The sequence below is a fragment of the Sus scrofa genome, chromosome 10 (genome assembly GCF_000003025.6).
Source record: "Sus scrofa isolate TJ Tabasco breed Duroc chromosome 10, Sscrofa11.1, whole genome shotgun sequence".
NCBI lineage: Eukaryota > Metazoa > Chordata > Mammalia > Artiodactyla > Suidae > Sus > Sus scrofa.
In genome coordinates this window covers 41,464,795-42,618,227 of record NC_010452.4, presented here as the reverse complement: position 1 = coordinate 42,618,227, position 1,153,433 = coordinate 41,464,795, and the positions used below count along the sequence as shown (strand labels likewise).

General features: G+C 42.6%; 4 protein-coding genes, 5 long non-coding RNA genes and 1 pseudogene across 49 annotated transcripts; 7 read left to right on the top strand and 3 right to left on the bottom strand.

The window, feature by feature from the left end:
- Nucleotides 40,877–160,113, top strand: ARHGAP12 (Rho GTPase activating protein 12). Of its 16 annotated transcripts, none has more exons than XM_021064794.1 (21): nucleotides 40,882–41,063; nucleotides 62,673–62,711; nucleotides 64,936–65,690; nucleotides 99,554–99,817; nucleotides 107,441–107,581; nucleotides 108,785–108,865; nucleotides 116,524–116,649; nucleotides 120,181–120,255; nucleotides 121,723–121,791; nucleotides 127,765–127,826; nucleotides 138,301–138,382; nucleotides 142,096–142,218; nucleotides 144,517–144,618; nucleotides 147,040–147,138; nucleotides 150,049–150,151; nucleotides 151,978–152,094; nucleotides 153,742–153,840; nucleotides 156,186–156,263; nucleotides 156,365–156,499; nucleotides 156,737–156,839; nucleotides 157,688–160,113. In XM_021064794.1, the coding sequence occupies exons 3-21, from the start codon at nucleotides 65,013–65,015 to the stop codon at nucleotides 157,860–157,862; spliced, it is 2,712 nt and encodes a 903-aa protein (XP_020920453.1). In that variant the 5' UTR covers nucleotides 40,882–41,063; nucleotides 62,673–62,711; nucleotides 64,936–65,012; the 3' UTR covers nucleotides 157,863–160,113. The 16 variants fall into 16 exon arrangements, with proteins under 16 accessions (XP_020920462.1, XP_020920453.1, XP_020920452.1 ...); XM_021064793.1 differs by having other exon boundaries at nucleotides 120,181–120,270; XM_021064797.1 differs by lacking the exon at nucleotides 107,441–107,581 and having other exon boundaries at nucleotides 120,181–120,270.
- LOC102164518 lies at nucleotides 351,262–359,394 on the top strand. Its single transcript, XR_305912.3, has 6 exons — nucleotides 351,262–351,432; nucleotides 353,072–353,189; nucleotides 353,367–353,661; nucleotides 356,177–356,273; nucleotides 356,776–357,010; nucleotides 359,277–359,394. It is a non-coding gene; the product is annotated as an uncharacterized LOC102164518 (long non-coding RNA).
- Nucleotides 373,314–398,139, top strand: LOC110255585. 2 transcript variants are annotated; one of them, XR_002336136.1, is made up of 3 exons: nucleotides 373,314–373,593; nucleotides 373,823–373,902; nucleotides 396,597–398,139. It is a non-coding gene; the product is annotated as an uncharacterized LOC110255585 (long non-coding RNA). The 2 variants fall into 2 exon arrangements; XR_002336135.1 differs by having other exon boundaries at nucleotides 373,314–373,666.
- On the bottom strand, nucleotides 402,089–605,114 carry ZEB1 (zinc finger E-box binding homeobox 1). The gene is given in 11 exon segments (XM_021064196.1): nucleotides 402,089–404,400; nucleotides 404,403–404,626; nucleotides 404,768–404,948; nucleotides 406,967–407,460; nucleotides 407,463–408,779; nucleotides 423,315–423,420; nucleotides 425,574–425,776; nucleotides 432,352–432,513; nucleotides 440,397–440,459; nucleotides 470,618–470,818; nucleotides 605,057–605,114. Coding segments are annotated over 11 exon segments (3,387 nt in total). The 3' UTR covers nucleotides 402,089–404,022.
- LOC110255584 lies at nucleotides 513,214–603,748 on the bottom strand. The gene is made up of 5 exons (XR_002336134.1): nucleotides 602,989–603,748; nucleotides 556,314–556,355; nucleotides 554,557–554,712; nucleotides 538,692–538,830; nucleotides 513,214–524,506 (listed from the first exon to the last, which is right to left on the bottom strand). It is a non-coding gene; the product is annotated as an uncharacterized LOC110255584 (long non-coding RNA).
- ZNF438 (zinc finger protein 438) lies at nucleotides 603,837–1,043,876 on the top strand. Of its 18 annotated transcripts, XM_021064197.1 has the most exons (19): nucleotides 603,837–604,066; nucleotides 674,919–675,026; nucleotides 742,360–742,460; nucleotides 767,722–767,786; nucleotides 786,778–786,956; nucleotides 810,500–812,432; nucleotides 824,075–824,375; nucleotides 833,229–833,337; nucleotides 834,894–834,979; nucleotides 836,046–836,083; nucleotides 893,073–893,132; nucleotides 893,852–893,943; nucleotides 922,658–922,761; nucleotides 942,583–942,660; nucleotides 967,656–967,749; nucleotides 1,014,703–1,014,770; nucleotides 1,028,104–1,028,187; nucleotides 1,039,857–1,041,687; nucleotides 1,043,068–1,043,876. In XM_021064197.1, the coding sequence occupies exons 13-19, from the start codon at nucleotides 922,683–922,685 to the stop codon at nucleotides 1,043,660–1,043,662; spliced, it is 2,829 nt and encodes a 942-aa protein (XP_020919856.1). In that variant the 5' UTR covers nucleotides 603,837–604,066; nucleotides 674,919–675,026; nucleotides 742,360–742,460; nucleotides 767,722–767,786; nucleotides 786,778–786,956; nucleotides 810,500–812,432; nucleotides 824,075–824,375; nucleotides 833,229–833,337; nucleotides 834,894–834,979; nucleotides 836,046–836,083; nucleotides 893,073–893,132; nucleotides 893,852–893,943; nucleotides 922,658–922,682; the 3' UTR covers nucleotides 1,043,663–1,043,876. The 18 variants fall into 18 exon arrangements, 16 of the variants coding, with proteins under 16 accessions (XP_020919856.1, XP_020919863.1, XP_020919869.1 ...); XM_021064204.1 differs by lacking the exons at nucleotides 603,837–604,066; nucleotides 674,919–675,026; nucleotides 742,360–742,460; ... (7 more) ...; nucleotides 922,658–922,761; nucleotides 967,656–967,749 and adding exons at nucleotides 844,529–844,651; nucleotides 1,027,936–1,028,009; XM_021064210.1 differs by lacking the exons at nucleotides 603,837–604,066; nucleotides 674,919–675,026; nucleotides 742,360–742,460; ... (7 more) ...; nucleotides 922,658–922,761; nucleotides 967,656–967,749 and adding exons at nucleotides 844,531–844,651; nucleotides 1,027,936–1,028,016.
- On the bottom strand, nucleotides 1,010,469–1,012,910 carry LOC100519509 (annotated as a pseudogene).
- LOC110255685 lies at nucleotides 1,047,419–1,056,498 on the top strand. 5 transcript variants are annotated; one of them, XR_002336338.1, is made up of 5 exons: nucleotides 1,047,419–1,048,778; nucleotides 1,050,117–1,050,248; nucleotides 1,050,808–1,052,051; nucleotides 1,053,334–1,053,530; nucleotides 1,054,570–1,056,498. It is a non-coding gene; the product is annotated as an uncharacterized LOC110255685 (long non-coding RNA). The 5 variants fall into 5 exon arrangements; XR_002336337.1 differs by lacking the exon at nucleotides 1,054,570–1,056,498 and having other exon boundaries at nucleotides 1,047,419–1,048,381; nucleotides 1,048,727–1,048,778; nucleotides 1,053,334–1,053,852; XR_002336339.1 differs by lacking the exon at nucleotides 1,054,570–1,056,498 and having other exon boundaries at nucleotides 1,047,421–1,048,778; nucleotides 1,050,808–1,051,236; nucleotides 1,051,723–1,052,051; nucleotides 1,053,334–1,053,852.
- Nucleotides 1,056,598–1,079,001, top strand: LOC102162747. 2 transcript variants are annotated; one of them, XM_021064790.1, is made up of 7 exons: nucleotides 1,056,598–1,058,504; nucleotides 1,067,895–1,069,237; nucleotides 1,070,864–1,071,008; nucleotides 1,071,949–1,072,027; nucleotides 1,076,278–1,076,406; nucleotides 1,078,420–1,078,529; nucleotides 1,078,747–1,079,001. In XM_021064790.1, the coding sequence occupies exons 2-7, from the start codon at nucleotides 1,069,065–1,069,067 to the stop codon at nucleotides 1,078,936–1,078,938; spliced, it is 828 nt and encodes a 275-aa protein (XP_020920449.1). In that variant the 5' UTR covers nucleotides 1,056,598–1,058,504; nucleotides 1,067,895–1,069,064; the 3' UTR covers nucleotides 1,078,939–1,079,001. The 2 variants fall into 2 exon arrangements, with proteins under 2 accessions (XP_020920449.1, XP_020920450.1); XM_021064791.1 differs by lacking the exons at nucleotides 1,056,598–1,058,504; nucleotides 1,067,895–1,069,237 and adding exons at nucleotides 1,069,710–1,070,252; nucleotides 1,070,567–1,070,718.
- LOC110255684 lies at nucleotides 1,082,802–1,106,075 on the top strand. Of its 3 annotated transcripts, XR_002336334.1 has the most exons (4): nucleotides 1,082,802–1,083,838; nucleotides 1,086,749–1,086,845; nucleotides 1,092,675–1,092,952; nucleotides 1,093,616–1,094,490. It is a non-coding gene; the product is annotated as an uncharacterized LOC110255684 (long non-coding RNA). The 3 variants fall into 3 exon arrangements; XR_002336332.1 differs by lacking the exon at nucleotides 1,082,802–1,083,838 and having other exon boundaries at nucleotides 1,085,928–1,086,845; XR_002336333.1 differs by lacking the exons at nucleotides 1,082,802–1,083,838; nucleotides 1,086,749–1,086,845 and adding an exon at nucleotides 1,104,478–1,106,075 and having other exon boundaries at nucleotides 1,092,891–1,092,952; nucleotides 1,093,616–1,095,168.

Below are 1,153,433 nucleotides of genomic sequence, written 5' to 3'. Positions count from 1 at the left end.
CTTTTCTACTTTAAGTACACTAATAATCATATGTAATAACCATTTCTCTGGAATTATCTGGAGTTGGGATTAAAAAAAAACAAACAAACCCTGAGCTTTCCAATATAAAATCGAAAGGTATACAGAATCCCTCCACAATGGTGCTGTGAAGGCACCAGCTTAGCTTTGCAAAGATTCCAGGGCAGTCTGACCACTCTAGGCTGGGCTATCAACATGCTTGACTCTGGAAGAGAAGATGGGTCATCAGTGCTGTTTCTTCTCCAGGTCCTACAGGCTGCAGAGCATCCGTCATCACAAATACTCCTGCAGCTGCTGCACAGCACAGGGAACTGTATCTGACCACTTGTGATGGAACATGATGGGGGATAATGTGAAAAAAAGACTGTATATAAATGTATAACTGGGCCCCTTTGCTATGCAGCAGAAATTGACAGAACAGTGTAAATCAACTATAATAAAACATTTTCAAAAATTAAAAAAATTTTTAAAAATAAATACATACTCCTTCAGGATTTCCTGCTGTAGTGCAGTGGGGTGATGACCCAACCTGTCTCTGTGGAGCTCTGGTTCAATCCCCAGCCTGGCACAGTGGTTTAAGGATCAGCATTGCTGTAGCTGTGACATAGGTCACAGCTGCAGCTCGGATTCAAACCCTGGCCCAGGAACTTCCATATGCAGCAGGGGTGGCAGAAAAAGAAAACGACAACAAAAACAACAACAACAACAAATACTACTTCAGGAGTTCCCATTGTGGCTCAGTGGTTAACGAATCCAACTAGGAACCATGAGGTTGCAGGTTCAATCCCTGGCCTCACTCAATGGGTTAAGGATCCGGTGTTGCCGTTAGCTGTGGTGTAGGTCGCAGACACGGCTCGGATCCCGTGTTGCTGTGGGTGTGGGGTAAGCTGGTGGCTGCAGCTCCAATTTGACCCCAGCCTGGGAACCTCCATGTGCCACGGGAGCAGCCCTAGAAATGGCAAAAAGACCAAACAAACAAACAAACCAAAAAAACCAAACTAGTTCCTTGGGTGGATAACCTTGGCTATTACATAGCACTACTGTAGACAGCAAGGAGAACAAGGTATGTTTGTCAAGTTCCCTTGGGGCGCAGCGGGTTAAGGAGCGGTGTTGTCATGACAGTAGCTCAGGTCGCTGCTATGGCTCGGGTTCACATGCTATGGGTGAGGCCAAGGAAAAAAAAAAGAGATGTTTATGAGAACATGTGTATCTTCACATCGTTTTTCTGCTTAAGCTTCAAAGGACTGAAAAACAACAACTTAAATAGCTTCAAAATGGTCTTCAACAGCAGTAGAAAGTTAGATGAGGAAGGAAAAGGAAAAACAAACAAAAAACACAACTCACTCCAATGGAAGATTTATTTAAAACATGGAGTTTTCGATGCACATGAGAAGCGGTTAGGAGGAAGGAAAGTGAGTTAACTGGAAACTCGTGATAAATTCTAAGCATTCATTGAATTCCAATGAATTCCAAGTGAAGAGCTCTGCTTCCAGTTTCTGGGAAGAGAACCTGGATCTGCTAAGAAGGTGGGAGGCGTGTTAGGGGCTTATTTTGAGACACTGGTCACCCCAAGGACACAAGCCAATCACTTTGGCTGTGGTTTTCCATTGAGCGTAGTGGTTCCACGCATTAATTGTCTGGATATAGCTACACCTTACAGAATTCACAGCAATGCAATATACTCCCCCAGGCTGTATAATGATCAAAAACACCCTCGGGAGTTTCTGTTGTGGAGCGGTGGAAACAAATCAGACTAGTATCCCTGAGGATGAAGGTTCAATTCCTGGTCTTGCTCAGTGGGTTAGGGATCTGACATTGCCTTCATCTGTGGTATAAGGTGCAGATGCGGCTCTGATCTGGCGTTGCTATCTATGGCTGTGGTGTAAGCCAGCAGCTGCAGCTCTGATTGACCCCTAGCCTGGGAACTTCCATATGCTGCAGGTGCAGCCCTGAAAAAAAGCAAAACAACACATCTGTCACCTATGAAGTTTTCAATGGCTACAACTTAATTTTCTTTCTCTCTCTCTCTTTCTTCCTCTTTTTTTTTTTTTTTTTTTTTTTTTTTTTTTGGCTTTTTAGAGCTGCACCTGTGGCATATACAGGTTCCCAGGCTAGGGGGTCTAACTGGAGCTACAGCTGCCAGCCACAGCCACAGCAACACCAGATCCAAGCTGTGTCTGCAACCTACACTGCAGCTCACAGAAATGCTGGATCCTTAACCCAATGAGAAAGGCCAGAGATCAAACCCGCAACTTCATGGTTCCTAGTCAGCTTTGTTTCTGATGTGCCATGGTGGGAACTCCTTCTCTCTCTCTTTCTGTGCCTTGGCATGTGGCAGTTCCCTGGTCAGGTATTGATTTCACGCCACTGTGGTGACCCGAGCTACTGCAGTGACAATGCTGGATCGATCCTTAACCCACTGTGCCACTAGGGAACTCCATAGGGAGCAATGTCAGTATGGTGTTTATACCAGGCTTATGGATTTATAAATTTAAAAATATCTTTTATTATAAAGCTGCTGCTGCTAAAGAACATTGGCTTCAATAAACATCCTTTTGATATTGGACTCCATCCTCTTTTTTTTTTTTTTCCCCTTGGAGATTATTTTCGGCTTTTCATCAGGGAGAGGTACTTAGGTAACCTACAAACACAAGACATAAACAGACCTCACAGACAAAGTCACGCTGACCTTATATGGACCTTTATTTCACGGGGATCTGTTTCAGATCTTTTAAATGAGTCGAAGGAAACTTGGCAAAATGATTCTAACTTCAAATTCCAATTGAAAACCTTATTTGAACCACGACAAAATTAGAGAAACAACCCGCAATGTAGCCAAATAATGGAGTTGAGAGACTTTACTTAGCTCCACGTGCTGTAGTTGCTGCATCTTGATTTAAGATTTATATTTAGGGAGTTCCCATGGTGGCTCAGTGAGTTAAGAACCTGATGTTGTCTCTCTGAGGTTTGTGGTTCAATCCCCGGCTTTGCTAAGTAGGTTAAGGGTCTGGCATTGCCACAAGCTGCAGCATAGGTCATAGATTTGGCTCGGATCCCAAGTTGCCATGGCTGTGGCATGGGCCTGCAGCTGAAGCTCTGATTCTACCTCTTTTCTGGAAACTTCCATGTGCTGCACATGGGGCTGTAAAAAGAAAAGAAAAAAAAAAAGATTTGTATTTAAGAAGATGCAGAGTTCCCATTGTGGCTCAGTGGAAACAACCCAGCTAGTATCCATGAGGATGCAGGTTCAATCCCTGGCCTCACTTATTGAGTTAAGGGTCTGGTGTTGCCCTGAGTTGTGGTGTGGGTTGCAGACGCGGCTTGGAACCCATGTTGCTGTTGCTGTGGCTGTGTTGCAGGCCGGCAGCTCCATTTGAACCCTTAGCCTGGGAACTTCCATATGCTGCAGGTGCGGCCCTAAAAAAGCAAAGAAAATAAAAAGATGCAATGAAGCTACCATATAGTCCTTCCATTTATAGATTAAAAATAATAAACCCAATAGTTTCATCTAGGCGGGAGAAGTTTATTTTCTTCCCATTCAACATAGAAAAGATGAAAACATATAGCAGAAATCACATTTGACCTTGAAACGGTTTGCCCGCTCCTCTATGTATTTATCTATTTTGGGTCATTTGTACACAAGAGTATAAATATTACCTTATTGCACCAACCCTAGTGTATTAATTATTTATTGCTATTTAATAGATTGCCCCCAAACTTAGTGGCTTATGAATGAAAAGTTCGATCTTTCAGTTTTGGGGTTTTGTTTTGTTTTTCCTCTTTCTTTTTAGGGCCACACCTGCAGCATATGGAAGTTCCCAGGCTAGGAGTCAATCGGAGCTGTAGCTGCTGGTCCACACCACAGCCATGCGGGATTTGAGCTGAGTCTGCAGCCTACACCACAGCTCGTGGCAACACCAGATCCTTAACCCACTGAGTGAGGCCAGGGATCCAACCCGAATCCTTATGGACACTAGTCGGGTTTGTTTCCACTGAGCCACAACAGAAACTCTGCGTCCAATTTTTTTTTTTTTTTTTTTGGTCTTTTTAGGGCCACACCTGCAGCATATGTAAGTTCCCAGGCTAGGGGTCCAATTTGAGCTTCAGCTGCAGGTCTATGCCCCAGCCATAGCAATGCCAGACCCAAGCCACACCTGCAACCTACTCTACAACTCATGGCAAAGCCAGATCCTTAACCCACTGAGCAAGGCTAGGGATGGAACCCACATCCTCATGGTCTAAGGGTCAACCCACTAAGCCACGATGGGAACTCCATGATCTTTCAGTTTTTGTGGGCCAGGAATCTGGGCTGGGCTGGGTTGCAGGATGTGGCAGCCAAGCCATCTGCCAGGCCTGGGGTCTCATTTAAAGACTAGGCTGGGGTGGGGCCGCTTCCCAGCTCACACACCTGGTTATTAGCAGTCTCAGGAAATCCACTTCCAAGCTCAGTCCCCCGGGCCTCTCCCTGGGGCTGACTCACAGCAGAGTCGCTGGCCTCCCTGAGTGAAAAAGGCAAGAGAGATGCCGGCGTCAAAACATCCAAGATGGAACCTGCACGTCTTTGTCACCTAATCTCAGGATTGACACCATCGCTCCTGCTGTCTTCTCTTCTTTAAAAGTGAGTCACGAAATCTAACCCACACTGAAGGGAGAGGATTACGGAACAATGTGAACACTGGGAGCCAGGGATCAGAGGGGGATTTTTTTCTTCTTTTTGGCTGCGCTCACGGCATGAACAAGGTCAAAAGCCAGGAATCTAACCTGAGCCACTGAGTTCCCTGAACCTGGGGAACTCCCGAGAGGAGGGCTATTTTAGAGGCTCCAACCACAACCTACATCAGTCTATGATGACCTTATAGAAAGAAAGCAGCTAGTTGTTCTCTCTTCTTTTCTTGCTTTTTTTTTAGGGCTGCACCTGCGGCATATTGAAGTTCCCCAGCTAGGGGTTGAATTGGAGCTGCAGCTGCCGGCCTACACCACAGCCACAGCAACACCAGATCCAAGCCATGTCTGTAACCTGCACCACAGCTCAAGGCAACACCGGATCCTTAACCCACTGAGCGAGGCCAGGGGTTGACCCTCATCGTCATGGATGCTAGTGGGGTTTGTTAATCACTGAGCCATGGTGGGAACTCCTAATTCTAGGCTTTATCTCACCTAATTTAATAAATAGATAGAGGCTTATTTTTACTAGCTGTGGTGTAGGCTGAGGGATGCAGAGTGAGTCAAACCAAGTCCTGATGACCTACCCAGCTCTGCCTGCAGTCAGGCTTAGCTTTGCTTTGTGTAATGCTTTTTGTTTATTTGTTTTTGTCTTTTTAGGGCTGCACTTGGGACAACATATGGAAGTTCCCAAACTAGGGGTTGAAGCCAAGCTACAGCTGCTGGCCCTATGCCACAGCCACAGCCACACCAGATCCGAGCTCTGTCTGCGACTACACCACAGCTCATGGCAATGCTGGATCCTTAACCCACTGAGCAGGGCTATGGATCAAACCTGTGTCCTCACAGTTACTAGTTGGGTTCGTTACTGCTGAGCCACAAAGGGAACTCCAGTAAGGTGTTTTGAGTTGGGTCTTTATCATTTGCAAAAACAACAACAGAATGGTCCTAATATATCCAAAGGTTATGGATGTGTCCCCAATATTCACTTTCTGATAACAAAACCATCACAGCTGTGCCTTTCGTGAAATTATCTGCATGTTTTTAGTGTATTTAACTTGGTCAATCTTATCAGCATAATGCTTAGAAAACCAAACTCCATGTGTTTCCTATTGTGTGAACTACTTCCTTCATTCACCTTAAATTTACTTTTCTTGAGACTCAGGAAATGTCTTCTTGTTCCACTTAAGTTTCCCAAGAGCAGGGAGAAATGCCTTCTACGTTATTATTTCCTGCCCAACTTGTAGCACAATAGCTGGTCACATAATTGAGCCTCAGTAATTGGTGAGTGAATAACTGAGCAAAGGAAAGTTTTACTTACATTTTAGATTTTTTTTTTTTACTTTTATGTTGTTTTATTTTATATATATAATGACGTTTTAGATTATGTTTCCCTAAGTTCAAGACTTCAGGAGGTCCTGTTGTGGCTCAGGATGTTAAGAACCCAAGAAAGTCTCCTCAAGGATGTGAGTTTCATCCCTGGCCTTGCTCGGTGCTTTAAGGATCTGCAAGCTGTGGCACAGGTCTCAGATGCGGCTCAGATCCAGAGTTGCTGTGGCTGTGGTGTAGGCCTCAGTAGCAGCTCCGATTCAACCCCTAGCCTGGAAACTTCCATATGTCACAGGTGCAGCTGTAAAAAAGATTAAAAAAAAAAAAAGCTTCATCTCTACCCATATGAAAACAAGTTCAATATTATCACATTAACTTAAGGCTCTTCCTATATACCTGGGCTTTTCTTTTTTTATTTGGTCTTTTTAAGGCCACACCTGAGGCATATGGAAGTTCCCAGGCCAGGGGTCGAATCTGAGCTGCAACTGCAGGCCTTTGCCACAGCCACAGCAGCACCAGATCCAAACCATGTCTGTGACCTACACTGCAGCTTGCAGAAACGCCAGATTCTTAACCCATTGAGCGAGGCCAGGGATTGAAACCTTGTCTTCATGGATAATAGTCAGGTACATTACTGCTGAGCCACAATGGGAACTCCTACTTGGGCTTTTCATAATTGCCACTCTAAAAATTTCATAAAAACATTGAACAAGACTCTTCCTAGGGGAATGCCAATGTTTACACTTGTCCCCCTAAGAAATGCCAGTTAGGAGTTCTCTGGTGGCTCAGCAGGTTAAGGATCCAGCATTGTCACTGCTGTGGTTCTAGTTACAGCTTTAGTATGAGTTCCTGGCCCATTAACTTCTCCATGCCAAGGATGAGGCAAGGAAAGAAAGAAAGAAAGAAAGAAAGAAAGAGAAAGACAGGCCCCTTAATTCTAAACCATTGTGTTTCTTTTTTTTTTTTTAATTATTATTAAAGTTTTAAATTAAATTTTTTGGAGTATAGTTGATTTAAACCATTGTTTCTTGTCTCCAAGCAACTTCCCGCTGCATCACACCAGTCTCCATCATACCACATGACTCAATTTTTCAAATAGCCTTTTGTGTAGAACTTTGTGAAAGGCTTTTTGAAAATCTTAATGGACACCATTCATGAGTTTTTGTCCATATGTTTATGTGCCTCCTACAAGAGCTTTATTAGATCAATGAGGCCCGATTTTCTCTTGGAAAACTGTATGTTCCCCCCTAGCTCCTTCCTTGTCTCCCCCAGGCACGTACAGTTGGCTTTTGGAGAGAAGGGCTCAGCTCTTCGCTGGAGATCTGCTTTGGTGGGGTCTTCAGTCCTTGTCATGTAGGGTGAAGATTGCCAAAATCAGGAGTTCCCTTTGTGGCTTGGTGGTAATGAACCACACTAGTATCCTTGAGGATATAGGTCGATCCCTGGCCTTGCTCAGTGGATTAAGGATCTGGTGTTGCCGTGAGCATTAGTGTAGGTTGCAAATATGGCTTGCGTCCTTCATTGCTGTGGCTGTGATGTAGGCTGGCAGCTGTAGCTCTGATTCGACCCCTAGCCTGAGAACTTCCAAATGCCACAGATGCAGCCCTAAAAAGCAAATAAACAAACAAATAAATAAATAAATAAACATTAATGTGTTGGGATCAGAAACAGGGAAACGGGGACTCAGGTGCAGTAAATATGGGCAGAAGAAAGAAAGTGAGTTTAGAAATATAGGAAGTTGGCGGTTGCCAGTCAAGGGTCAGGAATGCCCTAAGGTCCTTTAAGAATTTGACCATGTTCTTTGTCGCCCCTTTCCTTAGATTCTTCCTCTGCCTTTGACATCTGCTACTTGTGCTTTCTTTCTGCCTTGGAAAATGTTCTTTCTGTCATTCCCTGGAGGCTTTTTTCTGTGTCTTTAGTGTGGTCATTTTCCAGGTTCCGTTCATTTTTTTTTTTTCATTTCTTTTTAGGTTTGCACCTGTGGCATATGGCAGTTCCCAGACCAGGGATCAAATCAAAGCTGCAGCTGCAACCTACACCACAGCTGAGGCAATGCCAGATCCTTAACCCACTGCGCCACAGAGGAAACTCCTTTCCTCTTTTTAAAATTGTTTCAGGAGTTCCCATTGTGGTGCAGTGGAAACAAATCCAACTAGGAACCTAGGGTTGTGGGTTCAATCCCTGGCCTTGCTCATGGGTTAAGGATCTGTCATTGCCGTAAGCTGTGGTGTAGGTTGAAGACGCAGCTCAGATCCTCATTGCTGTGGCTCTAGCGTAGGCTGGCAGCTGTGGCTCCAATTGGACCCCTAGCCTGGGAACCTCCGTGTGCCGCGGGTGCGGCCCTATAAAGACAGAAAAAATAAAATAAAATAAAATAGTTTCAGATAGGAGAAGGGTAAATCCAGTTGCTGTGACTCCATCCTGGCTAGAAGTAGAAGCTCAACTCAATATTTTGGAACTATTTTCAATTGTTTAAAACTCTGGGCTCAGGAGTTCCCTAGTGGCTCAGTGGGTTAAGGATCCAGCATTGTCACAGCAACAGCTTCAGTTGCTGCTGTGGCACAGATTTGATCCCTGGCATGGAAATTTCTACATGCCATAGGCATAGCCAAAGAGAAACCAAAAAACCTTTGGGAATTTCCATTATGGTTCGGCCATAAGAACCCCACATGGTGTCCATGAGGATATGGGTTTAATCTCTGGCCTTGTTCAGTGGGTTAAGGATCCAGTGTTGCCTCAAGTTATAGTTTAGGTTGCAGATGCAGCTCGGATCCCACTATGGCGTAGGTCAGCAGCTGCAGCTCCAATTTGACCCCTAGCCTGGGAACTTCCATGTGCCTTGGGTGCAGCCCTAAGAAAAGACAAACAAACAAATCAACAAAACTTCAAGTTCTTGGACATCTCCATGCTTTTATGTCCATTTGAAATATCCTTCCTTTCCACCCTGGCTGCTGGGCAGGACTCACTTCTTGCCTTAGCTCCTCCCCACACCTCCCCAGCACCCCCAAGCCCACACCATCATCTCTCCCAGCTCTGGGTCATCTGCACACTGTGCAGCCTGGGCGCCTTCAATGAACTCCAAGCCCTGTGTCCACAGATCAGGCTTATTCATCATTGTATTTTGGAATCCCACACAGCAGGTGCTCAGCATATGCTTGGTGAAATGAATTGAAACACTGCATATAATTATACCCAAACAGAGAACAGACTTCACTATTTATTTCAGAGCATGTTTTTAAGCTGTTCCATGCAAAAATGGGCTATAACTCCAATGTTGCTATATTCTGAAGTTCTGAGAGTGCATCTTTGAATCAAGAGTGTCATAAGCCAAAGTCTTAGCCCTTAGACTGAGGTGATTCTCAAGGAAAGTGGTTTACTGTCAGAAGGCGGTTTTTTTTTTTAGGACTTCACCCAAGGCATATGGAGGCTCCTGGGCTAGGGGCTGAATCGGAGCTGTAGCTGTCAGCCTACACCACAGCCACAGCGACACCAGACCCAAGCCGCATCTGCAACCTACACCACAACCCATGGCAACACTGGATCCTTCACCCACTGATTGAGGCCAGGGAACAAACCTGCATCCCGATGGATCCTCAGGTTCATTACCACTGTGCTGTGGCAGGAACTCCCTGGAAGGCCTCCTTTGAGGAGGGCAGCAGGTGGTTGCCATATGTCTGTACATTTGGTTCATTGCTTATGTCGAACATGAGATCTTTTCAGCATGTCACAGGTTTTGAAAAAGGGCTTGTGTTTATACAGCTCAGGTTGAGCGGAGTGCAAACGTGAACTCCAAGCAGACAACCTCATCCTTTGCTTCCTCACGTGGGGAGCCCCTCCCTGACTCAAAACCAAGTCACACCACAATCTCTAGTGGTGCGTTAGAGCCTGAGAAGGTCAGTGTCCGCTCAGTGGAAATAGATTTGTCAGCTCTTCTGAGGAGTTCCCATTGTGGCTCAGCAGTAATGAATTTGACTAGTATCCTTGAGGATGCGGATTCAATCCCTGGCCTTACTCAGTGGGTTGAGGATCCATTGTTGCTGTGAGCTGTGGCAGCTACAGCTCCGATTTGACCCCTAGCCTGGGAACCTCCATATGCCTGAGGTGTGACCCTAAAAAGAAGAAATTAATAATTTAAAATTTTGTCCATTATGGTTTATTACAGGATATTGAATATAGTTCCCTGTGCTATACAGTAGGGAACTGTATATACTATATAGGTCATCCTATATATACTAATTTGTCCATCCTGTATATACTAATTTGCACCTGATAATCCCAAACTCCAAAACCTTCCCTCCCTGTTGGCAACCACAAATCTGTTCTCTGTGTCTGTGAGTCTGTTTCTCTTAACTGGATAAGTTCATTTGTGCTGTATTTTAGATTCCACATATAGGTGATATCATATGCTATTTGCCTTTCTCTGTCTGACTTCACTTAGTATGAAAATCTCTAGTTGCATCCATGTTGCTGCAAATGGCATTATTTTGTTCTTTTTGTGGCTGAATTGTATTCCATTGTATGTATGTACCACATCTTCTTAAGCCATTCATCTGTCAATGGACATTTAGGTTGTTTCTATGTCTTGGCTATTATAAACAGTGCTGCTGTGAACATAGGGGTGCATGTATCTTTTCAAATTCCAGTTCTGTTCAGATAGATACCTAGGAATGGGATTGCTGGATCATATGGTAGTTCTGTTTTCAGTTTTTTGAGGAACCTCCATACAATTCTCCATAGTGGCTGTACCAATTTACATTCCCACCAACAGTGTAGGAGGGTTCCCTTTTCTCCACACCCTCTCCAGCACTTGTTATTTGTAGACTTTTTAATGATGGCCATCCTAACTGGTGTGAGGTGGTACCTCATGGCAGTTTTGGTTTGCATTTCTCTAATAATTAGCAATGTTGAGGAGGTCGCTGGTGGTGGGCACAGCAGGTTAAGGATCTCACATTGTCACTGCTGCGGCTTGGGTCACGGCTGTGGCCCTGGAACTTTCACATGCCATGGTCGTGGCAAAAAAAATTAGCAGTGTTGAGTCCATTTTCATGTGCCTATTAGCCATTTGTATGTCTTCTTTGGAGAAATTTCTATTTAAGTCTTCTGCCTATTTTTTGATTGGGTTGTTTGTTTGTTTGCTTGTTTCTTTGTTGGCTGCACCTGGGTATATGGAGTTCCCGAGCCAGGGAGCATATCTGAGCCATAGTTGTGACCTAAGCTGCAGCTGTGGCAACACCGGATCCTTAACCCACTGTGCTGGGCTGGGGATTCAACCTGCATCCCAGCACTCCCAAGTGCCAAAGACCCCGTTGCGCCACAGCAGGAACTCCAGGTTGTTTTTTTATTGTTGAATTGTATAAGCTGTTTGCATATTTTAGAGACCACGTCCTTGCCGATTGCATCATTTGCAACTATCTTCTCCCATTCCATAGTTTTGTTTTGTTTTGTTTTTTCCATTTTGTTTATGATTTCCTCTGCTTTGCAAAAGCTTTTAAGTTTGATTAGGTCCATTTGTTTATTTTTCCTTTTCTTTATTTTGGGTTGGGAGAATGACCTAAGAAAACATTGGTACAATTTATGTCAGAGAATGTTTTGCCTATGTTTTCTTCTAGGAGTTTTATGGTGTCATGCCTTATGTTTAAATTCTTTTACTTTTTCTTCTTTTTTGTCTTTTTTGCCTTTTCTAGGGCTGCTCCTGTGGCATATGGAGGTTCCCACACTAGGGGTCTAATTGGCGCTGTAGCTGCCAGTCTACACCAGAGCCACAGCAACACAGGATCCGAGCCACATCTGTGACCTACACCTACACCACAGGTCACTGCAACGCCAGATCCTTAACCCATTGAGCAAGGCCAGGGATCGAACCCGCAACCTCATGGTTCCTAGTTGGTTTCGTTAACCACTGAGCCACAATGGGAACTCCTGTATTTAAATTCTTAAGCCATTTTGAGTTAAACAAAATCTTTCACAAACACTGTTTTGTGTTATGCTCCCTCTCTCTTTCTCACTTGAGTAGCTGCTTTAAAAACTCCTGAAGACGGAGTTCCCGTCGTGGCGCAGTGGTTAACGAATCCGACTAGGAACCATGAGGTTGCGGGTTCGGTCCCTGCCCTTGCTCAGTGGGTTGACGATCCGGCGTTGCCGTGAGCTGTGGTGTAGGTTGCAGACGCGGCTCGGATCCCACGTTGCTGTGGCTCTGGCGTAGGCCGGTGGCTACAGCTCCGATTGGACCCCTAGCCTAGGAACCTCCATATGCCGCGGGAGCGGCCCTAGAAATAGCAACAACAACAACAGCAAAAGACAAAAAAAAAAAAAAAAAAAACTCTTGAAGACAAAATGCCCAACCCAAAGGAATACTCTCAAGTGCTGGAGTTTTAGACATAATGGGGAATATATATTTTGAATACTTTTAAGTTGCTACACTCATTTCATTCGTGCATTAGGTTAGCGCTGCCATATTATAGATGTAATAACTCCATCACTACATAGTAAGAGGAGTACCAGAAGAGACCATTTAAAAAATTGCAGGTGTTTCCACTATAGTGCAATGGGTTAAGAATCCAACTGCAGAAGTTCCTGTTGTGGCTCAGTGGGTTAAGAACCTGACATAGTGTCTCTGAGGATGTAGGTTCAATCCCTAGCCTTGCTCCGTGGGTTGAGGATCCAGCATTGCCACAAGCCGTGGTATAGATTGCAGATGCTGCTGGGATCCCATGTTGCTGTGGCTGTGGCCAACAACTGCATCTTCTGTTTGACCCCTGGCCCAGGAACTTCCGTACGCTGCATGTGTGGCCCTAAAAAGGCAAAAAAAAAGAAAGAAAGAATCTGATTGTGGTGATGGCTCTGGTTGTTGCAGAGGAGCGGGTTTGATCCCCAGCCCAACACAGTGTATTAAAAGATCTGACATAGGTTGCAGCTGCAGTTTAGCTTCAATCCCTGGCCCAGGAACTTCCATATGTTGTGGGTGTGGCCATAAAATTAAAAAAAAAATCAAAATGTAGCATTCCATTGCATCCTAAGAGACAACTGCTTTTAGTAACAGTGATGATATCTGTGAAACATTTCTTCCTAAAGGGAAGGAGAAAGGAAATTGATGGTTTCACATCTTCAACATTCTTTTTTTTTTTTTTTTTTTTTTTTTGTCTTTTTGCCATTTCTTGGGCCGCTCTCGAGGCACATGGAAGTTCTCAGGCTAGGGGTCAAAACGGAGCTGTAGCCACCGGCCTGCGCCAGAGCCACAGCAACACGGTATCAGAGCTGCATCTGCAACCTACACTACAGCTCACGGCAACGCCAGATCCTTAACCCACTGAGCAAGGCCAGGGATCAAACCCGAAACCTTATGGTTCCTAGTCGGATTCATTAACCACTGAGCCATTACGGGAACTCCCTTTTTTTTTTTTTTTTTTTTTTGTCACATCTTCAACATTTTTAACAACTGACTCAAGCCATTAGTGACCAGTTGCATTGATTTTGTTTATTTTAATCTAATTTTATATTTGCATCTTGGGTTGAGACAATAAATAGCCAATTTCCTTTTTACTTTTTTTGGGAAAATAGCATTCTTTTTGTGGGGTTTTTTGTTTGTTTTTCTTTCTTTTTTTCTTTTTACAGCCACACCTGCAGCATATGGAAGTTCCCAGGCTAGGGTGAATTGGAGCTGCAGCTGCAGGCCACAGCCACACCAGATCTGAGCCACATCTGTGACCTACACCACAGCTTGGGGTACTGCCGGATCCTAAACCCACAGAGTGAGGCCAGGGATTGAATCCACATCTTCACAGAGATAATGTGAGGTTCTTAATCTCTGAGCCACAATGGGAACTCCCTCATAACTTTGTTTTTATCAGCCTATATTAGACTATTTCAATTGATGTCCAGGTCTTTTTAGGGAGATATGCTAAGTTCCATGATGACAGGAATGAGGTCTGCCTCTAAGGTCTAGTATGGTGCCTGGCAAAGAAGAGGTACTTAACGCATATTTATAGAATCTTATCAAGAGACAGTGTGTTTGGAAGGGATCAATTATAATTGAATGACCAAAAATAAATATTTGCATTTGAAAAGAAGTATCACCTAAAAGTTAGTTTATCCCTATGTCTTAGAATGACATTAATATTCACACATATTGGAGTTCCCTTGTGGCTCAGCAGGTTAAGTATCCAGCATTGTCACTGCGGCAGCTTGGGTTGCTGTGGTGGTATGGGTTCAATCCCTGGCCCCAGAACTTCCACATGCTGCAGGAGCAGCTGAACATAGAAACACACACACACTCACATTTCACGTAAAAAGACACCAGTTTTTCTGAATCTTGATATAGTACTGAATCCAAGTTCATACTGATTGCCACAACAGGCCAATAAATCAAGAAATAATTTTGGGGAGTTCCCGTCGTAGCGCAGTGGTTAACGAATCCGACTAGGAACCATGAGGTTGCGGGTTCGGTCCCTGCCCTTGCTCAGTGGGTTGACGATCTGGCTTTGCCGTGAGCTGTGGTGTAGGTTGCAGACGCGGCTCGGATCCCCCGTTGCTGTGGCTCTGGCGTAGGCCGGTGGCTACAGCTCCGATTGGACCCCTAGCCTGGGAACCTCCATATGCCGCGGGAGCGGCCCAAGAAATAGCAAAAAAAAAAAAAAAAAAAAAAAAAAGACAACAACAACAACAAAATAATAATAAAATAAATAAATAATTTAAAAAAAAAAAAAAGAAAGAAATAATTTTGGGGAAGTTCCCATTGTGGCTCAGCGGGTAATGAACACAACTAGTATCCATGAGGATTTGGGCTTAATCCATGGCCTCACTCAGTGGGTTAAGGATCCAGTGTTGCTGTGGCTGTGGTGTAGGTTGGCAAATGTGGCTCCAATTCGACCCCTAGCCTAGGAACTTCCATATCGCGCAGATACGGCCCTAAAAGGGAGGAAAAAAAAGAAAGAAAAATGTTTCCTGTGTTATTTCAAAGCCTGTGTTTTTTGCTGCTGTTTGGTGTACTGTTTTATGAATATGGTTTTAAGTTTGTTGTTCAAGTGCCCTGTATCCTTCTGATATTCTCTTTACTTGTTTTAGCAGTTAGTGAGAAATGAATGTTGGCTCTAGATTTTTGACTACAGTAATGTATTTATTTATGACTACTTGCAGTCTATCAGTTTGTTACTTTGTGTATTTTGAAGCTATATCACACTAAGGTATATTACACTTAGGGTTTTATGCCTTCATGATTAATTGACCCCTTTAATGTTATGAAATGAACTTTTTTTGTTTGTTCCTTGTAGGGCTGCACCCGCAGCATATGGAGGTTCCCAGGCTAGGGGTCCAATTGGAGCTGCAGCTGCCAGCCTATGCCAAGGCCACAGCAATTCAGGATCTGAGCTGCACCTAGGGTTTGTTAACCAATGAGCCATGATGGGAACTCTGAAATGAACTTTTAACGCCTGGTAGTATTATTGGCTGTTTAAACTGCTTTGTCTGATATTAACATAGTCTCTGCAGACTTTGTGTGATTAGTGTTAATGTCATTTTTCCATCCTTTTAGTTTTAACCTATCTATGCCCTTGTATTTCGTGTATATAAAGTTTTTATATTAAAAACCCTGCCTTTTATTTTGGATATTTAAAATATTTACATTTAATGTAATTTAGAAATTATGTTGAGCTTAAATTTATCTTCTTGCTATTTGTTTTCAGTTTATGCCATTTGTTCTTTGTTCTTTTTTTCTCAAATTAACTGAGCATTTTTATTTATTTATTTATTTACTTACTTACTTTTTATTATTCATTTATTTACTTACTTACTCCCGCACCCTCGGGACGTGGAAGTTCCCAGGCTAGGGGTTGAATCGGAGCTGTAGCTGCCAGCCTACACCACAGCCAAGGCAACGCCAGATCCAAGCCATGTCTGCATTGTCGTACACCACAGCTCCGGGCTATGCTGGATCTTTAACCCACTGAGCAAGGCCAGAGATCGAACCTGCATCCTCGTGGTTCCCAGTCGGATTCCTTAAACCACTGAGCCATGATGGCAACTCCAGTTAAGAGGTTTTCCTTCTAGCTGGTGGGAATGCAAACTATTTCCAGCCCTGTTTGATCTCTGAGGCGTGTCCTGCCTCCTCCTCTTCGGTAGCACTTTCTCTGGCCTCAGGGAGTTTCCTTACAGGAATGTGCTGATCGCCACTCAGCTGAAGAGCTGAAGCAAACCCTCTGCTGTTCCCTGGAACTTTCTTTCTGTAGGGTCCTTTTCTCTCCCCTCTGACGCGCTGCAAATTCTAACCACTTTCACCTCAACTCTGTGATCTTCCCCTCAGTCTCCTCCACTCACAGAGTCCCTGGCATCCATCTGGGCTTCTGCCCCTTGAGCCCTAGGCTGGAAAGAGTAGACAGGAGCTGGGACGATGGCAGAGCTCCCGTCACGTGTTTTCCTTCTCTGAGGAAACACTATCTTCAGCTTCCTGTTGGCTAAGCTCTGTGAGCCAGGGTTTCCTATATTTTGTCCAATTTCTAGGTTAAGGTAAGAGGGTAAATCCAATCCCTCTTCCAGGGGGATTGTATATCCTTTGTATCCCTTTATCATGCTTTTTTTTTTTTTTTTTTTTTGGTCTTTTTAGGGCCACCCCCACGGCATATGGAAGTTCCCAGGCTAGGGGTTGAATCAGAGCTGTAGCTGCTGGCCTACACCACAGCTATAACAGCACCAGATCTGAGCTGCATGTGCAACATACACCACAGTTCCCAGCAATGCCGGGTCTTTAACCCACTGAGTGAAGCTAGGGATCGAACCTGCGTCCTCATGGATGCTAGTCAGATTCATTTCCTCTAAGCTACGGCAGGAACCTCTGTTATGCTTCTTTAACACACAGAATATATTTATCACAACTGTTGTAATGTTCTCGTCCACCAATTCTATCATAAGTTCCATATGTAGGTCTGTTTCTATTGATTGGTTTTTCCACAAACTGGACTATATTTTCCTGCTTCTTTTTGTGGCTGCAAGAAGAAACCACGTGATGCTTTTGCATCCCACTAAATGACCTTACTCAGTGTCTGACATCTAGTAACAAGACAAGCAGGTCTCTAATTAGAGTGTAGATTCAGTCAACCATCTATTGTGTGTCAGTGACATTTTGTATTATGGGCTGACAAACTCCCTTTGAGGTTTTATTTCTTTCTTTTTTACTTTTGTTTAAAGATTTAGTATTTAGGAGTTCCCATCATCATGGCACAGCGGAAACAATCTGACTAGGAACCATGAGGTTGTAGGCTTGATCCCTGGTCTCGCTCAGTGGGTTAAGGATCCGGTGTTGCTGTGAGCTGTGGTGTAGCTCGCAGACACGGCTCAGATCTGGCATGGCTGTGGCTGTGGTGTAGGCCAGTGGCTACAGCACTGAATCTGCATATGCTGTCGGTGTGGCCCTAAAAAGCAAAAAAAAAAAAAAAAAAAAAAAAGTTTATCATTTAATTTATTAAAGTTAAAAATCCAAAACCATACTTCTTTTTTGAATAATTGAATGAATTTTATTATATGTATAGTTGTACAACTATCATCACAACCTAATTTTAGAACATTTCTAAAATTAGAAATTTTTAATGTTTGTTTTTTGGCCATACCCACAGCATGGCCAAGGGATTGAACCTGCACCATAGCAGTGACAATGCTGGATCCTTAATCTGCTGAGCCACCAGGGAACTTCGTGAAGTTTTTTTTAAAGACTAGTCTCCAGGGTTTTGGGGGGGTTTTTTTGGTCCCCAATTTTTTTTCCCATCTTTTCAGGGTGACACCAGCATATGGAAGTTCCCAGGCTAGGGGTCAAATTGGAGCTGTAGCTGCTACCAGATCCAAGCCTCATCGTGACCTACACCACAGTTTGCAGCAATGAGGGATCCTTAACTCACTGAGCAAGGCCAGGGATCAAACCTACATCCTCATGGATACTAGTCATGTTCTTAACCTACTGAGCCACAATAGGAACTCCTGTCCCAATTTTTTATTTTAAAAAAATGTGAAACCTATGGAAAATTTGAAAAAAAACTGAGCAGGGAAAATCTATACACCCTTCATCTATATTCACAAATTATTAATATTTTGTTACATGTTCTTTTTTTTTCTAAATATTTTTCAACCAATTAAAATAAGTTTTAGGAGTTCCCATTGTGGCACAATGAGTTAAAAGAGTCTGACTGCAGGAGTTCCCATCGGGGCTCAGCGGAAATGAGTCCAACTAGGAACCATGAGGTTTCGGGTTCAATCCCTGGCCTCACTCAGTTAAGGATCCGGTATTGCCGTGAGCTGTGGTGTAGGTCGCAGATATGGCCTGGATCCTGTATTGCTGAGGCTCTGGCATGGGCCAGCAGCTGTAGCTCCGATTCAACCCCTAGCCTGAGAACTTCCATATGCTGTGGGTGCAGCCCTCAAAAGACAAAAAGATTAAAAAAAAAAAAAAAGAAAAAAGAATCTAACTGCAGAAGTTCCCATTGTGGCTCAGCAGGTTAAGAACCTGACATTGTTTCTGTGAGGATGTGGGTTTGATCGCTGGACCTGCTCAGTGGGTTAAGGATCCAGTATTGCCATGAGCCTTGGTGTAGGTCACAGATGTTGCCAGATCCAGTGTTGCTCTTGTTGTGGTTGTGGCATAGGCCTCAGCTGCAGCCCTGATTTGACCCCTAGCCTGGGAACCTCCATATGCCACAGGTGTGGCCATAAAAAGAAAAAAGAAAAAAAGAATCTGACTGCAGTGGCTTGAGTCACTGTGCAGGTGTGGGTTGGATCCCCAGCCCAAAGCAGTGGGTTAAAGAAACCAGTGTTGCTGCAGCTGTAGTGATGGCTGAAGCCAAGGCTCAAGTTCAGCCCCTGGCCTGGGCACTTTCATATGCCGTGGGTGCAGCCATTAAAGAAAAAAATGTAAGTTTTACATGTAAATATCCTGCATTTTCAAAGAAGAGAACATTTTCTTACACAACAACAAAACCATTATCCTAAGAAATTTATACTGATGCAATAGTGCTAATAGCTAATATATATTATAGCTCATATTCAAATTCTCTAATTACCTTTTTCTTTTATCCAGGATCATAGTCCAGTCAAGAATCATTCACTTCCTTTGGTGATGGTCTTATTAATCTCTCTCTCCTTTTCTTTTTAGGGCCACAGCTGAGGCATATGGAAGTTCCCAGGCTAGGAGTAAAATTGGAACTGCAGCTACCAGCCTAACGCCACAGCCACGGCAACGTGGGAGTGGGATCCAAGCCACGTCTGCGACCTAAAACACAGTTCACAGCAACACCCGATCCCTGACTCCATCATTCACCTCCTTTTATCTAAACAACCCCCCCTCCATTTTCATCTTTTATAATGTTGACAGTTTTGAGGAGCTCGGGCCTGATACTTAATTTAGATTTTTAAAAATTGTGATAGTGTTCGTAAATCTTATGACAATTTGGGAAAAAGAAGCGCTTCATTATTTTGGAATTATATTCATCCTGTCACTTTGAAGACTGTGTTAACTTTTGAATATGAATAAATCTCAAGTACTAATATATCCAAAAATTGCTCAGTGATTCACGTGCTATTACAGAACTTAGAAGTGGAAGCTGGAGTTCCCGTCGTGGTGCATCGGAAACGAATCCGACCAACAATCATGAGCTTGCGAGTTCAATCCCTGGCCTCGCTCGGTGGGTTAGGGATCTGGCATTGCTGTGAGCTGTGGTGTAAGTCGCAGATATGGCCTGGATCCTGCATTGCTGAGGCTCTGGCATGGGCCAGCAGCTGTAGCTCTGATTCAACCCCTAGCCTGGGAACCTCCGTATGCCACAGGTGCAGCCCTAAAAAGAAAAAAAAAAAAAAGAAGAAGAAAAGGAAGCTAACACTGCATTTCTCCCTGGCGAAGGGAACAGGCAGTTGAGACACTGTAGCTATTTGATTTTGTCATTTTTGTTTGTCTTGCAGTCATAGGGTTACTTAAAAATGTGGTGTAACTTTTTCACAAGAATTGTTCTTGTGTGATTGTTCTCAAAAGTCAACACTTTTCACCTCTTCAGCAGCTGAACCTGCTGCATCCTGCCCTCCCCCAAGTGAAATGGAATAGAAAATGCTTGTCCCTGAGTTCCCACTGTGGCTCAGTGGGTTAAAAGCTCACCATAGTATCTGTGAGGATGTGGGTCTGATCCCTGGCCTTGCTCACTGGGTTGAGGATCCAGTGTTGTGACAAGCTGTGGCAGGCGTAGGTTGCAGATGCAACTCTGATCTGGTATTTCTGTGGCCTAGGCCTCAGCTGCAGCTTGTTGGACCCCTAGCCAGGGAACTTCCATATGCCTCAGGTACAGGTGTAAAAAGAAAAAAAAAAAATGTTAAAAAAAAAATGCTTGTCCTGTTAGAACCCCAGAATATGCATGAGAGAAATAAATGCATTTTTGGAGTTCCCTGTTGGCTCAGTGGGTTAAGGATCCAGCGTGGTCACTGTGGTGGCTCAGATTGGATCCCGGCACCAACTTCTGCATGCCAAGAGCTTGGCCAAAAAAAAAAAAAAAAAAATAATTGCATTTTTCTCTCGATGAAAACGATTTCACTTTACTTCCGGAAATTTCAAAACTACCATCTGGTAGTCAACCCTGTTTTTCCAGCAGATGGCAATAATCCATAATTGCTGAGCACAACAAATGGAATGTACACAAGGGCGTGAGCATTGAAAGGGCTGTGAGCTCTCAATGTGTAATGTAAGAAAAATGATAAGTCCCCGGAGAAGAGGATAAATAATGGGTGGCTAAGTCGAGCAAATGGGGCCTAACAACAGCCACCATAAAAGGGACCACGTCATTCATCTTTAATGTATGAGTGGAAAACTAGAGAATGAAACAGCACCATTTGTGACTTTTTTCTTTTGTTTTCAGAATCACTTATGAGAGCACAGCTGATAGGAGAAGTTGTTGATATTTAAGTAGAATAAACCAATTTAGTGCAAAAAAAAAAAGTTGCATGTTCCTAACAGAATCACGCATTCAGAGAGGACGTTTTATGGGTGTGTGGGGGGGAATTTGGGGGAGCTGCTGATGAAACCTGGAAGCCGTTTCTCTGTCCTGCTGACCCTTACTCACTGGTCTTTCAATCTGTTGAGTCTAACTACTTGAGGTTTTTTTTCATTGTTTTTTGCCGCCCAGAGGCATCAGATCTGAGCTGCAGTTTCTTTTCTTTATTCTTTTCTTTTTAGGGCCACACCCTTGGCACATGGAAGTTCCCAGGCTAGGGGGTCTAATCGGAGATGCAATCCACTCACTATAATAATAACCCACCTGAAAAATCCTTTCTAAGTACTGGATGTTCCTCTGATAAAGTTCTTGCTATTCTTCTTTTTTTTTTTTTTTTTTTTTTTTTTTTCTGTCACAGCTTGCAGTGGCTTGATGTGGGAATCTCAGTTCCCAGACCAGGGATTGAACCCTGGCAGCAGCAGTGAAAGTGCTGAGTCCTAACCACTAGACCACTATGGAACTCCCAAGGTCATGCTATTCTTTTTTGAAGACTAAATAGTACCAACCTATGTCGTTGTTTTTACCAGTTTCCTTTTTTTTTTTTTTTCTGAAAAATAATAAAATGGTCACAATTAAATTTTTAAAAACATTTTTGCTTTTTAGGGCTGTGCCCACAGCATATGGAAATTCCCAGGCAAGGGGTTGAATCAGAGCTACAGCTGCCAGCCTGCATCACAGCCACAGCAACACAGGATCTGCACCGTGTCTGCATCATACACCACAGCTAATGGGAACACCAGATCCTTAACCCACTGAGCAAGCCAGGGATCAAACCTACAACCTCATGGTTGTTAGTGGGATTTGTTTCCACCTGGCCACAATGGGAACTCCAGACCTAAATTTTAAAAAGAAATTCTAGCTTGTGAGAGATGATAATATTATTTTATTTTATTATTATTATTATTTTTCTTTTTAAGGCTGCACCTGCTGCATATGGAAGTTCCCAGGCTAGGGGTTGGATCGGAGCTGTAGCCACCGGCTTACACCACAGTCACAGCAATGCCAGATCCTTAATCCAATGATCAAAGCCGGGGATCAAACCTGCGTCCTCATGGATATTAGTCAGGTTCATTACTACTGAGCCACAATAGGAACTCTGAGATAAGAATTTTAGAGTTAAAAGTAAAATAGAAGGAATCTAAACAAATGCATTTGTTTGAGGGCACATTCATACAAAACTTCTAAGGAAAATGCTAGGAACATGTCTTCTTGTCCTGGTTAATAGATGAATTATCTGTTTAATACAGATGAGGATACTATAGAAATAAAAAAGACAAAAATAATAATTATGAGGTATGGCATCCAGGGAATTCAGTTTTTCCTTCAGAAAAAAAAAATTTTTGTTTTTTTGGTCTTTTTCTAGGGCTACACCCTCGGTGTATGGAGGTTCCCAGGCTAGGGGTCAAATCAGAGCTGTAGCCGCCAGACTACACCACAGCCACAGCAATTCAGGATCCGAGCTGAGTCTGTGACCTACACGATGGCTCAAGGCAACGCCGGATCCTTAACCCACTGATCGAGGCCAGGGATCGAACCCGCAACCTCATGGTTCCTGTTGGATTTGTTAACCACTGAGCCACAACAGGAACTCCTCCTTCAGAAAATATTTTTAATAAAAGATGGCTATAATGAAAAAGGTTAAGCTATTATCTTTTTAAAAAATGTATACTTTTGGAGTTCCTGCTGTGGCACAGTGAGTTAAGAATCCAACTCCAGCAGCCCTGGTCACTGCAAAGATGCTGTTTCATCACCAGCTCCATGAAGTGGGTTAAGGATCTGGCGTTGCTGCAGCTGCAGTGTAGGTCACAGCTGGGGCTTGGATTCAATCCCTGGCCCAGGAACTTCCATATGCCATATTATATGTGTGTGTGTGTGTGTGTGTGTGTGTGTGTATTTGTCATTATAAAAAGTCCTAAGTGTTTAATATAAAACTATTGAAAATGTAGAATAGTAAAAAGAAGAGTTACCAATCTGAAGACAGCTACTATTAATGTTTTAGTGGTTTCTTTCATTTTTTTTCTAGAAATAAGTTTTCTTTCATCTTTAAGAAAAACCTATTTATTTGTTTGCATGACCTGATTTCTCACATTACATAAGAACATATGAATTTTTCCCAGGTGATTAGAAACACTTAAAATAATTTTAGTTGCATCATAATGTTTTGGTAAAGATGAGCCATACCTCATGAACCTATTACTGGACATTTATTTAGTTTCTCCTTTTTGGTTTAACAAACAGCCTTATGATGAACACATTGGAGTATACAAAACAGTTCCATATTTAGACTTTCTTAGAATGGACTCCCACGAGTGAAATTACTGGTTTGATAAGCATAAAATATTTTAATTCTCATTTGCATCACTGCCAATTGTCATTTTAACGTGGCTAACTCGGATTATACTGCTACTAGAAATGTGCAAGAAAGCAGCTTTCACACAGATGCCATTGCCCAGCATTATTATAAAAAAACCAAACAACCGAACACTTCACCAAAGGGTCCCTCATTAGTGTTGTAATTTGCATATCTTTGATTACTAGTGAGATGGAACCTTTTCCCACTCTTTGTCAAACAGCTGAATTTCCTCTTTTGTGAATTGTTTACTTATGTCCTTTGTTCATCTCTTGGGGTCTTTGTTATCCCTAATGACAAAGAGGACTAACAGGCACTGTCCAGAGAAAGGCCTTCTGTCTGCAACACTGAATTCATCCTCTTTTCAGTAGATTCAGACTCAGCGTAGGAACAGCAGAATGAAGGGGAAACCCAAGGGTAGCGAAGTAAAGTGATAGATTTCTTTCTGCTGTAGCAGGGAAATCAAAAGTTCGTGTTTCTTTACTAAACCCAGTTCCCATTTAATTTTTTAAATTTTAATTAATTATTTTGTGTATTTACTTATTTACTGGCCATGCCCATAGCAGGCAGAATTTCCCAGGCCAGGGATGGAACCCCTCGCCGCAGCAGTGACCAGAGCCGCAGCAGTGACCAGAGCCACAGCAGTGACAAAAATGGATACTTAACTGCCAGGCCACCAGGGGAACAACCCAGTTCTCATTTTAACACTGCATTCTATGCATTTTCAAATATCATGTTATGTATATTATATAACATGAGGAACATGTGCTGGCATGAGTCAGTGTGAAACCCTGGTGGTTCCGCAAAGTGTCGCCGTTCCAGGTAGTTTTTTGGTTTGTTTTTTTTTAGGGCCGCACCTGTGGGATATGGAGGTTCCCAGGCTAGGGATTGAATTGGAGCTACAGCTGCCAGCCTAAGTCACAGCCACAGCAATGCAGGATCCAAGCTTCGTCTGCTACCTACACCACAGCTCACGGCAATGCTGGATCCTTAATCCACTGAGTGAGACCAGGGATTGAACCGGAAACCTCATGGTTCCAGGATTCATTTCCACTGCACTATGACGGGAACTCCTGGATGTCCTTTAATGCAATGTATCTTGGAGAGTCACCCTTTATTTTGTAACGACTCCTGAAAGACTGGCCCTGCTGGGTATTTTGCGCTCTGTGTGTGTGTATATGTGTGTGCGTGCTTTTTAGGGCCACATCTGCGGGATATGGAAGTTCCCAGGCTAGGGGTCTAATTGGAGCTGCAGCTGTCGGTCTAGGCCACAGCCACAGCAACACGGGATCCAAGCCGAGGCTGCAGCTCATGGCAATGCCAGATCCCTAACCAACTAAGGCCAGGAATCGAACCCGAATCCTCAGGGATACTAGTTGGGTTTGCAACCACTGAGCCACAAGAGGAACTCCCTAGTATTTTTCTTACCTGGATACATCTAGAAGGATGACAAAATAGGGCAAGAATGCAGACTCCCTGGCTTTGCAATGATGGGAAGGAGCTGCACTGTTTATTCAAGCCCTGCACTGGTAATGTTGAAGAGCCAGGCTCAAAGAACATGCCTCCAACTGGCAACAGGAGAAAATAGGACTCAGATGCTGAAAATGGGGAGTTCACATTGTGGCTCAGTGGTAACTAACCCGGCTAATATCCATGAGGATGCAGGTTCCATCCCTGGCCTCATTCAGTGGGTAAGCAAGCTGGGGCATAGTTTGCAGATGTGGCTTGGATCCCATGTTGCCGTGGCTGTGGTGTAGGTCTTAGCTGCAGCTCTGATTTGACCCCTAGCCCGGGAACTTCCATATGCCTCAGGTGCAGGCATAAAAAGTAAAAGAAAAATAATTTTAAAAAAGAGTGCAGGAGTTCCTGCCATGGCGCAGCAGAAATGAATCCAACTAGGAACCATGAGGTTGTGGGTTCGATCCCTGGCTTCGCTCAGTGGGTTAAGGATCTGGCATTGCTGTGAACTGTGGTGTAGGTCTCAGGCGCAGCTTGGATCTCGCGTTACTGTGGCTGTGGTATAGGCCGGCAGCTGTAGCTCCAATTTGACCCCTAGCCTGGCAACCTCCATATGCCAAGGGTGAGGCCCTAAAAAAAAAAAAAAAGAGTTCAACTTTATTTCCTTATTATCTTTGATAGAAACTGTTTCCAGCACACTTTTCATTCTACAAATTTCGTTCTGTCCACAGTAAAAACAGTACTTCAGATAGGCTAAAATATGTATATAAAGTTTTCCTACAACAGAATGTGAATCTGTTCAATTGTATGATATGTCTAACTGTATGATATGTCATGATATGTTTAAACATTTAAGGAGGAGGTTCCTGTTGTGGCTCAGCAGTTAACGAATCTGACTGGTGTATCCATGAGGATGTGGGCTCCACCCCTGGCCTCACTCACTGGATTAAGAATCTGGTGTTGCTGTGAGCTGCGGTGTAGGTCGCAGATGCAGCTGGGATCCTGCGTTGCTATGGCTGTGGTATAGGCTGGTGGCTACAGCTCTGATTCGACCCCTAGCCTGGGAACTTCCCTATGCTGTGGGTGTGGCCCTACAAAGACCAATAAATAAATAAATAAACTTTTAAGGAGCAAGCATCAAAGAGCAGATCTGAATCAAGTGGAAGCCTCTTTTCAGACTCCCACTTGCAAGGCAGTATCATTATCGGCCTGTGCAGAACTGCAAACACCCAGGAGAACGAAGGTCACCGAAATGAAGTGGAACCAGTTTGACAGAGAGTGTGCAATCTCATTTCACCAGATTGATTAGGACAAGACGAAATAAATTTGTTAGCGACTAAGGAAGAGGGCCCTAGTATCCTTGTGGTTTCAGAAAACACATCCTTCTTTTCAGCTCAGTGGTTAAGGAAAATTGTGAACTCTTCGTAGGAATAATGTGGGTTGCAAGACGAAACACATTTTTTTTTTCATTTTTTCAAGTTGTATTGAAGTATCGTTGATGCAATAAGGACATTGAATGTCAATACATTGAGAGAATCTTCATCAGAGACTGGGTGAACAGGCAAGTTGGTTTACCTGTGTGAAGCACTGGGGAGTTGTATTAGTAGACACTTTCCAATGGTCCATATTTCAAACACATGATTACAAGTAATGCCAGCAAAGCCACATGCTCAGATGGAGAGCTGACCATTACTCACATCAGGGGAGTGAGGTTTTTTGTTTTTCTTCTCCCTTTTCTTTAGAACTTTTTATTTTATTTTATTTTGTTTTATTTTATTTTATTTTATTTTATTTTATTTTATTTTATTTTATTTGCTTTTTAGGGCCGCACCTATGGCGTACAGAGGTTCCCAGGCTAGGGGTCCAATCGGAGCTGTAGCTGCCAGCCTACGTCACAACCACAGCAACACCAGATCCAAGCCGCATCTGCAACCTATAGCACAACTCATGGCAATGCTGGATCCTTAACCCACTGAGCGAGGCCAGGAATCGAACCTGCAACCTCATGGTTCCTAGTGGGATTCATTCCTGCAGCGCCATGACGGGAACTCCATAGACCTTTCTAATGTAATTTTAAATTGAAGTATAGTTATTCACAATGTCGTGTTAATTTATGTTATATAGCAAAGCTATTCAGTTACACATATATATGTGTGTATGTGTGTATATATTCTTTTCCACTATAGTTTATCGCAGGATATGAATATAGTTCCCTGTGCTATAGAGTAGGGCCTTACTGTTTATCCATCCTCCATGTAATAGTTTACATCTGCTGATCCCAAATTTCCAATCCTTCCTCCCCCCATTCTCTTCCCCCTTGGCAACCACAAGTCTGCTCTCTGTGCGTCTCTTTCTCTCTTGTAGATATGTTCATTTATGTCCTATTTTATTTTATGTTCATTGATTATTTTTCTTTTTTTGACTGCTCCACAGCATATGGAATTCCAGGGCTAGGGGTCAAACCTGTGCCATGACAGCAACCCAAGTTGCTATAGTGACAGTGCTGGACCCTTAACCCAATGCACCACAAGGGAACTCCCTTTGTGTCATATTTTAATTTTTTAATTTTTTAAATTTCAAATTATTTGTTTGTTTATATTTTATGGCCATACCTGTGGCATATGGAAGTTCCCAAGCTAGGGGTCGAGTCAGAACTGCAGCTGCAGGCTTACATCACAGCCACAGCAACACCAGATCTGAACTACAGTCCATGACCTACACCACAGCTCAGGGTTAACCCACTGAGTGAGGCCAGGAATTGAACCTGCATCCTCAGGGATACTAGTTGGATTCTTAACCGACTGAGCCACAATGGGAACTACCTGTGTCATATTTTAGACTCCAAGTATAGGTGATATCATATGATGTTTGTCTTTCTGACTTACTTCACTTAGTATGATCATTTCTAAGTGCATCCAACTATGAAAGAAATTTTCTTTTTTTTCTTTTTCTTTTTTTCTGTTTTATGGCCATACCAGAAGCATATGAAGTCTTCAGGCCAGGGATGAAACCCAAGCCTCTGCAGTGACCCAAGCTACTGCAGTTGGATTCTGAACCCAATGCATCACGGTGGGAACTCCAGAATTTTTGCTTTCTATCATATATTTTTCCCATCCTAAGTTGGATTTGTGTGTTTGTCTGTTTTTTTAGGGCTGTACCCATGGCATATGGAAGTTTCTAGGCTAGGGATCATACTGGAGCTATAGCTGCTAGCCTCCACCACAGTCACAGCAATACAGAATCCTAGCTGTGTCTCTGACCTACACCATAGTTCATGGCAACGCCAGGTCCTTAGCCCACTGAGCGAAGCCAGGGATCGAGCCTGCATCCTCCTGGATACTAGTCAGATTCATTACCACTGAGCCACGACAGGAAGTCCCCAAGTAGGAATTTTTTTAGGGCTGCACCCTCAGCACATGGAGGTTCCCAGACTAGGGAACTGTAGCTACAAGCCTATGCCACAGCCACAGCAATGCCAGATTCGAGCCATGCCTGCAACCTACACCACAGCTAATAGTAATGCTGGATTCTTAACCCACTGAGTGGGGTCAGGGATCAAACCTGCGTCCTCATGGATACTAGTCAGATTCATTTCCTCTAAGCCATGTTGGGAACTCCTATTTCTTTTGTTTTTGTCTTTTAGGCAAACATATTCTAAGGATCGGGCATTGCTATGAGCTGTGGTATAGGTCGTAGATGCAGCTCAGATCTCGAGTTGCTGTGGCTGTGGTGTAAGCCAGCAGCTATAGATCCAATTTGACCCCTAGCCTGGGAACCTCCATATGCCAGCAATGTGGCCCTAAAAAGGGAAAAAATGAAATAAAATAAAATAGGAGTTCCTGTCGTGGCTCAGTGGTTAGCAAATCCAACTAGGAATCATAAGGTTGCGGATTCGATCCCTGGTCTTGCTCAGTGGGTTAAGGATCCGGTGTTGCCATGAGCTGTGATGTAGGTTGCTGACGCAGCTTGGATCCCGCGTTGCTGTGGCTCTGGCGTAGGCCGACAGCTACAGCTCTGATTCGATCCCTAGCCTGGGAACCTTCATATGCCGAGGGAGCTGCCCAAGAAATGGCAAAAAGACAATAAATAAATAAATAAATAAATAAAAATAAAATAAACGAAACCAAAAAACAAGAGAAATAAAAGCTGCCCCTTAGCACAAAGTGAAAATTTGGAGATCTCTTGTGGAGCAGCCGGTTAAGGATCTGGCATTGTCTCTGCAGAGGCTTGGGTTGCTTCTGTCATGCAGGTTAAACCCCTGGCCCAGGAACTTCCACATATTATGGGTATGGCAAAAAAAAAAAAAAAAAAAAAAAAAAAGGTAAAAATTTGTGTCAAAATCAATGAAAACAAACTTTATAGGTATATTTAATGAAACCAATACTTGCTCTTGCTCTTGTGGAACGTGTCACGGATTACATAGTGGCTGCCTTTTAGGTCACAGATAAGGGTGTCTCTAGGACGCTGAGTGAGAGCTTTGGTATTTTCCTGACTCACAAGGACAGGAGCGTGCCGCCTGCTGAATCATCCTCCTTGCTTCCTGGGGTGCCTGGTTGTTCCAAGACACTAACGGGAGATTACATTGTGGTTACCATGGCAGCTACCCAAGGGCTGTCATGATCCTACAACAGATGTAGTACCATGTTCCCTGAAAATTGAATTATTTCTCCCTTCCCAAACCACAATCATTTCACTCATTGGAGTTCTTCAATAACTGGGCAAAGCTGATCTAAAGAATTGGTCACGTCCTTCTTTTCTTAACCAGCTAGATGGCCATATTAGGATAAAACTCATTTCCTAAAATTTATTCCTTCTAGTGAATGGTGATTGACATATGATGTTCCTTATTGTGTTTCTGGAAATTAAAATGAGTAATATCTAAGTAGAAATGTTTATTTTTTGTTGCTTTTATGATTATTATTTTTTTAGGGCTGCATCCCTGGCATAGGGAACTTCCCAGGCTAGGGGTCGAATTGGAACTGCAATTGCCAGCCTACGCCACAGCCACACCAACACAGAATCCAAGCCTGGTCTGCAAACTACACTGCACCTTGCAGCAAGGTTGGATCTTTAAACTGCTGAGTAAGGCCAGGGATCGAACCTGCATCCTCAGGGATACTAGTACAGTTCTCTTTTTTTTTTTTTTTTTTTTTTGGTCATTATAGGGCCGTACCCTTGGTATATAGAAGTTTCTAGGCTAGGGATCTAATCAGAGCTACAGCTGCTGGCCTATACCACAACCATAGCAACTTGGGATCGGAGCTGTGTTTGCAACCTACACCGCAAGTCATACATCTCATACAGCTCATGGCAATGCCGGATCCTTAATCCACTGAGCAAGGCCAGGGATCCAACCTGAGACCTCATGGATGCTAGTCAGATTTGCTTCCACGGAGCCACGACGGAAACTCCACTAGTAGGGTTCTTTAACCCCCTGAGCCACAATAAGAATTCCCTGATCGATGCTTTGTATATAATAATTCTGTTTTTCATTTCTCTTGCCCTCAGGATTTATTATTTTTTTTCCTGAGATTTTCCTTGGAATCCTTCTAATTTCAGTGGCACAAAAAATGACCAGAAGCCTGTTACATTTCTAAACTGTTCCCTGGTTAGGAAAACAGTTAACCCGATATATCAGTAAGAGTCCTACTAGAAAAAGGTCCACTTAAATGAATTTAGTGGAAGCAGATTCATAGATGGGACTATTTCCTGAGGGGGATAAGGGGACCAATGAGGATGCACACATTCCTACAGCCAGGAGCCACCCTGACGCCTGGGACTCTAGGTGGAAGAGGAGAGACCGGTGTTCCAGAGAGTGGAGAGAGCAGGAACCATGACAGAGCGGCTGCTAAAGGGAACTGCATTTATAGAGGTGAGCAGCTACCTTTCCACCAGAACCTTCCAGGCAGGGAGCGGAAAATAATTAACACCCTGATCTTTTTCTTTTCCACCTTCCATCCTCTGTCAGTGCCTCTCAGCCAAGAGCCGCAGGGCAAGGGAGTCTGGCTGTGATGCAATTCCAAAGGATTAGCCTCCAGGGCAGCAAGCTCACAGGGAAAGGTGGAGAATGCCTCTGGGAGTGGTGGTCAGGATGGAGAATAAACAGCTTATGGAACTCAGAATTTTTTTTTTTTTTGGCCTTTATAGCACTACAAAGTACAGAAAAGGAAGTTCCCAGGCTAGAGGTCCAATCGGAGCTGCAGCTGCTGGTCTACATCACAGCCACAGCAATGCAGGATCCCGAGTTGCGTTTGCAACCTACACCACAGCTCATGGCAATACTGGATCCTTACCCCACTGAGCAGAGACAAGGATTGAACCTGTATCCTCATGGATACTAGTTGGGTTTATTGCCACCGAGCCATAATGGAAAATCCTGAAGGCAGAATTTTGTATGGAGTAAAATTTCTGTGCATGAATTCTGTTCCACGTCAGTACCAACACTGCTTACTTTTTTTCTTAGGTTTTAGTGCTCAGTCTGTTATTGCCAAGATATCTGATTTGCAGCTGATCTGACTTATAGTTTTGTATCATATTATCAGATTTGGATTGATGCTGGGAAATGATAATTATACTTTATGTAGCAAAAAAAGATGACCTCATGCATTTTAATATTGCTGCTGTTGTTGTTTTTGGTCACAGCATGCAGTGGCTTCATGTTCCCAGACTAGGGATCAAACCCAGCTGCAGTGGTGAAAGTTGTCGAGTCTTAGCCACTAGGGAACTCCCAATATTGTAATTTTTAAATATAATTCTGACTGTACAAAGACGTTACTTTTGGAGTTTCCGTCATGGCTCAGTGGTTAACAAATCCAACTAGGAACCGTGAGGTTGTGGGTTTGATCCCTGGCCTCGGTCAGTGGGTTGGGGATCCGGAGTTGCTGTGAGCTGTGGTGTAGGTCGCAGGTGTGGCTTGGATCCTGCGTTACTGTGGCTGTGGCGTAGGTTGACGGCTACAGCTCCCACTGGACCCCTAGCCTGGGAACCTCCATATGCCAAGGGTGCAACTCTGGAAAAGACAAAACAAACAAACAAAAAAACCCCAAAAAACATGCTACTTTCTTTAAAAAATATTTTTTCTATTATGGTTTATTACAGGATATTGAATATAGTTCCTGTGCTATACAGTGAGAACTTGTTTATCCATTCTGTTTATAGTAGTTTGCATCAGCTAATCCCAAACTCCCAGTCCATCCCTCCTCTACTCCCTCCACCTTGGCAACCACAAGCCTGTTCTCTATGTCTGTTAATGGGTAGTTTCCCTTTCCTAGATAAATTCATTTTGCGTCATTTTTAGAGTCTTCATATAAGTGACATGACATGGTATTTGTCTTTCTCTCTCTCTCTCTCTTTTTTTTTTTTCTTTTTTTTTTTTTTTTTTGTCTTTTTGCCATTTCTTGAGCTGCTCCCGCAGCATATGGAGGTTCCCAGGCTAGGGGTTGAATTGGAGCTGTAGCTGCCAGCCTACACCAGAGCCACAGCAATGTGGGATCGGAGCCGAGCCTGCAACCGACACCACAGCTCACAGCAACGCCAGATCCTTAACCCATTGAGCAAGGCCAGGGATCGAACCTGCAACGTCATGGTTCCTAGTCGGATTCGTTAACCACTGCGCCACGACGGCAACTCTGGCATTTGTCTTTCTCTGTCTGACTTACTTCGCCGAGTATGATAATCTCTAGGTCCATGTTGCTGTGAATGGTTTTATTTCATTCTTTTTATGGCTGAGTGGCATTCCATTATACATATATATTACATCTTTATCTACTCCTCTGTCAATGGACATTTAGGTTGTTGCTATGTCTTGGCTATTTTAACTAGTGCTGCCAGGAACATAGGGGTGTGTGTATCTTTTTGAATTAAAGGTTTGTCCAGATACATGCCTAGGAGTGGGAATGCTGGGTCATACGGCAACTCTATTTTTAGTTTTCTGAGGAACCTCCATACTGAAAATCATGTAACTTTTTTTTTTTTAAATGTTATCATTTTTCTCTCTCTCATGCCACTTTATTTATTTATTTATTTATTTATTTATTTTGTCTATTTGCTATTTCTTGGGCCGCTCCCGCGGCATATGGAGGTTCCCAGGCTAGGGGTCCAATCGGAGCTGTAGCCTCTGGCCTACGCCAGAGCCACAGCAACGGGGGATCCGAGCCGCGTCTGCAACCTACACCACAGCTCACGGCAACGCTGGATCGTTAACCCACTGAGCAAGGGCAGGGATCGAACCCGCAACCTCACGGTTCCTAGTCGGATTCGCTAACCACTGCGCCACGACGGGAACTCCCATGTAACTTTTAAAGTGTGGAACTGAGAAATTTCCTCAGGATGGATTCCTCTAACAGATACCATACATGATCATAAGAGTGAATTGGGAGTACACAGGCTGCAAGTAACGTACATTTCACGTGCTCAACTCCAAGTGGCATAGGCCGTGACCTTCACCACAGCTCACAGCAGTGCCAGATCCTTAACCCGTTGAGCTGCAGCCAGCATCTTCAGGAAAATATTATCATGATGACCACCTCCATCCTGCATGTATGTTTTGAAAATCCCACAAAATTGAGTTTGTATTTGAGCTTAGGGCTGTTCAGTTTTATCTGAAAATAAAAGAGAGGTTCTTCCCCTTCCTTCCTTCCTACCTTTTTTTTTTTTTTTTTCGTGTGTTTTTAGGGCCACACCTGATGCATATGGAAGTTCCCAGGCTAGGGGTCGAATCGGAGCTGTAGCTGCTGGCCATAGCCACAGCCACAGCCACAGCCACAGCCATGCAGGATCCAAGCCATGTCTGGGACCTACACCACAATGCATGGCAACGTTGGATCCTCAGCCCACTGAGCGAGGCCAGGGATGGAACCTGCGTCCTCATGGATACTAGTCAGATTCGTTTCCTCTGAGCCATGATGGGAACTCCTGAGGTTATTCTCTTTCTGCTCCCAGAATTTCCCTAGTGGAATTAACCTTCTCGTGCCTGCAGGCTTGATTCAGCACCCTTAATTGATGGCTTTCTTCCTTATCTCACTTCCTCACTCCCTTTACTGTGCTTCCATCATCTCCCAAGTAATCTTCTTGTACTTTATTTAGTTATTTAGTTAGTTAATTATTGCTTTTCAGGGCTGCACCTGCGGTATATGGAAGTTCCCAGGCTAGGGGTCGGATTGGAGCTGCAGGCGCCAGCCTACACCACAGCCACAGCAACATGAGATCCGAGCCATGTCTGTGACCTACACCACAGCTTACAGCAATGCCAAATCCTTAACCCACTGAGTGAGGCTGGGGATTGAACCTGCATCCTCAGGGATATTAGTCAGGTTCATTACCCCTGAACCACAATGGGAACTCCTCTTCTTGCATTTTAATCCTTGCCTCAAGGAGCTTCTGAAGGAACCCAGACTCAGAAAGAGGTATACTTTCATCTCCTCCCTGTGTCAATCTGCGGAGATCTGTCTTCCATGACTTTATGACAAATTACTCTTTTAAGTTGAAAAGCCTCCATGGGGAGTTCCCGTTGTGGCTCAGTGGTTATTGAACCCGACTAGCATCTATGAGGACTAGGGTTCGATCCCTGGCCTCGATCAGTGGGTTGAGAATCTGGCATTGGCACGAACTGTGGTGTAAATTGCAGATGCAGCTCAGATCCCGAGTTGCTGTGGCTGTGGTGCAGGCCGGCGGCTATAGCTCTGATTGGATCCCTGGCCTGGGAACCTCCGTATGCCACAGGTGCAGCTCTAAAAAGACAAAAAAAAAAAAAAAAAAAAAAAAAAAGAACTTGATGGAACTTTAGTTTTATCATTTACTGACCACTTGTCAAATGTCAGGTGGCACCAAAAGGGCTAGGTGCTTTTATCCCATTTAGTCCTCCCACCCACCCTGATATGCCTATCCTATGGAGTTTAGTAATGTGATTTGTTTGGGTGTTTTATCTACTGTACCGAATTGTATACACTTACATAAAGTTTTATTTGCAAATTTATTTATCACCAGTTACTTGCTAGAACCATCAGTACAATGTTGAGCAAAATTGGTAAAAGCAGATATCCCTGCCTTGTTCCCAAAGTTTGGGAAGTAGCTTTATTTTTAAATCAAGAAATACTATTTCTTTTCCTTTTTATTTATTTATTTTTTTGTCTTTTTCTAGGGCTGCACCTGCGGCATATTGGAGGTTCCCAGCTAGGGGTCTAATCAGAGCTGTAGTCACCGGCCTACGCCAGAGCCGCAGCAACTCAGGATCTGAGCCGTGTCTGCGACCTAAACCACAGCTCACAGCAACGCTGGATCCTTAACCCACTGAGCAAGGCCAGGGAACTGAACCCGCAACCTCGTTGTTCCTAGTCGATTCATTAACCACTGAGCCAGGACAGGAACTCCAAGAAATACTATTTCTATCTTAGCTGTGTTTCACGTCGAAACATTGCACTGCTGCCCAACTGGGGCAAATATTAAAGGTTTTTCAAACAATATAAATAGGCTTAAATAATGAATTACTGATTACTGATTTTTATTTTAGGGTCATTTCCTTGCTGCCTTTTCCGAGGTATATATAAAAGTGAAATGAACACGCGTTTTATTTAAAGGCTATAAGCAGAAAAAATTATCAGTAAAAGTATATCTGGAGTTCCCACTGTGGCGCAACTGGATTGGTGGTGTCTTGGGAGTACTGGGACGCAGGTTCTATCCCCAGCTCGGTACAATCGGTTAAGAATCTGGTGTTTTGCTATAGCTGCAGCTTAGGTCACAGCTCATATCTGATCCCTGGCCTGGGAACTCCATATGCCTTGGGGTGGCCAAATAAGAAAATAAATATATAAATAAAATAATTTAAAATTACATATCTGAATTATTGATTGGCTAATAACATAGTTTAAATTTTAAGGTTAACTACTAATTTTCTTGTATCAGAAAGCTCTGATTGTGTAATTTTGGGAAAAAAAAAAAAAACTCCAGGCAGCAATTCACCCTTTAAGTTCTAATTATTTATACCTGCGTTTGTTTTTATGGGTATAAAAAAACTGATCATGTAAATTTAGTGAAAAGGGTGAGATTTCACAAAACAATAAAGTTCTTAACATCCTTAAAGAGATGGTGCTATGTAAATTTGAATGCCACTATAGTCTATGATTATAATTCCCTTTGATATTTCTGGAAATTAAGCCCTGAAATAAATATAATCAAATACTGGAACACATTAGGCAAAATAATTTCCTGGGCATCTGTGTAACCCGTGGAAACAGGAGGCAGCTGACATTACGAAGTGGGCGAGTGAACAAATACACACAGAAACACTTGCCTTCAGTGTTTTTTCTCAAACATATATATCTTTTTCTTTTTTTCTTAAATTTTATTGGAGTATGTTGTATTAGTTTCAGGTGTTCACCAAAGTGAATCAGATATATGGAAAAATACATCGATTCTTTTTTCCCATCTAGGTTATTACAAACTATTGAGTAGATTTTCTTGTGCTATACAGTAGGTTCTTATTAATCATCAGTTTTATACAGTAGTGCCATATAGTATTTCCACCCTCCCAACTCCTCCCCCCCAATGGTTTCATCTCTGGTTACCATAAGCTTGGTTTTGATCAAACATATTTTTCTTGACCCTAATTAGGACATGAACAAATGGTCCATGAAATTCTAATTTTATTTTATTTTATTTTTTTGTCTTTTTGCCATTTCTTGGGCCGCTCCCATGGCATATGGAGGGTCCCAGGTTGGGGTCAAATCGGAGCCCTAGCCGCCAACCTATGCCAGAGCCACAGCAACGCGGGATCCTTAACCCACTGAGCAAGGCCAGGGATCAAACCTGCAACCTCATGGTTCCTAGTCGGATTCATTAACCACTGTGCCACGACGGGAAGTCCTCTAATTTTATTTTTTAAAATAGAGGAACCAAATCTTTAAAACTCAAGTAAGGCCCTACTTTAAGAAAAATAAAGCCCTCTTAAAAAAGGAACATATATTCGACATGATGTACACTAAGCCTCAAAATAAATGTAGTAATTGGATTTTAAGTTATTATGGGGAGTTCCCATCATGGCTCAGCAGTTAACGAACCTGACTAGTATCCATGAGGACTCGGGGTTGATCCCTGGACTCACTCAATGGGTTAAGGATTCGGCCTTGCTTCGAGCTATGGTGTAAGTCGCAGACATAGCTCAGATCCGGGGTTGCTGTCGGTGTGCCATAGGCCGGCAGCTACAGCTCCATTTGGACCCCTGGGATTCTCCATATACCACAGGTGCAGCCCCCCCCAAAAAAAATTATTATGGTAATGATCAGATATTTGAGGAGTTCCCTGCTGGTCTACTGGTTTAAGGATCCGGCATTCTCAGAGTTGCAGTGCAGGTTTGCTCTCTGGCCTGGGAATTTCTGCATGCTTCGGATGCAGCCAAAAAAGATTAATTTAAACTTGATGAAAATAATTCTGAATTTTTTTTGAAAATAATTCTGAATTTTAAAATGTTTACCTGATATATGTACTAGTTTACCTGATATTCTTATTTTAACCAGGTAAACTTTGATAAAAACAGGTGAAGCCTGAATTTTTTGTTTTTTTACTTTTTAAGGCCACTCCCTCGGCATATGGAGATTCCCAGGCTAGGGGTCTAATCGGAGCTACAGCTGCCAGCCTACACCACAGCCACAGCAATGGCAGATCTGAGCCACGTCTGCGAACTACACCACAGCCCACGGAAACGCCAGATCCCTGACCCACTGATGGAGGTCAGGGATGGAACCTGCATCCTCATGGATACTAGTTGGATTTGTTTCCATTGCACCACAACGGGAACTTCTGGAAAAATTTTAAAGATTAAACGTTTTTACTTGTTTGAATGGATAAGCCCTACTCATGGTTTGAATATCAAAAAGTTTAAATATGAATACAGTGAAAAGGCTTTCCCATGCTTTCCGTCCACAGATTTCTCATACCTCAACAGTTAGTTTGTCCCAGTTTAATGCATATACAAGCTAAGACCTTTTTTTCATTCTTTTGCTTTTTTTCATTCAACAAAAAAATCTTGGAGATCTTAATATTAAAGAATGAAGCACTTAGTCTTTTTTTGCTAACAGCTATATTGCTTTAAAATGTACAGATAGGGGGTTCCTGTTGTGGCGCAGTGGTTAACGAATCCGACTAGGAACCATGAGGTTTCGGGTTCAATCCCTGGCCTTGCTCAGTGGGTTAAAGGATCTGACATTACTGTAAGCTATGGTGTAGGTTGCAGATGTGGCTTGGATCCCACATTGCTATGGCTCTGGCGTAGGCTGGTGGCTACAGCTCTGATTAGACCCCTAGCCTGGGAAACTCCATATGCCGAAGGAGCGGCCCAAGAAATGGCAAAAAGACACACACACACAAAAAAAGTACAGATATATCATAATTTAACTAGTGTCTTGGAGTTCATGCTGTGGCACAGTGGGTTAAGACCCCGACTGCAGTGGCTCCGGTTGCTTCAGAGGTGCAGGTTTGATCCTTGGCCTGGTCCACTGGGTTATAAAGGATTGGGCACTGCTGTAGCTGTGGCTTGGATTCAATCCCTGGCCTGGGAACTTTCATATGCTGTGGGTGTGGCCATAAAAAAATAAAAAATAATAGCTAGTGTCTATATTGATGGATGGAGTTAGGTTGTTCCCATTCATTTGCTATTCTCAGCAATAGGATTAAGAAACACCTTATTTCAGAGTTCCCATCGTGGCTCAGTGATTAACGAATCCGACTGGGAGCCATGAGGTTGCAGGTTCAATCCCTGGCCTTGCTCAGTGGATTAAGGATCCGGCATTGCTGTGAGCTGTGGTGTAGGTTGCAGACGCAGCTCGGATCTTGAGTTGCTGTGGCTCTGGTGTAGGCTGGTGACTGCAGGTCCGATTGGACCCCTAGCCTGGGAACCTCCATATGCTGTGGCTGCGGCCCTAGAAAAGACCAAAAAAAAAAAGGAAACACCTTATTTCTTATGTGTGGAAGTACATCTACATCCATGTGCTCAATCCCTAGATGTGAAATTGGAGGTTCAGAGTAGGCATGCATTTGTAATTTCCATAGATACTGCCAAATTCCTCGTTCTCTATATTTTAGCCAAAGCAGTGAGGCCAGATATAATTTTATGCTTTTTCATTTCATTCAGAAATGTACAGTGAAAAGTGGGTTACCTAATAAAGAAAAAGAAAGAAAGCAGGACAAGTTTATCCAGTAATTTACAGAGTACCTTTTTACTCAAAAATACACTCAACAGAAATTTATTGTACATCTACCCATGCCAAGTACTTTTAGGCATTTGGGACTATAGCATCTAAACAAATCAATCTCAGATCTGTCTTTGTGGAGCTTACATTTGGAACTCTATGTTACTTCTTAAGGAGGGAGTTGTGAGTTAAATGTCAATATCCTGAAAATGATCTGTTGAGATCCTGAGCACAGGCGCCAAACATATGCTACCAGTTTTACTTAAAAACCAACTAGAGGCAATGTTTCATATGACTTCATAGCTTTCCATCAGGTCCTTTTAAACAACACGCTTGAGCGAGAGCTCTTTTTATCTGGTTCCATCTGCTGTTGGTAGTGATCAGTATACTGTGGGCATTGTGGTATCATCTGAGATTAGGTTGTGAAATAGGAAGTGGAGTTATAAGCAGATCCGCAAGTATATGCAAACTGTTTAATTCTATCTCTTGCTGAAACCAAGAGTCTAACTCAGGCTTGGGGAGTAGGGAAGATAAAGTTATCAGGACATTCCCATCCGGGCACAGTTGCTTTTCCGCTGTCTGTCCCTGTTTTGGTTCTAGAAAGAGATCACAAGGGATTCTATGGAAAATAGTTTCAGAAGCACATGGTAGTAATACTCTACTGAACAAAGGCATGGCAAAGAACTCGTTAGAAACTGAGGGAGACAGAAAAGACTACCCATGCCAAGGAAAGGGGGTCTTGAGTGTACTGATAGAGACAGTATGGTCTCAGGCTTAAGTACCTTTTCTTTGAGAGAGGAGAGTATCTTACAACTTTAAGCCCCCCGCCCTGAACATTAGATTTAATTTTCTAACAAGGTAGTAAACTAGAGTTGTTAAAGTCTTGACAATATCCCAGTGGGTTCTTTGCAGTCATTAAAGAAAAACTGGGAGTTCAGCTTGTGATTAAGGAAGCCAATGGCATCTTCAAGCATGAGGTGAAGAACAGAGAAGAGCCAATTGAATAATACCTTGGCCTTTTTTCCTAGTACTATTAACATTTTATCCAGGCGCCATAACAGACACAATCAACAGTTGGTTACTAAATGAATGGTGTCTGCAGTCCTAATACATAGCAGTTATTTTTCTCAGTCATTGAATTTTAGAGCTTAGAAGGAGACTTTGGACTTGTCCACAGGCTTTTTGGGCAGCTAAGGTTGAGAAAGATGAAGCGACAATGGAAGGAGGAGGTCTCCCCCTACATTCCCAGTGCAGCGGATCTCCTGCAAACGCAGCATACTGGGCTAACTTTGGGCAACAACACCGCAGCGCACACAACAGGCCAGTGGACAGCGGGGAGAGGAGTCGGCGGTCAGCTGCCTCGGGACTGCAGCGGAGTGTGCGCTGCCGGTCCCAGCAGGAGCCCCGTCATGGACCAGGGTCTCCAGAGCTGCACTTCACCGACCGAAGTATCCTGTGGACTCTTCCTGAGCCTGCCCGCGGGATTTCCGGGTTCAGGAACCGCTGACCGACGCCGGGCAGCGTTCCCAGCAGGCAGGCGGCAGGAGAAAGAGGTGGGGGCGGGCCCACGGCCCCCTCCTCCCCAGCCCCACTCCAACCACTCCAGTCTCGGAAGTTTTCCAGTCCACCCTTCCCTCCTTTTCCCCAGGAGCGTTTTCTCAGCTTTTCCCACCTGGAGTTTGCAAAGCATCCACACCCCCTCCGCCCTCTAGGAGCGCGCCACTCCGCGCGCCTCGGCCCCGCCCTCTGCCTCCCCTCCTCCTCCCGGATCCTCCAAGGCCGAGTCACCCCTCGCCCGGCGGGCCGTCACGTGCGCCTCGCCCCGCCCCATCACGTGGCGCGCCCCGCCCCCGTCCCACGTGACCGCTTCCCCGCCCCGCCCCCGCGCCGGCGCGCTCCGACGTGCCCTGGAACTTACCCTCCCGGGGAGAGCTGCCTGCGGGGACGCGCCGGCCGCGGCCGCCGCCGAGTGAGCGCCCTTCGGGCTCGCCTGGGTGCCCCACTGCTGCCGCCGGCACGGGAGGGAGCCGCTTCCCGCGAGGCCGCTGCGCTCTCTGTGAGGTGAGGGGGCTTGCGAGCGGAAGGCAGTTCGGGCGGCGCAGCACAAAGGCGCCTGGGGCTGGGGTTTGTACCCGCCGAGGGCTGCGGGGCCGGGGGAGGCGTGTGCTGGCGCGCGGTGGCGCCGAGGGGCGCGAGTGCAGCCGGAGGCGCGGCCCGAGGGGTCGGGGCTCGGGGCGGGGACCGTCGCCGGCAGGTCGGCAGATATGGGCTGCGGGGTTTAAATGGCTCGAAGTTGTGGCTCCTTTGCCCCCCGGTTTTCTGACTTCCTGTGAGAGGGCAGTGCCCGCCGCCCCGCCCCCAGGAAGGAGGGTATCGGGGCGTGTGTGTGTGTGTGTGTGTGTGTGTGTATGTGTGTAAAAGGCTGGCGGTGCCGCCCTCTTTCCTGGTCTCCCGCCACCGCGCGTGCCCGCTTCCCAGCCGCTGGAGGGGGTGCACCCCCCACCCCACCCCGGAGCGGATCTGGGCCTCCCCTCGAGGGCTTTGACCTCAAAACTGGGCGCTCGGGGCTCTGCAGTCTGTAGAGGTGCCCCGCCCCTGCTGAATGGGCATTTGCTTCTCTGCGAGGAATTTCCTCGGGGTCCTTAAATTTAAAGAATTCCCTGTCCTCTCCTCTGGGGTCGTTGATTATCTTCTAAGAATGACTGTCCTTGGCGTGTTTTATCTTAAGTTACCGCAGACTCCTGGAGAAGAAACGGCCACAGGGTCATCAGCAGAGCAAAAGGCACGGCCTTGCGTTTTAGAGGCGTGTGATGTTTTCCTGTCGGCTGCAGCAGCAGTCGTTTTAAATGCACTTGCGAAGGCAAAAGCAAAATGTTCAAAGCGTAGCACTATGAAAAGTTCTCACGTCATTCCAAGCGAAGTGTTGTGGCAGAGGCAGTTAGCCCTCGTCCTGCTTGATGGTTAATCATGACCTGTGGAGGTAGAATTTATTGACCGTTCATGCGCGTATTCCTTGGGGGCGATGATGTAGAGGAAGGAATATTGAGGAGTCGCTGGAATCTGGTTCAGATTCTGCCCCCCGCTTCTAAAGGTGAGACCTTGGAAGGCTCTGAATGTTGCAGTGAGAGGTTGTTAAAGTATCCAGCTCCTTGCCATGCCTCTCTAATATTTAAATGTTGGGTACCGGTAGCCTAGAGATAGATGTACTAGTTTGTCATTCGGTGTTCCTTACCTGATCCGCAGGAGGGTGTGTTACAGGCTGAAGCATCTTTGTGTATTTTTTTATTTGAATAGACTGTGGCCGCTCAGGCCAGTATTTTCTCTTTGTTTTATTTTAATTTTATGGCTGTACCTGGGGCGAATGGAAGTTCCTAGGTCAGGGATTGAATCTGAGCTGCAGCTGTGACCTAAGCTGGATCCTTTAACCCACTGCACTCCACTTCACTCCCTGCCCCAGCTGGGGATTGAACCCTTGCCTCTACAGTGATTGGCGCCACTGTAGTTGCATTCTTAACCCACTGTACCACAGCGGGAACTCCTTCCTCTGTTTTAAAAATGTCTTGGAGGAGTTCCCTTGTGGTGCACCTGGCTAAGGAGCTGGTGTTGTCACTAGTCAAGGCTCAGCTCAGGTCGCTGCTATGGTGCGGGTTCAACCCCTATCCTGGGAACTCCCCATGCTCCGGGTGCTGCCAAAAAAAAAAAAAAAACAAAACTAAAAAAAAGCCTTGGAAATGTTTCAGAGCAGGGATTTGGGATTCCAGAGCAGTGACCCAGGCTCTGAAGACTTGACTGTGAGCCGAGGCAGCCTGAAGGGCCAGAGAAGCTGGACACGCAGGTGTGGCCCATAGTTGCAGTAGCTCTGCCCCCTGGAGGGGGTTTCTGTGGGGAAGAATGAGTTCAGTCAAATGTACCAGGTTACGTGTGTTCACCCCAGTATTTGGTGATAGGGTTCTGTTCCTGCCGTACCAACCACAGAAGTTGGAGAAGGTTGCCAACTCATTGATCCTAGTTGTCTATGTATAGTCAATATTTTATGAATCTTTAGATTTTTTTACTCACTACACTAGTTGTTAGGCACAAGGGAAGATATGTAAGTGCTGCAGAATAGGAGCATATTATTTGTAGTCAGTCATTTGGCTTTTCTTTTATTAATTAGGAAAGTATCCGTTTAGTGCTCTTTTAAAGAGGTGGACAGTAAGTGGGCTTTAGGAATGTAAGTACTTGAAGTAATGCACTTGACGTTTCTGAGAATAAAACGGTAGTAAACAGTTTAAATGAATTAAAACAGTAAATATGGTGATATGTAAAATTATTAAATGTTAGTACTAATTTATGCTGATCTGAGAAAACTGGTAATAAGGAAAAGCAGCTTAAGATAAATCTGCCTAAAGTGGGCATTACAGTTTTGTAGTGGATAGTGGGAGGGAAAAGTGAAATTAAACTTTTATTTTATGTTATATTTAACAATTTTATTTGTAATTGCAAATGTGCACTGTGTCATAGAATGAGTCAGATGTGAAAAGGTAGGATGGTACCACATAGCATCATTGTACTGCAAATCATGCTTTTCAAATCATCCTCTTTTGAGGAACCCCTTGGGCCACTGTCTTTGTGGCTTTGCTTTTCTTCAATTGTTAGCTGTTCTAATTGTTAGAACATCCTCATGTGTGGATGGCTTTGCTGTGATTCAGCCATTTTCCTATTATTTTTATTGACTTCATTGACTTAATATCCTGCAATTTCAGATTGCATTTGTCTAGCTTTTTATTTGAACTGAACTGCCTGCCAGATGCTGACTTCTCTGAGCATCCTCCTCTGTGGATAATCTAGGACTTCTCAAACTTGAACCTGCATGGGAATCACCTGCACTGCTAGCAAGCCCCCAGATGCTAGCCATGCTGCCTGGGCCTCAGGCTGCTGCTGCTGTCCAATGAAATATAATGCCAGGCACCTGAGTGATTGTACAGTTTTTAGTTCTCACATGATGAGTAAAAAAGAAGCCATGAAGTAAATTTTACTGTTTAATCTACATGATATCTTCACAGTTCCATGGGTATTTTACACCTAAGGCACATCTCAATTTATTTATTTACTTATTTTAGTTTACTTTTTTTACATTATTTATTTATTTACTTTTGTCTTTTTGCCTTTTCTAGGGCCACGCTCACGGCATAAGGAGGTTCCCAGGATAGGGGTCTAATCAGAGCTGTAGCTACCAGCCTACACCAGAGCCACAGCAACACTGGATCTGAGCTGCATCTGCGACCTACACCACAGCTCACGGCAATGCTGGATCTTTAACCACTGAGTGAGGCTAGGGACCGAACCCGCAACCTCATGGTTCCTAGTCAGATTCGTTAACCACTGAGCCATGACGGGAACTCCCTTTTAGTTTACATTTATTGAAATATAGTTGATTAGCAATGTTGTGTTAGCACATTTCAGTTTAGATTAGCCACACTTCACATGCTCAGTGGCCACATTTGCTTAGGAGTGGCTACTGTGTTGAACTGCAGGATTCTGAGTCTAGAATCTAGATCAGTGCTGTTTGTAAGTGTGTTTTCAGATTGGCCTTGTCAGCAACCCTTGGGAACTTGTTAGAAATGTAAATTTTTAGGGCCCTACCTCAACCTTCTCTCATTAGAGTACCTGGGGTTTCAGGAACTTGGTTTTGAATGCTGCAGGAGGAGTTCCCATTGTGGCTCAGTGGTTAACAAATCCGACTAGGAACCATGAGGTTGTGGGTTCGATCCCTGAACTTGCTCAGTGGGTTAAGGATCTGGCGTTGCCGTGAGCTGTGATGCAGGTTGCACACTGGGCTCAGATCCCCAGTCGCTGTGGCTGTGGTGTAGGCCGGCAGCTACAGCTGCGATTCAAACCCTAGCCTGGGAACCTCCATATGCCAAGGGAGCGGCCCTAGAAAAGGCAAAAAGACCAAAAAATTATAAAATAAAATAGAAGCTGCAGGATAGGAGTTCATGTTGTGGCTCAGTGGTAATGGATCTGACTGGTATCCATGAGGACACTGGTTTGATTCCCTAGCTCTGCTCAGTGTGTTAGGATTCAGCGTGGCTGTGGCTGTGGCTGTGGCGTAGGCATTTGAAGCTCTGATTTGACCCCTAGCTTGGGAACTTCCCTGTGCTGCTGGTGCAGCCTTAAAAAGACAAGACAAAAGAAAAAAAGAAAAAAAAAAAAAGCTATAGGATAGGACTACAAAATGTACATGTGGTGTTTTGGATGGGATCCCAGAACAGAAAAAGTTCATTAGGGACAAACTAAGGAATATGGACATTGTTAGGTTAGGTGTCAGTGTGGGTTCATTGAATGTGACAAATGTACCATGCTAATGTAAGACAGTAGTGGGGAAACTGTGTACAGAGTATATAGGAACTCCACTGTCTTTGTAGTCATTCTGTAAATATAAAACTCATTTCAAAACCTTTTTTTTCCTAATTTTTAAAAAAATTTTATTTTTTCCTTTTTTGGCTGCATGTGGAGTTTCCCAGCCGGGGATCAGATCTGAGCCTCAGTTGGGACCTAAGCTGCAGGTGTGGCAATGCGAGATCCTTAACCCATTGTGTCAGGCTGGGGGTTGAACCTGCATTCTAGTGCTCACAAGACAACACAGATTCCATTGTGCCACAGTGGGAACTCCCAAAACATTTTTTTTTTTTTTTAATAAGCTCTCCAGGTAATTGTGTCTTTCACGAAAAGTGAGAAGCAGTGATCTAGATCACTAATATGACCTGCATTACTTGAGCCTGAGTGGATGAGATGGAGGCTTGTGTTAGGTCCTGTAGAGTAGTAAGAACTAAAACTTATAAAGCACTTCTCGTGTGCCAGGGGATTATACCTAGTGCTGTACACATATTTACTTATTTAACTCTCCCAACATGTGATACGTACTATTAATCAGCTCCCTTTTACAAATGGAAAAACACTGAGGCTCAGAGAGGGTTGGGTGGGTTGTCTTAGATCACAGCTAGCCAGGGGCAGTTGCAGAGACATTTGAAGAGGGACTAATTTTATAAGTGATCAGCTCATCTGTGACTGTTTGCTTTCTCTTACAACTTTGGCTTCTTTGAGTAAGTGGTGATTAGGGTGGTTATTCTGTATCATGTCTTGTAGTTTACAAAGTACCACTTTTACTAGGATCCTTTGTATTATTTGCTGTGTTTTACAGATAGATCAGGGGCTCGGGGCCTGAGAGCTGATAAATGGCAAATCCTGATTTAGATTTCAGTACTCTGACCCTGAGTTGTATGGGAGTTGTATGGTCCTTTACCACAGGAGAATTCAGATTTTTTTTTTTTTTTTTTTTTTTTTTGCTACCCCCGTGGCATGTGGAAGTTCCCTGGGTCAGGGATTGGATCTGTGCCACAGCAGCAACCCAAGCCACTGGAGTGACAATGCTGGATCCTTAACCTACTGTGCCACACAAAACTCTTGAGAATTAAGAATTTTTAAGTTAGTGATATCTTTAAAAACGTCCTGAAAATTACCTGTATTTTGCTGTTTGTTACTGATTTTTTTAAAGAAATCAGTTTTATAGAATAAAACACTCAACAATAAAAAAGAGTGAACTATGGATACATAACAACAATATGAGTGAATCACAGAAGCATTGTAATAAGTGGAACAAGCCAGACATAGAATTCCTATATGGTTTGTGCTTTTCTGTGTCCACTTCACTTCCTTGAGTAAGCAGTGATTAACGTGATGCTCTGTACCTTGCTTTAGCGTTTACTAAGTACCCATTCTCACAGGGATCTTCTGAGGTTAATATTGTTTTGTTTTACAGATGAGTGTACCACAGTCACTTTAGGTATTCACCAGTTGATAGGCCTTTGGGTCATTTCCATTTTCTGGCTATTAATGAATAAAGCTGTTTTGGATGTTTCTGTAAGACCTTTGTAAGGACTTAGATTTTCATTTTTCTTCATTAAATACCTAAAAGTGGAGTTGCTTGATCATATGTTAAATATGTTTAACTTTATAAGAAACTGCCAGATTGCTTTCCTAAGTAGCTGTAGCACTCTGCCTCACCACCAACGAGTGAGAATTCCAGCTGCTCCTATCCTTACCCTACAAAATATACTCTATATATATTTAAAGCTATTCTAGTAGGCGGGTAGTGATATCTGGTAGTTTTAATGTGCATTATTTGAGTTTTGTTTAACAACTTTATTGAGGTGTAATTGCTGTAAAATAAACTGGATATATTTTAAGTGTGCATTTTGAGTGTTGACATATGAATAGACCTCTAAAATCTCACTGTTATCACAATAATGAACATATCCATCACCCCCCCACCCCAAATTTCCTTGAACCCAAAGGTAGTTTATTGACCTTGTTCCCTGGTAACTATTGATCTGCTTTCTGTCACTGTACATTAGTTTGCATTTTTTTACAATTTTGTGTACATAGAATCATATAGTATGTACTCCTTGTCTAGATATTTTTCACTCAGCAAAGTTATTTTGAGATTTATCCAGTTTGTTGTACCAGTGGTTTGTTCCTTTTTATTGCTGAGTGATATCCCATTGTGTGGATATTACATACCTTATTTTATCTGTTTGCCTATGGGTAGATGTTGGGTTGTTTCCAGTTAGGGACTATTAGAGATAAAGCCATTGTGAACATCCATGTACAGATCTTTGTGTGGACATATGCTTTTATTTTCTTTGGTAAATCCCTGGGTCATATCCCTGGTCAATGTATTTTTGAAATTTTTTTTCTTTTTTCTTTTTTTTTCCTAGCGCCACAGATGCAGCATAGGGAAGTTCCTAGGCTAGGGGTCAGATCAGAGCTGCAGCTTCTGGCCTACACCACAGCCACAGCAGCACCAGATCCGAAATGCATCTGTGACCTACTCTGCAGCTTTTGGCAACACTGGATCCTTAACCCACTGAACTAGGCCAGGGATCGAACCCGTATCCTCATGGATACTAGTAGGGTTCTTAACCTGCTGAGCCCCATTGGGAACTCCTATTTCAAGTTTTTAAGAAACCTAACTGTCCAGCTTTTCCCAAAGTGGTTGGAACATTTTATATCCCCGCCGGCAGTATGTGAGCGTTCTGGTTACTCCACATTCTCAGAAATACTGGTATGGTCAGTCTTTTTAATATTAGTCAAACTAGCACACAAGTAGTGTTATTTTTCTGTGGCTTTAGTTTGCATTTCCCTAACGACTAAAGATGTTGGACATCTCCTCACTGGCTTATTTACCACCTGTAGATCTTCCTTGGATATGAACACTTGTCTGTTTGTATTATTATTATTATTATTATTTTGCTTTTTAGGGCTGCTCCTGAGGCATAGGAAGTTCCCAGGCTGGGTCGAATCAGAGCTGTGGCTGCCAGCCTATGCTGCAGCCACAGCCCCACAGGATCTGAGCCGGGTCTGTGAACAACACCACAGCTCATGGCAACGCTGGATCCTTAACCCACTGATCGAGGCCAGGGATTGAACCCACATTGTCATGGATGCTAGTCAAATTCATTTCCTCTGAGCCATATGGGAACTCCTTGTCTGTTCCTATCTTTTGCCCTTTTTTTTTTTTTTTTTTTTTGTCTTTTTTTGTTGTTGTTGTTATTGTTGTTGTTGTTGCTATTTCTTGGGCCACTCCCTCGGCATATGGAGGTTCCCAGGCTAGGGGTTGAATCAGAGCTGTAGCCACCGGCCTACGCCAGAGCCACAGCAACGCGGGATCCGAGCCGCGTCTGCAACCTACACCACAGCTCACGGCAACGCCAGATCGTTAACCCACTGAGCAAGGGCAGGGACCGAACCCGCAACCTCATGGTTCCTAGTCGGATTCGTTAACCACTGCGCCACAACGGGAACTCCTCTTTTGCCCTTTTTAAATTGGGTTGTCTTCTTACTGACTTGTACAGTTGTTGTATGTTCTAGATATGAGTTTTTCTTGGAGATAAGTTTGTGTCTCAGACATTTGTGTCTATGTTCATGAGGGGTATTGGTCTGTAATTTTTCTTTTTTTATGATGCCTTTGTCTGGCTTTGGTATGAGGATAGTACTGATTTCAGAGAATGAGATGGGGAGTTCTCGTTGCAGCTTAGTGGTGAGAAACCCGACTAGTGTCTCTGAGGATATGGGTTTGATCTCTGGCCTTAATCAGTAGGTTAAGGATCCGACGCGGCTGTGGTGTAGGCTGGCAGCTACAGCTCCAGTTCAGCCCCTGGCTTGGGAACATCCATATGCCAAGGATGTGGCCCTAAAAAGACCAAAAAATAAAAAATAAAAATAAAAAAAATGAAGAATGAGGTGGGATGTTTTCCTTCTGTTTCTTTCTTTTTTTTTTTTTTTTTTTTTTTTTTTTTTTGTCTTTTTGCCTTTTCTAGGGCCCCTCCTGCAGCATGTGGAGGTTCCCAGGCTAGGGGGCGAATCAGAGGTGTAGCCGCCAGCCTTCGCCAGAGCCACAACAACGCTGGATCCGAGCCGCGTCCGCGGCCTACACCACAGCTCACGGCAATGCTGGATCCTTAACCCGCTGAGCAAGGCCAGGGATCAAACCCACAGCCTCATGGTTCCTAGTCGCATTCGTTAACCACTGCGCCACGACAGGAATTCCTTCCCTCTGTTTCTTTAAGAGGTTTGTGTAGAATTGGTATTATCGTCCTTACATTTTGGTAAAAGTCACCAGTGGAGCTATCTTGGCTGGGAATTTCCTTTGTGGGAAGATTTTTAAAGACAGATGCAATTCATTTAATAGTTATAAGAGCTATTTGGGTTATCTATTTCTTCTTAAGTGAGCTTTGGTTATTTGCCAAAAAAATTATCCAGTCCATCTAAGTTGTTGAATTTATCAGCATGAAGTTGTTCATAATCTTCTCTTATCTTCTTTTAATATCTTTCAGATCTGTAGTTATATCTCCTGTCTTATTCATGATATTGGTAATTTGTGTTTTTTCTCTTTAGTTCTTGATCAATTTGGCTGGAGAATTATCAGTATTACTTTGAAGAACCAGCTTCTGGTTTCATTGATTTCCTCTAATATTTTTCTGTTTTCTCTTTTACTGATTTCTACTCTGACCTTTATCAGGTCCTTTTTTCTGCTTGCTTTGGATGTAATTTGCTCTTCTTTATCTAGTTTCTAAGAGTGTAAGCTTACATCAAATTTGAGGGGGTTTTTTTTTGGCCCATGCCCACAGCATGCAAGGTTCTGGGGCCAGGAATTGAACCCAACCCACAGCAGTGACAATGCCAGGTCATTAACTGGCTGCATCACCAGGGAACTCTGCCTTTATTCTTTTCTAATTATGGTCATTTAGTATTTAAATTTTTTTCTAAGCACTACTATAGCTGCATCCTACAAATTTTGAGATACCACATTCTCATTTTCATCCAGTTCAGATATCCTGTTTGATTTATTCTTTGACCTGTGAATCATTTACAAGTATGTTGTTTAGATTCCAACAACAAATTTGTAGATTTTAAGATATCTTTATACATAGCTTTTTACCCCATCTTAAACATGTGGAAGTTCCCGGGCTAGGGGCTGAATCAGCGCTACAACTGTGGGCCTACACAACAGTGTGAGATCAGAGCCATGTCTATGACCTACACCACAGCTCATGGCAATGCTGGATCCTTAACCCACTGAGCAAGGCCAGGGATTGGACCCGAGGTCCTCATGGTTACTTGTTGGATTCATTACTGCTAAGCCACAACAGGAGCTCCTAATTAATTTATATTTTAATTAGTTATCGGAGTGCGCATTGTGGTGCAGTGGGTTAAGATTCATGAGGATGCAGGTTTGATCCCGGCCTCACTCAGTGGGTTAAGTAGCTGGCATTGCCACAAGCTGTGGTGTAGGTTGCATATGCCACTCGGATCTAGTATTGCTATGGCTGTGGTGTAGGCCTGCAGCTATAGCTCTGATTCAGCCCCTAGCCTGGGAACCTCCATATGCTGCACCTGTGGCTTTAAAAAAAAAAAAGGAGTTCCCGTCGAGGCGCAGTGGTTAACGAATCCGACTAGGAACCATGAGGTTGCGGGTTCGATCCCCGCCCTTGCTCAGTGGGTTAACGATCTGGCATTGCCGTGAGCTGTGATGTAGATTGCAGACTCAGCTCGGATCCTGCGTTGCTGTGGCTCTGACGTAGGCTGGCAGCTACAGCTCCGATTCGACCCCTAGCCTGGGAACCTCCATATGCTGCGGGAGCAGCACAAGAAATGGCAAAAAAGACAAAAAAAAAAAAAAAAAAAAAAAAAAAAGATTTATATTTTAATTCAATTGTCAGAGAACATTCTTCTTATTTCAGTTCTTGTAGGTTTATTGAGATTTGTTTCATGGCCCAGATATAGTCTTCAGAAAATGCATGTTGGTAAGAAACTACTGAACTGACCATATTGTGTAGCATTCCCATTAGCACTGTATTTGTGTCCAGTTGTTGATATCCTTATTAACACTTTATATTATCTTTGTTATTTACGTTATTTATGTATTTATTTATTTTTTTTGCCTGCATAAGTTTTTGGGCCAGGGATTGAACCTATGCCACAGGAGTGACTTGAGCCACAACTGTGACAACACTGGGCTCTTAACTGCTAGGCCACTAGGGAACTCCACTTTTTTCTTTTTTTTAAGTAAGTTACTGATGTTTGACTAGAGCTTTGCAATGGCCAGACCTTAATAATCAGTACACTTGTAGATGTATTTGTTTTGTGGGTTATATCTTTTTTTAAAGCATGGGATTAGGTAAACATTTGAAAGTGGTTGATTGTAGTCATTTCAAAGATTCAGAGGGTGATGTGTATAGTTTCGGAAGAATCGCTAATGGGTTGAGCAGGGTGGTGGTTAATGCCTCTGCAACCAGTGAAGTTGTGAAGTGAATGAAGTTTTTCTTCTCGAGTAAATTATTACAGGATTAGAAATCTTATTAAACTTTACCAAGACCAAGATTTTCTCCTTAATACGTAAGAACTTGTGTAATGACATGGACTAAGACCCTGGGCATGGGTGCCTCCCATGGAGAATATCAAGGCGTTGCTACAATGAACAGGGTGGGTGAGGTGCCACAGGCAAGATGGAAATTATGTCCACTGTGAAAATGTATTAATATCTTTCCTCAGTTTTTGTGTTTTTGTTTTTTGGCTGCACCCTAGCCAGGGTTGAATCACAGCTGCAGCTGTGACCTACACTGCAGCTGCTGCCTACACCTGTGTTGTTTAACACACTGGTTCAGGCTGGGGATCAAACCCTTGCCTCCACAGTGACCTAAGACACTGCAGTTCGATTCTTAATCCGCTCTGCCATAGCAGGAACTCCTATTTTTAAAAACTGGTTATGTTGGAAAGTTCTTAGAAATTAAAATGTGAGACTCAGGTGTTGAGAACATAGGATGAAGAATCCATTGATTAGAGTGTATGTAGAAAGGAGTAATGGGCTGAAAATGTGGAAACGGAATGAAGGGTGGTTTTAGAGGGTTAAGGTGGAGCTTTTATTGATATAGGTAGCTTTAATCAAATAGAGTATGAAGGAAAAGGAAGTTTAACATGTTAGCTCAAGAAAAAGTTCTTTTTGTTTCTTAGATTTTTTTTTTACTAATAATTATGAGATTTTTACCTTTAGTCTATCTTCTCGTTATACCACCTCATCGCATTAAAACTCTGTGTGCAAGTGAATTTGAAGGGATTAAAAGCCAATTTAATGGGTTTTGGTCCAAAAGGGCTTGATCAGGTCTGTTTACTAAAGTCTGGAATTTATGAAAATTTTGGGAATACAATAGGCTTTCTGCTCTGTTTTAGGCCAGATGGGTCAGTACTTACATTGCCATGTGTACGAGGAGATCATTTTAAAATGATTTTGAGAGTTCCCGTCGTGGCTCAGTGGTTAACAAATCCAACTAGGAACCATGAGGTTGAGGGTTTGATCCCTGGCCTAGCTCAGTGGGTTAAGGATCCAGCGTTGCCGTGAGCTGTGGTGTAGGTTGCAGACACGGCTCAGATCCAGCATTGCTGTGGCTCTGATGTAGGCTGGTGGCTACAGCTCGGATTCCCTGGCCTGGGAACCTCCGTATGCTGCGGGAGCAGCCCAAGAAATGGCAAAAAAAAAAAAAAAAGATAAAATGATTTTGAAGCTATAACAAATACTGATAATGGAGAACTTCTAGTTCTAAGTTGTATTTTGATGAGAAAAGCAGTGTAGGAGTTGCTGCTGTGGTACAGTGGGTTGAGGATCCGGTGTTGCTGTAGCTGTGGCATAGGTTGCAGCTGTGGCTTGGATTTGATCCCTGGCTTAGGAACTTACCTCTGCCTTACATGTGGCCAAAAAAAATTTAAAAAAAGGAAAAAAAGAAAAACTGTATAAAAGTAAAGAACAAAGGAAATGTAGGTTTATTTAAATTATTTAGAGGTGGGACAGCTTAATGTAAGATATGTTAGTAAGAATATCAAGAATGCATGATAACACTTTTTTGGCGGGGCTGTGCCTGTGGCATGTGGAAATTCCTGGTCAGGGATCGAATCCTTGCCACAGCAGTAAACTGCACCACAACAGTAACAATGCTAGGTCCTTAACCCATGAGCCACCAGGGAACTCTGCATGATACCACATTTAATTTGAGTTATAGTTTAAGAAAGCAGTTGTTTAGGACTTCTGCTGCAGCACAGTGGGTTAAGAATCTGACTTGGGTATCAACTAGAGTTGCTGCAGAGGTGCTATTTCCTTCTCCGGCCTGACTTAGTGGGTTAAAGGATCTGGTGTTGCTGCACCTGTGGCTTGAGTTTGAACCCTGGCAGGGGGTACTTACATATATTGCAGATGTGGCCTTAGGGGGGAAAAAAAAACAGTTAACTGTTTTGGAGTTCCTATTGTGGGGAAAAAAAAAAAAAAGACAGTTGTTTCTTGATAGGAAGTATTTAAATCAGGTTCTTAAAAAACAGATGGAGAGAACATGTCACTACAAGCTCCAGGCTTGTCCTGTACATTTCCTGCCCCAGCCCTTGAATCAGCCATTTCTCCAAAGAGCCTTGGTTTCTTTATTTGGAGAATGGTATTAGAAACCACAGTCTAGGCACTAGGTATGCTTGTTGCTGCTAGGGTGTCATTTTTACTGACAGCAAGATTTATGTGTGGTTTGCTGAGCAGTACATAGACGTATCTATCTATAACTTTTTTTTTTTTTTTGGTCTTTTTTGCCTTTTCTAAAGCTGCTTCCATGGCACATGGAGGTTTCCAGGCTAGGGGTCCAATCGGAGCTGTAGCCGCTGGCCTGCGCCACAGCCACAGCAACGCAGGATCTGAGCCTCATCTGTGACCCATACCACAGCTCACTGTAATGCCAGTCTTAACCTGCTGAGCAAGGCCAGGGATTGAACCCTCAACCTCATGGTTCCTAGTCGGATTCGTTAACTACTGAGACATGACGGAAACTCGTGTCTGTAACATTTCTTTATGTAATCTTCTGTTTCTGTGGTCAGCTAGAAGTGAGTTCATATTGATGTCTTCAAGTCTAATCTGTTAGCATAGGATGTTCTAGCCTTCTTTGCGTGTCTATAAATTCTTATTCCAGCATTGGGAAACTTGGCGTACACCGTTTACTGAATTACTCAGTTCCAGTGTGCATATGTGTATCGCAGTATCAGAACTTTTAATTCATACCCCCATTGGAACAGGTTTTGTGTTTTAGAACACTGTGCTTATGTGCATTCCTTTATATGTGTTCTCAGAAGCCTCACTCCCTTCCAAAATAAATAAGGTCGGCGTCTCTCTCACCCTCTTCTATCCAGTGAGGTTGTTCCATAAACTTATAATACTGTTAGGCTAGCTTGTCACATCTGCTTTCCATCCTGGAATTCCCTCGCCTCCTAAATGACTTCTTAGAATTTGCCTGCATTGACGTTCATGCTTCTGTTGTAAAGATGAATGGATTTTGACAAGTGCATACTGTCACGTATCCACTACTACAGTGGATCATACAGAATGGTTTTATTGACCTAAAAGAACCTCCTGTGCTTCATCTGTGGAACCCTCCCTCCCCACCTCCCACCCCTACCAATCACTGTCTCTATTATTTTGACTTTACCAGAATGTCATATAATTTAATCATTCCGGATGTGGCTTTTTCAGACTGTATATTTTTCTTTCACTTAGAAAATGTATCTAAGATTCATTTCTGTCTTTTCATAGCTCAAAGGCTCTTTTCTTCTTATCTCTGGATATTTTGTGTCTAGCTCTTTCACAGTTTATTCTTTCTTGAGGACATTTGGTTGCTTCCAGTTGGGGGCAGTTTTTTTTTTTTTTTTTTTTTTTTGTCTTTTTTGTCTTTTTTGCCATTGCTTGTGCTGCTCCCGCAGCATATGGAGGTTCCCAGGCTAGGGGTCGAATCGGAGCTGTAGCTGCCAGCCTACGTCAGAGCCACAGCAACGCAGGATCCGAGCTGAGTCTGCAATCTACATCACAGCTCACGGCAATGCCAGATCGTTAACCCACTGAGCAAGGGCGGGGATCGAACCCGCAACCTCATGGTTCCTAGTCGATTCCTTGACCACTGCACCACGACGGGAACTCCAGTTGGGGGCAGTTTTAAAGCTGCTGTAAACATTTGCATGTAGGACTTTTGGTGGAAATAAGGTCTCAACTCATCTGGGTAAATACTTGGAAGTGTGATTGCTGGGTTGTGTGACAAGACTACATTGAGCTTTGTAAAAACTGTCTTCCAGAGTGGCTCAAGCATTTTGCATTCCCACCATCAGTGAACAGAAGCTCCTGTTGCTCTACGTCCTCATCAGCATTTGGTGCTGTCATTTTTTTTGCATTTTATCGATCCTAATAGGTGTGCAGTTCCATAATGATGTGGTGTTGGGCATTTTTTCATGTGCTTATTTGCCATCTTCATATATTATTTCATGATGTGTCTTTTCTGAACCTTTGCCACTACAAAATTTGGTTCCTTTTGTTGAGTTTTAAGCGTTCTTTGTATAGGAGTTCCCGCTGTGGCCCAATGGGATTGATGGAATCTTGGGAGTGTTGGGATGCAGGGTTTTTTTTTGTCTTTTTAGGGCCACACCCACGGCCTATGAAAGTTCCCAGGCTAGGAGTTGAATCGGAGCTGTAGCCACCGGCCTACACCAACAGCCACAGCAACACAGGATCCGAGCCTCGTCAGCATAGCACACAGCAACCAACAGATTCTTAACCGACTGAGCGAGGCCAGGGATTGACTCCACGTCGTCATGGATACTAGTCGGGTTTGTTAACCACTGAGACACAGTGGGAACTCTTGGGATGCAGGTTTGATCCCCAGCCTAGCCCAGTGGGTTAAGGATCTGGTGTTGATGCAGCTACAGCTTAGGTTGTAACTGTGACTGGGATCTGATCCCTGGCCTGGGAATTCCATATTCCATGGGGCAGCCAAACTTCCCTTTTTTTCCAAAGGGGAAAAAAGTTCTTTATATATTTGAATACAAGTCCTTCATGAGATATGTATTTTGCAAATATTTTTTCCTTGTTTGTGGTTTATGTTTTCATTCTCTCAGCTATGTTTTTCACAGAGAAGATTTTTATTTTATTTTATTTTATTTTTTGCTTTTTATGACCGCACCCGTGGTATATGGAAGTTCCCAGGCTAGGGGTCAAATCAGAGCTGTAGCCGCGGGCCTACGCCACAGCCACAGCAACACCAGATTCGAGCCGCGTCTGTGACCTACATCACAGCTCAGGGCAACGCCAGATTCTTTTTTTTTTTTTTTTTTTTAATTTTTTTAATTTTTTTTTTAATTTTTTTTGTCCTTTTGCTATTTCTTTGGGCCGCTCCCGCGGCATATGGAGGTTCCCAGGCTAGAGGTCGAATCGGAGCTGTAGCCGCCGGCCTACACCAGAGCCACAGCAACGCGGGATCCGAGCCGCGTCTGCAACCTACACCACAGCTCACGGCAACGCCGGATCCTTAACCCACTGAGCAAGGGCAGGGACCGAACCCGCAACCTCATGGTTCCTAGTCGGATTCGTTAACCACTGCGCCACGACGGGAACTCCGCAACGCCAGATTCTTAACCCACCGAGTGAGGCCAGGGATCGAATCTTCGTCCTTATGGATGCTAGTCAGATTCGTTTCTGCTGAGCCGTGACAGGATCTCTGAGAAGGTTTTATTTATTTATTTTTTAGTTTGTTTTGTCTTTTTGCCTTTTCTAAGGCCGCTCCCATGGCATATGGAGGTTCCCAGGCTAAGGGTCTAATTGGAGCTGAAGCCACTGGCCTACGCCAGAGCCACAGCAACATGGGATCGGAACCATGTCTGCAGCCTACACCACAGCTCACGGCAACACTGGATCATTAACCCACTGAGCAAGGCCAGGGATCGAACCTGAAACCTCATGGTTCCTAGTTGGATTCGTTAACCACTGTACCACAACGGGAACTCCAGAGAAGGTTTTAATTTTAATAAAGTCCTATTTGGTAGTATAGCTAAAAACTCTTGGCCAAACCCAAGGTCATATTTCCCCTCCCTCCCTCCCTTCCTTCCTTCCTTCCCTCCTCCTCTCCCCCCCTTTCCTTCCTTCCTTCTTTTCTTTTTCTTCCCTCCTTCTTTTCCCTTCTTTTCTTCCTGCTTTTCCTTCCCTCCCTCCCTCCCTCTGTCCCTTCTTTCCTTCCTTTCTTTTTATTTTCATGGCTGCACCCAAGGCATGTGGAAGTTCAGGGATTGGGGATTGAATCTGAGCCACAGCTGTGGTAACAATGGAACCTTTAACCGACTGCACCAGCCCAGGGATTGAACCCATACCTATGCAGTGACTTGAACTGCTGCAGATTCTTTTTTTTTTCTTTTTCAGATACACCTGTGGCATATAGAAGTTCCTGTTCCCAGTTCCTAGGCCAGGGATCAGATCTGAGCTAGAGCTTTGACCTATATCACAGCTGCAGCAATGCTAGATCCTTAACCCACTGCACCAGGCCAGGGATTGAACTAATGCCTCCACAGGGACAAGTGGGATCATTAACCCACTGTGCCACAGTGGGAACTCCCTCTTCCTCTTAAAATTGGAATATTTTCTTATAATAATTCAAGAAAAAGTTATGATGTCTATCTCATTTCTTTTTTTTTTTTTAAGGACCACACCTGAGGCATATGGAAATTTCCAGGCTGGGGATCAAATCAGAGCTGCAGCTGCAGGCCTGTGCCACAGCTACAGCAATGTGGGATCTGAGCTGCGTCTGTGACCTATACAATAGCTCACGGCAACATTGGATCCTTAACCCACTGAGCAATGCCAGGGATTGAACCTGCTTCCTCATGGATACTAGTCGGATTTTTAACCCGCTGAGTCACAGTGGGAACTCCCTGTTACATCTGCCTAATTTCTGGTTAAGAAAGACTTCATGGGATTAATCATTCTGAACTACCCCATGCAAATGTTATTTTTATTAAAATATACTTGTTTTCCCAAACACTTCTTTTATTGTTTCCTCTTTTGTTTCATATTTAAATCTGGTTTTGAATTTCCTTTACCAGTTTATGCTTGACTGTGTTTTCTACTGCTTTCCAGTTAACTGATGATTTACTGTATCCTTTCTGCTGTTCTTCCTATTTTTGCTGTTTCTTTAGGTCCAGAGTAGTTATAGTAATCACTTTATTTTCTTTCTCTTCTTTTAGGCCTAGGGAAATGTCTTATATTCTCCATCTTTTTATTCTTAGAAATTAGGGATCATGCATTAAGAAATTTTAAGGGAGTTCTCACTGTGGCTCAGCAGTCACAAACCCGACTGCTATCCCTTAGGACATGGCTTCCATCCCTGGCCTTGCTCAGTGGGTTAAGGATCTGGCATTGCCATGAGCTGTGGTGTAGGTTGCAGACACTGCTTGGATCCCGAGTTGCTATGGCTGTGGCCGGCAGCTGTAGCTCCGATTGGATCCCTAGCTGGGGAACCTCCATATGCTGCAGGTGCAGCCCTAAAAAGCAAAAAAAAAAAAAAAAAAAGAATTGTGCTAGGGAGTTCCCATTGTGGCTCAGCGGAAATGAATCCAACTAGTATCCCTGAGGAAGCAGGTTTGATACCTGGCCTTGCTCAGTGGGTTAAGGAACTGGTGTTGCTGTGATCTGTGGTATAAGTCACAGATGTGGCTCGGATCCCAAGTTGCTGTGGCTGTGGCTGTATCCGGCAGCTGCAGCTCGGATTAAACCCCTAGCCTGGGAGCTTCCATATGCTTCAGATGTGACCATAAAAAGCCAAAAAAAAAAAAAAAAAAAAAAAGCCTAAATTGTGGTATTTTTAAATGAATTAACCTGTGAGAGGCTATATTAACATTTTGTTGTTTGTGGTGTGGTGATAGAATTGCTTAATATGTGTGCATATATGTATCAGATTTAAATTGAAAGCTCATTCATAATGGATACATTTACCACATTTCTTTTTATTTTTTGTCTTTTTAGGGCCACACCTGTGGCATATGGAGGCTCCCAAGCTAGGGATCGATTGGAACTGAAGCTGCCAACCTATGCCACAGTCATAATAGCCACGCCAGATCTGAGCCGAGTCTGCCACCTACACCACAGCTCTCGGCACTGCCGGATCCTTAACCTACTGAGCAAGGCCAGGGATTGAACCTGCGTCCTCATGGATACTAGTAGGCTTCCGTGGGGATTGCGCCACAACGGGAACTTCGAATTTGGTTACTTGTTTACTTTTTGATACCTAGTAGGGATCTCATGCTGTGTGATGCAGTTGATTAAAACAGATGTCCTGGGGGAGGAAGGTAACATTTGCTGAGCTGTGTAATTTCTGCTAGAAAGAAAATGAGGAAAACTTGTAGTCAGGAAGGAGGAGGCCATTCTATTTAAAAATAGCAGAATAGAAATGAATCTGACTTGGGGGGGAGAAGGAAAACCAGCAAACAGTTGTGTGTATGTTTATGTCTGTTTTCATTGAAACATGAGGAAAACCACTGGTGAGAGGCCTTTCATGCCTCCAAAAGAAACAGTGGTTATTACTAGACGTTAGGTGTGCAAAAACTCTATCCTGGTGGTTGGGTACTTGGCAGTTGTGTGTGTGGTGATAAAGGATGGAGGAGTGTGCATACGTATAGAGTGTATTTCATTTAGAGAACGCTGTGCTCAGAGGGTGTTGAATGAGTAAGATTCTAACCGAAATACTTGAGGGAGTTCCCATTGTGGCGCAGTGGAAACAAATCTGACTAGAATCCATGAGGATGTGGGTTCTATCCCCGGCCTCGTTCAGTGGGTTAAGGATCCAGCATAGCTGCGAGCTGTGGTGTAGGTCCTAAATGAGGCTCGGATCTGGCGTTGCTGTGGCTGTGGTGTAGGCAGGCAGCTGTAGCTCTGATTTGATCCCTAGGCTGGGTACTTCCATATGCTGCTGGTGTGGCCCTAAAAAGCCAAAAAAAAAAAAGAAGAAATACTTGAGAGGTTAAGATACCAAGATAAACAGAGCTCAGCCTCCTCTAAGGAGGAGAACCCACAGTTGGGGGACTAGAGGAAGAAACAAACCAAAAATTAAAACCACAGACATTAGTTTTAATATAGCTTGTGTTTTTATTTTTAGGTATTTAAATGAAAATAGGCAGCATAAGTTATACATTTGCAGGTAAATTCCCCCTCCCCCCCCCTTTTTTCTTTTTTAAGGGCCATACCCTTGGCAAGAGGAACTTAAGTTTTTAGAGCTACCCCACAGTTAATTTAATTGTACGTGAATCCATGATTTGTAATCGGGCTTTTCTTTTCATAGTTATTTGTCTAACTTTTTCTAGACCTTGGATTGTAATACATAATTCCTACTATGTGGCTTTTTAGAAGTTTATAATTGTTTCAGGGGCTTCCTAGTTTCGTTCCCCACCCCCATGTGTCTTGGCTCCTGTAGCCCCCTTGCTCACGTCCTCTGCTTCAGATCTAACCACCTGTTCTATCTGGATGTCTTTCGACTACTTCTCCATCTTCCTTGTCTGTCCAGTTCTCATTTCTAACTGAAATTTTAGTTTAGCTGTCCCATGGTGACTTATCTTTCTCCCTCACTCCTCATCCTGCAGATCTCTGCCTTCAGTGGGGAAGGTGTGGTCATAAAGGCTGGCAGGGAGAGGCCTGGCAGTGGTCACTGCCTCCAACCCCGCAGCCTCTCTCCTGCCACCCTGAAACCATGCGGTTTACTCCTTATTCTTCATGCCTGTGGATGAACGTCCGGTCAGCTCTGGTGCACCTGAGCTCCTGTCACCCTCTGCGTAGTCCCTTACTCAATTCAGTATCTTCAAAGATTTTCTCAAGTTATTTTGTTACTTCCTGGAAAGTAAAAAAAAAAAACAAAAAAACAAAAAAACAAAAACCCAATCACCTGAGAATAAGTATTTCAGTGTGGAGTTTTTAAAAGCTGTAGTGAAAAAACTTTTATGTAGGTAAAAGACTTCAAGCTCATAGTGACTAATGAAAGTGAAGACCGAATATCTGGAAGGTTAGAATTTCTATTTACTGTGTTGGTAAAGACCAAGCAGGTTTGGCAGGGCTGGGGTAGGGTAGGGAGAGGAAGTAGATTTTGGATATGGTGAAGTTTAAGGTAGTTGTTAGAACACTGAAAGGACTTGGTAGTGGCGGGTCAATAGTTACCTATAATCTAGAAGAATCTCTTTCTTTTTCATTTTTCATGAAATTAATTTTTCTTTCTTTGTAGAGTTCAGGTCTGTTTCCAATAGACTCCTAATAATCAGCTTAAGATTAAACGCATTTTTGACAGGAACACAACATAGGTGATATTGTGTGCCTTTTTTTTTTTTTTTGCTTTTTCGGGCGGCACCCGCAGCATATGAAGTTCCCAGACTAAGGGCTGAATTAGAGCTACAGCTGCCAGCCTACGCCACAGCCACAGCAACAACAGATCCAAGCCGAGTCTGTGACCCACACCACAGCTCATAGCAACGTGGGATTCTTAACCCACTCAGTGACCCCAGGGATTGAACCCACATCCTCATGGATACATACTAGTCAGGTTCTTAACCCGCTGAGCCACAATGAGAACTTCCTTGTGTGTCTTTTTTTTTTTTTTTTTTTAATTTTTTATCAGAGTATAGTTGACTTACAAATACTCTGTTAGTTTCAGTTGTACAGCAAGGTGAACCAGTTACACCCCCCCCCATATATATCCATTCTTTTTTACCATCTAGGTTATTGTAGTATTGAGTAGATTCCTCTGTGTTGTGATCCTTATGATGTTGTGAGTCTTATAGACACTTGGTTGTCCTGCTCTGGGTGTTACTTTGGAGCAGTTGGTTAAGCTCCAGATCTCTACTGTCAGGCTGTGTTACCCTGTACGTAATCCGTGGAATTATGTGAAGATACCCAACAATGTTTAACATTTGTTCTCATCCTCTGTTTACACCCCCTCAACATCATAAACTTGAACAGTACTGTCATTTTAATGATTCTAACAAAAGTTTTTTATGTTATTAGCATAGTTTAAAGAGATACTTCTGAATAAAAAACAAAGTAGAATGAAGTAGGAGGGGTGGTTTTAAAGCATAAAACATTGCGTTTGTACATGTTTGGAGGGTGGTGCTGGACACAGTCGTGATGTGTAAAATTATACTGTGTTCCTTATAGCTGTTGTAAAAGAGTTATGTTTCTAAAACTCTGGGCAGCATTACATTCTTAGCTCTGTTTAAGCAGTCTTGGTTGAAGTTAATGAACTTTTTTTTTTTTTTTTGTAGGTTTAAATGTGACACTGGATGTTTAGTTCTCCTTCTAAGGTAAATTTTTTTATTTTTATTATTTTTTGAAACACTGTCACTACATTAAAATTATTATTCAAGTAGTTGGTTTAGAAATTCCTTTTCAGTTGCTGAAATTGTATGGCCAACTAGTTATCACTTGGGCTTTATCTGTTTGGGAGGATGTTGTCTTCTAGGGTGTGGTGGTTGCTGCAAGTACAGTGTAAATAGCATCACGCCCAGTACTTGGGTGTTGAGGAAAATGGGTGGATTGTCATGGGACCCTGCCTAAACCTTTCTGGTGCATGTCACTGTCAGTCACTTGACTTTGCCTGAGGATCCTTGAGTGTTGGGTTGAGTGTGTTTTCTTAGAGCTGCTGTAACAAAGTGCTACAAACTGGGTGCCTTAAAACTACTACTGCTCTAGAGCCAGACTTCTGCTGTGCCCCCTCTGAGGCCTCTTGGGGAGAACCTGTCTTTGCCCCGTCCAGCTTCTGGGAGTTGCTGGCAGTCCTTGGTGGCCTTTGGCTCAGAGCTGCTTCATTCCCAGTTTCTGCTTCTGTCTTCTTCCCTCTTTCTTTTGTCCTCTCCTTGCCTCCAATCCGCCCTCCTTATAAAGACATCAGTCATGGGATTTGGGGCCCATCTCAATCGCAGGAACTCATCTCAAAGCGATTGCATCTGCCAAGACTATTTCCAAATAGTGGCACTTTCATGGGTCCTGGTGTTAGGGCTTAGACATACCTTTTTGGGGAAGCATAATTCATCCCACCGTGGCTGGGGCTTGACTTTTGTATTGTAGCAAAATCAGATGCTGTGATTATTTTGAAGCTTGAATGCTGTGTTTTATGAGGTACTAAAATATTTGGAATTGGTTTAGAAATAAAAGAGTATTCTAGGTTTCTCAAGCCAATTTAGGGCTATTTCTAGTAGACTGGTGTGTGTGTGTATTTTTAACATTTAAAAATACAAAGACTGGTTATTTGTTGGGATTTGTGGGATTAAAGTTAGCAAGGATTATGGTCTTCCTGGGGAGGATGTAAGAGGAAACAAAAGTAAATTAGCTGTTTCTTTTGTCTATCTTTGTGTGTATTTTGCCTAAAAATAACAGTGCTGTGTTTTTATCCATTTATATTAGGAAATGAAACTTATGTATTTGGATAACTTTTTTAGGCTCATTAATACACTTGATCATGTTAGAAAAAGAATACAGGGTCATTGAATGAAATTCAGGGTCATTGAGGGGTTTCCCCATTGTGACTCAGCAGTATCCATGAGGATGGTATATACTAGTATCCATGAGGATGCGGGTTCAATCCCTGACCCCACTCAGTGGGTTAAGGATCTGGCGTTGCTGCAGGCTGTAGTGTAGGTCTCAGATGAGGCTTGGATCTGGCATTGCTGTGGCTGTGGCATAGGCTGGTGACTGCAGCTCTGATTTGACCCCTAGCCCAGGAACTTCCATATGCCACAGGTGTGGCTGTAAAAAGAAAAAAAAAAAAAAAAAGAAGAAACTCAGGGTCATTGAAATTCAACTTCAACTTTAAAGAGTGTGTTTTAGGTAGGGAAGGCATATAGTGACCCTAGCTTGATGCTTAGCTGTTGGTAAGTGCCTAATATGTATTGGTTATTATTAGCGAGTCTTTCTAAGAAAGTGAAGAAGGTTTGAGGTAGTCATGAAAAGAAGAAAATTTCTTCTCGCTCTTTTTTTTTTTTCCCTAGCCGAACCTGTGGCATGTGGAAGCTCCTGGTCCAGGGATCAAACCCAAGTTGCAGTTATAACCTGAGCCACAGCTGCAGCATCAGATTCTTAACCCACTGCTCCACAAGGGAACTTCCTTCCTTCTTATTTTTGATAGTTGTTTGGCTGGCTAATGTGTTTACCATTCCAGTCATCAGTTTGGTTTTGGTCATAAATGACTGAAAGATGTAGATTATAGAACAAGAGTGCTTTTGGGGGAGGTGGTTGTGCCCAAGGCATGTCAAAATGTCAGCGTTCGCTGGGCCAGGGATGGAACCCACACCATAGCAGTGACCTGAGCCACTTCAGTGACAACACTGGAGCCTTAACCTGAGCCACCAGGAAACTCCAGGAGAGTGTTATTAATGCAGGACAGTACATAAGTATCAGACACATGTTTACTTTCTGGGTTTGAGATGTGAAGGTAATGTTCTTTGATATATGATGCTGTGAATGAATATTAAAAATCCAGACCGTGCTAACTTTTTTCTTCATTCTCTTCTTCCATTTAAATAAAAATAGCTCTCTTGATCCACCAAGCCACAAAGCCATAATGTGGCAAAGCATCCTTTTTGAGAGGTGAATATTACTGAATAAAAATGGCTGACAGAGGTGGAAAGATTGTTCCAGGACAAGTGTATATTGAAGTGGAGTACGATTACGAATATGAAGCAAAGGACAGAAAGATTGTGATAAAACAAGGAGAGCGATACATCTTGGTGAAGAAGACCAACGATGACTGGTGGCAGGTCAAGCCAGACGAGAATTCCAAAGCATTTTATGTGCCCGCCCAGTATGTTAAGGAGGTCGGCCGTAAAGCTCTGATGCCACCTGTTAAACAGGCTGCAGGGCTGCCTAATAATTCTGTGAAGATGATGCAGAGCCTCCACCTTCAGAGATCAACAGAAAATGTGAACAAATTGCCTGAGCTTTCAAGTTTTGGAAAGCCCTCGGCGGCTGTTCAAGGATCAGGTCTTATCCGTGATGCCAATCAGAATTTTGGACCCAGTTACATTCCAGGTCAGACCCACAACCTCAGCCTGGACCTGACCCATAATAACGGAAAGTTCAACAGTGACTCACATTCTCCTAAAGTTCCTGGCCAGAATAGGACGCGCTTATTCGGTCACTTTCCCGGCCCAGAGTTCTTGGACATAGAGAAAACCAGCTTCTCCCAGGAACAGTCTTGTGACTCAGCAGGAGAAGGCTCCGAGCGTATCCAGCAGGATTCTGAGTCTGGCGATGAACTCAGCAGCAGCTCCACTGAGCAGATAAGGGTAAGACAAGAGGTGGATGAGGAAACTTCCCTCGTGCCACCTTCATGAAAGTTTAATCACGGGTTTTGTTTTGATTAAAGTCTTTGTTCGGCTTCAGAATTGTTTGTTTTGCTTTAGTTTTTTGGAATACATGGATTTTATGCTGACTTCAGGAATGTGTGAAATAACTTGTGGATTGATGAAGGTTCACTCTAAGGTTTCCCTGATTCTTCTTGTTCCTTAATAGGACTAGAGCCCCTCGAAGTGTGGAAAGGTTTTTCTTTTTTTGCTCTCTATTGATTTTGCATAAGGCAGAAAGGATTAACTTAGTTTTCCTGGTGATATTTCTTTCACTAGGAAAAGTTTTTATTCTAGCAGCACTCATTTGACTTGTTGCCACTAAATCTTCAGGTAATGATGAATATGACAGGATGATGTTGCTGGAATATTAACTATTAACTTTTTTCTTTAAAGCATTTTTTAACCATCCTTTTTTTTTTTTAATTTAAAAAATTATTTATTTATTTATTTTTATTTTTTGTCTTTTTAGGACCACTCTTGGCATATGGAGGTTCCCAGGCCAGGGGTCGAATTGGAGCTCCAGCTGTAGGCCTACATCAGAGCCACAGCAACTGGGGATCTGAGCTGAGTCTGCGACCTACACTACAGCTCACAGCAGTGCCGGATCCTTAACCCACTGATTGAGGCCAGGGATCGAACCCGCAACCTCATAGATACTCCTGGGTTCATTAACCACTGAGCCACAGGGGGAGCTCCCTATTAACTACTAACTCTTATTCTTTGAAACTTGTTTACTAACCTTGAATATTAAAAGTATATATAGAGGGGAATTCTCTTTGTGGCTCTGCAGGTTAAGGCCTAGTCTCCATGAGGATCTGGGTTCGAACCCTGGCCTCGATCAGTGGGTTAAGGGTCTTGTGTTGCCGTGAGTTGTGGTGTAGATCTCACAGGCAGCTTGGATCCTGTGTTGCTATGACTGTGATGTAGCCTGGCAGTTGGAGCTCTGATTGGACCCCTAGCCTGGAACTTCTGTATGCCCTAGGTGCAGCCTTAGAAAGAAAACAGCAAAAATATATAGAGAAGGTCCCTAGAAGTGGTGCCTCAGGTTAAGGATGTGGTGTTGTCACTGCTGTGGTTCAGGTTCGACCTGTAGCCTGGGGACTTCCACGTGCCTAAGGCATGGCCAAAAAAAAAAAATGTGTGTGTGTGTGTGTGTGTGTATGTATAGAGAGAGAGATGGAGAGAGAGGGAGAAAGAAAGAGAGGTGAGTGCGTGCTTGAGAGCGAGTGAGTGCAGGTGGGCTCAAACCTTTACCTCTGTTCATGCTCTTTTGTCTTAAGTGTCTTGCATTGAATGCTTAGAAAATTGTGTCTATGGTTTGATTTTTTTTTTCTCCTTTGAGAATAGATTGTGCCAGTTTGTCAAGTAACATGAAGTAATTTTCAAAGCATATGCCCAAAATTGAAGCTTGTATTTATTTAGAAAGTCTAGTTTTAAGTGATTTAAAAGTAAATTTTTGGCCTAAAATTCTCTTGAAAGATTTATTTATCAAGCTGAGTCAGTGAATAATTGTGAGCCTGCCCTTAGGTGTGGTCTGGTTGTAATGGAACTGGTATGTTCTTTTTCTTTTGTAGGTTTTTAATTTTTCTTGTGACATTTTGAGTGGAATAGGAAAAAGGGAAGGTTCTCTAGAAAAATTTCTGATGGCTTGAGATCGGGGGAGTTATGTGAGAGCATTGTCAGTTCAGTGTCATCGTCTTAGTCTTTTCTGCAGTCTTTATGTGATGCTCTGTCAGAGACGATATCATGTATCCTGGAATTTTTTGCACATGGTTCCTTACTGTACACGTGTTTTCGTTTCCATTTGGCTGTCACCACTGTTTGTTTTTTATTTTTTATTTCCTTTATTTTTTTTGTCTTTTTAGGGCCGCATCTGTGGCACATGGATGTTCCCAGACTAGGGGTTTAATTGGAGCTGTAGCTGCTGGCCTACGCCGGAGCCACAGCAACGCCAGATCTGAGCCGAGTCTGGGACCTACACTACAGCTCACAGCAATGCTGGATCCTTAACCCACTGAGCGAGGCCAGGGATTGAACCCTCAACCTCATGGTTCCTAGTCAGATTTGTTAACCACTGAGCCACGACGGGAATTCCTGTCACCAATGTTTGACACTGGAAATGACATTTTATGTGTAGGTACGCTATCGGCCTGTGTTCTCCCAGTTGCGGTCATCTTAAATTCCCTGTGTGTAAAGCCCTGGCTCCCAGCCTCTCCTGAACTCGAAAATCCTATTAGATTTTCTATGTTTTTTTCATTTTATTTTTTGTCTTTTTAGGGCCACTCCTGTGGCATATGGAAGTTCTCAGGATAGGGCTAGAATTGGAGCTGTAGCCGCCAGCCTATATCACAGCCACAGCAACACCAGATCCAAGCCGTGTCTGCGACCTACACCACAGTGCACAGCAGTGCTGGATCCATAACCCACTTATCGAGGCTAGGGATTGAGCCTGCCGTCCTCATGGGTATTAGATTCGTTTCCACTGAGCCACGAAGAGAATTCTTTATTAGATTTTCTAGCCAGACCTCTTCTTAACTCCTTATAGCATCTGTGACCTCCACTGCAGCTTGTGGCAATGCTGGATCCTTAACCCAGTGAGCAAGGCCAGGGATCAAACCTGCATCCTCATGGATACTAGTTGGGCTGGTTACCACTGAGCCACAGTGGGAACTTCCCTGAATTGCCCTCGGCATATGGAAGTTCCCTGGGCCAGGGACCGAACTCCAGAGAATGTTTTCACATGGGGTGAAGGAGGCCTACATATAGGCCTAAAAAGATGGAAGAATTCCAGTTTTCCGTGATCCACAGCCCCTGTGATCCTAGAAGACCATGTTTCACCCAGCACCCACATCAGTCCCTGAAGAAAGAACCCCTGAACCCCTCACTCTGGCCGGAAAGTTGATGTATTATTACTGGCGAGGTGAGGGATACCACAACTGCCCATTCCAAGAGCACACGGCCTCCCAAAGCCACACAGACTGAGAAGGAGGAGGAAGTCATTTCACGGATAGATAGATGGTAGCCAACAAAAAGAAAAGAAGGAGTTCCCCTTGTGGCTCATCGGAAATGAACTCGTATCCATGAGGACGTGGGTTCAATCCCTGGCCTCTCTCAGTGGGTTAAGGATCTGACATTGCTGTAAGCTGTGGTGTAGGTTACAGATGCAGCTCAGATCTGGTGTTGCTATGGCTGTGATGTAGGCCAGCAGCTGCAGCTCCAGCTCCGATTCAACCCCTAGCCTGGGAATTTCTATATGCCGCAGTATGGAATTTTGGTGTTTTGACATCTGTGTTGGTTTTGGTAATTTGTCCCGCTTTCAGTTTGGAAAATTTCTATTGACATATCTTCAAGCTCATCAGTTCTTTTCCCAGGTGTGTCCAGTCTCTTGATCATCACATTAAAGTCATTTTCTGTTACAGATATTAATTTGTGGCATTTCTTTTTGATTCTGTTTTACGTTTTTCATCACTCTGCTTGCATTACTCACTGGTTCTTGCATGTTGTCTGCTTTCTCCTTTACAGTGTTTAAAATATTAATAGCAGTTATTTTAAATTCCCTGCCTGATAATTTCAACGTCTGTGGCATATCTGATGTTAGCTTTAGCTCTTTAGATGTTTTTTTCGTGCCTTTTGCCAGGCCTTGTAGTTTTAATTGAGAGCCATTTTTTATTGTGTAATAGGAATGTAAGTAAATAGGCCTCTAGTGTGCATTGTTGATCTGGCTAGAAATTGTACTGTGTTTAGTGTTTGATGTAGTTGTAGGTACCAGAGGGTTTAAATTCTTCAAGTATCCTTGTTTTGGGCTTTTTCTGAGCTTCCCTCCTTAATGTCTGGCTCCGCAGGAAATCTGTCTGCTACCTTCCTGGCTGGGAGGGGTTGAAGTGTCTCATTACTTGGCCCACATGGCTAACATCAGGGTTAGAGAATGGCCTCCTTGGCACTTGGCAGTGTTGAAAGCTCTGACTCTCTCCTGAGCCTCCTCTGTGTGGGTTGGGGGGGCAGTCTTGTGACTGTCTCTCAGTGACTACCCTGCTTCCTTCCTCTGCCTTTTCTGACATCACCCTTGTGGGGGTTTTGGGGTGCCTTGTTACAGCCCTGCTCACCACTGCTGGTGGTGTGTGGGTGGAATCATTGGTTTGCTCTGTGGCCTTTGGCTGGAGTAGAGTGGGGATATCTAAAAGCTTTCAGTCTTGCTGTCCTTCTGCTTTTCTGATTCTTCTGCTCAGTCTAGAGCAGGGATTTGTTGGGGCTTTTTTGGTCTGTGCCATTTGGTGTTTCTGGGTTGCCGACTTCCCCCTTCAAACCTGAGTGTGTGAGTAAACCCAGAGAACACACCAGCATGTTGTTCATGGAGGCCTGAGGTCACAGTTGGTTTACCTTCTCTCTGCCTTTCAGAGTTATCTTCTTTTTGTTTTATATATTATGTCCAGTGTTTTTATTTATTTATTTCCCTTTTCAAAAAAGTGTTGTACCAGTTTTAGCTGTACAGCAGCATGACCCAGTCATGCATACATACACATTCCCATCTTCCGTCACATTCTATCCTGAGGGATTGGATATAGTTCCCTGTGCTGTACAGTAGGACCTCATTGCTTATCCATTCTCAATGGAATAGTTTGCACCTGCTCACCCCAAACTCCCTGTCCATCCATCCCACTCCCTCCCCCTCGGCAACCCCGGGTCTGTTCTCTATGACAGTGAGTCTGTTCTGTTTTGTAGATAGGTTCATTTATGCCATAGTTTAGATTCCACATATAAGTGATATACGGTGTATGTCTTTCTCTTTCTCACTTACCTCGCTTAGTATGAGAATCTCTAGTTGTATCAGTGTTTTTATTTATATGTAGTGACGGGAATAAGGTAAAGTACATTTCCTCCTTTTCCTAGGACTGGAAGCGATTGATGAGTTTTTGAGTGTCTGTTGTCCTGACTTCTTACGGTCTTGTTCTGCTTCTCTCGGGGTGTCCACTCATTGTAAGCTTCCAGAGTGCCCTGCTTCTCTTGGGGTGTCCTCTCATCGTAAGCTTCCTGAGTGCCTTGTCCTTTACATTTGTTGTACTCATCACATGTGTGATCGTCTCCTTCTCACTAGTCAGCCTGTCATCTCCAAGGCCAAGCTCTTTACCATATCCTGTTTGTCTCTGTGTATCAGGTGCCTAGTATGGTTCCCTGGTACGGAGTAGACATGCTAAATGCTTCCCTAATGATGACTATTGTTTACCCATAAATACGTGGAAGGGGAAGGGGAAACCTAGATAAATGTCCCATCACAGATGGCGTGTTTCTCTTTGGAAACCAGTCATCCAGAAGTGCCATGACCATTGACACAGCATAATTTTTATGAAGAATGTTACTAGGAAGGTGGAGTTGGGGATAAAATGTTGTAATGCAATATAGAGATTTCAAAATTTGAGTCAAAAAATCAGAAAATTCAGGTTGGCAGCCCCCCTCCCCCCAGTAAACTGGACTCGTTATATGCAGTATCTTTATCAGAGGAGCAAGTTTTTTGGTCATTTCAAGTTTAAACTAATGGTTGACCTGAAGATGAAACTTTGAAAGTCATTGTTATTAGTTCAGAGTTCCAAATCTTACAGCAGCCTTAAAAACTATATACTTTGCTCCTGGTGCCCCGTTTTCTCTCATGATCTCATTAATACTCCTTTAATATATATGTCTTGCCAGCCTTGAGTATTAAGCTGTCCAGTTTCCTGTAGTTAGAAAGTGTGGTCTAAAACTGGAGAGTCAATGGAGTTCCTGTTGTGGCTCAGTGGTTAACGTATCCGACTAGGAACCATGAGGTTGTGGGTTTGATCCCTGGCCGTCAGCTGTGGTGAAGGTCGCAGATGCAGCTGGGATCCTGCGTTGTTGTGGCTGTGGCATAGGCCGGAGGCTATAGCTCCAATTAGACCCCTAGCCTGGGAACCTCCATATGCCGTGGGAGCGGCCCTAGAAAAGGCAAAAAAAAAAAAAAAAAAAAAAAAAGAAAGAAAGTAAAACTGGAGAGTCAAAATGGTAAATCTTTGTCTATGAGGCTGATAAGATGTGAGAAAGAAAAATGATGACTTTAGGAAGAAGGCCAATATATGTAAAGCTTAGAATCAATCTTGTTATTTTAAAAATACATTATGAATATTTATGATGACTATAAATCTGGAAATGTTTAAATTATGTTCTGTACTAGCTTTATATGTTGAGAGATATATTTATAGAACAAGTTTTTTCATTGACAGTGCTAGACTAATGTCTTCTGTCATTTGAAATCTAATGTTAATCTGGAAAACTATACATGGAATAATTCATCAACATTTTGAGGTGTTATCATAGTATGCTGGGTTCACAAAATCACTTCTCTAACTTTTAGTTTTTTTTTTTTTTTTTCTGACTGCACCTGTAGCATGTGGAAGTTCCTGGGCTAAGGGTGGAATTGGAGCTGTAGCTGCAGGCCTACCCCTTAGCAGCAGCAACAATGGGTCCTAGCCACAGCTGCAACCTATACTGCAGCTTATGGTAGTGATGGGTCCTTAATCCATTGAGCCAGACCAGGAATCAAATCCACATCCTCACAGAGACAGCTTTGGGTCCTTAACCCACTGAGCCACAATGGGAACTCCTAACTTGTTATAGATTAAAGCTTTGTCTCTAATTGAAAAGTGTTTGAATGTCTGCTTTTAGTCTTAATTCCCAGATTATGTGGACTGTTAATATAGATGTTTATTGTATTTAAAAATACAGATTTTAATTATACGTGCATATATACATCTATGTATTTACTGCGAAGATTCATACTGTATTTGCAATTTCACTGTAGGGAATATTTTAAAAAACCTATTAGGCAAACAATATTTATTATACAAAGAAGAATGCTGAGAGATATAATTTTTCAGGCTAATTGGATTTTCTGGTTAATTCGGGATTAGGTATAAAAGGTTTCAGTGTTTGTTAGAGATTTTCCTAAATCTAGTTCCACAAAGATGGTGCTGAATCTAAAAACAGATATAAATTAGCTCTGTATAGTGACAATGAAGAATGTCCCCTTTCATCCAAATCCTCGCTCGCTGTTGGTGAGTCTTTTTGTTAAGTCCTCCCCCTGCCGCCTTGCTGGAACCAGTGGAGTCATGACTTAGCTTTCTTACAATTCTCTGAAATGCTGCCTTGTCACCTGCTCAGACTCAGCACAGCTTTTGCTTAGAGCAGTTCCGAAATCCGGAATTTTAGGAGTTTGGGGCTGATGACTTCTACCACATCAAGGGCTTGAAAAAGTTTTGGTGAATTTGTCTGAAACCCTAATTCTCAGTATTTCTATCATCATGTTCTTTGGTAAAGTATGGGTGAAAGTCAGCATCTTACTTAGAAAGCAGTTGGAATTGTCTCCTGGGCACTGGTATTGTTGATTTTACCTTTTTTTACTTAATGCAATGTGGTGTCCGAACTTGAGTTAAGATAGCTGTGGCTTTTGGGATTTAAAATCTGCTACTGCCTAGTTTCATGCCCATGGTCAAGGCTTTTAATTTCTGAACCTCAGTTTTCTCACCTCTGAAGTTGGAACTGAGAATTGTTGTTATATTTACATGAAATCCTATGTGTGAAATGGCTTGTGTATCTGGCACAAAAGGAAGCCCCTGGCACGATGTTAAATTCCGTTCACTCTTAGTAATATGGGTACAGGCAGTCTTAGGGATTAGCAAGACCAGTCACAGTTTTTCTGCTCTAATTGCTGTGTAGCAGTCAGAACTTAGTGGTGGAAACCCATCGAGGACTAGTTTAGGCAAAAGGGAACTTATTGGCTTATGTAACCAAGCTATAGGAAGGGTTTATTCATCGATGCGTGAGGGATGATTGGGACTAGGGACTTCTTACTATTAGGTTTCCTTTTGTCCTTTCTGTCTCTCATCTCTCATTCCTTCTCCATGATCTCGTCATTCTTCCAGTCTTTGACAATGCTGTAGACAGTTGCTGGCAAGTGCTAGGGCCATAGCTTTAGCTTCTTATTAGAGCATGTATTTTTCATCCTTTAGTTCTAATTCAGAAAATCCTGGAGAGGAGTTCCTACTGTGGTGCAATGGGATCAGAGGTGTCTCCGCATTGCCAGAACACAGGTTCAATCCCTGGCCCAGCATAGGGGGTTAAGGGATCCAGCATTGCTGCAGCTGTGATGTAGGTCACAACTGTGGCTCAGATTGGATGCCTGGCGTAAGGACTCCATATGCTGCTGGGTGACAAAAAGAAAATCCTGGAGAGTGAGTTGGCTTGGCTTGGGATATACTTATGGCCAGGGGTATGGTTGGACCAGACCCCAAATGCTTGGTTGGAGTTTTGAGGAGAAGCATTTCTCCAAAGAAGTAGCAGACCTGCTGTTCCCAGAATAAGGGATACTAATAATAGTTGTCCACCATATCCTCTTCTTCTTTTGAGGTTGAATCTCTGGGTCTTCCCACTTCATTCTGATTCTCTGCCAGGTCAGTCATTGCAATCAAGAGCCGAGAAGGCCAGAGGGAAGAGCTGTATCCTGTCTATTTCTGCCAGCAAATTTTTGACAACAAATAATGTGGTAAATAATCTGTATAGTGAAGGCAATACTGATTTAAAAAAGCCAACGTAATGTAATTAATACGTATTCTCTACAGTTGGTAAGAGGTGAACTTGTGATGTTTAATTTTATGTGTCAGTTTGGTTGTATATACCACAGTGCCCAGATATTTCATTAGATATTATTCTGAATGTTTCTCTGAAGTTGTTTTTTGAGTGAGATTAATATATAAGTTGGGGGACTTTGAGGAAAAGTGAATTGTCCTCCCTTATATGCTTGGGTCTCACTTATGCAATCGGTTGAAGGCCTTAATAGAACAGAGGATAGAACCTCCCCTCAATAAGGAGGAATTCTTGGAGTTCTCATTGTGGCACAGCAGAAATGAATATGACCTGTCTCCATGAGGATGAGGGTTTGATCCCTGACCTCACTCAGTGGGTTAAGGATCCACTGTTTACCTGAGCTGTGGTGTAGGTTATAGACGTGGCTCAGATCTGGCACTGCTGTGGCTGCAGTGTAGGCTGGCAGCTGTAGCTCAGATTCGACCCCTAGCCTGAGAACTTCCGTATGCCCTGAGTGCGGCCCTAAAAAGGCCCCCCCCCCCAAAAAAATTTCCGTTTCTTAAACATTTTATCAACGTATAGTTGATTTACAAGGTTGTGATAATTTTTGCTGAACAACAGAGTTACTCAGTTACAGAGTTATGGACACATCCATTCTTTTTCAGATGCTTTTCCCACATAGATTATCAAAGAATACTGGGTAGAGCTTCTTGTGCTAAACAGCAGGTCCCCCCCCACTGGCCAGTCATTCCTTCTACCTCATTGTGCATATGCTAATCCCAAATCCCCAGCCCATCCCTCCTCACCCCCCACCTGTGGTAAGAAGGAATTCTGCCAGCAGGGTGCCTTTGAGTTCTAAATGCTGCTCCTTCCTTGGTTTCCAGCCTGCCCTGCAGATTTTGAACTTGCCAGGCCTTCACGATTACATGAGCCAATTCCTTGAAATAAATCTCTTTTTATTATCTTTATCTTGCAGTATCTGCTTCGCTGGAGAACTCTCATACACAGGTTGTAGCCACTCACAGCTTCAGGCTTTTATCATCATAGATTCCAAAGAAAGACCTGAATTTCATATGTAAAATCCTTTGCAGGGAAAGCTCATCTTAGCTTAATTAAGTCTTATGCTCATCTCTGGGCCAGTTACTGTGGTAGGAAGGCTGAGCATTCTGCTCTGTCACAACCATATGTATGGCCCACCCCTTCACAAAGGAGGTACGAGGTGTGCAGGGTAGTGTGATTGGCAGTCCCATCAGAATCCCATCACATGGGGAGTTCCCCCTGTGGCTCAGTCCCTGATGTGGCGTGGGTTTGATCACTGGTCTGGGAACTTCCGCATGCTGTGGGCACGGCCAAAAAAAACAAAACAAACAAACAAAAAGAATTTCATCATTTCGGGGAGGGCAGATGAAGGAATAGTGCTCGTACTAGAACTTGAGAAAGAGGTGTGCCAGGCAGTCAGAGACAGTAAATGTCCATATGGCACAATTATTTGTATAGCAAATAATTGTGATATATCTGCCTTTTGGAATATGGAATGAATGTATTTCTTGTGTTTTAGAATTCTTGGATACTGTGTATGGTCAACTGCATGTAAATGTCTTCTCATCTGTAGACTGATTCTGATGGACTTTGATGTGTGAATTTTACAGTCTGTGATTTCAAAAAGCCTTAGACATTGTATTTAAAGAGTAGGAGTTCCCGTTGTGGCTCAGCAGAAACGAATCTGACTAGTATCCATGAGGACACAGGTTCGATCCTTGGCCTTGCTCAGTGTGTTAAGGTTCCGGCATTGCCATGAGCTGTGGTGTAGGTCTCAGACGTGGCTTGGATCTGACTGTGGTGTAGGCCAGTAACTACAGCTCCTATTTGACTCCTAGCCTGGGAACCTGCATGTGGCACAGGTATAGCCCTAAAAAGACAAAAAAAAAAAAAAAAAAAAAAAGAGTAAAGGCATAGTGTCAGTTGACTTAAGGTAGTGGCAGTTTCTTTCTCTGTCTTTTTAGATAAATATGTATGTATGTATACACAAACGTACATCATTTTAGTATGATTGTAGTAGAGTAGCAGTAGAAAAAGATTGTCGAAAAAGACATAACTTTGAGTAATTAAAAAATGTGTACATTAAAAATGTTCTAGAAGTTAAGGATTGTGGCACAGCAGGTTAAGGGTCTGACATCATCACTTTAGCAGCTCAGGTTACTGCTATGGCATGGGTTTGATTCCTGGACCAGGAACTACCACATAGCATGGGTGCAGCCAGAAAAAAAAAATTTTCTGTATTTTCACCTTGTTTTCTTTCTAGGAAAGAATTTGCTAATCTAGGTGACATATCAACAAAAACAACAGATGTGGAAACATTTTTGCATTTTTGTTGAGAAAAATCTCATCTCTATGCATAGAATCTCTTTAGTAATTGCTTCAGTAAATGCCAGACAGATGGTTTAAACTCAGAATGACTACTCAAACAATTTTATCATAACAATTGTTTATAATAACACTAGAGCTCAAATTTCTGGAAAATCGTGAGTGTAACTTGGTATATTAAAGGAAGAGGGCCAGGAATGGGCTTCTAAATCAGAGAAATTTGTGTCTCGGAGACTTTCCGCAAGATGCTTGACCTCTGAAGCCTTATTTTCATAATCTTTGGTTGAATACTACCTGTTCTTCTGTCTCATGGTTTGGAACTCAAGTAACTTGAAAGTAGGCGAATGACAACTTGGTTTTGAATGAGAAATAGAAAAATAAAAAATTCGTGGGGATTCATTAGAAAAACCAATACTATAGAGACAGGATGGTGGAAGGAACTCACCAGTGTTACTGTGTCATGCATTAGAATAAATGCTTACATATGTGGTTGCTTGAACTGCTTTATAATGTAGATAGGAGTAACTTTACATTGAAAACAATTGTACATGCTCAGTTTATGAAGTTAGGGGAGTATTTATACCCTTAAAAATAATTGTATTACAATTCTGACCTTGTTTGATTTGAGTTGTGAGTTTATAACCAGTCACTTTTTAAATGGAACACCAATTTTACTTGAATGTGTGACAAATTGCTTATACACAATATGGCATTTGTTAAGACATTTTCTCAGAAATGAACAAAGTAATAAGCCTATTACTTTAAAAAATTGATTTTTGTTACAAATGATAAAATTCAGCCTTTAAGTGAAAATTAGAATCTTGAAAACTTGTATGTGCCCCCACAAGCTTATAGGTTTTTAGTCTCAAGACTTTGCTGATGAAAGCAGTGGCGATATTAAAGATTTTGTATTTGTTTTTTGTTTTTGATACTGTATAATGAAATGTTTCAACATTGGGAAAATAAAATAAGCCAAACTCAGTGAATTAATATTTTTCAAATGACCAGTGCATGAAGGATATGAGTCATTCAAAGGCAAGATAGACCTGTGGATTTTAATGTGACAGAGTACAAATAGTTGATGTGCTTTTAGATTCTACATTGTAACTAATCTTGAAAAAACTAATGGTGAAGTTCCCACTGTGATACAACTGAATCCCTGATGTCTTGGGAGTGCTGCGACATAGGTTCAATCCTTGGCCTGGCACAGTGGTTAAGGATCCTGAGTTGCCGCAGCTATGGCTTGGATCTGATCCGTGGCCTGGGAACTCCATATGCCACGGGCTGGCCAAAAAAGAAAAAGAAACTACTCCTGAGAGTTCTCTTGTGGTGCAGAGGGTTAAGGATCTGGTGTTGTCACTGCAGGCTTGGGTCACTGCTGTGGCTTGCTTGGTTCAAGTCCTGGCCTGGGAAGTTTCCTAATGCTGCAGGCATGGCAAAGAAGAAAAAAAAAAAAAAAAGTAAGGAAGAAACTACTTATTGAATTTTGCAAGAATGTCCACGATTACCTGCAAAGCTTATTAGAATAATTCTTTTATGATCTGCATGCCTGCATAAGACCATTTTTTTCTTCTGGTGCTCCAACCAGAACAACCTATGCAACAGATTTACTGTAGTTGTAGAAATGAGAATCCAGATAATGAAGAGATGTATAGGAGTTCCCGTCGTGGCGCAGTGGTTAACGAATCCGACTAGGAACCATGAGGTTGCGGGTTCGATCCCTGCCCTTGCTCAGTGGGTTAAGGATCCGGCGTTGCCGTGAGCTGTGGTGTAGGTTGCAGACGCGGCTCGGATCCCACGTTGCTGTGGCTCTGGCGTAGGCTGGTGGCTACAGCTCCGATTGGACCCCTAGCCTGGGAACCTCCATATGCCGTAGGAGCGGCCCAAGAAATAGCAAAAAGACAAAAAAAAAAAAAAAAAAAAAAGAGATGTATAAATGTAAAATGGTGCTATTTTCTACACTGATATTTTTATCTTTCTAAATTCATATTCATATTAACAGGTGTATTATTTTTAAATGAATTTAATGAATGAAATTTCCTAGTTTTAATCCCTAATACTAAGTGTCAGTAGTTATTACCTCCATGAACAAAAGTTCTTTTGTGTTCCAGGTAATTTTGAAGCGGGTAAAAGGGGCTCTGGAATCAAAAAGTTTGAGAATGCTGTTTTGGCGAGATGGTCTGCATTTGGTTAAGGGAAAATGTTATTTGGTTGAGGCTTTGCAAGATTCTTCTCCTTAGAATCTAATGCCTTTATGTACAGGTACAGGGTATATGTTGGTGGTATAGGGTTTGATGATGATAAAAGTTTTTGGTAAAATGTTTTAAAACTTGGCTAGAGACATTTTGGCTAATAAACTCTTTTTCAGTTAGATGAATTCTTTTTTTTTTTTTTTTTTTGTCTTTTGTCTTTTTAGGGCCACGTCTGAGACACATGGAGGTTCCCAGGCTAGGGTTGAATCAGAGCTGTAGCCAAAGGCCTATACCATAGCCACAGCAACACCAGATCCAAGATGTGTCTGCGACCTTCACTGGAGCTCATGGTAACGCCGGATCCTTAACCCACTGAGCAAGGCCAGGGATTGAACCTGTGTCCTCATGGATACTAGTTGGGTTCATTAACCACTGAGCCATGACAGGAACTCCTAGACGAATTTTTTATTATAATCTCTTTATCAGTTAATTTGGTAAGCATATAGTCATTGATCTTTTAACAATACATAGAATTTAATTTATTTGTCATAAACACATGCAGTAAACTATAGTTACTATTTAAGTGTTCGAATTTTCTTGCATTAGAAGTAGTTTACACTTACATCAAAAATTATTATACATAAAGTCCCATTCCCCACAAAGAGGACACAGGGTGAAAATACTCAGTTTCAAGATCTGAAAACCTTGAATGTGCAAAAGTAGAAATGACTAGAAGTGAAAGGCTTGTGTCTCAGTAAGGATGGAAAAGAGGAAGGAAAGATTTCCCGTAGTCAGACTCCCTTTAGATATTTTTTGTGCTGAAGTGGGAAAACGGAAAACTTACAGGGGGCGGGGGAGGGGCAAGTCTCCTTGTTTTCTTGGTTGTTCCTCAGGCATGACTTGCAGAGAGATAAAGAGACTGCTCAATCACTGGTAGGACTGGTTTTCAGTACTTTCATTAACACATTTCTTTTTTGTTTCAAGACAACAACTGGCAGAGAGGATCCTTTTTTTTTTTTTTTTTTTTAGGTCCGGACCCAAGGAATGCGGAGGTTCCCAGGCTAGAGGTTTAACCAGAGCTGTAGCGCTGGCCTATGCCACAGCCACAGCCACGCAGCCACAGCCACATGGGATCTGAGTCGTGTCTGTGACGTACACCACAGCTCATGGCAATGCCAGATCCTTAACCCGCTGAGCAAGGCCAGGGATCAAACCTGCAACCTTATGGTTCCTAGTCAGATTCTTTCCACTGTGCCACAATGAGAACTCCTATTTACCTTGTTGAACTAAAATTTGAAGCAAGCTTGGGCAAGGAGATAATTAACCTTAAGTCTTCGGAAACATGTAAATACCCATTTTTTATTGCAGTGAAACCTCAGTCAGTGTTTCTGGGGGACAGACATTTTTGCCCAATTGAATATACAGTATCTGTGTGTCTCTGTGCCGAGTAAAGGCCTTCCATGTGCTGGAGTAGATGCCAAGGCAGACTAGTTCTGCCTTTAAGGAACTCAGAGTTTAGTGTGTTTCAGTCTCTTCTCCAGCAGTAGGAAAAAAAGCAAGAAAAAAAGAAAAAAAGCAAAGTCTTTCTTGCAAGACTCAGACTTTTTGTAGTCATCATTATTACTATTAATTGTCTTTGTAGTAGTATATTTATTAGTTTGTAGTGTCTCTAGGACATACTTAGTATTACATCCAGAGGGAAAAAAAATAGTTGTACTATCAGATGTCATTTGTCTAATTCTACAAAAATGAAAATGTTGGAAAATTCTAGGTAACAGTTTTGGTTAGATAGGCTGTGTCTACTATCATTTTTTAAATGTAGATGGTCACTTTTATTTTTTTTGATTGCCTCATGGCATGCAGGAGCTCACAGGCCAAGGTTCAAACCCGAGCCACAGCAGTGACAATGTTGGGTCCTTTTAACCACTAGGCCACCAGGGAACTCCTGAAACTCATTTTTACAAAGAAATTGATGGGTGTGTCTTGGGAGTTTTTTTAATAATTTCCAAGTGATTTTGATTTTTTTTTTCTGTTACTTCAAAATTAATTTTTTTTTTTGGTCCTGGTGTGCAGCAGCTCGATGTGGGATCTCAGTTCCCAGACCAGGGATTGAACCCAGGCAACAGTGGTGAAAGCACTGAATCTAACCACCAGACCACAGACCACCAGGAAACTCCCATTTCAAAATTAATCTTTTTTTTTTTTTTTTTTTTTGGTCTTTTTAGGGCTGCACCTGCAGCATATGGAGGTTCCCGGGCTAGGGGTAGAATCAGAGCTGTAGCAGCTGGCCTACACCACAGCAACACCAGATCCTTAACCCACTGAGCGAGGTCAGGGATTGAACCTGCATCCTCATGGATACTAACCAGAGTCATTTCAGCTGAGCTGCGATGGGAGCTCCTCAAAATTTATCTTGTGAATTCTTTTTTTCTGCTAAAAACCATCTAGCGCCCCATACTTACAGGCACTCAGTGACTTTACCTACTGAATGAAGCAATCTGTTTCTTAGTGGAACAGGCTTTTGCACTGATAATCATCCTCTTTTATTTTTGCATTGCAAAAGTAGCTAGATAGTTAACCACTGTTTTGAGCTTGGACTTTTGGTAGCATCATGTGCAGCAGCCATACTTTCTAAACCAAAAATCAGAACAGTTGTTCTGATGGGTATAAGTGAGAAGGTACTTCTGGGGACAGTGGGAGGTAATGTTTGAAATGTAAACTGAGTTGAGTGGTTGCCCTGCTTATAGAGAGGAGAGGGTTATTTAATTAGTTAAAATATTTATCGATTACCTTTGCTGTGCCAGGCATGGTTTAGAGATTATAGAACAGTTTTCTCCTAGAGGCAAGAACAGAACCTCTTTTTTTTTTTTTTGCTTTTTAGGGCCACACCCGAGACATGTCGAAGTTCTGAGGCTAGGGGTCACATTGGAGCTGCAGCCAGCCTACACCACAGCCACACCAATTCGAAATCTGAGCCACGTCTTTGACCTACACCATAGCTCACAGCAACTGGCAACGCCGGATCCTTAACCCACTGAGTGAGGCCAGGATTTGAACCCTTATCCTCATGGATACTGGTCGTGTTTGTAACCTCTAATCTGCAATGGGAACTCTCAGGACCTCTTTTTTTGGCCATGGTGTGTAGTGGCTTCATGTGGGCTCTCAGTTCCCTGACCAGAGCTTGATCCCTGGGCCGCAGCAGTGAAAGTGCCGAGTCCCAACCAGCGGGGAGCTCCCTGGAACGATGTTCTCAAATCTTGTACTAAAAGATAGGCAAAATGAAATTAATGTGGGATAACTTAGCACTTAATATTTCTTGTTATTGTTTTTCTGTTCGTAACTTTAGGGAGAGAGAATGTGCCAGTTCTTAAATTTGAAAATTATTTTATACCGTGGTAACTAAAGTATTCATTAAACACAGCTCTAGGAAATGATTACTGTTACTTCTGTTTGAGAGAGACAGGGCAGGTAGTGAGTAATAGCCTGGACTTTGAAATCAAATAAACCTAGTTTTAAACCTTGGTTCAGCAACTTCCTCATGAGGAATGAGACTCTTGGGTGTTGAGAACATTTATGAGGTAACTCAAGTGCCTCACACAGAATGTTTGGTAAAATAGTCACTGCTGTGTATTATGTTTTGTTATTGCTTGCTAAGGGAAAATTTTATTGAAAAAATAGTTTTGAACTCTGTGGATTTCTATTGGAGACCCTACAAAAGAGATTTTCTAACTTCTAAGGAGGCAAGCAAAATTTTTTGAAAACTCATGGTTGACGCATTGTTTAGAATCAGTTTAAATGGGTGCATTATGTATTTTGTATACTGTATTGGGCCTCTTGCAATGTAACTTTTGGCCCAGGACATTTATTTCTGTTTTTTAGCCTCTAGGGATAATGTTCCTGTCTTAAACAAGTTTTTATTTTTATTTTTTTTAACATGACATTGCTTCCTAGGTTTATATTTGATCATCCTTTGTCAATTTTAATATTCTTACGGAAAATTGATATGATTTAGTTTTGGGGGAAAGCTTATGCTGTAAAGTTGGGGAAATACGCTTTCTGCTTTGAGCCTTGCTTCTCATTCCTGAGTTGCAAAGCCTCTCAGGGACAGGGATTTGTCTGTTACTTTTTTCTGTCCTGTTAGAGTGCATTGAATGTTTCTTGAATGAGTAAGTGAATGAAGAAGAGCATAAAAGGCTCTAGTTAAATCAGATGACATTAAAGAGCTTGACTTCTCAGTTCTGTTTCCTAATTAACATATGCGTTTTCAAACAGAAATCTTATTTTGTTCACTGGCACAAGTTCTTTTCTTGTTTTTCCAATTTAGTCTGCAATGTACTTCCAAAGAAGACTTGAATTTTGGTGTGGTTTACTTTTTATAGTTCATAACTGTTAACCTTTTCTAAAAATTCAGTTCTAAAAACTTTGGTGCAGTTTTCACCCATTAAGGAAGCATATAGGCAGCATAGTGTAAGAGAGGCAGAGAGCCGCTTGCCTGGGTTCAAAGATCAGATCAGTCACTTTGTCATTGGCTAAACCTGAATAAGTACCTGAACTTTTCTGGAGCTATTTCTCCGTCTATAAGATGGGAATAATAGTAGTGCCTGTGTCAGGGGTTTTTTTTGTTTTTGTTTTTTTTTTTTTAAATGAAGATTGGTTGAATTCATGTAAGTTCTTAGAATAAAGCCTGGTCTGCAATATACTGTGTAAGTGCTATCTGTTATTATGTATAGGTATACTATGTCGTCTTACTACTTTGATCCCGTATGTAAGATAGAGCTATACACTTTTTTCTTTTTAGAGCTATACACTTTTGACACTTCAATTAAAAATAGAAGAAAAATAGCAAAAGCGGATTTACTTAGCCAAGTGAATGTATGGGTATAAGTCATAGAAATACAATTATCTATCTGATTAAAGTATTAAAGGTGGAACTTAATTACTGGAGTAATTTGATGTAGATACTTAAAGGGGTGTATCTACATTTGGTTATTTCCCATGAAGTCATGTAAGGCTTAGTTTTCCAGGTAAGTATTTTTCTGAGACCATAACAAGGCAGGCTGATTGCAAGTAGGATCTGCAATGACTTCCCTGTATTTCAGAGAAGTTTGACCACACCAAATTAAAGCCTTTTTTCATCTTCCAGTTGTATTGAGATATAATCAACATATAACATTGTATAACTTTCTTATAGTATAGTGATTTAACTTATGTACATAATGAAATGATTATCACAATAAGTTTAGTGAATATCCATCATCTCACGTAGATACACAGTTTAAAAAAGAAGAAAAAAAGGGTTGTGATGACAACACTTAGGATTTACTCTCTTTTCATATGTAACATACAGCAACATTAATTAATCATGTTGTATATAACATCCCTAGCACCTGTTTATTGTGTAATTGGAAGTTTGTATCTTTTGACCACCTTCATCTAATTTTTCCTCCTCCTAGCAACCCTTCCCCTTTCTGCCTTTGGTAACCCCAAATCTGATCTCCTTTTCTATGAATTTGTTTGTTTGTTGAAATATAATTGACCTAAAACACTGTTATTTCTTGGTGTACAGCAACATAGCAATTTTATTATATTATTTTTTTGGCCATGTCTGATGCATTGTGGACGTTCCCAGGCCAAGGATCCAACCTGCACCACAGCAGTGATCTGAGCCACTGCCTGACCACACCAGAACCTTTAACTGCTAGGCCACCAGGGAACTCTGATATTTCTGTACATTACAAAATGAGCACCACTAACCAATAGTTTTTAAATACACACAGTGGACTGTGGGGTTTGTTTTTGTTTTTGTTTTTGTTTTTTGTCTTTTTAGGTAGGGCCACACCTTCGGCATGTGGAAGTTTTCAGGCTCCACAGCCACAGCAACGCCAGATCCGAGCTGCATCTGGGACCTACACCACAGCTCATGGCAACACTGGATCCCTGACCCTCTGAGTGAGGCCAGGGATCAAACCTGCACCTCATGGATACTAGTCAGATTTGTTTCCACTGCACCACAAAGGGAACTCCTGAACTGTGGGTTTTAGTAGAACTGTTAGATTTTAAAAAAATAAATATTAAGTATTTTAGTCTTTTTTTTTTTTTTTTTTTTGTCTTTTTGCTATTTCTTGGGCTGCTCCCGCGGCATATGGAGGTTCCCAGGCTAGGGGTCCAATCAGAGCTGTAGCCACCAGCCTACACCAGAGCCACAGCAACGCAGGATCCGAGCCGCATCTGCGACCTACACCACAGCCGGATCGTTAACCCACTGAGCAAGGGCAGGGACTGAACCCGCAACTTCATGGTTCCTAGTCGGATTGTTAACCACTGTGCCACGACGGGAACTCCCTAGTCATTTTTTATTTGCAAAGAAAAGCACTGATGGGAAAAGAATAAAATAAAACAAAAATGACTTTAGATTTACTGGAATGATCAAATTGTTGATGCATTCACTAAATATTTGTTGAGCACCAGCTGCATACCTTGTTTGGTGCAAGGTTCTGGGGATTTGATGGTGAGCACAGAGCATATCTTGTAGTAGAGCCCTACTTTATGAATGAACACTAGATCCCTTTGTACAACAGTGGATCAGTTCTATTGCTTCCTTATTATCTCCCATAAGAAAACTTCAATTGACCATTCCTGACCCCGGGTTTTTTTTTTTAAAGTACTGCAGAGAATAGCCAGAAACCTTGTAGAAGCCGTTACTGTAACCATCAAGGAGCTTTATGGGAGATTCTTAAAAAAAGAAAAGCAAAGAAAAAACTTAATCGCCAAGTGTTAAAGAAAACTTGATGCAATCAAGTGGAGAGGAATGTGATCTTTTTAGCTTTTCAGCTGCAGCTTTACTGATTTAAATGGAAATTAATAAATCTCAGTGTTCCTCTGGTAGCTAAATGTACTGTAATTAGAAAAATGGCATGGATATTCTTAAAATAGTACTTTCTCTGATACATATGTATCATCGACTTTATGTTTTTGCATTCACCAAAATAGAACATGAAACCAGAAAACTGATAAGCAGACTTGTTTCTTCCTATGGCTAGCATTTTCTTCTGCAAAAGGAAGCAGGCATCTTTTGTCCACTTTCAGTATGTCTCATTCTGAAGAGCAGCAGTCTCCCAAAAGGGCAAACTAGGCAAGAAGTTAAATCTTAACTGAATTTAGATCTCTGTCACAGATCTTCTTGTTTGTCTACTTTTATGTGGAGAGACTTCTGAACCCTGAACGAAAACCTTTTTATTTCTCCTGTGAATGTCCAGTTACCTGATGACAAGAAACAAGCATATAAATAACTGATTTGAAGCAAAGGGAGCTGCCAGGTCTCAAATGAGCCTTGGAACAGAGTAGGGTAACAGGGAGTCTTTAGCTGAGGAGTGGGGTTAAATTGAGCTGTGGGAAACAGGTCTTTTTGTATTTAGGAATCTTTTCTGAAAATCCTGAGACCTAGTTTTGATGGAGAGGTTTGGAAGGGCCCTGAAAGGAGACTAAGGATCGTGGAAAACAAATTACAGTTTTGACTTGCAGAACCTCTCTGTAGAACTGGAGTACATTTATTAAGTGAATTTTGTATCCTGCACTTTGAAATATAAGTAGAATGTTTTATTTCCCCCCCCCGCCCCCGGGAAGAAGGCTATATGATGGGGTTGAGAGGAGCAAAAAGAAACTGCTTTTAAATTTAGCTGCTCATTGATTCCCCCCCCTCCCTGTACGCACCAAGTCTTATTTAAGGAGTTTCAAAAGAAATCTGGGTATACACTTCCTTTTTTTTTTTTCCCTCCTTTTTTTGGTCACCCCGTGGCATATGGCGTTCCTCAGATCTGAGCTGCATGTGTAGCCTATGCCACAGCTGCAGCAACTCTGGATCCTTTAACCCACTGTGCTGGGCCGGAGCGCAAACCTGCGTTCAGGTGCTGCAGACATGTGAGAACTCCTGCGTATCTATCTCTATCAGTCAAGGTTCTCCAGAGAAACAGAGCGAGTGGGTTATATGTAGATATATGTCAGAGGAGATTTATTATAGGAATTGGCTCATGCAGTTCTGCAGGCTGAGAAGTCCCAGGATCTGCTCTCTGCAGGCTGGAGAACTAGGAGGGCCAGTTGTGTAATGCATTCCAAGTCAGACGTGGTGGGGGCCTGGTCCTAGGGCGGGAGACATGTTGTCTCAGCTCACATTCTTCCCCTGCCTTTTTGTTCTGCTGAGGCCCTGAACTATTGGATGATGCTCACCCCTTTTGGTGAGAAGACAGTCTTCTTGACACAGTCTGCTGATGGACATGCTAATCTCTTCTGAGGACGCCCCCACTGATGCATCCAGAAGTTAATGTTCTGCAGTATGTGGAGGTTCTCAGGTCAGGGATGGAACTTGTACCACAGCTTGGCCTGAGCTGCTGCAGTGACAGCGCTGGATCCTTAACCCAGTGCACCACAAGGGAACTCCACAGAAGAAATGTTTACCATCTGGACATCCTCTTAGCCTGGTCAAAGTGACATAGAAAGTTAATCATCAGAAGGAGTTCTCATGTGGCTCAGGAGGTTAAGGATCTGGGTTGTCACTGCAGTGGCTTAGGGTGAGCTGTGGTACAGGTTCGATTTCTGGCCTGGAGACTTCCATGTGCCACAGGTGTGGCCAAAAAGGTAATCATCTCAAGACTGAAAGAAATTGAAAGCAGGGACTACAACACATACTTGTATGTCCATACTCACAGCGGCATTTTCATCATAGCCAAAAGGTCGAAGCAACCCAAGTTCTATCATCAAGAGATACAGATAAACAAAATGTTGAATATAAATCCATTGACATATTATTCAACCTTGGAAAGAGGTAAATTCTGACACATGCTGTGACATGGGTGAATCTTGAGAATGTTCTGATAAATGAAATAAGCCAATCACTAGAGGACAAATACTGTATGATTCCACTTACATGAGGCACCTAGAGTAGCCATATTTGTAGAAACAAAGTGGAATGTTGGTTGCCAGGGGCTGGGGTAGAGGGGGATGAAGAGTTATTGTGTAATGGGTACAGAGTTTCAGTTTTGCAAGATGAAAAAAGTTCTGGAGATGGATGGTGGTGATGGTTGCAAAGAGAAGGGCTGGAAATGATTACCTAATGTCTAGAACAGGCCTCAGCTTGTGAAACTTTAGGGTGAACGGCTCAAAGAGGTGCTAGACTTCTGACCACTATCATTATAGAACAATCCCATTCTACCCCACCTATCTTACTTTCCTAACCTACCCTGCTTTATCCACTAGCTGCTCGGAGAACTTGTTCAAGGGAGCCGTCTTCTCATTGTGGCTTATTATCAGAATTATAATTCTAAACTAAGTGACTACATTTCTGGCTTAGAAAGGACCCAAAATGTCTGTGGCCATGAACAAGCCTGTCCTCCTTGTCTGCTGTAGATTTTCTGGGTAAACTTTTAAGGTTTTTTGGTTTGTTTTCAGTTTTTTTGGCTGTGCCTGTGGCATGGGGGAGTTCCCAGGCCAGGGATCAAACCGGTGCCATAGCAGCAACTTGAGCCCCAGCAGTGACAACACTGGGTTCTTAACCTGCTAAGCCACCAGAGAATTCCATAAACTTGAAGTTTTGAATATTGATCTCCATGGATATCATAGATGTTTTTGCCTTTGTAGCTTAGGCTATAGAACTTCTTAAAGGTCATCCCAGAATTGTTATGTGGATTTAAAACTAATGGACTTTTGTCTTCCACACTTTTTTTTTTTTTTGGCTTTTTGGCTTTTTATGGCCACACCTGCAGCATTTGGAAGTTCCCAGGCTAGGGGTTGAATCGGAACTGCAGCTGCTGGTCTACACCACAGTCACAGCAATGCCAGATCCGAGCTGAGTCTGCAACCTACACCACAGCTCATGTCAGTGCTGAATCCTTAACCCATTGAGTGAGGCCAGGGGTTGAATATTCATGGTTATTGGTCAGGTTCATTACCGCTGAGCCATGATGGGAACTCTTCTTCCACACTTTTTTTTTTTTTTTTTTTTTTGTATTTTTTAGGACTGCACCCACGGCATGTGGAGGTTCCCAGGCTAGAGGTTGAACCAGAGCTGTAGACGCCGGCCTATGCCATGGCCACAACAATGCCAGATCTGACCTGTGTCTGACCTACACTGCACCTCATGGCAATGCCAGATCCTTAGGCCACTGAGTGAGCCCAGGGATTGAACCTGCATCCTCATGGATCCTAGTCATATTCATTTTTGCTGAGCCACCATGGGAACTCCCATCCACACATTTTTTTTTTTTTTTTTTTTTTGTCTTTTGTTGTTGTTGTTGTTGCTATTTCTTGGGCCGCTCCTGCGGCATATGGAGGTTCCCAGGCTAGGGGTTGAATCGGAGCTGTAGCCCCCGGCCTATGCCAGAGCCACAGCAACACGGGATCCGAGCCGCGTCTGCAACCTACACCACAGCTCACGGCAACGCCGGATCGTTAACCCACTGAGCAAGGGCAGGGACCGAACCCGCAACCTCATGGTTCCTAGTCGGATTCGTTAACCACTGCGCCACGACGGGAACTCCGTCCACACATTTTTAATCTTCAAAATTAATGTGCTTCTTGAAGAATTAGAAAATGCAGATTAAAAATAAAACCCAACAAAACAAGCCATAATTCCATGAAATAAATTGCAAAAGCTTATGTAGTCTTTTGATCTTCTTTGCTGTATATATATGTGTGAATGAATACATGCATATATTTTTGTATTTATAGATTCATACTATATGTATTTAAATATTTACTTTAAGTATCTAAGTTATTCAGGGCTTAAGAATTCTTGCTGGACAATCAAAATGATGAAAGTCATCTACTTTTTATTTAAGTAAACTTTGTTTACTTAAGGTTTATAGTATAACTTTAAGGATATAATGTTTTAAAACTTGTGAGTATACACTCAGTTTGGACCTAACAACAGATTGTCCAAGCAGCTGTATTACAGTGTTCTTGTGTAGACTCGTTAATGAATTGGGACATGTGGTAAATTAGAAATGCACTTATTTAGTGGGTTTATTTGAAATAACAATTTATAAATTATTTTCCAGAGTTCGTGTCATGGCTTAGCGGAAATGAATAAATCTGACTGATATCCATGAGGATGCAGGTTCAGTCGCTCAGTGGGTTAAGGATCCAGTGTGGCATGAGCTGTGGTGTAGATTGCAGATGTGGCTTGGATCTGGCGTGGCTTTGGCTGTGGCACAGGCCAGTGGTACAGCTCCAATTTGACCCCTGGCCTGGGAATGTCCATATGCTATGGGTGTGGCCCTAAAAAGACAAAATTATATATAATATATATATGTTGTTATGTAAATACATATATATAAGTTGTTATGTAAATACATATATATAAATTATTTTCCTTAGATAATGAAAAAATTTCGAAATATTTTTAGATTCGTGTTTTTGAAAAAAACAAAAAGGAATAGTCATTTTTCAGAAAATGAAAGGATAGTATGTCAGCCCCTTAAATGTGTACCACATAACTTTGGCTTAGTTTTGTATCTTTACGAAATTATTGCTGTTGTCAGAAACCTCAACTTCTAAGCTTAGATTTGTACATGTGGTACATGCTTTCCATAATTAAACACAGATGCACTTTTCCCCTTTGTAACTGTACCCTAAACTTTTACCCTCTAGAAATTTCAGCAACAGAGTATTCTTTAGTCATCCCCTGGATGCTGATTGCAGAGTTCCATTCAAGTCCCCAGGGAGGGAGATTTGTAACGTGAATGGCAGTGGACCAGGCGATTGCACTGTTGCTCCATCAGCATGAAATAGTAACCAAGTCTTGTTACCTCAGCATTATGTCCTGTTGAGGAATTTTGTTTGCTTAACTGACCAAGGCCAAGTATCTCTGGTTGAATACTTGCAACACAGTTGAATAATGAGGTTTCATCAAGAAATATTACTTTCTAGCAGCCTTCTCCCTTACCTTCCTACTTAAAATATTCTGTGGACCAGGAAAGCAATTACTGGGAAAATAAAAATCTGAGTCAGGGTTTGAGAAGGGATCTTCAGTTCTAGGCTTTGAACACCTATGATTAAGATGTGATCATGCTCTGAATTCTTAAGGGGCTTACAGTTTACTGGGAGACACAGAAGAATAACAGCTGATTACTATGTAATGTGACGGGAAGAGTTAGTGCAGGTGAATACAAAGTGCTGCAGGTTGGCATTGTTCAAATCGGCAGCCACCGGCCAGCCAGGCGTGGTTATGGACACCTTGAATTGGCTCTTGAGGCTGAGGAGCTGAATTTATTTAACTTTATTTCAGTTACCACGAGTTAGAATTTTAAAACTAATTTTTGATTCATCTTTTGGAAAACTTTTAAGACTGGGATAATTTGTGGTCTGTGAATCTACTTTTCAACTGTACATTTCACTGACAGGCAGACGGGAAATCTGGGATGATAGTAGCACTGTGTCGTAACTGCCCTTACCGGCTACAGGGTAGCAAGGCTGGAGGGGGGGACACATGTGAGAACAACAGAAAATGATACTGGAGAGGTGTGGGCACAAATTTGTCATCTATGCCATTTTGGGACAGGGCTCTTCACTGTGATGTCAGTCCACCCAGTAGGCACAGTCTTGAACCACCAGCAGCTCTAGGTGGCAGCAGGGCCCAGCTGCTCTTTGGTCAGTCGGCAGCGGTCATTGCAGGTTCGTGGCCCAGGGATGACTTGTCAGTATGTTTGCGTGGTTCCCAGGAAGGGGCATCTGTCAGGCCTCCAGCTTCCCCACAGGGGCAAGTGGGAAGGGGCTGCTCAGGTTGTTGGCCACGGGGGTCAGAACAGGGAGTTGGGGTGGGGGCAGCAACAAGGTGAAAGGTAGGAGCCTAGAGAAATTCTAGTGTGTGAATGTAAGGCATCAAGCCTCACAGGAATTGCAATGCAAAGAAAACCAGTAAGAAAAAGAATTACCATGAAAATAATATCTATCAAAGCGCTTCATAGCACTGAACTCCCTGAGCTACAAGTTACACTTCTTATTGAAGGACTGCTCTTCTTTTTTTTTAACTTTTTCTTATTAGTTGATCTACAGTGTTCTTTCAATTTCTACTGTATAGCAAAGTGACTCAGTCACACACACACACACACACACACACACACACACACACACACACACACACATTCTTTTTCTCATGTTATCTTCCGTTATGTTCCATCACAAGTGACTGGATATAGTTCCCTGTGCTATACAGCAGGATCTCATTGCTTATCCATTACAGATGCAGTAGTTTGCATCTACTAACCCCAAATTCCCCGTCCATTCCCCTCCCTCCCCCGCCCCCAGGACTGCTTTTCATTTCCTTATGTTAAGTCAGCTTGTGGGTATGCTTGGAGGTCCCTCACCACTTCTCTCTACTTCCTCCTGCTTTCCTTAAAGATGTAGTTAAACCTGTGCCAGGAGCCTTTTCCCACCTGCCACAGTTTACCCTCTTTTCTCTGTTTAGTGCTGCTTCTCTTTTTAAAATTTTTCTGGAGTATAGTTGATTTACAGTGTTTTGCTAGTTTTAGGTGTACAGCAAAGTGATTAAGTTATACATACACATATACCCATTCTTTTTCAGGTTCTTTTCCCACATAGGTTATTACAGAATGTTGAGTAGAGTTCCTCGTGCTATGCAGTAGGCCCTTGTTAAGTTATCTGTTTTATATGTAGTAGTGTGTATATGTTAATCCAAAATTTCTAAATTACCCCTCCTTCCCATTTTCCCTTTGGTGACTGTAAGTTCAGTTGTGAAATCTGTGAGTCTGTTTGTAAATAAGTTCTTTTGTATCTTTTTAAAATTAGATTCCACATATAAGTGATATCATATGATATTTTCTTTCTCTGACTGAGTTCTTAGTAGGATCATCTCAAGGTCCATCTACATTGCTGCAAATGACATTATTTCATTCTTTTTTATGGCTGAGTAATATTCCATTCTGTATTTGTACCACATCCTCTTTATCCATTCCTCTGTTGATGGACATTTAGGTTGCTTCCATGTCTTGGCTTCTCTTTAGAGGACTTAACCCCTGCGGCTGTAGTCATATTCTGCCTGTCTCTTCCTCTTTGCCAGGCAGGGGACTTGAAGGACAGGCACTGTCTTATGTTCATCTCCTCCTTGGCTCACAGTTAGTTCTTAAATGGTAAGTTAGCTTGAAATCTCAGTGCAGTCCTGATTTAAGATAGAAACACTAGAACTTGTAAGTTTTTGTATTTGGAAATTATCAAACAAAGGGTAATATATTTCTCGCCTACAATTTACCCGTAAGTGAAAAGATTGTCTTTTGGAAAGTTAAAATTTCCAGTTTAGAAAAAAAAAAACCAACAAAAACAAACAAACAAGAATTGGAGGCAGTTTTCAGTTGTAAAACTAAAACAAATTTCAGTCCTATTTTAACTGAATATCCACTTATGGACACTTTTTTCTTTTTTCTTAGCAATTACAGTAAAGCAGAGTTTAAGCTGGTAAATTACCAAAGGCACATACATGTCTTTTTTTCCATATGAAGTAAAATAGAATTTAGAAAGTGATTAAAAATCCATTTTGGAGTCTGATATTTTGGTAAATGTTTTTTTTTTTCCCCCCTGTAAGTCTAAACTAAAGGTATGATTATAGGTTGCAGGAACTTGTGCTGATTATTCAGTAATATAAATAGAATTCAGCATTTATGGTGTGGTGGATAGCATGTGCTAAGGAAGAAACGAGAAGTGTAGCTAATGTGTATTCTGCTGTTCTCTGAAGTTTATTTTAGAAACAATTATTGAACTAATGTCAGAAGTAATGAGGACAAATCTCAGTATTTTTGGAATTAAAAAAGTCAGGATTCAGTACAATCTCAGTTTTAAGTTACCTTTTTTTTATTTATGGTTCCCCAGTTTTTCCTTCCTGTAGATAGTGGGAGACTATTTCAGTCTGTGTATAGATAAAAGTGGAACAGGCCAAGTCTTTTTTTAAATATTAAATTAGGTCGTGTACAGAGGTACTGGTCCCAATTCAGTTGTTAATTAATGACAGACATGACCCATAAAATTAACTTTGTTCTCCTTTTAAGGATTTTTTTGGTATGAAAAATCCACTTATTTTTGTTGTTGACATTTCATGAGCCAAGGTTGTTTGTTGAGGCTTAAAAAATATTTGAGAACTAATTTTTATTTGATTTATATATTGAAAGTGCTTCTTATTGTTTACCCTTTTAAACCTTCTTCCTTTGACTTATCTGTAGAATAAGAAGCAGCTGGTGGTAAGGACTTAAGAATTGTTCTTGGAGTTTCCGTCATGGCTCGGCAGTTAATGAATCTGACTAGCGTCCATGAGGATGTGGGTTCAGCCCTGGCCTTGTTCAGTGGGTTAAGGATCCGGCGTTGCCGTGAGCTGTGGTGTAGGTCACAGACTCGGCTTGGACCCGCATTGCTGTGGCTGTGGTGTAGGCCAGCAGCTACAGCTCTCATTGGATCCCTAGCCTGGGAACTTCCATATGCCACAGATGTGGCCCTAAAAAGACAAAAAGAAGAAAGAGAAAAAGAATTGTTCTTACCTTTTTTATGCTTATTTTTTATTTTTTTGCCTTTTGGGGCTGCACCCATGGCATATGGAGGTTCCTAGGCTAGGGCTCAAACTGGAGCTACAGCTGCCGGCCTACACCACAGCCACAGCAACGCCAGATTAGAGCCTCATCTTCGACCTACACCACAGCTCATGGCAATGCCAGATCCTTAACCCATTTTGCAAAGCTAGGGATCGAACCCATGTCCTCATAGATGCTAGTGGAATTCATTTCCATTGTGCCACGATGGGAATTCCCTATGTTTTTTTATAATGCAAATGTTTAGACTGGTGGACCAGTTTGCCCTAAGTCCATTCAGGAAGATTGAGTTTTATCAGAATCTTTCGAATAGTAGTGTACATAAAAATCATATAAGGTACTTAAAAAAATAGATTCTTAACTAACCCCATCCCCCGCATTCATTACTCTTTCCACCCTCAGTAGCAGGAATTTTATTTTTTATTTTTATTTTGTCTTTTTGGCTTTTAGGGCCACCACGGCATATGGAGGTTCCCAGGCTAGAGATCTAATCAGAGCTCTAGGGTTTGAATCGAAGCTGCAGCTGCTGGCCTACACCACAGCCACAGCAATGCGGGATCCGAGCCAAGTCTATGACCTACACCACAGGTCTCGGCAATGCCGGATCCTTAACCCACTGAGCGAGGCCAGGAATCGAACCCACGTCCTCATGGATTCTGGTTGGGTTCATTAACTGAAGAGCCACGACGGGAACTCCAGTAACAGGAATTTTAATAGCATCCCTAGATGAGTTTGCTAGGGATAATTGTTTTTCTTTTTCCTTTTTTGGCCACCCCACGACATATGGAGTTCCCCAGCCAGGAATCAGATCTGAGCTGGCAAACAATGCTGGATCCTTTTAACCCACTGTGCCAGGCGGGGGATCAAACCTGACACTGCCGCTGATCCCATTGAGCCACCACAGGAACTCTTATTATAGGTGATTGTGACCATCCCTTAAGAAATACTAGTTTATATAATGTTAATACTATTTCTGTCATTTTTATGAGTCCAGTGGACTAGGCAAGTGCCCCAGATTCTTGTCCTAATCAAACTCTAAATGTAATAATTCTCACTGTAATAAAATTTGGAAATAAAGCATAGAAAAAAGTATAATTCCAATTATCCAGAGACAACTAATTAAAATTTTTAATTTTTTCTTCCAGTTTTATTGAGATATAATTGACATACCGTACTGTATAAGTTTAAGGTGTACTTCATAATGATTTGGTTTCCATACACCTTGAAGTAATTATCACAAGAAATTTAGTGAACATCTTCTCATAGAGAAACAAAATAAATTGAAAAAAATAATTTGTGTGATGAGAACTGTTAGGATTTACTCTCAACATCTTTTGTCTATCATATAGCAGTATTAATGATATTTATCATGGAGTTCCTGTTGTGGAGCAGCAGAAAGGAATCTAGCTAGTATCCATAAGGGCTCAGGTTTGATCCCTGGCCTCACTTAGTGGGTTGGGGATTCGGCATTGCTGTGGGCTGTGGTGTCGGCTGGCAGCTGCGGCTCTTCTGTTCTCTTTCTACACATTTTGGAAATTGAAGGTTTTAAGCCGATCTTAGTTAATTTATTAAGAAACCAAAGTTCTTATTTCTATCAGAAATGTTTGTGACACCAAATGAACATCTGTCAAAAATTTAGTGGTAAGAATGTAAAATATTAAAAGTTTTACCATTCATCCATTGTCAGTAAACCTCTTGTGTTCTACTTAAAATGACTGTTACATGTCTTGATTTCAGACACAACTCTCACCTCTATTTCTTTTTTCTTTTTTTTTTTTTTGTCTACACCTGCGGCATATGGAGTTTCCCAGGTTAGGGGTTGAATCGGAGCTGCAGTTGCTGGCCTACGCCATAGCCACAGCCACACCAGATCCGAGCTGTGTCTGTGACCTACACCACAGCTCATGGCAACATTGGATCCTTAACCTACTGAGCAAGGCCAGGGATCAAACCTGGATCCTAATGGATACTACTTGGGTTTGTTACCGCTGACCCGCTACGGGAACTCCCCAGCCCACTTTTAGATAGTTCCTGTCTTAACTGGTGACATTGTTGTCCATACTTTTCCCAAACTAGAGGTGGATGTTTTCTGAGTTTCCTCTCTTCATCAGGTCCTTCACTTTCCTTTTACTTGGGTATATGTTTTTGCATTCTTTGGTTTATTCGTTTACGCATTTGTCCATTCATTCAGCAGATTTTCTTCAGTACTGGTCTGTGAACCAACTATATTGCATGCCAAACATTGCATTGAATTTGTAGAACTTGATAACTTTTGGATAAGTAACAAGTTAACGAAGTTAAGTTTTTCCATTTGGTAGCAAAGGTTTATCTATTGAAATTTAATTTTCAGTACCTGAGGAAAGTTTTATAAGTATTCCTCCATTTGGTTTGTAAATTTCTTTCAGAGCTTAATTGTGTTTAACAGTTCTTTTCCTAGTATGAATGAGATTTAAAAAATTCTGTTAAATTTTCCAATTTGTAATTGCTCATGTATCAGAAATTGATTAAATGATCTATTTGGCCAATTTATTCAACTTAGTTGCTTTCATGAACTTAAGTATTCAGATATTGGTTATGTCAATGACAAATATCAGAGTTGTTTTCCTCCTGGATATTTATGAGTTAACTTGTTTTTCATACCTTAGTACATTTGTTGAGTAAAAATGGTGTTACTTGGCATCCTGAAATTATTCCTGGCTTTAGTAAAAATGCTTCTTATCAGTGTCTTCTAAGTATGATGTTTATTTTGAATAATATATTTTTGGTTATGCCCATGGCATGCAGAAGTTCCAGGCCAGGGATTGAACCTGTGCCATAGCAGTGACCAGAGCCACAGCAGTGACAATGCCGGATCCTTAACCTGCTGAGCCACCAGGAAGTTCCTTAAACAGTAATTTTTAAATGTTACATTAAGGAGGCATCACCTATTCCTCACTTGCTAAGAATTTTATCCTGAATCCATGTTGAATTTTATCAGTAGCTCAGTTGGTGTCTGTGGAGATGATCAGGTTAGTCTGTTAGTACAAAGAATTATAGCAAGAGATTTCCTGAAGGCAGACTTCCTTAACATTTCTCTTTTTTAAAAAATTTATGTAATGCAAGGGTAGGTTTGATTGCTAATGTTCTGTGTATTTTTATCTACATTTATAAGTGAGATTAATTGGTAATTTTCTTTCATTTAATTCTTTGCTTTTGTTTCAGAATTATGCTAGCCTTGTAAACTGCATTAAGGCACTTTGGTTTTTTTAAATTGGAAAAACTATTTTAATTTGAACTGTTTAAACAACAGTTTATTATTTAGTATTTCTTAAAGCTCTAGTAGAATGTGTCCAGAAAACCATTTGGAAAATGGTCGTTTCCTGGCATCTTTATTTCCCCAAGTCTAGTAAAGTATCAGGAGCAATGAAAGTCTTTAACGCTTGTTGAATAAATATTCTGTAGATAAGGTCCTGGGAAATGATTTACTACATAGAATTGTTTGTTATATTAACAGATTAGTTCATTTTAGTCAGAGAAGCATTGTTATCTTGGCCAATTCACCAGGATATGGAATTAGTGTAGAAGAGAAATGCATGGAGATCTGTCTTTATGGATAGATTTTCTTCATAGAAAGATGCTGGTTGCTGATAGTCTCAATTCCAAGCTAACGTTTGTAGGGAAACAGTGTAATTTGTATTACTGAGTATGATATTTACATAATTACCATGTTTAAAAAGACCAAAGGTAACCAGTTTAAAAATGTATTCATGTTTTGGGTTATTTTTACTGTTTTCTTTTTTAAAGCTTATCCTGTGACTTAGAGTCATGATATTTATTTTATAGGCAAGAACTATTTTGGAGGTTAAAATACTTTAATTTCAGTAAAACTGATCCAGTGTATCCATTCACATTTCCCTTTTTTAATTCAATGTTTTCAAGCATTCATAAAACCCTGGGTATGTTAGAAATTAATTGAAGATCTGAATAATTCTAGGATTACTGTGGCTAAGCCGTACTTCTCCCCCAGGGCAGTTCTGTCCCCAGGAGACGTTTGGCAGCGTCTGGAGACTCTGCAGTTGTCTCAGTAGGGGGAAGCCATTGTCATCCAGTGGGTAGAGGGCAGAGAGGCCAGCAGACATTCCACACTGCCAGGATAGCCCCCACAACAAAGAACTGTACTCCCAAATGTTAGTGGTGCTGAGGTTGAGAAACCCCCTTTAAAAGGAAAGGTATATATACATACCATTGCACAGCATGAAAAGGCGTCCTCAGATGCATGCTTTTTTCCTTTAGCCACTACAGTTCTAACACCTTTCAGTGTCCTTCCACACAGTGATGAAGAGCACTCTGCTCTTGACTGACACCTAGTGAGACATTTAAAAAAAAAAGTAAAACTGAAGGTTGAGATAAACGGATGTAAATCATAGCACTACTGCTAATTGTTTCTCCACTCTTAGAAATTTTACAAATAAGTAAACTAGGAAGAGCTTACAGATTTGTTTATGGCTCAGAGAAATTATAACTGAGAAGGAATAGAATGTGGTAAATTCTTAGGCAAAATATCATATCCCCTTTATCTTTTACTTATATCCTTGATTTAATGTTAGAGTTTAGCTTGTAAAATCTTTCTTTTGATTGATAATTTTCTAAATAAATGTCGAATTGCCTATGTAAGACTTTACATTTTAAACATGGCCTTAAATTGTAGAGTCTTAGTGCCATTGGAGACCCAGAGGGTTTAACCAGTTTCTTCACTTACAAAGATTAAGAAATTCAATCGCAGAGCAATACGGTGATCTAGTCCCATTGCCTACAACTTGTTAGGCCAGATCTTGGACTGGGACCCACAGCTCCTGACTTTTAGTCGAGTGTTCTTTTAGGGTGCGGGGGTAGTCATGGCACACTTTGGATTCTATTTGAAGATTTTATTTTTCAAACTATGAATAGTAAAACTTAAATTCTTAGTTCCTTAGGAAGAATAGACACACTTGTACATATGTTTTGAAATGAATTAGTACTTGGTGTTTTATAAATCTCACGTCTGATTTAATTTTGTCAGTGTTGTGCCACTTTAAACATGGATGTTTCACATTTTCCACAGGCGACAACACCTCCAAACCAAGGGCGGCCGGATTCTCCCGTCTACGCTAACCTGCAAGAACTGAAAATCTCCCAGTCTGCTCTCCCTCCACTACCTGGAAGCCCAGCAATTCAGATTAATGGTGAATGGGAGACTCATAAAGATAGTTCAGGGCGTTGTTATTACTACAACAGAGGAACGCAGGAGAGGACCTGGAAACCCCCTCGTTCGACTCGGGATACAAACATAAGCAAAGGCGATTTCCAGAGCCCAGGAGATCAAGAGGTAACGGGGTGGGGGGGGGGTGTCAGCCCTTGTGTTCCCCAGCTTTCTTTCTCTCTTTTCATTCCACAAAGACAAAAGAAGTGAATGGGTTTGCTTCTGACCCTTGACGTCTCTAAGATACTAAATGTTCTTCCAAGTTTTATTATACTAATATTATATTAGTGTTTGCTATTCCTTAATCTCTAACTAGTAGACAGAAGCTGACCTAGCGGCATGCTTACTAGTTCAGAGTTAACTGGATTAATGTCAGCTAGTGCCAGTGGCTTCCCTCATGTGCTTCAAGACACTAATTCAATCATTGTTATTGCTCAGGGAGTGACCTTTTTTTGGAAAAAGAAGGAAAGGAAATATATAATTTAGCCAAACAAATAACAGAATTATTTCACTGACTTTTCTTTATGGTTTGGTAGGACTAGCAAGATATTTCTCAGTTTTTGTTAAAGCTATAAGACCATTTATTTATATAAAATGAATAAAATAATGCAGTTTCTTTGCTGCAAATGGACCATCCTCTGAGTCTGACAAGTCACTCTAAAATCATTATTTTCTTGAGAGTTCCTTTGTGGCACAGGGGGTTAAGGATCCAGCATTGTCACTGCAGTGGCTTGGGTCATTGCTGTGGTGTGTGTTCGATACCTGGCCTGGCAATTTCCACATGCTGCAGGAATGTGCACATACACACACACAAATTATTGTCTCTAATAAGTGTCCATACCACCTCCCCACCCCACCCTGGCTTCATCTCCCCACACCTGTCATGGGGCAGTGCAGCAAATTGGCTAGTGCTGTTTTCTGAAATGCTCATCTCGAGGTCTGAAGAACTTCCCTGGGACTGTTCAGAACTGCAGGAGGAGCTTGAGTAGGATTGAGAGATGGAGTTAAAGCCTCCTGTATGGTAGATGAGTTGCCTATGACTGCACAGGACACTCTGCTCTGAGAGGAAGCAGCTGGCTCGTTCGGTAAAAACAGAGCCCCCGGGAGTTCCCATTGTGGCTCAGTGGGTTATGAATCCTACGAGTATCCATGAGGATGCAGGTTTGGTCCCTGGCCTTAGGCAGTGGGTTAAAGATCTGGTGTTGTCGTGAGCTGTGGTGTAGGTCACACATGCAGCTTGGGTCTGGTGGTGTTGTGGCTGTGGTGTAGGCTGGCAGCTGCAGCTCCAATTTGCAATTTGACTCCTCACTTGGGAACTTCCATATGCCATGGTTGCAGCTCTAAGAAGCAAAAAAAAAAAAAAAAAAGAAAAAGAAAAAGAAAAACCCCACAGAGCCCCACAGGTAGGAGCTGGAGAAATCAAGTAACATACCCAACATTTAGCAGAATCTAAAAGCCTTTTTTATAGTTAATAACACCTCTTCCTGTTCTATTTTTCAGCTGATTATTTATAGCTTTGGTTTGGTGGTAACTGGTACTTTGAGCATTTAAGGAGATGGAGAATAGTGAGAAATTGTTCATGTGTTACTATAATAAGAAAAGTGTAAAAGAGGTGTTTGAATTGTGTATCTAGAAAGATTGGAAAACAAGTTGCCGTGTGTGTCAGTAATAAAAGTAAAACCTTATAATTTGGAAGAGTTAGGGAAAGGGCTAAATTATAGAATAACTGAAAGGAATTCAAAGGACGCATGGGAACTTGAACGTTTCTTAGCTTTCTGTTTCTGTGAATAAGTGAGAGTGATTTGCCCACCAGTCTCAGCTTACACTGCCACTCTCTGCACGTATTGTATAAAAATAGGTGTTTCTGAAGTGGCATATCTTCAGGAACTTCTCGAGAAAGGTTGCACGTGGGAGGTAAAATGGAGACTGTGCCTGTGAAAATGTCTCTATTCTGCTTGCATATTTAATTGATAGTTTGCCTGAGGATAGAATTCTAGATTGGAAATCTTTTTTTTTTTGTTCTTCTTCTCACAATTGTGAGGCATCTTGAACTTGACATTAATGGCGATCTGGGTCAACTGTAGTCTGGGCCACGTTAGAACCATTAGGTCCCTTTTAGACTGCCCAGCCTTCAGAGAAGTCATTTATTTATTTGAAACTTTTTTTTTTAGGGGGAGGAGTTCCTGTTGTGGCACAGCAGCTAACGAACCCAACCAGTATCCATGAGGAAGCAGGTTCAATCCCTGGCCTCCCTCAGTTAAGGATCTGGCATTGCCTTGAGCTGTGGTGTAGGTCTCAGACACGGCTCAGATCGTGCATTGCTGTGGCTCTGTCGTAGCATGGCAGCTGCCGCTCCTATTTGATCCCTAGCCTGGGAACATCCATATGCTGTGGGTGCGGCCCTAAAATATAAATAGATAAATACAAAAAAATTTATTTGGCTGCACCCAAGGCTTGCATAAGTTCCTGGGCCAGGGATGAAACCTGAGCCACAGCAGTGACAACACCAGATCCTTTTTTTTTTTTTTTTTTTTGTCTTTTTGTCTTTTGTTGTTGCTATTTCTTGGGCTGCTCCCGCGGCATATGGAGGTTCCCAGGCTAGGGGTTGAATCGGAGCTGTAGCCACCGGCCTACGCCAGAGCCACAGCAACGGGGGATCCGAGCCGCATCTGCAACCTACACCACAGCTCATGGCAACGCCGGATCGTCAACCCACCGAGCAAGGGCAGGGACCGAACCCGCAACCTCATGGTTCCTAGTCGGATTCGTTAACCACTGCGCCACGATGGGAACTCCGAACGCCAGATCCTTTTAATGGCTAGGCCACCAGAAGTCTTAAATTGGACAGGAAGTGCTGCTGGGGTCTCAGTAGCTGCATTTAGTTTCACGCAGTACTTAGTCTCCTCTCTTTTTTTCTGTTTGGTACCCATGTTCCTGAGCCTGTTGAGCTGTTGTCTTTCACTGTGCAATCTTGCTGCTCTTGAGAGGAGTTAACTCCCTCTACATCTGCAAGAATAATAAGCAAAGGTGCTCATCTTGTGGTTAGGAATGAAGAGAGGGATCCTGGAGATTTTATCTTTATTTTTTTGATCCTGTTCATTTTAGTTCCAGGAGTACCTAATACTGTCAGTTCCTGAGCCATTCAAAGGCTTTGCTCCGAGAACTTGTTGCATTTCATTTTCCCTGCTCAGCCCCCCACCAGTGTAGATTCTGCTTTCTTTGTGGATAATTGGGGGTTTTGTTCATAGACTTCTCAGCTTCCAGAATTTTGTGGCTGTTGTGTCTTGTGTTCTCCCCAGTCTTGGGAGTTCAGGTCTTTTAAAGCTTATATTGCGAGTTCCTGTCGTGGTTCAGTGGTTAATGAACCCGACTAGTATCCATAAGGATGTGGATTCGATCCCTGGCCTCCCTCAGTGGGTTAAGGATCTGGCGTTGCTGTGGGCTGTGGTGTAGGCTGGCAGCTGTAGCTCTGATTCAACCCCTAGCCTGGGAACCTCCATATGCCATGGGTGTGGCCCTAAAAAGACAATAAATGAATAAAATTAAAAAAAAATAAGGCTTATATTGGTACTTTTAGTTTGGGGGGGTTTGAGAAGGAGCAAAGTGTTCACTCTTTCATGCTAACTCAGAAGCTTATTATTTGAGTGGTTGCCCTAGAACGCTGGTGCTCAATTGGGGACATTAGACCGTGTCTGGGGACATTTTGGGTTGTTTGCACCTCTGGGTGGGCTACTGGCATCTTGTGGACAGAGACTAGAGATGCTGTTGAGCATCCTGTGGTTCACAAGATCACTCTCACCATGAAGAGTAACCTGTCCCTGATTGTCAGCAGTGCTGCTGTTGAGAAACACTGCCTTGGAAGCTTTAATGTACATACTTACTAAGGTCTGTGGTTAGTCAGCATCTCCTTGCTCCTTAAAACCATGCGGAAGCTATACGTGCTGTGGTCCAATTGTTGTATATTCTATTTCTATTTTTAGTTCCTTAATTGTTGTTATACCTGGTGATTCTTTTTTGTTTGTTTGTTTTTGTTTTTGTCTTTTTTCCTTTTCTAGGACCGCTTCCCTTGGCACATGGAGGTTCCCAGGCTAGGGGTCTAATCGGAGCTGTAGACGATGGCCCACGCCAGAGCCGCAGCAACTCGGGATCTGAGCCGCGTCTGTGACCTACACCACAGCTCACAGCAACGCCAGATCCTTAACCCATTGAGCAAGGCCAGGGATCGAACCCGCAACCTCATGGTTCCTCGTCAGATTTGTTAACCACTGCACTGCAACAGGAACTCCCTACCTGGCGATTCTTAAATTTACCCCTCCCTTCCTCCCTCCCTCCCTCCCTCCCTTCCTTCCTTCCTCTTTTTAGGGCTGCACCCGTGGCATATGGAGGTTCTGAGGCTAGGGGTCAAATCACAGCTGTAGCTGCTGGCATACACCACAGCAATGCCAGATCAGAGCTGCATCTGCGACCTACACCACAGCTCACAGCAATACTGGATCCTTAACCCACTGATCGAGGCCAGGGATCGAACCTGTGTCCTCATGGATGCTAGTCAGGTTGGTTTCCCCTGAGCCGTGACAGGAACTTCTACCACTTTCTCTTTTCATGTTTACCGCTTTCTTTTTTCACATTTCTGTATGCAAATTAGATTATCTTGGATAACTTTTTACTATCTTAAGTACATACTTTAAAATTTCCTTAGGGAGCATCTCTTAGTGATAGATTCTCAGTTTTTTTTGGGCCTGGAAATTTATTTTTCCTTCTTATTTTTTAGAATATCTTGGAATGTAGCTGATTGTTTTTTGTTTTTCCCTCATTTATTGAAGATTTTATTCTCATGTTTTCTGGCTTACATTGTTGATGTTGAAAAATTCAATTTGTGGGTCTCTCCTTTCTATTTATTTATTTATTTATTTTGTCTTTTTGCCATTTCTTGGGCCACTCCCGCGGCATGTGGAGGTTCCCAGGCTAGGGGTTGAATTGGAGCTACAGCTGCCGGTCCATACCCCAGCCAGAGCAATGCCAGATCCGAGCTGCACCTGAGATCTATACACCACATCTCACAGCAATGCCGGATCCTTAACCCACTGATTGAGGCCAGGGATTTGAACCCACAACCTCATGGTTCCTAGTTGGATTCATTTTTGCTGCGCCACAACAGGAACTCCCTATCTCTCTCTCTCTTTTTTTGGCTTTTTAGGGCTGCACCCATGGCATATGGAGGTTTCCAAGCTAGGGCTCTAATCAGAACTACAGCTGCCGGTCTACGCCACAGCCACAGCACCTTGGGATCTGAGCCATGTCTTTGACCTACACCACAGCTCACGGCAATGCCAGAGCCTTAACCCTCTGAGAAAGGCCAGGGAATTGAACCCACAATTTCGTGGTTCCTAGTCGGATTTGTTCTGCTGTGCCACGATGGGAGCTCCCCACTTACCTTTCTGTTTCTTCCATGTAGTTTTTGTTTTTTTAATTGAATGGATTTTATTATATTTATGGTTGTACAGCCATCGTCACATCCTAATTTTGGAACATTTTCATCCCAAATCCCCAGTCTACCCGTTAGTTTTTGTTCCTGAATATTTCTTAACCTCTTGCTCCTTGATGATTTAAAAAAATTTTTTTATGTAATATGATTTGATATTTGTATATATTGCAAAATGATCATTACACTAAGCTTAGTTCATATCCCTCATCATACGAAGTTACAGGATATTATTTTCTTGGAATGAGAATTTTTAAGATGTAATGAGAGTTTTTAAGATGTACTCTTTTAGTACCTTTCAACTGTATAATACAGAATTGTTAACTATATAACTGTGCCGTGTCTTATATCCCCATGACTTACTTATTTTATAACTAGAGGTTTGTGCCTTTTGACTCTCTTCACCTATTCCCTACATCTCTGGCAACCACCCATCTGTCCTCTGTATCTGTGAGCTGTGAGTTTTTTGTTTTGTTTTGTTTTGTTTTAAGATTCCATGTATAAGTGCTATTATTTGGTATTTGTCCGTCTTCTGTGAGTTATTTCATTTGGCATAACGCCTTCAAGGTCCATCTGTGTTGTCACAAATGACAAAATTTCATTCTTTTTTATGGCTGAATAATATTCTACTGTATAGATTACTTTTATTCTGCCTCTATAAGATTTTTTATTGTACTTCTATATGAGCTTACATTTTAAATGGTCTCCAGTAAAGATAAATATTAATTTTTGAGTTAGGTTTTCCATTTTTAAAGAACATTACTGTTACAAAACATATACAGCTCACTTTATGCAAGGCTTCTGTAAAACTGTGTCAGTTTTTGTGAACATGTTATAATATTAGGATGCTTTATGTCTAAGTTACTTCTACAGCTTTGAGAATCTAAACATTTTAGTGTTTCACACCATATAACAGTGGTAGAATCCAGTCTGATGGAATAGATTTATATATTTATTTATTTGCCATTCTCACGGCATGTGAAAGCTCCCAGGCCAGGGAATCGAACCTGCACCTCAGCAGCAACCTTAGCTTCTGCAGTGACGTTGCAGAACCTTAACCCACTGAGCCACCAGGCAGATTTAATTGCAGAAGCTGTTTTACTTGAAAGTGACCCTGGAAGGGTCATTTGCATTTTAGAGTTAACCTAGTAAATATTTGTTAAAGGAATGAAGTTTAAGTGTGGTGATAGGCACATTATGGTGCCTCTTGTTGGAAAAAGCAGGAATTGTTAAATTTTCTCAGGCTTCTTATATGCTTCTTTTATGTGTCTGGAGTTTATCATGTATTTAAAAATAAAGCATATCTAAATTATTTCCATGTTGAATTTCTTAATCTTTCTGTATTGTGTTTGAATTTTATAAATATTTTTTCTTGTTTCAAAGTTTAATTTTGAATAATTTTTAATAAGCATTTGGGTTGAGCGAGTTAGGAAAGCTTGGTGATAATTATAACATGCAGTGTTAAAAAGCTAGTGTCCAAGTTCCCATCCTGGCTCAGTGGTGGCGAACTCTTTGAGTAGTATCCATGAGGATGCAGGTTCTGTCCCTGGCCCTGCTCAGTGTGTTGAGGATCTGGCGAAGCTGTGAGCTGTGGTGTGGGTCAGGGATGTGGCTTGTATCCCGAGTTGCTGTGGATGTGGCTGTGGCCCGCATCTACAGCTCTGATTTGGCTCCTAGTATGGGAACTTCCACGTTCCATGGGTGTGGCCCTGAAAAGACGTCCCCCCCAGTCCCCGCCAAAAAGCACTATTGTCTTTCTCCCCATCCCCCCCCACAATGCTTTCAAAAAATAGTTCAGGATATATTTGTTGAGCACTTTCTGCCAGACATTTGGCTAGGAACTTGCGATAAATATGTGAGCATTTTTAAGAATCTAAGTCTAATGAAGTGCCCTTATCTCTTACTTTCACATAGACGCACATACACACACCATTGTCATTATTAGCCCTGATTTGAGGTCAAAGCAGCATTAAAGAGAAGGTAGTATTTTATCTCTCAGTCTGAAAACATTGTCTTCAATTCCTTTATAGTGAATTTTTCTGGAGTTGCATTAACGTGAATAAAATAACTCTTATTAATTTCACCTCACTACTTAAGTATACCATTTAAAAGCCTAAAGAATTTGTTTTGAAAATTCAATATTTAAATATATTCAAGATATCTTAGTACATAGAGCCAAATAAAGTCAATTGTTTAGATTTTCAGCTGCTGCGTGTGTATATATATATTCAAAGAAGAAAAATCCTTATGTTTCTGACTATTTATAGCTGCTTTCATCAGAAGAAAACTACCAGAGCATTTGTTACAGCCAGTCAGATAGTCAGTGTGGTTCTCCTCCAAGGGGTTGGTCAGAAGAGCTGGATGAACGTGGGCATACCTTATATACCAGTGACTATACTAATGAAAAGGTACCTTCTTTATTTCTCATCTAGTTTTCTTGGCAGAGTCTTCTCAAAATAGTTGTGTACAGAAGTTTCCGTAGTAATTTAAAAACTCATGAAAATATTTTCTTGTAATTCTGTAAGCCTTTCAACTGACAGTATGAAAAGTCAGTGTAATTACTGATTCATGGTTTTAAACTGCTTATAGCAACAGTAATTTTTGTGGTGTCAACCAATTTGACAGACCTTTTTCAGAGTAGACCCCAGTGCGTGTCATTCTGGTTAGACATTTTCAGCTAAGCAAATTGCGTTGTGTTTTTCTCATGGAGTAGTTTTTTGGGAATGGCTTTCTCAACATGCCACTATGATACACCATGTCACTTTGTAGACTTTTTTTTTTCTGTAATCAAGTTATGTGAAACAAAAACCATGAATCTAGTATTTGATGATGAATTAGTAAGTTTGGGAATGCACATTGAAATTTATGTGTTTATTATCAGAGAAGGTAAGTGGTAGATTGTGCTAGTTTAAAGAGTTAGACCCTTGGTAATAAATGGAGGTAGGTTTTTACCCCTCGTCCCTGCTCTTTAGTTATATTTAGTGTTTGACACTAGAACATAAGGAAACAACAGTTTTCATTTATTTCACAATCAAGATCATATGTTTTCATCTTAGTCTTCTCCCCTTCATATTCCTTGTACTATATGAAGTTTTGTTGCTGGTGTTTTTTGAGTTGTGTTGAGTAAGATGTGTTTGCTGCAGGAGGTAATTCCTAAGGGTTTGCATGAAGTTTGGTTTAAAGTGTTTAGTAGTTGTATCCTTAAAGATCGAAAAAAAATTCCCTTTTGTGAATTTCTCAACCCTGTTTTCAGGGCAGGTGTGGCCCTTTGTCCAGTGCATATATATACCTGTGTATCTTAATGTTATGTGTTTCTTGTTATGTTGTTTTACGTGGTCCTTGAATCACTATCTTGGCATTGGAGGAAAAAGAGAGAAAGTAAATTTACATTTAATACTTAGGTTACTTAATTTTTACCAAACTTAAAATGCAAATCTAATTAGCAAGTTTGGGAATGCATGTTTGCATTAAGTATAAGTTTGTTATATTCCTTTTGCAGTGTTCTTGAGCAAATATACATTAAAATTCATAAGAATATCATCTAATATCTCTGGTTGTATAAGCTCAATTTTATTTAAATTTGAAAAATAACAACTGTTTTGTTTCTATAGTGGCTCAAGCATGTTGACGATCAAGGTAGACAATATTACTACAGTGCAGATGGATCTCGGTCAGAATGGGAATTGCCAAAGGTAATAAACCTTGACACTGAATTTCTGTTTAAAAATAGTAGATGAAATAATGTCTGGAAATGGTTTTCGCTGACTTAATTTAAAATTTTTATTCAACTTTTAAAAAGCAGGAAGACTAGTTTTTTCAGAATCATTGAGAATCCTTTGCTAATTTTTTTAAAGAGGTGCATTATCTTACTGCTATGTAGTACCAGTAATCCCTATTTAAAAATTCTTTTGGTTTCACTTGAGGTCAGCTTTTCGTTATTCTTGGATAAAAGATCATCTTCAGTGACATTAATGCCCAGAGTTATCTTGAAGATATTGAAATTTTACATGAAGATATTTTAAAAATTTTTTTAAAGAAAGAAAAGCAACTCAATATTCAAGTTTATTCTTGTATGTAGATGTATTTTGTGATTGAATCCATCATTAGCAGCTTGTGGCGATGAAATATTCTAGGGTTCTCGCTGGATCTCTCTTTAGATAAAGTCAGCCCTGGTGCACTTATCTAAGGCAGTAGGTTTCAAAGTGGTCATATACTATCACTAGTAGTATGAAGATAATTTAAAATGAGGTCTAAGCAAACAAATTTTAATCGGTACATTATTTTAATGTTTTAGAATACAACTGTGAGTAGCATAGAGTGATCATTTTTCAGATAGACTTTAGTTTTTACAGAAAAATTTCTTTTTCCCCAAAGTAAGTCAATTTAAAGAAAAATGTTTTTAGTATAAAGAAACATGAATATAGAAAAAATTGAAATATAAAGTGCAGTGGATAATGTAAATAAACTATAGATGGAGGGACAAGAAGATGAATACTAAAGCATAGTTAAGAGAAGTAGAAGAGGAGTAGAATTCTTATATTCTTAGGAGATCCCATCATGGCTCAACAGAAATGAACGTAACTAGCATCCATGAGGATGTAGGTTCGATCCCTGGCCTTGCTCAGTGGGTTAAGGATCTGGCGTTGCCGTGAGCTGTGGTGTAGGTTGCAGACACAGCTCGGATCCTGTGATGCTGTGGCTGTGGAGTAGGCTGGCAGCTGTAGTTCTAGTTCGACTCCTAGCCTGGGGACCTCCATATGCCACAGGCCCTAAAAAGCAAAAAAAAAAAAAAGAAAGAATTCTTATATTCACATATCAGAAATATTAGAAGAAGAGAATGGAAGAAATGGTAGAGAAAATATTCGAAAATGTAATTTCTGGAAATTTTCTAAAGCTGAAGGAAGGCGTAAGTCTTTAACTGGAAAATAATACCTTCAGTCCTGATCAGAATAGAGAAAAATAAATCTACATGTTGACAAAATTTTATGGATCTGCACAACTTCAATAGTGGGAGACAGTCTTAAAAGCTATCAAAAGATTAAAAAACCGAGATTGCATACAGTGGCAGATTGTATCATTGGATCTGTTCTGTCCTTTACCCACTCCTTTATCAGAGCCCTTTGCTGTGTGCCTCCTACCTTTGTAGTGGCCTCCTGCCGTGGGTGGCTGTGCGTTGTTCTGCTTCTACCATGACTGAATCCAGTTTAGTCATGTGACCATATGACTTCCACTGATGGGACCTGAGCAATGTGTCACAAACATAGTATTGAATCGGGCTTGTGGATCAGGGCTTGCTCTTTCACCTCTGCACTTCCATGAGAGGAACAGGCCAGGCTAACCTCCTGGTCCCAGGTGGAGTACATACATTTTAAGAAAATGAACAGAGCCTCAGAGATCTGTGGGAAAACACAGATGGTCTAACAGTCGTCTCATCAGAGTTACAGAAGAAGTGGAAAAAGAGTGTGAGGTTGAAAAATATTTGCAGAAACAATGTTTATAAACACCCCAAATTTGGCAAAAACCAAACCAACAGATTCAAGAAGCAGATTAAGCACTAAACAGGATGGACCAAAAGAAATCCACATCCAGACACCCTGTAATTAAATTTCTGAAAACTAAAGACTTCCCTTTCCCCCCCTCCTCCCAAAATCTTGAGAGCAGCTCAGTGAAACAAAGCAGTATCTGTAGGGTCACAGTGATTTGAATGGCAGCAGATGTCTTAACAGAAACTATGAAGCCAGAGGAAGTGGTTTAACATTTTACAAATACTGAAAGAGAAAACTGTCAACACATAATTGGTACATCCAGCAAAAATATCCTCAGGAATGAAAGTAAAATGAAATATTTTCAGATGAAAGTAATAAACTAAGAGATTTATTACCAGCAGTCCTGTTCTCAAAGAATTACTATAGGAAGCCCTTAAAACAGAAGAGAAATAATAAGTGAAGAAAACTTGGAACATTAAGAATGAAGAAAGGACAATGGGAAGGGTGAATATCTGAGAAGACTTTTGTTTTTAGTTTTAAAAATTGTGCTTGACTTGGAAAAAAAAGAAATTTCTGAAGAAGTACTCATTGTAGGCAGAAATGATATTTCAGGCAACTATAGAGTAATGTGATAGGAAATGTTGGTAAAGTCTCCACATTTCAGTTGAAATAGTAAAATGTTGCTATAGATAGACTGTGAGAGATTAAGTATGTGAATTGTAATCCCTAGTGCAAGCACTAAAAAAAAACTGTAACAAGAGAGACTCAAGAAATTTAGGAATTCCTATTTTGGCTCAGTGGGTTAAGAACCCTCACCATAGTGTCTGTGAGGATGTGGGTTCAATCCCTGGCCTCGCTTAGTGGGTTAAGAATCTGGTGTTGCTGTGAGCTGTGGTGTAGGTCACAGATGTGTCTCAGATCTACTCCCCAGCTGCAGCTCTGGTTGGACCCCTAGCCTGGGAACTTCCATATGCCACAGATATGGCTCTAAGAAGAAAAAAAAAACAAAACCCCCACAAACTATAGATAAATTAAACTATAATAGTAAAAACTACCCAAAAGTCCACAGAGAGGCGGGGAAGGAAAAATAGGAATGATAAAATAGAGAAGAAATAGGAGTTCCCATCATGGCTCAGTGGTTAACAAATCTGACTGGGAACTGTGAGATTGCGGGTCCGATCCCTGGCCTCGATCAATGGGTTAAGGATCTGGCGTTGCCGTGAGCTGTGGTGTAGGTCGCAGACATGGCTCAGATCCTGTGTTGCTGTGGCTCTGGGGTAGGCCAGTGGCTACAGCTCTGGTTAGACCCTAGCCTGGGAACCTCCATATGCCATGGGAGTGGCCCTAGGGGAAAAAAAAAAAAAAAAAAAGGAAATAAAATAGCAGACTTGAATCTGACATAATTACATTAAATGTAAACTGTCTAAACACAGCTATTAAAGGATTTTCAGAAATGATAAAAAAAAAAACCATGACCCAGCTATATGTTTCTACAAAATAACTTCCTATGTGATGATATTTTACATTATGCTAAAGGTTATTTATCAGATTATCTACAGTAAATCTCATACTTCAGGGTACAATTATAGAAGCTTTTCCAGTAGAGTTAGGACCTAGATTATAACTTTTCCATCAATGTTCTATTCAACAGTAAAATAGTAAAAGGGAAAGAAAATTGAAAGATAAAAATTGTTCTTTTGATCATTAGAAGATTAATAGACATGGCAAACTCAAAACTGATGACAGTTTAGCAAGGTTGTTGGATACAAAATCAACCTAACAACTACCCATTTCTTTAGTAAAAAGTTTCTTTGAGAATGTGATGGGAATAAAGATATTCTTTATAGTAGCAACAGCAAGAAGAACCATAACTAAGAATATGCCTCTGAAAGGTTCGTAAGGGCTTAATGAAGAAAATTTGAGGGCACAATTGAGGGACATGAAAGATGACCTGAAACGATGCCATATACCATCATGATCTTGGATTTACTTGGATAACAGTGTCCATGTTGATCTGTAAATTCACTGCATTTCCATATACCTGTCCCCCTCCACCTCTTTTTTTAACTGCTGCTATCTTTTATTTGCAAATAAAGGCCTGTTGCTGAGTAGGGAGAATGGGGACAGGGGGACAGGGAAGGGGTGGGATTCCTGCTATAGTGACGAGGCTGTGTGGTAAGCGCAGATGTTTAGAGAAGTAGACCAGAGAACATAATAGAAAGCTCAGATGTGGCATCACAAGTCAACGGGTAAAGCATGGACTGTGCAATAAGTGTTGCTAAGATTATTGGTTATTCACACGAAAAAAATGAAATAAATGTCGATCTTGACCTTACCTCACACCTAATGATTAATTAGAAGTAGGTGACAGTTGTAAATGCAAGAAGCAAAACTTTAAAGGCTGTAGAATGATATGTCAAAGAATATCTTTGACTTCAGAGGGGATGGAGTTCTTCAACAAGACTATATAAGGACGAACTGTAAAAGGAAAGACTGACAGATGTGACTCCGTGTGACTCCGTAAAATTCAGCAGGACACCTTTTAGTACAAAAGATACCATACACAAAGGGGAAGAGGTGACCTTTGGACAAGGAAAAGATACATTCAACTCACATGGCTTATAATGGCTTAGAATCCAAAATATGTAAAGAACTTTCCGGTTCTTTCTGCACGTATCAGTGCGAGAGAAGCCAGTTGAAAATAGACAAAGTATATGACTAAGCAATACAGAGAATAGGAAATCCATGAAGTGAGTATTTGAAAAGATGTTCAAATTTACAAGTAATTAGGAAAATGAAAACAAGATAGCATTTCACCCTTCAGATAGATTCCTCCCCCCCTTTATTTTTTTAACGGGTGCACCCGTGGCATATGGAAGTTCCTGGGCCATGGATTGAATCTGAGCTGCAGCTTCAACCTATGCTGCCACTGTGGCAATCAATGCTGGATCCTTTAACCCACTGCAATGGTCTGGGGATCGAACCCACACCTCTACAGCAACCTAAAGCCACAGCGGCTGGATTCTCAACCCACAGCACCACAGTGGGAACTCCAGATTTTAAAAAGTTTGTGTATGTACACATATTCACTTTATATACATGAATGCATACAAACTCAACAGTACCAAGTAGGGCAGTGCAAAACATAATATTCTTCTGGTAGGAGTGTAATTAATACCACCACCTCAAACATGTCCATTTGTCACAGAATGGTGAAATTGGGGCATCTACATATGATGTAGTATTACACAGAATTGAAATATAAATGATTTGGAGCTCCATACTCACAAGCTTAGATGCAGTGTTGTGTTTGTTTGTTTTTTAATAAAAATATGAAAAAGCAAATTGAAGATTGATACATGTGATAGGATTCCATTTATATAAAATTTAAACCCCCACAGGTAATAGTGTTTATAGATACGTATATATTAACTAAGGTGTGGAACACATGAGGATAATGAATACTGAATTAGGTGGTACTGCTGGGAGGGAGGGAAAGGAAGAGAATCTGGAAGATGGGTTCAGAGGATGCTAATGTTTTATTTCTTTTAAAAATGAAAAGATACTGGTCTCATTTATATGTGCTGAAGCTTGGTAGCGGGTTTTCATTATAGTTGCCATTATTTTCTTTCTTTCTTTCTTTTTTTTTTTTTTTTTTTTGTCTTTTTGCTATTTCTTTGGGCGGCTCCCGTGGCATATGGAGGTTCCTAGGCTAGGGGTCGAATGGGAGCTGTAGCCACTGGCCTATGCCAGAGCCACAGCAGCGCGGGATCTGAGCCGCGTCTGCTACCTACACCACAGCTCACGGCAACGCCAGATCGTTAACCCACTGAACAAGGGCAGGGATCCAGCCCGCAACCTCATTGTTCCTAGTCGGATTCGTTAACCACTGCGCCATGACGGGAACTCCTGCCGTTATTTTTCTGATGTTTGAAATAAGTCAAATAAAAATACAGTTAAAATTCTTAAACAAAAAAAAGGTGGCTTTTAAGAGGATTTTTTAAAATGTTAGGTTTTAGCCATTTCATTTAACTACATGTGTGTATGTGTGTATTTTAACTGGTTTTCTTATTTTTCTTTGTCTTCTGCTATGCTAGATTTTATATCTGACATTTAATTCATGCTTTATTTGCTTTTATGAACATTCCTTTGCCTAGTAAAACTATTAGCACTTTTAAAATTGTGATTATCACTTATTTTAATTTTACGTTATTTTTGTTGCCCTGTGGAAAGGATTTCCAGACAATTGTGATAAAATAAAAAGCTCAAAAGCTAGGGTAGATATCCATTAAAGTTCATACTGAAGCTTACACGCAACAACACATTTTAATTATTGCTCATGGTGATGGTACCGAAGAGAAAACACAGCAGTGTAATAACTGGGTGTAGTTTTACTCAGTGGTTTACAGCACAGACTTTTTTTTGGGGGGGGGAGTATTTTTAAGCTTCATCTCTCTTCATTCTAGAAATGATCCCTTGGTGAACTTCTGTGATACATTTTAAGATTGCTGTTTGTTAACCAACAATGAATGAAAAACACATCCCCATATGTGACTGCCTGGTTTTGGCAAATTTTAATATGAAAAACAAAGTAACAGCTTTGGGAAACAGTTTAGTGGACTGTCTGGACTCATTTTGGAAAGTGAAGAAATGGCATATTGTGGAGAAAGATGTTGGAAGATTTTTTAATGTTAAAAACATTATAATTGTAATAATATGGAAATTTAATAATATATAATATAGTAATTTTCACTGAAATTACAACGAGTCATTAAAATTTAACATTAACTGGGCTCTTTAGAGAAGTATCTCTTAGGTAGTGTCCTTTGGTTTCAGGAGAAGAATGTATCCCTTAAAAAGTAGATACATTTTCTTTTGTCATTTTACTCTAAATTTATTAAAGTTCCCTGTATAAAACAGCATAACTCTTAAACTGCATGTTTTTCAAATGCTTATGCTTGGTGATTTACTTGACATTTCAAACGCAAGACTTAATACCTTGTTGATAAACATGTTCTTAATTTTGTATGTAATATCCATTTGGCTTTGTATGCAACTGATATGTTGACGATAGGTCTTTGAACTAGTGCCATCTCTAAGCTTTTAACCTGGTTATGTCTTAACCACTTCAGAAAAACAAATAATAGTGTGTTTGGCTTGTAAGTGGAAAGAAAAAGTAAAAACAAATAAAACTCCCTTGAAATATGGGAATACTGCTGTGTATGAAAGCATTTTTTAAATTTTTTTAAGGAAGGGAGCAGTGATGTGATAGGGAGTGGCCTGGGGGTATATCTACTTTATTGTTTGTTTGTTTATTTTGACTGTGCCCTCAGCATGAAGTCCCACTCATCACAGCAGTGACATGAGCAGCTGGAGTGACAATGCCAGATCCAAAGCCTGTTGTGCCACAAGGGAAATCCTGAAAGCATCATTTTTAAAAACCTAAACCAGAAATTGCATTCATTTGTATTTTCCAAGTAGAAGGAACCTTAAAAAATGAATGTGTCTGATGACCTCATTTTATAAATGATAATTACAAATATTTATTGAGAACCTATTAGGGCACCAGTTGGCACTTTTTATACTGTTTAATTCTTATACCTCTACTTCTTTTATATCTGTTTTATGTTGCCAAAACTTAGACTTGGGGAGATTAAGTGGCCAAAGATGAAGCATTCACTCGATCCCCTTCCTACCCTGAAATCTGATCTTTTCGATTGTGCTTCGATGCTGGTCAGAGATGAGCAAACCCATGTTAGTGTCACAGGGTGAACATGGTCTAACACCATGTGTCACTTGGAGCCAGCATGTTTAGATTCCACTTTTATTTCTGTTATTTATGAGGTATACTTTGTTTTCTCTAGTATAATGCCTCATCTCAGCAGCAAAGAGAAATAATTAAAAGTAGGAGTCTGGACAGGCGGCTGCAAGAACCGATAGTGTTAACAAAGTGGAGACATAGCACCATTGTGTTGGACACCAATGACAAGGTAGGACTTTTTAAAAACATCTCTTGAGAAATTTGGCAAGTTATTTATTCATTATTTTATTTTCTCCTTAACTGAATCTCATACCTTGGTGACTGCTCTTTTACTGTATGTCGTATCAAGTCATCCCAGAGTAAGGTTTGGTTTTGAGATTTTTTGAATTTTGCATGATGGACTGACTTATGTGTGGCATAGTGATGTGTACTGTGATATATTTGGACCTAGTAGGTGACACTTTTTTTTTTCTATAATATTTTAAAGTCACATATCTGTTATTGTTTGTTTCCAGTCTCTAAAAGGTTTAACGGTAAAGACATTTAATTAACTTTTTCCAGCCCAGGGAAGGTTGGAACCCAACCCACTCTTTTTCTAAGTGCTCTCTGCACAAAGTGCTCCTTTTATCAATAGAAACATAGCATTCGCTCTTAAATAGGGGATGAAATTTGATGCAAACATGAAATTGGAAAAGCCATAAAATTTTGAACTTCCTTGTGAGTTACATCTTTACATTGTGACTTCATTTTGGGGGTAGAATAGGAAATTAGTACAAATTAGGCATGTTAGTGCAAACAGGATGAAGTCTCCTGAGGCATAAATATGCCTGGTTACTTCCAGTCTGTAGTTCCTTTATATCTTAGTCAAATCAGGTCACTTTTTTTTTTTTTTTTTGGTCTTTTTAGGGCTGCACCTGAGGCATATTGGAGGTTCCCAGACTGGGGATCAAATCGGAGTTGTAGCTGCCCGCCCTACGCCACAGCCATAGCAATGCAGGATCCAAGCCATGTCTGTGACCTACACCACAGCTCACGGCAGTGCTAGATCCTCAACCCACTGAGCGAGACCAGAGATCAAACCTTTGTCGTCCTGGATACCAGTCAGATTCATTGAGCCACAATGGGAACTCCAAACCAAGTACTTCTAATTACTGTTGGTAAGGCTGTTTTATGGTTGAGTATAGATGACATATTAAAGGAATGAAATTCTGGAGTCTGTGCTATTGAAGAATGCTTAAAAATATATTAGCATTGAGATTAACCCAGGAAGATAAGAGTCCTAGAGATTTTGATAGAAAAATTCATTTAGCTCTAAGAACCAGATTACAGTTCAGTGTATTTAGAAAGCTGCTATAACATATGTCATGAATGCTCTAGTGCAAAAGCCATTTTTGAACCAACTCCACTGCCTCTTCATGTTGGAACAAAAAAGATATTTGGTAACGTAGATTTAAAATTTTTTTCTCCTTAATAATCTTTCTTGAGGTTCACTTTCAGTCTATTGTTAGAATAACTGGCCTGAAGTTCTTATTACATATCGTTTCCCTTTAATTGTTGCAGAATGCGAGGGCATGATTTCTCGAGACCAGAGATTTACTTATTTTGGGTAGAAATGTTTCGCCCCCCACCTTTATAAGTGGAATCATGAGTAATTACATCACTACGTAGACTCTTATATCATCACCTAATATATGTGTTCTTAAGATTTACCGGAACAAACTAGCTAATATATGTAGGGGTGAAATCACCTTATCATATAACTTGAAATGTAATTGAAGAAACCTAATACTGTGTAGCAAACGTTGTTACGATGATATAGGTCCTAATTTAGTTGCCAGACAACCTGGAGGAGGTGTGTCTGTTTGTGCGTGTGTGCACACATGTGTGCATCTGTTTGTTTCTGCCTGTGTATGGTTTTTACTAAAACCTGCTACTTGTAGACATTTAAGCTATATATGTATATGCATATGCATTTATAAATATACATAAATAACTATATATGTAAAGTTGTTTCTGTTTATAATAATTGTAATTGTTGTGTTAATATTATTACTCTATTTGCTGTGGTTTTCATTTCTGTAGAACTGATAATGCTATGAAAAATAAGTCATAATTACCATTCATTTTATTCAATTATTTTCTAGTTTATGGGTCATCACATGTTTCTTTTCTCAGGCTGTTTTAATTGTAGACATTCTTTTAGAAGTCAAGAAATTGAAAAGTGAACCATCTGAAGCTGTCAGAAAAAAGTAATTAAATGAGGCTAAATTGAGATTTGGACATTCAATGTAATTTCTTTTTATAAAGATATATTTGATACGACTTTAATATTTTCTCATGTGTAGTGTAGGCCTTAGATGTTTGATTTTAAGGTTGTCCCTTCAGAGATTTTTCTCTGTAAACTTTCACTGCTACCTAGTTTCTCTTTTTTACAAATTGTATAGGATGTAAGCCTGAAGACTTTTTTCTTAGTGAATAGATGTTAATATTTTTTGTATTGTTATTTCATACAAATTCTTAGGCTCATCAACAGTACCTTACCCAATTTCACATATGTAGAAGAGTCAGTGATACAGATGTGAAGATGAATGTCCAAAGAAATTATTTGGTTTTTAAGGAAAACTAATAATAAATATTAGCATGTGATTTTTCTAATTCTCTTCTAAAATTCTTCAGAGCCTCTGGGAGAATGGAGAAAATTTAAATGGAACTCCCCTATTGGGCCAAAAAAAGTTTTTAATTCTTGTGCTCCATGAATAGTCTTAAAAACGTCTGTGGTAGACATCACATACCATGTTTCAATATTGACAAAGAAAAATTGCTCTAAAAATGCATGGTATTGATTTGCTCCTATTATAATTCTTTTAGACTTAGACATTAAAATATTTTTCTTTTTTCTGGTGAGTCATTAATCTGTAAATCTGAGGTTTCTTTGCATTTAAAAAAAATCTCTTTTACTTCTAATAATTGGAAAATTAGCTATAAATTACATTAAACATTAATAGCAATTTAATATCTTACTTAGCTCTTGACAAAAATAAAGTTCTCATTCTGGCAGTTACCAGGTAGTTCTTTGACTATTCCTTGTCTAATGTCCTGGTACGCATACCTGCCATACCAAGAGCAAGTCAGTGTGGTGACTGTTCCTTTTTTTTTTTTTTTTTTTTCTGCGTTTTAGGGCTGCACTTGAAGCATATGAAAGTTCCTAGGCTAGGGGTCAGTTCGGAGCTACAGCTGCCAGCCTACACCACAGCCACAGCAATACCAGATCCAAGCCATGTCTATGATCTACACCACAGCTCACAGCAGCTCCAGATCCTTAACCCACTGATCAAGGCCAGAGATCAAACCTGCATCCTCATGGATACTAGTAGGGTTTGTTTCCACTGCGCCACAGTGGGAACTCCGACTGTTACATTTTTATCCACAAATGTTCAGATTTTACCATTTTTAAATACGGTTAGTTCAGGCTGATGCAACATCATGATTTTAAGGCATCATGCATCATTTCTTTTGAGTAATTCCATATGAGGTATTTAAATTTAACTGTAATTGGTATGAAATAGGCCGTATGTCATAAACTTTGTGACATCTGTAGTTTTCACATCTGTACCATATTAGTTTCAGAGCTAATATAGAAGGGAAATAACTAGGGAAGAATTTTTCTTAGCCTCCCTTATTAAGCCCTCCCACTGTGAGTAGAGGGAGAAATATAATGATATAAAATAGAGTAACATTTTTCATTACTTATTTCTTGTAGGAATCTCCAACTGCCTCAAAACCCTGCTATCCTGAAAATGAGTCTTCTCCCTCTTCACCAAAGCACCAAGATACAGTTAGTATGATAGCAGTATGTAGATGCTATAGTCCAATTCTTTCAATCAATTTCAATACATTAATTTTCTCTTAAGTGTAATTTTTAAATATCTCTTGGGCGTCTATTAAATTTTGTTGGTCTTTCGAAAGAATAATCATATAGTAGGTTCAAATTAAAAATCAGATTTTATTGATTTGAAATACCCCTTTTGTGTAAAATATGGTATCTTCATGATTAACTTGTATACCATATTTGTACGTGCTGACTTTATGCTTGATTTTTAAGCATAAATACAAAAACCCCAGGAGAATACCATTAAATTACACTATAGCCTTTCTTCCTCAGGCCAGCAGTCCAAAGGTAAGAAGTGTTTCCTTCCTTCTTAACCTGCTTAGATGCCATTTCCCCCCTAAGCTGTAAGATGGATTGCCCAGCCTCTGACAGGTGATTTGGGGGACATGTAACTTTTCAGGTTTCCCCTAAATTGGAAGACCACCAGTGACTTTTCTTCAGACGCCCATCTTCCCTTTGGAGGAATTTTACTTGATCTGGGTGTTTGCAGTCCCCCAACTTTCCTCAGACCCACTGCTCTTTTTTTTTTTTTTTGGTCTTTTTTGGGCCGCACTTGTGGCATATGGAGGTTCCCAGGCTAGGGGTTGAATCAGAGCTGTAACGGCTGGCCTGTGCCACAGCCACAGCAATGCAGGATCCAAGCCATGTTTGAGACCTACACTGAAGCTCACGGCAAAGTGGGATCCTTAACCCTTTGAGCGAGGCCAGGGATTGAACCCGTGTCCTCTGAGCCACGACAGAAACTCCAAGACCCTTTGCTCCTCCCTTCTGTGGCTCCCATTTCCTTCTAGAGCGAGGACCAAACTTTATAATGAGCCTATGAGGCTGTGCATGCTGAGTCCTGCTTTCTACCTTTTATCTTTTGCATCATTTGACACAACCATGGGTACATAGGCATTAAATAAAGATGAACATGAACATGATTTTAGTGGTTTTGTCAGGAATCACTGTATGAATCTAAGGTGCTGTTTTCTATAATACTCTTTCTTTGTCCCTCTAGAACAAAGCAGAAACTCCTTTTTAACTTATTTTAAGTATCGATGACATATAACTTCTAAGAAGACTGTGCATAAGTTATTTACATTTTGGTGAAAGGGCATTTCTAGGTAGTCCTAGAGACTGGAGTTGATGATGTTCCACATGCATTGTCAAGGACTGTTTGCACAGTACTTGCCCCATACGGTTACCCCCATCTCAAGAGTCTGAAGCAACCTGACCGGCCTGGACTCACGTTCCCCTCTCATGGCCATGCAGGGAACTGCCTCACCAGTTTCTGTTGCAGTCTTTGTTTACCCTCAGGTGAAGGAGCAGCTCAGTTAATTCTGCCTGAGACCATTCTGTTTTCTATAAGCTGCAGCTCGTCCTTTCCCTCCTGCTCTCGGCCCCTCCTTGAACCTCTTCTTCCTCCTTCAGCCCCTGCTGCCTCTTCTCCACTTGCCCTGTTTCCACGGAGTCTTGCCTGTCTTTCCCACATTTACTCAGGTAATATAAGCAGATTTTTTTGTCTACTTCTTTTGTGAGTTAGAATCTGGTTGTTGTAAAGCCTTAGTGGTAAGAGAAAGGAAGCAACAAATTTAGAAATGAAACTGACATCCTTGTCAGGTACTTGATGTCATCTTTAAATCTCTGCAAATTGCCAGGATTTGTATTGTAGATAGACCTCTTCATTCTCTTCTTTTTTTTTGTTTTGTTTTTTATTAAAGCCATATTGAAACATACCTAACATACTCTACAGTTCACCCACTGAAAGTGTACAGTCTTTTGTATATTTAGATCCATGCAAACATCATCACAGTCATGTGGCGTGTTCTCATCACCTTGAAAAAGTTTCCTTTGTTATCCTCCTCTCTACCTCCACATCCTGTCGAACCCTAAGCACCTAGTAATCTGTCTTCTGTCTCACTAGATTTTGCCTCTTATGAACATTTCATCTGAATAGAATCATATAATATGTGGTCTTTTTTGACAGGCGTTGTTCATTTAATGTGTGATTTCATTCAGTCTTGTCTTTTCAGATCAAACCGGATTAAAATTTCATACCTTAATATAATTTTTTTTTTTTTTTGGTCTTTTTAGGGCTGCACCCTCAGCATAGGGAAGTTCCCAGGCTAGCGGTTGAATTGGAGCTGTAACTGGCAGCCTGTACCACAGCCACAGTGACACTGGGTCTAAGCTGCTGCTGCGACCTATACCACAGCTTACGGCAACGCCAGATGCTTAACCCACTGAGCGAGGCCAGGGGTGGAACCTGTGTCCTCATGGGTACTAGTTTGGTTCATTACCACTGAGTCACAATGGGAACACCTATACATTTTAAACATGTTCATTTATCTTTTCCTATTTTATTTCCAGTTTTCCAATGCATTATTTTTCACCGTCACTTCAAGTCCTTTTTTGAAATAAGCAATGTATATACTTTAAAAAAAAATCAATACTATATTTTTCTCCAGTATGATTACAATACAGATTAAATAGGATTTTGTGGGCTTATCTAAGAACTTCATCTGTATTTGTCCCAATGAGCCTATGAGAACATGCATTTTAAAGTTCCCAATTTACTGAGTAAAAATTTAAGTAATAAAACTTGGAAACTTGAGTTTTTGACCTTGTGTTTCCAATTATAGTGTTAAAATGCCTTACCCATTTGGGATTAAAGGACATTTCAGCGAGTTCTTGAACAAGAGTGTTTGTGGGCAAAGTTGCTGATTTTTTTTTTTTTAATATTGCCATTCTAAAGCCTTTATTATTTGTTTATTTATTTTTAGGGCCCTACCCTCAGCATATGGAAGTTCCCAGGCTAGAGGTCGAATCCAAGCTGTAGCTGCTGGCCTGCGCCACAGCCACAGCAGTGCCAAATCTGAGCCACATTTGTGACATACACCACAGCTCACGGCAATGCCGGATCCTTAACCCACTGAGCGGGGTCCGGGTTCGAACTCGCAACCTCATGGTTACTGGTTGGATTCATTTCTGCTGTGCCTCAACAGGAACTCCCTAAAGCCTTTTTGAAAAACATGGTTTAAACATTCATTTTCTTTATTATACTGATCCTTATAACATTTTTTTTATTGAGGTGAAATTCACATGACATAAAATTAGCTGTTAACCATGTTAGGGTCTGTAGTTCAGTGACTTTAGTGTATTTAGAGTGTGTGCAGCTGCCACTCCTACCTGGTTTCAAGACGTTTTCATCACCCCAGAGGGTGACCCCTGCCCTTTAAGCAGTCTCTGCACATTTCCCCACCTCCTTTCCTCCCCGCCCTGGGCAACCACTAGTTTGAGGGTTTGTATGGATTTACTTGTTCTGGAAGTTTCATTCCACTGGTTCTTTTTCATACTGTATCATTGGGGAAGATGACTTACTCCGTATAGAAAAAAAAAAAAAAAAAAAACCTTTTATTACATGATTATAACATGATTAACTGAAGGTAAAGATTTTAATGGGAAATAGTGATTTCGGTAATTCTGGAGCCTGCAAAATGATTATAAACCTGTAGAAGTTTTCCCAGATTACTCAGTAGAGCTGGCATTTTATTGTTTTCTTGCTTTATTAGTATAGGATAATCTTATTAAAATCTTTTTGGTTAAAATTTAACCATATTTTGCTAGTTCTTTTTTTGGAGTGTGTGTCGGGGGACACCCATGGCATGTGGAAGTTCTTGGGCCAGGGATTGAACCTATACCCCAGCAGTGACCCAAGCTGCTGCAGTGACAGTGCTGGATCCTTAACCCACTGCGTCAAAGGAGAACTCCCTATTTTGCTGATTCTTATTAAAACATTCCTGCCACAAGCTGTGGTGTAGGTTTTAGTAGTGTGGTAGCACAGATATGTTGTTGGCCAGTCACTTCATGTATTGAGCATGTATTGTGCACCAGGTTCATGCTGGCTGCTCTGCTGGACATTGTCATACATCAGAGAGCACAGAAGGTGTGGTCTCAGGGTACAGCCTTATAGAGCAGAAGGCGAATAAATAATAGGTAATTGTGCTTTGCACTAATGCACCAAAGGAAACCATTGAGGGCCATGGTAAATCATTGGAGGGCAGAGGAGCTCTGACTTGAGGGGTCGGGAAGCCTCCTGTAAAGTGTGTCCTTGCAGCCGATACCCCCTCCACCCAGTCCCCCAAGCTTGGGAGTCCCTCAGATCTTCCCTCACATCCTGTCAATTCTGGCTGCAGAACCGCTCTCACACTCCCCCCCACCCCCGCCCACCTCTCACAGCCGCTGCCCTGGTTCAGTCCATCAGCATCTCTTGTGGGAATGATTAGTGTTCTGGTTGGTTCTGAGTCACCTGCACCTACTTCATTCTTTCCACTGCCTCGTTTCTTGCTGCTTCTCCACCTCACCCAGTACGTTGAAGGAACTCACAGGGCCTTAGATATGGTGCTCTTTTAGCTTCTGTGCTTTTAACTGCGTCATTCTCATCGTCTGCTGTTTCCGTCTAGCTGACTCCTGTTCTTGTTCTTGTGTCAGAGTCTAAGGAAGCCTTCTCTCACTCCTGTCTTTCTCGTCTCTGGTTGAGGTAGATATACCTTTTTATCTTTTTTGTTTTGAAGGAAAATACAGCATTTATTGCAGGACCCAGAAAGGAGAATGGGCGGCTCATGTTCACAAGATCCGAACTCCTTGATGGCTTTGAGGGAAGGCTTTTTATTTATTTATTTTTTTTTAATTTTTGGTCATGCCCTTGGCATTTGGAAGTTTCCAGGCCAGGACTTGAACCTGGGCCACAGATGTGGCCCAAGCCACAGCAGTGACAACGCCAGATCCTTAACCCACTGTGTCACTAAGGGAACTGCCAGGGAAGTTTTTAAAGACAACATTTTGGGTGAGGGCTGCAGGGGGCATGACTTCGTTCTCGTTGGTTGGTGGCGAACCAAGGATTGTGTTTCAGGAGGCTTAATCATTAGCCTCCTGGTTCCAACCTGTCTGGGGTCTACATCTTGTGGTCAGCATGTAGTCTCATCCTCCACCTGTTGTGGGGTGGGGGGCGGGGAGTGGGTCTTGGAGGGTCTCCTGGGGAGTCAGGGGCAGCTGTGGTTCTCTCTATGGTCATAAGAGCTGGCAGCCTGAATATCGGGGAGTGATCATTCCCGAACTCTTGGTGGAGGCAGACATCCTGCTTGGGTAGACAAGCCTTCCTCATAGCACTCATCACCTGTAATCATTGTGTTTGTATTTGTATGTTTTGGATGTGGCAGGTATTGTTCTTATTTAATGTTCAAGTTAGAGGCCTTATCCTTAGAGTGTTAGTACGTGAAAGGATCTTGGTCCCTGTGAGAATTTCATGGAGCTCTGGGCCTTTTCCTTAAACAGTGCATGTACATGCGCAATTTTGTACAGTGTCATCCCGGCCATTGATCAGGTAAGAATCCCTGATCAAGAGTCTCTCCCCTTAGGCTTTGCCGTCTCTCACCACTGTTGCCCCATGCACTTTCCTTCCAGTTCTGATGTTTGCAATTCTGTCTTTTCTCTGCTGTTTTACTCTGCACAACTCCAGCTTTGGCTTATTCCCATCTCTGCCTTACCAGTTCCTGTGCCCACATAGCCAGTGCCCATCCTCTCAGATTAATGTTACTTAGTTCCTAAATCACTGAGAGTTTTTTTTCCCCTCCCTGCTTCAGATAGTAAATTGAGAATGTTCTTAACCTCCTGCGCATACTTAAAACCATATAATTGATATTTTTATTGAGAGGCAACCGAGAGCTCTTAGGGAAAGTCTCAGACTTACATATGTAAGGAGATATAGAGTATGCTTTGTGAAAAAATTACAGTAATATGGATATTTCCCAAGTTCCCAGTATACCAAAACTGAATAACATAACAGTTTGTCAGCTTTGTCTATAGATGTAGTTTTTATCAGACTAGGCAAAACTTTCTAACATTATCTTTTAGACATTATGGGGAAAATATGCAATGTTATGTTTTTCTCCCATACAGGAAAGATTTTTTCCCCTAATTGAAGTACATTGAAGAAATGATGTATGAATTAAATAGAGATAATTCTTAATTGGAAATATTTTTTTTCCTGTATGTTTGTATATTGTGTGTGTGTTACGGTTGAAGTAAAATTGACTGCTTTTCTTCTGTCTTTTTGCTTTTTTTTTTTTTTTAGGGCCACATCCGTGGCATATGGAGGTTCCCAGGCTAGGGGTCTAATTGGAGGTACAGCTGCTGGCCTACACGACAGCCACAGCAATGCCAGATCTTAGTCGCATCTGCGACCTACACCGCAGCTCATGGCAGTGCCGAATCTTTAATCCACTGAGCGAGGCCAGGGATCAAACCCACAACCTCAGGGTTCCTAGTCAGATTCATTTCTGCTGTGCCACCACAGGAACTCCAAAATTGACTGCTTTGCCATGTACATACAGCGCTCCCTAATGTTGAATTATTGCTGTAGATACTAACTCATTTTAATCAAATCCATCCGAATACAGGAAACTAAAGTAACAAGAAAGTGCTCCTTCAGTGCTACTGGGAAGAATTTTATGATAACATTTAACCTGGGCACAGCAGCTTTGCTTTGCTAGGGTTTGATGATAAAGCTATATTGCTGTTTTTTACATCAGCTGACTAATATATCTAGTTTATCCAGGGCCCAAGTCACCATCTGATACTATGTGTAATGAAGCACACGTTGAATTCTTTATACCACATTAAGGCCAGTTCTGTGCACTTTTCAGTAATTTATTAAATACAGTCACTGAATTTATGCTACCTAGTTGTTACATTCTGACAAAATGGGTTAGTACCTCAAATAATTTACAGACTGTACTGTTGTAAAATAACAGCAAGGTAAATAATTCCTTTTTGTGGTATTTATCATTATAGCATTGCATCACTTTCTTGGGACAGGATGTTGTAAATCATTTTCCCAGTGCTGATTTGTAGCATTCATATGGAAATCCAGTTTGATTTTACTTTATGGCTGCTATTACTTGAGAAGAACAAATGTGTATAAAAATAACTGAAAATAACTTTATAGAAGTATTAGGTAATTATATCTTTAACATAGTGTAGAACTAAACTTATTACATACTGACTAATCTTTACTTTCAAGCTAATTTTTAGAATGCCAGATTGTTTTCCTTTTTTTTTTTTTGTCTTTTTGCCGTTTCTTGGGCCGCTCCCGCGGCATATGGAGGTTCCCAGGCTAGGGGTCCAATCGGAGCTGTAGCTGCCAGTCTACGCCAGAGCCACAGCAACGCAGGATCCGAGCTGCGTCTGTGACCTACACCACAGCTCACGGCAACGCCGGATCGTTAATCCACTGAGCAAGGGCAGGGATCAAACCCACAACCTCGTGGTTCCTAGTCGGACTCGTTAACCACTGCGCCACGATGGGAACTCCCAGAATGCCAGATTGTTTTGACTCGGTTGTATGTAAGAATTTGGACCTCATTGTCTATGTGAATGATGTATAAAAAGTAATTCCTCTGTTCCATACCATAGGGCCAAGAGAAATATGGATTATTAAATGTAACAAAAATTTCTGAAAATGGGAAAAAGGTTCGGTAAGTACACAGTCATTAATGTTCTCATGTTTCACCTGATTGAAATAAAAACCATTTTATTTCAAAGGTTCAGAAATTTCAAATGTGTTTTCTGATATATATTTGGGGCTGTAATGAAGTGTAGGAAAATTTTTCTTTGTCTTAATTTCTTAAGGTAAGATTAAATTCAGAAGTGATAAGGCAGAGGAATCTTGAAGACTTTTTTTTTAGGGCCGCACCCATGGAATAGGAAGTTCCCAGACTAGGCATCAGATTGGAACTGCAGCCTATACTGCAGCTCACAGCGACACTGGATCCTTAACCCCCTGAGGTTCCACATCCTCATGGATATTAATAGGGTTCATTACCGCTGATTAGCGAACTTTTTGTTTGCTTGGTTGGTTGGTTTTGGCCATGCCATGGCGTGCAGAAGTTTCTGGGCCAGGGATGGAACCTGAGTCACAGCAGTGACAACACCAGATCCTTAACCGCTAGGCCACCAGGGAACTCCAGGCAGAGAATTTTGAACAAACATTAGCTTTATTAAAATATTTTTTTTCTGTAAGTGATAAATACATATGGCAAAGTACACAAACTATTCAGTCAAAAGTTAGTCTCCAGCCATCACTTTCCTTCCCTAGAGGCAACCAGTTACATCTAGCGAGATGTTCTGTTTTCCTCCGGAGATAGAAAAAATACATATTTGTATGTGTATAGATAATTCTTTTAGCATAACCTTTTGGCAGATTATCTTGGAGATAGTTCTCTTTCATTGCATGTAGAGCTGGCACGTGGTTTTTAACTACTGTGTAGTTATATGGCTCTATCATAGTTTATTTAACTTCTTTATTTGCAAGTATGTAAATATGCTTATGTATTGGTAGACATTTAGGATATTAACTGTTTTTGCTGTTACGAGCAGTATTACACTCAGTGTCTTAGTTCTTTAGCAAGTATGTAGATATGCCTATAGAACAAATTTATGAAAGTGGAATTGTTAGACCATACGCGGTGGTCATTTTTGTAGAATTTCTAAATTATGCCTCTAGGAGCCTTGTATTTCGCCACCCCTTTATCAGTTCAGTATGTTTTCAAACCCTTTGATCATTGCTAAGAGAGATTAGAGAGAAAATGGTATTTTTATTTGCATTTCTTTTTAGCGGGGTGAAGTATCAAAAGCCATTTATGTTTAATTTGTGGTCGAATTATCAGTTTATACCCTTTGTCTGTTTTTCTCTTGGGTTGTTGGTTTTTTTGGTTAATGGGTAGTACCTCCTAATGAATTAAGGAAATTAACGGTAGGATAAGTTGCATTTCTCCTACTTCTTAAAAACTGCTGAAATGCTATGATTTTATAGTGAATATTAGATCAGTTGTTTAAGAAGTTTAAAATTTACAGTTAGTTGAGTTTTTTAGATTTGCATTTTTTTTTACTCAGTGAATTTTATTTTATTTATAGTTGTACAACCATCATCACAACCCAGTTTTACATTTCCATCCCAAACTCCCAGTCCATCCCTCCCCGGTCAACCTGTCTCCTTTGATAACCATAAGTTTTTCAAAGTCTGTGAGTCACTTTCTGTTCTGCAAAGAAGTTCATTGTATCCTTTTTTTCTAGATTCCATATAGGAGTGATAGCATATGATGTTTGTGTCTGTCTAACTTCACTTAGCATGATAATTTCTAGGTCCATCCATGTTGCTAGAAATGCCATTATTTCATTCCTTTTAATGGCTGAGTAATATTCCATTGTGTACATGTACCACACCTTCTTGAGCCACTCCTCTGTTGATGGACATTTAGGTTCCTTCCATGTCTTGGCCCTTGTATATAGTGCTGCAATGAACATTGGAGTACATATATCTTTTTGAGTCATAGTTTTCTCTGGATATATGCCCAGGAGTGGGATTGATGTATCAAATGGTAATTCTATTTTTAGTTTTTTTGAGGAATCTCCACACTGTTTTCCACAGTGGTTATACCAATTTACATTCCTACCAGCACTGTAAGAGGGTTCCCTTTTCTCCATACCCTCTCTAGCATTTATTATTTGTAGACTTTTTAAAAAAGATTTTTATTTTTTCCATTATAGTTGATTTACAGTGTTATGTCAGTTTTTACTGTACAGCAAAGTGACCCAGTCATACATATATATATATATATATATATTCTTTTTCTTACATTATCCTCCATCATGTTCCATCATAAGTGACTAGGTATAGTTCCCTGTGCTATACAGCAAGATTTCATTGCTTATCCACTCCAAATGCAGTCATTTGCATCTATTAACCCAAAACTCTCAGTCCATCTCATTCCCTCCCCTTTCCCCTCCCCCTTGGCAACCATAAGTTTGTTCTCCAAGTCCATGAGTTTCTTTTCTGTGGAAAGGTTCATTTGTGCACTATGTTAGATTCCAGAAATAAGTGATATCATATAGTATTTGTCTTTATCTTTCTGACTGACTTCACATAGTAAGGGTCTCTAGTTCCATCCATGTTGCTGCACATGGCGTTATTTTGTTCTTTTTTATGGCCGAGTAGTATTCCCGTCTGTAGACTTTTTGATGATGGCTATTCTGGCTCTTGTAAGGTGGTACCTCATAGTAGTTTTGATTTGCATTTCTCTAGTAATTATTGATGTTGAATATCTTTTCGTGTGTTTTTTGGTCATCTGTAGATTTGCTTTAATTGAACTGTCTTTGTCAGATTTTGGTACTTGGAAGTTCATCTTTAAGTGCTCTGAAATAGCTTTACAGATTATCTGCAGTTACCTGTTCCTTAAGCTGTTCCTTGGTAGAAGTCAGATGAATTGGATGTGTCTTTCTTTCCCTTTTGGGCGTGTGTAGTGCAGGTATGTCTTTGGCCACTTCCTCTGTTTTCATTGCTGTCATTTCCTCCATGATAGTTAGCCTTTTAGATTTTCTGCCTCTTTTGGAATATTTTTGATGAGTTATGTTTTCCTGAGAATATCATCCATTTCATTATCTTCAAATTTATTTATATATATAGAGTTGAGCAAAATCATGTTTTTTTTTATATTTTATTTTATTTTATTTATTTTTTCTGTATCCATCTCGTAATTTTATTTATTTTTTTAAATTTTTTTTACAAAATAAAATACATATATTTAAACACAGTTACATTCACACAGATTATTATATCGTGGATCTTAAGAAACAAAGTAAGTGACTCCCTCTGGAGAAGTGGAATGGAAAATATGCTGAGACAAATAGGAAATTTATTCTATACTTTATCCCATTTTGTATGGCTTTCATCTTTACTATTTAGTATTATCTGTTACATTTCAATTTTTCTTTAAAAATTAGCATTATGTTAAAATTGTGTATATTATGCAACTAAAATTTATAAAGAAGAAAGCCTTATATACCATTAAATATTTTATATAGCATAATAAAAAGAATAACTTAACTGGTAAGAATAACAAAAATAATACACCATCTGAAAATAAGTAAAATATAAAATGCATAAATTGGTTAAAAAACAGTGTAACTATATAAATATGTAACAATTTGTTACATCTTATTGATTCTTCAGTAAAGGCATTATACCATTCTAGGTGATGTGATAAACAAGACATTATAGACTTTACATTGTAGTATGGCGAGAAATGGTTATTAATAATACAATTGTAGAACTGTATTATTTGTACAGTGGCATTATTTAATTATAATTATCATAAATTCTTTGATGGAGAGGAAATCAGAATCAGATGTAAGAAGATGTCAGCATTCCAAGAATGATGTCAAATGACCCCCTTCATGGTGGATTATGCACTTATTTACTATGAGATATATTTCTTCTCCAGAGATTCCTTGTTTGTAGATTTTTGGTTTGCAGTTATTCTGAAGTTTTGATGTAAGAGTCTATATGTGTATGAGATTTTTTTTTTCTTTGCCATTTCTAGGGCCGCTTCTGTGGCATGTGGAGGTTCCCAGGCTAGGGGTCTAATCGGAGCTGTAGCTGCTGGCCTATGCCAGAGCCACAGCAATGTGGGATCCGAGCCGTGTCTGCAACCCACACCATAGCTCACAGCAACGCCGGATCCTTAACCCACTGAGCAACGTCAGGGATCAAACCCACAACCTCATGGTTCCTAGTTGGATTCATTAACCACTGAGCCATGATGGGAACTCCCTATGAGATTGTTTTAAGTTGTTGTTCTCTTAATTGCAAGCTCATCTCCAGTGTTCTGCATTTGTACCCACCTCTTCTCATGATTTCTGATTTTGGTGGTATAATTGTGCATGGATGATTTCGTATCTTTACTGTATATATACTTTTACTGGTGAGCCTTGTCATTTGTGGAATTTTTGTTTCCTGTTGCTGCCTTTTCTGCCTAGAGAAGTTCCTTTAGTATTTGTTGTAAGGCTGATTTAGTGTTGCTGAATTCTCTCAACTTTTGCTTATCTGTGAAGGTTTTGATTTCTCCTTCAAATGTGAATGAGGGCCTTGCTGGGTAAAGTAATCTTGGCTGGAGGTTTTTTCCTTTCATCACGTTAAGTATATCATGCCACTCCCTTCTGGCCTGCAGAGTTTCTGCTGAAAAATCTGCCGATAGCCTTATTGGGGTTTCCTTGTATGTTACTTGTTTCTTTTCCCTAGCTGCTCTCAAGATTTTCTCTTTGTCTTTAATTTTGGTTAGTTTGATTAATGCGTGTCTCAGGGTGTTCTTCCTTGGGTTTATTTTATATGGTACTCGTTGTGCTTCCTGGATTTGAGTGAGTGGTTCCTTTCCCATGTTAGGGAAGTTTTTAGCTATTAGCTCTTAGAATTTTTTTTTCTGTCCCTTCTCTCTCTCTTCTCCTTCTGGCACCTCTGTAATGCGGCTGTTGGTGCGTTTAACGTTATCCCAGAGTTCTCTGAGACTCTCTTCATTTGTTTTCAATCTTTTTTCTCTTTTCTGTTCCGCATCCATAATTTCCACTAATCTGTCCTCCACCTCGCTTATTCATTCTTCTGCCTCCTGTGTTCTGCTGTTGGCTGCTTCTAGTGAATTTTTTATTTCAGTTATTGTATGTTGCATCTCTTCTTGTTTGAGTTTTATATCTTGTATCTCTTTGCTCAGTGTTTCCTGTAAGTTATCCATCTTTGCCTCCAGTTTATTTCCAATGCCTTGCATCATCTTCAGCATCAGCAATCTAAAGTCTTTTTCCTGGAGGCTAAAAATCTCCTCATTGCTTAGCCGATATTCCTTTCTCCCTCATCTGAGTTATAGTTCTCTGTCTTTTTATTTTTACAGGTTTTTGGTGTGGTGCCCTTTTTACAGATAATAGGGTTGTAGCCTCTCTTATTTCTGGTGTCCGCCCCCCTTGTGGCTGAAGTCAGTTTGGGGGCTTGCTGTAGGCTTCCTGATGGGAGGGGCTGATGCCTGCCCACTGGTAGGTGGAGCTGATTTGAATCCCTCTGGTGGGTGGGGCTTAGTCTCTGGATGGGATTGGAGGCAGCGTGTGCCTGAGGGGTCTTTAGGTACCTGTTTACTGAGGGGCGGGGCTATGATCCCTCCTGGGTTGTTGTTTGCCCTGGGGCTTCTCAGCGCTGACTGATGGGTGGGACCAGATCTTCCCAAAATGGCCAGCCACCTCCAGAGAAAGGCAGCTGCTGGATATTCCCGAGAGCTTTGCCTTCAATGTTCCTCCCTCATAACAAGCCACAGTTGCCCCTGTTTTCCCAGGATGTCCTTTAAGAACTGCAGTCAGGTTTGACCCAGATTTCTATGGAGACCTCACTCTGCCCTGGGACCCAGTGCACGTGAAAGTCTGTGTGCGCCTTTTAGGAATGGGGTCTCCGTTTCCCCCAGTCCCGTGGAGCTCCTGCGCACAAGCCCCACTGGCTTTCAATGCCAGATGCTCCAGGGGCTCTTTCTCCCAGTGCCGGATCCCCGCACGTGAGAGTTTGTTGTGGGGCTCAGAACTCTCACTCCGGTAGGTGAGTCCCTGTCTGTGAACCAGTTAGTTTTCAGTCTGTGGAGCTTCCTACCCTGGAGGTATGGGGTTGTTTATATCGCGAAATCGCCCTCCTACCTCTTGATGTGGCCTCCTCTTTTTCTTCTGGAGTAGGGTATCTTTTTTAAGGTTTCCAGTCCATTTGGGTGTGGATTGCTGAGCTTTTGGTTGTGAATTTTGTTGTTTTTAGGAGAGAAGTCGAGCTCCAGTCCTTCTATTCTGCCATCTTCAGAGTTGAGCAAAATCGTGTTTTAATTTTCTCTGTTTTAGTAGTTACCAAACATTTTGCTCTGAGGACTCCTTTAAACTCTTAGAAATTGTTGGTTACTTTTGTTGGTGTGGTTTATCTCTAGAATTATTTATTGTAAAAAATTAAAACTGAGACTTTTGTTTCTGTTTTTGTTTTTTTTTTGGCTGCACTTGTGGCATATGGACGTTCCTGGGCCAGGGCTCAAGCTCGTGCCACAGCAGTGACAAAACTGTCCCCTTAGCCTGCTTCACCATATGGGAACTCCAAAACTGAGACATTTTAAGAATCTTTATTAACTCTTTTAAAACTAATAACCTGTTACATGTTAACATGAATAACATTTTTTTTTTTTTATGAAGAAAACCCCCTGTGTTTTCTAATGCAAAAAATTTCCATGAAAAGAGTGGCACTGTTTTAGGTTTTCAGAAATCTTTACTATTTGGCTTAATGGAAGATAGCTGAATTCTCATCTCTGTTTTCAGTCAGTCTTTTGTGATGTATTGTTTTGGTTGAAGTATATGTGGAAAATTACCCTTTATATAGATTAAGTTTGGAAAGGGAAGAATATTTTAATAGCTTTCTCAGGTAATTGTGCATACTTTTTTGCTGCACCAAAATTCCGTAAATGTTAGTTGCAGTTAACATTCTGAATAACTATCCTTGAACTTTTCATACTCAGTTACATTTAAATCCATAAATCTGTGTTCCTTTTTCTTTCTTTTCTTTTCTTTTCTTTTTCTTTCTTTCTTTCTTCCTTTTTTTTTTTTTTTTAAACTTTTTAAGGCTGCATCTGAGGCATATGAAGGTTCCCAGGCTAGGGGCTGAGTTAGAGCTGTAGCTGCTAGTCTATGCCACAGCCACAGCAATGCCAGTCTGAACCACATCTTCAGCCTACAACACAGCTCACAGCAATACTGGATCCTTAACCCACTGAGCAGGGCCAGGGATCGAACCCTCTTCCTTGTGGATACTAGTTGGGTTTGTTACCACTGAACCCCTATGGGAACTCCTGTGCTATGTTTTTCAATTAATCTTTACCCAGGCATAATATTGAGGCATCTTATAGGCTATTTGAAAAATACTGGTCTACTAAGTTTGCTGATTTTTCAAATGTTGACACATTTTATTTTATAATAGCAAAAGAGTCACAAATCAGTAATAGCATCATCAGAATCATTGTGTTTTGGAAAATTGTCAGCCTCACTGTGGCTGATGTGCCAAGTTTTCCAAAATTCTGCCTTATGTTTGAAAGCTTTAACTTGTTATTGTCAACAAATAATATCATTTATTTTCCTTGAAATGACAGGCTCACTGCATTTATTTTTGAGATAATGTCTACCTGCCAGATACTCAAGTCTAAATAACCACAGTGTGTCTGTCGGTTGTTTTTTCAGGAAAAAAATTGGTTCCATGAAAAAAAGAAAGACTAATTCTGCTTGCAGCTCAGTCACAGAGTCTTTGGGTCAACTATCATTCATTTAAGATTCATATATTCAATTTTCGTTCTGAGATATATATCCTGCAGTTTTTCTGATTTTGAAAATTAAACTCAAGTTTATTTAAAATGGAAGTATGTTTTAGAATTTTTCAGAGTAGAGACATTAGTAGATGTTATCTAAAGAAATAGAAGATTGAATATAAAATGCAATTTACAAATGAAAAAAATCCTTCCAAATATCGCAAGAGATCCACACAAAACAAAGCAATAAAATAAAATGAAAATATAACAAAATGATGCCATGAATGGGCAGGCACCACCAGACATACCTATGAGGTCATTGTAAATAAATGTACATGTACTGTACTTATGGAAAGAAAAAGGTGCTCAGACTGCAGCCCAAAATAACACCCTACTCAGTATTGTATAAAAGGAGATGTCTGAAGAATGATTCAGAAAAGTTAAAATAAGCCAAAAAGCATATCAAAAGTATAAAAGGTAAAAAGGAATAGGGATGTGTGTGTGTGTGTGTGTGTGTGTGTGTGTGTGTTTAGGGCCGCACCTGTGGCATATGGAGGTTCCCAGGCTTGGGATCTAATCGGAGCTACAGCTGCCCGCCTGCGCCACAGCCACAGCAACGCCAGTTCCGAGCCGAGTCTGCGTCCTACACCATAGCTCATGGCAATACCAGATCCCTGGGCAAGGCCAGGGATCAAACCCGCAATCTCATGGTTCCTAGTTGGATTCGCTTCCGATGCACCACGACGGGAACTCCAGGAATCGGGATCTTAATGGCAGAGAGTTTCAATTCAAGGGGAAGGCACTAAGCATCTTGAAAATGATAAAGCACTGTGGATTGGTCCACATCGAAGATCTAATCCTTCAAAGTAGCTTTTTCACTGAATAAGCAGCATTAATGACCATATGCAAAATAAAAGGAAAAAGTAGTTTGAAACTCAGTAGCAGTAAACTTTCACTTTTCAAATTCAAGTAAACATAAAACGTTAGTAAGATAATAAAGTAGGTCTAATTGATAGTAAATTCCATATTCTGAAAATGGAGAATAAACCTCCTTTTGAGTGCCTATAGGGTTGTTTTTTTTGTTTGTTTTTTTGTTTTTTGTTTTTTTGAGAGTTAAGTTTTATTTGGGATGAAATTAGGACTTAAGCCCAGGAGGCAGCATCTCAGGTAGCCATTGGAAACCACTTGGAGGAGGTGAGGGGGGAAGCTAGGATCTATGAGTTTTTGCAACAATGGGGAGGTAGTAGGAATAAAAGATTTGCAGATAACCAGATTTACAGAAAAATTTACAGAAAACCATTTCTATGGGAAGACAGAGATCTGGGCTTACTGAAATTACTCCTTTGATGTTTTCCTGAGCTCCCTCAGGGTTCATTGGCAGCACCCTGGGGAGTGGCTGTTCTCACAGGTGACCCATGACATCTTTTGTTTTGCCCACAAACTACAGCCTAGGAGCTATTTGAAATACTGCCCCAAAGAGGAAAGGGGGACTATCAAGACATGTCGTAAAGGTGAAGGGGGAGGTGTAAATGTGTTCATGTTTTACAGAAGTTTGCTGCTGGTCTTGTGAAGGTCATGACTAGTCATAGACATCAGTCATCATTGATGGACTTTAGCTTTTTTTTAGATATGAGGCGATGCAAGAATTAGGCTCATAAAATCTCCTCCTGAAAATATCTAGCTGTCTATCTGGAGGTCATTCTTCCAGTTTTCCCAGAGGAGAGTGTGCCTCACTCCTGGTCTTCACTCTGAGCTCCACTCGGGGTGCTGTGGGTCGGCAGCTGCAGTGGTTCGTGTTCTACTCCATGTAGAGGCTGATGGCAAGAACCAAACTTCAGTTCACAAGGATAAAACAGGGGCTTTCAGAATGTAATTATCTGTTGTTTACTTTTTCATTGAATGCCCTGTGTTTGGACTCACTGAGGTTCAGGTTCTTTATGTCTCCGTGCAGAAGGAATTCAGCGAGGGAGAAAGTGATGGGCAAGAAATAGGTTTATTAAGATAGGACGCTTGTGAGAGATGCAAGCGGGCAGGCACAGGAAGCTCTGCCCGAGTGCCTGTAGGGTTTTCACAAAACTGGCCGTATATTTGGCTATAAGGCATGCCTTGATAAATCCCTGTATAAGATGTATTTGATGTTCGTTTTAGCCTGCCAGCAATTGAGTTGCCTTTTAAGGGAAACATTAGTGTGGATTGAAGGAGTAGAGATGGGGCCTTTTCCTTTATGCATTTCTATGTTCAGAGTTTTGATAGAGTATAGGTGTTGATTTGGTAATTTAGGACAAAGTTTTTAAAAGCCTCATTTAGGTAACCTTAGTGGTCACTCAGTATGTAATTTATCGTATGTTTAGAATGTGCCTCCTGTCTGCCACTTTCCTAGCGTAGCTTTTACTAGAGGAAGGAAGATAACCTAAGGAATATAAAACAGTCTGTCTCCACAGAGTGTTAGGTAAGATAAGCATTTAAGTATGAATAAGAATTCTGGCCAAATGCTGTGTTGAATTCATGTGACTTTAAATTAGTGCCCTCAATCACAAATGTACTGATTACTCCCATGTGAACATGATCAGGCATGTCGTTTTTCTGATAACTTCTATCTCTAATTAACTTCATTTGTTTGGGGGACTTTTCTGGTCAGTTGGGACCATAATATGCTTATAATTTCCATTAGAATTATATCCACAATAAAAACAATTAGAATGTCAATTATGATTGTAAATTGTGGCCAACATTGATAATAGCTAAGTAAGGTTTTAATTTTTTAAATTTGGCCGGAAAAACTGGAGATGGGGCTTTATTTAATTAATCCTCTTTATAATTACAGAAAGAACTGGTTGTCCTCTTGGGCCGTGTTGCAGGGTTCTTCTTTACTCTTTACCAAAACTCAAGGAAGTAGCACAAGTTGGGTAAGTATTTCTTTGGAGGATTTACACATTTGAATTATATGCACATAGTAATATACCCGAATTTCACATAGCATTCCACAGTCCTTCGCTTGACAGCTAGTGTGCAATTAAGAGTAGAGAAAGTTTTCTTAAAGATGTATTCTGACTCTATTCTGACTCCTGAGAGAAAGAAGGGGGCTAATTAGAAAAGTCGTATTCATTGTATTGTTAAAACCAAGAAGTTCTTTTCTGTCCATTGAGTTGAAAGGTGGCCTGACTACTTGGCCTTGGAGAACAAATGTATTTCTCGGTTCATCTCCAGAATGTGAAAGCTTTCCTGTGTTTGTGACCTTGCCCTTTCAGATATTTAGTCAGATAAGCGTTATGTGGCAAGTTGAGTCCCACCTTGAATCCAACCCTGGGATGCTAGTCAGGTCTGTGTGTGATGTCAGCCAGCTTTTTAGAAGAAAGGAAAGTCACCATTACTTGTGGAATTTTGAAGCTTTTCTTAATTGAGTGTGTATATGGTTATTCCTCGGTTATTCAAAATACTAAAAGTTATAATTCGTGACATCTCATAATCACTGGCGCATTTTGAATGTTGCATGTATTAGGTACATAAGCATGGAGGACGAGGCATATATTATCCTCTTTACTCTGGAAGAGCGGCTGTTTCTTTCTCCCCCCCTGTTTGATGTGAGAGAGTGAGGTAGAGAGCGGTTAAATAACTCCTTCAAGGTCTTATAGCTGCTCAGTGGTAGATCTGGGTTCACACCCTGAACGGAAATGAGTGTGAAGTGTCAGTGCTTAAGGAAACTTAGAAATGAAATTAATCTAATTTCTGCTTTATATCTTACCTTAACCAGTATTTCTTCCAATTATTGAGTTGCTTTCAAGTTAACGGGACCTATTGATCTTACATTATTGATCAAAGAGAAATCCGTTTGTAAAATTCCAGCAGATTTAGTCAGCTATGTTTACAGTGCAGCTGTGTAACCTAATTCGAAACCAGGAGTGCCTCAGAGCATGTTATTCTTCAAATACTGTGATACGGCAGCCCAAAAATCTGCTTGATTGCACAAATATGAACATTCTGAAACTTTTCTCTTTTGCTTCACTGTTCCCTTGATGCTCTCTGGTCAGCCAGTACAGGGAACCGACCGTGATATACTTTCCACATTAAAAGACTGAAATTTTGGTTTGACTTATCTTAAATTGATAATTAGTCCCCTTTTTCCCTGGAGGCCTCTGGTACTTTTTTGGTTTGCATTAATGCATTTCTGGAAGACCCTGCAACTATTTCTTCTTCCTACTTGTGGGTCAACTTTTGTTTGAAATTGAGCGGAAAGAAAAGGAATGGAGAAGCAATTGGAGATTAAAAAGTAATAAAAAGTTCCTGGAGAAGGCTAGATGATGGTCATTTATTTGATAATTAGGGATCCTTAAACATTGAAGGTTGTGGTACATACAGATGCACAGCAAGTAGATAGATGATTGTGGTCAGTGAGGCATTGGTGAGGTAGGCCTCACGGATGGGATTTAAAAGAAATGAAAATTTCTTTTTAAATTTGAAGATGTTAAATGAATTCTTCAGCACAGAACCATTGTACAGGCTGTTGCATTTTATGAAGGTCTTGAAGACCTTGCATAATTCAGAACTAATCATTAAAACTCATGCTGACAGAGGGTGTGAGGTATTTCTGCTCATCAGCTAAAGTGGCGTTACTGCATTACCATGTGGTAATAGCAGAACTGTAGTTTCAAATTCACTGAGCCAGCCAATTTTGAAATTGTAGAATTCTTAATGACGTTTTAACTTTGGAGTCACTCTTTGAATTTTTGCCTTTAAATGAAATTTTCTTCATATATTATTAAAATAATATACATTGTAGCAATCATTTCAGATTGCTATAATTAAACTACAGTCACACCGTTTTACAGTCTTAAAAACTAAACAGATGTGGGATGTGATAAAATGCTTGGTTGTATTAATTTTTGTTTGATGGCTAATTTAAATATCTCAGTCTGCCTTCCTTTTTCTTCCCACATGTAACACATATTAAGGGAATGAAAACTAATTTTAATGATCCAAGTAAAAGCAAGTATGATTATTCAAGTAAAATGTGTTAAGTGTATATAATATATTTTGGCATATACAGCATTCATAGTAAGCACTGGTGAAATATGCAAGATGCTTCTTAATTAACTCTCTAATTAGGATTGTTCCAAAAGGATTTGGGAGAATCCTAGCTTTGTTCTATGCTCAGTCACCAGCTAGATCTGCTGTTAGGTAAAAATGTGTCCTGTTCAGACAGTGAAATCGCATCTTACCTGAGGCTGGCACATAAGACAGAAATGCCTATAGTGAAAATTTCCTCTGAGTATCTCTCAGGGAGATGTTCTGTCAGGAGTCAGCCTCTAGCAGAGCCGGTTTTTTGCTTTCATGTTGGAAGAGATTGCTTTTCCTTCAGTGGAGTTCAGATGGTTTGTTAAGGGGCCATGCTGTAGAAGGATGGTTCTTTACAAATTAGTTTCACGCATAGTTGCAAAAGCCTGTACCAAGAGCCACTTGAAGAAATAGCCAGTTCAAATCTTGCACTCACTTGGTTACTCATTAACAGGATGGATGCTGAGCACAATCATCTATACTGTTTAAAGCTCTTTTGAAAAAATGCATGCTTTGTATTTATTTTTGGCTTCACGGATACTGAACATTGAGAAAATGAGATGGGCGTATGCTGTACACAACTGTCTCCAGAAATCCAGCAAGCCTCTCTGGATAGGGACATGCCCCTTCATTTCTAGAAACTATTAATTGTCCACCAGGCTGTTATATCAGTGTCTTAAATTATAGGTGCTTTTTTTGGTTTGTTTTAAACTCCTTTCACCTCATTTGACTATTGGACATAAAAGCCTGCTCTGTTCTGGGGCCGGTGTAGAGCTTGGGGGTTGAGAAGTGAGCACCATGACGCCATCTTCCTAGCTTACCTGTAGCAGGTACAGCACTGCGACATAATCTACCCTCGCAGCTAGCATTTCTCATATTCCTGAGTATTTTCGAAGTCACCCCATAAATACTGACAGTTGTTCAAATTCATTTTTTATACATGCCTTCAGATTTCTTAAAATAACTGTTTCTTGGGACCAGATAATACTTTGTTGTGGGGGCTATCTCATGTATTGTGAGGTGTTTAGCAGAGGACAGCAGCCCCCCCACCTCCAGTTGTGACACCTGAAAACATCTCCAGATGTTGCCGCATGTCCCCCAGTGACAGAATGGCCTCTAGTTGAGAGCCATTGTCCTAGAGGAAGGGGAAGGCGAGCTGGACAGTAGGGACTCTCCCAGGAGAGGACTCAGGGTGCAGGGGACATTGCCCTGCAGCACAGGGGTCTGTAGGGGGCACTGAGTAAGAGGACAGAAGGCCAGTGTGACACCACTCCATCCCCCCAAGTCTTCCAGTGTGAACAGAAGGGAACACAGGTCTGTGTAAGGTAAGTTGTGTAAAGCATTTACTTTAAAAATAAAACATGAATTTACCTAATAACAGCATCAGAAAATACTCTGAAGTAAATTCTGGGGCCTTTGGAAAAGATTGTGGAAATTCAGCTTTGCCTGTGTTGTGTGGCTTGCAGTTGTGTTGTCCTATCTGGTTCCATTATGGTTTTCTCATGTATGTCATGTTGCCATTGTGCACTATAATGACATCGTCATTTTCTTCCCTTTTCCCATCAAGTCATTCTGCCATCAGGGCTCAGTCTCTGAGCTCCTGCTCTCGCTGCTTTCTTCTTGGAAAAACTCTGTCAGCCGCCGGCCTGCTGTCGCATATGTAAAATCTGATCCTGTTTCCGCTGTCACTGTATGTGTTCTTGTTGCATGTCCTTTGTCACAGTAATTCTGTTTTCTTTGCTGTGAATGCATCAAAGTGATGATTACATGGAGAAAAGCAGGACTAGATTTTCAGAAATAATGGATAACAAACACAGAATTTTGCCAGCCATATTGAAGCATTTTTACTAGCATTCCATGTCACGTCATTGTATTTGTATTTGGTTGCTATAATTTATTGGTTGGTCACTGATAGCTTAGCTTTATAGCTAACCATCTCCAGAGCATGTCATGAAAAATTAAATTGATTTTTATCATTTTGTTAAATGTATCCATTGAAATTTTATAACTTTGGAGTAAATTGGCTCAGAAAGTTATCTGTGCTTATCATAGCTTTATGATGAATTACGTGTCTTTTAAATGGCAAAAGGTACTAAAGATGGCAAAGGCTTTGTAGAATTGTTAAAATTTTTATTATTATTTTTATTATGATTCCACTAATAAAATTCCTGGAATATCCTAAATTTGATTTCGATTCCAGTAATAAATTCCACATAATATCCTAAGTTATAACAAGTATATTATGTAAGTTTACACTGCTAGCCAAAAAGATGAATTAAAAGGAACAGATCAAGTTGAACCATTTATTAAATGTGAAACTGTGGAGTAGTCCTTGACATTATGAATAATGAATAATTTATCTCAATGGGTAGGATCCATTTCCAATGGCAAACAGAATTTGACTTGAAAATATTTTGGCAAATGAAATTTCCGGTATCAAATCTTTATGACCTTAAAGATTACAATTTATCAGCTCATAAAGATTTTAAACCTCCTGACCCTACAATAACATTGGGAATACTTATTTTCTCAGCAAACAGACTAAATAAAATTTTAAGTTATAATGGCAAGATATGGAGTAAGTCTACATTTAACATAAGTTTTCTGCCATATGCTAATTTTTCCTTATCTGGCTAACAAGATATAATAGCTAACTAAGTGCTTTTTCTTCTCAAACCACCCTTGTCAACTGTCTTCCTGTTGTTATCACAGTTCCTCATTAAATTGCTGAGGCTTTAGAGCATCTGGCTCTCATTTTTATTTCTAACAAAAGCTGAATAAAAGAACCTGGGGGTTAGAATTTTGTTTTTACAAGTTATTGTTAGTTGTTGACAACTTAAATTGTCAATAAGGAAATAACTCTTGAAAGCACAAAATCAGGTTTAGAGAATGTTTATTAGGTGGAAAAAAATTCTATCAGGTATTATTTATACATATGTAAGAATATTGCCTTTTGACATATCATTTGACATAGTCCTAGGTAGTTTAGAATAAATTCCAAAGAATAGAATTGCAGAACCAAAGAATACATGTGTTGATACATTTGTAAATAAAGTTATTGCCAGGGAGTTCCCGTTGTGGCTCAGCAGGTAACCTGACTAGTATCCTGGGTTCAATCCCTGGCCCCGCTCAGTGGGTTAAGGATCCAGTGTTTCTGTGAGCTTCGGTGTAGGTCGCAGACAAGGCTCGGATCTTTCATGGCTGTGGTGTAGGCTGGCAGCTGCAGCTCTGAATCGACTCCTAGCCTGGGAACTTCCATATGCTACACGTGTGGCCCTAAAAAATAATATAAAATTAAAAAATAAAGTATTACCAATTTTTTCCTCTCTTGGCATACCAGTTTATACCCCACTTGCAAATGAGGGCCTATTACTCTACAGCCTCACCAAGAGAGTTTTTCAGCAAACTTTATTGTTGTTGTTGCACTAATGGGGGAAAAAAGATTTTAGTACTGCTTTAGTTTGTATTTTTTAAAATAATGATGGGTTCTGAGCCATTTTGTTTCCTTTTCTATGAACTGTATACAATCATGTCTTACAGACAGTTTTCAACTTAAAATAGGAATTGTTATTTTGTAATATAAAAAGAGAGGAAGCGGAGTTCCCGTTGTGGCTCAGAGGTTAACGAACCCGACTAGGATCCATGAAGATTCGAGTTTGATCCCTGGCCTCGCTCAGTGGGTTAAGGATCTGGCACTGCCTTGAGCTCTGGTGTAGATTGCAAATGTGCCTTGGATCCTGCATTGCTGCACCTGTGGCGTAGGCCAGCAGCTGTAGCTCTGATTGGACCCTAGCCTGGGAACCTCTGTATGCCACTGGTGCAGCCCTAAAAAGCAAAAAAGAAAAAAAAAAAAAAAGGGAAAGGAAGCATTCTAGGTGATCACCTGTTTGAGTTATTACTAATAATATAAAATTGGTCTTAATTCTTTTTGGATACACATATGTGCATGAATGTAACAAAAACGTTTTTCCTTTTTTCTCAAATGAAGTTTGGGAGTAATCAGTCCAAACCAGAGTTCACAGTGGACCTCAGAGGGGCAACAATTGAGATGGCATCAAAGGATAAATCCAGCAAGAAGAACGTATTTGAGGTAATTTTTTTTCTAAGTGTAGTTCACATTCTTAACCATAGTGATTGTATGTTTTATATTGAATTATTTTGGGAAATTGTCTTCTAGTATGACTCGTTAAGGCCAAGTTAGTCATAAAGTCAGTTTGTATCATAATTCAAGGAAGAAAGCTTGGCTTCGGATCTCAGATTATATCTTACCTGCCTTTGTTCCACAAGTCTTGCTTTCCCCAGCAACAATAAAAGGATGTGGTCCCCTTTACCAACAAAATTTAATATTAAAAAACAAATTCAGACATTTCCATTTGTCATAAAAGACCATCCACAGTCATACACAGTCCTCTGTCAGTTACTTGTTGCTGCCTGAGGAGAGAACCATTTGTTGGCTCAATTTGGCCTGTGCTGAGCCGAGTGGTTCTTCTGACCTCATGCGGTGCTGTTCATGGGGCTTCAGTTGTCCAGCAGCGTGAGGGGCCGGATGGCCTCGTTCCCATGTCCACTGTTGGTGCCAGCTCTTGGCTGGGCTCCTTCTCACTGGATCTTTTTTCCTCAAGGAGGTGACCCCAGTCTTCACATGTCAGTTCTAAAATGGCCAGAGTAGGGACTGTAGAGCTCCTGCTGCTGCTGCTGCTTTTTTTTTTTTTTTTTTTTTTTTTTTTTTTTTGGTCTTTTTCGGACCACACCCTTGGCATATGGAAGTTCCAAGACTAGGGGTCGAATCATAGCTATAGCTGCCGGCCTACACCACAACCACAGCAATGCGGGATCAGAGCCGCATCTGCGACCCACCGCACAACTCGCAGCAATGCTGCATTCTTAACTCACTGATCGAGGCCAGGGATCGAACCTGCATCCTCATGCATACTAGTCAGGTTCACTACTGGTGAGCCACAATGGGAACTCCCTGCAGAGCTTCTTGAGGCTTGGATCTTAAGAGTCAAACGCCAGTGTCTTCTGTGGGTTAAAGCAAGGTAGAAGGCCCGGCAAGGATTCTGAGTAGCGGGGAGCAGCAAGCCACACTCCAGCAGGCTGTGCACACAGACCATCTTTGCATGTAATCTTCCGGATCTACCCTTCCTTTGAGCCTCCTATCTTGCCTATTTGTTGTCTAGACAGACTGGAATAGTTGATATTTCCCAAGTGGAACCAGGTGTAATCTTGATGACTTTCACTTTACCTCCATCCAGCATCCACAAGAAACTACCAAAACACAGATGCTGCTTCTTTAAGCTTTTAAAATAGCATTTATTTTCATATACCTTGAGTTATCATCTATAAATTATTCTCCCCCCACTGTATGATGAAAAAAAAATTTTAAGTGAAGAGATTGCATTTCTCTTTATTTTAAAGTAAGACCTGGTAACAGAGTGTCTTACACACAGTAAACATTCAATATAGGTTTTTGGGCTTGGCCTACTCTCTAGAAAGAAAGGCAAGAAAGGAAGTTACAGTTTCCTGATTTAGCCTTGTTTCTTTTCAAAATGAAAAGGATCCCATAGGTGTATAAATTTGGGAAACAGTGTATATTTTATTCCTCTCTTAGAAAATCACAGTACACTTCGGAATATCAAACCTCTGATAAGTTCTGAACAACAGAATCTTGTTTACCTTTCTTCAGTCCAGTATTTCCCAAATTAATATCACATAATAGATTTTTGGTTTATTTTGGGGGGAATACTTTTAAAACATTCTTCCAGGAATTGTTTGAGGAATATGTCTGAAAATGCTGTTTGGGAACCATTGCCGTATGTTCCCCTAGGAAGAAAGAAAATCAAACATTTACCAAACAGAAAATAGAAGGAATATTTTCTGTAACTACATTTTCATCAATCAAGTGTGAGAAACTTTGAACCAAAGAAATGATGCATAAATTGGTTATTGCCTTCGTATGGAATCATAAACAGGGAGGTCCCACTGTGGCACAGTGGGTAAAGAACCTGTACTAAGTCATTATATTTCCTGATTGAATAGGGACTAATAAAAGTCTATCTCTCATATATTCTCTTTCTACATTTATTTTTTAACCAGAGGGAGAAAAAATTTCTTAGACTTACATAAAAATGGCATATATTTAATTTTTTTAAAATAAATAATGTGTCAAATTTAATTTACAAATGCAGAGCTTGGATACTTGAACTTACTTTCTAATGATAAAGTGTCCTAGATTTCATCAAGTTTTGTGGCACTTACATTGATGGAGCTTGGGATCCTTAGTTGTAAGATTTTCACTGAGAATTAATTGTGAGAAAAATGTCATGTTTTGTGAAATAATTTAGCCCAAATAAAATATGTTCTCTTGCTGTGTTGTACTGTAACCTCTGATCACTATTAATATAAAATAAGGCATCTAATCTTCTGCTGGTGGTTTTGCAGACTTTGAATTAAGCATATTTGTTTACCTGGTTGAAATCACTAACTGTACTTTCTTTTCCCCCTCCTAAAGCTGAAAACCCGTCAAGGAACAGAACTGCTGATTCAGTCTGATAATGACACTGTTATTAATGATTGGTTTAAAGTTCTTAGTAGTACTATCAGTAACCAGGTATGTGTTTGCTTTCGGTAAATTTTTTTTACCTTTTTTTTTTTTTTGGCTTTTAGGGCCGCACCCATGACATATGGAAGTTCCCAGGCTAGGGGTTGAATCAGAGCTGTAGCTGCCAGCCTACACTACACAGCCACAACAGTGTGGGATTCAAACCACATGTGTGACCTACATGCCACATCCTTAACCCACTGAGCGAGGCCAGGGATTGAACCTGCGTCCTCATGGATGCTAGAAGGGTTCGTTTCCACTGAGCCATGACAGGAACTCCAAATTTTTTTACTATTTTTCTTCTTGGATTTCCAACTGGTTATTGTGTATCTAGTTTGCAACTTATATGTGAAGAAGCACTTTTAAAAAACCATATTTTGGAGTTCCCTGGTGGAATTCGGGCATTGTCACTCTGGTGGCTGTGGTAATTGCAGTGAGACCGATTGGATCCTTGGCTGTCGAGCTTCTGCATGCCGCAGGTGCAGCCAAATAAATAAATGAAAATAAAAACACATTTTTTTTTCCTTTTTTGGCCACCTGGCGGCATATGGAAGTTCCTGGACCAAGAACCAGATCCAGACCACAGTTGTGATGTACGCTGCTGCTGCTTCTTCAGCAACGCTGAACCCTGGATCCAGGGTTCGAACCTGTGTCCTGGTGCTCCTGAGATACTGCCTGTCCTATTGTGCCACAGCAGGAATTCCAAAAATACATGTTTTGACAGAGATGGGAAAGACAGTAGTCAGCAGTTCTCCAAGGGCCACCCAATGATTTAAGGTCCTCATTTGTAGGCTGTTTGCCTCCTGTGGATTTCACATAATTTTCACTTGAGGCCTTGGTTCAAAGAGAAGGCAGCTCAAGAGGGAGGGACACTCCAGCTGTGCCTAGTAGGTGGTATTTATTCATTGAATGAATGTGTTGCAAATGGCACTCTGGTGGAAACAGGTCCTGTGCAAAATGGTGAGACAAATGAAGCTGTCATCTCATTATTTGCACTTTTTCTTTCCTAGTGACCTTTCTAGTACAGAGTATCCTCATGTTCCTGGCAGATTTGTTCTCGTGTCTGTTATAACCTAAAAGAGGCTCACATTTATATACTGAAGCCTTGTTTCTAGGAGCAGTAACAAACATCTAGAGGCTGTACTTTCTTAGACTCTATTCTTACCCCCGACCATATGGGGATGTGGCTCCTGATGAAAGATCATGTGTCAGTGACAGAAGTGAAATGAAAATGAATATTCCGAGAATATGTCATGGTTTTAAACTAAATGGAGACAGAAGCAAACGTTGAAATCTCTGACTTTAGTAAGGGCTGAGGGGTCTTTCAGAGACAGTGTAGAAGATGCTTCATTATTTGTAAGGGCCTCAGTTATAAAACAGAGATTAGACTGGATTGTCTCCAGGTGTCCTTTTAAGCTCTAAAATTCTATGATTCACCCAGTTCAAAACACCCAGATTTGTAATTTGGACATTCTTTAACTCTTCAATCTCCTTTTCTTAAACTTTTTTTTATGGCTGCACCTGTGGCATTTGGACGTTCCCAGGCTAGGGGTTGAAATGGATGTAGCTGCCAGCCTACGCCACGGCCACAGCAACACCGGATTCGAGCTTCATCTCTGACCTCCACCACAGCTTGCAGCAATGTCAGATCCTTAACCCACTGATTGAGGCCAGGGATCGAACCCACATCGTCATAGATAGCGAATACTTACCATATGCCACAAGTGTGGCCCTAAAAAGAAGGAGAAATAAACTTGATACAGAAATGCAGTGGGCTAAGAATATCCAAGACACCCTTGAAGAAGACTTGCTGTATCACGTCAAGACCTTATAAAGCTATTGTAGTTACTACAGTACTGGTGGTATCCATACTGGGATAGATGTAAGACCTGTGGGACAGGAAAAAGAGCCTGGAAACAGACCCATGCGCCTTTGGACTCTGGGCCAGATAGGGCATGGTGCTGGGTCAGCTGGACATCCAAGAAGAAATTGGAACCTTCCCATACACTGTATACAATCCTAGGTGGAGTTAGGACCTCAGTGTGAAAGGCAGAGCAATGTTTTTAGCTTTGAGAGTTCAGTCTAGTTTTTTAACTTGTAAAAGTGAGCTTAGTTATGGGTTTTGGGATTGGCGCGTACACACCGAGGTCTTTGGAATGACTGGCCAATGGGGACCCGCTCTAGTGCGAGGCACAGAGAACTCTACCCAGTATTCTGTGATCGTCTGTGTGGGAAAAGAATCTGGAAGAGAATGGATGTATACATATCTGAATCACTTTGTTGTACAGAAGAAATTGTCACAACATTATAGATTAACTAAAACAAAACTTCAAAAAAATGGAGAAACAATGACCTTAGGCTCTGAATGAGCTATGGGCTTTTTTTCAATCCCTGACATCTATGGGTCTGTGACTAGTGATGAACTATTGGCACGAAGTGCAGTTTTAGAAGACTGCTGGTGTGAAACAGTCTGTGGGCCTTTGCTATTTAGCTTTACTTTGTACTGTTAACCAGAAATGTTACTGCTGTTGCTGACATGTTGATCACAATGAGATAGCCTGATCATCAGTACAAACCCATTATCCTGTGAATTATCAGTAATTTTTTCTTTATTGAAATTCAGAATTAATGCCATCGATGGGGGGGTATTTGTAAAGATTTATCAGGTCTAAATCATACATCCCTGCATATGAATTGGTTCCCTAAAATCATTTGGAAGAGTCGATTACTGGTCTTTCTAAGAATTGTATCTAAAATAACATCAAAAATAGTATGTGTTTGGACTTCCCTGGTGGTGGTGGCTCAGCGGGTTAAGGATCCAGCATTGTTACCGCTGTGGAACTGGATTCAATCCCTGGCCCAGGAACTTTCACAGGTGTGGCTAAAAAATAATGTGTTTGGAAAACCTCTAACCCACAGGTGGTAGAACCTGATGAAGCAATTGAAGAGGAGACACCAGACTCACCAGGAATAGAAAAGCACGATAGAGAAAAGGACCATAAGGACCCGAAGAAATTTCGTTGTAAGTTTTTCTTTCTCTGGTTTGCTGGTGGTTTAAGTGACCTTATACTCTTAGCTCCTCAAAGATGTAAACAAGAAGCTGAGTACCACCTCCAGTGTTTCAAGAGTTGTAAAATGGAAGTTCCCATCATGGCTTAGCAGTAACGAACCCAACCAGTATCCATGAGTATGCAGGTTCGATCCCTGGTCTTGCTCCGTGGGTTAAGGATCCTGCATTGCTGTGAACTGTTGTGTAGGTCACAGACTCAGCTTGGATCCTGGGTTGCTGTGGCTGTAGGCTGGCAGCTCAGCTCTGATTTGACTTCTAGCCTGGGAACCTCCATATGCTGCAGGTGCAGCCCTAAAAAGACCAAAAAAAAAAAAAAAAAAAAAAGAGTTGTAAGGTGAAGTAGTTGCAACCTTGGTGTTCTCTCACCTCTTTAACTCTTCATCTTTCAGCTTTAGCATGTGCACCTCATGACGTTGTATTCATGTTAAGATACTGTGATACTTTTTCAAGAGAAAAAAATGCACACAACACAATGTACTTCTTTTGAGGACTCTAGGAAGCTGAACTTTATTGATGGAAAAAATATATAATTAAGATTCTCGACTAACTCTTAGACTTTAAGTAAGAAGTCCAAAGTTGTGGGATAAGTCCCACAGTTCCTTCCTGGGCCTTTGACTGGGGTGCATCTCTGCAGGTAGCTGCATGTGTTTCATCTCCAGATCACATATACATACAGGACCAGAGAAACACCTGCAGTTTTAAGGATTGTGTTTTCTAACACTGGCCCCTTGTGAATAACATGGTTCAAATAGGCCATTAGCCATGACTCTGAACTTTGTTAAATCCAGTTTAAACAAATCCACATTTAACTGAGAACTTTATGGGTCTTCATATGAACTGAATGATTAGACCATTGGTTCTCCCACATACTAATGAACTTAGCATGCCATCATACCACAGTGTAAACCAGGAAATTTTTATTTTAGTTCTTTACTAATAGTATTTGTGCTCTCAGCTTTCTTCAAATATGTTATTTTCAAGAAATTGACTTTTTGAATTTTTGTTAGTGTTAACTGAAAAACTAATCAGGTCTGCAGGCAATGTAGAAATTGGGGTGGTACTATCCTTAACTCAGAGTAGGGATACTTATGATGAGTCTAGCTTGAAGTGCAAATAATTGTGGGTATGTACACAGGTATAGCCCTCGACTCCTAGTTCAGTAAGGACAGGGAACGGTAGGGATTTTGCTTACATTTTATAGGAATGTTTATTCTTGCTGGGCATTTTACCTTCTGAAACTAATGGAGAGTCCAAGACTATTAGTATCATTTGTGATCAATTAGAGTAACTTAGGGATGTCTTGGCACATTTACCAAAGAAGGCACAGTCTGTGGTCTGTGTTTAGTGATAAAAATGAAATGTTTTGTTGGGTTTGTCACTTTGAAATTGGGTCTTTTGTTTTTTAAAAAAATTTTTTTATTACAGTTGATGGGTCTTTGTTTGTTTGCTTTTTAGGGCCACACTTGTGGCATACGGAAGTTCCCAGTTGGAGCTACAGCTGCCGGCCTATACCACAGCCACAGCAGTGCAGGATCCAAGCCACGTCTGTGACCTATACCACAGCTCACAGCAATGCCGGATCCTTAACCCCCTGACAATGGGAACTCCTGTGTTTGATTCTTCATGTGTTACTCTTAAACCATATTAAAGTTAGAATAACTTAATTTGCATATTGTGGTTTTTATGTATGAGATTCATATATTTTGAGTGCTAGGTGGAAAAATTTTCATCAAAAAAGTCTTCATTTTATGAAATGCCTAACATCTGTCTGTTTTAAGCCACAAAAGTCTCTAGCATAGATTCTTCAGAACAGAAAAAAACCAAGAAAAACTTAAAGAAGTTTCTTACACGACGCCCCACTTTGCAAGCTGTTCGTGAAAAAGGTTATATTAAAGGTAGGTAGAAATGATGTTTATAATAATGAGCTTTGGCCAAAATCAGAAATAAGGCATTTTAAATTAAAAGCTGAAAAATTTCCAAACAGTGAATGTCTTCTTATTCTTTATTTGTAAAGTTATCAGATCTAGTGATTAAAATACATTTGAGTAATTAAAATTGATTTTTTTGATGCACATGAAGAGTTTTAACTAAAGCATTGATGAACAAGGCATGAATACCAAATTAGGTTTTTAGAAACTCTGTACCAGGGGAACTTTGTGGGTGTGATGGAATGGGTGCCAGATTTTTAGAAGACATGACAATAAAGATTTTTAGTTTTACGATGCACTGATGAGAAGAAATTGGATAAATAAGTGGAGAGAAAGAAGAAAAATAATGAGCAATTTTATTCTTAATTTTTGTCTTTACTTCTCATTTAAGGTAATTTAAAAATTAGTGTAAAGTGTTTTTTCCTAATGAATTTTTACATTTTTTTTCATGTATAACAGCCATAATGCAGTAACAGGATTTTTTCTTAAAGGAAAGTATTTCTTAAAAATCACATATACTTGTACATCTCTTTAGTTCTTACAAGCGTATTTAATTTCAAAGGTAAAATTTTCTAATACATGACTCAAAATGAAAATGTAGGAAAAGGTACCATAATATATACCATATATATTATAGCTGTCTTTGATTATGAAGTTCCTAACAAAGTCCATGGCTGGAATATCTGTTGGCAGAGCATCTAAATTAAAATACACAAATGACTTTCATTTAAAAGATACTTGAAACTTTTAGGCAGAGTTCTGCTAATTAAGTGGTTCACATTAGCAGCCTTAAAGAGTTAAGGTTAAACAGGCAGCCCCAGATCATGCATGTGAATTTAGCATACTGAGCTTAGAAAGCCTACAAACAAATAGAAAGTGCTGCTAACTTGTTCATCAGGCCTTTCAGTGAGAAATATAAACTGTTACCACTTTCTGGTGTTGATCATCTGCTTCAAATCCTGTATCTATTTATTTGTTTTCCTGAATATTTAGCACCAGTGTGGAATTTCCCAACTGTTGGGTTGAAAGATTACTAGGACAGATTTTGATGTATTTTATGGTCACACAGCATGTTTAAAAAATATTTGGACATCTGCTACACGGTAGGCCTGAGGCTAGGCACTGTGAATATCTCTTGGTGTTCAGGAATTCCAGGGTCCCTGCCCATATGAAACTTATGTAGACATGAGAGGTGGACAGAATGATTGAGGGTACTGATGCCTTCCATGAATACTCCCTAAAACAGAGTGACTGGAATTGGAGTACCTTAGGGTGGTCAGGGGTTCTTCTAAGGAGGTGACATTTCAACTGAGGCTGCGAGTCAAGAGGAGGAGCTCTGTTTGGAGGCTGGGGATTGTGGGGATGGAGTAGAAAGCAAGAAGGGAGCCGGACGGGAGGGAGTTGTGTGGCTGGTGGAGCTTGGTCCAGGAGGAAGACAACTCGGAATGGAATTGGAGGAGGCAGGCAGGGTGCAGGTCAGACAGCCGTGTGTCATGGTAGTGTCTTCATGCAGGGATGTCTTCTACCCGCCCTGAATGGTTTTAGCCATTTTGTGAACGGAATTTTAGCCAGGTGACCGTTTTTTTTTTGTTTTTTTTTTTAAATCTTTTTCAGATCAGGTATTTGGAGCCAATCTTGCTAATCTGTGTCAGAGAGAGAACAGCACAGTGCCAAAATTTGTGAAGTTGTGCATTGAACATGTTGAAGAATATGGTAAGAAAATGATTTTTTAAAAAGTGTTAAATAAGCACACCAACCCATTGTATTCCTATGAAAATCCCTAGGAATTTTTGTGATTTTTGAATGGTGTACAGAAGTTCTTTATAGTTGTGAATTATCAAGAAAACATCTTTTTTTTTTTTTTTGGTCTTTTTGCCATTTCTTGGGTCTCTCCCTTGCCATATGGAGGTTCCCCAGGCTAGTGGTCGAATTGGAGCTATATCTGCCGGCCTACACCACAGCCACAGCAACACGGGATCCGAGCTGCGTCTGCAACCTACACCACAGCTCACGGCAATGCTGGATCCTTAACCCACTGAGCAAGGCCAGGGATTGAACCCACAACCTCATGGTTCCTAGTTGGATTCGTTAACCCCTGAGCCACGACGGGAACTCCAAGAAAAGCATCTTTTTTTTCCCCCCAAAAAAACCTTACATTTGTGTACTGTTTCAAATTAAGAGCTTTGCAGTCAACTATTGAATGTTCAGTACTTATGATTGATTAAGCATATGGTATTCCTTGAAGCCATTTGGAGATGGCATTTGCTTAAAATGAAGAAGGTAGTGATTATGAACCTGTGTTTACTAAGAAATGACTTGACATTTTGGCGCAGTGGTTAACGAATCCGACTAGGAACCCTGAGGTTGCGGGTTCGGTCCCTGCCCTTGCTCGGTGGGTTAACGATCCGACGTTGTTGTGAGCTGTGGTGTAGGTTGCAGACACGGCTCGGATCCAGCGTTGCTGTGTCTCTGGCGTAGGCTGGTGGCTGCAGCTCTGATTCAACCCCTAGCCTGGGAACCTCCATATGCCGCGGGAGCAGCCCAAGAAATAGCAAAAAAAAAAAAAAAAAGAAAAAAAAAAGAAATGATTCGACAGTATAGAAGAGGTGAGAACTATATCCAGATCAACTACAAAGTGTCCCAACAGACACATCCTCTTTATGTCATTTCCTGTGAAACAAGGCTTAAAGGAATTTCTGTTTTGGTTAATTTTAACATGTTTTTAATACATATGCTAGCTTTTACTTTGTTTTGTTTTTGGTTTTGGCTGCACCCTCCACATATGCAAGTACCCAGTGATTGAATCCTTGCCACAGCAGTGACTGGAGCTGCTTCAGTGACAATGCCGGATCCTAATCCTGCTGTGCCACAAAAGAGCTCCCTATACTGGCTTTTAAAATAATAGTGTCTCGGAGTTCTCGTTGTGGCGCAGTAGTTAACAAATCGGACTAGGAACCATGAGGTTGCGGGTTCAATCCCTGGCCTCGCTCAGTAGGTTAAGGATCCGGCGTTGCCGTGAGCGGTGATGTGGGTCGCAGAAGCGGCTCAGATCCTGCATTGCTGTAGCTCTGGCGTAGGCCGGTGGCTACAGCTCTGATTAGACCCCTAGCCTGGGAACCTCCATATGCCATGGCTGCAGCCCTAGGAGGACAAAAAAATAAAAAATATAAAAATGACAGTATCTTAGAGTTCCCTGGTAGCTCAGTGAGTTAAAGATCCAGCTTTGTCACTGCTGTGACTTGATTTCAATCCCTGGCTCAGGAACTTCCACATGCCACAGCCGTGGCCAAAAAATAGGACAGTATCTAACTATATTCACATTAATTTATATCAGTATATTATCAACAACATCTTGTATAATTAAAATATTGGCATAATAGGTAATTTCTGCCAGTCACAGATCTCTTCTCTGACCCTTGTCACTGAGACAGCAGAGGCGCCATGACCCTTGCCTTTATTGGAAGTTAAATGAATAGATCATGTTAAGTGTATGCATCATTATAATTTATTGAATCTGAATTTTGGGGCTACATTGTGTGAATTTCAGATGATTCTATCCCATATGTAAAAAATTAATGTTGTATTAAGTTGTCAGTTGTTCTTATAGAATGGTTATTTTAGTTGCTGTCTTGTTTATTTATTACAAGCACTTAATATGACACTTTTCAGAGAGTGCCTTCATATGTGCATTTACATTATTAATGATGTTCAAAGAAACAGGTGGGCAGATTTTATCTACTGGCTCCCTTTACCTTTTGAATTATCCTCAGGTGTTTGCTGAAGTTTATCTTAAATTGCTAGTATTTCAAGTCTGAGATGATTTCCTTGAGATGATCCACAAACTACATGATAAACAAAGTAGATTTGTGGCCGTTTATTGAATAATTCAGAGTGAATCTCTATCCCTCTCTCCCTGCTGAGCATCTATAAAAAGCCATTTAGAGGAAGAGTAATTTTATTTTAGGCGGATGTTAATAAATAAGAATTGCAGATCATGAAAGCATCCTTAGAAGAGGCCAAAAAGTACTTTAAACATAAAATTATCATTTGTCTCTTAGGGTTGGACATTGATGGTATATACAGAGTCAGTGGCAACCTTGCAGTGATCCAGAAGCTGAGATTTGCAGTCAATCATGGTAAGATCACTCCCCCTTGTTGTATACAAAACAGCCAATCATAATTGTTAGAATCTTTTTAAAATAATTGCAAAAAATTTTTCGTTCCTACTGTTTTCCAGATGAGAAGTTGGACTTGAATGATAGTAAATGGGAAGATATTCACGTCATCACTGGAGCGCTCAAGATGTTTTTCCGAGAATTACCAGAACCTCTCTTTACATTTAATCATTTTAATGATTTTGTGAATGCAATTAGTAAGTATCTAATTGCACTCGATTTTTTTCCCCCTGGATGTTGAAAATCCTTTGTCTAGATTAAGTTGCTACAGTTGCATTTGGTCTTTTAAACTAGTTATTTCAAAGGGTTGCTTTACTCCAGAAATTTCATATATGACCACCAGATGTCACTGTGTATCACCAAATGTCAGGTTCCAAAATAATGTCCCTGCCTTCAGTCTGGTGCAGAGCCTCCAGCTATTGTTTTTTTTTCAGAACAAGAACCAAGACAGCGTGTCTCTGCTGTGAAGGACCTCATCAGACAGCTGCCAAAGCCCAATCAGGACACGATGCAGATTCTGTTCAGACATCTCAAAAGGTGGGGATCTCTGCACAAAAGAGGAGGAGTAGTCTGGGAGAGAGGGAAGGTTGGAGGGCTGCACAGGTGTGGGACGTGCGTGGTGCAGGACCCCTGGCCCAGGGTCACACAGACCCAGGCTCACAGCTCAGCCATGCCGTCTGCTGTCTTTGGAATGCAGGAAAGCTAACTTCTTTGAGCCCCAGTTCCTCATAGGTAAAATGGTTTGGTATGAAGAATACATTCAAGTAGATTTAAAATAGGAGGCATTTATAGCAGGCCCAGCACGGAGTAAGTGTTCAGAAGTCGTTGCTAAAGTTAATTATTTTGAAGATGAGGTTGGTGATTTAAGTGAGGACTATTCAGTTACCTTAAAGTAAAGCCATCATAGGTCTAAGTCAGTCTACAGTTAAGCTAAAACTTCTGTTGGAAAGAACACAAGATTACTAAAATAAATGAGCACAGCATGAGAAATTTATTAAAAAAAAAAAAAAAGGATAAAATGAGTAAAATTGGAAGTTGAATCTCTGTGCCTTTCTTAGATTTTCTCCTTGTCAACCCAGCGGAGAAATCATTGTTACCTGAATTGTAGCATGTATTCAAATCTATGTCTTATTTTAAACACTTAGCTGAAGTATCATACATTTAAAGTTGGTGAGGCTGTGTATAATTACACCTTTCAGCTATGTTTACCCACAAGAAAGCTTCCCCGTGCCATTCGAACTGAGTTCTACTCGGGTAGTTTATATGTACCTTAGGAAATGAGCATTATTTCTCTTTTCAAAATGCAAACTGTCCATATTTACAATACTATTTGAAGAATTTTCCCTGATTTTTACTCTCTCGTAACAACTTTTTGTTTCCCTTAGAGTGATAGAAAATGGCGAAAGGAACCGCATGACCTACCAGAGTATAGCGATTGTTTTTGGTCCCACTCTGTTAAAGCCAGAGAAGGAGACTGGTAACATAGCGGTTCATACTGTCTACCAAAATCAGATTGTGGAATTAATTCTTCTGGAAATAAATTCCATCTTCGGACGTTGACTCTTACTGAAGACAACCTGTGGACTAGAAGCCGGATTTCATCAGCTTTCAGATCCTTAGACGTGACGTATTTTATTTTTGGACCAAGCAGTGACTGATTTTGCACTTTTTTGAGGGATCAGAAGGGAATGGGAGAGTCCAGATGGATGTGTGTTAGGCCCTCATATTTGCTGCTTTGTTGCGAGTTGATAGAACTGTGTGTACTTTTGAATTAATTTTCTCCTGAATGTTTTGCATTTCATACTCTGAATTTCAGCAAAATTCCAAACTTGCAATTCTCACCAGTCATATACACTGGAGAATTTGGTAAGAATACTAGATTTTTTTTTTTTTTCTTTCCCCTCCTTAAACTGGAAAATATAGAGTTTCTTCTCACGATTGGATAGGTTCATCACCCATTGGAAGAGGACTCACTATCAATTCTTTTGAAAACGCTCCTGGGCATTTTAAGCAACATGAAGTATCTCTGTTTTGAAACCTGTGTATTTCTTTTTCAGGGTGTCTGCATGCAGTGGCATTGTAAGTGCTAGGACCCCTGATAACCCAGGCGTGAGCCCTTGGTGAAGGCTTGCTGCCCTTTGCCGTGTCTCCTTCCTGGATATCTTAGTTGCTTGTTTGGGCAGCACACTAATTAATAGTACTGAAAACACTGTGATAAACTGGAGTTTAATTTAGCATATAGCCAGTGCAGGGTATCTGGGGGCTGTCCGTGCTACCCTGACTCGTAGCTAACAATCCTAATTATACCTAGTGCCATACTGACTTCTTGGTAATGACCCTGTGGAAACCACCGTGATTTGATGTAAATACAGGCTCAAGACTCACCATCCTCCAGCTTCTGTATATAATTGTGTTGTATAGTCTCAGAGTACATTCTAACCCTCCGTGTCTAATCACGGTATCGGTAATCTTCTCCGTGAATCTTAGGTTTCCTCCAGAAATAGGCCGTTATTTGAGAAAGTTGACGGTGTGCACTTTCAGACTTTAATTACATTTCCAGGCAAATCACTGTAATGCAAATGGTACTGGAAAAATAACTGAATAGACTTGCTAAATGGTAAATGCACTACAAGAGGAACCTTTTAGATTATTTAATATGTACAGAATACATTAGAAAAAAAATTTATTACAGAATTCTAACTCTGCAGTCTGAATAGTGGAAAACCCTATGTAAATCAGATGGCTGTCAGATCGAAAATGACTTTGCTAAATTTGAGAATTTCTTTTTACATGACTAATGTAGAGTGGTTTGTATAATAAAACAGGGTTTGGCAGGTTTTGTTACAGAGAGCATGGTCTGCTGAAGATTTTTTAAAATGTATTTTTCTAGATTAACTGCTGTATATGAAATGTCTAATCTGAATAAAGAAAGCTATAAGAGGTTTAGAGATTTTTTTCCATCGGAAACGTGCATTTTGGTTTTTAATTTTTTTTTTGTTTGTTTTTGCATTGACTGGCACACTCTTATACCTCATTTTTAAAAAGTCAACGGAATCCAATATTTCCTGTGGCAAATATGTTTTCTTCATTTCACACCTTTTCTGCTCCCGCCACACCAGGGCCCCCTCCACCCGCCCCCACCCCTGCCCCCACTCTTTACTTCTTCATCAATATTTGAAAAAGGATGATTTGTAACCAGGACTCTTTTTCTTAGGGTTGCTTTTTTAATTTACCAATTGCCTTCCTCGGGAACAAATATTTTTTTTGTATGATCCGTCTAAAAACCTCTCACCTGAGTTTATGGTGAAACTGTTTTGTGTTGTTGTGGTCTTGTTAAATTGGTAACAAACCAAGCTACCTGACCGCTGTGGGAAAGTAGATTGGGGAGGAAGAAAAAACCCCCAGGGTGAGAATGTTTATATTTGCCTAAAGATGTCCTTAACAATACACAGTATGCTTTAGGCCTGGCCTATGTAGTGATTGTATGCCAGAAATGCAGTTATACTCAGATCAGTGATGTTCTCTCTCTTGGTAGTTTTGAACATATCAAAGATTAAAATTGTCCTGTGTTTCTTGTTTCAAAGCACACACGTGTATGTGAAGTCTTAAGTGTTTTATTAGCCTACAGCTAATCAGCTTATTGTAATATTGTGTGTACAATGAGATCAATGTTTTGTGTTTTCATCCTTTGTGAATTAAAAATTCTCACTTGTTTTTTTTTTTTTTTGTAGTAACAAAACCAGTAATATTTTCTGGTCTTGACAGCTTGATTTTTAGTAGAAAATATATTAAAGGCTGAAATAAATTGTCAGTGGAATTTCATTTCCTAATAGGCTTTCCTTCACAGTGTCATTAAAAAAAAGTATTGGAAATGGCAAGAAAAAAGTATATTCAAATATGTTACAGTGTTCCAACAGAAGGAAAATAATTACCTTTTAAATTTTACAGCAGTAAGAAAGTTTACTTTTTACTCTGGAAAATGTAATTATGAACTACCTCTGAGAGAAAAAAAATGTTACCTTTTTAGATAGAGGGGAATCTATAGATCCCCCCCACCCGGTGTGAAAAGCACAAATGGAATGATTCAGCCAAACTTTGAGCCCAGGCGGTGGTGTTGTACACACATTCACACACATATATGTGTAAGTAGATGTGCTTGTCATTGCTTAACAAACATGAAAACTCATCAGTGATATCAATGGCGGGTGCTCAAAAGCTTGGTTTTATCCCAGGCTTCTTTGTAAGCCTGAAATATTAGATACTAAGATAGCAGTGAGAGGGGAAAAAGTTATTCCATAATTGTGCCAAGAGATTTTTTTCTCCAGTATCTTTAAGCAGTAAAAAAAAATACACAGAGGAGCTCCTGTCATGGTGCAGTGGGTTAGGAATCCAACTGCAGTCGCTCAGGTCATTGCTGCGTCTTGGGTTCAATCCCCAGCTGGGCACAGTAAGTTAAAAGATCTGGTGTTGCTGCAGCTGTAGCTCAGATTTGATCCCTGGTCCAGGAACTTCCATATGCCATGGGTGTAGCTATTAAAAAAAAAAAAATACACAGAGGAGCCTACAACATTGTTATTTTAGTAAAGAAGAATAATCAAATGGACCTCACGTTCTCACTGGTCTTAGGAAAGTCAACTGGTCAAATACTGCATCTACATAGAGAGTTGAAAACAGGTAGAAAATAAAATTTTATTGAGTTTACTGGTCTCTGAACTCCAGCCCTCAGCTCTTTTATAGAAAGCGGGTCTCTAGTTTGAGACAGAGAAGGTGTTTTAAGTAGAGAGTTCAGCCTGTATATTAGAGAGACAGGGCATTGTTTCTGGGTTTCTTCGTTTGTTTTTTAAAAACAGTATTCCAGTATAACTAATACAGTGGCGCTCATTTGCAACTTTGGTTTGAAACAAACAAACAAAAGGCAAAGAGGCTGCAAGACAGAATCAGCAGTCTTCCGTGATGGTGATTAGAATCTGTTGGAAATTCACAAGCCGTAAACCCAGGCCCAGCAGAGTCAGACACAGCGTTGGCGGGAAGGGGGAGGCGCAGAATCTTAATGAGACCTTCTCTAGCTACTAAAGACCCGAGTTCTCCCGGAGAATCTCAATTAGGCTTCTCAACTGAAGTTTTGTGGACCAGGGGTGGCTCTAAATACATTCAGCTGGATTGAGCTTTTTACAAATTAGCCTTATGTGAATATGGCACTTAAATGAACTCTTTCATTTCCTTCATTGCTTCCCTTCTCCCACAGGGGGGAAGAAAGAAAGAAAAAAGCACTTTCACGGTCCTCATAAACAGAGTCCTTCCAGAACAAGGTAACAAACAAACCACTACACTGCGAATTTGGGAAAGGTTGGTTTCTTACCTTTTTTCCTGAACGCTCCCGTGTCTTTGTTTTACTTCCTCTTTCAACATTTTCCGAAGAGCGGTCTTTGGTAAAGATTTTAGTTATTAGGGAGTTCCCATTATGCTCAGTGGAAAAACCCCCATGAGGATTTGAGTTCAGTCCTCGGCCTCACTCAGTGGGTTAAGGATCCCGTGTTGCCGTGAGCTGTGGCGTAGGTCGAAGATGCAGCTCAGATCCTTAGTTGCTGTGGCTGTGATGTAGGCCAGCAGCTGCAACTCCGGTTTGACCCCTATCCTGGGAACCTCCATATGCCACAGGTACGGCCCTAAAAAGAAAAAAAAAAAATTAGTTATTAATATCTGGAGCCAGATCTTCCAGGCAGTTCTAATAGTTGTGGCTTAAGTAGGACTGAAACTTGTCTTGAGCCTTGTAAACCTTGTAAAGTTGTTGAAATCTGTGCTGACCTCAGAATGACAAGTGACGCCTGGAAGTTAGGACAGCAGAAGTTAGGACAGCAGGAAGGTCAGGGTAGGGACTTAGGGACGAGTGAAGATTCAGCATAGTGTCCAGGACCTTCCTCTTTTGGGTTTTTTTTTTTTTTTTTTTTAAGGGCCGAACCCGCGGCATATGGAGGTTCCCAGGCTAGGGGTTGAATCGGAGCTGTAGCTGCCAGCCTACACCACAGCCACAGCAACACCAGATCCAAGCTGCATCTGCGACCTACACCACAGCTCACAGCAATGCGGGTCCTTAACCCACTGAGCGAGTCCAAGGATTGAACCTGCCTCCTCATGGATGCTAGTCAGATTTGTTAACCGATGAGCCACGACTGGAACTTCTCTCCTGGGCATTTTTATATTTAGTCAAGAGAAATGGAAATCTTAATTAACACTCAGGTCAAACGCAAGTTTCCTTGAGTGATGAAGCAGGATAGAGCCCAGGGACGCTCACATTCGCAGTCCTACTTTCTGGCAGCCCAGAATACTTCTGAACGCCTCAAGCCTTGCCACTCGTTAGTGGCACAGAATGATAAGCCTAAGGGAAGAAGCATCCTGATGAGTTATGTTATTTCTGTGTACAGTTCATGATTCTTTTAAAGCATGTCTGGTGTATGCACGTAATATTTGAGGAAGAAATGCATAACTTGTCTGCCTATTGTGGGCTGAGTTAATTTTTCTATTTTCAGGCTGAGGTAATTTTTACTTATGGGGCATCTTACAACTTTTTGTTTTTTATGTAGTATGTTCCTCTCTTATACATATGGAGGTGGGCTGTCCCAGCAGTTGCTGTTTGCCTGGGACAGTTGCATGAGTGGCTCCTCACGCAGGCTGTATTCGGCTCATTGAGGCCCTTGTGTCCAGAGTGTCCTGATTTCCTGGGAAGGGTGGATATAGAGGAAGCCAGGACAGCTGCGTTGTCCCCCTTTTATAAGGGGGACTCCTAGTATCTTTGGATGACATAGTGCTGTGAAGTTCCCTGAATTCAACCCCTTATGTTGGGAGCCAGATCAAATGTGACTGACATCTGACCACGTCCTAGGACTGCCAGGAACAACAACTGAGCTCTTGCTTACCGTCTTGTCAGTCTTGTAAGTGACTGGAGCATGTTCACTTGGCATCCTTGGTCCCATAAAGCCAGCGTCAGACAATATGAAATTGCTGTTTTAAATAATCAGCAGGACTGTAACATCTCCCACTGAATAAGAGGTTGGGAAGAGAGTTTAATAGGAATGGTTTGGGAGTTCTTGTCGTGGCTCAGTGGTAATGAACCCAACTAGTATCCGTGAGGTTCAATTTCTAGCCTCGCTCAGTGGGTTAAGGATCTGCCCTTGCCATGAGCTGTGGTGTAGGTCACAGACATGGCTCGGATCCTGCATGGCGTGTGGCTGTGGCATAGCCCAGCAGCTGCAGCTCTGATTTGACTCCTAACCTGGGAACTTGCATAAGATATGGTACTAAAGAAAAAAGAAGAGGAAAAGAAACAATTTGCTAAGGTCCCATTTAATCAGCAAATTCAGTGAATTTGTTTTGGGCGTTTATGTGTAGTGTTTACTCGGGAGTTATAATGGTAAGCAAAACGTTCTCTCGTGTTCATAGTTTTGAGCCTGGTATTAGGACAGCTGATGTTTGTAGTTCTGAACTGAACTCACGTTGAGTAGGTGAACTGCAGTGGCTCATCTGCTGAGGCTGCACTGGGATCCGTTGCTCCATGACCAGGCAGCCTGAGTTGAGAATGATGTAGCTCTTGAGTACTTGTTGAGTTGAAGTAAGGCAAATTCTTCAAGTAAACACAGGAAATGGGGAAGGCTTTGATGAAGCATCATTTTGGTTGATTTCATTCGTTTTAATTGCGTTCTGGTTTTCTTATTTGTGCGTTTGTGTTTCTTTTTATGGCCATAATCACAGCATGTGGAAGTTCCTGGGCTAGGGGTCGGATTGGAGCTGTAGCTGCTGGCCTCCACCACAGCCACAGCAACACCAGATCTGAGCCTCATCTTCAACCTACGCCACAGCTTGCAGCAATGCTGGAACTTTAACCCACTGAGCAAGGCCAGGGATTGAACCTGTGTCCTCACAGGCACCGTATCGGGTTCTTAACCCTCTGAGCCACCACATGAACTCCAAGGTCTGGTTTTAGTCATCATGGTGTGAAGCAATGAAACGTGAAGTGGGACATTTTCATCTGAAGTGTCAGGAAGAGCATGGGTTTTACATCAGAAGTGGTCACACAAGGAATCCACAGCATTTCTGTTTGAAATTTAATTATGTGGGAAGAATTCTGGGTACATGGGGTTGGTGACCACACAGGTTTTTAGTTCCCATGTTAAAACAACAGCAGTGATAGCAAAACTAGGTAACAAGGTGCCCTCGCAACCCCCCAAAACACGAGCAGGTGGAGATGAAGCACCAGCAGCCCCACAACCTGCCAGGGTACAGTGTCTGTGAGAGAGGAACAGGGAGGAGGTGGTGGGGCAGCATCTGGGAGACATGAGGACGGGAGAACCACCTCACAACCGTCGGGACCCACGGGGCCGAGTCCCTGTTGCCCCTAGGAATTCTCAAAAGCAACTTGCCAGAGGCCCTTCCAGGATGAGGCCACACACTGAAGAGAAGTTGCTGGGGTGGAATCACGGTTGGGCAGGTCAGGGACAATAGACAAAGGAGATTGTCTAGATCAAGGTGGACAAGGCAGCAGAGCCAGGAAGTCCCAGGAATCAATGCAGAAACAACAAGAGTGAACCTGTGAAGGTAACGAAGCTTTCCTGAATCCTTTGTCCCAAACTTCAGGAAAATTAATTTTACAGAAAAAATGAACAACATAATAGCATCGAGGTCAAATCTCATGTAAAGTTATAAGCAAGAAGACTAAGTGAATAATATCTCTGTGGAGAATGAAAGCATTCCAGAAACACGTCCACAAGAGAAAACCGTATTCTTTCATTGCTCCAGGTTTTCAAGAAATGGTATAAGATATGAAAGCAACACCCAATTGGAATTGTAAGAACTAAGATGACAGAAAAAGACAACTAAGATGAAAAAACACAGGAAAGGATTAGAAATATTTCAGAATTGTGTGGGAGCTCCCATTGTGGCTCAGCGGTAATGAGCCTGACTAGTGTCCATGAGGATTCGGGTTCAATCCCTGGCCTTGCTCAGTGAGTTAAGGATCTGGTGTTACTGTGAGCTGTGGTGTAGGTCGTAGATGTGGCTTGGATCCCTCATTGCTGTGGCTGTGGCATAGGCTGGCATTTGCAGCTCTGTTTCTATTCCTAGCCTGGAAACTTCCATATGCTGCATATGCAGCCCTAAAAAGCAAACAGCAAAAAATAAAAAAAACTATTTAAAAAAAACCTTTAAATAAAAAATGACAGACCTAAAAGGTTTTTTATTTTTATTTTTATTTTTATTTTATTTTTTGTCTTTTGGCTTTTCTAGGGCCGCTCCTGCAGCATATGGAGGTTCCCAGGCTAGTGGTCTAATCGGAGCTGTAGCCACCGGCCTACACCAGAACCCCAGCAATGCAGGATCCGAGCCGCGTCTGCAACCTACACCACAGCTCATGGCAATGCCGGATCCTTAATGCACTGAGCAAGACCAGGGATCGAACCCACAACCTCAGGGTTCCTAGTCGGATTCATTGACCGGTGAGCCATGATGGGAACTCCTTAAAAGATTTTTTAAAAGGTTAAAAATGACATTGAAGTTAGGCGAAGGTCAAACATAGGATCGGTAGGAGTTCCTAAAGAAGAAATCCAAGAGAAGTGGAAGATGTTAAAAATACATCAGGAGTACTTCCCCGAATTCAGAAAAGAAATTGTATATTGAAAGAGCACCCCAAATAATTAACATTGGCCTAAAATAACCATCAATCATGCATATTCTAGTGAAGTTACTGGACTGTGAGGGAAAGTAGATCTTTTGAGCCTCTGATAAACGCATGTGATTCGTAAAGGAAATGATGAGATTATCAGAATTTTCAACAGTAACATTTTGTACCAGATGCAGATGGAGCAATATATTTAGGATCCTCAAGGAAAGAAAATCAGGAATTTTCTCTGCAACAAAAATGACTTTAAATGTATAAAAGGCACAAATTATCAGCATTTAAGAGTTCAAGAAAGACTCTTCCCATGATCCCATCTTTAAGAACTGATTATAGAACAAATTTGGGGGACATCTGCCTAAGAACTCATGGTTGAGCATTGAGTAATTGCCTAGAGAAATAAGACTGAATGAGGGCAGACGGGGAGGTTATACAGTCCTTGGTGACGGCATACACCCCAATGAATGAAGATTTAGTCCCATTATAATGAGTGGGGAGAACATATGCAAAGGATTTTTACTATTCAGTAATTGTATCAGTGCTGTTATTCTGATGGGTGTGTATGAAGTAAGAGATTAAACAAATGGCTGTTTTTGGGGTATCCTAATTCTGTCTTCCTCTGAGTCTAAGAATCAGGATTCACATTTTGGAAAAGAGTAAAAAAATTCTGTGGTCTTTAGTTTGGATTGGGAGTTTCAGTATGAAATCATGAGGTAGTTTATGTTTGTGTGTATGTGTGATCTAACTGTAGAAAGATTGCAGTTTTCTCTGGGGGACATGTTTCTGGAATGCTTTCAGTCTCCATACCATGTTATTCACTTATTCTTCTTCCTTATAATTTTATATGGGATTTGACCTTGATATTATCATTTTGTTCATTTTTATGTAAAATTAACTTTCCTGAAGTTTTGGACCAAGGATTCACTTGGGTTAAGAAACGACCCACTCAAGCAACATCTCGTAACACCCCACATTTTGACCCAGGCGTGTCATTTCTCATGAAAAGAAACAAAGGCTTTTTAGAGATGTGGCTGGTTCCAGGTCTGAGACAAGAAGAGCACAAGATGATCCTGGACAATCTTGTCATGGTTAATAACAAGGCAGCTGTCATATGTGACTAGGATCTTGTCAAAGGCAACTTGGAGAGAATACCACTGGCCGAAGACAGGATAGCGGTGGTGGTGCGGTTCTGTAATGAGAATAATCAGAGTGATCGCGGCAAATTGAGGCCAGTGATATATTTCCAACCATGAATTCATGATGAGATTTAAAGATAATCACCTTTAAAGGATGATCAGGAATCAGTATCTTCTGGAAAACTGGTGAATAAGGGGAAAGAAGCAATGATCCTGTCTTTTCTGTTTGCTCTTGACTCCTGGGCAGTCAAATGGCAGATGAGGGAAAGTATCTCTATGTACATGTATTCCAACTAATGATTGAAAAAGGAATTAGGAAGTTTCTATTGTGGTGCTGTGGACGCGAACCCAATTAGTGATCCCTGGCCTCGCTCAGTGGGTTAAGGATCCACTGTTGCTGTGAGCTGTGGTGTAGGTCGCAGATGCTGCTTGGATCCTGCGTTGCTGTGGCTGCAGGCTGGCAGCTATAGCTCCGATTCGACCCCTAGCCTGGGACCCTCCATATGCCGCAGGTGCAGCCCTAAAAAGCAAAAAAAAAAAAAAAAAAAAAAAAAAAAGAATATAATGTCACCCATGTTATAACCCCAGTTGTGTTAATAAATATAGATATTAAGAATCAGCGGCTACTAGCATCATAAAAAGAATATTTTTATGTTAAGAGGACTTTTCATGTCTCCTGATGAAAGAACACAGATCTCTCATTGAGTGATCAAAGAATTGAACCTCAAATCTGAATCCAGCTTTCAGTTTGTGGAAAAGACGGAAGACACAGAACTGCATCGTGAACATGAAATGCGGTTGTGAGAAACTACTGTTCAAAGGTCCCCAATTCTTCTACAGATAGTACTGTAAGGCAAAGGGATGGAGGGGGACCCTGTGTATTTGCAGTTGCGTTGTGAGCACTATTAAAGAACAAATAGCCAACACTTAGCAGTTCTTTATTATTTTGTTACATCTTACTGTTATCCATGTTCTTAAGGCTATAGTCTGTCTGTATGGTAGAAATACTGTAGAATCATGTCCTTTGCACATCTTTTCCCAGTTCCATGTTCAGTGACATCATGGTAATTTGCACCTCGTCATATGGAGATATTTAGACCAAACCAAAGATTAATTTATTGTTTCGTTGATTTTGTCTAGACCTAAGTGATGGGGAAAATATTTCCACAGATTAAATTTTAAAATGTGTTGTGACCATTACATTGTGAATAACACACACAAATGAGGAAGTAGCCCTCTGGTATTAACAAAAACTTATTATCCAATTCAGCAAAGAAGGCAGATGCATCATTGACAGGTGAGTGAAGTTCTTATTCTTGTGTTTAATTATTCACATTTGCTCTACTCATTAATGTAAACCATTATGTCGCCAACATTCATACCAGATTATACTAATTTGTCAGTTTAAATCAGAAAATGGCTGTGAGAGTTTGGCAGGAATAAAAAACATTCTTTAGGAATAAATTGGCTATATAGACTTTGCAATAAAGAATATTGTGTATTTTATATTATTTATGTCAATAAAATTTACAATAAACTTAAAATATGTAATAAATACATATGTGTGTGTGTGTATTTTATGCCAGTTCTTTCCCCTTTTTTTGGCCTTGCCCATGGCGTGTGGAAGTTCCTGGGCCAGGGCTCAAATCCATGCCGTAGAAGCAATCCAAGCCACAGTAGTTACAAGGTCAGATCCTTAACCTTCTGCTTCACAAGACAATTTTTTCTCCCTCCCTCCCTCCCTTTTTTCCTTTTTCTCCCCTTCTCTCCTCTCTTTCTCTCTCTCCCCCTCCCTTTCTTGCTAAATTGAAGTATAGTTGATTTACAATGTTGTGTTAGTTTCTGATGTACGGGAAAGTGATTCGGTTATACAGAAATATGTATGTTCTTTTGCAGATTCTTTTCCCTTATGGTTTATCACCAGATATTGAATATAGTTCTCTGTGCTACACAGTAGGACCTTGTTGTTAATCTATTTCATACATAGTAGTTTGTGTCTGCTAATCCCAAACACTTAATTTATCATTTCTCACCCCTTTCTCCTTTGGTAACTATGTTTGTTCTATGTCTGAGTCTGTTTCTGTTTGGTTAATAAATTAATTTGTATTATTTTTCAGATTCAACATATGAATGATATTACGCTTGTGTTTCTCTGAGTTACTTCAATTAGTGTGATAATCTCTAGGTCCACCCATGTTGCTACAAATGGCATTAGTTCATTCTTTTTTATGGATGAGTAATATTCCATTGTATATATGTACCACATCTCCTTTGTTCATATGTTGATGGATGTTTACTTGTTTCTATAGCTTGGCAATTGTGAATGTTGCTGCTATAAACATTGGGGTGCATGCATGTTTTTGCATTAGAGTTTTGTCTGCGTATATTCCCAGGAGTGGGTTTCCCTGGATCATGGGGTAGTTCTATTTTTAGTTTTCCATACTGTTTTTCCATAGTGGCTGTTTCTACCAGTTCTTAAACGGTGACCAGGATACCACTGGAAGTATGGTAAGTGCATAATAAATGTTAATTGTTTTTTTTATTCTTATTAAGTGTGGCAATAAGAGAATGATGGTTCCTGGGAGGGAATGATGTTCATAAATACCAGAAAGAATGTTTGGCAGGAAACTAAAGTCGTTAAAATGACTTCAAGTAAATTTTCAAGGGAATGACAAGACAGCCCATGCATAATGACTGAATTGAAAGTAGGAAGAACTTACGTAACAGAATCACCGCAGTGCTACTGTGCACAGAAGCAATTTTTACAGTAAGGGCTCTTGGGGACCGTATTTTGTTTTCAAGCATCTCTGATACACAGAGTATTAAAAGGAAAGTAGGATGAACTTCATGTTTTGACCCAGGACTTTGTCTTCACACCATGATGTAAAATTTCTATTAATGACTTAAAGCATCCAAACCTGCAGATAATATAGAGCTTGGAATATGAAATATATTCCAAGCTAGTTACTGTCAGCAAGAGGGCTGACGTAATCAGTGTGCATAATTGCATCAAGGGACTGATGCTTCTGGCTGTGGCAGAGGAGGCCTCTAGCTGAGAACAACTAACACACTGGGTAACATTTTAAAATCAATGTTATTAAGGTACGATTTAGATACAATAAAAGATACCCATTTAAACGTACAGTTTGATTAGGTTTGGGGGGAGTTTGGTTTTTTTTTTTTTTTCTTTTTTAGGGCTGCACCCGTGGCATATGGAAGTTCCCAAGCTAGGGGGTCAAATCAGAGCTATAAGCTGTCGGCCCACGCCACAGCAATGCAAGATCCAAGCCGCATCTGCAACCTACACCACAGCTCACGGCAATGCTGGATCCTTAACCCACTGAGCGAGGCCAGGGATTGAACCTGCATCCTCGCGGTTGGATTCGTTTCCATGTACCACAACCGGAACGCCTGGTCTGATTAGTTTTGACAAATGTGCACACCTGTGTAAACCACGACCACAGTCAAGACGTTTCCTTCGCCCTCTGAAGTCCCATGTGCCCCATTTGGGCCCATATCTATCCTTTCCCCGTGGTCTCAAGCAAATACATAGGAGTGTCTCTGTAACTACCGGTTAAATTTGACTGTGCTAGAGTTTGATTTAAATATACCCATTATGAAGCTACTCTCTCCTGTCCATCTTCTTGGATTCAATATAACATTTTGTGATTCACCCAGGTGTTGGTGTGTCTTTTTATTCCATTGTGGCCATATCACCTTTGTTGGTACATTCATGTCAATATTTATTTTTTTAGGGCTGCACCCTGCCTATGGAAGTTCCCAGGCCAGGGGTGGAGTCAGAGCTGCAGCTGCACGCTTACGTCACAACCACAGCAATGCCAGATCCGAGCCGCATCTGCAACTTATGCCGAGCTTGTGGCTACAAGCTTAACCCACTGAGTGGGACCAGGAATTGAACCCGCATCCTTGTGGTTACTAGTTGGGTCTTAACCCACTGAGCCTCATTGGGAACTCCCACCTTGATATTTATTTTGTGGGGAGGGGGAGTTTACTGGGAAAGATGTCTGAGAAATGGTAAAATGTGCCATAAGTATGGGTTATGTATTTGTCAAAATTCATCCAACTATTCACTTAAGGTCTATGCATTTACCTGCATGTAAATTATGCCACAATTAAAAAAAAATTGTTTTTAAAATGTTAAAAAACAGCTTAGCCTCTCTGTGGGTCCAGAACGGCAGAGTCACAATTTTGACATTCAATAAAAAAAAGCAGAGAATAAAGTAATAATGGACCAAAATCAATAGAAAAAACTAAGACACTAGAAACAGATACATGTGAGCTCCAAATAGTGGAATTGTCCTGTTTTGCAAAAGGTGCGGTTAGTACATTTAAGACACTAAGTGGAAAGGTTGAGAATTTCAGCAGAGAACTAGAAATTGTCATTAGATTCAAATGGAAATTCTGGGACTGAAAAGGGCAATAACTGAAATTAAGAATTCAGTAGATGTGTTGACAGGTTAGACACAACTAAGGAGAGAAGGTATGTCGACAGGAAATATCCAGACTGAAACCTGGAGAGACGAAAGGATGGAAAATAAAGAACTGAACATAAGGGTTAGGTGGAACATGGTGGAAAAATTCAACATCCATATATAGGGGTTCTAAGAAAGGTAAGCGAGAATTATGGGAGAAACACTATTTGAAGAAGGAATGGCTGGGGATTTTCCAAAATAGGTTGAAAATCAGCAAACTGTAGGCTGAGGAAGCGATACAAGCACAAGCAGGGTAAATACAAAGAAACCCACATCATTGTAGGGAAACCGCCAGGAAGTAAAGACAAAAGAAAAAAGGGCGTATTCCCTTCAAATGAACTTCAGTAAAATTGGTTACTGACTTCTCAGCAAAAGCAGTAACATGCTGAAAGTAAACTGTCCATTTAGAATACTTAATGTTATTGTGATTGATAAATAGATATTTGCTCATTCAGATATAATACACATTTGGTCTTTGTCCACAGTTCCTGGCTCACGGCTCCTCAAACTCTTAGAATTTTCTGAGAGATAAGAGCTGTGGGAATGTCTTCGTCATAATGTTTGGTCTCTTGTCCTCAGTTCCTGAAAATGCATCAAAGCTATGAAGGTGAAGTGGGTATTTTTCCTCCTTTTTTGTCTTCTTTTGACTCTAGTCTTTTGCAGTATTTCACTTCATTTACTGTAAGCAAATAGCTGTATATTCTTTTAATGTTTTAAAATGATTGTCATAATCTGTCAGACGAAAGTCTAATCTCTAATATTTAAAGAGCTCTTAGAGATTAAGAAGTCATACAAGAAGTTCCCGTCGTGGCTCAGTGGTTAACGAATCCGACTAGGAACCATGAGATTTCAGGTTCGATCCCTGGCCTCGATCAGTGGGTTAAGGATCTGGTGTTGCTGCAAGCCATGGTGTGGGGTTGAAGATGTGGCTCTGATCCCTTATTGCTGTGGCTGTGGTGGAGGCTGGCGGCTACAGCTCCAATTAGACCTCTAGTCTGGGAACTGCCATATGCTGTGGGTGCATCCCTAGAAAAGACAAGAAAAAAAAAAAAAAGTAATACAATACAGAAACAGACTTCAAGATACAGAGAACTGACTTGTGGTTGCCAAGGGGGAGGGGGAAGGAGGGGGATGGACGGGGAGTTTGGAGTTAGTAGCTGCAAGCTATTCCATTTAGAGCAAGCAATGAAGTCCTACTGTACAGCACAGGCAACTATGTACAGTCTCTTGGGATAGAACATGATGGAAGGGAAAGTATATATGTGGAAGACTGGGTCACCTTACAGCAGAAATTGGCACAACATTGTAAATCAACTATACTTTCGTTTTTTAAAAAAGAAATTAAGACATAAAAGACCAGTAATCTAGGAGAAAAATGAACAAAGGAAGAAAGAGAAGAGCAACCATGAAAGTCATAAGCAATTCAGGCAGGACTCATCAGTAGATGCTGAGCTAGTGAGCAGAGGTCGAATGAGAAATGAGGTGTGTTCTACCCCCTTTCAGTCATTCCCACTGCAAGGGCTTTGTTTTCTGTGGACTTTAGCCCTCATTATCATATAGCTTTATTATCATTATTATTATTACTAATATTATTACCGTCTTTTAGAATAACCACTATATTTATTTGTTTTTATTAAAGTTTAGTTGGTTTACAATGTTGTACAAATTGTTATTCTCTTCTTACATCAGCCCTCAGTGTCTTTGTGGTAGAGGGAGCTAGGATTGACCTTATTAAGCCTTAGAAATTGCATTTTACCCCCTCTTGGCACTGATGTTCTTGAAATAATTGTCTTTCCACTTCCAAGAAGACAGTATCTTGAAACAGAAGCTTTGCTTGAATTCTTAACTGCTTTGTATAGTAGCTGGTTTTAAGGGCCACAGTGGTAAAATTAGGAACATTGAAATTACATTTGAAGTGTAAGGAATATATATGTGTATATGTGTGTGTATGTGTGTATATATATATATATATATATATATATATATATATATATATTTTTTTTTTTTTTTTTTTTTTTTTAGGGCTGCACCTGCAGCATATAGAAGCATCTGTAGCTTAGGCCACAGCTTGTGACAATGCTGGATCCTTAACCCACCGAGCAAGGCCAGGGATCGAACCTGTATCTTCATGGACACTGTCGAGTTCTTAACCCGCTGAGCCACAACAGGAATTCCCAGGAAGCTTTTATTTTATTTTGTTATTTTTTTTCCCCAAAGTTGTAGTCCACTAATTTTTCAAAACAGAAAATTGGGAGGAATCTTTGTATGTGAGACTGGTCTCAAACAATTTACCTGTTTCCAAAAACTCAATTCCCGCAAAGTCTGATAGACAGGGGGATCTATTAAGACTCCTGTCTCACTCATTTTTGGATGAGCCTGTACCTGAGCTTAGGGCACCAGAGTATGTGTAACCTTTAGGGCCCAGATTGAGGAAAGATTTTCAACAACTTTGTCCCATGTTGCTTGGGGTTGGGATCACCAACACAGAACTGTCCACTCATTTTTAGAAAAATGACTCCATCTTGCATGGCATTCAAAAGGGAAGAAGAAAAACATCTTTCATTTAGTGGCTGTGGAAGTTATTTGTGTGGAAAATGCCCTGTTTCCCTTCATTTCACCTAACCGCAGTGATAAATCTGCTTGGTTTTCTAGCTGTCACACCAGTCATCAATAAAAGGCACATGGTCTCTCTCTCCAAGTAGCTGAGTCGGCTTGAAACTTTAATAGCCCTGTTTTATTAGCTGAACTGCTTCAAGTTTTTCTCTTAGAGAATGGTTATATTTTATTGAGAATAATTGGGCTGCCAGGTAATGGAAAATAAACATTAAACACTGATACTATCATCCTCTTGACTTGTCTAATTTTCCTGGTTCATGATGCACCGTGGCTAGACTGATGAAATCAAACTGCTAATGGTAAATTCCCTGTCAGATTGATTTGTCTACTCTGTTCATTATCTTTGGTGAAAATACAGCTGAGCTGAGTGTGTGTGTGTGTGGTGTTTTAATTTCCTTAGGCTTGAGTAGGAGTTGGAGATGTCTCTTTGCAGAAAGTAAACTTAGTGTGTATATACTTAAAAATGAGAGAGCCACCCACTCATCACCTAGTGAGATGTTCAAAATATCATCATTCAGCTCTTAGCATTTTGACTTATTGTCATTGAAAGGCATTAATCTTAGGGTCCCAGAAAACAATAGTGGGAACTCTTCTGGTTGGCGCTCTTTACAATTTATTTGTTTATTTTTTATGGCTACACCCACAGCATATGGAAGTTCCTGGGCTAGTTATTGAATCTGAGCTACAGTGTAGCTGCAGCAATGCCAAATCCTTTAACCCACTGTGCCGGGTCAAGAATCGAACCTGCACCCACAGCAGTTGGATTTTTTTTTTTTTTTTTTTTTTTTTTGCTTTTTCAGGGCTGCACCCACAGCATATGGAGGTTCCCAGGCTAGGGGTGAAATTGGAGCTACACCACAACCACAGCAACTCGGGACCCAAGCTGCATCTGCGACCTACACTGCAGCTCAGATCCTTAACCCATTGAACGAGGCCAGGGATCGAACTGGCAACCCCATGGTTCCTAGTCGGATTTGTTTCTGCTGTGCCATGACAGGAACTCTCTGCAGCTGAATTCTTAGCCCACTACACCACAGTGGGAGCTTCTAAAAATAGTTTATATTTTTTCTGGTTGTCACTCTTGGTTGTTACTACCAGGAGGGATTTTATGGACATAGCTGCAGGTACTACTAGGCTAGGTGCTGAACGTGACATTTTCCTGATCCTTTCAGTCCTGAATGTGACTGAAACTGAGAACAACTTTGCCATAAGCACATGAAGGTTTTCCAAAGAACAAAATAGAAACTGTAAACTGATTCCAAGGTAGACTAAATGTAGTTCTAGTCAAAAAGTTAGGAAGCAGCACTCTTGGACCTGGAGACAATGGCAGAAATTTAAAGCTGGTTTTAGTCTTAGATTGAAAGATCACTTTTTTTTTTTTTTTTGGCAGTTCACCAAAATGATGGGTATGTCTTTTTAATTCCTTAAAAAAAATTTTTTTTTTATTTTGTCTTTTGAGGGCCGCACCCACAGCATATGGGGGTTCCCAGGCTAGGAGTCCAGTCGGAGCTGTAGCCACTGGCCTACACCACAGCCACAACAACTTGGAATCATTAACCCACTGAGCAAGGCCAGGGGTCAGACCCTAATGCTCATGAGTACTAGTCAGGTTCTTAACCTGCTGAGCCACAATGGGAATTCCTCATTCTTTTTGATGGTTAAGTAGTAGTCCATTGTATATTTGTACCACATCTCTTAATCCATTCACCTGTTGATGGACATTTAGTTTGCTTCATATCTTGGCTATTAGAAATAGTGCTGCAATAAACATACAGGGCATGTATATATATATTTTAATGATTTTTATTTTCTCCATCATAGTTGGTTTACAGTGTTCTCTCAGTTTTCTATTTTACAGCAAAGTGACCCAGTCACTCATACATATATACATTTTTTCCCTCATATTATCCTACTGCATCGTAAGTGCCTAGATATGGTTCCCAGTGCTATACAGCAGGATCTCATTGCTTATCCATTCCAAAGGCAATAGTTTGCATCTGTTAACCCCAGGTTCCCAGTCCATCCCATTCCTTCCCACTCCCCCTTGGCAACCACAAGTCTGTTCTCCAAGTCCATGATTTTCTTTTTTGTGGAAAGGTTTATCTGTGCCATATATTAGATTCCAGATATAAGTGGTATCATTTGGTATTTGTCTTTCTCTTTCTGACTTACTTCACTTAGTTTGAGAGTCTCTAGTTCATCCATGTTGCTGCAGATGGCATTATTTTTATTTTTTATGGCTGAATAGTATTCCACTGTGTATATATACCACATGTTCTTAATCTATTCCTCTGTGGATGGACATTTGGGTTGTTTCCATGTCTTGGCTATTGTGACTAGTGGTGCTATGAACATAGGAGTGCATGTATCTTTTTCAAGGAAAGTTTTGTCCGGATATATGCCCAAGAGTGGGATTGCTGGATCGTATGGTAGTTCTATATTTAGTTTTCTGAGTTACCTCGTACTGCTTTCCATAGTGATTGTACCAGTTTACATTCCCATCATCAGTATGGGAGGGTTCCCTTTTCTCCACACCTTCACCAGCATTTGTTATTTGTGGGCTTATTAATGATGGCCATTCTGACTGGTGCGAGGTGGTACCTCATAGTAGTTTTGATTTGCATTTCTCTAGTCATCAGTGATGTTGAGCATTTTTTCATGTGCTCATTGGCCATCTGGATAGGGCATATATCTTTTTGAATTATGGCTTTGTCTGGATATATGCCCAGGAGTGGGATTTCTGGGTCATATGGTAGTTCTATATTTAGTTTTCTAAGGAACCTGTATATATATATATATATATTTTTTTTTTTTGGTCTTTTTGCTATTTCTTTGGGCCACTCCCACGGCATATGGAGGTTCCCAGGCTAGGGGTTGAATCGGAGCTGTAGCCCCCAGCCTAAGCCAGAGGCACAGCAACGCAGGATCCGAGCCGTGTCTGCAACCTACACCACAGCTCACGGCAACGCCAGATCCTTAACCCACTGAGCAAGGGCAGGGACCGAACCCGAAACCTCATGGTTCCTAGTCGGATTCGTTAACCACTGCACCACGACGGGAACTCCTTTTTTAAAAAAATTATTTATTTGTTTGTTTATTCTTCGGCTGAACCTGCTTCATGCCGAAATTCTGGGGCCAGGGATCAAACCCATGCCACAGCAGTGACAAAGCCAGATCCTTAACCCACTAAGCCACCAGGGAACTTGAAAGATCAGTTTTTAGAAGCCTTTTTGTAAGTTAGAGAAGGAACTGCCTTTGGTATCCATCTGTCCTTCCATAATGTCCTAGGCTCTCTTGCCTGAGAGTGAGGGCAAGAGGCAGTGACCATGAACTGATGCAAATCTTAGGTGACAAGAGGTCAGTGGCCCCTTCACCAAAGTCAGAGAGAGCCTTTTGAGGCTGCAGGGCTGTGTTGCTACAGAATGGGGTCCTCCAGGAGATCCAGTTCTTGCCTTTATCCTGTGCTGCTGCCTCAACTTACTCTAGTGAATTTGGGAAGGACTTGGAGTGAAGAGACCCTCCCACATTCCCCACCTGATCCCAGCCAGCCAGACGGTCAGTTCCAGAGCAGTGCTGGGCAAGATGGAGCTCCAGGGCCGTCCTGATGCTGGGGATTAGGAGCGTATGGGCGCTGGAATCAGAGGGATCCAAGTCCAGATCCCAAATTTCTCAACTGAAGTTGAAGTAAATTTCTTGAACTTTTTAGGACTTTAGTTTCTTCATGGGTGGAATTCAGACAATCATATCTTCTTTGCAGGTTTTAAGACAAAGATTAAAGGAGATAATGCCTTGGAAGCACCTTGCATGGTGCCTGGTTTATGATAAGTACCTGGTTAAGTTAGTCTCATAGAAAAATATTCCTTACATAAATAACAAAATTCCTTACATTTTTCATAATTGGGTGCTTTTAAACTTGTTTGTTTGTTTTTTGGCTGCCCCTTGGCATGTGGAGTTTCTGGGCCAGGGATCAGATGTGACCTGCAGTTGCAACCTAAGCCACAGCTGCAGCAATGCTGGATCCTTTAACCCACTGTGCCAGGCTGGGGATTGAACCTGCATTCTGGTGCTGCAGAGATGCCACAATCCTGTGGTGCCACAGCAGATCTCCCATAATTGGGTTTTATTTGGTCCTTATAAGAACCTTGGGAGGTAGGTGGGTAGGTGGTCTTATTTTATTATACAAGAGGGAGACGAGATCTCAGAAAGATCAGTGGCCGACTAGAAACAAGACAAGTGACAAATATGGGACAAACCCCAAGACTTCTGAACTATTTGTTCAAAAATGATTTTGAGTGCTTCCAATGTGTGAGATACCGGAATTATGAACATACCCAATATCTTTCCTGTTGTCAGGGTGTTTATAATCTAGTGAGGGGTAGAGATGTTAGTCAAATAATCCTGCTAATAACTCTGTAATTCAAGACTGATTTAAGTGCTCTGAAAGCTAGGAACTCAGGCTTATGAAAGTGTCTGTACAAGGAGTTCCTGTTGTGGCTCAGCGGTAATGAACCCACCTAGCATCCATGAAGATGCGGGTTCCATCCCTGGCCTTGCTCAGTGGGTTAAGGATCCAGCATTGCCGTGAGCTGTGGTGTAGGTGGCAGATGTGGGGCGTTGCTGTGGCTGTGGTGTAGGCTGGAAACTGCAGCTCTGATACAACTCCTAGACTGGGAGCTTTCATGTGCTGCAGATGTGGCCCGAAAAAGTGACAGTGAGAGAAAGAAAGGAAGGAAACAAAGAAAGGAAAGAGAAAAAAGAAAGAAAAGAGAGGAAAGAAAGAAAGAGAAAGAAAGAAAGAAAATGGAAGGAAGAAAAGTGTATCTGTACAGAGAGGTCTGGTTTAGACTTGACGTTCGAGCATATGTCCGTGAGGAAGTATGTCTAGGGCTGAGGTCAAAAGGATGAGTAGGGTTAGCTGGTTGCAGAGAGAATGTCAAGCCCCTGGAAGGGCCCGGGCAGGAAAGCTGGGGGCTTCCTGGAAGAGGAAGCCAGAGCTGTGTATGGAAGAGGGAGAGGAGGCCAAGGGGGTATGGAGGGGGTGATGGGGAGGTGGTCGTCGTGGTTATGGGGACTGCAGACAACCATTTACCTGTGTGTGCCCAGCAGCTGGGGCCCATGCAAGATCACCTGATGCCACACTTTGGGCTGGAGCTTCCCTGTGAGCCAAGGTTGTCAGTCTAGCCCAGGACCAGGGGCCAGGCCTGCTGTCTGCTTACTTGGCTTGCCAGTTGCCGGGCCATCATCACATGTGCCCCTGCAGTGTGTGTGTATGTGGCGGGAGAGTGAGTTTAGCCCTGAGGGTAGGCCTCCCTTGGGGAGGGTCTACTTTTTGAGGAACTGATCAAGTATTTTTTTTTTAATTGAAGTCTCATTGATTTACAGTGGTGTATTATTGTCAGGTGTACAGCAAAGCAATTTGGTTGTGTTTGTGTGTGTGTGTTTGTGTATAGTCTTTTTAAAGTTCTTTTCCATTATAGGTTGTTATAAGATGTTGAATATAGTTCCCTGTGCTATATCGTAGGTCCTTCACAGTGGGCAGTTGGGGTGGGAGGCTTCAGTTTCTGCTTCTTTGCCCCTAAGGAGCTGTTAAAGCTAAAACCTATGAGTTTGCCCATTTTAGCAGCAGCCATCAGGGTAAAAGCAGCTGAGATGCTTGGATGTTCTGTTATCTCTTCGCCTGGTCAGCTTGTTGGTGCTTTGAAGGAGCATGTTTCTCTTGTGTCCAGTATTTAGTTACTTTTCCAGTGGACAGCCTTGTCTGGAAATCTGGGCAGCCATGCAAGAGTCAAAAGACCACTTGATGCTCTTGCTTGCTTCTCTCCCAGCCGGAGAAAGCTGGAAGCACCTTGAGAGGGATGTGTGTTCCTCCCAAAAAGATAAGTAACTGAAGATTTTTTTAATTGTGTAAAATACACATAAGAAAAAATTGACCATGTTAACCTCATTGTATCTGTGCAAGTCCATAGCATTAAGTATATCACAGTGTTGAGCAACCATCACTGCTATCCAGTTGCAAAACTTTTTCTTTTTTTTTTTTTTTTGTCTTTTGTCTTTTTTTTTTGTTTGTTTGTTTTTTTTTGTTTTTTTTTTGTCTTTTCTAGGGCTGCTCCCAAGGGATATGGAGGTTCCCAGGCTAGGGGTCTAATCAGAGCTGTAGCCGCCACCCTACGCCAGAGCAACAGCCACGCCAGATCTGAGCCGCATCTGTGACCTACACCACAGAGCATGGCAATACTGGATCCTTAATCCACTGAGTGAGGCCAGGGATCAAACCCACAACCTCATGGTTCCTAGTCAGATTTGTTAACCACTGTGCCATGACGGGAACTCCTGTCTTTTGTATTTTTAGGGCTGCACCTGCAACATATGGAGGTTCCCAGGCTAGGTGTCTAATTGGAGCTACAGCTGCCAGCCTGCGCCACAGTCTCAGCAATGCCAGATCTGAGCCACATCTGTGACCTACACCACAGAGCATGGCAATACTGGATCCTTAACCCACTGAGCGAGGCCAGGGATCAAACCCACAACCTCATGGTTCCTAGTCAGATTTGTTTCCACTGCACCAGTGGAACTCCAGTTCCAGAACTTTTTCATCATCTCAAATAGAAATTGTGCTCATTAGGCAGTAACTCCCAGACCCCCTCCCTGAGTGCTTAGTAGCCCCAGTCTGCTTTCTGCCTCTATGAACTAAACTACTCTAGATGCCTCCACAGCATTTGTCCTTCAGTGACTGGCGTATTTCATTTTGTATTACATCCTGAAGATTCATCCACATTGTAGCTCAGGTCAGAATTTACTTCCTTTTTCACAGCCCAATAGTATTCCATTTTATATACGCCACCTGTTGTTTATCCATTCATCCATTGATGGACACCTGGATTGTTTCCACCTTCTGGCTCTTGTGAAGAATGCTGCAGCGAACATGAGCATACAGGTGTCTGCTTGAATCCCTGCTTTCTGTTCTTTGGGACATTACCTAGGAGTCATATACCTGGGTCATATAGTAATTCCGTGTTTAACTGTGAGGAAATAATCAAGTTTTTTTTTTTTTTAATTTTTTTAAGGGCTGTACCTGTGGCATATGGAGATTCCCAGGCTAGGGGTCGAATCAGAGCTACAGCTGCTGGTCTATGCCACAGCCACAGCAACGTGGGATCTGAGCCATGTCTGTGACCTACACCATAGCTCACAGCAACCCTGGATCCTTAACACACTGAACGAAACCAGGGATTGAACCTGCAACCTCATGGATATTAGTCGGGTGCATTACCACGGAGCCACAGTGGGAACTCCTGATCAAGTTTTTTTTTTTTTTATTGAAGTCTAGTTGATTTATGATACTGTGTTAGTGTCAGTTGTACAGCAAAGTGATTCAGTTGTGTGTGTGTGTATATAGTCTTTTTAAAAATTCAGTTCCATTATATGTTATTATAAGATATTGAATATAGTTCCTTATGCTATACAGTAGATCCTTGTTGGTTATCTATTTTATATGTAGTGGTATGTATAGTATGTCTTGGTTAATCCCAAACTCCTGCTTTTTCCATCCCCTGACTCCTCCCTTTAGAAACCATAAGTTTGTTGTCTATGTCTTTGAGTCTGTTTCTATTTTGTAAATAAGCTCATTTGTACTTTTTTTTCCCTGGCTGTGCCAGTGGCATGTGGAAGTACCCAGGTCACGGATTGAACCCAAGCTATAGCAGTAATCAGAGCTACAACAGCAACTTCACTGGATCCTTAACCCACTGAACTACCTGAGGACTCTGTATTGTACTATTTTTTAGATTCCACATATAAGTGATATTATGTGGTATTTGTCTTTCTCTGTCTGACTTTATTTAGTATGATCATCTCTAGTTCCATTCATTTTGCTGCAAATGGCATTATTTCATTCTTTTTTATGACTGAGTACTATTCCATTGCATATATATGTGCCACAAATTCTTTATCCATTCCCCTGTTGAAGGACACCTAATGTGTCTTGGCTATTGTAAATCGGATCATGTATTTTTTTTGGCCGCATCTATGGCATGTGGTATTTCTCAGGCCAGGGATCAAATGCACGCCATAACAGCAACCTGAGCTGCTGCAGTAACAACACTGGATCCTTAACCCATTGCACCACAAGGGAACTCTCAGATGATGTATTTTTTTGAAGTCACTTTTTATGACATGAACTTCAATCCCTGAACCCCTCCCAGCCCAGGTCCACAGACCTGACCCTCTCTGTGACAGTGTCCTGCTCGTGTTCTCCTGTAACCCCTACAGTGGCCCTCTGATCACACAGACAGGGCTTGGGTGCATCACCTGGAGTTTCCATCAGGGCAAGGTCGGCAGCCTGGTTTGAATGATCTGAGCTCAGCCCTGCCCTGATCCTGTGGACGCAGAAGCCTTGGATATGCTGCTTGAGCTTCTAAGCTGAGGGCAGAGGGTGCAGCAAGGCTCCCAGTTGAGGTGTGCCCATGCTGGGCACCTCTTACTGGCCAAGAATGGGACTCTACTGAGCTGGCCCTCTGGGCTCAGAGCTGTCCCAGGCTCCTAGGGGCTGGGGGTGGGGTGGGCGTGGGCTCTCTCTCAAGAGGCCAAATCTGGAAACAATGGACCAGTCTTCTCTTTATTCCCACTTGGGGGTTTTCCCCTTAAAAAAAATAAATGGTGGTAAAAGGCACAGAACATAAAATCTACCATGTTAACCCCTTTTAAGAGTCCAGTTCAGGGGTAGTCCACTCACAGTGTTGTGCAAGTTTTCTATTTGTTTTTAGAAAAGATCTCTATTTGTGGTCAAAAGAAATTGTGCCTTTCTAAACACTAAAGGGTTTTGGACGAAGACATTAGTGTGTCCCCTAGCATGTGTGGTTCTCATGAATTCTCAGAGATTCCATCCACATGGCCAGGCCATCCCCAGGCTGATGAGGCCAGTGTGTGGCCACAGAACTGGGCCCTCCTCCCCTTGCTCCTGTGGCTCCTTCCTGCCTCCCTCCCCCATCTCCCTCCCCCCACCCTTTGTTTGCACAGCATTGGAAGTTGATGTTCACTTCCTCCTGAGGCTTCAACATCTTTTTTTTTTTTGTCTTTTTTTGTCTTTTTGTCTTTTGTAGGGCCGCACTCATGGCATATGGTGGTTCCCAGACTAGGGGTCTAATTGGAGCTGTAGCTGCCGGCCTACGCCAGAGCCACAGCCACATCAGATCCGAGCTGCATCTGCAACCTACACCACAGGTCACGGCAACACCAGATCCCCAGCTCACTGAGCAAGGCCAGGGATTGAACCCGCAACCTCATGGTTCCTAGTCGGATTCGTTAACCACTGAGCCACGACAGAACTCCAGGCTTCAGCATCTTTGAGAGGCTTCAGGAACAGTGCTGCTCTGTGAATGGTAGTAATTAATTCCCACTTTTGTGCAGGAGGTGATAGATGTGGGGACGGGAAAGTCACAGCAAAACTGCAGAGCTGGAGCTGAAGTTGTCCTTATATTTACCAAACAGTCCCGATTTTAAGCTATAAACCCGTAAGCTTTTATTTCAGCATCATTGTTTCAGAGAGCAAGTGCCATTTCAGAGATTTTGCAGCCACAAAGCAGAACCTTGGTGCCTTGGGCCCTGGGCTGGCCCCCCTGAGGACTTGGGGTTCTGCTCTCAGCTTTACCCTTAATTTTGGCCACATATCTACAACATGGGTATCATCTGCAAAATGCAGAAGGTGGGCTCAACACCTGCTGGGACCTCTCCCCGCTCTGAAGTCCTGGGACCACTTTCCTTTCTGTCATTAGAGGGAATTCACTTGATGGCCTGCACGGTCGTGGACTGGGAACTGGAGGGGCTGGAAGGATTACAGGAAACTAAACCCACGCCCATTTGCAGGTGAGTTCATTGTGGTTCTGGGGAAAAGAGCCTTTTAGCTGCAGCAGATGCAAGAGCAGGAGCAGAGGCACATGCTCCTGAGAGAAGCCACATACCCTCTCCCCTGGGGCTGTGGGACTCTCCCGCTAGGCTGGGCAGCACTGGGTTTAAGACAGCCACCCCACAGGTTCTGCTCCTGAACCAAACTTGGGTCTTCTCATTTGTGGAGCAGCAAAGCCAATTTACTGACACCAGATAGTGGTGAAAGAACGTACAGCATTTACCACAGGGCATCAAGCAAGGAGAATGGGCAGCTCATGCCCAAGACCTGCATTTCCCAGTGATTTTCAGGGGAGCATTAAAAAAATATTTTTTTTAATTGAAGTATAGTTGATTACAATGTTATGTTAATTCCTACTGTACAGGAAAGTGACTCAGTTGTGTTTATATATATATATATGTATATACACACACGTATGTAGATATTCTTTTTCATATTCTCTTCCATTGTGGTTTATCACAGGATATTGAAAATAGTTCCCTGTGCTATATGGTAGGACCTTGTTGATCCATCCTATATATATTAGTTTGTATCTGCTAAACCCAAACTTCCAATTCATCTCTTCCCCACCCTCCCTTCCTCTTGGCAACCACAAATCTGTTCTCTATGTCTATGAGTATGTTTTTGTTTCATAGATATATTCCTTTGTGTAATATTTTAGATCCCACATGTAAATGATATCATATGATATTTGTATTTCTCTTTCTGACTTCACATAGCATGATGATCTCTAGGCCCATCCATGTTGCTGCAAATGGTATTACATTCTTTTTTACGGCTGAGTAATATTCTACACAATATATACCATATCTATACACACACACACACACACACACACACACACACATATGTGCATATATATAATACTGCATCTTAATCCATTCATTTGTCAATGGACATTTAGGTTGTTTGCATGTCTTGGCTATTGTGAATAGTGCTAAAATGAACATAGGGCTGCATGTATTTTTTTTTTTTTTTTCATTTCTAGGGTCACACCCTTGACATATGGAAGTTCCCAGGCTAGGGGTGTAATCAGCTGCACCTACGGGCCACAGCCACAGCCACAGCAAAGCAGGATCCAAGCTGTGTCTGCGACCTACACCACAGCTTACAGCAATGCCAGATCCTTAACCCACTGAGCAAGGCCAGGGATCAAACCCACATCCTCATGGATACTAGTCAGATTCGTTTCCACTGTGCCACAACAGGATCTCCATTCTGTTCTCCATGGTGGCTGCATGAATTTACATTCCCACCAGTAGTCAGAGGAGCATTTTTTTTTTTGTCTTTTTGCCATTTTTAGGGCTGCTCCTGCGGCCTATGGAAGTTCCCAGGCTAGGGGCCTAATTGGAGCCGTAGCCGCTGGCCTACGCCTGAGCCACAGCAATGCAGGATCCGAGCTGCATCTGCAACCTACACCACAGCTCACGGCAACGCCAGATCCTTAACCCACTGAGCAAGGCCAGGGATTGAACCCACAGCCTCATGGTTCCTAGTCGGATTTGTTAACCACTGCGCCACGACGGGAACTCCAGAGGAGCATTTTTAAAGGCAACATTTGGGATGAGGGCTGCATGATTTCTTTTGATTGGTTGGTGGTGAGGTAATACAGTTGCTGGAGTCTGTTGTCAGCCTCCTTGTTCCAGTCCATCTGGGGTCTGTATGCTTGTGGTCAGCATGAAGTGACCATTCTCACCTGGGGGCTGGGTGTCCTGAGATCCTAAAGAACAGCGTGCAGGTACCCATCAAATTGTTGTGTGTGTCCCTGGGGGAGAAACTAGGATCTGTTTTATTCCTGAACCATTGTCATTCCTTCTCTCTCTCTTCCTTCCTTCCTTCCTTCCTTCCTTCCTTCCTTCCTTCCTTCCTTCCTTTCTTTCTTTCTTTTTTTCTTTCTTTCTCTTTTTAGGGCCACATCTACAGCATATGAAAGTTCCCAGGCTAGGGGGTTATTTGGAGCCGCACCTGCCAGCCTACACCACAGCCTGAGCCTCGTCTGTGACTTACACTACAGTTCATGACAACACTGGATCTCTAACCCACTGAGCAAGGCCAGGGATTGAACCAACATCCTCATGGGTACCAGTCAAGTTCATTACCACTGGGCCACAAAGGGAACTCCCCATTGTCATTACTTTTCTTGTTTAACTGCTTTTCCTTTTGTTTCTGCATTCCCTGACTTTCCTAATTAGTAGCTGCCTGTGTCTGCTCTTTGGAACTCAGGGAAGGCCAAGGAGACCATAGCCTTTTTTTCCAAACAAGAAATGGGACACAGAGAGGCTTTTGTTCCCTGGAGGGCCCCACAGTGTCCTTCTTGGTTTCAATGTGCCCCCCCCCCGCCCCCGATAATCCTCAGTCTTTTTTTGTCTTTTTGTCTTTTTGTCTTTTCTAGGGCCGCACCTGCAGCATATGGAGGTTCCCAGGCTAGGGGTCCAATGGGAGCTGTAGATGCCAGCCTGCACCACAGCCACAGCAACACCAGATCCGAGCTGCATCTGCGACCCACACCACAGCTCATGGCAATGCCAGATCCCCAACCCACTGGGTGCGGCTAGGGATTGAACCTGCAACCTCATGGTTCCTAGTTAGATTTGTTAGCCTCTGAGCCACCATAGGAACTCCAATAATCCTCAGTCTTGAGGGGACCAGAAGAGGGACAAGAAAGAGAATGAAGTCTGGGGCAGAGAGAGTAATCATAAACTTGGCAGAGGCACCTGGTTTTAGAGGGACTTGGTCTTTCAGTTCACAGCCCTGGGATTCTCCCAGGGGCTAACGGTCTCCAGTTTTATGGGAATGGGGTTAGTTTCTGGGTTGTCTCTGGCCAATCACCTTGCTCTGTCCATACTTGGTCTGGCTCAGTGTCTGTCCTGGTGGCACACGCACCTCTCAGGCAAGATGGATTCCAGCGCCAGGGATGCTGGGAGGTTGGTCCTCTCCTTCCTCCTCCTGACCACCCCCCCATCCTCCTGGTGCATCTTCAGGGTGGCACCAAGTTCCCCATCAGGACTTCTGTTGTGAGTCAGCTCACAGCAAGCTGCTATTATCAGGCCTGCCAGGGTGGGCAGTTTCAGTCGATGGTCCCCTAACACCTGGAGATCTTACTCCACCTCTGCCTCTGGGGGCCCTGCACTCAGGCTGGAGGACAGCCAGTGACCATCTTTTTCTCCTTCCTCTCTACCCAGGCAGGAGCCCAGTTGGCTGCCAGGCTCACAGGTGTCTTCCCAGGCCCTGGGCTTCTGGTTGATTTCTGGGGCATGGCTCCCCGCCCCCGTGTGCACCCGGCGGCATCGCTTAGAGGGATCTGTCACCTTCCCTAGGTGTCCGCACAGCTGGGTCCCCAGCAGCTGCCCTCCGTGCCCAGCAGCGGAGGGCGCCCTCCTCCTGCCGGCTGAGCACCCACTGTCCCCGCCCGCCAAGTGCTGGCCAGCACGCAGTTTACGAGAGTGACGGTGAGCCGAGGTCATTGGTAAACAGTCGTGGGTGGTAGTCTTCGCTCTGAGGCATCGTAATCAGCTCTCCTGGTGGCCTCGTAAATGTGTGTGTGGGGGGCTGTTCTTCTCCATAAAATAGGGGAGGCCCCAGAGCCAGCGAGTGAGCGCGGGGTGCACGTGTTTGGGCTTCAGTGCCTCAAACTAAGGTACAGTCTCCAACTCAGGCTGGTGAGTCTGCGGCCAACTCAAAACACACACCCACACTCACCCCACACACCCACAACCTCTCCACTCACACCCCCTCATACCCCACACACAGACCCACCCCCGCCACAACACACCCCACACACAACACGCTCCACACCCTACAACACACCAACATACCACACACACAAAACGCACCCCATACAATCCCACAGCCGCCCCCCACGCACACACACCTCCCCACCCTATACACCTGCACACAAACCCACCCACACCCCCACACCCACCAACACTCACCCCCCCAATACCCACACCCACCCACCACACCCCCACACATACACCCCCACACACCCCCACACACATTTGCACTCACCTCTCAAACACACCTATATGCGCACACTTCCTCACATTTATCCCATGTCCCAAGCCTGCAGTGGGCTGAGCTCGGGGCCCAGGAAGTTGGTTTGTCAGCCCTGTGGGCTCCTTGTGGATTCAGATGTCCTTCCAGCCAGCCCTTGGCTCTCCCTCCCTCCATCCCGGCCCCCACCCGCTGTCAATCCCAGTGTCACCTACCTGGTCCTCCACCAGATCTCACAGGAGATCTGATTTTGAGAAGGAAGGCTTGGCCCAGGGACTCTGGTGCAGGCAGCCCTGCCTGGGTCTGAGTGGGGAGCGAGGTTCCCCTGGGGGGGGTGGTCTCTGAGAGCCATGGGCCCTGAGGCTGCTCTTGGTGGCCCTGGTGCCAGGGCACCCATCGGCCCTCTCCTTGGTGGGAGCCAGAGTGGACCCTGGGACAGAGTTCACAACAGGTCCTCACAGGACCTGCTGACTGGCCAGAACCGCTTTGGGGACGGACACAGGATCCCCAGACACACAGGCCTGGGCTCACAGGCATGGCTTTCTCACTTCTGGGCAAAGGATTTATTTTTCTCTGTTTCCTCATCTGGAAAAGTCAAGATACAAGAGCCCACCTTGCAGGGGCTGTGGTAGGTTTAAAAGGCTGGCTGTGTGTCAAGGGCTTGTTGTTTGACTGGGGCTCAATACATGCAATAAACAACTTCTTCAATTTATTATCTCCTTGGCCTGAGGCTTTGATCCTGGAAGAGGGAGCACCTTTTGCCCACAAATGCTGATGGATCCAGCCCTAGTTTCAGCAACAAGGGTGGCAGGAGCCTCACATTTTAGGTAAGAGTCTGATGGGAAGGGAGCCCAGGCCGAGGTGATACTGGCAGCTCGGGGTTCCCGGATCATCCCCCAGTCCTCCTGTCCCTGTGCCCCTGTGGGCACTGGTCTGGGAGGGGAGCGTGGGCAGGGGTCGGGGGTGGACTCTGAGGCTGTGGCCAGGGACAGCCGGTCATTCCCGGATCATCCCCGGGACCTGTCCTGGACTCCTGCCGGGCTTAGAAAGCCTTCCAGGACAGAGGGCAGGTGCACACACCAGCTGTCAGAGGTCAGCCTGGGCAGGGGGCCAACCCCAAGTGTATGTCAGAGCTTGAGAGCGAATGAGAATATCAGCAGAGGCAGAACCTTAACAGAGTAAGCATCGCAAATACAAAGGCACATTTCAGCATTTTCCCCAGTGTTTAAAGACATGAAAAGTAGTTCTCTCCTTAAACACTTGTACTCAACTACTAGTGATAAATGTTTAGAAGCTTAAGAGCCACATACCATGGTGAGTCTGGCCAAAATGACACACGGAAAAAAAAAAATGAAGGATGAATTTAATGTAGTTTTTGTCAGAAAGTCCTCCTGGATAATAATAGAAAGCGATTGCTGGAGTTCCCTTTATGGCTCAGCAGAAATAAACCTGACTAGTATCCATGAGGATGTGGGTTCGATCCCTGGCCTCACTCAGTGGGTCGGGATCTGGCATTGCCATGAGCTGTGGTATAGGTCACAGATGTGGCTCGGATCTGGCGTGGCTGTGGCTGTGGTGGAGGCCAGCAGCTGCAGCTCCAATGCAACCCCTGGCCTGGGAACGTCCATATGCCACAAGTGTGGCCCTAAAAAGCCAAAAAAAAAAAAAAAAAAAAAAAAAAGGAATTGCTGAATGTTTGGAGAAGCTAGAGTTAGGATACACAACGCAGTATGGAAGTTCTGCAGAGAGTTGCATGAAAGCACCTGTGATTCAGTGATAGCATTTGCGAAGTTCTGTTTCAAAAACAAAACCTATGAACTATGTTTTTGTAAGGATAATTGAAAAATATATTTTCTCCATATTACATAGTGCTTTCAATAATGGTTAGAAACAGCAGCAATGAATGATGTAGGTATAAAAGCAAATAGAAAATAGTGCCGCTTTAACCACAAGGTTCTTGAACTTCAGATGACGGAGAGAGACAGACAGTAATCTAGCAGGTGGGGGATGACACTGTACTTGGACCTGGACTATCATAATTCAAGTTCCAGTGCTGCTGCTTGCTGGCTGTGTGACCTTGGGCAAGTTACTCGACCTCCCTGGTCCTCAGGTTCCTTAACTTATAAGATGGGGATAGTCATTGTGCCTACAGGAGGGGTAGTGGCAGCGGGTAAAGGATTTACTCTATGTGAAGAGCTTAAACTTTGCCTGACACACAGTAGGGCTCCACAAACATAAGCTGATAATTTACTCCACACTTGAAATGTATTTGCAACAAACAACGATAGCAAGGAATTTGAAACTGGAGTGCAAAGTTCTACACTGAGTATCAGTGATGTGGTGCCATGTATAAAATAAAGCTTTAAATATATATTAGGATATTTATAATTTTTTTCTTTATATGGCTACACCTGTGGCATATGGACATTCCCAGGCTAGGGGTCGAATTGGAGCTGCAGCTGCCGGCCTACACCACAGCCACAGCAGCACCAGGTCTGAGCTGCATCTGCAATCTCTGCCACAGCTTGTGGCAACACCGGAACCTTAACCCACTGAGCAAGGCCAGGGATTGAACCTGCATCCTCACAGACACTAGGTTGGGTTCTTAACCTGCTGAGCCACAACAGGAACCCCTAGAATCTTTATAACATTTTTTTCAGGACACAAGGTCTTTTATGTACGGAAGGGTTGAATGTGTATCATTTAGCAAATTACTCAAAAAGAGCTAATAAATATAAAGATGAGTTAGGAGTTTTGTGGCTTCCCACATTATGTCTCTTCATTTTCAGAACAAATACATGGCTCTGTCCCTTCCAGCTGTGATGACATTTTAGCAGTGAACGATAAAATAATGCTTTTTGAAAGACGTCATTAAGAGCATTTCGATATCCAATATTATGTGATTGTGTTGTTGGGAAAAGTGCAGTTATATCTAAATACGCTCATATTTACTTACTTCAAAGTGTGGCGATATCTCTCATGCTAAGTGAAGTAAGTCAGAAAGAGAAAGGCAAGTACCATATGATATCACTTATAGCTGGAATCTAATCTATGGCACCAATGAACCTTTCCACAGAAAAGAAAATCATGGACTTGGAGAACAGACTTGTGGTTGCCAAGGGGGAGGGAGTGGGATGGACGCGGGAGTTGGAGTTAATAGATGCAAACTGTTGCCTTTGGAAGGGATAAGCAATGAGATCCTGCTGTATAGCACTGATGCTGGAGCATGATAATGTGACAAAAAAGAATGTATACATGTATGTGTGACCGGGTCACCTTGCCGTACAGTAGAAAATTGACAGAACACTGCAAACCAGCTACAATGGAAAAAATAAAAATCATTATAAAATAAAAAAAAATGTGGGAACAGAATTTTCTAACTTGTTTAAAGGTCTTCCCATGAAATTTTTAGTGTTTTGGATGCGTTTGTTAAAAATATATTTAAAAAATAAGATGGAATAATTGGCATCTTAGAAGTAGAAAATTTACTTAGCCCAATTCTAGTACAAATCTCTGTATGCTTAGTAGATGAGAATGAAAAAATTGATTTATTGTGTGCCCAGCTATGCCTTTCTCCTATTTGTATCTACCTTCAAAAAAGATTATTTTCAGTTACAGCTGCTTTATAACCCAAGCATAGAAATATATTGAACTTTCAAAGTTGTATCACAAAGTGGTAATTCCAATTTTAAGAAATAATCGAGCATGTCCAAAATCACATTGCTCTCTCTCACCTAAGCATTTCTGTAGTATTAGTGAATAAAATAAAAATTTAAAAATTGCTTAAAATGCCCATATTGTACTTTTTCTTTTCTTTTCTTTTCTTTTTTTCTTTTTAGAGCTGCACTTGAGGCAAATGGAAATACCCAGGCTAGGGGTCTAAAAGGAGCTGTAGCTGCCGGCCTACACCACAGCCGCAGAAACTTGGGATCTGAGCCGCGTCTCCAACCTACACCACAGCTCGAAGCAATGCCAGGTCCTTAACCCACTGAGCAAGGCCAGGGATTGAATCTGCATCCTCATGGATACTAATCAGATTCTTTACCCGCTGAGCCGCAACGTAAAATCTGATATTGTGTGTTTTAAAGTGCACTTAACATTTTTAGTTCAATAGTACCCATATGCAAGTTATTATAAACAGACACATATTTATTTATCAGGATGGATGGTCCAAAAACTATGTTTGCTAAGGGTATGTCACTGTTGACTCGAAGTCCAAGAGACCATTCAATCCCTGATGATTGGGCGCTTAGGTTGTCCCCCCACACCCCTGCCCTTTTCCCTTTTGCCACGTTCCTGGTGTATTTTCTGGGGATAGATTTCCAGAAGTGGAAATGCTTCACCAGAGAGTATGTCCACTGGCAGGGAGTATTTTTTATTTATTTATTTATTATAAATCACTGCCAGAGAGAGAGGTGATCCGTAATAATTTTTTTTTTTTTGTCTTTTTAGGGCCTTACTCATGGCATATAGAGGTTCCCAGACTAGGGATCAAATGGGAGCTGTAGCCGCCAGCCTATGCCCCAGCCACAGCAACATCAGATCCCAGCCGTGTCTGTGACCTGTACCACAGCTCACGGCAACACCGGATCCGTAACCCACTGAGCCAGGCCAGGAATCCAATCTGCGTCCTCATGGATGCTGGTGAGATTTGTTTCTGCTGAGCCACAACAGGAACTCCCGGGATCTGTAATAATTGATGTGCTTGCTTGCCTCCAGAAGAGTGTTTTTCTCCAGCCCCGGGTTTGTCTTCATTGAATTTCATCAGTGATCTGGCTCAGGCAGTGGTGGCGCCCAGGGGCGCCGGGGAAGACGGTTTCAGGCAGGGAGCCTGAGCGACTACAGACCAGGGCTGTGGCCTCCGAGGGCATCCTTTGCCTCAGGCCCTTCTTCTCTGTGAAGATGAGCTTTCTGGGGCCTGGCCCTCAGGGGGCCAGCAGGATAGGTGCAGTATGGTGTGGGGAGGTGGTCACCTCTCTCAGAGGCGGGAGTGGGGGTCAGCCAGCAAGTTCTGTTTCTGGAAGCTGTCTGTGGGATGGTGATTGTTTACACACTGCGGTGTCTGGGGATCAAACAGCGGGGTGGGGGGCGGGGTGGGGGGGAGAGAGGCCTCCTGTGCTCAAACCGTGTGGAGAGCATTCATCTCCCATGGGACCCCTTGCAGGACAACAAAGGCTGACCCTGCTAAAGGCTTTGGGCCCTGGCTCTTGCTCCATGGTTTTTTGCTAACAGACATTTGGGAAACAAGCATACCTGCCCTACTGCTGATCTTCATCACTTTGCTCTTTAAGGCTTTGAAAATCTGTGAAATCAGCTGCAGGTCCTGTAAAGCCTTTGTGTTGCAGAACTACTGGAATATACTTCAGAGCTTCGGATTGTGGCCAAGTTAAAGGTACCTATTCCTTCTTTTTAAAAGGAATCCACCTTGGCTGAGACCAGAAACTCACCTTGGTGCTGTCCTCTGAGGTTCCAGGGCTGGATCCGTGTGTTGCAGATATTCCTGGACAGTGTAGGGGGACAAGGGGGAGGGTTCCCACTGTGGCACAGTGGGTTCAGGACCTGGCATTGCAGTGTGTGGCATAGGTAGCAGCTGCAGCTGGAATTCAAGCCCTAGCCTGAGAACTTCCATATGCCTGAGTGCGTTGGAAGGAAAAAACGAGGGGGAGGCACTGCGAAAGGGGGTCCCTGAGTTAAGCAGTGGCTAGGGCTGTCTGCGATGTGGCAGAAAGGACATTGATTTTCACCTGGCTCTGTCAGCTAGGCAGCCTTGCACAAGGCCCTCTAGCATCTCTGGGCCTCAGACTCCTCATCTGTAAAGCCATAGGGTTGGACAGGATTGTTTATGTCCGCTGTTGGCGCTGACATCTGACATTTCTATCAATCCTCGACCCAGAGCAGTCCCACAACTCCTAGGATTAGATGGGAAATTCATCTCCCTTGCAGATTAAACATCTATTGATTTTTTTTCCTCCGGCAAAGGGGAATGAGACAGCTATTTCTTTTTCTGCAGACAGAAGCAAGGAAAAAAAAGCACAGTTAAATCAGCTTCTCATTTGGTGCCTCCCGGTTCACGTCTCAACGCTAGACAGTGTTGACTCCGCAGCTCAGATAAATCTGGAGTTGGAGGGGTCCTCACAGATTATGCAGTCCTTCTGTCTAAACTGAGGAAACAGAGACACCCCCCAAATCCCCTGGATGGTAAGTGACAGGGAATCAGTAATGATGGAGGTGGGAACCCCAGCTAAACCTCCAGGATGAGCACAATCTGATGGCTCTTCTCACAGACACCTTTCTAGGGCCGGTCATTAGCGGCTGGGCTCTCAGATTGCTCCCTTATGTATAAGCGACTAGATAATCCTTCCAGCTTTTTGCTTCTCTAATTGGAGTTTACGTTGACCTCAATTAAGCCATCAGCCTAGCTTTCATGTGCAGAGCAAGGCTTATGGCATGAGGTGTCTCTCCACCCTTTGTAAGGAGATGCAGCTGGTGATTGGTGACTTCGCGGAGTGCTAGCATATGCAGCCAATGGGGATCGTGGGAAGGCGGGTCTTCCTGGGGGGTGGTGTGGCCCTGGGGTGGAGCCGTAGGGCGGGGCAAACTCTCGGTCGCCATGGTTACCGCTGGTGCGGTGGCTGCGTGGTTCACGCTGCCTTGGTGCCCTGACCAGGTGCTGGAGGCTGAAGGGCACCTCAGCCCTGCCCTGACTCTGCTTTGTTTTAATTTCATCATTCCTCTCCTCAAGTCTGTCCCAGCTCATCTGCATCACATGCAAGCTTTCCCAAAGGGTCTTTGATGGGTAATGCTTGAAAGGAGGCTGCTTCCCCGGTCACAGCAAAGCCTCCCCCTAAGGCCTGGTGGACGAGCCCCGCAGTGCCTCGGGTGATCCGTGGACGAGCCCTGCAGTGCCTCGGGTGATCCCTGATGGAGCAGAACACCACTTCCTGTGCGAGGGCTCGTGGTCACCTACCTGGACACCCGTGCGGATGTGGGGTGGGGGCCTCACATAGAGCCCCACTCACTTCCCCAACCCTGTCCTGCCCGCGCTGTCCTTCCGTGCCCTGTACTCTCAAGCTCACTCACTGGCCCCTCTCCCCCACCCCAGCCCTTCCCCCGTGCGTGGGGCAGCTAAAGTGACTTGAACCTAGCACCCAGCATCCACCTTCCATCTTCCTAGCGCCCACACTGCAGAGGGCTTATTTCTGAGTCTTTGGCATCTATGACTCTACGGACCTGAGGAGAGAGCAGCGCACCCAGCCCATCAAGATGCTGAAGGTCAAAGCAGTGAATGTTCCCCAAGATCATTCATAGGCTAGACAATCGTTCTTACGACAAAACCTGGCAGTCATTATTTAGGGTGATTTCCCATCCTATCTCTGGCAACTGAGAAAATGAGAAACTGACAATAAAAACAAACCTATAATTAAAGACACCTCGGACTTGCCTTCCGTCCTAGGAGTGAGCATCCTAAGAGTGACAGGAAGTGAGTTGGTCAGCATCTTTTGCATTGAGTCTGTTTTCCCTCAGAAATTTAGAGAATTTCATTTTTTCCATTAACTCTCAGGACAGTCTAACTCAAGAATTGCACCAAGTAGAAAATGGATCCATTTGAAATACATCAATTTTGTGATTTTTAAATTTCAGGGGGAGTTCCCGTTGTGGCTCAGTGGTAATGAACCTGATTAGTATCCATGAGGACTCGGGTTCCATCCCTGGCCCTGATCAGTGAGTTAAGGATCTGGCATTGGTGTGAGCTGCAGTATAGGTCACAGGCGTGTCTCCGATCTGGCATTGCTGTTGCTGCTGTGGCTGTGATTCCACAGCCAACAGCTGCAGCTCTGATTCCACCCCTAGCCTGGGAACTTCCATATGCCCCAGATGTGGCCCTAAGAAAAAAATTTTCATGGGGTTGGAAAGACAGGAATCCACACTTAGGGCATCTCTTTCTTTCAGATATGGTGTGTGAGCCTTTCATCCCAGTGAAACGCCTTTCCTTCCCATGCTGGGAGAAAAAAAGTGCTTTCATCCTCACTTCCCGTGTTCAAAAACTAAAACGATGCCTGGCTTTGCCCTTGTGTGCTAAAAACACATACCTCTGCCTCTGCTGTCTGTGGCCAGGAACTCCCACTCTAATTGCATGGAGAGACATGCTATGTGGTCCTGGCTTCGATGCTTAGCCCTGCCCTGGATACCTTTCATCCCCTGCCCCCTCCCTGCCCCGCAAATTCCCCATTCTCCTTTTGCATCTGGTCAGTTCCACAGTCTGGCCCTCAAAGGCTGTTGCCTCCTTAAGTACCAGAATTAAGGGCCTTTCAAACGGGAGGGCTGGGCCAGTCCTGGGTAGGAGGCCTCCAGTTCCCACGGACAGGGGCTGACTCTGCCCTCCGTGTGGTCCTGGGTTTGTGGAGCAGGGAGGAAAGGGTTGAGGAAGAAGGAATCCACTGGGAGTCAGCAACCACGCAGGCAGGTGAGGAAGTCCAGAGAGGTGCTGGTTCAAGTCCGCATCCTCAGCAGCTGAGACCCATCTGGGATTTGTCCCAAGCTCCCTAATAACACTAGACAAGACACCAAAATAATTTGGAGAGCTGCGTTTTTCCCTGTCAATTTATGACTGGATACGTCTGGCCAAGAAAAAGGAGTTGGAGGAAGCGAGCCAGGAGTGATTTGCCAGAAGGCTCTGCGACTCAGGCTGAGTCTGAAACCCGAGGCAGGCCAGAAATTGCAATTAGTGTGGAAATGAAGATCTTTTCAGAAAACAAAAACCGGCCCCAGTGCCCGGTTCTCCATTGTCCCTCCCCTCTCCTGGCGCCCACCCAGGCGGCCCTAAGACAGCCTCTTGGCATCCAGACCTGTGAACAGGCGGACAGGACAGGGGGTGGCGGGGGTGGGGGGTGGTGGGGGTGGCTGTCACTCACCCTCACCTGCTGCTGGGCCTGAGGCAGAGGGAAACCAACCAGGCTCTCAGGCTGGCGGCAGGCAGGTGTGTGTGTGTGTGTGTGTGTGTGTGTGTGTGTGTGTGTGTGTGTGTGTGTGTCTGCTCCCCTGGGGTCCACGTGGAGTCTAAAGGATGTCCTAGAGAGCTTTAATTACCTGAAAAGTAGTTGCTCTCTGTGAGAAGCCTGGGGACGCTGGGCTAAAGTCAGGGTACAAGTTGCTCATTGTTTTTGACACCAAAGATGATAGGGCATGTTTTCCTTTTTTAAAAAATGGAAGTGTAGTTGATTTACCATGTTGTGTTAGTTTCAGGTGTACAGCAATGTGATTCAGTTAGATATCTACTTTTTTTCGTATTCTTTTTTTTTTTTCACTTTTTAGGGCCGAATTTATGGCATATGGAAGTTGCCAGGCTAGGAGTTGAATCAGAGCTGTAGGTGCCAGCCTACCCCACAGCCACAGCAATACCAGATCCGAGCCATGTCTGTGATCGACACCACAGCTCACGGCAATGCCGGATCCTTAACCCACTGAGCGAGGCCAGGGATCGAACCCACATCCCCATGGATACTGGTTGGACTCATTGCTGCTGAGCCACAACGGGAACTTCCTTTTTTTCATGTTCTTTTCCCTCATAGGTTATTATAACATATTGAGGAGAGTTCTCTGTGCTATGGTGGGTCCTTGTTGATTATCTGTTTTATATATAGTAATGTGGCATATATAGTATGTTATATAGTAATAACATAAATTCATCCCAAATCCCTAATTTATCCTCCTCTAACTCCTTATTTTCTTTCTTTCTTTCTTTTTTTTTTTTTTAGGCCACACCTACAGCATATGGAAGTTCCTAGGCTAGCAGTCGAATCAGAGCTGCAGCTGCCAGCCTACGCCACAGCAACACCAGATCCAAGCCACATTTGAAACTTACACCCCAGTTTGTGGCAACACCTGATCCTTAATCCACTGGGCAAGGCTCAGGGGTCGAACCCACATCCTCATGGATACTAGTCGGGTTCATAGCCTGCTGAGCCATAATGGGAACTCCCCTTTATTTCTTCAAATTTTTAAAAAAGTTTATTGAAGTATAGTTGACTTACAACGTTGTGATAATTCCTGCTGTGCAACAAAGTGATCCTTCCCTAATTTTCATCCTCATTTTATTGATACACTGGGTGGAAGGTCCTGCTACCCTATACGATGCCATTCATAACTCTAGCCTCGCCCTCCCTGCCCATGCCCCCAGCACATTTTCTCCCACCTCCTCTCCTTCACCAAGTATTAGAGTAACAGTTTTTTTGTTTTGTTTTGTTTTTTGTCTTTTGTCATTTTTAGGGCCACATCCATGGCATATGGATGTTCCCAGGCTAGGGGTCTAATTGGAGCTGTTGCTGCCGGCCTACACCACAGCTTACAGCAACGCCGGCTCCAATAACCCACTGAGTGAGGCCAGGGATCGAACCCGCAACCTCATGGTTCCTAGTCAGATTTGTTTCTGCTGCGCCACGACGGGAACTCCTGGTAACAGGTCATTTTGAGTGGACCCTGGCACCTAGTCAGCTTAGAGATCCCCCAGGAGCCTCCCCTGAGTCCAGGGACAGAATAAGGTGAGTCAGTGGGTGGAGTATCAGAGGCCAGGAGGAAGGCGAGGACTCTGTGGGGACCAGACGCCAGTGGCATCAACAGTGCCAGCAGGGAGTTCCCATCCTGGCTCAGCGGTTAATGAACCCAGCTAGGATCCGTGAGGATGTGGGTTCGATCCTTGGCCTCACTCAGTGGGTTAAGGATCCTGTGTTACTGTGGCTGTGGTGTAGGCCAGCAGCTGTAGCTCAAAATCGACCTCTAGCCTGGGAACCTCCTTACACCACAAGTGCAGCAAAAATAAAAAATAAAAAAGGGCTGGCAGGCATGGGCTTGCCCTCAGGCAGGGCTGTTCAGCCTGTTGGGTGTCACCAAGAGCTGCCAGGAAGGCCCTGTGAGCCCAGTGGCAGAACCGGACCCTCTCTTGCTGGCCCAGCGCAGAGATGGACCAGGCCAGAAGGGGCAGGAAGGGCTTCTGACCAGGCTGGGCTGTGGCCACAAGGTGAATGGGGCGTATTGCCTGATGACAGCCCTCGGGGACAGCTCCTGGCATTGGTCCGGCTCTCGGTAGCAGTTTAAAAAGTACAGGCTTCTTGTCCCCAGACGATAGGCTCTCCAGGGCTTGGAGTTAGACCTGGGCTGAGTTCTGACTGCAGCTTTGTTGTCTGTGTGAACGTGGGCCAGTCTCTCTAATATCAAATGTGGAAAATGACGTCTAAGGAGACAGGGCTACAGTGGCTGAAGTGCGATGAGGTGTGTGAAGGGCCTGGCGAGTGCCCAGCAGAGTCCATCTGAGTCACATGCAGAAGCCAGAAAGGTGTTCAAAAGCACATTTGAGGGGAGTTCCTGTCATGGTGCAGTGGAAACGAATCTGACTAGGAACCGTGAGGTTGTGGGTTCGATCCCTGGACTTGATCAGTGGGTTAAAGATCCAGCGTTGCCGTTAGCTATAGTGTAGACTGCAGACTCGGCTCAGATCCCGAGTTGCTGGGGCTGTGGGGTAGGCCAGCAGCTGTAGCTCCGATTCAACCCCTAGTCTGGGAACCTCCATATGCCATGGGTGCAGCCCTAAAGCAAAAAAAAAAAAAAAAAAAAAAAAAAAAGCACATTGAGGATTTCCCATTGCAGCTCAGCAGGTTAAGAACCCCACCCCCACATAGCATCTGTGAGGATGCAGGTTCAATCCCTGGCCTTGGTCAGGGGGTTAAAGATCCGGCATTGCCATGAGCTGTGGTGTAGGTCGCAGATGCAGCTCAGATCCAGTGTTGCTGTGGCTGTGGCGTAGGCCTCACCTGCAGCTCTGATTCGACCTCTGGCCTGGGAACTTCTGTATGCTACAGGTGGAGCTGTAAAAAGAGAAAAAGGAAAAAGGAAAAAAAAAAAAGCACACTTGAAAAGGCAAGAACTCGAGGAGGCATCTGCAAATGTGGCTCCAACTCCAGCGGGTCACCGTCTGGGTGCTGCTAACCTCCTCCCTCCTCCCCCACCCTGGTGACTGGTCTCCTTCAGGTAGTTGGAGGGGCTAGAAGTCTGTGACCCCCTTGGTACCTTCCAGCTCCAGTATCCTGTGATTTGTGACTCTGAGCAGAGATCTTTTTAATGGGGCTCCAGTGAAGACAAGAAATAGCAGGGAAGCGCCCATCAGACCTCACAAGGGGGGTTTCAGGGGTTTGCCCTGGAGTTGGAGGGAGTTTTTGTGTCAACACACTCTGCCCTTGGAGGAGCTGTTGATTGTCTGTTTTATGTACAGTAGTGTGTATATTTTAATCCCAGACTCCGTATTTATTCCTTCCCCCATCCCCTTTGGTAACCATAAATTTGTGTTCTGTGTCTGTGAGTCTGCTTCTATTTTATAAATAAGTTCATTCGTTTCATTTTTTTTAGGTTTCACATACAAGTGATATCATACGATGTTTGTCTTTGTCTGACTTACTTCACTTAGTACAAGACTCTCTAGTTACATCCATATTACTACAAACGGCATTATTTTGTTCTTTTTATGGCTGAGTACTATTCCATTGTGTATATCTACCACATGTTCTTAATCCATTCCTCTGTGGATGGACTTTTAGGTGGCTTTCGTGTCTTGGTTATTGTGAATAGTGCTGCTATGAACATAGGGGTGTGTGTATCTTTTCAAATTATGCTTTTCTCTGGATCAATGCCCAGGAGTAGGATTGCAGCATCATATGGTCATTCTGTTTTTAGTTTTAGGAGTCTGACAGCTACACAGGAACCCACATTTGGGGACTCCCTGGAGCACCATGTGAGAATACCCTCTCCTGAATGTCTTAGCAGTGGGAGAGAAATCACTCCTGAATTGGGCACCTTTGATCAGAGTGACCTGGCTTGTGACCAGGTGTCATCAATGCTTAGCAGAGCCAGGCGGATGCTTAGGAGCTGGCAGGGCGTTGCTGGGATGGGGGGGTGCTCCTGTGGGACAGCACCCCCTGGGGCAGAAGGACGAGTCAAAGGCAGGAAGGGAATGTATTTGCTTACCTGGGCAGTTGTTACAAAGTATCACGGGCGGGGGGCTTTATTTATTCATTTATTTATTTTCTTTTTAGGGCCACACCCGAGGCCAATGAAGTTCCCAGGCCAGGGGACCAGTTGGAGCGGCAGCTGCCGGCCTATGCCACAGCCACAGCAGCACCAGATCTGAGCCGCATCTGTGACCTACACCACAGCTCGTGGCAACGCCAGATCCTTAACCCACCGAGTGAGGCCAGGGATCGAACCTGCATCCTCATGGATACTATGTTGGGTTCTTAACCCACTGAGCCACAACGGGAACTCTAGGTTCTGGGGTGGGGGTGGGGGACTTAAACATTAGAAATCTATTTTCTCACAATTCTGGAGGATGAAAGTCAGAGATGAAGATGTGGGCAGGTTGGTTGCTTCTTAGGCCCCTCTCCTCGGCTTGTGCATGGCTGCCTCATCCCTGTGTCTTCACACAGCCCTCCCTCTGCATCTGTGGCCCCAGTCTTCTCTTCTTATAAGGATACTGTCAGACTGTTTTGGGGCCTACCCTCATGACCTTTTTTTTCCCTTCTCTGTATAGTATTTTATTTATAAATTTATTTTTATAGGATTTTTTTTTTGATCTTTTTAGGGCCACATTCGTGGCATATGGAAGTTCCCAGGCTATGGGTCAAATCGGAGCTCCAGCTGCTGGCCTGCACCCCAGCCACAGCAACGCCAGATTCCTGACCCACTAAGTGGGGCCAGGGATCGAACCCGAATCCTCATGGATATTAGTCATATTTGTTTCCACTGTGCCACAATGGGAACTCCTGAGGCATTTTTAAAAAATAAATTTTATTGGCGTATAGTTGACTTCCAAAGTTGTGCGGTTTTCAGGGGTACAGCAAAGTGAATCAGATACACATTTTCACATAGCCAGTCCTTTTCAGATTCTTTTTCCGTGTAGGTTATTACACAGTATTGAGTAGATCTCCCTGTGCTGTACGATAGGTCCCTGTTACTCATCCGTTCTGTATATGGTAGTGGGTGTATGTCAACCCCAACCCCCTCATTTACCCCCCCCCATTTCCCCTTTGGTAACCATAAACTTAGTTTCAAAATCTTTGAGGCTCTTTCTGTTTTGTAAGTTCTTTTATATTATTTTTTATTAGATTCCACGTATTAGCAATCCCAGCTGATATTTGTCTGACTTACGTCACTTAGTATGATAATTTCTGGGTCCACCCATGTTGCTGCAAATGGCATGATTTCATTCTTTTTACAGCTGAGTACTAGTCCATCGTATACATGTACCATATCTTCTTTCCAGTCCTCTGTCGATGGACATTTAGGTTGCTTCCATATTTGGCTCTAAAATAGTGCTACTATGAATATAAGAGTGCAGGTATCGTTTTGAATTACCGTTTTCTCTGGATATAGGTCCAGGAGTGGGATTGCCGGATCGTATGGTAGCTCTATATTTAGCTTTTTTTTTTTTTTTTTTTTTTTTTTTTTTTTTTTTTTTTAGGGAAGCTCCATACTGTTTTCCATAGTGGCTGTACCAACTTACATTCCCACCAACCGTGTGGGAGGGCTCCCTCTTCTCCACACCCTCTCCAGCATTTACTGTTTCTAGACCTTTGAATGATGGCCATTCGGATGGGTGTGAGTGATGCCTCAATGTGGTTTTGATGTGCATTTCTCTAATAATTAGCAGTGAGGAACATCTTCCCATGTGCTCTTTGGCCATCTGTTTTCTTTGGAGAAATGTCTGCTTAGATCTTCTGACCATTTTTTGATTTGGTGGTTTGTCTTATTTGACATAAAGTGTGTATGAGATGTTTATATGTTTTAGAGATGAATCCCTTGTCGGTCGCTTCATTTGCAAAGATTTTTCTCCCATTCCGTGGGTTGATAATGACCTTTGAAAAACTTGATTGCTCTTTAGGAGTTCCTGTCGTGGCTCAGTGGTTAACGAATCTGACTAGGAACCGTGAGGTTGCGGTTTGGATCCCTGACCTTGCCCATTGGGTTAAGGATCCGGCGTTGCCGTGAGCTGTGGTGTAGGTCACAGATGCGGCTCAGATCCTGCATTGCTGTAGCTCCAATTAGACCCCTAGCCTGGGAACTTCCATATGCCGAGGTAGTGGCCCTAGAAAAGGCAAAAAGACAACATAAATAAATAAATATATAAAAACTTGATTATTCTTTAAAGATCCTTTCTCCAAATCCAGCCATCCTCTGAAGTGCTGGGAGTTAAGACTTCAACCTGTGAGCTTTGGGGGGACACTTCAGCCTGTGCACACAGGGCAGCTTGGGGGAGGAAATGAGAGGTGTGAGTGAGGTGGGACAGTGTCCCACCCTTCTGGTCCCAGCCTGGTCCGGGACACCTGACCTGACCTGTGCCCCTGCCTCTGAGGGCTCCCCTCTCCTTGGAGGGGAGCATGGGCTTGGCCACACCTTCTCCTGCTTTCTATCCCATTCGTCCTTCACAAGCTTCCTCTGAGGCTGGCAGGGCATGTTCGTCTTTATTTTTCAGAGAAATAGAAGCTCAGAGAGGTTAACTGGTGCATCTGAGGATTCTGTGTCTGGCACCAAGATAGTGTCCTTTCCACAGGCAGTCAGGCGCTTGCTCTGCCTTCTGCGTCCTTCTCCTTGGCCTCTAGGGACTTGGGTGCCATGTCTGAGGGCTGATGCAGGAGAGATCCCGTGTCTCTTTTGCTTTGATCACCTCTCATGCAACTCCTGGGAGAAGAAATACGGTGAATATGGCTAAGTGTTTTCCCCCCTTTGCCCTATTAAAAGCACAGGGATTGTCTCACTCACTAAAAATACATGTCCCATTTTTCTCCACACCCTCTCCAGCATTTATTGTATGTAGACTTTTTGATGAGGGCCATTCTGGCTGGTGTAAGGTGGTACCTCAGAGTGGTTTTGATTTGCATTTCTCTAATAATGAGTGATGCTGAACGTCTTTTCATGTGTTTTTTTGGCCATCCGTATGTCTTCTTTGGAGAACTGTCTGTTTAGATCATCTGCCCATTTTTGGATGGGGTTGTTTGTTTTTTTGTTGTTGAGCTGCAGAAGGTGTTTATAAATTTTGGAGATTAATCCCTTGTCAGTCGATTCACTTACAAAGATTTTCTCCCATTCTGTGGGTTGTCTTTTCGTGTTGTTTAGGGTTTCCTTTGCTGTGCAGAAACTTTGAAGTTTGATTAGGTGCCATTTGTTTATTTTTGTTTTTATTGTCAGTACTCTAAGAGGTGGATCTGAGAAGATGTTGCTGTCGTTTATGTCAGAGAGGGTTTGGCCTATGTTTCCCTCTAAGAGTTTTAGAGTGTCTGGTCTTATATCTAGGTCTTTAATTCATTTGGAGTTGATTTTCATATATGGTGTCAGGGAGTGTTCTAATTTCATTCTTTTCCATGTGGCTGTCCAGTTTTCCCAGCACCACTTATTGAATAAGCTGTCCTTTCTCCATTGTATATCCTTGCCTCCTTTGTCATAGATTAGTTGGCTGTAGGTGCATGGGTTAAAAGGAACCCTAGTACACTGTTGGTGGGATTGTAAATTGGTGCAACCACTGTGGAAAGCAGTATGGATATTCCTCAGAGAACTACCATGTGATCCAGCAATCCCACTCCTGGGCATCTATCCGGAGAAAACCACGACTCACAAAGACACAAGTACTCCAATGTCCATTGCAGCACTATTTACAATAGCCAAAACATGGAAACAACCTAAATGTCCATCGACAGAGGAGTGGATCAAGAAGAGGTGGTACATATACACAACGGAATATTACTCAGCCATTAAAAGGAACAAAATACCGGCATTTTTAGCACGTGGATGGACCTGGAAATTATTATGCTAAGTGAAGTCAGCCATACAATGAGACACCAACATCAAATGCTTTCACTGACATGTGGAATCTGAAAAAAGGACAGACTGAGCTTCTTTGCAGAACAGATGCTGACTCACAGACATTGAAAAACATATGGTCTCTGGAGGAGAAAGTTTGGGGGTGGGGGGATGTGCTTGGGCTGTGGGATGGATATCCTGTGAAATCAGATTGTTATGATCATTATACAACCATAGATGTGATAAATTCATTTGAGTAATTAAAAAAAAAATGTCCCAGAGTTCCCATCGTGGCTTAGTAGGTTAAGAACCTGACTAGTATCCATGAGGACGTGGGTTTGATCCCTGGCCTCACTCAGTGGGTTAAGCACCTGACATTGCCATGAGTTGTGGTGTAGGTTGCAGACATGGCTTAGATCCGATGTTGCTGTGGCTGTGGGGTAGACTGCCAACTGTAGCTCCGGTTCGACCCCTAGCCTGGGAACTTCCATATGCTGCAGGTGCAGCCCTAAAAAGCCAAAACCAAAAACCAAAAAATCAAAAAAACCAAAAACCTGTCCCATTGGCTGTGGTTTGGATGCCCAGATGGCTCAAGAGTCAAGGCAACCAGGCTGGCCCATGTCAGGCTAGCAGGCTGGGCCTGTGGGGCAGATGGCTGAGCCGGGGGTTTAGCGAACCATCTGGAGGATCCTGTTCACTCTGCAAGCACAGAACAAAGTTGTCCCAGGCCGCAAACAAGAGACCACTGCTGCCGCTTTGCAGAACTACAGTGGGAGACAGTCACGTAAATGGCTGAGGAGGCGATGAAGCTCCGTGACGTCCAGTCTGAGCTCTGGGGCCTGAGCTGCGCAGGAGGAAGCTCCATGTAGTTCCCAGGATTCCCAGCCAGGCCAGTGGGAGAAGAGACAGGGACGGAGGTGTCCCGGGGCTCCCTGCCGTGTGGTCACCCAGGTGACAAGCTTGCAGCCTAGGGGTTCTTCTGATGCATCTCTGAGTCACCAGGGGTGGGAAGGAAGGTAGAAGCATGAGCTGCAAAAACCAAAAACCAGAAGCAAGTAGGTGGACACGATGCCACGCCTGTGTGAGGCTTATGAATGAAAGTGACCCTCTCTGCTGTCCTACGTACCCTGACTTGGGGACTTTCCCAAAGGAGCCTCCTTGACTTCTTAGGCCCTCAGGACAGTACTTTCTTCTGGACTCTTCTCCCACTAGTCACCGGGGATAAGGTCCCTGTGGTGACGGGGCCTGAAGGTCACGTTTGTTGCCACCTCTCCCCAAGATCACCGCTTCCTCTTCTGGGCACAGTCAGCAGGTCCCGGAGAAAAGCAAACCCCAGGTTGCCGGAGAGTCTTGGACCACAGAAAAGCCCGGGCCCCTCAGCTGGTGTATCATCGGCTCTTGCTAGCAAGGCCAAGGGCAGGGCCGCTCGCTTGTTGCTTTTTCATCCTTACTCTAATCCAGGGGCAAAGACGGTCTTTTACTTGCTTCCAGCCAGGCTCATAGAACCAGGTTTGGGTCCTTGGTCTAGTTTTCATCCCAAAGCCAATGGCCTGGTGCCCAGGATTGAATCCCCTCCCCCTGCTTCCCCCTTCAGTCCAGGAGCCAGGAACTTCGGCCAAGGGAAAAAGGAAAGCTGGTGGGGGGAGGGGGGTGCGGCTCCAGTCTGGCGATTTAGTGAGAAGGCCCCTGGCTCATCTGTCACTTGCGTCCCCAGGGGCCAGGGACTGCAGGCACTTGGCCTCCAGCACTCCAGCCCTGCCGGCTCTCCCCCTCCCGCAGCCCTGGGTTAGACCAGTGGACAGCACGGAGGGTCCTGCCCGGCCTGGCCAGGGGCCCAGAGCTGCACGTCAGGGAGAGGCCCGGGGTGGGGGCGGCAGGGGGACCAGGGCAGCCTGGACAGCTGCCAGCAGACAGCTTTGTTTGTGATGCTTCTTTTTCTGAGACGCCAGCTGAGGGGGCGGCAGGGGTAGGAGGGAGGGGAGCAGAGACAGGCATGAAAGGGACACAGGGTGGGAGCCGGTGCTTGGCACAGCTGCTGGCTGGGGGCCGCCCCCTCTGATCCCCTGCATCCGCCCTTCAGATCTCGAGGCCAGGGGAGCAGATGTCTTGCCAGAGAGACTCCCCATCGAGGGTCCCCCCAGCCCCCCTACCCGGCTCCCCCTCCTCCCTGAAGCCCAGCGGGGCAGGCGCCGGACTGAGAGATGGCCTGCCAGCTGTTGGCTCCCTCGGGCGCTGGCCTGGCCTTGCTTTGTGTGTGCCAGGTGGCAGGTGCCATGCAGGGGGTGCTGCCCCCTGCAGCTTGGGGCGGAGTGGAGTGTGCAGGGTGCTGATTGGTGGGGGGCGGGGGTTGTCAGTGATCAGGGGCTGCTCAAGGGCCAGCAGATTGTTGAGACAAAGGGCAGCTGCCGCTTCAGGATCCGGGTCTGGAGCGGGTCCAGAAGGGCCCCCACCAGCTACAGCCGCAGTGTGGACTAAAAACCAGGTGGACGAGGGGATCCAGTCTTGGCCTCAACCTAAGATGCCACGTAATTCCCTTTTCATTTGGAAAAAGCAGCTTCCAAGTGTGGTCTCTCCACCAGGCGTCAGACTGTCCCAGGACAGTGAAACACAGGCAAGGGAGCGCGGGGCTGCCAGGGGACATTTCTCAGGCTGTCCTGGCAAAGCCTGCTGGGAAACAAACCCTGAATTTTGCTGGGAGTCACAGAAGAGGCCGAGGCAGTGGCCAGGACTTCCCCAGGCCTCAGGCCTCAGCTGGACCGCCCTCCACCTTCAGGCACTTTCCGCAGGATGGGCCCGGCAGCAGCTGCAGGCTGTGAGGTCACCATGGTGACTGGTGACAGCCGGCAGCCCCTGCCTGCATCTCTCCCCACCCTCAGCCCCAGGGGGAGCAGAGGGGCTGCAGGGCCTGTCCACCGGCTGCCTGAGAGCCTTCTTTCAGCCACAGCTCCCTCCGGCAGCACCAATGCAAAAGCTGCAGCTCTAAGTTGAATCAACTGTGTGTCCAAGTGTCCCTGGAGGAGCATCGAAGACTTTACACATGTAAGCTGCTATCCCTGTTATAAATCACATCAAATTCATGACTCAGGAGATAATACAAATTATGATGTTAGAAAGAAACTTGCAAAAATATAAAAATAAAAATAAATAAATAAATAAATAAATGAAAGAAAGAACCTCCGCTGGTCAGGTAGCTTACTCTCCTCCTGAGTGTCCCCAGGCCTGGCCATTCATTCACCTATTTCTTTTTCTTTAAAAAAATTTTTTTTTATTATAGTTGATTTGCAATGTTGTGTCCATTTCTGCTATACAGCAAAGTGACCCAGTCAAACATATATATACATTCTTTTTCTCATACAGTCTTCTATCATGCTCTATCCCAAGAGACTGGAAATAATTCCCTATGCTGTACAGTAGGTCCTCACGGCTTATCCTTTCTCCATGGAATAGTTTGCGTCACTTGTCTATTTTCTGCTGTCCTGCTGAAATCTGGGCTTTATTTTAAGATCGTTTACTTTGCTTTGGTCTCAAGTGACGAGTGACTGATAAACTCCCTTCTCAAAAATCTTCAGGAGTTCCCGTCGTGGCTCAGTGGTTAACAAACCCGACTAGCAGCCATAAAGACGCAGTTTCGATCCCTGGCCTTGCTCAGTGGGTTAAGGATCTGGTGTGTCCACGAGCTGTGGCATAGGTTGTCGCAGATGCAGCTCGGATCCTGCATTGCTGTGGCTGTGATGTAGGCCGGCGGCTACAGCTCTGATTGGACCCCTAGCTTGGGAACCTCTACATGCCGCCCAAGCAGTCCTAAAAAGAAAAAAAAAAAAAAAAAAAGAAGAAGAAATCTTCAGCTCTTTTAAGGCCAATCAGATTTTCTCTTCCATAAGCCAAGCAACCTCAATTATTCTGATTTGTGCTTTTTAACGACTGAAGGTCTCTTTTCTATCAGGATGACATTGATGTATCTGCTCAATAAATTAACATCAGCTGACTTATTTGGCTGGTCCAGTCTTCTAGAAAAAAGAGAGGGAAGCAGAGGATTAGAGGAAAGGGTAGGAGGCCGTTTCACCATTTATCAGGTAAGGGGACCGGCACCCCCTTTAAAAAAAATGCATCACTTTTAACCTTTTTCTAAGGATCTATTTCCTATATCTTCAATCATCTCTATTGCTCTTCTCTGAATCCCTTCTGGTTTTCAATGTCTTTTTGACAGGACAAATTAATTAATTGTCTTTTTGAAAGGAGGAATTAATTAATCAAAATTACCCATTATTCTGATCAGGGCTCAAGGAGCTAGATCAATCAAAGGAGAAGTACTTTGTAATCTCTGTAAGTCACATAAGCATCCTTTATCATAGCCCAGGTATTGGCCTAACTCGCTTTCTCCGTGTCTAGTAATAGCAACTTGTTATTTCACATTCAGTTTGTGGTCATCTAGGGCCCCCAGATTTTTTTCTTCCTTTCTCTTAATACCTGTGCCTAATGACCAAGTATTTTTGTGTTTGTATAATCTCTTCCATTTTCTTTTTTTTTTCTTTTTTCTTTTTTAGGGCCACACTTAGGGCATATGGAAGTTCCTAGGCTAGGGGTCGATTTGGAGCTGCCGCTGCTGGCCTACACCACGGCCACAGCAACACCAAATCCATGCCACAACCGCGACCTACGCTACAGCTTGCAGCAACACCTGATCCTTGACCCACTGAGCAAGGCCAGGGATTAAACCTGCATCCCCGTGGATACTATGTCAAGTTCTTCACCTACTGAGCCACAATGGGAACTCCTGCCATTTTTTTGAAAACTGTATTCACTGAAGCAAAATAAACACACACGCAAGTGCTCAAGGAAGTATGTAACTTTATACATTTTTACAAACAGAAAGAGCCCATGTAGCCAGCATTCAGACGAAGCAATGATGGCATTGTCGACAACCCAGAAGCCCCTCCTGTGGACTCTCTACCACCTTTCCCCTTCCCCACTCTGCCTATGTTGCCTCCTGTCCTGACTGCCAAAGCCCTGGGGTAATTTAGCCTGGTTTTATTCTTTATAAAACGCAGTCACGGAACGTATACCCTTTTGTGTCTGGTTCATTCACGTTTCTCTTCATTTCTACTCTTTTATGAAACTTGCCCTTTTCTTTTGTAGGCCTAGAAGGATCTGGGGACCTGAGAAGCAAGTCAACCTCAGACCTGTCGGTGTTGACTGCAGGTAAGTAACACAGTCCCAGATGTCTAAGGCAATGTCTAAATTAATTAATTTAAAATTTCCAAATTTTAGGAATTCCTGTCTTGGCACAGCAGAAACGAATCTGACTAGGAACCATGAGGTTGCAGGTTTGATCCCTGGCCTCGCTTAGTGGGTTAAGGATCCAGTGTTGCGGTGAGCTGTGGTGTAGGCGACAGATGTGGTTCGGATCTAGGCGACAGATGTGGTTCGGATCCCGTGTCGCTGTGGCTCTGGCGTAGGCTGGCAGCTGTAGCTCCAATTGGACCCCTGGCCTGGGAACCTCCATATGCTGCGGGTGCCGCCCTAAAAAGCAAAAAACCCCACAAAACACAAAAAAACTAAACCCAAAGCAAAAAACCAACCATAAGCAAACAGGTTCCCTTGCTTGCTTGCTCCCAGAGTTAGGGGGCCAGCTGGTTCCTTAAAAGGGGTGGGTGTAGGGGTAGGTCCCAGGCTTTGGGTGGTCTGCCCACTCCTTTGGTGTTTCGTGCAGGGGGCATGCCCACTCTCCTGCTTTTGCTTTGGCTCTCCGCTCTTCAGAAATGGCAGTTTTTTTTTTAGGAGCTTTTTGGGTACTTATCCATAATTTGCCCTGGCTGTGCCTGCACGCAGTTACTTTTAGTCCCTTATAGTTTCTTTGTATTTCGTTGCTTGAGGGGCCCATTTGTCCAGGTGGAAGCACTGCAGCCATTGCAGCCAAGCGTTCTTGGTCCCAGGTCCCAGCTATCTCACCTCTTTTCCCTCAAAATCAACCCTTTCCTCCCAGGTCATACTTTTTTTTTGGTCTGTTTAGCGCCACACCCGAGGCCTATGGAGGTTCCCAGGCTAGGGGTCACACTGGAGCTATCACTGCCAGCCTTACACCACAGCCTCAGCAACGCCAGACACGAGCCTCGTCTGCGATCTACACCACAGCTCATGGCAATGCCGGATCCTTAACCCACTGAGCGAGGCCAGGGATCGAACCCTCGATCTCATGGATACTAGTTGGGTTTGTTAACCCCTGAGCCATGACGAAAACTCCCCAGGTCTTTTATGTCAGGGTAATCGCTGAAGACAGTGTGTGTGTGTGTGTGTGTGTGTGTGTGTGTGTGTGTGTGTGTGTGTGTGTGTGTGTGTGTTTACTGCACAGAAAAAGCCCAGAAAGTCCGTGGGTAGTTGTTAACCTGATGGGAATTATTTCTGCTACTGTGAGTGAAATGGTTATGAAGAGTTGAGGCTGGGTTGAGGGAGGGCCTAAATTCAGGTGTTGCATTCAGCGTTCATCCCGAATCGTGGTCCGTCTGAGATGCTGAGGCGTGACAGGTATCAGAGGCAGGGAATTGAAGGTCAAGGACACCTTAGTGCATTGCTTCCCAACCTTCCCTCCCTGTGGCACCAAAGACAATCGTTCTATTTATACATCAAATGGGGGTGAATGGAGGAGATGTTTTTGTAGCAGTGGGTGACCAAAGGCAATGCTATGTTTTGCACCATTCAAATATTTACGGGTTCCATGTATGTATATATTTACCTATAAACAGATCTCTATTTAAATATATTTAGTAGGAGTTCCCATTGTGGCTCCATGGTAACAAACCTGACCAGTATCCATGAGGATGTAAGTTTGATCCGTGGCCTCACTCAGTGGGTTTAGGATCTGGTGTTGCCTTGAGCTGTGGTCACAGATGCAGCTTGGATCTGGCGTGGCTGTGACCATGGCATAGGCCGGCAGGTGCAGCTCCAATTGGACCCCTAGCCTGGGAACTGCCACTATGCCGTGGGTGCGGCCCTAAAAAGCAAAATAAATAAATAAATAAATTTAGTCAATGTGTATAATATATGCATTTCTATTATTATATGGATTTATATTTAGGGCATCTAACAGCCCCTCCTTTTTTTGTGTCGCATGGAATATTGATGTTTGTGTATGGGATGATGTGAGTAGAATTTTAAGTCAGAACTCATTTATTTCCTATCAACTGTTTTAGAATAAAGCACTTCTAATTGGCAGAATAAGCACGCCTCGTTAGAGCAGTGCTTCCTCAGCTCGCTGGGACACAGCTCAGAGGCATGTCACACACATTTGCAATGGAAGTGTCCAATGTAAGTGGAGCTGGAGCTGGGGCTGAGCCTGCTTGGAGCCCCTGCCCACCCCCACGGGCCTTCGGTGGCACACGGAACACCAAGTCCTCCAGCAGCTCACAGGCCCCTTGTTCATGAGCAGCAGCGGCAGACGTGGTGGCTGCCGGCTGCCCAAGCTCAGAGCCAGGGTGTGGAGGCAGGGCCACAGGTGTGGGGCATCCATCACAGGCTCCCTTCACAGCCTGCCTGGGCCCCTAGAGGAGGCTGCCCCTGCTGCCCAGTCCTTGCGCAGCTGCCCTGGGGGTGGGGTGGGGTCATTGCCCATGCCATTCCTGGAGCTCATTAGCAGCACTCCCATTGGGCCACCATTTGAGACATTCTTCCTGAGATAATGCAGTGACTGAGCACACAGAACCCTTGCTTCTGTCTGTCCAGGCTGCTTGCATAAAGTACCACACACTGGGTGAGTTATTTTTCTTAGTTCTGGAGGCTGGAGGTCTGAGATCAAGGGGCCAGCATGGTTGGGTTCCAGTGAGGGCCTTATGTAGGGTGCAGACTGCCGACTTCTCATGGTAGCCTCATGTGGCCCAAAGAGAGGCTAGGGCTCTCTGGAGCCCTTGGTTAAGGGCACGAATCCCAATGATGAGGGCTCCACCCTCATGACCTCATCACCTCCCAAAGGACCTGCCTCCTAATACATCACACTGGAGGTTAGGATTTCAACATATGTGTTTCGGGGAAATACATTCGGTCCATGGCAACCCTCTAGCAAGCAACCTAGTGTTTGAACCAGTCGGAACCCGTAGAACCTTGTTGGACAACTTCCTCATGATCTATTCAGAGGTTTGTGAAAAGGTGTCTGAAAATGTGTGGGGCACGAGACTGTACACACAATGCAGACAGAGAGATGAATCGTAGATCTACTCTAATTGGAATACAGCCTCTGCTGCACTTTCTTTGCACTTAAAAAATTTTCCTGGTCACGCTGAAAAAAAAAAAAAAAAAAAAAAAGGAAAAAAAGATTTGGAGTTCCTGTCGTGGTTCAGTGGAAACGAATCTGACTAGTAACCATGAGGACACAGGTTCGCTCCCTAGCCTTACTCAGTGGGTTAAGGATCGGATGTTGCTCTTAGCTCTGGTGTGGGTCCCAGACACGGCTCGGTTCTGGCATGGCTGTGGGGTAGGCTGGCAGCTGCAGCTCTGATTCAACCCCTAGCCTGGGAACTTCCATATGCTGCAAGTATGGCTCTAAAAAAAACCCCAAAAAAACAAAAAAACGTCCTGGTCATAGGCGGCATGTAATCTATGTTGGTGAATAAGGCGTTCTATAGAGAAGGATGGTGCTGGCAGAGTGTTATAATCAGGGAAAGTCAAACATCTGGTGGACACTATGCATCTTTTCATTCAAGGGCAAATCTCTGCCACCACCACGATAGAAGGGATTCAGTGTCATCAACCTGTCACCCGCTAACTGGGTGTTCAGCTCAGGGCATGATACCCTATTGGTACTCGGCCTTGACCTCTGCTGATGGCAGGGAAGCACTCAGCAGTGTAACCTTGGGAGGCGCAGTTCACCTTCCACCCCAGAGAGCATGGGACAAGTTCCTTTGCACACAGTCCCAGGGGCTAAACATATGTGCTGGGAGAATAAAACAGGATAGATCCCCAGTCTTATTGGGCCTATTAAATGGACTTGAGACATGGTTCCATTTATTACCTGATCTCCAAGAGCTCACACTCTCTTCTTTTTTTCTTTTTTTTTTTTTTTTTGCTTTTTAGGGCCATACACCCATGGCATATGGAGGTTCCCATGCTTGGGGTCTAATAGGAGCTACAGCTGCTGGCCTATGCCAGAGCCACAGCAATGCCAGATCCAAGCCACGTCTGCGACCAGCCCCATAGCTCACGGCAACACTAGATCCTTAGCCCGCTGAGCGAGGCAGGGATCGAATCCACAACCTCATGGTTCCTAGTCAGATTCATTTCTGCTGCTCACACTCTGTCTGTGGGAAGCCTGTGGAAATTTGCATCCCCTGTGGTTAGCATGAGTTTAGATACAGCATCTAATCATCCCCTGGAAGGTCTGGCTATTTATTTCCCTCTCCGTGTTCTGTTTGATGGCCCCCGGGTCTCACTGGGGGAGAATGGGGATGCATTCACAGTATAGACCTGTGGCTGTATTGCAGGCGCTTACTCAAAGACACTCCAACCCTCCACCCTACTTCAAGGAATTCTGGGCCTTTGGTCCAAACTCTGGGTACCTTTTGATTCTCCACTGTGATTTTGCCCACGAGGCCCAGAATTTCTGCTTATGTCAAGCAGCATCTTTTCTTTTTTCTTTTGCCTTCCCTTCCTTCCCTTCCCTCTCCTTCCCTTCTTGCTGCACCCACAGCATATGGAAGTTCCCAGGCTAGGGGTCAAATTGCAGCTTCAGTTGCAGCCTACATCACAGCCACAGCAACGCAGGATCCAAGCTGCGTCTTCAACCTACGCCAAAGCTTGCAGCACCACCAGATCCTTAACCCACTGAGCGAGGCCAGGGATCGAACCTGCATCCCAGTGAATACTATGTTGGGTTCTTAACCCAGTGAGCCACAACAGGAACTCCTCAAGCAGCATCTTAATAGTCTGCAACATCTACTGCAGGCCTAGGGACCCCATGATCCGTGAGCCGGGGCAGCAGATTCCTAGAGGCCTAGGGTTTCAACTAAGCTCCAGCCCTGTGGCTCATTATGGTCATGGCGCTTGTTGGGTCTTTGAAATACCCAGCCCCTCCAGTCTATGCTGGGATCCCATTTTTTTCCCCTCATTAAAATCAAGGAGCCTAATTCCAGCACAGCCGCTCCCACTGTCATTTCCTGCTTATAGAAAACAGCCAAGAAGTGCTTTCCATGGCGGCCTCTGAATCCTTGACAATGGAATTCTTCTGGCCTAGGGTAGGGAGTTAGCCTCTGGCCCTCCTGGGGAGGGTGGTTAGGTGTGGCTGTGATGTTGTACAGAATGGACCTTTCCAACATTCCTGACTTTCTGAGCCTGCAGTTTCCTTCCCTTCAGGATGCTAGAAAAGGCCTCATTAAGGGCCAGCCGCTGTGGAGCCCAGCACATCTCTGGAGCCCAGAGCCACTCCCGGGCGCTCATACCAGCGCCGGAAATCCTAGCTCTTCAGTGAGCACGCCTGTGTCATTAAATTCTCTCTGATCCAGTTTGACATTTTATCCTTCTCCATCTGATGCACTTAGAACTCCCTCCAATATACGCTTCACGGATTCCTGCTGGTTTTCCTCCGAACCTTTGGAGGTACAGGCTCTCTCTTCCTGTGCCAGGCTTTGTCCTTCTCCATCTGGACTCTACGAGGATATTCCTCTGAGTGTGAGCCTGGAGATGATGAAGGGTCCTGAGGCAACTTGGCAGCCACATCCATGTCTGCTCCAGTGTCCCCCACATATGTATCAGTGCCCCGCCTTCTGCAAACAATGGAAAGCGGAAGCAGTTTGATGGGCTTGGAAATTTAATTGACTCTGCATGGCTAACACCTGGTCCCATGTATTTATTTATTTATTTAATTATTTGAATTTTTAGGGTTTTTTAACTTTTTAAAATTTTATCTATTTATTTTGCTTTTTAGGGCCACCCCCTTGGCATATGGAGGTTCCCAGGTTAGAGGTATGCCACCGGCCTACGCCACAGCCACAGCCACGTCAGATCCCAGCTGTGTCTGCGACCTACACCACACTCATGGCAACGCTGGATCCTTAACCCACTGAGCAAGGCCAGGGATTGAACCTGCGTCCTCGTGGATGCTGGTCAGATTTGTTTCTGCTGAGCCATGACAGGAACTCCCGGTTTTGTTTTTTAATTAAAAAAAAAATTTTTTTTTTTTTTTTTTTTTTTTTTTTTTAGAGTTCCCATTGTGACTTATCAGGTTAAGACTCTGACTAGTGTCCATGAAGATGTGGGTTCGATCCCTGGCCTCGCTCAGTGGGTTTAAGGTCTCATGTCACAAATTGCAGTATAGGTTGCGGATATGTCTCGGATCTGCCATTACTGTGGCTGGGGCATAGGCTGGCAGCTGAAACTCTGATTCAATCCCTAGCCTGAGAAGTCCCATATGCTGCAGGTGTGGGTCTGAAAAAAATTTTTTTTTTAGTTTTAAGATTTATTTATTTTTAATTTATTATTATTAAAATATATTTATTTACAGTGTTGTGCCAATTCCTGCTATACAGCTGAGTGACCCAGTCATCCATATATGTACATTCCCTTTCTTACAGTGTCTTCCATCATGGTCTATCCCAAGAGACTGGATATAGTTCCCTGTGGTATATAGTAGGATCTCATTGCTATTCCATTCCAACTGTAATAGTTTGCATTTACTAACCCCAAACTCCCTGTCCATCCCACTCCCTCCCCCCTTGGCAACCACAAGTCTGTTTTCCATGTCTTTGAGTCTGTTTCTGTTTTGCACATAGGTTCATTTATGCCATATTTTATATTCCTCATATAAGTGATATCATATGGTATTTGTCTTTCTCTACCTGACTTCCTTCACTTAGTATGAGAATCTCTAGGTCTATCCATGTTGCTGTAGATGGCATTATTTCATTCTTTTTCATGGCTGAGTAGTATTCCATTGTGTATATGTACCACATCTTCTTAATCCATTCATCTGTTGACAGACATTGAGGTTGTTTCCATGTCTTGGCTATTGTGAATAGTGCTCCAGTGAGTGTAGGGGTGCATGTATCTTTTTGAATTGTAGTTTTATCCATGTATAGGCCCAGGAGTGGGATAGCTGCATCACATGGCAGTTCTATATTTAGTTTTCTAAGGAGCCTTCATACTGTTTTTCATCTGATCCCCTTTATAATTGGTCCCAGGCATATCTTCCCTACAGGTGATCAGTGACTTCCTTGTACCATCAAGGATTTGGGGGTTTCCACCCATGTTCTGAATTGAGGCTTTAGGACTTTCAGTCTGTCCTTTTTCTGTGTGTGGTCTCTGGGGGTGTCAGAAAAGCCATCCCACACCACAGATCTGTCATCACCATTGTCAGCACCATCAAGCCACTCCACCTGCCAACATCTTTCCTCCATGTGCATTCTTCCTGTGTCGCCACTGGTGATCATTGGAGCAACTCTGATGCCATCGGTATTGATACATTACTTGCGTTCTTGATCCTTCTGGTAAGGGGGTCGTCTGTGTACATTTCCAATATGTGGGTGATTCCATCCTAGAATCTCATTTGAGGTTTATTTCCGTATGGGTCCATCCCTGGTACCGGTGACTTTATCAGTCAGAGTCCCCGAGGGAGAGGGAAGGCACAGTTATGGGGAGTGGGGATGGGGTAACTGAAGAGGGTTTTACAAATAGATATTTACAAGATGTGAGCGGGGTTAAAGAACATTACCAGGGTGTGGCATAGCAACACTGGGCTGGAAAGAGCTGGGAACCCTTGTCTTCCTAGATGTGAGCTATTACCAGAACCTAGAGAGAGAGAGCTGAAGTTGTGGGAAGAGGCCACACAAGAGGATCTGTGGTCTTGGGAACAGGAATGATGGTGAAATTGAGACACCTCTGACTCAAACCCATCCAGAACTCAGCTTGGGACTTGAACCCACGTGCCAGGACTTGAGTCCAGCCAGAACCCAGAATGGGACTTAGATTCACAGTTGTTAAATTAGAATCACTAATTTAAACATCGTGTCTGAATGTACTGTGGCTCAGGTTCTTTGTGCCTCAGGGCAGAAGGAATTCAGCGAGAGACAAAGTGATCGGCAAGAAATAGACTTATTAGGATAGGACGCTTGTGAGAGATGCAAGCAGGCAGGCGAGGAGACTCTGCCCTGAGGATTAGGTGGGCTACAGTTTTATAATCCAAGGATAGTGAGGAGTGGGGAGAAGACTGCCTTTTTCTTTATTCTTTGATTAGACCTCAGGCTTGCATCACTAACTCTTCTGGTAAGGGGGTATTTGACTCTATGAGGTCAAACTAGGACTGTCACGATGCTTATTCAAATCAGCAGAAGGGGGGTTCCTCTGTGGCCCGGTGCATTAAGAACCCAACTAGTATCCATGAGGATTCGGATTTGACCCCTGGCTTTGCTCAGTGAGTTAAGGATCTGCTGTTAAGTGCTGCAGTGTAGGTTGTAGATGGGGCTCAGATCTGGTGTTGCTGTGGCTGTGCGTAGGCCTGTAGCTGCAGCTCTAATTTGACCCCTAGCCTGGGAACTCCCGTATGCCACAAATAAAATAAAATAAAATCAGCAGAAGGGTGGTAACATACGCTAATATATGTTGAACCACCTCAGGTTTCCATATAATGAGGGTCTCCTACTTCGGAATGTCACCTTAAATCCCTGTCCTTGGTCCTCAGGATCATTATTTTGCTGAACTTGAACACAGCTTCATTTTATCTTTCACTTAATGACCTGAGGCATATCTCATGCTTTCTTTCTTTTTTTTTTTTTTTTTTTTTTTTTTTGCCTTTTCTAGGGCCGCCCCCTTAGCATATGGAGGTTCCCAGGCTAGGGGTCGAATCGGAGCTGTAGCCGCCAGCCTACGCCAGAGCCACAGTAACTTGGGATCTGAGCCGCATCTGCAACCTACACCACAGCTCACGGCAAAGCCGGATCCTTAACCCACTGAGCGAAGTCAGGGATTGAACCTGCAACCTCATGGTTCCTAGTTGGATTCCTTAACCACTGAGCCATGATGGGAACTCCCCCCCACTTTTTTTTTTAATGATTTTTATTTTTTCCATTATAGTTGGTTTATAGTATTCTGTCAATTTTCTACTGTACAGCAAAGTGACCCAGTCACACATATATATACACATTCTTTTTCTCACGTTATCCTCGATCATGCGCCATCACAAGTGACTAGGTATAGTTCCCAGTGCTGTACAGCAGGATCTCATTGCTTATCCATTCCAAAGGCATCTATTAACCCCAGATTCCCAGTCCATCCCACTCCCTTCCCCTTGGCAACCACAAGTCTGTTCTCCAAGTCCACGAGATTCTTTTCTGAGGAAAGGTTTATTTGTGCCGTATATTAGATTCCAGATATAAGTGGTATCATTTGGTATTTGTCTTTCTCTTCCTGACTTACTCCACTTAGTATGAGAGTCTCTAGTTCCATCCATGTTGCTGCAAATGGCATTATTTTTTCTTTTTAATGGCTGAATAGTATTCCATTGTGTATATATACCACATCTTCTGAATCCATTCATCTGTCGATGGACATTTGGGTTGTTTCCATGTCTTGGCTATTGTGAATAGTGCTGCCATGAACATATGGGTGCATGCATCTTTTTCAAGGAAAGTTTTGTCCCAATGTATGCCCAAGAGTGGGACTGCTGGGTCATTGGGAGTTCTGTATCTCGTGCTTTTACTTATGGTTTTATAGTTAAGCAAGGCTGCTTTGTTCCATGATGTTCTGATGGCTTTCTTGAGTGATTACTAATTTACAGGGCTCTCCCAAAGTCCCCTAGGTTTCCCTCTCTATCTGTGGTCCCCTACTGGGACTTCTGCAACTCCCTGTGTAACTATCCTACGCTGTCCCTAGCAATGTTACTGCCTGTCCTCTGCTCCAGAGGGTGAGGGCCTGGGAGGAAAGGGCTGCCATGCTGTCAGGCTTGAACTGGGGGAGGGGGTGAGGGTGGGAGGACCAGCCTTTCTTCTGGCACAGAAAACTTTAGGGGACTCCCATGAGCATGTCACCCTGGAAATCCTCAAGCTCTGTCTGGATGAGTCACATCAAAATTGATAGTGTACCCTTCCTGACTTAAAAAAAAAGTTACCTATTAAAGACATTTAAGGAAAAATTGGGAAGATGGGAATATGAACCAATATTAGATAATGCTGAAGAATGAAGTCAGGACTTCCCTTTGTGGTGCAGTGGAAACGAATCCGACTAGTAACCATGAGGTTGCGGGTTCGATCCCTTGCTCGGTGGGTTAAGGATCTGGCATTGCCGTGAGCTGTGGTGTAGGTCGCAGACATGGCTTGGGATCCCATGTTGCTGTGGCTGTGACTAGACTGGTAGCTGTTGCTCCTATTGGACCCCTAGCCTGGGAACCTCCATATGCTGTAAGTGCAGCCCTAAAAAGAAAAAAAAAAAAAAAGATTGAAGTCATTCTTTTTCATTAGCATGAGAGGAGGTTGAAGATATTCTTTTGTTAAGTGTGATGATTTCTTGTGAATGGTGGGAAAATATCTTTAAATTTTAATTTTTTTGTTGGCCTTGCCCATGGCATGAGGAAGTTCCTGGTCCAGGGATCGAACCTGAACCACAGCAGTGACAGTGCTAAATCCTTAACTGCCTGGCCACCAGGGAACTCCAAAATGTCCTTAATTTTTAGGTGTAGCTTTTTAAAAGTCTTTTTAAGGCTGTACCCATGGCATATGGAGGTTACCTGGCTAGGGGTCAAATTAGAGCTGTAGCTGCCGGCCTACACCACAGCCACAGCAACGCAGGATCCTTAACCCACTTAGCGAGGCCAGGGATTGAACCTATATCCTCATGAATGCTAGGCAGATTCATTTCCACTAAGCTACGATGGGAGCTCCCTCGGTGTAGCTTTTTAAATGTCATGGTGTCTGTAACACACTTGAAGATGGTTCAGCCAGAAGGGAAAATATGTGGATGTAAATATAGAGGCAGCGATGCTACCAGTTCTTTAATCTGGGTGGTGGGTATGTGGGCGGCCAGCAATGTGCTCTTTCCGTTTGAAATGTTTCAAAGTACAAAGTCAACAGCGTGGTAGAGTGGCTGTGTCTTCCCGTAGCTTCAAAGAAGTGGAAGCAGATGGAAGCAGTGGACAATTCCCAGCTGTTGGGCAGCGCGATGTGGCGCAGCATTCCTCACCATGGGGTCACCACCTCAGCCTGTGCACAAATAACGAGGGAGCATGATGAAATGCAGATTCCTGGGCACCACCTGCCTGCACCCGATTGTCGTGTGGGTGGGGCAGAGGCATCTGTGTATATCACAGACGCCTGGATGAGACGCATATGTGTGGTCAATTACAGCCAACCAACTGTCAATCATTTCGACTCTGTTTCCGCACTAGAGGGCTGTGTGACCTTGGACAGTTTGCCTAACTTCTCTGAGCCTCAGTGATGTCACAGGCGAAGTGGTGACCTTACATACCATCTACCTTCCCCACTTCAGTGATGAGTTTAATTCTGGCTTGTATTTTTCTTTTCTTTTCTTTTCATTTCTTTTCAGGGCCGCACCAGTGGCATATGGAGGTTCCCAGGCTAATCGGAGCTGCAGCCACAGTGACGCGGGATCTGAGCCGCGTCTGCAACCTACACTGCAGCTCACAGCAACACCAGATCCTTAACCCACTGAGCAGAGCCAGGGATTGAACCTGCATCCTCATGGGTACTAGTCAGATTCTTTACCGCTGAGCCACAGTGGAGCTCTTATGGCTTTTATTTTCCTTAATGCCCTCTCACGCGCTCTCCAGGTATAAGATGATAAACAAGGCGATAAGAAAGAATAAGTCTTGTTTATTGAATGTTCATTATTTGTATTTGTAAGTGTGTCATGTACAATATTGGGTTTGATGCTCATAATAGGAGAGGCACAGTGACGTCTGCTCTCCAGATGAGGCAATGCGCATGTCCAGGGTTGTGTCAGTTTCCTGTTGCTGCTGTAATAAATTACCACAAACGGTGGGCTTTTTAGAGCTGCACCTGTGGCATATGGAAGTTTCCAGGCTAGGGGTCACATCAGAGCTATAGCTTCCAGCCAGCGCCACAGCCACAGCGACTTGGGATCTCAGCTGCACATGCAACCTACACCACAGCTCACAGCAATGCCAGATCCTTAACCCACTGAGAGAGGCCAGGGCTCGAACCTGTGTTCCATGTTAGGTTTATTACCACTGAGTCACAACAGAAACTCCCAGGGCTATATTCCCTCTGGAGGCCCTGGGGGAGATCTGTTTCTTTCCCTTTCCAGCTTCTAGAGGTAGCTGGCATCCCTGGCTGTGGCCCCTTCCTGCATCTGCGAGTCAGCAGTGCAGTGTCCTTAAATCTCTCTCTCGAGGAGTTCCCTGGTGGCTCAGTGGGTTAAGGACCCAGTATTGTCACTGCAGTGGCTTGGGTTGCTGCTGAGGCTTGGGTTTGATCCCTGGCTCCCGAACTTCCACGTGCCGTGGGCGTGCCCCGCCCCCCAAATTCTTTTGCTTACTCTCTGACCTTTGCTTCTCTTGTCCCATCTTCTCTGATGCTGACCCTGCTTCCCCCTTAAAGGACCCTTGTGATCACACTGGGCCCACCTGAATCATCTAAAAATCATCTCCCCACTTCAAAATCCTTAATCACATCTGTGAAGTCCTTTTGCCTCATAGGCTAGGCTTATGCTTAAAAGTCCACATGTAAAGCAAAAATTGAGTATAGGTAAAACTTGTCTTGGGGGAAAAAAAAAAAACCAAAAAAACACCCTTAAGTGTGTTCCCATTCTGGTGCAGGGGAAACAAATCTGACTAGTATCCATGAAGATGCAGGTTTGATCCCTGGCCTCACTCAGTGGGTTGGGGATCCAGCATTACCGTGAGTTGTGGTATAGGTCGCAGATCTGGCGTGGCTGTGGTGTAGGCTGGCAGCTACAGCTCCAATTTGACCCCTAGCCTGGGAACCTTCATATGCTGCAGGTGCCGCCCTAAAAAGCAAAACAAACAAACAAACAAAATGCTTAAAACAAACTAGATCCATTATGGCCACTGGAAGCTCAGAATTAGCCATTTCTAGGTCTCCAGTTTTTCAGTTGGGACTTCTTTCCCCAGGGCAGTGGGGAGAATATGGTTGAACAGGAAAGGTTAATGAATAAAAACATTTTCCCTCCCTCTCTTCCTTCCTGTTTCACTTCCTCTCCTTTCCCTCCCTCCCTCCCCCTTTCTCTCTCTCTCTCTCTCTTTTTTTTTTTTTTTTACCGTTTTACAGCTGCCCCTGTCCATGGCATATGGAAGTTCCCAGGCTAGGGGTTGAATCAGAGCTGCAGTTGGAGGCCTAAGTCACAGCCACAGCAACGCAGGATCTGAATTGCATCTGCAGCCTATGCTGCAGCCACAGCCAGATTCTTAACCCACTGAGTGAGGCCAGGGGTCTAACCCGAATCCTCATGGATACTATGTCAGGTTCATAACCTGCTGATCCATAATGGGAACTCCCCGTTTTGTTTTATTTTATTTTATTTTTATTTTTCATCTTTTTGTCTTTTTAGGGCTGCACCCATGGCATACCGAGGTTCCCAGGCTAGGGGTCTAATTGGAGCTATTGCTGCTGGCCTACACCAGAGCCACAGCAACACCACATCTGCGACCTACACCACAGCTCCCGGAAACACCAGATCCTTAACCCACTCATGGTTCCTAGTCGGATTCGTTTCCTCTGCGCCACCACGGGAACTCCTGTTTTTTTATTTTTTATTTTTCTCTTCTTCTTTTGGCTGCACCCATGGCATGGGATGGTTCCAGGGTCAGGGATCAAACCAGAGTTGCAGTAGGGACAACGCTGCATAGTTGTGCTGTAGGCCACAAAGGAAGTTTGCAGAACACATCTTTCCTTTTATTTATTTATTTTTTTTGGCCACACCTGTGGCATGTGGAATTTCCCAAGCCAGGGATTGAACTCACATCACAGCAGCAACCCAAGCCACAGTAGTGACAATGCCAGATCCTTAACCCTCTGAGCCACCAGGGAACTCCCATGTCAGATATGGGAGTTTTCCATACACACCCTCTCCACACTTGTATTGCTCCCCTAGATGGATGCTCTAAGGGCACTACTTTGATCAGCATCAGTGGTGCAGGGGCATCCTGGCAGTGCATCCCTTGGGCCTCTAGATCCCGGTCCTGGGACTCTTCTGAAGCCTTGGCGTGGGCAGCCGCTGGAGGTGTGTGATCTGGAAGCATCAATGCTCGAGAGGCCCCTTGGACCTGTGATGACAGGAGCCGGTGGGTAACCACTTCCTCTTCATACCCAGGTAGGCACTTGCAGGATTGGGTACCAGCATCCACCTCAGATGACTTGATGACACGTCTCGGGCTGTCTTCCCTCCTCCCGTTTGCCACCTTGTGCTCTGCACACCTGCTTCCTAGAATCACCTTCAAGCTGGCCATCTTGGGCTCTGCTTCAGGTGAGCTAGGCTGGGACCTGAGACCCTTTACTGCAGTGCTTGCACCTGGGCAAACATCTCCTTCAGCAACAGAATACAAAGAAATTACAGGGGACTGAAAAATAACTGCACGGATCAGGGCAGATATGAATGATAAGACAGAAAAGGGCCACAAACCAACAGCCACTTCTGAGGTGCTGGGAGCCAAAGCGGGGGGTACTGCCAGGCTCCCTGCACAGGGCGCCACCACGGGGTGGGCAGAACACGTAAGCCACGCCCCCAGCCCAACCCACCGGTCCACCTCCAACCCCACCCCATTTAAGGACCAGCCCTTCCCGCTCCAGAGCAAGCAAGATCACCTGTTGCTTATTGTTTCCTCCCTTGTGCTGCAGGATGCATCCCACAAAGCGCTGCCTGGACTTCTCATCTGGCCTCTTATTAATTTCTATTGATAAAGATTCCAAGGATCCAGGTCTGTAACACAGGGACACCCAAGGTACGACTCTAGCTGTGCCCTGCAAGCAAGGTGACAGGGCCAGTTATCCTCCTTCTGAGAGCCTCACGTATCACCATCCTCTAATCTTTGATAACTGGTAGGAAAACAAGGGAATGTCTCTGTTGTTTCAGCTTACATTTCTCTGAAAGTGAGGTTAAATATTCTTTTTCCATGGATACATTCCCGCTCCCTCGTTATGTAATGGCTTCCTTGATGCTTTAATTATTGAAAGTATACTTATAATTCTGGGGTTCTTATGTGGCTGTTAATTGAGAATGATTTTTCCACACATATTATAATTTGGATCCTGTCCCTGGTCATCTAGCCACTGGGGGTCCCTCAGAGCAGCTTTGCATTTGTTTCTGTCAGACCACAAAGGGGGATTACCATCCTAGGACAGGTGTGTGTGTGTGTGTGTGTGTGTGTGCGTGCACGCGCACAAGCAGCTGCGGTGGAGGGTGGGGGTGTGTGGTGGTGGTGGTGGTGTAACTGACATATAACATTATATTAGTTTCAGGTGTACCACATAATGATTCAATAATTGTATATACTGAGATGATCACCACAATAGTTAAATTTTTTCCCTGTAGTGAGAACTTTATAATCATTCTCTTAACACCTTTCAAATACACAATACATTATTATTTAGTCACCTTGCTTTATATCACATCCCTTGGACTTTTTATGACTGGAAGTTTGTACCTCTTGACCCCCTTCACTTATATTGCAGACCTGCCTCCTACCTCTGACAACCACCAATCTTTGCAACTGTGAGTGTTTTTTGAATTTTGCTTTTTTTTTAGATTCCATCTATAAGTAAGATCATAAGGTATTTGTATTCCCCTGTTTGACTTATTTCACTTAGCATAATTCCCTTAAGATCCACCCATATTGGCACAAATGGCAAGATGTCCTTCTTTTTTATGGCTGAATAATATTCCCTAACCTACATTTTCTTTATCCATTTATTTGCTGATGAACAGTTAGGTTGCTTCCATGTCTTGGCTATTGGAAACAATGCTGCAATGAACACTGAAAGGGGAATATGTCTTTTCAAGTTAGAGTTTCTTTCAGTTAAATAGTGAGAAGTAGAATTGTGGCATTTTTTATTTTTGGAGGAACCTCCATACTATTTTCCATAGTGGCTGCCTCAATTTACATGCTTACTATCCAGTGTAAAAAGATTTTATTTTCTCCATCCTGGTCAGCATGTTGCATTTCCATTTTCACTTGTCTCAAGATTTTCTGATTTCTCTTTTGATTTCTTCTTTGATCTCTAGGTTATTCAGTAGCATATTGTTTAATCTCCACATATTTGTGAAATTTCCAGTTATCTTCTTGCAATTGATTTCCAGTTTCACACCACTGAGATTGAAAAAGATGTTTGATACGATTTCACTCTTCTTAAATTTATTAAGACTTGCTTTGTGGCCTAACGTATGATCTATCCTGGAAAATATTTCAAGTGCCTTTGTGTTCTGCCGCTTTTGAATGGAAAGTTCTATAAATGTCTGCTAAGTCCATCTGGTCTAATATGTAGTTTAAGTTTGTGTTTGTTTGTTTGTTTATTTGTTTCTTTCCTTCCTTCCTTCCTTCTTTCATTCATTCATTCTTTCTTTCCTTGTCTTTTTTAGGGTTGCACCCATGGCATAATGCAGCTTCCCAGGCTAGAGGTTGAATTGGAGCTGAAGCCACTAGCCGACACCACACCCACAGCAATGCCAGATCCAAGCCGCATCTGTGACCTACACCACAGTTCACGGCAATGCCAGATCCTTGACCTACTGAGCAAGGCCAGGAATTGAACCTGCGTCCTCATGGATACTAGTAAACTTCATTTCTGCTGAGCCACAATGGGAACTCCTCCATGTTTCTTTATTGATTTTCTTTCTCCCAACAATGGTCAGATCAGTGGATGATCTGACCATTGTTGGAAGCAGGGTATTAAAGTCTCCTGGTGTTATTGTGCTTCTGTTTTTCTCCCTTTAGGTCTGTTAGCTACCCCCTTTAGAATTAAGCTCCATGTAGGAAGGGATAGTCTCTCTTTTGGTCGTTGCTAGGGCCATTGCATTCAACCTTGTGTGTAGTCTGCACTCAATAAATGTATGTTGAGAAAGAGAGAAGGGGGTGGAGAGGGAGAGGAAAATAGAAATGTGAGTTCTCTGAAGGGGTTCAGCTGATACCCTGGCTTTCCAGCCTTATTGCCTCCATCTGTGCTCTGCCCATCCTCTTCCCACACCAAGCTCAGGTATTCTGTGTTCTCTGCACGTCCACTGAACCCACCAAACTCACCTCTGAGAAAAGGTTCAGAAACAATCACCACCTTAGTTAACACAATGCTTGCTGCTGAAACTCATAAACCCCAGATTTTCTGTGACTTTAACACAGGAGCAGTTTATGTTCCACTCACATTGTCATCCAATGTTGGCCTGTTTGTAGGTGACTGTAATGAGTTAAACCATGGATTCCAGAAAGGTGTGTTGGAGTTCTAATCCCAGTACCTGTGGATGTGACCTTATTTGGAAAAAGGGTCTTTGCAGATATAATTAAGTAAGGCTCTCGAGATGAGATTATCATGGATTAGTGGGCTATACCCTAAGTCCAGTGACAACTCCTTGTAAGAAACATGAGAGAAGACACAGAGGAGAGGGCCACAGAGATGAAGGCAGAGAAGAGACCTGACCCCTAAGAGCCACCCTTGGAATGAAGGTGGTTCTCCTCAAAAATCCTCCTTACAGAATCCTCTCATCTTCCCTCCCACTGCCATGGTCATGTAACCATCATGTTCATGGGTAGGATTCATAGGCTTGTCCATAGGTTTGTCCACAAAAGCAGTGCTGATTTTGTCCCCTCCCCTCCATTTTTAAAAGTATTACTGAAGCATAGTTTTTACGTGGTTATGATGATTTCTGCTGTACAACCAAGTGATTCAGTTACACATGTACACATATCCATTCTCTTTCAGATTCATTTCCCATATAGATGATCACAGAATGTTGGGTAGCGTTCTTTGTGGCCAATCACTCCATATACCTCAGTGTGCATACACCAATCCCAAACCCCCAGTCCCTCCCTCCTACTCTCCCCGCCTCATCGCTCCCCTTTGGGAACCATAGTGTTGGAGTCTGTGAGTCTATTTCTATCCGGCAAATAAGTTCACTTGTATCATTTTTTAAGATTTCATATATAATTGATTATCGTATGGTGTTTGTCTTTCACTGTCTAACTTCACTTACAGTAGTAATCTCTAGGCCCATCCATGTTGCTGCAAATGGCATTATTTTATTCTTTTTTATGACTGAGAAGTATTCCATTGTGTATATGTACCACATCTTTATCCTTTCTTCTGTTGATGGACATTTAGGTTGTTTCCATGTCTTGGCTATTGTGAATAGTGCTGCAATGAATATTGGGGTTCATGTATCTTTTTGAAGTATAGATTTCTCCAGATAGATGCCCAGGGTGGGATCACTGGATCATATGGTAGTTCTATTTTTAGTTTTTTGAAGAACCTCCATACTGTTTTTCATAGTGACTACACCAATTTATATTCCCACCAACAATGTAAGAGGGTTTGCTTTTCTCCACAGCCTCTCCAGAATTAGTTTGTAGCCTTTTTGATGATGGCCATTCTGGCTGGTGTAAGGTGGTACCTCACAGCAGTTTTGATTTGCATTTCTCTAATAATTAGTGATGTTGAACATAAAACAGTTCTGATTTTGGTCACCCACTGTCCCTCTAGATGTGTTCACAGCCGGTATCCTCTTTCTGCCCAGAGTGAACAATTCCCATGGGTCCCATGACTTTCCTGAGCACTGTTAGATAATTAAAATTGCTCTAATGAACTTAAGTCCCAAATATAGCCTGGGCTCATTAACTACCAGAGGAGATTAGTCCAGAACATGGAATAACACTCCATCTTCACTGGAAGGTCAGACTTCCCTCAATACCTTCAAGGGCAAGGAAGGCCACCTCCCTCCCAAGGGCCTTCTCTTCTTTTTCCTTGGTTTGCATGTCTTCCTTCCCCAGCTCCGTAATTCTGCTTCTGCCCCTTCCAAAGTTGGAGGTGAAGAGGGTGGAGAAATGGGGACCCAGAAGTTCTTACCCTACTGGTGCCTCTGACTCACTGACACAGCTGTCCTGGGCCCCCAACTCTAGAAGCCACCTTATGGTCCCACCAAAGCCTCTCCCCAGGCAAAGAGAAGAGACCTGACCCCTAAGAGCCACCCTTGGAATGAAGGTGGGACCCACAGCATCCAATGGTTCTCCTCAAAAATCCTCCTTACAGAATCCTCTCATCTTCTCTCCCTCCCTTCCTTCCTTCCTCTTTCTTCTTTCCTTTCTTCCTTTCTCCCTCCTCCTTCCTTCCTCATTTCTATTTCTTCCTTTCTTCCTTCCCTCTCTCTCTCCCTCCCTTTCTTTTCTTTATAGCTGCACGGTGGCATGCAGAAGTTTCTGTGGCCAGGGATCAAACCCATGCCACAGCAGTGACAATGCCAGATCCTTAACCCACTGAGCTACCAGAAACTCCCATCTTCACTCTCTAGATGTGAGTGAAGGGATTCCAGGTTGTGTAACCATTTTTCAGCTATCTACTTAAAAATTCTTTAAGTGGCCTAGGATCTCCCTTATACTGTAGTATTTATTATAGGTTGGTGCCTTGGCTGAAATTTCCAATTTCACATTCTCTTACAATGATCATCATATCAAGGTGTTTTAGGCCCTTTCATCTCCACGACCAAATTTTGAGATGTTGTTATTCTCAATGGACAGATGGAGAAACTGAGGCTTGGAGAGATTAAGTAATTTCGTCCTGATTCTTGAAAGAGCCAATGCCAGAGTTTGAAACAGAACATCTCCCCCTGCTTGTGTTCATTCCTGCGTCACATTGCAAACTGTAGCCCTAGAAGGGGTTGGGAGGTCATTCCCCCACATGCCTCTCTGATGAAAGATGAAATGCATTTGTCACAACTGTACTTCATTATTTATGCTATCATCTGATTATAGTTCATTTTCCTGCTAGAAGGTCAGCTTCATGAGCTTCAACCCTGGGTCTGTCTTGATGACAGCTGGTACTCAGCCTGGCACTGGAAGTGCTGGTTCCATATCAGGTGGGTTCTTGGAGTGGAGGTGTGCAAGGATGGGTCTATGTAGGATGCTGGGGAATTGGAAGAAAAGGGGAGAAATAAGAAAAGGAGGACATTGTTGTGTGAGGGCATTGGGTTTTGTTTGCTGGGAGTATAGGATGGGTCAACAGCAGAACTGGATTGCAAAGGCTAGAAAGAAAGGTTAGGATGAGAGTGGGAGAGGCTTCTGTTCCAAGGTCCAGCTCCTCCAGGAACAGATGCTTGGAAAGGGCACCCCAGGGTGGGAGCCTGAGTTTCCAAGGCTGAAACACTCTGGACTTTTCTCTGGGTTCTCCGCCTGTTGAGTGAAATCAAGAGGACAACCTGGGCATCTTGAGTTGTAGCAGTTATTATTTCTAGGAGGTCCCTGAACGGGATCTGCCCTGATTTTTTTTTTCCCAAAGACAAAAGGCCTCTTCAGGGCCAACACCAGGATTCTTCTTAGGAAGGGAATTTAGGAAGGGAATTTCTTTGTTTGGGAAAATATCTTGACTAAGCTCTTTGGGACATAAAAAATTAGACCTTGAAAGGCATGGTTTTGGCAGAGACCCAAGCAATAAAAGAGTGCATAAACCATACTGCAGAGGAAAACGAGGAGAACTTTGTCTCAGCTTGAGAGGAACACAGAGAGGGACTCAGCCTGGGGACTCTCCCTCTTGGCTGTGCAACATCTTTCCCACTCTGGGCAGATAGTTTTCCTGCTGGTACATTCAAAGGCAGGGCAGAACAGGGAGTGGGAGAGAGCTCTTCCTTTTGTATCTTAGTATTTTTATCAAGAAGGAAAATATTTTCCAGAAGCTTCCAGGAGACTACCATCTGCTAGTTCTGATTTCTCTGATTTCCTGTGCTCACACCTAGATCCACCCCCGGCCAAGGTGAGTGGGATTGTCCGGATCACTCAGGCCCATCATGGTTCATCCCCTGGTCCTGTAGGATGGCTCACTTTTGGAGAGCAGGCCCTGTGGGTGAATAAAAGGGTCTGAGGTGTGTGAAGACAACGTGAGGAGGGGCGCCATATTGGGGGCGTGGCCACGATGACTTTTCAAGTAAGAATGATGATCTAAGGGCGTTTGGTACATAAATGACTTCTCCTTTCCGTCTTCAATAATTGGTAATGGACACTGCCCTCTCCAACAGGAAGCGTGTGTGCCTTTGTGGACTCTTTGCCATGCTTGTGCTCATCTGTAGCCGAGGTGGGCTTGACCCAGGGTTGTCAGCTGGCATCTACTCTGATGGTCAGTGCCTTTGCTGTAATGGGGGAGTATGTCACGTGTCCCCTCGGGTGTGTGCAGATCAAGGATGGTGTGACCCTCATGTCTGGGTCAGAAAAATGTGACTGCAAGATTTCAAGGGTCCAGACAGAAATATGACAACTGAAGTCTCCAGATGAATGGGAAATCCCCAGGGATGCTCTGAACACCCAAGAGTCATGAAAAAGAAGCAGTGCCCATTTTAGCTAGATTTTATTTTATTTTTAGTTTTATGTATTTATTCTTATGGCCACATCTACAGCATATGGAAGTTCCTGGGCATATGGGCTTGCATCCAAGCTGCAGCTGCAGCAACTCCAGGTCTTTTAACCCACTGTGCCATGTTGGGACGTACCTGCACTTCCATAGCAATCTGAGCTACAGTTTTTTTTTTTTTTTTTTTTTGGTCTTTTTAGGGCCACACCTGGGGCATATGGAGATTCCCAGGCTAGGGGGTCAAGTTGGAGCTGTAGCTGCAAGCCTATGCCACAGTAACACAAGATCCAAGCCACATCTGTGACATTACCACAGCTCATGGCAATGCTGGATCCTTAACCCACTGAGCAAGGCCAGGGATTGAACCCACATCCTCATGGATACTAGTCAGGTTTGTTACCACTGAGCCACAGGGGAACTCCTGCAGTTGGATTCTTAACCCACTGTACCACTAGAACCCTCTTAGCTGGATTTTAAGTGGCCTGAAGATTTAGCTGACAGGCAGACTGTCACTATATTGTACAATACTCACCCCCAAGGAGGAGGTACAGGCTAAGGGGATTTTCAGAGAAGAAAGGACTCAGAAGGGAAGTGCAGATGTCCTGTGAAGTGTACCTTCCTCATCTCTCTTTACCTGCCCTGGATTCTTCTTGCTCCTTCTCCCAGGGCCCATCAAGGTTGGGAGGGTTGTGCAGCTGCAGCCCCTTGAGTCTTCTATAGACCCACTTACTTCTGGGAGGGGAGTAGAGCTTCCCTCTCCAAGCTCTGGAAAGAACAGCGAGAGTTTCCACCTGGAGGCAGCCCCTGAGACCACGGAGGCAGGAATTAGGGGTCTAAGGTTGAGAGGGTGCACACCTGAGGGAGTCAGATGGGGTCCTTATACCAGTGTATTTCCCATGAACGGAGCTCCTTGACTACAAGGAATTTTCAGGCACATCTGTCCTCCATTGATAACTCCCATATGGTCTCCTGAGGCACAGCTGCCTTTGATTCTCTTGCACGTCAAGCCAAGGGGTTATTTGACACCAGCTGTGAGGAGCTCTGAATAAGGCCTACAAAGGCAGTTATCAAACCAATCCAGGATAAAGGCAAGAAGGGGTGTTCATTGTACCTGACTTGATACCGGCCTGATTTCTCTGGCAACTTTCTACATATTGAAAGCAGGTAGGAGCTCTAGCTGATACTGAGAAGAATGGTATCTTGTTATGCAGAGTAGGCGACAGCTGGTGTTGCCATTTGAGAAGGTTAGCATCTCATCCCAGCCTTTGGTGGGAGGAACATTAGCAAAGAGGAACCCAGATGCTTCTTCCAGCAGGCAGGATGCAGAACCTCCCACAAGGAGGCCAATGCTGGGCCTCTACCTTCCAACTTCTCCTCTTTGGTGGTCCCAGATTCACACAACCTTTGGGGGAACTGGGCTCGCCCTAAGGTTAGCCAGCTCCCTGGGTGCTTATACCTTATTGCTCCACTGTGTTGGGCTTTGTTTCCCAAATTTACCTCATGGCCCAAGATGGCTGCCTTCGCGCTAGCCCTCATGTCTGTATTCCAGCCAATAAGAAGGGGAAAAGTGGAAGATACGAGCCTGTCTTCTCCTTTAATGATATCTAGAAATAGTCCACACCATTTCTGTTAATATTCAACTGGCCAGAGCCCAGTCTCATGGCCTCACATAGCTATAAGGGAGGTCAGCAGGCCAAATGAGACAAAGAGGCACCTTTGTCATTTAAAATAAATGACAAAGGAGTCAGGAGCATTGGGGCAGAATAAGCACAGGGTCTGAGGGAAGAAGGCAGCAGGGGCTCTGGGCTTACACCAAGCTGTCTTTGGGCGCAGTCAGAACTGGTCCTGGGCTTTCTAAAGGTCTAGGAATCAGAAACTGGGGCATGGAAGGTATTTCATGGGGGCCTGACATCCAGGGTAGGTTGGCAGCACCTCTATCTAGATCTCATGATGAGGATATTGTGGTAATGGCATATAATAAGGCTAATCATATAAACACTCTTTTGTTCTGATAGTATTTCATCATAAATGATAATGTTACCTGGTACACATTTGTACAGCTTGCTCCATGACAGGCCAGTAAAGCAGGAGACAAGTTGTCAGGAGAAGGAATGTTGACTTGACTTGACTTTACGCCAGCAGACCGAGAGGACAGAAGATGTGTGTGCCACAGACCCATCTTTCCCGGGCTGGAATTCAGGCTTTTTTCATACTAAAAGGGGAGGGGTCGTGGCTGGCTGTTGCAGACTTCTTGGTGCTGGAATCCTTTGTTCTTGCAGATGCCCATGTAGGTCAGGTCAGGATATCCCTGTCAACCTCCAACAAGACAAGCGCTATTCTCGGTTCTGCAACATTTTATCTCTATACGAATAGACAGGTGTTATGCCTTTAAAGGTCAGAGCCTTGAGAATGGACTCTGTATACTTCAGCCTACAGGCAACATCCTTAACTTGTAGCCAAAGCAATAGAATACAAAGGTCAAAGTAAAAGAAACAGATCCAATATGGAGTCAGATTTGTTCCTTCCTATGACAATAATGCTATTGGCAACCACTTCATGGTGTCTCCCACACTCAGGGGGCAGAAACATGAGTATTCTTCCTAGAAAATGTTTAAAGTTTGTTTATGCTTCCTCTTGCAAACTCCACCCTCAGCCTTAGTCCATCTATCTCGAGGTGTGTGTGTGTGGGGGGGGAGGGGAGTGAGGGGGTGAGTGTGTGGTGTGTGTGTGCATGTGAGGGGTAAGGATGTATGTTAGGGGTGTGTGTGATGTGATTGTGTGTGGTGTGTGTGTGTGTAGTGTGGGGGGGTTATATCTATGTGGTGGGGGGTGTTGCTAAAAAGATCTCACTTCCTTCAGGGCTTCACATCTGCTCTTGGCCTTATTGCCACATGATGCTCTAATAGTGTGGCATTTATTTTAATTTTTGTAAGTGTTTAAGTCTTAAATTTGAAGAATTTATTGTATTTATAAATTATAATATTTGAAGAATTGTGTTTGAAGAATTGTTTTGGCACTCATTAATTTTTTTTAACACGGAGAGATTCAAAAATGGAAGTGACTCATGTCTGCCTGTGTCCACCCCGCAGGGTGTATCTTGGAATTTCCTCTCTGTCTGCCCAGCGCCATTGATCAGTGCTCTGGAAGGTGTGCCTGCCTCTCTCTTGCCTGCTCACTCTGCACCGAAGGTTCTCTGCCCTTTTCTCACCCATTTTCTTTCCACCTTCATTAGATTTTGGTGTCAGGGTTATATGATTTATTAAGTAATGTTCCTTCCACCTTTTTGTACTTCCAAAAAAGTTTATGTGACACAAGAGTTCATTGCATGTTGAGCAGAGAATCCCTCAGAATTCTAGGTGCATTGAAGGTGCTTCCTGTGTAACTTTCTCAGGTTTTCTTCTTTTCAAGCCTTCAACATCTTGCCGCATTGATTTGCATTACAAAAACATTGGTTATTTATTTTATTTTTTGGCTTTCTAGGGCTGTACCGGAGGCATATGTAAGTTCCCAGGCTAGGGGTCGAACTGGAGCTGCAGCTGCTGGCTTATGCCACAGCCACAGCAACTCAGGGTCTGAGCTGTGTCTGTGACTACACCACAGTTCTCGGCAAGGCCGGGTCCTTAACCCACTGAGCGAGGCCAGGAATAGAACCCACATCCTCATGGATACTCATCAGGTTCGTTATGGCTGAGCCATGAAGGGAACTCCTGGTTATTTATATTTCCTAGGAAAAATGGTGTTTTTTTGGTGGAGATTTCCAAATTTATTACCATAAAATTGTGAATAGTTTTCATTTCCTTTGTGCCTTTATCTCAGTTGTTTATCACTTCCTCACTTCTAATTTATTAAATTTTTGTTAAAACTTTTTTTATGATGTTTGCCAAATGTTTACCAATTTTTTTCTTGTCAAAGAATCAGATTTTTAATTATTTAGTCCATTTTTCAATGAATTTAGTTTTTCTTCTCTGTTCATTTTTAATTTTCTTTATTAAAATTTTTGATAATAAAAATATTAAGGCTATGATGTTTCTTTTGAGTTTAACTCTTTTTGTGTAAAAAACAGCCTACTTCTGGAGTTCTCTTGTGGTGCAGTGGGTTAAGGATCCATTGCTGTCATTGCAATGGTTTGAGTTACTGCTGTGGTGTGGGTTTGATCCTTGGCCCAGGAACTTCCATATGCCATTGGCATGACCAAAAAAAAAAAAAAAAAAAAAGGAAAAAAGAAAAGAAAAACTGACTTTTTTTTTTGTCTTTTTAGGACTGCACCCGTGGCATATGGAGGTTTCTAGGCTAGGGGTCGAATCAGAGCTGCAGCTGCCAACCTACACTGCAGCCACAGCAGTGCATCCGAGCTGTGTCTGTAACCTATACCGCAGCTCACGGCAATGCCGGATCCTTGGCCCACTGACTTAGGCCAGGGATTGAACCTGCATCCTCATGGATACTGGTCAGATTTGTTTCCATTGAGCCACAACAGGAGCTCCAAAACTGACTTTTTTTTGAGGGGGTGTCTTTTTTGTCTGTTTTTTAGGCCCACACCTGTGGCATATGGAGGTTCCCAGGCTAGGGGTCTAATTGGAGCTGTTGCTGCCAGCCTACACCAGAGCCACAGCAACACCAGATCCGAGCCGTGTCTGTAACCTACACCACAGCTCACGGCAACACTGGATCCTCATCTCACTGAGCGAGGCCTGGGATCGAACCCGAAACCCCATGGTTCCTAGTCAGGTTCGTTTCCGCTGCACCAAGATGGGAACTCCCAAAGTGACTATTTTTTAGAGTAGTAAGATTGAGCAGGCGATACAGAGATTTCTCATAACGCCCTTCCCCCCAACACATAGCCTCCCCCATTATCGGCATCCCCCACCAGAGTTGTATGTGTTTGTTATAATTGATGAGCCTGCATTGTCACATCGCAATGACCGAAAGTCCATAGTTGACCCTAGAGTTCAGTGTTAGTGTTGTACAGTCTGTGGATTTGGACAAAGGCAAAATGACATATATCCATCATTATAGAATCATAGAGTATTTTCACTACCCTAAAACCCTCTCTGCTCTGCCTGTTCACCTCCTCCTTCCTCATCTTGTCTTTGAATCCAGTTGGTTTCAATAGTAATCTTATTTATTGTTTTTTTTTCCAAAAAAGCCTGCCATGATGTTTAAATTTCTTCCTAAACCTTTGCTATGTTGGAGGGTATTTTTCAGCATCCAAATGATTAAGGTTTTACAAATCATTGTTGTAGTGTAAAGTATTGGATTTTGGATTTTATTTAAGATCACAGACGATATATTGAAATTTTTCTGATCAAAATTTTATCAGGAGATTTGTTTTTGTTAATTAGCATTTCATCAATTTTATAGTGATTTCACCTAAAGTCCAAAAGAATGTGCACTGTATGTTTTTAGGAGCCATTAAATAAACCAACATGATAGCATAGTGGTCAGAAAATACTCTATGTATTATTTCAGTCCTTTGATACTCATGGAAACTTATTTGCTGCCCACTTTATGGTTCACTTTGATGAAAGTTCATATGCACTTAGAAGGAATAAACACTCTAGAGCTGGGAGTTGTGTTGTAAAAATGTTAATTAGGTAAACTAATTAATCACGTTCAAGTCATCTATATTTTTACTAGTATTTTTTCCTATCAATTATTGAAAGATAGATATTAAAGAATCTTCCACTATGTTCGTGGCTCTATTCTTTTTTTAGTTTGTCTGATTTTATAAAGTATATTTTGAAGCTCTGTTTTGAATTGCATGCATGCCTTCTTGATGAATTAATCCTTTTTTATTAGGAAGTGGCCCTCTTTATCTCTAGAAATACTCTTTTTTTTCTTTTTTGTCTTTTCAGGGCCACCCCCTTAGCATATGGAGGTTCCCAGGCTAGGGGTCCAATCTGAGCTGTAGCTGCCAGCCTACACCACAGCCACAGCTACACCAGATCCGAGCCATGTCTGTGACCTACACCACAGCTCACGGCAACGCTGGATCCTTAACCCACTGAGCGAGGCCAGGGATCAAACCCTGGTCCTCATGGATGCTAGTCGGGTTTGTTAACCACTGAGCCACGATGGCAACTCCTCTAGTAACGCTCTTTGACTTAAAGTCTCTTTTGTTCGATAATTATCTAGCCATACCAACTCCCTCAGGCTTCACATTTGCATGATATGTTTTGTTTTCCACTCTTTTACTTTCAACCTGTCCGTGTCTTTATATTGAACAGCATATATTTCATCTTGCTTCTGTATCTAGACTGTCAAACTCTGACATTTAACTGGAATGTTTAGATCATTTTCATTCAGTGTTATAGGATTGGATTTATGTCTCCCAGTTGAATTTCTGTTATTATCCATTGTGTGGGTTTTTTATTCCTTTGATTTTTCTTTCCTAACCTAAAAAAAAACCCACTTTGTTGAAATATGATTGACATACCAAAAAACTATATATTTAACATACATGTCTTCATGAATTTCACATCTGTGAAACCATCAGAATATATGCCTTAGACCTATCCATTACCATTACCAAAGTTTTTCTCCTTCTGTTTTCTTCTTCTTTCTCTTCCTTCTTCTCCCATTCTTTTTCTTGTTATAAGAACACTTAAGGTCTATATTCTTAGAGTTCCCATTGTCAATCAGCAGGTTACGAACCAGAATAGTATCTGTGAGGAACGCAGGTTCAATCCCTGGCCTCACTCGGTGTGTTAAGGATCTGGTGTTGCCTCAAGCTGTGGCATAGGTTGCAGATGCAGCTCAGATCTGGCATGGCTGTGGCTGTGGCTGTGGTTGTGGCCTGCAGCTGCAGATCCAGTTGGACCCCTAGCCTGGGAACCTCCACATGTCGCAGGTGTGGCCCTAAAAAAAAAAAAAAAGTTTGATATTTGAAATTGTCTCACAGATCTCGAACTCTTTGTTTAGTCCTTTTCACTCATTTTTCCTCTTTGTTTCAGTTTGAAAATTTCTTTTCCTTTTCTGTCAGTTTCCTGATTTTTTCCTTTGCGGAGTTCAACCTGCCATTTAAGGCCGTCAATTGAGTCCTTTATTTGTAATGTTGTATTTTTTTATTTCTAGCATTTCCATTTGATTCTTTTATAGTTTCTATGTCTCTAAAAATTCCCTATCTCTTGATGCATGTTTTCCAACTTCTTATTAGGTCTTTTAGCATTTCTGTCATATTTATTTAAAACTTCCTGCCTGAGGAGTTCCTACGGTGGTTCAGCAGGTTGAGAACCTGACATGGTGGCCATGAGGATGTGGGTTTGATCCCTGGCTTCACTTGGTGGGTTAAGGAACCAGTGTTGCCACAAGCTGTGGCATAGGTCGCAGATGCAGCTTGGATCCAGCATTGCTGTGGCTGTGGCATAGGCCTGTTGCTGTAGCTCTGATTCAACCCCTCGCCTGGGAACTTCCAGATGCCACAGGTGCAGCCATAAAAAAAAAAAAAAGAAAAGAAAAGAAAAAAAAATTCCTGCCTGAAAGTCTGGCAGAAATCTGGATCAGAAAAATCAGGCTCAGAAATGGCTGTCTGTGTCTATTTACTATTTCTCTTTTGATCATAAATCATATTTTCTTGATGTTTCAAGTATCATGATTTTTTAAATTCAAGCCATTTTGTACAAAATAAAATAGGGAGTGAAGTAATATTTTCTTCCAAGAAGGGGCACTAGAATCAAGGTGCTGAGTTAACATTTGTGTGCCTGGGTCTGTGATTTATTTGGTTGACCAGTAGATGAAAGTGTTTTGAGAGTATAATTAGGATTTTTCCCTTCTCTAGGTCTTCGGGATCTGAGTATTGATAAGATTCTGGAGAATTCTTTGCTTTTTATAGATGATTGGCCCGCTTTCTGAGCCATAGGAGATCTCTGCCTCTATTTTACAGCCTGTCGGAATTTTGAGTTGAGTTGTGTTCCATTTGCTCTCTGCTCTTGCCTAAGACTTTCTGTCCCTATCTACCTGGAATTCCTAGAGCAATTTCTCTCAGCTGCCCTTCCCTGCCTCCATCTCTTGGCAGCTGGAAATCCAGAGTACGTCATACTGATTTTTCTCAGCTCTCCTTCTCTGCACTCCTCTTCCATTCAGAGATTGGCCCCACATACTTCAGGCAGTATATCTCCCAGATCAGTCCTGCCTCTTATCCTTTGGCACATGGCTCCTGAGAATTCAGTGAAATCTGTGGGAAAGCTCTGGTGGGTGGGAACAGACTGACTCTGTGGTTGGGACTCCTTGAAATTCTAATCCACGATGCCAGTCCACACATGGTTGTTAAAAGGTTTTTATAGTCTCAGTTGGTTTCTCCTTATTCCCAACTTTGGAAGATTCTTCCTCAGCCAGACACTTCACCAGGGGTGAGAGCAGCTGTAGGTACCATATCTCCCTCAAACAGCTCATCCCTTTTGGTGTTTTGAACTCACTTAGTTTACTTTGCATCCTCAGCTCTCTGATAGGTTCTAAAGAAACTATAATTTTTAGCTTATCCAGGTTGTTTTGTTGTTAGGGTGAAAATGAGACTCTCTTGCAAATTTTTACATCCTAATCAGAAGCAGACAACATAATCTAATAACATTATTATGTAAATATAAATATATCTTTCAATTTACTTTATCTTCTATTGGTATGCCACAGATCCATTGAAATATCCCACAGCAGTGATGTTGCTGCGAATATATATTTCTGTTTTTTTATATTATGTATTTTGTTGCCGTAAATAAATATTCAGATTGTTTTGCTCAGAAAGCAATGGATTGAATCAACCAACCAATCAATCAATCAATCCCAGAGTGATTCTGCGGCATACCCCTAAACAAACAAATGAAAATCCATAAAAATAATAACTCCTGGAATTCCTGCTGTGGCACAGTGGGTTAAGAATCTGACTGCAGTGGCTCAGATCATTGCAGAGGTGCAGGTTTAATCCCTGGCCCATTGCAATGGGTTAAAAGGATCTGGTGTTGCCACAGCTATGGCATAGGTTGCAGCTGTGGCTCAGATTCAGTTGTGGGTGTGGCCATCAAAAAAATAATCCTTTGGAAAATTCACTTTATTTTACCTCTGACAGTATAAAATTATTTGGATTTAATTTGTGTTCAATTCTGCTTCTTCTGCTGTGTTAATATGCCAATTCTCTTTTTTCTGTGTTAATGTTTCTTTTACCTTTTACCACAATTTTTAAATTTAGCACTTTGGAGAAATTTATTTTCAGGTGTTTTGTTTTGTTTTTTTGTTTTTTGTCTTTTTAGGGCCTAAACATATGGAGATTCCCAGGCTAGGGGTTGAAGCGGACCTGTAGTCACTGGCCCACACCATAGCCACAGCAACACCAGATCCAAGCTGTGTCTGTGACCTACACCACGGCTCATGGCAATGCCAGATCCTTAACCTGCTGAGCAAGGCCAGGGATCAAACCGACATCCTCATGGATGCTAGTCAGATTCGTTTCCACTGAGCCATGACGGGAGCTCCTCTTCTATTTATTTATTTATTTATTTATTTATTTATGATTTTAATTTTTTCCCATTATAGATGATTTAAAGTGTTCTGTCAGTTTCTACTGTATAGCAAAGTGCCCCAGCCAATTATATATATATATTCTTTTTCTTACATTATCCTCCATCATGTTCCATCCCAAGTCACTGGGTATAGTTCCCTGTGCTAATACAGCAGGATGTCATTGCTTATGTTTTAGATATAAATTTCATAAGCAGAAACATTTTAGATTTTGCTTTTCAGTTTAATTTGAGGCTTTGGGAAAATTTAAGCCATTTATATTTATTAGTAGAATTTGATGCTTCTTATGACCTTATATATTTATCAAAACTTTATGGAACACCATGATGGAAATAAACATAAGAACAAAGCAAAATCTAATAAGAGACTGTGATAACGGCCACCAACAAAACTTTACCCAGGGGAAATGAAAGAGCAATGTGAGAGAATTAACTCTAGAGAAAAACTGGTTTTAGGTTCTACTCTATTATTCAGTCATATTTATATGAGACTATGAAACATATGCTTGTTCCTTGTTTCTTTTTATGGCTACAAAGGGGATTCTCCCCCCCCCCAAGTACTGTTATGAAATATAAAGGAGTTTTCTTGGATCCTGCAGGCATGTACCCTGTTTCTAGAAGAATAATTATATCTTCAAACCAGTTGGATAATTTCAATGTTGTTTCCATATCATTTTTGCCTCAAGGTTGAGGATAAGGCCTGTTACAGAATACTGTTTTGGAGGCCAGTTGAGTGTTTCTGCCCATGAAATGAATAACCTTTTTCAAGTGAATGAAGGCATTCCCATCAAATGGTCAAAACGTTTTCACTTGGGCGGAGGGGCGCCTGAGGAGAGAAAAGTTAAATTATAATTACTTCAGACAACTTGCCTCTGAAAAAGCTGTCTTTTACAAACCTGCTAGCCGGCGGTGTTAATGGGAGGCCTAGAAGGAGAGGGCATCTCAGCCTCTAGCCTTGCTCAGGACAAGAACATCTGGAGCAGGGAATCTGCCGCTGTGTCAGTTAGACAGGATGGTGGAGGGAGTTCTCATGGTGGCTCAGTGGTCATGAACCTGACTAGGATCCATGAGGATGCGGGTTCAATCCCTGGCCTTGCTCAGTGGGTTAAGGATCCAGCGTTGCCCTGAGCAGTGAGGTTGCAGACACGTCTCAAGTCCTGCGTTGCTGTGGCTGTAGTGTAAGTGGCACCTGCAGCTCCGATTCTGATTTGACTGCTAGCCTGGGAACTTCCACATGCCGCAGGTATGGCCATAAAAAGAAAAAGGAAACAAACAAACAAACAACCCACCCCCAAACAAAAAAAAAAAAAAAAAACAAAGGGTGGTGGAGAAGGCCTTCTGCCTGGATCTTCAGACCAAAAGCCAAGAACCAGTGAGTGGGGCAGACCTGTCTGTCTTCTGATAGATGCCACAGAGGCTGGCTTGAGAATCCAACCTCAGGACTCAGGATTCCGCTGGGTTTTGAGGCTAGACGGGACACTGGCAGAACTCAGTTACTTTGCAGAGAGCAGCTAGCAGCTTAGACAAGAAAAGGAACCTGGTTTTCTCCAAGCTGTAGCAGAGCTCCCTTTTTCTGGGATGAATGACTCCCCTTTCTCCCCCATCCCTGACCCCCACATTTCTGTCAGCAAGCTGTGGTGGCTGAGCCCCATCTTCTTTACCCTTCTCAACCTCCTCTACCAATTCAACTTAGGGTCACTTGAATGTTGTATTAAAAAGACACCAGGCCTGGCACTGTGGGTTAAGGATCTGGCATTGTTGCAAATATGGTTTGGATCTGATCCCTGGCCCAGGAAACTCCATATGCTGCAGGGCGGCCAAAAAACAACAACAACAAAAAGGGAGTTCCCGCTGTGGCGCAGTGGGTGGATGATCTGGCTTGTCTCTGTGGAGGTGCCGGTTCAGTCCTTGGCTGGGTGCAGTGGGTTAAGAATCTGGTGCTGCTGCAGCTGCAGCGTAGGTTGCAGCTCTGGCTTGGATTTGATCCCTGGCCTGGGAACTTCCATATGCCACAGGTAGGGCTGAAAAAGAAAATAAAAACCAAAACCAATCAAAAAACTCCCAAAGAAACCAAATGGCTGTCCAGCCTTGGAGCCAGCACCAATTTGAACAGTATGGTCACAGTTTATAGTGTGACTGTACGACCCAGTTTGCCTGGAACCCTTTATCCTTGGGGTTTGGGCACAATTCCTAATAGTTTTCCTTGTCACTCTCATCAGTGTCCAGATTTATTCAATAAATGATAGGATCACTCTAACTTTTCATCTGTGACAAGATCCATTCTTTGGCTTATACTGACACCTGTAGGCTTGTGAAATGGCTTTGAAGAAAATGAACATGGAGAAGGCTTTCCCCATCCTCAGTCTCCAGGATTTCAGCTCACCTCCTGAATATACTGGGAACCTGAACTGTGGGGCATGTTCTAGAAAGAGGCCAAAGCAGGGAAACATTTCCACTTGAAGATGCTGTGTACCCTGCGGCCATGAGTTTCCAGGGTTCTAACATTTGGAGTAACGCTTTTTTTTTTTTTTTTTTTTTTTTTTTTGCTTCTTAGGGCTGTACCTGTGGCATATGGAAATTCCCAGGCTAGGGGGTGAATCGGAGCTGCAGCTGAAGCCTGTGCCACAGTCACAGCAACGTGAAATCTGCGCTGCATCTGTGACGTACACCACAGCTCACAGCAACATCAGATCCTTAACCCACTGAGCGAGGCCAGGGATCAAACCTGCATCGTCATGGATGCTAGTTGGGTTCGTTACTGCTGAGCCACAACCATCACTCTTGGAGTAATGTTTTGATCACTCCTGTTGTTGACAGGAATCAGCATCGGTTTCAGGTGTAAACAGGAGCCCACCTGGCTCTCTGAGCCATGACAGATGTTGCCTGGGTTGGGGGGCATGATGCTCAGGGCCGATGAGCCATGGGACTGTGGGCCTTCCCAGCTGGGGAGGCTTGGATGGAGAATTTAGGCAGGGCAGGGTCAAGGCCCCCAGGCTCATCTGTTGGAGATTAGGTGGTGACCCTGGTTCTCCTGGGACTAAGGAAACACCAACACTGGAGGGAGGTGTGAGCTGGGGTAGCCCAGGGCCTAATGTTCTCATCTCCTTCAGGTGCCATCAGACACCTGGATTCCAATCTGAACATCAAAAACAACACAAGACACTTAAAAAAGAATGAAATCCAGAGGTCACGAAGGCTCTGGGTGGACGAATTTGTGTGCTTGGCTGTCACAATGGTGGATTTGAGACAGATTAACGTGTGGGCTCCTGAGCCCAGCAGCAGCCCTGGGCCAGGGTGGATCGGTGGCTGGGGTGGGGGGGGACTCTTCCTGTCTTTCAGAGGGGCCCCTGTCCCTGCAGAGGCCACCCCCTCGTGCTGCCTCACGGCCCTGAGCCAAGGACTCTCCAGCCCAGAGAAGTGAAAATAGACGGTTGCCAAGATGAGAAAGGAGGCTTGAAAGCGTGTGGGCCCTACACGGTGGAGTAAATCAGGATGAGGAAGGGAAACACAGGATGTCTAACTTCCGGGTATTCTTGTAGGATTTTACTGGCGTTCTTGTGTTTGTCTCATTATCTTCAAGACGTTCAGGTTGGACATGTTCTATCCCTGGCAAGACAGAAACCTTGGACTTCGCCAGTTCTTTTCCAAAGGGCTTGCCCGGGATTCTTCCAGACTCTGTGAGAAAATCCCGACCGTGCCCCCTGACCTGCGTCTTGGGAATGTGGGGGCGGAGCGGGCTGCCTTCTGGCTGTCACTGGCTGAATGAACAGACCATAATGAGTCAATTCTCTGCCGTCTGCTATTTAAAACAACGGCTTCCTTCCTGTTTCCTACGCTGCTGACTGAAGCTTCTTCTGTGTTAGGGGGGGAAAAAAAAGAAACTCAGGGCGAAAGTGCGCCCTCGGAGACTGAATGAGCCATACATCTCGCCCGCAGTGGCACAAAAGCTCCTAAGTGTTTTATCTGTACAGATGGCTCTAATTTGGTGGCGCTGGCATGACTCTGTGAGCTAATTTCCCAAATACTTGGTTCATTAAAGTGGAAGAGAAAAAACAACCACCTTCTAAGCCAAGCGAGACTCCCCCCAAGAAACAGAAGTCCTGATTATTTAAGGGCAGGGTCGCTTTTGAGAAGGCAGGAGGGAGAGGGCAGACGTCCCTGGGCCCTGGGTGTTTGTCCCCCACCCCAGGGAAGTCCAGTCACCCCCTGGGAGTGAGCCTCCCCTCCCCACCCCATCCCTGAGGGACGAGTGTGGCCTCTGACAGTGGCCTGCAGTCTCCAGGATGCCAGGTGGGAGCCTAACTCTGGGCTTTTTCTCTGTTTCGCTGACCACGTGGAAGGCATGTTCGGCCAGCAAAGAGTTGAGTGGGGAGTTTAAGAGGCAAAGTAAGGAGGCAAAGCAGCTCCTGCTTTCCCGGGGGATGCTGCGCAGCTGCTGTTGGGGCTTATGGGCACAACTTGGTGGCTCTGGGGGTGACAAGGCAGCTTCCAGTGTGTTCAGAACACAGCATGGGGTATCCGACCTCGCCATCCTGCGGCAGGCACACTGGACCGCTGGACTGAACGCGGATGCCAGAGATGGGTGATCCCCACCCCCACTCAAAGAAGGTGTCATCTCCGCCGCCCCCCCCCCCCCCCCTTTAGGCAGGAACATAGAGAACTTATGAGGGTCTTCACTCTGCCCTGGAGGCGCTGTCCACAAAGGGAAAAGGACAGAAAACCTGTATAGGATGAGTTTAAGAAATGGGGAAAGTGTCGTCTCCCAAGCGCAGATACACTCTGTAAATAATCGCACATGTGAAGAAACCAGATGGGCGCCCTCCGCGCATGCGCACGTGCGGGCAGCATGCACGTGTGCACACGGGTGACCACCAAGGCTTTGAGGGTAGGCTGAAACCAGTTTGGGGAAACCCTGTTGGCCAAGAAAAGCCTAGAAAACTTTGTCAAATCTCAAAATATGTAAGAGGTGATTAGAGTGAAATAATCAGATATTTCCAAAGCACATGCTACATACTGTGTGGGGAAGGGCTGAGGGGGTGCTGATGAGGGGGTGGCCATGGGACTAGAGGCAAGATGGCCCTTACACTGAGGGAGGGACACATAGAGACACGTTTGGAGGCCCGGATGGAGCTTGAGCAGCTGAGGGTGGCAGGGAAGGCAGGAGTCAATGACCATCAGGCCCCCTGGGTGCTGAACATGGGGAGCAGCAGGGCCAGTGAGAGGAGGCAAGTTCAATGTCCTTGATTCGAGATTCGGCAGAGTCAGGCAACCTTGTAACCCTAGGGGATGGATGGACTGGGTGCCCGAGACAAGGAGTGTTCTTAGCAGTAAGGAGTGCTGGCCAGGAAGGAAGCAGAGACAATGGAGGAGACAGATGCTGGTGGTGGCGGGGGGATGAGGGGTGGGCACAGAGCCTGCCCAGGGGGGCACATGGCTCAGAGAAGTGGCACAGACCTCACAGCCATGGCCACAGGTCCCTCCTACCTCTGGGCTTGGTTTTGGAAATCTGGACTCAGGGGGCTGGTGGGGACCAGGTGGGTTGGGGAGCATAGGAGTGGGACCAGGTTGGGGACATGGGATGAGGGACATGCATCACCCTGATGTGCTCACCCATGCTCAGACCCCAAGGCCAGCTCCATGGCCCTGCCCTGACTCTGGCTCCTCATTTAAGGGGAGGGGGCTCCCTTTTCTCTTCGGGGAGAGACCAGGAACTTTCTTGGTTCCAGTAGCATGAGAAGGTCGAGCACTTTCGACCAAGACCCTCTCAGAGCCCAAGGCCCTCCTTTTCTCAGGGGCATGGACGTGGACAGAAAGCAGGGAAACTCTCACCCAAATGCCCCCTTGCCAGCTCCTGGGCCACAGGACCCGGGGTGACTCACCAACCTCCTCCACCTCCACCCCCAGCTCCCTCAGGGCACCGAGAACCAAGGCAGCCAATGCACGAGGCGGGACTCCCAAGGACAGGAATTGTTTGGGCTTTGCTCTGCCCTGTGAGCAGTGCTTACCACAGGCTTGACACGGAGGAAATGCTCCAGAAATATTTGATGAAGGAATGGATACGTGGAGGCCCCAGCACCCTTTTAGGGCCCTGTCAAAAATGGAATAAATGTGGAGTTCCCATTGTGACTCAGCAGGTTAAGAACCCAACTAGCATCCACAAGGATGCGGATTCGATCCCTGGCCTCTCTCAGTGGGTTAAGGGTCCGGTGTTGCTGTAAATTGTGGTGTAGGTCACAGATGCAGCTTGGATCCTGCGTTGCTGTGGCTGTGGCATAGACTAGCAACTATAGCTCTGATTGAACCCCTAGCCTGGCAACTTCCAAAGGCATGGGTTCAGCCATAAAAAAAAAAAGAAAGACATGTGAGCTCCTTTCTCCTCTATCTTCTTTTCTGTCCCCTAATTGTCCTTTCTTTGCTGGCACTTTTCTGTCATCTTGGCCTCACTTTTTCTGTCTACTTGCTCACCCTTCCCCCACTCAGGTCCAGTCTCTCTCTGGGTTGGAGTCTCTCCAGGTTGGGGTCTGGCTCCATGGAGCACTGGGTGCAGGATTCTTACAGGAAGAAGAAAGGAAAGAAGATGGTAGTTTGGACAAAGCAGAATGGCCCAAAGCAGTGGGAGCCTGGAGCCAACAGTCATGAGTGAGAGGGAATCCTTTTTCTGGTCCCACTGAAGGATAGCAGGCTTTACAAGAGAAGAGGACCCATGAGAAGTCTTTGAAGAAGGAAAGAAGGACCACTGGCCCCAAGTGGGATCTCCATCCTTCTCCTCAAATGGATGGGCAGCCATATCCAGATGAAGAGGACCACCTGCTCTACCGTAGGGGCATCCCAGGGTTGGAGGGGGAGGCGAGGAGAGGAGTGGAGGGATGCCATCCCTGTGTGATGGCAGAGAGAGGTAAAGGGAGGGTACAGAGGAACCAGGACCGGAAGGTGAGGAACCAGGACCGGAAGTTAAGGTCCCAGCCACCCTGGAAGTCACGGGCGGGGATGGGCCAGTGGAGGAGCCATCAGGAAAGTCTAAGGCGTGAGCCAACAGCCAGGGGTTGTGTATCCAGGGAAGAGAGGCCAGTCCCAAGAGATGGCTGTGGGTGGGAGGCTCTCGGTCAGGATACCCCCCGCCCCCGAATTCACCAGGAAGGTGAGACCCAGGGGAAAAGCACTACAGTCACAGAGCCCTGGAGACCCTTGCTTCCTTCATGGTCAGGGAGAAGAGAGTGTGGCAGTCTAGCCTGGTCTGGGGGAATGAATGAGGGTGGAGTTAGAATTAGCTCAAAAGAGCAATGAAGCTGGTTGAGTGATTAGGCTGCGTGTCTGTCAGCCACGCTGGTCCCCACAGTCTGAAGAAAGCAGCTTTGTCGCCTACATGACTAATTGGGTATGTGCTGCACAAGCAGTTGCCTGCAGAACTGAGGAAACCTCTGCCCCAAGCTTGTGCTCTGAAGGGGAAGTCCTTGAGTGCCTCAGAGAGGCTGGCCAAGCTCCCGTCTCAGGCACCAGGAGCCAGCACCAAGGAGGCCTGTGGGGTCACGTGGAGGTCACAGGTTTCAGATGGGGCAGCTATAGCTCGGGAGGGGGGGCCTCCCGAACTGCTTCAAACTTACAGGAGCACAAAAGACACCCCACATTTCAAGGGCTTTTAAGCTGCTTTGTGTGGGTGGGCAGAGGGGTGCCCTGGACCACTTGGCCAATTTGGTAAAGCCTACAGATTTCTTCCCAGAAATTAAAAAAAAATTTATTGGAGTATAGTCGACTTACAGTATTGTATTAGTTTCACATGTACAGCAAAGTGAATCAATTTTTTATATCTATCTATCTATCCATTCTTTTTGCCCACATAGGTTATTACAAACTATTGAATAGAACTCCCTGTGCTATACAGTAACCAAGATATGGAAGCGACCTAAATCTCCATCAACAGAGGAGAGGATAAAGAAGATGTAGTACATATACACAATGGAACATTACTCAGCCATAAAAAAGAATGAAAGAATGCCATTTGCAGTCACGGGGATGAACCTAGAGATGATCATATTGAGTGAAGTAAGTTAGAGAAAGGCAAATATTATATGCTGTCACTTATATGTGGAATCTTAAAAAGGATACAAATGAACTTACTTTTAGAATAGGAACGGACTCACAGACTTTGAAGACAAAATTATGGTTAGCGAAGGGGACAGATGGTGGTGGGGTGGCCTGGGGATTTGGGACTGGCATGTCCACACCGAGGTGTATGGAGTGACTGGCCAACAGGGACCAGCTGTAGAGCACAGGGAGCTCTACCCAGTATTCTGTGAAAGAGAATGGCTGGGGAGATCCCATCATGGCTCAGCAGAAAGGAATCTGACTAGTAACCATGAGGACACAGGTTCGATCCTGGCCTCACTCAGTGGGTTAAGCATCCGGCGTTGCTGTGAGCTGTGGTATAAGTCACAGATGTGGCTTGGATCTGGTGTTGCTGTGAGCTGTGGTATAGGCTGGCAGCTACAGCTCCAATTCAACCTCCAGCCTGGGAATCTCCATATGCCGCAGCTGCAGCCCTAGATAGACAAAAAAAAAAAAAAAAAAAAAAAAAAAATTACATTTTTAATACAATTTTAAAGGTTACTTTCCATTTACAGTTATTACAAGATACTGGCTGTCTTCCCCATGTCGAGGAATACATCCTCAAGCCCATGTTACATCCAGGAGTTGTATCCCCCCCCATTGCCGCCGCCCCCCACACTGTAACCACTAGTTTGTTCTCTACATCTGCCTCATTTTTAATTTTTATTTTTTTTGGCCACACCCACAGCATGCAGAAGTTCCTGGGCCAAAGATCGAATCCGAGCCACAGCAGTGACCTGAGTCACAGCCGTGACAATGCTGGATCTTTAACCCGCTAAGCCATCAGGAAACTCCTGCCTCACTCTTCCTTTCCTTTCTTTTCCTTTTCCTTTCTTTTCTTCCACCTGTGGCATATGGAAGTTCCCAGGCTGGGGTCAAATTGCAGCTGCCAGCCTATGCCACAGCCACAGCAACTCGGGATCTGAACTGCATCTGTGACCTACACCCCAGCTTGCACCAATGGCAGATCCTGAACCCAGGGAGCGAGGCCAGGGATCCAAGGCCAGGGATTGAACCTGCATCCTCGTGGACACTCTGTTGGGTTCTTAACCTGCTGAGCCACATCGGGACCTCTCTTTTTTTTCTTCTTCTTCTTTTCTTTGCTCTTTTTCTTCTGCCTTACTCTTTCCTTTGAACTGGTTCCCCCCAAACTTCCAACCTGCTTCCTTATCCTCGATTTGAGGATGGGTGGTTGCTTCTCATACAGATGACCAGCACAAAGGTAGGGGCAGGGGGATTTGCAAGGAGAGAGTCAGGGGAGTGTTGTTTTTTTTTTTTTTTTTTCTTTTGTCTTTTTTTTGGTTGTTGTTGTTGTTGTTGTTATGGTTGCTATTTCTTGGGCCGCTCCCACGGCATGTGGAGGTTCCCAGGCTAGGGGTCCAATCAGAGCTGTAGCCGCCGGCCTACGCCAGAGCCACAGCAACGCGGGATCCGAGCCGCGTCTGCAACCTACACCACAGCTCACGGCAACGCCGGATCGTTAACCCACTGAGCAAGGGCAGGGACCGAACCCGCAACCTCATGGTTCTTAGTCGGATTCGTTAACCACTGCACCATGACGGGGACTCCAGGGGAGCGTTTTATTTAGGGTTAGATAATGTTAGAACAGAGGGAAGGAACTCGTTCTGCCCCAGGGGTGCTCCTCGCCCCCACCGCACTCTAAAAACATCACCCCACATCAAGACAGCAGACAAACCCCTGTGAGACAGGCTTCAGAGTTTTATTTTGAAAGTTGCTCCCCCTGTTCCTCCTCCCACTGCTCTTCACCTCAACCTCATCCAAGGTTTTACATAAGAAAGATTTGTTGTCCTTGTTCTCATTAGTAATTTTTTTTTTTTTTTTTTAAGAAAAATGAGCTCAAAAAGGAGGAGAGGTGTGCATGGAAGAAGGTCTCTAGGCTGGACTAGCGAGGCAAGGAAGGCAAGGTACCTTCACTTCATTCTCACAAACGTCCTCATAAATAAGGCCGATTTCAACGGACCGCTATAAATAACATCTGATGTTCCTGCTCAGGACTTTCAGGCGCTCAGGTGATCGCCTGGAACAAGTGGCCCCCTGGCCCTGCCCTGCTGGCTCACTGCCCTGTTACCTAAGCCTCCCTGTTTTCAGAGGTTGTTTTCTGCCTCTCACTCGGTCTGTGTGCACGCCAGACCCTCCTTGGCTCGGCCCCGGGGCCACCCCCGCCCCGGGCGGTCTTGGGGGACCTGCCCCTTGGCGGGAGGACACCTGTTGGAGAGGCGGCTGGCGACCGGTTTCCTTCCTCGGCAACGCATAGGCCCACGGCCTCGCAGATGTGCTCTCTGGGTTTGTTTTGATAGCTTGTTTTTAAAACAGTTCGTGTCCACCAACTGTTCAGATAAGACTCTTCCAAGGAGCCAGCAACTGTGATTATTTTTGTGCTGTTTACCCTGACAGGCAGGGCCCCGCTGGGAACTACGGGGCTGGGGGGCGTCCCCTTTCTTGCTGTTCTTGGGAGCCCTGCGTTCCGGTGGGGGGGGGGGAGAAGAGGAGGGGACAGCATCAAATGGAAGCCACGGGAATGTGGGTGTTCTTGCCTTGGTCATCCCCACGCGGAGCCAGACCTTCTCACAATCACCACTGGAAACTGTTTTTTTAATAAGATGCCTGCCTGCCTGCCTTTTCTTTTCTTTCTTTCTTTCTTTTTCTTTCTTTTCTTTTCTTTCCTTCCTTCCTTCCTCTTTCTTTCTTTCTTTCTCTTTCTTTTTCTCTCTCCTCCTTCCTTTCTTTTCTTTCTCTCTTTTCTCTGTCTCTGTCTCTCTTTCCCACCCTGTTGCACATGGAGTTCCCAGGCCAGGGATGAAATCCAAGCCTTGGTTGTGACCTACAGCAACACCGGATCCTTAACCCACTGTGCCGGACCAGGGATCGAGCCTACATCCCAGCTCTCCCGAGATGCCGCTGGCAGATCCTGTTGCGGTACAGCGGGAACTCCACCCCCAGGAAGTTTTCATACACGCTTGTACAGGGATGTAGGGAAGGCCTTGCTTGGGGGTTGAGCTGAACTCCAAACTCTCCCTCGAATGCCCCAAACCTTCCAGTCCTAAAAGCAACTTCTCGGGTGCCTCACCTCCCAGGTGCCCCTGCCATTTTCGGAGTGTGTAGAAGGCACCCCCTACTCCCCAGGTACCCAGACCAGGCTCTCTGTTCCCTCTGACTTTCCTGTCCTTTATCCTCCAAAGTCAGGGGTTTGCCAACCTGGTTGATTTTCTTCCCTCCCATCACCCCCACCCCCCGCTTCCACCCACAGGTGCCCCTCACTGGTCCTTTGCACGGTGGCAGGAACTTTCCATCACTGTTCGCAGCATCTTCCCTTCTCTTCTGTGGTACCCTCATACCGTTGCTAGGCTCAGCTTCTTAAAGCTGTTCCCTGTTGTCACTTACCTGTGCAAAAACCCTTAGCTGCTGCCTGCTGTGTGCAGAGTGGAGTGACAGCACCCCGTCTGCTGTCCCAGGCCCTCCGAGATCTGGTGCCAGCCTAACCTTTGCCCCTGATCTCTCTCTCTGCTCCTCCCTACAGCTGTCTTGTCAAGCTCACAAGCTCTCCAGCAGGGGTGGTGCCAGAGACTGCCCCTCCCTTGAGAGACTCCATGAATGCACTTGGTGGAGTTGTGTAGCCTGTGTGACTAGAGGGACTCTGGACCTTTGCATGTGCTGCTTCCTTGTTCTGGATCTGTCCTCCACAGCTACACTTGCCAAAACCAAATAGTTTTTCAAATGTCACCTGGATCTGTCCTCCCCCAGCTACACTTGCCAAAATCAAATTGTTCTTCAAATGTCACCTCTTCCGCCATGAAGCCTTTGGTGATTGGCATTGCTTGATATGGATCTCTGAAAAAAATTGTATCTTACAGTTGATAATTGCCTTTGCATTTATGTCAGGCTTTGTTTAGAATGCATATCTCCATAAGGATAGAGACTCTTTATTACTTTTGTGTATTTCAGGTTTTTTTGTATTTTTCTTTTTTACTTTTTTTCTTAGGGCTGCATCTGTGGCATATGAAAGTTCCCAGGCTAGGGGTCAAATAGGAGCTGCAGCTGCAGCCTACGCCACAGCCACACCAGATCTGAGCTGCATCGGCCACCTACACCACAGCTTTTGACAACATCAGATCCTTAACCCACTGAGCAAGACCAGGGATCGAACCTGCATCCTCATGGGTACTAGTTGAGTTCTTAACCTGCTGAGCCACAAGGGGACCCCCCCTATTTATTTTTTTAAAATGAAAAACAAAAACTAAAAAAAAAAAAAAAAAAAAGGATACAGTCCCACTGGATAGAAATCCAGAACTCTTACCAAAAAATGGCTGTCTAAACATGTTTGTAAGGATCCTAAGGTACATCCCATAATCTCCAATCCGGAGCAGTCACCTGCATTATCACAGGACAGCCCCCCACAAAGGGCCATCAGGTCAAATTGGCCACTTTTGTCCAGCGAAAGAGCAGGAGGATGAGATTTGGGTGCCCAGGAGCCAGTTGTGTAACTTACACCAACTAAGTTCATTTACAAGTGCAAGTTTGGGACGGCCTGCCCCTGGGAAGGCAGGGTTGCCCACTGGTCAGAGGTGCCCTGGGTTGAGCCTGATGTGAGTGGAGAACCCCTGGGAGCACCAGGTGCTGGGCGCCTGAGCCTTAGCCGAGCCCATTGATCTGCAAGGCCCGATGCAGCTCTGACACTGAGTCTGACTCAGCTGGCAGCCGCGGGCCTGGGTTGCTGGGGAAATGCTGCCGGCACATTTATTCTGGGTTTGGATATTTAAAGAGCTGGGCGTGTTGCATGACATTTCGGAAGTGTTTGGGGAGGGTGGGGGTGGCGGACCAGGCTTTTTTTTTTTTTTTTTTTTTTTTTTCTTTCAACCATTATAGATATCCTGTTCTGATCTCTGGGTCCACAAAGAGTCATTTTCTTCCCCTAAGAATCTGACGTGGGTCCCGTCCATTGTGTCTGCCTGGCTGGCCCCAGGCCGCATAGCCTGGCAGGAAGCAGGTGGCCTGAGGTGGGACACAAGCCCAGCCCCCCACGCTGGCCTTGTCCCCATCCGAGTGCCACCCTGCCCCTCCTGGAAGAAGAGTTTGGCAGTGGCCTCCCCCAAGGACCTGGAAATGGGAGCAGAGCGGTGGTCTGGTTCCCCAGGGCACGGGGGCCACCATGGCATCTTCCATCTGGGGCGACACTGTGTGGAACCTTGGGGCCCTCAGGGTGGCAGCACTGGGCCCCCCTGGGGGAGAAGCTGGGAGCACAGGCTTCCTCTTCCGTGCTGGCTGTTCACACTGGCTCAGGAAACTCCTGGCTGAAAGCAGGGACTTTGTTTTCAACTGTCTGCGTCATTTTGACTACTTGAATGGCCACTTTGGGCTGCTTTTAGGAAGGTGGTTTGCTTTTGTCACTTTTCTCCCTCAGGATGTTGTTGCCAATAGACTTCCTCCCAGGCTCTGTCTGCTTGCCCTTGTTTTCCTTTCCAAATGCGCCCAGAGAAATCTTCCAGAACGGAGGCCCCATTGGTGAACGGCCCCTGTGAGTCGGTGAGCAGGTGCGGTGTAAATTTTCTCTGCTGACATTTATTGTTTTCGTCGCTGCTCGCTGGGGTCATTTTGTCCACATGCTCATTATAACACATTTGAGAAAGAGAGGAAATAAATATGGGTGATAAAGGAGAAACATTAGTATCACCCGTAGTTCAGTGCCAAAGATCTGCACTTTGCAGTCCGGTGTTATTTTTTTGTGTGTGTTTTGGTTGTTTTTTGGCTGTTTGTTTTGTTTTGTTTTGGTAACTAGGCTCATCCTACATACATGGTGAAGGAACTGGCCTTCCACACCCAGCACTGTAGCCTTAGCGATGTCCCTCGACCTTGATGTCTTGGGGGCCATAGTTTGTAAGCCTCTGTGGCTCTCCATGGGCCCTGCCCCTAGCAAAGCGATATCCAAGATATTAGCCCACAGCCAGGAGGAAAGCAGGGCAGGAAAACGACGCAATGTAATCTGAGGGTGTTCAGAGAACCTAGATGGGTGCGATTGTGCGTGACTTTTATTCCATTATCGTTATCTTCTTTTTCATCTGGAGTTTGCATGTTTTTCCATAACAAACCCAGGAGCAGAGGCTGGTAATGTCATGATCGGAGGTGGAGGTGGGCTGTGCTCGGTCCTACCTTCAAACCAGGTGAGTTGCTTGGCCGCCCTGGCCCTCAGTTTTCTCGTCTCTAAAACCTGGACGATGATGCCACCTACTGCACAGGTAGGTCTTGAAGATCAGGTGTAGGTGAAGTGACGCAGAAGCCCGGTGAAGACCCCAGAATGGGAACCATTGAGGCTTTACAGTATCATTGTACACATCCTAAAAGTTATGGGGTTACAGGCTGAATTATGTCCCCCAAATAACCCTCTGTTGACATCCTAACCCCCAGGACCTCTGAATGTGGAAGTGTTTGCAGTTGGGGTCTCTTCTTTTTCTTTTTAGGGCTGCACCCATGGCATATGGAAGTTCCCAGGCTAGGGGTCGAATCAGAGCTGCAGCTACCAGCCTACACCACAGCCACAGCAACACGGGATCCAAGCCACAACTGTGTCCTACACACAGCTCAAGGCCACACCTTAACCCATAGAGCAAGGACAGGATCAAACCCACATCCTCATGGATATTAGTTGGGTTCTTAACCTGCTGAGCCACAAGAGGAGCTCCCTGGAGTTGGGGTCTTGATAAGGGTAATTGTGTTAAAATGAGGTCCCTGGGGTGGACCCTAATCCCCTGTGACGGGTGATGTTATGACAAGATTTGATTAGGACGCAGACACACACAGAGGAAGACGGTGTGAGGACATGGGGAAGGCGGCCGTCTACAGGCCAGAGAGAGGGGCCTCAGAAGCCACCAATCCTGCTGACACTCTGGTCTCAGACTTCCAGCCTCTCACCTGGGAGAAGGTAAGTCCTGTTGTTTAAGCTGCCCAGCCTGTGGTGCTCTGTTATGGTGACCCGAGGGAACGAGCCCCATTCCTTACCGGGAATATCTGTGTCATCTCTCTGTCACTGTTGTTCATGGTCTGAATTTCCACCCTGAGATCCTTACCATCTAAGTGCAATACTAAGAGACCTCACACACCCTTTTTTTTTTCCTTTCCCCTTTTGTGGCCACACCCATGGCATATGGATGTTCCCAGGCGAGAGAGTGAATCCAAGCTGCAGCTGCACCCTATGCCACAGCCGTGCAATGCCAGGTTCTTTAACCCACTGCACTTGGCCAGGGATCAAAACCAGCAACACCACAGAGAGAAGCTGGATCATTAACCCACTGCACCACAGTAGGAACTCCCCCCTTTTAAAAAAAATTTTGTTTTTATTTATTAAAATTTTTTTATTGTTATTTCCCCAATACATTTTTTTTTCTACTGTACAGCATGGTGACCCAGTTACACATACATGTATACATTCTTTTTTCTCACATAATCATGCTCCATCATAAAAGGCATCCAAATAGGAAGAGAAGAGGTAAAACTGTCACTGTATGTTTTTCTTTTTCTTTTTTTCTTTTTTAGCCACCCTCACGGCATATAGAAGTTCTTGGGCTAGGAATCAAATCCGAGCTGCATCTGTGACCTACACCACAGCCCCGACAATGCTGGATCCTTAATCTACTGAGCCACAGCGGGAACTCTGAGATCTCAGAGAGCTCTGGTGCATCTCGTCCAAGCAGGACACAGTCCAGTTGTCCTTCTCCGCTCCTGGATCCCTTCATCTTCCCAGGTGCCTGGTGTCCTGGGCATGTCCTTGGGAGCCTCAGGCTCAAGCCTCCTCAGGACTGAGTTTCCTCAGATGGTGACTCTTGACTCCCTCAGCCATTTTCCCATCCAAGATGCCCCCACTTGAAGGTGTGTCTGCCCTTAAATGAGGTGTTTTTTTTTTCAATTCTCCAAATACCACCTAGAGAATGTGTACCTGTATGCTTACCACCTCTTCTCCTAGGGTAGGATTTTTTTTTTTTTGCATGTTTAACTTTATTTTTGTAGTTCTGCAAACTAATTAAAAAAATATATACACATATAGTCTTCACTTTTGGCTGCCCCTCAGTCTGTGGAGTTCCCAGGCCAGGGAACAGAACCAAGCTGCAGTCAAGACCTAAGCTGCAGCTGTAGCAATGCCAGATCCTTAACCCACTGTGCTGGGCTGGGGATCAAACCTGCATCTCAGTGCTCCCAAGATGCCACCAATCCCCTTGTGCCACAGTGGTAAACTCCTGATTTTTAAAAAATCTTATTGAATTGGAGTCAATTTACAATGTTGTATTAATTTCTTCTGTACAATGAAATAGCTCAGTTATATATATATTCTTTGTCTTGTTTTTTCCATTATGGTTTATCCCAAGACACTGAATATAGTTCCCTGTGTTCTGCGGTAGGACCTTGTTGTTTATCCATCCTAAATATACTAGTTTGCATCTGCTAACCCCAAACTCCCAATCCTTCCCTGCCCTCCCCCTCCCCCTTTGCAACCACAAGTCTGTTCTCCATGTCTGTGGGTCCATTTTTGTTTTATAGATAGGTTCATTTGTGCTACATTTTAGATTCCACATATAAGTGATATCATATGGTATTTGTCTTTCTTCTTCTGACTTCCTTAACTTAGCATGATAATCTCTAGCTGCATCCATGTTGCTGCAGATGGCTTTATTGTGTTGTCTTTTTCATGGCTGAATAGTATTCCATTGTATATATGTACCACATCTTCTTTATCCATTCCTCTGTTGACAGACATTTAGGTTGTTTCCATGTCTTGGCTATTGTGAATAGTGCTGCAGTGAACACAGGGGTGCATCTACCTTTTTGAATTATAGGTTTGTCTGCCCAGGAGTGGGATTGCTGAATCATATGGCAACTCTATTTTTTGTTTTTTAAGGAACCTCCATAATGTTTTCCACATCCAGGAATGCTCATACCTCTTTGAGATTGTGCTTTCAAGTCTTTTGGATAATTCCACAGAAGTAGACTGCAGGGTGGGATGTTGAAGACGTTGAGAGGGGCTTGCTGGGGGATGTGTGTGCAGTGCTTTCCCAGGTTACAAAAGCATAGCTATCCTGGCCCTGAGAGCACAGTGAGGATATTATTGTCTTTGCAAAGTGGAGGCCAGATTTCTCCTTGGCCAGGGGGTTAACCAGGGTACCTCATCTGCTAAGTCACCCCCTCTGCATCCCTATTTTCTCAGGAGACAGTCTTATAAATCTGGATAATAACTCCCATTTCATTTCTCCAAACTCCATTAGAGGGAAATTATAATGAAGCTCAAATAACTTGCCAGGTTATTCATGGGAAAGACCTTTGGCTTTTAAAAAACACATTTTAGATGGCTGGATTAATCTTGTGGCACATTACAATATGGCCCTGCTGAAGTTTGCAGGAGATTCCTGGCACTGCAGCATTGTGCATTACACAGTGCTGCCAAGGAGCATGAATTATCTTTACAGGAAGAGGTAGGAATTAATATGTCAGATGGAAAAGGCCCACTGGCCATGCCTGATGAAAGCCCAGGACCCTTGTTTCTTGTCAGGGTTCTGCAAGGTTGGAGTCATAATCATACAACTCAAGACCCAGCACCCTTGGCTGGCCCCTCTTAAGGAGGGCACCAGGGCAGAGCAACAGAGAATTTATGCACTGCCCCTCTCCATCTGGCCCTGCTCACCCACAGCCTTGGGAAGAGGCACTCACCTCGATGCTTGATTTATGGCAGGCATGTTGAAAAAAAACAAGCTGACTTCATTCCCTTTATTACCTTGCCGGCACAGCAAGTTAATTAAAAAAAATATGATAGCTGCTTTGTGCTCACTTAAGAGGTTGATTTGTAATGTAAATATATGCATTTGTATGGTACATACATTAATATATAAGTAATAATAAGAATGATAGTACCTATGACTAAATGAGCTCCAGAACCTGGGAAAGGAGTTATACACAGATTATTTATAACCCTGTCAAGCCACATTATTCAGTTCATTTTATTGATGGAGAAACTGAGGCTCAGAGTGGTTAAGGAGTTTGCCCAAGGTCACACAGCTGATATATAATGGGATTCAACCTAAGTTATAAGATAGGTTTCGTGGCAGGGTGAACTGCAGCTTCTCTTTTCACACTCAGCCCCAGTCCCACCATTTGCCTCTGCTTAATCCCCATCAAAGTCAAGGGAGAAGTTTGGGCACAAGGGAGAAGCAAGATCGACAAATCCATATAGCTGGGGAAAACGTGCCTCTTCCATTGGAAAATTTTAGATGGTTCTATCCATACTGTAGGGTCCAGAGAAACAGAAAGGAGGCCTCAGAGAGAGGAAGACACTCTCCCAACTCCATACTCAATTCTTTTGCCTTTTTTTTTTTTAAGGGCCACACCCATGTCATATGGAGGTTCCCAGGCTAGGGGTTGAATCAGAGCTGTAGCTGCTGGCCTATGCCACAGCCCACAGCATCACAGGATAGGACACACAACTGTGACTTACACCACAGCTAATGGCAACACTGGATCCTTAACCCACTGAGTGAGGTCAGGGATCAAACCTGTATCCTCATGGATACTAGTCAGATTTGTTTCTGCTGGGCCATGATGGGAACACCCAGGCTCACTTCTTGCCCCCAGACTGACATCTTCCCAGGTGACACAGAAAGATGTGTTCTTGTCCTTGGGCCTCTAGAGGAACTTCCCCAGTGCACTGGGGATGATGATAAAATTGCAGAACTTACCTTACTTCTCTAAGTGCTGTACACATACTGACTGTGAGTGCCCATGGCCCTCTTAGGCAGTTACTGTTGTTGACATCACTGAAGAGTTGAGGAAACAGGCACAGACATGTTAGGTGACTCAACCATAACCCTATGGCACATGGGGGCAGAGGTTGATCTCTGAATACTGAGGGTGTGCCTCCAGAGCCCACGTGAACATGTGGTTCCAGGATCAGGACATTCTGGACTCTTCTGTCATAAAGAGTATCATGTGTGAGACAAGGCAAAAGAGGGGAAAACATGCATGTCTTTCTTGCCCTTCTTTCTTTCAATGCCATCTTCTTGGAAACGGTAAGGAACATACCTGATGCTGTAAGAAAAAAGTAATCTAGAGACACAATGTAGTGTAAATCCTAAAAAACCAGACACTTCACAGAAAACAATCATGCTGTGCTATAAACATACATTCAATTCATATTACTGAAAGAAACCCTGCTCTAGGGCACATGGAACTCTGCTCAGTATTCTATAATAACCTCTATGGGAAAAGAATCTGAAAAAGAATGGATATATGTATAAGTATAACTGATTCATTTTGCTGTACACCAGCAACTAACACTGTCAATCAACTCTACTCCAATAAAAAAAGAAAAGAAACCCTAACTTCCAGGTCTTTCCCAAATTACTTTACATTCATTTCCTCAGCTGGTTCTTGCTTTACTACTATTGGCTCATAGTGGTGAATTTTTTTTTTCTAGGAAGAGGAACATTCTGTCCCAAGAGAACTTCATAACTCCCTAGAAGGCTGAAACTGTGAGAACTTTGAAAATGACAGTTTCTCTCTATGAAATCCCTGGGGAGTGAGGCTTGGGTAGGGGGGTGGGGAAGAGAAAGAGTGAGAAACTGTAAAATCCTACCTCAGAGGATGTCAGACTTAATACTGGAAGCCAGGCAGCTCTGTTCAGACTTCATCTCTTCTTTAACTTTTCATTTTGAAGTAACTATAGGGTCGCTGGAAGCTCAAAGGATAGTAGAGAGAGGCTTCGTGTACCATTTATCTGGTTTCCTCCAAAGGTAGCATCTTACATAACAACAGAATGATGTGGAAATTGGGAGGTTGCCCTGGGTACAGTTGTATTATACATCAGTGCTATCTTATCATACGTGTACTTTTGTGTAAATGGCCCAGGAGATGAGATCCAGAACTATCTACTCACCACCAGGATTTCTGTCCTCCCCCTCATCATTCCTATCCCTGGGAGATCATGTATCTATTCTCCATCTCTTTCACTTCATCATCATCATCATCATTTTTTTTTTTCATAGCTGTACTTGTGGCATAAGTAAGTTCCCAGGCTGGGGGTTGAATGAGAGTTGCAGCTGCAGCCTGTGCCATAGCCATGGCCACATCAGATCTGGGCCACATCTGCAACCTACACCACAGCTTGCAGCAATGCCAGAACTTAACCCACTGATGGAGGCCACATCCTCACAGAGAAAATGTCGGGTCCTTAACCTGCTAAGCCACATGGGAATTCCCATTTCATCATCTTGAAAATGTTATTTAAGTAGAACCATAGACTAATGGAATTGTTGGTATGTTAGGGGTGAAGTCTGCCTTTTTATTTTTTATTTTCTGTCCGTTCCCTTTGTTTTTATTTTTCTGTCTTACTATTGGTTACCTGAACATTTTCTTTAGATTTCCATTTCAATTTTTCTATAGTGTTTCTGAGTGTATCTCTTTATGTAACTGTTTCAGTGATTGCTCTGGGTGTTATATTATGCATACATAATTCATAGTAGTTTATCGCTGTTGACTGTTTTTTTATTACTCAATGAATTTTATTACATTTATAGTTGTACAACAATCATCACAACCCAGTTTTATAGCATTTCTATCCCAAAATCCCAGCTCATCCGCCTATCCCCCCAAATCTGTCTCATTTGGAAACCATTAAGTTTTTCAAAGTCTGTGAGTCAGTATCTGTTCTGCAAAGAAGTTCACTGTGTCCTTTTTTTTAGATTCCACATATAAGTGATAGCATATGATGTTGGTGCCTCATTGTATGACTGACTTCACTCAGCATGATAATTTCTAGGTCCATCCATGTTGCTACAAATGCCGTTATTTCTTTCCTTTTAATGGCTGAGTAATATTCCATTGTGTATATGTACATATCTTATTGATCCACTCCTCTGCTGATGGACATTTACATTGTTTCCATGTCTTGGCTATTGTATAGAGTGCTACAATGAACACTGGAGTATATGTGTCTTTTCAAGTCATGGTTTTCTCTAGATAGATGCCCAGGAGTGAGATTGCTGAATCAAATGGTAATTGTATTTTTAGTTTCCTGAAGACACTCCATACTGTTTTCCACAGTGGTTGCACCAATTGACATTCCCACCAACAGTGTACTAGGGTTCCTTTTTCTCCACACCCTCTCTAGCACTTACTGTTTGTAGACTTTTTGATGATGGCCATTCTGGCTGTTGTAAGGTGGTACCTCCTAGTGGTTTTGATTTGCATTTCTTTAATAATGAGTGATGTTGGACATCTTTTCATGTGTCTGTTGGCCATCCATATGTCTTCTTTGGAGAATTGTCTGTTTAGGTCTTCTGCCCATTTTTTGATGGGGTTTGTTTTTTTGGTATTGAACTATAGGAGGTATTTATAAATTTTGGAGATTAATCCCTTGCCAGTCGATTCATTTGCAAATATTTTCTCCCATTCTGTGGGTTGTCTTTTCATTTTGTTTAGGGTTTCCTTTGCTGTGCAGAAACTTTTAAGTTTAATTAAGTCCCATTTGTTTATTTTTGTTTTTATCGTCATTACTCTAGGAGGTAGGTCTGAGAAGATATTCCTGTGGTTTATGTCAGAGAGTGTTTGGCCCATGTTTTCCTTTAAGAGTTTTATAGTATCTGGTCTTATATTTAGGTCTTTAATCCATTTTGAGTTTATTTTTGTGTATAGTGTTAAGAATTGTTCTAATTTCATTCTTTAACTTATAGCTGTCCAGTTTTCCCAGCACCACTTATTGAAAGGGCTGTATTTTCTCCATTGTATATTCTTGCCTCCTTTGTCATAGATTAGTTGACTGTAGGCCGATGTTGAGTATTTACCAGTTTGAGTAACGTGCTGAAACTTGACTTACCATTTAATCCCTTTACCTCCCTTGTTTATAATATAATTGCTTTAAGTATTTCCTCTATATACCTTTAGACCACATTGAATGGTGTTATAACTTTTGCTTTGACCAAACACAATTTATAAAACTCAAGAGAAATCTACTGTATTCATCTTTTAAAAAATTTTTTATGATTATTAAAGTATAGTTGATTTACAATGTTTTGTCAAGTTCTGTTGCCCACTTGCAAAAGTGAAAATTTTCTATTGTGTACAATTAAAAAAAAACAACTTACCAACCAGGAAAATGTTTCTATGAGCAAACTTAGAACATTGTTGCTGAAATGTATGCTGTCTTCCTAGGGAAGCTGTTTATTTGAGATATCACCTCGACGGGATTGTTTGTCAAAGAAAACCAAACAAAAATAAGTCCCTTTCCTTTCGATGTAATCTCTCCCTTCTACCTTCAGGAGGTTATGGGGACTCCTGGGGTCTTCTGTATCCTTATGACTTCCTGGAGAAAGGCTGGGCTTTGGTCTCATATAAACCAACAAAAGCGTGTCACGTGCCTGGTGTGGAGGTGCATCGCCTTTATCCCTGGAAGAGTTTTGGAGCTCAATGAGCAGTTTCTCCTGCAAATAAGTTCCCATCTCTTTTCAGTATTACAATTTCTTACCAGGCAACTCCAGGCTCAGTTTAACAAAAAGCACAGCATTTCTGCTAATGTTTTCTTTTTCAAAACCTTCATTCATTCAACAAATGTGTATGAAGCCCTTATTTTGTGCCAGGTGCTGGAGATATTGCTCTGAAGAGAACAAAGAAAGAAAATCTGGCCTTCGTGTTAGCTTACACTCTGGTGGGAAAAAGACATGATTAGCCTAACAGAAATGAAATTGAGGGTGTATCAGAAGGTGGTAAGTGTTCTGGAGACAAGTGAAACAGGGAAGGAAAGTAGGAAGTGCCTGTGGGTGGGGGAGCAATTGATAATGAGGGAGAGCCTCACTGAGAAGCTGATGTCTGAACAAGGGTTGAAGGAGGTGGGGAGTGAGACCTCTAGATTCCCGGGCAAGAACACTCCAGGCAGTGGTATTGGCTCTGTGATAAGAAGGCTGCTAGTCTTTTTAAGGAACAGCAAGGAGGTCAAGGCAAAGACTGTTAGCACTGAATGAACTCCTAGTCAGGTCCAGTGAAGATGAGTCTTGGGGGTTCACATTGTGGATCAGTGGGTTAAGAACCCAACACAGTGTCCATGAGGTTGCTGGCTCAATCAGCGGGTTAAGGATCTGGCATTGCTGTGGCTGTGGTGTAGGCTGGCAGCTACAGCTCTGATTTGACCCCTAGCTTGGGAACTTTTATGTGCCACGGGTGCAGCCCTAAACAGACAAAAAAAACAAAAAAAACAAAAAAAACAACAAAAAAAAAACCTCAGTCAGTGCTGGACCCTTAAAAAAAATGAGGATTTCACCTAAGCCCAGAGCAAGTCACTCACCCAGAGGTCACAACCCCACACTGCCAAATTGCCCCGCAAGTCCTGAACAGCTGACAATGTCTCAGAAACTTGGCTTTACCTGCCATCTTCTCTCAGACCTTCCACCAGGCAGCAGGCGGGGTGAATGGTAACAATACTAAACTTTGGGATTGTCGAGCTTAGTTAACACGTGTTCCTGCAGGGAAAAGGCTCAGAACAGCTCCTATCACCCAGGGAGATTTCTGTGTGTTAGCGAGAAATGGCCCTTGTTATATTCATTACTATTAAATTACTATTATTATGCAACATTAGCTCTGGTAGGGTGTTTTTTTGTATTGTATTGTTTTTTTTTGTTGTTGTTGTTTTGTTTTGTTTTGCATAAGCGATCAAATAGTCCAAAGTAGCAAGACGTCATTGCAGAATGTGGGCAAACTCCCTGCCTGTCTCTTTCTCATAGAGAGACACACAGACACACCACACACTACTCTCTACTTTCTTACTCTGAATTCATCGACTCCCTTTGATCCGTGCCTCAGACCTGGGGGCCCAGTTACAGAGCCCCTGAGGTCTGAACTCAAAAAGTGAGAGAAAGAGAAAAGAGGCTTCTTTTGGGAAGAGACAGAGGAGGAAGGGGTGGGGCCTTGGCCTGGGAATGTTCAGGATTGTGGTTCAGAGACCCTGGGCACAGTTTTACAGGAACAGTTCAGAGAGCCGTGGGCTGGCCCTGCCTCCAAGGGCAAGAAGCCACTGGTCTCCATCAGTGTCCCCAGAGTTAGGTGTGTGCGTCACGAGCTAGAAAATAACCACTGTACAGGACAGGAAGAAAAAGGATAGAAGCACAGGAAGGATGTTTTCCTTGCAGGTAAAGGTAGAGGAGGCTGGGCTCCCTGCCTGCAGAGGAGAAGAAAGGGGCAGGTCTGGAAGCGCTTTCAGCCTCCACCCTTCCCCACAGCCCCCTTGACCAGAAGGGGAGAGGAGCCTTCCCCTTCTAAAATCAGGCGTTCTGCCTGTCACCAGCTAAGGAACATTTCTGAAAAAGTTGCAGTGACCAGGCAGATATTTCCAAACAGAAAAGGTATGCCCTTGACCTTCAGAGAGCAAGGACAGGCTGCAGAGCCATGTGTCCTTGTCTGTGTACTCTCAGGACGCTGGCCACCTGCCAAAGTTCATGACAAATACTGCCCTCCACCCCCCACACTTCTATCGTCACCAGGTAAGGTGAAAGATGCCTCAGTTGGAATTGCTCTGCCCTGGAAGTTCGCTCCTCCCTGTCACCCTGTCCCAGGACCAGTGAAGCCACGCCAGACCCTCATCAGGGCCTTGCCACCTGGGCCTAGTTGTGGGTTGCCTCGAGCAGACTCTTGTCACATGCCACCAACCAGAATGCAAGTGTGGGTCCCCTGTTACACCTGACATCTCACGAAAAAAGGGACAGGACTAGTTTAAAATGGGTTACCATCTCTGTGCCCAGGCTGGGAGGGAACAGTGCTACCTGGAGGGTGGGCATCATGCCAGGGAGGCTCTGGAAAGGATATGCCTCCCTCACCCCCAACCCCTGGAAGCGGCCATGCCCCCAGCATCATCAGGATACCTGCTGTGCCTGCTGTGTGCCTTTAGGCTCAATCTCAGTGGTGCCTGTGCCCCTCCCCTCAGGGTCCCAGGTCTCTAACTGCAGGGTGGGGGTGTGCGTGTGAAGCTGAGCTCCAAGCTAACCTCTAGACTTACTGCTGCTCTGAGGAGGGCATGGAGAAGACCTCAAACTGGACCCCCACCCTGACTCCACCAGCATCTCCCACAGCCAGGATCCCCTGGAGCCGGCCCTCATCACACTGCTGCCTCCAGAAGGCTGTCTGGGTCCCCTGCTCCACCCTGACTTGCGTCATCTTGGTCCTGCTGGAGGAAACTGTCCTCTGCCCAGACTGCTGCAGCCCCCCTCGGCCCTGGCCAGTGGATTCCCAGCCTCTAGCTAGGCCCAAGGCTCTGCTCGCAGTGGCTGCCTCTCAAGTCAGGATACACTGTTTCAACTGATTTTGGAAAAAGTCCCCATGGGCCACCTGGGCCTGTGGGGAAAGCCAAAGTCTGGGTTTCCAGGAACACTAGGGCCTGTTCAAAGCTCAGTCTGGTCACTAATCCACTTTGGGAGGCATGTGGATACGCTTCTTAGTGTCCAGTGAGAAGCAGGGCCACTCAGCTGGGAGGAACCATTTCACTTCTCTTTTTCTTTTTAGGGCTGCACTCTCAGCATTTGTTAGTTCCCAGGCTAGGGGATCTAATAGAAGCTGCAGCTGCTGGCAGACGCCACAGCCACTGCACCACAGGATAGGAGCCACGTCTGCGACCTACACCGCAGGTCATGGCAGTGCAGGATCCTTAACCCACTGAGCGGACCTAGGGATCGAACCAGAATCCTCATGGATATCAGTCGGGTTCATTATCACTGAGCCACAAGGAAACTCCCATCACATCTTTTCTGAAGGGTAAAGCCAGGAAGGACCCTGGGTCTTCCAGCACTTTCTCCACCCCCTCCACCGACCCCCACCCCACCCCCGGCCCTGGTAACCGTGCAGAGGCCCCAGCCAGATGGGGCCTGAGGCTAGATTCAGGGTGCTCAAGCAGAGCTGTGATCTGCCGGCAGATGGCTTCTGCGCTCAGGGTGACCATCAGAGACAGGGCCAGGCCTCCTCCCACCAAACTTGAACTGGCACCCATACAGACCTGGGCCTCCACGGCCGCAAGGACTCCCACCTGCTGCAACAGCACAGCCCCTGTCCAATCACCTCTTATAAATAGCACTCACCTAATCCGGGCGCTAAATTAGATTAGACTTAAAATAGCCACAGAGGCAACACCTGGTTTACTGCTCCTGGAAACGCAAGGCCCCCATGTTGCTAAATAATCATTTTCTGTGGCTGGTTACCCGTCTTCTAAAGCTCTTGCCCTTGAACCCAAAGCCGTTTTTCTTTTTTCTTTTTTTGGTCTTATCTAGGGCTACACCCGCGGCACACGGGGGTTTCTAGTTCCCAGGCTAGGGGTTGAATTGGAGCTGTAGCCGCTGGACTACTCCACAGCCACAGCAACATGAGATCCAAGCCGCATCTTCGACCTACACCAGAGCTCATGGCAACACCAGATCCTGACCCACTGAGCGAGGCCAGGGATCAAACCTGCTTCCTCATGGATACTAGTCAGATTCATTTCCACTGAGCCACGACGGGAACTCCAAAGCTGTTTTTCTTTGATGTGGGGATGTCATCCTGTGCTAGTAGGCGGGCTTGGTGGAGAATATAAATCATATCTTAGGGTACAACTGAGGCATGATGTGAATTCTGCATCTGCTTCTGTACGATTTTGTCCACACACACAGAAAACCAGGTGAATGCAGCAGACAGCACCCATCTGTCCGAGCTGCCACAGGAACACACAACACACACACACATAGACCCACATCTCGGATGCCTTCAGCTACCTGGGTCCACCCAGGACTGGGAGCCACCCATCCCCACCGGGTGCTACCACTTTCCTTCCAGTTTCAGATAATCCTTTGCTACTTCACCAGTAACTAACACCAGCACCAATTTCGCAAGCAAACTTCAAGTTTTGCTCAAGTTAAAGCCCACGACTTATTTGTAGTAGTTAACACGGTTCTAAACCATGGCAGATGTGTAAAACAGAGATGCCATTTTTATTTGTTTTGGGTTCTAGCCCCATTTCCCCTCATAAACCCTGTATTTTTTATTGTGCGCTTTTGGACGGAGAGGTGAATTTTAGGAATGCCAGAACGTATTGTACCGTTTTCTCCACTTTCAAGTCAAGGAAAGTGAGGTTCCTCACTTTCGTAGGACCCAAAACTCAAATTCCTGGCTGAGAAGCTAGACCGATCGGGCCTGTGTCCTTCCCTCCCGCTCAGGTGCCGAGCATCCTTGTGATGGGAAGGTCAGGGGGAGGTAAGCCTCTGGTGGTCCTCCCTTTCCCGCGGGACCAGGGCTCGGTGGCCCCGCCCACCTGTCCAGCACTTCTCGCGAGGCTGGCAGACCTGGCTCCCTCTTACCACCCTGCTGCTCCTCCGTGTGCTGCACGGTGCTTGGAGTTCGACCTGGCCTTTTAGATGTTTCTGGAGCCGGACTGACCGGAAGAGGAGGCGTGGTTGCAGAGAGCCGGCAGAAGGAGCCAGGCTCCCTGGCAGCATATAGAGAGGCGGTGGGGCCAAGGGCAGCCTTCACGGGACATTCAACAGCAAAGCCAAGTGCTGCTCCTTGGCAGTTGCAGGCGCAGTCAGGACCCGCCCCCACTTCTGATCAGAAACCAGGGAGACGGTGCCCTGTGGCTTGAGGACAACTGGTCGGCTCCCCCAAGGTGAAAGTCAGCCCCTGACCCTCCCAGCCTATTGCCTTCCGCCTGGTGCTCTTCCACAGGTCTGTCAGAACTCTGCCTACATTTATTTTTATTTTTTTCATTGAAGTATGGTTGATTTACAATGTTGTGTTTCAGGAGTACAGCAGAATGATTTCAGTATATGTATATATATATATGTATATATATTATTTTTTAGATTCTCTTCCATTATGGCTTATAGGTTATTACAAAATAGTATAGTTTCCTGAGCAATACAGTAGATACTGTTTAGTTACCTGTTTTGCATAGAGTAGTGTGTATATTTAATCCCGAACTCCCAGTTTATCCCCACTCCCCTTCCCCCTTGGGTAACCATAAGTTTCTTCTCTGTGTCTGTGGGTCTGTTTCTGTTTTGTTCGTAAGTTCACTTGTGTCATTTTTAAAAGATTCCACATATAAGTGATATCATATGATATTTGTCTCTCTCTGCCGGACTTAATTTACTTAGTATGATAATTTCTGTTTCCATCCATGTTGCTGTAAATGGCATTATTTCATTCTCTGGCTGAGTAATATTCCATTGTATTTATGTACCACATCTTGTTTATCCTTTCTTCTGGTGATGGACATTTAGGTTGCTTCCATGTTTTGGCTATTATAATTAGTGCTGCTCTGAACATTGGCGTGCATGTATATTTTCAAATTAGAGTTTTCTCTGGATATATGCCCAGGAGTGGAATTGCTGTATCATAGAGTAGTTCTATTTTTAGTTTTTTGTTTCTTTTTTGGTCTTTTGACTTTTTAGGGCCGCACTCACGGCATATGGAGGTTCCCAGGCTAGGGGTCTAATCGGAACTACAGCTGCTGGCCTACGTCAGAGCCACAGCAACACCAGATCTTTAACCCACTGAGTGAGGCCAGGGATCGAATCCGCAACCTCATGTTCCTAGTTGGATTTGTTTCTGCTGTGCCAGGAGGGGAACTCCTATTTTTAGTTTTTGAAGGTGCCCCCATGCTGCTCTCCATAGTGGCTGCACCAGTTGACATTCCCACCAGCAGCGCAGGAGGGAACCCCACCTACATTTCATAGCTGACCCCACACTTCCTCAGCTTCCAGGGAAACCCCTGATTCCAGGCACCTGTAAGACCCTTTCTCTGTCTCTTCAACTCATTGCCTTGTGGTTTCCATGCTCCTTTGGTAATTAATCACGTCCACTTGGTGTCGACTTACCTTCTCATCTACAGGCAGATCTCAGCTTAGGAATGAGTTATGTTCTCAGGTCAATTGTAGGTGGGGCGTTGGAATCAGAACACATGTTCCCCCAGAAGCTGTGTTAGGATGGAGAGTGGGCCTCCAGGTCAACTCATAAAGGCCTGACGACCCACATTGTGGCAGAAAAGACTTGCTTCTTCCTGAGCACAAGAGCCGCTGTCAGAAATAAACCCAAAAGATGTTGAAGGGTTGGATGTCCATGGCTTCATCTCTCCCAGGGGGGCACCCCACCACGTGCTCTCCTGTCCCGCTGAACACTTCCTTGCGGTGTCTCTCCCAGCCCTCTCTGCGCCCAGGAGAATTCTCCTTTTCTCTGCAGGGATTATCCAGGCAATGTGTCAGGAGTAAACCTCCTAAAGGTGTGATTCCAAGAAGGCATATAGCAGAGAGGTTGATAGCAGAGGCTTGGAGCCCAGAGGATCTGGGTTCATTCGCAGCTACCATGGCTGGTGACCGTGGATGAGGAATTAAGGTCCAGCCTCAGTCTCCTCATCTGTTGATGATGTACTTACTTACGAAGGGTGAGGTGAGGAGTGGTAGGATGACTTGTGTGGACTGAAATACTTTCCCCAGGGGGTGTCTGAAGAGCTCAGTCCATCTCTGTCTGCTCCTATTAAGCGATCAGAGATCCAGAGCCCACCGAGCAGGCATCCTCCACTGTAGGATACCCCAAGCTTCTGAAACCTTGTCAGTGTTGAAATTGTTTTGCTTTTATTTCTCTAAATATTGCTTCTTTTGTATTTCCTCATCTATCCATCTAGGACTCCAATTTCTTGTATTGTAGACATTTTTACTCTTTCCTATATGTCTAGTAAGTTTAAAAAAGCATCTCTTTTTTTTTTTTCCTACTCTGTGCTGCTTCATCCTGGATAATTAAAAAAAATTTATTGAAGTGTAGTTGACTTACAGTGTGTGTTAGTTTTAGGTATACAGCAAAGTGAATTCGTTTTATGTGTGCATATATCCAGTCCTTTACAGATTCTTTTCCCGTATTGGTCGCTACAGAGAATTGAGATTTTCGTGGGTTATGCAGTAGGTCCTTGTTACTCATCCGTTCCACATATAGTCGTGTGTATGTAGCAACCCCAACCTCCCATTTTATCCCTCCACCCGACATTTCCCCTTTGGCAATTGTAAGTTTGGTTTTGAAATCTTTGAGTCTGTTTCTATTTTGTGAATAAGTTCTATATCTTTTTTTTTAAATTAGATTCCACATATTGGTGATCTTGTGTGATATTTTTCTCTGACTTCACTTAGTGTGATAATCTCTAGGTCCATCCATGTTGCTGCAAATGGCATTATGTCACTCTTTTTTATAGCTAATATTCTATTGTATACATGCATCACATCTTCTTTATCCATTCTTTTGTCATTGGACATTTAGGTTGCTTCCATGTCTTGGCTATTGTAAATAAGTGCTGCAGTGAACATAGATAGGGGTGCATGTATCTTTTTGAATTACGGTTTTCTCCTGATATAGGCATAGGACTGGAATTGCTGGATCATACATGTTTCTATATTTAGTTGTTTGTTTGTTTGTTTTTGCTTTTTAGGGCCACACCTGAGGCATATGGAGGTTCCCAGGCTAGGGGTCTAATAAGACCTGTAGTTGCCAGCCTACACCATAGCCACGCCAGATCTGAGCCAGGTCTGTGACCTACACCATGGCTCACGGCAACACTGGGTTGTTAACCCACTGAGTGAGACCAGGGATTAAACCTGCAACCTCATGGTTCCTAGTTGGATTCATTTCCACTGTGCCACAACAGAAATTCCTCTATATTTAGTTTTTAAAGAAATGTCCATACAGTTCTCCATAATGGCTGTACCAGTTTACAATCCCACCAGTAGTGTAGGAAGGTTTCCTATTCTCCACCCTCTCCAGCAATATTATTTGTAGACTTTCTGTGATGACTGGTGTGAGGTGATATCTCATTGTAGTTTTGATTTGTGTTTCTTTAATAATTAGCAATATTGAGCATCTTTTCATGTGCTTTTGGCCATCACATCTCCTTTGGAGACATGTCTGTTTAGATCATCTGACGATTTTTTGATTGGGTTGGGTTTTTGGGGTTTTTTTTGACATAAAGCTGTATGAGATATTTGTATATTTTGGAAGTTAATCCCTTTTTGGTCATTTCTATGCAAAGATTTTTCTCCCATTCTGTGGGTTGTCTTTTCATTTTTTAAATGGTTTCCTTTGCTGTGCAAAAGCTTTTAAGTTTAATGAAGTCACATTTGTTTATTTTTGTTTTTATTTTCATTACTCTAGGAAGCAGATCCAAAAAGATACTGCTGTGATTTATGTCAAAGAGTGTTTTGCCTGTGTTTTCCTCTAAGAGTTTTATATCCAGCCTTACGTTTACGTCTTTAATAAATTTTGAGTTTATTTTTGTGGATGGCATAGGAGAATGTTCTAATTTCATTCTTTTACATGTAGCTGTCCAGTTTCAAAGGACCATTTATTGAAGAGACTGTCTTTTCTCCATTGTGTATTCTTGTCTCCTTCATCATAGATTAATTTACCATAGGTGAATGAGTTTACCTCTGGACTTTCTGTCCTGTTCCTCTGATCTATATTTATGTTTTTGCACCAGTACCACACTGTTTTGATGACTGTAGCTTTGTAGTATAGTTCAAAGTCAGGGAGCCTGATTCCTCCAGCTTCGTTTTTCTTTCTCAAGATTACTTTGCCTTTGGGGTCTTTTGTGTTTTCCTACACATTTAAAAAATTTTTTATTCTAGTTCTGTGAAAAATGCCATTGGTACTTTCATACATTATGGGTATTTTTTTACTCATCTTCCAAGTCACTAAACCTATCTTCTGATGTGTTTTATCATTGTTGGACTAATCTATTGAATTCTTTAATTGCTGTCATTGTATTTTTCAGTTCTAGGAGTTCCATTTGGTTCTTTCGCATGGATTCCAGTTCTCTGGTGAAATTCTCTGTCTTTTTCCTGAACTATTGATCATACTATTTTAAATTCTGTGTCTTCTCACCCTAACATCTAGACCATCTTAGTCTGTTTCTATTTTCTATTTGATCTCTTTCTCCCCTCAACTTTTTTCCCTTTTATTGCTGCTTCCTTGTATGTCTGATAATTTTTAATTGAATGTTGGACATTGTCCGTGAGAAATCATAGAGAATTTGGATGATGCTGCCTTCCTTGAGAGAGAACTTAATTTCCTTCTTTAGGTTGGTAGAGTATTTGCTGACCAACTTGATCTGGTCAAAAGCTGGTTGCTTGTTCAGGTTTTCTCTTACTCCCATGGAGTAGCTTGTCCAAGGTCTCAACCAGAAGCTTAGGCATTTATCAATGCCCTTCCTCCTTGGCACATGCTGAACTTCAGCTTTTGTCTCTAGCATCTTAAGACTGCTGAAGTTAGCGCTCAGCCTTTTAACCTCTTAGAGGCTGATATCTGCTTGGCTCCTCATTTTCTCATCTCAGTGTGATAGTTGCTGTGATGCACTGGCCAGATTCCCCCTGCGGGAAGGGAAGACTTATACCCTAACTGCTGGGAGTCCTGTCAGAAGGCAGCCTTCAATTTCCACCCTCTTTGGAGATCTCCTCTGCTGAAGAAAACAGCTTTTCCCAGGGTCCACCTCCTTCCAGGGGCAGCCTTCCCTCTGTGTAGCAACTCAGGAACTGGGAAGGGTTGTTCCAGCTCCGGAGCTCCTTGTAGGGTCAGCAGAAACTGAGTCTATGGCTCAGTCCTGCCTCCTTCCTCTCCCTTCCAGAGAGGATGGTCCCAAAACACCCTCTGGGGAGCACCATGTTTACTAATCTCTGTCCAGGAATCTCAACCTGGAACATTAGGCCTGTATACATGCAACTTAGAAGTCAGCAAATGCTTCAAGGGGAAACTGCACAGAATATTAGGCACATTTCCATGTCTTCCCTGTGTCTTTAGGATGGTGGTCCCTTTGGGGCCCTGGTTGCCTTGGTAGCTTTGCAGTGCTTTCCAACAGTTGGCCTTTGTATTTTTCTAGCTTTTATCATTGTTCTCAGTGGGGGATTAGTCTGATATCATCTGCTCCATCATAGTTGGAAGCAGATCGTGCTATTTTAATTCTCAGAAGCCAGAAGGAGCCATGAGGGAAACTGTTGCTGTGGACCTAATTCTGTTAACAAAGAAGCATTGGTTGGAGATGCAGAAATGATGAGAACCCCAGGAGAAAATGCCATGATTGTTCTTGACTGCAACACCCAGGAAGGGAAGCACATAGCACAGCCAGATCTGTGCCTTGAACTTCGTAAATACAGATTTCAGATCCCCCAGGAAAAGAGAGAGACTTTGGGGCCAGATAAGTAAAATAGAATCATTGGAGTTCCCATTGTGGTGCAGTGGGTTAAGAATCTGACTGCAGTGGCTTGGGTGGCTGTGGAGATGCGGGTTTGATCCCTGGCCAGGGAATTCCACGTGTTGTGGGAGTAGCCATTAAAAAAAAAAAAAAAGGAGAATTATCTAAAGCTTCTCAGAGTAAAACTGAAATTTCAACTCTATGATGACAAAATATCTTAAAGAGAAGAAAATCTGAAAAATAGACTGATAGGCTGGTATGCTTTTTGGTATTATTTTGTGGAAAATAGATAATAATGATTATATGTAGATGAGTTAATAGTTTGGACAGTGACAACAACAACACTAGGACCTCCAGGAGATGCTTACAGGCTGGGTGAAATCTTACAAGAGGGTATTTAATGGCATCAGTGAATTTACTAGGGTCCTGAGAACCCAGCCTCACAAGGGTGATAAGATGAGGATGAGTAGACAATAAGCAAACAAAAAAAGTCTTAACCACTTAGGTTTACTTTAAGTGCAGTATGAATCAATAGTATGGACATGCCATCAAAAATAATCATCAGTTATGTTAATAGAAGCAGAATGTCTCTAGTGAGAAAGTGGAACAGCCCTGTGATACTCTGTGCTGGGGGTCTGACCCTTTGACTCTTACTACCAGAATCTGAGGGACATGAACCAACTGGGGTTATTTAGGGCAGGGCAAACCAGATGGTGAAGGTGTGACTCACTTGAGGTACTTTTTTTTTTTTTAATTGAAGTATAGTTGATTTACTAAGTTGTGTTAGTTTCTGGTGTTCAGAAAAGTGACTCTCTCTCTCTCTCTCTCTCTCTCTCTCTCTCTCTATATATATATATATATATATATATATATATATGCATTGTAGCTATTACAAGATTTTGAATGTAGTTCCCCATGCTATAGAGTAGGTACTTGTTGTTTATCTATTATGTGTGTAGTAGTGTATGTATATGCTAATCCCAAACTCCTAATTTATCCCTCCCCTCTTTTCCCCTTTGGTAGCCCAATTTTGTTCTCTATATCTGTGAGTCTGTTTCTATTTTGTAAGTAAATTAATTTGTGTCATTTTTTCCAAGTTCCACATATAAATGGTATATATTTGTCTTTCTCTGTCTGACTTCACTTAGTATGATAATCTCTAGGTCCATCCATGTTGCTTCAAATGGCATTATTTCATTCTTTTTTAAGGCTGAGTAGTATTCCATTGTATATATGGACCATATCTTCTTTATCCATTTTTTTGTCAGTGACTACTTAGGTTGCTTCCATGAATTAGCTGTTGGGAATAGTGTGGCTGTGAACACTGGGGTGAATGTATCTTTTTGAATTATCATTTTGACACACAAATTACATCTGAAGAAATTAATGTAAAGCTGTGGGAAGTTGTCTTTGATTAGGGATTTGGCTATCGTGTTGAAGGGGCTTTAAATTTTTTCCCCTTCATGTTGTAAAGGAGAGTGGGGAGACAGATTGAGATTCAAATATCTGAAGTAATTTTATTTTTTTCTTAAGGAATAGTTGATTTACAATATTATGCTAGTGTCAGCTATACAACAAAGTACATGTAAATATTTTTCCAGATTATTTTATAGGTTATAAGATATTGAATATAGTTCCCTGTGTTATACATTAGTAACAAGCAGGTCCATGTTTCTTATTGTTGATGTATAATAGTTTGTATCTATTAATCCTATACTCCTTATTTATCCCTCCATACCTCCCCTTCCTTTTAGGTAAATGTAAGTTTGTTTTCTATGTTCATGAGTCTGTTTCTGTTTTGTATATAGATTCATTTGTATTATTTTTTAGATTCTACGTATAAGTGATTTCATATAACATTTGTCTTTTTATGACTTCACTTATTATGATAATCTCTAAGTCCATCTATGTTGCTGCAGATGGCAATGTTTCCTTCTTTTTTATGGCTGAGTAATATTCCATTGTGTATATATGTACCACATCTTCCTAAACTAATGATATGTTAATGGGCACTTAAGTTGCTTCCTTATTTTGGCTAGTATACTTAGCACTGCTTTGAACATTAGGGTGTATGTCTTTCTGAATTAGAGTTTTTGTATTTTCTGGATATATGCTCAGGAATGGAGTTTTTCTAAGGAATCTCCATACTATTCTCCATAGTGGTTGTACCAGTTTACATTCCCACCAACAGTGTAGGAGGGCTCCCTTTTCTCTACACTCTCTCTCCAGCATCCATTATTTGTGGACTTGCTAATGATTGCATTTCTGACCGGTGTGAGGTGGTACCTCATTGTAGTTTTGATTTGCATTTCTCTAATAATTAGTGATGTTGACCATCTTTTCCTGTGCCTACTGGCCATTTGTCTGTCTTCTTTGGAGAAATGTCTGTTTAGCTGTTCTGATCATTTTTTGATTGGTTTGTTTGTTTTTGGTAATAGAGCTGCATGAGATATTTGTATATTTTGGAAATTACTCCCTTGTTGGTTGCATCATGTGCAGATGTTTTTCTCCCATTCTGTAGGTTGTTTTTTCATTTTGTTGATAGTTTCCTCTGCTGTGTAAAAGCTTGTCAGTTTGATTAGGTCCCATTTATTTTTGCTTTTATTTCTTTTGCCTTGGGAAACCAATCTGAGAGAGTATTGCCACAGTTTATGTCCAAGAATGTCTTTCCCATGTTTTCTTCTAGTTTTATGGTGTCATGTCGTATATTTAGGTCTTTAAACCATTTTGAGTTTATTTTTGTGGATGGTGTGAGAGAATGTTCTAATTTTGTTGATTTACATGTAGCTGTCCAGCTTTCCCACACCACTTGCTGAAGAGACTGTCCGTTTCCCATTGTATATTCTTGCCTCCTTTGTTGAAGATTAATTGACCATAGGTGTCTGGGTGTCTGGGTTTATGTCTGGGCTCTCTGTTCTGTTCAATTGTTCTGTATGTCTGTTTTTGTACCAATAGTATGCTGTTTTGATTACTGTACCTTTGTAGTATAGTCTTAAATCTGGGAGGGTTATGCCTCTTTTTCCTCAGTATTGCTTTGGCAATTCTGGGTCTTTAGTGGTTTCATGTCAATTTTGGGATTATTTTTTCTAGTTCTATGAAAAATGTCTTGGGAATTTTGATAGAGATTGCATTAAATCTGTAGATTGCATTGGGTAGTACGGTTCTTCTAACAGTTCTAATTCTAAATGTATGAAGGAACTTTATTTTTTTTTTTTTTTTTCGGCATATGGAGGTTCCCAGGCTAGGGGTTGAATCGGAGCTGTAGCCACCAGCCTACACCAGAGCCACAGCAACGCGGGATCCGAGCCGCGTCTGCAACCTACACCACAGCTCACGGCAACGCCGGATCGTTAACCCACTGAGCAAGGGCAGGGACCAAACCCGCAACCTCATGGTTCCTAGTCGGATTCGTTAACCACTGCGCCACGACGGGAACTCCCCATGAAGGAACTTTAAATGGCCCTAGAACTGTTGGTAAACAGGATGGACTTCCTTTAAAGAAGGTGCTGTGTCCTTCACTGCTCTGGGATCAGGAGGAGCTAGAGGCTAAGGTCATCAGCTGGCCAAAAAGTGGAGGAGGCAAGGGAGGGTTTTTGTTGTTTGTTTGTTTGTTTGTTTTTGGTTGCCCCAAAGCAGATGGAGCTCCCAGGCCTGGGATCAGATCCAAGCCATAGTTGCCCCTAAGCTGCAGCTGCGGCAGTGCCAGATCCTTAGTCCACTGGGCTGTGTATTGAACCTCTGTCCCATTGCTCCAGAGACACTGCTGATCCAGTTGCACCACAGAGGGCACTTCCAGTAAGGGAATGTTTTGGTTGACCCATATGGTTTAAAATGTTTGAGTCTGTTTTAAAGTTTGGGAGATTTTACATAAAATATCAGATTTCTGACTTCTGCTGGAAAATATGGGAAGATCTGCCAACGTATGGCCCTCTTTTCTGCATGTTGACCAGTCACCCAGGGCTACTTGTCTCATTCCCTTGACCCTATGCCTCAAAGTCTTTTGCACTCATATACTGCATGCTCTTGACCAGGTCAGTTCAGCTCATTTCCATCAGCTGCCTGGGTAGTGTAGGCACTGGAGTTGAAACCCCTGCTGTAGAGGAAACTTAATTATTAGACAAGGACGTGGTACCCCTCAGCCTTACCAGCCCCCAAACCCCGTTTCTAATAGGAACTGCCCACCAGAGCCCCTGCAGCCAAGATGGCAATGTCTCATGTTATGTTATCCCGCTTTGGATGGAGCAGTTTGGGTCGACGCCTGATCCCAGGGCTGTCAATTCACCGGCTGATCGTGACACGTAATTCCATCCGTCTTTGGGCCTGGCATGGAAGAATGTGCTGAGCCAATCAAACTTTCCCTCTCAGCTTTAAAAACTGAGCACAGAGTGAAGCAGCACATTTGCAGGTGTTCTGATGCCAGCGAGAAGCCAGAAAAGTCAAGGAGGGCCGTGAGCATGCAGAAAGGGGGGTCAGTTGGAAGAAGGAATTTTTTGAGAGGGCTGGGAGGGAACGTGTGGCCCAAGAAAGGCAGGGGTACCTTGAGACAGAAATCCCGGGGCTGTCTGGGTGCCTTTGAGTTTTCCAGCTTCAGACCCAGTTCATGTGTGTTCCTACAGGAAACTCCAGTTCCTTGAGCCAAGTGGAGTGTTCTTTTGTTCCTGCACACATGAATAGCTCATAAGTTCTGTGGTGGCTCATCAGGCTAAGGATCCAGTGTTGTCACTGCTATGGCCTGAGTTTGATCCCTGGCCTGGGGACTTAAGGATGCCAATGGCATGGCCAAAAAAAAAAAAAAGCTATTCAGAGCCACACTGTAGGTTTCTACTAACCAGAGTCTGTGGTTCTACAAATTGAGTTTAAGAGTTTACCTCCATGATACGCCCCCCCCCCCACCCAGTGGTGGGCTCTCTGCTGGGTTATTGACACACAGTAGACAGATAAGCAGAAAGCCTGTGCATTAGGAATGAATCTCTAAGACTACTTTGACCCCTTTGGCTTCTGCAACAAAGGTATGCGTATGATTTTAGAGGCATAAACACCCAAGCTTCTCAAGATCTAATTTTGTCGCATTATCATATTCCCAACAAGAAAAAAAAAAAAAAAAAGCCTGCAGGTAAAAGCTGCTTGCTTTCTTATATCTGTCTGTCAGCCCTAATCAGACCAATCCCACTTAAGTGACAGAAAACTCTTCAGAGGTTGTCATCATTCTCGTGAACCTGAAGAATATTTAACTTGTTGATTAAGTACTTAACATTACAAATGAATGCAAAACTGTCTGTCAGGTCTGGCGTGATTATTTTGGAAAGGATGGAAAGTGTTGAGGTTGCCGCGATAAGGAATGACCTTTGGGATATTTAAGGCTGCCACGTTGCATCAGCTTTTGGGTGCAGTTGCCGTGCAGGCGCCAAGGAGAAGAAGAGACTGATGCGTGTGTTATAGCTCATCATAAAGTCGCTGATTTGTCTTTTTTAAGCAACCACTGTCGAAATGAGATGACAAAGAACTTCAGGCTGTAGCTGCCCCGGTGAAGAGAGTGGAGGAAATGGAAAGAAAATTTGTCATTAGGGAAAGCTGTCAACTCTGATGGCGTCTCCTTGGCACCAGCCAAACAATCTGAAACCTGTCTCTGAACAGTCACACAGATGGGGGTTGGGGGGGGGGATACACAAAGACAAAACAGCTGGGCGATTGACCGAACTTTCCACTCTGCGGCCAAGTCTTTTGGCGTCATGGAGATTAAGACTTGACTGATCTCACTGGAAAATTGTTCAAACCTTTGCTATGTGCTCTCTTCGCAGACACGCATTGACCATTCCCAGGGAAGAAAAAAGCCACACCTGCTTAAGCATTTCAAACACAGGAGCTACAGGGCATGCATCACAACTTCACGAAGAAAGCCATTGTTCCCCCTCTCCCAGCTTTGGCTCAAATTTCAAAGCTTTCCTTTGTCAGCAAAAGATGGCGCTTTCTAATAATAAAGGCAAATTAACAAGGAAAACCGTCAGAGAGAGAGAACAAGTTATATTCTCTTTTAAAATGTATTTTTAACTTACCTGCAGGACCGTACATTAAGAGTTGCTCTTTCTGGGGTCCAGTTCTTTGGGTTTGACAGCTGCATAGTACGGTTTGTCCACGACTGTAATTGTGTAGGATGAGTTTTATCAGCCCCCAATTCACGTTGGAGTCAGCCTTTCCCTCCACCCCTACCAGTCACCAGTGATCTGTCCTCTGCAAAGAGCTTTGTCTTTTCCAGAATGTTATGTAAATGGAATCATATAGCACATAGCCTTTTAGTGTAGTATGAATTGATTCACTTACTTTTGCCGAACATTTTCCTGGATCTAATGTTCTGTGCAGAGAGAAGAAGCAGGGGAAAAATAATTGGGGCCAGGGGAATCTCAGAAGACAGGAGTGAGGAGGTCGGGGAGTGGCTGGCTTCATCTATAGCAGCATCATCATCATAATTATTTTTTTTAGGGCCAGACCGTGGCATATGGAAGCTTGCAGGCTAGGGGTTGAATTGGTACCGCAGCTTATGGCCTACGCCACAGCCATGGCGAACGCCGGATCCTTAACCCACTGAGCGAGGCCAGGGATCGAACCCACATCCTCACAGACACTATGTTGGGTTCTTAACCTGCTCAGCCACAATGGGAACTCCCGGAATTCTTTTCATCTGTGTAAAAAGTGGATCTTAAAGGTGCTGAGTACCCACTGCAAAGATTTGGGTACCCAGCACCACCTCTGTATAGGGCTTAAAGGGAGAATGGGTGGGCTTGGCTGGCTGGCTTTAACCGGAGTTGGAATCCCACTGGGGGCCGAAATTAACATGAATAATTAGCTCTGGTTTAGTTATGAGAGCAGTTGTCATGTAGACAGCGTCAGGCTTGTGGAGAAAAGCACGCATTAACTCTGCGCTTGTGTGGCCACCCCATTAATGCGTTATCAACACGGCAGCTGGATTAGGTGCCCCCCCTTCCTCCTCCCCCCCGCCCTGTTTGCTTGGCCTCATTACGATAACTTGCCTTCTGAACAATGATGTCTGTCGGCTCCATCCTCCTGACTAGGAGACATGATTCGTTTGTGCAAGTAAACCTGCTGGCAGGAGGGGCAGCTGGCTCAGCTGATATTTGGGTCTTGAGGCTGATGGGAAGTTTGAAAAGTCAAGTTCAATCTGCCGTATGAGAGATGCTTACAGGCCTTCCCCTCCATCAGGCCCTGGGTTGCTTGTACCCACACATTGATCTGCAGATATCCCCATTTTTCAGATGAGGAAAGCTGTGTCCCAAGGGCTCCCGTCTAGCTTCTCTGTCCCTCCCACTGTCCCCTGGGTGTCCTTCCCTGAGCTTCGATGGACACCCTACAAGACGGTTGCCATGGCAACCGGCTCCTTCTAAGAGGTGATGGTTTCCTCCGCAGGAGTCCTGTGCTATGTTTTGTCAAAATCCCGGGTCCCAGGAAAGCTGCCGAGCGCTGCACACCCACCCTTTGAGGTAGACCCAGGGCCAGGAGGCCACATGCCTTGAGCTCCTTGGAGCCTCCTTAGAACGGCGACCGCCCCAGCCCTATCACTGGCGCCTCCAGCTGTGGTTTGCAAGGAGGTTCAGGAGAGATCGCTGAGCCCTCTGGCCTCCTGACACACAAGGGAGTTGCCCCAGCCTGACTCTGCAGGAGACCTCGATCCCTCGTAACAGTGGGTGAGCACCCGCCTATGACTGCTGGGGCGGGGGGCAGGGAGTGCTGTCCTGCAGGTCTGGCAGCATCTGAAGCCTCCTTTAGTCTCTTTGCCAGCGGTTATTCCATGAAGATGCTGCGTGAGTGGGTAAAGGGGGAGGGAGCAAAGACACAAGAAAAGGGGAGAGACAGTCCAGTCTGTTCCTTGGGAGAGTTTGTGAGGAAATAAAACTATTTCAAGCCACAGGGTGACATAGGGGCTGAGATGGACACTTGCCCACAGGACGTATCCTTGTAGGAGTGACGGGAGTCACCTGCAGGAGATTAAAAAAAAAAAACCAAAAAACCCGGCTTTGGGCTCAGGGCGCCCTGGCCTCGGTTTCCAACTTAGGCCCACTCTCTGTGTGACCCTGAGCAGGTTCCCGTGAGCCTCAGTTTCCCCATCTGTAACATGGAGCATGGTCTGAGTACCCTCACAGGATTGGTGTGATCAGTAAGATCGTGCCTCTAAAGCTAAGCTACCGAAGACCTGTTGCCTCCCAATTCCATGCTCTCAGGCACTGGCCAGATACGTACAATTTTGTGAATGTGTATTAAATAGATGATCACGTGTGTGCACGTGTGGGTTTCTATTCTGATGAGCTCAGCCGAGAGAGAAATCCGTGTAAGTGTTTTCAATTCTGAGGGTCTTAGGATAGAGCCAGTAGGCTGACTATGGGCATGTAAGGCCTTTTAAGAACTGCTAACAAGGATTTCGGGTATAAGATGGCATATGGGCTTCACTGAGGCTTTTCTGCCCACTTGGGCTGGAGAGTGGACGTCTGCTGAGCTTTGTTTTTAATTACTCGGTGGATTTTATTGCAATTGTAGTTGTGCAATGATCCTTACAACCCATTTTTATAGCGTTTCTATCTCAAACCTCCAGCCCATACCCCACCCTCAACCTGTCTCATTTGGAAACCATATGTTTTTCAAAGTCTGTGAGTCAGTATCTATTCTGCAAAGAAGTTCATTGTGTCCTTTTTTTAGATTCCACATGTCAGTGATAGCATATGATGTTGGTGTCTCAGTGTCTGACTGACTTCACTCAGCATGATAATTTCTAGGTCCATCCATGTTGCTACAAATGCCATTATTTCTTTTCTTCTAATGGCTGAGTAATATTCCACCATGTATATGTACCACATCTTCTTGATCCACTCCTCTGTTGATGGACATTTAGGTTGTTTCCATGTCTTGACTACTGGATCGAGTGCTGCAGTGAACACTGGAGTACATGTATCTTTTCGAGTCATGGTTTTCTCTGGATAGATGCCCAGGAGTGGGATTGCAGGATCAGATGGTAATTGTATTTTTAGTTTCCTGAAGACGCTCCATACTGTTTTCCACAGTGGTTGCACCAATTGACATTCCCACCAACAGTGTAATAGGGTTCCTTTTTCTTTGCTGGAGCTTTGTGATGAAGCAGTTCTACCCAAGCTCAGGCAGCAGCACGGGGTGAGCATACAGTTATCAGGACTGAGTATAAAAGCCTGATTATGGAGGGATTATGTGCCCCGGGACCAGCCAGCTACCATCTAGTGGGTTTATTTATGGCCAGTCACTTGAGAATAACCATACAGAGGGCCACCCTCTGTGTGATTTTATGAGGACAGTGTGGTGATATCCGACACCCTCTGGGCCCCTCCCGTCCTGCTGCTACACTGCAGTAAAGCGACATAGCAACAAACAACAGCCAGCAACACACACACATCTCCCCTAAGCCATGCCCTCCTTCCCCTGCCAACAAAACCCTCTAAACTGTCGGCTGTCAGTACCTGCTTATAAGAAATCTGCCAGATGCTCTTGAACAAACATGCGTTTATCTAAGGCATATGTGTTTTGTGTAGAAAAACGGGAAGATACGGTTAAGAAGAGGAAATAAAGTGGTCCCCTCTAAGCCCCCCGCCTCTCCCTGAAATCCCGTCACTGTTCACGTTTCGGTGTGTGTGTGGCTTCAGAAACTGTTCAATGTGTGTACACACGTACACGGCCTCCGTAGAGCCGCACACACAGGCGTATAGGAATGAGACTGCTCTACGCACAGGGTTCGGAGCCGAATTCTTCACATAGCAGCTCAGGAACGTTTTCCAAGTTACAAAGTCGCTGAGGTACTGTGTCTCTTTATAAGGGGAGCTTCCGCCAGCGTTAGACAGCCCTTCAGAACGTGGCCTTCCACAGAGGCCCAGGCCCTGCTCCTCCCCTTTGGGTGCCGCGTGAGTTCGGGGAGCTCAAAGCGGCTGTGAGAGCCCCACATGCAAGAAATCAGCTTCCACAGACGCTCCATAAGAACCAGGCTTCTTTTCTTAAAATTCACTTTATGGGAGTAGAGCTGACATGCAGCGTTGTGTTAATGTCCGCTGCACAGCACAGTGACTCCGTGATGCATATACCTACATTCTTTTCCACTCTGCTTTGTCACAGGGTATTGATTAGGGTCCCCTGGGGTGGACCCAAGCCAAGATTCTGGTGGATTCTTTTTCCTGAATGTGGACGGGAATAACACATGCCTCCTGACATCCCCCAGGCATCCTGGGCTGCGTGGGTACAGTTGCAACCCAAATCAGGCTGAGCAGAGCAGGGGCCACAGAGCCCGCCAGGCACCAGGCAGGGAGATGCTGCCTTGTCACCTCTGGGGCAGGCACCCCGACCTTTGCAGTCTTCTTCCCTCTGACCTGCTCTAAACCTGCAGCTCATGTCCCACTGCGAGGAACCTCCAGCCTGTGGACCCGAGGCTTGAGCTCGCCTTACCAGCAACCTCCATATGCCTCTGCTCTTTTAAAACAAATTTTAGTTGATTTACAATAGTATATGCGTTTCAGGTATGCAACATAGTGATTCACTATTTTTGCAGATTGTACTCCATTATGGGCTATGACACAATAATGGGTGTATTTCCTTGTGCTGGAAAGATCTCCTTGTAGCTTATTTATTTGTTTGTCTTTTTAGGGCCGCACCCACGGCATATGGAGGTTCCCAGGCTAGGGCTCAAATCAGAGCTGCAGCTGCCACCCTACATCACAGCCACAGCAATGCCAGATTCTTAACCCAATGAGTGAGGCCAGGGGTTGAACCCACATCTTCATGGATACTAGTTGGATTTGTTACTGCTGAGCCACGACAGAAACCCTGATAGCTGATTTATTTTATACATAGCAGTTTGTCTGTCATAATCCCCTACCCCCATCCTCCCCCTCCCTCTTCCTGTCTCTACCAGTAGCCACAAGTTTGTTTTCTCTGTCTGTGAGATTGTTTCTGACTTATACATATATTCACTTGTGTAATTTTTTGGATTCCATATATAGCAATATCATACAGTATTTCCCTTTCTCCATCTGGCTTCTTTCACTAAACATAGTATTCTCTAGGTCCATCCATATTGCTGCAAATGGCAGAGTTTCATTCTTTTTTTTGTGGCTGTGTAGTATTCCATTGTTTACGTATACACCACTTCTACTTGACCCATTCATCTGTGGATGGGCATGTGGGTTGCTTCCATATCTTGGCAATTGTAAATTGTGCTGGCAAGAACACAATTGAGGTGCAAGTATCTTTTTGAATTAGTGTTTTTGCTTTTTCCAGATAGATTCCTGGAAGTAGAATTGCTGGGTTATATGATAGTTCTGTATTTAGTTTTTTGAGGAACCTCCATACTCTTCTCCATAGTGGCTGCACCAATTGACACTCCCGCCCACAGTGTAGTAGGGTCCCTTTTCTCCACACCCTCTCCAACCCTTGTTATCTATAAACTTTCTCATGTGTCTTCCTCTGCCCTTGAGAGATTTCATGCCAGGTCAGACCAGTGAGTCTTGGTGCCTTGATTCTGACATGAGCTAATCTTCAAAGTTTGGGAGGACAAAGTTTTTTTTTTTTTTTTTTTTTTTTTTTTATGGCCGCACCTGAGGCACAAGGAAGTTTCCAGGCCAGGGATCGAATCTGAGCCATAGCTGTGACCTACACCACAGCTGCCACAACTCTGGATCCTTAACCCACTGTACTGGGCTGGAGGTTGAACCTGCCCCTCATCAGTGACCTGAGCTGCCACCTGAGACAACACCGGGTCTTTAACCTTCTGTGCCACAGTGGAACTCCTTTTTTTTTTTCTAAAGATTTTGATGTCATTTCAAAATGAAATTAATGGAATTAACCATAACTTATGAATCAGCAAAAAGCTAGAGATTTCAAAAATTGTCGCTAACTAGAAATGGTGGGCCATTTCTGAGATGTGGGGGGTTTTCCTACTTCCTGGAAGGGGTTCTCCCAGCCTTTCTGGTGGGGTGGCCTCTCAGCCCTCTGCTCAGTCGCACAAGTGCTTGGGACTCTTGGTAGTGAGTGATGCTCAGCAGAAGCCTCTGGGGCCTAAGGAGGGATGAATCCTCTTTAGCAGGGAGTCCTGGGGGGCTGCGTGCACTGCAGCTGGGGGAAGAATGGCAATGCCTCCTTGGGGCTGTGGGCTGCACCACCATCTTGCTCCTGATTCTCATACTCCTCAAAGGCCAATTTTATTCTCTCTGCAGGAGCGTCTTTAGCTTCTGCTAGCAAGGGTCTTTGAGGGTGGGAGTCTGGTTTGGCCCCTATGCCCTGATGGGAGGGGCCAGGTACCATAGGAACCGAAATGGCAGCCCCTCCACCGCCTTGTTGATGGAACACAGGGGACGGTCATCTAAAAGAAGGAGCGTGTTTCTCAGAGGTGGGCAGTTAAAGAAGTAGATAGGAGTTCCCATTGTGGTGCCACAGAATTGAGGGCATCTCGGAAGTGCTGGGACGCAGGTTTGATCCCTGGCCGGCACAGTGGGTTAAGGATCTGGTGTTGCCACAGCTCTGGTTGCAGCTTGGGTCACAGATGTGGCTTGGATCTGATCCCTGGGCAGGGAACTCCATGTGTTTTGGGGGGCCAAAAACAAACAAAAAAAAAACAAAAAAACAAAAACAACAACAACAAAAAAAACAAAAACAGAAGAAGTAGATAGAATCCAGCCTTCCTATCCAGTTCTCTTTTTTCAGCTGGGACAAACGCCATCCTCACACTGGCCTCTCCTTGGTCCCCCTCCTCTCTGACCACCTCTGCTCACTTGCTTTTGTCTACACTGGTCCCCAGGCCCTCATACCCTCTTCCCTCCCTGTTTATCCAAACTCTGCCTGGTACCCAAGGGCTAGAACCCATCAGGAAGTTCTCCCTGCCTCTTCCAGCCTCTGGGTGGGTGTCCTTTCCCCGCACTTGCAGCGAGAAACCTTGCCTTCTGCCGCCTCCCACGCTCCCGTCCCCTGGCCCTTGCTTGCATCTTCCCGGGGCAGCTGACCTGTGCTAGCTCCGGCACCCCCTTTCTCTGTGACAACTACCCAGTGGCCACCTCTTAGTTTTGATCTCATTGGATCTTTCAGAAGTTCAAGTTTTCAGAGTTCCCATTGTGGTTCAGCGGTTTAAGAACCCAACATAGAGTCCATGAGGGTTTGGGTTCGATTCCTGGCCTCACTCAATGGGTTAAGGATCCCGCATTGCCACAAGCTGTGGTGCAGTTGGCAGATGCGGCTCTCCATCCAGGGTTGTGGTGTAGTTGGCAGATGCGGCTCTCCATCCAGGGTTGTGGTGTAGTTGGCAGATGCGGCTCTCCATCCAGGGTTGCGGTTTAAGAACCCAACATAGAGTCCATGAGGGTTTGGGTTCGATTCCTGGCCTCGCTCAATGGGTTAAGGATCCCGCATTGCCACAAGCTGTGGTGTGGGCTGGCAGCTGCAGCTCCAATTCTACTCTAGCCCAGGAACTTCCATATACTGCTGGTGCAGCCCTAAAAAGAAAAAAGAAAAAAAAGTTCAAGTTTTTGACAAAAAGTTGATCACTCCTCCAACCCTCTTATCTCTGGGATTGCATGACACCCCGCTCTCCTGTTTCTCCCCACTTTAGAGACCCCTAATTCAGTCTTTTAAAAAACATTGGATTCCTTGTCTTCTATGATCAAGGCTCCTGCTCGCTGCCTACAGGCCCTCCCCGCATGATCTCCGCCACTTCCATGGTTTGATTGACATACCAGTCGCCTGCCCCTGACACCCGCATTTATTCCCCCCGCCTCTTCTGAGCTCCAGACACATACATCCTGCTTTCAGGGCTAGTGTGATAAAGAAGATCGTGCTGCTTCAGGTAAGCTACCTGATTCACATGCTCATCTCAAAGTTAGAATGTCCAAAAATGAACTGATTTTCCCCCAACATCTGGCTCTGCTCCAGGCTTCCCTGTCTGAGTAATGATGCCTCTGTGTTCCCAGCCACTCGTGCCAGAACCAGGCTGGATGCTGTCCCTTCCCATGCTCCCATCTCCATCACTAAATCTCAGCTCTGAGGACTTCCTGCTGTGGCTCAGTGAGTTAAGAACCTAACATACTGTCCATGAGGATGTGGGTTGGGTCCCCGGACCCACTCAGTGGGATAGGATCCTGTGTTGCCACAAGCTGTGGTGTAGGTCGCAGATGTGGCTCAGATCCCGTATTGCTGTGACTGGCTGTGGCTCAGGCCGGCAGCTGCAGCTCCAGTTCCACTTCTAACCTGGGAACTTCCATCTGCTGCAGGTGGAAAAAAAAAAAAACCCCTGACTGATGTGAGCTGTCTCACACCCATCTCTGTTGCCACCATCAACTCCTATTCTACACCACCTTCCTCTTAGGCACCTCCGGCTCACCTCTTTCCTTCCAAGTCCCCCTTCCTGCCCAGAAGCTGGGGTTCTCTTCCCAGCATCCCTCTGCTCCAGCCCTTCGCTGGGGGCGTTACTGCTCTCAGAAGAAAATCCAAAGTCCTCACCTCGTCCTACTCAGACCTAATGCGATGCCAACCTCTGTTTCCAGGTTTTCCACACCAGCATCCTGACGACACTCCTGGCCACACTGACACACACTCTCTCCCTCTCTCTCTCTCTTTTTTTTTTTTTTTTTTTTTTTTGTCTTTTTTAGGGCAGCACCCATGGCATGGAGGTTGCCAGGCTAAGGGTCCAATCGGAACTGTAACCACTGGCCTACGCCAGAGCCACAGCAACTCAAGATCCGAGCTGCGTCTGCAACCTACGCCACAGCTCATGGCAATGCCAGAACCTTAACCCACTGAGCAAGGCCAGGAATCGAACCCCCATCCTCATGGATGCTAGTCGGGTTCACTAACTGCTGAGCCACAGTGAGAACTCCCTCTCTGTCTTTTAATGGCTGCACCTGTGGCATATGGAAGTTCCTGGGGGGTTAGGGGTCGAATTGGAGCCCCAGCTGTGACCTACACTGCAGCTTGTGGCAACACTGGGTCCTTAACCCACTGAGGGCAGCCAGGGATCAAACCCACATCCTCATGGATACTAGTCAGGTTCTTAACCTGCTGAGCTGCAATGGGAACTCCCACACTGACACTCTGTGTTCTTTCAACTCTTGACATCCTTTGGCCGCAGGCCCTCCCACAGACCTTCCCCTGATTCCTTAGTCTGGAACTTTCTTTCCTAGCTCTTTGTCTGTACCCCTCAGGTCACAACTCAGTCCCCTTTTAAGGGAGGCCATCCCTTGGATCCTTAAACTAAATCGAGACTAGGTATGATACTGCCACTGCACTTTTACTTTTCTTTCCTTAAATATTTATTTTTTTAAATCAACGTATAGTTGATTTAGTGTTGTGTCAGTTTTTGTTCTACAGCAAAGTGATCTGATCATACATGGAAAGTCTTCTTTCATACTGTCTTCAATCATGTACAGCAGGACCTCCTTGCTTATCCATTCTAAGTGTCATAGTTTGCATCTATGAACCCCAGACTCCTAGTCCATCCCACTTCCTCCCCCTTCCCCCTTGGCAACCCCAAGTCATGTCTATGTCTGTGAGTCTTCTGTTTTGTAGACAGGTTCATAGTTTAGATTGGTGTCATAGTTTAGATTCCACATGTACGTGATATCATAAGATATGAGAATCGCAGAAGGGCCACCACTAACAAGTCTCCTTTTCTACATAACGTTTGTGACTGTTCTTATTATGTTACTTATGTGATTGTTTGTGTCCCACTAAATGGTCCACCTCACAAAGGCTGGGAGTCTGTCTTGTTTATCACTGTTTCCCCAGGAACACGGTGTCTGAGCATAAAAAAGTATTGAATGGAGAGGTGAATAAATAAATATAATTAGATTTTAGTAGCCTCCAGGGGCAGAGTGGTTTTTTATTCTTTTCATTCTCAGCCAAGGGTTTTAACAAATAGTTATTGACCTCAAGACTGTCTCATGAAAAAAAACAACAGCTAAGAATAACAAGAACAACAAGGAAACAAATTACAGCATTAGAACGTCTACACGATTGAATGAAAGTTATGTGCGCTAATATAATTAGTCTCGGCCAGTGAGGGACAGGATTATACCCACGGGATCCCTGAGTTTGTGAAATAGCAATGCGCTTTCATAATGTGAGTTTATTATGTTTGGAAATAGCAGATGAATTGGGCCCACATCTGGATATTTGGCATTGTGGACACAAACATCTGGATGATTGGCCGAATGCTTTCAACTTAACTCATGTGTTTTGGAGCTGTGTAAACAGTCCCAGAATTACTCCGAAATTATGTTTCTCCGGAGATGGCCACGTGACTCAGTGGAGGAGAATTCTCAGTTCCAGGAAGATGATGGACTGAGAGACTTGAAATCCCTCTTGTCACAAACACACAGGAATTCTGGCTACGCGTAGCCCTTGAAAAATTGCATGGTCGAGATCATGAGCTTCTGAAACGAGGACGAGACTGAAACTCAGTGCGACGTGGGCCCATGCGCTGACCCGGGAGTTTGGTTTCGGTGCCAGCAAACTTAGGGGTTTGGGGTTCACACCCGTTTGAGGACGGGAGACCAAGTCTTGGAATCCTGAGCAGTGAGTCAGGACGTTTGAAAAGCTGAGCTCTCAGTGGAAAGGGCGATCAGAGGACATCTGTCTCTTAGCACAGGGAGGAGATAAGAAAGCTGCTTAGCCTGAGGTGAGGGAAATGGTCTTTCTAGAGAGAATTAAGCCCTGGGTTTGCTTGTGGGTTTGGCATCCAAAACATGTCTTTACTCCATGCAGACAACATGCGAATATCTCTGCAAGACTCAGGGAACTCCTTGCAGAGAAATGAACATAACAGTCTGTCCCAAAGTGGACACTCCTGGAATGCCTGTGCTGCTAAATCATCATCCAGCAGCGACACTCCAACACTGGTCCCACTGTGCCTTCTCAGAAAATAAGCCTCATTAAAGATGAGCTCATGAGTTTAAAAAATTAGGAAACATACAATGAAATAATTCACTGTGAGCAAGAAGTCAGCAGACACAACAAACAGCAAGATTCCAGTCCCAAGAACTTGAGATAATAAAGACACAATCAGCAAGGGAAAAGAAGTATGCTAAAAATGCTTAAAAACATACTAGAAGGCATCAAGTTCTGGCATAAAGTTTAGGCTGCTATAAAGAAAGAAGGGAGAGGAGTTCCTGCTGTGGTGCAGTGGACTAAGACTCCAACTTCAGCGGCTCGGTCACTGTGGAGGCTTAGGTTCAATGCCCAGCTGGCCAGGCAAGAGAAAGGATTTGGCATTGCTTCAGCTGTGGCTTGGGTCTCAGCTCAGAGTCGAATTCAATCCCTGGCCTGGGAACTTTCATATGCCATGGGTGCAACCATTAAAAAAAGGAATATTTGCAAAATAACAAGAGAGACCTTCCAGAAATGAGAAGTGTATTCGTTGAATGAAAAATTCAACGGATGGATTAGACATTGCAATAGCCCACTGGAGGGGAGGGTTATTGAACTGAAGATTAGAGGGTATTACCTAAAACACAGCAGAGAAACAAGATGGAAAATGTGAAAGGGAGTTTAAGATAATGAAAAGGTCCAAAGCAAATCTAGTAAGATTTCCAGAAGGAGATAACAAGGAGAAAGAATTAGAGGAACTATTTAAGGTTCACTAATTAAAGATATGAATCCTCAATGGGAGAATTCCAGGGAATCCCAAGTGGGATAATTACAAAAATGATCCACACCTAGATAACTTCCTAATGCAGCCATTAAACACAAATAAAAGAGAATCTGCAAAGCAAAGGGATAAAAGATCACATACAAAGTAACGATGAATGATGGCAGATTCCTCAGTACTAACAACAGCTATCAAAAGATGATATAATGATAATCTTCTTAGAGTTATAATATTAATCAAAAGTGAAGGTGAAAGATACATGCACCCCAGCATTCATAGCGGCGCCCTGTGCAATAGCTAAGACTTGGTAGAAGAAAGGATAAAGATGTGGTACATGTGTACAGTGGAATATTACTCAGCCATAAAAAGAATGAAATATTGCCATTTGTAGCAACATGGATGGACCTAGAAATTATCATACTAAGTCAAATAAGTCAGAGAAAGACCAATTTAATATATCACTTATATGTAGAATCTAATTTTAAAAAATGATAGAAAAGAACTTACTTACAAAGCAGAAACAGACTCAGACTTTGAAACCAAATTCACGGTTACCAAAGGTGAAATGTGGAGGAGGGAGGGGTAAATTAGGAGTTTAGAGTTAACAAGTTCATACTACTGTATGTAAAATAGATAACCAACAAGGACCTACTGTATAGCATAGGGAACTCTACTCAATACTCTGTAATAACCTATATGGGAAAATAATTTGAAAAGAATAGATATATGTATGTGTATAACGGAACCATTTTGCTGTATACCTGAAACTAAGACGACATTGTAAATCAGCTATACTCCAAAATTAAAAGTTGAGAGAAAATATGAAGACCTGTTTTAGTTAAAAATAATGTAGAGAATTTGCCACTCACAGACCTTCAATAAAAGAATTATCAAAAAATGAGTCTAAGAAGGAAATAGGTGAAAGGAAGGATGAGAAATAGGACAATAATATAGACTTACTTGGGAACTATAACAACAAGATGCATTGATTCTCATGTTCCAGTGATTAGAATGACATCTTTGGAGGACCCTAGTCTGCTTACCATAGTGTGCTTGGTGCTTTCACTTTCAGCCATCCTAGTGGGCATGTATTTGGTAGAATCTCCTTGTGCTTTTAATTTGCTATTCCCTAGCAACTAAATGTTGTTGGGCATATTCTCATTTGTTTATTTTCCATTTACATATTTTCTTTTGTAAAGGGTCTGTTCAAGTTGTTTCCCATGTTTATTGGCTTATCTTTTTCTTATTGAGTTATAAGTGTTCTTTACATATTCTGGATTTAAGTCTGGAGCAAATATATGTTTTATAAATGTTCTCCCCAGTCTGTGGCTTTCTTTTTAATTTTTTAAACACTGTCTTTTGAAATGCACTGTCTTTTAAAATTTTGTTGAAGTCCAGCTTTTAAAGTATTTCTTTAATGGTTCTTCTTATGGTCATCTACCTAAAAAAGTCTTGGCTTAACTCAAAGTCATAAACACTTTGCCATATGTTTTCTTGTAGAAGCTTTATAGTTTGGGGTCTACCTTTAGGTCTGTGATCTATTTGAAGTTAATTTTTGTACAAGGTAAGGGTTGAGTTTCATTGTCTTGCATATGGATATCCAATTATTCCAGCATAATTTGTTGAAAAGACTATCTTTTCCCATTAAATTATTTTGGTACTTTTTTTTAAATTAATTATCCACATATATATGATCTATTTTGGGAATCACTATTCATTTCATTGATATATATGCCTATCTCTTGCCAGTACTACACTATCTTATTTATTAGACTTTATAGTAAGTCACTAAATCAGATAATTCCTCCACTTGTTCTTTCTCAAAATTGTTATGGCTACTCTAGATCATTTTCATGTCCATATAAATATTCAAATCAGCCTGTAAGTTTTTAAAAACAAAAAGTCATCTGGGATTTTGCTGGAATTGCTTGGAATTCAGAGATAAATTCAAAGAGAATTGAGTCTTCTGACCCAATGGTATATCTTTGAACATGGTATATCTTTCCATTTTTTTTTTCAGGTCGTCTTTAATTTCTCTTGGCAGTGTTTTGTACTTTTGGGTGCACTGGTCTTGAACATTATTTTGTTAAATCCTCCCCATAATACTTCATATATTTTGATGCCACTATAAATAGTATTCTTATTCAATTTTGACTTCCAACTGTGAGTTTCAGTATTTTGTATGTTGATGTTTATTTCTAGCAGCTTTTTAATAGATTCTTTAGGTTTTTCTCCATAGAAGATCATATTTTATCTATGTTTATTTATTTATTTATTCATTCATTCATTATTTTGCTTAATTTCTTGTCTAGGTACTCCATATAATATTAAATAGAATAATAAGAATGAACAATATTGTCTTGTTCCCAACCTTAGGGATAAAGCATTCATTCTTCTTCTTTTTTTTTTCTTTTGTCTTTTTGTCTTTTCTAGGGCTGCACTCGCGGCATATGGAGGTTCCCAGGCTAGGGGTATAATTGGAGCTGTAACTGCCGGCCTTTGCCAGAGCCACATCATTGTGGGATCTGAGCTGCATCTGTGATGCACATCACAGCTCACGGCAATGCCAGATCCTTAACCCATTGAGCAAGGCCCCGGATCGAACCCGCAACCTCATGTTTCCTAGTTGGATTCGTTAACCATTGAGCCAAAACGGGAAGTCCTTTTTTTTTTTAATTACTTAATGAATTTTATTACGTTTATATGTGTACAACAATCATAACAACCAAATTTGACAGCACGTCCATCCCAAACCCTCAGTACATTCCCCCACCCTCCCACAACCTGTCTCATTTGGAAACCATACGTTTTTCAAAGTCTGTGAGTCAGTATCTATTCTGCAAAGAAGTTCATTGTGTCCTTTTTTTAGATTCCACATGTCAGTGATAGCATATGATGTTGGTATCTCATTGTATGACTGACTTCACTCAGCATGATAATTTCTAGGTCCATCCATGTTGCTACAAATGCCATTATTTCTTTCCTTTTAATGGCTGAGTAATATTCCACCGTGTATATGTACCACATCTTCTTTATCCACCTCTCTGTTGATGGACATTTACGTTGTTTCCATGTCTTGGCTATTACAAATAGTGCTGCAATGAACACTGGAGTATGTGTGTCTTTTCAAGTCATGGTTTTCTCTGGATAGATGCCCAGGAGTAGGATTGCTGAACCAAATGGTAATTGTATTTTTAGTTTTCTGAAGACTCTCCATACTGTTTTCCACAGTGATTGCACCAATTGACATTCCCACCAACAGTGTAATAGGGTTCCTTTTTCTCCACACCCTCTCTAGCACTTACTGTTTGTAGACTTTTTGATGATGGCCATTCTGGCTGTTGTAAGGTGGTCCCTCAGAGTGGTTTTGATTTGCATTTCTTTAATAATGAGTGATGTTGAACATCTTTTCATGTGTCTGTTGGCCATCCATATGTCTTCTTTGGAGAACTGTCTGCTTAGATCTTCTACCCATTTTTTGATGGGGTTGTTTGTTTTTTTGGTATTGAGCTATAGGAGATATTTATAAATTTTGGAGATTAATCCCTTGCCAATTGATTCATTTGCAAGTATTTTCTCCCATTCTGTGGGTTGTCTTTTAGTTTTGTTTAAAGCATTCAGTCTTTTACCATTAAAGGTGATAATAGTGGTAGATTTTCACATATGTCCTTCATCATGTGGATAAAGTTTGTGTAGAATGTGTACTATTTCTTCCTCTAAAATGTAGTAGAATTCACCAGTGAAGCCATCTGGGTCTGGAGTTTTCTTTGTGAGAAGGGTTATAAACTAAAACTTTATTTAAAAAAAATATTGGGCTGTTTTGGTTATCTTTGTTTTTTTTTTAATGAGCTTTGGAAGTTTGTTATTCCAAGGAATTTGCTGTTTCATTTAAATTGTCTAGTATATTGGCATAAAACTGTTCATAATATTTCTTTATTACCAATTATGCTGTTTGATCTATAGCCATGGCTTCTCTTTCATTCATGATATTGGTAAGTTCTTTTTTTTTTTCTGATCAGTGTGGCTAAGTGCTTACCAATTTATTGAGCTTTTAAAATGGCCACCTTTTGATTTTATTGATTTTTAAATTGTTTTTAAATTTCCTTTTATTTCTACTTCATTTATGTGTGCCCTTACTTTTATTATTTCATTCCTTTTGCTTACATTGGGTTTAGTTTTCTCTTGCTTTTGCTTTCTTAAGGTGAATACTTAGTTAATTGAGTCTTTTCTTTCCTAATATAAGCATTTAATACTACAAATTTCCTCTATTTGGTTCATCTTGGAGAATGATCTGTGTACCCTTTGAAATGACGTGTAATCTTGCTGCTGTTGGGTAGAGTAATCTCTGACTGATCAATTAGGTCAAGTTAGTCAAAAGCGTTATTAAATATTCTAGATTACTGATTTTTCTCTTTTATTATTATTATTATTAGCTTTTTAGGGCCACATCATGGCATATAGAAGTTCCCAGGCTAGGGGTCTAATTGGAGCTACAGCTGTGGGCCTACGCCACCGCAACTCGGGATCCAAGCCACGTCTGCAACCTACACCACAGCTCATGGCAACGCTGGATCCTTAACCTACCGAGTGAGGCCAGGGATTGAACCTTCATCCTCATGGATCCTAGTCGGGTTTGTTAACCACTGAGCCACAAAGGGAACTCTCTAACAATTATTGAGAAAGGGGTGTTGAAATCTCCAACTATAATTGTGTATGTGGGTATTTTTGCTTTCACTTCTACTAATTTTTGCTTCATATATTTTGCAGCTTGTTATTAGGTGCATTCATATTCACATTTCTTATATTCTCATGATGGATTGACCCCTTCATTATTATGAGATGTCCTCCTTTATCTTATCGAATCTCTGATAATATTTTTTCTCTGAAATGTACTGCTTTGTAATAACATAGCCACTCCAGCTTAGTTTTGATTACTGTTTGAATGGAATATCTTATCCATCCTTTTTACTTTTAATCTATCTGTATCTTTATACATAAGGTGAATTTCTTGTAGACAACACTCTTCCAAAATGACAGTCTCTGCCTTTTAACTGTGCTTTTTGGAACACATACATGTAATGTATTTAGTTCTGTCACTGGATTTAAATCTGTCATATTACTATCTGTTTTTTTTTTTTTTTTTTTTTTTTTTTTTTTTTTTTTTTGTGCATTCCGTCTTTCCTGTGTTCCTTTTTTTTATCTGCCCTCATTTGGGTTAGGTATTTTTAATGATTCCGTCCTATCTCCACTATTTGCTCATTAAATATGCCTCTTTTTTGGTGCATGGTTGATTTAGGGTCTAAAATGTGCATTGTTAACTTATAACCGTCTATTTCAGGTGATAGTAAGTCACTTTATGTGTGGTGTAGGACATTTTCAACACTACTCTCTGATTTCCCTTGGCCATTCTTTATGCTGCTGTTCTCATTTGTCCTACATATGTTGTAAACTGCACAGTACAATGTTGTTTCTTTTATTTTTTACATAGTCAATTTTAAAGAAATTTAAAACATGAGAAAAGTCCTGTTAGAATGACTGTTTTTCCCCTGTTATGGCCTGAGCGTGACTTTTGTCCATCCAACTAACCTGGTGTTATTTCCTTCTGCCTTGAAGAACTTGATTTGATATTTCTTGTAGTGTAAGTATGCTGGCAATTCTCTCAGCTTTTATTTGTCTCGAGTAAGAATGAATATATTGGAAAGTGAGATTGATAAATGTAAATCCACATATTTTACTGGTTGTGATACATTTTAATGTATTTTTCCACCAGTTATGATATAGAGGCTCAGTTACAATGTAGAGTCTCAGACTGGATTTTTAAAAATCATGTTCTGTGCTGTTTACAAGAAATATACCTAAAACATGACACAGAAATGTTCAAAGTCAAGACAGATACTAATTAAACTGCTGAAGCTCCATGAGTAACAGATAAGATACACTTTAAGGCAAAAAGCACTAGTAAGAATAAAGAGGTTTTATATAATGATAAAAGAAAAAATTCAGCACGAAATATAAATCTGAACTTTTAAGTACCTAATAATTTAGCCTCAGATCATGTAAATACAAAATGAACAGAATTATAAGGAGAGATTCACAAATCTACAATCACAGTAGGAGGTTTTAACACCCTCTCCTTAGTCATTGATAGATGAAATGGGAAAAAAATTTAAATGATATAGGGATTTCAATAGTATTGTGGATATAATTCTGTATCTGCCTATATGAAGAAATGACTTTACATCCAACAATTAGAAAGTACACATTCTGGAGTTCCCGTCGTGGCGCAGTGGTTAACGAATCCGACTCAGAACCAGGAGGTTGCGGGTTCGGTCCCTGCCCTTGCTCAGTGGGTTAAGGATCCGGCGTTGCCGTGAGCTGTGGTGTAGGTTGCAGACGCGGATCCCGAGTTGCTGTGGCTCTGGCGTAGGCCAGTGGCTACAGCTCCGATTCAACCCCTAGCCTGGGAACCTCCATATGCCGCGGGAGTGGCCCAAGAAATAGCAACAACAACAACAAAGACAAAAGACAAAAAAAAAAAAAAAAAAGAAAGTACACATTCTTTCATTCATGTGTGTAATTTATAAAACTTATAAGATTTATAAAACAGAAAACTTTAAAAATGTTAAACATTTAATATACCATACCCCATATTCTATACAACAAAGGAAAAAAGGGAAAAAATTAAATACCACAAGAAAACAAACAAAAACCAACACTGGTAACATTTAAAACCCAGTTCTAAATAATTAATGATCAAAGAAGTAGTCATAATAAAAATGTTAAATTAAACTTGTAGGATACAGCTAAAACGGTTTTTAAAAATAAATCTATACTTTTATTTTTTTAATGATTTTTATTTTTTCCATTATAGTTGCTTTATAGTGTTCTGTCAATTCTCTACTGCACAGTAAGGTGACCCAGTCACACATAATGTATGCATTCTTTTTCTCATAATATCCTACATCATGTCCCATCATAAGTGAGTAGACATAGTTCCCAGTGCTGTACAGCAGGATCTCATTGCTTAACCATTCCAAAGGCAAGAGTTTGCATTTATTAACCCCAAATTCCCAGTCCATCCCACTCCCTCCCCCTCCCCCTTGGCAACCACAAGTCTCTTCTCCATGCCCACAATTTTCTTTTCTGTGGAAAGGTTCATTTGTGCCGTATATTAGATTCCAGATGTAAGTGATATCACATGATATTTGTCTTTCTCTTTTTGACTTACTTAGTATGAGAGTCTCTAGTTCCATCCGTGTTGCTGCAAATGACATTGTTTTGTTCTTTTTAATGGCTGTGTATATACCATATCTTTTTTTTTATTACTCAATGAATTTATTACATTTGTAGTTGTACAATGATCATCACAATCCAATTTTATAGGATTTCCATCCCACAACCCCAGCACATCCCCCCACCCCCCAAACTGTCTCCTTTGGAGACCATAACTTTTTCAAAGTCTGTATACCACATCTTAACCCATTCATCTATCAATGGACATCTAGGCTGTTTCCAAGTTTTGGCTATTGTGAATAGTGCTGCAATGAACATGCGGGTACATGTGTCTATTTTGAGGAAAGTTTTGTCTGGATATACGCCCAAGAGTGGGACTGCTGGGTCATATGGTAGTTCTATATTTAGTTTTCTGAGGTACCTCCATACTATTTTCCATAGTGGTTGTGTCAATTTAAGTTCCTACGTAACAGTATAGGAGGGTTCTCTTTTCTCCACACCTTCTCCAGCATTTGTTATTTGTGGACTTATTAATGATGGCCATTCTGACTGGTGTGAGGTGGTACCTCAGTAGTTTTGATTTACATTTCTCTAAAAATCAGTGATGTTGAGCATTTTTTCATGTGCTTGTTGGCTATATGTATATCTTCTTTGGAGAAATGTCTATTCAGGTCCTTTGCCTATTTTTCAGTTGGGTTGTTGGCTTTTTTTGCTGTTGAATTGTATAAGTTGTTTGTATGTTTTAGAGATTAAGCCCTTGTCGCATTGTTTGAAACTATTTTCTCCCATTCTGTACGTTATCTTTTTTTGTTGTTTATGGTTTCCTTTGCTGTGCAAAAGCTTGTCAGTTTGATTAGGTCCCATTGGTTTATCATTGTTTTTATTTCTGTTGCCTTGGGAGACTGATCTGAGAAAACATTTGTAAGGTTGATGTTGGAGAATGTTTTGCCTATGTTCTCTTCTAGGAGTTTGATGGTGCCTTGTCTTACGTTTAAGCCTTTAAGCCCTTTTGAGTTTATTTTTGTGCATGGTGTGAGGATATGTTCCAGTTTCATTGATTTTCATCCAACTGTCCAGTTTTCCCAGCACCACTTACTGAAAAGACTTTTTTTTCTCCATTTTATATTCTTGCCTCCTTTATCGAAGATTAATTGACTATAGATGTCTGAGTTTATTTCTGGATTCTCTATTCTGTTCCACTAGCCCGTATGTCTGTTTTGGTACCAGTACCATACTGCCTTGATTACTGTGGCTTTGTAATATTGCCTGAAGTCTGGGAAAGTTAAATTTCCTGCTTGGTTTTTGTTCCTCAGGTTTGCTTTGGCAATTATGGGTCTTTTGTGGTTCCATATAAATTTTTGTATTATTTGTTCTAGTTTTGTGAAAAATGTCCTGGGTAATTTGATAAGGATTGCATTGAATCTGTAGATTGTTTTTGGTAGTATGGCCATTTTAGCAGTATTAATTCTTGCAGTCCAGGAGCATGGAATATCTTTGCATTTCTTTGAATCCTTTTTAATTTCCTTGATAAATGTTTTATAGTTCTCAGCACATAAGTCTTTCACCTCCTTCATCAGGCTTATTCCCAGGGATTTAATTTTTGGGGTGTGATTTTATTTTATTTTATTTATTTTTTGGTCTTTCTTTTTAGAGCTGCATCTGTGGCATAAGGAGGTTCCCAGGCTAGGGGTCCAATTGGAGCTGTAGCCACTGGCCTACGCCACAGCCATGGCAATGTGGGATCCAAGCTGTGTCTGCGACCTACACCACAGCCCATGGCAACACTGATTCCTTAATGCACTGAGTGAGGCCAGGGATCAAACCTGCATCCTCATGGATGCTAGTTGGGTTTGCTAACCACTGAGCCATGAGTGGAACTCCTGGGGTGTGATTTTAAAAGGTATTGTATTTTTGTATTCCTTTGCTAGTATTTCATTGTTAGTATACAGAAATGTGACTGATTTCCAAATGTTAATCTTGTACCCTGCTACTTTGCTGAATTAGTTGATCAGTTAAAGTAGTTTTTGTGTGGAGTCCTTAGGGTTTTCTATATAGAGTATCATGTTATCTGCTTAGAGTGACAATTTTACCTCTTCTCTTCCAATTTGGGTATCTTTTCTTTTGTTTGATTGCTGTGGTTAGGACTTCAATACTACGTTGAATAGACGTGGTGAGAGTGGGCATCCTTGTCTTATTCCAGACTTGAGGAAGAAGGCTTTCAGCTTTTCTCCATTGCTGTGGGTTTGTCGTAAATGGCTTTGATTTTGTTAAGGTATGTTCTTTCTATACACAGTTTGGTCAGACTTTTGATCATGAGTGGATGTTGGACTTTGTCAAATGTTTTATTCCACATCTGTTGAGATGATCATGGGGTTTTTTGACTTTTCTTTTGTTAATGTGGTATATGACATTGATTGATTTCAGTATGTTGAACCATTCTTGTGAACCTGGGATGAATCCCACTTGGTCATGGTGTATGATCTTTTTAATATGTTGTTGGATTCAGTTGGCTAAAATTTTGTTGAGAATTTTTGCATCTATATTCCTCAAAGATATTGGCCTATACTTTTCTTTTTCTGGTACTCTCTTCATGTGGTTTTGCTATTAGGGTGATGGTAGCTCCTTTGAATGTCTTTGGGAGCATTCTTTCTCTTCAACCTTTTGGAAAAGGTTGAAGAGGATGGGTATAATTTCCTCTTTGTATGTTTGGTAGAATTTGCCTGTGAAGCCATCTGGTCCTGAACTTTTGTTTGTGGGGAGTGTTTTTATTACATGTTCAATTTGATTTCTCGTGATCAGTCTGTTCAGTTGATCTCTCTTCTGGATTCAGTTTTAGTGGGCTGTAAGTCTCTAGAAAGTTGTCCATTTCTTCTAGGTTGTCAAATTTGTTGGCACACAATTGTTCATAGTATTCTGTTACAGTTTTTTTGTATTTTTGCAGAATCTGTTGTGATGTCTCCTTTTTTATTTATTTTCTTTATTTGGGCTTTTTTCTCCTTTTCTTGGTGATTCTGGCCAGAGGTTTGTTAACTCTGTTTATCTTTTCAAAGAACCAGCTCTTGGTTTTATTGATTTTTCTATTGTTTTCTCAATCTCTATTTTATTGATTTCCTCTCTGATCTTTATTATTTCCCTCCTTCTTCTGACTTTAGGTTTCGTTTGTTAAGTCTGCACTGTTAAGTGAATATAAGCAAATAAATGAAGTTATTAGGAAAAAGAGGGAGTTCCCGTCGTGGTGCAGTGGTTAATGAATCTGACTAGGAACCATGAGGTTGCAGGTTCAATCCCTGGCCTTGCTCAGTGGGTTGAGGATCCGGCATTGCCGTGAGCTGTGGTGTAGGTCCAGACGCGGCTCAGACCCTGCATTGCTGTGGCCCTGGCATAGACTGGTGTCTACAGCTCCAATTAGACCCCTAGCCTGGGAACCTTCATATGCTGCAGGAGTGGCCCTAGAAAAGACAAAAAGACAAAAAAAAAAAAAAAAAAAAAAAAAGAGAGAGAAGAAAAAAGGAAAAAGAGCCACAGATTAAGTAGAAAGAAAGGAAAGGAAAAGAAGTAATCAAGATGAGAACAGAAATTAACAAAATAGAAGTCAAAGACAGAATTGAAAAGATTAACAAATCCAGCAGCTCATCCTTTGAAAAGACTAGAAGAATAAGTAAATCTTTAGAAAGGTTTAGCTAGTAAAAAAAAAAAATGATACTTAACATACACATGACTGACTTTTATTTTTATTTACTTTTTGTTTTTTTTTGTCTTTTTGCCTTTTCTAGGGCCACTCCCATGGCATATGGAGGTTCCCAGGCTAGGGGTCTAATCGGAGCTGTAGCCGCTGGCCTACGCTAGAGCCACAGCAACGAGGGATCCGAGCCACGTCTGCGATCTACACCACAGCTCCCGGCAACACCAGATCCTTAACCTACTGAGTGAAGCCAGGGATTGAACCTGCAACCTCATGGTTCCTAGTCGGATTCATTAACCACTACACCACGACGGGAACTCCATGACTGACATTTTAGACATCCTAAGCAAATTCTTTTTTTTTTTTTTTTTTTTTTTGTCTTTTTGTCTTTTCTAGGACCGCACTTGCAGCATATAGAGTTTCCCAGGATAGGGCTCTAATCAGAGCTGTAGCTGCCAGCCTACACCACAGCCACAGCAATGCATCTGTGACCTACACCACAGCTCACAGCAACGCCAGATCCTTAACCCACTGAGCCTGGCCAGGGATAGAACCCTCAACCTCATGGTTCCTAGTTGGATTCGTTAACCACTGAGCCACGATGGGAACTCCCTTAAGCAAATTCTATGAACAAAAGTATGACAACTGAAATTAGTTTCCTAGAAAAATTTAAGTTATAAAAATACACTCAGTAGTAGTACACCTGACTAGATCTATAACCTATAAAGAAAATGAATTTAAATTTAAGTATTTGCTTGCTTCCTATTCTTTATACAAATCCATTAAATTCTGCCAACACTCTAAGGTACAATTGCTGTCTTATGCCAGTTGTTCACAGAACATGAAAAAAAGGCAAAGTCCCCTGTCAACTCACTCTATGAGATTAGTGTAACCTTCATACCAAAACTCAGAGAAGAGTGAGAAGTAAATCATTAACAACCTCACTTATGAATACTGATGTGCAGTCCTAAATAAAATATTAGCAAAATAAAGCCATCAATATACAAAATACATTATTACCAAATTCTTAGGTTTTCTGAGACTATAAGAGTTACCCTCCACTTTAATAAATTAATCATTTCAGTAGATGCAGAAAATAAATTTTATGTAATTTAAAACCCATTCCTAAGTAAAATCCTTAGTAACACTGAATAGGAGTAACAAGGACAAGCTTGATTGTTTGATCAGATTGGTGTTCATCCTCCTCTCAAATGAGACCTTAGATGAGCTGCAGACAGGGATAACATATCTGCAATCGCTCTAAGTGACAAAGGATCAATCCTCACTGTATAAAGGAATCATATAAATGAATACAAGTAAGACAACACCTCTGCAGAAAAATGAACAAAGGATGTGAACAGACCATTCCCGAAAGGAAACCCCAGTGGCCAGTGTGGAGATCTCAGCCATAGTAATGATCTGGGGAAAAAATTAAAATGGCAGCAAGTTATCATTTATACCCTTCAAGGCAAATTTTAGAAGTCTTTTAAGAACTGGCAAGGATATATGGAAATAGAAATCCCAGTAGCCTGTATGTGGGAATATGCATCGATACAGTCCTGGAGGGAAGTGGGGTATGTTTGTTTGAGGATGTGCATATGCTTTGGCTTGACAGTTCTTCAAGGAGATGTGAACAGGGCTGTGCATTGCAGTCAGCCCTCTGTAGCAGACTTTCATTTCACCAGGGATAATACCATGCAGTGTTGAACCAGAAGCATGTGGTCTAAATTTCCAATCATATTCTTCACCCCCACCTATACACTTTTTTAAAAAATTATAATTTTTTTCTTTTTGGCTATACCTGTGGCATACGGAAGTTCCCAGGCCAGGGACTGAATCCGAACTGCAGCTGCGACTGACACACGCCACAGCGGTAGAACACTGGATTCTTAACCTAGTGTGCCCAGTGGGCACTCCTAAAATTATTTTTTTCACTGCGCCTGCAGCATTTGGAAGTTCCTGAGCCAGGGATCAAACCCATGCCACAGCAGTGACAGTGCTGGAACCTTAAACTCATGCACCACCAGGAAACTCCCCACATGTGCAGTTCTTATCTTCTTGTCTTCCTTAAATGTCCTCCTTAGCACTTTCCACTGCCATAATATATTTTTTATATGTGCAATATTTCATATAGATCAGAGTATATATTTTACTTATCTTTTTTATTGTTTGTCTCATGAAAATAGGTGTTTTGTCTTTGTCCTTTTTTTTCTTAAAAAATTTTTTTTATTGAAGTAGAGTTGACTTACAAGGCTGTGATAATTTCTATTGTACAACAGAGTGATCCAGTCATACATATCCATATATCCATTCTCTCTCAGATTCTTTTCCTACAAAGGTTATTATAGAATACTGGGTATAGTTCTCTGTGCTATGTATCCTAGGTCCCCGTTGCCCGATCATTCTATATACCTCACTGTGCTTATGCCAATCCCAAACCACCAGTCCATCCCTACCCTCCCACCACGTGTCCCCTTTATTTTTCAAAGTCTGTGAGTCTGTTTCTATTCTGAAAATAAGTTAGTTTGTATCCTTTTTTTTTTTTTTTTTAGTTTCCACGTATAGGTGATATCATATGATACTTGTCTTTCACTGTCTTACTTCACTTAGTATGATAGTTTCTAAGTCCACCCATGTTGCTGTGAATGGCTAAATTTCATTTTTTATGGCTGAGTAATATTCCATTGTGTATACATACCACATCTTCTCTATCCATTCCTCTGTTGATGGACATTTAGGTTGTTTCCATGTTTTGGCTATTATAAATAGTGCTGCAGTGAACATTGGGGTGTATGTATCTTTTTAAATTATGGTTTTCTCTGGGTAGATGCCCAGGAGTGGGATTGCTAGATCATATATTAGTTCTATATTTATTTTTTTAGGAACTGCCATGCTGTTTTCCACAGTGGTTGCTACCCTGGTACCTAAAACATTTCCCAGTAGATTGTAGGCACCCTATAACTATTTGAGGCAAAAATAAATGAGTAAAATCACAAAAACATAATAGTGGGTAGAAAAAGAAAGATGCAGAAGGGTATGGATACCATGCACATAAATTTGAAGACATGTAATAGTACAAAGTTTATGGCTACCTAAGGGATATATAGTGGAAAAAAAATCATGCATGTTCAAGCCTGTTGCTCTCTCTAGGGAAAGAGTATTGGGGATGTTTTTGGGTGGGATTTCAGTCCTGACTGTATAAAACTTTATTTCTTAGAGAATTCCATTGACCTGATGTAAATTTGGCAAAAAGTTAGCATTTATATATCTGGTGTTTGAAACATTTTATACATGTATATATATATATGTATGTGTGTGTGTGTATGTGTGTTTAATTTTTTTCCTTTTATGGCCACACCTGTGGCATGTGGAAGTTCCCAGGCTAGGGGTTGAATTGTAGCTGCTGCCACTGGCCCACACCAAAGCCATAGCAACACCAGATCTGAGATGCGTTTTTGACCTACACTGCAGCTTGCAGCAATGCCAGATCCTTAACCCAGTGAGTGAGGGGGGATTGAAACCAGATCCTCATGGAGACCACATTGGGTCCTTAACCCAACTGAGCCACAATGGGAACTCCACATTTTATGACTTTTTTTTTTTTTTTTTTTTTTTTTTTGCTTTTTAGGGTTGCACTCTTGGCATATGGAGGTTCCCAGGCTAGGGGTCCAGTCAGAGCTGTAGTTGCTGGCTTATACCATAGCCACAGCAGCTCGGGATCTGAGCCGCATATGTGACCTACATCACAGCTTATGGCAATGCTGGATCCTTAACTCACTGAGCAAGGCCAGGGATGGAACCTGCATCTTCATGGATACTCGTCAGATTCGTTTCTGCTGCACCACAACGAGAACTCCTGATTTTTTTTAAAGTTGCAGGTAAATAATGAAAGAAGAGGAAGGTTGTCTGGTTACCTCCGCATATCAAGGCTGGTCCTCTTGGGTTCTGATGGCAAGGCTGCCTGGGGTAGATGGAATTCTTCATGTTAATAATCCTTCTCTCCTGAAGGTTGCTGATGCCTCCCCAGGCAGTCAGGCACAGGTGTTTCTGGTTCTCTTCATGTCAGAAGATCTAATTCTGCTGTGTCTTATTTAATCAGGGACCTATTTTCCCGGGAGGAGAGGGCCTCAAGTCCTGGAAATGAGCCCCTCCCTCCAGTCAGCCCCAGTAGGCGGCCCCTTGGTGATCAGATGATGGGTGTCTGCCAGGGAAACCAGCTCCAGGACTGGAGCTGACACAGACATTTATTAGTACAGATAAGTTTTTATTAAATTAAGAGGGAGCACTTAGAAGGAAGACTCTAGAGAGTAATAGGATTAAGTCATTCAGAAACATTTTTCTTCTGTCAAGGTAGTTAGTGAAACACCATTGTAGCCATTGGATCCTGGTTCTGATTCTTATCCTGATTCTGATCTACTCAAGCCTGTGGAATGGCAACAAATGGAAGCAAAGAAAAGTGCTCATGGGCGCTTACTAAGAGAAGCCACTGTTGGTGGGCATCAGAAGTCACCTCCCTATGGACAGGTCAAGGACCAGACTATCCAGAGAATGCAAGGTACCATGATTTTTTAAATTATTAAAAATAAAAGTGTTGATGTATATTCTTTCCTTGATAAGATTTTCTCACTAAGGATGCATAAAGTGTCCACAATCTTGACCACAACCCTATGGCGATCATTATCAGCCTCATTGTACGGAAAAGGCATGAAACTCCAGGGAGGTTCAGTAATGCTGGTCATGGGGCAGGGGCGTGACTCCAGGTGCCAGGACCTTCATCTCTTTCCACTGCTTCTTCTCCTTGTCCTCCCTCTCCCTCCAACCCCCCTGCCCACACATTTGAGACTCTGGTGACCAAGCACCTTTGGCTTGCATTCTGAATGTGAAGTTGTGTGTGAGAGCTTGTTGAGAATGCCCTGAACAGAGATAAAACTGTATAAACTATTTCAGTGATGACTTATCTTTCTCAAGATTTCTCCATGGTCTTCTTCCTGTCTGTCTTTTCTTGTTTCATTGCTTCCTAGTCTTGTTTCATTGCTTCCTAGTCTTGTTTCATGCAGTCTTGTTAATATTCTTGCCTGGCCTTCCTTGATATCTTCAAGAACTTGTTGACTGTAAATTCCTTTTGAGATTGTTTCTATTTCTGGCATTCCCAGAGAGCAAACCTCTCTGTTGATTACTGTTAGAGGGAGCACTTTCTTGGGGCTACATTTCCAGAGTCCTTTAGAATTTGGCATTTGTAGGGCCTCCTGGATGGGGAATCGTTTCTGATTTCTCTCTTGATGGTTTTGTGGTTGCCTCCATCAGCCCACGTGAGGTGGCCCATGTTCCCTGACTTGGGCTCTGTTCCTTGGTCGTAGAAACACAGTTGAAGCCCTCTCTGAACCCATCTTGCCCCAGCTGTGAGATGCGTTATGGGACCAGCCACATTCTGCCCTTCCTGCCTCACTCCCCAGAGCCAGCTCTGGTTTCCTGCCAGGAAAAGGAAGCTTCCAATCCCATTTCCCCAAAGGACCGAGCTTGGAGCCCCATAGGCTTGTGACATCAGCATTCACCACTGTGTGTCTGTTCTGTTTCTAGTCCTTGGCAATGTTTATTTGGGTTCTCATTGGGACCCTGTCGTTTTGATGTAAAAGGAAAATTCATCTCTAGCTGCCGTGTTTGGAGAACAGAGGGGACACAGAAGGTCAACTCACAGTATTGCTTTGACCTGCAGCCCCAAAGCTGCTGTCACTTTCTTTTTATTCTTTGAACAGGAATGACTGTTTGGATTAACTGTTTTTCCTGCCCCCCCTTTTAATTTTTTCACCTAAAAAGAGAATACAGAACATTCTCCATTCCCTACAGAAAGTCTCAGTTTCTGAGGGTATTGGCAAGATGGTTTGGATTTTTGTCCGGCTTTTACGGTGGCACATTCAGCTGTAACGGGTGGAGCCTGGCCCATTCCTGTATAAAGAGGACTAAAAATTGGAGGAAGGGAGGGAGGGGATGTGAGTTGCATTCCATGCCTTATCTTTAACATTTACAAGAACCTTGTAAACGTATTCAAAATCCCTCAAGCAGGAAGAGAGTAGTAAAACCTGTGCGTTCATAGGAAATTCCGTGGCCATTTGCTCTGCAGTGCATTTTGGAAAGAACCAAGAGGTAAATAGCCAGAAGGGAGGAGGCTAGAGTGGCCCACTGTAGCTCCCCCTTGGAATCAGGGTACTGGGTCACTGCTCATCACCTTTGCTGGGTCCTCGTGGATGCAAGGAGGGGGGTTTGTGAGCCAGGTTGGGCTGGTGATCTGCTCCAGGCCTGACACCTGCGTCTTTGTGTCTGGGGTTTAAAGGGCCTCGGGGCTGAGAAGTTGGGGAGACCGTTTTCCAACTTGGCTGTCCTCTGTTTTCCATAAAATAGATAAAATAGCAGAGTCTTCCAGGCCAGTATAGCAAGCAGCCTGGTACAGTGGCCAAGAGCACAGACCCCGGAACCAACAGAACTGCATCGCAGCTCGGCCAGGCTCTGAGCTGTGACTTGGGCTCCTCTCTCTCCCTGGACCTTAGACTGCTGGGCTAATAGTGAAATGGGACTCGTTTTTTGGCTGCTGTGAAGGTTCTTGTGAAGATTAACGGAAGGAATGCATAGTAAGCACTTAGTAAATTACTCTCATTTGCATTATTCTGTCATCTGGGATCATAAAGCCATTGCAGGTGAATTCAAAAGCCAACATTTGGTTTCTGGGCCAAGTTCCAAGAACTAAACTATCCCTCCCTGAGTCCTCCCACCCCAGCCCCAACAGGGATGCCCTTTCCAATTAATCTTGTAATTCCGATTGCCTTTCTGTGTCTCTTAAGGTGTCTTAGGTCTTGACTTCTACTCCCAGTCTATCTGAAATGCCTCTGTTTGCGGAGAAGAGCATGTCTCTCCAGGGATTTGTGTGCCTGGTGGGGAAGTGGAGGAGAGGGCCCTGAGCCCAGGGTTAACCAGTCTCACAGCACCCCCACTCCCCCCATAGCCCCCAGAGAAAAGACACCATCCAAAGGGACCACTGGCGACCACTTGTGTCTGTTAGTCCTTTGCTGCCTGCCCCACGGGCCTGCCCCTCCGCCTCCATCCTTGAGGAGTTGTGTGGAAAATGAGCAGTGATTCTTCTCTTCACAAATTGCAGTGGGCCCTGGGCCAGTGGTTTCAATGTGAACCATGTTTGTTTGAGGAGAATCGCATAGTTGGCTCTGACGTGACTCCGGCTGTAGTATTAAGCATGGGTGAGAATACTGTGCCTGCTTTCAAGCACATTTTAGCTGTACTTTTTGTGCTCCAGGAATGTAAATATGATTAATCTCCAACGTACGACTCATTTTAATTGGTGGTATTTTTTCCCATTAACTAACTACTGCTTCTCGACATTGGTTGTCTACCTTTTTTTTTTTTTTTTTTTTTTTTTTTCTCTCTTTGAATCAATAAGCTACTTTCCCGAGTCAAAGAGAACATTTTAGGACTAATTTTGCTACAGATTTGCTCAAACTCTTTAATGATTTCTTTCCTTCTTTCCTTCTGTCCTTCCTTCCTTCCTTTCTTTTCTTTTCTTTTTTTTTTTTTTTTTTTTTGTCTTTTTGCCATTTCTTGGGCCGCTGCCTCGGCATATGGAGGTTCCCAGACTAGGGGTCTAATCGGAGCTGTAGCTGTTGGCCTACGCCAGAGCCATAGCAACTCGGGATCCGAGCCACATCTGCGACCTACACCACAGCTCACGGCAACGCCGGATCGTCAACCCACTGAGCAAGGTCAGGGATCGAACCCGCAACCTCATGGTTCCTAGTCGGATTCGTTAACCACTGCGCCATGACGGGAACTCCTCTTCCTTCTTTTCTTGCCACACCCACAGCAATGTCACTTCTTAGGCCAGGAGTTGAATCCAAGCCACACCTGCAGCAATGCTGGATCCTTTAACCCACTGCACCAGGCCAGGGATCAAACCTGCGCCTATATGGCAACATGGGCTGTTGCACTGGGTTCTTAACCCACTGCACCACAGCAGGAACTCCTCTCATGATTTTCTGACTGCACAATGAGGGACCGAGACACCCAAGGACCAGGGCAAGTGGGAAGGGAAAGGAGGTGGGAAGCAGCTGGGGATACCTGAGACCGTCCTATCTTGTTTTAGTCTAATCAGCCCAAGATGGTTTTCTTTCTTTCTTTCTTTCTCTTTCTCTCTCTCTCTCTCTCTTTCTTTCTTTCTTTCTCTTTCTTTTCTTTCCTTCCTTCCTTCCTTCCTTCTTTCCTTCTTTCTTTCTTTCTTTTATAGCAATTGTGTGTGTGTGTGTGTGTGTATTTTTTTTTTTATTGGAGTTTCACCCATGACACATGGAAGTTCCCAGGCTAGGGGTTGAATTTGGAGCTGCAGCTGCTGGCCTACACCACAGCCACAGCAATGCAGGATCTGAGCCTCATCTGTGACCTACACAGCAACACCAGATCCTTAACCCAATGAGCAGAGCCAGGGACCTGAGTCAAACCTGTGTCCTCATGGATACTAGTAGTCAGGTTTGTTACCACTAAGCCGCAAGGGGAATTCCCTATAATTTTCTACTAATAACATATTTTTGGACATCAGGTAAATCCACCTTTTCATTATTATAAACAATTGTGTTGTCACACTCCATTTTCTTCAATTTAAAATTGAAGTATAGTTGATTTACAATGCTGTGTTAGTTTCTGGTGTACAACAAAGTGATTCAGTTAAATATATTAGGCTATTAAAGATATTGAATATAATTCCCTATGCTGTACAGTAGGACCATGATGTTTATCTCTTTTGTATCTGGTAGTTTGAATCTGCTAATCCCAAACTCCTAATTAACCCCTCCCCACCTTTTCCCCTTTGGTAACCATAAGTTTGTTTTCTATGTCTCTGAGTCTGCTTCTGGTTTTCTTTTTTTAGGTCTTCTATTATTTTATTTTATTAATTTTTTTTTTGTCTTTTTAAGGCTGCTCCCATGGCATATGGAGGTTCCCAGGCTAGGGGTCAAATCAGAGCTGTAGCGGCTGGCCTATGCCACAGCCCCAGCAATGCAGGATCCAAGCCGTGTCTGTGATCTACACCACAGCTCATGGCAATGTTAGATCCTTAACCCACTGAGCAAGGCCAGGGATCGAACCTGTGTCCTCATGGATGCTAGTCAGATACATTTCCTCTGAGCCACGATGGGAACACCTTTATTTTATTTAAAAAAGTTTATTATAGTTGATTTACAATGTTCTGTCAATTTCTGCTGTATAGCAAAGTGACCGTTTCTATTTTGTAAATAAGTTCATTTGCATCATTTTTTATATTCCACATATAACTGTATCATATGATATTTATCTTTGTCTGACTTAATTTGCTTAGTATGATAATCTCTAGGTCCATTCATGTTACTGCAAATGGCATGATTTCATTCTTTTTTAATGGCTGAGTAATATTCTTTTGTATACATATACTGTATCTTCTAATCAAATTGTCTGTTGGTGGACATCTATTTAGATTTGCATCCACGTCTTGCCCATTGTGAATAATGCTGCTATGAACATTAACTTCCAAAATATACAACAGCTCATACAGCTCAATAACAAAAAGCCAAACAACTCAATTAAAAAATGGTCAGAAGACCTAAATAGACATTTTCCCAAAGACATACTGATGGCCAATAGGCACATGAAAAGATACTCAACATTGCTAATTATCAGAGAAATGCAAGTCAAAACTACAGTGATGTGTTACTTCACACTGGCCAGAATAGGCATCATTAAAAAGTCTACAAATAATAAATGCTGGAGAGGATGTGGAGAAAAGGGAACCGTCTTGTTACTGTTGGTGGGAATTTAAGTTGGTGCAGCCAATATGGAAAATGGTATGGAGGTTCCTTAAAAAACTAAAAATAGAGTTACCGTATGATCCAGCAATCCCACTCCAGACAAAACTATAATTTGAAAGGATACATGCACCCCTATATTATAGCCCAAGTTTTATATAACATATTGGAGTTCTGAGCTATTTTGATGCATTTTATGTGTGTTCACACCTAAAATTGCTAACGTAAAAGTGTGTAACTATTTTCATCAACTGGATCTCATACTTGATTTCAGCGGTTCCCCTTTGAAGTTATTAAGACACTGTAGACATAGCCCTATGATACTGGCGTTTCTCCAAAAATTGTGGCATTTTTAGACTTGATTCCAGGGCTAATTGTATATTCCTTTGTCTATTTTTGCTAGAGACACATGTAAAATGGAGATAAAAATAATATTACTTTTGTTGTTCTGATGAATGAAAGAAAGTTATGTAAAATTTGCTTGGCAAAGTGTAAAACACTAAACTTTTTTTTTTTTTTTGTCTTTTTAGGGCCATACCTGCAGCATATGGAAGTTCCCAGGCTAGGGGTTGAATTGAAGCTGCAGCTGCCGGCCTACGTCACAGCCGCAGCCATGCCAGATCCAAGCCTTGTCTGCAACCTGCCACAGCTCATGGCAACGCCAGATCCTTAACCCACGGAGCGGGGCTACTCCTCATGGTTCCTAGTCACTGAGCGACAACAGGAACTTCCCAAACAAATTTTATGTTTTAAAAAACATAACCCCTCTTAGGGTGGGTTAAATTGTGAAATGGTCCAAAAGTCATTCTGAACTAAAACTATTAAACAGGATGGTTAATTAAACTAGGCAGTGCAGTAAATGGTCCAAAAATAGGAATGACTGTAATGCAATGGGGTTGACTTTCTTGGTGGCTTAACCTTGGCTCTGAAGGCAATTGCAGAAGGACAAGCTTTCAAGATTAGAATAATATCACAGGGCGACACCTTTGGAAGACACCACTGGTAGAAACTGCCCGCTTGTTAAAATTGTAGGCCCATGTTTGGGTATGGGGATTTGGAGAGTGTGGGTCCCCTAAGAAAGTGCATGTCCCTAATCATTGTCCTCAGAACCTGGCACAGGAGCTGGCAGGTGGCAGGCAAGGAATGGATGGTGGTTGAAAATAAAGCTTTTTCAAGGCTAAGTATGTATATATTTATAGAAATACCAATTCCTAAAATGTTGATTTTATTTAGCAAACTAGGTTTGACACCTTTTTTTCCTTCATATCTTTGTCCTTTGTCTGGAGTTTTCATATACCCAGAGATGCTAAGTGACTCACCCATAGTCATACAGCAAGCACCTGGCTGCTGACTCTTGGCCCAGTGTTCCCTGCATCCTCTCTTGTTGCCCAGGACCCCGGCCAGTTTGGCTTAATAATCTGCTATTACTGCCTTGAAATTTTTAATAATTTTAAAAGAAGAAGTCCCACATTTTAATTTTCCTCTGGGGCCCACAAATTATATGGCCTGTCCTGCCAGTACCTCTATGGGTATGATTCAAGGATTAGTCATGTCTCCTTGGAGAACTGTGTTCCAGAACCCTGACTTTCTAATGCTCTATCTTGAGGATCAAAGACAAAAGCTGACAGCAGAAGAGGCTCACTCAGGGCTCTCTCCCCTTGGTTTGACTTCTCTTTGGTGCTTCATTCATAGCATCTGCTTACCGCTTGGTAACTGCCCACTGGTTGGCATTCCATGCTGAAGCCATCTCCTCTTGTGGCTGCTTCCCATGCTGGGAGGAGGCCTGGAGCTGATGCTAGCAACACCGCCAGCCAGCCAGTGTCTAAGTAGCTGGTTAAAATGTGAAAAATCCTCTTTCTTGGGCATAATCACTGGCTGTTTGGCTGTTGGCCAAGAGAGTTTAGGTCTTGTTTTTGTTGATGTATTTTCCTACTGAACCAATTGATTCTTCAGCAAATTGCTTGAAATGAACAGTTGTGTTGAGGTCGTGTTGTGTGTTTTTTTGTGTGGAAGTTGGTTTCTTTTCTAATGGGACCTCTCCACGTTGTCATAGTCTCAGCTGATGTGATTAAGTGTGGAGCCTGCTCATAAAAGCTAGTTTTTCAGCTTAACCATCTTCTTCTATCCAAGGCTGCTCCCTGGCAGTGCTGGGAGATGAAAACGCCTGTTCACATGCTTCCCTTTCCCCTGGGCATCCCCTGATATTCCTCATCACACATAAAATACCCACACACTCAGGGCCAGTGCCGTGTCCCCATACTGGCCTGGAACATTGCTCTGCATCTTCAGTGCTGCTTACCCATCATAGTTTACCTGCCACTGGTCCTTATTTCCTTGGAGATGGTGCCCTCTGCTACCTGATGGTGAGCCAAATTCAGTTGATGCCTTTGCCCCAAGGCCTGTCTTGTCTTGGAGCCAGAACCACCAAGGGGCTCCCTGGTGACCGTCCTCTGGGCTGTGGTTGATGGAGGGAGATGCTCTAATGAAACAGGGTTCCCAGTATTGACACACATGGCAGAGGCCACACTGCTGAGAACAGAGAGAACTAACACATCAAAGGCAAGTCAACACTGTAACAGCAGGGACAGATGGCCACTGGGGACACTGACCCACAGAGATCTGTGGCAATGGCAAATAGACCATGGCGTTCCCAGGGCCAAGACAGGAAGCCATTGTGTATTGCTTGACCTGTTATGTCATGGTCCATGCACGAGGGTTGAAAGAAGCATTTCCAGACTCACAGTGGGGTGAAAAGGAAGCAGAGTTTATTGAGACTAGGAATGCTACCAGCACAGTGGGACAACTTCATGATAAGCAGGGAAGCTGATCCTGAGCATGTGATCATGTCTGTTTTATAACCCACAGAGAGAGGAGAGGTCTTAGCTGCTGATGAGCTGGGGAAAGATGGAGGCTTATGATACACTTGCTGGTTGGTTGGGGGTGTTTAAGACCCCTATAGGGGTGTGGTGAGGAGTGCGCCACGTACCTTTCCTAGTAGGGGGCCAGGGAGGAGGAGGTCAGATTGCTCAGACGGGGCGGGGCGGGTGGTGCGTTACAGTGAGATGGGCGGGGCAGTGGCTAGTGTCTGGTGATTCTTGTCTTGGCCAGAGGCTTTGAGTTCTATCTCTTCGAAGAGGCCTTGAAGCCCCACACTATAGTAGGAAGTGATATCTTGGGAGACTGAATGGAAGGCGATGGCAGCCACAAGGTGGAAATGGCTACCTCTTGGCCAACGTCCAGAACAAAGCCTGTTCTCAAACCCAGAGACCAATGAAAGGGGAGGCCGGCTCCCCGGAGGAAAGACCCTGCAGCACCAGCAGGTGTGTAACATGGACATTCCTCTAATCTTTCCCCAGAGGTGCCAATTCCAGCATATAGACATGGGGGGGAAGGGGAGCAGATTCTTGAGGGCTTTTGGATGCACCAATCCCAAAAGCCTTGGTTATTTATCTTTGTATCCAAATCACCCAACACTTTGTGGCTTAATGTGAAAATAATCATTTTTACCTCCAATTTCGGTGGGTCAGGAATGTGGGAGGGACTTGCTAGACATTGGGGAGCAGCCCTCGTTGAGATGAATGGGGGCGGAGCTTCAGGGGCCCATTGATTAACCACAGGCTCATTCGCACACCCCTGCTGGCTCTTTCCCTTCCAGCCCCGCCGGCCCACTTCCCTGTTGGTGCTTCCTGAGACCGCTTCTCAGTATGCCACTCATGCTCACATCCCCGTTCCAGGGTCAGCATGTGGAGGGCCCAGCCCAGGACGAGACTCAGGCCCTGGGTGGGATTGGGGGGAATAGGATGAGGGCTGCGTGTGCACCTGCCTAGGACCCCCCCCCAGCCTGTCTTTGGGGCCAAGAAGGACATACCAGACAGGATGCAGGTGGGCAGTGCTGCAGTCATGCCGCCTAAGAAGAGCTGACTCTCTGCTGGCCTGGTGACCTAACGGGTACATCAGTGTCTTCCTAGCCAAGGTCTGTGTCAGGTCCCAGCCCAAGTCCCAAGGCAGGATTGCCCCTTGGGTCCAGCAAGGGATAGCATGGCTGGTTCTCCCCTTCTCCAGCCAGGTGGCCCCAGTGGCGCTTCTCTCTTCTTGCAGGATGGTGGAAGGGGCAGGGAGCCCCAGATGCCAACTCCAAGGGGGTGCTCAGAGGGGGAAGGTGGGTGGCCTGAAGCTCCAAGGCCACCCACCAAGTTACCATCCATGTGTCATCCCGTGGACCTGGCACAGTGTGTCTCAGCTCTGCCTGCCCATTAGTCTCATGGAGGAGGGGCTTTTAGAATATATATGTCTGTACGAGTCTCACCCCTAGAGATTCTAATTCAAATGTTCTAGTTTGAGGCACAGGCATTGGTATGTTTTAAAAGTTCTTCCGATGACTTTAAAACTAAAACTTTATTTTGAAATGATTATAGGTTCATAGGAAGTTGCAAAAAAAAAAAAGGTGCAGCCTGGAGTTCCCGCTGTGGCTCAGTGGGTTAAGAACCTGACATTGTCTCCTTGGCCTCACTCAGTGGGTTAAGGATCCAGTGTTGCCATGAGCTGCAGCATAAGTTGCAGATGGGGCTCAGATCCCGCATTGCTGTAGCTGTGGTGTAGGTCAGCAGCTGCAGCTCTGACTTGACCCCTAGCCTGGGAACTTCCATATGCCATGGATTCAACCATTTAAAAAAAAAAAGTGTGTGTCCTCCCCCAAATTTTGCGTAACTACAGTAGACTGTCAAGACCAGGAAACTAACACTAGTACAATGCACAAAGCTATTTCAGATTTCACTAGTTCGGCCAGCATCCTGCCTGTGTGCCTGTGTGTGTGTGTGTGTGTGTTTGTGACCCACCCCATCTCCTTACCTGGGACCAGCCAGCCTTCAACTCTCCACACCCCCAGTTTTCTTGTTATAAAAACCAAAAAATCCAGTTTTATTTCTCCAAGGTCTCTTCCAGGTACATTGATGAGAATCAGGCAACTGGGGTTTGGTCTAAAGGATGGGATTTGCTCCTCTCAGGGAGGTGTCTGAGCTGGACCATGAAGGGTGGAGGGTGGACGAGCAGGTCCTGGCTGCCGAGGGTGGGCAATGCAGGGGTGCCTTCAGCCTCGGGGGAGGGGGAGTGCCAGGTGGGGCTGATGTTGTCAGGCTCACTTCCCTTCTTACTGCTGCCAGTTTTCTCCCTACCCGCACCTCTCTAGATTCCAGAGAAGGGCCCGTGGTGCAGCTCGGGCTAAGGGGCCACTGCCGGGTCTCTGAGGGGCCCACGTGCTCATCTGACATGTGTTTCTGGGCCTCCGAAGTGGCATCTGAGAGAGAATGCCCAGCAAGGCCAGGCCAGGGTAGGGTGAGTCTCTGCAGGTGCATGTGAGGGAGGGGGTCACAAGGGGCGGGAGGAGGACGCCATGGCTGCGAGATCAATAGTGCCCCCTGCTGATGGTCCCTTGAGTCCAGTGCATGCTCAGGATGCAGTCCTCAACACTGTGCTGAGTCACCTGAGTAGATCCCTGGGGTGGAATGGCTCAGGGAATCTGGCCCAGGGCCTGGATCTTGGAGATGATGGCTTAGAAACCTATAGCCTTGACCAGTTGGGGACCAAAGGGACCACAACCTCTGCTTATTGGCTTTGTGGGCAGACATTTTGCTTGGCAGACCCCTGGATGGGGATTAAGCCTCCCTGGTAAGATACCAGGTTCAGGACCTGAGTCATAGGGTTCCAGGGAAACTAGGGAGTGTCCAGACCTTCAAGGTCAAGGGTCAAGAACTGTAGTATGAGTTACACCCCCTCCTCGAGTAGAATTCATTTTGGAGCTTCTTTGGAAACTACGTAGAAAGCTGCTTTTGGCATCAGAGCAGATGTCACTGTTTACTAGCTCTTTGACCTTGGGGAAAGTTGCTGCCTATCTCTGAGCCCATTTCCTCATCTCCAAGGGGAGGGTAACAGTATCACTCACCTTCTGGAGTTGTTAGGGCTTAGGTGACATTAGCCCCAGTGCATGCCAGCATGGAGCAAATGACTTGCCTTGGCCATGTCTTCTTTTTCCTGTGTTTTGATGCTTTGACATTTGGAGTCTTGCTAACCTGGAGGAAGTGCCCCTCCCATAGTTAGTCAATTCCTAGAGGTAGCAGACAGCCTGTCAAACACAAACCAGCCAATCCAGAGCCTGCACACCCAGCCACCTCCTTTATTGGCTCCTGCACTCTGGCTGCTAACCACGTGCCTTAATCACCATGGGGCCAGGTACCAGGGAGCCAGGGGCAGTTTGCTAAGATGATCCAAACCAGCCAATCATAAGCAGCTTGCCTTCCTTCCTCTTCATTCCCATGGGAGCACAGGAAAGGCTCCGCCCACCCTTCCCCTTGCTTCCCCTGCCTCCTGACTGGTGCTGCCTTTATGGCTCCCTTGGTCTCCCATGGCACGCATGCATCCTCCTCTTGAGAACTGTGGGAAACTGTCATTTCAGGGGTAAACCTCTCCTGATCTGTTGGCCTTATTGTACTTCACATTTTCTATTCATACACTCCGTTATTAGACTTTATTTTTTAGAGCAGTTTTAGGATCATAGCACTATCGAGTGGGAGGCAGAGATTTCCCATATATCCCCTTCCCCTCATGTGCACAGCCTCCCCCATCATCAGCATCCCCCCCCCCCCAGAGTGGTACACGTGTTACAGCTGATGAACCACACTGACACATCATTAACAATACACTATATGTACATTTTAAATTTATCGAAGTATAGTTGGTTTACAATGTTGTGTTACTTTCTGCTGTACAGAAAAGTGATTCAGATAGATATTGATGTATATGGAATGTCTACAATGTATAAAGAATATATGCATTCTTTTTCATATCCTTTTCCATTATAGTTTTATCACAGGATATTGAATGTAGTTCTCTGTGCTTTGCAGCAGGACCTTGTTTATTCATTCTATATCTAATAGTTGCATCTGCTGATCCCATACTCCCATTCCATCCCCCTACTCTGGCAACCTCAGGCCTGTTCTCTATGTCTGTGAGTCTGTTTCTGTTTTGTAGATCGTTTGTGTTGTATTTTCAATTCTGTGTATAAGTGATATCGTATATTTGTCTTTCTGACTCACTTCACTTAGTGTGATAATCTTTAGTTCCGCCCATGTTGCTGCAAATGACATTATTTCATTCTTTTTTATGGCTGAGTAATACTACGTGTTTTATAGTTTTCATTGTATAGATATTTCACTTTCTTGGTTATATTTATTCCTAAGTATTTCAGTTTTTTTTAGGCTGTCATGAAAGGAATTTTCTTTCTTTTTTGGGTAGTTCATTGTTAGCATATAGAAACACAGCTGATTTTTTTATCCTATAACTTTACTATATTTATTAGTTCTAACAGTTTTTTTTTTTTTTTTTTTTTTAGTGGCGTCTTCAGGGTTTTCTAAATACAGTATCATGTCATCTACAAACAAAAACAGTTTTACTTCTTTTCCAATCTGAATATATGTATATATATTTTTGCCTTAATTGCTCTGAGTAGAACTTCCAGTGCTGTGTCCAATAGGAGGGCATCTTTATCTTGTTCCTAATCCTAGAGGAAAAGCTTTCAACTTTTTACTGTAGACAGTGATAGTAACTGTGGGCCTTTATTATATTGGGGTACATTCTTTCTATGCCTAATTTGTTGAGGTTTTTCTTCAATCAAGAAAGGGTGTTGAATTTTATCAAATGCCTTTATTCTGTTAATATGTTGTATTGCCTTGATTGTTGTGTATGTTGAAACATCCTTGAATCCCAGGGATAAATCCCACATGATCATGGCTAGTATTTTGTTAAGGATTTTTTTCATCAGCCATATTGGCCTGTAATTTTAGTTTCTCATAGTGTCCTTATCTGTCTTTGGTGTGAGAGTAATGCTAGCCTCAAAATGAACTTGGGAAGTGTTCCTTACTCTTCAGTTTTCTGGAAGAGTTTGAGAAGGACCGACTTTAATTCCTCTTTAAAGGTTTGCTAAAATCACCAGCAAAGCTATCAGGTCCTAGAACGTTTTAGGGGGAGGTTTTTGATTATTGATTCAATCTCCTTACTCATAATTGGTCTGTTCAGATTTTCTGTTTCTTCATGATTCAGTCTTGGTAGTTTTATAGGTTTCTAAAATTTGATCCATTTCTCTTGGCTGTGCAATTTGTTGGTGTATAATTGTTCATGGTAGTCTTGCAATCCTTAGCATTTCTATGGCATTCATTATAATACTTTCTCTTTCATAAAAATTTTATTTATTTGAGTCTTCCCTGTTTTTTATTAGTCTAGCTAAATAATTGTCATTTTTTTCTTTTCAAAAAACCACTCTTTCAGCCATATGAAGTTTTTGTGTTGCATGTATCAAATTGTAACTACACACACAAAAGATACTAATTTGTTCAATAGTACAAAGTATTGTCATTTTCCAAATAATAGCCATTGATGTTTTAGCATGAAATAGGCTAAAACATTAATTTATAAAGGAAGTGAATGTGAAAAAAATGAGTTTTATCCAAATAATTTGTTAGGACATAACAAGGTTAGTCAACAAAATAAGTGAGATCTTTAACATAATTTACTTTTCTACATGATAATAGCACTGAATAAGTAATAGCTAAGAAATATAATTCTATTATCCACACACTTTAAATAAAATAGTTTTTTCTTTTTTAAAAAACAACCACTCTTTGTTTTATTGATCTTTCAAATTGTTTTCCCAGTCTTTATTTTATTTACTTCTTCTCCGATCATTATCATTTCCATCTTTCTGCTAACTTTGGGCTAGTTTGTTCTTTTTCTAGTTCCCTGAGATGTTAAAGTTAGAGTGTTTGTTTGAGATCTTTCTATTTTCTTAATGTAGGCATTTATCTTTTATCTCTATAAGCTTTCCTTTTGCAGCTGCTTTTGTTGCTTCCCATAGTTTTTGTATGTTGTGTTCCACTTTGATTTGTTTTCAAGATAATTTTGATTTTTCTAAACATTTTTTATTTGACCCATTTATTATTAAGGTGCATGCTGTCAATTTCCCATATATGTGAATTTTCCCTTTTTTTCTCCTATTGTCTATTTCTACTTTTATACCATTGTGGTTGGAAAATATACCTGGTATAATTAAAACTTCTTAACTGTGTTAAGATGTATTTTATGGCTTAACATATAATCAGTCCTGGAGAAGGCTCTATGTGCACTTGAAAAGATTGAGTATTCTGCTGCTGTCAGATGGAATGCTCTGTTTATGTCTGTGAGTTCTTTCTGGTTTAAAGTGTAATTTGAGTCCAATATTTCCTCTTTGAATCATCTGTGTATTGTTGAAGTGAGGTGTTTAAGTCCCCTTCTTTTATTATATTGCTCTCTATTTATCCTTCCAGTTTATTAATATTTGTTTTGTATATTCAGGTGGTTCAAAGTTGAGTACATATACATTTATAATTGTTATATCCTCTTAATGAATTGACCCCTTTTCCAGTATTTAATGACCTTCTTTGTCTATTGTGACAGTTTTTCACTTAAAATCTGTCTTGTCTTAATATAGGTTTATGTGCTCTATGTTGTTACCATTTGCATGGAACATCTTCTACACGTTCACTTTCAGCCTATCTGTGTACTTAAGTAAGTCTCTGTGAAAATGAATAAATAAATAAATAAAAGGAGTCTCTTGTAAGCAGCATGGAGTTAGATTAGATACTTTGTGTCTTCTGATTGGAGAGTATAATCAACTTATATTTAAAGTAATTATTAATAGGTAATAATTATTAATAGGACTTACTATTGCCATTTTTTTCTTATTTCTTATTTTATTTTTTAAACTTTTTTGTCTTTTTGCCATTTCTTGGGCCGCTCCTGTGGCATATGGGAGGTTCCCAGGCTAGGGGTCTAATCAGAGCTGTAGCCGCCAGCTACGCGAGAGCCACAGCAATGCGGGATCCGAGCCGCGTCTGCAACCTACACCACAGCTCACGGCAACGCCAGATCGTTAACCCACTGAGCAAGAGCAGGGACTGAACCTGCAACCTCATGGTTCCTAGTTGGATTCGTTAACCACTGCGCCACGACGGGAACTCCCCACTATTGCCATTCTGTTAATCACCACAGTGTTAAATCACTTTGTAGTTCCTTTGTTGCTTTTTTCTTTGTGATTACCATGAGGCTTATGTAGAACTTCTTATATTATTATAGTCCTTTTTATGCTGATAACAACTTAACCTCAACCACATACAAAGACTTTACATTTTTACATCTCCTTTTCCACATTTTGTTTGATGTCACAGTCTTATATCTTTTAATATAGCGTGTTCATTAGCAAATTGTTGTAGCTATAGTCTTAAGAATACTTTGTCTTTGCTACTTCTATACAAGAGTTAAAAGTGATGTATGTACTACCATTACAGTACTAGAGTATTTTTAATGTGGCTGTATTCTTACATTTATAGTGAATTTTATGCTTTCATATGTTTTCATGTTGTTGGTTAGTATCCTTTCATTTTAACCTGAAGTACTTCCTTTACCATTTATTTACATTTATTGTAAAGCAGGTCTGTTGGTGATGGACTTAGGCATTTTAAATTTTTTAATTTTTTTGGTCTGCGAAAGTCTTTATCTCTTTTTAATTTCTGAAGGACAGCTTTGCTGGGTATAGTAACTTTGATTGGCAGATCTTTTCTTTTGACACTTTGAGTGTACCATCTCACTCTCTTCTGGCCTGTAAGATTTCTGATGAGAACTCCACTAATAGCCTTATAGGGCTTTCCTTGCCTATGACAAGTCACTTTTCTCTTGCTTCTTTCAAAATTCTTTGTCTTTAATTTATGATAATTTAATTATAATATGTTTTGGTGATGGTCTCTTTATGTTTAGTCTCTTTTGGGTTTTTTTTTTTTGGCTTCATGGATCTGGATGTTCATTTACCTTTCCAGATATAGGAAGTTTCTCTAATTTTTAAAATGAGTTTTCTGTCCCTTTCTCTTTCTCTGCTCCTTCTGGGACTTTTATAGTATGTTGGTTTGTTAATGGTATCCCATAATTCTTGTAGACTTTCTTTTCTTTTTTAATTTTTTTAATTAATTTTTTTTTTTTTTGCTTTTTAGGGCTGAATTCATGGCATATGGAGGTTCCCAGGCTAGGGGACGAATTGGAGCTACAGCTGCTGGCCTATACTACAGCCACAGCACTGCCAGATCCAAGCCACGTCTGTGACTTACACCACAGCTCATGGTAATGCCAGATCCTTAACCCACTGAATGAAGCCAGGGATTGAACCTGTAACCTCATGGTTCCTAGTTGGATTCATTTCCATTGAGCCACAGCAGGAACTCTTCTTTTTGTTCCTTTGACTTGGTAATTTCAAGTGACTTGTCTTTGACCTTGCTGATTCTTTCTTCTCCTTGATTGAATCCGAAGTTCTCTTTTGAATTTTTCAGTTCAGTCACTGTGTTCTTAAACTCCAAAAATTGTTTGGTTCTTTTTAATGGTTTGCTTTGTTCAACTTCTCATTTTGTTCATGCATTATTTTCCTGATTTTGTTTAGTTTTTGATCTGTGTTCTTTTATAGTTCCCTGAGCTTAAGATGATTATTTTGAATTCTTTGCCAGGCAGTTCATAGATTTCTATTACTTTAGGATCAGCTACTAGTGCTTTATTTTGTTCCTTTGGTGGTATCATGTTTCTCTGATTATTCATGACCCTTGTTGTCTTGTGTTGATAGCTATATATTTGAATAAGTAGTCACTTCTCCCAGGCTTTGGCAGGGAAAGCTCTTCACCAGTCAGTCTGTCCAGAGATTCAGGGCAGGCCAGCTGATGGGTTCCATAGGCTGGATTGCTACTGGAGTCCTTTGGAGGCTGGCCTTTTGCTTAGACTGGTGGGTGGGTGAGCCTGACACCTGGCTTCATTGGGGATAGCCTGGTCTATGAGGGTGTACCTAGAGCCTGAGTACACTGGGGTGGGCCTGGAGACTGGTACAAAGGTGTAGGCCTGGATTCTGTGTCCATGGAGCTGGCTTGGTGCTGGGGTCCTTGGGGTTGGCTTTGGAGACTGGGTCTGCTTTGCAACCTGGGTCAGTGGGGGCTATCCTGGTGCTAGGATGGGCACTGAGCCTCAGTCCTCAGGCCAGTTCAACACTGGGTGGGCCTGATGCCTTGTCCTGGCACCAGGGTCCATAGGGACAGACATGGAGCTTGGATCCATGGAGGTTTACCTGATGCTGGGTGGGCCTGGACCTTGAATTCATGGTGATGGACCTGTAGCCTGTCTGTGGGGGCTGACCTGGAGCCTGGGTTCACAGGGGCCGGCCTCAATCCCTGGGCCACACAGGCCAGCCCAGCACCCAGTTCACTGGGACAGACTTGATGCTATGGTCTGCAGCAAAGATGGGTGCTTGTTTTACTCTCCTTCCTCCATACTGTGGCTTTCTTTCTCCATGATGCGCTATAAGGGGTTAGGGGAAGGGTGTCCCCATGTCTTAGTCCACTCAGGTTGCTGTAACAAAATACTATAGACTGAGTAAATTATAAACACAAAAATTTGTTTATCACTGTCCTGGAGGTTGCAAGTCAAAATCAGGGTGCCAGCATGGTCAGCTTGTAGCAAAGGCCCTCTTCGACATTGCAGAATGCCAACTTCTCCATGTCCTCACATGGTAGAAAGGACAAGCGTGCTTTCTTGGCCTTCTTATAAGGATACTAATCTCATGCCTGAGGGTTCCACCTTCCCAAAGGTCTTCCAAAGGCCCTACCTCCTAATACCATCACAATGGACATTAGGTTTCAATGTGTGAATTTTGATAGAACAGAAACATTCAGACCACAGCACCTGGGTGATGTGAAACTGTCTTTCCTACCCTCCTCCATGCATCCTTTCTTAGTCCTGTGCTCTACTCAGGTACTACAAACTCGCACCTGGATTCCTTAGCACTCAAGAAAGTAATTTCATGTGTGCATGGTGGTTCAAATTGATGTTTTTTTGAGGGACAAGTGATAGAAACAATTCTGCCATCTTGCTGATATCACTCCTATTAACAATATTTTCTCATTTTATGTATTCTCAATACTCTGGCATTTGGGGGTCTTATAGACTCTGGGAAAGACTGTTCTTCCCAGAACTAGCCAGTTCTTGGAGCCAGAAAAGGGCTTGGCTGGAAACACATCTTTCCTATACAAATTAAACAAGTCCAAGTTATACCCCCAAATGCCTCTTTATCTAACTCTCCCACACCAGGGCAATATTTTCTCTGCCCTAAACCATACCAGGGCCAGGTACTAGGCAACTAGAGACCACCTATATTGCCCAGAGCCCACTAGAATCATTTAGTCGAGTCAGTCCTAAGCTCTTTACCCTATCCTGCTTCCCACAGAAGCCCTAGTAAAAGCTGTGATTTGGCTGTCTTCTGTCTTCTGTCTCCTGCCCATCTAAGCTTCCCCTGTAGCCCTTCTTGGTTTGGTGTGTTCCTTTCTCATGGGAAATGTATGTAATAAATTTTTCTTTCAATGGCATTGGCCTCTCTGTGTCTCCTCCATAAATTAAAATCCCACAGTACATTTCAGAACAGAAGGTGCCTAATAAATACTCGACTGTCTCAATGAATGAAAGAATGAATGGATGACTTAAAAATAATGTCCACCGATCTTGTGGATTGCCCAAAGTCACCCAGCCAGGCAACAGTCAAAAACTGAAACCATCTGTCTCTCAATGGTTATTTATCACTGCCTTCCTTTGGGATTCAAAGTACTTGCCATATTGGTGAACAGGGAGCTGGCATATCTAGAGAATACACAGAGCCAGCAAAATCCAACTCTGTCGTATCATACATTTGATCCCCCCAAACCATTCTTTCAGGCTATCACAAATAAAATGTGTATCTCCTTCATAACTGTATCACTTTTTCAGAATTTAAGAGGTTTTTAGGGATGAGTTCCATGTTTCTTTTGAAAAGCTGTTTCTGGGAGAAGTGAATGGAGGCCCTCTTTCTCTTGTAGTCAGTTGCCCTGCAGCAATCAGAAGCTTCCAGAACAACTCCAGCAATAGATCTTGTCAAAGGCAGTTATGACATCTTCCAAGGTTTTGAAGGCATTGATTGCTGGGAGAGGTTTGGAACAGGGTCTCTAGAATTTTTTCATGTTATTTTATCTCCCACTGCTAAGGAAGTCAGTCTGAAGGGTGAGAGTGAAGGGGAGGCAGTAGACGCAAAGGTCTGACAGATTGAAGACCTCTTATGGACTTGCTTACCCTAACTGCTGCCTGAGTGCAGGTTAAGCCAAGGAATGAATCTGGGATTTGGGGGAACCACTCTCCTATGAGATGATCTGAGTGGTGGAGGATAAGTGCAGTGAAATGCAAGCCAAAAAGCAGGGACTGTCCATATAGTGTTATGGCTCATTCTACCCCTATAACCCTAAATATACTGACTCATCCTCAGTATGCATATCTATAAAATGGGACTTCAAGCATCCACCCCCCTCTTATTCTTAGAATTAGCTGACATAGTAACAAAATCAATTAAGTGCTCAGCAAAAGGAAGTTGTTTTTTGCATTTCTTAGGAAGGTCTACAGAGAGATGATTGTTTCCCAGAAAAGGCCTTGAATGTATTGTGCTGACATGAAGGTGGCTGGTATCTGCCCAGACCAGATCACCTTAAATGCCCAGGCCTGGGGATTTCATGGAGGAGGAGAGAATTGGACGCAGTTGTGGAATCACTTCTTCTCTGAGCTGGGAGACTGGCCAGGAGAGGCCCAGCAGATGCTGATCTCATTTCTGTGTTCCCTGTGTGCATCCTGGGACACAGGTTGGCTGGTCACCAGTTAGCACTTTCGTTAATGGAATGTGCTTAGTTCCAGGAATTTGATAGTCAGCACACCAACCAAATACTGAATAGACTTTATTGATCATCTACTATGCACAATGCAGCAGGCTTGCAGAGTTTATTCTTGTCCCTCATCCTGAACCAAGTGAGAAGCTGAACTGTTCTGGAAGCAAACTGCCTGGAAACTACCTGCTTGCTGTCAAGGTTTGAGGCTGTCCAGAGCTCTGTGGAAAAGGATCATTGTTGACCACAAAGTCAGTGGCTATTTGGGACTTTCCAATACAATTCAACCAAAGGTCATTTCAAAACTTCAGGAGGAAAAGGTAGAACAATGTGATTTTCAAAGCTGTGCATTTCTGAGAATTAAAAAAAAAAGAACAATTCAAGGGTAATGTTTTAAAGATAAACATCATCCTGTTGCATTATCTGCAACATTTAAAAATAACTGTGGAGCTTTCTTGTGGCACAGCAGGTTAAGGATCCAGTGTTGTCACTGCAGCAGCTCGGGTTGCTGCTGTGGCATCGGTTCAGTCCCTAGCCTGGGAATTTCCACTTTGTTTTGGCATGGCCAAAACCAAAATTTTTAACATTAAAAAAATTAAAATAATCATATTTATTATTTTCATAAATGTTTATTTTTGAACTTTAATAATAACGTATGCACTCTTACCTTACACCAGATACAAAAGTTAACTCAAAATGGATCAAAGACCTAAAGATAAGAGCTAAAGCTTTAAAAGTCTTAGAAGAAAATATAGGAGGAAAGCTTCATGACATTGGATTTGGCAGTAAGTTTTAGGCCATGACACCAAAAGCACAGCACAAAAATAAAAAATAAACAAACTGGATTTCCTCAAATTTAAACTTTTGTGTATCAAAGGACACAATCAACAGGGTGAAAAGACAACCCATGGAATGGGGAAAGTATTTGCAAATTATGTATTTGAGAGGGGATTAATATCTAGAATTTATATAAAAAACTCCTGCAACTCAACAAATAACTTGATCCAAAAATAGACCTGAGAAAAAGAACCTGAACAAATATCTCCTCAAGGAATAAATTCAAAGAAGACATATAAATAACCAATAAGCACATGAAAAGATGTTCAGTATCATTAGTCATTAGGGAAATGCAAATCAGAATCAAGACACCACTTCACACTTACTAGGAATGGCCCATTATCAAAAAATCAGGAGTTCTCTTGTGGCACAGTGGGTTAAGGATCTGGTGTTGTCACTGCAGTGGCTCAAATTGCTGCTATGGTGTGGGTTTGATCCCTGGCCTGGGAGCTTCCGCATGCCAAGAGTGAGGCCAAAAAACAAACAAACAAAAAAACAGAAGACAGCAAGTATTGACAAGGAGATACAGAAATTAGAACTCTTGTGCTTTGCTGGGGAAAATGCAAAATGCTCTGGAAAACAGTTTGGAAGTTCCTCAAAAAGTTAAAAATGGAATCACCCCAGGATCTAGCAGTTTCACTCCTGGCATATATCTCCCCAGAGAATCTCCCCAGAGCAGACACTTGAACAGGTACTTGCACACCAGTGTTAATAGCAACATTATTTATGGTAACCAAATGCCCATCAACAGATACATGAATTTTAAAAATGTGGTATGTCCATTCAATGGAATCTTATTCAGCCCTAAAAAGCAGTGAGATTTTGCTTTGTGCTGCAACATGAATAAACCTTGAAGACAGTATATGAAGTGAAATAAGGCAAGCACAAGAGACAAATACCATGTAAGTTTGCTGGTATGATGTACCTAGAGTAGTCAAACTCAAACTCCTAGGGACAGAAAATGAAATAGTGGTTTCCAGGGGCTGGGAGCAGGGTGGATGCGTAATTATTTGTTCGAGAATATGAAAAAGTTCTGTAGCTGGGTGGGTGGCGGTAATTGCTGGATGTAGTTACACCACAAGGTAAATATACTTAATTACCACTGAACCATTCACCTGAAAATTGTTGAAAGGGTAGATTTGATGTTCTGTATATTTTAACACAAAATGAGTTCAAGTTCTGATGCAGGATGCAATGCGGATGAACCTTGAAAGCACACTCAGTGAAATAATCCAGATACAAAAAGACAGACATTGTATGATTCCGCTTATATAAAGGCCTGGGGAGAAGGGGTGGTGGGAGGTCATTGTTTCATGGGTTTCTCTTTGGGATAATGAAGGAGTTCTGCAAGTGAAGAATGGAGATGGAGATGGTTGCACACCATTGCGGGTGTACGTAATGTCACCGAGCTATGTACACTTAAAATAGGTAAAATGGTAGATTTTATGTTGTTTATTTCACCACAATAAAAAAAGTAATATGTGCTCGAGTTAAAAGCATTACACAATACAAAATAGTATAAACTGTGAAGGAAATGCCTTGTCTCCCTTCCTCTCTCCCCCTCCTCATAATAAACGCTTTTACATGCCTCTAGCGTTTTATCATTGTAATTCTAAATCACCCGTGTACCTCTCTGTGCCTGGATTCTCCCAGTATAGGTGGTGTCTGAGCTTCCTCTCGAGGATGGATGAGGGTGCTTCCATTAATTCCCATCAAACATCTGCCTCTGTCATCTGTGGATATTTACGTGATACTTTAGGGTTTTCTTTCTTCTTTTTCCTTCCTTTCTTTCTTTGGATGCACCTGCAGCATATGGAAGTTCCTGGATCAGGGACTGAATCCAAGCCACAGCTGTGACCTATGCTGCAGCTATGGAAACACCAGAGCCTTTAACCCACTGCACCAGGCCAGGGATTGAACCCGCACCTCTGCAGTAACCTGAGCCACTGCAGTTGGATTCGTAACCCACTGTCCCACAGCAAGGAACACCATTTTTGGATTTTCTAGTGAATAATTTTTAGCTTTGAATAAAACACTTAAAACTGTACCTACCCTAGCATTGTCACTGCTGTGGCTCTGGTTACTGCTGTGGCACGTGTTCACTTCCTGGCTGGAGAACTTCCATCTGCTGCAAGTGTAGCCAAAACAAAACAAATAAAAAAATGATGAAGTTTTGGAATATATCTTATAAAACTTTTTAATTATGGAACATTTCAAGCATATGCAAAGGTAGAGAGGAGTATAGTAAGTCCCTGTGTACCTAGGACATAACTTCAGCTTCTCCTATCAACCCATTATCAATCTGGTTTTATCCATATCCTTACTCATTTCCCTGTACCATTTATTTTGAAACACATCTTAGACATTGTATTACTTTACCTGCAAATATTTCAGAATGTATTTCTTAAAAATAAGTACTCAAAAAAAAATTCAACGTAACTGCAGTGCCCTTACCACAGGTGAAAAAAGAATTATTCCTTAATGGCTAGTTCCTAGTGATATTTAATCTCATTTTTATCTGCTTGTTCAAATCATGATCCCAGTGAGATTCTTATACTGCAATTGGTAGACCTTCTCTTTACTCCTCTTTTTCTTCCTACTGCAATGTAATTTGTTGAAGAAATTACATTGTTTGATTTATAGAGTTTCTACAAGTCTGGGTTTTGATAATTGCATCTCAGTGGTATTGTTTAAGTGGTTTTTCCCTTGTATTCCCTTTGTGTGTGTGTGTGTGTGTGTGTGTGTGTGTGTTTGTGTGTGTGTGTGTGACATTTCTTGTTTTTATTAGCCTGACTTTTTTCATATTCCCTTTTATCTCCTATAAATTGGTAATGAGATTAGAGACTTGCTAAGACTGAGATGTGATTTAATGGCAAGAATACTTCGTATATAGTTTTGTTAACTTCCAGCAGATGGTCCATCATGTCTGGTTGGATCTTTTTTTTTGTCTTTTTGCCATTTCTTGGACCGCTCCCGCGGCATATGGGAGGTTCCCAGGCTAGGGGTCGAATTGGAGCTGTAGCTGCCAGCCTACGCCAGAGCCACAGCAACGCAGGATCCGAGCCGTGTCTGCGACCTACACCACAGCTCACGGCAACGCCGGATCATTAACCCACTGAGCAAGGGCAAGGATCGAACCCGCAACCTCATGGCTCCTAGTTGGTTTTGTTAACCACTGCGCCACGACGGGAACTCCCTGGTTGGATCTTTTTTAATGATTGCAGCAGCCACTGATGACCGCTGCCTAGATCGTTAAGGGTGATGGTGATCTCTTGATCCTTATTCACTTGAGGGGAGGAATGCTTCTGTGAGAAGAAATTTCCCCTTTGACTACTGGGTTATCCTAAAACAGGAAAGGCAGGAGTAATTGCTCAACTCTTTTAATTACTTAAAAACTTGTTTACTGACCAGTTGTGAAGGTGTTGAGTGGATTTGCTGGCATCCACTGATGGTTACCTTTGAGTTCCTTTTTCTTTCAGTATCATGGTGAACCCATGTTCGGTTTGTTTCAAGCCATCGCATTTCAGTTATTACTGATTTTCAGGTTGTCCCGTTTTTGGTCTGTGGAAAGCCTCGTCGCGTTTGCTCCCGGATTCTCTGGGCCTAATCCAAGGGTCTTAGGTCACTTTCTCCTGTTCGAGAATGAATAGATGTCCCAGACTCCTGTGTTCCATATGCTGCCCCAGGCATGGATTTTAACCATTTCTCCAGAGAGTTCTGGTTCCTCTAGGAGGACATAGAATTTAAACATCAAAGTTTGGGCATTTCAGTGCTCTTTGCTACTACTCTGTTTGGTAATTGTTCAGTCTTTATTTCTGAAATCTGTAAAATTCAGACCGTATTTGTTAACTCCCTTCCCCAGAGGGTCTACTTTTTTCTTCTTTAACCTTCTCAATTTCTGTCAGCTATGACATTACTTTTACACATCCTCAATCCCGGTAGCCTTGACATTTGGCTCTGAGACTATATAATTCATCTTCCCCACTTTTTCTATAGACTGATAATAAAAACTAAGCCTGGAGTCTCCACTGTGGCTCAGCGGATTAAGAACCCGACATAGTCTCCATGAGGATGCGGGTTCGACCCCTGTCCTCGCTCAGTGGGTTAAGGATCTGGTGTGGCCCCAAGCTTTGGCATAGGTCCCAGGTGCAGCTTGGATCTGGCATTGCTGTGGCTGTGGCATAGGCTGGCCATATGTCATATGCTGCAAGTGCGGCCCTTAAAAAAAAAAAAAAAAAAAAAAAACTGAACCCAAACCCAGCATTTGTAAAATTACAGTTACATAAATATACTCTGCTGATGATCTGTAAGACACTATGACAAGATTCTTTGCAAAAGAAAATGTATTCCCATTTCACTACCCAGAGCATTGGAATGATACCTTTGTAAATTTCTTGGCCAAAGAGGAGGTTTTTATTTATTTATTTATTTTTTACCTTTTTTTTTTTTTTTTTCTTTTTGGTCTTTTTGCCTTTTCTAGGGCTGCTCCCACTGCATTTGGAGGTTCCCAGTTGAGGGGTCAAATCAGAGCTACAGCTACTGGCCTACACCACAGCCATAGCAACACCAGATCCAAGCCACGTCTGCAACCTACAGCACAGCTCGCGGCAGTGCAGGATCCTTAACCCACTGAGTGAGGCCAGGGATCAAACCCATAACCTCATGGTTCCCGGTCGGATTCGTTTCCACTGCACCACAACGGGAACTCCCGAGGAGGTTTTTATAATTATGATAATTGCTCAATGTCATGCCGCTTTTAATTCTGACCCGTGTTGTACTATGGTGTTGTACTATGGTGTTGTACTATGGTGCTTTCTCTGGAATTTCTAGCTGATTTACTCACTGTTGTGTTGAGAGGAGAAACATGCTTTCCTCTGATTAAAAATTTCCATGTTCCTAATCATAGAATTGCATACTGGAACACACTTTCATTTTGAAGACTCACATGGTAGAGTCCTTTGATATTTCTCTCTCTCTCTTTTTTTGGCTGTGCCTGCCACATGCAGAAGTTCCTGCTCCAGGGATCAAACTCACACCACAGCAGTGACAGTGCCAGATCTTTAACCCACTGAGCCACCAGGGAACTCGCGATGCTTCTCATTTTAATTTTGACCTGTTGTTTTCCAGGCCTTTTGCAGAGTTTCAAGCTAAGATTTTTATTTTTTATTTTTTTATGGCCACACCCTCAGCACATGGAAGTTCCAGGGAAAGGGATTGAATCTGTTGCCTCAACTGAGGCAACACTGGATCTTATTTAACCCACTGTGCTTGGCTGGGGGATAGAACACATGCCTCTGCAGTGATCTGAGCCACTGCAGTCAGATTCTTAACCCATTGCACCACGGTGGGAACTCTAAGCTAAAGCTTACTTTGGTTGCATTTCTTTTGTCTCTCTTTTTTTTTTTTTTTTTTTTTTTGTTGTTGTTGTTACTATTTCTTGGGCCGCTCCCGCGGCATATGGAGGTTCCCAGGCTAGGGGTTGAATCGGAGCTGTAGCCACCGGCCTACACCAGAGCCACAGCAACGCGGGATCCGAGCCGCGTCTGCAACCTACACCACAGCTCACGGCAACGCCGGATCGTCAACCCACTGAGCAAGGGCAGGGACCGAACCCGCAACCTCATGGTTCCTAGTCGGATTCGTTAACCATTGCGCCACGACGGGAACTCCTGGTTGCATTTCTGAGTTAATTTCACTTTTCCTGGATCACAGATATTCTTCTTTCTTGGATTCCTGTTTGCTGTGATGTAATGCATCTTCGAATGCTTTTTTAAAAAAAGTTCTAAAAAGGTTTGTGGAAGATAAACTTTCTGATATCTTCCTACCTGAAACTATCTTAGCTCTTATTTGATTGATAGTTTGGCTGGGTATAGATTTTCAGGTTTGAAATAGTTCTCTCCTAGGATTGTAAATGAATTTCTGTGACGTCTTCTAGCGTTTAGAGTTGTCAGTTATAAATCTCATGTCCATCTTTGTAGCAGCTCTTGGTAATAGATGTTTCACCCTCCAATCTTTGCATTTTCTTTGTTACCAAACCCTGAGTTTGTTCAAGTGTCAAGACCATTGTTTTGAAGGAAGGGGCCCTCTTCCCCAACCCCAGGGAGGGACTTGGGATTTATTTAAGCCAATCATGATAAATCCATTCTTCCCATCAGTGATTGATTTAGTAATAGGCTTTCTTTTTAATTTAATTTTTATTTTATTTTATTTTTTGGCCTCGCCTGTAGCATGTGGGATTTCCTGGGCCAGTAATAAAAGACACGCCACAGAAGTGACCTGAACCACTGCAGTGACAACAAGGGATCCTTAATCCACTGTGCCGCAAGAGAACTCCTTTTTTAAATAAAATTTTTATTTTGTATTGGAGTATAGTTGCTTTACAATGCTGTGTTAGTTTCTTTTTTTTTTCTTTTTCTTTTTTTTGCTTTCTAGGGCTGTATCCACGGCATATGGAGGTTCCCAGGCTAGGGGTCAAATCAAAGCAACAGCTGCCAGCATATGCCACGGCCACAGCAGCGCCAGATCCAAACCATGTCTGCGACCTACACCACAGATCATGGCAATGCCAGATCCCTGACCCACTGAGCGAGGCCAGGGATCAAACCTGCATCCTCATGGATGCTAGCCAGATTCATTTCTGCAGCTGCGCCACAATAGGACCTTCTTGTTGTGTTAATTTCAGTGTGTGTTAGTACAGTGTTGTGTACAGCAAAGTGAATCAGTTATACATATACATATATCCATTCTTTTTCAGATTCTTTTCCCATCTAGGTTATTACAGAATACTGAGTAGCGTTTCCTGTGCTATACAGTAGGTCCTTGTAGATTATCTATTTTATATATGGTAGTATGTGTTTGAGTAATAGGCTTTTGAATGTTTCTGCTATAGGATTTGATGATTCTAAATTGTTACAGCCATCCTGTGACCTTGAGGAGAAGAAAATGTCAGAGACAGCAGAATAGAAGGACTAAAAGGATCTGAGTTATCAGTAAAATATAATTGCACAGTTGAATCAATCAACCTTAAAACTATCCACAGTTAGAAAAAAAAAAACACAAAACTACCCACAGTTGACCCTTGAATAAGCGGGGGGTTAGGAGCACTGATCCTGTGTAGTGGAGAATCCACATATAACTTGGCAGTCAAGCCTTCCATATCTGCCTTCCATGCCCGCAGCTCCATATCTGGGGTTTCAGCCAACCATGAGTTGTGCAGTACTGTAGTATTATTTAGTGAAGAAAATCCTCATGTGAGTGGATCTACACAGTTCAAACCTGTGTTGTTCAAAGGTCGGCTGTACTTTACACTGTTAATTTTTTTTTATGGCCACACCCTCAGCATATGGAAGTTCCCAGGCCAGGGATGGAATCCGACCAACAGCTGCAACCTGCCCTGCAACTATGGCGACCTGGGATTCTTCACCCACCATGCTGCGGCAAGACTCCCCCAATATTTATTCATAAACAGATTTTAGACAGTCTCTTAGCTTGAGGATGACTTTCCCTCTTGAAGAGATTATATTTATTGCTCTTCATAACTTGCCTTGAATCACTGGTGTCTCACCGTGGCTGATTTCTGTGTTAAACCCAAGGTACCTTGGGCTTCATGCATCTCCAGTCTCTTCTTCATGGAGGGATAAAGAAGTCAAAAAAAAAAAAAAAAAGCAAAGCATCTGTACAATAAATTTAATAGACTTGCAAAACTGAAAGGGCTGTCAGGAGTTAATTTAGTCTCTTGCCCTGACTCTAAGCAGGTCTCATGAGAAACTACCCCATAAAATTGCTTCATATGCTTTTCATAGACTCAGAAATGTCATCGCCTCCCTTGCTGTGGTGCATTCCAGCGTGTTGATGCCAAAGACAGAGGCACGGCTTCAGAGTTTTCTCCTGAAAGAAGGGTGGTGGCGTTTGTCCTACGAGAACCAGTTTAGTCTTTTCAGCATGTGGCAGCATTTCCTGTTGCCAGAAAAACACCTCCTGGGCCAACTCATGAAATAGAAAGATTCAGGGAGTGTGCATCTGAACTGCAGAAATGACTTGGTTTTACGAAAGTGTTCCTAGAATGTTCTCTAGAGCCACGCAGAGCTCACCAAATGGAAGAAAAACACGGAGCTTCATTTCAAAAATAAGACTCCGGAATACGGCACAGCTAATGGATCGTTTATTGGAAGCGACCTGATGTTAAATGTACCTCTGTGAAGTAGTAGCTGTGGGGGAAGCCTCTGCTCCGGGAGTGGCATTTGCCTGTCCCGCTGGGGGACTTTCCCCGGGTGGGGACCTGCTTGGTTTCCCTAATTCCTTCCACATGGAGGCTCCGGCCATCTGCAGTTGTAAAGCACGATTCTTTGACACGCAAATCCCAGATGGTGCTTTGAATTTAAGGCCCATATTGCCTGCAGATTTCCACCACATGTGGTTTAATTTTTTTCCCCTTATTGTTGCTCCGTGCATGCTCATTGTGGGGGGGAAAAAAAGTAGATAAACACGGAACGAAAAAAGGGGGGAAAAAACCCCTGATAGGCCCATGACTGTTAGGTTTTTTTTTTTTTTTTTGGTCTTTTTGCCATTTCTAGGGCTGCTCCCGTGGCACATGGAGGTTCCCAGGCTAGGGGTCTAATTGGAGCTGTAGCCGCTGGCCTACACCACAGCCATAGCAACGCGGGATCTGAGCCGTGTCTGCAACCTACACCACAGCTCACGGCAATGCCGGATCCTTAACCCACTGAGCAAGGCCAGGGATTGAACCTGCAACCTCATGGTTCCTAGTCGGATTCGTTAACCACTGAGCCATGACGGGAACTTCATGACTGTTAATATTTTGAAGTGTACCCTCCTAGATGTTTTCTAGGTATTTTCAGTCGTATGTGGAACTTATTTTTTTCTTACAAGAATGATGTTAGACCCCAGCCTGCTCAGGGCTTTCCCCGATCCTGCCTGTTCAGACCCATGGATGCTGTGGCTCCTGGGGGCACCCGGATAGGCCCCTCACCAGCTCCTGGTCCAGGGTCCGTGAGCCCCTTGTGGTCACCTGTGTTCACCACTGTGAAGGGAAGAGCCGGGGCCAGGGTGAGGGGTGCGGAACAACCCAGAGCTGCCATGTATTGAGCACCTGCTGTTTGTTTGTGGAGATTCTATGTGCAGTATGTCTGCTCCCCAGACTTACCCTCAAGGAGAGTCTGTTACCACCTCTTTGCACACGAGGACACAGACTTGGCTGAGTCAGAATTTAAACACAGATTGATTTGGCTCCAATGCCTGCTCTTTTCTATGACTGCACAGAGGTTCCAGCTGGGCAGACCAGAGGGGTGTGGGGTGAAGGCGGCCGGGGGTGGGGGGAAGCAGTTGCCTGTGGAGGGTGCAGGAGGATGGGGATGCTGATGAGCTAGTGTGACCTGGGATGGGCTGAGCTGGGTGCCCAGGCCTGAAGGTGCGCAGTCAGCAGGGGGTGCCAGTGAGCAGAACTGAGTCTCAGGGGAGAGCCCAGGCTGGGTGAATCAGGAGGTCAGGAGGCCGTAGGAGTTCCTTTGGGCAAGGTTGTATCCTGCAACTTTACCAAATTCATGGATGAGCTCTAGCAGTCTTCCAGTAGTGTCTTTAGGATTTTCTAGGTATAATATCATGTCATCTGCAAACAGTGATGGTTTTACTTTTTCCTTTCCAATTTGGACTTTTTTTTAATTTCTTTTTCTTCTCTGATTGCTGTGGCTAGGACTTCCAAAACTATGTTGAATCGTTGTGGCGAGAGCAGACATCCTTGTCTTGTTCCTGGTCTTAGCAGGAATTCTTCCTGCAGAAAGCCACGAGGTTAAGAGGGCTCGGTTTTCACCCATCAGCCAAGCCCTCCAGCCCTAGCCCACCAGGTCTCTGAAGGCTCATCAGGGGCCCTGAACCTCGTGCCTCCTTCTCCAACCTCCTTGGATCCGACTCTCCCAGAGCGTGGATCCCCTCTCTGTCACATCAGAACTCCCACATGCTATAGTCAAGCCCCCACCCTGCCACAAGGCTTCCTGTGCTAGAACTAATGGAGCAAATGCAAGCAGGCTGTTAGGGTAACAGGTATTTTTGGCTCCCAAATACTTGCCCTGGAGCAGCCCTGGTGCCGGGCGCTGGGAATACAAAGATGAAACTACCTCCTTTGAAGCAGCTCATGACAGTGGAGAGATTATGGGGGTGAGGGTATATGATAGTGGAGCCACAGGTTATGCTGCTTTGTTGTTTTTTGTGTATTTGTTTGTTTTTGCCCCTGGAGAGAGGTGCTTGAGGATAACCCTGGAACAAGTGTCAAGTGGGGCTTTGAGGGGTGAATAGGAGCTGTATAGCAGACTGAGGAGTCACTGGGCAGGAAAAGCAGCTTAACCAATACCTGGACTTGATGATGGCCTCTGCTCTAGCTAGATCGAGTAGGCAGAGGCCAGTAGGCTGAGCCAGACTTTGGGGACCTCGTGTGACATCCTCAGACATCAGGACTACATCGTGTAGGCAGCTGGCCCCATCGCATTTTTTAATGGTTTTCATCAGGAGAGAGACCTAATCTGATTTGTGTTCTGGAAAGATATTCTTGGTAACAGGGTGGACGCTGGATGAGTCACTTGGAGACAAGGAGACCGTATTCCACAGAGTTCTATAAGCTGGACATTTTCAGCAGATGGTGAGAGTGAGTTTGGGTCATGGAGGCTTTTTCCCAGGCTTCCAATGAGAGAGGATTAGCCATGGCCTCGGGAAGGAGAGACAGCCTGTGTGTGTGTGTGTAGGGGCGGGGGTTGTTGCCCAGGGAGGTAAGAGGGGCAGTCAGCCCACCACCCTCCCATCCTCTTCCTCATGCTCAGCTCAGGGGCAACAGGGCCCTGCTGCTGCCTTCACAGCCCCCTTCAAGAACTGAAGACCCCAGCCATTCAGGATTGCCATGGTCCTAGCACTGGCCGGCGGCAGGCCCTGGACGCCTCTCCCACATTCCTTTCTAGTAGCAATCATGCTTTGTGAAACTCTCTTGCTTCCCGAGGTGGGGGAACAACACAAGAAGCAGGCCCCAGGCTGGGAAAGGGTGTCCAGGTGGGCAGGAGGGTTCCAGCCCAGAGAGAAAGCCAGTCACAGACTCTGGAGAAACTTCCAGGGGTGGGGGCCAGCGTGGGCAGGGTGTGGTCCGCCCGACGCTTCTTGGGCAGGAGCATTGATTTTAAAATACAGTTAAAGAGGAGTTCCTATTGTGGCTCAGTGATAATGAACCTGACTAGTATCAGTGAGGTTGCGAGTTCGATACCTGGCCTCACTTGGTGGGGTTAAAGATCCAGTGTTGCCATGAGCCGTTCGTTGTGTAGCTTGCAGATATGGCTCAGATCCTGTGTTGCTGTGACTGTGGTACAGATGGGCAGCTGCCTACACCACAGTTAGAGACAGTGGAGAGTCCTGGTTAAGAGCCAGGATTTTTTTTTCTTCCTAGGGCTGCTCCTGCGGCATACAGAGGTTCCCAGGCTAGGGGTTGAATCAGAGCTGTAGCTGCCGGCCTACACCAGAGCCACAGAAACTCGGGATCCGAGCTGAGTCTGCAACCTACACCCCAGCTCATGGCAATGCCAGATTCTTAACCCACTGAGCAAGGCCAAGGATCAAACCCACAACCTCATGGCTCCTAGTCGGATTCGTTAACCACCACGCCACGACGGGAACTCCAAGAGCCAGGATTCTGGAGCCAGATGGTGGGTTCCTATCTTGGCCTCTCCGCTTCCCTGCTGAGTATATCTTGCTGTGTGAAAGCTACTTAGCTCTCTGTGCCTTGGTTTTCTCATCTGTAATATGGGGGCAATAATGGTACCCACTCTGTGAGTTAGTAGTGAGAATGCAGCCACAGCATTTAGAGCAGTGGGCACCCTGCCAGTACCATGTACCCATTTGCTTTACTAGAGCCCCAGGGTGGCCTGAGCTCTCAGGAAATCAACCCACCCAGAAGCACCCAGGCCCCAGGCTCTTCCTCCAACGCAGGCACAGCTGCACCCTGGGACACCACCCTTCTCCCCTTACTTCCTGCAGATCCAAGGACCAACTGATGCCCGGACACACCCGGTTGGAGGGCAGGGGAGGGGCAGCGTGGCACCCCTGCCTAGCCATGGAGCTCCCGAATGCAGGGAAGGAAGCTTCCCAGCCCAGCCCGTCCAGCTGTCCCTGGACCCGCCCCACCCACCCCCACCAACTCACCCTTGCCTGGAACTTCAAAGTGGTTTATTTTTTCCTTTTGCCTTTGGATTCCAGGAATATTTAATGGGGCGTGTGAGAGCAAACAGCCCTCCCCGCAGTCTTTCCCTCAAGATTCAACAGGTGCTCTGGCCTTCTTTAGCCAAGCCTGTCAGCTGCAGCAGCTGACAGCTCCCGGCTCTGTGGACCTCTGTGGCAGCACTTTCCCCCCAGTTGGGGGGCTCCCCAGTTGCCCCCCTCTCTGTTCAGGGCCTCACCCCCCACTCCCCAGCCCACCTGGCCCGCACTGGACAAAGCCATCTCAGCTGTGAGGCAAAAATGAGAAAATACCTTCCTGTCAGCAGGTGCCTTTGGCTGAATTGACAGGACTTCTGAAGGCGGGTGTGGGAGTGTGAGGCCCAGTGGAAACCCACCAGGACAAGCATATGGAGCTTTTTTTTTTTTTTTTTTTTAATTTTTTAAAGTTTTATTGAAGTACAGTTAATTTACAAGGTTGTGATAATTTCTGCAATACAACAAAGGGATTCAGTGGTACATATGTATACATGTCTATTCTCTTTCAGATTCTTTTCCCACAGGTACGCGAGCCGGTGATTCCCCTCTCCCTGCAGAGGGGGGACTGTCCCCACCATGTCCTGGGGGGCTGGGCTCAGCTCACCCCAGGGGCCGTGAAGTGCCTCAGCCCCAGCCCTAGCCTCTTCCCCCGCCCAGCAGCCCATCTGCCCATTGAAGTGTGCCACCCCTCTTTTTTTTTTTTTTTTTTTTTTTCTGGAAGTTTCACAATCACGTTCCAGCGTAAGCAATATCGCTGGAGAGCCCACTGGCCCTGTGGGAGTCCCGCGGAGGGTGATGGATGGCCCAGGGCGGGAGCCCCATCCGTCACCCCCCTCGCTGGCTCCAGCACCAGCCGTCAGCACCGCCTGACTTGCATCATTTGTCTCCAAGCACCAGGGGATTTTCAAACATCTGTGGAGCCAGCCATTTCCAAGGGGGAGCATAATTCTGGTCTATGGTCGGAAGAACGCACACCGCCTGTGCACCGGATCCAGGCCACCGCAGCCCCGGGCACTGGGCGCAGGCGCGGTTCCTAGTTCCCAGGCCCTGCGGGGTCAATGCGCCCTCTTCCCCGCCCCCCCACGCCCCTCCTCCCGCCCGTCAGAGCCACCCTGGGACTCAGGGCCCACCGGAAAGGACGGGTTCCTCTCGTCTCCTCTCCCCGCAACTTCATTTCTGCCAAACTCGCGGGCAGCGGGGCTGGGAGCCAAATCTAAGCTGAGGATGTTTCCACAGATGAAGCGCTGCTCACCTTGCCTCCTCTGCCCTCTCTGCCCTTCACCCCCACCCCTTCCTCAGCGACGCCTCCTCTCTCTCGCCTGGCTTTCTTGCCACCGCCTCCCTCCCCGGCCCCCAGGCCTCCAGGTCTCCAAGACCTCGCTCTGAGGAGTGATGGACTTGGGTCTGGAGAAGGGACCCCAGCCTGCGGGGCTGGTATGAAAAAAGCACATGTCAGCAGGGTGACAGAGTCTGATAATCTGCCAGACACAGCGGCCCAAGGGGGAAACAGAAGTGGGGCAAGAGAGAGGCTGGAGCCAGAAGAGGCTCCTAGGTGTGGAGGGGAGGGGGAAGGAGAGGGAGGCAGCCAGGACCCACTGTGACCTCTGCTTTCGCTCTGCTCCAGGCAGTTCTGCGGTGCAGCTTTGGCCACACTTTGAACTGGTCTCAGGAGAGATGAACCACAAGCTTCACACTTGGCGCTGCCCCATGGACCAGGGCCACCACCTTTGGTCTAGGCGCCCTGGGCCACAAGGGAACCTGGGTGGAGAGGAGAGTGCGGGTGAGTCTGCAAGCCCACCACCCCCGCTGGGTCAGCTCGGCCCCCTCCTGGGTGGGACATTACAGGTAGGTGTTAGTGTCCTTGGAGCAAAGCAGGTCACACACTCATGATTCCCAGTTGGCGCAGCTTTGGGGAAGTGGCCTTAGCTGGGGCTGCTGTGCTGGTTTTTAGAGGGCATTTGGGGCACTTGTGAAATGCACCAGGTGCCTCTCAGGGTGGGTCACCCATCCCCTCTTCCCCAGTTGCTGAGCAGGAAGCAAAGTTACTGTGATAAAGTTACCACCGGCTCTTCCTCCAAGTGGGAAGTATTTATTACTCCTCATATGCTTGTTCCTGCTGGTTCCTGTACAAACGTTCCCACCAGCGGAGATGAGGGCACAGACTGGGGCGGGGGCTGCCTGTGCCCCATGACCTGCTGCCAGGCACTTCTCAGCACCATGCTTTTTGCTTTAATTGAATTAAAAACCAATAAGGACAAGGGGGAGGGTGGAGGGGATGGAATGGATTGGGAGTCTGGGGTTAGGAGATGCAAACTCTTCCATTTAGAATGGATAAGTAATGAGGTCCTGCTGTACAGCACAGGGAACTATAGCCAGTCTCTTGAGATAGACCATGATGGAAGAGAATACAAAAAAGGGAATGTATCTATACGTATGACCAGGTCACTTTCCTAGACAGCAGAAATTAGTACAACATTGTAAATCAACTATGCTTAAATAAAAAAACAAAACAAAAAGCCAATAAGGAGATGTAACTCCCAGCTATATTTGTAAACGTGAATTTAAAGTGATGCAACCATCTAATAGCAGAAGACTCTTATTGGTTAAAATAATAGCATAGAAACATTTTATTTGTTTTTTGTTTGTTTGCTTCTTAGGCTCACACCCAAGGCATATGGAAGTTCCCAGGCAAGGGATTGAATTGGAGCTGCAGCCGCCAGCCTACACCACAGCCACAGTAACTCAGGAGTCTTAACTCACTGAGTGAGGCCAGGGCTCGAACCTGAGTCCTCATGGATACTATTCGGGTTCATAACCCACTGAACCACAATGGGAACTCTGAAACATTTTATTGATATGAGATGCTATTTGTGACACGTATTTGTGGGGAAAGCCAGAGCCCATTTTTTTTTTTTTTACTGAAAAAAATCATACGCACATGTAAACATACACATGCAAGTCTGGAAAGCTAAACATATATACCTACGTGTTAATACCGTTATTTCTGGATGGTAAATGATGGGGGAGTTTCATTTTCCTCTTCTTGCCCAACTCTATGTTCTCCTTTAATATAAGGAGCAAAAAATGGTATCATGGTTGAGAAGATGCTCTTCCTACCCCAGCATCTCTTTAAAGTACAACAATAACTTTCATCTGCATTTCTTTTCACTTCACACGACTCTGTCATAAACATGGCCCTATTTGATCATCCCAGCAGCACAGGAATAAGGACAGTATGTGTTCTCACGCCGCATTTTACCCATGAGAAGACAAGAGGCTCAGAGCATTCTCAGACCTGCCCCAGGTCATCCAGCCTGTGGCTGGAGGAGCTAAGCTGAAACCAGGACCTCTGATACCTGAGTTGGGATTTGCCACGACCCCACACTCCCTCAGAGGGGGGAATTCTCACCACCCCAGGCCTTCAGCTCCCTCACTCCAACTGCCCTCTCTCCGTCACATTTCCCCTGCAAAGGGTCAGCTTCCTGACTTCTCTGAAATGGGTCAGGGCTTCAGGGACACGTTTCTAACCATGCCACCGCCCTGTCCTGGAGCCTTCTGGGGCTCCTCGTGACTGTAGGGCAAGCTGGAGGTTTCTTTGCTTTGGGGGACAGTCCTGTGGGCTGTAGACCTATTAGCAGCGCTTGTGGCCACTTTTCAGTAGGTATCAGTAGCACACTGCTCCCCTCCCTCACCTCCCACCCAGTGGCATCAACCGCAGTGTCTGTAGACATTGTGTTCCTTTTGGGAACTGGGGAGAGCCCCAGGCCTCCCACCCGGGCCTCTGGATTCTTCTGCTGCCTCTCCCTCTTCAGGCCCCATTGCACATGTTAACCTCATTGTCTGAATCCTCCGTCACCTGCTCCTTCTCCATGTTTAATGTCCAGGGCAGGGGACACCTTCTCTGTGGCCCCCGTACTCACCCTTCTTGCCAACATGGGGACCCCCGGCTCCTTGTCTGTGTCTTCAATGGATGGTGAGCGCTTGAGCACAGGGACTGCGTCATGCTCATCTTTTATGCCCCATGTGCCTGGGGAAGGGGGACCAACCCCTTCCTTTGGCACAGCCACCAAGGACATCTTCAGGATCTAATGACCGAGTTTTGCGGGGTGGGGAGAGGTCTGTTTATGACCTGTCAAGTCCTTTTTCTTTTGACTCTGAGGAGCACTGTTAGAAGGAGTCCCACACTGGCCTGTCTTAACCAACCTGGGAACTGGAGACGCTGGTGAGGATTCGTGCCAGCCCTGCAGCAGCAGCAGGCATTGCAGTGACTGTCATCTCCAACAAAAGTACCTCTCTCAGGCCTCTACCTCCCGAGCCCCAATTTCCTAATCTGAACACACACAGAACAAAATTGCCCACCTCAGGGCTGTCAGGGCGGTGAGCCGCTCCGTTTGGCTCTCCCAGAGCTCCTGGGCAAGAGCTCAGAAGGTTCAGCCCATCTTAACTGAACAAAAGTCAAAATCTGATCTTTAAGCATCTATAGGCCCCCGCCCTTCAGCCATGAAAGAAGGACCCTGATATAACCATGGAAGGGCTCGGAGGGGTTGCCTTGATCCTCCCAGCGCCATCCAGGCCAGAGGGGAGCTGGAGGACAGGCTACCATGAAGGCTGCTTTCCCTTGATTTGTACCTTCTAACACCTCTCAAGCATTGGGCCATGTTCTACCTGTTCTCTCCATGGGTTAATCTCTGGTCCATTCAGGGTTTTTTTCTCTCAGGGCCCCTGGATCCTTCCTGTTCCTGGGTGGGGCCAGTGGAACAAGACTTCCGGTGCTCCCTGGATGGCATTGAGAAGCCCACTGTGGTTCCTCTCATTCTGGGGTTTGGCTCTGAGGAAGTGGCAGGAAGAGAAATAGCTGGACAAACCCCTTTTTGTCTAGCAAGATTCCTGAGATGGGTCCCTGCTGCTGCTGCACGTCTAAACAGGCCAGCATGGAGCCAAAGACATACGCATGAAGTCTGCTTCATGTGACATTAGAGGATGCTATTGAGGATGCTGCCAAGACAAAATTTTCTGAGGTCTCACAAGGAGGTATCACCTCACACCGTCAGAAGGGGCATCATCAAAAAGAACAGGATTTCCCATCACGGTTCAGTGGCTAGGAGTTCCCATCGTGGTTCAGCAGTTAAAGAACCCGACTAATATCCATGAGGACGCGGGTTCTATCCCTGGCCTCCCTCAGTAGGTTCAGGATCTGGTGTTGGCATGAGCTGTGGTGTAGGTCACAGATACAGCCCGGATCCAGCATTGGTATGGCTGTGACTGTGGCAGGCAGCTACTGCTCCCATTTGACCCCTAGCCTGGGAACCTCCATATCCTGTGGGTGCAGCTCTAAAAAGACCAAACCCCCCCCCCCACAAATAGCAAATGTTGGTGAGGCTGTGGAGAAAAGGGAACCCTCTTACACTGTTGATAGGAATGGAAATCAATATAGCCACTGTGGAAAATGGTATGGAGATTTCTCAAAAAACTAAAAATAGAACTACCATATATCCCAGCAGTTCCACTCCTGGGTATATATGAAAACAAAACAAAACAAAAAACTGGAGTTCCCATTGTGGCTCAAGAGCGTTAAGGACCCAATATTGTCTGTGTGGATGTGAGTTCGATCCCTGGCCTTGCTCAGTGGGTTTAGGATCCGGCATAGGTTACACATGCAGCTTGGATGGGTATTGCCATGGCTGTGACATACAAAGAAAGAAAAAAGAAAGTATCAAAAAGCAAAATTCTGATTCAAAAAGATAAATGCACCCCAATGTTCCTAGCAGCACTATTTATATTAGATAAGACATGGAAGCAGCCTCAGTGTCCATCAACAGATGAATGGATAAAGAAGCTGTGCAACATATATACTGAACGGAATTCTATTCAGCCATAGAAAAGAATGCAGTTTTGTCATTTGTAGCAACATGAATGGACTTGGAGGGCATTATGCTAAGTGAAATTAGTCAGAGAGAAATACTGTATGATATCACTTATATATGGGATCTAAAAATTACTAACAAACTAATGAATAAAACAAAAAAGAAGCACAGATACAGAAAACAAACTAGTGGTTACTAGTGGGGAAAAGGAAAAGGGGAGGGGCAAGATAGGGGTTGGGGATAAAAAAGAGGGGTCATTAGGGGATTATATGAAAGCATGTGAAACTTGTAAAGCACTGTAGAATTTAAAGATTCTTTCATTCAATTAAAAAAAAAAGAGAGGTTTCAACATAAGAGAGTCTATTTCCTCTAAACCATGGGTATGTTTTGGTCCTGTGAAGACCATGGCTCTTGTAAGTGATGATTTCACTTATTGCACAGGCTGCTGGGGAGCTCAGAGTCAAAACTGCATCCTGCCACTCTGCACCTGAGGCAGAGCCTTTAGTGTGCCTGTCTGGGAGGTCATCTCATTTTGTTTTCCTATTCATGTTTCCCTTTTTTCCCTTAAAAAAAATTTTTTTAGGGCCCCACCCACAGTACATGGAGGTTCCCAGGCTATGGGTCCAATTGGAGCTGTAGCCGCTGGCCTATGCCACAGCCACAGCAATGCCAGATCCAGGCCACGTCTTCAACCTACACCACAGTTCACTGCAATGCTGGTTCCTTAACCCACTGAGCAAGGCCAGGGACCAAACCTGCAACTTCATGGTTCCTAGTCGGATTTGGTAATCATTGAGCCACAACAGGAACTTCAAAAACTTTTTCTTGTTTTGTTTTTTGTTTTTTCTTTTAAGGGCTGCACCTGCGGCATATGGAAGCTCCCAGGCTAGGGGTCAAATTGGAGCTGTAGCTGCTGGCCTACACCATAGCCACGGCAACGCGGGATCTGAGCCACATCTGTGACCTACACCACAGCTCATGGCAACGCCAGATCCTTCACCCACTGAGCCAGGCCAGGGATCGAACTCACATCCTCATAGATACTAGTTAGATTCGTTACTGCTGAGCCCATGACGGGAACTCCGAGTTCCCTTAAAGCTTTTGGTTGTTATTCCAAATGAAACCTATTTGTGTGAAGTCCCCAGAATCATGTCTCAACAATCAGCAACCTAGACAAGGAGTGCTCAGCAGCTCTCTGTCCCCTTGTTTCCGCAGTGTGGCTAAAGGCTGCGTGAGTCAGTAGCCCAAAGTGAGGACAGCTTCTGTCGTATTTTCTTTCTTTTTTTTTTTTTTCAGGGAGTCATATTTATTTTATTTATTTATTTTTGATTAGTGAACAATTTATTTTATTTTTAAAAATTTTTTTAGCTTTTTATTAATTTATTTTTTTCCCCACTGTACAGTAAGGGGATCAAGTTATCCTTACATGTATACATTTTCCCCCCACCCTTTGTTCTGTTGCAACATGAGTATCTAGACAAAGTTCTCAATGCTATTCAGCAGGATCTCCTTGTAAATCTATTCTAACTTGTGTCTGATAAGCCCAAGCTCCCGATCCCTCCCACTCCCTCCCCCTCCCATCAGGCAGCCACAAGTCTTTTCTCCAAGTCCATGATTTTCTTTTCTGTGGAGATGTTCATTTGTGCTAGATATTAGATTCCAGTTATAAGTGATATCATATGGTATTTGTCTTTGTCTTTCTGGCTCATTTCACTCAGTATGAGATTCTCTAGTTCCATCCATGTTGCTGCAAATGGCATTATGTCATTCTTTTTTATGGCTGAGTAGTATTCCATTGTGTATATATACCACCTCTTCCGAATCCAATCATCTGTCGATGGACATTTGGGTTGTTTCCATGTCCTGGCTATTGTGAATAGTGCTGCAATGAACATGCGGGTGCATGTGTCTCTTTTAAGTAGAGTTTTGTCCGGATAGATGCCCAAGAGTGGGATTGCGGGGTCATATGGAAGTTCTATGTGTAGATTTCTCAGGTATCTCCAAACTGTTCTCCATAGTGGCTGTACCAGTTTACATTCCCACCATCAGTGCAGGAGGGTTCCCTTTTCTCCACAGCCCCTCCAGCACTTGTTATTTGTGGATTTATTAATGATGGCCATTCTGACTGGTGTGAGGTGGTATCTCATGGTAGTTTTGATTTGCATTTCTCTTATAATCAGTGATGTTGAGCATTTTCTTATGTGTTTGCTGGCCATCTGTATATCTTCCTTGGAGAACAGTCTATTCAGGTCTTTTGCCCATTTTTCCATTGATTGATTGGCTTTTTTGCTGTTGGGTTATATAAGTTGTTTATATATTCTAGAGATGAAGCCCTTGTCGGTTGCATCATTTGAAACTATTTTCTCCCATTCTGTAAGTTGTCTTTTTGGTTTCCTTTGCTGTGCAAAAGCTTTTCAGTTTGATTAGATCTCATGGGTTTATTCATTTAAAATCCTGCCCTGTCATCTATGTTCTTTCAATCCCACGTGAGGCTGGGCTCCTTTTCACGGCTCTTCACAGGACTCCACGCTTGTTGGTAGAGAGGAATGAAAGTGGATCCGTGCACCAGGCACGTTCTTGTTAAATCAGATGATTTTCCAAAGAAATTCCCTGAGCCTTCCCAGAGCCCTCTCTTAAGATGGTCTTCCTCCTTCCCTTGCTGTCTTGTTCTTTCCCTCTGGTGCTTCTGTCCTTCCACCCAACGCATATATTACTTGGTAGCTGAACACATCACTTCACTTATATTTGAGCCTCAGTTGCTTTTTCTTCCTTTCCATCCATAAAAGAGGGATTTAAAAAAAAAATCCTAGGATGATTATGTGGATTAAATGACATCACTCCTACAAAGCACCCAGAAGCCGTAGATGTGCAGTAAGTGTTAGTTATTATTATTCATTCATTTAACACAGTTATGATATACCATGTGTTAAAGGCTGGACACACACACACTTTCCCCAAGGAAAAAGAATTCTCTGATTTCCTGTTGTGGCTCCATGGGTTAAGAACCCGACGTAGTCTCCCTGAGGATGCGGGTTTGATTCCTGGCCTCGCTCAGTGGGTTAAGGATCCTGCATTGCTGCAAGCTGTGGCATAAGTTGCAGATGCGGCTCAGATCTAGCATTGCTGTGGCTGTGACGTAGGCCTCCGCTGCAGCTCCCATTCAACCCCTAGCAGGGGAACTTCCATATGCTGCAGGTGCAGCTGTAAAAAGAAAAATAAATAATTCTCTTTATTTAAACATGCACACCCCCCCATAGTCATCCAGGGACAGAGAAGTACTGAGATTCTGCTAGTGGTGAGGACTGTTGAACTTCTAGGAAAGACTGACCGTGGCTGCCCGCTTTATCCTCCTCCAGAAGCCCTCAGGAGGCTGCTTTTCTTCTCTCTGGTCTCTTTCCCTCATTCCAGTTTATGGCATTGCCCTCCTTTGGCCTGAAAGAGCCACCCTCTTTGTTTTGGGGTTCCCTTTAAGGCCCTGGCCCTTGGCCCCACATTAGACCGGCCACTTCCCAGGCCTGAGCCCCACCATCCACTCCCAGTCAAACCACTTCATTGTCACTACCTGTGTGCACTTCAGCCTAAAAAAAGATGGGTCACAGTGGTACGAGTGCCCCCTTCTCTCCTAATCGTGGCCTGATCACTTTCGGTGTCCCCTTCTGCTTTTGTGAACCCTCTGTCCCTCTGGCTTCCACGGGCGCTAAACACCCTCCATCAGTGATAGCACGAGTGATTAATCTGTGGCTCGTTTCCTCCCCTCTTCCCCGGAGCGTGTGCAGGGCCCATTCATCAAGATGCCCAGATAATTGAAGCCGTCCACCTCCCTCCAGGGCCAGGCCCTGGGCAGGGGCGCCGGCCTGGAGGTCTGCCGGGTTTGGCGTAATTACTCTTTTTGAGTAAATCTGCAGGGCCCCTCCCTGCCTCCTGCAGGTCCTGGTCCCCTTGAGTGGTGCTTCTGTCCGTGCTTCTCCTCTCCTCCCCACTATGTCCTCCTGTGGACCTTAACCCTAGACTGGCCTTAGCAACAGTTTCACCCCGACCCTGAGAAGAGCCGTTTTCACTAAAGGGCCAGACGGATGAAGCCCTTAAAGTGCAGCTGGAGGGAGTGGAGTCAGCAACTAGGAAGAACTTTCTTCCCTGAGGCTCAGAGAAATGCAAATAAACTACTGAGAAGGGTGATGGGCTCTTTTGAAGAGAGTCCCAGGAAAAGGACTGCAGTGGGTCTCTTTCTCTCTCTCTCTCTCTCTTTTTTTTTTTGAGAAGAGCATTAGCATAATTATTTCACTGAATTGGTTTCTAGCAAAAGGAAAACAACTTTAAAAGATTATGGAGGAGTTCCCGTCATGGCGCAGTGGTTAGCGAATCCGACTAGGAACCATGAGGTTGCGGGTTCGGTCCCTGCCCTTGCTCAGTGGGTTAAGGATCTGGCGTTGCCGTGAGCTGTGGTGTAGGTTGCAGATGCGGCTCGGATCCCGCGTTGCTGTGGCTCTGGTGTAGGCTGGTGGCTACAGCTCTGATTAGACCCCTAGCCTGGGAACCTCCATATGCCGTGGGAGCGGCCCAAAGAAATAGCAAAAAAAAAAAAAAAAAAAAAAAAAAAGAATATGGAGTATCTGAGTTCCTGTTGCCCCTCTTTCAGTTAAGAACCAGACTGTTATCCACGAGGATGCAAGTTTGATCCCTGGCCTCGCTCGGTGGGTTAAGGATCTGGTGTGGTGGTGGCTGTGGTGTAGGCCAGCAGCTGCAGCTCTGATTGGACCCTTGGCGTGGGAACTTCCATATGCTCTAGGTGCAGCCCTAAAAAGACAAAAAAAAAAAAAAAAGATTTTTCTACGGACTATCAAATTAATAAAAGCATCCAATCAAATAAACATCTTTGGTTGTTTTAGGAAGTATTCTGCAAGAAAGGCTTGCATTCAAGGAGACACTATGTCTTCCAACCAATGCCCATTGACCATGCAGTGAAACAAAGAGGCATGATCACTGCAACAAGGAACCTCTCACATGTGCTGCCTGTGAATGTGCATCATGCAACAAAGGACCTAAAATCCTAGGTTAGATCAGGTGAGTATCTTCGAGTCCCAGAGAATCTGAGACAGTCCCTGCCCTTGGTCCCTCTGCACATCAAGGCAGGCAGAGTCTGGCTGCTTCACTAGAAATGCAAGTCTCCCAAAGCACGGCCCCACTTAAATCTTCTCCCTAAAGCCTGCATCAGACCTTTAGAGGACCTATTCTCTGGTACACTTTTGGTGTATTCACTATATTCGCTTCTGTCTTTCACAGAAGTCAGTGTATGACACTATTAAAAACCTGACCCAAGAACTTCTGTATGACGTGGGCATGGACAGAAATTTCTTTTTTTAAAAGCCCATAAGAAAAGTGTAAGAAGTCCAACTTTGTTCTGATTTTCCTTGTGTCTTCTTGATGCTGTTTTTAGAAGATCAAATAATAAATTCTATTTTTTTTTACTTTTTTTTTTTTTAGGACTGCACCCACAGCATGTGGAAGTTCCCAGGCTAGGGGTCTAATCAGAGCTGCAGCTGCAGGCCTATGCCATAGCCACAGCAATGCCAAGATCCGAGCCGCGTCTGCAACCTACACCAGAGCTCATGGCAATGCCAGATCCTTAACCCACTGAGGAAGGCCAGAGATTGAACCCCTGTCCTCAGGGACACTAGTTAAGTTCGTTACCACTTATCCACAACAGGACTCCCTGATCATTTATTTTTATAGTAGCAGTGGGCATATAACATCTCATATTCTTCCTGCGTATAACTAATTTTTCAAGTCTTATGTTGTTTTCCTAGTGAGCCTTTGCTCATTTATTTAGTGTTGGGATAGGGAGATGGACGTATTTGTAGCAAAAATGACTGAAGATTCAAGAGAAGTGATGCAAGCGATAAAGCTGGGACAGCCAGGGTGGGACTGAATTGAGGAGGAATCAGCCCAAGACAGGAGGACAGGAACTTGAGAAGCAGGTAAGTATGAATATGTAATACATGACACACAGGGCCTTTGACTGTAAGTGGGAGAAACCAGTTGAAATCAGTTAAGTTTAAAAAAAGACAGGGGAGTTCCTGTTGTGGGCTCAGAGGGCTAAGGACCTGATATAGTCTCTGTAAGGATGTGGGTTCGATCCCTGGCTTTGCTCAGTGGGTTAAGGATCTGGCATTGCCTTAAGCTGTGGTGTAGGTTGCAGATGTGGCTCAGATCCATTGTTTCCCTGGCTGTGGTGTAGGCTGGCAGCTGCAGCTCCAATTCGACCCTTAGCCTGGGAACCTCCAAATGCCACAGGTGTGGCCGGAGTTCCCATCGTGGCTCAGCGGTTAATGAATCCAGCTAGGAACCATGAGGTTGTGGGTTTGATCCCTGACCTTGCTCAGTTGGTTAAGGATCCGTATTGCTATGAGATGTGTAGGTTGGAGATGTGGCTAGGATCCCGCTGCTGTGGCCCTGGTATAGGCCGGCGGCTACAGCTCCGATTTGACCCCTAGCCTGGGAACCTCCATATGCCATGGGAGCAGCCCTAGGAATGGCAAAAAGACAAAAAAAAAAAAAAAAACACCAAAAACAAATGCCATAGGTGTGGCTAGAAAAAGAAGAAAAACATGGCTGGACCTTAAGAACTTCTAGAATGTTCCAGAATCTGTGTTGCTCTCAGGTCTCCTCCACATCTGCCTCATTCTTTTCCTGGCCCCTCCAGGTCCTTGGGCTCTTCAGTATGTGGGGAAACAGGGCTGAGGCTGCAGCCACAAGAGAGAGACTGGACTGACCCTCCAGGGTCAGCAGATTGTGGCGAGGCCTTGGGGAGGAGGCCATAGGTAAGTAAGCAGGTGCCCCAGTGGGGACCACAGATGGAGCAAAGGAAGGACATTCTTCCCTGAAGAGGGGGGTCCATCCATCCATGAAGCTTGGAGGTGGAAGGGGCTTTAGAAAGTATGACGGGTTCATATCTCAGGCTTGTTTTGTTTTTGTCTTTTGTTCTCTGGGGACCTTAGGGTCTCTGCCAGGAATCGGGGGCGGATGGGGACTCCGGCCACAGAAGGTTTGGAATGCTACCATGTGGAATGAGAAAGCCAACAAAACAGCAGAGGGATGCGGCGAGGCGGTCAAGGGTAGACAGCATCACTGTGCACTGGGATCAATCCAGATTTATTCACTTAGTGAGCGCAGTTGATGACAGTCTTCCTTATCTACCAGGATCCTGGACCCAGCACCAATAAAAACAAAACAAAACAAAAACCAGATTGTTGGGCTCTTCCAACTCTGGAGAGTGGAAATACAGGCACTCAGGTACGCGGCAGAGGAGAGGGCAGGGCTGAGGCAGGTGGAGACCTGCCCACAGATGGGGACACAGGGAAGTCATCAGGGAGGAGCTGACACACTATTGTGTCTCAGTGGTGTCCTTGTCATGGCCCTTCCCAGGGGAGATGATCCTGGGGGGAGGTGAACACATCCTAGTTTGCTCAGGAAAGTTCTATGTAATTATCCATGGAACCTCTTTCCTTTCTTTCTGTGTACATGTGTCTATGTGTTGGTTCTTATGTTTTTTTAAATTTTAATTGATGTATAGTTGATTTACAATGTTGTGTTCATTTTATTACACAGCAAAGTGATTCAGCTATGTATATATATGTATATATACTATTTAAAAAAATTTATTGGCATGTAGTTAACTTACAATGTTGTGCTGGTTTCAGGTGTACAGCAAAGCGAATCAGTTAAACATATATAGTCTCCATTCTTTTTTTTCCCCATGGGTTATTACAGAATATTGAGTAGATTTCTCTGTGCGGTACAGCAGGTCCTTGTCAGTTATCTATTCTCCACATAGTAGTGTGTATATGGAAATCCCATCCCCCAATTTACCCCTCCCCCCCCCAGTTTCCCCTTTGGTAATCATAAATTTAATTTTGAAATCTGCATTTGTATCTGTTTTATAAATAAGCTCTTTTGTATCATTTTTATTAGATTTCACATATAAGTGGTATCATATGACATTTGCTTTTCTTTGACTTCACTTAATGTGATAATCTCTAAATCCGTCCATGTTGATGCAAATGGCATTATTTCATTCTTTTTTATGGCTCAGTAGTATTCCACCGTGTATATGTACCATATATTTATCATCCATTCATCTATTGGTGGATATTTAGGTTGTTTCCATGTTTTGGCTATTGTGAATAGTGCTGCTATGAACATTGGGGTGCATGTATCTTTTCAAGTTACGGTTTTGTCAGGATATATACCCAGGAGTGGGATTGGTGGATCTTACGTCAACTCCATTTTTAGTTTTTTTGTTTCTGTTTTTGTTTTTTGTCTTTTTAGGGTTGTACTCGTGGCATATGGACGCTCCCAGGCTAGGGGTCAAATTGGAGCTGTAGCCACTGGCCTACGCCACAGCCACAGCAACACCAGATCTGAGCCACATCTGCAATCTATACCACAGCTCACTGCAAGCCTGGATCCTTAACCCACCGAGCAAGGCCAGGTATTGAACCTGCATCCTCATGGAAGCTAGTCCATGAGCGGATTCATTTCTGCTGAACCACGACGGGAACTCCCCTTTTTTTTTTTTGAGGAACTTCCATGCTGTTCTTCATAGTAGCTGCACCAATTTACATTCTTTCCAACAGTGTAGGTGGGATCCCTTGTCTCCACACCCTCTCCAGCACTTGCTATTTGTAGAGACTTTTTCTTTTTTTTTTGTCTGTACCTTCAGCATGTGGAAATTCCCAAGCCAGGGACGAAACCTGTGCCACAGCAGCAACCCAAGCCACTGCAGTGACAACTCCGGATCCTTAACTTACTGTGCCACAAGAGAACCCCTGTAGACTTTTTATTTTAATTATGGCCATTTTGATCAGTGTGAGGTGGTATCTGATTATAGTTTTGATTTGCATTTCTCTAATCATCAGCAATGCCCAGCACCTGTCTTTTCATGGATGACACCTCTTCATTATTCAGAGGTCCCAGTTTGAGTGCTGGGTCACTTGGTCAGTCAGCAGGTACTTGGTCAAGGGCTGAAGTGACTGGGGAACATGGCCCCTTAGGGATGTCACTTTTTTGTGTGTTGCAGTTTCAGGCCTGTTGATCACCCTGGCTCTCAACCTACTTCTCTCCTGTCAGTCCCACCCAGGGAAAATCTGGAAGTGTCTAGTGCCTGCAGATATGAGATCTAAAGAGAACTGACCAGGGTTGTTTAACAAATCCAACTAGGAACCATGAGGTTTTGGGTTCAATCCCTGGCCTTGCTCAGTGGGTTAAGGATCCGGTGCTGCTGTGACCTGTGGTGTAGGTTGCAGATGCGACTCGGATCCCGTGTTGCTGTGGCTCTGGCGTAAGCCAGTGGCTTCAGCTCCAATTAGACCCCTAGCCTGGGAACCTCCATATACCGCGGGAAGCAGCCCTAGAAAAGGTAAAAAGACTAAATAAATAAATAAATAGAACAGACCAGAGAAGGAAACACAGCTCGCCTCTCCTGCTGGTCCTGGAGGGAGAGGTCACACCCATGGATGCTCGAGGAAATGGCTCCATTGCTCCCTGGCAGCAGGCTAGGAAATACTGCCCACACCCCAACTGCAGTCCCCGAGGCCATCGGATACACCTGGGGCGCCTCAGGGCAGGAAGTCCCAGAAACCACATACAGTTTCTGACCAACCACTTCAGCTTTTTCTGGGCTTGAAAAAGACAGGGGCGGTGCAAGAATCATCTTTGGTTCTGCCGCAGTGGAGACCCATGACGTCTTGCTCCCAGTAGATTCTGCATGCATACTTATGTGACTGAATGGATGTCCCCCCTACCACAGACGGCAGCTGTCCCATCTCAGAGGCACCTCAGGTGGTGGCCTTGAACTTGGTGTCCAGACTGAAATGGGAAACCATACACCGTAAGAGGTGGAGCAGGTAAGGATGGGGGTGAGGGGAGGCTGGCAGGAGCGGAGGCAGGGTTTTGTTCCTGACCCTGCCTGGTGATCAGCTTATTCCCTAAAGCAGAAGGATTAATAACCAGGGTAATTTTATCCCTGTTAGAATGTAACTACAGATGTGGGCTTATTGGGCGAAACAGCTAATCCTTTCTACATTTGGCTTACTCGTGAAACTCGATGCCTGGAGTTGTCAAAAGCACTATTTGCACGAGGCCTGCTGCCCCTGAAACCTTTCTCTTCTGGGCCCAGTGGGCAGCTGTCCCACTGCGCTGGCACTTGCCTCTTGGGTGAGCTGACTCACTGGCCTGGTGATGGAAGGGGAGGGGAGAGGCCTGTGGGTATATATAGACCTAAAGTGAGGGAGAGGGTAGGTGAAGGAAAATACAAGATGTGGGGTGCGGGGAGAGGGTACACAGAGAGCCTGGAGAAAAAAAACTCTTGGGAAAATCTAAGGTTCATTGTGATCCCTCGTCCCCCAGGCTTAAGGCACGGGGGAGGCAGCAGGAGGAGGGAAGAAGGCGAGGGAAAGGGGGTACCCCTCGATAGGAGCCAGCAGGCATCCAGGGATCTGCAGCGTGGTGATGGCTGGAGGCGCAAAAGTCAGGAGACACAGTTAATCCAAGAGCTGTTGCTGCTGCTGCTGTTGCAGAGATGAAAGACTTTCCAAGCCAGTCAGTGATATGCTTGGAGCTTTCCCCTGTGCAGCCACCTGTGGTGAGTAACGGGAGACTTGGTTCCTCCTCCTGCACCCGGGGAGCCCCGGGAAATTGGGGGAGTGGGCGTGGCCAGGGTGGTGGGGCGGGGCCCCAGTGAGCAGGCGCCAGTGACCTCCCTCCCTCTTCCCCACCTCCCTCGGTCTAGGTCTCGAGCACCGCCTCCCGCTGGGTGTGGCCGAGCTTCAGACATTCCCCCCCCCCCCCCCCCCGCCCCATCCCGCCCCCAAACATCCCCCTCCTTTTCCACCGACTCCGCCCTTGATCGCCCTGGCCCACACAGTGCTACAGTGCGACACAGGAAGCCCCTCCTCCCTGCTACCCACCCGAGGCGGGGTGGGGGGGGGTGGGGGCGCGAACAGGTCGATACCCCCTCCTCCTACCCCGACCCCTCACGGACTTTTAGTTCGGGGCTGCTGGGTTAAAGCTTCATTCCAGTGTGCTGCATTCCAGAAACTTTAACAGATGCCCTGGCGTTCTTGGAAGACGCTGAGAGGGAAAGCGGCCGACGTCTCCACCCAAATGCCCCAGAATCAGATAGGACATTTGCCTCTGGTGCGGGGAGCAAAGGGCAGAGTGGCCAGAAGGCTTGTAATAAAAACCTCCCTTCCCTTCCCTCTGACCTGGGTCCTTCATTACTGACCCCAGCCCTTAAGAATCTGGAGCCTGCAACCCTCTCCACCTGGCGGGGCTGGTCAGGAGGCCGGGCGGGGAAGGATTCGGCCTCCTGGGCGGGTCCCGGGGTGGGAAGGCTCTCATCGCCATGGCAACGAGCTCTTCCCGTGGGAATAGCGAACTCTTGAACGTGCAGCACATGGGAAAGTGACCTACTGAGTGCCAGCTGGGGGTCCAGGCGGGCGGGTATGGGGGGGATCTGCAGGGAGAGGGCGCGCGACCGAGCTCGACATGCGACCCCCAAACCTGGATGCAGGGCCGCGCGCTTTTCTTCTGAGTCAGACGGGGCCACACAGGCAGGACACGTGATGCGCGGGGCTCTCCCCTGGCTGCCAGTTAGCAGCCAGATCTGCTGACTCGCTTAGAACAGCCGCTGCCCAGTGTTGGCCCGGGCTGGGTGGGACGGTTCCCTTCTGTGGGTCTGTTCCAGCGCCCTAGCTGGTGAGACCAGTAGCTCCTGTTGGGAGGACAGGCGTGTTGGCTGTGGAATTCAGTTCTACGTGGCTGAGGCCCCTGACTTCTTTTTACAATTTTTAAAGAAGTTGTAAAGGTTGTACTAACCTTTTAAAAAAGTGTAATTTCTTTTTTTAATTCAAAAAGATGAAAAGAAGGAACTGAACACAATCTGATCTACACCCTCCCCATCTTTCCACCCCAAAATAACGGACCACTGTTAACATTTTGTTATCATTCTTCCAAATTATGCCCACACCTAGGGGTGTACTAGTTACAAAAATTATGGTGCATATGATGTTTGTCGCCTGCATTTTCACTTAACTCACCACAGACCTGGAAAGATAGAGAAAACTCTGTATTATTATTTCTAAGGGCAACATAGGATTACTATAATTTATTAGCCAATTTGGTGTTGCTGGAAATTTAAATTTCTTTACAATTTTTTACTCTTCTACATGGCGACAGACATCCTTCTACCTACATTTTTTGCACCTAGCCTGTTAGTTTTCTTAAGGTCAACTTCTTGAAGTAGAATTACTGGGTCAGAATGTATGGATGTTTTAAATTTTGATGCTGGTTTATAAATCCTAGGTCTGTGGGCAGCTTTTGAGAGCCAGTGGACTTCATTTTCTCCCCCATCGGTCTTAGGAATAACACGGAAAAATTCATTATGTAGTTTGTATTCCTCCCAAAGCAATATCGGAAACAAGAGCTGTGAATAGTTTTTCCCAGAGGCGATCCAAGAAGCACGCTGCAAGTTCAGCAGGACAAGGTCCAGGAATGGATAGGTTACTGCTGTGGGCAGTGGGGCCCAGTCAGTCCCCCTGGAGGCCCTCTGGGAGATCACGTAGAACACGCCTGAGAATTGACCCCCAATCCTGTCGGCAGGGCATCAGCTCCTACATCTTCTGACTTCTCTCGTGGTTCTTTAGAAAACCTCTGCAGGTGAATTCTGAGGTAGGCCAAGGGGATGTGACTGTCACACCTCCAGCCATAGTTACACACGAATTATTACTCCTTCCCCTGAAACCAAGCCAAGGGAGGTGCTCAATCCAGGACAAAAATTGCAAAATGGGTTAAGATTTCGTCAACCTCACCACCTTCCCTCTCTCTTCTCGAAACCATCTCTTCCCCAGGCTTCCAAGGTCTTTGGTCCTCCAAGACACATCAAAAAGGACTTCCCATGGGAGTTCCCATTGTGGCTCAGTGATAATGAACCTGACTAGGATCCATGAGGATGCAGGTTCCATCCCTGGCTTCGCTCAGTGGGTTAAGGATTCAGTGTTGCTGGCTTGGATTTGGTGTTCCTGTGGCCGTGGCGTTGGCCAGCAGATGCAGCTCCGATAGGACCCCTGGCCTGGGAACTCCCATATGCTGCAGGTACGGCCCTAAAAAGATTCACACACACAAAACAGGTCTTCTCTTCCTTCACTTAGTATGAGAGTCTCTAGTTCCATCCATGTTGTTGCAAGTGGCATTATGTTGGTATTTTTATGGCTGAGTAGTATTCCATTGTGTATGTATATCACATCTTAATCCATTCATCTGTCGATGGACATTTAGGTTGTTTCTATGTCTTGGCTATTGTGAATAGTGCTGCTGTGAACCTAGGGGTGCATGTATCTTTAGGAATTATAGTTTTGTCCTGATATATGTCCAGGAGTGGGATCACTCGCTCATATGGTAGCTCCATATTCAGTTTCCTGAGGAACCTCCATACTGTTCTCCATAGTTGTCATACCAATTTACATTCCCACCAACAGCATGGAGGGTTCCCTTTTCTCCACACCCTCTTCAGCACTTGTTATTTGTGCACTTCTTAATCATGGCCATTCTGACTGGTGTGAGGTGGTACCTCATTGTAGTTTTGGTTGGCATTTTTCTAATGGAGATGTTGAGCATTTTTTCACATGCCCACTGGCTATCCATATGTCTTCTTTGGAAAAATGTCCATTTAGGTCTTCTGCCTATTTTTCGATTGGGCTGTTTGTTTTTTTGTTACTGAGTTGTATGAATTGTTTGTATATTTTGGAGATTAAGCCCTTGTTGGTTTCATCATTTGCAACTGTTTTCTCCCATTCTGTAAGTTATGTTTTCTTTTTCAATGGTTTCCTTTGCTGTGCAAAACTTTCAAGTTCGATTAGGTCCTACTTGTTTATTTTTGGTTTTATTTCTCTTGCCTTGGGAGACTGCAGTGGTCACTTTTGAATGCTAGTGTCCCCTGTTGAGTTGTGAGCTGCGTGAGGACAAGGACCTTGGCTTTTACTTCCCTGACTGGCTATGTGCAGTGAGCATCCGACACTGGTCGACTTGCCCTCTGTCGGGGTTTCTTGCAGGGACACAGGAGGATGGGGTCCTGCACCTTCCTATGCAGGCATCTTTGTTTTTATCGGCACAGCCCCCTCGAACCCTCTGCAGTCCCTAGGAATCCCCTGCTCATCAAATCTAGCAGATTCCCTGTTTTCCGTCTGCCTTCTCTCTCTGCAGCATCTGGCACTGTTTGCTGCTTCCACCATCTTGAAATGATCCTTCCTTGGCCTCCATCTCGTCACACCCTCTCCACGTCCTTCTGTCCAATGAGTTGTTCGCTTTTGTCTTGCACAAAGTTCTCCCCTGAGCCTCCATCCTCAGGAGCAGCATGAGGTAGTGGAAAGAATGCAGGTCTGGGAGCCAGAGTGACTGTTTGATTCTGGGCTGTATCATTTATTAGTTGGGTGACCTCTCTGAGCCTCAATTTTCTCAGCTGTAAAATGCCGATTAATCACGAGGTTTAAAGATATTGTAAGTGAAGGGCCTACACAAAGTCATGGCTCAGTGCAGGGCAGTTATGGGTGTTCTCAGGCAACTCTGCCAAGCATTACACAAGCCTCCGTTGACTCACAGCTCACCTCTGGGCTGGGGAGAGCCAGCACTCTCTCTGCATCTCTGAATTCTCTCGCGCATCTGGTCCCTGACGCCACATATCTGCTAAGTATTTCCACTTTGGACATCCTGCCATGACCGTAGTATTGGCCTGCGTAAACCAACCTTGTTCCTTTTCTTCTTTCTCCAAAGCCTTTCTTGCCAGGATTTCCCTGATTCAGTTGTCCACGTCACTCTTTCCCAGACTCTTGGCCTTGAAAAGCTGGGGAGTGTCCTTAATCCAGGCATCTCTTTTGCCCTTCATATTTGGGAATCGCAATGATTATTGGTAGAGTGACTTAATGCATGTCTGCCTTCATCTCAACAGGATTTTGAAGTAGGCTGTTAAAGAAATGAGACCAGGGGATGCCAGATCGCCTGCCCAGAGAGTGAGGGGTAGAGCAAGACTCAGACTCAGGGCCTGGGCTTTTCCCATTTTTCAGAGGCTCCCTCCATGGAGTGACGGGTAGTCAGGCTGGCCCCACATCCCACTAATCCCAAATGCTGAGGTCTCTCCATCTTAAACAGGTAACATAAACTTATGGTTCCCAGGGGGGACAGGTTGGGAGGGATGGACTGGGGGTGTGGGATTGGCATCTGCACACTGAGGTCTGTGGAATGATTGGCCAACGGGGACCTGCTGTAGAGCACAGGGAACTCTACCCAATATTCTGTGATCATCTATGTGGGAAAAGAATCTGAAAGAGAATAGATGTGTGTCCATGTGTAAGTGAATCACTTTGTTGTACAAACAGAAATCATCACAACCTTGTAAGTCAACTCTACTTCAGTAAAACTAAACACACAAAAACAACACCACCAACAAAATAAACCGATGAACCTTTCCCTTGTCTCTCTCCAGCTCTCAGCCTTCTCCTGCCTCCTCCTGCACGCACCTGCCAGCCTGCCTGATGTTCCGCTCTTCAGTTCTGTAGTCACAGCAAGCCAGCGTTTACCTCCCCGGAATGGCCCCTACCGAGGTCACCTGGTCCCCAGGACACTCTGTGGCCCTCGCCATACCTGAGCCCTATTTAACCCATCCCAGCCCCACTTCCTCACAACATGCTCCTCCTTAGTTTCTCTCTTGAGGAAGAGAGAGGACCGGAGACTCTCCTTAGGAGCTTAATGAAAGACGCAGCCGTGTTGGAGAAGCTCACGTGTCAAGGAATTGTGGGCAGCCTCTAGAACCCCAGGGGTGCCTGCAGCCAATGGCCAGCACGGAGCTGGGCCCTCGTGACAGCCATAGGACGTGAGCTCTGCCAAGAACCTGAATGAGCTTGGAAGCAGGTTCTTCCCCAGCTGAGCCTCCAGATGAGGATGCAGCCTCGAGAGATCCTGAGCAGAGGACTCAGACTCCTGAACACGGAAACTCTGAGATCACAAATGCGTGCTGTTTTAAGCCATTGCATTTGTGGTGATTTGTTATGCAACACAGAAAAATAATGCAGACCGGGTTCAGCTGATAACGAGTAGCTGAGGATTGGAGTATCCTTAAAGGCGTCTGGCTGGTGCTTCTTTCCAGCTCTACCTTGGAACCCAGAGCCCTGAGCAGGGGGGTTGCAAGGGACCGTGCCTGGTGCTTTCTCATGCAACCTGACCTACCTAAAATTCTGCTGTGTGACCCATAGGAAGACAAATAGCACTGATGGATGGAGTCCGGCATGGCCGTTCCCTGTAGAATGAGATGCTATCAAAGTCCAGATCGGGCCTCCCTTCCCTCCCCGAACACACTCAGACCCAGTTTTCCAGTGGAATCTCTAGGGGTGACGTGACTGAGGGGCAGTTTTAACCCCAATAACCTGGAAGGCAAGGGAGGAAAAGAGACTGGTGTCAAATTAGTGATAAAACCAAATTAGAAAAAAATTTTAAAATAAGTTCTTCTTTCTTTTCTTTCTTTCTTTCTTTTCTTTCTTTCTTTCTTTCTTTCTTTCTTTCTTTCTTTCTTTCTTTCTTTCTTTCTTTCTTTCTTTCTTTCCTTCCTTCCTTCCTTCCTTCCTTCCTTCCTTCCTTCCTTCTTTCTTTCCTTCTTTCCTTCTTTCTTTCGCTTTTTAGGGCCATACCTGCAGCATGTGGAGGGTCCCAGGCTAGGGGTCGAATCGGAGCTACAGCTCCTAGTCTACACCACAGCCACGCTGGATCTGAGCTGTGTCTGTGACCTACACCACAGCTCATGGCAGCACTGGATCCTTAACCCACTGATCAAGGCCAGGGATCAAACCCGTGTCCTCATGGGTACTAGTTGGGTTTGTTACCGCTGAGCCACAAGGAAACGCCTGTCTTGTTGCTTTCAAGTGATTAAAAGAAGATGCAACGGTTAAGAAATTCTTGTTATACTTGCAGTTGTGATTAGGTAAGCACACTTTGTAATTATCATATTAATTGCCGATATTCAAATGAGAGCTTGAAGTTTTTTGTTTTGTTTTTTTTTAAAGATGGACATTCTCACAGTCTTTATTAGTGTTTTGGGAGCTAGATATGGTGCAACAGGAAATAGCACAGCCCTTGTTTAAATGGTCACAAACATCAAATGAGCTGGATACAGTGATGGAATTTTCACTCTCTGCTCAAATGGCAGGCCCGAAGCTGATTTTGCCACCCAAGTGGCAGAAGAGGGAAGGACATGATCATGTTTGTCAACTGAAGCCGCGGGGACAGGGCTTCACCACGGCTCCATGGAGCTGCCTGCTCCAGTGGAATTTCATGTTTTGTCTTTCTCCCCTTGGAAAGCGCTGGAAGAACAGCCCGTAGTCCACGTGAGATCCTGCAGGACCACATAGCATTGGTTAATCAGAGTCTTTCCAGAGCATTTGAAAGTGTGATGCAAAACTCAGGTCAGGAAATGCTGTCAACTGGAATTAGGAGGCTGCATTATTTGACTAAGACAGGCAAGCAAGGGCCATTCTGGGTCCTGGGCCTTTGTTTCCTCTCTCTTCTTTCACTGTAAGCCCAGAACCCACAGAGCCACTGAAGAGCACCCAAAAGGCTGTGGTGGAAGAGGAAGCAACATTTTTGCTTCCAGTATCCGAGGCAGGATGCAGGGCCTGGATGGCAGCTGAGGAGCTTGACACAGAGGAGCAAAAACTCAGGTTTTGCTAAAATGCACCCCAGGACAGCCTTTCCTTCTAGAAAGTTCTCCTCAGAGGTCAAGGCACTGAGCTGCTGGGATGCTTAGGTTTGCCCAGAGAAGAGAGGGACGGAAGGCAGGAGAAGGTGGCAGGCCCTCAGCCCAGCCTAGACAGCTTCCAGGGAGGGAGGACAGGGCGCTCGGGTGCAGGCCTGGCTCTCTTACAGAGCCCCGCCTTCGCCGCTAGGCATTCCCAAGGCCCCCAGCCGCCTCTGCCACAGGTTCTGCAGCTGGAGCTGAGCTCAACAGCACTCAGGGCTGGGTTCCAGTCCACATGTCACCCTGCATTCCGGGCCTGCTGTGGCCACCACTGGCTGTGGGCCCTTAGTGGATCTCTGAGCAGCTCTGGGGTTTCAGGCTTCTCCCCCATCTGCTGAATGCATCTTGTTCCCATGTGGCCCTGGGTGCAGCCTCACAGGAGAATCTCCAATGACCAGAAAGAGGTCTAATTTTTTTTTTTCTCCTTTTTTGGCTGCCTTGTCGCATATGGAGCTCCCAGGCCAGGGATCAGATCACAACCTAAGACACAGCTGCAGCAACGATGGATCCTTAACCCACTGAGCCTGTCTGGGGGATCGAACCTGTGGTCCTGGTGCTCCCAAGACACAGCCTATCCCCTTGCACCACAGCGGGAACTCTGAAGTCCAATTTTTCTGTCTTCTAGGAAGGAGGATTTTCTTGGCTGTATGTAAAAGACTCTGAATAACAGCAGCTTGAACAGCACCAAAGTTTCTTTCCCTTTGATGCCAAAGCCTGGATGAAGGCACTTCCGGGCAGTGTGATAGTGCCTGGTCCTCCCTAAACCAGGCTCTCCAGGCAGTCTGAGGGTGTGCTTTTGAGCCTAAGGTCCAAGGTGAGCTTGGGCTGTCCTGTCTGTGCCCCTGGAGGAGGACGGAGGATGCAGGAAGGAGAGGCAGGACCCCTTCTTTTAAGGGGACTTGAACCAGATGCTACCCACGTCCCTTCCTCACCCTCTACCAGCCGGCAGTCACCTGGCCACAGGAGAGCAGGGAAACATGGCCTCAAACCCAGCTAAATATCAGCAGACTTACTGCACAAGAAGGAAGGAATGATTATTGAGGGAACGGCAGTCATCCTTTGATATGGTTTTGTTTTTTTTTTTTTTTTGGTCAAACTTTTCTGTATTGATTTTTTTTTTAATTCCAAACTACTTGCTTATAAACACATCAAGCTGTAGGAGGGAAGGAAGGAAGAAAGAACGGGAGGGAGAGAGAGAAAAAGAAAAAAAGAACAAACAAATGGACTCAAGGCCCCTTAGGGAACTAAGATTAACAGTTTGGTGTGTATCCTTTCCTGTTTCTTGAGAGACATGAAAAATACACAAACCCTTCTGTCTCCCCACCCACTTTTAATTTTTTCTAAATGAGATCTGCACTTTAGAGAGAAAATATTTTTCTGCAACGTGCTTATTTCCAAATCTCAATGACTCTGTTGATCGCTAACTATATATGGCTCCAACTTGTTCTTGACAATAACTGCATAGCTTATAGTATGGATTTCATAGTTGAATGCACTGTAATTTCTCCTACCATTCCCCACTAGAATATATAGGATAGTTCTTTTTTATTGTGCCTGTAGATAACGTGGCAAGAAACAACCTCGTGCACATATCCTTAAGTCTGCCTTTCTGGAGGATGCTTGATCACTGTTGGGAGGAAGAAGAGAAAAGCGAAGACCCGTGTTGATAAGGCAGCACCGTTTCTAGGAATCCACGCGTTTCATTCTGTCTGCTCTTGGGGAGGAAACAATGGGGGGGCATATTCCCTCTTGTCTGAGAAGGAGATGAAGCCCCTGTGTCCTGGGAAGGCTGAAATGAAGCTTTGTAGGGTGAGGAGAACAGCCTGGGCGCTCCCACGGCAGCACAGGAACCCTCCCAGATCTGGGCAGACCGCGCGCAGGGCCACAGCCCGGAGGCACAGAACCAGAGGCACAGGTGAGAATGGGGCTTTGCCCATCTTTCATGGGATTCGCCTAGATGCCCAGTTCCCACGGGCCAGACTAGGAGACCCAGTCTCAGGTAGCTGCGGGCCTTGGCGGGGTTCATTGGGGCAGTGTCTGGGGAGGGGCTCCCAGTTAGTCTCAGTCCTGCTCTAGGTCAGCTTCCCCGCCCTTGCGCCGATGGAAACCCATCAGGCAGACACACAGGCTTGTGATTGGCGGTTTGAGGGAGGCGGGGGTCAAGGAGGAGGCGGGGCTACAGAGGGGGCGGAGCAGCTGGCCCTGCTTCCTCAGCTTCTCCCCTGCTCTGGACACCCTGGTGATGTGGGGCTGGGCCTGAAGGGAGGCACCAAGCTGGCAGGGATGGCAAACATCACCCACCCGCAATTGGCCAAAGCAGGGAGCAGCCATGTCTCAGCCTTCAGCCCATTTCACAGGTTGGGAACTGAGAACTAAAGTCCCCTATCTAATGAGTGTCCAAGAAGAACCTTGAGCTCAGAACCGTCCTCCCACCACACCCTCCCGACCCCAACCCTTGCTTCCCTTCCACTGTCTGGGGCTCCTGCTTCTCCAGGGAAAGGGCGGGGGAGGGGCGCTGCAGATGGTGGGGTAGTTCATTAGTGGACTCAGCACTTTGGGGGGCATCCTGTTTTTATGCTGGGGTGTGAACACCTCCCCTCGCCCCCCTCCACTCCCATTGGTGAGGATGGGTGACCTGGCTGTAGGTCAGCCTGGCAGCCACACAACCTCAGAAATCACCCAGTGCTTCCTGGACTCCTGAATCCCCAGTCCCAAGATTTCACGCTCCTGGAAGGATGCAACCCACACCACCCCTACCTGGGGATACACACGATTGTGTCCAAGACTTATGACAGACACGGACCATTGTTCAAGCAGTTTAACTAACGGCCGACAAGAGAAAATGACCTGCACGGTTGGCGGGAGGAGAGAAATTTCTTCCATCTCTAGGGAGTCCGTGCATCTTATGTCTTCTCGCAAAATAAGTGCTGTCATTGTCCACAGACACGTCAAAGTTACTAACCCTGAATATCTCCAGTTCAAGAAATGGCCTTCCTCACTTGGGCCTGTTAGTTCTACCTGGTTGTGTGAAGAGTCTCAGCTTTGGAGTTCCCACTGTGGCTCAGCAGGTTGACGATCCAATATAGTCTCTGTGAGGACATGGGTTCGATCCCTGGCTTGGCTCAGTGGGTTAAGCCTCCCTTGTTGCCGCAAGCTGCATGTAGGTTGCAGATGCAGCTCAGATCTGGCATTGCTGTGACTGGTGTAAGCCAGCAGCTGCAGCTCCAATTGGACCCCTAGCCTAGGAACTTCCATATGCAGCAGGTGTGACCCTAAAAAGAAAAAAAAAAAAAAAAAGATGCCCAGCTTTTCTCATCCTGGGTGTAGTGGGCGGCCCAGCCCAGCCTGCAGAGCCAGGATGGGGAGCCAGCCTCCCAGCTCCCCGGGTCTCATATTTTCACTTGCAAGTGGCTTTCATGGTGCAGGATGCCTCCTTCCCATGGGCCTACCCTTTGTTACTCAGGAGCTTAGAGGGAGCCTGTTTCTTTTCTCACATTTTAGGAAGTGCTGGCTTGCTGCTTTTCAGGGTGGAGACAGAGGCCAGAAGTGTCTTGCAGGTTTGGCTCAGCAGTCCGAAAGCTGTTGCATCTAAGGATGTTTCTGAGTTTGGAAAAGGAGGGAAACGAAACCCTGCAGGATGGTCCTGGATTGTTGGGGCCTATCTTGTCCTTTTGAGTAATGGGATCATGAACTCCCCGAGGGGCAGTGACTGTGGCTTCTTATTTCTGAATCCCTAGCACCTGTGCAGAGCCTGACCCAGAACGTGCTGGAGAAAGAGGACAGAACAAATGCAGACAAGCTGTGCTCACAGGCAGGCCCCAGGCCAGGAATGACTGTGCCCAGGAACCCCAGGTTTTGGGAATAGAACATCAGAGGGTGACTGCAGCCCAAGCAGGAAGGGACTGCATGGCTCCCTTAGCTGGGACTTGGGGCCTTAGCTGCATGCTTGTACCATGGCTTTCCCGGGGGGAAGCTGCACCACACTAGATGGAGACGCTGCTGGTTGTACCTGTGAGGGTCTGTGCCTGTGGAGGCCCCATGTGACCTGAGGCTGTGGATGGGGAGCCCTCCTCCCACAAAACTGCCTGGGCTGCTATTTCTGCAGCACTAGCTCTGCTCCAGGGACCGAAATCCACAGGCCGGGCCTAGCAACAGTCACCAAGCTAAACAAACAGCAGAGGAGGCCTGGATCACAGCTGGCTCCCTTTTTGGGGGTGGCCCGCGGGAGGCATGTCAGCCTCCACAGTGTGGTCTCCTGGGGGTGGGGGGAGGCAGGGAGCCCACCCAAGACTCCTGGGGCTGCTATGCACACACAGATGAGCGCAGCCGTTTGTTATGTGTAATTAGATTGAGCTAATTTCCTCGGGCGGCCCAGAGCCGGAGATAGCAGGGTTCTCAAAAAAAACCACGTTATCTCATGTCGTGTCAGTGTCATCATGGCAAAGCTGGACTGAAAAGAAAGAACATTTCTGAGATGTTCCTGGCCCCCTGAATGGATTGCATTCCGTTCCTTTGGCGTTAAAGTCCGTCCAATGCCAAGGCCTCCAGGAGCCGATGCAGACGCAATGTTGTATTTATGTCATCACTCTGCAGACCGACAGGAAAGCGCTTTTTCCTGGATAAAAGACCTGGGTGTGGGAGGCTGAGAAATCAGATGAGAAAACCTGGGGGGGGTTGGGGTGGGGAGCAGAAGGTGGCTTCTCTGCTCCGGAACCGGCCACAGTCACTGATCTAGGTTTGTCCCAGAGGGGAAATGACAGAGAGAAATGGAGAAATAAACCCCGGACAGCCTTTGAGTTGCTGTCCTTAAGTGGCTCTGTGCAAGCGGGCAGCCCTCTGAGATGGGGCTGAAAAAAGTCAGAACAGAAGAGAATGACTGTGCAATTCTTTTCAAGATGAGAGCATGAGACACAGACCAAACTCATGACCACATGCCAGGGCTGTGGGGTCAGGGGGACATCCTCGGCCTCCCCACTTTCCTTGGCCCTGGGTCCCTGGACCTCACCCCTCTCAGTCTCTCTCTCCAGCTTGTCTGGCTGCTGTCCCCAAGGCAGACCAGCTATTGTAGATGCTGAAGTGTTACTCAGGGCAGTGTTGGCTTGTGTCAGGCTCCCTGAGAGAACAGCCTGGCCACGGGGGACCGAAGGCGGTGCCACCTCTGAGGAGCCCGGCGCATCCCCCGCCAGCCGTGGTGATGGCCCCTCGGAGCCTCTGTTCTTGCTCCTCTGCTCTCTAGTTCTTGCAGTGACCACGGGACTGCTCCCCCTCCTCCCTTCGCGGGGACGCCTCCAGGTTGGGCTCTGAGCACAGTGCCCCCCTCCCTCCAATTGTGCTCCCTCTCCACATGTCGATTTCTGGGGGTGTGGCAGTCTGCTGTGCTAGAAAGACCCATGATGGATTTGGACCTTAGGAGTGAATGAGCCAATAGGAAGTAGCCCCGGCTTCCCAATGAAGCATCTCAGACACTTCCCAATGACATCCCCATGTCATTTAGTGATGTGCCGGCATTTCTCCACATGGGCCCCTGTGATCATCTTGTGCCTGTGTCATCGGGAAGGCGGCCTGTGGCTGTCCATCTTCCTTCCTCCCCTGCGCTGCCCACATGCCTTCTGCCAGGTCATCAAGCTACTGGCCCCTCTGGGTCCAGATTTCACAGAAACATACACATGCGGACTTAGGGCTGGAAGGGACCTCGGGAAGTAGTGGTGTTTCTGGTCATGCTATGAGTTTTCCATTGCTTCCATGTCCATTTTCTCATTTCCTTATCAGGATGGTCATCCAGCCCACAGAGAGCTCAGCCATGGACACCGAGGCCTGTGGAGCATCAGTGACTTGAAGGTTGTGCTGACTCTACTCCATGCCTTCCTTGGAGCTGCAAGCCCTTGGCCTCCTCATCCTCTTCTTCTTGGACCAGCCCCAGCCTATGGTGTTAAATGGCCCCACACACCTCGGTCCAGCCTTGGCCACCCCTGGATGGGGCTCAGGGCAGCAGTTTCCACAAAGCCTTGTAACTTGATTGAGAATTTGAGCAGCAGCAGCCAGTTCTCCTGAGCCCCGTCCTAGCTGGAAACTCTGGAGGCCTTTGTGTAAATGCCCCACTATGGGGTCCAGCTCAAGGGTGGCTCAGACACAGTCTGGAATGGTCCCTGGTCATGGGTCATCCATGGCAAGCTGGAAGCCAGGCTGAGCACACCCAAAGCCCTGGTTGTAACCCTAAGCGTCCTGATGACTCACTGGGTGATTGATTTCAAAATCCCCAGTTGCTGGTTGGTGCCATGTGTCTGATGGCCCAGATACCCTGGACTCTGAGCAGCTGTGTCACAGACAGAATTTCCCACTGGCCCCTCGTCCCTGTCTTCAATGAGGTCTGTGAGCCCTGGGCTGCCTCCCTAAACAGTTTTCCAACATGAGAATGACATGCCCAGGACCCTGCAAGGGGAAAGGCTGGGTCTTGGGACTTTTCCCCCGTGGGTGTTCGCAGACTCAAGATGAAAGGAAGCTCTCCAGCCACTCTGGGAAACAGTATGGAGTTTCCTTCAAAAATGAAAAATAGATTTACCGTGTGATCCAGCAATCCTATTCCTGGGCAAATACCCAGACAAAACTCTAATTCCAAATGATACATACACCCCAATGTTCATTGCAGCACTCTATACAATAGCCAAGACATGAAGAAACCTAAATGTCCATCAACAGATGAATGGATTAAGAAGAAGTGGTACATGTATTCAATGGAACACTACTCAGCCATAAAAAAGAATGAAATAAAGCCCTGTGCAGCAGCATGGATGGACCTAGAGATTCTCCTACTCAGTGAAGTAAGTCCGACAGAGAAAGACAGATACTGTATGATTTCACTATGATATGTGGAATCTAAAATATGACCCAAAAGGATATATCCACAGGTGTTCCCACTGTGGTGCAATGGGATTGGTGGTGTCTTGGGAGTGCTAGGACGTGGGTTTGATCCCAAGCCCAGCACAGTGGGTTAAGGAGCTGGCATTGCTGCAGCTGTGGCTTAGGTTGCAGCTGCGGTTCGGAACTGATCCTTGAGCTGGGAACTCCATATATTATGGGGCGTCTAAAAAAGAAAAAAAAAAAAAAGAATATATCTACAAAAGAGACTCACAGACAAAGAGAATACAGACTTGAGGTTACCCAATGGGCGGGTGGGGGAGAGAAGGATTGTGGCTTTGGGGTCAGCAGATGCAAACTATGACATATAGGATGAATAAACAACAAGGTCCTACTGTCTAGCCCAGGGAACTATATTCCATATCCTATAATAAGTTGTAATGGAACCGAATATGAAAAAGAATACATATATATAGATAGATAGATATGATATAGATATAACCGAGTCATTTTTCTTTAGATCAGAAATTAACACAACATTGTAAATCAACTATACTGGAATAAAATTTAAAAAAAGAAGGAAGCTCTTGCTGTGTAGCACTGGGAACTGTGTCTAGTCCCTCATGATGGAGCATGATAATGTGCAAAAATGGAATGTATACATGTATGTGTAACTGGGTCACCATGCTGTACAGTAGAAAAAAAAATTGTATCGGGGAAATAACTATTAAAAAATAATAATAAAAAAAGAAGGAAACTCACTTGTTCCTCCAAGCCAATTCCTGACCATCTGCTCCTTGTGGTCTGTTTGGTGTTTAGTTCAACCTCAGCCGTGGCCTCTGCCATCCCCCTGCCCTCTGGGAGGCCAGAGGAATTGTGGCAGAGAGTTGAGAGCTGGGACTGCTTTCGAAGACCAGTTCAGCCAGGAAAGTCCTTTCATCTGAGGACACTGGTTTTTGATGCTTCTTCCTGATGCTGTTGGGAGCTGACCGTCCAGTGGAGGGACAGGGACCTGGCCCAGCCTGGGGGTGCTGTGTGTGTTAAGTTCCTGGGGCAGCTGAGTGAGCAGGGGGAGAGAAGCAATGGAAGACTGAGGAACTTCCACCAGGCAGGAAGGGGATGGGGCCTGAGCGTGTGATGCGCAGGCTGGAGGCTGCAGATGGCAGAGAGGGGCCAGCAGGAGACTCAGACATGGCCTGAGGGTTTGTGTCACTTTTTTTTTTTTTTTAAATGATTGCACCCAAGGTGTATGGTAGTTTCTGGGCCAGGGATTGAATTTGAGCCAGAGCCCTGACCTATGCCACAGCTGCTGCAACTCTGGATCCTTTAACCCACTGTGCGGGGCCAGGGATCCAACCCATACCTCTGCAGAGACAGAGTCAGCCCAGTCTGATTCTTAACCCACTGTGCCACGGCAGAAACTCCTGTGCTGCATCTTGAAGGGAACCTGTGAGCAGTTTAAATCAAGCAGTGACTTCCAGGCTGTTTGTGCACCGCTCTGAGCCATCCATTGACAGGATTGTGGAGCAGGGTGGGGATGGGGGGTGGGGGAGAGTCTGGCTGCAAGAGTCTGGCTGCAGAACTCTGGAAGAGCAGTGAAGCCTGACCTCAACTCTGGATTTAAAACAAATGAAAGGAAACATGGCTTCTCCTCCAATGCAGAGCATCCTTGCCCAGAGCCAAGAGACTCAAGCTGGCATTTGCCCTACGGGTCAGATGCTGGTGTTTTTACAGAGTCAGATGCTCTGGGCCATCAAACTGAGCAACCTTGTAGAATGCTGGGATGCTCGTGTGGGGTTACTGAGACAGGAGACCTTTCAGAATCATGTGCTGATGAAGAGATATGGCTCGTCTTAATGGGTTTCAACAGCAGGGTTGGCCCTTGTGTGCTGCAACCTTGTGGAGGGTCTTTGGTACCAGGAAGAATGCTGAGGCCAAGACTGGGGCCAGTGGGAGGGAGGGTCGTGGCCTGGGGGTTTGGTAGAGACTCCTTTATGTGTCAGTGGACGGGATCCTCCACCAAATACCCATTTGAAAGTTTCAGATGCACAAGAACCATCCCCACCCTGGGTGCCCACCTCCTCCCCCTAAGTCACACTCCTGCAGTTGTGACCTGAGAGGCTCTAATTGGGGCTAAGGCTTCTTTGCCTACTAGAGAGCAGGTCCTAGAGAAACCATGGGTTAAATCAGTTTCACCTGCCTTCACTAATCAAGGTCGTTTTAAGATTCCTGTGTCCTCTAAGCATCACATGGCTACACCATAAGATGTCTGCCAGAATTGGTTTCCAGGAACTTGGAGTCAGCTGTGTCTAGTTGGAGCTGAGCTGGTTAAGATTGGAAAGGACCCCAGACCCTCCAGCTGGGCAGGCATGAGTGGCTGCTCTGTTACCTTCGAGGCCAGTAGATGAGTTACGCCTGCGCAGAACAGATCGTCACACCTTTTTCCGATTACCCCTCCCCAGGCTTCCCATGCAAATAAATTTCTCTTTGCTACAGGCCTCTGCCTTTCAGCATTTGGGCAGGAGAGCCATCAGGTAGGAGCAGAGCTTTCTTCTCTGGTGTGGGGCTTTGCAAGAGTAGCCTGAGACTTTCCAAGTGTTCTATACAGTAAGTGTAGAGAAAGCGGGGTGCTGGATGCCCAAAGAGGAGGCAGGGCTGCTGAGGGGGTGGGGAAGCAAAGGAAAGGCCTAAATCTCCATCTAATGCCCTTCAGCCTCACAGTCTGTCTGGGCAGACGCTTAGCCTTGCGACGTCTCTCCTTAGGCCCAACAGTGGAGGGATGTGAGGAGCCAGACCTTCTGCTGAACCTTCCTGTTCCCCTGGGCTGGCTTGAAACTTCAAAGGTAAGCTGTTCGGAGGAGCAACGGCACAGACCAGCTTGGCTTAGGGTCAGGGTGTGCTCCGAATGCCTCCATTAATGTGGCTATTTCCCCTGTAGAAACAAGGCTCTTCTCACGGGTGATATAGGGTCTTGGGTCAGTCCACAAAGGCTTGACTGACCCAGGAGGTGTCTGATACAGTACTGACAGTGGTGTTGGGTCCCCAGCTTTCCTCACTGGCTCAACTCTGAGGGGGCAGGAGCGGAGCCCTTCCTGGAGAGAGCTTGGGTAACAAAGGAGGAGAGGGAGGAGAAAAAAGGGTTGTGTGTTGGAAGGGGTACAAGGATGAGGGAAGTAGCCTTCCTGGCTGCCCCAGGGACAGAACCCCGTGGGGCCATAGCTGGACACTTGCCAGATGTCACAGGGTGGCTCTCAGATCCACTGTAGGCAACTGTATGTCTTTCTGTGCTTTTGGTGACCTTCTAAGCCTGGTGATCATCTTTTTTCCTACTTAAGAAAAAATAAGGTATAATTCACATACAGTAAAATGAACCCTTTTAGTGCATAGTTCTGTGAATTTTGATATAATGTGTAGAGTCACCACCATCCCAGTTAAGATATAGACATTTCATCACACCCTCCCTTTGGGTACCTTATGGTTTTTGTAACGGTTATGAATGATTTTCTATTTTATTTCTAAGTTGGTTATCATAATTGAAGATCATTATATTAAATTTTGTGAGTTAATATTTAATCTTGCAATATTGATGAATTCTCTTATTGGTGATAATAATTCATCTACTGGTCCTGTTGAATTTTCTATGTAGATGATCAGATCTGCAAATAAAGACCATTTTTTATCAGTTCAAATTCTTTTAAGCTCTTTTTTTCCCTTTTTTGTCTCAGTGATGGCTAGGATCTCCAGATTTATATTAAGTAGTACTGATGATGCTAGGCATTTCTAAACTTTAAGGCAATATTTGGGTTTTTCTATTAAGTGTAATATTTTTGTTGACTGAATATGTTGATTTTTTTGGTATTTAGATTTTTTCAGAAGAAGAAAGTATTTTTATATTCCTGGCTTTCTTAGATTTAAAAAAATAAAAATCGTAATAGGTATCGAATGTTATCTAGTACTTTTCTGCATGTATTGTCATAACACAGTTTTCTACCTTTAGGCTTTCATGCCCTTAGCCCTTGATGTTACTGCTGTTCTGATCTAACTTATGTTCAAATTTGTGGGATAAATCTTTCTTGCTGCTGCTGCATCATCAATACCCGCTGGACTTTGTTGGCTAATATTTTGTTAGGGTTCATAAGTATAAAGAACCATTACTGTTTTTATATTCTCCTTATCCATTTTCAGAATCAGTGGAATTATCTATACCTTGGAAGTGTGGTAGATTGCACCCACAATACCTGTCTTAGTTTGGGCTGCTGTAACAGAAATAGCATAGACTGGGTACTTTAAGCAACATTTATTTTTCATAGTTTTGGAGGATGGGAAGTCCAAGATCAAGGTGCCAGTAGATTGAGTGTGTAGTGTGGACCTGCTTCTTGGTGCAGAGAACCATGTCTTGCTTTACCTCACATGGCTGCAAGTGAGTTGAGGGAGCTCTCTGGGGTCTATTTTGTAAGATCACTAATCCTTTTCTTGAATGATTCACCCTCACGACCTAATCACCTCCCAAAACCTTACCTCCTGATACCGTCACATTGGGGGTTAGGCTTCAACCTAGGAATTCTGTGAGGACAAAAACATTCAGTCCATAGCAAAACCCTTTGGGTCTGGGTACTTTTTGGACTGTTTGATTTAATTTACCTAATAATTATTTGACTAGTCAATATTTCTCTTCTTGCGCCATTTCAAAAGAATACATATTGAGTTAAAATTGACATACAGTGTATTGGTCTCTGATGTATGACATAATGATTCGCTATTTATGTATATTGCAAAATGATCATCATAGTAGGTCTGGTTAATATATGTCATCCTACATAGAGTTTTTTCTCTTGTGGTGAAGACTTTGAAGATCTGCTCTCTTAGTAATTTTCAAACATGCAATTCAGTATATTAAGTATAGTCACATGCTATGCATTATCATATCACTGATTTTTTTATTTTATAACAGGAAGTTTGTGTTTTTTGACCCATTTCTCCCACCTCTCATGTTTTTTTTTTTTTATTTTACACTTTTCCAGAACTATATTCATTTTGTCTAGGTGTTCTACTTTTTTTTTAAAGCTGAGTTCTTAATATTTTTGTTATTGTTATATCTTTGTTGTGTTATAGTTGATCATCTTTTAAACTTGGCATTTATTTGATTTGCGTTCTCTTTTTCCTTGGACAGTTGTGCCAGAAGTATGTCTGCCTGATTAGACATATTTATCTTCCAATTTGTTTTTACTGGCCAAAGCAGATCCAATGTTCTTTAAAAATTATCCAAACCTTTCCCACCTTTTGGTTGTTCTTGTTCTGAGTTTTCAGTTTTGGGGAATTTTCCAAAAAAACTTTTAGGTTTTGGGTAATTTCCCAAGCCAGACAGTTTCTTGGGCATAACCTTAAAGGGTATGAAATATATAAATGAAATGTGATTTAATATACTGCATGATAGGAAAGATACAAGATTCCTTATCTCACCATCCATCCCCATAATTCAGGGAGATGAAGGTTCAGGGGAAATCAGGCTACTCTCAAATAATCACACAAATAAAAAAATGACACTCGTGGTAAATATTAAGGAATGAGGAAAGCCTATCAGAGATGATACAAGGAGTTCCTGCTCTGGTGCGGTGGGTTAAGAATCTGTGGCAGCTTGGGTGGCTGTGGAGACATGGGTTTGATCCTGGCCTGGTGCAGTGGGATGAAAGGGTTGGCATTGCTGTAGCTATGACATACGTTGCAGCTTCAGCTCAGATGCAGTCCCTGGCTTGGAAACTTCCATATGCTGTCGGTATGGCCATAAAAAAAAAAAAAAAGAAAAAGAAGAAAATAAAGAAAGATGATACAAGAAGGATTGACTCAATTATGACAGTCAAGGGAAGTTTTTCTGAGTAAGTGATAGGCGTGAAGCTGGTGAGGGGGAGAGGGAACAATATGAACATAGGACCTGAGGCAGGGAACCAATGAGAATGATGAGGAGAAAGACTAAATACCTTCAGGGATTTCTGAAGTCAAGTGTGAAAGGGTGGGATTGGTTGCATATTTAAACAGAAGAAGTCCTAGATTATAAACTAAAAGGGGTATGTATTAAAGTTGGGAAAAAACCAAAAGACAAATTGAAAGGTAAGTAACTGCAAAGACATATTTTTAAAATTTATTTTTTATTGAAGTATAATGTATTTACAATGTCATGTTAGTTTCTAGTGTATAGCAAAGTGATTCAGATAGCTGTATATATCTATATATATACTATATATATAGTATATATATAGTATAATTTTCTTTTCCATTATGGTTTATTACAGGATATTAAATATAGTTCCCTGTATATAGGACTTTGTTGTTTATCCATTCTACATATACTAGTTGGCCTCTGCTAATCCCAAACTCCCAATCCATCCCTCCCCCAACCCCCTCCCCTTTGGCAACCACAGTCTGTTCTCTATGTCTGTGATTCTCTTTCCGTTTTGTAGATAAATTCATTTGTATTCATATTTTAGATTCCACTTAGAAGTGATATCATATGATATTTGCCTTTTTCTATCTGGGTTACTTCACTTAGTATGAGAATCTCTAGTTGCATCCGTGTTGCTGCAAATGGCATTATTTCATTCTGTTTTATGGCTGAGTAGTATTCCATTGTGCATATGTACCACATCTTGTTTATCCATCCATCTGTTGATGGACATTTATGTTGTTTCCATGTCTTGGCTATTATGAACAGTACTGCTGTAAACATAGGGGTGCATGTATCTTTTTGAATTACAGTTTTGTCTGAATAGATGCCCAGGAGTGGGATTTTTGGATCATAGGGCAGCTCTATTTTTAGTTTTTCAAAGAACCTCCATATTGTTCTCTGTAGTGGTTGCACCAATTTACATTCTCACCAGCAGTGTAGGAGGGTTCCCTTTTCTCCTTACCCTTTTCAGCATTTGCTATTTATAGACATTTTAATGATGGCCATTCTGACTGGCATGAGGTGGTACCTTCTTGTAATTTTGCTTTGCCTTTCTCAAATGATTAGCAATGTTGAGCCTCTTTTCATGCGCCTGTTGGCCTTCTGCATGCAAAAACATATTTTAGTTAGTCCCCAGAAAACCCTCCTTTTTCACTCATAACATCCTTGGGAGTTCCCACTATGGCTCAGCACTAATGAACCTGACTAGTATCTATGAGGATGTGGATTCAATCCCTGGCCTTGCTCAGTGGGTTAAGCATCCAAAATTGCCTTGAGCTGTGGTGTAGATCACAGATGCAGCTTGCATCTGGTGTTGCTGTGGCTGTGGCATAGGCTGGCAGCTCCAATTGCACCCCTAGCCTGGGAACTTCCATATGCTAAAAAGAAAAAAAAATCCTTGGAAGGGTTTGCAATTGTTCCTACAGTGATTTGAAATCATTAAAACTCAGCATGCTTTAGGTTACAATAAAAAATAATTTAAAATGATTGTTTGGGATGATATAACCCAAGGCAATAAAGTTAGATAAAATTTGTTAAAGTTTCTCATCATTGAATATTGAAGATAAATATGTATTCAATTTACAAAGCAGTGTGTGCTTTTCTTTTAATTTTAGTGAAGAAGAGCTGATTAGTGAAATCTGAAGTCTGAAAACTAACCTTTCCAAAGAGCACAAACTCAACAGTAACGAGCAGTGGGGAGGCGCCTTAATCCACTTAGAAAGTGGTGTGCGTGCACTGGCACTTCTGGCTGCGTGGTACCATATTGGCTTTTGGTTGAAAGATAACATCCACAAGCACTAAGTATCTCAACATGAATAAACTTCAGGTTTGCTTAAAGGATACAAATTGCAGTTGCCCCAAATATATGAGTGTATGCTACAAATCTGAGCCAAAAAAGAGTCAAGAGATTGAGAGGATGTAATTTACAGCTTTTCCAAAAAGTTGATGCAAGGCAATGTGTTCATCTTAATAGCATTTTAATAGATTCTTTCCCATGACGCTTATTGCAAAGCAGAACATTAAGCACTGCCGAAGCCTTATTATGATTATGGATTTAGTAATGTGACAAACAAATTGCCTTGGTTATAAAATCTGAGATTGCTTCATTTGGTTTTGCAGCATATGGAATTCTTCTTGGCAATCCATTACACATGCATCATGCCTTTCTAATTAAAACTAATGATTCCCTTTGTAACCATTTATTCCATCATTTCCTGGCACAGAAACCGTCATAGCCTCATAGGATAAAGGCCAAATAGAGTCCAAGATACAGCTCTTCTACGACCTTTCTTCCTGGTCTTGCCACCCTCCGGCTTTTGTAGGAACTTAGTAGATAAACAGTCTACATGCTTTTCCCAGATGTAACTTGGACCTTACCTCTGAAGTTTATGAAATGCTTCCTGGAAAGTTCTTCTATTTCTTTCTTTCTTCCACCTTGGCCGGCGGAAACCCTTGCAAATCTTTCAGAGTCATCTTCGATGCCCCGTGCATCCAGGAAGCTTTACTTGATCTTCCTAATTATGCTTCCCAAGCTGGGTTCCTCAGAATGCCTGTTCTATGATCCCATAAGGAGGAAACTTCCTGGAGAGCCACAAATCAAAAGCAGCATCTTAAGTGCTCTGAGAAGTTGTACAGTCAAGACATATGTTATTTTTTGTCCATCTCAGCAGTTCCTAAACTTATCTGACCATGGAATTTTTTTTTCTCCCAATGATGCTCTTCAACTTTCCAGAGCACATTTTGAGAACAGTTCCCCTGCTGTACTGTGTTCCCTGTTCTCAAATTCTTGTTTATTCATTCACATAATCAACCAGTATTTATTGACCATCTACTAAGTGTAGATAAGGATAAAAATAATGACTCAGGCTCAGAGCCTTGAGAGAAACTTATAAAGTCTAGTAGGGGAAATAAGACAGTAATAATGGCCCTCCAAGGTAGGCACTGAGGCAGGTACTGAGAAGATGTTATAGAAGCTTAGGGGATGGAAAATATTCCTTCAACCCAACAGATGTGTCAGTCTGAGTCCTACAAGGAGCAGGTTCCAAGACAGGACCAAATGTGCAAGGACCGATTAGGTTTATCAGCTCTGAAAAAAAAACAGGAGAAAGCTGAAAAAACCTGGGAGAGCCATTAAGCCACCCTGTTGTCTGACCGTAAGTGGAGGAAAGAGGAATCGAGGGTTGAGAGGAAGAGAGCGCAGCCCTAGCAAGACTTGGCCAGGCCATCTGGCATCATGGATGATGCCAGAGCCAGCCTCGGGGCTGTCCTGGGGCTCCCATCACACTCAGTCATGGTTGGGAGCAGCCCCTGGGCAACATGCCCTCCACACAGGGATGGTAGTGAGGGCCAGACAGAAGCCATGGTTCTGGAGGTCAGTTTCAGCCTTGACATTGCAGGGGCCTGAGCTGTGTTCCCATATCTGCAGCTGGGAATTAGGAGGGTGGGGGGCTCTGTTCAGAAGCTGGTCCAGGTGCTTGACCTTGACGTAGTAATAGAACATGGAGGCAGCCGAGAAGAGTGTTGCAGGTAAGATGGGTAGTAACACAGAAGCAGGAGAGTATGGACTTGCCAGTGGAAAACTGAGAGCATTTCATCTATGGTTGTAACTTAAGGTATGGGGAAACCATTCAAAGTTCTCAGTGTGGGAGCTCCCATTGTGGCTTAGCGGAAGCAAATTTGACTAGTATTCATGAGGAGGCAGGTTCAATCCCTGGCCTTCCTCAGTGGATTTAAGGATCCCGCATTGCCATGAGCTGTGGTGTAGGTCGCAGATGTGGCTTGGATCTTGCATTGATGTGGCTATGGTGTAGGCCAGCAGCTGCAGCTCCCATTCAACCCCTACCATGGGAACTTCCACATGCTGTGGGTGGAACTTTAAAAAAGTTCTTAGCATGGATTCTAGAATCAAGCACCCTGGCTGGAATCCTGCTGCTCCCCTAAACTGGGTAAACCCCATAATGTCTATTTGTTCCACTTTTTATACCTTTAACACAGAGATCGGGATGGGGTGTTCCAACCACAACCAATTCTTTGAATCTTTGAAACCAACTAGGAACCCTGCAGTTCAGTTGGACTGATAGTAAGGACCCCAAGTGGGCACAGACCTCAGAGTTGAGGGTTCAGTAGCACTTAAGGACTGTCCCCACTTAAGACAGCAGCTGCTAATGAGGTGCCCATGCTACTCACACTTCTATTTCAGGATTTTGCACACTCTCTCCTCAGTTTCAGTAACTCACTAGAATGACTCACAGAACTCAGAATAGAGCTTTCCTTATAATTACTGCTTCCCCCCTCCTTTATTTAATAAATAAATTAATTTATTTTTACAAAGGATACAACGTAGGAGCAGCCAAATGGGAGAGATGCATAGGGCACAGTTGGGTGGGCTGGGGCGCAGAACTTCCATGCTTACTCCAGGTACGGCTATTCTCCTAACACAATCAATTCTATGATCACCAACCTAGAACCTTCCCAGACTTCATTGTTCATTCATTGTCACTGAGGCTTGGTTACCAAGGCACAATTGATTTACATAGTGGACCACTGGTGACTTGAACTCAGTTCCTAGACCAGCTCCTCCCATGGAGGTCACTGTGTAGAGATGAAAGCTCTAACGCTCTAATAGGGTTCACGGTCATTCTGATATGGCCCGACTCAGGCTGTAGCTAGCTAGGGGCACCCCCTAAATCACCTTGATAGTGTAACCGCAGGTGTGGTTGAAAGGGGCTTGTTGTGAACAGCAAACATGGAAGGTCCTGTCACTCAGGGGTAATGTCATGTTTATGTAAAATACATACCACATGAAATTAACTGTCTTTACCATTTTTAACAGTGCAGTTCAGTGGTATTAAATAATGTATATTGCTGAATAGTCATCATCACCCCCATAATTCTCTTTACCATCTAAAACTGAAACTCTACACCCATTAAACAGCTCTCATTCTCCTACCCCACCGGTCCCTGTCAACCACCATAGTGTTTTCTGACTTCATGGTTTTGATTAGTCTAAGTAATTCACATTGGTGGGACTATGACGTATTTCTTTTTTGTGACTCAAGATCAAGTCCCCAAGGTTCATCTCTGACGTGGCATATTGCAAAATTGATTTCCTTTTAAAGGCTAAGTAATATTTCATATGTATATAGCTCATTTTGCTTATCCATGTATATGTAGGTGGATACTTGTGTGGCTTCCATGTTTGAGCTCTTGTGAATAATATACTGCTGTGAAAATAGATGTGTAAATATCTCTTGCCCAGAAGTGGATTTGCTGGAACAAATGTGTAATTTTGGGGGAACCAACCTAGTGTTTTTCATAGCGGCTATACCATTTTACATTCCCACAAAGTGCACAAGGGTTCCGCTTTCTCCACAGCCTCACCAAATTTAAATTCTTTTTTTTTTTTTTTAAATAGTACCTATCCTAAGGGGGAGGTGGTACCTCATAGTTTTGATTTGCATTTCCCTAATCAGTGGTAATGTTGAACATCTTTTCATGTGCTTTTTGGCCATTCACCTATCTTCTTTGGGAGAAATGTCTATTCAAGTTCTTTGGTAATTTTTTTTTTTTAATGGTTGCATCTGTGGCATATGGAAGTTCCTGGGCCAGAGGAGTCAAATTGGAGCTGCAGCTGTGGCTACATCTGCAACCTGCATGGCACCTTGTGGCAATGCTGGATGCTTAACCCACTGAGTGAGGCCAGGGATCAAACTTGAGTCCTCAAGGACACTATGTTGGGATCTTAACCCGCTGAGACCCAACAGGAACTTCAAGTTCTTTAGTAACTTTTGAATTGGGATATTTGTTATTTTACTGTTGAGTTTTATGTGTTCTCTATATATTTTGGGTATTATTCCCTTATCAGATATATGACTTGCAAATATTTTTACCATAATACAGTTTGCCTTTTTATCCTATTGTGTCTTTTGATGCATAAAATTTAAAATTTTCATGAAATCTATTTTTCAGGAAATAGTCTTTGCCTATTTTTCTCTTGTTACTTGTGTTTTTGGTATCATGTCCAAGAAATCATTGCCAAGTCCAGTGTCATGAAGATTTTTGTCCTATGTTTTCTTCTGAAATGTTTATTGTTTTAGGTTTTTCAGTTAGGTCCTTGATTCATTTGGAGTTAATTTTTATATGGTGTTATGTATGGGTCCAATTTCATTCTTTTGCATGGGCATGTGTATCCAGTTTGCCCAGCATCATTTGTTGAAAATATTGTGTTTCCCCCCATTGAATGATCTTGGCACTCGTGTCAAAAATCACTTCACAGTATATGTGGAGTTTATTTCTAGGCTCTCTATTCTGTTCTGTTGGTGATTTCAACTGTCGGGGTCCAAGGATCCTCCTGGGCACTTTGAAATATCTCTGTTGGGTTCAAGCATGAGGATGAGAATGGTCTAAAGAGGGGCAAAGGGTGGTGATCTCTTGCCAGTGAATGTTAAGTTTTGGAGCTTCACTTTGTAGATCTTCCGGAAAAGTCAAATGTGGGAGAAAAGTTGGAAACATGAGTTAGAGGAGAGTAATAGCCAGAGAAAACCAGAAGAATTCAAGGTGCAGTCCATGCCTGTATCACACAATTTTTATTACTCTAGCTTTGTAGTAAGTTTTGAAATTAGAAAGTGTGAGTCCTCCAGTTCTCTTCTTCCTTTTGAGGGGGATGCACTTGCAGCATGTGAAAGTTCCTGGGCCAGGGATTAAACCCACGCCACAGCAGTGAGCCAAGCCACTGCAGTGATAACACGGGATCCTTAGCCCACTGTGCCACAAGATAAATTTTTCTTCTTTTTAAAAAGACGACTGGGCCTTTGAAATTCCATGTGAATTTTAGATTGGGTTTGTCTATTTTTGTAAAACATGGCATTGAGATTTTGATAGGGATTGATTTGACTCTGTAGATTACCTGGGGTAATATGGACATTCTAACAGTATCAAGCCTCCCAATCCATGAACTTGAAATGTTTTCACTTAGCTCCTTCAATTTCTTTCTGCAGTGTTTTGTAGTTTTTATTGCATAAGTATCTCACTCATTGGTTAATTCCTAAGTATTTATTCTTTTTGACGCTATTTTAAACGAAATCATTTTTGCAATTTCCTCTTCAGATTTTTCATCGTTCCTGTATAAAAATGCAGTTGATTTTTGTGTGTTGACTTTGTATCCTGCTATTTTGCCAAATTCATTTATTAATTCCAGTAGTTTTTTGTGGAATTTTTAGAGTTTTTAATATTTAAGATTGTATCATTTGCAAACAGATCATTTTACTTCTTTCTTTCCAATTTCAATAACTTTTAATATCTTTTTCTTGTCTAACTGCTCTGGCTATAACTTCCAGTACTATATTGAAGAGAGGTGGTAAAAGTGGGAATTCATGCCTTGTTCCTGATCTTAGAGGTAGATCTTTCAGTCTTTTACCATTGAGTATCATATTTACTGTGAGTTCTTCATAAATGGCTTTCATTATATTGAAATAGTTCCCTCTTATTCATAGGGTTTTTTTAATCATAAAAGTGAGTTTCATTTTGCCACATGCTTTTTGCTACATTGAGATGGTCATGTGGTTTCCTCCTTCATGTTGTTGATGTGGCATATTGCACTGATCACTTTTCATATGTCGAAACATCTTTGCATTCCAGGAAGAAATCCTTCTTGGTCATGGTGTATAATCCTTTTAATATGCTGCTAAATTCTGTTTGCTAGTATTTTGTAGAGGAATTCTGCATCAGTGTTCACAGGAATATTGGTTTGTAGTTTTCTTGAGTTATCTTTTTCTGGCTTTGTTATTAGGGTTAAACTGGCCTCAAAGAATGATGGTAGTGTTCCCTCCTCTACAATCTTTTAGAAAAGTTTGAGGAGGATTGGTATGAAATTATCTTTTAAAAGGTAGAATTTGAAAAAAAAAATAAAAAAGGAGCTCCCATTGTGGCACAGAGGCTTAAGAACCTGACTAGTATCCATGAGGATGTAGGTTCAATCCCTGGCCTCTCTCAGTGGGTTAAGGAGCTGGTGTTGCTGCAAGTGTTGGCATAGATCTCAGATGCAGCTTGAATCTGGTGTTGCTGTGGCTGTGATATAGGCTGGCAGCTGTAGCTCCAGTTCGACCCCCGAGCCTGGGAACTTCCATAGGAAAAAGAAAAGTAGAATTCTCTAAATGAAGCCATCAGGTTGAGGGATTTTCTGTTTTGGGATATTTTGTACTGTCGATCCAATCTTCTTACTAGTTACAGGTCTATCCAGTTTTTTTTTTTAATTTCTTTATGATTTATTCTTGGTAGGATTTGTGTTTCTAAGAAATTTTCCAGTTTATCTAATCTAATTTGTTGGTATACAATGGTTCATAGTATTCTCTTATAATAATTTTTATCTCTACAGAATTGTTAATGATGTCCCCACACTCAATTCTGATTTTAGTAATGTTTTTCTTCATCTATAGAGACAAATTTTTCTTTTTAGGAGGTGTTATTGAAATACAATTGATTTACAATATTATATTAGTTTCAGGTGTACAATGTAGTGATTTAGTATTTTTATACATTAGAAAATGATGACCATGATATGCCTAATTGTCGTCCATCAGCATACAAAGTTATTTTGATTTTAATTTCTCTTTTTTTCTGATTTTATTCATTTAAGCCCTCTCTTTTTTTTCTTGATAAGTCTGGCTAAAGGCTTATTAATTTTATTTATTTTTTCAAAGAACCAGAGCTCTTAGTTTCATTTATCTTTTCTATTGTTTTTTTAGTCTCTATTTCACTTATTTCTGCTCTATTCTTTATGATTTCTTTACTTCTACTAATTTTGAGTTGTTCTTTTTTTCCTAGTTCCTTTTAGATATAAGGTTAGATTTTTAATTTGAGATTATTCTTGTTCCCTGAAGTAGACTTTTATTGCCAAAAAATTCCCTCTTAGAACTGCTTTTGCTGCATTACATAAATTTTGGATTATTGTTTCTATTCTTTTTCAGATCTAGATGTTTTTGGTATTCTTTTTCATTTCTTCAGTGACTCATTGGTTGTTTTATAGCACATGGTTTAGCCTCAATGTGTTTGTTTTTGTTGTTGTTTGTAGTTGCTTTCTAGTCTTATACTGTTGTGATCTGAAAAGATGCTTGATGTGATTTCAATCTTCTTAAATTGATTAAGTTGTTTTGTGGCTTAGTGTGACAATGTTCCTGGAAAACGCTCCATATAAACTTGAAAAGAAAGTGTATTTTGCTGCTTTTAGATGGAATGTTCTATATATATCTATTATGTCCATCTTATTTAACATGTCATTTAAGGCCAGTGTTCCCTTAGTGATTTTCTGTCTGGATTATCTGCCCATTGATATAAGTGGACTGTTTAAATTACCTACTATTATTATGTTACTATAAATTTCTCCCTTTATATTTTGTTAATATTTGCTTTATGTATTTATATGCTCCTATGTTTTATCTTTGTTTTTTGTGGTTTTTTTTTTTTTTGTCTCTTTGCCTCTTCTAGGGCTGCACCCATGGCATATGGAGGTTCCCAGGCTGGGGGTCTAATGGGAGCTGCGGCTGCCGGCCTTTGCCAGAGCCGCAACAATGTGGGATCGAGCCACATCTGCAACCTACTCCACAGCTCACAGCAACACCGGATCCTTAACTCACTGAGCAAGGCCAGAGATTGAACCCACAACGTCATGGTTCCTAGTCAGATTCGTTAGCCACTGAGCCATGATGGGAACTCCCTGTTTTATCTTCTTGTTGGATGTATTCCTTGATCATTATGTAGTATTCTTTTTTGTCTCTTGTTACAGTCTTTGTTTTAAGGTCTTATTTTTTCTGATGTAATATTACTACTCCAGCTTTCTTTTCATTTCCATATGCATAGAATATGTATTTCCATCCTCTCATGTTCAGTCTGTGTGTCTTTACATTTAATGAGCTTCCTATAGATAGCACATATATATACAGACACCCACACACACATACATATATATATATATATATATATATATATGCTACGTCTTGTTTTGTTTTGGGTTTTTTGTCTATTCAGCCACTCTGTGTTCTGATTGAAGCATTTAGTCCACTTACATTTAAAGTAGTTATTGATAGATATGTACTTATTGCCATTTTGTTAGCTGGTTTTGGGTTGTTTTTGTGGTTCTTTTTTGTTTCTTTGTTTTTTTTTTGCTCTTTTCCCTTGTGATTTGATGGCTATCATTAGTACTGTGTTTGTGTTCCTTTCTTTTTTTGTGTTTGTTTATTTAGATTCTTGATTGAAAGCTCATATAAAGTAAATATAAGTTGCTGATCTCCTAAGTTTGAATGCATTCTAACAACCCTTGCATATTTACTCTCTTCTCACCATGTTTAATGTTTTTGATAGCATATTTTATGTCTTTTTGATTTGTGTACCCTTAACTATTTACTGTGAATATAGATGATTTTATTACTTTTGTCTTCTAACCTTCCTACTATCTTCCTTTACTATATGTTTGCTTTTACCAATGAGGTTTTTGCTTTCATAATTTTCATATTCTAGTTGCGGTCTTGTCCTTTTTGCTTAGAGAAGCCCTTTTGATACTTCTAGTAAAGCCAGTTGAGTGGTGCTGGCCTCTTAGCTTTTGCTTGTCTGTAAAATTAAAACCAGAATGATAGACTTGCCAGTGAAAATATTCTTGGTTGTAGGTTTTTTCTTTGCATCTCTTGAATATATTATGCCATTTCTTTCTGGCCTGAAAAGTCAGCTTATAGTCTATGGGAGTTACTTTTTATGTAACTATTTGCTATTATTTTGCTGGTTTTAAGATTTTTCTCTTTTTCTTTTTCTATTTTAATTATAATGCATCTTGGTGTGATGACTTGGGGTTCATCTTTTTGGCATTCTTTGTGTTTCCTGAAGCTGTTTACTTTTCCAGATTGGGGAAGCTTTTAGCTATTGTTTCTTTAAATAGGTTCTCTGCCTCTTTCTCTGTCTCTTCTTCTGGAATGCCTAAAATGTGAATGTTAGTATGCTGGATTTTGTTACAGAGGTCTCTTAAACTATCCTCATTTTTAAAAATTTGTGTTTTCTTTGTTTAGCATGGGCGATTTCCACTACTGTCTTCCAGTTCACTGATATGTTCCCCTGTACCATCTAATCTACTGTGACTCCTTCCATTGTTTTTATTATTTCCATTATTCTTCAGCTCTGTTTGGTTCTTCTTTATACTTTCTAACTCTTTGGTAAATGTCTCACTGTGCTCAACCATTCTTCTCCTGAGTTTATTGAGCATCTTTATGATCATTACCTTGAACTATGTATCAGGTAGATTGCTTATCTCCACTTCATTTAGCTCTTCTTCTCAGGTTTTGTCTGGTTCCTTCATTTGGAACATAATCCTATGTTGTGATTTTGCTACTCTGTGTTTATTTCTGTGTACGAGGTAATTCCATTATGTTCCCTAGTCTTGAGGAAGTGGCCTTACGTAGAAGATGTTCTATGGGGCCCAGCAGCACACTCCCCTCTAGTCCACCTCATGTAGGCTGTGTAGACCATTATATTGGGGTTGGTATGACTACCGTGGGCATGCTGGCAAGTGTTCCCTGGTCCAGTTGGCCGCCAGGCCTTAGCTCATGTGGAGGCTGTTGGCCTGCTCTTAGGTGGGGCAGGGTCCCAGTACAGCTGGTTGCATGGCATGGAGTGGGAGCACAGAGCTGGAGTTCGCCTGCTACTTTATGGGGCCCAGTCTCTGGGTGGGTGCTGGCTCCAGGTCTTGAGGGGTACTGGGGTTGAGGCCAGTCCACTAGTGGGTGGGCAGTATTCCATGACTGGTTATGGGGCCAGAGAGGCAGAGGGCTGATGCTGGCCTGCTGCTCCTACTGCTAATAGACTAGAGGGAGGATTCAAAAATTGTGCTTGCTGATACCAGTGCCCTGGTGAAAGAGTGAGCTCCCCCACATGGCTGCTGCCAACATCCATGTCCCCAGGGGGAATTTCAGTTTCTTCCTGCCTCTCCTAGAGGCTCTCTAAGATCAGCAAATGGGTTTGAGCCAGGCTCCCTTCACATCCTTGCCTCTGCACTAGAATTTGGAATGTGTGAGGTTTTACATGTGTGTTGTAAGAGTCTCCATTTCCTACAGCCCTCTGGTTCTCCCATACACAAGCCTTGCTATCCTTCAAAGCCAGACATTCTGGGATATTGCTTTTCCTAGTGCAGGACCCTCAGGCTGGGGAACCTGATGTGGGGTTCAGACACCTGACTCCTCTGCATTTATGGGTTACCTACCTGGAAGTGGGTCAGAACATACCATGTCTCTACACCCCTACCCATCTCATTGTGGTTCTTCATATCTTTATTTGTGGAAAATCGTCTCTTCTAGTCTTCACGCCATTCTCCTGGATAGTTGCTCTGTAAATAGTTGGTAATTTTAATGTGACCATGGGAGGAGGCGAGCTCAATGTATTCCTCTTCCACTTTCTTGGCCACACTTTCATTGTATTGTTATTTTTATTCATTTCAGTGTCTTCTAACTTATTTTGTGATTTCTTCTTTGATCCATTAATTGTTAAAGGTGTGTTGCTTAATTTCTACAGTTTTGTGAATTTTCTGAATTTTGTGACTGATTTCTAACTTTCATCCTGATGTGGTTAGAGAAGATATTTTGTATAACATCTGTGTTTTAAAATTTATAGATACAACTTCTGGCCTGAAATACGGTCTGTCCTGGAGAATGTCCTATGTGTATTTGAGAAGAATAAGTATTCTATTTTTTGAGGTAGAGTGTTCTGTATATATCTGTTAGATCTAGTTGGTTAATTGTATTTAGTCTTTGATTTCCTTACTTGTCTTCTGTCTGGTTAGTCTGTTCATTATTGTGAGCAGAGTATTGAAGCCTCCAACTATTATTATGGAGCTCTTTATTTCTCTTTTCAGTTCTGTCAGTTTTTGCTTTGATGGCCTGCCATTAACTATGTAAATGTTTGTAATTTTTATATTGTTTTTCTGTAGTAAAATTTTTATAATATATAATGTCCTTCTTTGTCTCCTGTAAACTTTTATGATTAAAAGTCTATTTTGTCTGATATTACTAGAGCCTCAACCCCTGCTCTCTTTTGGTTACTGTTTGCAGATACTTTTTCCATCTTTTCACTTTCAACCTGATTGTGTCTTTGGACTTCAGATGATTCTCTTGTAGATAATGTATAGTGGGAGCATGTATTTTTACATACATGCCAATCTCTGTTTTTTGATTTGAGAATTTAACGCATTTACATTTAAAGTAATTAGTTAGGAGGGGCTTACTTATGTCATTGTACCCATTTGTTTTCTATATACTGTTTAGCTTTTTTTGTCTCTCATTTCTTACATTCCTGTCTTCTTTTGCGTTTAATTTACCTTTTTTTTTTGGTGAAATGTTTAAATTACTTTCTCATTTCCTTTTCTGTATATTCAATAGCTTTTTGGTCATTACCATGGGGATTACATTTAATATTCTAAAGTTAGAACACTAATTTGAATTTATATCAATGTAACTCCATTAACATAAAAACACTGCTCCTTTAAATCTCTGTTGCCACTTTTTTTTGGTTGTTGATAATCACATGATTATGTCTTAAACATTGTATGCCTCCAGATGTAAACTGATAATATAAAGGACTAATGTGTTTAAAATAATTATGTAGAAAACAAGATTTGGACAAACTAAAATTATGGTAGTTTTCTCTTTTACACTAATAATTCTTTCTTTAAATGTATTAGTCTCTTAAATCATGTAGAAAACAAACAGTACAGTTATAAATCATTATTATCAGCCCTAAAAAGCATTTTAAAAAGGGAGGGTTTCCATTATGGTACAGTGAAAATGAATCCAACTAGGAACCATGAGGTTGCAGGTTCAATCCCTAGCCTCGCTCAGTGGGTTAAGGAGCTGGCATTGCCATGAGCTGTAGTGTAGGTCACAGACATGACTTGAATCTGGCATTGCTATGGCTGTGGAATAGGCTGGCAGCTGTAGCTCTGATTTAATCCCTGGCCTGGGACCCTCCATATGCCATGGGTGCAGCCCTAAAAAGCAATAAATAAATAAATCATTATTATAATAATGCATGAGTAATTATAAACACTAGTATTACCTTTATTAAGATTTTCATTTCTCCATATCAAGATCTTCATTTCTTCAGTTTACTACCTAGTGTCCTTTTATTTCACCTTATATGACTCCTGTGAGCATTTATTATAGGACAGATCTAATAGGGAGGAGCTTTTAATTTCTTCTTCATTTTTATAGACAGTTTTTTGGGATATAAGATTCTTGGCTGAAAGTTTTTTCTTTCATCACTTTGAATATATTGGTCCACTGTCTTCTGGGCTCAAAATTTCTGATGACTGATCTGATTTTCTTATTGATGGTCTCTCATATGTAATAATTTGCTTCTTTCTGCATGATTTCAAGATTCTTTGTCTTATGATAGATTGATTTAAATGTGCCTTGTTGAAGATCTCTTTCAGTTCATCTTAGTTGGAGATTATTGAACATCTTGGATGTTTATATTCATGTCTTTCATCAAGTTTGGGATGTATTCAGCCATTATTTCTTTACATATTCTCTCTGCTCCTTTATCTTTCTTTTCCTTCTGGGACTCACATGAGGAATATTTTGGTCAACTTGAGGGTGTCCCACAGGTCCCTTAGGCTTTGTTCACCTTTCTTCAGCCTTTCTTTCTGTTCCATAGACTTGATAATTTCTGTTGTTCTATTTTTAATTTTGCTAATTCTGTCTTCTGTCTACTCAAATCTGTTTTTATATGCCTCTAGTTAATTTTAAAATGTGTTCTTATATTTTTCAGCTCCAGAATTTCCTTTTGGTTTCTTTTTAGATTTCCTATATCCCTGTTAATATTTCCATTTTGTTCATAATTCATTTTCTTGACTTCCTCCACCTCCTCCTTTAAGTCTATGAGCATCTTTAGTATAGCTGTCTTAACATTGTAACTTAACATTGTCTAGTAGATCTGCTTTCAGGTCTTCTATGGGTATAGCATATATCGATTTATTTTTTCTTTTGAATGAGGCATACTTTCCTGTTTCTGTGCCTTGTAATTCTGTTGTTGTCAAATGCTAAATATTTGAATCTAATAATGTGGTAACTGAAAATCTGATTCTCGCCCTTCCCCAGGGTTTGCCCTTTGCTATTGTTTTTGTTGTATTTTTGTAGTCTGTCTCTCAGAAGGGATCAGTATGAGGTATAAACTTAAAGTTTTCTCAAGTCTTCTCTGAACCCTTTCCTAGGCATGAGCAGACACTTTCCAATTTTTCCCATATATTAGTTGTTTTTAAAAATTCTAATGTGTGGCTCACAAAGCAAAAAATGAATGGGGAATGGACATTACTTCATCCAGAAGGAGAGGGGCTTGTGGCAATGAAGAGAGGTGTAACAACAATGGCTGTCACCTCTGTGATCAGAAAAAGCAATCAGCGAACAGAGCACAGATGTCTGATATTTGGAGGACAGGGTCTTTTTTGCCCACCCTGGATCCTGCAAGCTGTGTGCAAGATACTCCAGGAACATGTGCACAGATGCCTTTCACAGACAGAGGTGGCAAGACAGGTAACTGTTCCTGTGTTGACCAAAATTTAACTTTGGAAATTGACCAAAATTAACTTTGATTTACTGTACAAGTTTTCCTTTGAAAGTTGCAAGCCTTCACTAGAGTCCAGAGTTCCAAAATGGTTATATCAGACAGATTATGCCAATGCAATTGTTGTCTGTAGGTGGTGGAGTTGGGGAAGGACAAAGAGCTTAGTGGTTCCTATTCCACCAACTTCCCACAATCCTGCCCCCAATATGTACATTTTTAGTACCACAGGACCTATCCCAAAGTCTTGCTAGGAGAGGTAAATAGAAGTATATACAATATAATAATACAAGTAGCCCAGTGTCTGACATAAAGTAAGTGCTCAGTAAATGTTAGCTGCTAATAATATAATGGGAAATCAAGGTGCAGATGGTAAGGAATTTGGCTTTTACTCCATGGGCAGTGGTCAAACATGAACAGGGAGCTATAATCAGAGCTGTATTTAAGGAAGATTAATGGGCAGCATGTGGAGACAAATAGTTAGGAGAGAAAAATCTGTGTATTAAGCACCTACTATATGCACATATGCTTAAAACATTTGTACACATTTTCTCATTTAATTCTCACAAGGGAGCACATTAAATACATTTTACAAACAGAGAATCTGAGAAATGATTCCTAACATTCTGAGATTTAAATCTCAGTCTGTTTTGACTAGAAGAAACTAGAGAGAGGTTTCTTCGTAATAAGAGGTAATAAAGATATTTGACTGTACAAATGGAGCAAAAAACCCAAATGATGGAGAAGCATGGGAAAAAGGTGGGACTGTTCCCTTACACTCCCCTGCATTGTATTTCTTTGTATGACAGCATCCCATGTTACACTAAAATATTTATGTAGATTTTATTTTTCACAGCACTTACTTCATAGTAGATAATAAACAGCTAATATTCAGCACTGATAATGTGCCCATCAGTTGTGATTTCCATCTATGAAGTTATTTAATTACTACAATGATGTTTTTAAAATGGGTTTTATTAGCATCATCTCCATTTTACCAGGGAGGAGACTGAAGCTCAGAGATGTTAGGTAACTTGCCTAGGATCATGTGGCTCTCAGGTGCATCATTGTCTAAACTGGGTCATAAACATGGCTGTTTAATCTTCCCTTAACACTATGCATACTGCCTTTCAACTCAATTTCAGTATATACTGAGTGAATTAAATGAAGTTATTCTTTCTGGTAGGTCTTGATTTTTATCTTTTTTTTTTTTTTTGTCTTTTTGCCTTTTCTAGGGCCGCTACCGTGGCATATGGAGGTTCCCATGCTAGGGGTCCAATCGGAGCTGTAGCCACTGGCCTACACCCCAGCCACAGCAACTCGGGATCCGAGCCGAGTCTGCGACCTACACCACAGTTCATGCAACGCCAGATCCTTAACCCACTGAGCAAGGTCAGGGATCGAACCTGCAACCTCATGGTTCCTAGTCAGATTCGTTAACCACTGTTACACTACAGGAACTCCTTGATTTTTATCTTTACCTTGCTAAATGCTTGTATCTATCATTAAAACAATGAAGCCTATGGCAATCAGAAAAATAAAAACTGCTGTTTTCCCTTTCAAAGGGGAGAATAAAATTATAGTTTCTCCTAGAAATATTCCACAGTGGGGTGCTTTCTCCTTCAGTGACTTCTCCTGCTTATAGGATTTGGTTTGAGCCTCTGGGTAGATGGCATTTGCTTTTATTGGTATAGAGATGGCTTGAGAAGAAGTAGGTTAGAGGGAAGGGCAGGGAAGTTAAGAGTCAATGCAAATTGAATCCACTCTGAGATATTATCTCACACCCATTAGAATGGCTCTCATCAAAACATTAAACAAGTGCTCTTAAATTTTAAATTTCCGTGTATGGTGTGAGATAAGGATCAAGTTGGGTGTGCCGTGGTAGCTCATTGTGGCTTTAATTTGCCTTTCCCTAATGCCTGATGATGTCAGTCTTTCCATGTGTTCACTTCCCATTCATATATCTTCTTTAGTGAAGTATCTGTTCAAATCTTTTGACTAATAAAAAAATTTCATTTGTTTCTGATTACTATTGAGTTATGAGTTCTTTATTCAAAATGTATATACACATATTTTAACAGTTTTGTTGAGATAAAACCCATTTAAAATGTCCATGGTTTTTAGCATATTCTCAGAGTTGTGCAAATAGCATCACAATCTATTTTGGAATATTCATTGTATTCAAAAGAAACCCATATGCATTAGTAGTCACTGTCTATTCTCTCCCCACTCCTAGCCCTAACCTACTTCCTGTTTCTTTAGATTTGCCTACTTTGGGTATTTCGTATAATAGAATAACAGAATATTTCGTCTTTTGTGACGAGCTTCTTTCACTTAGGGTAAGGTTTTCAAGGTCTATCCATTTTGCAATATACACCAATACTTAATTCCTTTACATTGTCAAATAATATTCCATTGTATGGCTGTACCACATTTATATATTCATTAGTTGACTGACATTTGGGCTGTTTCCACTTTTTACTGTTATAAATAATGCTGCTATGAACAGGTTTTTGTGTAGACATATGTTTTCATTTCTCTTGGGTAGATACAGGTTTGCAAATATTTTTTCCCAGTCTGTGTCTTCCCTTTTGATTTTTTAGAGAGTATCTTTTGGAGAGAAAAAGTTCTGAAGTTTTCATAAATTTCAATTCATCATTAATTTTCTTCCATGATTCATTCATCCTTTTTGTGTATTATCTAGGAAATCCTTGCCTAATTGGAAGTCACAAATAATTTGTTTTCTTCCAGAAGAGCTATAATTTTAGCTGTTAGATTTAGGCCTGTAATCCATTTTGAAAAAATTTCTGTGTATGGTGTGAGGTAAAGATTAAGTTCGTTTTCCTGCATATGGATATCTAACATCAGCAGTACATTTTGAAAACATGATTATTTAACCATTGGATTATCTTGGCACACTTGGCAAAAATCAATTGACCAGGAATATGTGGGTCTCCTCCTAACTTTTCTTTATCTATATGTACATTCTCATGCCCATACAACCTTATATTGACTACTGCAGCTTTATAGTAACTCTAAAAGCCTAGTCTTAAGTCATCCAACTTTTAGTTTTTACTTATTTATTATATATATTTTTTCTTTTTACAGCCGCAACTGTAGCATATGTTCCCAGGCTAGAGGTCAAATCAGAGCTTCAGCTGCCAGCCTACACTTGTGGCAGCTGCCACAGCTTGTGGCAACACCAGATCCTTAACCTCCTGAATGAGGCCAGGGATCAAGCCCACATCCTAATAGAGATGATGTTGTGTCCTTAACCCACTAAGCCACAATGAGAACTCCCCTTCAGCTTTATTCTTTTCCAAAATCATTGTGTTTACTTGAAGGCCTTTGCATTTCCATGTAAATGTTGAATGAGCCTGTCATTTTCTACAATTATGGGGGTTTCAATTTTCATTGGAATTGTATTGAATCAATAGATAAATTTGGGGAGGATTGACACAATAATGATATTGAATTTTCTGCTCCATGGCCATGGAATGTCTCTTTATTTTCCTTGCATCTTTAATTTCTTTCAGCAATGTTTTGTAGTTTTCAGTCCCCAGGCTTTGCCCATATTTTGTTACATTATCCCTAAATATTTCATATATTTAAGAAAATTTAAATTTCTATTTTATCACTACTATATAGAATATAATAGATTTTTGTATAATGACCTTACATCCTCTAACCTTGTTCTCACCTTTTCTAGTTGATTTTTTTGTAAAATTCCTTGTTTTCTGCATAGAAAACCAAGTTGTCTTCAAATACAGTTTTACTTCTTTTTTTTCTCCCCAACCTGTATGTTTTTTATTTCTTCTTGTTTTCATTTCTTGTTGAACCTGTTATGGGTCCTCCAGGACAATGCTTAATAAAAGTTTGACTGCAAACATTATCACTTTGTTCTTAATTTTAGGAGAAAAGCAATTTAATTTTCACAATTATTATATTAAGTGTGGTTTTTTCTTTTCTTTCTTTCCTTTTTTTTTTTTTTTTTTTTTTTTTTTTTTGCAGGTGCCTTTTATCAGGTTGAGGAAACTCACTTCTATTCCTAGACTGCTGAGAACTCATTTGACTTCATGTAGAATTTGGTCAAATACTTGTTCTACATCTATTGAGATGATCATATGATTTTGCTGTGTAGTAAATATGTAAAAATGATATAAATTGGTTTTTGAATGTGAAAACAATCCTGGGATATATTCTATTTGGTCATAATGCAATTTCCTTTTGATAAACTGTTTAAAATGATTTCTTAGTATTTTGTTAAGGATTTTTGCCTCTGTATTAACAGGGATGTGGGTGTGTAGTTTTTGTTTCTTGTAATGTCACTAGATTTTCCTACCAGGTTAATGCTGTCTTCACAGATGAAGACAGGAGGTGTGTGCTCCTCTTTGATTTTCTGCATGAGTTTGTGCAGTATTTGTACAACTTCCTTCCTTAAATTTTTGGTAGAATTTGCCAGTCAAGCCATCTGGGCCTGGAGTCCTCTTTGTGGGAAGATTTTTAACTAGAAATTTAATTTCATTTTTGTTATTGGGCTAAGCAGGTTATCTATTTATTCTTTAGTGAATTTTGGATATGTCATTTTCATCAAAGTTTTCAAGTTCTTTGGCATAAAGTTCATAATACTTCCTTTTCATCCTTTTAATCTAGAATTTGTAAGAATAATATTTTCTCTCTCATTCTTGGTAATTTGTCCCCCCTCTTTTATTCTTCCATCTATCTAGATAGAGGCTTATCAATTGTGTTAATCTTTTAAGGAATCAGATTCTGATTTCATTGATCTATTCAACTGCTTTTCTGTTTTCTATGCCATTGATTTCTGTCTTTTCTGCTTGGTTTGGATTTAATTTTATTCTTTTTCTAATTTCTTAAGGTGGAAGCTTAGATGACTGTGCCTTCTATTCTTTTCTAGTAGAAGCATTTCCTGTTATAAATTTTCTTATATGCATGTTTACTGCACACTGCAACTTCTGATCTTGCATTTTCATTTTTATTTAGTTCTTCATATTTTATACTTGTAAATTTTTACTTAGAAGTGTGTTGTCTAATTTCCAATAATACTTCTTAAGGGGGATTTTCCAGATGTATTTCTGTTATTGATTTCTAGTTTAATTCTTTTGTAGTCAGAGAAAACCACTTGGTTTGCATTTATTTTGAATTTGAGGGTTGTTTTATGGCCCATAATATGGTTTCTCGTCATGAATGTCCCATGTGTTGATGTACTATTGTTGAATGGGATGCATTTGTTCACTAGAAGAGAGGAGCTTCTGCTTTTTATTGCCTTTTTTGTTTTTTGATTCAGAGACGAAGTCAATATTGTGGTTGTTCTAATAAGCCCTCCTGATGATCTTAAAAAAAATCTGTTCTAAGCTGACGTTTTCACGTCTTCAAGGCTAATTTTAAGCTTGCACAGAGATTTGAATAACTCCTTGCCCTTCCTTTTCTTTTTCACCGTGTTATGAAATGTCTTGCTGACACCTTCTTATGTTATTAAAACCAGGCTTGAGTTTATTTAATCTTATGTATTTATCTTATTTATTTATTTGCTGTGTTAGTGCTCATAAATTTTTTTTTTTTGTCTTTTTGCCATTTCTTGGGCGGCTCCCACAGCATATGGAGGTTCCCAGGCTAAAGGGGCTAATTGGAGCTGTAGTTGCCAGCCTACGCCAGAGCCACAGCAACGCGGGATCTGAGCCGTGTCTGCGACCTACACCACAGTTCATGACAATGCCAGATCATTAACCCACTGAGCAAGGGCAAGGATCGAACCCGCAACCTCATGGTTCCTAGTCGGATTCATTAACAACTGCGCCATGACAGGAACTCCGAGTGCTCATAATCTTTAATGGTACTCTGGAAATTTGTTTTGCTTCTTTTTAAAAACAATTATTATAGTTGATTTATGATGTCCTATCAATTTCTGCTGTACAGCAAAGTAACCCAGTTATATATATATATATTCTTTTTCTCACATTATCCTCCATCATGTTCCATCACAAGTGACTAGATATAGTTCCTTGTGATATACAGCAGGATCTCATTGCTTATCCACTCCAAATGCAATAGTTTGCATCTACCCCCAGACTCCCAGTCTATCCCCTGCTTGGCAAACACAAGTCCATGAGTTTCTTTTCTGCAGAAAGGTTCATTTGTGTCATGTATTAGATTGCAGATATAAGTGATATCATATATTTGTCTTTCTCCTTCTGACTTACTTCACTTAGTATGAGAGTCTCTAGTTCCATCCATGTTGTTTCAAATGGCATTATTTTTTTAATGGCTGAGTAGTATTCCATCGTGCGTGTGTGTGTGTGTGTGTGTGTGTGTGTGTGTGTGTGTGTGCGCCACATCTTCTTAATCCACTCATCTGTCAGTGGACATCGAGGTTGTTTCCATGTCTTGGCTGTTGTGAAAAGTGCTGCAGTGAACATACGGGTGCATGTATCTTTTTCAATGAAATTTTTATCCAGAGATATGCCCAAGAGTGGGATTACTGGGTCATATGGTAGTTCTAGATTTAGTTTTTCGAGGAATCTCCATACTGTTTTCCATAGTGGTTGTATCAATTTACATTCTCACCAACAGTGTTGGAGAGTTCCCTTTTCTCCACAGTCTCTCCAGCATTTGTTATTTGTAGACCTACTAATGATGTTCATTCTGACTGGTGTGAAGTGGTACCTCATTGTTGTTTTGATTTGCAATTCTCTAATAGTGATGTTGAGCATTTTTTCATGTGCCTGTTGGCCATCCATATGTCTTCTTTGGAGAAAAGTCTACCCAGGTCTTCTATCCATTTTTCAATTTTTTTTTTCTTTTGAGTTCTATAAGTTGTTTGTATGTTTTTGAGATTAACCTCTTTTCAGTTGCATTGTTTGAAACTATTTTCTCCCATTCCATAGGTTGTCTTTTTTTGTGATGGTTTTCTTTGCTGTGCAAAAGCTTGTCGGTTTGATTAGGTTCCATTGGTTTATCATTGTTTTTATTTCTGTTGCTTTGGGAGACCGACCTAAGAAAACATTTGTATGGTTGATGTCAGAGAATGTTTTGCCTATGTTCTCTTAGGAGTTTGATGGTGTTTTGCCCTTTAAGTCTTTAAGCCATTTTATTTTTGTGCATGGTATGAGGGTCTGTTCTAGTTTCATTGATTTACATGCCGTTGTCCAGTTTTCCCAGTACCACCTGGTAAAGACTTTTTCCCATTTTATATTCTTGTTTCCTGTGTCAAAGATTAATTGACTGTAAGTGTCTTGGTTTATTTCTGGGTTCCCTAGTCTCTTCCCATGGGTCTGTATGTCTCTTTCTGTGCCAGTACCATACTGCCTTGATTACTACAGCTTTGTAATATTGTCTGAAGTCTGGGGGAGTTAGGCCTCCTGCTTGGTTTTTGTTCCTCAGGATTGCACTGGCAATTCTGGGTCTTTTATGGTTCCATATAAATGTTTGGATTGTTTGTTCCAGTTCTGTGAAGAAAATGTCCAGGGTAATTTGGTAGGGACTGCATTGAATCTGTAGATTGCTTTGGGTAATATGGCCATTTTAGCAATATTAATTCTTCCAATCCCGAAGCATGGAATATCTTTGCATTTCTTTGAATCCTCTTTTAATTCCCTTGATTAATGCTTTATAGTTCTCAGCATGTCTTTCACCTCCTTAGTTTTATTCTTAGGTATTTAATTTTGGGGGGGTGTGACTTTAAAAGGTATTGTATTTTCATATTCCTTTTCTAATACTACACTGTTAGTATGCAGTAATGCGACCAATTTCTCCATGTTAATCTTGTATCCTGCTACTCTGCTGAATTCGCTGATGAGTTTTAGTTTTTGTGTGGAGTCCTTAGGGTTTTCTATATACAGTGTCATGTCATCTGCATAGAGTGACAATTTTACCTCTTCTCTTCCAATATGGATACCTTTTATTTCTTTTGTCTAATTGCTGTGGATAGGGCTTTCAATACTATGTTGAATAGAAGTGGCAAGAGTGGACATCCTTGTTTTGATCCAGATTTTAGTGGAAGGTTTTCAGCTTTTTTCAGAGTATTATATTGGCTGAGGGTTTGTCATAAATGGCTTTGGTAAGAATTTTCATCATGAATGGATGTTGGATCTTGTCAAATGCTTTTTCTGCATCTATTGAGATGATCAGGTGGTTTTTTTACTTTTGTTAATGTGGTATATGATGCTGATTGATTCGTGTATGTTGAGCCATCCTTGTGAACTTGGGATGAATCCTACTTGGTTGTCAGGCTTGAGTTGAGATGCAATAGTGTAAGCTATTAAGTGAGATGGGACATAGGCTAGTTGAGGGCATGGGTCTTAAAATCAGATAGACCTGTGTCCAATCTTTATTCAGCCACTTAACATGTCTGTGTTTGTGGCTACATGATCTACTTTATGAGGCTTCTGTGAAAATCACCCTGGATAATAACCGTGAAGCACCTGTGCACAGCACTCCTGTGGTCATGGGACTTTGTGGGAGTAATGTGAAGTGCTCATATGTTTTCATTTTCAGAATTGCTCTGATCAACCTAGATTTCTTTATTAGGCATTTACTCTGATAGATCAAGTCCTATCTTCTTTGCACTTCCTATTAGAGTGGTTACAGCATGAATGACTCCTATGAAAGTTAGTCTTACCTCCTAACCCTGTACAATGAATTTGTTGATTGGATAGATCTTCTCAGTGACAAAGGAAAGAAAGCAACATGCCGACAGTGAGCACCAACAGTGAGCACCTAGGGATGTGAGGCTGCAGAAAGGAAGTGGGTGCTCATGAGCATCTTCTGGGGTGAGCCACATCACTTGTATCAGAGGCCTTGACCCAGGCATGTCATGTGCCATGAGGTTAAGCACCAGAAAGACACCCAGAAATAAGCCCTCAAATCAGAAAAGAAAGGCAACAGAAAAGGTACAAATTACTATTTGTCTGTCTAGTGAGTAGTAAGACCAGAAGAAGATTATTAAATTGCTGAGATCAAACTATGGAGAAGCAAAAGAGAGGTAAAAATATACCCGAGCTCTGTTAACACGCAAATAAGGTTTTCAAAAGAAACTGTTGTACCTATTAGCGCCAGGCCCCATACTGGGCACTGGGGACGAGCGTGACTGCAGCAGCAGACATGGTCCCTGTGCTTGGTGGAAGCATTGTGAGTGACAGCCTCAGAGCTGAGATGAGGAAGGTACAGAGGCTGTGGGAGTGCAGAGGAAAGGCACCCAAACCCAGGCTTCCCCGGAGGGTGAGAGGCCGTGGCATCCAGAGTGGAGGGGGGAGGGAGGCAGGCAAAGGAAGTAGGCTCTGAGGAGGCCTTTGGTTGTCAACTCTGACCTTCCCAGAGAATGTGGCCGTGGCCACAAGAAAATCCATAATTGAGTGGTGAATGTCTAAAATAATTAGTTACCCAAACTCAGGCCAAGATAAGTCAAGTGCAGGATGATGGTGTAAACACCCCATTTCACAGAGTTTTCCAAAAAAAGTCTTGATAACGATGAAAAGAATGACGGCAAGTCAGGCTTGTTGATGCATTTTATTGTGAGATGGGGGAGTCTGGTAAAAAACTAGAAAATGACCATGGTGTAACAAGGAACTTAAAAATGAAGAGTCAGATTTGTAACTTACATACATGAATACAGGAACAAATTGGCACAAAATGTTAAAACGTTGTTCCCAACACTGTTTATATAAGGTTATCCTAATTTGGCTTGCTAATAAGGAAATGAGAGTTTTATGGTTAGGCTAATTTTTAATAAAACCACAGAGCATCATGCTATTAGTCACACAGTGAATTTCAAAATTTAAGAGTTTTATATTAAAAACTGGGTAAAGGTAAAATGACTTGATTGTAGTTGTAAAACTAATACATTCCCATTTAAATTCTGTTCTACAGTCCAAGGCAAGTATAAATGTTAACATAACACTGTTAAATCAAATCTCAATGCAAGAAAACCAATTGCATCTCTACTTTAAATCTTATCAACTTTCCAAATTTTCATACTAAAATATATTATTGTATTAATACAAACTACAGTATTATACACTACACTGTGTAATAAATAAAGAAATATAAAAATAAGACACATAAATATAAAAGTTTTCTAAAACTAAAAGTACATATGTCAGTAAGAAGGGTATTAATACTGCCAGGTTTGAAGACATACAGTACAAAAATGTTGCACAGATCTATAAACTAAAAGAAATAAAATAATACTGATAGGTAAAAATCAGCTAATGTTGTTAATAAACTGGGTCCATAATAACTAACATTTGGAAACAGTTATGAGCCAAATAACAATGGCATGTCCATGTCTGAAATGCAAGTACATGGATAAAGCAGATTAGAAAATTTCCCTTTCATTTCGGTAGAGAAATTCTGGAAGTCAATTAACGCAAAATGAATCTTGAGGAATTAAAGGATGAAAATGTCCCTGTGTTTGGCTTCTCTGACAGAGTCAGTGGTTTTACATTTTATTTTTGAATTTCGGTACAACAAACAAATCAACAAATGCTAGTTATTGTAGGCCACACGTTAGCGACGGCTGGTCAGAGCCTTGAAAATACTGATAAATGGCACTTACAGCACACGGGTCTTGCTTAAGGCCAAAGGAGAGACAAAGCTTTCCTATCACATCCTTCATATTTGTTTACCACATACTCAGACACAATCACAAACACTGATTCTGACGACTCTGCTGCCCTCCCCAGTATTAACACTGTTCGTCCCTGCACTCAGAACTCAACGACAGTCTCTTCAACCCCACTTGAAACCACATGAGGGAAACTTCAGTTCTGCTCTCGGCTGCTTTCTTAAGGCTAACAATACACTTTCAATGAGAACACACTCTACTATGACATCTAAATATGAGAAATGACTACCTTCTAGGTTGAATTTATAAAAGGTAGTTAGCACGGTTTGGAACTGCATTATAGTTCTCTGTGAAGGGAATTTTGTAGTGCAGAAGTTCTCACATTTTAAAAAACATAATAAAATACTGAAGCGGATTTAGCCTATGTTTACCAATAAAAAATTATAAAATTTCTCCCAATTGTACAGCTTAAGAATAAACCAACATAAGAGTGATAATTAATACTGATAAAGTGAAACGACACCAGATGCTTATCTAATTATATTGGTTTCCTTTCACCTGTTAAATCTTTGCTTTCGGAGTCATTAAGTTTTCTAATCTGCTTCATGTTACAAACTTGTTCCTAACTTGAAAAATGCATGAAAAATTACTAGGTCTGAGGTTCAGGCACACCCGGATTTTTTTTTTGTGTGGTTTTTTTTTTTTTTTTTTTTGTATTTTGTATTTTTTTTAATTTTTACTTTACACAGTAGTGAACAGAAATCACAGTATACAGGTTACTGCGTTTCCTTGAAAAGCATGTATAATATAGAACAAACTTCATTACCAATTAGAATTTTTTTCTTTCTAGAAAAACTATTAGGCTTCATTTGTCTTTTCTTCCGACACCTGCTCACTACCCTCGCTCACTTTGTGTTCTAGGCTGCTCTCTGGACTTCCAGCGCCTTCCCTCTCCGCTGTCGCACCTGCGGTCTTGGCTCTGCCTCCCTCCTCCTGCTCCTCCGTCTCCTGCTCCTCCTCCTCCTCCATCTCCTCTTCCTCTTCCTCCTCCTCCTCCTCCTCTCCTCCGGGTTCTCCACTTCCCTTTTCCTCCTGCAGTTCCTCCATCTCTCTCTCCTCCTCCTCTTCCTCCTTGTCGCTGTCTTCATCCTCTTCCCGCGTCGAGCTCTCCCTCTCGTCCGAGTCGCCCTGTGATGGGGATGCGCGGGCCCCCGCGTGCTCGTGCTCGGCCAGGCCCCCGGGCCTGCGTCCTCGGGGCCTGCGTCCCGCTCCTCTGCCTCCCGCTTGCAGTAGGAGTAGCGGTGGTTCATGTGCTGGGAGTAGGAGCCCGAGTGCGAGAAGCGCTTCCCGCACTTGTCACATTGGTAGGGCTTCTCTCCAGAATGCAAGCGCATGTGTTCGATCAAGTGATGCTTGTGTTTGAAGGCCTTTTTGCAGATGCCACACTCATGAGGTCTTTTACCTGAAAATAAGAGCACAGGTAAAAGCTGTGAAATGAAATGGCATCCAACCAATTCAATCCTCATCAGGTTTTGGGGCACTTCAGGTTTATGGAAGTGGTTAGAGATTCATTTTTAAGATACTGCCAGATTTGTTAACATACCTGTGTGTTCATATTTATGTCTCAACAGTGAGCTACTCTTTTGGAAAATCTTGTCACACAAATCGCAGGCATACATTCCGTTTTCTGTCTTTCGCATCTTCTTTTTGGGTGGTGTGGAATCCGAGTCATTCTGCTCCTCCACGTTGGATACTCCTTCCGAGCTGGTGTCTTGCCTTTCATCCTAAAGGAAAAAAAAAGGTAGAAACATTGAATTTAAAATTAAGAGATAAACAAGAGACATCCATGAAAGTACAGATTAAAGAATTACTTTAATTTATACTTTCAACAGCTTGGCCAAAACACGCTCTAAGGGTAGATGGGGGCTGACAGAGCCAACAGTGAGGAGGCAATACAGTCACAACAGAAGCATACAGTCTGCTGGTACTGAAAAGGAGGGACACTGAAAAGAAAGAATATTAACCGTGTAGTAACAACATTCACTTAGTTCCATATGAATCATTAATTCATAAGAAATTGACAGAAAGTTTTAACTGATGAGTTTATTAAATAATCACAAATTCCAAACTGCATCACACTTACCTTCCTTTTTATATCCTGGGTTTCACTAAACAAAAATTAAGTTCTATGTTTTTAAAAAAGGGGTCTTTAATTTGTATCTTCCAGACTTCAGAGTTTTGTGAACTAAACTCCGTTGTGTCCTTAAAAAGAGATAGGTGTGCTCTATCACTTTTCTAAGGCACAAGATGGAAAAACAATGCAGGAGGGTCTGTATTTTCAAATGAGAATACTTGCTAGGCAAAGTGAATCTTTAGAGTTTCAGGCTGTCTCAGGGAGATGATTCTGGGCAACAGGCTCTCATGTAGGTAGAAGAATCCTTTAGGGAGCCTGTAATGGGACTGGGTTCCCTAAGGTCCTGCATCTTGTTTAAAGTCTTCCATTCTAACCTCACAGATTTTCTAAAACTTCAGAGGTTTTCCACGTTTCTTTCATCTTTGTAAGGTGGGAGAGCTGCAGCCATTTTCCTGTCATTTGTAGGCTGCCAATGGTGCTAACGGGACTCTATTTTCATTGTTATTTAATCTAGTCAGATGATTAACTGAAAAATGTTAGTGGTTCCCCCTTTGTTAATCAAAGGTGTGAACAGTGTTTTATACATTGAAAATTTAGATGTAGTGAAAAATTTAGTCATGTGAAAAAATTTTCAAGAGCTACCACAATTACAAAAAGCCCAAGTGGTAGCAATATTCAAGGAGAAAAAGCAGCAAAACATACTTGAGGCAGATATCGTAATTATTTTAGTGGCACCTACTTACAGTATATATTTGGATAAAAGATCAAATTTGTCTTTAGTATTCATCTTATTCAATCAGAAATTGATGGAAAAAAAATGGAGAGATATCAGGGTCAGTGACATAGAAAAAGCCTGGACAATGAGACACACGACAGTCTCTTAAAATGGCTCTATCAAAACTCTGTTGGAGTTCCCTGGTGGCTCAGCAGGTTAAGGATCTGGGATTGTCACAGTGAGTCTAGGATCACTGCTGTGGTGAGGGTTTGATCCTTGGCCTGGGGACTTCCACATGCTGCAGGTGCAGCCAAAAAAAAAAAGACAAAAAACAAAAAACCTTCATGGATTTGATGGAGTTAAAGAGGAAAATACATACACAGATTCACAACTGTATTTCCGTATGTATATTATGACTGAATACTAGTTTATGGCTTATACAATCATCAGCAAATTCATTAGATGAATATATACTTAATTTTTATTTAATTAAACCCTTTTATAAACATAGGTGTTAACACATAAAAGGTGACAGCTAAGTGTGCCTGGCATGAAATGTCTGTGAACAAATTTTCATTTTAGTGATCACATCAAGGCAGAAACTGGTACTTATTTTGGTAACCTAAGTAGAAAAACAGAAATCCAGTTAGGGAGTATTCCAATTTTACCTCCCTCTTCCTGTCTTTAGTTTCAGTCAATCTGTAGCTGAGACTTATTAGCCTTTTTCACAGCAGAGTAAAACTTTAAGCTTCAGTTGGAAACTAAACCCTGGGTTAGTGAACAGCTGCAGATGTGGTAACACAAAAGCTTAGGCACACATTCATCTATTTCCTTTCAAAAAGGAAAGCTTAACAACCTGCTTGGCTCTATCTGTGATGGGTTTTTATTGGAAAAACTCATTGAGGTAAGTCAAACTGGCATCTGACCAGTTGTAGAGGGTGGGGAGGGTTTACCTGATTTCCATTTGGCGGGATCACTTTCAGGGGTGCGTCCTGGACCGCGGGGCTGACGGCCGTCGAGTATGTGTATGCCACCTGGGGGATGAGGACGGCCTGCTTGTTGGCAGCTAGCGCTCGCAAGCACGGGACACTGTTCTGGCCGGCAATGGCCACGATGGTGGGTAACTGGGCAGTGACTGTAGGTATAGCAATGTTTATGGGGTTGGCACTTGGTGGGATTACATTTACAACTGGTTCTGAGTCTGTACCACAACTGTCCTTTTGTGGCTCCTTTTTTGCACAAGACAAGTTCAAGGGCTCCTCCTGGACAGAATAAACACTGTTCTGGTAAACACTAGTGATAGTGGACCTCTCCAGTAACTCTCCCTGCTGCTTTGGTAGTGAAAGATCCAGAGGTTCTACTTGGGGCTCTTCGGCTGCGCCCTCTGCCGTGTACAAGTAACCCTGTGTGTTTCTGGATGAGGAAAGGTTGAGAGGGGAGGGGGGGATGTACTACTTCTGGAGCCATTGACGGCTGACCCCACTGGTAAAACGGGGGAGCTGGTTATCTTCAGTGGACTCTGTTGGTGTCCCGTGCTGTCCTGGGGTTCGTCTGCATCTGGTGGTGGAGGCTGATCGTCGCTCTTTGCAGGGAGGTTGGCTCTGCCCGGTTCAGGAGAAGACGGTTCAGAAGGCTGCACGGAAACCTGTCCGGCCTGCATCTTTTCAAACCACTTTTTCACTACGTCCAGTGGAAGGTTCACTGAGTCGGCAATTTTGGAGAGCTCCTCTGCACTTGGCTGAGCGTTCAGAGCATAATATGCCTTGAGAAGAGACAAGAGGTTCTTTAGAGGTGGCCGACTCGGGGACAAACCGCCCTCTCCGGAGCCCGAGGGGTCCGAGGCCTCGGGCTTGTCAGCCTCCGGGGCTGGGAGTGGCGGGGGCTGGGCGGGCTGCCTCAGGTCACAGTGCTTCAGCTCTGCCAGTGCGCTGGCGTCCCCTGGGCGGTCGTCACACAGAAGGCAGGTGCTGTCGTTCCTTCCTCCTCCCTCAAAGCTTTTGTCCTTCTCAGATTTAACAGTAAGATCTTCTGGTAACTTTTCACTTTTGCAACTGTTTGTGGGGACTGGAGTTTCTTTTTTTAAATTCTGAGGAACAACTTGAAGTTGGCTAGGCTGTTCAAGACTGTAGTTAATGATAATTTTGGTTGTTCCATCTTGATCAACCAAAGGAAGACTGATGGCTGAAATAACAGAATGGCCACCTTGCTGAATGGATGAAGCATTGATTGTTTCTTGTTCTTTGGATGCAAGATTGGCTTGATTATTCTCCAAAACTTGCCTTATTACATTACCATCTACTGCCACTTTAAGTACATTCTGAATATCACTTAAATTGATACTTATGGGAGACACCAAACCCACTGTCGGCAGAACAACGGCCTGCACCACACCCTGAGGAGAGTTGGTTGCCTGTAAGGGGCCACCACCACTAAAAACCCCGTTTTGTAATGGGGTTGAACAGTTGATTCCTGAAGCAACCACTATGGGTTTGAATTCATAATCCACAGGTTCAGTTTTAATTTGGTTTACGGAAAGTTGTTCTTGAAGGGGTTTATTCTCTAGCTTTTGCCGTATCTGTGGTCGGGTGGGACTGCCCGGGGATGCCGAGAGGGAAGGGGAGGAACACTGCGAGGTCTTGAGCCCTGCTCTGGGTCGCCCGTTCACAGGCATCAGGCTGATGCACTTCTTACTGCTGATGTGGGAGCTGTAGGAACCAGAATGGGAAAAACGTTTCTTGCAGTTTGGGCATTCATATGGCTTCTCTCCTAAACAACAAAAAAAATTACATCCATAAATTCTTATGTATTCATACTTTCCCTGAAACAACAATACCAATTTAAAAAGGGGTTACCATATGATATCACTTATAACTGGAATCTAATATCCAGCACAAATGAACATCTCCTCAGAAAAAAAAATCATGGACTTGGAGAAGAGACTTGTGGCTGCCTGATGGGAGGGGGAGGGAGTGGGAGGGATCGGGAGCTTGGGCTTATCAGACACAACCTAGAATAGATTTACAAGGAGATCCTGCTGAATAGCATTGAGAACTATGTCTAGATACTCATGTTGCAACAGAAGAAAGGGTGGGGGGAAAACTGTAATTGCAATGTATACATGTAAGGATAACCTGACCCCCTTGCTGTACAGTGGGAAAATTAAAAAAAAAATTAAATAAAAAGGGGTTACCATGTATGCCTGGGATACAGTTTTATTTAGAATCATTACTTTAAGGTCAAAACCTATTTACATGTTATAAATGCCAGTAAAACATCAGTCTGAGCTATGCATGCTAACCAAGCAGAGAATCTCCTCCGCATGTGTGTGCCATATTTCTGCTAACTCTGAAAAGTTCAAATCATTCTCAAATATCGAATATATTATATCCTACTCTTTCAAGTAATTTCCTTCTTACCCTGTTTCACCAACCTATGTAACTTTCTACATTTCATTCTACTGAATCATCTGTAAGGGAAATTAATGTTAGAGAAAAGGAACGCAGGTAAAATCCCTCCTCAGACTTAAACATGCTCTCCTTCCATATCCATAAGGTTTCTTAAAAACCAGGTATTGTTACAAGCTGTGGCTTATTAGACTGGGATGTGCATACTTCTGGATATATCAGGCAATGTTCTGCCAGGTTTGAAGAGCATCTTGGAGTTTCAACTTTAGGGACAGTGGTATGGTAATTTAAAACATTATCTTGCTATTAAAACACAGGTTATGCTATGATGCACAAATGCACCATTTGTTTTTTCCCTCACATTTTACACAATGTCACAGAAGCCTCCTGCTTGCCGAGGCTTCCCGTAAACGCTCCCCTAGACTTTCTGGGGGTCACAGCATTTGTCCTTCTGGGCTGTTAGGGATACTTTGACAGAGTGCTTTGAGAAGCAGTGAGCTAGCTAAATGGAGTATTTTCATACAACCCAGACTTTTTTACTTGAATTTTAATACATAGTTATAGTTGATCATTTATAATTTAATGGATACCACCTCCCAAGTTCAGGGAGGTAGGAAACTCTGGGCTTGTGTGCCCTTTACTCCGCTGCACTTCTTGCAGTGCAGTCATGAAGATGCTCTCTAAACCTTTTTAGATAAAGGAGTGGCTAATTGTAAAATTTGAAATGTGATGCTGATTATCTACTCAGTATCCAAATGAAGTCTCTAATCTCCCCTTTCTTTTTAATATAAAGGAAAGCAGCAAAAAAAAGTCAAGGTAAGCTCAGCTAGTAAAGTAACTTCAATGTCATAAAGTTTAAAACAAGCACATTATCTTGTCTCAGACATTTATCTGAGGAATCAAACGAGTACTGGCCGGGATCTAACAAGCACTCTGACACGGCTTCCTTCCCAATGAGGAGTTTATTTTACATCGTCCTTGTCACTGGCTCCTCTGCTTAAACTCCTTTATGGAGAGACGGTCCAGGGTGGCTCTGCTGAGGACCAGGGCTCTGTCATGTGCTGTTTTCTTAGCCCTTCCAGGCCTCAGGGTGTTGATGCATAAACATGTAGATACTCAATGGGTCTTTGCAGCAGTCAGATGAAATTATACAGCAAAATGCAGTTCGGTGTGCTCTCAATAAATGGTGGTGATTCTTTCAAAAGGCAGTAAGATGAAGGTTGAGCACTAAGCCCAAGTCGCCTGTTAGAATATCCACTTCCCTGTACTAGTTTGCTTCTGTGGCCACATAGCACTAGTCTAATTTTTCTTCTACAGGCTAGACTTTAAAATTGATGAAGAGCTGTTGCATGTATTTTAAATTTCTCTTGTGTATGTTAGACATAGCCATATCTTTTAAACATTCCTCGAGGGACATGGTTTTCAGAAGCCTTACCCACTTTAACTCACCTCTGGAAATTTTCCAGTTTATCAGTATCTTTCCAATGGGACATCTGAAATGTGGTTCAATCCTCAAAATGCATGAGATAAAAATTTCCACTGGGGGTAAAACAAGGGATATGCCCTACTATCTCTCTTTCTTCAACATTCTTAATTATTTGAAGATATTTTTAGATGAACTACTTGCCTGTTCTCTTGCTCACCAGGAAAATAAGCATCTCTAATATCGATTATTTTTATCTTTACAAGCAACAAGGCAGAGGGGCACAATGGGTAGGGCAGAGGCTTTGGAGTCAGGATGCCTGTGCTGGGGACCCAGTGGTGCCAGTCCCTGCCGAATGACTCTGGACAGGCTCATTAAGTTCTCTGCACCTCCATTCTTCTTCAGGGTTAAACAGGAGGAAATAGTAGCATCTGGCTCATAGGGTTATTGTGAGAACTATGTGACTTACTGCATATAAATAAGTGGGATTCGTTTGTACACAGGTGTCCAATAAGTGCTAGTTATCATGATTATTGTTGGGAATTAGCCTGACATTTTACCCTTGCTAGAAAGTTTGCAGAACAATCTTCTGAAGTCAAAGTCTCCATGATTGTTAGAAAAACCCTTCTTTCTAATTGTAGCTTTACAGTGTTATGGATTATAACTAAAGTATTATCACTTAATTTACCAATCTAGGTTAGTGCTTGTAGCTACTGAGCCCTGGAGGTTCTATCAGGAATGTGCCGCTAAGTTAGGTGCATGATGACCACTGACTTCTCTTAAATGGCTGAGGTGGGTGTTTGGTTGCACCAGATGTCAAAGTTTCCAGGCTAAAATGACAAGAGCACACCACAGACCCAGGTGACTTGCTGGGGAAGGTCAGAGCCCAGGCACCAGTGCTCTCTTGCACCTTCTCTGCACTTAGGGGTGGTGACCTTCTTAGCCTGAGTTCCTACAGGCAGAAGTCAAAGACAGTGACCCATGTGATTCTGCACAGGGTTCATTTCACGGGTATCAGGAGAAAGCAACAGTCTAGGCAATTTCAGGAGTAAGTTAGAAACCTGATCCTCAGTATCTTTTAAAAACTCAGTTGGGAAAAAAAAATTAGAGGCTTCCTGAAGGATATGCAGTTAATTTATTACTAGGTACCCTATAAATAGTGCTTTCAAAACTATTTGTGGTGAAGGATCACTTGTTTTTAATCGTTGATTTTTTTCTTTTAATTTACTATGGACCAAGTATTGTATAAAACACAATGAAACTGTCCCAGCACTGTCTTGGTATAATAGTTTCTAAACGCTTCCCCTCAGTTTCTGTATTTATCTGGGGTGACACTGAGTAGCCCCGCCTGAAAATCTCTCTTTGTAATTAACCAGACCATTAGGAGCTGTAGGCTTGGACAGGACCCACTGGCCACGCTGGTGCAGTGCTTTTTCTGAATCGTACTTTGGTGAAATGTCACTGGCCTCTACTGAAGAATCTTATTTTAGAAAGAAAACATTATCAAATTCTCTGCTGTATTGTTTTAAGGATATTTCTGAGGATGATATAAACTATGTTTTGTTCTTTCTTCTTAATGATGCTTCAAGGAACAATTTTCTCCATGGACTTAGTATCAAGAAGAGTTTTTTCCAGCAACAGTTTCTGTTCTTTTTACTTAAAGAAACTGCTCAGTCTTGGTCACTAATTACAGTTTTCTTACTTTTAAGCCTTAGAGCCTAATTTGTGGTCACTTCTAGCATGTGCAAAGGAATTCATACTATTCCTTTTTTTCACATGTTTATTTCATCCCTGTCTTTTTCTTATGTTTTAAAATTTCTTTCTGTATTAAAATTATTTAATATAAGAGTCAGACAGACATAAATACACAATGAATGGACAGCAGAGCAGAGTGGGAGTTTGTGTTCCATGATGTGGCCTAAATTTGCCCTATCTTCTAAAGGAGCAGCAGAATATTAGCTTATATAAAGCTCTCAACCATCCAAACTCCTAAAATTTTTCTTAGGTACTACAGATTTTAGCTCCCTATTTACTAATTGATTGAGATGTATTTTTAACTACCAATGCAGGATTTTGTGATTAAATATCAACTTCTTGTTTCTGGACATATTTCAATCTTTGGTATGATCTGTGCTTCCCAATTTTCTGTCATATAAGATATGATAAATCCTTTTAACTACAATAGGACCATATTACATTCATTTTGTATATGACTCTTACTTTAAGTTTTCTTTTCCTTCCTCTACCCTAATTTTAACATTTTTAAAAACTCCCTTAAATTAGCTATATTTCTATCAACAGCTTCAAATCATTTCTGGTAAGAAGGGAAGTTACTAAAAATTTATTTTTGTAACACCTATTCTCAAACTATTTGAATAAACTGCAGAGGAATGTACATTTTGGAACTCAGTCTATGAGGCCAGCATCATTCTGATACCAAAGCCAGACAAGGACACTACAAAAAAGAAAACTGCAGGCCAATATCTCTGATGAATATGGATACAAAACTCAACAAAATATGAGCACCCTGAATTCAACAATTCATTAAAAGGACCATGCATACCATGATTGGGTGGGATTTATGCCAGGGATGCAAGGATGGTTTAATATCCACAAATCAAGGTGATATACCTCAATTAATAAATTAAAGAATAAAAATCATATGATATTAATAGAGAAAAAGCCTTTGACAGACTTCAATATCCATTTGTGATAAAAGCTCTCAACAAAGTGTATACAGAGGGAATATACCTCAACATAATGAAGGCCATATATGACAAACCCAGAGCTAACATCATACTCAGTGGAGAAAAGCTGAAAGCATTTCCTCTAGGATCAGGAACAAGACAAAGTTGCCACTTATTCAACAAGGTATTAGAAGGAAGAAGCAAAACTATCACTGTCTCAGGTGACACGATAGTATACAAAGAAAATCTGAAAGGTGCTACCAGGAATAACCAGAGCTCATCAATGAATTCAGTAAAGCTGCAGGATATGATATTAATATACAGCAATCTGTTGCATCTCTACATACTAACCACAAGCTATCAGAAAGAGGAATTAAGAAAATAATCCCATTTACAATCACATCGAAAAGAATAAAGTACCTGGGACTAAATCTACCTAAAGAGATAAAAGATCTGTACTAGGAAAACGATAAGATTCTAATGAAATAAAGTGAAGACAACACAAAAAGATGGCAAGATTTACTCTGTTCATGGACTGGAAGAATGAATGTTGTTAGAATGAGTGTAATACTCTACTCAAGGCAATCTATAGATTTAATGTAATGTAATCCCTATCAAAATACCAACAGCATTTTTTTCATAGAACTAGAACAACTCTAAAATTTGTATGGAAACACTAACTGAAACAATTTTGAGACGGAAGAACAAATCTGGAGGTATCATGTGCCCTGATTTAAAACTATGCTACAAAGTGACAGTAATCAAAGCAGCATGGTACTGGCACAAAAAGAAACTCATAGGTCAATGGAACAGAAGAGAGATCCCAGAAATGGACCCATATTTATAAGGGCAATTCATCTGTGACAAAGGAGGCAAGAGTATACCTCCTATACAGTGGGGAAAAGATAGCCTCTTTAATAAATAGTGTTGGGATAATGACAGCTACATGCAAAAGTATAAAGCTACTATTTCCCTCACAATGCACAAAAATAAATTCAAAATGGATTAAAACTCTTAAATGTAAGTCTTGAAACCATAAAACCATAAAACTTCCAGAGGAAAACATCTTTCACTTTTTTTTTTTTTTTTCCTTTTAGGGCTGCAACCGAGGTATATGGAAATTCCCAGGCTAGGGCTGAATCAGAACTGCAGCTGCTGGCCTACACCACAGCCACAGCAACAACAGATCCGAGCCATGTCTGCGACCTACACCACAGTTCACAACAACGCTGGATCCTTGATACATTGAGCGAGGCCAGGGATGGAACCCACCTCCTCCTGGATACTGGCTGGGCTCATTACTGCTGAGCCATGACATTGATCTTAATATTAGCTTTTTGGATATGTCTCCTCAGGCAAGGGAAACAAAAGCAAAAATAAACAAATGGGACTACATCAAACTAAAAAGCTTCTGTATAAAGAAGGAAACTATGAACAAAATGAAAAGGCCATATACTCAAAAGAAGATATCTGCAAACACTGTAACCTCTATGTGAAATACATAGTGAACTCACACAACTCAATGTCAAAAGAAAAAAACAACTTAATTAAAAATGGGCAGAGGATCTGAATAGACACTTTTCTAAAACAGATATACAGATGGCCAACAGGCACATGAAAAGATGCTCAACATCACTAATTATCAGGGAAATGCAAATCAAAACCACAATGAGATATCAGCACACACCTGTCAGAATGACTACTATAAAAAAGACAACAAATGAAAAGTACTGGCAAGGATGTGGAGGAAAGGGAACACTAGGCCACTGTTGGTGGGAGTGTAAATTGGTTCAGCCACTATTGAAAACAGTATGGAGGTTTCTCAATAGATCAAAAACAGAACCACCTTAAAAATCCAGCAATTCTGGTTCTGGGTATTTAGTCAAAGAGAATGAAAACACTAATTAGAAAAGACTACATTCACTGCAGAATTTTTCAAAATAGCCAAGATTAAGGAAGCAACCTAAAGTCTATCAACAGAGGGATAAAGAAGATATGTTATCTACATACCATGTGATATTACTCAGCCATACAAAAATGAAATTTTGCCATTTATGACAACATGAATGGACCTAGAGGGTATTACTCTGGGTAAAATAAGTCAGACAAAAATGGATACTGTATATTTCATATATATGTGGAGTCTAAAAAATAAATGAACAAACATAATAAAACAGGTGGCTGCCAGAGAGGCAGGACTGGAGGAAGAAAGTAATAGATAAGGAAATTAAGGCATAAGCTTCCAGTTGCAAAATAAATGTATGAAATGTACAGTGTGGGGGAATACAGTCAACAAATATGTAGTATCTTTGGTGACATATTGTTAATTAGACTTATTGTGGTGATTATTTAGAAATGTATACAAATATCAAATAACTATGTTGTGTAATAGGAACTAACATAGAGGTCTAAGTCAATTATATTTCAAAGCAAACTTACAGGAAAAGAGATCAGATCTGTAGTTCCCAGAGGAGAGGGCCGAGGGAAGGTAAACTGGATGAAGGTGGTCAAAAGGGACACACTTTTAGTTATAAATAGGTAAATAGTACTAGGGATGCAAAGTACAACATGATAAATGTAATTAACACTGCTCCAGGAGAAGGATCAAGATGGCAGAGGAACAAAGTGTGGCACTCACCTTCTCCCACAAACAAACCATCTACAGTATAGTGATTCACACAGAATATCTACTGAATTCTGGCAGAAGACCTTAAACCTCCACAAAGGGCAAGAAACCCTCCACATAACTGGGTCGAACAAAAGATAAAAGAGAGAGAGCGAGAGAGAGAGAGAAGGAATCAGGATTGGACTAGCACTCCTGAGCGGGAGCAGTTAAAGAGGAAAGTAACCCATACCCTGGGAAGCCACCTAACTGGCAGGGAGATCAGCCAAGACAGAGGGACCTCAAAGTCACAGAGAAAGAGCAGCAGCTTGACTAAAGAGGGCAAAGCAGAGTGAGAGCTGCACCACCATCTGTACCACCACCTGAGATGCTCAGGCAGGTGCTGGGCACAGAGACTCAGGCTCTGGAGAGGACTAGGGTTGGCTGTGTGGAGACAGTCTGGTGCACTAGGGAGCAGTGTGCCATGCGCAGGGGAGCCAAAAGCCATGGGCTACACAGTGCAATGCCACAGCTAAGGGAACCCAGGAGAGGTCAGGGCCCACAGAAGAAGCAAAGCGCCATTGTTGGGGAAGGCCACAGGAGGGGGGTGCAGACTGCCACAGGGATATTTTTCCATGCGCAGAATCTCAGAGGGCTGGGTGCTTCTGGTGCAGGCTATGGGTGGAGAGGCACCACTTGCTCAGGCTACAGGTGACTGAGCACCTCTTGTGCAGGGGATGGGTGGCTGGGCACCTCTTGTGTGGGCTAAGGGAAGTAGAGGGTTAAGCCCAACGTGGCACTTCATGTGTGATCTACAGGCAGCAGGGACAAACCACAGCAGTCATCTCAGACCCCAGAGGGGGGTGTGGCCCACCACCACCAGGAGTCTGTGAACCCCCCAGAGGGGGGTGTGGCCCACCACCACTAGGAGACACCACCTGTGGCCCGAGTCACCTCAGAGGTTGGCAAAGAGGGCACTTCAACTGAGCACCACCCGTTGTTGTTCTCACTCCCATGGGAATACATCCACCCTGCTGCTACCACTGCCAAATGCTCTGGGTGCCACCTACCCATGCCTGATCACTGTCACTTCCCAGGGCCCTGCAACTAGGAGCAGCCTGTGCCATCCTCCCCTGGTCTTTGCCACTGTCAGGGGCCCAGCAACCAGGCACTGGCTACCAGCCCTGCCTAGTGCCTCCATCTCCCTGAAAGCACGTGCAGCACCCTAAAAATAAAAATTAAGCCCTAGCAAAATACTGGAGCACTCGAGCATATAAATAGCCCTCCAAGACTACAGTAATTGTTTTCCCTAAACTCACAGAATAAGAAAAATATAAGCAAAATGAAGAAGCTCAGGAACCATTCCCTGTTAAAAGAACAGGAGAATTCAACTGAAGGAGCAAATAATGAAACAGACCTCAGCAGTCTAACAGACTTCAATTTCAAAAAGGAGATTGTGAAAATACTGAAGGAATTAAGAGTGAATAGGAAGGAATTAAGGTGGATATGAACAGTAATACAGATAGTAATACAGAGCGAACTAGAAAATATAAGGAACCAAGAAAAATTAGAAAATTCATTTGCAGAGACACAAGCTGAGCTAAAGGCATTGAAGAGCAGAATGAATAATGCAGAAGAACGAATTAGTGACTTGGAAGACAGAAAAATGGAAATCACCCAATCAGGAGAGCAGACAGAAAGCCAAATGAAAAGACATGAAAGCAATATAAGAGATCTATGGGATAATATAAAGCAGGCCAATCTACACATAATAGGGATTCCAGAAGGAGAAGAAAAAGAAAAGGAGATTGAAAAATATATTTGAAGAAATTATGGGTGAAAACTTGCCAAAGCTAAAGAAACAGAGATTAAGATGCAGGAAGCAGAGATGGCCCCAAACAGGTTGAACCCAGACAGGCCCATACCAAGACATATTATAATAAAAACGGCAAAAACTAAAGAGAGGATTCTAAAGGCAGCAAGAGAAAAAGAGTTAATATTAAGGGAACCCCCATAAGGCTTTCAGCTGATTTCTCTACAGAAACATTAAAAGCCAGAAGAGAGTGGAAAGATATATTCAAAGTTCTAAAAGGGAAAAATCTGCAGCCTAGAGTACTATACCCAGCAAGAATATCATTTGAAATATAAGGAAAAATAAAAAATTTCTCCAACAAACAAAAACTAAAAGAGTGCAGCAATACTAAACCCATTCGAAAAGAAATACTGAAAGGGCTCCTCTAAATAAAAAAGAAGTAAGAAGTAGGATGGAGGAATTTACAATTGGAAAGCAATCACTTAAATAAGCCAATATATAGATCTAAAAGGAAAAAAAAATCCTACTGTAAAAGTGACAATAAACACAAGGAACAGCAAAGGGACAAACATGAAGATGTTAAAAAAGGACTTCAAAAATCAAACTGTGGGGAAGGAGAGAAAGAAAATCTATACTTTTTCTTTTCTTTTTAAAGAATGTGTTTGAGCCTATATGACTATCAGGCTAAAGCAAGCATATATTGGAAGGGGTTAACACATTTGAAAAACAGAGCAACCACAAAACCAAGCCAAACATTACATTCACAAAAACTAAAAAGAAAAGGACACAAGCATAAAATAAATGGAAATCATCCAACCAAAAAGGAAAGGAACAAAGGAGAAATACAGAATCAACTGGAAAAGTTTAAAATGGCAACAAATACATATTTATCAATAATTAAATATCAATGAACTGAATGCTCCAATTAAAAGACAAGGTGGCAGCCTGGATAAAAAAACAAGAGCCTACAATATACTGCCCACAAGAGACTCACCTTAGAGCAAAGGACACATATACATTGAAAGTGAGGGGATAGAAAAAGATATTTCATGCAAATGGAAAAGACAGGCAAACAGGAGTCTCAGTACTCATATCAGACAATATAGACTTTAAAACAAAGGCCATAAAGAAAGACAAAGAAGGACGCTATTTAATAATAACAGGATCCATTCAAGAAGAGGATATTACAATTGTCAATACATATGCCCCTAATTTAGGAGCACCCAGATACATACAACAAATGCTATATGCCCCTAATATAGGAGCACCCAATACATACAACAAATGCTAACAGACATAGGAGAAATTGATGGGAATACAATAATAGGAGAATTTAACACCCCACTCACGTCAATGGACAGATCCTCTAGACAGAAAATCAAGACAACAGAGATCCTAAATGACAAAATGGAAACTTCAGACTTTGCAGGACATTACATCCAAAAAAAACCCCCAGGATATACATTCTATTCAAATGCACCATGTAACGTTCTCAAGGAATGACCACATAGTGGGGCACAAAACTAAACTCAACAAATTTAAGAGTACAGGAATTATTTCAAGTATCTTCTCTAACCACAATGGCATGGAACTAGAAATTAATCACAGGAAAAGAAATGAAAAAAAACTGACTACACGGAGACTAAACAACATGCTACTAAAAACCAATGGGTCAATGAGGAAATCAAAAGGGAAATTAAAAAACTCTTAGAGACAAATGATAATAAAAACACAACTATTTAAAATCTATGGAATGCTGCAAAAGCAGTTCTTAGAGGGAAGTTCATAGCAATACAGGCCTTCCTCAGAAAAGAAGAAAAATCTCAAATCAACAACTTAATCCACCACCTGAAAGAATTAGAAAAAGAACAATAAAGTCAGCAGAAGGAAGCAAATCATAAAGATCAGAGAGGAAATCAATAACATAGAGATTCAGAAAACAATAGAAAAACATCAATAAAACCAAGAGCTGGTTCTTTGAAAGGCTAAACCAAATTGACAAACTTGTGGCCAGAATCACCAAGAAGAGAAAGAACTCAAGTAAACAAAATAAGAAATGAAAAAGAACTCTCAACGGATTCTTCAGAAATACAAAAAACCGTTAAGTGAATACTATGAACAACTATATGCCAACAAATTTGACAACACAGAAGAAATGGACAACTTTCTAGAGACATACAGCCTGCCAAAACTGGATCAAAAAGAAATAGATCAATTGAACAGACCAATCACTAGAAATGAAATTGAATATGTAATAAAAACACTCCCTACAAACAAAAGTCCAGGACCAGATGGCTTCACAGGTGAATTCTACCAAACACACAAAGAAAAATTTATACCCATCCTTCTTAAATTTTCCAAAAGGTTGAAGAAGAAAGAACACTCCCAAAGGTATTCTCTGAGGTCACCATCACCCTAACACCAAAACCAGACAAAAGATACTACTAAAAAAGAAAATTATAGGCCAATATCTTTGATGAATATAAACATGTAAATTCTCAACAAGATTTTAGCCAACTGAGTAAAAAAACTGAAAAAGATCATATGCCACGACCAAATGGGATTCATCCCAGATTCACAAGGATGGTTCCATATATGCAAATCAATCAACATCATACACCACATTAACAAGAAAAAAGTCAAAAACCACATGATCATTTCAATAGCTGCAGAAAAAGCATTTGACAAGATCCAACATCCATTCATGATAAAAACTCTTACCAAAATGGGTAGAGAGGGAACAAAGCCATTTACAACAAACCCACAGCCAATATAATATTCAATGGAGAAAAGCCGAAAGCCTTCGGCACTAAAATCTGGAACAAGACAAGGGTGCCCACTCTCACTACTTCTAGTCAACATAGTACTGCAAGTCCTGGCCACAGCAATCAGACAAACAAGAGAAATAAAAGGTATCCAAACTGGAAGAAAAAAGGTAAAATTGTCACTCTATGCAGATGACATGATATAGAAAACCCTAAGGACTCCACACACAAACTATTCGTACTGATCAGCAAATTAAGCAAAGTAGCAGGATACAAGCTTAACATGGAGAAATTGGTTGCGTGATTCAGCACAGCACCTAGGAGTGCAGTTCCAAAATGAAATGTAGATATCACCAACCAGCCCTCACAAAGCCACTCAATGGTACTCTTTTGCAGGTGGCATTTGTAAAATCTAACTGTCAATACAATAATTTTCACAAGATGAGCAATGGGAAGACACCCATAATTTCCCACTCATTAGCTAACGTTTCTTTGTCATTATTTACATCGTAAATAACACATGGCAATCAATCAGGAGATGAGAGTTCATAATGCAACAAGGGGCGCTATTGAGTTTCTTTTTTTTTTTTTTTCCTTTTTTTTTATTTTCCCACTGTACAGCAAGGGGGTCAGGTTATCCTTACATGTATACATTGCAATTACAGTTTTTGTCCCCACCCTTTCTTCTGTTGCAACATGAGTACCTAGACATAGTTCTCAATGCTATTCAGCAGGATCTCCTTGTAAATCTATTCTAGGTTGTGTCTGATAAGCCCAAGCTCCCGATCCCTCCCACTCCCTCCCCCTCCCATCAGGCAGCCACAAGTCTCTTCTCCAAGTCCATGATTTTCTTTTCTGAGGAGGAAAGTCTATTCAGCAAGCATTGCTGGGAAACCTGGACAGCTGCATGCAAAGCAATGAAACTAGAACACACCCTCACACCATGCACAAAAATAAACTCCAAATGGCTGAAAGACTTAAATATACAACAGGACACCATCAAACTCCTAGAAGAAAACATAGGCAAAACACTCTCTGACATCAACATCATGAATATTTTCTCAGGTCAGTCTCCCAAAGCAATAGAAATTAGAGCAAAAATAAACCCATGGGACCTAATCAAACTGAAGAGCTTTTGCACAGCAAAGGAAACCCAAAAGAAAACAAAAAGACACCTTACAGAATGGGAGAAAATAGTTTCAAATGATGCAACTGACAAGGGCTTAATCTCTAGAATATATAAGCAACTTATACAACTCAACAGCAAAAAAACTAATCAATCAATGGAAAAATGGGCAAAAGACCTGAATAGACATTTCTCCAAGGAAGATATACAGATGGCCAGCAAACACATGAAAAAATGCTCAACATCACTGATCATAAGAGAAATGCAAATCAAAACAACCATGAGATACCACCTCACACCAGTCAGAATGGCCATCATTAATAAATCCACAAATAACAAGTGCTGGAGGGGCTGTGGAGAAAAGGGAACCCTCTTGCACTGCTGGTGGGAATGTAAACTGGTACAGCCACTATGGAGAACAGTTTGGAGATACCTGAGAAATCTATACATAGAACTTCCATATGACCCTGCAATCCCACTCTTGGGCATCTATCCGGACAAAGCTCTACTTAAAAGAGACACATGCACCCGCATGTTCATTGCAGCCCTATTCACAATAGCCAGGACATGGAAACAATCCAAATGTCCATCGACAGATGATTGGATTCGGAAGAAGTGGTATATATACACAATGGAATACTACTCAGCCATAAAAAGGATGACATAATGCCATTTGCAGCAACATGGATGGAACTAGAGAATCTCATACTGAGTGAAATGAGCCAGAAAGACAAAGGCAAATACCATATGATATCCCTTATAACTGGAATCTAATATCCAGCACAAATTAACATCTCCTCAGAAAAGCTACTGAGTTTCTTAATAGCTTTCATGGAAGTAGAGCCTCTACAGAAATGTAAATAGAGCTTTCTTTGTTTATAAGTTTCTAAAAGAGACATATTATTTCCGCCATATAGAAATGTTCATTTTGTAAGTAAAGATGTAGACAATGAACAGTGCAGAACAGGAGGGTGAGATGAGGGCGGAGTATACTTCGCCTTTAAATTCTCCTTGGAGGGGCACTGCCCTGCCCTCCCCTCCCATGAGGCCACATGGCCCTCCTGCCACTTCCACTCTGCAGTCCATTTCTACTTCTCTCCTGGAAAGAGGATCTCCCTCTCCTCATTTCCTTGTGCACACAGTCCCTCTATTCCCTTTATTATCCCCTTGTTAACTGTGCCAAAGAGGCAATGAAATGAACATTCACCGGGAAGCTAAAGGGTTTTTAGGTTGTACGTCTTGGTAAAACATGCTATATTCTGATGAGGAAATGTGGAGTGTCTCATATTAACTTGATAACCTTTTGTCAAAGATTGAGATTCTAAGAAAAATACCATTTATAAGGAGAAAGTTTCTCCAATTAGTCTCTATCCTAAAAGAAAAGCCAAGTTTCTAATTGTGTGTGTAGATCACATGCAATGTTAATTTATGATGATATTTGCTATGATATTCAAGGTATACAAAAAAACCCAAATATTTACCACTGTGGATTCTTAAGTGCTCTTTGAGATGGTGTTTGTATTTGAAAGCTTTTCCACACTCAGTGCACTTGAATTTACGATTACCCCCAGACTGCGTCACATGTCTCTGCAAGAAAGAGTTGGTATTTTAGTTATAAAGCAAAAACCTTTAGACATAACATAAAGAACATCCAATCTGCTAAAAGTAATGTGTTAGTGATTCTTTTGCTTTTTTAAAGGCCTCAAATTGTAGCATCGCAAAAATTTAACTCTTGGAATATTACCGAAAAGGAGGGTGAGAGTGGCAACAGAATTTGGACATAAAGGAACATCTCCACTCTCTAGAGTGCGTATCATAATCACTGTGCTAAGCAAAACAGCACCTTAGCAGGAACAATCTACACTTTACTAGGAGCCAGTGATGATCTCTCTCTCGCCTGCACTCTGATTTACAGATGAAGAAACTAAGGTCCAGAACATTCAGTCATCTTTCTAAGGCATGGTAACTAAACAGAAAAAAAAAAAAAAAAAAGGGCTGGGCTTTTCCAGGACTTTATCCTGTCTCTAATATGTTTGCTATTTCCAAAATGAACCTTAATCTGAAACTCCCTATTTAAAAAAAAATAGGGAGTTCCCGTCGTGGCGCAGTGGTTGGCGAATCTGACTAGGAACCATGAGGTTGCGGGTTCAATCCCTGCCCTTGCTCAGTGGGTTAACGATCCGGCGTTGCCCTAAGCTGTGGTGTAGGTTGCAGACACGGCTCGGATCCTGTGTTGCTGTGGCTCTGGCGTAGGCTGGTGGCTACAGCTCCGATTCAACCCCTAGCCTGGGAACCTCCATATGCCGTGGGAGCGGCCCAAGAAATAGCAAAAAGACAAAAAAAATACTACTATCTTTTCAGCCAAATATGGATTATAGTAACTTTCTGTCTGGTTTATCAAATCCAATATTTTTATATATTTTATATATCTCAGATATATTCTGCACCCTTTTTAATTTTACAAAAGCACTGCCTACATTGAATTATTCAATAAATTCTGCTGATAAATTTCTAGAGGATTCTCATTAACCGCTGAGCCTAGACTCTGAGCCTGTGGATTCCAGGGTGACAGCGCTGGCCTCCCAGGCTTACCCCTCACCAAATCTCTATGAGGAGTCCACGCCGCAGTGAGTAAGTGAGTCTCACACATGCTACTCTTCATCCCCTTGCTCTCCTTTATACTGTCCCTTATTTCTTGGCCTTGTTTCCCCTTAACTGTGACTGGTAAGATTCTACCCACGTTTCAGAGGCTTAACTCAACCTGCGCTTGCTTCATGTTCTCCTTGGCTGGACTTTTCCTCTGTCCTTCCGACAGGAAGGAAAGCGAACGAGTGCTTACCATCCATCTGGCTCCCCTTCCCCCAAACCCATGGCTTTGAACCCAAATATATGGTGACAGTCCCCAAACGAGCTCCCCAGACTGTTCCCTCCTCAGCTGCATCCTAGATGATCCCCACTGGAAAGCCACAGGCAACTGCTCACGCGACAAGCACTGAACTTCTCTTTTCCCTCCTGAAAACTGGCTCCTCCTCCAGTGTTTCTTCCCTTTGTGAATAACACCCTCATTTTCTTGATCATTGCTTAGGTCCTGAACTTTGGAATCATCCTTGGGCCCTCTCTTTCCCTCACTCCCTTATCAGTCCATCCTGCACCACGTCACGTCACTCTCTATCCCCTTACTCTGCTGTATTTTTCTTCATTCTACCTGTTTTTCTAGCTTACCTGTTATCTAACACTTACTAAAACACGTCCTCTACTGTCAGGGGCTTCACTCATCTTTTCCATTCTTGTGCCTGACACAGAATCCAAACCCAAATATTTGGTGAATGAATAAATTAATAAGACATGGAAATGCTTATCTTTAGGTCACAGTATGATTTTCAAAGACCAGAAAGGCAGACATTCTGCCCTCCGTTTGCTGCCTCATAACCTAAATTACTCTTAGGCCTCCTGGTTATATATTTGTTTTGGTATAAGCACAATTATTGAATCAAGCTGAAAGAGACTTTATCTGAAAAAGAAAAAAACTCAGTTACCTCTAAAATAGTGTTCATATGCTGCTTTTTAACTGAGAAATAACCAGATAATCCAAATAAATAATCACTTTCACTTTTAGAAGGCTGCAGACAAGACACTCCAGTACCCCTCTTTAATTGTGAAGTAGATTAAAGCCCTTGCCTTCTAGGGAGAAGTGAATTCCCAGCTTGGCAAGTCAGTGAACCCTGAGTCCTTTCACCTACCTGATCTCTTCCTGATTTATGGGAGGTCATGTGACGTTCAAGTTGGGTTCTGTATGCAAAGGTGTAACTGCACAGGGAGCAGCTGAAGTTATCTTCGTTCTTCTCGTGGCGATATTTAATGTGTTCTTTCAAAGAGGTAAAGCGCTTATATCCTCTGTCACAATAAGGGCAGGTGAGTAACTGGGAAAATGCATCTGGCGTCCCTGTAAAAGAAAGGCCATGTATTTTTGATTGAAAACATTCAAAAAATATTGCCAAAGCTACCACTGAGTCCCTATGCTGGTGCCAGACAGTATGCTTTGTATTTGATACTCAATACAAAATGCTAATGTGCCTCTCTATTTTATGAAGAGAAAATAGGAGGCTCAGGAGAGGTTAAATAACTTTCAAATCACACAGCTATCATATGATGAAGTCAGGGACAAATGTGTGCTGTCTGACTTTCAAGTCTCATGTCTTTTCCACTGAAACGTAATTCTTCCCTTCTTTTGTGTGATTAATTAGACAAAGAAAACAAAAGTAAAATCAGAATGTAGGTCACATTTGTAAATGCATGTATAGGAAAGGGATTTGTACACTGTAACAATCTTTCTATAGAGTTAACAACAGTATCATTATTTATTGCATGTTCACTCTTTGAAACTTAGAAAGGACACTCCAGTTACTGTCATCAGAGGGTAAGTAGTACATAGTAAGACTGTGTTTCTAAGACTCCCTTGCAGTTAGCTGTGGACAGAAGACCAAGTTCAGAGCAAAAGAATGTGTTCTGTGGGGTGGGGTCAGGAGAGGGAGACAGATCCAGGCCTGGCCCATTAAGATGTGCCCTGCATGATTCTTCATGCTCCTTCCCTTCCTGAAACACACTGATGCATTTTCTGTATAGTTTTATATGGATGACTATTAGGATGGCATTCAGAAAATAAGGGCATTGTGGATAAATTGTAGTTCACAAAATGAACTATATATATTTTTATATATGGAACCATCTAGGCCTGCCAGTCCTAAAATGTAATACTACTTTGCCCATTAATATTATTTAACTAAGAGTAGATTTCCATATTTGATACATTTCTCTAAAGAAATAAGTCCTAAGTGACACCTTATTGTAAATATCGTCTTTACCTTCATTTTGAATTTCTTATGGAAAACTAGGCCACTAGAGAAAATTTCATAACAGTCTCCAAATGCTTCATAAACATGTGCTACTGGAGTTCCCATCATGGTTCAGCAGAAACAAATCTGACGCATCTATAAACACATGCTACCGTGAACAGTTACACGTTCAAGCCCATATAAGTTCACTGTCGTGCTCAAGGACCAGCCTGCAAATAACAGGCTGAGCACACGATTCTACGTAGCTGAATACAGTGAAATATGTATCAAATATATGAATAAAATCAAACACCCAGGACCAAGGTTTATGATGGTATCTTCTGTGATTAGCTAGCATGGCAACTGGAGCCAGAGAGTTTTCTGATGGTGATCACTAACATGACGACTTCTTTGGGGAACAGGGTAGCCACGGGAGGAAATTTTGGGGAAGAAATGCTATGTTTGGTCTGGTATCAATTTCCTGTTTGTACAGGCAAGTAGGAAATCAACATTTGGGGCATTCTCGTGGCCAGGCTAACCTGCCTGTCCTATTGATCTCAGCTGGTTTCAACAGCAGGAAGTCACTCCATCATTATGGGTCCCTGGTTATCCACACCAGTCACAGTGTGATTTCCATTATTCAAGCTGCTTGTGCTCCTGTGTTGTAAAGCCGTCTGCCTGCATTATGTCCTATTTTCTTCTTTGCCCTCAGGATTAATCCTTCTAATAAATAAACAAAACACTAATAATTCTGTAAAATGATAAGCTCCTCATATTTTAACAGCAACTTATTTTCATATATCAGTATCCATTGAGTGTTCTCACACATATGAGAGATGAATTTATTCTTTTAGGCCAAGGGCATAAAATAAAAGTAAATCTAAATATTTAACATAAGTAAGTTATAGAATGAATAGGTTTAAAAGTTAAACCTTTTTCTTGTTTTGAAAAACATTGGATTGTTTTTTAAAAATTCACTTTTCAGCAATGAAGACTTGTCATGTAAGAGAAAAACGTTTCCTTTTAGAATTCCTCTAATAAACTTACGGCAGCTATTCAATAGTACTTAAAAAAAAATAAAATCCAACCTATGTCTGACCATTTTTTGAACTCTAATTCCTTCCTTCATTCCTCTCTTTCTCTCCCTCCCTCTCCCTCTCTCATTCTTAGCCCACTGCACCACAGTGGGAACTCCTAAATTATAATCTATAGATATGTGACCATGAATATACTTATTTAAAAAAACATAAGAACTACCATATGATCCAGAAATCTCACTCCTGGGCATCTATCCAGAGAAAACCGTAATTCACAAGGATACATGCACCCCAATGTTCTTAGCAGCACTAGTGACAACAGCCAAGACATGGAAGCAACCTAAATGTCCACTGACAGATGAACAGATAAAGAAGATGTGGAACATATATACAATGGAATACTACTCCACCAAAAAAAAAAGAATGAGAGAATGCCATTTGCAGTAATATGGATGGACCTGGAGATTCTCTTACTAAGTGAAGTTAGACAGTGAAAGACAAATATCGTATGATACCACTTATATGTGGAATCTAAAAAAACATACAAATGAACTTATTTGCGGAACAGAAGCAGACTCATAGACTTTGAAAACAAACTTATGGTTACCAAAGGGGACAGGTGGGGAGGGAGGGATGGACTGGGGTTTGGGATTGGCATATGCACACTGAGGTATACGGGTACCTGCTGTAGAGCACAGAGACCTCTACCCAATATTCTGTGATAATCTAGATGGGAGAAGAATCTCAAAGAAAATGGATGTGTATATATCTATAACTGAATAATTTTGTTGTGTATCAGAAATTATCACAGCATTGTAAATCAACCATATTTAAATAAAACTTTAAAAAATGAATAAAAATCATTTTAAATTTCTGTATTTTAAGCTTCCTTTAGTAGGCAGAATATAAAACCCATGAAAAACCTCCTTGATTTTTTTGCCAATGAACCAAAATTTGTGATAAATCAACCTGGTTAAGTTTCCCTCTTTACAACTTTAGTAGTGCAGGATAGCATGTTTAATCTATTAAAACATTAAAAATTTAAGCATATCTGAAGATAATCGCTTTTTATATGGAAACAGATGTTGCTGGTGTGAGAGAATATCTACTGTGAAATATAGTATTAGCAGTTAAGTTATACTATATACCTGAAAATAATGAATACCTGAATTAAAGATATAGTGTATAATTCAAATGTTTTACTAATTCAGAACAGTTGGGGGCCCAGATTTTTATGGAATTTTACTGTATTGATTTGCAACAATGGACTTTACAAAGTTTAACCTTATCTGATCTATGCAATGGAACATTTCTTTGTCATTTTCTCTCACTGAGGCTTTTTGAAAACCTCTTTGTTACATAAAATTTACAGATATATACACATGTGTATTTAAAAATTTTCTGCTTCCCTTTAACATTTATTGTAACTTACTCCTTCTTCAGGTGAAATGGTAATGCATTTTCTTTAAGAGAAAGAAAAACAAGAAACAAAAGTAGAAAAGTAAGGCCCTTCAGGATTACCATGCCAATAACTATGGACTCTATAAATATGCAAATAGATCAACAGAACACCAATCATTAAGCTCAAATGCAATGTCCCTGGGGTGATGGGTCGATTCCCTACAGACTTCAGAAATGTCTTAGGGAGTTTCCTGGCAGCCTAGCGGTTAAGGATTCAGTGTTGTCACCACTGTGGCGTGGGTTCAATCCCTGGCCTGTGAACTTCTGCATGCCATGGGCATGGCAAAAAAAAAAAAAAAAAAAAAAGGAAATGCGTCCTTTCATTGCACTAGAGGAAACAATTCTAGAGTATCCTACTTCTTTTTCCTTTGTCACTACTAAATTAGTTACAGAAATTCTATCTATTCTGGAGTGAAACTTCCCTTTCTGCTCGTTTTCATAGCTGATTCCTAATTTAAGGAAGGTACAGTTAACTCTTTGTAATGGAATCTGTTTTGTTTTTTGTACCATCCTTCCAATGTCCTTCAAGATTTTTCAAACTGATTGATACAATACTATTTACATTAGCACCAAATTTTTGAAATACTTATGCATAAATTTAATAAAATATGTATATGATTTATTTGAGGAAAACCACAAAACTCTGATGAATGAAATCAAGAACTAAATAGATATTCCATGTTCATGGATAAGAAGACTCAATATTGTCAAGATATTCGTTCTTCCCAACTTGATCTTACAGAGTCAATGTCAATCCCAATCAAGTTACCTGATGGATATTAACAAACATTTTAAAGTTTATGTGGAGAGGCAAGAGACCCAGAAGAGGTAACACAGTGTTCAAGGTGAAATGTAATGCTGGAGGACTGACACTACCCAGCTTCAAGGCTTACTATAAAGCTGAAGTAATCAAGACAGTGTGGTGCTGGCATGAGAGTAGACACATTGATCAATGGAATAAAACAGCGAGCTCAGAAATAGATCCCCACAAACACAGTCAACTTATCTTTGACAAAGAACAAAGGCAATACAATGGAGCAAAGATAGTCTTTTCAACAAGCTGAAATGGGACAACTGGACATCCACATACAAGAAGCGCATGTAAACGCAGATCTTACACACTTCACAAAAATCAACTCAGAATGGGTCACAGACTAAGCTAAATGTAAAATGCAAAAATTATAATAAGACTCAGAAAATAAGTCAGAAAACCTGTATCACTTTGGGTATGGCAATGCCTGTTTAGATACCAAAAGCATGAGCTATGAAAGAAATAACTGATAAGTTTCATTAAATGAAATGACTTCATTAAATAAGTGACTTGATTAAATGAAAATGTTCTGTTCTGTGAAAGACAATAACAAGAGGATTAGAAGATAAGTCATAGACTGAAAAAAATATTTGCAAATGACACATCTGACAAAGGACTTTTATCCAAAATGTACAGAGAATTCTTAAAACTCAACAGTAAGAAACCAAATAATTCAATTAAAAATGGTCTAAAGACTTTGACCAAAGGAGATATATAGATGGCAAATAAGTATAAAAAGATGCTGCACATAATATTTCGTTAGGGAAAACGCAAATTAAAACCACAGGATACTACTACATCCTACTTAGAATGCCCCAAATCTGCAACACTGACAACATACAATGTGGGTGAAGATGTGGAACAATGGGAACTCTCATTCACTGCTGGTGGGGATGCATAGTGGTACAGCTGCTCTGGAAGACAGTTTGAAAGCTTCTTCTAGAACTAAACATACTTTTACCATGTGATCCAGAAACTGTGCTTAGTATTTACCTAAAGGAGCTGAAAACTTACGTCCAGGCAAAAATCTGTACATGAATATTTAAGCAGCTTTATTCATAACTGTCAAAACTTGGAAGCAACCAAGGTGTCCTTCAGTAGGTGAATGGATAAATAACATGTGCTGCATCCTGACAATGGAGTATTATTCAGCATTTAGAAGAAGTGAGTTATCAATCCATGAAAAGACATGGAGGAAACTTAAATGCATAATACTACATGAAAGAAGCCTATTTGAAAAGGCTGTATGTTGTATGATTCCAACGCTAAGACATTCTGGAAAAGGTAAAACTATGGAGATATAAAAACATCAGTGGTTGTGAGGGGGAGGGAAGGAAAGATGAATGTTAAGAGCATAGAGGGTTTTTAGGGCAGTGAAAATACTCTGATACTATAGTGATGGACACATGTCATTATACATTTGTCCAAACCCACAGAGCATACAACACCAAAACTGGACCCCAAAATAAACTATGGACTTGGGGGTGATTCTGATGTATCAATGTAGGTTCATCCTTGGTAAAAAAAAGAAAAAAGTACCATTCAGGTGAGTTATGTTGATAACGGGGGAGGCTATGCATGCATAGCGACAGCGAGTATACAGGAAATTTTTGTACCTCTGTACAATTTTGTTATAAACCTAAAACTGCTCTGAAAAAAGTCTTTAAACAAGTTGATTATTTGAATATTAAGCTAAATCTTTCCATTAAACTGAGAACCCTAGAGAAACCAAACCAGATATAGGATCTTAATATTTCAAGTATCCTCAAACATTCCATGTTAACTTCCTAGTTCTTGGTAATATATACTGTGTAAAATTTCTCACACAAATACCTGCATGCTATTTTCACCTGTTTCTAGTGTACAGAAGGCAGAATGACAGCTTAGTTCTTTTCAAGAGAGCATTAACACACTATTATTGCATTTTACCACTCTTTATACACTGGCTGTTCATAACAGAGAGGACCATCAAGTAGATACAGAAAAACCACTTGCCTCCAAATGAGTATGTTTTGAACAAGACAACCATGTTTTTCTTGCTAGAACAGTAGAGAAGAATCCAGGGGGAGTAGGGATCATCCTAGTTCCATTTCTAGTACTTGCTGCCATGGCAGTGAATGGAAATCAATGGCCAGGCACTGTGCTAAGCATTTCCACATGCAGCAGCATTACACTAGATCCACGATATGCCACTAACATAACACTACGCTGTTACCATGGACAGTGTTCCATTGATTAAAGAGTCCTCACTGCAGCCACCTCCAGTAAATTCTGGCTTTCAAAAATCTTCCCTACAGTAGAGTGGGTTTCCACATAGAGTAATGGAAGCAATAATCCTTTAGAGATGAAAACAGGGTGGTCATGAAGCTCCACTTACCATTTTCATCGTGCCCGCTGGCCTCTGGCGTGCCCTGCCTCTGGTCCTCTTCAGGTGCCTCAGGGTAGATGACAGCCGTATCTTGTTGTTGCAGAAACTCTTCAACATTAGGATCATGGTTTTGTTCATTTTCTGCATCTGAGTCGCATTCGTCATCTTTTACTAAAAGAAAAGAATATTTTATAAAAAGCAATTTCACTAAGTTGTTACATAGTTTTCCTAAATAAGAAATTGTTTGTCTTGAGAGAATTATTCAAGATTGTTCCAGAATTTGCAGGAAATATTTACTGAACGTTAGAAACAAAACTCACTCATTCTATGTAATCTATTAAGAAGTCTGCTTTCCTAAATTTAAAGTGTTATAAAAGTCTTGACATTTTCCAATATCCCTTTGTAAGCTTTAGAGTTGTACTTCTATTCCATTTTATGGTGAAAAAGACCCAGAGAAAGCTAGCTAAATAAATCCTTAGTGTCTGAATCAATGATAAAGCAAGGAATATAGGAAAAGAGAAAAACATTTCTCAACCCCAGTCCTTCCTGGTGGCCTACCGTATCATATTTAGAGTTGTACTTGAAATCTGAACCATTCTCTGAGTGACAAACCATTCTGAAATTTAGTTCAGTTATGTGATTTCTCAGAAAATAGCTTTAATAGTTACCTACCATTAGAAAGGTTTCTAGTAAGAGTCAGCATATCAAATTGATACAATTGCTTCCTATCTTCCCTAATATTCAGATACAAGCAGGGCTCTTCCTTCTGTAGTTCTGGCTCAGTAAGTGTGTAGCTGCAGGGTTAGGGAGAGGCAGCTTTCCCTGAGTTAGAAGGTTCTGAGGATAACAGCAGGTCTCACTTTGAGAAGGCAGCCCAGGGCATGCTGGTTTTGCAGAGCAGGCTTGTGGTCCTTTTCCTCTGCTGCTCCATACCGCTGGTAACTGTACTGGGTCAGTGTGGCCGCCAAGTGTCTCATGGCTGACTCTTCACACTGCAGACTGGGCTCAGTTCTGCATTTGTAAAACAACGGACTGAACTGGGCCAAATTAAAATGGTAATGTATGGGCACCTTTTTGTTCAATGGTTATTAAAATCATCTTGCACAGTGGTAGGAACCGAAGTCCTCAGAGTGGCTGCTGTTAAAAACCTCAGGGCCAATGGCATAGTAATAGTGGTGACTCATCATTTTTTCTTCCTTTTAAATACGGCCAATAGCTATCAATTGTTTACTATCTGCTATATACAGCCGAGTCCTGAACAACATAAGTTTGAACCATGAGAGTCCACTTATCCTGGATTTTTTCTAACAGTAAATACTGCAGTCCTGCAGATTTGTGGTTGGTTGAATCTGTGGATGTGGAACTGTGGATGCAGAGGAACTTTGCATGGGGGGGGGCGACTATAAATGATACACAGATTTTCCACTGCAGGGAGGGTTAGGCGCCCCTAAACCCTGTACTGTTCATGGCCAACTGTACTGATGCCAGTGGTAAATAAACGGGGTTATTGGATCCAGGAGTGAAGACTCCAAGAGGTGAGCTGGTCCTGCTGGTTTAAAAAGACTCTATTTCCAGATTCTCCTCTTTCATGCACGGTCCTTCCTAGAATGATGAAGGTCCTTCTTGCCACCCCCTTTTCACAGTCCTTTGCTCTAATTTAAAGGAGAGGCACATCCTTTCCTCCTTCCATTGCATTAATATGGTGCCTGCCTTGCAGTGTAAACCCTCCAGGTTGCCAGGGGAAAACAATTCAAAATACTGACCAGGGGGAACCCTCTTTACTGATCAAGCAGGGCAACATAAGAGCACTCTAGGCAGGCAGCCTTTCCTGTTTACATGGACTTCCATGGGAGTAAAGCGTGGCAATTGAAATGGGGATATTCTGGCCCTCATTAGGAAGTTCTGAGATCAGCTATTACATGACCAGAGGGAGGGAGAGTAATTTTCCTTTAATGACCTCACTTGTTTCATTCCCTGACTATTATTAAAAAATTCACTGCTCTTCAGGACCCTGGTGAGAACAAAGCAGAGTATCTCAAACATCATTCCTAGGCTCTGTCGTTAGCTAGAACAATAAGCATTTCTGAACAGCTAAAGCGGTACAAGTCTGTGTCATTAGGTCTTTTCAGCTAACTTCAAAGTCAAGTTAAACTAGACTAAACTCAGGAAACAAATTTATATTTTATGTGACTTCTTACAGATTTGACAAGATACTTAAAATATTTTAAGCAAGTTATATTACAAAATATTTATTTCAATTAAACAGTCTCTACCTTTAAAATGTTTATATTTCCTATAGCCCAGTAATGATATATATATGCTAGAAGATGGAAGAATGAGGTATTAAATGGTATACATTTTTCAAATGCATAGTCTGCATTTTACACATGAGCCTTGCAACTTCAGTAAGTTATAAGCTTATTTATACAATAACTGGTTGTAAGGGTACTCATTTGGAGTCAAAGTTTTTTTTTAACTTATAAAAAAGTTGGATTAGATCTAAATAATCTTAATCTCATTACTGAATAATCTAAGCATATATTTATTTATACTTTATATATTCCTCATTATTTATAATTTATATATTCTTCACAGAAAAAGCTTTTATAAAATTCCTCAAAATACATATCAACATTTATTTTAATTGGAAAAATGAAGACATATTTTTTTTAATGACAGAAAGTCTGATTTGGTTGATTGATATAACAGTGAAAACTGGATTTGTTAGTAAGGTTATTAGGTACAAATTTTCCAAAAAATTGAATGAACTAAGTTTATAGCTCTAAAGTATTGATCAAAATATAGTTTGTTCAGGAATTCCTGTCGTGGCTCCATGGTAATGAACCTGACTAGAATCTGTGACGACGTGGGTTTGACATCTGGCCTCACTCAGTGGGTTAAGGATCCAGCATTGCCATGAGCTGTGGTGTAGGTCGCAGATGAGGCTAGGACCTGGCATTGCTGTGGCTGTGGTGTAGGTGGGTAGCTATAGCTCCAATTCGACCCTTAGCCTGGAAACTTCCATATGCCACAGGTGTGGCCCTAAAAACACTATCTATCTATATATATATCTATATATCTATATAGATATATATACACACACACACATATATATATATATAATATATATATAGTTTGTTCAAGTGTTAAGATGAAAGGGTTTTTATAGAAAAATTGTACTGAAAAAAGGTACTGCAAATGGCAATACTTCAGTATCCCCAACCACTGAATGTATTAGATAAGGTGCCTCTAAGTGAGGGAGAAAAAAGTAATAAATGCCAAAACAGGTACTATTAGTCCTTCGATAATGGCAAAGCCTTTGGTATGTGTCCCAGGAAATGAGGGAATGAATGAGTCTACTGACTGGGAAACAAATCCTTCAGCAAATTAGGTTGTCCTGAATGTTTCCTTTCAACAAAATTGAAGGAGCATTTAATAGAACTGTCAGTTGACAAGACATTTAAGGTATTTTTATTAATAGATAACCATAATTCTTTGCATATAATTCTGAAGGTATGTAAAGAATAAATCATTTATATCAAAAATGTATTTTGTCTTTTTATTTATGAGAATAAGGTTATCTCAGTGTTAAATAAAAAACAGAAAAATGAACACTTTTTATTCTAGAATACGTAACATTAAGCTACTGATATATGAACTAATTAAAGAATACTTCAGCTCCTTAATGTCATTTCCGCTTATGCAGGATTATTTTTTCTTTTTTGGCTGCCCCATGGTACATGTAGTTCCTGGGGGCCAGAGATCAGATCTGAGCTGCAGTTGAGACCTACGCCACAGCTGCAGCAATGCTGGATCCTTTAACCCACTGTGCCAGGCTGGAGAGTGAACCTACGTCTCAGTGCTGCAGAAATGCTGCTGATCTCGTTGTGCCACAGTGGGAATTCCTATACTGGATCTTTTTCAGTAGTAAATACTACAGTTCTACCTGATCCAGGTAGTTAAGTCTATGGATGTGGAACTGTGGTCAGGGTGGGGCCCTGTATACAGAGGAACTGCATTGGAGAGGGGCTGACTATAAGTTATATGTGAATTTTGACTGGGCGGAGGGTCAGTGACCAACCCCAGCTTTGTTCAAGCATCAACTATATGTATTAAAATCTGTAGTGTATGTTGTGATCAATTGTATGGTACTAATATTTATAGGATAAATCAATTCATAAAACTTTTAAAAATCTTTAGAGCCATATAGTTACTAGAAACTAAAGAGAACTTGAATTTCATCTCATATACATGTTTTGCTTGCAAAGAAATGACAGTTGATCAAAAATACCTTCAAGCAGGAACTATATACTATGTTTGCATCAAATTCTATAGGCTATGTAGAATGGAAATAGGGGTTCAAGGAGTAAACACTATAATGTAACATTTCTGACTCTAAGAAGAGCTTATTCATATTTAAAAATGAATGGTATTCATATATAAAATAAATGGTATGATTTCAAATGTAAGAGTGATGTTAAAAATGTCCTTTTGTATATGACAGGAATTAGGCTGTAACTTAACTACAGTTGAGACTTGAACAATGTGGGGGTTGGGGGCACCGACCCTCCACACAGTTAAAAATCCACAAGTAACTTCCAGTCAGCCCTCTGTGTCGGTTCCGCATCCTCAGACTCTAACAACCACAGCGTGTAGTACTGCAGTATTTACTACTGGAAAGAATCTGTGTGTAAACGGACGTACTCAGTTCAAACCTGTGCTTTCAAGGGTCAGCTGTACTTACACTTAAAATGAAAAATGTTGTATATCCATCAGAAACTTGTTAGGCAATACATAATCAGTATGTATAATATGAAGTCTGGAGGGTAATAACAGTACCTCTCAGGGATTAAATGAGGATCAAATGAATCAGCACAGTTTGTGTTAGTACTGTACCAGGCATGTATTAAGTGTTATATGTCACCGTCACCTCTTTATCTCAAAGAAGCCTTGCCAGGTGAACATTAAATTAGGGCAGATGATTCAGTATTAGGGGTCTGGTGTCAAATTCTTGGCTCTTTCCAACTAAAGCACACCATCTCCATGAACCTGCACGTACCAAGCCAACTTCAAGCTATGACCAAAATTCTGCAGTTTTACTCATAACATTTAAAGTGTTGGGGGAAGCATATGTTGTGAACAGGTCAGTTAAAAAGTAAAATTCCTAGTCTTGAGACTGAAAAACTTAGGTGTTTAAATACTAAAGAGATGAGCAAACACACAGAAATACACAATAATTTGGTTTTCTTTCAGATGTGAGGAAACAGAGCTAATTGTCAAAGTACAGAATTATAGGACTACAACTGTAATCATTTGTCAAAGTGTCATATTACAGGGTTATAATCACAAATGAGAGAAAGCAAGGACAGAGACAAACACTTTCACGTGCTGTCAACATTTTGCTCCCATCAGAATAAGGCACCCTGAGGCTTCCTCCTATTTTATTCTCCAGTTTTGAAACTTTATGCAAGGATTAGCTATATAAACAAAAAAGGGATGCTTAGAAGGAACAAAGGACGTCTGGGTGAAATTTCCACCCTCTGAACACTTCTCTGAGACAGTCGTTCTCCTCGCTGCGTGAAGTGCAGCGAGAAGGCAGCTAGGGAAAGGGTCTGACAGCGTTCTGAACTAATGACGGTGACCTTTGCGCCATGTTTTGTTTACTCGGTCAGCACTTTATTCCCTAGAAGTTGAGGAAGTAACAAAAGCGAAGGCAAAACATCACTTTAAAGCTGAACCACTCAAAGTCTAAACATCTAATTTCCACTCCTCATTGCTGAAAACAGCACTTATCAGGGCTTTATTAAATGTCTGTTTGCTCCTAACTCCCCACGTCCCGGGGAAATACCGGGAAATACTACCCAGGGCTCGTCTTCTGGAGGATGGGGACGCTGCATGTCAGGGGCAACTCTAGTTGATACACGGTTACTCTACCAGCCAGATGTGACTATTTTTCTTGGGGGGGGGATTATGCTATTACTCAGTACTTCCTACTGATAGAATTCATTCATTTTCATAGTGAAGAGCAAACTGTGAGGTAAAAAAATACTGTAAACCTGAAACTGTAAATGTTTCTTTTGATGGCATTTTGCCTAAAAGGGCAAATGATCTACAGAAGAACTTACATTTTTCTGGTAATATGAGTCATCAAATTCTTACATGAAATAAAGAGTAATAAACAGCAATATTCTGTGTTCATTAACACTATTTTACTAATAACAAACCTCCAGTTTAAATAGTTTATATACTGTGTGAATTAGCATGACAAATATTTGATAACAAGCATAGCTGAATACATTATTCATGCATGTTCAACACAAGCATGTTAAAGGCAGAATACAAAATCTTAGGCTGCAGGCACCATAAATTATCACACATTCCATTATTATTTAATTAATTTGGAATGTACCTTCAATAACAGTACAAGATTCATTCTTTGTTTTACAGAACTGATAAGTATGAGAGAGCTGATGCCTACAGTATAGATGAAAATCTATTTTTGACACATTACTATAAAACACACTCATCTTGGAGTTCCCACTGTGGCTCAGTGGTTAATGAACTGAACTGGTATCCATGAGGACGTGGGTTCGATCCCTGGCCCTGCTCAGTGGGTTATGGATCCGGCTGGTGTTGCTGTGAGCTGTGGTGTAGGTTGCAGATGTGGCTCGGATACTGCCGTTGCTGTGCTGTGGTGTAGGCCAATGGCTGCAATTCAACCCCCTAGCCTGGGAATTTCTATAGGCTGCAGGTGCAGCCCTGAAAAAAAAAAAAAAAAAAGAAAAAAAAAAAAGAGCAAAGCAAAAAAGAAACACACTCATCTTACACAATAGAAGATAGTTTATAAAACTCTGTGGAATATGTTGAAAATGTACTGCAAAGAAAAAAAACTATAAATGTTAAACCAAAGAAGAGAAGAAAAATAGAAAATTTAACTAAAACCTTACGACAGAAATATCTAACTTATGGTTGAATATACAAAATACAATTATACTACTTAAAGTACTTAAAGTACATTATTTTGAGGAACTGTTTTAATAATTTGGAATTTATTTTTGAAGTTTACATTCTAAGAGTTACAACTGACTAATGAGACACATAATAAGTGCTTGGTATTATTATGCATAAGATCTGGATTTAAGGTTTGCACTTAACTCTTTTGCTTCTTAAATCTGATCTGAATCCATTATAGAGGAATAGCCTTAAAGCCTCAGGGAGTATGTACTTTTAGTCACCCAGAAGCAAACTGCCTTATTTACTATAATTCAACTTCATTTTGGCCTTTTTCAATTACAGAAATTGTATAAGGAAACATTTTTTTTTTCTTTTTTACAGATGCACCTGTGGCATTTGTAGGTAGGTTCCCAGGCTAGGAGGTCGAATCAGAGCTGCAGCTGCAGGCCTATACTACAGCAATGGCAACACCGGATCCCAGCTACATCTGCAAACTATGCCCAGCTTGTGGCAACGCTGGATCCCCAACCCACTGAACAAGACCAGGGATCGAACCCGCATCCTCTCAGAGACAAGGTCAGGTCCTTAACCTGCTGAGCCACAATAGGAACTCCTTTATCCTCTTTTTGCTGTGATATGTTCACTTACCAATATTCATGATTCTCATCTGGTTTATAGATAAACCATGATATTCTCTTATTCTTTTCTCTTCTGCTTTTTGCCTCACGGGCAATTCAATCTAGATCTTGGTAACTAAAAATGAAACTCAAAATAGTTAGATCTGTATCTCTAACTATGGTGAAAAATTTGACAGAAGTTTAACTTATCACTCAAACATTTATTTGGGGGATTATCGGTAGATTATACGCGTCATCCTTGTAGATGGAGGATCTGCCGAATTACACGAATCAGTAAGCTTATGCTATATTTAAGGAATATGAACAGGGTACCCCAAATGCGTAGCTACTTCAACACTGAAGAAGGGCCAGATAAAAGAGGAGGAGCCAGGCTAACTTTAGGACTCACACATGCACAAACCAGTGACACAAAAGGCCTCACTTAGGACAGCGCAACCGTGAGAGCGAGAGAGCCAAGAGTACCTGTACATCCCACTTCCTCGGCCCGGGCTTCAGGCCCCAGGATTTCTTGTCCTTCCTTCCCTGCTGAAATCAAAGAACAAAGGATTAAAACAGATCCACCTCTCATCAACATTTCTTAACTTCTAGAAATCTGAAAAGGAAATTTTCAGATATTTGGTTTGGACTTTTCCCCTTTTATAAGTATAGTAATGTGTCCTAGTAAGGTAAAGCTTTTTAAAGAAATTAAGCAGGTCGTTTTTACAAAACTCATACAGATATTTTATTATTATTATGATTATTCTGCTTTTTAGGACCATATCTAAAACACACGGAGGTTCCCAGGTTAGGGGTTGAATTGGAGCTACAGCTGCCAGCCTACACCACAGCCACAGCCACATAAGATCTGAGCCACATCTGTGACCTACACTACAGCTCACAGCAATGCCAGATCCTTAACCACTAAGTGAGGCCAAGGATCAAACCCGCAACCTCATGGTTCCTAGTCGGATTTGTTTCTGTTGTGCCACAACAGGAACTCCCAAAACTCATAAGGATACTTTAGAGAAGCAAAATAAGTGAGGATGTGTATATACTTCTGGAGCCATAGATAAGTTAGAACTATAAGTGTCCTACGATTTTAGCATATTTTTTAGGAGAGGCGCTCTACCCACAGACAGTAGGATTCCTTTTCTCACTTCTTTCTCAAAGCACACAGTGCTGTGTGCTAGGCACTGGGCTATGTGCTTTATCAACTCGTTTCCTTTAACCTTCATAACTACCTTTTTATAAATTAAAAAAACACCTCAACATGAGGATTTAAGAGGTTAAACAATCTGCCCAAGGACACACATCTATGAGGTGGAATGTGAATGCAGGTCTGAGTGGCTCTAAAATCTGCTCTCTACTACGTCCTGGCTCATCTAAGCAGGCAGAGTCCCACAGAGCCGGCAAGCAGACCGGACCAAACTGCACCATGCCCAGAGCCAGCACCTAAAGCACTATACTTCTTTTTCCATTCTACTTATTATTCCAACTACTGGTAAATAGTAATAAATGGTGAGCATGGCACTAACAAACATTTTAGAGGTCTGTTCTCCATCTCTACCACTGAGATGTTTGTAGTGAGCTGACTGCAGTCTACACAAATAAGAGCAGAGTAAATATGCGCATTATTTAGGCAAGCAGAAAATACGCTTTATCTATTTAGGTACATTTTATTTATTATACTAGTTTACTAAGAACCTGTGCACATATGAAAGAAGTTAGAAACAGCTTTCAGAGCATATATCATAACCATGATCAGAGGACTCATACATAAAGTTATATTCAAACACTGTGTAGTTATCTGCACCCCAATCAAATCCCACTGAATACATCAGTCACAAACCCTGATTTAGATTTCCCCTACGTTTGATAACTGAATTGAGAAACAGAGCACTAATCAAGTAAAATCTGTGCTTACATTAAAGCATGCGTTTTCTTTAAGTGCCTTGGATTACTGGGTGGATTTATTCAGTGGGTTTTCTTTACTCATTAACTTTTATATTACTACTTAAAGATGATCATTATGTGAAAAATCATTAAAATATGCACAAACCTCTTTAGTTCATAAAAAACACTGTCTAAAGTAGATAATGATGAGATTAATTTCTGCTGGAGAATCATTTTACTTATTTTTCATGATTTTTATTTTTCTCTATTATAGCTGGTTTACAGTGTCCTGTCAATTTTCTGCTGTACAGCAAGGTGACCCAGTCACACATACCTATATACATTCTTTTTTCTCACATTATCATGTCCCATCATAAGTGACTAGATATAGTTCCCAGTGCTATACAGCAGGATTTCATTGCTTATCCATTCTAAAGGCAATCGTTTGCATCTATTGACCCCCGATTCCCACTCCCTCCCCCTCCCGCTTGGCAACCACAAGTCTGTACTCCATGTACATGATGAGAATCCTCATTTTATATCTGCCATCAGCAAAATGACGGTTTAAGAATTCCTGGTAAAGTGTTAAGAGTACTTGTGGGTGAAACACTAGTATTTGCTAAGTGTCTGAAAATCTCTAATATTCCTTTCCCCGTCTTCCTCCAAAGCATCTACTTAAACTAAAATAATAAAGTATGCCAAGTGGGTGATTATAGGGTAGTAATATGGTTATCTATTATTGCATATGTATGCTATTTCTCCTCAAATAAAAATCAAAACAGCTGGAGTTATAACTTGCTAAGGTGGAAGATTAACACTGACAGTAAAGTTTAAAATGATATTTTGGACATTACTAATTTTACTACTTGAAGTTATGATTACAGCTAATTTAAAGCCTGTCTGCAAACCACTATTCACTTTCATTCCTTCATTTCAGCTGAGATAGATTCTGGGCTGCTCAGAAGAGCATGCGGTGCATGTCAGAATCTGGTCCCACAGCCAATGGCCACAATTTGGAAACAGGGAGTCTTCCTGCTTTCCCTCATTATTCGGGCTGGGATTTTGGTTCAACAGCTAAAACCACACCAACTAATGATGACAGAAAAGATCCTGATGTTGGGCTGAAAGGTGAACATGCTCCTCTCAGTGCACAAGACTGCCTGGAACAGGCTCCTCCCGCCTCATCCAGGGAGCAGCGCCAGGGTGTCAGAGGACAGAAGCGATTCTCAGTACTTCGCAAGCAGCCTTCTCCCTCATGTGGTCTTTCTTACTTTGAGTTTTAAGAAATGTAAGAGGAGTAAAGTTGAATCTACTTGCACATAAGATTTTCTCTCCTGTAAGACTTAATAATGTCAACACAGTATGGCTGACCAGCCTAAATGCAACTTAGGAAGGAGGACCAGAATGCTACTGAGGCTTGTGCTTTTTGTCTAAATTCCAAAGCAAATATATGACTCCTGAGTAATAAGACCTTAGTTTTTCAAATAATGGCAAAATATAGCTGAAAAATAAGTCATCAAACACTATCCTGCAATAAAAGGAATAAACCATTGCTGCATAAAACACTTCGATGAATCTCCAAGAAATTATGGAGAGTGAAAAAAGTCAATCCAAAAGGCTATGTACTATATGATTCCAATTATATGACATTCCTGCAATGACAAAATTATAAAATGAGAAGAGATTAGAGGCTGCCAGAGATTAAGGCTGGGGCAGAGGGGAGGGAGGGCAGGAGAAGGTGGGTTGTTTAAAGGCAGTTAGGAGCCCTGGGTGAGATATGTTCTGTATCCCTCCTGTGTCAACGTCAACATTCTGGTTATGATACCGCACTAGAGTTTTACAAGAATATTTCATAGCAGTCTCCAATAAGGCACAGTAAGTGGCCAAATGAATCCGATTTTCCTTTTCTGCTCTTGTTTCTTCCTCGATGACACACATGCACACATGCCATGCGCATTCATAGCTGCCCTTTTCTCAAGGTGTTTTCTCTGCTAGAATGCTGTAACCCATTCATCTGAATAACTTCTAATCTGATTCTTTAAAGATCAGGTCACATCTCTCTCATTTTGTAGGTCTTCTCTGACTTTGCTCTCTGCTATCCCCACTCTCCTGTTCTCACTAAAGGGATACTATCTAGAAAGCAGATGCTGATGAATTCCTGAAATCAAACATCAAGTGTCCAAACTTTAATTAGGGATAAAATGTCTCTTTTCACTGTGTACTTTTTCAGAATGTTTCCAGACAGCTCCATCTTTCCTTCTTATATCCTTTAGCTTCTACATATGTATTACTATGTTTTTGGTATAACTGTCCATCAAAGTCACAGTGAATATAATTCACAACCTCCATGAATACCCGTTAACTTAAACAACAGTAAAAGTATATATACCTGAGGTCAACTTTGGTTAAAATGGAGATAAACCACCTGTGTTTCCCACTGGATGCAGCTAAACCTCCTTAGAGGATGCAGGGAGGAGCTGTGTGAAGGCTCTGGAAGGTGAGCCATAGCAGGCAGGAAGGGGAAGAGAACATGACACTGAGCTCAAAGTGGTCCCTCCCATCCCTGCCTGGAGTCAAGGTGGCCTGAGGCCCAAAAATGGATGCTGAGGTGTGCAAGGGAGCATTCTAGGAAAAGTCCCCTAGTTTAGGCTCAGGGAGCAGGAGAGGGTTTGAAGAATGGAGAAATATGCTTTCTTCCCCTCTTGGGTCCTATGTCCCAGCCCCTTAGATCATCTCAAGGTGGTGGTGGAGACCATGGTGACAGCAGGGGCCCAAAGTTGCCTAAAACTCCAAGGGAGGGGAACCTTCTTCAGCCTAAGGAGCAGAGCCCGAGGAGGGAGGGACAAACTTCCCCATCTTCTTACAGCTCTTCTTGCAGTCATAGTTGTAGGGAGTACACATCAGGGACGGCAATAAAGTCCCAGGTTTTTGGATAGAAGACTGAAGAGGGGAGTCCCAGGGAACTGGAGGCACTGAAGAGCCCATGGAGGGGAGTCTCTGGACTCTTGGGTGTATCCCATGCTCCTCATGTGTGGCTCTGACCACAGACTCTGGGAACTAAAGTGTGGAATAAGACTAATACTCATGTCCCAGACTGGCCACTGTATGGCCCAGATCTGAAAAGCACTGCAAAGGCTTTGAAAACTGAACTGACACTGGAACCACAAACCACATAAAGTTGGTTGCAGTTACAGCCTGATACACTGGATAAATTGCCTGCAAACCCCGAAATACCAAAATTCTCCAGGATTTAAATAAGAACCAGCGTATCATAATACTCAAAACGTCGAAGATACAATCCAAAATTACTTGGCATACAAAGAGTCAGGAAAATCTCAGTGTCTTTGGAAAAAGACTACCAAAAGACAGTAACAATGAGATGACACAGATGTTGAAATTATAGGACAGAGACTGTAAGTCAGCTATTATAAAGGTGCTCCAAGAAGTAAGCAAAGAGTGGAAAAGACTGGAAAGACAGAATGTATCAGCAAACTCTTATCAGCAAATAGAAGATTAAGAATCAAAAGAAAATTTTAGAACTAAAAATACAGTAACAAAAAATTTTTAAAAATCACTGATGGGCTCAATAACAAAATGGAGATGAAAAGAAGAAAGATCAGTGAACCTGACAGATGAGTGGAAATTATCCAATCTGAAAAACAGAGTAAAATGATTAAAAGATAAAGAGTCTTGCTACAATGAGACACCAACATCAAATGCCTTCACTGACGTGTGGAATTTGAAAAAAGGACAGACTGAACTTCTTTGCAGAACAGATGCTGACTCACAGACATTGAAAAACTATGGTCTCCGGAGGAGACAGTTTGTGGGGTGGGCGGATGTGCTTGGGCTGTGGGATGGAAATCCTGTGAAATTGGATTGTTATGATCATTATACAACTACGGATGTGATAAATTCATTTGAGTAGTTAAAAAAATTAAAAAAATAAAAATAAATAAAAGCAGGGGGCAATTAAAAAAAAAAGATAAAGAGTCTTGGGATACGCAGAATAATAAAAAAATCTTTCATGTCACTGAAGACCCAGAAAAATGAGAGAGTATGATACAGAAAAAATATTTGAAAAATAATATCTAAAAATGTCCCCAATTTAATAAAAGATACAAATTAATAGACTGAAGAGGATAACTGAATCTCAAATAGGGTAAATCCCCCAAACCCAGACCCAGACCATCAAACTGTGGAAACTAAAATTTTAAAAATTTTTGAAAAGAGCCAAAGAAAATGATACATAACTATAAGGGAACAATGATTTAAAGGACAGCAAATTTATCATTAGAAATCAAGGATTCCATAAGTAAGTGGAACATTTTTAAAGTGCTATAAGAAAAAAAAAATCTCAACCTTAAATTCCGTATCTAGTGAAAATACCTTAGAACCAGAGATAAAATAAAGATATTCTTAGATAAAAGAAAGATTATGGTTCATTGCCAGCAGACATGATCTAAAAGAACTGCTAGAGGAAGGTCTTCAGAAAGATATTAGAGGAAAACTTGAAATATCAGGAATGAAAACATGAGAAATGATGTAACACATATGACAACTACATGGGAAAGAGAGTATGGGGACCCACGTGGAGGCAAGGTTTCTTGGAGTGGTAAAATACTGATTCTAAGTAGACTGTGAAAAGTTAGGTCTGCAACATTCAAATCTACAAAGCAACTACTCAAAAATCTATGCAGAGAGATACAGTCAAAAATGAAATAATGAAAACAGAATACTAAAACATATTCAAACGGTCCAAAAGAAGGCAGGAAAGGAAAAAAAAAAAAAGAATGAAAAAACTGAAAACAATGAATATACAGTGATAAAGCCAAATTAAAATAGCAAAGATACATTAAATATTAAATGTAAGTGGTCTAAACAAGCTAATTAAGGGACAGAGATTGTCAGAATAGATTTTTTTTTTAAAGCACCATTCCAATTAGCTCCCTAAAAAATTTATTTCAAATATAATGATACAGGTAGGTTAAAAGTAACAGGATGGAAAAAGACATACCATGTAGACACTATGAAAAGAAAGCTATGGTGATTATTTTAATATTAAGGTAGGTTTTGGAGCTGAGAAAATTACCAGAGATAAATGTTACAATGATAAGAGGTTCAATTCATCAAGAAGATACAACAGTCTTAAAAGTGTGTGAATCTAGCAACAGAGCTTCAAAATACATGACTGAGAGGACAGAAAACAGAGGCAGATCCATGATTATACTTGGAGATTTCAATACTCCTGTTACATTAATTGACAGAAGAAGCAGACAGAAAGTCAGCAGGGATATAAAGAACCATGCAACATTAACAACTATCAAATATGAATGACATTTATACACCATTCCACCTGTTCTTTTTCAAATCCACACAGAACATCCATGAAGACAGAACAAATCCAGGTTTGTACAACAAAACCTACCAAATAAAAAAAAAAAATACGAAGTATGTTCTCTCACTAAAATGAATTTAAACTAGATATCAGAAAAAGAAGGAAATCAAACACTTTGGAACTTAACATACTTCTAAAGAATCCATGAGTCAAAGAGAAAAACGAAAAACAACATATGAAGATTTGTGGAATGTACCTAAAACACTGCTTAAAGGCTAATTCACATTACTAATAAATTCCTATGTTATAAAATAAGGACTCAAATAACAATTCTATGATTCCATGTTAAAAATGGTAAAAGAGGAGAGAAATAAACCAGGGCAATCAGAAAGAAAGAAGTAATAAAAGAAATCAATAAAACTGAAAACAGAATAATACAGAAAAAACAAACAAACAAAAAGCTGGTTCTTTGAATAGATGAATAAAACTGACAAACCTTAAGGAAGATTGACCAAAAAAGAGGGACTCTACAAGTTCCTAATATTAGGAATGAAAAGAGAATATAATTGTAGAGCCAGGAGATATTAAAGAGTAACAAAGGACCATTATAATTTCAAGGGAGTAAACATTATGATATATATTTCTGACTTTTTTTTTTTTCCTTTTTGTGGCCACACCTGCAGCATATAGAAGTTCCCAGGTTAGGGGCTGAATTGAAGCTTCAGCTGCTAGCCTACAAAACAGGCACGGCAACACCAGATCCAAGCCGCATCTGCAGCCTACACCACAGCTTGTAGCAACACCAGATCCTTAACCCACTGAGGGAGGTCAGGGATTGAACCCGCATCCTCGCAGAGACTACGTCCAGTCCTTAACCTGCTGAGCTACAATGGGAACTCCCATTTCTGACTCTTATCGCAGAGCTTATTTATATTAACAAATGAACTAAAGTTCTAAATGAAGATACTAACTTGCTATGTATGGATTTCATATGTAAGAGTTATGATAAAAATGTCATTTTAGGAGTTCCTGTTGTGGCGCACTGGAAATGAATCTGACCAGTATTCATGAAGATGTGGGTTCAATCCCTGGCCTAGCTTCGTGGGTCAGGGATCTGGTGTGGCCATGAGCCATGGTGCAGGTCACAGACACGGCTCGGATCTGGCATTGCTGTGGCATAGCCCAGAAGCTGTAGCTCCGATTTGACCCTCAGCCTGGAAGTTTCATACGCCGTGGGTACGGCCCTAAAAAAAAAGTCATTTCTAAGGTATGAGAAATTACATTTAAAATGAAATATTTTATATGTCCATTATGAAATTTGTGGGGCAGTACCTAGTCAGTTTACAAAATATAAATTTGAGGGATAATAATAGTACCTCTTAGGGTAGATATTAAGATTATATCAATACAGTATGTGCTTAGTGCTATGTAATTGTGAGCTCTTTTCCTTAAAGCAATCTTGTAAGGTGAACATCTCTAATGCACATAAATTTGAAAATTTTGAAAAGGGCCATTTCCTCAAAAACCAGAACCTATTATAGGTTGTCTCAGATGAAATGGTTAACCTGAATATTCCTATAACTGTTTTGAAAAGTGAATTTGTAGTTTAAAACCTTCACCTCAAACAAAACAAAATTCCAGGGCCAGATGGTTTCACTCACAAAACTTACCAGATATTTAATGAATAGCACTAAATTTAAATAACCTTTTCAAGAAAATAGAAAATAACACTTTCCAGTTAATTCAATGAGGCCTCCATTACCCTGATACCCAAACCACGTAACATGAATACCAAACAACAACAACAACAAAAACCAACCTATAGACCAATATCTCTCAGGAATATTTGGCACAAAAATCTTCAACAAAAAATTTCCAAGTCAAATTCAGCAATATATGAAAACACAATGACTAAGAGGGGTTTTCCAGAGAACCCAAGGCTGGTTCAATATTGGAAAGTCCATTAATGCATTTCCACTGTGTTAACCATCTAAAGAAACAAAACCACATGATCATATCAACTGATGCAGAAAAACCATATGAAAAAACTGGACATCTATTCATGATGAAAACTCTCAGCAAACCAGGAATAGAAACAATCAAGTGATAAGGAGCATTTATACAAAATCTACGGTTAACATTATACTTAAAGGTAAAACACCAAATACTTCCCCTCTAAGATTGGGAAAAAGGAAAATGTCCACTCTCATTACTCCTGACATCTTTTCTTTTAATAAGTCAATAAAAAGAAATAAAATGTATACAGATTATAAAGGAAGAAATAAAACTGTCCTAATTTGAAGAGGAGAGTGTCTACACAAATGTCCCAAGGAATCTACAAAATTTCCTAGAACTACAAACTAGTGTACAAGATAGAAGGGCAACATGCAAAAATCAATCATACTGCTTTCTCTAAAACAGCAATGAAAAAATGGAAACTTAAAATTAACAACAAAATATTCACAACAGCATCTCTCTTCAAAAAGGAAAGATATAGGCCTGTCTTTTAAAACCTGTTAGTGACCTATATTTTGAAACTACAAAACACTGATGCAAGAAATCAAAGACTTATGCAGTATAAAAAATTGATAACATAAAATCAGTTGCATTTCTATACACTAACAATGAACTATCTGAAAGAGAAATAAATAATCTCGTTCACAAAGCATCAAAACCAATATAGTACTCAGGAATAAATTTAAAAAATGTTAAGCACTGATGAAAGAAATTGAAGAAGACACAAATAAATAGAAAGATATCTTGTTTTTATGAACTAGAAAAAAATAATATCATTAAAATGTCCATACCACTCAGAGGTTTCTGTAGGTTCAATGCAATCCTTATCAAAAGTCCAATGATATTTTTCATAGAAATAGAAAACAAAATCCTAACATTTATATGGGATCACAAGACTCTGAACAGCCAAAACAATCTTGAAAATTAAGAACAAAGCTGGAGGCAACACTTCGTGATTTCAAACTATACCACACAGTTTAATTTAAAAAAGTCCGGTACTGGAATAAAAACAGACACACAGCTGAATGCTAAATTATCAAGTGAGCAGAAATAAACCCATGTATATAAGGTCAACTAATATTTGAGAAGGGAGCCAAGAATACTCAGTGGGAAAAAAATAGTGACTTTAATAAATGGCATTGAAAAAACTGGATAGTCACATGTGAAAGAGTGACAGTGGGCTCCTACCTTATGTCACTCTCAAAAATTAACTTGAATGGATTAAATACTTCAATATGAGACTTGAAACCATAAAAATCCAGGAAGAAAATATGGGAAAAAACTCCTTGACCTTGGTCTCAGCAGAGAAGTTCTAGCTATGACACCAAAGCACAAGTTAAAAAAAAAAAAAAAAAAAAAAAAAAAAGCATAGGAAGGAATATATCAAACTAAAAAGCTTCTACATAGCCAAAGAAATAATAAAGTGAAAAGCCAACCTATGGCATGGGAGAAAACATCTGCCAACCATATATGTGAAAAGGAGTTAACATTCAAAATATACAAGGAACTCCTATAACTTGATAGTTAAAACAAACAAACAAACAAACAAACAAACCCGTCTGACTTAAAACTGGGCAAAGGATCTGAATAGATACTTTTCTTTTTTTTGTGTGTGTGTCTTTTGTCTTTTTAGGGCTGCACCTGCGGCATATGGAGGTTCCCAGGCTAGGAGTCTAATTGGAGCTGTTGCCACTGGCCTACACCACAGCCACAGCAATGCCAGATACGAGCCACATCTGAGACCTACACCACAGCTCATGGCAACCCTGGATCCTTAACCCACTAAGCAAGGGCAGGGATTGAACCCAAAACCTCATGGTTCCTAGCTGGATTCATTTCTGCTGCGCCACGATGGGAACTCCATGAATAGACATTTCTTAAAGCAAATACACAAGTGGCCAATGGGTACATGAAAAGGTGTTCAATATCACTTATTACCAGGGAAATGCAAGTCAAACCCACAATGAATGTGATAGCACCTCACACCTGTTAGAATGGCTATTACAAAAAGACAAGAGATAATAAGTGTTGGAGAGGATATGGAGAAAAGGGATCCTTTGCGCACCACTGGGAATGTAAACTGGTGCAGGCACTACGAAAAATAGTTATAGAGGTTCCTTTAAAAATTAAAAATAGAACTACCTTACAATCCAGGAATCCTACTTCTGGGCAAATATCTGAATGAAAGGAATGACTATCTCAAATATTTGCACTCCCATGTTCACTGAAGCATTATTTACAATAACCAAGACATGCAAAGTATACATCATTGGCTGAATCAAGAAAATGTGGTGTGTGTACACACACATATGATGAAATATTATTCAGCTACAAAAGAGAGGCAAATGTTGCCATTTTTTAATAACATGGATGAAACCTGAGGCATTATGCTAAGTGGAATAAGTTAGACAAAGAAAGACAGATGCTACATGCTTCCACTTATATGCAGAATCTTAAAAAACTTAACTCACAGAAGCGGACTGTAGACTGGTGGTTGTCAGGAGCTTGGGGAAATGGGAGGTGGTGGTCAAAGGGTACAAACTCCTACTCATGAGTAAGTTCTGGAAGCCTGATGAATGTAGGTAAGGGCACTGTGTTACACAAGGATGGTGCTGAGACCTTACATGTTTTCATCACACACACACACACACACACACACACACACACACACACACAGAGTGACTGTGAGGTAATGGATGTGTTAATTAACCTTATTATGGTAGCTGTTTCATAATATAAACATATCAAATCATACTGTACATCTCAAACAATGTCATTACATAGCAAATATATCTCAAGAAAGCTAGAAAAAATATAGGGACGCCTCAACATAAGAAAGAGATTAGTTCTCTTCAAACTGATCTATAGATTTAACACAATTTGAATACAAATACCAGCAGTTTTGTTTTTTTTTTTACACAGATAAGATTATTCTAAAATTCACATGGAAAGGCAAAGGACCTATAATAGTCAGAACAAATTTTACCAAGGGAATTAAAGGTGGAGGAATACCACTCCCTCGTTCTGAGACTTGGGAAGTCACAGTAATCACAGTGATGTGGTACTGTACTGGCAAAGGCACTGACACACAGATCGGGGGACAGAGTCCAGAAAGAGAGCCCACAGTATGGACATGAAATTTTGACAAAAGTACGGAAGTGTTTCAATAGAGAAAAGACAGTCTTCTCAACAAACATTATCAGAATAAATGGACATCCATATCCAAAAAAAAAAAAAAAAATGAACCTCACCTCAACCTTCTGTCTTAGAAAAACTTAACTGATAAAACAGGGAAGGATACAAAGGAGAAAATTCCAGTGATCTGGGTTAGGCAAAGAGTTCTTGGACATGACACCACAAACGTGATCCATAAGAGGAAAAACTGATAGACCTCATCTAGAACTAAAACTTTTGCTTTGTGAAAGGCCAGGATAAGAGAATCATAAGACGAGCTATAGACTGGGAGATGGGAGAAAAATATTTACTACAACTATAAGGTACATTCACAATTTAATAAAACAGAAACCCTGTTTTACAAAATGCACAGAAGATGTGAGCAGACACATCAATGAAGAGGATATCCAGAGGGCAAATAAGCACATGAGACGCCATCAGGGAAATGCACAAAGAACAACACTTACAAAGACACACCATTCACAAGGGCTGTAGTAAAAAATAACTGATAAAAATCAAAGAGAGGTGAGGATGCGAAGAAGCTGGATCTTTCCTATGTTACTGAGGGGATGGTATAGCCACTCTGGAAAAGTTTGGCATTTTCTTAAAACACTAAACATTTACTTAACATATTACTCAACTGGTTACCTTAGAGAAATGAAAATACCACTACTCGTTACCTTAGAGAAATGAAACTGTTCACAAAAAAACCCACATATACACTAATGTTTATAGCAGCCTTTTTTTTTTTTTTTTTTTAGGGCCACACTCGAGGCACATGGAGGTTCTCAGGCTGGGGTGGAATTGGAGCTACAGTTCATGGCAATGCCGGATCCTTAACCCACTGAGTAAGGTCAGGATTCAAACCTGCATCCTCATGGATCCTAGTTGGGTTTGTTACCATTGAGCCACGATAGGAACTCCTCTAGCAGCTTTATTCATAACCGCCACAAACGGGAAGCAATCCAGCATCCTTCAGTGGGTGAAGAGCTAAACCGCGGTGCATCCACATAGTGGAGTAGCATTTATCAATAAAGAGTAAAGCACTGGTACATGCACCAACCTTAATGAACCCCAAAGGCATGCTTCATGCATGAAGGAAGCCAGGTACGAACGTTTCATACTGTGCTTTCATCTCTATGACATTCTCAAAACACTAAAACCACAGTGACAGAGAAGAGACCATGGCTGCCAGGGTCTGTGGTGGGAGGAAAGTGTGACTAGAAAGGGTGCTGTGAGGACCTCTGTGGTGATGAAACTGTCCTGTGGAGTCCCTGGTTCTACAACCAAAAGGTACTGATTTGCCAACTCCCAAATGAGCAAGGAAACTGATCCTCTCCCAGAGTCTCCAGAAGGAAGGGTGGCTCTGTCAACATTTAGATTTTGGAAGTTCCCATTGTGGCTCAGTGGTAATGAACCCAACTAGTATCCATGAGCATGCAGGTTTGATCCCTGGCCTCGCTCAGCAGGTTAAAGATCCGGCATTGCTGTGAGCTGTGGTATAGATCACAGACGTGGCTTGTATCTGGTGTGGCTGTGGCTTAGGCCAGCTGTTAACAGCTCCAATTTGACCCCTAGCCTGGGAACTTCTGTATGCCACAAGTGCGGCCCTATAAAGCAAAACAAAAACAAACAACAAAACAAAACACTGAGATTTTGGCCCAGAGAGGTCTGCCATGGACTTCTGACCTAAATGTTGGATATATGTAAGATCACACATTTGTGTTGTTTATGCCCTTGAGTGTTCTGGTAATTTGCTATGGCAGCAAAAGAAAACCAATCAAGTGGTTAAATAGTTTCAGAGCAAGGGGAAGAATGAGAATAATAGCTATTTGCTGGCTGGTCAAGAATAAGATCACTGTGTGTTCTCTATCAGTTATAGCATATCTAAAAACCGCTAATCACCTAGTAATTATTGGACCCTAGCCTTGTTGGAGGCCACAGGAAATCTAAAAGGAGGACCTGACATGGTAACTGCTCTTAAGATGTTTATAATCTAGAGGGATGTATAACTTGCCTATGAAAAGAAGGGATTGGAGGCTTTTAAAATATAAAAATGAAATATGAACAGATATAAAGGAAATATAAAACAGAATTACAAACAGATATCTGAAGGAAATTAAAAACATAAAAAAGAAATATAAAATAAAATTAAAATTTGGAGGGTCTAAGTAAGTTAGGGGAGCACAGAAGAGCTCAGTGCTAAGAGAAGCACCACAAAAGAGATGTACATGGATGGGTGCTGATGCTGTGATGAAACTGCCCGCTATTGCTCTCTATATGTGTGTCACATAATGATGTTATAATGTGTATGAATTTTTTTTTGTTGCTCTTTAAGTAAAAGAAAATAGTTTTCCAGCCAAATAATTCGTATTTAAATTTTGGCTTTCCAGACTAACATGTTACCTTAACAAGATGCTTAACCTTTCTGAGGCTCAGTTTCCTTATTTGTAAAATGGAGCTAACACATATCTCAGAGTTGTTAAAAAAATGAAGAGTTCCTGCTGTAACATGACAGGATCAGCAGTGTCTTGGGAGCACTGGGACACAGGTTCAACCCTAATCCCACATGTAGGTTAAAGTTCTGACATTGTGGCTTAAATCCCATCTACAGCTCAGATCTGATCCCTGGTCTGGGAGCTTCATATGCCATGGGGTGCCCCCCCCCAAAAAAAGAAAATGATGTTTGGGAATTCCAGCAACTAGCACCAGGCCCGTCCAGGTGCATGCTCACATTAACTTTACTCCTCTTCACTGATAATGTAAACGATGGAGTCACACTGAACGTTCATTTGCTGTGTCAGCCTTCCCAGCTCTCCAGCTTTTCAGAAGAGGCATGTCTTTCAAACCCCAAACTAGACCTGAGTAGAAAAGTCTAAATGAAAGGTAAATTGGCCAGATTCTTCCCTGCCCTGAAGTTCCAAGTGTGGAGTTCAGCTCTGAAGTGAGGTCCCTGCAGTGCGTGGCAGAGCAGGAGGACCTGAGGGCTCTGCCTGAGGTCCGTGGGGATATAAACATTCTATCAGACAGGCTAAGGCAGGTACAACAGCCGGAGACCTCGTCAGAGACCTGACAGCACATGCACTTCGTAAGCTGAATGACCACTATGTTTCAGTCTTTCTCTTTTTCTTCCATTAAGAAAAATATTTTTGAAAACTCCAACTTGTTTTTCAAGTATACTAGTTGAAAACTCAAGAAAAGGGTGCTTTACTTTATTTTGATCAGTATTAAAAAAATAATTTTAGGCTTAAGAAAAGTTGTAAAAATAGTACTGAGCTCCTGTCTACCCTTCAACAGCTTCTCCTAACGAGAACTTCTTACATAATCACCACACCATCATGCAAACCATTAAATTAACATCACTACTATTCTATTAACTAAGGTACAGGTCTTATTTGACTTTTGCCAGTTTTCCCACAGATATCCTTTTCTTTTCTAGTTCAGAAATCAGTTCTGGATCCCATGTTGCATCTAGCTGTCCCCCTGAAAAATGTGGCGATGCAGTCAGTTATGCTAGTTTGTCTTTCATGACCTTGACATTGACAGTATTGAAGAAGCCCTCAATTTGATTTCTCTGATGTTTTCTAATAACTGCATTGAGGAAATACATTCTGAGCAGAAATACTCCTGAAGTGACACACCCTTGGTAGTGTATCTTTCCAGTGGGGGATGGTGTCAGCATGTCCTATTACTGGTGACCTTGACCTTGGTCACCTGGTCAAGACAGTGTGGTATCTGTCAGGTTTCTTTATGCCAGTATGCTTTTTTTTATAACTGTCTGGTGGGGAAGTGTTTTGAGATGATGTAAATATACCTTTTTCTTATTTTACTTTGACCCACTATTTTAGCATCCATTGATGGTTCTTGCCTAAGATGTTTGCCTAAAGGTGATTTTCCATTTCCTTAATTACTTCGTCATTTACAACCCAAATAATACATAACTCTGTGAGAACACTTTAACTAGAGGAAAAATGGCAACAGGAGTGTGACACTTGGGCATATATCTTTTTGCACATTTCACCTACACAGTATCCATTTTACCATGACAATATCCCTCCTCCCCAACACACACAAAATAAATCACTCAGCAGAGGAAAAATGAAACACGAACATTAACAAATAATTACATTACACACTGAAGAGGGGTGGGAAGACAAGAAATAACCTAAGTAACCTGGAAAGCAGCATTTCAAATATGAAAGGGATGGCATGCCCTGTGCCCCAGCCAGCACTCTTGTCTGAGAGGATTTGAAAGAGGGCAGAGGGTCAGCACCATGGGCAAGGCCCAACTCCTTCATCAGTGCTCCCTCTTAGTACTCAGATATTTGGAGGCACTTAAATATTAGTGTTGCATATTTAGTGCAAATGGAGCTGGATCCCCTTATAAGCAGGGCTAAAAAATACCACTGTGGTCAGCTGGCCCAGTCTTCTCATTTTACAGATGCAAGAGTGGTGCTCAAGAGACACAGTGGTACAGTGAAGATGAGAAGCCGTGTGGCGAGCCTCTTCTACAACACATCACCTTTGATTGAAAAAGGTTTTCAAGAGTAGCTTAGGCTGAATCTCGAGAGATGATATGGCTCGGTACTGAGTTATATAGTTACTGATGCTTTCTTTGCATAGATTACTTATAGGATTTTATTACAACCCATATTCAGGAAAGCCTTATTGTTGTAGACTATAAGATCAGAAGTTTACTTTTTACTGTAGCAGAGTTTTCACTGACTTGGTATTTTTGTAAACATGTATATTTCTATAGAGCTTGAAAACCTTCAAGTCAGAAAAATGGTTAGGTCACTATTACTTGGGGTCATTTTTTAAACTTAGCATTTTTTAAAGCATTACGAATTAGCCAACACATTTTATATTATCAGATTAGTTTCATATACTGTTTTAAAGCTCAAAGTGTGAGGGGCCTATAAAACAGGTGTCTCAAAAGTAAGAGTGCATATATTTTAAAACGTTTAACTGACACAAGCATGAGAGTTTTTGGCTGAACCACAAGCAGCTCCTGTAAGATAAGTGTGATATGCTGGAACACTGCCAACCTATGCCATCTTCCTCAGAAAGAAAATGTAAAATTTATGGTATTTTAAGACAATAGGACTTTTTATTCAAAAACCTTATTTTTTAGACATGAACATGTTCTACTTTACTTAATGTTTTATTTACTATCTATGATAAAAAGACTGCTTCTTCGATGCAATCCTTCTAAGAACTTGATCCTTGAGATTTCATTCACAGATAAGAATAGATTTATAGAAGCACTTATCGCATGGTTAACATTTCGATAGCACGCAGCATTTTCCAGAGCACTTGAACCCTTGATTTGCACCTGCTTCAGATCTGCAGTTTGGTGTGCTGGCCTCTGGCACAGCTAAATGTCGCTGCCCACTTTCTTCTTCACTGTGTCCCCCTTTTCTCAAAAGTCTTTAAAGTAACTTACTGGCATAGATATTGTATCTCCTATAGCTTTTTAAAATTCTTATTTGTTTTTTCACACTGGGTAGTATTTTATTAATAGGCAGCACAAAAAAAGCAAAGTACACAGCAGCAGAAGAGACAGCCTCCTGACAGAGCAGAACCAGGTGGCACTGTGCCGGGCGGGTGGCCTGGGGGCCCCACGGTGCGACCTCCTTGGGCAATAACTCACATTTTCTGTTTCTGCTCCAGGATCAGGCTGGTTTGGTCAACCATGTCCAATGTGACAGGTAATTTTTCAGATTCAGCCACAAGGACTAACCTGAGGAGCCATAAAACAGTTCAAGGTAGAAGTGCTCTGGGTGAGAAGCCCATTCCATAAACGTTCCTGTGAATATGAGACTAAGGGCCACTTAATGGTAACCAACCAAATGAACCATTAGAAGTTACTAATCTTCATATTCCTGAATTCAAATTAATTTACTGAGGATTCTGAATCAATATTCCAGCAAAAAGTCTTGGTTGTCTTACAGCCCTGAGTAGTGCTGCAAATCTGCAAAAGTAACTGCTCGCTGTTTTCAGGATTCTTTCTTTGGCTTTAGTTCTCCTGAGTTTGCCTATGGGTCTTGGCCTGGGTCTCTTTGGGTTTATCCTGTTTGGGGTGCGGGTTCGTGTTTTTGGCCACATTTTGGAAAACTTCAGCCATTGTTTCTTCGAGTACTTTTCAGGCCCACCCTCACTTCTCTCCTTCTGGGATTCTGACGACAGATACAACACATCCAAATGAGTTGTTCAGACTGTTCTGTTTTTCTGTCTTTCTTTTTTCTGTAGCTCTGCTGTTCTAGCCGCCTCTTCACTGATACTTCCTCTGTCCTTCCACATTGCTATGGAGTCTGTCTGCAGTTTTTGAATTTTAGTGATTGTATTTTTCAGTTCTAAATTTTCCATTTGGTGATTCTTCATATTTTCTTTGTGAAGGCTCTTTCAGTTTGAAGCACGTTCAAAACTGACAACCCACATCAGATAATTCTAGCATCTTTGTCACTCAGTGTTGCTGTCTACTGATTGTCTTTTCTACTTCAGCTGAACATTTCCCAGCTCTTACTGTGACAATGAGTTTTGAATGAAACTTGAACATTTTAGTTACGCTGTCAAGAGACAGAGACATGGATCTCCAGTGAGAAGGCAGGCGTGGTCCCATTATAGGCCAAGGTTGCAGGGCTATGGTCTTCCAGGCTCCTCTCTCAGCCTCTGTTCCCCACCTGGGGAGGGGGGCTGCTCTCTACAGCCAAGCAGATGGGGGTCCAGACTCTGGCTGAGAGGGGGCAAGGATGGCTCACTACTGCTCCACACAGCTTCACTGACCCCAAGGACAGGCAGGGTGGGGGTGAAGCCTTGAGTTCCCACCAGGCTTCCCACCAGGGAACCCATCACCCCAGCAGGATGGGGAAGTGTGCCTACCCCAATGGGGGGAGGTGGGCTGGAAGGCCAGGCACCCCCGTGTTTTCCACAGAGTTGCCACTGTTAACTCCTCCTTAGAGGGGATGAAAGTTCCAGCTCCCTACTGGGTCTCTGACATCACCACGGATGCTGGGGTCCTCGTTTCAGCAAGTGTGGAGGGCAGGATCCCCACTCAGCCTTGGCTGGTAAGGAGGGGAGCAGGCTGCAGTTGCTCTGTGGCTAGGGGATGGCAGTTTCTGTCTGGGTGCTGCCTTCTCCTGCACCCCATCTGATCTTGGAGGGACATGCAGAGGGACAAGCAGCTGAGAGAAAACCCAGGGACTCACTGCCGTGTCGTTCCTTGGGTCCCGAGGAAACCTGCCTGCCTTCTTCTCTCCACCTTCCACAGTCTTCTTGTGTTTGTTTCAATGCAGCATCCTGGGGTTTTGGTACTTATCAGGAGAAACGGAAAGTAGTATATCGATTTCATCTTACTAGAAGCAGAAGTCTCTACAGTTCTTTTAAAAATAGCTGATAAAGGATTAAGTGGTTATCTGGTTTTACTACTTCCTAGATGCCTTACACATGGGCCAGCCAAGGAGACTCCTTAGTTTCTTTTCATATTTTATGTAAGAAAAGAAAGAAAGAAATGTGTCACCCAGAGAGAATGTCTAGGTTGCTCAGATTTCAAAAGTATATTTACAAGGAGCAGAAAAAATGTCATATAACCAAGGATGAATACAAGAGTTTAGACAACGTAAGGTCCAGAAAGTGTAAGGAAGATAAAAAAGAAAGAAGAACTATAGCTCTCAAAACAGCAAGGAAAGCAAGAAAGGGAAAATAGTCTTGGAATTGATGGTAGAATTGATGAAGATTAAAAATAAAAAAGGAAAACGTCTTTAATTCATTCACTCACTTGTAGGAGACTTCTTAAGCATCTCATATATATTAGGCATTAGTGGCAAAGGACAGAGATCAACACAATGGTGTCTGGCCCCAGGAGCTCTAGTGGAGCAGAGTGATCAGTCACAGCACCATGTGTAAGAGGGACAGACAGAGGGGGCTTTGCAGACACCCGAGCCCTGTGTCTTCAGGGTCAGAAAGTGGTTCACAGAGAAGGTGACAGACGAGGAAGAGAAGGCACACTGGGAGAGGGGACAGGAAGGGGAGGAAGGACACAGGGAGAAGGGGTGTCAAGTCAGGTTTGGGGACATGTGGTAGGACTGAGCTGTAAGGGGCCTGGTCTGTCATGTTAAAGAGCCTGAATTCAAATCCTAGAGGCAGCCAGAACTTCATGAATTAGTTATGATCTTCTCTGCTAGAAAGTATGAAGTTCAAGAAGCAAAAGAGCTAAAACGCAGGACAGATAAATCACTGTACAAAAACACGTGGTCTCCTGGCTCATACACAATTATTTTCAGAAAATATAAAAGCCTTTGAGGAACAGTGGAGATTAGGGGAGACGGACAGAGTCCTTCAATTTGCATGTTCTACCTTTGACTTCCTTTTGTAAACTACAGATCAGAGATATTTCACTTCCATCCTGAGAATGTTTTCTAAAATAGATTATAAAGGTACTGTGTTATGTGTCTGCACATAAAAAAGAAATAACATCGATCAACAGTATTCAGGATGGGTTCAATGGAAAAAAAAGTCATAAACTGGCCTCATGTCCATTTTTTAAAGTATCATTAGGAGGCATGATCTCATATAATATTTATTTTTGAAGACATAGATGGATTAAAAATTGGTTGAATAAATTTATTTTAAAAGTGGTGGTTTATAGAATGATGACAACAGAGGAAAGCTAGGGCCATGCCACTAGGTCTTTTGTTGGCCCTATGCATCACATTTCTGGATGACAGAAGGACACGACAAAGACAGAACCAGACTCAAAAACAGATGAAGTGGGACTGATTCCAACAAAATGATAAATAATAAATGTTTCATAATTAGCCCCCCAACTTAACCATAAAATGGAAGAAACCATGGAATCATCTTAACCTCCTCTTCCTCTCAGAATCCAGATGTAATCTACCTTAAATCCTTTACTTTCAAAATATAACCAGAATTTGGTATGTTCTAATTACCCCTGCTTCTGCTTTCCTGATTCCAGTGGCCACACTAGATTAATAAGCTCTGTACTGGTCCTTCAGTTCCTGCCTTTGACCTCTAGGCTTTATTCTCAATACAGCATCTAGAGTGTTCCTTGTAAAATGAAAGTCAAACTATACCACTTCTCCATTCAAATCCTTTCACTGTCTCCTCATTTCCACAAGGGTGAAGGTGTTTCTACCAGCTTAACAGACTTATCAGGGTCCTGGTACCCCACTACCTCTCTGGCTTCATGTCTCCTGGCCTTCTGTTCCTCACCTCTGCTCACCAGTCTCCTGGCTGTTCCTGTTATGTCCTGGGCTTTCATGTGCCCCTGACATGAAGTGACCAGAGGGGTACTTCACCAAAATCCCACACTCTGAGTCTAATTATGAAAAGAACATTAGACAAACCCAAAGTGAGGGCTATTCCACAGGTACACAACCAGGACCCCTCCAACTGCCAAGGTCATGAAAACAAGCAAGATGAGAAAGTGCCACAGACCAGAGGAGACTAAGGAGACAAAACCAGATGCAACGTGATGCCTGGACTGGGTCCTGGGAAAGAAAGGGGGCAGGAGTGGAAAAACCAGTGAGACCCAAATAAAGCCTGGGGTTTAGGTAAAAAATATAGTCTTCTAATCCATGGACATGATACATTTTTTTTTTTTTGTCTTTTGTCTTTTTGTTGTTGTTGTTATTGTTGCTATTTCTTGGGCCGCTCCCACGGCATATAGAGGTTCCCAGGCTAGGGGTTGAATCGGAGCTGTAGCCACCGGCCTACGCCAGAGCCACAGCAACGCGGGATCCGAGCCGCGTCTGCAACCTACACCACAGCTCACGGCAACGTCAGATCGTTAACCCACTGAGCAAGGGCAGGGATCAAACCCGCAACCTCATGGTTCCTAGTCGGATTCGTTAACCACTGCGCCACGACGGGAACTCCGACATGATACATTTTTTCATTTACTGAGGTACTTGCTAATGCTGCTAATAAAGGTTTATAATTTTTTCATGTGGTCTTACATCTATTTTCATTTTTTAACTCCTCCTGGTGTATAAGGATGACTTTAAATTCAGTATTTTGTTTATACTCAGCAAATCTGTCACATTCTCTTATTAGTACTAATAATTTACCTGTGATTCTTCTGTTTATATATATACAGTTGTATCATTGACAAATAATGGGAGTTCTGTTTTTTCCTCTGTAACTGCTACCTTTCTTGTCTATTTGCTTACTGCATGGGGCAGCACCTCCAACAGAAGGCTGAGGAGAGTGGTGAATGCGGACATCATGACCGCGTTCTGGATCACCAAGGAAAAGTTTCCATCTCTGCATCATAAAGCACAACATCTGTGATAGATTTTACACAGACATACTTCTTAGATCAAGGAAGTAACCAGACTGTTGGTTTTTACAATATCCATTCACAGGTACTGAATTTTCTTTTCTTCCCTTTTTTTTTTTTTTTTTTTTAGGGCCACATTTGGGGCATGTGGAGGTTCCCAGGCTAGGGGTGGAATCATAGCTGCAGCTGCCAGCCTACTACTCCATAGTCACAGCAATGCCAGGTCCGAGCTGTGTCTGTGACCTACAGCAGAGCTCACAGCAACGCTGGATCCTTAACCAACTGAGCAAGGCCAGGGATCTAACCCGTGTCCTCATGGATACTAGTCAGATTTGCTTCTGCTGAGCCATGACAGGAACTCCTGAATTTTTTAAGTATAGGTGACTTACAATATTGTATTAGCTTCAGGTATACAACACAGTGATTCAGTTTTACACACACACACACACACACACACACACACACACACACACACACATATTCTTCTTCAGAGTATTTTCTCTTATAGGATATTTACAAAATACTGAGTATAGTTCCTTGTGCTATACACTAGGCCCTTGCTGGTTATCTATTTTATATATAGTAGTGTGCATATGTCAATCTCAAACTTCTAATTTATCCCTCCCTTTTCCCCTTTGGTAATTATAAGTTTGTTGTCTATGTCTGTGAGTCTGTTTCTGTTTTGTAAATAAGTTCATGTGTGTCCTATTTTAGATTCCACATATAACTGATATCACATGGTAGTTATCTCTTTCAGATTTACTTCACTTAGTATGATAATCTCTAGATCCATCCATGTTCCTGCTAATGGCATTATTTCATTATTTTTTATGGCTGAGTAATATTCCACTGTGTTTGTCTACGTATACATATGTGTGTGTGTGTATGTGTATATATATATACATATATATCTGTGTACACACACACACATACCCACATCTTTATCCACTCATCTGTTGATGGGCATTTAGGTTGCTTCCATGTTTTAACTATTGTAAGCAGTGCTGCAATGAACATAGGGTTGCATGTATATTTTCAAATTATAGTTTTCTTTGGATATATGCCCAGGAGTGGAATTGCAGGATCATATGGTAACTTTTACACAGGCATTAAATTTTAATAAATGTTTTTTCTTTTAGTTTTTTACACAGGTCCTGAACTTTAATAAATGCTTTTTTTTTTTTTTTCACACTGGTACTAAATTTTAATAAATGTTTTCCCCTCTGCATCTGTTGAGGTGAACTTTGAATGTTCTCTTTAAATCTTAAGGTGCTATTTTTTAAGTTGTTTTAAGTATTATTCTGACCTTGCATTTCATACATGAACATACACATATACTGCGTAGCTAATATCTTGTTTGGGATTTCTGTGGCTGTGTTCTGAGCAAGGCTGTAATTTTCCTTTCTTATACTTATCTGGTTTGCTATCAACATTATGGCAGCCTCCTTTAAAGAGCTGGGGAATCTTCTCTCTTACACCAGTCTTTGGAAGAGTTGTCTAAAACTGTAATTATTAGTTCCTTGACTGTTTAGAAGAATTTTCCAGTAAGGTCATCTGGGCTAGAGTTTTCTCTGTAGAAGAGGAAAAAATTTATACATATACATACATGCCTATACAGGTATCACAATATTATACATAAAAATGTACTGTTTTTTCTTTTGTTGCATAGCTCTATGAATTTTAGTATGAATAGATTGATGTAACCACCCCCCAAAATCAGGCTACAGAACAGCCCCATTATCTCCAAACTCCCTGGCGCCCTGTATGCTACACTTTCCCCATTTATCCCCTGGCAACTACTGATTTCTTATCCAGCACACAGTCTGCCTTTTTGAAAAGGCACGTGGAATCATATAGCGCACCGCCTTTCGAGATTGTCTCCTTTCATTCTGAGATAAATCCAAGGTGCTGTTTGTACCAGTAATTTGTTCCTTTTATTACTGAGTAGTATTCCACTTCATGACTGGACTATTGTTTCCTTATTCTTTCACCCGTTGAAGGACGATAGGTTGCTTCTAATTTCTGGAAATTTTGATGAATAGTGCTTCTAAAATTAGTGTACAAGTTTTTGTGTAAACCTCAGTTTTCATTTTCCTAGGGAAAATGCCCAGGAGTGGGATTGCTGGGTCCTATGGTAAGTGTGTATTTATAATATACAGCCAGAGGAGCAGAGCATTTGCAGTCCTGCAAACCATGTGTAAGAGTCTCATCAGTTGCTCTATATCATCACCACTTTTGCAGTCCTGCAAACCATGTGTAAGAGTCTCATCAGTTGCTCTATATCATCACCACTTTTGTGGGATCTTTTAGACCACCAATTTAATATCTTTTTTTAGCAATGACTTTTATTTTTTCCATTATAGCTGGTTTACACTGTTCTGTCATTTTTCTACTGTACAGCAAGGTTACCCAGCACACATACATATATACATTCTTTTTTCTCACATTCTTTCAAGGTTATAGAACTAGTCATGTTTTCTAATTCTTTTTGAGCCAGTTTTGGCTATGGATTTCTAATATTCTGTTCTCAAATTTTCAAATTTATTGACATACAGTTGTTCACAATACCCCCTGCTACTTTCTTTAATGTCTGTAGTATCTGTAGTTATGTCCTTTTTTCATACTTGATTTTAGCTATTTATATTTTCTATTTTCCTTGATCAATCTTGTCAAAGGTTTGTTAATATTTTCAAAGAATAAAGTTTTGTTTATGCTGATTTTTTATATTGTAGGTTTATATCAATTTCTAACCATAGTTGACCCTTTAACAACACAAGTTTGAATGCACAGATCTACTTACATGCCTATTTTTTCAATAATACCACAATACTAAGCTATTTGCAGTTGATTGAATCCACAGATGCAGAACCACATGGGGGAATCTCATGTGCAGAAGGCTGACTACACACAAGAAGGGTTGACACCCTTGACCCTTGCATTTTTCTAGAGTTAACTACACTTACTTTTTTTTTTTTTTTTTTTTTTTACTTTCAAACAACTCAGCTGTTCTTTTTCTAAGTTAAGATAGTTGCTGAGTTCATTAACTTTTAGTCATAATCCTTCCAAAAATATATACTTAAGGCTCTGAATTTTCCTCTAAAAATGGCTTTAACCATATCCTACAAATTCTTATACAGAATATTTTCATCATTTGGTTCAAAATATCTCATTTTAACTATGATTTATTTCTTTATTGACCCATAAACATACTTTCAAAAGTGATTCTTTGAATTTCCAAACATACTATTCTATTTATTATTTTATAGCTTAATATTCTGTGATTTTTATCCTTTGAAATTTGTTGAGATTTGCTTTTATATATTTAATTTTTATAAATATTCCAAAATAGCCTGAAAAAATATTTATTTTGTGCTTACTAAGTTCACTGTCTCTATATACTTTCAAATCTTCTATATTCACATTGGTTTTCTGGGATTATTCTATCAGGGACTAACCAGAGTGTGTTTAATCCTCAACAATGACTGTAGTTTTTTTGTTTTTGTTTTTGTTTTTTTTTTTTTTTTTTTGCTTTTTAGGGCTGCACCTGTAGCATATGGAAGTTCCCAGGCTAGGGGTTGAATTGGAGCTATAGCAATGTGGGATCTGAGCCATGTCTGCCACCTACACCACAGCTCATGGGAACGCTGGATCCTTAACCCACTGAGTGGATTCAGGGATCAAACCTGTGTCCTCATGGATACTAGTTGGGTTCATAACCCGCTGAGCCACAATGGGAACTCCTGTTTTTTTTCTTTGTAGATTGCCTATTTTTTTCATCTATTTTTGTGGCCTTGTTATTAGGCACAAATATATTTGAAATAATATCAGTGAAATTAACCTTTCATCATTATAAAACGATCCTATTATGTATAATAATGCTTTTAGTTTTAAGGTCAACATCGTCTGAAATAAATTTATCTGCACCCACTTTTCTGTCAGTATTTTCATTTGGTAATACTAGTTATCTATCTTTACCATGTATTTGCTATTTTTTCTCTGTTCTTCTTATACCTCAGTCCTTTTATTAAAGATTTCTTTCTTCATGCTAAAATGTATCATTTAAAACTTGCTTTAATAAGGGCCTACTAAAAACAAATTTTCTGTTCTCACAGCCTGAAACTTGTCTAAAACCATCACCTCCTTTCTTAAAAGATATTTAAAGTACAGAATTCCGTACTGGCAGACATTTCTCTCTCTCTCTTGCTCTTTTTTTTTTTTTTTTTTTTTTTTTAAGGCCATGCTCATGGCATATGGAGGTTTCCAGGCTAGGGGTCCAATTGGAGCCACAGCTGCCAGCCTATACCACAGCAACACCAGATCCAAGCTGCATCTGCGACCTACACCATAGCTCACAGCAATGCTGGATCCTTAACCCACTGAACGAGGTCAGGGATCAAACCTGTGTCCTCATGGATGCTAGTCACATTCCTTTCTGCTGAGTCATGATGGGAACTCCCAGACATCTTTTCATTATGTCTGGCTTGCATTGTTTTCACTGAGAATTCAGCGGCTGGTTCAACTGCCACTCTCTAAAATATAATATAAATTTAGGGTGTTTACTTTTACGAGTTTTCTTTTTGTTTTAGATGATCTGTAATTTCACTATTATGTGTCTGGGGATAGATTTAATTATCTTTCTTGGTATTATTTGTTGAACTTCTTGAGTCTGTGATCTGGTATCCTTCATCAAAACTGAAAAAAACTCAGTCATTATCTCTTGAAATATTGTTGCTTCCCTATTCTCTCTTCTAGATTTAACTTTCATAACTCTTCTCAGGATTTTTCCTATTTTTCTTTCTGTCTCTCTGAGCTGCATTTAGTATAAGTTTCCCCCTATATTCCAATTTATTGATTTTTTTCTTCAACTCTATTTAGTGTTAAATCCATCCTTTGAATTTCTTTTTTTCTTTTGTCTTTTGTCTATTTAGGGCCGCTCCTGTGGCATAAGGAGGTTCTCAGGCTAGGCGTCTAATCGGAACTGCTGCCGCCAGCCTACGCCAGAGCCACAGCAATGCCAGATCCAAGTCGTGTCTGCAATCTACACCACAGCTCACGACAACGCCAGATCCTTAACCCACTGAGTGAGGCCAGGGGTTGAACCCGCAACCTCATGGTTCTTTCACTGGATTCGTTTCCACTGTGCCATGACGGGAACTCCTTGAATTTCTACTATTCTATATACATTTTTTTTTTTCATTTTCAGAAGTTAACATTTTGATCTTCTTAAAAATCTATTGGTTCTATTTTATTCTATCACAGCAGATAATTTCAAGTTTGCCTATTTTTCTTTCAACACTGACAGTCATTTTATAATCTTTATCAGATAACTCTAGTAATTAAGGTCTTTATCGGTTGGTTTCTGTTTCCTTTTGTTTCACATTTCTGTCTTCTTGCTAAATTACTGGGAAACTTCTACAGTGGCAAGATGAAGGTATGTTCCTTGAAAAGACTTGGTTTTGCTCCTGCTTAGTGCCTATGAGTCTTGGAGGCAGGTCCATTTTTCAGACTTAGTTATGTCTTGAACTTTGTCAGGCTGCCCAGCAATGTGAATTTGAGCTGTAAATCAATGCATGAGAGCTTGTAGTTACAGCTTCTCAGGGGCAATCCTCCATTCCCCCATCTCTAGCCAAGGCCATTTTGTTTGCTAACTCTTGAGGATGGTATGGATGGCAGAGAGCTTGCGCATAGTTTGTCATATAGTATGTGGTCCATCCTAGGGGAGGATCTGCTACTAACTCTTTGGTGGTCCAAGGCTTTGGTTCTTCTCAGAGGCCTGAAAACCACATCCTGTGTTACCTTGTGAGGCAAATGTCCTCAAGGCCAAAGAGCTCTATGCTGTGCTCTGCTGACCTCTGTGGGTTCCTGTTCTTACTCAGATTTTGATCTATTAATGTCCTACTATCTAGTTAGTTCTTTAAGGTTTTCAAGAAGATTTCTTTATTTAAAAACTTAATATCATTAGTTATTTTCAGTGAGAACATCAATCCAAATAATCTCTCCTGGCGTATTCTCAGAAACAGAACTCCTTCACTGATTTTTCACTTCTCCCTTTACTTCTTCTATCTCATTCTCATTATCTCTGCCCTTTCCAGACAAATCATTTCCTTCTTGGTTCCCCTTATGATTTTGGATCAATGACACCAATGGATCGGGTCTGTCTACAGACAGTAAATATGAAAGAAACCCTTGCCCTCCAAAGCTCTGAACTCAGTATTACAGTGTAACAGGTTAATAGCTGTGATAATAAGCATGTTATCGTCTCTGGGTTCTACTTTCCAGGAATCTGGGAGTTATGTCAGGCCTTCTTCTCGGTTACCTTCCACACAGAATCAACCACATTTAACATATTTTAACTCCCATATTTCTGTCAAATCTCTCCCTTTTATTCCCATCCCAAGGCCCACTTCTTTAGTTGCAACCCCTCAGCACTGTCTGAACTATTATAGCCTCCTTCTGGGAGACACTGCCTCCTGCCTCTAGATTCCCCTCCACCCCAGGATTCTTTTTCCATACTGCTACCAGATTTATTTCTCAAGTACATATCAATGATATTATTGTTACAGCTCCCAGGATAAAGTTCAAATTCCTTGACTTAGCACAAGTCATCCTTCATAGTCTTTCCTTGTTTACTTTTCTGATCTCATTTTCTGCAAATGCCATTTGTTCAAACCTCTGTGGTTTCATGCATGTTGCACCTTCTGCCTGAAGCACCTTCTATTGCCTATCCTCTGCCTAACTAACCTCTACTAGTCCTTTATAGCTCAATCCCAGCACTATTTTCACTTGGAAATTTTTCTAGGATTCTCCTCTCAGGCATGAGTGTTCCTCCTTCATGTTTCCACATACTCTGAATCTACACCTACATCAAACTGGAACACATGTGTGATGTATTTATCTCTTACACCCATTAAATTGTAAGCACTTTTCATATATAGTCTTATTCAAATTTCCAACCCCATTCCTGCAGAGTTTGCTGAATGGACAAATGAACAACAGTATAAAATGAGGGGGCTTAAAAGCTTCCACATTTGGTTGTCCAGATTCTCTGACCTGCATGCTTGACCCATTTCCTTAGACTGTCTAACCTGAGTTTTGATATCCTGTTTAGACAACTTTCCTGAATCTGAACTCTTGCTGGGCAGCTTCTCTCTGCCTGACCTTGAATTTGGCCCCTTTTCATGCTCCTCTTTGCCTTTGCTAATGCCCCTGGGCCTGATCCCAATCCGTCTACTTCACAACACCTGCCCCTTCCACAGCCTTCTGTTTTTATCCCATGTTGCTTAAATTCTGTCAAAAACAGGCTAAATACTTTAATTAGTGTATTAGGAAAAGTAGAAAAGAGAAGTTTTGGAGCTGGAAGAAAAGACTAGAGTCCCATTTGTTCGTCTGGCAGGTGAGGAGGAAGGTCAGTCATGTAACGCTTCTCACTGAAAGGGTGGCAGTAGAGGGCTCCTTACTTTCACTGCTCTTCCCCTCAACCATGCTTTACTTTGTCAAGTGAAAAGTCCTCTTGTGGAGAAATTTAAAGCGAGTGAAGGAACCACAGAGAGAAAAAGAGCGAGAGATGCTTACAAACACTACAAGTACTCCCATATTTAACCTGAATTTTGCACACCGAATTATCTTATAATGGTACTGAACCAAAATATAACTTGTTGGTTTCTTAAGCAGTTTCTTCATTTGAAGTCGCAGTATGCAACTAAAAATAGGTTCAATTATATCAACATATATGGAATGCTTGATTCTGGTAAAAATAAAAACCTACCAAAATTCATTATATTACATGTATCAATGTATTATATGCAAGCTATGGTCAAAACAACTATTATTCTGCTTCATAACCTAGGTTTTGATAAGTAGGATACTGATCGACAAGTAAATAATGGTTCATTTCCAACTTTTCATCCAATTTATCATGTCAGTTGGTATATTTTTAAAAGAACACAGAGAACAGACCATTACGAGAAGAACCAAACTCACCATTGTCCTCCCAGCAGCTCTTGGCGCTCCCTTCTCTTGCACTGCTCCCGGGTAACACTGTCTGGTCTGCTGGCAGGTCATCTTCTGGCACACCACCTTCACAATCTGCTGCATCCGTAATACTTTCTTCTTCCACAATATGGAGTTTGTCTTCATCGTCTGAATCTGAATTTGTTTCTACCACAGTATTATAGTTTGTAACTGCAATACAAACAAGAAACAAATAATCAAAACCAACTAGCATAAAAATCAGTTTTGACACCTTAATAAGAAAGAAATTGTAAGAAGTATTTAAAACAGACTGTGAATCAATAATATTTTTAGACTGTAATATGTCAACAACTAACTTATTTGATAACATGCACACACAGCACTTACGAGATAGGAGATGGACAAAAAGCAAATATAGTGGCTATGTTTGTTGACTACTTACTATATGTACGCGTGCTTTATAAATAGTAATGCATTTAATCCTTACAGCAATCTTTTTGCAACCCTATGAAATACAGTATCTATTAACCATCTATTTAAATCCCTGTTTTACAGAAGTGGAAATCAAGATGAGGGGAAGTAAGTAATCTATACAGGATCATACACCTAGGAAGAGGCAGGGCGAGGATTTGAACCCTAAGACTCTGGCTCCATATTCTGTGTCTTAAACATTTCATCAAACATCTCCAATCATAATGAGCTTATGAGATATGATAGTGCTTATACAGAATAAGGGTTTCAAATATTTAAAGTGTTGTAATTTGAGGAAAAAGTTCATCTCTTCTAATAAAATAGCAACACATCATCAAGTTTATCATAAGGAAAGTACCTAACAAGTTGTCAATTAGGCCTATGTATTTCCTATTAATCCTACACTGACTCTAGAAAGAATCAACTATATTTAACAAAATTTATACATAATTAAGACATGATTTAAGTAATGTTTATACATAAGTCTGTCATTCTGAAAAAAAATAACTGACATTCAGTTTTCAAATGGACACCCTTTCCACATGCTCAATAATTTTTTTTCTTTTTAGGGCCATACCTGTGGCATATGGAAGTTCCCAGGCTAGTGGTCAAATCGGAGCTGCAGCTGCAGGCCTACATCATAGTCTGCAGACCTACACCACAGCCAGAGCCATGGCAACACCAGATCCAAGCCTCATCTGCGACCTTTGCCACAGCTTGTGGCAACACTGGATACTTAACCCACTGAGTGAGGCCAGGAATCAAACCTGTATTCTCATGGACACTAGGTCAGGTTCTTAACCTACTAAGCCACAACAGGAACTCTGAATTTCATTAAAATTTAACACCAGCAGTATGACAGCATACAATAATTCTCAATGATAATAGCTCATAGAACTATAAGAGTTGAGAATAAAATTCTCTAAAACAAATAATACAGTATAGTCAATATTTTTCCTTCAGAGTCCTTTTAGCAGTCACTGCAATGAGATAGATTATTAGAACCACTTTGGGTATGGCCACTGGAAGACAACCTCTTTTCAATGACCTGCAATGATTCCTACTTGCTAGGACAGGATTGACAGGAAGGGAGAGAAAGAAAACTTTTCTTTGTTTAGGTAGCTAATCACTGCCAGTTATTCTTTCCATTTCTTCCTTAAATTTTCTAACATTCTTGAAAGAAGATAATCACCTTGTGCTGAAATGATATACATAGATATCCCCCTTCCCATATAAATACACACACACACACACCCCTCTGAGAACACGGAAGAAGAAACACAAAAGTATGGATGTGTAGGCGTTCCCGTCGTGGTGCAGAGGAAACAAATATGACTAGGAACCATGAGGTTGAGGGTTTGATTCCTGGCCTCGCTCAGTGGATTGGGGATCCGGCGTTGCTGTGAGCTGTGGTGTGGGTCAGACGTGGCTTGGATCCTGCATTGCTGTGGCTGTGGTGTAGGCCGGCAGCTGTAATTCTGATTTGACCCCTAGCCTGGGAACCTCCATATGCCAAGGGTGTGGCCCTAAAAAGCAAAAAAACAAAAACAAAAACAAAACAAACACAAAACAAAAACAAAACAAAAAAAAGCATGGATGTGTATGTCAAGAACTAATAATCAAAAGTCTCCAAACTGCCTTAATAGAACCTGGTAAGACCCCTCCATCCAAAAAAAGTACTGGGGTGACCCTTTTGCCCACATTAGGAATTCCTCGATATCCTCTGTCAGAAGAAAAATGTCCCCTTGCTGTGTCTTTAATACTCTAGTGTGAATACATTTTCCCAGATCTTTTCCCAAGGGCAAATCATTTTCTAATTTTAATATAAAAGTAATACATGTCATTATAAAAAATTCATACTATACAAACATGTACAGGCAGGCATGATACTAAGCATTTTATATGCCTTACCCGATTTAATTCACATAGACCCTCACCTTAGAAATAGAAATCCTATATATAGATGTATATATGCATATTTAAATATACACATATGGATCACATTATACCGTTTTTCCACTTAATAACATAACCTGGAACTTTCCTACTGAGTATATATGGAGCTTTCTCATTTTCCTCTGGATGGCTACACAGCATTTCACTGTATAGATAAAACTTAAACAATCAACTACGGCAAAATTTAGTCTGTTTCCAGCGTTTAAGCACTGTCAACACCATCATAATACATTTTCTTGTAAATGTATCTTTGGACATTCCTTAAATACATTTGTCAGATACATTAGAAGGGGTGGAATACTCAGTCAAAGGAAAACTTACCAAGTAGATATGGACACACAGGGAATTCCTTGCACTCCAGCCAAACTGTGAACAAAGTAAACTGTGAACCTGTGTGTATGTTTGATTCTCAAAGGACAGTCTACCGTTGGAAAAGGCTTTCCTCGTGAGAGTAAGATACAAATGTGTGTGTGTGCATTCGAATGAAGGACCCTAACTGGCAAATGATACACAGTGTTATTAATTTTCATTTTTTTCTTTCAAGGGTTCCTTATTAGTAGCCTACTAAACGACTTATTAAAGTCATTTATGTGCCACAAGCTAAAATTGGAACCCAGATAGTGTTTACTGAGGATTAATTGGTTCTGTATTCCACTAGGTCTGGCCACCACGTAAGGTTTGGCTCCCTGAAAAGCTCTCACTGTGCTGGCACACGCATGGATAGTTGAAATTCCTACCATTTTCTAAAGGGTGATTTCTGAACAACTTCAGTAAGTTGAGTTGGCCACGGTTTTACACTAGTGCTAGTCTTCCCTTTAATAAGCATACTGTAGCTTAGCTTTATCATTATCAATATTGTCAGCTGTAGGTTGTTTGGTTAACCCTAGATTGTGTATTTAACATACACACACAGAGAATTTGGGGCTTGAAAATTTTCCAATAATTAGACTTTAAGACATATACATATTATGGCTCAAATATTTACTTGCGTGCTTCACAGTTTTCATTAAGTTCTTATTCTGAGCTGCAGAGGTTTTACTCTCCCTGAGTCAACTGGAGCCCAAAGTGCTCTATGACAATAACTGTCACTTTCCAGGGCTTGAGTAAAACTCCTCTGTCCCTAGTATAAGATGCCATTGTGGCCACTCAAGACTATAAGCCAAATATCCAAACACAGAAACTGTATACATATATGATCTTGTGAATTTTCCCAAAGTGTGTTTTGAAAAGTGGTTTAAAAAAAATGGAAAAAATCCAGAAAAGCAATACATTTTGTTGGTTAAGAAGGAAAAAAAGACCAACAATTATTTTCCAAGACACCTCACTCTCTTCTGCTTCACAGTCACTTAGCTGAGAGAAAAAGTAGTGAAAATCACTTACATTAATTATCATAACTCAGATCACAGGCAAGCCTCCCTGTGTATCTGGATTTATCCTTTTGTGAATCTACAGAGATAATTTCAAAACTAGAGCCCCAGCATCAAAAGCATAGAGAATAATGCAGGATCTCTATAAATTCTAATAGCCAAAGAGAATGCCGGCTATCTCAACTGTCTGCCCATCTATCTCCGTATATCTATATTGTTTAACCTTTGGCTAAAAAAATAATAAAATGTAATTTAAAGAGTATTTTGTTAACAATCACAGGTGATCATCACTGCTTGCTCCTTGATTTTAATTAAAATAATAAAATTCCAAGAAAGAAAAGATAGAGGAATAGAAAAGGTAAATTGTTTTTTTAAAATCTTTAAATATAATTTATAATATACAACATGAATTTAAATTTCAGTAGAAAAAGGCAAATTTTCATTTTCAGTGTATTCTAGAACGTGGTAAGGACATGCTGACCTTTTGGTGGTGGTTCTTATTTGTGTCACTTGCTAAGATAATGCCAGACTTAGCAGTGTCTGCTGCACAAGGTGGTCATGAGAAGCACACGACCTAATCATGCACTGTGCTCGGATCAGCATCTTGCATGCAGTAAAGACTACAGAGTGTCTGCTCTTTCTATGATCAGCAGCAGTACCTCAGTGAAACTTTACAACAATTCCTGAAAGTAGGTATTATTATATCTTCCTTCTACAGACAAAAAGAGTAGCTGAGTAATGTAGCTCAGGATTATGCAGCTAAGTTGTAGAGCTGGTCTGCCGGACACCACAACTACTAGTACCATGTATAAAACCTGTTGACTGAAAAATCACTGCACTAATAATAGATATTTTTAAACCTGTAGATCTGTATCTAGCCTATTCTGGGGCCCTGCAATTCCATACTTAACAATTTGCTACTAAAAACATTTTCAAATGACTAAAGAATTTTAACCATTAGAATCTCAAAATAATATCATACAGTATACCATTGGGTAATATCATTATAGTCAATCAACCTTTAAAAAGCCTTTCACATAGCCTAGAATTTTCATTACTTGGTTGCACATAGCACCACATCAATTGCACTAAACTCCTATGTATCTGTTTCCTAAGTTAATGTACAATTTTAATAAAAGAATTCACTAAATCAGATGAACATGGTTCAAAGAAAAGGGCAATACAATCTCAACTTCCATCATGAAGATCATCTAAAGCTTCACGCACAGAGACTGCAGCAGACACTGCTCACTGTGCTCTGCAGAGAAGGGTAGGCGTGGGTATGTGAGGGGGAAATGGGAGGGTCAGATCTGACGCACAGGCCTTCAGTCCTATCAGATGATCACAGTGACATGTGCAGATTAGGGCCACAGGCTACGGCCGTGCTCCGACATGTTTTTGGATGTACAAAGGTGGTTTCCTTCTGAAGGAGGAGTGCGTCATACTTAACCATGTCCCACTTGCACCTACCAGACCCCCAGACACATGCTCCTCTGTGTGGCAGAAAAGAAAGGTACCACCTCTCTGAGGAAGATGGAAGGCTGGTCTTTAAAAATGAACAGACTCCTTCTAACAAGTAGTTCCATGTACCTCAGCTTAACTTACTGTCATCATTTAAGGAAGACCTAGAAAAACAGGTATGCTTCAAGTTATGGTCTCCAAATCACAGTTCAATTAAGTAGGAGAATATTTCACATGTGTTTGCACTGTGCTGAGAACACCGCAATTCAGGCCTTAGTGCCACGAAAGGTGAAGCTGAGGGTGGAACTGCTGAACAAATATTTCCCTTGTCCCTGAACATCACTGGGACAGAAGCAACGTCGCGTCATGTATTTTTCTCATCCTGCACAGCCCCGAGCACTTCTGCTGACCTTCCACAGAGTATGTAAGGAATCATTTGTGGAACTGAGAGTGAGGCCACACTTCTTTTCATCTCAGTGAAGAAATAAGTAAGTTTATTTAAGTGTTACTGTTAATTCAGGCAAATGAATACAAAGCTGAAAAACTCATACATTAACATATGAAATAGAAAGGAGAGATCATCTGACAACTCATAAGGTTAGAGCAAGCTTCTGCAAATAATGTTACTCTGGCTAAGAGGAGCTCATGTTGTCCATAAACACTACACTCAGTATACACTGTAAATATTCTCACTTATTCTGGATTTTGACCTCTAATTTTTAGATGTTAACTTACTAACCATATGTATTTTACTGCATAGTAATGGTTATGATGTAATATGCATATCTAATGTAAAACATGCATAAAATGTGCATCTAAAATGAACATATAAATCATCTAATAATGTACAATGTGTATCTTACCTAATTTTAACTTAAATCCTTTAAAAACAGGCAACAGAGTGCTCCAAGTTCTAGAGTGCTCCAAGCACAATGAACATGGGAGGTTTTAATAACTACTAATGGTTTAGCAAATTTGGGGGGAAGATATTTCAATTCTTCTTGAGGTAAAATCTTTATTTAGGGTCCCTAATGAACAGTAATCATAGACTCTTTCCACATTTTCAAAGTAATTTGAAAAACACAGCTTCAGTGAAAGTCAATGATTCTGCATTTTACCCCTGTGAAGCTGGGTGGGTTTTAACACCTCCAGATACCTGCTACTGATAGAGTGAGGCCAGCAGGCAAAGGAGAAGAGCGGGCTGCCAGCAAGCACAGAATCCTCACACCGGCTCATCTTCTCCCCACCTCTTATGTTCCTGGGATCTGTCTTGGTCCTCCGTCAATTCTTATCCCAGCCTTTCCCCGGTTCTCCAGCCCTCCCTCCCTCTGTCTGGGAGCCATCCCAGATTACCCTCCCCCTTTTCCTGCCTTAGCAACACACCCACTCACTCAGGGAGCTCATCCCAGCCAGCATTAGTACAATTCACAAAAATAGGTGAAGCAGTTAAAACAGCAAAGGTCTCAGCAGACTGAATGAAATCCAGTCCCAGGAACAGGTGTTTCTTTCCTGTGTGTGAGGAAAGTACATGAACCAAAATAATTTACACTAAATTATCACTAATATTTCCTTCATGGGTAAAATCTGCATTATAAAAAGGATGCTTCTAAATTTACATGACCTGCTACTTAGGGAGTACAGGCAGTATGCAAAAAAAGAGGCAAGTAAAATGTGAATACAGAATTAAAAACACAAAAGTGGAAATTACTGCATCAGAAAGTAAAGAAGTTGGAGTTCCTGTCGTGGTGTGGTGGAAACAAATCCAACTAGGAGCCATGAGGTTGCAGATTTGATCCCTGGCCTCGCTCAGTGGGGGTTAAGGATCTGGCATTGCCGTGAGCTGTGGTGTAGGTCACAGATGCGGCTCGGATCTGGCGTTGCCGTGGTTGTGGTGTAGGCCAGTGGCTACAGCTCCAATCAGACCCCTAGCCTGGGAACCTCCATGTGCCGCAGGTGCAGCCCTAAAATGACAAAAGACAAAAGACAAAAAAAAAAAAAAAAAAAAGAAAAAAAAAGAAAGTAGAGAAGTCATTGATAAATCAGTCTAAAATCCAGATCTTTAATGAATCAATAAAATAGACAAATCACTAGCCCACTTAACACCAGAAAAAAACTGAGTTATAAATAGTCTATATTAAAATACAAATGGAGATGTGACTACAACTAAGGGGAATTTAAGAGATATTCTTTATAAATACTTTGTACAAATTTAAGCAAATAAATTTGTAAACATGGCTAAAATTACTTTTCTAGAAAAAGTAAATGATTATGGCTACACATATTATTTTATAAAATTAGAGACAGAAAAGGTAGAGCATAGAATAAATCTACGAAGACATCAAATAGTTAACCAGAAAGTGCCAGATGTTCTCCCAGGTGAACTTCTTCAGATCTTCAAAGGACCTATTATTTTGTTGCTTTTTAAAAAGAGAGAGGAAAATGAAGAGAGTCCTAATTCTTTCTATGAAGCCAGCATAATAACAGTCAATGGAAGTTTGAGGAAGAGCACACATGTATAAACACACTCACAAACTTGGTCTCACTGGTGATCATGGATGTAAAATTCCAAATAAAATATCAAATCCAGCATTACATAACAGGAATAAAGCAGGCATTACTCAACATTAGGAAATATATAAGAGTTCACTACATTAACATAGCAAAGTAGAGACAAAGCACTACTATAGCGTCTTGTGGACACTGAAAGGCATTTGAAAAAATTTACTATTCCTTGCTGAGAAATCCTTTTTCATAAAAATGAAACTGAAGTCAAAGTCATAATAAATGATTATATATTGGAGGTTTTATTAAAAAGATGTTTAATATCATTAGAAGTTAGCAGTATTCTAAAAAGAACTAATTTTTAAAAAGAACAAAAGAAAAAGCACGAATACTTGAAAAGAAAAAGCAAATTATTTGCAGGTGATATGAAGATGTTTCCAAACTCAAGAAAAATCACTAAAAAACTGTTAGTAATTAGATAATACAGTAAATGACTAATTATGACTTCAACAGAAAAAAATCAAGAGCTTTCTAGTAAACCAACCATAACCTGCTAAAACACAACAAAACAAAAATCCTATCAATACTAGCTACCCAAAAGATAACATGAAGGAAAAAAAAGAAGCCTGGAGGACCAGCATGAAGCCTGCACACTCCACTGAGTGTTCAAAGACATGGATGAACGAAGACATCCCCCTTTGGGGTGAAATGATTTCATACCGCAAAGATTCAATTCTACCAAAATAATCTATAAACTCAATGCAAGTCTGGTCCAAATATTAACATGGTGTTTTAGATTCTAAATCTTATTCTAAAGCTGGTAAGGAGAGACAGGGGCACAGATTCTGGAGCCAGACTTCTTGGTTCAAGTTACAGCCTCACCACTTACCGGCCATGTCACATTGGGCATGTTATTAACCTCGTGCTTCAGTTTCCTCATCTCTAAGATGAGAATAATAATAGTAATGTCCCTAAATAGGGCTGTAATAGTGATAAAGATAACTATATATGCAAAAAACAATACAGTAATGTATATAAGTGCTCAATATATGATGTTAGTATTATTATTTTCTGGGAAAATAAATACAAAAATATTCAGGAAAATTCAGAAAACTAATGGTAATGGCAGTGGTAGGGGCACATGAGAAGATCCATGAGAAGATGGATCTCAAAGCTATAGAAATAGAAATAGAGATTTATAGCAGCACAGGGGTGGGGAGACAACCAATGGACTTGCACAGAATCCAGAAACAGATCCTGAAACATATGGTAGCCTTGCTAATCAGATTCCCACCTCTCAACTTTAACCAAAATGAAATTAGCATGGATAAAAGATTTTAATTAACAATAATGAAACCATAGAAGTAACAGAAGAAAGCACAGGCAAATCCTTTTATAGTCTTGGAATAAGAAAGACTTTTTAAAGCAGGACACAAAACCTATTGCATACAGAAAAAGAGAAAAGACAAATGACGAACTGTGAAAAAATATCTGCAATATACGTTACCAAAAGCTGATATCTTTATTATACAAAAAATTCTCAAATATCTATGATAAAAAATGAACTAACCAATAAGAATATTCAAAGTAATCCACATATACAAATATGAGTGGCCAATAAATATGTAACAAGACACCCAACTCCACTAAAGAAATACTTGCTATAAACTTAAATTGTTATAACATCATTACTTCACATACACACCCTCAACTCTCCTGCCTTTCTCTGACTTCAAAGCCCCTATTCTGATTAAATCTCACTTTTCCAGACTCTCTGCCTCAGTCCCACCTTCCTGTAAAGCTTCCTGAAAATGCTGTCTACACTTGCCTCCAACTTGTTTCTTCCTATTTACTCTGAAACCCACCCCAGTCACAACAGCGTTCTTGTCATGACTGAAGAGCTTCACATTATTAAACCCAATGACAACATCCAGTCTTCTTTCCATGTGACCTCCTAGCAGCACATGACACCATCCATCACTCTCTCCTTTCACAGCAATCTCTCCTGTGACTCTCAGTTTTCTGTTCCCTTCCTCCATCTCCTAACCTCCATCTGTTTCATGGCTCTAGACCTGCTTTAGAGCCCAGCCATGTGCTCTCCTCTGACCTCAGACCTGTACAAGTATGGCCTACTTGGCATCTCCACAGAGTTGTCCAATAGGCAAGCCTGCGCATCCAAACCCACCCTCAGTCCTCTTGGGCCTCTCCACCCAGTGTTCTGCCAGTTGCTCAGGCCAAAAGCCTTGATGTCACCTTTGACTCCTCATTTTCTCTTATGTTGCACATCTAATCTGGAGGGGAAATACCTTAAGATACATTCAGCATCTGACCACACACCTCTTGCTCCCCTCCCCACCCCCTCTCACCCAGTATGTGGTAACAGGCTCCTATCAGGCCTTCTTACTTCCTCCTCTGCCTTGTTACAGTCAGTTCTCAGCAGCCAAGTCATCTTTTTACAGCATCACAGGAGCTGCCACCCTTCTCTCAAACCATCTAATGGTTTCCTATCTTATCCACTGCCATTCACAGCCCTTCAGGAGCTGTCACCCTCTGCCTCCTCTCAGACTCCACCTTCTCCTTTACACTGGCTCCCTCCACACCAGACGCACTGGTCAAGGCTCTTCCTGCACCACAAGAACACACCCCACCCCTGTGATTTATTTCTTTTTAAAATAATTATCACCAGGAGTTCCTGTCGTGGCTCAGCAGAAACGAATCTGACTAGCTAGCATCCATGAGGATGCAGGTTCGATCTCTGGCCTTGCTCAGTGGGTTAAGAATCCAGCGTTGCCATGAGCTGTGGTATAGGTCACAGACACAGCTCAGATCTGGCATTGCTCTGGCTGTGGTGTAGGCCAGCAGCTACAGCTCCAATTGTACCCCTATGCTGGGAACCTCCATATGCCACAAGTGTGGCCCTAAAAAGACAAAAAAAAAAATTATCGCCAACTGTCTTAAGATTTTACTACTTTAATTGTCTTCTCTCACTAGAATGTAAAATCTGTGTGGGCAAGATTTTTTTCTGTTCTGTTCACTGCTGTGCCTCATGTGTGTACAACTGAAGTATTAACTGCTCATTAAAAAGTGTTTCTTTAACAAATTAACCAAAAAGGTCCCAATCACATATGGCATATGCAGAGGTTGAGGAAACAAGGGTTGCTTATACATTATGTTTATTTGGCAGTTTACCAAAATTTAAAATATTTACCTGTTGATCCAGCGATTTCTTGGAATTTACTCCACAAATTAACTTACAGAGGTATACAAATATACACATACATATTTCTCTTCCAACTTGTTTTTAATTACAAAAAACCTAAACATCCACCCAAGGTACATCCACTTGTGTTGATACAGAGGAGTTCCCCCAAATAGTTTGATTCCATTCTGTAGAAAATAAAGACATACAGTATATAAACATGCACCTAAATAATAAATGATAATGTCCAGAAGGACATACAAATGAAAAGATGAAGTAATGGAAGAGTGACTCGGTTTTCTCTTCCCTTTATTTTATTCCTCCTATAAGAGTGTTCAAATGTTTGTACTAAAAAATGTTTTAAGACAATTTTCAAATATGCTAGCAAAAAAATCTGAAATAATATTCAGCATACTACTGCTTGTGGTGAATGTTAGAAAATGGAACTGGGATATTTCATAAAATATTAAGAAAATATTTGAATTTTAATAGTAGATAGGTATGATTAGAAACAACAAAATAGTGAAATGACATTTTAAAAATAATTGTTTCTTTTCTCTTTTTTTTTGGGCTGTATCCACAACATGTGGAAGTCTCCACCACAACAGCAGCCCAAACCATATGCCTCCTCTGCTTAGCCCTTGGAGCCACAGAGGAACTCCCTAAAAATAATTCAAGGTTAAGAATAACACTTAAGAAGAAAATAGGAGTTCCCGTCGTGGCGCAGAGGTTAACGAATCCGACTAGGAACCATGAGGTTGCGGGTTCGGTCCCTGCCCTTGCTCAGTGGGTTAACGATCCGGCGTTGCCGTGAGCTGTGGTGTAGGCTGCAGACGCGGCTCGGATCCAGCCTTGCTGTGGCTCTGGCGTAGGCTGGCGGCTACAGCTCCGATTAGACCCCTAGCCTGGGAACCTCCATATGCCGCGGGAGCGGCCCAAAGAAATAGCAAAAAAAAAAAAAAAAAAAAAAAAAAAGACCAAGAAGAAAATAAATATTAAGTTGTAAAAATACATCTTATAGATTCTGAAATAAAACAATTTATTAGAAAATAATAGCTTTATTTTTCTTACATATAAAATATAAAAGGTTGCAGTCTGTTTTAAAGCATGAATAACATTTGCCTTTTCTAGTCATAGCTACATAAGTCTGAAGTTAACTAAAATGAAAAGGGAGGTAATCCATGCAGAAAGGGCAGCGGCCCGTGCCCCTGCCCCATGCCCAAGGCGGCTGCACTCCTACTGCGCAGGGCCCAGGGGGAAGGCCTAGGGAGGGCACAGGTTAGAGCAGCGCATACATACCCATATACATGAGCATATGTTGAATACCTTCTGCTACAGGAGTTGACATGATTTGAAGTTCTCCATTTACACAAAAGTTTTATGAAATATCTTGTCATTTACCCATCCCAGAAGACACTTTATCCCTGATTGGTTTTGAGACTCACATTCATGGCTAACCCGGTTATGAAAAATAAGATGAAGGCAGAGGACAAGAATTTTACTCTGAATCCTTTCATTTGGGTTTTTCAGATTCCTTTCAACTAGCAATATAGTGTGTTTAATTTAAAACTTTGGGCCACCTGCTGCATACCACTGCTCACAATGGGAAAGGAGAAGTAGAAAGCAGGTTGTAAACCCCAAGGAGTAGTCTGAGGCTGGTCCTCCCTTGCTTCCAGGGGAATGGCAGCACCCAGGGGGTCCAACCACAGCTCAAGAGACTCGCCAGGGACCTTGTCTTGGAGGCCTGAGGGCCACGATTCGGATACTGACTCTCCGAGGAGTCATGAAGCTCCTCATGAAGGAACGGTCTTTACTCCTCTATGGACTAGACACAGAAGAACAAGGATCATACTAATAAAGTCTGAACTGGAATTTATTTTTTAATGAAGCATTAAAAACAATTTATAGATTTTACTGAGATCTTCTAAACATTACATGTTACAAGCTTGTAAGTTATCAAATTAGATAGAAGAATTTAGTTCTTCAGACCTCAGGGCTCCAGAAGGTGGGACATACACTGTTTACAGTTTCTGCTTCTGAGGTATGTGAAATATTTACAAAATATGAGTAATTTACATTGAGTATTATAGCAAGAAATGTGACAGTAAATAAAGGCTAAATTGGGAGTGATGGAGCAAATAAATATGATTCTATACCTGTCTAATCTGTGCTAATATGCTACAGAAATAAAATTTTTAATACTTTGGGTTTTTTTTTTTAAATTTGAAAGATGCTGTTGGGAAGTTAAATGGATTTGAATTTTGTACCAAATAATTTCCAGTATTTTGTTTTACCTGATTTATCTGAGAAGCAGTTGGAATGAACTGTCTTTGGACAGAACCTATTCAGAAAATAAACAATATCCAGTAAACAAGATCATGTGAACTCACCACACTTCAATTTTCATATAAACTTTATCTTAGATAGTAAATGGCCTTAGTGGTGAGAGAAATAAAGATTCCTGGAAAAACATACACAAATGGAAACTTTAATACCATATATAGAAACAGACAGAAAAAGGGATATATTTTTAAAGTATTTTAAAGACATTATGACCTATTGAGTTTCTACTCCTGGTGAAAATACAGTCAATCAATGCTACTTACATATAGTTTTTGTACTATGCCCCAAGAAATACTAAGTACTCAGTGTTTTTTTAAATTTATTTTTGTTTTTTATTTTTCTTCAATGGCCTCATCCACGGCATATGGAAGTTTCTGGGCCAGGGACTGAATCTGAGCTGCTGCAGTCAGGTTCTTAACCCATTGTGCCACAGCAAGAACTCCCTAGGTATTCAGTGATTTATATACATTGAATCAGTTAATCCTTACAAGAGCCACATGAAGTTGTTATTATTCTCATTTTATAGATAAGGAAACTGAGGCATAGATAGATTATGTAATTGCCAAAGGTAAACAAGTTGTACTGGAGCCAGGATTCCAAACCAAACCCATGTGGCTCTGGAGCCCCTGCTCCGAACCCACATATACTGCCTTTCTGAAGCAAGCAGAGTTACAGCCAATGCACGAACAAAAAATCCTGACAAACCGGGAGAAAAGAGAGGGTCACAATGAATTATTAATCACTTCATTGACAAGTACTTATTCAAATCTTACTGACTCGGAATCTTAAGAAATTAAAACCTAAAGTATCCTTATTATTCATCCTTATATCAGAAAGACAATGGAAGACATAAATAAAAAAATCTCAGTTCAGAGATTTTATTCTCCTGATTTAAAATTCCAATGGCTTTCCACTGCATATACCATGAATTCCAAAAGCCTATGCACAGCAAGTAATGGTCTCTAGACCTCACTTACACTAAGGCCTCAATAATCTCTTTTATCTTTACCTCCTACCATTCTACCCAATATACTCTACTCCCTAGACATCTCTACTTTCCTGTTACCCTCTGACCTGTATCCTATCCTGCCAAGTTTCTACTCACTTTTCAGAACTCATGTCCAAACCAACAGCTGACCTTGTGGTCATACCCCACCATGCCTTCCTCTGGATCCTACAAGACCCACCTCATTGGTACTCTTGTCTATTTACCACATGGCAACCAGTCATCTTTTCAAAATATAAAGCAAAATATGCCATGTTCCTTCCTGGAAACTTTCAATGGCTCTTCAGTGCTTTATCACAGCCAACAGGCTCTGCTCATTCACACCCACCTTCTCCACTCCATTCTTAAACATCATTCTCACCAAATGATCTTTTTATTCTTTGTATAGAACAGGCCTTTCTCCACTGCAAACCCCTGTCCCCACCATTGCCCTTCCCCAGCCTGGAATGACGCTGGCTTCTGTCTTCTTGTCTCCACCCCAGTGGCAGAGTGTCAAACAACCCTTCCACCACCACCCACCTGAACCTGCTCTTCCTCTATTCTCTCACATCATCCTGTTTATTTTCTTCAAAGCATCCAGTCCACAGGTGTCTAAGCCATTTAGCTACTTTTTTATTTTCTTTCTCTTTATATTAGTTTTCTATTGCTGCTGTAACAATTGCCACAAGCATAAAAGGTATAAAATAGTACACATTTGGTTACTTTACTGCTCTGAAGTCAGAGGTCCAGGACCGGTCTCATTGGGCTAAAATCCAAGTGTTGGCAGAACTGTGGTCTTTCTAGAGGCTCTAGGGGAACCTATGTTTTTGTGTCTTCCAACTTGAAGAGGCTGCCGGGACATGACCCCTTCCCTCTTCAAAGCCAGCAATGACCAGCTAGGACTTTCTCATGTCACATCGCTCTGACCTGAACCTTCTTTTGGTTCTCTCCCCAACTTTTAAAGACTCTCACTGGATAACCCAACATCATCTCTCCATTTTAAGGTCAGTTAACCAGCAACCTGAACATTGTCTGCTGCTTTAATTTTCCTTTGTCACGTGACGTCACATATCCACAGGGTCTGCGGATTAGGTCAGAGATATCTTTAGAGGCCATTATTCTACCTACTGTTCTCCCCGCCACACCCCAAATGTCAGTGCCACAAGAGCAAAGATATTGTCTTGAACCCTCTTAAGAGTCTAGTTCCAAGTATCATAGGGCCTATGGAAGGCTCTTAAGATACCTGAGTTAATTAAAACACTATTGCCTTGGTGAGGCTCTTGACTCTTGCTTTAATGTTCACATTCCTATGTAATTTTTTTAACATTCTCTGCAATGGTGCCCACATCCTATCATGTAGTCATTACATTCACACGCTGATCATTAGGTCTTTGGTCAAGTGTCCTGATAATATGTCAATAAAGGATTAAGTGCTATGAAAGATGCTTACAATCAATTAATTTTAAAGTAAAAGAGACCTCAAAAGGTTTAAATAATGATTTTGTAATTGTTTTTATGGCTTCCTAATAAAGTGTGGAGAATTCTGAAAATACATCAAACAAGAATTACTTTGCTGTTAAATTTATGTAAAATTAATGAATTTTAATCTTGGAAAGGATCTGAAGATGGGTCTCAGTCCTATACTTTACACTTGAAACCCAAAGAAGCTAAGTAATTTTTCTAGTTACACATAAAATTGTGAGCCTGACAGAAAATCCAGTGGACTTTCTATAAAAATCTACCTCCTGAGGTTGCCATGAAGATTAAATTAATGCATTTAAAAGCACAGCAATGCAGTACCTAGATAGCACAAAGAAGTGCTCTATAAATAATGGGGTCAGCAGGTGCTTTTACTGGCATGACCATTGTCATAAACATTATATATTTCCAATTTCTCAACAATAAAAGCAACTTATGCAAAGAAGATATTCATTAATATTTGTTGAGTTAATCATTAAAAATAAAATACAAATACAATTAAACAATTTTTAACATGCTAAATGCTTTTGTTTTGTTTTTGCTGTTGTTTTTTTGTTTTGTTTTTTTGCTTTTTAGGGCCATACTCATGGCATATGGACGTTCCCAAGCTAGAGGTCTAATTGGAGCTATAGCTGCTGGCCTACACCATAGCAACAGCAACGCCAGATCTGAGCCATGTCTGCAACCTACACCACAGCTCACGGCAATGCCAGATCCTTAAACCCCTGAGCAAGTCCAGGGATTGAACCCAGAACCTCATAGTTCCTAGTCGGATTCATTTCTGCTGAGCCATGATGGGAACTCCCTAAATGCTCTTGTATTTACTTTTATTTTTACAGGAAAAGGCAGGTAGAGAAGAAACAAAGCAGAGGATGAATATTACACTGACTTCTGTCATGATGCCTCCCCAATATATACTCGTTAATAGCAATTTCTCTCTTCCCTTATTGTCCATACTAGCAAGGTCAAAAGCATTTTTATCATACTACTAAGGTGCTATGGTATCTGCCTTGTTCACACTTTTAGCATCCGCACTGATGCAAAGGCCGTGGTGGGTAAAACTGTTGGTTCTTGAGCCCAACTCAAAGCAAGGGCAACAAACAATATCCTTGTATCCTTCACTGCTACTCTTTTCTAGTTTTTTTTTTTTTTTTTAATGCCATTTTACTTAAGAATGCTCTGATGTGGAGTTCCCGTCGTGGTGCAGTGGTTAACGAATCCGACTAGGAACCATGAGGTTGCGGGTTCGGTCCCTGCCCTTGCTCAGTGGGTTAACGATCCTGCGTTGCCGTGAGCTGTGGTGTAGGTTGCAGACGCGGCTCGGATCCCACGTAGCTGTGGCTCTGGCGTAGGCTGGAGGCTACAGCTCCGATTCAACCCCTAGCCTGGGAACCTCCATATGCCACGGGAGCGGCCCAAGAAATAGCAACAACAACAACAACAACAACAAGACAAAAAAAAAAAAAGAATGCTCTGATGAAGCAGTTAATTGTTTTACTAAATCTTTATCCTTTAGTACTTATTTTTAAAATACTCTGTGTGACAAAATGAGATGTACACATAAAACATTTCTGCTGGGTGTCAAAACCTGTGATTGTTTTGAGTTGCCAGCTAAACTAGCTGCTTTGTTCATGATACATCAATTTTTTTTTTTTTTTTTGTCTTTTTGTCATTTCTTGCACCACTTGCGTGGCATATGGAGGTTCCCAGGCTAGGGGTCCAATTGGAGCTGTAGCCACCAGCCTACGCCACAGCCACAGCAACGCAGGATCTGAGCTGCGTCTGCGACCTACACCACAGCTCATGGCAACGCCGGATCCTTAACCCACTGAGCAAGGCCAGGGATCAAATCTGCAAACTCATGGTTCCTAGTCGGATTCATTAACCACTGCACCATGATGGGAATTCCCATGATACATCAATTTTACTTGAAAGAACAACTAACTATGGTTTTGCAGACTTAAGAATTTGAGGGACACTTAAAAAACAGAACAAAACAAAACAAGTAAGCCTGTCACTTCAAGGAAAACATAAGACCAAATTTGTTGCCTATGATAAAATGTGAGCTTTTAGGTCTAAGTTAAGACTTCTGGAAAATTTGTGAGTTTCAGAGCTTCTCAATTTTAAAGACTCTTCTAAAGAGACTGGTGATTTTCTTGACATGGTGAAGTGAAATGTGTCAATATTTCAAATATGTATACAACTCAGTGGACCAATATATACCAAATGACTAATGCACGATAATACAGACTCATGAGTGTATAAAAGATTCATTTAAAGTTCAACACAGACCAATGGATTTTAATGTAATAGACCATGAAATTTACTATATGCACATTAAATTCACCACATTGCAACTAATACGGTGCTACTTGATGAGTTTTGGTGTAGTAATCAAATAATATCACGATTATCTGAAAAAGCTAATTCTAACATAACTGTGTGAGGCTCTGTTTTAACAGATCTCAACCAAAACGAATCACAACAGATTGAATACAAAGAAGATATGTGAATGTGGTTGCCTTTTACTATAATAAGAAGAATAAATTAATAGAATATTTTAAGTGTTTTAAACTTTTAAGGTTTCAATTTTGAAAACAGTAAATATGAATAAATATAACCTACATAATCAAAAGCACATTGAGGTCTTCAAATATTTCGAAGAGTCTCAAGAGATCCTGAGATCAAAAAACCTTTACGAAGTGTGCTATTTAATACGGTAGCCACTAGCCACATAATATTTTTCACATTAGAGTTCATTAAAATTATAAGTAAAATACAAAGTTCAAGTCCTCATTCATTGGACATACTAAACACAGTTCAATTGCTCAATAACTACATGTGGCTAGTGGCTATTAGACAGAATACAGAACATTTCTATCATCACAGAAATGACTACTGATGGTGCTGATCTATATCTGCATTTTGGAAGCAGTTAATCAGCATCTTATTAAACATCACTAGTATTATTCTTTCAGCATTTTCACACTGTTCTAACTCTCTAAAAGGAATATATGCCTTTTGATGGTAGGGACTAAAACACTTATATCCATATCTATGTGTACCTAACATGATAATGCTTTATACATATATATGTATATATACACACACACACACGCATATGAGATTGTAGCCCATAATATCTTAAAAGTACATTACTGTGAATAAATATGCTGAACAAGATACTTGCTTAACCAAATGTTACCCCAATGAATATTTATTGAGACTTTTACATTAGATAGGCCACCCATGTGATTATGTTTATTACCTTTTATATTTCACTGTATTCCTGTTCAAACTTATAAACACGAGGTCTCCACTTTTTCTGTTCTTATATGTTTTAATAAACCACTCTGTTAACAGCTAGGTTACATTGCTTCACTTCATTTTCATAAATAAGGATTTAAAGACAAGCCTTTCCTTTTATTATCTATTGGTTATACTAAACAAGTCTTATAGTTTATAAACATGGGCTATTAATTAAGACTTTCAAGTTTTCCAAAGGCCCTGGTACGTGAGGTTAAAAAAAAGAAATGTTTTAAAGTTATATTAAATATGCAAACAATAAAATGATTAAATGTTTTGAATGAATTAGTATCAGCTGAGATTTACAGAATGCTTTTAGTTTCTGTGTAGCTTTGTAGGATTCCTAACTTTTTAACTTTTTTAGTATATAATTATTTTGATTGACAATTCCTATATCCTACTAATACTAGGGGAAGGGATCCGTGGAAGTTTATTCAAATTAAAATTTAAAATAAATTTTGTTTAAATACACTTCTGAGATTTTTACACACCAAGAAAACTGCAAAGTACTTTGGGATACCAAAAAGCTAGGGCTGGCCTATGCTTGCCCTCTGTTACTCCCCATTCAATAAATAATTAGAGATTTATAGTAAAGTGAACATTGCTTCTTATTTCGGTTTATTTTTTTATTTTTTATTTTATTTTTTTGGCTTTTTGCTATTTCTTGGGCTGCTCCCACGGCATATGGAGGTTCCCAGGCTAGGGGTCAAATTGGAGCTGTAGCCTCCGGCCTACGCCAGAGGCACAGCAACGCGCCAGAGGCACAGCAACGCGGGATCCAAACCACGTCTGCAACCTACACCACAGCTCACGGCAACGCCGGATCGTTAACCCACTGAGCAAGGGCAGGGATCGAACCCGCAATCTCATGGTTCCTAGTCGGATTCGTTAACCACTGCGCCACGACGGGAACTCCCTTATTTCAGTTTAGTTTAAAGCAATGCTCTGTGGCAGGCAAGACCACATTTATAGGAGGAGAAAAGGGAGATATGTGGGCTTCTGGCCAGGTACTTCTCTGGTCAACAACCAAGATTTGTACCTGGAACTAGGTGAGAGATTTTATGTGCTCATATATATACAAGAACGCTCTGCCAACTTAGGCCTATGCATCATCCCCTCCATACACCATCCTAAAGATTGTTTTTGGAAAAAGAAGAAATTATTTTTTCTAAAATCTGGTTTTTGGGTGACAATAAAAATATGATCCATAAAATAACACTGTTCAGTGTGGAGCAGGTACTGATTTTGGCCTTACAAAATCACCCCTACTTCATGCAAAAGAATGTGTACCCTAAGTTGAATCACAGGAATTTACTTCCTCAACAAAACCAAATAAATGCTATTTAAATGAAGTAATTTTTGTAAACTGTAAGCTTTGAAAGCTTTGAAAGCTTTGAAAGCCTCTGTTTTCAATTTTGTCTTGCTATATAAGTTCATTCCAAATGATGTTTCTGTAACTAGAAAGGCTTATGATCTAAATAAGAGCCAAGGTATTTTCATAAACTGCTTTGTTTCCCATGTAAACTATTTGAGTGCCTATGCAGCAAATTATCTTCCAAGAAACATTAACCTATAGCTAAGGATAAAGATTTTACACTATATTGACAGTGGTAGAAATTTTTTAAAAAGTAAAATCAGATTTTATCGTTTGTATTGGCTTGTTAAATTTTAACATGGAAAAATTAGGAAGTTTAGATAAAAGCCATATGATTAAATAATTATTAAACTGAAAAAAAAGACAATTTTTAGTAACTTCAACCATATCTCTAAATAGTAGCAATCTAAGATACTATATTAAAAGATAGTATTTAGCTCACATAAGGAGGCAATTCACTAATAAAAGCTATAAAGGTATAATCTAACAACGTAACAAAGGCTTTGGGGTCTAGCTGATTTGAATTCAAATCATGGGTCAGACAAGGAATGACTGGTTTTTCTGGACAAGTTTCATGCTTAAGTCTTTGTTTCTTTACATATAACATGATAATCACTTAGACTTTTTAGGACTGAATTAGGCAATTTCTGTAAATTGCTTAGTGCAATAAATGATGCATGTTTACCATTAATAAATGGCTGCATGTTTACCATTAATAAATGGCTCTACACACCACACACAGAGAGTTTTCCCAGGACACAAATATATTTATAAGCATTTCACTTTGATTCATTTTCATAATCCATACCTGATATGACATGCTATTAAAGTTTTTTTACTCTGTCAAATGTTTAGAGATTTAATAGAAAATTAAGAGATCTAGATTTAAAAATCATAGGCAATTGCATAAGAGTATTAAAAACAGACTATCAGAATCTTATTAGACTCTTCCCCTTAAGTAAGAATTCTGTTTATAGCATTTCTGACAGAGTCACTGGCCCCCCCCACCCCGCCCTTTTGGGCTGTGCCTACAGTATGTAGAAATTCCTAAGTCTGGGATAGAACCCACACCACAGCAGTGACAACACCAAATCCTTAACTGCTAGACTACCAGGGAACTCCAGATTCACTGACTTTTAAAGCAACCAGTTCATGTTCTTTGTATCTCAGATGGGGGATGAGGAGTGAAAGAGTTTGAGAGAGTGAGAAAGAGAGTGAGAGAGATCTATCTCCAGAAGAAATAGAGAATGAGAAAAAAAGAGGTTGAAATTAAGTGCTGGTAATATATTTTGAGCTCCTGGATTGACAAATACCTGAAGCCATCACCTCTGGTACATCCCTTGTACTTTCGAAAGTTATGTGAGCCAATAAAATCCATCCTGCCCTCCTCCCCTCTTTTGCCTTATGCCTACTGATTGAGGTATCTGAAACTTACAACCCAAACAGTCTTTATTAATACACTAATTAGTGGTGAGAATACAGCACGTAGACAGAATGATGGCTTTATTTCCATCATATCCATTAGAATTCAGTAAAAGACGAATTTGGCATTTATACTCAAGATATTGATTCCAGAGCTTGTGCCCTTAATGACAGTGGCATAGTAAATGGCAGCACTATTACATATATCTCTGAGATGTAACAATAGAATTCTTTTCTGAATTAAGACAAGGAGGTTAATAAATGCACCTATATGCACCTGTTTTCTTTTTTTGTCTTTTGTCCTTTTAGGGCTGCACTGGTGGCATATGGAGATTCCCAGGCTAGGGGTCTAATCAGAGCTGTAGCTGCCAGCCTATGCCAGACCCACCAGCAATGTGGGATCCAAGCTGCCTCTGTGACCTACACCACAGCTCTCAGCAACACTGGATCCCCAACCCACTGAGCAAGGCCAGGGATCAAACCTGAAACCTCATAGTTCCTAGTTGGATTCATTTCCACTGCGCCACGATGGGAACTCCTGCACTATTTTTTTTTTTTTAACCATACTCTTTGATACTTTCTAAAGAGAATGGAATAGTAACAGGGACTACGAAGATGCAAATGGTATTTTCCTATTCCCAACAATTTAGATAATTAAGAAATTTTCTTTTTCTGCAAAGATTTCTGCTATATTCATAGGAAGAGATGTGTAATTCAAAACCTATTTTCTCAGTTATACAGAAATACTACAGCTCTCTATTTGCACTTTAGATAGATCTTCCATCCAGATCAATGAGAAGTGTTGCTGCAGAGGTCAGGCTAAGGGTCTATCTTATTATATGAACTTGACTTTTTAAGTGAAAAAACTAACCTACAAGAGGTATGTGTTTACGGAGAAGGTAAATAGACACGCAAAGTAGACATTTCTGTTGTAGAAGGTGCTATACAATCTGGCACTAGAATTTCCAGGCATCCATCCAATTATGCACAAACAGGATATGGGTGGGATTAGCTAGTACCCTAGGAACAGTCAGATCACAGGACGTCCCAGTTGTAAAACCTCAACAACAGGAGGGGGTTCTCTCTACTACTGCAGGGCTATAAAGTTGACTGAGTCTATAATCAGAATAACTTGGTAGTCTGAAGACTTTGGAGTGAAGCTACAGACATAAAGCTGTCTTTCTAGAAGAGTGTTTCAGAAGGCCAAAATGAACTTGAAGTCAATGAATATCCACAGGGAAGTCTCCAAACTGTCCTGTTTTTGCCCAAATATCTCTTAACTAAAAACATCTGTCACCCTGAGTCACTCTGGGGAATGGGGACTGGAGACTCATGTTTTCTCAAGGTCACATGTTTTGTATTTCAACTTGAATCTTCAAGTTGACAAGGTGTGAAACCACCCACATCTCCGAACTTTGCAACTCTACTGCTTCATAAAGGACCAAGCCCTTCAATCAGAACATCCTCAGAAAAATATACTGTGAGACTGTAGAGTCGGTATTCTTCTCACTTTGGAAGAAAAAGGCGTATGAAGTGCAGTGAAGTTAGAAGCAAACTATTTACCTGCACACTGAGTAATTAGGAAAGCAAGGATTAAGAGCAGCCTCTGGAGTTCTCTCCAAAGTACCATGTATTCCTGGGATAAATATAAGTCTTTTCCTAGGTGCTGTCAATTTCATATTTAACTTTTCATAAGACCTTTGTACTATTTACAGGTATGCACACAATTCTGTTTGATACAATTAAACAATTAGTCCATCCTTCGGTAAACATTTGTATTCCAATTTCTCAGTACATGGGTAGATGTTCAGTTCTAGAAAAATACGCCCTTAAGTACCATCCAAATGCAAGCCGATACACTTAATTTTTCGTACTCAAAAAGTTGAAACAAGGGGAAAATCAAGTGAGAAAGCTTTAAGCCGGAGAGTTTAAAAACTTGAACACAACACTGTAAATCAACTATACTTCAATAAAAAGGAAAAGAAAACACTTTAAAATGGACACAATTTACATAATTCAAACTTTGCCGAAGATTCTGTTGCTGCAGATCACAACTGAGAAAAGTGGGTCAAGCAAGGAATTATTTAGTGGAGGAAGTCTGTCATGCTGAGCAATGCAGGGTTTTTGAGATTAAAGAACTGCTCAGGTTTACTGTAATTGTATATACATAGCAATTTTTTATTATTATTTCCCTAAACTGTGTTCTCTATGAAGCTTGTCTGTCCCCACCGTACTTTTTTAACTTAAATTTTTGGGTTTTTTTTTTTTTTTTTTTTTTTGGCTACACTTCAGGCACATGGAAGTTCTTGAGCCAGGGTCAAATCAGAGCTGCAGATGCAGGCTATCCCACAGCCACTGCAACAGAGGATCCGAGCCGCGTCTGAGATCTACACAGCAGCTTGTAGCAACACCGCTTCCTTGACCCACTGAGTGAGGCCAGGGATTGAACCTGTTGGGTCCTTGACCCACTGATTCACAACAGCAACTCCCTCCCTACTGTACTTCTGTCAAACTCATACCTCCTGATTTGCAGGGATACCCGAGTTGTAGCACTGATACACATCTTAGTGCTAAGTCTTGAATGTATTTCTGATGTTACCAGATGACAAAGTGCTCTGAATCTGATTACAGTGGGGGAAATCACCAGGTTGATTACTGGCTTACTCAAAAATTACTCATATTTTTAAAATACTTTACTACATTTCCTTTTATTCTGAAATAAAAATACTGTCTAGGCTAATTCTGGTTAATTCAAATTCATGTTTTCTGGTCTTTGTATTTAGATTTTTTTTTTTTTAAGGGCTGCACCTGTGGCATATGAAGGTTCCCAGGCTAAGGGTCCAACTGGAGCTGGTAGCCGTCGGCCTATGGCACAGCCAGAGCAATGCAGGATCCAAGCCGCGGCTGTGACCTACACCACAGCTCATGGCAACACCAGATCCTTAACCCACTGAGCAAGGCCAGGGATCAAACCTGCGTCCTCATGGATGCTAGTCAGGTTTCTTAGCTGCTGAGCCAAGACGGGAACTCCCCTGAATTTAGAATTAATAAAGGTTTACTGAGACACCAAGTACACAACTCTTGTTTTTTGGATATACTGCGCCACCTCAAATTTCTTCAGCTGTACTGACATTTCTCCCAAAGTAGTAATTGCTAAAAATCAACCTACCAAATATTTTGATTTTCTGTAAGAAATGGTTTTTTTCCCTCCAATTAAAAAAATGAAATCTTGATTGTGTTTATTGCACAGGAAAGATTCAGCTAGATGGCCAAATGTTGTGCTTAAGGAACAATCCTCTGTCTATACTGACTGTGTGATTGATAACCTACACTAAGGTTGTTGTTATTAAACATAAAATGTTGATTCATAGGCTGAAGAAGTTTTAAGACATAAAATAAATCAATAAAATATTATGATTTGGTAAACCACTGAAAGAGAAAAACCTATGGAATATATTATAGCAATAACCCACATGTCAAAAAAGAAATTCCCACCTTTGAAAAATAAAGTCCATGTGAGCAGCATAACCATTCTAACACGAGTTTAGCAAACCAGGAGCTGTCAAGTTCCAATAACCTATTATTCACACCTCTTTAATCACTGCCACAGAGTTGATTATAAATAGCCTCATACATTTTAAAATAAGGTCATTCTGAAACGAAACAAAGAAGGTAGTAAATATTCTTGTACATACGGAACTGAAATCCTAACACACAACATAATTGTGTATTGCTCAAATACTCAACACAAAGAAAGCTAACCACACCTTTTATTACTATGTCAAGTGTGCATCTGTGTGGATTCAGTGGAGTAACTAAATTGTAGCACCACTGCAACCCAGAAGCTTAAAAAAAACAACAACAAAAAAAAAAACCCTCCCCAACAAATTTCATTACTGAGAATTCAGGCATTGTTCTTGGTATAATAAAAGTAAAATATAAAAATCAATTTGCTGATCAACCCAAAACAACGCTATGCAAATTCATGATTAAGACTAGTCTACAAGGAAAATGTATAGGGTTACCGATGATGCCATTGGCTATTAATCACTCCACACAGGTGATAACCTAACTGTATTTTTTCAATGTGAATTTATGTAAACGTGTTAGAGAAGAAGGTATAAAATGTTTTATCAGAGGGACAGAATAGTTTTCAGAAAAAAATTAAGACTGAGAACAAGGTGACAAAGTACCACTTAGAAGGCAAGGATCTAAAAGGTTAGGCTGAAACCAACTGGCTCAAATAAAACAAAGAATGGAAACAAGAAAAAAGTAACAATTTAGCTTTGTACCAAGTGTTCTTTATAATGACTGATCATTATAGAATCTCAAAGAAAAATCTAAAGTACCCCCATTATTCCAGAAGAGTTTTCTATGATCACAGTACCTGCTGAAATGGGAGTAGTCCACTACCAAAACCCCTCATTTAAGAACTTAAGACCAACAGAATCAAAAGACTGGGCCTGAAGAACATGTGATTTCAAATAATTACAATCAGATTTGCCTTTATTTGACTATTTTAAGATTTCCCATGAAGTTTTCAGACTAAAAATCCTGAAGTTTTCTGTGTGAACAAACTTGCTACATAACCAAATTTTTCCCATTTCCATGTCTTCCTACAGTGTGCCTGCTCATTGATAAAAATTACATTTGGGGAAGAGATAATTTAGAGGTTTGCAACTACTTAGTTCCTGAGCATTGATCCTTATGCATTTATATTATACAGTAACACAACTCTTTTGGAGTATAAACCTACTGCATAAACTCTTCTTACCAGAATAATTTGAAAACAGGAAAGAAGTTAGAAAAGCATGCATATTAGCATGTTTTACAATCTTAAAAAACCACATGCATGTCTCTATTTTTACTGAATCATTCATTTCCTTTGTCTGGTTTTAGAACCGTTAGCTTAAAAAACATTATTTCTTGCATAATAAAAAGTTATTCACCTCCTGGACTTTGTTTTCCATCCAAAATAGATTCTTTTTTGAACAGAAACTTTTAGTTAATTGTAGTCAGACAGACAGCTTCTGACAAGGTAAGTACCAAGAGAAAATGGTTGACCACAGAGAAAATCATGAGGCTGCCTTCTGTCAGCACTCCAGAAGAAGAGCTACATGGAGCTTTCTGAAATTAATTCAGCATTGTCATCCATATAAAATTATCTTAATTCTATACTCCTGAGATACAGTCATCAATATTTTACAGAATTAATTCTCACATTAAAAAGACTGTTTCTGATATAGAAGTTATTTTTTTCCAAGGCTGTATTTCTAATGATGCTACTACCGCACCCTCTTTAATGCTGTTTTCAACAATTAAATATATAAGGATCTTCAGCAGAGATGATAATCTAAAGATACTTTCAGTGTTCTGTCAAGTATGAATATAAAACTAGTTTCCTTAGTAGTAAAAATACTATACAACCTTAAAATTATTCTGCATTTGTAACCTTAGGAATATAGTGTACATTCCAAAACGTGGGGATTTCCAAAGATCTTCTTTGGTCTATACCCCAAACCTAAGGATGCTGACATGATAGTTCCTATTCTTCTATTTCTTACCTTTGGAAGTTCACTCAAATGTGAAGAATTATAATACAGCCCCTTGGCAATGCTTCACCCTATGCCAAACACTCTGGTTTTTCTATACTTTCTGGAGTGACTTACAGGGCTTCCAGATAGAAGGACTTTGTCCCAGCCATAACATGTATTTGGAAGACTGGTTCTTACGGCATTAAGACATGCTGGTCAGTGGGCTGGGGGTGGGTATGAGGGGAAGGGAAAAAAAAAAAAGCAGAGAACTATAGGCCAGAATAACCAAACCAGCTACAGAAAGGATGGTTAGTAAGACCACAAAACAAAGTGAGAAATAGGTCTAAAGGGTCAGTGTTTGTATCTGAGGGAATCAGACATGGTCACCTGAAGTCACCAATACTGGGTGGAAATTCTTTGACTTGGGTTGGGGCAATGATTGATTCATTCACTGATTTAAAATATTAATTGAGCACCTGTTATAGGTCAGACACTATAGTTAAGTAAATGAAGAAACCAATTTCTATCATCAGGGATCTCACTAGTAGGATAGACAAACATATTAAATAAGTTATTATAATACATCATTGTGGGTGTAACTGACATAAGTATCTACAACCCAAGAACAAAGAGAGAAAAGAAGGATTAAGTTTCTCAAGGATGGACACTGATGGCATGTTTCTAGAACTGAAAATGCTTTAGCAAGAAGATGACATCTAAGCTTGTTCCCCTAAGCTGGTTCTTAACGTAAAAACCAAACAGATAAAAACAGAAATGAAGGCCATTACACAAAGAGGAAAAAGAACTTCTTCCAGGCAAACTCTACCCAGCTATTCCTAAATGAGGGAGACTAGAGAGACTAAAGGCCTTAAGCTAGAGGAAGGATAGATACTCAATTTTGCTTGAGGGCAGAAGGCTGAATTCAGGTACAAATGTCACATTTAAATTGTAATAATGTATTTGTTTCCAGCAGTCTAATTTTAAATTGTTGGTGGGTTAATATTAACACATGGTTGCCCTAAGCCACTCATGTCTGGCCCCTGCCAATAACAGCCACGAATGTATCATATCTGAAGGCACCTGGACATACCAGGAGAGTACCCCTCCATGTTGCGTGGCTACCTACATCTTCTAGAACCTGCTGACACCACTGCTAATCCCTGGGCTGGCAAGCTTTTCTCAACCATCCTCAGGGTTCTCACCACCACCCATGCACAGCTTACCCTACCCTGTGTGGCTGGAGCTGGAACCAATCATGCTAAGGTAGGAATATTTCTCTTCTTCCCAAATAGATCCAACAATGGCAGGAAGTAGTATAATAGATTGCTTTTGTTTTATTTATGAGTCTGTGCTCTTCAACAAGTGATTGGGAAAAAAGAACCTGCTCTTAGTTTTGCTTTTAGAAGAAGGAAAAATGGTTCTCATCCAGTAGAAAACAACAGATACAGGGTCAGGAAACAGGCTAGATGGTTAACAGGATGTTCTGGAGAACCTGAACATTTATGGAATGGAGGAGGAGAAAGGAGGAGGAACCACCAAAGGAATGAAAAGACTAAGAGGAGGATGCCTTGTGGGAGCCAAGAGATGGGAGAAATTCTCAGAGGCAAGCGAGGCAGGCAGAAACCTTTGACTGACTCCCAATGATTCAAGCCCTTGTATGATCCTCTCTCTGCAGTATAGACGGGAGCTGTGAACAAAATGAGATGTCAGTCCTGTTACAGTACTAAGTTACATGACAAATGTGAACGGGTTTTGCAGATATAACAAAGGTCTCTCATCAGTTGACTTTGTGTTCATCAAGAGATTATCCTGAGTGGGCCTGACTAAACTAAACAAAACCTTTAAAAGGCGGCTTAGGCCTCCCCTAAGCTCCAGAGACTCAAAGCAGAAGACTTTCTTTCTTCTGCTGCCCTTGAAGAAGCAAAAAGCCATATCTTAAACTGCCTAGGCAAAGGAGCAGCCTTCCTACAAGTGAAAGAAAACACACTCTGTCAATACCCAGAATGAGCTGGGAAGAGGGTCCTGGACTCCACTGGAGAAGGTGGCTTGGCTGAGACGGTTGCTGTGGCATCAGGCAGAGGGCCCAGCTGAGCCGTGCCTGGACTCCGGCCCATAGACAACATGAGACAGTAAATGTGTGTGGTTCAAACCACCACATTTGTGGTAATTTATGCAGTAATGGAAGAGTGATCATTAAGCAGGGGTCCCACTTTTCTGAGTGAAGGAGAGCTGGGATTCAATCTTTAGGTTGTCAGGTCTCTGACACACGTTTGGACTTAGGAGGGGCCATGTTTTCAGCAAAGATAATCAAAGCAGATACCAAGTAGTATAAGTGAGAACCAAGAGGGTCTCATGGTTCATCCAGGACATTCCCTATCCTGAGGCTTGAACAGAGGCTAATTCCACACCACATCACATGATAGGCACGGGGCCAATATGCTGGGGGCTTCGCTCAGCTCTGGTCCTCAAGGTGGGAAGTCACCTGATGGCAGGTATCAGGTCCACCTTCTGCACAGATTCCATCTATTCATCTCCCAGCCAGGACCCAGCACATTTTAAGCACTCAAACATTTGTTGAATGAATGGATGACCTTCACACTGGCCACAGCAGTTCAAAGACTGTGAAGTTTTATGGAAAAAAAAAAAAAAGAGTACAAATCAGCACCACTCTTTGAGGTGTCTTAAAAATATTTAACCCACAGTCCAGGTATGAATGCTTTTACATGCTAGGATATAGACAGTGACCTAGTCATTCTCAGGGAGCCCACATGTCTCCTGTGTGCCTGAGGCTGGGAGAGACTCCTGATGCTGCTGCGTTCATCCTGGTTGTTTCCCAGCAAATTTCCACACATCACCCAAAACAATCTTTTTAAGGCAAATCATCTCGTTTCATTCCCGTGTTCAAAACCTTTTAATGGCTTCTCACTAGAGTGAGGACAGAAGCCCACATCCTCAGCATGGCCTCTGCCCCCCTTCTCTTCTTCCATCACCTCATTACTGCAGACCGCCCATGCACATTATGACCCTGCCTGGAACCTTCTGCCTTGGCCCACCTCCTTCTCATCCTTCAGATCCTAGCTTCTGTCTCTACTTAGATGTCACTTCTTCAAAAGCTTTTCCAGTATACATCGCCCCTTCTACCTGGCATGCATCACACAGTGTGTACTTATGTTATGCAATAACTTTTTCTTTTTTTTTGCTTTTTAGGGCTGCACCTGAGGCACATGGAAGTTCCCAGGCTAGGGGTCAAACTGGAGCTACAGCTGCTGGCCTACACCACAGCCACAACACCACCAGATATCAGCCACGTCTGTGACCGATACCATAGCTTACAGCAATGCTGGATCCTTAACCCACTGAACGAGGCTGGGGATCGAACCAGCATCTTCATGAATACTAGTCAGGTTCATTACCACTGAGCCACAATGAGAACTCCCATTGTGTGATGACTTTAAAAAAACTTTTTTGTAGTTGACTTACCACGTTCTGTCAATTTCTGCTGTATAGCACAAGTAACCCAGTTATGTAAATACATACATATATATGTGTATACACACATACACACATTTTTTTCTCACCTTATCCTCTATCATGTTTCCTGTGCTATACAGCAGGATCTCACTGCTTATCCACTCCAAATGCATTAATTTGCATCTACTAACCCCAAACTCCCAGTCCATCCCACTCCCTCCCCCTCCCGCTAGGCAACCAGAAGTCTGTTTTTTATGTTCATGAGTTTGTTTCTTTTTTGTAGATAGGTTTATTTGTGCCATTTATTAGATTCCAGATAGAACTGATATCATATGGTATTTGTCTTTCTCTGACTTACTTCACTTAGTATGAGAATCTCTAGTGCCATCCCTGTTGCTGCAAATAACCAAAAGACAACCTACGGAATGGTGAAAATAGTTGCAAACAATGCAACCTACAAGGGCTTAATCTCCAAAATATACAAACAACTCATACAACTCAACAGCAAAAAAAAAAAAAAAAAAAAAAAAAAAAAATTCCAATTGAAATATGGGCAAAGGACCTGCATAGACATTTCTCCAAAGACATATGGATGGCCAACAGGCACATGAAAAAATGCTCAACATCACAAACTCTTAGAGAAATGCAAATCAAAACTACAGTGAGGAGTTCCCATCATGGTGCAGCAGAAATGAATCCGAGTAGGAACCATGAGGTTGTAGACTCGATCCCTGGCTTCACTCAGTGGGTTCAAGATCCAGTGTTGCTGTGAGCTGTGGTGTAGTCACAGATGCAGCTCGGATTTGGCATTGCTGTGGCTGTGGCATAGGCCAGCAGCTGTAGCTCCAATTAGACCCCAAGTCTGGGAACCTCTATATGCCAAAGGTGCAGCCCTAAAAAGCAAAAAATATCCAAACAAACTGCAATGAGGTACCACCTCACACAGGTCAGAATGGTCATCATTAGTAGGTCTACAAATAACAAATGCTGGAGATGGAATGGAGAAAAGGGAACCTTTCTATACTGTTGGTGGGAATGTAAATTGGTAAAACCTCTATGAAAAACAGTATGGAGGTACCTCAGAAAACTAAATATAGAACTACCATATGATCCAGCAATCCCACTCCTGGGCATATATCTGGACAAAACTTTAACTGAAAAAAAAAAAAAAAATGCACCCCTAAGTGTGATGACTTATTAATGTTCATTTCTTCCACTACACTAGAAGCCCATTAGGTCAGGGATTATGTCTATTTTGCTCAGAGAAATATCACCAGCACCAAGAATATTTAGCACATGTTTCATTGAATATCTAGAGTAAAGGCCTAAGAGATCACCAACCACAAATTGGTGAAAGCTATTGCTGCCACCAATAAGAAGCACAGAGCCCTACCTAGTAACATAAAGTCACTCCAGAATTCAATTCCTAAAGTCAGTGAAGGGCAGAGGGAAGCAACCAAGACAGTAACCATGATCCCCATCACACCACTGCTCCACCAGACACAGCAGAACAGACACTGAACCACCACCACTCAAACACAAGACTTTCTTTTTTTTAAAAAAACAGGAAGCTATTATGCAGAATTTTAAAATTCTTAAGAATTCCTCTGTTAGGAAAACAAAGGTTTTTAAATCACTGATATAGGGGATCTAAAATGCTTTTTTAAAATAACATTTTTTAAAAGTAAGAAAGTACAGAATAATATTTAAAAAATCTAATTAGTAAAATGCATGAAAAATAGAGTAAGCATTTAAACTGGGTTTGGTACAACTCTGATAATTAAATAGGATCATGTCATTTTCCTTTAGCTAAAAGCCTGTCAATGACTTCCTAGCTCTTACCAAGGCCTGTAAAGCCCTTCACGACCTGGCTAAAGTCAGGACCACCTCTTCACTGGCCCTTCCCACCAAATCCAGGCTCTGGCCTCAGAGAACTATGCCCAGGCACTCTGCTCTCTCCACCAGTGCTCTGTTCCTCTGTCCTTCAGGTGACCTCACTTGCCCTTCCTCTCAGAGGGGCCCCGGAACTTCTCCAAGGGGAGGTTTCAGTGGGGGCACTCTGGCGGGAGGGGGTCTAGAGATTTGTCTTACTGCTTTATTTGCAAAACCAAGCACACTGTACTCTGATTTCCAGCTTCAGCTGGTAGAGTTTTGGGGTCTGAAGATTATCGGGGACTAAAATGTCGTTATTTCCTCCTTGGTGCTGATATTGTTTCTATTGGAAGTTTGCCAGACAGCCCAGCACAGCCCAGGTACCACATGCTGTGGTGTATTACCTCCATCAGAGAACTCACACTGTGTTAGCGCTGTCTGTCCACGTGCCTGTCCTTCCCGACAGCTAATATTTACATGTAGATAAGAACACAGACTATCTTTCATGACTCTAGTACTAAAGTTCTATATTGTGGCACAGAGCAGATGCTCACTGAAAATCTGTTTTTGACAGATGAATCAAGCACTTTATGAAAACCTATTATATGCAAAGCACCATATTAGGTGTTCAGAGTGTGGAACAGAGACACCTCCTGGTTAAAAATCTGAAATGTATGATATTTACAATAGCATCAAATAAACAAAATGCCAGCAAATATGAAAGTGAATAAAAACTAGAAACTTCTATTAGCAAATATTCCTATATATCTAAATTTCCAAGTGAAACACCATCTATGTCATCAAAGAAGTATTAAAGAGGTTGCAGCATATTTTCTTATGATGTGAATTTGACTGATGAGTGTTTAGCATTGTTAATCTATACATAAAATTTGGTAACACAGATGAACTAGAACATTCAGTTTCCTGATATTGCTTTTGGGATCCAGAATAAAAGGTTGACCCAGATTAGATGACTAAACTCAACCTGAACCTCAAACCTCACAAGGTACTTTTGGCTGTGTTATTAAAAACTGTAAGGGAGGAGGAGCACATCCTTGAAGAGGAAAGACCAGGCATCATGAAGTGGAAACAGACATGTACTTAGCTGAGAAGAAGAACTGTTATCACGAAGAGACTTGTGCTGAAGAGCAAGAATAAGGGAGATTTGGAAAACCTTAAATTCTAGGCTGAGATTAGGTTTGATTTGGTAGCCAATTAATGACAATTAAAACTCCTAACTCGGGAATGGAAAATGTAAAAATATTACTTAAATAAATTCTTGATACACAGTGGGCTCTCCAATGTATAGGAAACAAGTAAATTCATTACTAATGTTTAAGTCAGGGGAGACTGAGGTTTGGATTCTAATACAGATAAGGCAGTAAACCAGGTGTACGATGATGAGGGCCAGGACTAGGGTAGCAGCTGCAGAGCTGGACAAAAATGATTTTGCAAATATTCTAACAATCTGAATATTTGCCCTGGAACTGACTTCATCAATCACTAATGGCACAAAGAGAAATTTTTAGGCTGAAACCAAGAAAATATTTACTTCACAGAATCATTTCACTTGACAAATATGTGCCCATGTTGTTGAGTCCTTGGATTAACCATAAAATATGTAACTAAATTCATTCTTTCTATGTACTCTATTTCTCTCTGGTGCTCTGAAAAAAAGACTTGGGTACACCTGTAACATCTTCTACTTTATAAGGCATTTAATCTTTGGTCAAATAAGGTATTTTCAAATTTGATTCAATATCCTGTAAGAAAAGTACCTAACGAGATCACTGACAATTCCAATTCAATGTCTGTATTTTTGGTCATGCCCACGGCATGCAGAATTCTATAACCAGGGATTGAAACCGTGCCACAGCAGCCACAACACTGGATCCTTAACCTACTGAGCCACCAAGGATATCCTCAAATTCAATATTTTTAATTTCTTGTTTTCCATTTTAAGCTGACTGGTGCATTACCATCATACAGATAACTCTAAGCTCATAACAAGACTAGAAAACACATAAAGCCACATCATCTGACAGTGAGAAGTAACTTAATGTTTTATATCTTGAATTTTTTTTCTTTTTATGGCTACACCTATGGCACATGGAAGTACCTAAGCTAGGGGCTGAATCAGAGCTGCAGCTGCTGGCTAACATCACAGCCACAGCAACACTGGGTCCTTAATCAACTAAGCAAGGCCAGGAATTGAACCCACAACTTCACAGAGACTACATCGGGTCCTTAACCTACCAAGCCCCAACAGGAACTCCTTGAATTTTTATATTTTAACAGCTTTACTGAGACATCTTTGACAAATAAAATTATATATATTTTATACAAGGTGTACAACTTGATGCTTTGATATGTGTATATGCTGTGAGAGGATCACTACAATCAAGCTAATTAACAGTTTCTATTTTGTGCCTCTCTGTGGTGAGATTTACTCATCTTCTTTGCAACACAATATAGTACTGTTAACGATACTGTAATTAGATTTCTAGAACTTACACATCTTGCATAACTGAAATTTTATACCCTTAGACCTATATCACCCCATTTCTCCCAACCTTAGCTCCTGGCAAACACCATTCTACTCTTTGCTTCCATGAGTTTGACAATTTTAGATTTCATATAGAAGTGAGAGTTCCTTATTTTTTTAAAGCCTGAATAATATTCCATATATATGTAATATTCATTTATATATTCCAGTGACATAATATTACATGTATGTACTTTTTTGTAATATTCCATTTATATGTAAATATTCCATATATATCTCATATGTGTGTGTATCACATTTTCTTTATCCACTTATCTGCTGAAGGACATCTAGGTTGTTTCCATATCTCAGCTACTGTGAATACTGCTGCACTGAACATGGGAGTGGTGGGCATCTCTTTGAGGTCCTGATTTCATTTCCTTCAGGTAAATGTCCAGAAGCAAGACTGCTAGATCATATGGTAGTTCTATTTCTAAATGTCTGAGCCATCTCCATGCTGTTTTCCATAGTAATTGTCAACTTACGTCCCCACCAACAGTGTACAAAGTTTCCCTTTGCCCGTATCTCTTTGTGATAGCTGCCATCTTGACAAGTGTGAAGCAGTAGCTCTTGGTTTTGATTTTCATTTCCCTGATGATTAGAGATGATGACCATCTCTCTCTTTTTTTGCCGTGGTGTGCAGCAGCGTGGGTGTTGGATCTCAGTTCCCGGATCAGGGACTGAACACGGACCACAGTGGTGAAAGCACCAAATCCTAACCACTAGAACCACCAGGGAGTTCTCAAGAGATGATGAACATCTTTTCATACATTTCTTAGCTGTATGAATTTCTTTTGAAAACATTTTAAAATTGGATTATCTGTATTTTTTGGTATAGAGTTGTATGAATTTCTCATACATTTTGAATATTAACTCTGTATGGGGAGTTCCCGTTGTGGCACAGTGGTTAACGAATCCGACTAGGAACCATGAGGTTGCGGGTTCGATCCCTGCCCTTGCTCAGTGGGTTAATGATCTGGTGTTGCCGTGAACTGTGGTGTAGGTTGCAGATGCGGGCTCTGGCGTAGGCTGGTGGCTACAGCTCCTATTAGACCCCTAGCCTGGGAACCTCCATATGCTGTGGCAGCGGCTCAAGAAATGGCAAAAAAGACAAAAAACAAACAAACAAACAAAAATACAAACCTCTGTATGGGATATATGGTTTGCAAATATTTTTCTCATTCTATAGTTTGCCTTTTCCTTTGTCGTTTCCCCACTTTCTAACATAAAGAAGCATTTCTCCTATATTTTTTTCTAGGAGTTTTACAGTTTCGTACATTTAAGTTTTAACCCATTTTGGGTTGATTTTTGTGAAAGATGGGGTCCAATTTCATTCTTCTGCATGTAGATATCCAGTTTTCCCAATACTGTGTGTTCAAGAGACTATCCCTTCCCCATTGTGTGTTCTAGGAAACTTTATCAAAGATGAGTTGTAAATGTATAATTCTGGGTTCTCCAGTCTGTTCCACTGGTCTACATGCCAGGTCACATACTATTTTGATTACTACACTTTTGTGATGTAATCTGAACAGACATTTTGATACCTCCAGTTTTGTTCTTATTTAAGATTGCTTTGGTTATTTAAGGTCTTTTGTGGTTCCATATCAATTTTAGGATTTTTTTCTATTTATATACAAAACAGAATCATTGGAATTGGATAGGGATTACAATGAATTGAATTTGTAGATCATTTGGGGTAAACATTTTAACAATATTAATTATTCCAATCTATGAATGTAGAATGTCTTTTCATTTATTTGTCTTTTATAATTTCCTTCATCTATGCTTTATAATTTTCAGTGTACATCTTCAGTGTCTTTGGTTAATACCTCAGTATTTTATTCTTTGCATAGTTAATGTAAATGGGATTTTTTGGTAGTTTTTTTTAAATAGTTTGTTGTTAGTGTATAGAACTGCAGCTGAATTTTTATTTTTCTGCATCTGCAACTTTGATGAATTTACTCATTCTAATAGTATTTTTGTGGAGGCTTTAGGGTTTTCTACATATATGATTTCATTGCAAACAGGTAATTTTACTTCTTTTCCAATTTGGAAATATTTTCTTTTTCTTGCCAGATGACTGTAGTTAGAACTTCTAATACTATATTGTTAGGTAAGAGGGAACATTGTTTTCTTGTTCTGAGCCTTATTGTATTGAAGTACATGCTTTCTAACAGATTTTGTTGAAAGTTTTTTTTTTAATCACAAAAGGATTTGAATTTTGTTAAATTCTTATACTGAATCTATTGAGATGATCATGTGGTTCTTTCATTCTATGAATGTAGTGTATCACATTGATTGATTCTACTATGTTGAATACTCGTGCATTCCAGGGATAAATCTTATCTTGTCATGGTATATGATCCCTTTAATATGCTGTTAAATTCAAATTGCTAGTATCTTGAGGACTTTCCATCCATGTTCATCAGAGATACTGACTTGTAGTTTTCTTTTCTTGTTGTGTTGCTTTGTCTGGCTTTGAAATCAGGGTGGTACCGTACTCATAAAACGAATTTAAGAGAATTATCTCTACTTCCATTTTTTGGTAGAGTTTAATAGTTTGAATCAGTTCTTTAAATGCTTGGTAAAATACCCCACCCCCACCCCATAAAGTCATCTGGTCCTCAGTCTTTCTTTGTTGGAAGGTTATTACTGATTCACTTTCTGTTATTTGTCTACTCAGGCCTTCTATTTCTTCTTGATTCAGTTTTGGTAGGTAGTATGTCTCTAGGAATTTATTGATTTCTTCTAGTTTTCCAATTGTTGGTATATAATTGTTCTAACAGTACTTTAGGATTCTTTTTATTTCTGCATAATGTCTCCTCTTTCATTTCTAATTTTATTTGAGCATTCTCTTTTCTTCCCTTAAACTAGCTAAGGGTGTGCCAATTTTGTTTATCTTTTCAAAAACAACTCTTACTTTCATTTTTTCCTTTGGTAATGCTTTTCTATTCTCTTATTTCTGCTACAATTTTTATTGTTTCATTCCTTCTGCCAGTTTTAAAAAATTTATAGTTGATTTACAGTGTTCCTTCAATTTCTGCTATACAGCAAAATGACCCAGTCATATATATACACACACACACTTGTTCTTTTTTTCATACTGTCTTCCACCATGTTCTACCTCAAGAGATTGAACATAGTTCCCTGTGCTATACAGTAAGACCCCACTGCTTATCCACTCAAAATGTAAATGAGTTTGCATCTACCAAGCCCAAACTCCTCATCCATCTCATTTCCTCCCCCCTTCCCTAGGCAACAAGTCTACTCCCCATGCCTGTGATCTATTTCTATTTTTGCTTTGTTTTGCTTTCCTTTTAGGGTCATACCTGCAGCATATGGAAGTTCCCAGGCTAGGGGTCAATTCAGAGCTGCAGCTGTCAGCCACAGCCATAGCCACAGCCGCACCAGATCTGAGCCACATCTGCAACCTACACCACACCTTGGAGCATGCCGGATCCTTAACCCCCTGAACCACAAAAGGAATGCCTATTTTGTAGTTAGGATCATTTGTGCCATATTTTAGATTCTACATATAATTTATATCATATGGTATTTGTCTTTCTCTTTCTGATTTACTTCATTTAGTATGAGAATCTCTAGTTGAATCCGTATTGCTACAACTGGCATTATTCTGTCCTTCTTTATTGCTGAGTATTATTCCATTGTATATATGTACCACTTCTTCTTGACCCATTCATCTGTCAATGGACATTTAGGTTGCTTCCATGTTTTGGCTATTCTGAAGAGTGTTGTGATGAACATAGGGGTGCATGTAATACCATACGCAAAAATAAACTCAAAATAGGTGAAAGTACTACTGCTAATTTTGGGTGTATATCATTATTCTTTATATATATCCTTCAGTTGTAAAGGCAGATTGTTTACTTCAGATCTTTCTTTTTAATGTAGGCATTTATCACTATAAAATTTCCTCTCAGTATTGCTTTTTCTAAATTCCCTAAGTTTAGGTAAGTTGTTTTTCATTTTCTTTTGTCTCAAGGTATTTTTAAAGTTTTCCTTTGATTTCCATTTTTTACACTATGGTCGTTCAATTTTCACTTATTTGTGAATTTTCTTTTTTCTTTCTATTACTGATTTCTAGTTTTATTCCACCGTTGTCTGAGAAGATACTTGACATGATTTCATTCCTCTTAAATTTGTTAACAAGTGTATTTTTTTCTTTTTGACCTAACATAGTCTATTCTGGACAATGTTCCATGTGCATATTCTGATGCTGTCTGGTAGAAAGCTTTGTATTTAACGCTAGGTCTACTTGGTCTATAGTGTTGTTCAAGTCAACTGTTTCCTTACTGATTTTCTGCTGGATGTTTTATCTAATACTGAAAGTGGGATAATGAAGTCTCCAACTATTATTCTATTTCTGTCCGTTTTTCCCTTTTGATTTGTAAAGATTTGTCTTACATATTTAGGTGCCTTGATGTTGGGTGCATATATGTTTATAATTGTTCTACCTTCCTGTTCAGCTGACCCTTGATTATTATATAACAACCTTCTTTGTCTCTAGTGACAATTTCTTCTTTTAATTTTTTCAATCTTTTTTTTTCATTTTTAAAGTTTTACTGAAGTATAGTTGATTTACAATGTTGTGATGATTTCCGCTGTACAAAAAAGTGATTCAGTTATAAATACGCACATACACATTTTTTAAAGATTCTTTTCCCATATAGATACCACAGGATATTGGGCAGTATTCCCCATGTTACAAGAGCATTGGCCAGTCATTCCCTATACCACAGTGAGCATATGCCCATCTCAAACCCCTAGTCCATTCCTCTCCCCACCTGTCCTTTTTGGTAACCTAATTTTTTTTTCAAAGCCTGTGACTCTGTTTATGTTCTGTAAATAAGTTTGTATCTTTTTAAAAATCCCACATATAGTGATATCACATGATATTTGTCTTTCTCTGACTTACTTCACTTAGTACAACAATCTTGAGGTTCATCCACGTTGCTTCAAATGGTATTGTTGCATTCTATTTTATGGCTGAGTAATATTTCATTGTATATATTTACCAAATCTTGTTTATCCATTCCTCTGTTGGTAGACATTTAGGTCGTTTCCATGTCTTGGTTATTATGAATAGTGCTGCAATGAACATTAGGGGTGCATATGTATTTTTGAAATATGGTTTTCTCTGGATATATGCCCAGGAGTAGGAATGCTGGATCATATGGTAGTTATATTTTTAGTTTTTTGAGGAACCTCCATACTGTTTTCCATAGTGGCTGTATCAATTTACATTCTTACCAACAGTGTAAGGGGGTTCCTTTTTCTCTTCACCCTTTCCAGCATTTACTGTTTGTAGACTTTTTGATGATGGATATTCTGGCTGGTTTAAGGTGGTACCTCATAGTAGTTCTGATTTGCATTTCTCGAATAACCAGCAATGTTGAGCATCTTTTCATGTGTTTTTTTGCCACCTGTCTGTCTTTGGAGAAATGTCTACTTAGGTCTTCTGCCCATTTTTTGATTTTTTTTTTTTTTTTTTTGAGATTGGGCGGCATGTTTTGTTTGTATTTTTGGAGGTTAATCCCTTGTCAGTTGCTTCATTTGAAAATATTTTCTTCCATTCTGTGGACTGTCTTTTCATTTTTGTTTACAGTTTCCTTTGCTGTGCAAAGACTTTTAAGTTCAATTAAGTGCCATTTGCTTACTTTTGTTTTTATTTTCATTACTCTAGGAGGTGGATATGAAAAGACATTGCTGTGGTTTATGTCAGAGTGTGTTCTGCCTATATTTTCCTCAAGAGTTTTATAGTATCTTGTCTTATATTTTAATCCATTTTGAGGTGTTGTATGTGACTGTGTGCACAGTGTTAGAGAGTATTACAATTTCATTCTTTTACATGTAGCTGTCCAGTTTTTCTTACACGGCTTATTGAGGAGACAGTCTTTTCTACACTGACTATTCTTGCCTTCTTTGTCATAGATTAGTTAACTATAGGTATGTGGATTTATTTCTGGGCTTTCTATCCTGTTCCATTGATCAATATTTCTGTTTTTGTCCCAGTACCATACTGTTTTGATGACTGTAGCTTTGCAGTATAGTCTGAAGTCAGCGAACCTGATTCCTCCAGCTCCATTTTTCTTTCTCAGGACTGCTTTGGTTATTTGGAATCTTTTATGTTTCCATACAAATTAAAATTTCTTGTTCTAATTCTATGAAAAATGCCATCAGTAACTTGATAGGGATATTGGGAAACTATCTCACCATAATAAAGTCCATACATGATAAACCCACAGCTAGCATCATTCACAGTGGTGAAAAGTTGAAAAGAATTTCTGTTCACATCAGCAACAAGACACAGATATCCTTTCACCACTTCTATTCAACATAGTTTTGGAATACCAGCTAGGACAATCACAGAAGAAAAATAAAAGGAATCCAAATTAGAAAAAAATTAAAACTGTCACTATTTGCAGATGACATGATACCATACATAGAAACTTCTTAAAATGCTATCAGAAAACTACTAGAGCTTATTCATAAATTTGGTGAAGTATATAGAATACACAGAAATTTCTCGCATTTCTATACACTAACAATGAAAGTTCAGAAAGAAAAATTAAGGGAACAATCTCATTTACCATCACATCAAAAAGAAAAAAATATCTAGGAATAAACCTATCTAAGGAGGCAAAAGTCTTGCACTTTGAAAATTATAAGATGCTGCTCAAAGAAACTGAAAGTGACACAAACAGATGGAAAGATATACTATGTTTCTGGGCTGGAAGACTCAATACTATGAAAATGACTATACCAACCAAAGAAATCTATAGATTCAATGTAATCCCTACTGACAATTTGTGATTTAAAGTCTATTTTGTCTAAGTATAAACATCCCTGCTCTCTCTTGGTTACCATTTCTATGTAATATCTTTTTCTATCCCTTTAGCTATGTGTCTTATATCTAAAGTGAGTTTCTTTTAGTCAGCCCATCACTAGATCTTGGTTTTCTTTTATTCTAGCCACTCAGCCTTTTGACTGGGGAGTTTAGTTTATTTACATTTAGTTATTCACAGTAAATATGGACTTACTATTTCCATTTTGTTAATTATTTTGTGTTTGGCCATTCTTTTTATTATTCCCATCCTCCCTTATTTTGTTATTTGTTTTTTTGGGGGGGTAGTGATTTGACTCCTTTCTTTTTACCATTTTTGTATCTACTAGAAGTTTTCTCTTTGTATTTGTAAACACCTATCTTAATTTGCACATTCAACTGCATACAAAAACACTGCTTTTACTCCCACACAGTTTGTGTTCTTGAGGTTAGAAACCACTTTCAATATTGTGAATCTGTTATTCAATTTTTATGGTTATAATTACTCTTAATACTTGTCTTTTAATTTTTATATTATGGTTACAGGTAATTTGTACACCATTATTTACAGTGTTGTGTTATTCTACATTTGTCTATATATTTACCTTTGCCAATGGGACTTACACTTTCAAATGTTTTCATGTTACTGTTTAGCATATTTTGATTCTATTTGAAAAATTCCCTGAACAATTTCTTGTAAGGCAGGTCTGCTGGTGATAAACTTACTCATTTTTTTGTTTATCTGGGAAAGACTTTATTTTTTCATTTTAAAGGATAATTAACAGAACATAGTATTCTTGGTTGGAAGGTTTTTTTCTTTTCAGTGCTTTGAAATATATCATCCCACTCTTTCTTCTCGTCTTACAAGGTTTCTGTTGAGAAATCCACTGAAAGTTTTATGGGAAGAAAGGGGGTTCAGTTGTATGTGATGAGTCACTTTTCTCTTGCAGCTTTCAGAATCCTTTTTCTTGGATTTTTTTGGCCATTCCCCCAGAATGCATAAGTTCCCAGGCCAGGGATTGAACCTACACCGCAGCAGTCATCTGAGCCATAGCAGTAACAACACTGGGTCCTTACCCCACTGAGCCATCAGAGAATTTCTGTCTTTGACTTTTGACAGTATAAATCTATTTTGTGTCCTACAGCTTCTTAAACCTGCATATCTATTTCCCTTTACAGATTTGGAAAGTTTTCAGTTTTTCTTTCTTTCCTTTCTTTCTTCCTTTCTTCCAAAAGTTTTCCGTTTTTCTTTCTTTCCTTTCTTTCCTTTCCTTCCTTCCTTCCTTTCTTGTCTTTTTGCCTTTTCTAGGGCTGCTCCCATGGCATATGGAATTTCCCAGGCTAAGGGTCTAATTGGAGCTGTAGCTGCAGGCCTACGCCAGAGCCACAGCAACATGGGATCTGAGCCACGTCTACGACCTACACCACTGCTCACAGCAATGCTGGATCCTTAACCCAGTGATCGAGGCCAGGGATTGAACCCACAACCTCATGGTCCCTAGTCAGATTTGTTAGCCACTGAGCCACAACAGGAACTCCCCCAGTTATTACTTCTTTAAATAAACTCTCTGCCACTTTCTCTCCTCTCCTTCAGGGACTTCTATGATTGGTATATTGAGTCGTTTGTAATGTCCCTTAAGTCCCGTAGGATTTTTTTCATTTTTAGCTACAACTTGATAATTTCAAATTACCTGTCTTTGAATTCACTGATTCATTCTTCTGCTTGATCAAGTTTGATGCTAAAGCTATGAACTGTATTTTTTAGCTCAGGCATTCAAGCTTTAGTTCCAGAATTTATTTATATATTTAATTTTCTCATCTCTTTGTTGAACTTCTCATTTTTGGGAGGATTATTTTTCTGATTTCCTATAATTGTTTGTCTATGTCTTCTTGCAGATCACTGACCTTCTTTAGGACAATTACTTTGCTTTTTTCCCCCAGGAATTTTGTGGATCTCCATTTCCTTGAGGATAGGTTACTGGAAGTTTATTGAGTCCCTTTGGTGGTGTCATGTATCTCTGAATTTTGGTGTTCCTTGTTTCCTTGTATTGATGTCTGTGCATCTGAAGAAGCAGTCACATTTTCCAGCTTTCATAAATTTGCTCCCATAAAGACAGACCTTCATCTGAAAAGGGTCTGAAGAGTAGGTATGGGGGTGACTGGAAGGATGTGCAAGAGTGCACTGCTGAACCAGGTCTAGTTGTATGCAGGACACTATGCGTACTGAAGCTCCAGATTTTGGGAAGGGACCCAGCAGTGCAGCAGCTGGGACGGTCAGTAGTGACTTTGAGGGATGGTGGGGTCCTTAACAGTGAATACAAGTCCATTAGTGAGTATTCTTGACTAGGCAGAGGCTAGGGTTGGCTATGAATGTGTACATGGCAATGGGGGATGGCTGCAGGCATGCATGTGGCAGCAGGGGCCAAAGTCAGCTGTGTGCAACTGTTCTGTTGTAGAGGTCATCCATGGACACACATTCAGTAGTGGGATCCAGGATGGTGGCAGTGGGAGCCAGGATGGTGGCAGTGGCCAGATGAAGTCATGGGTGGATGTATGCAGCGGTAGCCAACTGCAAGCACTTTTATGGGGGTGGGGCAGCAGAGTGTATGCACAGCTGTGAGGAATGTCCACTGGTATATGCAGATCAGTGAAAACTGTGGTCAGCATCAGGTGCTGGGGAGACCATGCTTGGCGATGGAAACCAGTAGCTACGCTTGCACGTGGCAGTAGAAAGCATTTTATTTTGTATCACAGTAGTAAAATATAATGATGAAAATACTCAATGTATTTAAGTATTTTAATTTGGCTTATAAGTATACATTACAAAAAAAGAAAAAGATTAAGATCCCACTGATAAATGTATTTATAACTAAATTTATTTTCAAAATACATGAAATATTAAACTATAACCAATCAAAAAGAACAAAAATATTTAGTCAAGATAGTCTTTAGAACTATGAGTTAGCAGTAAACAGCACCCCATATTTAACATCTGGGAACACAAATCAGTCCTTGGATAACCACATTTCTACACATGAAACAAACTACAACAGAGGAAATAATTTCAAACATTTCAACACTTTTTTGGGGGGGCGGGGAGCCTGCACCTGTGGCATAGGGAGGATCCCAGGCTAGCGGTCAAATGAGAGCTGTAGCTGCTGGCCTATGCTCCAGCCACAGCAATGAGGGATCCAAGCTATGTCTGCGACCTACACCACAGCTCGCAGCAATGCTGGATTCTTAACCCACTGAGCGAGGCCAGGGATCAAACCTGTGTCCTCATGGATGCTAGCCAGATTCGTTTCCACTGAGCCATAACAAGAACTCCTCAACAGATTTTTATACCAGCAACAATAAGGTGAAGTAGAAAGCCAACAAGACATTAGCATTTACACCTAAGATTATTACAAATAATTCCAATCTTAAATAACAATTAAGCATCTCCTATTCTGAAGCCCTTAAATTTTTGAATGTCACCTTGGGTAGCTCTTAAAACACCTGGTAATTCTAAATGACTTATATGTTATTATTCACAGTTGAAGAGAAATTAACACTTGTTGCCAATAATCATTCACAAAGGGTTATGAAAAAAAATAACCAATCAATATTACTGTTTCTAGATTATCTGTGAGAAGGCACAACGGGCAACAAGTATCCCAAACACAGGTTTTTACATTCAAATAAAAACTTCACTTTTTTAAGCTTAGACTCTCTCAAACTGTATTTACAAAATTGTTAAAGTGTCAAAGTACTGAGTAAAGGACTCTATTAATGTCAGAAATAAACTGCATAAATGAAAAATAAATGATGATTTAATCAAGTCCAATAAGATGGGATTGTTACTTTTTAAACTAAAAAAATTAAAGTATAGAAGAATCTATCTTTAACTTAAGAAAAACCAATGGTAAGCAAAAAGACTTTAGAAGAGATGTGATCCCACCATCTATAGTGCCCCTCCCCCCAACTCTGTGAATGGAGACCTTTCTCTGTTGGTAGTTGCACTAGCAATGGGAGCAGCAGCCAGGATCAGCAAGTATCCTTGTCTAATTTATACAATATAGGTGAGCTAAACATTCTTAGCACTACTTCTCAGAACTGTAATTTTTTAATATTCATGTACCACGCTAGTGGTTCTTAAGGACATTCGTGACATTTAAATTTTGAGAATCAAATTAGCAAGGTAAAACAAATCTATCTCTATAGGACTATACTGCCTTTTCACAGAAATCATGTTCTCTTGAATAGCTAATTATATTAGAAACACAGACTTCGTATTCCAAAGGGAGACTTCAGGGAACTGGATTTCACCATCATCAAGGCCTGCCAGGTCAAAGTTCTCTGTAAGGATGATGGAGGCAGGCAAAGGGAATAGTAAAATGATTTTGAATGAAAAACACTGTGGAATTGATCAAACTGTATTGAGTAAAACCTATGATTCCTTCCTCTCAATAACCTGGTTTGAATAAAGCTGATCCTCTCACGTTAAGTTTCAGTTACAATCTTTCATCAATAGATAAGCTTTATAAAATATGAATAATGCTTTTATTATTCTTTGAAATGTGTGCTCAATTAACATATCAAAAAGTCTAGTTGACAATGCTGCTATTTATAACCAAGTGAGGGGTGAATTCTCCTCTACTAAGGTATCATGAAAGACAGAAAGGAGATAGTTGTGACAGGTAAAGACTTGGTATAAATGTTATGAAGTCCAAGATGGTGCCATAGATGATAGGGATATCATGATTCAGATAATCTACATTACAGGTAGGGTGTGAAAACCCAATGTACACTTAATTTACAACATCTAAAATCACTGAGTCATCAACAATATGGAATTAGAGATGTTGCTTAGTTTGAGAAGCAAATAATTTCACAACTAAAATTAGAACTAAGGATAACCTGCCTCATGGAACAACCCTCTTACCCTTTTCAAACTTATTTGAAGGTAATTACGATTTCATGGGCCCACTATAGGATAGTGATGTTATATTTTGCTGTGCCCCAATTACCTTTTAAAATAAGTAAAGAGAAGACCCTTGATAACCTATCTAGTGAAAACAAATTTATATATAATCTACTGCATAAACACAACCCCAAATTTTGGCAAACACAATTCAATTTTTTTTCTCTAAATTATTACTTTTTCTCTAGAGTTATGATAACATTTGCTGACTAATGCTCAATGATTATATGCCATGCACTATGCTGGATGTTTTCAAGCATTAGCTTTTTTAATTCTGAGAGTGGCAATAAAGTTTTATTATCTCCACAAAACAAATAACAAAACTGAGGCATAAAGAGATTAAGAACTTGCAGAAATCATATCCAGGACTGGAAAGAATAAAGGGCAAAGAGAAAATTTTAAAATGGCCCCCAATTTGCTAGTCCTTCGATATATCACCAAGAGGAAAATATAGTCTGGGAAGGGTCAGGGAAGGAGTGCATGGCAATGGACGAGCTTTGATGCAATGCAGGTAACCAAGAGCTGTCTTGGGGCAGCTGGCCACAAAGGCTGGCATAGAGATCAAGACACTTTACTTTTTCACATTTATGAATATCAAATTTATTTTAATTGCTACGAAATTATAAAAGTGTCCAGTCTTCAAACAAAATTAAACTGTTTTCTGCTTAATTTCACATGCATCCCTAATTAGAGACTATATTTTGTCTCTTTCAAACTTTCTGTCTAGAAGGAAAACCCACTGAGTTGCCTCTTACTGAACAATACTCTCCTTGAGCCCATCAGCCCGGTTCTGCATCAGCTTTCTCTTCTTCTATGTTTGTCCTTTTCCTTTGTTTTGACAAATGTGTTCAGTCCTTCTGCCCAGTAGGTTTTACTTTCTATTTCTATAACAGCACAAGTCCATGCCCTCTGCTTCCTAAAGCCAGCGCTTCCCTCCCTTTATACCTGTCCTCACAATTCCCTTCCCTTTGCACTGCAGCTTGTCAGAAGCACTTTCTCCCACTGTCCACACAATATCTAAAATTCCACCTCCTATGTAAAGTTTCTCCAGGCTTAAAGCAAAAGATGCAATTTGTGTTAGACCATTTCAGCAGAAACAAGGGTTTATTACTTGTGAAGCTGAAATTTCACTTAACACTTTATCACCATATTATTTGATTTATGCTACCAGTTCCGTTGCTTGCATACCTTCTATGCCCTAGGTTGATATTATGTTTTAGGCTTATTATAGGCAGAAATACATTTTACCTTCATTTTTACAGTTATTACCTTGTACAGTATCATGAAAAACTAATGCTTCTAATGTAGTTTATTTTCTAGAGAATCTAAATATATAATCTTGTAATTCTGGATAAAAGTAAGTGAAATAATTCTTGTCCATATTTAGACTCTAAATCTTTTAAAAATTATTAACTATATAACTCTTTAAAAAAATCTTCTCTTGCAATGGGAGAAACTTAGAGCAAGTCAGCTGACTTTTAGCTGGTTTCACTCTCCTAGCTACACTACCCTCAACACCTTCATCACCAGGCTAAGAGTCTACTCCCCACTTGAACCTTCAACCAGGTGCTACCTGACAGCTGTTTCCAGATACTTTACAACTCAGAGAGGCTTTCCCAAGGGCTAAGACATTTTTGACTGAAGCCAAATTTGAGTCAATGAATCTTCAAAATTTTAAAAGAAGTCTTTAAGAAATGTATTTTATCAATTTTAAAACAGAAATTCCACAAGCAGAGTCATCTTATAATGAAAATATTGATACTCCCCCCTCCAGTTTTAAAAAGTTAGTCCTTAATTACATAATTAGACACTTTATAAAAGTGGGCACATACTTTCAGTAAATCTATAGAGAGACAGCAGTGATATTAGTTATTTCTTCCCATGCCTATCTTTTCCATGATTTTCCTCCTAAACAAAGTATGATATTATTCATATATAAATAAATATTCATATATAAATAAAATCATATATTCATGTTATTTTATGTGTGTATGTATGTATGTATGTCTTTTTAGGGCTGCAACTGCGGCATATGGAGGTTCCCAAGCTAGGGGTCCGACTGGAGCTGTAGCTGTCGGCCTACGCCACAGCCACACCAGATCCTAGCCACGTCTACAGCTTATAGCAACGCTGGATGTTTAATCCACTGAGCAAGGCCAGGGATTGAACCTGCATCCTCAGGATACTAGTCAGATTCATTTCCACTGAGCCACAGTGGGATTTCCCATTAATTTTATATATAACGAATTCTGGCTGAGATCTGTGAAGTGACATTCAAATTTCAGAAAATCTTATATTGGTTCACTTAAGTACACAACATTTCTTATGAAGATAGACAATCCCCTCCCACACCAGTTATTCCACAGTTTGTTAAAATAACAGAATACTCAAGTGAAAAAAAATGTACAGTTTGGTTTTAGCCTAATTACCCAGTAAAATTAAATTAGCAAACCTGAACAAGGAATAGATCTGGAAAAAGACTGTAAGTGCGATACAAAACAGTATCTTTCCATCTTAAATAAGAAGTGCTATGCAGCTATCAAATAACACAAAGAAACTTACAGGGCTCCTTAATATCACAAAGTTTAGGATTTTGAATTTCTAAATTCTAATTTCCAAAGTCTTTTAAAAATAAACTTTATAAGCACTGTAAAGGCAAGAAACCATTACCATGTTAGAGATAATAACAGTATTAAGAGCAAAAAAATTACCAAATAATAAAGTAGTACACTGAGTATAAAGTATCAGGCTGTACGGGTGAAGGAAAAGACTGTTGCAGTTTACATAAACGTGCAGTAGGTTAATTTAGGAATAAAATTCTATAGTCCCAATTGCTTGTACTTCTCAAATTGCGTATATTATGTATTTACTTAGTAAAATCTCTGTTGGAAGTCTATCTTTGATAATTCTATAAAATCATTTTAACAAATGCCTACCTCCCTCTATCCAATTTGTTGTTCAGTGGCTGGAGTACATGTGTGCATACACACACCATAGCTTTCAAATCATGCTAATTTCCCACAGCTTGTCAGTGTCTATAAAATCATCCTCTTAGAGATAATTCCCATCCTGGTGGTGGGTAAAGGAATGGACCAAGGAGAAAGAGGAGATCTCTGCTTCTTCTTCTCCAGTTTTCTGTTACGGGATCAGTGACATAACTGGGGAGATCTGGTGCAAAGTAAAAATGCAGGGACCCCATTTTCAAATTATTAAGAGTTTTGAGATGGTGACGGCAGAGTGGTCAGCCAAGTGCAGGGCCCTTCTGCCTGCTGGGCCCTGTGTGGTCATGACCTTGTTCCATCCCCAACCCCAGTCTACTGTTAGACTTGCCTCCTCTCAGGTTGCCCCCCCCCACCTGTCTAGGCACCACATCCACATCAATTCCTCCTGCTGCTACCATCTTTGGACTGAAATGAGGAAGGGAGAAGGGCACAAGGAAAAGGCCACAGTTTAACATAACACATCCCAAAGGTCTCTGAGTGCTCTGAATTGTAACCTACACTTTACAGAATAAGGAGAGGATATAATAGATGCATAAAAAGATCACCCTGCTGGACAAACTATAAACACAAAGTGCAAAGTAATACAGGAAAGCAAGCAGATGAAACTTAAAATACAATCAAATATATTCTTTTTTTCCTACAAAGGCAAATCTCTCAAGTTGAAGTATGCATTTTGTTTTTAACCAGAGTATTACTCAGTTAACAAGATCTAAGACAATACGTTCAAGGCCACAAAGTTGGTAACTTTTTTTATTAAGTTAATACTTGCATAGATAAGTGCTCCATATAGGCAAATAAAAAAATGTGTGAAGTCATATAAGCAGAAGCCTATATTTATTATGAACAAATAAACAACCATTTATCCTTTCTAAAACAAGAAAGAGAATCACTATAAAGAAACAGACTTTTATTTTCCCCAGACTGACCATTAGTTGCATCATTCCACCACCACAAAAACATAGCAAGTAAAAAGTCAGAGACCCAGCGTCACACTAATTGAGCTTATTTCACTGGAAGGAGCTATTAAGAATGAAGAACTAACCCCCAGTTAAAAGACAGAAAGAAGAAAGGAGTTAAGAAAGAAGTGGGAGGGCAGGGGCCCTGTCATGATCTTCTTAACATCTAATACCTGTGCTTTGTTTAAAACCATTGCTTAATAAAAGCTTACTGAAAGAAAAAAAAAAAAAAAGAAACAGACTTTAAGAAGAGTAAAAAGGCTGTGGAAAGTGTATACACAGCAATCAGAGAGGCAATGATCAACTGATTTAAGATAGTTTTCAACTATAACTGCAATCAAAAATGAATTTGTTATCTCAAACAAACTGTTCCTGCTCTTAGAAAGAATGTGATTTAATCTTTTTACATGCCCTAAAGGATAATATACTGGATCTTTCATAACTCAGGTGGAAATTTAATACACTAAATATGGATCAATCTGTTCACAGTCAACACTTACATAGTTTATCCCTTAAATATTAGGTGAATTTTCAGCAGTAATTTGCCTTTCATATTTCTCCATCTATTTTATTTATTTATTTTTTTGTCTTTTTGCCTTTTTCTAGGGCCGCACCCATGGCATATGGAGGTTCCCAGGCTAGGGGTCTAATTGGAGCTGTAGCCGCCAGCCTACACCACAGCTCCGAGCCATGTCTGTGACCTACACCACAGCTCACGGCAATGCTGGATCCTTAACCCACTGAGGAAGGCCAGGGATCAAGCCCACAACCTCATCGTTCCTAGTTGGATTCATTAACCACTGAGCCACGACGGGAACTCCTCTTCTTCTATTTTAAAAGCTACTTTTATTGCTTAAAAATAAAATATGATTTCTGCAGAAACATGAGTTTTATCATTATCATATCATTAGTATTAACAATCTTTTTCTAATTAGAGCACAAGCATAAAAGATATTAAGAAGTATCTAGTTTTAAAGTATTTTTAAAATCTTAAAATACATTTCATAAAAACAAAGTTGAAAATGTAATATAAATAATACACTAGCAAACAATCTTTAATACTCACAATATTACCTTTTAAAGGAAGTAGTGTAAGCAAGATTCTATAGCACTGTTGCTTCTCTCATTTTGTCAGATCTAGATTACTAGTCTATTCTTACTTTTAAAAATGATTTTTTAAATTAGTCTCAGAAAGAATGCCACTTAAAATACAAGGGGAAGTCATCATAATTTTACACAAATAATTCCTTTCTAATTTACAAAAGATATTTTACACAAGTAATTCCTCTCTAATTTACAAAAGAGTTATTTCATTGTCTAAATAATAGAAGAAATTAGTTCCCACTATACAGAACAAGGTCATTACTTGTCACTATGGTATATAACCTGGTTAAAAAAAGAGTCATAAACTTACCCTTAATGCATGCAATTCAAACATTATTAATTTTTGATTGTTTGGAGGATGAAGTAAAGCTCTTCTGTTATTAGCTAAGGGTACTGGTTTTCAAAGTATAATCCCTGGAACACCAGCATCAGCACCACCCTAGACCTTTTGGAAGTTTCTTGGAAATTCTGGGGACCCATCTCAGAGCTTCTAAGTCAGAAATGATGGGGGAAGGGTCCATTAGTCCTTGTTTAAACAAGTCCTCTGGGTGATTCTGGTACAGCTCAAGTCTAAGAACAGTGGTTGAGTTTGTCTTTAAAATGTAGACTTGTGGTTGCCTGATGGGAGGGGGAGGGAGTGGGAGGGATCGGGAGCTTGGGCTTATCAGACACAACCTAGAATAGATTTACAAGGAGATCCTGCTGAATAGCATTGAGAACTATGTCTAGATACTCATGTTGCAACAGAAGAAAGGGTGGGGGAAAACTGTAATTGCAATGTATACATGTAAGGATAACCTGACCCCCTTGCTGTACAGTGGGGAAAAAAAAATAAACAAAATGTATCATAAGGTGTTTGAAATAAAACTGTAATTTCATGTATTTTTAATGGATGAAGTGCCCCTGGACCAAATGAACAGTTTGAGTGCAACTTAGAAGAAACAAGAAATCAATTTTACAAATACAGAAAACCTACTCTTTTTATCAATAATGTAATCAAACCATAGGAAAAAGCAATTATGATTGAATGTAATGTCTTGGTTAGTGACAGTAAGTTTTAAAAATCCACTGAAAATGCTTTAGGTAACAAGTGAATAGCCTATGTTATGAACTGAGAAATCCTAAGTGCAGAATTCTACTGTGTTATTACCAGGTACAAAATGCAAGAGAGGAGAGAAAGTCTTATATCTGCTTCTCAAAGATCCCAGAATGAAAGGTATTCATCTGAAAGCATAGTTATCTTACTAGGGTTTGAATCAATCCCAGCATAAAATAGGTCCTTTGATAGCACATCATTTGGCATTAATAACATTTCCATTTTTAAATTATTCAAAATGTCTTTTCTCTTGAATATAACAAATCCTTCTGCTATTACAAAATACATATTCAAAATATCAGTCTTCTAATTTGCTTCTGATTTTTCATCTTTTCCTGTTTTGCCTTCCTGATTAACATCTTTTCTTGATAAACGAAAAAGTCATTTTCATCCATATTTTCTTCTTAGTTTTGAAGCTGGTGATATGTCTACGTGATCACTGTTCCCTCACTTAATACTCTGCCCCCTCTACAAGTATTTGAATAAAGAACTTTCTAGGCCTTCTTTAAAAAGTATTAGTCAGGTCAACAAAGTATGTCTACTTTCTTTAGATCCCTGAACAAAAAATTTCCCCAAAGAGGCCGCTGAGGACGATAGGCACCTTCTTCCAGTTAAATACCCAGGGAAGTTCTTCTAGCTTGGGCACTAGAAAACAGTAAATGTGTATACAGTGTGAAAAATACACTGTTATTAACATGATAAAATATAATCAATAATCTTTAAGGAGAAGAAAATTAGCTTTCTTGATTCCCATCACAAAACATTTTACATAATATGACCTAAACTCCCCTAAAAATGTACTTATAGTAATTTTTTCCCTTTTTTTCATGGCTGCACTTGCAGCATATGGAAGTTCCCAGGCCAGGGGTTGAATTGGAGCTGCAGCTGCAGGCCTATGCCACAACCACAGCCACAGCCACAGCCATCTGAGCCGCATCTGTGACCTATGCTGCAGCTTGTGGCAATACCAGATCCTTAACCCACTGAGGTAGGCCAGGGATCAAACCCACATCTTCAAGGACACCATGCAGGTTCTTAACCTGCTGAACCACTGGGAACCCCACTCCTACTTCTAATAATTTTATTGAACTACTGTCTGAATATAACAAATGTTTTCACAAGAGCAGCACAAGATAGGCATTTACAGGGAAGAAACATTTCTTTAAAAATAAACATTATTCCATTTGAGACTTGAATATGCTTAAAATCTAGAGTAAAAATTTTTTAAATAATTTTTTAGTTTTGCCAAATTATTTAAGCTGCCAAAAAGTTAAAACTTCCACGGTGTCCCTCTCCCTTTCTCTCTCTCTCTCTCTCTCTCTCTCACACACACACACACACACACACACACACACTCACTCCTAATTATAGGACAGGAATATAAAGTAAGTATTGAACAGAGGCAAGCTTTTGAAAAAGTATTAACTAAGTATATATTATGATAACAATAAGTATTAATTATAACTGATAAAGGTTAGTGTTCACCGAACATCAGGCTGTGTATTTAGTACTTTACATTCTCTAATCTTTATGATAACTCTGCCATCTCAGCATTACTGTTCCAATTTTACATAGAAAGAAAGTAAATCATCCTCTAAATTCAAGCTTTTCATTTTAATTTGCCTAAAGTTACACAGCTAGTAGAGCAGTAAAAGTGGTAACTGAACACAAACTAATTCCAAAGCCTTCTCTTTTTTCTTTAGGATATTGCCTCCCCTAGATTATATTTATCACATTTACTTAATGTGTATACTGATATGATGTTATTGTTATTTGTATTGCATCGTGTTTTTTTCCCAAACGATTTACTGGGATTTCTGGTAGCTAGTAACAGTAACAACCCCAAAAGTGTGTATTAAAGAAAATTCCAAAATGCTTTTTCAAAGTTTGGCCTTAAATCCAATCTTCTTTGTTCTAAATTTTGGTCTATAAGAAATTGCTTCTGGCGGAGAAAGAGAAAACGAAAAGGCAGCTCTGTATGTCCTACGTCAAGTGTCTCAGTATTAAGGAAAGTTTAATATCCCATTAATGCAGGACTGGGCATTTTAGCCTCTCTTCATTTTTAGGAAACCAAAGTCTTTATAAAAGGTTGCTAGAAAACAGCCAGAAGAAATAGTAACAGAGTTCAAATGAAACAAAAGACACAGCAACTGTCCCAAGGTTGGGAGAGACCCTGTAACTATCGGCCCAACACTTTCGTCACGAGGGTGCTGAGTGGGGTGGGGATGAGCGGTAGTCCCAGGTCCCTGTGATCAACCCAATTGTCAGGATACAGGCTGGTGTCCGCCCAGGGAGGCTTCCTCTTAAACTAAACTCAGCATTTCAAGAGGACCCCTCCTTCCACCACAAAGTCCTCTTCCCGATCCTGGTTTCTTCCTTGGATCCCTATTCTCTACAGCCACTGAGGATAATACTTCAGAGCAATCTTGGACAAATATTTACTTTCCATCCTTTTTATCCTACACTTACAGGAAGGTAAATCCTTCTGTTTACACTTGTATTTTCTTTTCCATTCTTACTGCTATTGTACTGGACAGCAAACTCCAACAGGAGGAGAAGAGTTTATTAACACTGTACATCAGCAATGTGGTCTACGATTAGTCATTTAAAAAGACAGTGGTGGAGACTCTAATGAAACAAGTAAAAACAGGTAACATAATTTAGAAACAAAATGAAATGCACATAGTGACTACAGTTATTTAAATAGTTATGCATGTAGTCATGACAGTAAATAAATACAGAAATTTGAAAAGTTATTTCATGGTTTTAGGGTGGTTACCAAAAACAGTTAGAGGAGTTCCCACTGTGGTGTAGTGGGTTAAGGATCTGGTGTTGCCACAGCTGTGGCCTGGATTTGATCCCTGGCCTGGGAACTTCGATATGCTGCAGGTACAGTAAAAAAAATTATTAGAAAAAGCAATGACCACAAAAGAGCTATTATTAGGAGGCTGACTTAGTATCCATGTTATGCTTTTTGAGGCTTATAAACTTACAAAACAAGGATTGTGAAGGGGAGAGTATGTATCATCTTTGTAACTCTTCTGTAAATCTAAATTATTTCAAAATTAGAAGTTTTAAAAACAACAAAGAAAATTTTTACTACTGTACTAAGTGACCAACACTTTTAATGACAAAAAAGATTCTTTAAAAAATTCATATTATAACCACTCAAATAATGATCATACATGATTTCGAGTATAATTTTTCAGTATTCTATACTTATAAAATTTTAAAGGAGTACCCATCATGGCTCAGTGGTAATGAACCTGACTAGCATCCATGAGGACGTGGGTTGGATCCCTGGCCTCGCTCAGTGGGTTTAGGACCTCGCATTGCCGTGAGCTGCAGTGTAGGTCGCAGATGCAGCTCGGATCTGGTGTTGCTGTGGCTGTGCACCAAATCAATCCCCAGCCTGGGAACTTCCATATGCCATGGGAAAGGCCCAAAAAAGACATAAAAAAAAAATTGAGTAAATGGTCAAAACCAAGCATTTCCTCAAAGAAGCAAGTTCTACATGTGCTATAATATCAGTATATACAGTCATATTTCTAGTCTTTTAGTTCCATGTAGGTTGTTTATTGAAATATTTGAGTGTTTATTAAGTGATCCAAGGGTTCTGAGAATCTCTGAACTACTTTTAATCTGGGGACTATTTTTTAAGCTGACTCGTTCATTCAGCAAATATTCACTGAGTGTATAACAAGAACCAGCTGCTCCACTTCTATGTGCTGAGTACAGAGCAGTGAACAAGGCAAACAGAACCCTTGCCTTTACATTCTAGTGGAAGACAGCAGAAAATAAACAGAAGAGTGAAATGCATGCGATGGGAGATGGTAACAGGGCTCACAGGAAAGAAGGAGAAAGAAGAACTGGGATGGAGTGGGGAGAGCTGCAGTATTAGATTCAGTGACTCCAGAAAGCCTAAGCTGACACCTGAGTGAAGGACCAAGCTGAGGAGGGAAGGAGCTGCACAGGTAACAGGAAAAGAGTTGTGCAGGCAGAGAGAACAGCAGGAACCTGGGAAGCAAGAACTTGCCTACACAATGCAAGAATAGCAAAGAGCCAGTATCTATCAGTACACATCTAGAGGGAGTGAGGGGAGAGTAGCCCAGGGCAGGAAGAGCGTCCAGGGGATGAATACGGTGGGCCATTTCTTGGGCTTTAGCTTTTATCCCGATTGAGATGAGAAGTCAGCGGAAGATGTTCATCCAGAAGGTGATACAGTATGACTTCTATTTTGATATAATCGCTCTATATGCAGAATTAAGAACAGATGGAATTAAATCACAGGCAGAAACAGGAAGACCCCTCACTGGAGGCTTTTGCAATAATACAGGATAGATGCAAAGGGGACTTGGGATTGGAGCTGCAGCAGTGTAAATGGTCTCTGTGACTGGATTTTGGATAATTTTTAAGGGTACAGACAGGAGAGTATGGTGACAGAGACGTGGGGAATTATAAGACATGGGATAAAAGAAAGCTAGGAATCAAGGCTGATAGCAAGGCTCATCCACAGGGAAAATTCAGGAGGAAGCGTTGGTGGGGAAGACGGGGAGGCTGGTTGACTACATTACTTTCTGAGAACTGACAACAGCTTCTGCTCATCAGCAAGCAGGTGGTCACCTACTGGCAGGGGACTAGATGAGGTCACCAGGGCAGTAAATGCAAAGAGAAAAGAGGCCCAAATCCCAGATGCTGGTGCATTCCCAGTTTAGAGGTTGGAGAAGAGAGAAGGACTTAACAAAGAAGACAGAGTAGAAGGCAGAGAGGTGAGAAGGAAGCTAGCCAAGGGCAGTGCCTGAGAGCCAGAGAGACACAGCCACCCATGCCACGGCCAGCCTGGGACACGAGGAGGGAGACACCACCCCCACAGGGACAGCAAGATGGGCGATTCTGCTGGGTGGCAGAAGCCATGAATGCCCAAAGCACAGTCACCTCTTAAGGAGAGGTGAGCTATACATGGGAAGACACTGGCTTGTGGCTGAAAGCAAAGCTGGGAGCAAGAACTTTTTTTTAGTATGGTAGAAAAAAACAGCATTATTTGTACATTGATGGAAAAGATCTACCAGTGAAGAAAAAATTAATGATGTGGGAGACAAAAGTCACATATGTTCGATTAAAAATATTCTAAGTCAGGAGAGCAAGAGCTGTGTTATTAACGTCTTTTGGGTTGTCAGACCCTTCAGACTCGGGTGAAGTCAGTGAGTCTTCCTCTAGATGAGAAAGATATCTAAAGTTTGAATTTCAGAGAGATCCAGATCCACTGAAGCCAACCACAGATCTCAGGGGAAGACTCTCAGCACCTTAAAAAGCACAATCGCTTTGTTCCTTCAGGTAATTTCATACAGGTTTCCAAAGAGATGAAAATTTGAATAATTATCATGTGTAACAAGGAAAAGCTAAATAATTACCACATAATGACAAGTGAAACTATACTTACAGTTAATCTAAAAATCAATAAGCTGTGCTTTACTTTCTGCTGACTTACTGAGCAATTCAAAGCTTCTTGCAAGGTGGTAAAACTCCAGTGACATTTCTCTTCTCCACACCCAGCCTGGACTTCCTGCTGGCCACTCCCCAGCACCCCCACATTTCTGCATTTCGAGTTTCCTGGTCCTCTGGTGTTCCCCTCACCTGCACTGCTCCAGCCCTACCTACTCAAATGCTACTCTCCCAAGACCCAGACTGAATTCTAACACCTCTGTTGTTTCTTCTCTGATATCACAGCCCATCATCTCCTTCCCTGGGACTCAGTGCTTCTTCAACACCGCTCAAGCAGTTAATTTTGTTTTAATTTGCATCAACACAGTGTTTCTGCACTTTCTTAATTTCCCCGATACAGTGCTAGGAACAAAAGACAGAAATACTTCTTTGCATCACCACCTTCAGCTAGAATACCATTACAAATGTGATATATATTTCACAAGTGTATCTTAAATAAACTAATTAACTTCAGTAGCTTCTGAAAGGACTGGTTTGGTTTTACTATGTCAATGTCAATTACAGGCAAAATTTGGAAAACAAAACAAAACAAAACAAAAACAAAAACCATGAAATGAAATGAAATTTTAATTCTGAAAACTGTACCATCTAACAAGAGATAGAGCCCAAAGCTAAGTAAAACTCTATTACTAAAAATTTTGATCATGATTGCTCAGGGTTTTTTTTTTTTTATGGACATAATAAACTATCTTGATTTTAGTTAAAACTATGTGGTCTAAATATACACTGAATCATAACTGATTGGAGGTAAATAGCCAAGTCTACTTGGGATTCCACTGAACCCTAGTATTTGTTTTACTCAGTGCTATACCTGTTATTCCCCCACCCATAAAATCTCCCAAGGGCACAGTGGGTCCCAGGCAGCACAGGCAGCACCACCACCTGGCACAGTTCCTTGCTCACAACTTTCACCCTAACTCCGAATTCCACTAGTCCTGCCCTGACCCCGCCCCCATGTCCTCCTGCAGCACCTGCCATGGCTTGTGCTCAGGGTGTAGGTTGTACCTTGCTCTTATCCTCTTTCCTTTCCCCTCCCCAAATTTAATAAACATTTATTTCGGTCACTTTAAATCCTGCCAAGTAACTAGGTTAATCATTTCATGTAATTTAACTCACTCTAAGGTGTGGTTATTGTGTTAATTAAAGGAAAGACCATAATGACAGAAACACAACTTTTAAAGCATACAGGCATTATGGTGCCTTTGATACCACGTATGTGGGAAAGTGCACCTCTGCTTGCATAGGAAATAGCACTACATTGGGAGGGATTTTGTGTGTATGAAAAAAATAAGACGTGACAAAATCATTCCTGCAAAAATTTTTAAAAAGTATTTGATGAGACTTAAGAGGTGATAAAAGACAAGATTTACAACTGTCCATATTTAGAAGCGCCCTGTTATGAATGAATGTCAAGTCATACATTCACTTGGTTGATCAGCAGGTATTCAGATGTATAAAGCAGACCTATGCACAGTACTTCATATATTTTGGATACTGAATTGACCATCCCCCTCCATCACTAGAACTCAAACAACAATACATTCTTCTCCAGTGTAACGACTTAATAAAGGGACCACCATCCACTTCTACCCAAGTCAGAAACTGGTGAGATTCCCTTGGTCACTGTATTTCTTGTTGCCTCTTCTAACACAGCCCTGTGTCCTATCAACTCTAACACTCAAATCCCTATTAGGCCCACTTCTCGTCATCCTCACTGCTGCCACACTGGCTCAAGCCCAGACTCACTGTGAAGCTTACAACTTCCCATCTTTCTACCCTTCATAGGGCAGATGTGGCAGCCCCAGAAAAATGCAAATCTTGTGGTACGTCCATATGACAAACATTACAGAGCCACAAGGGTGATCAGCAGCTACACTCAGTAACATGGGTGACTCTCGTGATCATAATGCTGTGTCTGGCTTCTCTCACTGAAATGAGCTTATGTGATGTCCCCATTGCTCTAGCACACAACACAGGCAACACTGTGGCCCAAAAAGGGAGGCCAGAGGGCTCCTTGGTAGGTGGAGAGCGGGGGGCAATACTGTCTGGAAGGGAAGATGGGGGAGGTAGTAATTACCTATGGAAAGTAACACAGGTGGCCTAGTGATTCACAAACTGTTCTTCCTGCATAAAAACCAAATTCTGGCTCACTCAAAAGGTTACCTGCTATAATGAAGCAATCGACGAGGGATTAATCTCCAAATGTACAAACAACTTATGCAGCCCAATATAAAAGCAAAAAACAAAAAAACCCCAAACAACCCATGTGCCCATCAAAAAATGGGTAGAAGATGTGAATAGACTCTTCTCCAAAGAAGGCATACAGGTGGCCAAAAAACACATGAAAAGATGCTCAGCATCTCCAATTATTAGAGAAATGCAAAATGTCACCTCACACCAGTCAGAATGGCCATCATTAAGAAGTCTACAATCAATACATGCTAGAGAGGGTGTGGCGAAAAGAGAACCCTCCTTCACTGTTGGTGGGAATGTAAATTGGCACAACCACTACAGAAAGCAGTATGGAGGTTCCTCAAAAAACTAAAAATAGAGCCACCATATGATCTAGAAATCCCACTCCTGGGCATATATCCAGAGAAAACCATAATTCAAAAACATACACAAACCCCAATGTTCATCACAGCACTATTTACAGCAGCCAAATAAGGAAGCAACCTAAATGGTCCATCAACAGAGGAATGGATAAATACTGGGCACATATACACCATGGAGTAGTACTCATCCATAAAAAAGAATGAAATAATGACATTTGCAGAAGCATGGTTGGACCTAGAGCTTATCATACCAAGTGAAGTCAAAGAAAGACAAACATCATATGGTACCACTTATTGGAGAAATCCAAAAAAATGATACAAATGAACTTATTTACAAAACAGAAACAGACTCACAGACTTTGAAAACAAACTTACGGTGACCAAAGGGCACATGTGGAGGGGGAGGGATGGATTTTGGGTTTGGGATCAACAAACACACACTGTTGTCTCTGGAATGTATGGTCAATGGGGACCTGCTGTAGAGCACAGGGAAATCTATTCAATGTTCTGTGACAACCTATGTGGGAATGGTTATGCGTACGTACATGTATGGCTAAATCGCTTTGTTGTACAGCAGAAATTAATACAACGTAAAACAACTGTATTTCAATAAAATTAAATTTAAAAAAAGTTACCTGCTGTAAAGGCATGGAGCATAAGTGATAATCACCTTGAATAATAATGCTCAAAGGAAAAAACAAAACAAAACAAAGCCAATGTATTTTGGAAATCAATGCCATTTTTCTATAATGAGCTTTAGGCTACAAATTTTAGAATCTTTAAAGTATAATTAAATTTAAATTGAAAATACAGGTAATATCTTAAATTGTCTTACATTTTTTCTATTCCTCTTGGGAAATAATCGCTTTCTGTGTATCACCCCTCAAATTTCTTTTTATTCAATTAGTGGAATAAATTCATTAAATCTTGAGTTAGGCAGACTTCACTAGCCAGTACCAGTAAAAGAAAAGAAAAAGAAAATGCTATTTCCTTTATTTTGAGAAAGACCTATCAGTGTCCTTAGTTAATATAGCACTTGCTTACTTACCATTTCTAAAGTATGACTATAATATTAAAAGCATCTTACAATAAAAAGAATAACCTTAAAATACACTATAACTGAAAATACACTATCACTGGAAAACAACTTGAAGCATACAGTTCAGTTCACTGCAGAATTTCTTTAACTAGGGGTCAGAACCACAAGGCCCAACAATGGTTAGTGTGATGTTTATTTAGGCAATTAACCGCATTTTTTTAATACCCTGAAAATAACAATAACATTATTCACCTATTTTCTTGAGCTTTATCTTTGTTTTGAAGGGTTTGAAAGAGAAAAGCAGAATTTAAATGGTACTAGATAATTCATTTTTTAAAATCCATCTTCAAGAATTTACCACAGTCTCATACTTCATTAAGGAGTCATCTTCATGTAACAAATGGTAAAGATTGCAATCAAAGAGTAGAACAGAAGAAACTATTAGCAAGTTAACTGCTCTCATGTAGGCTGGTATTTCTCAAGTTTAATTCAAGTTAAAGCTTTTTCCTTCTAAAATAAGTACTTTCTTTTAGAAATAAACTTGAGTTTTAATGAGTATTAAGTTTCAAATGAATGAAAGCAAGTAACTTAAACTCAGCTTATCAGTAAATGATAACATTAGTCCAGATCAGTGTCTGTTAACCATTTTTTTTGTTACAAAATTCAAGAATATAATGAAAAATATGTACATTCTTCCCAACAAAAAACATATACAGACAAAATTTGATTTTTAACTTGGGATATTCACAGACCCTCTGAAGCTCATCTAAATATGACTTGGTAATAGGTAAGAGTTAAGGTGTTTTGTTTGTTTTTTTTTTTTCCCCTTTTTGGCCGCACCTGTGGCATATGGAAGTTCCCAGGCCAGGGATCAAATCTGAGCTACAGCTGCAACCTATGTCACAGCGGCAGCAACACCAGATCCTTAACCCAGTGCCAGGCTGGGGAATCAAACCCATACTGACATGGAGACAACACCAGACCCTTAACCCACTGCACGACCACAGGAGCTCCAATATTTAAGGTATTTTGTAGCTTTAAATCGTAATTTTAAAAAATAAGGTAAAAGTCTTTAAAGTCTTGAAACTTAAAAGGAAGTCTTGAGAATAAAAGAGAAAACCTAAACACAATTCGTTAATTTACTCACTGCTGTCAGAAGGCTGAGTACCTTATCTAGATGCAGATGTTAATCTGACAAAGTAATTCCTACCTCAGACATGAGAAGTTAGGCAAAGTTAAGAGTCTTACATAAAGCTAGGATATTTCTAGACATGGAAATGTGTGATGTTCACGGCTTTCAAATGACAGTAAGTTGTCTTCTCCCAACACGCCCCCATCAAGTGCAACTCCTTCTTAGAGTGAGGAAGAAAAATATTACGTAATGTAGGCTATATCTGAGCTCTTTTGGGTGACTGGGGGAAAGGGAATACTTTCAGATACTTAAATTTCCTATTTAAAAATAGTCATTGGATCATTGCCAAACAAAAACACAAAAAGAACCAACCTGTACTTACCTGTCATTCTTGTTCTCTGAAGGAAATGCAGTAATTATAAACATATCCACACTTTTGGGTACATTCTCCTAAGCGTGAATGGATTTGGAATGCACCATGGCTTAACCCCAACCTCTAACCTGCCAGGGTGGCTGGCAGTGGCCCTCCCTGCCTAGCTGATAACCAAGCAGAGCTGTCACCTGGTCATTGATTTTGGACGACAAGGCTGCCCTGAGAAGGACTGTGGAGCTGGTGTAATTACTGTCAGAGAACACGAATTACTGAATGGCCTCTTTTCTACCGCTTTAGAAAGGTAGAGCAACTATTAGAAAAGTTGTTAGCTGCTTCCAAAATGTCACTGAATTTGAGCATTAAAAAACATTAAAGAGTATGAATGGAAAGGTAGTCCTCTGTAAAAGCTGCCCTTAGGGGTAGGTGATAACAGTGTGAGAATTGACTGGCTGTTGCCTGGGCCAGGATCAAGGTCAACTCCAGAGCAGAGAATCACACGTAAAGTAAGCCTTATCTTGGCATTAAGCAACTGAATATTCTGAATTAATGCTTGCCAACTTGAGAGTGAAATGACAGCTGTGGTGGTAACCAGTGATAAGAAAAGCACCAGAAATAGCCAGGACCCTGAAAACTGCTGAGATTATAGCCTCGGATAAAGTGTTTCTTATAAAGTTTGATACTAGTAATGTCTGTTAGACGGGTTCTATTTTATAAGCTCAAGTAAGGAATCATACACTTCATAGAATTTAATAAACATTACAGCTTAGTGGAATAATTTGGATGTAAAATTATTTAAATATATAAGGACTGAGCCCCTGTCTCTTCAAATCTTAGAGAATTAGGAAGAAACAGGCTACAGATAGTTCCTGGCTTGCATACGGCCTTCCAGAGGGTTTTAAAAATCCTCCCCAGAGGAAGAGATTCTCTATCCTCTAGTCCTGCAAGTTTCCAGGCAGCCTGGTGTCTTCTCCTCAGTTAAGCCAGGGCAGGATTGCCAGATAAATTATAGGACATCCAGTTAAATTTGCTTTTCAGATCAATATTTTTAAGTATATCCCAAATATAGCACGGTCCATAATTACACTAAATTATTTGTTATCTATTTTAAATTCAAATTAAGCTGGGCATCCTGAGTATTTTTTTTTCTTTCTTTTTTCTTTTTTTTTTTTTTTGTCTTCTGCTAAATTTGGAAACTCTAAGATGGGAGTTGGTGGTGGAGGGGCTGACAGGGTTACCTGGCAGACGTCTGCATGGGTGGTGCCAGTACAGGAGCCCGTTCCTGGTCCAGACCCTCACTGACATGTAGCTATGGGACACTTGAAATGTTGCTAATCCAATACGAAACGTTCTATAGATGTAAAATACACACTTAGTACGAAAAAGGTAAAACAACTCATAAATTCCTGTACTAAGTACATGGTAAAATAGTAATATTTTAGAAATATTAGATTAAATAAAATATAATTTAAAGTAATTTTGCCTGTTTCTTTTTACCTTTTTGATGTGGCTACAAACAAACAAAACACACAAAAAAATCACCTTAAAACTACACATGTAGCTTGTATTTGTGACTTGCAATGTATTTTACTGGACAGTGCTGGTCTAAAATGACTCCAAGGAGAGGACTGAGCTAGGATTTCCTTCCTGTTCTTTCTCTAAAAAATGAAAAATGGCAAATACAGAGCTGCCTCTCTCACTTCCACCTAGCTATCCAAGTAGGTAGGGAACATGATCATACCAAGGAAACTAAATTTCTAGCAGAGACTGTTTCCATGGATTGTCTCTGACACTTTAAAAACAAAAACAAATACCAGTGAGAGGCACATTAGAAACCTGATCTTTGAAAAGGTCTTACTTAAGTCAAAAGATGAAATTAACACTAGTGTGTACCTGTGTTACGATTAAGTGTGTGCCTGTATATATAAAAATAAAATCTCCCAGATCCTAGTTCTAATGGAAGACTCTCTCAAGTACTATCATGTTGGGTTTTCATTCCCATATATTATTAGAATCAAAATAATTTATTTTGTTGTCTAATACAAATTGAGATGATACAAGTTATTAATAAGAATTATTGGTTAGAGATCTTACCTGTGATACTCTAGATACAGAAAGCAAGATCTCAAAGGTCTTCATTTTATACAGTCATGCTGCATAACTGATGTGGAATTAGAACACCAGTTTTAGAACGAGGAAATAATTTTTTTTCTTTTTAAAAAGTTATGTTGCAGATACTATAGTAAGACAAAGCTCATTTAAAAAAAAAGATGACTGGGAATGGGGTGGGGAGGCCTTTTTAGAGTAAAAAAATTCAGTTATTACAAAGCTTAGCTTAGCTAAGAAATAATTTTTATACCCAACCTTACATTTTCAGTAAGTTTGACCTTTAATGCAAATTTTTTTCTCAGCTGGCCCAAAGAGTTGATGCATTTGTCTATTCTGTTCCATGCTATTAGATGGGTTAAAAATTTTTAACATGCTGTCATAAATTAAAAGTTCAAAGAAAACTATAGAGAGATTATTTTCATATACTAAGTAACGTCTATTTCTTCACTAATATAACATGCCATATTTACTCTGACGATTTTTATCTTTTATTTTTTTTTTGTCTTTTTTTTTGGGGGGGGGTGCACCCGCGGCATATGGAGGTTCCCAGGCTAGGAGTCCAACTGGAGCGACAGCTGCCAGCCTATGCCAGCCTACGCCAGAGGCACAGCAACGCCAGATCCAAGCCACATCTGTGACCTACACCACAGCTCATGGCAACGCTGGATCCTCAACCCATTGATTAATGCCAGGGATCAAACCCGCAACCTCATCGTTCCTAGTTGGAATTGTTTCTGCTGAGCCACAATGGAAACTCCAAAGATTTTTATCTTTTGAAGTTGCCTGCAGTTATAATAAGAAAGACTGGTTCTAAGTTCTCAACTATGTACATATAAAAAACCAAATTGGTTTCAAGGTTTTTTCACGAAAGGTTTCAGGTGTATTTTTAGTCGTTCTAACAGCAAACACAAAAGGCATTTTTCCTTCTTAATATCACTTATTATATACAGTAAGAACAACTGCTTTGAAAAGAAAAAAAATATATCATCAAGCAAAGATAAGGCTACAGGCAAAAATCAGCAGATTTCTCCCAAACTTAATAGTTCATAAAAAGTTTGTCTCTTTTAGAACTAAAGTTTCCAAGATCATTTTTATGAGCTTTCAAAAAAAAAGATGAATAAATTTGGCTATGGACAGATTTAATTTCTTCATCAGCACTGTAAGCCCTCAGTGTCAATGCCACCATGGGTCCTGGTAATTATAATCTGAAATGTTCCGTAGACATTTGGTCTTCTGGTGGCAGCCAGTTACCCTTACCTAGTACTAATCTACTTTTAATCCTGATGACATTTTCAAAATCAAATCATTGTCAATGAATGATAACCAAGTGACAATTTATGCTCAGTCACTGTGGGAGGTGCCTATCAATTGTATAAAAGAACAATAGGTTTTCTGAGATTAGAGTTTAGAAGTAAAGGTAAGATACCAATTTATTTATCCTTCATAAGGTTTCCTATCTGGAACCCATGTATATCTTTTCTGAAGATAGGAAAAAGTTGCAGGATAGGGAAAAAAAAATCTGCTGATTTTGAGGGATTTTTTTTTTCTTCCAATTAGGATCTGACATAAATTTTATGATCATATACCTATTAAAAATTAAGAAGATATTTGTTCCCATACTTTCTGAAGCTTAATACAGATTTTAAAAATGTTTTGAGGGACTTTCTCTGAAGTAAAGGGAAGCTTCAAGAAGATCATAAAAAGCAATTCTTCAAAGCTGGTTATATCAATTTAAGCTATTAAGCCACCAGATTGCTTAAATGCTGTCATTGTTTCAAAATTCTTCAATGCAAACCTTAATGTATCCAAGAGAGTTCTTAAGGGATCAACCACAGCAGTTATTAAACTGATTTAAATGCAGACTGAAGTGGAAGACAAGTTTTACTATAACTGGAATTTTTAAAAAACAAAACACACCCATACATCTCTGGGACATGTTTCACTTTTGAGAAGGAAAACCACCTCTTCTTGATGGCTGTGTGTGGGGTCCTGCCCACAGGTGGCTGCTTAGGCCCCTTTGCTATGAGCAGTTGAAAGGGTCTCAAGGCCTCAATGGAGCATTCCAAACCCAGACCTGCTCGGAGCTTGGGCCCACAAGTGTGCACTCCCTACACAGCGCTTACCTTTAGAGAACAAGGAGGTTGACACAACCTGGTCAAGTGCTCACACCCCACACCTCCAAGAACACTGAAAAAGACCTGCGGATCTGTCCTGGTGCAGGAGGGACCTCTAATCTTCTTGTGGTGGAAGTTTAAGATTTTCCTGAAGAGGAGAGAAAAGTAAAATATTATGCTGAGATCATACCATTTGGTTCAAGTTTATCTGTCTACAATACAAATTGTAGGCTCCAAAGAAATAAATTAGATAAAATCAGGTATTCCAAAAGCCGTATTCTCTGCTTTCACAGAAAGTATCTTCCCTAAAGAATATTATTTGCTTCAAACATTACTCTTTAAACCCCAAACTTTTAAGTGACTAGTTTAACCTCTCCCTCAGCAATGAACTCATAGTTGAAAGCTGAGAAAGGTATGGACAAATTCTGGGTTGCCAAATGATCAGAGTTGTAAGTACTATTTTAAAAAAAATTAGGAAAGCTAAACTCCCTGAAAAGCAATGAGTTAAAAAGAGCAAAAAGAAACTTTGTCCTTCCTCTATCTCTCTTTAATGACATGCATTTCCTGACAACTGAAAGAAAAGAAGCCCTTTGACTTGGGAAAAACGCCACATAATCACACATGAAGCAATCTACTAACTGTAAGCTCCTGGAGAAAATGGATTTGGGATGCAGCTTTTTTTTTTTTTTTTAATTTTTATACTGATTATCTGTAGAGCTTAAGTATCTTCTGGCATATGGTAAGCATTAAAAAAAAATGGTAAGTAGAAAGAATATTAACCAATTATTCAATATTCTCAAGGTTGAAATTTACATAAAATGAAACAATCAGAAGTCTACAGATGTTTCAAGGGGTGTGAAAATACGTTATTTAAAAATAATGTTAACAACATCAACCTCTAATTACATATTAAATAACTTCAGAATATAATGCTTTAAAAATACTGTATCAAAATATTTATGAGAAAATGCTATGAATATATTATTTCAAACCAAATTCCTGAGAAGGAATGGAATATTTTATGAAGGTAAGAAAGTATTTTCAAAATATACTGCCCAATATCAAGTAAAAGAATAATATTGATGTAGATAAAAAAGTAATGTCTTTTTTATACTTTAGTTTTGTTTTTACCTTTTGAAGAACAGGTTACATAAACCAAGTGATAATGATTATCTATTTACATAATTATGCTTTATTTATTTATTTATTTTTGTCTTTTTAGGGCCCCACCCAGGGCATAAGGAGATGCCCAGGCTAGGGGTTGAATCGGAGCTGTAGCTGCCACCCTACACCACAGCCACAGCATGCGGGATCCGAGCCACATCTGTGACCTAAACCACAGCTCACGGCAATGCCCGGATCCTTAACCCACTGAGCAAGGCCAGGGATCGAACCCACGTTCTCATGGATGCTAGTTGGGTTCGTTGAATGCTGAGCCACAATGGGAACTCCTTTATTTTTTTTTCATAATTATGCTTGAGTAATTCATTACCAAATTTTAAACTGAAATCAGAAGATGCCATTCTATCAGACTTAGATTTTAAGTAAATATGTACATTTTCTTCAATCTCAAAAAAAAAAACACAAAATTTAAATAGGAGATATTGAATCCTATTCATGCATATGTTTTCCTGAGCTTATAGACTATTACTAAGAACAGAGATTGCTTTCCTTCCATTAGTTTCATAACTCTTTCCAAAGTTGATAAATTAGGGAGAAAAAGAAGAAATGCTGAAGTCTGTAACACATAAAACAATCACACTGATAAAGGACTAAATACATATAGGTTTTTTAATCCAAAATGAAAGGCCACTAGAATCAGAAAAAAATCTATATAACCAAGTACTTGATTTCACTTGACCCCAAATTTCTCAAAAGTAGAACCAATCCTCAAAATGCAGGGGACAGTGCACCTGGCACACACCATTTCAGGGCACAGGCAGCCGTTTAATGTACAGCCAAAACGATGGGAAGAAGGCAGGCAGTAAATCCAGGATTTATGTTTATCCTGTATCAATAAAACAGTGTTTTAGCTGACAGATTATGTCTTAATTATAGGATTAAAAGGCTTTTCATATTTCCAAGGAATTCAATTTAATATCTTATATCAGGGAATCAGGATTAAATGTGAAAAAAGGAAAACATTTAAAAGAAAACTTTAGAAACTCAATTTAGAACATTTTTCCTATTTTGGACATCTTGGAAAACCTCTGAAACTAACTTGGGGGGAAGTGGTGAAAATAGGTACAAAGAATTAAGCGTAATACGCAGAGGGAGCTTAAAAGGGGTAAAGGAAAATGAAAAGTTGTCAATTTTGCTGAAAAAGGTTCCACTACCTGGGTGAATCCCCAGGGCAGGAGGATAAAGAGAGAAGATAGGTTCCCCAGATGGAAGCACTGACGAGGCTCCCCCCTTTAGAGTCCTGATTCATATTACGGGGCCATGGATCATGCCTCATTTCCACTGGCAGGAGGGGAGGAGTCTAGCTTACTTCATTCAGAGATCTAGTATTCAGGCCTTAATTTCACTACCAAGATACCATAGCAAGATGATTAGCTAGTCCAACAGATGACTTAAGTTTCTCACAAAGCTGCCCTAAGGACTGTTGCTCACAGCTATTACTTAGCTCCCACTACACAGAACCCTCCAGGCAGCCTCCCTCAATGAGGGACAGCAGGTGATGTGCTCAGATGACACAGTCTTCACACCACTCTGCTCTAAGAGGTTCCAAATACATGTTGGAATCGAGAAGAAGCAGTTAGCCGTGGGCTGGTATAACCAACGTGAGTCCACTGCCTACACTTAATGGTACACTGAGCTAGGTTACACAAGTAGCATCTTATGATACTGTTTCTTACAATTTTTAACTAACTGTAATTTCCAGTTCTAAGTCATTGTGTCCTTGGAAATGACTGACTGATAAGTTATCAATGACATATTCCAGTATATTCCTCCCATCAGTTCCATCTGTAGCATGGAGAATTTTCTGCAATTGTTGATTTCTCTATCTGCTCTGTCCAAATGTAAGCATCGGCTGCCTGTGGCTACTGAGTTCCTCAAATGTAGCTAGTGTGCCTGAGGGACTGAATTTTTTATTTTACTTAATTAATCTGCACTTAACTGCCCCATCAGACTGGTGGCTACCATGGTGAACAGCACCGTGCTGGGTGCAGCATCACTTTTACCTGACCTTATAACTACTATTTTTTAAAAATCACTCATTACCTTTGACTTTAACACAAATATTTTAACTGTGGGCATCACTTTCCACATGCACATACAGGTATTTATATACTTGTAATTATGGCATATAAACTACTAGTTTATTTGCCCTCACACCTAACATTTCTCAAACTGCAAGGTCCAACACTGTGGCCACCAGCCCCATGTGAGTATTTAAGTTTAAATGCTGTTAAATATAAATAAAAATTCAGGAGTTCCCATTGTGGCTCAGGGGAAATGAATCTGACTAGTACTCATGAGGACACAGGTTCGATCCCTGGCCTCACTCAGAGGGTTAAGGATCCAGCGTTGCCATGAGCTACGGTGTAGGTCACAGACGAGGCTCAGATCTGACATTGCTGTGGCTGTAGTGTAAGCCAGCGGCTACAGCTCTGATTTGACCCCTAGCCTGGGAACCTCTATGTATCATGGGTGTGGCTCTGAAAAAGACAAATTAAAAAAATAAAATTCAGTCCCTGAGGTGCCCTAGCCACATCTTAAGTGGCTAATAGCTATGATATCAGATAGTGCAAAGTACAGAATACTTCTATCAATACAAAATGTTCTACTGGACTAGAGTCTTCAAAACCAGTCATTTAAAGACAATATATAGTATTTTACATTGACATTCTATAATCAGTCTCTAAAGTGAGCATTTTTCTACACACATGATTTGCAATTAGCATAACATTTATTTCCTAAATCCCTACCAGTGAAATATCTGAACATACTGGGACTCTGAGCTCAGAAGAGTTTGGTAATCACCGCTTATCTTGACAAAATTAGAGTTCTTTTTAGCCCCTTTAATACAATGGAAAAAAAAAAAACTACTGTAATTATAATTTGTTATTTTTTACTAAGTGCATGGGTAATATTTCCCCTCATGTTTATTATTCACATTCATTTATTTTCACACTCTTCATCTGTCACACTTTTTCTCTTTTATATATTAGGGTCCTGATGTCTACATGTGCATATTCTGCAATAATATAAAACTATCACAGCTATTATCATTTACTCTATACCTTTTTATGCAGATATTTCCCACAATCATCAGTGATCCTTTAAATTATATTTAATCTGATATAAATTTTTAGTATTTAAGAGGGTCTTTGGTGAATTCTACTAATGTTTCAAACATGAGATGTAAAAGCAATTTCCCTGCTACTTAAAAAAAAAATTCCTATGCTTGTATAAAGTATGGATGAATGCCTTTTTTTCCTAGTCATTTTGCAGTTAGACCATTGAATACCACTATCTAACACTCTTTCAGTGCCCTCCCCTATAGGGAAGAATATTAAGTTGCTGATGGGAGATGGGACTAATTTTGGTTTCCTCATATTGCTCCAGTCATCCATGTCTACTTTTCAGAATTCCTCTTAAGAGGGCAATTGCATCAATTTAGCAAAGTGTGTGAGTAGAACGAAGACAAGGATGTGGACGGAAATGTTTTACTCAAAGACTAAGAAAAAGTTTGCTGATTCTAGCACCTACTCAGTTTCTAAACTCACAGAATGCTAAAATGTGTAAAACTATTAAAATGGGCTGACTTCACCTCTGTGTTGACACTGGCAGGAATTGGGGTGGCCACAGAGGCAAGCATGAGGTTGTGAGTGAGGCACATGAATCTACCTAAGTCTCCCTCTCACTGACTGGGAGTCAGAGGGTGAAGGAAAGTTTCCACCTAAATCTCCAAGGGGCAGAGTAGTATCTTTTAGTACCTGGGTTACACATCTGCTCCTGCCTCATGAGCGCTGTTTCAGATGCTGCTGCTTTAGAAAAGTTTCAGATAAGCAGTAAGGTGAGACTTCCCACACTGTGGAACCGAGATAAAAGACAACTCTAGAAAATTGAAAATTAGAAGTAAACCCAGAAATCTATAAACTGCTTTTAGTCAAATAATTTACCAATATTCTCATGATTCAGAAATACTTTCTCTTCGTTTATTTGAATCTTAAAGTGTTTTCAAATATGTCAATAGTGCCTTTCTCAAGGTCTAATGACAGCTTTCTCAAATTTATTGCTAAGTATTATGTTTTGTTTGTTACTATTCTGAGTGGGGTCTTTCCCCATCATTTTTCAGCTAGTATAAAAATACAATCTGCCAGGAACTTTATTTTTGTTGTTTACAAAAATGGTTTTAAAGCTGACTGCCATAGATTTCCCTAATCAATCATGCCATCTAAAAATGAAACATTTTGGTTTTATTTTTTCTTCTTCATATTTTCTTCATTAACAGTATTAAGTAAAAATGGAGTTAGTGATGATGGCTGTATAAACTAAAAATAAAAATGGTAACTGTTTTGCTCCTAAATTTATGTTTATGATCCTAGCAATATTAAATTATCCCCTATATGCCATCTTACTACTAGCTCCATCCTGATCCATGACACTGTTCGGCTTGCTGACTTCACAAAGCATCCCACTTGTCACACAGGACCCAGCGGGAAGCAGTAAATCCCACCAAGTAGACCTGGGAAAAGGTTCCAAACTCCTAAATGATCCACAGTGTGTCTGCTGACTACACAAAGTTATCCCAACACTGACAATGTTGATGAGACGCAAAGAAGAGAGAAGTTTATTCTACAAACATCCTATAATTACATGGGCAAGTCAGTGCTACGTCCTCTTTGTACCTAAAGTTACTCTTGGAGAGTAAATGAGGGAGTTGAGATGATTCTAAAAGCACCAGGTTTCTTTCTAGGATGAACTAGTTCAGGGAAATCAAAAAGCCATAGTTAATGAGGGAAATTCTTCTTTACAAAAGAATTTCCACTAATAAATGAGGAAGGGGGGGCAAATTAAAACATTCATTATCTTGCAAACCCTATGATAGAACTGATTCAGAAACAATCAGCAATGATGCAACATGAGAGGAAAGGGGAGAACTCTTATACATATACATATATCCATTCTTTTTTCCCATATATGTTAGTACAAACTATTGAGTAGATTCTCCTGTGCTATACAATAGGTTCTTGTTAATCATCTATTTTATATAGTAGTGTGTCTGTTATTCCCACCCTCCTAAGTCTTTCCTCCCTCAATGATTTCACCTATGGTAACCATAACATTGGTTTTGAAAACTGTCAGTTTTTTAAAATAAGTTCTTTTGCATCATTTTTACTAAATTCACTTTGCTGTATACCTGCAACTAATACAAGATTGTAAGTGAACTATACTCCAATAAAATTAATTTTTTTAAAAAAGGGGAGAACTCTCAATGAATGGGCTGTCACCACTGGTCAATTCCCACATCGCTGAGTATGACGAGCAAACACCATATGCTCCATGATGTGATTTGGTGAGAATCAACAGCCCCACATATGGAGTACTCCTGCCCACCCTCCCCCAGCACCTAAGTCAAAGCTGAACCAGGATCTAATTAAGTATTTTGAGCTAAGTTCTAATTTTCAGGAAATTTAAAGCTTAAAGGAATAAATTAGCTGTGAAGCCAAGAGAAGAATCCAGCATAGGGGCCAGTCTATGGCACAGCTTGGCCAACTTCTTTAGTAAGTCATGATGAAAAGGAAGGAAAGAAAGAAGATGGAGTTCCCTTTGTTGGCTTAGTGGTAATGAACCTAATGACGATGCAGGTTTGATCCCTGGCCTCACTCTGTAGTTTAGGTCCACAGACATGGCTTGGAACTAGTGTTGCTGTGGTTGTGGTGTAGGCCGGCAGCTGCAGCTCTGATCTGACCCCTAGACTGGTAACTTCCATATCCCACACGTGTGGCCCTAAAGAAGAAAGAAGGAAAGAAGGAAGGAAGGAAGGAAGGGAGGGAGGAAAGGAAGAGAAGGGAAGGGAAGGGAAGGGAAGGGAAGGGAAGGGAAGGGAAGGGAAGGGAAGGGAGGGAAGGGAGGGAAGGGAGGGAAGGAAGGAAGGAAGGAAGGAAGGAAGGAAGGAAGGAAGGAAGGAAGGAAGGAAAGAGAAAAGAAGAGAGGAAGGAAGAGGAAAGGAAGGAGGGAGATAGATGGGTAGTGGGAAAGAGGAGAATTTAATTATATGGCAGTCCTAATCAAATGCTATGTGGATTTTGTTTGGATTATGAACAAACAACCCAAATATAAAATGACATTTTTGAATTAAAACCAGGGAGAACTGAATTGGGGTGGACTATCAGGCAATAAATAATTTTGTTAATTTTGTTTGATGTGATAGTGGTATTATGGTTACATAAAAGAGCCTTTTTAAAAAAAAAATAGATGATATTGAAGAATGTAGGAGTAAAAAGACTTGAGATCTGGGATCTGCTTTAAAATAGCTGAGGAAAAAAGAGGAAGTACATGAGGCAACTGTGGTGAAATTTTGCTAATTGTTAAGTCTGGGACATATATAGGGAGCTTATTACACTAAACTCTCTTCCTTTGCATGTTTGAATTTTTTTCATGATAATTAGAAAAAACATTCAGGCCCCCAGGACATCATCCATTAGGCCAGATGTAGTTTAAGTAAAAACAGCACTATTATCTACCACCTGGTCATACATCAAACGTTCTCACTGTGTACAAAGTAAGGGTGAAAACTATATGACAGACTGCACTGTAGTTGGCACGGAGGAGCCCACACTGTAAAAGATTCATTTTAAAATTAAATTTGACTTGCATATAGTTACCGTGTATAACTGTAGAGAATGACAAATTCTAGTCCAATAATACTTTAGGAAACAAAAGAGCAGAAAAACAAATTAAGTTGTACCCTCAAAAACAGATACATTCCATTTTTAGGGTATACTGAACCAATGCAAAGTAAGTTATTTTATTTTGATATCTTACCCCTGTCATATCTCAATACACTCATGCTGCCTTCTGATTTTAATGGTACATATTAGTTGGATCTGCATTTTCAAAAACTATCGCCTGATCCAATGACCCCTTCTTTAATCAGCTGATGTTCTCTTCTCTGAATGAGACTGACTGGTCTCAGCTAAGTGATAGGAAATCATGTGCTACAGCCAATATTTTATACACATCGGCTTTCAGGTATTCAGGTGAAAGACAGACAAAAGTTTTACACCCACACAGATAAACATTTAAGTGAATTTCTAAGGGTAAAGTATGTGGCAGAAACACACTTAAACCTGCCCTTCATCTGTTCTACCATATCACCTCCACCACAGAACTGCAGTCATCATTTATTTATTCCCACATAGAAAGTATTCCACAGCATGATAGGCCAACTAGAACTGTTATTTTTATTAGTTTTCAACTTCACCTTTACTGTATTAATGATTGCTCAATTAAGTATAAGACTTTTTTCTGTATGAGACCACAGTAAGCAAATCCTCCAAAAAAGTTTCTTGCTAATTTTATATTCTTACAAACTTCGATCTCCTTCCATATGACTGCATGTTAATATTTCCTCCAAATAACTTGTAAATTTAAATACTATCTGTGTCCAAAAAATGTTTGCATTTGATGCCCTTGTAACATTTTACCACTTAAAATGTAAGAGCTCACAATAAAGGCATTCTTAACTCTATTAAAGCCTGTAAAAGCCATCTCTTTTAACTCTGAATTTTTAATATGAAGAATTATTCTAATTATCACTACAGTAGCATCCAGTAGTTCAAGAGGCACACCAACCAACTTCCTCCATTCACAGGACCCAGAACCCACCAGGGCACAGGTGCCTGCCATGCTGAGGCAGAGGTGGCAACAAGGTGGGCCTTCAATCAGCAGCTCCAAGGTACTGCACTCCTCCTTATCAGGAGTAGATGGTGTGGACGGGGTCCAGCAAGATCATTTGGTAAAACAAATAAGTATATGTGTGGATACATACATGTATAAATCATGCCTGCCTAAGCCTTTCCCCTTAAAATGCTATAGGCTATTTGAATTAGTAAATCAATCAGAGAACTCATGACACTATTTACACAACTAGAAATGCCCTATACTGTTGCGAAGGGTAGAGTTGATAAGAACTCCTATACTTATTTAAAACTGGTTTATCAAAAGTTAGTTCAAAGGCATAAAAAAATAACTTGGTACCTGTTGGAAACATTTACTAGAAAACATTTTTAATCATGTAACAAGGAAATCAGTTTGAACTTAGGCAGACTAAATGAATTTTAAATTTCTTTTGTGAAGTTACAAAACAGTACATAATTTAAACATGGAAATATTTGAGAAGCCCTGAAATAGTATATGTAAAAATCAATAATGTATTTTTTACTTGAAGGCTTCATGTAAAATACTTTGTAGAACAGAATTCTTTATTCAATATCTGTAAACAGTAAAAACTTAATGAATTCTTAACTTTCCATTTCAATTTAGAGAAATATATACATTTTTCCTGTGCGTATACCAACACCCCCCCCCCACACACACCACACATACATAAAATAGGGAGACTGAGATGCTGAGATAGCCCCATAATCTTAGTAGGGTTATAAATCTAAGATCCCTCCACTTAGGGACCTGGAAGGAACCAGGTCTCAGATTTTATGCTTGGATGTTGAAGTATTCTTGCTGTGGTTTTTGTCTTCCTAGGCCTAAGCAGAGTGACAAGATAATTCTTTTAGGCTACCACAACATTATTATTAGTAAGTGCTAGATACCTTAACAAATTTTCAATAGACAACTTGTTGATTAATTGTACTCAGACTATTTGTAGTCATGGGAAACCATACTTGTAGTACTGAAATAATATTCTCTTATTTAGCATCTTACAATGGAAGAAATATTTCCATACTGTAAACAAAAATAAAGACAGTAGGTTATGACATGTCTATTTTAGATTAATTTCAAATATTTCATCTGAAAAACCTCATTAAAGTACTTTCACTTAATTAAATTGGATTAATCCATAAATATAAAAAGTTTCCTTTTACATAGGTGGACTTAAGCCATAAGAGCATAGCTTGAAGAAAATGTTTAATTAAATTTTTAACAAAAATTGCTTAACTCTTAAAACATTTTTCCCGGGTATCAAAGTAAAAGATACAGTAAAAGTCTACATAAAAAATATATTTTTTTACAAATTTAAAATATTTTTGCAAATTATATATAGAAGTAGCTAAGACAGTATCTTAAGGCAGGAAATAATTTGTTTTATAATAAATAGCAAGTAGAGCTTCACGTAAGTTTACATTATAAACAAATATAGTATTTAATATCCACATAATCAAACTTTCCAAACTTACTCTAATTTGGTTTAGGTTTATTTCCCTTAGTGAAAGTAAGAGCAGATCTTCGCCGCTTCTTAGATAAGAAGGGTCAGTCCCATGATGCCTGGGACAGAGGAACCTTGGGGTCAAGGCTGAGGTCACTTTGGTCTGGAGATGCAATCTATGTGGGCCTTTGGGTGACTGCTACATTGCTGCTCTAGAGATTTCACTGGAATTTTGTTTAGCAGTACTAAAGGTAACAGCTCTGCGTAGTGCAATATTTATTTGAAGCACTCTTCCGCAATTATTTCAGTTGGCCCAACTTTGCAAACATCTCTGACATGAGGAATTTATTATCGTTACTGTCATCGTAAAGTACAACATATGGAAATGTGAAGACCCTGCTTTAAGCACTTTCTTAGAGACTGTTCTGGCTATTTTATAAGCATCAAATAATTTAATTTTAAGATATGTACTGTTATTACATCCATTTTATAGATGAGGAAAAACTGAAGCACAGAGGAATTAGACAAGTTTCCTAAGACTGGAAAGATTGTTAGTACCAGTTAATACTCAAATGCAACCAGTCTGATTCTAGAGCCCAACCTCTGAACCATTACAACTTGGAAATTTTTTTGTCTTTTTGTCGTTTCAGGGCTGCACCCACAGCACATGGAGGTAGCCAGGCTAAGGGTCTAATCGGAGCTGTAGCCACCGGCCTACCCCACAGCCACAGCAACACCAGATCCGAGCCGCGTCTGCGACCTACACCCCAGCTCTCGACAATGCCGGTTCCTTAACCCACTGAGCGAGGCCAGGGACTGAACCCGCAACCTCATGGTTGGATTTGTTTTTGCTGCACCACGACGGGAACTTTTTAATGTAAAACTGTTTCATATAATTTTATTAAATGATCTGTGTAATATAGAATATGCAAGATGGCCATTATGAGTTTGCTGTGCTCATGTTCACTTCTTAGTACCTTAGAAACCTGAAGACTTTTCCATAGCAGTTTTTTATTTTATTTTTTATGGTTTTCATTTTAGGACTGCACCCACAGAATGTGGAAGATCCCAGGCTAGGGGCTAAATGGGAGCCGTAGCCACTGCCTTACACCACAGCAACAGCAATGCCAGATTTGACCCACATCCACGACCTACACCATAGCACATGGCAATGTCAGATCCTTAACCCACTGAGCGAGGCCAGGGATTGAACCCACAGCCTCATGGATACTAGGTTTGTAACCTGCTGAGCCACAAGAGGAACTCCTGTTTCTTAATTTAAGTAAGCTATACAAAAGCCAAAACTATTTCAGTCCCTATTAATTTCTAAGATTCATTCTCAAAGAGTTTCTGTCCAATTTTTTTTTTTGTCAAAATGAGTAACAATTTCATGAAGAAAGTAAACTGATTAAATGCTCATTAGCACATTACAGATCAATTCTCAGGGTATCCTTACTGTAATTACTTGTTCACTGTCTACCTTCCCTGACAGACTATAACCTGGAGAGGGGGGGTCACATCAGTCTTATTCATAATACCTCCCCCCCGCCTCCAAATGCCTTGTGCAGTGTCTGACATACAGTAGGGTATTAGTAAAAATTTGCAGAATGAACAGGTATTTGCTCTTTTATCTCTCACATTTATTTAGTAAAAAAGTGGGATGGACGGGGAGTTTGGGGTTAGTAGATGCAAACTATCACATTTAGAATGGATAAGCAATGGGATCCTGCTATACAGCACAGAGAATTTATATCCAGTCTCTTGGGATAGACTATGATGGAAGACAGTATGAAAATGAGAATGTGTGTATATATATATATATATATATATATATATATATATATATATATGACTGGGTCACTATGCTGTACAGCAGAAACTGACACAACACTGGAAATCTAATTAAAAAAAGACCCCTAGAAGTAGTAGCTTAATATTGCTAGTAACATTTATTTCACATAAAATTTTATATATTTATATTATTACTAATACACTATTTTTTAAGATGTACCACAATTTTTCTTCAAAAAGTCCTTGTGATTTTTATCAGCAAGACTTCCTTCTTTATAAACCTGTCAGAGATTCTTAAAAGAATGGATCTTGAAAGGTATTCTATTTTACCTTCTACATGTAAGAAGTGCTTTCTATTGAGCTGAAAATGAACTTTTCCCCTCCCACAACTATAAATAACTTCAATTAAAATTTACCTTTCTCAAACTTCCAATTTCACACCATTGCTAGTCACCATTTCTTCTAACAGCAGTAGCCCCAAAACAGAAGCCACTGTATTACAACACACCAATCAGACAGATTTGCTATACTGAAGTTACATAAACATTGATGATTATGAGTAGACCTTTGTTTGCTTAGAAACAAAGGCCATTTTTCACTCATTTGAGTAAAAGAAATGTTATATATCACCTTTTTAAAACATCTTTGTGTGGCCAAATGCCCAATTCTCCACGTGACCTCATGGACCAATCAAAGCCAACTGCATGGAACCAAAAAAAAACCGTCCAGGAAATGTTATATCATGGAAACGGCAAGGCATGTTACCCAGGCAGGACCATTTCCCTCATGACACTTCTCCTGGGAGCATGGAAAGGACATCTTTCTCCCAGCAATGACAAGTGAACTGCCTTAAGAGCTGGGCTAAGATCCTCAACTCAGAATACTTGAAACAGAGCTTGGTGACCTCCTTTTGAGTATGTCCAGGAAAAACTTAGAAGTCACTGCAGAGACTGAATTCAACGTAATAATTTTGAGGGAAAAATTAACAACAGCCTTCATTTGGTCTGCCACTTGAGAAAGACATATTTACTTAATATTTTATTGATTGATTGATTGATTTTTGGCTACACCTGCAGCATGTGGAATTTCCCAGGACAGGAATCAACCCTGCGCCACAGCTTCACCAATGCCAAGTCCTTAACCCACTGCACCACCAGGGAACTTCCTATTTAATATTTTAAATAGTTCATATATTTTAGTAGCTATTAGGTAAAGATCGCTTCTATTATAAAAGTAAGCTTTTTTTAATTTGAGAGTCATACTAGATTGTATGCTCCAGTTTGTTTATAAGATGAATAAAGAAAAGCAAGTTTTCAATAAGGTTTTTGAAAATGTTGAGAGGTCTAACATATGAAAACAACTAATTTTATCAAGTTTCGAACATCACTAGTGTCCTTCCTTTAGACGAGATTTTCTCTGTCCTATAGAAAAAGTGCAAAAACTTGGGCATCCAGATGCTCTACAATTTTATCTTCAAAAATTTAATTAACATGTATGTTTTAGAATAAATGATATAAGAAGCATAAATTTACATTCTTTTATTTTCAAAAAGGAATAAGAGTTAAGGAAACCATACTATTATTAAAAAATGTCTACATGTGGATTTCCCATTGTAGCTCAATGGGTTAAGGACCCAACATAGTTTCGGTGAGTACATGCGTTTAATCCCTGGTCTTACTCCGTGGGTTAAGAATCCACGTTGCTGCAAGCTGCAGTGTAGGTCACAGATGTGGCTCGGATCCAGTGTTGCTGTGACTGTGGTGTAGGCCTCAGCTGCAGCTCCAATTTGACCCCTGGCCTGGGAACTTCCACATGCCACAGGTGCGGCAGTAAAAAGAAAAAAAAATCTGCATGTAACAAACTCAGTGATGTAAAATGAGTGGTAAGCAATTCCCTGTTCAGGCTTGACACAAGAATGGAAGAGTTGCTAAGGAGAGGACAGCAGTTATTTTATGGTCAACTCCCTTTAATAAACTTAAGTTTAGCTGAAGAAATCAGGGTCTTCATTGACTGCATTCAATCCTAAATGCTAAAGGATCCTAAAAGAATTACCTTTAGAAAATGAAATTCTCACAATAGAACACTGTTTTGACAAGGCTTTGTTGTAAATTCTTAAGAAATCTAAGAAAATAAGATCGCAGCATAAAAAAAAGTCTCACTCCATGGTTAGAATTTCTGCATGTTTCAATTAGAAGACATTCATTTAATAGGTTGTAAATTTTAAAAGTTCAAAAAAAAAAATCACCAGTTCACCTTAATAAATCAATGTGAGTTCCTCGCTTTACTTACACACCAATCATACTGCTTCTCCTCTCATGGCTTATTTTACACCTTTCCATAGCATTGGTTCCAGCTGCAGTTTTACATTTGCCTGTGTAATTTTATCTACACTGTAATTACTGTCTACATTGGGAGTTCAAGAGCAGTTGGGAAGTATCTCTGTTTTTAATCACATCATTTTATTCTCAGCACCCAGCTGAATGGATGGCACACAGCAGACAGTCTATAAAAATTTGAATTACCAGATAGATGGATTAAAGTACAGACACCGCCATCAGAAGTACTTAGTTCACTGTTGGTGTTTTAATATTTACATGATGACAGTTGCTGTGCTAGGAATTTGTCATGTGTTATTTCTGACATGTTTGTTATTAAGCTCTAGAAAACATGGTCACATTCAACTAAGATCATTTTGACACCTCTAAATGTAAAAAAAAAAAATACTCCAACTATATCAATCTCAAAAATTATAAATTTGACAACAGAATCACAATCTCTTATTAATATCTGGCCTTCATCACCCATTATCCAGTTATCATAAAGCTACGTTATCCACAGAGATACTAGAATAAACGCTAATAAACAGTGATTTTAGATTTCAACCTTTAAAAGCTACTAATTCCACTCCTGTCCAAAGTTAATATAAGCAATCATGGATCTGATGGGACAAACATCTCCAAAGAAAGGGATATATGGGAGCCAAACACAGTGAGGGTAAAAATACTGAGTTTAAGGTCCCTTGTCAGATATAAAAATGTAGCCAAATCTGAATTACATTCTCAGTGCAGATATGTATAAAGCAGGGGAGAGATGTCTGATCTTATTCCCAAAGTCTGATACTGTGCTATATTATGAGTAGCTGCTCCACTTAACTCTGGCTATATAAATATCTTACCTTGAAAATTTAATACTTTCCAAGAGGTATGGTAATAATGATACATTTTAAAGGTCTGTTAAACTAAGTGTATTTTATTATTTGATATTATGCTTTCTTTCTTCCTCCTTCTCTATCGTTTTATGAAATGGAAGTGAAAAACAAAACAAGAATCAACAGATACTACTGCAAAATTTAAATTTATGGCATTTACTTTTAGTAAGAAGCAACTATAAACTAATAGATAAATTCAGTTTGGTATAAACTTTGTTCAAGCAACATTTATAATATGCTATTTTTAAAAGATAATTAACTATGGTAGACCTACAAAAATTGAATTTGTGAAACTACATATGAACTGTATAATTGATTTTTCATACTTAATAGTCTTTTCTTATCAACATTAGGCATATAAAATCATTTCTTGTATTTATTTTATTTTAAAATATAAGTCTATAAATTCAGACATTTGGCATTAATTACGTTCTGGATTTTAAAAGTTCTAAAATTTTAATTCAGATACAATGGGTTGGTATGCTTTACACACACAAACATACACACACACACACAATAAGTTAAACATAAACGCTTACCATGGGCTTTCTTTCGAAAGTTAGTCCTTCCACAGCTTCTTCGATCTGGTCTTCCTCTGTCAAGAAGGCAGTAGCCAAATCACAAAATGACTTTTGGATGTTCACGTCTTCAGATGGAGTTTTCGGCCAACTGCCAGTTGAGAATTTAAACTGAAACTAAATTACCCAAACTTTATTAAGTTGTTTTTCACACCCACCAACGGATAATGAGCAACGACTTTAAACTGGAAAATTAAGTGAGTTGAGTTTGATTCACCTCCTTTCAAGCAGTCTTACTGTGTTTAAGAAGAAATCCAAGAACCAAAAAAATATATTTGGAGAACAATTTTAAGCAAACTTCAATCGCTTCCAGAAAAGCTGCCTCAATATTCTGTAACCCAAGATGGTATTTATTTAATGATATGTCTATAAGTTATACAGTCACAAATTTAAATTCTGTCAAGTACTGGCTCTACCTTAAAATTCACTGTAATATTTGGAAACACTTTGACAGTATCATCTACATTTATAAAATATTTATTACATCATCAACTACCTGTAGTGGTAATGCCACAAGAAGTTAAAGGTCACACAGAAGAGACACAACCCTGCCTGCAATCATCAATCTCTGCACTGAGAAGACAAAATGTCTGACCATCAACTAATTATAGTGCACAAATAACTCAGCCCCTTTTCTCTTTATTGTTTTGCTAATCTTTGTAAAGCCTTTGTTGATCATATGATTCTCACTAGGCTTTCTGATGAAGTTTTACAGTCTCTGTACTTCTCAAGTATTAGGGCTTATCACATTGTTCCCAGATGTTGTTAAGATCTATCTCAGAGCCCCCATGTCATTTCTACCCAGCTATAATAAGGTGGCTCATTTCAATATTTATTCCTGACAATTTAAGGCTTTGGCACATATACAATAGAGTAAAGCTAAAATGAAGACACGTGAGAAAAAGAAAATATGATCTTATCTTCCTAAGGTATTGCGTTTACCACTAATGAAAAACTGCCACTGAATGTCAACTGTAACAGGCCCCAAACTAAGTGCACATAACAAGATGGTTATATAAGACTCAAGTCAGAACGCTCAACACAACCTGTCTTCCCAGTCCCCACACACATGCTACGCCTCTGCTCTCTCCTCCCTCTCTCTCCCTCTTTCTCCTCCCCCCCAACACACACACAGACATGTGCACACACACATCTATCCAAGCTACACCCTGACAGACTCTCCCCTATAGGGAATCCAATAACGAGGTATCACATCAGAGAGACAATCAGGTGAATAATTAATTTATGGTTCAACCATGAGAAACCAACTGAAGAGCAAAGCCTAGAGTTTAATAAAACTGCTATGTCTCTGAGTTAATCACACTGACCCCAAACAGTTTGATATCCTGGAAACAGGTTTATTTGATTCGATAATTTCAATCCCAAATCCTTGATAGCAATAACACTTATAAACTATTCAGGGACTAATAGAGTTCTTTCCTGGTACTATGAGCTATAAAGGAAACTTTTAAACTCCTTTCTCAAGGAGCTTTCTAATATACAACTGAATATAGGCATTGTGGGAGGAGAAAGCAGCTCATGAAGATACCCAGAAGGTCAGACTTCCAAGAAAGAGACAAGCACACAGTGGCAGTTTAAATTGTTTGAATAAACTTGTCAAATGGGGGCTGACTAGAGAAGACATTATATCAAGAAGCATTTTTAAAACAGAAAATAAATCCTATTTAGCCTGATGAAACCCACAAGGCAAAACTTACTTAAATACGGAATATGACTCTGGAAGTATTCATGTCCTCAATCTAGGAGAAGATCAAAGATAAACTCCTTAGCCAAATGAAATTACAAAACAGAGAGATTTTTTAAAAATCAATCATTCAGCATAAGGGAAGCAATTCTAAATCTATTCATGTCATTCATCCTAAAGATTCTAATCATCATGGCAGTCATTTAATTTTTAATATAAGAGACATAAATGTAAAAAGTTACTATCAAGTAACAAAATCATGAACCAAAAAGGATAGAGTGATTCTCTTGGTATGAATAACATTATCAATAACATACTTACACAACAAACTAGTTTCACATTCCAGAAATGATGACATGCTTATGTAATCTTAAATATATTCAACTAGACTACTTCTAAAAGTTTTAAAATTTAATACTCCTCATTTTAATGAAGAAACAGGTCCAGTAATAGTGACATTATTTGTTCAAAGTCACACAGCTGGTCAGCAGCAAAACCAAGACCCCTTAAGAACAATATGCTTCTTTTACTACAATCAAGGAAAGAAAACAGTCATGCCTCAAAAAGAAATGTAATTTTATTAGGAAGATTTAGCCTTTTTAACCTCAATACCCAATCTCAAACATACAGATTATCAGCCTAAGAAAGTGCAAAGAGTCAAGTCATGAAGTTAGAGAAAGAAAAGTGTATGATTAATTTAAATCCAATCCTCCCTCTTTATAAGCTTTAAGGCAGACAGTCTTACACCCAAATCTTACAGACTCAGAACATGAGTCTGAGGAACATATAAAATTTAACCCAAAGTTTCTATACAAGAGACAATTTCATAGAATTTTTCATGTCCCATATTTATTTTTCCTTTACATCTGGGCATCCCATTTATCCTAAGAGGACTGTCTAGCAATTTAGGCACATTGCACAGAGAGCACTAGAAATTCAAAGTCTTACCTTCACTGCTTTATATAACTCATCCAAACCATATATAAATGAACAGTAAGAGAAGCTCAGAAAATCCAGACTTCAGGCAATATTACAAAGCCACAGTAATCAAAAGAGTGTGGTATTGGTACCAAAACAGACATACAGACCAATGGAACAAAATAGAGAACTCAGAAATAAACCCAGACACCTACGGTCAATTAATCTTTGACAAAGGAGGCAAGAATATAAAATGGGGAAAAAGACAGTCTTTTCAGCAAGTGTTGTTGGGAAAACTGAACAGTGGCATGTAAATCAATGAAACTGGAACACACTCTCACACAATGCACAAAAATAAACTCAAAATGGCTTAAAGACCTAAATGTAATACAAGACACCATCAAAATCCCGGAAGAGAACATAGGCAAAACATTCTCTGATATCAACCTTACAAATGTTTTCTCAGGTCAGTCTCCCAAAGCAACAGAAATAAAAGCAAAAATAAACCAATGGGACCTTATCAAACTGACAAGTTTTTGCACAGCAAAGGAAACCATAAAAAAAAAAATACAACTTATAGAATGGAAGAAAATAGTTTCAAATGATGCAACTGACAAGGGCTTAATCTCTAAAATACACAAATAACTTATACAATTCAACAGCAAAAAAAGCCAACAACCCAACTGAAAAACGAGCTAAAGACCTGAATAGACATTTCTCCAAAGAAGATACACAGATGACCAACAAGCACACGAAAAAATGCTCAACATCACTGATTATTAGGGAAATGCAAATCAAAACTACTGAGGTACCACCTCACACCAGTCAGAATGGCTATCATTAATAAGTCCACAAATAACAAATGCTGGAGGGGGTGTGGAGAAAAGGGAACCCTCCTGCACTGTTGGTGGGAATGTAAGCTGGTACAATCACTATGGAGAACAGTATGGAGGTACCTTAGAAAACTATACATGGAACTACCATATGGCCCAGCAATCCTAATCTTGGGCATATATCCCGACAAATCTTTCCTTGAAAAAGACACATGCATCCGCATGTTCACTGCAGCTCTATTTACAACAGCCAAGACATGGAAACAACCTAAATATCCATTGACAAATGAATGGATTATGAAGATGTGGTATACACACACAATGGAATACTACTCAGCCATAAAAAATAAAATAATGTCATTTGCAGCAACATAGATGGAACTAGAGACTCTCATACTAAGTGAAGCAAGTCAGAAAGAGAAAGACAAATACCACATAATATTAGCTATATCTGGAATCTCACATACAGCACAAATGGACCTTTCCACAGAAAAGAAAATCATGGACATGGAAAATAGACTCGTGGTTGTCAAGGGGCAGGGGGAGGGAATGGGATATATTGGGAATTTGGGGTCAATAGATGCAAACTGTGCCTTTGGAATGGATAAGCAATGAGATCCTGCTGTATAGCACTGGGAAACATGTCCAGTCACTTATGATGGAGCATGATAATGTGAGAAGAATGTATACATGTATGTGTAACTGGGTCACCTTGCTGTGCAGTAGAGAGTTGACAGAACACTGTAAACCAGCTGTAATGGAAAAAATAAAAATCATTATGAAAAAGAAAAAAAGAAGATGTGTAATTGGAAATAGAAAAAAAAATAGTCAAAACTGTTCAGATTTAGCTGGAAGGATAAAAGTTGGCCACTAACTCAATTTACATTTGTCTACTCAGTCATAATTCATAAGATGTTTCTAGTAAAACCCACCACGCTTTTTTTTTTTTTTTTTAGCTGAACTGGTCTCAAAAGTCAGAGCATTCAATGGGCAATACCTAAAAACAGTCACCAAAACTCTTCTGAACAGGCAAGGACACTAAGAAATTAGTGCCACCCACCACCAAAACAGAGTCTGTAAGTCCAAGAGCACAAAACACTTAACCATTTATTATTAATAACAGAATAAAATACTTTAGCATAGAAAAATCAAGATTTCTCTTATGCTATTAAGGCAAAAAAATACGTGCATTTGGTCACAAAGTAACATCTCAATATATTATATATATGTACGTACATTGTATATGTACGTATATGCATGTATACACTGATATTAAAGAGCAGTCTTTTTAAAATCATGCGAGTTTATTAGAAGGTGTAATATTTTAAGTTTTCTGCAATGTGCTGAGTTTGTGTGTGTGTCAATTTTTCCACCAAGAATTGTGACTGGCTTCCTAAAAGCAATACAGGGTATCCACATTTGGGTCTTGTGGTTAAAGTGTTCTGTACAGAGTTAGCATGTTGATATGACAACATACAATAGAACAAACAGCCTAATATCCCATTCACATTATTCACAGCAATCCTTGAGAAAGTATGATTTTTTTAAAACAACTAAGGAAATACATCTCATTCTTTTCATATTTTTTTACCAACATGTATGAGAAATGAAGGTAACAAGAGCATCTCACTTCCTACACTTCCTGGAACATTAGGTAAGCTAATAGTTGTGCACTACCTGAAAGAGTGCACCAGGCACATGTCAGCCTTCAAAGCTGTCAGAGCCATTGTCACCATCACCACCACCATCACCTTTGGAAGCACCTCAAAGGAATCTTAGTGAGAATTCAAAGTCCTAGGCCAGACTCCCAAAAGTTCTAATTCAATATCACATCAAAGTTGGAAAATTCTGTATTAAAGACAAAGTAAATATATATGCAAAACACTGCCTGTGCCATTATCACTTTAGGAATATGGTATCCAATGCAAAAGATGCAAAATAAAACAGAAAAACAGAAATAGCTATGGCTTTAAAAGTCCAGTAATAGCTTTACTTCCTTCTCGAACACACATGCCACCCATCCCCAAAGCCAACAGTTATTTGCCAATGAGCCAACTACTCTACAGTATAAACAGAAATGCCAAGTAAGGCGTCCCAGGTTCAACAGTTAAAGAAGCTTAAACACTTCATTCCTTCTTGGGTCCAGAGTAGCAAGCAATTTTACAAAAAACATTCTTGTGGGTAAAGTAATTATCAAATATCTGCACACTCAGCATAGGTGGTATTCTCTGCTAAGTGCTAAGAGGGACAGAAGCATGAGACACAAAACATCATCATGATCTCGTGGGGAAAATCGCCTTCCATCTTCTTTCAGGTCTCACATAAGTCCTGTTTCAGCTCATGAGTAGCACGCACTAGGAGCTCAGAGAAGGCGTTTTAATTAGGGTTGATGGGGAAGGCGTCACAGAAAAGCAAAGATCTTTGCTAGATCTCATAATAAATAAGATTTTTATAGGTAGAGATAAAGTGCATTTCGGGTCAAAGAAAACAGTGTGAGCAGAAGGCAGAAACTGGGACAACTACAGAAACTACAGGATGGCGCCTATGCTGCAAAGTGCCTACATTGCACCCTGGAAAGGACGAGCCTATCACTTGCTCTGCTGGGAAACCTAATTAGTGCTTCAGAAAACTTGTTTTGGCAATGGCATGCATAACTGGTGGATGCTATGACAGTCTAGCCCTGGTTTTGAAAAGGGACAGAGACAGGAATCTAAAAGATTATTTTAATTCATCAGCTGGCTGTGAGGAACAAAACAGTTATCAAAGGTGATTTAAGCTTTAGGTCTGGTTTTTCTGGCAACTTTTTATTCTGCCCTGTCTGTTCAGGATGAAGGCAATGGTGGACATGAGAAGCCATCACAAGCTGGCTTGGGGGTGGTCTTAGAGTGCGGGGATGAGGAATAAACTTTGGGAGCAAAGGCAGAGAGCAGTTCCAGCAAAGACCTGAAGACTGCTCCATTTGCTGGAGCCAAACGCTCAGGGCTACTTTCTCTTTATGATGCTCCAGAAGGCCTTAGGGTGTAAGAGGAAGACAGAAAAGGCAAAACACTTTAAGACAGGAATGTCTAAAAATGACAATAATCTACCCTAAAGATTATGTTCCCTGTGTTTAATAGGGCATACGAATGTATTGTGATACAGCTTACAACATATTCACAAGTTCTGCCTGTCCAGCAGAAAGGATCAACAACAAAACTTTGCTATATTCAGTACAAATAAACATACAAAACTTTGCTATATTCAGTACAATAAACATACCAAATCTCAGTTAATAAACAAAGCTCACTGATCTCAAAGTGAGAAGCTTTGCTTTGTTAAGACTGGACTTACCTTTAAATTTCACATAATTCTTTTTTTGTTTTTGTTTTTGTCTTTTCTCTTTTTAGGGCCACCACTTCCTCTAAAGCTCAGGCTCTTTCTTTGGTATCCTGCTGTTACAGCTCCATGGAGGAGGGAATCTCATCATTCAGATTACTTTCTTTTTTGCTTTTTTTTTTTTTTTTTTTTCACTTTTTAGGGCCACACTTACAGCATATTTAAGTTCCCAGGCTAGGGGCTGAATCGGAGCTGCAGCTGCCAGCCTACACCACAGCTACAGCAATGCCAGATCTGAGCTGCGTTTGCCACCTATACCTCAGCTCATGGTAACGCCGGATGTCCAAACCACTGAGCGAGGCCAGGGATCGAACCGTCCTCATGGATGCCAGTTGGGCCTGTTAACCACTGAGCCATGACAGCAACTCCCATCATATCATTATTCTTAAACATAAGAAAAATTTAAATCATATTTGATTCTCATTTAAACTTTGTCGCCATCCCACCAATGCCTGGACTTTTGGGGAAAGTTTTTAATAGGCAATTTTTGTAGAATTCCATTATAATAAACGTATGGATCATCTCAGTCAAGCAGTTCACATGACTGAGACAGTCCCTTAAAAGCAGAGGCCTATCAAAACTCAGCAGCACTAAATGTGTATTTAGTACGCTTGTTAAATGAATGATATCCTATAATCCAATCTGTAAAAGCTATGGAAAACTACAAAATTTCCTAACAACAAATGTGTCATTTCCTAGAGCTCCTACACAGGACTGTTCAGGTGACTGAAGCTCCCTGCAATGGGGCACAGCACCGTTGGGGTGCCAGGAAATGCAAAGTGGCCTTGAGGGCTCTGAGGCTTACATAGCATACTTGACCTCTAGGGTAACATTTACCTCAGCAGTCAGAAAAGAGGACTCACTAGCTTACGAACTTTTTGGAGATTTTTTTTTTTTCTTCCGCTTTTTAGGGCCACACCCGTGTCACACGGAGATTCCCATGCTAGAGGTCCAATGGGAGCTACAGCTACCAGCCTACACTACAGCCACAGCAACACCAGATCGGAGCTGTGTCTGTGACTTACACCACAGCTCACAGTACGGCCGGATCCTTAACCTACTGATTAAGGCCAGGGATCAAACCTGCAACCTCATGGATCCTAGTCGGGTTCGTTAACCACTGAGTCACAATGGGAACTCCTCTTTGGAAATATTACTAAAACATTTCAACACAATTAGCTTTATTGGCTGAAAGAGGCTTTTCCCATTTAATTAAAAATATTTTCCTGGAACTCCTACTGTAGCACAATGATATCGGCGACATCTCCACAGCACTGGAGTACAGGTATGATCCCCAGCCTGGTCCAGTGGCTTAAGGATTCAGTGTTGCTGTGGCTGCAAGATAAGTCACAACTGTGGCTCAGATCTGATTTCTGGCCTGGGAACTCCATATGCTGTGGGATGGCCAAAAAGAAAAAAAACTTTTCTTGCATCTGAATTGGCATTTTTAGTCTTCAAAAATATTCATATGTTCAACAAAATTAATCAACAATATCCTGTCATATGTCATTTATTTCTGAATAATTGAGATCTTCTTAAACGCTACCATACATTAGGTATTCTTATATATTGTACTAAAATAGACAGATGCCATTTCCAAAGCAGGTGCGTCATTTATCTTAAAACACAAGGAAAGAACCAGCATTTGCTATACTATTATCAGCACTAGGTTTTAGATCCTCAACCACAACCCTGAGAGACAGATGTAACATTGCCATTTCACAGCTGAGCGTGCTCAAGATCCCAGAGCTAATCCCAGAGCTATGCAGTGATCCAGTTACAGTTCCCATCATTATCTGCCCAGTCCAAAATCTAAGCTCATACTTTTTTTTTTTTTTTTTGTCTTTTTCGGGCCTCACCTGTGGCATGTGGAAATTCCCAGGTTAGAGATCGAATGGGAGCTACAGTTGCTGGTCTCAGCAACAACGATCCGAGCCATGTCTGCGATCTACACACAGCTCCTGGCAAGGCTGGATCCTTAACCCACGTCCTCATGGATACTAGTCAGGTTCCTTAACCATGGAGCCATGATGGGAACTCCTAAGCTCATCCTTTTTACAGTAACTCTCTAGAATACTGCCAAGTACCATACTTTAAACAAAAGGCCAGCGCTCAGGGGTGGGCACAGGTGGGGGTCACCATGTAGGCACAGTAAACATCACACAGGCCCAGAACCCTCCTCACTGCAGTGCTTGTCAAGTCTGGTAAGGATCTTCTTTCTCTTACTTAATTCACAGATAACTTTCCCCACATGCTAGCAGCCATATCAATTCATATCATGCCTTGAAAAATAGAAATACCACTTAGAAAAACTCAAAGCAACGATAGCTACTGAGAACAGTTTACTGTAAGGCTAGATGGCCCCATGACATTTATACCCCAATAACCTCTGAAAACACTGGATTTTCAGATAGTCATCAACAATGCAGAATCATTAAAGTACATATGGATTTTAAGATAAATAGGAATGGTTGAGATTGAAATGTTCTGGCAATCAAAGAAGGCAAGCATTTATCATCTAGGAAACTTGTTAAATGGATGTCCAATGATACTAATGAGCAAATTTTGATTTATCAAGAGGTCTACACATTATCATTTTAAAATTTCATAATAGGATACTGTAGTGTGAAATCAGCATTATAAATTTAGCGGAAAAGACAATATTAAAAATTCCAAATGGTATAGTTTTTAATTTCAAGAAAAAGAAATCTATGGACCCTGTAAACTGCCAGTAAACTACACCCCTTTCAAAGTTAAAAAAAAAAAAAAGTTTCAGAATGGAAGCGCCTGGATAGTACTTCCACAGCGAAGGTTAAATTTCTGTTCTTCCAATTTACTCCTCTCTTCTTTCCCTCTCCCTTCTTGTATCTCTGCATCACAGCACTTAAGACCTCCCATTTTATGTGAAGAAAACACTACCCCACCTAGCAGGACAAGGTGAAACACATTTACACTGAAAGTTTCCACAGAGTCTTTAGGAGTTTTGAGGTTCTCAATACCAAACTGCACAGAAGTTGGATCTTTAAGAAATGCTATAGCTTTTGTGCCAGAACACAGTTTCTCTAGTATTTTAAACAAGATTTCACACTATCATTAGCACTGCAGTAGGTAACTTAACATGTGTGACCGTGTGTACAGCAGCAATTCTAAAACACAGCAGCCAGTTTGCTCCATTACCTGATTTAGGGGGAAAAATTCACAAGAAGGCCAGTTCAATACAAAGAACTAATATAACACTGTGAAAAGTGAGTAAACAAAGTTTAGTTGAAGGGGAATCAAATAATAAAAAGTCAGAGCATGGACAGAGAACCAAGCTGGCAACCAAGACGCATAAACCATTTTGGCCTATATTTGCTTGTCATGACTGTGTGACCCAGATACTAAAATATTTGGTAATACTTAGAAATCTGGAAACTGAAAAAAATGAAATATATGGTCAGCTGGTTAAATATTTTAGCCCAAATGACAGGTACTTAAGATACATAAATCAGCGTTTTCTACACACAAAAAAATTTTTAATTTTAAAATTAAGTACTTTCTTTGCTTTGTAAGTCCATAAATTGCAATTAACTTTTATAATCAGATAATAAGGATGATACTATCTGCTAGAGATTATGGTACAAATACCCTCTGAAGAGCAGAAGGAAAATATACATTTTTTGAAGTAAAGCTCATTTAGGAATCTGTATTTTTCTGAACTAAACCTCTTCCATGTGTGATCCACATAATAATTTTTTCTACAAGAGAGGTATCTATTAAGTGGCAAGAGAATTTGGGGGAGATCTTCAATCAGAAGCTAAGAGTTCTGCTGGTGAGGTGGGGGAACACGGGCAACAGAGAGCAGACTCACCAGGGACTCCCCATGCCCCTTGGGCTTTATGGTATGCAAATCTCCAGGTGACACAGTCCACAGGGCCCTGCAGTGGATCCCGCCGAGTGCCCTGCCAAGCCTCCTCCTGGCAAGGCCTGAGATGCACTTCCATTCCCAGTCTCCCCCAGTAGTCGGTGTGGTGCCTCAGGGGAAGATGACGAGCCTGAGCCACAGGTTAGACCAGAGCCAGTCCAATCCATGTGGCCAACCTATTCCCCTCTGCTAAGAACTAGTTTAGGTATTTTGAGGGGTTTGTCTTTTTTTTTTTTTTTTGCCATTTCTTGGGCCGCTCCTGCAGCATATGGAGGTTCCCAGGCTAGGGGTCTAATTGGAGCTGTAGACGCCAGCCTACGCCACAGCCACAGCAACGAGGGATCCGAGCTGCGTCTGCAACCTACACCACAGCTCAAGGCAACGCCGGATCCTTAACCCACTGAGCAAAACCAGGGATCGAACCCACAACCTCGTGTTTCCTAGTCGGATTTGTTAACCACTGAGCCACGAGAGGAACTCCAGTTTAGGTATTTTAGAATTAGACAAATGTAGGCCAAGGAGAAGCAAAGTGGGTGTGTGGGCAGCAGGGAACCGCTTGGGGAGGGGAAACCATACTGCTCATTAAGAAAGGTAAGAGGGGAATTCCCGTTGTGGCTCAGAGGGCTAGGAACTGGACACTGTCTCTGTGAGGATGTGGGTTCAATCCTTGGATCCCTAGCCTCACTGAGTGGTTTAAGGATCCGGCATGGCCACAAGCTATGGTGTAGGTTGCAGATGTGGCTTGGATTTGGTGTTGCTGCGGCTGCGGTGTAGGTTCCAGGTGAAGCTCTGATTCCACCCCTAGGCTGGGAATTTTCATATGCTGCAGGTGTGGCCATAAAAAGGGGGGAAAACAAAAAAAAAGCCAAGAGAAGTTAACTCTTTTCCTTGGTCCTGAAAGAGGGAGCATGTAAGCTGAATGCATGGGCAGCCACCTGTAACTGCGGTACTGGAAGAAGGGGATACTGGGCAGGAACAGAAAGACACACCAGGTCTTTGAAGAAATCACTGCATTGTTGGCTTCACCAGTTAACGTATCTCATTTCTGAATGCTTTCTTTTGTGGGACAATTAATATTCTTCTTCTTTTTTTTTTTTTTTTTTTTTTTTGTCTTTTTTTTTTTTGCTATTTCTTTGGGCCGCTCCCTCGGCATATGGAGGTTCCCAGGATAGGGGTCGAATCGGAGCTGTAGCCACCAGTCTACACCAGAGCCACAGCAACGCAGGGTCCGAACCAAGTCTGCAACCTACACCACAGCTCACGGCAACGCAGGATCATTAACCCACTGAGCAAGGGCAGGGACCGAACCCGCAACCTCATGGTTCCTAGTCGGATTCGTTAACACTGCGCCACAATGGGAACTCCCCAATATTCTTTTTATTTAAGGCAAAATTAGACAAATTTGGCAAGTAACTGGCTGCTAGGAAACTAATAAGTATCAAGCTCTATTTAAATACTTTTAGAAAATTATAAAATTTGTTTTTACCTATCCCTGACTTTTAAAGAAAAGTGCTATATATTGCTTTTCCATATATATATATATATTTTTTTTTTTTACTTTTAATCTCCCCCCCCCTTTTAAGGGCTGCTCCCATGGCATATGGAGATTCCAAGGTTGAATCGAAGTGGGTGCTGCTGGTCTATGCCACATCCACAGCAACGCCAGATCTGAGCCACATCCACAAGCTACACCACAGCTCACCGCAATGCCAGATCCTTAACCCACTGAGTGAGGCTAGGGATCGAACCTGTGTCCTCATGGACACTAGTCAGATTCGTTTCCACTGAGCCATGACGGAAACTCCTCTATATTTTCTAAATTGTCTACAGTGATTGTGTATGATATGTGTTATTGAGAGGGGAGTATCTAAAACATGAGAATGCCCCAAACAATTTGACCTCTTCTTGATCATTAATATAAGAGTCAAATAATGCTTTTAATAAAGTAAAGCTTTCAAGGGTCCATGACATACTCAGATTGCTATTTTCTTATGGTCTGATTTCTCTCTGACATCAACGGCCTCTTGTTTCTGCAGGACTTTACTGATAACTGCTAAAGAGAGAACCAGCAGACGCACAGATAGGACTGACTGGCCCCTGCTCCCCACGCACTCCCATCCCACTCCTGAGCCTAGTAACACAGGCTCCGGCAGCTTGGCTGCTAGTGGTATGCTCTGAAGCACATACGAATTATCCCAGGGACAGTGAACCTTTTTTTGAACTTAGGGTCAACTAAAAATGCAATCTGAATAGTTTTGTACTTATTAAAAATGCCTTATTTCCTCTTTTACTCTTCTTCATTCCTTCTTATTGTTGAGATTTACTTAACCTACAAAGAATTCTGATCTGTTACCTTTGTATTGTGTTTGAAGATTTCTATAAGCAGAGGCTGTAAAACACAGGCCCAAGGGCCAAGTATAGTCTACAGGTATATTCTGCCTGTAGTAACAGTCAGAATTAAAAAAAAAAAATTTGAGTTAGTTACCAACCAATTTACACATAAATCGGTATTTCAGGATACTTTTGAAAATTTGTAAATGCAGCAACAATCAGGCTGAATGTTCTTATGACCACAGTCAGGTGGAGCAGAGTATCAGCCACTCCTCTCCCCACTCGGGAAACAAAATGGTTTCAACTCTTCATCTAGGGTTCAACCAATCAACCAAGAACAATAAAATCCTAAATATTCAGCCACTTTCAAATCTGATTTTAAGAAGTGGTGTGAACAAAATAATATGCATTCTATGGGTACAAGATTACTTACATGCTTTACCAGATTAAGATGTAAAAATTCTCTTTTTAAACTAAGTTCTCCCTACAGTACTTAATGGAATCTGAAAAAAGTAACAGGAATTAGCTCAATACACAAATTATTATTTTTTTTTAGGAACAATGCTTTCTAAATTATACTGTATAATATAATCACTTCCTAACATCAAGCACAGATTACTTGTAGGTTTTAGAATATCATCCTACAATCAAGTTCTAAGAATGTAATAATAACAAGACTAGTGTTGTATTTCTGTCAAATCCAAAGCTTTGTCTACCTCCCAAATTTCTTATCTACACCCTTCTCTACAGCTCAGCTGCTATATCCATCATCTCCAACCTGGTCCACAGAAGCAGCTTCTAACAATAGGCTTCTACAGTCATTGAAGTCAGAATAAGGGCATTCAAACAAAACCCTAATCATGTTACACTTCTGTTTACAACTTTTCCATGGCTTCCAATATCCCTTAGGATAAAGGCCAAAATCCTGAACAAGGTCATATAATCCTGAATTCCTCTCCACCTTTATTTCTCCTACTTCTCAAAGCTCAGCCACACTGGTACCCTTTCAGTTCTCCCTTTTGGTTTTGTAGATGCTTTTCTGCTATCTGAGTGCTCTATGACTCGTGGATTCCTAAAAACCTAAGCCTGAATTTAACTTCTCTCGTCCTTCTGTGACTTGACCATCAACACTGCCCATTGGTCTAGGTTGGCTTCAGTTTGTCTGCGACATACCTTCTATCACCTTATGACTTACTTCTCCTTTCTCCCTTCATCTTCATCTTAGTTGTAGTTATTTTAGTTTCAGTCTTTTCCAACGTGGTTGGTTTCATGACGACACAGACCTTAACTTCCTCTTGTTTACCATCTCAAAATATCATTTAACATAATGCCTGGCATAAATAATATCATTTACTAAATTTTTATTGAATAAATGAATCTCACTAAATCGGAGTTAATCCATAACTAAAGTTGAAAAGGTAGTATAGTACAGTACAAAGTACACATATCTGGAAGTCCTGAAGACCCAGTTAATGATCCCAGATTCATCATTTATCCTGTGACTTTAGAATCAAACATTCAGATTTTTTACCTTAATAAGAACAGTGCCCATTGCCTGCCTCTGTCTCCCTTATGGAGTTGTGGAGAGGGGGAAAAAAAAAACCTCTAAAATATACATATTTTTCACTCAAATATTTTTCAAACCAAGAGGTGTCTTATAGTAGGTATCAAAAGAATCTTGCCAGTCATTGCACTCATCATAATATCTGTCACTGCCTATGCATGTGTGAACTTGGACATGATTAAGAACATACCTTTTGTCAGCCCAATTATCTGTACTGATAGAACCATATACAGGTGAGTTTTAACTTATGTCAAGTCTCTAATTACCTCTAGAAATGTCTTTATAAGGATCACAATAGCACAGCATTGAAATAAAAAAGGTATATACACAGAGCTACCTGTAACATGTGGCTAATTTATGTTTAGTGAAGATTTACTAAGTGATAATTCGGAGCAGGTACCAATTACCTGTCTGTTAAATTCCCCTGGATGACTTTCAAGAGAAGTTACTTAACATCTAATGCTATGTAATATAACTAGTAAAAAAAAAAAAACCACAGCTGTAAGATTAATTAAAGTAATTCCTGGATGTGCCTCAGAATTATGCTATCAATCCTCAAAAGTGCTAGAGGTCAAGAGCAGAGGGCCCATGGCTAACGGTAACTCGGAGTAATCCTTAGATAGCATGTTCTACCCTCCTCCAAAAAAGCAATTTTTCCAAGAGAGGAAAAAAAAGTTGCTAAATTAAAGCATATGTTTTACAACAGATAAGAGAGTCAGGAAATATGGTAGTATGCAGCAACACACCCTGCAAATTAAGTGCCAAACAAAGAGGTAACTTTAAAGGGACCCATTGTATGCCGCATATAAAAAGCAGTGCTTTCCATAAAACTTAAAAGTGTCTCCCCAAAATCACTTATAAAACCAATGTTTAAAAAGAAGATAAACAGACTATTGCCTGCGGAATGGATTAGCAATGAGATCCTGCTGTGTAGCACTGGGAACTACGTCTAGTCACTTATGACGGAGCATGATAATGTGAGAAAATAGAATGTGTACATGTATGTGTAACTGGGTCACCATGCTGTACAGTTGGGGAAAAAAAAGGTAAAAACTCAAAAAAAAAAAAAAAGATGAACAAGATTCCAATGTCATTTTTTTTAAAGAGGAAATGTTTCAGCAGACAAATACCCTCGACACAACTAAGTCCACTTCTTTTGCCATGTTCTCACTTTCAGTACTTCCCACGTAATCTAAAACACTAGTATATGCTCAATTCTTTATAATATTCTCCTGGGAAATCTATTCTAATGTCTAATCATTATTACTGTCCGAAAAGTTCTTTCTTACATCTATCTCCAGTTCTTCCAGTTGCCTATTATATTTAATATTTTATTTGGTTTTGTCTTTGTAGATACTGTTTAAAGACAAATCAATATCCTCTTCCATCTGATCTTCAAGAGCAAAGCAGGACACGTGCTTTCACTTTTTTTTTAATAAGCAATACTGATCCTCTACGATTTTCTTACCCGGTGACTCCCATAACTGACTCAGAATCAAACCTTCGATTTTGAGTACCATGCTTGTCAATCAAAGAAAGTGGCCTACATCCATGCCCTCCTTAGAAATGCCCACTGGAAAATTACCTGTTTCTCCCAACTTCTTTCTCAGATTCTGTAAGGTAATCCCTCTGCCAAGGGATTTGCCAATGAGATCATAACCAAATTCTGTAGGTGACAAAAGGACTGATTGGGAAAGTGGCACAACTTCTCTGCACAATGGAAGTCAGAGTGGAGTGTAGAACCATGGCAAGTAAAAGCAGTAGGCCAATGTGTGTAAACGTTTCTACCACCTGTAGCTCACTAACCGGTAAACATCTTAGAACAGTTTATAAAGAATTTCTGCATGAGGCAGATGCTCAAATGAGAAGATTTATAAATTAAATTACTACTGGGAACTCTATTCGGCCTAGAAAAGACTGACAAGACATTAGAAGAATTATCACTTGTCACTAAAGACACACTTGTGAGCACTCTCATCACAAATGCATACATTACTCAATCGTGCAGGATGTGGGAGGGGGCTGACATGCTGACTGCTCAGCTGAGAAAAGAGCATAACGTTTCTCTGCAGTGGTTCCGGCGTGGAGCCAGCACACCACCCTCACGTCTGACCACGCCAGCTTGTGAAACGTGGGAATAGGCAAACACATCCAGCAAAAAATTCAATTCCCCTGTGGCAGTTTATGTTTCTAAAGGTGGCAGTAACAACAGCCCACCCCATCTGCTCTCTTCCAATGTGACGCTCCTATCGCCTTGGATCTGAGGTGGTCTTGTGACCTGCTGTGACCAAGAGAATGGGCAGCGCTAACTCTGCGTTCCTCCAGAATCTGGGCCCTAAAAGAGGTGCCATGTCCACCTTTTTCTTCTGGAGTATTCCTTCTCAGAATGGAGCTAACAAGCTGTGAGGAAGCCCAATCCACTTCCCAGGAGAGCCAAGGCCCAGGGTAGCCCCGGCTGCAGCCTGCATCCATGGCTGTCCTTCCCGGCATCCTGATCATGGCCACAAGATGCCAAGACTCACCCACCAACCCTCAAAATAATGAGAAATACAGTATTACTCATTTTAAGCCACAAAACCTCACAGTAGTTTGTTATGCAGTGATTGATAAGTGAAATACTCACCGCCCCCCTTAGAAATGTATTGCTGCAGTACCAGAGCCAGCACTTAAAAGGCCTATAAAAACCAAAAATATTTGGCTTCTGTGACTACTGAAATAGAATTGTGAAAAGCCATAGTAAAGCCTAAATTTTAAGAATTACTAAAGATTACACTTAATTTACATCAAAAGAACACCATGGTCCAGCACTTAAAATCAAAATGTGTCATAATATCACAATTACTACTTAAGAAAAAAGTTAATACTGACTAAATCACTAAGTCTTAAAATAATCAAACAAGAAGACATCACTTGAAGTTCAAAACAGAAAAGAAAGTAGGTAACACAGCAAAGTCTGCTTATATCAAAACAGAGCATCTACAAACTATTGCTTCTGGAATGGATTAGCAATGAGATCCTGCTGTGTAGCACTGGGAACGATGTCTAGTCACTTATGGTGGAGCATGATAATGTGAGAAAAAAGAATGTATACATGTATGTGTAACTGGGTCACCATGCTGTAGAGTAGAAAAAAAAAAATTGTACTGGGGAAATAATTTAAAAAAGTCAAAATAGAGCATCTAGATATTTTTAGCTAATCTTTTAAGATATCCAGATACTAATTTATTATGAAAAATAAGGATGCAGTTGATTTACGAAAGATCACCACTATCTCTAGTGGTGTCACTGTCCAAGAGATCGCTGGGCTAAACAGAAACTGCTTTGATCCAATAAAACACTGAGTCTCTCATGACAAACAGCCGAGAGAAAATAATCTGGCCTAAGTCCTACTTTGGTGCTATGATTAAAAGGTAGAAAGACAGAACTTCACTTAAATATTTAATATTGTCTTCAAAATCCTGAAAAAAATAAAGAGTTCCAAAATGCCATGTAAAAAGTTTTTAAATTGCTCTTGTTTTATGAGGCTAACTCTGACAATGTCATAAACATAGTGAAAAGGTTTCTGAAGAACTAGAAGAAATGCAATGATTTACTCAATTTTAAAGCTCAATTTTGTTTCGAGGCAGACACCATGAAAGATGCTCTATCTAAAAAGAAGGCATTGAGAACTATGTCTAGATACTCATATTGCAACAGAACAAAGGGTGGGGGAAAAAATGTATACATGTAAGGATAACTTGATCCCCTTGCTGTACAGTGGGAAAAATAAATAAATAAAATAAAATAAAAAGAAGGGATTTTACTAAAGAAAATTCCTAAAGGCACCTTTCCATCGGGTAAGGTCAAACAATGTCTAACTACTCTGTATTTTTTCAGCCCTGCAGCAGAATATACATTTAAGGCAGATTCTTCTCTTTCTTTGGTGACCCCAGTTATTCAGCGAACACTGAGGCTGTAGCCATGCCCAGGCCCTCGGCCCTCGCACATTCACACAAAGTTACTCTTTGGCTGTAAAGGATCCTTTTTAAAGAGGGAAAGTGAATAATGGGAGAGAAAGGAACTGCAGAGAAAGAAAAAGCCGCTTTTGTGCCATATGAATTATTTATTCAGTCAAGCAATGAACTCACTATTTCGAGCTCTAACAATCCATCAGGGAACTCTAAATAGTGAACTCAAAGACTAACAAAGTTTAGAAACTATCACTATTCAGTAAACTCCTGGTTTTTTTCTACTTGAAAACATTTTTAACACTGTAAATTAGATTTTATACAATAATTTACATTTCTAATGTATAAATTTTTTAAATCAGACCAAAAGTGTCAATTTTAAAAGAGACCAATAAATAGCTAGTAACTTTCATCACAGGATTATCAGAACCTAACAAATTATTTTTTATTTTTAATTTAGAAAGTTAATTACAAAAATGCTAATTTATCAACCTTTTAATTATCATTATTTCCATCTGTTTAATAATTAAATGCCTTAAACTGGTTCAAGAAAACCTTTCTTCACTGGTGATGGTGCCACTGAGATTTATTTACAGAAGTCTCTGGAAGGCAGTTCTGGTTCTTGATGAGCTCAGCCAGCTATGGTCAGGCTTCTCTCACAACCATTAACGATGTTTGGTTGCCTAAATTATTAATAATGTCTTCTCTGAATAAAGGCAGAGTTAAGGTACTTGCTTTTTGAAAAGAGAAATAACAGAGATATTCTACACCCCAGTACCCATTTCCTATATATTTGAGATTAATACACAATAATTGCCCCTCCCTCATCACAGAATAATTTACTCTAAAAATATGAAAATATTTTGCCTTTTGGGTGAATATCTGAATCTTTAACAAATTCTTTTTTTTTTTTTTTTTTTTGGCTGGATTGAGTCATTCTATAACCTATAACCCACATATAACACAACTGCCTTTGAAAAGTTATGTTCATGTCTCCTTTTACTTTCATTCTCTAAATTATTTGAAATCCTTCTAAAGAGCAGCTGTCTATATAATATAATGTGACTGGACTCCATTTTTCTTCTTCAGGTAAAACACCTTGCTCCTCTGGCCCTGCATCCTTCTCCTCCAGGCACCTCTGATCCTCCCTATTCCTGCTCTTCTTCCAGACAAATCACCTGGTAAGATGCCAGCACTGATTCTCATTTTTTAATAGGAGGAGCATTAGAGCTAGGAGAGTACTGAGAACTCATCTAAGTTTATGGTGAGGAACCTGAGGCCCACACAAGTTCTGTGATCAACCCAGTTGTCCACCATTCATCAGTGTGCAGCATGGCAGAGACCAGAAACCATGTCTCCAGATACCATCTCGTGCTCTGTGCTACATGCCCTCACCAACCTCCCAAAAGGATCCCAGAACTCATGTTGGAGAGTATAAACTGATAAAGCCGGAGTTCCCGTCGTGGCGCAGTGGTTAACGAATCCGACTAGGAACCATGAGGTTGAGGGTTCGGTCCCTGCCCTTGCTCAGTGGGTTAATGATCCGGCGTTGCCGTGAGCTGTGGTGTAGGTTGCAGACGCGGTTCGGATCCCGCGTTGCTGTGGCTCTGGTGTAGGCTGGTGGCTACAGCTCCGATTCGACCCCTAGCCTGGGAACCTCCATATGCCGCGGGAGCAGCCCAAGAAATAGCAACAACAACAACAACAAAAAACAAAAGACAAAAAATAAATAAATAAATAAATAAAATAAATAAACTGATAAAGCCTTTTGGAAAGAACATTAGCAAAATGTATTAGGAGGCTTAAAAGGGTCTGTCCACTAATTCCACTCCTGGGGCTCTATCCTAGGATCAATTGTTGGGCAAGCTTTACATACAAATGTTCATGTCAGATACTTACAATAAGAAAAAATTTAAGTAACATATGTCCAATAATAAGAGGAGATGGTATATCCACTAAAAGTATTATAATGGAGCAATGTGAAATGTTTGTGAATGTTTTATAAACTTTATAATAGTTTCTCTCCTATGTTAAGTGGTGGTATGTATATGGAGAGGACAAGTGAAAAAAATTCATCAATGCATGCAAAAAAAAGTGTTTTCAATCAAATGAATCCTTAGCTCCTCACGGAGTGAGGTTGTATTACATCAAGACTGACAGAAATAAAAACCTTATTTTAATAAGATGTTATGGGGGGGAGAGAGAGTGATCTTCCTCTAAGAAATACATTTACTTTAATTTTTAAAATTGGCATTACACAATTAACTTTCCTTCCCTAATACTTTATAGGGAATAAAAACTTCCCCTCATACCATTTTAGAATGGAAATAAAACGAGTTTCCTAAACCGCAAATAAACCTTCAAGACCTTCCTTATCTAAAGCTGAACTGCATTTTACATAGAATTGGAATAAATACCTTCCAAGTGTTTTAAGAATTTCTTAAAGTCCTCTTAAAGTACCAAATCTCACTTATCAAAACTTCAAAGAATCCTCAGAAGTTAGAGGCCTTTCAAAATTCACACTCTTAAAATTCTGTAAATCTTGCCTAGTCTTCACTCCAAGGAAAGGGCTGAGTGAGCAGAAATACAGTGTAAGGGTGGGAAAATATTTTGTGCATCTACGATCAAATGGGCAGTGCAGAAAAATGTGCAAAAAACATTCACATTATTTAAGACTCAAAGGTCTAACAACACATGTATTTATTCTATCATCTACAATGAAAGATCTGACATCATTAAACACGCATGGTTATACCTGAAAGACAGAAATAGGACTTAGGTGTAAGGTGACAAGACTCATCAAGTTCCTTTAACAATAATCAGACACAAAGACAATGAGAAATTATTTTTTTCTAACAGAATTTTTTCTACTTCAGCTACTATTTCATCACTCTCTTCAACAAGTGGTCTTTTCAGAGTTCCCATTCTTGCACAACAGAAATGAATCTGACTAGGAACCATGAGGTTGTGAGTTTAGTCCCCGGCTTCGCTCAGTGGGTTAAGGATCCGGTGTTGCCCTATGTTGTGGTGTAGGTCACAGACGCAGCTCAGATCTGGCATTGCTGTGGCTGTGGTGTAGGCCGGCAGCTGTGGTCGATTCTACCCCTAGCCTGGGAATCTCCATATGCAGCACAGGTGCAGCCCTAAAAAGCAAAACAATAACAACAACAAGTGGTCTTTTCTTGACTTATCAAGGCAAATAGGTAACAACATTAAAATACCTTATCTTTCTAAAAAAGAGAAAAGAAAATGAATATATAAAAGTTCCATTTATACATTTCCTTTCTGCTAAAAGAAGGAATTATTACTCCCAAACCCATCTAATTCAAGATAAAAAAGGGCAACTCAAAATATCTCAAAAAGGTAATGTTTCATTCAAATTTTAAGTACTAAACTCAAACGATTCTACCTATATTTTGGGGCTAAGCTTTCCATATATCAGTGACTCTTATACTCTATTTTCTCCCTTAACAGGACTCTGAAAAACAACTATCCAGTTCTTAGAAATAACCCCAATGTAGTGGAAATACTGAAGTTAGGAAGAAATTTCCCATAATTCACATCTAATAAGTCTTTCATAAGTCAATGGCTAGAGTTTTGCTTCTGAAACAAAGTGTATGAGGTACAGTGAACAAACTGTAAAGTTAAGTGGTAGTCCATTTGTCATATGGTCCCTAGAACCTCCTTTTGTTTTAACAGCCAAACCCAGTAAGAAAACTGCAGCTTCAGCTTCAAACTAGCTCTATGATCTATATACCAAGTCACCTAACTTTCCCCGGTTCTTAGTTCCTATCTATAAAATGACCAAATCAGATGGATTTCTTTACAGCCCTTTCCAATTTAAAAATCTGTTTTTCATTCATCTCAGTATTTTTCAAATTCTTTTCAAAAGTGACATTTATAAAAGAGAATGTTCTGGCCGTTTTCTGTTAGTCTGCGAAGAAAAGTTTTCTAGGTTCTCCCAGCATTTTCAAAACCCTCTTTCCGTACAACATGATGGTCCTTACAAGTGAGTGAGGCTTTGCTAACAGCCTCCATTTAGACAACTGGTGCCTCAGGTGTTCTGCTTAGTCAAGTGAGCTACATAACCTGTATCAGTGCTTCTCTCCTCTAAACGGTGTTAGGCTTTGCGGGGTTTTTTTGTCTTTACACCTTTATGAGAAACATCAAGGCTTCTGGGAAGTAGTTTTGTGCAATTGTGCTGGAAAACTTAGAGCACGTAGGGTCTATATTCACCATATTAGCTAAAGAATAAGACAAACTTAGAGAAAAAAAAATAATCTTAAGGTTATTAGTCTACCTTCCTGTCACTAAAACAATACTGAAAAGGGAAATTAATGTTTCCATTTTTAACAGCTTTAATAGGATTTATTATATTGTATTATATAATACAAATCCCCTCAAATCTGTTTTTATCTATCACAATGTATTCTTTAATCTACAGCTAAATGGAGTTATGGATAAATAAAGTGACTTCAGAGCCCTGTAAATGAAAAGACTAGTCAGCAAAAATACTGAAAACACCAACAGTTTGGTGAAATGCCTGTGGATTTGAATGTTTAGTACGTTAGTGGTTAATCTGGGCTTAACTACCTCTTCAACTCCCTTCCCCCTCCTCCAAAATATTAAAATCAAAATAATTCTTCTAGTAGAAAATATATTTCTTCTAGTCAAACTTATTATCCAGATAAATCATTAAATATTTTGACTTCCTATGTTCTCTTATATCAAACTTTTTGGAGATCGCCATTAAGTTTCAAATATTTATTAAATCTCTTAAAAGAGCTTTAATCAATAAACTATTAATCCAGCAAAACAAGAACAAATGAATTAGCTAAGTACTCATCTATTCTATAACTCCAGTTCAATATGTTCAAAATTGCCCTGAACAAGATGAAATGTCTAAGTTAGTAAGGAAGCACCCACAATTGTTGTCTAAAAGGAGGCAGAGTCTTTTCACCCAAGGCACTCAATAGAGGCTTTCTTCTGAAAGTGTATGAGGTACAGCGAACAAACTACAAAGGTTACTAGTTCTTTTGTCTGTCATATGGTCCCCTACAATCTTCTTATATTTTAACAACTAATGACTGTTTTGTAGCTTGTAATCAATTATAACCAATAAGGATGTAACAGCTTCTTCTACTACAAGTCATGCGAGCCTAAGTATATTCCTAGTTTTCAAATAGATTATCAGAATCTAAGTCAGAAAGTTTGAAAGAATAAGATTCAAGAATTTTCAATTTCCCATTATTATTAAATTAAAAAACTAAATACTTAACTATAAATATAATATGTTCTACTTATATAATATTATATTATTTATACCATATGACCCAGCAATCCCACTCTTGGGCATATATCCAGACAAAGCTTTCCCTGAAAAAGACACATGCACCCATATAAATATTACATACTTATATAAGTATATTTATAGTTATATAATAGATTTAAGTTATATTTAACTATAACTATATTGTATATATTATATAACATGTTTATATATAGTTAAGCTATACTTAGTTGATAAATTGGCAAAATTACCCTATTTACAAAAATCTACAGAGAAAAAAAATATAATCTTTTATTATATACTATCTGCATACTTAAACACATGAAAAACCTCCTCTGCTATCAACTACTGTGAAACAATCTGATCTAGTTTACTGATAGAGGGATCCTTCCACATATTGTGCCTTGATATAATTTGCCAGTTAATGTGCTTATGATAAAACAGAAACACCTGGGTCAAATGAGAACCACAAATACCAACCAGCACCCTACCTGGTGTGCTTTCCATCATGTATGAATCCCCAGGCAGCCAGGCTGCGGGAAAGTGCGAGAAAAGGCCAGCAAGCCCAGCTTCTCCTCAGAAAGGACCATCCACCCATCCCCCAACAAACCTCTATAACAGCAAAAGATAAACGGGATTATGCCAAGTTGACCCCAAGCTTTGTTCTCCTCTTCAAGACACATTCAGTCAAAAGATCTAAACACACATCTGATTTGACAAGGATTTAGGTTTACAAAGAAGGAGGTGAACGTGAAATCATACTTGGGGTGTTCCTGGGTTCTGTGTCAAAGGTCACTTGGCAGTATTCCAGCTGCTGCTTCCTAAGACCTAAAGTGGGCAGAGTACAGAGAACTGAAGTCATAGCACATCTGCTCCAAGGGCACCTTTGGAAATCATCTCCTCCAACCTTTTCATCATACAAACGTCTTTTATAACATTTAATTAACTGAATTTCCTAAGAGCTATTACTCAAAGGATGATACTCATTGGTCATAAAGACACATACGTACATAAACAGAAGGATAGGTGGGCATAACTATACAACCACAAAAAGAAAAAAAGTCTAAAAATTAAAAGCTATGCTTTAAATTATAGAATAAATAGTAACAATTTAGGTTTAACACAATCCTATAATAAATTACTGGATTTTTAGATTTTTCTAAAGGGAAATATTCAAGGCAGAAATAACAATGCTATGAAAATAAATTAGAGCCTTTTAAAGCAAATGAAATATCAGATTCAATATTTTTTTAAAAATGAACTAGGACTGATTTGCTTAGGTTATTGAGACATTCTGAAAATGTTCAACTGAAAATGTTAACTATAATTTAGTGCTAAAATAATGGGTTTTTTTTTTCCTGTGCCACTACGTAAAGTATAAAGCAAGCTCTTAAGAGATTCTTGAAACAAAAGGATTCAAAAAGGGGCTTGGGGGAGGGGAAGGGTAAAAGGGTCAGCAGGGAACTGGGAACAAATGGCAATCCACTGGGCAGTGGCTGAAGGTTTAGACCAGCAAGGGCATTTTGTTCCTGCCATTCTTGGGAACGTGGACTCAACAAGCCAGCAAACAAAAATTGGTGTTGCTACAAACACAAAAATTTGGTTCTACTACTATAAAAAGGGAGGTAGGTTTTTTGCAGGGGAGAAAAAATGCAGCATTTAGAATTTATACCTTAAGTATGGCTGGAATATTAGGCAAATTTTTAAATTTTTGAATTTTTACTCTGAGTACTTTGAGGCTTTCCAATAAGACTGTTCATATCCAGGAGGGAGTGAACCCAAGCTATTTTTGCCTTTTCAGCCACCCAGATCTAGCCTCTAATCATGTTCCAAAGATGGGAGTCAAGGAGTTCCCTGGTGGCCTACTGGTTAAGGACCTGGCATTGTCACTTCTGTGGCGTAGGTTCAATCCCTGGCCTAGGAACTTCTGCATGCCACTGGCATGGCCAAAAAAAAAAAAAAAAAAAAAAAAAGGCTGGGAGTCAAAGAAACTGACATTCATCTCTCCCACCCTGTCATTCCTCATCTGCACATCTCCACACAATGGTGCCTCCTTTACTGAGGGCTGGGTCATCATCTTCCTCTCCACCTCAATTTCTACTGTGCCCCAGACTATTTCAGCATCTACCCAGATGCTTACAGAGCTTCCACAATGAACATCCTCTACCCTACTCAATTCCACAGATCTGGCCCTCTGCCACCACCCAGACCAACTCCACCTCAAATGCCAACACTGAACCCCGACTGCCCCTCCCCTTCTTTGTCTCTCATGGCTTCCTTCCCACCATGGACAGTCCTAGAATACCTCGATTCTCTACCAGCTCCCACCTGGCTCACCTCCTTCCCTACTTGTTCTATCACTAAATAGCCTGAATTACTTAATCTTTCCCTGCCCAGTTTCCACAGCCATAAAATGGGAATAATACTATGTACCTCGCACATTTATTCAACAAGGTCAGGCCCCAAATATGGAAGACAACAAAACGTACTCCCTTCCCCCACCAAACTCACATTACAGACCCTCCTAGAACGATGGTCGTTGTGAGGATTTAATGAGGTAATATTCATAAAAAATAATGCACAGCATATAATATGCAATATTTGCCACAGCTGATCATCTACACTGTGCTAACTTCAACACATTACTGTTCCTAAACTCCTAACTTTTCACTGTACCAGCCTGGTAAAACCACAGTTCTAGATTAATGCTACATTCTGGCCTCTATCGCTCCTTTAGGCTTCAGAGGGCATCACGACTATATCCATTTGCTCTTTTAAGAATGTGGCTCATAGCTCCAGTCTCCACTGGATCCTTGGGCCAGCTCACTGATTATTTTTTCTTTTTTTTTTTAAAGAGTATAGTTGATTTACGGTGTTGTGCCAGTTTCTGCTATATAGCACAGTGACCTAGTTTTATATACATATGCACACACACACATTCTTTTTCTCATACTCTCTTCCATCATGTTCTATCCCAAAAGTCTGGACATAGTTCCCTGTGCTGTACACTAGGACCCCATTGCTTATTCATTCCAAATGTAGTAATTTGCATCTACCACCCCTCAACTCCCTGTCCATCCTACTTCCTCCGCTCTCCCCCTTGGCAACCACAAGTCTGCCCTCCATGTCTGTGATCTGTTTCTGTTTTGTGGATAGTATCATTTGCGCCATATTTTAGATTCAACATATAAATGATATCATATGGTATTTGTCTTTCTCTTCCTGACTTATTTCACTCAATATGAAAATTTATAGTTGCATCCGTGTTATTGCAAATGTCATTATTTTGTTCCTTTTTATGACTGAGTAGTATGCCATTGTATATATGTACCACATCCTCTTAATCAATTCATCTATCAATAAACATTTAGGTTGTTTCCATGTCTGGGCTATTTCAAAGAGTGCTGCAATGAACAAAGGGATGCATGTGTCTTTTTGAATGAAAGTTTTGTCTGGATATGTGCCCAGGAGTGGGACTGCTGGATCATATGGAATTTCTTTAGTTTTCTGAGAAACCCCCATACTGTCAAGAACTAGGCAAGAATATCCACTTTCACCACTGTTATTCAACATAGTTCTGGAAGTCCTAGCAACAGCAATCAGAGAAGAAAAAGAAATAAAAGGAATCCAAATTGGAAAAGAAGTACAACTATCATTGTTTGCAGATGATATGATTCTTTATCTAGAAAATCCTAAAGACACTATGAGAAAACTGTTACAGCTCATCAATGAATTTGGTAGAGCTGCAAGATACAAAATTAATACACAGAAATTGACTGCGTTTCTATATACTAACAATGAAAGATGAGAAAGAGAAATTAGGGAAACCATCCCATCTACCATCACATCAAAAAGAATAAAATACCTAGGAATAAACCTACCTAAAAAGACAAAAGACCTGTACTGTGAAAATTGTAAGATGCTGCTGAAAGAAATCAAAGATGACACAGATTGAAAGGTATGCCATGCTCTTGTATTGGAAGAATCAATGTTGTTAAAATGAATATACTACCCAAGGCAATCTATAGATTCAGTGCCATCCCTATCAAATTACCAAAGACATTCTTCACAGAACTAGAGCAAAATACTTTAAAATTTGTATGGAAACACAAAAGACCCCGGAATAGCGAAAGCAATATTAAAAAAAAAAGAAAATCAGAATGGGAGGAATAAGGCTCCCTGTATTCCACTTGTTCTTGATTGGTTCCCCCTCTCTTCTGTGGGGCTTCTCTTTCTCAGCTTGACTCGGATACACGGCTTCTCCCCAAGATCCTGTCTTGACCTTTTCTGTGTCCTCAACCCACATGGTTTCCTGTAAGGGCTCATGACTTCAATCACCCTGACACACTGTCCTGTCCAGCCCCAGGACATCCCAAAGCATCAGACTCAAAAAGTCAACTACCTCAGTAGACCTCAAACTCAAAATGCCTCAAATGACTGCTTCAGCTTCTCAATGGATCCTTATACAACCATGTGCTCCCTGGTCAGTGTCACCACCATCTGTACAGTCACCTCATGCAGTCAGGGTTAATCTTATCTACTCCTGCCCCACTGGCCATTTCCAAACATCAATCCTACTGAATTTCCTATTAACCAACAACAATGTAGAGCCTAGTATCTATTCCTTCTTCTCCATTTCTATTAACACAGCCCTAGTTTAAGTCCTCATCAGCTCTGATTAAGCCAACTTTCCAAATGGCCTCCCTGCCTCCAGTCTATTACCACCCACAACAGCCACCAGAGAAATCCATTAAACTGACTGCAATCAAATCAGCCCCTGCTTAAAATTCTTTAATGGCTTCCCAAACACAGGATGAGAGATGAAGTTCAAGCTCCTAAAAATGGCATAAAAAGCTTTCCACGATCTGGCTCCAAACCTCCCACCCTGTCAGTCCCTTATTTATATTCCCACCAACACATGTGCTGTTTCTCACCAAAGGGCTCTTCTTCTCCCCCAGGTTCATCCTCTGCTCCCCTCCCCACCCCTGCCTCACTTCAATGCTCAGACGCACAGACACGCAAATACAAACTCTCTCTCTGATCCTTCAATATTCAGTTCCGACATTATCTCTTTCAGTAATTCTTTCTTTGGCCAGTCTTTCCATTTCTTTATATTAAAGTTAATGTACTGTATTACAAATATCTGTTTCTGGGACTCTATCCATTATCTGACTGTGAGTTCTCCTGGGTAAAGGACCACAGCTTTATCCATCCCTGTATTCCTAGCAATCAGCACAGTGTCTACAACACAGAAGGCAATCATTAAATGTTTGTTACATAGGACTGTCTAATCTCATACCAAGAACAGCAAGTAAGCCATCAAGTACCAGACTGTAAAATTATATAAAAAACTGACAATGAAAAATTAAGTGATTTATTTTTCCTTTCTGAATGTTAAGTACTTTTACTGAAATGTTATGAATGGAACTTAAAGATCAGCGGCAGCTCCATTCAACAAAAACAAGGCTTTTAAATTGTTATAGTTTACCCCTCAAATGGTTTCAAGTCTGTACCAAAAGAATAAGTTAATAATTCATAAAATATATCCCTAAGTGTTTTGACATCTGCAAGAGGTATCTTGTGCCAAAAGCAGGATGAGCTTGTTGGGGAAGGGAGTTACAACACGAAGTTATAAAACCCTTGAATTTGCATGGACATTTTTATAAGCTAGTATCAGATTCTCAAAAGGTTGTGGCCCTCAGTGGGTTAGGAACTGTCACTCAGGAGTTCCTGTTGTGGCACAGTGGAAATGAATCTGACTAGCATCCATGAGGAGGCTGGTCTGATTCCTGGCCTCGCTCAGTGGGTTAAGGTCCCGTGTCACCATGAGCTGTGGTGGAGGTCGGAGACACGGCTCGGATCTGATGTTGCTATGGCGTAGGCCAGTGGCTACAGCTCCAATTTGACCCCTAGCCTGAGAACCTCCATATGCCGCAACTGCGGCCCTAAAAAGACAAACAAAACCCAAAACAAAAAACACCTGTCACTCAAAAGAATTTGTCTGATTCTTCTCTTTGCCTAGTGACTTATTTCCGAATATTACTACTAGCTTTTTCACAAATCACTTACCATTGCCCGATACTCTCTATTCACAGTCTAACTCTATTTTATTACAAGAATTTTCCCAAAGTATGTCAAAATCCTTGAATCATATACTGCTTTCCAAATCTATACATGCCACAATTAAAATTTCTTATTTTAAATTATGACTCCATCAACTCATCTTTGGAAGAAGAAAGCAAGCCCACTCTTACCATTTGTGTACACAGTTACATCTGCGATTAGACTTACAGATACTCTGGCCCACCTACTTTTCTCAGCACATGAATACATACACATGGACACAAGTTTCAGTCAAGAGTAAATTTAAGCAATGCCTAGAAACATATCATCCATTCGTATTACTTTTTACATTCTAGATAAAAGAACCAACCTGTGTCTCCGTGTCCTCAGCTATAAAATAAAGATAACAATGTCCTCCTCAGAGGCTTGGAATACAGATTAAATGAGTTAGTATTTTACAGTGCTTAGAATAGTGCCTGCACATAAAACTACTAAGTGTTTAACAAAACAAAATGGTAACATTTTGAAACAAAATATTATATCCACAAATGCAACTGTAAGAATAAAAGACATCATATGTTTTTAAGTTACAAAAACATAAAGTAAGGCAAGGCCTTTCTCAAACCTTTTAAAATGTGGTCAATAAGGAGAAAATACATGAAAGTAGAAAAACATATAAATGCAGTACTTAGAAAAAATGTGAAAGAATTAAAGTTATCCATACCCCTGAAGTAAATGAACACATCTCGGAGTTACGTCACAACAAGCAGTAGAAAGTACTACACTCTATTAGATACAAAGATCATATAAAAAATTCAATGTATCCAAAGAAATTGACATTTGAGAAGTCACAAAGATTAAATGTACATATATAGGAAATACACAGCAAATACTGCACTCTCCCTCCAAAATAATTTACTTTTCATTTTCCAGTTACTATCTTCAATTAAATATTGATGACCAGTAACTGTGACTAACTATATCAATAATTATTATTAAATACTAAAAATAATTCTATAAAGTTTAAAGTATAAAGAATACAATAAGTATTTGAGTATTCACCATCCATTTTTTTAAAGAAATATTATCTGACCTCTTACATCTAATCTACTCTGTGTTCCTCTCCAAACTAATGTGATTCACTCATCCCTAAATTTTATATTCACCATTCCCTTTTGAGTTGTTACTGTACTTCTATCCTTAAATGATATACTACTTCACTTTGCACATTCTTAAATTTTATATAAATGGAAATCATCCTTATATGATTTGTTTTGGCCCAGCGGTATATTCTTCAGATAATCCATGTTGTTGAGCACAGCAGTTATTCACTCATTTTCAGTATGGTATAGTATTCCATTGTCCGAATATAACACTATGCATCCTACTATTGATCTGACTTTGGGTTGTTGTTTTGTTACTATGAACAGAGCTGTGTGAACAATTATACACATCATCACTGTGTAAAGGTTTCTCTAAGACATTCTTCGGGTTGTGTAAAGGTTTCTCTAAGACATACTTCAGGGTGGAGACACTGGACATGTGCATCTTCATCTTTAGCTAATGATGCCTTGTTTTTCTAGTGGATGCACCAATTAACATCACCAACAGCACTGTCTGTTCCAGTTGCTCCATATTTACATGAACAGAATACCATTTGGAGTTCCCTTTGTGGCTCAGTGGTTAACAAACCCAACTAGGATCCATGAGGACGCGGGCCTTGCCGTGATCTGTGGTGTAGGTCATAGATGCAGCTCGGATCCTGCGTTGCTGTGGCTGTGGAGTAGGTTGGCAGCTGTAGCTCCAATTTGACCTCTAGCCTGGGAACCTCCATATGGTGCAGGTGAGGCCCTAAAAGGCAAAAATTAAAAAATTTTTAAAAATTTAAAAAGAAATACCATTTTGCTTTTAATTTTTGAGGCTCTAGGAGCAATGAAATGCCATCTCATTGTGGCTTTAATACGGTTTTAATCTGCACTTCTTTGATTACTCATGGGGTTGAATAGCTTATGTTTACTGGCCAAACAACTTTACTCTTTTATGAAGTGCATATTCAAGTCCTTTGCCTAGTTTTCTATTAAGTTGTCTGTCTTTATTTCACTGTGTGGCAGATCTTTAAATGTGCTGAATACTGATCCCTACTTTATGATAGCTATTGGTGAAAATAAATTATTAAACTTGATGTAGTCATGTTTGCCCATCTTTTGTTCTATGTTTTAGGCATTTTTATCTTATTTATTCAAAGTCATGAAAACATCCTGTTATCTTCAGAAAGTGGTGTAGGTTTTATCTTAACTAGAGATTTAGATCTATAATCCAACAGATTTGTCTAAATAATATGAGGTAACAATCCAACCCAATTTGTTTCCATTTAATTAACCGACTACCCCAACCGAAAGAGCCATCCTATCTCCACTGACTGGCAATACCAGTGCTATTCCTGATCAAGCTTCCTTAATGAGTATGTTCTACTACCTCTTGGATAGTTTGGAGAACTCGCTAGTAACCTGTATGGAGCCAGTATTTTTCTTTGTGAGAGTATTTTTCCTTTATGTTTTAAGACCATTCAATTTTCTATTCCTTCATGAGCCAATCAATATGAACTATATTTTTCTAGGAATCTGTCCATTCAATCTAAGCCTTCAAATTACATTAACATAAAGATGACCATTCCTGAAACATCTGCTGTAACATCCCTTTCTTTACTGCAGAAGTGTACTGCTCTATGACTTCTTTCTTTCCTTGATTATTCTTGCCAGCGGTCTTCAATTTTGTTAGTCTTTTCAAATAATCTATTTCTGGTTGCACTGTTTCCACTCTGATTTACTTTTTGATTTTCTATTTCATTAACTTATATTTATTTCCTTTTTGCATCAATTGAAGGAATACTTTTATTCTTCTAATTTTTAAGAATTCATTTCTTCTTCAGTCTTTCACCCTATAAGCATTAAAGTTCACAAATTTCTATAAAGTATCACATTAGCTGTATCATACAAGTTCTGACATAGAGTATTTTATTACTGTTAAATGACAAATATTTTCTAAAGTTCCTTATGTTTCTTTATCCCACAAGTTATTTATAATAATACACCCTCATTTCCAAATAGACAGGGAAGTTATGTTGTTACATAAATTATGTACTTACAGTTAATGGCACTATAAACAGAGAATGAAGCATGATGCCAATATACTGAAATTTATTAAAACTGGCTCGGAGTTCCCGTCATGGCTCAGTGGGTAACGAATCCGACTAAGAACCATGAGGTTGCAGGTTTGATTCCTGGCCTTGCTCAGTGGGTTAAGGATCCGGTGTTGCCATGAGCTGTGGTGTAGGTTGCAGATGAAGCTCGGATCCCGCGTTGCTGTGGCTGTGGCACAAGCCGGCATCTATAGCTCCAATTAGACCCCTAGCCTGGGAATCTCCATATGCCACAGGTGCGGCCCTAGAAAAGGCAAAAAGACAGGGGGGAAAAAAAACTGGCTGTATTTGACCAGAATATTATCAGTTTTTTTAAATGTGCCCCATGTGATTTAAACAAGTTTTTAAAGGAATTTTTTAAAGATTTCTGAAACAGTGTTCTATAAATGCTGATACTAAAATCTTCTGTATTTTTGTTAATTGTTCTCTGCTTATTCCAACACTGATAAGCAGAGAAATTATTTCAAATTTATTAAAAATTAGTTTAAATCTCTCTTTAATAAAAGAGATTATTTTAAATAGCTTACAATGCTGGTGGATTTGCCTCTTTTTTTCTGTGGCCCTATTTTTTGCTTAATATATTTTGAAAGCATATTATCAGGTACATACCCATTTTAAATTACCATTCCTTTTATCATTATTTGGTAACCCTTACTCTCTAGGATAGTTGTTCCCCCAAATCAACTTCACCCAATATTAATAGCCACATAATGCAACCTTTCTTTAATAAGTATTGTCAGGCACATCTTTTTTTAAAATCCCTTTTATCTATGAGTTTTTTGTTTGTTTTTTGTTTTTTGTCCTTTCTAGGGCTGCACCCATGGCATACAGAGTTTTCCATGCCAACAGCCTATGCCACAGCCACAGCCACGCAGGATCTGAGCCTCATCTTCAACCTACACCACAGCTTATGGTAACGCCGGATCCTTAACCCACTGAGGAAGGCCAGGGATCGAACCCACAACCTCATGGTTCCTAATCAGATTCGTTAACCACTGAGCCATGATGGGAACTCCGACTTTTTTTTAATATTCTTTTTAAAGGCATGTTTCCTATAAACAGTGTTTAACTGGATTTTATTATTTTATCCAATCTGACAATCAGTTTCTGTTAACATGAACAATTTGTCAATTTATATGCATTGTAATTTCTAATATATTTGCACTTATTATCACTATCTTATTTTGTACTTTCTACTGTTATTCTCTTTTCTATGTTTCTTTTCTTCTCCTTCCTGGTCTCTTTATTAGGTTATTTTTTTCTATCTCCCTCCTCTAGTAGTTTGGAAAATACACATACTATTTCTAAATATTCATTCCTTATCTTAGAAATTTTCACATGAATACTTTCCAAAGGCTACAGCTTATCAGTAAGGTTACCCTGACTCCAAGCTTTACACAGTGCCTACTCCCAGCCTTATTTGCCATCTCCTGGGTTCTCCATCCTTGTATCTCAGACCTTCCGCACCTACCTTCCTAACTGGTGAGATTACAGTGATCAGAAACTGGGAGAACCTAATGGTGGAAGTATGACCATAACTGTTAACTGACCGCTGACTCAACCCAATACACTAAGGACAGACAGCAACTCCAGCCGCTGCACAACTCAGGTGACCACGAACAAGTGGGGGTTATTGTGGCCATGAAACCTTGAAAACAGTTCACACCTTGCTCCCCTCCCCACAATGATGTGAGAAAAAGAACGCTTAACTGCCAAAGAACAGCCTTCCCAAGTCTGCCCTTCTGCCTTACAGCATTTTTGAGTTTAGTACAGTAAAATTCCATACTCTTCTACTATGAAAAAGGGCAAGAGGATGCTCTTCACCCAAAAAAAATCAGCTTGATATGGTCAAAGATAAAATTAGAGCATTTTATAACAATTAAGTCTTAACTATTGTCACACATGGTATATAAGGTAAATTAAACATATACATATGATACAAAAGGGTACAAATGTGTACTAGCAAAATGAAGTTACATACTGATTAAAAAATAGTTTAGGAGTTCCCGTCGTGGCTCAGTGGTTAACGAATCTGATTAGGAACCATGAGGTTGTGGGTTCAATCCCTGGCCTCGCTCAGTGGGTTAAGGATCCAGCGTTGCCATGAGCTGTGGTGTAGGTTGCAGATGTGGCTCGGATCCCGCATTGCTGTGGCTCTCGCATAGGCCAGTGGCTATAGCTCCAATTAGACCCCTATCCTGGGAACTTCCACATGTCATGGGAGCAGCCTTAGAAAAGGCAAAAAGACCAAAAAAAAAAAAAAAAAAGTTTATAACATGGAGCACAAAAGCCCCCTTGATTAACATACAAATTAGGTCAAGTGTGAAATATTTAGAAAACATGTATGAATAAGATGGTATTTTTTACACAAGAATTATTAACTTAGTGGTTGAAACATGATAAAGTGTATTTCCTTAGCACCTGGTCTAGAAAAAGAGGCACTGGTTTTAATCTATCCTGTAGCATACAGTGTAATGTTACAAAAAAAGTATGAAAATTTTTTAGTTTAATAAGAAAAACCATATACCTGTCCTACAGATATTTTGAATCAGAAACATTCAGTAAATAGTTTTATTTTATTTGGAATCTCAAAGTTCTGTAGGTGCCTAGTTATTTCAATGTAGACAATAAAATAGCCAGCTTGCTTATCAACCTCATTTTTCATAAGCAAACAGATACTGGATCATGCCAGCCAAAAAAAATGGTGAGCATCATCTAGCTTATTTTATCATATATCTATGGTGGACAACTGAAAACCAAGTACATACAACAGGTTCACAAGATAGAGCTCTGTAAAGAATCATTATTACAGTGCCAGAAAAACACAGAGGGTTTTACATCCTTGGAGAACCATAATTAAAGGCAATAAAATCATCACTGACTTACAAGATAAAAAATACAAAATTTCTCGTGAAAGTGCAGAGCTCAGAAACGGCCAACTTGCGCACAGATTTTAGTGATCAACTCCAACCAGGGCCACTTATGCTTGCAGTAAAATAAGTCTTTCATTCACATGATGGCAAAGCGGTAGTAATGACTGTGGTGGCGCCGCACCATTTTGGAGCAATTATGATGGGACTCTATCAGCATTACAGGGCATACAAGAAGAAACTCAGGAAAACAGGAAAAATCAGCTTTTACTTTTATAGCTTTCCCCATTTTTAGTAAAGCATATTTATTCCTGAATTACAGTTAATACATAAAGAAGATAGGATGATGAATTGTAGAATCATCTCACTCTCTGCTTTAAGACTTCTGGCAATTCTCCATCACTTCCAAAATAAAATCCAATCGTGGCAATAAAAAGCTTTTTCTGTTTGCTTCCTACCTAATTCATCTCTAGCCATTCTTCCAAGTCACCCAACAGAGTTTGACCAGACATGACTCGGAGGTCCCACAATAAGTTGGTGTGAGTGTGTGTGATGCTTTTGTGCGTACAATTCTCTGTCTGGAATATTATTCTCCACATCTTTACTAAAATAACCCATACACATCCTTTAAGGTACGGCCATCCCCTCCATGTGTGTGGGACAGAAAACCACATCAGTTACCAACTATATTCTAAAGGTTTAGTTTCTCTCTGTTTCTTCCCTAGTACAATGTAAGATTTTCAGGGACACATCCTGTATTTTTCACTCTGTCTCACTGCCTTGTGCACTGTAATCCATCATACCTATTCTACAGATGAACAAACTTGGGCCCAAACACACTGAATTATTTTCCCAATTTCACAGGCCAATTAATGGCAGATTTAATATTAGAATCTAAGACTTGTATCTTCCACTTCAATGCTCTTTCCATAAATGCACCTAAGGACATCAGAAGGAATTATGCGTTAATATCTACCTGTTCAAGCCAAACACAGAGCTAAATGGAGTATAAAAAAGTGAAGAGCTTTAAAAATAAGATACAAGTTAGTGATAATGGATTTTCAAGGAATAGGGATAGGCGATAAGATAAACAGAAAAGTTAGAAAGAAAAATACTAGCTTAAAAATAAGAATCATGTGAGAGTTAGTACAGAGACATACACACTTTTAAGACACAAAAAAGATAAACATTAGTAAATAAATGTATCCATAGTCAACTTCAAAGTACTAAACATTTTTTCTTTAAACAAAATGAGAGGTAAAGTAAGTAGCTTAAGGTCAACAAGGTCAAGCATTTATGCCAAGGTAATGGGCATGATAATAATTTATGCCAACGTAAGAGGAAAGCAGGTTTATTTGGTGCGTATGTTATCTTTCATGGAAAAAAGTTATAGGAAGCAATATTTCAACTTATGAAAAAATCATCAGTCTAAGAAGCATGGACTGAAAAAATCTCTCAATTGCAAAGTAAAAATAACATTAACCAACTCAGATGTATATACTTTTAAATATATAAATATTATAAGATACATAAAAAACCTGAATAGTCTTTCAAGTTACCTTTGGGCAGAGGGAAGCACGGAACAACCACATGTACCCAGTGCACTGAGAAGCAGTAAAGGGCTGCGGCTCAAGGCACAGACTCTAAAAGTGGGATTCAACTGCCTATTACCTGTGGCACCTTGGGTAAACTACTTCATCTCTGCCTGTTCCCTCATCTACAAAATGGGTCTAAAAACAGTAACAGGATTATCGTGAAGATCAAATGAGCTAGTAAATGTAAAGCATTCAGAACAGCACCTGGCACCCGAAGGGCAGGTAACCGTACATGCTACGTTGTCCCTACCTGGCCACCACCTGCTGGCACACTAAGATGGGCAGACAGCCTCTGTTCTAAAGAAACCCTAGTCAGGGAGGGAGGATGGCAGAGAACATACCATAACACTGTAGAATAAGCATAATGATGTAAGCATAAAGATATTCAAAGTGTGGAGTTCCTGTTGTGGCTTAGCGATAACGAACCTGCTAGTGTCCATGACGATGTGAGTTCTGTCCCTGACCTCGCTCGGTGGGTTAAGGATCTGGCATTGCCGTAAGCTGTAGTGTAGGTCGTAGACATGGCTCGGATTCTGTGTTGCTGTGGCTGTGGCTGCTGCTCCTATTCGACCCTTAGCCCAGGAAGGGAACTTTCATATGCTGAGGGTGCTGCCCTAAAAAGCAAAAACAAACAAAAACAGAGAGAGAGAGAGACATTCCAGGTGTAACACAGAGAAGGTAACTAATTTTCTCTGGCAAATGGGAAAGAGATCAGGGGAAGATTTTTTATTTTTTTATTTTTTTTTTTGGTTGCACATGAGACATGCAGAAGTTCCCGAGCCAGGGACTGAACCCATACCTCAGCAGCTACCCAAGCCGACACCAGATCCTTAGCCCACTGTGCCACAGGAGAACTCCAGGGAAAGCATTTTAGAGGAAGAAGTATTTGAGATAAATCCCTGTCTGCCTTTCAAAACATACCAAAATGAAGAAAAGTACCTTTCAGGCAGAGGGAACCAAAGCACATCCAAAGGCAAGGAGGAACCCCAGAGGTGGGAGGAGGTGGTCAGCAAAGAGAGGAAAGAAACAGCAGGGGCAGGATCACACGTCAGAACCTGGTAGTCATGCTGAGGACCTTACTTTTGTCCAGTAACTTAATAAAGACCCAACGAAGGGGTCTAGCATGGGTGATGGGACTTTTTTCCCCCACAAAAATGAGACTTTTTCTCCACAAAGATGATTTTGGCAGCAGCCTGCAAGACAGACAAAAGTAAGGAGAAACAACAGGCTCATCTAAGAGTACAGTGCTAAGTTTATCATGAAAGCCAGTTGGGAAATGGGAATCCAGGAAGAAAGCATTCATTCAGCTCAACTATGGTTGCTCTCTTCAAGTATCTTTCTGAGTCTCCATGAATTAAAAGGACATAAAAAATTAGAAAACACTGACTAGACACAACGAGACCACCCTCAGTTTAAAAATGTACAAAACCAGGAAAGTAGGAGTTGTATTTCTCTACAATCATGAGCTTTGACTCTTAGTTGGGCTCTGAAAAATATTGTTAAAAAACTCAAACAGAAATTCCCATGCTGAATATTGATGAGTAAGATCAAGTTTTTGTCAAGTGCAAACTACTCGAGGCTATCTCACAGGCTCGTAGATGAAGATCAAAACAAGATCCATACAAAATGAACCTAAAATGCATCATAGACCTAAATGTTAAAAATGTAACTTCTTAAAAAAACATAGGAGTAAATCTTCAATGGGCAAAGACGTCCTAGGATATAAAAAGCACAAAAACTAGAGTAATAAAATTATCAATTGGACTTCATCAAAACTTAAAACTTTTGCACTTCAAATGTACCATTAGGTTAAAATACAAACCACAGATAGGAAGAAAATATTTTAAATATCTACATGCAACAAAAAACTTGGATCCAGAATAACTCATAACTCAAAAATAAAAAGGTAAGCAACCCAATTAAAAGCAGACAAATGATTAGAACATTTCACAAAACAAATGACCAATCATTATAACAAAAGATACTCAAACATCATTCATTATCCATGAAATCCAAAATAAAACCAAAAGGATACTACCATCCATCTACTGGAATAGCTAAAATTTAAAACATGGACAAATGTTTGCAAGCATTGGAGCAACTAGAACTTTCATACATTGTAAAATGTGAGATGTTTACAAGCACTTTAGAAACCAGTTTGGCAGTTTCTCGTGAAGTTAAACATGTACTTACTACATGAGCCAGCAATTCTACCCAAGAGAAACACAAGCACATATCCACATGAAAATATGAATGTGACTGCTCATAGCTCCTTTAATCTATAGCAAAGAACCTGAAACAACCACAATGTAGGCATACCACATTTTATCATATTTCACTTCACAGACACTGTATTTTTGAATTTTATTTTTACAAAGTGAAGGTTTGTGGCAACCTTGTAATATCAGGTGATGGTTAGCCTGTTTCATCAATTCAATATTTAATTAATCTGCATTTTTTAGAGATTTTATTTTTTAATACTATTGAATACTTAATATAGCACTGTGTAAACATTTTATATGCACCATGACACCAAAAAGATTCATGTGAGGGAGTTCACATTGTGGCTCAGCAGGTTATCAACCTGACTAGTATCCATAAGGATGTGGGTTCAGTCCCCTCAGTGGGTTAAGGATCTGGTGTTGCTGTGACCTGTGGTGTAGGTCGCAGATGCAGCTCAGATCCCACACTGCTGCAGCTGTGGTATAGGTGGCTGAAGCTCTGATTCAACTCCTAGCTTGGGAATTTCCATATGCTGCAGGTGTGGCCCTAAAAAGCAAACAAACAAAAGCCAAAATCCATGTGACACACTTTACTGCAATATTCATCTTATTGTGGTCTGGAACTGAACATGCAGTATCGCTGAGGTCTGCCTGTAATAAGTCCATAATAGGTGAGCAAATGAAGCAATTCCATCACACCATGGAAGACTACTCAGCAACACACAAGGGATGAACTACTAATACAAGCAATAACATGGATGAATCTCAAAAACATTATGCTGAGCAAAAGAAAAGGAGAGAACACACCCTGTATGACTCTGTTTATAACAAACTCTAAAACAGTAAAACTAACCTCTAGTGATCAAAAACAGATCATTGGTTGCCTGGGCCAGAGGCAGGGAGGATGACCTCGAAGAGGTACAAAGGAGCTCTGGGGGTGCAGGAAACCTGTAATTCCATTGTGGTAGTGGCTACACAGGTTAGCACAGGTATGTCAGCACTCATCAAAATGTACATGCATACTGGTGTATGTAAATTATACCTCAAAGTTCATTAACACACACAAAAATACAGGACAGCATTTTAACTTTTGTCTTAGAATTGCTTTGATCTATTCCACAAGACCATCCTAGTTTTAGGAAGACATACAACTGTCTTCTTCAATATATTTCAAACTAAATGAATGAAATTATGAAAAGCTGTGGATGCCACACTCCTTAAGCTATGCAATAAGAGAATATAAAGTATAGCTTCCCTGGACTTGGCTTCTTTGTTTTATGCAACAGAACAACACTGGGACATTATCCTTGAAGTTCATGTCAACATTATATACAACGTATTACGGTGAAGTCTCTCTCAATATAATCCCCTTTAAAAAGAGTTCAAGGTGGCCTTCCTCAAGCTAAAAAAACATACACAGATAGCTATAAGACAAAGCTTTCGTGTGTATTACTATTCTATTACTGATTTAATAAATAGCCTGTCCTTAAGCCAGACAAACTAAGCAGTGTTTAAGGTCTAAGCTAAACAATGAACAAATTTTATAACATCATCCTTTTAGATGACAGTTAAAGTTAATTTTGAACAAGAGAATAAAAAATTGTCGGTTGATGCAAGATGTATTTACAACAATCTAATAATATAAAATTTCAAATATTTATTGAGTACTCAAAACATGTACTCAGTGCTTCATCGTCTCATTGAACCTTCCCAACTCTGGGGATATCATCCCCATTTAACATATGGGGGAATTCAAGCATAGGGAGACTAAGTAACTGGGGGCCAAGGTGACTGAGCTAGTAAATTACAGTGTCAACTCAAACCCTTAACCACTATGTTTGCTCCTCTTATGAAAGAAATGCTATGTTCAAAAAGTGAACCCCAGGTTTGTTAAAGACCTAAATATGAAAGGTAAAAGTGCAAAGCTATTAGAAGAAAATCCAAGAAAATATCTTTGCAGTTTATGGATTAGGAAGGACTTCTAACTACTGACAAAGACAATAATATGATAGACTTAAGTATATTAAAATTAGGAATTCCTACATCATAGTCAAAATCAAGGTGACAGGATTTACCATCTCAAATACACAAGGAATTCAGGGAAATCAACAAGAGATGGAAACCCAACCAAAAAGAAGGGCAAAGAGTGAGTATGAGTAAGCCAAACATGGAAAGGGAAATTCCAATGGCTAGCAAGGATACAAGAAATGATCAACCTCCCTAGCAAAGAAATATATATTAAAGCAACTACGATCTTCTATTTAACAACAACCAAATTAACCAAATGTAGATGTTGGACAATACCAAAAGCTGGCAAAAATGTGAGAAAATAGGAGTTTTTATATAACACTGGTGAAGGGAAAAATTGGCGGAGCTATTTTAGAAATAGTCTGGCAGAATTTAGTGACATTAAATATGTGACTCACTTAAATTCAGCACCACCACACCTGGTATATGTTCCCAGAGAAGCTCTTCCACAGCTACTGGCAACATGGGGAAAGGGCACTTTTTATTTGTTTGAATTTATTTGTACCCAAGAGCTGGAGTCAACCTAGGCATCCATCATTAGGGGAATTCATCAGTAACTGATAAGTGCTGATGCAAAGTATAAAATAGTGTAGTTAGAAGCAATGGCCTAGATGTACTTACAGTAACATGAACAGATCTCAAACAATGCTGAGCGAGGAAAGATAAAATATACAGCAAAACATCAATTAGATAGATGCAAAACACACAATGAATGCGGTATTTTTACAAGGATAGAGACCTGACCAAGAACTTACATAAGACACATTAGATCAGGTACAAGTGGGGGCTGGGAAGGACAGAGTGAACAGGGGTTGAGATAGGGAATGATGAGGGAAAATCACAACCCAACTAATGGTGCATGCCTCTCAGCACCCCCAACTAACTCCGCATCCGAAAATGTTTGCCGTGATGTCGTCACATCAGCTGTTAAACCTGAAAGACTTATGGGAACAGATTAGAACTCCCTTTTTTATGAGACGACAGAACGTTATACACAAAACATTCAGTTTTTATGCTGATAAATTTGAAAATTCACAGCACCTAGTTCTTCCTTGTTACCGTCATGGATCAAACGATTTAATAAAATGACTAGCTTGAGAAGCTGGAACCTAGTCCAAGCAAACTAGTAACAGGAACTTGGCAAAGTCCTTCTACCTCTTTGAATATGTTTGCTTATCTGAAAAAAATGGATTGGATGATTCTCCCAAACCCGTCCCACTCCACGATGTCATTTATTTTCTTAATTAATAGGTATTCATATTAAACTACTTTCTCTCTCCTCCAACTATTCCTGCCCTCACAAAAACAAACAAATTAAAAAAAAAACAAACAACAGTATCAAAATAAGATTTAGAAAAGCGATGTAGCAATAGGAGTGAAGAGCAGCTTAGTCTGTTAGAGTAGAAAGGAGAAAAACAAGAGATAAGTGATTTTCCAGGTATCTCGGTAAGATTAACTTGAGCCCAGGTTCAGGCGACCTACTCTTGAAGGGTTTTACTATTTGCTACTCCACACACCACTACTGCTCCTTCTCAAAACATATGTCAAAGTCTTATGGAGTTTCTACTGGAAGGCCCTAAATTTCAGCTTATCTGTATCAGTTTTCAGATTTAAAAAATGATGATCCCTAAAGGTCCCTTCCATATTAAAAATGTAAGATTCCAGGAGAATGATGAATGTTTTAAAACAACAAACCAGTCACATTCTGAGCATTTTACAAAAAACAAAACAAACCAAAAAAAAAAAAAAAGCATTCAATTAGAACAGTGGATTAAATGGATATAAAGCCTTAAAAATAAGGGAAATTAGAATATATTGTAGGTTGGTGACCATGAATAGTAACTGAGATAGCTAAAGAACAGTGGTGTCACATTTTATAAAAAGAAAATTGAAATCTGAATGTTTTAAATATCCTGAAAACTGAAATTAGAATATACCTAGAATTTTGAAATTGGAACATTTTAAAAGAGAAAAGAGATGCCTTGCAATACTTTTAAAATATAATAATTAACATGAGAAATTGACAGCATTATATTTATCTTCATTCCCATTTAATTTTAAATATGGATGGGGAAGGGGGAGGGGAAGGGGGGAATTAAGAGGTCACGAAACATCTGTTCCTAATAATTCCAGCACAGATGCAGTTGTTCCTGTAGGAGAGATGACAGAGGTCTCCCCAGGCTGCCACAGTGTAAGGCCTTCTACTAACAGCCCCAGTGCAGACCCCAAACTCCACACATCAAGTCTCAATAACTCCATAAAGCCGACTGTGAGGAGGAACGTGTATATGGACAATTAACTGCATCCCTACGTATACAGAGAACCTACACAAAATAACAAGAAAATGTTTAAAGAATAAATGAGAGAAAAATAACTTCTTAGAGCGTAAAAAATTAAGTATCTAATAACACTTCATAGCTATTAATACAACCATAGACTTGAATTCGACTTTTTTTTTTTTTTTTTTTTTGCTTTGCTTTTTGGAATCTTTCAGCTACACATAAATGATATACTCCAAAATATTTTAACAAAATTATTGATGTGAGTTGTTTTTTCTCTGAAAACATTCAAAGGCAAGTTTTACTTATTAGAGAGCATTTTGCTGTGCAAGTACCATAGTATTATTGCCATATTTTCCAGAAAACCAGTTTCAGGTTGACAAAGCAGCATAACCAGCCCCATCAAGGTTAAAATGTAGACATGCCCACAGCATACCTAAAATTTTTACTTGGTAAAACTGATGTCCTAAGAATGTTTCCTTTACAGATACATTTCGTCAAGCACTGTCCCATGGGATGTCTGTCAAAGGGTACAAACGTTCAATTATAACAGGAATAAATTCCAGGGAACTGATGCACATCATGGTGACTACGGTTCACAATACTGTGTACTCTACCAGAAAGGTGCCCTGAGAGGTTCACAATACTGTATACTCTACCAGAAAGGTGCCCTGAGAGTAGTTTTGATGTCCTCACCTTAACAATGACAAGGTGGTAATTATGTGAGGTAAAGGATGTGTTAACTAACCATATACTGTGGTAAACACTTTGCAATATAAATGTGTATCAAATCATCACACTGTACACCTTAAACTTACACAATGTTATATGTCCATTACCTCTCAATAAAGCTGGAAAAAAATGAAAAAGCCCACTGTCCCCTCCAAAGGAAAGATTATTTCCTACAGCAATGCTTGTAAATAGACCACATTTAAGTTTAACCAGGGTTTCTACAAAACTTTTTCTACTATGTGTATATCCTTTTTTGCTGATTTTAACATATACCTAGTTTAATGATTCAGCTAGTTATATGTGCAACACATAGCCTTTAAAAAGTATGTTTAAAAATTACTTTATTCTGTTTCCTAATCAGAGCACTCTTCTAGTTAAAAATTTTTAATTTTCTCTTCAATAATGAACTTTATATTTAGCTTATAACTCTATTAGAAATGAGCATACATTTCCCCATAAATTAATGATCATATTGCAAGGATTAAGAAACCCTTTCAGTCCCAAATACTGTTTCTACAATTTCATCAAACCCTCTGACCTCTGACTGCACTTCTGCACACTAATGCATATCTTCATACAAGGTCTGCACGACTTTTCTTCTCCCCTACTGCAATTCCCTGCAGGTAGTTAAGAGTAGCTAACAATATAATTCCACATGATATTGCATCTGTGTTTACATCTGTCTCTAATCACATGCTTAGAAGCGATTTACACAGGGGAAAGCAAAAATGGAGAAAAAAACCAAAATAAAAACACAACCATGAGAAATAATTATGTTGTTATTTTTAAAATATCATTCCCAATTTGATAGAATTTTCTCACCACATGCTTCAAAGCTATAAACACAGAGTATGGCATTTCAAAAATACTGGATATAAGAAAGAAAAAAGAACTAACCAAATATTTCATATGCTTTTTTATATCAGGGTCATCTTAACTAGTGATTGGTGCTTTCAATTTACAAGATAGTTTCAGTTTTGCTCCATGCACAACTATGTATGTCAGGGCTTTGTGGTACAGTTGCTCAGTTCATTAAAAAAAATAATAATAAGTGAACCAAATATACTGGCTCCTGAGCTCTAGGAATTAGGAGAACACCAAACTCATGAAATATGTCGGGACACATGAAACTATATTTACGTACCCACACCCAAACTCCTGAAGAGCCATGACACCCTAAAAAGAGAAACTTGCACAGGCTTACTTGATTAATTCCTACTTAACTCAAGATTAAAAAGTATCACTATTGTATTAGGGTTATGGTGTTGGTGCATTTATAGACTCAACATTAAAAATAATTAGGGAAGAAATACTTCTAACATTTGACCTAATGAAAGGCTCCCAAAAGTTTTCAGTTAACATTAACCTAATTATACAGACACAGGCCCAAAAGATGTAACTAAATACACTAAATCTCATGACATATACCAATTTACATTTATTGAAAAGAATTATTTGAATGCAAGCATACAATAATTAATAAACTACAGAGACTTCTATTTAAAACTTCAAAACAAATTTATATTCCCTAATTTACAATTGGTAAATTTAAAATGTATACACTACCTGATTCCAAATCTTAATTAGAAAGGGAAGGAAAAGATAGAATCTAAAAATCCCTGACCTCTGAGTGACCACTGGTCAACACCTTCAGTGGTTGTCTGCCAATCTATTATACTTTTAGTCCACGTAAGTTATGAAAAAAAAAATAATTACACAGTATTACCAATTTCCATTTTTCCTACCATATTAAAACAATTATTTTTTAATGCCTAAATACGTATTTCCAGGGGTCATATCATGAATAAAAAAGGAGGTTAAAAAATATAGGAAGTATGCAAAATAAAATATGGACAAATTATTACATATTCTTCTCTAAAGCTAATAACATAAAACAAAACTTTCTTTTAACAAGCAGTAATGCAGCTGGTCTAAAGCAAGACTAAACTGATGCAATCTCAGTTTCAAGATTTAAAAAGATTTAAAAATTTATAAAACCGTTGAAACTAAAACAAACCTACTTTCCAGTACCAGTGGACTAGAAAATGCTTATGCCTCATTTACCCAGAGCTAGTTTTAAATAACGCTAAGCCTCAGAACTATACCAAAGGTCCCTATCAAAGCAGAGTCCCAAATCAACAGCAGACAGACAGATTTCTGGTATTCCACACCAATAATCATTTTTGTTAGCATCCTCTACCGGTGGATTTCAAAGACAGCAAGTAGAAATGCAAATGACAGAAGGTATGTATCTAGTATTCCATCAAGAGTGAATTAATCAGTACGTGATCATGAGTAGCTATAGTACCTTTCTCAGAAAACATAAATAACCACACAAAGAGTAGAAGTGGAAAAATAAGACATATTTTTAAAATACAACAAAGCATTACATTATAAATGGTTAAAAAAAAATCATTTTAAGCCATTCTAATGCCCCTCCTTTAGAGATGACTAACATCATTACCATAAAGTTACTACATAAGGTCTGATGCTCTGGCCAAACCTTGCTCTATTGGTTTACCCCTGTCAAGTTACATTACCTGATGCTCCCATTAATATCCTACCCTCAGATATATTCCAGAAAGGAAATTAAAATGTTTTACTGGAGGCTTAGCAGAAAACCTGCAATGCCTCCTTTTAAAATGAACAAAAAAAATATTTACATATAAATTATAGCAGAGTATCTTTACGACCACCTCCCACTGTATGCATCTTTTATTTCTTCATTAAAGATTTAAGAGTTAACATTTTCTCAAGCAATTCTCTCCAATAAACAACTGCAACTTAAATATGATTGCGTTGCTAAGAAATATTAACCAGCATCTATCCTAAGGTTTCACAACACAATGGCATATAACTTCATTTTTAAACCAGTCCTACGTTTAATCAAATACGGTGGCTGTAAACATCAGCAACGGATGAGATGCATCTGAGAACAAAAAGAAATACAAGGACAGAGCCAAAAGTGATGAAAATGGAAGATACCTGTAGTAGCACAGTGCTGTCTCAAACACCTTTTGTTTTCTCAGAGTAATGCACACTGCAGACAAGACATTTTGTGCTAAACAGCCCCAAATCTGTTTTTCTAATATTAAACACAAAGGAAAAACACTGACAGCAAGCGTGGTAAATAAATCCCTCCCTTGAGAATGAAAGCAGCAAGACAAGAGGGGGCTGACATACATGCAGGAGAAAACTAAACACCATCTTTTTTCTACCTGCACAAGTTGCCATTTGCTGCAGCGATCCAGTAGCTCTTTTTCCTGTTGATTTCAAGTACCTTTCCGGATCGCTATTTTCCCCCTTAAGTCATCTGTTGATATGCCTTATGAGTGCAATATTCCTATCACACGATCTTTAGGAGAAAAATCCATTCTTTCCTGCTCAGGTAAACATGTTTACAGCAGCTGCACAGACGCTGGGTGGTTCAGACTCACATGTCACACACATGTCGTCAGCAACAAGAAAAGCCCCTTTCTCTGGCGACGAACATTTTAAATAAGGTAAAACGCGAACGGCCCTTTCCAAACCAACTTACCTTTCATAAAGCCACATCAGCAACAGCAGCCAACAGCTCAATACTGCACACACACTATTTGACGCTAAAACAGGAAATTAAAATTGCAATAGCTTATGCTCCGCTCCTGGTCGTTACAAGTAATCTCTCCACAATGAGGATACCAAATATTAGTTATCAATCACAACTAACAGACGTCTTCAAAATGCAAATGTGTGTTTGCCTAACTAAAATCCTTCATGAAAGCAGTGATTTTAATGTCGGCTCGGATATATTCAAAATACGTTTACGATCGGAAGGAAACATCTTTGAAACAGCTTTAAACCTTCCTATCTGCTCCTAGACAGGAAATCCCACACAAAATCTAAAATTGCCAGCAAAGGTTACAAAACCTCGCGTTTCGCATCCCGGAGGGGAGGGAGAAAGGGAGCCCGGGCATGGGGGTGGGGCGAGCGCCAGAGAGTTTTGACTTAAACCCGTATTTCCTCATTTTCTGGAGGACCCCGCTAGCCCCTTACAGGCGCCTTTATTTTCCTACTGGCAAAAACTCCTTTTAAAAATAACGTAGGAGTCCAAAGGAGCCCCTCAGTCCGCAATGTCCGTCCAATTCCTTATATAGACTCGGGCCGCAGCCGGCGGCAGGGCCGTTGCCGCCCATTATTCTCCAAACAGGTACCGGGCGGCGCACAAGTCGCGGCCCTCTCGCTACAGGAACTGTCCAGACAATAACAAGCAGCAGACATTTCGCTGCGGAGCCAGCGGGCACAGCATCGCCTCGAGATAAGCAGATAGGCAACCAACTTACACCGTCTCCCCAAACTGGAAAAGGCGACTGTGCAACCACCACCGCCACATGTTCGGGTCTCGCTCTCTTTCGCTATTATTAATAATAATAATATTATTTAAACTCTCACGCCAGGCAGAGGGGAGTGCGTCCGGGCACATCAGCACTAATCAATAAACACTGCGGCTGCAGCGCGGGCAGCAGCGCCCCGCGTCCGTCAGTCCGTCCGCCCCCTCCCCCACCCTCCTTCCACCCGAGACCCAGAGCCCTCTGAGCTCCATTATCCGGCTTCAGCGCTCCGCGCGTCCGGGCCAGGTAACAACTTCCCCCAAACCGAAAGAGAACCCCGGAGACACACGCACTGCACCCCGTCCCGGCACGGAGGTGGCGTCCTCCCGGGAGGGGATCTGTCTGTGGTGCTTCCCGGTCCCTGGGACCAGGTAACAACTCTGCCAACCCGCTGCCCCCCGCGGCTCCCACGGCCGCTGCTCGGGGCCCGCCCGCGCCCCCGCCGGCGCCCAGCGGTACGCGGACCCACTTGGGGCGCGGCGGCGGCGGGGGGCGCCCCGGGAGGAGGGGCGCTTAGGGACCCGCGACTCCGCGCCGCGAAACCCTGTCCCGCGCCGAGCGCGCCTCGCCGGCCCGTCCCAACTTTACCGCCGCCGGCCCTGCCGGGTCCGCCCGCTGCGCGCTCCGCGCCGCCCGCGCACACGCGCGCACGGGCGACACGCAGCCCGCGGCCGCCGCGTCCCGCCGCCGCCCGCCTGCCCGCCCGGCCGAGCCGTGGGGCCCGAGCGACCGCGCCAGCCGGGGCCGCGGAAGCCACTCCGCCCGGGCAGCGCCGGCACAAGTTAGTTCCTTGGTTCCCGGGGCCTCGGCGCCGCGGGGACGCAACGCCGGCGGCGCCGAGGGGCACAGGAGTGGGGAAAAGTGTGAAAAGAAGCAACAGCCGCTCCCCCCGAGCCCAGAAAAGTGGCGGCCGCGTCCCGGCCGCCCGCCCTGCGCCGGAGATGCGGCAGCGGCGGCGGCTAACGGTCCAGGGAGGCGGCAGGGGCGGCAGGAGCCGCTAGGCGGAGAGACCAGGTAAGAGACATAACGGTTCAGGGAGAGCGAGCGGCCGCGGCGCGGCTCCGGCGGCGGCGGCCGCGGAGGGGGGCAGAGAGCACTACTTTCTACTTTCCCACTCCACTTGGCCCGTCCCTGCCCGGCCACCCCCAGCCCGGCTCGCCCCCCTCGCCCCCGGGGGCGCCCCGGCCGCCCGGCTCCCCCTGACTCCGCTGCTCCCCGGTCCCCTCCGCCACTCACCGTTATTGCGCCGCGGGTTCGCCTGCTTTCTGCGCTTACACCTGGGGCCATCCGCCATGATCCTCTCGCTTGTGTCTAAATGCTCGAGTCACCACCTCCCCCTCCCTCCCCCTTCCCCCCCAACCCCTCCGCCTCCACCCCTCCCCCCTCCCCACCGCACCTGGTTTACGACACTCGCGGCTTTACGACATCACCTTCCTTACACCTAGAGCCGCTCGCTCTACGGCCGGAACCTTGTTGCTAGGGAGTGGACGGTTTGCGGCAGCTGGAGGAGCAGCTGAGTTTGAACCGAGTGGCAAGAGAAAAGTTCCCCCAGGTGTCGCGGGCGGGGGGCGGGGGCGCTGGGAAGCGATACGGACGTGGTACGAAGGGCGACTGGCCGTCGGAGGGAGAAAGGTAAAGGAGGAGGCTCTGGACTGGCCACACCCGCCGCGGCCGCCAGGGGCATGTTTGGTTCTGGCTGATTCTCGGGATCCTGCGCCCTGGGGACTGCCCTTCGGAATGGCCGCAGTGACCTGTCCTCCCTCTTCCTCCGGTGGGGCTCACGTACCCCGGGGCCGCCCAGGGATTCTCCGGAATCAGAAGGAGGCAGGTTCGCGGAGCAGCGAGAGGCTACCCCCCGGGAGAGGCTACCTGAGCCCCGGACTTCTGGTCCCCCCCTCCTCCTCCGATGCACGGTTTTTCCCTGCGCTAACTGGGATGGGAAGTGACTTCAATTAAATAGAAGTTCAGCTGGACCGAAAGAGGGGCGAGAAGTTCCGCTTGCGAGTCACCTCGGCGGTAAAGCGGAATGAGTAATCCCCACGCCGGCCTGTCTCACTTCCTCCTCCTCGCTGGGCGCGCTCACCTGCTGTCACCTCGGCTTCCCCCACCCTGCCGCCAGCCGGCCCCAGTCCTCCTCTCTCCGCCCCCACCTCCATGAGTAGAAGGGCCGGATCGGAGGCGTCTAAACGTAGAGTTAAGGTATAAACAGGCCACGACTTACTACCTGGATAGGCAACTGTCGCTGTAGAAGACCTTGCAGCAAGAAACAGACTGGGAGACGTTGTCTTGGAGACCGATGGATTGATTGCGGTCTTATCAAGTCAGGTCTCTGACTTGGGGCAAGTTTAAGGGATTTCTGAAACGTAGATAACACCATCAAGTACCGAGAAAATCAAGTTTTCAGTATCGAGCAGGACTTGGCTTTCCACTCCTCCCCACCTTCAAATGAGGAAATGTCTTTGAGACCGTCTCTGGAATGAATGACTTGAGCTGTATTTCAAATTGTACTGTAGAAGTTGGTAGGGAAATTGTGGAAAGTGAAACGTAGCATACAGAGTATTAGAAATAACAGTACATCACCCAGCATAGTGCTGTCACATAGTAGGTGCTCAATAAATGTATGCCTGTAATTTTTGCCATACCTATGGTGGGACTTTTTTTATACGATGTTAATCTTTTAAACATTCTTCACAATTTTAGAAGATTCATTAATAATCTTTTCCAACCTTTCAACTGAAATAAATTTATAGCTGAAGTCTGGTGATTTAAAATTAGAAAGTTTAATCCTGAATATAGATGAACATTTTCTCTCACGTTTGCTTTGGCATTTTGAGACGTGAATGCATTAATTATTGCTGCATGAGATGTGACTGTAAATATTCTTTGCTATACGTTATGTCTGTATATCTATTCTCCAATGCCAAAACCAGAATCATCTTTTTTTTTTTTTTTCTTTTTTGGCCTCACCTGCAGCATATGGAAGTTCCTGGGCCAGGGATCAAATCTGAGCCGCAGCTGTGGCCATGCCTGATCCGTAGCCTGCTGTGCTACAGCAGGAACTCCTAGAATCATCACTCTAATTATCATTTTACATACCGGCAGTCCTGGCTTTCCTCAATACCATATTAATCGAACTTGCACATGTGAGAACCCTGATGCTATTGCTTTGCTTGGTTCAAGTGGTGATTTTTCCCTCCCTTCTTAAGAGCTATGTAATGTTCTTGGATTTCCACCTGTATCAGCTTATAAACTTTATCCTTTGCCAGCATCTCCCTGCTCCCTCAACGCACACACAACTTTTTTACAGCTACCCTAATTTCCAGTCAGAAAGGAAAAAAGACTTTCTAACTCTTGTACACATTTCACGTTTAAACTTATGAAGCATCACACATGCCATTTCTCTTTCTGAGATGCCAGTTCCTGTATCTCCCCACTAGGCTTTCCTCAATGTTCATCCTCACTTTGAAATCAGAGACAAGTGAAGGGGGAAGCCAAGTAGAAGTCATCTTCCTTACTTGAGTGGTTACTAGTTGAGTTATTTTGGGCCAGACTATTCAAAGCCTTGTAGACAGATACCTCTTTTTTTTTCTTTTTGCTTGTTCATTTCTGTGCCCTCAGCACCTAGCAGAATATCTAGTCACATAGTAGATGCTCGGTAGGTAAATAAAAGCAATGCTTTTAATTTAAAAGTTCTGTTGGGAATTCCCATTATGGCTCAGCAGGTTAAGAATCTTGACTAGTATCCATGAGGATGCAGGTTTGGTCCCTGTCCTCTCTCAGTGGGTGAAGGATCTGGCGTTGCCACAAGCTGTGGTGTAGGTTGAAGACAAGGCTTGGATCTTGTGTGGCAGTGGTATAGGTGGGCAGCTGTAGCTCTGATTAGAACCCTAGCCTAGGTACTTCCATATGCCAAAGGTGTGGCCCTAAAAAGACAAAAGTGCTGTTGATGTTTTCTGAATCTGCTCTTTGGCTCTAAGGTGTTGTTTATCTGCCTTCATCATATTAGTTCTTAGAACCAGGTGAAGTCATGGATGTAAAAGCTGTTGGCTGTCATTTATATTCTGCCTTATTTTGAGACTAATACCTCTTGATTTTAGATTCTCCATAATTATTTTGTCCAAATGATTGATCCTGCTCACTTGTTTTTTAACTATGCATGGAAAATATTAATATTTCAAATTTCCTGATACAAAATTTTGATTTTATAAAATCCTTTCATAATTATATATATAATTTTAACATGTGGTTAATACACTTCATTTACTGTAGTGTTCCCCAAATTATTGCAATCTAGGCTGGAAAGAAAGCAGCAAAGTAAATCTCAGAATAGATTGCTGCTTTCAACCTGATGCCTATGTGATGGTTGCTTCTTATCTCTTAAATATAACTAAAGAATTGGACAGAATCTTTAGAGTAAATTTAGAAAAGGAATATCTAAATAAATGTATTAAGATTTAGGTTTACTTAGTCAATTATACCTCAGTTTAAAAAGTTTAGGTTTATTTAAATCAGACATGGTGGGGATACTAGAGTTTAGCCATGTGTCCTATATTATTGGTTTTTAGTCATTGTATAATCATTGTATAGTCATACAACTTGTATTCAATATGTACTCTTATATATTGTATTGTCATACAATGTGTATTCAATATATATTCCTAATTTTAATGTCACTGAAAGGTTAACACTGCTTTTAGAGAACACCAGGATTCCATATGCTGAAGGAGAGGAATTCTGCTAAAAATGAATTATTATCTTTTCTAAATTTGCAGGGAAAATGTAAATGGGTAGAATATTTTCAATACTTAGTTTTTTCTATAAATTTTTCATAAACCCTTTGCACCTGCTATTTGCATTCCATGTAAGATTCATGTATAAATTAGGATAAAAAGTAAAGTTTTTAAGTTTAAAATTAAACAAAATTATTTTAAGTTTAAAATATATATATTTCTCGGTGTTCCACATGGGAGCATGTGGTTTCCCTGTACCTCACTTCTGGAACACATGGGAGAAGTATAACAGAATATGATTCTGTAATCTTGGTCAAAGTAAGAAAGTGGTGATTTCCATGGAAAGATGTCTCATCCAATAAGTTAATTACCTTAACTTGTAATTTTTAACCTAAAAGCCTTGTAAGAAAAAGAATAAATCTGAGGGAGTTCCCATCGTGGCTCAGTGGTGAACGAATCCGACTAGGAACCATGAGGTTGTGGGTTCGATCCCTGACCTTGCTCAGTGGGTTAAGGATCCGGCATTGCTGTGAGCTGTGGTGTAGGTTGCAGACGTGGCTCGGATCCCACGTTGCTGTGGCTCTGGTGTAGGCTGGTGGCTGCAGCTCCGATTAGACCCCTAGCCTGGGAACCTCCATATGCCATGGGTGTGGCCCTAGAAAAGGCAAAAAGACAAAAAAAAAGGGGGGGGGATTAAATCTGAGATATATTATAGCTCAAAGGACAAAGTTGCTCCTCAGTCCTTATCTCCATAGTGACTCTGGGTATGTGGTTCATAATGAGATGAAAGACAGTGATTCATGGTCAGGAAGAAAACATGGCTATGAGTTCCTGTGGTGGCTCTAGTGGTGACAAGCCTGCCTAGTGCCCATGAGGACGTGGGTTCGATCCCTGGCCTTGCTTGGTGGGTCGGGGATCCAGCGTTGCCATGAGCTGTGGTGTGGGTTGCAGTTGAGGCTTGGATCCCACGTTACTTTGGCTGTAGTGTAGGCCTGCAGTGGTGAAGTTCCTAACCTGGGAACTTCCATATGCTGAGAGTGTGGCCCTAAAAAGACCAAAAAGAAAGAAAGAAAAAAGGAAACATGGCTACAGGATGAGGCAGGACCCACACCAGCTATTTTAATAAAGCCTCCCAGGAGGCATTAATGGGGCAGATGTTTTCCCCAGACCTCCATGTGATTTTATTACGTATTGCACCACAAAACGGTTTTTCCTCCTGCGGGGAATAAGCCTTCCTATTTTGATATGAGTCCATGAAACGTTAAGCCATAGAGCTTCTTATTTGGGGCACAGTTTTCCAGGAACATGCTTGAGACAGAGGTTGGGTATAAATAAATGTAGAGAGAGATGTTTGAAGGCGTTAATGAACATCCCAAAAGTAAAGCTAATCCTTTCCATAAAATCACAATAATTAAAAGTTGCTTTCAAAGCCTGCCTCTACAGAAGATAGATTATAGCTCATATTATTGATATCACTTACGAACATGGATAGCATTTTTTTCTTGTTCTTGACCACTGTAGGTAGGTACTGTATACTAGAGGGAGAACAATATGCATATTTTGGGTTTGAGTAAATTTTGAGAATCTGGGAGTTCCCTGGTAGCCTAGCAATTAAGGATCCGGCATTATCACTGCAGTAGCTCAGTTTTGATAGGAACTTCCAAATGTCGTAGGCATGGCCAAAAAAGGAATCTATCGTGATATCGGGGGTCAAATATCAGGTTTCTACTGCTGTTTTTTCCCCTTTTGTCTCCATGCATTTCTCTTCTCTGGCATCTTATTTTTAGCAGCTGACCGATTCTGCTTCAGAGTATAGCTATTTGATCTTGTCCTGGCCTTCCGTTTTCCACAGAATGTAGTTATAATCATGGCCACTCTTCAGTCCTTTGTGTTCACATATTAAAAATGTTTGTAGGGAGTTCCCTTTGTGGCTCAGTGGTAACGAACCTGACTTGTATCCATGGAGATGCTGGTTTGATCCCGGGCATTGCCCTGAGCTGTGGTGTAGACTGCAGATGCGGCTCAGACCGCACATTGCTGTGGCTGTGGTGTAGACCTACAGCTGCAGTTCCAATTCAGCCCCTATCCTGAGAGCTTCCATATGCCACAGACGTGGCCCTAAAAAAGAAAAAAAAAGTTTACAGTCAATAACAGGTTTTAGATGTCCTGCCATCGTGTTAAACTCACGTGGAAAAGTTGGCAGTAAGAAGCACATTGCATTCTGATGTGTCCACAACTTTGCAGTCCCTAGTCAGGCCCTTCTCGTCCTTTCGTCTTAAGCCTCAAAGCCTTTGCTCATGCTCTTTGTCCCACTTACGTAAATAGATCACACCTGTGCCCCCCTCGCCTGTTTGCCATTTTAATCATTCTCTTCCTCCATCTCTCTTTGTCCAGGTCTAGCCCTGATCTGATTGAATTAGTTCCCCTTCCCTTTTTGTTCAGGGTTTTTGGAATTACCCCCACCCTGTAGAATACTTTGCCTTTTCACATTATGCTGGTTACCCCCTGTCCCTCGAAGTCCATTCTGTCCTTTCCATCCCCTGAGGCCGATTTCTGTGGACCCTGTCATGCAGTCTCCTTTGCCCTTTGGTTTCTATTTGGTTTCAGCCAATTTGGAGGCATTGGCAGATGATCAGAGGAAGGAAAGAGGGAGAGGTCAGGATATTAATTTCACCTTCCCCCACACTCCCTCCTGCCTGACTGTGGCTTTTGGCAGGAGCTTCATTCCTCTACCTAAGGCCATACCTCGGGTCAGAGAGCCCTGTCCCACGGCAAGTTCTAGAAGTCACTCCTTCCCCTCGTCCCTTCAGGCCTGGAGACAGTAATGGTTTCCTCCTGCAGTGAGCCCTTATTGCTTTCCCTAAAGTCTGCCCACGTTGCTGTAGGTAGTCTCTGCATCAGACTCTCTTAGATTCACCCTTGGAATGGGCCATCTGTTTCCTTCTGGGTCCCTGAGTAATACACAAAATGCATTTTTCACCTTATTATCAATCAAAAATTCTGTTCCCATGGATTATAACACTAAAGTTTGAATGTCATGTAAATGTTTTATATTATCATCAACAGGCATATACTCATGTCCTAAAATGTGTACATGCAAAATCTGGCAAATGCTTAGAAATGTGCCCCAGTCTATGACATAGTAGTTATCCAATCACTATTTTTGTAAGGAAGGCCCCTGCCCTAGTTGGTCTAAATGTAGGAAAGACTACTTTTATATCCTTCAAATAGTGAAGGAGGGGAATCACAGTACTACAGTATTAGGGTGGAGACAGCTAGTTGTTCCCAATAGGTTTATCTCTGCCCTTTTTTTTTTTTCTTTCTGGCCATTCCCATGGCATGTGGAAATTCCCAGGCCAGGTACTGAACCTGCGCTGCAGCAGCCGCCTGAGCCGTAGCAGCGACAGTGCTGGGTCCTTAACCCACTGGGCCACCGGAGAACTCTAGTTTCTTCACAGTTTAATAATGGAATCCTCCATGCTTATCACATGGCCACTGCAGTACCTGGTTGCTGCTTGCTCCTTAGCTCTGCCTGTGACATGTAAGTGAGAGTGATGTGCTGGTTGACAAAATCCCTCAAGAGGAAGCAGCTCACCATCCTTTCTCTCCATCCTGCTTGCTGGAGTCGGACCTGCTGGCCAGAGTTCCTACGGTTAAGGATCGAAACAACCCGAGTCCTTGACACTATGGCATTCTTGCCTACAGATCTCTGTTTTAGAGAGAGAAGTAAACTCCTATCTTCTGTAAGCTCCATTGTCTTAGGTTTTCTGGCCCCTGGAGCCAAAGTGAACCTGTCTGATGTAGGTACGTGTACCTATTTCCTATTGCCACTATAAAAGATTACCATAAACTTGGTGCCTTCAAACAGCGCAAATACATTAATTTACAGTTGTGGAAGTCTGAAGTCCAGAATAGTCTCACTGGGCTAAGATGAAGGTTTGGGCCGGATTGGGTTTCTTCCCAAGGCTCTAGGGGAGAATCCATTTCCTGGCCTTTTCCAGCTTCCAAGGCCACCCACGTTCCTTAACTCCTGGGCCTCTTCCTCATCTTGGAAGCCAGCTATGCCGACACCCGGCAGAGGCCGTCTAGTGCTGCCAGTGTATTCGCTCTATTTCTCCCTCCCTCTTCTACTTCTGAGGGGCTTTGTGATTAAATCAGGTCCACCTGGGAGTTCTCACTGTGGTGCAACAGGATCAGCAGCATCTCTGCAGTGCTGGGACTCAGGTTTGATTCCCAGCCTGGCACAGTAGGTTAAGGATGCAGCGTTGCCATAGCTGCAGTGTAGGTCACAGCTGTGGTTCATATCTGATCCCTGTCCTGGAAACTCCATATGCCACTGGACAGACAAAAAACAAAACCAAAAATAAATGAAACAGGTCCACCTGGATCATTCAAGGTAGCATTCCAATCAGAGTCAGCTGAATATGATTAGAAAGCTTAATTCCATCTGCAACCTTGATTTCCCCTTGCTGTATATACCAACCTAGTCACCCAGTCTATGCTCAGCAGGATTAGGGCATCAACATCTTTGGGGGCCACTATTCTGCCTACCAGAGTATGCAAGCTTTAAGTTTCATAGTTGAGAAATATGTTTTCATTGATTAATTCACTCATCTTTAATTTATAAGCAGCTTTAAAGGATCTTGCTAAGTGGTCATTACTTTTTATATAGCATTTAACATTGTGCCACATGGAAGTCTTAATAATAATTCATTGGTTCATTTATTCAGCTAATATCTTCAAAAATATTCTCATGCAGTGGGCTCTGGGTGGGGCCATAAATGCCTAATAAGTCCCTGACCTCAAGAAGCTTACAAGTTTGTAGAGAAATTGATAAGGAGGCTGTCACACAAATGTCAGGAGATACCGTGTACAGAGGAGGGACATCTGAAGTATCTTGGAGTCAAGGAAGTCTTTCTTGAAGTGATGGAGTTTGTCAGGAGGAGAAGTGTCAAAGGCAGATGTCAGCACATATGTAAAAACCTCCAGATAAAAGTATAATGCTCTGAGGTCAGGGGGTAGGAGGCTGGGAGTGGGGGAGGTGGCAAATCCAGTAGAATGAAGGCAGCAAATTAAAACAAACAAACAGACAAACAAACGGAGTTCCTGTCATTGCTCAGCAGAAACAAATCTGACTAGTATCCATGAGGACACAGGTTTGATCCCTGTCATCACTCAGTGGTTTAAGGATCTGGTGTTGCATGAGCTGTGGTACAGGCTGCAGATGCGCTCGGGTCTGGCATTGCTGTGGCTGTGGTATAGGCTGGCAGCTGCAGCTCTGATTCGACCCCCTAGCCTGGGAACCTCCATATGCCATGGGTACAGCCCTAAAAAAAAAGAAAAACATGTTCCAGATGAGGCTGCAGAGGTGGGTCTGTAGGAACCAGATCCCATTGAAGATGCTAAGGTTTTAGGACCTTATACTGATGGATTGTAAACTCCGAAAAGATTTATTTTCTTTCTTTTTTAAGCTTTTTTGGGGCTGAACCTGCGGCATATGGAAGTTCCCAGACTATAGGTCAAATAGGAGTTGTAGCTGCCAGTTTACGCCACAGCCACAGCAGTGACAGATCTGAGCTGTGTCTGCAACCTACACCACTGCTCACTTAATGCCAGATCCTTAACCCACTGAGCAAGGCGAGGGATCAAACCTGCATCCTCATGGATACTAGTTGGGTTCATTACCACTGAGCCATGATGGTGACTCCTCAGAAAAGATTTCTTAAAAATCAAGAATAGGAGTTCCCATTGTGACTCAGCTGGTTAAGCACCTGAGGTGGTCTCTGTGAGAAGGCAGGTTTGATCCCTGGCCTCGCTCAGTGGGTAAGGGATTCAATGTTGCCATGCCTGTGACATAGGCCTCAGCTGCAGCTCTGATTCAACCCTGGTCCAGGAACTTCCATATGTCAGAGGTGGGGCCATAAAAAGAAAAAAAACCCAGAATGTCCAAGTTATATATGGTGTTAATTAGTGTTCTGGGGGTAGTGGGTGGGGTAGGGAAAGTGAGCAGAACAATAAGTGTCGGTGGAACTTTGAAAGTTTTTTTTTCCCCTCTTGAATAATCATTTATAAATGAATAACTCAGCAAGTAAAAGCAGTATGAAAGCAAGGAGTTGTGACTCTTCAAACAAAGCACAGATGAGAAACAGTGTTTCTAGATTCTATTAGCAAATGGTGTAATACTGCTGTTAAAACTTAAGCAGTGTAAAGCATGTTTAATATTTCCAGAGTTTACCATATTAGTGAAGTTTCAGGTTATACATCCTTGTAGTAGCCTTACTAGATTTGAATACTGCCGTACTTAGTATATGGCAGGCCCTCACAGTTCTACACTAAATGAATGAATGTTAAAATATTTTTAAAAGGGTCTTCAGGAGTTCCCATCGTGGTTCAGCAGTTCGTGAATCTGTCTAGCATCCATGAGGACACAAGTTTGATCCCTGTCCTTGCTCAGTGGGTTAAAGATCTGGTGTTGCCGTGAACTGTGGTGTAGGTCGCAGACGCGGCTTGGATCCCGAGTTGCCATGGCTGTGGCATAGGCCGGCAGAGACAGCTCCGACTGGACCCCTAGCCTGGGAGCCTCCACATGCCACGGGTGGGGCCCTAGAAAGACAAAAGACAAAAAAATAAACAATAAAGGATCTTCGATGTATCCAAGCTGGCTGTGTTTCCTACTGTTGTGTTTAACGCGCACAGACTAACATTCTCTCCATTCGGATTCTGCTGTCTGCCAGGTTGCCTTACGTATTTCCAGGAAGGAGATCAGTGTTCTTTCCCTAGATTTCATGTTAGCTCAGCAGTTCTCCGCTTGTATCAGAATCTTTGCGAATTAGACCAGCAGCCGCAAGTAGCTAGACATTCCCTCACAGCCCTCAGGGACCTTGGTACCTACCACTGTTGTAGCATTTACCACCTTTCCCGTGGGTTTGTTTACCATCTCTCTCCTCTCCTAGTCTTCATCTTTTTATCTTTGGCTTTCTGAGATCAAAAGCAATGCCTGTCTGATGGGAAGCACAATTAATCATGAAAAAGAGTGAAAGTTTCTGCCATTTGTGAATCCTTCTGGTTTTGTGAAGAGCAAAGGAGATGCTGCAAGTGAAAATGTTCTCCATGGTGCTTGGCACATGGCAGACCGTAAATGACAGGTACCATAGCAAAAGCAAATTCTCAGGCAAAGATCGGAGTCAGATATTAAGAACCTAATCCAACTGGGATTCCTACACAGTGCCTTTCTGTTCAGGCTGAAAGATAAGATCATTTTTATACCTGAAAATGTCACTTCAGGCATAGCTGGAGTGATTCTAATTAAAAGGCAGAAAGAGGGCATGATATTAACATGCTATTTGTTAACATTAGTTGGAATATTGGTTATACTGGCTGGAAATACCGTTGGCTCACATTTGCTCTATTATCTGAGGAAACTGTCTACACAGTAAGTGAACTTACTTCCCTAGGATGTAGGATGAGGGACGCTGCAATGCAGTGAAATGTGGCCCTTTTGTAAAATACATGTGGGAGTTCCCGATGTGGCTCTGTGGAAACAATTCTGACTAGTATCCATGAGGACACAGGTTTGATCACTGGCCTCACTCAGTGGGTTAAGGATCCTGTGTTGCCGTGAGCTGTGGTGTAGGTCACAGATGCAGTTTGGATCTGGCTTGGCTGTGGTGTAGGCCAGTGACTATAGCTCTGATTCGACCTCTAGCCTGAGAACATCCATATGCTGTGGGTGTGGCCCTAAAAAAAAAAAAAAGACACAAAAATAAATAAGAAATAAAAATACATGTTAGGGATTATGAGAGACATACAGACACTCTCTTTGTTTCTTTGTGTGTAACAGACACCAATGCAAAGTGGCCTGAGCAAAAAGATAAGGATGGATAATAAGGATATTAGTTTGTGGGAGCCTTTTCTTTCCCCTGGCATCTGAGAGCCAGGGAGCACTCAGGTCTCCTAGCCAGGAGCTGGAGCACCGTTAGTTCTGCAGGCAGCACACCACGTGCACCCCCTTTCGTCCTCTGCAGCTCTCTGTGCAGCTGTTTCCTTTCCTTTCTAGACTTCCCGCTGTGCACAAGGGTGGGATGGACCCAGCAGTGGCCTGAGGAGACACCGTAACATTACACAAGGCTTCGGGCGCAGCTCCTACCCCAGTGCGGGGATTATTCAGTCTGTCTCCACACAGAGTTGATATATTTATAACACCTAGTTTTTGCTGTATATATGTATATGAACTGCATATAATTTGGTATTATGCCGTTTGCACTTAACAGATTAAATATGTTTTCCTAGACAGGCACATAACCATTTGACTTGAATTCTTTCTTTTGTTTTGCTTTTTAGGGCCGTAATGCGGCATGTAGAAGTTCCTAGGCTAGGGGTCAAATCGGAGCTGCAGCTTCAGGCCTACACCACAGCCACAGTAACACAGAATCTGAGCCACATCTGCAACCTGAACCACAGCTCCCACCAACACCAGATCCTTAACCCACTGAGCGAGGCCAGAGATCAGACCCGCATCCTCATGGATACTAGTCTGTAACCTGCTGAGCCTCAATCGGAACTCCCTGAATTTTTTTTTTTTTAACTTGACTGTAACACTTTTCAATTTATAAACTAATATTTACTAAACCAGTTATATAGTGTTGAACATTTAAATTTTTTTGTATTTCATGAAGAATGAACACTGTAGTGGTATGGTTTTTTGATCACTTCCTAGGGAGTATTCTCAAAACTGGAATTATTTAGTCATTGGGAATGAACATGGTTTTATCTTTTAAAATGTATTGTCAGCATACTTTTGAAAAGGATTGTACCAACATATGATGCCATAAGAAATACATGAGAATTTTTTTATCATTTATTTATATATATATATATTTCTTTTCTGCTATACAGCATGGTGACCCAGTTACACTTCCATGTATACATTCTTTTTTCTCACATTGCATATTCTATCATAAGTGACTAGACAGAGTTCCTAGTGCTACACAGCAGGATGAGAATTTGTGTCACCAAGACTAAGAAAAAAAGTTTTTAACTTCATCAAATGTATTTGCAATAAATTTTATTGGAGTATAGTTGAATTAACAAAGTTGTGTTAATTTCAGGTGTACAGCAGAGTAAATCAGATATATATATTTATCCATTCATTTTCAGATTATTTTCCTGTATAGGTTATTATACCACATAGAGTAGAGTTCCCTGTGCTACGCATTAGGTCCTTGGTACTTATCTGTTTTACATACAGTAGTGTGTATATGGCAATCCTAACTTCCTAATTTATCCCTCTCCCCAAAACTAAAAACTTTTAAGAATTGGCAGCTTATTTACAGTGATTAGAAACATACGAAATGCTGCCGTTTTAGACTATGTATATAGGAAGACACTTAAATTGACTAATGAAGGACATATATAAATATATAATCAACTTTGTACTGATTTAAACCATTAATAATTCCAGCCCTGTATCTTGAGCCCTATTTAAGCTCTTCATGCCTCGTATTTTTTAAATGTGTATTTATTTAGTTATTTAAAATTCCCTTATTACTGAAAGAATAGTTTGTATCTCATTTCGATTCTAATTAATCTTGTCACTGGATTTTTAAATAATTGTCTGATGATATAACAGTATTTAGAATTTTTGTGAGTTTCAAATTCTCACTTGCTCTTATGACATAATTAGTTAACTGCAAGGGTCCCTTTCCCATGCCAGCAAAGATTAGCAATTTTGGCGTACTTGAATATACTTGGCTGTCAAATAAATTGAAGAGAAATCCAAAGGAATTCCTAGGAATACTATGCAATCATCAAAAAGGAATGGCCTAGCCAATTGGAAAAGCTCTTAAAAGTAAAAAGAAGTAAAGTTAAAGTCTGATAAAATGGCAAGAGAATTGACGGCATGTATAGTTCGCCATTTATTTTATACACACACACACACACACACACACACACACACACACACACACAAGACACCTGCCTTGGCACAGATTATCTGTGGAAGGACACTGTGTTAGCTTGCCTCTCCAGGAAGCTAACACAGTGTTGAGAGAGAGAAAGACTTTGTACTGAATATATTCATACCTTTTGAATTTTGTATCATGAACACATCCATCTATTCACAAGTGTGAATAATGGTAACTTTCAGTGGCGGATCCAAAGGGCTAGGTTATCCTCCTGAAAACTGTTTTGAGGGTAAGGTTATCCCTAAGAGGAGGTGCTCGTAAACTAGAAATATGACAGTGCTCGAAACCATGTTAAAGTGGTTCCTTCTAAAGCTCAAGATAGGGCTCCAGCCAGTGCATAGCCCTGCGAGTGGGCATAGGCATAGCATCATCTGGCAAAATCACACATTTCTGTTAGCCGGTATTTTTACTCGTGATCCACATCCAAACCATACAGCTCTGGCCAGTTTCCCATTTTGCTGATTTTCTATGGTGAATTCTTAATCTCAGGTGGTTTTTCTTTCTCTCTTCTATCAAGACTGCCTTCATCTGACAAAAGAAACTTAGGGAATGGAAGAACAGTTTCAGTGTTAGCAAAAGATGGATGAATGAGGGAATGAATAAACGGATGAGATTTGAGGGCCCACACTCAGCAGTTTACTGAGGCTGTAACCTTGAGCAAATCCCCCACCTTCTCTGAGCCTGAGTTCCTTCCCTGAAGAAGAAAACGTAATAAACCTAATTTCCCCATGTAAACCAAAATTCCCTGCCTGTTCCTGGGGTCTTGGCGAATATCACATGGGATCATGTGTGGGGACATTATTCTGTCAGTTTCTTTCTGTTTCATAGATAGTTTCATTTGTGTCATATTTTAGATTCCACCTATAAGTGATATCATATGGTATTTATTTTTCCCTTTCTGACTTATTTCACTTAGAATGATCATCTCTGGGTTCACCCATGTTGACCAGAAACTGTAAGACATTGAATTGTTAAGTTTTACTGTACAAATCTATATCAATATAAAAATTCTCCCTAAAGTCAAATGTTAATGAACTTTAAGTCCTTTACATTTTATTAGAACCTCTATAATATTAACTCATTTCAGTAACGTGAGTTGATTCTTTTCAATTTATTTCCTTTCAGTTATCTTAAATTTCTTTTTTCTTTTCTTTTTGTTTCTTGTCTTTTGTCCTTTTAGGGCCACACCCTCAGCATATGGAGGTTCCCAGGCTAGGGGTCCAGTCGGAGCTACATCTGCTGGCCTCCACCACAGCCACAGCAACCCCAGATCCAAGTCTCGTCTTCGATCTACACCCACAGCTCACGGCAACACTGAATCCTTAACCCACTGAGGGAGGCCAGGGATCAAACCTGCAACCTCATGGTTCCCAGTTGGATTCATCTCACTGCAGCATGACGGGATCTTCTCAGTTATTTTATTTATTTTTAAATTTTTTAAATTTTTATTTTTTCCCACTGTACAGCATGGGGACCAAGTTACACATACATGTATACATAATTTTTCCTCCCATTCTTGTGTTGCGTCGTAAGGGAGCTTGGGGTTAACGGATGCAAACTATTGCTCTTAGAATGAGTTTACAATGAGATCCTGCTGTGTAGCATTGAGAACTATGTCTAGATACATGGCAACCTCAGTTATTTAAGTTTCTTTCCTTTCTCTTCCTAACCCTCTACTGGAGGTGATTTTAAACAGTGACAATGTCAAAAACAAATATATACAAAAGGCAGAATAAAAAGAGGTCTAAACTGAAATGGTATATCGAGTATTTGACTATGATGTTAAAACCACCCTGATAAACTTCTGGAAAATATTTGCTTTTTATTTCTGATGGTTTTTGCAAAGGACTGGCTTTGGTTTTATGACCAGTTTTGTTTCTGAAATTATCTGCCAGGATTTTGGCCAGCTATCAAATGCATTTGAATTTAATCACATTTTTCCTTCTAGGTTACTTTAGAAAATGTTCCTATAGATCATTAAAAATGCCCACAAATGGGAGTTCCCATTGTGGCTCAGTGATAATGAACCTGACTAGTATCAATGAGGATGCAGATTTGTTTCCTGGCCTTGCTCAGTGGATTAAGGATCTGGCGTTGCCTAATCTGTGGCGTAGGTCACAGACGTGGCTTGGATCCCATGTTGCTGTGGCTGTGGTGTAGGCCAGCAGCTGCAGCTCCGACTCAACCCCAAGTCTCGGAATTTCCATATGCCACAGATGTGGCCCTAAAAAGCAAAAAAGAAAAAGAAAAAAAGCCCACCAATAACCAAATTATTATTTACTCCTAACTTTGACAGTTTTGCATTTTTGCTGTATAAGTTTAGATAATTATATTGTTTCACCTTCAGTAGCTATATCTTAGTTATAGCTAAATTCGTTCCTATTAAAATAGTACAGAGAGTTCCTGTTGTGGCTCAGCGGAAACAAATCTGACTAGTATCCATGAGGATGCAGGTTCAATCCCTGGCCTCACTCAGTGGGTTAAGGATCCGGTGTTGCCGTGAGCTGTGTGTAGGTCACAGACACGGCTCAGGCCTGGTGTTGCTGTGGCTGTGGCGTAGGCCAGAGGCTACAGCTCTGATTTAATCTCTAGCCTGGGAATCTCCATACACCCTGGGTGTGGCCCTAAAAAGACAAAAAATAAAAGTAATTAAAATAGTACAGAAGGCATGCATGTTTGGAATCAACATTATTCAACACATTTTGCTGTTACTTACAATTAGCACCTTATATTAGTATTGTAAGTAGTTGTGGAATTTAGTCATTTTATGGACATTGAATTAATTACTGCCATTAAATAACTATCTTTTCTCTTTAGAGAGAACTAATTTCCTGATTCTACCCATTTGATACTGTGCTTTTGATTGGTAAAGTCACTGATGAACACATTACTGTCTTTTAAATAGTATTAAATGATATGAAAGATTATCTGGCATATATTTTCTTTAGTTGATTGGTGACATATTTAGTAAATGCCAAAAAGTAATGTATGAATGTAAAGCAGCGAATGCTCAGCATAAGATTTATAAATAGCAGGAATGGTTAGTAGAAGAAAGTACCCACAGACTAACAGAAAAAGATTAAAAACATGGACTATGTGAGGAAAATATAATTAGTCTCATGAAACAATCAAACACATTGATTAGTTCTTCTCTGTTTTATTTTATTTTCTGTGCCTCTGGAAGTCATAGGAAATCAAGGAAACATACAGCCTGAGTATTTGTTTTCCTTGTTACCCAATTTACTTATACTTTTGACCTCCCTCGAACTCACTTTCTTCAGACTTGGGTATAAATCAAACCATTACAGTCCACTTTGGGGGTGGATGTCGGTTATAAAGCCTATCTGTGTTGCATCTGCTCCCCCTTCCAGTGCAATTCAACATCAAACTGACCAAAAGGTTATCAACCAGACAAAAGCACTTGATGCAAAGAATCTGATAACCCGTTAGCTAGAAAACCATCCCCTGAATAATTCAACATCGATTGAAGCTCTTCCCCCATATACAGACTTGTTCGGTAGTTCCATTCATTTTTGCATTCCTCCCTTGCACAGCCTTGGAAAACATAGATCAGTGATGTAGCAGCAAAAGACATTGTGATACCAAATAGGGAACGAGGACTTGGAAGATGCTTTGGACCTCTTAATTTCCAGGCCACTTGATAGCAGATACAGTTCATTACACAGGAAAATTGCTTGATCTTGGAGAAAGAGGGTGCTGGAGGTGAGGGAAAAATGAGTTAGTCACCAACACAGTTCACCTTGCCAGGCAGTCATTTAGCTAGAACTGGAGAGTGATTGCTGTCACATTCCAGGTGAAGAATGAAAGCTTCTTTCCACAAGAAAATGGCCACTCATGTATCCCCCTCTGTTCAGACTCTAGAACAAAAAAGAAGCAAAAGGAAGGAGAGAAATGCCCTATGTATGTCGATGCACACTTACCAATTTAATAGAGAATGCACAATTCTTTAGAGCCTTTGTAATTGACGGTGGTTTTATTTGCACTTTGTTAGCAGCAATAATAGACATTATCTCCAGCTCGTACGGGTAGAAACAGATTCAGAGCAGCTTCAGTAGCATAGTTCTTAATAGTTTAAGACTGGGCCTCAGACCCAGATCATAACTGCTACAAATCCCACGTTTAACTTCTGTTGCACTCAGTAAACATAAAAATATATCCAAGGCTTTGCCAAAACAAAGTTCTAAAGCATACAGGAAATGTTAATACTCAGAACAATAATTGTGAGCAGAAATACTTCAGTGAACGTTTTGTTACATGTTCAATAATTCTGTTTTCTCATGATGGACAGAGTTTTGAATGACTTGTAATTCTTTCTTATAGTCCCTCTTTTCTTGAGCAGTGCCATGAACACAGAACCTGCTCTATGTCATGTTTCAGAAGATCCTCTTCTCCCCCCTCCCCCTCCCTCCTGATCTGCTTCATTGATTTCGTTGGTCTCTGGCCACCCACCTCAAGTTTTTAATCATCTTTATTTCACAGTTGTTCTATGTCTTACCTCTCGTGTTCATTATAAACTCTTTCATGATAGAGACCATGGCGAATATGGTGACGATCATCTCTGAAAAGTGTATGTATTTTTAAGTATCTTCTACGACAGATAACTACCATCTATGGCCAGTGTAGAAAGAGGGTCGTGACTGGAAGATCACAGTTTGTCTCAGAGTAATTGATCTGAACTTAACCTGATGGGGAGCAAAAATGCTGCAAAGGTGACAGCCATTTTTATTTTAGTTTAGTTTAGTTTAGTTTAGTTTAGTTTAGTTTATTATCAGTATAGTTGTTTTACAATGTTGTGCCAATTTCTGCTGTACACAGAAGTGACTCAGTCATAGGTATATATACATTCTTTTTGAAATCTTATTTTCTGAAGTTCCTATTGTGGTGCAGCGGAAACAAATCCGACTAGGAACCATGAGGATATGGGTTCGATCCCTGGCCTCGCTCAGTGGGTTAAGGATCTGGCATTGTCATGAGCTGTGGTGTAGGTCACAGACGTGGCTCGGATCCTGCGTTGCTGTGGCTGTGGTATAGGCTGGCAGCTGTAGCTCCAATTTGACCCCTAGCCTGGGAACCTCCATGTGCCATGGGGGCAGCCCTAAAAAAGCAAAATTAAGTAATTAATTAATTAATTTAAAAAACATTATTTTCCGTCATGGTTTATCCAAGGAGATTAGATATAGTTCCCTGTGCTGTACAGTACACCTTGTTGTCTATCCATTCTAAATATAACAGTTTGCATATATCAACCCCAAACAGTCCATTCCACTTCCTTCCCTCCCCCTTGGCAACAAGTCTGTTCTCCATGTCTGTGAGTCTGTTTCAACTGTGTCTAAAATATGACACAAATGAACTTATCTAGGAAACAGAAATAGACTCACAGACATAAAAGACAAACTTCTGGTTACCAAAGGGGAAAGCAGGGGGAGAGATAAATTGGGAGTTTGGGATTAACATATATACACTACTATACATACAATAGATAAGCAATAAGGACCCGATTCCCTTTTTCAATGAGCTACCAGAGATGAGCCATCACAGATTATACCATTAGGTATGTTATTAGTACAGTTTAGGTCTGAGAGCCAAGGAAGAAATGATTGGGGAGACTTTGAAATAACAAGGTTGCAGCTAGCAGCTGCTGGCAGATTCTGTTTTCTGTTTTTAAAAACCTGAACTGGGGAGATCCCGTTGTGGCTCATTGGTAACGAAGCTGACGAGCATCCATGAGTTTGAAGATTCAATCTCTGGCCTTTATAAAACTTTTATTTTATAAAAAAATTAAAAAAGGAAATGATTGAGGAGAAAAACGCCTTTAACATGACTAAAAAAAAAAAAGGCAGTAGCAGTCAAAAGGCGAAAGATGTCCACCATCCAAAACAACTTAAATTCTGAGTTAGAATTTAACAGCCCTGGAGTAGAAAGGGATCTAGACTGTGCATGAAAGTGAGGACACCTGACAGTGCATCTTGGGGGTTATGGAGACAGAGAAAGTCAAGAATAGATCTTCTAGAGTGAATACTTCTAATGAGGAAAACTAAGAGTTGGGAAAAAAGCTAATACTACATTGTTGCTAGAATAAACCACAAACAAATACAAAGCTTATTTGGAAACATAATTTAAACTTTTTATGTTAATATAATATATAGACCCAGGAGTTCATGACTATAATAGGTCCCTTTGGACTAAAATAAATTGCCAACCAGATACAAAATTAATTTGTCGAACTCCCAAGGCACTGTGCCTTCAATATGCATCTTTTCAATTAGCCAATACAAAAATTAAGAAAGGGCAGAAACATAGAGGTAGAGGGAAGAAAAGTTTTTTTCGGTCATCACAAGATGTTTTAGTTGCCAAGGAAGGAAATTTAAGCAACAGGGCAAGATCTGGAAAACACGCATCACTCACAACATCATGGAAACCTACTTTTTCAAACCAGAACTATGTGTAGTCAAAAGCAAACAACTACAGTAAGTCATAGAAAAGCAAGTATATCACTTATACATGGAATCTGAACTACAACACAAATGAACATATCTACGAAACAGAAATAGACCAAGGGGGAAGGTGGGGAATAAATTAGGAGTTTGGGATTAACAGAAAACACACTACTATATGGAAGATAGATGAACAACAAGGACCTACTGTGTAGCACAGGGAACTGTATTCAATCTCATGTAATAAACTATACTGGAAAAGAATCTGAAATATACATATAAACTGAAATATATACAATGTACATATAACTGGATCACTTTTTTGTACACCTGAAACACACAGCATTGGAAATCTGCTATACTTCAAGTAAAAATAAAGGAAAAAGAAGCCCACAAATGATGCAAAGTAGGAAGACATCTCAAAAGCCTACCCCCCCCAAAAAAATTTAAAGGTAAAAGTAAAAATGTTTTTAAAGTAATTGTGTCTCAGGACTAAGACATTACTATAAGAATAAAGATACTTTTATACAGATATATACATAAGATGTAGCGATTGAAAAATTGAAACAGTAAAGTGAGATAAAGAAAAAATATATTAGGTGAATGTCTCAAAACAGTGATTAAAAAGATAAAAGTCTAGTCATACTACTCCAGAAAAAAATTTGGAAAGAATATAAACATAGTTGCAGATATTAATAGTTTTCCACAGGAGTTCCCATCGTGGCACGGTGGTTAACGAATCCGACTAGGAACCATGAGGTTGTGGGTTCGATCCCTGCCCTTGCTCAGTGGGTTAAGGATCCTACGTTGCTGTGAGCTATGGTGTAGGTTGCAGACGCAGCTCGGATCCTGCGTTGCTGTGGCTCTGGCATAGGCCAGAGGCTACAGCTCCGATTAGACCCCTAGCCTGGGAACCTCCATATGCCATAGGAGGGGCCCAAGAAATAGCAAAAAGACAAAAAAAAAAAATAGTTTTCCGCAAAGAAAGAATACCTTTTAAAAGTCATCCAAGTCATTACCAGAGATCTTCAAATAAAAGAAATCATAGTGAAATAGAAAGATTTCTAGGTGGAGCCAACTGTTGGCTTAAAGCATAAAAATTGTTGTTCTTTTAGTATTGAGAAGGTCAATGTGGTAAGGTTATTACAAAAAATATGGCTGGATTGTTTTTAGAGAAAAAAAAAGGGACAGAGCTGCGTGCCAGGTAAGATAAAACAGATCAAATATTAAGCCAAAGATGTCAAAACATGCCATTTAACCTTATAAACCTACCTTGGAACCAAGGGAGAGTGCATAATCTTTTTAAAGAGGGACACTTAAGAAGAATTCATTTTTTTTTTCATTCAATCACCCAATATTTATTGATCTGCTTCTATGTGCCAGGCACTGTTCTAAGGTCTTGGGTTACATCAAGGAGCCAGAGAGACAAAAATCCTTGCCTAGCAGAGCTTACATGCTAGTGGAATGAGACAAATAATAAGTGACAGATATGATAAATAAGCAAATTATATAACATGCTAGAAGAGGATTAAGTGCTCTGGAAAAACGGAGCAGAGTAAGAGCGATTGGTGATGCCGAGGGATTGTGGTTCCCTTTTTTAAACTACACAGCAAAATTCCAGGGCACTGGTAACATGTGCTCAAAAAGACACACGCAGGCGTGTGCAGGAGGCTGTCGGGGAAACTAAGCAGGTAGGATGTGTTCAGTGCATGATTGATTTTAACTCCTCGCCAATTCTCATTTGGTTCAAAGCAGGTGTCAGAGCAGAAAGTAAACTGTGGAATTCTCATAAGAATATATGGGTTTGTGATGAATACTGCAATGAAATCTGTGATGTTGCCCATTAATTGACTCCCTAACACCTGTTCTCTTTATTTACCTCACTTTTGTTTTTCATTTTCCTAAATACTACTTCACTGCTGTTTTAAAACAAAATAACTGAACATATGTGCAGGTTCAGTTGTAAAACATTTACGTTCTTTCCATCGGTGTTGATGATGATGTAGTTGTTCGTGTCTGTATGTCGAAGAAAATAGCGATGATGTCTTTTAACTACACAGCTGAATATGTCAGCCCCTCTGTTTGCATAGCGCCCTGGGGAATAGAAGGGGTTCGCTGACTTAGGCCAGGGACCATGGGATTCATGTACTGTTGCTTGGCTCTTATTATTATATAACATTATCAGTGACATATATTGTGACATATTATCATATAACATATTGTGATATATATTATATATGAGACATTATTACATAACATATTATATTGTGATTATATATATTATTATGTAACATTATCAGTGACACTGAAGTCCAAGACCACAGAGATGTGGGGATTTCTATCTCCCTTCTCAGCCCTTGAACGATCATCATTAGAATGAGGAAGCTGGAGTTCCCGTTGTGGCGCGGCGTGGTGGTTAACGAATCCGACTAGGAACCATGAGGTTGCGGGTTCGGTCCCTGCCCTTGCTCAGTGGGTTAACGATCCGGCGTTGCCGTGAGCTGTGGTGTAGGTTGCAGATGCAGCTCGGATCCCGTGTTGCTGTGGCTCTGGCGTAGGCCGGTGGCTACAGCTCCGATTGGACCCCTGGCCTGGGAACCTCCATATGCCGCGGGAGTGGCCCAAGAAATAGCAACAACAACAACAACAACAACAAAGACAAAAGACAAAAGACAAAAAGACAAAAAAAAAAAAAAAAAAGAATGAGGAAGCTAATGTATTCTTCTTTTTTTGTCTTTTTAAAATTACAGTTGATTTACAATGTTGTACAAATTTCTGCTATATAGCAAAGTGACCTTACACATGTACACATACATACACACATTCTTTTTCTCATATTATCTTCCATTATGTTCATTCCCAGGAGATTGGATATAATTCCCTGGGCTATATAACAGGACCTGATTGTTTATCCATTCTAAATGTAATAGTTTGCATCTACTAACCCCAAACTCCCCATCCATCCCACTCCCTCCCCCCACCCCTTGGCAACCACAAGTCTGTTCTCTGTGTCTGAGTCTGTTTCTGTTTTGTAGGTAGGCTCATTTGTGCCTTATTTTAGATTCCACATAGAAGTGAAATAATATGGTATTTGTCTTTCTGACTTAGTATGAGACTCTCTGGTTGCATTCATGTTGCTGCGAATGGCATTATTCTGTTCTTTTTAGTGGCTGAGTGATATTTCATTGTATATATGCACCACATCTTCTTTATCCATTCATCTGTAGGTGGGCATTTAGGTTGTTTCCATGTTTTGGCTATTGTGAATAATGCTGCAGTGAACATAGGGATGCATGTATCTTTTGGAATACAGTTTTATATTATTCTTAAGTTACAATCATGAGAGTTCAAGAGCTTGGGACTCTACCACTTAAAATCTCATATGATCCTCATAGTAGCATTATGATGTCAGGAACATTCTTTGGAAACTGAGGCTCAGAGAGGTTATTTTACAAAGATCGCACACCTAGCAGCAGCAGGGGTAGAGGGCACAGTGTGAGGCCCAGATGAATACTACACTGATCCTAAAAACCCCCAAACATCTAAGTTATTTGTGTTTAAGTGACTGCAAAAACTGGAGCAGTATTTAACACAGCTTCCAAATCTAGGTATTGCACTGCTTGGGTATGCCTCTTCCTTTAATGACTAAGCACCTCCCCTCTTTGTCCACAGTCACCTCGCCTCACCCCTCCTTTTCATCTCAAGGAGGAGTGGGTAGGACCAGAACTATTGTCATTTCTAATAAAAGCAGCAACCAAGTATTGCTTTGGCTGGCTTTGATTTTTATGGATGCACCCGCAGCTCCTAGAAGTTCCCAGGTCAGGGATCGAATCCGAGCTGCAGCTGTGACCTACACCACAGCTGCAGCAATGCCAGATCCTAAACCCACTGTGCCACAGTGGGAACTCCCTAGGTGGCTTATATTTAATGTTATGCATTATGATACATACTGTATAATTTTTGAAAAATGAAACAACCTCTCTTGTACCATGACTCTTAATAACCGATGATCTTTTTAAGGTTAAAAAAAAAAAAACCCCTCAAACCGGGTATTATAAAAAAACTGATATTTCAAAGTCAGTGTTTTATTACTTTGTAATTTATAAATCAAGCCACAGTTTTAGAATTCAGATTTGTGGAATGTTCCAGTGTTAATACGTGTGTCAGTACAGAATTAGAACTGCTAAACTCTGGGTCATTTTAGTCTTTTACTGTCTGTTAATGGGTTTCTGGAATATTGACTGCCATAGGCTTTGAGTCAAGTCCCTTTTTCCATCTTGGTCGTTAAACAAGCTTGCAAAAACTATCCTGTCACATTTTGTTTTATTAAATGGTGAAAATTCAAAAAAATTATCTCCTTGAAATCTAAAGTATTTTCCTCTTGCTTTTCAAAAATATTCTTAGAGGGGTAAGTGTGTATGTGTGTGCATGCACGCGTGTGTGTGCACCCTCTGCTAAAGGGTTGATAAGCAAGTTTAATTGCATATTGAGTAATGGGATGGGAGTTTCCGTGGTGGCTCAGTGGAAATGAATCTGACTAGTATCCATGAGGATGCACATTCGATCTCTGGCCTCCCTCAGTGGGTTAAGGATCATGAGCTGTGGTGTAGATTGCAGATGTGACTTGGATCCTTGTTGGTGTGGCTGTGGCTGTGGCCATCAGCTACAGCTCCTGTTTGATCCCCAGCCTGGGAACCTCCATATGCCACGGGTGCAGCCCTAAAAAGACAGAAAAAAGAGAGAGAGAGAGAATAATGGGATGAAATCCAACAGGTGTGCCCTACCCCACTCTCAGGTGAAAAGCATGTTATTTATGGAGCATCTCTAAAGATTGAGGTAACTTCCCTGAGGAAGGAGACTTATAACCTCATGCTTGACTTTTACAGGTTGAGATATTCTTCCTTATTGCTCAGATAGCTTCCTACTTTTGCATTTTTAGGGTGTTATTCTGGTTTTCCCAACTGGTCACAAGGCAGTACAGGAACCCACTACCCCACAGCCTCTCCATCACCCAGGGCCAGAGGTCACCTCCTCTGCTCCGCATCATTATCCACTCGGTAGCGGAACTGCCATGGCATCATGAGTGCCAGTGATTAGTTCTCAGTCCTTGGCTAGCAAATCCTAGGGGATGATCCTCCATCCTCCCTGAAACACCTGCTGCCTTTGGCCTGAGGATGGCGTACTTGCCTGGACTCCCTACTACTTTTCCAGTGGTTCCTTTTCAACCTCTCTGACTTGCTCATCTTCCTCTCCCCATTCATTACATAATAAAGTGCCAGGGTCAGTCCATGGATATCTTTCTTTCTCTGCCTGCCTGCTTTCCCTAAGGAATCTTATCCATGTCCTTGGCTTCAATTCTCGTCTCTTAGCCAGTGGCTCCCAAATAAATCTCTCTAGCCTGGACCTCATCCACGAACGCTGGCCTATTTGGCCTCCTCGTTTGGATGGCCAGTAGACACCACCCATTTCAACTGCTCAGCTGCTGGTATCAACCCCCTCTCCCATCCTGCTCCTTTGGCAGTGTTAATCTCATATTTCACACGCAGTATTAATCCCATCCTTCTCAAGGCTCAGGCCCGAGTGAATCTTAAATTAACCTTGGAGTTAATCATGGCTCCCTTTCTTAAGCCCCTAGTTTGGTTTTTCAAAACATTCACATGTTCTCTTTTCAAAATACAAGCAGAATTTGACCACCTTGCATCAGGTGTCTTGCTGCCACGTGGGCCCAGACACCATTATCATCTACCTGGTCACTGGTGTCCCTCCCAGGGTTTCCACTATTTCCACCTTTGTCACCCTTGAACTTCTTTCCATAGAGCAGCCAGAGTTACCCTGTTACAACACAACAGACCATGTCATAGACCAAGCCAGATCATGGTCTTTGCTCAAAACCTTCCAATGGCTCACCCTCTCAATAAATTGAATCCGAAGTCCTTATAGTGGTTTTCAAGGTCTCTGTGATATGCCCGCATCCAGCTCACCAACCTTACCCCCTGTGGCCCCATCTTCCCTCCTTCCTACCATACCAGCCTCCTAGGTGTTGTATGTGCCAGTCACGTTCCCACCCTACTGCAGGGGTTAGAACCAAGGTCTCTTAGATTCCAAGGCCTGTTCCTGAATCTGACTTTTTTATTTAATTGAGCATCTCCACAAGTCCTAATGAGAATATTCATCACAGAAACATAGTACCGAATTCATATACTAATTTTTAAATGCCCTTGTTAAAAGGAATTGTAAACATATGCTTCATGGTGCTGGGCTGTTTCCTAATACGTGATGTAAACAGTTATGGGACTAAAAAGGAAAAGATCTAACAGAGTTCTGTGATGTGTGATAAATGCAGACTCTAATTAATCAACACATGTTTAGTATCCATTAGGAGCTGGCACCTACTGTGACCCCATGGATGTCAAGGCCCGTGTTGGGGGAATACTGCTGGTGAATGAGAGAGACAGAGGAGGAGAGAGAGACTGGAGAGGGCCCATGTGATTTTTACAAAGGGTTCCTTTGTCCAAAAGGTACTAGGACATATGACAGATAAAAGAATCTGGAAATGCAAGTCTTAGTCAACATTATAATACCAGTTAATGAATTCCTCATATTCACAGATTGAATACATAACAACAAGAACTACTGTATAGCACAGGGAATTATGCTCAATATTTTGTAATAACCTATAAGGGAAAAAATCTGAAAAAGAAAATATATATATATATGCATATATATATGCGCATATATATATACACTCTAAAAAAGATTGAACAATAAGAACTATAAAATACTCAATAAAAAACACATTTGACAAAATTCAACATTTACTTGTGATTTTAAAGAGCTCTTAGGGGAGTTCCCTGGTGCCCTAGCAGTTAAAGATCCAGTGCTGTAACTGCTGTGGCTTGGGTCACTGCTGTGGTGCAGGTTCAATCCCTGGCCCAGGGACTTCCACATGCTGTGGGTGCAGCCAAAAAATAATTTTAAAGAAGTAAAAAACTCTTAGGAAACCAGAAATAGAAGGAAATTTACTTAATCTGACAAAGATAACCTATTAAAAATTGTATCACACGTTGTGTTTATTGATGACATTATGAAAGTGATGAAAATCTAAGATCTGGGTGAGATAATTGAGCCCTGAATTAACATGTCCAATCAGTATTGTGATGACGGTCCTATCCAGTACTACAAAGCAAGAAAGATGTGAAACACATAAGGATAGGAAAGCAAAAGGTGAAGTACCCTGTTTACAGGTGGTGTGACTGGGCCAGAGAAAATCAGAAAGTATCTTCAGATAAAATTTTAGCATTAATTAGAGAATTAGCAAGAAGGCTGAGCATACAATCAATACATAAAAATCCACTGTATTTCTCTACACTAGTAGTAAGTAGGACCTAGAAAGAGGAAAAAACAAAGATACCATATAGAATAGTTTTCAAAACATCAAGTCCCTAGGAATAAGCTTAATAAAAGATGTACAGCTCTACATAGAATACTATAAAACATTAATAAAAGCATAGAAGACCTTAATAAGTGTGGGTACATTAAAAAACTCAGTGTCATAAAGATGTTAGTTCTCCCTAAATTCAATGAGTTCAATGTAATGAATATATTCAGATAAACCCAATAAAAATTCCAGCAGGTTTTTTATGAAAACTGACAAGCTGATTCTAAAACTTACATGGAAATGCAAAGGGCCAAGAATAGCAAAGAATCTTAAAGAAGAAAAAGAAGTATGGAGGAACCACGATTTATTGCAAAACAAAGCAAGAGTGTGAATTGGCAAAAGGATTGAGAAAAATACCACAAGACCAGAAAAGATATTTCAAAACTGATTCATATGTGTATATGGATTCTTGTTTTATGACAGGTGGCATTTTTGGATAAACGGTATTGAGTCAATTGGCTACCCAATATGGTAAAAAATGAAACTGAAGTCTTACTTCATAACATACACAAAAATCCATGACAAGTAGATTATAGATATAAATATTGAATGTTAAATATCAAATCTTGGAGAAAATAAAACAGAGGATTATTTTCAGGGCATTAGGATAGGCAGTGTTTCCTTAAACAGAACACAAAAAAGAACTCTCTAAAAAGAAAGTGATTGACTTATCACATTAAATAGGTCACATTGAAATTAAGAACTTCTGGAGTTCCTGTTGTGGTGCAGTGGAAACGAATCCAACTGGTATCCATGATGATGCGAGTTCAATCCCTGGCTCAATGGATCGGGGATCTGTCATTGCTGTAAGCTGTGGTGTAGGCCGAAGAAGTGGCTTGGATTCTGCATTGCTGTGGTTGTGCTGTAGGGCTGCAGCTACAGTTCCAATTCATCCCCTAGCCCGGGAACTTCCACATGCCATGGGTGCGGCCCTAAAAAGAAGAAAAAAAGGAAAGAAATTAAGAACTTCTACCACTCAAAGAAATCATTAGAGAGCAAAACCAAAAGCTGCAGAGTAAAAGATAATATTTGCAACCTGTTTAACCAGCAAAGACCTCATATCCAGGATGTGTGAAGAACTCTTAGAGATCAATAAGAAAAAGATGAATATAACAGTTTGCATCCTCCAAAGCCCCAAAATGCCCATCCCTCCCACTCCCTCCCCTTCCCCCACCCTGGAACCCCAAGTCTGCTCAAGACTGTTATATCTGGAATAGATAGGCAATGGGATCCTACTGTACAGCACAGGGAAATGTGTGTGATTGGGTCACTTTGTTGTACAACAGAACTTGATGAAACATTGTAAATCAACTATACTTTAATAATAAAAGAGAAAAAAAGAAAAGGAAAATACGGATAATCAAAAGAAAAGTGGGCAGGAGACTTGAATTTAGCAGAAGAAGATATCCAAGTGACCAATAAAGATATGAAAAGGTGACACTAATATTCTTCAGGAGAATGAAAATTAAAACCTTGAAGAGATATTACTTCAAATCCAGCAGAATGGCTAAAATAGAAAATCCTGGCAGCCCTATCTGAGGAGGATGTGGGGCAATGGGACTCCTGCATTGCTGGCAGAAATGTAAATTGGTCCTGGTAAATAAGTATTATCTACTTAAACTGAGAAGATTAATATCTCATGACCCAGTAATTTCCACTTGATGGAAATGCATAGGTAAGTGCACATGCACTAAAAGATGGGTACAAGCGTGCTCACAGCACCATATATGTAGGTAACATTGTAAAACATCGATTTAAGAATGCAAGTGAACCAACCATTGTTATTCCATTTACATAAAGCTAAACAATTATACAAGTAACCTATGGTGATAAAAATCAGAATATTAATTGTCTTTCAAAAGGAGGAAGGATGTAGAAATGGAGAAAGGACCAAGAGGGAGATTTTAAGGTGCTAGTTATGTTCTGTTTCTTGGCCTGGGTGGTGGTTAGAAAGGTGTTCTCACATCTCATACAACTTTATACCAAAAACAAAAACAAGAAACAACAACAGCAAAAAATCTCAGTTAAAACATGGTCAGAAGATCTAAACAGACATTTCTCAAAGAAGACAGTTGGCCAAAAAAGCACATGAGAAGATGCTCAACTTCACTAATTATTTGAGAAACACAAATCAAATCTACACTGAGGTATCACCTCACACTAGTCAGAATGCCAACCATCAAAAAGTCTACAAACAATAAATGAAGGAGAGGGTGTGAATAAAAGGGAACCCTCCTGCACTGTTGGTGGAAATGTAAATTGGTGCAGCCACTGTGGAGAACAGTATGGAGGTTCCTTAAAAGACTAAATATACGACTACCATGTGATCCAGCAAATCCCACTCCTGGGCATAGGTCTGGAGAAAACTAAAATTTGAAAAGATGCTTGCACCCTAGTGTTCATTGCAGCACTGTTTACATTAGCCAAGATATGGGAGCAACCTAAAATTCTATCAACAGAGGATTGAATAAAGAAGATGTACATATATACAATGGAATATTAGTCAACCACAAAAAGAATGAAATAATGCCATTTACAGCAACATGGATGGACCTAGGAAATATCATACTAAGTGAAAGTAAGACAGAGAAAGACAAATATCATATGAGATCACTAATATGTGGCATCTAATACAAATGATACAAAAGAACTTACAAAATAGAAACAGACTCAGATTTTGAAATCAAACTTATGGTTACCAAAGGGGAAATGTGGGAGGGGAGGGATAAATTAGGGGGTTGGGGTTGACATATACACACTACTATATCTAAAATAGGTAACAAGAACCTACTTATAGCACAGGGAAATCTACTCAATACTGTGTAATTATCTATATGGGAAAAGAATCTGAAAAGGAATGGATACATGTGTGTGGATAACTGATTCACTTTGCTGTACGCCTGAAACTAACACAACTTTGTAAGTCAAATATACTCCAGTAAAATTTATAACAAAAGAAAGATGTTCTCTTTGTGATCATTTTTTGAGTTCATGATTTTGACTTTAATATATGTCTCTTAGACTTCAATAATTTTTGAAAGAGTTTTAAAAATTCCCACTGCAATATAGCAACTACTACTTATTAGGTACCATTTTTACCTACTTTGTCAATTGACTTATTTTTATTACAGTGTCCTACAGTTGTTGGGAAAGGCATTATGTGGACTAATAAATATAATAGCACCTCAGGAAATTATACCCTTGGCCTCCAAATGGCTGGATTATTCCACTGGATATTTTGTGTTAGCAAGCGTGGGTACAAATATAATTCTAAGAGGCACTTATTAAGTAAATATTTTTTCCAGTAATACTTTAATTTCAAAGCAATGCATTGTTCTGTGGTTCCACATTAGTCCATGCCTGCATTTGTCAATACATGTAAAATACATACAGTTTTTAAGAACTGAAAAGTGATTATAACTCATGTTTCATAACACACATACTACTTTGGGATTTATTTATACACCTAGGATATATGTGTGAAATCATTCTATTCATTTATTTCTATAATATGAACATTGTTATTCAAACTCAAAAGGCTACAGAGTGAAAAGTAAAGCCCCCTTTGCTCCTCCCCTCACCCTTTCCTACTTCCCAGAATTAAGCATGTTAACACTTGTTTTTTGCACCCTTCCATCAATTCTCTATGTATGTGCAAATGTAGACTTTTTTCATTTTTACAGCATTTGAGATCATGCTCTTCTGCAACTTTATTTCTTAATTTAGCGTATTTGCATGTCTGTGCATAAATATCCACATCATTCTTTTAAATATGAATGATATCTATCCTTATTTTTAATGATTGCATAATATTCCAACATAGAGAAATTTCATAATGTATTTGGCCTTTCTTCTACAAATAGGTATTTAGAGTACTTCCAGTTTTTCATTATTACAAGAAATATGCATTTGTGCATGCTTAAATTTATGTGTTTGAGATAGTATATGTACAGAAATTGCTGGGTCAAGAATATAAATATTTTTTGACACCGAAAAGAACTCAAACCACACTTTTGTGAATAGCCATTAAAAATTGGATACAGCATCACAGCAGGAAAATAAGTTTCATCTAGAATTAAAGTTGGGTACCAAAATAGTGACCAGTGGATCTTTTAAGATAGGTAGGATGTGTTAAATGTTAATGGTGTGAGGTTTTAGTGGAAAGGAAGACATACAGTGGGTTATGTACCCTGCCCAAGCCACAGCCATTGGACCCATTTAAATGTCAAAATATAGAATGTCCAGCAACTTACACAAAACTCCAGCCAGTATTCACAAGTGGAAATTATAGTACCATGTAATTAAATCATCAATTGATAGTACTAAGAGTCAAGTAGGATAGTTCACTTAGATTCCTTAAATTTAGAAATTGTCCTCTCAGGATCAGGCCACATTTGCTCTGAAAAACCATCATTTTTGAGTCCTGCTGTTCTAAGAATTGAGTTTTCCTTCTAATGAAAAATTGCTGATCATTTAAGTCTGTACCTACTGCTGATAGAGATTCTTAGTTTAACACCAGGAAATGAAGGTATCAGAACCTGTGAGAAATGAAGCAGTGGACACCATATGTATTGATGGGCTTCAAAAATGTTGAATTTAAGAGTTCCCGTCATGGCTCAGTGGTTAACAAGTACGATTAGGAACCATGAGGTTTCGGGTTTGATACCTGGCCTCGCTTATTGGGCTAAGAATCTGGCATTGCCGTGAGCTGTGGTGTAGGTCTCAGATGCAGCTCGGATCTGGGTGACTGTAGCTGTAGCGTAGGCTGGCGATTACAGCTCCAATTAGACCCCTAGCCTGGGAACCTCCATATGCCACAGGTGGGGCCCTAGAAAAGACAAAAAAATTTTTTTTTGAATTTCAAAAGATACAAATATTGCTTCTTTACAGCTAGCAAATTAGTACCCTGGCTCTTGGTTATTTACCTGTACTGTGCATCAAAATAAAAGATTGTTAATTGTAAGAGAATGGGGACACAGTGGACGTCTATATACTTGGATAATTTTAGCCTTTGTGGATAATCACAGCTAATATCTGAGTGCTTCTTGTGTACTTGGTGCCTCTAAGTGCCCATTTGTATTATTACATTGACCTGGAATAAATGTGAGTTATGATCTTACAGTAAGCATCATTTTGCAGATTGGGGCTAGGAAGTATAGAAATGCTAAGCCAGGCAGACAGCTGCTAAGTAGGAGAGCCAGTATTCAAACTGAGCTTCAGGGCCTCTCCCTGTAACCATCTCAACAGAGCTGGAGTTCCATCTGATTCTGAACTTGTACAGAAAAGGCTCCACCTCTTTTCTACTCTCACCCACTTCAGGGTCCACAGATCTCTCCCTGCCTTTGGGAAGAGGAGCTGGACAAGGGCAGAAATTTCTCTGTTTTTGTCATTGGGAAGATGGTGTCTTTACCTCGTCTTGCCTTTCAGCATGACTTCTTACTTTTTTAAAAAAGTTTTCTGGACATATAGTTGATTTACAAGGTTGTGATAACTTCTGCTATACATGGCCTTGTTACTTTTGCTAAAAGCTGCATATGATCAATCCAGTAGTAGGAACAGAGGACTAGGCTTTTAGTGTGAAATGTCAGTCTGGCTAGGGTTTATGTTTTTTATGTACAGTGTTTTGTTTTGTCTGTTTTGGTTTGGGTGTGATTTTTTTTCCTCCCCTGCTGTCTTTGGGTTTCCCTAAGAGTTCCTTCTTAAGTAGAGTCTGTGTCTTGCAGCTCTCTGAGTTGTAATCTGCTTGTTAGTACACTGGAGCCCTGTTGATGTGGTGGAAAGGTGCTGGGGGAGGGTATGTGTTCTGTAATGTAATGACTAAACCTCTACCTTGTCTCATGGAAAACTGGGCAGCTGTATACTATAGACAAGATGGTATCTGAAGGAAATAATAACGGGGTCCAGTCATGCAAAAAAAAAAATGTCATGGCACCTGGTAGGGGCCATGTAGAGCAAAAAGGTATTAAAGCCATACTTGATGATGAGTTCTCTTCATTGACTCTAAGTTCATGGTGGAAATTAACCAGATTTGTTAAGGAGCTTATATGAGCCAGCCCAGACCCTCTTCAGTCAGTTTTGTAGAGACCTAGGATGTTATATTAGCAAGTGATAGAAAGATCCACTGAAAGTGGGAGACCCTAGTCAGCTATGGGTGAAATTTTTATTTTAGTATTAAAAGCCATAGCCTTTAACATAAGAGCTACTGAACATTCTCTTATGCTTGTCTGTTTTTGCTATCTGAAAATCCTTATTTGCCATTCATTCAGTTCTTTTATTTGATTGCAAATCTGCAAAATAGTTAAAGTATCTTGGTTCAGAGCTCATCTCTGCATAGGAGCCAATGCAGCAAAGAGGCAAGGATGTGCCTCCAGGAAGTGGAGTTTCAAATGAAAGCACAGGAGTTCTCAGCCTTTTTTCAAGCTTTTGGCTCCATGGGGAGCGGGACAGGTTGAATTTTTGTCATCTTTTTTCTGCCTCTTCTCTAAACTCCATTCATCTTCCATCTTCTCTGGGCTCTTAAAAAGCAATGGATGTTCAAAATATGATGTAAATAAGTAGTGTTTGCAATTATGCTTCTTTAGTTTTTCCTTTATGAAAATTCCTGCCCTTTGTTCCAAAATAATTGTGTGTGTGTGTTTTCCATGATTGTTGACTTAGGAAGTGAGTGGCTGTGTGTGGTTGCCTCTCCATCAGCCATTATTACCATAGTTCCCAAATTGCACTGATGTGCTCTGGGGCAGCACAGAGAACTCACAAAAGCACTTGTGAGATGTTTTACATTTTCAAGTGTAGCACTGTAACATTTGTTGAATGATGCATGAACTGCCATTATTATTTCAACATGACTAGGAAGAAAGGACCTGTTGTTTATTTCTTTTGACCTTAGAGGTACCATGAAAAAACTGCCAAGGCACTAAGGGCCCTGTGAACCAGAGGAAGTTTAGCACCTCCGCATTACCTTCTTCCCAACAACTCTTCTCTTTGGGGATCAATATGGATCCAAGACATTGGCTACACCACCAGATTTGAGGAATGGACATGATCAAGCTGAATTAATCAGTGCAGTTTACCCACTGTGCCTTGTTAAGAGGTGAATATGTGTCCCAAATCAGGCCAATCAGAGTAAATCTTATGTCAAACTTAGAATGTTTGAACAGTCTCCATCTCAGTTTCCTTGGTCACTGGTTGAGAAAGCATGCAGCCAGTGGAGCTATTGACAGCCATTTTTGACTAAAGTGAGGGCCATCCTTCAATGAAGTAAACATTGCAGACTATAGAGTGGAAATACTGAAATGGTGTCCTTGGTAATATTCTTGAGCCACTGGATCAAGCCCTGCCTGAAACCCAATCATCCTCTTCATTTAAACTTTTCTTGTCTTAATGTACTAACTAGTATCTCTAGTAAAATGTATGGTAGTATTGGACATTGTCTCTTTCTCAATCTCAGGAAGAGGGTGTCCAGTAATCACCATTAAGTATTACACTTGTCTTAAGTTTTATTTTGTTTTTGTAAATACTCATCAGATTAATAATGTCCTTTTTATTCCTTTCTTGTTGTTTCCCTCTTCTTTTTAGGGCCACACCTGCAGCAAATGGAAGTTCCTGGGCTAGGGGTCAAATTGGAGCTTCACCTGCTGGCCTATGCCACAACCACTGCAACACGGGATCCGAACCATATCTGCAACCTACACCACAGCTCACGGCAATGCAGGATCCTTAACCCACTGAGCAAGGCCAGGAATTGAACCTGCATCCTTGTGGATACAGGTCGGGTTCTTAACCTACTGAGCCATGATGGGAACTCCCCCTTGTTGCTAAGAGTTTATACTATGAATTAATGCTTCATTTTATCTGTTGGAGAAGCAGCTACTGGGGTACCTGCTTCCCCTCTCCTGGATTTCCCAACAGTGCTCTGGGCCTGGAACATTCCCTTATCCGGAGGCTGGGTTCCAGACTATCACTTAGCCCTAGATTCTTCTTTCATATTAGAGAAACCTTTCCCCTGTTCTGGGTACACAGTGAACTTGCTTTTATTTCTTAATCGTGTGTGTCGTATGGCATATAGACAATGCTACCAGTGTATCTGTCCTAACTCCTTGGGAAGGGAATATGGTCTGCACCTGCAGCATGAGAGAGGGGCATCACACAGTCCATAGCCCTGCACTGACTCTCTAGAGGGACATTTCTGCCATTGGGAACCAGCACACTCTGCAGATACTGATTTTGCTACATATATTCTCTTTTCTGTGCATCAGACATTGTTCCAACCACTGCCTCATATGCCGAGTCCTTCTTGGTGACTCCCAACCCATATGTAGAAGGTTTAGTGGGGTGAGGTCTGTGGACTCCTGCTTCTGGTGGGTTGGCATTGTCTTGATCTTTGTTGTCCTTCACTCAGTGGGAATCCTCTCTGGGGATTGGTGGCTGGCTCTTCGTGCTTAACATTATCAGATGCTTTTTCTTCATCTACTGAAGTGACCATATCATATTTTTTCTCTTTTAGGTAAATTACGTGAACTGATTTTCAAATGTCATACTACTCTTACATTCCTGGAGTAATAAACCCCACTTAGTCATAATCTATTATTGTTTTTATGCATAGCTGGATTTGACTTGCTGTTATGTGGTTTAGGAATTTTGCATCTATGTACGAAGTTAGATTGTGGTTTTCATACAATATCTTTGCAGATTTTGATATCAAGATTATTATGGTCTCAGAAAAGTTGTGATTCTTTTTCTGTTGTCTAGAAGAATTTGTTTATTAGTAACATTTCTTCCTTACATTTTTTGGAAGACTTTACCAATGAACTCATCTGGGCTTGGAGTTTTCTTCATGAGAAGGTTTTCAACAGTATATTTAATTATTTAACGTGTGTGTATGTGTTTGTGTGTGTTTTTGTGTGCATATGACTATTCAGGTTTTATATTTATTCTTTTGTCAGCTTTCACAAATTATTTTTTAAAGAATTTGTTATTTTATCCAAACTGCCAATTTCATGGCATAAAGTTATACAGATTAGTATATAATACATTCTTTATGTCTGTAAGATCTGTGGTGATGTTCATTTTTTTATTCCTGAGTTGTTAATTGTGTATGCTTATTTTTTTATGCATGGTCTTGATCTTCATTAGTTTTACTTCATTGATTTCTACCCTTATGCTTATTATTTCCATTCTTTTACTTTTATGAAGTTTTATATGCTTTTCTTTTTCTAGCTTCTTGACATGGAAGCTTTTCAGCTTTTTTCTTTGCTCATAAGTGCCTTTAAGGTCAATGAGTTTTAATAGATTGTTTCTTCACTATAATTCAGTTAAAATATTTTATATTTATTTTAATTTCCTTTCTTCCATGAACTAACTCATAGTGTATCTTTTTTATTTATTATTTATTTATTTTTATTTCCCCAATACATTATTTTCTTTTTTTCTACCGTACAGCATGGTGACCCAGTTACACATACATAATGTATCTTTGTTGTTTTGTTTGTTTGTTTGTTTGCAGAGAGTTGGAGTTAGGATCAATTTCTAGCTGAATTCTATTGAAGTAAAAAAACATATTCTAAGTGACTTCAGTCTTTTAAAACTTGTTGAGACATTTTGTATGATCCACAATATGGTTGAATTTGGTATATATTTCATGTACATTTAAAAAGTATGTGAATTCTCTCCTTAATATATTAACTAGACCAGCTTTGCTAATTATATTACTCAGATTTTCTGTAATGCTCTTAAAATTTGCTTGCTCTGTTAGCTAATTCAATTATTTTAAATGGTAAAATCTCCCACCTGTGATGATAGTTTGGACCATTCTTTTCTTTTAGTGTTATTAGTTTCTGGTTTATATGCTTTGGATCTTTGTCTTTGCATGAATATAGATTTAGAACTTTTATATTTCCTTGTAGATTGATCCCTTTATCACTATGAAAAGTCCCTCTTTATCTGATAATGCTTCTTATTTAAAGTCCATTTATCTGATGTTAGTGTAGCTAAAGCTATCATTTCCCATAGTTTTACTTTCAACCTATGTCTCTGTATTTAAAATACATCTTTTGTAATCAGAATATAATTGAATTGTTTTTGATTTTACTTGGTTGGCCTTTTACTTGGAATATTTAGTATACTTACATTTACTGTAATTGCTGACATTGTTAGGTTTAAATCTATTTTCTTCCTATTTCTCTATTTGACTCACCTGTTTTATGTTCTTTTTTCCTCTCCTTTCTTGCCTATTGTTGTACTGATCAGTTTTTTATTATTTTGTTTTTATATATTAAATTGTTAGGTAGTAATACATCAGTGGTTACAATTTTTATCCTTGATTTATTACAACTATTATAAATTATTACTTTTAACACTTCCCAGATAATTCATTTATCCTCTCTCCTGCCTTTTTTAAAGATTATTATTCTTGGTTGATTGGTTAAAACCTAGTTGAAGAATTTAAACCATTTTGTTTTAAATTGCCTTTTTTTTTTTTTTTTTTTTTTAGGGTCACAGCTTCAGCATATGGAAGTTCCCATCCTCTGTTCTTTAGTATCAGTATTTCACATTGACTTCCCTTTGGGTTTCCTTACCCTTTTAATCTCTATAATCTATTGTTAAACCCATATCTTGAGTTTTTAATTTCTTTAAGTTCTTTTTCAGTACCTTAGTATATTTCTGTCCTTTTTCCTTCTATTTCATTGAACATCCTAATTATAATCATTTCAAAGCTCTTGTCTGCCAAGTCTAGTCCCCAGTCATCAAAAGAGGTCTCTTGAGTTTGAGTTATATGATCTTTTTCTTGGCATACTAAGTAATTTTGTATTAATTTTGGACATTGTGTGTTAAGAAATCATAGAGGCTCCAGATTATGTAATCTTTCTCCAGAGCAGTCTCACTGTTTCCTCTGCTGGGCAGAGAGAGTAAAGACTGGTCATTTGAATCCACTCAAGGACTGAGCCTTGTTTGCGGGAGGTCAGGTTCCACTCACATTTCCATGGCTTCCAGACAGAGGCTTCCTGTGTTTGCTGGAGCCTCTCCTTCTGTCTGGTCTTCAGCTTCATTTGTTTTCTTCTCAATCAGAAACTCAGGTCTGTTTGTGGTCTTTATTCTGAGGTTCTTAGTTTCCCACCACTTGCAGCTTCAGAATTGCCCATGTGCCACCCCTAGTGCTCCATCTGCCCCCGTTACAACTTAGTTAAATTACCTTTTGAGATGCCATGCACAGGGTGCTGGATGGTGAGCCATGGTTCAACCAAAGGCCATAAGAAATTGAAACAGAAAAGTTTATCACTTACAGGTCCTGGAGGAAGTCCATGGCATGCCTCAAGGGGTTCCACAGGGAGGGCAAGGCACCGGGCAGGCAGAGCTGAAGAGGCAGGACCTGGCACATGTCTTTATTGGGGTCTATGGGTGGCATGCTCTGGAGTTCCTGGGCTACAGTCAGATTGGTCAATTCGAACCAAAAAGAGTGCAGTTTGAATCAGCTTTAAGGGGCACACAGAGTAGGTGCTGGGAGGCTGGGAGACTGCCGATGGGCAAGTCATATCAGGAGCTCACCCTGCTTGTGGCCAGGGCTGTTATCTATGGTATGCATGCACATGAGGGTCTAGTGTCAGTTTAAGGCCCCCACAGGCCCCTGGGTCAAACGAACTGTGTGCTGAGACAGAGATACCATGGAGCAGCTATGCTAAGCTCTCAACAGTCCCTTTTGCTTTTTTTTCCTTTTTATCTTTTTAGGGCTGCACCTGTGGCATATGGAGGTTCCCAGGCTAAGGGTCAAATTGGAGCTACAGCTGCCAGCCTACGCCAGAGCCACGGCAACGCCAGATCCTAGCCGCGTCTGCAACCTACGCGGACAATGGCAATGCTGGATCCTTAACCCACTGAGAGAGGCCAGGGTTTGAACCCACATCCTCATGGATACTAGTCAGGTTCACTTCTGACTATGGGAACTCCCCAACAGTCCCTTTTCAATGGAGGACCAGCCCTTCAGATCTCTGCTTCTGTGTCCCTGGTACCACAAAGCTGCCCAAAGTCTGCCGGTGCCTTTCCATAGTGGCCCTCAGTCCAGGCAGCCCCTGGATTCTAGGATGCAGCATTGGCAGACTTCCCAGGGAGGGGGCAGCTCCACCTCTCAGCTGTTCTTTCCTTGGTCATCACTGCTCCAGAATCTTCAGAGTCCTGGCCCCTCTTCTTCCTGGTTATTTCAGTAGTCACTGATGCATTGAAACAGATGTGTGCCTTGTTCATCTCATTTTTTATTTTTCTGTCTTTTCTTAGTGGGAGCATTGCTGTACTCTGAGATACCTCATTACATTCTAAAATGGAATTTGATTTTTTTTCACAGTAAACTTTATAACGGAGCCATGTTTTAAGGGATCCAAGTTTTCTGTGTGTTGCTGAGTGAGGCCAACTAACACTGTTACTTGAAGACTAAGCGCTTGATTTCAGACAAGTTCACTGTAATTTAGAAGGACTCTGGAAGTAGTTCCACCTTAAAGGAACTATTATAACATTTGTAGTGTTTGTAATCCAAACAAAGCATTTCAAAAAAAGGTTTGTGAAATTATCAGTAATGTAAGAAAACGTCTGTATGTTGCAGGAAGGCGATGCAGAAACTGTGTTATCTCTTTTCTTCGCTGTGAGAGAGACCTCCTAGGACTAGGGATTGGGAAACATCTGAACAGTATCAGAAAGATAGGAATTCTGCTGAAATGTAGGGACAACCACATTTCTAATGACTGGTGTATGTGTATACACACACACACACACACACACACACACACACACACACATATATTATTTATATATATATAAAACAAAAACCAGAATGAGAATTTTGTCATTTAATAGGAAAAGCCGGGGTTCCCATTGTGGTTAAGCGGGTTAAGAACCCAACTAGTATCCATGAGGATGTGGGTTTGATCCCTGGCCTGGCTCAGTGGGTTAAGGATCTGGCATTGCTGAAAGTTGCAGCATAGGTCTCAGATGCAGCTCAAATCCAGTGTTGCTGTGGCTGTAGTGTAGACCAGCAGCTACAGCTCCAATTCATCCCCTAGCCCAGAAACTTCCATGTGCCACAGGTGTGGACCTAAGGAAAAGGAAGGAAGGAAGGGAGGAAAGAAGGAAGGAAAAGACGAGATAGAATTCCTCCAAATGCAGACCATTTGGCAAAGGAGGTTAAAGCCACTGGGGTAACACCAGCTAGAGTTAAGAGTCAGTAGTAAAGGTTAGGAAAAGCTGTTTTTTCTATGTGAACAGCTAGAGAAATACACATTAGAGAGATTTCCAATATATCATGAAGGTTATCTTTCTAAATATAAAGGAACCCTCTGCTTCACAGCATCCCTTTTCATAATATTCCAAACACACATTTATATGTAAAGTCAAGGTATGTTTCTGAAACAATCCTGGACCTTTTGGCAGAAAGGAAGAATTTAAGGTTAAGTCATCAATTTTAACATCTAGCCAGTCAATTCTGTAGACGGCCCCCGTCACTGGTTGGCACTTCCTTCTCCCAACTACTGATCCTTCTTTGACACCAACAAGTCTTTACAGCCTACGAATCTGGTCTCACCTTGCCCTGGGGCCCTGCTCGTACCTGTGCTCCAGCCACACTCGACTACCTGCATTATGCATATACGCCCTGCATGTTGCACCTCTGAGCCTTTCTTCATTTGGTCCACCTTCCTCGAATATATCCTCTTGTTTTTGACCTTTGCTCTCTCCTTTCTCTGATCTCTCTGTCCATGATGATCTCACTTATTTTTCAGTACTTTTTCCCACGCCTCTTTCTCCACTAAATATTTCTATTCCCAGCCAGATGTGACCTGTTCTACCTTTAAACTGCTCTAACACTTTGTTCATGTCTCTCTTAGGATGCTTATTATCATCGGCCTTGAAGAAAAATTGTGTTCTTGTGTTTTCCTTCTTATTAAACAGTCCTTTGAGGAACAGAACTGTGATTTTTTTTTACCAAAAAAAAAAAAAATCTGTAACAGGGCCTGCTAGTCAGTTCATAAATATTTGTCCAATTAAATATAGGAGACATGTGGCTCTCACAGGCAGTTCACAATAGGATGTCACTTTTTTTCAGGCCAGCCTAAACATGTTTATCTGACTCTTCACTTTCTTTTTCAATTTTTAAAAATTTTTTGCCACACCCATGAGCTACTGCAGTCAGATCCATAACCCACTGTGCCACAGTGAGAACTCCTTCACTTTCCTTCAAAGATTCACCTGATTAGGTAAGACTCACCAAGAATAACCTCCCTCTCTCTCTCTCTCTCTCTCTCTCTCTCTCTCTCTCTCTCTCTCTCTTTTTCTGGCTGCTTTCTAGCATATGGAGTTCCCAGGCCAGGGATCACATCTGAGCTGCATTTTTGACCTAAACTACACCTGCTACAATGCCCAATCCCTAACGCACTCACTATGCCGGGCTGGGGATTGAACCTGCGTCCCAGTGCTCCCAAGACACTACCTACCCCATTGCTTCACAGCAGGAATAACCTCCCAGAATAACCTCTATTTTGATGACTCAAAGTCAACTTATTATTATTTTAGTTATGGCAGTGATTGTCCATTGTATTTAAAGCTTCCATCTGTACATGGTGGGGGGGGTACAAAGATAATGTGGGCATTTTAGAATTCTGCCCACCATAGTCCCCTCCCCTTTCTGCATCTTTCTTGTCTATCTTGCTCAAGTGGTTGTCAAAGCATGATGCCCTGTGATATCAACATCACGACATCAACATCAGTGTCCCCTAGAAATTGTTAGAAGGGCAAAGTCTCAGATCCATCCCAGACCTACTGCCTCAGACATGCTGGGGGCCCAGCAATCTGCATTTCAGCCAGCCCTCCTGGAGGTGGTAAGGCATACTGAAGTTTGAGGTCCTCTGCCTCTCCTGCTGTCTGTTGTTTCATTGCTGTGCCATGGGGCATTCTCTCTGTCCTCTACCTTGATGGAAAAGGAAACAAAAAATAGCATAACCATACCCCACTAGTGTGTTAATCCTCAGTTAATGAGGAACTCAGAAGGACGTGGTTCCAGGCTGGGGTCCCAGACTGACTGTGCTCCCAGGCAGCCCACCCCCTCCCACCCCCTTCTCCATTTTCAGCAGGAAAGGGGGGAACAGTTCTTTCAACAACCAGCTAGATTAACTGGGTGATTCTCTGCCCATCTCTTCCCACCCCTCTACCCCCTTTTAAAAATGTGAACAGTTGTCACAACTCTGGATTTATTGTCTTTTGTGCTGCTAGTATTTGGGAATAAATAGAGAATTGTCATGTAATGGTTAGGACATCTAAGGCTGAGAGTAGCTGATTAATCTCAGACATTAGCACTCAAATTATGTATAGATCGTGTTAAAGAAATAGAGGTCTTGCTACATCTAAGTAGAACCATGTTATGATATAGGAATCAGGCCTTAAGAGAACACTTTGTGTGCAGGCTGTCCATGGTATAGGATGTGAACTCTTTTAAAAAAAAAATTTGTTGAACTATAGTTGACTTAAAATGTTGTGTTAATTTCTGCCGTAACAGCAAAGTGACTCAATACTTTATATTTACATGTGTATACATAATGTATATATGTACTCTTTTTACTTTTTTTTTTTTTTTTTTTTTTTTTGGCCACATCCATGGCATGTGGAAGTTCCTGGGCCAGGGATCTAACCCATGCCACAGCAGCGACCCAAGCCTCTGCAATGACAGTGCTGGATCCTTAACCTGCTGTGCCACAGGGGAACTCCTAAATATTCTTTTTCATATTCTTTTCCATTATGGTTTATTCCAGAATTTTGAATATAGTTCCCTTGTGCTACAGTAGGATCCACTATGTACTAGTTTGCACCTGTTAATCCTAAACTTCCAATCCTCCCCTCCTGCACTTCCTCCCCAGGACGTGGTTTAAGTACCATCTGTATGTGCTCTGTAACCAAATCCATAGTATAGTTGAGCTGCTGGATAACTTAATTTCATTATACTTTAGTAAAATTAACCATATACATTCGTCAATCTCTAACCTGAAGTTTTCCAGATGCAGAAGTGTCTTACACATCAAGTATCTGTAGAAATTTCCCATCTTTTCTGTAAAACACCTTACAAAATTGGCTAAGCAGCACATTTCCGTAAAAAAGAAATCTGCCTTTACATTGACTTTCTTTCCCTTGGCATCTTCCTCCCCCAAGTAGCTTTCATGAGGGTGGGAGCTGCGGCCGAATCCTTAGCACCCAGAAGATGGTGCTCAGCCAGTGTTTGTGGAATGAAAGTTCTTTTTTTTTTTTTTTATCATTTTATTAGAGAGGGCTTCTCATAGCAGAAACATACAATTTCCGCCCCCCCTCCCCGACGGACTTGCCTAAACGTCCTCTGTGACACATAAAGTATAATTAGAAATGATTTAAAAAAATTACTATGTAAATTGTGGAATAAACCATCATGTGTATGCTTGCCTTATGGAAAAATAGTACAGGAGTTCCCAATGTGGCACAGCAGGTTAAGGATTCCAAGTGGTCTGTGTAGCGGCGTGGATTCAGTCCCCAGCCCGATGCACTGGGTCATGGATCCCATGTTGCTACAGCTGAGGCATAAGTTGCAGCTGTGGTTCCAGTTTGATCCCTGGCCTGGGAACTTCCATATGCTGCAGGAGTGGCCGGGGGGGTGGGAGTCGCCGGGGGGGCGGGAGGGGAGGAAGAAAGGGTAACTCATTTTTCTTCTTCTTTTCACACACTTGAAAGGGCTTCAGACTTCTGGAACTATAAATAATGATGGCATCAAAATGGAAACCTTCGCTTTAGAACTTTCCACCTATGACCTAGAATTTCCGTAGTGTTGCACAAGCTTTAAAACTTGACAATGCACTGGATGAATAGAAACGAGAATTTCCATGTCATTTTACCCAGCAACTCAGAACATGTAGAAGTTGTAGCACAGTAAGTCAAGTCTAGAAGGTTACATGGTGAACTAAATTTACCAACTCTAATCCACGCCCCTTGATTTGTAACTTATAAAAGTATTTCACCTAGTGTGTGTGTGTTCCAGGTGTGGAGCTGAAGAAAAAATGTCTTTACATATTTATAAGCTGGAATCAGTTCATTTACATGCTACCTTGTACAGTAATTAGCCCCCAGCAGGGAGGGTGCTGGCAGAGCATGCTGTCTGCGCAGGGCAACAAAGAGCAGGCAGGAGACAAAGCTGGATGTCGGGAGCCGGTTGGAACCTGGACTCCTGCCTTGTCCTTCCTTTCATAGGACAGGAACCATAACCCAGGCTGCCAACTCAAGGGGAAACTTACATTCCTACTTATAGTCCTAGAATTTGCTGTTTAGGGCCATACTGAGCATATTAGAATTTTCCTGGCTACAGGTTAAATCGGAGCTATAGCTGCCAGCCTACCCCACAGCCACAGCAACACCAGATCTGAGCCATGTCTGTGACCTAGACCACAGCTCAAGGCAACACCGGATCCTCAACCCACTGAGCGAGGCCAGGGATCGAACCCCCATCCTTATGGATACTAGTCAGATTTGTTTCTACTGTGGCACAATGGGAACTCCCATATTGTTTGTATTTTTATTTGCTTAGTTGCTATGTATCTTTTACTATCTCTTTTCCAAAGGCTGTAACATACCTGTCAAACAACTAAGAAAGAACTCTCCCAAAAGCCAAGCACAGCAAACCAGTCCGTTCCCCCTCCCCCTCCCCCCATCCCAGATTTCTCTCCCGTGACTTTGGATCTTCTTGCTCCAATGTGGACTTGCATCCAGGGCTGCTGCACAGCTGTCATTCCGGAACATTCTTTCACTACCCCCTGGGAATTTCTGTAGTCTCCTAAATCCTCTGTTTCCTGTATCTCACGTCTTCCTTTTTCTTCATGTTCTTCCTCTTTTTGTTTGTGTGTGGAGCAGATTCTCTGGTAGTTTCCTGAGATAGAGTATACATGGGGGGCAACTTGTTAGAGTCTCTGAATGTCATAAAATATGGGAAATAATCGATACCTTGGGTGTAAGGGTTTAGGTGGGAAAGAGGTCTGCCTCAAACCTTGGAAGGCCTTTCTCCCTTGTCCTCCAGGTTCCTGTGTTGTGGGGAATGCGATGCTGCTCAACACCTGACTCTTTGCAAGCCGTGTTTGCTTGCTTGTCCTTTGGGGGGATGATTTCAGGATGTTCTCTTCTTTCCAATGTCCCTAAATTTCACTAATGATGGCACAGGGTGGCGGGGGGTCTTTTCTGGTTCCTTGTGCCAGCCCCTCTGCAGCTGGAAACTCTTATCTTTTCATTGGGGGGGGATTATTTATCTATACTTTCCCCCATCATTTTTTTCTCTGTGCTTTCTGAAACTAGCAAATAATTTCAGTTTCTAATCACATCTTTGTAGAACTGTCCAGACCATAAGGCTCACTTATGGCAAATAGTTTTCTTGACGACCTATTACTTTGGAGAAAGAGGCAGTGGGGGAAGAAATCAGGCATAAATCTAAAGCGTGATTTATCTTACCCTTACTCTTTTTTTTCTTGTATAAATCTTACTTTTCTAATTTTTTAAAGACAGTCCTGTTGTTGCATTTCCTCTTTGCATTAGATGTTGATGCTTCTAACTGTAATGATGACTTTATGATTATTCATAGTGATGGCCGGTGCAGGTCATAGCAAGACAGAACTGCTGTGGTGGGAATTGTGAAGAAAATGAAACAAGAAACAAAAAAAGGGCTCCTAGAGTGCCGCATTTGTAAAGCCTGTTGTAGTGGTGGTGTGAGAAGTCACTGTCCTAACTGGAGTGAATTTGGGGGTGAGATGCCCCAGGTTTACTTCTGTATTTTATTCTCAGAGTTATGTGCTGGGGTGTGGGGTTAGCAAATACAAGCTGTTGGACGTGGCAGAGGTAAACGAGGTCCTCCTGCAGAGCACAGAGAACTATAGTCAACGTCCTGTGATAAACCACAGTGGGAAAGAATATTAAGAAAGATGGAGTTCCTCCTATGGCACAGTGGGTTAAGGATCCAGCATTGTGTCTGCAGTGGCACAGGTTCAATCCCTGGCCTGGTGCAGTGGTGCAGTGGGTTAAGGATCCGGCATTGCTGCTGAGGCTCGCATTCAATTCATTCCCTGGCCCAGGAACTTCCATATGCTGTGGATGAAGCCAAAAAGGAGGAAAAAAAAAAAAAAGTGTGTACAGCAGAATTTAACACAACCTTGCAAGCAACTGTACTTTAATAATAAATAATTTAAAAGGAATTCTGGCTACTTAGTGGCAGCGATTTCTACACAGCGTCTTTTCATGGACAAGATGTCCCTGACCTGCATCCCTGGTTGCCTAGATGAAGGCCAGTGAGGAAGAAAGGAAGGGGACATTTGGGGACCAGGAGGTGAGCACCGAAATGTCCAGAACAATCTTCATCAGAAGGCCTGAGCCCAGCCAGGCTCTTCCCCTCCCCATGGGGCCCGAGGACCAGGCCACATGGTGAGCGTGGCGGAGCCTACAGGGACACAGGCTTCAGGACACTTGGTCCCCAGCAGGGCCACTTGCCCTCTGCAAGATGGTCACTTGAAGTATCCGGCCAGGAGCCACAGTTCCTTCATCATTTCACGTCCTGTGACTTGGTCCCAGGATTGCTGTGCACTTTGGTCCAGGAATTAATCTGGTAGATCCAAGAAAGTAGCTGGTTCTACAAAGATATGCAGGTGACAGTCCGAGAGCCAGCAGCAACGCATCCTGTTTCCTAATCTTGTTTGTCAGGCCCAGGTGGTGTGACCCCCCTGGGCCCTGTGAGCACCCCCCCACCCCCGCCAGCCCCCCCAGTGGCACCACTGACCCTGACCTTGGCTCTCCCCTCCTTCCAGGGGTCCTCATTACTCCTCTCCCTCTTCCCACGCCAAGGGCAGGTGGAATCAAAGGCACAGAGAGGGAGGCCCTTAGGCCAGCCCTTTTCACTGTAGTTTATTAAATGACACGGTTATGTCCAAGGATCTGTGACCCATGTCGGAAAATGAGCTGAGTCCCTCATGGGAAAATATATTAAGTGGAGTTCCCATTGTGGCTCAGTTGTAATGAACCCAGTATCCATGAGGATGCGGCTGTTCCCTGGCTTCATGCAGTGGATTAAGGATCCAGTGTTGCTGTGAGCTGTGGTGTAGGTCGCAGATGAGGCTCGGATCCCACGTTGCTGTGGCTGTGGAGTAAGCTGGTGGCTACAAGGTCCAACTCAACCCTTAGAGTGGGAACTTCCATATGCCGCAGGTGTAGCCGGAAAAAAGCAGGAAGAAAGAAAGGAAGGGAGGGAGGAAGGAAAGAGAGAGAAAGAAAGGAAGGAAGAAAAAAAAGATAGTATTAAGGAAAACCGCAGTCCCAAAGGTAGCCAGGATGATGAAAGAGAGCTTTCCATTTTAGATTCTGGATGTCCCATAGCCATCCTAGTTTTAATTACAAAACAAATAATCATTATTTGTACAAATTCTTCTGTGAATAACATTCGTCAAGGCTTTTGAGGAGAAATTATTTGTGAAATGTGTTTAACAAACTTTCTACTTAAAATTCACATCAGAGTAACCACTTTAAGTACAATGAAATGCCATTTTAATAATTTCATAAAATATTTTAGAGATGGATAGCTACTTTAAATTTATATGCTAGCTATGTAAATGGCCGTAAGTGATTTTTCATCATCCTAAATGAAGGAATGGTAAGTAGCCCAATGTGAATGAGTGCAGGCTTCCCATTTAGAGTTTATTAAACTAAAAGGATGCTAATCAGTCAATATATTTAAGACAACACCTGTTGGGGAAGGCGATGGATTAGCTAAGATAAATTATTTTTCAGAGTTAGAATTAACTCTAACAAGAATTTAACTTTAATAAGTAAATCGGCAGTGAGAACACAACAGAGTTGCTAAGGGTGAATTTGACCTTCAGGAATAACCCCACGCTTGGAGTTCCCACTGTGGTGTAGCCAGTTAATGATCCAGCATTGTCTCTGTGGAGGTGCTGATCCAATCCCTGGCCCAGCACAGTGGGTTAAGGATCTGGCGTTGCCACAGCTGTGGCGTGGGTCACAGGTGCAGCTGGGATACAATCCCTGGCCCAGGAATTTCCACATGCCTCGGTGCAACCAGAAAAGAAAGAACCTCAGCCTTAAAGCTGAGAGGAGTGAGATCTGGGATTTCAGATCTTTGTAGGATTTCCTGATAGATGGGCTGGCAGTTGCTTTTCTCCTCTGGCGTAAATAGGACAATGACACTCACAGTGGTGTCTACCCTGAAACTCAGTGTCTATATGTGGACACCTAGACTCTACATACTGCTTTGGTTTTGCATTTTAATACTCAGTAATAACCTGTATGGAAAAAGAATCTAAAAAAGAATGCATATGTGTATATGTATAATTGATTCACTTTGCTGTACACCTGAAACTAACACAACTGTGGACGTCAACTCTACTCCAATACTTTTTTAAAAAAGGCTTTTTTTTTTCTCTTTTAAATGTCTTTTTATTTTATTTTATTTTATTTATTTATTTATTTATTTTCCCACTGTACAGCAAGGGGGTCAGGTTATCCTTACATGTATACATTACAATTACAGTTTTTCCCCCACCCTTTCTTCTGTTGCAACATGAGTATCTAGACATAGTTCTCAATGCTATTCAGCAGGATCTCCTTATAAATCTATCCTAAGTTGTGTCTGATAAGCCCAAGCTCCCGATCCCTCCCACTCCCTCCCCCTCCCATCAGGCAACCACACGTCTCTTCCCCAAGTCCATGATTTTCTTTTCTGAGGAGATGTTCATTTGTGCTGGATATTAGATTTCAGTTATAAGTGATATCATATGGTATTTGTCTTTGTCTTTCTGGCTCATTTCACTCAGTATGAGATTCTCTAGTTCCATCCATGTTGCTCCAAATGGCATTATGTCATCCTTTTTGATGGCTGAGTAGTATTCCATTGTGTATATATACCACCTCTTCCGAATCCAATCATTTGTCGATGGACATTTGGGTTGTTTCCATGTCCTGGCTATTGTGAATAGTGCTGCAATGAACATGTGGGTGCATGTGTCTCTTTTAAGTAGAGTTTTGTCCGGATAGATGCCCAAGAGTGGGATTGCAGGGTCATATGGAAGTTCTATGTATAGATTTCTAAGGTATCTCCAAACTGTTCTCCATAGTGGCTGTACCAGTTTACATTCCCACCAGCAGTGCAGGAGGGTTCCCAAAAAAGGCTTTTTCATAAGCTTTAATATCAGAAGTGATGACACTGAAGCAGAAGTAGTTTAGCTTTGAGCAGCAATGCAGCCTTTTAAAAATCGTATTTATAAAACAACATGAAATTCTGTTGACTCCTCTGCTGTAAAAAAAAAAAAAATTGACTTGTCTTAAAGTTAATTGCTGTGACTAGAGGTGATTTAAATAACAGTTTTAAAGTAATAATATTTTTTCACACACTGATTTTTCCAAGGAATGCAGGATAGATTTACAAATTGTTTTGACCAGGTTTTGTCAGCAAAGAATCTAGGTTTGTTTCAGTGGGAAATCAAGCTCTTTGATGTGTATCGATTAGATTTTATGAAAACATATATTTCTAGTTAATTCTTGTAGTAATGTTTTAGCTGATTTGGAAGTTGATAACTTTTCTTGGGAAGAAGAGTATAAATTTGGATGCAAAATTAGTTCATATTATTAATCTATAATTTCTCCTTGATTATATTGTTTACAATTCTATAATACTTTAAAAACAGAAAACATAAAGCATTATTATATAGATGTTATTATATTATATAGGTACCATTTCATTTTCTGTACTTTCTACATTTTACCAACTTTAATTTTAGACATCTTATGCTGGGTCAAAGCCAAACCTGACAGAACATACTTTTGTCTGATAATATTTAACAGTTAAAAGTACGTGGGATTTTAAGCTTTTAAACATTTCTCTCAGGGCTAACCTAACACGCATATATGGAATTCATTTATTAATTTTTTCAATATTCATCCCACTCAACAGCCACTGAAAGCTTATTTGGTATAAGCCACTGAGCTGAGTCATGGTGAGGTTACAAAGAGGAATAAAATATAGCCTCTGATGCATGGGGAGTGTGTTTATTAGGCTAGTTACCTAACTCATGTAACAAAAGAGATCCAAAATACAGTGGCTTAAATAGGATAGAAATGCATTTATCACCCCTGTAGCAGCCCATAGGTGACTGTATCCAGAGCAATGGGGCTGTGCTGCTTACCCTGAATATGTGCTTCCCCAGACAGCTCCAGCCATCAGGTCTTCCGGCCCACAGGAAGGAGAAATTCAGGACCAGCAGCTTGCACTGAAGGAGGTGGCTGAAATCACATGCGTCATTTCTGCCTGCTTCTCATTGGCATGAACTTAGACTGGCAGCCACACCCTAAGGAATGTGGTCTCTAACTGGCAGTGGGCACCCAACCAGAACTTAGTGAATTCATCCCTGATGAGAAGGGGAACTCTGTAATTAACGGGGTCAAAATATTTTTTATTGACATACAGTCGACTTACAATATTGTGTTAATTTCTGCTGCACAGCAAAGGGATTCATTTATACGTATATATATGCATTCTTTTTTATATTCTGTTCCATTATGGCTTATCACAGGATGTTGAATATAGTTGCCTGTGCTGGACAGTAGGACCTTGTTGTTTCTCCATCCTATGTGTGCTAGTTTGCATCTGCTAATCCCAAACCCCACTCCTTCCCTTCCCCATCCTCTTGGCAACCACAAGTCTGTTCTCTGTGTCTGTGAGTCTGTTTCTGTTTCATCGATATGTTCATTTGTGTTGTATTTTAGATTCTGCATATAAGTGCTATCATATGGTATTTGTCTTTCTCTTCCTGAATTACCTCACTTAGCATGATACTTTCTAGATCGATCCATGTTTCTGCAAATGGCATTATTTCATTCATTTTTATGGCTGAATAGTATTCCATTTTTATGGCTGAATATTTGGACCCCATCTTCTTTAATCCATTCATCTGTCGATGGACATTTAGGTTGTTTCTATGTCTTAGCTATTGTGAATAGTGCAGATGTGATCATTGGGGTGCATCTGTCTTTTCAAATTATAATTTTGCCTGGATGTATGCCCAGGAGTGGGGTTGCAGGATCATATAGCAGAAGGGGTGAAAATATTAATACCTGCCACAACATGGATGAATCTCAAAACAGTAAGTTAATTAAAAGTCAGTCACGCAAGATTAGATGCTGGGTGATTCCATCCGTGTGAAACTCTGGGAAAGGCAGAGTATGGCATAGCAGGTTAGTGACTGCCTGGAGCAGGGTCCCAGGGAGGTGACTGACACTGAGGAGTGTGGAAGAAGACTTTCTGAGTGATGGAAATGTTCTAGAACTTGATGGTGGTTACATGACTTTACACAATGACCGAAATTCATGAAGCTCTACACCTGCAGGGAGTTATTGTTGTTGTTGCTGCTGCTCTTGTTATTTCTACTTTGAGTGGAGTTCATAAAATTTCAAGGGCGTTAAGGAAAAAAGAAAATCACTGGTTAAATTTGGAATGCTTGAGCCAGAGAACTAAAATTGCTTTATTTTGTTTGAATTACTTTTTGCTTTAAGTGGCAAGTATGTGTATTTGTTAAGATAATTAAAATGACTGTTGCATGGACGCATAAGTTGTTTCCATAACTTGGCTATTGCGAATAGTGCTGCAGTGAAAGTAGGGGTTCATGTATCTTTTTGAATTATAGTTTTATTTGGGTATATGCTCAGGAGTGGGATTCTGGATGATATGGTAATTCTATTCATAACTTTTCGAGGAACCTCCATGCTGTTTCCCATAGTGGCTGTACCAACTTACCTTCCCACCAACAATGTAGGCGGCTTCTCTTCTCCACACCCTCTCTAGCATTCATTTGTAGGCTTTTTAAGTGATGACCATTCTCACCAATGTGACCTGTGTCCCTCACTGAAGTTTTGATTTGCATTTCTCTAATGATTAGTGACATCAAGCACTTTTCATGCGCCTTTTGGACATCTGTGTGTCTTCTTTGGAGAAATATCTATTTAGGTTTTTGTTCATTTTTCCAATGGGGTTGTTTGCTTTGTTGTTGTTGAGTGGTATAAGCTCTTTGTATATTTTGGAAATTAAGCCTTGGTCGGTTGTATCATTTGCAAATATTTTCACCCATCCTTTAGGTTGTCTTCGTTTTGTTCATGGTTTCTGTTGCTATGAAAAAGCTTGTGATCTGATACTATTTTTACCATCAAAAGAATGTGCTGCTGCCTTTGAGGAACAGACTTCACTTGTCCCCTGGCAGAGAAGCGAGGACTGGAGGGTCCTTCAGCATCCCCTGCTCTCAACCCAGTCCCTTCTGATTTGCTTCCAGGCAGCTTCCCTTCTTCCCAGATGCTTGTGGCTCCCCTCGGGGCCCCATCCTTAGCAGTAAGTTACCCCTGTTAAGAGCATTGTTTGAGAATGGGCAGTGATGTTTTCCAAACTACCCCCTCCCAGACCACCCTCCCCGCCTCTGAAAACTTAAAACTCTTCTTGAACTAGAAATGATACCCTGGACACTGAGCATCTCCAGTGGATCTTTAGAGGGTGTCACCCTATCTTTGCACACGCCACGAATCTGAGAGTCAAGGGTGGTCATTTCACATTCAAGTCTGGTTTCCCCCTTGTCTTCAAAAGACTTTTAATGAGAGCCAGGTGGACAGTTTCTGGGCTGTGATCGCAGGCTGTGCACAGGATCTAATATGTGCAACTCATAGGGGTTCTTTGTCATAATGATTATTCTGGGCTCTGCTGAGTTTTGCATTGGTCCTTGTCTAATCACAAAATTGCCACCTGCCCTTGAGAGGTGTTTTACTGTGTGCTCCTCCTTGTCTAGTGCACGGGTGTTATTATATAGCACCACATTGCCCCACCAAACACCATCACCATTGACTGTCCATTTGTGTGCATCTAAGAGCTGATTCATTGCGCCGAGCCCATTTTGTAGTGTTTGTTGACCTTGAGCCGAAGTTCAGCATCCTTGGCAGGCCTCTTTCCCCTTGGCCACAGCCCTGCATGTCCCTGATCCTTCCAAGAGATGCAAATGCAACAGCAGCAGCTGAAGAGGTGAAAATAACCAAGAATAAAATAGATACAAATTCAGAAAAGTACTGGAAAATAACGGTCAGCCAAAGTAGTTCTCTTTCGACCCTGAACATTCCATAGGACCTTGGGATGAGTTGGCTGCCACACGGCAATTTTGAATAGGAAAAAAAGAACCATATGTGTATTGATGTGTGTTTTCATATATTTTCTTTTTAGGGCCACACCCACAGCATGCAGGAGTTACCAACCTAGGGATCGAACCTGAGCCACAGCAGTGACAATGCTGGGTCTTCAACCCGCTGCACCACAAAGGAACTCCGTGCTTTCATTTTTTTTTTTCAGGCCCCCATCTGTGGCATATAGAAGTTCTTAAGCTAGGGGGTTGAATCAGAGCTGCAGCCACCAGCCTGAGCCACAGCCACGTGGGATCTGAGACACGTCTGTGACCTACGCCTCAGCTCCCAGCAACACCAGATTCTTAACCCACTGAGCGAGGCCAGGGATCGAACCTGCATCCTCACAGACACTATGTCAGGTTCTTAACCTGCTGAGCCACATCGGGAAGTCCATCAGATGGTGGAGTTCTGACTAGAGCTTTGGCTCTCAGGCCCAGGCAAATGACTGCCATACCATGCTGAGATCCATGAAATGTAGAGAGCCAGGAACAGAAACTTCTACTGTAGTTCAGTTTTTAACCAGACACAAATAAAACTTTCGGCCTTCATAGAAAGAAATGCATCTAGTGGATGGATGATGTCAGCAGCTCATTTTCTGTGAATGCTTTCAAAGTGGGCTTTATTTTTTCATGTTTTTTTAAAAAAATGTTATGCAGATTAGAAAGCCAACCCTTATCGAAATACACAGTGTCTTTGAGCAAGCAGTCCCCCCAAATGAATACCTCCTTTTGGCCTGGATTGTTCTCTCAGCATTCCAAGCTGACATGGCCACATTTCTTCAGTTATATGTTCTATTCCCCATGAGACTCCAGGGCCGTCCCACCCAAAAGCATGAACGTTTGCTATATGACCATAAAAGTCCACCCCATGAGTCATATTTAAGAGACAAGGCAAGTGGGCTGCATCAGCACAAGAAAAGCAGCCTCCCTCCTGGATTGAAGAAAAGGTACCCTTCACACTCTGGCTGCTGAAATCTTCCCAAGAGAAGAGTGATTTGCGAAGGACAGAAAACTTCGCCCCGCTGTGCAGAGATGGCCATAATCTCTGCTTGCGTTTTTTTTCCCCCCGAAGGTATTTTAATGCCTCGGATCTTAAGCCTAAAGCTGTCTCTGAGCTCAAGAGACATATTTAAACGTTTATGCATTCAGTTCATGATTCAGAGATTTATTTATAAGACCGTTGATTCTGGGACACCCAACTCTTGCATTGAAACTGCTGAAGTGAGTCATGTTCGTGGGAGGTAGTCGTACTACCAGAAAGTACAACTAACTTGTAAGCTTCTCTTTAAAATGTCCATTCACAGTCTGCAGTTACTGCAAATAACAAGGCTACCAGGAACTCGCTTGGCTTTATGGCCGCATATGTTTATCATGCATGCATTAGGCTCTACCCAAACAGACTTTGTCACCGAGGGGTTCTCAGAGGAGAAGAGAGTCCTTTCATTTAAGGCTCTGAATAGATTTCTGATGATTGAAAAGACATATATCTCAAGGTCTCCCCTCTGTGATAGGGAACAAAGCCCTGAAAACAGCTGACTCCAAAGACAAAGAATGGATCACAATGTGGTGAGAGTGTCTACATATGATTCATGCCTCGTTAAGGATTAGACCAGCCCCCTGTCCTTACGGGAGGCACTCCCCTCTTTAACACCTCTGTGCCTCTTGCTGGCTGGTTCTGTGTCCTCCTGGGAGCCTCTCTGACTCTCCACTTTGAGACTGATGAAGCCTATTGCCGCTGAGCAGCAGCAGAGTGAGCCAGGAAGCTTCTTGTGGCCGTGATGGTGGAGTTTCTGAAAACATCCTTCAGTTCACATAGCCATGACTAAGGAGGAAGTTTCCACTGGTCAATGCCTCATAGCTCACAGAAGACGTCTAGAGAGCTGGTGTTGTCCAAAGGACAAGGAATAGGAGGGGATCACATGTCTAGAGGCAGCTGAAATAAGGGGCTTCCACGGCAGGGGTCGGGAAGCATCAGAAAGGCGGGGTGGGATTTACATAGACCAGCTCCGGCCACTGGATGGCTTTACTCGGCCATGGCTTAGCCTGCCTTTGGCTTAGCCTTGCTTGACACGTCTCAGCTGTGATACTCAGCCCTCCTGATTTCCCCTAAAATCTCCCTGGACCCCTGAGCCAAACATGCTTTCCTTGGTGGGATTGAGACTCGCCAGCTCTAAAACCAGCCTCCCGAGGCACCTGTGACTCATCTACTTTCTTGGACCTGTTCACATTCATTCATTCATTCATTGACTCGACATTGATTCAGTAACCGGTTCCTGTCTCCCCTTGGTATGTCAGTGGTGCTGGGGGCTGGATGCTCCTGTAGACATAACCCAGTCTCTGCCTTTGTGGATGGTACTGCCTGGTTGGGGAGCTGGCCAGGAAAAGTGGCAATTTCAAAACCATATACTAAACGGTACATAGGGGTGAGTGGGTGCTATGGGGACACATCAGAAGGCTGCCCCACCTGATCTGGGAGCAGAAAACACCCAAAGAGCTTAGGTTTAAGCCAAGCAGTGAGGGAAAAGCAGGAGATAGGCAAATGACTTAAGGGAGAGTGACAGTAAGGAGGGAAGGTTCTATGGAGAAGGAAAGGAACAGACTGATGTCTGTGGGATCCAGGCAGATCCAGTTCAGAGAAGCATGTGGATGGAGAAAAAAGTAAAACAGTTAGTGGAGTGATGACTGAGGAGCCTGGACGGGGAGATCAGATGTGAAGAGCCTTGTCTGCCATGTTTCACAGTGGAGGAATTCCTGTTGTGGCTCAGTGGGGTTAAGGACCCAGCGTGGTCTCCATGAGGATGCAGGTTTGATCCCTGGCCTCCATCAGTGGGTTAAGGATCTAGTGTTGCCATGGCTGTGGTGTAGGCCAGCTGCTGCAGCTCCAGATTGACCCCAAGCCTGGGAACAGCCTTCAAAAGAAAACACACAGAAAAACCAACACAAAGTGGAGCGTTATTGGGATTAGTTAGGAATGAACCCAGGTACCATGTTTCCATTAGAACAGCTGTGTCCACATGTGGGATAGGCTTGTATCCAAGCCTCCAGACTTCACCCTGAATAGGTGAGTCGACTCTTAAGTATTTAGCTGGCTTCCCTCCCCTTATCCCACTGTTAACCCAGGTTGTGACCACAGCATGCACCATTTGTGTCCCCTGACTGGTGGCCTCCCCCAGGTCACGGGGTCACACATTCCTCTCCCCAGTCTCTGTGGCCCATCTGGGCTCACAACACACCTCCAGGGCTCTGGTTTCATGCATTTCTATCAACATGCCTCTCTTGCTTAATGGTAACTCAGATTAAGATCTGGAACATGCAAAAATGTAGGAGCTTACCGTTGACTCCATAACTACGATGGGCAGGAGAAGTTTCCAGGCAATGCAGTAATGATTAAAAAAGACTAAGCTTCTAGCTTCATGGAGCTGAAGAGACAGATAAACAAGATAGCGGAGAGTGACGGTTCTTATGTAGAAAATCGTTATGAGGATGATGCTTGTTCTGTAGAAAACTTAAGCAGTAGGGGTTGCTGGACAGTGTTATTTTACTTTAGGATTGTACATATACACACAATAGAATAGATGCATGCTGTCATACTACGAGCCTATGTCAATAAGTTTTTTAATGACCTCAGGATTCAAAAATCAGAGAATTTACGTAACCAGTTTGAAATCATAAATTTGGATAGTAATGTTATTGTCACTTATCAATATCAGTTTTCAAAAGTCAGACTTTTTGTTTACTAAATTCAATGTGTGATTATAATTTTAGATTTGTCATGGAATAAACCGGATTTTGCCATCATCTTATGGTCTAAATGCCCCTGCTTTAAATAAGGTGACTCAATGGCATTGTTGAATTAGGATTTTGCTTTAAGAAAATAATAGTTAAGCACTTCACTGTTTTTTAAAATTTATTTTATTGAATTATATTTGATTTACAATGTTGTGTTAGTTTCTGCTGTACAGCAGAGTGATTTGGTTCTAGATAGATAGATAGATAGATAGATAGATAGATAGATAGATAGATAGGCAGCTTTTTCAAATTCTTTTCCATTATGGTTTATCACAGGATATTGAATGTAATTCCCTGTGCTATACAGTAGGACCTTGTTGTTTACCCACCCTACATATACTAGGTTGCATCTGCCAACCCCAAACTCCCAGTCTACCCCTCTCCCCAACTCCACTCTCCTTTGGTAACCACAAGTCTGTTTTCTACATCTGTGAGTCTGGTTCTGTTTCATAGATACTTTCATTTGTGTCATATTTTATTTTATTTTTTGATTTTATTTTACTGTAGTGATAATACTAGAGATTTATTCTCTTAAGTTTTTATTTATTTATTTATTTTTGCTTTTTGGGGCCATACCCACAGCATATGGAGGTTCCTAGGCTAGGGGTCTAATCAGAGCTACAGCTACCAGCCTACACCACAGCCACAGCAACTCCAGATCTGAACCATATCTGCAACCTACACCACAGCTCACAACAATGACAGATTCTTAACCCAGTGAGTGAGGCTAGGGATCAAACCCACAACCTCACGGTTCCTAGTCAGATTCGTTCCCGCTGCACCTGGACAGGAACTCCTATTTGTGTCATATTTTAGATTGCACATATAAGTGACACCATATAGTATTTGTCTTTCTCTTTCTGACTCATCACTTAGTATGAGAATCTCTAGATCCATCCATGTTGCTGCAAATGGCAATAGTTCATTTGTTTTTAATGGCTGAATAATACTCCATTTTACATGTGTGCCACATCTTCTTTATCCATTCATCTGCCCATAGACTTTTAGGTGGTTTCTATGTCTGTTCACTATTGTGAATAGTGCTGCAGTGACCATTTGGGTACATGTATCTTTCTGAATGAAAATTTTCTCTGGATGTATGTCCAGGAGTGGGATTGCTGGAATTATATTTTCAGTTTTTTTTAGGGAACCTCCATACTGTTCTCCATAGTGACTGCACCAATTTACATTCCAACCAACAGTGTAGGAGGGCTACTTTTTCTCCTCACCCTCTCTAGCATTTATGATTTTTAATGATGGCCATTCTGACTAGTGTGAGGTGATACCTCGTTATAGTTTTGATTTGCATTTCTCTAATAATTAGCGACGTTGAGCATCTTTTCAGATGCCAATTGGACGCCTGTCTGTCTTCTTTGGAAGAATGTCTATTTAGATCTTCTGCCCATTTTTTGATTGGGTTGTTTATTTTTTTGATTTTGAGATATATGAGCTGTTTGCATACTTTAAAAATTAATCCCAGAGTTCTCGTCATGGCCTAGCAGAAACGAATCTGACTAGCATCCATGAGGACACAGGTTTGATCCCTGGCCTCGCTCACTGGGTTAAGGATCAGGCATTTGCCATGAGCTGTGGTATAGGTTGCAGACAAGGCTCAGATCTGTTGGCTGTGGTGTAGGTCAGCCGCTACAGCTCCAGTCAACCCCTAGCCTGGGAATCTCCATATGCCATGGGTGCAGCCCTGAAAAGACAAAAAATAAAAATAAAAATTAATCCCCTTGTTGGTGGCATTATTTGCAAATATTTTCCCCCAGTCTATAGGTTTCTTTTTATTTTATGGTTTCCTTTTCTGTGCAAAAGCTAAGTTTGATTAGATTCCATTTCCTTTCATTTTTAGTTTTCCTTTTATATCTTTTGTTTTGGGAGGTTGACCTAAGAAAACCCTGAGACAATTTATGTCAGAGAATGTTTTGCCTATGTTCTCTTCTAGGAGTTTTATAGTATCATGTCTTATGTTTAAGCCTTTAAGCTCTTTTGAGTTTATTTTTGTGTATGGTGTGAGGGAGTGTTATAACTTCATTGACTTACATGCAGCCGTCCAACTTTCTCAACACCATTTGCTGAAGAGATCGTCTTTTCTTCATTGTATATTCTTGTCTCTTTTGTCAAGGTTAATTTATTATATGTGTGTGAACTTATTTCTGGACTCTTTATTCTATTGCATTGACCCATATGTCTGTTTTTTGTGCCAATAACACACTGCTTTGATTACTGTAGCTTTGTAATATTGTCTGAAGCCTTGCTTTCTTCTTTTGCCTTGGGATTGCTTTGGCAATTCTGAGTCTGTTATGGTTTCATATAAATTTTAGGAGATTTTATTCCAGTCTGTGAAAAATGTAATGGGTCATTTGATGGGATTTAATTAAACCTGCAGAAGAACTCAAGTATTTATGTTGCATCCTAATTTTTCATTTAGAATGATGGAGAAGCATTCTTGGTACAACTTTTTGGGTGACAAGGACTTTGATAGGGAGTGACACAAGCCTTCCAGTATACCTGATGGGGGTGACAGGAAAGACGACAAGAAAAGCAAGGTTTGAGGAAAGAAGAGCTGAAATTTCCCAGAATCATAAGACAGCATGAACCCTCACATCAAAGCAAGGATACCAGTAGCAAGCAGGATGAAGGACAATAGGCAAGCGTACCACAGAGTGATGTTGAAGAACGTCAAGAATAAAGAGAAATATCTTTAAAGCGCTCAGAGATAAAAAGCAGATTCCATGCAAAGGAGTCTGACAGCAGACATGTCATTATTATAAGAGATATGGGGAGACATTAACGTCTTCATGACATGTGAGAAATTAACCCTCCATCTAGTATTTTATACTCAGCAAAAGTATTAAACGTGCAAAAATAGGAATTTCCATAATTACAAAGATATAAACAGGTAACCACTCATATACTCTTTCTGTAGGGTATGCTTAAAAAAAAAAAAAAATGAACCCAGAGGACAGGAATGGACCGCAAGATAACAGTGAACATAGATGTTAACAGAAATGAGATAGTGTATCAACCATCCTTTAGCCTAAAGATTGTCTGTCTTTAAATCTTTTTTGTCTAATAGTCTAGCATGATGAGAAAAGATTTTGGTTTTATATAAGATAAATCTGAAGCTTCAAATAATAATAATATGAAGTATTTATTTAGTGGGAGACATTTAAAATGCTAAGCAGCTTAGACTTTGCTTTAAAAACATTATACAGAAGAATATACTTTAAAATTTTATAGGTAATCAGCAAAAAATGGAATCTATAGCTGCCAAACAAGTAGCAGGGAAGAATGGGAAGATCAAAAACTTTTGTCAGTCCAACAGAAGACAGAAAAGGAGAAAAATGCAAAGGAAATGATAGTGAGTTAAAAATACAAATGTCAGAGATAAAATGCAATAAATAAGTAATCACAATAAATATGAGTGGATTAAGTCAGGAGTTGACAAACTTGTTTTCTGTAGAGGACTAGATAATATTTTACATGTTTCAGGTCACATACAGTCTCCACAATTCTTTAAAAACCTAAAAACCATTCTTAGCCTGTGTGTATGACTTGCAAACCACACAAAAACAGACTTCGGACCACATTTGGCCCTTGGGAGTCATTGGTCAACTTGTAGATTAAACTTTTATCAGAAAAAAAAACTTTCAGATAGAATTTTTTAAAAGCCAGCTATAGCTTTCTCACAATACAAAAGCCTTAAAAATATACAAAAGATCTATAATAAAGCATGGGGAAAGACACTCTATGTGTATACAATTCACCCTTGAACAGCCCGGGTTTGAATTGTGGAGGTCTTCTTATAAATGGATTTTCTCCAGTAGTAAATGTTTGAGCCCTACGTGGCACCTGGTTGGTTGAATTGAAGATGCGGAACTGGGGATGCAGAAGAACAGCTAATAGGAGGAAGCGTCTGTAAGTTAAGGGCCAAGATTGAGCGTGCAGAGTGTTGGGGACCTTATCCCGAGCTTTATTCAGAGGTCAACTGTATTAACCAAGAGAAAGCTAGTTGACAGGCCTGGAAGCATGGATTCCAGGGCAGGTAGTTTATCTAGGAGATGATCCCAGGAAACATAGTAGGGAAGTTGAGGGAAGAGAAGGAAGCCAGTCAAAGAAGTTATCGGCCAGGTAGCACCATGGCAAATGGAGCTCTGCCCCTCTAACCTTGTGGGCTCTGGGAGACCAAGTAGATTGTGGCTCAGAGCTTCTACCTGAGGAGCAAGGGAGTTCCAGTGTTTATTGATCAACCCCCCAAGTGTCCTGATCGAGTGCTGGCTCTGGGAACAGTGGCTCATGACTCTCTTGGCTTGCCTTGCGGATAAGCAAAGAGTTCTACCGTGGCCAGAAAGAAAAACCCTCACGAAGAAAGTTACAGGCTTTTGCAGACAGCAGCCTTTGCAGAAAGACATGAGGCTGAGGGGATTTGAGTGGGGTAAGGCGTGCCTTTGGCTCCACTAGTCCAACAGTAGTAATCTGACTCAAAATTGACTTGAGGGCAAAAGGCATAAGTAGGAACAGAATGGGAAATGCCACAATGATAGAGGAATAATCCACCCAAAAGCCAAACCCATCATAAATTCTCTCAGGACCTGGTATCAGAATATGCAAAGCAAAAAATCAATATAATTACATAGGTTCATTGATACATTTTTAGCAAATTTCTATTAGAAATTAATAGACCACGCAGACAGAAATGAGTCAGGGAAGCAGAAGATAGGGTGGGAAATATTAAATTGTGATAATTCATGCAAAGAATGAAAATGTGAGAACAATTCTGAGTAAAATGGGTTCCACTGGGCTAACTCTAGGTATCAGTAGGGCTGTGTTCCTGTTCCGTTTTGTCTTTTCCAGCTTCCAGAGTTCCCATGCCTTCTTTGGCTCACATCTTCATCCATCTTCAAAGCCTGCTACATAAGCACCTTCAAAAGGTGCTCTCTGACTCTCTTGCCTTCCTCTTTCACTTTTAAGGACTCTTCTGGTTACTTTATCCCAATCTGCCAAGTCCCTTTTTCCATGTAAGGTGACCTGTTCACAGATTCTAGGACTAGATGTCCCAGAATTAGCACATGGACTTCTTTGGGAGGGTTACCATGGTCCCTGGCACACATGCTATGTACAGTTCTGCATATTAGAGAGGTAGAGATGCGTTAGTGTACTCTTTTCCTTTTTTTTTTTTTTTTTTTTTGCTTTTTAGGGCCACACCTGAGGCATGCGGAAGTTCCCAGATTAGGGGTAGAATTGGAGCTACAGCTGCTGGCCTATGCCACAGCCATAGCAACTCAGGATCTGAGCCATGTCTGCAGCCTACACCACAGCTCACAGCAATGCCTGATCCTTAACCCACTGAGCAAAGCCAGGGATCGAACCCACAACCTCATTGTTACTAGTCAGATTCATTTCTGCTGCACCACAATGGGAACTCCTGCATTAGTATACTCTGCTTACTCTTGAGATCAGAGAAAATATAGGAAAAGGAAACTATAGACCCATTTTATTAGAAGTGCAGAGGCAAAACATTCTAAATGAATTAGTAGCAAATTAAATTCAGCAGTGTTTATAGGTTGGGTTCGTTTCCAGAACAGAAGGGTGGTTTCCAAAATATTTTGATATAATCTGCTACATTATGAGATTAAAAAAGTCATTCTGATTATCTCAGCAATTCCATAAAAAGCATTTGATTTACAAAAAATCAACATTCAGGAAGTTCCCGTCGTGGCTCAGTGGTTAACGAATCCGACTAGGAACTATGAGGTTGCGGGTTTGATTCCTGGCCTTGCTCAGTGATTTAAGGATCCAGTGTTGCTGTGAACTGTGGTGTGGGTCAAAGACGCGGCTCGGATCCCGAGTTGCTGTGGCTCTGGTGTGGGCCAGTGGCTACAGCTCTGATTAGACCCCTAGCCTGGCAATCTCCATATGCCACGGGAGCGGCTCAAGAAAAGGCAAAAAGACAAAATAAATAAATAAATAAATAATATTCATCATAATTTTTAAAAATCTTAGCAAACTAGAAATGAAGGGAGCTTTCTTTACCTAATACGCAAAACCTACAGTAATCATGCATACTTTAATGAAGTATCCTCATTAAAGTCAGGGACAAAAACAATAAGATGTCATGTCACCATTCCCTTCGCTAATGAACTAAAGGTTCTAGACGGTCCAATAGATGAGTAAAAACATAAGAGATACAAGAGTTGGAAAGAAAAATGAGGCATGTTTATAGTCATAAAAAACCTAAGATATAATATTCCTAGTAATGTATCAGTATAAAAATTCTAAAACTAATTTGAAAGTTGGCACCCCCTTTTTTTTGTTGTTTTTTTGTGTGTGTGTGTTTGTTTTTTTTTTTTTTTTTTTTGCTTTTTAGGGCCATACCTGCAGCCCAGGGGAGATTCCCAGACTAGGGGTAGAATTGAAGCTGTAGCTGTGGCCTATGCCATAGCCGCAGCAACACCAGATCTGAGCCATATCTGCAACCTACACCACAGCTCATGGCCAAGCTAGATCCTTAACCCACTGAGCAAGGCGAAAGAGTGAACCTGCATCTTCATGGATGCTAGTCAGATTTGTTTCCACCGAGCCACAATGGGAACTCTGGCACCCATTTTTTAATGCAATCTCAGCATAATCAATAACATTCCTAATAATCCATTAGGAAAACAGTTCACAAAAATGCACTTTTTGCAATGACAGTAAAAATGATCATTTACTGAAGGCTAATAAATCCAACAAAATGTACCTGATAATTGAGAACAAAATACAGCATTGTTGAAGTAATGGAAGTTTCAAATGCATGGAGAAGTCCTAAATAAAAGTCACATTTTGGGATTGGAAGTATTACTATAGTAAAGATAGTTTGCCCAAAATTATTTTATAAATTCAAAGTTTAATTCTATCTAAAAATATCACCAGTGTTTTATACAGAACTTGATAAGTGTCCTTAAGATTTATATGGTAGAGAGGAGGACAAGAATAGCCTAAAAAAATCTTTACAGAAGAGTGAGTTAGGGAAGAGATCAATACTTTTTGTAAAATTATAGTGTTTAATACAGTGTGATATGGGCACAGAGATAGAGAAGGTGCTCAGTGGGATAGAATACAGGGCTCAGTCCCATTCACACAGGGAAATTTAGTACTTGTCAGGAGTTGCATTACTGATTAGCAGACTAATGAAATGATGGTCATAAAATTAATAAACCATATGGGAAAAAATAAAGTTTAATTCTTGCTTCATTCCCCTGGCCGGATTTAAAACTCAATGTGTGGAGCAGAATTTTAATTTTAATTTTTTTGTTTTAATTTCATTTTGCTTTTTAAGGCCTCACTCGCAGTATATGGAAGTTCCCAGGCTAGGGGTCAAATTGGAGCTGCAGCTGCTGGCCTACACCACAGCCACAGCACCACAGGATCTGAGCTGCATCTATGACCTACACCACAGCTCATGGTAATGCCGGATCCTTAACCCACTGAGTGGGGCCAGGGATCAAACTCTCATCCTCGTGGACACTAGTGCGGTTTGTAACCTGATGAACTACAGTGGGAACTCCCTGGAGCAGTATTTTAAAAATGTAGAAGCTAGCAATAAGACAATATCCTTAAGACCTGAGAATGGAGAGAGAGAGAGAGGTCTTAAACAGTATACAATAGCTGTGGAAGAAAGAATAGATAAATCTGACTCCTCTAAAATAATACCCGTCTTTATAAAAAGATGCTATAAATGAAATTGAAACACAGTCTGAAAGATATTTCCAGTGCATGTGGTTGACAAAGGATTAGTTGCCAGAGTATACAATAATTGCCTGCAAATTAAAGAGAGAAAGAACTTGATGAAAATAGGTAAAGTGTTTTTGTTTTTTGTTTGTTTTGTTTTGTTGGTGGGGTGGGGGGAGTAAATCACAGAAGTTTTCAGGGCAGTGAAACTACTCTGACACCATCATGATGGATACATGTATGTCATTGTACATTTGTCCAAACCCTCAGAATGTACAACCCCTGGAGTGAACCCTAATGTAAACTATGGACTTTGGGTGATTACGATGCGTCAGTACTAGTTCATCAGTTGTAACAAATGTATTGCTTTGATGGAGGGTGTAGATGAGGAAGGCATGGGATGATAATGAAGGCATGGGGGCAGGGGGTATATGGGAAATGGCTTCTCCATTTTGCCATGAACCTTAAACTTCTCCCCCCAAATAGTCTTACATTTAAACAGTAAGCACAGTTCTATGAGATGGCAGTTTATAATAGAGGATTGCCTCCTGACCCATAAACATGAGAAAATGTTTCACTTTTACCAGTAATCAGAGACATGAAAAATAAAAAATAAGTTGCCATTTCACATCATGAGGTTAGAGAAATATTTAAAGCCTGACAATACCAAATGGTGACTTGGATGTGGAGCAGGGAGAACTTTCAAATATTTCTGTTGGAAGTGTCAATTTGTACAAAATATTTGGAGAATAATTTGACAGTGTCTAGCAGCGATGAAACTCTGTATTCCCTGTGTCCCAGCATTCCAGACCCTTCCTAGAGGAATTCTTGCGGATCGTTACACAAACGCACTTGTGCAGGAATGTTCATGGTAGAGGTGCCAGTAATGGTAACAATCTGGAAATCATTGAATGTCCATCAACAGGAGATGAATAAACAAATCCTGATGCAAGCAAGCAAAGAGGAACCCTGCACAACTTAAAAACGAGTGAACTGGAGCCCTGGGTATCAACACCGATTAATCTCAGAAAGAGAAGGAAAAAAAAAAACCATAGAATGAGATCTAGAATGGGATACCACTTGTGTTAAGTTTTAATCTCTCAAAAAAATGCTGTTATTACAGAGTTCCCTACATAAGTAGTAAAGTGGAACAACTTACATGAGAAAGATAAACACCAGATTATTAACAGCAGCTCTCCCTCGGGACAGAGGAGGGGACCAGGATCCAGAAAGGGCACATAAGGGGGATTTCCACTTTATCTGCGACATTTGGTTTCTTTTCTTTTCTTTTACATTTTTGCTTTTTAGGGCTGCACCTGCAGCATATGGAGGTTTCCAGGCTAGGGGTCGAATTGGAGCTGTAGCCGCCGGCCTACGCCAGAGCTATAGCAACACAGGATCCCAAGCTGTGTCTGCAGACCTACACCACAGCCCACAGCAACGCCAGATCCCCAACCCTACTGAGTGAGGCCAGGGATCGAACCTGCAACCTTACAGTTACTAGTCAGATTTGTTTCCACTGCGCCACAATGGGAACTCCCCTGCAACATTTGATTTCTTAGAAGAAAAAAAGTATGGAGCAAATAGGGTAGTATGTCCAAATTTGATAAAGCACAGGGGTACCACTGGGTTTTCTATTTTAATTTACATACTTCTCTATGTCCATTCATTCAAAATGAGTACCTAGCATGTGCCAAACACTGATTTAAGAACTAGGGATAGAAGTGAAGTAAGTCAGAAAGAGAAAGACGAATACCATATGATATCACTTACATGTGGAAACTAAAATATGGCACAAATGGACTGATCCTACAAAAGAGAAACAGACTCACAAAGGTAGAGAACAGACTTGTGGCTGCTGAGGGAAGAGTGGAGGGAGTGGGATGGACTGGGAGACTGGGGTTAGTTGAGACAAACTATTCCATTTAGAAGGGATAAGCAATGAGGTCCTGCTGTACAGCACAGGGAACTATATCCAGACTCTTGGGATAGAACATGATGGAGGATAATATGATAAAAAGAATACACACACACACACACATACACACACGACTAGGTCACTTTGCTGTACAACAGAAATGGCACAGCATTGTAAACCACTATACTTTAATAAAAATTAAATATTAAAAAAAGAACTAATGATAGAGCATTGAGCAAAAAAAGACAAAACTCACACTCATAGAACTTATATTTTGAAGAGTGTTTAAGATATTTCGTGGGGTTTTTTTTTTTAAGAAAAAAGTAAGAGAAAGACGAGGAAGTGAATAAAAGTGAAGATGAATTGGTTAGAATTGTGTAGATTCAGTTATGTTTGGTGAGCAGTGATTTATGGTGGTTAGCAATATATTCAGTAAAGTGATTTTCTCTGGTGGGATTCCACTGCCTGATTGCAAGCAAGTAGAAAAGTAAGTGGGTTGGTCCAAAGTTGTTTTGCTAGGAAGGGAAGTATAATTAAAATGCAAAGGTTCAAAGAGGATTCTGGGAAGGTGGCACATTGGGAAGCACCAGGAACCTGTCTTTGCTCCTCCCAATAACTGCATTGTCAGAGTCTGTCCAATGTAACCACTTGGGAACTCTGAAGTCTAGCGGCTTCTAGGGGAAGGCTTCATGGTGAAATGTGGTTTTAATTCAATTAATTTCAGCTCAGAGCATGGTAGCAGCTACCCATCCTCCACCTCTCCAACCCCCACCCCCACCCCTTCACCAGTAGCCTTACATGTGTTGCTGGGGAAGCTTGTGTAGCTTTCAGGAGGCAGGGGATCTGTGCCCTGATTGCCTCTTGCTGCTTCTGATTGTAAAGGTGCAGGTGAAGTGGCGAGCAAGCATTATTGCAACACCCCACCCCCACCCCCACCGATTTGGCTGAAGAGTCTTGCAACACATTTAAAGGGCTAGTGACTCCCCTCTTCATTTTTCTCTTTGTACCCATTTGAAAGCCAGACAGGACAGAGTAGAATATTCAGAAACAACTGCCTGTATGGGACAATTATAAAAGCTACCATACATATCTTGAGATAGGTACAGATGCAGAAAAGATAAGAGAGGACCCTAAGTATTTACCTCAGTCTGATCCTAGGCATAGAGACAGCCTATAATGTAAGAGAGAGAAAGATCTCTCTCTTTGAGGAAGAGGAAGAATCAGATTTCCAGTTACCATGTCATTAGATGTGATGTCCTGCTTTAAACAGAAAATCACAGGGAATACAAAGAAACTGGAAAGTGTGGCCCATTCAAAGGAAAAAAAAATAAGTAAACCAACTGAAAATGTTTCAGAGAAACACCAGATAGTAGACTTACTAGACAAAGATTCAAAGCAACTATCTTAAGGATGTTCAAAGAACTAAAGGAGAATGAGGAGAAAGTCAAGAAAACAATGTATGAACAAAATGGAAATATCAATAAATATATTTAAAATGTAAAAAAAGATAAATTCTAGCTAACATGTGGAAGCAAAACAAGTTTCCTAATAAGAAAACTGTGGAGTATTACTTAGCCCTTAAAAAGAAAGGAAATTCTGATATATGTTACAACATGGATGAATGAGCCTTGCTAAATGATTTTATGTCAGTCTGGAAGTTCACTATTGCTTTTCTTGCTCAGTGATTTTAAACAAATTGAGTAGTTCCAATTGTGTTCTTTTTTCCTTTCTTTTCTAAGCTGCAGTCATATTCCCACCTAAGGTGTGCCGCTATGTATTGGCTATTATGGTGTTTCACAAAGTGTTTAGACATTGAGCAGCCTTCCTTAATTCTTTCTGCTATTTGGCACAATTGTTGTTTAAAGTAGGTATTGCATGAAAACATTGTGACTTTTTTTCTCTTCAAGATAACTGGAAAAAATTATGCTAAATAAAATACACCGGTGACAAAAAGAGAAGTACTGTACAATTCCATTTATGTGAAGTACCTAAGGTGCTCAAAAAGACAGGGGAAGGAAATTAGAATAGTCATTTTCAGGGACTGACAGGAGGGGGTTAGTGTTTAATAGGTGCAGAGTTTCAGTTTTGCAAAATGAAAAAGTTGTGGCAATGGTTCTGATGGTTTCATTGCATTGTGGATGTACTTAATGTACTTAATGCCCCTGAATTATGCACGTAAAAATAAGTAAGATGGAGGAGTTCCTGTTGTGGCTCAGCAATAACAAACTAGTATTCATGAGGACACAGGTTTGATCCCTGGCCTCGCTCAGTGGGTTAAGGAGCTGACGTTGCCATGACTGTGGCGTAAGCCAGCAGCTGCAGCTCTGACTTGACCCCTCACTTGGGAACTTACATATGCCATGGGTGTGGCCCTCAAGGGAAAAAAAATAGTTTTATGTTTTGTGTATTTCACCGCAATAAAAGAAAAATGGTAAAAACCAAGCAAAGGTACGAGGGCCGAAGGACTATGGAATATTTGCAGGAGTTTAGCTGAGACAATGGGCCATGGACTCCAAGCTGGATAGGGTGGGGATGTGGGGGAAGATAGGGAGAAAGTGGGAGGAGCAATGGATGTAAGTTTCATGGGGGCAACAGGTGATTGAATGGTTGTAGGGTTTCCTGTGTAGACCAGGGAAGAAGGACAAGTGCTGCCCGAAGAGGTTTGAACTGACATTTAGTCCCCACTTATTGATATACCTTGGATGTTTTTCCATTTCAAAAGCCATACTCCTATCATGTGCAGTTTAACAGGGCGTTCCATTTTATAGGTGTGTCATAATTGAATTAACCAATTTCAGCTTGTTAATCTCAATTAACAAGTTGATTACTTAAACTCCAAAATCATGGTCCTTACAGAAATCCTCGCCAAGCAATCTCTGACCATCTCAAGACCAGTGGAAGAAACCCTGGGCTCCAGAGGAACTCGAGAGCAGAGCTACTGACCGGTGCCTCTCCAAGGAAAAGGTGGGTAGCCCAGAAGTCTCTGTGTGCTTAACCATGTTGGAACAGAGGTCAGGTTACTCTCACTTCCCCAATGATATATATGACTTAATTAATTCAAATTTACTGAGTCGCTTTTCTGTGACAAGAGCTGTATCGGGAACTGGAAATATAAAGAAATGTTCTCCAAGATAGAATGCAGAATTCAATGAGGACATAAATTACTATAAGACAAAGTTCAGGCAAAAGCAGATTTAGCACAAAGTGAATGCTGCCTGTGTCAGTGGCCCTCACTTACTGGGGCCCTTCCCAATGCTTGGTGGTAAAATTTGAAATTTGATAAAATTGGAAAATGAGATTTTTTTTTAATTTTATATATTTATTTAAAATTTTTATTGAAATAGGAGCTCCCCGTTTTGGTACAGCAGAAAAGGAAGCCGAGTAGGAACCATGAGGTTTCGGGTTCGATCCCTGGCCTCGCTCAGTGGGTTAAGGATCTGGCGTTGCTGTGAGCTGTGGTGTAGGCCGGCAGCTGAGCTCTAGTTTAACCCCTAGCCTGGGAACCTTCATATGCTGCAGGTGCAGCCCTAAAAAGCAAAAAAAAGAAAAGAAAGAAAAAAAAATTTTTGAAATGAAGTTTGATTTACAATGTTGTAATAGTTTCAGGTGTACAGCAAAGTGAGTCAATGATATATATATATATATTCATATATATGTATATATGTGCATATGTATGTATATATATATTCTTTTTCAGATTCTTTTCTGTTATAAGTTATTGCAAGATACTGCATATGGTTCCCTGCGTATAGTTACACTAGGTCCTTGTAAGTGAGATTTTTTTAAAAAATAACTATGTTTCCCTTCTTACCTTCCCCATTGCCAAAATGGCCAAGGACATTTTCGAGATCCAGCAAAGTTGTCCTGAGGACGTATCCAGCTGAGTTTATTGAAATGTATGCCTGGAGCTCACAGACATTGAATTGCAAACTTATTTCCACTTAGACCTGTGTAGGAGTGATTTCTAGAAACGTCTCAGCACCCCAGTGCCAAATCACTGGGCATTGATTTGGGTAAAGAACAGAGGCTGTGTCGTGACAGGAACATGCCCTGTGGCGCTCAGTACAGGAAGGAGGCAGGTAGTAGAGTAGACATGAGGTTTGAAGTGAATGGAGCCCAGAACTAGTGTGTGGGAAATTCTTCTCCTCAGACTGGTAAAACTGTAAACAGAGCATTTGGTTCACAGCACTGCCTGGTCAAAAGTGAACTTTCTGAAGTCAGGGATGCTGTCAGCAACCCAGCATAAATACGTGAACACTTCTACACACAGCATTCTTTTTTTTTTTTTTTTTTTTTTTCTGTTGGTAATTGCACAGGGTAATAGAATGTTTAGGAATCTAGGCACAGCCTGGTGGTGGTATTCCACAGAGTGGGCATGTGCATATGCAAAGTTGTATGTTTGGTGCATTCCACTTCTCAACAATAGTAAAATTGTGGCTAAATATTAGAGAAGAGAAATGATTATCTGTCCTTTTTCTCTACAAAAAAAAAAAAAATGACAAGTAACAGGTAGTTGCTTAATGAAAAAGCCATTATTTTTCTAGATTTTGTAATGTCTGTTGCATTCATTAACTGGTTAAAACCTGATTCTGTTGTGCTTTCTTTATTTTTTATTTTTTTTGTCTTTTTGCTATTTCTTGGGCCGCTCCAGCGGCATATGGAGCTTCCCAGGCTAGGGGTCCAATCGGAGCTGTAGTCACCGGCCTAAGCCAGAGCCACAGCAACGCGGGATCCGAGCCGCGTCTGCAACCTACACCACAGCTCACAGCAATGCCGGATCGTTAACCCACTGAGTAAGGGCAGGGACCGAACCCGCAACCTCATGGTTCCTAGTCAGATTCATTAACTACTGCGCCACGATGGGAACTCCTCTTTATTTTTTAAATTTATTTTTATTACGGTTTTTTCTTTTTAGAGCTGCGCCTGCAGCATATGGAAATTCCCAGGGTAAGGGTCAAATCAGAGCTGCAGCTTAGGCCTAGACCACAGCCACAGTAACACCGGATCTGAGCCACATCTTCCACCTACACCACAGCTTATGGCAATACTGGATCCTTAACCCACCAAGTGAGGCCAGGGATGGAACCCATATCCTCACAGACACTATGCTGGGTTCTCAGCTGGCTGAGCCACAATGGGAACTCTGCGATTTCTTTCTTTTAAATTAAGAAATCATCTTCATGTCTTAATTTTATACTAATCACTTTCAGTTATTTTTACTTGAGACACCCCCTAATTTTTTAAACTTTAGGCCCTATGGAGTCTGGGTCTCCCCCAGGGCAAGGTCGTGAGTGTGATAAGAAGAAAATATAAGAGGGGCAGGGCTGGATGTTGAAAAGGTAGAAATGACTAATGACAGATCAAGGAAGGGTTTTAGCTGAGCAGTGATGGAGAGTAGGAGTTTGAATTCACAGATACCGTGAATGCTGCTCTAAGTGAAGAAGGGAAGTCTTCATAGCTTTTAAATAATTTCTGTCACTGGACCTGCCTACCCAGATATCCCCAGTTGGGTGCTGACATATCGCATCTACCTTTACGTCCTTTTCACTTCCACATCCAAAGCCCTTTTCTGCCGATGTTCTGTGTGCATGGCTTCATGTTACAAATTCTCCTGGACTTGGTGGTGTTTAAGGAGGAGATTTTTCCCAGGGTGGATTCTAGGTAGGAGTTCAAACCAAGGGAAGGTGACAGTTCTGCTGTGCCACCCAGACCCTGAGACATGAATTATGCAGAAACACACTTTCTCTCCTGCTCTTCAACTGAGGTATCTAACTCATGAACAGGAGTCAGAAACAGAAAAGTCCTACTTTTTAGCTCAAGGCTGAAGTCACCTTCCTTTATGAGAAGGAAACAACATAATATTCAAAGCCAAGGACAAGAAGATTTTCACATGGGGCAGTGTGGCATGGGTACCGTGACACCATATGACCTGTTAAGCTCCTGCATGTGCATGCATGTGAGAGAGAGATAGAGACACAGAGACAGGCTCAAACCACCCGTGTCCTGCAGGATGGGGGACCCGGAAGGAAGAGCCTGGCACTGCGTCTGCAAGTGGCTTCCTTCCCCACCTGGAGCCACTTCTCCCATGGGCAGCTCAGCTGTCACAGCTCTGGTGCCTCACTGGGCAGTTCCAGGGGCCCTTTTTGGATGACTCAGCAGAGCGAGCTCACTGGGAACCTAGCTGATATCAAGGAGTTGGGGGTGGCGGGAACAACAGCATCAGAGACAGGGAGGGTTGGTCCCTGGGATCTGGGGAGCAGGGCTGGAGACAGGTGGAAACAGCTGAGTGGTTGCTGAGTCCCGGAGATGAAACTCTGGGAGCAGTGACTTGAGGCCAGGGGCTGATGCCATGGATCCTGATGAAATGCCACGGTGCCCTTGGCCTCTGACCAGATGGCTAACCTCCCACCATGCCAGTGACTAGCGCCCTGCCTTCTCTTCCCTCCTGCCTTGGTTTACATTCCCCAGAACTGGAGGCTGATCTCTGGCTGACCCATGGCAGCTCTGGCCAGCTCAGGGTTGCTGTGTGTCACCCAGGCCAGATGCCATCCTTGTGCTCTGCCAGCCTCTCCAGCATCCGCCTCCTGTAGGATTTCCAACAGGAATGCAGAAGACATACTTAACAACCACTTGTCAGGTATTAAACCTTAGAGTAGGGACTTCCGTATTTGCCATTTTTTGCAATTTCCTCCTTACAGCTATCCTCTGAGATAGGGATAATTATCCATTTTACAGCTAAGTGAGCGAAGACTTGGAGGTTTTACCTTGTGTAGGTCCCAGGGATGATCATCTTCAGTCTGATTTTATTCTTTTTTTTTTCACATTTTATTGAAGTATAGTTGATTTACAGTGTTGTAATCGTTTCTGCTGTACAGCATAATGACTCAGTTATTCATATATACATTCTTTTTCATATTCTTTTCCATTATAACAGGTTTCTAACAGGATATTGAATATAATTCCCTGTGCTTTGCAATAGGACCATGTTGTTTATCCTTACTGTGTATACTTGTTGGCCTCTGCTAATCCCAAACTCCCAATCCATCCCTCCCCCAACTCCCTCCCCCTTGGCAACCACATGTCTGTTCTCTGTGTCTGTGAGTCTGTTTCTGTTTCATATATAAGATCATTTGTATCATATTTTAGATTCCACATATGAATGATAGCATATGGTGTTTGTCTTTCGTTTTCCGACCTACTTCACTTAGTATGATGAGCTCTGCTTGCATCCATGTTGCTACAAATAGCATTATTTCATTCTTTCTTATGGCTGAGTAGTATTCCATTGTGCATATGTACCACATCTTTTTTATCCATTCATCTGTCCGTGGCCATTTGGGTTGTTTCCATGTCTTGGCTGTTGTGAATAGTGCTGCAATGAACCAGGGGTACATGTATATTTTTGAATTATGGTTTTCTTTGGATAGATGCCCGGGAATGAGATTGTTGGCTAATATGGACACTCTTATTTTTAGATTTTTGAGGTACTTCCATACCATTCTCCATAGAGGCTGCACCATTTACATTCCCACTGACAGTGTAGAAAGGTTCCCTTTTCCCCACACCCTCTCCAACATTCCTTGTGTGTAGACATTTTAATGATGGCCATTCTGACTGGTGTCAGGTGGTACCTCACTGTAGTTTTAATTTGTGGTTTTATTCCTCTTTATCCTACTTTCATGAAATGGACTTCCTTTATTGTTATTCAGAACTGGAAGGATAATATCTCCAGGATTGTTCTGAGGAGTGATTGAAATCCTAACTATGAAAGTGCCTGCCCCATGGTAAATACTCCAATAACAATGTCCTTATTTCATCCTATGCTGACATCTGCTTGGAAAACCCAATCCACTGACGGAATCTGGCCTTGGCACACACTTAGTCCAGCACTGGAACACAGAGTAAAGTAGATTGTAACACATGTTGGATGGATAAATTAATAGGTAGCCAATGGAAGCGCTAACATTCCATCTAGGGTTTGCAAAACCCTAGAGATCATCCTTTACCCCCTCCACTGTGCTCTTCTTGGGCTGTAATCTGAACATCACATCTGCTCTTTTGCCGCAAATTTCTCACCACTTCCCAAAAACATGCTTCTCTGGGTTTTTTTTTTTTAATTTTTTTTAAATATATAATGATTTTTTTTTCCATTATAGCTGGTTTACAGTGTTCTGTCAATTTTCTACTGTACAGCATGCTGACCCAGTTACACGTACATGTATACATTCTTTTTTCTCACATTATCATGCTCCATCATAAGTGACCAGACATAGTTCCCAGTGCTACACAGCAGGATCTCATTGCTAATCCATTCCAAAGGCAATAGTCTGCATCTATTAACCCCAAGCACCCCAATCCATCCCACTCCCTCCCCCTCCCTCTCCCCCTGGCAAGCACAAGTCTATTCTCCAAGTCCATGATTTTCTTTTCTGTGGAAAGGTTCATTTGTGCCTCATATTAGATTCCAGATATAAGTGATATCATATGGTATTTTTCTCTTTCTGACTTACTTCACTCAGTATGAGAGTCTCTAGTTCCATCCATGTTGCTGCAAATGGCATTATTTTGTTCTTTTTTATGGCTGAGTAGTATTCCATTGTGTGTGTATACCACATCTTCCTAATTCATTCATCTGTCGATGGACATTTAGGTTGTTTCCATGTCTTGGCTGTTGTGAATGTGAATAGTGCTTCAATGAACATGTGGATGCATGTGTCTTTTTCAAGGAAAGTTTTGTCCGGATATATGCCCAAGAGTGGGATTTCTGAGTCATATAGTAGTTCTATGTATAATTTTCTAAGATACCTCCATACTGTTCTCTATAGTGATTATACCAGCTTACATTCCCACCAGCAGTGCAGGAGGGTTCCCTTTTCTCCACACCCCCTCCAGCATTGTTATCTGTGGGCTTATTAATGATGGCCATTCTGACTGGTGTGAGGTGGTACTTCACAGTAGTTCTGATTTGCATTTCCCTAATAATCAGCGATGTTGAGCATTTTTTCATGTGCTTGTTGGTCATTTCTATATCTTCTTTGGACAAATGTCTATTCAGGTCTTTAGCCCATTTTTCAATTGGGTTGTTGCTTTTTTGCTGTTGAGTTGTATAAGTTGTTTGTATATTTTAGAGATAAAGCTCTTGTCTGTTGCATCATTTGAAACTATTTTCTCCCATTCTGCAAATTGTCTTTTTGTTGCTTCTCTGTTTTGCATGTGCCTCATTGCCGGCCCCAGGCTCTCCTCGCTTGCTTGACCAATTCTTCCCAAATCGCCATCCTGATTCTGGACTAGGGAGGCTGAACAGGAGAGGATGTGTTAGGTGAATAAGTGGTTCTGAAGGGGCAGGTCTACTAAGTCGGAGACTTGTGTGGACAAAGGCGGCAGCAGGCTGAGCCAGACCACTTGCTGGCTCAGCACCTTTCCAAATAATGAAGCAATCTACCGAGAGCCCAGAGTTTGGAATCAGAGAAAAGAGCTTTGGATGGAAGTACGAGCAAGAGTCCTATAGATGCTTTCTCCCCTAGCCAACAGTTCCATTAAGGAAATTTATTTCAGTGTTTTGGAAGCATGAAGATTTTTAGTTCGGTCATGGAGACTTCCAGTCACCCCATCCTCAGTCAGCAGATTCAAAGGAAAAACCCAGGGCCCTGGGCCTTCTGTTCAATCTAGGCACACTTGCAGCCATGCCAGGAAGGGGATATCTGGTCCTCTGTTGAGCATCTGTTAGGGGTCCTGAAAATGATACCTGGTAATCAAGGCAAAAACTGCCTCTGGACTTTGATTAATCTCTCCAAAACTAAAAATTCAGAAAGGGATAAAGAAGTCCACCAAAAAAGTCACTAGAGTAAAGAAAGATGCAAGGAATTCCCTGCTCTGAAATCCCTCGTGTCCCACAGCGGGGACCTTTTAGTGATGACCTGGAGACCCTGCTCTGTCTTGGGCTCTGGGATCAGGTCAGGGAGAATGCAGGAAGCAGTTAGGTATAAGTCTGGGGGCCCAGCATCCATCCAGGTCAGCCTTGCTTTCATGCTTACTCTGACCTTGCACTCCAGAGTTTGGTAGGTGATATGCTTTTTCATCAGGCCACACCTGTGAGGAACAAGTTCCAGACCGGCATCCTTATCTCACCGGCATACTTGAGCTCCTTCCTGCTCTTGCCACTTTCAGGACTGGAAGCTTGCCTTATAATCACAAGAATTTGCAGGAATCAGACCCCTTTGTTGCTTGTCAAGATTCAAGTGGATTTAGTTCACTCACTGCTGAAATCTTCTAGGACAAGCTGCTCTAACTCATTGGATCAGCCGAGTTTGGCACCATGACTCCCCACCACAGCTCCATCTGACGAGGCCTGATAATGAAAGAGTGGAATTGGGTGGATTAAACCAACCTTTCTGTCTGCACGTGGAATGCTGGGGCAGGACACCAAGAACACCCTGGGCTATCATGGAGCATGAAGAAAATGAACCGCTCTGCTTCAGAACCGGAACCCACCTAAAATTCCAAGAAGCCTGGCTTCTAATCCTGCATGTGTTCACTCACGTTGCCCTTCCAGGACTTTGGTGCTGTACCATATGCCTTCCTCTCAAAGAACCAGCCAGTTAAGGATCTTAAACTGCTGTGAAGCAAAAAAATTTCCCTAAACAATAACTATGCAGAGGATCGCTTCCAAGACTGAGATTTTGTTATCTCATTTCAGGCATTCCAAATTAAGCCCTGGGGAAATGTTTTACTGCTAATAAATAATCACTTGTCATAATATGTGTTATTTCTGAGAGGATAGGCTACATCAGTATCTCTTCATTTTATTGTAACTGGGAAATAAGATCAGAGAATACTACTCTGTGTCCCAGTATTGAGGGAAAAAAAGCAAATGTTCATTTTCATAGTGTCATGTTTGGTTTAAATGATCCATTCTAAACTAAAGGCATGTATTCACTTTCAATATAATGAATTTATTTGTTACCCAACCACATTTGATTTTGATCAAATTTCTCTATAGTACAATTTTATGTGATAGGACACAGAAGAACAAAAACAGTGCACAACTGTTGATAAATAATACACTGAAATTCACTAAAAGAGCATTGATGAAATCTTCACATTTTTAAAAAAAGGTGTTTCGTAATAAATTTGAAAATTCATATCATCAAAGGTCTAAAAAAAGCTCAGATTCTTGTGTGCATTTCCTCCCTGCTGAGCTACATTTCAGAATGTGTTGTTTTTTTTTTTTTAAATACTGACTCTTCTCTATATTCCAGTTTTCAACAAATATTATCAATTCTTCAGATGGAAAAATCACAGCCTCTAATTAATTGATCTCCAAGATTTGAGGTTGAGGTTTTAATTTACCAGAAGGAATTGCTAAAAAAAATTAACTGTTTTTTTTTTTTTACTTGTGATTATTTTAAATCTTATTTTTAAAAGATACTTTTGCCTTAGAGTTCCTGTTGTGGCTCAACAGATTATGAACCCGACATAGTCTCTGTGAGGATGCAGGTTTGATCCCTGGCCTCACTGAGTGGGTTAGGATTCAGTGTTGACACAAGCTGTGGTGTAGGCCAGCAGCTGAAGCTCTGATTCAACCCCTAGCCTGGGAGCTTATATATGCTACAGGTGCAGCTGTGAGAGAGAGAAAAAAAAAAAAAGACACTTTTTCCAAAATAAATTTGGGTGGAATGAGTCTCAGACTCAGGGAACAATTGATTTTGGGAGGATCTAAAACTATGCTAAGTCTTTCTCTGTTTCCAATTTTATAGTCTAGCATCTCTAAAGCCATATATCTTAGTGAGGATTAATAGGGAATGAGTTGGCCATAAATAATCAATAAAAAGAAAGCAACTTAGTACAATGATTTTATATCCAAGTTCACAGTTTGCCTAACAGTGGATAGTCCACTGAGACTCACAGTGGCAAAGCTATAAATCTCTATTATACAAGCTTTCTGAAAAACTCCCTAAACCAACTGTCTTCTAGAAATTGTGACGTTAAGTAAAAAGGACCTTGATTTTGCTGATCTTGTAATGACAGAACAGGATCAGCATTAATAAATGGAAAATTATCCTAATGGTTTTGGATTTTCTTTTCAAACCATGGAGTAAATTTGGCTTCTGTAACTGACTAATGCTCCGACCAAAGTGGCCAAGACCTGAAGAACCAGTATCCCAGAGAAAAGGAATATTGATGAAAGCTCAACATTTGGCATTATTTTTCTCTGTACTTATTGAATCTTAAACTGTACAGAGGAAAGTCTTGGAAACTAGACAGAAAACACTGAAACACAGTGTGGCATTTTCAGCATTTTCATGGTCCTTGAGAAACAAAAGTTGTATTTCAGGATCTGCCAAAAGAAGAGGGGACCCTAGTAATCAGGCGTTCACCTGGGATCCCTGGAGATGCACCAAGAGCACAACGCCAGATCAACACAATTCCCGTTTGGACTGCACTTATCTGATCCCATGCTAGATGCCTCACAGAGAAGAGGGGAGAGCCTCTTTGAAGAAAAATAATGGCATCCAAGACCATAAAATTTTAAAGTAACAATGTCTGGCATGAAATAAAATACTAGGTGGACTCATTCACGACTCACATATTGACCAGACACAAACCTAAAAATAATGACAATTATTGTGTTAAAGAACATTGAAATCAAGATAGGGAATTTTACCAGAGTCCTAGATCTCCAAAAAATATCAAATGGAAATTCAAAAACTGAAAAAGCCAATAATATGAATTAAGCTGTAAATAGATGTATTTTATAGTTATATACAACTGAAAAGAGGATTAGGAAATATGAATGATATGGTAAATAAAATTAAACTTAATTAACAATACACCTAACAGTGGTAGAATATTCTTTTTCTAAAGTCATATTTGCCAAATTTTTTCAAAATTGATAAATTGCTAGGTCATAGGTCTCAACAAATTTCAAGGATTGAAATCATGTTCTCTTAACACAATGGAATTAAACCAAAAATAACACAAACAAAAATAAGCACAAGAAAATCCTCAAACTCTTAGAAGTTAAGCAATTCATTTTAAAATAAACCCTGGGTAAAAAAAGATACTAAGTGAAGCTAAATGATATTTCGCACTTAATGAAAATAAAAATGTACTGTATCAAAATATGTTGAAGGCTGCTAATGCTGTACTTACAGACAAATGTACAACCATCAAATCCACATGTCAAAGAAGCTTTATTAAAAAATAATGCTTTCACTATCCAGCTCAGAAAACTAGGGGAGGAAAAAAAATTTCCAGCAAATTAAACCCAAGAATGTAGGTGAATGGAAATAATAAAGGTAAGAGCAGAAATTAATAAAATAGAAACTGTTAGTACAATAGAGAAAAATCACCAAAGATGAAATTTGTTTCTCTGATGACTAAGTTAGTTTTTTTGAAGACTGAAAAATAGAAAAAGAGTCCCCATAATCAGTATCAGGAATCAAAAAAACAAGGAAGTCACTACAGATCATACGGATATTTATAAGATGAGAAGAGATGTTGGAAAGAAATTTAGGCAAGAAATTTTTATAACCTTTGATGCAATGGACAAATCCCTAAGAAAATAGTTTACCACGATTGATAGGAAAAGAAAAATGTAACATCTGAATGCCTATTTAAAACTTAAATATGGAATTAAAACTTAAATTTGTAATTAAATACCTTCTTTCCACTAAGAAACCTCCAGGTATAGATAACTTCACTTGTGAACATTTCCAAGCCTTAAGGAATATATAATCCCACTCTTACACAAATACTTCCCAAAACAGAAAAAGAGAAAATACAACCCAATTTGTTTTGATAAGGCCAGCATAGTCTTGATATCAAAGCCTAGCAAGAAGAGTATAAGGAAAGAAATTATAGGCTGGTTTTTCTCATGAACATAGATGCATGATCCTAACAAAATGTTAGCAGATTGAATCCAGCAATTTATAAACACAAAACCAAAAACACATTGTGAAAAGTTTGATTTATTCCAGAAATGCAGGGTTGATTTAACACTCTAAAAATCAGTAAACCTAAATTCCCCCAAATTAACTGAATAAAGGAGAAAAAATATGTCAGATGCAGAAAAAGGATTTGACAAAATTCAAACCCCAATAATGATCAAAAAGGAAAGAATTTTACCAAAGTGGATATAGAAGGGAAGTTCCTTAATTGGATGAACAGGTATATATAAAAAGACTTAAGTGTAAGCATCATACTTAATTTTGATATATAACAAGTTTTCTTCCTTAAGTCAAGAATGAGACAAAGATGCTAATATCACCATTTTAATTTAACATTGTAATAGAGGTCCTAGTCATTACAATAAAGCAAGAAAAAAATAGAATGAATAGAAAGGAAAAAATAAGACAATCATTATATATAGAATATTCCAAAAAATCTATAAACTATTAGAATTTTTAAATTAACTTAGGATATTAAAGATCAATACAAAAATCTTCTTTATTTCTTTAATTCTCTAAAGAATTAAAGATGAAAAAATTAAATATAGGAGTTCCCATAGTGGCACAGTGGTTAACGAATCCGACTAGGAACCATGAGGTTGTGGGTTCGATCCCTGACCTTGCTCAGTGGGTTAAGGATCCAGTGTTGCCGTGAGCTGTGGTGTAGGTTGCAGACTCGGCTTGGATCTGGCATTGCTGTGGCGGTGGTGTAATCCGGCAGCAACAGCTCCAATTAGACCCCTAGCCTGGGAACCTTCATATGCTGTGGGTGCAGTCTTCAAAAGACAAAAAACAAAAACAAAAAACTTGCCCACAAACAAAACTCTTTGTCTAGTTTTAGCAAATAACTACAATTATTTTGAGCAGTGTGTAGAATTAAGAAAAAATCCATTTGACGTTACACAGCGCTAGCATAGTCTCTTTGAAGGCAAATGGTACTGTGATCTTGGAACAAGGAAGAAGGAATTTGGCCCAAGAATAAAAAGTAATTATACACCATGATGAATAGTTTATTGATTTCCAGTATTAGAATGAATCTGTAGGCAAACCATGAAACATTTAACTATCAGTAGAGGTAAAATGTTGAAAGTTGTTGGAACAGGAAATAAAAGGGTTTTTTTCTTTTTACAGCCACATCCAGGGCATATGGAAGTTCCCAGGCCAGGGGTTGAATTGAAGCTGCACCTACAGGCTTACCTCACAGCTCCAGAAACACTGGATCCAAGCTGCAACTTGCAGCAATGACAGATCCTTAACTCACTGATCGAGGCCAGGGATCAAACCCTCATCTTCCTGGACACTATGTTGGGTTCTTACACCGCGGAGCCATGATGAGAACTTCGAAATAAAAGTTTCCATGTCATGTTTTAATTTGCAAAGGAAATCAAAAGAGGGAGAGATTAATGGTAAAACTATCGATATCGAGAGAAGAGGGAAAGGAGATAAAATAGTTAAAATGTACCTGAAATTCTCTGCACTCTGGCAACTCTTTACATAGCATTTACAGATATTTACATAGCATTTACATTGTGTTAGATATTATAAGTAATTCAGAGATGATTTAGAAATACTGCAAATACTGCATCATTTTATGTAAGAGACTTGAGCATCCTTGGATTTTGGTACCCACAGGGGTCCTGGAACCAATCCCCAGACAATACCAAGAGAAGACTGTGACATTAGCAGTTAGAAAAAGACAGAGATAGATACATACGTATATATGTTTGGGGGATGGTCATGCGGATTAAATGCAATGAAGTATCACAAGTGCTGGGCAAAGAATAGGCTTTCCATACATGTCAGTTTTCCCTTTTTAATCTGCATTGATATCGTCCTTTGCTGCTCTCCCCCTTTGCTCCTGGATGCTTTGGTCTGTTGCCATCACATTTTTTCATTTCTTTAGAGTAAAAATATTTGAACTTGCAATCAAAATTTCCCTTATTCTTAAATGCCTGGCCTATTATTTTTAGAGAATTCCCATTGCCTTTAACAGTTCAGAGAGGTCTTTTGGAGAGAGATTTTCAAGCAGAAGTGCTTGCCAGAGCACCTGAAAGCCTTCCGTGGAAGAAGCTGCTTTCCTTAACATGGAAATAAGGTAAAGGCTGTGTTTCTATGGTGACTCTCCTTCTGTTATTAATGCTGAAACTTTCCAGTTTTAGCCTCCTAAATGAAAGTAAGGAGATGTGCCGATTGTTAATAGCATGACTGTATCATTGACATTTTCCAGGCTCCTCTTACTTACGGCCTACTCTTTGTATGGTGTGGCCAATACTGTCAGACTTGCACATAAACTCCAGTTTTCACGAGTTTCTCAAGCATCTATAAAACTGCATGCTTGGCAGGAACTTCCCCTAAAACACGCCATACGGGGGCCGGGGCGGGGGTCTTTTCTAAATTCAGGTGGTTATTTAGACTTTGACCTTTAGATTACTAGTCTATACAGCACAGGAAATAGAACCTCTCTCCTGGACTTTCACCAGTCTCTTGAGATTTTCACTTATCACAAGCCCTTAAGGATGTAGATTATACTGCAGCCTGGAAATATCTGACTCCTATCAGCTTTCCTTACTTTTTTTTTTTTTTTCTGTCTTTTTAGGGCACCTGCAGCATATGGAGGTCCCCAGGCTAGGGGCTGAATCAGAGCTGCAGCCGCTGGCCTACACCACAACCACAGCAATGCCAGATCCGAGCCGTGTCTGCCACCTACACTACAGCTCATGGCAATGCCGGATCCTTAACCTGCCGAACGAGGCCAGGGATCAAACCTGTGTCCTCATGGATGCTAGTCAGATTCGTTTCTGCTGAGCCATGACAGGAACTCGGAATGGATATACGTATGACTGATTCACTTTGCTGTACACTTGAAACTAATACAACACTGTAAGTCATCTATACTCCAATAAAATAAAATTAAAAAAAAAAAAAAAAAAGAATCAGGAGCTCCCACAATGAGATCGGCAGCGTCTTGGGAGCCCTGGGATGCAGGTTCAATGCCCAGCATGGTGGGTTAAGGATCCAGCGTTGCTGCATCTGCAGCCTAAGTTGAAACTGTAGCTTGGATCTCATCCCTGGCCCAGGAACCCCATATGCCACTGGGTGGCCAAAAATAATAATAATAATAGTAATAATTTAAAAAAACCTTTATAGAGCACTAATGCCATTTATAAGGACTCTGCCCTTGTGACCACCTTCCTTCCCAACCATCCTTCTACCCGCTTCCTCCTATCATCACCTTGAGGGTTAGGATTTCAACAGATGAATTTGGGGGCAGGCACAGGACATTCAGACCATAGCAAAGGGAATCTTAAACATTTACCAAAATGGCTATGAAAAGAGAATAGCTAGCCTTTTTTTTTTTTTTTTTTTTTTTGTCTTTTTAGGGCTGCACCTGAGGCATATGGAGGTTCCCCAGGCTGGGGGTCAAATCAGAGCTACAAAGGCCAGCCTATACCACAGCCACAGCAACTCGGGATCCAAGACACGTGTGCAACCTACATCACAGCTCACGGCAACACCGGATCCTTAACCCACTGAGTGAGGCCAGGGATTGAACCCACAACCTCATGGTTACTCATTGGATTTGTTTCCACTGGGCCAAAGTGGGAACTCTGAGAGTAGCTAACCTTTATCGGGCACTTACAATGGACCAGTAAGTACGCTGTGTACCAGTACCAGTATGTGTGATGTGCTGAGTGTCTGACATGCTCTCACTCTCTTAATCCACAAAAATCCATGTGAAACGGGTGCCCTCCTTCTTGCAAAGGCAAGCATGAGAAAACCGGAGGCACCCAGAGGTAAAAGCAGCCTCCTCTGGTTCTCCAGCTAACAAAGGGTAGATGCAGGGCTGAAACCTAGCAGGGTATCTCTGGGGCCTTTTCTCCACAGGGAAGGTCTTCCTGGTATGAGTTGGGCATAAAGGACCCCCCTCCACCCCCTTTGTCTGCCAGGCTGCTCCCAGCCTCTTTCCCTAACCCTGTCTCCCTTCTTTTCTAACCTACTTACTGCAAGTTGTGAACGGGGCCAGTTGCCACTCCTTCCTCTTGCAACCACACCCATGCCAAAGTTAAAGGGCCATGAACATTCGAGAAATAATCTCGATTTTTCTCTCTCTCCATCCCCCCCTCTCTCCAATTTTCCCCTCTAGTCCTAGATAGCTTTAGGGGGGAAAAATGAGACTTGGAGTTCTTATTTGCACATCAACATTCAGGATGATCTTTGAGCTCAGGTATTGTAGTCCCAGCATTTTGAGGGGTTTTTTTTGTTTGTTTGTTTTGTTTTGTCTAAAGTACAGTTGATTGACAGTGTTATGCCTAAAAATGTCCAAGCAATTTGAGTTTTGAGAAGCAGCTAATCGCCAGAGTTGCCCTGTAAACTCTGATGTTTTCCCCTTCGGGTTGCAAAGCTCTGCACTTTAACATTTCCAGCCCTTAAAGAAGGGCTTTCAGCTGTGTCTAATCTGCTACCAAGGCCGTTCATTGAGTTTATTATATTCACTTTAAACAGAGTAAATGAGTTATTCTGGGCCAGATAGTTTCAATTATCCGAAGCACTGGGGCATTTGTTTCTGTCCTGTGTCATTCCTGGTGAATTTCACCTGTGATGTCTTCTTTCCTTGAGTGTTTTGGGAACTTTGGCCGATCTTTTGAGAGCGTTGTCTGTGCAGAAAATTCTCACAGGCCTGATTGGAAGTTGAGGTCCTCTGGAGAGAATTAGCCCTCGCTCCTCAAAGTCACTGACCCTGGACCATATGAAATTAAAATTTCACCCTGCGTTTTCTATCCCCGCCACCCTACACCCGGGTAGTGCGCATTTAGGCTGCTGGTTTGTGGTTACCGGTTCTCCACGGGCAGAGCACGGGTGGGAGGCATTTATTTCCCCCCCTTCAGCTCAAAGCCCCCTTCTGAATATCAGAGTTTCCTTCTCATTCATCCTTCCCTTAGGACCTTGACCCAGAGGCTTCCAGATAAGTAGGGGGTCTGCTATTAGATACCACCCCTCCCCAGCAGCCCTCTGCTTTATCTTTTGTCCTCTAAACCTTTATCAAAGCACAGATTCTACATCTCCGGGGTTTGATCACACACCTGCAGGGCATAAGTGTGATTTGGTGGTAGCCTGTCTTCCAGGTCTCCCTTTTTCATTTCCTTTGGGGTTCTGCCCATCCCTTAATTTAGCGCCTGCTCAGTACTGCATTTAAATGAAGGCAGTGTCTTTTTCAACATTTGATCTGGTTTTTTGGTTTGTGGGTCTTTCAGGATATCTTATCAGTCACACCTCTGGAAACGGGGGCCCCAAAGCCTGTTCCATTGAGCTTGATTATTTTCTGCCAGGTGCTAAGGAAGCCCAGGGTTTCAACTAGGGCTCTGATTTCATGATGGCATCATTCTACAAGCTACCTACAAGCTACTATTAGAAGTGATTCTGGAGTTCCCATTGTGGCTCATCAGGTTGAGGACCCGACATAGTCTCCGTAAGGATGTAGGTTCGATCCCTGACCTCTCTCAGTGGGGTAAGGATCCGGTGTTGCCACAAGATGTGGTGTAGGTCACAGATGTGGCTCAGATCTGGTGTCACAGTGGCTGTGGCATGGGTGGCGAATTCTGCTCGGATTCAGCTCCTAGCCTGGGAACGTCCATGTGCCACAGGTACAGCCATGAAAAGAAAAAAAAAATGTAATTCTTTCTTGCCTAACCTCAGAACTTAATTAGGCAGGTGACTGAGACTTACCTGGGGGCTCTTTGAAGGGACAGAAGCTTCAGGGATACTGGAAGTTCCTCTTCATTTTCAGTCAGCCCGAACATTCTTCACTCTTTCCATTGTCGGAACAGTGGGAAGCTTGGAATGGGTTTTATAATGCAGTCATTCTTCCAAATGCATAACCTGGCACCGGTCCAAGCATTTGTAACCATCTCCAAAATGAGCAGCATGAATGCAGACTCTACTGTAACCCTCTGGCCAGTGGGAACATGATGTGTTGGTTTATAGGGAAGGAGCAAGACTGTTAAAGTTTGTTCTATCATTTGTCTCTCCTCTCTCTCCCTCCTGCTCTTGATTTCCTACGTCTTTCCACAGTATATTGTGTTTTTATAAAAGTCACCAGTTTGGAAATTCCATTAGAGAATACTAACAGCGTTCTCACATCAAGCAGAATAAACTAATACATCCCTGGTAACTATTTTCCAGAATTAGAATTTTCTCTTTTATAAGGCATCTCTTTCTAAACAATTATTCTGTGATTATAAGCCTGGAAGGCAATCAGATTAGGAAAAAGGAAAAAAAAATTCATAGTAATTCCCTTTAGATGGGAAATGCATAAGACATCATTGATGTTAATAGCATTCTGTTAATTAAGATGTGTTTTCTTGTGAATCCTTTTGGGCACCGGTGAATTCACTGCCAACCCAATATTGATAACTTACCTGTGTTCTACTCTCCCATCTCAGCCCCTTCCTTCCCCACCTCCCCCCACATCACCACTAGCATGAATTTTGTGTTTATCCATCTCTTGACCTTTTAGTTTGTAGTTGTGTCAAATACCATATGTTTGAACAATATATTGTTTAGTTTCATCCATTGTTGCACTTTATGAAAAGGATGTGTAACTGGTCTGAGACCTGCTCTCCACTTGTTACAAAGATAATCGTGTTGTATCCTTCATCATCATTGGTGTGTAATATCCTCTTGTTTGAAAGTACTATTTCCTTGTCAACACTCAGTGTCAACAATGATTTCTAATTATTTTGGCTATTTTGAATAGTGCTGTGAAGTACTTTCTTGTATCTGTCTCTGGACACATGGGCAAGGGTTTGGGGGTGTTCTCATCTAGGAGTGGAATTACTGAATCCTAAAATGTGTAAATATCCACCAACTTAACAAAATTATGCCAAATTGTGTTTCAAACTGGTTGCCCCAATTTCTGTTCTCATCCTAGGTGTGTAAGTTCCCATTCATCTGCATACTCTGTGGTATTTGGTGTTGATAGACTTAATTATTTTTGCCAGTGGAATGGGTGAAAACACTATATCCCTCATGGTCTTGATGTGTACTTATCTGATTCTTGAAAGTTGAGCATCCCCTCATATGCTTATCGGTTATATGCATTTCATGATGTGCTTGTTCACGTGCTGTTTTCTATTGAGTTGTTTGTCTTTTCAGTATTATTTTTTATTGCTTTGTAGAAGGTTTTTAATATAGTCTTCCTAAGAGACCTTTATTTGTTGTGTGTGGCAGATAGATTCTCTTAGATTGTGGTACGTCTTTTCACTTCTTTTAAGTAGTAATCTTTAGGAAGCAAAAAACGAGTCCCCCACCTCTCAAAATGTGAAACATCCATTTGACCAATAGTGGCCATCGGTTTTGTGCCAACTCCTGCTGCAGGTCCCAGGTGCATTTCGGGGACCGCAAGAGACCAGAACTTTCTCTTCATGGGGTTGACTTTGGGAAGGTCACTCTTGTCTGTGCCACCCAGCAGTCTGTGGGAACTTGGAAAAAGAGTTGTTTCTGTCCCTATAAATGGAGTCTGTGACCCTTTCCCCTGCCTTCCTGACAGGCACACTGGAGGCGCTTTCTGACTTTGGTGAAGGGGCAGGACCAGCCCTCACTCTCTGATGGTGTGGTCACAGCCTTCCCTCTGGGTGGTGTTCTCTTCTCAGGGCTTTGTTCTGCATCCCAGCTCCCCCAGGAACAAAACTGTCTCACAGTGAGATTTGATTCTCTGCCACATACCACAGGCAGCATTCAAAGAAAACAAATACTCTCAGATAAACTCAGCCCAACACTCTGAGTATCATTTCAGCATTTGCCGCAAATTCGCTCATTAAAACCATCTCATTTATGGAGTTTCCTAGTGACTCAATGGGTTAAGCATCCAGCATTGTTACTGCTATGGCTTGGGTCACTGTGTGGCCCAGGTTGGATCCCTGGCCTGGGAACTTGCACATGCTGTGGGCATGGCCAAAAAAGGTCTCATTTTAACATCTTGTTGGTGGCACATTCACAGGTGACATGTTTGACTCTTCAGGCTTAGATATCCCCCTGCGTGCAAATGTGCACACCAGAGAGGTGAAATTTTAACCAAAACTCTGGGGCTGGCAGAGTAGGAACCTTAGGCTTTCCCCTTTTCTTGGGAAAGATCACACAGTTATTCCATAGGGCAGGCGTCTTCTTAGGTTTTGCTCTAGAGAATGAAAGTCAGTGTTCCTTGGGTAGCTTAGATCTGAGTGAATTTTCCCTATTTGACCCAATTCACCGGTGGTCCAGGGCTACGTGGCAATGATCCCCTTCCTCCTGGGCGAGGGTCAGCTCCTGGTGAACATCTGTATTCACTAGTGTTCAGGCTTCTGTCTTTACAACAACCAGAGGAGGCAGCTGTGTTTCTTCTCATCTTAGAAAGGGGGAATTGAAGTAAGAGAGGTCAAGGTCAAGCCGTTCGTAAGCGTGAGGCAGGAAGGACCCCGTATTCCCACCTTGGTCCATTGAGGGAAACCACTGACACCCTCCTACCCACCCACCCCCTACCCCCCCTCCGACCCCCACAACAGTTCATCATAGGTGGGCTCAGTCTGCCATCGTCAGAGATGGGAGCTTCGCCAGGGCCTCCTGATGGGGCAAAGGATAGCATCGAGGCCAGATGCTCTGGACAGGTTATCAAATGCCAGTGGACTGTCCATCACAGGACAGGGCCCTGACTCCTGACTCCCCCACCCCGCCCTTCTCCACCCCCCACAAGATGAAAAGGGTGTCAGTGACCAAGTTTTCTTTTTTTATTTAAAAATTCTGGGGGGGGGGAGTTGCCATTGTGGCTTAACAGTTTAAGAATCTGACGTCGTCTCCTTGAGGATGCAGGTTTGATCCCTGGCTCAGTGGGTTAAGGATCCAGCATTGCCACAAGCTGTGGTGTAGGCCACAGCTGCAGCTCCAATTCAACCCCTGGCCTTCAAACTTCCATATGCTGCAAGTGGGGCCATAAAAAGAAAAGAAAAATTTTCTATTTTAAACCTTTTCCCAGCCCATTTCTTAAAGAACTCTGGGCCTCTTGAGCTCATCCCAGGGGATGTAGTAATGCTTGCACCTGGAGGGGAAGGTTCAGATAATGCTAATCAGCTTGGCACTAGCGCTGATGGGCTGTGACCATTTCTGAAACACTCCTGGCCCGGGCCTCTGCCCTGCACACTCCCAGTCTGGTCAGCCTGCTGGCCGGGAGGATCCAGCCTTTGCTGCCTCATCCTGAGCCCTCCCTCCCATAAATGCCCAAATGCAGTGGTCCGCACACAAGCAGGATAAGGCCACGTAAGCACCTGCCCTGGAGCCACAGTCATCCTGATGCATGATTTGCTGGCATACGTGCTGTGTCATTTCAGAGCTTACTTAGCACTAAGCAGATTTACCACAAGGCAGTCATCACCAAAGAGAAAAGGAACATCTCCTGCATGAAAGGCACAGAGAAACTCCCCCACTCTTCTTTTTTTTTTTCTTTTTACAGCCATAGCTGTGGCATATGGAAGTTTCCAGGCTCAGGGTCAAATCAGAGCTGCAGCTGAAGCCTACACCACAGCCACGTCAGTACAGGATCTGAGCCACATCTGTGACCTATGCCGCAACTCCCAGCAGTGCCAGATCCTTAGCCCACTGAGTGAGGCTAGGAATTCAACCCACATCCTTGGGGAGACTACGGTGGGTCCTTAGCCTGCTGAGCCATGACGAGAGCTCCTCTCCTTTTTACTTGCCTTTTCAGGATCATCATGGTCCACTGAGAATAAGATTTCCTGTAGCAACCTGCAGCCAGGAGGCCAGGGTCTTCACTCAGAACTGATTTACCTTAAAGGATGTGACTTCTTGACTCTGTCAATTTTGCTGCTTTTGGCACCGAGCTCTAGTTCTCTCTCAAGTGTAAACTCGACCATGGCCATAGGAAGGTGCTTTTACGGATGAGTTCTGTAGGACTTTCCCTTTCGCTTTCCGTCCTCAGCATCCAAGGTTTAGTGAGGTCTGTCTGCCCTCCACATGGCTCGGCTCCAGATGGTACCTTCACCTTCCCCCTGAGAGAAGGTGCCAGACTGTCTCCTCCTGGATCCTCTAATTTGTAAACAATTTGCTAAAGAGAGTAACACAGGAATTTGCCAACAAGCGATGGTTAAGGAATGGCTGATAGAAAGCGTCGAGCTAATTGAGTGTTCTGGAAAAGAAATTTGGCATAACCAGCTGAACCAGTTTTCAAAGAATTAGCGTTCCAGACATGGCAGAAGTGTGCCAGAGATCCTGCAGCCACTCATTGATGAGATCAGGAAACGTTTGAGGAGCTTGGAAAAAGCAGATTTTGTGGGTTTTTTTTTGGGGGGGGGGTGTTTTTTTGTTTTTTGCACATGAGTGTGGCTGTGGAATGGGTGACAGCAGCGAGGTCAGTGATTACTCCAAGCTGAATGATGACCATCAGGGAGTCGTGGTGTGATGAGGAAGACATTTGGGGAAGTTTGGAGCAAAGGGATCAGTCATCTTAGATTTTGTAATTGCCAGGAACAGGATGTGGTGTGCAGGCCATTCCAGGAAGCAGGGCCGGAGTCAGAGCCTGGGCTGTGATGACTGGAGGAGGGCTGGTATCCAGGGGTCCCAGGTAAGGGCCACAGGGGGCATCTCAGGAGGAGAAAGAAGCCTGCATTGTTAGTTGTCGGGGGCGGGGGGGGGGCATTCATCTGCTGTGCTTCAGCCAGATGCTGATTCCGGGACTGGGGGGGTGAGATGGGCAGGGCCACAGCCTGGGATGAGCAGAGACATTGAACAGGTTCCAGAACAGAGCTACAGACACAAGGGAAAACTGTGCTGGGGAATGGGCACTGCCTGGTAAACCGACTCTATGCAGGATGCTGGGGGAGGGAGTACATTCTAGAAAGGGGCCCAGGGGAATAGATGTGGGAGCCATAATGAACTCGCTGCTTTTCCAGGACACTGGAGAGCCAGCCTGACTCGGGGGAGGGTCTTGTGCTGTGTCCTGATGTTGCCTGAAAGTCTCCCAGCCTGGAGTTGCAGGGGCTTTGGGTGTAAGCTTCAGCTGCTGAAACAGGCCAGAAGTAGGGGCAGGAGATCAGGCAAAGGCTCACAGAGGAAAGACCACCAGTCACAGCCAATGGCAGAGTCATGCCCACAAATGTCTGCAGAGGTCAAGCTGGTATAGAAAAGGCAGGAGTCGGAGTTTCTGTTGTGGCTTAGCCATGAGGATGCAGGTTCAATCCCTGGCCTCGCTCAGTGGGTTAAGGATCCAGTGTTGCTGTGAGCTGTGGTGTAGGCTGCAGATAAGGTTTGGATCTGGCGTTGCTCTGGCTGTGGCATAGGCTGGTGGCTGCGGCTCCACTTGGACCCCTGGCCTGGGAACTTCCAGGGGAAAAAACTTCCTGGGAAAAAAAGAAAAGGCAGGAAGCATCAGATGATAAGATGATAAGAAGACACAGGAAAAAACAGGGGAGTCAAAGTCAAAATTCTTTTTTTTTTTTTTTGTCTTTTTGTCTTTTCTAGGGCTGCAGCCATAGCATATGGAGGTTCCCAGGCGAGGGGTCTAATCAGAGCTGTAGCCACCGGCCTATGCCACAGCCACATCAATGCGGGTTCCGAGCTGCGTCTGCAACCTACACCACAGCTCATGGCAATGCCGGATCCTTAACCCACTGAGCAAGGCCAGGGATCAAACCCACAATCTCATGGTTCATAGTCAGATTTGTTAAACACTAAACCACAACGAGAACTCCTCCTCAAAGCCAAAATTCTTTAAATAATGCATCGCCCAGGTCCAATCCTGTATTTGCTTTAGGGACCAGCTCTGCCCCTGGATCACCATTCACAGCTGCCAGTCTCCAGTCGGCCCAAGATTTAGGAAAAGAAAGTCTGAAAATCCAAACCCCAAGATCAGGAGCTCAAAAAGGGGAAATAGAAACCAGACAGTTACAGTATAACCACAAATGAATCTATGAGGAAACAAGAGAGAGACATCTAAAGAAAGCATAAATTATAGGGGTCGCTCATCTCTGAGTTTGTGTTTCTAGTGAAGATGCAGAAATGATGGAAGTGAGAGAACGTCATGAAACATAACAAAAACACAAGAGTGGCATAAACCTACAAAAATCAGAGAAGAGTAAGGTTCAGAGTGAATTGAAGCCTGCCAAGATGTTAAAGGCAAGAAAAGACTTTAAGAGCTATAGGAGTGAGTTCCCTGGTGGTCTTAGTGGTTAGGATTCAGCACTTTCACCACTGTGGCCCAAGAGTTCCATCCCTGGCCTGGGAACTGAGAGTCCACATCAAGCCATTGCACACCATGGCAAAAAAAAGAAGAAGAAGAAGAAAAAGGATAAAACTCTCAGAGCAGCCCTTAAACTAAGAAAGGCGAGCCCTTGTGCTGGTGGCTCAGAGGAACAGCAACAGAAGGTAGAGAAAGCAGGTAGAAATGGAAGCCTCAGCCCCTTTACATTCAGGAGAATATTCTTCATGGAGAAATAAAATCCTACCTTGTCCAAAAGGATGAAGCTGAAAACAGGGAAGAACATAGCAAGACACACACACACGCACACACACACACACACATGCACACACACACATGCACACACACACATGCCAGGGCATCTGTAAGGGACATCTTTCATTTTTCCGGGATCACAGGGCTGGTATAATGTCCTTCCATGTCCCCTAACCCCCTATACCTGCCACTTACCCTAAACAAACCCCTGGACACCAGATAAGAAAGAGTGGAGCCCAACCTGGTCCCCAGCACATGGACACAGGCAAGGTCCCCAGAGCCCCTTTTGCTCGTAGCCTCTCCTGAGCAGAGCCTCTTCCGGCCCAGTGTTGGCCCTTCCTAGTCACTCTTTGGTCACCTGTGCGAGGTCTGAACAGGCCGGTTCCTGGCCTCCTGGAGGAGCCACACTCAGCATGGAGGGGCACAGCGGGTCTCAAGCCCAGCCGCCCATCGGGGTGGCCAGGGAGCTTATAGAGACCACCTAAGCTGGCCTGCTGCCCACATGCGGAAGAGAATTTCCAGGACCCGGTCTTTCTCTTCCCCTATGTGGTCAGGGTTCAAAACACTGAGGAAAGCAAGGTAGATGTTAGAAGGAGGGCAGGGGTCCCCATCCACCACTTATGGGACTTGGAAGGTCATTGAGTTTCTGTGACTTTCCCATCATGGGGCTCAGAGCCATGACCTCTCCTAGTTCACCGGGTCATGGGAGGTCAGCTAGGCCAGCGTGTGTGAAAGTTCCCTGTGACTTGGATCCTGCTGTTCCTGTCATTATGATCCCTGAGTCCCAGCACCTGGAAAGACAGAGATTCAAAGGAAGCCACCGTGATGACAGGAGGCGAGGCTGAGCACAAGCAGCCTCACCAAAGTCCCTTTCTCTCAATCATACATTTTTTTGCACAGCCAGTTGAAATCTTATAGGTTTGATAAGATAATGTATTTATGGAAAAAATAAAACCAGGAACCTTTCGATTTCTTTCATGGAAAAATGTTGAACTCATTCAATTGTGTCGATAGTGAACCTAGGAAAAGTTGAGAATGTCATCTACACCTGTCCTGCTAAGTATAACAGACACATACCTGAAAATTTTAGGGTCATCATCATTTTACGTTTCAATATGAAGACCATTAGGTGACAGCTTCTAACATTTCATGTTTCTGTTCTCTTTGGACTTAGGTAATTTTTAATTATTAAAATGAAGGCATAAGCGTTCTTATTTTAGCAGTAGCAAAGGATAGAAAACTCTAATTTCAGAATACATGGTATGCCCTTATTTTCGTCTCTAAGTAACACTTTCCACTAAAAGGAACCGGGGCTCCTTGGAGAAATTTGTTGATTTTAGGAATAGGGCAGGAAGGTTCACCATGAGCCAGGAAGTAAGGAAGCACTCAGAGAATGACAGAGAAATGTCAGAATGACACTGGGCTCCCGTTGGCCAAATCTGGGACATTCTGAGCTTCACATTTTAAATGATGTTTTCCAATTATAATTCAGGGAGTAAAATGAGAGTGTGTGAGTCCATGCTTATGTAAGTCAGTAATCAGGGAAAAGCTCTCCATACAAAAGAGTGCCAGTTCACAAATGCAGACTGAATGATGGGTTTAGAAAAATGTTGACAACTCTCAGAGTAAAAACTGATTCAAATGAGGGTCATCAGTGGAAGCTTAAGGAAGTGGTGAAAGTTTGATGAGGCAGAGATTTTTATATAATCTAAGCCTGTCTCTCTACAAAGTACTTATTTTTTTCTTCAGGCCTTTTATTTTTTCCTCTATGAGATCCACATTTTTAAAATTGTAGTTGACTTGCCACGTTGTGCCAATTTCTGCTGTACAGCAGTGACCCATTCCTACACATAGGTACATTCTTTCTCTCATGCTATCTTCCATCATGGTCTATCCAAGTGACTGGATATAGTGTCTTGTGCTGTACAATAGGACCTCATTGCTTATGCATTCTTTTCTTTTTTTAAACTTATCAATTACAAAAGGGAAAAGTAGCATCTTGCCAGTGGAAAATCTGAAGGCCTCACTGTAACCAAAGCATCAGAGGTAACACAGCCTTCATTCAACCCAACAGAAAGTTCTTCAAGACACTTGCAGGCAAAGCCCCACTGAGATCGTCAGTCCCATGATCCACCGCGACCTGCCCCGCCCCCACCCCGGGCCCCACTTCTCAAGTCCTCATCACACCAGAGCCCACTTTCTCGGAGTGGACCTGAGGGTCCAGATGCTTGTCTCCGACTTCCCACTGCTGCTGCACTTGTCACTTCATGCTGACCTTTGGCTGGTCCTTGAATGCACCTGTCACTTTCCCATCTCGGGGTTGTGGCCCTTGTGGCCCCATCAACTGCAAGTCTTCTGGATACCTGTCTAGCCCACAGCCCCCATCTCCTCCAAGACTAGCCCATCCCTCAAACCTCTACAGCACACCTTGCCGTGGAAACTCCTTAGAGTGGCAGTGTCCCTGCTGCCGACCCTGGCCATCTTGTAGTCATCCCTGCTTTCTTTCCGATTTATCTGCTAATACTCTCTAACGTACCAGGTGATTAGTTATGTACTTTTGTGAACCGTCTCCCATGCTAGCATTGAAGCTAGGAGAAATACATCCCCAGAATCCAGAACATAGGGGACGCTTAATCCACACTTGGTGGAATGTGGAGCGAGCACATACCTACTCTATGTCACCAGCACTGTGCCAGGCATAGGGCAGGATACAAAAGAACAAAAATGGAAGGAAACGAGACAAAAAGCCTTTGTCCTGGTCTCTAGCTCTGCAGAACCTGACAGTGTAGTTGGAGAAGTGAAGCAGACACAGATTAGCATCAGCGCAGTGTCAGGTGCTCCGTTCACGGTCCCTTCTGCATGGGTGAGCTGGTTACAGGAAGGGAAGGTCCCAGGGGCTGGCATTCTTGAGGGGTGGGGGAGTGGGCTGCTTTGGGGGCGGGGCAAGGAGAGTGACACCTCCGGGGACCAGGAGAGATGCTAAGAGGCTTCTCCCAGAGCCTGTGGGAAGGGAGGCCAGGGGAACGCTGGCCTGGGCATGTGAGTCCTGTGGGGCTGTGAAGGAGGGCGGCCCCCAGGGGCCCTTTGCTTTCTGCCCCACTCAGCCCAGCCTGCTGCCGCCCACTTACTTTGCATCTGCTGGGTGCGCGCTTAAGACAAGAATAAAGCGGGTGGAGTGTTCCTGGGGGTAAACCCGGGAGAAATGAACCAGGGAGGGGAACTCAGCTGGTACCCAAACAAGCAGGGTACCACTGCGGACCATTCCTGGGGCGGGGGCGGGGGGGAGGTGCTGCAAGAGGCAAGGCTCTGTGGATGCTCCCCTCCCCCCACCCCCACCCGTTCTTCATTTTTAGAGGCTGCTGGGTTACAGGAGCATCACCTTCCCCCCCGTATCTCCAGCAGACCCAGAGCAGAGCCCAAGAGACAGCCGTGGTCCAGCGAGCTGCAGGGGACAGGGGACCCAGGGACAGGAGGAGGAACAGCAAGGGCCTGGAGGCTGCTGCAGTCCATGCACTTGACAGTAAGGAAATATGGATGTTGTAGAGACACAGCATGAATTTTCTTTTTTTTTTTCAAAAATAGAAGGGAGTAAGAATTCTCTTTGCACCATCACAGTGCCTAGCCCAATTTAGAATTTCTGCAAAACCCAGTCCCTGGTACTTTATAAAGACACAGAAGAAACTGGCACATAAGGCAGACAGATAGGACTTGACCATCCTCCTGGCTGCAGACTCCGTAGGTCAGTGTCAGGATCATCCAGCCTTAAAGATCATCCTCCCCCACATTGGCTGAGTGCCGGGCGAAGACCTGAAAAGCCAGTCACAGCCCAATTCAGTCACAAGGGAAAATGACATTTGTAATTAGTATTCCGATTCAATTCCATAGTTTCCAGGTAGAAATGTAAAGCAAAACCCACAGGAATCCCGGCTGACAGTACATTTCAAGAAGATACAAACAAGATCAGCTCGATGCCTGAATGGCAATGGCCTTGGTCACCGGCTTCCTTTGGGAATCTCAGGGCAAAGGCGCGGCAAGGGTCCGCAGGAAGCTCTCAGTGTCACAGCCAGCAAACTTGGGGACAAAAGCTCTGACTTTATGGGGACCATGTTTGCGATGAAGAATCAGGGTTCTGGGGAACAGCCAACGCGCAGCCCTGCCTGCTGAGTGGGAAACGCCCTTGAACTCTGGAGGTCTGTCAAAACCATTTCCATCAGGGACGGCCCCGCCTTCCACCTGCTGGTAACCAGAGAACACGGAGGCACTTCTTGTTCTGGTGGATTTTTCTTGATTCCTGGACCTGCCAGGAATGTAACTTGGCAGGGGGTGGAGGGTGGGGGGTTAGGCAGCCAGTCCTGAGGTGTGGGAGGCTGAGGCATTTCAGCAGCTGCTCGGGGGCGGCGGCACATTGCAATTGTCTCGTGGCAATTACCACGGAGTTCGGTCTTTTCCCCTCTAACCTTTAAAGGGACCCTAGTAGTCTCGTTTTGGGAATTCGGTGAATCAGTCAATAACTGGGCCCATTTACTTCATCAGGGAGGAGGGAAGAGCCACAGTTTTTGTCTTTCTCTTCAGGGCTGCTCTGGGAACCCCTGCCTTAGTTCCTCTCTCCTGTCCTTGAATTTCTGTGTCCAAGGGGCCCAGAAGAAAACCCTCTACCCCAACCCCCATGGCTCCGGGCACAAAATGAGTTCCCCAAAGGGAACAGCCCTGAGATGCATGGCTATGTGCATCCGACACCCTCTGCACCCCTTCCTGGGCCGTGGTTCAGGGCCCCCAGAGGCTCCCTCCCTCCAGGCAGCCACCTGACACCGCAAATTCAGGGCTGGACTGTCCCCTCCTCTGCTGGCCTCCTGGACCCTGTCATCGCTCATCTCAGAACCTTGCTGTCCCTTCTTCTGACCTCACATGTATATAGTCAGGCGAGCATCCTCTGCTGGTCCTCATGGAAGCCCCGGGGCTGGTTCCATAGGGAGAGGTGGGGAGGCCCAGAGAGGTTGCAAGGCGGTGAGGGACACATAGCGGCCGGGTGGAAGAGCTGAGGGTCAAAGTCAGGGCTTCGGTCTCCAATCCCAGGGCTTTTCCATCTCACTCCGGGCTCCTCCCCGCAGCCTCCCACAGAAACAACCACTGCATGTGAAGAAGCTGAGGCGTGGCAAATTCATTCCCTGCGTCCCAAAGTGGCCAGGCCCCCAGGGCACCCTTGCCTTTGCCCTTAAGCTTTGGACCCCTACACACCGAGCAGTGGCCACCTGTCCTTGGGCTGTGACCTGCGGCCTGCCAGCTGGGGGCTGAATCCTGCCTCCTGAGTTAACCCTGAGGAGGTCCAGGGTGGCGCTGGGCCCTGACCTCATCACGTCCACACACTAACTCACCTCATGACAGCTCGGTGGACTCTGCTACCTTTTCTCCCCCATTTAACCGGCTGGCAGCCTGAGGCACAGAGTCTAAGTGACTCGCCCAAGCATACAAGCCACAGGGGCGACTGGGCCCCCAGAGTCATGGTCTAACCACGTACTCTTGTTGCTCTGCTCTGGACGCCTCCTTCGACCCTCAAGGTCAAGGGTGAAGCTGGATCGGGTTCAACTGATACCCTGTTCACAATCAGGGTCCTAATTAGATCATTGATGATAATGACGATGCTGGTGATGATTTAAGGCAGAGGGTTTGCCTGAAAGAGGTTTGCTTGAGAGAGTCTCTGCTTGATCCAGCCTCCAGAGCCACTGAGAAGAGCCATGCATCTGGAACTGGGTGGGAGGGTGGTATAGACAAAGGCTCCACTAAGCCCTGCTGGCAGTGGGCTCTGCGGGGCGGCTGTTGCCAACACCCCTGCATGCTGTGCGCTAGGAGGCCTCCAGCTTCAGTGATGACACCCAGCTGAGATGAGGGGTCCCCTGATGCCACCTGGATGTCCCGTAGGGGGCTCTTCAGAAAGGACCAGAATACCACCTGCTCCAGAGTCTCATTGGATGCACAGCCCGACTTGAAAGGGTGTGTATTTACGACAGATATTTTCCTCCATCATAATTCAGACCATTACCCCTAAATCCCTTGGCTCCAGCAAAGGGTGGGTAGAGTCCCGTCCCATCCCAGAGCTGGGAGGTCCCAGGACCTGAACTTGACCAGTGATCCCTGAGAACATGGAGGGTTTCCTGCACACACCACATGCAGAAGAGAAGCCCCAGTAGGAAGAGCCACACCCATCTTCTAGAACACCCTCTTGCCTTGCTCAGCAGCGACGGGAAGCCTGGAAGCAGGAGAGTGAAACCTCCGTTACTGAAAGCCTTTAGCAGCCCACGTACCTGGGAGATGCTTCAAAGCATCATCTCCCTTAAACCTCACAGACATCCTTTGCCCTCAGAGTTATTATTCCCACTGTACAGACTCAGGGTAAGCAACTCATCCAAGGTCAACCAGCTAAAAAGTGAAACCAGGGTTCAAGCCCGGGTCTTATTGACCACATCCCCACCACCCTGGTGGGCCTTCTCAAATCTCTAGCCCAGAAGATAATTTTGCCACATGCCTCCCCCCCTCCCCGCCCCTATGCCAATCACAAGGTAGATGTTTCATTAAAGCCAGTTGAGGGAATGAAGGAATGGATATCCTTTCTGGTTAACACTCACTTTGCCGGAAGCCTCTCTGTATCTGCGTGCTAGGCAGATTCATCCATTCTCCAGTTCTTACTACCCCTCCCACACCCTCACTTACGCTGCATGACTGCTTTCATGGAGGGTCCCAACCAACTTCGATTTACGGGTTCTGTTCCACCCCCTCGTATGTCCCTCAGTGGAATCTTCTGGGTTAACCTGCTTTGCTCCCACTGTCCAGGGAGATGCTGAGAGGATTGTGGTCCAGTGAACCTCCAGATCTGCAGGTCCAGAGTAGAAATAAGCAACAGTGTAAGACAATTGGAATCATGATGCTACTAATACCCAGTGAGTGGGATTCTTAACTTCATTGCACTTGGAGTGAAGCTTGTCCATCATTTCAGATCTCAGAATGTGTCATAAACTCATAGTCTGAAGCCCTAGCAGACCTCCATACCTACCTTCCGCTGTTAGGTAGGCACACCTCCTCTTTCATTTGGGGTGATTGATAAAAGCTTCAGTCTTTGGTCGGCTCAAAACTTCATAGTTTTCCACCCCAAAGTGTTCTCAATATCCAGTATTTTCAAAACTGCAGAAACGTGTCCTTCCCTTTAAAGTAAAGGGAAAAAGAGTACTCTTTGTGGCGCAGCAGGTTAAGAATCCAACATAGTGTCTGTGAGGATGCAGGTTCTATCCCTGGCTTTGCCCAGTGGGTTAAGGATCCAGTGTTGCCTAGCCTGAGAACTGCCTAGCCCAGGAACTTCCATATGCTGTAGGTGTGACCTTTAAAAGAAAAAAATCAAAAATTAAAAAAAAAATAAAGTGGCCCTGTTTAACTCTGAATCAGAAACACTCTCTTGTGAGAAGATGGAAATCAGGCATAGTTAAAAACCAAAAGGGCTACAGTAGCCCCACTATAAATGCCTCATAAACTCTTGGGTTGTTGGGGCTTAAAGAAAAGGTGAAAATGAAAGAGAAGGATTGATTTGACACCTCTGTTCTTCTAGGAGTGTATATTTCACATGCTAATTAACAAAGAGAATGGCAGCGGGTCAGTCCAATCATTTTCCACTGATTCTTCGTCTAGGAGTTGCTGTTTTAAATGGTGTTTCCGTGGTGAGCTCTTGCCTCCCACAGCAGGAAGTACAGCCCTGCTGTACCTTGCTACACAGCTTCTGCTGCCAAAAGGCAGTGATTTTCAGGAAATCAAAAAACACATTCACCAAGAACATCAATAAGTAATGTCTGTTCCTTACGCTTATCCCCCGAGGAGGGTGCATTTCAGGGAAGATTGTTACAAGACAGCAAAGGAACCCGGGTGGTGGTGGTGACATCACAGGAGTCCGGGACCTCCCGGAGGAGATGCCCACGGAGGTGGAAAAGACCTTGGGTAGGTAGACCCCCCCCTCAGGACCAGACATCTCAATATTTGATGAGAGCTAAAGCTGAGATGTGTGAAGCGAGGAAAAGCTCATCCTGCCCCACCCTGCTGCCAAAGCAGCACAGAGGGGCCACAGCCAGGCTAGAATGCGCTTAGGCATGGGCTCCGTCTCCCTTCAATCCATCCATCCATTCTTACCTTCATTCAGGAGACCTCTTCAGACATACATAAGGCACTTTTCTAAGTGTTGGAGGTGTAGGGAGTAGCAAAACAAAGTCCCTGCTCTGATGGTATTTATATTTTAGTGGGTGAGAAAAAATATATATATATATATAAATATTATATATATGTTACATATAGTATGGTAACATACTATATGCAACATATTCACAGAATATATATTATTTGACTATAATATGTATTCACAGATTCAAGGGATTAAAACAGAGACATCTTTGGGTGGTGCAGTCATGACGTTAACCCGCACAGACGAGTGCAGTTATTGGTAAAGACAGGGTCTAGGTATGACCATGGGAGTGGGTGGTTTCAGCGGGGTGGAGCACCCATCATTGGAGGAGAGAAAGTTCAAAAAATGAGAGGCTGGGATTTTGCAAGGAGTAGCTGCAAGACTATGGAAATCGCCAGGCATTATAATGGGAATCATATTGGCAAGAATGGTAATTAATCAGGAAAGAAAAACCACCAATGACTGGAGAGTGATGACTAGAGGATGAAGCTGTTGGGTGAGAGGTGATATTGATAACAGGTACAGCTGAAGTTGGGGTCAAGGGAAAAGCCATTTTCCAAGTTCTATTTTCTCTAGAAGATTCTGAAAGGTTATCAAAGGACAGAGTTTCATCAAGGCAGAATTCCCTCATGGCATATCTCAGGTGAGCTATTGTCATTGTAAGGGGTTGTTTTGTATTTTTCAAAAGGTTTGAGCATTGTCTTCAGACATGCTCCAACTGTGAGATGAAAACGCTTAAGCCCTGTTGTTCCTCTTTCTCCTTTTGGAAAATAAGGGATTAATTGATAGTGAATAAGTGGAAACATTAGACCTCTGTGTGCCCATTCAGTTACTGAGCTGAGTTATTGAAGATACTGTGAGTGACAGAACAAAGCCTGTCATCTAGCCTCTGTCCTCCAGGAGACGAAACCCTTGGGCCAAGAGTCCCTTTGAGGAGTTCCCACCATGACACAGTAGGTTAAGAATCTAACTGTAGCAGCTCAGGTCACTGCAGAGGCACAGGTTAAAAGGATCCAGCATTAATGCAGCTGGGGTATAGGTCACAACTGCAGCTCAGATTCAGTCACTGGCCCAGGAACTTCCATAAGCAAAAGGTGTGGTCATAAAATTTTTTGACAAAAATCCCTTTCAGAATCTAATGAAAGATAAGCATTTTTGCCCCTAAAAAGGCTCATACCAACAACATTTTACAATTTCATGACATCCCCAGTTTCCCTGAAGTCTCAAGGGGTCGTGCATCCCAGGACCTAAACCTCTTGTCTAATAAATGTTGAGGTAAAACCATACGCAGTGGAAATGAACTTCACAACATTGTCACAAGGGAGGGTATGATTTGGTGACAAATGAGTGGTACAGAAAAATGGAGTTTTGAGTCCTGAAGAACAGCGCATCAGTGAACTGGGGAATAATTATGGAAAGACAGCAGGGAATCTTAAAGGTCTGAGATGACTGTGTGAAAGGAGGAGACAGAATTACATGTACAAAGAGGGAGAGGAGAGAAATGGGAAATTAGCTTGGAATGTTTGGGAAACAGTCAGGAGACAGGTCTGACACACCAAATGTGGGCAAATGACATCTAAGGTATGTTTGTGAAAGAATCAAAACTCTTGGTCAGAGGAGCTTCCCGCCCAAACATCATGAATACGGTAGATGGATTTGTTTCGGGATGAACAGTGCATAAAATTATTACTGTAATTGATTCAGTGGGGATTTCTAAATGTGTGCTTAAAGACTTTTAAACAGTCTCTTTATCGTTCAAAGAAAATATTGAATCATAAAAAAAAACCTTTTTCTTATTCTGAGTAAGAAAGTTCTCATGAAATCGTACAAGAGTTCCTTGAATATTACATTTTTTGAATATTACATTTTTTCCTGCGACTTTTATGTATTTTTTAAATGTTCTTAGCTTCTCCTGCAAAACTAATTTATGAAGACCAAACAAAGGCCTTTCTTTATAACTGGAATAAGTAATGCTTCCATTGCTTCAAGACTTGATGTAAGACCCCAAGCTCATCTTCTAATCCTCTTTCCCTCTACCTTTCTTGCTTTCTACAAAGTATGAGCTGCCACGTGGCAGGGAGTAGGTAAAATGGCCAATGCACTGTGGCTACTTTAATAGCATTTAATGAAAGAGTCAAATGTTTGCAGAACATAATATCAAATGAAAAACAGATGAATGATGATTAATAATTCTATCCTGAGCTCTGAGTCGCCACCCTGGAATCCAAATCTGAGACCTCACGGGGAAAATTCTGTGCAGGACTCATCAAAGGACTGAATTACACCAAAATGAGATCCAGGTTAGGGATGTGGGAACTGTGGAGAAATCCCCTAAAAGCAGATTTTTTTTTTTTTTTCCTGAGCTGAACTCCTCCTGCAGTGTAGCCATCGGGAGTAATTACAAACATTGCAGAATCATAGAATATTAGGATTGGAAGAGGTTTCCAGTTTTCCATAACTGATGCCGTTTCCTCCCCAGCACGCCAGCCTCCTCTCTGAGCAGACATATCTGGAAATGGGCAAAGTCAGCAGTGTGCTGGTAACTGCTTAACAACTGGATCGCCAAAGAAAAAAGATAGCCTCTGATTTGGAGCACTTGCCAATTTCCATGGTGTAAATACTCTCTCCATGGCCAATTTCAGGCTACTAATATGACATCAACATTACACCGTATATGTATGATATAAGTAAATAACCTCGGAAGCATAGGTAATAGTAAAAGAATTAGGAAGTGATGAATTTGGAGTATTTTTACCTTTTTAAAAATATAATTTAATAATAATGGTATAGAATTTAACTTAAAATAATGACCAAATGCAATAATTTGACTCTTAGAGCCCAGGCAAGCTGGCTCCATCACACCACTGGCAATAGCTCTAGAAAAGGGCCAAGGACACCCTTCTCAGGGAGGCCCCCAGGTTGTTCTGATCAATGGTGACTCCCCAGTGTTGCCACCCAAGCATTCTCTGCTTGGCCTATCATCTCTGCCCCACTCCCATTTCTCTGTAGCTTCCTCCAGCAGCAAATACCCTTCACAAAAATAAGCCATAGCTGGATTAATGATCTAAACACAAAAATCAAATTCTTAAAGAACTAGGAGACACATAGATGGATATTTGCGTAAACTTGAGGCAGGATAGACTTTCCTAAGCATGATATAGAATCCGAAAAATATGAAAAAAAAAAAGAGAATGAATAGACCTGATTTAATCATTTAAGACCTTATATAGGAAAATATTTCATTATAATAAGGTTCAAGGAATGTCATAGAATGTCATAGAATGGGAGAAGTACCATATCTAGCAGTTGGTAGCCATACTCAATATAAAAGCTCTTAGAAACTAATTAGAAAAGATGCATATACCCCTGTATTCATTGCAACAGTATTTATAATAGCCAAGGTAAGGAAACAACCTCAATGATCATCAGTGGGTGAATGGATAAAGAAAATACAGTGTGTGTGTGTGTGTGTGTGTGTGTGTGTGTGTGTGTGTGTAATGGAATACTACTCAGCCATAAAAGTGATAACATCTTGCCATTTGCAAAAAACATGAGTGGACCTTGAGGGTATTTTGCTAAGTGAAATAAGTCAGAGTAAGACAAACACCATATGATTTCACACATAGATGGGGTCTAAAAAACTGACAAAATAAGTGAAAAAAAAATCAAGCCAAACAAAAACAAATGCTTAGAAATAGAGAACAGAGTAGTGGTTGCCAGACAGGAAGGGGTGGGTGGTGGGATGGTGAATTGGGCAAAGGGGGTCAACTCTACAGAAATGGCTAGAAACTAAATTTTTGGTGGTAAGCATGCCATAGGCTACGCAGGAGTAGAAATATAATGTACACATAATGTTATAAACCATTGTTATCTCAATAGAAAATTTAATTAGGAATTTCCATTATGGCTCAGAGGGTTAAGAGCCTGACCTTGTCTCTATGAGGGTGTGGGTTTGATCCCTGGCCTCATTCAGTGGGTTAAGTGTCTGGTGTTGCTGCGAGCTGCAGCATAGGTCACAGATGTGGCTCAGATACGGTGTTGCTGTGGCTGTGGGGTAGGCCTGCAGCTGCAGCTCCAATTCGACCCCTAGCCTGAGAGCTTCCATTTTTGGCCCTAAAAAAATAATTATGATAATTAAAACCTCTTAGAAGTCAAAAAGGAGACAAAAACACAGTTGAAAAATGGGTAAAGGATGTGAACAAGGAAATCATAGATGAACCAGAAATGCCAGTAAATATATGGCAGATGCTGAAAGAAGTCACAGCAAAATAATGAGATGCCTTTTCTATCTAACAGATTAGCAAACGTTAAAATGTTTTTTAACCCTGGTGTTGGGGAAGCTACAGGAAAACAGGCATTCGTACACTAAGAGTGTCAATCAATGCAATCAATATGAAGAGGGAAAAATAGTAATATCTAAACAAACAAAAAAATAAGTCAAAACTCATACAGCCCCTTGACCCAGCAGTTTTGTTAATGAATTTACTTAAAATTTTTAAAATGAGCTAAGGCCTATGTACAAAGACGTTTGTCACAGCATGATGGTAACTGCATAATATTGGACATAAAAATATTCTCTAATAGAAGACTGTTTAGAAACCTATGGGGGAGTTCCCGTCGTGGTGCAGTGGTTAATGAATCCGACTAGGAACCATGAGGTTGCGGGTTCGATCCCTGGCCTCGCTCAGTGGGTTAACAATACGGCGTTGCCGTGAGCTGTAGTGTAGTGTAGGTTGCAGACATGGCTCAGATCCCGTGTTGCTGTGGCTGTGGCGTAGGCCGTACAGCTCCGATTGGACCCCTAGCCTGGGAACCTCCATATGCCATAGGAGCAGCCCAAGAAATGGCAAAAAGACAAAAAACAAACAGACAAACAAAAAAAAAAAAGAAGAAGAAACCTATGGGGTGGCCACAAAATGTAAGGCCATTAAGCTATTATTAAGACCTGTATGTGCAAATAAAAATGGTCTCCAAGATTCTGTCATTAAGTGGAAAAAAAGGTGCCTGGCCTAGTGTTTAGAATTATTCCACTTATGTAAATTTAAAAGGATCTGTGTATATATGTTTGTATAATCATGTATTTTTCTGGGAAGAAATAAGGGACACTGTAAACAGGCATTACTGTTAGATAAAGAGCCATTCATTTTCTGTCTTTTTATACTTAAAAAACAAAATACCAGAGTCATGCATCACCTTTATTTAGAGAACAAACTCCCCCCGCCCCCCCAGAAATTAACGAGTATCTTAGTTTGAAGCTCCAGAAGCAGACAGCAGGACAAATATTTGAGTGTGAGGGTTCCCTTGGGGGATGAACTTGAGGAAGAAGAGTAGGGGATGGAGGAAGGGAGCCAGGAAGGGGAAGGACGTCAGTCCAGAGTGTGCTGTCAATCGGAGCTCCCACTGCGGCTCAGCGGGTTGAGATGAGGTATCCATGCAGGCTCAATCCTGGCCACGCTCAGTGAGTTAAGGATCTGGCATTGCCATGAGCTGTGGTGCAGGTCTCAGAGGTGGCTTGGATCCTGCATAGCTGTGGCGTAGGTCACAGCTGCAGCTCTGATTTGACCCCCTAGTCCAAGAACTTCCAGATGCCACAGGTGCAGCCATAAAAAGAAAAAGAATAAAAGGGGGTGTGCTGTCAATCAAGTAATGACCGAGAGCAATGGGAACACTGAGATTTGGTGAAAAACTCAAAACACAGAGTTAACCCTCCAACAGGTGCCTGTCCATTAGCTCCTGTGGGCCACTGATGGAAGTCTGCTTGGGAGCATTCATTCCATGGGGCATACATAGACAGAGGAAGCTGTGGTGGCCCCGGGAAGCCTGACAGTGATGGTAGGTGGAGGGAGATGGTGAGACTTCAGTCACAGCTGCTACAGAGACCACAGCCACAGTACCAGAGTCTAATAAATTCATAAATTTATTTATGCCTATTTGCTGACCTAGGAGTCACATCTAGGAATCTCCTACCTGATAGATACCCTTATCTACCTGGGCCCTGGTCAACAATGTTGGAAGACAGATCTTATTACAGAGTTGTTTGTTTATTTTTTTAATTGAAGTATAGTTGATTTATAATGTTAATTTCTGCTGTATGCAAAATTACAATTATATATATATAATATATATTCTGTTCCATTTATGGTTTATCACAGGATATTGAATATAGTTCCCTGTGCTCTACAGTAGGACCTTGTTGTTTATCCAGCCTATATACAGTAGTTTGCATCTGCTAACTGCAAACTCCCATTGCTTCCCTCCCCCACTCATCCTCATTCTTGGCAACCACAGTCTGTTCTCTATGTCTGTGAGTCTGTTTCAGTTTCATAGATATGTTCATTTGTGTCATATTTTAGATTCCACATATAAGTGATATCATATGGCATTTGTCTTTCTCTGATTTACTTCACTTGGTATGATAATCTCTATATCCATCCATGAGCCTGCAAATGGCATTATTTCATTCTTTTTATGGCTGAGTAGTATTCCATTGTGTATATGTACCACATCTTCTTAATCCATTCCTCTGTTGATGGATATTTAGGTTGTTTCCATGACTTGGCTATTGTGGATACTGCTGCTATGAACATATGGATGCATGTATCTTTTTGAATGAAAGTTTTGTATGGATATATGCCTAGGATTGGGATTGCTGGATCATATATTAGCTCTTTTTTTTTTTTAAAGGAACCTCCATGTTGTTCCCAATTTACATTTCCATCAATGGTGTAGGAGGGTTCCCTTTTCTCTCCACACCCTCTCTAGCATTTGTTATTTCTAGACAGAATTTTTTTTTAATTTTATTAGAGTATAGTTGACTTACAAAGTTGTATTATTTCATGTGTACAGTTAACAAAATTAGTTACACATGTGTCTTTTCTTTGTCAGATTCTTTTCCCATATAGGTTATTACATAGTATTGAGTAGATTTCCCTTTGCTATACAGTAGGTCTTTTTACCTATCTATTTTATATATAGTAGTATGCATATGACAATCCAAACCCCCTAATTTATCCCTTCCCTGCTCATATTTCCCCTTTGGTAACCATTAAGTTTGGTTTTGACATCTTTGAGTCTCTTTCTGTTTTATAAGTCCTTTTGTATCATTTTGTATTAGATTCCACATATTAGTGATCACATATGATATTTGTTTTTGTCTCATTTCACTTAGTATGGTAATCTCTGGTTGCATCCATGTTGCTGCAAATGGCATTATGTAATTCTTTTTGTGGCTGAGTAATATTCCAGTGTATATATGTATCACATTTTCTTTTTCTTTTTTTCTTTTCTTTTTTTTTTTTTTTTTTTTTTTTTGCTTTTTAGGGCTGACACTGTAACATATGGAGGTTCCCAGGCTAGAGGTCCAATCAGAGCCATAGCAACACAGGATCTGAACCGTGCCTGTGACTTACACCACAGCTCATGGCAACGCCGGATCCTTAACCCACTGAGTGAGGCCAGGCCTCGAACCCGCAACCTCGTAGTTCCTTGTTAGATTCATTTCCGCTGAGCCATGGTGGGAACTCCATACATGTATCACATTTTCTTTATCCAGTCCTCTGGATAAGGAAATTTAGGTGGCTTCCACATCTTGACCATGGTAAATAGTGCTGCAGTGAACATCGGGGTGCATGTATCTTTTTGAATTATGGTTTTCTCAAGATGTATGTCCAAGAGTGGGATTATTGGATCATATGGTAGCTCTATTTTTAGTTTTTTAAGGAACCTCCATGTGGTTCTTCATAGTGGCTGTACCAATTTACATTACTACTAGGGGAATATAAATTGTAGGGGTTTTCTCCACACCCTCTCCAGCAGTTATTGATTGTAGACTTTTTTGTTGTTGTTGTTGTTGTTTTCTGTTTTTTGGTTGTTTTTGTTTTGTTTTGTTTTGTTTTGTTTTTGCTTTTTAAGGCTGCACCTGTGGCATGTGGAAGTTCCCAGGCTAGGGGTTGAATCAGAGCTGAGCTGCCAGCCTACACCCCAGCCACAGCAATGTGGGATCCGAGCCACATCTGTGACCTACACCACAGCTCATGGCAGCACCTGATCCTTAACCCACTGAGCAAGGCCAGGGGTTGAACCCACATCCTCATGGATCCTAGTTGTGTTTGTTAACTGCTGAGCCATAACAGGAACTTCCAATTGTAGACTTTTTAAAATGACGGCCATTCTTGTGTGAGGTGATACCTCATTGTAGTTTTGATTGATATGTCTCTAATAATTAGTGATGTTGAGCATCTTTTCAAGTGCTTTTGGCTTCTAGACTGAATTGTTTTTAATCCCGTGGAACCAAAAAAAACTCAATGTGAATGTGAACCAGTAGGGGACAAATTGAACACATGATAATGTCGCCTATGTGTGAAGCCAAGGGAAAATGTGAGGTGTGTCTTGTTAACTTTCATGGAAGAAAATCTCTGAGCTTCATTACATTGTATAACAGCATCTGTGGCAGGATCTCATTTCTGTAAAGGGAAAAACAAAACAAGCAGGTGAAAACACACACAGGCTCCCAGTCCAATATGTATGCATTTATGTGCAAACAGAAAAAGGTCAGGGGTGATAGGGAGTTCCCATCATGGCTCAGTGGTTAACGAATCCGACTAGGAACCATGAGGTTGTGGGTTCGATCCCTGGCCTTGCTCAGTGGGTTAAGGATCTGGCGTTGCCACGAGTGGTGGTGTAGGTCACACACACATGGCAGCTCAGATCCTGCATTGCTGTGGCTCTGGCGCAGGCTGGTGGCTACAGCTCCAATTCGACCCCTAGCCTGGGAACTTCCATATGTTGCTACAGCGGCCCTAGAAAAGCCAAAAAAAAAGTCAGGAATGGTAACAGGTTGGTTGCAGGAGTGAATGTAATTTAAAGCCTGTGTGATTGTATGTTTGAATGTATTAGTATGTGTTTTTCTATAAGAACCCACATCATATGAAAAGAGGGCTCAAGATAGCATATATTTCACAGATTCGTGTAGAGACTCAGTGAGGTCATACCCATAAAAATGCCCAGCACATGGGCCCACATACAGTCAATCCTCAGTACACAGTTGCCGCCATAGGAGATGACATTTCCGGCATGAAGCAGCCTTGGGTGTAAAGTGAGTCAGACCCTCTCCTTCTCTTTCCACATCTCTCTCTTGGCCCATCACTTGGCAACTACCATTGAGGGCTTCTTACCAGCCAAGCACTGGGGATGCTTCAGGGAAGAGGACTCACATTCTGCCAGCGCAGGCAGTAATAAATGAATGTGCCAGAGTTCCTGTTGTGGCTCGAGGTGTCGAGGACCCAATTCTGTCTCTGTGAGGCTACGGGTTCGATCCCTCACCTTGTTCAGTGGGTTAAGGATCCAGCATTGCTGTGGCTGTGGCAGAGGCCTCAGCTGCAGCTCTGGTTAGACCCCCTAGCCCAGGAACTTCCATATATTGCAGGTGTGGCCATAAAAAGAAAAAAGTGAGCATGTCACATTCCACGTGGTGATAAAAAGAGAGAGCTGGGTAAGGGGGATGGGAGTGGGGGGGGGGTCTCATAAAGTGATCTTTGAACAGAGACTTGAATAAATAAGAGGACGTACCCGTGAATACTGGCAGAATAAGCTATCCAAAAGTAGGGAAGCGTAAGTGCAGAGGCCTTGAGGTAGGTGTGCTTGGCTGATGTGAGGAGGAGCCAGGACGCCAGTGTGGCTGGAGCAGCCTGGGTGAGGGGGAAAGGCAGAGGTAGGGTTGGGTCCCATAGGCAGCAGGTTCTGGAGCCTGTGTGTCCCAGGATGGGCTTAGGGCAAAGCAGGGGTGTGTGTGGGGGGGTGTTTCTGAATGAGATAGCGAATGACTTGGGGGTGGGGGTTAGGCTGGCCTTGGTCGTTTTGTTTTGTTTTGTTTGTTTGTTTTTAGGGCCACACCAATGGCATATGGAGGTTCCCAAGCTAGGGGTCCAATTGGAGCTGTAGCCGCCAGCCTACACCATAGCCACAGCAACGCGGAATCCAAGCTGCATCTGTGACTCACACCACAGCTCACAGCAACGCCAGATTCTTAACCCACTGAGTGAGGCCAGTGATCAAATCTGTGTCCTCGTGAATGCTAGTCGGGTTCATTAACCACTGAGCCACAATGGGAACTCCAAGCTGGCCTTGGCGGTTTTTTGTTTTTTTGGTTTTTTTTCTGTCTTTTTGTCTTTTCCAGGGCCGCATCCACGGCACATGGAGGTTCCCAGGCTAGGGGTCCAATCGGAGCTGTAGCTGCCAGCCTACGCCAGAGCCACAGCAACACGGGATCCGAGCCGCGTCTGCAACCTACACCACAGCTCACGGCAACGCCAGATCCTTAACCCACTGAGCAAGGGCAGGGATCGAACCCACAACCTCATGGTTGCTAGTTGGATTCGTTAACCACTGAGCCACGACGGGAACTCCTGGCCTTGGTGTTTTAACAGTCCTGTGGTCACAGTGCAGAAGATGGTTTGGAGGGGGAGGGGATGGGGTGAGGTCCTCCTTCCCAAGGTGGGAGAAGGGAGACCAAGACCATGACTAGGGTAGTGAGTGTGGGGCACAAGGGGGAGGGGAATCACATGAAAAGGAGTTACAACATGAAACCAGCAGAACCTGGTAATGCCTTAGATGTTAATTATGAAGAAGAACTAGGAAAAAAAAAAAAAGCCAAGAATGAGGCTGAGGTGACACAAATTGCGAAAGGGAACAGCCATAAGTCTTGGGGGAAAGGTCTGCCCAGGATTGCATCTCCAGCCTGGTGCCCAACCACACCCCCTTCTACCCATCACACACTTGATTTCTCCAGCTGCACCAAATTACTGAGTTAGCCTACACCATAGCCACATAGTAGGTCTTTGCCCTACTTGGCTGCCTAGAGAACTCCTCTTCATCCTTCAAAACCCAGCTCAGGGGTCTCCAGCTCTGGGTGGCAAAATGCTACAGCTCAAATGAATCGTTTACTGTTCTGCATCTCTCCCGGCTTTGTGTATCATCTAATGCACAGCTTCCCAACCAATGTGCAATAGATAGCACATTGTGCGGTAGCACGTTTTGTGTGCAAATAGATCATAGGTGTGCCCTGGGGCCTTGAGGTGTCCAGACTGGGCCTAGAGTAGCCAGAGCTCCTGGGCAGTCACCTCCGGCCACCAAGAGTGCATCCCTTGACCCTAGAGTACTGCACAAATCCCATTTTTTTTACAAGCTATGCTGGGAGGGGATGGATGCACTAAGGATGCTAGGTGGGAACCATTTTATTCTCAGTTTTAAGTGAGGCCCCAAGCGATAGATAAAACATTCCAAAATGAGCAGCAAGATTTGCGAAGAGTGCTTATAAAAACCAGTTTTCTACTCTCAGCCCACCACCCACCTCCAGACTATAAAAGATGACAGAGACACCAAGTTTACAGAGGAGAATTGTCAGAGAGCAACCTAAGCCACCCAGAGAAATGGGGTGACTCGACCTTGCCCAAAACGATGCACAGGGGCTTTAAGGAAGTACTTGGAGGTGTGACTCGTGTCCCTGAAGCTGGGGGGATATGGTGGGCAATGTCTGGCTGAGTCTGGAGAAAGATCCTGACAGGTCAGCCCCTCTGCCTGCCAAACAAGGAGGGGTCGCTGCCTCAGAGTTGGGGGGCAGAAGTTGAGGGGCAGAGGACTCACAGTGTTTCCAGAGGGCAGGATGCAGGCTATTCAGCGGGAAGAGGGAACAGGAAGGCAAAGTAGAGAATGAGGCATCCCTAATGGGACGTGACCTCAGAATCCCAGGAGCCAGGAGATGTGCCCAGACCACGAAGGGGCTGCAGCAGAGTCATGGGCTCAGGGCCCATCAGGGGGCAGGGAGCTAAAGGCTCTGGGGGAACAGCTGAAGACATCACACAGAAGCTGCTGGAACAATTGTGGGGTGCAGTGGTCCAGGAGAGGCTCCTGGTTCCCTGACCTTCCCGCTGGCCTCCTCCCCACCCCCAATGCTGGAGGAGACAGAGCAACGTGGGAAGGGGTTGGGGTGAGGGTGGGGGTGGTCTGGGTGGGGAGACCTTAGCCTGAGGTCGGTGCCCAGCGAGGGGGGGGCAGGGGCAGGCAAAGTCGTCCTGTGAAATGAAGTGTGAAGCTTTTGATGATTCCACTTGCTTGGCCATGTTAATTACTGAAATGAGGTGGTGTTTTGAGATATAAATGACTGGGACATTTCTAATTTCTGCATATGATCAGGAAAAGTCAAGCCCCTGGTTTTCCCACCAAATGCACTGAAGGGAGGCTGCGCATGGGCTAGACTTCTCTTCTTGTTACCCCTGTGGTCCCAGCTTGTCCACCTTCACAGCGCATCTCCGTCTGCATCTCCCTGCTGCACCCCCCACCCCCACCCCGCCTCTCTCTCCAAGGGCAGGAACCATCCTCACACAGGTACAGTTGGGGACCTCGGATCTGGTGCAGCTGGATGCCCAGGGTACGAACTGGAGTTCTGGGGATGGACCCAGACGCCATCCCGTCACGCTTGGTTTCTGATTCTCCCCAGTTTTCTGCCTGAGCGCCTCACCTCTGCGCCTGCGCGTTCCAGGTGTGAGGCGATCGTGGTTGTCCGCAGCCCCCAGCTCAGCCCGGGGCCCCCAGGTGAGTCCTGCGGGGCTGACACCAACACCAGTTCCCCTCGGGTGCAGGCACACCTTCATCCCAGCGCTCCTTCCAAGACAATCCTTCCCACTTGCCTGCTCCACCTCCCTTCAGCCGCGGGCGCCCAGGCTTTTCCCGGCCCCTTCGCTTATTCTTTCCTGCCGCTCCCGTCCTTTGGTTTCTGCTCAGCTGCATTTCCACCTTCTGACTCCCTGGCCTCTGCGACTTGCTTCCCAGGCCTGATGCCAAGGCTCTTCCTGGGCTCTGCTTCTGCCCCACCCCCCAGCCCTGCTCCCTGCCAGCCCCCTACTTCTCTGGCTCCTCCCAGCAGCAGCATCTTCAGGCCGAATCTCTGCTTCTGGATCTTTCCGGCCATCCCTGTTCAGCTGCAACCCAACCCTGGTATGGCCTTGTTGGTCATGGAACCCAGAAGTGATTTAGGTTTTATTAAAAATGATGGGACAAAGTTAAGAGGTGAGAAAAGCTATCAGATGCCCAAGATCTCCTGCCAAACTGGAAAGGATCTCAGTCGAAAAAACTTTGCAAGCAGTTTTCCGGCTTTGGTTGTCTGTCTGCAACTGGGACGCATGGTCAGGGCAGCCTGCACCCTTAGTCGGAGACTCAGTCAAGACTACACATGAGGGAGTTCCCATTGTGGCTCAGCGGGTAAAGAACCAGCCTAGTATCCATGACAATGAGGGTTGGATCCCTGGCCTAGTCAGTGGATTAAGGATCTGGCATCAGGGAGAGCTGTGGTGTAGGTCACAGATGTGGCTCAGATCTGGCTGTTGCTGTGGTGTAGGCCCGCTCCTGCAGCTCTGATTTGACCCCTAGTCCAGGAATTTCCATATTCCTCAACTGCAGCCATAAAAAGGGGAGGAGGGGAAAGGCAACAGATTAAAAAGAAAAAAAAAAAAAAAAACCCTGTCTAATAAAGTAGGCTTCACCATTGATCAAATTCTGGAAACTAGAATTAATATTGTTTAGTCTGGCAGAAATTACTAAAACAATCATAAATGAAAACTATGTTGCCCCACTCGGCGCTCTGTATATAAACTGCTCTTAATTCCATAGGTGTTACTAATGGGCAGTTACTCGCAGTGGGTGGATGGAATGATTTCCTCCACGCCAAGCAATGCCTGGAGGAAAGACCGCCCCCCTTGGGGAGTATTTTCTGTGTTCTCCCGTGTGCAGGGGCCCACCCAGATTCCTTCACTTTGTCACTATCAAATACAAACCCCATCACAACACCCGGTGTGGTCACAACTGCCTCTCGCCGCAGGCAGAGGACCAACCCCAAGGCCCGCAGAACTGCAATCTTCTTCTCTTTCAGGCCTTGCACTGCCTCTGCTTCCCCACCAAGGAAAAGCCCTCAAGAGCCTGCACAGCAAGACTGCAGCCAGGACCATGACGTCAGTGCCACCCAGAAGCTGCTTGTCCTTCCAGATCCTTCCATGGGGAACAGAGGCTTTCATTCCTCCAATAGAGATGCTGCTGATGTGTGAACCAGAGCTTTGCAGCCTCTGTGTCCACCGGATCAAGAGGTGTATGAACAGACGGATCCACGCAGGCCTCGGGCACGTGGACAGGGCTCAGAGCCACACTCCCCGCCCTGACCAGCCCCCTCTAGCCTTGGGTGGTGGTCACAGCGACAGTACAAACGTCACCATTCCCTGTGACGGACAGGAAGTGAAGATAGTCAGAGGGCAGCAGATCGTCCTGGTGAGCAGATTTTCAACAGCGTGAGTTCTGCCAGAGGCACCCCACCCCCTCAGCTTTTTAGCCAGCCCGTCACTACCTGCAGGAGGTGGGGCCAGGGTGCAGGGCCAGGGCTTTGGTGGAGAAAGATTTGCATAAATCCAGCCATCCCAGAATCCTCCCTGGTCAATTTTTTTTTTCCCCATTCTTATCCAAGAAGAGTCCAAGACTTTTATCCAAGAGAAGAGTCTGCCTCAGCCAGCCTCATGTCCTTCCTCTTCTCTGGCCCTGTGCTCGGAATTCGGGAGCAGATGTGGCAGCCTGTGACTGTGCCCTTTAGCCCTGGTGGCGGGGGACACCTCCCGTTACCATTCAGCAGGAAGACTCCAGAACTGACAACCAGGCTTACCTCTGGCAGTTCCATCAACAAAGTCCTCCTCCCCCCACATTGAAGGGATTATTTTAAAAATGAGAATGTGATAGATTTTCTAAGCCAGAGCTATATTGCTTTCCCCCAAAGCAGTTTTCAAACATTTCAAAAAATGTTAGCTAGTGAGTCCAAAAGCTCCTTTTATTCTTTCTGTTTTCTCCCACTCTGAAAATACACACACGTAGATCTGTGTACACAGCACACTTGAAGGCATATTTTCCAGGATGTAACTAACAAAGGGAAGAATGTGGTGGTGGTTGGAATTCTGGCGCTTGCAAGACATGGGTCTGTGCTCTGCATTTCAGTACAGAGGTGATCACACTGTTATGGGCAGAGCATCTGCTCCCTTCACCTGCAGCCTCCACCCTCCTCTTCCTCTGCTCCCTGACCTGACCCGAGAGGCGTTTGAACTAACACGATCAAGGTGTCGGGACCAGTATCCCACCCTCCCGCCACCGTGCTTGGCAAGTTCCCAGGGCCTGCAAGTCACACACGGGCCAAGTCGTGGCCTCTTTCCAACAAAATGGGTACATGTCCATGTCAGGCCCATCTTGCTGCCCTTCATTATAACTGTGGTCAAGGAGAAAGGAGTAAGTAGGCTTGGGTACTACAAGGCAAAGCAATATTCGAAAGTTTAACATATGCTTATTTTCTAAAATGTAAGACCTCCATGGTGATTGGGGGACTTGGGTGCCCGTCTTCAATTCTTGTGCCGCAAAGGCCGGGAGGAAACCATCCCTTTCCCAGGTGCTCTGACCTTGGCCTTGGGATGCGTGGGCCCACTCCCCATGTACAGAGGCGGCATCCTTTGCACATGGCAGGGCTGTGCGGAGAAACGGGCCCCTGGTGCCTGGGACATTCCTTCACAGAGGCTCTCCTAGCAACATGGCGACGCCAGCCAACCCAACAATGACCTTTTGTCTCTAGCTCTCCTCAGCTCTGTGGCCATTAGTCTCACCAGAAAACTCAAAGGATATTTTGCAAGAGAAGAGTGGTTGCGAGCTAAAGCTCTGAATCAGTTGCTTTCCTCTGCTTTCTGCAAATATCAAACTGGGCTTGCGCCAGATGATCGCTTTAGGAGCAGGAAGTACCTAGAGAGGTGCCCTGGATGGGGGAAAGCTGAGTCTGGATGGCCCGCGTCCTGGCTCCGGGTAGGGAAGCCCCTCTGTACCACATCCCTGAACTGTCTGGACCTTAGTGTCCTCATCTTCCAAATGAAGCACTAATTCTCAACAGCGCCGAGTCCTTGCTAACAGTCCAGATTCCCGAGCCAACAGTAGTTCCCCTGCTGACTCAGAATCTCTGGGACTGAGCTCCGCCAACGTGACTTTTCACCAAAGGCCAATATAGACCTTGCTGAACAATTGTAAAAACGCTTAGGTAATTAACTTTCTAATTTTGTTTACTTGGCACGAGAGGACCAACACACACACACTCAGGATTGGTATGCTACATGCATTGTGGGGAATGTGTTTTTTTTTTCTGATAGAGTTTGCAAAGGACAGAACCAGCCCATTTTCTTTGCTGTTCCTGGTTAGTTATCTTCTATACAAGAATGTAAATCATGCCTCTCTATCGGCAAATCACTTTGGACTGTGTGCTTCCAATAGATACACTTTAAAAATTTTGATATATCTGTATTTACTTATATTTTGCTTTAGTATGAACATGTTACGACTGTGTTCCTAATGTTAAAAAAATAAATGTTTTTAAAGGAAAAAAGTTGAAGTGGGATGTTAAAAATTTGGTTAGTGAAAATTTTGGTTTAATACTTCCTGAAATAGTGAGATCAGCAATAATTTGTGGAATTCCTGTAGTGGCTCAGTGGCAGCAAACCCTACTAGCATCCATGAGCACGTGAGTTTGATCTCTGGCCCTGCTCAGTGGGTTAAGGATCTGGCGTTGGCATGAGCTGTGGTGTAGGTGGCAGACAGGGCTTGGATCCGGCATTGCTGTGGCTGTGGCTGGCAGCTGCAGCTCCAGTTCGATCCCTAGCCTGGGAACTTCCATGATGCCATGGGTGTGGCACTAAAAAGCAAAAAAAAAAAGAACAAAAACCAAAGCAAACCCAAAACAACTTGTGATGTTGGTTTTGAGTTCACTACATTTTATTGCTTAGTTGTAATACATAAAAATGTGCTTCACAAAAGTGTGTGGATTTAAGTGGGAAAAGTGCCCTGATTTTACTGCACTTAACGAAATCATGATATTGATTTTTGTAAGTCCCTCTGCTAATTGTCCCAAGGTTTCTTGTGGGCTAGTAAATTTCCGTTTTTCTGAATGTCACATGGATGTTGCTGCAAATTAATTGGAAAATGTGGCGCTCAATATTCCTAATAAACATAGTCAAAACGTGATAACATTATTCATTTGGAAAAAATTGAGGGCAGGTTAGAAAATTCTGCTTCCAGAATCTTTATGAGTTTTCACATTGTTTGTGGCAATAAATGCCACATAAATCAGAAACATGCACAAACATCCATTTCCAAAATGCTCTTTCCATAGCAGGAATTTCTCTCAAAAGTTATTACTTTCTCACTCATCTTAACATCATTTTCTCAAATGGACAGATTAAGCACATTTAATTTTTGAAAATGTGTGCCAGAGCATATGTCTGCCCCTTGTAACCACACATACACAAAAATAGCCAGCATATTTGGGACATTTGTATTTGTAAAAGAATAATGACCATTTCAAGTTTAATCACATTTCTAAGTGCTTTGCCATGAGATAACTTATAACCCTCTGAGGGCACTAAAAATTGTCATGGTCATTCCCCTATCTCATTAAGATTCTATTCTTTTTTTTTTATGACATCCTGTAACATTTTTGTGGATCTCTGGTTCAGTGTTTTTGCTACAGTGATGTCCTTGGGACAGGTACAGACAGTGAATGTCATAGGAGGGACCAGGACTGTACATTTTCCTCTGTGTCCTTTCTTTTTTAATTCCATCCAAGTGGCCACTCCAGGACTCTATGTATATGTAAAAATTCTCAAATTTCCTTGCCATAGCAAATGTCCTTGCTATAGAGAGAGGGCCAGTGGGTATCTTTGGTACCCCCTGAAGCACCCGCATCCCATTTGGGGGAATACTTCTCTGTGTTGTATTCAGGCTCCTTTGACTGTCCAGAGAACTAGCCTAACCTCCTTCTGTTATTAGCACGGGCAAAGCTAGGGAAACTGGACAATTTCAGTGTCTCATTCTCCACTGGCCACGTCATGTATGCTTGAGTTATTGGTCGATAATAAGCAATGAAGGAGTAACCTACGAGGGCAGTGAGTACACACAGATTTTCCCAGGAAGCCCCTCTTAAACCACCCTGCAACAAATTGTTAAAACTTCAGGGACTTTCGGCAGGGTGGTGCAGGCAAACCTTGGGCAGGCGAGGGCAAATATCACACCACAAACTACTGTGACTGCAAATTAAATTCCTGATACCTATGCCATCATTTATGGAAAGATAACATTGTAGATGCTGTACGGTGCTGCCCACCCCCACCTCCCGCTTCAGGAAGAAGGGGACTCCCTGCCCCCCACCTGCCTGCCCACCCCCGCTGCCAGCTGCTGGGAATGTGCTCAAAGGCTCTTACCATCAACCCTCTTTGGGGATTGCCTCAAGCTGAAGAAAACTTCCTCAACCCCAGCTCCACCTCCTCCCAGGACCAGACAGCATCCAGTGACTGAGGGATGGGGTGGGGGTGGGGGGGTAGGAATGAAGGCCCAGCCCCTCCTCCCATCTTGGGGCCACTCTGAGGGGTGGTCCAGCTTCAGACCTCCCAGGGGTTGGCCTTGCTGGGAATCCATCCAGATCAAGGTTTCCATGTGCCTGATCCCCCCTCCTCTCCTTCTCTCCCGGAGCACACTCCCTCATCTGTGATCCTCACGAGTCTCCGCTCAGAATCCGCCTCCTAGAAAACCAACTTGCCATGCAGGCAAGATGAGCAATCCAAACAGTGCACCAAGGAAAACAAGCATGGCCAGTGCCCGTGGGTACTTCCAGAGATGCTCCTGCGTGTGCGAATGTGTAGATATGAAAATATGCATGTACATATGCACATTTTGGCCATTTTCTTAGAAAAGATGTAGCATCTTATACTTTTCAATTTAAAATTTAAAATCGTATTTTTACACAGTGACGCATAAAGATTTTGTTTTTGTTTTTGTTTTGTCTTTTGTTTTTAGGGCTGCACCCGTGGCATGTGGAAGTTCCCAGGCTAAGGGTGGAATCGGAGTTGCAGCTGCCGGCCTACACCACAGACACAGCAACGCGGGATCCAAGTCTCATCTATGACCTACACAACAGCTCATGGCAATGCCGGATCCTTAACCCATGGAGTGAGGCCAGGGATCGAACCTGCATCCTCATGGATACTAAGTCAGGTTCTTAACCCACTGAGCCACAACGGAAACTTCCAGATCATTTTAAAAGGTGCCTTTCTTCAAAATGAGGGACTTAAGGAATCAAAAGATACCACATTCCATTCTTAATATGAAAATCTTGGGTTAAGCCTTTAAACCACTTCCACGCAGGCCGTGCGTGCTGGATGCATATTTGCAGATAGGGTAATACCTGGATCACCATTGTCAGCGTCTCTGGTGGGAAGTGGAATGTTTTTATTAAAAATTCTCTTGTTTGCGTTTCAGGAGAAAAAAAAAATGAAAGCAGATCTGCAAGCCGGGTCTGTTTTTAATCAGAGCATAATCTTTATGAGACAAGGCAAGGCTGAGAATTATTTAATCCAATATTTTTCAAGAAAAATACATGTTCGGGCCACACCGGCAGCATATGGAAGTTCCCAGAGGTCGAACCGAAATGCACCACAGCTTTAGTAATGCCGGATCCTTAACCCACTGAACGAGGCCAGGGATCAAACCCACATCCTCGTGGACACGGTGTTGAGCTCTTAACCTGCTGAGACACCATGGGATCTCCCTATCCAAAGGAACGCTTGACTGCTGTGAACAAGCACAAATATATTTACTTGAACTACCAATCAACTGAGTTAATTGGATCAATTTGTGTCCTTGACTAAGAACAAGAAAATGATTCTGGCAAAAAAAAAAAAAAAAATTAAATTTAAAAAAGAGAAAAATTCATGTTCAAAAAGGATACAAATTCAAGAGCCTTCAAAGAAGGATAGAAAAAATAAATCTCCTGCATGAAAGAGAAGCAGGAAATTCCAGAGAAGTCTCACTGGGAGGAGGGGAAAACCAGTCTCTGTCGCTGTTTATGAGCTTATTTCTTCGATAGGGGAATATCTGATTTTGTTGAATAACCAAGATTTGGTTTAGAGGAAATGGCAGAGTCCTCTCCCAGAAGTGAGAACATTACGGTTTACTGAGCATGTTACCAACTCGCTATGTGTCCCATGATCCACTGGTCTTTTATTTTATTCATTTATTTATTTTTTTAGGGCTGCACCTGCAGCATATGGAAGTTCCCAGGCTAGGGGTTGAATGGGAGCTGCAGCTGCTGGCCTACGGCACAGCCACAGTAATGCCAGATCCAAGCCATGTCTGCAACCTACATGAGGATCTGGCTTATGACAATTCATTGAGCGAGGCCAGGGATCAAACCTGCATCCTCATGGATATTAGTCAGGTTCATTACCACCGAGCCACAGTGGGAACTCCCCACTGGCCTTTTAAATAAATATTTCATCCTCTTCCCGTGGTGGTCATAGATTCGTCTTCTAGTAGATGATTTAATGCCGAAGTAATTTGTAGCATCTCTGTAGGTATTGCTGACATGTTCAGATTTTCATGGAATAGGACATTCTGCTGATGGGTGTGGGGGTGTGTGTGGGGGGAAGTAATTTGGCAGGACTTTAGGGTTAGTTGTTGAGATTTATAAGCATTTTCATATCATGCTTGGCTAGAGTGGGAATAATAAAATCTCAACCGTCCAATAAGCTGCAAAACTATTAATGGATTTCTAGGTAGTGTTGTTCAGTGCTAATACTCGGTGGAATATATTTTTCATTAAACATGAACGTGCTCCAAGTATGTTTTACACCAGGTGTGTTAACTTTACTGTTTCCTGGAGTGTCTATAATTTCAAAATTAATCTAGTCTTCTTTTATATGCTTTTGCATGAATTCTGGCTTTCTTTTGAACAGTCATAATGACTCAATGATGGAGAAAAAAAACTGGCAAGAAAAAGCCAATAAAAAGCATAAAGTCCCAAGTTTCAGAGAAATGAGATTTACCAAATGATATATGCTGTAGTTCCCTCGACCAGAGCTTTCAATGTTAAATTTATTCAAAAATGCCTCATTTAGTGTTTATTTGTGCCAGTTTCATAGCATGAATCAAATCATGAAGGTTCAATGAGCAAATCAAGCACCATTTAAAAATTCATCCTCAGAGCATAGGAGTGTCTCTTCTCTTATTCCCATTGTCTTAGCTCTTTCCAAAGCAAGAAATTTAAATTTTTATGTGACTAAAATTGTCACATGTCAGAATATGGTAGGACTTAAAACTCCACCTGCTCCGGCTTACACATTTCAATTTCCTAACTCCACTGTGAAAAGAAAAAGACCGGATAAATTAAAATATCTAATGTCTTCCTATCATTTGTTTTCCTATCATGATGTTTTCTCCAGTTATTCCTCTGTGATAAGATACCCATTTACCCAGATAAATACAATTGCCTTTTCTCCTGTTGAGAAAATTCCTTTGTCTACAGAAAATGGGAAGAGCTCATCCATTATTTAAGTTCCTGTTTCTATAACTGACTTAACACATACTTCTGCCCGAGCAAAGAGGCAGATAGAGCAAAGGTCCACACAGAAGTTCTGCTTGAAATCCCACTTCGTGATCTCTGCTTAGATGCTTCATAGGGAAAACACGATGCCAGAAAGACCAGGTTTTAAGGCTGTGATGATGGTGTAAATGATACTGGAAAAGGAAGAAACACTCAAATCTTTTCAGCAAAAGGATGTTCTCCTGATTTAAAAGGTGCCTTTCTCACCCTCCTAATTCTCTCGGGCCCACCGCAGAAAGACCAAACTGTTACATCGTGCTTTTCTGAGTATCAGTCAGGCTGATGTATATTGATTGCCCTGGGTTTTTCTGGATAAAAATTTGGAGTTTCTCTTGTGGCACAGAGGGTTAAGGACCCAGCATTGTCACTGCAGCAGTTTGGGTCATTGCTGTAGTAAGAGTTTGAGCCCTGGCCTAGGAACTTCCACATGCCACTGGCACGGCCAAAAATAAAAACTGGAGTTTGATCTTTCCCTCAAGTTTTCAGTCCAACCTCACTTGGCCACGGCTTTGGGATCTCCCACCTTCAGTTTCCTGGCTCTGACCCCCAAGTTTTTCTGTGGCTCTCGTGGCTGCTTCTGTGAATGGGGGAGAAGGAGTGGAAGAGCATCTCAGGGCAGCCCTGTACAGGAATGAAGGCAAGAACTTGAAGTTCCCATTGTGGCACAGTGGGAACGAATCCAACTAATATCAGTGAGGATGTGGATTTGATCCCTGGCCTTGCTCAGTGGGTCGGGGGATCCAGTGTTGCCATGAGCTGTGACGTAGGTCACAGAGGCAGCTCAGATCCTGCGTTGCTGTGGCTGTGGCATAGGCCAGCAGCTAGCTGTAGCTCCTATTCTACTCCTAGCCTGGGAACTTACACAAGCCATGGGCACGGCCCTAAAATGCAAAAAAAAAACTTTGAATTTTGTGGGAAGGTAATGTAAGGCACGTGCCTCATAGGCGTCCGACCCTGTGCCCATGTATTCAGTTATTGCCTGAACTGATGTACTCTAAGAGAAGATTCATTTCATTCTGAGATATCGCCTTGTACACTGCAGCTTAGGGAAGACAGCCCTTCATAACGATAAAGGGAAATCACACAGCTAAGGTGTTGGCCACTTGTAGTTTAAAACAAATACATGGTAGAGGAAAAATGGGAGAGACAGAGAACAAAAGAACTGATCAGCAATAAGTGTCCAGCTTCAAGAGATTCATTTAAGGAATTGGCTCATGTGATTGTGGAGACCAGGCAAATACAGCATTTACAGGGCAGGCTGGCAGGACAGAAACTCCGGCAGGATGTGTGTGTTTGGAGTCTTGAAGCCAATTCCATCTTCTCCTGGAAACTTTGGTTTTTACTTCAACTGATTGGATGAGGCCCACCCACATTATCAAGGGTCACCTCCCTTGAAAGCCTACTGACTCTGAGTGTTAATTGCAGTCATACAATATCTTCACAGCAACATCTAGACTAATGTTTGACTAGACAACTGATCACCATAGCCAGATTGACACATAAAATGAAATCTCCCAGGATTTCCCCTGACTTTAAAGGAGGAGACTGGGGCTTGAAGCAGGTAAGTAACTTGAGCAAGGTCAAAGCATGAGAATGAAGTGATATCACACTTTAGCTTGTGCAACCTCAAGGTTTATGCTCTTAATCACAAACCCTGGCTGCTCATTTTAAATAATTGCTAAATTAGATGGAGAAGAAGCCCTAAAGGAGAGGCACCTGAACCTGGTAAGTTCTTTTTTTAAAATTATAGTTGCTTTACATTGTTGTCCCAATTTGTGCAATACAGCAAAGTGACTCAGTCATATATTTATATATTCTTTTTAAGGTTTTTGTTTTTTCCCATTGTGTTTTATCCCAGGAGATTGTTCCTGTGATATAGGTAGGACCCCTTGTTGTTTTGGTAAATTGTGATTTAAGGCAGAGTCTTTAAAAGTAGCACAGACAAGATAGAGTCACAAGGACTGGATTTACTCTCTTGCCTGAAATAACTGGAAGTGGAGACAATGTATATGAAACAAGAGTTTGAAAGACCCTGGATATCAGGCAGTAAAGAATAGCAATTTTTGAAAGATGAGAAGCAAACCACGGGAGCCCTAGAGCGGCTGAGCCCTACAGAAGGGTTTCCAAGCAGTGCGGCCAAGAGGGAAACCCAGGCAGATGTCAGTGTTCTTCCTGAGTTGAGGAGACAGAAATGAGATCCAGGGAAGCCACTGTGGCCAGGGTAAATGGGGGAGGAGGGGAAAGGACTCCAGAAATACAGAGGGATTCCCTCAAGGCTTCCACTGACTATCCACAAACATGTGTGAGAGAACACCTGAGGCTGGGGAAAGAACCACCCAAGAGGATGAAAGTGAATATTCTCCATAGATCACACAGGGCCAGAGCAAAAGAAGTATAATTCATGGAGCTGCGGGTGGAGCACCCAGAAGTGTTTGCCTTGGTGCTGAGGCAAAATTAGACCTGGACTACATTCTCTCTGGTTCTGCCCAGTAGACTTTAATCGCAAACTTGAAAGGATTGAACTGTTTCCAAGTAATTTAACCGTGCTCCAGAATAGAGTTCAAGAAGAGTTCCAGTCATACAAAACTATGTAGCAACCAACAAGGTAAAAATCACAATGTCTGTCATCCAATCTAGATTACTAGGCATGCAAAGCAACAGGAAATTTTGTCCCATGATCAGAGCAAGAATCCAATCCATGGAATCTGATGCACAAATGGCATGAATAATGAAATTAGTAGATGAGGATCTCTAATAGTTATGTCTGTATTCAGTGTGTTCAAGAAATTGGAAGAATGCTCATGCCTAATTAGCAGAGACATGGAAAATATAAGATACAACCTGAAATTCTATGAAAACTGTAATATTTGAGATGAGAAACTCACTGGATGGAACTAAAACAGACTAGACATGGAGAGGAAAAGATTAGTGAACTTGAAGACGTAGCAACAGAAACTAAATACAATGAAACACAGAGAGAAAACAGATTGGAAACAATAAACAGTATTTTTGAGCTGTGGGACAGCTAACTTCACGTGGTCTAATATATGCGTAATTGGAGGTCCTAGTCTCAGCAAACTAGGCATTGAAGGCAATTTCTCTACTTGATAAAGGTTTTCAAAGAAAAATGTATAGCTAACCTCATATGTATGATGAAGGACTGAACACATTCCCCTGAAGATTAGAATGTGTTCAGTACCATACTGGAGGTTCCAACCAAATCAATCAGTAAGGCCAGATAAAAAAAGAAAAGGCATTGAAATTGGAAAAGAAGTAAATAAAACCTTTTTCATGCATTGATGACATTATCATCTATATAGAAAATCTTATAGAATCTACAGAAAAACCAAAAGCATGAGTATATCACTTTAGGAAGGCTGCAGGATGCAAGATCAATGTACAAAAATTTGTTATTTCTAAATATTATCAATGAACAATTTGCTATTAATATTTTTAATTCCACTTACAGTAGTATAAAAAGTTAAAATTCCTAGGGATAAATCTGGCAAAACACGGAAAATTAAAGCTACAAAATATTGGAGTTCCTGCTGAGGTACAGTGGGTTAAAGATCCTACTGCAAGTGGCTTGGGTCATTGCAAGGGCACAGCTTTGATCCTCGGCCTGGTGCAGTGGTTTAAGGATCTGGTATTGCCATAGCTATGGCTCGGATTTGATCCCTGGCCCAGAAACTTCTATATGCTGTGCGTGCAGCCAAAAAAGGGGAAAAAAACTACAGAACATTGCTGACAGAAATGAACAACCTAAATAAATGGAATGATTTACCAGTTTCATGGGTCAGATAACCCAATTTAACAAATATGTCAACCTTTCCCCAAATTAATCTGTAGGAAAAAAATGCATTCCCAATAAAAATCCTTATTTTATACATTGACAAGCTGATTCAAAAATTCATATTGAAATATAAAGGACCTAGGAAAATGAAAACAACTTTGAAAAATAGGAAGAAAGATTTCACACCATCTTAGTTCAGTATTTATTATAAAACTACAGTAATTAAGATACTGTGGTATTGGCATCAAGACATATAAATAGACCAGTGGAACAGAATAGAGTAATTGAGATAGTCTGATATTGGTTCAAGATAAACAATATGATCAATAGAAAAAAAGAGTCCAGAAATGAACTCACATCTATAAAGTCAATTGATTTTTTACACAGATGCAAAGATAATTCAGGGAAGAAAATATAATATTTTCAACTAATGGAGATGGAACAATTGGATATTTTTATGCAAAAAATAATTCCAGACTAATCCTCACATTATATACAAAAAGTAAGTCAAAATGGATTGGAGATCTAGCTGTAAAAACTAAAATTATAAAATTTTTAAAAGAAAACATAGGAGAAAATCTTTGTGACCTTAGGTTAGGCAATTTTTTTTTTTACATTCAAAAGCAAAAGAATAACGCACACACTTACAAAATTGATCAAGTAAATTGCTTCAAAATTAAATACTCAAAGGGTACTGTTTAACAAATGAAAAGATAAGCCATAGAGTAGAAGAAAATGCTTATAAATCACATATCTCATAAATAACTGGTATATGCAATATATTAATAATTCCCAAAACTCAGTAATAAGAAAATAACTATTTTTTTAAGTGAGCAAAGATTTGAACATAATTCATCAAAGATATATAGACAGAAAATAAACACATGAAAAGATATTCAACATGATTTTTCACCATGGAAATACACATTAAAACCACAATGAGGTACTATTGTGTGCCTATTAACATGTCTATGTGTTTTTTGTTGGTTAGGATGTGAATGAACTAGACCTTTGATACACTGAATGTAAAATGGCACAAATGCCTGGAAAATGGTTTGATACTCTCTTAAATAGCTAAACATACATTTTCCATAAGATCCAGCCTTTCTGCTTTTAGACATCCAGGTGAAATTAATGCCTATGTCCATGCAAAGACTTACATAGAAATGTTTAGAGCAGCCATGTTTGTAATAGCCAAAATTAATTAATTTATTGATTGATTAAAATAAAACCAAATGATTGTCTTTAGGGTAATGGATAAACAAATTGTACCATATCCATAAAATGGAATATTGCTTAGCAATAAAAAAGGAATGAAATATTGATCCATGGAAGGACATGGATAAAGCTCAAAATAATTATGCTGGTAAAGAAGCTGAACAAAAAATCAGCACAGCCTGTATGATCCCACTGATATAAATCTATAAAATGTGTGGAGTTCCCCTGTGGCCCAGTGGGTTAAGGATATGATGTTGTTACTATAGGGGCTCAGGTGGCTACTGAGGCAGGGTTTTATCCCTGGCCTGGGAACTTCCATATGCTCCGGGTGCACGCCCCAAAAAAAATTACTAGAAGATGTAAACTGACCTGAGGGACCAGAAAGGAGATGGGTGTTTCCCTGGATTGAGAGGAAGGGGTGGGAGAGTGATGACAAATGGAAGGTTTGGGGTGGGGTGAATGTGTTGATCACCTTGTGGGGTTGGTTTCATAGGTACACACATATGACAGCAATCAAGTTATACATTTTAAAGACAACATTGTTTATTATACCTCAATAAGGCTGTTAAAAAAAAATAGGGCAGGTCTTGCTGAAGCAATGTGTCAGTGGCCCTGAGATTGGAAAAGGCAAGACAGAGGCAGAAAAACCACTCAGGAAGATGCTCAGAAATCCAATTGTCCTTATACCTAGAACCAGCTTTACAGGCACCCATTTTATGTAAATAATTCTAATATAAACATAAGAATTCTGGTCTATTAAGGGTTACTTCATTTGTACTAAACTAATAGCTAGTAATGAGTAAGCAAAGCCTAAGCTGGTCCATTTGGAGCTTTTGTGCTACTTACAAAAGCATCCCTGGTTCCTGCTGCTCTGTTACTCCATAAGCTGTGTGCCTTTGTCCAGTGCACAGCCTGCACAACCATCCACAGCAGCCCTGATCCTAGAGACCACATGGTGTGATGGGAACAGCACTGACTGCCAAATCATGGTTTAGGTCTTAACCATATGGCCTTAGGTGACTCACCTAAAAATTCTCATGCCTTGGTTTCATCACCTTCGTTTCCAGCCCAATGGGGCTTGCTTGAGATAAGGACTATGATTAAACCTTAAAAGCAGATATGGGCCTTATCAGCATGTCCTGACCAGAAGGTGAGGGACAGGAGGCTGGTCTGGAGTTCAGGTGTTAATATTCCTCTATTAATAAGAACATCCCAGGAGTCTTTATTAATCTTTTTTAAGATCCACGTTATTACTAAACAGGGCTGTCTTAGGTCAAACTGTGAGAGACATGTGTTTCTACTTCTTCTGCCTCCACTGCTACCTTCTGGGCCCTTTTTCCTTATAAGCATCACATCCAGGTCCCATGACCACCCCTCAGCTGCCCAGGCCCACTGAGAATTCCCTCCCATCGCGAGGTTTGCTTCCCTGAGTTCCCAAATCCATCATCCCTTGCTCCCATCCTAGCATCTCTTTGGTACATAGATATGAATAGAGAGGGGTGAGGTTTACTAAATGGATTCACACTCAGGTTAGTACTGATGACTAGGACCAGCTCTTTTTTTTTTTTTAGGGCCATACCTGCAGCATATGGAAGTTCCTAGGTTAGGGGTTGAATCAGAGCTGCAGCTGCCAGCCTACACCACAGCCACAGCAATGCCAGATCTGAGCCACATCTGTGACCTACACTGCAGCTCATGGCAATGTTGGCTCCTTAACCCACTGAGAGAGGCCAGAGATCAAACTCACATCCTCATGGATATTAGTCGGGTTCACTACTGCTGAGCCACAGTGGGAACTCCAGGACTAGCTCTCTTAACGTTACCCTTTCAAGAGACACAAATTATTTTAAAGTAGATGCTTATTTACTCCAAAGAATATCTTTCTAAGGGTGGAAGTTGATAGCAAGTAGCTAGCTCTTGGGGCATAGGATTGAACGGATATTTCAAAACAAACCTCTAAATTTAGTGCCTCTAGATATCCAAAATAGTCTCCAAAATGTTAAGCCATTTACATTCACTTTTCCAAAGCATAAGTTTCTTTATATACAAGTGGGTTCAAATCTGTTTCTGTATATCTGCTACGAACTCTGCACAGGAAATAATGGAATCCAATATGAATTTTTTTTTAATGTTAAGCATCTGATACACTGATTGAAGGCTGTCATACATTGTTTCAGATGCTGCTAGTGCCTGAAGTTCAAGCTGGTAATTGCAGTGATTGAGCTCAATATGCTTGTCAATGGCCCAGAGGATGAAGTGTGGAAAAATTTGCTGATGGCCCAAAAGTGTTTAGGGTGGAAAGAGCTAAGAAGGGTTGTGAGGTTTTTAAGATGGCTTTAATAAACTGATGACAAAACAAACATGAAGACTGATAACATTTCGCAGAGAAGGTCCAAAGGTAATAAATGTGGAAAGAAATAATTTAAGCTCTACATAATTTAAGCTGTACACACTGATAGACTTAGATTTTATGTTAGTTTCAGAGGGAAAAGACTTGCTGTAGGAATCAAATTAATACAAAAAATATTTCAGTAAATATCTAATCTGCAGTGTCCTGAACAAAGGCCAAAAGAGTCTAGGTATGTACTCAGAAAATGCGAGGGAAAATAACATAAAAATGTGGTGGATGAGACTAGGTGCCTGCCTAACAAGCTCTCTTCTGCTGATTTTGTCCTGACGTTTTCCCCCAGTTGCCCCAGCCCCAGAAAATGAATCAAGATCTCTCTAAACCAACAGTCCCCAAAATATGATCCCCAGACCAGCAGCAGTATGATGACCTGGCAGTTTATTAGAAATGCAGATTTTATTAGGCCCCTATCCTCAGTATACTGAATCAGAAACTTTGGTGGGGGAACACAGACGTTTGTATTTTAATAAGCCCCCTTCCCCCCACTCCCGAGATTCTGATTCATGCTGAAGTTTTAGCAACACCAATCTAATCCAATTAGGGTAATCTTAGTCCCTTTTACCAATGATTACATTCAGGATAAGAATGAACTCACTTTAGGCCAATGAGATACAAAGAAAGTCTGTAGCAGGTGGGGGGGGTGGTATTGTTTTTAAGAAAGATATTTCTCTCTCAGATGTAAAGGGGAAACACATCGCAGCCTTTGGCTGTAGTTCTGTGAGCATGTGATGACTGGAGCCACAGCATCCATCTTGTGTCTATGAGGAAGCATGGCTGAGGACTGCAGAGCAAAAAAATCATAGGTTTTTTTGTCACTAAATTAGCCAACCTTGCCACATCTCTACATCCAGATTGTCTGGCTATGTGAGAAAGTAAACCCCTCTCATGTGATACTCCCTAATCTTACATCAAGTGTATTTTGGAACCACTCTGATCTTATATTCTGTACTAATATAACAAATATTTACTTTTCTCAGGTTTTGTTTTTTTGGGTTTTGTGTGTGTGTGTGTGTGTGTGTGTGTGTGTGTTAGGCCACACCTGTAGTATATGGAAGTTTTCAGGCTAGGGATTGAATTGGAGCTGCAGCTGCCAGCCACAGCCACAGCCACAGCAATGCCAGATCCGAGCTGCGTCGGCAATGCCAGATCTTTAACCCACTGATCAAGAGGCCAGGGATCGAAGACGCAACCTTGCGGTTACTAGTTGGGTTTGTTACCACTGAGCAGCAATGAAACTCCCCTCAGTTATTTGTAAAGCATCTTTAGTAATAGAGCTACATGCAAACAGAAAAAAATCCTTCCTGGGGCTAACACAATCCATCCAGCTCAGGATTCTGTGTGAATGAAAGACACATTGGAGGAAAGTCTAAAGGTATGATTGTTCTTGATCTCAACCTTGGAAAGTCAAAGTCGCAGACAACGCACTTTTTCTTTTTGGCTGCATCCACAGCATATGGAAGTTCCAGGAGCAGGGGTCAAATCCAAGCCATACCTATGCCACAGTGCAGCAAGGCCGGATCCTTAACTCACTGTGCCACAGCGGAAACTCCAACACTGCACTTACATTTCCCCCCAAATCCCATTGTGAACGACCATTTACGAATCTCCTCAACTCTTCCCATTGCTATTCATATCATGAATTAAGGGGTCACGCCATAGAGGCCAACCTCATCTCTAAGATCGCCATGATGAGACATAAAATACAGACAGATGCATGGTTGGAAACCCGCACAGAGAGGAGGCAAAAGGTACTTCTTACTGGTGGCTTCTTCATATCCTGGCAACACGTGTTGCACGGGCCAGTGAACAAAGTCACAGGAAAGAAGGCAGAGTGGGGGAGTCAGCCCAACAAACGCATCCTTTTCTGTGCACCACCCAGCTTAACTTTCCACCAACTTTTTACAGTGAACTCCCCCCCATGACTAACTGCAAAAGCAGGTGGGGTTGTCCTCATGCCCCCACGGGTCAGGAAGCTTAGGCTTTACGGGACTGACAGCAGGAATTGTTCCAAAACCAACTGTCCTCCACTGAGAATCCCCTGTCAGCTGTTGGATGGAGCTGGCTCCACTGAATCCAGCCCTCAAAGAATGCAGAGGGGAGAGGAGATCTCTCAGAGACAAAAAGCAGACCTCGCAGGGTTTTAGAGCTTAAGACCAGTATCTTCCCCTGCACTCGGAGCCATCAAGGAAGCCAGCAGCCGCATCTGGAGCCCAGATGTTCCAAGCACATCTCCCTCTGAGCAGAGGCTGTCCTAGTCTGCCCTGGAGCTCAAGGAAGGTCATGAGAGGAGGTAGCCTTGACCCAGCCAGGAAGCCAGAAGGGCAGCCCCTGGTCACAGTCTTTACCCAGGCTGGAGCCTTGAGTTCAAGGTTTCTGTGTCTCCTTTTCCTCCCCTTGGAAGGCAGGCTATTCCCATCTCCTCGTGGAGTGAGGATAAAATAGTACAAGGGGATGGGAGGAGGCAAAGATTGTATGGCTCATCACATCCCTGTGGCAGGAACACTGTTCTGTCCTCACCCAAATCTGTCTCTGAGACCTCTTTGCAGCCAGATGAGGTCATGTGACTGCCTACAAGTAGGATGTAGGCAGAAGTGATGAGCATCACATCCGGAAAACCCACCTCTGCCATCTCCACCATCCCTCTCCCCTGTCTCCTAGTCGTCTGCATAGGATCCAGCAGGCAGCTCAAAAGCCCTAGAGGATAAGGGAGTCAAGGAGCTGGAAGGAGCACAGAAGGCCCCCTGCCTGGTAGGTACAGCCACCTCAGATTGTTTTGGAATGAAAAAACTCACAAAGGATAATCTCCAAAATATACAAACAACTCCTATACCTCAAAAAACAAAAACAAAACCCAAGCCAAAAAAAAAAAAAAAAAAAAGGGCAGATCTAAATAGACATTTCTCTGAAGAACACAGACAAGTGACTAAAAAGCACGTGAAAAGATGTTCAACATGGCTAACTATTAGAGAATGCAAATCAAAACTACTATCAGTCAGAATGGCCATCATCAAAAAGTCTACTAGTAATAAATGCCGAGGAGGGAGAAAAGGGAACCCTCCTACACTGTTGGCAGGAATGTAAATTGGTGCAACCACTACAGAGAACAGTATGGAGGTTCCTCGGAAAACTAAATATAGAATTACCATATGATCTAGCAATGCCATTCCTGGGCATGTATTTGGACAAAACCATGAATTGAAAAGATACGTGCACCCTTATGTTCATAGCAGCACTATTCACAATTGCCAAGACATGGAAGCAAACTAAATGTCCATCCACAGAGGAATGGTAAAGATGTATGTATATGCAACAGAATACTACTCAGCCATAAAGAAGAATGAAATAATGCCATTTGCAGCAACATGGATGGACCTAGAGATGATCATACTGAGGGAAGTGAGTCAGACAGAAAGATGAATGCCATATGATATCACTTATATGTGGAATCTAAAAAAATGGATACAAATGAACATATTTACAAAACAGAAACAGACTCATAGACTTTGAAAAGAAACTTATGTTTACCAAAGGGGAAAGGTGTGTAGAGGGAGGGGTGGATTGGGGGTTTGGGACTGGCACATGCACACTATGGTATATGGCATGGATGCTTAACAGGGACCTGCTGTAGAGCACAGGGAACTCCGCTCATATTCTGTGATAAGCTATATGGGGAAAGAATCTGAAAAAGAATGGATATGTGAATATGTATAACTGAATCGCTTTGCTGTAACAGCATTTTAAATCAGCTATACTGGAGAGTTCCCGTCGTGGCTCAGTGGTTAACAAATCCACCTAGGATCCATGAAGTTGTGGGTTCGATCCCTGGCCTCACTCAGTGAGTTAAGGATCCGACACTGCCGTGAGCTGTGGTGTAGGTCGCAGACGCGGCTTGGATCCCACGTCGCTGTGGCTGCTGCATAGGCCGGTGGCTACAGCTCCGATTAGACCCCTAGTCTGGGAACCTCCATATGCTGCGGGATCAGCCCTAGAAAAGGCAAAAAGACAACAACAACAAAAATCAGCTATACTGCAATAAAACTTTAAAAAATGAAAAAATCTTTTTTTAAAAAAAGACAAAACTCTTATCGTGCTAAACCATCTTGGAGTATGTTGTAGTATCAAGTATTATTTGCCCTTCCTAATACAGGCTCTGAATGTGCCCTAGAGAAAGCGACTGAGGGGGCACCTGGAACCTGGGGGTGGGGCACGGGGTGGCAAATACATTTAGAGAGGTGACCCATAATGCACAGGTCGTAAGTGCATCTCCTGTTCACTGAATAATCCCCCTGTATCAATGCTTTTTCTGCTCCCATGAAACCTCTGTGCGTTATCTGCTTGCCCCTCACCTCTGGCTGGCTGTCAGGGTCTATACAGATAGCCAGAGGCATATTAAACAGACTTCAGGGAGTTCAAGGCCTAAAACAAATTAGCCCAGGCAAATTGCCCCCGGGTGAGCTTTTTGTTTTTCAAAGACAACATTGGCATACACAACCCACACCATCTCTTGGAACCTGTGCGTTCACTGCTGCTGATTTCATCCATGGCTGAGGGTTGACAAGTGGCAGGAGGGCTGGTGAATGTATACCAGGTGAATATCAATTTTCATTGGTTTAGTAATTGACCTGCAAGATTTTTTTATATATGAGTTCTACAGACATGAGCTCTATCGAGTCCTTATTCCAGAGATTGCAATCCTTTTAGATAAATATTTTCATGCAAAATATTCTGACAGATATTTTTTATGTATGAATAACATGATCTGAACAAATTCAGGGTTTTTTTTAGTTTTATGGAGGTATAGTTGATTTCCAATGTTGTGTTAATTTCTACTGTACAGCAAAGTGGTTCAGTTATTCATATATATGTATATATACATTCTTTTTATATTCTTTTCCATTATTTCTTATCCATTCAGGATACAGAATATAGTTCCCAGTGCTATTCAGTAGGACCTTGTTGTTTATTCATTCTATATATACTAGTTTGCATCTGCTGATCCCAAACTCCCAATCCTTCTCTCCCCCGCCCTGTCTCCCCTTGGCAACCACAAGTCTATTCTCTATGTCTTGAGTCTGTTTCTGTTTTATAAATAATGAACAAATTTGTCTCTGATGCTCAGACGTCACCTTGCTTTTACTTGGTATTTTTATACTGTGGCAAAATATACGTATCATAAATATACCATTTGAACAATTCTTTAGAGTACAAATCATGGGCACTAATTATGTTCAAATGTTGTACAGCCATTATTGCTAATTTCTCAACTTTTCCAACTTTTCCATCATCCCAAACAGAACCTCTCTAAACATTAATAATTTCCCTTTCCCCCTTCCTCTAGCCCTTGGTGACCTCTCATCTCTTTTCCATCTCTAAAAATATGCCTATTTTGAATATTTCATGTAAGTGTAATCACAAATGGTCCTGTGTCTTATTTTACTTAGCATATTATTTTCAAGGTCTGCATGCCTCAGAACATCACGTCCTTTTAGAGCTGCATAGTATTCCATCACAGGCATACATTTTGTTTATCCATTCATCTGCTGGTGGACACTGGGTTGCTTCCACCTTTTGGCTATTGTGAGTAGTGCTGCTATGAGCATGGGTGTTTAAGTATCCATTCCTACTTTTAGTTCCTTTGGCGTAAATATCCAGGAGTGGAATTGCTGGGTCATGGAGTAATTCTACACTTAGCTCTTTGAGAAACTGCCAGACCGTTTTCCATGGTGAATCTGCAAGGCTTCTAAAACCCAGATTAAAGAAAAAATGTAGAAGTCGGCCCTTGTTATGCCAGGGGGATGCCTGGGTGATTAGAGCACCAGGTGGATCTGGAGCCCTGGTTAGCCTGGAGCACGTACCTCTCGGCGGACTGGCTCTCCTGGCCATCCCATCAAAGCCTTCACACCTGAGTGACTCCTAGATACAGAGGTAATTTGCCATGAAGCCCACAAGGCTGAGCTCCAAGGCTCTCACTTGTGCTCATTCCTTCCAAGGCCCTGGGGTGCGCCCTTACAACGTGGTCTTTAAAAAAAAATTTTTTTTTAATGGCAAAAGTAAGATAGTAACCCAAATCTGTTAAGACCACTGCTTCTTTTCACTCCAACTTCCCCTTGTGTTGGATGTTGCGATGCCCATGGGCATTTTGGAGAATGCCCATAGTTTATTCTAGAAGCTACTGGAAGAAAAGACTCCCCAGTGTTTAAGTCCAAAAATTGAATGACTTTCGGGAGGTGTGGAGGGAGCTGGGCTAGGTGCTTGAGATGGTGGTGACCCGCCCTCAGGAAGCTTGAGGCTCTGGGTGGGCTGGGAAGCAGCAAGAGACACACATTATTAATATTTATAGCAAAAGTCAGAACGTGCAAACCCCACAAGGAAGTGTGATGCATCCAAAGCAGCCAGAGATAACGCTGCAACCGGAGCCAGGAAAGAATTTGCAAGTATTGGTCCAGTGGGATGGCCTGGCGGGGTAAATTACCCCCAGCCGACAGTAGACTAGTGTCAATCAAGGCACTAAAGGCAGGAAAAGACCCGAAACTGGTAAGGAAATTTGGGACCTGCATTTTAGAGCAGAGGGTCAGCAAATGCTTCCTATAAAGGGGCAAATCTTATTTTAAGGCTTTTCAAGCCCTGTGGTCTCAGTCACCAGGACTCAGCTCTGCGGTCATAGCGTGGAAGCAGCTAGAAACAGTATGTAAATGAATGGGTGTGGCTGCGTGCCAATAAAACTTTATTTTACATACACAGGCAGAGGGCCGGAGCACCCAGCTAAGGAGACTCCAGGCCCTGAGAAGTCAAAGTCACTGGAGGTCTGTGAGCAGGAGGGTGACATTGTGACATTGCCAAAGGTATGTATTTGGAAAAGAATTCTGGCTCTGGGGTAATACTGAAATGGGAGGAGGTGGAATTGAGTGTGGAGTAACCTCGGAGAGGCTGTTACAGGGTTTGGAGTGAGAGGCTGGAGTTAGGGCAGGGGGAGCAGGAATGAAAAGGCTCTCTTTATAGGGCACTGCCTCTGGGTGTAAAGCGTGAGGAAGGGAGTGAGAGCTGAGTTACAGATGGGGTCTGCGACTTAGGGCAGGCTGGCCGTTTAAGGAGGGGGTTGGGGATTGGATGTGCCACTGCAGGGGTTGGGCAGCTGGGACCTGGCGGCACCGCCTCCTTTGTGCCCAAGGCCACAGAGCAAAGGCTGCGGGGGCTGGGGGCCGGGGGCGGGGGGGTGGGGGCGCTCCCGTGTAACCCCCAAGGCTTCCTGCGTCTGGTTCAAGCAAGTGATGCCCGGCGTCCCGGAGCCTCTTTCCATCTCCAGGGACAGCCCGGCCAGTGGCAGGCTGAGGCCATGCCAAGGGACCGTGGCAGCTGCGTGGGTGGGCCAAGTGGCTTTCTAATGACATTGTGCTCCAGACAAGACAAAATTATGTCTCTTGAAAAGCATGTATGACCCTGGAGGCCGAGTGCGTCTAGGGGAGGTCAGGTCTCGTGGAAATCCCAGGCAACCAGTGGGGTTCCAGAATTCATTTACCTGCCCGTGGAGTCGGGCAGGAAGAGCCCGGGGCGACCCAGCAGCCCCGTCGGGGACACGTTCTGAAAAGCTAGAACGCATTTAAATGGAGCGGGTGATGCTGAAAGAAAATGTGCCGTTTCACCACGAATATCTCATCATTTCTCCCCGGAACTTAATATAAATACCCTCCTGGAAAAATCATCTAAAGATTGGGTTTTCGCCTGTGTCCTACAGCAGACCCTCTCCCTGCTGCTCCGCGTGCTGAGACAATTTAGTTGAAAAGGAGCCACCTTAGATTTCGCTGCATTTATGTTTGACAAAGAGGCAGTTTACTCACTGGTTACATGCTTTCTTGCTGAGACGGGAACGTCAAGGTTTGGCGGCTATTGAAAATGGTATTTGGATACTTTACACACACTTTCTTGGGAATTTATTTTAGAGGCAGAGCAATAAGAGAAATATTCCTAACTTGGACATATAAATAGGATGCTACCTCTTGGGGTTATTTATTTCCAAGGCAATCAATGGGAAAGTGCTAGGAAATATATTCAGGGTGATTTCAAACCTGATGCCAGTCAAGTGAGTAATCTTTCCATACGTTATGTGATTTTTTTTAAAAAGATGAAATGGTAAAGAATTAAAAGGCACTGTGGAACTCAGACTGTAAATATGAATATAAGATTGTCAGTTCTTTCGGGGCATGAACAAATGTTGATAGTGAAACTAAATAGTGTTCATTATATTCATAGACATGATACTTTATTATCTTTAAAATTTATTGAAGTATATAGATTTACAAAATGGTGTTAATTTCTGCTGTACAGCACAGTGATTCAGTTATGCATATATATACATTCTTTTAAAAATTCTTTTCCATTATGGTTTATCACAGAGAATGAATATAGTTCCTTGTGCTATCTATGTACAGTAGGATCTTGTTGTTTATCCATCCTATATATAATAGTCTGCATCTGCTAATCTCAAATCCCAGTCTGTCCCTCCCCCACCCCGCTTGGCAACCACACATCAGTTCTCTATGTCTGTGAGTCTGTTTCTGTTTCATAGATATGTTGATTTGTGTCCTATTTTAGATCCCACATGTAAATGATATCATATGGTATTTGTCTGACTAAGTATGATAATCTCCAGGTCCATCCTTGTTGCTGCAAATAACATTGTTTCATTCTTTTTTATGGCTAAGTAATAGTCCATTGTATATATGTACCACATTTTCTTTATCCATTCCTCTGTCAATGGATATTCATGCTTTCATGTCTTGGCTATTTTAAATAGAATAGGCACAATATTTTATTGTATTTTATTATTTTGCTTTTTAGGGCTGTACACATGGCATGGCTATTTTAAATAGAATAGGCACAATATTTATTTTTTTATTTTGCTTTTTGGAGCTGTACCTGTGGCACATGGAAGTTCCCTATTTTTTTTTTTTTTATTTATCTTGGCTATTTTAAATAGAATAGGCACACTATTTTATTTTATTTTATTTATTTCATTATTTTGATTTTTAGGGCTGTACACATGGCATGGCTATTTTAAATAGAATAGGCACACTATGTTGTTTTATTTTATTTATTTATTATTTTGCTTTTTAGGGCTGTACACATGGCATGGCTGTTTTAAATAGAATAGGCACAATATTTATTTTTTTTTTTATTTTGCTTTTTGGAGCTGTACCCGTGGCACATGGAAGTTCCCAGGCCAGGGGTCAAATTGGAGCTACGCCTGCTGGCCTACGCCACAATCATAGCAACACAGGATCTGAGCCATGTCTGTAACCTACACCACAGCTCACGGCAACACAGCATCCCTGACCCATTAAGCAAGGGCAGGGATCGAACCCATATCCTCATAGATCCTAGTCAGATTCGTTTCTGCTTCTCCACAATGGGAAATCCAGGCACAGTATTTTAAATATAACTGGTGATTTCAGGGTATTTAGAAACTCCTATTTTTTTCCAAGATGAAAGGTCAACTAGCTGGGATCCAAGTTTCTCTGACCAGACTAAGGACATCCCCAGTCATTTCAGTGGTTGAGTTTCCATTGCACTTACACACCATGGGCCCTGTCAGTATTTTTTAGCAAAAGGGCTAAGACATGATTGTGAGAAAAGGTTACACAGGTCCTTTGTTTCCTTCCCACCAGAGCTACCATGAGAACACAGACTGGCCCAGGAGCTTGCCTGGCTAAGTGAGGCAGAGGGCGGGAGGAGGGGAGATTTCATTTGGTCTGCTTGCAGCCCTCTTCCTGATAAAATCCTCTTCCTGGACTGTGTGAAAGATTATTTCGGCCTTTTGGAGGGCCTGATGGAAAGGGCCAGGTGGTTGGATCAAGAGCAGATGCTGGTTTAATATCAGTTTCCCAGTTTGGAGACCCAGGTTGGCCATGGGCCTGTGGATCCCTGCCCTTGAAAGCACATCATGACCAAAGGTTTGGAAACCCACATCTGCATCCCTCTGTCTATAACCAGGTGAATGGATCTCACGACGGAGCTGGTTACTTACAGTTCTGCTGGGGGCCCGGGTGGTCAATGCAGTTCAGGGTGACCTGAACCCAGGCCATTTTATGTGCTGTTGGCCTTGGTCTGGACACAGGCAGCTTCTCATCCATAAGGGGCCTTGCCTGCAGGCCTGTGATGCTAATGACAGGAGGATCATTACCTGAGAGACCAGGCAGGGTGCCGTGTGGGTGACCCTGTCTTCCTTGCCCTGCGTGGCCCTCTTGGTCCCCTTCCAGATATGCTCTTCCTTTTTCAAGGCCCTAAGGACCGCCTGTTCTTGACTACCCTTCCCCTCCCCACTGCCAGCTACCTGCAGAGCTTAACCTCAGGCACAAATCTGTACATCATCAGAGTTCCCCGGTGGCCTAGCAGTTAAAGGATCCAATCTTGTCACGGCTGTGGTGTGGGTTGGATCCCTGGTCCCGGAACTTCCGCATGCCACAGGCATGGCCAAAAAAAAAAAAGAAGAAGAATCTACATCATCCAAATCTTCACGGGATGGAGTTCCCACTGTGGCACCATGAGTTAAAGATCCAGCTGGTCTCTGGAGTTGCTGGTTCGATCCCCAGCTTGGCGCAATGGGTTAAGGATCTCCCACTGCCGCAGCTGTGGCATAGGTCAAAGCTGTGGCTCAGATTCAATCCCTGGTCCAGGAACTTCTGTATGCCATGGGTGCAGCTGAACAAAGGAAAAAAAAAATCTTCATGGGACATTTTCAATGAGCAGCTTCTATAGTTGGCAGAGTCCTTGGCTCAGATGGTGGAATTAAAATTTTTGTTTTTTGTTTGAGGGTTTCAGGCAGCAAACTGGCAGAGAAGGACATATGAGGAACATGTCTTCATGCAGATGGCAGCCCAGCTTTGGCCCCACTGTATCCACACCGTGGGCACACATACTTGGCAATATTTGATGATGAGATCACAAGATAGAAATATGTTGATTCTTAGAAAAGAAATTTGGATGCCAGTTGGTCCGTGTGAATTTCAGTGAATTACATGGTTTGGGCTACACTACTTGACCTTCAGTAAGTGAAGGCAAACAGACATCATTCCAAAGTCACCCTCAGTAGAAATGAGGTGTCTCACTGTGGATCAGAGACACCTCCAAACACACTCTGCCTGATTTCCCTCTCCAGCCGGTTCTGGTTTGGCCTACTTTCCCAGCCCCAGTCGACACAGCTCCTGTGGCTATAGCCTGAGAAAGGAAGTGACCCTCTGCGATGAGAGGGGTTCCCTGGTGACATCCAGCCAGCTGGCCACACTGGGGGCCCATCTGGGGCCCACACATGTAGGCCAAGAGAATGTGCCAAGATCAACAATGATAGGATCTTTGCACAGAATTCCTTCATCCTGAGGGGCAATGAGGCTGGAACGAGAGACAAATCTGAACCCAGCTCTGGCTTCAAACATCCTTGGCCAATGGAACCAAACTACATTCAGAGAATAGTCTAGTTCCAGGGACAGAAGAAGAGAAAAAAAGAAGAGCCAGGCCAAGGTCATGGCTGAAAAACTTTGGGTACTTTTGCAACTCAGACTGAAGCAGCTCTAGCAGCTAAAAGGTCAAAGCATCCTATAGATAAGTTCCAAGTGGCTTTGATGCTGGAAAGCGTCTCCTGCCAGAAAGAGCTCCACTGGGATCTGTTGAGCGACAGCTTTTATCTATTTAGCCCCACATATTCCTGGACTTGATTCTTATTCTCTTCTGATTGGCCTTGATGCCATGCTCACTGAAATTAGCAAAAGCAACTCTGAAGGGAAAGAAGAAAACCAACTTGTGTTTGGCAGGTGATAAGATACCTGCCCTAATTGGATCCAGGGCTCTGGACCCGATGTTGCCTGATCTTCCCACATGGCCATGCAACTGGGGAGGAGAAATTCCCATCCAATGACCACGGAGGGGGCTCCCTGGTCTCCCATGGAAGAGACAGCGATGGCTGACTATCATGACCTCGGTGGGGGGTGGGGTGGCTCTCCACCTGCATCTCTAAAGGTCTTCTTCCTGATGGACTTCAAGATACACACAACTGGAGTTCCCATTGTGGCTCAGCAGTTTAAGAACCTGATATGGTCTCTGTGGTGATATGGGTTTGATCCCTGGCCTTATTCAGTGGGTTAAGGATCTGGCATTGCCATGAGCTGTGGTGTAGGTTGCAGATGAGGCTTGGATCCCCCGTGGCTGTGGCTGTGGTGTAGAGTGGCAGCTGAAGCACTCTTTGCCCCCTAGCCTGGGAACTTCCATATGCCACAGTTGCGGCCCTAGGAAGGAAGGAAGGTGGCGGGGGAAGGAAGGAAGGGTGGAAAGATTGTCCTGCCTTTGGAAGGGGAAATATTTGATGGGGCCGGAAATGTGGGAAAAGATTTCTGTTTGTTTAGTGAGAGGAACTGTGCTTTTTGATGTCTGTTTTCACAGAGGGCAGGATAATGGGTCCTCTGGCCAGAGGACCACCTTGGCTACCTGTTGACTGACACTCCTCAGTCAGGTTCATGGTCACGGGAACCCTCCATAACTTGACTGCTAGCTAACTGGTCTGTTCTCACTTTCATATTCTCAATCTCTGCACTGGGGACATACCATTTGTTAGATGTCAGACTCTCTGTGTGCATTTAAAAAAAAAAAAAAAAAAAGACACTTGCCTTTTGTTAGTGCTCTGCTATTCAAAACAAGGACTGAGAAAGTTGGAGGAATTGGAGCTTAGACTTTAACTTTCACAGCAGATGTTTTTGCATTTATTTTCCCCCCAGGAGGAGAGGAAATGCAAATTGTTCATTTGAGCAATTTCCATCCCTTTTGGATGGCCCCCATCCGCTCACTCGCTGTGAAATGTGCAGAGCTCTTCAACCAAATTGTATGGGATCATCTTTCTGAAGGGAGAAAACCTCGTTTGCAGACTTCAAATTAGAGGGCTGCTTTAAAGCAGGCAGCAACCAGAGACTCAGACTACCCCAGTCCCAGCCGACCCGGGGCCCTTAGGGAAAGCAATGCTTGATGCTTAGCGGCTCTGACACCCCAAAGAAGTGGCAGGAGAGTGAATGGCGCTTATAAAAAATGTATACATCATTAGCCGATGGTTTGAAATTTTAAGTCAAGCATCTTTCTTACGCAGTGTACTAGCGAGCAAACTTTCAAAGGCTCCTTCTCTGCCCAGGCCGTGCTCAGGCCAGCTACCTGGTGTCAAGAAAGGGGAAGGGATCCTAATTAGGTTTTCCTTTCCTCCGCGGGAAACTGCCTTCTGCAGTTGAACGGCTGGCGCTCACTTCCTCTGCAAGTTCGGTTTCCCTGGAACGCCGAGGCCAGCAGAAAACTCCGGAAACCGAAACCAGGCAACCTCCAGAGTTCCCAGAGGAAACTGGACCACCCTGATCCTTTCTAAAATGGGTGAAAACTGACCAAATTACAAGTCAGGAAGATGGTCTCCGGGGATTGAGCCTTTCTGAGGTCTCAGCACATTTCCACTGGACGGAGAATGCTGCGACTCAGGGTTTTGGTTTTGCATCCAGATCAGAAAAATATACTCCAGTGCAGTTTTCTCCTTAGGAAGAGAAAGCAAAAGGACCATGACTGTCCCACCATCCCAGGGGCTCCAGGAGAGATGGACAAGGCAGGGTCCTGCTCCCCACTCCTCCTCTGGCTGCCCAGGACTGTCTGTCCCATAACTCTCACTCTCTGTGACCACTCCAGCTGGACAGCCACGTGGCAAACGTTTACCACCAGGCCAGCCTTCCAGAAGCCCAGTCCCATGGAGCTGGATGACAGGGATTTTCAGTTTTTAGCTAGGAAAGTTTCACCGTTTTTCTCCAGTGGCTATAAAGTCCTGACTTCCTTTGTTTCTAATGAAACACACATGCGCAGAGAATGCCCAGCTCCTGCATCTTCCCGCCACGTGAGAGTGTGGCCAGTGGCACCCCCGTCTGCCTTCATGTCACTGATTTGTTGGGCAGTTTTAAACAGGTCATCTAACCTCCCTGTGACCTAAGAGGAACACGAACCTCTTGATGGGTGTCCCATGCTCTTTAAATCTTTGGTGATCTTCAGCAATCCTAAAAATGTTTTTGAGGAGTTCCCTGGTGGCTCAGTTGGTGAAGAAGGATCCAGCATTGTCACTGATTTGGCTCGGGTTCAGTTCCTGGGCCAGGAACTTCTACATGCCCTGGGCCTGGCCAAAAATGAAAAGATGAAAAAGAGAAATGAATAAAAATGTTTTCGAAGCAAAGCCCCTTGTGTCAAAATGCCCATCGGCAGTGACACAACACTTCAGGTCTTTAGAACTAAATTGAATAACTACCAGAAAATCTCTTTGAAAGAAGAGGGAGAAGAATCAAGTAATTGCCTGATCCACACAGTGGGTTGCTTTTTGTTTATTTATGTTTTTGATTTACCTTACACAATGCACTTTATTCTCTCCCCACTTTACCAAGATGTAATTGACGAGGCTCTACCCTTTACATAACCATTGAGTTCAGTTGTGTTTTTTGCTTTTTTTCCCCCCTAATTTGGGAAGCTTTAACACTGTGGGTTCCAAAGCACTAAGGGAGCATAGACTAAGTGACCATTTCCTAGGCCAGCAAAAAGCAGACTAATTTGCCACTCTGTATCTTTTCTGTGCCAGATGTGCATCAGCTCAGCCAGAGGTCTTGGACAGTGGTTGCAGTTGTGCCAGTCCTCTCTCTGCAGATGAGTCGGCATTTAGTTAACCTAAGGTGGTTCCAGATCCATTGGTTGGAAGCGATGTACCTGGAGAAGGAGCTGGACTGCCTCCCCTGGGCTCTCATTAAGTCCATATAAACCCAGGGGGTGGGTAACTCCATTCCTCCATGCACCTCAGCCGGGTGACTCCAGGCTCCAGTCGTAACCACAGGCTGTTCTGCCTCTAGGCTTCCCCTGCTAGTCTGATGGAGGAGCCCTGCCCAGGTGAGAATTCTGCTTCACTGGCTCCTCATCAACCTGGAATCCAGTGGGTCGCTCAGGAAATACAAATTCCCTGTCCCATCTTTTCCCACCAGTCCTCTCCTCCAGCCATCAAGGAGGATGTATTGGAAGACTCTTTTCCAGGTCACAAAAGAGCGAGAGAACAAAGCATTTGAGAAGATCTCTCCCTCTCAATGGTTATGTAAAGGGTAGAGCCTTGTCAATTACATCTTGGTAAAGTGGGGAGAGAATAAAGTGCATTGTGTAAGGTAAATCAAAAACATAAATAAACAAAAAGCAAAAAGGTAGAGCCTATTTCTAAATGTACACGTCCCAAGATGACGATAGAGTGCAGCATTAGGTATTTTGGTAACGATTCCTGTCTGAGTCTAAAAAAACTCATCCGCTCCGTGTGACTCACCCGAAATGTGCTCAAGGCATCTCGTGTTTAATACACTCGGGGGAAAATAGCTCATCCACCTGCTAATGGAAGCCCCCTGAAGTGGTTCCTTGGGGATACAGGGGGGCTATATTGCTGTATCTTCCTGGGAGTGGCTTTTGGCTTCTTTTCTTCTGGAGGAGAAGTGTCTCTCCTGTTCTCGGACACATTGGATCAGGACTGACACCTACTACAGTTCCAATCCCTAGGAACCCTGTCCCCTGAAGGGAACGGTCGCCCCCCTACCCCGCCCCCGCATCAGCGGGTGGGCTCTGTTACTGGAAGGGCAGAGGGAAGAGAGGGTGGCAGGGAGGGGTCTGAAAAGGGACGCCAGCGATGATCCCATGCTGGGCCTGGCCGGGTTCTTTGCAAATCACCACTGAGAAGTCGCTGCTTGGGGTTTCCTCCATCCCTCGTGTCCACAACCCTCGGATGCATGTGGCCTCATCAGGGTACCTGTTGTGTTTTTCCCAGGCTTGCTGATGGCTGTCAGTACTCAGGAGACCCCACCCCCCCCCAAACCAAGAGCTGGCTGCCCGCTAAAGAATCCCTGTTTCCACTGAAGGAGGGACGAAAGCAAAGAGCTATTTGGGGCTGTGTGTGTGCACACACTCTCTTTTTTTAAACTGGTTCGCATTGTTCAAAGAGTCCAAAGGAGGCTTTTGGCTGGAGCGCTGGCCCCCAGGCAGCACACAGCCCCGCACCACATCCTGCCTCTCCACCGCCTCCCCTTCTCTCCCAGCTCCAGAAGCCAAGATGGGAAGACTCTCACGACCCTGTGGCTTGGCTGGGAGGAAGTCTGAACTTGATACAGCTGGCTTTCCTGGGGCCCTCGGCGAACATTGATCCCCGTGTCCCAGCTTCTTTGCTCACCTATTTTTAGTCCCGGGGAGGCGGGCTGCAGACCTTTCTAGGGCTCAGGGCGTTGTCTCTGGCAGGGGCCACGCCAGGGAGGAGACACCTGAGCAGGGAGCCAGGCAGCAGTTAAATGCGGTTTGTTTCAACGTCAAAAGGAAGAGAAATAAACACTGTTCCCCAGCTCCCTCCCTGTCTTCCAAGATCAAAGGGCTGAGTTTTCTCTTCCAACTGAGCAGCAAGCTGGACAGACTGATGGTGGCCTGAGGACATGTGATTTTGTGGTCACACTAAGGAGGCAGAGTGGCAGGAATGTCACACGCAGGACAGCCGCTCACAGAGCCTTTGGGTCACGCTTAGGCGGAGAGCTGCCTCCCCAGCCTGCCCTCTGTCCCCCTGCCACGCAGGCACACCCTCCCCTAACCTTGGAATCACTGATGAGTGGCTGTCACCCTCACCTGAGGAGAAAGTTGAGGGGCAAGGACCAGGTCTGTTCGCTTTGTACTGCATGTGTGCCCGGTGGTCTGTGTGAGAGGGGAGGGGGACACGGCAGTGTGTAGAGTGAGGCAGGGGCAGGGGTTTGGGGCCAGCTTGTGAGGCCTCACAGGTGACCCTATGTAACAGGTACTCAGTGAAAGCACCTGTTTACCAAGCCAGTGAACCAGCAGGTGATAGGCTACAAAAAGTTGTGATGATTGAACGTCAGGAACCAGGGAGTTCCTGGTGTGGCACAGCAGTAACGAACTCAACTAACATCCATAAGGATACAAGTTCAATCCCTGGCCTCGCTCATTGGGTTAAGGATCCAGCGTTGCCATGAGCTGTGGTGTAGGTCGCAGAGGTGGCTCAGATCCTGCATTGCTGTGGCTGAAGCATAGGCCTCAGCTGCAGCTCCAATTCAACCCCTAGCCTAGGAACTTCCATATGCCCTGGGTGCGTCCCTAAAAAGACAAAAAAAAAAAAAAAAAAAAAAAAAAAAAGTGAAGAACTAGCAAATTGCCACCTTTAGAAAACATACCAGTTAATTCCGGTTTCATGTGCACTTATCTAGCTTAGTAGTTTTAAATAAGACTTGCTGAATTGACTCTTTATCAATTCAGGAGGCTTATAGCACCTAAACCTGGGTTGATTAGGCCAATGTTACACGTGCAAACATAAAATATCAAATATACCATCTCTGACTCGTCCCCACTATCAGCCATATTCAGGCAGAATGTCGTATCCAGAATAACTAATTGGATGTGCCAATAGAAATGAAAAAAAAAGGGGGGGGGCCAGAATTCACAAGTTGACAAAGGCCGTGTATGAGACAAACCTTTGCCATTCACTCAAAAATGATATTCCGGGGTTGCTGCTGAGAGTGTCTAGACCATAGAGCTTGGTCACACTTCCTCCAGGTCAGGGCAGAGCTGGAGGGCTGTGCCCTGGGGCTGGGAGAGGGGGCATCGGGGAGCAGCAGACATGCAGAGCAGGTGATGGGGGATGGCAGGGCCCGGCGGGGCCGTGTCCCTTCCAAGGTCTGCTGTCTGCCCCAGCTTTCAGCTGCCCTGTCCCGCCCTCCCACACCGCTAGGTGAAAAGAAGTTGCCCCGCCCCTCACCCTGTTGTCAGAGCCCAGTTCTCCTCGTCCATCTGTCTTCTCCGTGTGGCCGAGTCCCTCCTGCCCATCTCCTCCCTGTGGATGTGACACTTTGCTAAAGGCCGCATTTTGAACTGATTTGGCAACTCCTCAGCCCACAGAAAAGTCATGCTCAAGCCAGTCTCCAGGATCTGGCATTTATGACCTGGGGGGGGTGCCCTGGGCCCCCACATCACTGAGAAGGGGCTAAGACCCTCACAAGTTGCGATTGCAGGGCCAACCCCAGGAGGTAGGGTTTCAGAGCAAGAGACCAGGTAAATTCAGCACAGAGGGTCCCCAACCAGCCTGAGGACAAACCACAGCAGAGATGCCCCCAGCCAGAGTCACCGTGAGAACAGGTGGCCAGTGTAGGCCTGACCCTGTGCCTGGGAGCAGGTCCTTAGGAGCAAGCAGGAGGCTATGAGTCGGATGACGGCTGATCTCGGTCCGCTCCTATCAGCTTGGGCAAAGAGGGGCTCATGGCCCTACTGCCCCAAAAAGGAGCAGAGGGAGCTCCCGCTGTGGCACAAAGGAATCAGCGATGTCTTGGGAGCACTGGGACGTGGGTTCAATCCCTTTCCCGGCACAGTGGGTTAAGGATCCGGCATTGCTGCAGCTGCAGCTTAGGTCATCACTGCAGCTTGGATCTGATCCCTGGCTCAGGACTTCCATATGCTATGGGGTGGCCAAAAATTGGGGGGAAGAAAAGGAGCAAAGTTCTGGGAGGATCACTAAACCCAAGGGTTATAACTGGGGGTGTAAGCAGAATTATCATGAGGGGTTTTTACCTTCAAAATCCACATGCCAGAGCTGACCTGGGAATCTGGGAATTTGTAATCTCGGATGAGTCTGGGGTGAGGCGGGCAGGCACATATGACTTTAGGAGGCAGCTCTGCTGACTCACATACAACAGCCAGGCAGTTTTGAGGCCAGAGACCAAGACCTTTCAAGGTTTTTTTTTTTTTAACTGAAGTATAGTTGATTTACAATGTTGTATTAATTTCTGCTGGTTGGCAAAGTGATTCATGTATATACGTGTGTGTGTATATATAAATAAATTTTGGTTTATCACAGGATATTTAGTATAGTTCCCTCTGCTACACAATCAGACCTTATTGTTTAATCATCCTGTATATCCTATTTGCTTCTGCTACCCCCAAACTCCCAGTCCTTCTTTCCTCCCCACTCCCTTGGCAACCACAAATCTATTCTGTGTGTCTGTGAGTCTGTTTCTGTTTTGTAGATAAGTTCCTTTGTGTCCTATTTTAGATTCCACATATAAGTGATATCATATGGTATTTGTCTTCATCTGTCTGGCTTACTTTACTCACTCTGATAGGCTCTAGGTCTATCCATGTTGCTGCAAATTCATTATTTCATTATTTTTAATGGCTGAGTAATATTCCATTACATATATTACCACATTTTCTTCATTCATTCATCTGTTGATGCACATTTAGGTTGTTTCCATGTCTTGGCTATCGTGAAGAGTGCTGCTATGAACACAGAGGTGCACGGATCTTTTCGAGTTGTAGTTTTGTCTGGATGTATGCCCAGAAGGGGATTGCTGGATCGTATGTTAACTCGATTTTTAGTTCAGAGTCCATGCCTTTTCACCTTGCACTTTGTAAGTTCCTGTTACATAACAGACATAAAATAATATTTGTTGATTGACTGAATGAATGACTATGTGACTTCATGAACAAACACTCCTGGGGACTAAAAGAAGTGTTGGTGACGCCAACAAATACAGGGAAAGAAGGCAGCTTCCCATGATGGATTTTAGCTCCAGTTGTAAGTAAGCCTTCCAGTTACCCGCACAGAACAACAGCTAAATATGACAATGTTAATGTGTGTTTTATTGACTCATGTGGTTCAGTAGTATATGGTTTTACTGAATGAGGCGAGGGTTTGTATGAACATTGCAGACGAGAGCATAAAATGAAAGAAGGCGCTCCACCTAACTCACAATTAATTGTATAATCTGAGGCTTAATTCTGGCTCTGGAAACAATAGGAACCATAATTACATGTCTCAAGCCCAAAATGGAATCCCACAAGTGTTTGACAAGGAGAACATAAGGATGATGGAGTGGTTTACCCATCAGCTTGACCACAGGGCAAGCCTGGTGAGTCACGCTTTCAGGCTGGGCTAGGGTTTCTCATTACCCTCCATTCTTCCACAGTGAAGCGATGGGGCTGGGGCCACTTGATGGATGTGACTCTGCTTGTGAATTCAGGCTGGCCTGCTGTCTTCATGGATCTGACCGGGACTGAGAATAGCCATGCAAATGAACGTGGGCTGGGGAGCCAGGAAAAATGAATCCAGGCCTGAATGCAATCAAGTAGAAGGTGTCACAGGGCAAACAAAGAGGGAACTCTGACTGGAGCCAGGAGTGCTGTCTTACAGGTTTCTCTAGCTCACCACCTGGCGATTTTTTTTTTCCTTTTGTCACTAGAAAACTCACAAAATGTAAGATGAGCTGGTGGATGTCTTTCCAGAGATGTTGGGGATGAGGAAAAAAGTTCATGTTGAAAGTGGAATTCAGGCCAGCAGAGAGGGCTTCTCTGGCATCAGATCTGCGGTGGCCTCCAGGCCGGCCCCTTGTCTTGATGTCAGCACCCGCCGTGCCTGGACAGCGCTCGCCACACCTGGGTGTTTCATTCCCTGGTTTTAGGATGTGTGTCCATCTTGCCCGTTGGATCAAAGTTCCAGGAGGCTAAGAATCATGTCTGTCTTGCCCACCTCTGATTCCCAGTGAGTGGCACGGCCATGCGACAGACACTCATTGCATGAAGAGTGCCCACAGAGGCCGGTGATCCTGCCCAGCCTTCGCCTAACAGGAGCCAGCTCTAGAGTTAGCTGCCCACCTTGGCCCATGGTCCTCCAGGTGTCTGTGGTTCCCAGAACCCCCCACTGGCCAGCAGCTCTCCCATCCTCTCCTGCTTGGGTCCAGGAGGCCTTGAACACCCAGCAGGTGTTCTTTTATCCACCCTGCCAAGATGCCTGGGGAAACGGCATCCTGAGGAATAGAGGCAGAATATGAGGAGCACAGGCAAGCTGGAGAAGGAAAGACAGGGGCTGGATCCAGAGAGGAGACGAAAGAAAGAGAGCCAGGTCTCAGCCTGGGGGCCCAGTGGGGCTGGAGGTGGAGGGAAAGGCATCAGCAAAAATGTGGAGATGGGGAGTTCCCATTGGCTCAGCAAAAATGAATCTGGCTAGTATCCATGAGGATGCAGGTTCGATCCCTGGACTCGCTCTGTGGGTTAAGGATCCAACGTTGCCATGAGCTGTGGTATTTGTTGCAGATGTGTCTGGTATCTGGCATCGCTGTGGTTGTGGCATAGGCCAGCAGCTGCCACTCTGATTGGACCGCTAGCCTGGGAACCTCCATATACCACAGATGCAGCCCTAAAAAGACAGAAAAAAAAATATGGAGATGGAGATCTGGGCACAGTGGCACCCCGTTTCACAGGCTTCCACTTCGCTGCCTTCGGTAGGAGCAATAGCCATAAGACGTATTGATTAAACTCTCACTATGTGTATTGGGCCGTGGGAATGACTAACCCATGCTAGGAACAGGTCATTCTCAGAGGTCGGCGAGGTGAGGATTTGATGGCCAGGATGGTCTTATTGCTAGAAAACTGGGGCTGTCCCAATTCTCTGCCCGTCAGCCTCCCTCCCATGAGGTTTGATTGTGTGCAATGGCCCATGGGGGAACCCTCATAATAGCACCCAAGGAACAAGGGCAGGATGGAAACCCAAACACACTTCACTGTTCTCACCCAGCGCCCCTGACAGAGCGCTCACTGGCTGAGTTGGACTGGAGCCTGCAGTCCATACTGAAGGCCACACAGACATAATCCAGCACAGAGACCTCCTCCCCCACCAAAAAATGTAAATGATGGGATTGACAAACGGAGAATAGATGTAGGACTTGGGGTTGCCAAGCGGGAGGGGAGGTGGAGGAGGAATTCAGTGAGAGTTTGGGGTTAACATATGCAAACTTGAATCTCTAGGATAGATAAACAACAAGCTCCTGGAGTTCCTGTTGTGGCTGAGCAGGTTAAGACTTGAACATCGTGTCCATGAGGACACAGGTTCGATCCCTGGGTTAAGGATCTGGTGTTGCAGCACACTGCAGTGTAGATCACAGAGGCAGCTCGGACGGACGTTGCCATGGCTCTGGTGTAGGCCAGCAGCTGCATCTCTAATTTGACCCCTAGCCTGGGAACTTCCATATGCTGCAGGGGCGGCCATAAAAAGAAAAAAACAAAGAAGGTGCTACTGTATATTCAGTATCCTGTGATATACATAGTGGATATGAGAAAGAATGTACGTATAACTGCTATACTTTACTGTGTAGCAGAAATTAATACAACATGGTCAATCAACTAAATTTCAATCTCAAAAATTAAAAAAAAAAAAAAGGAGTTCCCGTCGTGGCACGGTGGTTAGCGAATCCGACTGGGAACCATGAGGTTGTCAGTTCGATCCCTGCCCTTGCTCAGTGGGTGGACGATCCGGTGTTGCCGTGAGCTGTGGTGTAGGATCCCGCGTTGCTGTGGCTCTGGCGTAGGCCGGCGACTACAGCTCCGATTCGACCCCTAGCCTGGGAACCTCCATATGCCGCGGGAGCGGCGCAAGAAATAGCAAAAAGACAAAAAAAATAAAAATAAAATAAATAAATAAATAAAAAGTCTGTAGGAAAGAGAACAAATACGTGAGGGCAGGACTGGGCAGGACTGGCCTAACTGATGAAGCCAGCAGTGTCCCAGATGATGTGCATCCAAGGGAGGCCACTGCCTGGATCTGTGCCCTCAAGTGACGGTGGCCTCCGAGTGTCACCACGCTGAGCAGCCCTTCCTCGGAGAAGAAAGATGTCTCACAAAGAAGGGGCCAGGCCAAGATGTAGGTAAATGGGCAGAAGCATGAAGACAAGGGCGGGAAGTCACCTTGCCCTCGTGCAGTCATAGTAATGAAAATGATGACAGTGATGATAATACATATTTAGGAGTTATTCTCTCCAGAGCGCATTTAAATGTACTGTTTAATCTTCATAACGATCATGTTGCTAGCTGTCATTTGCTTTGAGATAAGCAGGCTGCTTTAGTGACTTACCCAAGACCACAAAGCCAGTCAGCAGCAGAGGCAGAACTCAGGACCAAGAGGGCAAATCCCACCATTCGTCTCTCTGTCCACCACGTGGTAACAGAATTAACCTCGCTGGAGAATGTGAGTTGGACATAGGGGCGGACCTGAGACTGTATCAGTCATCTCAGCCCAGCCCTCCCCTTCCTATGCTGGTCCTTCTCAGCATCTTCTTTGCTGATTCCCTAGAGGAAATTCTCTATATGGTCATGTCTTTTCCAGTTTACAGTTACGCATGACTTAAAATCTTTCCAATAATGGACAAATCCTTAGAGGTTAGTCAGTTAGTCTAGGATTTATGGCAACGAGCACCATCTAAATATATTGGCAACTTATTATAAATAAAATTGCATGTCTAGGTGCCAGACTAGACAAAGCAATGAGCTGGACCTCGGATTATGGTTATTTGTTACAACAAAAAGATGTCATTTCAAATTATTGAGAGAAAAACATGGATTGCATAATAAATGATGATAACATAACTGCCGAGTTAAAAGAAAATTTGGTTGGATCTTTACCCCTTACCATCAACATGTAGATGCATCAAATATTTAAATACTTGAAAAAATAAAACCACAAATGTACTGGATAAAGCATACTTGTATAGGAAGGGATTTTTCACCCCAAGACGATATTGATACAACACATAATTTTCAATTTCATGTAGCAGAAAATTATGAATACCATTTAAAGAGAAATAATAAATTGGGAAAAAATTGCAAACTACCTAACAGACTAAGGGTTAATATCTTCGTTATACACAAAGCTCCTACAAATCAATAAAAGGAAACAAATAGCCCAATAAAAATGGGTAAGGATACCCGTAGGCTTTTCAGCAAAGAAGAAAGACCAAACATGTCAAAATATACTCAAGCCTTAATAACAAGTATAGTTACTGAAATAATGATACTGTTATCTGTGTTTGTGAATGTGTATGTATATGCAGATTTGCCTATTAAATAGAAGAAAGAGACTGGGGAAGAAAAACATTCTGGAAAATGTGTCCTTATGCACTGGTAGTTAGGACGGAAACTGGCATAACTCAACTGGAAAGTCTAGTCATACACACCCAAATTTTGAATATACACACTCTTAGGCATTCCCTTCATGGCTCAGCAGTTAATGAACCCAACTAGGATCCATGAGGATGAGGGTTCGATCTCTGGCCTTGATCAGTGGGTTAAGGATCTGGCCACGAGCCGCGGCGTAGGTCACAGACGAGGCTCAGATCCCATGTTGCTATAGCTATGGCATAGGCTGGCGACTACCGCCCCAATGCAACCCCTAGCCTGGGAACCTCCATATACTGCAGGTGCAGCCTGAAAAAGCAAAAAAACATATATGTGTGTATGTGTGTGTATACACACTCTTAGCCCAAGAATTCCAATTCAAAGTATTTATTTTTATTATGCATGTATCATAAAATACGTGTACTGTACAGCTTACCATTTTAACCATTTAAAAGTGTGCCGTTCAGGGGCATTAAGTGCATTCACATTGTTGCACAACCATCACCACCATCCATCTGCAAGACTTTTTTCTCTTCCCCAGTTGAAACTCTGCACCCAGTAAACACTCCCCATTCTCCCTGCCCCCAGCCCCTGGCAGTCAGCCCTACTTTCTGACTCCAAGAATTTGACTGCTAAATTTATCTTAAGATAAATTTATCTTAAGAAAATTGTATAAGAGCAACATAGACATGCATGAAAGATGTATTTATTCAAAAAAACATCTTCTGGAGTTCCCTCTGTGGCACGATAGGATTGGCAGTGTCTCTGAAGCCCTGGGATACAGGTACGATCCCAGGCCTGGCACAGCAGGTTAAGGATCCAGCATTGCCACAGCTGTGGCATAGGTTACAACTGAGGCTCAGATCTGATCCCTGGCAGGGGAACTCCATATGCCACAGGGGCGGCCCTCTCCCCCAAAAACAAATCTCCTGAGGACTTACCATATATGTCAAATAATAAGCAAGATAGGAGTTCCGGTCGTGGCACAGAGGAACCATGAGGTTGCGGGTTCAATCCCTGGCCTCACTCAGTGGGTTAAGGATCCAGCATTGCCGTGAGCTGTGGTGTAGGTCACAGATGCAGCTCGGATCTGGCGTTGCTGTGGCTCTGGCGTAGGCTGGTGGCAACAGCTCCTATTAGACTCCTAGCCTGGGAATCTCTGTATGCCGCAGGTGCGGCCCTAAAAAGACAAAAGACACAAAAATTAAAATAAAATAAAAATAATAAGCAAGATAGACCAGGTTAACTGACTTAACACACAAGTGATAGAGAAGGGAGGCCACGAACAACTGTGTAAGGAATAGAGCATTAAATTGCCATACGAACTTGGAAGAAAAGAAACAGGCTTATGTAATAGCGATGGGGGGCCAGTACTTTAGATAGGGCAGTAAGAAAAAAATTCTCTCAAGTACTATGTACAACAGCAAACAAATTAGAATAAACATCCAAGCAGCATCCTTGCTCAGGCAGAGAGCTGTCTGGCTAGATGTCAGCACATGACAGCATATTACAGACTGCAAGAGCCTTTCTCAGATCTAACTCCATGAATTCAACGGCCTTCTGTAGAGTATTTTCCTGGAGGGAAAGGGAGAGCGTTTCCAACATTTGGGGGTCGAAAATAATTTAGCAGGGGTCCCTGCCAAGGCTGCTTTATTCTGAGAAGGAATGTGCGGGTGACAGCTTCCATGTTTGATGGTCAGCCCCTCCTCAAACTGTAAAAGAACAGCAGGCTGATCTGCATCTTCTTTCCATGGTTTTGTCCTGGCGGGCAGAGCAACCCTGGGAAAAAAATGACAGTGTGTGCACGGAAAACATACTCCTCCTCTTTTCTTGCGTGCCTGACATGCTGGAGGGCAAGCGTGAAGAACATGGCATGGCTTCGATGGTCTCCATCATTGAGCGGTAATACACGGACAATTGAAAGAGCATCAAGGGCCTGGGCTGCCAGGAGCCCAGGCAGGAAATTCAAGGGTAACATAACACTTCGCTGTTAAGTAACGCCATTGGAATAAAAGCATGTTTGGGATGACTTTTGGCTTTAACATGGAACTTCTGTTTCATTTGCTTCCAGAAAGAACACCCGATGTCCGCCCCCCTTTAAGTTCTTAACTTGTATCTCAAAAATTTTTGTAGCTGTATAAATAGGATGTATACGCACTGGCCTTGAATTAAAGCGCTATGTCACAGAACAGGCTGAAAAAACAGATCCAGTCCAGGACCTACATTTTTCCGCTAAGGACTCCAAGACAGCAGCTTCGGAAACCGGAAACATCCAACGCAAGTCACAGATTAGAGACCTCATGCCCCTACCTATTAGCTGTGTGACCTTGGGTGGATTCTTTGACCTCAGAGCCTGTAAAAGAGGAATAACAATAGTACCCACTCAGAGGGATTTTGTGAGGATCAAATGCAAGAACAGGAAAGTCTCCGAGCTTCCTTTCCTGGACTTCATAACAGAGTTGGGCATGATTGCCACAGAGTAGAAAAAGACGAAAGTGGAAAACCCAAATTTATTTTTGTCTGAATAACTTGGACATGGGTTGACTGATTTTCCCTGTTGGTTTTAAGTCATGTTCCTCCAGTGCTGCCTCCTGGGCTGAGCTTCCGCATGATTCAAGCACCATTTTCAGTTTCAAAGGGCCTTAGATCAACAGAATCATCTCTAGATAACCGAGGATGGTGCCTCAGACTCTGACCCATGGGAGAAACTGGTGAAGGAGCTGCCGATGTTTAGCTGGGAGAAGACGCTGGGGAGACATTCGAGCTGCCTCCAAACAGCTGAAGGTTAATATCATGTAGGAGAAAAATTAGGTTTCTTCTACCTGGCTCCCTAAGTGGAGACAGATTTCAGCTTTATACACAGAAAACTTTTTTTTTTTTTTTTTTTTTAAAGAGATCAGATCATCAAGGAAAGATGCTATCTTCTAATGCAGGGAATTCCAGAGGGGTCCTGTCAGGGAATAGCTATTCACTCCCTGGGAGTCATCCAGGAAATTCTGCATCAGAAAAGGGCAGGATGATAAGCCCTTTCTTTCCAGGACACAGAGGCTGCAATGCAGGTAGCTGCACGGATGCAACCTTTTGTTGCAGGAACTCAAGGCCAGAACAGCCCTGGGAGGTGTAAAGCACACTGGAGCACACCAAATGGCACTTTCCTGCGAACTTGAACCTTCTACAACAAAAGAATGTCATGCCACTTGGGGCGGGGGTGCGAAGGGCCTTTAACTGCTGCAAAGGAAAACTTTCATAGTTTAGTGGATCATATTTTACAGGTTCCTGTGGACACAGGGGCCAAATGAAACTCAACCACGATCTCAGGCATCAAATTACACTTCACTTTTACCTTTTCCCCCTGTGATTCTGACATAAGTGATTAAAAATGAACCCAGACCTTTGACCTACCCATTTGGATTTGGGGTTGGGTTTTTTTTTTTTTTTTTTTTTTTCCTTTTTTCTATTCACCTGCAAACCTCCGCTGGTCCTTTTCTAGAGCCTTGGTCAACTGCTTTCAACAGCTAAACATTAAAGCCACCGGGTGAATAAACAGGAAGCTGGTGTTTAGGTGGGAGTTCCTAGGAATTTTATACCACTGACCACAGAGGCCAAGAGAGAAAGGAAATGGGAAAAACAGTGTAAATACCTGGGTGACTAATGACAGCACAGCTCAGCTGGCTTTTCTGAACACTTAACAGGAAGTCTCTTCCAGGGAAAACACCCTGAAAATTTTTAAGGACCCCGCGTGGCACCAAAAGGCCAGATCAGGGTGTTTGCACGAGGCTGGTGACGACGCAGAAAGACTGCCTATTTCTTCTAGACGCTGACTCTATTTGCATGCGTGGTGCACACGCTGGCTGAGCGCCTGGGCTCCAGGCCTGGGATTGCAAAGGATCGGAGGGCCACCCCCTTCCCGGTTCACACGGAGAGCGCCTAAGAGGATTTAGAATCAAGTGGGCACGTTTGCAAGCCTCGTTGTGAAGAGGCAGCTGGAGCGCGGCGGCCGGCCAGGCGCAGCCCCCCGCGCCCCGGGGCTGCATTGTCCTCCGAGGGGCCGCCGCCGGGGCTCCTTTGTGCGCGGGGCCGGCCCTCCCCGCCGGCCCGATCCCCTCGGGCCCCCTCTCCGCCCCCCCACGCAGACGGCTCCCTCCGGCCGCAGACCCGCCGGCTGCCGCGGTCCCCACGCGGAGGAGCGGGCAGGGCGGCGGGCGGGCCATCTGCACCGAGACTGACAGCGGCCCCGGAAGGTCAGCGCCCCCGCGATCGCCGCCTGAACAGCAGGCCACCCAGGCCTCCCAGCAACACAGGGACATCTGCTCCCCTTCATTTAGAGCCCGGGTTCCGATTTCACCAGAGCCCCCAGCTCCCCGCCGGCTCTGGGAGGGGGCCGGCAGGGGCCAAGCAGACGCGCCGCCCGTCCGCCCCCCACCAGTTCCCCAGATCTGGGGCCGAGCAGCTGAGTCCGGCGTGGCAGGGGCTGGGGGGGGGGTCGCCCACGTGACCCAAGTGACGTCGTGTAGTGCGGAGAAGCCAGGGCCGAGGGGGCGCGCGGGTGCATCCAGGGTCTGCGGGGGGATTGGACCGGACCCGGCCCTGCAAGGAGGAAGCTGGCAACCCGTGGCCCCCCCCTTCTCGGGACAGGCGGTTTGGAGGCTCTTGAACCTTTGCTGCGCAGAACCAGTGAATGCGCGGGAAAATTTGTTGCGAGAAGAGCGAGGAATCCAGCTTTACCTTTCTGCTGTTTTAAAGCCAGCAGACAAGGCCGGCATCGTCCCTGCACCGTAGACCTCCAGCCTTTTCTGTTTTCATCCAGAAGGATGAAAGAAAGACCTGCATTTCCGTTGAGTTTTCACCACTAGGTCTTCAGCTCCCTGAACACACACATTGCATCTTATTCATCATTTGCCTCCCCAGCCTCACACCAATGTTTGGACGCTAAATTAATGTGTGAAGGGGATGGGGGCTGGTTATTCCTGAGACCCTTGAGTGTAACTGCTGTCCTTTTTATTTGACAAAATCCATGACATCTGGAGAAGGAACTTGTGGATGCAGCGAGGTGTTGGTTCAGTGCTTTGCCTTCTCTTTCCTTCTTTCCTGCCCTTCTTCCCTTCATAGACATTTCATGGCCTGTGAACCAGATAGCAGTGGGTTAGACAGACTGGGAGGATAAAGAAACAGGACTCAAGGGGGGGCCAATTTGCCAGGGATGCTGTGTAGACGTAAACAGCTAACCAGGACTCTGGGTGATAAGAGCTGTTGACAGGAATTGAGGGTGGGGGGTCCTCAAAGCTACCTGTACAGGGGGAAGGCATCTAAGTAGAGGAAGCAGGGGCAGAAGCTCACCAGGAGAAGGTCCCTGCTGATGAGGGTGCCTCTGTTTGGATTCCCCCCAAATGGGTTTACCTCCTGTTCATTCTTTTTTTTGGGGGGGGGGGCACCCCACGGCATACGGAGTTCCCAGGCCAGGGATCAGATAGATCCGAGCCACAGTTGCAACCTATATCACAAGTGTGGCGGTGACAGATGCTTTATCCCACTGTGTGGGCCAGTGCTGAGACCTGAGTCCCAGCTCCAGAGATGCTGCAGATCCTGTTGTGCCCCAGTGGGAACTCCTCTCCTATTTATTCTTTAGGCCTCACATGAAGTATCACTTCTACGGTGATAAGATAAGGTCTTCCTATTTTATTTATTTATTTATTTTGTCTTTTGTCCTTTTTAGGGCCGCACCTGTGGCATATGGAGGTTCCCAGGGTAGGGGTAGAATAGGAGCTGTAGGCACCAGTCTATGCCACAGTCACACCAACGCCAGATCCTTAACCCACTGAGTGAGGCATGGATCGAACCCACAACCTCGTGGTTCCTAGTCAGATTCATTTCCTCTGTGCCATGACGGGAGCTCCCACATAAGGTCTTTCTATTCAGTGTTCCTGTAGCACCTGGCAGTTTTTTTTTTTTCTTCAATACTCATGACAGGTCCAATTGGGCAACATTCATCGTCCCTATTCCACTCTGAACTTCCAGAGGCAGAAACCACCTTTCTGTTCATGGACAGTCTCCACACTCAGCCCAGTGCCTGTCCCGTGGGGTTCCCTAAATATCTGGTGGCCTGATGAGTAATCAGACTTTCCTTAAGTTAATGCGAAACTGGTTCCTACAGTTTCTGTTTTGGATGTGAGGTCAGGCTGCGACCACTCCACTCCAGGTATCCCCCTTCCCCCCCACCGGGGGGAACCACCTGGAACAGAGTGGCCTTGATTCAGAATGTATTGTTTTGTGGTTTTTCTGCAGCTCGGTGATTTCAGAACTGTCTTCTGCAGAAACATGAGGCGTTAGATGCTCCTCAGAAAGGGACACCATCACGAAATATGTCTGAGGAAAGGAGTTGAGCCAAACAGGTTTCTGAACTGCAAGGATTTCACAGCCTTGGTTCACCTCGTGCAGGGTCCTCACCAGGAGCATCTAATAACACTTTGCAACCAGCGGGGGTGTGGATGAAATGAAATGGTGATTTTGCGGCACCATTTTCCCCACATCCTCCTGGGCCCCCGGAGGTGGAAGGACCAGCCACAGGGAGAGCTGAGCAGCAATAATTTGTGCCCATCTGGGCTCCTCTTTGCTACATCCTGTGACAGTTCCTTGTTTTTTGACGGTAAGGAGAGAATTATGATGTCAATGAAAGAGGCTGGCCTTGGTGGCTGGTGCTCTGTGACTTTGGAAGACTTCCTTAGCCTCTCTGTGCCTCAGGCACTTTATTTGTGATAAGAAATAAGAGTATTGAACTTACATGCTGTTGTTATAATTTTAAAAACTCTTGTATATACAGTTGACCCTTGAAAACCATGAGTTTAAACTACGAGGGCCCACTGAATTGCAAATTTTTTTTACAATAAATACAGTTAACTCGTGGTCATCAGTTGGTTGAGCCATGGATATGGAGGAACCACAGATAAAGAAGGCCCAGTGTAAAGCACACCCGGATTTTCCAGGAGGGTCAGGGCCCCAACCCCCTGGGTTGTTCACAGGTGACCTGTATTGAGAATTCTCATGATAGGCATACACTTGATTTAAATGCTAATAACTGATTAGTTAGACATTGAATATCCATCCAGCCTCTAATAGGCTAATGTAACTAGATAAGTTGCTAGTCAATAGAGCAGGTCACAGAGGACTAGGGCCTGAGAGGTGAGCTTTTCTCCACCTGCTGTCTTTGGAGTTCAAGTGATGCCTTCTGTCATCGTTGCTCTTCCAGCCAGCAGCATCATTGCTCTTTTTTAAAAAGTTTTTTAAATTTTTAACTTTTTTGAGATTAAAAAAAAAATCTGTAGGAGTTCTCATCTCGGCTCAGTGGTAACGAACCTGACTCGTACCCATGAGGACGCGGGTTCAACCCTGACCTCGCTCAGTCAGTTAAGGATACAGCATTGCTGTGAGCTGTGGTGTAGGTCAAAGACATGGCTCAAATCCTGCGTTGCTGTATTTGACCCCTAGCCTGGGAACTTCCATATGCCATGGGTGGGGCCCTAAAAAGACAAAAAAAAAATTGTAATTGAAGTATAGTTGATGTACAGTGTTATATTAGTTTCAGGTGTACAGCAAAGTGATTCATTTGTGTGTGTGTATATATATTCTTTTTCAGATTCTTTTTATTATAGGTTATTGCAAAATAGTGAGTATAGTTCCCTGTGCTATACAGTAGGATTCAAATTTTTCAATAGCATTTGCTGAGCTCGCCCTCTAAATTTCGTTGTGATTCCATTACGCTTTATCCTCAAAGTGAAAAGCAGAGCAGGTGTATATCAAGATTCAAACAGTACATAATTTTTAATGGCCATATCCATGGCATCTGGAAATTCCCAGGCCAAGGATCAAATCCGAGTCATAGCTGTGTCCTACGCCACAGCTGCGGCAATGCTGGATCCTTAACCCACTGCGCCACAGCAGGAACTCCCAAGATTTAAAACTTTTGCCCACAGTCCATTTTTCAGGGACCGATTGAATAGCCAAGAGCCACGTTCCTGGGCATTGGGGTTGTGATCCAGAAGACCACACTATTTTTAAACAATAAAGACCTGTTTGCAAGGAAAAGTAAATAGGATCTCACCTTGTTTGTTGCAGCTTAATTTGACCAGGAAAATGTCAACCCTACATTCTCAGAGAAGAAACATTTTCAGGGGCTGCAGGTAAGAGTACAGCGGGGAAATTCATATTGTTTTAAAACTGCCCTGAAACCATCCAGCCTGAAAAGAAAGCTCCTCTGGAAATTCAGAGGTACTCTGAAATTGAGTGTAGAAATGGTTTCTTATCTGTGTAATATGAACAGTTTTACTTCTTCAACTGTTCATTTTCTGTAGAGGATATGAACGTGGGTGGAGTTTGCTAGACTAGGTGCTTAGGGTAAATTTGTTCCCATATAGAATCTCTGATACAGTCATGGAAGCTACAAACTTTGAAACAGGAAACAAAGGACATTCTTTTCAACCGTTGGGTCTATAGAATCTCAATGCCCAGAACAGTGTGTGGCTCAGATATCCTGCCATAACTTCATGCTTATAGGGGTTCACTACTTAGGGATCAGCACTACTACATAGGGATTGCTAAAGATCAAGAGAGTTTCTCTAAGATGCTCTTATAGCAACATCCAGTGTTAGACCTGCAGTACCTCTTGGGTACCTCCTCAGTGCCTTTGGGCATCTCTTATCCTTTATCCCAGCCACTGATGCTGGCTGGGCCCCAGGTCCAGAGCTCCATTCGGGTTGCCTGATGACTGCATCAGTCTCCACTTCTCCTCCAGTCCTGCTTCCCCTCTTCCTTCACAAGTATTGATCCCAAGAGCAGTCTTTGATCAACCACTTCCTTGGGAACATGACCGTGAAACTTGGGCTATGACCAGAGGAGATAGTTTGCATTCCGAGGCTGGTGTGGTCCTTGAATGAAAAACACTTGGGTTATAACAAATAGTCTTATTAATACCAAACTATAATTATGAGCCTCTTGCTAGTTGGCAATTGATTTTTTTTTTTTAGTTGGCAATTGATTTTGATTAAATGTATGTAGCAAAGTGAACATATTTTTCAGAATATTTTTGAGAATCCCTAAATGTATCTCACTTCAGATGCCAGATTTCCAATCCTGCTTTCAGTTCTCAGTTTGAATTTTAGCCATTTCGTAAAAGAGAAGGCATTGTCCCAGAGCTAAGTAGACACAGACATTCCTCTGAGTTTTGATACATGGTCGGGAAGATACGGATTCATACATTCATGTCTAGAATCCTAAGGTTTTGTTCCTCCTTTGTACATATGGCATGTTTTTTGGCCCAGTTCTTGAAACTGAACCATACCCATAACCATACCCATAATTATTATGTGTGGTAATTCCGATATTTGCCAAAGTTTGCATTCCGTGGTCAATTACAAAAACTTTAAGATTCATTTTTATCAAGTTCTGTGAATATTTTCTTGAGTTATGACTCCATAGTCAACCAATAGCAGTTCTATGAAGTTTGTGGAGGTTTTGGGGGCGTGGGGCTCAGGGCTGAGCAGGAACATGGCATCAATATCTCCACCTACCATCTCTTTGCCCACGCATCCACTCACATCTGAGTGCCTGGACCAATCACCAAAGCACCTTTTTCTTACTTGCCCTTTCAAGGTCAGCTCTTGTCTCATCAGCAAGAAATGTCTTGTCTTATCTTGGGATCCTTTGGGGAAAGGGCACGGTGGTTCCTATGAGTTCTCTCATGACTGAAAGTGATCGGAGGAAGTAGTTCAAAAAATGTCTTTTTCTTTGACAAGTTCATGCAAGCTTGTCAAGCACTGCGTATACTGTTTTACTAGATAGGGTAAGTCTCCACGCCTCTGCTGCAAATTCTGTGCCGCCTACCGCCTGAGCATCACGGAGGGGACAGGTATAAAGAAAATGCACAGGAGTTCCCGTTGCGGCTCAGCGGGTTAAGAACACAACATCTCTGCGAGGACGCAGGTTGGATCTCTGGCCTTGCTCAGTGGGTTAAGGATCTGGCATTGCTGCAAGCTGTGGTGGAGGTCGAAGGTGCAGCTCGGATCTGGTGTTCTGTGGTTGTGGTGTAGGCCGGCAGCTGCAGCTCCAGTTTGAGCCCTAGCCCAAGAACTTCCATATGCCTCAGGTGTGGCCATAAAAAAAGAAAAGGAAGCAAACACATGATCACCGGTGACACTCGTGATGAGCCTGAATGGCCATGTTGACAGACCAGTTCTGAAAAGGATGGCACGGGAAGTTGGGCATGTGTTTCTTTTAGCTTGTGTTAAGAAAGGAATATCTTCCCCCTTTTCATATGATCTTTCAAGGCAAGCAAATCAATCTCTCTCCCTGGATGTCAAGCTGCTCAGATCTCTCACGGAAAGGGACATAAGGGCTAATTCAGGGAGGGATGTTGTCCTTGGATCTGGTCCCCATGGGTCCCACCTCCCCCTTCCTACCTTCTCCCTCCTCACCTTCCCACCCTCCCCAGCTCTGCCTTTTATGCTTTGGATGGTCCTGTCTGCTCTAAATGTCTCTGGTTAAAAGGACTGTAAGAATGACCCCCCTCACACACCCCAGCACTGAAGGTGGTCACACGTGTGCCGTGCCCTCCTGCGGCCATGGGGGCTATGGGTGCTGGGAGCACCGGGTGGACCTGGGCAACAGGGCAGTTGAGGGCAGTGAGGCAGCCCAGGTCCTGTTAGAGCCTGAGTCAGAGCCTGCTGTTTCTGGGACCTGGGCTTTCTCAATTCACCGAGCCTGCTGCTGGGGAGGGAGTCGGTCTTTGGGAATGTGGAACTCAGCCCAGGTGGCAGCCTCATCAGTGTGCATCTGGATGTCACAATACTTGCAGTCAGACTGTTCCTCTTTCTTTCAAACACACGTGCACTTGCCCTTGGACTTTTCCATTGCAAAGGCTGATGCTGCAAATGAGAGTCAACTTTTCCAGTCTTGGCAATGTGGTCATTTTCAGCTCTGATTGGCCATTTGATGGACCATCTACGCTCCTCCAAGTATAGGGGCTCACACAGTCACAGGTGGAATAAGGCGACTGCACCCAGCTGACATCTCTGACTTGAGTGTAGCTTCCTTCCCGTGCTTAGATCCTAAAGAATCGTCCTGTTTCTCCAGGTGCACTGTGCCTAAGCATCTAGAACCGCTGGCTCCCTGATGCCTACCCTGCCTGCAGGTTCTATCCGATCAGGGACCTGGTCTGTCCTTGGCCGCTAGAACAGGGCTGGTGCAGGCGACCCTCAGTTACCCTGGGCTGAGTATGTGAAGGAAAGCTGCCTCAGTTTCAGCCAGCATTCACCGTGCTGGGCTCCGAGTACACTGTAGGATAGTGTAATGGCATGAATGGCAAGAGGTCAGAGCTGGGGATGAAGGGAAAATGGAGAGACGGATGTTCAAACAGGTCTTTTCAGTGCAGCGTTTTCAAGTGCTGTGAGGCGAGGGGTGGAGACCAGGAAAAGCCATTCGGAGGTGACATCTGTGCAGAGACCCAAGGACTGTAAGGGTTTACCAATCTGGAGTTCCCGTCGTGACTCAGCGGTTAGCACACCCGACTAGCATCCATATGGACGAGGGTTTGATCCCTGGCCTTGCTCATTGGATTAAGGATCTGGCGTTACCATGAGCTGTGGTGTACGTCACAGACACAGCACAGATCCCGGATTGCTGTGTCTCTGACGTAGGCCGGTGGCTGCAGCTCTGATTGGACCTCCATATGCCGCAGGTGTGGCCCTAAAAAGACATAAAGCCAAAAAAAAAAAAAAGAGTTTACCAGTCCATCCATGCTCCCTCAAGGTGGCCACGGGGCCACGTGACATCTGCTCCCTTTCCTGCCTTTATCTGTCTAATCTAAGTTCTCCTTATTCCCCAGCCAGCCAGCCCTTCTGCACCAGGCAAGCTGATCTGCTTTCTGTAACCCCTCAGGACCAGCTAAGAGACTGTCTGGCCACTTGCGCTGTGCATATATGTTCATTACCTTCCCTAAGGTTTGGCTCAAACCCCAGGGGACTAGGCAGCCTCCCTTAATGAACTCTCTTCAGATTCCTCTATTTCCCTCCTCTTTAGAATGTGCACCTTTAGCTTGTACATTCTGGTTCTCAGGACCCAGATTCATCGCACTGGCTGGGGGTGTGATCTGGATGCCTGCAGATACACATCTTTCAAGGGGAAGGCTTCAGGATGCTCCTTATGCACTTTTATAGGGACAGGAAACGGAGAGCTTGCATGTTGCCTTTCAGTGGGGAATTTCAATGTGGAATTTCCTACTGTCCCCACATCAGGACTTGGTTTAGAATTCCTGTTGTAGGTCAGCCAGTTAAGAACCCAACCCTGTCTCAGTGGTTAGCACACCCAACTAGCATCCATACAGACAAGGGTTCAATCCCTGGCCTCGCTCAGTGGGTTAAGGATCCAGCGTTGCCACGAGCTGCTACGTAGGTTGCAGATGGGGCTCAGATCCCACGTGGCTGTGGCTGTGGCTATGGCGTGGGCTGGCAGCTGCAGCTCTCATTCAACCCCTAGCATGGGAACTTCCTTATGCCGCAGGAACAGCCCTAAAAAGAAAAAAAAAAAATAGATAGGTCTGTAAATTTAGCACTGCTTATAGATAAGACTATTTGGGGGGAAGTCTGGAGGGGAGGTGTATTAAAATGGGCTTTATAGCCACTATCAAATTTTTATATTTGACTCCTCCCAGAGTTATCGCCTCTGGAGGAATTTATCCATCTTTGTGTTCCTAGAGGAGAATAGTTGAGGAAACTGATGATAATAACGTTATAATGGTGTATAGGGCTTCACAGTTGACATCTAAGGCCATCTCTTCTGAGAAACCGTCCTGAATCCCAGGTGAGTGGCCATCACCTTTGCCACCTTTCTTCGTGCTCCCAACACATCTTGTCACACCCCTAGAGGGGCACCTCCAGGCAAGGACTGTATCATTGTCCCTCAGAATCTGCAAGGGATTGGTCCTAAGACCTGCCAGGGATAACAAAATCTGAGGATGCTCAAGTTGCATAGCCACCCCGTCCCCACATTCGCGCTTCCGCATCTGTGATTTCAACGAACCGCGGTTCTCCAGCTCTCTAGTCTTTATTGAAAAAAAGTCCATGTGTCAAGTGAAGCCTCGCAGTCCAAACCTGTGTTGTTTAAGATCGCCTGTAATTTGTGCGACCTGCCTGACTCCTTAGCAGACAAGATTTCTTTGAGGGGTGACTTGGCTTTTTCATCGGCAGGCTTTTGTGATCTGGCTCGTGACAAATAAATGATATGAATGAATGAATGATATTCCTGTATTAAAGGTTTGATAAATGTTGGATCATGATAGAATAAGAAAATTAAGAGCCAATAAATCTTGCTCATAACTGTGGAAGCAATATTTGTGGGAGAAAGTTTGGAGGTGTAGAAATTTTTCCTGAGTTCCCTTACCCCCAGACTAGATAATGAGGAGGTAGTTGTATTAATTTGGGCCAGCACTTCTGCAGTGTTGTGAAACCTCTGAGTTGTGCACTGTCATAATAGATCCAACCAAAAAAGCGTTTCTGGGGCTAATGCATAAAATATGTGCATGTAATTTGAAGACTGAAAAATGGTTCATTCTCAGGGGGGGAGAGCAATATGAAAGTAACTGCCACTTGGGGGAAACGGAACGTGATTCTGTACAAGGTGAGCTGATTTTACATACTGATTGCCAAACTGTTCAATAAAATATGAAGACTTATTATGGCATTCCATATCACATGTTACATATCCTATTTCGGGGGCAATCTGCACCTTCTTAAAGAAACATACGCTAACTATGTACTGTCAAACATTATAAAGTGAGTAGAAACTGAGTCTGAGGTTCTTCTTTCCTATTGGTTGCCCAACAAGACTTCCACCCCTAGGAAAAGCCTAAAACTTACAAACAATATTTAGTAGCCATGGTAACATGCAAAAGAGGGTAATGATTTTTTCTTTGCATTTTTAAATCTCAGAGTTTAACAGCGTATTATGTGCATTGCCTCAGGCCCATGGTTCCTCCAGTTGGTCATTAAGTATCAGGAAGTGCCCTCTCTACCAGTCATTATTGCTTAAATAAAATGCCACGTTGGAGCCTGGTGAACAAAAGAGCTACAGTAGCAGTGAAAGGCTCACCTTGACTGTTGTAGCCATTTGGCATAGAAACCAAGAGCCCAGAGAGCACCTGGCCCCAGGAGCCCAGCTATGGTCTGAGAACAGCATCGCTAGGAAACCTTTGCAGTTACGCTTAATGAGACTCAAGGAACAGCTCCATCCTACAGGTGAACCCACCAGAAGAAAGGTTCCAAGTCCGTATTCTCCTGTGGACACGGGGCTGTGGGAGCAAAGAATTCTGGGCAAATCCAACCTATGTCTTCATCCCATCCAGCTATGGAAAACCACTCTCTGATGTGCCGATGAGGCAGTTTGGCGTCTGTACTATTTAGTGTTTGTTTTTTTTTTTAAGGAAGACATAGTCACAACAAATCAGATGATTGAGAAGAAATAAAGGCAGAATTTACTTTAAAAATTCCACCAGAATTCTACGCAGGCAGTCATGACATGTTTTAAAGTAATCCATGAGTTCCCTGGTGGCTCAGTGGGTTAAGGATCTGGCATTGTCACTACTGTGGCACAGGTTCAGTCCCTGGCCCAGGAACTTTTACGGGCCGTGAGCATGGCCAAATAATTTTTTTTTAATTTCAATAAAGTAACCTATCAGTCCAAATTGAGCCCAAAAGTCCTTTCTAATGACAGAGGCTCTCTTTTCCCGAGTCCTGGGACACCTGGGTGGCTGACTCCAGACAGGTGCCTCCTTCACGGCTTTGGTTTGCCTGCAGAGACAGCCTCAGTAAGACCCGTCCCCAGATGACTTGTGCAAACAAAAGGAAAAACATGTGTTCAAAACTAGAGCTAATCTAGGACGTTCCAAATTTAGATCAGATTTTTCTTCCAAGAGTTTGTTTGTAAATCAGTTTTTGGAACCCTGAGCAAACATTTTCCCATAAACGTGGCTGTTCAAATGTCACCCTGATGGAAATGAACTTGCACGCATTATTAGCAAAAACATCTCTTCTCCAATGTGGTTTTGTTTCACTCTTTTTCAGCTACATTATGGATTAAGTGGGCCATTCTTGTGGGCTGGTCTGGGGGCTAGACCACCATGTGCAATGGTATCTGTGGGAAATTAGACTCTGAAAGCTGGATGGGGAGTTCCTGTTGTGGCAGAGCAGAAATGAATCTGACTAGGAACCATGAGGTTGTGGGTTCGGTCCCTGGCCTCTTGCAGTGGGTTAAGGATCCGGCGTTGCCATGAGCTGTGGTGTAGGTCACACATGCAGCTCGGATCCTGCTTTGCTGTGGTGTAAGCCGGCAGCTGTGGCTCCGATTGGACCCCTAGCCTGGGAACCTCCATATGCCACGGCTATGGCCCTAAAAAAAAAAAAAAAAAAAAAAAAAAGTAAAGAAATAAAAAATAAATTAAAAAATAGAAGCTGGATGGGAGGAGCTAAGCACTCATGGCCATGACGGGCCATGACCTCGGGGGCAAGAGAGGGAGTTCTCCCTAGTGGTTCTGATAATGCGGCCCACAAGCAAGAAGGGGCAGCCCTTTTGGTGTAAGGGGCATTTATAGTTTTGGTGGTTGTACTTTGGGAACTGCCGGCACTTAATTTAGAAAGTAGTACAACTGTCTTAGGCCAGAGTTGAACTTTGCAGAGTTTAGACCCGGAAGTTGAATAAGAAAACATAAACAGTAAAACAAAATATAGAACCGAGATTGGAACAGAGATAGAGCCTGGAATAAAGAACTTCAGAGCAGGGCTATGAGTGTGACCAGGGTTCCAGAACCAAACAAGGCAGTGTATTTCTTTCTTTTTTTTTTTTGTCTTTCTTTCTTCCTTCCTTTCTGTCATTCTTTTTCTCTTTCCGTCTTTCTTCCTTCTTCCTTTTTCTTTCTTTCTTTCCTGCACCTGCAGCATGCAGAAGTTCCCGGGCCAGAGATCAAACCCAAGCCTCAGCAGCCACCTGAGCCACAGCAGTGACAATGCTAAGTCCTTAACCATGAGGTCACCAGGGAACTCTTGCTTGCATTTCTTTACTAAAAAAAAGAGAAATGCAAGGTCAGCAAAGCAATGGATTATAATTGAAATCACACAAACTTTCTGTTCTTCTTTTGTCCTGTTCTGTGTCGATCCTAAAAGTTAGTAAGTTCTGAGTTGTCTGGCCACCCCACTCCCTACCCGTGATCCACATCCCAGCTACTTGCCCCCCCCACCCCAAAAGCTGTGAGCAGCAAAAGCTCTCCTTCTAGACAATCCCCCGATTGTTTTTGCTCCTAAATGGCAAGAGTGATAGAGAATTTTTTTCAGCCAGAATGAGTGGCAAGGAGGGAAGGAGGGAGGGGAGAAAAAGATGGAGCCATGACCCATGAGAAAGAACAAGGATCAGCTTAAGAGACGGTTGGGGCAGGAGTCCTCCTTCTGGAAAACAGAGAGCATGAGCTATGATTCCTGGGGAAAGGAGCCAAAGCAGAAGGTGAGACTATGTCGGGTTCTGAACCCTCTGAGCCACAAGGGGAACTCCAAGAGACTTTTCAAAGCTGTTTGGAAAGCACTTCTCAGAGTTAGTTAAGAAACAGTCCACATAGGAGTTCCCGTTGTGGCTCAGCGGAAATGAACATGACTAGTATCCATGAGGATGTGGGTTTGATCCCTGGCCTCACTCAGTGGGTTAAGGATCTGGCATTGCCACGAGCTCTGGTGTAGATCACAGACGAGGCTCAGGTCTGGCATTGCTGTGGCTGTGGTGTAAGCCAGCAGCTGTAGCTCTAATTTAGCCCCTAACCTGAGAACTTCCATATGCTACAGGTGTAACCGTAAAAAAAAAAAAAAAAAAAAAAAAAAAAAGGAAAAGGCCCACATAATACGCCATTTCCCTTGTACCAAGACACAAAAGTGGCCATATGCAAAGATGCTCTTGGGAGGGAAAGGGAAATTGTTTGGGTAGATTGAAAGCATAAGGTGAAATTACATCAATGATAGGAGAATTTTCCACTTCTCTGGATCTGGAATTTGATCCTCAGCAGGACAGGTTGCTATCTCATTTTTCAGCTTCATGCTTTCAAATATGTTCATTTCAGAAAAAAAAAAAAATGCTTCTTGCTACTTATTTCAAATAACTGCTCCTCCGATGAACACAGAGAAAGAGGAACAGGAGAGCTTTTTTTTTTGGTCTTCTTAGGATTGCACCTGCAGCATGTGGAAGTTCTCAGTCTAGGGGTGGAATCAGAACTGCTGGCCCACACCACAGACACAGCAACTCAGGATTCATGCTGCATCTGCAACCTAAACCACAGCTCAGGGCAACACTGGAGCCTTAACCCACTGAGCAAGGCCAGGGATTGAACCCACATCCTCATGGATACGATTTGGGTTTGTAATCACTGAGTCACAACTGGAACTACAGGAGAGCCAATTTTTAAAAAATAGGTATGTTCCAAGCTAATGAGATTGTTGGAAATCTGATTTGATGGGAAACCTGAGTCTCTGGGCCGCTTGCCACTGCACTGTGCCCCGTAGCACAGTGACCCCTCAGCTTCATGGTGTAGGGAACGTGGACAACATGGATTGTAAAAATATATCAGCCTCCAGAAAATTCTGCCCAGAAAACTCACAGTCAGGGGGACACCGCCCTTGTCATCCATATCAGAAGGGCTTCCTTTCTTGTTTGTCTGGTTTATGGTCTAGCTCATCTCAGGACAGGATTTAAGTCGGGCAAAAGGGACTGCCTATGCCATCCAGACTGTTATTCCTAAACTTAATTGTGTTGAGTGATGTATCAGAGTACTTTTTAAAATCCTCACTGATTTGGCTAGACTGGAAAAAGGTCTTTCTGAGTCACCAGTGACTGGATTATGAAACAGTTTGTAGCACACAGGAAGTCTGTTTTAAGTAGTTCCACTTGACTATTAATTAGACCTCCATAAGCAAGAGTGATTGAGGGAGCTGCTTGGACAAAATAATGTGATTTTGTCTTCCTGCTGTGGCGCAGCAGGTTAAGGATCCCAAGCTGTCTCTGCAGCAGCTCAGGTCACTGCAGAGCCATGGGTTCCATCCCTGGTCCCGGAACTCCCATTTGCTGCACGTGTGGCCAAAAAAGAAAAATTAAGGTAATGTGATGTTTCTTGTCATCCATTATTGCTTCTACTCTTACCTGTGCCCTTAAATGTGCCTGAGTTGCATTCTCTGCCTCTGAGAATCTGATCATCAGGAGGTGGAAAAGATGGGGCTGGGGTCTTCTGGGTCCAGGGCTCGCAAACTTTTTCTGTAAAAGGCCAGAGAGTAAATATTTCCAGCTTCACGGGCCATATGGCATCTGTCACAACTACTCAGCGCTGCCCTGGTGGCCTGAAAGCAGCTGCAGATAATACAGAAATGAATGAGCATGGCTGTGTTTCAGTAAAACTTTATTTACAAAAAATGGGCGATGGGCAGAACTTGGTGGGTGGGTTTTAGTCTGTTAACCTCTGATCAAGCCCAACTTTCTCACTTGACAGATAAGGAAAAACAAACTGGGGAAGATTGGGAATGCCCCCAAGTCACTAGATGGTTTCAAGCAAAGCCAGATCCTGAACCTTGAAACTAGATCTAGAATCCAGCTTTAATTCTACAATGCATGTCCATGTCTTATTTCATGAAGCATCTTCTGCCCTGTAGATGATCTGGGTTTGAGCCAGAAAGCAGTATTTAAGGAAATTATGCACTGGTAACATCAGTTATTTATAAAATAAAATCTCTTGAAGGAGAGATTTTATTGGAGATTGTCACTAATTATTGATATTACTCTCAGTGTTATGTTTCCAGGTGGCGTCAAAGGAGTGAAAAACTGAAAGATTGTTTTTGTCATAGGGTCTCATTTTGTCATAGGGTCTAGCTTTTCACTAGAGTTGATTTGAAGAAGGCTAGCAAACTAGGGTTTCACATTCACCAAAGAACAATCAGTCTACAAAGTAGAAGTTCTTAACATGGAATTCAGGGGGTTAAGGAACCTCTGAAATTTCTTCTCAGGACAGGATGCACTGTTTTCTTCAGATCCCCAAAAGGATTTGTGACCCCGCAGAGTTACAGGATTCTAGATGGTGAAAGATGTTTGTCCAGCCAGCCTAAGATGTAGTATGTATACAGGATGGAATACTACTCAGCCCTAAAAAGGAATGAAATAATGCCATTTGCAGCAGCATGGATGGACCTAGAGGTGATCACATTAAGCAAAGTAAGTCAGAAAGAGAAAGATAAATACCCCACAATATCACTTCTTTGTGGAACCTAAAATATGACACAAATGAACTTATCTATGAAACAGAAACAGTCACACAGACATAAAGAAGAGAATTGTGGTCTCCAGTGGGGAAAGAGGGTGGGGGAGGGATGAAATGGGAGTTTGGGGTCAGCAGATGCAAACTAGTATATGTAGGATGAAGGAATCATAAAGTCCTTCTATATACCATAGGGAACCTCATTCAATATCCTGTGATAAACCATAACGGAAAAGAATATGAAAAAAGGACATATGTATTTGCATAACTGAGCCACTTTGCTATACAGCCACAATTAACACTGTAAATCAACTATACTTCAATAAAATAAATTTAAAAAAAAAAGAAGCTCCAGGAAATTCCCGTTGTGACTTAGCAGGTTAAGAATCTGACTAGTATCCATAAGGATGTGGGTTCAAACCCTGGCCTTGCTCAGTGGGTTAAAGGATCCAGTGTTGCTGTGAGCTGTGTTGTAGTTTACAGATGAGGCTTGGAACTGGTGTTGCTGGGGCTGTGGTATGTGCTGTCAGCTACAGTTCTGATTGGACCCCTAGCCTGGGAACTTCCATATGCCACAGGTGCAGCTGTAAAAAAAGGAAAAAAAAAAATAGAAGCTCCAACCAACCACATCCCTTTTCTCTCATGGGCCCTCAGTAGCTGGCTCTCTGGAGGGAGGTAACTGGCCACCGAAAGCATTCCAGGGAGAACAGGAAACGTAGTCTTGCTTCCATTGATGCAGGTGGATACACAATGTAGTCAGTGGGATGAACTTGGCATCACAGGCCCAGGAGCAGTGCTGCTCAAAGTTAGCAGACAGCAGTGTTGATATTCCAGGTGATCATCTTGCTCAGAGCAAGAGCCCCGCCAGTGACTGCCAGGCCGAAGGCAAACCTCCACTCGGGGCAGCTGGTAAGTGGGCTCGACTTCCGGCAAAGTGATGGGCCGAGCTGACTCAGCCACGCCCTTCGGTGCAAAGACAGGGAGATCCTGGATGGAATGGCATTTGTAAACATTGCTATTGTTTAATGCACGTTGACTTTTTAAAAAGAAAGAAACGAATGGAAACTCTCACATGCCAGAAGTAGAGAAAACTCAAATCAGAGTTGAATCAGCTTGAGCTGAAGCCACCATGGCCCAGGAGGCTAAAAGCTAGAACTTGAATGGATAAGAAATCAGGCCAAGAGGAGGTAGAGGAAGAGTTTCCACCTCAAGCCAGAGCTCTTGAAGGGCCGCTGGTTTATAAGAAGGGGTCCATGAAACTCCATCCAATGGCCTGGATATGTATTAAGGAAGCTTTCTGCCCCACCCAGGGCTCTGAGTAGGAAAAAAAAAAGTCTGCTAGGAATAAACGTCAACGTCAACCCTGTACTTTGTGTTCAGGGATGGAATCTGAATGTACTTTATACTGGGAATCTCTGGCTGAGAAAAAAACTGGTCCAAAGTGGAGAATGCTTGGTGCTCAACCTGCACAAGACTGGGGCCAGAACCTCACAGCCTACAGCACAAAGCCCCCCCAGAAGAAGCTGCCCTCTGCTGAAGTTGAGCTCACAGGAGAAGGTCCCTCTCACACACACACTCCGTAAGCACCGCTGAATCACCATGGGAGAAGCAAAACCAGAAAATGAGACTATATAAAATCAGGAAGAGACTATAATGGAAAAAATTAAAAGCTTAAAAAATAATAAGAAAATAATATAAGCCTTTCAAAAATAAGATGAGTTCCCATTGTGGCTCTGTGGGTAAAGGACCCAAAGTTGTCTCCATGAGGATGTGAGTTTGATCCCTGGCTTCGCTCAGTGGGTTAAGATCTGGTGTGGCCACAAGCTGTGGTGTAGGCCACAGATGCGGCTCGGATTCACCCCCTAGCCTGGGAACTTCCATATGCCGCAGGTGCAGCCCTAAAAAGACAAACAAAAGAAACACATGAAAGTAAAACTAAAATGAGGACATCAGGAAAGAAGAAATCCACAACAAAAACAAAGGTCTGAAAAAGAACCAAATAGAACTTACAGAAACGAGAACCATCATCATTAAACGCCTGTGACACAACAGTTTCTGTCCAGCAGAGGAGACTGTCACAGAGGTGGGAGGCATAGCTCAGGGAATCATTGCAAAAACCACGCATAACATCAGGAGCTTGGGAAGCCCTGCTGACCGAGGCCGTGGCAGCCCAGGGCAGCTGGGCTACAAGACCAACTCCAGACCCACCCAGCAGGTCCCTACACCCCCGGCGCCACAGTTCCTGCTGAACTGGGTCAGACCTGCTTCAGGAGGGAGGTGGGCCTGAGCCTGAATATCTCAGGACTCTGGGCAAGCAGAGCTTGGGGCAAGGGGGCATCTTCCTGACAGCCTGCCATACCTGCCATGGCCTGACTGCTCAAGGCCTCTTCCCTGTCCCTTGTCCAACTTCCTTCTGTTTTTTTTTTTTACCAGGCCTATGATCCTCCCTCCAGGCCAGGGGAGCCTCCCCAGGGCTTTGAGAGCTTCAGGGATGGTTTTCTAGAAGCCATACTGCTCAGTGCCAGGACTGGCCCCCAAGAGAAGGGACCTCCGCCAGGCCCGGGGTAGGGACCCTTGGGGACAGCGGCTTCCTCCGCAAAGCTGAATGCTTCCCAGGATGAGCCCAAGGTCACTGAGCACCTTCCTCGATGAAACCCCTGGCCCCTGACCTACTGCTGACCTGGCCTCTCCACCCAGGTCTGCCTGACCCCTCCTGGTTTGGCCCCCAGGTAACCACACTCTCCTGTCTGCCTCTCCCTGGCCCAGGAGCATTGGTGGCCTCTGCTTTGCCCAGCCCCCAGCCCTGGTTTGGCCACACCCCGAGGATGACTTGCTCACAGTCAAGCAGGGTCTTTCCAGATAAGCAACGCCTCCCTTTGCTTCTGGTCCTAGGTATCAATTATTTTCTGAGAATCTCCTGATAGGACAGCATTAGGGGAAACACACATACCCCCGGGGGCCCTGGACCGACTTGATTTGAAAGCTGGAGATGAATGTTCAACAGGCCCATTATCAGAGAGCGGGGGTGATTAGCGTTCTGCAGTGATCTGGGCGGGCACACAGGCTAAGGCTGAAGAAAATAACACCATTAGCGCCGTGATGGCGCAGCAGCAGCATCTCTGGCTGCGGGACTCCCACTGACTTGAGAGAGACCAGGCGATGCGAAGATGCCCTCTGATCCTTTTCGTGTTCCACGTGAACCGGCTCCAGAGTGAATCAGCACTTTGAACCAATCTTGGAACGAATCCTTTGTTCTCTGAAAGGACTTGTGCCGTCTCCCTCCCGGGACAAATCAAAGATGTCTCTTAATCAAATTAAAATCTCTTAATTTGCATAAGCACGCAGTACATCATCGCAGGGAAGATTTATTAGGCCACTGGAAGGTACCCTCGGAAACTGCTGAAAGGGCGGCACAAAGGATGTCCCTTGAGTAGAGAGAAGCTGCCAGAAACTAAAATCTGAACTCCGGGGATCTGAACAGACCTTCCTATTAAATGATATCTCAAGGCCAAATCTGTTGTCAAGATCATCCTTATAATCCAAAATAAAATCCCAAAGAACCCCTCCCCCACCGATAGGCTGCTTCTCGCAAAGGAGGAGGAGAAGGAAATATTTTCAATCCAGTTTAAAAGTCACAAGCGGGAAGGAGTTCCCATTGTGGCTCAGCAGGTTGAGGACCCGATGTCGTCTCTGTGAGGATGCAGGTTCGATCCTGACCTTGCTCCGTGGGTTCAGGATGCAGTGTAGGTTACAGATGCGGCTCAGATCCAGCGTTGCTGTGGCATAGGCTTCAGCTGCAGTTCAATTTGACTTCCATCCGCCACAGGTGCAGCTGTAAAAAGAAAAAAAAAAGTCACAAACCAGACTAATTCAGCTTTTTCCTCCCTCCCTCTTCCCCGTCCAGCAGACCTGAAGCATTTAGCACATGGCCTGCAGGTTTCATGTGTGCATAGGACATGATTTCTGAGGCCTTTTGGTAGCAGTGGCCAGAAGCATGGACCCTTCAGCAGTGGGATGCGGGGAGTACAAACGCCACCCCAGGGCAGCTGAGTCATGGCAGTGAAGATGAGCCGCCTGGGTCTGAGACCCAGTCCTGCCATGAATCTGCTGCCTTTGGGCCGTGACTTAACCTTTCTGTGCCTCGGATTCCTCATCTGTAAAAGGGAGATATTAGTCTGTTTCACAGAGTGGTTTTCAGGGTCAGTGTATAATACCTGTAAAGCACTGAGTTCACAACAAGCTAATTATTAGTGAAGGGGACCTCCCTTCATTGCCAGAGCAGGTACGTAATACCCCACACCATTTGCAGAGGAAATCACGTCATGGCCCCCAAGGAAGGTACAGGCATTTCCAAGAATATTTGGGCACTCCTAACTGAAAGGACATATATTATGTTTTTTTCTTCTTTAAAAAATTTTTGTAAGGTTTTTATTTTTTCTATTATAGTTGATTTCCAGTGTTCTATCAATTTCTGCTGTACAGCAAAGTCACCCAGTCATATATATATATATATATATATACACATTCTTTTTCTCACATTATCCTCCATCATGTTCCATCACAAGTGACTAGATGTAGTTCCCTGTGCAGGATCTCATTGCTTATCCACTCCAAATGCAAACATTTGCATCTATTAACCCCAGACTCCCAGTCCATCCCACTCCCTCCCACCCCCCCTTGGCAACCATAAGTCTCCAAGTCCATGAGTTTGTTTCTTTTCTGTAGATAGGTTGAAATGACATATATTATTAACCAGAGAACAAGATGCTGCTGGATTAGAATTATAGAACACCAAGCAGGAACAATGTGAACTCTCCATCACTTATCAAGTTACTGGAGAATTAAAATCACCCAGGTAAAAGTGATTAGCCCAGTACTTGGCACAAGGTACGCTCTCCACACCTTACTGATCCAGCCACCTGGCTTTCTTGTTTTCCTAAACAAACCAGAGCAGAAAGCAAGGGGTTCCCTAAAACATCTCTATTTAACCCACACTTAGATGTTGGAATTACTAGAAGAAAGATGCTGATGAGCATAACATCAAGGTGCCACTTGTTGATGAATCTGACTTTCAGGTGTTACTGCCATCGTACTGTCCAACTTTAGGAGGATTTTTTGTATGCGTTATCCCACATGATGCTACCAAACCCTGTGAAGGAGGTTATACAGATCAAGAAAAGGGACCTCTGAGAAGTTAAGTGGCTCCCCAGGTTACAGAGCTCCATGGACACTCTGACTTTGAGCCTAGTGTCCAGCCTGCTCCACCAGCCAGCATCCCAGCGCAGAACAACAAATGCAGCCAGCCCGCATGCCCACAGCCCCCGGAGAGAGGCAGTGAGAGTCTGGGCAGATTATTAGAACATGGATGATTTGAACAGCTTGATGGGACTTAATTGTTTGGAAGGTATTCAACAAGGCATTTCCAAACACTAAAGGAGAATGCCGGAGACTGTTTGCCCAGATAATGACGCAGCCTTAATTTGGGAGAGTGCCTTCATGTTTACAAAGCACTTTGGCAATTTTCTCATTTGATTCTGGACACAATCTGGGATTGGTGTGAAAGAGTTCATTTTCATTAACAGATACAACAATACGTGATGGGGGAAAAAAAGAACACCTGAAATTAACACAACATCGTAAGTCAACTATACGGCAATAAAATTTTAAGAAAGGAGTTCCTGTTGGGTCAAGGACCTGATATTGTCTCCGTGAGGGTGTCTCCGAGAGGGTGCAGGTTCAATCCCTAGCCTTGCTGAGTGGGTTAAGGATCTGACATTGCTGTAGCTATGGTGTAGGCTGGCAGCCGCAACTCTGATTAGACCCCTGGCCTGGGAATTTCTATATCCTGCAGGTGTGGCTGTAAAAAGGAAAAAAAAAAAAGTAAAAGAATTAATTTTTTTAAAAAGGTTGACGGAGGTGAACAAAAGGAGAGAGGCAAAGCCTTTTGACACCCTCTTGCTCCCTGCCTCCCCATAACCTGCAGACCAGGTGTGCCAATGGGCGGGGCATCGAGCCGGGTTCTTCCCACCTTGTAAGCATCTATGACTTTCTTGTTGAGGGAGATTTTCTGCTCTCAGACGGATCCGTGTTTCACTGCTTGCAGAGGCATTATACTGACTTGAGTTGATGTCCATGGGGGCTCATGGGAAACAAGCTTATGGGTAAGCCCAGTGCACAGTTGCAGTGGCTGCAAGAGAGGGGCTGGGAAAGCACCCCAGGCCTGGACGGGTCTCAAGGAGGCACAGAGTAGGAACCCTTCCCCAAGTGTGGGTTAAAATAACCCTCGGGTGAAAATCTTGCCTTTTTTTTTTGTCTTTTTGCCTTTTTCTAGGGCTGCACCCTTGGCATATGGAGGTTCCCAGGCTAGGGATCTAATTGGAGCTGTTGCCGCTGGCCTACACCAGAGCCACAGCAATTCGGGATCCAAGCTGTGTCTGCAACCTACACCACAGCTCACAGCAAGGCTGGATCCTTAACCCATTGAGTGAGGCCAGGGACCGAATCCGCAACCTCATGGTTCCTAGTCGGATTCGTTAACCACTGCGCCACGACAGGAACTCCAGCTTCCCCTTTTTGAAAAAAGAATCTTAGCATCTTAGAATCTTAGCTGTGGCTGTGGTGTAGGCTGGCAGCTGCAGCTCCGATTCAACCCCTAGCCTAGGAACTTCCATATGCAGTGCGTGTAGCCATAAAACTGACAAATAAAATAAAATAAAATTTTAAAAAAGATTCTTTAGCTAAGGGGATGCCCTCTCAGGCCTTAGTAGCACTGTGTTGGATGGGTTTAGCTGCAGATGCTGCTGCGGGCTTCATACCAGGAGGCTCTGAGAGAGAAGTGGGTAGAGATAAGGTGGTGGCTGGGGCCTGAGCTGGGGGAAGGGCTGGAGGGCCTGAGAGTGAGAAGGGGGAAGTGACAGGTTCAGAGGGGACACAGACTCCACCCACCCTCAGCGTCTCACTATCTAAACCTCTCTCATGCCTGAGCTAGGCTTGAAGGTGGCGGCCTCACCATTTATCGCCAGCCTGGGCTCTAGATAGAGTAGAAGCTCTCTGGTGGGGGTGGGGGGGACTCTGCCTTCCTCCTCCCCTGACTGATGGTTCAGATCACATCCTCCATGGCCAATTTTTCCTTCTCACACATTTTGGGACCATAAATACCAAACACTGTACGCCTGTAGCTGGCAAAGGAATCTGAGGCCATGTTATGGGGGGTGGGGGGGCAGAACCAGGTGACATGAAGGTGGCATCTGGAGCCAGACAGGCTGATGTCCAGGGGAAAGGAACAGCCAAGACTCTGGAACATTCTCTCAGAAAGCTGGTCGGTGATGAGCAACAGGTGGGAGAAATGGATGCAGAAAGTGCAATTAGGAGAAATATACATTGTAAATCCGCGACAGTTTAATTAAAAAAATTTTTTTTAAAAAATAAAGCCCATTAGGATCACCCAAAGAAGGAGGAGGAAGAGGGGGAGGAGGAAGGTCAAGGGGGTGGGGACAGGAAGGGAGGGGACGAAGGCGAAGAACTGCAGTGGGATGCGAGCTTGCGGCGTGGCTTGTTCCGCTAGGAGGCCCAGGGCCTTCCCACGCATGCGCTGGGAGAGGGCGGACCCTAACGCTTCCGACCGCGCTTAGCAGGCGTTCGTGGAGACTGATGCTGAGGCAGGGTGACATTCCGACGGCCTGTTAGAGTTCAAAAAGCGCTTTGTATACATAATGATTTCAGGGGACTCTCTCCATAAGCCTCCTTGCTTAGCCGAGTGTCGGTAAGGGCCAGAGAGGATGCCGGAACTCGGTTCACCTGGCGTTGAGGTTCTTCTGGCCGTTGAGTCACGCCCTTTCTTCCTTTCCTCCAAGATGCGCCTGCCGCTGGTGGGGCCGTCTTCCCAGAGTCCAAGACCTGAGACAGACAGACGGATGCAGGCCAGGGCATCACCAGCACCTGGCAGCATGTTGCCCAGTGGCCTCCAACCTCGCGATGACCTGTCTGCACAGCAAAAGGCCACGTACAGCACGACCCCTGCCCTCAGGAAAAGGTAGGCTTCCAGAAGGAGTGCGCGTGTCCCTCCTACAAACATTACAGGAGCTGCTTGTGGGGGTCACATGATCAGTGTGAACTGCAGATTAAGTAAAGGTGAGTCAAAGAATGCTATTACTTTTTGCAATGGCCCATTAATCTCTTATCAGGAAGGATTCCTTCCACCAAAGCGTTGGTGGTTTCCTGCCCTAAAACGGTGCAGATACTTTGCCAAATCACGTTATTATGTACACCTAACGGCCTTGTGAAAACTGGTCCCCACAGATGTGGAGTCAGTGGGTTTGCATTAAATACCTCAGTCACAAGCATTTTCTCGAAAAATTAACATGTGCGATTAGCGCATATGAGTGAAATAATCTCATGAGTTCTTTTCTTTTTGCATTTGAGCCACACCAAAAGAAAATGCACCTTCAAGTCAATTTCCATCTCAGAACAGGCACATGTGAAAAACAGCTGAACTTCTTTTTCCCCTCTTCAAATTCTGCAAAATGCACTCCCAGCTTTCCTTTCTATGCCAAGTCTCAGAGCCGAGCAAATTTTTATGGTCTAGTTATAAACCCTAGAAAAACACGGTTTATAGGAAATGTTGACACAACCTTAACTAAAGTGGTGCTAGCTGACACCTCTATATTTTCAATTTGGGGATTTCTACTGGGAAAATATAAACGCTAATTCAGCAAAGGAAGCCAACGATAATAAAAATGTTGTAGCCTTCCTGTTCACCCCATGAAATCCTACTTCAAAAGATGCCAGGGCACCGTGGAGGTGCCTTAGACTCAGAGTGCTCAGTATGGAAGTCACCTGCAAATAACTCCTGTGACTATAAACTTGGCCTGGGAATGCATGACCTCACCATGAGTCACGGCTGCCCGCAGCAGTCCAGTCGGAGAGGTGGCCCAACATTCCAGATTGTGGCCGAAAAGGTGCCTGCCATCCTCCCGCCGCACACCCAAGCCAAAAAGAGACAGATGGGTTTTTCACAGACGAGTAAAGCGAACACCAAAAAAGCAGAGAAGCCAAAAAAGATGAAAGTTGGAGAAAAGGCCTGCCCCAGAAGGTGAATTCTGAGTGCAGCGGACCCAGGCCGGGGCCAGTAGCGGTGCCAGGTGTGACGGCAGGGGGACAGAGGGCCAGTGACAATTCCTATTTCCCCAATCCCTGCTCAGTAGTCCAGCTGGGAAGCACATGTGTTCCATATTTAGGCATGCTTTCTTTTTTTTTTTCCTCTCCTGAAACAGGAGGAGGTGGGAGAAAGGGGTGAAGTCCTACTGGGGGCCAGAGATAAAGACTGACACACAGAAATGGCCCACAATAGGGAGCAAAGCGAGTTAAGCTGACGTCAAGGTTTTCAAATCCACGGCTAAAGAGACCAAACAGCACTGGCCTAGAAGCCAGGAGAGCCGGCTGCTGGTGGCCGCTTCCATCAAGGAGGCAATCCAGTCGGGCAGTGAGGCCTCTGTCCCCCTTTGTCATCTGTACAACAGAGACCAGCATCCATTGCCAGACAGCAGGTCCCCAGTAGGGATTTGTGAATCCATCTCTCGCTCGCTCTCTCTTTTTTTTTTTTAGGGTCGCAGGTGCAGCATATGGAAGTTTCCAGGCCAGGGATTGGCCTACACCACAGCCAGATCCAAGCTGAGCCGCATCTCCAACCTACACCACCACAGCTCACGGTAACACCAGATCCTTAACCCACTGAACAAGGCCAGGGATTGAACCCGCGTCCCCATGGATCCTAGTGGGGTTGGCTACCCCTGAGCCATGAGAGGAACTCCTGGGCTTTGTGAATCTTATACAGCAAGGTGAGTGGGTGTGTCCTTTTGTGTTGATTTCTTTCTACTTTGGCAAACGGCATTCCGAAAATGGAAATATTTTCCATCAAGGGACAGATCCATCAGGATGAAGGGGAGAAAACCTCTCCCAGGCATATCTGTAATTGCTTTTCGTTCATCCTGGGGCTGCTGATGGGGTGGGGGGAGGTGGGCAGCATGTCGTGCTGACAACTTTGCTTTCCTGTCCCGTCTAAGAGTCTGTGAACGAGGCCATTTGGGTTAATGCCCCAATTACCATCACGTATGTCTAAACTTCACCAGCTCCTCAGGGACCACTCAGTTACATATCTTCATGAACACAGAGTATTTCGAATGATTATTTTTTTCCTCCTCGGCTTCTAGGCCTCTTGGCAGCATGCTCCCTGAGTGTTTTCAAAAGCTTTCACAAGATATCCTCATAACATTGGGGAAAAAAAAACACGAAGCAAACTTTCAGGCTAATGCTTAACTTCTGCTGGCCCTGATATTTTTTTCAGGTTGCGAAAGAAGACAGTGAGTTTTCTGGATGTACCTGTCAAGCCTAAATGATTGTTCATTTCCTGTGAAATGGGGATCACGTAATAACATGCAGCTGGGGAGCTAGGCTGGGTTTCTTGCTTTTTCCTCTTCCAGAAGCTGGGTCCCTTACCAGCTGGGAAGTATTACGGTGTGAATGTGCTGAAAAACTTAGGGGAAATGAGAAGAACGACAACACTCTGGATGTCAGCAGTCAGTTTGATGGTCTCACCTGTACCAAGTGGAGGAGGTTTTCACAGCAAAGGCACAGAAAGATGAATTTAACTAGAAATGATCTCTAAGAAAAAAAAAAAAAAAAAAAAAAAAAGATTGACAAAGCCAGAAGAATCTTTCTCTAGAAGGGAGCTGTTTAGAATAAACCCTGCAAAAATTATGCATGCCAATGGCTGGGTGAGTTGGAGAGAAACCATTTAAAATAAGAAAATATTTTCCCCCAAGAGAAAAGGATTCGTACGGATCAGTGTATCTGTGTCTTGCTAATGAAGTCATTACCTGGAACAACAACAACCAAAAAAAAACCCCAGGTAAATTCAAGGCTGGGTTTCAAATTGGAACTCAGCAACATGTAATCCCAGGCACTTATTTTAAATGCATGCGTCTGTCTTTTAGTATGATAAATTTCACTCCGTGTTTCATTAGCCATTATGCTTTACGTGGCCGTTGTATTAGATCTTAGATGCTGAGAGATGGAGCCAACATTTCTGTTCAGGTGGCTCCCATTCCCAGTCCTCATCACAATTAATTAGAGAAAAGGGGGCTGAGGGTGGGAGCAGAAGAGATGCTGGGAAGGTGGCTTCTCCTGGGAAAGTAAGGAAAAGAAGGAGGGGCCAGGGCCAAGGAAAGTCACTGCCAATGGAAGTTTATGGCCTTGCTGCCCATCACACCCAGACCTGTGCTTGGCAGAAGAAAAGAGATTTGGGGTCTGAGGGATATGTAGGGGTAATACCGCTGCCCTGGATCACTGTGCGTGTGTGTGTGTGTCTTTGTGGTTCCCAACCCTGGCTGGGCATCAAGATTACTGGTCGAACTTTTAAAAATAGAAATGTTGTGCCCCAGCCAGTCCTGGACTAAAAGTTGTGCCTGACTTCTATATATATATATATATTTAATAATAGTTTTTTTGTTTTAGTATATAAGGAAATTTGTATTTTTTCTAGGCTTTTAAAAAAATTGAAGTATAGTTGATTTATAATGTTAATATCTGCTGCATAGCAAAGTGATTCAGTTATACATATATCTATCTTTTCAGATTCTTTTCCCTTATAGGTTATTATGATATTGAGTGTAGTTCCCTGTGCTGTACAATAGGTCCTTGTTGGTTATCTGTTTTATATATAGTAGTAGTATGTGTATGTTGTTGTTGTTTTCGTTTTCTTTTTATGGCTGTTCCTGGACTGGGGGTCAAATTGGAGCCACAGCTGCTGGCCTCTGCTACAAAGTTGGCAACTCTGGATCCAAGGCGCATCTATGACCTACACCTCAGCTTGCCACGACATCAGATCCTTAACCCACTGAGTGAGGCCAGGAATGGAACCTGCATCTTTATGGATACTATGTCAGGTTCTTAACCTACTAAGCCACAACAGGAACTCCCTGTATGTATTAATTTCAAACCCCTAATTTATTCCTCCTCCCACCTTCCCTTTGATAACCATGTTTGTTTCCTATGTCTGTGGATCTATTTCTGTTTTGTAAGTTCGTTTGTATCTTTTTTTTAGATACCACATGATATCACTTATATGTGGAATCTCAAAAACGCATTTTTTTTTGTCTTTTTTTTTGTATTTTCAGGGCTGCACCCACGGCATGTGGAGGTTCCCAGGTTAGGGGTCCAATCAGAGCTACTGCTGCTGGCCTACACCACAGCCACAGTAATGTCTGAGACCTATACCACAGCTCACAGCAACGCTGGATCCTTAACCCACTGAGCAAGGCCGGGGATCAAACCTACAACCTCATGGTTCCTAGTCAGATTTGTTTCCACTGTGCCATGATGGGAACTCCAAAAATGCATATTTTTAGTAAACTAAAACCTGCAGTTGATTCTGAGTGCCGAGCCAACGTGGAAAACCATGGGTAGGTGGAGGATGGAAATAAACCAGAAGATGAGTTTGACAATATGACACTTTGTCTTCATCTCCCTTTCTTCGTGTTGGAATCCAAGGAAAGAGCTGTATGACCTGCAGTTTATCAGACAGACGTAAGATGATGAGGATGCCAATGGTAGAATAATACCTAGTGCCACTGGGGCTCTTTGGGACTCCTGCCCTCATGGAGGGGAGGGGCCCTTACACATGCCTGACGTCATTTCTCTCTCTCCTCCCCCTCCCTGGATGCTATGAGGCAGGCAGAGTGAGAATCCTCAGCCCATCTTACAAGCCACATCCCAGTGAATTCCTCAGCAGTGTGGATGGGTTGGCTGACCCCCATTTCATGTTCCCACCTCAGATGCAGTTCCTTAAGCCCAACAGCTGATTATGCACCATGTCTGGGGTGTGAAGCAGGGTCCCCTGCTCCAATTTTATGCCCCTCTAGCAGAAAAGAGAATTCACCAAGTCTTAGCACCCACATTCACTGCAAATGGAGAGATGGGTTGTATTCCGCTTTCACCTCAAAGAGTTGGTTTCTACCCAGCGTGTGTGATGGATGTTTGACTTTCCATTTCATACAATCCTTTTCTGAAGTGAACACATCCTGCCAACCAGGTCTATTTTCATTGCTTCCTGGGATTCAGTAGAGAAGAGAGAGGAGATGATGACACAGGAGGAACAGTAGGCAGCAGGGCCTCCCAGGGAGGCCTCTGGGTGGACACCTTGCCTGCAGGCTTCTTCCGCATCCCCAGAAGCAAAGGGTTCCCAGGGTAAGGATGCGGAAAGGATCTAAGTCTTCCAGTCCTGTTTGTATGATTTCCCTGCAACCTGAGTAAGCTCCCCATGACCTTAGGCTTATTATTTCACCTCTTCTCATGGGAAAAAAGAATGATCAGAGTCTTTGAGGCTAGTCATGTTTAGGAAGTTACCCTCTTCTGGGAAAGACTTTGTTGGGAATAGACTTGAGGATCAAGATATTACAAGCATGACATGAGAAGCTGAGCTTTCACTGGTACAATTTAACTTATTAATCAAGTTACTTATTTCACTTTGCATGTTATGTTAACATTAAAAAAACTTCCTGCATAAGATTATTTTTGGTGTGATGTTACCATAGCTACCATCATGGCAAAAGGGGCAGTGGTAAAGTGTGATAGATAATGAGCAAGGATATATTGTACAGTTCAGGGAATTATAGCCATTATTTTGTAATAATGTTTAATGGGGTGTAATACATAAAAATATCAATCGCTCTTCTGCACATCTGAAAATAATATGGCAAATCAACTATACTTGAATTTTAAAAAGTGTGATCAATCAGTTTCCTCTCAGATACCAATATTTCACAGTCAGTAAAACTTGACTTGCTTATGGGTTTGCCCATTATGCAAAAATATATTTACAAAAAGTGTCACTCAGGTTTTTATACATGACTTGGCTGACCATACCTTTTATCTTTTACATGTGGGAGTTTAAGAGATTGCTAGTGTTTTTTAAATTGCATTGATATATAGTTGATTTACAATGTCATGTTAATTTCTGTTGTACAGCAAAGTGATTTAGTTACATGTATTTTATTTTTTTGATATTCCTTTCTGTTATGGTTTATCACAGGATATTAAATATATTTCCCTGTGCTGTACAGTAGGGTCTTATTTATCCATCCTACATGTCATAGTTTGCATCTGCTAACCCCAAACCCCCAATCCTCCTTTCCCCTGTTCTCCCTACCCCCTGGCAACCGCAAGTCTGTTCTCTGTGTCTGTGAGTCTGTTTCTGGTTTGTAGATAGGTTCATTTGTGTCATATTTTATATTCCACATATAAGCGATGTCATGAATTTGTCTTTCTGTAGCTTCTTTCACTTAGTACGGTAATCTCTAGGTCCATTCGTGTTGCTGCAAATGGCATTATTTCATTCTTTTTAATGGCTGAGTAGTATTCCATATGTACCACATCTTCTTAATCCAGTCATCTGTTGATGGACACTTAGGTTGTTTCTATGTCTTGGCTATTGTGAATAGTGCTGCAATGAACATAGGGGTGCATGTATTTTTTTTTTAATTTGAGTTTTGTCTGGGTGTATGCCTAGGAACGATTTGCTAGATCATATGACAACTCCACTTTCAGTTTTTTGAGGAACCTCCGTGCTGTTCTCCATAGTAGCTACACTGGTTTACATTCCCACAAACAGTGTAGGCAAGTTCTTTCCCTTTTCTCTGCACCATCTCTAGCATTTATTATTTGTAGACTTTTAAATGATAGCCATTCTGACCAGTGTGAAGTGGTACCTCACTGTAGGTTTGATTTGCATTTCTCTAGTAATTAACGATGTTGAGCATCTTTTCATGTGCCTATTGGCCATCTGTATGTCTTCTTTGGAGAAATGTCTACCTAGGTCTTCTGACCATTTTTCAATTGGGTTGTTGGTTTTTTGGTTATTGAGTTGTATGGATTGCTGGTGTTTTAATTATGTATGATCACATCCAGTTTCCTAATAACCTATTGGGAAACAATTTTGACAGTCACAAAAAGGAATTTTATGTAGAGTTGAATGTATGAACCTTTTAAGTCAGGTATATAGAGCTATCTGAGGGTGGCAGGAATGGCAAATAGACTTTGCCAAAGCACTGATGGACTGGCCACTCACTGAAGCATTGTCTCGAGAAAGCTGGTCTGGATTCAGCAATCAGATGTGCCAAGACTGAATAGTGATGCCTTCTGGGGAAGAAGAGGTCCTGGTGCCATGTTTGTCAGCTCTGCTGTAGGGAGAGAGAGGAAAATACTGAAATACATAGTGAATGCCTGCTTCACTAGGAACAGAGACTGTTGAGATATATAAGAATTCTTCTGACCTGGAGTTCCATCATGGCTCAGTGGTAATTAACCCGAATAGTATCCATGAGGACTCAGGTTTGATCCCTGAGTTTGCTCAGTGGGTTAAAGATATGGCATTGTGGTGAGTTGTGGTGTAGGTGGCAGACACAGCTCAGATTCCGCATTGCTGTGGCTGTGGCGTGGGGCAGCAGCTACAGCTCCAATTTGAACCCCTAGCCTGGGAACCTCATATGCAGTGGGTGCAGCCCTAAGAAGACAAAAAAAAAAAAAAAAAAAAAAGATTTTCTGACCACACATTTTTGCCAGAGAAAAGACTTTATTATTTCAAAGAGTTTTCAATTTAAGAGCATCGTGAAAATGCTTAATGCATATCTGGGTGTCTAAAAGAGTAAGAATTGGTGTTCCCACTGTGGTACAGTAGGTTAAGAATCCAGCTGCACTGGTTCAGGTAGCTGTGGAGGCATGGGTTCAATTCCTGGCCCAGCACAGTGGGTTAAGGATCTGGTGTTGCTGTAGCTGTGCTGTAGGTTGCAGCTATAGGTCAGATTTGATCCCTGGCCTCAGAAACTTCCATGTGCTATGGGTGTGGTCAAAAAACAAATTTTAATAGAGTAAGAATTATTCATTTTTCTCATCATGCTACACTGTTGTGTGAAATTCTAGAATTAAGTCTGTCATCATTATGGTAGTGAATGTTAGTCAGGACCTTCCGATTATCTAAGCAGCTCCCAAATAAGGCTTTTTCCCTTGCATTCCATCAGTACTCAGGAAAAGTTCAGACTGGTCATTTTCATTAGTGTAATTTTCATTGCACTCAAAAGCAGAAGCCATCATTTCCACTGGTGATTATGGTGCCCATGGGGAAGTCATAAAGGTCTTCACATTTATAAATTCCATCTTACAACACACATGAAGAAAAAGTCGTTCCTTTCGTCTTGCAAGGTGGGGGTCATCCCAATGGAGAAACCATGAGTTTAAGATGATTAATGTTGCAAAGAATTAAACTTCCTCAAAAGAACAAAATAATGCCATTTGCAGCAGTATGTTTGCAACTACAGATTCTCATACTAAGTGAAGTAAGTCAGAAAGAAAAAGACACTATATGATATCACTTATATGTGGAATCTAAACTATGGCACAAATGAACTTATCTATAGGACTGAAACAGACTCATAGACACAGAGAACAGACTTGTGGTTGCAAGCAGACTGGGAGTTTGGGGTTAGTAGATGTAAACAATTACATTTAGAATGGATAAGCAGTAGGGTCCTACAGCACAGGGAACTACATCCAATCTCTTGGGATAGAACATAATGGAAGATAATATAAGAAAGGGAATGTGTGTGTGTGTATGACAGGGTCACTTTGCTGTAAAGCAGAAATGGGCACAACATTGTAAATCAACTATGCTTTAACTTTAAAAAATATTTTAAATAAAAAATAAGCCATCACGGTGAAGATACAGCTGCACAGGTTACGCACTGGCCAACTTCAGGGGACATAATTCGCCCAGACTCTGGTATAATTAGTGCCCCCAGTGCAAGATGTGACCTGTCCAACCATAGGTAGTTGGTTGGACCTTTCTAAAATGAGCTACATAGTAAGTGTAACAGGGGGCATATTGTGCCCTGGGAGCACATAGCAACAGCACCTGACCTGGCCTGGGGGGTGGGTTCTTTGAGTCAAGGACATTGCAGCTGAGACAGAAAGGTCTCCCAAGTTAGCCAGACCCAAGGGAAGAAGAGCTGTCCAGGCAAGGGAACAGGATGTATAAAGACCGAGGACATGGGGCTGTGAGGCTGGGCTAACAGAGCAATGACTATAAGGCACATCATGCCTGCCCAGCCTTGATGGCCATGCAGAAGCCTTCTTATTCTGTCTTTTTTTTTTTTTTTAATCCATTTTTAGGGCCAAACCTATGGCTTATGGAAGTTCCCAGGCCAGGGGTCGAATCAGAGCTGCAGCTGCTGGCTTACACCATAGCCTCAGCAACACCAGATCCAAGACTCATCTGCAACTTATGCCACCTCTTGTGGCAATGCCAAATCCTTAACCCACTGAGCAGGGCCATGGATTCAACCCGTATCCGCATGGACATTGTTGGGTTCTTAACCTGCTGCGCCATAACGACAACTCCAGCCTTCTTATTCTAGCTTGACAAACCCAGATCAGCTGTGCCCAAACTCAATGGATTCCAACCAAAAAGGAGGAATTCCTCCCCTCCCACCTCTGTTGTCTAACTGTGTCTCAGCAACATTTGCCCCATTCAAGGCAATGGATTCAAAAGCTCAGATGAAATGTAACACTCAGGGAAGATTACCCGCCTTCAGACAGATGGGTCCCCAAGGCAGGCTCCTGTCCCTGCCACCTGTTCAGCTTTATCAAATGGCAAGCATTCTGACTCAGACCAACTCAATCAACCTGAAGTGACACTCCTCTGATGACACTCTCTTAAGGGTTTTAGCATTAAAAAGCAAAACGAGGAGTTCCCTGGTGGCTTAACAGGTTAAGGATCCAGCATTATCACTGCAGTAGCTTGAGTTTGGTCCCTGGCCCAGGAACTTCTGCATGGCAAAGACATGGACAAAAAAAAAAAAAAAAAAAAAAAAGAAAAGAAAAGAAATCCTGCTGTGGCACAGGGACTATATCCAATTGCTTGTGATAGAACATGATAGAAGACAATAAGAGAAAGAGAATGTATATCTATGGATGACTGGGTCACTTTGCTGTACTGCAGAAATTGTCAGGATATTGTAAATCAACTATAATTTATTTTTTTTAAAAAAAGAAACATCAAAACATGTTTTGGGATACAGTTCAACATTCTCAGCATGGCTTACATGGTATAGTCACCTCCTACAGGTCAGGGACTATTTCTGTCTTGTCCCCCCACTGTGCTCTGTCATTGGCCAGGATTGGGAGCAGCTCTGGAGACTGGCCTTGGTGGGAACGTGGTGGTGAGTCTGGAAGAGAAGCAGCTGGTTCTCCCCACACCAGGGGGTCCAAGCACCACGTTCCCACAGCTGCCAATGCCTGAAGCAGGGCAGCGTCTCTACACATAATTTGTTTTTTAAAATCCATGCGTGGAACATTTCCATAAGTACTCCGTAACTCAGAAGACATGAAGCACCATTGCTCTAAAAATGTCCCCAGGGTAAGTTATCCACTCAGACCACATAGTTTTTATTCCCATAGAGTTTCTTTGACTAACTTGAGCAACGGTCTTTTGACTTCATCTCCTTGGCAGTTGATAGAAGAACCATCTTCCCCAAACTCCTTGCCTTTTTGTCCTTTAAAAGGCCACTGGGACACTTAGCATGTGTGGCAGTGCCTTCTTTATAAAGACCCTTCGGAAAAAAATCTCTCTTGTCTCAGGGCCAGGAAGAGCTGTGCTTTACTTGGGCAATTGGTTGGTATAGTTAAGTAATTAAGTCATTTATTAGGTGCATTAATGAAGGAATTGGTAATGTGATCCAAGTTCTCTTTTTTGGTATGTGTGCCTGAAAGCTTAGAATCAGGTTGTGGTCCATCTTCAGCAAATGGATAAGAACTCCTACCAATACTTTTGTGTATTATTTCAAGAAATATTTATTTTTTTGGGGGGGGGAGGGGGCAAAATGTACTCATGGACTCATTTTTCTTACCTGAATTCTCTTGCCTCCTGCTCACAACTCACTTATGTGCATTTTCTCTTTTAATATTACATACATTTTAGTAGGCCACTTGATGTGTTTTGAAATATGGTAGACTATGGATAATTGATTGTTGTTTAATGCTAAGGATGGCGGCCCAGCCTTCAGCCTCACGTTCCCCCAAACGTTCCTCTTCAACTCTGCCCTGATACCCCCTGTTTCCTTCTTGATCTTCCACCTGAGGCTTGACCACATTTTGTTACAAAGATTTGCTTCAGGGTCTTGCATGCCCAGAGGCAGAGCATTTTGATTCCTCTCTCTTAATTTATGGTTATCACTCTTCATCACCAAGGAACATGCTCAACCAAACCCTCTCCCTTTTCCCACCTCCAACACCTTCCACTGCTAACTGTGGGAAACCTGCAACTTCTCCTTTATTCATTTCCAGTGGCTTGTCATTTTTATGGGTACAGTCTCTTTATCATCAGATGTAAAAAAAAAAATAATGATATATGAACATCTAGATCTGAATGAACCTTGACCATGTTTTATTAGGCTCATCCTCACAACCCCCATCATAATGGAGTCTGGGAATTTTAAGCAGGATGGATGTTAACAACGAGGAGGACCAAAAGAACAGTTCGAAATGTATTTAGTGTAGGCTTGAGAGTAGTTGATCATATTATCAACAAACGATTCCCTTACTCTGATGTCTTACGTATTATGGGTACTTAATAAAGAAAGAAAAGCAAAAAGAAAAAAAGAAAAGAAAAGCAGGAGTATCCATATCGAAAATGGAATGGGTTCCATTAACCGATCAGCCAAATCCATTTACCACTAGAAGGTCAATGCATTGGGCCCCTGCAACTTTAAGGGAGAATTATAGGCTCTGATACATGGACCATTCAAGTTTCATGTGGCATCAGGAGAATGAGCAGACATCTTATTGAGGATGATTGATGGCCCCTGCTGTGATGAGCAAGTGTGAAAAACATATGCTGCCTGGTTTTATGTGTTTTGTCTGCCAGATGGTGCCTAACCCCACCCACCCCCATTGAACCTTCCCTAACTCCCACCCATGCCAGTCCTGCCTCACCCTGAACCTTCTCCCTTGTCATCCCCAGACCCTGTAATCCATCCCCCACCAGAAGTAGGGCGTGGGGGGCAAGGATGCATGAGCCTCAGCTACAAAATACAGATGTCTGTTTTGCATATGAGTGGATAAAATAAAAGGCTTAAATTAGAATGATTTATTTTCCAGGACATATGTTGACAGCATCTGAATGTCATGTACCTTTCGTTCCTACGAAAAGCTTGTATTTCTGTCTGCATTGCCAAGGCAGTTCCTGGGACAATGTTCCCGGAACATTTATGTAATTACTGTCCGTTGGATGAATGAATGAATGAATGAATGAATGAATAAGTAAGTGAATACACGATCAAGCCATATAATAATCCAACAAAAAAGGAAATGAGGTGACTCTGGTATAACTGGGGGGGGTGTGTAAACCCAGGCTTTCTCTCAGAGTTCTGGAGTCATCTGTGCAATAGGCTGTTCCAGAATTTGCTAGGGACACATCAACCTTCTCATTTTGTTATTTCTGAACTGTATCATTTTCCCCCTTGGAGAGCTGTGACATCACTTCTCTTTTTCAAAAGATACCCCCCAGTGGAATTCTGATCACATTTGCAATCACTTTTCGTTACCCAGATTATAACTCATCTGGTTTTATAGGCCAGACTCTCTTCAGGCTACATACTCTTTTACTGGGTATCAAATCCTCTTTTTTTAAAAAATATAGATGTATATATTTTTTACTATGAATATAATGTAACCACATTACCAAAAAAAAAATTTCAAAAATATGAATGAAGGGAGGAAAACAAACACCACCATAAGACGAACTCTCTAATAAAACCACTTCCTAAGATTTTGGTAAATTTCCTTCCAATACGTTTCCCTGTTTTCCAGCTGTTTTTTCAGCTTCAAATGGTTGTATTCGGTATACATAGAATTTGATAACCTCTATTTTTTTCTAAAACTAGTCTAGAAACTAGAAATAACACTAATCATTTAGCAGAGATAATTTAATCTAAGAAACGGGTTAAACAGGTATGGGAGAAATAAAAACATGAAAGGCAGACCCTTAAGTCAAGGGCATAAACCAGGAAGAGGCTCCTGTCACCAGGGCTGGAGAAACAAAGGGAAGACGTGGGTGTCATCTGGGGGAGGGGCTGCAGAACCAGGACCCCCAGGAAAAGGGCACCACTAGGGCCAGTGCTGATGGCTCTGAGGGGAGGAGTGACAGGCCACTGCTGGGTGTGGATAAAGGGCGGGAGACTGAGACCAGCTGCTCAGGGACTCAACTGTCACCACGGAGATCCGAGATCCCAAGGCAAGGCTCACCCCCTCGGGTAACCAACCAGACTGGAAGTGCAGGAAGGGGCTGCTCCTTCTCCCCACCCCTGCCTCCAAGCTCCCTCTAGCGCCCCCTGTTGGTGGAGTCTAGTAGGGAAGCAGCCAGTAAAACAGAAAGGGATTCCTCAAGTTCCAGCGCCAGCACTGTAGGGTAATGTGGCTTCCAAGGCAGGGCCGAGGGAGAGCTTACCAACCAAGCCATCCCTTAGCTGTGTTTGGGGTATGACTACAGGGCCTACATTTTTCCTTTTTTTTTTTAATTAAAGTATAGCTGCTTTACAGTGTTGCATTAATTTCTGCTCTATAGCAAAGTGATTCTGATTTATATAAATATACTTTTCCATTATGGTTTATCACAGGATATTGAATAGAGTTCCCTGTGCTCTATAGTAGGACCTTATTATTTATCCATCCTGTATATAATAGTTTGCATCTGCTAATCCCAAACTCCCAATCCATCCCTCCCCTACCCACCTAGACAACCGCAAGTCTGTTTTTTTATGTCCATGAATCTGTTTCATAGATGAGTTCATTTGTGTCATATTTTAGACTACACATATAAGAGGTATCATATGGTATTTGTCTTTCTCTTTCTAACTCACTTCACTTAGTATGATAATCTCTAGGTCCATCCAAATTGCTGCAAATGGCATTATTTCATTCTTTTTTATGGCTGAGTATTATTCCATTGTATATATGCACCACATCTTCTTTATCCATTCATCTGTCAATAGACATTTCATGTCTCCATGTCTTGGCTGTTGTGAATAGTGTTGAAAGGAACATAGGGGGTTCATGTATCTTTTCGAATGAACGTTTTGTCCAGATGTATGCCCAGGAGAGGAATTGCTGGATCAGATGCTCTATTTAGTTTTTCTGAGGAACCTCCTTCCTATTCTCCATAGTGGCTGTACCAATTTACATTCTCAGCAACAGTGCAGGAGGGTTCCCTTTTCTCCATGCCCTCTCCAACATTTATAGACTTTTTTTTTCTGAGCCCCCAGAATGTCAAAATTCCCATAACTAGAGCCACAGTGGTGACAAACCTGGATCCTTAACCCACTGAGCCACCAGGGAACTCCATTTGTAGACTTTTTAAGGATGACCATTCTGACCAGGGTGAGGTGGTACCCCATTGAGTTTTGACTTGCCTTTTTCTAATAATTAGTGATGTTGAGCATCTTTTCACATGCCTGTTGGCCATCTGTATGTCTTTGGAGAAATCTCTATTTAGGTCTTCTGGACAGAAGATATTTTATGTAAGTGCAGACACACTATATATCCATGCACATAATACCTTCATGTGTGTTCAAATTTGTACATCCATTTCTACATTTATATTCTCCAATGGTTCCTTGGGGGGCTGGACTCTGCTGACAGATGACCGTTTCCACTTCCTCTAATTAACTTTAAGGAGACAGATTTCATGTAGCAGTTTGTTCTATTAAATCCAAGCCGTCTCCTCTCGGTTCCCAAATTTATGACGTCTAATTTCAGCGTGCCTCGTATTTATCAAAACCAGGAGAATGATGGCATGGGTTTCACGGTAACTTATGGTGTGTTGCAAAAATATTTTCTTTGTTCTCTCCTCTGGCCCTGCAAGGTAAATGGCAGTAAGCTGAGTGCTTTTCTTTTGTTTCTCGAAGGGGATGAAAGGAAACAGAGAAGACCAGGCTCAATGAGGCCCACAGACCCTCCTCAGTGGGAAGGGAGTGACAGCGTGTGGGGTGCGGCTGTCACCATTTTATGGTCATTCCCAATTTACATGTTAGTCAACAGCAGAGCCAGGGAGAAGGGAGGGAAGGCCCTTTGTGGCCGGCATCGGGTTTCAGTGCTGATGACCTTAAGTCATAAAGATAAATAAATAGGAGAAGCACCATTTAGAGCTAATTCTGGATGGTCACAATTGTGTAAGTAGGTGGCTGAGAGGAAGGAAGGAGAGCGGGAAAAAGAGAAGTAAATTCACAGGCAAGCACCTGGAAAGCCCTGGAAAGAGCGACAAATGCTCCAGAGAGGCGCTCTTGGAGGTGAGTGTGAGGGCGGAGGGGCAGAGCAGGGGGTGACTGAGAATTTAGGAGGGAGCCCAGCACTGCACCTCTGTTGACAAAAAGGACACCACCGAGGGATGTGCTGAGTTGTTCAAAAACATCGTCACGGGAAGTAAGAAAAGCTAGGAGGAAGTTAAGGATGTCTTTGGGGGTGAGAGCAAAGAGGATTTTTTAGAAAAAAAATCAAGAATGCTCAGGAAGTAGAGCCGAAGGAGTCAAGCTCTGTAGAGTGCTGGGTAGTGAATAGAAAGTGTTTGCCATTGTTATCAGCCCTGTCACATGGGCCAGTGAGGAAGAGGTGGAGGAAGGGGGGAGGTTCAGAGGGAGGGCAGACGATGGAGAGCGGGAAGAAATGCTGAGCACACGAGCACACGTCTGTCTAAGGTCTGGGGCAGGTGGGAGGGTGGTCCAGGCCCCAGGGCAAGCTGATAAGAAGGTCAGCAGAATGGTTCTCTCCCCGGATCTCTGGAAGAAGTGGGTTAGAGCCTACTGACCTTTTCGGACCCTTCACCCCCCGCATCCTAGAAGGATAACCTGTCCAGCTACATCATACCTGGCCTTACCCAGCCCCACCCACTCTCACCCAGCCCTCTCCCTCCTGCTGCCTCCTGTCCTTTTAATTTGGCACCCAAACTTTCATTCCACAATTGAAGATAAAACCTATAAACTATAAAATACATTAGGAGTTCCCTAGTGGCTCAGTGGGTTAAGGATCCAGCATTGCCACTGCTGTGGCTCAGGTCTGATCCCTGGCCCAGGAACTTCCACATGCCATGAGCATGGCCAGAAAAAAATTTTTTAATAAAAAAATACATGACATAGAGAGATTTTACATTATATGTTTTATAAATAAAAGACAAAGTAAATTTGCATTGAATTATAAATCTTGAGAGACCAAGCCTGAAACTTATAGTCACTTGGTATAATTAACCCATCAGCAGCTGTAATCCATCCTCATGAGAATCTCAGCAGAGTGGTCAAAAGCCTGGGCTTTTGTGTCTAACAGACTTGTATTTAATTGCCAGATCTGCCAGTTAAGTGACCCTGTGCAAGTTGCTTAACCCTTAGGAGCCTCAGTTTCCTCAGTTTCCATAAAATGGGGATAATGATGCCATTTACCCTTGGGATTGTTGCCATGATTATATCATCCATCGTAGATAAAGGAGTGAGCACTTGCTAGGACTCAATGCATGGGCCCAGCTACTGCCACCACAATATAAGGTGAGTGGTTGAGAAAGCAGGGTGCAGCTGATCACCAAGTGGGGCAAAGGGCGAGGACAGAAAAAAAGATCCGGGACAGGCATGAGGTTGGCCTAGGCAACTTCAGCCTCATACAATGGCACCCTGTGACTCACAGTGAACTTGGTCACTCGGCTATGTGATGTCCACCACTGTTGCTCATGTAACTTATGGGGGTAACTTCTTTTAAAGGAGTTTTGTCCCCAAAGGTGTCCCCAGTCAAGGGATGGAGGCCTGGAGAAGGGCAGGTGTAGGAGATTAAGCTGAGGGCCTGCTCACATCACACTTCAAAAGGCCTGTGTGAAGTTTCTGAAGACATGGCCATTCCCTCCCAACTCAGGTTGGTAAATGATGTAAAGACAGTCAGTCCCTCAGAAGGCCTTCAGCAAAGTCAGCAAAAATGGGCCTTTGAGCTTCAAGGCCCATTCCCACCTCACACTGTTGGCTCCACTCCAAAAGGCACCCAGCATCCTCCCTGTGCTCCCAGGCTGCATCTTCAAGTATTTGCCTCATTCCCACTTGCCAGCCACTTCCCTTCGCCACCTGGTCCTGATTGTCCCAGGTCATGGCCTGAGACCTGTTTCCTGCCCCTCTGACCTGTGGCCCAATACTGCTGCTGACCTCCAGCTTCCTTCCTTAGCTCCACTTTTCACTTGTCCCCCTTATCACAGTGCCTCCTGGCTGCTCTGACCAGGGGTCTAGCCTCTCCCCAGTCCCACTTCTCAGGCCAGAGTGTCTGTCCCCCAGTGCACTCTGCTTCCAAGAATGGACCCCCGACCCACATGACCTTTGTACAGTTTGGAGTCACTTTAAAGAATCAGGTGACATTCAGACTTTAAAGTTTGGTCATCATTGAGACCATAAATACAGATCATGTAGCTGGAAAGTCCATGTCTAAGTGAGAAATGACTTTCCTTTTGTTTTGGCCACCCCTGTGACATATGGAGTTCCTGGGCCAGGGATCAGATCTGAGCTACAGTTGTAGCCTATGTGGGATCCTTTTACCCACTGTACCTGTACTGGTCCAGGGATCAAACCTGCATCCTGGTGCTATAGAGACACAGCCTGTTCCATTGAGCCACAGCAGGAACTCTGAGAATTGACTTCTAGGTGCACACATGGCGAGAACCAGACCTCACTCATGTGTAACTAAAGAACAGTAATACATGGTAGAGCTTTGCCTCTATGGTAGTCAATCCAATATTCAGAGAGAGCTTTAACTGATTGATGAGGAAAGGGCAACGTAAAGATGATTTTAATGACTTCACATCAGGTGACACAGTGTCCCAGCCATGCCTCATAATGACTTTCAGGAATCTTGTCCACACACCAGAATACACAATATTTCCCCCAATTGTCCTCTTTTACAGGTAAGGAAAGAGAAGTGCAGAGGCTCAAGAATTGCCCAAGGTCATGGGTTGTAAATGTTGGAGCTATTTTTTTTTTTTTTTTTTTTTTTTAGGGCCATACCTGCAGCATATGGAGGTTCCCAGGCTAGGGGACCAACCAGAGCTACAGCTGCTGGCCTATACCACAGCCATGGCAATTCGAGATCCAAGCTGCATCTGCGACCTATACCACAGCTCATGGCAACACCGAATCCTTAACCCACTGAGCAAGACCAGGGATTGAACCTGCATCCTCTTGGATGCTAGTCAGATTCATTTCCACTGAGCCATGATGGGAACTCCACTGGAGCTAAATTTGAACCTAGGTAATTGGGCTTCAAATTCCATGCTCTCAACTCCCACATTATGGAACCTCTCAACAGAAGAATCCTTCAAACATCTTGTAGTAGTAATTATTTTCATTTATTTGCTTGCTTTATATGATTCTCCAAGCTGGAGTTAAGTTTATAGAACAGGTGGTATTCCTATATTCAGGGTGGTAACTGACTGTTTCCAAAGTTAAGAGAATGATGATTTAAGGAACCCTAAAAAAAGGAAATAAACTTTTTAAATCAGTTAGGCCAAGCTTAGGACCTGGACGCCAAGAAACAATGGATGTTATATCAAATGTTCAAATGTTCAGGGTTCTAACTTCCTATCCATGTTTGGGAAACTGGAGAGAGAAAAACCTAGCTTATTAGAATGCTCGATTATGAACCTTTTCCACTTTACCTGGTCTTTTCACAAAACATTCACTACCATCAAAATTCTCTAAGAACCTAGGTTGGGTGGTTTGTTATTTGTTTGTTTGTTTTAGAGCAAATTTTGGTGGCCGCCTTGAGTTCATACACTTTTGACCCAGTCTCTTCCATCCAAATGGTTTTTAGAGTGAGACCCTAAAATGCTTGCCTAGCTTCCATTTTGCTCTTTGGACCATATTTTCCACGTCAGAAAAGTGGCTACTTTTGCTTAATGGGTTCCTAAAAGCAGTGGCTCTGAAAAAAAAAATCAATAATCTTTTATTCTCCTGAATTTCTGGTTGAGTACAGCTTTACCCTTGGTCAAAATGTATTATCTTCTATGAGATATATATTTTGTGTACCTCCGCCATATTGAGTATTACATGGACATGGGTTGCCATGGGTGTCACCTTTCTGAAATTGTTCCATAATTAAGGTTAATTAAGGTTCCATAATCCAGGTTAGAAGCACTCAGCTAAATGGTGTATAAAGTGAATTGAGTTCTTTTTTATTTTTATTATTTATTATTTTTATTGAAGTATAGTTTATTTACAATGTTGTGTCTGTTTCTATCGTCCAGCAAAGTGACTCAGTCATATGTATTTTTTCTTGTTCTTTTCCATTATGGTTTCTTACAGGATATTCAGCATAGTTCCTTGTGCTGTACACTAGGCCCTTGTTAATGTGTTTTATATATAGTAGTTTGTATATACTTTATCCATCCCCAAATTCCTACTTTATCCATCCCCACCACCTTTCCCCTTTGGTAACCATTAGTTTATTTACTATGTCTGTGAGTCTGTTTCTGTTTTGTAAACAAGTTCATTTGTATCATATTTTAGATTCCACACGGAGGGAATATGATATATTTGTCTTTCTCTTTCTGACTTACTTCACTTAGTATGATAATCTCTAAGTCCATCCATGTTGCTGAAAATGGCATTATTTCATTCTTTTTTGGCTGAGTAGTGTTCCATTGTATATATGCACCGCATCTTCTTTATTCCTTCATCTATTGATGGATGTTTAGGTTTGTTTCCATGTCTTGGTTATTGTGAGTAGTGCTGCTGTGAACATTGGGGTACATGTATCTTTTTGAATTAAAGTTTTCTCTAGACATATGCCCAGGAGTAGAAATGCTGGATCATATGGCAACTCTAATTTTGGTGTTTTGAGAAACCTCCATGCTGTTTTTCTATAGTGAGTGTACCAATTTACATTCCCACCAGCAGTGTAGGAGGGTTTCCTTTTCTCCACACTGTCTCCAAGATTTGTTATTTGGAGTAAAGTCAACTGAATTCTAACAATATCTACTGAGCCCCTTTGGCATTAAGACCTGGCTGGGCTAGGTGAGATGAATGAATCAAAACTGTGTAAGATATAGTCTTACAGATGACTACAACATAGGTGACCACACCCTAAATGAAACTAAAGTGATGCAACACTGTGGAACGCATAGACAAGATCTAACTCAAAATGGCAAATACCTGGCAATGCACTGCCACAATCCTTTCTTGTATCCAAGGCAGCCATTATCAACCAATCACAGTACTCTTTCCACCCCACCGAGTCCAGAATTAGGCTTAAGGAAAATAATGCCTACCATCACCTTTTTCTCATTCACTTGCATTTCCTTCTTGAAAGAGGGACAAAGGAGCGGAATTACAGATACCAAGCTGGCAACACCCATTTTGCATGGAAACACAAATTGTCACTTGTCACAGCAATGGAGAAGATTGAGACTTGTTTGGGGAAGGTGCTGTTTTTAAGTTTTAGATTTTACTGTATTCACTTTAAAATTTGTGGTGGCTTCATTGGCCCACTTTTGGTAATTTTAGTAATTTGGTCATCTGGGTAATTTTAGTAAGACACTCCTGAGCCCTTCACCACTTATTCCAACACCCAGTTTGTTGGGGATACCTCCGTTGAGAACACCTGCTCTAGAGGATTAAACTACCAAGACTGTTCCAGACCAAGGTGAAAGAACAAGCTAATGAAGTAAATCCGCCTTAACACACTGAGAAGTGACTAACCCAGTCCAAAGCAGGTTCTACCCTTCCCTCACATTCAGAGCATATGTGCACACTTAGATGCTTACAACTCTTGGTCACCCAGTCAGTTATGGCAAGTAAGGGCCAACACATTGGGTTTATCCTTTGCAGACACCCCACTGAAATGTGAGGAGGGCAGGTGAGGCCCTGCTCCCTGGCACTTCCCAGGCTCTCATCCCATGCTAGCCTTGGTAGTGTCTTAGAGCACTTCCCTCCCCTCCCGGGAGAAAATGCACTCAATAAGGCCTCTGTGAGCAGTGAGATCCTTGACTGAAAGTTCTTAAAGGCCAGAATCTGCCCTGTCTCCACTACCTAACACAGAGCCTAGCCCACAACAGGTATTTAGGAAATATGTTTGAATGAGTGAATGAAAAAATGAATAGCATTTGCCTTGTATATTGTGGTGCTCCTGTGTTGGGTGAGTATATATTTACAATTGTTACGTCTTCTTCTAGGATTGATCCCTTGATCGTTAGGTAGTATCCTTCTTTGTCTGTTGTAACAGTCTTTATTTTAAAGTCTATTTTTGTCTGATATAAACATTGCTACTTCAGCTTTCTTTTGATTTCCATTTGCATGGAATACTTTTTCCATCCCCTCACTTTCAGTCTGTATGTGTCTCAGCCATAAAAAAGAATGAAATAATGCCATCGCAGCAACATGGATGGACATTGGAATGATCATACTAAGTGGTGTAAGTCAGAAAGAGAAAGACAAGTACATGACATTGCTTATATGGTGGAATCTTAAAAAAAATGATACAAATGAACTTATTTACAAAACAGAAATAGGCCCATGGACGTATGGTTACCAAAGGGGAGAGATAAATTAAGGGGGAGAGATAAATTAAGAGTTTTAACTTAAAATATACAGACTACTGTATATAAAAGAAACAACAAGGACCTACTGTATAGCATAGGGAACTATACTCAATATTTTGTAATAACCTATAAGGGAAAAAAAGAATCTGAAAAAAATATATATATATAACTGAGAAATAAATATATATAAAACTGAATCACTTTGCTGTACACACGAAATTAACACATTGTAAATTAACCTTACTTCAGTTTTTTTTTGAAGTCAATAAAACTCCCTGCTGTGCATCTCTGTTCCCCTTCCAGAGCTTCTCTTCAGCCACCAGCAGCTTCACCTGGCTCTCCTTCTTTTCCCTTCATAGCTCTGAGCCAGCCTTTCCTGATTCCCAGACCCCTTCCCCCCACCATCCTCCAGTGCACCCTCTTCCTGTGCAGATCAGTGGACATTCCCTCCAGAGGCTCCCCAGCCCCCCATCCTCACACCCATCACCTCACCCTAACTGCTTCCTTAGGATCTCCCTCCCTTTGAAAATACCAGGAAATTGTAATTAACAAGGACATTTTATTTCCCACAAATAAAATTTTCCTATCATTCACATATTTGCCATATTCCTTCTCCAAAGAGAGTCACCTCTTTGAAGGGGAGCCACCTTGCCTTTCGCTTGTAATTCTGTATGTTCCATGTGAGTTTGTGTTGGGGGGAAAGACTATTAATGCCATACTCTTCAGATGTTTCATGACTCTCAGAACAATAGTCAAACCTTAGATATATTAATATTGTGTCTAAAAACGAATGTATTGGCCCCTAGGGGAATTGAGTTCTTCCCTTGTTTTCCGATAGAGAGAGGGCCTCTTAAGAGAAGTGGGATTTCATGCACTTTGAGTGAAGAAACATACGTTTTCTTAAGACCATAATTTTTTTTTCTTTTTGCTTTTTAGGGCTGTACCTGCGGCATATGGAGGTTCCCAGGCTAGGGATCAAATCTGAGCTACAGCTGCCAGCCTACACAATAGCCACAGCAGTGCAGGATCCAACCCTCATCTGCGACCTACACCACAGCTCACAGCAATGCCGGATCCTTAACCCACTGAGTGAGGCCAGGGATCAAACTCTCAACTTCCTGGTTCCTAGTCGGTTTCGTTTCCACTATGCCATGACAGGAACTCCTTAAGACCATAAATCTAATGAATATAAACACATGAACAGACTCAGACTTCAGGAAAGCTAATTCTTTCCAGTAACATGTAAAGTGGAAAAAGAAATTCCTATCTTGCTAGTCCTTTTCTCCTTTTCTCCTACCTCTTCCAAATGTTTCCCATCCCTATTGCCTTCCCTTCCCTCACATACACATACACACATACACAAAGAGAGAGAGACCCTGGGAAGATGTGTTTAAGTTGGCAGATAGAGAATTCTACCAAGTCAAACTTGCATGACTTAGTGTTGAAAAATCTATTTTTCTGTAACCATTTTTCTGCTTAAAAAGCCAGTTCCAATAACTCAGCTCCTTTTCCAGTGGACGTTGTGTGGTGATGTTGAATATCTCCATTCCATCCCCTGGAACTTAATTTTTATTTGATTTTATTGACGCCGCTCCATTGGAATGTGTATCGCTTGAGCCCCCACGGAGAACCGAGCAGGTGTGAGTAAAGCAAAACATCTTTTGTTAATAGAAATTCACCCTGGGAGTTCATGGAGGTGCCATAATTTCAATTGCTTTTATGAAAATGCTGCAAATTCCCATGTTGTGAATTTCAAGCAGAGCTAGGGAGACCAACAGCCTCTAATACAAGCCAAAGATACAGTTATTTCTAGGGCTGAAATAAATGTTCCATTTGCATTCTTCTAAAAAAAAAATAAATCCAGGTATTTAATTAGAATGTTTAAACTGGTAGAAAATCATATTAACTCTGAGTTTTGGCCCTCATAGCTAACATGGAACTCTGCCTGTGCTCGGCCTCCAAAAAGATGACTTTGAGTTTCCTGGGTCACTTCTCCGGATGAAGGAGGGATCACTCCACCTTTCTTGGGGTCCAGAAGGACTTCACCACATTGCCCATTCTCAGCCCCAAGTCTTCACCCATATTTATGTTTAGAAACCAAGGGAACAGGAACAGACTCCCCCCGAACTCTCAACCCAAGGGGGTGATGTATGAATTTTCCACCTTGCCTCTTGGATCCATTGCTGCAGAGAATATAAGGGGAAAAGCCAAGCCCAACATTCTTCCTGATTTGGGACCAGATACAGACGATGGTGCATCCTCCTGATCCGGGAGGAAAGACGTAAGCCGGGTCTATTACCGAATGGCATGTGTCATCAGAAAAGGATGTCAGGGTGCTTTATTTAAAACTTTGTTTTCTCAGGTTGTATTGCCCAAGTGTGTCTTGGCACAGACAAGCTCAGCCTCAAAAATTCCAAGATGTATAAAGAGGTTCACAGAGCCGAAGCTATTATAGTTGGTTCTATGCCACTAACACCTTCCCCCCCCACCTCATTCTTGCAGAGCCGTGAAGTGATGACTGAATTTCGACTAGAAAAATTTCATTCTCTCCTTCCTCCTTGCAACTCTGGGGCCTCTTCTAGACAAAATCATTTATGTGCTCCAAAAAGAAAAATGTAGAACTCACGGTGATGTGGAACCTTTGGGGATTTCTTGGACAAGACCTTCAGAGTCAAAGCTTTCACCATCCCAGGACAGCTTGCAGAAGAATTCTCTAGCAGCCTGCTCTGGTTAAACTGGTCAAATTGCTCGCCCTTGGCTAGAAACCACAGGCACTCAAAAGACCTTCCCTCCCCCACCCGAAGAGCAACAGACCATCACTTGATGGAGGCTTAGCACGCTCATGTGATGTCTTTTGGCGATTTTTCAGGCTGAGGATAAACTCCCGTCAAGGACCTGTTTCACCTGACAGCTAGACCTCTTCACATCCACTTAGCCAGGCTGAAACCAAGGTCATGTATGGAGAAGAACAGATGTGCCTTTTTAAAACACAAGCCCTCCTCTGGTTCCCAGTGCTCCTTGGTAACTGGATGGAAAAGTAACAAGGACTTTATTTTTCCCTTAAACTTGAGACTGTTTGGGGGCACGGCCATTCTTAAGTGTTAAGTGAGAGACTTGAAGACCGTCCCGTGCAGCCCATAAACTTCTCTTGGGACACAGCCCTTCTGGGCGGGACCTAAGTCTCAATTCCCAGGAAGCCCAGCCCTTGCCAATTACCTCAGCACCAAGAAATGGAACAGGGCTGAGTGTAGTCACGTCTGTCCCCAGGTCCTTGCTTTATTTCCAAGCTGTATGACCTCAGCCTCTCAAAGTTACCACTAGCAAGGCTGGAATTTAGTTTTCATCCCCTCATCCATGCTGGGTAAGAACACCTGCTAGAAAATAACAAATGGGAGTCTGAAAAATGGTATGCAATGAACTGTCATCAAGTTCCCTGAGGGCTCAGTGGGTTAAGGAATTGGCATCATCACTGAATGGTGCAGGTTCGATCCTTGGCCCAGGAACTTTCTCATGCCCTGGGCATAGAAAAAAAAAAAAATCAGTCATGTTGCTTTCACAAGGGCTTAAGATCCTGCCCCAGCCCTGATTCTAAGTCAGTTGTGATTGGAACATGCCCACAAAGTGGCGGGATGCCTCCAAGGAGGCGTTCGGTGACTGGGGAGGTGGAAAAGAACAGGAAGCTGGCACAGGCCCAGCTGAGCCAAGCAGACAGTTCTTCTGGGTCAAATGCTCGCCTTCTGCCCAGCCAGAGCCAGGTCAGCCCAGGCATGTGACAGAAAAAGAAGGAGTTTCGTGTCAGGAGTTAGGAAACCCAAGATCAAGGTGTGGAGCTGCCCTGAATGAGTCCTGTGCCCTCAGCAGGTAGATTTTTTTTTTTTTAAATTGTTAGGGCTGTACCTGTGGCATATGGAAGTTCCCAGGCTAGGGGCTCAATCGGAGCTGCAGCTGCAGGCCTACACGACAGACACAGCAACACCAGATCTGACCTATCTATACTGCAACTGTGGCAAATGCTGGATCCTAAACCCACTGAGTGAGGCCAGGGATTGAACCTGCATCCTCATGGACACTACGTCGGGTTCTTAATCCACCAAGCTACAGCAGGAACTCCGAGTACTTTTAATTCTCAGAGCCCTCTTTTGCGCCAGCAAAATGAGAGTTCTATTCTAGACAGCGGCCTGGAATGTGAATCTTCTTGCGTGTATCTTTACGCTGTACCACTCATGAGGGCTGACCCCACTCCCCTTCCCGGTCCAGGTAGCCCAAGGGAAGGGAGTAGCAGGCCTTGGGAAGTTCCATGGTGAGTGTTCTGGGCTCCTGGGAAGGGACCAGGGAGCTAGGGCTTCAGAGAATACCCATACAGGACAGGGAAGCCGAGACTGGTGACTGCCCCCTCCCTCCATCCAGAAAAGGAAGGGCTGAGCTAGGATCTCTCATCATGGGCATCTCAACTGCAGAAACAAGCTCACCTAACCTGGATCTTTTGCCAGGAAGCATTGGTGTTCTCCAGATGGGTCCTTACAGCATCCTCCTGGTTCCTGGCTCTCTCTCTCCCCTGCCAACTCAGAAACGCCGGCTTGAGGAGTTCCCTGGTGGCTCAATGGGTGAAGGAGCCAGCATGGTCACTGCTGTTGTGCAGGTTCAATCCCTGGCCTGGGAACTTTTGCATGTGGCAAAAGAAGGAAAGAAAGGAAGGAAGGAAAGAAAAGGAATCTTGGCCTGAATTTTTTTTTTTTTTTTTTTTTTTTGTCTTTTTATAGCCATACCTGCACATATGGAAGTTCCCAGGCTAGGTGCTGAATTGGAGCTGCAGCTGCCAGCCATAGCTGCAGCCACAGCCACAGCAATGCCAAATGCAAGTTGAGTCTGTGAACTACACCACAGCTCACGGCAATGCTGGATCTTTAACCCACTGAGTGGCCAGGGATAGAATACACATCCTCACGGACCCTATGTCAGAGTCTTAACCCTCTGAGCCACAATGGGAACTCCCTGGCTTGAAATGTTTTAAAACAACATAAACTGCAATCATGTGGGTAAACGGAGTCACAGACATGCCTAGTTACCAGGCGGCACACGAGCAAGTGTGTTATAGGGACACTGTCAATGAGATCTAGTCATTTATAACACCATGCATGGTCTGTTCACGGATGTTCAGTCTTCAGAGTCCTGGGACCTAATTGGATCATTGTTCCCATTTATCAGCCAGGCACCCAGATTTCCAGATAACAAAGCCTAAACCACTTGTTCTCCGATATTAATATGTAGAAGGATGGGCAAATTTGGGAGTGGTTGTTAAAATGCAGAATCCTGGGCCTCACCACCAGAAGTTGTGGGTTAGTAGGTCTGGGGAAGAGCTGGGGTGTTGGTCCTGTTAACTAGAACCCCAGGTGAGTCCAATGCTTGGGATGGGAGATGCACCTGGGGAAATACCTACGTGAAACCCCACCCCTCTGCTGGCTCCCATTTCCTGAATGCCAGTCTCCCATTTGAGACCTGGGTTGGTACTTCTTGCCTCCCATTGCCCAGCTTACTGAACATGAACTTCCTGAGCCCCACCCTGGATGCGCGGCCAAACGTCAACGTTGGTGGCTTGAGAATCACATCCGATAAATGTGAGTTCCAATCTTTCCTGTTGCCTCCTTCTTTCTCTTTCCCAGTGGCCTCATCATTTACCATATGGAGCTAAAAGTGGTACCTGGCATGTTCCTACTGTGACATGATTTGTCTTTATACACCCTAAAATTTCCTTTGGAAAACACCTGCCCATTTTCATGAGGAGTTCCAGAGTTTCTTTTCCAAGAGCACAGACTCTTGGGCTCCTCAGTTGCCCCCCACTTCTTGGATGATGGAAACGGGGACCTCTCCCAGGTTACAGTGAGCCATTCCTGGGGAAGGGGCTGCCCCTGAAGGGGGGCGGGTGTCGCTGTAGGGGCTCAGCCTCCAGACAGCAGTCCCCTGGGCTGCTTCTTTGTCTGAGGTCAACTAATTCTTCTTTCCCCAAGAATTCTTGGGTTTGTCCCACTGCTTTGCTCTGCACCGCACCCACCTGTTTCTTGGGGTCAAGGTTTCCATGGCTAAGCCTTGGGATCAGCCATAAATACCCTCCTACTCTCCAGCTCCTGGAGTAGACCTCAATCTGTTAATCCTTTTGAAGCTGGAAACAGCTGGAAACAGATTGAGGGTAAAAAGAGTGAACAGAGACCCGTGGATGTTAAGCCCAAAGTCTCTTTGTTCCTCAGGTTCCTAGGCCTGTAACTGGAGCTGAAGGGGTGAGGGGTGGGGGGTGGGGAGGCGTCTCCTCCCTCGATGCTCAAATCCTGAGGCTGAATCCTCTTCAACAGCCTGTCCTATTTCATTTTATTTACTCATTTCGTATTCCCTCCACCCCTGACCTCCCCAGGAGAGAAGGAAATTGGGAAAATGCTAATTTTAGGACCCACAAAGATCCCCAGAAAGATCCCTTTAGTCATCCCTCAGCATCTCTGGGGATTGGTTTCAGGACCCTCCACTGATACCAAACTCCAGGGATGCTCAAGCCCCTTATATAAAATGACACACTATTTGCCTGTAATTTAGGCATATCTTCTTGTTTATTTTAAATCAGTCCCCTCTAGATGACGTCTAATACTTAGTACAATGTAAACACTCTGTTAATAGTCACTGACACAACAAATTGAAGTTTTGCTTTTTGGAATGTTCTGGAATTTCTTTTTCAGATTTTTTTTTTTTTTTTTTTTTTTTTTGCGGGGAGTTTGGGGGAAGCTGCAACCATGTTATATGGAAGTTCCCAGGTCAAGGACAGAACCTGAGCCGCAGCAGTGACAACACAGGATCCATAACCTGCTGAGCCACAGAAATTCCTTTCTCAGAATATTTTTGATCTGCGGTTGGTCGATTCTGTGTATGTGGAGAGCCCACTGTGTTAGATGTTGTCTAAGCAGGAGGCCTCAGTACTATGATTACTATGATTTTTGCCTCCATCGATCTCATTCTTGTGCTTATTTCTTCATTCCTTCCAAGATCCCCACCACTTTAATTCAAACAGTAGCTCTGTTTCCCATAGTCCAAAGCAACCTGTTTCTCAGCAAGTTGCTTTGTAATTTTTCTAAAAGAAAAAGTATTCAGTTTCTTAACACCACCCTGGTCTCATGAGATAACCTGCAAGGCAAGTTAACTCACATGCAATTGATCAACAGGAAATGAGGTTAGCAGGACCCGGAAATTGCTCAGGTTCATGGGCAAGGGGCAAGTGTTATCACAGAGATAGAATTATAACTTTCAGCAGAAAAGGAAAAAGAGGAGTTCCTGTTGTGGCTCAGTAGGTTCAGAACCTGACCTAGTGTCCACAAGGATGTGAGTTAGATCCCTGGCCTTGCTCAGTGTGGCATAGGTCACAAATGTGGCTCGGATCCGGAGTGGCTGTGGCATAGGCCAGCAGCTGCAGCTCCGATTGGACCTTTAGCCTGGGAACGTCCATATGCTGCAGGTGCGGCCCTAAGAGGGAAATGAAAAAAAAAAAAAGAAAGAAAGAAAGAAAACAGCCTGATTACTGTACTAGGACCAGGAACTTATAAACTGTGGCTTTAAGAAAACCAACAACATGGGCCTCTGGGAGCCCCACCCCCAGAAGGGAAGCCCAGCCCTGTGGCTCTCAGCTGGGGGCAGGAACAGGGCCTGGGGGACAACCTTCATGGCAGCCCACAGACCCCACACCTGTGCTGCCTTGGCCCTGCCAGCTCTGATGTCAGTGTCGCCACAGATGCTGCCACTCTGTTTGCTATGGCGTTTTCTAGACTCCCAGAGAGCTGCCTAACTGAGCCCTTGAGTTCATTGTTCCAGCAACCAAGTTTTGTTTGGATACCGCTCTGATTACAAAGTTTGCATCATTTTGTGTGGCCTGCGCCAACCTTATTTCTACACAAACTCAGTTCCTTTTTGAAACAGATTTTTACTGCAATGGGGTTGATTTACCATGTTGTGTGTAAACTTAGTTCCTTTAGTAAACGGTTTTGCAGAGCACAGAGTTTTGTAAGGAAACATAGGTTAGAACAGCAACACCCTTCTTATTAGCTTTACCTTGAAGACACATTTTAACACTTAGTTTCAATGTGCCTCTGTGATCTCTGTAAATAGATTTCAAGTCTTTGCTTTAAGTCTAAGTTGCCCAAAAAACCCTTTGATATGCATTTGCCTGGAAATGAGAAGACATGTTCTAATCCCCTTTCATCCAAGGTAGCGTGGGTTCGGTGTGGACCAGTTTCTAAGATGAATTGGGAACACCATCTGGACTTGGTTTCTGAGTTACATATTGATATCTTTATGAAACCATTTTAGTTTATGTCCTACTCATTCACTTTCATAGCTTCTCTCTCTCTCTCTGTCTCTCTGTCTGTTTCTATCTCCCTCTCTGTCTCTGTCTCTCTCCTTTCTTTCCTTTTTCTTTCACTCTTGGAGAGGAGGGTTAATTTCATTAAAGCCAATTTCTTTTTAAATTTTTTTATTTTTAAAAAATTTTTATTGGAGTTCCCGTCGTGGCTCAGTGGTTAACGAATCTGACAAGGAACCACGAGGTTGTGGGTTCGATCCCTGGCCTTGCTCAGTGGGTTAACGTCCGGCGTTGCTGTGAGCTGTGGTGTAGGTCGCAGTCGTGGCTCGGATCCCGCGTTGCTGTGGCTCTGGCGTAGGCCAGTGGCTATAGCTCCAATTCGACCCCTAGCCTGGGAACCTCCATGTGCCACGGGAGCAGCCCTAGGAAAGGCAAAAAGACAAAAAAAAAAATTTATTATAGTTGATTTATAATGTTCTGTCAGTTTCTTCTGTTACAGCAAAGTAACTCTGTCATACATAGATTCATACATATATTCTTTTTCTCACACTATCCTCCAACATCTTCCATAACAAGTGATTGGATATAGTTCTCGGTGCTATAAAGCAGGATCTCATTGCTCATCCACTCCAGTTGCGAGAGTTTGCATTTACTAACCCTAAACTTGCCGTCCATCCCATTCCCTCTCGCTCGGCAACCACAAGTCTGTGACCGGTTTTGTTTTCAGTTTTATCAGTATGATTCCATCCTGCTAAACCGAAAGAATGTTTTATATTCTTGGCAAAGGAATAATATGAACAGAGATCTGTCTGTCAATATTTCGCATATAAGGTGTCTGTTACCTTGTCATGTGATGTGTGAGTTGCTTGTCCTTCGGGATGATGACGTCAAATCAGCAAAACTTAGCTGGTGTTCAACTAGAATATATCCCTTGCTATGAAATACACACAGATCACACCCTTGTTAGAATATTTCTTGAACACTCCTCTCTATACATGAGCTAATTTAAAAATCATAATTGTATCTAACAAATTGCAGCCAATGTTGTTTTAGTAAAATGTATTTTATTGAAATATAGGTTATTTACAGTGGTGTGTTAATTTTGCTGTTACAGCAAAGTGATTCAGTTTTACATATATATATATATATAACTGAATACCTATATATATTTATTCTTTTTCATATATATATTCTTTTTCGCATTCTTTGCCATTATGGTTTATCCCAGGATATTGAAGCAGCCAGTGTCATTATAAAGCTTGCTATGAACCAAATATTTTCCTAAGCATTTCAGTGGTTTTAACTCATTTAATCCTCCAGTCGCCTCTTAGAAGATAAGTGCTCTTGTTACACTCATTTTTTCAGCAGAGGAAACTGAGAAAAGTTAGTGGGCCTGAGATCATGCAGCTGGGGTGGGGTGAAGCCACCGAAAGCCGAAAGCCAGGCATTCTGACTGGAGAGGCTGCAGGACGAAAATCCCTGGCCCTCACCATGCTAGACCAGAGAGGAAGAAAATAGCATTCCCATTCTACAGTTGGAGAAACTGAGGCTTGGAAAGATTACCCAATGTTGCAGATGATCAGGAGGAGAAAAGGGATTTGTACTAAAAACATAAGCCCTTGATCACTTCAGTGCTTCCTGAATTTTTTCTGCCTCTCTCTCATCTCTGACTTCTTTAACTCCGTTATTTCACCCTCTTGAATGGTCTCTTGAATATTTTTTAAGACTTCAGATGGAAAAGCTTCAGTGCCTTTCATTTATTGCCTTTAAATTTGCATATTTATTTCTCAACTGCAAGAAGGAATAAGAGTATCTGGCTGAAACAGGAAGTTTTTAGCAAAAAAAGACATCAATTTGAAGGAGTTCTCAAATGTGCAACCCCCACCTTTTTTTTTTTTCCATTTAAAAACTCTTCTGAATTAATTTGGCAGAAGACTGGCCATTCCTGATAGCCTTGAGAACCCTCCCAATTCCTCTTTAAAATTCCCTGGAAGATAAAAAACTGGCAGTGGAAACTAAAAGCTGAGAAAAGCATATGCAAAAGACCAGCCTGGTTCTCCATGTCCTGTATCACTCAAAGGGTTGCATAGGGGAGCACCCTTTTGAATTAAAAGTCACACTTTGGGAAGGCTGAACCACAACAGGACAGATGCTCCCAGGAGATCAGGCAAGCATCTTATTCACAACTGCTATGACTGTGACATGCTGGGTTGGCATTAACAAGAAAAACAGGTGTAGGAGTTCCCTGGTGGCTCAGCCAGTTAAGGATCTGGTGTCGTCACTGCTGTGGCGCAGGTTGCTGCTGTGGCACAAGTTCAATGATCCCTGGCCTGGAGGTTCTGCATACTCTGAGCGTGGCCAAAAAAAGAAAAACAGACCCCAGAACAGACCCTTGTTTTTTCCTGTGGGGGAAAAACAAGTCCCCAACTTTTGAACCGAATACCAATGTCTCCTTTCTGTTTTTGTCTATTTTTTTAAGCCATTCATCTGGGGGAAGAAGGTGGGGTGGAGAGAAAGGGGTGGGGGTCTGAGAGAAACAGCTTAGCAGCTGCCCCTAGTAGAAGCCATTTGCAGATAACAGAGCATGTTGTTCCCAGAAAAAAACAGGCTAGGATTAGGCTGATAAAACCTGACCACCGGAGTCCAGGAGATCTGCCCTCCGTGAATACTAGACTTGATGAGTTGAGCTGGATTCTACTCATCCATCATCATCTCCAAGCTGAGAGGAGGGAGGTGCTTGCCAGCCCAGAGCCCCACTACCAGGCCCCTGCATCCATCCATCCATCCTCCAGGTGCTAGGGGCTGAGTTGACGGGACCCACCTCACTCAAAGGCAGGGAAGAGGGTGCCCTCCCGCAGTCAATACACATGGCCCACCAATCTGTGAATGCAAAAGGTCAGCCCCTAGCTCAAGGTGGGACAACCATGGAGTTGTTTATACTCCACAGCTCCCCATGGGCTCGGGCTCAGGGTAGACTTCATCTGAACCCATGTATTCACTCAGCTGCTTCCTCAGTCCCGTCTTGGGCCCCTGTCCTGGGCCCCCGTCCTGGTCCCCCGCTTCCCTGTAGGCTTGGCCTACAAACACACTCATCAGTCATTGCCCAGCAAACCCCACCTTAGGTTTTGCTTCTAGGGATACCAACCTCAGAAACTTCCCTAAACTAATGAAGAGTCATTCTAGGCTCATGGAGTATCCTGTCAATAAAGGTGATTCAAAAACAATTATATGTGGAGTTCCCGTCATGGCATGGGGGATAACGAACCCAACTAGCATCCATGAGGATGCAGGTTCGATTCCTGGCCTCGCTCAGTGGGTTAAGGATCCAGCGTTGCGGTGAGCTGTGGTGTAGGTCACAGACACAGCTAGGATCATGTGTTGCTGTGACTGTGGCATAGGCCGGTGGCTACAGCTCTGATTCAGCCCCTAGCCTGGGAACATCCATATGCTGTGGGTGCGGCCCTAAAAAGACAAAAAGACAAAAAAATAAATTTATATGTGAAGTTCCCATTGTGGTTCAGCAGTAATGAACCTGACCAGGACGCATGAGGATGTGGGTTCAATCCCTGGCCTCTCTCAGTGGGTTAAGGATCTGAGTTGCCATGAGCTTGGGTGTAAGTCAGAGATGTGGCTCAGATCCCAAGTTGCTATTGCTGTGGCAAAGCAGCTGCTGCTTCTGTTTGAACCCCTAGCCTGGGAACTTCCATATGCTGTAGGTGTGGCCTTAAAAAAACAAAACTTTGTATGTGTCTTTTTTTCTTTTGTTTTTAAGCCCGCAGCTGTGGCCCATCAAAGTTCCCAGGCTAGAGGTTGAATCAGGAGCTGGAGCTGAGGGCTACACCACAGCCACAGCAACCCCAGATCCAAACTGTGTCTGTGACCTACACCGAAGCTCACGGCAATGCCAGATCCTTAACCCACTGACCGAGGCCACGGGTCAAAGCTGCATCCTCACAGATACTATATTGGTTTCTTTACCTGCTGAGCCACAACAGGAACTCCTTTTGTTTCTAATTGTATAGACTTCAAACGCAGGTCCCTAACACTACAGAGCCAGACTATTTCGTGGTTCCTGACATGCATCACCAGGTTATCTTTTGGTAGAATTTGTCCCGGGGGTGTACTAACCTCCAACAACATTTCAGAGGCGGGTTAACAAAGCCATGAGCCCTGGGAACCAGCATCCTTCCAAATGCGGAAGGCGATCTCGTTGCTGCTCTGATCTGTGTGTCTTGGATGGTCCACGAGGTTGCAGATTTCCCCATATCGGTTTACTCGCTGTAGCCCTTCCTTGGGGGCATTTCCCATCAGAGAAGAAAATGCCATGCCAGCTTTCCAAAAGGTTTCAGCGCCGCGAGATTCATCTCATCGTGTGTGAGGGCTTTTCAAACCCCGTGTAAGACAATTCCAAGTTTAAAAACTGGTCCAAGTCATCAGGACTGTTTTTGCTGTGGAGAAAGGTTAAAGCAAAGCAGATGTGAAACCAACAGGCCTCCCAGCTCCTTTCTCACACAGCGTAGTTTGTCCAGAGGCGGTGACGCTTGAACCTGCACGCCAGAGACGGCTGAAAAGGAATTGCATCGTCATTGAGATTATTTTGCATGTCACTTTATTGATAAAAACAAGTGTCCGGAATAACCCGAGCTCCGTCGTGACGAATGACGTCCTGGTCTTCCTGCCTCAGTTTCCCTGGCAAACCGCTCCTTGTTTTCCTCACTCACTTCTTCCCTTTCAGTGCCCTGAATGCAAGTCTTCCCCAAACTTCTGTCCTTGGGCCTCTTATTGTGCCTGCCTTTGCTTTCTCTTCCGGTACTTAATGTATGGCATGCAACCCAACCACCCGGAGGGATGTTTCCAGATATTTCCATCCCACCCAGGAGTGTGGCCTTCCTCAGGGTTCCCCACGAATCTCTGTCGCCCTTGCGGTGACAGAGATCTTCGCCACGAAGACACACAGTTCACTAGGAAACGCCACAGGGAGAACAGGGGTGTTTCGACCTAATTTCTTGTGCCATCCCCTGTCCAGGGACCCGAGTGTCAGACAATGCTATGCGCTGCTTGTTATGGGCGTAAAACAGACCTTGACAAATTCAGCCTGAGGATATGTCTTTCTAGCCTGTGTTAAGACGGGTTACTCACCAATATCCCCAAATTGGGAGATTGCATATTCCAGTTTCTAGCTTCTCTTAAAAAAAGAATAATATTAGGCTCCAGATTCCTGCTGGAGAAGAATCTATAAAAGCCTGGGAATGGCTCCCCATTCAATGAGGCACGTATCTTCCAGGGTACCGCCATCCCCACCACTCACCTTTGCCTCTTACTGAATACCCTTCCTCCTCCTATCCTTTCTTCCATCCATCCTTGCATCTTTCCTTCATCCTTGCTTCCTTCCTTCCATCCTTCTTCCCTCCCTCCTATCCTTCCTCCTTTCCTCCTTCCTTCCATTTCTCTCTCCCCGGTTTCCTTCCTTCCTATACTCTTTCCCTAAAAGTCTCTCCCCTCATGCTTCCTTCAATGTACCCCTCTACATGGCACAGCCTATTTGGTTTTAGGATCCTGTCTGCTGTCATCTCTTCTGCAAGGCTTTTCCTGACGGCCCACTATCCCCATTACCTACCTCATCATCGACTCTTCTCTAGGCGCTCTCTGACATGCACACCTGCAGGTATTTATAAATATTGGACAACCGATGCCTAGTGGGAGACTAGCATACAATGGATGCTCAGCGAGGGGCTGCCCATGTAAAGGACATCCATGTGGTCCTGGGCAGCATGGGATCCATAAGGATGTGGGTCCCATGTGAAAGTGCTAGGATAAAAGGTCCACAGAGTATTGTGGAGAACAGAGGGAAGGGCCCTCCACCTGGACCAGGCTCTCCAGAGCAGGGGAATTGCTTGATCTGATATTTGAAAGACAAGGAATTCATCGCTTGCTAGTAAATTGAGAAAAAGTGAATTTTTTGGAAAGAAACCATAATTTGAGAAGGCACGTAACCATAAAGGGAATTTCAGCCAGGTCTGTATTGTTACAGAGAAGGATGCATTTCCCGATGCTGCCAAAAAACAAGGCAAGAACCGTTTGATCTCTTTGTTGAAAACCATGGTTTCCTTTGACTCCATTTTCAAAAGTAGAATTAACTGAAGATCACAAGTAAATAAAGACAATTGTATTTTAGGAGAAAGACTTAATTTTTAACTTAAGAGACCTACATTTTTCATATTAGTGATGTGTTTTTATGTACATAGGGAGCTTGCTCTCTCGAGCTTTCTTCGGAAGCAAGTTTGGAAGGGATTTTAGAAGCAACAACCCAATACAGGCCATTTTTTAACATAAAGCTTATTGTGCTGCTTTGTTTTCATGGGCAGAAATAGAAAAATTAAAGAGAAAAGTTCCACAAATATAGTCAAGGAAAATTGGATAAGGGTATACAAGGACAACTCACTTAGTTGGGGTAAAATACAATTTATTTTACCCCCAGTTATTCCAAACTATTTTCTGGAAGTTACAACAAAATCAAATTTGATTCCCCAAATCTTCTCTTGGGGATTGTTTGGCAAATCTGAAATGTGAATAAAAATTTCCTCCCAAACATCCAAATGGAGTTTTCTGCCACGATTATTCAGAAAATATTACCTGAATTTATCTTGCAGGCAGGCTAGATGTTATTTGAGTTCATTTTCCCTGAAATCACTTTCAAGGATGAAGCTGGAAAGAGAAGAGACTATTTTTTTAAAAATCAACAGTGTGTCCTCACTATAGCTGGATGTTGATTTCACTTGCTTGAAGTGTATTTAATAGACATTAATATTGGTGTTTACTGCTTAAAATTTCAAGTTCCACTTAGAAAGTTCCCCATACAGCTGCCAAATATGGCAAACCCCAATGAAAGTGATTACTCTTGAAAGTGTGGAATAATTGGTAGTTTCCTTGAAGTTCTAAAAATAAGACCCCCTGCCTTCTTCAGCCCAAAACCTTTCCTTTTGAAAACAAATCCACTTCAGGATAGAACATAGAAACTTTATCATGGACATTCAGATATTCACAAAGGAAGGCACATACTCTAGCACTATTCATGGGATTGACTTGATAATGACGTGAGTAATTCTCAGAGATTGCTGGGCAGGGTTTTAGATACTTAGCAGTGCATAACTCTGATTTTGTTTTTTTCTCCCAGCTGGAGTTTTACTGTGAATTGGTGTGGCTGGAGCATCTGTGTCCATTCCATGAACTTTTTAAGAGCTTTTTTGTTCAGAAGAATTTTGACAGGACTTCAAAGATATTATTGGTTTGGTTGTAGCCCCAAAGGCTTGAGAAACAGCTGTTTTCCTTCCACACCATCTTGAACCACAAGTCATGCATAAAGGTATGATGTAGCATGAAGTTCTTGAGGGATATCCAAAGATGCATGAAACTAGGAGGATGAAAAAGGCAGAATTTGATCTTTTGCAAAACTTACAAATATGTGGCATCATCAGGTAAGACTTTTTCTTTCCTATTTTTTTTTAATTTTTATTTTTAAGAATCGCACACCTGGCATATGGAAGTTTCCAGGAGGCTAGGGGTCAAATCAAGCCACAGCCATATCAGATATGAGCCACATCTGCAACCTACACTGCAGCTCGTCACAACATGGGATCCTTAACCCAGTGAATGAGGTCAGGGATCGAACCTGCATCTTTGTGGATACTAGTTGGGTTTGTAACCCACTGAGCTACAACAGGAACACCAAGACTTTCTAAAGCCTGACTGTAGAATTTGGGAAAGAAAAATTCTGGAGTAGATTTGACACATTCTCTCAAGGGAATTTTTGGCGGCACTTAGAATGGATTGTTCCCTGAGAATTTTTCCAGGGTTGTGAAGTTTCGTCGTCCAGTGATTAAAAGGGATACTTGATGCAAAATCTTCACAGCCATTACAGTTTTTATCTTAATATGTCCTAATCTTATTTAATATTATGTGCTGCAGAGAATTGTGCTATAATAACAAGGTCTACCCACATCAGAAAGTTTGTGTGACTCTAATTTAAATGCCATTATAGCTAAGGTGGGACTGTACCTTTTTTTTTCATTTTTAAACTTTTATTGAGGGAGAGCTGATTTATAATGTTGATAATTTCTGCTGTACGACACAGCGATTCAGTTGTACATGTGCACACATCCATTCTCTTTCAGATTCTTTTTCCATAGAGATGATCATGGAATATTGGGTAGAGTTCCCTCTGCTCTAGAGCAGGTCCCCATTGGCCAATCATGCCATATACCTCAGTGTGCACATGCCAATCCCAAACCCTTAGTCCATCCCTCTCACCCTCCCTATCCTTTGATCAGTGTTCTTAAGCACAAAAAATCAAAGCCTTGCTGTTTGCAGTGAACCTGGACTGAACCTTGATGTATAAGTAAATCACGTCCAGATTTGTGTTTTGGCTGCCATCTTCAGTTGCTTTATAGAAACAGGGTTTGTTTGTTTGTTTGTTTTAATGGGGAGTATTTTCAAGAGTGCCAAGCTGGTTTTGAAGAGAAAAGTGATCCTGATGGCAGAGGAGGACCCTCGAGTTTCCCCTCATACCTGAGCCCAGGAAGCAAGATATTGGTTTGTTTTATGTGTACACTCATGTCAGCCTAAAACACGATGCCGTGTAATGGAGACTTAGAGAAGATATAAAATAGTTTTACAATTCTCTGATTTATTTGCTGTTGGACTAAACTCAAACAATACAGAGATATAAAAAGAAAAAAAGAGGCGTTCCCTGGAGGCCTAGAGGCTAAGGATCTGGCATTGTCACTGCTGTGGTGCAGATTCAATCCCTGGCTCATGAATTTCCACATGCCATGGGCATGGCCAAATTTAAAAAAAAGGGGGAAAAAAAGACAAAAAGAAAAGAAAAAAGAATGATTCCTCTTCTCTTACAAACTCATCCTTCTGCAGTAAATCAAGCTCTCTAACCTCCCTCTCTTTCTTCACTCTCCCACAAAAACATATTTATGTTTACAGTAACATACAAATGTGTCATTTTTATTTTATAAAAATAGTGTTATAGTGCACATTTCCTGCAACTTTATCACTTACCAGCTTTTCATGGATGATCCACCTGGTCCATACAGACAAATAATTCATCTTCATTTTAAAGGACACCAAAAACTTGATTTTGATTCAGTTTGCATTAATGTGTATCAAAAAGGGGAAAGAATTTTTGTTTTTACTTATTTTTAATTTTTTTCTCGTCTTTTTTGGGGGGGCTGCAATCATGGCATATGGAAGTCCCCAGGCTAGGGGACAAATCGAAGCTGTAGTCGCTGGCCTATGCCACAGCCACAGCAACTCGGGATCCGAGCTGCATCTGCGACCTACACCACAATTCACAGCAACACTGGATCCATAACCCACTGAGCAAGGCCAGGGATTAAACCTCCATCCTCATGGATACTAGTCAGATTTGTTTCTGCTGTACCACAACAGAAACTCCCAGGGTAAGGAATTTTAAAATCATACTACATTTCCGGGAGTTCCCGTCATGGCGCAGTGGTTAACGAATCCGACTAGGAACCATGAGGTTGCGGGTTCGGTCCCTGCCCTTGCTCAGTGGGTTAACGATCCGGCGTTGCCGTGAGCTGTGGTGTAGGTTGCAGACGCGGCTCGGATCCCGCGTTGCTGTGCCTCTGGCGTAGGCCGGTGGCTACAGCTCCGATTCGACCCCTAGCCTGGGAACCTCCATATGCCGCGGGAGCGGCCCAAGAAATAGCAACAACAACAACAAAAAACGAAAGACAAAAAATAAATAAATAAATAAATAAAATCATACTACATTTCCATCTAATAATGTAAGTTTTCATTTATTGAGATTTTATGACTTTCCAAGAAAAAAAAAGTTTCATGTAGATATTGTAAAACTTTATTAAAAATTTTAAAAAATTTACTGTCATAAAAAGAAGGGTTTTATTTTCCGTTTATGTTTAATGGGTTTTTACTAGTACACTAGGTTGTATTACTGGTCATTATCTATTCTCTCCATGGTTAGAGAGGTATGTTTGTTGGATATAATTTGCAGTACCTTCTTTTTTCTTTTTCTTTTGTTTCTCTTTTTTGGCTGCACTAGTAGCATATGGAACTTCCTGGACCAGGGATCAAATCCAAGCTGCAGCTGTGACCTCTACCACAGTGGTAGCAAGGCCAAATCTTTCACCCACTGCACCAGGCTGGGGATCCAGCCTATGCTGCCACAGAGGCAATGCCAAATTTTTAACCTGCTGCACCACAGAAGGAACTTTTGTAGTATCTTCTTAGAAATGAAGCAGCCATCCCAACCTGATGTGGGCTGGCCATGTGCTTTGCTTTGGCCAATGAATATATGGTACCAACACATCTAAACAGAAGCTTTAATTCAACTATATGGTCATACTTGTTTTCTCAAGCTTCTTCCCTCTGGCATGAATATATCCAGGTTGGGGCTGCTACTTCAACCTAGATCCTGGAATGAAAATGCCTGTGAAGCAGTCCTGCAGCCAGTCCACAGCTTGGAGCAGTGTCACAGCCCACGATCAAGCACTCTGAAGGGTGTCATATTTTACTTTGCTCTCCAGCTAAGATGTCCATGTCCCTATTTCATGGATACTGAAAGAAGGCACTTGACTCCTGGGTCAGGGACAAAAGACAGCATTCAGGGTGTCACTGGTTTCCCGAGTTCTCATTCCCACACTGGTGATGCAAAGAGGCCTAGATGGATGCCTGAATACAGAGTAGGCTGCATTACAAGAGAGGGGCACAGACCTTGAAATCCCATCATTCCATAGCAAGCAGTGAGCCAGCCTGCTCTTTGCCCCGCAGGTAGATATTACCTCCTCCTTCAAGTTTCCCACTGCAGACTCAGTGCTGAGAAGTGACTGGGTAAAAAAAAAAAAAAAAAAAAGATCATGGTTTTAAAGGTTTAGCATACTCAGCAAGATGCATAGGAACACAAGAGATTCACAGAAGAGTATCTTCCACCACCAACCCTCTGCCCTCATGGAATGTCAGTGAGAAATAAATGTTTGCTCTTGTATCAGGGTGGTTTTGTTACAGAAGTTAATTGATGCAACAAGAACAGAAAAATCCATGCATATCTGTATATTTATCTTATATCCCATCACCTTACCTGATTCTCTTATTTGAAAAAATAATTTAGTCCAGTTCCTTGAGTTTTCTTAAGTATAATAACATCTGTAAATAAAATGAATTTTCTTTTTCCCCTCAGTATTTATGTTGATTAATTATTTTGTTTTCTTTATTGTTGCCATAAATCTCCCAAAAAATTTTGAGTAATAACGATGATAGCAAATACGCTATCTACTAAGCAATTACCTCTTAGTTCCAAATGTACTCTTTGATACTTTGCTTGTGATACTGGGGCTGGAACTGAGCAAGTCATATTTCTGCTTTGTAGGTTGGCTCCCTGTTAAACTCTGCAGCTAGAGCATTCACGGGCAGAGAGCCCACAGGCTGGAGAAGAAAGGGAGGATTATTCCATCTTCTGTGTTTTCTGGGGGCTTCTTATCTGCTCCCTCTTTTTATGAGTGTAATCCCACCAGTGCTTTTTTCTTTTTTCTTTTTAGGGCAGCACCTGCAGCATGTATAAGTTCCCAGGCTGAGGGTTAAATCAGAGCTACAGCTGCCAGCCTACACCACAGCAACAATGGATCCACACTGCACCTGTGACCTACACCCACAGCTCATGGCAACACCAGATCCTTCAACCCACTGAGCAAGGCCAGGGATCAAACCTACATCCTCTTGGATACTAATTGAGTTCAGTTCCACTGAGCCACAATGGGAACTCCCCACCAATGCTTCTTCATCTTGGCAGCAACAGCTCCTTCCCAGAGCAGCAGAACAATCCCATAAACAGTTTTCAAGCCTGTGTAGAAACCACCTCATTGCACCCTCCCACTCGGAGAGACAAGAGGTCTGCATTTCATTGCCTCAGGGGCCTTTCTCCAAGCTTATAAGTTTCAACAAATCCAACCTCTCTTGTTGATTTCACTCAATCATAAAGCAGTAGCTGCTTTCTGCAGTTGCTACCTCTGTGATCCCAAGTTCTCTTTTTTTTTTTTTTTTTTTTTTTTTTTTTTTTTTTGCCTTTTCTAGGGCCGCTCTCGCGGCATATGGAGGTTCCCAGGCTACGGGTCGAATCGGAGCTGTAGCCGCCGGCCTACACCAGAGCCACAGCAATGCAGACTTCAGCACAGCTCACAGCAACGCCGAATCCTTAACCCACTGAGCAAGGCCAGGGATCGAACCCGCAACCCCATGGTTCCCAGTCGGATTCCTTAACCACTGCGCCACAACGGGAACTCCTCTTTTTGTTTTTTTAAACTACCTTGTGAATTTGACATCTACTTAGTAAAGCTTTATATGAAATTCTCTCTGCCAAATTAGCTGGTGTGGTTTCTGCCTCTTGACTGACTCCTGATTGATAAAGTAGGTGTCCCTATGTATTTGCTGATTTTAATGGTGATACTTTAGCCATTCACATTTTAGCACACTGATTGCTGGGTTTTGGTTTTCGGTTGATTGTTGCTCCAGTTTATCAAATATGTTTCTTGTGTCTATTGACAGATGCATTTTTTTCTTTCTTGAAGATGTGATTAAACTAGATATTTTTCATAATGTTGAATTATCCTTGTATTTCTGGAATAAATAGCCAATAGTTAACACATTTTTAGCACTTATTACATATATTCCAGGAATGTTATATATATGAATTCACTTAATAAATCTACCTGATCATGACTCATAGTTATACTGCCAAATTTGAATTGCCAAATGTAAATATAATCTAAATATAGAACTTGTCAATATAGAACTTATAGCTGAAATTTATTTATATTATTTAATTTACTATTAATAATTTTATGTAATTTGAATTGCCCAATGTAAATATAATATATAGAATTTATAATGTAAATATAGAACTTATATTTATTGCTGAAATGTATCTATGTTTATTATTACATTATATATTACATTTATATTTACATATGTAAATATAGCACTTATAACTGAAATTGAACAAAACTTAGAGTTTTATATCTTTTACTATTATTATTACTTTTTTCCTACTATTTCATCACCTCTATTGACCTGAAAGATCCTTGAAAATCAGTGTCTTACTACACAGTCAGTATCTTGCAAGAGCATGTGATTGACGTTTGTTGAATGATTAAAAATGCTTAACAGATCTAAAGTAAGTCTATTTTTTGAAAATCAGCATTTATTCTGTAATACAAACTTTAATTTCACACACTTAAAAATATTTGCAAGATATCAAAATATGTAATGGCTAAATTTACTATTAATTAAACTAGATTTTCTGAGGATATGTATGCATTTCAGAACTCTGATAGGCTAAAAATTGTTGCTTCTCCTATCTCCTTAAATGTCTCTTCACAGAGTTTTTAAATTCTCCAACATTTAATTAGCAGCAATAATTACTTTTGCGTACTTTAGCGTTACTGCCTTTTGTTTTGTGAGGTAGATTATATCAAAATTATTTCTTTTTCCAGAAGATTAAAGACAAATTAGTGGAAGATATGCATCAAAGATTCTTAATGTATGAAACCATTTCCAACAAAATGCTTTTTATTTAAGTCAAAATTGGATTTCCATGGTTTGGGGCTTCAGGGCTTCTAAGAGCCTTGCTCCCACAGATTTAAGACTTGAACTAGACATCAAAGGTTATCATGTGGCTCATTCAAGGCAATAGCTGAAGGATTTGGCAACTGCTTTCTATGGTTTAGCTTTGCTTGAATCCTCCCCTTCAAAGCAGCTGTTACTCTGTCCTTGCGATTAAGGACAAGATGTTCTATTTGTATGTTTGTATGTTTTTTCAATTGTATTTTAAGGATCTTCTCTGTGCACGGGAAAATACTGGCAGACAGGTAAGTAAAATACATCCTTTGCTACCAAGGATTGTGCTATGTAAGGGGGAGACCACATGCTGACTCAAGTTTTCTATAGAAATAATATCGTGCGACAGATTCTTTTTTTCAATATCAAAACAGAAGGAAGAAAAAAACCTGTCACAAGGAGAGGAGTACAGGATGGAATCGGCACCCTGAGGGCTTTTTCCTCATTTGTTTTTTTCTGTTGTTTCAATTCTAGGTTCTGATATTTTTGTGGGTTGGGAGGAATGATTGGGCATTTAGGATCATGATCACAAAGGATTTTTTTTCGGTCATCCTCTCGCCATGGTCTAAAGCAGTAATGTAAACTCTGATAATGGAAATTATTTCACCACTGTTTTGCACCTTCGCTGCTATAACCCAAATTTTCATAATAAGGAGTGACTGATAGATATCCTTTTTACTGAAAAACAGTAGTTGTATAAACCTCAGGCTAAATTTGTTTGAGAAAATACTGTATTTTGCTGGATTATGTAGCCTGAAAGTGACCTAAAGTGCATTTTATTATCAGTTTATTTATCTTAGCCTATGTGGTTTCTGTGTGTGTGTGTGATACTCATGATTAATGGTGTCAAAACCCCACACAATTTTGAACACTACAAAAATAAAGAGGCAGTTTGATGATTATCATCTAATTTTAGAAGAAAATCATGGCACAGAATTGTCGTTTGCTTATATTAAGTATAGTCTCCATTACTACCTTGTATTTTCATCTTTCACTTTACCTCTGAATATAGATTCTTCTTTTCCTAAGTGTTCCTGAGCTATGATTTAAAGATAAGCAACTAAGAAATGCACGTAGTTTATAGGGTGTTAAGTGACAAGCAAGAGGATCTATTTCAGGAAATTAAAATGGCAACTTGAGGGATTTTACTTTTCTTTAAATTAGGTTTATTAAATACAAATTTTCTCATTTATATCAATTCCGTGATATTTCAAAACACTAGAAAGTTGTTAGTTTAAAACTTCACACAATTGATTTAAAGAAGAGATTTGTTTAAAGTTTTTCACCAACTCTCTAGAATGCCAGTCATAGTATAAAGTGCCAGACCCACTATCAATTTTGGGGAGGGGGGGCATGATCATAGAATGCAGAGGATCCTGGGGCTAAGGATCGAACCCATGCTACTACAGTGACAACACTGGCTCCATAACCCGCTGAGCCACTAGGGAACTCCAAGACTTATCTATTTTTAATATGGTGTCAGCAGCCCCTGTATTGTATGTCTTAAGAACTATTCAGTTTTCGGTACATTTCTTGATTGTTTTTTAAGGTTTTTTGTTTGATTTTTGTTGTTTCCTTTTTAAAATGTGGATGCTATTTTCATGGGGGAAAAATAATGCACAGACCAAAAGAAGAAAATTACATTGAGTCAATGTTAATGGAAATTGACTTCGGTTTTACAAAGGAACACTTTCGAGTTGTGAAGTTTTGAGTTTTGTCTTAGTTTCATCAAAATCTCTCAGATTTTTATGAACGCAATTGAAATCAGGAGATGATCCCAAAGGAGAGACTGGGGGGAGCGGTGAAAATAGACCATTTCAGTTGCACAGCAACATCTTTTCTGTTTTGAAAATAAATCTTTGCAGGTGTGTTTCCGATCTAGCTTTCTTGCTCAAGGAAGAATGTTTATCATTTTCTGAATTTACCAGCAATTGGTGTGCGCTGAGGGCTCATTTATTTCTTACAAAATGTCGCTAACTCACTCCTGTCCTCTTAAATTTAAAACAGCTGCTACCCACTGGCAGGATCTAAATCTTAACAGAGACAGAATTCCAGACTCCGTATGCCTGTATTACACTCTTGTTAATAACCATCTCTGTCTGTCAAGGTGACAGCGGGACAATGTGGGTCCTACACTCACATTTTCTCTGTCCCTGTGTAAAAAGCTAAAGCTTTTATTTTGTTAATAAAGACCTATGATTTAATTTAAAAAAACTCTTCTGATTATTGAAGCACTATAATTTGGTTTTGCTTGAAGCACTCTAACTTCCAATATTGTTTCCTTTCTCTGCAGTTATATTTTTAATATTATCTGGGAGTTAGGGTAGCTTATTTACTGAGAGAAAGTAGCAGAGGGATCCAAACTCAATGTTAAAAGGCAAGGCAAATTTGAGGAAAGAAACATAGTCTTTAAATTTTCAATTGTTTAGGATTTTATTTCCAGATTCCATTTTCATAATGTAGAATTTACAATCTCAACATTTATTTGGAAACAAGACAACAATTTCAACTTTTTCATGACCGCCTCACTGTTGAAAATAAGAGTTTTGACATAAGCTTCACCTGGATTCTCAGTCAAGGATACTCTTTTCATTTTTACCTTCTTTTGACCCGGTTGCCTTGCCCAAAAGCTATCATTTTGTTTTCCTTTCTCTTTGGTTTTCTTGCAGAACAACTGTTCAGTTTCTATAAAGATAAATTCATCTGTCTTGAAAAATGCTAAAGATTATTTTCATGCAGAAGATAAATCACTGGAAGAGACAGTAAAGAATTCAAAAGGTACTTCACGTTCTACCAGAGCGAAATCCAAATCTTTCTCCTCCGCAGTGAATTCATGGTTTCCTGGAAGATAAGATCTCATCCTGTTAAGGACTTCGTCTTAGAAAAGAAGAGAACATAATCTCTCAGGGGAACTGCAGGATCATAATTCCTAAAATCAAATATATCAATAAACACAGCTCTTACTTTAAAATAGTCAACCAAGTCTCCAGAACTTAGAGTGTAAAAAGTTGATGTCAAATTGTAATATCCTATAATAACATCAGTCTGTAAAAGAGAACAAATGATTGTTTAATTAGTTTAAAGTTTTATTCTCATAAATAAAATCCAAATGCTTGGTCATCATTCATATATTGTGAATGCCTTTTCTTAGTGATGAGACTTAACTTTGAAACTAATGTGCTGCTTTCCTGTGTGAGAAAGAAAGATAAAAAAATAAGCCTCTTGGGAATGGGAAGAAAATTTCCAGTCTCTCACCAGCCAATCTAATTTTTAATCATCTCTCTCTCTCTCTTTCTCTCCTCCTCCCTCCCTTGTTCTCTCTCTTGCTCTTTTTTCCCCCTGAAATCATCGTCATTTTCACCCCCTCATCCTGTTTTACAAATATAACTAATTTTGCAGAACTGAGGTTTGGATTTCATTTTTCACCTTGAAGTCTTTGCTTATATTTGTTCCCTGGCCAACGTGCTAGTCCAGAACTCAAAAAAGATTTTTAGAAAGTACAGACTCTGATAAAGAAGCTACATGATATTCTAGATATAAGATATCAGGAACAAAGTATAGCAAAAATTTCCTAATATTTAATGTTTTTTTTTACACTACACAACTTATCTTTGTATTTATTATTCATTCACCAAAAATGTACTGAAAATCTATAATCCAGTGAAGATGGCACAAGGATCTAGAATTTGGTTTCCACCTAGAAGAGATTACAACTTAGTAGGAGGGTCAAATAAGTTTCAAGATTAGATGATGGATTCTCACATCAAGGATTGCATGGTGCTAAGCAGAAACAGTGAGGCGACTTCCCAGAGGAGGTGCTATCCCATCCAAGGCAGAACAGAAGAGTAAAGCAGAAGGTAGGGAATTTATCCTTGGCAGAGAGGAGACCACAAGCAAGAAAGTGGGTGTGGGGAGTTTGGGGATGTAGATTTACATTGTCTGAAGGACACCGTCACTGGAGACAGAGGAAGCTGAGGACAAAGATGCACTGGAGCCAGCCCATGAGAGCCTTTGTACCCCAAATGAAGAGTTAATATTTTAGTCTATAGGCAAAGGGTTTTAAAGCAGAGAAATGGCATAATCAGCTTTGAGGTGATCAGAGAGAGACTCTTCTAAGATAGACACTGAAATCCTGGATTTTCATGCAGCAGTTCATCTGGAGCGTAATGTTGGGAATAGTACCTATAGGAGAGTGAAGGCAAGGAGGGAGGGGAAGAGGGTTGGGAGAGGGTGGAGGGAAGGAGGTGGGGAAGAGGGGCAGCATTGCATCCCATGGGGAGCTCTGGAGCTGAACTGGCCATTCAGAGGCGTCCCACACTGAACTGTCCCACCAGGTGCCCAGACCTGACTCACACCGAGAAGTCACTGGATGTGAGCTGTCCCAGGGAGCAACCAGGCTTGGACAGGCTGATTCCTGCAGGTGAGAGCAATTCCTGGTGAGGAACAGCGCTGTGATCTGTCACCAACCCACATGTCCGGCAGCTGGAGTGAGTGTCCCCATCCTGAAGTGGGATCTACGTGCTGTGTCACAGAATCCACCATGGGAGTTTATGGGCTTTTGCTGCTGTTAGGTTTTATTTATTTTTTTGCCTAACCCTGAATGTCATTCACTCAAAGTGGATCATAGTTCTAAATGCAAAAACTGAAACTATAAAACTTTCGGATGTTCCATGTTACCCAAGTCACAAGAACTATCACATTTAAATTTTTTGAAATGAAATCCAGTGTGACTTTGCTTCTACTCTAGAAAAGCAGAAAATGCTATCTATATATCTATCTATCCATCTATCCATCCATTTATCCATCCATCCATCTATCCATCTACCTACTTTCCTGGTTCCTTTTCATACCTTTGGGTTGTATACAGACCACAAAACAATGGGGAAGAGCCTCTGGTCTTCAGTGCCCTGTGGCTGCCACTCCTGGTCATCCTTGCCCATGGGCCTGTGTAATCCATTCACAGATACAGAGCCTCATGCCTCTGGATCAAGTGTGACCCCAGACACTCTGTAGAGAATCCTAACGTCTAGCTTCTGAGCACGCACACTCCTTGGGGCCCTGTGTAGAGTTGGGCCATTGATGGAACCTATAATTGACGTGAATCCCCTCTCCAACATCCCCCTTCTTGCCCCCCAACTGCCAGCCCCTCTTTCACCTTTGCAACTGTTCCCCAAGTATGGATGGCGGACCAGAAGCATCATCTGAGAACTGCTTTACAGTTTAAAATTTGTCAGGCAGCTCCCATGTGTAGTCAGGGCTGAGAATCACTGTTGTAGATTTCAGAACAAGGATGATGACAGAGCTGCCTAAGAATATACACACCATGAATACATTTTAAAATATTTAAATGATTCAAGTCTAGGACAAGGAAGTGTTAAGTGTATTGAGAAGTTACCAGTCCAGTCTCTTCATTAGCTGAGAAAACCTTCTTGGGAAAAGTGGGGTATAAGGATACAAATTGCAGAATATTCTGGTTCTTTTTGCAGACGAGGGGTTTCCTGGAGGATGGCTTCCATCTTGGATGGTAAGTGGCTTTGGGAATGTAGGTCAAGCATGACTGAGCAACGGGATGGAAAGAGCCTGAATCCTTGACACCATCATGGGTGGACTGGTCCTAGATCATGTACATCCAGACCTTTTTACACACTAAGAAATGATCTTTAATCTTGTGTAAGCCTGTTACCTCATGGTTTTTCTGTCACTTGCAACCAAACCTTATCCTGACTAATGTCAGCAGCAATACCTAGCATATGACCAGACAAGAGCATCTTCTCCTAAAAATAGACTAATTAAATACCTACATTCTATACACCCTCAAAACTTACTTTGAAGTATAATTTAAAGGTGACTGAGACCACCATGTGTGGTATAGAATGAAACATGAATGTGATAATTAAGAAAGTAATTAGCTTGCCTTCTCCCATGTGGTTACATGAGAATAGAGGCCAAGGGAAAGAAAGAAACTTCTGTGACTCTGCTGGGGAAGCACGGGTGCTCTGGGAATGCTGTCAATACAACAGTCACCTATGCTGGGCCATACTGGACATCCAGTCTTTTATTTATTTTTTTATTTTTGGCTGCACTCAGCTTGTGGAAGTTCCCAGGCCAGGGGTCAAACCTGTGTCACGGCAGTGACCCGGGCAGCTGCAGTGGGGTCCTTAACCCACTGTGCCACAAGGGAACCCCATCTTCTCTTTTGCTCTCCAGGTTTTCCTAAGTATTTTTCTCTTTTCTTTAAATACCGAAAAGCGGTATCTTACTGGGAAATCTCAAATGCACAAAATGTTAATTCTCTAGAAGACATATACAAACTGAAAGAAAAAAATCTATTGGTCAGGCAAAAAGTAACTTGAAAATCATTAATTCACTTAAAGCATTTCTGGACATAAAGCTGTTTATTTTGCAGGTTTTATGATCCTTCTTAAGCTAGAGACTTAACTGCTCAAGCCCTTCACTTTCAAGATCCATCATAAGCTCAAGTGCCTTCAGGGGCCAAGTGGGTGGGTTAAATAGCCCCCAGATGGGATTATGGGAAAATGGGAATATCTGTCTCTGAACTGGGCAGCTTCACACCAATAATGAACAGAGGTAACTAGGGGGGCCCACCATCAGCAGAGCCTCTGATTTTTTTTTTTTGGGGGGGGAAGGAAATATATGCTTTTTAAATGTTATCTTCTGATAGTCAGTTAAAAATTTTCAAAACAAAACATAGACCAAAGCAAACACCTCAGTGAGCTGAGTACCATCTGAAGTTTAAAGTCTAGATGCAACTGGATCTGCGTTTGCAAAATCAGATTTTAAAATTTAACTTTAGGGTGTTCCCACTGTGGCACAGTGAGTTAAGAATCCAACTGCAAAGGAAAAATTTAAACAACAACAACAAAAACAACAAAGGATCCAACTGTAGCAGCTCAGGCCACTGCAGAGACATGAGTTAGATCCCTAAGCCCAGTGCAGTGGGTTAAAGGATTTGGTGTTGCTGCAGCTGTGGCTTGGATTCAGTCCCTGGCCTGGGAACTTCCATAAGCAGTGGGCGTGGCCATAAAAATAATAAAATTAAACTAAAAAGTAAAAAAGTAAATAAAAAATAAAATTTGACTTTAATTTGGCCTTATTATCTTGCTTTAATTGATTACAAATTGTCTGAACCCAATATAAAGGGCAAATAATAGATGACAAGCTGTTGAGGAGAGACACGCTGAAGTAATTGCCAGAGGGAACCATCACATACCTTTTGAGCCAGATAGAACTTAACTGGAATAAAACTCGGAGACATTGTGACTTTGTTTTTCCAGAACAGGGGCTTTGAGGATAATCAAGGGTTTTAGTGATGACAGAGAGGACCTCTGCCTCCGGAATTACATCTACCTGTCACCTATCAGGGAGATGACAGTCCCTCTTCAGCTAACTGAATTCAAGAAATTTGCCCAACACTTTTATGTGTCGGGAACTGTGTTAGGTGCTAAGGACACAAAGTTGAGCGAATCAGTCTTGGTATTCAAAGAATTCATACTTAGTGGGGAAGAGAAAAAAAGCATAAAAATTGTAATACAATCTATTGTGTACTAAAAATTAAAAAAATGCTATCAATTATAAGATAGTCCACTATTCTTTGGTAAATCTAGGAAGAGATTACTTGAACTATGCAGTCCTTCCAATTGTAAGATGCATTCAGATTTCAGAGGTATTTAAATGTCATGTTCAATAGGAGCTTCCAATCTGGTGCAGTGGGTTAGGGAACCCATGTTGCTGCAGCTGTGGTGTAGGTTACAGTTGCAGCTTGGATTCAGTCCCTGGCCCAGGAATTTCTATATACCTCGAGTGTAGCCAAAAAAGGAAAAAAAAAAAAAAAAGTCATGTGCTATATATATTTTATTATTATTAAAGTATGGTTGATTTACAGTGTTGTATCAATTTCTGCCTTAGAGCATAGTGACTCCCCATACACACACTCTTTTTCTTGTACTGTTTTCCATCATAGTCTATCCAAAAGACTGGATATAGTTTCCAGTGCTTATACAGTAGGGCCTGATTGCTCATCCATTCTATATGTAATAGTTTGCATCTACCAACCACAAACTCCCAGTCCATCCGCCTTCCCCTTTGGCAACCACAAGTCTATTCTCTATGTCTGTGAGTCTATTTCTGCTTTGTAGATAAGTTCATTTGTGCCATATTTTAGATTCCACATATAAGTGACATCATAGGTATTTGTCTTTCTGACTTACTTCACTTAATATGAGAATCTCTGGTTGAATCCGTGTTGCTGCTAATGCCGTTATTTCATTCTTTTTTATGGCTGAGTGGTATTCATGAAAGAGCGGAGGGAAGAGAGGATCAGACCATCTGGGCAAAGCAGGGAGCTCCAGTGAATATTTTCGGCTGAAACTGGAAGTCAGATCACTTTAAGCTGTGTGGCCTCGGGCAAGTCACTCAAACTCACTTTTCCCCTCATCTCTAAAACAAGGTAAAAGCAGGAGTTACTCTGAAGAGTTGTGAAGATTAAACAAAGATTTCACATATCGATTTTGTTTTAAGTGCTCAGTGAAGACTGGCTATGATTAGCAGAGGCAATTCATGATAGAAAGGGGAGGTCTTTTCCAAGGCACAAGGGAGAACACACATTCCAGGGAGGGAGAAAAGCATGCACAAAGACCCCGGGGCCAGTTTCTGGAACATTCTGCCCGACTGCTGTGCTGTAGCAGGTGAAGCTTCTTCCTTGAGGAGTTCTATATCTTTTGGACACCCTCTTCTTTTTCCTGCACCTTCCTCCCCTGCCCTGCCATCCCAACACACCCACGAAGACATCTTGGTTCTTTCAGCTTTTTCCTCAAAAGCCGCTCCTGGCCCTTTACGCAGCCAGCCCTAGTGACCAGCCCTCCATTTCCGTTCTCATTCCCCCATCCGGATCTTGCTTCTGGAAGAAGCCTTTGTCCAGCATCCTTTGTTTAAGAGGATTCTTTGCTGTTCCTCCTGTCTGTCAGTTTCCTTAAGGGATGTCATGCACAATAGGGCATGAATTCCCCAGAGTTCATTCCCTCTGAACATTTAGTGACCCTCACCCGCTCTGAGGTTTGGAGGTTACCAGACTTCTCCAATTAAATGGGCACAGAAGTACCTGATTAATAATAGACCTGACCTTGTTTGAGGTTTTGGTATATTGTGTTGCCTCATCATTTATTTATTTTTATTTTTTTATTTTTTTGTCTTTTTTGTCTTTTGTTGTTGTTGTTGTTGTTGTTATTGTTGCTATTTCTTGGGCCGCTCCCGCGGCATATGGAGGTTCCCAGGCTAGGGGTCCAATCGGAGCTGTAGCCGCCGGCCTACGCCAGAGCCACAGCAACGCAGGATCCGAGCCGTATCTGCAACCTACACCACAGCTCACGGCAACGCCGGATCCTCAACCCACTGAGCAAGGGCAGGGACCAAACCCGCAACCTCATGGTTCCTAGTCGGATTCGTTAACCGCTGCGCCACGACGGGAACTCCTGCCTCATCATTTAAAATGGTTTTCCTCCTAAAGGCATTTTCTTCTCAGTATTATTTCTATTTTATTATTATTATTTTTTTTTATGGCTGCACCTGTGACATATGGAATTTCCCAGGCCAGGGGTCAAATGGGTGCTGCAGCTGAGGTCTCCACCACAGCTACAGCAACACAGGATCCAAGGTGTATCTGTGACCTACACTGCAGCTTGCCAGTGCGGGTTCCCTAATCTGTTAAGCTAGGCCAGGGATTGAACTCGCATCCTCAAAGAAACAGGGTTGTGTTCTTAACCCCTGAGCCACAACGGAAACTCCCTTGGTATTATTTCTATTAACACGGTGGCCCCATTTTAGAAAGGAACTAGTATCTTGAATAAGAAACCCAGCCAGTCTGTGGATTTGAGGCCCTGCCTCCATTCATTGCTCTATGCATCTTTAGTGAGTACCTGCTCGGGGTTCAGTACGCAGCTACCAGGAAAGATCTGAGATAGAACAAGACCTACATTGTGCAAACTCTCACAGAGCAGCCCAGCAGGGGTGCAAATGAAAATCATGTCCAAGGCTCAGAGCAAAGAGTTTAGGGAAAGCTTCTTAGAGGATGCTTCTGCTCAGTAGAGACCAACAGGATGATGAGAATTAGTTCAGTAAAGGGGTGAGAGAAGAGAGATGGTAAAATGAGACACAAAATAGTACTTTGCAAACCATGTGGCTGCAGACATGTGTCAGATTGTGGGATTAATAACAATCTCTTTCTTCTTTTGATTTTTAGGGCCGCATGTGTAGCATACGAAAGTTCCCAGGCTAGGGGTCAAATCAGAGCTACAGGTGCCGGCCTACATCACAGCTCATGGCAACACAAGGTCCTTAATCCACTGAGAAGGCCGGGGGTCACTCTGGAGAGGCTTCATGGATACCAGTCGGGTTCGTTACCTCTGAGCCATAACAGGAACTCCAAGCCCTCCAATTTCTGTCCTTGGTCTCCCGTCCAACCAAGCTTCCCAAGCAAGCTTCTTTCTTAGAATAACCTCTCCATTGGGTATAACGCTTGTTTTACGGATGTTGATCATATTCCTATTATATACCTTTTTTTTTTTTTTCTTGCTGGAGGCAGGAGTCCTTCTGCATGTAGAAGGAACCTGCTTATTGTGTTGATCACCTGGGAAAAAATCTCTCAGACCAGATTCTGGAGCTGAGAGGCAGACAAGGGGGTTGGAGTGGGATTTGGTTTCTGCTGATCTTGATTCTGAACCATGAAATATGCATAGAAGTCAGGCAAGGGTAGTTAAGACAGCGTTCTTGAAACTTTTTGGGTTGTATTCCATGGTAAGAGATACATGATCATAGCAACTTGATATACTCACAAAAGGACTGAACAGGCACTAGTCTCCCAAAGTTTGTGTTTTGGTCAAAATTACCCCTGTTGTATGGGATATATAATTTGATATTTTATATTTTGGATTCTGATGAGTGTTTTGGGGGTGATAGTTCATCAGTGGGTCACAAAATCAACTTAATGAGTCATGAAGAGCTCTTTGAAAATGGAAATAGAAGAGGCGTTCCCTGGTGGTTCAGTGGGTTAAGCATCCCGCGTTGTCACTGCTGCGGTGCAGGTTTGATCCCTAGGCCAGGAATTTCTGAATGCTGCAGCTGTGGTCAAAAAAAAGAGTAAGAAAGAAAGAAAACACTGAAATAGAAGTATTCAAGTAGAGACAGGTTGGTAAACAGTGAAGAAGAAACCCCCACATTGTGGTCAGTCCCTAGGATCCGGAATTTACAGATCTTGTACTTTGCAGCCTGTTTCCTGCATGAATCTCAATACAGATTAGCGGTTACAGCTGCAGATTCTGGAGTTTCTTGACTCTGCTACTCAGAGGCTTTGAGACATGCAACATTTGGTCTCCTGCACTCTGCCTGCCTCAAGTGTAAATGGGAGATGATAACAGCACTTACCTCATCCAAGTGCAAGGATTAAATGAATTAATTCAGTGTCTGGTGCGTATACACATCCAGCAAATATTAGCCATTAAATTTCAACCTCTTTCTTTTTCCCCTCGTATTAAGGTTCAACTTTTCCCTGTTTGCTAGTAGGACAAAAGAAAGAGCGCTCTGCAACCCAACTTGCAAGGGGCAGCAGATATCAGAGTGAAAGAACCACCAGGGAAAATTGAAACTCCAAAGGCCAGAGTGAGGAAAGGTCCTTAGTTTTTACAGTGGTAACCCTTGAATGTCCAGGATTTTTGTTTTTGTTTTGTTTTTCTTAAAGAAAGCAGTTCCCCTAACAGTTCCTTTCTCTAATATCAACTAACATTTGACCCCAGCTCTTGGCTACTTACCTAGATCAGATTCCAGTCTGTTACAGAAACTGGCCTGAATCTGATAACGTATTTCCCCCTGAATTTCTACCTGATATTCCCTGTGGTTCCGCTCCTTGTCAGGGTACCTTTCTGCTTGTCAAATTTTGTTGGCCACATTACTTCTTTCCTGCATGTAGCAATAGAGGAGGTTTTGGGTTTTTGTTTTGTTAGAAAATCTTGGGGTATCAAGAGGAAAAAAAAAACTAATAAGTTGTGAAGGAAAGAATGTATCCTGTTGTATCATCTTTCAGAGGCAAAAGTACTTTGTATTTAAAAACTTCTGGAGTTACTGTTGTGGCTCAGTGGAGACAAATCTGACTATCATCCAAAGGAACGCAGGTTGGATCCCTGGCCTCCCTCAGTGGGTTAAGGATCTGGCATTGCTGTGAGCTGTGGTGTGGGCAGCAGATGCAGCTGAGATCCCAAGTTGTTGTGGCTGTGGTGTAGGCTGGCAGCTGTAGCTCTGATTAGACCCCTAGCCTGGGAATTTCCAGATGCTGCAGGTGTGGCCCTAAAAAACAACCCCCCCCAAAAAAAAAACATAAAAAAATTTCCAATTTTGGGGATGACACAAATAAAACATTTATAGGCATGTACATAATGAAATTAACAATTTAAGTTTCTTAAAATTGTTGCTTTGGGTGGAAAAATATAAACATTGCTATTTTTCAATATATAGAACTTTTTTAAAGCACTATTTCTATTACTCTGGCCCACAGAACAAAAACTTTTCTTTTTCTTAAAATTATGTACAAACTTCACAAATGTCTTACATCAGTTGATAATGATCATTAAAACATTGTATGAGATGTTAAGATAAAATATCCAAATCAGAAACTTCTTTAAACTTTAATTACTTAAGTGGATTTTTCCTGAATAACGCACATGTTTACTTTTAACCAGCCCAGATGTCAAGAGTTAAAGGCTAACATTCCCAGTCATCACTCTTTCCTATGAACATACTACAGTATTTTCAATGAGAGTGTAAACAAACCATTGTTTTAGATTTTATTTACACTGGAGCTGCCTGGCAAAATTCCAAGATTGTGCTAGCTATTTGTAATGATTCCAAGTTAAGTTTTTAAAAGTGATCCTTTCTCTCTTCAATACTTCCTCCTTAGGGTCTATTTTCAAGGCCTGTTTTTCCCATTCTTTTTCCGCAAGACATATTGTCTCAGCTACTTTTTTACCGTAACATTTTTTTTTTCTGTCTGTAAGAGTAATACAAAAATCCTACAAGCCAGGAATAAATCTGTTTACTACGTTGCCATCGGTTCCAACAGCCTTCATTTTTCCTTCCACTGAGCCATCTTTTAACCAGAACTCATCATTTGTAAGAACACAGAAAATAGCATAAAAAGGAGCAGCGACCCGGGGTTGGGCACAGCAAAGTATCACGTGAGTAGGACGTGGTGGGAAGTTTACACCAGCGAAGGAAAGTACGTATTTGTTTACATTGATCATCCTTTGCTAAATAGAAGGGAACGATAGTCTGCAAGCAGTTTCTTCGAGCCAAAGCGGGAAACCAGTAGGAAGGGGAGAGGCTAAAAACTTAACTAAAAGGCAACAGGATCAGCAGGGACAGGGCGGGGTCTCCGGGGCGCTTAGAGCGGGAGCCGGAAGGGCGGACTCCAGGGGGCGGGGCTGAGCCGAGAATGGGCGGGGCCAAGCTAGGGCAGGTCCGGTTGGGGTGGATCCTAAGCAGGAGTGGGCGTGGCCGAGATCAGGCCCGTCCTGTTGGGGCGGAGCCTGGGGCGGGGCGAGGTACAAGCGAGGGCCGGTGGGAGAGCTGACTCCTCCCCGCCGAGAGGCCGTAGCACCTGATGGAGAACAAATGGTGTTTCCGCACGTGGAGAACTTTTAAGGAACACGTGAGGGAAGGAAGGCAATGTCTGTGGAAAATCTACCTCACAATCCTGTCGTTCTGCCCCAGTCCCTTGGCGATAGCTTGTTTGCTATGTTCCCGGGGTCTCTGTCCCCTCCTGTTGATCTCCCGCCCCCGAGCGACACGCCTAAAGAGCAGTTTTCTCAAGCAGCCTCTGCTCTCAGTGGCTGGGCCTATGAAGCCCGCCAGGCGGCAGCCACGCAGGCCGTCTGCGCCTGCGCCCAAGGCCGAGGAGAGGGGCGTGTCTCCCGCCGGCGCGCTGGGGGCGGAGCCGTGGGGGCGGGCGGTGGCGCCCCGAAGGCTGACCTGCCCGCGCGCGGGGTCCCGTGACGTCACCTCGCCGTGACGCGCACGCTGTAGGAAAACTGTAAGTTTCTGAGGATTTCCTGCAGCTCCCGGGGCCTGCGGGGTTCGCCCAGCGGCTCTCTCTTTCGGAGTCAGAGGCGACCGTGGGTTCTGGTCCTGGGGTGGTTCGGGGAGCCACAGAACGCGGCGACGGGATAGGTACCCGCCCAGGGAGGGAGCGCGCCCTCTGCAGCGGGAGGGCGGGGAGTGCGAGCGGGCTAGGCCGCGCCCCTGGAGGTCCGCAGCTGGCCCCTGGGCCGCGGGCGAAGGCCAGGGAGGGGGAGCCCGTAGGCGGAGCCCCTGTTCTTTCTTCTCCGGTGAGGACACTGGCTTCCCCTCTGCCCCGGAGTTTGACAGGTTGAGTAAGGGATGCAGGGTTGCTTCAGAGACCCCATATCCGGCTAGCGACCATATCGCTGAAGACAGGTGGTAACATTTGCTGCCTTAGTTTCCTTTCTGTGTGAAATAGAGATAAAACAGCTTCTTGCCTCCCTAGTACACATCGCACAGGGCCAGGAGCGTTGGGAGAGCATGTGTGGTAACACAAGCACGCACGTAACCCTGTAGGGAGGAAGCTTAAAAAGACGATGATTATTCTGAGAATGTGTTGACTAGCAGCCATCTGACAAAGCTCTTGTAGGTAGGCATCCATTTCACAATTTTGCCTTTTTGCTTTCCTCTGCCCCATCTGATGATGGACCACACTAGAACCCCATGGCCGTTTTGAACTCTTGTTTCTGAACTTGATGAAGCAGGGATCAAGCAATTCACAGTCTCCTGGGCAAATACGAGACGCCCCCCCCCGCCGGCCTCCCCCGCCCTGTTTGGTTTTGCAGAGACAACTTGGAGCGTTCCAGATCAATACACGTACACTCATCACAGACACTGAGTTTTAGGGGTGGTTGCTGTGTCAATTTGAAGTACCCCATCATCGTCTGACAGCCTGACTTGTTTGGTTGGCCAGGGGTTGGTACATAATTGATGAGTTAGTGCCGTGCTATAAAACTTGTCAAATTCAGGAACAAGGATTTATCAGGAGCTTTGAAAGGAAGACTATTGGGCTCGCCTCAGCGTGTATTTATTCTGGAGATTGAGAGAACACATTTCTGTGAATTCAGCTCAGGGGCCTAATACCCTTCCATCCTCATTCGGAGAGCCTTAGAATCAGAAAGCAGGGATTCTAATCTTTTTTTCCCCCTGGTAGTTACTAGCTTTGTGTCTAAAATTATGTCACCCAGATTTGGAACTTTCTTTTTTCTCTCTAAAATGGGAGACAATGCTATATCTGCTGTTGCTTTTTCTTCAAAGATCAGAGAGATCATGAATGCGAAAACGAGGGACCAGTTAAGCACAGTATTGTTATTAAGAAATTTGCGCCAGTCCCCTAGTCTGGATGAGATGTGTGCATCAAAGTCAGGTTCTGAGTCCGAACTAGAAATGGAGCAGCAAATAAGACAAAGTCTCCGGCCTGGTGGAGCTCATGTTCCAGCGGGGCATCAGGCAACAAAAAATAAGTCCATCATACTGTCTAAGTGTTGAGTACAGTGAAGTAAAAGAAGATAAGAACAATCTGGGCAAACTGAAGTTGCTTCACATGGGGTCTGTCAAGGAATACCTTTTGAAGGAGGTAATAGGTGAATTGATTGACATAAGAGGAACCTCAGGTGAGAACATTTCAGGCAGGAATAATCACAGCCGTAAACCCTTACCTAGAGCTTACTGTATGTGAGGCCCTCTTCTAAATGCTGAATTACATTTTTACACCTTCTGAAGTTTGTACTCATAGGTCCATTTTTGTAGATGAGGAAACTGACAGAAAGCAGGTTAGGAATTTGCCCAAGGTTGCCCAGCTAAAGCGTGGTAGGGACAGTTTGAATTAGGGCAGCCTGACTTCAGAGTGCAGACTTTAGAGGACAATCCCATAGTGCCTCACAGCAGGAGCGACAGTGGAGCATGCTCCGAGGTGGCCAAGGCATGGCAAGGTGAGAGTTTTTAGAACACAGCAAGGAAGGGGGAAGGTGGTGGCGGGGGATGTTGGAAGGCCAGGCAACTGTAGGGGTCCTGGTAGGCCGTGGTGAAGTAAGCGTGATGGAAAACCATTGGAAAGTTTGCATCACAGGAGTGGCATCTGATTTCAGTTTTCTTAGATGGAGAGTTAGTTAACTGTGGGGTCAGAGTGGGGAGAATTGAAAATGGGGAGATGGGAAACGCTTGCTGTCCCCTGGGGGAGAGAAGATGGGAGCCTGGGCTAAGGGGAAGTGGTTGGAGAGGTAATAGTACGGGGTCAAATTCCTCGTACACTTTTTTCTTCTTTTTGGATGCCCGCAGCATATGGAGTTCCCAGGCCAGGGATCAGATCTGAGTTGTGGTTGTGACCTGTGCCAAAGCTCTGGCAATGTCCAATCCTTTAACGCACTGTGCAGGTCCAGGATGGAACCTGTGCCCTGGTGCTGCAAAAACACCACCAATCCCGTTGCACCACAGCGGGCACTCTCCCCCTGGTAGACTTTTGAAGCTCGAACCACTGGTGTGGGCTTTGTAGTTGGGGTGTGAGAAAGAGGAAGAAGGGTGACTTCTTGAGTTCCGGGCTGAAACAACTGGACAGTGGTGCTCTTTACTGAGAAGGAAGAAAGGGGTTTGGGAAGAAAACCGTGAATTTTATTTTATTTTTTTTTCTTTTTAGGGCTGCACCCACAGCACATGGAAGTTTCCAGGCTAGGTGTCGAATAGGAGCTGTAGCTGCTGGCATACACCACAGCAATGCAGGATCTGAGCCACATCTTCGACCCATACCACAGCTCATGGCAATGCTGAATCCTTAATCCACTGAACAAGGCCAGGGATCGAACCTACATCCTCATGGATACTAGTTGGGTTCCTTACTGCTGAGCCATGACGGGAACTCACTGAATTCTGTTTTGGACCAGCTTTAGGTGCCTGATTAGAAACAGCAGTACCAGTCCTAGTCATAGCAATAAGCACTGTGAGAGCATGAATTGTGTACTTGGCAGGGTTTTAGGCACTTTTACCCTTATCAATTCATTTAATTCTCATAGCAGTTGTGTGTGCAAGGAACCACTAGAGCCCTGCTTTACACATGAAAAGACAAGCATGGAGAGGTTAAAAGTGACCTGCCTACAGTCAGCCACCCAACTGGGTAGTGATGGAGCTGGGCTTCCTCCCCAAGCAGTCTGGCTTCAGAGTCATCACAACTCATCCCTGGAACTCCTTCCAAGTGGACGCATTGAATGGGTGGTTGAAGGTGTGAATGTGGAACTCTGGGAAGGTCAGGGCTGAAGACGCACGTTTACATTTCTGAAGAGAAAGCCTGCTCTCTCCTTCCTCATCTAAGCCTTGATTGTCTAGGGAGAAAAGAACACGGGCCATGGGGCTGTGCTCACTGGCTTTTCATTCCTCCATTCTGCTGAGGCAACTGTATCCAAATCATTTTCCTTCCTTGAGGGTCCAGAGAGTGAGGTCTGTATCTCTCTCATTTTTTATTTTTTTAGATTTTTTTTTTAAGGGCTGCACCTGCGGCATATAAAAGTTCCCAGGCTAGGGATTGAATCAGAGTTACGGCTGCTGGCGTGCACCATAGCCACAGCAACGCGGAATCCGAGCCACATCTGCAGCGCACACCATAGCTCATGGCAATGCTGGATCCCTGACCCACTGAGTGAGGCCAGGGGTTGAACCCACATCCTCGTGGATACGAGTCGGATTCGTTTCTGCTGTGCCACAATGGGAACTTCCTTCTGTGTCTTTATTATGTCTCTATTTCTCATCCCTAATCCGGTGCCTGCCGTGGAGTAGATGTCAGACTTTCTTTGCAGGACACGGGGTTAGGTTTGGAGGTCCAGCCATCAGTAGAACACAGCTCTCCTTCTGGAGGAGCAGAGTCTGAAGGAGGACCTTTGGGAATAAGACTAGGGCTGGCTGAACACAGAAGCCTGGGCTGGTGAGTTCACCCCAGCCTTCTCGCTGCCCCATATGCTTGAGGGGTGGGGCAGGAAGGGGTCAGAGCAACAAAAGAATGCCTAAGCAGTGGCAGATGGATTTGAGGCCTCCCAAGAGCTCTTTGCAACAAAAGAATGGCTCCAAACCTTTCATAGTTTCCCCTCTTTGCATTAGTTTTCTTTGGCAACCGTATAATTTTCACCAAATGAAGTAAAATTTGATATTTGAATATCCCAGTGGAGTGATGAGTTTTTCCAGCTCTATTACCTCAGTGTTGACAAGGGCTGGCTAGTGAAATAAGGGAGTTGGCTGGAAAGGTTGCAGATTGCATCATAGAGGGTGACGGAGGGCTCGTGTGAAGTATTTCGGCAGGTTTCCACCAGTTTAAGTATCTCTTGCCAAAGTTCCACACATTGGAATATGTTTGAGTTTCTCTTCCGATCATCCTTTTAACAATGAGCTATGTGGTTTGGTCGCAGAAAAAGGATCTGGTGATATTTGTCATAGATGGAACTATGAATTATATCTCTTAACATCTCTTAGAGGTGGAACAAGGTGGAACATAGAAACTTGAAGAATATACACAAAAATAGCTGTCTTTTTTCCGTAGATCTCTTTCGGGGCATGCAGTAACCTCCACACATTTATCACAACTTTACTACTTCCTAATAGCATTTCACATTTGAACCATTGAAAGATTATATAAATTTGCACCATCGTAGTTTTTATAATTATTTACAGAGTTTTTTCCTTCCAATATGTAAACTTATATTTTGTTTAGCCTTTTTAGCTTTTGGTGGGAGAATTGATCTGAATTACCAAGGCGACCAGAACTCCAAACAGGAGCCCTCCACAAGTATAAATGTGGAGATGTGCCATGTCATTTTGCAGTTCACAAATTTTTTATTTTTATTTTAGGGCTGCACCCATGGCATATGGAGGTTCCCAAGCTAGGGGTTGAATTGGAGCTACAGCTGCCGGCCTACACCACAGCCAGAGCAACACGGGATCCCAGCTACTTCTGCAACCTCCAGCACAGCTCACGGCAATGCTGGATCCTTAACCCACTGAGTGAGGCCAGGGATTGGACCCGCGTCCTCATGGATCCTAGTTGGGTTTCCACTGAGCCACAAAGGGAACTCCTAAAAGGTGAACGCCCTCTTGTGAACTCCCAGTTCACAAAATTTTAAATCTGCTATTGTATCAAGTGTAAATGTAATGGAGTGGGAGTAATTATTATTATTGTTTTTTAAGCCACGATTCCAGTTAGCTTAAGAACATTAGATATGATATAAAGTAGAATTATATCTTAAGTGGCCTGCTGATGGCTCAGGCTTTGTCAGTTTTAAACCCAGGCTCTGGGAGGGCAAGTTGATGGTTATTAGTCAGGTAGGTCCCAGCAGAGAGCGAGTGATGGTGAGCTCTCCTATTAAAAGACAACAGAAGCCACTCTTCCTAATGCTGACCAGATGAAATACAGCATCAAATTCCTTTTATCCAAGTTCCTTTGAAAATTTTTAATTATATAATTTATTTTTTTTATTTTTTACTTTTTTGTCTTTTTGGGGCTACACCTGTGGCATATGGAGGTTCCCAGGCTACGGGTCAAATGGGAGCTGTAGCTGCTGGCCTACGCCAGAGCCACAGCAACACAGTCTGTGACTTATACCATAGCTCACGGCAAAGCCGGATCCTTAACCCACTGAGGGAGGCAGGGACCAAACCCACAACCTCATGGTTCCTAGTTGGATTCGTTTCCACTGTGCCATGACGGGAACTCCTTTTTGTCTTTTTAAAAAATTTTTTTTTATTTATATAATTTAAAACTGGGAGTTTCCATTGTGGCTCATTGGGTTAGTCTCTATGAACATATGGGTTTGATCCCTGGCCTTGCTCAGTGGGTTAAGGATCCAGTGTTGCTGTGAGCTATGGCGTAGGTTGCAGACATGGTGTGGATCCTGTGTTGCTGTGGCTATGGCGCGTAGGCCAGCAGCTGCAGTTCCTATGTGACCCCTAGCCTGGAAATTTCCATATGCTGCAGATGGGTGTGGCCTTAAGACAAAGCAAAAAGAAAAAATTGTTACATTATGTTAAGAGTGCCAAGAAAGTCTATATATATGTAAAGTACATGTCTGTATATATGTAAAAAGAGTTCCCTGGTAGCCTAGTGGGTTAGGGATCTAGCATTATCACTGCTGTGGCTCAGGTCACTGCTGTGGCACAGGTTCCATCCTGGTCTGAGAACTTCTGCATGCCTTGGGTTCAGTTTTTTTAAAAAAAAAAAAAGAAAGGATCCAATGTTAATGTATGTTTCTTGTAGGAAACTGTCTAGCCCTGTGATGGTAGGTAGTGGGCATTAACATTAAATATAATTATGTAATTAATTATATAATATATTTCATTATAATTAAGAATTATAGTATAATTTAAAAAATTCCACTTACGTTTTCTCTTATTTTTGCATGTTGCCGTATATGTACATATTATATATTTAATAGCTGAATGCTAATTTGTGTACTTGTACTTAATATTTAAATGTTTGAATATATTTAATTTTAATAATTGAAATAGATAAGTGGCACTTAATTTTGATTCATTTCATATTTGGTTGCTTAGAAATTAAAATCATGAGGCTTGTTTTTTTTCTCACATAAACACTAACGAGTAATAATGAGTAAGTCATTAAGTCTGGGTAGGGTCTAAACTTCAGTGGCAGGTTAACCAAGTTGTCACCCCAAGCGAACTCCAAAGAAGAAAGTTCTTAGAGAGGATTAAGCAAGAATAGCTTGTTGATGGAAGAGATAATTTAACCACAACTCCCTGCCATACCTATAATTCTTCTTAAGATATGTCCTACAGTCAGCATTCTTTCCTTGAGTTCTTCTATTGCAAAACTCTTGAGTTTCAAGCTGCATTCTAAGCCATCAGCCTACAGAGAGAAATGTGAGGTAGACACTGGAGCGTGGTCAAGTACAGTGGCTTTAGCCCAGTGGTTCTCAACTGCGAATGATTTTGTCCCCTCCCTGACCCACCCTGAGGACTTTTGGTGATGTCTAGAGACATTTTTGGTTGTACCAACTGTGGGGGGGGGGGCATTGCTCCTGGCATCTATTTGGCAGAGGCCAGGGGTGCACTCAGATATCCTTTAGCACAAAGGGTGACCCCAGCATCAAAAAACTATCCAGTTCAGGAGTTCCTGTCATGGTGCAGCAGAAACAAATCTGATTAGGAACCACGAGGTTTCGGGTTTGAAACCCCCTGCTGGCCACTGCTAACCCCCTGCTAACCCACTGGCCTTGCTCAGTGGGTTAAGGATCCGGTGTTGCTGAGAGCTGTGGTGTAGATCACAGACATGGCTCAGATTTGGCATTGCTGTGGCTCTGGTGTAGGTTGACAGCTACAACTCCAATTAGACCCCTAGCCTGGGAACCTCCATATGCCATGGGTTCATCCCTAAAAGGACAAAAAATCAAAAAAAAAAAAATTATCCAGTTCAAAATGTCAACACTGATGATTGAGAGATCCTGCCTGTCATATATAGCTTTCTTTTTATCTTTTTCTTTCTTTTCTTTTTTCTCTGATGCTTTAGAAATTGAAGTGGTAGTTGTAAGTGGCAAAAGATTATGTTGAACTGCTTTCAGTTATGGAGAGCTGAGCTAATTTGGTTCATTGATTGCATAGAGAAGAATTTTTGTAGCTAATAGCTTTGTGGTTGTCAGTATGTGTTTTGGGTATGTTTTTAGCCATGGAAATTTTTTCTTAGTAAAATTAATTTGGGCGTTATATAATCCTGACTTGTAACAGGTTTGCTAGAAGGAATTCTTTTCATTTTTGTGCATATGGAATTAATTATCTCACAGTGACACAGCTATTTGTATATTTAAAAAAATTCTTTTCACATTAATTTTTATATGCAGTTGTCATACATATCCAGAAATGTGTAGCATTCCCCTCACTATTTGACAGATGAGGAATCAGACTTAGATCGAATGACTTGCTGTATGTATTATAGCAAGTGGGTGACAAAAGTAAATCGGGCACTTGGGTCTGGCTGCTTAGGACATTTTTATTATTTATTTATTTATTAGTCTTTGTACCTTTTCTAGGGCCACTCCCGTGGCATATGGAGGCTCCCAGGCTAAGGGTCTAATCGGAGCTGTAGCTGCCAGCCTACGCCAGAGCCACAGCAACTCGGGATCCAAGCCTGGTCTTCAGCCTACACCACAGCTCACGGCAACGCCAGATCCTTAACCCACTGAGCAAGGCCAGGGACTGAACCCGAAACCTCGTGGTTCCTAGTCGGATTCGTTAACCACTGAGCCATGATGGGAACTCCTGCTTAGGACATTTTTAAAGTTACTAGCTATTGGTATCTCATTAATCTTTCTGATGGTCCTATGAAATAATTTCCTATTTTATAGACCAGGAAACTGGTTCCAAGATGTTAAGTAACTTACTCAGGGTCCCCCAACTCATAACGTCATCTTGACTGTTCCCACTGAGCTATGCTGCCTCTCCACGTATTCTTCTCCAATGAATAAATTTGACAGTTTCCAGATAAATTCACCAAATCTATGCCTAACCTAAGTAGGTCCCTTGACACCATAGGTGAGGAAACGTTCTCTACCTCCTTGGAATCTCGGGCTGGGCCCGAAGATTGAAGTGGCAATAACAGCAGAAAAGCATACACAATTTTATTAAACTTCTACACGTACACTGGTGCCTTCGCACGAGAATGTAGGCCTGAAGAAGTGACCAGAGCAGGAAGCTTTGGCTCTTTTTAGACAAAGAAACAATAAATTTGTGAAGAACTGACAAGACAGAGGGGTGTGGGCTGGGGAGTAAGAGATGAAGAGGTGATGGAAGGTAAGGGTTAGTGCAGTGGATTTGTTTGTATGGATTTCTCAGCCTCTAGCTCCCGGTCTCTGGTGATAAGTGTCTTCCTTCCTCCTGGTAGCAGGAAAGTACCTTTACCGTGGGAGCTTTATCTCTTGCTTTCGGGAAGGACAAAAACTTTGAGAGTGTCCTTCTTGCACCTGCTATTTTCTTAAGTGCCTTTAATTCAAAATAATATGTCAAATGGCATATTTTAAGGTGACATTCTGGCTTGTTTCAACACCTAGTCAAATGTTCCTGCCATCCCTTGAATCAGCTGGTAACCCAGTGTTTGTGATCTTGCGCTGGTTGGACTTGTGGAAACTTCACTGAGTCTTGAAAAACCACAGGCTGGTACTACTTGCCATGTAGACTATTTTTCAGAATACTAAGTCTCACAGTAGTCCAAAGACACAGCTGTCAGCTGTTATTTGAGTATATGCTTGGGACAGGCAACCCCTTCAACACGATTCACTTCGCCAGTCTGACAGATGGGTGTATATTTGGGATAGAATGCCCATTCATTCAGATTTTCTAATTAGAACCTGTATTATTCGCTTTTGCCATCTTCTATGTCACATTGAGACAGTTTCTCTTACTTTTCCTCCACGCTAACCTAAATCTCAAGCTGACTTGACTTTTAAGTAACAAACAAAATGATAACATCCTGGTTGGGTTTTATTTTCCTTTCTGAAACCTTTAGAATTCATCTTACTCTACATGAGTACATACATCATTTTTGTGGTGTGGTAGCAGCTGGTAATGGTCCCTTTGTTTTTTAAATTGAAAAAAATTAAGAAGAGATAAGCAATTTATTCAAGTAAACCAATTTCAACAATAGAATTAGAGTTTAGATTTTCAGATCTTAAAAAAAACCAAGGAGTTCCCATTGTGGCTGGAATTCCTTTGTGAGTCAGTGGGTTAAGAACCTAACATGGTGTCTGTAAAGATATGGATTTAATCCCTGGCTTCACTCAGTGGGTTAAGGATGTGGTGTTGCCGCAGGCTGCTGCATAGGTCTCAGATGCAGCTTGGATCCGGTGTTTCCATGGCTGTGTTACAGGCTGGCAACTGCAGCCCTGGTTTGACCCCTGGCCCAGGAACTTCCATATGCCCCAGGTGAGGCTGTAAAAAAAAAAAAACAAGAAAAAAAAAGAAAAAAAACAAGCCACAGTGTCACTTCTGTTAGATCAAAAAGAATACTTTAATATTTGATCAGTTATTATTTTGTTTGAAGACTATTTGATAATATTCAACTCTAGATACAAGTTTCAGTAGTTGGAAATTTTAATGTTTTACACGATTACCTCCATTGGCTAGATTTGGGCCACTGATAGTATGAAACCGTGAGTCTGGGGCTGAGAGAAGGTAAAGGACTTGTTGGTGCAGTTGTGTATTGGGCGAGGAGGATTATAATTAAGATTTAAAAGATGAAGATTCCCAACTTTCCGTAAAACTGATTTATTGGTAATGGAAATATTTTTCTTACTTCCATGAAGAAAAATGCTAATAACCAAGTAACCATAGTATTTATTGTTTTATTGAAGGAAGAGACCACCACTCAAGCGTAGTGGAAACAAAGTTGAACTGCATACTTGCTGAGCAGGGCAGAACTATGCTTGCAGAATATGGCCCTCAAAACAGGCTGGAATGTACTTAGATACAATGTTGAAGGAGCATGGAGTCTTAGGATTTTTTTTTTCCCCACAAAGTGAGAGAATTTAAGGTTTGATTGACTTTAAACATGGAGTTTCAGGACTGGCCAGCTTTGGGGCGCAAGTGTACCAAAGGGGACAGTTGCTGATTGGCTGCCTTTCTCTGCTGGGTACCCAAGTGGAAATACTGAGTAGAGCTGAAGGTTTGAGTGGGGCACATTGAAAAATCGGCTCTGTGTTGCCTTGTTCCCGGCTCGGGACAAGCACCAAAGAGTAACCTTTTCCTCTCTTGAAGTTGGAGAATAAGTACTTTTAATTTTCCACATGCATGTCAGACCTTTCTGTTAGCAGTTGTGCTACTAGAACACTTTTGATTTTGCTTTGCTTCTGAAACGTAAAAGAAGTGAGTGCAGTGAATATCACTTGTTTGCTCTCTCCCAGTCTCAGGGTTCTATGATAATTTGGGACCCAGGCTGTTCCCAGGATTGTTTTTACATGTAGTTAAAAAGGTAATGTGATTTATGGAAATAACTTTAATGCTTTAAACAGTACAGTGAAAGCTGTGTTGCTTTTATGTTTATCTTTTTCTCTCTGGTGGGAGTGCGTTGTATCATGTGCCTGCCAAAATTAATCTTGATGACTGCTGAATTATAGATCTAAAAGTTTCTTGTTTTTGCTGTTGTTAAAGATGTATCCAGAGGTGACTACCTTTTGAAAGTTAGCTAGCAATTATTCTTACCAACATTTTAGAAAGTCTAATGATTATATTACATGTCTTTTATATAAGTCGGTTGAATCATTTTAGTATCTGTGAATCATTGTACCACAGCTATTATATCAGAGTACCACTGATATAAAGTATTTTGGTTTAATCTTGATTCTAAAAATATTTTTCTTCTTCAGCATGAAATAGAGTTATTTATGAATATTTCCCAAAACTGTAACAAAAACTAGATATTTTTCTCAATTGCTCTCTCACAGTAATGTTTTAGTTTTAAAAATGTTTTCCTATGGAGATGTTAATCTCAGAGAGCATTCTTTATCTTAGAAGTTCCAGAAGGCAAAATGAGTTGTTAGTCTACTTTATCTTTTGCATTGAAATTCTGTTTAAAATAGCCCACATACTATATTTACATGAAACAAGCTCATAATAATTTTTAAAAGAATGGGTGCTGTATATGTCCTGTTCAAATGCAGCCCCTACCCTCCTCCTTAACCTACAGCTTTTGAGTCTTCCCTCTGCCTTCCAGCTGGGGTATCACGCAATGCTAAAGCTCTCTTTGTGACTTAGGCAAAGCACTTTTATGTGAAAGCTCTTTGAAAATGTGAAGCCTGCGTCATCTTTTTGTTTATTGTCCAAATTTTCTGACCTGTTCTGACCTTAAGAGGTTAATCTTCACTTAGCATCAAAATTAATGTTATGATATTATTTACGAAAGAGCTGTTGATTAACTCCTAAATGATACTCAAGCATGTTCATCCTCAACATTTAATTTTTTATGAATTTATACTAAATAGGTACTTAGGTTTTCTAGGAAAAAGTCTTTGATGCCTGTGGTTCCTGGGATTATTCCTGTACTATCTACAGTATGAGATAAAAAGATTTGCAGTGTGGTTTTTCTCTTTGCACGTGCAGTGAATAGTTGGGCTTTTATTGCCTAGTGAGAAGATCAAGGAGAGAATCTTAGCTAGATGATCTTTTTCAGTAAAAAGGAAAAACAAAAAACAGGGTTACATGTTCTTCAGTAAAAACCTTGGCGTTCCTCTAGTGGCTCAGCTGAAATGAAACAACTAGCATACCTTAGGATGTGGGTTCAATCCCTGGCCTCGGGGTTAAGGATCTGGCATTGCCGTGAGCATAGGCGGTGGCTGCAGCTCCAATTCTACCCCTACCCTGGGAACTTCCTTTTGTCGTTGGTTTGGCTCTAAAAAGCAAAAAGCAAAAAAAGAAAAGAAAAGAAAAAACCCAAAATAAAAGCCTTATTTTCTAGACTTTGCTAATAGAATAGATAAAAAATGGTATCATTTTTATGATATACATTTTTAGTCTGTATTTCTTTGACTACTAGTGACACTAAGCTGCTTTTCACTCACTTGTTAACAATATGGATTTTACCTACAGTTGCCAGATTTAGCAAATAGAAATACAAGGCACTCTGTTAAATTTGAATTTGAAACAAACAATAAATAGTTTGTTAGTGTAAGTGTACATACTATGCAATATTCAGGACATACTTATATGAAAAGTGAAAATTTCTTTCATTGTGTATCTTTAATTCAAACTTCATTGGGCATCCTGTATTTTAATTTGGATAATCTAACCACTTTAATTTTACTTTTGGTGAATGGTTAGCTCCTGTTTCTTACCAGATTTTCAACTGCATTTCCTGTCTTTTTATTGTTATTTTTTAAGAGTTCTTGGCATACACTGAATATTAAATCCCTTGGGTTTTGTATTTTTTTTAAATGTTTTAAAATGTTGCAAATACACACTCCTAGCCTTTTGCCTACCAATTAACTTGGTCTAGAATATCCTTTGTTAAATAACAAGCCTTAATTTTGAGGGGGTCAGTTCCATCAAAATCTCCCCTTTTTTTATATACTTTTGAGATCTTTGCTCACTCAGGATCACAGAGTTATTATCCTGCTTTTTTTCGTTAGCTTCACAGTTTCACCTTTCATGTTTAGACTTTCAACCCAAGTCGTGTTTATTTCATGGGGAGAGTATTAGGGATTCCCCAAGAGAGGTAAGAGAGGAACAGATTGCAAGGGCATTGGAGGCTATTAGGAAGATTTGGATTTTTATTCGAATTGAAGTAGGAAGCCAGTGGGGGTTTGGAACAGAGGGTGCCGTAGTCTGAGATACACTTTTACAAAACTCCCTGATAACTGTTGAGAATAGGATGTGTGGGATATGGCACAGACTGCTAATTCCTGTGCAGTATCTATTTCCTCCTCTCTCTCTCTCTCTCTTTTTTTTTTTTTAGCCTGCCCCCGACAAATGGAAGTTCCCTGGCCAGGAATTAGTCCGAGCCAAAGCTGCAACCTACGCCATAGCTGGGGCAAAGCCAGATCCTTCACCCACTGCGTCACAGCGGGAACTCCCCTCCTTCTCTTTGTTAGTATCAGAACCCCTCTGGTCTAGCTGGGTACATGGCTACCCACTCAAAGAGGGTGTTTTCCAGCTTTGCCAGCCTGTGGGTATGTCTTTGTGATTAGGTTTGGGCCAATTAGATGTGAGCAGAAGTGACACCCACAGCTTCTGGTTGATCTGCTTTAAGATAAGATACTTGTCTTGTTCATCTCTGCACCCCACCCTACACCCCCTCGCTACTGACCGGAAAGCCCTGATGACTGTAGTAGTGACAACTGCCTAGAACCCAGAGACAGAAGTCCTGTGATGAGTATAGCAGAGCCATCTCTCACCAGCCTTGGTCCCTCCATGTCAATGGAACAGAGCCAGTGGCTGCTCACCCTCCCCCTGGCCTAATCCTGTACTGTTTCATGGAAGAGAATGAACTTCTTTCTTGTTTGCATCCCTGTATTGGACATTTTATCACAGCCACTTGCTTACCCCTCACTCTATTATGATGCCCCACACAGTACCTGGGGTGGGGTGTTGCCATAAAAATAAAAATGCCTGGTGTTGGCTCAGTGCTTGATGGGTGGATAGGAGGCACTAGGTTGCAGGCTAAAAAACAGGTGACCCTTATTAGGCTGTGGCAACACATTTGGTGAAACCATCACCTCTGAGGACGTAGGAGGCCGTCAGTATGAGTGTTGAGTTTGTACCTCCGGGGATGTGGTTAGACGGACTGCTCAGATGAGTTGACTGCTCCTTGCTGCTTTTGCAAGGAACGGCAAGAGGGTGTCAACTAAGGGACCTATTTGCTAGTTTGCACTTTGACTTGGAAGGTAGTTTTGCCAGAGGAAGTGCTCTGCCCATGGCCTGTGCTCTGAATTGACTGAAAGGGCGGTAATAGGTGGGGTTAGGAGAAATTGCTTCTGCATCCCAAACAGCAGGAGGGAAGATTGATTCTCAGGAACCTCCTGTGAGATTGTCCAGACCAGGAAGTGGAAGCTAGTCCGGGTAAGGATCAAATCAAGGATTTACCGGGAATTCCTGTTGTGGCTCAGTGGAAATGAGTCCGACTAGTATTCTTGAGGGTGTGGGTTCGATCCCTGGCCCCAATCAGCGGGTTAAGTCTCTGGTTGCCCGAGCTGTGGTGCAGGTTGCAGATGTGGCTCGGATCCCGAGTTGCTGTGGCTGTGGTGTAGGCTGGCAGCTGTAGCTCTGATTAGACCCCTAGCCTAGGAACTTCCATATGCTGCAAGTGAGGCCGTAAAAAGCAAAAAAAAAAAAAAAAAAAAAAAAAAAAAAAAAAAAAAATCAGTGCTATACCTTCCTACCTGACCTGTCAGTTAAGTCAGCTGAAGCTTTGCCAGCAGGTCTCAATCCCCTGCAACAACAAAGGTTTGTTCCGTTCCTTACTCATGACAGGCTGTGGCTCTGGTCCACATCCTCTGTTACTCCAAGCCAAGGGAATGGGCTTTTTGGAGACCCTGCTCTTCTGTGGCAGAAGGGAAAGGATATGTCTGAACCGGGTACTTGGGTGTGATATGTGTTACTTTTGCTCTTTTTTTTTTTTTTTGCCTTTCAGGGCCACACTCGCTGCATATGGAGGTTCCCAGGCTAGGGATCTAATCGGAGCTGCAGCCACTGGCCTATGCCACAGCCACAATAACGCAGGATCCAAGCTGCCTCTGTGACCTACACCAGAGCTCATGGCAACACCAGATCCTTAACCCACTGAGCGAGGCCAGGCATTGAACCCAAAACCTCATGGTTCCCAGTCAGGTTCATTTCCATGTGCCACGATGGGAACTCCACTTTTGTTCATATTTTATTGGCCACAGCAAATGAGATGGCTGAGCCTGAAATTTCGGCAAGAAGAACCGTGTCGGGTTACATAGTGGGCCCTGAGGTCACTGCAGTGTGCTGGTATAATCCTGTCCTGAATCTGATGACCTCAGGGTAGCTAACTTTAAATTGGGGGAGGAAGAGGGAGTTTCCCTGGTGGTCTAGTGGTTAGGACTCGGCGTTTTCACTGCTATGGCCCAGGTTCAATGCCTGGTCTGGGAACTGAGGTCCCACATCAAGCTGCTGCATGCCATGGCCAAAAAATAAATAAGTAAAAGTTAAAAAATAAATTGAGGAAGAGAAGGATGGATCTATCACAGAAGCCAGCAAAGAAAAGAGGAGAAATGAAAAGTTTAGTATCAGGACCAGACTAAGCCTTTAGTTGTGGTTACTTTCATGTGGTACTGACTAGAGGCAAACAGACTTAACTGAGTTTTGGAGAGGATTATGTTGCCAGAGATGCCACAAGTTTGGCTTGCAAAAGCCTGCAGGTGGGTTTGACATTGACACTGAAAGCAACCCTTGGCCCTCATACTTGCACCAGCTCTTTGCTGCCTCCTTGGAGTGCATACTTGCCCATGTCCACCTAATATATGGCCAGAAAGGATGATGGAAATAAAAGAAGAATCTTCTAGAGGTAAAGCCAGGCTCTAGAAGACAAATTGACAAAGAAGCTCTTCCCACTTCCCCCAGAGAACGGGACTGGTATATCCAAGGGTCTTGCTTCTTTGATGGAGTAGGGATTCTTTGCCATTCTTGTCCAGCCAGTGTTCCATTATTGGTAAGAGTGTGTGTTTGTCATTTTTTTCAGAGTGGAATGCTTAACTGCATTCATCTTATTTTCATTCCACTGTATATTGGGTGTGATGGGTGGTGTGGAGAGCAAAAGGTTACTGGTCTATTAGTTTGTAGTTCATGGGGTGGGATGGAGCCATGTCAATGCCTGCTGAAGAGATTGTGCATCACCCAGAGATTGTAGACTTTGAGCTGAATCCAGTGGCTGCATGGGACTTGAGGGTATCCTATTAGAAAGGAGGTGACTATTCCAGAGCAGAAAGAAAGATGCATTCCCACTTCTGCTTTTTAGCTCAGCCTGTAGCCCCTACATAGAAACTGTATTTCTGTGGCTGCTATGGACAGATGCCTTAAGGTTTGGCCAGTGGGTGGGAGTGGAAATAATGTGTGCAACTCGTAAGCCACATTTGTATTCACATCTGCTGTAAGTCATGTTCTTTTATCCCCACCCCCAGGAGCATGGTGTTGGTGAGTCAGCTTCGGTCATACAGACTAGGGCAGTGCTCCAAGAGAGTGGTGGACAAGACAGGAGGAACCTCGGAACCTGGACCTTCCTGGGACCCCTTGTCTGCCCCTGAACCATGACACGGGAGGGAAATAAACTGCTCCTTTGTTTGAGCCACTGTGTTCTTGGTCTGGTCATAGCACAATAGCCCGTATCCTAGTTGATCCAGATGGCAGGGAGATAAGCAGGAAATGAACATGCAGAGTTAGATTTAAAATGGTTCTTGGTGATTTTTTTTTAGCCAAAGCTTTTTGTTTATATATTCTTTCAGCGAAAGTTTATTTTTCAGATTGTTTAGCAGAGAGTTTGGAAATAAGCTTTTTTACTTGAACGTCACTCCTATGATGATTATGATAGACTCCTTTTTATTTCGCATGCATGTTGTACGTATTTATAGAAAAGGTTGTATCCTCATATTTTCATGTGATATTTGTGATATCATGTGATACCTTTATTGCTTTAGCGTTCTCGAACTTGCACAGTTACGGTTACAGAACATTCATTTTACTATACTTTAATTAAAATGTAATTATTGTTGACCACTGTGGATTGAACTGTGCCCCCCCCATTTCTTTTGAAACCTTAACTTTCATCTCCACCCCATCCCATCCCCTGCCTCCATGACTATAGGAGGTGACTATGGTTAAAGGAGGTCGTGAGGGTGAATCTTGATCCCATGGAACGGGTGCCCTCACAGGAAGTCTTTCTCTGCCACATGAGAACAGGGAGAAGGAGGCTCTCATGGGACATTGATAAGACAGAGACACAATGTCTGGGGAGTTTATTAGTTCGGCATATTCATTTATTTTGAAATGGGAGAGTTGTGAGGATTGGGGTGCAGTGGGCCGAAAGCCCGATGAGAAGGGGAGGTTGAAGATGGGGAGGGGTTGGGTAAATGACGGGAGCGCTCCCTAAGGAGGTGGGCTGGATGCCTTGGGCTCCAGAGCTCTGGTGGAAGGTTAGCTTTGGGCAGGAAGAGGGACATCCGTCCTCCATGCTGCCAGGAAGGAGGTAAGAGCAGGCGGGCGGTTGTTGATCACTGAGAAGGAGGAAACCCAGGGTGTCTGACCTAATAACCTCTCTTTTGTTTCTGTGGAGGTGATGTCATTTGCTGAGCGGAGGGGAGAATAGAAAGCTTGAAGAAAGTCATGGAAGCTTGGAATTGTTTCTGCGGGATGTGAGCCGGGGACCTCGATGGGAGGCCCTAAAAAAGACTGGTGGCCACTGATGGGAGACTGTGTGTTTGCAGAGTCCTCAGTCCACACGGTTGGGGCTTTTTAGAGGAGAGACCTTTGGGTGGTTGGGATGTGAGAGTAAAGAGGTAGAGCCTTAGGTTGGTTTAGGGAAGGACAGGCCTGCAAGACAGTTGAGAGGTTAGGCAAAGGAGTGGGTAAGGCTGGGTGATCAGATCCTTAGTCACAGTAGACAAGAAGTAAAACTTAGGAATGGTTAATGGATCAGGAACAAAAACAGAGAGGGGGCCAGGGAAACCCGGAGGCCTCAACATGTTTAAGATCGAGTCAGACTTACTCATTCACTTACTCAACTTGTGGAACATTTATCTTCCAGACACTGTTCCCTGGTGGTACCTGGATCAGAGCAGTAATCAAAACAAAGTCCATACCCTAGTAGAGCTCACTTCCAGTGGGGAGGTAGACAGCAAACATAGATACATAATTTCAGATGAGAAGAAAATGCTGAAGAATGAAGAAGCATCAGAGGCTAGAGAGTGATGGTGTGAAGAGGAAGAAAGGGCCTCTGAGCAGACTTGAGCATAGCCAGAGCCCAGCGGTGCCTGTGGGTCAGGAGCCAGCAGGGTCAGAGCCCTGGGCAGGGAAAGGGAGCAGGCATGAGGAGGAGAGAGGTGACTTAGCAGGGGCCTGGTCCGTCCAGACTGCAGTAAGTATTTAGGATTTTATTCAGGCATCCTGGGAAAGACCCCCATCCATCACAGGAATGACTATCTACTTTCTGCTGTTCACCTTCAGTGCTTTGTGGGAAGTGATTGGCAGTGGGAGGCAAGGAATCTGGGGAGCCAGAAGGATGAGAGACTGGTCCACAAGCAGCCTTTTGGAGTTGGAGATCACAGCAGCCCGGTGCCTCTAGGGGAAGGATCCCGAGGCTGCTCCTTTAAGCAGACGCACCCACTCCACAATAGGCATTCCTGTCAGTGGATAAAGGCCTGACCCTGACCCTGACCCTTGGCCAAGACCGCACCCTTCCTGTTTTTGACTCTGGTCCCCACCAGCTTCATTATTCATTCTCCCCTTTTGTCCTCACCTGGTCGTCCAGATCGGCTGCACATTGTTGTCTGCCTGGCCTAGACTTCCTCTAGAATTAGCTTTTCAGATCTTTGTGTCGCCATCTGATTTCGGTCTTCAGAAAACATCCTTGGAGGCCTAGTGCTCTGCCTGTGTACGGCGCTTCTCTGACCCCCCAAAGCAACCCTGAGATGCCTCCAGAAAATGCCTAGCCTCCCTGCTCACGGTGTGGAAAAGCCCTGTCTTGAACTATGATGCTGCCTCTTGTAGGGAGCGGGCCAGGCCATCTTCTGGATCACCTCGGATCACACCCTCCTGGTTCAGCTGGGCTTCATAATTCTTAGGCACCTCTAGCCGAAGGGAGCCTGGGGACCTTCAGTTAGAAGGTGGCGTGTTGAGGGTACTGGGAACTGGAGACAGGCATGGTGTCTCTCCCCCAGTTTAGTTTTCCTTGCTGGCTGTTACTTCATTTACTAAATTTGCACAGTAAAGATGGATGTATTTCTAATAATAAGCCATGAGTTCTGCCTTTCCTTCTCAACAAGTTCTTTTATCAATCCTAGTTAAGAATATTCAGTGTTTTTTTTGGTTTTTTTTAATAACAAAAGAACATGGATATGTTTAATTTCAAATGTAGCATTAGTGAGAACTCATGAAGAGAGAAAACATCATTTAGAGTTTTCCTGGGCCACTCAGGGCTGGGCCTTCTGACTTCTGGGCATTATCGGGTCCTGTGCTCTACATTACAAATGCTTTGATAGACCAGGTTAGAACTCCCTTTTTAAGTTGGTGGATTTGTAGGTCTCTGTTTTTGGCTTTGTGGGTTTTGCTTAAGATTTTTATTTTTTCTATCATAGTTGATATACAATGTTCTGTCTTTATGTTTAATGGAACTATTACGACATTTTTATTTAGCACAGAGTAGGAACTGGCCAGAATAGAGACTTCGAACTTTCAGATTTTTCTGATTAAAGGTAAAAATAGGAGAATTTCCTCCTCTAGTCAAGTTTTACTTTGACAAGTGTCATTAAAGTGAGCATTGCTGATTACAAAAAGGGTTGATAAGAAGCAAATGAGGGCTTACTAAGGTCAATACTCACAGCAAGGTCGTCCCAGGCCACAAATTAATTTGGCACTTTGGATCTTTTTAAAAAACAGAATATTACTTTCATTAAAATCTGTAATGTTTCTTCTGAGTTGAGGGTGGATCTTTAAGCATTAAGATGAAACATGTCTTTCTTTGGGCAGTTTGCTATCAAGAATTTGACTTAGGGCTAAGGATTTTGCATAATACCTCCAAATTATAAGACTAATGAGGACAAGGATTTGGTTGTGCACACATGCATCCTAAGCTGGGGGTCAAGCATGGTACCTGTTACGTAACACGTCAAAACTATTTTTCAAGTGAATGCATAAACCATCTTTGCTGGAACTTGGAAATAATATTGTCTCTGAATATACCAAAATCAGTGAACAGAGGGAGACTTCCTGGACGATCTGTCCCAATGTTGATATCAATATATGGCCTCTTAAATTAATAAAAACAGGAGCACTTACTCTTGACTCTGCCAGTTGTCAAGTCTGTTTAATCAGAGAACATGCCAGTTCTATCTGTAAAATGGGGATAGCAACACAGCATATGTTTATTTAGTGCAAGTAGCTGCACTAAGATGAGATGAGATACAGAGTGGGAGAAAATACATGAAAATTATGTATGTGATAATGTACGTGTACTCAAAATTTATACAGAACTCTTACAACTCAGTAATAAAAGGGACACATAACCCAGTTAAAAAATGGGCAAGGGATCCGAGTAGACATTTATCCAAAGAAGACTTATAACTGGCTAATAAGCACATGAAATGATGCTCAACATCGTTAGTCATAGGAAGATACAGATCAAAACTTTGAAAGAGCCACCACCTAGCCATAAGCCAAGATAGGTAATGACAAGTGTTGTTAAGGATGTGGAGAAATTGGAACCCTCATACATTACTTTTAAAGAACCAGCCTAATGGTTGTTTAAAAGGTTAAAACATTGAGTTACCATAGTTTACCCAGCAGTTCCATCTCTAGCTATATACTCAAAAGAAATGAAAACATAGATTCACACAAACATGTGCATGAATGTTCATAGTGCCTTATTCTTAATGCAATCCAGATGGCCATCACCTGAAGAATGGATAAACAAATGTGGTATATTCATATGGTGGAATATTATTCAGCAAGAAAAAAGGAATGTAGTGCTGGCATATGCTATTGCAACATGGATGGATCTCAAAACATTACTGTATATTGTATGGGTTCATTTATATGAAATGTCCTGAGTAGGCCAGTCTGTAGGGACAGAAAGTAGACTGGTGGGCTGGGAGGCTTGGGGCCAGGGAGATGGGGAGTGAGTGCCAGTGGGTAGGGAGTTTCTTTTCAGGATGATGAAAATGGTTTAAAAGCACTTGTGGTGATGGTTGCACAGCTCTGAATATACTAAAATCAATGAATTGTGCCCTTGAAAAGGGTGGATTGTATGCTAGGTGAGTTACATCTCCATAAAGCTGTTAAAAAAAAAGAATAAATGAGGTACTATGTGGGAATATATTTTGAGCCATTTGTGAAGATAAATGTAATATTATAGTTTGACTGGAAGGTTTTTAAATAGTAGCAGGGTGACTTAGATATTTTTCTTGCATGCAGGCCTGTGATTTTATGCCATGACTCAACTTTATAAGGCTATAACTCAGCAGTATAAAATATTGAAAATGTAGAAACATAAAATGAAAACTGCTTGGCTTACTATTTTTATTTAATAGGATTTTCTGAATCGGTTAATTAGCAGTAAGTAGAATATGTCATTAAGGACTTAGATTTTTAGAATCGTAAAATTTTAGAGCTGGAAGAAACTTTAGAAGCCATCTCTTCTAGGCTCTCTCAGATTATTTTGTAAGTGAGAAAATGGAATCCTACCGAGGCTAAGTAAGATATCGTAGGTCACAGAATGGAGTAAGCTCTAGAACTGAGTCAGTGTTCTTTGTGTGGACCAACTCTTGGATTTAGTGGTATTAATACTGTTAGCTCTGACAGTATCAATAGGAGCTGTTTGTTTTTTTTATTTTTGCTTTTTAGGGCTGCACCTGCGGCATATGAAGGGTCCCAGGCTAGGGGTCGAATCGGGCCATAGCTGCTAGCCTATACCACAGCCACAGCAACAAGGGATCCAAGCCCCATCTGTGACCTACACCACAGCTCATGGCAACACTGGATCCTTAACCCATTGAGCGAGGCAAGGGATTGAACCCGCAGCCTCATGGATACCAGTCAGATTCCTTTCCAGTGCACACAACAGCAACTCCTCAACAGCAGCTGTTTAAATGCTTCCTATCCTAGTCATTCTGTTAGGTACATTACAGGTATTATCCTGGTTAATCTGCCCAACAGTTTATGAAGATGATTTTTTTTACCTGTGTATTAGTTTCCTGTGGCTGCTGTAACAAATTCACAAATTCTTCATGACTTGAAATAGCACAGATTGATTATCTTATGTTTCTGGAGGTCAGAAGCCCAAAAGGGTCTGACTGAGTGTTGGTTGGGTTGCTTTCCTTTCTGGAGGCTTTAAGGGGAGATCAGTTTTCTTATCTTTTCCATCTTCCCTAGGCTGCCCACACTTCCTAGGCTCAAAGTTAGCGATAGCGAGTCGAGTCTTTCTTACCTGCTATTTCTTGCTCCCGACTCTTCTGCTTACAAACTCTCAGTTTAAAGAAGCTTCTGCGTAATCCTGGACACTCTCCTTATTTTAAAGTCATTGGATTGGCACTTACGACCTTATTTCCCCCTTGTCCCACAGCACACTATATTCACAGATACAGGGATTTAGGACAGGGATATCTTTAGGGGAGGTGTCCTTATTCTGCCTCCCACAATCTGTGAGTTAGATTAGGAGATTTAGCTTCAGAGAGATAAGTAAGTTGTCCAGGGTTGCAATATTACTCAATGAAAGAGCTCGTAGTTTTAACACAGGTCTATTATTTAGCGAATCTTTCATATTCACTTCCACAAATGCCACTTGATCCCCGTCTGGAGGAGTAAGTAGGATGGTTGGCAGCATTCAAATAGTAAATAGCTATCTCTTCTTAAAGTAAAACCACATTTACTTTAATAATGTCAAGAAATAGGCTATATTATTATGGAGCAATTAAAAGCATGATAGTAGAGACAGATTTATTGATGTGGGAAAATGTTTATGACGCATCAAGACTTTCAGTTCATTAACCTTCTCCCCCATTTGTCCGTGTCCATCAGTTTCCTCCTGTTGTCAGTTCCTTCCTTATCCAGCCTCATCCTGCCCCAGTACAAGTAACTCTTCCACACGTCCCCCCCATCCCTTTGCACCTCTTCAATCTCTCCTATCTGGCAAAGGCTCAGGACTGGACAAGCCCATACCTGTGTGTAGGTTTTACTTTAATGATGTTCATGGCAGCCTCAAAGCTGCCCAGCAGCCTTCCATGGCCCTTTTCTCTCCCTCCCCATGCACACCTCCAGGCTTTCAAGCCTCTTACCCCACCAGTGTTACTTGACATCTTAGCCATCTCCATGCGCTTGATCGCAGTTGCCCATGGCTTCCTTTCGGGAACCCTCTGCCCTTGGCCTTTGTTGCCACATTGCCCTTTCCTGGCTTTCCTTTTCTCGCTCTGGCTGATCCTTTTCAGTCTTCTGTATTCTCCCCCTTCTGCCTGACCACTCCATGAGGAGTCCCTCAAAGTTTAGTCCTCTTTTTTCACCCTTGGGTTTTAAATATGATCTGTTAGAGTAAGTCTTCCATGTTGATGTCTCTCGCCCATCGTTTCTCAGTCTCAGCATAGTGACATTTGGGGCTGCATGAGTCGAGTGTAGGGGCTGTCTCGTGCATTGCAGGATGTTAAGTAGCGTCTCTGGCCTCTACCCACTAGATGCCAGGAGGACCCCATCCATCCCAGGTTTCTCATCCAAAATGCCTCCACACATTGCTGAATGTCTGCCAGGGGGCAAAACATCCCCATTTGAGAACCATTTATTAAGCCTAAAACTCCCTTCTGAAGATCTAAGTCTAGTTCATGCCTTCTTGGCAGCTCTACCTGAATGCTTCCTGACGCATTTAACAGAGTGGACCCTGTTCTCTCTCCCCGATTGCTCTCCTCCAGCTTTCTTCGTTTCAGACCATTTATGATCTTGCAGGGCATTGGAGATACTTTGACTTATTTTCTAAGTGAACCAGAGAGCTGTCAGAGAGTTTGGGGCTAAGAAATGATACGATCCCACTTAAGTCAGATCTTTGTTGAGAAAATACTGTGGGTTGGAAGGTTGAAGCAGGAAGACTAGTTAAAAAACTACCATGGGGATCCAGGTGGAAAGATGGTAGCAGCTTGACCGGGGTGGTAATGGAGGAGGTGGTAGGAAGTGGTACCTTTGGTTTAAGCCCTGACTACAGATATCTCTGAGAAGAGGAAAGCATGGTATCCTCATGAGATTAATATCTTAGAGTGATTTGTTTATCAAGGACCTTCTACGATTCCTGAAGGAAATAGGTTTTGGTGGATCTGAGTGAGAAGAGAGTAGGAAGGGGGTTTACCAGCAGTGATGAACCTGACTAGTGTCCATGAGGACACAGGTTCAATCCCTGGCCTCGCTTCATTCGTTGGGAATCCGGTGTTGCCGTGAGCTGTGGTGTAGATCGCAGACACAGCTCGGATCCAGCATTGCTGTGGCTGTGGTGTAGGCCAGTGGCTACAGCTCAGATTTGACCCCTAGCCTGGGAACTTACACATGCTGTGAGTACAGCCCTAAAAAAGACAAAAAAGAGAGAGAGAGAGGAGCCAGAGCCCAGGAACTTGTGGGGCTGGCACTTGAAGAAATGCAGGTCTGGATGGACTATGAAATGAGAGACCTCACGGGGGGTAAGAAGGGGTCCAGTTCAGCCAGATTGGCCCTCCCACTGGAAAACAGGTGCCTACAGCGGGGTTGAATAGAACAGATGGGAGCCGGAGCCGTGCTTCCACTTGTCATAGGAAGCAAGTCACTTGAGCAGTAAAGCCCTTAGCTGAAGGGAGGTGCTGTTTGGGGTGGGACAGGCTGCTGTCCTTTGAGATTGCCCTGCTTGTCATGGAACAGTTGGGGTCCCTGGTTCCTTGCTTATGGCACCATCCACTCCCTTATTGTGACATCTGCAAAGTGCTCCTGCCCTCCCATCTCCAAACCCCTTGGAATTGGACTTGTTCAGCACTTTCACTGCTGCAGCCCGAGTTCGGTCCCTGGTCTGGGAACTGCTATCTCACATGAAGCTGTTGCATGGCATGGTCAGAAAAAAACAAGCTCTTTTCCAAAAAAGGGAGAAAACACCATTTCGCTTGCTTCTTCTGTGTCAGCCCTCTGACTGCCCTGTTTGGGGCTCCAGCCTGGGCCTCCTGACCATGAATTTGCATTTAACAACATCTCTGGTGAGTCATGTGCATTCAGGTTAGCGAAGCACTGTTCCCTCCCCACCGTGTTAGCACATCTTTGAGCAGCTGCCTCCCAACTTTTCTGATCACAAATCACTACCTTCAAATGAGATATGTCTTCAGTTGCAAATTCTATACATGTGCCACTGAACTGACATATTACGTACATTATAAAACTTGCTTGAGAATTAGAAATTAAAAAGGATGAGTTAACAGTAAAATTTCAATATTTATTTTTTTTAAAAAGCTATGGCATGGCAGGTCCTTAAAGGAATTGGATATTTGATATTTGGATATTTGATTTCTAGTTTGGGAGCTTAGTAGAGCTACTATTACTTTAAAATTAGCACACCTTAAGTGTTTTCTGTCCCTAATACATGCCTTAAAATATGAATTACTCACTGTTTGTTTGTTTGTCTTTAGGGCTACAGTCTCGGCATATGAGGTTCCCAGGCTAGGGGTCCAGTCAGAGCCATAGCTTCGGGCCTACACCACAGCCACAGCAACACAGGATCCAAGCCATGTCTGTGACCTACACCACAGCTCATGGCAACGCTGGATCCTTAACCCACTGAGCGAGGCCAGGGATCAAACCCACAACCTCAAGTTTGTTAGGCGGATTTGTTTCTGCTGCACCACAACGGGAACTCCGTCTTGACTCTTTTATAGGTGGTCTTATGACCATCTCTAAAGATAGAGCACAGGACATGGAGCCCCCTTTCCGGCCTTGTAAGGGGAGGGGATTTGAAATAAAATGAAGGAGGGCTTGGGATGGAAGGGAATTCCCTGGCTATAGCTTAGGGAAGGGGTGGGAGTAGGGTTGGAAGAGGGAGGTTAAAGGCTACGCCTGAATGTTTATGCAAGTCCTGTCTTTGTCAGGTCTAGCTGGTATCCAGAGCGAGAAATATTTTTAAAATCACATTTTGGAGAAAGTAGTGAAAAATGCAATGTACTGTTCACCAGGTTTGTGAAAGATTGATAACTCTGAATTGGAGTAATGAGAAACTCACCAAAGAAAAGGTCATCAGTTTGAATATCTAAAATTTAAGACTTATTCACAGTGAAAAATACTATAATAGACTCAGGGAAAGGCTCATAGCAAGTGTGCCTGAGGGTTCATGTCTGGAACACCTAATGTGTTCTCTCAAACTTAATGAGCAAAAAAAAGTCAGGATTTAGTACAAACGTGGACAGAGAATTTTAGCAGATAATAAATAGCACAATTATCAATAGAAATGGATAATCCAAGAAATGCATTTTATTTTACTTTTTATGGCTACACCTGTAGCATTTGGAAGTTCCTGGGCCAGGGATTGAATCTGAGTGGCAGCTGCAACCTACACTGTAGCTGCAGCAACACCAGATCCTTTAACCCACTGTGCCAGACCAGGGACCAAACCCTTGTCTCCGCAGTGGCCTGAGCCACTGCAGTTGGATTCTTTTTTTTTTTTTTTTTTTTTTTTGTCTTTTTGTCTTTTCTAGGGCCCTACCCGCTTCCCAGGCTAGGGGTCTAATCAGAGCTGTAGCCACCGGCCTACACCACAGCCACAGCAACTCGGGATCCAAGCTGCATCTGCAACCTACACCACAGCTCATGGCAACGCCAGATCCTCAACCCACTGAGCAAGGCCAGGGATCAAACCGACAACCTCATGGTTCCTAGTCGGATTCGTCAACCACTGAGCCACAATGGGAATCCTGTTTTTTTTTTTTTTTTTTTTTTTTGTAGGGTTGCACCTACGGCATATGGAGGTTCCCAGACTAGAGGTCCAGTCAGAACTGTAGCCTGCAGCCTGCCCCACAGTCATAGCAACGGGGGATCTGAGCCGCAACTGTGACTCTTCGCTATAGCTCTTGGCAACACCGGATCCTTAACCCACTGAGCAAGGCCAGGGATTGAACCACGTCCTCATGGATACTAGTTGGGTTCGTTAACTGCTGAGCCAAACGAGAACTCCTGCAGTTGGGTTCTTAACCCACTGCACCACAGTAGGAACTCCAAGAACTGCATTTTAAATCAGCCTTGAGTTACCTCTTCTAGTCTCTCAGAAGTACTAGAAATTAAAATAACCTCCAGTTCTGGCTAGGTTTTAAGGAATGCGGGCCATTGCCTCTTTTTTTGTTTCCTGTGCTGTAACTACTTCCAGCCTCGGCCTTTCCCTCCATGTGATGTGTGATTCCAAACTCATGACGTGTGTTTCTAAACCCTGCCACCTTGTCCATATCACGCCTTCCACCTCTTCCTCCAGAGCTCTGTCTTCCCTTGAGAGCAGCAGTTGGGTGGGAGCCAGGTGTCGCACCCTACCCACTCAGCACTGCTGAGCCCCGCTCTGACCTGCTTTCAGCTCTGCTCTGCAGCCCTGGGTGTCTTAGTCAACCTTGCCGCTTGTCCAGGGATGGGTGGGGGTGGGAGGAGAGGAGTTGGGGGGGGGAGGTTCTTGCAGTGAGGGGTGATCAGTTGTGCCCCAGAGGTTGCAGACAGTGGTTCAATCAATGTTGAACTAAGTTATTGAAATTTGGTGAATCTTTTCATGAATCTTTTCATGGACTGCAATATGTCAGGGTGATGGAATGACAGCGTCATCCTAAGTGTAGTTATGAGTGTAATTTATGGCAATTTTTTTTTAAATTTTAAAATGTTTATTTTTAGTGCCCTGTAGTTGATTTACAGTACTATATTAGTTTCTGGTGTACAACGTAGTGGTTCAATTTTTTTTTTTTTTTGTCTTTTTTGTTGTTGTTGTTATTGTTGCTATTTCTTGGGCCGCTCCCGCGGCATATGGAGGTTCCCAGGCTAGGGGTTGAATCGGAGCTGTAGCCACCGGCCTACGCCAGAGCCACAGCAACGTGGGATCCGAGCCGTGTCTGCAACCTACACCACAGCTCATGGCAACGCCGGATCCTCAACCCACTGAGCAAGGGCAGGGATCGAACCCGCAACCTCATGGTTCCTAGTCGGATTTGTTAACCACTGCGCCACGACGGGAACTCCCAATATTTTTATATATTATGCTTGATTTAAAGTTATTGTAAAACCTTATCTATATTCTCTACACTGTACAATATATCCCTGTCGCTTATTTCAGACATAGTAGATTGTGCCTCTTCATCTTTGGTCTTTCCTCTCCCCACTGATAAACACTAGTTTGTTCTTTATATCTGTGAGTCTGGTCCTTTTTTATTTTATTCACTGGTTTGTTGTATTTTCTAGATTCTATATATACCTTATAATATACAGTATTAGTCTTTCACTCTCTGACTTATTTCACTAAGCACAGTACCTTCTAGGTATATTTATGTTGTTGCAGATGACAGAATTTCTTTCTTTTTATGGCTAATATTCCATTGTATATATTTTCATAAATATTATGCAATATATTTCATTGTGTAACTTTTTAAAAAATGTTCTTCTTTTGATGGACACCTGAATTTTGTAACCAAATACAAAGTGGTATATTTACTTAATTTTTTAAAATAGTATATTTAGTGTGATTTCGACTGTATTTGAAAAGCAATATGCAAAAAATGAAAATTTAAAGATTTGAAATTGTAGGTAAAATTATTTTTTTCTTTGTTATATAAAGATAACTCTTTCATCCTTATGATAAAATGTTTAATTTTCAGAATCAACTGGCTGACTTGACCCCCATCCTCCCCATCAAAGGCTAAACTCCAATTATCTGGTATAACTGTCAGGAAACAGCTGGGTCTCCCCAGAGTGTGGCCTCCCCGGAGAGCTGCCTTTATGTGAATGTAAAGTAGGTCTCCAAACTTATTTGAACTTTTACAATGCCTGGATATGTATGGCTTGAGGGATATTTTCATTTTTAGAAAAACATTTCTGAATGATTCCGTCTTGTAGGAACACATATGGTACTTTGTATTGTGTAGTTTATAAATGCATTCACATTATCAGCAACAAGTTCTATAGCTTTTGACGATATTGGGTATAAATGGCATTGACTTGTGCTTTCTTTCTTTTTTTTTTTTTAGGGCTGTACCCGCAGCCTATGGAAATTCCCAGACAAAGGGTTGAATCGGAGCTGCAGCTGCCCACCTATACCACAGCCACAGCCACGTGGGATCTGAGTCGTGTCTTCCACCTACCCCACAACTCATGGCAATGCCGGATCTGTAACCCACTGAGCGAGGCCAGGGATTGAACTCACATCCTCATGGATACCAGTGGGATTCGTTTCTGCTGTGCCACATCAGGAACTCCCAGGTGTTGTCTTCTTTAACAGGTTTTGAGAATCTACCATCTGCCAGTGCTTGAGATACAGACTACCTTTAGGGAAGTGCTTGTCTGGCAGGAAAGCTAGCCAGCCACCATCACCAGAGGAGCAGAACGCTGTGGGGGCCCAGACATGAGGAGGGAGAAGCAGTTATTTAGCAGGGAGACTGGGAAGATAAGATGACTCTTCTCCAGTAAACTGACTCTTGAGCAGAACCTCAGACAATGAGCAAGACTTTTGCCAAAAGGAGAAAAAAATTAAGAGAAAAGTATGAACAGAAAGGTGGAAGTAGGAAGTACATGTTGGGTTCAGAAGCCACTGAAAGACCTTAGAAAGAGATGGGATGTGATCAGATAAGTATTTTGGGGAGAAGACCAAGGTAAGTACAGAGACTGTAATGAGATGGGAGAAGAGTGGTTCTCAATTGTTCTTGCTTTTTATTTTCGCATCCTTTCCCATTTGACACCTTTGTGATCATCTCCTTAGATTAGAGACTGTAACACAGGTAAGCTTCATATCACGCATAGCTCTGTCCAGCCAACCACATGGTCACTCAAAATTCACAGCTGTACACCTGAGTGTCTCTTTGGAAATTCTGGGTGAGAACTGGTGGTTAGTGGAATGAGATAACTCAGAGGCCATTACAGTGTTCCAGACAAGAGGTGATGGCTTAACCCAGGGCAGTGCTAACAGAAATGGGTGAGAAGGAGTATATTTGGGATATCTTCCTGTGTAGACTTGGTGACAGAGGTGATGTGTGGAGGTAGGGAGGAGTTGCAGATCAGTGCTTCTCAGATTGTATTGTGCATATGCACTGCCTGGGGGCTTTGTTAAAAGGTAGATCCTGATTCAGCAGGTCAAGGTGGGGCCAGAGATTCTGGGTTTCCAACAAAATTCGAGGAGATGAGCAACACTGTTGGTCCACGGCCCAGTCTTAAAGTAGCAAGAGTGAGAACTTGAGTGTCAGGCCCTGGTAGGAAACACAGGAGAAAATAAAGGTTGAGGAGCATCTGGAAAATGGAGTGAAATTCTTGTGGGACATTCAGATAGAAAATTATAGACAGCTGGAAATTTGAATCTTCAGCTCCAGAAAATCAGGCCTAGAGATACAGATTTGGGAATCAGCACTTCATCAGTTACAGCATGTAAAAGCCACGAGAATGAATGACACTCCCTGCAAGAAAGAGATGAAGGTATTATTAGAAAATAGACTCGTTCCTGTTTGTTGGAATTTTAATGTTCTATTCAAGTTCCTTTATAAACCAGCAATGGGGAAGAAATTGGATAGGTGAGCTAAACAAGCTGTGGGTATCAATTCAGAAATGGAGACGTCTTCTTTGGAAAACCCCTTTATTCCATGGTAATGAGCATAGATTGGGTTAAAAAGGCATCGGAACACCTTCTCTTAGGAAAATTCATTCATGTACACATATGTATTCAACATCTTCACAAAGCCAGCCACTTTTCTGATCTCTGAGCTTAAAATCATAACAGATAAAATGTATCCCCAACATGACAGAGATGTGGGGGACATTGGCAAGGTGAATACAATGCCATGTGATACTGTGGTGGGGAAGGGTCTCCAGGCTGCGTGACTCACTGTGGGTGGGTTCACCTGTGGAATGGAAGTAGCATTTAAACCAAAACGGAAGGCTGAGTGGAGGTGACCATGAAGAGGACAGGAAGGGCATGACAGCAGCGACTTGGGCGGGGCCCCGGGGTGAGGTGCTGCAGGTTGAAGAAGCAGTGCGGTTGGCCCTGAGTGAGGGGTGTGGAGAGTGGTGAGGGATGCTGCTGGAGAGGGGAACAGAGTCCGTGATGTGGCCCATTCCCCTGGGACTTGGTAGAGGGTGGAGGGAGAAAAATGATGTATTTTCCAAAGGAAGAAGTATTATTCTGCCTGGGTGTAGTTCAAACAATAGCCCCATGCATAGTGTTTGCCCAGTACTGGAATGACTCATAGTAACATTGTTTCTGTAGGAAAAATCTTGTGGACTTCAAAAACTTACAATTTAACTTAAAAAAAAAAAATTGTCACTGTTTGGGGACTGCCTGCATAGGCACTCAACTCTTGTGCTTTTTGTTATTTGTGTCCAAAACATTCTTTCTCTGGTGTTTATCTCTGTGGCTATTGTATTGGTTTGGTACCCTCTGATAGGAATCAAAGGTATTGTCTCGCAGACTAAGGCACAGATTTAGAAAATATGTGGATATAAAAATAGAAAAATAAATTAAGAAATTATTTGGTTTTCAGGTTTGTTTTGTTTTGTTTTTTTTGAGTTTTTGTTTGTTTGGTTTTTGTTTTTGCTTTTGCCCTAAAAGGCAACACATGCAGCAAATGGAAGTTCCCAGACTAGGGGTTGAATTGGAGCTGCAGCTGCTGGCCTACAGCACAGCCACAGCAACACCAGGTCCCAGCCGTGTCTGCAACCTATAGCACACCTCATGGCAATGCCGGATCCTTAACCTACTGAGCAAGGCCAGGGATCTAACCTGTATCCTTATGGATACTAGTCCTGACTGCTGAGCCACAACAGGAACTCCCAGGGTGTTTGTTTTTAAAGCTAAGGATTCTTCTGTAGACTGTATTGTGGTGTAGTGTTGTATGTTATGGAGGTATGAGAAATGAAACTGACATGAAAATTGTCATAAACAGAAAGGGAGGTTGGTGTGGTTTCACTGTTGAAGCCAAATGGAATGCAGAAGGAAACAATACATGGATAAAATACCTATCTTTTAAAAATACTTCATAACCGTGAGCTTAGCTTATCATCATCATAATTATCAGAGCTACAGCTGCCATCCTCCGCCACAGCCACACCAGATCTGAGCCATCTGCGACCTTCACCACAGCTCACTGAGTGAGCCAGTGGGCCACTGAGCGGGGCCAGGGATGGAACCCACATCCTCATGAATACTAAGTAGTCAGGTTTGTTTCTGCTGAACCACAGTGGGACCTCCACGTATCTATTTTTAAACCAGTCAGTGGTGAGAGATAGATGTCCTGTGATTGGCTTTGGCTTCTCCAGAGCCACGTCCCTCAGCCCTCCTCCCAGAGAAGAATAAAATGTGGCTTCAGTAATTCCAGAGGGAGTGTGAGCAGGGAGGGCAGCCACTGGTGCCTGCCATCCTTTCTGGGGCCAGCCCCTCCGCCTGGGCTCTGAACCCTTTTCTGCCACTTGGAGGATGTTATTCTGTAAATCATTTTTTTCTTCATCTTTACTTTTAGTCTGCTTTCTCTTTCTCTTCAAGCTTATTGAAAGAAGAGTCTATGTTTGCTGTCTCCATTTCTGGATTCTGCTGCTCTTGATAATAAACCTTCCCTTCTGTTATCATCAGTTCCCACCTAACTGCCTGGCCCTTTGCCGGTGTTGTCAGTAGTATTTGGGCAAGACCAGTGGTTCTCCAGGTTTGGCGTACACCTGAATCCTTTGGAGGGTGATGAAAACACACATCCCCAGAGTTTTCTAAATCTGAGTCTGAGCTAGTGCTGGTAGAGCTGAGTTTCACTTTACCTTTCTGGGGTCATTTGATATTATTGATTTTTTTTAACTAATACTTTCTGAGTTTCAAAACTCAAGATTACTGTCAAATCTGTACTTCTTGTTCTTCTTACATTCTTTTATTAACTATTATTTAATTTTTATTTTATTTAATTTTATGGCTACATCTGTGGCATATGGAAGTTCCCAGGCTAGGGGTCAATTTGGAGCTGCAGCTGCCGTCCTATGCCACAGCCATGGCAACACCAGTTCTGAGCCGCATCTGCAACCTACACCACAGCTTGCTGCAATGCTGGATCCTTAACCCACTGAGCAAGGTCAGGGATTGAACCCACATCCACATGGACAGTGGGTCAGATTCTTAACCCTCTGAGCCACAATGAGAATTCCATATTCCTTTTTAAAAAATTGATGAATGGCAGTGTCCTTTTTCTCAAGTAAGAAACCCGGAACTCACCATGATTATTTATTCTTCCTTACCCCATATACGGTCAGCCCTCATGGGCATCATTTCGTCTGTAACACTGTGGTCTCTGCTTTAGGTTGAGCCCTTTCTTTTCCCCATATTACTGTAATAACTTCTAAAAGTGCCTGTCCTATTGCCAGTCTCCGACTTTCTCTTACTTATGTTTCACAGAGTGATTTTTTTTTTTTTAGGGCCACACCCACGGCATATGTAGGTTCCCAGGCTAGGAGTCCAATCAGAACTGTAGCTGCCGGCCTACGCCACAGCCACAGCAACTTGGGATCCGAGCCGGGCCTGCAACCTACACCGCAGCTCACGGTGATGTCAGATCCTTAACCCACTGAGCGAGGCCAGGGATCGGACCCACATCCTCATGGATGCTAGTCAGGTTTGTTAACCCCTGACCGATGATGGGAACTCCTAATTGCATTATTTCTGAACTCACAATTCTCTGGCCTCCTACCCCTTCCAGGTAGAATCCAGACTCCCTCCCATCCAAGCAAAGGGCTTCAGATCCGGGAGCACTGCCTGCCTGTCTAGTGTTTGTGTCTCTCCCTTCTTCACTCTCCTGGGCTTCGGTACTGAACTTACCTCGGTTCTGAGTTCTCTGGGGCTTTTGAGCCTTTGTGTGTTCGCTTTTCCCCTGAAACACTTCTCTTTCCCTCTTCACTGCTTATCTTTGAAGACTTAGCTCTGAGATGGCTCTTCTGTCACCCCACTTTCCTGGTCCCTTTCCTGTCCCCAGGAATTAGATATTCCTTTTCTGTGCATCTGTGAGGGTGTGTAAATTGTACTCGTGTAGCACCTAAACACACTGCTCAGTTCTGGAGCTTTATTTGGTGCTTACCTTCCTCTAGACTATAATTTGTCTAAGGACAAGTTTATATCTTTCATCTATTTCCTAACATAGTGCCTAGCTTAATAATTACTCAGTGTTTGTCGAGTGATTGAATGTTAAGGACCATTTGCAGTGATAGAAATGGGTCATAGAACCCCATCCAGAGAACTTAGGACTGGGGGACCGAGGAACAATTTGGAAAGTGAGAAAAACAATGTAGACTTTATATCTCGTTGATTTGTTCAAGATTCTGGTGGAGTCAGTGGTTCTTGGAGTCTGTGACAAGGGGGGGACGGGGGTTGGTGATGTAGAAATCACTGCATGATGTTCAAACTAGGTTGCCATTTTCATTTCCTCGAGACTTTGGATAAATAGGATGGCTGTGAAGGGCTCCTTGACATATTAAGAACTCTGGCCAACAAGACAATAACTCCGGCCAGTGAGATTTCAGACTTTTCTGATATGTCTGTATCTTTGTTTCTGTCTGTATCTAGATATAGACATACTTGTTTATTTCTTTGTTCTTTGAGAAGTCTTTGCAAACTTGAAAAAAGCACATGGTGGTTGTTGCAAAGCTGTTATAAATGGTGGTTGTTACAAAGTTCTGTGAGATACAATTTTTATTTTTAATATTTTAGAGGTTTGCTTGTTCATCCATTGTTCTTAGAAATTCACATCTGCCAAAAATGTCATAGCAGTTGCGTGCTCTAAGTCTATATCATCCATGTGATGACCTCCAGCTGCACGTGGCTATTTATATTTGAATTTAAATCAGTTGTAGCTAAAATCGATTAAAAAGTTAGAACACTATAAACCAGCTATAATGGAAAAAAATAAAAATAATTATATTAAAAAAAAAGTCAGTTCCTCAGTCATGCTGGCCACATTTCAGGTGCTCAATAACTGTATTGTGCAGGACAGATATAGTTTCATTATTATGTGACAATAATTTAGTCAGATGATCAGCATATAATCTCAAATTCTTGTTTTTGAAAAAAAAATCCTAAAATGTCCCTAAAAAGTGTGTTTATTATAAAATAAAACACAGATATGAAAACCAGCAAATCAAATATAGGATTTAATGAATTATTATAATGCTGATAGCACCTAGATCAGGAATTAGAACTTTGTCAGTTACCCTTGAAACTCTTCCGTGTGCCTATGTCAATCACATATGGAAGTGTTATCCCAGCTTTTCATAGTAATCACTTTCATTCTTCTTTTCATATTTTATGGATCCTTTTTGCTTCCTTAGATACCATAGTTTGGTTTTAACCAAAATAGAAACATTGGTATCCAGATGCATTTTCCATGTTGTAAAATTAACCCATTTAAAGTATACAATTCAATGGTTTTAGTGTATTCTCAGAATTCTACAACCATCACCACAATCTAGATTTTAGGACATTTTTGTCACACCCCAAGGAAACCTGTACCCCTTAGCAGTCATTCCTTATCCCTGTCCTGCCAGTCACTTCAGCTCTGGCAACTATTAATCTACTTTCTGTCTCTATAGATTGCTTACTCTGATTTTTCATGTAAGTCAAATCATTCAACATGTGGTTTTTTTGTGAATGATTTTTTTCCCATAGTGCAGTGCTTTTGAGGTTCATCCATAACATAGCATATATTAGTATTTTATTCATTTTTATTGCTGAATACTATTCCGTTGTACAGATGTGCCACATTTTGTTTATCCATTCATCAATTGAAGAACACCTAAATTTTTTGCACTTACTGGTTGTTGGGAATAATGTTGCTCTGAGAATTTATGTACATTTCATTTCCCTTAATTGTATACTTAGTAGTGGGAATTGCTAGGTTGAATTGTACTCTGCGATTTAACCTTTTGAGGAACTGCCAAACTGTCTTCTCAGTGACTACATGATTTTTTCATTCCCAACAGCAATGTAGAGGGTTCCAGTTTCTCCACATCTTCATCAATATTTGTTATTATCTCTTTTTGATTATCTCCATCTTAATATGGGTATAAAGTGCTGTCTCACTGAGTAGCTAATTGACCATAAACATATTACAGTTTCCTTTGCATTTCCCCAGTAGCAAATGATGCTGAGGATCTTCTCGTGTGTTTATTGGACATCTGTAAATTTCTTTGGAGAAATGTTTATTCATGTCCTTCATTCATTTAAACTTTTAAAATTATAAAAATAATGATAATATTGATTCTTTGTTTACCTTTTTATTAAAGGCTTACAGGAGTTCTTTATAACTGATACCAGTCCTTTTCAGATATATGATTTGTAATTATTTACTCCCATTCTGTGTCTTTTCCCTACTTTCTTTATAGTATCATTTACAGCACAGAAGATTTTAATTTAGATGTATTCCAATTTATTTTTTCTTTCATCACTTGTACTTTTGGTATCATGTTTAATAAGCTATTGCCTAATCCAAGATGATAAAGATTTACTGTTCAGTTTTCTTCTAAGATTTTTTATAGTTTTAGCACTTATATTAAAGCCTCTGGTCCATTTTTAGTTAATTATTATGTATGAAAAGGTCCCACTTTACTTTTTTGCATGTGGATATTCATTTGGTCCTGTACCATTTGTTGAAAAGGCTGTACTTTGCCAATTAAATTGTTTCAGATGACACTCTTTGTCAAAATTGATTATAAATGTAAGAGTTTATTTCTGAACTCTTAATTCTCTTCCCATTGTGTTACATGTTTATGTCAGTACCATACTGTGTTGATTACTGAGCTAGATAGTAAGTTTTGAAATTGAGATATGTGGATTTTTCCAACTCTGTTCTCCTTTTTTTCAGAATGTCCTGGGTTCCTTGCATATCTGTTTGGGTTTCAGGGTCAGTTTTTAAATTTCTGCAGAAAAAGCTGCTTGAATTATGATAATAATTGTGCTGGATATGTAGACCAATGAGATAAATAGTGATATCCTAACAATATCAGATGTTAACAACCCATGAATATGGCATATTTTGTCTTTAATTTCTTCCAGCAGTGTTCTGTAGTTTCCAGTGAGTGAATTTTAAAGTATTCTTGTTAAATATATTCCAGAATATTTTATTCCTTTTGATGTGGTCATAAATGCAACTCTTTTCTCAATTTCATTCTTTCATTTTCAGTTGGTCATTGTTGTTGTATAGAAATAAATTGAATTTGTATATTATTCTTGTTGAACCTGGTTATTTGCATTTAAAAGGTTTTTAAAAGAGATTCCTTAGGCTTTTCTACAAATTATGTCACCTATGAAGAGAGGTAGTTATACTTACTCCTCTCCAATCTGGATGCTGATTTTTTTTCTCGCCTAATTGCATTGGCTAGAACCCGCAGTGAAATGTTGAGTAGAAAATGATAAGAAATAGGGAGTTCCTGTCATGGTTCAGTGGTTAAGGAATCTTGACTATCATCCGCGAGGACGCAGGTTCAATCCCCGGCATTGCTCTGTGGGTTAAGGATCCAGCATTGCCATGAGTTGTGGTGTAGGTCACAGACACAGCTCGGATCCTGTGTTGCTGTGGCTGTGGCCCTGGCCCTGTGGCCAGCAACTACAGCTCTGATTTGACCTATAGCCTGGGAACCTCCATAAGCCACAGGAGCATATCAAAAATAAATAAATAAATAAATAAATAAATACATAAATAAATAAATAAATAAATAAATAAATTGATTAGAAAAGAAATAGGACATTGTTTTTATTTTCTTTTTCCTAATTTTAGGAGCTGTGCATTCATTCTTCTCTTATTAAGTATGGTATTAGCTGTGTTTTGTCTGTAGAGGCCTTTTGTCTGATTTAGGAAGTTCCTTTCTATTCCTGCTTTGTTGAGTGCTTTTTATGACAAGAGGGTGCTAGATTTTGGAAAATGCCTTTTCTGTGTCTGTTGATATCATGTGGTTTTTACTTTTTATTTCATTAGTATGGTATGTTATATTGATTGCTTTCTTTGTATATTGAACCAACCTTGCAGTCTTAGTATAAACTCTACTTGGTTTGTAGTATGTAATATTTCTATATATTGCTGGATTTGGTTTGCTAACATTTTGTGGAATTTTTTATAGCTATAGCCATGAAAATATTGGTCTGTAGTTAATTATAACATTGTTGTCTAGTTTTGGTATCAGAGTGCTACTCACCTAATAAAAATATTCTCTCTTTTTTGGATGAGTTTGTCAAAGATTGGTATTAATTCTCATTAAATGTTTGGTGGAATTTACTAGTGAAGCTCTTTGAGTCTGTACTTGATCTATTGGAAGTGTTTTGAATTAGCAATTCAGTCTCTTTACTTGTTATAAGCATATTCAGAAATTCTATATTTTCTTGAGTCAGTTTTAGTAGTTTGTGTTTTTCTAGGGATTTTTTCCTTTCCCTCTAAGTTATCCAGTTTGTTAGTGTATAGTTGTTCATTGCGTTCCTTCATAATACTTTTTATTTCTAAATGATAAATAGTAATGTCAGTAATGTTCCTTTGTTCATTTCTGATTTTAGTAATTTGTGTGTCCTCATTTTTTCTTGGTCATTTTAGTTAAAGGTTTGTTGACTTTTTGGGGTCTTTTCAAAGACAATTTTTCCTTTCATTAATTTTCTTTCTTATTTTTTCTATTATATTTTTTCATTTGTTTGCATTTTATTCATTTATTTTCTTCCTTTTTTATTTTTATTTTTATTTTTAACAGCTGCATCTGCGATATATGGAACTTGCCAGGCTAGGGGTTGAATCAGAGCTACAGCTTGCAACTGAGGCCTATGACACAGACACGGCAACACCAGATCCCAGCCACATCTGTGACCTTATGCTGTAGCTTGTGTCAACTCCAGAGCCTTAACCCACTGATTGAGCCCAGAGAGCAAACCTGCATCCTCGTGGACACAGTGTTGGATTCCTAATTAGTTGAGCCACAATGGCAACTCCTCATTTGTTTCCATTTTAATCTTTATTATTTCCTTCCTTCTGCTTATGCAGGTTTAAATTGTTCTTTTTTCTTGGTACTTCAGATGGAAAAGTTAGGTTATTGTTTTGTTTCTTATTTATTTATTTAGTCTTTTTGTCTTTTTAGGGCCGCACCCGAGGCATATGGAGGTTCCCAGGCTAAGGGTCCAATCAGAGCTGTTGCCGCCAGCCTACACCAGAGCCACAGCAATACCAGAGCTGAGCTGTGTCTGCGACCCACACCACAGCTCACGGCAATACCGGATCCTTAACCCACTGAGCGAGGCCAGGGTTCGAACCCACAACCTCATGATTCCTAGTTGGATTCACTTTTGCTGCGCCATGACAGGAACTCCTGATTTGTTTCTTTTTTAATACAGGCATTTACAGCTACCAATTTTGCTCTAAGCACTGCTTTCTTTAGCTGCATCTCATAAGTTTTGTTATGTTGCATTTTAGTTTTCAATACTTTCTCTCAAAGTATTTTCTAATTCCCTTTATGATTTCTTCTTGGACTCTTTGGCTATTTAGCAGGGTATTGTTTTATTTCTATGTATTCCTGAATTTCCAAAATTTCCTTCTGTTACTGATTTCTAATAGCATTCCATTGTGGTCATAGAACATTCTTCACATGATTTTAATCACTTTGTATTATTTAGGGTTGTTCCTGGCCTAGAATATGGTCTATTTTAGAGAATGTTTCATGTGTACTTGAGAATGTGTATTGTGTTTTTGTGTGGAATGTCTGTTTTATCTAGTTGGCTTATAGTTTTATTCCAGTCTTATGTTTCCCTGTTGATTTTCTTCCTGGTTGTTCTATCGACTATTGAAAGGAGATATGAAATCCCCCACTATCATTTTTAAATTGTTTATTCTTTCAATTCTTCTTCCTTTGTTGTTTTAAAGTTTACTTTGTCTGATTCTCTTAAAGTTGCTCTTTGCACAGTATGTTGTTTTCCCTGCTTTTGCCTTCGACCTATTTGTATCATTGAATCTAGAATGTGTCTTCTGTACACAATATATAATATATAGATGAATTTTTAAAAATACAGTCTGATAATCTCTGCCTTTTGAATTAATTATTTAATTTATTCACATTTATATTATTTATATGGTTAGATTTACATCTGCCATTTTGCTTTTTGTTTTCTATGCATCTTGTGTCTCCTTTTGTTCTTCTTTTTTTTGAACTGTCCTCTTTTGAAATAAGTGAATTTCTGCCAATACGGTATCTTAATTCCTTTAATAATTTTTAAATTATATATTTTGAATTATTTTCTTGGTATTTGCTCTAGCATTTACAGTATCAACTTTAACTTAAAAGAATCTACTTCCAAATTTTACCTACTTTCAGCAATAACTGAAACTCTCTTTTTCTCCCCCCTTTTTTTGGCCAGTATTTTATCCATATTATGCCTATATTATAAAAATGCAATAATACACTGTTATGATTTTTAATTTATATAGATCTTTTAAAGAAGTTTTAAGTCTTGAAGCTGAAAGAAGAAAGGAAAGTAGGTACATATTTATGGAGTTAGTTATATTAAATTTTCTATTTTTCATTTGCTTCATGTATTCTCTGGACTTGAGTTTCCCTCTGGTATTATTACCTTACTTCAGTAAGACTTTGCTCTTACCTGCTTCCTCTATGTTATTGTTATCAAATATATAAAATTTCATATGTTTTTAGCCTAACAGTACAGTTGTATGCATATCATTTCATTGAATTGCTCTTTAAAACAGTTAAGAGAAGGTAAAGAAATATGCAATTATAGTGTCTTTTATAATTATGTACCTTTATTGGCAGTCATTTTTGTGTGTAGATTCAAATTACTATTGGGTGTCATTTGATTTTAACCTGAAAAACTCTCTTCAGTATTTCTTGTAAAGCAGATCTCCTAGCAACACATTCTCTCAGTTTTTGTTTTTCTGGGAATGTCTTGATTTCACCTTCATAGTTGCAAGATAGTTATGCTGGACATAAGATTTTTAATTCACAGTTTTTTACTTTTAGCCGTTTGAATATTCAATCCTACCGCCTTCTAGTTTTCTTTACTTGTGATGAGAAGTCAGTTGTTAATCTTGTTGGAGTTCCTTGTATGTGAACAGTTATTTTTCTTTTGCTGCTTTGAAGATTTTTTTTGTCTTTCAACATTTTGATTATATTTTTGTCTATGTGCAGATCTCCTTGTATATTTATCTGGTTTGTAGTTTGTTGAACTTCTTAGATGTGTAGATTAATGTTTTTCGAAAAATTTGGGAAGGTTGCAGCCGTTATTTAAATCTTCAAATTGTATAATTTCTATTGATTTATTTTCAAGCACTCTAATTATTTCTTATGCCAGTTCATGTCTACTGTTGAGCTCTTATAGTGATTTTTCCATTTCAGTTATTGTGCAATTCCAAAATTTCTATTTGGTTCTTTAAAAAATTGTTTCAATATCTTGGTCTTCTGTATTTGATAAAACACTGTCATCACACTTTTCTCTAACTCTTTATATTTGATTTCCTTTTGTTCTATCAACTTAAATCTTTATCTGTTAAGTCTAACATCTGGGCCCCTTTAAAATCAGTTTGTATTGCCTGCCTTTTTTTTTCTTTTTTTTTTCCTGCAAATGGGTTTGCTGTTTCTTAGCACACTTTGCAATATTTGTTGAAAACTGGATGTTTTAAATAACAGAACAACTCTGTACTTATCACCTTAGGACTTAGGGTTAATATTATTGCTGTTTGCTTGGAGATATATATATATATATATTTAGTGACTTGGTTGTATTGACTGTGTGAAGGCTTTTCCCCCCAGTGTACAGCATTGGATGTCTCTACTCAAATTTCTTTTTTTTTTTTTTCCTTTCATCTTCACTACCCAAGGGTCACCTCTTGGTTAGCATAAAAGCCACTCATTGGTTAAAGGCTGTGCTTATACCTTCCTAGTCAGTTAGAATTTTACTGTTTACCATTAGATATGTGTGTGACTTGGAGAGCATTTTCATAGTTGAAAGAGTTTAGGTACTACCCAGTGATACAGCTCATAAAAGAAAGGCAGGATAAATTCTTGAGCTTTTTCTTTGATTTAATAGTTTTTAATATAATTAATTGGTTCTCTGTCATCTCTTCAAGGTGACCAATTTTTTTTTTTAAGTTATGAACTCTTGGACTTAAACTTATTTGATGGGTTTAAATCCATTTCAGTTATTATCATTAATGAAGCTCAAATTATTCCATCTTTGTGGCCAGTGGGAGCCTTTTGAAATTGCCTCCTGAGCCTTAGAATTAGTCATTTCTCTAAGAAGCTCTGATCTCTAAAGAGTACTCGGTGATACTGGATAGGTCTTTGTTTGTGGGCCTTTTCTATAATCAGAGCTCAGAAATATGTGCACATATTTAGAATAAAGTAAAATACCTCCCAAGTTCATTTTGATACTTGAAATTAAACCTCTAGACTACAGTGCATTTAAATCTTCCTTCTGCATCTCTTTTCCTCTATGGCAAGAATCCTGGTTTTCAAAGTCACAAGTGATTATAGAATTAGAAAATCCCATAATTATTCACTTATTTTTAATCCCTGGTTACACATGCAGTAGTCTCATAATGACAACAGTAATCTTACTGAAAACATGATTACTGAAACCATTAAAAAATATAGCTTTGCATATTCTCTTGTCATCTTTATAGGCTTTAGGACTGGCATTGTCTTCTGAGACATTGTTTGGCAAAGTGAAATGTTTAGCAACGTTTTGGAGCACCTTCCCTGTCTCAGACTCCCTGCTTGAAAGAAGTTACAAAGAGAAGGAAGCTGGGTTCTCTGAAAGCTGGGTTTTGGGGTGACATGGTGTCATTCTTCCTAGGAAGGTAGGACCCTAAAATCTGGTTTTCTGTTCTTTAAAAGCATTGTTTTTTGTTTTCGTTTTGTCTTTCTGTCTTTTTGGGGCTGCACCTATGGCATATGGAGGTTCCCAGGCTAGGGTTCCAATTGGAGCTGTAGCCTCCAGCCTACACTAAGGCAACAGCAATATGGGATCAAGGCAGCATGTGCAACCTACATCATAGCTCACGGTAACAGCAGATCCTTAACCCACTGAGTGAGGCCAGGGGCTGAACCTGAGTCCTCATGGATGCCACTTAGGTTCCTTAACCGCCGAGCCACGACGAGAATTCTAAAAGGCATTGTTAATGATTGAATCGCATGCTTCCTAAAATAAAACTACTTCATTTTTCTACTCTTATCAGGGAGCAGGTTCTTTTGGCTGGAGATGCTGGATATTTCCTAATCTTGTTCACCTAGTGTATTAGGTTGTGGAGAGGAATACTACCAGCAGGATATATATCTATCCATGCTATCACACCTTTTATGAGTGCACTATGGATGGATGGATAGGGAGAGAGAGTTTTTATGTTAAGGAACTGGCTCACATGATTGTGGGAGCTAGTAAGGGTGAAATTTTGGGGGTATGCCAGCAGGCAGAAATTTTAGGTTAAGAGTCAATGATTAAGTCTTGAGTCGAAAACTTGCAGGGCAGCCCATCAGGCTGGAAACATGGGCAGGGTTTTGGTAATGGGTCTTGAGGCAGAATTGCTTCTTCCTTGGGAAAGTTCAGTCTTTGCTCTGAAGGCCTTCAGCTGATTGGATGAGGTCCACTACATTATGGAGAGTAATTTGCTGTAAGGTCAACCGAATGCAATGAGATCCTGCAGGATAGCACAGGGAACTATAATCTCTTGTGATGGACCATGATGGAGGATAATGTGAGAAGAAGAATGTGTATATATATGGGAACCAGCATTGCCATGAGCTGTGGTGTGGGTTGCAGATGCGGCTCAGACCTGATGTTGCTGTGGCTCTGGCGTAGGCCGATGGCTCCAACTCCGATTCGACCCCTAGCCTGGGAACCTCCATATGCCGAGGGTGTGGCCCTTAAAAAAAAGACAAACAAAAAGCTAATGTATATAATGTATAACTAGGTCACTTTACTGTACAGCAGAAATTAATAGAATATTGTAAGTCACCTATAATAAAAAATTTAAAAAAACAAAGTCAATTGATAATAAATGTTAATCACATCCACAAGGACCTTCACAGCAACATGTAGACTAGTGTTAGACGGAAGTAACTGGGCATAGTGTAGCCAAATGGACACATAAAATTAACCACCACAATTAGGTTAAGCATTTAATTTATTGCCCAAACTGAGATTCTTTTGGGAATTAGAAGTACTAAAGATAAAATTATATAATTTTATTTATTGACCGATAGCTCTTTTTTATTGTATTGGTGAATCTATAAGTCCTATTAAGAAGTTATTTTTAAAATAAACTTATTTCTAAAAAAGGAACATTTTCATGTTAATTAAAAAACACTGAACATCAAAACAAACATCAAAGTAAGATGAAACTCTTTCATATTGACTTTTTTCAAAGAACATAAATAGAATTCTCAGTAAAAGTTCACATACATTATTTAGTTTCTTAGTCATAATTTATCTGTAGTACTGGGTCTCTGTATTTTTCTGAAAGAAATACAGATTTAAAATATGGTTATTTTTGTCTCCTAAAATTATAGTCCTTAAAGTTTTGTTTTATGGTTGCTAAACTTGAAATTGTTGATTCTTTTCAGTAGTTACTATTTGTTGTAAATCATAGTTTTTAAATATGAGACTATAATATGTGTGAAGGTACGAACATACCTGGTAAGTTCAAAGCAAATTCTGTTAAATCGAAGTTTTTTTAAATTTTCTTTTTTTAATAGTTTAACATGAAAATATTCTAACCCATATATTTCCATAAGTTTTGTCTTTTTTACTTTATTTAGAGTACATTTATTGAATGAAATATTTATAAGAGAAAGTCTGTCAGATAAACTATATATTTAGAAGTCTTTTGAACACTAAATTTAGAGGCTGCTAGATTGCAACCATTTTGAAGTCCATTTCATCCTTGTACAATATAAACTTATCAAAGTAAAAAAAAAAAAACAAAACACAAAAAAACACACACAAAAAAACTGGTTCTGTGTATAAATTAAATCTGAATTAAAGATTTCCAACTGACCAAACAGAAGATTTTGAGCGCTCAATTGAAAAACTTCCATACTCTTGATGATTTTACTGAGTCTTCAAGGCCTCAAAGATTTCTAAGATAAGTAGCGAAAAGAGAGAACACATACTGCCATGCTGGAGTACTTTTTTTATTCAACATCGTCTTTGTCACAAAAATATTTTAGTTTAGTTTCTTTGTGTATATGCATGCATGTTTAAATATTTGTCAGTTTTGATTAAATACTTGTCAGTTTTGCTTATATTTAATTCAATATAATCAAATTAGATCCACATCTTTGGTGAATATAATTGTGAGATGTGTCTGCTTCTACTTTGGTGTTATATTGCTGTTTATATGGTACAGTTGTGAATTATACATGAATCATAACCATGCCCTGGGCCACGGACCAAACCCATACCACAGCAATGACAACACCAGATCCTTAACCGCTAGGCCACTGGGGAACTCCTGTTCCATAATTTTTTAAATTGATAAGAATATTGGTTTTTACTCTGTAATGCTGTACTTGTCCAAAATTTGCATTTGTGTTATCACTGTAGAAACAACTTATCCTCATTACTTATAGGTTCCATTTTGCACATTCTCCCTACTCACAAAAATTTGTAACCCCAAGTCTGTACTCTTGTCACTTTTTTTTTTTTTTTTTTTTTTTTTTTTGGCTTTTTTAGGGCCGCACCCACGGCATATGGAAGTTCCCAGGCTAGGGTACAAATCAGGGCTATAGCTGCTGGCCTAGACCACAGCCACAGCAATGCCAGAATTGAGCCTCATCTGCGACCTATACCACAGCTTTCGGCAACACTGGATCCTTAATCCACTGAGCGAGGCCAGGGATCGAACCCATGTCCTTGTGGATACCAGTTGGGTTCTTTACGACTGAGCCGTGATGGGAACTCCCATCACTTTTGTCACTTTGGTAGTCATTCAGGGACATTTGCAGAGTAGCAAAATTTGGTTTGTTGTCAGCTGAGGTAAAGCAAGGCTTTCTTCTTTTACCTCTCAGACTAGAAACAAGTGTCCTTTTCGTGGTGCCACTTTTTTTGTTTGTTTGTTTTTTTGTGCTTCTTGTTGGTGATCTCACTGTTTACAGTGGCTCCCAGGCAAGGTATTGAAGTGCTGTATATTACTGAAATTCCTGTATATTGTAAGTGCAAGAAGGCTGTGATGTGATGTGTTTTATGGAGAAAAATGCATGTCTTAAATAAACTTTATTCAGGCATGAGTTAGTGCTACTGACTCTGAGTTCAAGGTTAATGAATCAATAACATATATTAAATAAAATGTCTTTATACAGGAACACACATTAACACAAGGTTAACTTTGAGCAGTTGATGAAAATGTTGTAGCCAGAGGCTCAGAGGAACCTAACTGTGTATTTCCTCTAAGAGCATTAGTTTGATATTCACTAATTTGCTGTTCATGGTGACTCTATAGAACTTAATTACAGTGATTAATGAAAAATAACTATAATTTTATCTTTGTTGTTGAAATTCTTAACTGAGTTTAAATAGCTGCTACACCTGTCAGGTGTTTCACATTCTATAAAATGAACTTCCAAGAGCTTTATTTTGGTTCTATGAACTGGAAAAAGACAATCAAACCATTGTTAGATTTAAATGATTTTTCCCCCTTTTTTACATGAAAGATTTAAGTGATTTCCCTTTGATACCTCTCCTGACACTGGTAGAAAGCTGGCATCATTTAAGTGTGAATTTCTTCTGCTAATAGAGCCAACAAAGTAACAGCTGTCACTTGTTGGCTATGTAAACGAGGTACTTTGTCATCAGAACTGAGCAAGATTAACCTAGAGGCCACTCATTTGATCTAAATGACAAGTCATGCTTTATAGAGTAGTAGATAAAATTTCATCTCTGTTGGCTTTTCTTAAATTGATTACCCTTGAGCTGGTCATGGCTGGGGCAGCCTTGACTCTTTTCTTGGATCTCCACCCAAGACTGGGGGATTTAGTCCAAGTGCACTTCCTTTTCCTGCTAGTGGTTCGGGTGCTGACTCTGAGAGTGAGGTGTCCGTTTCAGCCCATCCAGAGATGAATTACTGCTCAGGCTATTCCACATTTAACCACAGGTTAAGTTGACAGCTGGGTTCACTGTGCACACATTTCGCCCTTCTCAGTAAGGTCATGGCAGAGCCTGGAAGTCAACGCTCTGGCTTAATATAATGCTCTCTCTCTCTTTTTTTCTTTTTGTCTTTTTAGGGCCTCACCTGCAGCATATGGAGGTTCCCAGGCTAGGGGTCTAATTGGAGCTGTAGCCCCCAGCCTACACCACAGCCATAGCAATGCCAGATCCGAGCTGCATCTGCCATCTACACCACAGTTCACAGATCCTTAACGCACTGAGCAAGGCCAGGGATTGAACTTGCAACCTCATGGTTCCTAGTCAAATTCGTTTCCGCTCTGCCAAGATGGAAACTCCAACGCTCTCATTTTTAAAAAATCACCAGAAAATGGAAAATCCAGGACAAATTTTGAATTGGGTGGGACACTGGGACAGCGGGCATGGGGTTGGGACTGTCTCGGTCAACCTGACCCATGTGGGCACTTTACCAGACATGTGTCTTTTCAAAAATCTCCCAACCTCAAACTCTAGATGACTATTTTCCCCTTACAAAGGCAGTGCTCTCAGTGTGATTCACTTGTTTGTGACCATTTAGTAATTTGCACAGCATTATGCACATGGAAAAGAATGTGAAGCATTCTTCTTAGTTTTATTCATGTGGCGTTTCTTTTTTTTTTTTTTTTAAGAACATCTTCTCTTCCTCTTAAAAATTTTATTAAATTTTGCTTGCCTTTATTTTTAAAGACATATAATACATTTTTAGAATTATTCCTCCTTAAATGAGTTCTTTTGTTAATAAATATAATAAAAATATCATGCAGTAATTAAAAATGGAATTTGGGAATGGAAAGAAGGCAGGTTGTACATATATTTGATAAAAATGGATATTATGATTATGATAAAGCTTTATATTTTGTTACAGGATGAATTAAAAGAATTTCCCATCTGTCTTATGACTCTTTTCTGGAGCCTTGGGACTTTGGTAAGTGACAGGCGTTTTTTGAAGAGATGTTTCTGAAAAGTTAAATGATTTGTTTTGGACAAAGTAGACAATGGAGTGTATCTTACTTCAGCCATTTGCCTTTTGTTCTTCTCTGTAAAACATAAGTAGAAATACCATGTTTACATGAATCATAATGTAACATTCTCTGATATCCAATAAATCATATTTTCCAGGGAGCTCTAGGTTTGTTTTCTTTAATAATTATAATGGGAACATTGTAAGACACAGGAGTTAGGCATATTTCAAAACTTAAAGCCCTAAAAAAACATCGTTTGCAAAGTGGTACCCGGGATTGGATCTTCAAACTGAAAAAAAGGCACTCTTAAAAAATCAGGTGAAGTTCAAATACATTCTGCAGCTTCGATAATAATAACATTCCAACATCTGTTTCTTAGTTTTGACAAACGTGCCATGGTGGTGTAAGATGTTAACTTTAGGGTGAATTGGGTGAAAGGAGCACAGGACCTTTGTAGTATTTTTTTCAACCCTTCTGTAAATTCAAAATTATTCTAAAATAAAAATGTTTATTTAAAGCCAAAAGCAATCAAGGTTTATTTGAAAATCATAATTTGGAAGTAGCTTTTCTGAGTAATAGTTTGAAAATTCAAAATGGTTAATTACCTCTAGAAGCATCCAGATTCTGTCCATTAGAGATGCAGGGAAATATGTGACACTAAGTCTCAGTTTTCTGTTCACAGGCGGTGTGGGATTTCGTTTTCTGGACATTGGCCTGGTGTCTGTGAACATCTCCTTGAACTCCGTTACAGGCTTGCTCTCTGATTCCTTTAAGGTACTTGTGTGTTCTTTTTTGCGGTTTAGTACAACTCTTTCTATTAATACAAGCATAACCTTAAATGGTTCCCAGTGCACTGCTTTTTCCTTTTCCTTTTCTTTTCTTTAATGTACTGTTAGAGCCAAAAAGGCCAGCAGTGTGACTCAGTAGTTTGGAGCGGAGACCTTTGTCAGTATACAGTTCAGTCACACCTATTTGAGCTTCTAGGTCAAGTACTGGACACAGTTGACCTATTGTTAAAAAACATGAATAAAGATGAGCGCAACTCTTAAATAGCCATTGCGGTAGCTGAGCTAGAATAATTGATTGCTGTCTGATAATTGAAACTCTCACTTTCCAAAATGAACTCTGGCCGTATAACTCTCTGAAATTTCTATAAATATTAAAAGACTATAAAAGAGAACTCTGCAGTTTGCCGCAACTATTACATAACTTTTCGTTAATAAAAGTAAAATAGCCATGCTGGCCTTATAAATGGTTTCCTGCTGCTGTTGCCAACTTTAAGGATTTTCGTTAAATTTCATAAAGGGAAATAGAAATACAGTCTGCTTAAAGGATATAAACATTTTAAACAGCAGACATGGGCCCGAATGACTCTTGCAGAAAAATTTTGGAGAATTCTCTTTTGCTTGATGATACTTATTCAGAATTGATGTTATCCATCTCATGTCAGTAGAATTTACATCTTTGCTTCTTCATCATGGAGCATAATTGTGTTAACCTTGGCAGGAAAGTTTAGAAAAAGGGAGGGAGCATTTTTTTTCAGGACAAGTTCCAACTCCATTGATCATGTAATAGTTCACATGTTCAAAAAAACAAAAAACAAATTAAAGAGCCTTTTATTCTACTTCTGTGCTTGCAGGGCTTTCAAATTGTTGTTTGAGACTTTGGAAACATGCTTTACCGTTCAGCTGACTGGCTGTCATTTTATGGTCACCTAAAGTATAAAGGAGAAGAGCTAATAGGTACTACCAGGCACTTTCTTTTTATCTTTTCCTTTTTTTTTTTTTTTTTTTGTCTTTTTAGGGCTGCACTGAGGTGTATGGAGGTTCCCAGGCTAAGGGTCAAATTGGAGCTGTAGCTGCCGGCCTATGCTACAGCCATAGCCACGCCAGACCCCCAACCCACTGAGTGAGGCTGGGGATCGAACCTGCATCCTCATGGATACTAGTCAGGCTCGTTAACCACCTATGGGATAGTTTGAAGTTTCCATCATAGATGTGGCAGAGAGGGACACAGATGTCCCCAGGCCACCCCAAGGGCGTGCAGAACCCACTTTTTGGTTCCTAAGGTTACCAGCATCCAGGGAATCCTGCATCCTTGGACACATGCACATGGTAAACTTAAGAACTTCCAGTGTTCTGGGTGAAAGGAGGTCTCATTGCCCTGGGGGACCCAGAACAGGTTCTCCTGGGGTGACAGGCCTGGAGCGCTGTCTCCCGCTCCGCGTTGCTGCCTCACTCTGGCTCATCCTCTGGTCCCCGAGCATGTCAGTTGTTCTCTGTCACCTGATTAATTGCGGAACACTCACTCCCTGTGTGCTGCCTTGACCACGCGCCAGGAACTCTTGGCAGCCCGGGGGAACATGATCTCAGCGCACCTCCTGGTCAGCACTGGGCAATCCAAGTTGTTAGTGGGGGTGAGAACTTGGATTCAGAAGCCAGGACCCATGCCAGGGGCCAGGGCAGGAGTAATTGAGCAGCTGGCACGTGAAACGCAGCTCTAGACTCCATCAGCAGGTCAGGAGTCAGAAGTGGAGTGGCACGTGACTTTGAAAGGTGGTTTTTGAAGGAGATTATGATGGCCAGCGATGGATCTTGTAGTTTGTAGATATCAAATAATTCCAGCTGCTTTTGAAGGAAGCCTAAGAGTGGTGCCAGCTTACTCACAGTGCTCGTTATACTGGACAGAAACCTCTCTGGGTAACTTTTCCTCGTCAGTTCTACCTATGTCTTTCTGTGGCTCTCATTCGCTGTCCCTCTTACACTTGGAAGCATAAGATACACATAAAATTTCCAAAGTCTCTTTTGATGTCCCCTATTCTTCATAGGCTCTGAAAGTTGACGTTCTTCAGGGCTCAGTCTCGGGCTGTCATCTATGTTACTCTCGCTGTGATCTCATATATCCCTAATTTTATTTTATTTTTTATTTTTTTAATTCTTGCTTTTTAGGGCCACATCCACAGCATATGGAGGTTTCCAGGCTAGGGGTCGAATTGGAGCTATGACTGCCAGCCTATGCCACAGCCACAGCAATGCAGGATCAGAGCCACATCTGTGACTTATACCACAGCTCATGGCAATGCTGGATCCTCAATCCACTGAGCGAGGCCAGGGATCGAACCCACAACCTCATGGTTCCTAGTTGGCTTTGTTTCCCCTGCGCCACAACGGGAACTCCTATATCCCTAATTTTAAATGTCATCCTTCCTCCTCAGCTCCTCCCTCCCTCCCTTCCTTCTTTCTTCCCAGCCGCCCACCCGCTGTATCCATGGCATATGGAAGTTTCCAGGCTAGGTAGGGGTTGAATTGGAGCTGCAGCTGTCCGCCTACACCACAACCACAGCAACACCAGATTTAAGCCACATCTGTGACCTACACCACAGCTTGTGGCAATGCCAGATCCTTAACCCACTGAGTGAGGCCAGGGATTGAACCCACATCCTCGTGGACAGTATGTCAGGTCCTTAACCCATTGAGCCACAACAGGAATGCCTATTCCTTTCTTTCCACCACCCCCCCCTCCCAAAAATCGGGAATTTTAGGTGTTTTATTTATTTTTATTTGTTTTATTTTCATTCTTTTTTTAAATGGACATATGATTGATGGAGGACGTTGTGTTAGTTTCAGCAAATAATTCAGTTATACTTATATATCTGTGCTTTTTCCAGATTCTTTTCCCTCACTGTGAAATACTAAGTAGTTCCCCAATTTATTTCTTTACCCTGATCCCTCTTATGAGCCACAGCCTCCTATCTCTGTCTGCCTATTCATCATCTCCATTCTAAATCATCTCCAAAGTCTAAAAAACATTTCAAACTCAGCATATCTGCAGTAGGCTTTTCAACTCCCTTCCGCAAACCTCTTCCTACCTCCTCCTTCTTCCGCTCAGTAAATGGTCCACTCAGTTACTTGGGCCAAAAACTAGAACTCATCATTGACTTTTCACTTGCCTTCTTAACCCACCTCCAGCCTATCAGTAAGGTTAGGATGTGTTCCTTTCAAAATATATCCCACATCTCCCTTGGCTTCTGTCCCCCCGTCGTCAACTACTACCCTAATATCTTAAAATCACCATCCTCAGTTACCTAGGTAATCGTAACAGTCTTCTCACCCACCTTCCCTTTCTCCTTCCAGTCACTGTTCCCTGTCAGAGCAAAAGTGTTGGGAGTTTTTGTTTTGTTTTTCTTTTTCTTAGGGCCTCACCTGCTGCATATGATGGTTGCCAGGCTAGGGATCGGATTGGAGCTGTAGCTGCTGTCTACACCGCAGCCACAGCAACGCCAGTTCTGAGTTGCATGTGTGATCTACACCACAGCTCATGGAAACACCGGATCCTTTAACCCAGTGAGCCAGGCCAGGGATCAAACCTGCATCTTCGTGGATACTAGTCAGGTTCATTACCACTGCGCCACCACAGGAACCCCCTGTTTTGTTTTCTTTTAATGTTAAAACTTACCATCATTCTTCTGTTCGAAGCCCTTCAGTGTTTACCCATCACACTTAGGATAAATCTGTAAGCCTCAGCGTGTTCTTGTAGGCCTTGCCTGTTGTGCCTGCTGCCTTTTTCTCCTCCTACAATCCATCTTGCTCATTGGACTGTAGCCACAGTTGCTTTCTTGCTGTTCCTTAAACTCTCCAAGTGCATTTGGAATGAGATGACTCCCTCCGACTCCCTTCCCCACACCATCCTCCCAACCAGTGGAGCCTTTAGTCTGGCACCAGAGGAGGGAGAGTTAGAGAGGAAAGAACATTTCCATGTGGAGCGGGAGAGGTCACACTTGAAAACTGGCAGCTTTATTATTCCAAGTTTCTTTAACTTGAAGTGCTTTCAAGTGTAAGAGGGACAGGAGACAGAGAGCCCGGAGAAGACCTTCCTAGCATTGATGGGGAGACGTTACAGAAAGATTTTCACAGAGAGCGAGCCCTTCAGTGAGCATCCTGAGGAGTATGTTGGTGACAATTACATCTGCATATACATAGACTGGCTGCTACAGAGGACAGTGGGTTCTTTGTCTCTGACAGTGTCACTTTGAGGCTGAGCAGCCTCTGGGATGTGGTGGAGGAAGATGGGCTGGAGTGGAGGAGAGGGGAGTGGATTTCTAAGACGCCCCAACTCTGAGAGTCTATCATTTTTTTAAGAATCTTCTTTTTTCAGACTCTTTCTCCTGTCTTTGTATTGGAAGTTCTCACCTGTATAGTAAAAGCGCTTCTAGGGGGAGTTTCCACGATTTGAGGTGAAAAAACAGCACTTATCAAGGTGGTCAGGTTGGCCAGTTCCTCATCTATTTCCTTTGAGGTATTTTTCTTTCTTTCATTTTTTAATTTAAATTTTATTTGATCAATATTAAGTCTGAGACAAATCACATATACATACCCAAATTCCCTAATAGATTTTAGTTATTAAACCAAAGTGTACTGAGTCTCAGAAGTAAAGAGCATGTATGATATTTGGAATTCGCATCTGGTCAGAATTTTCTAGAAATGGAAATTTGCTTCCTTCTTACCCTTATACCAGAAGCTTTTTGAGAAGAAGTGACTGTGTTTCACCATGTCGTTGAGGGTGAGACGGCCATTCTCTTATCTTCTCTTGGAAAGGCAAAAATATGATTTGGGTGTTAGAGAATTTTCAGTTTTAAGGGCTTTTGGTTAGACCTGAAAAGTCTACTGATGCAAATTCAAGTCTCTTATAAGCACTGAACTGTTGAACCTGGAATTGGTGATATAGGCAAGAATGACTTTCAAGGTCTCTGTGATCCTGAAGTACTTTGATTTGATTGCTCTGGTGACCACCACGCAAATAACAGGATGACACAACTAGAAGTCCCTCCAGCCTGAGCTTCCTGTCACACCCCCTGCCCTGTCCCCACATGTGCCTGGCCCTCTCTGTGAAATCAGCATTCTGATGAAGACACTGTTGGAGTTCCCGTTGTGGCTCAGCAGGTTAAGAACCCTACATAGTCTCCATGAGGATGTGGGTTCGATTCCTGGCCCAGCTCAGCAAGTTAGGGATCCAGCATTGCTGTGAACTGTAGCACAGGTCACGGATGTGGCTTGGATCCTGCATGGCTGTGGCGTAGGCCTACAGCTGCAGCTCCGATTTGATCCCTAGCCTGGGAACTTCCATATGCTGCAGGTGCAGCCCTAAAAAGCAGAGCAAAAAAAAAAGACACTTTTCTGACTCTAAGGAAAGCCTGAACTCCTGGACCTATTTTCACCTAGAATCTCTTGTTTCTCTGTCTTCTCCAGGCTTCTGACTTTGCTGCCCCCTTTCCCATTACAACTAGCTCTGTCTTTTCCATTTACTTCCTTCTTGGTTACCATTTTGACTTCACCCAAACAGAACTTCTATGCTGACATACTTTTGGAATTACCTCCTATATCAATACTCCTGTTTTGACTTGGGGCAGGGATCCCCCTACGAGGAGATGGACAGCAGTATGTCCTCCATTGTAAAGGTGACATCATCATTGCATGTGTGTCATGTTCTTAATCTCTTGCACTTAGGCAATTAGATTAATTTTTGCACTTGGCCTTAGTAGACGACAAATAGAGCAACACTCCTTTTAAAGCCAGTAATGAACTAATAAAGAAAGGGAGGAAGCAATTCTTGAATGTAGCCCACTTCTCTCTGTCAAATTCAGCTGCTCAGAACAGATCCCAGAACCAAGGCTGAAAGGAAAGAAGTGCTTAAGCTACATACAGTTGATGTTTGAAAGTTCAGACCTTAAAATGGTGTATTAAGTCCACCTAGAGCCTCCTTTTTTTTTTTTTTTTTTTTCTTTTTTGTCCGTCCCTTGGCAGTGGAGTTCCTGGGCCAGGGATCAGATCTGAGCCACAGTTGCAACCTATGCCGCTGCTGTGGCAACCCTGGATCCTTAACCCACTGTCCCAGGTCAGGGATCCAACCTGTGTCCTGGTGTTGCAAAGACGCCACAGATCGTGTTGTGCCCCAGTGGGAACTCCTAGAGCCTCTTTATTTACTTGTTTTTCCTTTTAATAATAATAGTAAACACATGAATAACGTACTGTGCTCTGCAAGTTGCTGTATATATTTTAGCTAACTTAACCCTCACGGCAATCCTGCGAGGTCTATATTATTAAAATCCCCATTTAACAAATGGGGAAACTAAGCCTTGGGCACGTTCCAGCATTGCCCTCAGTCACGCAGCTCATTTTGTCACAGCTGGGACACTCAAATGTACCACCACCTGTTATGCTGACCTTTGAGTTCTCTAACTTCTGAATTCTAGGAAACCCTGGTTAACTGGTTTCTCCAACCAGAGTGGGTTAGGAATCACAAGTTTAAATGAGACTATAATGACCTAGCATTCCCATGGTAATGTGTCCCTCTGGATAAAATTATTAGTAAAGAACACAAGGGTTTGTGTGCAGGGGAATTCCATAGGATGCCATCATAGCAAAATAATTGAGAATATATGAGTTCAATAATAGGAAAAATGGTTAGGCTAAAGCACTACTTTTCAAAGTTTTATATGTATGTGAATCCCTGGATATCTTGTTAAAATGTAAATGTTGATTAAGTCCGTGGTGGGGCCCAAAATATTATATTTCTAACCAACTCCCAGGTAGTGCTAATGCTGCTCACTCATGGACCCCACTCTGAGCAACAAAGCATTTCTGTGTGTTCATAGTGTGTGTTTGTTAAGACACATCTGGGACTGGGAGGAGGTGAGTGGGTCCTTTAGGTGCTTCCCTCATCTCATCCTAGTCCAGTCCCTAGTTAAGAATCATGTTTATCAAAATAATTCAGTGACTCTCAGTTATGCTTATAACATAATTAAAAGGAAATTCAAAAATGATATCTGTACTATTATCTCAGCTTAAATGAAGAAAGGTGTGTGTGTGTGTGTGTATGTGTGTGTGTGTGTGTGCGCGTGTGTATGTACTTAGCAAAACTGTGAGGACACATGCAAAATATTAATAGTCGTTATCTTCTAAGTGACAGATTTTCAGGTGGCATATATTTTCATCTTTATATATTTGGCCTTTTCAATTTTCAGTAGTGGGCCTGCATAATTTTCTAGATACAGTTTATGGTTATACTGTTATTACAACTGTCAGGTAACTATATACTCAAACTTAGTTCATGACAGCCTAGCCTTGGAGGAGAGATTTGCTTCCACCCACTTACCTCTCTTCAACCTCCCCCGAAACATTGGCCCCCCTTTTTTTTTCTCAATAGATGTAAAGCTACTTAATGGTTTAGCGGGGGCTTCATTTTAGAGCTTTAGTTAGGTATATACCAACACAAATAATAAAGCACAAATATTTTAAAGAGTAAGGGTAATGAAATAAATGTGTTTTTGTATTCAATTTTTGTAAGTTTTTATATTCAATTCCAAAAAAAAAAAAAAAAAGCTGAAATAAGTACCCTTTACCTTGCTTCCTCCTCTCCTAGAAGAGGAGAAAGCATGATTTTTAGAAGGAAATCAGTTCTCTTTTCAGCCTTTAAAGCTCAGTAACCAAAATTAAAAATGAAGTACCTGGATATATGCCCAGGAGTGGGCTTGCTGGGTCATATGGTAGTTCTATATTTAGTTTTCTGAGGTATTTCCATACTGTTTTCCATAATGGTTGTACCAATTTACATTCCCACCAGCAAGTGTAGAAAGGTTCCCCTTTTTCTACATCTTCTCCAGCATATGTTATTTGTTGGCTTGTTAGTGGTGGCTATCCTAACTGGTGTGAGGTGGTACCTCATTGTAGTTTTGATTTGCATTTCTTTAATAATTAGTAACACTGAGCATTTTTTCACGTGCCTGCTAGCCATCCATATGTCTTCTTTGGTGAAATGTCTGTTTAGGTCTTCTGCCCATTTTTCAATTGGGTCGTTTGTTTTGTTGTTGTTGAGTTGTATGGGTTGTTTGTATATTTTGGAGATTAAACCTTTGTCAGCTGAGTCATTTGCAAAGATTTTCTCCCATTCTGTGGGTTGTCTTTTTTTTTTAATGGTTTCCTTTGCTGTGCAGAAGCTTTTGAGTTTTATTAAGTCCCATTGGTTTATTTGTGTCTTTACTGTCTTTATTCTAGGAGGTGGATCAAACGATGTTGCTGTGATTTATGTCAAAGAGCCTTCTGCCTGTGTTTTCCTCTAGGAGTGTCATATGTCTGGCCTTACATTTAGGTCTTTAATCCATTTTGAGTTTATTTTTGTGTATCATGTTAGAAGTGTTTTAATTTCATTCTCTTATTTTCCCAGTGCCATTTATTGAAGAGACAGTCTTTGCTCCATCATATGTTCTTGCCTCCTTTGTCATAGATTAAATGACCATAGGTGTTTGGGTTTATTTCTGGGCTTTCTGTACTGTTCCATTGGTCTGTATTTCTGTTTTTGTGCTAGTACCATACCATCTTAATGACTGTAGCTTTGTAGTAGAGTCTGAAGTCAGGGAGCCTGATTCCTCCATTTCCATTTTTTCTTTTCATTGGTAATTTGATAGGAATTGCATTGAATCTGTAAGATTAGGCAATATTGTCATTTTGAGTATATTGATTCTTTCAGTCTAAGGTCATGGTATATTTTCCCATCTATTCGTGTAGCTTTATAGTTTTCAGAGTAGAGGTCTTTTGTCTCTTTAGGTAAGTTTATTCCTAGGTATTTTATTCTTTTTGATGCAATGGTAAATGGGATTGTTTCCCCAATTTCTCTTTCTGATCTTTCATTTTTAGTATATACAATCGATTTCTGTGTGTTCATTTTATATCCTGTGACTTTACCAAATTCATTGATGAGCTCTAATAGTTTTCTGTCAGTGTCTTTAGAATTTCTAAGTATAGAATTATGTCATCTACAAATAGTGATAGTTTTAGTTCTTCTTTTCCAATTTGCATCCCTTTTATTACTTTTTCTTCTCTGATTGCCATGGCTTGGACTTCAAGACTATATGGAATAATGTTGGTGAAAGGGAACATCCTTGTCTTGTTACTGATCTTAGTGGAAATAATTTCAGATTTTCACTATTGAGAAGATGTTAGCTGTGGGTTTGTCATAAATGGCTTTTATTATATTGAGGTAGTTCCCCTCTATGCCCACTCTCTGGAGAGTTTTTATCAGGCATGGGTGTTGAATTTTGTCAAAAGGTTTTTCTACATCTATTGAGATGACTATACGGTTTTTATTTTTCAGTTTGTTGATGTGGTGGATCACATTGATAGATTTGGGAATATTGAAGAATCCTTGCATCCCTGGAATAAATCCTACTTGATCATGGTGTATGATCTTTTAAATGTATATTTGTGTGAGGTTTGCTAATATTTTGTTGAGGATTTTTGCATCTATGTTCATCAGTGATATTGATCTGTAATTTTCTTTTTTGTAGTATCTTTGGTCTTGGTATCAGGGTAATGGTGGCTTAATAGAATGAGGTTGGGAGTGTTCCTTCCTCTGCAATTTTCTGGGAAAGTTTCGGAAGAAGAGGTGTTAACTCTTCTCTGAATATTTGATAGAACTCAGCTGTGAAGTCATTGTTTTTTGGAAGTTTTTTAATCACAATTTCATTGAAAAAGATACATGCATCTGCATGTTCATCTGTATGTTCATCGCATCACTGTTCACAATAGCCAAGACATGGAAACAACATAAATGCCCATCGACGGATGAATGAATTAGGAAGATATGGTACATATATACAATGGAATACTACTCAGCCATAAAAAGGACAGAATAGTGCCATTTGCAGCAACATGGATGGAACTAGAGATTCTCATACTGAGTTAAGTCAGAAAGAGAAAGACAGACACCATTTTTATCACTTATATGTGGAGTCTAAAATACGGCATAAATGATCTCTTTACAAAACAGAAAAGGTCATGGACGTGTAGGACAGACTCGCATTTGCCAGGGGGAGGGAGAAGGAGTGGGATGGATAGGGAATCTGGGGCTAGTAGATGAAAACTTTGCATTTGGAGTGGATGGGCAATGAGATCCTGCTGTATAGCACAGGGAACTATTTAGCTAATCACTTGTGATGGAACATAATGGAGAATAATGTGAGAAAAAGAATATATATATGTATGTGTATATATATATATATATATATATATATATGCGTGACTGGGTCACTTAGCTGTACAACAGAATTCACAGAACATTGTAAATTAATCATAATAAAATTAAAAAAAATAAATTGCTAATGGCTGGCTGAGGTCTCTGACATCTCTCGTAATATACAAATTATGGAATTAAATTAACCTTCACAATAAAAGTTATCTTTAAAGAAAAAAAAAGGTGAAGTATCTGACTCTTCAATGGAGTAGAGACATAAGTAGCAAGGAGACAGCATAGAAAAGCCTGATTCACTTAATATCTCACCTTTCTAGAGAGGTGGGTATTGGACAGAAAAAGAATTTTGGAACTCCATGCAGGTGTGTTCCTGAGGATCTGGCCAAACACCGAACCATGTGTGCATGGGCTAAAATTCCCAAAGCTGGCAAAGACACTTGTGAGAAATGAAAAATTACCAGGTCACTTAAGATTGAGCACTGGAGGAGTTCCCCTGGTGGTGAAGAGGGTTAAGGAACTGGTGTTATCACTGCAGTGGCTCAGGTTACTACTGTGGTGAGGGTTCAGTCCCTGGCCCAAGAACTTTCACATGCCACAAGTATGGCCAAAAAGAAAAAAAAAAAAAAAAAGAGATTTAGCCTTGGAGTAAATGTTCCTCTATATAAGCCCTAAAAAAGCTTAAATTTAAGCATCAGAAGAATCATATTAATCTATAAATAACAACTGTCTGCCAGAAATCCAACACTCTAAGTAAATACAAGAAAATCTAGCATTCAGCCACTAAAAATTCAGTGAATTTTATCCAATCAAACATCACTAGAAAAAGAAGCAGGAGAAAAATCCTATAACTAGGAGCCAACAGAAATAGACCCTGAAATGACAGAGATGATAGAACTAGCAGACAAGTACGTTAAAACAACAATTGTAAATATGGCCCATGTTCATCAATGTAATGAGGAATGAAATGGAAGATAGAAAAAAGATATTGGAACATCCAGAGATAAAAAGATATATATATAGTAACTCAAATGAGAATTTTACTAGATAGGATTAAGTGCAGATTAGATATTTTGGGAGAAAAGTTCAGTGAACTTGAAAACATAGTGAGAATTTATCCAAAAGCATAGAGAGAGAATAGATTTAAAAAGATGAACAGGGTGTTCCTGTCATGGCTCAGTGATTAACAAACCCGACTAGTATCCATGAGGATATGGGTTGGATCCCTAGCCTTGCTCAGTGGGTTAAAGATCCAGCATTGCCATGAGCTGTGATGTAGGTCACAGACCGGCTTGGATCCTGCATTGCTGTGGCTGTGGTGTAGGCCAGTGGCTACAGCTCCCCTTTGACCCGTAGCCTGGGAACCTCCATATGCCGTGGGTGTGGCCCTAAAAAGACAAAAATAAAATAAAAAGAAAAATATGAACAGTACCTTGGTGTCCTGTAGGATGATAACCTCAGATATAACATAAGTGTAGTTGTAGTCTCAGCTTTTAGGGGGAAGGTGAAAGAGAAATAATAGCCTAAATTTCCCCGAATTTGAAGAAAATGTTAACCCCTGGATCCAAGAAATTCAGCATACCCCAGGCAAGATACACACACACACCAAGGTACTACAAGAAAATTGCTGAAAATTGTTGATAAAGAGAAAAATATTAAAAGCAGGCAGAGGGAATAAAAAGTTATTACAAACAAGGGAACAATGTCAAGAATGGCAGCAGACCTGTCATCAGAAACTGTGCACACAGAATGCAATTTAGTGGCAATTTTCAAGTGCTAAAAAATGTCAACCTAGTATTCTATAGCCAGTAAAAAAACTTTAGAAAGTAAAGAAGAAAAAAAAAATAAGGGACAGGTAAGAACTTTTTTAGACAAAAACTGAGACAACTCATGGTCAGCAGACTTATAATAAATATTAAAGGAAGTCCTTTGGGCAAAAGGAAAATGGTACCAGGTAGAAGTTTGAACTATGCAGAGGAATAAAGAATGCTAGAAATGGCTCATATGTCGATAAACAAAACTTCTCTTCAGAGTTCCCGCTGTGGCACAATAGGTTAAAAATCTGACTGCAGTGGCTCAGGTTGCTGTGGAGGTGTGAGTTCAATCCCCAGCCCAGTGCAGTAGGTTAAAGGATTTGGTGTTGCCGCAGCTACAGATCAGATTCAGTTCTTGGCCTGGGAACTTTGATATGCTGTGGGTGTGGCCGTAAAACATAAATTAAGAAAAAAATTCTTCCTGTTTTAATTTCTTTAAAAGGTAACTGGAGCTTTAAAGAAAAAAACAATGCTAATGTCTATCTTGTGAGATATACTGTGTATAAAAATAAGATACATGACATCAGTGGCTCAAAGAATGGGATGGGGGAAAGGAAGCATGCCATAAGGGTCTTATACATGAAGTGGTATATTTCTTGAAGGTAAGTTGTCCTAAGTTAAAAAGAGTATTTACTGAGTTCCCATCGTGGCTCAGTGATTAACGAACCCAACTAGTATCCATTAGGACGTGGGTTCAATCTCTGGCCTTGCTCAGTGGGTTAAGGATCTGGCATTGCTGTGAGCTATGGTGTAGGCGGAAGATGCAGCTCAGATCCCTAGTTGCTGCGGATGTGGAATAGGCTGGTGGCTACAACTCTGAATCGACCCCTAAACCAGGAACTTCCATATGCCAAGGGTGCAGCCCCAGAAAGACAAAACGACAAAGAAAAAAAAAAAAAGAGTATTTACTAAAATCATTTTTAAAAGAGTTTTAACTAATAAAATAATGATGGATATGAAATGAAACCCTAAAATATAATTCAACAGAAGACAGGGAAAAAGGGGGGAAAAACCAAAAATAGGTGGGACAATTAGAAAACTTATAATAATATAGTAGAACTACAATCAGCTCTATCAATAATCACATTAAATGTAAATGTCTAATCCAGTTTGAAGGCAAAGATTGCCAGAGTGGATAAACCAAAATAACTCTCAAAATAGATTAGAAATAAAAGGGTAGAAAAAGTATACAGTGTAAGCACTAAGTATGAGAAAATAGAGTGGCCATATTAATATCAAAGTGGGCGTCATAAAAAGTGATACTAATAAGGTTAAAGAGGGACACTTCACAATGATAAGTGGGTTAATTCATCAAGAAAATAATCAAATTTAAGTGAGACCAATACTAAATTGTCTGGAGTTCCTACTAGGGCACAGCAGGATCAGCCGCGTCTGGGATACAGGTTTGATCTCTGGCCCAGCACAGTGCGTTAAGGATCCAGTGTTGCTGCAGCTGTGGCTTAGGTTGCAACTGTGGCTCAGATCTGATCCCTGGCCCAGGAACTCTATGTGTTGTGGGGTGGCCAAAACAGAAAAAGAAAAAAAAATACTACATTTTCAAAATATATGAAGCAGAAACTGATAGAACTGAAGGAAGGCATTGACAAATCTTCAATTATTATTGGAAATTTTAATACCCATATCAGTATTTGATGGAAAAAGTAGGAGTATCAGGAAGGATATAGATGCATTTAACAACACTGTAAACCAGCTTGACTTCATTGACATTTATAGAGCATTCTACTCAACCCTGGCAGAATGTACATTCTTTTCAAGTGTATGTGGAATATTCACCAGTATATCCCACCATATGCTAATATATAAAACAAGTCTCATTGAGTTTAAAATGATGGAAATAAGGCAGCGTATATCCTAGGACCACACCATTAAGTTAGAAATCAGAATAAGAAAGATAACTGGAAAATCTTCAACAGTTGTAATTATACCACATTTTCTACTAACACATTCGTCGAAAAAAGGAAGGCGTGATTGAAAGATATTTTGAAATGGATCACAATTAAAACACATCAGAATTCCTGGGATATATGTGAAACTTGCTTATGCAAATCTATAAATGCAAATATTAGAAAGGAAGAAAGTTGTAAAATAATCTAGATGTCCTCCTTAAGAAGTTAGAAAAAGAGAAAGTGAAAACCAAAGTAACCAGAAGGAAGGAAATAATAAACAGAATAACAGGAGTTGATGAAATAGAAAACAGATAAACAGTAGAGATAACAGCAGTCTTTATGAAAAAATGATTAGTAGCAATTAGAGTCTCTTGCTGTTCTAATAAAGAAGAATAAAGAGGAAATATGTTACTAAGTATAATAACGGGGCTGAAAGAAGGGACATCACTACAGATTCTACAGAAATTAAAAGCATATAGAAAGAGTATTACACACAGCTTTTGGACGTACATTTGACAACTTTGAAGAAATGGATACATTCCTTGGAAGACACAAAGTATGTAATGAAGCTGACTCAGGAAGAAAAAATTAGGGTAGCACCATATGTATTAAAGAAGTTTACATTCCTAGTTAAAAACCTTCTCACACAAACAAACCAAACCAAAGCCAAAAAGAATTCCAAGCCCATACATGTTTTAACTGATGAATTCTATCAAATATATGAAAGAGAAATAATTCAGGAAGTAGAGGAAGAAGGAACACTTCCCACCTCATTTTAGGAGGCTGCCATTATGCTAATATCAAAACAAGGTAAAGACATTAGAAGACAAAACAATGAACAAAATATCGTTCATGAACATAGATGAAACATTTGTTAACAAACCATTGGTAGGTCCAGTCCAGCAGGATGTAACACATGGGTTTGTTCTAAGGGATGCAAGTTTGGTTTAAAACCACAAAATTCGCTTGCATAAGGTATCACTTTATCAGGCAAAAAGGGAAAACTATATGATTCTGTCAGCAGTTATGGGAAAGAGCAATTGTGATGAAATCTCCCAAAATATTTGGAAGAGAAGAGGATTTTCTTAACCTGATGAGAGACATTGACACCTAACTCTAGCTGAAATCCATTCAGTGTCAAAAGATGGAGGGTTTTCCTCCTAAGATAGGACACAAGGCAAATATGCCCATCTCCTGCCTCTAATACGGTGATGGAGGCCCTGGCCAGTGTAACAGGCAATAAAAGAAACAAATGGCATACAGTATGGCAAGGTAGAAACAAAATATCTTTATTTGCAGCCAACATGATCATGTGTAGAGAAAATGCTAAGAAATCTCCCAAAAGCCACTAGAATTTGTCAGCAAGATTGCAGGACACAAAGTCGATATACATATTCAGTTGTATGTATATATACCGGCAATGAAACTTTAGAAATTGAAATTTAAAGTTTATATCAAAATGCAGAAGACCTAAAAAGTTAAAATATTTACAAGAACAATATTAGAAGGTTTTTAGTACCCAATTTCAAGACTTCCTCTGCATTTTAAGCTGCTTCTTTAAAGCTACAGGATCAAGGCAGTGTTGTCATCCTAAGATAGATAGATATATATATATTCCATTGATATATATATATATCAATGGAATAGATATATTATCAATGGAATAGAATAGAGAATCCAGAAATAGACCCACCCATATATGGTCAGTTGATTTCTGACAGTGGTGCCAAGTTAATTCAATGGGGAGAGGATAGTCTTTTTAACAAATAGCACTGGAACACCTGGATATTCAAATGTAAAAAAATTAACCTCAATCCTTACTTCTGTGTGCAGAAATATCTTGAAAAGAATCATCAACCTAAATATAAAAGACTAAAACTATGAAATTTTAAGAAAAAATTACAGGAGAAAATATTCATGAACTTGGGATAGGCAGAGATTTCTTGGGACCCAAAAAGCATGAACCATAAAAAGAGAAATTGACAAATGGTACTCCATCCAAATTTAATACTTCTGTTCTTCAAAAGGCATCATTAAGAAAATGAAAAGGCAATCTTTAAACAGAGAGAACATATTCACAATACATATACCTGACAGATGACTTGTAGCCAGAATATATAAAGAACTCTTATAGCTCATTAATAAAGACGACCCAGTTAAGAATCGAGGCACAAGAAAATAATGACTGGCTAGTGTAGCAAGGAGTTCAACATCATTAGACATCAGAAAGATGCAAAAAATTCAAGTTCTTGCTGTGGCGCAGCGAGTTAAGGATCCGGTGTTTTCTCTATAGTGGCACAGGTTCAGTCCCTGGCCTGGCACAGTGGATTAAAGATCCTGTGTTGCTGCATCCATGGCTTAGGTCACAGCTGCTCACTTTTGATTCCTGGCCTGGGAACTTCCGAATGCTTCAGTGGCATACTATTTGGCAATTAAAGAAGACAAAGTACTCATACGTACAACATGAACGAATCTCAAAAACACACTGAGTTCAATAAGCCAGACATAAAAGAATACCAACTCCATGATTCCAGTTACTGACCCTGATTATTATACCAGAAATGCCGGAAAAGACAAGTTTAATCTGTAGTGACAATAAGCAGGCATGTTGTTTGCAAACCTTGGTGGGGCACAAGGGAACTTTTTGGTTTGATTGATGAATTCTAGGTCCTGTCCATGCTGGTTATTATATGGATATATATATGTTCATAAAGTACATTGAAATGTACACTTAAAGAATACACATTGTATATAAACTATACCTTAGGAATGTTTTTTTTAATTCCACAAAATTTGAAAGTTATTTTACTAACAGAAGATTAACTTCTGTCTAGTATTAGAAGACCTCTGTGTAAGGCTGAAACCTGAAACCTGAGTTGACCTGAGAATTCCATTTAGATTAATCAGTATATACAGTATAAACAATAATACACGAAGTACGTCTTTATTTTGTTTTAATAATAACCTTGTTTATTAAATTACTGCCTCTAATATTACAGGCCTTTAAATAAGAGAGATGAATTCTCCATGTGCTTAGCCTATGATGTGATGTATTGTAATGGGATCCTCACATCCTTAGAATTCATTAATGTACCTCTCTAATTTTTTTTTTTTTTTGTCTTTTCTAGGGCCACACCCGTGGCATATGGAGGTTCCCAGGCTAGGGGTCTAATCAGAGCTGTAGCTGCTGGCCTACGCCAGAGACACAGCCAGATCCAAGCTGCGTATGCAGCCTACACCACAGCTCATGGCAATGCCGATCCTCAACCCGCTGAGTGAGGTCAGGGATTGAACCCGCCACCTCATAGTTCCTAGTTGGATTTGTTAACCATTGAGCCATGACAGGCACTCCCTTTCTAGTTTTTAAACTGGTATTTGGTAGTGACTTCAACAAGATGCTAAGAAGAAACCAGCTAAAATGAAGTAATTGCATATAATCTGCTCTTGGTCTTCTTTTATTGTTCGATTCATTTTTTTAACTAGGAAGAACATGTGGAAGGTACTCCATTGTCCCTTAGAATCTATTCGTCCTTTTAGAAATAGAACTCCTAGGTTTTATCTGAGCACATGCATGGCCGCCCAGCTAGAAACTACATTTCTCTGCTTCTTTTGCTGCATGTATGGCTTTATGACCAATGAGAGGTGACGGGAGATCTATAGAAGGTTACCTCATTAAGGACAAGCCACTTGCCCTAGACTTTCTCTTTTTCCTTTCTGCTGGCTGGGATGTCACATCAGGTATAGCAGCTACCTTGGGTCCAGAGGTGGAAGCCATGTGGAACCTGATGGAGCCAGCCTGGTTTCCCAAATGGTCTTGTGACACATCCCTGTCCCCACATTGTAACTTGAAAAAGAAATATTTCCGACTTTGGCTACTATATATTTTTTTTAGTCTTTTTGTTATGGCAGAAAGTATATTACCTAATGAAAAATGGAAGCTATTTAAGATTTTTTGAGTTTTTTTCTGTGTCCTGTTTGGCCATAGCCAGTGTAGTGTGGTGTGTACCCACAATTAAAATAATTTCTAAAATAGCATCTGATTTCATGCCAAGAGTTCTCTTGGATCCACTTTCTTTAGGAGAGTGTTTCTGAAATTTACAAGTTACTTTTACACTTTAGCTACTAATTATTAATGAATCAATACACAGCATTCCACTTTTCTAATTTTTAGATGTCTTTATGGACTAATGTATGATCAGTTTTGGTAAAGCTCTACAGCTCTTTTTTTTAATTTTATTTTTATTAGAATATGGTTGATTTATAGTGTCATGTCAATTCCTGCTGTGTAACATAGTGACCAAGTCGCACGTATACATACATTCTTCAAAATAATGCCATTTGCAGCAACATGGATGCAACTGGAGATTCTCATACTAAGTGCAGTAAGTCGGAAAGAGAAAGACAAATACCATATGATACCACTTATGTGTGGAATCTAAAATATGGCACAAGTGATCCTGCTTACAAAACAGAAACAAATTCCCAGACATGTAAAATCATAGAACTTTTTAAAGAAGTTTCTTTAAGGAGTTCCTGTTGTGGCTTAGTGGGTTAACAACCTAATAGTATCCATGAGAATATGGGTTCCATTCCTGGCTTCGCTCAGTGGATTAAGGATAAGATGTTGCTGTGAGCTGCAGTGTAGTTAGCAGATGTGTCTCGGACCCCATGTTGCTCTGGTTGTGGTGTAGGCCGGCAGCTGCAGCTCTGATTTGACCCCTAGCCTGGGAATTTCCATATGCTGCAGGCAAAAAAAAATTTGCCTTCTTTGTAAGGTACCAAAATATTTATTATATTTTCAACTTCTCTGTAATTATTTTTGTCTATCGGAAGCTTAAAGATATGAATCATTTATTTCTTCCATTAATTTTTCTTTATATTGTTTTTGTTTTGGTATGTGTGTTCATGTATTATTTATTGTCAATATCTCAATTGAGGATTATACCTTTTATCAAAATAATACGACTTTTTTCTTTATGCCTTGTGCTTTGTGTTTTAGCTGACATTAATATTGCTGCCTTAGTTTATATTTCCTTATATGTCTGTGTACTTATATTTGTATCTAAATATGATATATATTTATATATGGTATATAAATCATAAAAGGTATGGAAGACTTTCTTTTTTGTTGTTTTTTTTGTTTGTTTGTTTGTTTTTAAGAGCCACACCTGTGGCATATGGCAGTTTCCAGGCTAGGGGTCAAATCAGAGCTGCCTCTGCACTACACCACAGCCACTGCAATGTGGGATCTGAGCCACTTCTGCGACCTACACCACAGTTCACGGCAATGCCGATCCTTAACCCACTGATTGAGGCCGGGGTGGAACCCGTGTCCTCATGGATACTAGTTGGATTCATTACTGCTGAGCCACAACGGGAACTCCTCTTTCTCATATTTTTTAAAATGGGTAATTATGTAGCTGGACTCCCAAGACATAGGGAGTGAGGTGAAACTGAGAACAGTCTGTCCAGGGTTGTGGGTCAGGGTGAAGTTCTTGGCAACAGACTCATTAAAATGAGTGTGGAGTGTGGAAAGCAGATGGGTGGAGGAGGCAGGAAGACCGTTATTCTTGCTTTGGTTCTGTTTTTCTTTGTGACCACGACAAACCTCTCAACTTTCCAGGGCCTCCGGCTCGATCTTAAATGAGGAGGAGGCCTCTCCAAGATCCTTTCCAACTTTAAAATTCTGTGCCTCACCAGGGACAGCAGGGAAGTTTCCATTTGACAGCATTTTTATTTTTAATTTCATTTAAGCAAAGAAGTCAGCTTCATTTCATCTTGCAAGTCAGGAGGAATAAATCACTCCTCTTACTACCTTGAGTAAGGAGAATTCGAAGAAGGGCTCACATGTGACCCGCGTGTTTATGCCCCGACCTAATATTAGTAAGTGACACATGTCGTGGTGGAGTGTCCCAGTTTTAACACCTGGAAGTAATCTGGTCATAGAATGACTCAGAGGAACGTTAAATCACTGCTTTTCCCCGAGAACACTAAGAAGGATATTGCTCTAGACTCGCAGAAACTTCTTACCTATTGCCCTGAACTGCATGTAGGTCTTGAGACGGAGGGTCCTGGGAGGGAGGCCCGCTGTGCAGCCTTCAGCCAGGCATCCGACTCTTTCATTGATGAGCTCCTGAGTGGGAGAAAGGCTGCCAGCCCTGAATTCATGTTTCACAAGCTCAGCAACAGGCGGCCACCCAAACTGGCTTTTTGTCATGAGCTGAGCTGGGCACGGTCACAGGCAGGGAGGGCAGAGAGGGTTTTTCAGATAATGAACATTGTCGCACTTATGAAAGAGCCAGGAAAGAGTGCTGACTGAATGAAATCTGTGCAGCAGGCCGAGAACACCACTTTTTTTGAAGAAGGGCTTTGTTCTGGCTCCATTGTGGAGGATGATTCTGGACAATGACTCCATCCAGAGCAGCCTGAAAAAAAAAAAAGATTGTTGCTTCTCTTCTTGGTAGCCATCACCTTGAGAACTAAAAAGTCACTGGAAGGTTTTATTTCCCACTCTACGGAGAGCTTCCGGGGGCAGAAAGGAGAGAGAGACAATTGTTTCATTTCAGAAATGCATTTTGTTTCAGGAAAGAAAGCCATGCCACGTGTAAGTCAAAAAAAAAAAAAAAAGTGCAAAACATGAGTAAAAAAGAGAGGCGGCAGGCTTTTATTAAGTGCCACTGTATGCTGGGCCCTTTCAGAGATGCCGAGACCAGCATTCAGTAGCCTCTCTTCTCAGGAACTGAACTTAAGCAGACAGATAAATGGCTCATGCTTATTATGTTTCAGTTAAATAACGGGACCCTACTGTACAGCACAGGGAACTGTGTGTGATTGGGTCACTTGGTTGTACAACAGAAATTGAAGAAACATTGTAAATCCACTGTACTTTAATAAAAAAAAAAAACATTTTTATTGGAATCTAGTTGACTTTCAATGTGGTGTTGGTTTCAGGAGTACAGCAAAGTTACTCAGTTATACATATATACATAGCCATTCTTTCTCAGATTCTTTTCCCCTATAGGTTATTACAGAATATCAAGTAGATTTCCCTGTGCTAGACAGTTAGGTCCTTGTTAGTTATCTCTTTTAAACATAGTAGTGTGTACATGTTAATCCCAAACTCCTAATTTATCCCTCCCCGCTCACGTTTCCCCTTTGGTAGCCATAAGGTTGATTTTGGAATCTATGAGTTGGTTTCTGTTTTATAAATAACTTCTTTTGTGTCATTTTTACTAGATTCCACATATAAGTGATATCATAGGATATTTGTTTTTCTCTGACTTGGTTCGCTTAATATGATCATCCCTAGGTCCATCAATTGAGTTTTTGTAGAGCAGCTACACTATGTAAGATGCTGCGCTAGATGTTGAGACTACAAGGTGAGCTGGTGGAGCCCCTATTGAGACATTTAGGGTCCAGAGTGAGATGTGTAACCAGTTATGCAGAGCACAGGTCCATGGAGGCACACAAAAATTCATCAGTGATTAGAATGCACAGGAGAGATTGATGCAGGTGACTCAAACACCAGGCAGTCTCAAGGCACCTGGTCCTTCAGTGGTTGTCGTCAGGTGTGCTTCACACTCTGGTCCCAGAGCTACACATTTCTTTCTTTTTTTTTTTTTTTAATCTTTTTAGGGTCACACCCGAAGTATATGGAGGTTCCCAGGCTAGGAGTCAAATCGAAGCTATAGCTGCCAGCCTACACCACAGCCACAGCAATTCTGCAACCTACACCGCAGCTCACAGCAAGGCTGAATCCTTAAGCAAGGCCAGGAATTGACCCGGCATCCTCGTGGATCCTAGTTGGTTTCATTACCACTTAGCCATGATGGGAACTCTACAGAGCTACACATTTCTGATGTTAAAGCTAATAATAATAGCCAAGACTTGTTCAGTGCTTTACTCTGTGTCAGGCACAGTCTGGTGCTTTACACATAACAACTTACGTAATCTTTGGCAATAGTCCTGTAAGGAAGCATTAACATTAGCCAAGAAGCTGAGGCCCAGCACTCTTGTATAAGACCCATCATATGCTGGATGGGTCTGAGATTTGGCCCCACAGTTCATGTTTGTTACCACCATGCTAGGTTGAAGCTTCTAGAATCAAGGGAGTCAACTACTGGAGGAACGACTGTTGTAGTCTTGGTAGATCCAGTAGCTTCATATTAATGAGTCCATAGCTGAGTGTTGGGAGAAAAAAAATTGTTCACACATGTGCTTTTCGTTGTCTAGGAAACTATATAAGTTTTTTGTTGTTGAAATTTCTCTGTGCTAGCTACAAATTAGAAATAGAATTTTAGATTTGAAATTATAGGAAAAGGAGTTCCCATTGTTGTTCAGCGGTAATGAACTTGACTAGTATCCATGAGGACATGGGTTTGATCCCTGGCCTTGCTCAGTGGCAGTGGGTTAAGGATCCAGTGTTGCCATGAGCTGTGGTATAGATCATGGACATGGCTCAGATCTGGCATTGCTGAGGCTGGGGCATAGGCTGGCAACTGCAGCTCCAAATTCAACCCGTGGCCTGGGAACCTCCATATGCCACAGGTGCAGCCCTAAAAAAAAAGAGAGAGAGAGAGAGAGAGAAATTATAGGAAGATACTTTTTGATCAAATACATTCCCCAGTCCTTTATCCAGAAGGGCTTTCTTGAATTACAAATATATCTAAGACTGCACAACTTACCACACAGACACTGAATCCACAGTGTTGGAGGAGGTGGGGATTTCCTGTCCAGCCTGACATCCTTTTGGCCAGATCAGAGGCTCCTTTCTCTATCTGTCATCTGTTGAAATGTCGGTCCCTTTTTACAGCATCAGAGGTCTTTAATTTCTAAGCTGAATTTGTAAATTGCAGGGGTCCAGGCCACTTGGGCCTATGGCCCATGTGGCTTCCCTCTGCGTCTGAACCACAGGAGGCCTGCTATTTGCTGCTCTAGGGAGTTAATAAGAGCTTTTGTGACTTGGTTTGCCCACAATTGATAGGCTAACATCTAGGTGATCTGAAGGAAAAAGAATGAGATGAGAAAGTCAAAGTTATGGTTGTGAACTAGAAGGAAAGTTTGAATTTTAAAAACAGCATCAAAATGGTACAGACAAGAGTTAGAAGTTTGAAAGAGCCTAGGAGGAGAGGTTTTTAATTAGCGCAACCCTCAAGACATTTGAAATTGTTATGATTTTAAATAGGCAACCCTTTGGCCGTAAGAAGTATCAATGACTTTACTTTCTGTATATGGTTTATGAAATGTAAACTCACAGAAAATCCAAGGGGAAAAGGCAATCTTTCTATGGAAAACTGTTTTGATTTATGGCTTCCTGGACTTTGAAAGCCTCCTTGCACCTTGATTAAATATATCGAGTGGTTTTAAAAATTAATAAAATGGTAAGACGATGTTTTTTTTTTTTTTTCCTTTTTATGCAAGCAGGTATTTTCAGTATAGCAATCAGGAATATTGTGAGGAAGATTATTGAAAGCCGTCTGTAACATAAAGCTTGAATGCTCTCACTGAAGAAAAGGAGGTTGAGACCTCATTTGGACAGTAACTACAAATAAAAGTAAACTCTGTCGTGTAATACTGAAATCAACTGTGAAAATTGAAGAGACTTACCAAGATGATACTTGGTATAAATACATTTTCTACTTTGTTTTTTTAAAAAGTTAATTTTGTTTATGGAAGGGATATGTAAATACTTTTTTTTGTCTTTTGTCTTTTTTAGGGGCACACCCACGACAAAATGCTTTTTAAAAAAAAAGCATTACAAATCAAGTTAAATTTCCCTTTGACCATCACAGTCCCATCTTCCCAGGGGTTAGCATTCTGCCATTTGTTCTTCCAAGTCTTTCCCTAAATACTGATATGGATACATGTATATGCCTGTAACAGATATATACGTTTTGTGTAGATGTTAAAAAATAACCCACAGAATATACTATTTTGCTGGTTCATTTAAATATGACTTTCCAGTAGTTCCCCAGTGGCTCAGTGGGTTAAAGATCCAGTTTGTGACTGACTTGTGTGGTTCAGGTCGCTGCTGTGGTGCACGTTCGATCCTTGGCCCAGGAACTTCCTTGTGCTGCAAGTGTGGCACCCCCACAATAAAAATAAATAAAAGTAAATATGACCTTCCAGTATATCTTTTGTTTTGAATAGTTCAGTAATGTTACTGATGCAGCTAACGTTTATTGAGAAGTTACTCTGTGCTGAGCAGGTTTTTTAGCATCTTTTGTGTAATTTCGTCTCATAATAAGCTTTGGAGGCGAGTAAAATAGTTGATTTTATTTTATTTTTTTATTTTTTATTTTTTTGTCTTTTTGTCTTTTTGTTGTTGTTGTTGTTGTTGTTGTTATTGTTGCTATTTCTTGGGCCGCTCCCGCGGCATATGGAGGTTCCCAGGCTAGGGGTCCAATCGGAGCTGTAGCCACCGGCCTACGCCAGAGCCACAGCAACGCGGGATCCGAGCCGTGTCTGCAACCTACACCACAGCTCACGGCAACGCCGGATCGTTAACCCACTGAGCAAGGGCAGGGACCGAACCCGCAACCTCATGGTTCTTAGTCGGATTCGTTAACCACTGCGCCACGACGGGAACTCCAAATAGTTGATTTTATATAGGAATATTCCATCTTCATTATGTTTCTCATATTAAATTACTAATGCCAGCAGTTTATCATTCTTTTATAAGCCTTCAAAAATGAAACATTTGGAATGATTTTTTTTTTTTCTTTTTAGGGCTGCACCCATGGTGTGTGGAGGTTCCCAGGCCAGGGGTCGAATCCAAATCAGACTTACAGCTGCTGGCCTACGCCACAGCCATAGCAACGCAGAATCCAAGCGGAGTCTGCACCTACATCATGGCTCACAGCAACACCAGATCCTTAACCCACTGAGTGAGGCCAGGAATCAAACCTGTATCCTCATGGATACTAGTTGGATTCGTTTCCACTGAACCACAAGGGAAACTCCTGGAATTTTTTTTTTTTTTTTTTTTTTTTTTTTTATTGCTAAGACTATAAGTTGTCGTTCTGTTAGCTTTGTTGTTCTCATGCAGCCAACCTCTCCACCAGACCCTTGGAGTGGGTGTCTTTGCTAAGCCAGAAGGCCGGGGATGCAAGAGGTGTAGACTCTGCTCACCTTTTAGGAATGAAGAGGTAGCGTGTGTTGTATCTGACTCATTCTAAATGAAGAACAGACAGTCTGAGACATTTCCTTAGTAGTTAATGATTTTCTGTTGCCTGCAATAATGTTCTTATTTGGAGTGAGAGCAATCTTAGGATATAAGTCATAGGTGAAAGCAGGTGTTTTTGTTTTGTTTTGTTTTGTTGTTTTTAGGGCTGCACCTACTGCATATGGAGATTCCCAGGCTAGGGGTCTAATTGGAGCTACAGCTCAGATCCCATGCTGCTGTGGTATAGGCCAGCAGCTGTGACTCCGATTGGACCCCTAGCCAGTTGGAACCTCCATGTGCCATGGGTGTGGCCCTAAAAAGAAAAAAAAATGTGTATATATATATATATATATATATATAATTTCGTTGTCATCAGTACATAGTGTCTGTAGACGTATTTGACCTTTTGTGTCTTCAAAATCAAAGTAAACTAGTCTTTTCTTTTTTTTTTTTTTTTTTTTTTTTTTTTGCTTTTTAGGGCCACACCTGTGGCATATGGACTTTCCCAGGCTAGGGGTCAAATCAAAACTGAAGCTGCCAGTCATAGGCACAGCCACAGCCACACCAGATCTGAGCTGCATCTGCAACCTACACTACGTCTCACGGGAACCCTGGATCCTTAAGCCACTGAGCAAGGCCAGGGATTGAACTTGCATCCTCACAGACACTATGTCAGGTTCCTAACCCACTGAACCCCAACAGAAACTCCCAAGGTAAACTAGCCTTAATTAATATCTGTTTAGAAAAGTATTTGTTAAGAAATTCTGTGGAGTTCCCATCATGGCTAAGTGGTAATGATCCCGACTAGTATCCATGAGGACACAGGTTTGATCCCTTGCTTCGCTCAGTGGGTTAAGAATCTAGTGTTGCCATGAGCTTCGGTATAGGTTGTACACGTGGCTTGGATCTGGCATTGCTGTGGCCGTGTTGTAGGTTGGCAGCTACAGTTCTGATTCAGTCCCTAGTCTGGGAACTTGCATATGCTGCGAGGTTAAAAAGCAAAAAGAAAGAAAGAAGGAAGGAGAAATGAAGGAAGGAAGAAAGATTCTGTTGCAGTATGATATGGTTTGAAAAAGCAGTCAGAAATTATCTTGCTGCACTTTCTTTTTGTTGCTAATACTTAAATTACTTTGAAATCTCAAATAACATTCAAGGAGAGGGATGAGGGTTTTACGCTATCAGACTAAGACCTGGGTTAAGAATGATTAAGAGGCACTCTAAGTAAGCTCTCATTTCCAGGTGAGGAGACGGGGCCCTTGAGTTTCTGTTTGGTCCACACTGTGATAGGAACTGATCTTTGCTTGGAAGCCCAATCAGAAGTCTGGCCTGATAGTTGGAGTATTATTCATGGGCCTTCCTGCCTGCCTGTGAGCCAGCACCAGAGAAATGAGAGGCTGTTGTTTAACTTGCAGCCGTTAGAAGTCTCCAGTAGAAACCCCAGTCACTCACAGTATCACTGCCAATGTAGGTTGTTTCTTCAAGACTCATATGCTTTGGAGGCGGCACAATGCTGAAAAAAAAAAAAAAAAAAAAAAGCCCTTTGGTTTTCTAGTTCCCTCTCTGGAGAGTTCTAAGACGCTAACCCTTTTGACTTTTATTGGTAGTTTGCTTTGTCAGCTTTGTATCCACTTTCATTTATTCCTTGACCTACTCTTTGCAGTGAACCATCTCTAGCCTGGTAATACCAGTGGGAAAAAAGTGAACTCTTGTTTCAGACCTGTGAAGTTTGATTCCAAGTTTTAAACTTAGCTTCCTGTAAACATCACCTTTTTCTTCACTGTATATATGTATGTGTGTATTTTGCTTTTTAGGGCTGCACCCATGGCATATGGAGGTTCCCAGGCTAGGGGTCAAATCAGAGCTACAACTGCTGGCCTACGCCACAGCCACAGCAACACAGGATCCAAGCTGCGTCTGTGATCTATGCCACGGCTCACAGCAATGCCAGATCCTTAAGCCACCGAGCGAGGCCAGGGAATGAACCCGCAACCTCATGGTTACTGGTCGGATTGGTTTCTGCCGCGCCACAACGGGAACTCCTTTTCATTTTATTTTACTGCCCCACCATACCCTTTCTGTCTGAGAACCATGGGTTTTTTTTTTTTGGTTGGTTGGTTGGTTGGTCTTGATTTTTAATGAATCTCTCTCGAACTCACCTGTTTGTAGAAACTGAACATTTCCCCTTTTCCAAGAGGCTGTTGTGGCAAAAGTAGCTCTTTGCTTGAGGTCCCAACCTAGGGGTCTCTAAAGGGGTCCAGGAAAGACACAGTCACATTTGCTTTTCCAGAATTAGCAACGAGAAATAATTTAACTGGCCTTGACTATAAGTGAGCAGCTCTTTAAGAAAAAAGTCTGCAATCAGTTGAATTCTTTAGGCTTCTGGCTAACAGTACTGAAGAACCCTCTACAGAGTAGATAAAGCCTGGAGGAAGAATTTCTGATTCAATTGCACGTTATTTATTGTGGAAAGAATGTTTTCCCTACAGACCGATGAGGAACAAGATGTTTAAACATAAGCCAGGGCGGAGACCTATTTGTTTGGTCAGCTTCAGAGGGGCCACGTTTCCTTGCTTACGATGATGAGTCTGCCAACTAACTCTTCTGTCCTCCCCACCCCCGCCCGATTCTGCAAATTTCTGTGGGATTTTTTACTTGGGGCTCTGGTTGGATGAGACAGTGATAAAGTGCATACGTGGCCATTGGAAAGGCTCAGGGGCTTTTTTCTGGAGCAGCACAACTTTATCACGTCATTACGAATTTATGCTGTGCTCCGTGCATGTGTATATATGGGCTTTTCCCCTTTTCCCCAGTTCCCCTCAGCTGTTGGCTTGTGTAAGCGCATAGCTGGATGGCAGCCGGACTCCATCTATCACAGGCGGTGGGAGGGGGGACAGGGATTTGAAAGGGTTACTGTTCACATTTCCTGTGTAATTCCCTCTGATCTTACTGGGCTGTAATTCCTTTCTTGATGTTAAACGTTCCCAGGCTCCTATAACCTCCTTGCTGACGTGCGCTAGCCAGGCTTGTCCCAGGTGATCATGGAGGCGGACCTCCTGTTTTTAAAGATTAGAGATCGCCCTTTCATCCATGAGATAGGCTACATGCTCATTCCTTTGCAATCCCAGGAGAAATGTCTTTGATTCGAGACAAGAATGGAGCCCTAACATTTAGTCCGTTTTCTAACTCATATTTAACAGCCAGCCACCCAATTTGTTGTCAGATTAATTGCACAAAATTTTAAACCTACAGACTCCTAGTTTAGTGCATCTCTAGTGAAGTGAAAGCCTGGGAATCTAGTAAAGATCACACAAGTGGGTTCTGCTAGAAGAAGGGTAATAGTTGATGCCACCACTTGCTTTTAGCTTACTTGATCCGTAGGTCCCTTTAAGCTGTGGCACTGACAGGTCAATATTTCTGCTTCAGTTCAGTTCAGGAGGTCGTAGCTGGTCAGAGGGAGATACTTATTTTATACTTTTTCTCTGGTTTTTAAAGTGTAGAGCAGCTGCTTTTAATTCCACAACTTGTAAAATATGTATTTTTGTGGTTGGCAAAAGATTTTCTATTTTTGCCTTTTTCTCCTTAAGTTTTAGGGGAAAACGTTCTGCTCCTATGAAGCATGAGCATGGGTCAGCAGCTGCTGATGAATTGATGGGGCAGGGTCACCTGTACCAGCACTGCCCTTGTCCAGGTAACGAGCTTTCCTGTGGCACAGCTCCAGGCATGTGTGCTCGTGTGGCCTAGAGCACACTGCCCTGTCCCCTCCACCAACTTGGGAACCTAAGGGTTTGGGGATGGACAGGAACAAAACCACGGCTCTTTGAAGGAGTTTCTAGAATAATTTAAGTTTGCTGGTGTTTAGGCCAAAGTAAGCTGTTTGCATGGCTTAAAGCAGTGAGATAAAATATTTTTTATGCATGTGTAACATGGTTTTCCATGGAGGTGGGTAGAGGAATTTTTAGGTTGGTTTTGTTTGGATCTGCCTTAACAAGCTAGAGGGACTGGTTTTGAAATGTTTTTATCTTTTTTGGCCGCACTGCAGTATATGGAGTTCCCGGGCCAGAGATCAGATCTGAGCTATAGTCACGACCTAAGCTGAAGGTGTGGCAATACCAGATCCTTAACTCACTGTACGCAGCCAGGGATTGAACCTGTGTCCCAGAGCTCCTAAGATACCAACCCTGTTTCACTGTAGCAGGAACTCCTGGTTTTGATTATTTTTCATTCACTTTTATTTCCCCAGTGCCAGACATAGCCTGTCACACAGCAGCCTTTCAGTACTGGTTTGTTTGAATGAATAAGTTACTTTTGTAGATTCTTTTGTTGGGGAGGGGGGCTCACCTGTGGCATATGGAAGTTCCCAGGCTAGGGGTCCAATCGGAGCTACCGCTGCCAGCCTACACCACAGCCACAGCAACGCCAAATTTGAGCCATGTCTGTGACTTACACCACAGATCACATCAACTTCAGATCCTTAACGCACTGAGCAAGGCCAGGGATTGAACCTGCATCCTTGTGGGCACACGTTGGGTTCATTACCGCTGAGCTACAACAGGAACTCCGATTCTTAATTGTTCCAAATGTGCATGATTAAGTATGTCTAATGATGTTACTCTCACTCTTCTGTTGGTCTCTCATGATAGAACCTGTTCAGAGTTTTTTGTTAATAAACAGTTAATTCCCTCCCAATAGTCTGCGCCCAAGCCCTTGAGTGCTCTGCACCTGGCTGGCCTAATTGTGACACTGCTCGGTCAGCAAGAAAAATGTAGTCATAAATTACTTAAATCACAGATAGTCTGTTAACATTTCCTGAAACCAATAGCCTGTTTATTATTCTCATGACAGAAAAAAATGCTTATATTTTCTCCAAAAGATGAGCTATTTCTGGGACCACCGTAAAGCACTGAACAGTATGTCAGTGGACAAATACTTAGCAGATACTCCTTAGAGAATGCTAACATCCACAGCATCATGCTGTCTGCAGCCTTAGTCCTGCCACCTGAAGCCTAGACTTCTCAACGCACAGGATCTGTACACTCGCCAAGTTAAACAGCAACTTAAGGTACATAACTGTGGTTATGGGCTAAGTGAGTGGCCTAAACGAGAATCAGGTGGCTTAGTGGAGGGAGCGTCATTATGCTTGAGTTAGAGAGTATGAGAGATTTCATCAAGGAAGATTGAGTCGGGCACTAAACAAATAGTTGGGGTTCAGATATAGAGGAGTGAGGCTATTCGACCTTTATAAATACGGGTAATAGTTTACACACTTGGTGTTTCGAAGCAGTGAAGAAACCACAGCAAGAAACAAGTATATGGTGGAGACGTTCCTCTATCAGTGACTTATTTATGTATTCCTTATTTTTTTACTGAAGTGGACATCTTCCTAAAGACATACAGCAGCTCTTTAAATTGCCATAAGGATCCACTTCAGGAGGAAGTCCTCCAGATTTCTTACTCAGTTAAAATTTCAACGGGAAGACAGGAATAAGATATATTGAAAAGTTACCATTCATGACTATGTGTTGGTGCCAAAGGCCCCATCCAATTTTAGTGGTAACTTTAACAGCTCTCACTGTTATGTTTTGATTTGAAGTCTAACATATAAGGAGACAGATCCAAATGTACAGTTCTTTTTAGTACAGATATTGGTGGCTATAGTCACTGTAGATAAATACAACTTTGCAGCAGCTTTTTATCTACTTCTGAAAGGTTCTTCTATAATAAAGTAATTATTATATTAATATCCCAAACTACTTTAATCCAACTTGTTTTGGTTTTATAAAGCACATCTAAATATGGATAGAATTTTCATTGAGACCCTTTGATTGTATTTATTTATTATTAAAGCAAACACCTGAGTGCATTTAATTTTAGAGCCAACCCTTTGTCTCCAGTTTCATTTTTTTATTATATAAAAGAGCCAAAGGGAGAACTATACAGCAAAGAAATGAAATCAGTTTTTCCAATGTAGTATAGATTGACTGACTAACTGGAAGTTTAGCATCTTACTCTCTGACAGGTGCCTTAGGGTAGTTATTCTCAGTTACAGATTAGATACAGGGCCATTGGCTTTAATAGCTGGCTGGGTTGGGAATAGGATTGGCATCCTCTTAGGAAAGTTGGGGAGGCTAAGGAAGGTAGTATATAAATAGGCTATCCACCACCTGTGAGTAGAGATGACCTGAAGAAATATGTGCCAATGGGTTATGATTCTCCCTGAGAAATAGCTTTGGCTGCTCACCAAGTGCTTGGACCAAGGGATCATTCTAGCTCAAAAGACAGTAGAATAGGGCCATAGATACTAACTTGGAATGGTGTCCTTCTCATTGTAAACTTACAGAAGTAATAGATGCTTGTTGTAAAACATTCATAACAATTTTATTCATAGGGCAAATATAGAATATGAAAAATAAAAAATCATAGTCTCATTTCTCTATTCTCTTTTTAGCTCTTTTACTATAAATTAAGTAATATTTAAATTGTTTCCAGTTTTTAGCTATTATAATACTGTAGTAAACATACTGGCACCAGGCATTCCTCCATTTATAAAAAGATGTGAGTATGCGTGCACACACAGACATACACCTATATGTGTGTGTGTGTGTGTCTGTGTCTGTGTGTACGTATATGTTATTGCCTTGGTGACAGCTATTACCTGGTTTGTAGTTAATAACTTATCTTAATATACCAGTATTTATTTACATTCTGTTTTAAAATCACTGCCGTAGGCTACTACAAATGGTCTTAATTTTGTACTTAATAATTCTAGTCTTTTAATCGTGAGAAAGTATTTATATAAGCATTTGTTAAATGACCTGAAGGACAGCCTGAACATGCATCTTTGGGCTTGATTATGTGTGTAAAGTAGCTTATTTAGTAAGAAGAAAGTGTTGTTTGTTTTCACTGGAGTATATTTGATTTACAATGTTGTGTGAATTTTAGGAGTACAGCAAATTGATTCAGTTATACACATACATATATTCAGTATTTTTTCAGATTCTTTTCCCATGTAGATTATTATAGAATATTGAGTAGAGTTGCCTGTGCTATCCATTGGCTCTTGTTGGTTATCTCTTTCATATATAGTAGTGTGTATCTGTTAATCCCAAACTTCTGATTTATTCCTCCCCCCACATTTCTTCTTTGATAACCATACATTTTTTTAAAAATATGGGACTGTTTCTATTTTATAAATAAGTTCATTTGTATCATTTTTTAAATTAGATTCCACATATAAGTGATGTCATATGATATTTTTCTTTCTCTGACTTACTTTGCTTAGTGTGATAATCTCTAGGTCCATCCATGTTGCTGCAGATGACACTATTTCATTCGTTTTTATAGCTGAGTAAAATTCCTTTGTATATATGTACCACATCTTAATCCATTCCTCTGTCGATAGACATTTGGCTATTGTAAATAGTGCTGTGATGAACACAGAGGTACGTGTATCTTTTCAAACCATAGTTTGGTCAGGGTATATGTCTGGGAGTAGGATTGTTAGATCATATGGAAACTCTATTTTTAGTTTTTTGAGAAACCTTTATACTGTTTTCCACAGTGGCTGTGGAAAATTTACGTTGCAAGAGGTTTCCCTTTTCTCCACACCCTCTCAGCATTTATTATTTGTAGATTTCTTGATGATGGCCATTCTGACCAATGTAAGGCGATACCTCATTGTGGTTTTTATTTGCATTTCTCTAATAATTAGCAATGTTGAGCATCTTTTCATGTGCTTTTTGGTCATCTGTATGTCTACTTTGGAGAGAAAATTGGTTTCTTTTAATTGTAATAACTTAGTTGATGTTTATTATATTTGGATAATTGTTTTATAGTATCTCTGAGAAAGCTGGCCTTTTTATCTCTAAGAAAAAATTTTAGCTTATAATGAACTCTGCAGATTACTTCTGAATAAGATCTAGGTTTAGGCTTCTGATTCCAATTTGGGTATAGAGGGTTGAGGCAGGACATTGTGGCTCCTGCAACAACTTTTTTTTTTTTTTTTTTTTGTCTTTTTGCCTTTTCCAGGGCTGCTCCTGTGACATATGGAGGTTCCCAGGCTAGGGATCAAATCGGAGCTGTAGCCGCCAGCCTATGCCAGAGCCACAGCAACATGGGATCCGAGCTGCATCTGTGACCTACACCACAGCTCAGAGCAACGCCAGATCCTTAACCCACTGAGCGAGGCCAGGGATCAAACTCGAAACCTCATGTTTCCTAGTCGGATTCGTTAACCACTGAGTCATGGATGGGAACACCAACAACTTAAATAACTTACAAAAATTATTGTTTCAGTGATCTGTTACTACGTAATAAATTGCCTGAACACTGAGTGGTTTAAAATGATAATTGTTCTACATGGGCCATGGTTCTGTGGGTCGGGAATTCAGGCAGGTCTCAGCTGGATGGTTTTTCTATTCGATGTTGCGTTGACTGAGATCACTAGATGGTATGCGTTTGGTGGATGATTTGCTCTGGAGGATCCAATATAATCTTGCTACCTATATATGCTGTCTGGCCAAAGGTAGAACACTGGGTTCACATGACCTTTCTAGTATGATAGTCTCAGGGTAGTCAGACTTCTGTTGTGGCTTGGGCCTCCTAGAGAGAAGGTTCCAAGAGTTTGGAAGGGGAAGGTGCCAGTGTCTTAAGGCCTAGAACTGGAAACGGGCACCACATTGCTTCTACTGTATTGTGTTGGTCAAGGCAGCACCAGAGCCCTCCCAGTTTCAATGAGATGGGAGGTAAACAAGCCTCTCCATGGAAGAGGTATCACAGAATTTGTGACCATCTTTAATCTACTGCAGTTCACCTTCTGGCTGCAAATGTCTTACATTCCTTCTGTATTCAAAATATATTCAGCGCCTTCCAAGAATTCCAAAATTCTCATCCCACTATGGCTTTACCCTCAGTCCTAAGGTCCATGACCTTGTCAATTCGAGTTGGGTCCAGATGTTCTGGAAGCTTCTCAGGTGAGTTCCTCTCAAGAGACAAGTTATTTATTCAGCGTATAATGGAGAGGCAGGCAAGCCTAACTGAAGCAAACATTCCCATTCATAATTCAGGAAGTAAGAGGCACATAGCTTTCACTGGTTCATAGTAATTTTAAAATTTTGATGTTGTCATTTTCTTTTAGGGTCATTTCTACTCCCTGGCAATGATTATTGATGGCTCCTAGCTTCTCCCTATCAATTCTGAGCTACCTCTCTTTTTCTGTAAGAAATGGTTCATGTTTACAACTAGGTAATCATTCCAGCCTTACTTCCTGCTTGTAGAAATTTGAGAGCCCAAAAGCCTCTTTTCATTTTGTTCTTTCTATGCTCTTTTCAGTCTAATCTGATATAATTCTTTTAAAAATTTTGTGAGATTCCTGTGTATCGAATTATAATTCACTGTTAGGCAGAAGCAATACCCACATATGTTTCGAGATAGGCCTTTTCTATTTTAGACTGTAAGTCAAGGCATTACAAAACAATTCCATTAGATTCTTAGAAATTTTTCTTTTTGCAAGAGTCCAAAAGTCACACCTGTCAATATTCCTAGAGACCTTTTGTCTAGAAGAGAGAGTCTAAGAGTCACACTGTTAAGATTCTTAGAATTGAACTAGACTCAGCTTAAAATCATTTTGCAGTCTCGACACAGTATTTTAAGGTTACATTTTAGAAATTTTTATCCTGAAACCATGATTTTCTGGCAAAGCTCTAGACTTGATCTTTTCCTTTTGGTCTGGAGAGAATGGGTATGAAAAACCAGATCTGAGTTGCATCTGCAATCTACACCACAGCTCACAGTAATGCCGGATCCTTAACCCACTGAGTGAGGCCAGGCATCGAACCTGCATTCTCATGGATACTAGTAGGGTTCGTAACTGCTGAGCCACTACAGGAACTCCAGCAATGGCTTTTTAGATACAATACCAAAGGCAAAATTCATAAAAGAAAGAACATATAAGCTGGACTTCATGAAATTGCCAATTCTACCGAGCATACGAAGTTCTTTTTTTTTTTTTTGTCTTGGTAGGTATTTGACCCCTAGCCTAGGAGTCAAATCAGAGCTGTAGCTGCCAGCCTACACCACAGCCACAGCAACGCCAGATCCGAGCCCCATCTGCGACTACACTGCAGCTCATGGCAATGCCAGATCCTTAACACACTGAGTGAAGCCAGGGATCGAACATGTGTCCTCATGGATAATAGTCAGATTCACTTCCCCTGAGCCACTACAGGAACTCCATTATTTTTGAAACAAGCAAGGCTTGGCCCCTCTAAATTCTGCTTGAAAATGAAATGGTTCTTTTGTTAACCCATCTTTCTCACTGCTTTCCATATCATGCTTGACTAAAAGAGACTAACACTTTCAGTCTTCTGCATGGCAACCTCCTTAGCCAATTCTGCCACCTTATTAGGTACATTTTCTCTTTTCTACTTTATAGAAGGAATAATGTTGCATATTTTCTGCTACTATATAAGAGGGGTTGTCATTTTCCCATCTGTTCACATTTTCACTAAGTCCTTCAAGCTTTCATTAACAGTTTTCTCAAGGCCCTTTCTGTTTCTGCTCATCACCTGGTCCCAAAGTCAATGTCACTGTGTTTTAAGATTGTTATTATAGAGTCTCACTTCATGTGCCAGTATCTCTTATGGTTATCTAATTCTGTAACAAATTACCTAAGAACTTATCATCTTAGAACAACAACCATTTTGTTGTACTTCATAATTTGTAGGTCAGTGAAAAGGTTAGGCTGAGCTGGTGGTTATTTTTCTTCATGTATCATCAGCTGAGATTCGTTGATGGCATTTGGCTGAAGGGTGGGCTGCTTTGAAGGGTCCAAGACAACCTTACTTACATTTCTGGCACTTTGATAAGGATCATTTAAAAGCTAGTCTTAACTGGGGCTATCAACCACCTAACTTCTCCAGTGTGACTGTGGTAAGGCTGTGATGACAGTAGCACAAAAAGTCAGAAAGGAGGACATTTGTAAAATTCTTACTTATATGTGAAGTGGCATGATGGTATTAGACGTTAGATTGCAGTACGTTAAAGGCCTAAAGTTTAAACACTAGAGCAGCAACTAAAACTAAAAAATAAATAGAAGCTAAAAGTGGAGATAAAGAGAAATGCTAAAAAATATTCAGTCCCACATAGGCAAGAAAAAGTGGGAAAAGGAAACAAAGAGCAGATTGGAACAAATAGATTAATTCAAATTCAAAATGATTAATACAAATTCAGTCATATAAATAGCTATATTGAGAGGAAACGGTCTAAGTGCTCTAAAGGCAGAGATCATCAGACTAGATAAAAAAAGCAGGACCTACTGACTACACACTGTCCACAAGAAGTCCTTTTCAAAAATGAACACATATATTAAAAGTAAAAGGATTGAAAAAGATGTGCCATGCAAACACTAGTCATTAAGAAAATTGGGTGTGTTAATATACACGAAATAGACTTCAGAACAGGGAATATTACTAGCTATATTTAGAGATACTTCATAATGATAAAAGAATCAATTTATCAAAAAGACATAACAACCCTAAATATCTATGAACCCAATAACAGAGCTTCAAAATACTTGAAGCAAAAACTGGCAGAACAGAAAGGAGAAGTAGGCAAAACTACAGTTGTGGTTTGTCTCAAATACTTCTCTTTCAGCAGTCAGTATAAGTAGGCAGAATATTAATAAAAGATAGAAATCTGGAACAACACTGTTAACCACTGGACTTAATTGATAGTTACAGAATATTGCATTCAAAAATAGAAGAATATACATTCTTCTCAAGTGTACTGGCATTTTCATCAAGGTAGATTATATGTCAGATCATAAAACAAGTTTCAATAGATTAAAATTAATCTTTTATGGATATGTTATATAAAAGATAGGGAACATATCTTTTAAGAGATTTTTTTTTTTACTATTTCTAAATTGAATTAGAAATGCATAAAAATAGAATATCTGCAATTCCTCCCTCAAATATTTAGAAACTAAAGAATCACTTTTAAGTAAACCATGGTTCCAAGAAATCACAAGAAAAATTAGAAAATATTTTTTTAACTGAAATGGAAAATGAAAACACATCATATCAACATTTATGAAACTAAAGCAGTGCTCAAAGAAAAAGGTAGAGCTTTAAAATGCAAACATTAGAAAAGATGAAAGGTCTAAAAGCAATTATCTAACCCTTGACCTTAAGGAGCCAGAAAAATAAAAACAAAATGAACTCAAAGTAAGTTGAAGGTAGAAAACAAGAAGTAGAAATCAATAAAATAAAAATATTATAAAATAGATATATAATACAGAAAATTGATTAAGACAAAAGCTGTTTTTATTATTTTTCTTAAGAGATCAGGTTAGTTGGCTCTCTTCAGTGGCAGTTCATATGTTCCATATATTTCTAGATGCAAGGATAAAGTTATCAATGCCTTAAGCTCTAGGCCAGAAACTGGTGTCTTGTCATATGCACTGTATTTTACTGATCATATAAAGCAAAGAAGTCACTCAAAGTTAAGGTTGGGCAGGGACATATATGCCCTCTTCTCAGTTGGAGAAGTTTCAAAATATTTGTTTCACTCTTAAGCACAGTCATGTTTTGAAAGACCTCAGAAAGCCATGAAAGTAAAGAGGAGTAAATAAACCGGAATAACAGAAATGGAAGAGCATGTTTGAGATGACATTGCTAGCAGTCATCTTTCCTGAGTATGTGTACTTCAGAATGAACACTGCTTAAGAATCAAGCTTGCAGTGGAAGTGAGACTATGAGAGAAAAGGAAGCCACAGGAGCTTTGATGATCACATAGTCTGCCATGATAAACTAAAACTAGAGCAGCCTTAGACACACACTTAATTTCGCCATAGATGATTTGCTGAGCCTTGGGGCAGGGTGGGAAGTTGGAAACATGAGCTGGAAACATGCAGTGAAGTCTTATGCAACCCTGCTGTGCTTAAGAGACAGTCTCCGTGAGATGGGCTAAGAGCAGCTGCAACACACACAGAACTCATTTCACCTTTGAGACATTTTATACCCTACCTGTCTAAGAGAGGAAGGAATGGGCCCTCACTGGGAGAAAATATCCTCCACAGCTTTAGGGCTACCCCATTCACAATACTAAGAATACACTAAAAACTTATAAGTTATATGATATGAAATGTGAAAAGTAAAAATAAATAAATAAATAAATAAATAATTCTGAGAGACAATAGAAAGAGATCTGCCAATAGACCTAGGAGTTACCAAACAAAAATATTATGGTTGTTGTAAAGGTGTTAAAGGAAATAAAGGAAGACATTAGAAAAGTGGATGAAAAGAGGGACAATATCATGTGGAATCTAAAAAAAGGACACAATGAACTTATTTGCACAACAGATGCTGACTCACAGACTTTGAAAAACATGGTTTCCAAAGGAGACTGGTTGGGGAATCGGGGGATGGGCTGGGGGGTTTGGATGGAAATGCTATAAAATTGGATTGTGATGATTGTTGTACAACTATAAATGTAATAAAATTCATTGAGTTAAAAGAAATAAAGTTCTTGGAAAAAAAAGATGGCAATATCAACAGAAAGGGTTAGGGTTAGGGTTAGGGTTGGTATCAAAAAATAATCAAATGGGAGTTCCCTGGTGGCTCAGTGGGGTAAGGAGCCTGTGTTGTCACCACTGTGGCTCAGGTTACTGCTGTGGCATGGGTTTGATCCCTGGTCTGGGAAAATCCACATGCTTCAGGTACAGCCAAATAAATAAATAAGCAAATAGATATTGTAGAGATGAAAAATATAATATCTGAAATTAAGATTTGAGTTTAATATCAAAGTAGGTACAAAAAAAATAACTAGAACTAGCGAACTAAAGGACAGTTCCATGGAAAAACATACAAGCTCAGAAACAAAAAGGGATGGAAAGAACAAAGTAGCATAAGAGACATAGGGTATCAAGTCACTTCATCTGACATATATGTACTTGGAGTCCCAGGAGGAGAGAATGAACAAAAACAGTATTTGAAAAGATAATGACCAAAGCTTTTCCAAACTGATGAAATATAGCAATCCAAAAAGTCAAGAAGCATAAGAAACGTGGTGAACGAACCCCCAGCAAAATTAATATAAAGAAAACCACACACATAGGTACAATTTAGGGAGAAGCTTGTGAAAAGCAGATATAAAGGGAAAATCTTAAATCAGCCAAGTGAAATAAACCACACCACCTTTAAAGGAGCAAACAGTAAGATCAGAACATAAATGAATGACATCCTTAAATTTTAAATGCAGACATTATTAAGATCAAACATTATTAGGATCAGAAAATAAATGAATGACATCCTTAAAGTCCAACATCCATTCATGATTAAAAACTCTCACCAAAGTGGGTATAGAGGGAATATACCTTACGACAAACCCACAGCAAATATAACACTCAATGGAGAAAAGCTGAAAGCCTTCCTACTAAAATCTGGAACAAGACAAGGATGCCCACTCTTACCACTGTTATTCAACATAGTACTGGAAGTCCTAGTCTCAGCGGTCAGACAAATAAAAGAAATAAAAGGCATCCAAATAGGAAGAGAAGAGGTAAAACTGTCACTGTATGCAGATGACATGATACTAAATATAGAAAACCCTAAAGACTCAACCCAAAAACTACTGAACTAATCAACAAATTCAGCAAAGTAGCAGGATATTAAGATTAACATTTCAGGAGTTCCTGTCATGGCTCAGTGGTTAACAAATGCCACTAGGAACCATGAGGTTGCGGGTTCATCCCTGGCCTTGCTCAGTGGGTAAGGATCCAGCGTTGCTGTGAGCTGTGGTGTAGGTTGCAGACGCAGCTTGGATCCCACATTGCTGTGGCTCTGGCATAGGCCGGGGGCTACAGCTCCAACTGGACCACTAGCCTGGGAACCTCCATATGCCACGGGTGCGGCCCTAGAAAAGACAAAAAAAAAAAAAAAAAAAGAATTTTTCAGAAATCAGTCGCATTTCTGTATACTAATAATGAAATATTAGAAAATGAATAAAAAAATACAATACCTTTTAAAATTGCACCCCAAAAACTCAAATACCTGGGAATACACCTGACCAAGGAGGTGAAAGACTTATATGCCGAGAACTATAATACAATCAAAGAACTTAAAGAAGATGGAAAGAAATGGAAAGATATTCCATGCTCCTGGGCTGGAAAAATTAATATTGTAAAAATGGCCATACTACCCAAAGCAATCTACAGATTCAATGCAATCCCTATCAAATAACCCATGACATTTTTCACAGAACTAGAACAAACTATCTAAAAATTTATATGGAACCACAAAAGACCCAGAACTGCCAAAGTAATTCTGAGGAACAGAAACCAAGCAGGAGGGATAACTCTCCCAGACTTCAGGCAATATTACAAAGTCACAGTCATCCTGACAGTGTGGTACTGGTACCACAACAGACAGATACACCAATGGAACAGAATAGAGAACCCAGAAATAAACTCAGACACCTATGGTCAATTAATCTTTGACAAAGGAGGCAAGATCATAAAATGGGAAAAAGACAGTCTTTTCAGCAAGCATTGCTGGGAAACCTGGACAGCTGCATACAAATCAATGAATTAAAACACACCCTCACACCATGCACAAAAATAAACTCAAAATGGCTGAAAGACTTAAAAATAAGACAAGACACCATCAAATTCCTGGAAGAGAACATAAGCAAAACATTCTCTGACATCAACCTGACAAACGTTTTCTCAGGTCTGTCCCCAAAGCAACAGAAATAAAAGCAAAAATAAACCAGTGGGACCTAATCAAACTACGAGCTTTTGCACAGCAAAGGAAACCAAAAAGAAACCAAAAAGACAGCTTACAGAATGGAAGAAAATAGTTTAAAATGATGCAACTGACAAGGGCTTAATCTCTACAATATACAAGCGACTTATACAACTCAACAGCAAAAAAGCCAATAACCCACTGAAGAAATGGGCAAAAGACCTGAATAGACATATCTTCAAGGAAGATGTACAGATGGTGAACAAGCGCATGAGAAAATGCTCAACATCGCTGATCATAAGAGAAATGCAAATCAAAACTACCATGAGATACCACCTCACACCAGTCAGAATGGCCATCATTAATAAGTCCACAAATAGCAAATACTGGAAGGGGTGTGGAGAAAAGGATACCCTCCTGCACTGTTGGTGGGAATGTAAGCTGATACAACCACTATGGATAAGAGTATGGTGGTACCTTAGAAAACTATACATAGAACTACCATATGACCCAGCAACCCCACTCTTGGGCATATATCCAGACAAAAAATTCCTTAAAAAAGAGTGCACCCGCATGTTCACTGCAGCTCTATTCACAATAGCCAAGACATGGAAACAATCCAAATGTTCCTTGACAGACGATTGGATCAGAAAGATGTGGTATATATACACAATGGAATACTACTCAGCCATAAAAAAGAACAAAATAATGCCATTTGCAGCAACATGAATGGAACTAGAGAATCTTACACTGAGTGAAATAAGTCAGAAAGAGAATGACAAATACCATATGATATCACTTATATTGGGAATCTAATATACGGCACAAATGAACCTTTCCACAGAAAAGAAAATCATGGACTTGGAGAATAGACTTGTGGTTGCCAAGGGGTAAGGGGGAGGGAGTGGGATGGATTGGGAGCTTGGGGTTAATAGATGCAAACTATTGCTTTTGTAATGGATTAGCAATGAGATCCTGCTGTGTATCACTGGGAACTATGTCTGGTCACTTACGATGGAGCATGATAATGTGAAAAAAGAATGTATACATGTATGTGTAACTGGGTCACCATGCTGTATAGTAGGAAAAAAATTGTATTGGGGAAATGACAATTTAAAAAAGTAAAATTATATATATACATGTTTTAAATGCAGGAAGTAAAAATATGGCCAATCCTAAACTCTATACCCAGTAAAAATGTATTTTTTAATGAAGGCAAAATAAATATTTTTTAGACAAAAGGTATGAGATTTTCTCACAAGTAAGTCCATAGTACAATAATACTAAAGAAAGTTATTCCGTTTGAGGAAAAGTGATCCCAAATAAACCATAAAAGCTCAGGGAAAAATGAAGAGCATAGGTAGGCATAAATATGTGTGTAAATATAAAAATTTCAGACTATTGAAAGCAATGATGATAATGTTTTGTGGGGCTTTAAACATATATGGAAATAAAATATTTTAAAACAATGCAACAAAGGCCCAGTAGGTGTAAATAGAGTTAAACTGCTGTTTTTGTCTTGTTCAGGAAGTGGTAAAAGTCAGCAGTAATAAATCAAGAAAGCATTTATAATCTCTAAGATAACTGCTAAAAAAATTACAAAAATGTTTAAACAAAAAATTCACAAAAGGTAAAATTGAATAATAAGGATTAATCAAAAAGGAATAAATCAAGAGAAAACAGCAGATAGAATGACAGAAAATTTGTAACAGAAGTGTATCCTTAAATATAATTAAATTACATGTAAATAGGCTTATTCTTCCCATTAAAAACCAGAAATTTTTTGGACTAGATTTTTTTTTTAAAGACACAATATATAGTTTGCATAAGACATATAGCACATAAAATGATATGGGAAAAAGAGAAAAGGTACACTATACAAATACTTTCCAAAAGAAATTTTATATATCAATATCAAAGTAGACTTTATAGTAACAAGAATTATGAGAGTTAAAGGGGCCTTTTATCATGATAAAGTGTCAATTCAGTAGGAAGTCAGAATAGTTCTAAATTTGTATGTTCCTAACAACATAACTTCAAAATATATAAAGCTAAAATTGACAGATCAAAAAGGGGAAATAGACAAATTATGGTTGGAGAATTTAACAACCTTTTTCAACCACTAATATAACAAGCAGATTTTTAACAATCAGTTAGGTGATGGAATATTTAAACAATACTATTAACCAACTTGACCGATGGCTATTTATAGAACATTATTTTCAACAACTGCAGAATGCTTTCCTTTCAAGTGCACATGGAACTTTCACCAAAATAGAACATGTTCTAAGCCAAAAAGAAATCTCAACAAATTTCAAAGGATTGAAAACACATAGTATATGTTGCACAGTAGAATGAGCTAGAAATATATAACAAAGATTTTAAAAAATCCTTAATTTGTGTGGGAAATAAGCAGTAAACTTTTAAATAACAAGTTGAAGAAATACTCAGAACCACAGTCAGAAAATACATTGCACTGAATCAGTATTGAAACTTGTGAGACACAAAGTAGTGCCTAGAGAGTAATGTATAGCTTTAAATGCATACGTTTAAAAGTTACCTAATCTTCCATTTCAAAAAGCTAGAAAAAGAAGTGCAAATTAAATTCAGATAAGCTGGAGGAAACAAAATAATAGGAGCCATAAAATCAAGAAAATTAACAAAGTCAATGTGTTTCTTTAAAAATATTAATAAAATTGATAAATCCTGTGAAGAAAAAAAAGAAAGCTCAAACTACCAATATGATATATCTAGGAAACATTACTAAAGATCCAAGAAATATTAAAGGATAAGAAAATACTATAAACAACTTTATGTCAGTACGTTTAACAGCTTGTATGAAATGGGCAGATTTCTTGCCAAAATGACACACAAAAAAGTAAAAATTGTGAACAGCAGTCTACCCTTTAAAGGCACCGAATCCATGAATAGAAACTTTCCCATCTCTAATAATCTTCTTCAACTGAATTAGATGTCAGATTTAAACTTCACTGTGGCTGATAAAACTTACACTCAACTCTCCTTCCATCTAGTTTCCTTCAGATTGTTTTCCATAAATACTTTTCATTCCTTTTTTTTTTTGGAACTGGAGCGGTCCAGAAAACTCTACCACATTTTCCTTCTTCCAGCTTCTGAACCCTTTGAGGAGCAGACATAACTCAGATAGGAATAAAAATGTCAAGTTCATTTGTGGGCAGACTGGGTGAAAAAGAGCCTCCTTAAATCTGACTCTAGTTGTCCTACCCCTTCACACACCTCACTTGCTCTTTTGAGTTTATCATGTGGGTGAGGGGAGAGAATGTGGCCTTGGGCAAGCAAGTTCTAAGAGAGAGTGAGAGACTAGTGATATATGTGGTCAGTCTTTTGTCCTTTCTCACCAAACAGGTTAAGGCAGAGAGAAGGGGAGAGAGAGAGAAAGAGAATATAAATGAATATGAATTGTTTTGTCATCTATCAACCTGGATGAAGCCCTGCTCTTATTTTCCTCTCTTTTTCCAAGAAGTCAGACCTACCCCATTGAAATGAAACTTCTGTTCCACTGCCCCCCAGCTTCCAGTTCCTCAGGTCATCTGGACCTCCTGCTCTTTTTTGAATATGTTTTCATCGCTTTGATCATACCCCCAGAATTCTTTCCACTCCTCCTCAGAAATATTTAAATATGGCTTTTGTAGGCAGTGCATTTTTTTTTCCACAGCCATCTCAAGAGAAAATTTTGCATTTTTCTAACTCTAGATTTCACAGGTGGGGTGATGGTGTGTTCTTTGGTTCCCCACCATCAGTTCATCAATCTAGGTGCCACTTTGGTGCATCAGTTTATCCTCTTAATTCTTAGGCTACCATCTCCCCTCTCTTGTTACTGGTTGACTTCCAAGGACATTGATCTAACTTCCTTAGGCACGTCAACATCACACTTGACACTGTCCTTTGTACCCCATACCATGAGATTGTAATCCGTATCTCCTAATTCATGTCTTTGGGTTTCTGATACTCAGAACTCATCAATCTTGAATTTGCTCAGTTCTGTCAACCAGCATCTAAAAGATCTCAAATACTGAAAGCCCCTCGGTTTTCTTTTCTCCTCTTCTCTGGCTAGTTTTTTTTTTTTTTTTTTTTCTTTCTTCCAAGCTCCGAAACTCAGATATTTCTTCATGTATATCATATCTCTCCACTTTTCCTTCCTTCCCTCCTTCCTTCCCCCTCTCTATCACAATAGATGTCCTTGCCATTGATTTTAACTCCCTCAGCTCTGGACCCTCACACACAGTAATTTCTATTTATATCCATCACCCATCCTTTCTTACTTTTCTAACCATAAAGTAAGTGAAGTAAGTCAGAAAGAGAAAGACAAATACCTTATGATATCAGTTATATCTGGAATCTAATATATGGCACAAATAAGCCTTTCCACAGAAAAGAAACCCATGGACTTGGAGAACAGACTTGTGGTTGCCAAGGTCAGGGGCGAGGGAGTGGGATGGACTGGGAATCTGGGGTTAATAGATGCAAATGATTGCCTTTGGAATGGATAAGCATTGAGATCCTGCTGTATAGCACTGGGAACTATATCCAGTCACTTGTGCTGGAGCATGATGGAGGATAATGTGAGAAAAAGAAAGTATACTTGTATGTGTGTGTGACTGGGTCACCTTGCTGTCCAGTAGAAAACTGACAGAACATTGGAAACCAACTCTAATAGAAAAAATAAAAATCAGTAAAAAAAAAAAAAAAAAAAAAAAAAAAAAAAAAAAAAAGAATAGTTTCTTGACACAGCTAACTCTTCCAGACTTCTTGGTCCCATCTTCTCTGGACTTTTTGCTCTGTTATTAATCCCACTTCCTTCCTGGGTCTTCCTTTTCACTATCATTTAAAGTGAAAAAAAAAATAACAGTTCTTATTAAAGATTTGCCTTTACTTTCAAATGATGCCAAGCCTATTCAAAGAATTAAATTTACTAGTTAATTATTTTTTCTGCTTTTTCTCTCATTCCCCAATTACTGGAAGTTTTTATTCTCTCATTGCCATCCTGAAATTTCTTTCTAAGGTCACCAGTAACTGTAAAGTTATTCTTTATCTTCCTCCTACCCTGAAAAGGAGCGCCCGCTGTGGCACACAGGGCAAAGCCTCCCCTCCTTTGGCTTTTCTTCCCTGACTTCATTGATGGACATCAATTTGGGGGGGGAGCCCCCTTCTCAAATAAATAAAACTTTTTAGGAAATAAGCAAACTGTTCTGTTGACTTGCTGTAGCAAGCGAGACCACACGGTTGATCCTGAAGTAGTGACTTCTTTAGGAAAAGAGTGCACGGTATTTATTGATTGTGTAGGTTGAGCTTTCAAGCTCTAGGGTAAGATGTCAGAAGTGAGGAAAGTCTTGGGATGGGTTGATTTCTTCAAGTAACGGCACACACGCCGCAGGGCTGTGATCAAAAAGAAAGGTCTGCGAAGGCCCAAGGCAGGCTGCATTTGTGCCTGTCTGATCGGATGGGGGTAACTGTCTTGCATAGCTGATGAGGTGCTTGTTCTGCTTCTCATTTTCAAGTACATCTTTAGTGTATATTTGACTTTAAAAATATTTTTTTGGATGGCTGCACCTGCAGCATGTGGAAGTTCCTGGGCTAGGGATTGAATCCCAAGCCATAGCTGCTGCAGCACCTGATCCTTAACCCTGTGTGCCAGGCTGGGGATCAGACCTGCACCTTTTCAGTGACCCAAGCCATTGCAGTCAGATTCTTAATCCACTGTGCCACAGCAGGAGCTCCTTGACTTTTCAATTTCATCGCAATTGCCCTGGTTTCTTCTTATCTTGACTATTGCAGTAACAAAACAGGCCTTACTGCCTTTTGAATCTTCTCATAGTAACTCTAAAACCAGAGCTATCTTTCTAAAATGCAAATTTGAATGAGTTTTATGCCGAAAACCATTGATGGGGTATGAAGTAAAACCCCCTTTACCGAAGGTAAAATTCAACACCTTTTACAACTGGGCCTCAAGCCCACATCCAATCCTTGTCTGTTGGTCTGTGAGTCTCCTCCTCCTTCTCCCCCTCCCTCCCACCCTCTCTCCTCCAGCTTTTCTTGCCCCTACTGCCACCAACTTAACTCTTCTCTTTGATTCTCCCAAACTGTGTTCTTACTGTAGAAGAGTATTGATTGTTTCTGAGCTCACACCGCGCTGTCACCTCTATGCCTAAAATGTAGTCATTTTTATTTCCTGGAATATTATTTGTTTCCAAACCTTAGCTTAGCTAATTGTTAAAATTCCTGTCTCTTTTAAAACAGTGTTTAGGAGTTCCCGTCGTGGCTCAGTGGTTAACAAACCCAACTAGGAATCAGGAGGATGCCGGTTCCTTCGATCCCTGGCCTCACTCAGTGGGTTAAGGATCCGGCATTGCCAGAGCTGTGGTGTAGGTCGCAGATGTGGCTTGGATCCCACGTTGCTGTGGCTGTGGCGAAGGCCGGCGGCTGTAGCTCTGATTAGACCCGTAGCCTGGGAACCTCCGTATGCCACAGGTGTGGCCCTAGACAAAAGACAAAAAACAAAAATGGTATTTAAATGTCATCTTTACAGAGTATGTTATTCAGGTAGGACTACATAGCAGAATACTACAGGCTCAGTGACTTAAACAACAGATCAAAGTGCCCGCAGGTTTTTTCCTGAGGTTTCTTTCTTCTGCTTGCAGAAGGCTGCCTTCCTGCTGTGTCCTCACATGGTCTTCCCCTGCCCACCCCCCACTCACTCCCACCCTCCACTCACTCCCACTGACACCCCCCCCCACACACACATCCCTGGTCTGTCTCTCTGTGTCCTCTTCCTTTAGGGACACCAGTCAGATTGGATTAGGGCCCACCCTAAAGGCCTCATTTTATTTTATTTGTTTCCCTTTCTTGTAATGAATTTTATTTTTTCTATTATAGTTAGTTTACAGTGTTCTGTCAATTTGCTACTGTATAGCAAAGTGGCCCAGTTACACACACACACACACACACACACACACACACACACACACACACACACACACACACACACATTCTTTTTCTCACATTATCCTCCATCATGCTCCAGCACAAGTGACTGGATGTAGTTCCCAGTGCTGTACAGCAGGATCTCATTGCTTATCCATTCCAAAGGCAATAGTTTGCATCTATTAACCCCAGATTCCCAGTCCATTTTAACTTAATCACCTCTTAAAGGGCCTTATCTCCAAATAAAGTCACATCCTGAGGTGCTAGGGGATTAGGGCTTCATCACATGAATTTGGGGGCTTGGAAGACACACTTTGACACAGAGGGCCTGCATGTTTCCCCTGTGGTAGTTAACTCCCTCCCTCCAAAGCTGAAAGTACTCTATACCACTCATCACACTGTATTATGCCTTGGTATTGAGTTATTCATGTTTGTCTGTTTCCCCCGGCGGTTTGTGTGTTTCCTCTGGACAGGAACGGTCTCTTACTCATCTTCATCTCTCCAAGATCTAGTACTGAGGAGGGCTTGACCATTGGCTAAATTTAAGTAATTCAGTGTAAACTAGGATTAAATATCTAATAATTTCCAGAATTTTTAGGAGATTGACATAAAAATATATGAAAGGAATGTGTTATACTTCCTATTTTAGAAGTCTTCGAGCATTACTTGAGATTTTTATCTTAGGTTCTTAAATCATGTCAGTTTTATAGAACTAAATATAACTCTTTGATGGCCTCTAAGGGGTAATCCTCTAACTGGATACCTTTCAATTCTTTCCCTTTCATTCCTTCCATTACATTTGTTTTCAGATAAAGATGAATGCCATGTCTCAACCAACACTGAAAATTTGAAGTTGAGAAGACATTTGCTAAGTCAAGCCACTTCACGTAAGTCTGCTCACATCTGTCATAGCACCAGCTTAAGGTTGATTGAAAATGTAAAGAATTAAGTCCACTGCTTTTGGTGCTTTCTCAATGCTCAGATTGCTCAGAATATGTCATAGTCACCTTGTGTATTGAATCACTGGCCTTGAAGAAGAGTGGAAAGATGATTACTTATTAAATTGCATGTGCTTATTAAAAATAAAATGTTTAAATACAAGAGATTATTTTTAAAATGAGATTAGCACCTCAAAATCATCCTTTATTTTCTGTCAAGTCCAGGGATCAAGTTTCACCTTTGTGCCAAACTTAATGTTTCTAAAACAGTTTTCCATTGTAGCAAAGATTTTATTTTTCAGTTTTTTTTTAAGTCTTTGTATAATTTTTCTAAATGAATCATGTTCTTGATCATCAAAGGGAGATATTTAGTAATTAACTAGCACGGAATCTTAAATGTTTAACTGTTTAGTCAAAACACCAAGCTTGTAAAGGTCAACTTACCAGCCTCAGCTATTATCATTATCTCCTAATGGTCTTCTGTCTTCTTCCACTCTTTCAGCTAGTATTTTATTGCCAGATAAATCAGCATATAGAACCACTCTAGCAATCTGAAAACCCTTAATGTCTCCTCACTCATGGCTTATATAGAATCCACTCCTTTGCCCAGCATTCAAAGCCCTCTACCAAGCTCCTCAAAATGTCTCCTACTTTAGCCAACTGAATTCTTCCCATTCTCTGCATTCCCATTGTTGCAATCTTGCACAAGCTCAAGTGCAGACTCCTCCACGAAGCCTTCCCTGATTTCTCCAGCTAGGAGCATGAGCTCTCCCCAGCTCTGCTGCCTTCATCCAGCATTTTGTTTTTATCACTGTTACGGCACATTTTACCATGCAGCTTTAGTATGTGTGTTGCTATCTTAGCTTCCACCGTAGATTGTAAGGACTAGAAAATCAAACCTCCTCTCTAACTTATTTTTGTCCGCACAGCATTCAGCATAGCCTTTAATAGTGCTAAGTCAATATTTAACAAGTTAAGAATGTGCCTGGATTCTTCTCCCATCATCTGCCCTCCCACCCCCCGTCTTTCATCCTTACAGACACATATGGTACGTGTTCATGGCAACTGTTGGTTCTTGTTGTGAGTTCCTGGCAGACCTCCATGTTGCCATCTTGTCCTAGGAAAACACTGACCACGGTGTAATTAACAAGATACGGTCAGTTCCCAACCTCAGAAGTAAACTGTGTCCCAGAAGTTCAGGCCCCATTCTGTTGTTTGGAATGCAGAATGCATTTTTCCACAAAAATGATGTTATAAATAGTGGTTAGATTTCTCAGCTAGCCCTCCCAAGACCATTTAACCCGTAAGTACCGCTGCTACTTTAACTCCAGCAGCCACGACATCACAATGTTTTATAGAGAACTTCTCGTTTGGGGTACGGAAGGGGATCCCTCCACCCTAGAAGCCGAACAGTCACTTTCTGGGCACTTTGAGCAGGAGGAGGGTCTGAACTGGGCCCCTGGCAGTATCTCAGCCTATTGGATGTTCTCGGGCCAGTGGCTTTTCAGTGTTCAATATTTGCAAAAGAGACACTTACCTGGGAGTTCCCGTTGTAGCTCTGTGGTTAACAAAGGCGACTAGCATCAGTGAGGACACGGGTTCTATCCCTGGCCTTGCTCAGTGAGTTAAGATCCTGCGTTGCTGTGAGCTGTGGTGTAGGTCGTAGATGCGGCTTGGATCCCATGTTGCTCTGGCTGTGGTATAGGCTGGCGGCTGCAGCGCCAATGAGACCCCTAGCCTGGGAACCTTTATATGCTGCGGGTGCAGCCCTAAAAAGAAACCCCTCCCCCAGAGACATTTACTTGCAGGTCAAGGGACACTCGACAGTAGATTAGGATGATAAGTAAACAGGGTTACACAGCCGTGTCATTTTTAAGTCAAGTATTGACAGATCAGGAACTATTTTACTTCTCCCCATTTGGTTGTTCTTTGCACTTGTGGGAATTGAATACATAAACATGGCAGCAGCTTCTGTCTAGAGGAAATAGGCCTCAACTCGGTATTGACATCACATCAGTTTTTGTGAACAAGTGATTATTATTCCTACCCAGACATAGCGATGCTGCTGTGAAAAGCACATCCGCAGGTATAGAAGCCCCGGAGGTTAGCGTTTCATGTCAGGCTGTAAAAAAAACAGAATGTAATGTCTTCAGTCATCCTAAGCTTGGAACACACAAGTGAGTGCCTGCTTTCTGTTTAAGGCCGTCAGAGGTGCTGGGAACTGGAAACAGGAACCAAAGATAATAGGAAAAGTTTGCTTTTCCCTCCAGGAGCCTGAATACAGGACGTGAAGTATGAAAGAAGCATTCCCAGCACAAACAATATGGTATGAATTGCTATAAGATACTTCAGGAAGGTAACTGGTATCCTTAGGATGGTCAGAATGGCAATAACGTGAGGATTTGCTATGGTTCTACAGATAGTGGTTGGATTTCAGTTAGTCTTAGAGCAAAGGTGAAGATTTAAATTAAGAGCTAGGAGAGGAAGTGGTGTCCCAGGTTAGGTGATCAGCATGCATAGAAGATGAGAGATATTAACAAACACAGCAGCATGACTGGCTGGAACAGAAAGGCTTCCTTTATGTAGGGTAAAAGAATTGGTTGGAAGATGCTACCACTGGTTCAGCCATGACCATGAAAAAGGGTCCTCCATAGATGTTTTTAAAAATATAAGGCCCTGGATCTTACCCCAGAACTAATAAATAGAATTTCTGGGGCATGAGATTTAGGCCTATTTATCTTCCTAAAGCTCCCTTAGTGGTTGAGAACTGCTCAGTTTGAAAGAGGGGCTGAATTTAGAAGAGTCCAAATGCCTTTCTGAGGAGTCAGGCCCCTGCCCTAAGCCATGGGAGCCCTGGGGGACTTCTGAGATGGGTGACAGGACCGAAATGGTGCTTTTGCCAAGATAAATGAGTCGTCAGCGCATGTGAATGGAGAGAAATAAGAACCAGCTTGAACTGGAGCAGTGGCGGTGGGGGAAAGAGAGGTCACATGTCTGCGTGTGCTTGTGGGGGGGGAGTTCGTGATGTCAGCCTTGACCTCCGCATGATCTGTTTCATAAACTCATTATACTACTTCACGCTCATTAATGTGATCTCTTTTCTCGTACAATCTGGCAACTTAAACAGTCATTTCAGCCAGTTTGCACTTAATGGAAGGAGACCATTGTCTACTCATGTCCGCATCTCACTCATAATTTTAAGTGAAGTTACGTGTATGCAGATACGACCTTTAGCATAATCAGAAAGCCTTTACTAACTACCCACATACGCAATAATGCAACCCTGACTCTGCGGGATGGTGCCAAGAGCCGCTGTCACATATACAATAGCTATTGGCACAGAATTCTCTAGCATTTAGTTGAAGAAATATAGTCTAAATTATGCTGTGCATTTTAATATTTTTAGCATCAGATTTGATCATGGCTTTATTTTTCTGGTCGCAGGCCAGGGGTATGCTTCCTGACAACAGCACCTGCCCTCACTTTGAGCCTCTCCTGCTCTCTTGCCCACATCTGCCGTCTCTGTAGCCCCTCACCTCCTATGGAGCCCATTCCCCCTTTAGCGTTGGTCCATGAGCGCACCCCTGTCCCCATCCTCACCCAAGTGAGCCGGCAGAGAGGAGATGGAAGGAGTCAAAATTTAAATCCTCTTGTGGCACTGACACACTGGCTGATGCTGGGGACTCACATTCCTGGCCATGCGGGGATATGACAGCTACTGGGGTGTCCACATTCAAAAGTCTCAAACCGTGCCAGAGTCAGGAGCAATTCATAGCTCTATGATATGTTTTCAATAATTTATATTTGACAACATTGGGCCAGGTTTATCAGATGGCAGAGAATAAATCCAAGGTATGGTTTTTTTTTTATTGAAATGTAGTTAATTTATAATGCTGTTACTTTCTGCTGTACAACAGAGTTAATCAGTTATACATATATATACATTCTTTTTTAATATCCTTCATGGTTTATCATGGGATATTGAGTATAGTTCCCTGTGCTCTACAGTAGGACTTTGTTATCCATTCTATATATTACATATAGTTTGCATCTGCCAATCCCAAACTCCCAATCTTACCCTCCCCCCCCCATCCATGTCTGTGAGTCTGTTTCTGTTTTATAGATAAGTTCATTCATGTCATATTTTAGATTCTACATATAAGTGATCTCATATGGTATTTATCTTTCTCTGTCTGACTTCATTTAGTATGAGAATCTCTAGGTCCATTCATGGTGCTGCGAATGGCATTACATCCTTCTTTTTTATGGCTGAGTAGTATTTCATTGTGTGTATGTACCATTTCTTCTTGATCCAATCCTCTGTCAATAGAATTTAGGTTGTTTCCATGTCTTGGCTATTGTAAATAATGCTGCTGTGAGCATTGGGGTTAATGTATCTTTTTGAATTATAGTATCTTCTAGATAATATGTCTAAGAGTGGGATATCTAGATCATATGGTAGTTCTATATTTAGTTTTCTGAGGAACCTCCAGACTGTTCTCCATAGTGGTTACACCAGCTTACATTCCCACCCATAGTGTAGGAGGATTCCCTTTCCTCCACACCTTCTCCAGCATTTGTTATTTGTAGACTCTTTTTTTTTCCTTTTGAGGGCTGTGGCATATGGAAGTTCTTGGGCTAGGGGCTGAATCAGAGCTGTAGCTGCCAGCCTATACAACAGCCACAGCAACACAGGATCTGAGCCACATCTGTGACCTACACCACAGTTCATGGCAATGCCGGATCCCTAATCCAGTGAGCAAGGCCAAGGGCTGAACCCATATCCTTGTGGATACTAGTTGGATTCGTTTCTGCTGTGCCACAGTGGGAATTCCTGTAGGCTTTTTAATGATGGCTGTTCTGACAGGTACAAGGTCCTCATTGTAGTTTTATAGGCAGAGAATAAGTTGAAGGTGTAGTGTTTTGATGTGACCTGTCCCCTTTAAAAAAAAAAAGAAAAAGAAATTCAACATCATGGATTTTTTTAAAAAGAACCATCTCTTAACTCTTCCATAGTAGTACATACATGACAACAATTTCTGCTGTGGTCTTCTTTGCCTGTGACCATTTACTGTTGTGTTTTCAATATCTCCACATACTTTGAGTTATTTTTTTTATAACTATTTAGGTTTTCACTAGCCATCCAAATATTTAACCAAGGAGTGTGGATGATCTGCTTAGTTTTGAAGGATCCCATAGGGGAAAGGGAAGAGAGAGGAACTAAAATTGATCAAGTACCCACTCTGTGCTATGTCCTTTACATGCCTTTTATGATCTTAATTCCATTTTACGACACAGGAACTTGGCATTTAGAGAGGTTTAAAGAATGTGTCGGAGTTCCTGTTGTGGTGCAGTGGTTAATGAATCCGACTAGGAACCATGAGGTTGTGGGTTCGATCCCTGGCCTTGCTCAATGGGTTGAGGATTCGGCGTTGCCGTGAGCTATGGTGTAGGTTGCAGACACGGCTCAGATCCCATGATGCTGTGGCTCTGGTGTAGGCCGGTAGCTACGGCTCCAGTTAGACCCCTAGCCTAGGAATCTCCATATGCTATGGGAGTGGCCCTAGAAAAGGCAAAAAGACAAAAAAAAAAAAAAAAAAAAAAAAAAAAAAAAAAAAAGAATGTGTCTGACGTCAGAAGTCTAATCAGCAACAGAACTTGGTTTTACTCCCAGGCCTTGGCATCTAATTATTTGAACAGCCTGATCCCTCATGTCTGCGTGACTTTTATTTGTTGGGAAAAATCACTGAACTCGGAATTGGGGTTTGGGGGCAAGTTTGAGTGTTTAAGCTTTACCTCTCTTATTAACAACCACGCACAGTTTATTTAATGCTCTCAGCATCAGTTTCCTCATCTGTCCAATGAGGATAAAACCATTTTACTGACCTTTTGGGATTGTTGTGAGCATAATAAGCAAGTGAACCTCAGTAGGATTTCACAGGTATTAAAAAAAAAAAAAAAAAAAAAAAAAACCATGGAAGACTGAGAAATTTTTAATTCAAGCGAAAAATAAACAGCCAGTCATTAAATGAGATGACCTGGATTTTGTGGTATTTCAGTTCTTAATATTCCTCTGCAAACTTTCCACAATAACATTTGTCAGTTTTATAAGTCCCCAGCACCATGGTGTGCCAAGCTGCATCCCTGAATTAAATATCTCAGTGTAGCAGAGAGAATCCTGGCAACACACCAAGTAGCTCCTTTCATGTACCAGAAACAGTCAGTAGTTTCTGTGCTGCATCAAGCAGGCCTGAACTCTGGTCGATACTGAAAAAAATGTCCGGTCGCCAGTGACGACTCAGAAAATTCGAAGGCTGTGAAATGAAATAGACTTACCGGATTAGAGTCCCTGTTCACATTCTCAGAACAATTCTTCTAGTTTTGAAGGGTTTCTTTTGGGTTTTTTTTTTTTGGGTGGTTTTTTTTTTTGTTTTTTTTTTTTTTCTTTTTAGGGCCATACCTGTGGCATATGGAGGTTCCCAGGCTAGGGGTCTAATTGGAGCTGTTGCCACTGGCCTACGCCAGAGCCACAGCAACGCCAGATCCGAGCTGTGTCTGCAACATACACCACAGCTCACAGCAACACCAGATCCTTAACCCACTGAGTGAGGCCAGGGATCAACCCACAACCTCATGGTTCCTAGTCAGATTCGTTTCCGCTGTGCCATGGTGGGAAATCCAATTTTTGATTTCCCAGGTATTTAAAAAAAAAAAGGAAAGTCATCTTTTGTAAAAGTGTTTTCAGAAAACTGCTATTCAAAAACATGTTTCTACATGGAGGGGATAAATTTGGAGTTTGAGATTAACAGAGACATGCTACTATATATAAAATAGGTAAACAACAAGGACCTACTGTATAGCACAGGGAACTCTACTCAATATCTTCTAATAACCCATAATGGAAAAGAATCTAAAAAAGAATAGTCATACATGTATAGGTAAATGTATATGTATAACTGAATCACTTTGCTGTATACTTGAAACTAATACAACAGTGTAATTAACTATACCACAATTAAAAAAGAAAAGAATAGGGAGTTACCATTGTGGCTCAGTGGAAATGAACCTGACTAGTATCCATGAGGATGCAGGTTTGATCCCTGGCCTCGCTCAGTGGCTTAAGTATCCAGCATTGCCATGAGCTGTGGTGTACGTCGCCGATGTGGCTCAGATCCCACTTTGCTGTGGCTGTGGCCAGCAGATGCAGCTCTGATTCAACCCCTAGCCTGGGAACTTTCAGATGCTGCGGGTGCAACCCTGAAAAGAAAATAAATAAATAAACTTTTAAAAAGGAAAGAATAGAAACATTTCCAGGTTTCTGAATCACTTTCATAGGTTACATAATAGTGAATACTGAAAGATAGCACTGAGCTGTTGTGATCCACTCAAACTTCTGTGAAGTATACATAGAAAAGGTAAGAAATGTGGGGAACTCAGTAAGTTATAAGGACTGTGCTCTGAATGACGTGCTGGTGAACCTGAGAAGTCCCAGGGTCATTCCCAGGCTTACCCAAAATCTTTATCCCATTAAAGCCCCGAGTCTCTCCTAAAAGACAAATGCCTTAAGGAGACTGACTATCTGACACCATGGAAGAGTAGTATTCAGGGAGTTCCCTGGTGGTTCAGTGGGTTAAGGATCCAGCACTGTTACTGCAGTGGCTCAGGTCACTGCTGTGGCACAGGTTTAATCCCTGACCCAGGAACTTGTGCATGCCACAGGCACAGCCAAAACAAACAAAAAAACAAACAAACAAGAATAGTATTCAGATACGTATCCAGAAGGTGCACCTGTTCAGTCTTGGGTCCATGGGTGTGTAGAACACTTCCACATCTGCCATACTCAGCACATCCCACGAGGGTTCCCTAGTTCTGAGGTGCTGATCCCTACCTGACTTCAAGAGCCAGCACTGTGCTCTTGTGTTTGGTGGATGGATGACTCCAAAAAGGGAAAGAAGACACAAGCAGCAAGGAAAACATACAAAGCAGAGATCACGGCCCAGTTTGGTCCCTAATTGTGGGCTGTGTTTGGCTTGCACGTGTTCATTTTAAACATGAATTCATTATCTGCTAGTATTATTCTAACTAGTTCCTATGTGATGTGCTACTAAGTAATTTAATATACAAATCTAAACGTCTGGGTTCTCTTGAGTACTGTAAAATCAGGCGACTTCAGTCCTGCCATTCCAGGTGGCTGTCATCAGTTAGTGCTGATGAGAAGCTGCCTGGATTAGATGGGAGCTGGTGCTTTTCAGTTCTCACAGCCCCACCTCTGGCTGCTGGTTTTCTTTAAATGGAATCAAGAGGAAAGTTAAAAGTTCCTTGTCCTGCCATTTGTGTTAACATTGGAAATAAGAGGTTGACAGGATAGCATATTTCAACTTCAGTGAAAGACAGTGTGTTAGTCTCCCAGGCCCATGCTCACAATGTACCATAAACTGCGTGGCTTTGAACAGCACAAGTTTGTGCTCTCCCTGTTCCTGAGGCTGGAAGTCTGAAATCCAGGTGTGGGCAGGGCCCTTATCCCTCAGAGACTCGAGGGGAGGATCCATCTTGCCTTTTCCAGCTTTTGGTGGCCCCACACGTTCCTTGGTTGGTGGCAGCGAGACTCCACTACCTGTCCCCACCTTCTCATGGCCGTCTTCCCTGTGCTGACATTTTCCTCTTCTCATAAGGACGGTGGTCACAGTGTCTTAGGGCCTCCCCTAACCCAGGACAGTGTCGTTTTAACCCAACTATGTCTCCAAAGATCCTTTTTCCAAATACAGGTACATCCATAGGTCCCCAAGATTAAAACTTCAACATAACATTTGGGGGGAGCCCATTCAACCCACAACAGATGGCATATTTCTTTGTGGAGTGCAGAGTTCAAGAGCAGAGGTCCTTGGAAAAGAGCGCCTGGATTCCTACTTAGAACTTGCTTGCTCTGTAATCTCAGACCAGCTGCTCACCCTTCTCAGGGCCTCCACACCCTCATCTGTAAAATAAGGATGCTGGTACCCACCTCACAAGGCTGAAGCAGGACAGAATGAGTTAATGTATGTAAAGCGCTTAGAACAGCACGTGCCACAGACTAAGCGTCAATAAACTGAACCACTGTTCTCTTCATTGTCATTCACTCCTACTCATATACAATTTCTGGCATTTTCAGTGCCAGAAAATTATTATTTAAGATAGCATTACGAAACAAACCATGGACGAAGTAGAAACAGTAGAAATGCAAAACACAAAACAAAAACTTAAACCAATAAAAAAAGAGAGAGAGACTGGCATTTTTAATAAGATTTACTTTTTCATGCAAAGAAAATAATTTAAATATATTAAAAATGTTTAGCTTCCCCACTCTGTTGAATTACCTGCCTGGCCTCTATATGCACTTGGCACTGATAAAGAGCCAGGCTAAAACTTCTAAACCCTGGGGCTTAGCCATTGACCATTGGGCTGGCGAGCACAGTGGCCTGTAGGTGATGTTGGGGCGCAGTCCAAGGAGAGCATCCTCCACGCCCCCCAAGCCACCTCCTTGGCATTACTATCTGCCTCCATCCCATAAATCCTTGGGTTGAAATTATCCTCATTTCCAGTCTCTGGATCAGAGATGGAGGCTGAAGAAATTCTTTATATTTAAACCATACTTTTCTTCCAAAGGGAACACATATTTTGAGATATATTATTTTATTTTTCCACTTAGCTTTTATGGAATATAACCCTATAACTGGTGTTTTATTAAAAACTGAGACTCTGAGAGAGGGTTAAAGAAATGATAAGAGCTTTTGAAATCCCTGGAAGAAATCGTTCTGTAGTTTAGGGGCTCTTGGGTTTGCAGTAGTACAGAATAGAGAGACGCCTCATTCTCAAAGGTCCTACCGCCCTGAAAACACAAGAATGTTCAGATAAAATCAAAGGATCTTATCTAAATGGAGGAAGGGACATGTGGGTATGATATTCACGATTTATAATTTTATTTTAATGAAAGACGTTAGACTATGTAGTTTCTGGCAAAGAAGTGGCGTAGTGTTGTTCAAGTATTAGTAATTTGGAACATTTCAATTAAATGATGAATTCTTCAGGACTCCTTCAGTTGTACATGTAAGAAAGCCAGCTCAAGCCAGCTTACAAAAATAAAAGGGACTTAATTGTTTATATAACTATGGTTTCCAGAGGTGCATCTGGCGTCAGGCATGGTTGCAGCCAGGAACTCAGATGATCTCATCTGGACTCTGCTGGCTTCTTTATTTGTCATCCTCTGGACAGCATCCGGTCGGTAAGATGACCAGGAGCAGCTTGAGAATGTCATCTTCCCAGTTCATCAGTCCCAACACAAAGAGAACGTGTTGGATCAAACATCTTGCTCTCTGCCCTGGAGAAGATGCAGATTGACTTTCTTTGATCCCATGTGTGATGAAGAGTCACTGTGGCCCAGATGAGGGCATGTTTTCCCAGTGCTGCAGTGGAGGGATTTGGCTCAGTGACTGCAAGCTCCCCCTGGGGTCTTGGGGTAAGAGAGGCTTTCTCCAAAAGAGTTTATAAAAGGGAAGAAGTTCCCTTTGTGGCTTAGCAGTAAGGAACCTGACTAGTATCCATGAGGATACAGGTTCAATCCCTGGCCTCCCTCAGTGGGTTAAGGATCCAGCATTGCCCTGAGTTGGGTGTAGGTCACAGACTCAGCTCGGATCCTGTATTGCTGTGGCTGTGGTGTAGGCCAGCAGCTATAGCTCCGATTTAACCCCTAGCCTGGGAACTTCCATATGCCTCGGGTGAGGCTCTAAAAAGCAAAAAACAAAACAAAAACAACTTTTAAAAATAAAAAAATAAATAAATAAAAAAGGGAGATGGTAGTGTGTGTTCAGCAGACCCAAACATAGCAGCTTCAAACCATTACAACTGGTACGTGAAATAATGTGGATACTCGAAGTTCCGATCGTAAGATGGCAAATAGAAGATTTCCTGCCTTCTCCTATTTAACGTCCACCCAAAACAAAGAACAAAATGAAAAAAATTCCAGCTCTCTCTTTGATGAAAAGTAGGGGACATCAGTAACTCTAACCCACAGATAGGAACCTGGAAAGTGTATGATATTGCGACTTAGCAGAGGAAGGGGCAAATTGAAGCCCCTGCAGAGCAGAATACATTCCAGGAAGCAGTTTTGCCTTGTAGAACCAGGAGGTCCTGTTATTAGAGGTACCAGGTCCAGCTGGAGGAGGAGGTAAAGAACAAGGTTAGAAAGTCTTTAATAAAAGGACCGGTTGGACTCTCAGGTCCTTGGCTCACACTGGCCAAATAACCTCCTTCCCCACAGCTCAGATGGTGAGAGGTTTATTCTCTGGAGGTGTTGATGTTTCAGAGAATGCAGGCTCAGGGACACAGGAACAGTGGACAGTGGGGTTAAGGAACCTCCTGCCCTGCTCTTGGAGCGCCAGGACCCAAACTTCTAAGTCCCAAGTGGTGTGCTGTAGGGTTCTCTAGAGAAAGCCCCTGTAGGGGTTCCCCCACAGGGAAGGCCGACTTACTCCCCAGTTCTTCTTCACAGAAGCTTCCCTTCAACAACTTCAACCCATGGACAGAGCTGCCAACTTGTTTTAATAATAATTTACACTTAAACAGGAAGAGTCAGCCAAGGATCAACAGATATTTGGGAATGCCTCCAATATGAAAGCAGAGATGAAGTAAACAGAAAGAAAGATCTCTAATGAGACAAAACTCTAGAGACAGCAGTAGGGAGATAAACATTAATTATCATCTTTGAAAATCTGAGATGATTTTGCATAGAAAATAATCTTTTTTTAAAAAAGAATTAGGAGTTCCCATCATGGTGCAGTGGTTAACGAATCCGACTAGGAACCATGAGGTTGTGGGTTCGATCCCTGCCCTTGCTCAGTGGGTTAACGATCTGGCGTTGCCGTGAGCTGAGGTGTAGGTCACAGATGCGGCTCGGATCCTGCGTTGCTGTGGCTCAGGCATAGGCTGGTGGCTACAGCTCCGATTCAACCCCTAGCCTGGGAACCTCCATATGCCGTGGGAGCGGCCCAAGAAATAGCAAAAAGACAAAAAAAAAAAAGAATTAAAGGAAAGGAAAATCAAAGAAGAAGCAACTCATAAAAATTGTAAATGTAGTGGCTGAAATCAATTCCTTAAAAGGATTGAAAAATAAATTTGAGGAAGAAATCGTTAGAGAAAAAATCCAGAAAGCCCTCACTAATACAGGAGGAAATGGGAGAGAATTATCAAAGAAATAATACAAGACACTTTCCTAGAACAGAAAGAAGAGATAAATGATACATTTTCCAGAGGAGAGAAATTGTCAAATACAAAGTGTTTTCAGTAAGAACAAAACAAGGGAATTCTCAACATCAACACTGATATGGAAACATACATTTGTGAATTATTCTTTTAAGGCATAATTTTTAGCATTTAAAAAAGCATTTCTTCTTTTACCTGAGAGTTACTGTCAAATATCTCTAGTTTCCTTAGCACATTTCATGTATTCCACTTATAAGTTATGTGAATTTTACATTATTTAAGCTTAATTAAATTTTTGTATAATCTGGGATACACTTGCAAAATTGTGTTTCAGAGATTTAGGTTGTTTTATCATGCTTATTTCGGTTTCTTATTTTTTTGTTTACTAATTCATTCAACAAATAATTGAGTGATCTTTTCTCAAGGTACTGTGGAGTTGATATTCTTGTTTTATCTGGTAGCCCAGCACGTGGTCATAGTTTTATAATCAGTGATAATCATTAATGTGACTGATTTAGAAACTCGCTGATAATAGGATATGTGATAACAGAACCTGTAAAATGTTTGCCATTTTTTCTTTGTCCCAACTTATAGTGATTTGAAGTAACAAAGTTTGGGTCTTACTCTCTTAAAATGTTTAGCTCTTATTTTTTTTTTTTTGCATATACAAAACTATATTAAATATGAGCAACAAAATATCAATGTAGAATATTAGTTTGTGTCTTACCTTTTGTCAGTGAAGAAGAGTCCTGAGTGCTGTTTTCTTCCAAAAATTAGAGGTATCAAAAATTGAAATTTAGCAGACATATTTTTCAAATTTTAATTATTTGAAAAAATAATACTTTTAGGAGTCAGTTTGAATATTGTTGACTATATAACTAATAAAATATGTTACTGTGGTATTTTCTAGATTAAAAATCTTCTCCAAATTGTTTTGGTTTTTAAAGCATTCTAAATTTTAGTTTGTAAATATTACAAAAGAATTGAAATTTTTAAGTCCATGCAGTTCCCCCTCTTTTTGGATCAGTTTCTGAAGCCTAATGAAATGGAAGGCAAGTGTCTTTTCCTTCTTAAAAATGGTGATATTTTATTCCTTAATATACTAAAGTGAGAGCAAAATAATATGGAAAAATCAAGAAATGAAAACGTGCCAGGACTTTTCTTGCCAATATAACTTTTTAGAATTGTGCTGAGTTGCTTTTGCTGTAAGAACCAAACCAGCTAGTCTCTTATGAGTTCTCCAAGTAATGACTATTTTGGAGAGGATTTTTGGAGTTCTTTTGGCTCAGTGAGGACAAAAATTTGAAATTAGACTTCGAAAACTGGAAGGCATCCTCTTATCCATCTTACAAATGAAGGAACTGAAGTCCGAGAAATCACAATTTATGCAGGGTCACGCCGTTAATAGCGAAGGTTGGATGAAAATCATGGCCCCGTGATCTTTGTCAAAGACTCTTCGGGTTCATTCCCACCACCATCGCATTACGTGCGCTGTCCGTAATTTATTGCATTAGGCCCAGGTAGCACATTACAAGTTTAATTTTCTAAAGCTGAGGGGACATTTGGAATTAGGAATACTGATGGTGACGAAACAAATGGAATGGCAAGAAGCACTTGGAAGAACTCTTGCCCAGTGCAGGAGGTGTCCCTGGATTAGACTCTGGCCCTGCTCTCTAGAAGGAACCCCACTGTTCATCATTCTCTAGGACCGGAATCTGTCTTCTGGAAGCTTCTTCATCACCTGTCTTCCTCCAAGGTCATGTTCATGGCTTATGTGGAAGCTGGGGAATCTGCCCTCCTTGGAGTCTATGTAGCTTTTGTTTCCTACTTTCTAATCATGCACTTCTGGCAGCTCGAGCTTAGAGGTGTCAGCCAAGGCTTAGAGACAAGAGTTGTGGGGTTTTTGGCAAGGTTATTCCCTAGAAACTCAGCTGGCTTCTGATCTACATTCCTGTAGTGGGATGTGATAGTAATAGAGGGATTCCATGTCCCAGTCTGGCAGGGACAGTCTTAGTTTATATCTCTTAGGCGGGTTAGATAACAGTGCCCTTTTTCACTCTCGTAACTATCCAGGGTTGGACAACAACACATTGTGCATGGTCACTCCAGCCAAAAGGCACACCAAAACAGCACAAAAAGTCCCAAGCCTAACTTATTTCTTTGCTCCCCTTCTCCTGCTCCCCTCTCTCTCAGCTTCCTGAGGGCCTTGCTATGGCCCTTTGAGATGGGCCTCACTGGAAGTTCACAGGGTTAACCTCACCTGGAGCAACCTCTGTTCACCTGAAACAACCTAACAGGCCATTTTCGCTCAAAGCTTTTTCCTTCCTTCCTTCCTTCCTTCCTTCCTTCCTTCCTTCCTTCCCTCCTTCCTTCCTTCCTTTCTCTTTCTTTCTTTCTCTGTCTCTCTCCCTTTCTTTCTCTCTCTCTCTCCCTTTCTCTCTCTCTCTCTCTCTCTCTCTTTCTTTCTTTCTTTTCCCTTTTTTATGGTCACACCTGCAGCAGATGGAAGTTCCTAGGCTAGGGGTCAAACTGGAGCTGCAGCTGCCAGCCTACACCACAGTCACAGCAACACCAGATCCGAACCACATGTGTGACTGTGGCGCAGCTTGCAGCAACCCCGGATCCTTAACCCAGTGAATGAGTCCAAAGATCAAACCCAAATCCTCAGAGAGACAACGTTGGGCTCTTAACCCACTGAGCCACAACGGGAGCTCCCTCAAAGCCTTTTTCATTCTTCTCTCTCACTGGGTAAAATCCAGAAGCAGTCAGGTTTTCTAACCTTGGGAGCCTCCAGATTTCTGGATCCTCTACTCCCTTTCATTTCTGCTCTCACACCTGTCAATTCTGGCCTGTACAGATTTCTTTCTTGTAAATTCTCAATAAATGCAGCAAGTAATATTGTTCTTCTAATACTCTGTTTCCATCTCTTTTTCCCAGTAGCTATAGGCTTAGATATTTGTTTTGCTTTGGAATATATTTCAAGCATTTTCAGAAATTGAGGTATATTTTACCTACAGTAAACACACAGCTCTTAAACATCAGTTCAATGAGTCTTGATGATTGTATACACCCAAGTAAACCTCCACCCAGAAGAAGATACGGAACATCTCCCTTATCCCAGATGGATGCCCCTTGCCAGCTCATTCCCAGATTTGCTCCCTCGGAGACAACCACTTTTTGAGTTCTGTCACCATGAATTCCTTTTCACAAGTGGTATACAAAATTTTGTGACTGTGTGATATGACTGGCTTTGTACCTTTTACTCAGCTTTTCCATTTCCTGCTGCCTGGTCACGAAGCAGTTTTCCTCTACTTTAGATTTTTTGTTTGTTCTGCACCCCACGTAAAGATGCCACTTTTTATGTTAGTTAGGGAAAGGTCTATGCTATAATAAGAAGACTACAAAAACCATAGTATGGAGTTCCCATTGTGGCTCAGTGGGTTAGGAACCTGACATAGGTCTGTGAGGATGGAGGTTCGATCCCAGGCCTCGCTCAGTGGATTAAAGATCCAGCGTTGCCACAAGCTGTGAGGTAGGTCACAGATGCAGCTCAGATGTGGTGTGTTGCCGTGGCTGTGGTGTAGGCCAGCAGCTGCAGCTCTGATTTGACCCCTAGACCAGGAACTTCTATGTCACAGTAAAAAAGGGGAAAGAACCATAAGATGACTCTTTCTTTTCAGTGGCCAGAGATCCCAGCCAGTAGAGTAAAAAGGCGGGGGAGGGACCTAAGGGGAAACAAAAAAGACGTAGGAATGGAAAGGAAGAAAAATGTAATTATTGGCAAATGATATCGTTGTCTATGTAGAAAATTTCCAGAACTCTGCAGCTAAATTCTTAGCACTAACTAGAGTTCAGCAAGGTTTTTGGATACAAAATTAGTACGGAAAAGCCAATTGCATTTCTGTGGACCAGCAACAACAACATGAAAAACAAAACAGAATATGTAATTTAAAAAATGTTGTTTTTATTTTGGAGTTAGTTCCCTGGTGGCTCAGCAGGTTAAAGATCTGGCCTTGTGACTGCTGTGGCTTCAATTGTGGCTGTGGTGCAGGTTCATTCCCTGGCCCCACACTTCCTCATGCTGTGGGCGTGGCCAAAAATTTTTTTTTTTAATTTTAAAATAATGAACATCCTATATAGCCAGAGTACATCTTCCCAAACTAAGAAATTATCATTGGTACAATACTGTGAACTGAGCTATGCCCTCATTCAGATTTTCCCAGCTTTCCCTCCTCGTGTCCTTTTTCTGTTTCAGGGTCAAACCCCAGCAGCCATTAGCACTTTCGTCTACTCCAGTTTGCAGCAACGTCTTGGTCTTTTCTTTTAGGGACCTGACACTTCCGAAGAGTAGTGGTCAGATATTTTGCAGGACGGACCTCAGTTTGGGTTCGTCTGATGTTTTCTCACAATTATATCACAACCTCTATCAATGTGACGTTGCTGGTGATGTTGATCTAGATCACTTGGTGTCTGCCAGGTTTCTCCCCAGCGGAAGTCACTGTAGAAAATGCCGTTATAAAGATATATAACGTACAGTCGAGCCACATAAATAGCATTTGAACAAATCTGACAATGTCTGCAGCCTTTATTGAGAAAGATATAAACATTTATTAAAAGACATTTGACTTTGATCCAGTTAAATGGAGAGAAACGCTGTATTAGTGGATTGGAAAACAGTGTTACAAAGATGTTAATATCCTCAATGCACTTAGGATCAAATTCCTAACAGATTTGGGGCGGGGGTTAACATTACTGCTAGTAATAGTGGTATGACTAATAGTAGTGGTATTAGTAATCCCTATTGTTGTTATTTGGGTGATACTTAATATGGAAGAGGAGTGGTCCAAAAATTACAAAGGGAAGAGCAAAGTGTCTTTTTTGCCTTATGTTATGACTTAATATAAAATTATAGTAAAAGCTAGTATATGGTATAAAGATATACAAATTGCCCAATGGAAAGAATAGAGAATTCAGAAACAGATCCACCTATTTATGGAACCTGGTGTTGTAGATCAGTAAGAACAAGGGTGGGTAGATTTTTCATTGTGTCAAGTAGTATCAAGTTGGGGCAAGAGCTTGCTCATATGACAGAGGATAATATTGGGTTCCTGTGGCACATCACACACAAAATGGGAAATGGTTACATTACATTATAAATTAATAAGTATAATTGCATTATAAAATTAGAAGCAGAACTCAGGAAAAACAGTTGAAGGGAAAAAAAAGGAATGAAAACAAAATTGGAAGGAGTGCAAGAGAAGAAGGATGATGCAGAAAAAGAGTGAGGTCACAGAGATTAGAAATGAGAGAAGTCAGCCAAGTCAAATATACATTTAAAAGATGAGGTAACACCTTTGGTTTTAAAATATCGGTCTTTACAACATGCCAGAACTGCATCATTTACTAACTTTTCTCATCCTTCCAAGTCGCTGCCCCTAATCAGAAAGTGATCTGTAAGTTATCTTAATGATTGGTTTATTGACAACTCAATTATTAGTGGAAAGCAAAGAATTAGAAACCATCTGACTTTGAAGGGGATTTTCCTTTGAAGGGGATTTGTCATCACTGTTTCAGTTTGGGGAAGTTTATAAAAAAGGCTTCACTAAGATTTATCAAGTCTTACTTAGAGATGCCTTGTTTAAATATATATAGAAAGTATTTAGAAACATTACTGATTTTAATATATATTTACCCACATACAATGAGTTTTTAGAATAAGTTTTTGTCTTAACGTATGTCTGAACTATATTTTTATAAAAACTTGCAACTGTAATGGGAAAATGGTTGCCATTTAATTGACGAAGCTTAGTCGTCAATTTTAAACCTATCTTCCAAGTCAGACTTCCTTCCGTCAATAAAAGTCCAACTTGATTTTCCAGCTTAAATAAATATGTTAATGTATATCTCCATGACAACCATCATACAGCTGAATTCTGATTCTCATACAGAGACATAGATACGGAACAGAGCCTTACCACGTGTTGCCTGGATACAGTGGTACTGCTGCCTTCAAGATTCCTTTGCTTTGCCCTCACTAAAGTCTCCCAGAGTTGACGTGTATCTTTCACAATAATAAGGGTATTGAAAGATAAGGCCCTTAAGGAAAAACACCCTCGCTACTGCTTCATTCTCCTGTCCATCCAAATTTGTAATATACGAACACGGGCCTACATACTCCGTTTCTTAAGAAAGTATGTATGTTATGTGTATGATGGGGAGAGAACAAGTCCTTATTGTAGTGCTTTGATTAAAGGAGGATTTGCAAGTTTGGCTTCCTGGAGGGTTTTTATATTCCAGGGCAAGGCACTAGACGGGATTAGTAAGTGGTATGCATTTCTTTTGTCAAGTGGGAAAAAAGTGTTTGTGAAGGAGGGAATGAGAAAGAGCCTGGCATGGTACCTTAGCTTCAGCTCTGTTCTGGGAAAGATCAGCAATAGGGAGGATGGAAGTTGAGGATCTGGAATTTGATTGCTTTAAAAGGATCTGTGCTCACATACCTCTTGGTCTTCTTATAGCTCCAAAGGTACCTCAGTTTGTAGGCTGCTGATACAGAACAGACAGAGCAGGTCCATCACACATATAACTGTAGCTACAGCAAGACACCCGAACTAGTGAAAGAAGACTAATATTTGGAGATGAAGCTTCTCTGAAATAAAGACAGCTGTGATCTACATACTCTGAGGGCACACTCTATGTCTCTACCTCGCACAGTTGCTGGGCCTCAGAGGGAAAGAAAGGTTCTTTGAGGAACCAGGCAGATGGGTCAAGGATTTTTATAAGGCCCAGGGCGGGGGGGATTATGTTGGCCTCAGATTTCATTCAGTGCAAGAAAGTGGAATATACCTAAATGATTTTGAAGAAAAGACTAGATAACTTAGAGATTTTTTTTTTGTTTAAAAGGCGAAAGATTTATACGATATGAAGAGAAACCAGAGTATTTTTTTTTTTCTGCTTAAACAATCCTTCAAGTATAAGTCCATAGGCAAATAGTTTTGAACTTTAAAAATTTTCAAAACTTATTCCTTTTGGTCTTTATTGAGGCAATGATAGAGAACATATTTAAAAAAAAAAAAAAAAAAAAAAAAAAAAAACAACGAAAAAACCTGGCTTTTCAGGGTAGAGATGTAGTTGGAACTGCCAAAATAGGATCTGGCAAGACTTTGATTTTCCTTGTCCTGGCACTGGAAGCTTCTTATCATTTGTCATAGACTTTGCTAGGAGGACTCTGGGGCCTGATAAAACTGCCTGTGAGAGAACTTAGCTATATCTCAGGCCTTTGGTTTTCTGAGAATTAGGGAAAAAAATCGGGGCTTTTCAGCAATCTCATCATTGATGGAAAGGATGTAAGACAAAACATTTGAGAAGATCAACCACTTAAATATACTTGTTTGTACACAGGTTTGGTCTTACACATGAGGATGACGCAGTAAGTGTTTAGGATACAGTCTCCAAAGGTTGCTTCACGATGAAGTAGAATCCTAGGCATGGACTTTGCTGACACTATGAATGCTATTTTCAGAAAAAATTCTTGTAAAAAACATGAACTTTGGGAGTTCCTAATGAGGCACAGTGGGTTAAGAATCTAACTGCAGTGGCTTGGGTTGCTGCAGAGGCATGGGTTCAATCCCCGGCCTAGCACAGTGGGTTAAAGGATCTAGGTTTGCCGCAGCTGAGCCATAGGTTGCAGCTGCAGTTCGGATTCAGTCCCTGGCCTGGGAACATCCATGTGGTGTGGGTGTGGCCATTAAAAAAAAAAATTGACATTGCTTTTTTCTAGATGAAACAAAGCAAATATGTAAAAGACCTTGTACCTTATATGATGCATTTGAAAAATCTCTGGATGTTTGAGCTGGAAAAGTAAAACATAATTCTCCTGCAATTTGGAACAAAACTACATAGATTGTGAGCTGAAGTGAAAAATGTTTCCTATGTTCATTTTTTTTAAATTATAGTTGATTTATAGTGTTGCGCCAATTTCAGCTGTACAACAAAATGATCCAGTCATACATCCTTTTTCTCATTATCTTCCATCATGTTCTGTCCCAAGAGACTGGATATAGTTCCCTGTGCTGTACAGTAGGACCTCATTGCTTATCCATTCTAAATGGAATAGTTGCATCTACTAACCCCAAATTCCCTTCTCCATCCATCCCCCTCCCCACTGGGAACCACAAGTCTGTTCTCTGTGTCTGTGAGTGTTCCTGTTTTGTAGATAGGTTCATTTGTGCCTGTATTCCTTTTTGAGACGTCATCTGAAGAAAAGTATCTATTTTTCCAGTTGAGAGAAGTTTGGTCTCTAAACCAAATTTTGTACAGCTATACTCTGATACTTCTTTTTTCTTTGTTTTCTTTTTTTGGCCATCCCATAGTATATGGAGTTCCCAGGCCAGGGATCAGATCCAAACCACAGTTGCAACCTAAGCTGAAGCTGCAGCAACATCAGATCCTTAACCCACTGTGCTGGGCCAGGGATCAAACCTGTGCCCTAGTGCTCCCAAGATGCTGCTGATCCCGTTTTGCTATAGCGAGAACTCCTACTCTGCTATTTCTATTCTTTTTTTTGCTGGGGGGGGATCTTTTTTAGGACCTCCCCTCCAGCATATGGAGGTTCCCAGGCTAGGGGTCTAATTGGAGCTGTAGTTGCTGGCCTAGACCACAGCTACAGCAATGGGAGACCTGAGCCACATCTGTGACCTACACCTCAGCTTACGGCAACACTGGATCCTTAACCTACTGAGCAAGGCCAGGGATCAGACCCGGGTCCTCATGGATATCAATCAGGTTCATTAACTGATGAGCCAGGATGGGATCTCCAATATTTCTATTCTTGACTCCTGTGGTTGACAGCAGTAGTTGAGAGAAATGGAAGTCTGTAATAAGTTCATCTGCAGGAGAGCCAACAGTGCTCTTTGCTGCTGATTCTGCAGCCAGGGTGTTGGATATTCGGGCCATGAATTGAGTTCTTCAGTTCGATTGCCCAGAGGATGCCAGTTCATACTCATAGAGCATATAGACCTGCCAAGTAGATGATGAAGCTTTATTAATTTTGCTTCCCTCAGAAGGAAAAAAAAAAGGTTATTATGACTACAACATCTTCTTGAGTAGAGAGAAAGTGCCTATGAAGGAAATAAAAATCAATCCAGAAAAATGTATGGACATCTAGAAGAAAAAACAACCTGAGTCATCTTTAGTCCAAGATCAGCAATGAAAAGAAAGAGGTCAAAGGCGTTTTGTTTCCTACATATTTTAGTATGTCTAATGAAGGACGAAGGACTGTCTGATTTGAACAAGTTACATTTGCCCAAATATGCTATGTTTCTTTGTCTTGCTTGGATGAGATTTCTTAAGAAAATGTAGTAACAACTGACCAAAGAATGGTTAGTAGGTCTAAGGCACTATGCCTCACCAGTAACTAAGTGAAAGAATTCAGAGTTTATTCCAACAAGAAAATATCCATCCTTAAGTACAGTAGAAAGAGACCAGCTGCAGAACAGGAAGAGTACAAGCTGGCCACCGGTGGAATGATGAAAAGGAGGAAAAGGAAGAGAGGCAGATGGAAGAAATGGAAGAGAAAGTGGGAAACCAAAAGGGCCTTCCACTCAGTCTGCTCTTATTACTCAAGAGGCACAGAAAATCAACAAAATCCCAGAAACAAGAAAAAAAATGACACATTTTAAGTGAATAAGAAAATGTCATTTACTGATGATGGTTCACCAGTAGCCACCAGTGTAGAAATCCATTTTGAAGGATTCCTTTTAAAATTTTTTTTATTAAAATATGGTTTATTTATAGTGTTTCTTTGCTGTGCAACAAACTGACCCAGTCACACAGACACACATACCTTTTTTTTTTCATGCTCTCTTCCATCATGTTCTAACCCAAGAGATTGGACATAGTGCCCTGCGCTCTACTGTAGGACCCCACTGCAGATCCATTCCAGATGTTCTAGTTTGCATTTTGAAGGATTCTCACGAAGAGGATTGTGATAGTATCAACCTTGATAAAGCAAAAGAGAGGCTTCAGGAAGAGGATACGTTTGATCAAGAAGAGTACAGGGGGAGTGCCCGTCGTGGCGCAGTGGTTAATGAATCCGACTAGGAACCATGAGGTTGGGAGTTCAATCCCTGCCCTTGCTCAGTGGGTTAATGATCCGGTGTTGCCGTGAGCTGTGGTGTAGGTCGCAGACGCGACTCGGATCTGGCGTGGCTGTGGTTCTGGTGTAGGCTGGCGGCTACAGCTCCGATTAGACCCCTAGCCTGGGAACCTCCCATGTGCCGCGGGAGTGGCCCAAGAAATGGCAAAAAGACCAAAAAAAAAAAAAAAAAAAAAAAAGGAATGCAGGAAGAAAGCTAAGGCAGAGCATAGGGGGAAAAGACTTGTCAAAAGGGAGACCACAGAGAAGCCAACAAGAGGCAGCCAGCAGCCAAAGATGAAGGGAGGGGTGGCATCTTTTAGGGCTGGGTGTGCTGGCCATGAAGAATTGGTCTATTCACTCTCAGATCCTGATAAATACAGACGTCTGAAGAATCAGGTAGTGAAGTTGGAAAATGAAACCAGTGATGCCAGGAGGAAGCAGAGCATGAGGAAGAGGACACCAGTGAGGTGGAAGGAGTGAACAAACACGGGGCAGTAGAAAGAAGGCCAAGAGGGAAACCTGCGAGCCTTTGGATACAGGCCTGTCTTTAGCAGAGGACAGAGAGGTTGTGTTATATCTGCTCAGACGTCAAAGCTAAACACTACTTGCTTTACTCTTCTAGAAACCCTTGGTTATGATTATGTGGGCCAGAAGTCAAAAAAAGGTCGGCTTTGGAACCACAAGGTACCGAGTCCCATGCTTAAAGGATCAGTGTGCCTTTGACAGAAGCGGTCATCTCTTTAACCCCTTCTTCCCCATCCCAGAATATACTTAAAGTGAGTAGATTAAGGAAATTTTCAGATCCTGTGTTCAGAATGCACGCTTCTGGATTGTATCCGTTCCTTTATTTTACTGCCAAGTTGTGGTGTTCTTGTCCCATTTTTAGAAATTCTCATCTTGCTTACTATGCAGAATATACTGTTTATTCTTTTGTTTGTTTATTAAACAACATTTCTCAGAACTCAATGTATTTAATATTTCCAAGGAGAGAATGTATGATGGAGCAGCACTAGTAAATAGTGAATATTTTCAAGTTGAGATTATTATCAATATGTCTTTTTTCCCATTTTTTTTTCTATTTATGGCCACACCTGCAGTATATGGAAGTCCCTGGGCTAGGGGTCGAATTAGAGCTGCAGCTGTAGGCCTATGCCACAGCCATGGTAACATCAGATCCAAGACGCATCTGCAACTTATGCTGCAGTTTGCAACAATGCCAGATCCTTAATCCACTGAGTGAGGCCAGGGATCGAACCTGAATCCTCACGGATACTGTGTCGGGTTCTTAACCTACTGAGCCACAGTGGGAACTCTGTATGTCCCATTTTTAATAAAAGTACAACCCCTAAGAATAAATTTAACAGAAGACATGCCAAAAATTCTGCTTTAGAAACTATGAAACATTACTGAGAAAAATTTTAAAAGACTTGAATAGATGATGAGAGATGACATGTTCAGGGACTGGAAGACTTGGTTAGATGACAGTTTTCCCCAAATTGATCTATAGATTCAATATAATCCCTAGCATAATCCCACAACTTTTTTTTTTTTTTTTTTTGGTAAAACTGACAAGCTGTAAAAGTTAGGTGGAAATGTAAAAGACTGAGATTGTCCCAAACAATAACAAAATCAAAACTGGTGGACTTGACTTCATAACATAACCATAAAGCTGCAATAAGCAAGACAATGTGATGCTGCCATAAAGATTCACAAGCAGATTGATGCAACTGAATAGAGAAGTCAAAATAGATGCAGAGTTATATGGTCATTTCATCTCAGCAGAGATCCAAAGCAGCCCCACGGGAAAAGGAAAGTTTTTCAGTAAGTGATTGTGGAATAACTGGATACCCATATGGAAAAAAATAAATCTCAATTCCTGTCTTGTACCACATGCAAAAATTAATCTGAGATGTATTACTAAAAGCTGGAACCATAAGGCTTTTAGAAAAAAAAATTAGAGAATATCTTCATGATCTGAGTTAGGCAAAGATTTAAATTCAAAAAAAGCAATAACCATTAGAGGAAAAAATTATAACTTAATCAGAAAAAAAAAAAAACTTAGGCTCATCAAAAGACACTGTTAAGAGAACAAAAAGGCAAGCCACAGACTGGGAAAAAATATTCACAAAACCTATAATTGTCAACAGACTACATAGATAAAGAATTTATACAACTCTGTAACAAAAACATAGACAATCAAAAACAAAAAAGCAAGGATAGGGGACAATGATTTGAAAAGTCACTTGATAACACTGACATTCCACAACAGAAGATAATTTGAATGGCCAGTAAGCATGTGATCAGTCAAAAGGGAAATGCAAGTTGCGGTGGTAGTTAGGTACCCACCTGAGTGGCTGGAATTAAATAGGTTGATAGCACCAAATATTAAAATATTTAAATAAATTAAATAGGTTGAGAGCCACATCTGTGACCTACACCACAGCTCACAGCAATGCCGGATCCTTAACCCACTGAGCAAGGCCTGGGATCAAACCCGCATCGTCTAGTCGGATACTAGTCGGATTCGTTTCCGCTGCACCGCAATGGGAACTCCTCTTTCTCTGTTTTTATGAAGTTGCAGAACAAGCAGATTTTGTCTATGAGGAAGAAGAATCAGAAGAGCTGTTGTCTCTGGGGATGGAGCAAGGAATGACTGCACTTTCTTTGAGGTGAGGATTATGCTTTGGGTTCCAAGATGTGTGCATTTTTAAAAATTCATGGATGCTTAAGATCTGTGCCTGCCATTGTGTGTAAATTTTACTCCAAAAGAGAGAAAAAGGAGCTCTGAAAAAATATCTCAAGGAGAAACTGTTCCATACCCAGCAGATTGGCAGAAGTGTCGGCAAAGCCCTGGGGTCCCCTGACCCTTTGTGCCTCGCTCTTGGTGGTGCGTATTAGATCAACCATATACAACTGTGTCAGTATCTAACCTGTGGATATACCAACCCAGCAGTTCCACTCCGAGGGATAGAAACCAAATGTACATAAAGAAACACGTATGGAGTTCCTCTTATGGCGCAGTGGAAACAATTCTGACTGGTGTCCATGAGGATGCGGGGTCAATCCCTGGCCTTGCGCAGTGGTTCAGGGATCCGATGTTGCCATGAGCTGTGGTGTAGGTCGCAGACAAGGCTCTTATCCTGCATCACTGGCTGTGGTGTAGGCTAGCAGCTGCAGCTCCAATTCGACCCCTAGCCTGGGAACTTCCATATGCCTCAAAACAGAAAAAAAAAACAGGAAAAAAAGAAGAAAAAAAGAAAGAAAAAAGAAAAGAAAAGAAAAAGAAGGAAACATGTATGGCAGTGTTCCAGAAATCTAGGAAGAACTCAGACAGCCATCAAGAAGAGAGGACATAAATTGTGCCCTATTCAAACATACCTCCATGGATGCACCTCATACACATAGAAGAATGCTTCTAATATGATTTCAACCAGTGTAATTGCAGCCAAAGTAATTCCATCCAAAATCTTGCACAATTAAACAGTAATTTGATTAGGGATATATTCGGTAACACTGTAACGGCAATCAAGACGAAAAATTCAGGGTATTTGAGGAGAAGCATGGCTAGGAGGAGTGGAATTGGAATGGAAAAGGCCATAATGGTGACCTCAAAGTTAACAGTAATGTTCTTTTCTCTAAACTTAGTAGTAGGAAGATAAGTGTTCTTTTTATTATTTTTCTTTATAACTTAGGCATATGTAAAAATGCTGTTTGGTATATATTCAATATTTAATAGCATTTCATGAAAGATATAATGTTCATGTAAAATTAAGTAATCTTTAGGAATTCTTCATTAGCAACAATACAATAGGCAAGATGTAAGAAGTTGGCTTTCTAATGTCATTTATGCAGATGTTTATCAAATGCCTGTACAGCCTGATAGGAAAGTGATAGTGGTTAAGCCCTTCTTTGGAGGCGAAGGTTTTGGCGACTATACCCTAAAATGACTTAGAAGAACTACTGAAATCTAAAATTAGGACAGTCTTACATAGGCCCAGCTTTAACTTCAGCCTCCAGATGCTAGTCCAGGGGACATCTGAAGACAGTCATTTAAGAGTTGGCGTGTCATGTGGACTGCTCATTGGTCAGTCATTAAATTTACCTTACAGACAGCTCATGGACAGTGTCTCCCATAATTTATCTTCTTGAAACTTAATCAAAATTCCCAGGATGCTGTGGCTAACACTTAGATCCCACTGCTCTTCTGTTGAATCTTAAACATTTTCAGGCTGTTTATAGATTTTTTTCATTTCCACATTTCCTGCAAAATTTGTGAATATTTTTCATTACATGAACTCAGCAGAAAATAAATATTGAACTCAGTAGCTATGATGTGGTCCTAAATTTGTAGCTTAAAATTAAAAGGGCTTACCCCAGTCCTTTACTCTTTATAAGTATTCACACATGCCTTTGGATGTCAAATAATAAATTCACAGTGCTAACTATCCAGCACAATGAGAGTCTGGGTGCTTATATAAAGTCCTTACATGTACCCAATTGCAATTCCAAAGCCTTATTGCTTCATTTATCACAGGAAGCACCAGAGTTCTGAAATGTTTTGTAAAGAAAGCTCCTCTACTTATATGAATTCTCAAGGGAATGTCCAAGAATATTATGCCAATTCAATCCTAAGTATTGAAGTTAGGGTTCTAAATGACATATAATAGTATGATTTATTTTCTGTCTTAAACTTTATAGGTCACAAAGGAAGATCCCCTCCTTTCATACAGCTTTTTATTTTTAAAGTGTCTGAGTGATGATAAAAACCTAAGCTTAAGAACTGTCAGATGATTTATGATATTTCATTTATTTTTCAAAGGATTGGGGTGTCACCAGTAAGCCTATTAGAATTGTAGGTTTAAAGTTCCTCGATTTTAAAAGAGACCAGCTGTGTAAACAAGTGTGTCGGCTTTGTAATTTAATTCTGGGTGATTTTTTTTTTTTTTAATACTTCAAAGTACCAAAGGAGACAGTTTTTCTTAGGTCATAAATACTTATTTATGTCATTATGATCTCCAACTTTCAAGTACATTTCAAGGTCTACTTTTTAAAATATTAATATGTTTTTATTGTGTTCTTTACAACCTCCAGACATTTTTCCTTTTGTCTACATCAGTCTGCCTTTCTTCATGGGCCAACATACATCAAAGTGGAATGTGGATGAACTGGAGGAAGACTACTTTAAGAAATCAGAATTCTGTAGTCAGGGATGGATAACCTCAGCTATTTTTGGGAATGTGCTGTAAGCACCTTAAAGCTATTTTTTTTGTGTTATTAACTTTAGAATCAGGCAGAATTAAAATTAATACCCACCCCATGTACCTGTTACAGTTTCTCCCAAATAGCCATATCCAGAATAACAGTAGACTACAATGCAGATTCTATTCAGGTCTTTCCGGTTTTACTTGAACTCGCTTGTGTATGCATATATTTAGTCGCTATGCACTTTTTTGTATTAAAGTATAGCTGATTTACAAAGTTTCTTCAATTTCTGTTGTACAGCAAAGTAACCCGGTCACGCCCAGTTCCCTGTGTCGTACAGTAGGACCGCATTGCCCATCCATTCCCAATATAACAGTCCGCATCCCCAAACCTGAACTGCCCATCCACTTTCTATCACATGTATAGACAGCTTCTCGCATCTGCCATAGTCCAGACGCAGAACAGTGCCATCACAGGGATTGCTCATGTTGCTGTTTTATGACCACACACATCTGCATCCCCCACTTCCCAGCCCTAAACCTTGGCAATCTCTAATCTGTTCTCTAGTTCTATAATACTGTCAATTCAATAATGTTATATACACAGAACCTTAGAGTATATAATCTTTAGGACTGACTTTTTTTTTTTTTTTTTTAATGGCGACACTTGCAGCATATGAAGTTCCTGGGTGAGGGATTGAATCTGAGCCACAACTGTGACCTATGCCACAGCTGCAGCAATACCGGATCCTTACCTCCTGCACTGGGATGGGGACTGAACACACATCTCTGCAGAGATAGTGCTGGACCCTTAACCTGCTGTACCATAGCAGGAACTCCTAGGATTGACTTTTTTATTTAGCATAATTCCCTTCACATTTGTTGATATTGTTGTGTGTATCATCGTTTGCTCTTTTTATTACTGAGTAGTATTTAATCAAAATTTATTTTGATTTTTAGTTTTCACTCCTATAGACACATAAAATATGAGACAGTTAAAATAGCAGTTTAAAAGTTGTTTACGATAGCATTACAGTGTATCAGTTAAAAATTCCAGATAAGTTTTAGAATCCTTCGAGTCATTTCATTTGGACTTGTCTATGCCTTAACATACTAAGCCCAGGTGAATTGGCATCTCTGCACTGAAAACATATTTCCAGTAGGAAAAAATAAGATAATTTTATGCCCTAACAGTACCTCATTCTAATAAAAAATTAAATTGGAGAAAAAGGAGTCGCTTATACTGTACAAAACAGGTCCTTGTTTTGATTCCAGCAAATTTACTGTTTCGTTTTTTTTTTCTTTCATATAGTGTATGTTTATCCAACTAGTTCTTTTCCTACAGCCTCTTATTATACAAGTAACTCTCCTTACCCTTGTGCCTGCGTCTGTTAAATGTGATAGATAAAGCCGTAGGTATGGATGAGATCTTCCAGGAAGAGACTGTAGAGTGAGAGCCGAGGTTTGCCTTGAAGAGCTCCAAGACTTAATGGCCAAGGATGGCCGGAAGGGCAGCAGGAAGAAAGCAGGGGCTTCTGGTTCATGGAGGCTAAGAGAAAAGAGGGTGTGAAGAAGGAAATAAGATGAGGGCTGGGCAGCACCTGGGGGTGACTTTAGCAGAAGAGATTTTGGAGGCGTGGTGGGACTAAAGACCATTCGAAGAGAGTGGGAGAGGTGGAGATGGCAACTCTATGGAGTTTACCTGAGCCGGGAAGTTTATCTAGGTACACAGGCCTACCTGAGGGATGAAGAGAGAGGGAGAGCTGGCGCCAGTGGTTTTATATATGACCTTGTGGCTGTTTCAGTGGAAGAGCCTTGGGTATGTTTATTTAATTGTGTGTGTGTGTGTGTGTGTTTTTAAGGTCACATGGGTGGCATCTGGAGGTTCCCAGGCTAGGCGCTGAATCAGCTGCAGCTGCCAGCCTACCCCACAGCCATAGCAACGCAAGATCCAAGCTACTTCTGTAACCTACACCACAGCTCAAGGCAACGCCGGATCCTTAACCCACTGAGCAAGACCAGGAAGCGAACCTGCATCCTCATTACCACTGAGCCATGACAGGAACTCTAAGACTTGGGTGTGTTTAAAGGCCCGTGCAAAAGATCTGATTAAAAGAGAGGTTGATGTACAAGCTAGAGAAGGAAGGATATTTTCATATTGTTGGGAAAACCGGAGAGGATAGGACTCAGGGCATGGCAGAGAGCCTGGCCTTGGAAGGGGCAGGGGCTGGACAGCGTGTGGGTAACATGTTGTGTGTGATGCAGGGAAGGTGAATGACTTTGCACCCGACGTCTCTTCTCTGGGAGATGGAGGTGAAATGGTCTAGAAAAGGGGAGTGGAGAGAAGCACGGCAATGGAGGTTTGAATTGAGGAGAGAAGGTTTAATGTTAGTCATCGAGGAGACTGGCTCTTGAGTTAATAAAATATCTGGGCAGTAGAGTTCCTAGTTGACCACAAATGCCCTTTCTGAACAATTGCAGGATTTGAGGAAATGAGGAAGTGGGATACAGGAAAAGATCTGGATTGCCCTATATATAGCTCTTCCTTGTCCATTTCTCCTGGGAATCAGATCTGCATTAAAGGTGTAAGGTGCTATATATACTGTGGAAAATTTCAAACACATTTTTCAAACACATTTTTTTAAAAGCAAATATTTGTTCATTTTATAATTCAAATATATTTGTGTGATATCACTTATCATGTCTCCTCTTTGAGTTATCAATTTAGTGATTTGACTTCTGTTTTTTTTTTCTTAGAAAGTCTTGCCAAAGATTTGTCAATTTTTTTTATATTTTTAAAAAAACTAGTTTCTTTAATCTTTTCCACTGTCTTTTTACTCTCTATTTCATTTATTTCCACTCCCAGTCTTTGTTGTTTACTTCCTTCTGCTAACCTTCGGCTTTATTCTTTTTTTTCTGGTTCTTTGAGGCATAAAACCAGGTTGTTTGACAGAGTTCCCTGGTGGCTCAGTGGGTTAAGAATCCAGCGTTGTCACTGCTGTGGCTCTGGTTACAGCTGTGGCATGGGTTTGATCCCTGGCCTAAGAACTTTCACATGCTATGGGTATAGCCCCAGAAAATAATAATAAAGTTAGGTTCTTTGAGAGTTTTCTTTTTTCTTAATGTAGGCATTTATTTCTATAAACTGCCTTCTTAGAACTGCTTTTGGTGCATTCCATATTTCTTGGTGTGTTGTATTGGTATGAACAGTTACGTTCCCACAAATTGAACAACCTAGAAAAAAATGGTTAACTTCCTAGAAAAATACAACCTTCCAAGACCAAGTCATAAATTGAAAATCTGAACAGACTGATGACTAGTAAGGAGATCAGGTTAGTAATCAAAAAAAACTTCCTTTATTAAAAAAAAAAAAGTCCAGGACAAATGGTTTCATTGGTGAATTCTACCAAATATTTAAAGAATTATTAATAGTAATCCTTCTCAAACTCTTCCAAAAAATAGAATAGGAGCAAACACTCCCAGACTCATTTTACTAAGTCAGCATTGCCCCCAAATTCAAAGTTAGACATGGACACTGCAGGAAAAGAAAATGACAGGTCATTATCCCTGATGAACACAGATGCAGAAATCCACAACAAAATATAAGCAACCTACTTCCAAAAGTACATTAAAAAGCTTATACACCATCATCAACTAGGATTTATTCGAGGGATACCAGGAATACAAGAATGATTCAACAAGTGCAAATCAAAGAAAGTGGCACACCACATTAATAAAATATGGAGCATCTCAGTAGATACAGAAAAAGCATTTTAAAAATTTCAACATTGTTCCATGATAAGAACTCTCAACAAAGTGGATATTGAATGGAACATACTGCAGCTTAATAAAGGCCATATGTGATAAGCCTAGTGCTAACATCATACTCAATGAAAAGGCAGAAGCTTTTCCTCTAAAATCCAGAACAAGACAGTAATGCCAAGTCTTGACACTTTTATTTAACATAGTGGTGGGAGTCCTGGCCAGAGCAATTAGGCAAGAAAAAGAAATAAAAGGCATCCATGTCCAAAAGAAAGGAGAAAAATTATCTCTATTTGTGTATGACATGATATAATATATAGAAAATCCTGAAAGCTCACCAAAAAAACTGTTAATAAATTCAGTTAAGTTTCAAGATATAAATTTAATATAAAAATATTACTCTTCTCTATACACTCACAATGAACTCTAAGAGAAAGAAATTAGAAGACAATCCTATGTACAGTACAAAAATAATAAAGTACTTAGAAATGAATTTAACTAAGGAGGTGAAAGCTCAAGCTATACACTAATAAACTGATGAAAGAAATTAAGGAAGGCACAAGTAAATAAAAAGACATTCTGTGCTATGCTCATGGAAGAATTACTATTCTGAAAACATCCACATTACCCTAAGTAATCTACAGATTCAAAACAATCCCTATAAAAATTCCAATAGCATTTTTCGCAAAAATAGAAAAAAACAAATTCCAAAATAAATTTGTAGGGAACCACAAAAGATGCTGAATAGACAAAGCAATCTTGAGAAGACGGGGAAAAAATGAGGCAGCACACTGCTAGGGTTCAAATTATATTACAAACTATAATAATCAAACCAGTATAATTATAGGCATAAAAACAGACACATAGATCAGTGGAACAGAATAGAGAGCACCCAAACTAAACTTCTATGTATATGATCAAATAATATTTGCAAAATCCCAATGGGGAAAGAATAGTTTCTTCAGTAAAAGATGATAGGTGGGAATTCCCATTATGGCTCAGTGGAAATGGACCCAACTAGTATCCATGAGGACTCAGGTTCAATCCCTGTTCCTACTCAATGGGTTAAGGATCTGCATTGCCGTGAGCTGTGGTGTAGATTGCAGACAGAGCTCAGATCTGGTGTTGCCATGACTATGGCGTAGGTCAGCAGCTGCAGCTCCAATTCAACCCCTAGCCTGGGAACTTCCATATGCCACAGGTGCAGCCCTAAAAAAGCAGTCAATCAATCAAGTTGGGAAAACTGGACCTATTCTAACGCCATACACAAAAATCAACTCAAAATGAATTAAAGAATTGAACATAATATCTGGAAACCATAAAACTCCCGAAAATATAGAGGGTAGTCTCAACTTTAACTCAATTTTTAATTTGGCAGAAAAAGCAAAGGCAACAGAAGCAAAAATAAATAGGTGTGACTATATCAAACTAAAAACTCATGCAGGAGTTCCCATTGTGGCTCAGTGGTAAAGAACCTGACTAGTGTCTATGAGCCTCACTGAGTGGGCTGGGTCTCTGGTGTTGCCATGAGCTGTGCTGTAGGCTGGCAGCTGCAGCTCCAATTTGACCCCTAGCCTGGGAACTTCCATATTCTGCAGGTACAACCCTAAAAAGAAAAAAAAATAGTCTATCCTGGAGTTCCCTCGGATCTTATTTATCTCAGGTCTGAAAATTTGTACCCTTTACAAACTTTTTCGTTTCCCTAATATTCCAGCCCTTGGCAACCACTTTTCTATTTTCTATTCTCTGTTTCTTTGAGGTCAGATTTTTTTTTTTTTTTAGATTCCACACATAAGTCTTACTCTCACTGGCCTATTATACATCACTTAGTATAACATCCTCCAGATTCATTCACGTTGCTGCAACCTTAGGATGGCTGCTATCAAAGAAACAGTTGATAGCAAGTGCTAGTGAGGATGTGAAGAAAAGAGAACCATTGTACAAGGTTGGTGGAAATATCAATTGGCAAAGTATACAAGAGTTCCTCAAATTAAAAATAGAACTACCATATGAGGCAGCAGTCCCACTTCTGGGAATATATCCAAGGTAAAGAAAACTTTTATCTCAATAGTCCAGAGATAATCTCGACTCCCATGTTCACTGAAGCATTGTTCACAACAGCCGATGTATAGAAACAACCTAAGTGTCCATCAAGGGATAAATGGGCCAAGAATATATGGGGTATGTATGTATGTGTGTGTGTGTATATATATGTATGTATAAATATATATATGTGTGTATAAATATATATACATATATATATTTTTGGCTGCTCCTTGGCTTATGGAGTTCCCAGGCCAGGGATCAGATCTGAGCCACAGTTGCAGCCTATGCCACAACTGCGACCTGCGCCACAGCTGCAGCAACGCCAGATCCTTTAAACCACTATGCTGGTGGAGGATTGAACCTGTGTCCTAGTGCTGCAAAGATGCCACTGATCCCATTGCGCCACAGCAAGAACTCCTATACATGTTAATTCTTTAAAAGGAAGGAAATCCCGTTAGTTGTGGCAACATGGATGAATCTGGAGGGTGTTATACTAAATGACATAAATAGACCAATGCAAGAAAAACTTATATGTGGAATCTGGAAAAAAAAAAAAAAAAAAGTCGAGCTCGTAGAAACAGAGAATAGAAAATAGAAAAGAGGTTGCCAGGGCTTGGAATGTCAAGAAAATAGGGAAGAGTCAGTAAAAGGGTACAAACTTTCAGATATAAGATGAATAATATCTGAAGGAACTCCAGGGAAGACTTTTTTTTTTTTCTTTTTAGGGTCGCACCTGCGGAATATGGAGCTTCCCAGGATGATGTCGATTGCTATGCGACATCCACAGCAATGAGGGATCCGAGTTGCATCTGTGACCTACACCACAGCTCGTGGCAATGCCAGATCCTTAACCCACTGAGCAAGGCCAGGGATTGAACCCACATCCTCATGGATACTAGTCAGGTTCATAACCCAATGAGCCACAGCAGGAACTCCCAGAGATGTTTTTTTATGGGCAAGACTTTTCAGTTAGCTTTTTAAGTACAGGACTTGTATTTATCCAAGCAAACTGCTGAGTTTGGACCCTGCAGGTGTTCATCAAGTAAATTGTGGAAAAGGGGATAGATATTGCAGTTCTCTAATACTGTGGGGCACATTTTATTTGATCGGCGATTTTTAATAAAACATACTGTTTTAGCAAGCCTTTGCCAAGTAGATAAATGTTCCTATTTGAAATAGCAGTGACTTCTACCTTTTTAACCTGCCAAAAGAATTGCTTTATCTTAACCTATTCAACTTTTCTTTATTTAATGTAACTGAGAAATATGTGTTGTAATTGATGTACTATATTTATTCTTTCATATTTTTCAAATTATGAACATTTCTCTTTGCTGGAACTACATTACTCTAAGATTTTGATACTTTTTGTAATGATTCTCCTGGATGTTTTCAATTCTAGAATATATGAAGTTTTTAGTCTTGATTTTTGATCGGAAAGATACAGTGAATACAGTAGCTTCAGGTTTAGATGTGAATTTATAATTGGTTTGGGAAAAACAGTGTTGACACAAAAATTATCTAAAAGATACTTTAAAATTTATATTTTGTTTTCGTCATTATTTGTCAAGAATGCTCTAGTTGGAAGGATAATGTGTTCCTGTATTTATGAGTACAGCTGACCTTGAACAACCCGAGGCTTAGGAACACCAACACTCTGGCCAGTTGAAAATCCTAGTACATTTGTAGATGACCCTACATATTCCCAGTTCCTTTGTATCAGCCTTTCCTCCATATCTGCGATCCCACACCCATGGATTCACCCCACCGAAGATCATAGTACTGTACTAGTTACTACTGAAACAAATTCATGGATAAGTGAATTCATTTACCCACATAGTTCAAACCTGTGTTGTTCAAGGATTAACTGTATTTTTTTTACCAAAATACAAATAAAGACTGTTTGAGCCAGTGATTCTCCAAAGTTAGTGGTGTATCCGTACTAAGAGATAAAGTCCCTCTCTGTTCCCTCTGTGAGATCATGGCTCTTCCTCCATCCTCTGTGACCCCCAGACCCCTCCTGAGAACCTTCCATGCTGAATACACAGGCATGGATTATCTTCAGTCTAATCCAGTTTGGAAGTGCCCACAGTCATCCTCTGCTGTATCTTTGCCTCTTTGCCCACCTGTGTTTGTAGAAAGCTTTGTCCTGGGAGTGGAGAAAAAGATATCTTGTCATTACCAGATTCTTGCAGACATGTACCAGATGGGATCTGGAAATTTATTGAAGCATGGTCCTCTTGTCTCTGCTGAAACACCTATTAGCTCCTACCTTCCCTCAACCTGAATATTCTCTTTCGCTTTCCAGAGAACCTCAGGTCTTGCCCCTTTCCTGTTCCTATAGCCTCAGTTGCATCTTCTTCCCCACTTTCCTGAGATCTTCAGGAAGGCCTTACATCTTGCTACATCCAGGCATGGGTAGAATGTTAAGAGCTCCAGGGTCTTGCTTCTCCGGAAGTGCTCAATTGAGCTTGGGAGCCTCAGGAACCAGTATGAAAGATCTAGCCAGGCACGCTGTGAATGCGAACAAATGCACCTGCTGTTACCTTAATATTGATCATGAAGACAGTCTTAAATATCTCCTTGCATCCCTATTATCATCACTGCCATCTCTCTGTACCATAGTCGTAGGGATGTATTGTGAAGTGGTTATCAAAGTTGGAAGAAGACACGACAAGCCAGCATGACAAATGTATTTTTAGGTTCAGGTGTGGATTTCTTGGTGGAGACCTTGACTGCGTAAGCCACAGTTCCTTCTAAAATGCTTTTGTTATACCAAACTTTTCACACACAGTTAGACTGCACAGTAGTGACATTAACTTAGGATGGAAAGCACCCTTCTATGATTACCACCACCTCTTACAAGTTTGAAGATGATTCACCCGTGCCGTATTAAGAAGTAAACTGCTTGTATTATTTTTAATAAGAGAACACAGGATATAAGTGTTGTTATTCAGGGTGAAAATGAAAAAGAGTGAGGAGGATGAGGACTAGGAAAAGCAAATTAGGGGGTTCCCTGGTAGCTGAGTGGATGAAGCATTGACATTGTCATGGCTCTGGCTCAAGTTGCTGTTGTGGTCTTCAGTCCCTGGTCCCTCCTGCATGCCGTGGGCACAGCCAAAAAGAAAAGGAAATTAGAGTCAAAAAGTTATTTTTCTGAGATTTATCATTTCAGATGCTTAGACTTTTTTTTTTTTTTTTTTTTTTTGGTCTTTATAGGGCCACACCTGTGGCACATGAAGTTCCCAGGCTAGGGGTTGAATTGGAGCTATAGCTGCTGGCCTACACCACAGCCACAGCAATGCCAGATCCAAGCTGTGTCTGTGACTTACGCTATAGCTCATGGCAATGCTGGATCCTCAACCCACTGAACAAGGCCAGGGATAAGACCCACATCCTCATGGATACTAGTCGGTTTCGTTACTGCTGAGCCGTGACGGGAACTCCCGGTTTAGACTTTGAGTTCTGTTTTTTGAAAACATAAAATCTCAGCCCAGAACCCAGATCTCTGCATTTTGTTCAGTTAGAAACGTTTGATGTATTTTTGGAGTCTAATTTTCCTATTGCCCAGGTAAAGATGGCAATTATTTAGTAGCAGTTCATAGATATTATGTGTCAGATACTGAGTGTTGATTATATAGTAATCAGAACCAAAAGTTAAGTATATCTTTGGATTTGTAACTTCATATAATTTAGGAGTCATTGCTTAGGTCTTATCCACATACTTATACATCGAGAAATCTTAGTACTTTACTGAAGTGGTAAGCTTTTATATTATAGACTAGAATAAGGTAAATATCTTGTAGATTTTTCTTAAGATCTAAATACTGTGTCTCTTTTTCAATAAATGTAAATGTGACCCTCATGTTATGCAGATAGTATTATTTTGTGTTTTTCTTTTAAGTTTGAAAATCCAATTGTCTTTTCTGAGTATGTTGGTAAAAGACAACAAATTTTATCTTCTACACATTTTGAGGGAAAATTACCACAAACCTCACATAAGGATAATATAAAGATTTTATTAGAAAAAACAAATTTCACATTGATGTAGGTACCAAATTTCCAAATTTGCCTCCTAAGTCTTACTTTTAAAAAGTCTGCAGTGGATACTACTTCCAGAGTATATATCATAAATGAAGCTTGTTAATTGTGAAATGTATTTTTGCTATATAATGCAAAATATGATTTGTCATAAAGTGCTTTGGCAAACTAAATTTCAGTATTATTTTTCTGAAGTAACATTTTCACATTTCACCATGCACTTTTTTTTTTATTTGCAGGGTGCTTTGCAGTCATTTATTTACACCACGCCCAGGAGGTAGATATGAAATTAATCAGGAAAGATAGAACAGCTATATTGATTTCCTATTTTGCTTTCCTTAGAGTTCTTCAGAACAGATGTGTTTAGGAGCAGATCTAAATCAGAGATCACTGTGCATACCTCTTACTGTTAGGGTGATATTAAATGGAATGGCGAATACTTAGAAAGGTAAACCACCTAGACCAGAGGAATATGTCTAGGGCACTCCACTCAACAAGGGCAGAGTACACATCCTTTCTAATGCATATGGACCAGTCTTCAGGATAGACTATCTGCTAGGCCATAAAACAAGCCTCAAGAAGTGAAAAATGTATTGAAATCATGCAAAATATATGCTCAGACCACAATAGACTACAATTAGAAATAAGCAGCAGAAGGAAATTTGGAAAATTCACAAATATATGGAAATTAAACAATACACTCCTAAATAGCCAGTGGGTCAAAGAAGAAATCACAGGGAAATTAAAAAATAATTTGATGTAAGGTAACTTAAAATACAAGGTACTGAAATTTATAGGATGCAGCAAAAGACAGCAGTGTTGAGGGGAATGTATAGCTTCAAATGCCTATATTTAAAAAGGCCACATGTGATTTTATTTATATGAAATTTCCAGAATAAGCAAATCTATATAGAGAGAAAATAGATCAGTGATTTCCAGGGATGGGCAGTGTGGCAGCTGCTAACAAATATGTTTCCTTTTAGACCGATGGGATAGTTTGGACTTAGATGGTGCTGAGCATTATACAACTTTTTGAATATATTAAAACCCACTGAATTGTACATTTTAAAAGGGTTAGTTTTATGGTATGTGAATCATATCGCAAATATAAATAAATAGATATGGGCTGAGCCCCTCCCAGGTGTCCTGCTATTGTGCCAGATGCTTTGGGTACCATGTGAACACAAAGGGATGCAGACTCTGCCTTCTCGAGTCTGTTGGGTGCACTTGACATTATCCAGGTAGTTACAGGTGTGTTGAGTGTTCCAAGGGAGAGAGATGCTAGTTCACAGAGATGATGGTGATGATGATGATGATGATGATGATGATGATGATGGTGATGATGGTGGTGGTGGTGGTGGTGGTGGTGGTCTTTCTATAGCCACACCTGTATATGGAAGTTCCTGGGCTAAGGGTTGAATCAAAGCTGCAGCTGTGACCTATATCATAGTTTGCAGCAATGCCAGATCCCTAACCCACTGGGCGAGGCCAGGGGAGTGAACCCACATCCTCACAGACACTAATGTTGGGTTCTTAACCTGCTGAGCCACCGTGGGAACTTGGTCCACATAGATTATTGAGCCAGACCAGATCAGACAGTTCCCCTGAGGAAGTGGAACTGCCTTCCCATCTGAAGGATGAATTCAGATTATCGAGAAGAAAAGCATCACAGGGAGGTGACCAGCAAGTAAAAGATGGTTGATGGCAGAGCCATTGTGTATTCCAGAAACTGAAGGAAGGCCAGTGTGCCCTGGGCTGCAGAGAGAGAGGGTGAGGAGTACAGGATGAAACAGAGGAGCCGGCCAAGGCCAGGCGGTGCCAAACTTCATGGATGTGCTCAGGATCCTAATGGTGTTGATCCTGAGACAGCACGCTCTAACTTATGTTGTAAAAACGTCACTGTGGCTGTGTTGGTTATGAAGGAGCAGCAGAAGCTAGTATTCAGTGGTCCTGCCAGGGAATGACAGAGCACTGTGTGCCAGGTAATCGGCCATGAATTTAAGAAGAAATAGATGTATCTGGGGGGTGTTTTAAGAGATAAAATTGACACCATCTGGTGAACACCTAGATATGGGAAGGGAGGGGGCAGTAAGGCAGGACTTCTGGATGCTGGGCTTTTGAAAGTGAGGGGCTGGGAGGCCATTTCTAGCCAAAGTTTTTCCTTCAGTATGCATTTTGTATGAACAACTTCAAATAACAGGAATGGATTTTTTTTTTTTTTTTTTTGAGAAATAGCTCTTTCTTACCCAGGCAGTCACATATTATATAAAACCATGCAATTTACTGATAGCACTGTTTGAGGAAAGTTTAAAATTTTTCTGAGAAAACTAGACACTTTTTTAAATATTTGCCAGATGAATTTTGCTCTTGGAGTCTCTTTTGTCCTAGTCTGCATCTTCAGGGTCTTATAATGTACTTGGCCTTGCTGATGAGCCCGCATGCTGTAGAGATCCTCTGTAGTTTCAATTTCATCATTGTGATGTAAGTATTGAAAATAGACTCTGAAATAATTTTCTGGCAAGTACCCACCTTCCAGTGAGGAATAAGTGGAATGAATTTGGTTTTAGGAATTCTTATTTCCTTGACTAGCCAGGGTCTTAAAATGTCAAGTTCTTCAGATATGTTTTTATTGTGCAGTTACATGGAGTGATAGAGTCTTCTTATAATTTCTAAAAGCCATTTTGATAATTTAAGACTACACAGAAATAAATTTTAACCTGTACCCTATTTTTTTTTTTCAAATGACCTTTAAAGAGGATTTGGAATGTGGGCATACAGGCCAACAGATGGGTGAAGACCTGATGAAGAAAACAGGTCTTGCCATAGGTTGTGATTTAAGTGAAGTTTTACTGTAACTGTTGCAAGAAAGGTGTCTCTGCTTATTAGCGTTCATTGCTCATGTACCAGCAGTGGACAAATACTGTAAATCTATAAATGTCATCAGCGTACAGCAAAGCATGAGGCAAATTAGGAGGATAAGAAGAGTCATCTAGAGAAATTGTAGTGACCTGCCTTTTGAAGCCCTCTCCTGGGGCATTTTCACTAATGTTTGTTCTCATAGGCCAACCCACACTGAAGGAAGTCAGATCAGTGTTCCTGATTTTGCCATGAGAACACTGAAGCTTGCTTGCATCCATTTGAATCACTGAAGCTTGCTTGCATCCATTTGAATCAAGTTTCCGCTTTTCTTCCTGTCAATATAGGCTCAATCTAAGGATTAGCTCTTTACGGAGAAGGATTAACTATATTACATTGTTTTCCTTATGTGCTTATTCTATTGCGCAGTTTAATTTCTGAGAATTGTCCTTTGAGATGAGAACTTTAAGAAAAGAAAAGAGACAGAGTTTCCTGGTGGCCTGGTGGTTAAGGACCTGGCATTGTCACTGCTGTGGCTTGGGTCACTGCTATGGTGTGAGTTTGATCCCTGGCCTGGGGGCTTCTAAATGCTGCAGATGCAGCAAAAAAAAAAAAAAAGGAAAAACATTTTGGAGCTTAGAGTCAGTTGTGGTTAAGAGCAAAATCAGTGCTTATCTTCAGACCTCAGCTCTACCCTTTACTAGCTCTGTGAGCTTAGATCAGTTACTTAACCTCTCTGTGCCTAATTTTTACACAAGAAAGGGTGGTCATAAAACCCCAAGACTGGTGAGATTTAAATACATTAGGACACATTTAAAATGCCTAGAACATTGTTTGGAAGATACTAAGCTCAAATTAAATGTTGCTGCTGTTGTTATACCAATAAAATAGCTAACTGCTACCTAAAAATCAAGATGTTACTCAGTTATGATTATTATTTTTGTTGATTTTGTTGGTTGTTTGGACTTTTTGCTGGAGTAGGTCACATGGCCAGTAGGTGGTGTAAACCAGGTTTCCTAAGTTGGTTTAAGTCAGGAGTTAGCAAACTGTGGCTCACAGGAGAAATTGAGCCTGTTTTTTTGTATAGCTTGCAAGCTAAGAATGCTTTTACATTTTTAAATTATTGGGGAAAAATAAAAAGAAGATAATATTTTGTGGAGTTCCCATTGTGGTGCAGCAGAAACGAATCCAACAAGTGTCCGTGAGGATGTAGGTTCGATCCCTGGCCTCGCTTACTGGGTCGGGGATCCGGCATTGCTGTGAGTTATGGTATAGTTCTCAGATTCGGCTCAGATCCTGTGTTGCTGTGGCTGTGTTATAGACCGGGAGCTGTAGCTCTGATTCAAGCCCTAGTTTGGAAGCTTCCATATGCTGCATATGAACTATCCCACTTTGACAAAAGATGTAAGCTTGCATAAGAAAGCATATGACTTTGATTTTCCTTGTGGCCAGAACACTTTTGTTTTGTTGTGATTTAAAAAGTACGATTTTCCACCTTGGTTAAAATTCTGTTGAAACTGACATACAAGTAGACTTAATTCAACCGTAGAAAATTACCTAACTGTAGACATGCCAAAAAACATACTTAGTAAAGGGTATTAAGATTTGGATTCCTCTCAAGAATTGTCAAAACAAAAGTGCAGTTATGTGTGTGTGTGTGTGTGTGTGTGTGTGTGTGTGTGTGTATTTAAGGATATTTGTCATCCCTTAATTCAGTTAAAAAGTTCAATTGTGTGTGTGTGTTTAGGGATATTTGCTATCCTTTAATTCTTTTGAAAAGATTCCTGAAATAAAAAGAATTCTGGAACATTCTGCTAATAAGATAAATTTTACAGTGATAACATACCTTAAGAGTACAGCGTTATAATCCCATTTCAGAAGTTACTTGTTCGTTGTTTTCAAGGCTTAGGCTTTGTGACTCAGAGACTCATATTTCTAAGATGGCCAAAACTCTGGAGGCTTTTGGCAACTGCGCCTAAAGAACACATGCTTAGATTTTGTCACACAGATCATTTAGGCAAATAATGTTTTCCTCCCTCCTTATGCTATTTTTAATTATGATGCGGGTCTTTCTTGGTTGGTTGGTGATGCAGTCTTTATTTAGGAACTATTTTGCTCTTGAGTCTCTACAAATCTTGCAGCTCCTTTTGTTTAGATTTATATCTTTCATCAAATACTTTTGAAAAACTTCTTGCCTCCAAGGCCCCAGGGCTAATGGGAACAAGATAGAGGTGGAGAATTTTGCCCGTGGAGAATTTTGAGTCTGTTAGGACAAAGACATTAAATTAATGTAACTAGTGTTGAGAAAGAAGAATTAAACTAGGCATTGGAAACATAAACTAGGAGGGCCTAACCTGATCAGGGGAAGTCAAGAATATTGTTTCTTTGGATTTTTTTTTTAAGTTTTGTACTGATTTTGAAAATCTGTTCCCAATTAAATGTCTATTATTCAGTTTAAATTATTTTGAGTTTAGCAAAAGTATTGAAGTAAGAATTTTAAGAAATTACATCGAATGGCCCTCTTACTAATTTAGGTACAATCTACTAGTTGCTATCCGTTGATAGATATGAGATGATTAAATGGCAAACCTCATGCATTTGATTTTGACAGAAAATTATTTATTAAGTGTAATGAGCATGGTGAATTTGAAATGACGAAAATACAAAGTGGAAAAAAGACTACCTTTTAGTTTGTTAATTACCACTTGGAAATCAAAAAAGCTGTTTACCTTCTTGAACAGAAAAGTGTTTTGAAAGTAGATTCCATCAAGGTTTTTTTCCCCTCTCTTCTGGAACAGTTTTTACTGTTTGTAATATAAAAATAGGTAGTTAAGTATTTATATATGTGTGTGTATATATATATATATATAAGCACTATGTTTATGTGTATGTTGGCATATATATAAACACACAAAACGAGTATAAAGGAGAAAAAGGAATTTTCACCAAACCAAGTCCCAAAGGGAACCACTGCTGACAATTGGATGATTCTCTTGGGCATACAACTTTTTTTAAAAAAAAGACAAATGGCATTGGTGTATATTCAGGGTGCCACGATTTGCTTCTTCACTCAAGATTCTCTCCTGGACAGCCTTCCCTGCCAGTGTTTACTGAGGACCTCCTGTCTCCCCAGGTCTACTTCCTTCTTGTCATTGTTATCACTGATAATGTCCTTTTCAGTAGTACAACCACAAGATAAAATATTCAAAAGGTTTACAAAGGAATGCACAGCGGAGGTCACTCTTCCTCCCAAATGTTCTTTTTCCGGAGGCAGTCACCTTAGCAACCCCTTATGTTTTAAAACCCTTCTTTTATTTTTATATGCCTTGACTTGGTGAGACTAAAATTAACCCCCTGCACTGTCAGGACCGCGTAGTGAGTAAACCGCAGCAACCAACTGGTTCTGCAATGTTCGTGTTTCAGATTACCTACCAAAAGGAAAAAAGATTTCCATTCGTTGTATTTCAGGTCTGGATTTCCTGCTGGGTGATTGCTAAGAGGATATAATCTGTAGAAGTATAATCTTTGCCAGTATTTTAGATCCTTGAAATGTAACTGAATGTTCCCAGCAGCAACCTCAGGAGGCTGCCACACCCATGAGCACCTGCCCCCACCACATCTGCTGTCTCACTGTCAACGTTGTGAATACAGCCCAGGTCTTAGGTAGCCCAAGCATCAGCAGCCTTGCTGCTTTAGTCTCAAAGCTCATTGAGGGATTTTTTGGCCTCATCTCTGAGATGCCTACCTGTATCTTAGTCTGGAACCACTTGGGTTAACTTGACTCCCTCAACTAATTTTGATAGGGCCAGAGCCTGGGGAGGGGGCTGGGGTGGTAGTGGATTGAAGGGGGAGGGGACCCCTGCCTGAGCCAGCCTGGCACTGAGAAGATGTTTATTGAAACACTTGCCTTGTAACCCTGGTCTTTTGTCAGCTGCTAATACTAAAGTAGCCCCACAGATGAAGATTGCCAAGAAACCCCTGCCTCTCTCGTAAACTCACCAGAGAACATGGGGTGATACGTGTTTGGGGAAAATGAAAAGAACTAAACCAGATTCCGTTTTCACAGTGGCTCCGTTGACAAGCTTATGGCCTGAGGAGTGGGCTGGTACTTCCTGTTTAGAGACAGTATTTACTTCTGTATTAAATACGTTCCTGAAAAAAGTGCCCTAAAGTTAGGTGTATCATGCATGCTGTTTGAGAAGATAGTCATAACCAGAGAACTAGTAAAACATTGTACAATTCCTTAATGCCTCATATCTTTACTAGATACATGTCCAGTGTAAATATTATATATTTTATAAATATTCTTTAATTTTATCATTTTTCTCCACAATTGAGCATGGAAATGCCTGGCTAAAGTCCGTTGTGCTTACAAGAAAGGTTAAAGTTTTGCCCACTCAATCTGTTCTGAACAGTTCCCATTTTGGCCTAAATTTTGTTCACAATACTTATGCTTCTTATCACTAGGAGAATCACACTTTAAAAAAAAAACTATTTTTAAAAACATACATCAAACTTACTAATGCAGAGTTCCCATTGTAGTGCAGCGGAAATGAATTCCGACTAGGAACCATGGGGTTGCGGGTTTGATCCCTGGCCTCACTCAATGGGTTAAGGATCCGGTGTTGCTGTGGCTGTGGTGTAGGCCAGTGGCTATAGCTCCAATTCAACCCCTAGCCTGGAAACCTCCATATGCCACAGGTGCAGCCCTAAAGAGCAAAAAAAAAAAAAAGAAAAAAGAAAAACTTACCCATACAACTTTTTTTTGGTTGGGGCATGCGGCTGCTGCTTAATGTGGGATCTCAGTTCCCAGACCAGGGATTGAACTCAGGCCACAGCCATAAAAGCACCAAATCCTAACCACTAGATCACCAGGGAACGCTCTCATTTTAGCCCTTTTTAATTGTATACTTCAGTAGTGTTAGTGTATTCATATAGTTTGCAGTTTGCAACCAATCTCAAGAACTTTTTCATCTTGAAGACTAATGAAAACCCTATACCCATTAAAAGACAAATCTTCATTTCCCCACCTCTTCCCCCCTGGCCACCACCATTATACTTTCTATTTCTGTTAATTTGACTGCTCTAGATGCATCATATAAGTAGAATCATGGAGTATTTGTCTTTTTTGGTCTGGCTTATTTCACTCAACATGATGTCCCCAGGGTACATCCATGTTGTAGCAGGTATTAGAATTTCCTTCCTTTTGAAAGCTGAACAATACTCCATTGTATGTGTATACCACCGTTTGTCCGTTCATCCATTGATAGTGAATTTGGGTTTCTTCTTAGCTGTTTTGAATAATGCTCCTATGAACATGGGTGTGCATGGATCTCTTTTGAGATACTGCTTTCATTTCTTTGGGATATATACCATAAGTGGAATTGCTCGATCATACGGTAATTCTAGTTTTCATTTTTTGAGGAACCACCATACTGTTTTCTGTAGAAATTGTACCATTTTTCATTCCCACCCACAGTGCACAAAGGTTCCAGCTTCTCCACATCTTTGCTGACACTTGAAATTTTCCATTTTTTTGATAGTAGCCTGAGGTGATATCTAATCATGGATCTGAGGTGATATCTAATCATGGTTTTGATTTGCATTTCTCTCATGATAAGTAACATTGAACATCTTTTCATATGCTTTTTGGCCATGTGTGTATATCTCCTTTGGACAAATGTCTATTCAAGTCTTTTATCCATTTTTCAGTCAACTTATTTGGTTTGTTGTTGAGTTGTAGGAGTTCTTTGTATATTCTGGATATTAACCCCTTATCAGATAAATGATTTTCAGATATTTTCTCCCATGCCGTAGGCTGCTCTTTCACTCTGTTGACTGTTTTCTTTGATGCACCGAAACTTAAAAAATAAATTTTTTTTGACTGCCCCGCGGCATATGGAGCTTCCAAGCCAGGGATCAGATCCGAGCCAAGCTGTGAACTAAGTCGAAGCTGCAACAACACTGGATCCTCTACCCACTATGCCAGGCCAGGGATTGAACCCGAGAGTCCCAGAACTCCCAAGCTGCAGATCCCATTGTTCCACAGCAGGAGCTCCAGAAACTTAATTTTTTTTTTTTTTTTTGTCTTTTTGAGGGCCACACCTGCAGCTAGGGGTCTAATCGGAGCTGCTTATGCCACAGCCACAGCAACACCAGATCAGAGCCGAGTCTGCAACTTACGCCACAGCTCACAGCAACGCCTGATCCTTAACCCACTGGGCAAGGCCAGGGATCGAACCCACAATCTCATGGTTCCTAGTCGGATCCATTTCCGCTGTACCACAAAGGGAACTCCAGAAACTTTTAATTTTGATATAATACTATTTGTCTATTTGTACTTTGTTACCTGTGCTTTTGGTGTCACATTCATAACATTCACTTGTAATTTTTTTTTTTCCTTAGGGCTGCAGATACGGCATTTGTAAGTTCGCAGGCTAGGGGTTGAATTGGAGCTACAGCTGCCAGCCTACCCTACGGCCACAGCAAGGCCAGATCCAAGCCATGTCTTCAACCTACACCACAGCTTGAGGCAATACTGGATCCTTTAACCCACTGAGTGAGGCCAGGGATCAAACCCGCAACCTCATGGATACTAGTCAGGTTCATTTCTACTGAGCCACCATGGGAGCTCCACATTTACTTATAATCTTTTGAGTTCCACTAATTTTTCTAAAATAATAAGAGCAAAATGTAATGAAATATTTCAATAATCATAAAACTGTTCCATAGACAAAATGAACCCCACTTCAAAGCAAGCTTTTGGCTTCCAGGCAGCACCATGATGAGTAAGTTAAAAAAATTGCTCCATCAGCTAATGTGAAAACATATACAATTGGAACACAAAAGGCAGTTTGAGATGTGGATCTGTAAAGTCTAAAGAAATCAATTTGAGGAGTTCTCCTGTGACACAGCAGGTTAGGGGTCTGGCGGCGTTACTGCAGCAGCTTGAGTCTCTGCTGTGGCGAGGGTTTGATCCCTGGCCCAAGGAACTTCCATAAGCTACAGTTGAGGCCAAAAAAAAAAAAAAAAGCAAGAAAAGAAATCTATTTGGGAAACGACATGGTCAAGTACAGGAATCACTGCTGATCCTATCCTTTTCATTGGAATCCCGGTGTGTGCAGTGAACCATTGTCAAAAGACTTGCCAGAAGCATCCTCTCTTTGCTTCTGCATCCTTGCTTTTCTCATCTTTCCTATGCGGGAATGCCTCCTAGTCAGTTAACACCTCTAAAAAGAGCTGTTTGGAGAATTTTGGTCTAGGTCTAACTTTCACATTTAAAGAAGTAAAAGATGCTCTTAAAATATTTAACTTCATTTAGCTCACCTTAAAATTTAATAAACTATTGCAGTTGATCAGCAACAAGACCATTTAACAACCAGTCCGTAGTTAATGACTCCTGAGAGCACCACCAAAGCACACAGTCGCCTAGGGAGGGGTCTTCCCGACTGCAGAGATGAGCTGGTACTTAAGCGGTTTTCTCCATCTTCTGAGATATTTAAAGAAACTGAAGTTTAAATGATTTTTTTTTATCACATGCCACTTCTCCTTTCAAAATAATGTTGCCATTGTTCCTTTTTGCCTCCCACTTGCTTTCTCTTTCCTTTGTGATCGCCACTTACTCGTCTTTCCCCTGCTCATTAGTCCCACGCAGCCGGTGCTAGCCTTTCTCCTTGCCTGAGTTTCCTTCCCACCCACCCAAACTCATCCTTCACCATTCTCAGCACCCCCCCCCTCCGCTGAGCCTTTGCAGGATTAAAATGAGCCCAGTGGAGTTCCCATTGTGGCTCAGCGGGTTAAGAATTCAGCACAGTGTCCATGAGGATGCAGGTTCAATCCCTGGCCTCGCTCAGCAGTGTTGCCACAAGCTGTGGCATAGATCACAGATGCAGCTCAGATCTGTGAGCTGTTGCCGTGGCTGTGGTGTAGGATGGCAGCTGCAGCTCCAATTCGACTCCTGGCCCAGGAACTTCCATATGCTGCAGGTGCAGCCATAACAAGAAAAGAAAAAAAAAAAAATGAGCCTGATGGAGTCTCTGGATCCCACTCTGATTTCCGGTCACACAGCAGACACATCATCCTAAGTACCAGGTCGGTGGCTTCCTCTCCCAGCTGCTCCCCAGGCATTGGTCAGGCAACCACCAGGAAACCCTTAAGCTTAGATGTTGCCTCTGGACCATCTTGTCCTCCAAACACCCAAAGAAAGCAGTTTGAGTCCTGGAAACTTCAGCAGAAAAAAGAGGCTAGTAAGCCATCCATCCCCCTTTATTTTCTTTTAAGTATAAATAAATAGGAATCATTCTGAACAAGCCTTAAGCTGACAAAGTATTGGACAGCAGAAAACAGGTGAAAACTGCCCAGGACAGAGAAGACTCTTGGCTTAGTCAGCTACCCATGAGAATATTTTACTCCTTAAATACAGTTTTGTAACAGATAGAGAATTTTCTGCAAAATGATTCCATATGTACTTATGAAACTTTTTAGGTAAGCTTTAGATGAGTGAAAATTCAGGGTTTTGAGTGGTTACTTTCTTCTAGTTGTCCTCTGGTGAATCACTTTGCTCAACAAGAGGATGCAGTAATATTTGAGAAGTTGTATTCATTAACAAGAGGCACCACAATAAATTTAGTTAGGGTCACAGTGTTTAATAGTATTATAATAGTAATGACCATAATTAGTTTCAGATTTGCCTTCCTTCCCAGAGGACAAGATTTTTTAGTTTTTTGATGTCTATTTAAAGCATGAGAATGACAGGAAAATTAATGTCATGACCTTTAGAGCCTGTTTATGGTTTTTCCCCGCCATACCCTAAAGGATTTAGGGAGTAGCATACATCTAAAACAAACCACTTAGTACGGACAAGTGAAAATTGGGTTAATTGGGTTCACCCAATCCTCAGCTGGTAAAACCTCAGTCAGGACCCCATTTCACGTTCAACAGAGGGAGCACTGTTTTACATTATAAAATCAGCTCTCAAACTACACCGGTACATCCTTCAATCTCTTGAAGAGAAAATCGTCTTTAAAGGCCAGTTTTTTGGGGAGTTCCTGTTGTGGCCCAGTGGTAATGAACCTGACTAATATCCATGGGCATATGGATTCGATCCCTGGCCTCGATCAGTGGGTAAGGATCTGGCGTTGCCATGAGCTGTGGTGTAGGTCACAGACGCTGCTCAGATCCTGTGTTGCTGTGACTGTGGTGTAGGCCAGTGACCACAGCTCCAATTAGACCCCTAGCCTGGGAACCTCCATATGCTGCAGGTGCGGCCCTAAAAAGACAAAAGTAAATAAATAATAAAAGGCCAGTTTTCCAATTATGTAGCATTTTTTTTTTCCTCCTATGACTTTTTATGGTTTGTCGTCTTCAGTTAGGAAGTCAGCAAGAACATGCTGATACCAGCTAATGGGCCTGATCCTCAAACGCTCTTCCTTTGGCTGATGCCAGCCAGCAGCACTGTCTCTTACAACTGTTTTTCCCTGTTTCTAGTCTATCAGGAACTTCCCATTTAAAAAAAAAAAAATCACATTTCTAAATCCTTGAGGTGAAACTTGCTTTCATTTGATTGTCAGAGTTTGTATATTTCAACAACGAGCATTCTTTGTCTCTTCAGCCAGATGGAGAAAAATATCTCAGCATGCTAGAACCTTGGAAGCTTTTGGAGAGTTAGTTGAAAAATTCCTGTGGCACATTTTGCAACTAGCAATTTTGAAGCACTTTTGTACATTGTCAGATAAGTCAGTACAGCCTCCTCATTGAACGACAATGAGGCAGTATCCATAAAAAATTTAACGTTGACCCAGAAATTTCTCACAGTGTCTTCACCCTTCAGATGGACTTGCATTTGCTAGGACGCTAACATGTGTAAGAATGCACACTGCAGCTTTGTTGGGAAGAGCAAGAGGCTGAAAACTATTTCGTTCTCAATCGGCAGGTGGCCAGGTCCATGCAGTGAAATACTATACAGCCTTTACAAAGAATGAAGAAAGTCCACAAGCACTGATAAGGAAAGCTCCTAAAAATATATGAAGCAGGAAAAAAAAAAAAAAAAAAAAAAAAAGGCATAGCCTGTAAAACCTGCTCTAACTTGGGGAGTGGAGAAAGGGTAATGGAGACTATTTCTACACATGTTGGCTTGTAGACACAGACTGTTTCTGAAAGGTCTGCCACAAAGGTGCTAAGAGTTATTGCCTCTAAGGAGGGGAGTTGGGGTTATAGGGTAAGAGTCAGGCTTGTTTATTTTTATTTCCCTTTTTTTCCATGTTGGAGAGCATCATTTTAAGATAACCTAAGCATTATCTTAAAAACAAACGCTATCAGTGGCAGAGAATTTTTTAAAAATTTAGGTGATGCTGCAAAGGCAAAACCTGTGACTGGTGTGTGCCAGGGGAAAGGTGAAAGTTTGAACTATTTGAGGAAAGAAAAAAAAAAAATCCCAAGAATCATTTGTGAAGCACCCCTCCCTCGGCAACCACAAGTCTATTCTCTATAAGTCTGTTTCTGGTTTTGTTTTTTGTTTTTAGTTTTTGGTTTTGGGGGGTTATTTTAGGCATATGGAAGTCCCTAAGCTAGGGAGTTGAATTGGAGCTGCAGCTGCGGACTTATGCCACAAGCACAGCAAGGCCAGATCCGAGCCACATCTGTGATGTACACCGCAGCTTGTAGCAACACCAGATAAGTGAGGCCAGGGATGGAATCCGTATCCTCAAGGACACTGTGTCAGGTTCTTAACCCGCTGAGCCACATGGGGATTATTTTTTAATTGAACAGTCATCGTAAAGCTAACGATGAGATTCGATGCAGAAACTGTAGAGAAAGGAAGAAGGAGGGATGGGAAAGAGCTGAGACAGGAACAAGCTATCCTGACGTGGCTGTGGCGGGGGTTAAAATTCCAGAAGGGAGGCAGAAGGTAGAAGCAGAGTTTGTTGAAAGTACACAGATTGGTCTGTGGCGATGCATCCAGAACTCTTTGGTGCTGAGCAGCTGAAAAAGAACATGAGGAATCATAAATGATCTTCTAAGGATATCAGTTTTCTGTCAACCTGTGTAGTTTGAAGGTGATTTTGTCACTGAATGTAGACAAGAGTGTGGAAATGATCATATCAAAGTAATGACTTAAATCCAAACTGACAGGAACACTGTCACCAAAATACTGACCACTTTCACAGTGTGTATATCATGGACGCGTAAGTGACAGCCTCTGTGCGTGATGGTATTTGTTTTACTGCTGAATGTCATTTGTTACCAGATGGTGCAATTCTCTTTTGAAACGCTTTCGTCTTTTTTTAAAATGTGTTTCATTGAAGTATCGTTGATTTACAATGTGGTGCTAATTTCTGCTGTACAACAAAATGATCTGTCATACATATGCATCCATTCTTTTCCATATTCTGTTCCATTATGATTTATCACAAGATATTAACTGTAGTCCCCTGTGCTATATGGTAAGACCTTGTTGTTTTCCATCCTATGTGTACTAGTTTGCATCTGCTAATGCCAAGCTCTCAGTCTTTCCCTCCTTCACCCTCCTCCCACTCAGCAACCACAAGTCTGTTTTCTATGTCTGTCAGTCTATTTCTGTTTTGTAGATAGGTTCGTTTGTGTCATATTTTAGATTGCACATATAAGTGATAGCCTATGGCATTTGTATTTCTCATTCTGACTTCATTTAGTATGATAATCTCTAGAACCATCTGTGTTCATTCTTTTTTATGGCTGAGTAATATTTCATTGAATATATGTACTATATCTTCTTTATCCATTCGTCTGTCAGTGGACATTTAGGTTGTTTCTAAGTCTTAGCTATTGTGAATGGTGCTGCTGTGACCATTGGGTGCATGTATCTTTTCAAATTATCATCTTCCAGATAGATGCCCAGGGATGAGATTGCGAGATCATATGGCAGTTCTATTTTTACTTTTTTAAGGAACACCTATTGTGTTCCCCATGGTGGTTGCACCAGTTTATATTCCCACCAACAATGTAGGAGGGTTCCCTTCTCTCTGGCATTTTTTTATCTCTGGCATCATGTCACTTTTTATGATGAGCATTCTAACTGGTGTAAGGTGGTACCTCACTGTAGTTTTGATTTTGAAATGTTTTCATCTTTATCATGGTGCTAACATCACCAGATAGAGTGATTCATTCTTGTAGCATTGAGAAGCCAAGCTGGAGTCTCCAAAGAGGCTCTGTTTGATACAGAAAAAAAAAACAAATATTTTTGTTATAACCTTTATCTTTTATATTTGAATAAATAAGGAATGGAAGAATGCCTATTTGTTGAAACTCGTCCAAAACTTGGGTCTTTTTAGACTTAACTAAAATACACTGAGACCTTTTAACAGGAGAACATCATTGCCAAACTACTGCATGGAGAGACAATGCTGGAGTTGTTACTGGTAGGTAATGACCCTTAAAACAATGTTAAAATATCTGAAACCTCCCAATCCTGCTACTAGAGAAACTGAGGAAACTTGGACATTTTTACATTTACATCAGATAATTTTTAAGTCATTTTAGGAGTGGTTCAGTCCTTCTAAAAGCATAACCAGGAAGTCTGTAGAGATCAAAGGGAATTTATTACTGAAAAAATTAACTTAGTCACTTATCTTTCACTCTAAGTTATGGAAAAGTATAGTAATGGCAAAATTAATCAGATATCACTTCAGATTTCAAAAATCACTATTCATTTGAAAAATGACTCCAAATTTTAGAAACTCAACTATTGAAAATAACACATTTAAGGGGCATGAAATGTACTAGATGGAACTGTGCAAATATTGTTGAATAATTTCTAACACTATTGTTTTTACAGAATTATTGACATTTATTCATTCAATAAGCATTTTTAAACCTTATTTACAAACCAGGCGCTTCTAGGTTCTGGAGATAGAAAGATAAATATGGCACTGTTTGCTGCCATCAAGAAATTCACACATGTAAGGAGGAAATGAACAGCTTTAAACAGATGCTATGTCCACAGAGAGCCAGTCAAAATATGTTGAAAGATAATGAACAAATCAGTGGAAATTTCTTGAGTTGGCTGGGTAGACATTGCAGAGCATTTGAGTAGAAACTGCATCATGTCCTTGCTAGAGAGGCTGGGCTTTATCTCGTGGACAACAGGGAATCAGTGAAGGACTTGAAGCATGGGAAAAGCGTAATTTGATTTGCATTAAAAAGACTCTTCATGGACTACTGGGTAAAGATGACAGTGGAACTCAATTGAAATACTCAAAGATAAAGTTAAAGAATTTTTCCAGAAAGAGCAAAAATAAAAGAGGTGAAGGGGGTGGGGAGTATAACAGTCCAGGGAGGGTAAGCATCTGAATAAGAAGAGTTCAGAGGAAAAAGAACAGAGAAGGATAAGTTAGGAAATCTCAGAAAAATAACTGAAGAAAATATCCCAGGGAGTTCCCTGGTGGCCTAGTGACTAAGAACTTGGAATTGTAACTGCTGTGGCGCGTATTTGATCCCTGCCTCAGGTGCAGTCAAAAAGTAAAAAATAAAAATCCCAGGATCTAAAATACAAGAGTTTCCAGATCAAAAAGACCAACCAAACACTTGGCAAATGGATGATACACACTTCATTGTGAAATTTCTGAACATTGTTTCCAAGAGAAAAAAATAATACCGATTACATACACAAATAGCTTTGGATCTCATAACAGGGCATTGGAAACCAGAAGATAGTGGAAATTTCAACCTGGAATTCTATGCTCAGAAAAATTATTAAGCAAAATTTTGGGTTTTTTTTTTTTCCTTTTTTTTTTTTTTTTTTTTTCTTTTTTTCTTTATAGGGCCACACTTGTGGCATATGGAAGTTCCCAGGCTAGGGGTTGAATCGGAGCTGGAGCTGCAGGTCTACACCACAGCCACAGCAATGCTGGATCCGAGCCGCATCTGTGAACTGTGCCACAGCTTGCAGACCCTTAACCCGCTGAGCCAGGGCAGGGATCGAACCCACATCCTCACAGAGACTATGTCAGGTCCTTAACCTGCTGAGCCACAACGGGAACTCCTAAGCCAGACTTTTGTTGATTGAGAGATGGAGAAATGGAGAGAAATCTTGATCCTTCACAGTGGGGCATCGTTATGTAAAACTGAACCATGAAGTAAGCTTATGAGCATGTGGTTGTCGTATCCAGAGGTATAAATACCAGAATGATCAGCTCTAAGAATTCAAAGTGCTTCTTTCTGGGAAGGGAAAAAAAAAGAAGAAATTCCTCTGGGGATCTAAGGTATAGCTTGGTGACTTTGATACTATGTTATGTTCTTGAAATTTGCCAAAAGAGAAGACCTTACCTGTCCTCACCACAATTTAAGTGTTCTTACTACAGGGAGGGGTGGGGAGTAACTGTATGAGGTGATGGGTATGTTAATTACCCTGTGGTAATCATTTTACCCAGTAGACAGATGTCACATTGCAGACATTCAGTATTCACAGTTCTGTATGTCAATTAATTAGACCTCAACAAATTAAAAATAATTTTAGGAGGCAGGAGCTGCATTTAGTTTGCAGGTAGCCAAGTGGAGATAGGTAGTAAGCAGAGACCATTTTACCCTGGAACCCAGGACCCGATGTACAAATTTAGAGTTATGGTTAGAGTCTCAGGAGTTGCAGTCATGTAATAGAAAATGTGAGAAGGGGGGAAAGAGTGAGAGTGTAAGGCGAGAATATATTTTCCTGGATAGATTTTTATTAAGGTAGAAGAATGTCCTTCTACACACTGTAACCTGCCTGGTTCAGCCATATATGGAACACATGAAGACAAATATTTCTACATGCTTGGCTTCCACAAGGGTAAATGATTAGATTGCTCAGTTGGAAATGGCGTTGTTTGCATTTCCAGGTATATTCTAAAATATTCCCCCTGTTTTCTCTTGGAAATCCTGAAGATAACAATAATCTTTTTTTTTTTTTTTTTTTTTTTTTTTTGCCTTTTGGAAGAACCCTGGAGAACTTCATTACCATTTATAATACCCTGTGTTTTGAATAGTTTCTTTACAAAGTGTTTGCCACACACAATATCTAGTTTAATCCTTTCTTCAAGCCTAATGGGTTAGGTAGTATTAGCAATCTGTTTCTAATGTATTGGGAACAGAAACAGACAAAAAAAATTTTTTTTTCAATGATGTGTTCAAGATCTCACCTCAAGATGTTTTCATTAAAACCATACATCCACCTGCTCGGTTCACTGAACTTTTTAATGCATTGCACAGTTGAGGCTGGGCTGGAATGTGGTCTTGAACATTAAGGATCAGTCTAGTCTTTTAAGGTTTCGGTTTGGGAAAGAGTAGGGAGTATCTGGTGAGACCACCTTAGTGACAGGTCTAAATTAGGGCAAGTGGGATGACTGCCAGAGTTTCCCCACCTCTCAGCAGAAAAGAATTTGCCTTGGAGGGACTTAAACAAACTAGTCCCCCAGGACAACTCTGTAAAGCATTTTATTTTGTCAGTGGCTGACATCAGAAAAATCTGATTTTAAAAGGCTCCTTTTTTAATTTTATTGATCAGTAGTTGATTTACAATGTTCTGTTAGTTTCAGGTGTATAGCAGAGTGACTCAGTTATACAGATACACATATCCATTTTTTTTTTCAGATTCTTTTCCACAATATTGACTATAGGTCCTGTGCTATGCAGTGGGTCCTTGTTACTTATCTATTTGACATATAAGATTGTGTGTTTGTTAATCCCAAACTCCCAATTTATCCCTCCCTCTGTGTTTCTGCTTCGGTAACCATAACGTTGATTTCAAAATCTTTGAGTCTGCTTCTGCTTTGTAAATAAGTTCTTTTGTATCATTTTTTCTTAGATTCCAAGTATAAGTGATGCCATATGATATTTGTCTTTCTCTGCTGACTTACATTGGGGTGCATGTATCTTTTTGAATTATGGTTTTCTCCAGATATATACCCAGGAGTGGGATTGCTGGATCATAGGGTAATTCTATATTTAGTTTTTTAAGGAACTTTTATGTTATTCTCCATGGTGGGTGCACCAATTTACATTCCCACCGAGAGTGTAGGACCCTACACTCTACACCTTTCCAGCATTTATTATTTGTAGACTTTTGGGTGATGGTCATGCTGACTGGTATGAGGTGATACTTCTTTGTACATCTGATTGTTGCAGCACTAATATTCCTCAGCCATATAAAAAGAACAAAATAATGCCATTTGCAGCAACATGGATGGCCCTAGAGATTATTTTACTAAGTGAAGGAAGTCGGACAGAGCAAGACAAAAGAGACTCTTTTTTATTGAACCCATTAAGCAGTAAGCAGCCACTTGGGGATGAAGATTGTCAAATACATTATATGAATGCAAATGTTAAGATAAGCAGTCAAGAATTTTCTAAATGGATCAAAATTTATTCTGTACATTATCTTTTACCTTTTCTAATCCTTTAGTACCAATTTTATTATTTGTTTCTTAAATAAGACAGATTGAGATGGGAATAAACATTTATTATAGTTGAGCAAATGATAACTACTGCTGCTAGAATTTATATACCATAAGATTATAGTATTTTTTAAATTATGCTTTAAATTTCTGGGGTCCTCATTTATGTAAAGCTCTTGAGAGACTTGAATTCCATCATTGCTTAGACAAGGTTTTTTGAAATCAGTGAAATATAGCACAACTACTTTAAAAACAGGCAGTTGCTCGTAAAGTTATACCACTCAGCACTTTCATGCTAGACTTTCATCCAAGAGATGGGAACACCTTTATCTACCCAAAGACTTGGATACAGTATTTATAGCCATTTTATTCATGAGAGCCAAAAACTGGCAACTACTCGAATGCTCAAATATGGGTGAGTGGATCTGCAACTGTCTTATAGTCAGTTGATGGACTACCATTCCACAAGAGAAATGATGTACTAATATGCACAATAAAAAGCAGATGCCGTTTGATTTATATGAAATGATATGCAATTCTGGAACAGACAAAGCTAATCGATGCTTGACAGAAAGCATCAGTGATAGCTTGGGGCCAAGGAATAGGGCAGAGGGATTGACTATAAAAGAACACAGGGGGTCAGTTCTCCTTGTGGCACAGCAGGTTAAGAACCTGACTAGTATGCATGAGGACACGGGTTCGATCCCTGGCCTCGCTCAGTGAGTTAAGGATCTCGTGTTGCTGCAAGCTGTGGTATAGGTCACACATGTGGCTCAGATCCAGTGTTGCTGTGGCTCACAGCTGGCAGCTGCAGGTCTGATTCAACCCTTAGCTTGGAAACTTCCAAATGCCAGAGGTGTGGCCCTAAAAGGAAAAAAAAAAAAAAGAACACAGGGGAACAGGGGAACACTTGGAAGTAAAGGGGGAATGAATGACATTGATGTTCTATTTTTTTGTGTGTGTGGTGTACCCAGGATTTATTTTAATTGGGTGGTAAAATTACAGATGCAGAGACAACTGCATATGAAAGAAGAATTTGTTACTTAAAATTCCCAAGAGAGGGGGCATGCCAGCATTGGACCACATGGGGAAGGTCCAGACATCTGTAACGTCCAGACGTTACATGGCAGAAGGAGACAAGGAATCCCATGTAACTCCAGCAGACAGCACCTGGACCAGTGCAGGAAACCAGTTATATCAAGGAAGCAAGTTTCAACTGACTTGGTACACACTTGTGTGGGTTCATGAGAGGGAAAAACAGTGGGAAGATGGAGAGGAATGGAGACTCTGAACACAGTAGAGCAGGACCATGTGTATGAATTTAGGAACCAGGCATCCTTGGCCAATTGATTCTGGCTCATCCCAGTGACCCTGAGCAAGTACCTTAATTTCTTTGAGCCTCAGTTTCCTTTCCTCCTTCCTTCCTTCCTTTCTCTCTCTCTCTTTCTTCTTTTTTGGCCACACTCACGGCATAGGGAGATTCCCAGGCTAGGGGTCTTGTCAGAGCTGTAGCTGATGGCTTATGCCACAACCACAGCAACTGAGATCCGAGCTTCATCCGCAACCTACACCATAGTTCATGGCAATGCCAGATCCTTAACCCAACACTAGGGATCAAACCCACGTCCTCATGGATGCTAGTGGGTTCGTTAACCACTGAACCATTATGGGAATTCCTCTTTCTTTCTTTCTTTTTTTAAATTCATTTTTGGCCATCCCATAGCATATGGAGTTCCTAGGCCAGGGATCAGATCTGAACCACAGTTGCTACCTATGCCATAGCCATGGCAACGCTGGCTCTTTTTAACCCACTGTGCTGGGCCAGATATTGTACCTGCGTCCTGGCGCCACAGTAGGAACTCCTGAGCCTCAGTTTCTTGACAGATGATGACAGTGCTGGTTCTCTATGAGGATAGGAGGCGTGTGTGTATGTAAATTATTTTGTAGATCCAGCACATAGTAAGCATTCAGTGCAGAAGTGCTAGTGTAGCAGGTGAACCTGTGATCTGTGGTTCACTAAATGGCTGTAGCCTCGGACCTAAGATCTGTAGGACACTCACTGTGCAGTGCTTGAAGATCCAGAACCATGTTATCACAATAGTATCAAAGCCAGAGGAAGGCAGCTGAGGACAGCTGCCCAATCAGTGGTGGGTTAGTAGCATTATCTTAATAGGTAAAGAAGAGCCTGTTACCCACGATGACCAATGGTTTGTTTGGGTTTTTGTTTTTGTTTTGTTTTTGTTTTTGTTTGCTTTTTAGGGCTGAACCTGCGGCATACAGAAGTTCCAAGCGAGGGGTCAAATTGGAGCTGTAACTGCCGGCCACAGCAACACGGGATCTGAGCCGCATCTTCACCCTGTACCACACCTCATGGCAGTGGTGGATCCTTTCACCCACTGAGTGAGGCCAGGGATCCAACCCGAATCCTAATGGGTACTAGTTGGATTCGTTTCCACTGCACCACAATGGGAATTCCATGACCAATAGTTAGACACCCCAAGACATTATTGCCTTTCTGTTTTTTCGTATTTCAAATTCTCCTGACCAAATTCATTATATTTGGATGTTTATCTGAGTGATAATATGTCCGTCAGGTGATGTATGACATGTTTATTCTCTAGGAAATAGTTCCCTGGAAGTAATTATCTAATATTAATATTAATATTAAATTCCCTTAATCATCTAGAGTAACACCCACAGTGCAGCTCTGGGAGGTGCCCTCATCCACACACGAGAGCACACACACGGGAGCACACACTTAAACACACACTCAGCTGTAGGTTAATGTTAACATGCTTACTGAGCATGGAGCAAATGATTTTCATTTATTCTGTAAGATCTCTTAATCTATATTAAGAAACCCTGTCAAGGCAGCAAAGCAAAGATGAAGCAATGTGTGCCTTAGGTTTCCTCGACCAGGAATAAACGGAAGATCTCCATTTCCAGCCCCATCAAGCTGTCCCTTCTCAAGGAACCAATTCACCTCATTTTCATTTCTAATCCACCCCCATTTAAATATGACATATTAACCAAAACTAAAAGTAACCGTGTGAGTGATTTATAAAACATACGATATTAAGTCTTATAATCAATGGCATTCAGTCACTGCATTCTTTCATCTTTGTTCCTTTCCAGTAGATTTTTCTACTTAAGGTACTTTTCAGCATTCAAGTGACAAAAGCTTGGTTATAATTATTAGAAATTCTATAGACTGTGAAAGACACAGTGGCTGCCAGTGCTATGTCATGGTACCTTGAGTAAAGATGCCTGTTGTCTGCTTGCGTGATCTTTGCAAAATACTGATAGATCTTATTTGACTTTTTAATGCATCTTTTCCTCTATAACATTTATATAATGGCCTTCTATTTCCAGCCCAAGCAATGATGCAGTATTGTAATTATTCAGGTATTCTCTTTAATAAGCACTAAGTGTATTTATTATACAATTTTTTCATTTTTCATAATTACAATAGAATTAAGTACAATCGTTATGTAGCCGAAGATAACAGACTCCATTTGAGTGATTTTCTACTTTAAATACCAAGATACTGGGGGTATATAGGTGAAATTATTTTAATGGCATTCCAAAGCAATTAAAATAAAAACTTGATTTTTGTTTTGTTTTGTTTTCAGTTGCAGAGCTCATTGGGGAAACTTAGCAATATATCCATGAGCATAAAAAGGCAATTTAAATAGCAACTTAATTCCTCACTCAGAGATAGCCATTTTTAATCTTTGAAAGTTTTTTTCATGTGTATGGGAGAGGGAATTGAACCTTACCACGCTAACCAACCCCTCTCACACAAAAATGGGTGCTAAGCATTTTTCATAATTTTAAATATTTTAAGAAACATTGTTTGTAATAGTTTTATTACAAAAATATATCGTGACTTAAGGGCTTTATATTTTGTATGTATCTTTAATGGCACCCTGAAAAAAAAAATTTAAAGGTAAGGAGGAGGATGAGAGTCAAGACGGCAGTACATAGCTTTGCATGTTATCATGATGATTTTCTGAAGTGGGAGGACGGTGTAGAGCAAAAAGAATGTACAACTTTAAGGCTCAGTGTGCATATTGCAAAAATAGCCCCTGGACAGTTTGCATGCCACCCTCTGCAGATTTTTTGCAAGAGTGTATTGTTTTATCTTTTTTTGTTGTTTTCACCAATGTGTAGGCAAAGACATTTTATTTTTGAAATTTGCGTTTCTTTGATTATTAGTAAGGCTGGACATCCTAATGACTACTAATTTGTCTTCTTTCAGAAGTTTCTGAAGTCTGATAGTTCTGTGGAGTACTTTCTCACTCTTACTGATTCGTTTATATGAGACCTGACACAAGGGCCATGTCTACCAGTCCTCGCATCTCAAAGACTGTTTGTTAAATGAATAAGTGGATGATTTACTCATTTAAATGGATAAACGGATGATCTGTTTTATTCATTTAAATGAGTAAAATTAATTAATTGAATAAAATAAATGTGTAAAATATTCATTTAAATGACTACATAGATGACTGTTAAATCAGTAAAGGGATGATCTGTTTTCTATTTTTTCCCAATATTATTTGCCCTAATTTTTGAAAGCTATGTTAAGATGTAATTGGCATACAATAAATTGCACCTATTTAAAAGGTAGTGTGATATGTTTTGCTGTGTGTAAGACCCATGAAACCATCCCCATGATTAATGCAATGACTGTATCTTCATGTATCCTTCATCCTAGTAGGTGCCCACTAATAGGTTCTTTCTCCCAACCCTCCCTGTCTCCCTGTGCTCAGAAAATATTGGTCAGCTTTTTGTCACTATAGCTCGCATTTTCTAAAGCTTTATGTAAGTGAGGTCATAAAATCTGTACTCTCTTTTCATCTGCCTTCTTTCATGCAACCCAATGTTTTTGCAGATTCCTCTATATTGTAGGGTGGATCAATCATTTATTCCTTTACATTGCCGAGTAGTCTTGAGTGGATATACCACAGTTTGTTTAACTGCTCACCTGTTACATAGCCATTGGGGTTGTTTCTGGTTTGGGGCTGCTATAGATAAAGCTTCTGTGAACAGTCTTTGTACATACAGCAGAAATGATCACAACACTGTAAATCAACTATACTTCAATAAAACTTTATAAACAATGAAAAAAAATTCTTTGTACATATACTTTCTTTTCTCTTGGGTAAGTAGGGAGGAATGGCTGGATCATATGAAAGATGTAGCTTTAACTTATGGAGTTCCCTGGTGGCTCAGCAAGTTAAGGATCCAGTGTTGTCACTGCCGTGGCTCTGGTTATAGATGTGGCACGGGTTCAGTCCCTGGCCTGAGAACTTCCACATGCCATGGACACAGCCAAAAAAAAAAATTCTTATGAAGAAAATACCAAACTATTTTTCAAAGTAATGGTACCTTTTGACATTACCACCAGCAAGGTATAAGACTTCCACTTGCTCTACATTCTTGCCAACACTTGGTATAGTCTTTTTTAAAAGTTTTAGCCTATCTAATAGGTGTGTGGTGGTATCTCTTTGTAGTTTTAACTTACATTTCTTTAATAACTAATGATGTTGAGCATCTTTTTATGTCTTTATTTGCAAGCCAGATATTTTTTAGTAAAGTATCTCTTCATAACTTTTGCCTATTTTTTTTAATAGAATGCTTTTTTTCTTTCTTATTATCGAGTTTTGAGAGTGTTTATGTTCTGGATATAATGTCTTTATGTGTTTATTACTTGCAATTATTATTTTCTCCCACTCTGTGCCTTTTCTTAATAGTTTTTTTTTCTTCACCTTTTTTTTTTTTTTTTTTTTTTTTTGGCTGCACCCGTGGCATATAAAAGTTCCCAAGCCAGGGATCGAATCTAAACCACAGCTGTGACCTGCACCACAGCTATAGCAACACCAGATCCTTAACCCACTGCGACATGCCAAAGATTGAAGCTGCATCTCCACAGTGACCCAAGCTGCTGTGGTCAGATCCTTAACCCACTGTGCCACAGCAGCAACTCCTTAATAATGGGGGTTTTTGGTTGGTCGGTTGGTTGGTTTTGGTTTTTTATCATCTTTTAAAGTTATATTGAAGTATAGTTGATATACAATGTTGTGATAATTTCTGCTACACAACAAAATGATTCAGTTATACATGTACACACATCCATTCTCTTTCAGATTCTTTCCCCATAAAGATTATCACAGAATATTGAGTAGAATTCTCTGTGCTCTACAGCAGGTCCCCATTGGTCAGTCATCCCTATGCCAGTCCCGAACCCCAATCCATCCATCCTCCTCTCCGCCGGTCCCCTTTGGTAACCATAAGTTTTTCAAAGTCTAAGTCCATTTCTGTTCTGCAAGTAAGTTCATTTGTATCCTTTTTTTTTTAATTCCGCATATAAGTCATATCATATGATGCTTGTATTTCACTAACTTCACTTAGTATGAGAATCTCTAGGCCCATCCATGTTGCTGCAGATGGCATTATATCATTCTTTTTTGTAGCTGAGTAATATTCCATTGTATAGATGTACCACAGCATCTTTAGCCATTCCTCTGTTGCTTCCATGTCTTGGCTATTGTAAATAGTGCTGCTATGAACATAGGGGTGCATGTATCTTTTTGAATTATGGTTTTCTCTGGATAGGTGCCAGGAGTGGGATTACTGGACCATAAGGTAGTTCTATTTGTAGTTTTTTGAGGAACCGCCGTACTGTTTTCCACAGAGGTTGTACCAATTTACATTCCTACCAACAGTGTAGGAGGGTTCCCTTTTCTCCACACCCTCTCCAGCATTTATTGTTTGTAGACCTTTTGTTGATGGCCATTCTAGCTGGTGTGAAGTGATACCTCATTGTAGTTTTGATTTTCATTTCTCTAATAATTAGTGATGTGGAGCATCTTTTCATGTGCCTATTAGCCATCTGTATGTCTTCTTTGGAGAAATGTCTGTTTTGTTCTTCTGCCCATTTTTTGATTTTTTTTTTTACATTGAGTGGTATGTGTTCTTTGTACATTTTGGAAATTGATCCCTTGTCATTCACTTCATTTGCAGATATTTTCTCCCATTCTGTGGGTTGTCTTTTCATTTTGTTTATGGTTTTCTTTGCTGTGCAAAAACTTTTATGTTTAATTAGGTTCCATTTGTTCACTTTTGTTTTTATTTTTATTACCCTCGGAAGTGGATCTGAGAAGATATTACTATGGTTTATGTCAGAGAGTGTTTGGCCTATGTTTTCCTCTAAGTTTTTGTGGTTTTTTTTGTTTTTTGTTTTTGGTCTTTTTTTGCCTTTTTCTAGGGCTGCACCCACGGCATATGGAGGTTCCCAGGCTAGGGGTCAAATCGGAGCTGTAGCTGCTGGCCACAGCCACAGCCACAGCAACGCGGGATCTGAGCCTCATCTGTGACCAACACCACAGCTCACAGCAATGCCAGATCCTTAACCCACTGAGCAAGGCCAGGGATCGAACACGCATTCTCATGGTTCCTAGTTGGATTCGTTAACTACTGAGCCATGACGGGAACACCTAAGTTTTTTTTTAAGAGTAAATGTTTTTAACTTTGGAGTCCAATTTATAAGTTATCTTGTGGATTATACTTTTAGATGCCTATCTAAGATATCGCGGCATGATGAAAAGCCATAGTGTTTTAAAGTTTTATGTTCGAGTGTATGATGCCTTTTGGATTTGGATGTTGTGTGAAGTATGTCTCAAAGTTTTGTTCTTTGCATATGGATATCCAATAGTCCAAGCAGCATTTGTTTAAGTGACTGTCTTTTCTTTACTGATTTTCCTCTGCACCTTCATGAAAAATCAGTTGCCCATATATGTGTGGGTTTATTTTTGGACTCTCTGTTTGGGTCCATTGATCTATTTGTCTATCTTTACACTGTCTCAATAGTTTTGACTTTATAGTAAGTCTTGAAATTGATGTTATCCTTCAACTTTTGTCTTTTTTTTTTTTTTAATTTTAACTGTTTATTTGAAACAGACAGTTCCAGAGACAGAAGATTAGTCGTGACAACAGCTTCTCACTACAACACAAGGGCAGGCATGGCTCACTGAAGGGACAGGCCAGGCGCCTCAGAACAATATATACAATTTAAACAGTGGCTAAACTGGTGACAGTTATAAAAACACAAAGAGGAGGCTGGGGAACAGCAAAGCCAACAGGGAAAGAACTGGGAACTTTTGTCTTTTTTTTTTTTTTTTTTTTTTTATCTTTTTGCCATTTCATGGGCCGCACCCTCAGCATATGGAGTTTCCCAGGCTAGGGGTAGAATCGGAGCTGTGGCCACCGGCCTACACCAGAGCCACAGCAACGCGGAATCTGAGCCACGCCCGCAACCTACACCACAGCTCATGGCAACACGGGATCCTTAACCCACTGAGCAAGGCCAGGGATCAAACCCGCAACCTCATGGTTCCTAGTCAGATTCATTAACCACTGCGCCACGACAGGAACTCCTTATTTTTAAAAATGATTTTCACTATTCTAAGTTCTTTGCGTTTCCATGTGAATTTAAGAATAAGTTAGTTAATTTCTACATGTCTATTGGGATTTTAAGATTACACTGAATCTGCAACTCTATTTTCAGAGAATTAGCATTTTAACAATATTGAGTCTTCTGACCTGTGAATATGGTATATATCCCCATTTATTTAGGTCTTTAAAAATTTCTCTTATCATTGTTCTGTGGTTTTCAGTGTTTCACATCTTTCATCATATTTATCCTTAATTATTTCATATTTTTGATGTTGTTACAAATAGCATTTTCAATTTTAACTTCTGATTTTTTGGTTTTAATTTCTGGGTTGTTACCAGTCTATGAAATGTAATTTATTTTTGTATATTGATCTTGCATTCCTTAACCTTGTTAAACTCATTTAGTTGGCTATTTTTATAGATTCCATTGAATTTTCTACAAAGAGAGTCATGCCATCTACAAATAAAGGCAGTTTTATGTCTTATTTTCCAATCTGGATGCATTTTATTCATTTTTTGCTTTATTACATGGGCTAGAACCTCCAAGACAATATTGAATCAATGTGGTGAGAGTAGATATCCTCTTATTTGTGAACTTAGAGGGAAAGCATTCAGTTCTCTTCTGTATGATGTCAGCCATAAGTTTTTCATAAGTTGCCATTTACTGAGTTGAGGAAGTTTCCTTCTGTTCTTACCTTTATTTAGCTTTTTTTTTTTTTGCTTTTTAGGGCTGCACCTATGGTATATGGAAGTTCCCAGGCTAGGGGTCAAATTGGAGCTATAGATGCTGCCCTACGCCGCAGGCACAGTCACACAGGATCCAAGCTACATCTGCCATCTGCAACCTATACCACAGCTCACGGCAACGCCAGATCCTTAACCCACTGATCAAGGCCAGGGATCAAACCCAGGTCCTCATGGATCCTAGTCGGGTTCATTACCATTGAGCCATGATAGGAAATTTAAAAGATTATTTTTTTTTTTTTAAGGAATGTATGTTGGATTTTGTTACATGCATTTTCTGTATCTACTGAGATAATAGTGTAGTTTTCCTTTTTTTGAATATTAAACAAGTGTGCATTCCTGGAATAACCCTACATGGTCAGAATGTGTTATTTTGAGGGATTTGATTTACTAACATCTTGTTTCTAAGTTTTGCATTTGTGTTAATGAGGCATATCAGTCTGGAGATTTTTTTCCTCCTAGTGGCTTTTTGTCTGATTTTGGTATCAGGATAATGCTGGTCTCATAGAATTAGATAGTTAGAATTTCTCCTTTTCAATTTCTGGAAGAATTTTTGTATAATTGGTATCATTTCTTCCTTAAATGTTCTGTAGAATTCATCAAAGAAACCATCCTGGCCTAGAGTTCTTTAAAGGAAGATTTTTAACTAAAAATTCAGTTTCTTTGAAAATACAGAGTTCACTTTTTGAGTGGGCATTGATAGTTTGTATCTTTCAGGAAAATAATTCATTTTATTTAAATCATCAGATTATTGCCAAAATGTTACTTGTAATGGACGCTTTTATCTTTTTAATAGCAGTGGTATCTGTAGTGATGTCACCACTCTCATTCCTGATACTGGTCATTTGTGTGTTCTTTCTCCTGATTAATTTCACTAAAAGTTCGTCAACTTTATATATTCTCAAAGAATCTGATTCTGATCTAATTAATTTTATCTCTTTTTTCTCTTGTCCATTTCACTTAACATCATCTTTGATTACTTATTTCCTTCTACTTAATTTGGGTTAAATGAACTTTTCTAGTTTTTAAGGTGGAAATTGAGGTCATTGACTTGAGAACAGGTCTTTTCTCTTTTTTTTTTAGTTGTGTAGCCCTTTATTAGCAACTAAAATAGAAGGTATCTGTTGTACAACATGGGTAGTAATTGACCATAACTGGAGATTTATTATATTCTAATACAGATCATTTATAAATACAATTTCTTTATTAAAAAGCTTCCACCCTTTTTGTTTGTGTACAATTTGCAAAACTATTCTGAAAGAGGAGTATAGGCACACACATCTGCAAAGAGTGCAAATTTAGGATATGTAAATGCTTTACAAGTTACTCTCAGCAGTTCCCATCATGGCTCAGCAGAAGCAAATCTGACTAGTATCCATGAGGATGCAGATTCAATCCTTGGCCTCGCTCAGTGGGTTAAGGCTCTGGCGTTGCCATGAGCTGTGGTATAGGCCGCAGACTCTACTCAGATCTGGCGTTGCTGTGGCTGTGACGTAGGCCAGCGGCTACAGCTCCGACTTGACCACTAGCCTGGGAACATCCATATGCTGTGGGTGCAGCCCTAAAAAAGACAAAAACAAAATAAAACAAGCAAACAAATGAGAACAAGTTACTTTCAAAAAACTGACAGCCACAACTGGTCCTTTACATTGCCTTTTTTGATCAAAATATTTTGAGGCCAGCCTTCCTTCCACTGCTCTAAACTATAAAGCACTGTTTTAATGAGCTGAAATTAAGGATACCTACTAAAAAAGAAGAGAAGAAAATTCTATTAGTTTGAGTTTCAGAATTCCCCCGAACCAGGACCAGTATCTTGGTAAGGGTTCAGTTGGGGCCCTGGACAGAGAATGAGTCTGTGCAGGTGGCATCCCTGAGGATTCAGAGCTTTGCTCCAGCTACTTAACTCACTGATCTGTCTGGCCAGTTTCTATACTGGCTTGACTGGGCATAATTCAAAAAGGAGAAGCTCATGTTCATTCTTCTGTAGCTCTGTGATAGCACTTAATAATACCCAAATGGGATGTCTTCCACATTATAGTATGATGGTATTTCTTCAAGTGAAAGGGTCTAATTGTTCTATAATACTCATACCCATTTTATCTAGATGTTCACAGGATCTATAAATCTCCCCCTAGGATTCATCATAGTAACTGTAACAGAACCTTTGACCCCCACTGGCAGAAATCAGAAAAAAAAAACCACAAAGAGATTATTAGGATCCGCTAGATATTTACTGAAGAGTTTTCTGAATTCCTGTTCTTTTGACTCAGTCAGCTCTAACCAACACAGGAATAATGGTAAACTCATCCATGGCTTTCCATGGCTTTAGCTGCATAAGGCAAATGCATTTCAATACTGTGTTCATCTTCATCTGTCTGCAGAGACATGCGTTCAAACATTCCTTTCTTCCATAGTTCTCTGTAAATCTTTTGGTCAGTACCAAGATCATACAGAGGTGTCATGCACACACACACACACACTGAAAAGTGCACATTGAGAAAGGGACACATGATGAGAAGGCCCAAGGATGAAAATGCTCCAGGAAATAGATGGATCCACTTGTTTGAAGCATGAGCAGCATGAGACCCACGGTAGGAATATCCAGCATGGGGTGCAGCAGTGGCTGCAGCAGGTCTTTTTGTTGACTGTACTTGTGAAAGCCAACCTTCTAGCTGTGCATTCGGCCTGAGACTGTGTACCAGCTTCCCCTCCCCCCTCCCCCCCCCCCCCCGTGCGACTGCTTCCCAGCAGACCACTTGGGTTGGACATCCTGGCGCCTGTGCCGCCTATGTTGCACGAGGATGAATGAGGAGGCGGCTGCAGGAGCGGCTCCGCCAGGGGAGGAGACAGCACGGACCCAGCCCAAGAGGAGGCGGTAGCGGGGAGGGGATCCGCCCGGCCCAGGAGGAAGAGGAGGAGGAGATGGCAACCGGGGCAGTGACGGCGGCGGCAGCAACAATCATTACAAACTCTGGCGACCGCCGGAAGATGAGGCCCGTGGCCGCTTTACCAAAGCCCGGAAAGCCCTGGCCCCGGCCCCCGGAGTTGCCGCGGCTCCGCAACTCGAGCGGCTTCCGCTGAGCCGCCCCCACGGCCTCCTTCCCCTCGCGGCCGGCCTCCACCCGGAGCCAACACCAGTGACCCCACCTCCGCGACTCCGCGCCCTGGCCCTCCCCCCACCCCCGCGGGACTCCCCGCCTCCACCCCACCCCACCCCGGGGGCGCTCCTGCCCGCTCGGCCCGGCCCGGCCCGCTGGCCCCGCCCGGCCCCGCTCTTCGGCCGCCGCGCGGCGAGGTTAACGGCGGACACCGGACAAGCCTGACAGCATCTGGGGTCAGGCGGCCCCGCAAGGAGCAGCGGCGGCTGCTGCTCTGTGCACACAAAAGCCCAGGGCCAGGGCCTGAACAGGGAAGGCAGCCCGAGAAGAGCCAATGCTTCCTTACTCGCCACTTTCTTACTTGCCACTCCAATAGGTCTTTTCTCATGTAGATGCTCAGTGCTCTAAATTTCCCCCTCTGTACTGCTTTGATGGAATCACACACATTTTGGTAGGTTGTGTTTGCATTTCATTCAGTTCAAAACACATTCTAATTTTCTTTTTGATTTCTCCTTTGACCCATAGGTTATTTATAGGTGCGTGATTTAGTCAACCCATGTTCAGAGAGTTTCCAGATATAGTTCTGTTATTTTGGCTTCTTTTATTCCACTGAGGTCAGAGAACATACCTTATATGATTTGAACCCTCTTAAGTGTATTGAGTCTTGTTTTTATGACCCAGAATATGGTGTCTTAATAAAAGATGTCATGTGCATTTGCAAACAATGTGGAATCTGTTGTTTTGGGTGGAATGTTCTGTAACTGTCAATTAGATCAAGTTGGTTTATAGGGTCATTCAAATCCCCAGAGTCCTTAGTGATTTTCTCTCCACTGCTTTTATTATTATTAATTATTCTGTATTTCTCCTTGCAGTTCTGTCCGTTCTTGCTTTATATATTTTGGAGCTCAGTTATTAGGGACATAAATATTTAGGATTTTTATGTCCTTTGAATGAGTTGTCCTTTTTTAATTATGAAATTATAAATGTTTGGTAATAGTCTTCACTTTTTAATCTGCTTTTTCTGATATAGCCACTCCACCTTTTTTTGACATGTCTAATGTGCTTACAATCCTATGCATTGTAATCTTTATCTTCTATATTATAGTTTATATCTGGAAATTTTTATGTGGGCCTTTTTTTATCTTTCTTGTCTATACTTAACTTTTTGAACATATAAAATACAGCTACATACATAATAGACCTTGGCTGCTAATTCTAACATCGTCGTCAGTTCAGGGTCGGTTCTTACTATTTTCTACACTATGGCTCATATTTTCCTGCCTCTTTGTATTACTTGCTCAATTCTTTATTAGATGTCAAACAGCCTGAATTTTACTTTGTTGGGCGATGGATATTTTTGTCTTTCTATAAATATTCTTGAGCTTTGTTCTAAAAACACAGCTAAGACACTTGGAAACAGTTTGAGCCTTTTAGGTCTTTTAGGGTGTGTTTTGTGAAACCAGAGAAATGCTTGATGTAGGGCTGATTATTCCCTCTTAGTAAAGCAAGATTCTTCTTTGTACTCTACCCAGCATCCTGCGAATCAGGTGTGCTTTTAGTCCAGCTGGTGGGTGCAGGCAATGGTCTCATGCTTCTGGGAGTGTTGGGTGCAGGAGTCTTTGCCTGGCCTCAGGCGGTTCCCTCATCTGCAGGTGCTAATGATCAGCACAAAAGGGAACACCGGATGGGATGGGGACCTTCTTTGCTGCTCTCTCTCTCCAGCTCTTTTCTCTGTTACTCTGGGATTCTCCACCAGGGTTCTCCCTTCCTGCAACCTCACCTGCTTCTCAAAGATCAGTCTTTACGACCCAGTGTCCAGTGTGTTGAACAATTGTTTCATATATTTTATCTGTGTCAGGGTTATTTCAAAAAGGAGAGTAAATCTGGTCTCTGTTAACTCAATCTTGGCTAGAAACAGAACTCATGCCCTTTAATTTTACCTCATTTTCTAATTTAAAAACATTTAAAACTTTTTTAAAGTTTTTTACCTTAATGGCTTCTCTCTTTGGTATCATGCTTAGAAACACCTCTGTGTTTGAAAGCTTATATATTTACCTAAATCTTTTCAAGGACTTTAATTGGTTTATTTGCACATTCAAATAGTTTATTAATATGGATCCCTGTATTCTAGACAATTTGGAAAATAGCTAAAATGGAAAGAAAAACACCTATAATTACATCAACAAGTACGAGGCCATTATACATATTAACATACTTCTTATCATGCGTTTTTTTCTGTGCCTTTGTAATCCTAGTGTGTATGTCATTTAGTGTGTTCACCCACGATATTGAGTCATCAGTATTTTCCATGTTGCCACATCATCTTCAAAATTGCATTTTAACGACTGAACTATATTTCATCAAATGGCTATATTGCAGTTACACTGTTAAACACTGTAGTTATTTTTCTTAGAAGCTAGGGAACCTTAACTTTATCTACTTGCACATCTCCACAACCCTGCAAGGGCAGAGATACAGACACAGCCCCCTTTGCAGTGTGTTGTTGCTTCCCTCTCCAAACCCTTACCAGTGCAATCAGTAAAATCCTGGCTGTATGAAATGAGAAGAAAATAAAAAACTTCAGTTTTCTAATGGTTCAGTCCATTTCTTATTATCATATAGTTGTAAGTAGAAAGGTTTTTTTAAAAGCTTGTAATTTATGGAGTTCACGTTGTGGCTCAGCAGGTTACAAAACCAACTAGTATCTGCGAAGACATGGGTTAGATCCCTGGCCTTGATCATTAGGTTAAGGATCCAGCATTGCCGTGAGCTATGGTGCAGGTTGCAGATGTGGCTCAAATCCCATGTTGCTGTGGCTGTGGTGTAGGCCAGCAGCTGCAGCTCTGATTCTGCTCAACTCCTGCCTAGCCTGGGAACTTCCACATGCTGCAAGTGCGGCCCTAAAGAGCAATACATAAATAAATAAACAAAAAGATTGTAATTTTTATTTTTGTGTGTGTTAATATGGCATCTCAACTATTTTCTAATGATTTTTTGTGCTTGGTTATTTTTAGGGAAGTTGTTATTCAAGTCAAATACATCATAATGCAGAATTCCTTGTCAGTACCACCAAAAAATCAAGGTAAGATAAACCATGCTTGGGAAAGTGGTCATGTGTGTGGTATAAAGAGTCTAATTGATACATTTAATGTCACTATCCTCTAACCGTAAGATGACTTATTCCTTGGAACTAAGAAAAAAAATTCTAATTATATATGAAAGTTGATTTCCTTTGGTAAATTACTTGAGTGCCCGTGGATTCCTGGTTTACAAGGATACAGCTACTTTATTGCGAGCTTCTTGAGAACGAGGCCATCTCATTGCACACAAAACTCACAGTCCAGCCTGTTAACTGGCACCAAGAGATGTCAAATGAAGTTCCAGGGTATTGGCTTTAATGAAGCAGAATGACATGTTTTAGGGAGAAGGGTGTTTACCGTATATATATATATATATTCATGCACACGTATGCACAGATAACACACATGGAGAAAGAGGGGATATTTGCGTATATGTTTTTGTCCTATTTCTTCTCGTGTACCCTTTAAAAAAAGAAACCTAAGGAAAAAAAAGCACTTCCCCTCCATATGATTTTTTTAAAAAAGAAAATCAGGATTTTTAAACAAGAGTTCCTAAACCTTTCAGAAGAGCAGTTTACAGGTGGAGATAAAGTCATTTCTGAATAAAGAATAATTATGTTTTTCTCAGTATAAAGGGCAAAGTCTAACCTTTAAGAGGAATTCAAATCTTTCCCCTGCCGCTCCAAACAGGAGAGAAGTTTTGAAGAGAGAGAAAAATACTGTCTTTAAATGATTCAAAATTGGGCATCCTTAGCAGAAGGCGTAACTTTCAGTGAATGGAGGGAATTTGCTATAAAGAACCCTTAACTGGAGCAAACATGCTTTGCTCGTTCCAGCAGAAATAAAGGTAATATCCTAACTATAAAGAGCTTGGGATCTGTTTGAAAGTCTTTTTTTCTTTCTTTCTTTCTTTTTACAGCTGCACTTGCAGCATATGGAAGTTCCCAGGCTAGGGGTCGAACTGGAGCTGTAGCTGCCGGCCTACACCACAGCCATGGCAACAGTGGATCCAAACCACATCTGCAGCCTACACCGCAGCTTGCAGCAATGCCAGATCCTTAACCCACTGAGCGAAGCCAGGGATCGAAGCCACAAGGGGAACTCCTGTTTGAAACTCATTTCTGTCACTGAATTGCATAATCTTAGGTACATCACTTGACCTTAAGCTTCTCATCTATGAATCTATAAAATGAAGGCAGTGAGTCCTACCCTATAGGTTACATGGAGATTAAAGGAGATGCTCTATGTAAATCACCCCACGTATTGCTGAGTGCAGAGCAGGCACTTACACGGTGATCGTGGCTCTTGCCCCCTCATGGTGTCTGTTAATATCTGGACTCTCTCCATCTATGGAGGCTGATACAACGCGATGGGCATGTTGGCCTCCTGCTTGGGATGTCTGCCAGCCTTCGACGGCCAAGCCTGACCCAGGGGGACTCCTGGGAAGCGAACACAGAGCAGACCCCCTGGCTTGGCCCTCATCCAGGCCTTGGGCCCTAGGGAAAGGAAGAGTCCTCAAGACCCATACACGCTCTAGCCCTGAACACTAGGGCAGGAAGGGAGGGAGAAAGGAGAGCAGACACTCCTTTGGGTTAAGTAAAAGGGTACGCTGTCCATGAGTACTTCTGCTCTGTACCCTTTGGAAGGCTTCTGCCGTGGTAGGAGCTGATCAAGGGCTTGGCAGTTCAGTATTTGAGCGGGTATCACCTCCTTCCTCAAGCAGGCAAGGAGAGATACGCCTGCATAGAAGAAGGCGTGCTGGACCAGATGTCAGGAAAGCTGGGCTCCTGTCCCGGATCTGCCTCCAACCAGCTCTAGAACCTCAGAGAAGCTATTTTGCCCCTAAGCCTCGGACTCTCCTGTTAGTAAAGCCAGTATTCCTGAGCATTCTTTCCCAGCTCTTAACAGGTCATGAGTCCATGTGAGTAACTAAGCACTGAGCTGCTTGGTTTCTGGCTGATACGGGGAAGTAAAGCTGGTCAGCTCTCACACCCCTCACCTGCTCTACTCCCCTCAAGGCTTGTTTTGTCTTGGTTTCGTGTCTGCCTCTCTGAGCGGTCGTGGAAGCTTGGTTACCTCCATTGACTTGACCAGAATAGAAGATGCCCTCAAGCCTAGCTAAGATGCAGTAGCTCTAGCAAATCCTTCATTAGTCGTTCCTGAGACCAAAGATGCTTAAGCCCCAAACCCAGAATTTGACAGAGAAAGAGATGTGATAACTAAAAGAGCTCAATGAAAATCACGTGTCTCAGTGTGATAGTCACTCCACCTACAACTTTACATCCTTCATTTTATTTAATCCTCACAGTGTTCAATTTTATCTTTCTTTCTCTGATTCAGGGATATTAGAATCATTTACCAACGTCACCAACTAGTTCAGTGACAGAGCTAAGAGTTGAACCTACGTCCATCAAAATTCAACTGTTTGTCCCTTTGTGTCTGTCTCACCGTAAATTTATAAAGAATATCACTACTCTGTTTTTAGATTATCCCCCTTTTTCTTCTCTGATCGACCTATTATGCTTAATTATTATTAATTTTAGTAAATAACTTAAAAAGTCATTTCAATCCAAAGTTGGCAGAAATTAGAATTTGTATCATAGGAAAGTGTATCAGTAAGGAAAAATAGTGTAATCCATATGAAGCCTAAGAAATGCCCAGTTATTAATTAATCAACTCATTTATCAAATGCTTTCTGTGTGTCCTGGATTACTAGTAATATTTTTAACAAAGAAAAATTCTAGGCTTTTACATTATGATTGTGTTTATATTTCTTTAATCAAATAGAATCATTTATGGGACATGAGAAGTTTGCAGGTCACATGATATTTATTAATTAAATGCTGAGTGATTTATTTAACAAATCATTGATAGCTGTCTGTAAATTTCAGTCATTTGGAATTTCAGACTTAAGGATGCACACACATACACACTATACACAGTAACGTGTGACATTCAGGCAGGCCATCACCAGCACAGCTGTGGGGGCGTAGAAAGATCCATGGCATCATGTACTCTCTTCTAACAAATTTTCATACGCTAGAAGCAAATTTAATGATCACCAAGGTTACCAGAAACTGTGCCAGATGCTGTGAGGGGTCCAGCAATAAATCAGAAAGAGCCTATGCTTTTACAAAACACAAACCCTATTAGAACAGCAGATAATGTATGTAGTTAACCAGAGTAAAGCATGACAAACGCCGTATTAGAACCTGAGTGTGACGTACTCTGAGAACTTGGCTGCAGGGACAGTGGGTTGGTTGGGACTGATAAGGAAACACAGCAGAAGAAGGTATTTGCTCAGGACATTAGCACACGTGTAGAAGTCAAGTCATTTGGAGTGGCGTTGCAGGGGTCAAGGGATATGGATTTAAAGCTAAGAAAGATCTAGAGGAAACTAATTAAAATTTCAATGTCAGAGTTCCCACTGTGGCTCAGCAGGTTAAGAACCCAATGTAGTATCCGTGAGGATGCAGGTTTGATCCCTGGCCTGGCTCAGTGGGTTAAGGCTCTGGCATTGTAGTGAGCTACAGTGTAGGCCTGCAGCTGCAACTCTGATTTGACCCCTAGCCTGGGAACCTCCATATGCCACAGGTGCGGCCCTAAAAAAAATTTTTTTTAAATGACAGTGCCTTCAATTTAAGTGTTTTCTAATTTTAGATGTAACGTCACTCAGATAATTTGTACCATATTAAAAGCCTTCCATTATGATAGTGCCTTATTTTTCCTTTCTGTGTGAAGGTATTACTTTACAGAATCTCCAAAAATTCATTAGACTTAATTTTGTCACCATTTTCTGTCTTATGCTTTCAGGATTTGGAGATAGGATTTATGGTTTTCTCATACTTTCCTATTTTTTTGTTTGATATCTTCAAGTGATAATCTAAGAAAAGATAAGGATATGTATTTCATGCTGGAAAACAAGAAATTGTAGCAAGTGATAGAGCATATTTTCGGGAAAGAAAAGGCATGAAAACAGCATGCTAAGGCCAACTACATTTATAACTTCCACTTTAAATTGGTTGAAGGAAAGAAAACCACCACAGGGATGGACAAGGCAAATGAATTTATTTACCTGCCAGGTAAGGAACCAGTTCGGGAACCTTGCCAGATGGTTCTCTGGGAGGGACAGTTTATGGTTTTTAGGTGCTAGGAAGTTCACCGTGGCTGTGCCGGCGAAGGATGGAAGTGTACAATTTGGAGAGGTCAGGATGAACCTTAAGGTCCCCACATGGGGAGTTCCCGTCGTGGTACAGTGGTTATCGAATCCAACTAGGAACCATGAGGTTGCGGGTTCCATCCCTGGCCTGGCTCAGTGGGTTGAGGATCCAGTGTTTCCATGAGCTGTGGTGTAGGTTGCAGACACGGCTCGGACCCCTTGTTGCTGTGGCTCAGGCATAGGTGGGCGGCTGCAGCTCCGATTCGACCCCTAGCCTGGGAACTTCCATATGCAGCGGGAAGCGGCCCTAGAAAAGGCAAAAAGACAAAAAAAAAAAAAAAAAAAAAAAAGTCCCCACATGGTTAATTAAAACAAGCCCCAGTGTTCATTGGTCAGGAGAGAGCCTTCTATAGGGCAGGTCTGTTTTACTGGAGTCACTCAAAACTCTTAGACGTTTTGCCCGCTTCACAATTCCACCCTGCCGTCTCTTCAGCAAGTGGACTACTGAGCGGAAAGGTCTTACAGAGGTCTTCTAGCACTTTCCTGCGGTCTGTCATAACATTTGTATTGTTTAAACACAGTTATCAAACAGTGCATGCTATTTTTACCCAATGAGAGTAGTAATAACTGGAGCTGAGAAGATGGCAGCTGCTTTGAGGCAAGACGTCGTGGGTCTTAATGACCCCCTCGGAAGCATTGCTGTTAGTGAAACACACACCGAACAGCTCCTCCTAATTTTCCAAACGTGTGCATTATTTAGCCGTGAAGCCATGGCCATTACTGTCTATCAGGGGAATTGAGATCTGGAGCTGTTAAAAACAACAAAAAACCAACTACCCTGGATTTTCTGTTTCAATAAAATACTTTAAAAATAATCATGGCATGGCCTAAAAATGTATTCTTATGTCTCATAGGCATAAAAATATGTACTTACATCTTACAGACATAAACATTTTGGTTTTAGTTAAGTATAGCATGTCAGAACTCAAGGGACATTTAGGGTAGCTAGGCAATAATATTCATTTTTTTTAAGCTTAGGAAAATGATCTTACTTATTTTAGTCCCTTCGTATCAGGTTCTTTAGAAACTTCTTTATGAATTTTCTGTCTTTGCAGGCTTTTAAAGAACCTTGACATGCAGTGGGTTCTCAAGTACATACTCAGTTTTGTTAAAAATAGTTTAACCTCTCAAGCATTTTTTTTAAAATCATATTTTTCAGATGTTATGAAAACATTTTAATCTCTATGGCTTAATGGAACACCAAGCTGAAGTTCTCAAATCTGCATGTTCATTTAACAAATTTTTATTGCCTTTGGGGAGGCAGTGAGCAAAGGAAGAGGGAGAGGAGAACTAGACGAAGGTCTAGTCTCTTAAAACTCAGTTTTAGTGAATAAAACTGGGCTGTCTGTCGAAGCAGGAGTTTACCTCTTATGAGGATTTAACCTAAAAATGGTCTATTGCCTTTCTATCAACTGCAGTTTCCCTCTTTTGAACATGGTATAGGAAGTGTTTCCTGAGCTCCGTTTGTTTTTTCTTCTCTCCTCCCCTCTCCTCCCAGGCTGGGGAAGGAACACCACGCTAAGAACTGGACAGCTGGGCTGTCCTATTCTTTTGCTCTTCTCTCTAGGCTCTGATCTTGGCTGAATCATTGAGCCTCAGTCCTTTCATCTTTCAAATGGGGGTAATAAGGGCTGCCTTGAAGCAGTCAAATAAGATAAGGTACAGTGGGTTCTTGCCATTTGCAGCGGTTACATTCTGTAAAGTCGCCACCAACACTGAATTAGCTCATACTGAGCCAGTGCTCCCAGGGGAAATACCAGGCTAGGTTCCTGTGAGCCTCTAGTCGCCACACAGCATTTTCATCAGCTCTCAATACAGAACCTAGTTTTACGAATGTTTCTGTCGAAAGACACCTCATTTAATTGATCTTGTTGGTTCCTTAACATTAGTTGACCTCACATACACAGCATTCTAACTCATGCCTGAGCAAAGCTTATCTCGCACACGTTTTTTCTGTAGGTGCATCAGGCTTCTAATATTTGGCAACACTAGAGAGCATACCAACAGTATGCTTGGGGGCCATTTGGAACAGTGAAATCACTAACAAAAAGGAAAAAACACACAAAAAATGCTGCACTAAATAGACTGCAGAAAGGGCACTTGTTTACAGTGTGGGAGCTGAAACAAGGTGGAACATTGACCGCTGCTATTAATGTGACTCAAGACATTTTGCCTCTGGGTGCCTACAGGTGACCACGGAAGTGCCACTGGTATGGATTTGGGAGTTGCAAAGAAACTTTAGCAAGCAGATGAATTCACACAGACTCTGCAAATGAGGATTAATTGCATATGAATGCACTTTTGTAAATTCTTTGAGCACAATATAAATCTCAGCAGGAGTTGCAGAATAAAAGTTCTTTTGGAACGCAGAATAACTTTGTGCAAAGTTGATATTACCAGTGCCAAGTTAATCAAGTAATAAATGTCTTATTTGAAAGCAGCCACAAGTTCTTAGCTCAGTAAAGCTACAAAGACAACTGTTATTGTGAGTTCTTTGGCTCTTCAGCACTCACATTTAATGCACAGTAGCAAGGAGAACCACTGTAATTTGATGCTTTGCATTTAGTGGTTAACTTGGCTTTGTGACCTCATTACAGGGGCTAGGGAGAGGGGGGGAACATTCCCTGTGTATTACCAAAATATTATGTTTCTAAATATGTGACATTCATATGGAAACATTTTGATCTTAACTAGTGGTGTAAATGCTGTTCCTGGACTTTTGGTACCATTTTACCTTGCAGACCAAGTACAAATTGACATTTTCAAGCTGGTTTTGGTTAACTCCTTAATGTTGGAAATTGGAACTTTCCAGGGTAATAACCTCTGCAAAACACTGCTATAAGTATTAGTGTGTTATTCTGTTGACAGAGGTACAAATGGAAAACACTCACGTACCTATAGAAATTTCCTTGTAGAACAAAATGGAAATGACCCAGGTGGCCTAAAATTTAGCAGGTAGACCTCACACTGGAAGTTATCCTCCTATTTGTGATAAAATACTAGAGTTTGGAATATTCTTCTTAGGAAATTCAGATCATGAGTCTTTTTGTTGTCTGAAGAAACCACATTTCCACTGCTTAAAAAGGAAGCCACTAATCAGATCATCTCCTCGGGCCTGTATCGATATTGGTGTAGTCATTTGGCAGCCGAGTCTCAGAAACTCCCAATTAACCATGTAAATATATTTCATAGCATCCCATCTCACTTTGTCAGAACCCCTGCTGCCTTTATGTCATTAACATAAATGCAGGTGCAAATAGCATTTATGTACTTTGATAGGAAGCCGTTGGAGACCTCTCACTGTGGGACCCAACGCTTTCAGATTGTGTACATCTGTTCAGATAATGTCTCCAGCCCCAGTGACATGAACAGGAGGATGGAAACATCTGCCCCTGAGACCATTTGCCATATAGCAGATGCTTACATCTTTATGCAGATGGTTGGAGGGATAAGTTCAACAGGGATAAAAGGAAAGAAGTTTGACAGGGGTATTTAGAATGTTACCGAAGCCCAAAGTGCAGGCTTTGTACTTTGTCTGTTCGTAAAAGTCTACTACTAATAGGAAGAGAAATTCATACATCTAGTGTGCTTTTAATAGAGTGAACACATTGTTCTTGTCTTTAAATTAATGGGCACCAAAATCCCAAAAACGTTTACAGAATTTCCAACATCCAACTTCTATAAGAAACAGCAACTTATGATTATTTTGGTTTCGATGAAGTTTTATTTATTTATTTATTTATTTTGTCTTTTTAGAGCTGCACCCACGGCATGTGGAAGTTCCCGGGCTAGGGGTCAAATACCTGCCTATACCACAGCCACAGCAACTCAGGATCCGAGTCCCATCTTCGACTTACACCACAGCTACAGCAGTGCCGGATCCTTAACGCATTAAGCAAGGCCAGGGATCGAACCCGCATCCTCATGGATCCTAGTCAGATTGGTTACTGCTAAGCCACAATGGGAACTCCCTTTATCAAGGGAACTCCCTTGATAAAGTAGCTTTTAAATGATTTTGAATCCATTTCTTTTTGTTAAAAGAAAAATTCTGGAAAAAAATGCTCTATTTTTTCAAACGTTTGTAAGAATACTAAGAGAATCTTGTGATATTTCTTAAAGTTGGAGAAAAAATACAAGTACCATAGTTTAAATTTAGTGTATAAGATATTCCATGAATATAAATTCAAATTAAGTAAAATAAGTTTTGATGCATTACATATTGATATTATTTTTGTCAAAATTTTTTATTTAAGCTGTATTTTAACGTTTCCAACTAGTGATATTTAATTATAATTTATATTAGGATAAATTACCTTTAAAGACTGTATTTTCACAGCTCTATCCTGTGGATCTGCCATATTATACTTGCACAAGGGAAAAAGGCTAAGGAAACAAAAAGTTACCAACCAAAGGACATTTCCAGATTTATTTTCTATTCTCATTTACACACAGTGACAACAACAACTAATCACAGAATCAAAGAGCTGACCTTATCTAGTCAGCCGTTCTCAAATGTTTTAGTTTTAGGCCCCTTTACACTCTTAAAAACTGTTGAGGATTCAAAGAGTATTTGTTTATGTCAATTATATTTATTGGGATTTACCATATTTGAGAAGTCATTTTAACATAACAGTGATGTCACTGTATTTATTTGTGAGTTCATTTTAACATAACAGTAATCTCCCTACAGCATAACCTAAATAACATCTTTTATGTAGTTGGCTTTATTTTCCAAAGCAAAAAATTAGTGAGAAGACTAGCATTGATTTACGTTCTTTGCAAATCTTTAAAGTCTGGCTTCATTGAAAATGGTTGGAATCTCATATCTGGTCCTGCATTCACTGCGTTGTGATATATGGTTTATGTTGAAGTATTTGAAGAAAATCCAGCTCTACAGTAACTGGAAAGGGAGGGCCTATTTTAATAGCCTGCTCCGATCATTGTGGATATTTGTCTTTGCTACTACATCAAAACGTGTCAGATAACTATAAATAAGTCTAAACAAGTCAGGGAACAGCTTAAAGTTGAGTTGTCCTGTGAAATTTGAAACAGCATCGGTGGACTTCTTATATTCTGGTCCATTTTGGTATGGCTGACACTTGAGTCCTTGACCCATCCAGGCAACATCAGGCATTGGCCTTTTAGAAAACATTCGTTCACTGAGTTATGCAGATCTTCTATATATGTCATTTTCTTCAGTATTTTAAAAATCGTATTTGTTGAAGTAACCACCAGCCTCATCTGAAGAATCATTGCATACAGGGAAGCTTCAAACTCCTGGTGATGGATTCAGGTTTTCCAAAATTCTAATGCTGCTGGAAAGAATGACTTTTATCATTGGCAGTGGATACTGTCAGATGTTTTTTCTTGTAATGACAAGCTTCGTTCACTCCCTTTTGAGAAAATGCCTGCCAAATACCCACGTCCGACTATGTTCTCTCAACATATGTCTGTCAGATGTTCTCTCGAGTAAAGATGGTTATTCCGTGCAAAAGCGGCCAACTCGGCTTCAGACCATCACACAGAAGCTGAGGTCAGGCCTCGGGAGGCAGTGGAAGTACTCAGTGGGGACGAACACGTCATCCCATGGAATTGTAAAAAGGCATCTCCAGATCGAGGTTTAATATAAGCAAAATTTTGTCCTGCTTTCTTGTTGTTCTGCCGAAGGAACATGGTGGCCGAGAAGACTGCCGCTTGGACAGTTTGCTGTCACTGCCCAAACTCAGACTGAGGGGCCAGCACAGGTTTGCTAGTTACCTCCTGCACCTCCTCTGTGCAACACGTACAGGGGTCAACCGGGTAGAAAAGGCCAGTGACATCTTATTTGTATGAAAAGAGTATGAGGACCCTCCCCGGGGTCAGCAGACCATACTTTGAGAGACGAAGCTCTAGGAGGAAATTAAGGCCACTGAGGATTATTATCTTGCTCAGGCTTGTTCCAGTAGTAAATGCTAGAACCCAAACCAGACCTCTGCCTTCTCCCTTCCACTAACTAAAGAGGAGAGTAATACAATTTGTCTTGTTTCCCCTGAGGCCCTCCCCACTCCCCCAACCCCCCAAAAAGGAAAATTCTTAGGTGTTCTATCACATTTGCCAAAGGGGCAGGGCTTGCCACATGAGGAATTTAGAAATTCTTTCAGCATTTTCAGATGCGGACCTAGGACCAAAGTCCTGGCAGTGAACCAAGCAAACCCCTGCTTTCTTGGAGCTTCCGTTCTAGTGGGAGGAGACGGCTAGCACGGTCTCATTATAAAGATACGTGCTGCGAAGGGCACTTGGAGCAGAGAAAGAAAACAAGTGAGCATGTGGGGCAGAGTGCTGCCTTTAGTGGGATAGTCAGGGAGGGCCTCCTGATGGCAGCGGCGGGGGTCGGGGGAGGGGGGGACTCGAAGATGGTGTAGGGGCCCCGAGGCAGCAGAGGGGCCTGGAAGCAAGTGTGGGAGCAGCACGGCATTGGGAGCACCCCACTTCTTGCCCTAAAAGGCACATCTTCTCACCTTTGATGTCAGGGGATTTGAGATGGATAAGCGTCTACTCGCCCCCACCCCAGAAAAACTTAACTTCCTTGTGTTGTCTAACTAAAGAGCAGAGGTTAGAAGTAGAAAGAACGGATGGGCCAAGGTCCTGCTGGATGACCTCTCTCTTCCTCCTGAGATATCAGTTTCGACAGGCTGCTGTAACAGTGTGCTGTGAACCGAGTGGCTTCCAAACAACAGAAACTCATTTCTTGAGTCCTCAAGGCCGAACGTGCATGATCAGGGTGCCCGCATGGTCAGGTTCTGGTGAGGACCCTCTTCTGGGTTGCAGACCACCTGCTTCTCACTGTGTCCTCACGTGGTGGAAAGAGAGCGGGAGAGAGCTCTCTGGGGTCCCTGTTAAAAAGGCACTAATCCCATTCGTGAGGACTCCACCTCATGACCTGATGACCTCCCAAAGCTCCTCCTCCTCCTCCTGAGAACACGACACTAGAGGTTAGAATTTCTACATGCGGACTTGAGAGTGGTAGAGAAGGCACAAATCCTCAGTCCAGAGAGAGAGCGAGATCCAGGGGTGGGGTGGGGTGGGGCAGAGGAATCGGGCCTCAGAAAAGCAGGAAAAACCCAGGCTCATCCTAGTGAGAAACTGAAGGGAAACTGAAACACATTGTGGAGTAGGTCTGCAGTCCGAGACTGGAAACTTTAATTTCATACCATTGTCCAGCATCGACAGGGTTGGATTTCTCCAGTTCTGGGCAGCAGGTAGTGGCAGTAGGAAGCACAGGGTGGGACCGAACAGAGTAAGTGCTAGAGAAAGACACCTGGGGCATGCTGGGAGGATCCGTGGATGATCGGACCTGAAGCCGGCTCCTGGACCAGCAGCGTCTACCCAAGTACACATGTACATCGGCACAGAGTCTCAGGGGACAGGGGATGGAGGTGGGCTGTGTCATCACTCCACCTCCTGGGGAAAATGAAGAAATCCCTCTACAGGTCCTAACTTGTAGATGAGAGTAATGTTTCCTTCAGCCAGGGCTGTAGTTGTCATCCAAAGAACAGTAAAGATATTGATGGAGGAGAAGCTGGGCAGAATTTTAAAAAAGAAAAAAAAAAAAAAAAAAGGAATCCAGATTGTTTCCACAGCTTTCAAACTGATGCCTTCAGGGTTTTTTGTTTGTTTTTTAGTAGTTCGGCATTAGCTGAACCTCAGAATCTGTACCCTATATTCGAGATACCTCAGTTAGAACCAGTCTCGTCAGTTCCGTGTGAGTAACTAATACCCAAATACAGGTCCTCAGAGCCAGCATTGTCTGGTGCTTCCTGTTCTATTCCTTTATTTCCTTCCAGTGTCAGTATGGCAGGTGGTTTCTCTGTGTTAAGGTAAGATGTATCTTGACGGAAGGAACAGTCAAGGAACAATCAAGACTTAACAAGTAAGAGTTTTAGGGAATAACCATCCACACAACAAATGCATGGTGCTGTGTATTTGTATTTACAAATCATAAACTATTTGACCTAAAAGCTGAAATATAGAAAGATTTGAAGGAAAAACGAACAAACAAAAAAAGAGTTCTAAGTTGGTGTGAGTTGAAGATAAATCAGAAGTGAAAATAAAACATCTGTGAAACTATATTCTACAGCACTGAAACTATTTCTTTTTTTTTTTCCAGGGCTACACCAGTGGCACATGGAAGTTCCCAGGCTAGGGATCGAATCAGAGCTGTAGCTGCCAGCCTACACCACAGCGGGATCCGAGCGGCATCTGTGACCTACACCACAGCTCATGACAACACCAGATCCTTAACCCACTGAGCAAGGCCAGGGATCAAACCCACATCCTCATGGATACTAGTCGGATTTGTTTCCGCTGCACCACCACGGGAACTCCCTGTTGCTTCGTTTTTTAAAATGCAGTTTGCACGTTCTTTAAAAATGTTCCGTTCTGGAGTTCCCTTCATGGCTTGGTGCTTAACGAATCTGACTAGGAACCATGAGGTTGCAGGTTCGATACCTGGCCTTGCTCAGTGGGTTAAGGATCCGGCGTTGCCGTGAGCTGTGGTGTAGGTTGCAGACGCGGCTCGGATCCAGCGTTGCTGTGGCTGTGGTATAGGCCAGTGGCTACAGCTCCGATTAGACCCTTAGCCTGGGAACCTCCATATGCCGCCGGAGTGGTCCAAGAAATGGCAAAAAGACAAAAAATAAAGAAAGAAAGAGAAATGTTCCATTCTATATTATATAAAGTAAATCTACGTTTGAAATTATGGTATAAAAACAGTATCTTCGTGACTCCAATTTTGTGACTTTTAACTATACTGTGGTTGAAACACCGTGACCTTTACCAGTTTAGTTTTATAATCATATTTTGACCAAAAATGAGAACTTTCCAAGCCTGTGCACGTGTCCTAGTTTAATTGTCCCAACTGACTGCACGTTCTGATGTTGAAACCTTCTCTTTCTGTTTATCCCTCTAAGGAAAAGGTTTTCTTCACCAGCCGTCATCCTGTTAGTCATCCCAGAGGCATAACTGTTCCAACTGATATTGAAACGTAAGATGTAAATAGAAGGGGCCCGTTTGTAATTTGCTGGTGGAAAATTTCTTGCCTTGAGACATTCGTGCAGCTCACAAAAGCTCTTTTGCAGGAGATGTTTCCATGGTCACCAGTCCGGGTGAGAAACAGCTGACTCAGAAAATGTTGGAACCTCCTGGAAAAACAGTGTGTGCAGGTATTAGTTACGGGAGAGAGGCAGTCAAATGGACTGATTTGCTGCTTTTTCTTGATGAAGTTATCCGGGCCTTCTCGATTTCCACTGTGTGACTCTGAATATTAACAGTTCTAACAATATTAACAACCCAAAGTAGGAGAGTGGGCTTCGAGGATTTCAAAAGTTTTCCTCTGTCTTGCTTTGTGTCCCCTGTAGGTCATTAGCTCTTAGTTAAATTTTGATACTACTCAGCCATTACTAGACATGGGTAAGGTTACAAAATCGATTGATCTGTAATAATGAAGAAAATCTTGTGCACACTACAGTTTTTTTGTTTTTGCTTTTTTGCCAGAAAGATAAATATCATCTTTCTAAATGCATTAGAAGTTATTTCAGGAGTTCCTGTCGTGGCTCAGTGGTTAACGAATCCGACTAGGAACCATGACGTTGTGGGTTTGATCCCTGGCCTCGCTCAGTGGGTTAAGGATCCAGCGTTGCCATGAGCTGTGGTGTAGGTCGATGATGTGGCTCAGATCCCCTGTTGCTGTGGCTCTGGTGTAGGCCCGTGGCTACAGCTCTGATTCGACGCCTAGCCTGGGAACCTCCATATGCTGCGGGAGTGGCCCAAGAAATGGCAAGAGACAAGAAGACCAAAAAAAAAAAAAAAAAAAAAAAAAAAGTTATTTCAGAGTTCCCTATGTGGATCAGTGGATTGAAAATCCAACTGCAGGGGCTTGAGTCACTGTGGAGGTGCAGGTTTAACCCCTGCCCAGCACAATGGGTTAAAGGTTGTGGCGTTGCCACAGCTACAACATAGTCATATCTGTGGCTTGGATTCAGTCCCTGTTCCAGAAACTTCCATATGCCATGGGTGCAGCCATAAAATTAAAAAAATATATATATAAGAATATTTCATATAGTTTTCAACCGTTTTTCATAAGAAGTATTTGAAGTTCAAAATAGTTCCTCCCAGAAATAAGGACTGTTAAATGGGGCTTAACACAAATGAAGGGAAATTTGTTGAAACTGAGCATTTTTAAAATGTATTTTTAGATGATAGATTTTTTCAAATTTACTTTTCATTTGGGACATTAATTATATGACCTGAAAAGAATAATTAGCTACTTGAATTTAACAAAAACCACATTATGTTATTTTTTTAATTGCAATTAATATTTTAGGTATTTGGCTTTTAAATTAGTTTGTAACGAATGCTTGCTTCCTCCTGCTTCCTGATATAGTTACATATCAAATTTGTTCAATTGCATGGGCTCTAGTTCCTCTTTGAGTGCCAAATTTTTCTTTCTATACACAAGCTATCTTTTTTAAAAATATATTTTATTGACGTATACTTGACTTACAATGTCGTGTTAATTTCTGCTACACAGCAGTGACTCAGTTTTATATATATATTCTTTCTCATATTCTTTTTCATTGTGGTTTTTCACAGGATATGGAATATAATTCCCTGTGCTACACAGTAGGACCTTATTGTTTATCCATCCTATACATAACAGTTTGCATCTGCTCATCCCAAACTCCCAGTCCTTCTTCCCCTGCTCCCCCTTCCCCCTTGGTGAACCCAAGTTTGTTCTCTCTGTCTGTGAATCAGTTTGTTTCACAGATGTGTTCATTTGTGTAGTATTTTAGATTCCACATATAAGTGATATATGGTATTTGTCTTTCTCTTTCTGACTTATTTAACTTAGTATGGTAATCTCTAGATCCATCCATATTGCTTCAAATGGCATTATTTCACTCTTTTTTTTTTTTTCTGTCTTTTTAGGACTGCACCCATGGCATATGGAGGTTCTGAGGCATGGAGTTGAATTGGAGCTATAGTCACTGGCCGACGCCACAGCCACAACTGGGGATCCAAGCCACATCTGCAACCTACACCACAGCTCACGGCAACACCAGATCCTTAACCCACTAAGCGAGGCCAGGGATCTAACCCACGTCTTCATGGATGATAGTCATTAACCGCTGAGCCATGACAGGAACTCGATATTTCATTCTTTTAATGGCTGAATAATATTCCATTGTGTGTATGTATGTACCACATCTTCTCTATGCATTCATCTGTCAACGGGGAACCAGGTTGCTTCCATATCTTGGCTATTGTAAATAGTGCTGCAGTAAACAGAGGGGTACATGTATCTTTCTGAATTATAGTTTTCTCTGGATATATGGCCAGGAGTAGGACTGCTGGATCATATGGTAGTTCTATTTTCAGTTTTTTGAGGAACCTCCATACTGCTCTCCACAGTGGCTGTACCAATAGACATTCCCACCAACAGTGTACACAAGCTATCTTAAACTTATTTCAGAGGGATTTCTTCAGCAAGGTACTGAAATCTACAAATGCTTTTAAAATTCTGGTCATCCTGCCCCTACCCTCTGTGAAAGTCTAGTTTTCTCTCCTGAATTGAGAGACTGTATCACCATTGTTCTCATGTCGTCCACACATGTTGCCAGAGTCCCTGTCCCACTCTTGATCCCATCCCTCCCTCATAGGACCCCAAGACCTGGGCTCACCCCCACCCCTAAAAGTCTCCTGGGGAGTTGATGTCTCCCCTGGTAAGCTTGAGAGCAACAGCATTTAGCATCAATACACAATATAAACAAAAGCAGAGGAGAGAGTCCCCTTAAAACTGCTCTTTAAAATGGCACATACGGGGAGTTCCCGTCATGGCGCAGTGGAAACGAATCCGACTAGGAACCATGAGGTTGTGGGTTCGATCCCTGGCCTCTCCAAGTGGGTTAAGGATCCGGCATTGCCGTGAGCTGTGGTGTAGGTCACAGACACGGCTCAAATCTGGCATGGATGTGTCTGTGGCTGTGGCTGTGGTGTAGGCCAGCGGCTGCAGCTCTGATTCAACTCCTAGCCTGGAAACTTCCGTATGCTGTGGGTGCAGCCCCAAAAAGACAAAACAAAAAACAAACCAAAAAATGCACATATGTTCACCCCTGTTTCCTAGGATTGTTAATCTGGATGCAGAAATTGGGGGGCAGGGACAAAGACAGCCTGATAGGTTGGATGGGATGTAATGAAGACTGAGCTGCCAGACTCAGTGGCAGGAGAAAGGCCAGAAAGAAGGCTTTCTAGTTTTATTGGGAGCATATTCTCAAGTAATAGCTACTTCTTCCCTCTTTCCTTCATTTACCTCTCAAACAAGGAACACTAGTTTAAGAATTCAGTGCTGTTTCCATATGATTAGCATTCAAGATTTGTGCACTTTTTTTCCCACCAAAAATAAATGTCAGGAGCCTCACACTTTTTGGTAAGAGAAAGTAGAAAACTAATGTCTGCTGTGCTTCTGACATGTGATAAGCACGACCCTGGCACCTTTTGTGGATACTGTTCTTCATTTAATCCTGACAGTGACCAAATACTTTTTTTTTTTTTTCTTTTTAAGGCCACACCTGTGACATGTAGAGGTTCCCAGGCTAGGGGGTAAAATCAGAGCTACAGCTGCCAGCCTACACCACAGCCACAGCAACACGGGATCCAAGCCGAGTCTGCGACCTATACCACAGCTCCCAGCAATGCTGGATACCCAACCCACTGAGCGAGGCCAGGGATCAAACCCGCATCCTCATGGATACTAGTCGGATTCGTTTCTGCTGGGCCATGATAGGAACTCCCTGCCTATTTCTTAAATAAGAACATTCAGAGCGTGACTTTCCCAAACCATGAGGTAGAGACAGGAGTTGAACTCACACCTCTCCGAATCCCAAGACCTGTAATCTTGGGAGACCATGATGGTGACCAGGGCCATGAGCAATAGCTTATAGGCAGCAGGGGGAGCTAGGAAGAGCCTTTGGAGTTTCCTGGGCCAAGACGTGAGTTCCAGCCTCTAGCTTACTGGCTTGGAAATCTTCATCTGTAAAAAGCACATCACAGGAATTCCTAACTCAGCTCGTTGTGGGAGTTAAAGGAGATAATGCATGCACAGTTATTTTGCACAGTACCTGAGACGTCAGGTACCCCCATCATTGGAAAAATGTTGAAGAAACGATATTGCCAAGTGCCAGGAAATAAAGGATCTCCGTGGTCAGAAAATGAGAATTCCCTTTCTCACTAAACTCGGCAATGAATTCTCTGTTTGGCAAGACAGCTCTCAAAAGCCATGTTGAGTGGAAGGTGCCGGGACATGGCTGGTGTGGCTTCAGGAAAGCAGGGGTAGGGGGGGAGTTGGCTGAGAGCACAGAGCAAGGCAAGAGTGCCAAGGAGAATGGATAGAATGGGACTCGGGTCCAGGGCACAAGGTCACCAGTTGGGAATGTGCTTGCCACACATGCGAGGTGTTTCTTGAACTTGAGCTTCCGGGGAGAATGACTCTAGGAAGTCGTCATATGGCAGATGTGTGGACCTTGAGATCCTGAGCCCTTAGGAACAAAAAACCCTCGTGCCTGTACCACCAGCACGTTCCACAGGGCTTCTTCTCCCGTCAGCACACAATGCATCTGTGTTGCCTCTGCGCCAGGAGCCGGGGCGGTGGGGGGAGCCGGGCGGCAATGCTCCATGTGTTTATAGGGTTTTTTTCAACAAAATTAAGTTGAGCTCCCTTGTGTTCTGAGGCATTTCTTTCATCTCGGACTTCTCCAGGGTTTTACCATATTTGTTTTAACCGGAGACCATCCTGGGAAACAGTTTGAACCTCAACTGGAACTTATTATTTGGAAGCCAAGTGGGAGGGAGAACAGAAATGCCAACCAATAAAACTGAAATAGGGTTTTTCAGTTTCATAAAATTAAAACTTAAACAACTCCTAAACGTCCAGGCTCTCTTGTGGCCAAGACTTGGCAGCACTCTTTCTCCGAGCCTGGAGCCAGGAAACCTGTGTCAAGAGCAGGGACCTTCTTTGTCTACCTGCTCTCTGCTCCAGGCTCAGCAGTGGGCCCCTGGATTCCCACAGATGGCATGATGGACCTGTGCCAAACCAGCCAAGGGACAAGTGGGACAACTTTGCTCAGAAGCAACATGGCAGGCCTTGCTTGGGCCAAGAGAGTAAGGAAGTGAATTGTCTGGAGAATCGCCTGCCCCGTGTACTCGTCTCTTTCATTTGTCTGCTTGGTTGGGTGGTCAAACAGTTTGACAGGCTGGCTTAGATGCAGGCATGTGGTACCACTGAGCCCTCAGCTTCCCTCTGCTGCTTGTAACGAGCAACCAGTACCCATCAGTCAAACCCAGAGGGGATGGAGGAAGAAGAGAAGGACACACATTATACTGGCTCTGCACAAATATCTGGCCACCTGATTTGATTGGTCGGAATCCTATGGCTAGTAAGTGGTAAATTCAACTTGAAATATCTGCTTTTACCTTCAGATGACAATTAACTTTACATGAGTTCTTTAATCAGTGGCATTTCAGAAAGAAAGTGCAATTTGATGGTAATCAAAATTTAGGGATATGGGAGTTCCCATTGTGCCTCAGTAGGTTAAGAGCCCACCATAATGTCTGTGAAGATGTGGGCTTGATCCCTGGCCTTGCTCAGTGGATAAGGATCCAGTGTTGCCGTAAGTTGGGGTGTAAGTTGAAGACGTGGCTCAGATCGAGTGTTGCCCTAGCTGCAGTGTAGGTAGCAGATGCAGCTCCAGTTTGACCACTAGCCCCAAGAACCTCCATATGCTGCAGGTACAGCCATAAAAAGGAGAAAAAAAAAAAGTTTAGAGATATGACAAGCCATTTCTAATTCCAGTTTTCTCTTTTTCTCCCCTTCAAATTCAGAGATAATATTATATTTTGGAGCTAATTAATTAGGACAATTTTGCATAGAATTTTACCCCTTTCGAGGGGGAGGGTGAAGGAGAGGAGGGTCATTGCTTCATATTGAATTGGGACAGTTCCGGGCCATGTGGTCTTTAGTAGGTTCCCTAACTTCCTCAAGCCTCTTTTTTGCCTAATCTGTAAAAGGGGACAATTTTTATGCAGCGTTTGCATGAAGGTTTCATTAAAAGACCCAGCATAAATTCTAGACCATAATAAGGTCTCACTACCTCTTTGTTTTTCCTTTAATCCACAGTTAGATCAATTTCTCACCAACTGTAAATGGCACTTGTCAAAGTAATTATTTTTTAAATGTTTAGCATATTAAAAACAGCCCACATTTAAAATCCTAATGCTAAGTATGCACATTGTATAAGTGTGCAAAATTAATTTTACTAAGTGAACCTTTATGTTTTCAGTTCATAAAAGTCCATGTTTAGTGTCCGAGAGTCCTGTGAGTCTCTTTAACTGTGTTATGGGTAATTTCTCAGGATTTCCAGAAATGATGAATGTCAGTGGAAATTTCGACTTACCGTTTAGTGCACAGTTCTAGGAACTCTGTAATTTACTAGGTGACAGGTGAGGGGTTTTAGATCACACCGTCTGGGAGAGAGCTTGTAAATGTGTCCTGAAATAAACTGCCCTTGCAGCCATGTGGCCGAGAAAGACTTCCCACGACCATAACATCTCAGAGTTTGAAGAAATTTAATGGCATTTTCAGCTTCTCTAAACATTCCTATTGTTCAAACTACTTTTAAGCGAAGAAAAACCAAAAACATGTATTGTTGCAGCATCACTGATCTTTATCGCACGCAAGTCACCTTGTTTGACCTTTAGAGAGCCAAACATAGGAGGAATATTCTCAGGACTTCAGTTGTCTTTGGGAGGTGAACTCTGACTCGTCTCAGGACTGAACTTTGGGGAGTATTGATGCACTGTCTGCCAGATTACCTGATTACTTCCTTTATTGATAGCAATTTTTTTTTTTTCTTTTTAGGTCTGCACCCGTGACATATGGAGGTTCCCATGCTAGGGGTAGAATTGGAACTACAGCTGTCGGCCTACACCAAAGCCACAGCAACACCAGATCCGAGCCATGTCTGCAACCTACACCACAGCTCCCAGCAACACGGGATCCTTAACCCACTGAGCGAGGCCAGGGATCACACCTGCAACCTCATGGTTCCCAGCGGGATGGTTTCTGCTTTGCCACAACAGGAATTCCTCATTAGCAATTTTTTTTTAAGTTTATTTTGTTTTGTTTTGTTCTGGCCACACCTGCAGCATGTGGAAGTTCCTGAACCAGGGATTGAACCTTCACCAGAGTGGTGACAACACCAGATCCTAAACCCCTAGGCCACCAGGGAACTCCATCATTAGCCGTTTCTATCATTAAGTAGGCAAGGAAGGTGAGAACCCAAGACACTGTGTAATCTGGACACAGTGCAGATTATGTATGGACGCATGCTTACCCAGCACAAATATCCCCAAAAGATACCCCTTTGCAAAATGGATCCAGGAGGGAAACTTTCATTTTCCTTTCATTCACTCAACAGATATCTATAAGCACCTCCTGTGTGCGAGGCACAGAGAGTACTCAGTGGAAAATAAGGCTTCATCCCATCCCGACCTGTGGTTCCCCCAGTGCCTCCACCCCAAGGACCACACCAGCAGCAGTTTAGTTTGGATTCCTTTGAGATGTACTCCATGTATATACAGGAATAGATTTGTGTGTGTATCTCACTACTCTTTTTTAAAACCCCAAGAGATAGCATAAGATAAATCTTACATCTTGGAGTGTTTTCCACGTCCGTCTACCTCATTCTTCTATTTTGCTGCTGCACGATGTTCCCTTATGCGACTGGATGGTTATTCTATTCATGCCCCGTGGCTAGACATTTGAGTAATTCCAAAGGGGGGGTTTCTTCTGTTTTTGTGGCCTTGCCCTCTTTCTCTTTCTCCTGCCTTGCTTTTTTTTTTTTTTTTTTTTTTTTTGGCCTTTTTAGACATACGGTTCCCAGGCTAGGGGTTGAATTGGAGCTACAGCTGCCAGCCTATACCACAGCCACAGCGATGCCAGATCCAAGTCATGTCTGCAACCTATGCCACAGCTCTCGGCAACATTGGATCCTTCCCCCACTGAGCAGGGCCAGGGATTGAACCTCGCCTCATGGAAACTAGTCAGGTTCATTACCCCTGAGCCACAAGGAACTCCCCTGCCTTTTGTTCTAATGCAGTGTCATTCCTTTTCTCTTCCTCATTAAGGATTCTGGGAGATGACACTCAACACCACTTTCAGGGAGCACCCCCTCCCTCACCAGGACCCACTTCTTTGAACTGCAGGGCCCTTGAGGAGAACATTCCTGTTTGGCAGGCCCCATACCAGTCACTGGGACTCTCGTTTCAGGCTGATCATTGTTCTCCCTTGCTGGGACAGCTGGTTCCCCTGTAGACGTTCCTTTGCTCCTGGACCCCAGTCGGTCTGCTTTTCCTTTGACTGTCATCGCTCTTCCCATGTGATTTTATTCCCACTGTAGCATAGATGTTTGAGGCTCAGTGGAAGCACGGCAACGTTAAGTGTATTGTCACTGCTGCGCTCACTCCCTTTTGGAGGGGCTCAATAATTAGATCTGGTTTCATTTCTGGAAACCTGTAACTGTCAGAAGCTTGCTTTCTTACACATGGTCATAAAACCCAGGAAGCCCCTTCCCAACTGAGGTCTTCGGAGACTTCAAGGTGACCTTGACCACTGGTTGTTGCTTCAGCTGAGTCTTCTGGTTTTTGTTATTTCTGCTCCTCTTCATGCTGGCGTTGCCATGCTCTGCCTCTGAGGGTCTGTTTTTCCATTTCTAACTGTTCCTCCTCTCTCCTCTCTGATCCCCTTCTTCTTCCTTCTTTGTAGTCTCTTTCCTTTAAAGCAATTTCTTCTTCAGAGCTTGCTTGTGTCTTTGACATTGGAGTTTGTACCCCCCAACAGCATCATTTTCAACAGTGTAATTGTTCTCTCTTCTTGGTACCCCAGACGGTTAGTCAGTTGGCCTCACTCTCCCCTTTATCTTAAAAGGATTTTTGTTTTTGTTTTTTTAATCATAGTGCTAAGCCATTTCCTCATTCTGGCAGTGGGCAAATTAAATTGAAAAAAAAAAAAAGGTTCCTGAAAAAAAAAAGGTTCCAGAGATATGTACTCTGTTCCTTTTTTGATTTTCAGAGTAATTTGGCAGTGTTCAAGTTTGCTTTGAAGTTGTGTTCTTTTTGTTGTTGTTGTTCAACCATCGATCACTTGATTACAAACACCATTTAAAATTCAACAAATAATTATCCAATTTTGCACCAAATACCTAAGCCAGTTCTAGGCCCTGAAGAGGCAGATAAAGCCCCTGCCCTCCAGGAATTTGGTCCAGTGAGGGGAGGCTAGGGGCCATAAATCATGAGATGGAGCAAATGTGTGTAGAGAGAACAAATAGGAAGGGGGTGGGAATTCAGAATGGGGGCCCAGGCGTAATAATGCAGTCGGAGGAGTTTACCACTTGAGCAAAACTTGAAAGAAACGATGTAGCAGGTGCTAGGGTGACCCAGGGAAGCCCATTGGGGTGGTGTAGATGCTGGGGATGCCAGTGTGTGGCCGCATGAGGACCAGCAGAGGGACAGACCACTCTGCTGGAGAGAGCAAGTGGGGACTCAGTCAAAACCTGCCCAGGAGCTGAGGGCTCAGGGCCTGTTAGGCCCCTGCAAGGGCTTCAGCGTTGGCTCTGGGATGAAGAGCCAATTGGACTGACAGGGACAGACAAGTGGGCAGCATGTCTTGTGCTTTGGTGCATTACTATCACATATTATTTCAAGAGGACTTAGGACTAATGAAGCCCTTCCTTCCAGCTCCTCTTGCTGTAACTATGTTGTGCTCAATCAGCTAGGAAGATGACCTAGATGTAAAGGACCCCGTGTTTCCTCCTCTTTCCCTTCCTCACCCCCCACAGGGTGTGTAGATGCAAAGACCATTACGCTTGTTTGTGTAATGATGTAATAAACCTGTCCCTAGACCACCCAGGGCTCTCAATAATTTGAAGCTCTCTGCACACTCTCTCAAGCCTGCCTTCTTCGTAAATTTATTCACAACTTACTTCAGTTCTTCTTTCAAAAAAATGAGACAGCGAGGCTTACCACGAGAGACATTCAAACGTAAAGGCCATGAAAATAGAATTTTAAAAAGTGAATTAAGTGATGTCGGAAGAGGAAGTAACTATAGCAGATCAATTAGGGTGATGACTGTGAGGTGACCGACCAATCAGTTTGCCGGTGAACTTCATGGTAGCAAAGCCAAAAAGGAGAACAGGTTACATTATTCTCCTTGTCCCCTCTCCCCAGACCTTAACGCCAGTCTTTTTCTTTTACTCTCATGCAGTCTACCACGTGAACTATGTTTTTCACATACTTTTTCATCACTAGACTGTGATTCCTTTCTAAAATAAGTTGGGCAGGAGTTCCCACTGTGGTGCAGTGGGTTAAGAACCTGACTGCAGAGACACAGGTTCGAGACTGGGCCTGGTACCGTGGGTTAAAGGATCCGACATTGCCGCAGCTGTGACAGGGGTCTTCACCTGTCCCGCTTGTGAATACTCATGTTTTGCTCCAGAGGTGGCAGCAGGTTTAACAATAGGTCTTCTGCAGGCTCGGCTGGGTTATGTCACATTTGGGTATGCATCTTCCTCCTTCTCTCAAATTTGAAAGTGTAAATTCCAGAGTACATCTGGCCCCCATGGTTTCAGAAAAGGAATCATGGGCCTGTCCTAGCCAATCTCTAGAATAGTGTGGATACCTAATAAACACGAGTTGAGGTGATGCTTGACTAACAGGAGGTACTTAGAAATGGGAAGCTCTCCTGCAGCCAGGCCTTATGGGCTTGAGGCCTCAGGGGATAAAATAGATGATTCTGTTTTTATAAGCAGTGCATTGAAATGCTTCCTTCACTGTCCCCTCGGAGAAGTAATACTTGCCCTTTGGTCAGCCTCATAAATCTCAGGAATAAGAAGTTAAAGGAATTCTCTCCGTTCTTATTGTTCCTATCGATGTCCTAGAAGGGGCTTTTTTTGTGTGCGATTCTGGTATTTTTACATTGCCTCTGCATCTTGACTTCTCACTTAGCATCTTTTTGTTTCTCTTCCAACACGTTTTGAAGGCGTCACATCAGCTTTTTTAATACTGGTGATTTAATTGCAAAAGCACACATAAACAGTTGGAAAGGTGTGAGAAGAAATTCACAAGTCACACGGGGAAACAGCCACAAAGCCAGCATTCAGCTTGGAATTCATCCACTGCGCAGAACACATGGCACTGCCAGTGGGTCAATGTGTATCCTGAAATTGAGTGAAAAAGGGGGTATGATACAAGAAACATTTGTTTCATCCCAAAGATGCAGTAGGAAGTATTTAGATGAATCCAGTACCAGCTTCACCCTCCCAGAGCTTAAGTTGAATAGCGAAAGCAAGATGATGTGGAAGAAATAGAGCATGCAGCGCACCATGCGGGGGGCTGCAGCTCCGGAGCTCAGGGGAAGAGGCGGGGTTGCCTGGCTTATAAAAATAAACCGGCCCGAGGTCAATAGGATGACTTGAAGAATACAAGGAGGAGGACAGCTCGTAGGAAGCTCTGTGGTTAGCAGTAGAGATGCATAAACAGATTCCTGATTCTGGAAAGTGGTCAGTGTTCTAATAGGGGCTGTGGAACCGTGGAGGAGGAGTCATAGTCTTTAGAAAGGTGAGCTGCCCTTCAAGCTGGGTCGTGCGCACAGGGGTTTGGCCCCAAGGGCAAGGGTGGTCTAGGGACGCATTCCTGGCCAAGGAAATGATAAGATGATTATTGGTACTCTGCCAACAGGACAGGTGGCACCAGAGTGACTTGGTATATTGTATTGTCCTTGCAGGTGACTCAAACGTCCCTTCCGGAATGCTTCCGAGTGGCCAAGGTCTGCAGAGTATGAGTCAGTTCAGAAGTATCGCCCCGAAACTTGCACCCCGATTGCTGGCGCCCAGAGTGCTCCCTGGCCCCTCCCAGCAGGCGAATCCTGGCCCCTCCCTCAGTGCCAAGGCCCCAGGGGTGCCCCCCCAGAGTTATGCGCTGATGCAAGTGGCTGGCCAGGAGGGGACCTTCTCTCTCGTCGCTCTGCCACACGTTACCTCCGCTCAGCCGGTCCAGAAGCCCCGACTGCCTCTTCCCGAGAACCTCAAACTGCCCATTCCCCGGTACCAACCCCCCAGACACAGCAAAGGGCCAAGAAGGACACCGGGGCCCAGCACCTTCCAGGGGAGCTGCAGCAAGCTGCCTGCCCAAACTCAGGCGCCCCCTTCCCCATCTGAGCATCCTGAGCCCCTGAAAAAGCCCAGTCCGCCCAAGCGGGCCCCAGCTCCAGACCCCGCCCTGGCTGGCATGGGCCCAGCCACACTGACCAATGGGGGTGGCCGTGGAGACCCTGGGCCTGCCGGGACCAGCAACCATGGAGGGGGGCACCCTCCAGCCACCCCAGCATCACCCATGCCAGAGGAACAGGGCCTTCCCAAGTGCTCAGGGAAAGCAAACACTGTAGACAGGAGAGCAGGCAGGAGAGCTGCTGCCACTGCCAGCGAAAAACGTAAAGAAAAGGTCAACCTTGCCAAAGCCGGGACCCATTTGTCACCAGGCGTTTGGGGCCACGCGGCTCAGGTGATCACTTCCTTCCCTGGAGGTAAGCTACCCATCCTGCCCTACTCAAGAGTGAAGACGCTCGAGCCTTGCAGAAGCGAAGCCGCAGTCCACGCGGCAGATTTTCCTGGCCCTGGGCTCAGGGCAGACAGTGGCAAGACCTCCTCCTCGGTCACAGAAGGCTTCTGTGTGGCCCCCCAGGTGGCCAGCAAAGTCCCTGCCTCTCAGAGGTCAAGGCAGAGCCCCTGTGACAGTGCCTTCCCTCCAGCCACCAAAGCCGACCTCAACCACAAGCCAAAAGTGAATGGCGGGGCAAAGAGAAGAGGACGAAAACGGAAGGTACCTGATGACCTCTCCACGTTTCAGGGGAAAAGGAGGAAATGTGTCATTACCAAGGGTAAAGAAGGCAAAGAGAGAGTCAAAACCGATCCCCAGGAAGCCAGAGGCCAAAAACCTGGGGCTGTGAAAAGATATCGGAGCATCATGCCCAAACCTGTCCTGGTGCTTCCAGCCCTGGCTCCCCTGGTCCCTCCCGTGACCCCCTTTCAGTCCCCTCTGCCCGGCCAGAGCATGTGGCTGAGTAATTCCCTCAGCCCCAAGGACCCAGGCCGCAAGCAGGACAGCAGCCCCTCTGCCAAGCCCACCTCCGCCTCCAGAACTGGGTTCTCCGGCATCTGGAAGCCATGGCACAGGTGCCACGTGTGCGACCGCCACTTCCAGTACAAACAGCACCTCCGGGAGCACATGAACACACACACCAACAGACGGCCCTACAGCTGCCGGCTCTGCCGCAAGGCCTACGTGCGGGCGGGCAGCCTGAGCGCACACATGCAGCTCCAGCACGGCAGCGAGGGCCGGCCCAGGAGGCTCATGTGCTGTGAGTTCTGTGCCAAGGTCTTTGGCCACGTTCGAGTCTACTTCGGCCACCTGAAGGAGGTACACAGGGTCCTCATCAGCACTGAGCCCGGCCCCTGTGAGCAGAGCCGAGAGCATCCCACCAGGGGGCTGGAGGACCCCGGGCCCAGTGCCGGGACGCGAGGGGCCGGCACAAGAGAGTGCTTAGCTTTAAGAACTGGGTAAGCCTCCACATCCAGAAAGAGAAGTTGGGGAGCTCCCTAGCAGCTCTGCGGGTTAAGGATCCAGTGTTGTCACGGCTGTGGCTCTGGTCGCTGCTATGGCACTGGTTCGATCCCTGGCCCGGGAACTTCTGTGTGCTGCAGGTGCAGCCCCCTAAAAAGGGAGCTGGGAAGACCATCCCACAGATTAAGCTTTCATAAGGCAGCTCCCTCTTCCCCTGTTCTGTGAAGAATGGCTCATCTCTCTTTGATTTCTGATCATTATAATTTTTAATTCCTCTGTCAGCTGGGGCGCACAGGCCCATCTGAGGAATGCTGGAGACAGTCAGCAAGAGATTATTTTTGCATCTGAAATACGAAAAAGTAACTTAGTGTATGTGGTCCCTGGCCCTCTTGACAAGTTATTCCTGTAAACACATGCCCACAGAATGTATATATAAGAGCTTCATGGGCTGCAGAGCACGGCGTGACAGATAGCGGGGACCCAGCGCAGGTCTGCATGGCCCGGTCCTCAGGTGCCAGGCCTGACCCTTCCCATGAGCCGTTTTCCCACCAGGCCAGGTGACCTTTCCTGTGTCAGGTCATTGCTGTGCACAGCTCCTTCCTCCCGGCATCGGCATCATAAACAAACCAGCTGAGACATCTGCGAGCCCACCGGGCAGGGGAGGGAGTCCTGTGTAAACCCGGGAAAGGCCCTCCATCTGTCTGTCCACTTGGCTCTGAGCCACAGAGGGGGGGTTCACTGGAACAACTCCCCATCAGTGCCATGAACATAAACCACCTTCTAACACTTCAGATCCTGTCCCTTGTCACTCCCAGTTGTCCTCATGGTTCTAAATCCTTCCTCTTCAATTTCAGCTTGGTCTGTCATAGTCATTAAAAATAAGGTAAGCCTGGCCCATTTCTTCCTGGCTTTCCTAGAGTTTCCCTATGTCACTGGAGGCATTTCTGGCCCCTTTTTGATACCTGTACGTGTCATTAAGGTACAAAGCTGTCTTCCAAAAGGATCCTCACTTCTTAATTTTCAGTGGAGCCCGTTTTGGTTTTTAGGTAAAACGTCCAAACTGCGTTTGTTTGTCAGGCTTAGGGAGGGCACCGTGGGGGTGGGGGAAGCGGCAGGACAGTCCCCTCAGCAGACCTATTGGTACTCCTGCTCTCCTGGGGAAATCACACCTGTTCCCATGGTAACCAAAGAATAGATCCCGGGGGAGATGCGAAAAGGGGACCCTATTTTCAGAAGTGGACCCTGCCTCCCTCGTGCTCTCTCCTCACCCTTCCAGCATCCTCCGTGCACGTGTCTTCCATCCCCAAAGGCCTGGAGCTCTAGGGACATTCCAGTTGTGCTTTCCATGAGGTCTGATGCTGTTTCCCCCTTTCCAGGGAGACCAAGCCCAGCTTGGAAGAAGACCTCCTTCTAAACCAAGCCGACGAGGTCAAATTCCAGATCAGATGTGGCCGCTGCCAGATCACTGCCCAGTCTTTTGCTGAAATCAAGTTCCACCTGCTCTATGTCCACGGAGAGGAAATTCAGGGCAGATTACAAGAGGAGATCTCACCAGGAAGCAAGGGAGCTCAGGGAGAACGGGTCAGACATGCCGCTTCTTTCTGGAAACAGCATCCAGAGAGACGAAAGATGCTTAAGCCTTGTCCCTCTGAGGGGGAGCTCCATTCACTTCCCAGATTGAAAAAGCAGTCCTACCTCCATCATGAGGGTGATGTGGAAATACACACGAAGCAGGAAGGACCCGGTGAGCCAGGAGGAGACCCCCAGGGCCGTGGCCCTCACGCCGCCCTCCCCGAGTCCCAGTTGGGCTTTAACTGCGTGCTCTGCGCACAGACGCTGGGAGGGAAGGAAGACCTGCTGCTGCACTGGGAGCACCACCACAAGTGTGAGGACCCCCCCAAACTCTGGACGATCCTCGGGGCTCTCTCCCACCAGGGGGGCTTCGAACTTCCCGGAGAAACCCGAAAATGAAGCCCCTGGGGACAAGGGGATGAGGAGAGGCTGGCTCTCAGCTTCCTCTCTGAGTTTGCATGTCCTGGTGGTGCTCAGTTATCAAACACGGTAGGAGGCTCAACATTAAGGACAGGAGTGATTTTGTACCTCCTTTTATTTGCTTATGAAATACGTATGTATAAATGCCCTTGATGCGTATTTTTCTAATATATGCAGTTTTATTTTAAAAGTCTCTGTTAATGTCTGAGACTTTATTTCAAATTCTGTCGAAAGATACATTTGCGGGTTGAAACATAGAGGGTTATAGGCTGTTCTTTAAATACCATTTTTCATAAAAACGTGTGAATGTGTGTGTGCACGTGTGTTTGGTCACACGTTTTCTGTTTAAGTAGACTGACAGATGTGATAAATTTCCAGGCAACAAAACCATTTCAGTGTCAACCATGGTGTATTGTTGATCTTTAGCAAATTCTCTGGTTTATGTGAATATGCCATAGAATGGTGTATTTAATAAGGTTCTCATCTATTGTGGGTTTTTTGTTTGTTTGTTTTTGTTTTTGCTTCAGGGTGGAACCCACGGCATATGCAGGTTCCCAGGCTAGGGGTCTAATTGGAGCTACAGCTGCTGGCCTACACCACAGCCACAGCAAAGCAGGATCTGAGCCACATCTGTGACCTACAGTGCAGCTCATGGCAACACTGGATCCTTAACCCACTGGGTGAGGCCAGGGATTGAACCCACAATCTCATGGTTCCTAGTTAGATTTGTTTCCACTGCACCGCAACGGGAACTCCTCAGCTAGCGTAATTTAAAATCCATGTCTTCAAGACTTGGATTTTTTTTTTTTTTTTTTTTGGTCTTTTTGCCTTTTCTAGGGCTGCTTCCCGCGGTATATGGAGGTTCCTAGGCTAAGGGTCCACTTGGAGCTGTAGACCCTGGCCTACGCCAGAGCCACAGCAACTCGTGATCTGAGCCGCATCTGTGACCTACACCGCAGCTCAAGGCAACGCCGGATCCTTAACCTACTGAGCGAGGCCAGGGATCGAACCCACAACCTCATGGTTCCTAGTCGGATTCGTTAACCACTGCGCCATGACGGGAACTCCAAGACTTGGATTTTTCATTCTATTTTCATGAATGCATGTTCCCTTGAAGGTGAGAGGTAAGTCTTACAGCAGTAGCGTTCCATATTAGAGTCATCAAGAGTTTCTCGGGAGTTCCCATCGTGGCGCAGTGGTTAACGAATCCGACTAGGAACCATGAGGTTGCGGGTTCGATCCCTGCCCTTGCTCAGTGGGTTTATGATCCAGCTTTGCCGTGAGCTGTGATGTAGGTTGCAGACGTGGCTCGGATCCAGTGTTGCTATGGCTCTGGCGTAGGCTGGCAGCTACAGCTCCGATTAGACCCCTAGCCTGGGAACCTCCCATATGCCGCGGGAGCGGCCCAAGAAATGGCAAAAAGACCAAAAAAAAAAAAAAAAAAAAAAAAAAAAGAGTTTCTTAGTATTTCATCTAATAGAAAAGAAATGCTTTTTGGGTCACAAGTTATTTTCACATAGTCCTTTGAGCCTGAAAATTTTACAACTTGGAAAGTGAATTAGACAGTGCAGCCCAGATGTCTCGGTGTCTCAGCTGCCATCCCTCCCTCCCTGGTAACTTCAGAGGGCTGTCGCTCGCTGATCAATTTTAGCTGCAACTGTGCCTTTCAAGCCCAGATTCCCTTTGAAAGTCGAGAGTAAATGATTGGCTCTTAAATTCTGAGGAAATTACCTTGAATCAGAAAAGTTGCCATTTGAAGTTTCTGGCCATCCTAGCTTACAAAATCATTTTCACAGAATGGGGCAGTTTGAACACTCATGCCACTAAAATCCTAGCCTTTGGTTGAAAGTGCCATGCACGTGGCTGGTCCCATGTGCCCAAAGCTGGGCCCCAGTACGCTCATAACATTTTTCTGTGTTAAAGGAAGTTAACGCAAACAGAGGAAGGGCTAAATCCTAATTGATGTGCTAGTGGGTCTTACGTCATCTTTTTTAATGTCTCATGTTTTTATTTATTTATTTATTTATTGGCCATGCCTGAGGCATGCAGAATTTCCCAGGCCAGGGATCAAACCCACACCAGAGCAGTGATAATGCTGAATCCTCTACCCACTAAGCCCCACCAGGAACTCTATAATGTCTCATTTTAGAGGCACATGTTCCCCAGAAAACTAAATATAGAACTACCACATGATATAACAGTCCCACTCCTGGGTATACATACCGGATGAAACAATCATTCAAAAAGATGCATGCACCCTTATGTTTATCACAGCACTGTTCACAATAGCCGAGACATGGAAACAACCTAAATGTCCGTCGACAGACGAATAAATTAAGAAAATGTGGTACATATATACAATGGAGTACTACTCAGTCATAAAAAGGACACAATAATGCCATTTGCAGCAACATGGATGCAACTAGAGAATCTCATAGCGAATGAAGTCAGAGAAAGACAAATACCATAAGATGCGACATATATGGAATCTAAAATGTGGCAAAAATGATCCTATCTACAAAACAGAGGCAGACTTGTGGTTGCCAGCTGGGGGTGCTGGGGAGGGAGCGGGATGGACAAGGAGTTTGGGGTTTGGGGATGCAAACTGCTGCATCTAGAATGGATAAGCAATGAGATCCTGCTGTACAGCACAGGGAACTATGTGTGATTGGGTTACTTTGCTATACAGCAGAAAAATTGAGGAAACATTGTAAATCAGCTATACTTTAATTTTTAAAAATAAGTTAAAAAAAAAAAAACGTTCCCAGGTATGATTTGGCTCAAATAGCACAAACAGGGAAAACTCAGTCCTTGGCTTTTGCAAATAGTTTTATAAATTGAAGCAGAAGAGAGTAGGGATAGAAATCTCAGAAAGATTTTGCTGTGGCTTATCAATTGATCACCCTCTTTAACCCAGTCTCACAGAACATCAGACCTCTGCTGTTTGATAAGCCTTCCTTGGGTGCAGACGTGTTGCTGGCATGCTCCCAGCCCATGACAGGTGGAAGGAAGTGCCCCGAGGCTTACTGCCTGTGACCTTGAGAGAGTGACCTTCCTCGGCTCCATTCCCCATCCCTAAGATGGGGATGACCCCAAGCTGAAGGCATTTGTTATAAAGGGCCAATAACACACAAATAAAACACCTGGCACCTCTGGGCCACGTAGAAACTGATGGCTGATGTTTATTATGTTTTTGGCCAGACTAAGAAGTATGTCGTACCACAGAAAGAGAATTTAAAACAGTTCAGGTTGGCTTCCCATACAGAATTCAATATAAAAACTACTGAGAACCACAGAAATGTCCAAACTGCATAAAAAGTATAATGTTTTTTCTTTTTAGGGCCACACCTGCGGCATGGAAGTTCCCTGGCCAGGGGTCGAATCACAGCTGCAGCTGCCAAGCTACACCACAGCCACAGCAGATCTGAGCTGCATCTGCAACATACACCATAGCTTGCATCAACGCCAGATCCTTAACCTCCTGAACAAGGCCAGGGATCAAAACCACGTTCTCTCGGACACTAGGTCTGGTTCTTAACCTGCAGAGTCACAACTGGATCTCCAAAATGTGTATTTTAATTTTTTTTTTTTTTGCTCTTTTTGCCTTTTTCTAGGGCTGCTTCCCACAGCATATGGAAGTTCCCAGGCTAGGGGTCTAATCGGAGCTGCAGCTGCCGGTCTACACCACAGCTCACAGCAACACCGGATCCTTAACCCACTGAGCAAGGCCAGGGATCGAACCCACAACCTCATGGTTCCTAGTTGCATTCGTTAGCCACTGAGCCATGACGGGAACTCCGAAAAAGTGTATTTTAATTTTTAAACAATCAAACTGGAATGGGATCAAGATGGTGGTTTGGTAAGTGTTGACTTAATCAGCACAGGAAGTGAAAGTCACTAAATTATTTCTGTTCCAAGCTCCACTTTGGGCCATTAATTCCTCCCTCTGGCTGCCCTGGTGGCCTACCCTGGCCCTGATCTAGCATCAGCCCAGCCTCCCTTCGCATCCTGACCTTGACAGTGTACTTGTCTGCTTCCAGAACTGAACCAGAAGCCTTTAGAAGGCAGGATCTGTCTCTTTGCTCAGGACGCAGCCCCTGTGGGTCCAGCCCCTGATGTGGGACACTGCTGCAATATTTGTGGGAAAAAATGGACACATTAACCAAATTCAAAAATTGCCGCTCCCCTTTCTATGAGTAAATCTGGGAGCTCCCAACCTTCCAGCTAGAAAGGCACGGAGGCAAAGTGGTGTTCAAGGCAGCACATCCATTCTGCTTAATGCCTCTGGCTTCTTGGAAGGTTGTCCCAGAGCCAGCAAGACGAGATGTTTTCTTTCCTTTTTCTTTGGATCCTAAATTATTTCTGAAAGTTACAGCATTTTGGATTTGTATTGTTTATTAGCTGTCACTTTTGTTTTTCCCCCCCTTCTCTGGACCTGGTTGAACTTGACGGTCCCCTCTGAAGCTGTTCCTCATATGGAAAGTTCCCCCGTCAGCGCGCCATAAATAATCAAGGCTGGGTGCATTCCATGGCCTTCTCTGGCTTCGTTCTCCCTCCAGCCTCCCATCTGCACGGCTCCAGGTTCCTGTGGTCCCAGTGACATGGTTGCTGGCAAGCAATGCTCAGCTTCATGTATTTATTGGGATTCTCAGATCTGGACTGGTTTGCTCCATTCAAGCTGCTGACATGCTTTGTGAGGTACGTATTTTATAGCGTCTCCCCTTTTCACTGGGACTGAACAGATTCTTAGCTTCAACTTGCTACTGACTGTCCTGACAGCAGACCGTCAGCGGCTTATCTCATCTGGGAGTGCCATCCAATATGTATTTTATCCACATCTACGTCTTCAGGAATGGTCCTTCTCAAGGCGAAATGTTTATTGTATCTGGGATTTGGTCACGGTCATAGTTATCCCCAGAAGAAACCGCAGTTTGACAAGCATGTTTTGAACTTGGGTTTAGGAGGCAGATGTGAGCTGAGTAGCACAACACATCTTCCGTACTCTGAAGTGTGAGACTGTTTCAATGTGGTGTTTAACCCTAGGAGAAGAGCCACCATCTATCCAGGGAAACCAAATGTGACAGCTGAACGAGAGGTAAAGGTGACAGGTTTCTAATTTTGACGTGAAGCTAAACAGGTTTGTTGGTTTGGTGTTTGTTTTCTTTTTCCAGTCACACCTGCAGTATAGGGAAGTTCCCAGGCTAGGGGTCGAATCAGAGCTGCAGCTGCTGGCCTACACACCACAGTCACAGCCACACCAGATCCAAGCTGAATCAGAGGGCTAGCCAAAGCTTGCGGCAACACTGGATCCTTAACCCGTTGATCAAGGCCAGGGATCAAGCCCACATCCTCACGGAGACAACACTGGGTTCTTAACCCACTGAGCTGAAACGGGAACTCAGTTTTTTTTTTTCAATGAAACTTCCATGTTCAAAATTGCCCCCCACACCTTGGTTAGCTTTGTTGTAAAGAATTCACCTATAATAGGATGGCAGTACGTACCTCTTTTAGTATGTTCCAAAAACAAAATTGTGAGCAGTTACCCTTATAATGTCATGTTTTGATCAATCAGTCACTAAGTACCACTCAAAAAAAAAAAAAAAAGATTTTTACCTTCTGTTGCTACGTAGGAATTGAATATCCAGCAAGGAGTTGCAAAGAGTTGCAGCAGGTGTTCTAAGGGCATTGGCAGATATAGCCATAAACTTGGGCTGAATATTGCCTGAGAGGTCATATACATCTTACTATTAAAGCTTGGGAGTTCCCATTGTGGCTCAGTGGTAATGAATCTGACTAGTATCCCGTAAGGATGCGGGTTTGACCCCTGGCCTCACTCAGTAGGTTAAGGATCTGGTATTGCCATGAGCTGTGTTGTAGGTCACAGATGCAGCTTGGATCTGGTGTTGCTGTGCTGTGGCATAGGCCTACAGCTGCAGCACTGATTCGACCCCAAGTCTGAGAACCCTAACCCATTTTATTTTATGTGCTGAAATCTGCATTATGCATAGGAAGCAAGGTACAGAATAGGTATGGTATGCTCTCATTTGCTTTTTTTTTTTTTTTTTTTTTATGGCCACACCTGCAGCATATGGAATTTCCCAGACCAGGGATTGAGTCCAAGCCACAGCTACAACCTACATCTCAGCTTCAGCAATGCCAGAACTTTAACCCACTGCCTTGGGCCAGGGATCAAACCCACATCTACACAGCAACCTGAGCCACTGCAGTCAGATTCTTAACCCGCTGCACCACAGCAGCAACGTCCCTCATTTGCTTTTTAAAAAGGAGTGAGGGCAGGAAAGAAAGGGTAGATGTGTGCTTATATGTGCATAGAAATTTTCTGGAAGGTGGCTTTAGGAAAAAGGTACTGGAGGTGGGAAAGAAGGCCACTTTTGCATTATTCGAAGGTTTTCCTGCATTTTATTTTTTTCAGTTGAAAAAAGGCTTTACTGGATTCAGCTGAGCTGACATTCAGAATGGCCTCAGCGACGTTGTGAAAGAGGAAAACGTCTCACCCCTCAGCTTGAGCCTCTTCTGCCTGACGGGACCGCACCATGGCCCTCAGGTACCTACAGTCAGTTTGATTTCATAAAAATAATACAGGTACATAATCAGGCACTCTGCATCTTGAATGCTCCATTGGAATGGCTTTCATGCTGGCTCCCTCACACTAAATTGATTTTACCACCCATCTGTGGGCAAACACAATCTGAAATAGGCTGCTATAGACTTCGGATTTGCCACCCTCCCTGTCCCACAGTGGCCTTGCTGAGCTGTCTGTCACCTGGACCCTCAGGCCCCTTGTATCCAGGGTTTGATGAATGACTCTCAGCTCTCCCAAATTTGCATGTTAAAAGCCTTCTGAAGGGTGGCCTCCAGGCAAAGGGTGACTAAGGCTGGGAAGTTCAGACCCCTGTGGCCACCAGGAAGGCCTTTTGGTGCCTCCAGTAGTGCCCTAGGGGACTCTCAAGTGTCCTTTGGAAAAGGAGCGAGGCCATCACTTAGGGACCCAGAGACATTGCCACCCAGCTGGGGCTTATCCCAAAGTTTCCACTTGACTAGACTCACTGCCTCAGGCTTTGGGCTGGTTTTGCAGTTGTCTCTCCCTTTTCATCCTCATTCAGATAAAATGGTGTGACAGAAATCTGGTCCTCTGAAGAAGATGCAAATTCTGACCGCATTGGAACCTTCCAGAACCAACAGCCCTCCTCTCCTCTCCAGCCTCTCGCCATCCCCTTGCCTACGAGAAGCAGACCATGCCTGGCCAGTTTCTCTGAGCATGTAGGTGTGACCTCGTCCTCCAGGCTTCACTGTCTGGTTTCATGTTCTGCCCTCTGCCAGGCCTGTGGTATAACTGGTCAGAGACTCTGGCGAAAGAAAGAGCCGCCTGGACTTGAAAGCCATCTGTATCCTTCCATCATCTCCAGGGCGTGCTTCTGAAATGAGACCAAGTCTCTCATCTCTGCCGCCTCCCAGGTCAGGTCCCCAGCACCGCCACGAAGGCTGAAATTCTGCTTGTCACGTGGCTGTCACGTGGCCCAGACCCCTCAAAGGTAATAGCTGCATCCTCCTGTGTGTATTCCTCCGAAGCCCCCCTTTCTCTGTGTTGGTGTGTTGGCTGGAAGAGGACTGGTTCCCCTGTTTAGAGCAGCTTCAGTCTGTCTCAAGTCACCAAAAAATTTTTAAAAAGTGTTTATAGAACTACTCCTGGGTCTTCCAGGGAGCTTCCCCAAGTCAACGCAACACCTGAGCGCCCAGCTCATGTGTAGACCCCCACCCTGGGCCCGCCCTGGCCCACCCCAAACAGAGCAGCCTGGGTCTGGGGAGCTCTTCCAGACCTCTGGTCACGGGGTTTATCTGGGCGGTGCTGCTTCCAGGTGGTTCTTTTCCCCTTGCACGTGGATAGGAGCACGGGATCTGATTCTCATTGATTATAAAAGACACTAGGAAAGAAGGAAGTTGGCCGGTGTTGGCCCATGATCGAGTATTTTCCCTTTGCTTTCATTTTCATCACTGCCCTGAAACACGCCTGCCTCCAGCCCTCATCATCTCATATGGAAAATCATAATCACAGTACTGCTGGTACCTCTGAGGGCCTGTGTTACTGAAGAGGGCAAGCGTCTGCCAGACTCACTAAGGACTGGTGCTTCTGTGGGTCCTGTGGGATTCGTCGGGGATGTCAGTCAAGTGGGAAGATTTCCACATCCCAGAGTCCATGGCCATGCTGGACACTGACTGGCCTCCTGGTTGACCTCCCAGAAGAGAAAAAGCTCTGGGCCCCAACGCTGAGCGGTTGGCTGAAGAGTTGAGACAATAGTGGGAAACCGTGCTGTGTCCAGCCCAGGCTTGCTCTCTGCTGGGGAGCAAGGTGAGTTTGGGGCTGCATGGAGGGCAGCAGCTTGGGGAATCCATTCAGAAAGAGCCAAAGTGTAACCAGTAACTTAAAAAATTCAATCAGACTTAAGCACCCTCTGATGTTAATAGCCTTTTAACTTGCGGGGGTGGGGAGGGGACCACTGAATTTCAGTTCATGGCGAAGCTGATAGAGGGGGAGAAGAAAGCGCTAGTTTTCCTGAAGTGAGCATGTTTGACCGAATGTCAGGAAAACAGGACAAGGGCCTTCCTTCTCGCCCTGTGACTGCGAGGTGTCATTGGCGTGGACCACATTATCTCAGGTAAAGTGAGCCAGCTCTGCTTTGCTGTGAGGTTTGAATTAAACTTTTCACACTGGGCAGGCCTCTGGTCCAAATTGCATCCAATGGTTAGCTGAGACCTGCCAATTTCCTACCAAGCACAGCCTGGCACAGGTGCCAACACAGCCAGCAGCATGCTAAGTCATCCTGATATTTTCTGTCACACAGTGACATTCAACAGCATCTTTCAGAAAATGTCTTAAGTGGACGATTCTAGCAGGTCTTTATTATTTTTTTTTCACTTTTTAAAGTTTTATTGAAGTACAGTTGATTTGCAGTGTTGTGTTAATTTCTGCTGTAGAACAAAGTGATTCAGTTATACATATATACACATCCATTCTTTCTCAGATTCTTTTCCCATGTAGGTTATCACAGAACGTTGAGTGGAGGTCCCTGTGATATACAGCAGGTCCCTGTTGACCATCCATTCCATAGACAATAATGTACATAAGCCAATCCCGAACCCTCAATCCATCCCTCCCTCCCTTAAGTTTGTTTTCGAATTCTGCGATTCTTTTTCTGTTTTGTAAATAAGTTCATTTGTATCCATTTTTTTTTAGATCCCACATATAAGTGATATCATATGACGTTTGTCTTTCTCTGTCTGACTTACTTCACTGAGTATGAGAATCTCTAGGTCCGTCCATGGTAGTTCAAATGGCATTATTTCATCCTTTTTATGACTGAGTAATATTCCATCATATATGTGTACCACATCTTCTTAATCTGTTGATGGGCATTTGTGTTGCTTCCATGTCTTGGCTATTGTGAATAGTGCTGCTGTGGATGCATGTATCTTTTCAAATTACAGTTTTGTCAGGATATATGCCCAGGAGTGGGATTGCTAGATCATATAGTGGAAACTCCCCTGACTCAGAATTGACAGGACTTCTAATTAAGAGACAGAGGGTTAAAGAGTGAAATTTAAATGGAAACATTCAACCTGCACTTTCCCAGGATGAAGTTTTGTGGGAGAGTTCCAGAATAGTGTGGCTGTATAAGTGGTTATTCCTCACTGGATACCCCCCTCTGGCTCTTGGAGCATCCTCGGATCACTTCTGGAAAACGAAATGCAAACTTGTTGAGATTCCACTTCTTTGTAATCTTCTTGCTGTGAAAATTGAAGAAGCCCATGGAAAATTCCAGTTTCCTAAGTAAGTTGAGCTTCTCAACCTCAAGGGGCTTGTGCTGTTTCTTTCATGGAACTTGATTAATTGGTTAACAAATTTAATGAGAGGACAGTCCACAACGCAGGGACCGACAGGGTTCCCGCTGCAGAGGGTTCAAGGCAATTCAATGTGTGAATCCCACTCATTGTATGTTTCCAGGGCTGTGAAAGTGATGGCCTCAGCAAGCAACTGGAAACACGTCCCTGGGGAGTTCCTGTGTGACTCAGTGGGTTAAGAACCCAACTAGTATCCATGAGGATGCAGGTTCAATCCCTGGCCTCCCACAGTGGGTTAAGGATCTGGTATTGCTGCAAGCCGTGGTGTAGGTCACAGACATGGCTCCGATCTGGTGTTGCGGTGGCTGTGGTGGAGGCCAGTGGCTACGGCTCCAACCTGACCCCTAGCCTAGGGACTTACATATGTTGTGGGGGCATGGAAAAAAAAAACAAAAACCACCCACATTCTTGTACACCAAGGCCAAGGCCCATTCTTGGGTAAAAGACATGGGTGTTCCCATCTCCCAAGCAGAGAACATCACCAACTCAAAAAGTAAGCCCAGGTCTGACTCTCTGGAGGTGGGGAGCAGGGCCCAGCCCACCGACAATTGCTGACTGTGATTTATTAGTGGAGGGAAATTCAGAACTGAACTTCACCACTGGGATTTACTTGCCTTTGAAAGCAATACAGTTAGCAGTCCATCTCTCAACACGGAATGTATTTTCTCCACTCTTCTATCTTTCTGATGAATTAAAGGCTTATGTAAGGTGAGGGATTGAAAACATACCAGCTGAAGCTCTTGGTGGATCTGCCTGCCAGATCGGGCCGTGTGGAAAAACACAGGGGGCCGGTTTTACCTCGTTCCCCCACCAATTCGCATCAGCCGTGAACTGCACAGGGCTTTCCTAGGTCTGTAACGACTGCATAATAGGAGTTCCCAGTCCTTCAGTTCTGCCAGCTGGTTTGAACAAGGTCTGCTAATTGAATGCAGTTGCTTGCAGTTTTAAATGTTCTGTATTTTCCGCAGAGCAAGAATATATTAAATTCATTTCGTCTGTCATCCGAGGAGAATTGGAGCCTGCATTTTTATTACCGACTGATGTGTGTTCATCCTTGGATTTTTTTTTTTTTTTTGAAATGTTTACAATGTAATTAAAAACAATCAAGTCAAATTATCTATTTGAATTGGTCCCTTTGGGGGAAGATTAAAGAGCAGAAAAGGTGCCTGCGATGACATCATTTTTTGCTAAGCATCGCTGCCCCCTCACACAGAAGTACATCCTGGATCTGGTCAACAAGAGCATTCTGTAATGTCGCTGGTGATTTAACAGTTACAAAATATTGTAATTAAGCGTTTGAATGCTCTCATACGTTTTCCCATTACAAATGATCTTGGAACTTGATTAATTTCAGCCCTTAGAAAGGTCCTGGATTCGGTAATGTTGTTGCCTATAAAGCACCCCTCCAGGGAAAACTATGATCTGAATTCTGAAGTCAGATCCAATTAAACTCATGCCTTTTCCCCACTTGGAGCCATAAGACAACAGCATTTTTCAGGCATGGTTCAAACAGGCTGGTCAGGTTTCTGGGGCTCTGCATGCCTAGGGCCAGCCGTGAAAAAGCATTCCCTAGAAACGGTCTCATAATCAGGAAGAAAAATGATAAATCCACAAAGGCAGGGGCGGCTGCACACGGTTCTGGGCACAGCACTGACTCAGCATTGGAGCAGCCTGCCCCAAGTCAGGAGATGGCACAGCAATTTAACACTTTGCTGGTCACCAAGAGGTAGATGGCTGGAAAGTCCTAGAGCCGAAAATGAAATCTCTGTATTGAGATGTCATAAGGGGAAAAAGGCTTCCAACAGAATTGGCCTTGGGGCAGGAGCAAATCCTTGGATAAGCTGTCAAATGAGAAATTAGCCGGCAGGGGGCCATTGATCAAGCCTCCTTATTTTTCAAGTTCATTTAAAGATTCCCCAGATGATATATAGAAACAACGTTCTGTGCCTTGAGTTTATCCTCCAGGGAGTTGAATGTTGGATAATTTTGCTCTGTCAGACTTTTTTTTCCTGACTTTGGTATGAAATAAACAAACCTCACCAACAATGAAAACCCCGGGGCTAATGAAGATCAAGCAAATGAATTGTCAAAAGAAAACCGCTTTCTCTTCCCCAGAGGATGGTTGCCAGTCTGTTTGCTTTGGAAGATTGAAACAGCTCTGCCCAAATGGGCAATAAATGCAAACCCCAAATTTTGCTGCAAAGAATGTTGTTTTTAAGAAGGATCTTGTTTTGTGCATTTTCCTCTCTGACCTAAGTAGGAGGTCTTTGGCATGTAATATAAATGCCAATCTCTTTTATCACTCCCTTTTTTAAAAATCTTTTTTTTGGCTGCTCCAAGGTACATGGAGTTCCCAGGCCAGGGATCAGATCCAAGAGCCACAGTGGCAAACCACGCTGCAGCGGCGGCAATGCCGGATCCTTAACCCACTGTGCCGGCCTGGGACCCTGTATCCTGGCACTCCAGAGATGCCACTGATCCTGTCGCACCATAGCCGGAAGTCCTCTCTTATCACTCTTAGTGTATAAAAAGGATCAGACTTTAGGTTTAGAGCATCAGAGGGGAGCATCAGTGGGCCAGGCCATCGGTGCTGAATCTTTGGCTCCCGAGTCCCTCACCAGTTCTGGCACTCCCACCCCCATCCCAGGTGAGGCTGGTTCAGCAGTACTGACTTCTGCATAACCTGTCACTTCCCTTTTCTCCTGCTGCTCCTGTGCTCCTCACATCAGTATCGGCCTGGGCATGAATACATCTTTAAGATGAGCCCAGGTCCTTCTACACATTCGCCTCAAGGGTAGCAAGAGTGGTGGGGTTTTTTGTTTGCTTTTTATTTTTTATTTTTATTTGTCTTTTTGCCTTTTCTAGGGCCACTCCCACGGCATATGAGGGTTCCCAGGCTAGGGGTCTAATTGGAGCTGCAGCTGCCGGCCTACACCACAGCCACAGCAACGCAGGATCCAAGCCGCGTCTGTGACCTACACCACAGCTCACGGCAATGCCAGATCCTTAACCCACTGAGCAAGGCCAGGGACTGAACCCGCAACCCCGTGGTTCCTCGTCGGATTCGTTAACCACTGAGCCACGACGGGATCTCCCTGTTTGCTTTTTAGTGTGATCTGAGCAATAATCAGCCAGCTCTTTCTCATTAAGCCTGGTCTGTTACCAGCCAAGCAGAGCACAGCAGCACGTGCTTCGTATTCACAGTGGATGTTACACTGGATGTCACCATCCTTCTCAAGGTGCTCACCTTCTAGGTGGGCACCACCCCGGGCTGAGCAGGGAGGCGGCCACAGGACCCCTTGGCTGAGCAGAGCTAGCCTGGACAGGCCTGGAACCGGACAGGCGATGCTGTCCTGCCCTGTGTCTGAACTGTGGTGTAGAAGGAACATTCCACGGTGTCCATCAGCCCTGCGCTATGGTCTGAGCAGAGGCTGCAGCAGCACCTAACAGCCCAGGTGGGAGACAGACCATCCCTGACCACCAGGACAGCTCATGTGGAGCATCCAGGAAAGGAAGTCAGGAGGGGCCTGAGGGCCAGCGGGAAGGGTTGCTTTTGCTGGTTTTGTTCCCAGACTGCAGCATCTGCAAGCAGGGGAGTGGCAGCCAGGCGGACCGAACACCTGAGCCTCTCGTTAAGTCTACCCCCAAATGGACAGCCACCATCCCACTGAGCCAAGGCCCTGCACAGCGCCACGGGTGGGGAGAGTAGGATGGAAGAGGTCACAGGATGTGGAAAAGCAGGGAAAGTGGGTGGAGAAGCCGAGGGTCTGGAGGGAGAGGGTTTGGAAGGCCTGAAGGAAAAGGCTGGTCTGGAAGGACCCTTTGCAAGCCTGGCAGCGGCTCAGCTCACGGGACCCAGGACCCAGCTTCCCACAGCATCTTGGCCCACAGGGCATAAACAGGGCACACGCTGCTGGCCACAGCACTGGTTTCTGAACTGAGGGATGCCCGCACTGAACCAGATCCTCCATCTCGGTGCTTCAGGTAAAGGTCCCGGTTTAACTCCGAAGGCCAGTGGGATTTAGGGCTGGCGAGGGGTGGATCTGTGGGAATTGATCCATTTATCATGCCTGCCCCGCCCCCAGCCATTACCCAGCAACCGGCAGCTTTAGGCTTAAAAACCCTGAGCTGGGTTGAAATGCACCTTGCTGGGGGCTGCGGAGATAAAACAGGATTTAAAGGCAGTGCATTTTTCTAGCGGGCAACCTTATCTGGATTAATGGCTCTGGGTTTTCAGCCATGTGTGGATGGGAAGGATAATTAGCATTGCGTGTTACCTGAGATTACAGGGTTGTGTTCCAACTAAGGACTCCGCAAGAACCAAGCGGTTGTTAATATTTAATCAGTCTCTGGGCTTTACAATTGGATAAATGAGGTGTGTAATTACATAATTATAAAAGACATTTCCGGTAGAAAGGGAGGTATGGGTATTAATACTGAAGGTGAAGGCTGGTGGAAATAGCCCACTGAGTCATTTCAGAAACATTACCCAAGAAGGCCCTGGGAGGGGAGGGTCCCCCTTAGACTTGGCGAGCACAGGTTGAAGAATTCCTGCTGTAGCACACTGGGATCAGCAGCGTCTTGGTAGAGCTGGGACTCAGGTTCGATCCCTGGCCTGGCCCAGTGGGTTAAGGATCCCACATTGCCACAGCTGCAGCCTGGGTTGCAACTGTGGCTCAGATCTGATCCTTGGCCCGGGATCTCCATGTGCCATAGGGAGGCCACAAAAGAAAAAAAGAAAGAAAGAAAATCTCTTCCAACGAGGACTTTCTCTCTTCTTTCCGGGCTCCACATATGGAATATGAGTCCAGATGCTTTGTGGACTTAACAGATAATTCTCCCTGGAGTATTGAAACGGACCCCAGGAGACCAGCCACGGCATTTTCTTCACTGCATTCTAAAGGTGAGTGATGGTTAGTGGCTATAGGTGCTGGTGCATTTTTGGTTACTATTTTTTTTTTTTTTTTTTTTTTTTTTGCTTTTTATCATTCCTGCAACATATGGAAGTTCCCAGGCTAGGGGTCAAATCGGAGCTGCAGCTGCCAGCCTATGCCATAGCCACAGCAAGGCCAGATCTGAGCCTCATCTTTGACCTACACCACAACTCACGGCAATGCCGGGTCCTTAACCCACTGAGCACGGCCAGGGATCGAACCTGCATCCTCATGGATACTAGTCTGGTTCGTTAGCACTGAGCCATGACAGGAACTCCTGCTTAATATTATTTTAGGTTGATGTTTAGGAGGGCCTGACCTAAAATTGGACAGTGAAGCTCCATGCCACCTCTCTGGGGCTGCAGCTCCTCACCCTGGGTGGCACTTGTCAAGGGAGCAGCATTGTCCCCGTTAGAAGATGCTGCTGGCATCACTGCCTTCTCTGCCTGGTGGTCTGTTTCCTTCCTGATGCTTGTAGCTCCTTAGGGGAAAATGCCCTTTTCTAACCGGAGGTGGGGGTTGGGGAGGCGAGCAGCCAATTAGCTGAATATTCTTCCTCCAAGGCCCAGGCCTGCAAAACACAGTCAAGGGCCTGTTAAAAGCATCCAGCACATTTTGGAGTTCCCTTGCAGCTCAGAGAGTTAAGGACCTGGCATTGTTACTGCTGTGGCTCTGGTTACAGCAGTGGTGTGGGTTCGATCTCTGGCCCAGGAGGAGTTGTCTTGTGGTGCAGCAAGTTGAGGATCCGGCGCTGTCACTCTTGTGGCTTGTGTCCCTGCCATGGCGCAGGTTCAATCCCTGCCCCAGGAGCTTCCATATGCCTCAGACATGGCCCCCCCAAACCCTAAACACATTAATTCATGGGATCTCTGGCTCAAGAACTTCCACATGCACAGCCAAAAAAAAAAAAGTACCCAGCACACTTTAGCACCTGGGCTGGAGCTCTGATCGACCAGCAGGATGGCTCAGTGATATGCTCTGAATGTGCATGTGTGTGGAATTTATTATGGGAAAATCCATATCCCTCAAGGGCCATTTGTCAAAGGCGCAAACAAGCCTGCTCCCCTCGCTCCATTCCTGCATCCTCTAGGAATCACCTAAATTCACCCGTGCCAGTACCCAGAGATGCGTTCTTAGCAGCTAGGGACACAATCCCATCTTCCTGTCCTGTCTGGCCACCCAGCCTCAGTCTCATCCTCCTCCTCCAAGGCTTGGGGCCCCTAGGCCGTGCCTGCCTCTCTTCCTGGGCTAAAGGAAGCCTCTTTCAGGCCTCACCTGTCTAGCCGTGTCTATCAATACGTTCGGTGCTGGTAGGGAGCAGGGCCCTCCAAGGGTGCCCGGGCCTCCTCCGAGGGTGACAGCACAACTCTGGCAGATGAGTCTGGAGGTAGCAGGTGTCCCTTCACTTTGTGATTCAAAGGCTGCCCTCTCCCAGAGGCCTTTCCAGCCCCGCTAGAGAGAGGGCCCACCTCCCCTTGCCCAGGCCCCGCTGCCTTTGTGAGGCTGACTGGCCTGTTAGAAAACTCGGGCCCAGGAGCCAGACAGACCTGGGTTTGGAGTCTGGCTCTGCCTGTCACCATCGGTGTGAACCAGGGCGGGGGCTGGGTGACTGGCCTTCCAGTACCTTTACTTCCTCCCCTGCAGGATGGGTGCATTCTGCTTCAGCCGCAGGCTTGCGGGGAGGACAGGAAGCGTAGCCCAGAGCAGACACAATGGACACTGGGCTTTCCTCCCCTCAGTCCACCTTGGGTTATATATTGCTGCCACAGACCATGAGTTCCTTAAAAGCAAGGAGGGGATTTCCCATAGTGGCTCAGTGGATTAAGCACTCGACACTGTCTCTGTGAGGATGCGGGTTCGGTCCCTGGCCTCGCTCAGTGGGTTAAGGATCCGGCATTGCCGTGAGCTGTGGTGTAGGTCACAGACTCAGCTTGGATCTGGCATTGCTGTGGCTGTGCTATAGGCCGGCAGCTGCAGCTCCGATTCACCCCCTAGCCTGGGAACCTCTGTGTGCCGTGGGTGCGGCCAAAGCAAGGACGGATGTTTATCACACCTCTTCCAAACTGCCTGTTTGGGCATCATTTAAGCGATTGCTGTCATTTGCCTGGAGCTGGAGATAAAGGTGTTCCTTTGCAATGAGCTTCCCTAATGATCAGCGCTTTCACCATACAGGATGCCAGTGACAGAACCTCCAACTGCCTCAAACCCCAAATAAAGTGAGGACATGGAGGGGTGAGGTGGGGGGTTTTCTCACCCAACTGGAAAGTTCAGGCAGTGGTTCCAGTGTCTTGATGTTATCAAGGCTTCATCCAATTCCTGTCTGGTTTGCTGGGTTTATTCTCCAGAGATTCTGCCCATGAGTCAGGATGGACCAGGACTTAGAGCCCATGGCTTTGAAGAGCAGTGTCCCCAGCCGGCTAGCAAAAGGCCAGGACAGGGAGTTCCCATTGTGGCACAACAGGATTGGCAGCATCTTGGGAGTGCTGGGACACAGGTTCCATCCCTGACTTGGCACAGTGGGCTAGGAATCCAGCGTTGCTGACGCTGTGGCTTAGGTGGCAGCTACAACTTGGATCTGATCCCTGTCTTGGGAGCACTGGTATGCAGGTTTGATCCCCCACCCGGCCAATTGGGTTAAGGATCTGGTGTTGCTACAGCTGCGGCTTGAGTCTGAGACTCAGATCTGAGATCTGAGATCTGGTCCAGGAACTCCATAGGCAGTGGGGCACCCAAAAAAGGGGAAAAAAAGGCCAGCGCAGGTCCTAGGGCCCCAGGCATGGGCCTGGGCTGTGTGTCATCCCTGCCCAGGCCTTGATCAGACCCACTCTGGGTCTGGGGCAGGGGGCAGTGAGTAGAGAGCCCCAAGCACAGGGGAACACACGCCCTTTGGAGAAATGGCTCTTTCAAGGGAAGCATGCTGGACACGCAAAGGCAGAAGTCCATTCTGTGTAAATTAACTATAATTTTTAAAAATCTTAAAAATAAATAAAAGTAACATATGGCCATGTCAGAAAGACTTTGAAAATACAAAAAAAAGAAGAAAATTTTAATTATTATGAATTATATAAGCTATAAGTACTTTTTAAATAGACATAATTTAATAGTTACATTTGAAACTACATAGTATGAAAAAAAGTTGAGGAGTTCCCATCATGGCTCAGCAGAAATTAATCTGACTAGCATCCATGAGGTCACAGGTTCGATCCCTGGCCTCATTCAGTGGATTAAGGATCTGGCGTTGCCATGAGCTGTGGTGTAGGTTGAATATGTGGCTTGGATCCTGCGTTGCTGTGGTTGTGGTGTAGGTTGGCAGCTATAGCTCCAATTTGAACCCTAGCCTGGGAACTTCCCTATGTTATGGATGCAGCCCTAAAAAGACACACACAGACACACACACGCACACACACAAAGTTGAGTTGAAATTTTTTAAACTGCCAAACTTCAGCCAAGCGTTTTTTAAAATTAGAGCACAATTAGAGCTATTGGATCCTACAAGATCATTATAAATTAAAAAGATTATGAAATCAAAAAAAAAAAAAAAGAAGTCTGTTCCGGTAACATAGTCGCCAAAGCTACTTCTCATGTCCCCGCATCCAAGACAGACTTTGGACTAGAGTATGGCATCTTGCCCAGCCAAAGAGACTCCTGTTGGAAGGCCCTGGATGGGGTCCTAGAGGTTGGGGAGAGGGGGCCCTGATTCCATGAATCTTCTTTTATGAGCATGGCCACAGCTGTGGCATCTCTGCTTCTCCCAGGCCCTGGGGCAGGAATGACAGCCACCACCTGGAGAAGGGCCGGGCTGCAGGGATCTGGGAGCGGGAAGGGCCTGGATGCCTCCACTTCCCAGGCCCAGCTCCAGCCTGAACAAAGCTTATCAGGCAGATTCTTTTTCTCTCTGATTGAAATATTTATCAGGACGGTTCAAAGGCCATTGCAGCTCTGGAAATCGTTCCCAACACACTTACAAGGGCCAAAGCCACTCATCATGAAGCCTCGCTCTGGGCGTGGCTACCGTGGGGCTTGGCATCAGTACAGAGCTGATACCCGGGCACTGAGAGTAGCTTGGAGGTGGCACCACTGAGGAAGCAGCAGCCTTGAGGTCCTGATGGCCTGAGTGCCTGTCATGTATCATTTCCAGAAGCAGACACCCCATACCTCTCCTTTGAGCCTCGCAACGCTGCTGAGGGGGTGCCTTGGTCACCTGCCGCAGGTGAGGGGCTGAGGCTCACAGAGGTTGAGAAACTCACCTAGGACCATATGGCTAGCAGGTCAGAGGCAGACCTGGGCATGAACTGCTCAAATCGTGGCTTCCCTCTGTGCTTGCTCTGCTGCTCTGCCTTGGTGGACACTGCACTCAGAGTCGGAACTCAGCCACTTGGTCCCTTGGGGAGTCCCCATGCTTGGGCCCCCTGGGGTCCCATCCAGGTCTCCAAGTGGGGCCTTAGGCTGCTACAGAATCACCACTTGGCAGCTCCAAGGAAAACGGGGCCAGGCTCAGGGCTCGACAGTTGTTCTCCCTGCTCCCACGTGTCCCCCCAACACATACACACACGCACAGTTTCATACATACTCATACATACACTCACACATTTATCATGTTCACACGCATGCACACTTATATACACGTACACACTCATGCATTCACAATCCGTAACACGCATACATTCACACACACTAACATGCACACATACGTGCACACACAACACTCACATATGCACTTACATATGCACACTCACGCCTGCACACACATACACAGTCAACAGACATATACAGTCATACACATATACTCACACATATACACATGCATACACACTCACACACACACATACACAGTCACACACTCATAGCCACACACACATACACACATATACAGTCACAGACACATACACGTGTACACACACAAGCACATATACACATTCACATGTATGCATACTTATATACACATGCACACTTGTGCATTCACACATACATTCACACACACCAACGCATACACACATACTCGTGTGCACACACACTCTCACACTCACCTATGCACACACACACACAGTCACAGACATACACAGTCATACATACATGTATATAGATGTATACACACACACAGACACACACATACACTGTTCTGTCTCAGGCTGGGCAGCCCAGGTCTGTGTGGCCCTATGCCCACCTTGTCTCCTCCCTGGAAACTTCGCCCAGTCTCCAGCAGTAAAACGAGACTCCCAGGCCTTTGCAAAGACAGGAACATGGAAACAGGTACAAGTGGGGACAGGACTTGCGCTCCGCCACGCAGCTGGGCATAGAATCCAGTGCCCCATGGGCAGTGCCCCTTGCTCTGCCCCTCCTTACCTCCCCCGATAACCACCTGAATGTCCAACATGTCCTCAAATTGGATCCTGGGGTCTAACAGCTACCAGCAGCGCTGAGTAGCCCGGTCCCACCCCGGACTCAGTCTCCTTGGCCCACAGGTGACCCTGAAGGGCAGCCAGGTCACTTATGCTGCCTGAGGCTGGCTGAGCAGCCCCCAGAAATGAGTCTCCCCCTGGGAGCCGCCTCCTTCTGCCCCACACTTGCCCACCTCTGCCCCCGGGGAGATCACCCTTAAACCACTGAGAGGTGAACAGGACAGGTGGATGGGGGAGGCCACCCTGCAGCAGCCTGAGCCCAGACAGCCTGCAGCCCCAACCCAGCTTGGCTCCTGCCCTTGGAGCTGCTCAGAGCAGCAGAGGAGGCGCCCACAGCTGACCCAGGAGCATCAAATAGGTGCTCAGTTAAAAACATAAATTGGGAGTTCCCGCTGTGGCACAGTGATATCAGCAGCATCACTGCAGCACTGGGAGGCAGGTTCAATCTGGTTCACTGCCCAGCCTAGTCCAGGGGGTTAAGGATCTGGCATTGCCACAGCTGCAGCATAGGTCATAACTGCAACTCGGGCCTGATCTGTGGCCCCGGAACTCCATATGCTGCAGGGCAGCCAGAAAAGGGGAAAAAAAGATGTAAATTGTGCTGAGAATGCACACGTCCATAGGCAGGGCGCTGGAGTGACTGATGTGGGCCCCATTTTGAGTGGGGTTTTATGTATGTATTCCACTGAATGATATTCTGTTGAAACATGCATTGTGGCAAACCCCTGCATTGTGTAGGCTCCTTTGCAAACAGGACTCTTCAGGTAGAAACCTGCCCCATAACAGGGCAGGGACAGAGGGAAGAGCTTAGAAAGGAGGCAGACAGAACGAGTCATGAACCTGCATCCTCCTGGAACTGACCACCTGGGAGCGAGGCTCTGCCCCACTGATGGATCATGGCGGGAATCGGCTTCATCCATCCTTATGGGAGGATGTGATCCCACAGCCCAAGGCCCCTCCCCAGTTGCTCCCCACCTGCTCCCCCATCCCCCTCACCTCTCTGCATTGCTTTCCTCCTTTCCATATCACTTTCCATCTCCTGTCTATATCCTCATTTTCTCTCCCTCCACCTTCTTGAGAGACTTTTCAACACCAGAAGCTGCTTATGTAGCCCCTCTCCCACCCACCTTTCCTGCAACCTGTGTCCTCACCTCCCTGTGACATCCATAGACTAGACTCTGCAGATTTCTCCCCACCTCCATCCAGCCCCACAGCTGCATTCACTGTCTCTTCATCATCCCCAACACTGCCCCCTAGCTCTTCAAAGATGTTTTACAGGCAAAATGTCCCAAGAATTATAGAAAAATAGTGCATCTCCCATCCCCCAAAGCATCTAGGAAATTTCCTTCAGTTCTTTGGTAGAACACTTCCACTGCCAGAGTCAAACCATTTGTTTGCTTCTCATTTTTCTCCTCGTGCGAGAATGTAAGTGCTGAGAAAGCAGCAATGGGTTCTGCTTCTCTTCTGTGTCCCCAGGGCCTGGAAGGTGCCCAGCATAAAGCAGTGTCTCAAACCATTTGCTGAGGAGCGGAGGGAACTTGTCTTGACTTGGGTCAAGTTCAACAGCCTTGTGTTTAAACCATGTCACTCATTGGAGATGGGACTCTCCATACAAAATTCAGTGTTGTAATGCGGCCTCTGAACTTGGGTGAACTTAAGAGATTCCAAGGGAAGATGTCCCCTTAATCTCCTTTAAAAAACAGAGAGTCTGCCGGTTAACTCTGGCCATTGTCAGCATTGTCACCATCCTGTGCTCCTGGATGGGGGCAGCTAAGATGCTTTTGGCAGAGAGGGACAGGGGTCCAACAGAACTTCCAGCGGGAACTAAGAAGCCACACTAGCCAAGTTCATTCTGGGCCTTTTGCTTTAAAAGTGTCGACATCCAGGAGTTCCCGTCATGGTGCAGTGATTAACAAATCCGACTAGGAACCATGAGGTTGCGGGTTTGATCCCTGCCCTTGCTCAGTGGGTTAAGGATCTGGCGTTGCCATGAGCTGTGGTGTAGGTTGCAGACGCGGCTCGGATCCTGCATTGCTGTGGCTCTGGTGTAGGCTTGGCAGCTACAGCTCTGATTAGACCCCGAGCCTGGGAACCTCCATATGCCGTGGGTGCGGCCCTAGAAAAGGCAAAAAGAAAAAAAAAAAAAGTGTGGACATCCAGCTTTCCATCGAGAAGACCCCGCATAGGAGGCAAATGCTCATCTGGGGATTCCTCTGGAAATTCTCCAGAATTTGGTTAACGGTAAACATAGCTCTAGAGAGTAATGTTTCAAAGGATGCTTGTCTGTCCTGGATGTTAACTGGGTTGAATATTTCTGCCCTGACTTTTCGGAGTTTGTTCCTTAAAAATATTCCCAAATAGGAGTTCCCGTCGTGGCGCAGTGGTTAACGAATCCGACTAGGAACCATGAGGTTGCGGGTTCGCTCCCTGCCCTTGCTCAGTGGGTTAACGATCCTGCGTTGCCGTGAGCTGTGGTGTAGGTTGCAGACGCGGCTCGGATCCTGTGTTGCTGTGCCTCTGGCGTAGGCCGGTGGCTACAGCTCCAATTCAACCCCTAGCCTGGGAACCTCCATATGCCGAGGGAGCAGCCCAAGAAATAGCAACAACAACAACAACAACAAAAGACAAAAAGACAAAAAAAGACAAAAAAAAAAAAATTCCCAAATATATGAATGGGGGAAAGACTCTGAATAAAAAGTTCAATCCAAAATTTCATTTAAACAGGAGTTTCCTGGTAGTTCAGTGGGTTAAGGACCTGGCATTATCAATGCTGTGGCCTCGGTTACAGCTGGGGCATGACTTTGATCCCTGGCCCAGGAACTTTTGCATGCTGTCGGTGTGGCCAAAGGAAAAAAAAATAGTTGTTTTCTAGGCTGGAGGTGAAGGACTTACCCAGATGAAAGGGAGATGGGAAAAGTGGACTAAATTGGCAATAATAGGCCATTTCTAACCCCAGCTCTTTCAGTAAAGACAGGCACAAGGGTGAGAGCAAGTTTTAAAGCTAGATTCTCGGAGTTCCCATTGTGCTGCAGCAGGTTAAGAACCTGACAGTGTCCGTGGGATGTGAGTTCAATCCCTGGACTCACTAAGGGATTGAAGTGGGCTAAGGATCCAGCATTGCCATAAGCTGCAGCATAGGTTGCAGATGCAGCTTGGATCCTGCATTGCTGTGGCTCTGGCATAGGCCTGCAGCTGCAACTCTGATTCAACCCCTAGCCTGGGAACTTGCACAGGCCACAGGTGCAGCCATAAGAAGAACAAACAAACAAAAAGGTGCATTCTCCCAAGGTAAGTCAAGGGTCATCTTTCTGATACCAGTTTTCAATGTGTGGTTGTTGTTTTTTTCTTTTTTTAATAGATGGGTGAATGGGTGTCCACAACACCAGCCTAATCTCCAGAGGTGTCACATGAGCTCAAAGCTGACAGGGACTCTTCACCAAAACCTAGATGACTATTTGGATGCATAATTTGGAAAGGGAGACAGTGCCCAGTTGGTCTGTTTTATAATGTATCTGCGTAAGGGGAATGAGAGGCAGGAAAGAGGTTTTAAAAATACACCCATCTCCTTCAGAGACTTGGGTTATAAAAGCATAGGTTTCGCTTTCAGGAGTCTCTGAAGTTGGAAAGTATGAATTACATACCCTCATTAAAACTTTTTATGTTAAACTTAAAGAGTAAAATTAGAAGTCATGTTAAGGCTCCCGCCATCCAACAACTGGCCAACAGATGTTGGAACCTCATGGTTAAGAGATTACATGGTTTGAGCTGACAATTTACTCTATGTGTCCTTGGCAGAGAGGAGGTGTAACAAACATATTTTCAGACCCAGAAAATATGCAGCTCTTGGAAAAGGGACGTGCAAATCGGCCTGCCTGCAGTGCTTTCAGAGCTGCACATTTTCCCAGTAAACGGCTATTTCGGAGAGTTAGGATTACTGGGGTTTTTTTTTTTCATTCCTAGGAATGAAGAGTTAATCTTATCCAAGTTCAGAGCCAGAAACCTGTCCTATAAAATCCCAGCAAAGACCGACATTCTTTCCAACTTCCTTACTGGCCATGGAGCTACGTTTTCCAGTGATGTACAAGCTAAGTGGCCATCAGGCAACGGGGAGCCATTTGTCAGGTCACTGCCTTAGGGTTTCTGCGGTCCCCTGCTGGGGACAGCTCTCCTGGTGTGCGGGTCTCTCTGGGGGGAAAATGCTGCTTGGGGTGGGGGGCATGAAGAGGGAAACTTGAAGGGCTGGGAGGGAACAGGGGGCTGTCCTGGTTTACAGGACACTGGGAAGTCACAGCTTTGGTCCCCTGCAAAGGCGCCCAGTACACTGGTGGAAAGGGTGCAGGCTTCAAGCCTGCAAATTTGACCTCTGCGCCTCCATACCGCAAACCATCAGGAAGAAGAAAAGTTGCAAAGAGAGCTGTGAACAAAGGGAGCGGGAGAGGGTGCAGCCAGGGTCCCCGTCAGGGATGCGTGCAGGGCGATGGGCCATGTTCCTACCCCGTGGTCCTCTTCGGTGAGTAGAAGGGGGAGGTGAGCCAGGATTCTGCCCACTCTGAACAGCCAGGCACCTTTCTTTCTTCCAGATTGCTTGCAGCACTGGAATTCTTTCTTTCGGGAACCGGCAGGGTGCCACTGTTTTTCTGGTTTCCAGGGTGTGCCCCATGCGTTACCCAGGATGGATGGGGAATGAGGCCACGCTGAAATGTCCCTGCGAAATGTCCACACAGCCGCCTGGCCTTGAAAGAAATGGCAGATCCCAAGGAACCACCTTCAAGGCAAAATCTAGGGGGTCCACTCCCTCCACTCCTGTGCCCTCAACAGAGGTTTTGCTCAGGCTAGAAATGTGCAAACTGGGAAGTTTAACCAGGGGTCAAGGGTGAATGCCTTGCTTGCCTAACAAGCATCTAACGAACATCCACTGTGTGCCAGGTTCTAAGCCAGCCCCAGAGCAGGGACGCTCACAGGCCAGTGGGGAGACCCACCTGACCCCAGGGGTCTCTGCCTGCTCTGAGATGGGGCAGGAGGCAGAGCGATTCCCCCCTTGCCCATCTGCCACTTAGTGTCCCAGCCTGTCTTCTGCCAGCCCACGATTGGCAAACCTCCACCTGCCCTGTCACCTGACTGCTTCTCAGGATGTCTCCCGTTCTCCAGGCTTCTCTAGGGTCCCGGCCAGAAGAGGAGACTGTCCCCATGTCACCACTCAGAGCTTTGCCCCAGTGCCTGCTCCTGATGGCTGAGATCCAGAAAGCTGTGACTCTGGCGAACTTCCTGGGGACACGGGCAACACCAGGGCCAGATACCTGCGGGTCTGCATTTTGAAAACTGCAATCTGCGACTATAAGAGTCCCCTGTGTTTGAAGAGCACGTGTCTCCCTCACACCCAGGGCGGGCAGGGTTTTCAGGTGGCAGAGCCGCCGTGACAGGCAGTAGGTGCCCAGCTGGAGAGTGACTGAAATGGGCGAAATCTCTGCTCCTCCTCCCAGGGAAGCCAGCAGATGTTGACAGCACAGAGGGAAACAGTGGTTTATGAGAAGGGGATGGAGTTCCTGTTGTGGCTCAGCAGGTTAAGAACCCAACTAGGGTCCATGAGGATGTGGGTTTGATCCCTGGCTTTGCTCAGAGGGTTAAGGATCTGGCATTGCCCTGCGCTGCGGTATAGATCCTAGATGCGGCTCAGAACTGGCGTTGCTGTGGCTGTGGTGTAGCCCGGCAGCTGCAGCTCCAATTTGACCCCGAGCCTGGGAACTTCCATGTGCCATGGGTGCTGCCCTAAAAAGACCAAAAAAAAAAAAAAAAAAAAAAAAAGAGGAGGGGAAGAGGGGAAACTGTTATGGAGGAAAATGTATCAAGAAAGAGGAGAGCACACTTCGTGGTCATTGTAAATAGAGTGATCATGAAGGGCGTGGTTAGAGCATGAATTTGGGGGTGAGAAGCAGCCTTTCAGATGTCTGGGAAGCTCACTGCCAGTGGAGGGACAGAGTGCCTGCGGTTGGAGCCTGTGGGCTAGAGGGAGGAGGAAGGGGTAGGATGTGAGGCTGGGGGTGCAGCAGGCAGGTCACAGGCCGGTGCTCTGAGTTGGGTAGGGCCTAGGGATGGCACAGGGTGAGGGCCCCGCTCTGAGGAGCAAGAAACAAGGGCAGGCGCCACAGCAACAATTCAGGCAGAAGGAAGCCTTCTGATCCTGACTGTGTGGAAGAAAGAAATCAAGGTCAGTGTCAAGGGCAGTGGCCCGGGGAACATGGGAGGGAAGGGTGGGCATCAGCTAGTGGGGAGCGGGCCTGGTATGGGGCAGTTGGGGTGAAGTTTGAGACATGCATTAATATCCACGTGAGCGGGAGTTCCCGTCGTGGCGCAGTGGTTAACGAATCCGACTAGGAACCATGAGGTTGCGGGTTCGGTCCCTGCCCTTGCTCAGTGGGTTAACGATCCGGCGTTGCCGTGAGCTGTGGTGTAGGTTGCAGACGTGGCTCGGATCCCGCGTTGCTGTGGCTCTGGCGTAGGCCGGTGGCTACGGCTCCGATTCAACCCCTAGCCTGGGAACCTCCATATGCCGCGGGAGCGGCCCAAGAAATAGCAACAACAACAACAACAAAAAAAAAAAAAAAAAAAAAAAAAAAAAAAAAAAAAAAAAATACATCCACGTGAGGATGTCAGGTGAGCAGGAGTTTAGAGCAGACCGAAGGCTGGACCTCAGCACAGAGAAGTTTCCTAGGCGCCCGGATGGCCCACACAGAGGAGGGGCTTGCGGCTACAAGAGGCCTGAGGCTGAGCCCTGTGGGCAGATGAGGTTAGATCCACGTTCCCTCCCACAGTTCCGGGGAGTCTCTTGGTCAAGACTTCGTAAGGGGGTCTGCCTGGCCCTCTCCCAGCTCCTGGGGTCTTGGGAGCCAGGCCCCCAGCCCCTTTCATCTTGTCTACTGGGCTTTTTCCAGGCCAGGAAGCAGTCGTCATGGCCTGACACCAAGTGCCACATGGGGCCAGGTGGGCAAGAATCTGCCTACTGACTCACCCAACCAGCCAATGTTGCCAGCCAGACAGCGGCACCCCCTGCCACCTTGGCTGCAGGAGCAAAGGCAGGTCAGTCACTGCCCAGCATCTGCAATTCTACACAAAATGGTCCCTTTATGCCCTGGGGATCCTAAGCAGCAGGTCAAATAGGCTTCACACCAAAGCTCCGAACCCATGCTCTCTCCTGGGCCAGACCCTAGGACGAAGCATCTAGAAGTTTCCAGAAGGTTCCTCAGCCCCTCCCCACTCCTGGCCTCTCCCCACTGGGCAGCGGGAGTTCAGGCTACATTCCCAGAATGCTTCCTCAGGCCTGGAGCCACATCTCTGAAACCCCGGTGCCGGGAGATCCCTCCATTCCTGTTTTTCTAGAGGAATCTGGTCACCTCAGTCCACACTGAAAATAGTTAACTGTGGAAAATCCACATGTCCCAGTGTTTGTTTTTGTTTGGAGCCTGACATTAGGAAGGCTATACATCCTAAACCTTTCCCTGGGTGGGCAGTGAGGGGCCAAGGGGTTAAAAAACCAGGTCTCCCCAACTGTGAAATGGGACTAATCCCTGTCGCTGGCTCATGGGGTTAATGAGTTAAGAAGTGTCAAGTTCTTAGAATAGCGTCTGACACATCAAGCGCCCTCACTAAACCCCGGTGATGTTATTACCCCCTGCAGGAGTGTGACCCATGGCGGAGCCTAAACCAGGCTTCATCAGAAAATAGAAAGCTCTGCATGATTCAGGCCTGCCCACCCCGCCTGCCCAGGCCTGTGTCACACTGAACTGCAGTGTAAAGGGGTCCGATGGGGACGTCTCACGAGTGACAAAAGTTTCTCTCTTTTGCATTTTCGTTGAGACACAGCTTCCCCAGGGGTACAGGGAGCAGTATGGATTAAGAGCATCTTGGCCAATGAATGAAATCCTGGTTTTGGAAAATTCAAAGGTTCAGAGGCCAGATCACAAGGCAGTCAGGTGGGCAGAAAATTGTCCTCATGCTGGCATTTTCTTCTCATCCGCAGACTTTCCTACATGTCCTCAGGCATCTGTCACTTTCAGAAACCATCAGTCAGGCTTTGCCAGCAGTCCTGGACACAGAAGGTGGGTTGCGAAGACCCAAGGAACACATGTTCATTGCTGATTCTTTTTTTTTTTTTTTTTGTCTTTTTTAGGGCTTCACCTATGGCATATGGAAGTTCCTGGGCTAGGGTTCAAATCAGAGCTGCAGCTGCCAGCCTACGCCACAGCCACAGCAACGCAGGATCTGAGCTGAGTCTGTGACCTACACCACAGCTCACCGCAACCCCGCATCCTTAACCCAACCGCAACCTCATGGATACTAGCTGGGTTCTTTACTGCTGAGGCACAGCAAGAATGCCTCATTGCTGTTGTTTTGAGAACCAGCTGAGCTTGTGTGGCTCAGCCCCCTCCCCCGGGTTGCTGGCTGGATGGGACTCTGGGTGGGTAGTGTATGCTGAGACTGTGACCTGAAGCCACACCTACCCAGCTCCAGGGACCAGCTCCGTCCCACAGTTGGGGGACATTCTTTCCTATGGGGAGCCCAGAATTTTCCTGGGCATCTCCATGGGCCTGCTGGTACTTGTGTCATTTCTGCTCCCACATTGTAAACTTTCACAGTCAAACATTTGCTGGAGCCCCTGGGGCTCCCTGCCTAAGCCTTCGCTGAAGCAAAAACATCCAGGACAGCATTGATTTGAGGTTCTAGTTCACGTTTTTTCTAATAAATGTTAAAACAAAAACATAACTATTAAAATAAAACATGCTTGTCTAGAGTTCCCACTGTGGAACAGTGGAATAGGCAGTGTCTCTGTAGCTCCAGGACGCAGGTTCCATCCCCAGCCCAGCAGAGTGGGTTAACTATCCAGCCGTTGCTGCAGCTGCTGTATAGGTTGCAGCTGTGGCTCAGATCTGACGCCTGGCCCAAGAACTCCATATGCGTGGGGCAGCCAAAAAAGAAAACAAACAAACAAAAAATAAAATATGCTTTACAGCTGAAATTGACAGAACATTGTAAGTCAACTATACTTAAAAAAATTTTTTTAATTAAAAATTAAACATGTTTGTCCGGGCAACACCAGTGTCACCCAGCTTGCCTCAAATGGACCGTCCTCACCCTTTGGGACAAAGAAAGTAAACAGGATGGAACTCAGACCAGAGCCAGATAAATTTCTTTTTTTTTTTTTTTTTTTTTTTTTTCTTTTTAGGACCACTTCCATGGCATATAGAAGTTACCAGGCTAGGGGTCGAATTGGCGCTACAGCTGCCAGCCTACACTATAGCCACAGCAACATGGGATCCAAGTGGCACCTGAGACCTACACCACAGTTTGCAGCAGAACTGGATCCTAACCCACTGAGTGAGGCTAGGGATGAACCCACATTTCCATGGATCCTAGTAGGTTCATTAACCACTGAACCAGGAAGGGAACTCCTCATCTTTCTTAAAAAGTAAATTGAATAGAACTTTAAAGAATTATTTTCTCCTGGCATTCCTTAATAACTTAATTTCTATATTCTTCAGAGAGATACTGTCATTATTGATTGAATAGGGGTTTCTGGTTGTATATGCATTTTTATGTCCAAATACAGTTTTCACATTAAAAACATTGGCTTGGAGTTCCCGTCGTGGCTCAGTGGTTAACGAATCCGACTAAGAACCATGAGGTTGCAGGTTCGATCCCTGGTCTTGCTCAGTGGGTTAAGGATCTAGCGTTGCCGTGAGCTGTGGTGTAGGTCGAGGACACGGCTCCAATCCCGTGTTGCTGTGGCTCTGGCCGTAGGCCAGCGGCTACAGCTCTGATTCGATCCCTAGCCTGGGAACCTCCATATGCCATGGGAGTGGCCCAAGAAAATGGCAAAAAGACAAAAACAAAAACAAAAAACAAAAAAAAAATTGGCTTTAGGAAGTTCACCTCGTGGCTCAGCAGAAATGAACCCAACTAGTATCCATGAGGACAAACGTTCAACCTCTGGCCTCGCTCAGGAGCTTAAGGATCCTGCCGCAAGCTGTGGTGTAGGTCACAGATGCAGCTCAGATCTGGCGTGGCTGTGGCTGTGGTGAAGGCTGGCAGCTGTAGCTCCGATTCAACCCCTAGCCTGGGAACTTTCATATGTCACACCTGCAGCCCTAAAAAAAGAAATACAATAATAAAATAAAACTAAACATTGGGTTTAAAGAAATGCAGGAGGCTTTCACTGCCAGACCTGAGAGGGTCCTTAAACCATTAAAGAACCCTATTTGAGACATGAGTCAATGGAGGCTCTGGGGTGGTTGAAGGGGACTCTTTGCAAAACAAAGTGACAGGGCAGTCCTCTTCATGGCTCAGTGGTTAACAAACCTGACTAGGATCCATGAGGATGCAGCATGCAGGTTCCATCCCTGGCCTTGCTCAGTGGGTTAAGGATCCGGCATTGCGATGAGCTGTGGTGTAGGTTGAAGACAAAGCTCAGATCCTGCGTTGCTGTGGCTGTGATGTAGGCTGGCAGCTGTAGCTCTGATTTGACCCCCTGGCCTGAGAATTTCCATATGCCGTGGATACAGCCCTAAAAAGCAAAAACCCCCAAGGTGACAGGCTCATTCCCCACTAGTGCTCCCCCCAGCCCTTCCCAGAAGCCTCACCCACTGCCTTGCCTTTTCTGGGATCCCAGCCCCCACATGCCAGAGGCCTGTCTCTGGCTCTCCCTGGCCTCCTGGGAGCCCTGTGTGCCCTCAAGCTTGGGTACCTCCTGGCTGCTCTCCAGGCCTTCTCCTGTGATCCCCCTATGTCTAGTGTAACCCACCTTCACAGACGCTCCCCGAGGCCCACCCTATCGACACAAAGGGGGCTGAAATCGGTTCCAGCCTTGCACAGCCACACTTGACCTTGGGGGTGGCCCTCTGGCCTCAGCCCCCTCCATCATGCTCTCAGGGCTGTCCAGGGTCTTTGGCAGGACCTTTCTGGAATTGTCATTCCAGAGGTGGGAGGCCTTGGTGTCTGGCCAAGGGGACCAGACCCCGAGGGGAGATGTCTGCTCCGTCTGGGGGTTTTGTTAAATGCCCTGGAGCTGGGACTCTTTCAGCTGGTCTCAAAGTTGGGGTCCATGGCTCGTGTTCCTTGAGATGGCCTCAAGAACAGTCTCTGTCATCCAGGTACAGGTAGTTTGGGCAATATGCAGGCTATGATGGCCCTTTGGAGCATTGCATTTTTTTTTTTTAATGCCTTCACTTGTGGCATATGGAAGTTCCCAGGCTAGTAGTCAAATCAAGGCCTACAGCACAGCCACAGCAATGAGGGATCCAAGCTGCGTCTGCGACGTACACCACAGCTCACAGCAATGCCAGGTCCTTAACCCACTGAGCAAGGCCAGGGTTTGAACCCACATCCTCATGGATACTAGTCAGTTTTGTAACCCTCTGAGCCACAACAGAAACTCCCCATTGCATTTTTATTTATTTGTCTATTTATTTTGTATTTTGTCTTTTCACGGCCGCACCTGTGGCATATGGAGGTTCCCAGGCTGGGGAGTCTAATCAGAGCTACAGCTTCCAGCCTACGCCACAGCCACAGCAACACGGGATCCGAGTCGAGTCTGCAACCCTCACCACAGCTCAGGCAACACCAGATCCTTAATCCACTGATCAAGGCAGGGATTGAACCCACAACCTCATGGTTCCTAGTCGGATTCGTTTCCGCTGCGCCATGATGGGAACTCCCCCATTGCATTTTTTTTAATGGAGATTTTTTTCTTTATTAAATTTAAGACTTGGGTACATGAAATAAAATCCATTTCTGGGGAAAAACAATCAAAACCCACAATAGGGTAAAAAAAGAAAGTGAACACTATCTGGGCCATATCAGAACCCAGAGCAGAGCTTTTAAAGAACTCCAGATAAGTCAGAAGTGGAGAAATTTGTTCAGCCCCACACACTCCCTGATTGGATCCCAAAATCTATTCCTTAAAGACTCTAGTGGGGAGCCCTGGATTCTGTTAAGGTCCCTCCAGCTCCATACCCCCAATGTCCCTTTTTCTCTGATCTGGTGGCAAAATTTGTCTCAAAATTTGGGACAGATTGATTTTTCAGTGACGGTAACACTTTCTGATAAATGCGGTTAAAGCCATTTCTCCCCCCTCCCCCGCCCACCCTCTCCTGTAAGAAACTTAACTACAGGGGGAGAAATGGCCTCAAATGGAAGTAAACAGCTGGAGCTGATGAATTCCAGAAACAAGTATTCCTAGAAGCGTTTATGGAGGAAGGGGGGTGCTGGGAGAAGGAGAGAGAGAGATGAATGCCGTGGAGGTTATGTAAATATAATTATTTCTAAGTAGAATACCTTCAATATTTTCCATTAGGTAGCGGGGAGGTCATTGTGAGGCCAATTGTCCAAATATGGCTGCTCATTCCTCTGAGTCAGCAAAATATATTAACAACAACAACGAAAAAGATCTGTGGGAGAGAAAAATTTCCTGCCACATATTCTGGTAAGTATCTCTAAATGTATGGAATCTTATATTTAGGGCTGTGGTTTGCAAACATCTTTTCCAAGTGTGAAAAAAACCTCCTTTCAAAGGAAACGTGACTCAAAACGCCTTCCCACAACCCCCAGTCCAGCCTCAGGAAACCCCAGGAATTCAAGTCTGGGTGTTTTGAGGGCTGACCTCAGACTAGAAACTACTCTTCATCTGGGAGTTAGTTAGAAATGCAGCCTCTGGGCCGGACCTGCCCCATCGGAGGCTGCATTTTCATACCGACTCCAGGGGCTTTGTATGCACCTTAAAATTGAAGAGGCAGATCGAGGGGATTTACTCTTGAAAATTTCTTCCTCTGTTGGATCATTCTAAATACCTGGATGAGGCGTCTTGAAAATTAGTCTGGAAATTTCCAGCTCCCAACCCAGGTACCGCTCTAAGTAGGGTAATCCAGGGTAACTGTGTCATCTGCTAGACGGCTTCTTCTAGTTTGTCAAATCTAAAGTGTACCCCTCCTCTCGCAGAAATGGCACAGGAAGAAGTGACGGTGCCTTGGAAAAAGGCAAGAGAAGAGAGAGAGTAAAATGGTTAAAAGTAGAGGGTGTGAACCTGAGTTCCAGGGGCTTGAACTCAACACTTCCACCTCCTGCTTTGGGTAGACTCGGGCAAGTTAATTAAAGTCCTGTGCTATTTGTCCCCATCGTCAAAGGGGGATGGGGGTGGTGAGGATGATGATGGTACCCATGGTGATGATAATAATGATGGGGATGAAAATGGTACCCAGGATGATGATGATAATGATGAGGATGAGGATGAGGATGGTTCCCTTGATGATAACCATGGTGAGGATAAGGATGGTACCCATGATGATAATAATGATGGGGATGAAAATGGTACCCAGGATGATGATGATAATGGTGAGGATGAGGATGGTACCCATGATGATGATGATAATGGTGAGGATGAAGATGGTACCCATGATGGTGATGATAATGGTGAGGATGAGGGTGGTACCCATGATGGTGATAATAATGATGGGGATAAAATGGTACCCGGGATGATGATGATAATGGTGAGGATGAGGATGGTTCCCTTGATGATAACCATGGTGAGGATGAGGATGGTATCCATCAAATGACTGATAGGCAGGAGGCACCTGGAATTGTCAAGGCAGCTGGTAAGGGCTTTTACTCCTGATTAAGTAGGATCTACACCTGTGTCCTGGGCCATGCTTGTCAAGCACCTGAGTTGTGAACCCTGCTGGCCTAGGGGGGTAGCCTGGGCCTGGGTGCATGCAGGGCCTCCTGGGCAGCCCCTCCACAGGGTGGTGCTGGCCCCCAGGAGCCTTTCTGCATGATACGGAGAGCCTCTGCCACCTCTCTGCTCTCTTGGCACCATGAACCACTTGGTCTCAACCCAGCGATCTGCTCTTATAAATAGGAGAGGAGATAAAAATAGAAAAGTTGTGGAAAACTGACACAGGGAATTAGGTCACCCTAGAAATGCCAAGACATCAGCAAAGCTTCTGATTAGCAAGGGTTTAATACTGCGACCTCTGATGGCTGCCAGGCCCTGGACGTGTAGGCTGAGAATTCCAGATGGAACAGGCCTGAAGGGATGCCCCAGAAGCAACCCTCTATCTCGCCACCCTCCATATTCATGTTCCTATGAAACTGCTCTGTTTGGGGTCAGAAAAGCAGCAGCAGAAACCAGGGGGGAAGCATAAGGCAGGAAGATGGGCTGACATGATGTGGATTCAGTTAAACTTGAGTTTGAGTTTGGGTCCAATTGCACCTTAATTCTTGCCTCCGAGGCAAATTCCACAGGCCACCTGTGGACGGAACCCTTTTCTTCTCTGGTGGAGATGCCAGGACTCTGTATGGGACCCAGAGCAATGGCCAGTGGCTGGTCCTCCTGGGTGAAGTAGGGGAGCAAACGGGTGAGAAGCATCTCAGCCTCAGAACATGGCACACTCTTCAGTGCCTGACTCCGGGACATTAAACTTCCATCCTATTTGGAACGCAGGCCCCTTGATGACCCCAAAGGAGTGTCGTGTGTCCTTTGCGGGGGTCAGGAAGGATGAGAAAGCAGACCCAGCCCTGGTTCTGCGGCCGTTGGCTCAGCATCACCGCCAGGTGGGTTTCTGTGACTGAACCATCATCTCCCCATGTTGTCTCCACATCAGAGAAGGACACGGTTCAGGCTGCTTCCACACATGACTCCACAAGGGTTTGCACTTTCTCTTGTTCATTCCCAACCTGCCCGAGGTCCTGGAGGGAGTTGGCCTAACCAGGGATCAGGGGACGTGGCGAGGGACCACAGTGTGGGTCTTTATGTGACTTCATCTCACAGGGAGCCATGAAGCCTGTGCTGGGACCTCTGGGGACAGAGCCACACTGGCCTCCCACCTCCCTCCCCCAGAACCATGGCCAAAACCCCCTCCTGAGGACCAAGACTCCTGCCACCATCCGGTACCGTCTTGATCCTTTGGGCCATATACACATACCACACACTACAGTCTGCTGCTCAGTTTTTCTGCCCTAAGTGGACTCACATTTTCACTTCAATAAATTAGTTCATAGAGAAGTTAACCATTGCTGCACTAAACAGGAAAGTGGTATCATTGATCGGACCTAGATGTTACTAGAAAAAAAATGCCATGGGAGTTCCCACTGTGGCACAACAGGATCAGTGGCATCTTTGCAGTGCCAGGAAGCAGGTTCAATCCCTGGCCCGGAGCAGCGGGTTAAAGGAACCAGTGTTGCTGCAGCGGTGACTTAGGTCACAACTGTGGCTCGGATCTGATCCCTGGCCCGGGGACTCCATATGCCAAGGGGAGGCCAAAAAAGTACCAAAAAGGAAAAGGAAAGAAAAGAAAAACAGTGCCAGGAGTGCAGTGGTGTCCTCACAGTGTAGCTGCTGCCTGGGCCTGCTCTCTGCTCCTCAGAGGGAGGGACATCATGTGAGGTGGGCTTCTGGGACAGGCCGTGTGACAGGGCTCCCTCTGATATCACCAGGCCAGATGGGACGTGTCTCTCACCAGGGACACAGGGTCGCCAGGCTGTCTCTGGACCTCTCATGCTGGAATGGCTTCTAGGCCGTCACCCCAGCCCTCCCTTCCTCCTCAGGTCACCGCAGTGTGGCCTTGGTCCTCCTGGCCCTCAGGACCTCCTGGTCATCCAGCTCTGGGTATTCACCAAGTCCTTGTCACACTGCACCTCCCTGCAGCACCAGAGTCCCCCCCACCCCCTTTCCCGGGCCCTGGCACCTTGCCCTGCCTTGCAGCCTGTGCCCCTGTTCACCCCCACTGGATTTCCGCCCTTGCTCCCTGTCGTCTGCGCATCAGTGCCCCAAAGGGCCAAGTGCCATTTAGAAACCACCAGACAGGAGGACCACGGGGCTGCCTCACTGACCCCAGCACCCCTGAATGTCCCTCCAGGACAGGGCTCCAAGTGCATGGGCTGGGCTGGGATGGTGAGTGGCTGTGGGTGCCCAGAGCCTGCAGCCTGGTCGCTGTGGTTCCAGCTGGCCATTGGGCCTGTCAACCATCAGGGCCTGGCCTCCTGGCTTCTGGGCCACTGGACACTGAGAGCCCAAAGAACAGCCCGAGCCTGGCATGGTCAGTGCTGGCAGGACTGTCCTTGAGGGTCACAGACACACCCTCCATGGAACTGAACCCTGCAGCCCTGAGATGCCCACTTCCCTGTGCCGGACACAGTGGTCAGCCTGGGGACAGAGGCGAGCAGCCAGCATCCCAGGCTGGACCTGTGTCCTGATGATGGTCATGGAGGCGTCGTCCCCTGGTGCCCCCTCTCCTGCCCCAGCCCCGCCTGGGGTCCCTCTTTGCCAGCAAATACGTCTGTGCTAAGAGTCTCATGACAGACTTCCTGTTGTGGCTCATTGGGTTAAGGATCCGGCATTGCCTCAAGCTGCAGTGTAGGTAGCAGATGTGGCTTGGATCTGGCATGGCTGTGACTGCGGTGTAGGCCCACAGCTGCAGCTCCGATTTGACCCCTAGCCTGGGAACTACCATAAGCCCGCATGTGGCCCTAAAAAGGGAAAAAAAAGAGAGAGAGAGAGATTCTCCTGAGTATTTTGGGGTCCCTACCTTCCACCTCCCAATTGTGTGTTTAACCTGGGGCCCCTCTGGAGAGAGGTCATCAATTCCAAGGTGAAGATGTGGGCCAGGTCTGGTCTGGCTGGGGGGGGCGGGGGAGCCACGCCTGCCCCACCTCAACCTCCCACTGGCTCTGGGGCCTATGCCCACGGCCACTATCCGCCTCTGACACCCTCCCTGGGGTGAGGAGGGTTGCTCAGCAAACACCTGTTCCCGATTTTTCCCAGGCCTAATCTTCAGGTCAGGGGCACCATGGGTACTGCCTCTGTGTTGAGATCCACTCCTGGGGTGACTGTGCAGTGTGTTTGCTCAGATGGATGGGAAAAGCCCAAACCCACCTGCCTCTCAGGATGGGAGATGCGGGGAAATAAAAGTCACACAGGCTTCCTGCTGGGGGGGACACCTGCATGATGGCGAAACGCACGCAGATGCTTCCATGGTGCGGAGGGACCACCTGGCCTGGGTCCGTCCCCTCACAGCACTGCCCCCTCGGTGCTGCCTGTCCAGGCTGTGCCATGGAATCCAAAGGGATGCTGGGCAGATGTGGTGCAGCCTCCAGGACTGTGGCATTTGATTGCTCCAACCTGAGATACAGAGAAAGCCAGGCGGACACGACCTTCTGCCGGCCTCATTTATTGTCCTAAGACTTGAATAAAGCAGCTCTTTGACACAGAACATAGTAATGGTTACTTGGATCTGTTTCAACATCTCATGTCACGCTTGGCTCTGGGAGATGTTACAAGGCTGATGGGAACACTGTCCAGGGTCTAGTTTTACAAGTTTTTTGCTCAGAAGTGCAACTGTGTATTGGCTCAGTGGATGCACAAATCTTTGGAGGAGTTTGGAGGAAAAAAAAAGATGAAAGTGACTATAAAACCACAAACTATGCACAAAATATATTATGGACTTTAATTCTTGAGGTTTTTTTTTTTTTTTTTAACCATCTCATGCAGCTTGAAGCAGTCATTTCCAGAAAAGTCTGTTGTTTGGATTTAAAGCTGCTTTGTAGAAATACTCTGTTCATTCTCCAAGGTTCTATGGATCAGAGAACAGTTGGTCAGAGTTGTGGAGGCTGGTTCTCTGCATGATTCAGGCAGAGCTGGGCCTGAACTAGGGGCTCCAGGAGTACAGCCTGGGTGGGGATGAGGCCGGCCAGGGTCAGCCCAGGGGCTGGAAACCGGAAGTCCGTCTCCTGCCTAACTTCACATTAAAGAATCTGAGTCCTCAGGGCTTCCCTGCTGCTTTCGTTGTGTTTTGCCCTGAGGCGTTCACATCCCAGGGTGCACCTCAGACGTGAACCTCATCAGCATCCTGATCTGAGTCTTCAGTCGCCTCTGAGTCCTGGGTGGTTCAGACCATGGCGCAGAGAAGCATGAGACCAGATGGGGCACTTCCGGGGCTGGAGAAACACCTCGCTTCTGGACTCCCCTCCCTGTGCTCCATGGGTGGTGAGTCCCTCGAATGTTGCTTGGCTGTCACCCATCCTCCTGCTCAGAGGGTGAGCTCTATCCAGCCAGACCCCATCCCCATCTCTCCTTTCTTTGCCCCGGTGCTAAGAGGATTCAATACCCAATCTAGATTGCATTGAAAGTCCCAGCCCCCAAGTTCCCATTGTGGCTCAGCAGGTTAAGGACCTGACGTTGTCTCTCTGAGGGTATGGGTTTGATCCCTGGCCTCGCTCAGTGGGTTAAGGATCCAGTATCGAAGCAAACTGGACTGTAGGTTGCAGATGTGGCTTGGATCCTGCATTGCCGTGGCTGTGGTATGGGCTGCAGCTGCACCTCTGATTCGACCCCTAGCCTGGGAACTTCCATGTGCTGCAGGTGCGGCCCTGAAAAAGAAAGAGAAGGAAGGAAGGAAGGAAGGAAGGAAGGAAGGAAGGAAGGGAAGAAAGAAAGAAAGAAAGAAAGAAAGAAAGAAAGAAAGAAAGAAAGAAAAGAAAAGAAAAGAAAGTAAAAGAAAGAATGAAAGAATGAAAGAAAGACGGTGTTCCCGTCGTGGCGCAGTGGTTAACAAATCTGACTGGGAACCATGAAGTTGCGGATTCGGTCCCTGCCCTTGCTCAGTGGGTTAACAATCCGGCGTTGCCGTGAGCTGTGGTGTAGGTTGCAGACGCAGCTCGGATCCCGCGTTGCTGTGGCTCTGGCGTAGGCCGGTGGCTACAGCTCCGATTCAACCCCTAGCCTGGGAACCTCCATATGCCGTGGGAGAGGCCCAAGAAATAGCAACAACAACAACAACAAAAGACAAAAAGACAAAAAGAAAAAAAAAAAAAAGAATGAAAGAAAGAAAGAAAAAGGAAGAAAGAAAAAAAGAGAGAGAAGGAGAGAAAGAAAGAAGGAAAGCAAGCAAGCAAGCAAGCAAGCAAGCAAGCCAGCCAGCCCCAGACCCAGTGTTCTGGCCTCAGAGATCTGGGCCTGGAGGAGGGATGTAAAAACCCAAATGCCCACGATAAAGGTGCTGGTCACAAACGTGCCATTTCAGTCTTAATTAGAAAGCCATAGACTCAAGGGCAATAGGTACCCTTTAAAGTCTGCACTGCATAACCCAGATGGTGTCATCCTGCGTGGCCTCATGCTCAGGGAAGGGGGTCTTCAGCACGCATTCCCACCCACATTTGTAACAGGAGGTCTCAGTCCCTGGCAACCCCTCAATTCAACTCCGGGTTCCAATCTCAGCTCCGCTTAGAATTCAAAGCCAGTTCTGTCCTGAGCATGAAAATCACATAGACCTCCATGCAGAGAAGGTCCAGAGTTCACTGGCTGGGGACACGTCCACTGGACAGGAGTTAAAGGCCTCAGCCCTGGGCTAGAAGCCAGCACACCTGGTTCTGGATCTGCCTGTCACCTGCAGTTGTGGCCAGGGCTGCTGTGACAGTGAACAAGAGAAGTGTTTCATCTCATAGCTCTGCCCGTTAGGGTCCAAAGTCAAGGTGTCTGCAGGGCTGGCTCCCCAGAGGGCTGTGAGGAGAGTCTGTCTCAGGCTTCCTCTCACTTTTTGTGGAGATTTGCTGCAAGCTTTGGCCAATCCTGGGCTGTAATCCTTGGCTTATAGAAGTTTCACTCCCCGTCTCTGCCTTCTTGTTCGCATGATATTCTCTCTGTGTGTCTGTCTTTGTCCAAATCCCTCTCTTTAAGGACACTAGCTGTATTGGCTGGCCCTCCCCCTAGTGACCTCATCTTGACTTAACCAATTTCATCTGCAATGACCCTGTTTCCAAAGGTCATGTTCTGTGCAAATAGGGTTAAGGACGTCAGCCTATGAATTTTGGAGGGTGGGAGGAACAGCAGTTCCACCCGTCCCACCAGCCTACCTCTTGGACCTTGGGTGAGTGAGTAACTACTTCTAAACCATATTTTCTCCATCTGTGATGTTGCTGGTCTTTGAGATTCTTTTCAGTTTTTAAGCTCAGTGATTCCAAATGTCTATAGTGTATGATGGTTGATTTCATTTCCTTTTTAGCAGTTTTAGAACAATTCTTTCCATTGAGTGTTGTTTAAAAACAAAAACACTTTCTCTGGGCTTTAAGCAACTTGTCATTTTCTGCCTTAGACCAGAGTTATTTGCATGGGTGATACTACATATTTTTAGTGACCAATTTGAAGGGCCCCAACCAATCCTGGCTTTTACAGCTGCTTACTGGAGTGTACTGGTGTGTACCAGTGTATACTGGTTGAATCCCATAATAGTCTTCTTTCTAAACACATTTATTTCTGATTTTAAGATAGACATATAATCATTGTGGAAATTTTTGTGGAATAAAATTTTAAAAATCCAAAATATCACTTCTTAGAGATAACTTTTAAGCAGGTTTTTATACATATTCTTCTTTCTTCATATTTCAGCCCAGATATTTTTCTGTGCATGAAATGCTTTTTGAAAACATGATTTTTTATTTTTTGCAAAAAAATTCAATTCCATGGATGTGCCATTTCCATTTCTTTAATATTACAGATCGCCCTGTCTCCTAACCTAAAGATTGTTAAGTACAATGGTACTTAATCTATGTGCATGTCCTAATTGCTTCCTTAGGTGAAGCTCTGTAGTGTGGATTACTAAACCAAAATTTATACCTAGTTTAAATGCGTATTATCAAAACACCCTCCAGAAAAGTGGTGAGGATGAATAATCTCACCAGTGGTGTCTGAAATTACCTTTGTTTCCTAGAGGGATATTCACTCTTTTCTCTCTTTTTTCTAAATTTTATTGAAGTACAATTGATTTACAATGTTGTGTTAATTTCCATGGTACAGCAAATTGACTCAGCTATACAAATATATACTTTTCCATATTCTTTTCCATTATGATTTATCCCAGGATATTGAATACAGTTCCCTGTGCTGTGCAGTAGGACCATATTGTTTATCCATCCTATATATATATAAAAGAGTTTGCATCTGCTAATCCCAAACTGCTACTCCTTCCCTCCCCCAGCCCTGTTGGCAACCACAAGTTTGTTCTTTATGTCTGTGAGTCTGTTTCTGTTTTGTACATATATTCATTTGTGTTGTATTTTAGATTCTACATATAAGTAGTATCATATGGTATTTGTCTTTTTCATTCTGATTTACGTCACTCAGTATGATCATCTCAAGATCTATCCATGTTACTGCAAATGGCCTTCATTCTTTTTTCACAGCTGAGTAGTGTTCCATTGCACATATGTACCACATCTTCTTTATCCATCCCTCTGTTAGTGGACATGTAGGTTGTTTCCATGTCTTGGCTATTGTGAATAGTGCTTCTATGAACAATGGGGTACATATATCTTTTTGAATTATGGTTTTGGCTGGCTATATGCCCAGGAATAGGATGGTTGGATAACATGGCAATTCTATTTTTAGTTGTTTTTTTTTTTTTTTTTTTTGAGGAACCTCCATACTGTTCTCCATAGTGGCTGCACCAATTTACATCCCCACCAACAGTGTAGGAGGGGTCCCTTTTCCCCACACCTTCTCTAGCATTTTTAACTTGTAGTTTTTTTTTTTTTTAATGATGGCCATTCTAAGTGTGGTGAGATGATACCTCAGTGTAGTTTAGATTTGCATTCCTATAATAATTAGTGATGACGAGCATCTTTTCATGGGCCTACTGGCCATCCCTATGTCTTTACTGGAAAAATATCTATTTAGGTCCTCTGCCCATTCACTCTTTTCTTATGGATTTGAAAGAGCTGTTGTTAAACTAAAGATCTTGTATCTCTTCCCAGCATACAGGTTGAAAATATAGACATCACACTTTTAATTAATTAATTAATTTATGCTTTCTAGGGCCACGTCCATGGCATAGAGAAGTGCCCAGGCTAGGGGTCAAATTGGAGCTGCAGCTGCCAGCAGCAAAGCAGCATCTGAGCCACAACTTCGATCACAGCAACGCCAGATCCTCAACCCACTGAGCGAGGCCAGGGATCAAACCCAAGTCCTCATAGATGCTAGTCGAACTTGTTTCCACTGTGCTATAACGGGAACTCCAAGGGCTTCGCACTTCTTAAAGTAAAGGTTTATGCTTTATTAAATGAGACTTTCTCAGTAACACCCAATCAGTACCCACAGGAGGTAAAGGAATGATGCCTGCCGTTAAGAAGCAGATGTTGCCTGCAGCCAAAGGAATGTAAACAAATACAAAAGTCAAAATTTAAGAAATACTATCACGGGGGCACCAAATACTGTGGGATCAAGAAAGCGAGTGCGATCCATTCCCACTGGGAGAACTGGGAGGTCCAACTTCACTGAGATTTTTCAACCAGAAAAAAAGACATTGTAGGCTGATGGTTTGGCATAAACACAGCACATGGCTGACAGTGAGAGCGGTAGGGGTTCACTGCCTTCCCAAGCTAACAGGACCTTGGAGACTGTAGGTCTTTCCACAGACAATGGGACCAAGTGGAAAACACTCTGCTTTGACCTGTGTTTGGGGAGGCGGGGTGCCGGAGCTGCATGAACGAGATGGGAGAAGAGAGAGACAGTTTCCTCAATTTATAGGAACATCTGTAGGCCCCCGGACCAAGATGGCAGCATAGGAAGGAAAGACACGTGTTTTGTTCCTGATTCAATGAGATTGGTGTCTAGAGGATAGTAGCGAGGGGTGGGGGTCCTTTTCTAGGGGCTATAAGAAGCACAGTTGTCTCTTTAGGGACCTTTGTCCTGGAGACAGGTGGACATATCTGTATGGGAAACACCAGCGCAGGCCTCATTACAAGGTACCCTCGTCATTTTTTCCCATGCTTTCTACTTTCAGGACAAAAAGAACCGCTCTCATGGAGAACATCGCCATCTGATGCAAAATAAAGACAATATTAAAAGAATGGGCAAGAGTCCCTATTGTGGCTCAGCAGGTAAAGCACCGCTTAGTGTCCATGAGGACTCAGGTTTGATCCCTGGCCTCACTCAGTGGATTAAGGATCTGGTGTTGCCATGAGCTGCGGCATAGGTTGCATATGTGGCTCGGATTGGGCGTTGCTGTGACTGTGGTGTAGGCCGGCAGCTGTAGCACTGAATGGACTCCTGTCCCAGGAACTCCCAGGCGCAGCCCTAGAAAGAAAGAAAAAAAAAAGAAAGAAAAAAGAAAGGAAGGAAATAAAAGAATGGGCAAATGTGGTTTTACCTGGCTGCCTGAGGAAGCGGGTTGAAATGCCAAGGAGTTAAACACAGTTGTCCTATTGTTAATGGCACAGTCCATAATACTCTGAAAAACACTGTTTTCAGGTTTATATTTTTATGAAATTTTAATGAAGACTTTTTAATATGTAGGCTCTAAAGAAAATCCTCTTTGAATATAATGTGATTGAAATGACCAAGTTGTAAATTATGAATTTTATTTTATTTTACTTTTAATGATTTTTATTTTTTTCCATTATAGTTGGTTTATAGTTTTCTGTCAATTTCTTCTGTACAGCAAAGTGACCCCGTCACACATACATGTATACAGTCTTTTTCTCCCATTGTCCTCCATCCTGTCCCATCACAAGTGACTAGATAGAGTGCCCTGTGCTGTACAGCAATAAATTCTGAATTTTAAACAAGGACACTTCTGGCCTCTAAGGAACATTCCAGAATACCCCTTGATCCAGAAAAAAAAAAAAAAAAAAGTGTTTTTATGAACTTCAGATGTTTCTTTCGTCTCCCTTCTTCTCAACCTCCAGGCTCAAAACCTCTCCTCTGGCCTGTGCTTCCCCTCCTGGCTCCAAGGGCCTGAGAAATACAGTCACAACAAGATCTTAACTGATGCCCAAGGCCCAGCTGTGCTGACCTAGGGGTGGGCTTTTCCTGGGGTTGGGATCCTTGTCTTTCAGAAGGCCCCCAGCTCTTGCTTCAGGGGTCCTTCTCTTTGCCATGAGCCACCTTATCTCCCTCCTTCCTTAATGTTGTGTCTTAAGGGAAACTCGTCTTAAAATATCTTTCTCCTCCCCCTACCCTAGCACGTGGCGGGCGGGGACAGGGAAGTAGATCCGGGGTCAGAGGGCTGGAATTGGATCTGCCAATTTCTAGCCAATTATTGAACCTCCCCAGGCATCTGCAACCTTGAACTGCAAAATGGGACCGCAGGGTGCCCTATCAGATCACAGTAAAACCTGCTGATGGGTGTGAGGTGTCAGGCACCAGGGACCAGCAAGCTGTGTGTGTCCCCCCACCTTTCCCGTTTCTACTGGCAGGTGACTACGCTGTCATCTGGGTTTCTAGGGGCCATTCGGCTTACACTCTTGTATGATCGAGGATGGTCCCTGTGGGCAGAAACCCCTTCTCTTGTGACCTTCTGTCATCTCCCCCCACCCCTTCCCGGGGCCTGAGCACCCTGAGACTTTACAGGGACCTTTAGCATCTGGATGACAGATGACTCTCTCACCTCTGCCCCAGAGGGAGGCCTGCTGCTTAAGGTCACCAAATGTGCTGAGATTCAGATGTGGTGACCAAAGCCACCCACTGGATCAATCACTTTGCGGATTCGAGTGCATTCACGTTCTCTCCTACCCTTTTATTCTTTTCCTTTGTTTTTTTTTGTTTTTTTAGTTCTACATCCTCAGCATATGGAAATTCCCAGGCTATGGGTCGAATAGGAGCTGCAGCTGCCAACCTATACCACAACCACAGCAACACGGGTTTCCAGCCAGGTCTGTGACCTACACCACGGCTCATGGCAACACCGGATCCTTAACCCACTGAGTGAGGCCAGGGATCGAACCCACGTCCTCCTGGATACCAGTCAGGTTCGTTACCACTGAGCCACCAGGGGAACTCCTACCATTTTTTTCTATAAGGTAATTTGTCTGTGGGCCATTTCATGCCCTTTGGAGGAGAATGAGACTGATGAGCCCGCTGTGGCTATGGGATAAATAGATCTTGTAAAGCCGGACATGGGCAATATGGGTTTTTCCCCTCCAAGTTATTAGAATATGTTCCCTCAGCACATCTGGGCTCTTGTCTCCAGCAACACATTAAATGAGCAGCATCCGTTTAGAATGGATCAGCAATGAGGTCCTACTGTACAATACAGGGAACTATTCCAATCTCTTGGGGTAGAACATGATGGAAGATGATATGAGAAAAAGAATGTGTATATATGACTGGGTCACTATGCCGTACAGCAGAAATTGACACAACACTATAAATCAACTGCACTGTAATAAAAGAAAGAAAGAAACCTGCTATAGGGAGTTCCTCGGTGGGCTAGTGGTTAGGACTTGGCGCTCTCACCACTGCAGCCTGGGTTCAATCTCTGGCCTGAGAACTGAGATCTCACATCAAACCGCTGCATGCTGCAGCCAAAAAAAAAAAAAAGAAAAGAAAAAACCTGCTATAAAATAGTCCTGCTTGGCCCCCAAACAAGCCCCTCTGTAGCTCATTCTGTTTGATACAAAGACCAGAGCCCCAGGAGGAGGTGCCATGGGTGGCGCCACTCTCTGATGGTTTACCCGTCTGGCTCCACACCCAGTGGGTGTCCCTCTGGGGGTGGTGAGCTTGGCCTCTGACCCCCTGTGCGGATGTCCCGTCCTTCCACCTGCCAGTATCCCTGGATTCTGCACTAAGTTGTCGGTTGCACTGGCCAGAGAGTCATGTGCTTTCCTTTGCTTTGAAACAAAAGGATGCAAAAGGACACACAGGGACAGAATCACGCATCTTCATATTGGGAAAAAAAAAACCCTGGGACCTGAAGTGTTCAGACCTGAGGTACCCCCTTAATGATGATTCAGGAAGCTCACTTTGTAACTCCCAGGCCTTTGCAGCTTTTGCTACAATCTTGTCCTCAGGATCCAAGGCCACAGAGGCACCCCGTAAGCAGGAATATTCTGTCTTTGGCGGGGGTGCCTGAAGGCCCCCTTCCCCTTGCACTGCGTGCTCCACCATCACAGCTCCCTGGTCAACAGGTGACATTTGGGCAGAGACTTGAAGGAGGAGAGACTTGCAGGTATCTGGAGACAGCTTTGCAGGGGAAAGGAGCAGCCAGTGCAAAGGCTGCAGGGGGAGTGGCTGGTGGGGTAATGGGATCCCATCATAGGTGCCTGAGGACCACAGCAGTGCCACCTGCTTCTCCTTGGAGGTAGAGAGTGGGTGGGATCACTGGGGGGTTTGAAGCAGAAGGGAGGGTGATGCTCTGATTATGTGGGTCCCGTGTGTCCATCCACACACACCGGGGTGAGCACACCCAGGTCTCAACGCCATTCAGCCTGAGAGTTGCAGGACTGCTATCCAGCAGATGTGGCAGCCAAGCCGGCCTGCCAGGGAATGCAGTGGCCAAGGTCACTATCTGGGCACTTAGACAAGGGCAGGACTTAGGGCACAGATGAGATAGGGTTGATGGCAGAGAGTCCAAGGCATAGATCAACTTTCAAAGTGCAGACAGGCCAGGCCGGAGCCCCAGGTACCCAGCGGTTCATGCAGGGAGGCCCTGGCTGCCCTCAGAGCTGGACCCCCTGGCAGGGGGTGCCTCTGCCCTCCACTCTCCTACACACTGTGTCTAGCCCAGAGTTGGTTTTTTTGTTTGTTTGTTTTTTGTCTTTTTGCCTTTTCTAGGGCTGCTTCCGCTGCATATAGCAGTTCCCAGGCTAGGGGTCCAATGGGAGCTGTAGACGCCGGCCTACGCCAGAGCCACAGCAATGCCAGATACGAGCCTGTCTGCAACCCACACCACAGCTCACGGCAATGCCGGATCCTTAACCCACTGAGCAAGGCCAGGGATCAAACCCGCAACCTCGTGGTTCCTAGTCGGATTCGTTAACCACTGAGCCACAATGGGAACTCCTAGCCCAGACTTGTAACTCATAAATGGCACCATTGACAAGCATGGCCATAAAACTTCATTGTTCCTGATGGCAGTAGTTGTTTTGTTAACCTTTGGCTTCCTTTTATCCTGGTGCTTTTATGCATCTGGTTCTGGTAAAATCAAAAGATTCACTCCATTTACAACTGCACTTCCTGTTCTGGCCTGGGCTTCCCTGCCCAGCCCCCACTGAGGCGGGCATGACAGAGCCCTTCCCTGAGAGACCCTCCTGGGGTAGGACAGCACCAGCGGTGTCCCCAGGCCTATGAGAGGCCGCTCCTCCCTGGGCCCAGCCACAGCGCCCCCTTGGGAATCGCTGTGAGCTGTGGTATAGATCGCAGATGTCACAGATGGAGCTTGGATCCCTCATTGCTGTGGCTGTGGCGTAGGCCGGCAGCTCATCACAGCTCACGGCAGCACCAGATCCCCGACCCAGTGAGCGAGGCCAGGGATGGAACCTGCATCCTTGTGAAGACTAGGTGGATTCATTTCCCCTGCGCCACAGTGGGAACTCCTCCATTTCTTTCAAAATCATGAGAACAGTGGATGAGACAGATGAACACATCAAAGGATCCAGGATTGAGGTGGGGGTGATTAACCATCACTGGGAGCCAGGATCTGGATGGCTGGGGCATCCTGTGAAACCTCCACTTCTGAACCCGCCCACTATGTCTCTCTATTAAAGCATCATTTCCAGAGCAGTGGTTCTGTTAATAACCAGCTCCTTCCTTTTTTGTGGGGACCCATTAGGTTTCAGAAAGAGAAAAGAGGGACTTCCTGTTGTGGTACAGTGGAAACGAATCTGACTAGGAACCATGAAGTTGCAGGTTTGATCCCTGGCCTCGCTCAGTGGGTTAAGGATCCAGTGTTGCCGTGAGCTGTGGTATAGGTCACAGACGCAGCTCAGATCTGGTGTAGCTGTGGTGTAGGCCGGCAGCTGCAGCTCCAGTTCGACCCCTAGCCTGGGAACTTCCATATGCCACAAATGCGGCCCTAAAAAGCAAAAAAAAAAAAAAAAAAAAAAAAAAAAGTCAGGGTGAAAAATGATTTTTGTTTTCTTCCTAAGTCATTGTACTACACACTCAGGGTCATGTCCTTAGAGACTGTTACAGGAGGACTTGCTCTTATGTCTGTGCCTTGGACTGTTTGTAATAATACTGAAAGGTACCAAAGTGACAGCCCCCACGGTGGGGCCATCAGAGCATCTCCCTGGGCTTGAGAATCTGGGCAGGCCCAGGGACCCAGCACACAGAGAGGTGGCCCTTGATTGGGACCTCGTAGGAAGGCCATTGGTGGCAATTAGGACTGTGCCTGATTTCCTTCTAGTGCCAGATTGCTCAGCACCTCAGTTTGCCTGTCAGTCAAACTGGAACGTTGGAGTTCCCATCATGGCTCAGCGGTAACGAACCCAACTAGTATCCATGGGGAAGCGGGTTCGATCCCTGGCCTCACTCCGTGCATTAAGGATCCAGCGATGCCCTGAGCTGTAGTGTTGGTCGCAGACACAGCTTGGACCTGGCATTGCTGCGGCTGTGATGTAGGCCAGCAGCTGTAGCTCTAATTCGACCCCTAGCCTGGGAACTTCCATAGGCCACAGATGTGGCCCTAAAAAGACAAAAACAAAAAAACAAACAAAAACCAAAAAAAAAAAAAAAAAAAAAAAGAACCTGGAATATTTATGCCCCCCTCTGAGACAACTGTAAGAAGTAGTGACATTTACAACACCGCTTATGGGTCTATGTCCTGTGACCTTCTGCTCACCAGTCTCTCTTGAGCCTAGTGAGAACAAAGTGGAGACAGAAGGGCTGTTCAGCCTGGAGAAGAGTTTAAAAAAAATAAAGGACAGGAAGTTGGAGCACAAAAGTTGCCACATGCACACGGGGAAGATTTATTCCATGTGTCTTCACAGGGCAGAACTGCAGCCAGAACTGGAAATCAGATTTCTGCTTCACCTGCAAAAGAACTGGAATTCCCGTCAAGGCTCAGTGGAAACGAACCCAGCTAGTATCCATGGGGAGGCGGGTTCGATCCCTGGCCTCGCTCAGTGTGTTGAGGATCCAGCAATGCCCTGAGCTGTGGTGTAGGTCGCAGATGCAGCTCAGATCTGGAGTGGCTGTGGCTGTAGCATAGGCCGGCGGCTATAGCTCCGATTCGGGCTCCTAGCCTGGAAACCCCCATATGCCACAGGTGAGGCCCTAAAAAGGAAAAAAAAAGAAAAAAAAAAAACTTCTAGGAATTCCCATCAAGACTCAGTGGTAATGAATCCAACTAGCATCCATGATGATGTGGGTTTGATCCCTGGTCTCAATCAGTGGGATAAGGATCTGGAGTTGCCATAAGCTGTGGTGTAGGTTGCAGATACAGCTCAGATCCGGTTTTGCTGTGGCTGTGGCTTAGTTCTCAGCTGCAGCTCTGACTTGACCCCTAGCCTGGGAACTCCCATATACTGCAGGTGTGGCTGTAAAAGAAGCAAACAAACACAACCTTCCAGAAACGAAAAAGCAATCCAAACGGCTGCCCTGGAGGGCAGTACTGAGTCACCCATCACTATGACTGTTTCAGTGGGGCTGAGTGGTCACAGAGCAATTTGGGGAGAGGGATTCAGCATTAAGTTAAAGGACAGATAGCTTCTAATATTCCTCCCAACCCCACGAGCCAATGTCTCTGCCTCTTGGCCTTTCTGATTTTGGAACTGCTTGAAAATAATGCCTAATTCTGTCCCAGCGCCATGTCATCTAAGTCCAGCCAGAGCTGCAAGTGCCAGAAGGGTCCCCTCCCCGCTCCCCCCCACCCCCCTCCCCCAGTGGTGGAAATCTGTTTGACTTGTGACTCTCTATCTCCTTCTTACAGGAAAAGCTCACAACAAGTCCTGCCTTCTCGGAATAAAAGTCAGAACTTGAATTCCCAGCCTTCCCTGAAGGAAGGAGAAAGTCTTGACCCTTCAAATACTCCCAAGCAAGACCTGAATTTGGAAGTAAATAACCTAAGGGGGGGGGGGGCGTTGGAGGAAGGAAGAGGGAAGAGGAGGGGAGCGGTCTGCTAGTACCTCCCCACTTCCTTAAAAGTGTTTTCGTCCATGGCAGAGACATCCGGCTGTCAGTGGTGGCAGCTGTTTCCCAGACATTGCAAGGTCAATGGGACAGGAAGTTTCATTAGTGCAAGCAGAGGTGGCATGTGCGACCAAGCAGGTATGGGGCACTGGGTGCCTCGTGCAGAGGCCACCGCTCTCTATTCCTGGAGTCTGAGGCTGGGCTTTGGGAATGCTCTTGGAAGTTCAGTTCCAGCTCTTCCTCCCACCTGTCGGAGGAAGGGAAAGCCTAGAAGCTCACCAGACCCATTTTCTCTCCATCCTTGGGTACCCACAGAGCTGGACTGCCTTTCCCAGCCTTCCTTGCTTTTGTGTGTGGCCACATGACTGCTGCCTTCTGACTAATGGAACATGGACAGAAGTGATGCACTTCCATGCCTGGTCCCTAAAACCCCCAGAGCCATTCTCTGTGCTCTTACCTCCCAGAAGGAAGTAGAAAATCCATCCCATGGAAGACACAAGGTCCCTAGACAATGGTGGAGCCACTAGAAAAAAGCAGCTTGAGCCCTTGAATCTCCCCTGATAGGACTGTGTCTCCAAATAAGCCTCTTATTGTATTAAGCCACTTTGATTTGGGTGCTGTGATAAGGTTAGCCGGTCCTGACTAATACACATAATGAATCCATTTTCTGCTGAACTAGTCAAGGTAGGTTTTATTTTTTATGACCAAGGGCTCTGAGTGTTTCACTTCCCAACCTGATCTGCCCTCAGGTGGTCTGATCTGAGAGGAGGTCTGATCAGACCAGGAGGCACTGTGTCACCTCTCCTCCTGGCAGTCCCCACCCTTCCTCAGGCCCAGGCCACATAAGTCCCTCTAAGAAAGTCAGCTTCTTCTCCTCTACAATCTTAGTGGGGCCTGTGACTTCTCGCCTAACTTCTGCTTGATGCTGAAGAAAGGCAGGCATGTTTTTCCTGGTACCCCTGAAATCTGTATAAGGACTCCTGCCCCTCCTCTTCTTTATTATAAGGTGATCTGGTCGAAATCATGCTTTGATTTAGCACAGAAGACAACCTTTTGCACATCTGGTCCCCCCCACCCCTTCATTCTCCCGTATCCACAGGGGTGGGCTTGTGGCAGCCATGTTTGTATCATGGGACTGACTCCTTGAAGTTGATTGGACCAGGATCTGGCACGTGACCCAAGCTGGGCCAATCTGAGACTTTGTGTCTGAAACGAGGCCCTGCAGCTCACTCCGGCTGCTCTGAGCCCATCTGTTGAATGGGACCGTCCGTCTCCTGTGCCAGGTGGACTGTGAAACAGGCCTAGAGGAAGCCAGTGGGCTAACAAAATCAAAGCAGCAAAAATAAAGAGAAGGTGAGTGAAGGAGAAAGTGGGAACTGAGCTTGGCGCATCCTAGGTTGTGGGTCCACAAGCAAACACTCAGTAAAATAAATTTTCTCTAGTTTGCTAGTTCAAGGTCTTTTTGAAAACTCTGAAGCCAAAGAGTTGCAACTGATACAGAAAGAAATAGAAAAGGTCACCCCAGATTCCACCCCGTGGAAACCGAGGCACCTCCTGGCTTGTCATGAACTGGGAAACCGAAAAATACTCTGAGCTGGGGAAAATGTGGCAGCTGCATAGATCTCTCGGGATTTATCTTTGGTACTCGACTGATTTTCCAGCCCAACAACCTCACGTGAGAGCTGAGCAAAGGCAGGGAACCCAGAGAGCTGGCGTGACTCACCCAGGCTCCCTCCCACAGGCAGCGAGGGTTGGGGCTAGAGTCCTGGTCCCTGAACCTGAAAAGCATCCCTTTCCTACTTTGGGCCCGCGGTGGGCGCTGGGGCCAGGCGGGAGCCATCAGGATAAATCAGCACGTGTTGCTAGGCTGGCGACAAATGACGCGTCTAATTCCCTGGCCCAGCCAGCCCCGCGCGGCGGAGTAGCGCGCTCCGTGCGCACACGTGTGCACTCGGCCAGCGCGGGAGCAGCTGCAGAGGTTGGGCCTCCCGGGAGAGGACGGGGTGGGCGTGAGTGTTCGGGGGGGCGCCATCCCACCCCACCCCTGCGCGGCAGGGAGGGCCCCGCCAGCCGGGCCTTTCAGAGTTAATTAGCCTTCATGCATATGGATGGCACTGCCGATTGAACACGGTGGAGGGGTCGTGACCTGACCCCGGCGAGGCGTGCGGAAAGAAAAGACTGCTTTTCCCAGCTCGGTCCCTAATTGAAAGCCCAGTTGCCGGGCGCTGCGCCGGGGTGTGATCGCCGCCGCCCCATTTCTCCCGCAGAAGGAACACTTCGGGGGGAGCTGCCCCCGGCGCCCGGCCCCCTTTAGCAGCCCCTCTAATGACCTGCGGGGATGTGCAGGCGGCCCGACGACCGTCCCCCTGATATGTCGCCGTAATGATATCTGCACTGGGGATTTATTCCGAAGTTGTCCTTTTCCGTGATGGTTTTCATTTCCTGTCATTTAAAGCTGGAAGCATTTATGGAATATCACATGGTTTTCGTTTACACAGGAAATCAGCTGCAGTTGCGAGAAGATGCGGACTTACTTTTTTGTTTGTTTTTTTAATCCTTCCTCCCACCCCCACCCCCGCCCCGGAAAAAAAAAAAAATGAGAGAGAAAGGGAGGAGGAAAAAGGCAGCCTGCAGCATTTTGTTTTGAAGTAGTTTTCCTTTTTGATCCCCAGTCCTGTTCTCCGAAGTGGTCTGTGGTTATACAGAAAGCAGCAGTTTCTCTCTGACACGTGGTAATCACTACGTGAAGAAAGCACAGCACCTAGAGATGCTTTTGCTTTTTCCAGACCAGGGGGCGGGGGTGGGAGCGCAGCTGCGCGGGCAGCTCCGCCCCGGGGATGCGCCGCGCGACCCGCTCGGATCCGCCCTGGGAGCCGCGGACCGGGCGCCTCTGGAGCTGGGTTTACGCTCCTGGAAAGAGCGCACGTACAGTGCCCAGTTAACCTCCTGGGACCCCTCTGCTTGAACCTGAAAAGAGCAGTGTCCTGCCCCACCCCCAAGGACCACAATAGAAGTCTGTCCTTGGTCCGGCCCCAGCCCATCACCCCACCCCGGGAATCAGAGTCACAGGGCTTTATGACAGGGATTGGGGAAGAATTTGCGACTCATTCTTTAAGCTCCGCCCTCCAGTTACCGCTGAGTTAGGAACTCGCGACTAGAAGCGCCCCCGCACCACGGCTGCACCCCCTCTTAACCAGTGCAGTTCCAGCTGCTCCAGGCCCCCTCCCCCGCCGCCACCGCCCCTCTGAGGGCAACTAGACGGTCCTGGGCAATAGCGCCACCTGGTGCCCAGCATCCTCCAAGCCTTTCCTCGTATCCTTCTCCAAGATGCTAAACAAGCTGCCTTTAGAGATCAAGGGGGCCCAGAATAGAGTCAGGCTCACAGAGGAGCCCCCACCTCGGGTTGAAGTCCTCCTTTCCCCTAAAAGAGCTTAGAGTATAGGGGACAGGAGGCTCCCCTTTCATGCCATCCACTAGGGCATTCCATGGTAAGAGACCTATTCCTGGGATTGAAGGCTGGGCCCTCAACTGAATGGAAAATGCCCTTGAAGAGATATAATTCAGGCACCTGTTTGAGAGTGAACCAGTAACCTTTTCCCAAGGGTATGTGTGCTTCTACCGAGGGAGGAAAGCAAAGAGGAGGCCCAGCCCGAGGTCCAGGAGGGCAGAACCCAGCACTGCCGGCCATGTTTCAAGGGCAGGGGCCGTCTGTGTGGTGGGACTAGGAGGTGGGGAGCTGGTGGCTCTGGGAGGCAGGAGAGGGACAATGTGCACATTTCATGGGTGAGTAGGGCACCCCCACGGAACATCAAGTCCCTGTAGGCCCCCCTGGACCCAGGTGTCCCTCCATGATTGCTGTGTCCCTGGCAGCTGAGACCCGTTTAATTGAGACTCCAGGGCAGCCTCCCTTCCCCCAGCCCATAAAACCAACAGCCCCCTGTGTGAACACGAGCCCCGCATTTTTTATGGGCTGTCTGCTGACGGCTGGGGGACAAGAAGGGGACAAGGCTTACTGCTGCAGCCCTTGGAGCCTCCAGCTATTGAGCTGTGTAACGGGACCCCGTTCCTTGAAACCAAATATTTGCGAGGACACCCAGAAGCCACCTGGCTACCCAATCACTCCATCAGGCGGGTCATTTGTGCCGTAACAATTCCACCTGGGACCCTCTCCACTTCCGAGGGTCAGTGGGCAAAGCTCCCCTCTGAACTGCAAGGAGGCTGGCCCACCAGCTGTTACCGGCAGGCCCTGGATCGGGGCTGTGCAGACCAAGTCTCTTGCTGGCCCATGAGCTGAATGAAAGAAACCCTGTTTCTCCTCTGCAGCGGCAGCAGCAGGAGGCCCAGGTCTCTGTCTGAAGCCCTACACTGTTTTCCTCCCAGGAAACAGCATTTGCCTCCTGTTGCTTATTACCTAATTGGAGAACCACTGGCGTCAGCAGGATGCTGCGTTCAGCTTCTTCAGGCCCCGGCAAGAGCTCTGCTTGGGGGACCAGTTCATTTCCGGCAGGGAACATTTTGAGATGCCTCTTCTTGCTCTCTCTCGCTCCCTCCAGTCTCCCACCCAACACCCCTCTTCTTGGCTCTGTCTCTGAGGTATGGCCTTTATTGGTCTCCGCAAAAGGGGGGAAGGGCAGATGATCTTAGTGACTCTGAGATCCAACCCCTGCCTGGCTGTGTAGGGTGGTTGTCAGGGAAGCACGAGATCTGTCGCATGGCCAGCCTGCTCCTCCATTCAGGACTCCTCCTTGTCCCCCTGCTTGACCGTCTGGAAAATGGGAGCCTTTTCGGAGGGAGGTTTTGGCAAGAAAAATCAGAGGCGTGCAATGCCCCATCCTCAACCCAGCAGCTTCTGAGAAGGTGTCTGGCCAAGCACTTGAGCTCTGGGCCTCCGCTAGAAGCTGCCTCCCCCAGAGTAAACCCGGTGAGTGGTCCAGAGGCTCAGCCCACCTGGACTCAATTTTAAAATAGATCAACAGCATTTCAATATGTATTTCTTCCTGTTGCATTGACAAAAAAAAAATGCCTGGTGATATGCCAGAATGAGATAGATAATGATGTTGTTTAGCAGCAACTGTGTCATTCCGTGTTGTTGACAGTCAAATAAATTAACATAATAAACACAATTTGCTCAAAAACCGGCTAAGGGAAAGCAGATGGTTAGCACATTTCGGCAGGACCTGTTGGTCCAAGTTTGCGCGGATGTTTAGACGTCGCGCCGCCTGCAACAGATGCTCGCCTAGGTCCCCACGTGACGGGCACAGGCGCCCCCGCGCCGGCTTGATGGGGTGGGGGGTGGAGTGGTCCCGCCGCTGGGGGCATCCGGTCCAGGGCCTCCCTCCCTCCCTCCGGAGGCTCCCAGCGCCCGGCCCATTAGCATTCACGGCCCGTCGCCCGCCCAGCGCCCAGCCTTTGTGCTTCTGGAACAAGCCAGCTTTCTTCCGGCGGAGGATGGCGCCGCTGAAGTGCTCGGGCTCCAGCCTATGAGTTTCCCAGTGGCTTCCGGGGCCAGTGGCGCCCAGAGTGGGTGCCTATGGCACTCAAAAGAGAAGAAAACGTTATTTATTATTATTATTATTGCAATAGGAGGAAGCTGTGGCTGCCCAGTGCCTGGGAAGCAGAGTAGTGGGGTGGGGTTTCTTCTCACCAGGCTGGAGGGGATGGGACTGTCAGGGGGCCAGGCCCTGCTCCCTCCTCCAGCTCCCTCCTGTGGCTGGCGTGCCAGGCCTGTTACTTAAAAGGGGACCCTTAGCGATCAGACCCGCCCTTGCAGATGCCTGTACTGCGGAGCCCAGGATTGATGGCCTGGGTCGTCAGAGATATCCTGACGCCCGGACAGCTCACGGGGCCCCTGCCCTGCGGCTTTGCTGGGTGACACTTTCCCGGGGACCCTGAGTCCAGGTCCTTGTTTGCTAAGTGGGGCTTTTATGAAGATTGGATATGAGAATGGTCATAGCCCGCTCAGCACCGCACCAGGCACTTGTGCTACATGCCCAGTGATTGTCAGCCATTGTTCATTCTGAGGTGACAGCCAAGACAGTGGGAAGGCAGCATTCTCCCCTCCCCTCTCCTTACCTCCCCCCACCCCTCCTCACCCCCCTCCCTCCACCCCTCCTCACCCCCCTCCCTCCCCCTCCCCACCCCTCCTCCCTCCCCCTTCACCCCCCTCCTCACCCTCCACCCCCCAGGGCCAGAGGGTGATTAGGAGCTGATCCAGCTGCCTAATAGGCCCCTCAGAAAGAGCAGGTCAGACTGAGCCCTGCTGAGCTGCTTCTGACAGGCCTGCCCCCCCACCCCCGCTGCTGCAGACAGAATGCAGAAGGGACCCCAAACCCGCTCCTGGGCCAGGTTCTCTGGGAAGCAAAGGCCAGAGGGAGTCGGAAGGCTCCCTAGGGGAAAGCTGTGAGTGTGAAGGGGCGAGGGATGACGAGGAGGCTGGGAGCACCTTCAGGCCTCAATGCAGGTCTGACACCTGGGAAGAGGCAGCTCCAGAAAGCCTGGGCCGCCTGGAGGTGCTGATTGGGAGCCTCACCTCTGCCCCCTGGACGCCTTGGGCAAGTCTGAGAGGAAATCTCATAGGGGACATGCTCTGGAAAGCACTCTGCTCCTGGCAGGTATTTGCTCCTTGTCCAGACCTTTCGGGGCTTTGAGCTTAACAGCCACTGGGATGTGCTAAGACGCTAACAAAGGATATGTCAAAACCAACTTCCCTTCTCTCTGTGTAGCTTTTAAAATCCTTTAGCACAAGAGACCTGCTTTTGTTTCCTAGCAGAGGAGGCTCGGTCACCTGTAGGTAATTTCATTGTTAGCAGATGACTCCGCTCTAGAACATTCCAGGAGTTCCCTTGGGACTCCGCCAGTTCAGGATCTGGCATTGTCACTGCAGTATTTGTTCGATCCCTGGCCCCAGAACTCCTGCATGCTGAGGGCGGGGCCAAAAAACAAAAAAAGAACTAGTTCCCACTTAGAACATTCCAGAAATTTGCTTCGTGACCTTTTCCAGCACAGTTCTTAGGTTTTTTTTGTGGGGGCCGTGGGAGGGTCCATTTATACAAAGTTCTTCTTGCTGAGGTTTATAAACAAATGTTTCCAGTTGATAACTTATGCACCGAAAACAGGCAATACCTCCCGTTAGAAGCATATCCCACCCCAACCTTAAAGCCCAGGAAATCTCCAGTTCCCCCAGATCCTCCTGACTAGCAGAACACAGCCCCGTCAGTACTGCATGTGCTGTGCTGGGGAATCATCCCTCAACTATGGCAAAAATCTCTATCGGGCGGAGGCAGCTGCAGGCCAGATGTTCTGCACAGTGGTTAGAGCGTTGCTGGAGATCAGTGAACACAATTTTTGAGACGTGAGCATGGAGCTGGAAACCGATAACAAGAGCCGTGCAGACTGTCTGCAGGGAAATGGACTAAGACTCGGGACCAGGGCAGCCCCCACCCCCCACCCCTGTCTCTTTCTGCATGGATGGCCCCCTTTCGGGCCACACCATGATTTAGGTGCTGTGTTTTGGCAGGACCCAGGCTTGCATCTCTGTGCCAAATGGCCAGTCTGCTCCTAGAGATGGATGCCTGGAGTCTGTGCTATACCTGAATACCCCACTTTGTGGCTCTCAAGGCCAGGGTCCACTCTCTGGCATTTGCCCAGCTGATATCTCCAAATTCTAACTCAGCAGGCCTTGCTTTTCTGAAGCTCTTGATGCTGTGGGCTGGCCACAGCCAGTTGGCAAGAAATTTCTCCCAACTAGATACCACCCCTCCAGGATCCCCAGCTGGTCTCCCTGTGCTGCTTTCTGCCAGAGCAGGCAGCCTTTAGGGATGACAGGTTGCCACAGGGAACCTCAAAACCCACTGAGGTAGAGTTCCCTGTGGGGCATGGTGGGTTAACGATCCAGCTTATCTAGGTGGAGGCGTGGGTTCAACCCCGGGCCCAGCCAATGAGTTAAGGATCCGGCATTGCTGCAGCTGTGCTGTAGGTTGCAGCTCCAGCTTGGGTTCAGTCCCTGGCCTGGGAACTTCCATATGCCATGGGTGCAGCCATGGTGGAAAAAAGAAAAAAAGAAACTCACTGAGTTTTCTTAAGGGAGGATGATGGAGCAGTTCCCTTGCCCACCAGAGGAGGCGCTGGAGCCAGTGCCCCTGGTGGGAGACCATTGAACTTGAGCCTGGAGGGCACCTAAGAGATGGTCCAGCCTAGGTCTCATTTTGCAGATGTAGAAACTGAGGCCAAAGCAGTGACATCACTACCCAATGTCACCCAGCCCCGGGAGAAGTAGCCAGAACTGGACCACAGGCCAGTCTGATGTTTGAGGCCAACACCCACTTTCATTCCCTCAGTTGTTGTGCCTTATCTTTTAAGTGTGAATACAGGCCTGCGGTGGTGGGTGGAATTTCTCTCTCTTTTTTTTCCTTTTAGGGATGTACTCACAGCATATGGAATTTCCTGGACTCGGGGTCAAATTGGAGCTGCAGCTGCTGCCCTATGCTATAGCCAGATCTGAGCCACATCTATCATCTATGTGGCAGCTTGCAGCAACAGCAGATCCTTAACTCACTGAGCCAGGCCAGGGAACGAACCCACATCCTCATGGCTACTAGACGGGTTCTTAACCAGCTGAGCCACATGGGAACTCCGGGAAATTCTTTATTTCTAAATGTCAGTATCTGACGTTAAAAAAAAAAAGTCAGCATAGGAGTTCCCGTCGTGGCACAGTGGAAATGAATCCAACTAGAAACCATGAGGTTGCAGGTTCAACCCCTGGCCTTGCTCAGTGGGTTAAGGATCCGGTGTTGCTGTGAGCTGTGGTGTAGGTCACAGATTCGGCTCGGATCTGGCATTACTGTGACTGTGGTGTAGGCCGGCAGCTGTAGCTCCGATTAGACCCCTAGCCTGGGAACCTCCAAATGCCACAGGTACAGCCCTAAAAAAAAGGCAAAAAAAAAAAAAAATCGACATAAAGCCATATGTAGGTTCTGAGTTCTGAATTAAACGTTGACTGATGCTGTATGGGACGGACACGCGAGGACACAAGGTTATAGATGGACATACCCCAGGAATAGCTGTCCTAGAGAGGAGGCGTCTAGGGCTTTGGATCTAGCTCTTCAAGGGCTAAGATTCCAGAAGGTCTTGCTTGGGTCTATCCTTGTCCCTTGGGTCTATCCTTGTCTGGGTAGACAGAGTTGCTGTGTGAGTCGGAGTGGCGTGTGCTGCCCTGGGTGTTGGGGGTGGGTCTCGGTGGACACCCCCCACAGGCTGCCTGCACCGGGGTCGATTAGAGTCAGGGACAGTGGCTGTCCCCACCCTGGTGCAGTCTGACATCTCCCGGGGCCTCGGGTCCCCCTGGGAAGGCTGCCTCCAGGCCCCAGCAGATGTTCTGACGAAGCTGCCCCGGCTCAGTGTGGCAGCTTTCAAAGTCAGCATCTCACTGGCCTCATCGCACCACCCAGTGGGCTCTATCCATGTTTTGGATCCACCAAACTGTGAAAAGCAATAAAAAATGATTGTTGTTTTAAACCACTCCATTTGGTTTGTTACACCGCCGTAGCTAACCAGAGCAAAATTTGGTACCTGGAAGTGGGCTGCTGCCCTAGGCAAAAACTAACACATGATCTTGGCTTTGGGACAAATGTTGGGAGGACCTTGAAAGATTGTTAATAAAAGCTAGAGGGACCTCAGAGAGACTTGGTGACAACTTGGAGGACAGTGAGGAAAATGTGAGTGGAGGGGGGACAGGAAGTTGGGACGCATTGTCACCCTTGGAAAGAGGGAGAAAAGGAAGGAGATATACTGAACTCACAACCCCTGGCTTCTTGGAGCTGCCTGTGAGAAGCTATGTGAAGAAGTAAAGGGAAGGCTGGACTAAGGAAATATAAAGAGTTTTCTGGGTTTGATAATGAACCTGTATCTTTTTGTTTAGTTTTGTCTTTTTGCCTTTTCTAGGGCTGCTTCCTGCGGCATATGGAGGTTCCCAGGCTAGGGGTCGAATCGGAGCTGTAGCTGCCGGCCTACACCACAGCCACAGCAATGCGGGATCCGAGCCACATCTGCAACCTGCACCACAGCTCACAGCAATGCCAGATCCTTAACCCACTGAGCAAGGCCAGGGATTGAACCCACAACCTCATGGCTCCTAGTCGGATTTGTTAACCACTGCACCACGATGGGAACTCCTGAACCCGTCTCATTGCCATTGTCTGCCAGCAAAAGGCCTCATTGTGAGAAATGGGCCCAGGACACAGACAAAGCCAGGGTCACACTCGAGATGACCATCGCAAGGTGTGACTCTCAGACTTCTTTTCAGACTTCGGAACAATGTAAGGATGTACCTTGTAGGACGTGGAAGAGTCCTCAAGTCTGGCCTTGTAGACTTTCTGTTAGACAGTAGGGCTTTTAAGAATTTTCAGGGAATTGCCCCAAAAGCTTCTGATGAAAAGCTGCTGGAAGCCTCCCCACCACCCCCACCCCCCAGAGCAGGACTTGGCTCTAAATCAGGGAAAGGGAGACGTGTGCCTGGCTGGATTTCCAAATTGCTATGGACCAATTGCCGATAAAGCTTTTCTTTCCTCCCTGCTTTGGATGGAGGATGTTACCAGCCACTTCCCTATCCTGTTATCCCATTGTTGTTGAGTGTGGGGGTCACAGAGCTCTTTCTCTGCCTCACAGGTCTTCAGAACAAGAGGAACCTGACTTGAGTTGCTGTTCCCAGAAGAAACGCCAAGATGCACCTGGACCTGCCCTAGGAAATGCACTGTGGGACCTTGAGCCAGAACTGTGATGGGGAGAGACTTTCGGCGGGGGTGGGAAGGGGTCTTTGGATGCTATATGTGGAACTCCTGTAATTTGGGCCAGAGGGTGGTCTATGGCGAGTTAAGTTCTTGGATGGTCACCCAGCACGCTGCAGGTCTGGGCCCCAAGGAGCTGCATTTGAAGGGTTTTCGTCTGAGGCGAATTTCTAGTCCAGTGGAAACGCAAGTGAAACCACTGTAGGTTAGGAGGTGCTGTTGTGGCTCAGTGAGTTAAGAGCCTGACAGAGTGTCCAGGAGGATGCAGGTTCAATCCCTGGCCTCACTCAGTGGGTTAAGGATCCAGCATTGCCACAAGCTGCCATGTAACAGGGTGGCTGTGGCTGTGATGTAGGCCAGGAGCCACAGGTCCAACTCACCCCTTGGCCCAGGAACCTCCAGATGCTGCAGTTGCAGCTGTAAAAAGAGAAAAAAAGAGCAAAAAATACTGCAGGTTGGTCCTTGACATCTCAAACAATCTGTCAACGTGTCAGTTCTAGAAAATCCAAGCTGGACTCTGAGGGATGTCAAGTGGACAATACTGTATGGTCGTGGGGTTGGGGACCCAGAGAGAAGAAAATAGAGTGACCAGGTTCTGGGGCCACGTGCCCATTCTCAGCTCCCATTGCAGCTGCAGAGGGTGCCCCTCAATGGAGAAAGTGATGCAACCTAGGGGACCCTGCTGTGACCCTCTCGGAAGTCACACATGGCGGGACAGAGGTGGCAGGGGCCCAAGGAGCCCGTGGGGAGATGCAGCTCCATTGACAGTCCATGATAAATGACTTGACTTAGAAAGAGTGGCTTGGAGTTCCCGTGTGGCTCTGGGTTAAGCAGCCGACCAGTATTAGCTGATACTGCAGGTCCTATCCCTGTCCTCGCTCAGTGGGTTAAAGGATCTGGCATGCTATGGCTGTGGCTGTGGCCAGCAGCTGCACCTCTGATCTGACCCCTAGTCTGGGAACTTCCATAGGCCATGGGTGTGGCCCTAAAAAGACAAAAACAAAAAACAAAAACAAAACCAAAAGAATGGAAGAGTGGGTTTTCCCTCTCTCTGTAGGCACATCGTGAGCTCTCTGCTCTGTGAGGTCCTGTCCCTGGGAAGGAGATAAGCCCAGGGGCGGGGAGGGGCTCTGGGCCATCGGCTTCCACCTCTCTGCACACATGCTCCTTAAGTTTTTCTTGTGGCTCTGGGGCTGCGTCCAGTTATTTCTGCTCAGCCATTCCTCTGAAGGCACGCTTACCTCTGTCTCCCAAGGAACAGTTGAGAAATGATGATCAAACCAGGCCTCCAAGGTCAGGGCCCCATTGGGTCCCACCAAGGAGCAGAATGGACGGATGCAGGAGAGGGGCCCCAAGTGCCTATTTCCTTCCCCTCCCCGAACCTCCCGCCCTCTGCTCTGCGTCTGCCAGAAACTTTGCATTTTTTTCTTTTTTAAGCTCTTCCTTTTTTTAGGGCTGTACCAGTGGCATGTGGAAGTTCCCAGGCTAGGGGTCGAATTGGAGCTGTAGCCGCTGGCCTGCACCAGAGCCACAGCAATGCAGGATCTGAGCCATGTCTACAGCCTATGCTGCAGCTCAGGACTACTGGATCCTTCACCCACTGAGCAGGGCCAGGGATTGAACCTGCATCCTCGGGGATACTAGTTGGATTCTTAACCAGCTGAGCCACCATAGGAACTCCTGCTCGTCCTTTAAGTAACTGAACTGAACGCATCCTGTTGCATGCCAGCATCATGGCCTCGAGTGAAACCCTAAAAACATTTTACTGCTCTTCTGCCGTTGGGTTGTTATGGAGAACATAAAGCGAAGTGTGTTCCTTTAAGAGCCCGGAACTAGGTTCCTTTGGAGCAAAAGCTGGAGCTGTCAGATCATCCCATTGCTGGGTCACCGCTGTGCTTCCTCCTGTAGGACCTGGGCCGCCAGGGACCAAGGCCATACAGGCAGGGGTGGAGGGAACGAGGAGGCTGAGAGTGGGAAGCCTGGGGCATGAAAGACCTGGTGCGGTGATCCAGGCCCCCACTTTCTCTTCCTCACTTTTTCCTAAATGAGCAAATGCCCCGCTCTAGAAACATCAAGCATTTTCCAAAGGACGTTCCAGGTAGAGTCCGTTGACTCTGGGAAAGCACTTAAGCCCAGACCCTGGGAGCAGATGTCAGCATTTGGGTCCCTCCCGGCAGTGTTAAAGATGCGGGTGGCAGCTGACACCACTGAGTGGACAGGGCAGGGAGCTGGCGCTGGCTGGGAGCCATCACATCTGACCATCCCCTAAAACACCCGTCAGGGCGAAGCCTGGAAAAGACGGGCCATCCGTACATTTGCAAACAGTTATTTTCCCTCCAAGTTACTTACTAATCCCATTGTAAGAGGGAAGACAGACTCTCGGCTGCTGTTCAGGACCCCGGGGGTAGCTGATGGCCCTGATCCCTCCCCCGGCTGGATTAAGAGCCCCCTCCTGTGGCTCTTCCTCACACTGTCTCAGCAGCCTTCTGCATGTGGCCAGGGAGCCCAGGCTGCACCACTCTCTCAGGGCCGTCGGGCTGCAGGAGCAGGGGCTTCCTGGGTTGAGGCCGAGCCAGCACCTCATCCCCCCTTCACTGCCTCGGTGGGCTGTCCTGCCCCTGCGACCAGGCCACGGTGGCAGAGGTGTCCCGCCCCGGGGGCTCGGGGCTGGACTGCAGATCTGGTTTCAGGAAGCAGCGTGGCCTCCCCCTAATTGTAGGGGTGGGAGCACAAAGGCGGCCAACAAAAAGGCTGAAGTTGGGCCCTCCCAGCTTTCATTTCAAAGAAGGCTTTAAAAAGAAAAAAAAAAAGTCCTCCTTTCACCTAAGTGCTGCCTTCATGGAGCGAAAATGGAGGCTTTTCTTTGTCTCAGTCCGGACTTTCTCCACCCCACCTGCTACGGAGGTGGTCCGAGGGGTAAATCACTCAGTCCTGCTAATCAGTTCCAGGGCCTGGGACAGGGGAACGCAGAAGGCGGTCACTGCCTGGGCAGGGACAGCCCTTGACCATGGCTCCTCCTCCCAGACCCTGCACGTGGAGTCCTCGCTGCCTCCAGCTTCGCCCTGGGCTCCAGCTGACCGCCTTCCCTGGGCAGCACTGACCCGAGTTCAGCGGGGCTCATTTGGAATGAAATCCCCAAGGACCGCTTTCTTACCTGGGCCTCCCTGAACTGGCTGTGGGGTCTGCCCTGGGGCAGAAGGAAGCTGTTCCTGCCACCCCAGAGGGTCCCAGTGGGTGTGGCTGGGCCACAGGGCCTTCATGATTCTGGTGGACTATATGAGCAAAGGAATGCTTGCTTATCACAGTGAGAACATTTAAAACAAACAAACAAAAAACCCCCCCTAAACCCAGTGTTCCTAAAGCTTTTAATAAATTCATTCAACTTTTAATAAATCTAGCATTCATTTTGAACTTAAAAAAAATGTTTCATCCCAGGGAGTTCCTGCTGTGGTGTAGTGGGTTAAGAATCCGACTGCAGCGGCTCGGGTCCCTGCAAAGGTCTGGGTTCTATCCCTGGCCCAGCACATTGGGTTAAAGGATCCAGTGTTGTTGCAGCTGTGGCTCGAATTCAGACCCTGCCCGCAGAAACATCCATATGCTGTGGGTGCAGCCAAAAAAAAAAAATTATATTTAATCCCATTTTGAGCAGTTGTCTTATCTAGCTGGCCCACTTAAAAGCCCAGACACCTTCGTGCACTGTCCATAATATTCTTAGCTTTTCCCGCATATCAAGCCAAGCAGTTTTCCTCTCTGTCTCCCTTTGCATCCAAATGTCCCATTACCTTAGGGGAAAGCAGGATGTGGGAAATAGTCCATGTTCCAAGGGGCAGTTTCCTCAAATGTAAATCTGGAGACTTGCTTCTCAGGATGCTCCATTCTGCTCTAGGTCCTTTGTCTAGGTGGCACGTGGATGTTTAGCATCCAGGGCAAGCTGCATCTTTCTTTATTCCTCCCTTCCTTCCCTTCTTTTTCTCTTTTTTCTTGTTATATTTTTAGGGCTGTACTTGCTGCATATGGACGCTCCCAGGCTCGGGGTTGAATCGGAGCTGCCGCTGCCAGGCTACACCACAGCCACAGCAACAGGAGATCCAAGCCATGTTCACAGCATAGATCACAGCAACGCCAGATCCTTAACCCACGGGGTGGGGCCAGGGATTGAACCCACCTCCTTCTGGATCGTAGTCAGGTTCATTACCGCTAAGCCACAATGGGAACTCCCTGCCTCTTTCACCCACAGACCAGAGTGTTTCAGGAAGAGGCCCTCTCTGTGTCTGTCCTATCTGGAAGGCAGGCTCAGAGCCATGCAGTAAGGTGGGCCATTGATACCTTCCCCTCCGAAGCCTAGAGGCCCATCTGGAGAACCTCCACCTCTGTCCATCCCTGAGCTGACGTGAGGCCCCAGCTGCATCCTCAGCTGCCTGGTTTCATCCAGGTCTGGGAATAAAGTGAAATGACTCACTCGGAGTTCCTGCTGTGGCTCAGCAGGCTAAGAAACCGACTGGTACCCATGAGGATGCAGGTTCGATCCCTGGCCTCGCTCAGTGGGGAAAGGATCCAGCATTGCGGCGGTGTAGGTCACAGATGCGGCTTGGATCTGGCACTGCTGTGGCTGTGGCTGTGCCCTCAGCTGCAGCTTCGATTCAGCCCTTAGCCTGGGAACTTCCATAGCCATAAAAAGAAAAAAAAAAAAAAAGGATGACTCCCTCATCTGGTGAACCCCCACCTTGGCCCACCCAGTCCAGTTCTTCCGAAACTCACCTCCAGACCCCAACTCAGATCTGTTATTCTGCAGCCAAATATCATCAGCACATGGCTAGTCTTTAGGATGTCTCAAAGCAAATATTAAGTTATTCTGTAGACCTGTTTTTGAATTGATGGGTGCTTCCATGAGAATTGGTGTTTCAGGTATGACTTGGGAGAAACCTTTAGGGCTGGGAAGTTAGGGAATCTTCCCAATTGAAACACACTCACACCCTGAACTTTTGCAATAATAGATGAACAAAGAAGTTTTCTGCAAGAGATTTTAGTGAGTCTCCTTCCTGTGTTGTCCCCAGACTATACATAATGGTCATTAACAATAATTGGGGGTGTTGCATTAACAGCTAAAGGCATCTCAGGTGCACCCCACCATTAATGGGCCTGAGCCACACCAGTCACAGAGGGCTGGCCATGAGCAGCCGAAGCTTGGCTTGTTGAAAACCAGTAGTTGTGTAACACTCTGCCTAGGTAATTTGAAAGTTGCCCCTCGGGATCTATATATTTTAATTTCAAGACCTTAATTCTTGAACAAGTTTATTCAATGAGGAACAAGCGTGGGGGATTGTGCAGAGCTAAGAAAAACCTCCACCAGGCCAATTCTGCCAACTCTGGACGTTGAACGACTCTGGTGCTGGTCTGTCACGCCTGTAAGAACGTGCCTATATTTCACTGTTTGGTTTGCGTGTATGTCAGAGAGTAGGGATTTCTGCTTTCACTCAGACTGATTTATTTTTCTTTTCCTTGGTAATTGTTAAAAAACAAAATAAAACTTTCCGTAAGCCGTTTGGAACTTCTGGAAACGTCCCTTTGCTGAGGAGCGCTGAATCTGAGAAGCGTTCGGAGCAGAGCTGGAAACCACTTTTCCACAACCCCTGCTTTCCCAGGGTGTGTCTGGGCGCCCACGGGCTCCCCCCAGGATGCTGTGGGTGAGTGGGAGGCCGGAGGGCCGTCAGCAAAATCAACCAAACCCAACTGGATTTGTGTTGGCAGGAGGCACAGAAAACCTTACTGATGGTGTGAAAAGACAGCTGCATCATGATAGGAGTGAAATTTTCCTCCTCACCTCTAATTACAAAGAAGAAAAAATACCACTTAAAAATGTTTCAAATATCTTTTTTTTTTTTCTTTTTAGGGCCGCACCTGCGGCACATGGAGATTCCCAGGCTAGGGGGCAAATCAGAGCTGTAGCCGCTGGCCTACGCCACAGCCACAGCAATTTGGGATCCAAGCCACATCTGCGACCTACACCACAGCTCACGGCAACGCTGGATCCTTAACACAATGAGCAAGGCCAGGAATTGAACCCGAGTCCTCATGGATGCTAGTCGGATTTGTTAACCACCGAGCCATGAAAGGAACTCCTAAAATATCTTAATAGAAGAGTTCGTATAGGAGTTTGCATTGAGGTTCAGGGGGTTAAGAACCTGACATAGTGTCTGTGAGGGTATGGGTTCCATTGCTGCCCTCGCTCAGGGAGTTAAGGATTTGGCATTGAGTAAATGAATGGATAATGATTTTATTAGCATTCTTCCAGTCCTTGGATCCTTGGCCTTCTCCTGAAGGTAGAGAGCCATCTCCCAATTATAATCCTCAGGCCATCGGTGTTTTAAATCAGCGATGGAGTAAGGGGTGGGTTTGATTACCTGGATGCATCCACTCTAATTTGGGGGTGGGGTGGCCCCAGATCAGGCCCTTTCTCTGTCTTACAGTCCTCAGTGAAGCACATTCAGGTGGAAACTCTTAGGCCTTCATGCTAACTGATGGCCTTGAAGCAACCAACTCAGGTTTTTGAGAAATTCTGTGTGTTTTTTTGTTTGTTTTTTTCTTTTTTTTTTTTTTTTTTTTGCTTTTTACAGCTGCACCCGTGGCATAAGGAGGTTCCCAGGCTAGGGGTCTAACTGGAGCTACAGCTGCTGACCTACACCACAGCTCACGGCAATGCCAGATCCTTAACCCACTGAGCAAGGCCAGGGATCGAACCTGCAACCTCATGGTTCCTAGTGGGATTTGCTGCCGCTACACTGCGACAGGAAATCCTTGGTGGTTTTTTTTTTTTTTTAGTATTTGAAATGGTGATTATTTGCAGGGCACTGCTTAGAAATTTTTACAGCTAAATGATGGATGTAAATGTTTTGCAGAGTTGCAGAGTCTTGGCTGAGTGGTTATTTTCAAGGCATTGCTTAGAAATTGTCCAAACAAAATCCCCTCAGTTCAGAACACACATTGGTTTGTCTCTGGACGCACATTACAGGTAGTGTTCAGAGTTTGTTTGCTGGTGTCCAAGTCCTTCGTTTCTGTGGCTACTAGTGAGCCGAATACTAGTCAAGGGAAATCGAGGATATGTTAGTGCCTTTCTGTAGAAAGCTGCTTATTTGTCCAATGGGTCACAGCAGGATTGGGAGAATCTTAGAAAGAGGACCTGAAAGGGGCCTTGGAGATCATTCACTCCAACTTTTCTATTTAATTGAACTATGGTTGATTAACAATCTTGGAGTTCCTGTCGTGGCTCAGTGGTTAACGAATCTGACTAGGAACCATGAGGTTGCGGGTTCAATCCCTGGCCTTGCTCAGTGGGTTAAGGATCTGGCGTTGCCGTGAGCTGTGGTGTGGGTCACAGACGTGGCTCAGATCTGGCGTGGCTGTGGCTCTGGCGTAGGCCGGAGGCAACAGCTCCGATTCAACCCCTAGCCTGGGAACCTCCATATACCGAGGGAGCAGTCCTAGAAAAGGCAAAAAGACAAAACAACAACAACAGCAAAACAACCTTGTGTTTGTTTCAGGTATCCTGCAAAATGATTCAGTTATACATATACATATATGTATTCTCTTTTGGATTCTTTTTCATTATAGGTAATTACAAGATAGTGAATATAGTTCCCTGTGCTGTACAGAAGGTCTTTTGTGTTTATCTGTTTTATATATAGTGGCGTTCCAACTTCTTCATCCAAGAGGAATCAGAGGCCCAGAGAGGGCTTAGGCTGGGCTGGCATTCGGGTTTTCCCCTCCTTGAAAGAACTTAGGACCGTCGGTACTGGTTGTGGCCCAGGAGGCTAAGTTAGTGACAGGACGGGTGCTAGAGTCTGGATGGTTCTCAGCACCTTTGAAGGCTCCTCGGGTTTCTCCTCCTCAGTCTTGCTTGCTCTTGGACCCGGCTGGGGCAAGAGCCTGCAGCTGGCTGTGGCACACCTGTTCCCCGCCTAGTTCCAGATGCTCCAGAGGGGGCGGGGCTTTCCCAGAGTGGGCGGGGCGACCAGCTGCTGCCCTGCTGAGTCTCCATCCCTGGGAGCCTAGGCTGGGCCACCCAGCCCGTCCTGGAAACTAGTTCTTCAGGACACTGGGGGCAACTCTCTCCGCCCCACACCTCCTTCACACGAAATGTTCTCTCGCTTTCTTTGGAAAGTAACTTGACACGAGCCCCTCCAAGCGGAGGCAAGGAGTTGGAAGTTTAGCATCCGCCCACGGGGAAGCAGAAACAAAAATTCAACAGCACAAGATATGATCCTTTGGCCCATTCCAGCCCCGATTCCATGGCCTCCAGCTGGAACGGCTGAAACAGCTGGGATTTATCAGTGGCCCCCATATTAACCCATTGGTTTCAGGAGTTGGGATTTCCTGAACCCAAAGCACTAATTTTTGCATTTTATTACTTTTTTTTTTTTTTTTTTAACCTTTCCTCTCTGACTTTTAAGGAAGCAAGAGCGTGTGTGGGCGAGGAGGCCAATTTGGGTGATGGCAGATGGTTTCAAGTAAACTCAGCGGCTCAGAGAGAAAAGGAAAATGAATGCAAATAGCCCTTGTTCATTGTTCCTGGCTGGTCTGCTGGGGGTCCCTCTGTTCCTGCCCAACACTGCACGTTATTGTCTTTGGCTTCTGGAAAATCCTAAATAACATTGACCCTCATCACCCCTCCCTGATCTGATTAAATAAATGCAGATCTTAGACTGGGAGGTGAAATTCTGCCTCTCTCAGGCGGGAGTTATCAGGTCTCAAGTGACCAAAGTGCCCTGAACCAGGGTTCAGCTGGACCCGAGAAGGAATAACGAGAGGCTGGGGCAGGGCCCATCCTGCCCAGGTGATCTGTTTCCACTTGGCTAATTGGCTACAGCATCCCGAGTTCACCGGGCTACAGTGAGCATGCGCACACATATGAGGATGCCTGATTCAAGGCGGGGCGCGGTTGAGCATCCAATCAGCAGTAGTTCCCACTGCTCCTTCAAGATTCTCTGCATCTTGACGCTCACGCAGAAGTTGCGATGGAGTTCCCCACCAGGTACGTGGGCAAGTGGCTAGTGTGTAACTAGCCTTGGTATTTTCCAAGGGGTTGCAAATGAGCGGAACCCAGGGGCCCAGTCTGCACATATCTGGCCCCAAATTTCCCTCTCTGCCCCCACCTCCCCTCAGTGGATCCCTGCCTCAGCCCGGGAGCTCAGAGACCCCCGTTTTCAGTAAGCACATTGGCTGGTGGGACCCTCTAAACATCCCTCCAGAGCCCAGGGGAGGAGGGGGAGGTGCCCATGATTTGGGAGAAATCAGAGGCCTTGGTATCGACTTGGGGAGTCGGGGGCGGGGCGTTGTTGTCTCATAACGCGTGAGGCCTTTTTCTGAACTGGTATCTGTGGTCTTGGGGTGTCAGCCTCCACATGCTGAGGGAGGGCAGCCTTCTGGAGACCAGGCTGAGGCGAAGGCAGTGGACACCCCGTCTCCGGCTGCAAGCTGGGGACAAGAAAACAGGGAAGCCAGTGGTGTCTGCACCGCCAGTCGGGAGAGGAGAGGAGGGTGGCCAGGGACGGCCAATGGGCCCAGAGCAGAGGCTTCTAGAATGTTCCAAACACCGTGATGCACGGGACCCAGGACAGGGCTGAGTGCTGCCCTCCACCTGGAAATGGCACCATTTGTCGGAGCTGCCCGTCCTTGTATTCTTTGAAGGGCAAATTGCCTGGGAAAGGACGCGCTCTCAGGAGTTTACAGAAGGGTTTCCTCCCGGACTGGAGCCCTGGGATGCTGACAGGCAAGAGGGAAGGAAGGAGGAAGAGGATTCTTCTGTCATATTTGATCTCCTTTACAATTATGCCCCAGGCAGATAGCAAAAAACAGTCTTAGAAAAAGTAAATACGAGGGGTTCCTGTTGTGGTTCAGTGGTTAAGAGCCCAACACAGGGTCCATGAAGATGTGAGTTCGATCCCGGGCTCTGACCAGTGGATTAAGGATCCAGAATTGCCATGAGCTGTTGTCTAGGTCGCAGATGCAACTCAGATCTGGTGTGGCTGTGGCTGTGGCGTTGACCTCAGCTGCAGCTCCGATTTGATCCAGTCCAGGAACTTCCATACAACATAAGTGTGGCCCTAAAAAGGGGGGGGAGGAGTAAATAGGAAAGAACGTGAGGATAATGAATACTCTTTCACTTACATTTGACCTTCATTTCCTTATAAACACCTGCGAAGACAGTGCAGACTTATTTAAAAGACCCAGATGGTATATAAAGCAGTGGAAAAGTGGGTGGGAAATTTCAGCCCAGGCAGGCTTGGACACAGATGAAGGAAACTGGGTCCTCAGTTGCACGGGGGTACCCGTGTCTCTCTGTTGCCGGGCACCCACAACACCCAAATGCCCATGGTGGGGCCCGGCGAACTATGGGCAAGGCTGTAGAGCTGTTCTGATGCATGAACGAAAGAAAAGGTTAAGAACATTGGATTTCTGATGAGGCCACGCTGCCTGATGCTCTGGTTCTTCACAGGTGCATTGTATGACAGGTGAATAAATGATTCTTATCTGTTTAATATCAGGGTGGAAAGGGCCTGCCAGCCTGCAGGGGTGGCTACAGCAGCTGATTTGTGCCCTACAGAGGCTCCAGGGCCACCTGGCAAAGCCAGCCCTGGGGATGTTGTAACTGCAGGCAGCTAGGCATTGAGGCTTGGCCGTTAACTGGCAGGGGGGGAGGCACAGACCCTCAGACCCCCTGGGAGGAGGGCACAGGAAACCCGGTCTGCATCATCTGTTTCTCCAGTGGAAGCCAGGCCCTCCTCCTAACCAGATGACCCAGCTGCTCCCAGGCTACCTGCAGGCTCAGGCAGGGGCTCATCTGGTTTAAGCTGGACAGATAAGGGGCTGTCTTACTGTTCCGTAAGCAGATGGGCAGGCGTCTTCCTAAGTGGGGGTCTGAGGAGTTCCTGCTGTGGTGCAATGGGATTGGGGGCATCTTGGGAGCACTGGGATCCAGGTTTGATCCCCGGCCCAACACAGTGGATTAAGGATCTGGCCTTGCTGCAACAGCGGCATAGGTTGCAACTGTGGCTCAGATCTGATCCCACGCCCAGGAACTCCATATGCTGCAGGGTGGCCAAAAAGAAGAAGAAGAAGAAGAAAAAAAAAAGATTTGCCTAAGTGGGGGGTCTGTCACATCATTTTCTTGTCCTGCCATCCCTCCGAGCACTGTCTCTAGACTCAGGGGCCTTGGAAGCCACAGGCTGCCCTTCAGGCGCCATGCTGCAGGCACAATTAATTTTCTAAAGCTGTCATGTCTCAGGAGCCCTCGACCTTTGAAAGATGCTGCTCCCTGGAGGAGAGATCGCAGCCTGGTCTTTGGGGGGGCCCCCACTTCAAGGTGCCAAGTGGCTCTAGCTCCTGATATCTGCAATGAGTGAGGTTGGAGGGTGACCTGCCAGCCCGCCCAGCCACCACCCCAGGTCTCTCCCTTGCCCTTCCTCAATACACAATTCCAGCTTCAGGATGACCAGTGGGCAATGCCATGCAAAACCAGACCCAGGCGGGGGCTTCCCCGGAGCCGGTGCAAACCCCGTGGACCTTGGCACCGCCTGGGATGCTGGCTCCTGGGGGAAGCAGGGCTTCCTGGTCTCCCTCTCCCTCCTGGCCGGCCTGCAGTTTCCTTCCTCTGGTTTTGTCATCTCGGTTCACTGCCAGGCACTTTCCATTGTCTGTGACTTCATCATGGACACAAGGCTCCGTCAGTTCAGCGAGTGAAGACGGAGCCAAATAGTTTCTGATGGACCTCATCCTCCCTCCAGTGGGCTCTGGGCAGCTGGCACACAAGACGGCTTCTTCCCCCCACCCCTCACCCATGTGTGAAGCCTTGGCTCCCTGCGGGCCTGGGGCCCCCTCTGCCGGCAGCCGGCCTGCATGGCACCCAGGGAGAGGCCTGGGAAGGGGTGGCCTTTGGGGCATCTTACCTAGGGAAGCTCAGAGAGCCAACAAGCATTTCTTTTGCCTCCTAAAATCACCAATGACTGGAGCAAAAGACAGATTTGGTCCAGCTGGTCATGCTTAACTGGGGGTCACTTGCTTTCCTAGGGTGAACCACCACCACTTCGGGTATGTGTGTGTGTGTATACAAGTTCAGATCATTGTCAGCGTGGTGCAGCGGTCTGGCCGCAATGCTGGGCACAGCATCCCACGATGCTCCTGTGGGCTTTCTTGTTCTAGGTCAATTTTCTGTTTGCTTCTTCACCCAGAGATCTTCCTGCTCACAGCAACTGGACAGGTTTCTGAGTCAACGTGGGAGTCTCTGAATGAGTCAGGGAGTGGGGTGGAGCCCTGAGGGAGAAAGGTCTGGAAATTAGGGCAAAATCAGAAGGCCTGTATCTTACAGCCCCTGGGGCCGGTCGCCAGGTTCTCTCCAAAGTGGCACGCAGCCTGGGACCTCCCCCCAGACCCCTGCCTCCCCTGCCTGCCCTGTGTGACCCACCCCCACCAGCCGGAGCTTCTGGCACCTTCCTGAACACACAGGAGGTTGATAGTCTACCAGGTGGACGGCAGTAGGCACCAGGCAGGCCATGCAGAGTAAAAATAGACCAGTGACCCCCCCCCCCCCCCCCGCAACACACACGGGTTGTTTTCTCCGGTGTCTCCCTGGCCGGATTTCCTGGGGAGTGGGAGTGTGAAAGCCCTGAGCATTTGTCACTTGCCTCAGGAAATCCTGGCTCCCCAGATGGCAGGGAGGACAAGCACCTCTGCAACGTCCGCCTCGGAGCTGGAGCCGGGCAGAGGCTCGTCAGAGGCCGGGGCTTGTCGTCCGGGGGTGGGGGGTGCTGGGGGGAGGGGCAGCGGCCTCTGGGGCCACTGGCCCATCTTAGGGGACGTGGTCAGCCATCACTTCAGAGCAGAGGGTGGCTCAGGGCCACTGACCAGCCTGGTGGGCGCTGGGTCTGCAGGTGCCACACGGCCCACCTGTTCCTCACCGCCTTCCTGTGATCCTTGCCCGCGTTTGCATCCCAACCTTCTTTCTCCCCCAGCCCGGCTCGTCTGTGGCCATCGATGCCAGGCCACTTGTCAGGACTCTGTGGGAGCCAGGGGAGGCCCTCCTGGGGGTCACGGGTGTGTGTGTGTGTGGGGGGGGGCTGTTGTTCTAGATGGATCTTCCCACACTGGCTGGGCGTGTGGGTCCCTTCGGCCCCACCCCCATGGGGACCAGCATTGCTGGGCCCCTGGAGCCTAACTCCTCCTGGGTCCCAACTCTGCTGACAGCTCCCTGGGGCCTGTATTCTATCCCCTTCCCCACCACAGGCCCCTCTCTTCTCCTGCCCCTCGTGGTCCCCTCTGGGCCTCTGGCTCTTATTCCCTCAGTGGCCACCCCTCCCATGGTCTTCCCTCTGTACAGTGGGACGTGAGCATGGCCTTGTCTGATGTAGGTCCTCGTTTGATGACAAGAGACCCTCACCTCAAATGCCCCCTTTATTGAATTCCCAGACACGTCAGTCCCAGACTCTGTCCCCGGGACCATGCTCCTCACCAGCGCTTTGTCAAACTACCCGCCTCCATGGGTCTAAACTAGGGGTGATGTGACCCCCTCAGGGGACAGCTGGCGACGTCTGGAGACCTTTTGGGTGCTTACAAGCGGGACAGTGCTGCTGGCCTGTTGGGTGGAGGCCAGGGCTGCTGCTGCTGAACCTCCCCGAATGCACATGGTGCCACCCCCCCCACCACCCCAGCAGAGGAGTATCTGACCCCAAATATCAGGAGTGACAAATAGTGAGAAGCCTGCCTTGAGTCTCCTCACTGGGGGCAGGTGATCCTCACAAATTGCCCAGGAGGGTGTGTGAAGGCAGATGGAAACCTGGAGTTCCCGTCATGGCTCAGTGGTAATGAACCTGACTAGTATCCATGAGGATGCAGGTTCCATCCCTGGCCTCTCTCAGTGGTTAAAGATCTGGCATTGCTGTGAGCTGTGGTGAAGGTCACAGATGCAGCTGGATCTGGTGTTGCTGTGGCTGTGGTGTAAACTGGCAGCTGCAGCTCCAATTCAGCCCTTAGCCCTGGAACCTCTGTATGCCACAGGTGCACCCCAAAAAGACAAAAAACAAACAAAAAACAGTAACGTTTTTTACATTCTGCTCTCTGTGCCCTTTGGCCAGTATTTCCTTCTGTGACACAGGGATGGTGGGTGGTGACGGCCAGCATCCCATTGCTTGTCATGGAGGATGCCCTGGATCCTTGTGGAAACCCAGCTGCATAGGGACCAGCGTGGACTCTCCTTTTTGGAAGATTAAATGGATGCCTAGAGGCACCAGGGAGGAGGCCGAGGGTGCCCACTCGTGGTGGAACTGGAATTTGCAAGCTCACCTGCTCACCTGGTCGCATCCCCTCGAGACAGTGTTTGCGAGAGCATCTGAAGACAGGAACAACGCTGCGAAGGCGATTGTGGTTCCCTAGCTGTGGCCCACCTGTGCCCCTGCCTCCCCTATCACCACACTGGGCTTGCTGCTGAGACTCAGTAAATACCCATAGGTGACTTCAAGGTGAGTTACTCTGGTGACTCAGAGAGGCTGTTGTGTGGCCAAGGGTATCACTAGACCTTGGAAAGTTCTAGATGCTGGGAAGCGTCTTTGTGGCTCCAGGGGTGTCTGGGACCTCGTGAGTAATGTCCACTCACAGCTCACACCGGCCTGACTGCTGTGTCTGAGGACCTTTAGCCCCCTGTCACTTGACCACGTGCTGTACTGACTCATGCTGCTGGCGAATGGAGTCAGGAACCATGGCCCGGACCAGTTTGCCTTGTGACAGCAGCTCTGTGGATGCAGCACAGCTCTGTCCCCTGCAGCAATACCACGTTCTCGGTTGGGAAAGATTTCCATCACCAGGGAGTGCTTGCCAAGTTCCCTGTGGGGGCCACGTCTGGGAGCCCAGCCTCCCACCATCAACCAAACCACAGTCCACCATTGCCTTCCTGTATTTAGAAGTCATTGTGACTTGTCTTTCGTGGCCTGGCCAGCTTTGGGGAACAAAGTTACTCATGGCCATCATTCCTTCCTCTCTCTTTTTCCATCTGGGGAGTGAGAGATTAAATTTGCAGATGAAAATCTCTTTCTAAGGACCTCCTCTGAAAAGACTGTTGAGCTCAGCCATGGTTCCTCCTCCACGCTGGGCATTAATGCCCACGTGACCCATGACATTGACACAATGCTCAGCAACGCACAGGAAGCAGCATAACATTTCTGGTGGAAAAAACATCAGCCCAGGAAGATAACATATTGCCTGCTCTCCTGCAAATAAAACGGGGCTCTATCAGCTTCTCTGCCTATGAATGATGACCAATTTATCAAGTATACGCTGAGTAATGATTTGCCATATGGGGGCAGCAGCTCTTATGATAAAGTGTCTCTGCTCTAGCTGCATTATAATAAACACCATCCAATTTACGGCGTTAGGAAGCAGAAGCATTTCTCAGCCATGTGTCACCATTATCTAGAATGAGCCATAAAATCCGGGCTGTTCCGTATCCTCTGGCTGCAAACATCCAACGATTCATATTCTTGTAAGACTGTCTTGATCACCAGCCCAATTTAGAAATGAGTTGTTCAATATGATGATTAAATTCCAGAGCTGCAACTTGCCGTGGCCCCACACGATGGCCCAATGTGACAAACCGCAGACCACTTCTCAGGCGGAAGGAACTGGTGAAGGCACTGGGGACTTGGGGTGAATTTCAAATGAGGTTCCTTTACCTGAGGCGGATGCTGCCATCTTGCCTGGCCGAGCAGAGAAAGATGAGTCACTGACGTTTTCCTGCATCCAATACCATGGCTGTCCCCTGGGCCTGAGTCAGTCCACAGACCCTTCACCTTGACAGATGGCAGAGTCTCAGCCCTTCTTCCCTAGCTCGGGGAAGCCCTGCCAAGCTGGGGACATGGGGTGAGGCCTAGGAGATACAAAGCTTGGAGTGAACCCCTGCCACGTCCAAGGTCAGTGCTACCAACAACCGGGTGGAAAGAGTGACAAGTCACGGGGACATTATCACTGACTAATAGGTTATGTAATTTTCTTTTTTATTAAAGTATAGTTGATTTATAATATCGTGTCAATTTCTGCTATACAACAAAGTGACCCAGTCCTACATATGTATACATTCTTTTTCTTATCTTCCGCCATGGTCTACCCCAAAAGACTGGACATAGTTTGTGGTACAGTAGGACCTCATTGCTTATCCATTCTAAATGGAATACATAGGTTATTTTAAACACATGGGCAGTTCCCACTGTGGCTTAGCTGGCTAAGAGCCCGACTCGTGTCCATGAGGATGCATGTTTGATCCTTGGCCTCGCTCACTGTGTTAAGGGTCCGGCTTTGCCACAAGCTGCGTTGTAGGTCGCAGATGCGGCTCAGATCCAGCATTGCCATGGCTGTGGTGTAGGCCAGCAGCTGCAGCTCTGACTCGACTCCGAGCCCAGGTACATCCATGTGCCGCAGGTGTAGCCCTAAAAGGAAAATAAATAAATGATAAATAAATACATGGGCAGGGCTGCACTCAAAGCTGTCGTCCCTGCTGTGTCAGCAATATAGCCTGGTGTCATTATTTAGTTTGCAAACCCTAATTCATCCTTCAGTTCACATTTAAACCTGCCCTGCATGTCCTTGGTCATTTCAGAAGCGCTGTCTTTTGTGTGTCACGTAGGCTCCCCAGGATGGTGATGGATTCGGAAGATGAATCTCATTGGGTTCAACATGGCTCATGGCACGGAAAACGTAAGAACCAAGAAGAAACCGGCACTCATGTATGGTAAGTGTCTGGGGAAATGGACACTTGTCCACGCTGCCTGGGAAGGTACATACACTGCTAGGAAACTTGGGAAAGACAGTTTGGCCATAAGTATTAAAACCTGTGTCCTCTGACCCAGCCATTTCACTTCCAGGAATTTGTCCTCAGGAAGAGCTTCCTTGGAGGTTGGCTGAGCACAGCATCCCTTATGCTCTCAAATGTCTAGCGTAGCAGGGGGTTGCTTAAATGTGTTGGGGCATCCGTGCAACCTGATGTTAAACAGCCCTGGAAATTATGTCAGGGAGCACGTGGTTGATACATTGTTTGATGCAAAGAGCCACTGAAAAAGCATATGTTGTATAACCTCAGTTTCATATAAAAAAAAAAGATTTATTGGAGTTCTCATTGTGGCTCAGTGGGTAAAGGACCCAACATAGTCTCTGTGAGGATGCAGGTTCGATCCCTGGCCTCACTCAGTGGGTTCAGGATCTGATGTTGCCATGAGCTGTGGCATAAATTGCAGTTGGCGGCTCAGATCCCACATTGCTGTGGCTGCGGCAGAGGCTGACCGCTACAGCTCTGATTCAACCCCTAGCCTGGGAACCTCCATATGCTGCAGGCAAAGTGGTAAAAAGGGAAGGAAGAAGAATATATTATATAAGCTGGGGGGAAAAAGATCACTAAAACCTGAACAGTGGTTATCTCTGTAGGTGAGAGTGAGGGAGTGTTGGTTTTTCTTGACATTTGTCTGAATCTTCTAGAATAAGCATGCATAACATTTGTTATCAGAGAAAGAAAAACTGTGATTGTTGAAGAATGTTAGCCAGTTGTTAGCAGAATTCTTACCAGGAGTGTAAGGATTTGTACGATATACTCTATTCTGTCTCTGATATAATTACACTACAAAGTTGTTAGTCACGAAGGCAGGGGTCAGGGAACTTCTCAGCAGTTCCATGTATGATCAGATGATCTGGAGAAGTGGGGAAGGGGCGGGGGAGCAAGGGCCAGCTGAGCACAGGGGGTTTTCTCAAGAACATTTATGACTACCTCATTTGGAAAGTTTTCACAACTGGATCGGAGGCGTTTTGTTTATTATGGAATTCATCCTAAGTTGGAAAACAAATGATCCACTTAGCCCCATAAAATAGCTTGGGATCCTGGTGGCAGTAAGTTGTTTGTCCGATACTGGTTGTGTCCTCACCACTCAGAAGGGGGTCTTGTTCCAGTAAGAGAGGAGCCCCCGCTCGAGAGCTGGAGGGGTGGGCGGAACTCCGCCAGCATCACGCAGGCGCAGCGGGACCATCCCTGAGCCTCCACGTTTCCTCAGACGGAGCCACGGCACAGAGGGTGCGGGTGACCGGCCTTGTGTACGACCGGCCTTATCTGGTGTCACCCCCCCCTTTGTCAGCCACAATCTGTCCACCTGTGTGCACGTGTGCCACCCTGAGTTCATCCATGCGTTATGTGCATGTGCGCATGCGCCTGGGCTTAAGTGTGGGCTGATGTTCATCCACGTGTTACATGAGTGTGCGCATGCGCCTGTGCATGCATGCCAGCCAGTGTTCATTCATCTGCTCTGTGTGTGTGTGTGTGTATGTGCGTGCGAGCCAGCCAGAGTTCACCCAGGCGTCATGTGCATGTGTACCAGCCGTAGTGCAGACTGTCGGGGGTCCGGCTTCGTTTCAGCACCAGGATGGGTAAACCCAGAGACAGCTGTTGGCTTCCCTGCTTTGTTCTCTGCACCTTAATGGGCAGCCCTTTCCTCTTTTTATGGTATTGGTGTTCAGTTCCTTAGAATATCGGGAGCAGGCGGGGTTGTTTAGGGGATATCATGACCCCCTTCACCCAGATTCCCTTCAGTGTATCTCAGCAGAAGTGCTGTTGGCACTGGAGCAAGGAAAACCGCGATGGTATGGGATTGACCCACCACTGAAGCACGTTCATTTCCCCCAAAGAATCCCTTGGAAGGAATGTGTGGGCAGGGAGTGGGTATGATGGCTTTCCTATTTGTTACTTCTGGCTTCCCATGACCCCATCCTGATAATTACTGATCCCTGTGGATACGTGGGATACGTGGCATTATGGCCTTGGACTATTTTGTGAGGCCATCAATCTTGGAATATCAAAGATGCTCCGTGTTTCAACTCATTCATTCATTTGATCAATATTGGTTAAGAACCTACTTAGGTACTGTGTTAAGGGGCTAGGATCCGGTAAGCAGAGAAATCAGTCCAGCAAATCGCATGACTAATACGTCATTGGAAACAGAGCTGCATATTCTGAAGAAGGAGAAGAGAAAGACTTAAGGGGAATTTGTTACCAAGGGCCCACCCTGACTGAGCAGCCTGGGCAGGTTTTCAATGAAAGGATGCTTGAGCAGACACCCCAAGGCCACGCAGGGGTAGCTGGATGAAGGGGTGGTCATGCTGGCACCTGACCATGCTGGATGCAGGGACCGCGTGGGCAAAGGCCAGTCTGAGAGCCGCTTGGCCTGGGAGGAGACACGGAAGCTGGGGTGGGTAGAGTGCAGAACAAAGGCACCTGAATAGGGACCTGAGACACTTGTTAGAAAATTGGGTTTTAGGAGTTCCCACTTTGGCACAGTGGATTAAGGATCCCATGTTGCTGCAGCTGTGGTGTAGGTCACAGCTGCAGCTCAGATTCGATCCCTGACTCAGAAACTTCCTTATGTTGTAGGTGCGATCCCACCCCCCAAAAAAAGAAAATTGGGTTTTAGGAGTTACCTAGTGTCTCGGCAGGTTAAGGAGCCAACACTGTCTCTGTGATAGTGTGAGTTCCATCCCCGGTCAAGCATAGTGGATTAAGGATCCTGCATTGCAGCATCTGTGATGTAGGTCACAGCTGTGGGTCAGATTTAATCCCTAGCCCAGGCACTTGCATATTCTGTGGGTGTGGCCAAAAAAATTTGGTTTTAGGAGTTCCCTGGTGGCTCAATAGGTTAAGGATCTGCCATTGCCACTGCTGTAACATGGGTTCGATCCCTGGCCTGGGAACTTCCTCTTGCTGTGAGTGTGGACAGAAAAGAAAATGGATTTTTATCTTAAGAGCAGTGGGAGCCCCTGGAGGGCTTTAGACTGGGAGTCTGGGATCAGACATGCATTCCAGAAAGATCATTAGAGATGCTGGGGCGGAGGCTGGGGGCAGATCCAAAGAGGCAGCCACCACAGTCGTCCAGGCAGGAGATAAAGGCAGCCTGGACCAAGGGGGTTGCCATGGAGGTGGAGAGCAGTGGGTAGGTTTAGAGACACTTAGGAGGGGAAGGGGTTGGTGCTGGGTGATGATCGGTGGTTTGGGGGGTGAGAATAAAGGAGATGCTAAGGATGACAATCTTCTCGCTGTGTCACTTCAAAGATGGAGGTCGATGCCATTCACTGATACTGGGGGGAGGGGGGAGGAGGGGAAGGGGGTGGAGCCAGGGATGGGACGAAACAGAAGCTTGCTTCTGGACAATTTGGGTTTGAGGTGGCGTCCGAGATCCTTTGAGGAGAAGCCCAACAGAGAAATGCTTAGGGGCGGGGGCTGGGGAACCTGGGGAGGAGACCAGAGAAGACATTGCAACACAGGGCTTGTAATCTTTGTGAATGTTTATTGTCTCTCATATTTTCCTCTCCTTGGCAGTTCTGTTGATGGCGGGGTGGCTGCCTAGTGTGATGAGCTCTGAGAGAGGCTGGAGTCCTGCTGGCATCTTTAGGGGAACAAGAAGGAGCTGGAATTCCTCTTTAAAGACTGTGTTCAGCAGTTCCCGCTGTGGCTCGGTGGGTTATGAACCCAACTAGCATCCATGACGATGGAGGTTCGATCCCTGGCCTTGCTCAGTGGGTTAAGGATTTATGGATCCAGCGTTGCTGTGAGCTTCGTTGTAGGTCGCAGGAGCGGCTCAGATCTGCCATTGCTGTGGCTGTGGCAGCTGCAGCTCTGATTCATCCCCTAGCCTGGGAACTTCCTTATGCCTCAGATGCGGCCCTGAAAAGCAAAAAAAAAAAAAAAAAGACTGTTCGAAATAGGATTAAAAGTAATATATTGTCCTTTGAAGACTTGGAATAATAGCATAACATGCACATAATCTAGGCTCTCTTAATGAACAAGCAATATTGATGAATTAGGAATTCAGGTTTTAGAAAAAAAAGAAATTCAGAAGGATTCTGACTTGCTAGGACTCGCCAAAATGCCTAGTGAGCCTGGCTTCAAGGGAAATATGGACCTGGCTCTTCTGATTTTGTTTTTTTTTTTGTTTGTTTGGTTTTTGTGTGGGGGGGGTTGTTGTTGTTTTTGCTTTTTAGGGCTGCTCCCATGGCACATGGAAGTTCTCAGGCTACGGGTCTACACCACAGCCATAGCAATATCAGATCCGAGCTTGTCTGTGACCTACACCACAGCTCACAGCAATGCCAGATCCTTAACCCACTGAGCAAGGGCAGGGATCGAACCTGCAACTTCATGGTTCCTAATTGGATTCGTTTCCTCTGCGCTATGACATGAACTCCTGATTTCATTTTTTGAAGTGTGGTTGATTTACAGTGTTGTATTAGTTTCAGGTGTACAGCCAGTGATTCGGTTATATGTATGTAGACATAGTCTTTTTCAGATTCTTTCCATTATAGGTTATTACAAAATATTGAATATAGTTACTTATGCTATACAGTAGGTCCTTGTTTATCTGTTTTATTTATAGGAGTTTGTATCTGCTAATCCCAAACTCCCAGTTTATCCTTCCCTACCCCCTTTCCCCTTTGATAACTTTAAGTCTGTGAGTCTGTTTCTGTTTTGTAAATAAGTTCACTTGTATAATTTTTTTAGATTCCACATATAAGTGATATCATATGAGGCTTGTCTTTGTCTGACTTACTTCACTTAGTATGATAATCTCTTGGTCCAGCCATGTTGCTGCAAATGGCATTACTTCATGCTTTTTTATGGCTAAATAGTATTCCATTGTATATATATGTACCACATCTTCTTTATCCAGTTCTCTGCTGATGGACATTTAGTTGCTTCCGTGTCTTAGCTATTGTAAATAGTTCTGCAATGAATATTGGGTGCATGTATCTTTTCAGATTGTAGTTTTGTCTGGATATATGCCCAGGAGTGGAATTGCTGGATCATATGGTTATTGTATATTTAGTTTTTTAAGGAAGCTCCATACTGTTTTCCATAGTGGTTGTACCAACTTACAGTCCCACCAACAGCATAGGAGGGTTCTACTTTCTCCACGTTCTCTCCAGCATTTCTTGTTTGTAGATATATATATATATATATTTTGTTGTTGTTGTTGTTGTTTAGGCCCCCACCCACGGCATATGGAGATTTCCAGGCTAGGGGTCCAATTGGAGCTATAGCCACCGGCCTGTGCCACAGCCATAGCAACTGTGGGATCCAAGCTGCATCTGTGACCTACACCACAGCTCACGGCAATGCCAGATCCTTGAACCCACTGAGAGAGGCCAGGGATCGAACCTGTGTCCTCATGGATGCTAGTTGGGTTCATTAACTGCTAAGCTGTGATGGGGAACTCATTGTTTGTAGCATTTTTGATGATGGCCATTGTGGCTGGTGTGAGGTGGTACCTTGTAGTTTTGATTTACCTTTCTCTAAAAATTGGCAATGATGAGCATCTTTTCATGTGCTTTTTGGCCATCTGTATGTCTTCTTTGCCTGTGCTGCCCCACACCCACTTCTCCCACTGCCCCTCATAGCACTTAACTCACTTTGGCCAAAGAGATTGGTGGGGGAGGGGATCCCAAGTTGTGCCCTTAGGGGGGCAGCTCTGCCTAAAATGCCATCCTCTCCACCACGTCTTCTGCAGCCTCTACCCTACACTTCCCTCCCTCCCTGAATCCCTCAAATCTTCCCAGTTGCCCCATCATCTGTTTTAAACACCAGGTACTTAAGCAACTTATTGGGGGGGAAAAATACCTGACGAGCATCACACTTTAAACTGCTTCCACCCCCACCCCGAGTCCTTCTGGACTTCGAGGGTGGCTTGAACGTCTCTTTGCCCATCTTGGCCAACGGCTTCCCTCCTGGAAACGCTTACTTCAGAGGCCCATTTCCATGTAAGGACATGCCCTCCATGCCTGCCACCTCCGTGTCGCAGGCTGTCAGGTCGCAGCAGTTCAGGTTTGCTTAGTCATCACTGGGTCACTGGGCACTTGGGCTGCTTCCAACCCGTCACCATTATAAATAGCATCACTGCCTCCCAGTCGTTTTCACATTTGAGTCACCTACTGCTTAGCTGTTTAACTATTTTCTGGAGAGCCATAGCAAGAATCCAGAATCTATGGCTCCTTCTTAAATTCTTGCTGTGTGCCAGGCCTGGAGCGGGGTGGGGAGCACATTGTGTGTATTATCTCATTTAATCCTAGCCTGATTCTTATTTTATATTATTTGTTATTTATTTATTTATTTAATTGCTTTTTAGGGCCACATTTGCAGCATATGTAAGTTCCCAGGCTAGGGGTTGAATTGGAGCTGCAGCTGCCAGCCTATGCCACAGCCACACCAGATCTGAGCCTTGTCTGTGACCTACACCATAGCTCGCAGCAACACTGGATCCTTAACCCACTGAGTGAGGCCAGGGATTGAACGCACATCCTCATGGACACTACTCTGGTTCATTACTGCTGAGCCACAGTGGAAACTCCTGATTCTTATTTTATAAATGGGAAAACCAGTTATAAAGCTATTGGGTAATTCTCCCAGTCACAGAGCCAGTCAGGAGTGGGCGTGGATCTGCCCTGAGACCAGTGGATCCACACGTACCAACTCGGCCCATCTCAGCAAGCTATCTGCACCTGGCAGGCAGGTGGACTCCTGGCTTGTTCCAGGCCACCTGGCAGCTTGGGAAGAACATTCCTCCAGATCAGCCTTGGATGGGATACCATGATGGAAAGTTAGTGCCTGTGCTGCTGGTTCCAGGTAGAAGCCACCTGTGGGTGTCTGCTAAGGACCGCCTGTCTGCCCGCCAGGTTCAAAGCCAGCTCCTTGTTTCCCATTCCAGCCTCTGAGTCCACAGGTGGAGTTTTCAAAACAGAAGATGTGTCTTCCTCTGGTTCCAGGGGGCCAGGGAAGGACATGCAATTCTGCTTGGTGGGGGAGTCCTGTGCACCTCATTTTAAAGGCAGAGGACCACAGCACAGGGGCCTTGGGTACAGGAGGGTGGCAGGGCCTGAGTCTCCCTCCTCTTCCTAAAAATCCCTCCCAGAGGCTTGACTCTGGCTCTGGGCAGCTGCAGCCCTGAGTCCCCCGCTGTCACCTGACACAGCCCAGGGACATGCAGAAGCACGCAGCCACTGCCCTCCTTGTCTTCCTGGTCAGCCTGGTTCTATCCTCATATGTCCTCCTCTGAGAAAAGAAGTCTCACCAAGGCACTCCTGCCCAACCAACAGGGTGGAAAAAGCCTGGCAGGACACACCTGACTTGGCACCTTGCCTTTTGACAGGTGAAGATGAGTGTCCCCATTTCTCAGGTGAGACCACTGAGGTCCAAAGAGGCAAATCAGGAGCTGGATGGCTTCAAACAGCCACATAGCTCAGGAGCCATGTCTGGGGCGTCACTGTGAGTGGCCGTGGGCACTGCCTTGGCAATCAGCAGGCGTCTTTTCAAATAGTGTGATTTTTCCTTCTGATTAGAAAAAGAGTACATTCTCCTTTTAGAAACTCTTGCAAAAGGAAAATCAAAACTGTCCATTATCTCATCACTTTGGCGGTAACCCAGTATTAACACTTTGCTATATTATACACTCTTCTTCACGCACATGCTTTTTACATAATTGCATTCATTTACATAACACTTCACGTAACCTACTTTTCTCACTTAACATTTTCAACATTGCCCCCAGTCATTCAGAGATCTTTGTAAATAAGGTTCTCATAACTACATAGGCTTTGCTATCATGCCAAATTTTCTTAAATGTTTCCTCGTATCATAGTTGTGCAATTCCAGTTTTCTGCTCTTATTAATAATTCTGGGGGTACCATTTTTGGAGTAAGCTCTTTCTGTATTTCTGTGATTTTCCATAATCTAGATTCTCCAGACACGGAATGACTGGATCAGGGTTCTGGTAAATGTCTCTTGGAGGAGCTGTGGCCTTTTATACTCCTCTCGCAGGGCCCTTTCCCTCTGCAGTCTGACTGTTCCCATTAAAAATGTAAAAAGATGTAATAAAATGATCAAAGCAAATTAGCATCTGTAGTCATGACTTCTTCTGTGGCTCCGGCTCCATCAGTCACGTGGCTGATAAAGACAACATCCACGGAAGCGTGTCCCACCCACCAGACACCGCTAAGCATCTTACCTGCTTTATCTCGTGGGATCTTCCCAGCATCCTAGTCAGGTCCTCTCACTGCCTTTGCTTTGCAGATAAGAGATGCAAATCAACAGAGAAGATCAGCCCAAAGCACACAGCTAGTTAGTGGCCAGACTTCAGTGAAAGGGTCTCACTCCTGGGACATATGGGCTGCACCCGAGGCATATGGAAGTTCCCAGGCTAGGGGTTTAATTGGAGCTGTGGCCACCGGCCTATGCCACAGCCACAGCAACACAGGATCTGAGCTACATCTGCAACCTACACCACAGCTCACAGCAACACTGGGTCCTTAACCTACTGAATGAGGCCAGGGATTGAACCTGCAACCTCATCATTCCTAGTTGGGTTCGTTAACCACTGAGCCACGACGGGAACTCCTATTTTTTCTATTTTAGTTGATTTACAATATTCTGTCAATATCTGCTGTACGGCAAAGTGACCCAGTCATACTTGTATATACATTCTTTTTCTCACATCATCCTCCATCATGTTCCATCGTAAGTGACCAAATATAGGTCCCTGTGCTTTACAGCGGACCTCATTGCTTATCCCCTCCAAATGCAATAGTTTGCATCTACTAACCCCAAACTACCAGTCCATTCCACTCTCCCCCTTCTCCTCCCCTTTGGCAACCACAAGTCTCTTCTCCAAGTCCATCAGTTTGTTTCTTTTCTGTAGGTAGTTTTGTTTGTGCATATGTTAGAGTCCAGATATGAGTGATATCATATGGTGTTTGTCTTTCTCTTTCTGACTTCTTCATTTAGTATGAGAGTCTCTAGTTCCATCCATGTTGCTGCAGATTACCTTATTTTGTTCTTTTTAATGGCTGAGTAGTATTCCATTGTGTATATATGTGTATGTAGATACATCTTCTTAATCCACTCATCTGTCAAAGGACGTTTAGGTTGTTTCCATGTCCTGGCTATAGTGAATGGTGCTGCAATGAACATAGAGGTGCATGTATCTTTTTCAGTGAAAGTTTTACCTGGATATATGCCCAGGAGTGGGATTGAGGGGTCATATGGTGGTTCTGTATTTAGTTTTCTGAGGAACTTCCATACTGTTCTTCATAATGGTTGTACCAATTTACATTCCCACCAGCAATGAAGGAGGGTGCCCATTTCTCAACACCCTCTCCAGCATTTGTTATTTGTTGACTTGTTAGTGATGGCCATTCTGCCTGGTGTGAAGTGGTATGTCATTGTAGTTTTTCTTTGCATTTCTCTAATAATTAGTGATGTAGAGCATTTTCTCATGTGCCTGTTGGCCATATGTACATCTTCATTTGAGAAATGTCTATTCAGGTCTTCTGCCTATTTTTCAATTGGGTTGTTGGTTTTTTTGCTGTTGAGTTGTTTAAGTGGTTTGTATGTTTTAGAAATTAAGCCCTTGTCAGTTGCATTGTTTGAAACTATTTTCTCCCGTTCTGTAAGTTATCTTTTTTTTTTTTTTTTTTTTTGTCTTTTGTCTTTTTTTGTTGTTGTTGTTGTTATTGTTGCTATTTCTTGGGCCGCTCCCGCGGCATATGGAGGTTCCCAGGCTAGGGGTCCAATCGGAGCTGTAGCCACCGGCCTACGCCAGAGCCACAGCAACGCGGGATCCGAGCCGCGTCTGCAACCTACACCACAGCTCACGGCAACGCCGGATCGTTAACCCACTGAGCAAGGGCAGGGACCGAACCCGCAACCTCATGGTTCTTAGTCGGATTCGTTAACCACTGCGCCACGACGGGAACTCCGTCTTTTTTTTTTTTTATGGTTTCCTTTGCTGTGCAAAAGCTTGTCAGTTTGCTTAGGTCCTATTGGTTTATTTTTGTTTTTATTTCTGTTGCCTTGGGAGACTGACCTGAGAAAATATTTATATGGTTGATATCAGAGAATGTTTTGCCTATGTTCTCTTCTAGGAGTTTGATGGTATCTTATGTTTAAATCTTTAAGCCATTTTGAGTTTATTTTTGTGCATGGCATTAGGGTCTGTTCTAGTTTCATATTTACATGCAGCTGTCCAGTTTTCCCAGCACCACTTGCTGAAAATACTGTCTTTTTCCCATTTTATGTTCTTGCCTCCTTTGTTGAAGATTAATTGACTATAGGTGTCTGGGTTTATTTCTGGGTTCTCTATTCTGTTGCATTGGTCTGTATGTCTGTTTTTGTACTAGTACCATATTGTCTCAATTACTGTAGCTTTGTTATATTGCCTGAAGTCTGGGAGAGTTATGCCTCCTCCTTGGTTTTTTTCTCAGGATTGCTTTGGTGATTCTGGGTCTTTTATGGTTCCATATAAATTTTTGGATTGTTTGTTCTAGTTCTGTGAAAAATGGCATGGGTAGTTTGATAGGAATTGCACTGAATCTGTAGATTGCTTTGGGTAGTATGGGTATTTTAACAATATTCTTCCAATCCAGGAGCATGGAATATCTTTCCATTTCTTTGAATCCTCTTTAATTTCCTTGATTAATGTTTTATAGTTATCAGCATATAGGTCTTTCACCTCTTTAGTCAGGTTGATTCCTAGGTATTTAATTTTTTGGCATCCGATTTTTAAAAGGTGTTGTATTTTTATATTCCTTTTCTAATATTCCATTGTTAGGATACAGAAATGCAGCCAACTTCTGAATGTTAATCTTGTATCCTGCTATTTTGCTGAATTCATTGATCAGTTTAAGTAATTTTTGTGTGGCGTCCTTAAGGTTTTCTATATATAGTATCATGTCATCTCAATACAGTGACAATTTTACCTCTTTTCCAATTTGGATATCTTTTATTTCTTTTGTTTGTCAGATTGCTGTGGCTAGGACTTCCAATACTATGTTGAATAAAAGTGGTGAGAGTGGGCATCCTTGTCTTGCTCCAGATTTTAGTGGGAAGGCTTTCAGTTTCTCTCTGCTGAGTATTATATCGGCTGTGGATTTGTTGTAAATGGCTTTGATTATGTTAAGGTGTGTTCCCTCTATACCCACTTTAGTAAGAGTTTTTAGCATGAATGGATGTTCAATTTTGTCAAATGCTTTTTCTGCATCTATTGAGATGATCATGTGGTTTTTGACTTCTCTTTTGTTAATGTGGTATATGCTATTGATTGATTTGCATATGTTGAACCGTCCTTGTGAACTTGGGATGAAGCTCACTTGGTTGTGGTGTATGAACTTTTTTATATGTTGCTGGATTCGGTTGGCTAAAATTCTGTTGAGAATTTTTGCATCTATTGGGCTCCATTTTGCATTTTTGGCCTCCATTCCCCAGACTGCAGGATTATAGTCCCTCTTGCTACTGGTGAGTGCCCCCTGGTGGGTGAAGTTGATTCAGGGAGCTTGTGCAAGCGGAGGTGTATTTAGAGGTGTGGTGGCTCTAGGTTCAGAGTGACTCAGGGTAGCCTGTCTGCTGCTGGGTAGGGCTGTGTTCCCAACATACTGGTGTTTGGCCTGAGGCTTCTTAGCACCGGAGCCTGCAGACTGTTGGGTGGGGCCAGGTCTTGGTGCCAAAATGGTGACCTCTGTCAGAGCTCACACTGATGATTATTCCCTGGGTCCTCTGCTACCAGTGTCCTTGCCCCCACAGTGAGCCATAGCTGACCCTTGCCTCCCCAGAGACACCCCCCCCCCCAATATGCACAGGCAGATCTGGCACAGGCTCCTATGGAGTCACTGCTTTGCCCTGGTTCTCAGTGCATGTGAAACCTTATGCAGGTTCTCCAAGAGTGGAGACTCTGTTTCTCCCAGTTCTGCAGAGCCCCTGCATTCAAACCCTCACTGGCTTTCAAAGCCAAATGTTATGGGGGCTCCTCCTTCTGATACCAGACCCCCAGCCTGGGGAGCCTGATGTGGGCTCAGAACTCTCACTCCTATGAGAGAATCTCTGTGATACCACCACTTTCTAGTTTGTGGGTTGCCCACCTGGTGGATATGGGATTTGGTTATGTCATGAACGTGTCCCCCATACCATCTTGTTGTGGCTTCTTCATCTTTGGGTATAGAACATCTTTTTTGGTAGGTTCCAGTCTTTTTTGTTAGTGGTTGTTCAGCAGTTAGCTGTGATGTTGGTGTGCTCATGGGAAGAGGTGAGCTCAAGTCCTTCCACTCCGCCGTCTTGTCTCCTCCTCCTCAACCCATATTAGATTTCAGTCCTGATTGCTGAGTGCCCTGTTGACTTCGTAACGATGGCCATTCTGACTGGTATGAGGTAGGCTCTTCTCTAGACAGGGGCTGCAGGACCAGAGGTTGTATCACTGTTCATGGGGATGATGCCAAGTGCCCATGAGAACAGAGGCGAGCTCTTAAATATAGGCAAGAGATGGAGAAATTGAGCAAGGGGGAATGGATGTGAGAACGGGAGCAAAACAGCAGTATTGAGAGGGTTTATAGAGATGGAATTTATGAGACTGGAAGATGGGGGTGAGAAAAACTGGTTCGTGATTGCTTGAGTCCCTAATTCCTCTTTCCTGGCTCCATGTCAGTCCTGCTGGCCCTGCCTCTACAGTGCATCCCAGGGGTGTCAGTTCTCCCCCCCTCCAGTTCCCCAGCCATCTCCCTGTCCAGGACCCCAGGGTGGCACATCCACTTCACTGCATTTGCTTCCAAGGAACTCCTCAGATTCCACGACAGCTGTGCCCCAGCCTCCTCACTGTGGCCAGAATCAGGGGAGGAATCTTATGACTTGTCTTTCAAACCAGGACACTCTTAAATGTGGAAGGAGGCATATAATGAATTACACCAGTGAAAAGGCATCCATCAGGACCATCCTGGAGTTCCCACTGTGGCTCAGCAGATTAAGAACCTGACATAGTCTCCGTGACAATGCAGGTTCAATCCCTGGCCTCACTCACTAGGTTAAGGATCTGGCATTGCCATAAGCTGTGGTGTAGGTTGCAGATGTGGCTTGGATCTGGTGTGGCTGTGGCTGTGGCATAGGCCTCAGCTGCAGCTCCAATTCAACCCCTAGCCTAAGAACTTCCATACGCTGCAGGTGCAGCCTTAAGAAAAGAAAAAGAAAAAGAAAAAGGACCATTCTGGGCAAACCTGAGCAAATGGACGTTCTCATCAGAGGAAAATATGAGTCATGTTGCATCACTGCCCTGCTTAATGGCTTCCACGTGCAATTAGAATAAAGTTCCCTGTGTCTTCACCCTGGACATCAGCCCAGTCTCCCTTCTCCTTTCTCTCTGCCTTTTCCCATGCTTTGGCCACATGGTTCCATTCTAGGAACTCATATCTGACAATCCCAGTGCCTAAGTGTCCTCCCCTAGATCTTCATGGGGCTGGTTCCACCCCACCCTTCAGGTCTCTTCCACAGACTGGCTTCTCACGGCGTTGCTGTAACTTGGCCCCATCCCCTGAGTCAACTCTCCGGTATTTATCACCATCTGAAAGTCATTTATTGGCTTTGGTTTCATGTCTAACAGGTAAAGAGTTTGGAAGTTCTCCCCTCCATCCTTATGACAAGAAAAAGCTGGATGAACTGAAAATTAACACTTTTGGATGCATTAGAGAACTGAGGTTGCAGGGCAAACCACAGCCCTGAAATCTGGAGAGCTGGTAGATCCAGAGAATCACAGCGGAGAGCTGATTACTTGGAGCAGAACCTGATGGACCCATATACTGTTAGGGACACGTCAGTGGTCATTTTAATGAGTGGTGGGAGTGTGCCCTAGTGTGAGAGTAGCCAGTGCCTGGGGGCAGCCGTCTTTGTGGACCCACACTTTTTTTTTTTTTGGTCTTTTTGCCTTTTCTAGGGCCGCCCCTGTGGCATATGGAGGTTCCCAGGCTAGGGGTCTAATCAGAGCTGTTGCTGCCGGCCTACACCACAGCCACAGCCAAGCCAGATCTGAGCTGGGTCTGTGACCTACACCACAGCTCACGGCAACGCCGGATCCTTAACCCACTAAGCAAGGCCAGAGATCAAACCTGCAACCTCATGGTTCCTCGTCGGATTCATTAACCACTGAGCCACGACGGGAACTCCAACCCACACTTCTTTGGGCTTTACCTCCAGGAACCCCACCAGGTTGTCATGGTGAAAACCTAAGATCCATAGCTCTGGCCAGGGGGAAGGAAGAGTGGTACTTGCGAAATATCCCAGAGCCCCTCAGGGGAAAGGCTTCACCAGAGCCTTGTCCCCACCCCCTGCCCTTTCTCCCTCACTGCATGAAAAGAAATGCTCGCGCAGGTCACAGAGCAGAGGCACACACCCGCTGCAGGACTGAGACTTGGTTGGAAGATGATAGCATTTTCCTCCTCCCTCCACTTTGTCACACCTACAAGTCTTCCCCTGCTAACAATGGGTTGTATCTTGTGTGTGTGTGTGTATGTGTCTTTTTAGGGCTGCATCTGCAGCATATGGAAGTTCCCAGACAAGGGGTCAAATTGGAGCTGCAGCTGCCGGCCTATACCACAGCCACAGCAATGCCAGATCCGAGCATTAGCGACCTACACCACAGCTCACTGGGGTCCTTAACCTACTGAGCGGGGCCAGGGATCGACCCTGCATCCTCATGGATCCTTGTCGGGTTTGTTACCGCTGAGCTACGACGAGAACTCCTTTGGTGTGTTGCATCTACATGAGCTACAAGATACAGGCTGCCTCCAAGAAGGAGAACGCAGGGAAGCCCAAGATCAAGAGTGGAGACAAAAAACAAACACAGGGATGCCTGAGAGATTTCAGGTCTCTGGCACTTGGGACTACTAAAAAAAATGAAAGCCACCATCTAGCCACATTGTCATAAATCCTTGCAAAATCTTGTTTGCCTCGGATCCTGTTTCCTGGTATAGCATGTCTAGCTTTCAACAAAAAAATCCTAAGTGCCACCGAAAATGAAAGAAAAACAGTGTGAAGAAGCAAAGGATGCATCAAATGCAGACTCGGATGTAACACAGATGGTAAAAATGATCATTCAGGGAATTTTAATCATGATGAATATGTTAAGGGCTCTTATGGAGAAAGCAGGCCACGCTCAAGAACAGATGGGAGTATAAGCAGAGAGATAAGGAAGACACAAAGGGGGAGTTCCCATCGTGGCGCAGTGGTTAACGAATCCAACTAGGAACCATGAGGTTGCGGGTTCAATCCCTGGCCTTGCTCAGTAGGTTAAGGATCTGATGTTGCTGTGAGCTGTGGTGTGGGTCACAGATGTGGCTCAGATCCCGCGTTGCTGTGGCTCTGGAGTAGGCCGGTGGCTACAGCTCCGATTCGACCCCTAGCCTGGGAACCTCCATATGCCACGGGATCGGCTCAAGAAAAGGCAAAAAGACCAAAAAAAAAAAAAAAAAAAAAAAAACCACAAAGGGAAATACTTAGAAAAAAAAAACACTATGAGAAATGAGAAAGCCTTTGATGGGTTCATCCACAGCATCAACCTGGCTGATGAAAGAAGCAACGAGCTTGAAGAAAGATCAATAGAACCTTCCCAAACCTAAAGAGAACAACAACAAAGAATGAGAAGAAAAATCCAGGCGTTCCCTTCGTGGCTTAAGGGTTAACAAACCTGACTAATATCCATGAGAATGCAGGTTTGATCCCTGGGCTCGCTTAGTGGGTTAAGGATCTGGCATTGCTGTGGCTGTGGTGTAGGCCAGCAGCTGCAGCTCTGATTAGACCCCTAGCCTGGGAACCTCCATATGCCACAGGTGTGGCCCTAAAAAGACAAACAAAAACTCTGGAACATCCACAGATGGAGACAGTTAGAAAAGATGTAACACACAGGCATGAAGGGAGTACCAGATGGAGAACTGAGCAGAACAAATATTTGAAGTAATAGTGGCAGAGAACTTTCCAAAATGAATGACACAGCGAACTGCAGATCCAGGAAGTGCAATGCAATTAAACTGGCTCCCTTTGTGTTGGTTGTTTATTGCCTGTGCAGGCTCCCTGAGAGCACTGGTCCTATTCACTTGGGCATCTCTAGTCTAGACAGGGCAGGACACAGAGTAGGTGCTCAGTAAATATTCATTGATGGAATGTAGGAGTCAGATTGGTTTTGAGCCCTGGCGTCTGCACACTGATTCCACAGCTCACAGGACTCTGACAACCCTGGGGGGTCTCTTTTTCGGCCCTGGCATCTCTCATTCCACTGACCATTTGTAGCTAGTGGGTAAAGTGCATGGATGGAGGCCAGGCAGCCCAGATCACAAGTGCCCCCCTAGCCTGCACATGTGCCCTGTGAACTCCCTGATTCCCCGGTGGTCACCCTGCCAGTTTAGGCATCATCGCTTCCTGCCTGGATTACAACAGCAGCCTCAGGACCCCCGCCTGCTAATTCTCACTCTAGCTCTTTTTACTCCACGGTCCATGCTTCAGCTTGGGTGGTCTTGATCAACAAAGAAATATCAATCCTTTTATTTTCTCATTTCAAATCCTTGAGCAGCTCCTTATCACATTCAGGATAAAAATCCCACTTCCTGGAGTTCCCGTTGTGGTACAGCAGAAATGAACCCAACTAGGAACCATGAGGTTGCAGGTTCGATCTCTGAGCCTCGCTCAGTGGGTTAAGGATCTGGCGTTGCTGTGAGCTGTGGTGTAGGTCACAAACGCGGCTCGGATCCTGCGCAACTGTGGGTCTGGCACAGGCCAGTGGCTGCAGCTCCTATTAGACCCCTAGCCTGGGAACCTCCATATGCCGCAGGAGCAGCCCTAGAAAAGGCATAAAAGAAGAAAAAAAAATCCTAGTTCCTGAGCCTGTGCCCCAGATAGGTCATTACTTTACCTGCTGTCCTAGCCAATGTCGCTGCTTATCCCAGTTCCAAGACCCCCCCCCCCACGAGCTCTCAAAGCCTCTGGGCCCTTTCCTCTGCTTCCTCCCCTCCTCCCCACCCCCTGAACTTGGTACCTTGCACCCTCAACCCCACTCTGAGTTCAAGTGCCCTCGTGGGCCAATCCATGGTGTAGTGTTTGTCATGTAATATTTTAGCTGCCTGTTTATTCAGATCTCTGTCTTGCTGGAATGGAAGCTCCCTGAGGAGGTATTAATTATCCAGAACTTGGAAGGGAGGCTCAAAGATAACTTCTTGCCTAATGCCAACCAGGGCATGGCCTGATCAGCCTGCCAGCTGTGCCCAGCTCTCTAGGGAATGGCCTTTGTCTGTCTGATTTACAGCTTGTTATTGATTAGGGCCCCGAGTCCAAAGTTACATGTTAACTTGTAGGAAACAGATAAATTGCAAACGATTTTTGTCCAAGAGCGGTGCATATGATTTCTCACTGGTAGGTAAAAGTAACCACACACGTGAACAGTTGTGTTAACCTGTGGGACGTGAACCAATAAGGCAATAAATATACATAGCCGCACCTGCGGCGTTTGGAAGGTCCCAGGCTAGGTAGGGGTCGAACTGGAGCTGCGGCTGCCAACCTGTGCCACAGCCACAGCAACACTGGATCCAAGCCGCATCTGTGAACCACACTGCAGCTTGTGGCAATGCTGGATCCTTAAACCCACTGAGCGAGTCCAGGGATCGAACCGTATCCTCACGGAGAGTATGTCAGGTTCTTAACCTGCTGAGCCACAGCGGGAACTCCATAAATATACCTTTGAATGTAATTTTGAAATCTAATTCCCTCACTCCTTTTTCCACTCTCTCCCAGGCTCTGTGTTTATATATACAAATATGTATCTGTCTGTGCATGTGTATTTTTTCTCCCAGCTTCTTCTGAACTAGTGTTACCAGCCCCCTGTTTTGTCATTAACCATTTAATGATTTCATTAGGTCTTTGGCATGTGCTGGGGACCATGGACGTGCGAGGCTCAGGGACCTTTAAAGAGGGTCTACTTGGAGTTCCTTGGTGGCTCAGTGGGTTAAGAACCAGGTGTTGTCACTGCTGTGGCTTGGGTCACTGCTGTGTTGCAGGTTCAGTCCCAGGCCTGGGAACTTCCAAGTGCCACAGGCACAGCAATCAATCAATAAAGTAAGTCTGCTTGGAGGAGTGTGGCCAAGGGCATCTTCTAGGTGTGGTACTATGGTCAGGACTGGCCAGTGACCCAGCCCAGCGGGGTCCTGGGGCCTGACCATTTCTCTCCATGTCCTCAAAAGGGCAGTGCCCCGGGGCTGCCCGTGGGCTAGGCCATCCATTCTCAGAGCTGCCTCTGCCTTCAGTTTAAGGCTCTTTCCTCACATCCTCCCTCCCCAGGGGTCAGAGCTCCAACATGATGGTGGCTTTTTCTGCTTCCTCCTGCCCCCCTCCTTACTCCTCAGTCAGTGTCTTCCACATCTAATCCTGTCCCAGCGCCTGCTTCTTGGAGGCCCCCAAATGTCACTGTGCTCATCATGTGTCTGTATGACAGTTTCGTCTGTAACTTCTGGAAAATTACTTTTTGCCAGCAAGTCAGACGGGCTTCTGCGCTGCAGTCACGTGAAATCTAGCACAGCGTCTATACCCGCAGCCGGTGCTCAAGGAATGTTTGCAGAATGAATGAATGAGCAAAAATGATTTTGCTTTTAGAGATTCGTGCATCAAAGCACAACACTGCCATCTCGGTGAGGGTAGCGCCCTGATGTGATACGAACTGGGCCCCATTACTTTAAAGAAAGGCCTCTGAGTCGTCAGCTGGGAGCTGCTTTGGTGTCTTTCATTTCCAAGTGCCTCCGTTTCCATATGACCTAATTTCTCCTCACCGACTTAGCACCAGGGCAGAAAGGGACAGGCATGTGACAGGACAGGAGGGAGGTGACCAGAGCGGAAGAGGTCCTGGGACCTGCTAGGACCCAGAGGGGCTGGGGTAAGGAAGCAGGTGCCTGCCACCAGCGCCCCCTGGCGGAGCAGAGAGGGAGCGGGTCTCTTCAGGGAGCGCTAATTGGAAAATTGCCTCTCTTCGTCAGGTACCAAATCCAGGAAAACCTGTGTTTAAGATGATTTTTCTGATCATGCCTTTTTTCCTCTGGTTATTCAGCAAGTTGAATAGATGATTATGAATCATCCCCCCCGAGTGCGTATCCAATTAAATATTGGATAAATAGAATTTAGCGCTTTTCATCCACAGAGCGCTTTCCTGACATTACCTAATTGATTCTAGGAAAGGTAGCACTTTCTGGGTACAGATGGCAAAGCTGGCCAAGGGAAGCCTCCCCCAAAAAATGTGTGTCCAGGGGACAGATCTCGATAGCGAGATGATCCGTGGCCCACAGAGCCCTTGATTCGGAGAAGTTGCATTTAATTGCGTAATTTCTCACTACAATGCCGGTCTCACGTGGATTTGCTTCTGGGAAGGTTCTTCCAGGCTGGGCAGGTGCAGAGGGAAAGGAGGCGGCGGGGTGGCTGGGGCACAGGATTCAAGTTCTTTATGCCGGAAACAAGTTAACCAGTAGAGATGGGGTGGCTCGGGGTCAGCTAAGGTTCTGGCAGGGGGATGGTCTTATTCCCACCCCCACCACGAGCCTAAGAACTGGCGCTGGTTTGCGGAGGGTGACTCAGGGCAGAAGCAGGAGGGGCCTCAACGCTCCTCCGCGTGGGCTGTGAGCAACAGCGCCACCTGCCGTCCCCACCGCTCTTTACATGTTTCTTCTGTAATTTCTGTACTTCCTACCCTGGTCGGTCCAGGCTCTGAGTTCTGGCTTTTTAGCGGGAGCAATGCACCTGACAGGTTATTTCAAAATTAATATAAATCTGGAGTTCCCGGTGTGGTTTAGCGGGTTAGGAACCTGACTAGTATCCATGAGGATACAGGCTCAATTTCTGGCCTTGCTTAGTGGATTAAGGGTCTCATGTTGCCGTGGCTGTGGTGTAAGCTGGCAACTGCAGCTCTGATTCAACCCCTAGCATATGCTGCAGATGCAGCCCTAAAAAATAAAAAAGATAAAAAGTTAAATCTGTCAGAGGGCAATTTGGATACAAACAGCAAACTTCTAACCCTAATGCTGTCACCCGGGAGTCAAAATTAGTATTCAGAAATGTAAGGCTTGATTGGCCAGCCTGGGGAATGAGGGCTTACCTGCCCCAAGTGGAAGCTGAAGACTTTTACCCACCCCGCCCCCCGGGGTGGGAGCTGGGGTGTGAACTGGGGGATGCGCTCTGCCTGGGGGTGGGTTTTGGGGGACTTGTCCAGAGTTGTGTTTGCATGGCATGCCCTGTTTCCTTCCTTGGGCTGTGTTCCTGCATGGAGGTGGCTGATGGAGCTGGTGGGGTTGGCACAGTCCCTCGGCCTGGCTGCTGCATGAGGCCTGTTGCCGCAGGACTCCCCCTACCAAGGGTCTCAGGGCGTGGGGTCCATCGGAGGCTCTTACTCCAGGCACACAGGGATAGAGAAGTCTCCACCTGTGCTACAAGATCTGGGTCACTCCCCAGGCCCACATGTCCCTTCTCAAAGGAAGCCAGGCGACTTGACTTCTCCTTCCCACCCCGCTGCCTGGTGGGACATCAAACACGAGCCGCTGACCATGGTCACCCCAGGAAATCCTGGCCCCACAGAAGCCCCGGTGGGGGCTGGACCATGGGAATTCCTGAGCAAAGTGAGGCCAACCTTTCTGCAACTGGGAGTCAGGAGAACGAGGCCACCAGGGAACCACGCTCTCTCTCCCCCCTCCCCAGGGCACCTGCAGAGGTCAGAGGGGAGCCTGCCTTGCTGCGTCCCTCCAGCTTCTAGATGTGCATCTGGAGCCCCACATAGTGGGTGCCCCCTGGATAGGAGGGCATGCCTGAATGGCCCTTGAGGATGCTGGCTCATTGCCCTCCAGTTTCCATATGCTGGAGGCGTAGGAAGGCAAAGTTAAAATTGGCAGGGATGCAGCTTTGAATTCCTAGGAGGCCATAGGGCTGAGCCTACAAACGGGGGCCGTGTTGGATGTGGGCAGGGGAGCCAGGCCACCAACTGAATTCCGGGCAGGCTGTGGGCCCCTGGCTCCTGCTGGTGGGGTCCCAGCCTGAGCCCTCTGGTCTCCCCTCTCCAGTCTACCACCCAGTGGTCTGGCTGAGATGGGCCAGGGCTTTTCAAGAGGGCAGCCTTCTCCCCATGATCAAGCAGCCTGCTATTGCGTACACCCTTGTATGGGCTACGGTCTGCCATTATCCTATCTGCGTCTTGTCCATCTGAATGAAGCTGGGGCACAGAGAGGTTGAGCAACTTGCTCGAGCTCAGCAGCTGTAAGGGGCAGGACAGAGGTGGGCATCTGAGAGCCCAGGGCCTTGCTCCTTACTCTGTGTGATCCCCCCCGCCCACCAGCCCTGCCTCCCCTGCCCCCATGCTGTGTTTGCAACCCCTCTGGGCATCTTAGCCTCTGGCACAAAAGGCAATGGGATAGAGGGGACAAAGGAGTGAATAGGGTGCTTTAATTTTTTGTGTATGTGTGTGTGTGGCATGGAGAGGCCTGATGTGGGATCTCAGTTCCTAGACCAGGGATCAAACCCAGGCTGCAGTGGTGAAGGCACCAAATCCTAACCACTAGACTACCACTTTTTGTCTTTTATTTTTTTGCTTTTCTAGGGCCGCACCTGCAGCATATGGAGGTTCCCAGGCTAGGGGTCGAGTCGGAACTGCAGCCGCCGGCCTACACCAGAGCCACAGCAACTTGGGATCCAAGCCAAGTCTACGACCTACACCACAGCTCACAGCAACGCTGGATCTTTAACCCGCTGAGGAAGGCCAGGGATCAAACCCGCAACCTCATGGTTCCTAGTCGAATTCGTTAACCACTGTGCCACAAAGGGAACTCCTAGACTACTACTTTAAAAAAAAAAAAAAAATTAGGGCCGTACCTGTGGCATATAGAAGTTCCCAGGCTAGGGCTTGAATCATGGTAGCCGAGGCCAAGGTCACAGCCACGGCAGTGTCAGATCCTAGCTGCATCTGTGACCTCTGCTGCAGTTTGTGGCCATGCCAGATCCTTAACCCACTGAGCGAGGCCCAGGATCGAACCCACATCCTCATGGATGCTAGTCAGGTTCTTAACCCACTCAGCCACAACAGACACCCCTGGACCACCACTTTTTAACAGTTGAAAGAGTCAAACTTGGGGTCTGAGATGGGGAGATCCAGGACCCGCTTTATTCCGGCTGTAGGGAGGCAGCCGAAGATCATAGACTCAGGCAAGGTCGGTATCAACCTCTACGCCCTAGGAGCAGGGGGAGGGCGGGCGCGGACCTTGACTTTCAAGGGCTGTATCTGCCGATGAGCAAGACAGGCATCCCTCAGGGCTGCTTCTGGGAGGGGGCCAGCGGTGACAATGCTCCCTCCCTCTCCTCAAGTCCTTCCCAATGAACAGAACCAATAATGGGCTTCCTTATTTACTCAGTAATAATCAGACACAGACAGAGCACAGACAGGCAGGTCTGGGTGCAGGTGTGGCTCCGTGACGAAGTCCGCTGTGACCCAGTCCGCCGTGACGACGTCGGCCAAGTCTGTCGAGTTTTGTGTGACGTGGGTGTTTATCTGCAATGCGCCCAGTCTATCTTCCAGGGCTATTTATTTATTTATTTATTTTTAAAAGGACCCCAAATTTAAAAGCACTCAACTTTCAAAATATCAGTGTAAGTGCCAGATTCAGAAATGTTTACTGTTTTCTTTTTGGTGTTCCTTTCTAGAGTTCTACGGAAGTATAGTTGCTTTCCAATGTTGTGACAAAAGGAATATTTAATGTTTTCAATGCAACCGAGTCATTTCTTGGCCTTCTCAAGCAGCTTCTAAGCTGAAAGCAACATTCAGCCCTGGATGTCTGCAAAAATGGCACTACTTTCCCATTGCGGCTCAGCGGGTTAAGAACCTGACATTAATGTCTGTGAGGATGCAGGGTTGAGCCCCGGCCTCACTCGGAGGGTTAAGGATCTGGCATTGACACAAGCTGTAGCATAGGTCGCAGATGTGGCTGGGATCTGGCATTGCTGTGGCTGTGGCGGCGGCTGGTAGATGCAGCCCCAATTGGAACCCTAGCCTGGGAACGTCCCTGTGCCACAGATGCAGAAGTGAAAAGAAGAAAAAGGAGGGCCTGTCCTGGCTCCGCAGTAACAAACCCGAGGAGGATCCCTGAGGATGTGGGTTCAATCCCTGGCCTAGCTCAGTGGGTTACAGATCCCGCGTGGCTGTGGCTGTGGCGTAGGCCAGCAGCTGTAGCTCTGATTTGACCCTTAGCCTGGGAACCTCCAAACGCCCTGGGTGTAGCCCTAAAAGGAAAAAAAGGGGGGGGGGTGCACAGAATGAGAGGAAGAGAGAAGGAGAAGAACCTTGAAACAAATGACATTGAAAACACAACAATGCAAAATCTGTGGGATGCAGCCAAGGCCATTCTTAGAGAGTTTTTTCTGTAAAAAGAAAAAAAAAAAAAAGCAACATTCAGCCCTGGATGTCTGCAAAAACAGCAGTACTGCACAGAAAACCCGAGGCCAGCACCTCCCACGGCCCCTGTGGTCTGCCGGGGATTTCAGAAAGGGCTTTCTAAGAAGACTGGACTCAAAAGTCATCAAAGCCATCACCCTCCCCTTAATACCTTGACTATAAAGCTACAGGATAGGTATGAGGTAGGAGATAGTGTGGGAAGGTGATGGAAGCCAGGGAGCGCAGGAGACAAGCACACTGGGTCACAGAAAAGGAAGCTGCCCCCTGGGCTGAACACAACCCAGAGACCAGAGGAGCCCGGCCCCACTGGGGCTGGTGGGTCTCCCATACACCCAGACATGACCTTAGCCATGGGCCAGTTGGCTGGTCCATTTCCATCTTCGTTCTCCCATGAGGGCATCTCCACGTCAGTCATGAGGTCTAACTGCTGTCCCCTCACCCTGCCTGTGCCACAGCTGGGAGACTGTATGCCCTCCCTCTGCATCGCCTTCTTTCTAAACCTCCCTCTCGGGGCGGGCGCTGGATGTGCTGGTGCCCAGCTGCAGTGAGAAATCCCACCAGTCCTTCTGGGCCCATCCACCCAGGCCCGCAGGTGACCACCTCCAGGAAGCCGTCCTGATTCCTCCCCTCCTCCCTCCAATCAGAAGTCCTGCCTTCACCCTCCAAATTAGTTTCCTAGAGCTGCTGTGACAAAGGACCACAGGCGGGGGGCTCAAGCAGCGGATACTGATTGTCTCACAGTCTAGAGGCTAGAAGTCCAAGATCCAAGGTGGCGACAGGTGGGTTTTTTCTGAAGCCTCTCTCCTCGGCTTGCAGATGACCGCTTTCTGCCAGTGTCTTCACACTGGCTTCCCTCAGGGCATGCCTGTCTCTGTGGCCAAATTTCCCCTTCATCTAAGGACACCAGATACTGGATTCAGGCCCACCCTTGTGGGCTCATTACCTATGGATTTTCTCCAAATAAGGTCCCGTTCTGAGGAACTGAGCAATAGGATTCCAACATAGCTCTTTTTTGGGGGGGTGGAGGGGAGCAGAGTTCAACCCATAATAGACTCCTGTTGCATTTTTATTTATACTTAAAAATTTTTTTAAATTTATTGAGGTATACTTGATTTACAATGTGTTAATTTCTGACCTACAGCAAAGTGATTCAGTTATACATATACATATTCTTTTCTGAGCTCTTTTCCATTATGGATATTTTTTCCCCTTTTTTTAAAATTAAAGTATAGTTGGAGTTCCCCTCGTGGCACAGTGGTTAACGAATCCGACTAGGAACCATGAGGTTGCGGGTTCGATCCCTGGCCTCGCTCAGTGGGTTAAGGATCCAGCATTGCCGTGAGCTGTGGTGTAGGTTGGAGACATGGCTCAGATCCCACATTGCTGTGGCTCTGGCATAGCCGATGGCTACAACTCCAATATGACCCCTAGCCTGGGAACCTCCATATGCCATGGGAGTGGCCCAAGAAATGGCAAAAAGACAAAAAAAAAAAAATTATAATTGACTAACATTGTTGTGCCAATTTCTGCCATACAGCAAAGTGACCCATCATACATACATATATACATACATATGTAAATTTACACACACACACATACACATTTCTTATCTTCCATCATGTTCTGCCCCAAGAGATTGGCTGTAGTTCCCTGTGCTGTACAGCAGGACCTCATTGCTTATCCATTCTAAATGTGATAGTTTGCATCTACAAACCCCCCAACTCCTCATCCATCCCACTCCCTCCACCTTCTCCCTTGGCAACCACAAGTCTGTTCTCCATGTCTCTGCCACAGGATACTGAATATAATTCCCCGTGCTATACAGTAGGACCTAGATATACTAGTTTACACCTGCTGATTCCAAAGTCCCAGTTCATCCTTCCCTCATTCCTCTCCCCCTTGGCAACCACAAGTCTGTTCTCTATATCTTGGAGTCTGTTTTTGCTTTGTAGTCATGTTGATTTTTGTTGAATTTTTGATTCTACATATAAGTGACATCATATATTTCTCATCACATTATTTCTTTTTCTTTCTGATGTACTTTACTCAGTGTGAGAATCTCTAGTTGTATCCTTGTTGCTACAAATGGCATTATTTCATTCTTTTTATGGCTGTATAGTATTCCACTGTATATATGTACCACATCCTCTTTATCCTTTCCTCTGTTGATGGACATTTAAGTTGCTTCCATGTCTGGGCTATGGTAAATAGTGCTGCAGTGAACATACGGGTGCATGGATCTTTTTGAGTTATACTTTTGTCTGGGTATATGCCCAGGAGTGGGATTGCTAGATCACATGGCAACCCTAGTTTTTTGAGGTACCTCCATACTGTTTTCCATAGTGGCTCCATATTTATACTTTTTGGTGAATTATCATCTGGAAGGTAAGCTCCTTATGGGATCAGAGCTTAGAAGACAACTCCTATTTGTATTCTCTGTTGAGCCGGACACTTTGCACACACTCCATAAATACCTGAATGAATAGTGGTAGGTCCATGTGTGCTCATGGATGAATATGGACCAGTGCCAGCAGTGACAGGTCTGAGTGGACAACACTTGATCCTAGCGACACACTTGAGCAGATGTTGAGGCTGCCCCTGCAGGTGGTCAGACCTGACCCAGAGAAAAACTCTACCCCACAACCAGAGGTCTTTTCCACCAGGGCCTGAGGTCTCACCATTGGCGAATGATGCTCCCTGCTCTCTGCAATTCCTGATTTAAGACCCAGACTGGTGGAGTTCCCATTGTGGCTCAGCAGGTTAAGAACCTGACATAGTGTCTATGAGGATGCCAGTTCAATCCCTGGCCTCTCTCAATGGGTTAAGGATCCGGTGTTGCCGTGAGCTGTGAGGTGGGTCACAGATATGGCTTGGATCTGGTGCTGCTGTGGCTGTGGTGTAGCCTGCAGTACTGAGTTGACCCCTAGCTTGGAAACTTCCATATGCTGCAGGTGCAGCCATAAAAACAAAAAACAAAAAACAAAAATGAAACCAGAACGGCCTGTTCAGGAAGTGTAGGTGTCCGGAGGGGAAGAAACTCCTAGAGGAGGGGGTGGAGGAGGTGGGGGAAGGCAGGTGGGTGAGAGGTGGGCGCCTATTTTATAATCACTTTCCAGGATGGGCTCTGTCACTGGCAATGTTTTGTGGTTCACAGATACCTTCTTTGGTCGCTTCCTTTTTTCCTTTGCAGAAACCACAGACCCCGAAGTCCCGTTTTATTTTTCCTTGCTTCCATATCAGCTCCTGGCTCCTTGTTCAGCTGTTTTGTTTGATATTCCTTTACATCTCTGAGACAGCAGGTCCTGTGACAGCCATTTCAGGGCACCTGCTACAACGCTGGTCAGATGGCAGAGTCGGACTTTGGAATTCAGCGAGATCTAATAGCTGGCAGTTTATGTCCCTTTCCACATAACACTAGTCACTTCCCACCTGTCCCTGAAGTGACTTCTGGAGTTCCACGTGTCATTTGAGAGCAGGATTCTGGGAGGCTTGGGGGGTGGGGCAAGCAATATTTTTTGGACACCACCCTCTGTTACTTTCAACTCGCGTTCCCTTCTGCACCGGCTGCTTCCTTTTCAATCTCAGCAGTGCAATCTAAGAGCTCATTATTAGAAACGCAGATGTGTGTCTTTCCTCCCCATGCATTCTCAAGGAACTATAGGATGCCCTGTGCATTCAGCTAGAGAAACTGTGGGGTGTCTGCATCCAAGCCGGAAATCTGCATTACAGATTCTAGGAACAGAAACCCTCCAATATTCTCCCTTGCAAATCCATCTCTCTGAGCTCACTCTCGGGGCACATCTATGGTGGGTAGTCTGGGGCAGTGCTCCACCCTCCTTCTGTGAGCAAGAGCCTGAGATGAGGGCATTTGCTTTTCTTTAAAAAATTTTTGGCAGTTTGAGGGGTGGGGATGCGCTGGGGGTGTGGGATGGAAATCCTATAAAATTGGGTTGTGATGATCATTGTACAACTATAAATGTAATAAATTCATTGAGTAATAAAAAAAACTAAAATGAAAAAAAAAATTTTTTAGGGGTTCCCATCGTGACGCAGTGAAAACGAATCTGACTAGGAACCATGAGGTTGCGTGTTTGATCTCTGACCTTGCTCAGTGGGTTAAGGATCCGGTGTTGCTGTGAGCTGTGGTGTAGGTCACAGACTCGGCTTGGATCTGGCGCGGCTGTGGCTGGCATAGGCTGGCGGCTACAGCTCCAGTTAGACTCCTAGCCTGGGAACCTCCATATGCCTCAGGTGCAGCTCTAAAAGGACAAAAGACCAAAAAAAAAATTTATTATAGTTTATTTACAATGTTCTGTCAATTTCTGCTGCAAAGCATAGTGAGACAGAGATACATATTCATTCTTTTTCTCGTATGATCTTCTATCATGTTCTATCACAAGTGATTGGATATAGTTCCCTGTGCTATACAGCAGGACCTCATTGCCTATCGATTCTAAATGTAATCGTTTGTAATAACGCAAAACTCCTCATCCATCCCACTCCTCCCCCTCCCCCTTGGCAACCACAAGTCCGTTCTCCGTGTCTGTGAGTCTCTTGTTTTGTAGATAGGATCATCTGTGCTATATTTTAGGTTCCATATATAAGTGATATCACATGGCATTTGTCTTTCTGACTGAGTTTGAGAGTCTCTAGTTCCACCCCTGTGGCTACAAATGGCATGATTTTGTTCTTTTTTATGACAGAGTAGTATTCCATTGCATATATGTACCACATCTTCTTAATCCAGTCATCTGTCGGTGGACCTTTAGGTTGTTTCCATGTCTTGGCTGTTGTGAAGAGTGCTGCCATGAATATAGGGGTGCTGGAATGAAAGTTTTGTCTCGATAGATGCCCAAGAGTGGGATTGCTGGATCATAGGGTGGTTTTATAAGGACGAAGGAGGGGTTTTTCTTGGGGTCAGATTCTGTACCCGTGGATTCAGTGTTCCATGAACTTGCATTTGAATCACTCACTTGAGTTGTCCTTGACCTCTTGGTACTAACGAGTCCTTCACCACACTGCTGACCAGCTTTGCACAGAGACCTGTTTTGAGGCTTCTGGCCCTGACTCTGATATCAAGAAAGGCCGATCCCCGAATCCTCCTCTTTGGGCCCTGGCAGGGTGCCGCCCACCCTCTGCAGGGAGCGTTGAATGGGGCGGGGTGAGGGCAGGAGTTGGAGGGGCTGGGCCCCCAGGGCTGCTGACTGAAGCCTTCACACTCTGTCCCTCACAACTGCAGAACCTCACACACACCCAGATAACCATCCAAGGACCCGCCTCTGAGCCCTGCTGTTCATGGGAGAATCAAAATGCCAAAGAACAAATGCAGTTTTTCTCTTCCAAAAGAACTAAATACCCAAAAGCCCCAAACATGAGCATCTCTCTCTACATTAGTAGATGCTTACTGTAAATGAAACCATTGGAGTATTTGAATGTGGCAAGTGGTGACAAGGACATTGTCTTTGACAAGCTTTAGGGCGGCTCCTACAACCCGGTCCTCAGCTGTGCCCTCTGAGACCAGCCTGCTTCCAGGAAGAACCCTGCCCAGAAGGTTTGGCTGGACCCCACCCTTGATGTCTGATCACTCTTGTTAGTGGATGGGGCCCCTCCCCCGCCACCATCCCCAGGTCGTGTCTGGTCATCCTGAGCGGCCCTCGGCAAGGGTTGATTTAGGCTGATTTAGCCAGATCCTCCCTTAGCCTGACGTTTCCATCTCATAATTCTCCATCCATGGACCCCAGCCTCACCTGCCTCTTCCCTGGAAATTGCCACACTGCCTTGTGTGTTGGGAGTTGACCCGCTTCACCACCCCTTCAGCACTGGCCCGTATGCCTCTCAAGATGGTCCTGAATAATGTCTGTCTTACTCTCTTGACAAGTGTCACGAATAACTATTTCTTTTTTGGTCACCCCACGTGGTGTCTGGAGTTCCCAGGCCAGGGATCAGATCCAAGCTGCAGTTGTGACCTATGTCACAGATGCACCAAGGCCGGATTTTTAACCCACTTTGCCAAGTTTGGGATTGAACCTGCATCCTGCAGACACACCACTGATCCTGTTGCACCCAAGTGGGAACGCCACAGATAATTATTTAACAGCAAGAACAGCTAGAATTTTCAATCCCTAAATTATAGATCCTTACAATATTTGCATTCTTCTAGATCCTTACAATATTTGCATTCTTCTTTGCATTACTATTTTTTTTAACAACGGCTTTCTTGTGGTGTAATATATGTCAAAAAATATACCTATGGAAGCAGCCGCTTCATCAATTTTTAGTGCCTTTACAGAGTCGTGCAACCATCACAATCCGGCTTTAGAATGTTTCTATGGAAACCCCAAAAGTTCCCTCATTCATCTTCACTCCCATCTTCATCTCCACTTAGAGGTCTAAATGGATTTGCCTTTTCGGGGAACTCCACATAAATGAAGCTGAATAATAGATGACCTTTTGTGTCTAGCTTTTCTTGGAATGACGTTTCTGAGGTCATTGTTGCAGTGTGTGTGAAAACTTTGCTCCCTTTTCTGTTGCATAGTATTCAACCCCATGGAGGTACCACTGTACATCCACCTTGATGGATCGACAGGTGGGTTCTTTACAGGTTTGGCTTTTTTTTTCCTATGGCCACACCTGCAGCATAGGGAAGTTCCCAGGCTAGGGGTCTAATTGGAACTTCAGTTGCAGCCATGGCATTGCTGGATCTGAGCCACATCTGTGACCTACGCCGCAGCTTGCAGCAATGCCAGGTCCTTAACCCACCTAGCGAGGCCAGGGATCGAACCTGTATCCTCGCAGACACTATTGGGTTCTTAACCCACTGAGCCACAGCGGGAACTCTGTTTTGGTTGTTATGAATGATGCTGCTGTGAACATTTGTGTACAAGTCTCTGTGCAGAGTGTTACTTTTATAATCAGAAGGAAAGGAAAACAAAAGTGAAGGACCCAAAGGGATTCTCAGGCTGTTTCGGGAATGCATCTTCTTTTGCCAGAATGGGAGCTCTGGCAGCAGTGGGGCTGAAGTTTTCAAATAAGGAGAGAACAAAGCGGGCTCCTGAGCAGTCTTTGACCCTGATCTGGGCACAGCCTGGGAGGAGTAAATAGGGGTGACGTTTCCTCTCCTCTGGACCCTGCCTGCGTTCCTAGGGTTCCTCTGAAGCCTTGGGACAAACATGCCATCTTGTCTCCACCCAGACATCCATTCCCCTCTGTAAAAGTGCTTTAGTTCAAAAACGGCAAATGAAAAAAACACCAACTGTTTTTAATAAAAATTCCCTGGATGGTTTGCCTTGGCGTGGTGCTGCAGAAGGCCCTGGAGCAGGGGTGCAGCCCAGCTGGCTGAGTGCGTAATATTTCGTAATTCATGTTTTTAGGTGGGGTCCTTTCCCAGTACGCAAAGGTCACGTGTTCGAGCTCAGAAGGGAGAAGATCACAAACCACACGTGAGAGAATCTAGTCCTACAGGCCTGGGAGAGGTGGGGAAACAGCTCCGGAAGACAGGTAGAAAGTACATGTGAAATACAAGACAGGGCATCCTGTTGACAGAGAAGCAGCAGACAGAGCACAGCCCAGCGGGACAGTGTTCAACACAGATATACATAGTTTCAAAGCACTTTGGGACAATTTGGGGTAATGGATATTACTGCCGACACCTATGTTTTTAATATTCTTTTCCATTATGGTTTATCACAGGATGTTGACTATAATTCCCTGTGCTAGACAGTAGGACCTTGTTGTTTCTCCATCCTGTATATAATAGTTTGCACCTGTTAACCTCAAACTCCTACTCCATCCCTCCCCCTTGGCAACCACAAGTCTATTCTCTACATCTGTGAGTCTGTTTTGTAGGTAGGTTCATTTGTGTCATATTTTTGATTCTACATACAAGTGATTTCACATGGTATTTGTCTTTGACTCATGTCACTTAGTATGAGAATCTCTAGATCCACCCATGTTGCTGCAAATGGCATCAGTTCATTCTTTTTGGTGGCTGAGTAGTATTCCATTGTGTATATGGACTACATCTTCTACATCCATTCAGCTGTTGATGGACATTTAGGTTGCTTCTGTGTCTTGACTATGGTGCATAGTGCTGCATTGAACATAGGGGTGCATGTATCTTTTTGAATTATAGTTTTGTCCAGATATATCCCCAGGAGTGAGACTGCTGGATCATATGGTAGTTCTATTTTTAGTTTTCTGAGGAACCTCCATACTGTTCTCCATAGTGGCTGCACCAATTTACCTTCCCACCAACAGTGTAGAGGGTTCCCTTTTCTCCCCACCCTTTCCAGCATGTAGACTTCTGACAATGGCCATTCTGACTGGTATGAGGTGGTACCTTTTTGTAGTTTTTTTTTTTTTTTTTTTTTTTGGTCTTTTTAGGGCTGCACCCTTGGCATATGGAAGTTCCCAGGCTAGGGGTCAAATTGGAGGTACAGCTGCTAGGCTATGCTACAGTCACAGCAATGTAGGCTCTGAGCCGTGTCTGTGACCTATACCCACAGCTCACAGCAACGCTGGATCT

Excerpts from the sequence above, each read along its gene's own strand:
- ARHGAP12 (XM_021064793.1), top strand. The coding sequence starts at position 65,013 with ATGGCTGACAGAGGTGGAAAGATTGTTCCAGGACAAGTGTATATTGAA. Across the intron at positions 107,582-108,784 it reads GTGACTATACTAATGAAAAG|TGGCTCAAGCATGTTGACGA; the intron begins GTACCTTCTTTA and ends TTGTTTCTATAG. Across the intron at positions 121,792-127,764 it reads TCTTTCCCACATTTACTCAG|GGCCAAGAGAAATATGGATT; the intron begins GTAATATAAGCA and ends TCCATACCATAG.
- ZNF438 (XM_021064197.1), top strand. The coding sequence starts at position 922,683 with ATGAAGCATGAGCATGGGTCAGCAGCTGCTGATGAATTGATGGGGCAG. Across the intron at positions 967,750-1,014,702 it reads ATGACTGCACTTTCTTTGAG|GGAAGTTGTTATTCAAGTCA; the intron begins GTGAGGATTATG and ends GGTTATTTTTAG. Across the intron at positions 1,041,688-1,043,067 it reads TGCTTAGCTTTAAGAACTGG|GGAGACCAAGCCCAGCTTGG; the intron begins GTAAGCCTCCAC and ends CCCCCTTTCCAG.
- LOC102162747 (XM_021064790.1), top strand. The coding sequence starts at position 1,069,065 with ATGTCTCCCGTTCTCCAGGCTTCTCTAGGGTCCCGGCCAGAAGAGGAG. Across the intron at positions 1,076,407-1,078,419 it reads ATTTCCTGCCACATATTCTG|GCCCCTTGATGACCCCAAAG; the intron begins GTAAGTATCTCT and ends TTTGGAACGCAG. Across the intron at positions 1,078,530-1,078,746 it reads TGGCTCAGCATCACCGCCAG|GGAGCCATGAAGCCTGTGCT; the intron begins GTGGGTTTCTGT and ends TTCATCTCACAG.